This window comes from Lynx rufus, unplaced genomic scaffold (genome assembly GCF_022079265.1).
Source record: "Lynx rufus isolate CCGP_SWC_20201006 ecotype Redwood Valley unplaced genomic scaffold, mLynRuf1.p SCAF_5, whole genome shotgun sequence".
NCBI lineage: Eukaryota > Metazoa > Chordata > Mammalia > Carnivora > Felidae > Lynx > Lynx rufus.
The window spans coordinates 16,612,501-17,585,000 of NW_025814867.1; the positions used below are offsets into that span (position 1 = coordinate 16,612,501).

Genomic DNA, 972,500 nt, shown 5'->3' on the forward strand with positions numbered 1-972,500 from the left:
GACATTTATTTCTAAGTGTCTAAAAAATATAATAACTTCATTTACTCAGAGCTAGCTGTGAATCTATGAAAATAGAACATGAAATTGTAAACAGCAAGAAATCAGCAAGATACTTATTAAGATGACCATCTGTTGTTCACATGCTGTCCCAGGTGTGAGGTTTATGTCCTTTTTTCTTCTTTATGTTTTTGAGTTTATTTATTTATTTTGGGAGAGAGCATGCTCAAGCAGGAAAGGGGCAGAGAAAGGGAAACAGAATACCCAACCTAAAGCTCGGTCTCATGACTCTAAGATCACCACCTGAGCCAATATCAAGAGTCAGATATTGGGGCATCTGGGTGGATCAGTCCGTTAAGCGTCTGACTTTGGCTCAGGTCATGATCTCACAGTTCGTGGGTTCGAGCCCTGTGTCAGGCTCCGTGCTCACAGCTCAGAGCCTGGAGACTGCCTCGGATTCTGTGTCTCCCTCTTTCTCTGCCACTCCCCTGCTTGTGCTCTCTCTGTCTCTCAAAAATAAATAAACATTAAAAAAAAAAAAAGTCAGATGCTTAACCAATTGAGCCACCCAGGCACCTCCTTTTTTTTTCTTCTTTAGATAAAAGGTTGAACATACAATCTGCATTTGAACCTCCCAGCCATATTTGTTTCTTTCTGGACAGTGTCTCTCGAATGATTGTTTCTGAATGCTCTGCCTTCTTTCCCAGCTCTAGAGAAGAATTTTGGTCAAGTACTGGATTTAAATGAGCTTGGAAATGTACTTTGCCTAAAATAGTTTAGGAAAGCCCAATATGACCTTGAGTCATCCTTGATCCTAGGCCTATTCAGTTACTTCTTAGCATGACCTTCATTCATTAACTATACAGTTAATTTCAGAGGGATTAAACAAACACATGTGGTTATAAAATAACTAAAACTTGGTTAGTAGAAATATGCAAACTTGCTGTCCCTTTTCATTGCTTTATGATATGTTTAAATTACAGTGGGAAAAGACCTACAATATATTCTTTGAAGCCAAACTCCTATGAAACAGTTTTAATGTGCTGCTTGGTTTTTCTTTTGTAATATCACAAGATTATCTTGGATCTAGACAAATCAATTAAAATCCTGTAGAAAAGTAAAACCACCAAAAGTCATTTCATTTTTATTTCTACCTCTGATCTCCTTTCCTTTGGTTTGGAAAGAGGTAGGAATTCTTATGATATTCCAATAGCTGTACTAGGGTCTAGTACCATATTCCTTGCTGGTGCTGCTGCTGCTGCCGATCTAACCACTGCTGTGAACTCATTAGGACTTCTATGAAGGCAGGGCTCATGCTCATCTGATTCACTGCTTCACAGCCCCTAGCACAGTGCCTGGGATTCAGTAGCCATTTCATAAATATTTGGTGACTGACTGAATTATGAAATAAACCAATAAGCACATACCCTTCTATCGGTTAGTATACACACACTATTTTGTGTTTTTTACCAAATGACTTCTTTTTCTTTTCACAGTAACTTTTGTCTCATCAGCTCGGGGGCTGTCTGTATGCAAGATATTATCATTAGCTTTGTCTTTCCTACTAGAATAAAAGTCTCTTATGTCCTCCATCTCAGACTGCTTTGTACACAACAGGTGCTCACTAAATAGTTGTTGGGTAATCACTTAATGCAATCATACCATAATAAGTCACTACACCAATTCCTGAAAGGCTTCAACCCCTCTCTGTGCTATAGTCTTTATTGAGGTCAGTGTTTTCTTTTTTATGCCAAAACTGATCCTGGGGAAATTTAATGGGTTATTTCTTTGTTCTATTCTATTTAAGAATAGTGCCACCATGTGTCAACTTTAACAATGGTGTACTTAAAGCAGGAATACTGAAAAAAATTATTTGGAGAAAAAAACCAAAAGCCAAGTAAAAGAATAGAAAGTTCAATGCTGATTTAGTACTGGAACACCCATTAGTTGTGTGAAGCAATGGTGAGCATAAAGAAATTAAGAGTAGCTTACTATCTTCAACTTTTCTAAAGGAACTGAAAAATCAAAATATTTTCAACTTGACTTAGTGGAAGAAGCAGACAGGGAAAAGAATGAGTCAAAGTCCTTTATAATAAATTCTCTTTTTTTAATTTTTATTTTATTTTTTTTCAACGTTTATTTATTTTTGGGACAGAGAGAGACAGAGCATGAACGGGGGAGGGCAGAGAGAGAGGGAGACACAGAATCGGAAACAGGCTCCAGGCTCTGAGCCATCAGCCCAGAGCCTGACGCGGGGCTCGAACTCACGGACCGCGAGATCGTGACCTGGCTGAAGTCCGACGCTTAACCGACTGCGCCACCCAGGCACCCCTCTTTTTTTTTTTAATAATAAATTCTCTTAACAGTTGCATAAATGGTGGTAACCAAGAGAGATTGTAGTTACTCAAGAATTTCAGCAGAAACGTTGGTAAACAGTAATTTGGAAGGATTTAAATTTCAGGTGATCTAAGATAAACAATAACTTACTGAATTACCCTTGAAATGATGATTTCCATGATTTTCTAGACCCTGCATTATTATCACAGTATTAACTTTATGGCATTGGTTTTCACACTGTGTTTGCGTGTTCCCCACAAAGATGCCTGATGGACATTATCTCCGTCAAAGGGCAGGCTCAGTTGATGGCATTCTATCCTTCCTGCCACCCACACTCTCCTGCTTCAATTCTAGAGCATCTCCACTTTGGTGTTTTATATATACTGGTTTCCCTCCCAAGAATTTATTTTAAAACAAAAAGTGTTCCATTTCTTTAAAAGTAAAATAAAGTACTACATAGTATGTAATAATCTTATGCTATTATAAGGATAAGTAAATGTGAAAAAAAAACACCTCAGATTAAGGTGACTATAGTTTGTGGTAGAGACAGCTAGTTATAACTCCAGGCCCCCCTCCCTGCACCTTTTATCCTTTAGAATTGTGGGCATGTCCAGCTAGGAACTAAATTTCCCAGCCTTCCCTCTTTTATCTAGATGGGGCTTCCTTTTCTCAATTATATGGTAGAGAAAATGCTATACCAGTAAAACCTTAGATGATGAGTAACTTGTTCTGCGAGTGTTCCACAAGATGAGGAAACATCTCTAACAAATTTTTACTTTATAAACGAGTGATGTCTTACAAGTATGCAATAGGAGTACTACGTAACACTGAAAGTCACATGATGACAACTGAGCCAATCGTTCTGTCTCTCTCTGTGGGATTGTGGGTGATCGTCTCCCACACTCAGTCTCAAACCATGATGACCACCGATCAACTGATGGATCTGTATCACAAGCAACAGCAAGAGGTTATGGAGGCGATCTTATCTGCAGAGGAGGAGGAGAAAAAGGCAGAGGAATCCCTTACTTCAAATGAGATTAGGGAGATGTGTAAAATGTAGGAAACTGCAAAATTCTGTAGGAAAGCACCACCCAAATAAGGCTGTAGCAGTGTGAGCGATGAATCTGTTTAATGACAATGCAATGTCACATTTCCGTGAAATCCTCATAAGGAGGCAAAAGCAAGTATCATTGGAAAGATTTCTTGTTAAAGTTACATGAAAAGAAAAAGATTCCATTGAGCCAATAGATAGCATGATTTCATTAGTGACAGTGAAAGTTGTCCTACATAATAACCCTCCCATCTCTTGTCTCCCTCACCATGAAGCCATGAAGGTTTTCAAAGGTAAGTGCAGATTAATTTGTTTATTTTTCTTTATATTTTCTATTGTCTTTATTATTTTATATTACATTACAGACTATTTTTAGGTTGTGGAACAAATCATCTGAATTTCCATTATTTCATATGGGGAAATTTGCTTTGATATACAAGTGCTTTGGATTCCAAGCATGTTTCTGGAAAAAATTATGCTTGCAAACCAAGGTTTTAGTATCCTTTGGGGCCCATGTGGTTAAGAAGCAGGTATGTCTTCTTTTTTGCCCAAACACCAACTAAATACAGAAGTCTCTGAGGCTCTATGGCAGGAATAGCAAACTACAGGCCCAATCCAGCAGGCTGTTTTTGTAAACAGAGTTTCATGGGAACACAGGCATGCCCATTTATTTTAGAGAATTGTCAATAGAACTACTACAAGTACAAAGACAGAAGTAGAGTTGAAACAGGGACCCTAAGAGACCCTAAAGCCACAGAGCCTTAAGCATTTATAGTCTGGCCCTTTACAAAAAATGTTTGTTGACTGCTATTCTACAGGATGGAAGGAGCCTGAGAGTCCAAATTATTACACGGAGGAAAGCTGCCCATTGACTAAAGATACCTGCTTTACTAAACTGTTCTGTGAGCAAGAAAGAAATTTCTCTTGTGTTAAGTCACTGAAAATTTTAGTTACAGCAGCTAGGAACATACTATCAGTTAAACACACTAGTCCTGGAAGCTGGTCCAAAAACCTACATATTTATTTAAAACTTTCCCCATGTATCTGGCAGATGAATGGTAATTGAAGCAGACAGCATCACTCAAGGTCTTGCTCAGAAGTACTGAAAGAAAACTTCAAATGTAAAAAGCAAATAGAAGATAAAGCATCAAGAACATTTAAAGAAACTACTTATGCAAATAATTTACCTTAAAAGCATAAGGTCAAGATAAATATTTGTTGAGGTTTGGAAATGTTTGTCTGCAAAGAAGGAAGCCGTTGGTAAAAGTACACTTTCAAGGCCATGGTGAGGCCAAGAACGGATTAAATAAGTTAGGACTATCTTCTAAAAGGAATAAAGGAAATTAATCACATGATCTAACTTCAAAACAAACTCACAATACCTACCCACACTATATGAGATGACTATTTTTTATTGCCCCCCCCATTTTACTCTATTCCTTTTTGTCGTTATTGTATATATGTTTTATACTGGTAAATATACACGGTAAATTGAGCCCACAACTCACTATGTTGAACCTGTGGTTTAAAAACTTCTTTAGAGCAACATCATACTATTTGAGCTGGTACTTATGAAAAAGGATTTTCAATCACTCATCTAATTCTAAAAAGAATCTATATACCAGAAACCCAGCAGAGTTTATAGCCACCCATTAGGTTTGGAACATTTGTTGCTCCTTCCTTGAGGTCTTTCATTCACACGTATTTAGGAATGCCTGGCCGTCTACGAGGAGGAAGCGGTAAGATTGTTTTGTTTGGGGGTAAAAGGCGTGGTTAGACGTACGTGGGGGTTACCCACCTTCGTGGCTCAATCGAAACCCACTCTGGGACGCCGAAGGACCTGGGATTTTGCGACCCATCGGCCAGCACAGGCCAACACCCGCTTCCTGGGCCCTCCTCGCCGCCGAAGCGCCCGTGCCCGGACGACCAAGCACCCCGCCCCTAGTTTCTGATTGGACCCCCAGGGCCTAGCAACGACGCCCCCGTCCCTCCAGGTCCAAACCCTCGACCTTCCCAGAACGCCCCCCCCCCCGCCCCCCACCTCCCGGCCCAGCGCCCCGCCCTTCCTGGCCAGCCGCAGAGGAGGCCGCGCGCTGTGGCGCCTGCTCAGTGCGGGACGCGGCGCGCGAGGGGCGGCGACGGCCGCGGGCGCTCAAGCATGGCGGCAGCCGCGTTGGGCAGCTCTTCGGGCTCTGCGTCCCCGGCTGTGGCCGAGCTGTGCCAGAACACGCCAGAGACCTTTCTGGAGGCCTCCAAGCTGTTGCTCACCTACGCAGACAACATCCTCAGGTGCGGGGCTGCGTGGTGGGACGGGGTGCCTGGGCGGGCGGTGAGGGGCACCTGCTTGGCGCAGGTTTGGGGGCGCCCCGCCAGGGCCCCGAAGGGCGGCGAGGCCAGGAAGGAGCGGGGCCTGAGCCTGGTTCCGAATCCGTGTCGGAGCCCGCTGGCCAAGGGCCTGGAGACTTGGCCAGGCCCCTCTGTCCAGAGAAGAGTAAGTTTCTTTTGCACTTGTGACTTGGCACCTGATGGCGGGGTGCTCCAGGGTGAACTGGAGGTGGTGGGGAAAGCCCAGGGCGGAGGGAGGTGAGAAGGCGTGCCGGAAACACTTGCCTCCGATCGAGTTGTTTAACTGTCTTGGTGTCAGCGCAGATGACAGCGTCTCATTCCCGCTGCGTGGGTCTTACCGTAGTGCCTTAAATTGCCACAGGCTTATGAGAAGTTAGTCTCCGACAAAATCCCCCTCCCCCCAACGTTTTGTGAATATTTTAATGTTAAAGCATCATGCTAACTGAAGTAGTGGGGTTTTTACATTTCTTTATGGTCTTTTCCTGTCCAGTTTTGTCGACTGACATATTAACCGTGTTACTTTAAAGTTACAGTTTTTATATTAATACCTGTAGTGTAGTTTTCAACATGACCTTTTAAATAAGAATGAGTGAAGATTACCGTGGCTGAGAGTAATTTGTTTCATTCTCCTGTGAGCAAAAGTACACTTGTAGATAGATCCTAAAGGGACCTTACAGATTTGGGGAATTGGGAGGCAAGTTTGATTCCTCATTTTGAATCCTTTTCATTATCAGTCCTTAGATCAATTCGTGTAGTGTCTTGAGAATGTGATGTGTGGGGGAGGGAGATAGAAGCGAGGTTAAAGGAGTTCTAGGTGGCAGATACTTGAGTGGTGATACCTCATTTATCAGGTCACCACGATTACTGTCTAGGCTCTGTCTCCCACCCCACCCCCTGGTGCACATGGTCTGCTGAGTGGCGGGTTTATTGGTGTGAAGGCTGAAAGGAAATGCTTCTTAGTTTCATGGTTATAGATTTGATATGACCCAATTTTAGAGACCTTAGTTACAAGTGTAGTGTTTCAACCCGTGGCAGTTCGTTGTTCATGGCAATATATTGTTTATATAGGTAACAGTAAGGATTTTAAAAGTAAATTGAAGGAAAAATGAGCCTTTATTATTTGCCAAATGCTATAAGGGATACAGCATGGGCAATGTACACAGCTACACAATTGTGACCTATGTGGGGGACTGCCTTTCTCCTCTGTGACACCTTCTTCAGCTCACCTCTACCCTGTGAGGTCTAACAGCTCTTCAAAGCACAAAGATGCCAGTGGACTGTGCATGAATGAACTCATAAACTGAGTCCTCCGGATTTTAGCAGCTGGGACCTCCAACCTGGAAAGCCATCAAACTATTTAAACCCCATTATTCAGAAAAGGGAAGTGGCCTTGTAATAGGATTCACTTCTGCTTTTAATCTAGTGAAACCCAGAATGCTAAGATCAAGATGTTTTGAGGAAGGAAAACCTCTGCATGCAAATAATAACTTGGTATAATCACCATTGTGAATATTTATCAAACTCGTAGAGGCAGCTTGGCATGCTGCCAGTTCATATTACAGTTTTTACTATGGCTTATGTTTCTGATCTTGAAAAGCTTTATCTAAAAAGAGAATTAGAGGGGCGCCTGGGTGGCCCAGTTGGTTGAGCGTCTGACTTCAGCTCAGGTCGTGATCTCACGGTTTGTGAGTCCGAGCCCCGCGTCGGGCTTTGTGCTGACAGCTCAGAACCTGGAGCCTGCTCGGATTCTGTGTCTCATTCTCTCTCTGCCCCTCCCCTACTTGTGCCCTGTCTGTCTCTGACTCTCAAAAGTAAATAAATCTAAAAAAAAATTTTTTTTTAAAGGGAATTAGAGGTTTGGAACTGATAATTGGAGATGGTATGAAAAACTACCCTTGTTAGTTTAAGTGCAGGCATACCTTGTTTTATTGCGCTTCATTTTATTGTGCTTTGCAAATATTGTGTTTTTTACAAATTCAATTCAATTTTACAAATTTTTACAAAATTCAAATTTTATGGTGTTGAACAAACCTGTCGGTGACATTTTTCGAACAGCATTTGCTCACTTTGTACCTCTGTGTCACATTTTGGTAATTGTAGTATTTCAGACTTTTTCATTATTTGTTATGGTGATCTGTGATCAATGAGTTCTTTAATTTTTTTAATTTATTTATTTTGAGACAGAGATCAAGCAAGGGAGGGGCAGAGAGAGAGAGAGAGAATGAGAATCCCTAGCAGGCTCCACATTATCAGAGCGGAGCCCAACACGGGGCTCATACTCATGAACTGTGAGATCATGAGACCTGGGCCGAAACAGAGAGTTGGATGCTTAAGGAACAGAGTCACCCAGGAGCCCCTGAGCTCTTTTATATAATTGAAATATAGTTAACACAATGTCACGGTAATTTCAGTATTACAACATAGTGATTCCCCGAGTCTGTACATTATGCTATGCTCACAAGTGTAGCTACCATCTATCGTCATACAAAACTATTATAAAGCTATATTAATATAGCCATGAACTATAGTTCCTGTTATGTTCCTTTTATCCCTGTGACTTTTTTACCTTTTTTTTTTTTTTTTTGGTGAACTCTATGCTCAGTGTGGGGCTTGAACTCATGAGCCTGAGATCAAGATTCACATGCTCTACTGACTGAGCCAGCCAGATGTCCCCTGCTGCCATGACTTATTTATTCCATAACCGGAAGCCTATATCTCCCACTCCCCTTCACTTATTTTGCCCATCCCCCTCTCTGTGTTTGTTTCTGTTTTTTTCTTTATTTGTTTTGCTTTTTTTAGATCCAAGTCACAGATGTCAAGATCTCATTCTTTTTTTTGTCTGAGTAATATTCCCATTGTGTGTGTGTGTGTGTGTGTGTGTGTGTGTGTGTGTGTGTATACACACCATATCTTCTTTATCGTGTGATCAGTTATCTTTGATGTTACTATTGTAATTTTGGGGGGTGCACCAACTGCACCTACATAAGATGGGAAACTTAATCTATAAATGTATGTGTTCTGACTGCTCCACCCATTGAGCCTCCTGTCCCCTCTCCTTTCCTAGGTTTCCCTGTTTCCTGAGACACAATAATAATTGAAATTAGGCCAGTTAATAACCCTGTAATGGCCTAAGTGTTCAAGTGAAAGGCAGGGGCACGCATCTCTCGCTTTAAATCAAAAGCTACAAGTGATTCAGCTTAGTGAAGAGGCTGTGTCAAATTCCAAGATAAGCCAAAAGCTAGGCCTATTGTACCAAAAAGCCAAGTTGCAAATGTAAAGGAAGTGTTCTTGAAGGAGATTAAAAGTGCCATTCGAGTGAACACACAAATGATGAGAAAGAAAAACAGCCTTTTTGCTGCTAATAGAGAAACTTTTAGTGGTCTAGAAAGAAGATCAAGCCAGCCACAACATTCCCTTAAAAACCAAAGCCTAATCCAGAGCAAGGTCTTAAATCTTCAGTTCTGTGAAGACTGAGAGAGGTGATGAAGTTGAAGAAGAAAAGTTTTAAGCTAGCAGAGGTTGGTTCATGAGGTTAAAGGAAAGAAGCTGTTTCCATAACACAAAAGTGCAAGGTGAAGCAGCAAATGATGATGAGAAGTTGCAGAAAGTTACCCAGAACTAGCTAATATAATTCATGAAGATGGCTACACTAAACAACAGATTTTTCAACAGAGACAAAGCAGCTTTCTATTGGAAGAAGATGCCATCTAGGACTTCATAGCCAGAGAGGAGAAGTCAATTTCTGGCTTCAAAGGACAAGTTGACTCTCTCTTGTTAGGGGCTAACACAGCTGGTGATTTTAAATTGAAGCCAATGCTGATTAACCATTCTGAAAATTCTAAATGGAAAAACAAAGCCTGGATGAGAGCATGTCTCTTTACTATGTGATTTATTGAATATTTTAAGGCCACTGTTGAGACGTCAGAAAAAAAGATTCCTTTCAAAATATTATTGCTCATTGACAATGCACCTGGTCACCTAAGAGCTCTGATAGAAATGTACAATGACATAATGTTTTCATGCCTGCTAACACATCTCTTCTGCAGCCCCATGGATCAAGGAGTCATTTTGACTTTCAAATCTTTTTATTTTAACAGCTACATCTTGTAAAGCCATAGCTGCCATAGATAATTATTTCTCTGATGGATCTGGGCAAAGTTGAAAACCTGAAAAGGATTCACCATTCAAGATGCCATTAACATTTGTGATTTCATTGTAGGCAGGCAAAAGGTCAACATTAATAGGAGTTTGGCAGAAGTTGATTTCAACCCTCATGGGTAACTTTGAGGGATTCCTGACCTCAGTGGAGGAAATAGCAAAAGAACTAGAATTAGAAGTGGAGCCTGAAGATATAGCTGCAATCTCATGATAAAACTTTTCACGGATGAATGGGGTGCCTGGTGGCTCAGATGGTTAAGCGTCTGACTCTTGATTAGTTCAGGTTATGATCTCGGGGTTCGTGAGATGGAGCCCTACATCAGGCTCTGCACAGATAGTGCAGAACCTGCTTGGGATTCTCTCCTTCTCTCTGCCCCTGCCCTACTCTTTCTCTCTCTTTCTCTCAAAATAAATAAATAAATACATTTTAAAAAGGAAACTTTCATGGATGAGGAGTTGCTTTTTTATGGATGAGCAAAGGAATTGGTTTCTTGAGATGGAGCCTCCTAGTGCAGATGCTGTGAAGATTGTTGCAATAACAACAAAGAATTTAGAATATAACAAACTTTGCTGATAAAACAGTGTCAGGGTTTGAGGGGATTGACTCCAGTTTTGAAAGATGTTTCATCAAACAGCATCACATGGTACAGAGAAATTATTCATAAAAGGAAGAGTCAATTGATGTGGTAAACTTTATTGTCTTGTTTTAAGAAATTGCTGCAGCCCCACCAATACTTAGCATCCATCAACATCGAGGCAAACCCTCCACCAGCAAAAAGATTACAACTTACTGAAAGTTCATATGATAGCATTTTTTAGCAATAAAGTATTGTTTAATTAAGGTATGTACATTTTTTAAAGCATAATGCTATTACACTTTTAATGGAGTACATATAAGCATAACTTTTATATGCAGTGGGAAATTTTAAAAATTCATTTGATTTGGTTTACTGCAATTTTCACTTTACTACATTGTTCTAGATCCAAACCTATAATGTCTCTGAGGTATGCTTGTAATAGTAGTAATCCCTGCTCTCATTTTCTTTGAATTAAAACTCCTTTACGCTTCAGGAAGTTAAAAAAACATTCTTTCTTCCACTTCTAAGTCCCTGATCTCTTCTTCAGAGATTTCTAATGTAGGTTACTCTAACTACATTCTGTTACAGATCTGCTAATCTCACTTATTTGAGAGTAGAGAAAACCAAAGTTTTCTGTTCCTTTTGCTGTTTGGGGAAATCCATTAGTGTTAAAGATAAGGGACTGTGTCAGGGATGTTGTCTTAATATATCTTATTCCTACCTCAGTGTTTGACGTAGTATTTTATGAAATGAGTGCTGAAATGAGACTTTCATTAATAGCTGGGGTTTTTTTGTGGTTTTTTGTTTGATTTTTTATAAACAGCAGCACTTGTCACTACACTCAAGTGAAGATTATGGTTTTGGTTACATTTCAGATTTCTGCTTCAGGTGATGTTAACCTATTCCCCAACTAAGAGTCATAGTTAATGAAACTACAGAATAAAATATAAGCTAATTTGCACGCACAATATGCCATGGGTTTGAACCTTTTACTTTTTTTTTTCAGTTCACTGACTCCTAGATAAAGATGAGATGTACTCAATAATACCTGTTTTTCAAACTCTAAAATATTTTGACTAGCATTCCACATGTGTGGAATTATTCCTTGGATAATTTGCTCCATTTATTCCTTAAAAAATATGTTTGATGTTCTACTAATTTCTTTTGCAAACTGCACACGGTTATTGGTTACAAATTAAACTGCCTATGATTGGGGAGGGCCAAGAATGGAAAGTGGTTTCTTCTTTCCAAGAAAATAAATAAATATGTTTAGGAGAAAGGCACAAGTATGGGAAACAGCCACAGTGTAAAATCCAGAGAACAATTGCAAAACAGTGTTCAAGGAGTTACATGTTTGTGTCTGGAGATAGCAGGGGGACCTAGTGTGGAAGAGTTTGAGAACAGAGGTTTGGTAAGATGGGACAGGTTGATGGAATGGCAGAGAACATATATTTGACATAGGAGACAAGAGAAAGTGATCATACGTTCTAGAGTCAAAGAGAAATATAACAAAGGAGTTTAATGTAGAATAATGATGTAAGAAGACACAAGGCATGGATTTCATTTGGGAGCCTATTACAGTAATCATAAACATAAATGCGGAGAGAAGAGAACTGTTGGAGGCAGGGATTGGTAGTTCTTGATGACTGAATGCAAGGAGTAGAACTGGAAATGGGAAGAGACAAAATAACCCAAATAACTTCAGATTTCTAATCTAGGTTACTACTGACAACTGGAGAAATCGAAAGAGGGTTAATTGAGGAGTGGTGAGTTTGTTGGTGTATTGTATGGTGAAGAGTATGTAAGCTTTGTAATCAAACCAGTGGTTTTAAACCCCAGTCAACCATTTCCTAAGAGTGTGGCTATAGTCAATTTATGTACAGTCTCTGGACTTAAGTTTCTTCATTTTTTTTTCAGTTTCCTCATTTTTAAGAGGAAAGAAAAAATGCCTGCATTATGAGATTCTTGCAAAACAGAAATAAAGGCACATATGTTACCTATTGTTACCATTATTCAACCTTTCACTCTGAACAAGCTAGGTTATGTGTATGTTTCCCTTATTGTCAGCTACGTACAATGGTAGACAGCCAGAGATGGTTCCCAGCTGGTTCTAAAGGCAGTTAGATGTTTTTGAAAAATATACACATATGGGGCACCTGTGGCTCAGTGGGTTAAGCATTCGACTTCAGCTCAGGTCATGATCTCACAGTTTGTGAGTTCGAGCCCCTCATCGGGCTTTTGCTGACAGCTCAGAGCCTGGAGCCTGCTTCGGATTCTGTGTCTCCCCCTCTCTCTCTCTGCTCTTTCCCACTTGTGCACGTGCGTGCTCTCTCTCTCAAAAATAAACATTAAAAAAAATTTTTTTTAAAGAAAAATTTACATGTATCTCAATTATTTTGATTTACAAAAGGACTATTTTGTAAAGAACTATTTTGAAAAGGACTATTTACAAAAGAAATATTTTTTAAATGGCCTACAAACCAATTTTTGTAATTAGTAATAAAAATACAAGATTATAGGATCTCTCATGTATTAAGTTTCCATTTCTGTAAACCCTTTCTGGGATTATGCATTCTAAAGAGAAAGAGGGCTAGTGAATGGTCAGCTATGTTTATTCTCAGCGTTTCTGAAATTCTGAAATAGAAACATTTAAGTTTTTTTTTTTTTCCTGAGTCTGTGACCTCAGTGGGAAGCTTACTGTTTAACATGCCTTAAGATCCTAAATATATGGTAGATACTGACTTTCAAGGTGAAAAGCATGACTTTTTTCTACCATTCAATTGTAAAAGTAAAGACTAATAATTAACATTCTACAGATTAAACAATTTTGTAGATACCTGGGGGTAAGACAACTAGGAAGATACTAAAATGTGTTCAAAGTGATAGTGAGTGAGGTGCAGGAAATTTTGTTGCCCTTTCAAGACCCTATTCATTCGTTCAATACTATCCAGCAAACAACTAAACAAACACCTCAAGTGAATGTGAACAATTATTGCTAATAAGCAAGATAAATATTACCAGTTGCAGAAATAGTTAAGAGTCAGCAGAGGCAGAAAAAACACATTGAAGAATTATAGCAAAAAATATTGAGAAAAGTCTGCAGAGGAATTAACAGAAGAAGAAGATGAAGCAAAAATAAAGGTGATCCTTAGGGGTAATTTAGACACTGCAAGATAAGGAGAGTAGTAATGAGTTCAACGATGGTGGATACACTGGGGTGAGAGGCTGTAAAACTAGAGATTTAGAAAGTGTTTTTGTGGTACTTTTCCAAGGACAGGAAGTGGGATCTTATGGATTTGAGGCCTAATGGCTTTGTGGCCAAGTTCTCTAAGTCTTTGAGGGCTTCAGGATGAACTTTTGGCACCATTTTATGTTCAAGATTATGGCTGGTGTGCTCAACATATTTTAAAAGAGATAGATAGAATTTGGGTAACTGGACATTACTGTTGGGTTTTTTTGTTTTTGTTTGCATTATGTTTTCAGTGAGAAAAATACATAAATGGTATGTGAGGCCCATAGATGTAAAAAGATGGGAAATAGACTATAATAGAAAAGCCATATCAACAGTTATTTTGAAACATGTATCAGATCAACTAATGAGTGTTTTATAAGAATTTTTTAAACAGTGGTAAAAGAGGGAGGGAAAACTAGAAAATTAAGGCCAGTGAAAGACTTTGATCATGTAAAAATCTGGAAGCTATTGGGGAAAAATACGTAAAACAAACAAAACAACCTCAAGAAGTTTTGCACCAGTAGGTTCTGTCATACTGATGGTAGTGATATGTTTATAACCCTGTGAAACGTGTTGAATATCATGAAACGATGCTACATTTATCTGTAACTAGCCTTGGTAAATGTAGGGTTATTGTATGGTTTAATGTTTTTTGTTTTAAGTAGTAAGAAAGGGAGGCACACTTAGGATCTAGTGTGGCATAAAAGCCAGGGATGCTAAATATCTCGCCGTGTGCAGGGCAGCCCCCTACAGCAAAGACCTCCAATGTCAATAATGCCAAGGGTGAGAAGCTCTCATTTAACACACAGAGTAAAAGAGCAGAACATACATTTTTTTCTTTGTGTTTTTTCAACCACCTGTGATGCTCAAATGACCTGTGGTGAAGAACAAGTGTTTTTGTTTTTAATTTCCAGTCTTTGGTGGACCTATACCTTTTGTAAAATAACAATAAAAATTTCATGGCACATCAAATTGTTATAATAATTGCTGAGTATTCTCAATTTCTACACATTCTCATGAATGAATAGCAAGGAGTTTGTAGATTGGCTCCAGTCCATGGACATTTTGAATAACACTATTTCAGAGCTTTGTCCCTGAATATTCTGTAATAAACTTGTATAATTTTGGAACTTAAGGAAAAGTTTTAAAAAGATTCATGTATTTATAACATTTGGGCAACAGAGAGTTGCTCAATGGAAAACAAATGTGAAATATGTTAAAACTTCCGCAATTAAATTAGGACACAAATGGTTAATGAGTTGTTAATAGTTGCCAGCATTTGTCTGCCATCCCCATTCAATAGCCCAGGCAGATGGCCTCAGCACTCCTTCCCATAGACCCCTGACACAGCCTCAGAATCCTTCTTAAAATAGTAATGGAAGCTACTACCATTGGAAGGGAGTTTGTGTCAGATATGAAATCTACTTATCCTAAATTATGTTCTGATGGTCTTGAGTATAATACTGTGATTATCTTAACCTTGTTTTTTTTTTTTCTGATTTTTTAAAAACAGCATTTCCGATTTATCAGCGTTATTAAAAATCTCAAAGCTTTGGGGCGCCTGGGTGGCTCAGTCGGTTAAGCGTCCGACTTCAGCCAGGTCACGATCTCGCGGTCCGTGAGTTCGAGCCCCGCGTCGGGCTCTGGGCTGATGGCTCGGAGCCTGGAGCCTGCTTCCGATTCTGTGTCTCCCTCTCTCTCTGCCCCTCCCCCGTTCGTGCTCTGTCTCTCTCTGTCTCAAGAATAAATAAAACGTTAAAAAAAATTAAAAAAAAAAAATCTCAAAGCTTTTCATATGCTGGTCTTATCCCATGCATGCTATTCAAAATCTTAATCACCGTAAAAAAAAAAAAAAATTGGCTGTGACTAAAATATATCTTGAGCTGAAGCAGAACATAGAGTAAAAACAATCACCGGTCTAGGGAAGAAAGAAAATCAAGGTGTACCTGGGTTTATATTTTTCAGAAGTAAAATCTTTCAGGAACTGTGATCAGTTTTTATGCAGCTTTTTAGTTTCTTTCATTCATTCATTTCACAAGTATTTACTAACCACCGTCTATGCATCAAGTACCATTCTTGATGATTGAGGTCCATCAGAACAAAATAGGCAAAACCTTCTGCCCCATGTCTGGAGCTTATGTGGATTTTTTTTTCTTAGCACCCTAAAAACTCATAAAAGTATGTAGCCTTAATAGCACAGAATTATAGAGTCACATGGATGTCTGTTATGGAAGCATTAATATTATCAACTGAAATTAAACAGTAGGGTGGTAGTAAATGTATATTGAATGTATGAATCTCAAAATCAGGCTGTTTTTCCAGACTGTTCTTCCTCTTTCTGTAAAGCTGGGATCTGTGCTACCTTGTAGCAATATAGCCAATATAAAATGTGAAAAGGAGTGCAAAAACACTGTGGAAAGTATAAATTGTTATATATAATCAAATTTTTTTTATTTAAATCAGAAACCCTAATGATGAAAAATATAGATCTATCCGGATCGGAAACACAGCTTTTTCTACTAGACTCTTACCTGTCAGAGGAGCCGTTGAATGTTTATTTGAAATGGGCTTTGAAGAGGTGAGTATGTTGAAGGGTTTCTTTTCCCCAATTCATGTACAAAGAATTTGTTGTAGTGTTGATGGATAATTACCTAAATAAGATAATATTTTTTTAATTAATTGATCAGTTTGGAAATCTGTGCAGCTAGTTATTTCTTCACCTATTAGACATTTGAAAGTCACAGTAAATATGCTTTAAAATCACAATATAACAACTCTCCCACAGAGAATATTCTTACAAGTCTTAATCCTTTAGAACAGGTAGGTCAGATATACAACCTAGAGACTCCATTGTGGGTCACTTTAGACTTTTGACAAAAACCTGCTTTGTGAGCACACATGAATACGAATAGGGTCTAACCACCTGTCTCCATTAAGAAATGAGAAGAGTAGACACAGAAAAGCTGAGTTAATTGCCACTTGTAAGGAATGTGTTCTGTGACAGAAGAGAAGAATCTCAGTATGTTTTTTTTGTTTTTAGGTCAAAGTAAACGTTTGGTGTTTTCATCCTCCAGAATCTTGTGGCATAGTTCAATTCTATGCCACAGTGAAAGTAGTTATCAATACCGTGAATTTTCTGTCTGTGTATATGCTTAGCCATTTCTAGTTCATGGAATATTGAAAGAAGTAGAACCAGCTTATGGATACTCGGTAGTCCACAGAGGCTGAATTGGCAAGGCTGTAGAAATTGTTCTAGTGATATGCTGAGTTGCCGTAAGAGGTCGTTTCCTTTCTGCCTCTCTGCTTTTCTCCCCAGATTCTGTTCCAGGCTCTGAAGGGTATAATAGTGAACTACAGAAATAGATCCCATCTCATGTGGAGCTTGGATTCTAATAGGTTAGACAAATAGTAGACATGAACACAAAGATGAGTGCAAAGAAGAAAATAAGGCATGGTGATACGATTCAAAGCAGCTGTAGAGGCAGGCAGCTAGGTACAGATGCGTGGTCGGTGAAGGCCTCTAGGGAGAGAACATTTGAGCTGGGACCTAAGTGAAAAGAAGTATTTCAGGTACCTGAAGCCCTCAAGTCCAAGTACTTCAGACGATTCACATGTCCAAAGCACTTCCAGCAGGAGTAGCTTTGGCACAGAAAGCTGCACAGACAGGCAGAAATCCAGGGCATGGGGTTTTGAGGACTGTGGTAAAGACTTGGATTTCATTCTAAATGAAACGGGAAACCATAGGAAGGTTTTAGGCAGGGAAGGATATTTAGAAGGTTATTCTAGCTGTTGTAAAGGGAATGTTCTGGATCTTCTGGGATGAGGGCAAGGGGTGAAGCAGGAAGGACCAGTTAGAAAGCGTTTATTAACCTAAGGGAGAAACAGTAATGATTTGTATAAGTTCCATGAAGGCAGAGCCTTTTGTCTTTTTGTTCCCTGTGTTGCTAGCTCCTAGAATATGGCTGGCACATTGAGGCACTCAGTAAACATGTTGAATTAAAGACTGATAGCAGTGGAGATGGGGGAAAGTGGAGGCATCCAGAATTTTTTTTGAAGCAGAATCTGCAGGACTTGCTAATGAACTACATGTGGGGTACAAGGGAAAGGAAGGAATGTAGGTTACTTTTAGGTTTGGTTTGAGCATCTATGTGGATGCAGGTACCATTCAGATTGCGAAATCTGGGAGTGTAGCAGATACTGGGAGAAATCACTACCCAACTTGTGGATAATTATAACTGATAAAACTGTTAAACATAGCAAGTAGGCAAGTGGATGTATGAGTCTGTAACTCGAAAGGAGAGGTCAGGCCGGAAGTATAAATTGTGGTATCTGCTTGTAGTTACTCACAGACATCTGAACATAAAGAATTTAAAAGTGTAGGGGGGAGAGTTGAGAACGTTGCTGATTTTGTTCATGAAAATACAGATGTTTTTAGTCAAATGACAGAAAAATTTAGTAAATGACAACTGGAAACTGTACTAATTTTTCATTTTTGAAGTGTCACAGGTTCTGTGGAGTCATATTTGTCTTTCATTCAACAAATATTTGAGTGCCGGGTGTGATGACCAACTGTCCCAGTTTGCCTGAGGCTATCCTGGGTTTAGCACTCAAAATCCCACATCCTAGAAAACCCATCTCAGGCAGACCCAAAGATTAGTCACATGAGTGCTAGTTACAAGCTGAGACTTGCAGTAGTATTTGACCCAAATAGAGCCACAGTTTCAGAAAAGAGTAACATGTTTTGATCAGACTAATTTATACTTCAAGTTTCTGATTGGCTTTGGGCATTGCACCTCAGGGCCCATCTGAAGTCTGTGTGTTATCAGTGTGGCTAAGTTGCAGAAGGAACCATTGGAACTGCAACTGAACTCTGCCATCAGAAAGAAACTTTGGTAGGCTTTACAGTGAAGTAGGAATCTCTCAGACCCATCCCCAAATTTTTATATTTTGTATATTAAAATCCTGGGCACTTTTGGGCCTACTTGCCTCTGAGGCTGAGCTCTTTGTGAAAATTCTGAGAAGAAGGTTGAGAAAGACCGGGATCCGCATGGCTGTGTGACTCATCAGGCTTGCTGAGTGGGATGGTTCCCGCCAGGTGCCACAGGAGGTGGGCAGTGTTGGTTGTCTTGGTGACTGGAAGATATTACCAGCATTTAGTGGGCAGGGAGGGGGCAGGTTTGCTTAACATCTGGCAGGGAGAATTGTCTTAGCAAAAATATGGTAAGAAATAGGGATTTTGTTAAATACTAGAATTCTCATTGATTTCTTATAATGTTACTGGATCTAGTGCAAAGCCTGTGATTTTGTCCTTTCATGAAAATACAGTGCCGCTGATTAAACTTTCTGGTACACTTTGGCCGTGATCATACATTCTTTTAGGACTGATCCTGCAAAGTTGGAAAGGAGAGCAGCATCTCTGTCTTATCCGGGCCCTCTCTGAGGTGTGAACTGAACATAGATCCAGAAACCTATTATGCTGTGTTTCCACCTCTGTCCGTGGTGTCTTCTACCTTTCTCAGTGCTGCTCCACTAACAGTAGGAGATGGGAAACCTCCATATCTGGTTTTGAATTAAGTGTTGGTCTCTCTTCCCAGACCTCATCAGAGATGCGAGGTGGTTCCTTTCTGATGTTGGAAACTCATTGTGATCTGATTTGTGCTTATCGTATATGTAATTATCACGGCTATAAAAATATTCTCTTTTGCTCAACACTTCCAACTTTTAGTCCAGCTTGTGGTTATTGGTCTCTGTTCAGTCTAAGATGACTCAATTATAGCATAACAATTAAGATTTGTTAAGTGTGAATCTTTACTCCAACAATTGTTCTGTGGCATCGGGCAGGTTATTTAACTTTTCTGAGCCTTCATATTTCCATATAAAGAGTAGGGATAAACCTAGTACCTACCTTGCAGAGTGGTTGTGAGAATTACTTGAGATAATATATGCAAAATTAATACAGCACCTAGAACACATAAACACAATAAATGATAGTTTTGTTTTTACAGCTATTATGGGTAATGAATATAGAGAGCTTACTGGCCCCTTCTGGCTTTTTAAAAGGGATTCATATGGAATTAATTTTCATGTCATTAATGAGAAATGTCTTGGTCACTTCATTCTGATAGGTCTGCCATCACCAGGGAAATAAGGTCATTCTCAGTTATGGAGCTTAACTTAAATGCTAACAATCTGTAAGTCTTACTACTGCACGTTAACAATAGTTTTCTCTCATATATATGTAGCTGGTGGAATTACTATTTTAACACTTGTTTCTCAGTGCCTTGAAACTTAATTGAATATATTTTCATTTCACTTTTTTTCTTGTTTGTAATTTGCTGACTATTTTACATTGTGAGCTTTGTTGTAATGCTTATTGTATCTTAAAGCCCTCTGATTATATTGTGGGTATTCATTAAATGAATCACTACTTGAAGAATGGGATTTTTATGGGTTGATTGTTTTGTTTGGACCACCTTTGTATTTACTGTTAACAGTCCATAATTTTGAATTGATCATCAGGGTTTGCTTTTTGTCTTCTTGGAAAAATTAGTGGACCCCATATACAGACTGCTAATCATATAGCTATTCTTTAAAGTCTTGGGTTTAGGAGATTCAAAGAAAGAAAGGAGATTTATAACTTCTTGGTTTTATGTGACCCCCTGATCATTTTGTATGGCTGCATCCCTAGTAATTACTGTTACTTCATAGGGAATTTCACAGGGAATAGTAGTATTATATATTATTGCAGAGAAGATAGGAATGTACATTTTTGTAATTCTTAACGAGACTTTGTGACTTACTATTCCTAACAGAAAATATTTTTCTAAAGGCCTTTGAATCGATCAAATAAACTAAGCATTATATGCTAAGAAAGTGACCAATTTTCTGAATTTCCTGGTTTACATTTATGCAGTGTTACCTTTGTTTTTTTTAAAAGTGCCACAATGGTAGAAAAACAAAATGATTATTACAACAACAAAATATCTGATGTATTCTATAGTATTGGTTTCATTTTATAGATCTATATATGAATGACTGTCAGTATAAAGCAAAAGTTAAAATTTTTCCCATTTTTATAAATTCCAGGGAGAAACACATCTTATCTTTCCTAAAAAAGCTTCAGTGGAACAGCTGCAAAAAATTCGTGACCTGATTGCCATAGAAAGAAGTAGCAGATTGGATGAATCAAATAAGACTTACAAAGTAGAATTATCTCAGCAACCTGCACCCAGTACCCAGCTTCCCATTACACAGTCTTCAAATCCTAATGGGTTAACCCAGCATGCAGGGAACAGTGAAGGACAATCATCAAATCCACCATCTGCTCCAATGGTAATGTCAGAATTAAACCTTTCTTAACCAGTTCAGAGTATTGAAACAGCAAAAGCTTTGAAACATGTGATTTATTCCTGGATTTATGCCCTCATATTCTTGGCTCTTAGAATTATAATACATCAGATTTCCTTAGCTCTTTAAAAAATTGTCATTTTGTAACAAGTGGGGAAAATGACCATCTTTTTTTATATTTTTAAATCTTAACTTTCAGTTTATTGCCTTTTAGGCATTTCATCATTTATCATATAAATGTACCCGTTGCCTTGGTACTTAAATCAGTCATATAAATTAGTATGTCTTTAACCTAAAACACAATAACAGACTTGCAGGACGATGGCAGTCATATGAGATTTCCTCCACTGTATTGACACTTCTGGTCTAAATTTTACCTGCTGCCATTCATTCTGGGGTTTATTAATTCCAATAACCAAACCCTTATCAACCCCTCAGTTTAGTGAAAGGAACCAACTTCTTTAAGTTTAAAGTAAATAGTAATGCATTCACTTCTTAAGAGTGGTGCTACCAGATTAGTGAAGCTTAGTTAGTGGCATACACAGATATATGCTTCTGTAGAACTGATATCAGACTTGTGATCTCTTATAGGCATCCCTGGTACACTTAATTGATCTCATGTAATAGGAAACTATCTTGTTTACAAAAATCTCTTTTGATACAAGTCCTTAAGGTTTCCTCTGAATTTTCACTCTCAGAAAAATTTCGTGATTTTTTTTCTGTAGTAATTTTATCAGTAGCCAGCTTCAACTCGTATCCTCTTGTGTTAATTTTGGTAAAACATCTTGTTACTGTCCTCCATAAAGCAGAACTTCTATATAGAGTCGGTTATTAAATCTACCCTTAATCTTCAGCTGATTAATTCCCTAGTAGTCAAATGATTAGTGGGCATTTCTTTGTTTATGCTGAGAAGACCCTAAACTTGTCTGTAAAAAATAAAGAATAAAGGTGGTAAGGGCTGTCAGGGGAATAGACAGAGTCACTGTCCTTTCCTGTAATTCTTGTTGAGTGGTTTCTATACTTTTTTTTTTTGTGGAGGATTAACTCCTCTGAAACATATTAGTGCTTCAATTTACTTAAATTAACCTTGAAGTCTTTAAAATGTTTTCTCCTCTCATTAACTTCACAGCTAATTTTTATTTATTCTTAATGTTTATTTGTTTTGAGAGAGAGAGCTCAGAGAGATGTGTGCAAGAGATGTGTGCATGCCAGCGGGAGAGGGGTAGAGAGAAGGTGGAAAGAGAGAGGGTGTAAGTGGGGGAGGGGCAGAGAGAGGAGGAGAGAGAATCCCAACCAGGTTCTGCACTGACAGCAGGGTGCTCGATCTCACGAACCATGAGATCATGACCTAAGCCAAAATCAAGAGTCGGATGCTTAACTGACTGAGCCACCCAGGCGTCCTTACAGCTAATGTTTATTTATAATAATAATAAATACAACTAGTGTTTGTGAATGCTTTCAAGAAACTGGTACTGGATACATTAGGTCAACTAGTAATAATACTAAGTGGCAGTGGCCATTCCGTGAGATAGCATACGTGAAAACTTTTTTTAACTATAAAGGTTTGCTCTTGGTAATAATAATTCTTTCTGTAAAGTATCTGAGCTGCTTCATTAAGTACAGAATTATCACAGAGTAACAGAAAAATGTGACTGCTTAACTCTAATGTGACAGAATCGTAACCCTAATCAGTCCATTCTTTAGAACAGTGGTTTCCACTCTTTCTTGATTGCACATCTTAACAGTAATTCAGGTGTTGAGTACCTGACCTGGCATCTATTTCCTTATAAATTATATACTTCTAATCTGTTATGTACCTTATAATACCTTATACGAGAATTGTGTAAAGAAGGTGAAATAAAAAGTAAATCTAAGATGCAGCCAGTAGATTCTTTTGTGCTCCTCCCATGAGCATGTGTGCTCCATCTTAGATTGCCTGACGTCTTCAGTTTGGCAGTTAAGGTTGATACAGAAGCGCCTTTCACTCCTTCATTTTTTAGCACCATTTCTTATGTTTTCTAATCATAGTGCTAAAATATATGTTTTAAGATTCCCTTCTTCATCTTTTGTTGGATCTCATTGTTATGGGTTAAAATGTACAGTAGTAACCAGTTTTACAGAAAAGCATATAATATACGAAAACATTTTATTTTACAAAATAGCCGTTTCCTAGACTAAGTACTGTTTTGGCTCAGGAAACCCATTCGCATTTTCCAACTCGTCTGTAACCTCTTTCCTTTTTTTGATTCTTAACCTTGCAATTCAGATACTCTTTGAGGTCTTTAAAACTCTGTAATCACCAGAAAGCCACTGGATGCTGTACTAAAAACAAAATGCCATTTTATTGACAAAACAAATGCAGAATTTAGAAGAAAATAAACTTTCTTAAAGACCTATCCCTTTAGTAGGCAGTCTGTTACCGACTCTTATTTCTCTGGTCCTTGGAACACAGTAACCATTTTTGAGTTCCTTAAGGGAATTGGGAGAAATTAGAATGAATCTTGTTTTTTATTGCCAAGTCTTGGTTATCCGCAGATCACTGGAATATGTAGTTTAAAAAAGTGGTGGGGCGCCTGGGTGGCGCAGTCGGTTAAGCGTCCGACTTCAGCCAGGTCACGATCTCGCGGTCTGTGAGTTCGAGCCCCGTGTCGGGCTCTGGGCTGATGGCTCAGAGCCTGGAGCCTGTTTCCGATTCTGTGTCTCCCTCTCTCTCTGCCCCTCCCCCGTTCATGCTCTGTCTCTCTCTGTCCCAAAAATAAATAAATGTTGAAAAAAAAAATTAAAAAAAAAAAAAGTGGGGCACCAGAGTGGCTAAGTAAGTTAGGTGTCCAGCTTCAGCTCAGGTCATGATCTCATGGTTTGTGGGTTCAATCCCCACATCAGGCTCTATGCTGATAGCTCAGAGCCTGGAGCCTACTCTGGATTCTGTGCCTCCCTCTCTCTGCCATCCCCTGCTTACACACTCATGCGCTCGCTCTCTCTCTCTCTCTCTCTCTCAATAAATAAACATTAAAAAAATGTTTTAAGTATTTTGTTATTTAAGCATCCATCACCACTACTTGTTATACTACAGAATTTGATAATTATGTTCTCCTGCCTTGCCCATTTTGAATGGGGGTACTAATTGCTAATTAAAATAGACCAAATTCAAGCAGCAAGAGAAAGATTTAACATGCATATAAACTAGACAAATCCTGAGCACTGATGTGCTCACGGCTATTATAATATTTTTCGTTAAAATTACATCAAGTAAAATCATGAATTATAAAACAAGGTGATAGTCACTGATGTTGAAGTTTGCCAATAAGCTTTTCCTTTAAGATATAAAATACTGGAATATATTGGTATTAAATGAAAGGTGATGGTTGCTAGAAACTTATTTTGCTGCTTTTTTTGGATATTTATGTAAATAAATTACACAGTATGTAGCTTTTGCTTCTGGCTTCTTTTACTTTTATGCTTTTGAAGTTTATTCATATTGTAGGATGTGTCAGTATTTTATTCCTTTTTACTGCTGGGTAGTATTCCATGTTGGACTTTTGGGTTGTTTCCCCATCTTTGCCAATTATGAATATTGCTGTTTTGGACATTCACATACGAGGCTTTGTGTGGACATATGTTTTCATTTCTCTTGGGTAGATTTCTAGAAGTGGAACCACTAGGTTGTATGGTAAGTTTATGTTTAATGTTTTAAGACATTGCCAAGCTGTTTTCCAAGGTTGCTGCACCATTTTACATTCTCACCAGCAGTGTGTGAATGTTACAATTCTCAGTATCCTCACTGACACTTGTTATTGTCTTTTTTATTATGGCAATTTTAGTGGATGTTAGGTAGTATCTCATTGTGGCTTTAATTTGCATTTCTCTAATGACTCAATTGACTTTTAAATTTGCTGGTTATACATGCTGAGTGTGTAGTGTTCCTATAGGACATAATTTCCGGTTAACCCTTTATATATTTTTATATCCTTTGCTCTCCAAAAGCAGTTTCAAAATAGCAAAGATAGTTTCTCAAAGACATAGAACCTTAGAATGTTAAAAGCATTATATTTCCAATTCTGTGACTTTATCTAGGTTGAAAACATGATTCTGAAGTATGATTTGCTTAAAATAAGTCTTCAGCAATTATTATACAGCTAGTTTATGTGCATACTTTTATTTGGCATATGCCTAATTTTTTAAATGTATGTGGAATTGTTAAAGGACTTTTCATCAACTCCAACCACTGTAGAAATTATTGCCCATTGTGTATGTGGGTATACATTTATTTATTTAAAAGAATTACCGTTTGAGGGGCACCTGGGTGGCTCAGTCAGTAAAGCCTCTGACTTTAGATCAGGTAATGATCTCAAGGTTTGTGAGTCCGAGCCCCACATTGGGCTCTCTGCTGTCAGTGCGGATCCTCTGGCCCCCACTCTCTCTGCCCATCCCCTGCTCTCTCTCTCTCTCTCAAAAAATAAACTTTAAAAAAGTAGCAAAAGAATTGCCATTTGAGATTATTCTGTTGGAATTATAAATATATTTTTAGACGATAACAAAATGAGTTGGTTGATTTTTTTATGAGTGTATTTATTTTTTAAATGTTTATTTATTTGAGAGAGAGTCCAGCCTGTGAGCATGGGGTAGAGAGCAAAGGGAAAGAGTGTGGGGGGGGGGGGAATCCCAAGCTGGAAGTCACCTGAGCCAAAACCGGGAGTCGGATGCTTAACCAACTAAGCCATCCAGGCACCCCCGAGTTGATTTATTTTTGAACTAACTTAATCTCTTAAGAAACCTTTTAGTCTGTATCTATATATGATCTTTATTAGAGAAAAAGTCTTCTATTTGGACATAAGATCTAAATGTCTAATTTCTTGTTGTGAACCTAACATTGTTAAAGGTAAAATACATCTGCATACCCTTCAATAAGGGACCACTTAAATTATAACACATCCATATACCAGAATTTTTTTAGCATCTGTTAAAAATGATGATGTGGTCTGTTTTGACATTAAGAGACTTATTATGTGGGAAAAAAGGTAAACTCAGAATTCCAAAATTAAATAACATGTGTGTATGTGTAATATTTCAATTTTCTTATTAAAAATGTACATACATAGAATTTAAGATACAAAACAAATCAACAGAGGGAAGGGAAGCAAAAATAATATAAAAGCAGGCAGGGGGACAAAACACAAGAGACTGTTAAATATAGAGAACAAACTGAGGGTTGCTGGAGGGGTTGTGGGTGGGGGGATGGCCTAAATGGGCAAGGGGCATTAAGGAGGGCACTTGTTGGGATGAGCACTGGGTTTTTATACATAGGTGAAGAATCACTGGAATCCACTCCTGAAATCCATATTGCACTATATGCTAACTAACTTGGATGTAACTTAAAAAATAAATAAATAAAATTTTTAAATGCACACACATATGTTCATTTTAAAAAGGTCTACAAGGCTATGCATTGAATTCTTAGCCATTATTTTTATCTGGGGGTGAAATTACAGGTGATTCCATGTTACTTACACCATTCAGTAATTCCTGAGAATTTCTCATAACAACATTTATTACTTTGATAAGTAGAAAAAAAGGAGGTTTTGTAAGAAATAAGGTAATTAAAATCACAAGTTGATTAAAACTATAATTAAAAAATTATTAAATGGAACCTTTGGGTTTAAAAACAGGTTCGAAATTTAAAAGCCACAAAAGCAAAGAGCTACATAAAGGTAGAAGGAAGACTGATGGGCCTGGGGACCGTTGGTCCTTTACTAAAAAAGTATATTTACTAATACAGCTTCCATGGGTCTCATCGCATGATTTGGCAAAATATACATATTATCTTTTTTTTTTGTATATAGTGTCTTAAATATAGTTCACATTAGAAACCAAAATAATTAGAATCCAAGTATGATCAGTGAAGAAAGACATCTTTTTGACTTAAAACCAGACAGATTGCGCATTTTAAACTTCTATTTGGACTCCAAATATTACTTCAACTCTCTCAGGCAATTAACTGCTGCCTTGTGTACATGGTTACCCAGCTGCTGTGGTCGCCATGCAATCAGCAGACTTCTAGTTTTACCACTTAGTGTTTATGGAGCTGTGCCAAAGAATATGTAAAGAAATAAGGCAAGAAAATAAACTATTGTTCAGGATTGTCTGAGTGCCATTAAAACCACAACGAATGAGGTAATTTCCAGATTGGAAATATTAAATTGAAAACAACAATCTCTAGATGAGTTCTTACCTTACTCTCAGTAAATGAAAACTTGCATTTAAGAACAACAACAAAAATATTGCTGTGCCTCATTTTTGTAAGAATTCTTTAAAGTAAAAATGGAGACATTTCTTTTTTGTGTTTCTGTATCCATTCTGGTAAAGGAGCATATTCCTCCCTGTTGTGAAGAGCCTGGATTTGTCATCACCAGATCTTCAAAAATTTCCTCATCCATCTGTTGTACTTGTCCCTTCTGTAAATCGGGGAGGTGTGTCTGCTCTTAATAAAAGCCACTTCCTCCTTTGTCCCGGCATCCCTTCTTCTCTGTTACCTGTGTAATCTTACATGGACTGTGCACAGTCTTGAATCCTCTTTTCTTGGGGATTCTTCTCAGTGGCATTTAAACCTTGCATTAGACCAGTTTTCATCTAATGTTAGACTGTTTGCATCAGAATGAGCTGGACATTCAGATTCCTAGGTGTAACCCCAAACTGGCTAACTCAGAAAGGAAGATTCGTGATTGGGAAATCTGCATTTTTACAAGTGGATTAATGTTTAAGAACCTTTCCTATAAGCACCCCTGTCTTAGAAACAAGCCAGCATACAAATATCCCTACCTAGATCCTTCACGTCCAGTGGTTCTCATTTCTTCTTGGCAGAAAGTTTCAGGAAGAGTCAGTCCCCTGTACTCATCATTGTATCTTTACTTTTTACACACTGGTGTAGTGAGCTTCCGTTCTTTGTTTGTTTGTTTTTTTAAATTTTTAGCGTTTATTTTTGAGAGAGGGACAGAACTTGAATGGGGGAGGGGCAGAGAGCGGGAGACACAGAATCTGAAGCAGGCTCCAGGCTCTGAGCTGTCAGCACAGATCCTGATGTGGGCTTCGAACTCACTAATGACGAAATCATGACTTGAGCTGAAGTTGGATGCTTAACCAACTGAGCCAACCAGGCGCCCCGTGAGCTTCCATTCTTTTTTTTTTTTTTTAATTTTTTTTTTTTAACGTTTATTTATTTTTGAGACAGAGAGAGACAGAGCATGAACGGGGGAGGGTCAGAGAGAGGGAGACACAGAATCTGAAACAGGCTCCAGGCTCTGAGCCGTCAGCACAGAGCCCGACGCGGGGCTCGAACTCACGGACCGCGAGATCATGACCTGAGCCGAAGTCGGCCGCTTAACCGACTGAGCCACCCAGGCGCCCCTTCCATTCTTTAATCATGTGCCCTGTCAGTAAAATGTTGAGCATATCCTTTCAATGTATATTTTTGTTTGTGAATTACATACATAATTATATATATGTTTTTTATTTTGTTCACAAATTATATATAAATATATACTATTATGCCATTATATTCATCGTAAGACAATGTCAATAGAAGCTATCAAGTAAATAATATTTTTAATTTTTTTAAATTTTTTTTTTTTTGAGACAGAGACAGAGCATGAGCAGGGGAGGGTCAGAGAGAAAGCGAGAAACAGAATCCGAAGCAGGCTCCAGGCTCTAGGCTGTCAGCACAGAGCCCGACGCGAGGCTCAAACTCAGGGACCGTGAGATCATGACCTGAGCTGAAGTCGGCCGCTCAACCGACTGAGCCATCCAGGCACCCCAATAATATTTTTAATTTTTAAAAACGTATTAATCATATATCATTGATGTGGATGTAAATGAATTAATTTGGGTATAACTGTATTTTAAATAGTCTTGATAATTTTGAATTTAGGGGCAAACTTTGTTAGATCTAAGTAGATTGTGATTTATGGCATTAAAATGTAGCTGTTGAAGGGCTCATACCAAAAAAAAGTATATGAGTTAGCCCAGCCATTTTCTTCTTGTTTACATATACTTGCAGTATTAGTATTAGCTTCCATGCCTAGAGGTCTTTGAATCTTTGTTGTTGTTGTTGTTTAATTTTATTTTTAAGTAATCTCCACACCCAACTCAGGGCTCGAACTCACAACCCTGAGACCGAGAGCTGCATGCTCCACCAGCTGAACCAGCCAAGTACCCCAAGTTTTTGTACTATTTCCAAGCCAGGTTGAGGGTTAATTAGTGAAAACTACATAATATAACCTGTAAATTCACTTAGCCAGGCACATACGAATTGCAAAACCTTGTAATACGGTGAAAGTAGTAGTAGGAGTGAACGTGCCAGTTGTTAACTCCCCCTGTACTTTGTGGTACTTTTCTCTCCTCAGATGAGCTTCTCTAACCTCGGGGGGAGCTACCGATAATCCAAATTCTAAATATTATTATAATTTAATTGCTTTATTTTTCGGACAAAAGAAGAATGTAAATAGAAGTTCTAATATTTTCTGTGTACTTTCTTTTTTTTTTTTTTTTTTAATTTTTTTTTTTTTTTCCAACGTTTATTTATTTTTGGGACAGAGAGAGACAGAGCATGAACGGGGGAGGGGCAGAGAGAGAGGGAGACACAGAATCGGAAACAGGCTCCAGGCTCTGAGCCATCAGCCCAGAGCCCGACGCGGGGCTCGAACTCACGGACCGCGAGATCGTGACCTGGCTGAAGTCGGACGCTTAACCGACTGCGCCACCCAGGCGCCCCTCTGTGTACTTTCTAGTGGACCATTTTGTGGAGTTGCTTTGGTACACTTAGACCACTTTGGGACACAGTTAGTTATACGACTAAGTTTCTTACAACCTGTTTGCCTTATTAACATTGTTACAAAACTTCTTACTGAGATTGTCAAATATCTCCATGCTGCTAAATTTAATATACCTTTTTCTTCAGTTCATTTTTAGTTGACCATTTGTCATCTTTAGTTCAGTTGATCATTTCCTGGTTTTCCTTCTACTGTAATTGTCTCAACTATTACCCCATTTAGTTGCTCATTCAAAATTCACAGATTATTCCTGATGTATTTTTCTAGTTTTCTAACTGCCCCCTGACTTCCCAATTCAGTCACCAAGACTGTTAATCCTAAATTCTTTTTATTACTTTTCTACCACTACTGAGCCATCTACTTGAAGCCATCAGCTCTCAGTTCTACAGACCCCTTTGGGTGTTTTCATAACCTCCTTTCTCCACTCTACAGTTGGAATAATATTCTGAAAACACAAATCTGATCCTTTTACTCCCTTGCTTAAGTATTTTTAATAGCTTCCCATCACAATGGAAAGAGACCAAAAAGATCTAAGTGCTTACCAATCAACTTCATCCTCAGCTTTCTCTCTCCATTTCCCCTTGGTTCTCCATGCTCTCAACCCCCTGATAGGCTCTCTGACCGTTTATAATTTGCTAAGCATGTCCCCACACACACACACACACTCCCCAGCTATCTCTGTGCTGTACCTTCTGATAGGAATGGTCTTTTCACTTTCCTGTTGATTAGCCTCTTCTCATCCTTCATAATTTACCACAAATACCATTTTTTCAGGGAATTCTAGGTTTGGAATCCCTGTTATACAGTGTCATTATCCTCTGTATTTTCCTTATAACTTTTCTTATACCTGTGAATAAATTGTCTAACTTAGCATTATATCCCCAGTACGTAGCAAATAATAAAGGCTCATTAAATATTTGAGTAAATTAATATCGTTGTACCAGTACTTTTTTCTGCATCCATAGACTACTTTGTGAGGATAATGTCCTTGACTATTTTGGTCTCCATTATTTTTCCAGTATGTAACACACACACACACACACACACACACACACACACACACGCACATTCATACACAAATGTTTATTGACTTAATATGGTAAGTTTTGTCATTATTTGTTTAATGCCTTTCCTTCCCTTAGACCATAAAGTGATCATGTCTGTCCTGTACACCCATCTCCAGTGCTTTAAATAGTTCTTGACATTAAAGGGAGTATTTGATAATGGTTTTTATTTATTTATTACTATTATTTTTTAAATTTACATCCAAATTAGTTAGCATATAGTGCAACAATGATTTCAGGAGTAGATTCCTTAATGCCCCCTACCAATTTAGTCCATCCCCCCTCCCACAACTCCTCCAGTAACCCTCTGTTTGTTCTCCATATTTAAGAGTCTCTTATGTTTTGTCCCCCTCCCTGTTTTTATATTATTTTTGCTTCCCTTCCCTTGTGTTCATCTGTTCTGTGTCTAAAAGTCCTCATATGAGTGAAGTCATATGATATTTGTCTTTCTCTGACTGACTAATTTCACTTAGCATAATATCCTCCAGTTCCATCCACATAGTTGCAAATGGCAACATTTCATTCTTTTTAATTGCCAAGTAATACTCCGTTGTATATATATACAACATCTTTATCCATTCATCCATCGATGGACATTTGGGCTCTTTCCATACTTTGGCTATTGTTGATAGTGCTGCTATAAACATTGGGGTGCATGTATCCCTTCAAAACAGCATACCTGCATCCCTTGGATAAATGCCTAGTAGTGCAATTGCTGGGTCATAGGGTAGTTCTATTTATAACTTTTGAGAAACCTCCAGACTTTTCCAGAGTGGCTGCACCAGTTTGCTTTCCCACCAGCAGTGCAAAAGAGATCCTCTTTCTCCGCATCCTCGCCAACATCTGTTGTTGCCTGAGTTGTTAATGTTAGGCATTCTGACAGGTGTAAGGTGGTATCTCATTGTGGGTTTGGTTTGTATTTCTCTGTTGATGAGTGATGTTGAGCATTTTTTCATGTGTTGGTTGGCCATCTGGATGTCTTTGGAGAAGTGTCTATTCATGTCTTTTGCCCATTTCTTCACTGGATTATTTGTTTTTTGGGTGTTGAGTTTGATAAGTTCTTTATAGATTTTGGATACTAACCCTTTATCTGATATGTTGTTTGCAAATATCTTCTCCCATTCCATCAGTTGCCTTTTAGTTTTGTTGATTGTTTCCTTCACTGTGCAGAAGCTTTTTATTTTGATGAGGTCCCAATAGTTCATTTTTGCTTTTGTTTCCCTTGCCTCCAGAGATGTGTTGAGTAAGAAGTTGCTGCGGCCAAGGTCCAAAAGGTTTTTGCCTGCTTTCTCCTCGAGGATTTTGATGGCTTCCTGTCTTACATTTAGGTCATTCATCCATTTTGAGTTTATTTTTGTGTATGGTGTAAGAAAGTGGTCCAGGTTCATTGCTCTGCATGTTGCTGTCCAGTTTTCCCAGCACCACTTGCTGAAGAGACTGTCTTTATTCCATTATTCTTTCCTGCTTTGTCAAAGATTAGTTAGCCATACATTTGTGGGTCCATTTCTGGGTTTTCTATTCTGTTCCATTGATCTGAGTGTCTGTTTTTGTGCCAGATAATAATCTGTATTTTTAAACTTAATCTGGCTATGGCTACCTTTTATTTTTATTTTTTAAGTTGTTTTCAATGTTTGTTTATTTTTGAGAGGGAGTGCGAGAGCACAAGCAAGGGATGGGCAGAGAGAGAGGGAGAGAAAGGATCTGAAGCAGGCTCTGCGCTGACAACAGAGAGCTTGATGTGGGGCTCGAACCCACGAACTGAACCGTGAGCTCATGACCTAAGCTGAAGTCAGACACTTAACCAACTGAGCCACCCAGGCACCCCTTGGCTACCTTTTAATAAACACACATACAACCCATTCATATTTATCATAACTGCTAATATATTGGAATTTATTTCTGACATCTTATTTTGTGTTGCCTGTGTCCTTGCTTTTGTTTTTTTTCCCATTTCTGTTTTATATTGAAAACATTTTCTTCAATTATTTTCCCTTTAAAAGTTAAAAAATGTTAAATATCTTTGGTTTTCTATTATTGCACTTAAGTTTTTAATGCAAATATTTAATTTTGTGCATATATATATTTACTTTTATATATCATATATAAAATCATATATATACCATATATATATATGATATATAAATGTATTTTTTTCCAACATGTTATAACAAGACAGGAACCTCAGAAAGATTTTACTTTTTTCTGCTTTCTTCCCTGCTACCTTCTTTAATTTTTTTTTTCAACGTTTTTTTATTTATTTTTGGGACAGAGAGAGACAGAGCATGAACGGGGGAGGGGCAGAGAGAGAGGGAGACACAGAATCGGAAACAGGCTCCAGGCTCCGAGCCATCAGCCCAGAGCCTGACGCGCGGCTCGAACTCACGGACCGTGAGATCGTGACCTGGCTGAAGTCGGACGCTTAACCGACTGCGCCACCCAGGCGCCCCATTCCCTGCTACCTTCTTTATGAGAAGATTTGAGATATTGCTGTTCAGTTACTGTTTGTAATAATCAGAACTTAGGTTTTACTAGTTTATTTTTTTAACTTGCTCCTGCTTCTTTTATCTCAGTTTCTACTGGGTGATCTGCTTATTTACTTTGAATATATTATATTTTGAGGGGAAAATAACTTCCCTAAGAATTCTTTTAGATAAGATTTGGGAGTGGTATACTTTCTACAGTGTTACATATCAGAAAACATTTCTTGTGCCCTTTTGTGTGATTAGTTTGGCTGGGTATGAATCCTGTTTCCCAGTCATTTTCCCTCAGAATTTCTTCCCTTTTTTTTTTGTAATGTTTCTTTATTTATTCTTGAGAGCAAGCGAGAGAAAGAGGGAATCCCAAGAGGCCCTGCGCTGTCAGCACAGACCCCACACAGGGCTCTGTCTCACAAACTGCGAGATGAGCAGAAATCAAGAGTTGGAGGCTTACTGACTGAGCCACCCAGGCGCCCCCTCTTTATTTATTTATTTATTTATTTATTTATTTATTTATTTATTTATTTATTTATTTATAAGGGGGAGTGGGAGGGACAGAGAGAGAGAGAGGGAGAGGGAATCCCAAGCAGGCTCTGCCCTGTCAGTGTGGATCCGATTGTGGGGCTTGAACTCATGAACCATGAGATCATGACCTGAGTTGAAACCAAGTCGGATGCTTAACCAAGTGAGCCACCCAGATGCCCCAACCCCTCAGAATTTCAAAGATTTTGTTTAAGTGTTTCTAATGAGATGTCTGATTCATTAGAGCATATTAGGATTTTGTTTTTCTATTTCTCTATTTTCTATTTATGAAATATCCCTATTATATGCCTAGTTTTATCCCCCCATTCATAGTGGCTCTTTTCTTCAACTATTGGTTTCTGCTATTTCTTGGAGAAGTTTCTCTTCTCCACTTTTTCTACTCTACTTTCTAGATTTCCTGTTGGCTGGATTTGGGAACTTTTGGATTTATCCTCAGTGTCTATTTGTTGGGTTTTTTGGGTGGGGGCGGAGGGATGCTTTTTTTTTTTTTTTTTTTGGGGGGGGCACATTCTCAGAAAATGTCTTGGTTCAATCTTCTAATTGATCACTCTTTAGCTATGTTTATTCTACTGTTTGACACCCTCTGTACTTTGTCCTTTCAGTGTTTAAATTTTTAATTTCCAGGATCCGTAGTTGTCTTTTGCTGAATACAGTATACTCTCAAATCTCTGAAGATAGACTTTTTTATAGTCTGTCTCTGTATTTGCTGCCATGGCTACAGGGTTAGTTCTGATGTTGATTCTAGTATGTCTTCTCAACAGTATGGGTTGTTGCAGATCCAGCGAGTCCTGAGAGTTCCCACGAGCCTGTCTGTGAATACAGCATCTTCTTCTAGCAATTGTAGAGAGGGGTAGCACATGCTACCAGGTAGGCTGTACCAGAAGCAGCAGTTCTGAGCTTGGAAGTTTTTCTTTCCTTGTGGGAGTCTCAGCATCCTCCCTCACTGCTGAGAGGTATACTTCTTTGTTGACAAGGAGTGATGGGGATAGGGTGGAGAAAATGCTAGCTGTTCCTCCTGCAGAGCTCAGCCAGTGTTCCTAATGCTTGTTCCAAGGCTTTTTTTGCTCTGGATCCTGTGGCTCCTCTACCCTTGGGATTATTTTGAGAACATTTTTTAGTTTGTGTAACCACTCTTTTCGCGGGGGGGGGGGGGGGGGGGCGGGGTGCATATTGCCATGGTTTTTTCCTTTAATCCATTTGTGCCTGTTTTTCTCCTTCAGGAATTTCTCAAAATTCCTGATCCCTTAAGAGTACTCCTCCCTTGTTAATGCCATATAGAGTTTCCTTAAAAAGTTATGTTACTGGGGTGCCTGGGTGGCTCAGTCAGTTAAGCATCCGAGTCTTGGTTTCAGCTCAGTTCGTGATCTCACAGTTCATGAGTTTGAGCCCCACATCAGGCTCTGCACTGAAAGTGCAGAGACTGCTTGGGATTTTCTCTTGTACATGCACTTGCTCGCTCTCTCTGTCTCTCAAAAGATAAACATTAAAATTTTTTTTTTCAAAAATTATGATACTTGCAGGGATTTGAAGTGGAAAAGCTATTGTTCACATGCACTGCTCAGAGCAGTGTGTTGATCCAAACTTGTAATCAAGCATTTAGCATATTCTTGTTTAAATGTATCCTCAATGATACAATATATTCAGAGGAAAAAAATAGACGTATCTTAGACTGTGACCCAGATATGGGTATCTCCTAAAACTAATTTTATAAAGGTTTTGAGTATAGTTATGTATTTCAGTAAACTCATACATTCCTCTTTATCTATGAAATCATAGAACCATTGTTTTCTGTTACGTGTTATTTTTGCAGCATATGGAGAAAAGCTAACTTCAGTATTTTTTTCTATTAGGTTACCACTGATTCAGTCATTCTAAAAGTTCTGCGGTCCAACATTCAGCATGTGCTGGTCTATGAGAACCTTGCTCTCCAGGAAAAAGCACTGGCTTGTATTCCAGTCCAAGAACTAAAAAGGAGATCTCAAGAAAAGTTATCTAGAGCTAGAAAATTGGATAAAGGTAGTGGCTTTATATAACCGTTCATTGCTAAATATACATCATTGCTAAATAGAAATACTGAAATGATGCCTTTTGCTGTATACATCATAAAATTCTAACCTATTAATATGTTGATGTCTCAAGTTAAAACAGTAGTAAAATTTTATTGCACATACCTTATGGACACATCTATTAACATTTTTTTTTCTTACTTCAGTATGTATTTGCAGTTTAATCATTGGTGTGTGAATTTTTCTAGGTATAGTAGAACTTTAGTCTGTGGAACATACAGCATTTTTAATAAATTTTAATGTGAATCAGACAGAAAACACATTCAAGATTAATCTATATGATTAGACCATTGACTTACTTTGGTTAATAAAGAGATAGTATTTACTGATTAAGAGTATGGATCTTGAAGCCAACTGCCTGGGAAGAAATTCAGCTCTGCCACTTTACCGTACATCACTGAGCCAGTAATTTAATCTCTAGGTCTCAATTTCTTCATTTGAAAATTTGATTTTGGGGGCACCTGGGTGGCTCAGTCAGTTGAGCGTCTGACTTCGGCTCAGGTCAAGATCCCACAGTTCTTGGGTTTGAGCCCCACGTCGAGCTCTGTGCTGACCACTTGCTCAGAGCCTGGAGCCTGCTTCGGATTCTGTGTCTCCTTCTCTCTCTGCGCCTCCCCCGCTCACACTTTGTCTCACTCTGTTTCTCAAAAATAAATAAATGTAAAAAAATGTTTTAAAAAAGGTGATTTTTAAAAGTAAATGAGATAGAACAAGTAAATGGCTCAGAATGATACCTGCCACACTCATCAACCAATAATTATTTGTTATCATTAAGGGTTTTAGAATTTTAGTTATTTTTCCAACATCAGCATTTTTACTTTGGGTTTTTATGTAATTAGCTTTTATCTAAGTCATTTCTTAATACTAAATTTTCTAGGGGAGGATGTAATTTTTTTGGTGGTTGCCTTAGTTTCAGTAAACAGTTTTAACTAATCTAAGTCCACCTTCAAAAACACTATTCTTCGTCATGTATAGTGCAGATACCTCTTAAAAGAATTGTCCCAATTCTTCCCTCCCGTCCCTATGACATTGCTGTCATATACTGCAATCACCTAATAATACATTGCTGTTGTTATTAAACAAGTTACTTTTTAGGCCACAGATAAGAAAAACACAAGATTCTCTTTTAATTTCATGTATTCCTTTTCTGACACTTTCTTTCTCTAGATCTGAGTTTCTGACCTTTACCTTTTTCCTTCTTCCTGAAGAACTTCTTTTTAATATTTCTTTCAGGGCAGCTCTGTCAAAGATGATTCCCTCACTTTTTCATTGCCTGAGAAAGCCTTTATTTTTTTTTCTTCCTGCTTGAAGGATAGTATCACTGGGATATAGATTTCTAGGTTGGTGAGGCTTTTCTTTCAACAACACTTTATTTTACTCCACAGTCTTCTTGCCTGCATTGTTTATGACCAGAAGTCGGCTATGGTCCCCATGCTTATTCTTGAACAGTTAAGGTTCCCCCACACCTGCTAGCTCCTCATCCCCAACTTTATTCAAGATTTTCTCTTTGTCTATGGTTTTCTGCAGTTTGAACATGACAAGCCTAGGTGCAGCTTCTTGGTTGGTGTTTCTGAGCTTCCTAGATCTGTGGTTTGGAATCTCATTAATTTTGGAAAATTCTTGGCCATTATTGTGTCAGATATTTCTTTTGTTTCTTTCTCCCTTTTCCTTCTGGTATTCCAAAATGAAGATACTCTATTTTACCTTCATCTATCTCTTCCTCAGTTTCCCGCAGTTCTTAGTGCTCTGGTCCATTTTGAGATTCTCTTGTAATTCTTGGATGTCCTGTGCCCCTTTTCTTTTTTTTTCCTTTATTCTTTTTTTTCCTCTTTGATTTTTAGTTTGGGGAGTTTCTGTTAACCTATCTGCAAGCTCACTGTCCTTGGCTACGTCTTATCTACTGATGAGCCTATGAAGCGCATTCTTTTTTTTTTTTTTAAGTTTCTTTATTTCTGAGAGAGAGAGAGAGAGAGAGAGCATGAGCAGGGGAGGAGCAGAGAGAGGGAGACACAGAATCCAAAGCAGGCTCCAGGCTCCGAGCACAATGTGGGGGCTCGAACCCGCGAACTGCAAGACCATGACTCCAGCTGAAGTTGGATGCTTAACCGACTGAGCCACCCAGGTACCCCCCATGAAGGGCATTCTTAAGTGTTCTTGATTTCTACCATTTCCTTTAGATTTTTTTTAAAAGTTTCTAAATAACAACAAAAAAAATCTATTTACATTATCCATCTATTCTTACATGTTGTCTACTTTTTTTATGAGAAACCTAATATATTAATCACAATTATTTTAAATTTTTTGTCTGTTAATTCCAAAATCTGTGCCATATCTGAGTAGTTCTGATACTTGCTTTGTCTCTTCAGACTGTTTTTCATGCCTTTTAGCACATCTTATATTTTTTGTTGGAAGTTGGACATGATGTATTGGGTAATAGGAGCTGAGGTGAATAGGCCTTTTATGTAAGGTTTTATGTCCATTTAATGAGGAGTTAGGCTATGTTTAATGTTTGCCATAGGTGTCAGAAGCTTCAGATTTCCTCTGGTATTCTTGTCTTCCCTCTTGTCTTTGGGCTTTTCTAAGAACTCCTTAGAGTCTGTATCTTTTAGCGTATTCCATTGTTTTTACACTGGAGCCTTGTTGGTATAATGCAGAGGGGAGGAGAAGCCCTCTGTCATCTTCTGAGTAAATCTCAATTAAGTTTTAGTGGGCCTGTATCCTCAGGCCTGTGACCTTCCCAGGTCTTTCTTAACTTTTCCCCCCCATAGGCAAGATAAGAAGGCTAGAGGCAGCTAGGGCCAGGGAAGTCCCCTTTCCACACTTCAGAAAAGGCTCTGGTAAAATCTTTTTTCCCTGAAGAATAGGCCTTAATTCTAGAGAATAATCTGGGCATACTTTACAATTCTTAATCTTCTCTCCTTCCCAGAGCCATGAAGGAATCTTTTTTTTTTTTTTTAATTTTTTTATTTTGAGAGCGTGCACACACATACATACACATGCAAGCAGGGGAGGTGAAGGGAGAAGGAGAGGGAGAGAGAGAATCCCAAGCAGGTTCCACGCTGCCCTGTCAGCACAGAGCCCAACATGGGGCTTGATCTCACAAGTGTGAGATGATGACCTAAGCTGAAATCAAGAGTCAGTCACTTAACCAACTGAGCCATCCAGGAGCCCCTCTTTTTTGGTTCTTTACCAAGAAAACCTGATGGAATTCTTGGAGGGAAAACCCTCAAACGTGTTAGGAATCCCTCCTAAGATTGTGTTTCTTATTCAAGCTAGTCCATCATATTCAGCCTCCAGCAGTTTGTCAAAATTACCATTTAAGTGTTTCTTACCAATTTATGACTCCGGTGGCTTATTTTCCATATAGCAGATGCTGGTTGTGATTCTCTGTATTTGTCTGTTTCTCCAGATTTCAGGGTGACAGTTTGCCCTGTGAACTCTTTTGAACTCAAGAAAAGTCAGTGATTTTGGTTTATTCAGTTTTTTACTGTTGTAACAATGCGAATGAAAACTCTAAGCTCTTTACGTGTTAGAGCTAAAACCAGAAGTCTCTCAGAGGGATTAACAGTGTGTCTCTTTTCCTTTTTTAATCATCTAATCACTTCTTACATATATCATGTAGATATTTTGCTGCCCATTGTATTTTGGTAGTTTTGTCTTTATTGTAATATTATACTGTGTCATTTCCTTGTATTTGATGACCAGTCTGGGCCTTAGTCTAAATTCAGCAACATTGTTGTGAGACCTTGAGACAATTCTTCATGTTGGATTAATATATTTTTACTATTTATGAGATAAGAATGCTTATCAATATGTGATCATAAAGACCCTGTCCACTTTAAAGTACTGTCCTCCTTTAGATAATGCCTGACATAAATGCCTGTCTAATAGGTACTAACTGAAGCGTGTTTTGTGTGTGAGTCATTGGGCTAAGCCCTGCAGGGGAGACACAGCAGTGTCCCTGCTGACATTTGCCTGGCATGTTTTCCCTCTAATTATAAAGGTAATATGTGGCTTTTTGGTAGAAGATTTGGAAAATAGGAATAAGATAAGGCATCTATAACTTCATCTCATCAGAGTATGACTTAAGATTTGTCTATATATCCTCTCACACTTAAATTAAAGAAGTTAAAAATCCTGTTCTTTAGTTACTAATGTACTAATGAGTACATGAACACATTTTAAGTACTCATTAACCACAAGTGATTTGTGGCCACCTTGTCGGACAGTGTGGATATGAACTATGTTTCCATTATTGCTGAAAGTTCTATTGGATGCTGCTGTTCTACAAAAACAGTAGGATACTGAAAGATGAAAGAGTAAGAGTCATAAGTGGGAGAAATCCAAATATATAGTGAAATAAGTGGTATTACAGACATAATGGATATATTATTTCAGGTTAGAGTGGGCTGTGAGCAATGGGATTTGACCCCAGTGGCTTAAGATTTATTTTCTCATGTAAGAAATTATTGAGGGAGGCAGTCTGATGCTACTGGTAGGCTCTGAGACATTATCAGAAGCCTAGGTTCTTTCATCTTTTGGTGCTGGCATACATGGTTTCCATTCCGCAAGTTACGTCTCATAGTCCAAGGTGACTGCTAAAGCTCCAGCCATTATATCTGCAGACCAGGCATCAGGAAGAAGAAAAGGAGAGAAAGCAAAAGGTACCTCTAAGCTGAGCCTATTCTCTTGAAGCAGCCTTCCTTGGCATCTCACACCAATCTTCATCATTTGGCCTCATTTAGCTCCAAGGGAGGCTGGGACCTGTAGTCTTTTTAGCTAATGCATTGCCATCCTAAATAAATCAGAATCTGTAAATAAAGTATTGGCAGATGGATGTTGTATGGCAAGGAGCACCTTTGGCACTGAGGTGATTACAAAGCCTCCTTTGTCCAGGTTGGTGATTTTCCTTTATTGTGGGTTTTTTTGGTGTGTTATTTGTTTGTTTTTTCATTTCCTCCTCAAATTAAATCTTCTGGGTTTCTGAACTAGGAAAAGTGTTCTGGTTTGAAGCAGAAGTGAGAACCTTGGAACACTGCCCACTGAGATACCTTTAGATATAGTTGAGGCTCAGGGCTCAGAGAAGTGTGATTTCATAGCTCTGGCTTGGAAGACTGAAGAGTTGTCATGATTGAGTGTTCCAAATATAGGTGAAACACCTTTTTCAAAGAGGAAGAACCCTGTCATTTTAGAAAAGTGAAATAAAATATATGTTGGCCTACTGAATTGAATATGAAGACATGGGAAGAAAAATGTTGAGTATTAAGGTGTGTCTAAGGATGAGGCTACCTAGACAGATGTTTTACTGGTTCTCTTCTCTTTTTGTTTTTATGTTTATTTAATGTTCTTGCGAGTGACAGAAGGGCAGAGAGAGAGGGAGACACAGAATTTGAAGCAGGTTCCAGGCTCTGAGCTGTCAGCACAGAGCCCAATGTGGGGTTCAGACTCCCAACCCGCGAGATCATCACCTAAGCCAAAGTCAGACACTCAGCCGACTGAGCCACTCAGGTGCCCCAATGGGTTCTCTTCTTATTCCCTCTTTTGTACACTAATGTCTGGTTTTCATAGGATGGAGTTAAGACCTAAAGTTGTTGATTTTATTTTTGTCACTGAAAAATTACCAGAAATCTATTCGTAGGTTATTTTTAAAGATGCTAAATTTATTAATCTAAAGTCTTTTTTTTTTTTTTTTAGGTTTATTTATTTGAGAGAAAGAGTGCACGGGGGAGGGGCAGAGAGAGGGAGAGAGAGAATCCAAAGCAGGCTCCATGTTGTCAGAAGAGCTCAATGCAGGGCTCAGTCTCACAAACCATGAGATCACGACCTGAGCCAAAATCAGGAGTTAGGCACTTAACCAACTGAGCCACCCGGGCACCCCCTTGAAGTCTTGATTATAATTTTAAAATATACACTCCACACTCTAATATATTCTCCATATTTTCCCAGAATTTACCATCTAAAACAAACAAACAAAAAACCAAACACAGGCACACAACAAAAAAGAATTTAGCATCTAAGTCAAACCTTCCTTTAAGCCCCATAACTCTGAGCTTTCTGAGCTCTTATCCTCTACAGACAGGATTCCACTTGCATTTCTCTGAGCCATAATTAAGGATATTGCTTGATCAAGGAGCACTGTCCCCGGTGGGCCTCACACTCTGTGTGTCAGTTCTACTTCTGGCTGGGAGGCTGCAGTACCTAGAATGCAGAAATACAAGTATTCTGTCTTCCTTGCCTTTCTTTTCCCATTTTGATAATGACTATTTGGTGAACAGTATTAATTCTAAGTAATATTATGAGACTTGTTTGTTTAGTCCTTCCATCATTCATTCAGGTATTTACTGCATGACAAGCACAGTTCAAGGTGTCGGGGATACAGCAGTGAACAGAGCAAAGTCTCTGCTGTCATTGGGTGAGAGACTAAAAAAAACCCAATACTCAAATATAGCACGTAGTGATAAGTGCTGGGAAGACAAACAAATCAGGATAACAGAATAGAGAGTGACTAGGAAGGATGCTGTTTGTATAGAGTTGTCAGGAAAGTCTTCTCTGGAAAGCAGGGATTTCCACTGCAGTTAGGGGGAACCAACAACTGCAAAGGCTCCCCGCAGTGCAGGTGAGCTTGGTCCGAATAAAGGATGGCAGGGAGGACATGGTGCCTGCCACAGAATGAACAAGAGAAGTTCTCACAGAGAACTCTCACAGAGGTCAGAGAAGTAAAGGGGGTACATTAGTTTCCTGTGTCTGCTGTAACAAGCGGTCACAAACTTGGTGACCTAAAACAACAGGAATGTATTCACTTGCAGTTCTGGAAGCCGCAAGTCCATAATCAGAATCGCTGGGTTGAAATCGGTGTCAACAGGGTCTCATTATCTCTTTCTGTTCCACTATCACATCACCTTCTGTGTATGTGTAGAATTTCCCTCTGCTTCCCTCTTTTAAGGGTACAGCATGCATTTAGGGCCCACCCAGATAATCCAGTATAATCCCACATCTCCATATCCTTAATCATATCTTCAAAGTTTTGTTTTGTTTTGTTTTGTTTTTTGTTTTTTTGCTATGTTAGGAGTTACAGACTCCAGGGGTTAGAATATGCTTATCTTAAAAAAAAATATGCGTATCTTTTGGTGGACCATTTTTCAGCCTACCAGAGGAGACCAACTGTGGTAAGAAAGGGCAAGAGTAGAAACTGAACTGTATCCTGAGTGAGATGGAAACCTATTGGAGGGTTTTGAGTGACATAATCTACCTTGCATTTTTGAAAAGATTACTCTGCTGTAGGCACTTGATGGAGAAGGGTGGCAGTGCTATATTTCTCAAGCTCATTTTTAATCTAATACAAACTTTCATATTATATAAGTAAAGCTAGATTTGGAAAGCTAGGCGGCTCAGTCAAGTTAAGGATCCAACTTCAGCTTAGGTCATGATCTCATGGTTTGTGGATTTGAGTCCCGCATCAGGCTCTGTGCTGACAGCTTCAGATCCTCTGTTCCCCCTCTCTCCCTGCCCCTCCCCAGCACACGCACTCTCTCTGTCTCTCTCTCAAAAATAAATAAACTTTATTTAAAAATGCATTAAAAAAAAAAGAAGCTAGACTCTCCCTGCCAATCAGTCACATCTCTTCCATAGGTTAACAGCTATTATCATATGATGTGTTCCTTTTCATATCTTTTCCTATGTTAATACATAGGAAATACACCCATAGTTACCTGTAAAAATAGTTTAAGCTCTGTGGATTTACATACAATTTATCATCCCATATATCTTCAGTTTCTTGATGTTTTTCATTTACTAATGTGTTTTAAAAATCTTTTTAACTCTCCATAGTGTTCTATAGTATGCATGTACTATTATGTATACAGTTCCCTATTGATAAACATGGAGATTATTTACCATTTTTTTCTATTCTAAGTATTCCTGCAGTGAGAATTCCTGTAAAGCATGCCTCCTGGTGTATATATATGCACAAGTGTTTCTCTGGGATAAATATAAATGTCAAGGATGTGTTGATACTTTTATACTGTAATGGATCCTGCCAAACAAATTGCCTTCCATTGTACATAAAAAGTGTCTTGAGAGTATTTGTTTCCACTTAATGAAATTATTGGACTTCTTTTATGGACTTTGAATTTATCTAATGGGTTTGCTAATATTCTTACCGATTTATAGAAGTTCTATATATATTCTGCGTACTTTTCTTTGTTAAACATGTTACTTTTTTTCTCCCAGTGTTCTTTGCTTAATTTCATGTAGTATATCTTTTGAAATTCATGTTACAAAGTTAATATAAGAAAATTTATTTTTTTTCCATTATTAATTTCACAATCTGCATCTTGCTTAAGAAGGCCCTTCTATACCACAAAGCCACAAACATGTTCTTTTGTAATTTCTGCCTTTATAGTATTCCTCCTCTCAGTATGTTATGTAAATTCTGTTGTACCCAAATCATTTTTTTTTTATTTAAAAAAAATTTTTTTTAACATTTATTCATTTTTGAGAGACAGAGAGAGACAGAGCATGAGTGGGGAAGGGGCAGAGAGAGGGAGACACAGAACCTGAAGCAGGCTCCAGGCTCCGACCTGTCAGCACAGAGCCCGACGTAGGGCTTGAACCCACAAACCGTGAGGTCATGACCTGAGCTGAAGTCGGGTGCTCAACCTACTGAGCCACCCAGGCGCCCCCCAAATCATTTATTGAATCGTCCATCCTCTTAGAACTACTTTGAAAGGCTAACTTCATCAGACATTATGTATCACTTAGAAATCTATTTTTCAGGAGTCTTCCTTTGTTTCAGTAATCTACTTTGTCTATTTTTCACCAATATCACAATATTTTAATTATTTTTGTGATTTTGTAATGTGTTTTGACATGTATTAGATGAATTTATCTTATTGTTCTTACTCAAAGTTATGTTGACCATTTTGTCTTTCATGTGAATTTGCAGTTTGTCAAATTTTATGAAAAATTACTTTATAAATTTTAATTACATAAAATTTGTAATTATTTTTAATTTTAGTTGGTATTACATTAAATTACAGATTAATTAGTAGATAATTAACAACTTTAGAATATTGTTTTCCCATCCGGGAACATAATCTGTTTCTAGCCTTTATAGTCTCTAGGTTTTCGTATAATACAGTTTTTTTCTATTTTGAACTATATCAAACAGAAATACAAAAACACCTATGACCAGCATTGAACTTTATTAGATCTTAACATTATGCCATATATTTCCTTCAAGTATGTTTTATTATCACTTCTTAATAATAAAACTTGAAAAGATAGAAATGAGAACTCCCTAGATATGTCTTCTAGATTCATTTCTCCTCTCCTTCCCTTCTTTCCAAAGATACCACAGTCTTGAATATGATCAAGAGAAATCTTTTTAAAGTAGATATAATATTAACAGGCCATACATACCTGCTGGGGTTGTTACATACATTGTAGGCATTGTTCTCTTTTTAGTTGATGTGTGGTGAGTGTCCACAGATAGATTACATTGTGTAGTTGAAAGACTAAGAAAAGTTGATAGGGTGATTTTTTAGGTGTCTGGAATTCTCTGATTTCTGCTTGTGATTTTGTGATTGTTTCATGTTTACTGGTATATATACCTGATAACAAATTGAATATAGTCATTTTTAAATATTTTTAAGAATCAGAATGATTTTCTTACCTCCCTGTGTTTCAAGATCAATTCCACATTAACCATAGTTCCCTGAGAGGTGGTTATGTTCAGCTCACTTTAGTACATAATGTCAGTTACGGTGGTAAATGGCATACTGCTATAAATGTGCAAGGCATTATGTCGTATTTCATCCTGATTCACAATATGCTGACAGTTCTTTTCTTGCATCATATTTGAGAATACCTTCTAGATCATCTTATATTTTCATATATTTCAGCTCCATATTTTAGAATACAATATGTGTGTGTGTGTATTTTTAGTTTTTGTCAGCTTCAGATCTTACTTGGTTCTGTTTTAACTTCTCAGGTACTGATGTAAGTGAAGAGGATTTTCTTCTGCTGGAGCTTTTACACTGGTTTAAGGAAGAATTTTTTCAATGGGTGAATGACATTTTGTGCAGCAAATGTGGTGGCCAGACTAAGTCTAGAGGTGAATCATTATTTCCCAATGATGATGAACTGAAGTGGGGTGCGAACAGAGTAGAAGATCATTACTGTGATACATGCCAGTTCAGCAATCGATTCCCAAGGTGAGTGTCCCCTGGACAGTAAAGTCAGAGTGATCTCTTAATGGAATGGTTAGAAAAGAATTTTTATTAAATGAGCTTTTTAATTATTAGAAATATATTCCTCTAAGACAGAGGTCAGCAAGCTATGGCTGGTAGGGTAAGTCCAGCCCACATCCTATTTTTGTAAATACTGGAACACATTTATTCTGATTTGTGTGCTTATTGTCTATAACTCCTTTCACATTATAATGTCAGGGTTGAATACTGGCAACAGCGGCCATATGGCCTACAAAGTCTAAAGTAATTACTGTCTTAAAATTTTTTTTGATTGTTTATTTATTTTTGAGAGAAAGAGATGGAGAGAGACCGACCACAAGCAAGGAAGGGGCAGAGAGAGAGAGGGAGACACAGAATCCAAACCACTTCCAGGCTCTGAGCTGTCAGAAAGAGCCCAACGTGGGGCTCTAACTCACAAACCGTGAGATCATGACCTCAGACAAAGTTGGACACTTAACTGACTGAGCCACCCAGGCACCCCAATTACTGTCTTTTTATAGGAAAATTTGTTTACTCTTTCTCTAGCATATATTGAGTGTAGAGGCACCTGGATGGCTCAGTCAGTTAAGCATCCAACTTGGGCTCGGGACGTGATCTCACGGTTCATGAGTTAAAGCCCCTCATCAGGCTCACTGCTGTCACCTTGTGAGTGCAAAGCCTGTTTCAAATCCTCTGTCCCCCTCTCTCTGCCCCTCCCCAGCTTGGGCTCTCTGAAAAATAAATAAATTAATAAATTTAAATAAATAAATAAAGTGTGGTCTTAGCACATTTAATGCTATAAATCTTTTTTTTTTAATATTTTCTTTTAAGTCTCTTATTTGAAAGAGACAGCATGAGTGGGGGAGGGGCAGAGAGTGAGTTGGGAGAGAGAATCCCAAGCAGTCTCCACGCTGTCAGTGCAGAGCCCAACATAAGGCTCTCATGAAACTGCGAGATCATGACCAGAGCCGAAACCAAGAGTCAGTTGCTTAACTGACTAAATCACCCAGCTGCCCTAATGCTGTAAATCTTGTATTGTTCTTTTAATTACATAACTTGTAACTTTCTGATAACTTTATTAATAATTGATAGCACATAAAAATAACACTAATGACATTAATACTAATACATTGTGATAGTAAACACAATGAGGTACATAAAATAATCATCAGATGCTAATATGGAAGGTAGAAGTATAATGCCATCATATTAACGACAGAATTTTAATCAGGTGCCTTCCCCACCCAATCTAATGTATCCTCATTATTTAAATTTTAAACTAAGGAAGTTTGCACTTTTCAATTAACTTTTTTCATCCTTTAATTCACAAGCCTCTTATCAGATATTTTAAATTGGCAATACTTATAAACATTGGTTGTATCATCAGTCAAGAAAAGATACCAAGTTTTGAAATACCTCATTTTGGACACATAGGGACTTAGTTTTGTCCTACATATAGAGTTGGGATGACGAACAGTATTAATTCTAGGCTAAGCTGGTTATGCAACTTGGCACAAGTAGTATATAGAGGAGGCATAGGATGTGCTAATTCTGCCACTGTTACTGCTTCATGGAAATTTACATCTGTTTTTGGGGCGCCTGGGTGGCTCAGCTGGTTGGGCATCTGACTTTAGCTCAGGTGATGATCTCACAGTTTGTGAGTTCGAGCCCCTCATCGGGCTCTGTGCTGACAGCTCAGAGCCTGAAGCCTGCTTCAGATTCTGTCTCCCCCTTTCTCTCTGCCCCTCCCCTGCTCACGCTCTGTGTCTCTCTGTCTCTCAATAATAAATAAACGTTAAAAAAATTTTTTTTTAATTTACGTCTGTTTTCAATTACTTTTAATTATGTTGGTCATAAATTTATTTAAATTAAGTAGTTTAATGGCATCTGTTTAAGACAAACTTATCATTGCAAAGCCAATTCATTTATGCAGTGGTTTCCTTCTACAAGCTTATGGCCAACATCTCTGCTCAGCTAGGGCACTTTTCTTGCTTAGCTTTATCAGTGAAATCCTTCTCAATGCATTATGCAAAATTTGGTGTTCTCCAGTTTTATGATTATTTTATAATTACAGTAACTTTTTAAAAGATTGTGGCAAACATCTTTCAAAAAATAATTTCCAAATTAGCAAGCACCTTTAAGTGGTTAAGAAGAAAAAAGTTCCATCAAAAAGATCATTCTACAGTATAGTAGTATTTAATTTTTTTTAATTTTTTAATGTTTTTATTTATTTTTGAGACAGAGAGAGACAGAGCATGAGCAGGGGAGGGGCAGAGGGGGGGGAGACACAGAATCCGAAGAAGGCTCCAGGCTCTGAGCTGTTAGCACAGAGCCCGACGCAGGGCTCAAACTCACGGACTGTGAGATCATGACCTGAGCCGAAGTCGGACGCTTAACGGACTGAGCCACTCAGGCACCCCCAGAATAGTAGTGTTTTAAGTAGAATTGAGTTCACTTAAGTTTTAAAATCTTTACTGAGTAGTTTGTTAAAGTTGTTTACCTTTTAAATACATGAGCTCATTATACCACTTGTTAGAATAATACTAATGCTTTAAGCAGATTTCCTAGAGAATCTCTGCCTGTCCAAATCTTATCTGTCCTTCAGGTCCCAGTTCAAATACAAACTTTCCTCCCAACCACACTCTGTAACACTAAATCTGACCTGTTGTATATGGTTTTGTCACATTCTGCCTTCTTCCTGTTAATGCCTGTAAACTCCTTTAAGGCTGTACCACTGTTTAACCATTTTCCACTATAGATTCTAACACAATGCCTCATATATTCTAGGCTCTTTAATCATTATTTAAGTATGTGAAATGAAGCTAATATAAAATTGTATGTCAACTATATTTCAATTAAAAATAATTTTGGGGACGGGGACGAAACATAAGAGACTTAAATACAGAGAACAAACTGACGATTACTAGAGGGCTATAGGTGGGGGGATGGGCTGAATGGGAAGGAGCATTAAGGAAGGCACTTGTTGGGATGAGCACTGGGTTTTATATAAAGGGGATGAATCACTGGAATCTACTCCTAAAACCATTATTGCACTATAGGCTAACTAACTTGGATGTAAATTAAAAATAAATAAATAAATGATAATAAAAAAGAAAAAACAAAAAATTAATTTTTAAAAATGTGAAATTAAGAAATGTTGCTGTTTAGCACAGAGGTAATATAAATTGTTTAAATTATTGATTATGATAATGAATCAAGGCTTTTCTATGGTTATTTTATTTTATTTTCAAATTTCTGGTGAGTTTAATCTCATACCATGCATGTAATATAAAGCTAATAATGGGACTGTAGTGAAAAAGCAAGCCATGATGTTAACCACAATTAGGAATGAAGTTCCATATAGTACATGATTAAAAAGCAAATATTAATAAAGGTACAAAATCAGCAAAATCACAATACATTTGAGTAAAATGCCAGCAAGATACCATTGCTTATTAACGCAAAACAATACTTCAGGAAAAACTGACAACGAAGCATAACAAACTTAACTGAATCCCAGCGTTATGCTCATCATTTTAAAAAAAAAGCAAATACGGGGTGCCTGGGTGGCGCAGTCGGTTAAGCGTCCGACTTCAGCCAGGTCACGATCTCGCAGTCCGGGAGTTCGAGCCCCGCGTCGGGCTCTGGGCTGATGGCTCAGAGCCTGGAGCCTGTTTCCGATTCTGTGTCTCCCTCTCTCTCTGCCCCTCCCCCGTTCATGCTCTGTCTCTCTCTGTCCCAAAAATAAATAAATGTTGAAAAAAAAAAATTAAAAAAAAAAAAAAAAGCAAATACTTTACCGGGAGCAAGACAAACTAAATTCTAAAAGAAAACATACTTCAGTGAACATTAAAGCTATAGGACAAGTCCCCCGAATGTAAAAAACTATCATAAAAGCTTTAATCTTCACCCTCAGACCGTAAAAATACATCATCTTCAGGGCCGGGTAAACAGAACCTGAAAATCCACCACCATTGCCAGAATCCCAAGGATCCCCTTCATTACTGGAACTCACTGCAGTGCAGATTGAGTCGGCCCTACGTGCAGAACACCCCCTTTCAGTCCCTTTGCAGAGTTTGGTTGCAAAGTTGATAACTATGGTTATTTTTAAACAGGTATAATAACCCTGAGAAACTTTTGGAAACAAGATGTGGACGGTGTGGCGAGTGGGCCAATTGTTTTACACTGTGCTGTCGAGCCTTAGGGTTTGAAGCTCGCTATGTTTGGGATTATACAGGTATGGAATGTGGTGTGAGCGAAGTAGTAGAGCTGTGCACACTTCAGGTTTGGGTTTACAGTCTGGGCTCATCGCTTTTTGTCTATTATTTTCTGGCCTTGTCAGTCTGAGCTCCCATTTGCCTTCTGTAAATAACACTAATAGCAACCTTGTAAGTTTTTTGTATAGAGTTGTACACCTACCATTTTGCCTGGTACTTTAAACATGGCCTATAAACATTCTTTTATTAACCATTTACCATGACATTTGTAACAGTGCTTTTTCTGTATGAGTAATAACATGTAATATGCTGTAGAAACCTTTATTTTTGTAGAGATTAGTACAAAAGACATAGTAATCTTAAACCTCAGTATGCAAAAAAAATGTAATAAAAGCCATGTGAAATTTATGTTGTTCTTATTTAGAAATGATTTATCATCTACACGTTAAAAAGTTGTTTTCCTTGTTCTTAGAATTTTACTTGTGTTTCTGTTGTTTTGTAGGGTAAAATGAAACCTTCACTTAAGAGTTACTGTTCTCTTACAGTCAAATATAGAACATCAGTAGCCAGAGATCCTTTGGGAGGCCTCCTACCTGTTCTGAGTCGTAAACGTCAAGAGAGACCGCAGTTTCCAAAGTGGCATTAGCTCCACATTAGCAAAAGCTGAGGCCCATGTTTCTGATGCCGTTGTTCAATATGTTCACCTTTTTAGAGTTATGGTTCACATGATTTTTAATGACACTTAAAACTAACCACCTTGAAGGACATTTTCCAAAAATATTTTTAAGGGTTTCAAAGAGAGAAATGAAAACAAATGTTCTAGAGTTTTGTGTGCCCCAAAATGCTCAGTCCTATTAGCTAAAATTTAGACTGTTAGAAATTATTATATGATCCTTATCTTAGCAGTTTGTATGTAGTTGTTGGAAATCATTCTGGTTTTATAAACTTAACTTTTGTATTCTTTCTTCCTGCTGTTTTCTTGTGTCTTACTTGAGTAGACCATGTCTGGACAGAAGTCTATTCACCTTCTCAGCAGCGGTGGTTGCACTGTGATGCATGTGAAGATGTCTGTGATAAGCCACTCCTTTATGAAGTAGGGTGGGGCAAGAAGCTTTCCTATGTCATAGCATTTTCTAAGGATGAGGTAAAGCATAAGAAAAAAAAGGGTTTTTTCTAAGAATAAAATAGAATTTCTTTCCTTTTTGGACAGCTTTTGAAGATATATTTGACATATAATAAGCAGCATACATTTAAAGTGTACAGTTTAATAAATTTTGTCACTTGTATGCACCCATGAAATCACCTTTGCAGTCAAGATAGTGAACATATGCACTATATCTGGAAGTTTCCTTATGTCCTTTGTTATCCCTCCTTTTTGCCCCTCTTTAGGCAACCATGGACCATGGATCTGCTTTCTCTCGCTGTAGATTTCTAGGTTGTCGTTTTGGTTTTTTTTTTAGTGTTTGTTTTTTTTGAGAGAGAGAGCATGTAAGCGGGGGGGGGGGGGGGAGAGGGAATGAGAGAGAGAGAGAGAGAGAGAGGGAGAGAGAAAGAGAGAATCCCAAGTAGGCTCCACTCTGTCAGCACAGAGCCTAACATGGGGCTCAATCTCACAACCGTAAGATCATGACCTGAGCCCCGATCAAGAGTCAGACACTTAACCAACTGAGCCACCCCAGCATCCCATTTCTAGAGTTTTATATAAAATGGAATTAATACAATATATATGCTCTTTTTGGTGGGCATGATCTGGTGTCTTTTTCTCAGCACAATTATTTTGAGATTCACCCATGTTATTCTCATGTATCAATAATTTATTATTTTTATTGCTGAGTAGTATTCCATTGTATGCATGTACCCTAGTTTGTTTATCCATTCACCTGTTGAGGGGCAGTTAGATAATTTCCAATTTTTTAGTATTTCAAATAAAGTTGCTGTAAACACTTAAACACAAGTCCTTATATTGCCGTATGCTGTCTTTCCTCTTTGGTAAATGCCTAGAAGTAGAATGACTGAATCATATGGTAGAGCCATAAGAAATTGCTAAGCTGTTTTCCAGAATCATGTGCCGTTCTACATTCTCACCAGCAGTATGTGAGAGTTGTCAGTTTCTCTGCATCCTTGCTAACACTTAGTGTGGTTGTTGGTATGTGAGATGGTATCTCATAGTGGTTTTCATTTGCATTTCCCTGATGACAAATGATGCCAGGTATCTTCCTGTGTGCTTATTTGCCATGCATCCTCCTCTTTGTCCATTTTTTTTTTAAGTTGGGTTGTTCATTTTCTTATTGTTGAGTTTTGAGAATTCTTTATATATTCTGCATATAAGTCATTTTTCAAATAAATGCTTTGCAAAGATTTTCTCCTTGTCTGTGGCATGTCTTTTCATTCTGTTACAGAATGACTTTTGAAGAGACAAAATTGAGAAAGTCCAGATTATCAATTTGTTCTTTCAGGGATTGTGCTATTTTCCTTTTAAAATGAGGTATCGTCTACATATAACACTGTATAGTTGCACATATACAGCATAATGATTCAGTATTCGTATAGATGATGAAATGATGGATTGTGCTTTTTGATGTTATATCTAAGCAAGTTTTGCCTAGCCCAAGTCAGAATGATTTTTTCGTGTGTTTTCTTTTAAAAGTTTTGTACTTTCAGTTTTACATTTGGGTCTGTCATCCATTTTGAGTTAATTTTTGTGTATAGTACAGTGTGTGGATCGAAAGTCATTATTTGCCAGATAGATGACAGATTGTTCTAGCATCATTTGTTGAAAAGGTTATCTTTTTTCCATTGACTTGTTTTTGTACCTTTGTCAAAAGTTAGTTATTTAATATAAATTTAATACAGTAAAAATGGAAAAAGTTTTTATTAGTTGAATATTATGAAATTAACTTTGTAGATAAGTTTTAAAAAGCTAAGTATTCTGAAAATCTCATTTTATCAGTCTTTCTTGGAAGTATACCTGTTAGAGCAGTGCCTGGGTGGCTCATTTGGTTAAGCGTCCAACTTCAGCTCAGGTCATGATCTCACAGTTTCTAAGTTTGAGCCCCACATCGGGCTGTGTGCTGACAGCTCAGAGCCTGGAGCCTGCTTTGGATTCTGTCTCCCTCTTTCTCTGCCTTCCCCCACTCACGCTCTCTCTCAAAAATAAACAAACATAAAATTAAAAATATATATACATGTTAGAAAATGAATAAAAAGCATATTTTTTATTTTTTTCTGCAGGTTTTAAAATTTCAAGCAAAGGATAGCATTTTAAAAATCTATTTAAGAATTCTGTACATTCTAAGAGCACCTGGGTGGCTTAGTCAGTTAAATGTCTGACTCTGGATCCCAGCTCGGATCTTCATCTCAGGGTCATGAGCTAAGCCCCCGCTTTGGCTCCAACGTGGGCATGAGGTCTACTTAAAAAAAAAAACAAAAAACAAACAAACAAAAAAAACAAAACAGATAAGAATTACATACGTTCTAGACAGCAGATTAAGGTTGATGGTTGTAATCTTGTCAACTATTGTATTCTGTAATTTGAGGTGGTTGATGTCACTTGGCGATACTCTTGTAAACATGACGAGGTAATCTCCAGAAGAACTGAGGTTAAAGAAGAATTACTTCGAGAAACTATTAATGGACTTAATAAGCAGGTATGGGTATTTGTCATTTTTGAGAAGACATTTGAAGTTTTTTATATAATCAAGAATGGCCAGTTTTTAACCCACTGAAATTCTTAAAGTAATAGCATTACTTTGCAAGCAAAAGTATTTTAATATGTTAAATGTCTTTTCGTTCATTGAAAATTTTGAGGACCCCTTTTAAATATTGTGGGTGTTTTATGCATTAAATTGTCACATCTCAAAGTTTAGTGAAACAAAATTTCAATGTATGTAATACTAGGCATCAAAAGTATGTTGCTTTATTTTTCAAAGAAATTATGTCTTGAATATAATTACACACACTTGTCCAAGTGTGGAAACTTTTGAGACAAAGCACAGGAAATTGTTAACAATGACTACTTTTGAAAAGAGGAACTGGAAGTTCAAAAAGGAAGATTCGGTTTTTATTTTATATCCATTTGGTAGTATTGAAATTTTTTACTATTACACACGTGTGGGTTCTTCTGTGATTTAAAAGCCAGACCATCAATTTTGTTTCTTGGCAGGCAGTTAGAATCACCTTAATCCGGTGGTTGAGATTCAGGGTGAAGTTTCCATCTGTTTGGAATTTCACCTTCTGATGTGCAGCCCTTCAAAGATCCTAAACTGAATATCTGGAGTATTAACTAGAGCCTCTCACCTTGAAATGCTCTGAACTCCGCTGTATTTACTCCACAGTACTGTGATTCTGTAAAAATTCTGCTGTGTTTTTCAGCACGTTAGCTGTCATTTTGTGCTTGGCTTCTCTCCCTCTTTAGCTCCTACCAGTTAATAATTGGCAAATGCCTGGAAGGGAAAAGAGGTGGAGCATGTTCAGTTCACCTCAATTCATTTCTTTCCTTGGGATCTTAGCTTCTACAGCTGTGCTTGCCTTGGTAGCCTTCTGTTGCATTTAAACAGGGGTTTGTTTGTGTCTGCATGTAATGTTTTGCCCAGCTTTGTACCTTTTCTCAGTAGGACAGTTGGTCTGACACAAGGTAGTCTATCGTAGCTGGAAGCAGAAATTGCCACCTTCATTTTAAATGCAGGACAGTAAAGATCATGAAGAGTTGGATATGGATCTTAAATGATTTCTTCACATAACATTTGTAAAATTATTTTCAGTTTTCCACCGTGACCTATTACTTTTCCAAATAACTATATGTGAACAAAAAGTTGGTTACGTCTGTCAGGATCCCATTAAAATATGAATGTTTTAAGTATATACTTACTTAGAGATGGACCTCTGCACTTCCCTAATCTTAATGACTTTTTTTTAAACATGAATTACAGAGGCAAATATCTTTGTCGGAAAACAGAAGAAAAGAACTTCTCCAGAGGATAATCGTGGAACTTGTTGAATTTATATCTCCCAAAACCCCTAAGCCTGGAGAACTTGGTGGAAGAATATCTGGGTCAGTGGCTTGGAGAGTAGCCCGAGGTGAAATGGGTCTAGAGGTATTTAATTCATTATAGCATCATAATCTTTTCACTTGACTGCTTCCTATAGTGTGGTCTTTACTTACAGAAAAATGCATTCACCAGGACCTTTCAGTTAACTTTTTACAGTAATTGTGAAAAGACATAAAAGTTTGAAGAGAAGCAATAATTGATTGACATAGTATATTCACATGCAGGAGTAAGGAAAGCATTTTAAAATGGGATTTTCCTATGTAAATTTTTAGTATAGTATAACTGTCACTAAAGTACGTACAGAAAAAATGCACAAATTATAAGTGTGTATAGCTTAACAAATTTGTGCAAATTGAGCTTCCATGTAACCACCAACCAGAGTGGCAGAGAGGCCACCAGAATCCCAGGAATGGCCATGAGTTCCCTTCCGGTCACTTCTCCCACCACTAAGAGTATCCATTGTCCTCGTTTCTAACCTCATAGATTGATTTTGCCTATTATTGTGCTTTATGTAAATGGCATTGTACCATATGTACTCTTTGGTGAAGAGTTTTTTTCTTTTAACATTACTTCATGAAATTCAGACTTGGTTGCTGCATGGTTATGGCACATTTTTTCTCACTGATATATAATATGTATAAATGCAGTTTATCCGTGCCACCGTTGATGGGCATTTGAGTTTCTAGGTCTTGGATGTTAAAAGTTGTACTGCTGTGAACATTTATATACATGTTTTCAGTGAATGTATTTATGCATTTGACTTTGATGTATACCTAGGAGTGGAATTGCTAGGTCATAGAGTAGGAGTATGTTCAGTTTGGGTAGATATTGCCAAGCAGTTTTCCAAAGTGGTTGTGCCAGTTTACACTCTGACCAGCAGCGAATGAGAGTTTGTCACATATTTGCCTGTAGTTGGTATTGTCTTTTTCATTTTAGCAGTTCTGGTGGTGTGTAGTACTATTATATTGTGATTTTACCTTGCATTTTTGCATTTACCTTGATGACTAATGAAGTTGAATGCCTGTCCTGTAAATTCTTGGATATCATCTTTTGGGAAGTGCCTGTTTAAGTTTTTCAAAATAAGATTTTATACATTTTAGAAAGGCTTGTTTTACCTTTTTAGAAATTTTTTTTTGTAGTACAATGAGACCAATAATAGAATCTGGATAATTCAGTGAAGGAAAGTGTTTATTTCTTGTTATTTACTTGCCTATATCTGTTATTGGCTAGAAATGATCATTGCTGCTGTGATTACTATTGCCAAATTTATATTAAGACATTCTCTCTTGATTAATGTCCCCAAATTAAATAATGAACAATGGACATATGCCTGTAGTTAGGGGCTAGGTGAGAAGCAATGTGTCTGTAATGAACAGTAAAAAAGTACAGTAGACTGTCCCTTGCCCTTAGGGAACTTAAAGTTGACTCATAAATGTCTAAGAAGGTATGTAATGAAAAATGCTTGGAAGGAAAATACCCACCACAGTATCATACCAAAGAATTCCAAACAAAATAGAGTTTTATATCTACTTTTTCTAGATTTGCCATTGTTGCAACTAATTTCTCCAATAAAGGAATATGTCCAAAATGGGTTCATTATCCCCAGTAAACTTTATGTTTGCTTTTTAATTTACTTCATCATCTTTAGGAAGCAGTTGGAAGGGTTGGTTCAGCCATAGAATTACACGATCTAAATTCAACAGATAATTCAAATCACTGCTGATGCAGTGCAAGTTACAAGTATAAATCTAAATGAAGCCAATTTAAAAGAGCTAATTTAATTCACAGCTGTGTTCAATTTAAATAAAACGTCGATATTATTTAGGTCTTTATTCTTTTTTCTTTTTATGGATGGATGTGCTTCCTCTTGTATGGCATATAAGTTGATTAAACTTTAAAAATATGAATTGGGTCATATGCCTGGATTGTCTTCCCTTTTGAAATTTTTTTTTAAAACTTCTGTTACTGGAGACCATTAGGGCCATGGATTTAAAAAATCATTTTCCTCTTTAGAAGTAGATGTTCATTTTAAAAGTTAATTGAAAAATGTTAGTCCTAAAAAATTATGGAACTCTACCTTGAAATCATTTGGAAAAAGAAGGAAACATTGGTGATATCATTTCAGAAGGAAAAGTTTATCTTAATCTTAGAATAAAAAGATTTTATGAAATATTAATGTTATTCTGAATCTAGATTATTCAGTTGCATACACAATTACGTTCAGTAGCATAAATATTTTTCTTTTCTCTTTGGTAATTAGTTATCCTTTGTTAAATAGTAGATAATGCTACTTTTGAATTTTATTTCCATTGAGTTTATGTCAGCACCCTAAAATATTTTTGATAAAGAAGAAAAGAATTGGGGAGTTTTGTTATATGCTTGTTTTGAAGTTATAATCTGTAATTATAAATCAGTTTCTAAAAATAAGCTGCTTTTTTTTTTAAACCTTTTTAACAGTGATATTCATAGGTTCTACTAGGGAATTCTGTTTTTCATACATTTTATACTACTGTTTAATAATTCCAACAGTGATATATACACACACAAACATTATTTTTTCTCTTTTTGTTTCTAAGATGTTTTATATTTTGCTTATTGATTGTTATGCATTTGAAGTTTTCATATTGTTTAATACCTAGTACCCAATGTTTAACAAGAAAGCATTGCCTACTATTTTGATTGATTAGCAAATACTGTGGCAAGACATTGACACAGACTAGAGCACTGGTTCTCAGTGGTGGTTGATTTCGCCTTCCAGGGGATATTTGGCAATGTCTGGAGACATTTTTGGTTGTCACATCTGGGCGGAGGGGTGCCACTGCCATCAAATGGACAGAGGCCTGGGCTGCTGCTAAACAACCTGCAATGTACTGGGCAGCCCTTACTACAAAGAATTAATTGTCTGGCCCGGATGCTACTATGTCCATGTCTAAAGGACAGGGACCAGTGTTTTAGTCGCATATAAAGATGTGGGATAGGGGCGCCTGAGTGGCTCAGTCGGTTGAGCATCCGACTTCAGCTCAGGTCATGATCTCACAGCTTGTGAGTTCGAGCCCCACGTCGGGCTCTGTGCTGACTGCTCAGAGCCTGGAGACACAGATTCTGTGTCTTTCTCTCTCTCTCTGCCCCCTCCCCCGCTCACACTCTGTCTCTGTCTCTCAAAAATAAATAAATATTAAAAAAAAATTTTTTTAAGATGTGGGATAAATGTATCACCTTTCTCAAACTTTAGATTCACTCAGTGATTTCAGATTTCTAGGGATTGATTTTCATTACAATAAACATGGATTTATTTGGGGGCTAGGATGCAAATTTTTCCTGGAATTTTAAGGTAAAACATGAGCTTCACACATGTAGAAGTTTGTTTCAAGCTATGTATCCCAGGCACTCTCCTACCTTAGAGTATCAAGAAAGGACACTGATGAAATGGCTTTGAGGCCTGAAAGAAGAGAAAGAATCAAGTATATGGAGAGTAGGAAAACAACATTCCAGATAGCAGGAACAGCATGTCAAGACCCTGAGGCAGGAACTAGCTGGACCTTTTTGAGGAGCTAATGGAAGACTACCATGAGATTGGTTTGAGAAGTAAGCAGGGAATAGATCATTTAGAGCCCTGTTAGCCTTGGTAAAGGTTTGGAGTTTAAGTACAGTGGGAAGTCATTGGAGTGAGCTAAGCAAGAAAGTGACATATCCCAATTTACATTTCTAGAAAATCACTTTCATTACTATGTGGAGCTTGGATAGGAAAGGTAAGAGTTGATAGCTGGGAGTCAACTTTAGGAGACAACTGAAGGAGTCCAGTTTGGAGATGTTGGTGATAGAAATGAACAAAAGTAAATGAATTTAGGTTGAACATAAATCACAACAATATAAATCAGAGCTATGGTTTATACTTCTCATTTTCTGTTTAGTAATTTTTGGAGCTATATCCACATCATACTAATCGTATTTAACCTATAAAATGTTTTCCAAATTTTTTAATGGCACCAACTCTTCATTTTCAAGTTGAAGGAATCTCTTAACCACTGGATGTAGCAGTTCTTCATATATAGTCTTCCATTATGTTGAAAAACTAATTCTGCTTTCTTTTTAAGAGAAAAGAAACCCTGCTCATTCCCTCTGAAAATGAGAAGATTTCCAAACAGCTCCACCTTTGTTATAATATTGTGAAAGATCGTTACGTCCGAGTTTCAAATAATAATCAAACCATTTCTGGATGGGAGAATGGTGTGTGGAAAATGGAATCCATATTCAGAAAAGTTGAAACAGACTGGAACATGGTAATTTCCTGCATGAAGCTGTTTAAAAACTTTGTCATTGTTTTTAAACCAACATAGATTGGCTTCATTTTTCAGTTGTGTATAATGTGAAAACTGATATATCAAAAGTACTTTTAGTAATCCTTAAACCTGTAAAAGAAAATCCTGCTCCCAACGTTTAATCAGAAGTCCATAAGACAGTTGTGCATTTATATCAAGGAAGCATCCATTTTCATCAAAGAGGCTGAATTTAATTCATTCATGGGGAAAAAGAATCACATATATGACCAACTTGTGACTGGTTTTTTGCATGAGTATATAAAATACATTGTTATTTAATCCTTTCACAGATACTTGTTGATTGCCTACTAAATGCACATTTAATCCAAAGTCCCAAGAGCTAAGCATTTAACATGCTTTCATTTCATAAGAATGTGGATGATTGAACAGTAATACTGGCTATTTCTTCTTTGTGTCCTGAAAAAGAAAGAAATGGATGCTGGACTATAGTATTTCACTTATACCAGCTTGCACATTGTTTTCACATGTTCCCAGTTAACAGTAAGAAGCTTTGCTTTTAAAGTGTCCTACCACTTAGACACACACCAAAAATAAACTCAAAACTATTCACATGACCTCAGCAGATCTAACCATATTATTGATAGATTTTCATAGGAATTAGTGAACTTAGAGGGAGCTTTTAAAGTTAACTTGCCAGGATGTTTGGGAAGGGAAGTTGCTCATTTGCAGGACACACTGGCTAGATTTAAAGAGCGAGTCACAGGTTAGCAGCTGCTAGTGTATAGGAGCATCTGCAATATGCTTGTCACCATACTAGGCATTAGTCAGAGTGCAGAAGACGTAAGGGTAAGATCCCTGCTTTTTTTTTTTTTTTTTCCAGTCATAAGTTTTTGTTGTAAAATTTACCTTGGTGCTTGTTTTGGTGACCTTTTTAAATTACACTAAGAATAACTTGCCAACGTTAATAAAATTGTATAAATTATTCCTCTTGAATTAAAGAAGAACATAAAAAATAGAGCAAGGTGAAAATTTAAATTTTAAGATATGTATATCTATAATTGATTATACAGTTAATGAGGAAGGGTAAACTTCTCTGGAAGACTATCCTTAGCCTGAAAGTTCTTCTGAACAGAAAGCAGGATAGGATAGACATGTTATTTATCCAAGGACTAAGCTGTCATTGCGGAACTAAAGAAAAAGTATGCCTTTTTCCTAACCAGCAGTGTTAATGGAGAAAATTAATGGAAAAAAAAAACAATGACATGCTGCAGAAGATGTGATGTGATGAGAAGCAGGTCGATTCTGTCTTATTCACTCATTTGTTCATCAGCAAACATTTACTGAATGCCTGTTATGTCAGGCATTGTTCTTGGCTCCATGGATAAAAAGATAAAGATACGATTTCTGCCCTCACAATCTAACAGGGAAAGCCGAAGCACAAACAGCCATCTTACCCAGGATGCAGAGTGCTATAATAAGGATATCAACACATTGCTATGGAAACACCAAGGAGGGAGTAATTAGCTCTGGCTGTGGGAGTTGGGGATAGCTCTGTAGAGCAGGAGACATTTGAGCTGGACGCTGAAGGATGAGTAGGTGTTCATAAAGCAAGGGAACAGTAGGGGAAAAGCATAGATGACATGGCATGTTTTGAGTTCTCTAAATAGACCATTGTGCCCAGAGGGTATATTGTATGAGTAAGATTTAAATAATGTAAATGAGATGCAGAGGCCATTAAATAAAAAAAGGCTCCTACTCAATTAAAGTTTATGCCTTGATTTACCTTTACAAGGGGTATCACTTTTTAAAAGTTGAATGACTCTTTGTCCAGTTATAATATTTAATACTAAATGAAGAAAAATAGTTGAATCTTAATTACCCCTATAGAGTCTAATAACTCAGAAGTAATATATTGCCATTGAAACATTGAATTTTCCACCTAGAAATAAGTCAGTATTTTTGGTTTTGTACTAGCATGTTTCCAATTAGGGATTCTCTAGGTCCACTAAATAGAAGAAGAAACCTAACCTACCTATTTCCCACCACACCTTTCCTCAGTAACCTCCAGCCTGGAATCATGACAGCACATGCAGCCTGCTCTCAGATATTTAGAACAGATTCTTACCGTCTCAAAGAGCTAGTCTCCCAGGTACACAGAGACTTACTAAATTTTACTACTTAGCAAATACATTGTTCAGTGATGTCTAATTTGGAAGAAATATAAAAAGCTGAATCAAGAAAACCAGTATTCCTTTTAGGAGGCAGGTGACAACACCTTGATAAAAGTGTTAATAGCTTCCTAACTAGTCTTTCTGCATCTGCTCTGGTCCCTTCATAGTTGTTTTCCATGGCGTAAGGCAGAAAAGCATTTTCCAAACCCCAGTCGTTACTGAGTGCTCTTAGGACAAGAAACAACTCAAGTCTCTTCTGAGTCTGGCCTCTGCCTTTTTGGCCTCGCCTTGCTCCATGGTACCCCCTTGCTCTGCATTGCAGCTGCAGTGCCCTTCTCACCTCTCCACAGGACTTCTTTTACTTTCCTTTTTGTTAGATTCACTTATTCCTTTCCTTCGAGCTTGGTGTAAGCCTCACTCCCTTCAGTCCCAGCTAGCTGGATTCATTTCTCCCTTTATTTATTCACTGTACCATGTACCCCTCCTTCTTGACATTTATTCAACAAATATAATAGATTATTTGTCTCTATCCTACCAGATTGTAAACATTCTCATAGAAAAGACTTTGTCTTTCTACTCCCTTGTCCTCTCAGTATGCATCTATCTAGCATAGTGCCTGAGAAATATTTAGTAAAGATGGCTGGATGCAAGAAAGAATTTTTGAATGTATATGGCATAAATTCTATACCACCCTCAAACTGTGTAGGGTATCAGAAATAATCTGTCTTCATTTGGATTGCCCCTTGCATGTTTTTAAGTACTTTGCATTTTTGCAAAGTAGTGTTTTTGTCAGTAGAGTCATTTTAGCACTTTTTGGGGTATGGCGTTAGTCATTAGTCATTCAGTAAGTGTGCATTGTCAGACATTGTGCTTGGATGTGATATGATGTGCTTGGATGTGCTTGGACATGATGTAATGTTAAATTAAGAGTCAAGCATCAAGGTGAGCTTAGACTAGTGAAGGAAAAAGACATGGACCAGCTGTTTAGATTGGTGAGATGACTGGTAGAAGAATATGGGTCTGTATATGACTCCAAGGGAGAGAAGACAGAAGGAAGGGCCACTCTCCCTTCTTGAGTCAGAGATGACCTTGCAGAAGAACTAATATCTGAATAGGCTTTTAGAGAAGGAGGCAGTGGACGAGTTTCTCAGTGTGGAGACAGGATGTAGAAGGGAGCATGAGATAGAGCATGTGCAAAAACACTGAGGTGAGAAACGTCTGGTATATTCAGGGGAAAGTAGTAGGGAATATGGAGGAGAATGGTGGGAAATGAGACTAGAGAGGTAAACAGTAGTCAAGTTCCAAGGACTTTGATTACCTTGCAGTTATGTAACAGGAAACCACGAGAGATTTCAGACAAAGGAAGGACAAGATCACACTAGTGATCAGAGGTAATTCAGAGGCTGCCGGTAGGAGAAATAGGCAGAGTATAGAAAGATACTAATGCAGTGGGGACTGACCGATTCATGTTTGATTTCAGTGATAAAATGGAATTACGGAAATAAGATTAATGAGCAATACCAACCAGTCTATAAGTATTAAATTAAAATCTCTTGAAATATAGCTGTTCTTTTAGGTATCTGTAGGCATGACTAACTGTAGAGTGCTGCACAGTAAACTTAGAGTTCATCTTGACAGGCAAAACAGAAGAATCATTTTAAGAGTACAGTGAAGAACAGCTTCAACAGTGCAGCACAAACCTCCAGAAAACCATAACAGTGGACAAAACAGCCTGGCATGTAGTAATCAGACACCCTTTAAGTGAAGATCTGTAGGATGTGAAATACATAAAGCATAAAGAAGCTGACATGCAAATTGTTCTCAATCTTGAAAATAGTGGTTACAGCCATAATCCAAAGGACAAGTTTACATTGTGTACATTGTTAGGGGCAAAGCTTAGACTTTCCAGCCACAGACAGACTGGTCTTGTTCTCACCCACAGGTTGTGATCTGCCTGTTCTGTGTGTGCCTTACAGTTGCCAAAAAGGGACAGGGATAGGTCACCGGAGGGAGGGGTGGGGTGCTGTGTAGATTTCGGGTCTGTGGAAGGAAGACTCCATGACTTCTGATTTTATTGTCCCTGCTGCGAAAGTGAGGTGGCTCAGTAGTCCCTGAAATTGCAAGACCAAGCAGGTACAAGTTGCCCACAGCAAGTGATATCTATGCATTAAAAAACCAACATCCAAAAATTTGTCTAAGGTAACACTCAAGAAGTTAGGAGCAACCAGTAGTTACCAAAAAAATGGTTTGTTTTTTCATCTAGACAAAACAATTGAATATTTGAGAGCTTATAAAATACTTTTTTCTCCTAAATAAATTCTAAGTACTGGTTCTGTTGCTATTATACAGAGAGGACTACGGTTGGGTGTTTATATAAATCTTACTGTTTTGGCATATTTCAAATGATCCAACTGAGTATACATATGCTTGGTAACTTCTACCTCTAAAAACGCTGAGTTAGGGGTGCCTGGGTGGCTCAGTCGGTTGGGCGACCGATTTTGGCTCAGGTCATGATCTCACAGTTTGTGAGTTCGAGCCCTGCGTCGAAACTCTGTAAGTATAGTTTTAAAAGTAAAATGTAAGGGAAAACTGTAAGTATAGTTTTAAAAGTAAAATGAAAGTATTCGTGAGGAAATGTTAGGCTGACAGCTCAGAGCCTGGAGCCTGCTTCTGATTCTGTCTCTCCCTCTCTCTCTGCCCCTCCCCCACTCATGCTCTGTCTCTGTCTCTGTCTCAGAAATAAATAAACATTAAAATAAATTAATTAAATAAAAATGCTGAGTTAAAATAACTTGGTTAAAATGGTACAGAAAATATATTGTGAGAAAAAAGTGACATGAATTTTCAATATCAGTAGTCTTTTATTTCCATATACTGTTTCTTTAGTCTGGGAGACCTTTTATTTTTTCACAATGTGTTTGAATGTTTATTTAAGCATTTAAGAGTTCAGTGATGAATTCCATCCTGTCCTTTAACTTTTTTGGTCTTAAAAGCTAATGCCTTTAGGACTGAAAAATGTAAATTATAGAACAAGCAGTTCTGTCAGACATGTTCAACAGCTATTGAAAACCTTCTTATGATAGTTAAAGTTGTGGCCCAGACCGCCTTGGTATAATTAAGATAATTCTAATCTCGGGGCACCTGGGTGGCTAAGTCGGTTAAACATCCAACTTCAGCTCAGGTCATGATTTCGCAGTTTGTTGGTTTGAGCCCCACACCGGGCTCTGCGCTGACAGCTCAGAGCCTAGAGCCTGCTTCGGATTCTGTGTCTCCCTTTCTCTCTCTGCCCCTCCCCCGCTCATGCTCTCTCACTCTCTCAACAACAAATAAACATTAAAAATTAAAAACAAAAAAAAGTTCTGGAGGTAAGCTAGAAATTTGAAATTACCCTAACGTCAATCTTTCATATTTTACGTCCACACTTTGGCAAGGGTGGGACAGGGGGAGGGGGAGCTTTTATTAGACTACTGAGCTCTAAAAAGACTTAAAACATAAAATATATATATGTATATATATATATATAGAGAGAGAGACATATGTATATAGAGAGAGACATATATACGTATATATAGAGAGAGAGACATAAATTTGAATGTATTTATTTGTCTTAAGATAATTTTCCCCTGGTCTTTTCGTTTCTCTAGCCACCTTTCTTCCAATAACTGTTTGGCTCATCTTTTCCAGATAACCCCCTTTACTAGCCACTCCTTTGAAAGAGTAATTAAGCTACAGATAATCCCTGTAAATGGCCAGGAGTTTAGGTTTAATGCATGAGCCAGTTACTTGCTGTACATCCTAGAGCATGCAAATGATAGGAAGGAAGTGAGCCTTTAAAAACATTAATTAGCATGAATAGACACTTCTCTAAAGAAGACATCCGGATGGCCAACAGGCACATGAAAAGATGCTCAACGTCACTCCTCATCAGGGAAATACAAATCAAAACCACACTCAGATGTCACCTCACGCCAGTCAGAGTGGCCAAAAAGAACAAATCAGGAGACTATAGATGCTGGAGAGGATGTGGAGAAATGGGAACCCTCTTGCACTGTTGGTGGCAATGCAAACTGGTTCAGCCGCTCTGGAAAACTGTGTGGAGGTTCCTCAAAAAATTAAAAATCGATCTACCCTATGACCCAGCAGTAGCACTGCTAGGAATTTACCCAAGGGATACAGGAGTACTGATACATAGGGGCACTTGTACCAATGTTTATAGCAGCACTCTCAACAATAGCCAAATGACGGAAAGAGCCTAAATGTCCATCAACTGATGAATGGATAAGGATGTGGTTTATATACACAATGGAGTACTACGTGGCAATGAGAAAGAATGAAATACGGCCTTTTGTAGCAACGTGGATGGAACTGGAGAGTGTGATGCTAAGTGAAATAAGCCATACAGAGAAAGACAGATACCTTATGGTTTCACTCTTATGTGGATCCTGAGAAACTTAACAGAAACCCATGGGGGAGGGGAAGGAAAAAAAAAAAAAAGAGGTTAGAGTGGGAGAGAGCCAAACCATAAGAGACTCTTAAAAACTGAGAACAAACTGAGGGTTGATGGGGGGTGGGAGGCAGGGGAGGGTGGGTGATGGGTATTGAAGAGGGTACTTTTTGGGATGAGCACTGGGTGTTGTATGGAAACCAATTTGACAATAAATTTCATTAAAAAAAATAAAATAAATAAATAAATAACGTTAATTAGGCAGTTGGAGAAAGATGAGCATAAAGTCATGACTATTCGTGGTAAGTGCAGTGTAAATGAGGAAAGGGTTTTTTTCCAGACTTATTTCAAAGAAATACATGATTATTGTGTGAGTTTGAACATCAGGGATAAGTGATTAAAGAGTCAGATTTTTGGGGCACCTGGGTGGCTCAGGACTGTCTCTCTCCCTCTGTCTCTGGCCTTCCCCTGCTTGCTGTCTATCTCTCTCTCAAAATAAAGATAAACTTTAAAAAAAATTATTTTAAGAAGTAAATAAAAAGAGATTCTCGGGGGTTGAGCCTGATTGAAATGGAGTTACTGTGAAAGACCAAGGCTGTGGATGTCAATGTTAATGTCCACATCTTCTAGAATGTAGATGAAACTATGCAAGGAAATGAGCTGAAAGCAGCCAGTAACATTGGCTGCCTTAAGTAGTATACATTTAAAGTGGTAAGGATCACTGATAATGAAGGAATGGGGGCATACTATTTGAAGAGGCAAGCATGAATACTACCTTTTAAACCATTACTCAGCATTGACTGAGTTATTTTCTTGACTTCTCACTCTAGAAAAGCTTGTCTGGAAATCCACACTTAGAAAAGAAGATATAGAATAAATTGCATTTAAAAGGATTCTTCATTTTCAGCAGGACTTCTCCTAAAGTTCATATTAAATAGCTGGGCTTTACTAATTTAAAAAAAAATAAGATTTACCAAAATTTGGTTAGCATGCACCCCTTAGCGATGTACTTAACGGGGCACCTGTATCCAAGTTTCTTTCTTCCAGAGCAAAAGATGCTGTAGGAAAAATTGCTGACAAGATGAGAAATGTTACCAGTAAAAATCTCAGTGGGAAAAAACTAGGTGTTCAGAGCACCTGTATTATAGTACCCTATGACAGTAAGACTTTGACTACATGTGTTTTCTACACTACTTTATTATTTCTGACAGTTCTTGCTCTCCCTCCTCCTTTGTAGGTATATTTAGCCCGAAAAGAAGGATCGTCTTACGCTTACATTTCCTGGAAGTTTGAGTGTGGGTCAGTTGGCTTCAAAGTAGATAGCGTTTCCATTAGAACGAGTAGTCAAACCTTTCAAACTGGAACAATACAGTGGAAATTGCGATCTGACTCAGCACAAGTAGAACTGTCAGGCGGTAAGCATTTGACTGGAGAATTAATCACGATGTATATAGTTAACACTTTGAAGAATAATCGTACTTATTTGAGGGTTCCAAACCCAAGAGCCATTCGTACTCTGCAGTAAAAAATTAAAAAAAAAATTTAATTAAAACTTGTATAACCTCATTCTGATAGAAAGGCTTACGTTTTTTATTGTGAAACACAAACGGATGAAGAAAGATTATTTCTTTGTTTCAAAGGACACATTCCCTCCCTAAGGAATCATTGTATTATTTTTTAAGGGTTGGTTTTTACCTACATGTTAGGCATATAATATATATAAGCTATTTCTTTATATTCTTTAAGTTACCAAAAGCAGAGTGTTAATTTTTTTTTTTCCTCCAACAGATAAAACTCTTCGCTCCTATCATGATTTTTCTGGTGCCACTGAAGTTATTTTGGAAGCAGAATTAAGCAGAGGAGATGGTGTTGTTGCTTGGCAACATACTCAGCTGTTTAGACAAAGCTTAAATGACCATGAAGAAAATTGTTTGGAGATAATTATAAAATTCAGTGACCTTTGAGAACCTGAACATTATAGAAAAGCTGACAATAATCAAAGATTTACTGTGTTCTGAAGTAGTCTGTGGGTTCAGTGCATGCTTAGTTGGCTATTTACTACCCTCTGCTAGCCTATTTCTTTGGCTAGCTGTCCATCATGTACCCCTCAGGAAAATATATCTTTGTACTACGGACCATCGAAACCTTGAATTAAAAGCTCCCTTCCATATGTGACTGTAATTTGAAGTAAGTCTTATTGCCTCAATATGAGATTTTAATCTAAAAACTGTAAGTATAGTTTTAAAAGTAAAATGAAGGTATTCATGATGAAATGCTATTCATGATTATGATATAATCTTAAGCTAATAATAGTAATTTGACATTTTTTGATTGGCCATTAATTTCTTCATAAGTAATTAGGTTTCCTAAGATTTTTAATTTTTAATAAATGTGAAAGTATAGTATCTCATAAGTTATAATGCATGAACATTTTTATGATTGTAAATACATAGGCATTTAAGAAATAAAATGAATTATTTTGTCGTATCATTTTAGTGGTTACTTTGACTAAATAAGAATCTTTAATAAGTATGCTAAACATTGAAAACTGCTGGGATAGATAAGAGTTATGAAAACATTTAACACTGGCTGCATAAATTCAGAGATACATTATAAATCCATGTGTAGACACTTTAGAGTATGCTTTACTTTGGAGTTTACTTTTGAGTATTTCTATCTACCTCATTGAATAAATATCTGTTCTTGTCTTTGAAACTGTGTAACTAGATTATGCAGCACATGCTGTTTCAAGAGTTTTTGGTGTGTTCCATGTAACCTCTCCAATTAAATGTATTAAGCATTTGTGTGCAAGTGTGGTGATAGTGCTGAAGGAGGCAGTGGTGAGAAGGGTAGGCTCCTGTCCTCTCACTATCTTTGTGATGTTCTACAAAGCGAGTTCTCAATCTTTTTTTTTTTTTTTTAATTTTTTTCCCCTAATGTTTATTTATTTTCGAGAGGGAGAGACAGGGTGTGAGCAGGGGAGGGGCATAAAGAGAGAGAGACACAGAATCCAAAGCAGTCTCCAGGCTCTGAGCTGTCAGCCCAGAGCCTGATACAGGGCTCGAACTTACCAAAAGATCATGACCTGAGCCGAAGTCGGGCGCGTAACCGACTGAGCCACCCAGCACCCCGAGTTCTCAACTCTTCATACAAGAAAAGTACGTTCTCAGAGATTCTCACTCTGCAACTCGTAGGACATTCATATGCATTATTAAAAATGCACTAAGATCCTGAACAAAGGTCTTATATTTGCTTTTTAATTGTAGTCAAACTGTTGAGGATCAGTTTCTTGCTAAAAAGTTACATTTCAAAAAAATTTTTTGTATTATCTAAAGTGATTTATTAGTAAGTCTTAAATATTAGGAAGTTTTCTGGAATTCTCCCTCCTGAGTCAGCTTCTTGTCATGGTCAAATACATAAAGTGGAAGAGACTTGACTCTTACCTGTCTTGAGGTGTCTGCTGTTGGCACATGAGTATTGTGATGAGCAGGTGGACCAACCCTCTTAACCTTCATGAGAAAACCTAGAGGTTGGCAAGCAGCTTTGTAAAGATGGTAAGAAAAATGTCAGTACTTAACTGAATGTATCTCATTTGTGAAAAGGTACATTCGAATTTTTACTGTGGCTTTAAGCAGAAAAATGATTAGAGTTCAAATGTCGGATTTTTATAGAGTTGCAATGTTGAAGAGGAAAAGTAGTTGCACCTTTTTTAATATTTATTTTTGAAAGAGAGAAATGGAGAGGGGCAGAGAGTGAGGGAGAGAGAGAATCCCAAGCAGGCTCCATGCTGTCAGTGCAGAGCCTGACACGGGGCTTATCTGACCATGAGATCCTGACCTGAGCCAAAATCAAGAGTCGTACCCTTAACCGACTGAGCCACCCAGGTACCCCATTGCACACTTTTTAAAAATGTATCCCGTGAGAGTCTCAACCCCAAGGGTATCCAATACATACTAACAGATACTACACAGAACATTTTGGAAATAGTACAGAAGTTTTGGGACGAAACAATTCTCAGGGATGTGTGTATAAAGCTAAGTGATCGTCAACCGGTAAGGCAAAGAAGGGCTGCAGTAGGACAGGCCCCTTCCGTACTGGCACGGAAGTAGAGCACAGTTTATGCAGCAGTCGCTTATGGTCTGCTCACTTAGAAGTATGCCGTGTGCTGTGCCCAGAGTGCACGCCAGAGCGCTGAGGGCATAACTACACCACCTTCTTGAAACCGGGGCCAGCCGATGAGCCCTCTCCTGCCACTGCTCATTGTTTAAAAAGGGTTTCTACTCTGGTGTCAGGTCAAGTCCCATCATGATGAATTTTACAGTCTGCTTTGTATGACAGTGGGTTTGGGTGGTGGGGGCAGGGGGGGGAGGTTAAAAAAGTACTTGTGCTGGAATTCACATTCTCAAGATACACAAGAAGCCACAGCTGATAAAACACAATTTTATCAGTTCACAAGGAAAAGAAGTGCCTCATGTTGAAGGAGGGCTAAGAGAACAGTGTATCATGGACTTGGGGGATAGGAAAGGTTGTTTGTGATAATTTAACCCAGACTTCTCACTTTTCACTGAGGAAACTCAAACCCAGAGAAGTTAAATGACCTAAGCAATGAGTTGCTGTTTTAGTAGGTGTTTCATAAATAATAGATACTTCGATGGGAATGTTCAAGTTGAGTTGTTAAAATTCACACTAGAACCAATGATTTTTCTAACTACAGTTCAGCTTTCCTGGAGAACAAATTTATTGTAATTTGATGATACATTGTACTAGATATGAATGCTTCAGTGTTTGTGTAATAATTTTTAAAGATTTTTTCCTCTGTAACAATAAATTGCATTTTGATTTTATGGTCCAAGTGAATACACTCTTAGAAGCTAATAACTCTGACTCAGGTGGCATTCTTTCCTTAAATACTCCTGGGGGAAGAACAAGAATAAACCAACACAAGTCGCGATTGGTTTTATTCCACTTAGCATGTATTCCAGCCACATCTTTATAAGGACCAAAACAGCACTTTATTTCTGATAAGAAATTTAGAACGGACCTAAACTAACAATGGTCCCCTTTTTAGTGTCTAATCAGTGCCAAAGACTTGAGTGTCTCATTTGATCATAGTGGCATTGTATGTTAGGCATAGTGACATTGTATGTATTTTGAAACTGAGAGGCTAAGGGGAGGCAGTATTTTAATGCCTGTCTATCGGCCATTCCCTTTCATCACAACACAAGTGAATACAGACTCAAAAGTTGAGACCTTGCTCTCTTAGTTTTCTAAAGACTTGCTCTGAGGTCAACACAATTGTAGCAGCAACTAGAAATCTACAAGTAAGCCAGAAAGGGCCTCTGAAGAGCAAAATAAAGTCTAATCACTGAAGCCTATATTCTTTATTGTGAGAGCATTTGGAGTAGTCACTCAAAGTCTGTCATTTACTGATTTTAATGTTTCAATTACTGAAGCCATTTTTGTTAATTCAAACAAGACTGTAAATAAAAGTGCTGCCTCCACCCCCCACCGCTGACAGAAGCAACTGCCAAAATGTTTACATTTGTTTTTCCAGAGCTTTCCTGGAGACTTTTGTTTTCGTGCATGCACATACACACAAAATCAGCTTTTGTGTATTGGGTTTTTTTCTTTTTATGTAAATGGAACTGTATTTTCTTTCTGCTTGTTTCCTTAATGATAGGTCTTCAAAGAAGGCTGTCCACGGGTGGTCACAGATCTATCACATTCTTTTTAACTGTCCCACAGTATGCCTTTATTTATTCCCTTATTTACAGATATTTAGGTTTTTCCCTTTGTTGTTGTTGCAAACACTACTGCCGTAAAAAAATCATCACACATATTTCTTTCACATAGAAAATATGCAAAGATACGTGCATTTTAAATCTTCCCTGTCTACCATCAAGTCATTTTCTAAATGAGGTGCGTCCGTGATAGTGTATGAGGGCACACATTTCTGCCCATTCTTGCCAACGCGAAATACTGCATTTGTGGTAGCCAGCCTGCACTGATCCTCACCTCCTGGCTTTCCTGTGTTTGTACTGTCCCTTCCACACTAAATTAGAGCCAGCCTGTGTGTGTGTCCAATAGAATGTGGTGAAAGTGACCGTGTGGAATTTCTGAGACTTTGTCATAAAAACCTTGCTTGCTTATACTGCCTCCCCGGGGCGGGGCGGGGCAGGGCGGGGCGGGAATCAGTTGCCCTGCCATAAGGCCACTCAAGCAGGTCTGTGGGGAGGAACTGGGGCTCCCTCCGACCTCTAACACCAACTTGTCAGCCATAGAAGTGGATCCTCCAGCCCCAGCCAAGCCTTCAATGACTAGCTTCATGAGAGCAAGACACCTCCAGATGAAACTGTCGGCCAAACCACTACTGAATTCCTAATGCGTGGAAACTGTTAGAGATAATTGATTTTTAAGACACTTGGGGAGTGAATAGTTTATACAGCATTAGATACTGTTATGGACTAAGTGTGTCCCCCTCTCCACCCACCCACCCAAGGCATGTGTTGAAATCCTAACCCCCCGATGTGTTAGTATTAGCAGGTGAAGACTTTGGGAAATAATTAGGTTATGAAGATGGAGCCCTTTGAATGGGATTAGTGCCCTTAAGAGAGCTTGCTATCTCTGCTTCCCACCACGTGAGAATAGAGCTCCATCCATTCATTCATTTGACTTGCTTTATTGACATACTCACTTTATTGCAGTGGTCTGGAACCAAACCCGCAGTATCTCCAAGGTGTGCCTGTATATTTGCCTATTGGGTGAGTCTTTGATAATCATTGTTACATCCAACTCTTTATAATTCCTTCGTATCATCTTGTGCTTGCTTAGTGATTGTAATATTCTATTCCTGTGTTTGTTTTACTTTTTTAAAGTTTATTTATTTTGAGAGAGACAGAGACAGCACGAGTGGGGGAGGGTCAGAGAAAGAGGGAAACAGAGAATGCCAATCAGGCTCTGTGCTAACAGCACATGGGCCTGAACCCATGAAACCATGAGATTATTACCCGAGCTGAAACCAAGAGTCTAATGCTTAATGGACTGAGCCACCCAGGTGCCCCTCTATATTTTGAGAGAGAGAGAGCATGTGCATGCATGAGTGGGTAAGGGTCAGAGAGAGAGAGAGAAAGAGAGAGAGGGAGGGAGGGAGGGAGAGAATCTCAAGCAGGATCCACGGCCAGTGCAGAACCTGATGTGGGGCTTGGTCTCACGACCTTGAGATTATGACCTGAGCCAAAATCAAGAGTTAGTCGTTTAACCTACTGAGCCACCCAGGAGCCCCTATCTATTTTTATTTCTACAAGGTTATTAATTAGAACTTTTCTAGAAGTCTCCTTTGTTAAATAATTACCTCTCTTTTCTGGACCATATATTGTTCATTTTGGTTTCTCTTTCATGCTATTCGTTTTCTTTAATTGTTTGTTCCACTGCATGTATAATTTAAGGACTAAGCTGATGCCAGGTAGCTGGTTCGGGTCTTCTCACTCCAGCTGTAGGGTATTTCTTCACCAGGCCCGTCCCCTGGCTGGGAGGCCTGACTGCAGAACACTGGAGGTGGTGGTGTGGCAGGTCAACAGTGAGTGTCACCCTTGGGTGCCAGGACATCAAGCAGGCAGACATGCTGGGGCCTCTCACACCTAGTCCCTCCCTGATCAGTATTCAGAGGTTCGTTTGTTTCAGGGATTTGCTTTTGTTTTTTTAATAATCTAATTTTACGATCTAATGTTCGATCAAACATTTACATAATTCCAAAGTCAGAACCACGCAACAAAGTGGATAAGCACTTGCTACAGAGTCTGGCTTCCATTCCTGTTCTCTTCTGCCACCTACTCCACCCTCACAGGTGATCATATTTACTTATTTGGGTTTATTCTGGTTTTTGTCTTTTACATTTCTCCTCCTTTCCATCACAATAGACACGAAAGACACTTACTTGCACCTTGTCTTTTTTTGTTATTCATTAATTCATTTTTACCCACAGTCATTTGTAAAAGTCATCTGCCTATACATGTTGGAGTATGTGACTGCCCTAAAGGGACGCACTATTTTATTTGCGCATGTTTGAGCCAAGTTTAAAGTAATGACTTTATATTACTAGTTGCTAAAAGCAAGATAATTGGCATATTGAAGAGCTTTCGGGAGGGTTGTTGACTTTGAATTTTCAGGAACTTCAAATTCATTAGTAAACTACTTACAGATTGTCGGAATCATTCCTGTGCTCAAAAACAAAATATAGGAAATGTACCAATTTGTATAGCCTTATTTCTACAACTTGTACCTTTCCCCAAGTTTTTTTAAATTTTCTGGGAGGCAAATACACTCACTTCTTGTAGTTTTATTTCGATCTTTGCAATCAATGCTCGGAATGCTTTGTAAACATCACCATTTGCAGTTCTGCTGAGTGGCCAGCCCCACCACAGTACCCTCACAGTTTAAAAGGATGATCATGGGTATCTTCAGTCGTTTTTTCCCCAGACATGCCCTCTTATTACTTGTTAATGTTTTCCTGGGGAAACATACACACACACACACACACACACACACACACACACACGTACAAAGAATGACATGACAAAAAACCAGTGTAACCTCCACTCAAAAGTGAAATAACATCAACATTCTGTTGTGTTTGCTTTATCTTCTAAAGAAATTCCAAACAGCACTTACAAAGTCGAAGTGCCCTGTGACTCCTCTCTCAATCCCACTCCCCCTTTCTACTTCTCCAAAGGAGATTATCATCAGAAATTTAGAATTTCTTTATTTTATGACTTTTTCCTTTGACTATCTACAGTATTTAATTGTATTGATTTGTATCATTATGAACAGTACCTGATGTTCTACAATTTGCTTTTTCCATTATTTTCTATATCCACGTTGATACACATAGGTCTTAACTATCTTAACTCCATATAGATGCCATCATTTACAAGTACCACAATTGATTTCTCCCTTATCAGCTTGATGGATATTCAGCTGATGCTCAGAGTTTATGACAAGCAGTTATCATTACTATCACAACCAATGCTATCTGTATCTCCTTGTGGGTAAGTGCAGTAAGTAGGATATATCTTAGAAATGAAACTCCCGAGTCACAGGCTATGCACATTTTCACATTTATTGCCAATTGTTTTCCGAGATGTTTACTGCCAACTTAACAGTCTCATTGGCAATTTACTCAAATTTCCTTTTTTCTACATCCTGGCCGGCACGTAGTATTATGAAGCTTTATAATGTTTGCCATTATGATCTGCGTGAAATGGTATTGTGTTGCTTTACTGTTGTATTTTCCTGATTACTGGTGAGTCTGAGTATGCTTTCACATTTATTGATCATTTGGGTTCCCTATTCTGTGAATGCCTGCTTGGATATTTTGCTCCCTTTTTTATTGGGCTCTTTGTCCTTTTCTTACTGACTTTTAGGTCTTTGTGCATTTGGGACAGTAATCTTTTAAATTTGTATTAAATTCCAAATTTTAAATCTGTTGCCGATCCTTTGTTGGAAACAACGTAATACAACAAAAAGCCCACTTCTCAACAAGGTCAATGTAAGAAGATAACAATCTTTGACTTAAACCTTCTCATAAGCCCTGAAGCCAGTCTTACTGGGCACAGGGCTTTGTGCAAAGTAAAGGGAAAAAGCAGTATCTGGTGGCAGTACAGAATGGTGTGTTATATTCCTCGTGTTCTTGAAATGTAACACGGAATGCAATTCCATGTGTGATGGCAGCATGCTTATAACTTGGAGAACATTTCGGCTTAGAAAAGAGGCAAGTGCTTGAAAATGAAGGCATCCTCATGCTGCTGCATTCTTTGGTGGAAAGAAAGACTGTCATCTGAAGGGTTATGTCATTCCTCCCAGATGTAAAAGGCTAAAAAAAAGCAAAGAGGGCCTTTGGTCTTCATTTAATAAATATGGAATCATCAAAGCTCTCATACTTCGTGCAAACTTAAATTTGAAACAGATTCAATGCCAAGGGAGAAAGATGGTGGGAGAACTCTGTAAAGGGAATCATGAAGTGGTCGCATCTGAAAACTTCACGGTTGAAGAAAGGAGTGTTGTCCTTTCGGCTGGATCCAAATCACCGGACAGGATAAGGAGTGTCAGCCCTGAACGGTCATCAAAGTCACCCATTTTTACTTCTAAGGACAAATATCGTCGGCCTGGGCGTGCCAGGTGGGAGAGGAGCTGCACAAAAGAAAGCGCGCAAACCGAGGTGCTGTGTTCCCCTTATCCGGATGTGTGGGAACGTGTGTCTCCACTGAGGCGTCACCAGGTTCCTGTTCTGCCTGAACCGCCAGCCAAGAGTGGGTGCCTCACCTCCTGCTCTCCTTCCACTTCTCCATGGACTGTTTCTTTCCCTGCTGGTCCCTAGATCCCAGAGGAGCTGCAGGAATGCCCGTTAACACATACGCAAGCATGGTAAACAACCATTACGCCTAAAGCACGTTTTCAGTGGGAGAGTGGAAATAGTCTCCACTTGACTTCTCAGATGCTACTCTGCGTGTCATAAATCGTAAGTCATGGTATTCGGGGGAACCTTTTCGTTTTGCTCTGTGAGGGCAGGTGAATTGTATTTCTTACTTCGAATGCACTCTTGTGTTTAAGCCACAGTTTCTGATAAAGGCATAAGTTTGATTTCCCTCACTGCAGAACGAGTTGCATACAGATTCCCTTACACAATTTATGAAATAACTCCTGAAGTATTTGTGAATGTACTATGATGGGAAAACATACATAGAAACAGGAAGATAGGGGTTGTGGGAGGGGGGATGGGCTCAATGGGTAAGCGGCATTAAGGAATCTACTCCTGAAACCGGGCCCCTGGGTGGTTCAGTAAGTTAAGCGGATGACTTTGGCTGAGGTTGTGAATTTGAGCCCAGCGTCAGGCTCTGTGCTGACAGCTCTCTACCCCACCCCTGCTTGCACTCTGTCTCTCAGAAATGAATAAACGTTAAAAAAAAAAAAAAGTAATCTACTCCTGAAATCATTGTTGCACTATATGCTAATGTGAATGTAAATTAAAAAAAAAAAAAAAAAGAAACAGGAAGAAAAGAAATCACAAGATGTGTATTTAATACTTCTGCTAGGTCCCAGAGCATCTTTTGGGTAGGATCGCTCAGGATTTTTCAGGATATTTCAGGCAGTGTTCCCCAGAGCATGGACTGCATCTCACCATCTGAGGAGATGCAGATTCCTGGGCCTCTTGCAGGAAATGTTGAGTCAAAACCCTTAGGGTTAGACTAGCAAATTGAGTTTATTAACAATCCCCTGATTCTTTTTTTCTTTTCTTTTTTTAATTTACATCCAAATTAGTTAGCATATAGTGCAACAATGATTTCAGGAGTAGATTCCTTGGTGCCCCTTACCCATTTAGCCCCCCCCCACACTCCCTCCAGTAACCCTCTGTTTGTTCTCCGTATTTAAGAGTCTCTTATGTTTTGTCCCCCTCCCTGTTTTTATATTATTTTTGCTTCCTTTCCCTTGTGTTCATCTGTTTTGTGTCTTAAAGTCCTCATATGAGTGAAGTCTATGATTTTTGTCTTTCTCTGACTAATTTCACTTAGCATAATACCCTCCAGTTCCATCCACGTAGTTGCAAATGGCAACATTTCATTCTTTTTGATTGCCGAGTAATACTCCATTGTGTGTGTGTGTGTGTGTGTGTGTGTGTGTGTGTGTGTGTGTGTGTGTATACACCACATCTTCTTTATCCACTCATTCATCAATGGACATTTGGGCTCTTTCCATACTTGGGCTATTGCTGATAGTGCTGCTATAAACATGGGGGTGCATGTGTCCCTTCGAAACAGCACACCTGTATCCCTTAACAATCCCCTGATTCTTAAATGAACAAACCTTTGAGAATACTGTTCTAACCTAATGCTCTTATTTTCATGATGTGGAAATTGAAGGTCAGAGAGGTCAAGACCCTGGCCCAATGTCACACAAGTTAGCAGTTCTTTGCCCAGTGCCTAATATTTGGAAGTCTCTTCTATTGCTAACCTGATTTCATTCTCATTTTTATAACATTTTACTAACACTGTGTGGTTTGTTGTTTCCTTGCATTGTTATGTGCCAGCTGCATTTTTTTTTTTTTTTTTTTTTTAGTAGAAAAGATTTAGAACTTTTTTTCTGGTCCTCTTCTCTCAATTCTTAGAGCAGACCAAGGTGACCTCCAAAGGTAGATGATAAGAAAAGAAAGGAAAAGAAAGAAAAATGGTGTTCCAGATCAACTGAGCCCATTTCTTCACATCCTGTTTCACTTTGAATGAACTACAGTTCGTTGTTCTGTACTCTGCTGAAAACACAAGATGGCAAACCCCTTCAACGCCAGCACCTATGCCCTATTCTTTTTTCGTTGCCCCTGCTATATCTAGGACAGCACCCAGAAGTGACCTACGGTTGACCCTTGAACAACATGAGGGGTCAAGGGCACTCACCACTCATGTAGTCAAAAATTCCTGTATAACTTTGGACTCCCCATAAACTACCACTAATGGCCTACTGTTGGCTGTTGGCTGGTTAGCTGTTGACCAAAAGCCTTCCTGATACCATAAACAGTCAATGAACACATATTCTGGGTCTTATATGTATTATATCCTGTATTCTTACAATAAAGTAAGGTAGAGGAAAGGAAACATTATGAAGAAAATTATAAGGAAGAGAAAATACATTTACAGTACTGTACTGCATTTATGAAACAAAATGAACATGTAAATGGACCCATGAACTTCAAACCTGTGTTGTTCAAGGGTTAACTGCAGTAAGAGACAGCAAAGGATAAGCAGATAAGCTCCAGAATAAAAGGAACCCCAAGTGGGGACTGCTACTCTTTGGGGGTATGTTTAGCAGTTTTGCCCCAGGACGCATTTTGAAAATTTTGCACCCACTGTGATTCTTGTATAAACTTGTGAAGTGTCATTGAAGATCTGCTCCTGAACTCTTCTTTACCTTTTTTTTTTTTTTAGGTAATAGTCTCAGGTACATATGTATCTTTTCACTCTTCATTAGTCACTGGGACCCGCTTTCTCTCAACCCACATTCTGGCTCTTTTTTTTTGATTGTATATATCAGCATAATATAAATTGACTTCCTGTTACCCTAATCCATCCAACAAGTAGTAATCTTTTTTTTTTTTTAATGTTTATTTATTTTTGAGGCAGAGCGTGAACAGGGGAGGGGCAGAGGGAGAGGGAGACACAGAATCTGAAACAGGGTCCAGGCTCTGAGCTGTCAGCACAGAGCCCAACGCAGGGCTCAAACCCACGAACTGTGAGAGTCGAAGGCTCAACCGACTGAGCCACCCAGGTGCCCCAAAGTAGTAATCTATTAAAATTGATATGTTATTTAAATCAAAATCTATGGTTAAAATAATCCCTGGGATATTGACAGCTAGTGGCACATACCACATCTTTCTTACAACTGTGTTTGTCATGATCAGTTCTTGTCCACCATTCAGTGCTTTGCCAAAGAAGTGCTTAACCAAAACTCCATTGAGTCTTCTTCCTAATTCACTATTTCTCTTATAGAATTGAACATATCTCATAGTCTCACTGATCAATCTAAACACAGATGACTCCCACAATTGAGCCTCATGCTGACCTTTCAGAGATGTCTGAGTTCCATGTCTCCAGCCACCCAAGGTCCATTCGCAGTCACACCCCACCTCCACGGTGGCAACCTTCTGGGTATCAACTGTGGATGTGCCTTCTTGATGTTAATCACATAGTGAACTCAGCCATTCAATAAATATTATGGGTGTCCTATTCTGTGTTACAAATTGGGTTAGCTACAGAGAATACAGCAACAATGACAGACGAAACTCCCTGCCCTCGGGGCATATATACTATGGAGAAGGAGATGAGTTTTCATTAAGATTCGTATGTGCATTTAGGTTGTGATAAATATGTAGATTGGTATTTAGATAGTGACCAATTCCAAAGAGAAAAAAAACCATGATTATTATTTTACCAGAACAAAATTAGGCTGATGAACCAGGAATGACCTGCTTAGCTTATGAATCTAGCTGACTGTCCAACCTCTGAGCAGACTGGCTGGCATTTTGGTGTGGCTTTGTTGCCTACACTTGCCTCTCTCTGCCCAGCAGATGAGAGCTACAAAGAACACACTACCATCCCACTGTGATTCTTGTGTATCTCTCACTGCAAGCACTGAATAACTTAGATGGGCTGTGGAGTTTGAACAGTTTCTTGAGCTGACCATAAGCATCTCCCTTTCTTTGACATTGGGTTGCTCACACATTACTGTGTCCTCAGGATAAACCCAGTGCACCTATTCTGCCATACAAAATCCTTTGCTCTCCTATCTGTTGTGTTAGTGATGTTAACTGTGGACCTGCTTGTTGAAGGACCAGTTTTTGGCCTAGTGCCATTGAACATATATTGATGAGGAGGAACATGGCAGTGAAACTTGGTGCTTATGAACATCTCTGCATCTCTACCTTGGTCAAATTTGCTCTCTCACTTTGGTCTCACGATATCTTATCAGCTCTACTGCAACAACTTTATGAAATATTGTGTAGCTGTAAGTAACTTCCTTCTGTGTTATTGTGCAATACAAAGGCTGGAAATGATTCAAGCCTTTCAAGAATGCAAGGCATAAGCACGATGCTTAAATATAATAAGACTCAATGCATAGTAGTGGTCATTGTGATTGATCTTCCCTCTCCTTAAGAGGACCAGATCTGACCAAATCATACCTTCTTCTTGAATTTTGGCCTTGGCCATTCCTGCTTAGATATTTTTCTCCTCATTCATAATTCTGCTTCACTTTTCACAACTTTTTGTTAATTTGTAGTTCTTGTTCTCAAAATGGTAACGAGAATATCAGAGATATTGAAGAAATTTAATATCATGCAGTAGCAATGGAATTTTTGGATTTTTTTTCTTATAACTTTTTCTTACTTTTTTTCTTGTAACCTTTTCTTACTGTAAGTTTTTACTTTAATTCCAGTTAGTTAACATACAGTGTTATATTAGTGTCAGGTGTACAATATACTGATTCCACAGTTCCATACATCACCCAGTACTTATCACAAGTACACTCCTTAATCCCCATCACCTATTTCACCCCGTAACCATCAATTTATCCTCTACAGTTAAGAGTCTGTTTCTTGGTTTGTCTGTATCTCTTTTTTTCCTTTGCTCATTTGTTTTGTTTCTTAAATTCCACATATGAGTGAAACCATACGGTATTTGTCTTTCTCCAACTGACTTATTCCACTTAGCATTATACTTTCTAAGTCTATCCATGTCATTGCAAATGGCAAGATTTCATTCTTTTTTATGGCTGAATAGTATTCCTATATATATATATATATATATATGTATATATATATATATCTCACATCTTCTTTATCCATTCATCAATCGATGTACACTTGGGCCTAACTTATAAATACTTTTGCAACAGAAAAAATTAAAATAGAGATTAACAAAAGTTAAAAATTACGTGTAATCCCACTGCTCAGAGATAACCACTGTTAGATGATTCTGGTATTTGTCTTTATATAAATGAGGATACATATTTGAAAATTTATATATCTATTTATTCAAAACTGGAATTGCTCCATATATAATGTTCTATAACTTAAATATGTGCATGAATCATAATGTGCTTTTTATCATTTTTTAGGATTGCACAGTAGTCAATTATACAAGGCAATATAATTTGAAGCAAACTGATCTCTTGTTGGATTTTTAGTGATTTAATTTGTTTGCTGTTTCGTTGTGGTTTTTTGCCACATTTTGTTAAGAGAAGAAGTAATGGAAAGGCGGCTCTCAGCAAATATTTCCAAACATGTCAAAATACCCGTAACATGTCCTGAGATGATAGAGACTCAGTCTAGTTTCCCACACTTTGTTTAGTAACGTCTTAGGGACATCAGTCACGAATTCACTGTGACCATTACCAAGGCCTTTACCTCCTCCCTTCCTCCTCTGTCACTTACTGGAGGACACCAGCCCAGCCTTCAAGGAGCTTCTCAACTCCTTAGCATAGGACTAATATTTTGGGGGGAGGAAATACTTAGGTAAGGTTTTGTTTTGTTTTGTTTTGCTTTGTTTTTCATATATATAAGCATAATATATTTTTTTTTAGTTGAAGTTTAGTTGACACACAGTGTTACATCAGTCTCAGGTGTACAACATAGTGATGTGATAACACCATATGTTATACTGTCTCACTGCAAGTGTAGCTACTATCTGTCCCATACCACACCACTACGATACAATTGGCTATGTTCCCTATGCTGTACCTTTAATCCCCATGGCTTATTCTTTTCATAACTGGAAGCTGGTACCTCCCATTCTCATTTACCCATTTGTCCCATCCCCACACACCCCACGCCTCTGGCAACCATCAGTTTGTTCTCTGTATTTATAGGTCTGTTTCTATTAAGCAAGGGTTTTAAGAAGGCATTTTTGGTTTACTCTAATAGAGGTTAAACAGCCAGATTTTGTGGTACATATATAATTGGTGCAGAGATGTTCTTTAAACTTGAATCTCAAATTTATTACTAGTCTAAACATACAGAATATCAAACATACCATTTCCTAGTCTTCTTGTATTTTACTTAGCACGTGCCTAAAAAACAAAAGATAATCTTACTGCTTATTCTCACATAACAAAAAGATTAGCTGAATATCACAAGAATTGGAAAGGGCTCCATAATCAGTGGCAGATATGTTTGGCGTTGCAGAATGACAGTAATTTTGAAGAGGAAGTGAGATTAAAATAGAGCCTGATGGCTAAGTATAGGCCTGGGGTCCTGGAGCTGTAGCCTGTTTACAAGAAATCATAGATGTGAAGGCTCCAGTTTCTAGAATTCAGAGATCTACATTAAACACACCGGCCTCTGTGAGCTGTATTAAAGTTAATGGCAAGCTAGGATTAACTCAGCATTACGCAAGACAGGTGTAGCCCCCAGTCTTCTGACAAGTTGCCAACGTGGGCAAAGTTTGAAACTGTTGACTATATGTTGGTAAGATGTAGACGATATTCATTGGAGAAGAAAGCATGGTTTCAAAAATACAGTTAAATCTCACCTTTCTGCAATAGATCTTATATGTGACTAGTATTAGTCAACAGAAGGTAAATGTGTAAAAAGATAACTAGTAGATTGCTTCTTTCAAAACTAATCACTGTATAAACTGTGGCAGGCACCATTGGGAAGAGATTACACATAGTTTGGATTCTTATAGTTAATGAAATCGATCTAATGACCATTTAGATGAGCCACCATCATCTTAAATTAAAGGTATTCTACACCAACCCCAAATGTAATTCTTCATTCCCGAGTGATTCCATTCCCCATGTTTCCTCCATCAGTAACGCCACATGAAACAATCAAGTCCTTATTGTTGACTATTCCTTTCAAATAGTCTATCTTCCAACCATTCCTTTCTAATCCCACAACACAATCCAGGCCCTCACCCCCTCCTAACAGGTTTCTGTGCCTCTGGTATGTCCCTCTTCCCAAGATATTCCACCTACCATTGCTAACACGGTATGTTGTCTTTCTGAAAATATTCATTTTATCAGATAAACCCAGTTTCAAACTTGCTCTTGATTCCCCCCAAATTTAATTCCTGGCACATAGTAAGTTTTTAAGAAACATTGAATGCTTCATGAACTCATTGGTTGGTTTCCCAAATGTGAGGTTATGGTTTTGTTTTAGCTTAAACATGTGATTCACTAAGCTCAAATTTTTAACTATGGTACTACTCCCAGGTTATTTTCATTTACAACTAATAAACGAACCATGGCATTGTAAAATGATTGTTGGCAGTAAAATAAACTAAGGAGATTAAAGCTTTAAGTACACTTCAATCTTGTGAAATAATTTGGAGTCACAATCTAACGTGTGCTTCATTAAAACTTGAATCATTCACAATGTGTGTCTTTAAGGTGAAGATACTGATTTCCATAATCCTCACTTGCAAATCAGCCTCATTATTTCCTACGTCTCTGTGTATGCTCAACCCTTTTTTCCCCATTCTTTTATTTTTAGACCCAGCCAACCTGCCAATCATCTGTCTATGAACTGCTCATGAGCAAGACCGTCACTAAACAGGATTGTAACGTTAGGGTTTTTGGTTACTGCATAAATGTTTGTAAATCAGTTGAATACATTCAGCATGTGGAGTTTAATTGTTTTACACTGAAGAGAATTTTTACATGAAACGTTAAATGTTTGCATTTGGAGTGGAAGTCCTTCTCCTCCTCCCCATTCTTCCACTTAAGATTTCCAAAGGTTGTGATAATTTAACTTTAAAGCAAGGTTTGGTAAGAACCTATAGTCATAGAGCTATAAATGATGCATATGATCAAAGTTCACAAACCGAACGAAACCAGTTAGTTGGTTGAAATAGTTCACAGGGTGATTATGGTGTATCGTGTCCTCTCCATCACCCAGGTAGGTAACCATTGCTGACTCTTTACCAGAACCAGGTTTTAGAGCCTCAATATCAGCGGAAGGGAGAATTTCTCTTTTTTCTCAGCTTCATTTTTATCACTACTTCTGAAAGATGTACAACTTGCTGATCAGTGACTGAAAATGAGGGAAATGAGGTCGATTAGCCAGATCTATTCTGGCTAATATTGAACGATTCTGGATAATTCGCTCCTGAATAATTGACTGGAATATGCATATCTCTTTGGTTCACAGTTATAAGCTCTTTTAGCTCTTCTGATTGCACACTCCAAATTTTCTAATTGTAGGCTGTGTCAAGTTGCCCATGTTCCAAGCAGACTGGGGAGAAATGTGGGAATTTAGCTTATGCTTCAAAGTTATTTAAAACATGTATCGCTCTTTGAAGCTGCTTTAGACTCTATTGCCAATAGGCTAAGTTTAACATTTCTCTCGGTGTGCTGGGATGATGTTGCTACTGTAAATTGCTATTGTGTAGATTGGAACTTTAGAGAGTAATTATATATTCAGAAGGCTCTAAGCCAAGTTCTACTACATGTTTCTTGATAATTTTGCCTCCAGCCAGTGTGATAACACTAGAAGTTACTCATCGTGAAGTACAAGACAACGCCTGGGGCTGAATCTGAAAAGCCCCACCAGTGACCGCCAAGCAAGTTATTCCCTGCTGAGGAGGAAACCAGCAGCCATATATAATATAATACAGGAGAGATGCAGGGATTTCCTGTCTGATGTCTGATGGGCATTATTTTTCAAGTCCTCCAAAATCATTTTTACACGGGGAGCATTGTCTTCTTCACCATAAACTTTCTGGTTTATTTTAGCATCATCAAGACTGTTTTGTTCTTTGAATTAGAAACTGTTCAAAAAGTGCATACTGTTGATTTGATTCCGTTTGCACCAAATAATAAATAAAGAGCATTGGGTGTGGTGATTTGAGGTACCACAAAGAGATTTCTGGAAAAGCTACCTGTTACAATGGGCTCTTCCCTTCTTTTTTTAAGATGAATCAGTGATTCTGATATTCATAAATACAGGCTCTGGTTTACCCGTGGGTTGTGCTCCGTAAGAGTGTTTTGAAGTCAGCCAGTGGATGCAGTGAAAACGCCAAGGACTTTTAAGTAAGTCAGGCCTGGTCAAATCTTGATTCTATTATGTCTTGGCTAGATGAAGTCCCTCAACCTTTCAGGGCCTCATTTTACATGTGTAGAAAAGGAATAACATCTTCCATACTGAGTTGTAGAAAGCTTAAAAGAGAATGTGTACAATATACAAAGCATAGAGCCTGGGATGTCGTAAGTATTCAATGATTAACTGTAATGGGCAGTTGTTGTCAAAATTTAGGATTAACAGCGGGAATATAGGTTACTACACTATGCATTAAAATGAGTTTCTGTAGAATAGTCTAGAAACCTCATCTTATTTAAAACCGAGGTGAACATGTTTTCTAACAAATAAGGTTCAATTCTGAAAAAACATTTCAGACTAAATTTTTACAATTTTGTAACGAAATTAGCTTTAACCTATGGGGAAGAATATGTACTTTTACAAGCCAAAGAAAAATTTTTTTAAGTTTTATTTGTTTATTTTGAGAGAGAGATGGAGAGAGAGAGTGTGAGCGTGCATGAGTTGGAGAGGGGCAGAGAGAGAGGGAGAGAGAATCCCAAGCAGGCTTCAACAGTGCAGAGCCTGATGTGGGGCTCAAACTCACAAACCATGAGATCATGACCTGAGCCAAAACCAAGAGTCAGATGCTTAACCGACTGAGCCACCCAGGTGCCCTGCCAAAAAAGACTTTGCTCAGAAGAAAGTCACCAAGGGCACCTGGGTGGCTCAGTAAGCTGAGCGTCTGACTCCTGATTGCACCTTGGGTCATGATCTCACAGTTCGTGGGTTCGAGCCCCACGTTGGGCTCTGTGCTGACAGTGCAGAGCCTGCTTGGGATGCTCTCTTTCTCTCTCTCTTTGACTCTTCCCCGCTAGCACATGCACTCTCTTAAAAATAAATACAGTTTAAAAATTAAAAAAAAGAAGGAAGTCACTGAGAATAGTGGCAGTGTTTTTGACATTGCAAGTTTAATATCTGACAGTATCTGAGAAGAAGCAAAATAGAGGAAACTCTAATTCTTCATCCTTTGATGCGCATAGAGCTTTAGGGTTCATAAATTTGTTCATAGGCATTATCGTAGGGGTCATCCCCATTTTACATATGGAAAAACTGAAGCTCAAGCAAATTCACTTGCCTGAAGTTACGTGGTAAATTAACAGCAAAACAGAAACTAGAATGAGTTCATTTAATGCAAGGAAACGTTTGCCAAGTGTATGCTAATACTGGGGATCTGGAAATAACTATATCCCCCACCCCGCACTCTAGTCCCCTCTCCCAACACCACACACAAAACAGACCTTCCCCTCCAGGATTTTCCTTTCTGTTTGGAGCAAATAAGGCCCCCTCCTTGCTTGCAGCTATAAAAAGATCACGAACTGGATAGCTTAGAAACAACAGAAATGTATTGCTCGCCATCAATAATAGTGTGACTGGGTCACGGGTGAGGGTGAGGGGCCCTCGTTGGGTTGCAGGCTTTTCTGTTGTGTCCTCAAGTGGTAGAAGGGGCTAGGGCACTCTCTGTGGACTCTTGTATAAAAGCACTAATCCTCACCCTCATTTCATGACTTCAGCATCTCCCAAAGTCCCCACCTCCTACTACCATCACACTGAGTATTAGGATTTCAATATAGGAATTTGGGGGTGCTTCCCCGACCGTCCACACAGATCGCCAAAGTTCTCAGAACCAGAGAGGTTTCTTGTTACACCAAGGCAGAGGGGTGCTGGCAGTTCCAGAAAGTCCTATTTTTATTTTTAACTACATAATAGTTGACCACTAACAAACTGTTGGTCTAGTCCACTTTTTGAAGCACCAAAAGTCAAGGCGTCTTATTTTCTACAATTTGGCGATAGTCTATGAGTATTGTTCTCTTTAAATGGTTTTTTAAGGGGCATCTGGGAGGCTCAGTTGGTTGAGCAACCAACTTTGGCTCAGGTTGTGATCTCATGGTTCATGGGTTCAAGCCCCACAGTGGGCCCTCTGCTATCAGCATGGAGCCTGCTTCAGATCCTCTATCCCCCTCTCTCTCTGCCCCTCTCCAGCTCTCTCTCTCTCTCAAAAATAAATAAACATTTAAAAAAAGTCTTATAAAAGCTACATTAATTAAAAAATAAATAAAAGGTTTTTAAGGGGCACGTAGGTGGCTCAGTTGGTTAAGCATCTGACTCTTGATTTCAGCTCAGGTCAGGATCTCACACTTTGTGAGATCGAGCCCCACCTAGGGCTCTGCACTGACAGTGCAGAGCCTGCTTGGGATTCTCTCTCTCTCTCTGTCTCTCTCTCTCTCTCTCTCTCTCTCTCTGTCTCTCTCTCCCTCTTTCCCTTTCTCTCTGCCCTTCCTCGGCTCGTGCTATCTCTCTCTCTAAATAAATATATAAACTTAAAAAAAATAAACAGTAAGGTTTTTTAAGTGCTTTATAAGTGAAAAACAGAAAGAAAAAAGAAAAACTTTGCATTCCCGTTTTGGTGAGCTCTAGCAATGTTGAAACGACATACACATGAATATCTAGGATACATCCTCGTTTTTAAGAGCAGAAAGTATGGCTTCACTTTCCCCCCTTTTGCAGTGTTCGCAGCATTTTAAGAACAGAATCTGTGATTAAATAAATGGGTGGTTTTGACGTTTTCAGGATTCAGATCATGAGTGGGTTTTATTACTTTTCTCCAAAGCATAATATATTACTGGGTTTCTCTTCCAATGCCCAAGCAGCTAATAGCTTTGTTGAACTGTGTTCTCTTCTCCACAAAGGAAATTCTAATTAACTCAAGCACTTTGATTCAACCTCTGAGCAATTTAAAGATGGGGGTTGTGTTACAGTTGGTCTTAGTTTTTTCTAATGTCCTTTGTTAGCCTCATAAAAACGTCTATGGATATGAATCTTAATAGATTTCAGTTCTGTTCTATTTTCACATTCCTGCTTGTCCTGAGGGAGTAGTATAGTTTGGTTATTGTTGGTCTGGCACGCAGCTGGAGGAAGAATGTGGAGTTTATGGGAGCAGGGGGCCTCTGTGCTTGTTGCTGCTGCCAGAACTGTGTATCTTGCAACATCTAGGTTTTGCACAAGACATGTTATGAATGGAACCACACACCTTGATGGGTATGAGAGCCCGCTGAGGTTGAACTTACTTGTGTGTAGCTTATTTTGTCATGGGTGGGGGAGATAGAAAGATTATCCATATTCTGGGATATCTTACCTCCTTTTTCCTCCTCCCATTCTTTTCAAATGGCCTGGCCTCTACGCATAGAGAGAGTTACTAGCTTGAGTTAAGGTACTGTGTCTTGAGGAGTCCTCTTAACATGTTGATCAGAGTTTATCCGTCACCTCAAAGAGCAGAGGCTAGCACCTTGGCACAGTTGTACATGGGAAGTGCATATGATGAGAGAGATGTTCAGTGCCAAGTTCAAGGTTACACGGCTAGCAGCTACAACCAACCCTCTTCCTTTTCTCCAAGGCTTTCAACCTGCTCGTGGCTTTGCTTCTTTCCCCAACCAGCCTCGACTCTGGGCTGAATCATTTCAGCTTCTGCCTCACCCGCTCCACCATCCCTCATCCCTCAACCCATCCACTCCTCCCTGCATTAACTGCAGTTTGTCAGGCTGCTGGTAAAACTCACTGCGTCAGGAAGATCATCCCGCCTTACGGCCTCTTCCCACTTTGCCTGCTCTTCCTGGGCCAGCGCATCTCCACGGTTTCATCTACTAGACCTGTGCCCGCATGTTGCAACGTTTTGTCTGAAATGTTTGTACTCGGGGCAGTTCCAGACCCATCTCCTCCCATTTACTGGAGAGATTCATTCACATGTCCCAGACAGAATTCATCTTCTCTCTCAAATCTGCCCCTCCCCCTATTGACGGACCTAAGATCTTTGGAAGGGAGGGGGTGGGGGAAGCCAATAAATCAAAAGCCAGGAAACTGAAGTCCTTTGCCTCTGACTCTCATCCGAAGCTAATTAGAGCCTAGTGCTTCAAAAGTTAGGTTGGCATTGCTTTATGCCTTCATCAGTAACCTTAGGATCTAAGTCGTTGTATGCACAAGTTCAGGGTTTCAGGATGGGACATGTTCATTCATTTATTAGGCGTCATTAATGATGCCAGATATGGACCTGGGATAAGGAGAGTTACGTAGATAAATAATATCTGAGTGTGCTGTTTTCTTTATACGCACTGGGAGATCTTCAACATTTCTTGAATAACCAGTCTCTCTGGGATATACACACTCCTTCTAAATCCTTACACTGCCTACCTCCCCTCCTACTGTGTGAGTGATTTGTATTTAAAGCATTATCCTGAAGGAATACTTTGTGAAAAGGGGGTCATAAAGAAGGCCATTGATTTCCTTTGTGACTGATAAAACATGAATGCCACATTGAATAGGGGAACATCCTAAACTGCAGCCAGGGAGGGAAGATAGGTGTGATGAAATCTTGCCTAAGGGCTGAGCAGTTGGAGAAGGTTTGGAGTCGTGGGGCAGATTCTGGGGGTGACTTGACTGTACCTATTGCTTAGACTTACACAAGTCTCCGGGCTCTGTGGCCTTTGAGCACACCCACACCTCAGGTCTGCAGTTAACCTATCTGGCCATTCTCTCTCCAAAAAAAACATGATGATTTGGTTGTTGCTTCTGAATAAACGTTGTCAAAAATAAGGGTGCACCTGTCGAGGCTTGGCTTTTCTGCAGGGACATGTTAAAGTGGAAAAAGCAAGGAGCCAGGAGACCGTTTATGTTCCCATGAACTGTGCAGTGTGAACCGGGTCACCCTGTTTTCCCGGCTTCGGTTTCCTCTTCTGGTAAATGATCAATTTTTTTTTACTTCATGGCAAAATCTTTTGGGATCTCTAACAGAACACTTAGGAAATTTCCTCCTTTGTGAGAAATATGGTCTCATAATACAGAAACAACCACTACCGGGGAGCCTGGGTGGCTCAGTCGGTTAAGCCTCTGACTTCGGTTCAGGTCATGATCTCACGGTTTGTGGCTTCGAGCCCCGGCTTGGGCTCTGTGCTGACAGCTCAGGGCCTGGAGCCTGCTTCGGATTCTGTGTCTCCCTTTCTCTGTCCCTCTCCTGTTAGCGCGCTCTGTCTCTCTCTCTTAAAAGTAAATAAACATTAAAAAGAAAAGAAAAACCCGCTACCTTACTCGAAGACTTCTGTTATTCTTTTTTTTTTTAATCTTACATTTCTATGTGTATTTTATGCTTATTGCACATCTCAATTTGGACTAGACACATTTATTTGTTTATTTGTATGTTTATTTATTTTTGAGAGAGAGAGAGTGAGTGTGTATGTGCATGAGCGGGGTTGGGGCAGAGTGAGAGGGGGACGGAGGATCCGCTGGGTGTTGACAGCACAGAGCCCAAGGCTGGGCTCAAACTCACCAACCCGAGATCATGACCTGAGCCAAAGTCGGAGAATCAACCAATCAACCGACAGAGCCACCCAGGTGCCCCGAAGACTTGTTATTCTAATGCTAAGGTAATTCCTGTGTTTTCTCCTTTTAAAACAATCCTTAGATTTGAAGTATTTTATTACTTGCTGGATTTGGAAAATTAATTTTAAAACTATGGTATGGAATTATAAATTGTGAGCTATAAGCAGCCAAGACCCCTTGTAGAGAGTAATGGTATATTTTAAAATGGGAAGATTATACTGGGGCCTATGCACTTTAAGAAAGAGAATAGGAACTGGAAGAGTGGAGATGATGGAAAGCTGTTCCCTGGGACGGAGAACACGAAGAAAAGCAGGCCGGGGAGGGTGGAGTCTGGGTGGATATGATTCAAGTCAGAACATGCCGCTCTGTTGCTCAAGTGGCTCCTACTCTACTAAGTACAAAAGCGAAGTCCTTCCCACAGCTTTCTGGACTCTGTGTCCCATGGCCCAGCTTTCCCGGCTCACCTCCTGCCTCCTTCCCTTTGGTCTTGTTGCACCAGCCCGGAATACCTTTCTAGCCCCGGGCTTCTTCGTCACCTGCCCTTCCCTAATCCTGGAATTCTCTCCCCGCTGTGGCTCATTGTGTCTCTTTCTTCCAGTTCTACTCAAATGCCAGCATATCAAAAGGGCCTTTCCTGAGCACCTTCTCTCACTCAGCATCTTTCCTCTCCTTCACCTGCCTTTATTTCCCTCATACCCTTCCCACCTACTGGTTTGCAACCCTCCTGAGAGCTTCCCAGGTGAAATCTGGAACTGGCCCTGTAAATGGAGGGCAGGGAGAGACCGAAGAAAGAGGCAGGTCACTCCACGGGCAGGGTGGCCAACGAACTTACACATGAGGCCTGTCTTGCACGGCAGCAAGACAGATGGATCTCCACACCCACCTGTCAAACTTTACATTTCTGGAAGAGGCCTCAGCGGGGTTCAGTCACCTACAACGTGCAGGTGTTCTCAACACCACTTTGCTGTCTCAAGGCTGTGTCCTTGGACCAGCCTCTGGGAGTGGGAAATGCAAGCAGAACCCACGTTCCAAGGACAGGGGAGCGGGGAAGGAGCCTCCAGGTGCCTGGGTTCAGCTCGTGGGTCAATCGGCTGAATGGTCTTCCGATGCCACCACCCAGTGGCTGTTGGTTTATGTCCAGACGCTCCCCTCATGTAAACATCAGACACAGGGGAGAGGATATGCTTAATTATTACCATATCTCCGGCATCTAGACTTGTTTCATGGTAAATGCTTCACAAACAGTTCTTTTTATTTTTTAACGTTTACTTATTTTTGAGACAGGGAGAGACAGCATGAACGGGGGAGGGGCAGAGAGAGAGGGAGACACAGAATCCGAAACAGGCGCCGGGCTCCGAGCCGTCGGCCCAGAGCTCAACGCGGGGCTCGAACTCACGGATCGGGAGATCACGACCTGAGCCGAAGTAGGACACCCCACCGACTGAGCCACCCAGGCACCCCGCTTCACAAACAGTTCTTGAACGAACATATGAAATCAGTCTGGGACATGCTCAATGATTAGCGTTGCCTCAGTTACCTCTCAGTAGGGGTGCACACAAGCACTTGGATAGTGCAGGTTCATTAGGGAGGTCTGGGCTATCGACTGGGAATCAGCAGCATATGTTGTGACGTGCATGAGATCAGGCAGCGAGGAAGGAGAGAAGGGAAAAGCCAAGGATACATTCCTCAGAACACCAATCTGGAGGTCCCGATAAAGGAGAACGGATCTACAAAAAGAACTTAGAAGGAGTAGTGAGAGATGGAAAATCAAAGCAAGGGGGAGGGGTATCCCAGAAGCGAGCTCCAGAGGGGGCCCCAGTGGGACAATGACAGTGTCAGATCCTGCAGGTGACACTGGGTCCTTGGAGCGGGGTCCCCTGAAGAGTGGAGGGAGAAGCCAGATGGCGATGAGTTGGGGATTAAGTCAGAGAGGAGACGGTAAGGGTAGAAGCTGGTGGCGAAAGAACAGTTAGTTGAGGCGGTAACAGAAGCCTACTTGAGTGAAGATGGCCGTGAAAATTTGTCTGTTGAGGGAGTGAAACCCAGGAGGCAGAGGGATGAGATGGGTTTGAGGCTACGGATGAAGATCTGACCACTGTCAGTGGTAAAGCACCTCTTCTGTTGCTGAGGAGAAGGAGAAGGGGAAGGCACCGGGGTAAGTGACCCCGAGGTGGGACTTAGGCAGTGGGGCAGCAATGGGAGAATTTCTGCCTGAGGCATGTTCTCCCTCTGTCTCTGTCTCTCTCAATAAAAGAAGAGGTAATGTTCCCCTGCTGCCAAAAGGGGAAAAGTAATGGGTGGATTTCTTTTTTTTTTTTTTAAGGTCAATTTACTTGAGTTGATATTTATTTATTTTTATTTTATTTTATTTTTTTTAATTTTTTTTCAACGTTTTTTATTTATTTTTGGGACAGAGAGAGACAGAGCATGAACGGGGGAGGGGCAGAGAGAGAGGGAGACACAGAATCGGAAACAGGCTCCAGGCTCCGAGCCATCAGCCCAGAGCCCGACGCGGGGCTCGAACTCACGGACCGCGAGATCGTGACCTGGCTGAAGTCGGACGCTTAACCGACTGCGCCACCCAGGCGCCCCTATTTTTATTTTTTTTTAATATGAAATTTATTGTGCAGGTTTCTCAAAAAATTAACAATAGATGTCCCCTATGACCCAGCAATAGCACTGCTAGGAATTGACCCAAGGGATACAGGAGTGCTGATGCATTGGGGCACTTGTACCCCAATGTTTATAGCAGCACTCTCAACAGTAGCCAAATGACGGAAAGAGCCTAAATGTCCATCAACTGACGAATGGATAAAGAAATTGTGGTTTATATACACAATGGAGTACTACGTGGCAATGAGAAAGAATGAACTATGGCCCTTTGTAGCAACGTGGATGGAACTGGAGAGTGTGATGCTAAGTGAAATAAGTCAGACAGAGAAAGACAGATAACCACATGTTTTCACTCTTATGTGGATCCTGAGAAACTTCACAGAAGACCATGGTGGAGGGGAAGGAAAAAAAAAAAAAAAAAGAATGGGTGGATTTCTAAAGAGAGGATCAGCTTTGAAATTCCCGCTCCCAGGAATGGGAAGGCATGCGGCTAAGGGAAACCTCCAGAGGGTGTCCGGAGGTGGCAGAGGCCAGCTGGGACTGGAGACCATGATTCTTGTAGCCACACCAGTGTTCCGTGCGGATTCCTCCCAGTCTTCAGGTGCTTAGGAATCACCTGGGGATCTTGCTGAACTACAGATTCTGGCTCAGTGGGTCTGGGACAGGGCTGCAATTCTGCAGGTACCACAAGTTCCCCGGGTGATGCTGACGCTGAGGACCGTTGAGTAAAAGGTGGTTCTGCGGTTTTCTCCAGCCACACTCAGCAGCCCAGGGGTCAGCGTGGACCTGTGCAGAGGAGGAGCGCGGGCCGGAGCTCTGCCAGATGGGCTCCAGAGAAGGGAAAGGGGGGAAGGAAAGCTGAGGAGGTTAAGAGGAGCCCCTGATGCCAGGAGTCACAGGTCCAATGTGGAGAAAGACTTTGAAGATGGACGTTGGCCTCTGAGGGGTGGAAGTGAAGACATCAGAGAACTGAAGTTAAGTATGAGTTGTTAGATTTGCTCGGCAAGACAGATCAAAAACAACCGATGCAGTTTCCAGAGTCTGATATATGAATGCACCTAATATTGCCAAACGCCAGAGGAAAAATGCCACCCACAATCAGGTCATAGAACTTTCTAAACACACACATGTTAAATCAAGTGCATTAAAATTCTTATCTTCTTTCTTTTTAAAGAAATGCCTCCTTTTTTCCTGTTATCTTTGCTCTGGATTTTACATTTCTACCGGGCAGAGATTTTACTTTGGGATTAACATTTACACAGCCCTACATTGCAGAGGAAGCTTGGCTGATCAGCATATTCAAATACTTTTCTTCTGGGCAAGCACATGGACTTAAATGATCCATGAATCTAATAATTCTCCATCAGGAAAACCTGTTACCATCTTTCTCTGTAAAACAGCATAATTCCATCATTTCACAGTTTTTCTTTGGAATAGGGCATCACCTACATTCTTAGAAACATAGCCCTGTTTGTAAAAGACTGAAATAATATGGCAAGCCCATGGTCTAAGTATTACACTGTCCAATTTAATTATTTTTGTAACAAGGACCTTTAAAAAATTTTTTTTAATGTTTATTTGAGAGAGAGAGAGAGAGACCACGCGAGCATGCAATCAAGTGGGGGAGGGGCAGAGAGACACGGAGACACAGTATACGAAGCAGGCTCCAGGCTCTGATCCGTCATTACCGAGCCCGACATGGGGCTCGAACCCACGAACTGCAAGATCATGATCTGAGCCGAAGTCAAATGCTTAACCGACTGAGCCACCCAGGCGCCCCTAACAAGGATCTTTTATATTTGGATGACATTATTAACAATCTTTAGGATATAGTGCTGCATGATGGGAATACAAACAGGCATAACGTAGGGATCCCCTCCCTTGGCTCTATTCAGAGACCAAAATACACTTGTGTAAAAGTCTTACAAACGACACCTTGGCAGCATGTTCATTAAGTATCCTAATGAATGAAGAGTTCATCCTAAACACAGCTTGAAAAGAAAGGTAAATCCAAGTCATTCAAAGCAAAAAAGGAGTTACCAGATTTTTTTGACTTTAGGATAATTGGAAGGCATCATTTCCAATTAGTGTCGTTCTAATTCTGCCTTGAGTGCTGTATTTCTTTTTCAAAACCTGAAATCAATACTATTAGCAGTCGTTAGTTATCAACTAGCACTAATACTGAACAATTTAATGACTGCTTTAAAATCATCATAAGTGATTTCAGACATATAAAAAGGCATAAAGAATAATGTAACAAATACAAAATATTCTTTCATACTAGTCATCAGCTTTGCAGATACTCAATGTTTGTTGAATGAATAAATGATTCTCATTTATTATTAAATGCCTTGTCTCCATATTTATAGTATCCTTGGAGCCAAGGACAATGTTTTAAATTTGTCTTCCTTTCCACGGTGCCTATATAATGATGGTTACGTGGCTGGTATTCGATAAATACCTGTAAGTTGGTTGGTTTTTAAGGGCTAGTTTTCCTATGTTTGTAGCTGTCTTTAAATTTGAACCGTAACCCATAGCTCTCTTGGCTCTAACCCAATAGTTAGCCTAATAAAATTATTTAATTGTAAGACGCCATGGAGCTCAAGGATGTACACAACAAGCAGTCTAATTATAAGAGTTCTTTATATATTCTGGAGACAAGTCGTTCAGATACACTATTTGCAAAGATTTTCTCCTGTTCTGTGGTTTGTTCTTTCAGGTTTGACAGTATCTTTTGCAGCACAAAAGTTCATTTTGATGAAGTCCAAATTGTCTACTTTTTGTTGATGCTCATGCTTTTGCTGTCACACATAAGAATTCCTTCCAGGGGGTGCCTGGCTGGCTCAGTTGGGAAACCATGTGGCTCTTGCTCTCGGGGTTGTGGGTTTGAGCCCCACACTGAGTGTACAGATGACTTAAAAGTAAAATCTTTAGAAAAAATTCCTTCCAAATCCAAGGTCATGAAGATTTACCCTGTGTTTTTGTCGAAGAGTTTTATAGTTTTGACTCTGCCAGTTAGGTCTTTGATCTCCTTTTTAGCTTATTACTGTATACGGTATGAAGGGCCCAACTTCAGTCTTTTGTATGTGGCTTTCCAGCTGTTCCAGCATCATCTATTGATGAGATGATTCCTTCCCTATTGAATAATCTTGGTACCATTGATGAAAGTCAGTTGACTGTAAATATAAGGATTTATTTTTGGACTTTCAGCTTATGCCACTGACCAATAATGTTTATACTTCTGCCAGTTCCATATTGTCTTTTTAAAAATTAGTCAATTTAATTTTTTAATTCCACTATAATTAACATACAGTCTTATATTAGTTTCAGGTCTACGATATAGTGATTCAATAATTTTATACATTACTCCATGCTCGCATAATAAGTGTATTCTTAATCCCCTTCATTTATTTTATCCATCTCACCACCCACCTCCCCTCTGGTAATCACCAGTTTATTCTTTATATTTAAGAGTCTGGGATTTTTTTGTCTGTTTTTTTTTCCTTCGTTCATTTATTTTCTTTTTGAAATTCTATAGATGAGTGAAATCGTATGGTTTTTATCTTCCTCTGACTGACTCATTTAGCACTATACCTCTAGATCCATCCATGTTGTTGCAAATAGTAAGATTTCATTCTTTTTCATGGCTGAGTAATAATCCTGTGTGTGTGTGCGTGTGCGTGTGCGTGTGCATGTGCACATCTTCTTTATCCATTCATCTATTGAAGAACACTTGAGTTGCTTCCATACTTGGGCTATTATCAATAACGTTGCAATAAACATAGGGGTGCATATATCTTTTTGAATTCGTGTTTTCCTATTCTTTGGGTAAATAGCCGGTAGTGGGATTAGTGGATCATATAGTAAATCTATTTTTAATTTTTTGAGGACTCTCCATACTGTTTTGCACAATGGTTGCACCAGGTTGCATTTCCACTAACAGTCCTGAGGATTCACATTGTCTTGATAACTGTAGCTTTGGAGTGACTTTTTTTTAAAGCTTTTTTTTTTTTTTGAGAGACAGAGACAGACAGAACATGAGTGGGGGAGGGGCAGAGAGAGAGGGAGACACAGGATCCGAAGCAGGCTCCAGGCTCTGAGCTGCCAGCACAGAGCCCAACGCGGGGCTTGAACTCAGGAACCTCGAGATCCTGACCTGAGCTGAAGTCGGACGCTTACCTGACTGAGCCACCCAGGCGCCCCTGTAGTAACTCTTAAAATTGGAATTTGGGAGTCTTCCAACTTTGTTCTTCTATTTCAAGATTATTTTAGCTATTTTGAGCCTCTTGGATTTCATATGAATTTTAGGTTCAGCTTGCCAATTTGTACAAAGAGCTAGTTGGGGTCCTGCTAAGGATTCCATTGAATCTGTAGATCAATTTGGGGAGTATTGTCATCTTAACAATATGAAGTCCTCCAGTCCATGAACATGAGATGTCTTTCCATTTATTTAGATCTTAATTGCTTTCAAAAATGTTTTATAGTTTTCAGAGTATAAGTTTATAACTTTTGTTCAATGAATACAAAACTTTATTACTTTTGATTCTATTGTAAATGAAATTGTTTTCTTAATTTCACTTTGAATCATTCATTTATTACAATTTTTTACTCATCAGAGACACATAGAGGAAAATCCCACTGTTGTAGTTGCAGGGAAAACTTGGCTGATAGCCTGTGAATCAACATTTCTCAAAACGTATTCCTTCAAAGTCTATGTGAAGAAAGTGTTCTGTGTCAAATAATTTTGGCAGATGTTGACTTTCTTAAAGTTTCATGATACCTGTAAACATATAGAAGAGTCTGAGAAGTCAGGCAGCACCTTGAAGCCTTAAATCCTGTAAAAAGCAAAGCTCTTTTGTCTAATTTGAAGTACATAATCCTGAATGCAAATGATTTTCAGATCCTTCTTACAATGTGATAAGATACAGAATTTATGTGGCTGAGGTCTTGGAAAGACAAAATTAAGTCATTTCATAATTTTGCCTAGAGTAATAGTTAATGGTTGGTCATGATATTTGTTGTAAAATGCATTAAGTGCCAGTGGAGATAGTTCTCTTTGAAAGTGACATTTAAATTCGGTCAGTAAAATATGGCCTTTTGTTGAATTTTTTCCCTTGGATTAAATTTTTGAAATCGGTTTCCTAACTAAATGTTAATATCAATACTCAATAATAAGAGTAGGATACTTAAGACTGGAGGAATGGGGCCTTGGGGAACAATTAGATGAATAATAAGCACACAGTAATTTTAAGTTTAGGTAGGTAAGGTATAAAAAAGCAACATAGCCTGAAGAGTCGGACAGGCTCGTGTTTGTCTCTTAGATCTACATGTATCACTTGGGAGAGAGTGGACATATCTAAGGGCCTCCTGAATCTCAGTTTTGTCACATTAAAATGGTCTCTAGTTTTAAAGAAATTCTTTTTTGTGTGTGGGGGGACATTTGGGTGGCTCAGTAGTTAAATGCCGACTTCAGCTCAGGTCATGATCTCGCGGTTCGTGAGTTCAAGCCCCGCGTCGGGCTCTGTGCTGACGGCTCGGAGCCTGGAGCCTGCTTTGGATTCTGTGTCTCCCTCTCTCTCGGCCCCTCCCCCCCACTCACACTCTGTCTCTGTCTCTCAAAACTAAATAAATATTTAAAAAAAGAAATTCTTTAAGTTTATTTATTTTGAGAGAGAGAGAAAGAAAGTGTGAGCAGGGGAGGGGCAGAGAGAGAGAGGAGAGAGAGAGAGAGAGAAAGAGAGAATCTCAAGCAGGCTCCACTGTCAGTCAGCACACAGTCCATGAGGGGCTCAAACTCATGAAACCATGAGATCCTGACCTGAATCAAAATCAAGAATCGGATGCTCAACCGAGCCACCCAGGTGCCCCTAAAATTGTCTTAGTAGCTGTGTCACTTTATCAGATACATAGAATGCTACATGCATCACTCAAATGTAAAATGGCTTTGTTCCCTAAAGTAAGGATATAGTATTTATTATTCCATTTTGCATATGCTTTTTTGTATCCTTCCAGTTTGGATCTAATTTGAAGGAACACTGGAGTTTGAAATCTGGCATCAGTATAGGGCCTTGCGTAAAGAGTGGATCCAAGCGTTCCACCCATCTGAACGACACTCAAAGCCTCCCCAGGCATAATTCAGAACTGGGCAACTTATCGTCAGTGTTCCCCGACTCTTCTTCCCATCTGCTTTCCCTGTAACTCATTCCTTCCCTGTCTCTGAAATACCAGTCTGTCCTGACAAAATCAACTTTCTGGAAGAAGTAACGTGTCAGTCTGTCTGGGTTGCTATAACAAAATGCCAGAGACTGAGTGACTTATAAACAACAAACATTTTTTTCTCACAGTTCTGGAGTCTGGTAAACCCAGGATGATGGAGCTGGCATATTCAGTGTTAGTGGAAACTCTCTTCTGGATTGCAGACTGCCAACTTCTTGCTGTGTGCTCACATAATGGAGGGGGCTAGGGCGCCCTGTCAGGTCTCTCTCTCTTTTTTTTTTTTTTTTTTTTTTATTAATTTCCCTTAGCATCTAGTTTATTGCTGAGGAACATCCATGCACCTTGGCAATCACCACCCAACCTCACTGCCTTTGTAGTTATTCTTGTCTTCCATAGTTTCAATTGCTTGATATACTGTATCAGTGGATCCTATGAGACAATTTGTGTATTATCTTTCTTCTTATTTTATTTTTTTATTTTTTTTAATGTTTTTATTTATTTTTGAGACAGAGAGAGACAGAGCATGAGCAGGGGAGGGGCAGGGAGAAAGGGCGACACAGAATCGGAAGCAGGCTCCAGGCTCTGAGCTGTCAACACAGAGCCCGATGCGGGGCTCGAACTCCTGGACCACGAGATCATGACCTGAGCCAAAGTCGGACGCTCAACCAACTGAGCCACCCAGGAGCCCCTCTTCTTATTTTAAACACACATATTAGAGTTTTGTAGATTGTTCTTCCTGGGTGTGTGGTTTCCTCAAGGGCCATTATATTTAGTGTTTGTCAAGACTCTTTTATGAGGGCATTAATCTCATTTAGAAGGGCTCCGCCCTCCTGACCTACCCACCTCCCCAAGACCCCACCACTTAACACCATCACATTGGGAACTGGGAATTTAATATGAATTTTGGGAGGACACCAAAATTCAAACCATAGCATAATGTAAAATTGAGCCAACAGATTACCTGTAGCAATGTTATTTGCAATTTTTTCTCTCTAGGGACCAAAAGGCACTATTTCTAGATAAAGAAATGTTGGAACATTGTCCTCGAGGCCATGAGAACGTATGAATTCTATTTTGAATAGGTGATCCTTTCCTAATGCTTCTGGTTTTATTATATGTGCCTGACCACCAATTCCATTAAACCTCTTCTACTTGGTTCTCAATCACCAACTTTGTGGGAAAGAAAAGCATCAACCCTGGGTTTTTGATGCTTTCTTGCTTTATGTCCGATGCTAGGAAGTTGGACTGGGAAGAGAAAAGCTAGCTTCAAGGAGACTAAGTAGACAGATGGAAAATATCAACCGAATTCAGACCTAACAATAAAGCATAACAATGTGGCTGCTAGTCTTTGTTATTACAACCTCTAAAACCTTTATTTTTTGTACGGGAAATAACAATTCTCCAAACATATTTGTTGACATGAAAATAGAATTATAGCAAGTTACTGGGGGCTATGGCATTGATTTTTTTTTCTTTCATTCTTGACTTTCCTACAATTTAAGTTTATTAGCAAACGATTTTGTGACTTGTTTTAAGCTGATGATTAAAGTTTAACATAAAAAAAAATCACTCAAGGGATAGAACAAGGGAGCTTCAGAAGTGAGAACTAATCAATTCAATAAAAATTTACCCGGTCCATGAGGAGGCCTTTAAGGAGTAGGGAAAATCTAGGTGGCTCTTTCTTGGGAGAAGTGAAATGAATGGTTAGCTCATTCAGGGCCCTAACAGCCCTAAAGTTAATATCTTTCTTTTGTTGGGACTCAAGACTCAACTCTCGCCAGTGGAAAAAGAAGTTGGGTGATGCAGTCAGGCGAAGCTCTAAGTTTCCCAGAGTCATGACTTTTTCCCCCATGACCGTTGAAGAGGACAGTCTAATAAAAGGGCTAGATGCCAAAATAATTTTTTTAAACACCAAAAGGCATTTTTGACTTTGTCAAACCAAGCACAATATGGATCCAGTCACAGATCTTTCTCGTAATTGCTAAACTAGAATTTTTTTTTTTTTTTTTTTTTGAGCCTTACTGGCAAACAATGGATGCTCTCATTCAGTGCTGTTGAAAGAAGCCTGGCTGTATTCATTATTTCAAACGCCAATAGTTTAGGCAAAATATGAAATGTTTCGTGTCAAGTTACAGAAAAGAAGGTTCTCTAAAGCTGTGAAATGGAGAATGTAACTCATTGGTCCGATTTCTCAAATTACTCCTCTTACATTTGAGTAATGGTAAGAGTCAAATCATAGAACTATTTAGCTAGAAGGGAGTATTGCATCCAAATTCCTTACATTTCACATATGAAGAAACTAGAGATCCGGAGAAATTATGCTTCAGAACAAATGATTTAATGCATAAAACCTGTGAAACTGATGCCCGGGAATTAAAAACAGCTGTGAAAAACATCATTTGCGATTACTTCCTGGAGACAATGGAACAAACGTGAAATGTGGAAAAGGAAAGGTGGGAGAGAGCTTAATTAATAAGGAAGAATTTTGCAGTGTGTTAAATTCCTGAGAGAAATTCATAACCGGAGTCATGGCAAAACACTTCAGGCTTTTACCATTCTGTATTATCGGATATCCATAATCAGGTGAAGCCATCATTATGCGGTTGTCAGAGACCCTCTGGGAAGGGTCAGCTGGGCTATTATGGAGATTACTTCACCACCAGTAATAGAAGAAAGCAGTGAATTTATGGATGATGTGTTCAGAGAGAGAGATTTTTTAAATGACAGCCCATAAATGGTGGTTGCCTGGACTTAATCTTAGAATCTAATAAAGAATTAGAATTTTTTGTTCTTAGAGCTCTACTAGCGATCATTCTTTACTCGTCATGTTATTCTCCATCAGATTATTTATCAGAAGGGATCTTCTCATTCTACAGGTATGAAAATTAAGAACAAAATGGAAGGAGAGAATCAATAGCAACATGTCCTCTGTTAAGCTTCCAAGGCCTTGATTCATTGTTTAGCCAGAGGTCCCATAATCCTTAATAAGGGGAAAATTTCAAGGCTAATACTGTGAAGGAGCCATTACTTGTTAGAAAGAGGGAGACGGTAATAACCCTGACCCATTTTATCTTATTTTTCTACTAATGAAAGAATATATTGAAGTAAGCAAGTTAGTATAATTTCCAAGACATGGTCTCTAAAACCCTCTTCTGTAAGAATGAGATAATACTAATAACATTAGAGCAAATACAATAGGAAATTCCAAATGTAATCATGATACCCTGCAGCTTAAAAATCCTTCAATGTTATCCATGGACTTTCTAGGGCCAAAGATAAAAATCCCGGGGCACCTGGGTAGCTTGGCTGGTAGAGCATGTGACTCTTGATCCTTGGGGTGTAGGTTTGAGTCCCACGTTGAGTGTAGACATTACTTAAAAATAAAATCTAGGGGTACCTGTCAGTGGAGAGCCTTCTTGGAATTCTGTTTCCCTCTATGTGTGCCTCTCTCTCTCTCTTTCTCTCAAAATAAATAAATAAACTTAAAAAAAAAAAAGATAAAAATCCCTAACATATACTAGTGTGCCCTGCTTGATCTGACCCTGGCCATAGTCTTCTCTCACTTCCTCAGCTATACCATGATCCATCCGGCCTCAGAGTTTCACATACGCTATTGCCACTATTCAGTGTTCATCCTCCATCCTTAGAACTCAACATATTTTGGGGGGGAAAGCCTTCCCTCACCCCCTACCTCATTACGTTTCCCCCATTAATCACTGTTATGTAAGCAACTAATTAATGTCCTTCACACACTTTCATAGAGACATGGTCTATGCCGCCTGTTTACGCCGATACCGTCCGTACACCTGGTGTCCCATCAGGCACATGGTAGGTGCCTACATATTTGTGGAATGAAATAACAGCTGACTTAAATACGCGATACATAGTAAATACTCGATATTAACAGCGATGTTAGTTTTGAATTTGTTTTACTTTCCCTCTGTTGCTTGATTTTCCTTACCAGTTATTTGGAGTTACAAGATGTCTACCCAGCATTGGGAGGAAATCTGGAGTATGAAGGACAAGTGGTGTTCCACCGTATGCAATAGGAGCTTAATACACATCTGTACTCACTAATGATGACGATGGCAAAGCTGCCTGGCCCAGAAAAATCTAAAACACTGACTTTAGGCCTAATATCTCTATAAACTAGGTTAGCTCTCAGGGTACTTCATCATTGTTAAGTACATCAACTAAGGTGATACTACATCAGTTATCTGTTTAAAAATTCAGAAAAGTTTCCAGGGCGCCTGGGTGGCGCAGTCGGTTAAGCGTCCGACTTCAGCCAGGTCACGATCTCGCGGTCCGTGAGTTCGAGCCCCGCGTCGGGCTCTGTGCTGAGGGCTCAGAGCCTGGAGCCTGTTTCCGATTCTGTGTCTCCCTCTCTCTCTGCCCCTCCCCCGTTCATGCTCTGTCTCTCTCTGTCCCAAAAATAAATAAACGTTGAAAAAAAAATTAAAAAAAAAATTCAGAAAAGTTTCCTTTAAGTGTTTATCAGAAATGACTTGTTCTGCTATGGGTACCTTTAGAAAGCAGAAAAGTCTTAACTCCTGGTTCTGTCGAAAGAAGTTGAAGAATGTTTATCAGAACTAAGACATTATTTTTTACAAATTTCTTTTAAAGTTTATTTATTTATTTAGAGAGAGCTCGTTCGTACATGGAGGGAGAGGCAGAAAGAGAATCCCAAGCAGTCTCCGTGCTCTCAGCAAAGAGCCCCACTTGGGGCTCGATCTCATGAACCCTGAGATCATGATCTGAGCCAAAATCAAGAGTTGGTCACTTACCCGACTGAGCCATCCAGGTGCCCCAGAACTAGGATATTTAAAAAAAGTTATTTTCATGTTTATTTATTTTTGAGAGAGAGAGCACAAGCAGGGGAGGGGCAGAGAGAAAGAGGGAGACACAGAATCTGAAGCAGGCTCCAGGCTCAGCTGTCAGCACAGAACCTGATGCAGGGCTCCATCCCATGAACCGTGAGATCATGACCTGAGCTGAAGTCGGATGCTCAACTGACTTAGCCACCCAGGCGCCCCCAGAACTAGGATATTTTTTAATATCCATTATCAACAATAGTGATACTCACTGTTCTGACTATCTTCTTTAGGGTGGTCCCTAAAACAACCTGCTGGGTAGTAAAATTATAGTAGGATTGGGAAGGAGGTTCAAATCACAAACTCTGGAGGAGGCAGAATTGGTTCATATCTTACCTTTACTACTTATAGCAGTTGGATATCCTATCAACCTTGGGCACATCAACCTTCCTAGCCTCCGTTTTTTTCACCTATAAAATGCGATTTATAACAAGCAACACCAACGTTTGGTGAATCCATTTTACATTATTGAAAATCACAACATAAATATCCTTCTGTACCAGTGGTTCTTGATAGTGGTAGGAAGGAAGGGTTTTGTCTCTCAGGGGACAAAATGTCAGGAGACATTTTGTTCCAGTGGGGGTGGGTGGGTAGATGGCTTGGGGAGGTGGGTGACTACTGGCTTCTAGTGGGTAGACACCAGGAATGCTGGTAAACATCTCAAAATGCTATGACAGGTCTTTAAAGAATTATCCAGTTCAAAATGTCAATAGTACTCCTGGCTGGGTGTCTGTTTATAATGAGGCTGAAAAGCCCTGTTTATAGTGAAATGGTTAAATAATCACTACAGTCATTAAAAGAATGAGGAGATGATCTGTGGACAGACATAGAAAGATTTCCAGGAGATGTAGTTAAAGTAAGTAAAGCAACTTACAGAGTTGTATTTATAATATAATGCCATTAAAAACCAACCTCTTTTCTATGTGCCTGTGTGAGTTTCCACATACACATAAAAGATCTGGAGGGACACATATCAGCTTGTTAATCAGTGGCATCTATGGGGAAAAGGCATGTTAAGGACTGTTTGCATTTCTTAATCGTCACACTTTTTAATGGATTTTTACAACTAGAAGGTATTACATTTCTAATTTTGATAACTTTTAAAAATAAATTCCGAGCTCCTACAGTTCTTATGAGGACTAAAGTAGATAATACAGGAAATGTCAACAAAGTGCTAATATACAATAAGCCCCCCCCCGAAAATAGTTACAGTTATTATTTGTCATTAGAAATTACATAAGTTTCATTTGGGGCTTATTGAAAGAACTCTTCATCTTATGTCATTTTGTACACATAGAAAAGGGAAAACACTCATGAAATAATACATAAAAGTATCCGTACCACTTTACATTCAGAGTACAAATCTTCTAATCACTGATGACCTCAGAGGCGTCGATTTGGTCTTTCCACACACCCTTTCTGGTCAAGCGTTCATGATATAGCACTTTATAGAGCAAACTTTTAAATCGAAGCATAATATTCGTATACAAAAGCTGGACAAATTTCCAAAATGAACAGAATCATGTATTCAGTACCTAGTTCAAACAAAAGAAATTACCAGTACCCAGAATCCTCCTTCCACAGGTAGCCACATCTTTGATTTCTAACATTATAGATTAGTTTTGTTGGTTTCTAAACTTTACATGAAGGGAATCATGCAGTATATAGTCTTTTCTGTTTGACTTCTTTAACTTAACATTATATGTGAGAAATTCCCACATTAGGTGTAACAGATCACTCATTTTCATTGCTGAACAGTAGTCCATTGTGTGCATACACAATATATCCATTCTATCGTTGATGGCCATTTGGATTTTCTAGTTTGAGGCTACTATGAATAGTGCTGTTATGTACATTCTTACACATGTCTTTGGTATATGTAAGTACGCATTTCTATTTATATGTACCTAGGAGTGGACTTTTGGGCTCATATGCTATGTGAGTGTTTACTTTTAGCAGCTGCTACTAAACAGTTTTCAAAAGTGATTTTTTTACTAAGCTATATACTACCAGCAATATATGAGCATTTTCTGTTGCACCACAACATCCTCACTGAGAGTTGGTATTTTAATTTTAGCTATTCTGGTAGGATATAACTCATTTTTAAATGTTAAGGAACTTACTGGAGCCTATTGTTTCCTTTTTTAAAAAGGTATGTTTTTGAGTGTGTTAGCTACTTTTTGGTAGAAAGCTATTCACCAAATTGTTAATCGTAACTATCTGAGTGGTAGAATTATGGGTCATTTTGTTTCTTTGCTTTATATTTATTTCTACCTTTTTTTTTTTAATGTTCATTTATTTATTTTTTAATTTTTTTTTCAACGTTTATTTATTTTTGGGACAGGGAGAGACAGAGCATGAACGGGGGAGGGGCAGAGAGAGAGGGAGACACAGAATCGGAAACAGGCTCCAGGCTCCGAGCCATCAGCCCAGAGCCTGACGCGGGGCTCGCACTCCCGGACCGCGAGATCGTGACCTGGCTGAAGTCGGACGCTTAACCGACTGCGCCACCCAGGCGCCCCAATGTTCATTTATTTTTGAGAGAGAGAGAGAGAGAGAGAGAGAGAGAGAGAGAGAGAGAGAGAGACAGAGCATGAACGGGGGAGGGTCAGAGAGAGGGAGACACAGAATCTGAAACAGGCTCCAGGCTCTGAGCTGTCAGCACAGGGCCCGACGCGGGGCTTGAACTCACAAGCTGCAAGATCATGACCTGAGCCGAAGTTGTTCACTCAGCCGACTGAGCCACCCAGGTGCCCCTATTTCTATGTTTTAAACTTATAAAATGAACATGCTATGATAACAGAAATAATATAAAAGTGGTAGTATTTCCCAAAGTCTTTTCATTAAAACATAAATTCCAAGGATGTTAATGGATATTCCTGAAAATAGTTTCAAGGCTAAGTATGACTTGTTCATTACAAGATTGCTCAGACTTAGAGATGCTAATGTGTTTTCTAAATCCCTTACACATGCGTACTATATAATAGCATGTATGGTTTCTGGGACTTACAATTTCCAAAATACCCATTTCTACCTCAAGGAACTAGTGTCCTAAGAAACATTATTTGCAAAATGCTAAAATGGGAGATACAAAAATGTAACACATAAAAATATTTGCTTTCCCCCCAAAGCAAATAATCCTTATAATAGAGGGAGTGTCCATAAACAAGTCTTCCCTGTGCGACTGAACACTGAGAATTTTTATGCTGCTTTAAGTGAATTTGAAGTTATCCAAAACGTCAATCCAAGAGTCTAATCCCATGGTATTTTTCTATTTGCCCCCCTGTATTGGAAAGTTAGCTATTCGAGTGTCTTCGGTAATTATAACCCTGGGTTTAGATTATAAGGTTTAAAATCATATAGAGAGACAGAGGTCACAGGACCCACAGGATCTCGGACCTCAGGCTTTCTCTGATGATTCTTTGGACTCCAACACCAACTTATTTCTTGTAACAAGATAAGACAAAGCAGATTTAGGCCGGTTTCAAAGAGAACTCCTAGTTCGTCGTGCAAATCGTAGATACTTGTCACCATATCCAACAATAAAATTTAACAACCAAAGGGTTTTACTGAGGGCCAGAATTATTCCCCAGGGTTGCCAAGTTCCTAACAGTGCCAAATATGCTACATCGCCAAGAATGTTAGCCAACTTGGCAGTGTTACGAAAGGGCGTGGTTTGGAGTGAGAGACTTGGGTTTAAATTTCAGTTCCACCACTTACTCAGTTGTGTGACTTTCTATGACTTCTAATTTCCTTGAGTGTGAAATAAGAATGAAATAATACCTCTCTTTTAGGTTGTTGAGAGTGAATTAATCTAATACGCGTGAAAGCACCTGCCCAGTAAGGTACCAAAGATAGCAGGGCTCTCAGGGAACGGGGTTTCCTTCTTTGACGACATGAAATAAAAGCATTGGCAAGGCTGCAGCTGATCTAGGCCACAGCCAAAATGTATTTATTGCTCCACTCAGTTTCACACAATTGGATGCTTTTATTTTCACTCCGGCTCCCCCCACCGCATCCCCAATTCTTTCTCCTGATACCATAACCTCTTCTTTCTTTCCTTGTACCACCCTGGATTTTCATTCCCCAAGAGAAACCATGCTTTGGCCAGTTCTGGATAATGGTAACGATAAAATGTAAGGCGCTTTACCCTCTCTGGTATTCAACCAAGAACGCTTGAAAGAACAAAAGACTTAAGGATCCTGATCAAGTTTTAGGACTGTCTTTGATGGTAATGTGTTGCTTCGGGGAACTTCTTGATATGTCTCAAATTCATTTTTGAGTGATTATTTATTGAACACCTACTACATGCTAGGTGCTTTCTAGGTTTGGCTGGCGCTACTGAACAGGCTGGTCTTGTTCTTTAAGTTTTCTCAAAGAATATTTAAACCAGAAATCTGTTTCTTGAAGAGTCAGCATTCTTGGGCCTTCTAGATCTTTCCACATTCAGACAGCACTTTCAAAGCAAAGAAGAAAACTAATAGACAATATTAGTTTATATTATAGACAATATTATGACTGATATGACTAATATCAGTTATATAAGATATTTGGGCTAATCTGTGCTTAACTATTTTGGAAATAGGGAACAATTGCATTTTTGCTATTAATTGGCTCACTAAAGATCTTTTCAAAGTTCTGATTTTTAGTTATCACCTTAGATAGGGTGCAGGTACCTCTTTTGTTCTGTTCCAGAAACCCCTGTAACTGTAGGCTTTATATATTAGATTCTTCTGGTGTAGATATTCTTCATACTTCCTGGGCTCCCCACACCCACAACCTTTAAGTTTTAAATATACTACAGAATGAAAACAACTTGGAAACTCTAGCTTTAGAGTTCCCAGCTCTTATGAGGTGGAAACACTTGAGTTAGGAAAGCCACTGCTATCTTCTTTCTTTAAAATAAATAAACCTACTGAGTAACTGAATTAGACGACTCCGGACAGCTTAGCAATACACATGGTAGGATCATATAATATTCTGTTGGTGAAGATTATGTGAATGATAGCATCTAATGTCCCCCACAAAGCAAGGTTTCCTTAGAATGAAAATGCTTCTTTGAGAGTCCCAATCTTTCCAAATCCCATTTAAAGGGCAAGTACAGCCTTTTTAACTAAGGCATGAGCTAATTATATTCTCCATATTATATAATTCAACAGAGTAGTTAAGAGCCCTGAATTATTGCTGACCTATATCATCTAAAATATCTGAAAATGTCCCTTCTGTCTCTATAAGTAATTAGAGACATCAACAGAGGATCAGCTTAGCTTACTTGGCCAAAAAAAGTCAAACAAAACAAACATCCCATACTTATTATAGGTACAAATTGGAGACCCTTAGCCTTTATCTGTCTTCCCAGTGGTGATAACACTCAGGAATGTGGTAGTCATTGATACCTTTAGCCATCCATAAACATTTGTTACCTTTGGTTCTTAAGTAACTTTTTAAAAGTAAAAATATACTTATAAAATATTTGCAGCAGTTAAGTACTTTCAAAAATCAGTTAATAGTCTATTATATTTACTATAGAAATGCTAAAATCCAAAAAATTACATCGATGGTAGCTTTCTTCTTTACCTGAAGCTCACTCCCAAGGAAATTTAATACACTAAATTACATTTACAATGTTTACCTGGACAATATTACCTAGACAACCATTTAGTGGGTTAACTGTAGGCCAGACATGACGATTTCTCATTCTTTGCCTAGCTACTTGTATATATAAAGGATCCATCAAAACTGACACAGTGGGGTGGAGAGGTCAGCTGGCAGGCATTGAATCTTGAACTCAAACATTAACTTATTTAAATGCTTAGTAGATTAAAGATTCCTTCCCCAACTCCCCAGCTGAATCTCAATGTTGAAACAATACATGATTTAAGTGGAAACTCCATTGAAACTTTGCCAGGTACCTCAAGTATAGTCTTGAATTACAATCTGCTTAGATGATTTATTTATTGATTACATTACCTGCTGTGTATAATGTGCAATGATAGGTGTGACGCATCAGGTAGACTGTTTATTGAATAGCAAATGAATAAATATGAAATAGCTTTTGACATAAAATACTAGCTCAAAACTATATGACACAAGGTGTGAAGTCAAGGCAGCGACCACATCTTCATCACATTTTGTTTTAAATGTTTTATTTATTTTTGACAGAAAGAGAGAGAGACAGAGCACGAGTGGGGGAGGAGCAGAGAGAGAGGGAGACATAGAATCCGAAGTAGGCTCCAGGCTCTGCACTGTCAGCACAGAGCCCGATGCAGGGCTTGAACCCATGGACTGTGAGATCATGACCTGAGCCGAAGCTGGACGTCTAACTGACTGAGCCACCCAGCCGCCCCAACCTGTTTTTTTTTTTAATGTTTATTTATTTTTGAGAGAGACAGAGACAGAATGCGAGTGGGTTAGGGGCAGAGAGAGAGGGAGACACAGAATCTGAAGCAGGCTCCAGGCTCCGAGCTGTCAGCACAGAGCCCGACACGGGGCTCGAACTCACAAACTGCGAGATCATGACCTGAGCCGAAGCTGGACACTCAACCGACTGAGCCACCCAGGCGCCCCCATCACATTTTTGTATTCCCAGGTCCTGAGTATCCAACACACAGAAGACATTTAAGAAGTAGATTTCTTTGATTTTTGTAATAGGGAAACATAAAATCTAAAAATAAAAATTTTTAAGTAGTTAGGATACGCTCCCATGGAAGCTACTCAGTAAGTTTGGTTAAAGGCCTTCATTTTTACAGTTTACAGAACTGATTTTGATTTGTACAATTTTTTATTTTGGCTGGTGTTTGCTGTAGGGTGGAAATTAAATCTTTAAATGTAACATGCACCTACGAATAAAGTAGTATTCCAAACACGACAAACCTGATATAGAAGCTTTTTAATGTGGCAATTATTGCTATAATGACTCAGTACATGAATGAAAATTATTTGACAAAAGCCCAGAAGGGAAAGATACGCTCAAGTTGGGTACAACCAATTTTATAATAAAGATATATGAAGTCTGTTACACACGCTAAAACAAAAACAACAACAACAAAAAAACAACAGTAGCTGAGATTTTTTTTTTTTAATGTTTATTCATTTTTGAGAGACAGACAGAGTGCCAGCAGCGGAGAGGCAGACAGAGGGAGACGCAGAATCTGAAGCAGGCTCCAGGGTCTGAGCTGTCAGCACAAACTAGACCCCACGAACCTGAACCTGTGAGATCATGACTTGAGCCCAGTCGAAGTTGGATGCTTAATCGACTAAGCCACTTAAGCGCCCCAGGAGCGGAGATATTTTTGATCTAGATACTTTCTCCCATTCCTCATGAATTTCTGTTTTAAGCTGTTGATTTGCATGTATATTCAACTACGTTTTTATCTGTGATTCTTTTAGGTAAGTCAGTTTCATAAAAATAAGACAAGTTATATTTACTACAGAGTCTTCATACTTAGCTAAAAGTCATGCACGAGGCAAGTGAAAAGATAAACACGAATTTCCATTAATTAACCTATCTGACTTTTGAATATATTGTTTTGTTCATATAAAGTCTGAGGTTGAAGAGCTTTGAAAACTGAAGTTTAAAAAAGGAGACGGTTGTATATTTTATAGCTTGGGTTCTACTTAATGCACGTATCTTTCTAAAAAAAAAAAACCTCACAACCTCTAAAATTATTTACCCCTTTCAAACTTATAAACTATATGTACTTTGAAGTGTAAAGTCACACTAAGCACAAGAGCAAAAATCCTCATCTTAACGAGGCACAAAGAGGCTCAGGGAAGTTAAATAACAAGGCACAAATACTTAGCTGGTCAGGTTCAGAGCCCAGATTAGCCCTGGTCGGTCTGATTTACAAGCTTGCACCTCAAGTTCAAGGTAAAGAAAGGCTTCACTGTTCTAAACCAAAGTCCCAAATATGCCAGAATTACATGGCCACTAGAGAGCTAATTAAGAAAAACTGTTTAAATTATTTCCATGTTCCAGAGTTCCCCACCTCTCTGGACTCAGCAGGCAGTTAAAATATGTGACCTGAGACATTTTTGTTTTCCCTTGAGAGGAAATGCACAGTTGGAAGAGAAGTTCACAAAAAATGCCTTTTCCACAAAGCAGCAATACGGCTTTTTATCTTTCAAAAAGCTCTCTTTTCACAGCTATTTGGTGGCACTTTATGCCCCCAAGAACTCATTTTAGTAATAGTTAACCCCCGTTTAGTCTATCTCACAAGCCAGATTATACATGATTTGAAATCAGGGGTCCTGTTTTTTATTTCGAACCCATCGCAGAGCCTGGCACGGGTTGGTAGGGTGTGCATCCAATCAATACTTGTTGAATGGAATTACATTGAAAAGCAGGGTGAGGTAGTGCCTTCTTCCTTCTGCCAGACTTTGGTGCGGCTATACGGGTAATTTTCTTTCTTAGAAAGCTTTAATGGGAATGAAATTATTCCTTAGTGTGCGTTTGAGAATTCCACTGAAAGCAGTTTAAAAAATTAAACATGCCCTCTTAGAGGTAGTTGGACAGATAAGAATGAAAAGTGACAGTGGCAAATCCGCATTGTTCAGCGGAGAGAGAAAGGTCAACAAAGAGTAGAAACAGAACCCTCAACCCACGCTGCATTCCTCCCCTGGAACGTTCTCTGTGCGTCTTATCATTCAAGTTCTTTAAATGCAGTTTCCTTGAAACTGACCGGATCCCTTTTGAGGGTGAGGGGAGGACAGGAGCGGGAGGGAAAGAGGTGGAGGAGGGGAAGGTCTGAACAGAGGATTCTTCCGACAGCAGAGTCCACTCGGGGCCTTGGGGAGGCCGGGGTCACGGGGGCCTCCTTGCACCAGTGATCTACAACGTCTTGCCTGCGGTTTACAACCGCTCTTTAAAAATACTTTCCCTTTGGGACTGCCCTCGGCTTCTTCCTGCCACCCGCCCCCCCCCCCCCCGCTTCTCTCCCTCCTCCCCCCACAGCGGCCCCAGGCAAAGAAATGCCTCGGCTTCGCCCGCCGATCTTAGAGTAAACAGCGCACTCAGGAGGAGTACAATCGACCCGAGGCCAATTCGACCCTTTCCCTTTGCCGCCCTCAAACGACCCTTGACAGCAGCCCCCGCTCACCCCTCAAATGGAAAACCCACAGACACACACACAAACAAAAACCCGAAGTCTTCCCTTCGGTTGCTACCCGCAATGACGTTTCCCCCTCGGGTCCCGCCCCTCCGGGGGCTTGGAATTTTGGGATTGGCCGAGGGGTTGCGGCTAAAAGGCCCCGATTGGGCGCCGAGGCTCTGACTGACAGCGGGGCGGCCGCCGCTCCCTCCCGCCCTCCCTGGTGTGCGAATGTGTGTGTGCGGTGTTATGCCGGACAAGAGGGAGGCGACCGCGACGGTGGTGGCTCTGTTTATTGTCCCTCTCGGTGTGTGGATGTGAGGAAGTCGGGGTGCAGCGCGGCCGACGAAGGCGGCCTTTGAGGCAGCGGCACCAGCGGCGGCGACTCCCGCAACCCCAGCGGCCGGCCTTCGCGGAGTGTGAGGAAGGACAAGGCGCCTTTGCGTCCCCGCCACGTCTGGACGCCCCGGGCTCCCCGGCTGCGCTCGCCGCGCGCACCTCCCGGCCTCGGCCCGGCTTGCTGCGGCGCCCGCGGGCGGGCGGGCGAGGAGGAAGCGCCGCGGCTCTGTCGCCGCCGGCCTCCTGCTTCCTCCTCCTCCACCTCTTCCTCAGCGGCGGCCCTAGGCCCGGGCGACGCGGCCGCCGCGCCTCGAGTTTGAGGGCGCCGGGCGGCGCGGCCTCCTCGGCGGGCTCGGCCGGGCGTCCGCCCCGGGTCTCGACGATGGGGCGCGGGGGGCGGCGCCGCTAGGAACACGACGAGCGGAGCGGTCGGTGCGGAGCAGCGGGGGCCGGCGGCCCGCAGGGAAGCGGGAGCGGCGGCCGCGGCCTCGGGGCCTGTGAGCGGAGGCACCCGCCATGGCCAAGGCGGGCGGCGGCGGCGGCGCGGGAGCCGGCGGCAACGGGGCACTGACCTGGGTGGTGAGTGGCGGGCGACGGAGGGCGGGGGTCCTGGCCGCGGCATTGTTCCCGGCCCGCGGCGGGGGAGGAATTCCGCCCGGCGGACCGGGGGTGGGGAGGAAGGGAAAAGAGAGGGAAATCCGGCGCCCCGGACGGGCGCCCCGTCGGGGCTTCTGCCAGCAGAACCCCCCGCTCCCCGCCCCTTTTCTTTCTTTACCTCTGTGGAGGCTCCGCTGCTGGGGCTTACGTGCGCTTAAACTTAGGGGGACAGACCATGAATCCGATAGGAAGCCCTCGCTTCATCTTTTTTCCTCTTTCTCAAGACTCTTCCAGGTCAGTCAGGCATGAGATGATGGGTATGGCAGTAATGCCTGTGTGTCTCTGTGGGTCAGCACTTTTATTAAATGTGGTTTGAGAAAATCCCGGAGAAAGGTGTGTGTGTGTGTGTGTGTGTGTGTGTGTGTGTGTGTGTGTGTCCGTCCGTCCTGGAAATGCAAATGCAACCATTTCTGATTCTCTGACCTCTCAGAGAAGAATGGGTTTGGTGGGGGATTCGTCTAAGGCAATTTACACTTGAGTTCAGAGTCTCGTTCGATTGAAAGCGCATTCGGAATGGCTGTTTCCGCAGCAGCTAATATGCTGTAGGTCGTCCATCTGTCCGGGTGGGATTATTAAAAGAAGCGTTCACCTGCGTCAGCATCGCAGGTGAAGCGGGGTGGGGGCCGAATGGAGGGTGCTGGAGAGGTGACCGAAGTGCTTAGCCCCGGAATTAAAGGATTTCGGCGCTCCGTTCCTGCTGGGAAGTAGTAGAGGAGGGAAGACCCAGAGAGATCCGATTCCCACGGCAGATCGATAATTCACCAGCATTTCACTTGCTCAGCATAGAGTTCAGAGCAGGGTCATTTCCTACACAAAAAAAGCGCAGCTCAGCCAACTGACTTGGTTTCCAGGAGAAACATTTAAAAAGCGTTACATTTTACAGGGACTTTCGATGGATTTTCCCTTTTTCAGAACACCCAAGGAAACTTTCATATTGGCATTTTTATTACCACTGCTTCATTTTCTCTTCACTTGGGCCAGGTTGAGGGGAGTTGAGTAAGCAGTTCTGCTGTGTTGAAAAGTATTCCTTGTAAAAAAAAAAAAAAAGTATGTTACTGGTAGCAGAAAAACATTTTAACCACTTATGTTTGGGTGCCAGGGTGCTTTGCAAAGTGACTTGCCAGGCTTTTATTGTTGAGTTTTCCGAATTTTGTATGCTGCTCCAATAATGTAGCATGGTGAACAGATCAGAGCCAGAATAGATAACATGTGAGGTTATAAATTATTGGTCCATGCGGTCCATTTTCGGAGGGGAGAATGCATAAATGCAAAACACTGATTTTTACAAATGGATGGCCCTTACCCCTGTTACTAAAAGCAAACAACTTCTGAAAATTGAGTTAGCCAGATGGTTCTCATTCACTATTTGGAAGTGTCCAGGCCTGATTTGTGTTCCTGAGGACTTCTGATTCTGTAATGGTAAACATTTTGCTCCAAGATGGAATTGGTTGGCATTTGACATTTGATAGCTATATTTAATTTACTGGTATTTAACTTTGTAGATAACTAAATGACTGCTTTTTCTGTCAAGCTCAATAGGAAACTTACATAAAAAATTTCGTGAAACTTAGAGGGTCTCATTCAGTATCAGAAAATTCATTTGATAATTTTGATTTATTAAAGGTTTTTTTTTCATACAAAACTAATACAGTAAAAGTCACTTAATCTTTTACTTATAGATTGTATCCTCTTGTTGGATTAGAAGTTTATTGGAACGCTAATCACTCCGGAAGTCCACTTTAAGATTTGATGCTTGCTTTAAATTTGTCAGGTTGTATGACCATCTTTATGTCCATAATCAACATCATTGATCATAGACTAATTTTATGGGAGGCAATATAGTGAGGTGGTTATGAGGATGGATTTTGATGTCAAGTTGATGTAGATTCAGATCCTTTCTCCAACACATACTCCAAAAGGGACCTATCCTTTCTATGTCTGTTTTCTCATCTATAAAATAAGGTTGCATTGAGAATTAAATGAGGTAAACATAGGTAGCCAGTTCTGGGTTTAATAAATGGTTTTTGTTGTTGGTGGTGAAGTTCAAGAAATGTACACTCAGAATAATGAAGTTGCTTTTACATGAAATGCTTTTGAACCCGGGTGAAAGGAAATTATTCCTTTGAAGGAATTCAGGGATTTGTTTCAGTGGTCATCTATTTCTGAAGAGGGGTAACTTTGCCTGCTGTATTGAAACTGGTGTTATGTTGCCACCTGCTTGTGGGTAACAGGAAGAAATAAAAATGGAATTAGTCCCTGATAGCGTTCTTTTGGGAGGGGGATGGGTAATGCCATGTGTTGCTGGTATTAACTTCTATTGGGATGCTTGCCAGCGTGTAGTATTAACATTGTCATTGCATGAAAGTTTACATTTTTTATAGGTATCTCTCATGACATATATTTTTAAATGTTTATTATTTTGAGAGACAGAAAGAGTGAGAGCAGGGAAGGGGCAGAGAGGGGTGGGAGGTGGGGGGGAGCGGGGGGGAGAATCCCAAGCAGGTTCTGTTCTGCACTGTCAGCACGGAGCCCGATTTGGGGCTCGATTTCACAAACCATGAGTTCATGACCTGAGCCAAAATCAGGAGTCAGAAGCTCAACCCACTGACCCACCCAGGCACGCCCTGAAAGTTTACATTTCAGTACCTGAAACCACAAAGCAGGGTGGTTTAAGACTGACATTAACTTCTCCTTATGATACTGTATTTGGTTTGTGCTTGATTTATAGCATTTTAAGCTAATTTTTTGAAATTAAAAAAAGTGAAAAATATAGTAGAACTATTTTGAGTTAACACTGACAACAGCTCTGAAGGCTTCCTGAACTAAGCAAAGTTTCTTGAATTAACCTTTAGTTTGTAAAGCTTTGATTAGTAGACCCTCTAGTCAATTTCATTTTGTTATTTATCATTTGTAAGTGGTTGTAAAAACTTTTGTGGAAACATTAGAATATAGTTAATTACCATATGAATATTGATCTTTTTTTTTCCTAGCAGTACTCTAATTTGGTAGATTAAAAGATATTATGATTAAAAATATTAGCATATAAAAAAGTGGTGCCCAGAATAATATAAGAAGCCTTCTTCTATTTACCAAGTTTCAACGATTACCAACTCAAGGTTACCCAGTTTGCCCCTTTTCATTATTTTGAAGTAGAGCAAATCCTGGAATTATGTCACTTCATCTGTAAATATTTCAGTATTTGTCTCTAAAACGTAAGTTTCTTTAAAAAATATATAAAAGCACAGCTAACATAGTGTTTTAAAAAGTAAAATTCGGGGCGCCTGGGTGGCGCAGTCGGTTAAGCGTCCGACTTCAGCCAGGTCACGATCTCGCGGTCCGTGAGTTCGAGCCCCGCGTCAGACTCTGGGCTGATGGCTCAGAGCCTGGAGCCTGTTTCCGATTCTGTGTCTCCCTCTCTCTCTGCCCCTCCCCCGTTCATGCTCTGTCTCTCTCTGTCCCAAAAATAAATAAATGTTGAAAAAAAAATTTAAAAAAAAAAAAGTAAAATTCAATGAGGGGTGCCTGGGTGGCTCAGTCAGTTAAGCATTGCATCCGACTTCGGCTCAGGTCACGATCTCACAGATTGTGAGTGGGGTGAGTGGAGCCCCACGTCCGGCTCTGCTGCCAGTTCAGAGCCTGGAGCCTGTTTTGGATTCTGTCTCCCTCTCTTTTTGCCCGCCCCCTCTCGTGCTCTTATCTTTCAAAAATAAGTAAGTATTTAAAATTTTTAGAAAAGTAAAATTCAGTGAGAGACAAGGAATACTTTTTTTGTTTACTGTGAATATTTCTAATTCAGAAAACATGATTGTATATTCAAATATTATTTAAAGATTTGTATTAAGAACCTTGCTTTAGGGGCACCTGGTGGCTCAGTCGGTTGAGTGTCCATCTCTTGATTTCGGCTCAGGTCCTGATTTCAAAGTTCATGAGTTCAGGCCCCATGTTGGGCTCTGCACTGACAGTGTGAAGCTTGCTTGGGATTCTCTCTCTCTCTCTCTCTCTCTCTCTCTCTGTCTCTCTGTCTCTGTCTCTGTCTCTCTCTGCTCTCACTCTCTCTGTCTCTCAAAATAATAAACAAACATTTAAAAATATATGTCATGAGAGATACCTATAAAAAATGTAAACTTTCATGCAATGACAATGTTAATACTACACGCTGGCAAGCATCCCAATAGAAGTTAATACCAGCAACACATGGCATTACTCATCCCCCTCCCAAAAGAAGGCTCTTGACCAGTCTAAATCTTAATTACTCTTCAAGGCTAGCTCAGAGTCTTACGAAACTCTTATCCTCCAGTTTACACTCATCCTTTCCTGTTACTCTTATGGGTATAAAAAAAAAAAAAAAGTATTTTTATATAACTTTCACGCATAATTTTGCCTTTAACAATTAAATTATAAACTCCCTAAAATCAGAGACCATGTGTTGTACTTATTTGTATCCTTTATAGTGTTTAGCAAAAAGCTGAATTCATAATCCAACCTCAGTTATTTTTTTTTATTAAAAAAATTTTTTTAACATTTATTATTGAGAGACAGACACAGCATGAGCAGGGAAGGGGCAGAGAGAGGAGGAGACACAATGCGAAGCAGGCTTCAGGCTCTGAGCTGTCAGCACAGAGCCCGATGAGGGGCTCAAACTCACAAACTGCAAGATCATGACCTGAGCTGAAGTGGGACTCTCAACAGACTGAGCCACCCAGGTGCCCCTAACCTCAGTTATTCTTAACAAATTGGGTAACTGACATATAACTTCCTCAAAAGTCTATCATTAGTAAGACAAGTGTTCAGGTAGCGATGTTAGATACATTGTCGAGTAACATAAAGCAGCACTTAGAAAATGTTATAATTGGTGCTAACTTTTCTGAATGGAAGTGAGTGTTTACCTGTAGTTTTAGATCTGTTAATTATTTCAGTGCCAGTAGTTGTATTTTACTAAGTACAGCTTTTAAAAACTAAGCCTCTTTTATAGTTTTTAAAAATAGGGCCCCCGTTAGAGAAAAGGTATGATGAGTTCATTATTTTCACTTGCAGAGAAAGAAATGGGGGTGGGGCTGGTTAGAGAATTAGGTAACAAACTATTAATCACCTGACTAAGGCAGAAGTGGGATTGAAACCAGGTTTATCTTTGTAACCATGATTTAATACAACCTCCCACTTTAAAAACATTAAAAACCAAAAAGCCTCATCTTTTATATCCTGATGTAACAGGATTAAAAAGTCTTCTGGGGTATACTTGTATCTCTTTCTACTAACCTTTCGTTTACTTTCACACAGAAAGCTAGGGAATATGTTTCCTTTTTAGGGTATATGTATCTTGTGTAACAATGCTTTTTAAGAGAATGGGCTGGGAAATCAGATCACATAGTTTCATAATTCAGCTTCTTCAAGTACTAGTTTATTAGCTTTGGGAAAACACTTCTCCATTTCCTCATCTATAGAAAGAGAATTATGATAAGGGTGTCTACTTTGTGGAGCTCTTTGAGGACTGATTGAGATTATCCATATATTCACATAATGCTGCCACATAATCTCTCAGATGTGTACACATGCATGCGTCTTTTTTTTCTTCAAGTCTATTGAAAAGAATTTTCATGTCTTTTGTCTCAGAGAAAGTATTTTTTTTAATATTGTGAAATAACAATAAGTCAGCATTCATCACCACACAGTTACAATTTTTTTTTTTTGATTGGGATTTTTAAGATCAAATCTCTTAGCAACTTTTAAATATACAGTGCAGTGTGATCAACTGTAGTCACATTGTTTTACATTACATTCCCAGGACTTCCTTATTTTATAACTGGAAGTTTGTACCTATAGGTCACCTTCTGCCATGTTGTTCCCTTCACCCTCCATATGCAAGGTTTTTGTTTTGCTTTGTTTTTAGATTCCAAATATAAGTAAGATCATACAGCATTTGTCTTTCTTTCTTTGATTTATTTCATTTAGCGTAATGCCTTCAAGGTTCATTCATGCCACAAATGGCAAAAGTTCCTTCTTTTTTTATGGATGGATGATATTCCTCTGTGTGTGTGTGTGCGTATGTACCACATTTTCTTTATCCATTTATTAATGGATGCTTAGGTGGCTCGTGTGTCTTGGCTATTGTAAATAATGCTGCAGTGAAAATGGGGGTGCATATATCTTTCCAAGTTAGTATTTTTGTTTTCTTCAGAAAAATGCCCAGAAGTGGAATTGCTGGATTCAATGGTAATTTTATTTCTAATTTTTAAAAATAATATTTTAAATAATATTTTTATTTAATATTTTATTAAATATTATTTAAAAATAATTATTATTTTTCATGTTTATCTATTTTTGGGAGAGAGCATAAGTGGGGGAGGGGCACAGAGAGAGGGAGACAGAATCCAAAGCAGGCTCCCCACTGCTAGTGCAAAGCCTGACAGGGGGCTCGAACTCACGAACTATGAGATCATGACCTGAGCTGAAGTCAACCAGCTGAGCCACCCAGGTGCCCCCTATTTGTAATTTTTTTTGGGAAACCTCATGCTGTTTTCCATGGCGGCTGCACCGATTTACATTCCTGCCAACAGTGCACTAAAGTTCCCTTTTCTCCACATCCTTGCTAACACTCCTTATTTCTTGTCTTTTTTGATAATAGCCCTCCTGATAGGTGTGAGGTGGTATCTTGTTGTGGTATTTATTTATTTATTTATTTATTTATTGTGGTTTTGATTTGCATTTCCCTGATAATTAGTGATGTTGCATGTTTTTTCATGTGTGTATTGGCCATCTATGTCTTTTTTGGAAAAATGTTTATTCAAGAAATCTGCCCATTTTTTTTTTGTTGTTGGATTTTTTCTTGCTATTGAGTTGTATGAGTTCTTTATATATTTTGGATATTAACCCCTTATCAGATTTATCATTTGCGAGTATTTTTTCATGTTTGGTAGGTTGCCTTTTTATTTTTTATGGTTTCCTTTGCTGTGCAGAAGCTTTTGTTTTTTAAGTTTATTTCTGTATTTTGAGAGAGAGTGTGTGTGAGTGTGAATGGGGGAGGGGCAGAAAGAGAGAGAGAGTGTGAATCTGAAGCAGGCTGCATGCTCTCTTGAACTCACAAACTGTGAGATCATGACCTGAGCTGAAACCAAAGTTGGACACTTAACGGAATGAGCCACTCAGGTGCCCCTGTGCAGAAGCTTTTTAGTGTGATGTAGTCTCGCTTATTTTTTGTTTTGTTGCCTCTGCTTTTGGTGTCCATTAAAAAAATCATTGTCAAGACCCACATCAAGGAGCTTACATTGAAGTCTTTAATTCATTTTGAGTTCATTTTTGTGTATGGTATAAGATAGGGCACCCATTCATTCATGCATGTGGCTGTCCAGTTTTCCCAGCACCATTTATTTATTGAAGAGACCATCCTTTCTTCCTTGTATATTATTTGCTCTTTTATTGTAAATTAATTGACCATGTATGTGTGGGTGTATTTCTGGGCTCTCTGTTCTGTTCATTGATCTTTGTGTCTGTTTTTATGCCAATACCATACTGTTTTGATTATTATGGCTTTTAATATAGTTTGAAACTGTGGTGAGTGGGATGCCTCTAGGTCTTTTCTTCTTACTCAAGATTGCTTTGGCTATCCAGAGCCTTATGTGGTTCCATACACATTTTAGGATTGTTTGTTCTGTTTCTCTGAAAAATGCTGTTGGAATTTTGATAGGGATTGCATTGAATCTGTAGACTGCTTTGTGTAGTATGGACTTTTTAAGAATATTAATTCTATGAGCATAGAATATCTTTCCATTTTTTTGTGTCTTCAGTTTCTCTATCAATGTCTTAGTTTTCAGCGAATGGGTCTTTCACCTTTCTGGTTAAATTTATTCCGAAGTATTCTTTTTGATTCAGTTGTAAATGGGATTGTTAATTCCTCTTTCTGATAGTTTGTCATTGTACAGAAACACAAGAGAGTTATATATATTGATTTTGTATCCTTCATCTTTCCTGAATTTGTTAATTTTAATAGTTTTTTGGTGGAGTCCTTAGATTTTTCTATATCTAATATATCGTCTGCAGATAGTGACAGTTTTACTTCTTCCTTTCCAATTTGGATGCCTTTTAGAGAAAGTGTATTTTTTATTTTCACAGTGGACATTTAAACATTCCTTATGATCTTAAGTATCCCTCACCTTCCATCTTTTTCCCTGTCCCTGGTTTGGGAGGGCATCTCTTGAGGAGCATAGATGGAAGACAAAGTGTTGGTTTTTGTTGTAGCATGGCCCTCTCTATTACATAGGTGAAATATGAGTGAAAGGAACATCAAAGCGTGGCAGTCTTGAGGGAGAAAGGAAGGGGAGGAGATGTAACAAAAGGGTAATGTGAAGTCTAAGGGGGTCATTTATAGATGACAGGAGAAAAGGCTTGTTGCCAAGGTTTTGCTAGCACCACTCTTGTTGGCTTGGTGATGGTGAGATTTTTTGTGCCGATTATGTGAATGACTGGCTCAGTTCCTTTTTAGCACCAACTGGCAAACCATCTCCTCTCCCCTCCTTGGCAGCAATTCATTCTCTCACAGAAAAACAGGAACTGTGGGTGATTGCCCCAAATTGCTATATCTCACGTGACAGCTCTGGAACTGTGCATGGAACAGTCTTTTTTTTTTTTTCTTAAACAGAATGATCTTGGTACATACTCATTCTGAAATAAAAAATTTGTTTTATTGGAATGTTTTTCTTTCTCTTCTGGTGGTTGAGAAGTATTCTTGATAAAGGTTGAATCTTGGATAAGTGTTATATCTATATTCTTTCACTAGGAGTTAGCAATATTGCAAAAGTGCTATACAGTAATATTTTAATATCAATTACATGAATTATTTTGATATTTTTGTTATAATTTAAAAATCCCCAACAATGCATTAATTTGGCAGCCAGCTTTTGAACTTCAGAAAAAGTCATTTATGGCATCATGTGTAAACCACAAAGAGAATTAAAACGTTTTTAGATATGTGAAGGATATTTTCAGATGGGGTTATTTTACATTTTCATTGACTTTAGTTTTATGTGGAAATCAAAATGTTGCTCTGATTTCTTATATTCCATTGTAACTAGATGCTGGATTTATTACTATAAATAGCTCGGTATTTTGTCCACATAAACAAATTTAGACAGTAAAATAAATTACAAATAAACTTAAATTGTAAGTTTTCACTTTTATCAAACCTTAAAATTTATTTAGAATGTTTTTGGTAATTGATTATTTTTACAGGCATATTGTGAATTTTTATTTAATGTGGAGTACTTAGTGCAATCACGATAGTACAAGGTATTTTACTACTATGAACATATAAGAATAAGAAAAGTTTAAATCATCATTTTTGAATCAAAAGACCCCCTTCTTTTCAGTGTTTCAAATGAGCATAATTCAAAAACTTAAAGCAAATTAAGAAGATAGCGAAACAAGGACTTGAAAAGCAAAAGATGAATACAACAGCAACCACAACAAAAATTTAAAAATCAAACCTCTTTGCTAACATTTACCTGTCTCAGTTAAACAGGAGGATGAGGGGATTATTGCAATTCAATAAGGATTTTTCAGCTTCTCAAATAGTGCTAATCGCACAAGAGATTCACTGGGAAAACTTGTAGATTTACAGGTAAACCACATAAGTTGTGAATGAAAACCCAAACATACTGACATTAATATGGGAAGTGTAACACCTCTCCTCCCCAAATGAAACGAGCATAATTCTTTTTAGCCTACAAGTGTCAAATATATATCAGTCTTCTTTATCATTTGTGGGATTGAGTGTTTTTATAAATGTGTTGATATGGGTTTGCTGGTTTGTTTCTGTTTAAGCTAGTTTCGTGATCTCTTTTCTGAATATTATCAGTAATAGTGTTAAAACTGAAGAACTACTTGGTGATTTCTTTCTTTCCTTTTCTTTTCTTTCTCTCTTAGCTAGAGATAGTGGTAATAACAGCTGGAGGGAAGATGATCAATAGATTTTTCTCATTTTACTTAGTTCTCAGGCCCAAGATGTTTGTACTTATACCTGTTCTAGGGATGGGATCATCCCATTGTGGTGGGGGGGGGGAGCGAGCAGTTGCTGTCTGTCCCGTCACCCCCAGATTTTTATTTTTAGTGACCTGGACATTATTTAGGGGACAACTTTCTGCTAATAAACAGGACATTATTCCAGGTTTCTGTCAGAAAAACTTATAGACCTCTCAGGAGAGAACCTTCTCTTTCTGTTTGCTGTTAGTGAGCCAGCCTTTTGTTGAGAATGGGAAAGTAAAAGACAAATCTGACCACAGTGTTAATTTCTATTTTCTATGCCAAGCCTGCCAATCTTATTTATTTTGGTTTTACTTTTTGCTTAGATTCTAGTGAGAAAGTTGGGAGTGTGGAAGTAATAAGTAAGTATTAACAGTGTCGCTGGAAAAGAGAAACCTTCAGTTTTATTCTAGCTTATTTACATTTTCACATACATGGGTTAATAAACTTTAAAAATACTTCTATCCATATTCATTGTAGAAAACTAGAAAATGTGTATCAGAAAAAAAAATGAAAGGGGCAACTGGGTGGCTCAAGTCGGTTGAGCATCTGACTTCGGCTCAGGTCATGATCTCTTGGTCAGTGAGTTCAAGGCCCACATTGGGCTCTGTGCTGACAGCTCAGAGCCTGGAGCCTGCTTCGGATGCTGTGTTTCCCTCTCTTTCTGCCCCTCCCCACTCATGCTCTGTCTCTCTTGCTGTCAGAAATAAATAAACATAAAACATTAAAAAAAGAAAATAACTTATTTCTACTTTTCACAGATGATTTTGAATGATATTCTGTTGAGTGTATTTTATATTTTTTCCTATGCGTGTATAATGAGTAATTTTTTTTCTGATGATAATGGGCTCATGTTTTTTATATACTCTTGTAATTTTGTTCACTAAACAGTGTAGTTTTAATAAGCTACCCATTTAAAAATACTTGATTACTAACATTTTCACATAAAAGTTAAAGCAATAGAGTTTATATAGTCAAAACAAATAATTTTTGTAAAGTTAACTAAAAATATTGACTCAATGAAATACTTAGGTTTAAAGTTTTAAATGCAAGTTTTAGAAATTGAGAGTTAATATTGAATTGTCGACAGATCTCAAAACATTTGTTTTATTATATTCTATAAATAATGTGTTCTTTAAGCCCTTTCAATACTTAACATTTTTTTTTAATGTTTATTTTTGAGAGAGAGGCAGACAGAGCGTGAGAGGGAGGGTGTGTGTGTGTGTGTGTGTGTGTGTGTGTATGAGCATGTGAGTGGGGGTGGGGCAGAGAGAGGGAGGGTGTCTGTGTGTGTATGAGCGTGTGAATGGGGGCGGGGCAGAGAGAGGGAGGGTGTGTGTGTGTGTGTGTGTGTGTGTGTGTGTATGAGCATGTGAGTGGGGGCGGGGCAGAGAGAGAGAGGGAGGGTGTGTGTGTGTGTGTGTGTGTGTGTGTGTGTGTGTGTGTATGAGCGTGGGAGTGGGAGTGGGGCAGAGAGAGAGAGAGGGAGGGAGGGAGAAAGAAAGAATCCCAAGCAAGCAGGCTTCACACTGTCAGCGCAGAGCCTGATGTGGGGTTGAACCCACAAACTGTGAGATCGTGACCTGAGCCAAAATCTGGAGTTGGACACTTAGCTGACTGAGCCACACAGGCACTTGTCAACTTATTTTCTAACATTTATATATTATTCTTAGAGAAAATTACAGGTAGTAATTTAACAAAGCCAACTATGTTTCACTTGTTCTCTCATTTTTGAGACATTATCCTATCAAGAATGACAACTTTTGAACTTGATAGGGATCTGTTAGGTGCAAACATTCCTTATTCTCTCGTAATCCATTTGGGAGGAAGAAGGGATATGGGAAAAGTTGTTAATTCTTAAAGGAGTGCTGAAGGGCTTTACCCTTGTTTTACATACTTGTGTGTGCGCGCCCTTTTAGTTCAGTGTAACTGCTCAGGGCTAAATGTGGAAGCCCAAATTAGGTAGACCTGTCTTTGGTTTAGTCAAATCAAAGATGTTTTCTTTGTTGTGGGATTTGGAGTAGTAGCCTGGGATCAGAAAGCCTTTACTTGCATGGTTATTATAAGCTCCTAACCTTTATGCCAATGATTGCAAATAGTTCTAAGTTAATGCTCACTTTTATTCCATAGCATTTATTGCCTTTAAACACTTTCTAAAAGAGTGTGATCTTAGTCCTTACTATTCTGAGGACCCATTATAAAAAATCAATTATGTTTTTACCTTTAGATTTGTTTCTATAAATTAATGAGCTATCTCATGAGAAGCCAGGATTAGAAATTTGGAGACTGTCTGGTATTTTTAAAATATAATTCATACTTCTGGCCAGTTCATCATCTAACTCTTGATAGAAATAGAATGTGAAGACTTTATGAAACAATTATTTTCTTTTTTCCAAAGCTGTTTTTAATTGAGCAGTGTAATGTATAAATGAAAGAATGTATAAGAATATAGTTTAAAATATAGAAAATGAGTTATTTGTAATACTTTATTTTGAAATATTATTAAGTATCTTTAATTTTATGTTAAATTTATGGCACTGGAAGATTTTAATTAATGTTTGAATTTCCATGGAGTTTGTATATTACAATTCTTGTCCTGGTTTAGACTGCTCAGAGGTTCTGCATTTGATTTTTAAACATAAATTTCAAGACTATGTAATGGCCTTTTTTCAGATATTAACTTTAAAGATAATGGTATGTATGGATGGTATGTATTCAGGTCCTATATGTAGGACCTGAATTGAAGTGACTTGTTCAAATGCATAAAAACAAAACAAAACCTCTTTTGTTGTTTGTCTTCTGACCACTTCATTTCTACTAAATTCAAAGACCTGTGAAGATATCTCAATTTTCATTGTGTCTTATATGTGAATTATTTTTTGGTTGTAAAAAAATATGTCAGTATAACACCTTTCTTTTAGTGAGATGTCTTATTTGTCAACATTAGGGAATTCCAGAAGAAGCGTGTGTTCTCTGCTGCTATTAAGAAGACAGGGAAATCTCTAGACCTTGGGAATTGGATTAGGGATCCTTATCTACTGTAGGAATGGTTAGGATTAAGATCACCAACCTCTGTCTCTTTGGAATTGGCATAGAAACTAGAATCATGGGATGCCTCAGTAATGAGGTACCTAGCACTGATATATAAGGAATTATTGGCATGACCTCTAAAAAGTGTGAAATTTGAGATTTCATAAACCATGTTTAGTATTTTCAGCAATATCAGTGCATATTAATTAACTATATAGGTTACTATTTTGTGTAGGTTACTTTTGCCTACTCTTTACTATAATTTTCAGTAGCTTAAGGGCAAGGCGTTGGTATGTGGAAGACTTGGGGACTCCTGCAGCTAGCCAGATTTAGTCATTGTGAACCTATAACCTGACCAGAACTCCTGTTCCTTCGAAAGTTTTTGAGGACTGTAAGAATTATCTTGAAAACTTACAGAATTGGGAAATATTTATATTTGTGGATTATATAGGTGTAGGCATATGACTTTACCTACCTTTTGGGCTGAGTCAAAACTGCAGTTTTTCACTGTACTAAAAGAACTGGACTGTCAGTAAATAGACCTGTGTACTCTTAAAGACTTAAAAATCAGTGAGCCTGAGAGATAATATGATAATTAAAAAGAAAGCCTATGTCTTGTGTCCATATACATTTTAGTTTACCCCTTGGTAGGTTATTTAAATTTGATTTTTTGGTTAATTTTAGACTCTTTTTGATCAGAACAATGCTGCAAAAAAAGAAGAGTCAGAAACTGCAAACAAAAATGATTCTTCAAAGAAGTTGTCTGTTGAGAGAGTGTATCAGAAAAAGACACAACTTGAACATATTCTCCTTCGTCCTGATACGTATATTGGGTCAGTGGAGCCGTTGACACAGGTAATTATTTGTTAAATTTTGAGATTAGGAGATGTGTATCTGTTCTACTTAATAAAATTTTTGTGATTATATGCTTAGTACATAATTTCATGTCTTTGTGGTCATATGTAAAGTAGGGAGAGAGATTTAAGGTAGGTAGAAATGTCTTCATTTCCTGCTGAAGATAAAAAACTAGGAGATAAAAACTATTAGAGGTCAGGAGTATAGAGTAAAATGGTAGCGTGTGAACCTTTTAAAAATTCTTAAGTTTATGCTGTGGTTTGCTTCAAATTGTAGAGTTTATATATATATATATATATATATATATATATACTAATGATCCTTTGATGCTTACTATGAACTTGGCTTTTGCACATATTACCTGATTCTAACAATTTTGGGATGTAGGTACTGTTACCCCCTTTTTATAGACAAGGAAACTGAAGTTTAAATAAATGTAAATAACTTGCTCAGATCTCTCAGCCAATAAGAGCTGGGATTCAAAGCTAAGTCTCTGACTCTAAAGTCATGCTGTATTCATATTATTTTAATCTGTGCTCTTTATAGAAAAATCTAAAACATGAAGTAAAATATGTATATATTTTTGGTTTTTTTTTCCTATTTTACTTAAATATTGTTTCTAACAATTCTTGGTGCCTTATATTAATAAACTGACTTTATGTGTAAGAATACAGACTCAATACAAAATGAATAATTTATCCATTTTGAAACTTTTGAAATTGGATATGAATGTAGTGAAGATGATTAGAACTGAAGTAGTGTATGTGTTTTTACTTTGAAAGTCTAAGTATTAACAGAGGAAATGACAGATGTGGGTTTATACTATGTAAAATTGATGTTAAATGCTTTTTTACCCAATAATTCCTTTTGAATTTTTCTCGTAATGCAGCTAATGTGGGTATATGATGAAGATGTAGGAATGAATTGCAGAGAGGTTACCTTTGTGCCAGGTTTATACAAGATCTTTGATGAAATTTTGGGTGAGTACTTGCTTAAGATTTAATGCTTTTGTGTCCATTGATGTATATATATATACATCAATATGTAAATAAAGCTAGACTTACAGTATAAATTTTAAAGGCATATCTTGGGCTTATGTGCTGAATATAATGTTTTTCAGAAAATTTGTCACTTGCTATAATATTTTCATATTTGTGCACATATCTTTGAATTTATTTATAAAATGAATTTGTTGTATTTGATCAGTAATCCAAAGTTGGTTTGTATCTTGTATGTGTAGTCATTGCAGGTTGTGTGTGCATCCCTTTTACCTAGGGCGGCATGTTAAAAATATAGAGATTACAGGACCTGATCCTTGAAGATTTAGTGAGTTTGCAGTGAGACATGTAAAATTGTGGTTTTTACCAACAGATCAGTCATTTCTGTTGGGCAGAAGCAATCATTGTTCTGAATGATCTCTGTTTTTTTCCCAAATCATAGGATTAATTAAATCAATGAAATGTGGATGCTCATTTGATTGCTAGGGAATGCTTGCACATTGGAAATATTTTTAGTCAAGGACTTTCTAGAGCTTCTGGGCTCTGCTACCTCATCAGCCACTTGAGATTTCCTCGACAGCTGGGTTATGTGGGTCTCTCTGAGCTTCCTCCAGCTTTCCTCCTTTGGGGAAAGAATAGGGGAGTAAACCTGATTACTTGCATTTTATACCTTTCACTCTTGTTTCCCAGCTATCCACTCACTTTTACTTTTATGTTACATAGTGTTTACCAGGAACATAGTCATTCTGTGACTGAAGTTGAATTTGACAGCTAGCTTGCATTCAAATTTGTGTAGTCATGTGTCTAACCACAGCAGTGGTTAATATATGAAAATATATTATTATAGTACATAAGATTTAGTTTTGATTTCTAAGGATGCTGAAGACGTTGCCTTTTTAATTTAAAAATAATTTATTTTATCTCAACCTGTCTATAAAACCACTAGTTTATTGAAGGATATCAAGAGAAAGATACAGTATAAATTCAAATTTTTTTCTTTTGGGCCTCACCTGGATTAGGGGGTTATAGCCTGCAGATGTTTGTTTTTAATTATTTTTATATATCACAAAATCTACCCTTCCCCTACCCCTTGTTTTTAGTAGATAACACAATAGTAATTTAGTGTGATATAAAATTTAAGAATATTATTTGGAAAATAAAGTTTTATATTAGAAATTAGTAATAATTTTCATTAACTATTACTATCTGTAAATATTTATATTAAGTTGGGATGCACATGAAGTTGTGTCATGTATTTATTTTATTACTCATCACAATATTTAATTTGTAGTTAATGCAGCTGACAATAAACAGAGGGATAAGAATATGACCTGTATTAAAGTTTCTATCGATCCGTAAGTATATTTCAAGTTTAATTTTTTATGCTAAGTTGTTTTATTCTGATAGCCCCCAGCTTTTGAATACTTTTCAAATACTGTATACAATTAGTACTCCTAAAGTTTCCCTGTTGCATGAGACATTGTTATTTTTGCCTCTTTTAGCCATAATATAGTATACTTTTATAGTTTTCTCTCTCATTCATGATGTTTTATTCCAAAGCACTTCCTTATGGGAACACTTGGAAACCTTTTTTCTCTCTCTTTGGTGCTGCGGCTATTGTTTCAGGTGATACAGTGGTCGCTTGATGTTTCCTTTTTTGTCTTTGCTTTAGGAGTCAAGGCTAAGGGCTATTGCTAGTACTCTTCCAATTATATTATGGGTAAAATTTATTTTTTTATGACCAGTATTTGGACTTTTCCATTATTTATAACATCATTTGTTTACAACTGCTGGTACTATAGAATATATACCAGGTGTTCAGCTAATTAGATCTCGCTATGGTGATTTGTTTTGGAGAATTGAAAGGGAGTGAAAATAATACAGTTTTAAGATAGAAATATTACTGTTACATTTATCCTGTTTTTGCCAGCATGCTTTTGTAAAATATTGCATTACTTATATCATTTATAATCTTATTAGTAATTTCGAATGATGTTACGGTTTTTCTCTAATGTGAACATTTAATAATTCAGGTTTAGTCTTACTGTCACTAATCTAATTTTAGATGGTATGGTTACGATTCATGTATATATGTATATAAAACAGTATCTTATATGAAAATGTTACCGCATAACTGTGCTGTTAAAGTTCTAGATTTTTCTTTTTCTTTCCATTTTTCCCCCCTTTGGATCCTTTCTGTAACAAATACATTCTTGAGGATTTACGTGGTAAAGTGCATAGGACCCTTATAAATTGTGATTTATGCAGAGTTTAAAATAGTTTCAGTGAAATTTTAGCTTCAAGATTACTTTTTTTCTATATTTAGGAAATTATCAGTTAAAAACAGTATCATTTAATGTGCTTTAGGAGAGCTAGCTAGTGAGGAGTAATAGATGTTGAATGTTAGATAACATTAAACTTTTTAAAGTTCAGAGTAGAAAGATTTTGACTGAAAACTAAGGAAGAAGGGGCTCTTTCTTAAATACATTCTTGATGAACATGATTACAGCTGTTTGGTTCTTTTATCTTAATTATTTTGGCCACATTAATCCAACAACATGGACTTAAAACAGCTTACATAGAATCCCGTCATAACAAAGTGATGAAGAAGTGAGCTATAAAACAACACTGTAGACTGAATAGTGGCTCTTGGTGGAGTGCTTTACCTTTAAATTTATTATAGATTCTGGACAAAATAATTCTATGTAACTAGTGCCTTTAGTGATCTTTTTCCCTTTTCGTTTTTTTTTTTTTAACTTTTGAAAAAAATTTTAACTTTAAAAAAAAATTTTTTTTTTTTAATATTTGAAAGAGAGACAGAGTGCGAGCTGGGGAGGGGGAGGAGCAGAGAGAGAGGGAAACACATAATCTGAAGCAGGCTTCAGGCTCTGGGCTGTAGGCACAGAGCCTGACACGGGGCTTGAACTCATGAGCCAGGAGATCATGACCTGAGCTGAAGTCGGATGCTCAACTGCCTGTGATACCCAGGCGCCCTTAAAGAAGTTATTAAAAGCAGAATTGAAATGGGAAACTGCTATTCTGCTATTTATTTCATTGACCCAGTGTTCTCTGCTGTTCATTTTTGATATCCTCTGAGTTTCATTCTTTTTAACATTTTTGTATAGCAGATTTAAAATTTTCTTTGTGCACATGTGTACATGAACTCTTTGTAAAGGAGAGGTTAAATTTTGATAGTTAATGGGTTAAGTGTGGATAGCTTAGCTCTTATTCTTTTTCAATAGTACTCTAATGTGGAGGTAAAGTTTAAATAACAGCCATGGTTGTAAAAGGCATAAGAATATATTAGCAGGGGGTGCCATGCAGAATTTGGGCAGCTTTGCTAGAATTTGGAGCAACTGTTTACAGAAGAACTTAAAACTCATTAAGTAATAGAATATGATGGTTAGTATTGAAACAACTTATTTGTTGGCAGCTATCTGATTAAAAACAAATGTGGAAAGCATATTAACCAGAATTCTAACTCTCCCTCTAGTTTAAGTGTCCTTGTTTATGTAGGGTTAAATCTCTTAAATCCATAGCTTTATAAAATAGTACACACTCCTATTGAAATACATCAACAGATATATTTTTATTTTTTAAAAATTGGGATTGTATGCTTTTTCCATTTTTATTTGACATATTGTGGACAGCCTTTGCTATTAACTTATATAGATCTACTTAAATCTTTGTAACTGTTACTAATTATCATGTTGATATATCATAATTTAACCTTTTTCCAGTTGATGAATCTTAGATATTTAGATTGTCTTCCAGGTTTCTTTCTGGTTTTAATTATTTTGAAACTTTATTTGTAGCTCATTCAAACATAGTATTCTTTTTCCTAATATTTCCGTGAAGATTATTAATGGAACAAAGATTATATTATAGAACTCTGAAGCATTGTTTAGAGCTTACAGAAATAAATGCCAGATCTGGGAAGTGATGTAGATTGGGATTTTTCAGTAGCGAGGGGTGACCGATAGAAAGTTCAAATTTCATACTTAGGCTTACTGAATGTAGATGTGAAGCCTTATTTATTTACTTTTTAACTGTGATAATGAATTTACAAAATGCTTATCTTAATTATAGTACCATATATGATATACTAAATTGGATGAAAAACATTTTAAAGGTTTACTCATGACTGTATTGGCTTTTGTGTCATTCTGAGATATTTAAGGTCTGTAACTTTCATTGCCTTTCTTTATTTCCTTTAGGATTCTTCTCTATTAACTTTAAGCTCCATGAAGTTTCTTATAGAAAATAGGTACTTAATAATTACAGGTTTTAAGCTTAAGCTAAGAAGTATTTGGAAGTCAGAAAAGTGGTGTAGTTTCTGGCCTGTGTTTCTAGGGCCCACTATTACCTCTGGAGGTAGGAGGCACAAGTGGAGGTACAATAGGCAATTTGAAACTGCTACATACTTAAACGTTCAGCTGTGTATTCTGTAGAGGGTGTTTACCTACAAGTGAGATAATCTAATCTCCTGAGGTCCCCAATAAATAATTTAGATTTTTTTTTCTAATTTTGGTATATAAGCAAATTTTGGTATATAATTTTGGCTGGGTAAAAGGCTTCATGGAGAACTGAAGTCATAAACTGACTTCTCAAAGTTAGGGTAAATTTTGGCCAAAGAGACTAAAAAGGCAAAGGAAAGACCAGTAAACAAAGAAATGGAAGAATTGAGAATGAACATGGACAAGTATTAAAACTGACCTGAAGGAAAAATAGGATATGTGTTGCAGAACAGTGGCAATTAAATTTGACTATAATTAAGGATATGGCTGTAAACATGTAGTAGAGGACTTTTCAGCTTTGTATACAGTATTTAAGGTGATAACTAGGCTAGCTTCGTGTATTAGTATTTGGAATGAAGAAAGGACTGAATACTCATATGAAATGAATCTAAGGACATACTAATAAGTCTTGATGACTAAGGACTCTAGAGAATGATCAGGAGATCTGAATAAAAAATGCTATCAAAATTTGAGCCTAGGACATTTGGAGAATAGAGCCTGTGTTGGAGAACGAGGGAAAGAAAAGTTGGTTGCTGATTTAGGGAAAGAAGACGATGTGCTGCTAAAAGTTATTTTTTAGTTTGTTTCTTTCTTGATTTAATTAACTGATTTCCCTCTGGATATATGATTTTAATTTTGGCTTTTATAGCAATTTTTTAGTCTTAATAACTACTTCTAAAAATTCTTCAGAGATTAAGGTATGTATATGTGAGTGAAATTCACATTAAATTCTTAGTATATCTAAGAATAATTATGAATTAGATTGGCAAATGGTAACTTTTAGAGCCAGTTCTCAGTGTTGGTTATGATGCTGTGTTTCCTTGCAAATTTGGCTCTTAAATGGGTTAAAGCATCATAGTATGTACTACTCAAAATGATAGAGTAGGCAAAATTTTCCATCAGGACTATTGCCTACATCAAGTCGATGTTAGCTATAGGAGCTTCTATTGTATACCATTCGAGGCTTAAATGGATGGTTTTGTGATAGGAAAACCCAAAAAACCTAAAATAGGTAACATCTACATTTTTTAAAACCATTAAAATTAGTTTATAACAATGATTGCTACAATGCAAAACAACCCTGTAATATTTAGTCTGAGAATGGAATACATTTCAGGCTGTTTGTCCTCTTCCATATGTACTGCAGCAACAGGCAGGAAATGAAAATGGCAATGGCAGCTGGTTCTGCAGAGCTTGTGATTCACAGGTGGTATCCTGGTAGAATGAAGCAGGAAGAGATCATGGCTAATGTATTTGAAAAGAAACGGATCTGTGGCTGACTTTTTCTTTTTAAGTGTATGGGGGGAGGGGTGGGGGAGGGGCAGAGAGAGGGAGAGAGAAAGAATCCCAAGCAGCCTGACACAGGGCTTGAACTCCTGAACTGCGAGATCATGACCTGAGCAGAAATCCAGAGTCAGACGCCTGACTGAGCTACCCGGGCGCCCCTGTAGCTAGCTGATTTCTTGTAAAAGCTTCACTGCTTTAACTGTTTTCTGGGAGGTTAAGAAGTTTCTTTTCCTGAGAAAATTTTCAATATTACCTGCAGATCTTAGTGGCCCTAATTTGAGTTATGACTAGGATAGAAATGTGTATCCTCAGCAGGTATTTTCTTGAAAGATGAGTGTCTTCTAATTAGTAATGGCTTTAGTTTAGCTTACAGTTACTCAGGTTTGTTCTGGATTACTTTATTTTTTATGGAAATTAACATATCTTTAAACCATTTTAAGCTCTAAACTCTGCTTGTTTATTTACAGTGAATCTAACATTATAAGCATTTGGAATAATGGGAAAGGCATTCCAGTAGTAGAACACAAAGTAGAGAAAGTTTATGTTCCTGCATTAATTTTTGGACAGCTTTTAACATCCAGTAACTATGATGATGATGAGAAAAAAGTAACAGGTAAAGTCTAAATGGCTGATCAGAATTTTTATTGAATTTTTTATGCTTTCAACATAAAATTTAACTATTCCTATATTAAATATTACAGAAAAGGAAACCTATGTAGTTTTATTGTGAGAAAATTATTTTCAGAATTAATGTCTATAAAAAACTATCATGTGTAAGTATTATGTCTGACAGAGAGATTTTAAAAGCTTAATTGATAGTACATTGGCTCATGCTAGAACTCCTGGAACTCTAACCTGGCTGACAGTTTGAGTTTTGAATTAGAGTACTAATGAAGGTCAGATGTATAATTCCTGTGTATGTGAATTTCTTGTTACATAAGCACCATGTCTTTTGTTTGATATCAGTTAAATTACTTCTAAACTGTTGTAGGACGGTCGAGATTGGAAATCTAGGCTTTGTAAATAGAGTTGAAAGTGCTTTGATCAAAACCAAATGTTTCCCTACTTATTTCCATTGCTCAAGTGGGTTGATGGTTTTTATTTATTTATTTTCAAAACCAAGGCTTTAGGAAGTGACGTAGGTTAAATTTTTGTAATAGAGAAGTAACTTTGATAGAAAGCTCAGATTTTGTACTCATATACACTTACTTGATTATAGGAGATAGTAAGTTTAATTTTTTTGTGATGAAGGTAATGAATCTGCAAAGTGCATATTATTTATATTATCATATGTGCTAAATCTTAATTGTATTTTTCTTTAAATGAAAAAATCCAAATATACTCTGAAATATTCAATTCATGATTATTAAGGTAATGCAGTAAGCGGAACTATTTTGCAACAGATCTGCTCTATGGTAGATAAGTTAACCAAGTTCCCTAAAATCCCTTTCGTTAAACCTTTCACATTTAATTGTTCTTACAGGTGGTCGCAATGGTTATGGTGCAAAACTTTGTAATATTTTCAGTACAAAGTTTACAGTAGAGACTGCTTGCAAAGAATACAAGCATAGTTTTAAGCAGGTATGATAGAAATGTGTCTAATTTTTTTAAAATTGTATTTTGTTGCTTTGCTAATAAGATAATAGAACCTTAGGTAAATTGCATTGATGATGCCTGTACAACTTTTTTTTTAAGCATTAAGCACATCAATAGACTGAAAAGACTTAAGAATGCCTAGATTTTTAGATAAACCTTTTTCCTGTTCATTGAAAGCAAAGTGCTTTATTTAATAGACTTTTCCTTTAATCTAATTGAGCATTACTGAAAATGTCCTTAACCTTACAGATTAATTGAAATGCATCCACTTAGCATATTTGAAAAATTCTTCATCAGTTCATCAAATTCCTATTTCAGAATTCTGTCTTATTTTTATTCTGGTAGGCTTTTGAAAAAGTTTGAAATTTTACATAGCTAAAATAATTTTGTCAGGAAAAGCATCATACTTATTTTTGTAAAATTCTAAATAGTCATGTTGAAGAATTTGAAAGTTATTAACAGCGTATAAAGTTGTGCAGTTCATTTTGCTTATTTTCAACATGAGGTTATTATAATATAATAGCGTTTCCCCTACCCCCCCTTATCTAGTGGTTTGACTTTCCATGGTTTTAGTTAATCCGCAATAAACCGTGGTCCAGAAGTAGATGATCCTCCTTCTGACATATTTGGAAGGTTAGTTAGTAGCCTAATACTAGGTCACAGTGCCTACATCATTCACCTCACTTCATCTCTTCATGTAGGCATTTTTCATCACAAGGAAGTTGACTACAGTACAGTAAGGTATTTTGAGAGAGAAAAAGACCACTTTCACGTAACTTTTATTACAGTATATTGTAATTATTCCATTTTATTGTTAATTTCTTACTGTGCCTAATTTATAAATCAAACTTTATCTTAGATATGTACATATAGAAAAAAAACACAGTATATGTAGGATTTGATACTATCCATGGTGCAGGTCTTGGAACATAGAGAAAGGGGAATACTGTAGTAGTGTTTAAATTTTTGTTCATCTCTGATATTATCAGTTTCCAGGATTTGTTTATTGCGAAGCTGGAAAATGGATGTAGTTATGGTAAATGATTGTTTTCATGAGCTGAGTCTTTATGTATTATAAAATATAGAAGTATTAAATATTTAAATATTTTTTCTTTTAAAGACATGGATGAATAACATGATGAAAACTTCTGAAGCCAAAATTAAACATTTTGATGGTGAAGATTACACATGCATAACATTCCAACCAGATCTGTCTAAATTTAAGATGGAAAAACTTGACAAGGATATTGTGGCCCTCATGACCAGAAGAGCTTATGATTTGGCTGGTTCATGCAAAGGGGTCAAGGTCATGTTTAATGGAAAGAAATTGCCTGTAAGTGTCTTGTAAAATAGTAAATGCTTTGTTATTTTGTGGGCAGCTTATAGTTAAATCTAACTGCTTTACGCCCTTAGTTATCTTATAGAACAATTAAAAATACAGCAAAGGATTCTATTTTACCTTCATTTATTCCATTTCTAGTGCTCCTAATTGCTTGGTGTAGATTTTAGTTTCAGATCTTAATCATATTCCTTCTGCCTGAAGATCTCTAATTTCTTGTAGGTAGGTCTGGCAATAAATTCTCTTACTCTGTTTGAAAGAGTATTTTTCTTCACTTTCAAACGGTACGGAATTTCACTGGATATAGAAATAGGGGTTTATGATATTTTTCTTTCAATGTCATTCTGTTGTCTTCTTGTTTTGCATGGTTTCTGATAAGTCGGCTGTAGTTCTTATCCTTCTTCCTCTGTTGGCAAGGTGTTTATTTTTCCCTCTGGCTGACTTGAAGATTTCTCTCTCTCTCTCTCTCTCTCTCTCTCTCTCTCTCAATATGCTTAGGTGTTTATATGGGGGTTTCATTTTGTTTTTTTGATAACTATTTTTTTCATTCTGTTTTCTGAACGTCTTGGATCTGTTGTTGGGTGTCTGTCACTAATTTTGAAAAGATTTTGGCTATTATTTCTTCAAATATTTCTTTGCTATTCTGGTATTCCAGTTACACATATATTATACAGTTTGGTATTGTTCTAATCTCCTGCACGTTGTGCTCTACTGCAGCAAGTGTCCACCAGCATTCTCATTTAGTATTCTCCAGGCTCCGTCCTCCATAAAATAAACTTCTTTTTTTATCCTTAAATGAGATAGGGGTGGGCTGAGGAAGGGCTGGGTAGAATTATTTTATTCCTGCTATAGTAATATTTTAATACTCTCCAGCAGTATCCTTCCCCCCCCCTGCAAATTAAGGTGGTTCCCCCCCCCTCCACTTTTCTTTTCTGTGGATAGGATGGGGGTAAAGGAGACAGTTCTGGGTGAAATTCCCAGTGGTTGCTATTCTCTTCCCCCAACCAGCAGCACCATGGTGGGGAACTTTCTCTAGATTTTCTCTCACCTTCCCTGTGAGAACCTGCTGGGGTTTCTGGAGGAAAAGCCTGTAAGTGTAGGAACCCCTTATGATGACATCCTTCAAGTGCATCACACACCCATACTGTCCACATTTGTCTTACAACAGTTGGTCAAATTCGTCAATTTGTTTATGGTTCCTTTTCACTTCTATGACATTAGGTAGCTTCTGCCTCACTTAAGCAAATTGGTTAGTATTCTGTGTCTCTCTATAGATACCTGTTTCTCTTCAGACTCAGGATGGCCAGCTGTCCTATGAATTCAATTTTTTGACAGTTCTTGAAAAATCATTGTGTTGTCTGATTTTCTTGTAAGGGCAGACATTTCTTGTTTTTTAAAGAATTTTTTTTTTTTCAGTTTATTTTTGTTTTGAGAGCGAGAGAAAGTGTGAGCAAGCAGGGGCGGGGCAGGGAGAGAGAGAATCCCAGGCAGGCTTGGTGCTGTCAGTGCAGAGCCTGATGCGGGGCTCCATCTCAGAAACCTTGAGATGGGATGTGAGCTCCTGACCTGACCCGAGATCAAGAGTCAGATGCTTAACCGACTGAGCCCTCAGGCACTCCTCTTTATTTATTTATTTATTTTTTTAAGCCTTCTCTGTGTCTGAACTCAACTGGAAGTCTACTTTGTCATTTTAAAACTTAAACTTTTGAAAGATTTTATAATAATTCACCTGTCCAGCTGTTCCTTCATAACCTCTCCTTATCAAGTACATATGGAAATGGATTCCTTTTTAAAAAGGGTAGGGATCAAGGAATAGAGTGGGGGAAGTCATGAAGGTTTGGATCTGAAGAGTAAGAGCTGTTGTGATTGAGGGGAAATAAAAGTATAAGAATACCTGATGGCATTCACCTAGTTGAACTGCCAATTTTATTTTTATTTTTATTTTTTTTTAAATTTTTTTTTTCAACGTTTATTTATTTTGGGGACAGAGAGAGACAGAGCATGAACGGGGGAGGGGCAGAGAGAGAGGGAGACACAGAATCAGAAACAGGCTCCAGGCTCTGAGCCATCAGCCCAGAGCCCGACGCGGGGCTCGAACTCCCGGACCGCGAGATCGTGACCTGGCTGAAGTCGGACGCTTAACCGACTGCGCCACCCAGGCGCCCCTGAACTGCCAATTTTAAAATTGTTTATTTTTGTTCTCAAATGAATAGGTAAATGGGTTTCGCAGTTATGTAGATCTTTACGTGAAAGACAAATTGGACGAAACTGGAGTGGCCCTGAAAGTTATTCATGAACTTGCAAATGAAAGATGGGATGTTTGTCTCACGCTGAGTGAAAAGGGATTCCAGCAAATCAGCTTTGTAAATAGTATTGCGACAACAAAAGTAAGTATGCTAGTGCTGTGTTGCCACGTCAGTGGTAGAACAGTGCTTCATTAAAAACAACAAAATAAACAACAATAACAACAAAAAACCACAAATCTGCTTTTGTGAAATTAGAATTGGATTATGAAAACGAAAGCTTATTTTCTACGAAAATAGCTGTCTTATAATTTATTTAAACACCCACTGAACATTAAGTTTATATGTTGAGTATTTATGGTTGAATATATTTCATGAATTTAGAATGTTAACACATTCCTTATTCTGTGTTCCTAGTTTAGAATGTAAAAGAATAATAGAGGAATCTGTTTTGGGATCAGATTGTGGAACGTGTTATATGCCATTCTAAGGAGTTTGAACTGTCTTACGTAGACTTTTGGATTTCAAAAGCAAATGAAATTGTTCTCATCTAACAGCATTTGTCCATCGATCATAATAAAGTCTTAGGCAATACAAACATGTATCCTAGAATAATCTAAAGCAATGATTTGATTATTTGTCACTCTTGTTCAAGTTTTAACTTTTTTTGGTTAATATTCAGCGTTTATAATCTAGCATCACTTTCTCAAGTCAACACGTTTTGCATCAGTTATGGTGACATTTTGTCCTACGTAATAGATACCTAATATACAGTGGCATAAAGATGTAGAAGTTTTATTTTTCCTCATTCTTAGTTTTGTACTGTGACTCCACAGTATCATCAGGGACCAGGCTCTTCCTGACTTTCTTTTCTGCCACCCTTAGCATGTGGCTTTCCTTCTCATGCCTTTAAGATGCCTCAGTTCCAAGTTCTAGGGAGAGAGAAAGGGGCTGGGCAAATGCATATACCAACTAAATCTCTCCCTTTTTATGAGGAATACAGTAGTTTTCCTGGAAATCCCATCTGGTAGACCTCACGAACATCTCTGGCTAGAACTGGGTCAAGTGGCTGCCACTAGCTGCAAGGGAGTCTAGATTGGTTAATATTAAAAAAAATTTTTTTTAATGTTTATTCATTTTTGAGAGAGAGAGAGAGACAAAGTGTGAGCGGGGGGAGGGGTAGAGAAAGAGGGAGACAGAATCCGAAGCAGGCGCCAGGCTCTGAGCTGTCAGCACAGAGCCCGACGCGGGGCTCAAACCCATGAGCCGTGAGATCATAACTTGAGCTGAAATTGGACACTTAACCGACTGAGCCACCCAGGTGCCCCTAGATTGGTTAATATTTTCAATTGGACATGTTGCCAGGTAAAAGCAAATTTAGGTCTTTCAATAAAGGGGAGAATAGGCATTGGATAGACAACTGGCAATGGCTGTCACAGTCCCTAAATTTTAAATCTTGTGAGTGCTGTTACCACTGTCATGCCAGTATTCATTCTCACTTCCATGTTTTTTAATTCGATTGATTTTACTTTGTGTATAGTTTTATGCAGTTGATTAATTGGCCCTATAACCAAAAATACCTTATTTTTTAAATCCCCACTCTGTAATTCTGAGATTTATCCTATGCCTCTGCATAATTGGGTTTCTAATACTAATTCCACAAAGTTGTAAAGATTAAGTGCTGATTTGAGAACATAATGAATATGTAAGTATTTTGTTACCCTAACTATAGATGATTTTGGATTCTGTTTTTTTGTTCCTTTTTAGGGTGGACGTCATGTGGATTACGTAGTAGATCAAGTTGTTGGTAAACTGATTGAAGTAGTTAAGAAAAAGAACAAAGCTGGGGTATCAGTAAAACCATTTCAAGTAAGTAATGCTTTGTATAGTCTGTTGAATTGTTAAATAATACCAGTTCTGATGTTGACCTTTTTTGGGTATGTTTCCAACAGGTAAAAAACCATATATGGGTTTTTATTAATTGCCTTATCGAAAATCCAACTTTTGATTCTCAGACGAAAGAAAACATGACTCTGCAGCCCAAAAGTTTTGGGTCCAAATGCCAACTGTCAGAAAAATTTTTTAAAGCAGTGAGTAAAATTTGTATTATTTTTTCAGTGTGTTTTTATTGAAAGTTGATTTCGTTTTCTTGATTTATTTATTCTACTTGTGATTAGTTTCTCTCTTACACTAACTGTGGGCATAGGCACTTATACTGCAAACTAATGGCTTAATTCTGAAAACTACTAAGGATAGACTTTGTTTTATAAAACATTGGATTGTTTTGCCAAGAATAAAATAAGGGAATCCCGTAACTAATTGTGTTTTAGCTTTTTATTGGTCATTATCCAGCCCGATTTTCCTCTGACAAATGTTGATAGGTCCTTATAGGACTTCTGCTTTCATCTTTTCTACTCCTTTCAATTTCATCTGCTGATTTTTACCTTTATATAGTTTTTTTAAAAAATTGTGGTAACCTATGCATAATATAAAATTTACCATATTCTACATATTTTATAATTTGATTTTACTTTGTACATATTTAGACTGCTTAACTTTCTGAAACTAGGTGAGAGTACAAATGAATAATGTTAGATTTTTAACTGATCCTTGTAGCTGTTAATAATTTCTCAAAATCTGTTGTATATCGGTAAGATTTATTTCACTTCCTTTGTTTGGCAGTACCATCAGTAAATATATATTAAAGAAGCATGTGTGAAGTACCTTTAAATATATTTGCACTAGGAATATAAAGATGAATAAATCACAGCCCTTCCTCTTTTGAAGTTTATAGTTTGGTGGGGGAGTGCTGTGTAATTGCCATAGAAATAACGTATCACATTCTGGTATGGGAAATTCAAAGGTAGGCTCTCACAAACAAAAACAAAAATTGTTTTTCAGGTTCTAGCGTAAAGTCTATAGAAATAGTATTTTTGGATCTAATAATGAATTCTGAATACAAAGGACCCTGCATTAATGCTTCTGCAAATTTCTGCCCTTATGACATTCATGATGAAGTGATTTGATTTTAGATTTTAGATTTTTTCATTTTGAGAGGATTAAGTTTAGATTTGGCAACATAGTCCATATCTCAGACATTCCAGAAATCTATTTCATACACCTGAAACAAACTTTTTAGGATAATGAAAAATAAATACCTCCAACTTGGAGATTCTTTACTTTTTTCTTTTTGTGTTAACATCTCGTCACACGTTGACTCCCTGCGTGGTGACACACAATATATAATGTTGGAGTCCTGTTGCCAAACTTGTTTAAAGCATAAGGACTATTCATGAGTTCTTGAATTCATCTAATGTTTCCTATGTATTAATAGTTTTTGTCATAGTGAATTCAAGATTTGTATTTTTGAAGGATATGAGAAATGTCAGTGTATAGAATTTCCCAGCTACTAAATTTATGGTGGATCAGGTTTTACTTGTTAATTTAACAAAATTAACTTGTATCAAAAGCTGTGTGTGTTTCTCATGGAGTTTATTATAATAGAGTTTTTTTCATATTTAGGAAAGTTCTTTATTCATGTTTTTGTTTCTGTACAATAGGCTATTGTATATAGCTGCCTGAGTTAGCTTTACTGAGAGTAAAATTTGCTAGTATGTATCATTATTATCATTAGGCCATATAACTGCACAGATTCCAAGTATTACATTAATTTTAGCTAAGTGTATGAACTTCTGGCTTATTCTTTGTTTTTAGGCCTCTAACTGTGGCATTGTAGAAAGTATTCTGAACTGGGTGAAATTTAAGGCTCAGACTCAGCTGAACAAGAAGTGTTCATCAGTAAAGTATAGTAAAATCAAAGGTATTCCCAAGCTGGATGATGCTAATGATGCTGGTAAGGTTCATATTTTTTTTCAAGATTTTGATTTAAATTTTTATTTATCCAATTATAGAAAGTATTCATTTTCCACATGTAGTTAGACTATATGATTTTATGTTCAGAATATAATTTTACTTCATTAAAATTGTCACATGCATCACATCAATTTCCTCAAGATAGGAATTCAATAATAAAATATTCTTAATATTTTAACTATACTATTAGTATTTAAAGTCTACTATTGTATCATGTTACTCTTACAGTCTTACTGTCATCACTGTGATTATGAATTTTTCTGGCTTCATTTTTCTCACTGGTAAAATTGAGGAATTTGGAGTATATGTCGTTTTTAATACCTCTCAGGTGGCAAACATTCCCTGGAGTGTACATTGATACTAACAGAGGGAGACTCTGCCAAGTCGCTGGCTGTGTCTGGATTAGGTGTGATCGGGCGAGACAGATACGGAGTCTTTCCACTTAGGGGAAAAATTCTTAACGTCCGAGAAGCTTCCCATAAACAGGTATCTCTCTCTTTCTTGCATATATCTCCACATATATATGATATCTTAATACTTTATTAAAATTGCTGAATTTTTAAATGTAAATTCAGACTCACTTTTTATGTATTTCAACACTTTTTTAAAAAAAAGATTTTGTAATCTCTACAAACTTAGAACCCTAAGATCAACAGTCACATGCTCTAGTGACTGGGCCAGTTAGGCGGCCTTCAACACTTTTAACATACTCTGAATTCTTTTTCTTTTTGCACAGATCATGGAAAATGCAGAAATAAACAATATTATCAAAATAGTTGGTCTACAATACAAGAAAAGTTATGATGATGCAGAATCTCTGAAAACTTTACGCTATGGGAAGATTATGATTATGACTGATCAGGTTGGTTTAAAGGTTGCCACATATTTAAAACGTACATCTTTTTGAGTGCCCTTTTGATATTTGTTTCATGAGACTTACTTCAAGAAAGTAAAAGTGAAAACGATTGTACGTCAAAGGGGGGGAGAAAACATTTAATGGTACTGCTTGTGTGAAACACATTTTACATTTCTGATTTATTTGGAAAGTGGTGTTTTTGGTTATTTTAAAAATGTTTTTAAATGCACTAAGTATGAGAAGAGTAGAACACATTGTAGTAGTATTATGGGGTTGAAGCCTACCTAAAAGTTGAGTGGAAATGGTGAGATTTATAAGCAAGAAAGATTAATCAATACAGTAATTTTTTCAAGATTTTATTTAAATTCTAGTTAACATATATTGTAGTGTTGGTTTCAGGAGTAGAATTTAGTGATTCATCACTCACATATGATATGCAGTGCTCATCCTAGCGGGTGCCCTCCTTAATGCCCATCGCCCATTTAGCCCATCCCCCGTCCAACTTCCCTCCAGCAAGCCTCAGTCTGTTCTCTACAGTTGAGAGTTTCTTATGGTTTGCCTCCCTCTATTTTTTATTTCCCTTCCATCCGCATATGAGTGAAATCATATGGTATTTGTCTTTCTCTGACTGACTTATTTTGCTTAGGATAATACACTCTAGCTCCATCCACGTTGTTGCAAATGGCAAGATTTCATTCTTTTGGATGGCTGAGTAATATTCCGGTGTGTGTGTGTGTGTGTGTGTGTGTATACACACACACACACACACCACATCTTCTTTATCCATTCATCAGTGGATGGACATTTGGCCTCTTTCCATAACTTGGCTATTGTTGATAATGCTGTTTTAAACTTCAGGATGCATATTCCCCTTCATATCACTATTTTTATATCCTTTGGATAAATACCTAGTAGTGCAATTGCTGGGTCATTGGCTAGTTCTATTTTTAAATTTTTTTTTTTCCAACGTTTTTATTTATTTTTGGGACAGAGAGAGACAGAGCATGAACGGGGGAGGGGCAGAGAGAGAGGGAGACACAGAATCGGAAACAGGCTCCAGGCTCTGAGCCATCAGCCCAGAGCCTGACGCAGGGCTCAAACTCACGGACTGCGAGATTGTGACCTGGCTGAAGTTGGACGCTTAACCGACTGCGCCACCCAGGCGCCCCGGCTAGTTCTATTTTTAACGAACCTCCATACCGTTTTCCAGAGTGGCTGTACCAGTGTGCATTCCCACCAACAGTGTAAGAGGATTCCCCTTTCTCTGCATCCTCACCAACATCTGTTGTTTACCGTGCTGTTAATTTTAGCTGTTATCACTGGTGTGAGGTTGTATCTCATTGTGGTTTTGATTTGTATTTCCCTGATGAACAGTGATGTTGAGCCTCTTTTCATGTGTCTGTTTCTATGTCATTCATTTCTGTTCAAAGCTTTATTATTTCCCTTCTGCTGGCTTTAGGCTTCACTTGCTTTTCCTTTTCTAGCTCTTTTAGGTATGAGGTTAGTTTGTGTATTTGAGACTTTTTTTGCTTCTCGAGTTAGGCCTATATTGCTACATATTCTATATTGCTATATACTTCCTTCTTAGGACCGGTTTTGCTGCATTCTAAACACTGTCGTGTTTTCATCTTCTTTTGTTTCCATGTGTTCTTTTATTTCTTCTTTAAAGTCCTGGTTAATCCATTCATATTTGAATAGGATGTTCTTTAACGCCCATGTATTTGTGGTCTTTCCAATTTTTTCTTGTGGTTGACTTCAAGTTTCATAGAGTTGTGGTCTGAAAATAATCATGGTATGATCTCAGTCTTTTTGTACTGGTCGAGACCTGATTTGTTACCTAGTGTGTGATCTCTTCTGGAGAATGTTACGTGTGCACTGGAAAAGAATGTGTATTCTGCTTTAGGATGACATGTTCTGAATATATCTGTTATGTCCATCCAGTCTAGTGTGTCATTCAAAGCTGTTGTTGCCTTGTTGATTTTCTTTGTCCTTTGCTGTAAGTAGGGGTTTAGCATCCTCTAGTATTATTGTATTGTTATCAATGAGTTTCTTTATGTATGTTGTTAATTGATTTATATATTGGGGTGCTCCAAGTTGGGGGTATAAATATTTACAGTTGTTAGATCTTCCTGTTGGATAGATCCCTTTATTATTATATAGTGCTCTTTTTCATCTCTTGTTAGTCTTTAGATTAAAATCTAGTTTGTCTGATATAAGTATGGCTACTCCAGTTTTCTTTTGACGTCCATTAGCATGATAGATGGTTCTCCATCCCCATACTTTGAGTCTGGAAGTGTCTTGGTTCCAAAATGGGTCTCTTATAGGCAGCATGTAGATGGGGTCTTGTTTTTTATCCATTCTGACACCCTGTTTCTTTTGATTGGAGTATTTAGTCTATTTACATTCAGGGTGGTTATTGATCAGTATGAAGTTAGTGCTATTGTATTACCTATAAAGTTGTTGTTTCTGGAGATTTTCCCTGTTCCTTTGTAGTTTTTGTTTCTTTTGGTCTTTCTTTCCCACTCAGAGTCCCCTTTAATATTTCTTGCAGGGTTGGTTTAGTGGTCGCAAACTCTAATTTTTGCTTAGGAGACTCTTTATCTCTCCTTCTATTCTGAATGACAGCCTTGCTGGATAAAGTATTCTTGGCTGAGTATTTTTCCCATTCAGCACGTTGAATATCTCATGCCACTCCCTTCTGGCCTGCCAAGTTTCTGGTGGAGACATCTGCTGCTAACCTTATTTGTCTTCCCTTGTAGGTTAGGGATTTCTTTTCCCTTGCTGATTTCAGGATTCTTTCTTTATCTCTTCTGTATTTTGCAAATTTTACCATCATATGTTTTGGTGTTGGCCTGCTTTTTTGATTTTCATGGGAGTTCTCTGTGCCTCCTGGATTTGGATGTCTGTTTCTTTCCCCAGATTAGGGAACTTTTCACCTATAATTTGCTCAAATAAACCTTCTGCTCCATTTCCCTTCTCTTCTTCTGGAACTGCTGTGATGTGAATGTTATTACTCTTTATGGAGTTGCTGAGTTCCCCTAAGTTTACATTCGTAATCCAGTATTTTTCTTCTTTTTCAGATTCATTATTTTCCATGATTTTATTTTTTATATCACCTATTCATTTCTGTGCTACTTCCATCCTTGTGATTATATCCAGTCAGTTTTGCATCTTGGCTATAGCATTTTTAATTTCAGATCAACTAGTTTTTAGGTCTTTTATCTTTGTGATAAGGGACTCCTTGGTGTCTTCTCTGCTTTTCTCAAGCCCAGCTGGTATCCTTACAATTGTTTTAAATTCTGCTTCAGGCATCTTACTTATATTTGTTTTGATTATTCCCTGGCCCCGATCCCTTCTTTCTTTCGGGATGAATTCCTTTGTCTTGGCATTTTGTTTAGGTCTCTGTCTTCTGTGTGTTAGGAAAACCTGTTATGATTCCTGGCCCTGAGAGTAATGGCTGTTTTAAGAAGAACTCATCTATTGTCCAGGGCCTGGTGCTTCAGGAAGTGTTTCTGATGTATGTTGTATGCACTTGGCTGTTGTGTTTTGGCTGTTCTTTCCCTTAGGTCAATCGGCTGCAGAGTTTCTCCTTGCCCGCAGTGGGAACTGTTTGGACCTTGTCCCGTGTGTGGCGAATTTTAACTAAGTGTGTTTTGGTCTATTTGTTAAAACAAGCTAGATCCTATTTCCCTTAGAGCTGAAGCTTTGCAGCACTCTATGGTCAGTAGACTTGGTGTGTGCAGTGTGGGGGGTGGTGGTGGTGGTGTGCTGGTCTCCTAGGGGAGGGGCCCACTGTGCTCCTTCTCTGACTCTCCGGCACACTGCCCTAGTGAAAAAGTACCTGCAGAGCACAGAGGGGCGGAGCTTGGTGTAGACATCTCAAGCCTCCATTGTGGGCACTGTGCTGCTCACTGAATTTCATCAGTGCTGATGGGTGGGGACAAAAGGACCTCTCTGTTAGCACCAGCATCCAGGTTAGCTGCCCTCAGCAGGTTACTCTGCTCCTGTGCTAATGAACAGGGCAGCTCAGTGGCACCTGCCGACTCTTGTCCTCTGAGAGGCAGTGCCTCCTCTCCCAAATGCACTCCAAGAAGAGGAACTGTCTCTCCCAGTGCAATGCAGAGGATCCACAGACTTCGCTGTTCGCTCCCGACTTCTCCACAGCAGTACTGCTGTGTCTGCCAGGCTCCACCCTGGAGAAAGCACAGATTTCTAGAAATTCAGACTTTGGGCTCTGTTGCTTGTAAAAACTTGCGATTATCAGCCTCTCTCATTTTCTCAGTCAGTGGTTTTGGGGAAGTGCTTTTTCTTGTGCAGCCCCATGTGCTGTGTGCTCACGAGCTCTCGCTCGCTTGAGCTCTCTCTCTCCTGTGCATGCATGCTCTTTCTCTTTCTCTCACCCTACCCCGCTCCTTTCTCCATGATCAGGGCTTCCTCCCCTCTGCAGCACCCGCGATTCTTTTCTCCCCCAAATCACGTCTCTGCACCTCCTACCTTTCATGATGTGGACTCTTTTCTCCCTTTAGTTGTGCAGTTTGTTTTCTCAGTCCTCAGATTGATTTCTTGGGTGTTTAGAATGATTTGATATTTATCTGTGTTTGAGGGAGAGATAAGCATAGGATCCCCCTACTACTCTGCCATCTTAACCACTTAGGATATTGGTCAGTATTTGTATATGATGATATAATTTGGGATGTGCAAAAAGTAGGACTCGAATAGTAAAATGGCAATAATTAGGAATGAACCAGAAAATTGAAAAGGAAGAATTTCATATGCATCCAACTGCATGTCTCAGGTACTGTAATTAAAAACATTTGTAGAGAAAATCTTCCACTGAAAAAGCTGCTGTATAGTTTTAAGCAAAAATTTGGCTGTTTTTATATCAAGAGAATACTTATGAATACCTGTACTCCGTGGATTACTACACTTTATGTATTTCCATCCTTAAATCATTATTTTAGTGAAATCTATATAAGATACAGGAGTGCTGATGCATAGAAGCACTTGTACCCCAGTGTTTATAGCGGCACTTTCAACAATGGCCAAATTATGGGAAGAGCCTAAATGTCCATCAACTGATGAATGGATAAAGAAGTTGTGGTTTATATATACAATGGAATACTACTTGGCAATGAGAAAGAATGAAATATGGCCTTTTGTAGCAACATGGATGGAACTGGAGAGTGTTATGCTAAGTGAAATAAATCGTACAGAGAAAGACAGATACTATATATTTTCACTCTTATGTGGATCTTGAGAAACTTCACAGAAGACCATGGGGGAGGGCAAGGGGAAAAAAAAGTTACAGAGAGTGAAGGAGGCAAACCATAAGAGACTCTTAAAAAACTGAGAATAAACTGAGGGTTGATGGGGGGGTGGGAGGGAGGGGAAAGTGGGTGATGGGCATTGAAAAAAAAATAAAACACTTAAGAATAATTACCCCCCCCAAATCTATATAAAACATGTAACGGTAGTATATTTTGTAATGACAAGAAGATTTAGTGTATAACTAGCCATATTCATTATTTGAATTTTAAGAAAATATTTACTGTGATGATCTAAAGGGTAATTTTTACTGTTTTGTAAAATGCAGTTCCAAAATTTGAATGGAATTTTACCTGTGTTGCATTCATACCTTTGAAAATTTGATTATATAAGTAATTTTATTTCATAAAATTATTATAGCACTCTGTACTAACATTTATTTAGGATCAAGATGGTTCTCACATAAAAGGCCTGCTTATTAATTTCATCCATCACAATTGGCCATCACTTTTGAAGCATGGTTTTCTTGAAGAGTTCATTACTCCTATTGTAAAGGTACTATTTACATTAATATATTTTTATACTGTTGTCTTAAAGAATAGCAGAAAACTAATTTTTTTATTTTATTAATTTAAGGCTAGCAAAAATAAGCAGGAACTTTCCTTCTATAGTATTCCTGAATTTGACGAGTGGAAAAAACATATAGAAAACCAGAAAGCCTGGAAAATAAAGTACTACAAAGGTTTGTATTTTAAAATACTTATTTGTGATGTTACTGACATAAATATGTTTTGAGATCATTATAAAATAATTTGAAAATTTGTTTTAGACCACAAAAATAGCTGTTGCTGATTTTAAAAGAATTATTTTGGAAAATTTTGTAGAAGTAGAGAGGGTGGTATGATGGGCTTCCCATGCACTTTAACAGTCACCATCCCATTGCCAATCCTGTTTATCAAAACTCTTCTCACCTTCCCATTAATTTGAAATAACTTCCAGACGTTCTATTATTTCCATAATACTTTATTTATTTAAAAAAATTTTTTTAAGTTTATTTTGAGAGAGAGAGCAGAGGAGGGGCAGAGAGAGTGAGGGAGGGAGAGAGAGAAAATCACAGGCATGCTCCATGCTGTCAGAGCGCATCCCGATGTGGGGCTTGAACTCACGAACCGTGAGATCATGACCTGAGCCGAGACCAAGAGTCAGACGCTTAACCGACTGAGCCACCCAGGCGCCCCTCCATAATACTTTAGTATGTGTCTCTAAAAGAATGTTTTAAAAATGTCCCTAATTTCATTATCATACCTTTCTTTAATAACCTTACATATTCAGTTGGTGTTAAAATTCTCCTAATTATTAAAAGAATTATTTTTGAGTTAGGATCCAGTCAAGGTCCACAGGTTGCATTTGGTTTGATAAATCTGTTAACTCTTAATTTATTGCTTCTCTTTTCATTTTTTTTCCTTGCAGTTCATTTGTTCAAAAGGTCAGATTGTCCTGTATAATTTTCTGCATTCTGAATTTTGATGATTATCATTGTAATTTCATTAAATATATAGTATGTTCCTTTGTCCCTTATTTTCTGTTTAAAAAATTGGTAGTTAAGTCAGAGGCTTTATATAGATTTGGATTAGATTTATGTGGCAAAAACATTTAATAGGTGACTTTGCGTATTTATGTCAAGAGGCCTGTAATATCTGAGTTTTCTTTAAGATTGACCCATTGCTACAGGTGTTGCCAGCTTGATCTATCAGCTTTTAACCTAATAGGTTTAAACAACTGTTAATGTTCACAATTCATGTAAATTTTTTTAGCTTTATTGAAGAATAATTGACAAATAAAATTATACATATTTAAAATGTACAACATGATGACTTGATATATATATTGGAAAATGATTACCACAGTCAATGTATCTATTACCTCACATAGTTAATTTTTTCTGTTTATAGAGGGAACATTTAAGATCTATTCTCTCAGTAATTTTCAAGTATACAATATAGTATTATTAAGTATAGGCACCATGCTATACATTAAATCCCCAGAATTTATTCACCTTATAACAAAAAGTTTGTATTCTTTGATTGAACTTTCCCCATATGCCCCTCTCCCCAGCCCCTGGCAAATACCATTTTGTTCTCTTTCTGTGAGTTCAACTTTTTTAGATTCTACATATGAATGAGATCATATAGTATTTGTTGTTCTCTGTCTGGATTATTTTCAACTTTATTTTTTAAATTGTGCAGGTTTGGGTACCAGCACAGCTAAAGAAGCAAAGGAATATTTTGCTGATATGGAAAGGCACCGCATCTTGTTTAGATATGCTGGCCCTGAAGATGATGCTGCCATTACTTTGGTAATCAAGTTAATTAAAAATTTTTTTCCTAATATCCATGTCTCTACCTGCCATACCTTTCTTTCTAGTCTTGGTTTTCTGTGATAAGTCTCTTTTGAACTCGAATGCCCAAACTAGTTAATCTTAGTGTTTCTTTAGCCCAGTCTCACACACAAATTAAGCTGTGCTTTCAGAGTTCTTTAATTGAAAGACTTCTGTTCAAGTATATCTTGGACAGAAGCATATTTAAAAAAAACCCCTTAATTTCTGAGCAATTAATAATTAGTTATTTGCCATTATAAATTTTAATGGTATAATGAAATTCATTTAATCTTTAATATTTTAAATTGTTACCTGGAATCTTTCAGGCATTCAGTAAGAAGAAGATTGATGACAGAAAAGAATGGTTAACAAATTTTATGGAAGATCGGAGACAGCGTAGGTTACATGGCTTACCAGAGGTTAGTCATAAAGAGTGGTGGTCTGGGGGAAGAAAGAAACTAAAAGTCATGCAGGACTAATGACTGTGTTGCTGTGTAACTTTTTTCTTAGCAATTTTTGTATGGTACAGCAACAAAGCATTTGACTTACAATGATTTCATCAACAAAGAATTGATTCTCTTCTCAAACTCAGACAATGAAAGATCTATACCATCTCTTGTTGATGGTAAGTAGCTTTTGTTTGAAAATCTTTCTCACTTTTGTATGTAGTTATCGAGTATATTCTTAATATCATGTATTCTAAGCCATTCTTATAATGAATTTTAAAATTCTGAATTTGTTTTTGAGATCTTTTGGTAGGACTGAAATCTTTTATAGTCCTTGATTCTTTAGAATCTTTTAAACTCTTTTTAAAAAGTTTTTTAGGAAAATTAGGGCAAAGTTTTGAAAGTTTTAACTCCAGTTGATTGCAGACTTTTTTTTCTTTTTTTTAAATTTTTAAATGTTTATTTATTTTTGAGACAGGGAGAGACAGCATGAATGGGGGAGGGTCAGAGATAGAGGGAGACACAGAATCTGAAACAGGCTCCAGGCTCTGAGCTGTCAGCACGGAGCCTGACGCGGGGCTCAAACTCACGGACTGTGAGATCATGACCTGAGCCGAAATCGGACGCCTAACCGACTGAGCCACCCAGGCGCCCCAGATTGCAGACTTTTAAAAATAAAAAGTAAAATCAGATTTTGATAAATTCTAAAATATTTAACTAGACTAATTTTAAAAAACGCTTCTTGGGGCGCCTGGGTGGCTCTGTCGGTTGGGGGTCCGACTTCGGCTCAGGTCATGATCTCTCAGTCCGTGAGTTCGAGCCCTGCATCAGGCTCCATGCTGACAGCTCAGAGCCTGGAGCCTGTTTCAGATTCTGTGTCTCCTTCTCTCTGACCCTCCCCCATTCATGCTCTGTCTCAAAAATGAATAAACGTTAAAAAAAAATGCTTCTTTATTTATTTTGAGAGAGAGGAGGGGAGAATCCCAAGCAGGCTCTGTGCTGTCAGCGTAGAGCCTGATGCTGGGCTCAATGTCACGACCATGAGATCATGACCTGAGCTAAAGTCAAGAGTTAGACACTTAACCTACTGAGCCACCCAGGCACCCCCTGAGACTAAATTTTAAAAACACCTTTATACCTCAGTACCCAAAAACTAACGCCAAAAAGTCTTTAGAAACTGGCACCCAGTAGTTAGAGCAGATTTTTGTCTTCTATCTAGAAACATTTAATTTTCATTTTATAACTTTTAGCAAGTTGATCTTTGTGTTCCTTGGGTTTTCAGCTAATAGCAGATGGTTTTACCCATCCATGTAATTCAGTTTTAAGTTACATCCCTTCTGTGAAGTCTTCTCTAACAACTGCAGTCCAAGTTGGTTTCAGATGCCTAAACTTTTATTCCATTATTGTGTGCCTGTTATTTTACTTGTGTCAATTTTGCCTCCTCAGTTAGATTATAAAATTCTCAAGGAAAGTGGCCATATTTTGTCATCCTCTTGTTTCTACCTGCTCTGGGTCCACAATGATGATGATAGCTAGCCTATACTGAAAAGCTTATTACTATGCTCACTGATCTAGAGCAAGAAGAATGATAAGGAAGCAGAATACTTTGCTTGCCTTATCTCATGTAATCCTTATGATCACTCTGTTAGGAAGGTAATTATTTCTGTTACACTGATGAGAACACTGAGGCTTACTGGTTTAGTAATTTGCAAAAAGTCAAATGGTAAACGGACAAGTTGAGAAGAGTATACAGATTAGTGGGATTCTAAAGCCTGCATTCTTAACTGCCATAACACATCTCTTCTTTATAAGGGTTTCTGATTTGGGATACTCTAATAATACACTTTTCAAGATCATTGATGGTTTGTTGCTACTTTAGTTACAACTGACATTTGGGTGTATGGATGTTTGGCAACTCCTGTGAAAGGAATTTGGTACCACTGAGCAGTTCTTTAAGACCACCAGCAGGTGGGCTTTTACATGGTACTTCACTTTTGGAATAGACTGAGACGGTGTAAAATCATGTTACTATGTACTTATTTTGTTAGGAAATCTCAGGTAACAATTTTAGTTATTTTTCAAAAGGAGACTGTTATCTTTGCTTTTTTCTCTAGAATATATGGAGCATTGTTGTCATTAAAAGAAACACTGCAACTATATCTCAAGTAATATTTTTAAAAGAGGCATTGTTCTTTTTAAAAATAGGCTTTAAACCAGGCCAACGTAAAGTTTTATTTACCTGTTTCAAGAGGAATGATAAACGTGAAGTAAAAGTTGCCCAGTTGGCTGGATCTGTTGCTGAGATGTCTGCTTATCATCATGGAGAGGTAAGCATTAGGATTGGAATCAACTGAGAACTGTACTTACTGGCATGAAGAATGATAATTAAGCATAATAAAGTATTTTTTCTTTTATAAATTCTTTGGAAATGTGTAAGAGAATCAAGAATTTGGACTTTAATAACAATTAGGGAATATGTATGCAAAGTTTAGGATATTAACATCATATTCTGTTTCTGTGTTGTAGCAAGCATTGATGATGACTATTGTGAATTTGGCTCAGAACTTTGTGGGAAGTAACAACATTAACTTGCTTCAGCCAATTGGTCAGTTTGGAACTCGGCTTCATGGTGGCAAAGATGCTGCAAGCCCTCGTTATATTTTCACAATGTTAAGGTAACAGTTTGCTTTTGCTGATACGGTGGTGTAAAGTTCTATTTGAAGTTTCTATTGGAAGTAACTAAATGTTTAACAGAATTGTAATATGGAAATGATTGGGTACTGTAGTGGGGGCGAATGTTCCAAATTATTTGATTGCAAACAGAATGAAGTTTTTTTTGATCTCAGTGTTTGGGAGTTATTGGTGAAACCAGTCCTAATTAATGTAAGGATGTTTTCTGATCCAACTTTACTTTATAGGCTGAGGAGGGGTTTTGGGGTTTAGTCAGAGTAAGAGGAAATCCATAAAACATTATTTACTAATACTAAGAAATTAAGTAGGCTAGTAAGTAAGCACATAAGTAAAATAGGGCTATTTTATTCTGGCTTTCTGCCTGAAAAATCTATTTGGTAATAAGTTTAGTAAATTGGTTAAGTACATGTAATCAAATATTTTAAAAAATGCATTCCTCTTTTTGAAATATAGTCTTTAATTATGTATAAAGTTTTATTTCCTAAAACCAAGCCATTTTTCCATATTTTTCCCCCTTTCGTTAGCTCTTTATCAAGACTGCTTTTTCCTGCTGTGGATGACAACCTGCTTAAATTCCTTTATGATGATAATCAACGTGTAGAGCCTGAGTGGTATATTCCTATAATTCCCATGGTTTTAATAAATGGTGCTGAGGGCATTGGCACTGGATGGGCTTGTAAACTACCCAACTATGATGCTAGGGAAATTGTGAACAACGTCAGACGAATGCTAGATGGCTTGGATCCTCATCCTATGGTAATTGTTTAGAACTTCCTGCTTATATTGTTTATTTAACAAATGATAATGTGTAAACTACAAAGTCCAGTCATTTTAGAAAAGTATTGGGACCATTTTCATTTTGGAACATATTGTAGACAATAAAGACCTTATTAGTGTGTAACTTGATATGTGCTTATGGTAAAAAGTATAAGCTTTGGAAAAAGCCTGGAGAATAAGGATTATGGGGAGAAACTTGATTGAAAATTAAAAATAACTCATTTCAGGCTTTTAAATATCTAAATTATGTAGAGAATAATAGTTTCATGACAAAATTATATGCAACTTTGTTTTTGTTCTCAAACTAATAAATCCTATCAGAGTTGTAAGGACACTTAACACATTGTATATATTTTAATGTATCCTCATAATTTTTATTTTTGTCCTTAATGTTGAGATTATATCCACTGTGCTTATTTTGCCCCAAACTCTCTCCAAGAAAAACTTCTTAAAAAGGTGTCTTCCCTTTTTTGACTTGATTTAAAATCATTTGGAAGTTTCCCTTTATAAAGATACACTTAAATAAAAGTGTATTTTTTTTTTACATTTATTTAATGTTTGTTTATTTTTGAAGGAGAGAGAAAGAGAGCATGAACCCATAAGGAGCAGAGAGAGAGGGAGACACAGAATCCAAAGCAGGCTCCAGGTTTTGAGCTGTCCGCACAGAGCCCAACGCAAGGCTCGAACTCACTAACTGTGAGATCATGACCTGAGTCAAAGTCAGATGCTTAAACTGACTGAGACACCCAGGGACCCCTAAAATTGTATTTCTAATATAAAAATTAAGAAATTATAGTGGTCATTGTAGAAAATGTAAATAAGCAGAGGAAAAAAACACTTCATAAAACCAGCATATGGAAACAAAATATTTTTATGTATTTCTCTCCAAGTTTTATTTCATTCTTTTAAAATCAAACAAAACATTAGGCTAAAAGTATGATTTAAAATCTTTTTCCCCTTAAATACTTTAAAGTACTCTAAAATATTTCTAATAGAAGCAAAAAATGTTTTATGATTATTGTGTCTTAATTTTTTCAGATGCATTTTAGAATATTAAGTCAGTCTATTTGGTCAATATTTGCTTTTCATGCGCGCGCGTGCGCGTTCTCTCTCTCTATACGTGTATATAGATATATGTATATATTGTAAGAGTATTCAAAATGTTTAAACAGAGTGTGGAAGAAGAGTAGTGGCCTGGAAGGCACATCATTGGAGAAAAGGTAGAAAGTCCGATTGGGTGCGGGTTGTGGAAGGCTTTCAATATAACATCCAAAGAGTTTGATTTGAAAGGATTATTAATCTAGGGGAGAAGGAGGGATAGAGGCAATAGGCTGAAAAAAAATTTCCTAAGAAGACTAGGAAAGATGAAGATAAGGTTTTGAGATTTGGAGATGTTGAGGTTATATTAACAGAAGTTGTGAATTCAGGATTGAGTGATTATTTGGAGACAGACTGTTGAGGGTGAGGAATTTAGTTTAAGTCATGTTAATCTGTCAGTAGCAGTAGACCGTAGACTAAGGGGCATTCAAGTGTGGTATAGGCATTTAAGAGAGAAGTCAAGTCAGTGCCTTGAGTTATTTTTATTTTTCTCTGCAGCTTCCAAACTACAAAAACTTTAAAGGAACGATCCAAGAGCTTGGTCAAAACCAATATGCAGTCAGTGGTGAAATATTTGTGGTGGATAGAAACACAGTAGAGATTACAGAGCTTCCAGTTAGAACTTGGACACAGGTCAGTATACGTGTGTGAGCTGCCTGTCAGGAGGGCAGTGTGTTATGTAATGCTTTCTGGTAAGAATATGATTCCGTCGTTGTTTGTCCTCAGTTTGTACAGTGTTTAAAATTTCCTGTATACATTTTTGACCCCTCCAAATTGAATTTGTGCTTTGAATTTGAAGTAGTAATTTAAAAGTTTAATTTCCTTAAAAGGTAAAATGACTTAAGCTAGCTTTGAACCCTTACAAATATGGTCAATAAATCCGTGTCAGTATCAGCTGTTAAGATCTAAAAGTATATGCGTTGTCATCTCTTGTCAGCTGTGGTTGATGTCATCCTCTTCATACTCTTAGCCCTTTCCTTGCGCTTTGGTGTGTGAGCAGATCAGAACCGTTACTGTGTATCTTCTTTCACCACTGAGACCCCCATATATTGTCCTTTATAGATGCTGGGCAGGAGATGATAGAGACAGCATTTTTCTTTTTTTCCCACCAGAATTGGGAATATTTTAAGAATTGCGTGACTTACAGTATGAGAATGCAAGTGTGTGTCAGGAGAAGAATTACTTACTTTTATATCTTTTGTAGGTATACAAAGAACAGGTTTTGGAACCTATGCTAAATGGAACAGATAAAACACCAGCATTAATTTCTGATTATAAAGAATATCATACTGATACAACTGTGAAATTTGTGGTGAAAATGACTGAAGAGAAGCTAGCACAAGCAGAAGCTGCTGGATTACATAAAGTTTTTAAACTTCAAACTACTCTTACTTGTAATTCCATGGTAATTGATTAGATTTACTGTTAATTTAATGTTTCTTCCATGCCATGAGTTGGATTTTGCGATTGGCTTCATGATGGTTGTGGCTATAATAAGTCTGAATGGTTTTCCCCCTATGTATTTGCTGAAGAATCTAGAGGTACATTCCTTTTCCTCTCCTATTACCCACTACTCTTAATCCCAACTCTGCATTTGTGCATCTGGGCTTGAACACAGAGGATATGTACACTGACCAGAAGTTATGAGAATGATTGGTGCAGGATTTTCATGTTCCTTATTCCTGTCTCTGTTAGCATTTTAATTGTGGAGTACTTCTCTCCCCACAGCTCTAATCTGCTTTACTAAACTTGTATATTTGTGTTTATATGTAATTGGAGAGAAAGGTAGAAAGTGAGCATGTATGAGTAACCCTCATTCCATTCCAAATTAGCTTTTAGACATAAAATAGAGTAAGAGAAAAAGTCCAATAGCACAGTGGCTGAGACAAACTGCCATAATCTGCTAAGAAAGGCATATGGAAAAAGGAGAATAAGGATAGAGAAGAAGTAAAATTTTCCTCCAAATTGAGGAAGTTTGAATGGATTATAGCATGATTATAAAAAACAAAAAAGAGACAAATATACCTCTATTAGGTATATGGGGGAGAGAGAACTTGAACATTTGTGAACTCAACATTTGTAAACAAACTTTTAACATTTATTTTTAGTTTGAAAAAAATTTCTTAGATGGTTTTATAGCCATTTTGAGTAGGAACCTTTTTTTAAAGGACCTATTTATCTTTCAGAATTATTTTAAATATTGTCATAGTTTTGAGAATTGAATGTTTCTTGGAGTCACCAGAGGAATATTTACTTAATAATTTTGGTTCTATTTAACAAGCATTTAGCGGTGGTGTCTGTTCATTTAAGTATGTTGTAGTTATTTTAAATACCGTAGATGTCCTACAAGTTAAAAATACCAGTACGGATTTATGTCATCTTCAGAAACTGTGTTTTCCTTAGGTACTCTTTGATCATATGGGATGTCTCAAGAAATATGAAACTGTGCAAGACATTTTGAAAGAATTCTTTGATTTACGATTAAGTTATTACGGTTTACGTAAGGAGTGGCTTGTAGGAATGTTGGGAGCAGAATCTACAAAGCTTAACAATCAAGCCCGTTTCATTTTAGAGAAGATACAGGGAAAAATTACCATAGGTAAGATGCAACCTTTAAAAATTTAAACATTAGTTAAAATGGAAAAAAAACTTTATTAATAGAAGACATTTTTATCAGTAGAATATAAACAAATACAAATTGAATCTCTTTTCTTGATCCTAACTTTATTTTTCCCTCACATAGAGAATAGGTCAAAGAAAGATTTGATTCAAATGTTAGTCCAGAGAGGTTATGAATCTGACCCAGTGAAAGCCTGGAAAGAAGCACAAGAAAAGGTAATCATTTGCAGAACAAGACATTCAGAGAAGCTTTTAAAAGCAAATTCCAAAACAAACAACCCAACCCCTAAATTTTAAATTTAATGCTGCTGTAAAGGTGCCGAGTTCTCTGTTTGGAGACTGAAGTCTTCTGTTCATCCGCAGAACAGATACAGTGCAGGACTTTGCAGTGCACACCCACCACAGAGCCCTTTGCCAGTGTGACCCAACCAGGGCCTGGAGAAATGACTCCAGGTTTGAGAAGGTAGCTCAGTCTCCTTGGCCTTTTTTCTGAGCCTGCCATTAAAGGGTGTTACTCGTGGTGGTGGTCTTTGTGAGGTGCATGTGTACAACCCGGGAACTATACTGGTAGCACATAAATGATTTCACACTGGTCTGACGATTGCCATAGTATGGTATCCAGTCACCATTCACTTGGTATGGTTTTGGTTTATGCTGGGAAGACTAGAGACAAAATCTTCAGTAGTAGAGGGTTTATTGAGCACCAAGTATGTGCTCTGTCCTACGCTTAGATCTTTGACTAGAAGTTTAAACCCTGGAACTTCAGATGAAATCTGATCTTTTATTTATTAAATTGTCCATTTCAGATCATAAAGTACTAGTATTCAGTGAATGGAACATTGAAACTTTGAGATTCTTCTCAAGAATTAGTCTCTTTCTGTTGTATATAATTAAAAGAAAAATTTTAAAAGGCAATACAACATTGTGATTGAGAACACAAATGTACGGAAGGAAGAACGTTATGGAAATGACTGATTTCTTAATTAGAATGTTGTGTATACGTGATAACAGTTATGATTATATGACATAACTTAAAGTGAAACTTGATACTTCCCTACATTTATGAATTCTCAACCCACAATGTTTTTCAGATTTTTTATCAACTACATTGAAGTGTTGCTTTTGTTTTTATTATTTAAGCTTTTTAAAAGTTTGAACAGTCTATAGAATGCCAGATATTAGAGCGAGTAAATTTAGAATAAATTATATGCTTAGCAATTATATATTAAGATAATAGGCTTATTTATCGTTCGGGGAAGATGGGGGAGGACAAGATGGGGAGTGTTCAGAATTAAGATGATCCAAGCACTTTGCTCTTTTCAGTGTGTTTTACTGCATTTTTAAACCCCAAATTATGGTTTATACACTGCTTGCCCTTCTGTATCATTGTTGGTTTAAACTATATCTTAAAAAAAATTAACTAGTAAGCTAGTAAATTTAATGCTTAGTTTTAAAAGATAAAGATGTTTAGGGTTTGAGAGTGCCCTTCCAGTGGAAGTAGACTTCATGGGTAAAACCTAGTGGTTGGTTTCAATAATTTCATTGTCACCATCAAAATTTTTTCAGCATCTTGGCCATGTGCTCACTTTGGGGGTGAAGGTAACAAAAGGAGCTGCTCTTACAAGAGTGTCCTATTGTGTAGAGTTGGAGAAGAGGAAATTACAAAGCAGATAATTATGAGATTAAAGTTTTTATTCTTGATTTCTGAAAGTATCCTTAGTTATCTTCATGCTAACAGTGGTAGATACACATATATCCATAGAATGTTACCAATATTCTGGGTGTCATCAAAACCTAGAGCAAATAGACTTCTAGAGTGTGGATCTAAACAGGATTTCATGACAGCCTGATAATATTTTAATAGTAGTGTAACAACCTAAATATTCCATAGAAACACACTGTTTCATGAAGAATTTTTGAAAACAGTAGAATTTACGAATTTGTCGTAAGTACTATTTGTCTGGGTACTTTTTGATCATTTATTGGCTCAGCAACAGCATTTCTTATTTGGCTAATGTTGCTTAATTGAATTCATAGTTTTGTTTATGTAATGAAGCATGTTGCTTTGCAATTTTTAATTTTTATCCCTTCTAAAGTACACTAAACTTTACTTTGTGTATATATACATCATTTTACTGAAAATTTTAAACTAAATTGAAAGCGATTTTTTTCTTTTTTTGGTTACCAAAAGCGAACGTTTTGTTTCTTGGGATGTCATGGTTAACTCAGTCATTTTTAATTATCTGAGTGCCTTAAAAAATTTAAATGCAATTTTATTTAATGGCTGTTGTTATGTTAAAAATCTTAAAGGTGATGTCACCTGTAATAACTTCTATTAAATTCATTGGATTTTGAAATTTAATATTAGCGTAAGAGGATTTTTTATTGCAACCGTTTCTATGAAAAAAGGCCTTGCAAATAAAAATTTAGAATAGCCCTCACAATTCTTACTCTAACTCACCAGCTATTAAATTCTTAATTGAACTTTCTGTTCATTCTGACATGAGTATTGTTGCTTTAGAGAATTTTTATTAAGAAATCATACTTAGTGAGTGACTGCACCTTACCATATTTATATTACAACTGTAAAACATTCTTTATAAGTGATACTTATTTCGGGTTTCAAATTGTTAATTCACTCACCAATATAAAAATCTGACAAGATGCAGTGATAAAACATTAGTTCCACTCTATTAATTTCAAGATGTGGTATCTTCTCATTTTATGACTTAGTGCCTGGGCAAAGCAGTTAATTTTTCATCAGATTCCTAGATAAATAGGGATTGACTATACATTCCTTTTGAAGATTTATTATTGTGTATTTTTAGAAAACTTTTTATAGCAAATACATATTTTATATTGTAATCCTGAAGATAGAAATCTAAAATAACCCCAACCACCCTGAGAATATAGCATTAAGAGTATAGCATTTGTGGAATTTTTAACTCCATATTCAATAAAATTCAGCGTTGATTTGATACTATACAGGACTTTAATATAAAGTTTATTATTTTTTACAGGCAGCAGAAGAGGAAGAAACACAAAACCAGCATGATGATAGTTCCTCTGATTCAGGAACTCCTTCAGGCCCCGATTTTAATTATATTTTAAATATGTCTCTGTGGTCTCTTACTAAAGAAAAAGTTGAAGAACTGATTAAACAGAGAGATGCAAAAGTATGAACTTTTGTGGGTTAAATAATTTGAAACTATTTCAGTATTATCCATTTGTTTTTCTTTTTACAAAAAGAAGTATTTTGATTTACCCTTTATACCTTATTAAATTACTGAATGTTTAAATTTTACTATTTTTTTATCATAGGGGCGAGAGGTCAATGATCTTAAAAGAAAATCTCCTTCAGATCTTTGGAAAGAAGATTTAGCAGCATTTGTTGAGGAACTGGATGTAGGTTAAGTCTCCATTAAACTATATTTGGAAAAGTAATGTTTATGAAATAAGGATGAAAGTTCTTTAATTAAATTATTTCAGTTTCTTTTAAGTCTGTAAAGGTTAATGTGTTTATAAGGTGCATTAGGATTAAGCTTCCAGCTCTATGAAGTTATAAAGACAAGTCATATTTGGTATAGATGAGTGTAAAAACCTACATGAAGTTAAATTTAGAATAAATTGAATACTAATATTTTCTGTTAAATTTTCTTAACTTCAAAATAGCTTATTGATTCAGTTTGTTTTTCCCCAAAGAGGTAAGAACAAAATATATACGATTGAATATAAGTATGTTAACTTTTACAAAGTAGAATGATAGTGACTTTAGGTTTATAACAGAGAAATTTTAACATAGTTTTTATAACTTAGTTTTCTCCAGGTAGAATTCTAATTTTTTAAAAAAAAATGTAGAGAAAGATAGAAAATGTAAACTTTTTCTAAAATTGCCCAATTTGTTGTGAAGCAACTAACTCACTTAAAATATTAGAGTTAAATTAAGGTTAGCAATATGATCATCTGATTTTGAGTAGCACAAGGTCAATTATTATTTGTCATTACTTGTATGATAGTACATTTTTTACTTTTTAGTTGTTTCATTGATTTTTGTCCACATGTTTTAGTTTTATTTTCATGACCTAAATCAGAATTAGGACTCTTACAAATGAGGGTGGTAGCCTTCTAGAATTTCTGGGATTTTTTAGTGCTGTTGTTCTGGGTTTCCTTAATCATCTTTCACGTGTCATAATATGACTTAGATTAATGAATTAGATTTTTTAAAATTAGACCCTTTTTCTGTTGATACATGAAACAGGCATATGTTAAAAAGACATTGTTTCTGATTAATACTAATGATAGTCTAATACTGCTTTAAGTTTGATCACTGATTCTTGAGACATAGAAAGCTTTTTGTGGCTATGCCTATAAATTTCCTGATTGTTGAAATATCATCACTCAGAATAGTCCCAGTGAATAACACTACTCTTCCCTCCTCTCCCCCCCGCTTTTTTTATTACTCTTTTAATTCATCACCTTATTTTATTACTTGATAATTAGCAAAATAGGTCCAGACAACTTATTTTTTTCTGGATATGGTAACTTTTTACATCTAAAAAGATTTAGACTTAAATTTCATGTCTCTCTGTATCATTTAAAATCTTACGCCATGAATTGAATATCTTGTGTATTGGCACTGTGTTCTGTGTAATCCTCAGATTGACTCCTGTCACAACCCCAAATGAAAGAGCTTATTAAACAGTTATTTAGATGAAGATCCTGAAGTTTAGAGAGGTTAAATAACTTGTTTAGGGAGGCATTATATCATGATGGTTAAGAGCAGTTATGTTTGTAGAGTCCCAATCTTCGTCATTCATAAAATGGGGATTACATGAGTTTTAATGCCTGGAACTTAATAGGTGCTCTATAAATTATAACTTATTTCTTGTATTAGTTTAAACTAGTAAATGGAAGTGTTAAGATTGAAATCCAGGTCTGTCTGATTTCAAAGCTTATGTTATTTCCATTAAGCTATTATGCTACAAAGATTTCCTGTTTATCTGCAAGACAAGTGATACGAGTAGCGTGTGACCCCGAACACCACATGATCCCAACTGAGCCCATGATTCTTGAAGTTTGCTTTGATACACAAGTGCTTTGGATTACAAACACGTTTCAGAATGAATTATGCTTGCAAACCAAGGTTTTACTGTAGTTTTAATTTCTTATGCAGTACTGATTGTCTTTTCTAATGAGTTGTTTCGCACCCACCCTTTTTATAATTATACTTCAGAAAGTGGAGGCGCAAGAACGAGAAGATATTCTGGCTGGAATGGCTGGGAAAGCAATAAAAGGTAAAGTTGGCAAACCTAAGGTGAAGAAACTTCAGTTGGAAGAGACAATGCCTTCCCCTTATGGGAGAAGAATAGTTCCTGAAATTACTGCTATGAAGGCAGATGCCAGCAAAAAGTTGCTGAAGAGGAAAAAGGTATGATATTTCTTTTGTTTTAACTCATTGGTAGACTCCATCTTCCTAATGATACATATATATATTCAGTTTTACTGTGCGCTTATTAAATCATGCTTTGTTTCTAATATATTTCACTGTGATAGGAAATCATTTGTTCTATGAGAGCAGTTGGTCCACAAAATGAAAACATTAGTCAAGGATCCACATATATGTAAAGAACTACTTGGTTGATGGAGTTTTTAAAATGAGAGCTAGAAATAGTCTATTTAGCAGCATTCTACATTAAAATCCTGGAACAACAACCAAAAACATATCAGCTTTAAAATATGAACTTTAGTTCTACATCATGACCAATTAAGGAAGTCTCTTAAGCAGAAAAATATTTGGTTTTCAAAGTAAGCTTTTACTATTTGTTATTACCCTTAGTTAAAAAATTATCAAGCACCTCCCATGTCATTGGCATTGATTGGTTCTATTGAGGATTTAAAAGTATGGACTTAAGCTACCCTCCAGAAGGTTGTTGGGCAAGAGTTAGTCAAACTGAGAAGGCTGTTCAGAGTTGAGGAAACAGGAGGCATGATGGTCTGAAAGAAGCAGATTTTTCTGGGCAGGTTGACTTTAGAGCCTGGGGAATATATAGATACGTCCATTAGTCTAGTTAGAGCTTGAGAAATGAGCCTCAGAGCTGGAGTGTACCGAGCTAATATTTGAAAGCATAGGAACTTTGTGATACCAGAGAGATCACTCTCTTCTACTGTTCTGATAAACTGATGTGTGTACTATTTGCCTCTTACCTAGCTTCCTAGCACACTCAGGTTCCTCCTTGGGAAATGGCCTCTCTCCTTTTTCGTTGGTGTTTTGTTCTTAGCACTCTTCCCTTCACCTTACATAGTCTCAAGTAACCTCATCTATGCCCAGACCTTTTTTTTCACTCACACTGATGACTCTTGAATCTTTGTCCCTAACTTACAATGTTTTCAGGAGTGCCAGGTTAATACAGCTACCTGACTGCCCCAAGCCCCCTCAGACTCCACATAACAGAAGCTGAGCCCATTATCCTGATTTCAAAACCTCTTCCACCTCTGTGCCTTATCACCCATCACAAACAAGCCAAAAACCTGGGACTTTCTCATCTAATCAGTAACTGAATCCTACTGACTGCCTATGTAGCAGTTCCACAATCCTCCCCCCACTACCCTGCTTTTCTTGGTCTCCATTGATACTGTCTTAGAATTTCAGAAGTTTTCTTTGACGTAAAGTGTTCCTCTTACTTAGTCTTCCTGTCTCTAGTTATCATGACTTCTACATTTTTGTACTTCATTCTTCTCTGTTTTGTCTCTTACTACCTATGTGATATTTCCAAAAATAAGTGTGACTGTTGCACAGATGCTCAAAAGTTTTCAATGACTCCCCACTGACTGCACACAGATTCTAGTATCCAGTCATATAGCAACTGCATACCTCCCTGTGTTTCCATGTGCCTACTCTTTCCTTTTCCCTTTCCTTGAATCCTACCCGACTGTTTGAAATTTGCTAAACATAATATGGTATCGTGCCTCTGTGTCTTTTGCCTGGGATGCTCTTCCCTCCTTTCCTTCTCTTCACTTGGCAAACATACGTGATTCTTTCAAAACCCAGTCAGAAAGGCTCCTTCTCCATGAAGTCATCTCTGACCCTGCCTTGGGCAGAGTTGCTCACTTCTCCCCCTGGGTTACTTTTATACCTCCCTCCATATTTGTTATTTGTATTCTAATGACTTGTCCTGGTGTCCTTCTCTCTCTTTTAATAATCTTAGGGTAGGGAGACTTTGACTAATACCTAGCAGTGCATGACATGTGTTGCTTATCTTCCTTCAATAATCTGTGATATTTTTTTAGTATGAGAGACCTGAAATATAGGAACTTATTTTGCAGGTACTCTTTGGTGTATTTTGTTATTGGTCTGAAAGCCCCTTTGATAATCAAAAGCTGCCATCTTATTTTTTTTATGGTTACTTTTAAGTAGCTATTGTCTCAGAGAGTGTATCAGAATAGTAGAGTGTAAGCAATATCATTTGCTGCAGGTAAATAAAGTAGAAGATGGTCTGATCAAAGTCCTCTGCATTACTAATTTGATATGAAGAAGTGATCTATTGACTGGAAATGTATGGTCTTAATTTTTATTTTTACTCCTAGTTATTTGTTTGTTTGTTTAATGTATAGGGTGATCTCGATACCACAGCAGTAAAAGTAGAATTTGATGAAGAATTCAGTGGAACACCAGTAGAGGGTACAGGAGAAGAGGCATTGATCCCGTCAGCTCCTGTAAATAAAGGTCCCAAACCCAAAAGGGAGAAAAAGGAGCCTGGTAAGGAACTGTTACAAAGATTTTTTTTTTTTTTTTTTAAGAAAAAATTTTTTTGTTTATTTTGAGAGAGAGCAAGTGTGAGTGGGGGAGGGGCAGAGAGAGAGGGACAGAGAGAATCAGAAGCAGGCTCCGTGAACTGTCAGTGCAGAGCCTGACGTGGGGCTCAATCTCATGAACTGCAAGATCATGACCTGGGCTGAAATCAAGAGTCTGCCGCTTAACTGATTGAGCCACTCAGGTGCCCCTACCTACAAAGTATTTTTGTGAGGGGGGAAAAAATATATATGTACAGGGTATAGCTAGATTTTTTTTTATTGTGCTTTTTTTTTTTCCTCTAGTAGTTGATGTTAATGTCTTAAATTTTCATGAACATTTGTTATTTTATAATTAACCTTTCATTATGAGTTTTATTTTTAGTAATGACATTTGTATAAATATTGATATATATCTTATTCTTTCATTTTTAGGTACCAGGGTGAGAAAAACACCTACATCATCTGGTAAATCCACTGCAAAGAAAGTGAAGAAACGGAATCCTTGGTCAGATGATGAATCCAAGTCAGAAAGTGACTTGGAAGAAACAGAGCCTGTGGTTATTCCCAGAGATTCTTTGCTTAGGAGAGCAGCTGGTACTTTGATATATTTTGTTTTTATTTTCTTGTATATTCTAGTTTGCCCAAGTTAGTATTACTCCTATAAGTTGGTATATTTAGTACTGTCAATGTCATTAAAGTACTAAATTGTTAGTATTTCAGAAGTTACAGTTCATGAGGACAAAAATGTTGCTTTAGAGAATGTTGTTTTTAGCAAAGTTGGACACAGATTGCTCTAAAGTGAATCATGTTGTCTGTTGGTTTTTGTTAGAAAGTTTGGGTTTTAATCCATCCATAGTTTGAAGATGTTTGGTAAAAACTGTTTCTTGGTAGAATATCAACAGTGATAAGTAGAAGTGCTTTGTAGTTTTTGTTTTGTTTTCTACCCCATATATCACGAAAAGTTTCATGATTAGAAGTCTGATTCCATGCACATAGCATAATTTATATAATTGCAGTGCTAGAGTTAGGATGAAGATATCATCTTGTTATTTTGTATGGCTGTTAAGCATGCAATTTTATCCTTTCCGAATATTCATTAATTTGAAGTCTTCAAATATTTAAAACTTCAGTGTCCTAGTGTAAAGATTCTCAAATTTTATTAAGTCCTAATTTAGTTAAAATGAGTGATACCTTATTATGGTTGTTTTATTTCTGCGAGATACTTTTTAAAATATATGTCAGACCAGGGGCGCCTGGGTGGCGCAGTCGGTTGGGTGTCCGACTTCAGCCAGGTCACGATCTCGCGGTCCGTGAGTTCGAGCCCCGCGTCGGGCTCTGGGCTGATGGCTCAGAGCCTGGAGCCTGTTTCCGATTCTGTGTCTCCCTCTCTCTCTGCCCCTCCCCCGTTCATGCTCTGTCTCTCTCTGTCCCAAAAAATAAATAAACGTTGAAAAAAAAAATTAAAAAAAAATATATGTCAGACCTTAAATTCTTTGGTGCTCTAATCGCCAGTGATTGAATTTCTTTTCCTAATGCACACAGGTAGTACAATGTAGGTGAATTTTTAATAGAGTAACTTATGTGAAAATTAATCTATTAAATTAGATACTTCAAAATTGTATTTAGTCTTTTTCGTACACCTAAAATGAAGTATAAAATGACACAGCATCCAAATTATTTAAAAATTTTATTCCATAGTATATGCTAGAAATTATAAGACTTGCATTATACCAATGTGCCTTTCCCCATACTTGGTACCTTTTTATGCTTTTTTTATTATTGTTTAGTAATATGTTGAGGTATTATCTCTGTATTTCTCATTCATCTGAAGAATTATGGTCTGTTATTTTGTAGTAAAACTATTGTGAATAGAAGATAGAAGTTTTTATGTAAGAGGTTGAGAGAACGTTCGGCACTTTCTAAGACGAGTAAAATTTGTCTTTTGTAATTGCAGAAATGGGAAATCTTAGTAGTCCCTTTTACAATGGCTTATATTCCTATTTTTGAGTAATATTTAAGTATGACAAATTGCACCCTAACAATCTTATTAATCAGTTTGTGCTCCCCTGTACCATATGCAGCATTAGCCTCCTGGGAGGTACAAGATTAACCCTTGACGCTACCAAAATAACTGAGGCCAAAGCTGTTGGTTTTTGCTGTGAATGCTTGTCTTTTTTTCCCCCCTTTTGTTCTTTTTAGAGATAGCTGGAATATCTTCAAATGCATTATTTGTAATATTTCATGTAGATAAAGCTGGATTTAACATTCCTGGTTTTTTTTCTCCTCTTAGCTGAAAGGCCTAAGTACACGTTTGACTTCTCAGAAGAGGAGGATGATGATGCTGATGATGATGAGGACAATAATGATTTAGAGGAATTGAAAGTGAAAGCATCTCCCATAACAAATGATGGGGAAGATGAATTTGTTCCTTCAGATGGCCTAGATAAAGATGAATATACATTTTCACCTGGCAAATCAAAAGCTACTCCAGAGTAAGTAATAAAGTACTATTCGTTATATGGTACAATTCATTATTTAGGCATCTATCAAAGATCTCCTAGTAAACTGTGTCTAAGAATTTATTATTCGAGGTAAGGTCCTCCTCACAAAGGAAAAAATCTGGGTAATGTTGCAGCTGTTTACAGAACTGTTGTCTATAGAGCATGGATTGGCAGCCCCCCCCCCCCTCCATAAAGGGCTCTATAGCAAATATTTTAGGCTTTGCAAGCCATATGGTCTCTTTTGCAACTACTCAGTTGTTGCCATTGTAGCAAGAAAGCAGCCATAAACAGTATGTAAATGACTAAGTGTAGCCGTGTTCCAGTAAAACTTTAGAAAAATAGGCTGCAGGCCTATGGGACATTGACAACATGGTTCAGAGAAGTTACTAATTCTTTAGAACTGGGAGGATTTAATTTTCTTCCCTAGCTTTGGCTTTGATTTTTTTTTTTTTTTTTTTTTTTTGCCTCTGGAGAGTATTGAACCTTAATGTGTAAGATGTGAAGTTTGTAAACTGTTTTAGATTTTTAAAGGAAGTGTTTTATCATAGGCAGTCTAGGGTTAAAAATAGGATTATTGAGGACTCTGACAGAGATTCTGACTTTCTCCTTAGGTTTCTGGCCATAATTTACTGATGTTGAATTCTGGAACAGTTCTGTTAATCATAAAATTTAATGTAGTGATAATTTGGATAACTTTAACCTTTGCTCAGTTTCCATTCTTTTATGTTAAATCATTGGTTTTTCTGGTGTCTCTGAATGTATTTCTATGCACACCTGTGCATGTGAGACAGAAAAAAAAAGTTTGGTTCCCCTGTCTTTGACAAAGAGAAACCAATGAGAGAACTGTAATTATAATCCTGCAGCACATTATATAATTTACCAAGGTTGAAACTATATTTAAGTTGTGATTAATTTTTCTTTCTAATAGAAAATCTTCACATGACAAAAAAGGTCAAGATTTTGGGAATCTCTTCTCATTTCCATCATACTCTCAGAAGTCAGAAGATGGTATGCTCCTTTAATCTTTTCATTGATTAATTACTGTATTATTGCTATGGATTTTATTTTTTTTATTTTTTTTTATTTTTGGGACAGAGAGAGACAGAGCATGAACGGGGGAGGGGCAGAGAGAGAGGGAGACACAGAATCGGAAACAGGCTCCAGGCTCCGAGCCATCAGCCCAGAGCCTGACGCGGGGCTCGAACTCACAGACCGCGAGATCGTGACCTGGCTGAAATCGGACGCTTAACCGACTGCGCCACCCAGGCGCCCCGGATTTTTTTTTTTATGAGTGGAAAACTTACCTTCTTTTTACATTTCCCTCAATGTAATAAGGTTTATTTACTTTTTCTAAGATGAGTACCAACTAATTGGTCAAAATAGGCATTATGGAACTCATTAGGTTGATAGATGTGTGTATAGATGTGCGTGTAGTGTTCTAATGAGAGAAAAAGATAAAGAAATCTTGGAAGATGAACTTTGATTTTCATGGCAATGTGAATGTATATGTGACAGTTTTTTGTTTTAAGCTACAAGGGGACTGATATTCGGATTTGTACTAAACTGTAGTAGCTGAAAGAAGCAAACTTAATCAGGGTGTATATTATTTCCTGTTAAAACAATTTTTTTTAATGTTTATTTTTGAGAGAGAGAGAGAGAGACAGAGTGTGAGTTGGGGAGGGGCAAAGAGAGAGAGGGAGACACAGAATGTGAAGCAGGCTCCAGGCTCTGAGCTATCAGCACAGAGCCCGACACGGGGCTCAAACTCACAAACTGCGGGATCATGACCTGAGCTGAAGTCAGACACTCAACTGACTGAGCCACCCAGGCGCCCCTATTTCCTATATTTTTATGTGGGGAATTTTTAAGGTCAAAACATTCTAGTTACACTTAACTGTCTTGCATTTTTAAAACACACACACATACAGGCAGACAGACATAGATCTGATACATGTTCTAAGTGTATAGATAGATATGCATATTTGAGAGCATGTCAAAACTGTTATGTAAAACTGCCACATCTAAGTAGACCTATCGAATCCCTGTTTTGGTTTGACAAAGGGAAGGGGGAAGGGATGGAGAGCAGAATTGTTGAATCAAAATGGAGTATAAGAGTAAACTGAAGACTACTGCCTTTTAAAAGGCGAAAGATTTATGTGATCTGAAGAGAAACCAGAGCATGCCTACTGCCTTTTAAATTGATCTTCAGTGACTTAAAATTGGCTTGTAAAAGATGAAGTTACCACTTTCTTAGATTGAACATTATTACTGATATTCCTGAAATGGTTAACAGCATTAGATGTGTAGATAGTAAAATAATCACAGTGAGATCTTGCAGTTTAAAATAAGTCAGTATTTTTGAGCTGATCAGTTATGTTTTAAATGATTAGCGTTTGGGACTATTAAGAATTTTATTACTCTATACATTTCTATATTGTTTTACAATTGTTAACAATAGTTAACATTTTTGAAATATAACATTGTTATATTTTTTGTTTTCAGCTGTTTGTATGTTGTGGATTATATGATCACAAAATAGAAATTTATAAGATCAATTAGCTAAAGAGAAGTCATCAGTAAAAAGAATCAAAGTTTAACTGTTAAGTGGTCCTTATAGAGTCTCTTTACTGAAAGAAAGCTTTATAATTTTTAGATTCAGCTAAATTTGACAGTAATGAAGAAGATTCTGCCTCTGTTTTTTCACCATCGTTTGGTCTGAAACAAACAGATAAAGTTCCAAGTAAAACAGTAGCTGCTAAAAAGGGTATGTACTTAGATTTGATGTTGTTAAGCATCTTACAGACTATATGTAGTTGATATTAAAGGAAATTTAATATAATTTGAAACTATTTGCACGTGGATTTCAGTAGAAAATAGTATAAATGTGTATAAAGAGAATCCCTCTTGTTTTCTAACCGTATGAAGTAATAATTAAAATGTAAGACCTTATTGTAAAACTATTGTAATTATAAAATAATCCTGTCTATTTATATTTAAAGATAGCTTTTTAGGTAAGCCCTCCTATAGGTGTTAGCTTGTAAAATAGATGAAAATTTTGTCTGGCTAGTAGCCTGATTGTGTTATCTAGGTAGGTCATGTCTTCACACCCCATTTGGAATGATGGCTCAGTTCTGCTGGGGTCTTCTTTTTTTCTTTCTGAGTCATGTAGCTTCTTTCTTTTCCATAGCCTTAGATTCTCCATAAATCTAAGTTGATTTGACATAGGAATCTGTTATTAGTCCCAAGGGACATACTCTTGGTGTTTTTGAAGAAGGCCAGTATTAGTGCTTTGTGTTTAAAAGATAAGTGCTCCTTACACAGCAAGTAAATAAACATACAGTATGGACCATCTTTTCAGTACCTCAAAAATGTAAAACAGATTCCATTGTAGACACGCACATATTAGATGAAGGGGAACAACAACAGAAGTCCCTACTTATTTTGAGTGCGCTAGCACCACGGTAAGAAGTTGTTTGACTGCCGCAGCTTCTCTGGCCAACACACCAGGTGCCCTGTCTGCATCCCTTCACCCACACCTCTTCCGTACACATCAGCCAGTGCCTGTATTGCTTTGCCTCAGGACTTGTGACTATGTTGGAATATTAGTATTTCCCCACTCCAGCCGCTCTTTCTCAGTAATTGAAGAGAGCTGGTTTGCAAATACGTTAGTGCTCTTGCCTCTCTGGTTAGCCGGCTCTGAGATGTGTGACTTCCCATGGCTCAGAGATTGCTCGTGGTGAGCCCTCAGGGTGATGACAGGCTTGGTACCGTACCCATTACTGGCTGCTGTCGCTTCGCTGCCTCAGTTCTGTTCTCCGTTTTTTTTCACCTCCCAAATAAGTACTTGTACTGGAGTCTTTGTTTTGGGGCCAGGTGGGGTCTGCTTCTGGGGAGTTCAAACTGAGACAGGCCCTATAGTTTTTCTTTCTGCATCTTTTTTAAAATTGTCTTCATGTGAGCACTTTATAACCACCCCGAGAACTTGGGAGCCCTGTCACTTCTTGGAACGTATCGACCTGTTTCCTTCATCGAGCTGTTCACTCCTATTTAAGCTAATGAGTTAGTGTTGAGTGTTAACTAACAGGCTAGCATACCACAACCCCTGTCCCGTCTGGTTGCTTCACCAGTTGAACTAGCCTGTGTCAGTTGAATGGGTGATGCTTGCGTGAAACAGTTGAAGCCCTCAGTCTTCCTCTAGCCACCTTCCAAAAATACAGTTCCCACAAAATCCCATTTCAAGGAGAGGATGCATCCCCTCCTCCATCCTCTGTGAGATTATCTCTGTTAGCTCCAAATTATATGTATTATTATACAAGTTAACCTCTGTAACTCCAGTCGTTGACAGCAGAAGCAGCTCATGGTACTCCGGTATCGACTTACATTTGCTTGGTGGAACTTTAACTGCCACCTCACACTCAAGCCTGGAAACTCTAACGAAGGAGAAAGCTGGTTCCTAGAACACAGTGCTGTGTCAAGCCTATACTGGTGCTAGGAGCTGCCTGCCACGTGGCTCTTGTGGTGGACTTAGTCATAAGGATTCAGGGAAAAGCCACAAAACCTGTGGTTGCTGCGGCCATGAGTGTGGACTCTCTTGCCGTCCTAATGAGGGGCCTTTACCCTAGCATCTCAGATTGGGCCCAGGAATACATTTTCCATGTAATTAGCCTGTTCTGGTTTTTGTTTTTTAATTTTTACTAATCACACAAGTGAAGTCTGATTTATCAGTTTTCACATAGAATGTAAATGAAGCAGAAAAACATTCTATTTTAAAAGCAAAATTCATAAAACAAAGGCTTTTGGGCCTATTGTCTTACCTGGAATTTTCACATTTCTTTCTACATAAAAGTGCCATGTTTGGATTTCAACTTTTCAACTTTGAATTGAAGTGAATCAGCTTCTATTCATGGTATTTGGGGGTCCTGTAAAAATGTTTTTTCCTTCCTCTAAAACATTTTAGAAGTTAGAACGTAACATGTGGTTATACTTGAGTTGTAATTAATGTCAAATATGTTACTTTTCTATCATGACTATATTTTTACTACTGCTTTTTAAAAGTTCCTGCTTAATTCACATTAATGGCCTTTGTTTAAAATAATCTCCCACGAAATAGCAAAAGGCATATTCATAATTAAATAAAAAGCATGGTGTCATCTGTGAGAAATTGTTTGGCTTTATACTGGCACCAAGGGAAGAGAAACCATTTTGTTATGTAAGGCTACTCAATTTCCTATCAGCAGTAAGAAATTCCATTGTTACAGGATTCGCTTGAGCATGGTTTGCTGGTAAGTGTATTACATTGATTTATGAAATGGAAATTTGCTTAATAGGAAAACCATCTTCAGATACAACTGCTAAGCCCAAGAGAACCCCTAAACAGAAGAAAGTAGAGACTATAAACTCTGACTCAGATTCAGAATTCGGCATTCCAAAGAAGAGTACACCCCCAAAAGGTGAGGATTATGTTTAACCCTCTAATGGATGTCATTTCGTCTCTTCTCATTGAATTTAGAAAGACTGTACTGTTTTGTTTTAAATTGCTTTACTCCTCAACAAGGAATATGTTTAAGAATTAGTGCTGAATTAGAGTCCAGAGGAAGTCTAGTGCTTTGTTTTAGGAATCAAGGAATTACGACTCGGAAGTTAAACAAACAACTTACATACCTAAGAATGGTTCAGAGACCCCCTGCACAGACTCACTGGGAGTAGTTATTGAGAAGGCAGATGAGGGCTCCTTGCCAAGTGGAGAGTGACCATTCCCAGGAGCTGGGACTTGTACACTGGAGCTGTTGTTTGCTCATCTAGGAACCAGTTCTTCATCCTGGAACCCTCATTTCCTTCCAGAATCTAGAAAAGTCCTCAAAGGTGCTTTTTAAAAAATATGTGTAAGATAGTTTTTTCTGAGGGTAGCCGCTCAGCCTGTTCTCCCAACTGACAGATTTACCATCAGTGTATTTAGAGTGGTGATTGGGATAAGGAGATAGCTACATGGAAACAAGGGAGAATAGGGGCAAAAAAGAAACAGTGATTGAGGAGATCAGTACTTCTGTTATGCCTGGCTTGAAACTGTTAAAGATTCAGAAGTGCCATTTCATTGATTCATTTGATAAAATAGGACATCCCAAGATTGTTTAGGCTATCCATACTAGTACAATCTGGTTCGTCATAGCTCTTAAAGAATTTTTAAAATTTAGAGTGGCAGTTTAGTTCCATTTTCTCTTTCACTGGCATCATTGTAGGATGTAGAATATTTTGTCACCATTTGCATATTACGTTTCCCCCCTTTCTCCTCCAGTGAGAATAAGAGGTTAGTTAGGTAGAAAAAAAAAAATAGCTGCATGTGGTGCTTTTAAGTCTGAGAAGGAACATGGATTTGACAGATTATGATTAATACTCGGGGTTTATTCTAAGACTGTGCTACCTAAAATGGGATCTGCAGTTGGTTGTTACTAGTGCATAAGTAAAATTTGGACTACACATTTAAACATAATTTGTGCTAATAAGAAAATATGTATTTTCTAGTAATTCATATTGTGTTTTTAAAGGTACTAGTCTATGACAAATTAGAAACTAAAACTTGTGTTCATCACATACAAGTTAAAAAGCAACAAGACATTTTCTTTTTAGGCACAAAGACCACATGTTCAAAATGTAAATGTTTTCTCGTGTATCAGGAGTTTGGTCATTAAAATTTGTCACCAGGACCTTCCAACTAGTTTTAAATGTATTTGTGAAATACTCTTTCGTCCCATCAATCCCAAAACTGAAATGATGCCACCAAATAGTTTCTACATCATTTATATTTAGAGACCAGGATTGCAGTACTGATTGGGGCATGCCAAAGAAGTGAACTATAATGTTGTGACATTTATCTTTTTATACTGTACTTTAACCTTGGGAGGAAAAAACCCCTTTGTATCATTTTAAGGTAAAGGCCGAGGAGCAAAGAAAAGGAAAGCATCTGGCTCTGAAAATGAAGGTGATTATAACCCTGGCAGGAAAACATCCAAAACACCAAGCAAGGTAATCAGGAACATCTTTTTATGCATTGTTTTACGATGATCTATAACTGGCTTAGTTGGCTTATTACTATAAGGCCTTCTAACACTTTAAACCTAGCCTCTCTTATGCATACGGCACTTATGTATAGTTAAAAGAATTATCCAAGTATAAGATGCATACAATCAGGACTATTTCTTGGGTAAAAGTCTGGCATAAATGAGCCTACTTAATTAAGAGTATTCTATTTCATCCAATGAACGATTGAAGTTATTGGCTATGTGTCTGAAATACTTTTCAGACCAAATAAAGGCTGTTTCTTTTTAGCTTGGATTTATTTGCCCAGGCCCTGATTTTTTTCTTTTAACTTGAATTCATTTGTGGCTAATTTTCACAGTCTGACCTTTCTCCAGGAGCACACAATCTTTTTTATAGGTAAAAGAAAAACATCCAGTGTCCTTTTTCTTCTCTCCCTATTAAAATGTAAAAATACAAACATGATTTTAGCTTCACGCCATTCTCCACCTTGGCCTTTTCCATCCAGTCTTCCATGTGTCTGGTCCATCTTGGTGACTCCTCTCTGCATTTTTATAATAAATATTGTGCATAAGTTTTGTTTTCCTTTCATGAATTGAGAGGTACTTACAAGTAAATAATTTGTACTAATCTGGGTACTGTGCATAGTTGCTTGGTAATAGAGAAATTCAGAAAAAAATATCACCACGGTGGCAGATTATTATACTTCATCATTTTTATAAAGGTAACTTAAGTTAGCATTACAATTATGATTTTAGAAGCCTCGTTATTTGTATTATTAAATGTAAGTGAAGTAGAAGGAATAATTCTTTTTAACATTAGTCTTTTCCTTTTTTCTTTTTTTTCTTTAAACCATGTCTAGAAAATGAAGAAAACCTCTTTTGATCAGGATTCAGATGTGGACATCTTCCCATCAGATTTCACTTCTGAAGCACCTTCTCTGCCACGGAGCGGTCGGGCTAGGAAAGAAGTAAAATATTTTGCAGAGTCCGATGATGAAGAAGATGTTGATTTTGCAATGTTTAATTAAGTGCCCAAAGAGCACAGAAACATTTTTCAACAGATAAATTGTGTTGTCCTTTTGTCTTTTCTGTCTCAGACTTTTGTACATCTGGCTTATTTTAATGTGATGATGTAATTGATGGTTTTTTATTATTGTGGTAGGCCTTTTAACATTTTGTTCTTACACATACGGTTTTATGCTCTTTTTTACTCATTGAAATGTCATGTACTGTCTGATTGGCTTGTAGAATTGTTATAGACTGCCGTGCATTAGCACAGATTTTAATTGTCATGGTTGCAGACTACAGACCTGCTTTTTGAAATGAAATTTAAACATTAAAAATGGAACTGTGTACTCTGTGTCTTTACTAAAGATGGAAGTGTAGTAAAAGCTCCCATACACTCTTAAAATAAATATATTTTATTCTTTGCCAGGAGACTCCATGGAAAAAGGTAAACAGTATATGAACATAGAAAGCATTGTTAAACAATCTCAATGTACAAACAGAGCCAGTGAAAGTACATCACAGACTTGCTAATATATCAAAAAAAAAAAAAAATCCACTAGTGCTTAAATGAGAACTAAGAAACTGACACTTGTATCTGTTAACCACTCTACCACAGCTTTCACTCTGCTTCATAGTGATTGAACAAGGTCAAAGGATGCAGATTCTCTGTCCATGCCTTTAGGGGTTCATACTAGCCCCCGGGCATCAAGGAGGCTAGGAAAAAAAAAACCCTCAATACCAGGCATGAATGAGGAAGGACACTGGAGTTACACGGTGTAGGTGGTAGACCAGTCTGTAATTATCCCATGAAATTTCCCTAATGGCTTGTGAACAGGTAAACAAAAACTTATTAACACTGAAAAGTGTTTCTGCCTTGGAGGCTACCATTACTGTAAAAATGTATCTTTAAAAAAAAAAATTGTGTAGTGATGTCATTAAGATAAACCACTCTTAAAGTGACATTAACAGTTGAACAAATGACATCTGATTAACTGAACTGGCAGTTACACCGATACAGAATTCTCTTCTGCTAGTGCAGTGAATTTGTATCTTTTTACTGGGCAACATGAAATAGAAGACGCAGTTTGAGAGCGTCAGAAAGAGCAAGGACAAGCTTCCGTACTAACTAAATTAGACTTCTCTCTAGCTTTGTCATACTGTACAACAGTCCCCTTTCCTTACCTTGGTGTCCTGATTACTCTGTGAAAGCAAGTTATTTTTTTGAGCCTCTCTTAGCTGGACGCGTGCAGTAGTCTGTTCCGCAACCTCGGTGTCTTGGTTGAGTATGCAAGGCAAAAGGAAAGCACCAAACATACAGTATAGAAAGAACAGAGCCATACTTCTGTATGTACAAAGTCTTCAGAAACTTAACCGGGGTAAATCATTTCGACTGGGTCTTTGCCATGCAATCTTGAGTGTTCAAAGAGGAAAATAGAAGCTTTTAACTAGTTTCTGGTTGCACGAAATGGCTGAGTTTTAGAATTTAAAAAGTTTGTATTTCTAGGTAAGTTAGACAGTGAGGAGTAAATATTGATACATATGAAAACTTCTTGGTCCTTCTTGAGTTTTAATATATTTTCAGTCCGAAAACTAAGCAGCAGTAAAAATGTTTCTTTCTTGCGGTTTAAATCCTGGAACTGAAGGTACTGGGGAATGTTTGAAGTGGCTGGAAAGTGTCTTATTGCACCAGTGGTGACTGACTGACCCCGCTGTTTTCCACCGAGCTGGGTGAGATGCTGGGACTGTGCTCCGCTGGGTTCCCGCTCGAACTGGGGGTCAAGGGTTCATGTCCTTCAGAATTCTCCAGCATTTCCTGAATGAGAGGTGGCATTGATCCAGGAATTTCCATTTTCAAGGTAATTACACGTTCTGCACCTTTTAAAGAGAGATAATAGAAATCTGGTAGAGATAACGAGTCAAGCTGAAGAACTAAGTCTCCACCTTCACTGACTTGAACGAGGGTTTTGGTGAAAACCGTGCTGCCAGTGCCTTCCAGAGGCTACCCTAATTTTACGACATTTAAATATTTCTACTCCATCTATAGAAAAGCAGCACAGACGCGGTGACTTCCTTAAATGTGCTGCTCCCATGCCCGAGTCAGTTGTAGGAAACAGTGTCAACATATATTCACTTAATTTACAAAGAGACGTTCTTGATAAAAGACCAGAAAGAGCGTGTCTTCCAACAAGACAGTTTTCAAGGATACCAGTTACCCGCAAAGGAAGGAAGCGACAGGTAACAACTAACAAATGGGCGGCTTGTCAACTTGGACGCAGCACTGCCCTGTCCAGGGCAACAGGCACTAGCCACGTGCGACGATTTAAATTTGCTACATTACAATCAGGACAAACAGTGCCTCTATTGAATTAGACACTTTTTTAGTGCTCGAGAGCCACGTGTAGCTAGTGGCTCCTTGTATTGGACAAGGCAGATTAGAGAGTATGTCCATAATCACAGCAAATTCTATTAGCACCGGTCTAGCTAGATCTAGACAATGACAGTATTAAGTTAAACAGCCTCACTGTTTTTAAAATCAAAGACCTCGTAATTCTAATGGCCAAGCACTGGTATCTGCTATTTGCAGAGACTCTGAACCCCATGCTAAGGATGAACTCAGGAACGGCTCATCGAGGAAACCTCTTCAAAGTAGCTCAAGAATTGAGACTCCTTGTCCAACAAATTCACCGTGTTTTTTAAGCACTTTGTGAAATGCAGAGTTGGTTCCTTGGCTCGGCCAGGTCTTCAGGGCCAGAGCACGCTAATGGGGAAGGAGAAGGACCGCAGCAGGCTGGGTACCAGGGATAGCTGCTGAGTTTTCTCTCCACACAGCAAAGCCCGACGCTAACACTCAACTGTGATATAGCTCTAGGCACTTCTGTAATTGCTCGCGTTGCCACACAAACTGAAAATCACTAGGCCAAGAATATTTATACCTCTCAGGAGAGCAAGAGTTCCTTTGCTGAGAAGTGTGCAGAAGTAAATCTGCCAACACGCGAGATAGCAACGGCAACACCGATGGAGAGAGACACTTCACCCAGTAACAACTGCCCTAAGTACTATTCATTTTCCCCAGGTTTGGATGGTCAGGAAAAACTGGAGTCAAGTTTATAGCAACCAGAGCATGTGTGCCAAGGCATGAGATGAAAAAGGCTGTCACAGAGTACATTCTCCTGAAAACAGTTTTTCTATTTACTTAGTAATCTGAATTATAAACTCAATCTATTAAGATCATTGAGCAGGGTAAGATTTAAGGTGTTTTGTTTTTTTTTAAAGGGTGAATACTATATTCCTTCTGATTTCCGTGAGAAATGAATTCCGGAACAACAACAACAAAAAGACAACTATTATCAAACATCCTGAATGAAAACATCAGTTTAAAAACAAGTCAGGACCACTTGGTGAACACAACATAGACTTCGAGACCTACCTTTCGCACTGATGCTGCGGAGATCTGTGATTTTCATTAAGATCTTTGGAAACATGTGAGGCTTGCTGGGTCGTCTCTTTCGGATATAAATTTTTAGTGCTTCCAGCAGTGGTTCTTGTAGCTTATCTACTTTTGTTGGTTCCTCAAGGTCCTGGCGGTCTAGACAGCAGGAATAAAGGATAAACAATTAGGGCAACAAGAGTCACGCACCTGCCAGGTGAGCGTGCGTCCTTGTTCCTCCCAGCACGTTATCATTTTATTAATGTGATGATTCCATCACATACACAACTTTGAAGATACAGGGAACTGCTTTAGGCAGTGATACTTGAACGTGTCCCTCTTGCTGGTCAAAAGCACATTCTGATGCCTGGTTGCTTTTGTTCCAGGAAGAGAATTACTCCTTGTGACCAGGAGGTGTCACTACTGAACTGAATTCAAACAAGCCTTGAGCAGGATGGTTCTAACAGCAAGGTAAACAGGCCCCGTAATCAAAGCCATTACTTTTTAACCACTTATGATTCAACCTCCTGTGAGCCAGTAGGGGTCAGTACAGAGCAGAAAGCCATATTTTATCCTGGTCCTTCAAGGTCTGGGCGTTGGGGTGGGGGTGGGTTGGGGGAGACAAACCAATGAATTGTAGTCCCAGCCACTAAAGTAGCAAACAGCACAATCAAGTCCCTAGCATTATCATTAAAATGTCCCTGGGCAATTTATTTTACAACAGTCTGATCCTACCTTTGAAATAATACCTGTGGCAACTGGAGAAATAGCACTGTGGTATTTCAGAGCAACAGGATCCCAAGTACCTTTATTTAATTTATAACCATATGGAAAAATGCAACGGACCCCAAGCATGCATGCCTGGCTATTTATTCACGTGTCTTTTTCCATGCAAAATAACTCTGGAATGGAGATGGGAATTTCCCATAAATGACAAGTGCAAGTTGTTCTTCATGGAATCTCATGAGGGTTTTCTAGGTAGTTGGTACCTCCACAGATTAAGCAGATGGCACTAAGAAGGCCTGTTTCTGTGTCATCCATTTCCAAAGGCAGGAGCTGGTTGGCAAAGGTGAACACAAGGTCAGTCAGAGGACCGAATCCAGCATTGTGCATCTGAGTTCGATTTAGGGTAAGGCCATCTGAAAAAGTCATGGTGTCTTGTTCTGGGGTATACCTGGTGCAAATTCTAAGAATCTGGAAGGAAAAAAAAAAAAAGCATATTTGATGGGTCATCAAAGCCAGCTTGTTCTTACAGCATCGACCAGATCTAGGCACGTAGATTTCCAAAGACCTCTTGCATCACACGCACACGGTCCCGCTTTGGGATGTGTGATGTCTTCTGCAGCTCTTTCATTAAAAGAACAGAAGTCAAAACATGGGTTAACGTTATTTAGGGAACAATAAAAGGACAAAAGAAATTTTGAGAACCACTTGTGCTAAAAATAATTCATTTGACTTGAATAAACATTTACTGAGTACCTACTTATGTCCCAGGCACTGTGCCAGGTGCTGGGGATAAGAAGAACAAGATTTTTTTTTTAAAGAGCTTACAGTCTACAAAAAAAAAAAAAAAAAAAAAAAAAAGGCAATATGTACCATTAAATGCCTAGTACATGTCAAATGTTCTCATGCCCTACGTTCAATCTTTCAAACAATGCCCTAGAGTGAGTATTATTCCTATTTTACAGATAAGGGGCTAAAGCTCAGAAAGGTGAAGCCGTATGGCCAGTGTCACACAATTAACATGTGGCTGCACTGGATTCAAACCCAGGTGAGGCCCCCTCTTCCGTGATGCCTCTGGTCACGCAGCTCCACAGACAAGGAGAGTACGAGCAGGGGTGGAACCGGGAAGGCAGTTGGGCGTTCGGACGTCCTCTGACACCGGTGGGAGCGAGTCCAGGGCGCACACACCCAGAAGAGGCAACATTTCAACTAAGCTCAGAAATATGGCTGGGATCCTAGGTAAGCAACCTTGGTCACGATGCCACAGTCTCGCAATGCCACCTCGCACGGCCTTGATAGGAAACTCTGCCGCCACCCCAGCAGACCTGCTACTGGGAAGTTGCCTGCTCCGGGCTCGGGGCCTTCGGGCCTCGCTCAGCATGGTGAACTCCAAAACACCTTTCTGGTGTTCCTGCTGCCCTGTCAGTCCTCACTGTGGGCAAGACGCTCCGTGCATTCTGGAACACTCAGCCACCCAGAAGCATATTTCTGCACCAACAACTGTGAGGGACCTTTCTGCCAACCAGGTTTCCACATTTGACTTTTTCATCTAAAAAAGTCTCAGAGCTTCACGAAGCACAGAGACAAATTTATTCCACCTGGACAGGAGTGAAGAACCCAGTAGGTGGATGGAGCTGAGTGTTTTTTCCCAGATGTTGGTGCTCAGTTTGGGTGTGGTCACCATGAACTTCAGTGTCAACCGAGAGGACAGATGTGACCAGAAGGGTCTGCCATCTTCCTGTGATGCGGCCACGTGCAGAGGGGGTGGCTCTCGGACGAAGCCACAGGACTCCCAGCTGGCAGGGAAGTCCCAGACGTACAGCCCTCCCCACTCTCCATATTCTCACCAAGACTCCTAAAGCAGGAACTAGGTCAAATCTTTTATCTTGAAGGCAAGTGCTGGGGGGTTGGGGGGTAAGGACAGCTCCCGTGCAGAGGACCATCCTGACTGGCTAAGTGACCGCAAAGGCCTCATAGCCACTGGAGCACAGTTAGCCAGGGGGCAGGGCGGTCACACTGGAAAGGTCGCATGTTCTTGGGTCCTTGCTCTGGTGTTCCCTGAACCTCCAAGAAGACTGGGCCAGGAGCCAGCCCTCCTCTTACATGCAGGACTCGGACTTGGGCAGGAGCATGAGGATGTCCCGCCCCATAAAGTGAGGGCATGGGATGCTCGTGGATTAAAAAAACGTCCGACTCTTGGTCAGGACATCTCCTGAGAGGAGAACGGTGAATGATTAGCACTCCCGCCTCCAACTTATAGTAGCTAATGTTTTTATTGATCAGCGACTACGTGCCAGGTACCACGCTAACTTTTAACATATTGTTTAATTCTTGTATCAACCCAGGAGTTAGGACTATTGTTATCCCATTTTACAGACGGGGAAACCAATGCGAATTAACAGCTTGTCCTTGGGTGCCTAACTACAAGATGGCATGACTCGCTTCAGGCGACCTGTCTCCAGCACTTAAGCACTCCGCTATGCTCTTAGCCTCTGCTTCACAGCTGCCTCGTTCCTCCGCAGGCCGCTATCCGCTCCAGCCGCCTAAGGTGAGATGACCTCTGGCCTGGCGTTAATCTGGATATGAGCCTCATTTGCCTTCTTAGCTGGGTGCCTTTGCACCGTGTACAACCTGAACAGTTATCCATGGTGACCTACCGGTATACGGGAGCGCACGGCCTGTGGTCTGGAAACGGAAAATTTTACAAACTTGAGGCGGGAGGGGCACAACCTCAAACTTAATATTCCTATTCTGTGACCAAGCGGCACCGTGAACTGGAAAGCATCTGAATGTGAGTGGTCACTAAACCATTACAAAGATTCCTCTTCTCTGGATGGGTGGCTGTTTCTGCCTCTCAGGTATTTGCCCAGGGGCCTCTCTGAGCCATTTCCTCTGGGTCCCTGATCGGCTGACCTGTTGCACTTCATCTTGGTAGCTGATGGGCTATGAAGCCATTGCCAGAGTCAGAGCAGCAAAGGAACCAAGAGTTACTTGTCCACCTGAGTTCCCCTGAAAGCCTTTGGCGGGGGGCAGGGCGGGGGGGGGGGGAAGTACAGTGCCCAAGGTCACGCAAGCAACGGTGCCAGGGCAGACCACAGGACTCCTAGCCCCCAGCCCATGTTCCCTTCAACCACCTGGAGGATCACGAGGAAATGTGCCTGCGTAGGGAGGTATCGTGCGATGGGCAGAGTCGAGTAGGCTCAGTACGTATGGGCTCAAAATCTCCAGGCGCTTTTCCAGTTTGGAATCAAGGAGGTACTAAAGAAGTCTTTGCAGCCGTAGCACGCTGCCAAGAAGTGAATGCTCTAGATCTGTCCCTGCAATAATGAAAGAAACCAGGGTTTGCTGGAAAGGAACAGAAGACCAAGATTTAGGCGTTTGCAAGCTGTCAACAGCTCACTTGGAAATCCAAATCCAAACTGCAGTGCACAGACTCTCCTATTCTGAAGGGGGTCCCTCCTCAGGAGTTGGAAAGTGTTTGGATTCTCATGAAGCGTTTATGTTCTGTTGCCTTTCTCTCTCTAGAAAAGTTCAAAACCAGAAGCAAGTATCAACGGGCTGTCCGGAGACGAAGGCACATGGCCTGAGATGGGAGAACGGTCAACGTCTTCTTTTATCAGGAGGAACGCCACGCCCACCCTGCCCCGGCTGGGCCCAGTGGGCAGCGGGCATCTTCCTCACGGCTTCCGGCCAGGCCCGCCTCTGGGCACAAACCAAGGACTTTCACTTTGTTCAAGTCAAATGCCAGTGGCAACTACCAAGTGCTTCACCGGTATTAAAAAACGCCCTTTGTTTGAAATGAGGGTATTTCATCTGAAAGAGGAGCACGCAAGTCCCACGAGGTGGGTAAAATTAGCCCGGGCGAGGCTGACTCCCCTAAGGAGAGCCCTGTCGGGCAGCACAGAGCTCTGCTGAGGGCCAAACCTGAGACTGCAGCCTTCCTGCCTTCAGCAAGGACAACGGAGTATCGCTCCACTGCCTTTTGGGTGCCCCCGGGGAGCAGACTGCCAGAGATTGGAGCTGTGGCAAGATCTGAGCACGTGGGATCCCAGGGACAGAGGAGGGACCAGTCGACACCCTTCTCCCCTCGTCCCTGTGACTGCTCTAATCCAAACCGCCATCGCCTCTCCTCCGGGGATGGCCTCCACTCCCATTCCTACAGCCACAGCACAGGGTCCAAAACGTTCACCAGAGGGGCCTCGCCCTTGCTAAGTTCCCTCCAATGGCTTTGCGCCGTTTTAGACCCAGGACGTTCACACTTCTTCCCGCAGCAGCGTCCGTGACCTCTGTCTATCCCGCCCCCGCCCATTTTTCCCCTCGCCATATTGGCCATATTGGTCTTTCTGAATCTCTAGCAACTCAGTGTCGCAGCAAAGCATATGCGTTTGCTGTTCCCTCTGCCTTTGATGCCTTTCCCTTGGTCTTCATGATTCTCCCTACTCAGAGCTCAGTTCAACCGTCACCTCCTCAGGATGCACAGGGAACACACTTCCTAAAACCTATTACTTTCTATCATATCACCCCTTTTATTTGAAATATAAAATTGTTTTAAAACTGGGGTATAGCATGTGCAGTGGTTTTAATATATGCCCACAAATTCTTTGCTACTACTCCTTTTAAGGAGTAAAGCTTCATTCCTCTGCCCCTTGAGTGTGGGCAGGACCCAGTGACTTGGTGCTAACATAGAATCCACTAGAAGCAACGGGTAGGACTCTGGAGAGTAAGTCCTAGGAGGCGAGGCACCGTGGACTCCTCCCTGACTGCTCTCTTCAATCTCATTTTGGGGAAAGCTGGTTGACACGTCATGAGGACACTATGGCAGCCCCATGGAAAGGTCCATGCGGGAGGGAACCGAGCTCTCCTGGCAATAACCAGCACTATCTTGCCAGGTAGCTGTGAGGAGCCGCCCCCCCACTGCCCCGGCAGCCCTTCTGCAACTTTATGAAAGACCCTGATCCAGAGGCACCCAGCTGAGTCTGTTCCTAACTCACAGGGACCCCGTGAGATAATAACGCTCATTGTTTATTGCTGCTAAGTTTTGTGGCAACTTGACGTACAGCCGTAGATAATGAGCATAACGTGCTGGCCTTGAGTGTGCACACAGCTCACAGGTAGAGCTGCATGTATTTTCCCCTAAGGGTGAACCCACCCAGATCAAGACACAAAGAGTTCCAGCTCCTACAGGCTCCCTTGGCCCCTCCTGATCCAATCCCCTCCCCCAAGTAACCATTATTTGGACCCCGATTCCCGCAGATCGCGTTTGCCTGTTCTTGAACTTTACATAAAGGGGATCCTACACTATAGTCTCTCTTGTGTTGGCCTTTACTTATTAGTCCATAGCATCTCTGACGTTCACCGCCGTAGCGCATAAAGCCCCGGTTCTTTTTCCTTGCCGGGTAGTATTCCAGTCTGCCCCATCGCCCTGCTTTCTTTTCCCCGCAGCACCGTCACTCTCTGAGCTTGCTGACCACTGGCCCTGTAGAAGATGAGCTCCTAGAAGGAGGCTGGCTCTTTATCTGACCTGCTCCCTGCTGTATCTTTAGCATCTAGGGCAGTGTTGTCCACACAGCAGGTGGCTAATGAATATCTGTTCAATTATTAACAAAGTGGACTCCCTCCTTGGAATCTCTCCCACCTTGTAACCCCCCGAGGGGGGCAGCCAGCGACTTCTGAGTTTCCAGGCAAAGGAGAAAAGCTCAAATTGCTCACACATCTCGGTCTGTGCACTAATTGTATTTGGCAACTGGTGGGCAGATCCTGATCGGATCTGACTCTCCTCCAGCGCTTGTGGGAATGTTGAAGTAGTGACAATAACAACAACAGTAACACACACACAGCTTTGTGAGGCCGCCTTCCCTGGCACTACATAGCACCTATTATGATGAGCTCATCGGGACAAAATGTTTTCCCCGGCGAGACCTGCCACCAGCCTGCCTTTCTGAGACCGGCACGCGAGGAGCCGTTGCGTTAACGCGTCAAGAGAGACACGAGGGATTAAATTTGATACGATATTCTGTGTCGCCGGATATATTCAAAATATTTGTATGAACGTGTAATCAATATAAAACATCATCAAGGAGGTGGTTTACATTTTTAAATACTGAGTGCTTGAAATTGAGTGTCTATTTCGTAATGACAGCTCTTCAGCCACATTTCAGGCACTCAGCAGCCACAGGTGGCTTGTGGCTGCCGAACCAGGCGGCACAGCTCGAGCTTGGGTGTGTGTGTATACACATATGTCCTGGTGTGTCAACAGCTCACAATACAAGTTCGCTACCATCTAATTTAAAGGATGCTAATTTAAAGGAGCCCTTACTGTGTGCCAGGTACTAAGTGTTTCACATGCATTAACCTAATTAATTATCCGAACAGCTTTACGAGGGAGGAGCCGCCATTCTGCCCCTTTCACCGAGCAGATAACGGAGGCTTAGAGAGGTCACATGACTGCTCCACTTCACGAAGCTTCTATAGGGCAGAGCTGGGATTTGAACCCAGGGGGACTGGCTCCATAGCCGGCCCCCTTAACCACCACGCTGACTGCCTCGCGGGGACTTCTGGTGACGGTCGGGGCCAGGGCTCTGGACCCACGGGTGACAAAGCTGGGTGTCAGAGAGACGCGGGGCCTCGTCCCGATGGCACCGGTGGCCCGAGGCAGTGCTGAAGCCTGAACCCAGGCTGTGGGCTCCGAGGCCAGAGCCTGCCGCTCTTCGGGCTGGGTCCTGTCTCTACTGAGCCCCTGGAAGGGAGAAGGACAGATTCACGTGGGAATGGCCCTCCGTGGCTGTGTAGCCACATGGTCCCCAGGACCCCAGGAGCCACAGATTGTGTTTTGAGCACCAGAGCAAGGCGCTCCTGCCGCTGGCGTGGGAGTGTCCCCTCAGGGCGGAGAGAGCCGCGGGCGGCAGGAGCCAGGAAGGCCCCGCGTGACTGTCAGGGGAAGACCGCACACTGGAGCTGACCCACGGATTCCGGGATTCCCACTGTGATCTCTAATTCATCTGCACACCCGTTCCTTCCCGAGTCCTCAACGAATGCGTCCAGTGTGCCTGAAAGCCTGCTCCAGGGACCAACCCCAACGCGGTCCCCGCCCTCCCCGAGCCGACAAGCAGGCGTACAAGACGCTGCGGAACACGCCTCTAATTACGAGAGAGACCTGTGGGGAGCGGGTAGGAACTGGGCGGCTGGTCAGGAAAACCTTTTCTGAGGAGGGGGCATCTGGGCTGAGCGGAGGGGCTGGCCAAGAAGAAAGTGGCGGGACAGTATCTAGAGAGAAGGAACGCCTGCCGGGGCCCTACGGGCCTCCGGCTTCCACTTGAGCTATGGCTGCCTCATCTGCAAACTGGAGATGAGACCAAAAATCCCCCGGAGGGTGCAGTGAGGCTCAATACAGTGTGAGGCGACTGAAGCCTACGGTGTTCCAGACACTGTCCAAGTCCCTTATTTCATTCTCTCCAGTCCCTAAAAGGCAGCTTCTATTCTATCGCCCGAGGCTCAGAGACGGGGAGTGGTTTTCCCAAGGTCACACAGCAGATAAGCAGCAGCCCCAGATTCGGAACCCGGGCAGACTGGCTTCAGAGCCCACACTTGTAACTACTACCGTCAGCAGCTGGGGCAGGCCGAGGGGGAGCTGGGTGGCTGTGGGGCCATGTTGGCGCCTGGGAGACGAGTCTGTAGTAAAGGCGGGAGCTCCCCAGGGAGGGTGGCAGGGCCAGACCACGAACTCTGGAAGGGCAAGGGCTCGCCTCTCCTCCCCGCCATCAAATCCCCCAGGTAGGTCCATCACACAGGAAGTGCCCGACAACTGTGTGTGTGACTTCTTCCCTCGCGCTGCACGAAGAGACCAGTGAAGGGTGGAAACAAGAGCTGGACGGTGGCACACCTCAGCCAAAGCTGGTGGTGACTCCTAACAGCGAGGATGAAAACGTACTGGCCATCTTGTGCTCGCTTCCTCTCAGGCCCGGCCCTGTCGCTCACCTCCCGGCACATTCACCTCCTCACCGCTCCTCAGCTTGCCAGGGCCTCCCCGCCCCAGGGCCTTTCAACTACACTCCCCAGGACCCCTCACTTGCACATGTCTCTGACTGGTGTCTTTTACTGTTCCGGCTCTTTCTATCCCTTCGTTAAGGGTCATCTTCTTCCCTAACCACACCACAGAAATCAAGCCCGGTCCACCGCAGACACGTTCCTGGCCTCGATCCTGCTCCTGTTTTTCTCTGTGGCCCCGTAAGACCCTGCCTATTCATTTACTGTCTGTCTACTCCCAACAGAAGGTCAGCTCCATGAGGGGAGGGATTTTTGTCTGTCCTGTTCACTGCTGTGGCATCGAGCCTAGAACACTGCCTGGCACACAGCAGGGCCTCAGTGAGTATCTGTAAAAGGGAGAGAGGGAAGGAGGTCAGCCGGGAGGAGCAGGGGCGAGCAACCTGAAGGCCAGATGGCCTCAAAGGTTGTTTCTTACGATTTTTAGGTTGACAGAGACTTGACCCCAATTACCCGCAGAGAAGAGGCAGTTTAGAGGGAGGAGGAGAAGAAACAGGACAGGAAAGATAAAGGAGAGTGAGCAAGAAGGAAAACGTGAGCAAGAACTCAGGCGAGGGGACTCCTCCGGGGCCTCCCTTTCTCGTCCTGAACACAAACTTAGAATGCCACAACTCTGGGGCGAGAAAAGGAAGGTAAACTTCTATCCACAAGGGTTTCGAAGTTTGGCCCATCTTAGGAGAGACTTTTCGGCTTCTTGACCCCTGTGGGAAATCAGGAGGCTCAGAGCAGGGCTCCAGCCCTGAGGGAAGCCTGGCTGTGGTCCCCACAGCAAAGGGTCCCCCCAGCAGGCGGACGCTGGGACAGGAAATCCCTCTAGAGGGCAGTGTGGCAGGGGGCGCAGGCCGGACAGGCTTCGGGCACTCTTTGTCCTTGGACCTCCTTCCTGAGGGGCTCCCACCTCGTGACTGTAAAGCAAACCACGTCCCGCGCGGCCTGTGATTTCCCAGCACAGCGCCGGCCCCGGCAGGCGGCCCCGCGCTCAGACACAGAGGCCCGTCTCGGACCAAACACAACACGATGCGCTGGTGGCCGTGACAGCGTCGGGACAACCGTGACTTTCCTTTCTAGGGGCTGACAACAGCTTCAGCCTGTCTCTGTCTGTGTGTCCTCCTGGTCTTTCTGTCTCACTCTCTCCAGACATCAATGGCTTAGATAAGAAGATTCTTCTAAATGGCTCAGCTAGTTGAGAAGATTCTCATCCGAAAGATGCTCTTTGAAGTTGTGCATTTTTCAGGCTCTCGTGATTAATTGCCTTTGCTACAAATTCTTGGAAATGAGCTCTTGTCCGGGGCCAAATAAGTACCCCTTCTGCTTCATCTCATATGACTGGAGGTCTCTGCCCCTTCCCCGGGTAGAGTTTTCTCCTCCCGTGGCTGCTCTGTGCCAACCCCAACCCCCCTCAAGCCTGTGGAGCCAGGAAGGAGTGGTTGACAGTTTCCTGGACTCGTGGCCACAGGGGCTGAAATTGCCCCCATGTGCTTATGACAGCTTTGTCCCTGATTTCAACGCCACCAACCGAGGATCTACTACATGTTCCACATTTCTATTCATGTCTGTACTTAAGCCCATGTAAAGAATTACTTTTATTTTAGTTAACACCTTATTGATTTGTACTGCTAGGTAAATGGAGGCTGGGAGAGGTTAAATAACTTGACGAAGGTCATCGAAATTAGTTCCTGGGGGAGCCTGGGCGGCTCAGTTGGTTGAACATCCAACTCTTGATTTCGGCTCAGGTCATGATCTCATAGTTCATGGGTTCGAGCCCCACATCAGGCTCTGTTGACAGTGTGGAGCCTGCTTGGGATTCTCTCTCTCTCTCTCTCTCTCTCTCTCTCTCTCTCTCTCTCTCCCCTCCCTCTGCCCCTCCCCCACTCACGCTCGTGCTTGCTCTCTCTCTCTCTCAAAATAAATAAACTTAAAAAAAAAAAAAAAGGAACTGGTTCCTGTTCTACCTGTTTCCACCAAGGGGCTAAGGGCCGATTCTTGGATCTACAGGCAAACCAGAGGAGTGCTTAGTTTTCATTGTAAAGGTGGGATGTGGGAAGATGGCCACGGGAGGTTGGATAGGGATTTTAACGAGGGATCTAAGCACCGTGAACCATTAGGCATAGGGTGTTGTAGAAACAAATGCTCCACTGGAGGATCTCAAAGTATCCTTCTCATTCCTTCTTTCCCAAAGGGCTAGAGTTGAAGGAACCACAGACCGTCACCACCTGGCAGCCAGACAAGAGGAGGACTGAGAAACAAGCAAAGAACCGAAGTCAGAGCCCAAGCATCAGGAAGGCTCCGGGCCCTGCTGGGTGGCCGTGTGATGCAGGGAGTCAGAATTGCACCACATGCCCTGGTGCAGACACCGACCTGCTGCATGCCACCTCACAGGTCCCTCGGCGACTCGAGGCCCCTGGGGCACCTCTCCCCATGCGCTGGTGACTCCAGTCTCTACTAATATCGCGGGGGTGTCCTGAGGCTTAGGTGACATTCTCCTGAGAGCTACACTTTAAGCACTCGTGAGGAAAGGATAAGAAAGCCCAGGCTTTGTTGTTAACTATTCCAGTAGCTCCTTACTAACCTCGTTACTGATTTGCTCAAGTGGCTTCTGCTATTCCCTGGTGGTCTGGCTGGTTCTCTGCCCAGGGCCCGCCTAACACCACTCCCTGTCTATGCTTCTAATCCTCTCATGGCTTTGGAGTCCAAAGATGTGGGTCTTGGGTGTGGTTCCAGCAATCACCTGACCCTGGTGACTCACCTAGTCTCCAGCTCCTTATCTGTAAAATGGGATGAATCGCCATCCCCAGCCAGGCTCACTGAGGTGTGTGAGGCTCCAAGGAGCTGAGGTTTGCAGACTCTGTGGGGTGTGGGTAGGTGACAGGTGAACGCTGCTCTGATGTTTCATTTTTTCCTGAACGTCCCTACGTTCGTCCCAGACCCTCTGACGCTATAAGATGAAAAGATACCACATATACTCTCAGGATCCCTGGAACTTGTAGCTTATCGAGTAATCATTACCACTCCTCCTAAGATCCAACCAGTAAGTGGAAAGACACATAAACATTCGTGCTTCCTGCACGACTGCCTCACACGGAGGTCTTCTCTCCTCCTGAGCAAGACTGTGTGTTTAATTACAGTGAGTAACTATATTTGCTTTGCAGAACTGTTTATACCCAAAGCTATGAAAGATGTAATAAAAAGAAAAATCTATGCTTTTAAAGCACTTCGAAAGCTAATTTTACTTTCTCTATTTTCTGAAGCATCCCCGCAGGCCAGCTTCCCCTCCCACTTCCTCCAGAGGCCCATCAGCCTATACTACCCCCCGCAGGCGGGACAGACCCCCGTCCCCTCCAATGAGAGCTGCTTCCCTGCCCAAGAAAACCAACCCAGCCAGAATGAATCATATCATCCTTGATGCCCCTATCAGGAAGAGAGAGGGTAGGTATCCAGCCAGGAGACCCACAAGGGACAAGGTATGACAGTCGTCATTACCCTCTCTAGGGCCCTAGAAGCTACGGTGTGAGAACGGCAGAGGGAGAGAGGCACCAGGAATCCATTCCCTTTGCACAGATGGGGACACTGAGGCCTATGGAAGGAAGGGATTTTCCCAAGGCCACTGACAGGTGGTTTAAGATCAGAGGGTAGAACTAGGGTGCTATGTGCCACCTCCTGTCGCTCTGGCTTCGAGAAGTTTGACGGCCTTTGAAAGATCTATAGGACTGGCCCACGGAAGGGGCTTTGGGGGAGCAAGCAAGCCTGTGACCGAGCCAGGCTGGGTCCTTCCCCAAGATCGTGCAGTGGGGGTTCCCACACCAGGGTCGAGAAGGTAGGAGGTTCTGCCCAACTCTGGGGAGGGGAGGGGGTCTCTGAGCTTTCAGGAGTGGAACTGAGATTCAGGTAGGAAGGACGGGGCTCAGTGTGCAATGGGAGTGGCAGGAGGAGAGGCTGGAGAACCAAAGCCTCTGCAGGTCTTCAAAGCATCGCTGTCCCCTCCTCCCCCCACCCAACCCCCCCCCTAAGAGTTCAGAAGGGCACATACCAGAATGTCCAGGCAGGCGGCCTTCAGCAGGGTGATTTGGTCTGCAATGGTCAAGCCGGTGAAGCCGGGCAGACGTTTAGCAAACTCCACAATCTTAATAATGCACTTGGTGGCCAATTCACTGAATTTGTCCCAGAGGCCCAGGTCCAGTCGGACTCGATGGTCAGCACTGGAGTTCTAAGAGGGAAGGAAAAAACACTGTCAGGGGAGTTTCTGGAAAGCTCAACAGAAGGCAAGGAACGCAGCATATCTCCGATTAGTGCACTGATGTTTCAGTCTTGACCAGGGAGCTTCCTGTTGGGGTGGCTGCGTTTGGCTAGGATTCTTTTTCAAATGCTCAATACCGTATCCCTGCCCCAACGGATCATCAAATGACAGATACAGAAATGAAAAAATAAGTGAAGTGAATTAGGAATGAGCTAAGAAGTGAAGGAATGATGGAATAAAGATTCACCGTTTCAGAACCCTGATGAATTACGGGCTTGAGGCATTGACCAAAGAGGCAATCCGTCATGGAATCACACACCCGCCATCTATGAAACAGTCACGCCAGCACCCGAGTGGACCTCTCCACGGAACTGCAGGAAACCCAGGAGGCAGAGGAATGTGCTAAGTTCCGCTATGTGGGATGCGACCGTCACCACCCAGAATGCTAGAGACTCTGTCAAAGCAACGAATTGGTTTCTTCAACAAATACATTGCAAGGGGATCAAAAGAAACGGAAAGAGAAAGCTGCAGACTAGAAGCAACGCGACTGAGGCGCCGATGGACCGGCAAATGGGCAAATCACGGCACACCCGCTCTGGCCTGCGGGAACAACAAAGGGAGCACCCACAAGGCCCGCAAGCACAGATGAGCCTCAGAAGCAACAGGCCAGGTGAAGAAGGCAGATACAAAAACCTGCACGCAGAAGGAGTGCACTTGCAGGACATTCTGAGAACAGCAGCACTATAAGGGAGAGAGAAGACCACTGGTGTCCAGGGGCTAGTAGCGACAGAGGCACAGGAGGGGACTAAAAAAAACCCAAAAGACAAAAAACAAACAAGGAGGCTTATCAATTGTAACGTATAGGCCTTAGCTGAATTCTGATTCAAATAAGCTAAAAACACGGACACCCATCGCAAGAATGGGAATGTGAGATCTCACTATGAGATGCTACTTGCGATGTGTGAGATGCTACTTTCATGTAGTGAAAACATGGCTGCTACGCTTTTGTTGGTGGCAGTTCTCCCCCGCCCCCCCCCCGCCCCGAGAACATTAACATATTCACAGGCCAAAGAACATATTCGTAACTGACTTCTGGATAACATAGAACGGGGAGACAGCGTGATGAGGGCTGGGAGTTGAAGTAAGATAGGCTGGGGAGTGATCACAGCGTTCGTTACTCGAGTCTCTCCAACTTCCGCATTGCGTCCGCAGGTTTTCGTAATAAAGAGGTAAGAAAGGGACGGTGTGAACTAAAACAAAATGCTACACTGACAACAGCAGAGCACAGACTCTCTAGCGGACGTCAGTGCTGTGACGGTCACATGCACGCTTCCCCGGGCGCCCCGGGTCCCACCGCCAGGCTGGGCTCTCGGGACACGCTCGCTCGGTGCTAGGACACAGCTCCCTGAGGGGAGCCCCAGGAGGGCACAGCTGCTCCTTCTGGGAGGGACCGGCCTTCTCACCCCCCCAGCAGCTTTCATTCTGGACCCCGAGGCCCAGGTTCCTGGGGGAGCCGCAGAAGAAATCAGGGGGAAGCCCTCCTCTCATCCCCCTACGGGAAGATTAGATTTCAGTCCGACTCCGGGCACCTACCGGCCGGATTCCTCCATCCATTCGAATACTCCTTCCTTCACTCACGCATTCGACTTCCTCTCTTGCTCCCACCCTCTGTTCCACCAATGCTTCCTGATCCACCTTCAGGCCGCCAGGGGCCGGGGTGTAACTGCTGAGCACACCCGACGTGCACCCTCCCCTGGGGAGCTGACAGCGGGGCAGGGAAAGCGCCTGGTGCTCTGGGGACGTGCCACACGGCAGGAGCCATCCAGGCAGGCCCCGGGCTCCGAACCTCGCCCAACCCCACGGTCACCGTCCAAGGAGGGGCTGGCTGTTCTCCGCGTCATCCTGAGACAGGGAAAGCCCCTTCAGAGAGGAGAGCTAACTTGTCCACGAGGGGCCGGAAGTGGCTCCCAGGTCTACCTGATCCCCGACAGGCGAGCCCTCCGGAAGCGACGCCTCAGTCTTCCCGGGGGTAAGGAGGGACAGCCGCCCTCCAAGGCTGCAGGGAGACGCGCAGGGTCCCGGAGGTGCAGGCGGTGCCTGGTGTGTCCCGGGGGGTTTGGTCAGCGTTGGACCCCTTTCCTCAGCAGTGCCAACTGCCAACGGCACTGCCGGAGGGTTCAGACAACGGCAATGACCGTCTTCTCCTCTGTCCTCTGGAGCAGAGGTAGCATGGCCAGCCAAGTCCCCATACTGGTTCCCACTCCATGGCCCGTTACGAGCCTCAACCTGGCTTTCCTCGTTTAGCCAGTAAGGAGGATGCTCGGAGGACACACAGGAAACAGAACGCCACTAAGGATTTGCCGGAAATTACTGAAGGTCTCAGCTTCTGCTTAGGACCGCGCTAACACACACCCAAGAAAGCGGTTGGTTGGTTTTCTTCTACTTTTCCTTCTCTAATCTCCAGAGCAGAATCTCCTGCCTGGATCACTGCAACAGCCTCCTCCCTGGCTTCCCTCATTCCACTCTGGCTGCCTTATAGTCTATTCTGATCAAAGGAATGCAAGGGATCCCTTGAAAACAAAAGTCAAAGCAAGTCAGTGTACTACTCCGAACCTCCACTGCTTTATCGTTTCATCCCAAGAGCCAAAGTCATGTCACTGGCCTGCAAGGCCTCCCCAGATCCGGGCCCTGCTCTCCGACCTCCCGTCCTCCCACTATTCTTCAGCTCACTCCACCCAGCCTCACGGGTCTCTTGCTTACCCTGAACAGGTGGGCATATGCCTGCCTCTGGGTCTTTGCACTGGGTGTTCCATCCCCCTGGACTGCTGTTCCCTCAGCTACCCACATGATGCACTCCCTCCTTCCTCCAAGTATTTGATCAAATATGTCACTCTCTCTTGAGCCCCACTCTGGCCTCCTCTACCGAAAACTACAGGACCCCCCCACCTGGCACTCCGTGCCCCCCACCCTGCTCGAAGTTTACTGTGCTTGTCTCCTGACACACTGGCCTTCACTTACGTACGTGGGGTCTCCCTGTCCCATTTCACGCTGCTTTGTCCTCAGTGTCTACAGCACTGCCCGGTACACGGCAGACAGAGGCTCAGTAAGTATGCGTTAAATGAACCAGCGAGGAATGAAGTTCCCCCAAATCCTTGCTAGTTTCAGGTCTCGGGAAGACCAGAATTCTGAGGATGGGGCTCTCCGGGCGGGGGTCTAGGCCTGGTCACGAGGCCGCCGCTGCCTCCGGACGCAGAACTGAACCACCCTGATGGACGGGGAGGCCCCCTGGGCCTGGCGTTCAGGCCTCGGACGAATGTCAACAGTTCAGAGAAGGGTGCCGTGCACCCCAATCTTGGGTTCCTCACCTCTGTGAAAATCAGCCCAGAGCGTCAACAAAGCAAGCTTTCGTTTTTAATGCTGGGGGTGGGGGTGGGGACGCCTCAGAAGGCCTCCAAAAGGTGGCCGCCAACGTTACCTTCCACAACACCCCCCGGCAGAAAGTGGGCGCGCATCCTCCAGATTGATTTCATTCCTTCCTCAAGGACCTTGGTGGAGCACAGTACACTCAGGGGAACACAAGAGCAAGACGTGAGGCCATTCGGGCTGTAATTAAATTTAATAGGCAGTTTATCCCGTTTGTAGGAAGATGACACGGAAGAGAGGGACAGAGAGGCGAGCTTGCGGCGGCCGATCATTTGACAACAGAGTATCCATCTGGAAAAAAAGCCATTGCCCCGACCCAGCGAGTGTGAACGCAGCCTTCATCAGCATCATATGAGCTTACTTCACCACACTCTGGGCTGAGGGAGAGAAGCCTGTCGTACCTTCTATTAAAAATAATGCACCGCCGTCTTAATGGCATGTAAATCTAACTCACTATTATGCAAACTGAAGGGAAGAGGCAGTTAATAAAACACAAAATAACCTGGTGTTTTATTATACTGGTTGCTCGATTCATAGGCATGAGGTTTAAAATGGCTTATATATTATCTGCCAGCTGCAGCAAATGGAGAGCCCTGCTTGTTTGAGTCGGGAAGGAAGGCGGTTACGGGGAGCACGGAGGGAAGTGTGGGTTTTCCGCGGCACTTCCGAAATGGGGGGGGCGGGGGGGGGAGAAGGAGAGAGTGAGAAGCTGGGGTGGTGGGGGAGGCCCTTGCTAACAGCTAAGGAGAAGCTCGGCCAAGACCAAGGGGGGAAGGCAGGCCTTCCTCCAACTCTCGCCCCCGGACCCCCATGTCCCCCCTCTCCCTCCCCCACTCCTCCTCAGTGGGGCGAAGCCCGTCTCCAGGTGGGAGCCCCAGCCTGCCTTCCCAGAATGCTGTGTGGCGGGGACCCTACGGAGGGGCCATCCTAGGGCCATCTTTAGCAGCAGCAAAGCCCAACCCCGCCATGAAATCCAATTATACGGCCTTTTTTGTCACGCAGAGGGATCCCTGTCCCGATTGCCGCTGCTTGCAGAACGAGACCCATGAACGGGGACGGAATCACCAGTGACTTAAAGTCCTGTTTGTGGCAGCTCCCGGATACTGAGGCGGCTCAGACAGGCTGCGTGTTGCTCCTTTTTTAGCCAAGGAGGAGATGCAAACTCTTCCAAATAATAAACAGGTAAGTCTCCCAGGGAACGCTGGGCACGTCTGCTAGGGTGCCCCCCCCCCTTTCCCTAGGCCTGAATCTGCCCGTCGACCACGGGACAGGCTGATGCCCAAGCTGAATTTGCAGGACGCTCCTGTCTTCCACACTCCAAGGCACATGGCCCAGTGTCGCACCCAACAGCCCCCAGAGGCAGGTGCGGTTCCCAGAGCTTCACAACCAGCTCCCTCTCCTCCTCCCCGCACCCTCATCCGGTGGGAGCTGTTCTTGTCCCATGTGGCCGGGGTGGAGGCCCAGAGAAGTCAAGTCACTTGTGCAAGGCGCCCAGCCATCAGGCGGAGGGCACAGGGGCCTCACGGGGCAGTATTGGCAGTCCCTGCCGTCACGCCACTTTGCCCACCCCCTCGCTCCGGGGTCACCTCGTATTCTGCTCCTGGCCTGACCTTGCTGTCTTCTAGAGACTGCTACTGCACTTGCCATCTCCCTCCTGGCTGGAGGTGCTGGATGCTCCCAGCGGGTGGCTGAAAGATCCGTGGCATCGTTATTAGGACAGCATTCTGTGCCAGGCCAGCATCTCTCTGTGGTCAGCAAACACGCATCTAGGCGCTAGGACGACACGGCCTTAGGAATGTACCAGCTGGGGGGTGTCCGTCAGTGGGAGGAGGGAGGCACAGAGGCCCTCAGCACACATTTCGCATTCTCTAGACCCGGACGCTTCCAACAGGTGGGGAGAGGCAGCTTGGCAGCCAACCAACAACCAGGGCAGGGACCAGCCCCTGGGTAGCCAGGGCTCTGAGTAACGGGCCGTGGGCAGTAACAAGGGTCTCGAACCCAGGACCTCCCCAAGAGTTTCTTGGAAGTCTGCCTAGAAGCAAGCATGATATCCCTGAAGGTAATGTTTTAGGGGTGTTCCTGCACCCTCCCTGCCTAAGATTCTGGGACCAACACATGAGGTGCCCCTGGACGGCTGCAGCCCCTTCACGGCTGGTGATCTTAGAGATTCGGGGGGGACCGTGGCGGAGTGTCGGGGTATAGCCTTTGGAATATACCAGAGTATGAATCAGTGTTCCAGAGGACGTCCAGGAGATGCTAGATTTTTGGGGTGGTGTCAGCTACTCTGAAAGGCCACTCATGGCTTCTGGAACTCCGGGCACACATCTGAGAATGAACCAAAGCTCTGCCCTGCTTACCTGCCAAAGCGTTCCGGCCAGGCACAGAACAGCCAGGGCTCACCCTCTTGGCTTGCTTCTCCTGTCTAGAAACCCCACTGGGCTCTCTGTTGCCAATGCTCACATACCTTATTGCAGCTCACAAAGGCCCCGCCAGCTAGCCCTGACCGATCTCCTTCGGCTCTGCATCCAGTCCTCTCTTTGCCAAACGACTGGCCCTGCTCATGCTATTCCCTTGACCGGAAATGTCTTTTCCTTTCCCCACCGCGCGGTAAGATCCAGGGAAATGTAGCACAGTGCCTAGAGGGCATTTTTCATTAAAAGCCAAAGACTCGTGACGTGTACTGCCAGAGGTTTCTAAAAGCTCACAAAACATGTGACAACATTTGATTTTCAGCCAGACTTCACAGAAGAGCAGAACGCACGGAAGGGTGAATGTCCAGGCGCTCCAATTCCGCACTCAGCAGGTGTTTTGGGTTGAATTGTGTCCCCCTCCCCGCAAAGATATGTCGAGGTCCTAACACCAGTAACTTCAGAATGTGACCTTATTTGGAAATGGGGTCTCCACGCAGGTTATCAACTTAAAAATGAGGTCACTGGGTCAGACTCAATCTAGTCTGACCAGTGATAATGGGGAATGCGGACAGAGATAGATGTGCACGGACGTGAAGACAGAGGATTGGAGTAATGCTTCTACAAGCCGAGGAGTGCCAAGGATTGCCCTCAACAGCAGAAGCTGTAAGAGGCAAGGAAGGATTCTTCCCTAGAGCCGCCAGAGAGAGCATGGCCCTTCTGACATCTTAATATTGGACTTCCAGCTTCCAGAGCTGTGAGACAATAAATTTCTGTTGGCTTAAGCCACCCAGTTTGTGGTACTTTGTTATGGAGGCCCTAGGAGACGAATACAGGAGGGATACAGTCAATGTGTGTCAGAAAATGAAAGCACGGTGTACGTGATACAGACAGGGCAGGTATGTTTACTGGCAGAAAACAGGCTCACAAAAGATAAGAGCTCGTTCAAGGTCAGACAACTGGGAGGTGGCAGAGTGGGGATTAGAACTCGGGCCTCGAGATGCCCCCATCTCCCCCCACTGCCCCCACCACGCGTCTCTCCTGGTGGGGGGGGGGAGGCTGATCTCCTGAGCGTCAGGTCCTGCTTCTTGGGCTGATCCCAGGGTTAGTTTTCTAGAACGAAGGCCAAGTCTGCAAATGGCCGGAACCGCTTACAACACCCTTCCTTTTCTAAAGCACTCGTTTCCTGGGGAGTCTTTTGGAGCTTTGTTTAATGTTTCGGTTAGTGGCCACTTTTCTGAGTCGATTAAGGGCTCCTTAGATCTCCACAGCTCAACCTCACGAGCCCCGCGGAGGGCAGCTTATTTCCACACGGCGTTCATCACCCGATCCAGAGGAGACATGCCCATTTCGCACCTCTCTCTGCCAGAACCTGCACTGGGTGCTCTGGAGCAGCTGTTTCACTCGCCTTCCCAGCAATCCCGTGAGGCGGGCACCGTGCAAATCCGATTCTGCAGAGGAGGGGGCCGAGGCTTCTCTGGTGGATCATGCACAGGCAAGACCGTGGGTCTACGAAGCCCGAAAACCCAAATGACACAGTTGCTGGAGTTGGACCTATGGAAACAGAGGGAATCTCCTCAGAGCTAGGATGCTTCCTCTGGTTTGCTTCTTCATTCTGTTTTGGAGACTCCTCTATAAATAGCCCCTGCCCTGTTTTCCACCTTTCCCTTGGGATCCCCCTCCCGCTCCTCCTGGTTTTTGGAGGGGTGGTCACTGGTCAGGAATCTTCCCAAGGAGACTAGTTCTGAAGCTTGGAGGTCAGAGCCCTGCCCGGGCCGGGTGTGGAGGGCGGGGGTGGGGGGACATATGCTTCTGCCTCCCCACCCATTTCTGCTGCCTCCTCGGGCCTGACCATTTGTCCCAAATCTACCCTAATTCGAGAAGAAAAAGGAACTACTCTTTCAAAGGTCTGTCGGTGGGTGGCTAGCTGCCTTTTTAATTCCTCTCTGCCCACTTATTCCAAAGGCATCTGACAGGGATGCCAGGCTAGTGAAGACGGCAGGAAGTTTCCTCGCAGTGGAAGCAACTGCCTGGCTAAAAAAAGCTCTTTATAAAAAAAAAAAAAAAAAAAAAGCTCAACTCGGAACTAAGAGCTTGCCGAGAATGTGTTATGGCTGCTGTTATTTATTTATATCCCCACCTACTTCCAGAAAGGATCTGAAGCTGCTTACAATAAAAACTGAGCTAGATCTGTGTACAGAGTAGAAATAAAGAGAAAAGCCAGATGAGAGGCTGTATCCGAGCAGACTTGATTCCACAAATGGGCAGCATGCTTCTGGAAGGAGGTCGGCTGCCCTACGTGTGGTTAAGTTCCCTCGGAGAGGGAAAACAGGTGTATTTCCACTTTCCCTGTTGGATCCAAAAGAGGTGTAGAAAGTCCCCACAAAGTGCTTAGGATGATGGGAACGGACGGTGTCTCACCAAAGACAGACGGATGGGGAGGGGTCCTGGAGGCCGTCAGGGAGGCTCCCTGCCTTGGGCCTTTCAAAAGCGGACCCCGAGACTAGGATCTGAGCGCAAGCAGCTTACTGGGAAAAGGTCTCAGGAAGCACTGGAGGAGGGGGGAGGGGAAAGAGGTCCAGGAAGACCATCCCTGTGGGCACGTGGGCTCCTCTTGCTGGGAACCCCTGGGAAATGGTTTAGAGAATACCTAAGGGGACTCCTCCCCAGGGGCAAGGAAGCTACGGCTTCACCCACCAGCTTCTACTTGTTCTTGGGTGGGGCGTTAGTGCCCCACGTGAGCCAGGCAGCTCCGGCAGCCAGAGCAAACCTTCAGGGAGGGTCCCGCTTGCAGTGTGAGCCCTGGGACAGGGCTGGGGCCCTGTCAGCCCCTGCTGCGCTCTCTGGGAAGGCTGGGCAGGCAGCCTCACTAGCCTGGACACAGGGAGAACCAGACCTGTGGCGTAAAGAGAATCCAAGAGGAGAGGCTACCGGGTTTGGAGGGAGGCCCGGGGGAAGGGAAGGTCATAGAGGCCGAGGCCGACCAGAATCCTGGGCTGGCTTTTGGGGTGGGAAGGAGCTATGCCGACTATCAGAGGGAGGTCTGTCCCGAAGGAGCATTTTGGTCCCAGGCCCTTTAGGAAGCCAGGCCACACCAGGGCATGTGTTCTAGGCAGAGGCAATGCTACACCTTGTGTTTGCCCAGCCTTCCCCCAGAGTAGAGTGGACGCCATTTCATTGGGTTACCAGGTGAGTCAGGGCCTGGGGGACGGCCTAGACCACACTAAGGGATCCCGCCTGGGCCAGAAGGGAGAGACCCCTAATATCGTAGCAAATGATCCCGGATATTGTCAGAAAATGTCTCTCACTTCATGACCTGGCTCCAAAGTCTCCACTTCCAGAAAGCCCTCCCTACTTTGACTGTTCTCTTTTACTCTGTCTTTTCCGGAGCTCACGGTGTATTTATTCGTTGAGAACAGGTACCCCCTCTCACCTAGATGCCCAGTGGTTCCTCCTTCCATTCTACCTTGCCATCCGCCCTCTTCACATATCCTGTGTATGGCATGGTTAAAAGGGCTGTCCCTGGACTCAGGCTGTTCACAGTCAAGTCCCACTTATTGGCTATGAGACCCAGGGAAAGTAATTTAGCTTCCTCATCTCAGTTTACTCATCTGCAATATGGAAGCAACCATACCCACTTCACAATGTCCCCATAAGGAGTCAAAGATTTAATATTTATTTAGCACGGTCCCTGGTACATAGCAAATGCTCAATAAATATTAGCCATAGTAATAATGGTGATAACAATAAAGGCTCCTGATGACAAACTGTCTATTCTTTTCCATTATTTACAAACTAAAATACAAATTCCTGAGCGTTCGAGGTTCTGCAAGGCTATTTCTTTCTCACTTCCCGGTCACTCCCAATTTAGTCTTGCCCCTCCCCTCACCTCCTTCTGTCCTTTCCCTGGGCCCGTCCTCAGTTGATTTCCTGGCTGCTGAGGTCAGGTGCACCTTGATACTAAGCCCCAGACAGTGCCGGGAATTATTTCTAAAAGGAATAGGTGATACTCTCCTTGGCACCGGTAATGAATCACCTTGCTTCTCCGTAGTGCCAGAAACACCTGGCATGGGACCAGGTGCCCGGAGCACCAGTTCACACACAGCGAATGGATACGTGGTGGCTGTGGCTTCTGCCACATCACTGTTTTTTTACGGGTCCCATTGCTGAAGCTTTTCAGGAAGTACTGAATTTTTCTAACCCTTTTATATCATCCCCATTCCACAGATGGGAAAAATGAGGCCGAGAGAAGTTAATAACTTGCACGTAGTCATGTGGCCGATCGGTGGCTGAGCAGGAGTGAAGCCACGTTCATCTGGTTCGAGCGTCCTTGCTCTTGATGACTCACCCTGTGCCACCTCTTGGTCCACGGGCCTACTTTGCCTCTCGGTTTAAAAGAGAAGCTCCTTTACGGCGTCCAGCCTTGTCCTGCGCTGGGTCTGCTCTGGGCTAGGATGCCATTCCCCAAGCTCGGTGGGGGCCTGTCGGCTGAATCAGGCCCTTCCCTGGGCCCGGGAGGGTAGGTCAACGGCTTTACGCATCGGTGGGTGAAGCACGCCAAACGTCTCTCCTCCTTGACACCAAGGGCCTGGGTGGGCCCCCGAGTCCTCCTGGGTCTTGCTACTCAGAGTCTGGCTCACGGCCTCTGCCAGCCAGAGTGTGGTCTGCAGCCGCGCCTGAAACGCCCCCGCGGCCCCCATCGCGACGCTGAACCTGTTGGATCGGAACCTGCCCGTCAGCAAGACAGCCAGGTGCCTCAGAAGTGAGCACGCTGAGGTCTGGGGAGCACCGCTCTGGGTCCGTCCGGCGCCCCGAGCCAGACTTCGGTGTGGCCCGGCCTAATTGCGGCCACCCGCCGGCCAGCCGCGCGCGCACCCGAGAAGCCGCCCGACGCGTTCTCGGACTGATCTCATGGCAAACCCTCTGCGCCTGCTTCCGGTTACCATTCCCGTTTTACAGAAAAAGCGGTGACGGCACCCTCAAAGGCACGCCCGCAAGCTCCCCAGAGCGGCTTCGCAGCCCCTGCGCTCACTGTTCCTGGTCTTTCTGCATCACCGTTTCCTCTTTACGTTCGGGACCTTTCACGCTCTTCTCTTCCCGGCGCGCCAGTCACCCAACCAGCAAAGGCTATAACTGGGTTTAAAAAAATTTCTTTGAATGTTTCTTGATTTTTCAGGTGGGCGGAGGGGCAGAGAGAGAGGAGAAGAGAGAATCCCAAGCAGACTCCACACTGTCAGCACCGAGCCCGATGTGGGGCTCGAACTCACAACCGTGAGATCATGACCTGAACAGGAATCCAAAGTCGGCCTCTTCCCCGACTGGGCCACCCAGGCGCCGCAGATAATTGGATTTCTAAAAAAAATACATTTACCAGCATCTTAGGCAAGCAACGTAAGCTACTTAAGGAGGCCAGAACAGCATTCTAGTTATATTCATTCATTCGTTCGCTCATTCACTCATTCACTCAACAAATAACTTATTGAGTGCCTATTATGTGCCATGCACTGGGAATTGGTCTCAGTGAACATAATACATGCAAAAACCAGCTTAAAAAAAATGGAAGTAGCTCATGGGTCTTCAGTGACATATCCCAGACCCGTCAATATACGTCACCCACCCTTGATCCCACATCCCGCCCCTCCTGCCTTGTCTTCATGTCTACGCGCAGTGAGAGCCATTTCTGGCACAGCTCTGGGAGCGCAGCGGGCGCTCCCGCCTCCCCGGGGAGGAGTCACGCCTGTGCTTTCCCCAGCCCTGGCTTAGGGGGCTGACATCCTCTCTCAAGCCAGACCGCGGCCCAGGGGAGGGCCCCGTAACGTTGGTTGGACTTCACAGCTGGAGGTAGGTTTTTTTTTTAAATGTTTTTTTTTCAACGTTTATTTATTTTTTTGGGGACAGAGAGAGACAGAGCATGAACGGGGGAGGGGCAGAGAGAGAGGGAGACACAGAATCGGAAACAGGCTCCAGGCTCTGAGCCATCAGCCCAGAGCCCGACGCGGGGCTAGAACTCACGGACCGCGAGATCGTGACCTGGCTGAAGTCGGACGCTTAACCGACTGCGCCACCCAGGCGCCCCTGGAGGTAGGTTTTTAAAAGACGGCCCCGTGCCCCCTCTACGTGCCCCCCCCCCCCCCCCGGGCTCTGTACAGGCGTCTGTCATGATGGCTGCAACACCTCACCGGTTTCCCTTGTCTCCTTCACCAGGCTGTGTGTCCCCTCGAGGAGCGACCTTATCTTGGTCACTCATGTCGCCAGTGCCTTGCACACGGCCTGCACACGGTAAGTGCTCAGTCTGTGTTTCCTGGGCACACGCATGCTGGTGGGACTGGATGGGAGGAAACACCCAGCCTTCTCAGTGACCGTGCCGAGGCCACCACACGAAGGGAGGCGGCCACTGCGTAGCCCCACGCCGTCCACCTACATGGTCTGGGCTGAATCTGGGTGGACGTGCCCTCCAGGGCAAGGGGAGAGGGAAGGAGGGAGCCAACACGCATGCAAGGGCCTGCACCTACCCTCGGGCGAAGCGTCTCTTACCGTGGTGTATTTACCCAGCTGGCAGAGCGACGGGAAGGTTTCCTGGTGAGCTTTTCGGATCTTCTCTGTGAGATCGTCCAGCTCAGCCGTCATCTCATAGCTTTCCGTGCATTCCTGCTTCGAAGGCTCCTTCTTTTTCTTGTTCCTATCATTCCTGACAGCTGGGAATGAGAGAGAAGGCAAACCAGGGGTCATTAACGGCCGGGCCTGTGCTGCAAGCTTCCATCTCCCGACGCCGCCTGGACTCACTTGACACTTGGAACAGGAACAGTGGGAAAAGGTGCCATGAACACATCTCCCAAGAAGAGAGGCCTGGCGGCCAGAAGGGCCAGGCGGAGAGGAAGGTTTGTCTGCGTGTGCACCTGCCAAGTAATTCTTAAAGAGTTACTTTAAGGGTCGCCCAAAAGGCTGAGAGCCTCAGTTTGTTTGGACAGAACTTTCTATGTGGACCAGTCCTCAAAAGATGGATTTTTCCAAATGCCTCCCCATTCCCTCCCACCCAGTTCCAGAGGCTCCGAGGGAACCACCCAGGCCCGGGAGACACGTTGCTGAACAAAAAGCCTTGTTGCATCATGATTCGTGATTCCTAGCTAAGCCTTCTGGTTTGTTTTTGTTGTTGTCATTGTCTTTTAGTTTCCTGAATGAACGGACCCTTTTGAAGAGATTCATCTCAAAGGTGATGGGATGGTGATTTTTGTCCCTTTGTGCTTTTCTGCTTCCTAGACTTTTGGTATTTATCACATAATCTTTTATGATTATTTGCAAATACCGTATTAATGTATTACATATTGTATACATCGTATATAATATTTAAATAAAATGTTTATAATCACTTATTGTTAAAAAAAGTTATTTTAAAACAATAATCTATGCGTTGTGGGCCCCTGGCCTGAAAAACGATCGGTCCACTCATTTGCTTATTCATCTATAGCCGCTCCACTCTACATCTTGTCTGGCCCACTGACCCCTCGGCAGGTGTGGTCTTTGCCTCAGCACTTTCGCAGCTGAGCGTGACGCCAGGATGAGTCGAGTCCCAGGACCCGGGGCTGTGGAAACCCACGCTTCCCCTCGCAGCACAGAGCTCTCAGATGACTTCAAACCCGAGTGTCACGCAAAGCTCTGGCCTCGGGCTAGGATCTCCCGGGGAAGGGAACCGCAACCCAGGGAGGCCAACAGGTGAAACCAGACCGCGCAAGCCCCTCCGGGGCGTCCCCATTCCCCGGGGACCTGGGGGTGGCCAGGCTGGACGCCACCTGGCCGTGTATGCCACCGCCATGACCTGCGAATCTGTGCTGCAAAATGACCCAGGTCATAATCCGATCTGCCCTAAGAGGATTTGGCTTGTGTTGCCTCCCTGAGAGCACCCGGGGTGATCTGAGAACTGGCAGCTCCCTGGGTCTACACGGTGAGGATCCCGAGGTCCCATATGGGGCAGACTGAAATGAAGGCCTGGGGAGCTGGGGAGCGCAGCAAGGCGGAAGGAAACAGATGGGGATGGGGAGGGAGTGCGTGAACGGTACTGAAGGATCCCAGTGTCTGTATAAGTCACTTACTCCTGACCTGGAGGGAGGGCAGCCGGGGCGAATATTCACATTTCTCGAGCATCTTAAGCATTGTACTGGGAACCGTGTCCGTAGCATCTCACTTAATCCCCTGATCAGGGAGGTGAATTTAAACTCATCTTACAGATGAAGAAACTGAGTGTCAGAGAGACTGAAGAATGTTTACACAGTTGACAAGTTCTCTCTTCGCTTGGACTCACTCGCTCTTAAGGGAGCGGACACGTTTGAGAAGAAAACAATACCTCTCCAGAGGATTTTCCTCCCCCAGGACTCTGAAATGACACTGTTCTTTGGCTCAGAACATTTCCAGATTAAGGTGAGTGGTAACGACAGTGTGAAGTAACTCAGCCTCAAATGTATTACTTTTCCGTGTAGACTGGCCAAGTGCCCAGACCATGCCTAGCAGGTGTGGGATGCCGGGGGAGGAGGACAGCATATGGTTTAAAGCAGTTAGAAAGCAAAGGATACGGTCAGCAAAGGAGGGACCGTGAGGAAGGGGGTAGCGCACGGCAGCCGAGACGCCCCCACGACGCTCCTCAAGGACGGAGTCTGGGTCTGCGAGGGGAGGCTGGGGCCTGACGCCTCGTGTGTGAGCACCACGGGCTCTCCATGCAGGTGAGCGGGCTTTCCTGACCCCTGCCCGTGACCCTCGTCATCTGCTAACACAAGAGCCCTACGTGAGCAGTGAGGGTCCTTCCGAAACAGAGCTCTAAGGGAAGCAGTCTGGCAGTCCCTCGAGAAGCTAAAGAGTTGCCACACGATCCAGCAATCCCATTCCTGGGTCCACCCAAGGGAACAGAAAATAAGCGTTCATGCAAAACCTGCACACCAATGTTCACAGCAGCCCTTCCCGTAAACAGCCCCACGGTGGAAACAACCCACATGTCCATCACCTGACGAACGGATAAACGGCCGTGGCGCATCCACACGGTGGAATATCTTTGGCCACGAAGGAGTGAAGTACAGACCCACGTTACAACGTGGATGAACCCCGACAACGTTATGCTCCACGAAAGAAGCCAGTCACAGAAGGCCGCGTGTTGTGTGGTTCTATTTATACGAGACGTACAGAGAAAGCAAACCGGTAGGCAGGAGGCAGGTCAGTGGTTGCCGAGGGCTGGGGCTCACGGAAGATCAGCACTGACTGCTAACGGGATTTTCTTTCTAGGGATATGTGAATGTTCTGGAATTAGGTAGTGGGAATGGCCGTACAACCCTGTGAATATACTACAAACCACTGAACCGCATACTTTAAAATGATGAATGCTACGCTCTGTGAATTATACCTTAAAATAAGGAAAAAAAAAAAAACAACCCAGCCCCCTGAGGGAGGCCACAAGTCACCGAACACTACGAACTGCTGTGACTGGAATCAGAAGCCAAGATGGCGACCTGTGACCACCTAACACAGCAGTGACGGTAATGCCACTTTTTGATTGCTTAGCAAGGGCGAGCCACCGCCTTAAGCAATTCAAGAATTCTAGTTCACTGAATTCCACAGTGAACCGGGTGAGGTAGGCATTAAAATTCCATTTCTACACTCTCAGAAGCTTGAGGCCCAAGATCACCCTCTTTGAAAGTAGTCAAGCCAAGATTTCAGTGGAAAATACACAAAAGCAGACAGAGGAACCACACACACATAATTACCCATGATCGCATCCCCAGGCGAGTCTGTAGGACCTTGAGAAGGATCTGCGCTTCTCAGCATTCTGCTTCACCGTCCCCCATCCACCCACAGCCCCCTGGACCATCACCTGGAAAACGCATGCGAGGAAAGACAGCCCTGGAGGTTACCCGGGAGGTGGTGTGGGGGGGCACTCCGTGAGCTGCCCCCACGGATCATCTGTACCAAGCCCAAAAGTGAGAGGTGAGGTCAGGTGGGAAGGGGACCCCGGTGAGCTGTAGCAGGGCACCGAGTGGGGGCACTCAGTTGGGTTGTGCAGACAGCACCCGCCATTTGCAAAAATAACAAGCTGTAAAGCCAGAGCTCCATTTTCTGCGCTTTGAGGCCCGAACTCAGAGCACTCTCACCAGCTGACTGACTGCCAGGGGACCAGTGTGTAACACCATAGGCTCCCTTCCAGAGAGCTCCCTGCCCTCCCAAGGCGGAGTGCCCTTCCTACTGTCTCCATGACCGAAGGGCTACTGGGACTCTTGGGTACTCCTCTCCAACAGCAAGACGCAATGACCCCCTGGTAATGACGCCCCAATCTCCATGACCAAAGGGCTACTGGGACTCTTGGGTACTCCTCTCCAACCGCAAGACACAATGACCCACTGGTAACGATGCTCTAATCACGGAAAGGTTCATAAGTTGATGGAGGTGTCTCGTAAACACATGGCTTCAACAACTGCTTTGCTCAATGGTTTTAAACTGCGGTGGATTGCAGATGTGGGATCTGGGCCACGCATGGGGATGGCTGCCAAGAGCCACCAGAATCAAGGAGGCGATGCAGTACATGGGACGCCATGAGGGCTTGGGGATGGTGGCTTTGTCCCGTTTCGGGGGACTCGTGGTCAGCAGCATCTGGGGCAGTATGGGGCAGGGGGTGATACAGGTGCTGCAGGGGGTGATACAGGTGCTGCAGGGGGCCAGGGACCCGGTACGGACACTGGCTTCATCATCGTCCCGGGGGATTCAGCCCCTCTCAGAGCTTCCCTGAAGGCAGCGGCGCCCTCCCAGAGGTGCACGGACGTCTGCTAGGTGGGACGGCCAGTCTACCATCAAGGCTCACACGGCCTGGCCATACAGGAAGAAGAACTTAAGGCCCTTCCACGTGGAAATGGTGGGCCCGAACACTGAGGATCTGTGGGCTTTATGACGAGGTCCACGGCTGCAAGTGGCAGTGATGCTTCTCCAGAAGCCACATGGGAGCGGCCCCAAATGAACAGATGGGCTCATTTCTTCGTTTTCTGGCCATTCATTCATTCAAATGTTGTCTGAGCCTCTAGTAGGGACCATCTGCTGCAGGGAGGAAATAACAGTGGAGCCACACAGATGGTTCCTGCTACCATGGAGCTCACTTACGGTGAGAGCCAGACATTCATCGTCCGACAGCAACAGTAACAATAATAACGAGAACAGGGCATCGCTATTAGGATACCTACCGTGACTCATCCTGGAGAATTCTTACAATGTTGAAAGTGTTAATTACAGCTACCCTAGCAGCTATGGGGCACTCCCCAAAGCCTTCTACTCATAATTAGGCCATACAACAACCCGATCACTATCATTATCATGCCTTTTTTGCAGATGAGACAACTGAGGCACAGAAAGCTAAGCAGCCTGCCCAAGGCCATGCGTTTTAGAAATGATGTAGTGGGGATCTGAACTCAGACAACCTGGCATCAGAGTCCTCATTCTTTTTTTTTTTTTAATGTTTATTTATTTTTGACAGAGAGAGAGACAGAGCATGAGCGGGAGAGGGGCAGAGAGAGAGAGGAAGACACAGAATCCGAAGCGGGCTCCAGGCTCTGAGCTGTCAGCATAGAGCCCGACGCGGGGCTTGAACTCACAGACCGCGAGATCACGACCTGAGCTGAAGTCGGACGCTCCACTGGCTGAGCCCCCCAGGCACCCCCAGAGTCCTCATTCTTAACCACTGTATTTGGTCATGTCATACACATTCACAGTTCTGCCACATGGTGCCATGAAGGATGGTGCATGTGTATCACTGGCGTGTGTGTGTGTGTGTGTGTGTAGGGACAAGGGGCTCTGATCCAGGATGGGGAGGCTGATGCTGGGGAAAGGGGAGAGCGAGTTGAGGGGAGGGATGGGAAGGGAGGTGGGAGCCTAGGGAGTCCGGGCTGTACAACTGATGCTCGGCCCCAAAGGCCGCCTGTGACGTTGGTGGCCGGCCTCTCCCTCCACTCCCACGGAAGGGATGCTGACTGCCAAGGGCACCAATATACCTGTGATGGATCCGAGGGTTGACCGACGGCTTTCAGGCACAGTGCATCCCACAGGCACGGGCAGCGGGATGGTGGGGGCACATACCGTCGCCTCTGTGTCGGAGCCCCTATCTCAAGGTGGGGGCCGATTACCGTCTCACAGGGCCATCCCCTCCCGGTCTGAATATCTGGATGGCCAAGGTCACATTTTGTCTCTGTCTCCCGAGGGCCGAAATCAGTGTCTGGCCCACAGTGGGGGCTCAGAAACTGTTCTGTGAGGGACAAGGTGAGCATGTGACTAAATGTGGAGTCTGCTCTGTGTGCAACAAGAGCTCACCCGAGCCTCTTCCTTCCAGAAATCAGAGGTCTCATCTCCATGTCGGGGCCCGCGGGGCGTTCAAGAACCACTCGAGCCACCGCGGCCAGAGCCAGCAGGCTGACAAAGCAGGTGGGGCGCCCCAAGGGTCATGAGTATGATTTACACACCTGGGCGAGCCGGGCCTGATGTCTGCAAAGCGCTTCTTGGAACGCAAGGTGCTCCATAAAATATCAAGTATTCTCCTTGTGAGGGCCAAGCGCCACAAATCAGACTTGGTGGCGTAAAAGTAACATATTTATGATCCACTATCATATTGCAAATGAAATGAACGTAATAAAAGTGTCACTTATACAAATACCTCTGATGTACGGATCTCGACCTATGAATATGAAAACAGACACCCAAGCACTTTTATTTGAATGTCTAATCATGGAAATAAATGAAGTCATGTTCATTTTAATGTGTGCACTTGTGCATGTATCTAGAATATTGATTTCCACGCACACAATAAAAATGTAATGTGGGAAACATGCAAAAGCTGTGGATTTCACTTGGATTCAGGAAGAGATGAAAACAACGCTTCGCTAAAGATTCCATGACGTCAAAAAAAAGAAAGAAAGAGAAAAAGGAAAAGACAGTCGACGGCGTTTTTGCCCATAACGTTCTCTATGTTCAGTGTAGCAAAGGAAGCATAGCGGTCTGTTTATTCTTGTTCGAATATTAAAGTCTGGGATTCGTTCATCTGGAGTCTTCACCTTGCTAACTACAGAAACAATGGGTCACAGTTGGTGATGTGAGCTATCTGGTGGCTGTGCATGGGGGAGAGCCTGTAACTAACACACCCACACACTTAAAAGAAAACCACAAAAATAGAGTTGAGTTTAAAAATAATTTTTCTGAATTAATTATGTAGACGAACCGTAAACCAATGGATCTGAAGGCAGATGGATGTAGGACTAACAAAGACAGACTTTTCCCATTATTTCGGGGTGTGGGGGTTGGTGCTCAAACGTGGAGTGCAGTAGGTCCCAAGGTAAAGGTGGGCGGAGTTGGGCGAGTGAATATTCCTCAAGATCAGAATCTCCTTAAAGGTGGAGACCGTGTCCTGCACCTAACACAGCACTTAACCACATAAGCACTAGTCGAAGCTTGCGCAAATACAGAGGAAGGAGGTTAGTGAATGAGGCTACAAGGAAGTGTCCCCCCCCCCCCCCCCACACCCAGGGACACAGGCCTTTGGGACCAGACTGAGGGCGGGGCACCAGAGTATCTGTTAAGTGAATACTGTGATTGCAGGGCTCCAACCTGGGAGGCAGCAGCACGTGGGTGGGGACTTGGAAAGGCGATGTGCCCCCCCCCCCGGCCCCCCACAAGTGCAACGTGTTAAGGGATGGCCTGGCTGTTCACAGTGCCAGTGACGGAGCAGGGGAGCATACTTAGAATTTTTACAGAATATTAACTATGCAAGTCATAAGAGAAGCAGTCTGGACATAGCATTCTCGGAGTTTAACAAGGATCTACCAGCCTAGCTCAGCTTCTTAAAGTTATTCAAAGCACTTACAGAAAATCTCTGAAATATCATAATGTACCAAATGCCAAATACCTCTTTCCGGTTAAAGTGGAATATTATACTAATAAAATTTTTAAAACCATTTGAAACACCATTTCCTCTCCCTGGTCGCTTGTAGATATGGAGATTTTACCTCCTCTCGAGTGGAGAGCCTCCCCTTTGTCTTTCATTTCCAAATCCTTTCTTCCTCCTCCGTCTGGCCTGCGTGGCCAGCCCTGCCCAGCCCTGCCCAGCCCTGCCCTGGCCATATTCCTTTCCAGGCAGGCCCCATGTGGTGGGCATCCTTGCAAGGCAAGAGTTTAAAGCTCTGTTACAAGTGACAGAGCCTTTCCTTTGGACAAGAGTCTTGTACGAACCATAGGAAACATCCTAAGTTCAACTCCAGGGACAATAAAAAATTCCTGCATGAGGTATAAAAGCGGGAGCTTTGACAATGAGCAGGTGAGAAGGTGCGAAGTGCCTCTGAGACACCTTCCTTCATAATTAGTGGAGCTTCTCTGCACATTTCCCTGGACGGCAATGGGCTACTCTCAGTGACCAAATCCTGTCCGCGGGAGGCAGATGTGCCCTTGGCTTTGGGCTTGTGACAGAGCCATCCCACACGATGAGGGCTGAGAGGAAGGTCTTAACTGATGGCATAAAACTGAACATTAAGAAATGGAAATTTAAGGGGCGCCTGCATGGCTTAGTCGGTTAAGGGTCTGACTTCGGCTCAGGTCATGATCTGGGGGTTTGTGAGTTCCAGCCCAGCATTGGGCTCTGTGCTGACAGCTCAGAGCCTAGGGCCTGCTTTGGACTCTGTGTCTCCCTCTCTCTCTCTCTGCCCCTCCCCTGTCTCTCTCTCTCAGAGAGAGTGCTCTCTCTCTCTCTCTCAAAAATAAATAAACACTAAAAAAAATTTTTTTTAATGGAAATTTAAGGGGCGCCTGGGTGGCTCAGTCGGTTAAGCGTCCAACTTCGGCTCAGGTCATGATCTCACAGTTCGTGGGTTTGAGCCCCACATCGGGCTCTGTGGTGATGGCTCAGAGTCTGGAGCCTGCTTCCGATTCTGTGTCTCCCTCTCTCTCTTCCCCTCCCCCACTCACGCTCGGTCTCTCTCTCCTTCAAAAATAAACATTAAAAAAAATTTTTTTTAGATGGAAATTTAAGACACTGAGGTTGTCGCCCTCTGTGTCTTACTCAGGAGTAAGTAAACCCTCACACCTATGGCATGATCAACTCATGTTCTTTTTAAATTATCTCCAGTTTACAAAAAGGAGAGTTCAGTATCTGTTCCCATAAGCCATACTCGTGGGCAGGAAGTTCTTTGTTATATCAAGCTGAAGTTCACTCTGTTGAGTTCAACCTGCCCTCTTGTATCTGAAAGACTGGTGCATTTTTTTTTTTTTAACTGTAACGTCTTTGTAAAAATGTGGGCAGTGTCAGATTCAGGAATCAACTGTCTTAGAGTAAGGATCCATACATCTAGGGTAAATGATGAACAGAGATCCAGGCCCATGGACTGCCTTTCAAAGCAGTATGTGACTGGAAGGAGGGGGATGACAAAAAGAAATTTCTCAGCAGAAGGCTTTCCAGATAAACCTGTATCATGGCAAATTACGTGCTTCCAAATATTAAACAACAATGTCCATCATGATAAATTCTAATGGTCAAAATTTTTATTCCTACTGTTGTCTAAACCCAATTTTCAGAAAACGAATTGTAGTCTCCTTGACATTCTTTTTTTTCATTCTTTTTAACATTTATTCATTTTTGAGAGAGAGAGAATGAGCATGAGTGGGGGAAGGGAAGAGAAGAGGGATACACAGAATCCAAAGCAGGTGCCAGGCTCTGAGCTGTCAGCAAAGAGCCCGAGGTGGGGCTTGAACCCATGAACTGTGACATCATGACCTGAGACGAAGTTGGATGCTTAACCGACTGAGACACTCAGGCACCCCTCCTTGACACTGTTATATTTTCCCTCTTAAAACACTTTTTTTAATTTATTTTTTTTAATGTTTATTTATTTTTGACAGAGAGAGAGAGACAGAGCATGAGCGGGGGAGGGGCAGAGAGACAGGGAGACACAGAATCTGAAGCAGGTTCCAGGCTCCGAGCTGTCAGCACAGAGCCCGACGCGGAACCCAAACTCACAGACTGTGAGATCATGACCTGAGCCGAAGTCGGACGCTCAGCCGACTGAGCCACCCAGGTGCCCCAAAACATTTTTTTAAAAACAGAAATGAGGCATTTAGCCTGGAGAAAGCTCTGAGGAGGCTCAGGAATTTCTCTTGGGGAGCATGACCCTTTGACATGCCCTGCAGAACGGGAGCATCAGATGGGGGGTGCCTGGAAAGGGGAGCCATGTTTGCACGGTGGTTTGACTGCAAACGTGGCCCTAATCCTCTGTGTCTTCCTATTTCACCCCGTTTGCATGGACTTTGCAGCCTTTCCCATCAAGAGGTGGACACAACTCCACAGCCCACCTCTCTGGGGTGGCTTGTGAATCACTTTAACCAACAGGATGCAGTGGAAGTAATATTATACCATTTCCAAGAGATCTCGCACACTTCTGCCTGCCCCTCTCAGAACGTCATCACTGCGTATGAACAAGCCTGGGCTAACCCGCTGGAAAATGAGAGACCGTGCGGAGGAGAGCCCAATTAGTCCAGCTGAGACCATCTGAGATCAATCTAGAGCCAACCTGCCCATAAATCTGGGAGAGCATTCAGAGAAGATGAGCAGAATTGCCTACCCTATCTGAAGCCGACCAGAGTCTCACCAGAGAGCCCGGTGGACCCAGAAGGACCACCCAGCCGATCAATAGTTTTATAAGCGATAATAAACGCTTATTGTTTCAAGCCACTGAGCTTTGGGGTAGTATGTTATACAGCAATAGCTAACTGATACAGCGTCGGTAAAGAGTGTGTTTATGGCAACTGTAGCACATACCCACGTATGCTTTTGCCCCCTGGTATGTCTGAATCAACGGTTGCTTTTATTCAGTGGTTAAGGCGAGGAAGAAGACAATTTGTTATTCCTCCAACACAAGGTTCAAGATCCTGCCCATATCTGTTACAACATACGGAAATTATGAGATTGTTCTCTATGGGTTTTAAATAAACAGGAAAGGTACAACTGCCAGGTGGGAAGGACGAGGGTCAAATTCCAAAGTTTTGCATTTTAGTCCATCATTTATTGCCCGTGCAAACTCAGGGTCGTCCCTAAGTGTTCCGAAGCCTCAGTTTCCTCCTCTGAAAAATGGGGACATTCTTTCTTTTCCATCACACACAGAATTCTTATATATATTTAGATATGCAAATAATTGCAACACACTGTAATATGTACTAAAGTAGTGGGAGCCCTACACTGATTTCTTATTCACCAAACGTTTATTGAGTCCTGGAGCTACTGAAAATTCAAAGTCAAATAAAGTATGCTTTATTTCTCAAATGAAATGTAGAAGACACATAATACAGACGATGAGGGTTTAATATACGTGGACTACTTTCAAATGTGAAATGTAAGACAGCAGTAGAGAAAGGAAAGAGAAAGCGATAATGAAAATTAGGAAGGAAGAAATAAAGGAGGGAGGGAGGAAAGAATTTTCATCCAAGGTAAGACCAGTGCTCCAGCCTGGGGCCCACGTAACTGGAGACTAAGGGGAGGGTGGAGGATAGGTAAGCTGAGCAATTTTTAAACTTCCAGCGGGTTCATCTCCATGGCAGGAACTTCCACGTGAACTTGACTTAGTAAACCGATGCGGCCACGTTCATCTCCTTGGGCTCCAACTTTTCCAGATACTGCCTGATACACCTGATGAATCTCTGCCTGCACCATCCGTGTGTCAATGAGGTATCCGAGAGAGAGACAAATGTCTGCATGTTTGCTGATGTGTGCCCAATACCCTATTTAGGATATTGCTGCAGAGAAGGGCCTCCATGTTGTCAAATCAATTTCGGAAACCCAAATCACCAGAGCAAGGGTCTACATATGAATGGGTGGATGTTACAAACCTAGTTAAAATGAAAAACTCTCACCTTAAGGCATTTAAATGATTTATGCCAGCTTATATATCCCTAAGTGATTCTCACTGGTATCCTTGAAATTCTAAGGATTCTAAGGGTTTTCAGGAATCACCAAATGAGTATTGTTCAGTACAGCTGTTGTTCTAAAGGCATTCTATGAATTTTAATTTTTAGAGAATTGGCCATCCACATATGAGATACATGCTAGCCTACTGTTGGATATGATTAGTCAATTAACCAGAACTTCCTTTCCTATGACACTGGGTGTTATATGTAAGTGATGAATCACTAAATTCTACTCCTAAAACCATTATTACACTAGATGTTAACTAACTTGGATTTAAATAATTTTTTTTAAAGTGAAAAAGAAAAAATATAGCTCGTCAATTCAGTTTAAAAATAAAAAGATCATTACATGAAAACTTTTGAATTTATTTAAATTTACTGTTAATGTTCTTGGAGGTTACCTTAGCTCTCAAAGTTATTTTAAAAGGTATTCTTACAATGGATGAGAGAGTTACCACTGAAGTCTCTCTTAACTATAGGTTTGTTTTCACACATCCATCCGTCCATCCATCCATCCATCCATTTATCCAGTTCATCTTTTCATCATCTATGCATCTGTCCATCCATTCAGCTATTCATCTATGTGTTCATCATTTAGCCCTCCCTCCCCATTTTTTTCCTCCATTGGTCTATCCATTTATTCATCCATTGGTCTAACCTTTCATCTATTTATCCACCCAGCCACCCATGTGTTCATCTGTTTATTTAGCTTTTCATCTGTTCAAATAGCTACTATTTTTAAGAGATTCACATTCTAGTAAAAGATAGTCACCTAAACAAATAACTATCATGCAGTGAGTTACATGCCAGAATATTAATTCACTGACTGAAGCAACAGGAATACGAAACCTACGGTGTACGTTGTAAGATGGTACTCAGATCTACAGATGAGGGAGCTGACAGTTCAGTCTGTGGGAGTCACGAAAAATATCACAGGGTAGAGGGATACTGAGCTGAGTGCCCTATAGGAGTATCCTAGGTCTTATTCATTCTCGTGTCCCTAGTGCGGTGTCTTTTCCAAGGACACTCAACAAATATTCAATGAAGGAATAAGGCTTGAAGGGGCAGGAGCCACTCTTGATGAAGAGAACACTCTGGGAAAGGCCTGAGCATGGGACAGAACACAGTTATATGACAGAAGTTGATTTCTGATGGCCTTCAAAGGATGGGTCTCAGTGGGGAAGCAGAAAGAGGTGGGAAGAACATTCTGGACGTGGGGGATATGAGGAAATGCGTCCTGGAATGTCCGCATCAGGTTTGGAGGAGAGCAGGGCGGCTGGTGTGCGTAGAGGAAGTGCAGAATGAGGATCGGTGGGGAGAGAAAATTAGATATATATATCTAATCTATATAGGGACAATGAGGAGAGGTGGGGGAAAGGGATATTTAGGAAACCCCGCAATGAAAACATACGTTGGGCTAGGTAATGGGTTCAATGTGGGGGGTGAAGAAAAAGCCTCTTAACGCCGGAACTGGGATATGGATGGTATCCCAAATAAAAGGAAACTGGGGAAGCTGATGGGGAATAAGGAATCCAGTGTGGGGCAGGAAGGCAATGAGTCTGGCTTAACGGGAGGGAACCAGAAAGTGAGATGGCAAATCCGGGAAGCGATGGCTCTATGGATCAGGCCAGAGGACAGGTGTGAAGTTAGATCATTTAGGAGCCGAAATCTTAGGAGGACCATCGAGGTCATGAGGGAGATAAGCAACGGGAGAGAGAGGAAGGAAAAAATGAGGCTCAGGAACTGGGCCTTGGGAAGTGCCAGCGGTTGGTGGGAAAGGGAACAGGACACAACGGTGGAGGCAGATGAACAGCGGGCAGGAAAACTGGGATGCTAAAAAAATCATGGAAATGGATTTCCACGGAGAAAAGGATGCAAAGCGGCAGCAGCCTGGCCAAGTGTCCACTGTGGCTGACAGTCAGAAAGAAAGAAGAGGAAGCAAAGTTCACTGGTTTTGGCGATGGAGAAAGCGACGACTTTCAAGAGAACATTTATAGCAGGGCCACGAGGGCGGAAGGCAGACTGGGGGCGGGGAGGGTTAGGAGGAGGCCAGAGAAAGCCCTTCAAAACTCAACCTGGGAAATACCCTGGAGTCCAGGCACTTGAAAACTTGTTTTTCTATAATCGAACCTGTAAGGGAGGTCAGTAGAAGCATCCACGTTTACAAACATGAAAAGCTGTACGAACTTCCGGGGGAATGTGAAATTGTTCATTTGTAGAGGCCCACTGGAAGGGCAGCACGGAGCAGGAAGATCTTGGAAGATGCATTCCCTCAGGTCTGTCTACGCAGAGAACGGAAGGAAGAGGAAGCTTTAGGTAAGCCAAGGCTGGAAGACGGGAGGGCTCTGCAGGCGGAGGACAGAGCAAGTCTTTAGAGCTGGACAGAAGCATCGGGGAGGCTCTGAAGCTCCGCACACAGGGCCGGGGCTCAAGTTCAGGCTCAGGCTGGGCCATAGCTCACGTGATCCCGTGAATGTTGCCAAGGAGACTTGGGTTTTAGGTTCGTTTGGGGTGACAATGGCAGTGATATGATCGGACTTGCCTTTTTAGGAAGGTCGCTCTGTTCTCGGTGGAGAAATGACCGGGGATGGAGAGAGCTCTGAGGTGGCTGCTAGATGTTCCAAGCGCAAGAAGAGGGCTGTCTGAGCCAGGGAGGGACTATGGGGAAGGGTCAGGGTAAGGGATGTGGGGTGACAAGCGGTGGGAAGGGGAAAGGGGTGGCCAGCTGGTTTCCGGTTTGGAGAATGACGAGGGGACAAAGAAAGAGGAACGTGATGTGCAAAATTCTCGGTGCCTGTGTGCCTTAACTGTCACATGGCCAGTCACCGACAGGGCTAGAATTCAAACACCATTCCAACCCCAAACCATACACTGCTCACAGAATAATTCCTGAACTGGTTGGCTTTCTAAAAAGATTCGTGTTACCAAGAATGTAACGAGGACTATAATTAAGGAATTTTCCTACTTGGCCTTGGCTGCCATGAACCCTAGTGAGAGGTCACTCTCAGGCCACTCTCAAGGAAAACGTTAAAAATGAAACAGCAGAAGTACGCCACGGCCCCCCCCCCCCAAGTCCATCTCAGCACGTGAAGCGTCGGCCAGATTGGAGCCAACTTAGCTTTCCCTTGAGTGAACTTATCAGTTTCTCAATATAAATAAATCATCCCAAATTGTCCTCATCTGTGAAGGATCGCTAAAATGCTATTTAGTTCACAAAAATCCTCTTTCTGGCCTACACCACGTTAATTCGCAGGTATTTATTTCTCCAGAGAGTCGTCTGGAAAAGAAATAAAGCCATCTTCCCCATCTTCTGCGTACTTGGATGCCTGACATGAACAGAGAACCAAGTCTTCGTCCTGGGAACGCTTCAGCCGAGGGGTCAAAAAAAAAAAAAAAATGCAAGAAGTCCAAGAAATAACACACGACGTTCCCGCCAGACCTGCACAATTCACTTCCCTCTGCCCTTCCCTTAACACCCACACCCAGAACATGCTTTTCTCTCCTTTTAATCAAAAAGACATCTGCCCATGCCTTCTAAGGTAGACACGGCCTTCAGGGCTCAGCAGGGAGAGGAAAGCAGTGCCTAAAACAGAAAGCGAGGAAGTGGTGGAAGATTCCCACCTCCCACCCGTGGCCACCTATTTGTTACTAATCCATATGTTGGGGTGTGGCCATCAGTACAAGGCAGCGTTGGGGATCTATCAGGATCCCATCCAAGAAGCCAGGGGAGCAACACTAGGGAGCCCTGGGGTACCTGCCGTCAATTCTAAATGTGGTCGTTAATTTAAAAATATTTACCGGGTGCCCATTATGTTCCAGGCACTGTTCCAGGTGCCGGGGATGGAACAGTGGACAAAGCAATGTTCTTGGCTTCTTGGAGAAGGCCGTCAATGGAATATACGATATAATGTCCGATAATGACAAGTATCGGGAAGGAAAATCATGAAGGGGGGTGGGGGAGAAGGGACAGGGGAAGTTGTGTAAGGAAGCGTGGGCAGGAGAGGCCACTTTGATGAGCAGGGAGAAAGATGTAGTAATGCAGTAATGTGGGTGGCTAGGAGCAGAAAGGATCGCACGTTCTGGGGCCGAGAGCTTCTCGCACACACTCGGGACGCGAGCTAGAATAGATATTGGTCAATCTGCTTGTTCATTCATTCAATAATTTCACTCAGATCTATACAGGGAACCTATGCCACCCTATGCCTGGCACCGTGACAGCTGCTGGAGATGTTGATGGCGAAGGAGGCCATGTGGTTCCCTGATGAAGTCCCAGTCTAGACCAGGGATGGCAAGCTTTTTCTCTAAGATGCCAGGTAGTCAACGGGTAGGAGGTTCCACAGGCCTTAGAGCCTCTGCTGCAACCACTGTGCCACTGTAGGGCATGAGGAGGCGGGGCTGTATGTCAGTGAGGAGCATGGCTGTGTTCCAAAGGAACTTTCTATTCCCAAAACCAGCTGGAGGCCAGATTTGGATATAGAACGCTGAATATACTTTGCAGTCCCATACTTTAGAAAATGTCCTTGATTGTTAAGAAGTTGTTTGTGCAATAAATCCCAATTAGGGAAGAAAGTATGCTTAAAAAAAAACATTTTAATACCCACTTTCTCCCATGTTTGCTTTCTTATTTGATTTCAGTTATCAGGCAACATAGCAAGTGTCCATTATTCTTTCTGCCCAGCAACATACCCGTGCCCCACAGACATTTTCTTCTAGAAACGCCCCTCTCCTTTGCCCTGATAATGGCCTGAAGTGTTTCCAGACCCCTGGTTCTGGGGACATTCAGATGCTCCTGACTCAACCACACACAGAATGATGGGTTATTATGCCCCAGAGCAGTAAGGGCAATAGTGAAACCGAGATGAGTAACACTGGCTTCCACCCAACGGGGGATGGAGAGGCGAGGGTAGCCAGAGAAAATCTTCCCATGAGAAGGAAGATCTGAGCTGAGGGGCAGATGAAGAACATTCCAGGCTGAGGAGAAAGCAGGAGCAAGATCTTGGGAACATACAGAGACCCAAGGACCTGAGGCTGTGGTAGTGCGAGGTGTTCTGGAGACACGAGAACATTTCAATTCTCGCCAAGCCTCATAAAAAGTTTGGCCTCCAAACCTGCCAGGTTACAGTCACAACCAGTGATATTCTCCTTCCCAAATTCTAATTCTTCTTCAATAAGTACTCACAGATTTTCCAAAGTCCTTGTATTACGTGCTGCTGTTCTAGAAGGCAGCTGAGTCAAAAAAAGGAACCTCACAAAGAGCTAAATCGAATGCACGCAGACCTGGGGGGGAAGATGTAAAGATTCTGGGAATTCTCTAAAGAAAAGCTATCTGCCACCATGCCTGTCATCCCCCTGGGATGTTGAAGGGTGCACTTGGGCACCGGAGGCAAAGGCCACCCTCGGCCCTGAAGGCTCCCACCCAACGCAACGTCAGTAAGAGTTCGGACAGCCAGCAAAGTCTATAGATTGCAACCAACAGAGTTCTGTTTTATTTATCTAACTCTGTCCTAGAAAAAAACCACGAAAGATGGCAGAAAAGTATTATCTCCCTACGAGTAAAATTTTTAAATATTTAAGCACTGTTGCCTTTCATGTGTTTCATAAAATTCATCAAGTGAAACACACTTTGCACAGCCTCCTTCGTAAGGTTTCCGTTTTTATATGTCAAAGCTTCAAAACACAGAACTATACCTTAAAAAAGGTCCATCATTAACTTTTCCTATTCTGACGATGACATATGTGTTTATATTTAAACACAATTTTTACGGAAAATTTCAAACATACCAAAAGTAGAGAAAATCGTACTTGAAATGAGCCCTCATCCACTCAATGCCCAGTGTCAACCATCAGTTTGTGGCCCATGGTCTTTCCTCTCCACTTCCATCCCTTCCTCCAGATTATTTTGAAGCAAACCCTTGACATTTTCATCTGTAAATATTCCAAACTCCTTTCTTTCATCACTTTTTACCATGCCCTTGCTTCACTTTGTGGGGGAGGGGGTGATGTTATCTCCTTCAAGTAGATTTTAGTAGGGAGAGAGGTCAAAGGTGAGAAATGATCGGCTAAAAACACGCAAGGGGAAACCAAGGTCACGGTGCCCACCTGACCTTGATGTACTCAGTGCAGAGGCAGCCGTCCTGGAAACATCCAGAACATAAGCAGAGTGCACAAGCTGTCCTAACCAGCACTGACATGAGGATGTCCTCCTCCTCTTTACCAAGTCCCGTCCACTTAACAACCAAGCTGCTTTCAGCAAGACCTGGCCGCCCCTGCCCCCAGCCAGCCCCCTTCCCCTTCCCATTTTCATTATCTTGAGAAACATATGGCATAACTTTGCCCGCGTTTAAGGCTGGCCAGACCTTAAGCTGGAAAGGAATGCTGCGCTCTAAAATAATATTTTTCTCATTAATGCCACTGAATCCCCTGCCCAGCCTGTTCCCCCACTCACCTCGTAATCTTTTGACTGAATTCAGGAAATTGCACAACGGTTGGTCAGCTCCAGGAACTGCCATTTTCAATCACGGATAATGTTTTTGCTACCATGTACCTTAACGGCAGAGGGGCCCGTGGTCAGCTCTGATTATCAGCCTCACCTTCTCGTCCCGGGGCTCTCGCTGATGCCCACGTTTATTTCAAAACAGGGAAAGGTCGGTGGGCTCTGGGACTTTCTTAGGACGTGTCCGGACTTTACAAAATAGCAAGAATTATGAAACATGGTTATTAAAAAGTACTTTGAGCTAACTAACTTCAAAAAGAAGAATGCTGGTGGATATGGACCGTGTTCTCCTGAGAACTGCGATGGCCTCCCAGGTGGACAAAAGGGAGACTGAGGGCTTGATCAAGAAAGCTAAGAAACACCCCACGGAGACACTTTCATCTGGGGAGCCCTGCGAGGCCTATCCGGCAGCCCGCTGAAAGGACTCCTACCTCGGGGATGCCTAGTCCTTTCTCACTCTTCATGTCCAGGACCCTACAAAGTCCACGCCCAGGCCCTCCTCTATCAAGCACATACATCCAGAAGGCTCGGATCCCCAGCTCCAGCCCCAGCCTTTCTCCTAAGCATCAGACATGTGTATCTGTCTTCCCACTAGACGTCTCCCGGCCCCTCACATTGACTGTCTCCTAAAAGGGACTCTTGAGCTGCGCTACATGACTCCTCCTCCACTGATGCCACCATCTCCGTGACTGGAACCACAGCCCATCCAGGGGCCCAAATCCCAGGGAGAGAGGCAGACCCATCCTTCTCTCTTCTTCATCCTACGTGTCTGCCAAGGGCCACTTAGTCTACTTGCTATTGCCCAGGTCCATTCTCTCTCTGAATGATGCTTTGCAGACATCAGCTCATCTGTACGCGGTAGGAAAATACAATGCGATAAGAAGTAAAAGTAAAAATCTTACTGTTAGAGCTAAAACAGGCTGTGTCTACAGATGAGCATCCTTACTCTCTCTTGCTGAGCCCCACTAACGTCCTGTGAACTCAGGTAACCTTTGGTCCTTACCACAAGGACATCATTTAAAGCCTCTCCTTCCCATTATAAGCACCCTGCTCAGACTCTGTCACTAAAGCCTTTTAAAAATGTTTTTTCTTGGGGCGCCTGGGTGGCTCAGTCGGTTAAGCGTCCGACTTCGGCTCAGGTCGTGATCTCGAGGTCCGTGAGTTCGAGTCCCGCGTCGGGTTCTGTGCTGACAGCTCAGAGCCTGGAGCCTGTTTCCGATTCTGTGTCTCCCTCTCTCTGACCCTCCCCCGTTCATGCTCTGTCTCTCTCTGTCTCAAAAATAAATAAACATTAAAAAAAATGTTTTTTCTCATTAATTTTATAAGCCATCTCCTTCTCAACCCCTTCATACAGACAGACCGACACACACACACACACACACACACACACACACACACACACACACACCCTTGAGGCTCCAGGAAATTTCACAGTGGTAAACCAGCCTCAGGAACTGCCATTTTCAACAGTGTAGAGAATTTTACTGCCAGTGTAGACAGCTTAATTGAAAAGGTGTCTTCACTCTCTCAACCTACATTTATTTAAGCAGCAAGTACTCCCAGATGAACCTCACCGTATTTTGGGTACTATGAGAGAGTACTTCCTCCTTATGCCTGAAATGTTTCCAAATATCAGGAAATGATTTCGAACATGTATTCTGAATGGAGACCTACCAAATTTACAGTTGGAAGGGACCTTAGCAATCCTCCGGAATCAGTCTACGAAGAGTCCCAGTTACGGCATATCACAAGTGACCACATCTGTGATCGCTCAGTCATGGCGATCATGAGAGCTGGGTTTTAATCTCAACTCTCTAGCACAGTAGTTGTGTACATTTGGGCAGGTTAGTTGCCATGACCATTAAAAAATGGCCATGATCTGAGAGAGGTGTTGAAAAGATCTAGCACCCAAGAAATGGTAGCAGATTTTTCTTTTTTGCTCATGACCTCTCCAACAGGTTAGAGTAATTATCTTCTCCCAACATCTGGTTTTTCTCCACCCTCTGACTTTCCAATTACATCTCACAGCAGACAGCTTCATGATCTCATGCCATACTACTACATCCTGGTTTGGAGAATATTCAGTTCGAGATAAAGTAGCTTTTTTTGATTTTTTTAATATTTATGTATCCTTGAGAGAGAGCGAGCGAGCATGTGTACATGTGCACATGGGGGAGGGGCAAAGAGAGAGGGAGACACAGAATCAGAAGCAGGCTCCAGGCTCCGAGTTGTCAGCAGAGTCCAATGTGGGGCTCAAACTCACGAACCGTGAGATCATGACCTGAGCCAAAGTTGGACGCTTAACCGACTGAGCCACCTGGGTGCTCCATGAGATAAATTAACTCTTAAAATAAGGTGCTCAGAACAAAAAATGGCAATGTCCCAAGATGTGCTCAGACCAGCCACAAATACAGAGGGTTTTGGTGGTCTTTCATGATCTGATTAGCCAAGTCTCTTAAGAAGAAAGACACGTTACTACCTGAGTTAGATCACAGCAAGCCCTGGCCATCTCGTCCTCACTGCTGGCTTCCCCAGCCTGTCCCGCCACCGCTAACCTGGCGGAATCTGAATCAGGATTAAATACTCATCTCTGTTAAATGGTTTCCTGTTTGTACTGGCTCATCAGCTGCTTCTGTCAAGATCTTCTGGAACCTTTGGATCTTTTGAGGTTCTCACTCTACCAGGTTCATACCTGGGCCTGTTTTAGGAGTGAGCCCTCAGCCTGAAGCCCGTCCCTTTAGTTTCCAAATGTCTTGAGTCCTGACAGCTTCTTGGCCTCCTTTGCTCCTCCCGCGGCCCCTGGATGCCCTCGCCAAAGAGCACAGCACAAAAGGGGAACGTCCTGAAGTGCTATTTCTTGTTAGCCTCTCAGGTTTCGATGCCATTTCATACATGCTGGATCATCAAACTGAGCCACAAGACATAACAGAGAAATTTGTAATTGCTGACCCAGATTCGGACATGACTGGAATTGATGAGAAGCCACAACTTACTTCCTAAAGTGAGTGAGGCTTCTTGAAAAGGAAAACAACACCACCAAGTAAACATCATCAGGTAAATATTAGGCTCCAAATAAAGAGTCAAACCCCCTTAAATTTAGATATCCTGCGACTTACTGTGAAACATCTGTAATGTCAGCTGCCTGCTATAATGGATATTGGAAAAATATTTAGAACTAAAATATGGTAGTTCTCCAGGGGATGTATATAAAGAATGGGGGAGGGGGGAAGCAGCAATTACCAGAGAAATTCAATAAATAACTTGGCAACCTGTCACTTTTCTCCAGGTGCACCAATAACATATATTAAAAAAGATTCAAACCTTGTGGTTTCCTCCCGGTTTTTTTTTTTTGGGGGGGGGGTCAAATCTGGCAAGGTCCCATTCAGAGCACCAGCAGGAAAAAAAACCAAACACCTTTATGATGCAGTCAAAGACACAGAATGTACATCACATTTAAAGGAATGGGCTTATCTGAGACCTTCCATTGGCACTGCCTCAAAACCCAATGAGTTTGAATGCTGGTCCTCCTGTATTATTCATTACATAATTGCTGTGTTTTATTAGAAATATGATCTATTATAACCTTGAATACAGTACATTAAATGACATTGAAAATTAGATTATTCTGATTATTAGAGAAGTGAGAAATGTGCTAAACATTTGTAAGACTGATAATCAATCAGGGTATCCATTTGAGTGTAATAAAAATCAATCTGGAGCCAGTGTGTTTAAATCTAATTTTTTAAGCATGACATTTTCCTCAGAGTTTCTTTCTAAAATGTCATCATCTTCTGCAACGGTGATTGATTCTGTCTCTAGGGAGAAGCACTCACTCCAATTACTTCATCCACTGCACACAAACCATAGTCCACTTCAAAAAAAAGCCAGATGAATCACAGCAATAACAATATATTTGATGGGGGGGGCACAGATTTATGTCACTCAAGCTACAAAATCAACCCCAATCTTCTTCCCCCCAGCTCAAACAGATAAAATATGCTACTTAGATCATAATGTGGCTCTTTACTTTTTTCCATCAGAAATGAGGGATTTTCATATTGGGTTTTTATTTCACCTGTGAAATGGAAAAGACACTGGCTTGTGTAAAAATATTATTCCACTTTCATTTTTTCAGACAAAGAAAAGAATATTATAAATGACTGTGTTGATTTACTCTTCCTTCAATCATCCACCCTCTCTCCCTCCCTCCCTCCCTTCCTTCCATCCATCCATCCATCCATCCATCCACCCTTCACACCTCCTCATCCATTCATTCACCAATAAACAATTATTCAACCCCATCTGAGGTCACTGAGAGACTGGCCAACTTGGGGTTCTTTTTTTGTCTTGAGTATATTCAAATATGGCCAAGGTGAGAAGGACAGCTAATGAAATTACATCCAGGGGAGAATTACTGAACTGATCCTAGTCTGTAGAGGGGTCACCAGACTGGCACAATTAGGAATGACTATCCACTCATTCAGCTTGTGTGTTTACACCGGCACATATGAATATTTACTTTATGGAATTTTGGTATTTTCCTGACAATTATAGGGGAAGGGAGAAGATGACACTTATCAAACAGTTGCCAAGACTGAGAACTTGACATTCATTACGTATTAAATCCTCAGTGGTAGGAGGGTACTTCTGCTTCTCTGGCCTTGGGGTTCCATATGCGGGTCTTTCAGGAGGGTGACATTCTTGACTTTTCTCCCTGTCTCTCCTTCTGCTTTCTGCAGGGAGGAGCAGGGATTTGTCTTCGTGAGTCTGAAGGAAGGCACTTAGTGTTTTGGGCTCAAGCCCCTCTGGGCCTTCTCAACATCCACCTGCCTGTTGGAAAGGGCACGCAGGCCTGGGTTCCATGATGTGGAAGTTCCCATGGGCAGGCCCTGCCCTGTGAGGAGGCCTTCAGGTGTCAACCCTGCCCATGACAGTGTGCTTATGTTTATCTGACTTGAGGGTGTAGTTTAGCAAGTCTATTGGGGCCACACAGGGAAGCCACAGCCTCCAATAAGCAAGTGACTATATAAATTAATTTAGGGGCGCCTGGGTGGCGCAGTCGGTTAAGCGTCCGACTTCAGCCAGGTCACGATCTCGCGGTCCGGGAGTTCGAGCCCCGCGTCAGGCTCTGGGCTGATGGCTCGGAGCCTGGAGCCTGTTTCCGATTCTGTGTCTCCCTCTCTCTCTGCCCCTCCCCCGTTCATGCTCTGTCTCTCTGTCCCAAAAATAAATAAACGTTGAAAAAAAATTTTTTTTTAAATTAATTTAAAATCATAGGAAGGATTCCTCAAAAAACTAAAAATAGAACTACCCTACGACCCAGCAATTACACTACTAGGCATTTATCCAAGGGATACAGGGGTGCTGTTTCAAAGGGACACATGCACCCCCATGTTTGCAGCGGCACTTTCAACAATAGCCAAAGTATGGAAAGAGCCCAAATGCCCATCGATGGATGAATGGACAAAGAAGGTGTGGTATATACATATACAATGGAGTATTACTCAGCAGTCAAAAAGAATGAAATATTGCCATTTGCAACTACGTGGATAGAACTAGAGTGTTCTATGTTAAGCGAAATTAGTCAGAGAAAGACAAAAATCACATGACTTCACTCATATGAGGACTTTAAGAGACAAAACAGATGAACATAAGGGAAGGGAGACAAAAATAATATAAAAACAGGGAGGGGGACAAAACATAAGAGACTTATAAATATGGAGAACAAACAGAGTTACTAGAGGGGTTGTGGGAGGAGGGATGGGCTAAATGGGTAAGGGGCACTAAGGAATCTACTCCTGAAATCGTTGTTGCACTATATGCTAACTAAGTTACATGTAAATTTAAAAAAAAAGAAAAAAAGAAAAAGAAAATCAAAGGAAGGAACATTATGTTGCTGTTTAAGAACATGGGGAAATAGCCACTTGTTAAGTTTAACTACAATAATAAATATATACACATATGTGAATAGAAAAAAGGGGAGAATAAAATAAATCAAGATATTAATAGGGCCTATATCTGGGATAGGAGATTGTGATTTCGATTTTCTTCTTTATAAATTTCAGCACTTTCCAAATTGTCTATAGCAAGCCTATGCTATTTCAATTATTTTTTAAAATGTAGATTTTTTTTTTCCTTTTAAAAGAAAGTAGCTTTTCTCCATCACTGGTAAGGTTCTCAGACTCTAAGGAGACTCTTAGAAACAAGCTGCAGATATTTTGATCTCCTTCTGATTTATGCAGCTTCTCAACTAGGAATGAATCCATGACAGAAAGAGAAAAGAGAGCATGTGATTCCTGGAAACTCTGCCCCCACCTCACTGCCCACCTGGTCAGAGCCTGCCAACCACTCTCTCTGCTTCTGCCCTTACCTTCCCCGTGGTCGAGTTTCAGCCTCATGGCCATCTCAAGCCTACTAAAACCAAAGTATGTCACCCTTCTGCCCCAACACCCAACAGCCTCCCATCAAACTTGGGGTAGGAGCTGGTCTATGCAAAGCCCCATGGGGCCTCTCGGATTCCCCCTCCTGTGTTATGCCCATTTGTTTATTCTCCTCTTGACACATGGGCTGCCATGTTGGTCCTCAAACATACAGGGGAAGGCTCCCACCTCAGGGTCTTTGCACTGGCTGTTTCCTCGGCCTGGAGCACTTCCCCTCCCCCCACATATCCCCACACCTCTCTCCCTCGCCTCCTTCGAGTCTTTACTCAGAGGTCATCTTCTCAAGAGGCCTTCCTCAGAGGCCGTATTAAAAAACTAAGGAGGGAAAACCAAGAGCACACTGTATACACTGTATGTTAGCCAATTTCACAATAAATTATATTAAAAAAAAGAAAAATAAATATATACACGTTTAAAAAATTTAAAAAAAGACATAAACTTGGGTAAGGGGCATTAAGAAATCTACTCCTGAAATCGTTGTTGTACTATATGCTAACTAACTTGGATGTAAATTAAAAAGATAAATACAAATTAAAAAAAAAAAAAGGAAAACAACTAGGGAGGGGCATCTGGGCGGCTCAGTCTGTTGAGCATCTGAACTTCAGCTCAGGTCACGATCTCACCCTTCCTGAGTTCAAGCCCCACGTGGGGCTTTGTGCTGACAGCTCAGAGCCTGGAGCTTGTTTCTGATTCTGTGTCTCCCTCTCTCTCTCTGCCCCTCCCCTACTCGTGCTCCATCTCGCTCAAAAATAGACAGACATGAGAACATTTTTCTCAAAAACTAGGGAATAGTGTATCCATAGTCAGGTGCCATCAGGCTACTCCATCAAAAATCACGACCCCTACCTCCAACAATCCTATCACCCTTCCTGGTTTTATTTATCTCCTTACTGCACTTGTCTTCTTTCTTATCTTTCTCCTCCACTAGAACGGAAGCTCCAGGAGGGCGGGAATTTTAGGAATTGTTCACATCACCACAACACGTCCACAACAGTGCCCAGTGCCTCGGAGCCCTTGACCCATCTTGGTTGTTGCCAAGGCTCTGGAACGGGAGCCTAGCACCAGGCAAGGAGGGGAGGCATGGCTCAGTCCTGCACGTAGGAGCTGCGGCAAAGGTGCGGGCGGCAGGGAGACCTTCTGTCTCTCTTGAGAGCCCAGGTCCTGAGGCGGCCCTGCTTTCCGTCTTCACCAGCGCCTCAGAACGGTGCCAGCTGTGTTTAGTGGCAATGAGGGCAAAGAGCATGTGAACATCTGATCGCGGGCTGGGCCTGTGGAGAACGGCCTGTGCAAGTCAGACAGTGTTGAATAATCCCAACCCAAGTTCTCATGCGGCTTCTGCCTTGGGAGACAGGGACACAAGAGTGAACCTCTGCAGACAGATGCCGGGCCACCCCGGGCACCTTTACTAGGCTACGCGTATGGAACAGACGAAAGAAAGCATCCTTGTGGTTTAAGAGAGCCCACCGTTGCCACCTTTCCTAAGAGGAGAGGGCAAAGCTATGCCAGGTGGAAATGCGGAGAGAATGGAACAAAATTCTTGAAACTCTTCCACCTTCTTTCCTGAAACCAACAACTCAGGTGAACTTAATGCAACTCTGATGACCACAGATGGGCCGTAGGCTGCTGCTTACAAAACTGCCTTCTATTTAGAAAAAAGATCTAAATATTGCAGAGAGAGGCCAAGAAGAACGGCAGCTGGATATGCTCAGGAAGGTGGCAGCTCCCTGAAAATGCTGCCCACAACGTACACGTGCTGGCGAAGCACTTCCGGGATGATCCCACAAGTCCAACGGCAACCTTCATCTGTTTTCCAAGTCCTGGACAGGCAGGGATGCAATTCACCAGCAGGAGGAGGAGGGCATCCAAATAAATACTAGTGTGAGCACAACAACGGGCAGAAGGCGCAAGACAAACTTAATTTTTTAGGTAGAAACTGCTTTTTGGGGAAGACAGCTGTTAAAGTAGATTTTGGGCAACTAGTTTCCCAGAGTCTCCACACAATATGAGGACCTGATTCTTTCCTTTGAAAGGAAAAGGGAGCACCTTTTTAAAAATAGCAACAACAACAACAAAAATAATAAAATAAAATGAAATAAAATGCAACAGAGGCTCACTGTAGATTCTTTGGAAAATAATGAAATTTGCAAAAAAGAAAATACAAATTATAATTAATCCGTGTTCTAGAAAGAAGCCCCTGTTGATATTTTGATTTATTTTATTCTGCAGTTTTATGCATTCATATATATATTTTTTGAATTATAGGTCACAGAATATCCAAATTTTTAAATCTTGCTTCTCATTTCAACTCAGCATTGTGGATATTTCCCCAGATCATGAAAAAATTGCTTTTTCAATGGCAGCATAATGTTCCTTTCTATGGGTGTGAATTAATTTATATTGCCATTCTTTTCTTGTTAGTCCTTTATGTTCCCGCCTCTTTTATATATATAATGCTGCAATGAACATCTCTGTACGTCGTCATCGCACATATTTTTAAATTATTTATTAGCACTGGGTGTTGTATGTTAAGTGATGAATCTACCCCCAAAACCAAGAGCACATTGTATATATACACTGTATGTTAGCCAACTTGACAATAAATTATATTAAAAAAAAAAAAAAAACCAGCTTTCCAGAAGGGGACTATAAAGGCTTTTGAAATACATGGCCAAATCACAGGCAGTTTCTAGTACTAACCTTGGGTCAATCTGCCATAGGCTTGGTTCTTGCCCTTCTTTGCAGATCATGGGATACATTCTATAGAACGAGGTTAATTCTGCATTTCCAATCTCATTCACCTTTGTGGGAGCAGATAAGCTCTATTCCTGTCAAAAAGGCCCATCTGCTAACCCCCGTTAGCAGGGCTATTACACAGTGTCTCTGGTCATTCCATCGCTCCAAGGAACATTGCTATCGTCCATCTCACTTAGGTCAGTGCTGTTGGTTTAATAGTTCCCTATTGGGCCACAGATGGCCAATGGTCGGATATAGCAACATAATCTGATTACAGGACAACTGTGACCTCTTTGGCCAACCTCAGCCTTGCTTTGCAAACAGCCACTGCCCAGAGGGAGTAGATTTGCCAGGCTGCCCGGCCATGCAGAGTTACTGAGACACTCACAGAGGGCCCGGCCCATCCTGAAGCACGGGGCTTCTTCAGTTTCACCGTCTGGGCAGGCCCACCGACCCTTGCCTTCTTTGGAGGATGCGTGTCAAGGGAGAGTAGAAGCTGGGGGTCTTCGGGTGAGATTTAGTTATGGCAATGCATAGTTTATTAAGACAGTATTAGCAGCTGATTCCTACTCACAGTAGGTTTTATCTTTTAAGAGCCAATTCATGGGCATGTTCAGACCCCACAGCACCATAGGCGCTTTGTGCAATCACAGACCATGTGTCCATGTGTGTATATTGCAGGTTTTCTCAGCCTCAGCATTACTGACACCTGGGACTAGACGGTTCTTTGTTGTGGGGCCTGTATTGTGCATGGTATGACATTTTAGCAGCACCCCTGGCCTCTTCCCACCAGAAGACAGCAGCACCTCCCCCAGCTGTATGTAACAGCCAAAAAGGTTTCCAGATATTGCCAATGTTCCTGAAGGGCAAAAATGGCCTGGGTTGAGACCCACCAGTATACATAAATGTCATCATCTTGAATTACTGAGTGATTAGAGCACACGCTTAGGAAGCAGACCTGTCACCAGCACTATGTGAGCCAGCACTTAGCCTTCCTTGCCTCTGATCCTCATCTGCAAACAGGGACAATAATACACATGTCACAGAGCCATAAGGATGATGCAAGAACATGGTTGGAAAGTACTTGCAAGGTCCTTGAAAAGCACTGCAGAGACGGCAGGTACTAATATCGAGGGCTTATTTGCAGACACTGGGAAATGATGACAGATGATGGCTGCAAAGCTTCATTACATCAAATTCTGTAATTTGACCAAATTTCACCTGTCTTGAGCCATTCTTAGATGAATCAAGACCTAACTGAACAGAACAGTTTTTTTTTTAATCCTGCAATAGAAATAGGAGACTCTTGATTGCACCCTGAAGTAGACATTAGAGAGCTGGAGGGATGGGGGCAGTTCTTAGTATCAATTTCTCCTCCTTATCATTACCTTAATTCCCCTTGGGGAAATTACCTCTACCCCAATTACCTCTACGATTCTGATAGTACCTGCTCCATTTGTTTATTATAGAGGATAGGAAGACCCAGTCATCCCCCCTTTCCTCTGTAGGGTCAGAGGGGAGTGGTCCCAGTTTGCCATTGGGGCTGTCTTTCCCGGCGCGGAGAATCTGGAAGATGAAACAGGTGACCCGGGTTCAGTGTTTTTAATGGTGGCATTCTGGCCAAACTGTCTACAGGAGGCTACCTTCCCAGTCTCCAGAGCCACGTGGTTCCAGCTCTTTTCCAAATCTGGTTCTCTAGCCTCTAGGCTATTCTGGGAGCCCCTAGTTGCTTTCCAATGAATTCCTCCTTGCTTAATTCAGTTGGCCAAGTTGGTTTCTGATGCTTACGACCAAACAACCCCGAATGAACACTCACGGAGAATTCTAAGGGGGAAAAAAAAGAAAACTTAAAGAAATGGTCGAGGTGATAGAGATACAGAAACACTTCCTGCAGAAACAGGAGAATCCACTGTTAGCTGATTTAAATGCAAAATAATATGGGAGAGGAATAGTACTAGGAAGAAAACTCTTGCTTTTGCTACTATCATCAGTCTTAAACTCCACATCTGTGGAGACAGACATTTGGCCCATCTAGAACAGAGCCATCACTGTTCCCTCAATCAGTAATGTCTGTTGTATCGCTAAAGATTAAGTTTTCAACAAGAGGGCAGATGGTCACAATTTCCAAGATTATATACACATTTTTCTTTTTAAAAAATTTTTTAAATGTTTTTTTTTTAAGAGAGAGACAGCTTGAGTGGAGGAGGGGTAGAGAGAGAGAGAGAGAGAGAGCGAGAGAGAGAGAATCCCAAGCAGGCTCTGTACCATCAGCACAGAGCCTGATGCAGAGCTCAAACTCATGAACTGCGAGATCATGACCTGACCAAAATCTAGAGTTAGCCAATTGAGGCTTAACCAACTGGGCCACTCAGAATACATATATATATATGTATATATATGCATATACATATGCATATATACACATATACATACATATATATGTATGTATATATATACATATATATGTATATACATATATATACATGTATACATGTATATATATGTGTATATATATTCTCCTAAGATCAGTAACAGAAGTATAACGATTTCAGCCCCCCTTTGACTTGCTCTGTTCCAGCTACAATGGCCTCCTGGCTGTTCCCTGACTGCACCAGCACCTTTGGACTTGTACTTCCTCATGCCTGGAAAGCTCTTCCCTTAGACACCCACTGGGCTCAATTCCTCACCTGCAGATCTGTTCTCAACTATCATCTTCCCAGGGAGGCCTACCTGGGCTACCTTCTCTCAACTAATAATACTCCCCCTCCAGTGCCTGCACTATGCTCACTTTCTCCTTTGCCTCTTTAATTTTTCTGGAAGCCACAACTTCCTTTCTTTCACACCCATGCAGACATCCATGCACTCGATACTAATTGATTATAGCTTTTTGTCACTGAACCTGAAGATAGCCCCAGAATCCTTCTCAGCAGGGACCCAAGTAGATCCCAGCAACCACTACTAACTGATCAGCATTAACACAGAAAATGAAACCTCTTTGCCAACCTTGACCTTAATAATGAAAGACTTAAGTTAGCTTCCCTTTCTTCTTCCCACCTTCTCTTTCTTCCTTCCTTTTTCAGATGGTAATTTGTTTGAAAACATAATCTAGATCAACTATACAAAGAGAGAAGGGAAAAATAAACCACCTGCCACAAAAGGAGGAACAGGGTCCTCAGCTGTCATTAGGGTGGTGGCTACAAAGGGACCCAGGAGTCTGTGAAGAAAGGGGCCAGAGAACCATTTGACGGCAACTTCATGCGTCTTACTTTCTCTCCTTGTGAACTTTACTGGTTCTAAGCTACTCTCCTTTGTGTCATCTCCAGACTGGACCAAATGTGGACGTGAATTGAGGAAGATTTACAAATTCACCACTACCTTCACGCATCATACACATTCTATGTCAGAATAAGGGCTTGAATGTTGGCACCAATTAAATGGAAAGCAGTGCCCTAAGGCCCCAGGTCTTGGCTCTGTAAGCGGAAATGTTCATGACTCCAAGCTAAACTCTTCTCTTCAGACTCTTACTGGGATACTCCTGTTTACCTGTGAAGTCCAAACAAGAGTGTTCTGCAAGGTGCTGTGACGATCAACCTTCCTCCAGAAAGAGTTAGAGTCACTCATCTGGTCACTACACATGTACCAGGCACTGTTCTAGGCACCAGGGAGACAGAAGTGAACAAGAAGACAAAAAAACCATGCCCTCGTGTATGCTTATGGTTGAAGTGTAAAGATCAGTGTGGAAGATACAAAAAGTGGCCAGAGTGAGCAGCAAAGGATAATGAGGATTCACTGTCACAGGGGCTGGGGGAAGAAACATCAGGAACGTGGGTCCTGAGAGCCAAGGTAGTGGAAAGTCTGAGGAGAGTGGGCAGGGAATCAGGACCATCAGAGTAGCTAGATCGATGCATTTATTTGTTTATTTTTAGTGTTTATTTATTTTTGAGAGAGAGAGAGAGAGAGAGAGAGAGAGAGCGCATGAGCGAGCGCGCATGGGGGAGGGGCAGAGAGAGAGGGAGACACAGAATCCAAAGCAGGCAGGCTCCAGGCTCTGAGCTGTTAGCACAGAGTCTGACGCGGGACTCAAATTCATGAACCGTGAGATCATGACCTGAGCCAAACTCTAACGCTTATCCGACTCAGCCACCCAGGCGCCCCTAGATGGATGCATTTATTAACATAGAACAGGGGTCAGCACACTGAGTTTGGAAAGGACCAGAGAGTAATATTTCAGGCTTTGTGAACTGTCTCTGTCACCACTCCTCAGTTCTGTGGTTATACTGGGATGGCAGCCATATGCAATCAGTATCAACAAATGCGCATGGCTGTGTTCCAATAAAACTTTATTTACAAAAACAGGTGATCCACCCACTTTGGCCCATGGGCCGAAGTTTGCTGAGTAAACTTGGAAGAAGCATTTATTGCCTCTGTAGAGGGTATAGGCCAGAATGTGAGGAGTCAGGAGAAGAGGGGGTCATGAGTAAGTCAGGTGGCCACTGAGAGAGGAGGGTTCTACTATGGACTGAACTCTAGCCAACAAGCAAGGAGGGCTGATTTCTTTTTTCTTTCATCTTTTCTATTACTCTTCTTAATTTCAGAAGTCATATAAGCTTATTATAACATGTGAAATAATCTCCCTCCTACTCCTCTTCCATCTCTGGACCCCCTGAGGCAAACCACATAGTTTCTGGCGTGGTCCTCAGATGCAGTGACCAGGCCATCAGAGGCTGGGACGCTGGGTACGATCAGAGGCAACACCTGGATGTTACAGAAACAGATGTCACAAAGGTCACAGCAAAGAGACGTCCCTGATCAGTGATTCTAAAAGGGAAGGAGGATGAGGGAGGCAGCTAAAACCAATGGAGAGTCCACCTGGGGAGCTCACTGATAAACTCAGACAGCTCAGCAGCTAGCTGGAATTTTGTTACTTGGCTAACCATACCCCGAGGTGTGGACCAGAGGCTGATGCCTACCCAGACACTGGGATTCCGGACCAAAATAACCAGGAGGATTAGAAGACCTAAAACTGCTCTCCTCCCACTGAGCAGTAGGTTGTCCCAAAATAAATGATAGGATTAAAATCCGAAAGCAAGTATTATAGAATTCCACTGGCTGGCTGGCCTGGATGATGGGTGAAGAAAGGAATCCATCGATTAATACATTCATCAATAAATTAGTAAATCCCACAAAGAGAATAACTACTAGCCAAATGCGGGTGTTCACGTCAAAAAGACATAGGATCTTTATCTTGTTACAACACAGCAGTAGGATGTGACTGCAAAACAGGTCATGCAGACTACGTTCTATGAAATCGTGTGTGGATCAAAGAAAATGATCCTTTCCCATAATCTCAACAGACCCCCTTTGGCATGCCAGGTTCAGCTTTGGGGTGGGGGGACTCCCCACTTAAGGATGGACATTGACTAAAGAGAATGCAGGGCGTGGCTAGGATGAGGAGGCTGGGGTGGGGTATTTTTGAAGTCCTGCCAACCAAGGAATCCTTCAATAAACTAGGGAGTTTTGCCTTGGGTGGAAGAAGATGGTTCAGGAGTGGCACCACGCCTACAAGTAAATATTGGGCCTCATTCTTAGTATCTTGAGGAGGTAGATCTCGGGCCAACAGGCAAAACAGAGAAGGGGTGGCCAGGACACGAGGAAGGACTTTGTAGCTGTCCCTGATTCTCCCAACCGCATGCTTTCTAGCCTGGCACATTCCTCCCGCGGCGCAGGGCTGTCCCAGGTGCCGTCAAGATGTCAAAGCCAAGGGGCTGCAGGGTCCCCTAGGTGCTCCTCCAAACCTCGAGCTTCTTAGCGGTTACTATCTTCTGACCACTTTGCAAAGCACAGGAAATTAGCCAGCCTGTAGGTGCATAACTGTTTTCTGAATTAGGAGAACTCCAATGTTATCAAAGGTTATCTGTTCATAGATCATTCAAGGTCAGTCGTACACAGAGATACCTCCTCGAAAAAAAGGGCTTAGGCAAGTGTTCGCAGATGACCCTGCTCTAACTTGTCTGTGATCAGCAGAGTAATACCTTCGTCAACTGCTGGCTCCGGGTACGAAGAACCGGATCACAATACCACACATGCACGAGGCCACGTGTTTTGACCTCTCTGAGCCTGGCTTTATTTATCCGTAAGACGGACCTTAACGTGCAACGCTGATCTCCCTCATAAAACTGTAGGCAGCATTCAAATGAGATGCTGGATGTCTTAACAATGGTTCTTCTCAAACTATCTTTGGGGGAAGGACCAGAATTCTGTGTGTGTGGGTGGGTGGGTGGGGGGAGGGGGCCCATTTCTAATCTACGATAAATACTTTAATAAAATAAAACAACAGAGAAATTGCTAGAAAAACGAAATGCTGCTTGGATGATACGGTGTGAGCACGCTGCTAAAAGTTTCTACATGCCTGTTCTGAATTTCTGTGCCTGTCTTACCGGGTCTGGTAACAGTATTTGTGGACTGGCTCTGGTCTACAGGCCACACTTTGAGTGACACTACTCTAAAATGTTGGAAAGTATTATTATAAAAGAGCATGACTACAGTGTTAAGACATTAAAAAAACCAGGGGGTGTCTGGGTGGCTCAGTCCGTTAAGTGCCCGACTCTTGATGTCGGCTCAGGTCATGATCTCAAGGTTTGTGAGATCAAGCCCCGTGTTGGGCTCTGTGCTGACAGTGTGGAGGCTTCTTGGGATTCCCTCTCTCCCCCTCTCTTTCTGCCTTTCCCCGGCTCTCTCTTTCTCTCTTTCAAAATAAATAAATAAACTCTTAAAAAGATATTAAAAACCCGTAATTATAAAGACATCCATTCCCGATGAGAAGATAGAATTCAAAACAATGTTTAGCAACCAAAAGGCTCCCTTTCTCATTTGATGACCGGTTTGGGCTTAATGATATCTACCAGGTCAAGTTACGGGAATAATAAGGACATTGCGTCATCGAGAAATGGGTCTCAGTATCCCATTCTGTAAGGTGCATTCCGATCTTTCTGGACATTGATGCAGTACTCCTAGCAATTTCACTTACAGCCTTGCCACCACCCAAAAGGCTGAACTGATTTAGTGTCTGACAAAACAGTTAGAGAGAGAGACATGTGTTACCGGGAAACACCGTTTCTAAAAAAAGAAGGGTTTTCATTGTTTGATTTTAAGTCTAAGTGATTACTTGGAGGCCTCTGAAAACTTCCAGAGAAAATGCCCTGGACACAAGGGACTTTGTTTCTATAAAGCACTGAGGCAGCAGTTTGCACAGAGTTAACTCAATAAAATAACACTTTCTACTTGGATAAACTGACCTAGATTCTCTGACTTCCATGCGGAAGCACAGTAGGCTGGCGGACATCTGGGGAGCTGTCCGTGAGGAGAGCAGAAGGGGTAGGACACCAGGCAGCAGGGATGGGAGAAGGTCCTGTGTAAAGAACAGTAAGATTCTTCATGGTGATTATAGTTAGAACTCTCATCCCCAGGTTTAAGAACGGAAGGGGTCTCTACCAGGCTTTCCCGAAGAAGGAATCCAGGGATTCCTAAGTGAAAAGACACTGTCATCCAAGGCTGGCCAAAGGAGGAGAGCCTCCTATCGAAAGAGTTCAGAAATGCACCCTTGTCTGTGGGTTCCCCTCCCCCCACAGCATTTTCAGGACACATGGCAGCGTGGGGTAAGGAACTAAGAGCACCACAGCCAAACAGCCCTGCGAGAGCCTCAGTTTTGACATCTGCAATATGGGAATTATACTATCTGCCACCTTAAACAATGCGTTGTGAGAACCCAGCCCATCAGTGCACAGTACTGGGAACGCAGACTATAATCTATAAACCATGTGTGCACATAGGCAGCAACAGCCCGTGCAGAGTCTATTCAAACACACAACCAATCTCGAACTGCAGGGTAAGGCAATCTCAGGGGAAGAACTATATACAGTTGAAATAATTTACAAGAACATGCACTCACATTACTCAATTAGCTTGGCATGAGTTTAAAGCATTCGATGGCCCTTTCCAGATGCTTCTTGTTTTCAGCCGCCTTTCTATTAGCAGACCTCTCTTGACCAACCTCCTTTCTTTTCCACTAGGGCCAAACCACACTTTCAACTCCCTGGGTCCCTGCGGGTTTGGGGTCTTTTCTGGACTCAGTCCCAAGACTCCAACTGCAGTAGGCGCCCCCGTCAGCGAACTGCAGGAGATCCCTCGGGTCAGTGTTTGATCTGGGTGCTCCCCAGGGAAGTCCTAGACTAGTTTTTCCTGTGATTCTGGGAATTTCATCTCTTACTCAATTCTCTGAACTGGACTGGCCATCTTGCTCAGCAAAATGTGGGTTTCTTTTCTTTCTCAATCCAAAATGTCACCGGAAAACTCCCCAACTTTCTTTTTCTAGGGTTACAAAAGTTCTTGCCTCATGGTGATGCACCCCCCCCCCCCAGCAGCTAATGAAACTCCCGCGGACAGGTCCCTCTGCCCCCCGCCCCGCCCCCATTTATCTCAGCAACCTCACCCCTCCTGCCTCCAGACACCAATAAATTTCTGAGATACTGTTTCTTCCAGAAATACCCAGCCGCGTTGGCTCAGAACAGCAGGACATCTGCATTTTATTTTTCACTGCACTTCACCTTTTTTTAGCTGTACCAAACTAAATTCCCCATATTCGCCAGGGCCTAAAGATTAAAAAAAAAAAAAAAAAAACTCAGTGTTTTTCTTGAAACCGCACATGTTACCTAGTTTTGCACTCCACTTTGTGAGGAATGGTTTGGCTTGGAACATCGTTCCTCCTCGAAACGTCTCAATTCCATTCCGTCTTTCTCTCTCTCCCCCCATGGGCTTTTCTATAAGCCATCAATGCGGTGGCTATGAATGGGTATAATCTAATTTCCGCGTCGGTCTTGAAGAAACTGGACCTGTTAAGTCTTCTTGGGCATTTACACTTTAAAATGCCTTCTTCCGGTGGGAATCTGGCATGGCAGATGTGATTCGCACAAGAGTGGTATTTTGTAGACCACGGTTTTAGGCCTGGCTGTGTTCCTAACCAGCTGTGTGACTTTAGAAAAGACACTTGACCACTCTTTCTAGCCTCATGCCCTTCAAATGAGAGCATATGCTCTTTTGTGATCCCATCGGCCTTAACATGAGTGAAATAGCAGATTGGAAAAAAAAAATTTGTGTAGTGGGAGTAAGGGTGGATTGGGGACCCCTGGCATCACCATCATGATCTCTGTCTCTTCACTTCAGCTGAACATTTACAGAGGCTTCCTCAGGGCCCGGCACCCTACATAGAAATTCCTATAATTTGTAGAGCGACCTAATGCCATAGGAATCCCTATCCCCTCCTGTTATAGAGATAAGGACACTGAGGCCTGGAGAGGTTTTTTGCCCAAGATCACATGGCCGGTAGGTGGTAGAGACAGGAGCTAAAGCTAGTTAATCACCAAATAATACTCTCCTCTCTGACATCACCCCAAGCAAGTGACCATGGACCTCAACCAAGATCTCTAATTCAGAACCCATCAATACTTATTGACAGAGAAACAAAAAGGAGGACCGAGAGCTAAAGTTACTGACCCAAAGCCCTGAGAAATTTAGTAACCAACAGAACATTCAGCTGGCCCAACTAGTAGCTAAATTAAAATCCAGCCTGCATCCTTACTTTTTCTCTTCCACTGGGAAAGAAATCTGATTATTTTCTCCTCCCCCTACTCCGTATGGTTAATACAATAAATCTAACCTGCTCGGATTTTCTTTCTCCCACCATCACATCTATATTTTGATCATTTCATTCACATTATTGGCAAGCATAGAGAGGATGGTTTATGCTTCAGAGTAATACAGCTCGGCCCTCATGGAGGAGTCTTTGGAGGGGCTAAGCAGGTCCCCACTCACCCCACCTCAGCAGGAGAAGGAACTTCTTCAAGTCTTCAGTGCACTGGCGGTCCTATACCCGCCAGTCCTTTTAGTTAAAGATGATCCACTCAGCAAAAGCAATCTTGAGAAAGTAGAACAAAGCTGGAGGCATCACAAACCCAGATTTCAAGATATACTACAAAGCTACAGTAATCAAAACAGTATGGTACTGGCACAAAAACAGACACATAGATCAAGAGAACTGAATAGAGAACCAAGAAATACACACACAACTATTTGGTCAATTAATCTACAACAAAGAGGCAAGAATATACACTGGGGAAAAAGACAATCTTCAATAAATGGTGCTGAAAAAACTAGAAACTAGAACTTTTTTTTAATTTTTTTAATGTTTATTCTTTTTTTTTTTTTTTTTTTTTTTGAGAGAGAGACAGACAGAGTATGAGCAGGTGAGGGCACAGAGAGAGGGAGACAAAGAATCTGAAGCAGGCCCCAAGCTCTGAGTTGTAAGCACAGAGCCTGATGCGGGGCTTGAACCCACTAGCAGTGAGATCATGAGCTGAGCTGAAGTCGGACAGTCAACTGACTGAGCCATCCAGGTGCCCTGAAACTAGAGCATTTTATTACACCATATACAAAAATAAACTCAAAATGGATGAAAGGCCTAAATGTGGGACACGAAATCATAAAACTCCTAAAATAAGACACTGGCGGTAGTCTCTTGGATATTAGCCTTAGCAACGTATTTATGGATATGTGTCTTCAGACAATGAAAACAAAAGCAAAAATAAACTACTGGGACTGCATCAAAATAAAAAGCTTCTGCACAGCAAAGGAAACAATCAACAAAACAGAAAGGCAACCTACTGAGTAGGAGAGGATATTTGCAAATGATATTATCGGAAAGGGATTAACATTCAAAATACATAAAGAACTCCTATGGGGCGGCTGGGTGGCTCAGTCGATTGAGCGTCCGACTTCAGCTCAGGTCATGATCTCAGTTTGTGAGTTTGAACCCCACGTCGGGCTCTGTGCTGACAGCTCAGAGCCTGGAGCCTGCTTTGGATTCTGTGTCTCCCTCTCTCTCTGCCCCTAACCGACTCCCATTCTGTCTCTCTCTCTCTCAAAAATAAATAAACATTAAAAACAAATTAAAAAAAAAAAAGAACTCCTATGAATCAACAGCAAAAAAAGTGCAATTAAAAAAATGGGTGGAGGAGCTGAATAGACATTTTTCCAAAGAAGGCATGCAGACGGGTAACGAATACATAAAAAAGATGCTTATCGTCATTAACAATCAGGGAAGCGTGAATCATAACCACAATAGCGCACCACCTTACACCTGTCAGAATGGCTATTATCAAAAAGACAAGAGATAACAAGTGTTGGCAAGGAAGTGGAGAGAAAAACACCCTTGAGCACTGTGGGTGGGGATGAAAACTGGTACAGCCATTGTGGAAAACAGTATGGAGGTTCCTCAAAAAACTAAAAATAGAAATGCCATATGTTCCAGTAATTCCAATGCTGAGTATTTACCCAAAGAAAATTAAAACACGACTCCAAAAAGATAAATGCACCCCTATGTTTACTGCAACGTTATTTACAACAGCCAACATATGGAAGCAAGCCAAGTGTCCAGCCACAGATGAATGGATAAAGAAGATGTGGTATATATACAATGGAATATTATTCGGCCATAAAAAAGATTGAAATCTTATCATTTGTAATAGCATAGATGGACCTAAAAGGTATTATGCTAAGTGAAATAAGTCAGACAGAGAAAGACAAATACCGTATGATTTCGCTTATATGTGGAATCTAGAAAACAAATGAACAAACAAAAAATAGACTGTTAAATACAAAGAACAGATTGGTCGTTGCCAGAGGGGAAATGGATGGGGGGGGCAGGGGCAAAATAGATCATGGAAATTAAGAGGTACAAACCTCTAGTTATAAAATAAAGAAGTCAGAGAGATGAAAAGTACAGCATAGGGAATATAGTTAATAATATTGCAATAACGTACGGTGACTATATTTATCATGGTGAGCAGTGAGTAATGTACAGAACTGTCAAATCACTGTGTTGTTTACCTGAAACTAACATCACATTGAATGTCAATTATACTCCAATTAAAAAATAAATGATCCACTCATTACCTAAAACAAAATGCAAACTTGAAACATGGCTAGTTGCGTTTATTTGTAACATTTTCTCTGAAAAGCAGCATATTCTCTGACAAGAAAAAGTCGGTATCCAGACGGCTGTGTTTAGTGAAGATGATGCCAGAGGGACCCAGGAAAATCACTGCTAAGGACACTGCATGTGTGCTTATACTCAGACACTTAACGGAAAGGGGGGAGATGTGGAAAAGCCCATGTTCTATTGCCACAGGATCTGTGAAGCAGGGACTGTTCTCTGCGTTTACTTACAGTATAAAAACAGGTTTAAGAACCCAGAATACTCAGATTCGGAAACTGAAGTAAAGACCCATTATTACAAATAATAATAGTAACAGTAACAATAAGTAACACTTATTGAGTTGAGTACTTACTCTAAATCAAATACAGAGAACCTACCCACTCTTCACAGGTTCCCACCCAACCTTCTCCACCCTGGGAGTAGGTACTATTATTACTCTAATGTTACAAATGCTTTGGTTATTTGCTCCAAGTTTTATGGCCGGCTCGTGGTAATGCTTGGTTTCTGACTCATTTCGAAGTCCACACCTACAATGTTCTTGCTTTCTGACCATTGGTTATAAAAGGATAAACTGAATGCTTAACACTACAAGAAGTTAGAGCTGCGTTAAACATCATCTGGGGCCTTCAAGTAGCACATGGTAAGATGATTTCTTTTTGTTTGTTTTTTAAATTTTTGGACATATTCCTTTTTGAGAGACAGAAAGACACAGCGTGCAAGCGGGGTAGGGCACAGAGAGAGAGGGAGATACAGAATCCAAAGCAAACTCCAGACTCCAAGCTGTCAGCACAGAGTTGATGTGGGGCTTGAACCCGTGAACTGTGAGATCATGACCTGAGCTGAAGTCAGACGCTTAACCGACTGAGCCACCCAGGCCCCAAAAAGTATTTCTTAAATTAAGATACATGGAAGACGTGAGGAAGGACTTCCACAGTGGATCTGTGAGAAGCCCTCGAAGGGCACTGGGAGGCTTAGCGGGAATCAGCGTCCCTACCACAAGAGAGAAAAGCTGGGTGCCTGGGTGACTCAGTCAGTTAAGAATCCAACCCTTGACTTCGGCTCAGGGATTCTCTCCCTCCCGCTCTCTCTGCCCCTCCCCTACTTGCTCGCTCTCAAAATAAATAAGCAGACATTTAAAAAGTAAAAATAAAGAGAGACAAAACCAATGTTCAATTTAAGATTACTTCCAAAGAGTTAAAGTGTTAGGAAGGATCATATTAACTTTTGCCCATGAGCTTATATTTCTTTAAATCATGCACTTGATTATATAACTTAATAACTGTTAAAGAAGACAGTCCCTCCTTTTAACCTAAACTTGGTCATTGGTTTTCTTTATTCATTTAGTACTCATCAAGTCCTATGGGTTATTTTTTGCTCCTTCTACCAGATCATTTTATGATTTCTGCCAATGACTGAGCAATATCGAACTGACCAAGTAGAAACCTGGATATAGCATTTGTAAAGTAAGTACTTATTTTATTTATCTAAGTTTTTTTTAATGCTTTTATTTATTCTTGGGAGAGAAAGAGAGAGAGAGAGAGTGAGTGTGCAAGCCAGGGAGGGGCAAAGAGAGAGGGAGACACAGAATCCGAAGGAGGCTCCAGGTTCTGAGCTGTCAGCACAGAGCCCAACGCGGGGCCCAAACTTACAAACAGTGAGATCATGACCTGAGCTGAAGTTGGACGCTCTACCGACTGAGCAACCTGGGTGCACCTATTTATTTTTAAGTTTATTTACCTCTTTTGATAGAGAGACAGAGAGAGAGAGAGAGCACACTGAGTGGGAGAGAAGGAGAGAGAGAGAAGGAGAGAGGTAATCCCAAACAGGCTCCATGCTGTCAGTGCAGAGCACGACGCAGAGATCAAACTCGAAACCGTGAGATCATGACCTGAGCTGAAATCAAGAGTCAGATGTTCAAACAACTGAGCCACCCAGGCACCCCAGCAAGTACTTATTTTATTTGCTGGCATATGAATGCAATCTCTCCTCTCCTCCTCATTGATAAAATATATTCAAACATTAACCCACATTCTATATGCTTGTACCACCCATGGAAAACCAAAAGCACAAAATGTAAAATAATATTTTGATCCTCTTGTGAAATAACAAGCCAGGCAATTCATTAGACGTTAAGTTTGGCCATTTATTTTTATAATGTTTTAGATTTCCTTTAGTACTATTATAATCTTTCTATATTCTATTATTTCCTGACACCAATATATTTATTTTATCTACGAAATCTCTTATTCAAGGTTATTAAAATATAACCATCTATCCAAAACTTGATACAGCTTGTTGAACTGTGGTAGAGAAAATATTGTGTTTACATAAACACAGTAATATTTCCCCTGTAAGACCACGTTATAATTAAGTTCAGTGTATTTCTAAAAATAGGGAAAGCTTTTCATTAGTGCACATTCACATGGCCTTTACAATGAATGTGTTAGATTTAAAAGTGGGGTGACCTCTGTAGTGTTTTTAGCAAGTGTTAATTTTTTTTTAAACGTTTTATTTATTTTTGAGACAGGGAGAGACAGAGCATGAACAGGGGAGGGTCAGAGAGAGGGAGACACAGAATCTGAAACAGGCTCCAGGCTCTGAGCTGTCAGCACAGAGCCCGACACGGGGCTCTAACTCACGGACTGCGAGATCATTACCTGAGCCGAAGTCGGACGCTTAACCGACTGAGCCACCCAGGTGCCCCAGTGTTAATTTTTTCATAAAGAACTCTCTTTTGATTCCTCAATACCTTTCAACTCATAGCTACACTCAAGGGAGCCTAGCTGTGTTGGATAGGAAATGTGGCATGACCTCAGGACTGCCTGCCCCCTGGTGTCAGCATGCTGAAATTGCAAGCATAGGACTCAAATAAGCACATTCAGGAGTGCCAAACATGGAGAGGTTAGCCTCTAAAGCGAATTTTAAATGTCCTGGAGAGCAATGGCTCTTTCCAAAAATACTTAATTGTGTTCCCTGGGTGGAATTCCCTCATCTTGTGGCTCAGTGCCTGGGCCACTTGCCACAAGAATGAAGCTAAATTCTCACTTCAGAGACAGTTATAGGAAGCCTCTTCAGGGCTTCAGCCATTTGGACCATGTTCTTAATCATCTGAGAGCTGGATCATTAGTGCTTCTTCCTGGACCTTAGCCAGAGAGCACTACTAACCAAATCGGTTGGTCAAGCATATTCATGTAAAATATATGGCAGATTTCAAACATATATTGCTCTTAGAAGGTAAAGTGCCACAAAAATAAAATAAATCATCACCAGAGAAACTACCAAAAGCCTCTAAGCACTCTTTCCTCTTTCGCAGTGGGGAAAGTATCATAAACAGGAGACATTTCTTTTAAAATAAAAAATGCTATTTGTTTTTTAACAGCTCCTCTCTCCTGGTTCTGCCCCCCCTCTGCTGTTAATAACATCTGATCTTACATTTAAGCAGGAAGAAAATGTAGCCACATGATTTAAAAAGCGTGTGTTTACGACTTGCCATGTTTAAGCACTGCTGAATAAATGTATATTGAAAACATATTTCAAGTGAGAAGCCATAATAAGGGGTTTGGAGATATTCAATATTACTCTACTAATTCATAGCACACCATAATTATGGAATATGTAGACTTTCTAGATGTAAATTATAATCCACAGCTCGGCGAGAGCCCCTTTGCTGCTCCCCACCCCCCACCCTGCAACATTACACTCTTCAGGCAAATTGACACAAAATAGAATAAATTATGTCAAAAGCTATACAGAACCATTATTTCAGCCTTAAACATTTCATTAAAACTAAACAGCTCAAAATCTCCCCTCCTCACTCCTACCTCCCAGCCTCTGTTAAAATGAATTAAGTCCAAAGATGGTGAACAATGTCGCTTTTTACATTTTTTTTTTTTTTTTGGTGGAAAGATTATTTTTACCAACAAAACTGAATCCAGATTTCTGTTCTTGTCCCTTCAGCAAAGACCCTGAGGGAAATTAAATCGAGCTCTTCTTTGCTCCCCAAATTCCTACCTGGCAGAAAAGATTCCTGACACACAATTTTTATAATTTGTAGGTCAAGAATGTGGTTTTCTCTCCTTTTCTTTTCTCTTTTCTTTTTTCTTTCTTTGTTTTTGGTTCTTTGTTCCTCTTTCTCTCTTTCTCTCTCTCTCTCTCTAAGTGTCTGTATCTTTTCTTTCTCTCAAACAAAATCTATCAACATAGAAAACAGAAAACAGGAGCGCCTCCTGTTGAAGCAGGGGTAGGCTGGGGACTTTCCAGCAAGGAGCCTTGGGACTTCTCTGTATCATCTTTCAGAAAACAAGTTGGAAAGTTGATGAACTATCACTCAAGGAACCCATTTAGTTACTCAGCATCTTGATTTTACTACATTCAGATTTCCAAATGCCAATGCTAGTTGTAACAGACATTGCCAGTACCCCCTAATATATATATGATATTCATATATATATATAAGACATTCATATATATGTATATGATATTGTATATATGATATTATATATATCATGTATATGTGTGTGTGTATATATATATACATATACACATATATACATATATATGTATACATATATATATATATACACACACACACATATGAATATTCCCTTGGCCTTGACTTTTTCAGTGTATCTGCACCCAACTTCCAACTGCCAGCACTTTGCCTGAGGGCTGTCTTTGGCCTGGAGTGTACATGGTCCGTAGGTCCTGGGAGTTAAATTCCCGCAAGAGCAGCCTCGTGCCAAAAACGAATGCTTTTTGAGGGGTAACTCTGAAGCTCACACTCCCCACTGCCTTCCAGTTCCCAGATTACATCCCACTGCACGCATGGCAAGTACCTTGATAACACACCCTTTACTGCTGTCTTCTCCTCCCTATCTCCCTTCACTTCCCATCAGTGTCTCCGGGGATTATCGAAAAACAAAACCAAAAAACCAACCTTACGCACTCACATCCTCTGGGTGTGATTCTAGGGTGCACAAACTAAAACGTAAGTCCAGTGACACCCTGAAACCAGGAAGCAGATGCTTTGCTAGATGCTGTCGCTCTCTTAAATTTCAGCGGACAATTTCACCAGTTTTTTACTACACGTGCTGGGGACAATACTGCTCCCCACTAAGCTCCCTAGAATGTCTACGTCCTAATCTGCAGAATGTGTGAATGTACTAAATTACATGAAGCGGGGGGAGGGCAGGAATTAAGGTTGCAGATGGGATTAAGGACGCTAATCAGCTGACCTTCCAATAAGGAGATTAGCCTGGATAATCCAGGTGGACCAATCACAAGAGTCTTTAAATATGGAAGAGGGGCCAGAAGAGTTTAGCCCCAGAGTGATGGACACAGTGTGAGAGAGGCACCACCAGCCTTTGCTGGCTTTAAAGATGGAAAAGGACCGCAAGTCAAGAAAGGCAGGCAGCCTCTAAGAGCAGGAGAGACAAGGAAATGGATTGTCCCCTGGAGCCTCCAGAGAGGAACTCAACCCTGCTGACACCTTGATTTGAGCTGAAACTCGTTTCAGACTTCAGACTTCCAGAAATAAAAGATAATACGTCTGTTTTAAGTGACTACACTTGTGGTCATGTGAGGGCCAGAGGAAACCAAAATACCACATGCCCTATAGAGCTGGCAACTCTGAAGGAAATATCGCCACGTATCGTTTTCATCCCCCACACATTTCTTCCCATTGCCCTGTACAGAATCGAAGGGGAGGCCTGTATCTTGACAAAACTGCACAAATCTTTGAATTCCTGTTACGGATGAGACCATGTTCTAGAACTGGGGGGTTGATGGGGTAGATATTACAGAGGCAGCTCCTAGTTTAGTGAGAGACAGAGCAATCCACAGATGATTACAAGCCAGCAAGGTCAGCACTGTGCGAGGACAAGGAGGACTGTGTGGGCACATGGGTTTGCCCAGCGCGGAGGGAACGAGGGCAGCACAGGCAAGCAGGGTGGGGGGAGACACGAAGGGACTACTGATCACCCACTGTAACAGCGTGAGGCTAACCTGAGGAAAATGGTAAACGCCTGAGGGGTTTCAAAAATTGCTTTGCGGGGGGCGGCGCCTGGTTGGCTCAGTCGATTGAGCATCAGACTCTTGACCTAGGCTCAGGTCATGATCTCACAGTTTGTGGGTTTGAGCCCCGCATCCGGCTGTGTGCCGATGGTGCAGAGCCTGCTTGCTTCTCTCTCTCTCCCCCCCTCTGCCCCTCCCCTGCTCACATTCTCTCTAAAAAATAAATAAACATTTAAAAATTACTTTTGGGTAGATTATAAAACAATACAAATTCCATATGAAGTATAAAAAAAATCACAATATAATAAACACACCATGTGCCTACCATACACTTTTCTTAACAAGTGGTGTTTTTGGGGTACGTGGGGGGTTCAGTCAGTTAAGTGTTCAACTCTTGACCTTGGCTCAGGTCTTGATCTCACGGTTCGTGGATCGAGTCCTGTGTCAGGCTCCATGCTGACAGGGCAGAGCCTGCTTGGGATTCTCTCTCTCCCTCTCTCTCTGTCCCCCACCTCTCTCAAGATAAATAAATAAACACACACAAAAAAAACAAGTGTTGTTTCAACGGAACTATTATTTACATACTAAAAAAATTCACCCTTTTCGGTGTATAGTTCTCTGAGTTTTAACAAATACATACAGTCACGTAAACACCACCAAGATCAAGATATAGAAGAGTTCCATCACCCCCTGCCCCCGCACAAATTCCATTGGGTACTTTTAAGACAAAGCACACCTGGTCTTCCTTGGAAGTCACCTGGGCGTCCCACTCCCCATTCTCTTCCTATTTTCTCATTCTTCAGAAGTAACTCTGTTCTAAATTTTATGTTTATCATTTCTGTGGTTTTTTAGTTTTACCACATTTCCACCCATAAAGAAAAGGCAGTTTTTGTTTTACATGGTTTGAAGTGTGTGTGTGTGTGTGTGTGTGTGTGTGTGTATGGAAACTTACATATTTTTCTGTGACCTAATCCTGTTAGGATGCAATCTAGGATTCACTCAAGTTCTGTACAATTTCACTGCTGTATAGTATTTCATGCTTTGACTTTATTTATGTATTCTACTGCTGTGGAAAATGGAATCATTTCCAGCAGTTGGCTCCTTTGAATACTACTGGCTAAGAACATTCCTGTATACATTTTTCTAGAAGAAAAACACACACATATACCTAGGACATTTACATCTAAGAGAGAGCAAGAGAGAATATGGTTAGGTCACTACATAAACATACCCTCTGCTTCACCAAATAATGCTAAACTATTTTTTCAAAGCTGTCGCGTTCACCCTCCAAATAGCTGTGAATAATATTCGTTACTCCTCATCCCACTGCCTTTTGCACAATTTGGAGCAGGAGAGAGCCATAGTTGGCCTTTTTTTTTTTTTTGCCTCAGAAAGACCACGATGACCAAGAGAAAATATGAGAGAGTGAACATGCCTGAAGAATGTGAAGGACAGACTATTCTGACTTGAGTAGATCAGATTCATAGAAGGGCTCCGAGCGAAGCGGGTCTTTACGCTTCTGTCTTAAGAAGAGTGCAACCTGTTAAAAGTTGCTGGCCCACTTCTGGAAATGGACCTGTTAGCGGATGCTAGAGTGGCCTGCTGGAGATGAGCAAACAGCACACTGGTAACCTTTCTCCTCTGTAAGGCTGCTCATTGCCAGCTTCACTAGCATAGGGAATGTGATGTCTGAGTCACCTCAGCAGCTCAACCCGGAAGAGGGCTGGTCCTAGGCTCCTGACGCACCACGCTAGTTCGGTGCCACTAAAACGTTGTAAAGGGGGTCTCAGGCCAATGTTGCACGGAGTTGTCTGGCCTCAAGAGGGAGCACCTGAAACTCCACTTCTTCTCCTGCCTCACCCCTCCTGTGGTCCAACTCCACTAGAGCTAATGCTGGAAACTTAGGCCAGCTGCCTGTCAGCAGTTTAATTGACCATTTCAAAACTGTTTGACAAACTTCCTTGAACTCCATGTTGGCCAAGCTCTTTCTCCAGAATCTCGATGCTTGGCTTCTCGTCTGTCTGTCTTCCTTCCTCAACATCCACCGGCCTCTTTACTTTCTTTTCTCCTGGTGCCAATTCCCCAGACATTACCAATTAGTCAAACATCAGCGTTTGGCAAGCATTTTCCTCAGGCTTTTGGCTCGGCCTGTGGAGCACCTCGTCCACAGGCCTCCCGCCTGGCTTCTTGTTGCTCATTATGCTCTGAATAGGAGAGACTGAGGTAAAGAAACAAACAGCAAGAAATCTGGCGAAAAAGGCCTTTTTTTCTGAGGTTTATAGTGATCTGTTTTTTTCTCTTAAATTCTGTGGAGGCAAAGGTAATTACCTACAGTTAATTTTTACTCACTCAAGGACAAATAATCGCATTTAGATTTGTTAGAGGAATGCCAACAACATCTAGTTACCCCAAAAAGAAAAAAACAACCCTCCTTACCTTAAGACATAAGGGTAGTAATAGTTGTCCTTTGTTCTACTTACCCCGTGCTTGGAAGGATCTGGACTAAATGCTTCATGTAGAAGCTAATCCTGTTACACACTAGTGAGGTTGACTGAGCCCCATTTTGTACTTAAGGAAACTCCAGTTCACAGACAGCTTGGAGCTGGAATTGAACTTAGAGCTGACCGCCTTCAAAGCCCAGCTTTCTTGACCTCTACCCTTTAGGGAACTGGTTCACTGGAAACATACAACGCTCTTTCACTACCATCGTTAGTGCTTCTCAACTGAGGGATTCCCAGCTAAGTCTCCCCAGGGAAGAAACTGAGTCAAAGTGCCCATCACTGACTTACATCGGCAGCGGCTCACGAGGATCTCTAGAGCCTTTGTCTCACTGAAGAATGAGCTAGAACAGTGAATGTTCAGGGCTATGGTTCAAAGCTTCGGTCATTAAATTACTATGGAAAATCAGAATTTGGAGGGCTAGCAAGTTAGAATAGACATAGGAGGTTCTTAACTACATAGCTGAGTTAGGGAGAGAATCATTCCTGCCACGGACCCCCTGTGACCTCAAGCAAGTGACCTGCCTTCTTTAAGCTTTAGGTTCCTTATTTGTACAAGGGGCTGGTGTCAACCTCATAGGACAGTCCTAAGGATTAACTGAAGTAAGCCCACAAAAAACAGCCAGGACACCACCTCGCCCAATGCAAGCGTGCAAAAAAGCTGGCTCTTTACACACTTTGCTCCCAGGCTGTTACACACACCCGACCCTTCACCCAGTTGCATGCCTAACCACACGTAAGGTTTTCTGGCAAGATCGCTGTTAAGTAATGTAATACCTTCACCAGCAGAACTCCATCACTAAAATCATGAGTGAGGAATCATGGGATACTAGGGACCCACATGAGGAAGGGGAACACTTCTAGAAACTAGCTTAAACATTACTCTGTCCTCTCGCAAAGGTTGAGATTGGCCCGTCAGATTTATACTGAAGAACTAGTAGCCACCCACCCATCTATCCGTTCACCCACCCATCTATCCACCCATCCATCCATCTATCCAGCATTCTCTGTGTCCCTTTTACGTGCTATTATCATGTTGGTTCTACCTCTTATTTACCCAAATCCACTGACTCCCCTTCATTTTCAAATTTAATTTTTCATTTTCCTTTATCTTCACTGCCACCGTCTCAGTCCAAGCCATCACCAAGCCTTGCCTGGACTTCTTAACTGGTGGTGATCTCTCACTTTCACTTCCAGTGCTTTCCCCAACTCATTCCCCCACACAGTAGGCTAAGCAGTTAATTTTTAAAACCACAAATGTGACGCCCCTCAATGTTTATCACTTATCAGTGATGCCACGTGACAGTAAGGACAAAATCAAATTCCTTCAGGTGGGCTACAAAAGCCCGCTAATCCGGCCTCTGTCTTCCCTTCCAATGGTAAGCTAGACCACACCTCCCCCTGCTCATTAATCCAGCCCCAGTGATCTTTCTTGTGGGCTCCCAGAGGACCTCAGATTTATTCCAGCCTCAGACCTTCTCTCCAGGGCTTCCCACTGCCTATAATAGCATCTCCCTTCCAAATACATGGTCAGCTCCCTTTCGCACTTGCCTCATTGAGGTCTTCTCTCATCAGCCAATTCTAAATCCCTTCTCCCACTTATTTTCTACTACAGTTTGAGTTTTTTTTTTTTACTACGAAATTTATTGTCAAATTGGTGTCCATACAACACCCAGGGCTCATCCCAACAGGTGCCCTCCTCAATACCCATCACCCACCCTCCCCTCCCTCTACAGTTTGACTTTTAACTAGATGGATGACTTGGAACAATATGGGTTTGAACTGTGTGGGTCTACTTACACACAGATTTTTTTTTTTCGGTAAACACGGTACAGTATTTTCTTAACATTTTATTTTCTCTAGCTTACTTTACTGTGAGATTAGAGTATATAATACATACAGCATAGAAAATACGTTAATGGATGGCTTATGTTACCGGTAAGGCTGTTGGTCACCAGTAGGCTATTACTAGGTCAGTTTTGGGGGAGACAAAATTTATACATGGATTTTTGACCGTGCGGGGGGGGGGGGGTCAGTGGCCCTAATCTCCGCGTTGTTCAAGGATCAATTGTATATGTTTCTTCGCCTTTTAATGTCTACTTGACCTGCAGAGTGAAAGAGCACAGACCATGACTGGGTCTGTTTCGTTTACCACCCAACCTTCAGCATACAGCACGGAGCTTTGTACCCGCTGTTCCTCTGCCTGGAACACGCTCCTGAATGTCTACCTGGCTCACTCCCTCATTTCCTGCCTGAACAGTATTTTGCCAGACAGACTGTCCCTGTCCATCCTTTATAAAATAGCCCCCATCAACTCCAAACACCCTGCTTTACGTTTTTCTTTATATTTGAAGTGCTCAGGCGCCATATGTATTGGCGACCATGTTGTACGGCCCAATTCTAAGCAGGGAGAACCATCTGATGGGTTATGTAACATTGCTTGCGAGTAACATCCGTCTACCCGCTCCCCTACCCCCAAACGAAAGCTCCATGACATCAGGGACTTTCTTCATTGTTGATTCTCACCACCTAGGACATCTGACATTGAGTGGGCACGCGATAAACATTTTTTGTTGAAAGACCAAATGGTAAATACACAGGAAATATGTGAATAAATGAGTGAATTCATGGAGTCATGAGCTAGAAACTGTATTTGCAAGAGGCATGGGGGAAGGTCTATGAAGACAATGAAGCTAAAATTCCTGACCTCGAGAACCTTACTATCGAGGACAGGAGACAGGGGCAACCTGGTGTCACATAAATATTTACCCTTCGCCCTCCTACCTACATCCTTCCACACCAGCTCTCTCTGCCCCTTCTGTCCCCTGCCTCTCCCTTCAAAATGACAAAATGACGCCAGGCTTTAATTCTGTTTATCTTGTTTTTGCCATCAAGCGACTGTTGGGTGTTTCGCTCCAAGATGGACAGGAGAAACCAGCATCCTGAGAATTATATTTTCATGAAAGATCTGTGAGTGTTTTGTTGTGGGGGATCCATTTAGCACCCAAGTTTGGGGATTTTTGAAGAGCTTTGTCAGAACGCTTTATGAGGTTGTGAAATAAATTGAAAGCTGAAAAACTTCCACATGAAGCCTCATTCCTTATTGTATGCCCGAGCTATAAAAGCAAACCTTTCAAAATGGAGAGAGAGGGAGGGGGAGAATGAGAGAGAGAACTTCTTTTGAAGGTGTTTGTTAGACTACGGTTTTGATGCTCGCTGGTAGGAGATGAAAAAGATCTGTACTAAATTACTCAGGAGGCTCATCTTTATTCCAGCCAAGATGCAGAAAATGGCAGGAACAATGGGGCTACTGGCACTTTTCAGATCTGACCCTGATTCTTCCTGGGAAAAGGCTCTGGTTAAATTATCCTTTGATCTTCCTTTTCTGGCCAGCACCTTGACGAAAGGGGCCTGAAAACTACTAATGCATTTTACCGTTTGTTCAATCTGAATTTTCAAGGAGTTCGTTTAAAATGAACGTTTATGCTGGGTGCCGTGGTAACAAAAGTAGGTCACCATGATTTGGTTGCGTGTCTTTCTGACTCCATTAGAGCTGTCAGGTGACTATCCAAGCTCAAACTCCTCAGAAAGCAAGTGTTTGCGTCAGCCACACATTGTACAGGGGAAAGGCAGCGTTCCATTTAGCTCTGACTTCAAAATGCTTCTTAGAGATCTCAAGAATTCCCTTTACTTTTTAAACAAATTCACTTCCAGCTGCAATGAGCAACCTATTCTGTATTGAGGGCACAGCAGTGAAACCCCGCAGAAAATTAAATGTGCATCAGCCTTAGGCATTGCCCATAGGATGCGAGGCTACAACTTTTAAAGAGACAGTTTTCAAATTGTACTTTACACGGGAATGGGAACGAGAGACTTTTTTTTCCCTCCTATTTCTCTTGCTAAAAATGGCCCCTTTTTAAAAATATGCAACGTTACCGATGGGTCCTGTGAAAGAAGGAGAGTGTAAAAATCATGGCGGGAAGTTTTATGGTTATTCTTTTTCCCCTTTTAATTCAGAAAGTGTGAGCAAGGACGGATTTTTTTATTCAAAGAAAGTGACAGGTAAGCTTTTTCCTGAGTCTTACAGGATTTTTCAATAGTTCCCTTGCTTGCTTCACACGATACCTGCCAAGATCCCACTACTTGAAGGTGGGGATTGATCATGTTAAGGACCATTCACTTTGTAAAACCTCACCCCACTCCTCCCTTAAACACTGACTGTCCTACCTCAACCGTGTCTCTGAAAAAAAGTCTTCCTCTTTAGAAGGATTTGATTTGTCCTCCAACAGGAAATCAAAGGTTAGAAGTCAAGTAGAAACAAGGGTGGGAAACCATTCTCCTGGGCAGACATCCCTCAACTATTCACATGGAAAGAGAAAATGCTTCTGATTGAGTCAGCAGAACTTATTGGAAACCGGAGATATTTTCAAAACGTTCAGGCACATGTTCATTGCGACACCACAATATGCTGGGCACTGGGTTTTTGAGCAAAGTTGTCACTCAATGAACTACTTCCATGTGTTAAAGCTGCGGTATGGTGACCAACAGAACTTTCTAGATAGTGCCATAAAGATGTTGATTTTTTTTTTTAAGTTTATTTGAGAGAGACAGAGACAGTGCAAGTGGCAGAAAGAGGGGAGACAGAGAGAATCCTAACTAAGCAGGGTCTGTTTTGCCAGTGCAGAGCCTGATGAGGTGCTCAAACCCATGAAACCACGAGATCGTGACCTGAGCCAAAACCAAGAGTCGGACACTTAACCAAGTGAGCCACCCAGGCACCCCAAGATGTGGACCATTTAAACTGGATTCTGATCACATATATGTCGGTTCCTTATCCAGTGCCCATGGAGGCCATGACTGGATGGACTCTTGGAGACCAGCCAACCTGGGTCTCCTGCTCAACGGACAGAACCATGAGCCAAGAATGTGGCGCCATAACTCATAATACCCAAACAGCCCTAGGTTTACTACAGACATGGGCGTGGAGGGCAGGACAGAGGCACCTCAGGAATGGGGATGCTGGGGGGCTCTGTGAGGCTCTGGAGACCTCTCACTTCCCCAGAGCCGGGCTTCCACACCAAATTTCCTGCCATGGTTGATCCTGGGCCAGACCTCCCCAGTGTTTTCCATCTTTGCTCCTCGTCCAAGGTGCCCCAAACCTTCTTTCTTCTTTACTCCCTCTTCCAAATGTGCTCACAAAACAGGAGTCAGCACTTACTTCCTCTAAAATAGTAAAAAAGTGATTGAGGGGCGCCTGGGTGGCTCAGTTGGTTCAGGTCATGATCTCACGGTCCATGAGTTCGAGCCCCGTGTCGGGCTCTGTGCTGACAGCTCAGAGCCTGGAGCCTGCTTCGGATTCTGCGTCTCCCTCTCTCTCTGACCCTCCCCCATTCATGCTCTGTCTCTGTCTCAAAAATAAATAAAACATTTAAAAAAAAATAGTGACTGAATCTGCCACCTTTCCCTGAGAAACCTTACTTTTGTGGAATTACAAAGAAAATCTCACCGCTGAGTGTAGAACCCTTCAAAATCAAGGATGGGAAGCCAGCGACGCAGTGGGCTTTGCCTGGGACTGGGGGTGGGGGCACACTGCCTCCCACCCACAGATATGTCTGGACCCCCATGCCTCCTCAGAGGTTGTCTACACCCATTCTCTTAGTTTGTGCCTTCCCAACTGTCTAGAGAGTCTCAGGACAGAGCAAACACAAATCTTCTCAGGGATTTTTAAATCTACGTATTCATGCTCAATCCCTAGAAACTGCAGAGTGCAGAATTACGACTTCACTTCTCTGGGCTCCCATGTCAAGCCTGTAACTCTGCCTCTTGACCACTTCTACTTATTTTGTATTATATGTTATCTTGGGCAAGGCAATTAACCTTTCTGGTCTCAGGTATTTCATCTCTAACATGGTGTTACTCTTGCATAGCAGCTCACGACAGGAATGTTTCACAACAGAAACCCTCACAGGGGCGCCTGAGTCACTCAGTCGGTTAAGAGTCCGACTCCAGATTTCGGCTCAGAACCTGATCTCACGGTTCGTGGGTTCGAGCCCCGCATCGGGCTCCGTGCTGACAGTGAGGAGCCTGCTTGGGATTCTCCCTCCCTGTCTCTCTCTGCCCCTCCCCTGCTCGCCTTCTCTCTCAAAATAAACTTAAATACATACATACATACATACATAGAAATCCCCACAGAAAGAGGTGACACATGAAGAAAAGGCAGCAAGCCAAGTCAATCTTGGTACATTATATGTTCCAAAACCACTTGACAATTGTCTATTTTATTGGGAGCAAGGCACAGCATGAATTAGGTTTCACTGTAATTGTGTCCTGGAAGTAAATATGGTTTTCAGTGAAGAGGTCTTACCGATTCTAATGAAAGGGATGTTACAGTCTTTTGTCTCAGATGGGGCGATGTCTGGAAAGGATCCTACCAACCACTACCCAAGTTACAGATGTTCAGCTACAGAGGTACAGATGTACAGAGACATCAGTTACAGATGTAAGGATGCTCAGATAGGTGAGTAACTTGCATGCGGCCACCCAGCTAGTTAGGGGCATGCCTACGCCCCAGGTCTCACCTTTGGATTTCTAAGTGTACTGCTTTTTAACAGACCATGATTGAAGCAGGTTGCGGAGGGTAGATTTATGCCCAGTGTGCAGATCTCTTCTCCATTTATTAACGAGTTAGCCCAGCAGAACTAAAACCCTTTCTTCGTTTGTTTGCTTGCTTGCTCGCTTGCTTGTTTTAACGTGCTAGAAACTGTTAGAGGCACCAGGAATAACTTAGAAGCTGTCAGCTCCCTGCAGCAGCAGAGTGCACGTGTTGATTCACCCTTGAAGTAGAAACCTCTGTGATGATTTCAGATGTGAGGCCATGTTCAGCACACCCCCCGTTTCATATAATTAGATTCTAGGAAGAAACTCTAGGAAAGATGGTTGTCTGTTTTAGATGAGCCAAGCTGGAATGCTAAGTAGGTGGAGGGAGTTCTACTGGGACAAAAATCTGCACAGAGTCCATTTTCCCACGGGGGATGGGCTCTGCACTGAGCACATGGGAAGTCCTGGGTGATGGGATTTCAAGAGAGAAGTACGGTTCTGCCCTCTGACGAGGGAATTCCTCTGTAGCCGTGGGCCAATAAAATTAGCCACAATTATGTCTGCTGTTTCTCAAGCATTTTGGACTCAAAGTACTTTCAGAGCTTTTCCATACTCTTGATACTTCATTCTCACAAAGTCCTTAGATATCTAGTGGAAAGGACAGGAATGCATAGCTACAGATTACAAGTTATAAAGCAAAGGCAGCTGGCTGTCCTTCTGCCTGGGGTCCATCTTTACAATGGACCAGGACATAATGCTAGTTTATTGAGTGTATTTAAGTTCCTCTTTGGTAGTTTATAAAAGGTGCTGGCGGAGAGTAATAGGTTTGTCATGAGTGGATGTAAACGTTAAAGCATTTCGCTATATATAATGTATGAGGTTTAATGTAACATGTAACCATTTAGACAAAGAGAAGTCATCCTGGGATGTTACCTGTCTCCACTCTGATGCCACCGCTCACATTTCTCTCTCTCCTTCTAGATCTGCTTTCAGAGACAATTTCTAGGCACGAAAGCCAAGCTCATTTATTCAGTCACTACTTACTTGACCTTAAAAAGAGTTATCGGTTAGATGTTTAAGCTCTCGTGTGTGTTTAAGAAAGAAAGATGGCTTTATATAGTTAGACGCATTCCTACAGGGAACCACATCCTTTTAATTTTCCTGCATCTAACACGAAAAGATTTGGGGGTGGTGCTGGGAAAGGATTTATTTATGAATTTTCGGCCCAAAGTTGAAATGAGATGCGGTCTCTACTGAATTATCGAGATAAGGTTGTAAGGCACATAACCACTTGTAGCTTATATCAACTGGACAGAAATGAAGGTGCAGTTATAACCTGCACATATGTTTGCCATGAACTCTCATAACCAGTGCTTGAATTAAAATAGAAAATTTTGGAGCGCCTGGGTGGCTCAGTTGGTTAAGCATCAACTTCGGCTCAGGTCATGATCTCGCGGTTTGTGAGTTCAAGCCCCGCGTCGGGCTCTGTGCTGACAGCTGAGCCTGGAGCCTGTCTTGGATTCTGGGTCTCCTTCTCTCTCTGCCCCTCCCCCACTTGATCTCTGTCTCTCTCTGTCTATCAAAAATAAATAAATGGATAAAAAATTTTTAAAAAATAGAAAATTTAAAGACGGTGAATGGATCATGGCAGGCGTTGGCAAGCTCCTTCTGACAAGGGCCAGACAGTAAATATCTTAGACTTTGCAGTCTGTATGATCTCTATCCCAACTACTCAATTCTGCCGTTATAGCAGGGAAACAGCTGTAGATAATATGTAAATGAATGTACGTAGTTGTATTCCAATAAAATTTTATTGATAAAAACAGGCGGCGGGCCAGACTTGGCTTACAGGCTTAAGTTTGCTGACCCCTGATTTATGTCTATTAAATTGAGGTAAAAATGGATGTTATCCTCAGAAATCAAGCCGTCTAAATGTATAGGAATGGATTTGTTCCTCCCCGGGCAAAAGACAGACAAATGCAAAACAGTATTGGCATCTATTTTCTCAACCATTTTCTATCTAAAGCATTGTTAATACCCAATGTTACTTAGCCTAAAGTGCTAGACAGTTAGGAAAACAGAAGTTCCACCTCGACCGCTCTAAAGGTTCACCTCTTTAAAAAAAAATAGCTTTTCTACTTTATCACACAACCAACAAATGTGCACAGAGGTTAAATAGTAAAAACACAGATAAGCTAAAAAAAAAAAATAATAACAATAGCTTTGTAACACACTGAGCTATATCTTCCAAGCTTTGTTTCTACAAATGAGATCAAACATGCATCAAAACATGCATAGTTTTGTTTTATATTTTCTAATTTAACAAGAGATTGAGCTTTTGTTAAATTAAAAAGCAATGCAATATCATCAGTCATTAGGAAAATTCAAACTAGAACCACAATGAGATATTGTTTCATATCCAGTATGGTATCAGAATTGAAAAGACTGAAATACCAAGGTTTGGCAAGGACACGGAACACCAGGAATTCACATACACTGCTGATGGAGTATAAATGGTGGGTAGAACCACTTTGGAAAACTGGCCATTTTTTATAAAATTAAGCACACGTGCCCCAATGACCCAGTAACTCGACTCCTCTGTACGTACTTACGAGAGGTAAGGGTCTGTGTCCCCCACAAAGCATATACAAGGATCTTCAGGACAGTTTCAATTACAATAGGTCCAAAATGGAAACAACCCAAACTTCTATTGTTTGAGATGGACTGAGAACTCACATCTATCGAAAGGAATACTACTACACAAAATAAGGAGCAAACAACTGAAACTAGCACCAGTATCAAAAATGCCTACAAACAAATGTTGAAGGAAAGACATGGGACACAAGAGAGTGCAAACTGTATGATTCAATGCATATAAAGTTCAACAGGTAAAACTAATCTCTGGTGAAAGACATCAGAACAGTTTACCTTAAAGCGTAACCACCACCAAAATCAAGATACGGAATGTTCCAAACCCAGAAAATTCCCTTAGTCTCTTTCTGCAGTCAAATGCTCTAACCCTGAGCTATCCCCCAACCCAACCTTTAGTCTCTTTCTAGTATCTTGACTTGAAAGGTGGTTAGAAGGATGTATATACCTTTATCAAAACTTATTAAACAGTTTGTTTAAAGTCCATACCATTAAGATGTGTAGATTATACCTTAATAAAGAGAAAAATATTCTAAAATGTTATTTTTTTGCCTTAAAAGGGAAGATCAAACAGAAAACTGGGAAGATACCCAGAATGGCAATATCTGATGGAGAGAGCTTTTATAAATTTTTTAAATTTATTTTTGAGAGAGTGAGCGAGTGTGCACGCACATGTGGGGGGGGGGGGGAGAGGGAGAGGGAGAGAGAGAATCTGAAGCAGGCTCCAGGCTCTGAGCTGTCAGCACAGAGCCCGACGTGGGGCTCAAACCCACGAGCCATGAGATCATGACCTGAGCCAAAGTCAGAGGCTCAACCAACTGAGCTACCCAGGCACCCCAAGGAGAGAGCTTTTAAATGATAAAATTTGAAATGGAACAAAGAGGAGAGCCAACCCTTGTTTTGAGGTGGCAATCTTTACTGACTCTTCAATTTCACGTCCATAATTATCTCTTTTGGAGTCTATGGTCATAAAGATTGTCTTGCTTTTCTAAACTCTTTTTATTCCAATTTGCAAAACAGATGAGATTTCACTACATGGAAGGATGTCCCAAGGAAGAGCAACGAAAAATGTCAAGGACATCCTAAATGACATCTCCCAGTACTCTCTTTATAAGGACTCACAGGAGACATTCATCTCCAACATCAGTGTCTGGAAAATATGTGATTCTTCTGAATAATGAGGACATTCTCATCTTGTAGACACCGAGAATCCTGCCACGGACTTCATCCCTGTTTTGCTCCACCAAGAACACCAGAACCATATGCGACCCTCGTCTAACCTCATCTGACTCCAAAGGTCATTCTCCTCTTTTCCCTTAAGTCAATTAGCCTAACCATTTTGTTTTTAGTGCTATGGTTGTTGTTTTTTTAATTAAGATATAATGCACATGCCATAGAGCTCACACTTTTAAAAGTGTGAAATTCAGTGGTTTTTAATATATTCGTGAAGTTGTAAGACTATCTCCCTCAAAAGAAACTCATTAGCAGTCACCTCCCATTCCCCACGATCTCCAGCCTCTGGCAACTATTAATATACTTCTCGTGTCTGTAAATTTGCCTATTCTGAACATTGGATATAGGTGAATTCATACAGTATGTAGCCTCATGTGCCTGGCTTCTCTCACTCAGCATGACGTCTTCTAGGGTCATCTATATTGTACCATGTATCAGTACCTCATTCCATCTTATGGTTGAGTATTCCACTGCATGGGTTATACTACCCTCCATTGGTATCTTCATTAATGAATGGACATTTTGATTGTTTCTCCTTTTTGGCTGTTATGAATAACGCTGCTATGAGCATTCCTGTCAAGTTTTTGTGTGGACACACGTTTTCCTTTCTCCTGGGTACACATATGAGTAGAACTGATGGGCTATATATAGTAAGCTCTATGCTTAATTTCTTGAGGAAGTGCCAAACTCTTTTCCCAAGTAGCGTCACCATTTTGCCATCATTTTATACTCCCACCAGCAGCGTGGAAGCGTTCAAATTTCTGTTTATCTGTGCCAACATCTGTTATCGTCCTTCTGATGTGGGTGTGAAGTGATAGGCCATCGTGGTTGTGATTTGTATTTTCCCCACGACTAACGATGCTGAGCGTCATTTCACGTGCTTACTGACCATGTCTGAATCTTTTTTGGTAAAATGTCTTTTCAAATCCATTGTCCACTTTTTAATTGGGTCGTCTTATTGTAGAGTTGTGATCTTTTTTTTTTTTTTTCCAGCTTATTTATTTAGAGAGAGCAAACGTGAGTGGGGGAAGGGCAGAGAGAGGGAGAGAGAGAGAGGATCCCAAGGAAGCTCAGTGCTGTCAGTGCAGAGCCCAATGGGGAGCTGGATCTCAGCAAGTGTGAGATCATGACCTGAGCAGAAACCGAGTCGGATGCTTAGGACGCTTCACCAACTGAGCCACCCAGGTGCCTCAGTCGTAATCTTTTTTAACACTCCCCTGCATTCTTCAGAGATGGCACTGAGAGAGAAATCTCCATAAAAAGGGGTGGAGTTTGTTTATACTTATCTACTTACAGAAAAGCCACTTCCATTCGTTTTGATAGGTTTAAAGTCATATTCTTTATCCTAACTTAGCTCTAACACACCACCCCACCAAACCTATGTCTTTATGTCTACACTTCAGAAGCGGAATTAATTGTTCAACTGCCAATGGGTATTAGGAAAGGATGTGCCGTTTTTACAGCTTTCTTTTCTGCTGTCGGTATATATTAAACACTTTTTAAAAAGTAATAAAAGGACAAGGAAATTAAGATAGGCTTTCTGTAAATCTAAACCTGTTTCTTTGCACGTGAACGATCTCACAGAGAAATTACTCTGATGGCTGTTAAACAAAAAAAAAAGCATGTTGCCTATGCTATCAGTCAAACCTTCGTGTTAACTTTTCTAAAGCAGTCTCAATTTGATCACCTACTCAAGTTCCCATTTGCCTTTAAAATGAATCCACATGAAAAGACACCTTATTTTGATTTTTTCAAATTATGGGAAAAAAGGACAGTCAGCTAATTATTGAACTAGTCGCTACCCAGGCTCATAAATCAACTTTGCTTATCCTACATACCTGAGTGGGATTTACTGACACTTCTGATAATTTAACATTTAAAAATAACAATACTCATCTTTTTTAAAAGCCCTGTATTAGTCGATGGCTGAAATAGCTTTCCCAAACACAACAAGCTGTAAAAGGATCCCTGGGCTATTACTGTGCGTGCAGTTCAGGGCACCAAAGGGAAAAAGCTCTTTAGGTGAGTCGATGGGATTACAGGTATTACATAACCATCCTTGGAGAACTCAGAGTAAATCAGGGATAATATCCCATCTCTGGCGCTCCTTACACATTCAAAGCTGCAAGTGAAAAAGGTCCCAAATGAAATGAAAAGGCGGAGGCAGAAAGGTCAACACACTTTCAGAAGATATTTTAATGTGTTGAAAGGGAGGAGGAGTCTTTTAATGAGAGGATGTTATGCTTCTCATCGGGGATAACACAATTTCTTTATGCACAGGATGGCGTGGCCCTCTCCAACATTCCTTCCGCGTTTCCATCTTTTTTTTCCTTTTTGACTGAGGTAAAACGTTACACGTGTAGTTAAGTATATACCAGTTAAGGATTAGAGTGCCCAGCACTCCACAAGCCTCCCTGGTATGCCTTTCAAGACCCAAGAGTAACCACTGCACTCACCTCTATCACGGACATTAGTTTTGCTCATTTTTAACCTTTTTAAAAAGAATTTTTTTAACGTTTGTGTATTTTCAGAGTGGGGGGGGGAGGTGCAGAAATACGGGCACCGAGGATCCGAAGCTGGCTCTGAGCTGACAGCACAGAACCCCGTGTGGGGCTTGAACTCACGAACCCGTGAGATCATTACCTGAGCCGAGGCTTAACCGACTGAACCACCAAGGTGCCCCCTTTTTAATATTTATACAAACGAAATTGTAAAGAATGTTCTCTTTTATTCTGAGTCTTTTTATTTTTTTTTTTTATTTTATTTATTTATTTATTTTTTTTTTTTTTTAATTTTTTTTTTCAACGTTTATTTATTTTTGGGACAGAGAGAGACAGAGCATGAACGGGGGAGGGACAGAGAGAGATGGAGACACAGAATCGGAAACAGGCTCCAGGCTCTGAGCCATCAGCCCAGAGCCCGACGCGGGGCTCGAACTCACGGACCGCGAGATCGTGACCTGGCTGAAGTCGGACGCTTAACGGACTGCGCCACCCAGGCGCCCCTATTCCGAGTCTTTTTAAGTCAACATTATGTTTATGAGATTCATCTACGCTGTCCACATTTACCAGTAGTTGCTTTTTTTATTAACAGCTAGGCATATCCATTATTTGAATATGTCGCAATTTATTTCCACATTCTACTGCTGAAGGATATATGGGTTGTTTCCAGCTTTGGGCTATTATGGGTAAGCTGCTGTGAACATTCTTGTATAGATCTTTCGGTGGGTCTGTGCGCTCATTTCTTTTGAAGATGTTCCCAGGACTAGCATCACTGAGTCACCCAGATATGTTTTGCTTTAGGAGACACTGCCAAACTCTGGCTGGATTTATACTTTCACCAGCCACATCTGAGAGTTCCACTTGCTTCACATCTCGCCAACACTTGGTGTTGTCAGTCCTTTTCATGTCAGACCTTCTGGTGGAGTAAAGCACCACTTTTCGATTTCCTGGATGTACCTCTACCGTTTCGGGAACACAGAGCCGTGAAAAAGGCACTATTTGCAAAAACAAAATGGGTCTGCATTCTGTTAGACCTGGATCCCGTCATCATCCTGGGGAATGTGGGGAAAGCCATCTCCAAGAGTTTGCTCAGCCCCAGGAGGCAGGAGGAAGTCCTGATGTCTCTCTTCCAGAAACAACTCACTGGGCCACATCCACTGCAGGGGGTGGGAGGGGGTGGGGGGTGGGGGGGTGGCGGCGGGGAGTACATTCTGGGCCTGCATATTTTCAGATTTCTGAGAGCTCAAAGTCCAAGGGCGCCTCAGCCAAGTTTCCATTCGGTTTAAAACTGCTCAAGCGCTTTGTTCTGTCACTTGCAGGACACAAACTGGGATTCCTTCACTCATTACATTTTGCACTGGATTCTCTTCCTGTCCTCATTAAATCCCCTGAGTCGACAGAGTTTACTAGAAGCAACTTTTATCTTTCCCTTTGGAAGAGCTGTATCATATGACTGGCTCCTAAGTGGGTCCATTTTGAAAGGCCAGTGGAAATCCTTAGTGCTATTTTAAAACAGATTTAAACAACGTTGCTGAACCAAAACACTGTTTCATAAGCCTGACCAAGTAATGTCATAAAACACCCCAACCCCCAAAACAAGCAAAGAAAAATGGAGAACTTGTATTCTCCAGCATCAAAACAGAACATTTCTGTCCTAAAAGTATTTTGCAAATCAAACAGAAATTTTTAAAGGCCACGTAGGTATTTTTATGTTGGTGAAATGAAGTCCTGGAACAGTCAAGTGTGAATTCGGGACACAAACATTCTTTCTCATGACGAAATAGGGTGTTGACTCTCCTTGGTCCCAGTACTAAAAAGATGCCTGTCTCCATTAATCTAGTTCATCGGATAATTGCTCAACTCTTTGTTTTCCAGCTTTAAAGGGAGACGGATGAGAGAAATAACCTAACGGTGAGAGTTAATATTTTTCGATGGCAGAGGGAGAAGAAACCGGTTTAAGTGCTCAATCCCACTCGAGGAAGAGCAAATTCAGACTGTACTCTATGCACGGATTTATTGAGCAATTTAGGTAGCCACCCTCCAGAGAATTGCTGTCACTGGGAGAAGGTACTTAAAGGGCCATGTTCATCGCCCCGGAACACAGGGACTGCGGGGAAATTTCGGGTTGCTATTTTCAACGGAGACATTTGTTTCCAAACAAAGGGCTCTCTGCCAGCTATTTTAGAAGCACTTGCATATTTATTCAGCCAACTCTGTGCTGGGGATTGTCTTTGGGCACTGAGGTTTTATCAATGTCTATTTAAAGCAGAATGAAACACAGCTCAAGATGGAAACATAGAATATTTCCAGCCTAGAATGTGAGATGCTTCCTTTTCTTACCGCGCTGGTATCTGGTTTCTCCCTCGCTCCCTCTCTGCAACTGCCACCTGTCTCACAATCTTTGGCATGTCCTCGTTTGATTTCTGCTGTTTTGTTTTTAGTGGCACATAAAATAATAGTGCGCTTTAACAAATTATAGATTTGTTGAAATATGGTGTGTGTGTACAGCTTTGAGAGACAGCAGATCTTCCCTGTTAGGACGTAGTGACAACCTCCATCTGGCTACGTCCACCACGGAACTAGACAAGGGTGAGGCTTCCTTTTATGCAAGGGATAATATGCTAGAATTTGTATGGTGCAAGTTAAGGAAGGACACAAAAGGGAAAATGTAAAAATGGGCTCATTATGTCAGTGGGGCTGAATTCAAATCCGTAATTCTTAGAAAGATCAGATGAAAGTTCCTGAGTCAGAATCTCTACTCTTCAATTTCTCTTTACCTCCAGTTCATTCCAGAAGTATCTACTAAGTACAAGGCACTGGGCTCTTGGTTGCAGACTCAGATAGGAAAGACACTCTGTGCCTGCCCTCAAGATGCTTATAGCCAGTGCAGAGAACACTTGTGTATGTTCTCTCTCTCAATCTCAATCTCTCTCTCTCTCTCTCACACACACACACACACACTCACTCACTCACTCACACACACACTCACTCACACACACACACACCCCTACCTACTTCCTGGACTCAAAAACGAGTCTGACTTTTGAAGTCACCCAACAGAGGGGTCACTAACATGTCACACTGTAGAGAGGTAAGACTGACCCACACCTGCTTCCTGTTGTTAGAGAAACATGCACGCGTATCTGGGAGTACGGTGGCTTGAAAGATGAGCGACAGCGAAAGCCGGGGACGGCCATCACAGGCAGAGAGGGCAGCAGGCACACCCTGAGGCTCCATCACACGAAAGGCATGCCGAGTAGTCAGTGGTGACTACTGTGGGGCGGGGGGAGTTTGGAGAAGCGTAACAGGAGGTCAGTGTCCTGGGCAGGCTGGGGCAGGCTGAGCCAGCTGTGCAGGGCCCTACCCACAGATACACTTGGAATGGATTCTGTAAGTGATGAAAGGCCACGAATCCCAGGGGCACCTCTGGCTGAAGTGACACTTTGGTTTGTGGGTGTCAGGCCTGAGCCCCAAGGACAAACATCAACTTTAGGAGTACCTTTTGTCTTGAGTAAACGGACCACTGGGCCAGAAGGAACATCAGCTGTTCTGCACAGTCACTAAGACGGTACTGATGATCCAATCTTTGGAGGCCAGAATGGGTCGTTATCATAGCAGGACGAAGAGGGACAAGAGCTAACACTTGGCTAAGAAATGCCTTTAGTTCCTACTATATATTAATTCATTTACTCCTTACAATACCCACGTGAGGTAGGTACTATTATCATCTCGGTGCTACAGACAAGGAACCGGAGGCACAGAGATGCTAAATAACCTGCCCAAGATCACAGAGCTACGTGAGCAGTGGGCTGGGATCAGAATCCAGGCTGTCCATCAAGTCTGTGTTTTAAGCCACAACAATACCTTGCTGCTCTTCAGAAGGGGGAGTAAACAGTGCAGTCTGAGGTCTCCCCTGTTCCTCGTATTGCCCCTCCGAAGTTCACCTGACCCTTGAAATCCCTCCAGGACAGATCCACCCGCTCATTGGGCCTTTGTTGTATCAGGACAGGACTAAACCCTAAGGATCCAAGAAAAGCAAGACCCAGCGGCCCATCCTTGAGTTGTGCACAGCTCAGGATGGGGGAAGGGCAGAGGGGACCTCAGCAAGACAAAGGCAGGTCAATGGTCTACTCACCAACAACCGTAGCAATACAGGGGGCTCTGGAAGGGGCTGAGGCTCCCCCAGAATCTGTTCTATTCCTGTCAAGATGCAAGAACACCTGACCAACTAACAGATAAAACCAGAGTTTCTCTAACTTCTGCCCTTCCTGTCCTACCTTGATGATATCTCACATTAGAGGCCACTATACTCTTTCTAAATTGATTTTTTTTGCCTAAATAAAATTTAGAGATTTTTATATTATGACTATAAAGATGACAGCAGTATCGTTTGACATAAATCGGAACACAGCCATGCTCGTTCATGAGGCTTTCATGCGGCAATGGGAGAGTCAAAGAGTTGCAACAATCAGTGAATCGTCTGCAGAGCTTAAGATATGTAGCGTCTGGTCATTCAGAAAGCTTGCATTCCTCTGAAATAAACAGCACTTCGTCCTAACTAGGTTAGGATGGCTGGTTGCCTGTCTTGTCTCCATTAAAAAGAGGGAGTAGCAAACGTTCAAGAGGTACTAATTACGGATGGACCGGCATCAAACTGAGGTTTTCCCATTAGTAATAAATAGATGGGGTGACTACTGAAAAGGGAATGACTTTATCACTGTACGATTTGGTATTACTGCGTACTAAGTTTAGTACTTCCCGAAATTAGGTTTCGGACGCTGCCTGCGGCATTTACTCTAGGGAAAATACTGTATTAAACCAGTACATGCATTAAATTAAATCATACGTAAATGCCCGAAAATGTGATTTGGGAGCACAAGGGGGTGAAGGTACTGAAACGGTGTAGTGTTAAATGCGCACAAGAACTGCATCGTTAGAGAAGCAAAGCGTGGTTGAAAAGATACTAGGAGCTGGGTTTAGGACCCACGGGTTGAAGCCGCCAGTGAGACTGCAGGCAGGTTTCTTCGTGTCTCTGAACGTCAGGACACTGAGGACCCGAGCATTAGTCCCTTCCTGCCTGCCACAGGAGATGACTCAAAGTCCTGGGAGACTTTGCCGTTGGTAAAGGGCTTTGTGACCATCAACTGTCATATTATCACCCATGTTCTCTGCAGTCCTCCTGCCATATGGCTAACAGCAAAAGCAGTGCTGAGGAACAGGCCAGCGGGTAAGATTTGGTTGTGTGAAGCGAGATGGACTCAGGAAGGGTGGGCCACAGGGTCCCAAATAAACGTCGGGGAGAGATGGCAGGTGCCACAGGGGCAAACAAAGGAGGAAGCAGGGAGTGAAAGAGACTTTGCTTCTCTGGTGATCTGGGGCGAACCGGACACTGCCCGGGAGACCCCGATGGCCTCACCTTGAGCTGATGGACGCAAGGAGGGGCCCAGGCGCCCTTTCTAACACCCCAGTTCGGTTTTCCCCATGGAGTTGGGTTCCACGATACCAGGATCCCATCCCGTTCTCTGATTACACACGTCCCAGCATCTCCGGGCAAATGAGCCATCTGCCTCCCAGTTTACAGTAGCTGAGGAAGGCGGGTATTTATTTTAGAAACTATGCTTACAAGCTTGATTTTTAATGCTGTGACATAATATTTGGGGCTGTATATCTACACTGTGGCGTCATAAACAATTCAAAACGAGTAGAGCCTGTGCCCTTCACTTTTCTCCTGAAGGAGGAGCAGGGCTGTGTAGTTATTACAGTAAAAAGCAGTAAAAAGTTATTACAGTGGCAGCAGCAACCAGGGCCCAGAGCAGAGCCTGGGTGCCGCCAGCAGAAGAACCCCGAGAGAACAGCTATCATTATTCAGGGTCTGCCGTGGGCCAAGCAGGGTGCTAAATGCACCACCCTCATAAGGTCCAATGCACGAAACAATCCAGCAAGGTTGCCCCACGTTGTCGTCAGCCAGCAGTCAGTCAGTTGCACGTAGGACAAAATTATACCTCTTGCCAAAGATGAGGCAGCTCGAGGGTGGGGTCAGATTTGAACCCAGCTCAGGCTACCTTCAAAGCCCTCTGTTCCTTTGCTCTGCTCTGTCCTACGGTGTCATGGAAAGTTCTCCTTTTTCTAAGGTGAGAATGTGCTGAGCGCCCCTTTACCAGGAGACAGGCTGCAGGGAGAAATGTGTTAGTAAAGCTGAAGGAATTTTAATACTTCCTTTGCAGTCGGAGTGTTAATGGGCTTGAAGTCCCACAGTGGCACTGACATCACTGGGCTGCCAGTGCCCAAACGGAATTTGTTTTTGTTTTTTTTTTTTTAACTCCCAAACAGATGCAGGAAAACCTTAACATTTGGCAAGTGGAAAGGGACAGCACATTTTTACTTTCCAGCTTCCGTGACATTTTTAGATACAAAAATATAAAGTTTCCAGCCTTTCATTTACTTTTGGGGAGCTCTTTGGGGATTTGTGTGTGGCGGGGTGAAAGGAAAGGTGGGGGTTAATGCCACCTCTCTGTTGAGAAGAACAAAAAGATCATGCCGAACCTTGGGAACGCAGTAACAGGCTAGGACGTAACATGGGAACAAATGAAGAAATAAACTAAAATTAGAAAGACGCTAAGTGCTCTGATGATGATTTTTATGTAATTTCCCAAGTACACAAGGCAACCTACAATACGAATTTCCTCGTTATAAAGCCAGTAAAATCCAGCCGTAGAACCAATGAGCACATCGATATAATTTGTGCATCAACAAAAGTGATTTTAACTGAGGTTAAGTGCCTTTAATCCAAAAGGTTTGTTTTAATGTAAGTTTAACAGTAAAGGGGAAATGAAACACAGAACAACAAAAACCTCTCGTGGAAGTATCAAAGTGTCCGTGCAAAGCATATTCATTCTATCCAATCGACCCATGGGGACATTCATGTCCAAAGTATAAATCAGAATTTAGAGACTTCATAAAAAGCTGTTTTTAAGCTCAATATGCCCCAAATGAGAAGGTGTCAATGAGCACTTAGGGACTCCTAAATTCAGAGATTATTCAATCGCTTTATTCTACAAATATACTTAGGCAACTGTCAGAGGAAAAAAATGCCGTGAAATTAACACTAAACCACATTCTCAAACAAAATCAAAGGCATGTTTTGCCCACCACTCAAAAGCACGGCCCACATAAACATAAGTTCAAAGGCAATTTGAAGAGGTTCCTTTATAAATTAATGGCCAGTGATTTTCAGAAAGAAAAGAAACAGAATGGGGGTGACAGCCACAGTAACCTCCGTGGTTTTTCTGTTACACACATGGGGCAAAGGCATCCCATCTCTAAGGCCAGAGACCCAGGGAAACCTGGGCAAATGTCAGAGGCATCCAAAGCCCACAACTTCCCCTTTATCATGGCACATGAGTCTTGCTTCTGATCTGCTTTTTATCTTTCATTTTCCTATTGGCCTCCTGACCCCAATGTCTAGCTAATCCTTGGATCCCCCTTTTTTGTCAGTGAGCAACCTGACAGCCAAGGACTGGCCAGGTGAGCCCCAAATCCCACCACTTACCCATGTTAGCCTCTGCACCCTTTTGGACTTTTGCCATGCACAGTGACACAAGATGCCCACCATTTTCCATAGCAAATCCACAAGAAGATCTAATGTCCTCCAGGGAGAGAACTGACAAGAGGAAGCTCATTGTAGAAACACTGTTGTCTAAACAGGATTAAAAGCATCGGTTCTCACATCATGCCCAGGCTGTCAGTCAACACTAAAGGCTCTCTTACTCAGGTAGAAAACACAAGCCGAGAGAAGCTGAATAACTTGTTCTGGGCCCGCAGCAGAGAAATGAGTGCCTTAGAGTTCAATAGAGGCATGCCCAGAACTGTTTTGTGCCTGGCAACTTTTCAGGAAGTGAAGCTAGGGAGATGTCAGATTTGGTTGTCTTTTAAAATAGCCACATTTAGGGGACACCTGGGTGGCTCAGTCAGTCGAACGTCTGATTTCAGCTCAGGTCATGATCTCACGGTTCGTGGGTTCTGGCCCTGAGTCGGGCTCTGTGCTGACAGCTCAGAGAATGGGGCCTGCTTTGGGTTCTGTGTCTCCACTCTCTTTTTGTCCCTTCCCTGCTTGTGCTCTCTCAAAAATAAATAAATAAACTTTAAAAAATTAAAAAAATTAAAATAGCCACATTTCGGGACACCTGGATGGCTCAGTTGGTGGAGCATGTGACTCATGATCTCAGAGTCATGAGTTCAAGCCCCACATTTGGCAGAGAGCTTACTTACAATCTAAATAAATAAATACATAGATAGATAGATAAGCAAACCACACTTAATCACTTCATTAATCTAACTTCATTGACCAAACGATCATGCTAACTTCCAGGGCTACTAAGTGAGGAAGACATGATGCTTGCCTTGCCTTTTAGGAGGTTATAATCAAGCTAGGGAGCCCATGCTGTGCGAAGAATCACACTATAATAGGTTGCCAGTTCACGGAGGCATGTTCAAAGCTCTATAGAAATATGGGGCAGAATGAATTGTGTAGAATGTGGGGTAGGGCTCAGGGAGTCTTCTCAGAAGAAAAGACATTTCTGCTGGCTCCTAAAACTCCAGTCCAGGGCACGGCCTCTACAGAAACATGGAGCCGTGAGGCTCGCGGGTCCGCATGGCCCAGGATGGCGGCCGCATGGCCGCGGGTGTCTGTTGGTAGGAGAGGAAAAACTGTCCCTGGGAGATGAGCTGAGCGTGAGCTCATGGAGCAGCCACAGTGGCATATGGGACCACCGGGTGAGCCACCTAAAGCGGAAGTAGGCAAAGTATGGCCTTTGGGCCAAACCCAGTTGTCTACTGTTCCTGTAAATAAAGTTTTATTGGAACACAACCAATCTTTGTTTATGTACTTTCTGGGGCTCCTACAGAGACCACATGGCCCACAAAGCCAAAAGTATTTTCTATTTGACCCTTGCCAGAGAGTTTGCTGACCCCTGGCTTAAGGATTTCAGCGATGCATTTGGATGCCTGTAGCTGGCCAAATGCATATGGCCAGGCTTTCTCTACTCCTACGGTCTCTCAGTGGCATCGTCTTAAATCTTCCCCTTCCCCATCATGGACAATTAGTGGTTTATCTGTATCATAAGCTTGTCGGGACATCTCTTTCACGGTCCCACATTTTATGTCTTCATTCATTCTTTTTTATTTCTTATTTTAGGGCCACATACTTTCCTTTGTGGACATCATTTCAAGCCTCCCACCCCACCAGCAGAAGCTCATCACTCAACTTTGAGACATTTTGCTTCCTTTGCCTCCTCCCCAAGTTCTTCATAAATTTTTGTACCACTTCCAGAATGCTGCTGAAAATCGATTTTTTTCACTTGCTGCTACCGCTTTCGAATCTCATGCTTTGACAAATAGCTATTTCTCTGCAGAAAGGCTCCCTTAGCTTTACAAAGCCCTCGGCAAATATAAGGTATACCCACCAGCACTTACAGAACAGAAGAGCGAAGAAATAATCCTGCTTTCCTGATCCCCCACACCCAAGGATTTCTTTTACTAGTAAATCCCCTTATACATTTAAAACCAAATTTGGGCTATAAAAATTAAATTTGCACACGGCTTTCTAGGGGGTACGTCTCTAATACACAACAAGGAGTGTGATTATTGTTTAATTAACCACTTGGAATAGAGTCGAGTCAAAAAGGGAAGTCAGAGGTGCTTTTTATGGAATGTAGTATATATTACTATCGGGATCCAAATCCCAGCACTGGCCCTTACTAAATGCGTTACTCTAAATTAATTAACCTCTCTGCACCTAAGTTTCCACATCTGCCTAAAAAAAAGGGGAAGAATGGGATTGTAACTCATCTTTCTCATACGGCTATTGTTAGGCTTGAATGGGACAAAGTATTAAAAATGGTTAAGAAGTCCCCGGCGAACAGAAAACACCTTGCCTATGTTAGCTATTACTGTAATAGGATTTTCAGGTTTCTTTCTTTCCTTCAACAGCACAAAGAATAAGAACATACCGGGAACAGCACCGTGGGACGGGATAGGCCTTGGTGGGGACATTGTAAATTTTTGCCTCAGGTCTTTCTGATTAGCTACATAGGGATTCTTTCCTCCCACACTCCTGCCCCATGTGGTTTGGGTGGGGTAGACCTCGAGGCCCGGCTCCTGAGATTGGCACATGACGGAGACCTAGCCAGTTACGGCGGTCTACCCCTCCATCACCCCCGAGGTGAGACAGTTATACAAGGGCACGTGATCCGAGTTAGGCCAATGAGAACCAGTTCCTGGGCACTCATGAAATGATGGGGACCCGCACCTCTCTGTCAGGTTGGTGGCCATCTTGAGTAGCCATATGTAAAATCTTCCAGAAAACCAAACCAACAGGGTAAAAAAACAAAAACAAACAAACAAACAAAACCATCTATGGGAGACAACGAGGAGCCACGCCCCCAAAACGACCTCGAGCCCTTGCATGCGGTCGTGTTACTCCGGACTGTCCAATTGCATGTGCCGATTTTTTAAGCTTATGCCAAGTTTGAGCTGAGTTTTCTGTCGCTTGCACCCGAAGAGTTCTGACACATACTAATGAATCGTCATGACCTATGGCAAGAATTGAATGCAAATCTTAGGCAGCTTGGTACCACAGAGAAAGCACGGCCAGAAGAGGAAAGGCTTGAACTGTAGTCTTCGTTCTGTCTTGAGCCAGTTGGGGATTGCTGGGAAAACCGTTTCACCTTTCTGGGTCCCAGTGTGCTTGTATGTCAAATGAGAGAGGTGAGTGAAAATCAATCTCTAAGATCCCTTTTCAGTTCTAACATTCTAGGAGTCTCTATTATTCTTGGGTTCATTTCGGTTGCGAATATCTTGGTATAACCGGTTACCGATTCTCATATTTTCCTGCTTCTTTCTGTTTCAGCTTAAAAAATATTCTATTAGACCCTAAGTCTCTCTATTCCAAGCGTTTATTCCTTCCCCTTCAATTTCCTTCGAAGGAAAATATATTTATTTTTGTATACTTGGGCATAATGATCCCATTTTCTTCTCATTTATATATTTTTAAATCTAATTAAGGTGATAAGTTCCTTGAGGGTTGAAACTAGAGTTTTCCTGTGGGTGTAAACATTATTTTTTTTTTTAATTGGCAACCGAGCTGCCAGTTTTTACAGAGCAGCAGGATATGGGTTTTAAGTAATGTAAGCAGGAAATGGGTCTCCAGCCCACACAAAATAAATGCAAAAGTACTGATTTACCCTGAGTCCACATCTGGCTTACTCATTTATAATTTCAGCCTAGACTAAAATTCTCCCACAGAACTGCAGCGTGACTGACATCCATGTCTACAGAATGTGAGACCAAAAATGGAGTGTCAGGGGATCATTCTGCGAGTCTCACTTACACATATAAAAAAATCTGGCTATTACAGGGCAACGTTGTGCTTTTCAGCGGTAGGGTCTGGGGCCCGAGCTAAGTTAGTATTAGCTCTATATCTCCATATTCATTGATTTTAAGTAATTCAATAGCTCTAAAGTTTGGAGGGAGCAAAGAGAACTGGCTGAAATGTGGTCAACTGACCCATCATCCACAGATAGAAGTTTCCAGGGGAAAAAGACCTTCCCAGGAGGTATGGGAGGACGCTACCCTATCCGATGACCCAGTCCATTCTTGCTCATCAGGACCCTAAAATATGACAAAGACGCCAACCTCAACTGCCTTAACGGCACCTCTTGGCAAATATAACAAAACTTGCTGGAGGCAGTTGGTTTAGCGATCAGTCCAGCTCTTCAGGGCCCAGTTTCTGTCTGTCTTTCCACTCTTCTATCCACAGTGCCTTCTTTGTCCTCGAGTTGGAGGACAGCTACGAGGGGCACTTGTGGCTACCTGCTTCCTTGTCCACATACGTCGGAAAGGAGGGCACTTCTGTCTTAATATTTTAAGCTGGAGTCTTTTGTCCTATTTGGGTAATTTTATTTTGGTAAAATTTCAAGTTTGCTCCAAAGTTGCAAGAATAGTACAAAGACCTCCTGTACCCCCTTCGTCTAGATTCACAATTCTTCATAAGTAATAATATAGAACAGTATATTACAGCGCTATAATCTATAATCCGTATTCAAATTTCACTCACTGTCCCAATAATGTCCTTTAGAACTATTTCCCTCTGACCAAGAATCCGATCTGGATTATGCATTGCATGTAGCTGGCATGTCTCTTTTAATCTGGAACAGTTTTTCAGTCTGTCTTTGCCTTTCATAATGTTGGCATTTTTGAAGGCACTAGTTTGTTTTTTTTTAATTGTGTTGCTTTCTTATTACTGAGTTTTCAGAGGTTTGTATATTTTGTTTTATTTTTTTAATATTTTAAAAAATAGTTATTTTTGAGACAGAGACAAGAGCGTGAGCGGGGGAGGGGCAGAGAGAGGGGGAGACACAGAATCCGAAGCAGGCTCCAGGCTCCGAGCTGTCAGCACAGAGCCTGACGTGGGGCTCGAACATGCGAACCTCGAGATCATGACCCGAGCTGAAGTCAGCCGCTTAACTGACTGAGCTACCCAGACACCCCAAGAGGTTTGTATATTTTAGATACAAGTCCTCAATCAGGTGTGCAATTTGTAAGTAATTTCTTCTAGTACGTGACTTGTCTTTCCATTGATTCCATAGTATCTGTGGGAGAGCTGACATCTTTTTTATTTTGATAAAGTCTAATTTATCTTTTTATTTTTTGTGGAGGCTGAGCATGAGTTTTGAATTCATTCTCGTTGGACTGGCCTACATCACAGATTCCCACCATGAACCAGTGACATGGAATATGACGGGTGGCTGGGACACAGAATAGGATGCTTGGCTTGAGTCAACGGAATTGCTCCCCGTCCTGCTGTTTTTCCTCAAGTACGGAAACCCAAGAAACGGAAAAGCATGCTAAACCCTAGGCACATTTAAGAGAGGTGAAGGGACAGAATGGCTACTGGGCAGCCAAGCAACATTCCCTAGAAGCAGTTCCAGGCAAAAAGCCAGTCGGCCAGCTGAGCAGCGCTGCTTGGCCCTGGGGGCTTTCCGTCCTCAGTCTCCCCACCACCCAATGGCCACATTTCCCAGTTCCAAAGTCCGAGAGCCCTGGATCTAGAACATAAGCCTTCGAACCAGGCTGCAAGATCATGGCTGAGGTTCCTGGCTTTTTGTCCCAGTGCTTCACTCACACTTCGCCTTCACCAAATCCCCGAGTAACAGGATGAATAAAGTAACAGCCATCACATTCAGTGCTTCACCTTCTACACAACCCTGTGCCATCCTTAGGCCTGCCTGAGCCAAGCCATTTGCCCGTTGTCGCTTCCTTGTTCCCTTCACGTGACAGCACCAAAGAGAGAAACGTAAGGATGAAAATGTTGGAGGTGTATATATACGCTGTCTGTATTAAGTGATGTACATTTCAAGTCCCCATTATCAGATGTTTTTGGACCACTCATTTTTAATTCATTAAAATGTTCTCTTTCGCATTAAAAAAAAAAAAAAAAAAAACCCCGCAGAATTCTTTGGCGGAGGAGGGTGGCTGGGACAAAAAAAAAGCTAAATCGAATTTGGAAACATGCCAACGCACCAAGTTTCTAAATATTTCTTCCACAACAAAAGGTTTACACTCCCTTCCCTCTGAGAAAGGGCTAATTATTACTACTGTTAATATTCATGCCTCTTGTCTCCTTTTGTTCTCAGGGACACGGGCACAACTCTGTTCCCACGGTCAGGACGGGGAAATGGCGTCTCTAAGTGGCAATGCGATGTGCTAGTCACTGGTGGCTCTACGACAACACACAGTGAGTTGGGACCGCTCTGAAACACACACCTGCCATCCGCAGCACACAGCTCCAGCCCTGTCCCCAGCTGCCACTCAGGCTTGATCTGAAAATCCCCACGGTTATTCTGTTTTCAGCTCACCTCTGTTTACACCTAGCCTTGGCAATCTATCCTTGGTGTCATATGGGAATTCCGCATGCCATGCCCTCCACAACTTGATTCTGGAAGCTGAGCAAGTCCTGTATATAGGTAAGCCAAAGAAGGAAAAAGAAAAGTTTTTGAGACTCCACTTACATTCTTTGGACATTCCCACTTCAAAGCACTTCTGGAGTCGGCAGTACTGGCATCGATTCCTGGTGACTTTATTAATAACACAGTTCTTATCTCGGTGACAAGTGTAAATCATGTTCTTCTGAATACTTCTGCGGAAAAACCCCTGCAAGCGAGGGAGAAGATGAGTAAGAAAAAGAACTGGTAAGTTTCGGGAGAGATCAAAGCCAGCCTTATCCATGCATTGATTGCTTGGTCTGAGTAACGAAGGGAGGGCAGCAGAAAAGTTAACTTATTTAAGCCTTCAAATCCTTGTGACATATTAATAGCTCTCCCTTTGTTTCCAATCAGAAAGCCCCTTTTTAATCAAAACTAGACATGACGGTTAGCGTCTTGCTAAAGGGAAATTAGTACCAACTTGAGTCGCTTGAAAAACAAAACGCAAGACCTGGGTTCCCTCCAAACAGGCTTAATTCATAAGTGGCCCCCTTGCTGGCCAGATGATTTCAGGTGAGCCTACCATCAAGAAACACAATATACAAGGCATCGCATTTGCAAAAGAAATAAGATTCATGGAAGAATTTGGTCTTTTCAAAAAAAAAGTCTCTTCCAATTTTTTCCCCACATATTTAGCTCATTACAATATTTCAAATATGATGTAATTTACACAGTGTTTAGACAAATATGATCCAAGACTGGAAGCAAGGCATAAAAATGACTGCCCATTTAATGGCACAGGAGAGCTGTGCTGTCCAACATGGTAGCCACTAATCACAGGGAGCTATTTAAATCAAAATTAATAAAAATGAAATAAAATTTAAAATTCGATTCCTCAGTTGCAGGAGCCACATTTCAAATGCTCAATAGCTACATATAGCTAGTGGACAGCACTTATATGGAAGATTTTCATCCTGGCAGAAAGTTCTCTCGGGCAGCACTGTCCTGCAACGTGGACTTTTTGACAAGCTTACCTAAGAGTCATCTAACACTCTTGGGAAATGTAACTTTGTTTGACTTACTATTTACTATCGATTGGTCACAGACTCTGTAACGACTGTAGAAGACAGATAAATTACAAATATGTTTGTTAAGGATAGGTGTAAAGATTTCTGTCTGGCTGAAATAGAACCAAAGAGTACTGTTTTATCGCCTTGGAGGACATTAACCAGTATTGTACCTAACTTTGAAGTCTTACTCCAGCATTCTCTTTTCTTTTCACTCTATCAATCAATCAACCTGCCTACCTAGACATTTTGCTCAAATCCCCCTTTGAACCAGTTTTGTTATCCTACCATTTCTCTCATGACTGGGTTCGATAAATCTTCAAATGCGTGCTTACTGAATATTTGACAGAGTTATTACTTTTCAACTTTCTGAAAATTCTATTTTGGCAAAAGAAGCAATTTATCCTGATTTCTGTGAAATACTGATGAAGTAAAGCAGACGGTAGGCTCATGAGCCCATGGTGACCGCCTTTTCCTCTTTGTCCTCACCATTTTTACCGCACAGTTTTGTAGACGATGGATAGTCGAGGGATGCTTGCTACGCAGACGAATGAACGGGGAGTGAAGGGCACACACCTGCTGTCTTTTCTCTCTCCTGATCGCCCAACAAAAACCTCTATGTTGCTAAGAGTATTGCGAACAGGGAGGTTTGCCTTCACAACTGTGATGTGACTTTTACCCACATCAGAAACAATTCTCTTGGATCTAAGAGACACGTCACCAAATGTGCTAATGGCACAGAAGACTCACTGAGTTCAACTTTCCCTGTAACACATTCACACTCCAGGAACCAGAACTAAAAACATTTAAAGCTGAAGCACATTAACAACGAAAGCTCGTGTAACACATGTTGTTTAGGATATTTACGTGGGTACCCTAGGATTTTAATGTCTCAATAAACATATTTTTACTGGCATGGTTCAACTGTAAACGCCTGGAAATCTTGCTTAAGGTTGCAACTCCAGTCACATCCCAGACACACACATCTTCCAAGAAAACGCAGTTTATTTTTATACCTCTGGAGCTACAAATATGCCCCAAATCTAAAATAACAGGTTACAAATACTCTGAACCTTTAATAGCATCTGTGCAGAGCGGTCACCTCAAACATATCTTTTTATGCAAAAAATATACCTACAGGACACTTTTGGCTGCCAGATGTACAAACTCAATTTACAGAAACTTCCTTGCTCCCCTGCCAAGAAACACTGACCCGATGGAAGATCTGGTCTTTCCTGCATGTGTGAAGCAAGTGGCCAAAGGTGACCTCCTCCATTTATTAAAAACTAAGTATTTAGTTCAGCAGATGCTTAGTGAGTGACCAAGAGGGGGACCAAAACAATCTCGTGATGCTCAAATGAAAGAAGAAGAGAGAACTGAAGAACTTTATGTTGTCGCTACTTGCCCAGCCATTGTGGTTCAGTAACAGTGATGGCAGAAACTAAACAGGACTCGGTTTTCCAAATCAGATTTTTGGCTAGATATCAGGAGAAGGTCTAAGTTTTCAGTAAATCATTTCCACCACGGTGGAATACTTGCTGACTAAAATAGATGCTGGGAGGTATTTTGATACATGGACTGGGTAAACAGAAAACCCCCCTGAGGCCGGAGTGATACCTGCATTCTACAAATTTTCCTCCCAGTAGTTGTGGGGAATTATTATTTAAACCTCGTTTTGTTGACTGCTTTGAGGACCTAGCGTGTGCATGTGTGTGACACTGTGCCCCGTGCCACCCAAATTTTAGCTGCTTAATGTTTTTTCTTAGGCTGACTCTAAATTCTAACATTACTTAAAACGGAGACCTTTAATCTCTGGCTTCCTTTGAAAGCCAGCACTGGCTTGTCAATATTAAAAGGCAAATAAAACACAAAAGTCAAACAAAACAATAATCAGATGTTATTTCGCTCTCCCTGGATACGAGATCTGCTAGGGGCTTAAAGCTCCAGGCCTTATCACTTCCTGAGACAGATCAGCACTGACTTGAGACTATCACTGAGGAATTCAGAGAAAATGTTTCTCATTCGGTGATTCAGCGAGACTTAAAGCCACAAATCTGTGCCAACCTAAAATCGGAAGCCTCATACTTGGAGAAACAAAACTGCAACCCAAATCTTGTCACATGTAAAAATGGGTTTAGAAGTACTGAATTCAAAGTGTGATAGTCCTTGAAGCCAGTAGATGGGCAGAAACATACCTAGAGGAGAAAATACTGAAAAGTTGAGCATATAAAAGGAAGGATTTCAGGGGCACCTGGGTGGTTCAGTCAGTTAAGCGTCCCATGCCTGTTTTCAGTTCAGCTCATGATTTCATGGTCTCTGGGGATCGAGCCCCAGAGCCCCACGTCGGGCTCTGGGCTGCCAGCGTGGAGACTGCTTGGGATTCTCTCGCTCTCCCTCTGTCTCTGCCCTTCCCACCCCTACCCACCCTGCGTGCAAGCTCTCTCTCAAAATAAATAGATAAATTTAGAAGGGAAAAAAAAAAAAAAAAGGAAAGGAAGGAAGGATTTGGTTCCATTTGGAGGAGCAGCCCGGGGTTGGGGCGGGTAGGGATAGGTAGGAGGCAGTAGAGGAAGGGCACGGGACAGGAGGTCTAGGTGCTGGACTGCAGCCTCCTCATTATCACTGTGTGGCCTTGACCCACTCACAGCCCTAGGAGGCGAAGCTCTGTCATCTTCTAAGTGAGGGGCTGGGCGGCTTATTTCCCAGATCCTTTCAGGGTGTACATTTCTGGGATCCCAAGTGTGCCATCGCACCAGAGAGTGACAAATTGGGATGCCTTGAAAGTGAAGATGAAGGAATTTCTGCAAGCAAAGAAAATGGCCAAGGAAAAGGAAGACTAAGGAAGAAGAGGCCATCCACCTGCGTGGGCAAAAACCGTAATCTAGCGGGGACTAGTCTAGAGTTACTGGCATCACAATTTTCTCACTTTCCCGAAACATCCTTTTCCCAGTAAACCCCCAAAAATGCTGTCAAGTCTTCAAGAGCTAGGTCACCTCATCCAGGAAGCCTTCCCCGAGTGATCCAAGCACATAGGAATGCTTCCTCTTCCAGGTAACCTTGGTATCTTGCTTACCCTTCTATGTTATTCCTGTTCAATTACAGTATTTAAAATAACAGACAATAGTACAGTTGACTTCAGAGGATACATGGGTGCCACGGGGGAATGCCAGCCTACGGCCAGCAGTCACAGCCTCAGGGAGCCAATGGGCATACTAGATTTCTACAACTGGGTGTCCCAGTACCACCAGCAAGTGTGACATCTTCCTTGCTGAGATCTAGGATGTCCTGACAGAGGAAGGGCAGGAACATGGGGGCCAGCTTCCTGGAACTAGAGTGGGCAGGTTGGTAGGCCCCAACGTGGCCTCAAGTCAGTACTTAATGTCTCTTCCCCAGAACTAAGACAGGGGACTTGGGTGGGGTGAGGGAAAGACTCAAGGCAATGGCTATTCTACAAATGGTAGGAAAGTATTTCAGTATTTCGATACCGAATAAAACCGTATTGGTGCCTTATTAGCCAAATGTCCCCAGGACTAGGACAGGACCTGGCACATGATTGATAGCTTAATAAATGGCTGTTAAATGAACAAACGAATGAATGACGATGTCCTCAGCTATAAGCAAAAATAGAGTGAGAGTCGTGGATGTATTATACCTTACTTCCATAAAATATTCTTCAATATTAGTATATTCCTTGAGGATGATATTGTCTGTAGTTGAACAGCCAGATCGCTCAGAAGTTAGCGGAAGATCCGCCAATTGGAGATGTAATCAGGTGAGGCCATCAAGGCTTCCCTTGGTTAACCATGATTCGTGTTGGTTAGTAATGATTTCTGTTGTTAATCCTAACTTCTGCTGGTTAACCTCGATCTCTCTTATGACTTCTGTTGGTTAATCATGACTTCTACTGTTTGTAACACAACACTACAGCTATTTTTTTTTTTTTTTTGAGACAGAGAGTGTGTGTGTGCACCCACACGAGTGGCAAAGGGGCAGGGGGAGAGAGAATCTTAAGCAGGCTGCACGCTCAGCACAGAGCCCGATGCAGGGCTCCATCTCATAACCGTGGATCATGGCCTGAGCAGAAATCAAGAGTCCAATGCCCACGTGACTGAGCCACCCACGCATCCCTAACACTCTAGCTACTTCAGTCAAGAAGACAGGTCTGCCTCACGAACTGAGTCAAGTGTTTTCTAACCATAGTGTTTTCAACCTTTCTTATCTCACGCTCATCTATTCTTGCTCTCAAGGAACTGGGACCCAACCAAAAGAAAAAAAAAAACCACTCCTATGGTAGAGAAGGCCACAGTTGCATTAGAGTGTCTTAGGAATAATCACAGAATGCCCACTCAGATTACTTCTGTCTCCCCTTGGGGATATGAGGCACCAGTGTTCTACCTAATCCTCTGTTACCTACAGTACAGACACAGTCCTAAATCAAAAGGGAAACCATCTCTTTTAAGCCAGAACATTCTCCCACACCCAAATACTAAAATTCCTAATTACCTTGATAAACTGGTCGTAGGTCCCAAATCTATAAAGGCCATGGATAAAAGTGGCTCATTTTACTCCCTTCTTCATGTTTTGATAGGAGATTAAGTTGGACCATCTTCTCTCCTCTAATACTCTCAAATCATTGCTCTAATTCTTGTAATTTTTTTTTTCCTTTCGTGGACCATGTTTCAACTTCTGGCTTTCAAAACCTTTTTTTTTTAACATTTATTTTTGAGAGACAGACAGAGCACAAGAGGGGGAGGGGCAGAGAGAGGGAGACACAGAATCGGAAGCAGGCTCCAGGCTCTGAGCTGTCAGCACAGAGCCCGACGCGGGGCTCGAACCCACAAACCGTGAGATCCCTCAACCATCTCCCAGAAAGAGTGATTTTTCTTGGTTTAGATGCTAGCCTAGTGATTACGAATTGGGCTCCAGGGACGTTTGGGTGGCTCAGCGGGTTGAGCATCTGACTCTTGAGTTTGGCTCCCGTCATGACCCCATGTTTATGGGATTGAGTCCCATGTCAGACTCCATGCTGAGCTTGGAGTCCACTTGAGATTCTCTCGCTTCCTCTGCCCTTTCTCCTGCTCGCACACACATTCTAAAATTCAAAAAAAAAATTTGCTTTAAATTAAAAAAAAATTAACTGGGCTTTAGCTTGAGTACCTGTGGATTTTAACTCTGACTCTGCTGCTTACCATCCTTGTGACATTAAGTGAGTTGTGCTAAGGCCTGTTTCCTCATTTGTAAGGTGGGGATAATGAAAACACCTATGCTTCATGGCATTACGGAGTATACCCAATTAGGGAACACATACAAAGTGTTAACCCAATGCCCAGCACATAGCAAGTGCCCAGTGAATGGTAGCTTTTGTTAGTGATGAGACCTCTTCTTTCCAAAGCTCTCTTCTGGACAGTTTCCAATATACATTTGGTATTGAAAATAAAGATTCCCAAATAGGACAGAACACGGTTCTGAACCTCTGAACAACACAGGCTATTGTGGGTGGATATCCTCATGCTTCCAAAGGCCACCTCTATATATACTCATTCCTCTGCGGATTCATTCATCCAATGCCAGTTAACTGGAGTGGATGTGGTAGGCTCTCCTGGGGCATACAAGGATATGGAAGGCAGGGCTGTTGCCCTTTCTCGACTCATCAAGAACATGAAATCAAGTGAACACTCCAAGGCACACGCCACCACACAGCGTGATAAGAATGTCTAACAGAAGCAGAAAGTGAAAAAGTGCCCGGGACAGTGCCTGGCAGAGAGCAGGCACACTTAACATATTTACTGAGGTGAAGCCATAGGAATGCAAAGGAGTTAGAAGGGGGTCAGCCCTGGATTCTCGCTCTAGGATTCAAACGGTGAGCTTTCCCCCAAGGAACATTCTGGGTCAGCTAGAGCAATCACAGGTGAGGAAATACAGGGAAGGGCCAGTGGGCCAGGCTGGCAGAGACGTAAATGATGGGTGTGTGTGTGTGTGTGTGTGTGTGTGCGCGTGTGTGTGTGTATAAGGCACAGCTGAAAGAGGTTGGTTTGGACTGGGCAGGATCTTGACAGCCATGCCAGGCATTTACCGAGGAGGCACTCGTTCTTCTGTGCAGGAGGAGGCTAGGGTCAGAACCCTATTCTGCCAAGATTGTTCAGGAAGCTGCGACTCAATGAATTAATTTAATTTAACCGAGCTATTTTAACCATACTAATCTAACTACACTATTAATTTAACCATACTAAAGTAGATAGTGAGTTCTGGGCATGAATACAAATACATAAAACCCTAAATCTGCCCTCAGGTCCGGTCAAGGATGTAGCCCAAAGAATCCTTGACTTCTGAACAGCAGGGCAATCTGGCCCACGTTTAACATAAAGCTACTTGTGAGAATTCATACCGCGGTGTTGTGAAGGGAAGTAGCTTTTTAGCCTCAGAGCCATTTACATCAGGTTTAACGTGCGCGGAACGCGTTGTGATTGAAGCAAGGTGCAGAGTAAAAACTTGTTTATTTAAAAAAACTGGGCAACTTGGCACTACATTAGTCATGAGAAGCAGTGGATCAGGAGAAATCCACCCCAAAAGTAATATGGGAAGCGCATCTGTTTGCACTGGGCTTTCGCAGAGTTAATTTCTATCCCATGCAAAGTTCAACAGGGTAATTTCTCCTTCCAGAGAGAAAGAAGTGAGAGACCGTGAGGAGTGTTACTTAGTCCTCTCCGGTTGGTCACTGAAGGGAAAATATTTCAACCCCATTTCAATCAAAAAGCAACCAGGTGGCTGACCCAGGCTGTCATCCTCCCCGGCCAGCAAGGCAGGGACCCGAGGAGGTGTAGCCTGGGGCCAGCACAGAGCTGAGATTCCCATTTCCAGCCAGAAGCAGATTCGGCCAGTGGGAGGTGAGTATGGAATAATCCCATCACAGCTACTTTGGGAAACACGGTTTTCAGACCAGGAAACACGTTGCCTTAAACAAACAAAAAACACCCTCCGGAGCGAGTGGAAGTCCATGCGTGACAACGTCTGAAGAGTTATTAATAGCAAGATTTGTGGGGGAGAAAGAGAAAAGTGAAGACCTTTTCACCCCACTGAAAGACAATGGGTGAGAGGGAGGGAGAAAGTAGAAAAACAGCCTACTATTTTGATGACAAACAGAGTTTCCTCCTGAGCAGGGAAGGGTGGGCATGAATGTAACTCAGAGAACACAGTGAGTTAGGGAGGGGGCCGCACTCGGCACCGCAAAGAGGAAAACAACGTTAAGATTCAGACTCCAAACAAGAAAGCTGAGTTGTCCCAAGGGGTAGAGGCTTAGAGTTATTTTTTGTTTGTTTGTTTTAAAAAAAAAAAAAAATTTCCAACAGGATAAGGTTCTACTGTTGGGAATTCAGTAAAGATGAATGAATGACAATAGTGAAGGCTGAGTGCTCTGATGTTTAACAGCCATGGCTTCTAGAAGGCCCATCATTCGAGTGCCTCGTGCCAGCTCACTGGCACAGTGTCTCCTGTCCTTGTGCTCAGAATGTGACCATATAGCTTAGGCCTGTCTCCTTTCAAGTCCCTTGGACCAGAAGCTTCCTTGGCACATTTACTCTTCCCTGGGTTAGCAAGGCAAGCCTTTATTTTGGGACAGGTCTAGAAGGTTGGTACTAAAGAGGCAAGGACTACAGATTTGGCAAAAACAACATCTCTGTGGGAACCAGTCATCCCGGAAGAGTGTGATGATGGCATTTTCCTGGACTGTCAGGTGCGCCCCTGAGAGCTCAACCCCTGTGAGACCCACAGGCCAATGCTCTCAATCCTTTTAATCCCCAATTAATTAAAACTCCCTGGGAAGGAATACCAATGAATAGGCAGCCCGTGTTCTTAACTAAGAACCTGAACTCACGACATCGCAATCAAGGTCTAAATTTCCCAAGTTTTCAATGTCCCAGGAAGGGCACCGAGCCAATGCATTCAGTTCACAGTGTCCTTTATTTTAGAGGAACATGATCCAGGGAAGAAATGCTACCAGGTAATATAAACTGGAAACCAACAGTAAGGAGAGATTAATCAGATGGATAAAACGTCTTTTAATTTAGGTGAAAATGTGTGTTTTTAGATCTCTAAAACATGACCTTGGATAAAATAACTTTTTTAAGTGACCAGCTATCCCACGGGTCTGATTATTCTAACGCCATTCTAATCCACCAGGTTTTGGCACCAATGATCTCAAAACAAAATTTGGGGGGAGAGAACTTCATAAGGCAGGTACGCACTACTAGTTAAACTGGCCGTTTTCAAAAAGTAGAGGGATCTGATGTGGGCAGGGCCAGCTTCGCAGGCACGTGACCTGGGCGCACACAGAGCCTGGTACTTGGAAAGGCCTCGCGCTCCGTTTGCTGCTCTGTCACGGTCTTGAAATTCTCAATAACTTTTGAACGAGAGGCCAGCATGTTCATTTTGTGTTGGGTCCTGCAAATTACGTAGCCGGTCCTGGCTCTTGAATCCCCTCTGTAGCAAAGGCTCCCCGTGTTTTTCCTTCATGAGGACGTGGAAGATTACCACCCGAGATTACCCATGGAAGCCTTGGGTAATCTCTCTTCTCCTGTGGCTGACCTTAAGGTTGGTTTCAAGACTGTGGATGAGACCGAATTCTACAAGTCTACCACAGTCACGCTTCTCCCAGGATCTCCTTGGGTACTTTTATCAAGACTGTATCCTGGGGACCACTTCCGCTCTTCTCAAGAATTTGAGTTGAGATACGGTAGGGAGAAAAACCCTCAGACAGGAAAAAAAAAAAAAAAAAAACGTCTGCAATGGATGATTTCACCGAGCTCCACATAGCTTTCTTTAAATCTGGTCCTGAGAATTCACTTTAAACCAACTAAAGACATCTGTTTTCTAGATTACTCGGGTCAGTTATTTTGTGCCCTTCCATGGTGAAACCCATAGTTACCGATTTATTATCAGGATTACTCTAAATATAACTGGGCAAGAAGCCAACACATTTTAAGTTTTCTAATTCTCAAATATTTAACTGAGAAAATGCCCCAAAATAGCTCCTCAGCTATAGCCCAGGAGTTAGCAGACCCCAGGTGCTTTGCACATTAATTACTAAATCTTATCTGGACCCAAATTCAAGATCCTCATCCGTACTGAAAGGCAGGGGTGAGGGTGGGGGGAAGCAAGCAGAAGGAGACAGAGCCAAAGCATGCTCAAATACGCTTAAACTCTTTGTAGAGGAGCATAAATTTTTAAATGTCTTTTAAAAGTCTGGCATGCTAGGGGTGCCTGGGTGGCGCAGTCGGTTAAGCGTCCGACTTCAGCAAGGTCACGATCTCGCGGTCCGTGAGTTCGAGCCCCGCGTCAGGCTCTGGGCTGATGGCTCAGAGCCTGGAGCCTGTTTCCGATTCTGTGCCTCCCTCTCTCTCTGCCCCTCCCCCGTTCATCCGTTCATGCTCTGTCTCTCTCTGTCCCAAAAATAAATAAACGTTGAAAAAAAAAATTAAAAAAAAAAAAAAGTTTGGCACGCAACATTTTACCATCAACAAAGCTGGGTCTTAGCTCTGTCCTAACACGTGGGTTGACGACACCGGACATCACCATGGCAACTCTATCACATAATTCAAAAGCCTTTCACAGAAACCAATAATCATGAACCACTTATATTATTTCATGATGCTAAGGAGGACCTAAAATAGAAAAGAAAAAAAATACTTGTCCACAATTTGTTGGCACTTCTGCCAAGTAAATTTAATTTCCAGGGTCATTCTGGGATCTTCTCACTGGAATCTTTCTTGCTTATTTTATAGGTGGTGACGTCCCGAATCCAAAGTGAAAAGGACGGAATCGCAGAGGATGTGGGAGCAGAGGGAAGCCGGTCAGGCATTTACATTGAAGTCTTCAAGAGCCTGACGACTGTAAAATAGTGGGCATTTATCGGATGTAACCCTTCTGCTTCTCCTCACCACAGACCCTGCTCAGACAGTGCAAAAAGCTTACTAACAGTTTATTGAGAAAATACTGCTTAAGTTCCAGCTCTCAAAACGGATTCTGTCCTTGTATGGAAAAGTCATGGCGACTCGAGGATAAGACCTGATATGGCGTATCGTCCCAAACCTGCCGTGTCTAAACAATGGTTTAGATCATCAGCGAAATGGTTTAGAGCCTGCTGGTCCCTCAAAGTCCCATGGGTCCGTTGTGCATTCGTACTTAGCCAGGCTCTCTAGACTACAGTGTTCTCCTTTGCCTCCAGGCCTTTACACATGCTGTTCCTTATGCCTGGAAAGTCCTTTCCCTGCCTTGTCCTTGAGTTTAGGCCTGCTCCTGCTCCAAGACAGGGCCAGGTACCTGTGAATCCCATACCACCGTATCAGTAGCCTCTGTTGTAACGTTCACTGTTAAAACACTGTAACCATCCATCTTTGTGTCTCTTTCTTCCCTCAAAGTAGGAGAACCGGGAGGGTAGCATCTTAATCACCTTTGTGATGGAGCATGTCTGACTTTGACAATTAAAAAGTAACATGTTGCAAGTTATTTTGCTTTTTAGAGATCACACGGCAGTTCAGTTCCACGTAGAAGGGGACAAAAAAGATCAGTGGAGAAAGCTACCTTTAGTAAATACAACCACCAGCAAAACAGATTCAAGGAAAAGGCAAAAGGAAGCTGTACTTGCAATACTGAAACTCCAACATCGTAATTCAGACAGCAATACTAACTTCATGATTTATGCCAACCTCCTTTCTTTCTTACGCCAAATTAGCAAGAAACAGGCTCAAATTTCACCCACAGCTCCTCTTTCTTGATCTTTAAAATTAAAGTTGCTATATAATGTCAGCACAGTGCCCGGATTTGAAATGAAATAGGTCCCCAATGTAAAAGGTAAAGTTCTTTTAAACAACATGAACTTGCCTGCAATTAAGCACATTACAGCTTCTACCTCAGCATTCTGCTATATAAAAATACACTCCTGGAGCTTCTGCTGTTTTGAGGACCTTAACTTCTGTACCTATTTTATACGAGAAAATTTGGAAGAACACACACAATCAATTTTTAAGTGTTACTTGTCTGCTTTTCCCTTTCACACCTGACTTTGGTTGATAAAGAGAGGAGCAGTCTTTTGATTACACTGGAGAGAAGGGGGAAAATAGGCCCAGTAATAAAAGAGGTACCTGCCAATTAGTCAGATTGTTCTCCAGTTTTCAATTAAAGGCAGCCTAATGGATGTAGGGGGACCGGTTTTATTTTCCCTAACAGAGCCCTTATTTTTAAACTCTTAGCTTCATTTTCCAAAATTGCTGGCTTTAGACAGAAGAAACATACATCTTGAACAAAAAGCTCTATGTTCTTCTTCTATTTCCTGTATCAAAATTGTATTTCTCTCCTCAGGGGCTACTTCCCATTTGTCTTCAGGATGGGTTTGCTAACGGACAGGAGTCCCTGACATTACACTACACCCTACTCTAGAAGACGGGCCATCAGATCTGCTCCCCCCAGGCCTGGAAGGCTCATGTGGGAGTTTTGGGGGTGCCTCACCCTATTTCTCTTCTCTTCAGATGCTCATTCCCTGGGATTTCATTTACCCTCCTCATTTTCTTCAAAAGGACATGAAAGATACCTTGGGAGGGTGTGCTTATTCTGAACCCATCTAAAAGAACTTGCCTCTCTTAAGCACCGGCCTGTCTGTGGAATTTGGGAATGGTTTTCCTTAGATCAAACAGGACTAAGAATTTCCTTGGACATGGTTGGCCTTCTTCCTTGGAACACACGTGTTTTCAAGATTGATATTTTTATCCAGAGTTTTCTCAAATGAATAATTAGGAGATGTCCACAGGCAGGTGTAGGAAAAAGAGCTGGGCCCCCATAAATCATGATCAAGCTATATTTAACCACCAAAGGACTGAATGACTTTTTGTAAACAGTTTAGCAATTTTGTTTCTGTGGGACAGCACTGTCCCTAGACTTCGGGGATTTGTGGGGGCAATTCCCTTTACTGCCAACGGGAGTGATAGCAGCTGGATAAATCCTTCAGAATTGGACGAAACACCCCTTCGGGGATGGAAAAGCGGTCCTGAATCGCATGATCCTGGTAATTTGAGAGTTCATGTATCTATGGGGGAGGGGGACCTAATGTATCATATATTAATTCCTATTTGTTTTTAACATCACCCGACGTTTGCTTGGTTCAGACCAACGACAGCTGCAAGAGACACATTAGGACTGAACACTACACCTTAGCGGGCATTAGAACAGACCTTGTAAAAACACCAGGCAGCGACACAAAAGTAATGTTTTGATCCTGCCAAGAAAACGGAAAGTGCTTTCAGGAGCCCCTCAGAAGGAGAGTCTGGATTAATTTATAATTTTGGGTTTCCTAATGGCTTTTATGAGCTTGCTCACCCAAAGCATTTCAGAGCATCATCTCTTTGAATTTTTAATTTTTATCCGCGCTGTGCTCCCCAAATACGCCGATCTGAATCATTGCCCCCTCATCTTGTTATCTTAATGGGGGAAGGATAGAGTATCATGCCGGCCATTCCGCATTAGGTGTCCTCATTTACAGATTGAAGAGAAAAAAAAAAAAAAAGTGCCGGACATAAATTATTTAAAATCTATTGTATCAGTGTGTGTTCTGTAAGCATTCACTACCGGCAAAGCAGACAGATTATTTTTCACTTTTAATTGTGTTGATACCTTATCTGCTTTGTTGAAAGTGGAGAGTGGTATGTGAGACAGCCTCACACGCTGAGGAACAGAGAAGCGATGGGGTCTATTATTTAAAGCCAAAGTAACCCATTTAGTGGAAGTACCTTTTAACACACTGCTAAGGAAGAGAAAACCTACAAACTCCAGGTTTGTAACGTGTGTCTGTTACCGTGTCAAACGTGAACGAGGGTAGGACAGAGCCAGCTTCCTTAAAGGAGCTCTTACATGAGACAATCAGTGACAGCAGATTTCACACCAGCATCCAGGCACAAAGACACCCATTGTGTGTGAGTGACAAGGGGGATCACCCAGCATTCCTCCCCCCCTCTGCCCTCCACATCTCAAGTGTGTGGTAAAAAGCAACATCAATTAGATGAGGTCATCTCTATGTAGGCTTGAGGACGTCGTCCTACAGAAAATATCCAGAGCGATGAAAATATATTTAGATAATAAAACTGCTAATCTGTGATGGGAGCCTGACTACAATGAAATCATACACAGGATACAAGGGATTCAATACTAGAAACTCAAAGTGAGCCCGAGTCCTTCTCCTCCCTTTGGACCTCCAAAGACCATCATCAAGAAATGACCACAGGTTCTATAGATATGTCAGCATGTTGCCAAAAAGTACCTCGCCCTTATCTGAATTTAAAATATTCCTCCAAGGGGCGCCTGGGTGGCTCAGTCAGTGAAGCATCTGACTTCGGCTCAGGTCATGATCTCGTGGTTTGTGAGTTTGAGCCCCATGTCTGGGGCATGCTGACAGCTCAGAGCCTGGAGCCTGCTTCAGATTCTGTGTTTCCCTGTCTCTCTGTCCCTCCCCTGCTCGTGTGCCCCCCCCAACAAAAATAAATGGACATTATAAAAATAAAATAAAATAAAATAAAATATTCCTTCAAAAGATGGCAACTCGGAATTCACTTGGGTGAATCTCCAGATGAGTGGTCAGGAATACACAGATAAAGACTAGAATTGTTCTGATGTAGCTTATTAAGCTGGAGGCGTGTCCTAAACTCTTAAGCTTGTGTCTCCTTAGCACCAAATCCGGTACTTAACCCAGCTTTCCGAAAATATTCGCTCCTATAGATGGGTGGAGGGTTGCATGGGGGAAATGACTCCATTTGCCAAAGATCCTCTGCCAGCACGGGGGACGGCCAAAGAGAAAAGCCAGAAGTGCAAGTCCAAAGAGTTGTGGGCCAGTTTATGCTCTGCCTTTATCTGGCTCTGGGATGTTGGGGGCAAACTACTGACCCATCCCTGAGGCTCCATTTCACATGTTTGAAATTATCTCTCTACCTTCTAGCGCTGACACTTGAGATTTCCACCTATCTGAACAAGGAAACACACATTCCGACGCCCCCCGTATGAGCCTCGGGTCTGTCCGTTTTGTGGGACGTGTCTGGTTCGGTAAGAAGCAAAGGGCTTGCGACAGCCAGAAGACTCCCAAATATGGGTCCCTTTCACACGGAGTCAAAATCCGGCAAACACTTCCGAGCAAAACAACCAAGTCAATACCAGTCCACAAAAATGGACGGCATCACACGTGATGTTTGTGAGTTTTGCTTCCTCACTGTCAAATATAATTGGTGACAACCCATGTCGGTGAAAGCCCAAAGTTAGCCGCCATACCGTGCTTACTCTCCAAACCCCACCACCCCGATCGGCTGTGTGCTTCGACTTGAACTCCTGACCTTTCCAGCAATTATCCCCGGAATCTAGACAGCCCCGTCGTCACCTCAAGTCACTGTGTGAGAGGAGCACGGCCAGGAATGTTCTGTCTCTGTTCCCGAAGGGAAACGGAGCGAGGGAGAGGTTCCTGCCTTCCTTTCCATCTGGTTTCTCCAATAAAAGGGAAAAAAATAAATGGAAATGAAAAGTATACAATTAAAAAAAATTACATTTAACTTCCTTTTGCTAATGTCTGTAAGATGATTTCTGGCCTGGCAGGAGATTCCAGATGGGCCGTATAATGAATATAATTTAATACGAAAAACCGGAGTTCAAAGAAACACATTTTTCCAAGTCAGAAGGTTGTCTCACACTGTTTAATGCAAAACACCGGGACAAGTCATTGCATTTCTTTTCTTATTGCACATTGGCCTTTCAACCTATTATCAGTGTGGCCAGACCCGAAGCCATCAAAACCAGAAGCTGTCACTCTCCGAGATGGGTCTGGACCCAGCGCATGCTCACCCAAAGGGCCAGAGACCAGTAACCATGCAATGTGTTTCCCTCCGGGGTCTCAGAATTTATACCACCAATTAAGGCCATAATGAGTGCCCCAAGTTGACTTCCTAGGAGCAAGAATTAATTAAGCACAGTATTTCTTAGGAAAGAATGACATTTTTCCAAACGAGTTCTATAAGGTGGCCGTATTTTCTGGTATTACTGTGCTTCCGTGTACGATCCTTAATTGTTAATACAAACAGAATGATCCGGGAACACGGCTTGGTTTATGTTTTTAATTTGACAGTAAAAGAAAACAATCTTTACTTTTATCCTTATTTTGGGGGCAAAGAGAATGTTCTGAGCATACCGCGTGTATGCGAAGCACAAAATTATTTACATTAGTAATATGGTATTACTTCTTTGAATTGTCAACATCACCACCAAAGAAGGAAACCAGCGTTCCTATTTATAATTTCCTGCTCACCTTTCAAAAATGAAGGGTTGTGTTTTGAAGCTGTTTGCTCCCTAAATTACTTATGTTCCCATAAATTTGGTAGTGAGTTCACACACACACACACACAGAGGTTTAGGATTCATTTTTTTTTTTCTTAACATTTATTTATTTTTGAGACAGAGACAGAGCATGAACAGGGGAGGATCAGAGAGAGAGGGGGAGTACACAGAATGTGAAACAGGCTCCAGGCTTTGAGCTGTCAGCACAGAGCCCGACGCGGGGCTCGAACTCACGGACCGTGAGATCATGACCTGAGCCGAAGTCGGATGCTCAACCGACTGAGCCACCCAGGCGCCCCTAGGATTCATTTTATAAACTACACCTCTAGTAGTCTGACCCAGAGGCTGGAAGACTCCTTCTGTGAGGGGCCAGATGTAAACTTTTTAGGCTGTGGGCCATATGGTTTCTGCCACATGTATTCAACTCCACCATGGGGCGCGGGGGGGGGGGGGGGGGGGAGGCGGATGAAAGAAGCCAGAGACCATACATAAATGAATGGGCCTGGCTGTGTTTTGAGAAAACTATATTCATAGACACTGAATTTGAGTTTTACATAATTTTCATGAGTCATAAAACAGTCTACTTTTTAAATTTTTTTCAAGTTTTAAAATGTAAAAATTATTCTTAGCTCTGGCCATACAAAAACAGGTGGCAAACCAGATTTAGCCTGTGGGCAGTAGTTTGGCAACCAGTGATCTAACACATGTGTACATTTTTAAAGTAATCAGTAAGGTTTCAGAAAACACAATCTGTTTCTCTTTCTCTCTCTCTCACACACACACACACACAGTCACACACAAATACAGTTTTGTTATCAACATCATGGTCTCCGAAACCACTGATGTAGCAGAGCAAAAATGGCACTTCAAGCATGTATCTGGATCTGTGGACCAGAACATGAAGACAATCTTAGCCTTGAAGAAACATTACCAGGGTGGTAGGCAAAAAGAGACCTCTCTCATGAAGAGAATTCCCACTCTAAAATACAAATCATGTCCTCTACTCCTTTAAGGAGTTAACATAGCCAGCACGGATCTGGAAATCCCTGCAGCCTACTTGCCAATTAATGTATTTAACTCTAAAGAGCAGGGGCTTTTTAATTTAGCTCATCCATCACCAACAGAACATTTTGGTAGAAAATATTAGGATTTCCAAATAACTTTATAGCTCTGTAAATTGCCAACATACCATCTGCAATTGAATTAACATTTATAACCAAACTGAAATAATAAATAAAGCAAATTACGCTGCAAATATTCGAGAGTGCCCAATATGCACTTGAGAACGATAATTAGCATTTTATAATCACGCTTCATTTTCTTTATCCAACTCCCTGTCACATTAATGATAAAATATTTTAAACTGTGCTCTATCAGCAAACGGCAGTACAATCTCTAGATTAGCCATTAACTAACGTGGAGAATGAAAACAGTTTGTGCTGCTGACATTACGTATCCAAAGAAGTTTTACTCATAATCACGTCCTCCAGTCTCCCTGGTTATCTCCGTTATTTTTTTTCCATGCTACCAAAACAAGGCCTAGAAAGCCAATGCTTTATTTGTCCCGTCCGAACCCGAAGTGCCATGAGAGTGGAAGGTGCAGGCTCTTGCCAGCAGAAAAAAAAAAAAAAAAAAAAGAACTATGATTTAAACACTTATTATGTGCATCTGATCCAGAAAACTGAAAGGGTCTGTCTAGAGGTCAAGAAGCTTAAGTCACTCAAACGGAATAACTCTGGTCCTCAAATAATTCTTTCTGAAGTTCTCTCTCATTAGGATCCGACATCCTCAATTATGGTATGTGCAATTTTTTCCCCTAGCTACAAATAAAAATCAACTTGACCAAATAAATCGGCAAAGAGCAAATATATATATATATTTTTTTCCAACTAGATTTTCCACCAATTAGCAACATTTCCCCAAAGTTTCTCATTATCTTTCTCTAAAATCACTCCTTTATGATAAGTATATCCAGATGCTTTCTTGACTCTTCTCTCCTTTGTGGCTCCTCTCCCGTTTGAACTTGACATTTCAGGGCTTTCTCACTGTGTGTAACTCCCACATCTCTTTGGGACAGTGCTGTTCTGGCTAATAAGACAGCCACTAGCCACATATGGCTAGTGAGGACAGCAAGTGGCTGATCCAAACTGGGAGATGCTGTAAAGGTAAAAGTAACCTCGAATCTTGAAGACTAAGTATGAAAAATAATGTAAAATCTCCCAGTAGTTTTATATTAATTGCTGAAATCGGTGGTTTTGGACTGTTAGATAATATAATATACTGATAATATAAACAATGTATTGAAACTAATCCCATTCCTTTTCACTTTTTTAAAAATGTGGCTACTAGAAAATATTTATCTATTTATTTGTTTGTTTATTTTTAAGTAGGCTTCATGCCCAAGGCGGAGTCCAGTGTGGGCCTTGAGCTCACAACCCAAAGGATCAAGATCTGAACTGAGATCAAGATTCGGATGCCTAGCCAACTGAGCCACCCAGGAACCCCTAGGAAATGTTTCGTTATATATCACAATTGTATTTGTGGCTAGTATTCTATTTTTATTCGGTAGGGCTGGTCTACTGGGTCCTAAATGCAACGATGCCTGAAAATTTTTGTGGAGTACTGGCTATGCTACTGACCAAAATGATTATTATTAAAAGGCCAAACCAAGTAAAGCCTTTGATCAGATAAATCCTGCATGAGTCCCATCAGGCAACTCCAGACATTTCAAAGAGCAGTAAGCCTGGTCTCACACGGTGCATAATCGTATTTTTATTGAGATAAAAGTTTGATGAGCCAGACGTTCACTTGGAGATACAGAGAAAGGAAGGATGATTGTAATGGGCTGTGGTGAGCTCGGCCTCCCCATTGGTCCAGGTCCCACAGGACAAAAGAGGGGCTGGAAGCCTCATCGCAGGGGTGGGCTAGTGGCTGCGGGCTTCCAACCTGCTGCTGGTCGGCCTGCATTATAGTCCCATCTCTTCCTATTATTAACTGAGTGATCTGTGACAAGTCACATAACTTCTCTGTGTCTTGTTTCCTTATCTTTATTTTTTTTAAGATTAAAAAAAATGTTTATTATTTATTTTGAGAGAGTCAGAGGGGAGGGGCAGAGAGAAAGGGAGAGGGAGAATACCAAGCAGGCTCCACGCTTAGGAGTTGGGACATTTAACTGAACCACCTTGGTGCCCCACTGTTTCCTTATCTTTAAAATGGGGATGGTGGGGCGCCTGGGTGGCTCAGTTGGTTGGGCGTCCGACTTCAGCTCAGGTCACGATCTCGAGGCCTGTGAGTTCGAGCCCCGCATCGGGCTCTGTGCTGATGGCTCAGAGCCTGGAGCCTGTTTCAGATTCTGTGTCTCCCTCTCTCTGACCCTCCCCCGTTCATGCTCTGTCTCTCTCTGTCTCAAAAATAAATAAACGTTAAAAAAAAAATTAAAAAATAAATAAATAAAAAATAAAATAAAATAAAATGGGGATGGTGATGCTTTTTATCTCATGGGGCTGTTAGTTAAGATTAAATAAGCAAACATGTGGAGAGCCTAAAACAGTACCACTGCTCACAAATATTAGCTGGTGCCGTTTTAACTCTTACTAGCCTAGCTGTAAGGGGAGACAGAAGCTTTCACAATGCAAACGCAAGGGGTAAGAGGTGCAAAGGGAAAAGCTGAAAGCAAAACCGAATCGAGATCAGGAAAGCAGGCAAGCTGGGTGCAGGTGGAGCCCAGAGAAGAGTCTAGGAGGTACCGCAGGTAGGGCAAGGTGAGGATGAAAACGACGCTGCCCCTCGAGGATCTTTCGCGCGAGCCCTGCCTGGCGCTAGGCCGCACCCGCCTGACCGAGGGAGTGATCTGTTGTGCATTTTAATAGTTTGTGGATTTCCGTCTCAGGTTATCGAAGCAATAGTACATGCTGTGGGTTTCTGGACTAGTTTTTCTTTCATCCTGCAAAAATTTTTCACAAGATTTTTAATCACAGAAATTTTTTCGAAATGTAGTTCTTTTATTCTCATTCATTGTGTCTTCTTAGCATCTAAAGCAGAAGTTGCAAGCTGCTGATCTGCAAGCTGAATGGAGCCAAAAGGCATGTTTATGTTTGGCTGAGACAGCGGTGGCCGGCACAGACTTTGGAAGACTTTTAAGTGCGTGGCCAACGTTTAAAAAGTAGGAGATTTCAATTACAGAAGAGACTGGCTTCACGCTTCTACCTAGTGTTTTCTCGACTCATCATTGTATGGTCGGAGTGTTTTTCGGTAGTGAAATATCTGGAGAACCAGAAAAGACCCGGAAAAAGCCACAGTCCTCAAGTAATAGACTCACGTGAAATACTGGAAAACCTAGAAATGCTAGTCCCGCATTCTCATAGGGCAAAATGTGGCCCCTGGGCCAGTACCCTGCATCATCTAAGAGCTAGTACGTGCAAAGTCTCAGGCTCTACCCCAGACCTCCTGAACCTGAAACTCTGGGCGGGGTGGGTAGGCCCCAGCAATCTATGGGGTTTAACAGGCCATCCTGGTGAGTCTGATCCATGCTAACGCTTGAACTCCGCTAACACAGGGCAGCAATCCATGAGAAGACCGCTGTTTCTTTGTCACACTCCCCACCGCTCTCTATTGTCCCAAATTAGCCCGCAAGAGTAATGAATCAGTATTTCAAAGATGAAAGCCAGCAGCCTCAATTATCATTTGAACCTAACCTGGCTCACATCACAGGTGGAGAATCAGGTCCACAAAGGAAAGGAGAAAGGGAAATGAGCTGGAAAATGTGAGCGGTAACAGGGTGTTCTTCACAGACCTGTGGTGAAGATTAACAGAGTTAAAGTATATATCCAGCACACTGGAAGTGCCAGATGAGTGCTCTTCTACTAAAGAAATATTGGGTATACACTACAGTGTTTATTCCTCAAAATGACACTCTGATGTCATTCTCGGTATTCTACAGAAGATGAAACTGGGCTTCAGTGGCTTGTCCAAGAAGGTGGAGCAGCCAGGATATGAACCCAGGCCACGTGACTCCCAATCCGATGGCAACCACTGACTCAGGCTGAGGGGGGGCAAACCATTAATAGTAAAAGCAGGAATCACATCACGGCAATATTCCGTCTCACCAAAATCGAGTCTGTTGCGAAGGATACAAATTTCTCTTCTCCTAAGGAATGCAACCAACCTTCTGTTGTTCAGGGATAATGGTCAGTTTGTGGATCATTCAAGTTCTTTTCCAGCTTCCTGGTCCCTGCACCGCTGGGAATGCACGAGAGGAGACGGAGAGGAAGCTGAACCAGCCTACTTCACTTCCATGCGGCTATTATTCAAAAGATCTAGTAGAGGAGGGGCTGAAATATAGAGGGATTCACAGGACCTTGGGATTCTGCGATCAGTGATAATCCAGACTTCCTCTACAACGGACAGCAGGGCTTGGTAGGTGGTAACCAGATGAAATGTTTTAGCCAAGTAAGAGATCTGCAGGCTTCCAAGATCTCACAACTCTGCCCAAGCAACCAACAATGAAAAACACTTACATCGTTCTACAGGTCTCCTTAAAATCCATGGAATTTGCTACTTTCCAAGGTCATCGCAAGTATTTATGGATAAGGACTTGAATAAAATTCAGCACATTTCACAATTTGATGTTTAAATTTTAAACAGGAACAAATGAATCAAATGGGAGGGGTCATGCCATTTGTAAAAAAGGAAAATAAAATGGTCAGAGAGGAGCATGGGTTGCCTAACACTACCCTGTGCACAGCAAGGCATATAAACATATAGAATATACTACATAAACATAGTAAAACACCTCTCATTTCAGAGTACGGTATATCATACTAAAACCATCACACTGTGATGGATTCACTAAGTAATTTTTAAGTAAATACCTCTGCATATTTTCTCACTGCCCTTCCCTTGACATACTGTACTTTACAAAAAAAAAATCCATGTCCAAGTTCAAAGAGGGGGGGGAAAAAGAAGAAGAAAGACAGACAGCATTTTTTAAACAGGCCAGCCTTGGAAATATGTACAGAATTTATGCATGTTTCAAGCGCTCTTTCTCCTTTGCCAGAGGGTGTAATTAAAGGCCCACAGACAACTTCAAAACTGAGGCCAAAGAGAACTGCAGTCAAAGTCAGCGGGAGTTCAGCACCCTGACCCTGCACAAGAATAGCTCGCCCAAAAAGGAATAAATAACTATCCTGGCAGGGAGCACAGGGAAACACAAGGATGGGAGCATCAAACAATAGAACCCACATTTAGTAAAAATAAAAATTCATTCAGTGGCCTAGAATCAATACGATAATAATTGTATGATCTGCTGCGAGCCAGGGGAAGGCAGGGGGCCTGAACCGGAGGCCATTCCCGGGGAGATGAGCTGGCCGCTGTTTCAAGAGAGCTGGCAGAACTGGGGTCTCACTTGGGCCTTCTAGTAAATTCTTTCCCTCTCTGTTGTCACAGACACTACACCCCGACTGTAGCTCATTTTTCCTAGTTACTTGTGAAGCAAGGAACCACTCACAGCCGCTTAAAGGTGGGTGGTTTGCAGATGGTGACCTGCCCGTTAGCTCAGTGAGTATGTGTCCTACAGTGAAGCTTGGTGCTGGGACGCCACAGTTCCCTTGGTCTCTCCTGGTTCCCACCTGTTTTCCAAGGTGAGCCATGAGCCTTGCTAGTCTACAAAGATGCATGTTTTCCCTACAATGGGATCCTAAGAACAGGCCACTTACTTTATCTGGCATCTAACCACAGAAAGAGCCTGTGGTTCAAAACAAAACCCCAGTTTGCCACAGACTGGGTTTTTCAAAAATGGCCACAGTGAGATCTCCCTTCCCAGAAGCTCTTCTCAAGTGACCCCATGGCTGTCCCCAATGAGAGGAGGGGTTATGTTCCCTCTCCTTGAAGCCGGGTAGGTCTGTGACTGCTTTAACCAACAGAATTTGGCAGAAGAGACTTTATGGGGCTTCCAAGACTAGGAAATACAAAGCCACATGTCTTCCATTCTGTCTTCTGCGACCCTAGCTTTTGGACCACTGAGCCACCATGCAGTAAGTCCGATAATTCTGAGGTCGCCGTTCTGTGAGGAAGCACAGGCCATAGCAAAAAGCTACACGTCGATGTTCTGCTCCACAGCCCCAGCTCAGGTCCTTGTCAACACGCAGCATCAACTACCAGGTGCATAACTGAAGACACCTCCAAATGATTCCACCCCCCTAGGCGTGGAGACCTTGCCACATGCTGAATCTGTTCAGCTGAGGCACCAGAGCCCATGGAGCACAGACAAGCCATGTCCGCTGGGCCCCATCTGAATTTCTGACCCATACAATCTGTGAGCAAAAAGGAAACGTTGTTCTACGTCTCTACGATTTGTGATGGCTTGTTACGCGAGGGTACATGGAACACAATTGTTTGGATGCTTCAGGGTCATTTTAGCCCTATGCAATTTTCCCCTCGTACACTGAATTTAGAAATTAAACCCTAAAGAAAAAGGGATTTCGTCCTGCCCTCTTACCTACACAATAAGACTGTGCGAAGCAAGGAGATACTGTATTTGGAAATCGTCAGTGAACTACGGGATGCCCTGTACTTATCGTTCTAGGATTTATCATTTCATCATGAAAAGAAGGTATCTGTTATTTCGCTGGTGTATGTGACAAATGGGGAAAGACCAATATTTGAAATTCAAAACCGGTTCAACCTGAGGCCAAGAAGTGACTTTAATAATTGATAAGAAAACAGTCACCCTTGGCAGGCACTAACGAGCCACCCCATCGGGTGGCAAAGCGAACCCAAACATTGTACCCGCATCATCGACCCCCTGCCAGAGAGCAGTGTGGCAACAGGAAGCAAGAAAGAGGCTGTCCTACCTGCAGGACAGACGGGGTGGACGCCCCTGTATAATGTGGAGTGCTTGGAGGAGAAGTCTCCTAAAAATAAAAGTGGCGTGGATAAGGATGCTGGCCGAAACCGTCATTCTTCCTTTCTTGTCCGCGAGGACATTTTCAGCCAACGTCATCCTCAACACCTTCTCTTCCATCCGCCCCTTAGCCTCTGCCCTGTGGTCATAACTTGGACCTCACACTATCTCGGGGTATGAAAGAGTTCTAATCCCATTTGGTTTTTTTCCTGTTGCTCCCAATTGTATGTATTATAAATTGCCGCAACAGATATTTTGAGTGCCTCTATCATGCCAAGTCTGTCACAGGCACTGGAAATACGGAGGTGAATAAAACACACAAAGTCCCTCTTCTTGTGGAACTTACATACTAGTGGGAGAGAAAACCAGTTGACAAGGAAATAATTGCAAACAGTCGTAAGTGCTACAAAGGAAGTTCCACTCCACTGCAGGAATCCTGGCACATCAGGACGGCTGCCAGAACCTTCTATTTCAATGAAGATTCAACAGGCCACAGTGGAGAAATGTTAATTACACAGAAAAGGATTAAGTTGTAGGCCCAGACTGGGTCTGTCACATAAAGATAGAGATTGCAGCTGTCCTTTAACTTCTAGGGGAGTTTCCCAGAGGGGCACAGATTTATTTAAAATTTATTTATTTATAAATAAATAAATAAATGCTCAGCTGAGCGTCCGACTTTTGATTTCAGCTCGGGTCGTGATCTCACAGTTTGTGAGATCGAGCCCTGCTTGGGATTCTCTGTCTCCCTCTCTCTTTGCCCCTCCTCTGCTTGCAAGCACTCTCTCAAAATAAACATTAAAACATTTTTTTACCTAAAATTTATTACAAAATAAAATGAGAGATACATTATGATAAAGATCAGCTCAGAGAGAGGCAGCTTGGGGTAGGACATAATTTTATTTTTGTATTTTTTTTTAATGTTTATTTATTTGAGAGAGAGAGAGAGAGAGAGAGACAGAGCATGAGAGGGGGAGAGGCAGAGAGAGAGGGAGACACAGAATGTGAAACAGGCTCCAGGCTCCGAGCTGTCAGCACAGAGCCCAACACGGGGCTCAGACTGACAAACCGTGAGATCATGACCCGAGCAGAACTTGGATGCTTAACCAAATGAGTCACCCAGGTGCCCCTGGGGTAGGACGTAATTTTTTTTCCCCTAACTCTAATCTGTGAACAATGCTTAAGGAACTTGTAAACCTTTTTGGCAGAAAAAAATTTTTTCTTTGGCAGAGACTAATGGTCTAAAAAACAAGAGACACAGACAAATAAGAGTGGTTTTACACAAGGGGTTTTACATAAACCCCTTGCTAAGGGCGGGACAGAGTTTGATACTGATGGGGAGACAATTCTTCTTCCAGGGCATGTGAATGTAACCATATGTATGAGACAAGTGCATTGATAGTCACATGGATATAGGGGAAAAAAAAAATAACCAGTGGTGATTCTTGAAGCAGAGAGTGGGAGGTAAAGACTGGTGATATATACCAATATCGCCCGTCCTTCTAGACACACAGGATGATTGCATTTTTCTGTTCCATTGGTATGAGGTAGGGCCATGAAAGTTATTTTACTCGGTACATGATACACAGAAGTGACAGAGCCTCCAACAAAGAAGGGGCCTTCGTGATGGGGTGAAGAGAGGAGGCTGGCGTCCCAGCGGGCTCCAGAATCAAACATTAGTCCACACCACTTGGTACTCCCAGATGGCTTGAACAAAAAGCAAGTGTTCAGAAGATACCAAGTTTCAAATACCTAAGTCACTTTTTCTCTCCAGTTTAAATTGTTTTGTGTGTCCTTGTAGGAATTCCAGCTTTATTATTTTAAAATAAGTTATTAATAAGGGGCACCTGGGTGGCTCAGTTGGTTGAGCCTCTGACTTGCGTTTGTGTTATGATCTCCTGGTTTGCGAGTTCGAGCCCCACGTCGGGCTCTCTGCTGTCAGCACGGAGCCTGCTTCGGATCCTCTGTCCCCCTCTCTCTGTGCCCCTCCCCTGACCGCACACTTTCTCAAAGCTAAACACCAAAATAAATAAATAAGTTATTCAAATACTGAATACTATAATACTTAAACATAACTTCTCTTCCATTTCCACTGTTGTTCTGTGGGCATGCCTAGAGTAACTGACAATGTCTTGACATAATACAGAAAAGACTAATTCCTTGGAGGTCACTATTATCTCTCATCCAATACTCTTATTTCTCCTGTGATAGTAGAGAAAAGGAATATACTATTTCTGAGGCCTAGAGCTCATGCGATGGATGAAACAGAATCAAATAATAAAGGAAGACCTGATCCAGACTCACTAATTCAAAAATACTCTTTTATGGTTTATTTTTTTTATGTATTTATTTTACATTTTATTTCTTTTTGACAGACAGAGAGACAGAGCACAAGTGGGGGAGGAGCAGAGAGAGACAGAGACACAGAATCCAAAGCAGGCTCCAGGCTCTGAGCTGTCAGCACAGAGCCCGGTGTGGGGCTCGAACTCACAAACTGCGAGATCATGACCTGAGCCGAAGTTGGACGCTTAAGCGACTGGGCCATCCAGGCGCCCCGGTCTTTTATGTTTCTTAAACCACCAGATCCATGATAGCAATCCTGTGCGCCCTCTCACAGCAAACATTCCACACATGGGTATACCAAAACAAATGGCCTCATTAGGAGTTTATGTTTAAAAACAAGTATATTTGGGGGCGCCTGGGTGGCGCAGTCGGTTAAGTGTCCGACTTCAGCCAGGTCACGATCTCGCGGTCCGTGGGTTCGAGCCCCACGTCAGGCTCTGGGCTGATGGCTCGAAGCCTGGAGCCTGTTTCCGATTCTGTGTCTCCCTCTCTCTCTGCCCCTCCCCCGTTCATGCTCTGTCTCTCTCTGTCCCAAAAATAAATAAAAAACGTTGAAAAAAAAATTAAAAAAATAAAAAATAAAAACAAGTATATTTGGTGGTGGACTCATTTAGGCTTGCTATGCAATTCACAATTTTATGCAGATGCTACCTGCCACAAATATTTACGGAAATAAATACCACATCTGTATGTGTGATGTGTACATGACATTGAAACTGCCGGTCAACAGCTAAGAATTTGCACCAAGCTCGCACTGAAACAGATTTCCCACCTAACTCTCAGAGCGGGAAATAATCACTTAAGACCAAAACACAACTGAATGAGAAACTTTACATTTAATTCCACTTTGGGAAAATAACCAGAATTCGTGGGCTCTATTTCTAATATGTTCTTCCCACAACGTCTGGCACGGGACTGGTAAGTTTCATACTTTTTCTGTCCCAATTCAACACAACAAATACACTGAGAACTATTCAAGCATTTGAGCATAATGTTTCTGATGCAATAATAAACATAATATATCATATATTCACATGGAATGGAGACCATCAAAAATATCTTATGGAGCATGTTGTCTGTAAATTTGCTAACTTAGGGTACCAACCACTCGAAGGAGCATCTAACACAGCAGAGCATGCCTCCGGAAACAAATATCAGAAACACGCCTCCCCACAAACTCTATTACTCCGAAACTAATTATTTATGTTAATGAGGAGTAATATAAATTAGGGCAGTCGCTCTCAAAAGTACTTGTTGGTTAAAAGTATGCTCACGCTCCCAAAGTCCCCAGATAGAGCGTAGCTCATTTACTGTTTGAGTTTGACATATGGACGCGAGATCCAAACTCAAATTCTCATTCCCTTGAGGAGCAGTCAGATGATCCCTGCTGGGTCTGACTGATAAGGATAATTTTCACGATTTGGGGGACTTTCCAGGCCCGTATGAATAGTGGTGTTGTATATTTAGGAGGCTGCTGATTTCCGATTCAAAGGCACAGACTTGCTTGCTCACTCTAGTTTCTCCAAATTTGTGTAGCCATGAAAATGCTTTATGAAACCAAAGCATTCTCCCCCTCACTGGCCTACCTCAGAGTTTTCTACTGCTCATTATGTTAAGGCTCACGGAACCTGGGAAGTACATTTTACATGCTCCGGTTCAAAGCTGCAGCCAGTATAAAGGATGTCTCTTCCCAGACACAGAAAAATTCTCCATAGAAGAACTGAGAGGGTCACTGAAGATTTTGCTTTCCCTGATTGGAATATTTACTTTGCAAATCCACCAATCTCTGTTATAAATGAAGCATTACATGACATCCTGAGAGGGAGGAGGGAGCCCATGTTAAAACCCAAAGACTGCCTCGAGGACACTTGAGAAAAAGTTAAGCAGTTCAGTTCACTCTATGCAACTTTTTGCATTTTGACACCGGTGACTCGGGAGCAGACGCCCTGGCAGACGGGCCACCTTGACTGTACTCACAAGTTCGCCAACAAGCTCTATAAAAACAGTTCTACCTTGTACGCTTCTGTAGCCTGCACTTCGCTGCTCTTGAAATAAAACAAAATCCACCCAAACAAAAATGCCCCAGGCGACAGGGCTGGCCACAGAACTGGTGCCAGAAATCCGGGCAGGACGTTGCTAGCAAAGGAATGTCATCTTTTCAATATGGAACAAGGAACAAGGCTCTAATGGGGCACGCCTGCCAGAACCCCGCTTTTTCCCTCCACCCCAGACAATGCCAGCATTGTACAGGCGGAGAGGCACATGGAGTTTTATTCCCCCCTCTGTAGAGTTTTTTCAGGGATGAGTTCTAGGGGCCACACAACAAAATCTTCTCCATTCTGGCACTGCTTCTCCATACGACACATCTAGTCGCTGCTCCGAAGTGGAAAAATACCGAAGACAGACAAAAACAAAACAAAAGGACCCAGTTCGTATACGGCACAAGAGAGATTCCAACCCCAAGGAAACTATCACGGGGAAGAGCAACTCAGTAACAAAGAAACATCTAGGAAGATGTGTGGTTTTCATGACGGGAGTGCGATTCTTGGGCTTAAGGACACACAGGTTTGGTACAACAGGAAAACAAAGCAACGGCTTCATCTGGTGCTCCGCAGAAGGGACAGCAACATGTTTCCAAAGCTGGAGGAAGAATTGGCTTTGTAGGTCTTAATGAGAGACATATGTCAGTCTCCAACACTCTGCTTGCCACAGGGATTTTCTGGGGTCATTCTGGCTACGTGTGATTTGTGCCTTGTGGAATCTAAGCCCTGCGAAAGGTCTTGCTCTCCTGGGTAAGCCTTGCCAGTCTCTCAAAATGTCAAAAGAGGACAGATCAAGAATATAGAGATGTTTAGAATCATAAACTTTGAAAACACAGTTTGATAAGATTCAGGAAAATTAAATGCAGAAACGTATCCAAGTTGGTTCCCACAATAACCACTTCGGTAACAGAAGTAGATGATAAGTCAAGAGCGTGGATGGTGGAACTTGGTCCCAGAAACTCTGAAGTTTTCACATCTGTGAAATGCGGGGGGGAAACCTATGCCACCTACTTCTCCAAAAGGTATGAAGGTCAAATAAAAAGCCTCAGCAGAAACTGTTAGCGCTCCACCAAATTCATTACTTCCTTCCACGACGGCAGGTCTGCACCTGGGCACAGGGCTAGACTACACGTCTTGCAATCGGTTTTGGTCATGGGAGCAGTTCTTGCCGAATGATGCATGCCACTTCAGGCCCTGGCTTTTAAGGAGCAGGCAGGCGACCTCCCCCCATGCTCTCGCTCTCATTCCAGATGATAACTAAAGAGCTAATGGATGCCAAGCTATAATGCTGGGAAGGAGCCAGACTTCCTAATCCCTGTACAGAAGAGAGACGATACCAACCAGGAATACATGCCTTGAACTGACATGTGCAAAAGAAAAAATTCTGGACAAGATTTTGCACATTTTGGAGTGTTTCTGGTTTTGTTTTGTACCGCAGCTAAGCTCAGCCTAATTTAATTCCATATGTGAGCGTGCTTTAGAAACTAAGAGGCAGTATCAGTGTAACATATTTTCACCGTTGCTGTGCTCTCACACAGGTCTGCAGGTGGAAAGAGAGGCAACCACACAGAGGGGGAAAGACTAGGGGCTCACAGCCTTGCCCTCACGATGAGAAATAAAGGGGCTGCGAAAACAGGATGCCCTTGCCAATTTCCTTCTTATTACTTTTTTCCAAGAGTTCACCCAGGAGAAGGAAATATAGAATTGAAAGCTCTCTATTTAACCTCTCTGGTAAAAGGTTTAGAAAGAAAAAAGGCCCATCTCCCGAAAGTAACTAAATCACCACCGATGATGGTACAAATTTGATTTATACGGAAATGATTTTCAGTCATAGTTTATATCACTCTCAGGAAACCCTGAAAATATTCTTTTATTTCTCTGACAAAAATACACTTTTGTTTTTGTTTGGTGTAATGGTAATACATCGTCACCATTCATTTTTAGAAGATGGTCTCTAGAAATTTTGTCAAAGCAACTTCTTTTGCTTCTCATCCCTCATTGGCTTAAAATCAGAAAAAAGAGTGTTGATTTTTGATTAATTTTTTTTAATTGACCAAAACATGAAACGGGCACTTGAGACATCACTGGGAGGTGAGCCATTTTCAAATCAACAGGCTAACTATCAACATTGGGAATTGCTTCTCTAGTATATGACAGTGGTAAAACCTCTACCAAAAATGGCAGACCATTAGTTTGTTTAATAAAAACAGCAAACCAAAGTGTTCCAGATATTTTTAAACAGCAAGCAAAGTAACCATTTCAACAAGCATTTCTGAACTTCTAATGATTAGAAAATGCATAAACCATTTAAAACCACCAAATTAAATCGACTGTTTTCACCAAGCCAACATGAGAAAAAAAAATACAGGGCTGCAAGCTAATTCAAAATTCGCCCTCCACTTCCTGTTTATTCATACACCAGGAAAAAAAAAAAAAAAAAAGACTTTTCTGCCTTTTCAACCCAAAATGATTTCTCAATTTAGAATAACATTTATCCAGAAGAAAAAAATGTGTTTTCTCCTTCAGTAGGATCTGTTACTAGGAAAAGCCAGATTGCCATTTCAGCTCTCTTAATGTTTCTAGACACGGAAATAGATTTCTAGATGTTGAGATTTTTATTTACATTAAAGCACTAAGAGCCCACAGTGTTCCTGAGTATATCATTACAGGTACTAGCCCTTGAGAGTCTGCTTGAAGACAGTATGGAAGAGAAGGGTTAACTCTGAGGTGGAAGGCAGAAATTACTAAGAAAATGAGCTGCACTTTGGCCATAAAAGGCCTTTTCCTGTTTATAAAATTTATAAGCGTTTTCATTAAGGCATTGTTACAAACCCTATATAATGAGATGCAATTATGATATTAGATAGGACGTATAAAATCATACGTGCATTACCACAGAATTATACCTGCTTGATTATGTTATTTATTACTGTATCAATTACTGTATAATTACAAGTAATTTGTGATAAAAAAAAATCACTCATGCACCGAAGCCCTACTATGTGAAGAGCACTGTGCTGGGCACCGAGACCAGTCCCAGCCCTCCTGGAGCTTATAGTCTGAAAGAAGAAGAGGGTATCAAACCAATGGCTCCATAAATAATAACTTCATTACAGTCCCAGTAACGGCTACAAAGGAGAACAATAAAAAATGTAAAAGAGGGGGACCTAACTGGGGGATTCTGGAGAAGACATGATACGTAATGAGTCTTCTGGAGCGTCTTTAATGCCTGGCTGATCCCCAGATGCTTGCACAGGACCAAGCAAAACCAGTGTCGACGGAATGAATATGTTTCCATTTTTCCACCTAATTCTTCACAGGCTATTCCAAGTTCCTTTGCCTTCAACTTTTGCCGTAGACACTCCTCTCCTCTTCCCCATCTGGAAAATGCTAACACATCTATAAAATCGTCTCTTGTCTACAGCCTTCCCTGAATGTGTCAGAGGGATGTGAGGCCCAACCTCTGTGCTCATCAAGCCCCCTAAGGGTCAAAGAACATGGTACACGCGCTGTTTGTCTATCCACTCAGGCCATAAATATTTACCATGCGCTTATTATTCAACAAGCACCTTTCTACGTACTTTATACACACTGGGATACAACTTTGGGAACAAAATACATAAAACCTTTCCTTTCTGTACCTAAGCCTTGTCGCAGAAAGTGTTTAATAGATGTCTGATTAATGGCAGAATAAGTCAATTCTCCATTATTGGCCGATTTGAATACGAATGGCTCTTTGGGTCTATGAGGGGACCGACTTTGTAGGGTTCGAAAACTTAATGAAATCGATGGCAAGCTTCATAATTCAGTTTTAGCTATTGCCTTTAGCATGTTACGTTGTTCTTGGGGCCCAATGCTGTGGGAGGCCTCTGAACAGAAGCAAAGATCCGTGTGGCAAAGCCAGAAATGTTCTCCAAACAGAGCATACCGCTCGTGTTTATCCATGCCAATTAAAAACAAAAAAACAATGTCGTTTTAAGTGGCCTCAGTCAAATAAAATCACTAAGCACATTTATAGTATTTAATAGAAGTTCTAAAATTAAGTGCAGACATCCATCTTCCTGATTGCAAAACTTTTTGTGACAGAACATATTACTTGCTGTCTGCCAGGAAAAAAACAGCCCAGCGGCCGAACACTGTCATGGAGATGAGGGCCTCCCTTCTTCAGAGGCAAGGAAAACAAAGGCAGATGAGAAAATGGACAAAATTAGCCCTGAGGGACTGAGGGGGCTAGTGCAGTTTAAACTCTTAAAGGCTGCTTTAAATAGAAGGCTACCAGCGTGACCTTAAGCAAGCATTTCCTCTGTGCCCTTGTGGGGAAGGCTCACCATCATGGCGGCACCCAGGGGCTCCCCATGGGGGCTGGACAGTGGCTCCCAAACGCTAGCTTGTGGATGGGAAGTTTCCACTCATCAAGGGCAAAGCAGAGAACAAGGACACAACACCATCTGGGAGCGTGCCCGAGGGTGGGTCCTGTCTGTTGACCGGCCCTTCTTGGGAAAGCCGGCCTTGTAAGCTCTTCCTTTTTTTGCTTTTTGTTGTAAAAATGCCATTTCTTTTATGAAATGATTGATCCAGTAGGGTTGTTTTTCTTTTTAAGTATTCTCCCACCTGCTTTTAATTTGTTACCCCATGAAACCCCCACTCTAGAACATAACCTACCACCGCTTCCTACCTGCTGTTTCCCTGCAGCTAAAGCAGCGGGGTGCTTTCCAACAGGCCTAAGATTTCAATCCTAGCCTTCAAAAAGACAAGCTGTGTGACCTTAACCAAGTTCCATTACCTCTCTGAACCTCAGTTTTCTCATCTGTGAAATGGGCATCTTTAAGCCTACTCCCTACAGTGCTCTTGTGAGAATTAAACGAACCAAGAGTATCAAACGCCCCAATGCCTGGTATAGAGAAGGTATTCAACACGCCAGTTTTCTCCTCCCCCTACCCACCCCTCGACTTACAAATACCCACACCACATAAGCCATCCTAATAAGAAATGAGTACAATAACTCTGTTTTACCTTAATATTTGGTGTAGGGTTGGGTTCATACTTGTGAATTAGAATTTCACAAATTTATTAAGGCCGAGAGAAGGTAACAGATACAGCAAAGAAAGAAGAAATTGCCCTAGATTCAGTTTGGATCTAAACTGCTTTCCCCTGTTACACAGTTGGTTCCTTCCAATCGTAAGATCTCCCCTCACTCCTGAATAAATCAGGTATCCCTCCACTATTGTTTACCAGACCATTCTGTTCCTTTTCTTCCAACTTTGGATTGTTTATCATCTGTTCATCATTTGCGTGAGACAAGAAGTTCCAGGAGGACCGTCTCTCTTGCGTTTACTGTTGTATCTCCAGGGTCTGGCCTACGCCCTGAAACTTAGTTCAATAATTATCTGCTAAAAGATGATGGAATGGTGAATACAGTTGTGAGAAGAGACTTAACACATGAAATCAGGAGTTAATGGAAGACGGTAGGTGCCTGGGTGGCTCAATCGGTTGAGCGTCCAACTCTTGATTTTGGCTCAGGTCATGATCTCAGGGTCGTGGGATTGAACTCTCCATGCTGAGCATGGAGCCCGCATAAGATTCTCTCCCTCTGTCTCTCTCTCTCTCTCTCTGGCACGCTCCCTTGCTCATGGTCATGCTCTCTCAGGGAAAAAAAAAAAAGACCATATACAGTGAAATTCCAGCTCTAATATACTCCCCCCTTTTGCAAGGTGACTTGGCCACTTTTCCTCTTCAAAGGTGCAGTCTATTTCTCTATCCCTCAGGCTGAGGTTTGACCATGGAACTTGTTTGGCCAATAGGACGTTAGCAAGTGTGATGCAACCAGAAGTTTGCTCACTGGTGCTTGTCCTGTCTTATGATGGGGAACCCATCCACCACCATGTGAACAAATCCAGACTAGGCTAATGGATGAGGAGTGGTAACACAGGAAGAGGATCCAGTCGTTCTGCCAAGGACTCTGTCATGTGAGGCCACCTAGACCACCTGAACCAAGACAAGAAAACCTGCACAGAATTGTGACAAATAATACATGTCTACTGTTCAGCCCACAAGCACGTGGGTTATAAGCAAGAAAAGCTTACTAATACAGCAGCTCATAAAATACATCCCATAAACCTCTCCAAAGTAAGATGCTAGGTGTCTCTGGAAGCAGCTCACTTATAAGGAAACTGCTAAGAAGTGGGAGCTGAGTGGGAATGAGGGGTTAGAGTAAAAACAGAGAGAGAGAGAGAGAAAGGGAGAAAGAGAGAGAGAGGCGGAGGTCTTGAAGCTCCCATCACGGAGCCCTGGGCAATTGACATGAACTTCTGTTAAACAATATTCCTGAAGGAAGTGGGAAGGAAGCACCACATTCCCGGGCCTACAGTCCACCAGAAACAACTGGCCTGGCACCTTTGGCATGAGTCCTTTGGACCACCAGCCTTTGACTTTTACAAATTGCAAGGAAGAACATAGCACCACGTATTTAGCAAAGGTCCAGAAACTAGGTCCAAGGGCCAGATGTGGTCCATTGCTTATTTTTATAAATAAAGTTTGATTGAAACATATCAATGGCCATCCTCTGACGTATTGTCTATGGCTCCTTTCATACTACCGCGACAGAGCTGAGTGGCTGTGACAGAGACCAGACGGCCTTCAAAGCCTAAAATATTTACTATCTGACTCCTTACGGAAACGACTTGCCAACCCCTGTACTGGAATAATCAGGGTAGGTTCTAAGGAGTGGTTGGGTCCTAACCTGAGTCTTGAAAGAGAAAGGCGGTGTTTATTTTTGGTATAAAGAAATGGAGAAAGGCTGAAAGAACATTACAAGAAAGAATACTAAGAGTATAACTGATGCTACATCACTGTGTGAAAGTTATTAAGTTAATGACAACACAAACCATAATTGAGTGTACCGGCCACTTCCCATGGGCCAGATACTGTTTGCTTTATGGTCACTCATTTTATACTCCCAACAATATCATGAACTAGACAGTATTATTATCTCCATTTTTCCCTATGAGAAGAGAGAGACGCAGACAATTAAAGATGCTTGCCCAAGGTCACAAAGCTATCAAGTAGACTAACTAGGATTCAAATACCTAGTTAGTATTTACATTTATAGTATTTATATCAGCCCAGCTGGTATTCTCACTCTCAACTCCATAATCCATATAAAGTATGATGAAGGCCAAAATTATGCATAAATTCTAGCTATGAGCAATCAGATGGTTTCTTAAAGGCACATGAAAATCAACTTTATCACTTTACATTGCTTACCCTTTTTGGCCACACCACATGTTCACTTTATGTCCTCTTTGTCCCTTGCAAAAAACCTGTCATTGCTCAGCTGGAAATTCCCTGAACGGGACATCCCTATGGTGCATCTAGCGGTTATGTTGCCATAGTGATGCTGTGTCAACACAGTGGTCACTGGCCGTTCCCAGAGGTCGACTGCAACCCATTCATTAAATTCTGAGTCTGAGACTGCCACCTATTCCCTAAGAAGAAAGAAGGTTCTCTTCCCCAAACAAGAGTCAATAAGGTCGTCCTGGTCATGACAGGCTGAAGCCACCGTGGGCATTACTTCTTCCAGACATAAATTCGGTTCTGTTAGGGAGTCCTATTTTAGAGCAGAGGCTCCCAACCCGGAACAGTGATCTTTGATCTCTAGCCAAAAAATGGGCCAGCCCTTATCGGTCGATCAGGGACCCTGGAGTATCTGCTCGTAGCTCCGAATGATAACATGCATGGGGCCCCTTATAAACAACCTAATTAAACATAGGCAGAATTCCAGGACAGAAGTTGTTTCTTGATTCATTACCTTATCATCACATGGGAGAGATTCCTAATAGATAGTCTCTAATACGATTAACTTTTAACAGACTCACAGATATTAAGTTGATAGGCCTCTTTTAGAGGGCATTTTGGCAATTTGTATCAAAAGCCTTAAAAATGTACGAAGCCAATGACCTACAAATTCCAAGCCTACTAATTTATCCTAAAAAAAAATGATCACAGATATACCTCAAGGCTATATGTTATTATTTATAATAGAAAACTGCAAACACCTTAATTGAACAACAGGGAATTCATTAAAGACCTTACGATACAGCCATAAATTACCACATTAATGTTATAACCGTAAACACTAGGCAGTTGTTTAAATTTTGGCCATGAAAGACTATTAAATTTAAAAAGCAGATTAAAGCCAGCATACAACATAAAATTCTATTTTTATAAAAAACAAAACAACACACACATACTCATAAAAACATAGACTTAACACAGGTTTTCTCCCAGGGTAGACCTATGGTGGTTTAAAATTTCTATTTTTTGTATACAATGAACTTTAGTTTAGTGGCTTTTAAAAATGATGACTGTTATCTTTAATTTTGTCTTAATCGTTATTTCTTCTCCTTTGGCTGTACACTATACTTTCGACTTACGCTTTTCAGTTCGGTGAATTTTAGCACGACATTCGTTGTCCCAGGGAGCCAACACAATCTTTCTTTCTTTCTTTTTTTTTTTTTTTTAATTTTTTTTCACGTTTATTTACTTTTGAGACAGAGCATGAACGGGGGAGGGTCAGAGAGAGGGAGACACAGAATCTGAAACAGGCTCCAGGCTCTGAGCTGTCAGCACAGAGCCCGACGCGGGGCTCGAACTCACGGACCGCGAGATCACGACCTGAGCCGAAGTCGGCCGCTTAACCGACTGAGCCACCCAGGCGCCCCAAAACACAGTCTTTCTCGACAACCTAGGGGAAAGGCAGCCCGCGTTTTCAGAGCTCGACAAAACCCACCAGGCAAATCCCCTCAAATTCAACGAGTGGCTGCCTAGCCTTCTTGGGCTTTCACTCTGTGAAAAAGCTGTGCCCTAACAGCCCTCTCAACAACGGAACCAAACTTATCAAAAGTTGCCTGCGCTGGTCCGGGTTTAGTTTTTGTTGGGGTTTTTCCTAAAAAGAGTCAGAATCCAAAATTACGACAAGAGGTTGGGGAATTAGCTGACTAAGAGCTGATGAAAACAGCGTGTACCGTGCGGATTGTGAAAGAGTTTAATGTGTAGGGCCTGAAATCTGCTGGGGAAGACAGACGCTGGATCATTTCTTTTCCCAGGACATAACGGGAGCAGGTAAGCTGGGTTACAACATACCGCATTCGGATTTCTGGACAGGACGTGCCTTAACATTTTTTTTTTTTTAAATAAAGGAGTGCCTTCTAACTTCCAAACGGTCGTTAGGAAAGGGTTTATTTACGTATTGCCAAACCAGCGGACAGAGTGAACTGGTGTTCTGCCACAGATGTCCCAAATCTCAGGACAAGGCGAAGCGGGGTCAGCTAGCAACCAACAATAAAAGTGACCACTGGACGCGCAAATGTTTCGCTTTTCACCCAGCTGCCAACTGGCTGCTGTGTGAACTTGCCTGACCACCTTATCCGAAGCTACTGGAGGAAAGGACACGCCTTTAAAGCAACCAACACAATGCCAGAGGTAGAGAGATGTTCCTAGGTCTTCCGTGGATTCCCCCCAACTAGCCTCACTCAGTAAAATGATACATGTTTTTTCAAAGGACTTGAAAAGAAGGGAAACCTCACATAATTTCTTTCAGGGGCTGAGTGACATTTATGTGTTTGTTCAACCGAGATCTTTAAGCACCCACTATATGCCACACTGTGTGTGAGCTACTGTGCAGGCAAGCTAGGGCCCCTATCCACTTTGTGTCACAGACAATAAGGCATTCGGGGCGCTAGACTGCATGCAAACCTGACTCCATTTCTCCTTACCCTGTATTCCTGCCTCTAATAATGAGACTTTCCAGCTCCTTGCCTTAGAAAGTTGAGTTTACATTGGGCACCTGGGTGGCTCAGTCGGTTAAGTGTCTGACTTCAGCTCAGGTCATGATCTCCCAGTCCATGAGTTGGAGCCCCAAGTTGGGCTCTGTGCTGACGGCTCGGAGCCTGAAGCCTGCTTTGGATTCTGTCTCTCTCTCTCTCTCTCTCTCTCTCTGCCCCTCCCCCACTCATGCTCTCTGTCTCTCAAAAATGAGTAAATGCTAAAAAAGAAAGAAAGCTGAGTTTATGTTCCTACCAGCTGAGCATCACTGGCCTTATGACTTACTTTGACCAACAGAATGTGTCACAAGTGACAGCATGTCATATCTGAGCCTAGGCCTCTGGAGACCTTGAGTGTCCTTCCAGAATCCTGCCTGTGCAAATAAGCCAGTACTAGCCCTACAGGCATGAGAGACCACATGGGGGAAAGACCAAAGTTCCCAGCCAACAGGAGCCTTCGGCAACCCCCAGAAGAACAGCCAACTGGCGAACCTGCAGCTGACCAGGAACGCACAGTGGAGCGTAGCTGGGAGCAGATGAACCACCCAGAGGAACCTGGACTGCAGGGCTGACCCACAGAACCATAAGCCAAACAAAAGCTTGTTGTTTTAAGCCATTCATTCAGCTATAGGATGGTTTGTTACACGACAGGGCCTACCCAGTACAAACAGAAATAATAACTAACTCTGACAAGCCAAATACAAAATGCCACCGAGCACCCGATGGGAGCACCTGTAATATTATTCCAACGTGTTTATAATTACAACGTATCATCCAATGTAGACATATAAAGAACGGATCTGACCAACCATCCTAGAGAACATAAAGAAGCTGTATATCGGGGGAAGGGCATAGCTCGAGACAGCCATAGCTCCTTTGAAAAATGGCCTGTGGATGAGTTGGATTTGCCTATGAAGTCATTCTTTGTTTCTTTTCTCTCTCTCTCTCTCAAAAAAAAAAATAAGCTCTTTCATTCAATTAAGACTGTTGGACTCCATAGCGATTGTCTAACTTGATTCAAAGCAGCCATATCCTCTCTGACACATGTTCAGCCTCCCCTACTCGGTAGGCTGGAATTTTAAATCCAGCTCTCCTGAATTTATGACACACACACAGTAGCAAGTCCCTACAGGCTGAAAATCAAACTGTAATTCAAAGGCCACAGGGCTGAGGAAACAGCCAGAAGATAAATCCCAATTTCTAACCTTGGATTCTCAGCAAGTTGATTTAGTGGACTGTCAGTCATATTTAAAAATAAAATAAAACTACAAAGACAGCAGACGGCATGTTCTAAAGAGAAACGGGGTGATGCTTTTCTGGACTCCTTCAAAAAGCTCTTGTTACCTGAAAAGACCTGTTATGTTATTTTAAGGGCCCTAGAACATTTGGCCCCAGTCAGTCATTTGCAGGAGTTTCTGAATTTTCAACTCATGAGACAGAAGGAAGGAATGAAACCATCAAATAAACACAGCGCGCCACACTGGGGGTGACACTGCCCAGGGCAAAGCAGCCTGTTTCTGGAGCCGAGCAGGTCACGCCCCACCCCGAGCACGTGGAGAGTGAGCGCACACTGGGCGCAGAGGCCTGTGGGTACTCACCTTGCAGCCCTCGCAGGCGCTGACCCCATAGTGGTACCCGGATGATTTGTCCTGGCAGACGAAGCAGGGTTTGTACACACGAGGGGGAGGAAGCGGAGACGGAGGGCTGGGGACCAGTTCCTCGGAGCTCGTGCTTTGCGTTTCAATCGCTGTGGTGCAGAGGGGGTGGGAGGGTGGGGGGTGGGGAGAAAAAAAGATAATCTGTCAGTTCATTTCTTTCTCACCAGTGAACTCCCCGGCCGCGGCCCCAAGTTCAGCAACAACCCGAGCAAGGATAGGCCCACAAGAACACCTGTCACCGTGGGCACAGCAGTGGGACAGGGACACAAAGCTGGGCGGTTCACAGGGAGAGCCCACAGGCCTCTCTCATTTGCAGCGCAGCACAGCACTGTGCGGGAGAGGATTTTATCACCAGGCCACCCTCCAGAGGACCAGGAACTCAGAGCGGCGCAGTGACTTGTCCCGGATCAACGGCGCAGCGCTAGAGCCAAGACCCAAAGTCAGATTTTCACACTGCAGACCCGAAGCTCTTTCTTTCAGCTCTTCTGCTGCCCCTCGCTTCCGATTCACGGAGAGTCTCTGCAATGACTTGTTTGACCCTGTTGCTCACTTAATTAATCAAAAGTAAATTTCCTAAGACAAACGAAGAAAATGCCAGAAGCAGCTACTGGGCAAGCATATGGGGAGGGCCTGCAGGGTGCAGCCTTAAGGAATCTTCATTAATCACAATATGGGTGGGGTGCCCCGGTGGCTTAGTCGGGTTGAGGGTCCCACTCGGGCTCGGGTCATGATCTCACCGTCTGTGAGTTCGGGCCCCACATGGGGCTCTGGGCTGACAGCTCAGAGTCTGGAGCCTGCTTCTGATTTGGTGTCTCCCTCTCTCTCTGCCCCTCCCCTGCCCACGCTCTGTCTCTTAAAAATAAATAAAGATTAAAAAAAAAAATTGGTAAGACCTTTGCTACTCCAAGACTAGTCCTTGGACCAGCAGCATCAGCATCACCTTCTAGTCAGCATCACCATCTACTAAGATCATCAGCATCTTATTAGAAAACATACCATCAGGCCCCAGCTCAAGCCTACGGAAGCAGAATCCGCATTTTAACAAAACCCTCAGATTGCGGAACATGCAATTTATGTTCGAGAAGCAGTGGGTTATCCTAATAATAGGAGAGTCATACAGCTCTTTATTCTAGATTTTAAAATACACGGGGTGCTTGGCTGGCTCAGTCCTTAAGCATCTGACTTCAGCTCAGGTCATGATCTCACAGTCTGTGATTTCAAGCCCCGTATCGGGTGAGCGCGAGTCCCGCTTCAGGTGAGCGTGAGCCCTGCTTTGGGTAAGAACACAAGCCCCACTTTGGGTCAAACACGAGCCCCGGGTGAACCCCACTTCTCTCTCTCTCTTCCTCTCTCTGCCCCTCATTCACTTGTGCTCTCTCTCAAAAACAAAAACAAACAAAAAAACCACAATTCCCCATCTCATTTTCTAACCACCCAAATTCCATGGTTAATAGGAATTCACAGAATTTAAGATCCGAGGGTTCTCCCATCCCTTGTCTCCAGATGCATGTTCAAAGCCAAAGCAAGACCTGGCTCATTTCCTATCACAGGCAAAAGTGCTCATGAAGTATGGTGGGAATGAGGAAGGGAGTGACTCACCCAAAGTCATCGAATAATGTTCCAGAATCTTCCAATCTCCAAATTACTTGAGAATATACAGCAGATTCCCCAGAGAGTAAGATTTCCAGTTGTTCCACTACCCACAATCTTCCAGACGAGATATTCTACCGACGTTATTGTCTTACAGCTAAGCCTTCAGGAAGTTGGGGCAACTCTACCCCTTCACACACTGTGAATCCACCCTCGTATCTTATAATCCTGCTACCACACCACCATCATCTCTCACCTTAGCTACTCAAGGGTCTCGCTGTCCCTACGCTTCTACCCGAGGATCCCTTCCTCAAATGCGCAGTCGGATAACTGTTCAAAAAGTTAAAATCAATCCCTCTCCCTTACTTGTCGAAAACCCTCCAAGAGTCACCAGTTAGATCAAAGCCAATCTCATTACTGTGTTCCACAAGGCTCTTCACGATACAGCCCCTTAGCAACAACATCACTGAACTCAATCGTTCTCATTTATCGACTTCTAAACACCTGCCTTCTATTCCATCTCTTGAAGAGGCCAAGCTCTCCGACCAACTTAAGGCTACTGCCCTTAAACCATTTCCCCTAATCGGAGAGCTCTTCGAGCAAATGTCACCTCCTCAGAGATGGCTTTTCTACAGAAAGCCCCTTCCCACTCCTGATCGCTACATCCCATTATTTTATTTTATTTTCTGTAAAACTCTAACTAGTACTCAAATTTAGAAAGTTTGTGTACAACTTTATATTCTATCTCTGCCTCCTTCCAACTATGGGTTTCATGACGCCAACCTACCTACGTGCAGCATTTACAGCTGTGTTCCAGGCCTAGCGGTCCTGGCACACAGTAGGTAGGCAATTGATAAATGTTTGTTGAATTAATACATGAACTTGTCCCCTTTTCTTTTTTTCTTTATTCTAAGCACTAAGAGCCCCTCTAGGTTGTTAGGTAACCCGATTACAAATCAAATAGCTTTTATATACTCATTTGCTTCCTCAAAAAAAATTAATTATCCTTTTGGAGTAGAATCAACTATAATTATAGTATTTTCATAATTCAGAAGTTTCTTGGAATGAATTCATTAGAGTAACGCAGGTCTAGTAGATAAATCTATATCACAGTCTCTACCGGTTAGAAGCAAGGTATCTGGGACAAAGACGGCTCTTACTCTGGGCAGCTTGGCATTATTGTGACAAGGGTTCTGCAGAAAGGCTGGCATCTGAGATGTCACTAAAGCTTATCAGATCAGCTCTCAAGCTGTAAATGCAAAAGCAGGCCTCACACTAAGCTAATCAGCTTCACTGAAAGCAAATGAGAAATAATGACATCAACAAGAAAACAGTACTTGTTCAAAGTACAGAATAATATACTGCTCTGTGTTAACAATCTAAGAAAACAAACATGCAGAGCATCTCCCCCAAACCATCTCCTTAGAGAAAGGTGCTGTCATCATCTTGGCATATATCCTTCCAGACCACTTTTCTATGCATATAAATGATTTTGGCTCGTTTGCTTGTTTACTAAAGTGGACTTCTACTGTAGATTCTGTTTGGGACTCTAACTTACTGTGTCATGGGTTTATTTCCTCGTCCATAAATATTTTTCCTGCAAAACATTCCATTATGATGAACCTCTTTGTAGCTAATCTCAGCACATGCCTGTGGCAGATCAATTCTCAGAAGTGGAATTACCAGCTCAAAAGGTATGGTTGTTTCACAATATTTTGTTAGTTTTTAATTCACGTTGACAAACTGACTTCAAGAAAGGCTGTGTCACTCCTAATACATCAACGTGAGCGAGTCCTTCCCTAAATGCCTCCCCAAACTCCCAGATTTTATTTGTATGGCTTCACCTCCACCCGACTGCTTCAACAACGCTGACAGAGCTGTGTCGTCACCACCGTGATCAAGCCTGCACTGTGCTCTCCCCAGAAGCAATGTGTGGTGTGTGTATTTGTGTGTGTTTCCACGTTCTACTCGCTCGTGTAGAACAGCTAATCTGGCTTGTCTAGGAAAGTTGTAAATAGAATTCTGTTAGGGCTGGATTCAGCTGTCAGAGTTATGCCCTGAATTTCAAAAGTGGGTGGTAATTTCCATAAATATGTCACTTTAAATACATGTCCTAAAGGGAATCCAGCATTTCACCCTCCCAAAGAGAGGAAAGAGAAGTTGGGCAATTTAATACCCAAAAAACTCAGGGCAAAGCACACTTTTGAAAAGGGGAGAGACCTCACCAACCCCAAAACATTTCACAAAGTTTGGTAAAAGTCTTCTTCTACAGATCAGAATCACTTATAATAAATGAATGAATTCAGCACGTTTTTCCTGGACAGTTGCCGTGAAAGGAAATGTTCCATTGTAAGCAATCAATAGTGATGGCTCTACACTTTTATTAAGGCTATGGTGATTTCACCAGTAATGTCCCTTAGCCTTGATGGTTCGGCCTAATGGAAAGTAAACCAACAATGAGAATACAATACAGCGGTTCTCAAAGCTAGCTGTACATCAGAACTACCTAGGGTGCTTTTAAACATTCTAATGTCCAGATTGCATCCCAAAACTAATATGCCAGAACATCTGGGAACGGGAGCTAGGTACCAGTGTTTAATTTAACAAAGAAATCCTGGGGCACAGGGATAGCTCAGTTAAGCTTCTGACCGTGGCTCAGGTCATGATCTGACCAGGCTTGCGAGTTCAAGTCTCCCATTGGGCTATTTTAAGCAGAACCCACTTGGGATCTTCTGCACCCCCCCCGCCCCGCCCCTCCTCCACTCGTTTTCTCTCTCTTTCTCTCTCTCACAAAATAAATAAACTTTAAAAAAAAATCCCAGGTGAGTCCAAATTGTGGCGGTTCTAGTACAATGACAAAGAGAGCTAACAGCCCTACTTAGCCCAGTGAAATCAAAGAAGACCTCCCAGAGGAGGTGACCAGGCTGTGTTTTGAAGCACGAATTAATTCTTTCTGTTGTGGTTTGTAATTTGTAATTTAAAAATGCCGAAAATGAATCCCACACAAACATAAATAGGAAAGACTCATACATGCCAAGAAATAATCATCTTCAGAAAAAAAACGGTCCCACCGGTGGCAAAGAATTCAATGTCGGTGCTATAGATATTCAAATACCCCCTCCAAGTTGATAATCTATGGTCCTGTATTTCCTTTGTGTGGCCTATACCACAGAGAACAATGCAAAGCAAAACAGAAAAGCAAATCTCGGTGGTATGGTTGAATGCCAAAGCTAGCCTTAAGCAAACACGTCAAGACAAGTTCTAGAATTACAACCAGGATATGGCATCAATATAAAAGCAGATTTGTGCTTCAATGCAACCTCTAGACTTTTCAGTAAAAATATACTTTGGCAAAGTTTATTAGTGCTCCTCCTCCCCTTTTGTCCTCCCCTCCGACCACCACCAGTAAAGACAGTGGGAGACAAGGGAGGGGGACAGCCCGGGGCTCCCCTCTCGCTAGCCATTGTTGGTATTTAAGAGAGCTACACAGTGCTTGGCCATTGATCTGTTCACTGTCATCCTGCTTAAATCAATAATCTATTAGTCCCTTTAAATTAGAGTTAGATTCATCAAATGCCCTTGAGAGGTCTCAAACATTTTGTTCCTTATTCCAGGCGAGCACAATCAGTCTATGGAATGATAAAATTTTTGCTCGAAAACTCTGCAGGCTCAGCAGACAATGTGTCCTGTATTAGCTCATTCAGCGATCTCGGGCAGGCCAAAAAAGCAGTTTTTAGACTTCCCAGGGGGACAAGAGGCCTGTGTCATTCAATAAAACAACTGCACTCCAGCCATCCTGATGTGATTTCAGTTTGGGGAAGCAGTCTTTGAGGAATAATTTGGATCTGCTTTTTGCCTCCTGCTTTTATTTATTTCCTTGCTTACTTATTGACTTATTCAGTTCTGTCTGGTGACTGCATCCCCAGTAAGCAGCAGCCTCCAACGTGGCATCCGAACCGCTGACCAGATGGGCTGCCTTGCTTCGTCAGGGAATGGCCAAGACAGAAGAACTTCTGCCGCTCGGGCGAGATGGATGCTTGGTTCCGCAGGTCCCTGCCCAGAGCAGAGTCAGCACCAGGGGTGCCCTGGGCTGCACACGTGCCAAAGGAGACAGTGAGGCCAACCAAACCTGCACTGGCAGAAGCTTCTAGCCCGCGTTTGAAACCTTTCCATCCCTGCAACACAGAGATGGCTGTCACTAGGGAAACGAAGCTAGAATCGCCTTTCCTTCTAGAAAAATTCATTACAGGTCTTGTTTGCCTTTAAATTAATGCTCCTCAAAGGGTGGTCCAGATCAGCAACCAGCCACAGAATTCCTGAGGGTAAGAGGGAGGGCAAGGGGGGGTGGGGGGAAGAGAAGGCACTGGCTTGAAATCAGTGACTTTCCGACTATCTGAGGTAGAGGAGGACCCATTCTAACTCCCCACCCCAGTCCCTCACAGCGTGATAAACTTCACTGAAAACAAATCCCTAGGAAAAGAACGTACAAACAAAACATTAATTTTCAGAAAAAAAAAAAAAAAGTCATCGGAAAGGAGATGCCTGAAACACAAGCTACGACTTAAGGGAAAAAGAAAGATGTACTAGACATAAAATTAACTCTGTCAAATTGCTGTGAGAGTTTCTAAGCACTTGCTCTCAGTTCCCGCCCTTGTCTCACCACGGACTGGCAGCGGGCAGTTTAGGAACTGGCACCGGTCCGCAGACAGCGCTTCGAGAAGCCCTACTCTGTGAAGGGCTTCAAATCCAGAGGTCTGCAGACAAAACAAAAACAAACTAGAGGGAATCTCCACAGGCTGAGATGGTGTGAAAGCAGAACGCCAGTGCTCCCAAGCGACACAGATTTTTTCAACGCAGCACAACTCTGGGGGGTTAAGTCGTTCCCCAAATAAAAGAACACCGAAGAAAGAATTAATGCTGTTGCCTGTTTAAGAGGCCTTGGCACTTGCGTACTTAACTCACCTGAGAAAACACAGTATAAATGCCCTTGTTGTTACAACACACCTGAGTGTCATTTAAACACACACAAAGTCTCCAACAATAGCTCCCTTCACGATTCCTAACATGCTTGGCATTTTTCTAAAGGTTAGATTAAGTAGCAGATAACATTTTTAAGAGAGAGCACTGTATACTATTTTTTTTTCTTTGTAAGAACTAATTTAGTGCTGCCTAAACCATGTTGACAGATTTCAGGATTTTATGTTGGGCCTGATTAGCGGCAGGCAGGCATCAAACATTATGAAAGCCCTGCCTTTTTACTAGAACCTTCGGTGATTAAGACAGTATTTTAATGCACTCTCTGGGCAGCTGAGCCTTAAAAGAAAAAGGAGTTGTAAAGTAAAAGGCATTTCCTGCATGGCCCCAGGGGAATTTTGAGCCCAGCGCTCCGGGACCCGGTGGGAGGGAATAATTTCAGCTAATTAAGGGAGAATAGCAAAGTGTTGCATTTGGTCAAAACATTCAGTGGGGCTTCATTTTTGTTGGCACCAAAGAGAGCCGGTCTGGATTTTTTCCCCCTTTTTCTGTGGACACACTGCAGGACTGCAAGGCCCACAGCTCACATACATTAGGGAGAAAGTCAAAGGAAACGCCAAAGTTCAACTAAAGTACAAGTAATTAGAACCAGATTCTCCTTTTGCCTGTGTGTGCGCATGCGCGTGCGAGTGCGGGTGTAGACGTTTTATTAAAATATAATTTACATGGCTCGAAACGTTAGCGTGCGAGAGGAAAAAAAAAAAACCCCGTACAAACTGTCGCTCATTTAATTTTCCTGTCGCCTCTTCGTTGGGGCGGGAGGTGGGGGAGGAATTGGGAGGATCAGCTCTTTTAATCACCTTTCAGGAGAAGCGGTTTGTTTCCACACGCACGGGATTTGCAAATCTGTGAATCACATTGTGAAATTAGGTAATTGCCAAACAAGAAAAACTTTGCTTTGAAATGGTCTCGCCTCACTCGGCTGCTGGCTTTGTTGTTATTAAGCAGCTCCAAGATTAGTCCAGGGTTTGGGGCAGGCAAAGGAGGGAGGGGGTGGGGAGAGAAGGAAAACATCAACGCGGGGCTTTGGCAGTCTTGACTCAGTAACCTGCCCGTGACCCTGAAGGAGTGTGTGTTTGCCCGGGTCACCCGGGATCCTGGCCGAGGGCTGGAGCTGGGTTATGAGAATCCCTGCTATTCTGACCACACATGCAACAGGTGCCGAACACAAGCAGGGGACAACAACAGGGGCTGGGGCCTGGGAGGAAGACTTTGATTTCGGAGTCCTTAAAAGAAAGCCATGCTTTTCAAAGTTTGATCCCCGGACCAGCAGTATCACCATCACCTGGGAATTCGTTAAAATGTAGACTCTCAGCGCCACCCCAGATACGCCTGCTGCATGGAAACAGGCATCGTAACCACCCCCGTCCCACTCCAGATAATTCCTAACCTAAGCACGTTAGTAACATTCGAGACACCACGGCATAAAAATGTCTTGTTACCGCCCTAACCTCACGAGAATCCCAAACATTTTGCTGAGTCCATTTGGCATGGGAACTCTGTCAGCTTCCCCTTTGCCCAGGTCCTTACTAAATACTCCACCTTGTGAAGTACTTAATGCACTGAGAACTTCAGGCTGCGTGTGTGTTTATGCTCACCAGAAGCCAGAAGCCTTCGTTCTCTCCCACGGAATTCTGGCCGTGGCTTTTAGTTGGCAGCGGGTTCAAAGTTGCACAGGAAGAGCCTGAACTAATAGTATCTGCTATTTACTGAGCACTTACTAGGTGCCAGGGGCTGTGCTAGTTGTTTAACGTGTCTTAACTCGTCTAACTCCTCCCCAAAAGCACGGGGAGGGGAGGGACCAGGAACTCTGCACTTTAGAATTAGGAATTTAAAAGCACAACACCGTTCTCAGCCTTTGCGAAAGAGACTGAAATGGCTTAATACACATCACTATTATTTCACTAAAACCCACAGCCTTTCTACCTTCTCATTTTCCATCTCCCTCATTTATTTTCTTTGCTAGAAACATCACTGGGTATGGTCTGCTCAGGGCTATTTACTCAAATTTGAGAACTGCAGGATTATGTACCTCCCTTTCTTTTAATTCATGGTTATAATTTTCCAAACACTGATTTGATTCCAGACATGGTTAAATGTGACGAGATAGTTTGGGCTTTAAAAAGAGAGAGAGAGAGGCTCAGAATCCACTAATCACTCCGCATTACAGCTACACCTGCCTGGGCTCACGGCCAGCAGAAATTATTCCTGGGACTGACTTTTACCATGGGAAGTGCTGTCATATTTTCATAAGGGACCATGACACGTTCAACACCTACATTTCATTTTTATAATACGCTTTCTTGCTTCAAAGAACATAGCCGAAAATTATCTCATAGGTTGTTTTGGGTGACGTTTTTAACAGATGATGCTTTCTATCACTATTTTCTAGGACATACTAAGATAGCTTATGACAGGGTTCAAATAAATTCTCCCTTAAAACCACTTAACAGGCCGACACATCTAACTACTTATTAATGATCTGAACTGAGAGGCATCAGAAATGGATCTGCATTAACTGAACAAATGCGGGAACCGGTCTCGGGAGTCATGTATAGATGAAGCTAATTGCATCGCAATATTAAGGTCCCCCTGAAGAGTTTATCTCAACACCAAATGATTCAGTTCAATATTCCACTTCTAATCAGGATCCCCATAACTTCTAAAAAAGCAATTATTGCACTAATAAATGACATCCTATTATCTGTTCAAATTTCCTGCACATAAAGTTGATTAAAACTGGGGCATTAAAATACGTACCATCTCAGATACAAAATTCTTTGCGTATGTGCTGTTAATATATGCTAAAAACCACGTCAATACCAGCCTAACAGAAAAGTTATGAGGGGATACTTTTTGGAATACTGTGTTCAAGGAAGAGGGAGATGAAATTATGCTTTGTCACCTGGGGATCCTTGCTATCTTCTCAGGTCTGAGAACGCTAAGTGCGATTACGCCAACGTTTAGCCAAAGCCACCGTTCTCAACAAAATGATGCCCCACTTAGGCTGCAAAGAAGTTTTTTGGTTTGGTTTTGTTTTTCCAGGTGTGCGCTCATTTGAGTGGCCTGAAAATAACTTTGAAACCAATTTAATCCTCACTGTGTGGGTTTTCTTGATTCCTAAAAAGAACTAAAACACCATAAGCCCGCAGAAAACCGTATGTAGGGAGTGTTGGGAAGCGTGTGGGCTTTGCTGCCAGATGACCCTGGATTTGGATCCCTCTTCTGCCAGTAATTTAACGGTCATGCAGTTTTCCTTACTTCTCTGAGCCCTCGTATCTCTTTCATGAAAACGCAGACCATCCTCAAATTCCTGTGGGCGAAAGGGAGGTAATGTTTGCAACTTGCCTGGCACCCAGTAAGCGCTCAGCAAGTAAGAGCCAACCCCTACATCTCCACCACCCTCCCCCCCACACAACACTTCTTTCCATCTTCCTTAATCGAGGGCAGCGGTTCTCAACCAGCATCGGTTTTGCCCCACAAGAGACATTTTGTCTCCAGACAGTGTGGCTGTCATAACTGGGGGCTGCGACTGGCATTTAGTGGGTAGAGACCAGGGATGCTTCTAAACATGCGACAATGCACAAGCCTGCCCTGCTCCGCTCCCCTACCCCCAATGAATTCTCTGGCCCAATTTATAAATAGTGCTGAGTTTCAAGAACCCTGATCTAGGGTAAGGATGCTCCCTGTGCGGAGGCTTTAGGACAAAGCAGCAGATAAGATGATCTCCCACAGCGCCGGAGAATCGGGCCTGGCATCCCAGCTGACAGAAGGCTTAACCCAAATGCCTAACTCTGCCACATACTAGCAGTCCCTTTAGCTTCCGGAACCTCAGCTTCCCTGATCTGGAAATTGGACACAGCAAACATACTTACTACACAGCAGGGTTTCCAATTTGTGAACTCTACACAAAATACAAACACAAAAATAATAGCTAACACTTACTTCTCAGAGTATTTGGGAAAAGATGGGTTAAGTCCGATCTTAAGAACGCGACTAACAGAGCCCCTGGGTGGCTCGGCTGGTTGAGCGTCTGACTCCCGATTTAGGCTCAAGTCATGATCTCACAGTTTGTGAGTTCGAGGCCCACGTTGGGCTCTGCACTGACAGCATGGAGCTGCTTGGGATTCTCTCTCTTCCTCTCTCTCTCGACCCCTCACCCACTCACACCCACTCACTCATGCTCTCAAAATAAATACTTAAAAAAAAAAAAGAATGTGACTCATATGGTTACCTGAGAAAATGACAAGAAACGTCTCTAGAGTCTAGTCAAATATTAACATTGCGACAATATTAATAGCTAACCTTTGTGCAGCATGTACTATGAGCCAGCCACTGCCCCCATTAGGTTCTAGGCATATTCCATATTTTAACTCATTTGACCCTAGGAGATAGGCAGACTGAGTATTTCATCTTTACAGGCAGGAAACCGGGGGCACTGTGGTTATGTCACTGTTCAAGACCACACAGATGAGAACCCAGGAGCAGGGATTAGAAGGCAAATGGTCTGGGGTTCAGGAGGAGTGTTCAACCCAGGGGTTGGCGGAAGACAGGGACATCCTTATGACCACACAGAACTCCTTCGGCAAGAGGCTGGCACATCCCTGCCAGCGAGTTTCAGAATATATAGACTACGTCTAAGACGGACACACAGTTGTCCCAGCATAAGGACCCAAAGTAAAACTGGAAGTCTAAAAGAGAAAGCAGCTAAGGGTACAGAAATAATGCCCTCTTTTCTTTCCAGTCAGAGCAATAAAGTAGGAAAGTCCCCCAGAAGCAAACACAGGAATTAGAAGGTACACACACACACACACACACACACACACACACACACACACACACCCCTCCCACATCTTCCCTGCTGAGAAACCAACCCCCAGCAGGCAGAATGGCAGCAGCTAAAACCGAGGTTCCAGAGGCCTTTGGCAGTGCTCCAAGGGCGTGTTTCTACACACTGTCAGGAGCAGTAACTCAGGCCAAATGTGGCCTGCTCAACTGCCAGATTTTGGGGCTGGTGGTGGGGGATGGAGGGGACAGCTCTGGACGCCCCGCCCCTAAGTTGGTTTTCTCTCTTGCCAGCGGACCATATATACTCCTTTAACCAAAGCTTAACTGGCACAAGAATGAAACCAACATCCAAAATTCTAAAGCTGTGCCACAGCCCCCTCAGTCATTGTCTACTGACTTCTAGAAGCAGGACGACAGTGAACTCCCTCCCTGCACCTCCTAGTTCACTAATAGGAAGATATTGTTAGTGCCAGGGATAAGCATAGCACATCATCAGGTCAAAGGGGTGCACTTGGGTGGCATTTTAAGAGATTCTGGAGTTTCCACATGGAATTAAGCTTATGGAGATGCTGTAACTGTTGTGTTTTTTCTTTTGTAAGTGGTTTTTCAAAATTTCTTGAGAAGAATGAGAGGTGCAGAGTGTTTGACTTGTGGTTCCTAAAAAAGAAATTGCTGAAGAAAACTTGAAAGAACAATGAAATTTTCCCCAATCTTCCAACTCTGAGCGGTCCCCAAGCTCAGGTCTTTTTTGGATATTCCTTCCTTCAAGGGAACTTTCCATCTTTACAGATAAGTCAAGGCATGTGACGGGAAGTGTGAATTCTGAAGCCAGCCTGTCTGGGTTCAAATCCTAATTCTGCTACTTACTGTGTGACTGTGAGTGAGCAGCTTGACCTCTCTGAGCTTCCATTTCTCCTTGTAGAAAATGCGAGTGTGCCCCTCATCGGATCACTGTGGGCGTCAGATGATAAACCACTGTGAAGGGACGCGATGACACGCACAAGCGCCGGGTCGGTCACACGTCAGTGTTACACAAGTAGAAGTACCACCATCAAGGATCACACTTGGGCTGGCGAATCTCAGCGTTGTTCACCTTCTCATCGTTCTTGCACACGGTGGACTCACGTCTTGATTCGCTGACCCTCGCTTCCACTTTCCTTTCCCAAATGGCCATCCCTCCTTCCAAAAGAGATTCTTGAAAGCCAGGACAAGTGAAGCAGTATGTGTCAGCGTTGTTGCCTTATGCTCTCTCTGAACAGTCCCTTCCTTCCCAGCCTCTCGGGCATTAAGCCAAAGTGCCCCTACAGTCCTCTCTTCATGGGTTTCCCGGCCCATCCGCAGTCCCCGCGCAGAGGACCCCCAGAAACCGCTTCTTCACGCCCCGCTCAGGGCTCCTCAGTGCCTGAAAGAGCGCCCGGTACACAGGAGGGACTCAATGAGCATCAGTTGAAAAAAAAACGAGTGAAAGAATGAACTCTGCACAGAAATTCTTCCACGCGGCACCAAGATAACAAATGATTGTTGTGGCCGGTTCGGCGGTTATCCGCCAACAAGCGCGTATTACCTGGCGGTGGGACTTGAGATGTGTTTGCACTCCCGCCACCCCGCGTGCTTGCTTGTGACAAGAGTGTGAAGGAGAGCAGGGATTATCATCATTATCCGTTTTTTCCCCTCCATTAGTCACAGGAGGAAACTGAAGCACAGAGAAGTTAAATGACTTAGCCAAGGTCACACAGCTGGGCCATGGCTTGATCCAGAATGGGCCTCCTGAATCCACATACAGGCTTCCTCTAAACGAGACACAAAGCTACTTGTTTCTATTCTAAGCCGTTTTATTAATGTGTTGATGTTTTAGGACAAGGTCAGCAAGCTTTTTCTGAAAAGGGCCAGGTAGTAAATATTTTCGGTCTTGTGGACCATATGGTCTCCGTCACAGCAATTCAACTCTGCCACTGTAGGGAGAAGGGAGCACTAGACAAGACGTAAATGAACAGGCGTGGTATGTACCAATAAAACATTATTTAGAAAAGCATATTCCGAGCCAGATTTGGCTTAGTTTCCTGACCCCTGCTTTAAGATAAAGGAAATTAAAACGATCCCTTCTTATGGTAACTGTACATGTTACTATAAAATCCATGCTTTCCTTTGCTTCCAGGGTAAAGATAGAGTATGACAGCCATATGTCACAGAGATGTGGGAAATATTTTAAGGATGCTAACGCTATAGAGCATACAGTATTTATATGCACTATAAATGTGTAAGGTCTGCACATTTCCTTCAAAACTAACCTCGTGTACACATTTTTATTAGTTAGGGAGGTCAATATGTCTATCATAAATACATTTTAAAATTCCTTCCTACATATTCTCTCCACTGGGATTATTTATCGTGGCTTGTTCCCTGGCCCCGAGCCAGGCAGAATATGGGAGTTTTAATACCTTTAATCCATTACATGGATTTTTTTTTTTTTAGAGCTCCATAAGACAAAATAAAATGCACTCTCATGGTCATATATGCAATAAACCTGATATGCCACTTAATATTTCATGCCCCATTTTATATTTCAGTTGTGACGGTCCCCAGCTTTCAACATGCACCATGACGTATTTTCAGCCATCTTTTTGCTCTGATTTTGTGTGTTTGTTTAGAAAATGAACAGATCACAAACAACAAATCTTAATGGACTCTGAGGGGTGACTATTACTGCTCCCTAATATTCTGAAGGGGCACTGAAATGACTGTTCGCTGACGTAGGCCACCCAGTTCCTTGCAATGTGAACTGGTCACGTTTATTTTTATTAGGCCATGCTACACTGCATTGACAAGGAGGTGTACATTTATTTTTATGGCTCGTCGTATGGTAAGTGGTCTCCAAAGATGGCCTGGTCAATGAGCCACACCTCCAGGAATCCACACCAACGCATAAGGCCCTTCCTCTTGAATCTGAGCTGTTACTCTGATTTCATTCTGATCAACAGAAAGTGGCAAGAGTGATGCTGTGTTACACATAGGGCTAGACCCTAAGAAGCCTGACAGCTTCCATATGGGTTTCCTGGAATGTTTATTCTAGAGGAAGCCAGGTACGGAGCCCCGTGACCACCGTGCTGTAAGGGAGCCCATGTCATAAGCGGAGGCCATGTGGAGAGAGAGATGCCATGGCAGCCTCCAGCCGTTGCTGTGATGTCAGCTGCGGAAGCGGACATGTGAACGGAGAAGGCTTCTGAAATATCCACCGGGGTCAAACCCATAGACAAGTCTAACCTCAGTCACTTCTTCTTATTTTTTTTTTAAGTTTATTTATTTATTTTTGAGAGAGAGAGAGCTCAAGCAGGAGAGGGAGAGAAGGAGAGACAGAATCCCATGCAGGCTCCGCGCCATCAGCGTGGAGCCCGATGTAGGGCTCAAACTCACGAACTGTGAGATCGTGACTGAGCCGAAACCAAGAGTCGGACGCTCAACTGACTGCACCACCAAGGTGCCCCAGCCTCAGTCGCTTCTGACTGCAGCCACATGTAGGACCCCAAGAGAGACAGAACCTTGAAAGTTAATAATAAATTGTGTCTTAAGCTACACAGTATTGAGTTGGTCTGTTACATAGCAATACATTAATTCTATAATTATTAATTAAAGATTATTTTGGGGGGGCGCGCCTGGGTGGCTCAGTTAGTTAAGTGACTGACTCTGGCTCAGGTCATGATCTCGTGGTTCGTGAGTTCGAGCCCCGCGTCGGACTCTGTGCTGACAGCTCAGAGCCTGGAACCTGCTTCACATTCTGTGTCTCCCTCTCTCTGCCCCTCCCCTGCTCATGCTCGGTCTGTCTCTCTCTCTCTTTCTCTCAAAAATAAATAAACATTAAAAAAAATTTTTTAAAGATTATTTTGGTGGAGCCACAAAGAACCTGCAGAAAGGCTCATTTCAACTCTTTTAGAATCTGGGAGACAATAACTTGACATGGACTGTATACTTTGCATGCATTCCTGCCAGATACAAGAGCAATGGACTAATTCCATCTAAAAAATAATGAAGAAGTTCTGCATAAAAGGAGTATGCTAATTGCTCAGCTACATATTCCAAGACAGTAATGATTAAAATATCATAGAACAAGGCCCTTTAAAATTGTTTTTAGGGGCGCCTGGGTGGCTCAGTCGGTTAAGCGTCCGACTTCAGCTCAGGTCATGATCTCACGGTCTGTGAGTTCGAGCCCCGCGTCGGGCTCTGTGCTGACAGCTCAGAGCCTGGAGCCTGTTTCAGATTCTGTGTCTCCCTCTCTCTCTGCTCCTCCCCTGTTCATGCTCTGTCTCTCTCTGTCTCAAAAATAAAATAAACGTTAAAAAAAAATTAAAAAAATAAATAAGTTTGTTTTTAAAAGTTGGCTGTAATGCAATGTGTCTCCCCCCCCCCAAACTGCTTATAAAGCTCATTCATATCCACCTGAGCCCACATGTGAACACCACCTGCCTGTCACCTGCACACACCCTCTTTTATTTTGAGATGCAGATGTCTGCTTATAGGGTCGTTGTATTTTTATTTGTTCCTCCAGGGGACAGATTGAATTCTCCTCCCCACACTGGACATTGCCGTTCAAAATAATAGCAAAAGACTTGCAGGTAATGGGCTATAATACTCACTTGATACTCACTAAAGGAGGGTTTAGATCACTTGCTCTCTGTTACCTTTCGCGAAACATCTGTTTCATATGAGCCAGTTAAAAGTGCATACATCTGTAAATAATAAGCCTGTGTGTGCACATAATTTAATGAATTAGGACATAAAAAGGAATTGAACAGTAGGGGCACAGCAATTAGAGTAACTGCCCATTTTGTTAAAAATGTATTGTTTCCAGCTTTCACTTGGAAACCCTTTTATTATTCTGTGGGTTCTGAGGCTTCCAACCTTCTTATTGCCCCTTTCCTGCAAAGCACATAGGAGTTTACTTTGCATAGTTGGCAGAGGGAAGGCAACCCACATAATGCAAAGCCGGGATGGGAACTTGCAACTGGCTCGCTTCTACTTGGGAGACCGGAGTTGGGTACCTGATCTAGTCTGTGCCTGGGAACTCTCATCCGTAAAATGGTGCAATAACAGGGCTTCCCAGATGACATCGTTCATTCTGTGTACTTGGCAGGCAGTAAGAGCTTCATCAATAATAATTATGATGATGGTGGTTTTGCATTCTAATGAAAATCCATCACAACTTGTGCCCAGGTCCAGGGGACAAACCTCGTTCAAAAGTTTCTCTTGATTGTTAATCTGGTCTTATGTCTATTTACCTTCATCATTTCTAGGGATCGACAATAAAAAGGGGGGAGGAGGGACCATGTCCTGGTTAACAGGAGGGACCATCAGAAAATCTGCTTCTCGGATATCAGAACGAATGCCAGAAGCCCAAGGAAACATCCTGTGCCCATTCAGGCCAGTTTTCTGGCTAACGCATTCATAAGTGCTCGCCATAACCGCCAACCTGAATTTACCAAGTTTTGACAGCTCCCTGGAAGTTTACCTTCAGGTATTCTGAGTGACTCTAAAACATACAAATGTATCAAGGCGGAAACCATTTGGGATGTTCTGAATTGTCAGTCTGCTACTACTGAACTATTCTCAGCTTAGTTCCTGAGCACCTACTGTGTGCCAGGCACCAGGTTGCAAAGCAGAGCACACATACATGAGCAGAAGAAGGTCTTCCTGGGAGAGACAGGATGGCATTTTCTAGAACACATGGTGAGCCTTCCACAGAGTGTGGCCGGTTCCTCTCTGCCTCCCTTAAGTTTAAGACGTTTCAACTGAGTTGAAAGTAGCTTGGAAATGTTGGAAGATACTCTGTCCATTTGAAAGTCAACAAGGACACAGGAGCACAGGAATAGAATGTGATGCCACAGTGATGTGATGACTGCAAGAAATATAATTGAAGTCCAGCCCACTGGGATTCTGTGAAAATCCTGGTTTAGCTCTGTAAAATGTTAGTAAAGTAAGTGCTATGCATTTGCCAGGCCCCAGGAAAAATAGTTCCACCCAGAAGGAAAACACGTTAAACAATGACTGAAATCCCCACCCTCTGGTATTCTGTTTACGTTCTCCTGCAGTCTATTTACCCTCTACATAAAGAGATAATTAAAGCTCCTTAATAGCAATAGGAAAGAAGAATAATGGCGAAAGGGAAAGAAAGAGAACAAATATTGAAAAAATATTAACGGCTGGAGTATACAGAGCTGCGTTGTTCAATACAGTAGCCACTAGCCACGTGTAGGTATTGAAACCTTAACAGATTAAAATTAAATAAAATAAAAAATTCAGTTCCTCAGATATATGAGGCCCATATCCAGTGCCACACAAGGCTGGCGGCTACGATACTGGGCAACACAGAACTACAGATCGTTTCCATCACTCTAGGAAGTTCTGGACAGTGCTGATATCTAGTACACTCAAACGGCGGTGTGCTTGACCATATCCACCGACTTAACCACAGTTAATTGAGGTACTAAGTACACAGTTAATTGACCAGGTACTAAGTAAGATACTAAGACTGGAAAACAGAAGGACACAATATCTCATCCCCAAAACGTCCCAGGTTAGTAAGGGAGCCCAGTCAATAAAACAAAACAGAAACACACACACACACACACACACACACACACACACACACACGAGAAATGGGTAGAAACACAGAAAACAAACTGGTAACTTTAATGGTACATATGGTAGTGAGTATCCAAGGGCTTCCCATAAAATCTTTGAGCTTTTCTGTGTTAAAAAAAGTTTTGCATAAGAAAATAAGGGGGAAGGTATCTATTTACTGAATATTATCTATCAGGTACTTTATATACACTCTTATCTAAGTCTATGGTAAGCTTGCAAGGTAAGCATTGTGGATCCGTTTTATAGATGGAACAGCTGAGGGGACTGGAGCTCTAGCTTCCACAGCCGAGGCAGCGCATGGAGAATGCCCAACTCCACCATGTGACACACTGCATAGGACCACGCCGTGCCCCCCGAACACGTGACGGCATCTTACAGGTTCCATTCAGAACCTACTGCGTGACTTCTAGTAAGTCACTTCAATGCGTCCATCTGTCTCCATTTCCTCAAAATACGTAATTCAGTAACAATTAGATTTCAAACAAACAAAAACAGGTAGAACATGGCTTATAAAAATCCAAAACAGAGAGCAATACATCACATTTCAGATATCACTGAAATCAGTGAAATAAGAGCATTATGGGAGAGGCTAACAACCGTCATAATTATTTATGTAAACTTCATCAAGCAGTAATAGTTTTCTTAGGTTTGGGACCCTCTAAAGAAAACAGATACTTTAAAACAGGCGGTGAATTCCAAAAGGGCAATTTAACTTCATCCTCTCTTAGGAAGCTTCCCCCCACCCCGCACCCCACTTTTTTTTTTTTTTTAAGTAACGGATGATATAATAGTGATCCTTAACTATGAGGCACCCCCAGCAGGAATCATTAGCAGTGGTCTCTAGAGGAGGGTTACAGGTGAACTTGGAGAAGACGCAAAGCCTCATTTCTCATCTCTCACCGTCCTGCGATTCCCCGGTAAACACAAGACTCAAGCAGACCCTGACTCCTGTGAGGGACGGAGGGAGGGAAGGGGCCAATGCAGAATTCAGCCACAAACAGGATGGGACAGGGGACAAAAGAGGCCGTGGCTGCTATCAGAGAAATAACGCAGTCAGAGGAACTCATGCGAGTTACGGTTCCTTACTTCTCTCTTTTCTACATCTCCCCCACGCCAAAACAGTCCGGGGCCCCTACTCGGGTTTGTTAGGGCAGAGAACACGTTCCAGGAATTCTTCACGCAGCTGATGCAGATGACAGACCTAAACCGGGAGTGAGTCAGTCCACACAGACGATGGGGAAAAGCCCTTCCCGTGGTTTCAGCCTCAGCCCTACAACTTACTGTGTGCCTTCAGACCCACTCCTCACCTTCTCCGAGACACAACTGCCTCTCCTGTAAAACGAGGAGCATCGTACCTTCCACGCCGGATCAGCGGTGAGGGCCGACTGGCGAGAAGGCATCGACAGGCGGCAGAGGAGAACCGTGGAAACCGTGTAACCAGCCAAAAACCGACGAACGAAAACCCCTCCGTGGTGCTTCAGTGCAGTCTCTATCGTCAGAAGACAATCGTTTCTTTCTTATCGGAAGGCACGCGTGTGACGATCGTTACGGGGAACGGAGGACGGCCGCACTTCCTCGGTCACTGCCCCGTCGAGAGGCAGAGTTTGGGGATGCGGGCTGGCCCCGGTGCCTGCTTCGCCCACAGAGGCGCGAGTGGCTCCGTGCCAGCTCTGGATCTGGCCCTTCAGAGGGCTGGGGGCTTCCGCTTCCTCCCTCCCTCTCCGACCATTGCTGCCCTGCTGGGACAAGCACGAGCCACGTGCAGCCGCTCGAGTCGACAGGCCCAGCTGAGCTCCCTGCCAAGGAGAGCCACGCGGACCGCCAGCCAGGGGAGTGAGCCTGCCGGGACTTGGAGAGACGCAGGCCTCAGCTGACAGCGTGTGGAGCAGAAGACCTGCCCAGCTGAGCCCGGTCCATCTACAGACTAATGAGATAATAAATTGTTAGGCCACTAAGTTTCGGGGGGCGGCTTGGCACGGAGCAGGAAGTCACGGGAACAATGATCGAGAGATAAGCGATCGTTTTCTTAAAAGCCAGTCTAATCAGACCCACCCCAAAAGAACATCATTTAACAAACACTCCGGAAATATCCACATACGGGTCTTCCAGAAGCAACTTTGGAAGGTACGCGCTCATTCCAGCGCTCCCTACACCACGTTTGGAAATTACCCGTGAGGCCTCCACTCGGGAAAACCTCTTGCCTGCTCCTGTGGCAAAGATGTTCCACCCGCCCGATCCCTCACCTGCAGCAGCGGTGGTTCTCGGGGGTGTTTCAGTTCTTTCCGTGATCAGACTCACGTTCAAAGTCCCGAGGAGATACTTGTGTTGGTGTTATATAAGAGGGTTGTGTCACAGGGACTTGTGTATGCAATTTCTCCAGACATTAGGAGTCCAGAGAGAGCAGGGACAGGGTAGGAATCATGTTGGTGTCACCCAGAGAATATATCAGGGAGCCTGGGACAAGGCAGACACCCAAGAGCTGTTTGGTGAGTGACCCCACAAGATCGAATCCACCGGTGAGCAATGAAAACGGACTGTACCCCTGACAGCATCTCTGGGTGAAGTCGCACTGTGACAGTTTCATAGGTGACAAGGCTCCCCTGTAAAAGTCGGTCCCCTGTAGTAAATCTGGGGGCTTGGTAAATGGATGCCACCGAATCAGGGCCCGTGTTACCCAAATGGTGACAGAAACGGGACGGACTGTGACCCAGGTTATGAGCCACAGACAGAGGAACCTTTTCGTCGAGGAAAAGAGGTACCAACTAAAAAAGCAGGTTCGCTATAAGCAGAGACACGTGAGCCACGGTGTCATGCTGGAGTCAGAGCACGAGTCTACTCCGTGGCTTCTGTTTTGTTTTCTGGGCGAGAATAGACTCCTCATTTACATGAGCTCTGATCTTTCTACAAATCCTGCACCGTAGACATCATCATTCCCATTTCATAGCTGTGGAAATCGATCCTGGGTCAAGGCGGGCTACTTTCATTATCTCAGACCATCGGGCAGTGGCAGGGAATACAGGTGGAGAGGTACATGGGAGGATACGAGATGTGAGTGGGCACGCAGAGCAGAAGCAGTAAAACTTTCAGAGAGTGACAGGTCTTCACAGCCTCTGGTCTGAGAGCAAGAAAATCATTATACCTTCTTGTGGTATAGGTATAGAGCTCTGGATGGACAGGTGATAGGAGAACTTTGCAAGAGTACGTGCAACTTGCGGCCACTAGAAGCCCAGCATGGGTTTCTGGAAACTCTTGCCCAAGTAGCAGAGAGATGCCCTGTTCATCTACATCCTCCAACTTTCTCTGCAAATCCAAACCTGTTCATCCTATCTCTAATTCCTATTGTTCCCTCTGATAAGCAGGGCCCCAGTGAACAATTAAAGCTTTCAATAAATAATCTCTAAGCACATTCATTTGATTGACTGTTATTTGATACAGCAGTTAGTTTCAATGGGGCAGTTAATATTGATCACATAAAGTACTCCAGACAAACATGAAACAGTTCCAGAACTCCATGGATTATTACCCTTTATCTGCCAGTCATCTGGGTTACTTGTAATGGTCACGGAATTTAAAATCAATAATAACAATTAGTGTTCTGTACACCAAAACGGATGAATCATGTGAAATGGGTTTTCATATAAAATCAAAGGTAAGGCAGACTGCACGCACCCTGGAAAAAGGCTCTCTGAATTTCCGGTACACATTTGGCAAGGTACTTTTGGGCAAGTGTTCCAAACAGGCAGCAGGAGAGAAAAAAGGTATTTAGGAGGAGAGGTGGCTATAAAAGCCCACGTGAAACCCCTGACAGTCCTCATCCAAAGAGATGAAGTATAAAAGAAAAGTGACCAAAAGGAGTGCTAACAAGCATAGTGAAATTAATGGGACTGGCAATTTGCTTCCTCTGAGATGCGCTTCTAGCTACCTTTTTCGGCTTCTGATTCATAGGCATTAATTGTGATTTTTTCGTAATAAAATGGCAGCAACGCTATTTTAGCACCATGGCACCAGTGCTGTTAATGTCTGGATAATTAAAATGCAAAGCAACAGAGAAACGTTTCATCATTAAACTGTAACCAGCGCACTATGTGAAATCATCCATTCCAAAGACTTGTTTTTCATCAATTATTTGTTATTTATCTGATGTAAATATAAGAAGGACTAATTAAAATGTATGCCTTTTTATACAGCTTCTTGTCATTAAAGCCAATGAAAGCATTCTGAGGACCATAATGAAATAATTATGTTTGCCTTTAAGAATTCTCTTCAATAACACATGGCAGTACTGAGCTAAATTAAAACATCAGGAACTAAATTTCGCTTGCCTCCATTTCCATTTTAGTTAATTATACCCCCAAGCTTTTCAATAGACCAGACCCTAAAAAATCTTTTGAAGCTGAAACAGGCTTCAGATCACCAGCCTTTTTATAATTATGGACCTTGATAACAAGACATAGGTACCGTAGCCCCAAAAGCTTTACAATTTTTGAGAGGAGGCATGGGTTAGACGAGGTCTTCATTTGCTCTGGAAATCAGAGAAAAACTGAGATAAACGTGATCCAAATCTTCTCCTCCCAGTTAACAGATGTCCCCGTCTTATCTGGTCTTGCCTGCATTATTTCTACCCGAGTATTTTGGATTCAGCTATTTGGATTTTTCTGATTTGGTAAACTGTGATCTGTGGTGAACGGTAATTGATCAATAATAACAAAACCAAACATTTCACTACATCTGAGTCAAATTAGGAGAGTAACCCCTTATTCAATACTTAAAACAACAACAACAACAACAACAACAACAATTATCTTTAAGAAAAGAGTAGACTCACGAGAACCTATAAACTTGAAAAAATAAAAACCGGCTCTTTCATTCAAGTTTCTCCCCCAGACCTCAAATCACAGATACTTGCAAAGGCAAGAATAATGTGAGTTTAAGAAAAAAGGAAGACCGAAAGAGGAGAGCAAACACTGCTGGGGGCTGTCAGGGCTGGTGGCAAATGAAATGGCTTTAGCAAAGCTGTCTGTCATATGATGCGGATGGGGGTGGGAACTTGGTACTTAGGAAAGTAAATAGGAATACCAGGGATTAACTCTGACAATGTGAATTCCTTCCCATTTTGTTATACAGAGGCAGTTGGCGGGTTTCATGGGGGGTAGGATTTGGGGACTGCTGCAGAGACCTTCTCCAGACACATCAGAGGGAAACTGTGGACAGCTGGGAAACAAGGATCTATTCTAGGACAACATAAAATTGCAATTATACTCTCAGAATCTGCTTTTATTAAAATCACTCCCACCCAAGTGACTCTTTGTTCTGTTTAGAGAAATTTCCTTTGGGGCGTGAGGGACGTACGTGGTCACCCACTGTCACTCCTGTTAAAATTAGCTTTCCTCGTGCCTCCACCCCCCCACCCCCCACCCCCACCGCTGGTTCAGTGTGTCAGCAATGGGGGAGGCCTGGAGACTCCTGGAATCCATGTGCCCTGACTAGAGGAAATGCTTGGCCAGGCTGGCTTGCCTGGCTGACGTCAGTTCCTGTTATCCTCGCCTTATCGTGCAGGGGACCAAGAGTCTTATCTTACTGAATGGCCCCCCTTTCAGCTCCCTACCCTGCAAGTCCAGAGAAAAAAAGCAAGTCAGCAGTTCCATTGCCTGTTTGAATTCTCCTCTAAGAAGCTCTGAAAGCTCAAGATAAATAATATAATACCTGCAGAGTCACCCTTACTGCTTCCTAGGTCGGGAGAACTTGCACAACTTTATTTTTGATTCATTTAAAGGGGTTCGGGGGTGTGGGGTGAGGCGGGGATTATGGTTCTTAACGACGAAGTAAGGAAGCCAGAAAGGAAAAGAGGAGAATTCGGGGCAACATATTGACTGATGAGGTTGTGTCATTAGATCTTACAGATGGGGAAGGTTATCTCATGTCCTATTTAACAAGAGGTACTTAGGCCAAGCCACTTACAGACAGGATACTGATAAATCTGGAACCTGAGTTCACTCCACTCTCCTCTCTCCATCACCGCCCGTTTCAACTTTTTAAGGAGAAGCTAGCCAAGAACTGATACAGCTTTGTTCATAGTAATTCAATTTAATAATTCTCTCCCTCCCCCCACTCCCAATACATACAACACGCTGGAATGAGAACCACAGTCATTGTACTTAAATCAGGTTTTGCAGGGGATGCCTTCTACTTACAGAACTACAGTGTGCCACAAAAGGAATTCATGTTCAGAAGGATGACCCAGAAGCACAAGGCGATCTTCAGTCATAATGGAAAAATTAAGCTGTGAGCGCTCTAGCTATATTGACCAGAGAATCCAAACAAAGACATTCTGTGCCACTCCTGGGTTCAAGGGGCAGCCTTGGAAATCTCGTAATATTGAAATATCTGGCATATTTCAATGATTTATGTGGGAATTGTGGCAGTATATCTGAAAGTGGGTTACTCTAGAAAATCAGAGACGTACGATTGCCCTAACTACACTATAATCTGAAAGGCAAGATCCTACATTAATATCTTTTGGAAAGGTTTTCAGCCAAGATTTTTCTGATTAACCTTCCTCAAAAGCTCCCATTTCTGAAAGAATGTATTTAATTGATAGTTAACTGAATCTCTAGTAGAACATTTAAAGTAGAAAAATGTCATTTAAAGATAAATTTATTGGCACTTACATGTAACTCAAACTCTATAGGATTCTTTTTAAGATGTTCTAAAATGAATACTGCATTTATTGTTTAATAAGCCCTATGTGATTTGAAGAGCGTTTTATATTTTGCACCTTGGTTTCACATCTCCATCTTTCTCCTTGAGAGTAACTCTCTGATTTAAAAAATTCCTAGCCTTTTATAAAAAAAAAAAAAAAAATCTGATTTCAAAGATTATAAATGCCTTGAGAGCAGAAGTTACACTCTTTATCATTCATCGTGTATTTCTCTTCCGAGATAGTTTACTGATGCTTGTGGAATGTACAAAAGGGAAAAGGGTAAGATTTTCTTCCCTTTTCAATCATCCCAGGGGCTTAATATGTTGAAGGCAAATTACAAGCATCTGATATCTAGAAGAACTTTCTTTTACTTTTTTGTCTTAAAGAAAAGTTCATGACAATACTGACTGGTTATATATGGTCAGAGCCAGGCTTCCAGAAATGAGAAGAAAACTTTTGATTCAGATCGGTTAGCCTATCAGAAATGGCCATTCTGGTCATTTATCTAATTAGGACAAAAAAAAAAAAAAAAAAAGGCCTCTTTCAAAACAACGGCTTTGCATTTGGGCTAGCAAATCAAATTCTAACTGGCGCTTCCAGACCAATTCCATAGCCGAAGTTTAAGCGGACAGACGTGTACCTCTCCTGTTTTATTTTCTGGAATCTACAATTTTCTGGCGATAAAATTTAAACTCATGTGGTTTTTTTTTTTTCCTTCTAGTTTACACATCAATACCTCCCTACCCAAAGTACCAAGTTATCAGCATGTGTACAAAATTTTAGTATTTCTTTTTTTTTTTTCCTACAGGGAAGGAAAACTTAGTGAAATTTCCGCTTATTTTCAGACGACCCTATCCTGCACTCTGAGATGTAAGCAAAAGTCCCTTTTCTTTCTCCTTTCTGATGGTATTAGTTACCACTGTCATGTGGCTGAGAAGCAGAAAATTATGTCCTACTTTAGAAAAACAATTGAGCCTTTTCATCGAAATATTTATTCAAAACCCCATTCAATTCATACGGTGGCTGTCAGTCTTTACTTAGTCTCTCTTTCAGTGGGTATCTTTGATTTTGCCACTTTGACCCCAATTTATATCTCACTAGGAGAGGATTTGGATACTGTTTAATACTTAAAATTCAGGTCCCAGGGCTTTGAGAAGGGAACTTTTCTTCCTTCCTTAATCACACATCACTGTTTGTTTTTAAAACAGATTTCTCCTCATTAATGGGCAAAATACTATTTCAAAAAGAAAATATTTCTTTTCTCTTTTTTCTTTTGATGTGCTGAGTATGTAGAGGACAGGGAAGAAGGCCAAGAAGTTGTCACACTCATGATTTCACCGAAAGCAACTATATTTAGACCACAAATATTAGGATTTATCCTATGCCCACTGAGCAATTAATGCTGAAAACATCTGGAGCAGGCCCTAAAACCAAGATAATCCACGAGGCATCTGAATACAAACTTTGTGACTATGATACCTTCCAGGGGCAGTCTTAAATCGTATTATTTATACCACATTCCCTTAGTAGCCCGCTAATCCTGACTTCAAATTTTTATAACAAGCAATTCACAGGCCCTACTCAAACCGGTAGCTGGTTCGCATGCCATTTTTCTGTCATTAAAATTACAAAAGAAACTAAAAAGAATATTCTAACACCTTTCAAAGACGGCTTCTGGTGCGTTTTACATGCAAAGGGTTTACTCTGATTACTACACACACACACACACACACACACACACACACACACACACACGAAAAAACAGAATCTCAAGGCAGAAAATACTTTTGGTTGGATTTAGTACGATTTTTTTTTTCTCCTTGCCCACTGTTTCCTCTGTGTTAAGAGCGTAAACAGATCTGCTTCTCGTCAAAACAGTCATTAAGTACAATGGAAAAGCTTGTGGTTTTTATGCTCTTTTTTATCCAAACGAAGCCCTAATATGCTTTTATTTCACAAGTCCTAAGTAGCTATGCCACCCTGAACCAAACACCATGTGGCAGACATTTGTTAGAATTTTTATTTATGCTTAAAAACTTAATCTCTTGAACAACTAAACGCAGGGTCATAAAGTGGTTTATGGAGGATAAAGCAACTCTCTGCAGGGGCAAAAGCAATTTTTACAATTTATTCATTTAGCCTATAGCTGGGGTGTGCTTTTCCAGCCCTTGCGAAATTGACCACAATAAACACTAATTGCTTTGCTTACAAAAATAAGACACTGGAATTTCTGAAATCCCTTTGTCAAATGCCTTTATTTACTTTTTCTAATGCAAGTTTCTTTGATTAGCTGAACTTTGCTGTTATCGACACTTCTTGCTTATCGGCTGGCCCTAGGCAAATGACACATTCACCACTCGCTCTCCCCAGATAAGGCAAATCCCTTGTTTAACTTGTTCAAGAACAAACAAAGCTTTTCCCCCTACTCCTACAACTTAATAGGCATGTTTGGAGGGTTAATTACAAAGGGAGACTGTCTACTTGTAAAGGCTCTATTAAGTCTAATAGCTTTCCGCCAAGGGTCCTGAACATTTTTTTCCCCTTCGTTAAAAAATATGTCTTACAGAACTTTTTCTTGTACCAAAAAGTTTTCTCAAGAGCTCCGGTTCCCTGAGATTCCAAGTGAAATTGTTCACATTGTTTTAACTGCTACAGAGGACAGGTCTCAAAGATCTGTTGGTGGGTTGTACAATTATTTTGTAACTCAGTTTCTTTGACTTCTTCAGAAAGAACACAGGCAGCAGGAAAGAGAAGGCATTTGAGATGAAGACGCCTTCTGAAAATTATTTTCTTTTTGCCCTGGTTATGGCTCTAACAAATATTAAGTCAGACAGCCAATCGGTTGGCATCAAATGGTTATTGATTTTTCGGCTACAAACCTGTTGATTTCCTGGCCCAAGTAGCAAGTCTTTATTGCTAAGAAAAAGTTTCACAGAGAGCAATTTAAATCTGGTCACTGTCCCCGTTCTCTCCCTTTTCTTCTCCCTCTTTACATAAGCCACCATGTTATTAGGAAAACTCAATTTCTTCCAGTTAAACTTTGACCTCTTTGAAAACAAAGATTTAAAATGTCATTTTCAGGCTAATGCGCCAATGAATTGTCAAATAAAGTACTAAAAACATTTTGATAGATAGCTGAGCCATTTATCTAAATCACTGTCAGGGGGGCAATGCATCCTGCAGGCTCCCACCACAGCCACCCGAACGTGGGATTTTCTGGGACTTCTGGTCATTTCTCAAGCCTGCAGCCACACTACTGTTGACCAGATGCGTGCCTCGGCATCGTGTCAGGATCAGATAACCAAATAGTCAATATTTTTTTAAAAAACTGGGCTACTCCACTTAGATTTCCTTTCCTTTAAATGATGTCCAGGTTCTGGGCTGAATTGCAAGATATGGAAATAATGGATGGCTCAGCCCAAGGGGTGTTCATTGCCAGTAGTTTTCTAGCAAAACAGCAACTTCTTAGAGCAACAAAGTGACTCGGAAAGGTGGCAGCAGGGTCAATGCTAAGAAATATTGCCTTTCCTTAGCAAGGAAAACATTGGAAGCAGCAGCTTTAACGGGTGGTTTATGAACTGCAAGAGCAGGAGCCACCCTAATTAGGCTAAATTCCTTGCAAGGACGATGTCATATTTTAATTACTTTGGACTGCTGAAACACACAAGGGGGGGATATATACAACTAGCAGCTAATCCAAAGAACAGCAAAGTTAAATTCCCCTCTGCATACATCTTAGTAAAAACTGCACAATGTGTCAAATTGCCTTACTTGAAGAATGTTTCAAAGTCCTGTGGTCACACTCTACTTCCCCCCCTCCCACCCCCCCACTCCATGCATCTTTTTAAAACTGTTTTCAAGAGACTGTAAGGTTGGTAAGGAGAGGAGCGGGGGGTCGGGAGGGGCTGTTTGGGAAGAAAACATCTAACAGGAAATTTTCAGCAAGAGGGAATCAATATGCACGCCAGCATATCACACCCTTTCAGCATTAAATCATTAAATCCTTTGTCTTGCTACCAATGCAGTTTGTTTCCAATGTCTTTATTGCATGCAAGAGAGACAATTCATTTTTTTTTTTTTCTTGGTAGAAGAAGGGAAAAAATAAACCTACATTGAGCAGTGTGCCGATGCTGCCATTCGGTTTGGGTCAATCCACTGAAGCATGCTTTGAGAGCTTTCTCCTGGAGCATGCAGGAAGACGGACTCGCAGTGTAGAAATCCAGGATTTGCCCAGGACTCACTGACAGAACATCCATACAGTCAAACATGATCTCCCCTGCACCGAATGTCTGCAAAAGTGCTTATCCTCTAGGTGTGGAGGCAAATGGCATAGAAAAGTCCACCCAACTCCATCAAACTCTGCCCCTTTTTTGGCACGTAGGCTGTTGGTCTTTTTCCCAGCCCCGAATCATGAATTATGACAGACAAGCCAGCTAAAAGCCTGTAATTGATCCAAATGATCATTTACCATTTTCCAGGCTTGCTCGGCCAATCCAGCCGGGGCGGGGGTTCCCAGAAAGATCCCAAGTTCTCCTTCCAAGCAAATGCCTGCAAAAAGCCTTCCGAATGCGGTCCGGATCCTACCCCGACGGTGCCCAGACAAACCCTGCCCGGCTTGCTCGCGTCCTCGGCATCCCAGTCCTCAAACAGCTCGCATGGGGGAATTCTGGTCCCCCCTTTGGCAAAGAATAGACCCTCCTGCCTCTGAACAGCTCACTTCCTACTACTTCTGTCACACAGAATGAAAGATTGAATTGCCTAATATATGCGAGTGAACTTTCGGTGAACCCTTCCCGGGCTGCTAACCTTCAAATGACCCAACGAGTCTGACATCACCAACTCCCAGGATTCTCACAGAGCTTAAAAACTCCCAGCAGCCCTGCAAAAGCAGACAGCCAGAGAGGCAGCGGGCGAGCGCGCAAGCCGCCTCTTTCTTTCCCATTTCTCACCTGAACAACAATGCAAGAAGTGCTTTTAAAACGGGCAGGGGAGGAGCCGGGACACCGCTCCGGGCTCACGTTGAGCGCCAACTTCTCTCCCTTTCCGCCTTTTTATCCGCCGCGGGCTTAGCTTGGAAGCGCGTGTCCCCCTCGCCCGCTCGCCTCCTGCCCACCCCCGCGCCCCCAGCCCACCCTCCACCCTTTAAATTCCTCCGTGCGCCCGCCTGGCTGTTACATTCCTCGTAACTTATGTGTTTTTCCACTCCCGAAAAAGCACATGCAAGCCCTCAACTGTAGAGCAGCGAGGAGAGCTACTCCTCGGGGAAGCCTTGGGTTGAAAAACTTTCCATTTGATTCTTTTTTTTTTTTTTTTTTTTTTTTTTTAAATACCCCCTCTTTATCCCTCTTGCAAAGCCCTGGGTGGAGGGATTGCATTTGCTCTGGAGTAATAATCTAGCTTTCTGGATTCATTTACTTAAAAAAAAAAAAAAATTCTCTCCAGTCTATATGCAGCAGTCAAGAATTGGTTACTCCTGCTCCAAACACTCACACATGGAATCACATGTATATACAGGATTTCAGGATCTGAGAAGACACAGTGGTCTAGAGTGGATGTGGGGCTCCAACTGAAATCGGTGCCACTTCCAGTTCGACCTTTAAACCAGCTGTGTGATCTGAGACAAGTATTTGATCTGAGCCTCAGTTTTCTCATCTGTAAACTGGGGATATAGGGCTGCTGTGAGCTCCCCCCCCACCTCCCCCCCAAAAAGTACTGTAGGACACTGTATCCTGAAACAAGTACTCACTGTGATTTCATCCTTTCACTTTTCACCTGGGGAAACAGAAGCCCAGGAGGGGAGGCTGAGACCTATCTGAGGCCACAAAACTCCGAGCCATGACTAGAACCTTACTCCCTGCAATCCTAGTCCAATGTGGAAATTACTTTGCTGTTCCCACAGCCTTGGACCCCGAATAGCATGTTGGTGACCTCTGTCATGTCATGCACACACACACACACACACGCATACCCAACCACCACATAATTAAACACATATTTTGAAAACTGGTTAAGCGTGAAGGTTTTATATTTCCATGGGCCAAATTTCCCCAACACTAGTCCCCTGCTCAATCTTGGTTATTTATTAGAATAATTTGAAGAGAAAGAGATTCTTTTTTATACTGGCCATATTGACCCAACCGCGAGGGAGGAGAAGCTTTTCAGCCAGTCCTAAAAGACGCAGAAGGACAGGGGCACCTGGGTGGCTCAGTCGGTTAAGTGCCTGACTTCGGATCAGGTTATGATCTCACTGTTCCTGAGTTCGAGCCCCGCATCGGGCTCTGTGCTGACAGCTCAGAGCCTGGAGCCTGCTTCGGATTCTGTGTCTCCCTCTCTCTCTGTCCTTTCCCTGCTCATTCTGTCTCTCTCTGCCTCTCAAAAAATAAATAAACGCTAAAAAAAAAAAAAAAAAAAAAAAAGAGACGCAGGACAGATGCAGTATTTACAAATAAACCCAGGCAGCTAGCTTTCAAAGGGAGAGCCAATCCACATTGTAGACGTTTTGCACAACTTGTTTAAAAGGATGCAATGCACATCTGAGAAAGGAAACTCCGGGGAGTAATGAAAACACCCTACCTCCTCCACTACCACTCTGATATTTACTTGTAATTCTCCTACAGAACAGGGCAGGTAAGTGGGTAGGCAAGAGGGAAGGTTTCCTGCCCCCTGCAGGGAAGAGAGCCGCCCTGGGCTCCTTTCTGTGGATAGTGCTGGAATGTACATTGGCATCCAGGCCTTTTAGAAGCCTGTCAGGGGGCACCTCGCCCCATGCTGAAAGGCTGCTCTGTCTCCAGGAGTTGCTAAGTGGCACTCGTGGTGTAACATGAAAAGTATGCGTCACACACACTTACCAAGTCAAAGATCCTTTTATGAAGGTACATTAAAACAATTTTCAGCCCAGCAAGCTCAGCTCTTGCCATTGAAAGTCCAGGACGACAGTGGGGCGAGCTTTTGCTGAACTGTGTTTGTTAATTCTCTCTTTTTCAAAGGACCGTCATTTTATAACGGAGGTTTGTAAGAAACCCTTTAACTACAAAGAAAACACACACCTTAAGCAAGGAATACAGAGGAATGAACAAAACATTTAACACGCTGTCGTTAAGATGGTTGTAAAGATACACAAAGTACCACATTATGTGCCAATCTCTGCGTGCATGGACTTACAGCTCCCCGTGCTTACTTCCGGCCCTCCGGCGTTCCTTGGAAACTCCTATGTGGACTCCCAGGCGATAACGGAGGTGGGTGAAAAGGTATATGAGCAGAGAGAAAGAAGCAGCTACATTTAAAGTACATCAGGAAGGACTAAGAGAGGAGAAGCGTGGCCCCACTGCCAGCTGCGTGTATTCAGGTTTCTTTTACCCAGGGGACGCCACCGCACCCCCTTGTTCAATCATCGTTCCAGAGGGTAGGGCGCTCCGATCGCAAGCTGAAGATGGGGAGGGCGTCTCCCCAATTCCGCTTAGTCTCATTCCTTCAGCTCCAGTTTCAGCTTCATCTAGGAAGGGAAATGACTGTTCCCCAATCTCTACCCTCAATACTATGTCATGGCCCAAGAAACAATAACAAAGCGGGCAGGGGGTGGGGGTGGGGTGGGGAGGGATGGCACCAGAAAATTTTAAACTTCTCATCACCTTGGGGTTCTCTTCACTAGTACAGGAAGAAACTGGGGCTTTTGAATACTGATCTTTTATTTCAATCTGTGTGAATAGAATATTACGGGTTTCTTATAGTGCAACAGCACTTACTCGTCTATTCATCATTTCTCATCATGAATTAATTATGCTGATAGCAACTATTAGAGCTATTATTTAATCCAAGTATTAATTTATAAAGCAGACCCCAAATTTAGCTACATGTTTCTTATCATTTCTTCATCAAGGAGTCTAATTCTCACATTTCTTGAAAACCTGGCTTCCTCTAAATTCTTTATCTTAAGTAAAATTTAGGAAAGATTTACAAATAAGCCACACGTCTTTAAATACGTGTTCACGTACCATAAAGACTAATGACTAGGTAGAAGATAAAAAATGGCCTAGTTAATTTGTTGGTAATGAGGTTTAAATAATTGACGCCTATTTTAAACATTAATCAAACAGAAGAAACCTTTCCCAAATATTCTCTTGGTACGGCATAAAGTAACATTCTGATATGCGTCATCTCCTCCATTTTGTGTTTCATCCACGATAAAAGAAAACTCTAATAAAAGTATGTCCAACCACAAACAAAAAAAGCCAAAGTTTTGGGACCAAAATCCATTTTGTTTCAGAGTAACTGTATATTTGTCAGTGTGACACAGCACATTTGAAACCCATAATCATAAAACAAAAATTTATAGCCGAGGTTCAGGGTCTACATCTGTTTCTCTGGTTTTCGTATAGCAATTACCCACTGGACAATCCAGAAGGAAACACCATGAATCATGCTCTGCAAACGTGTTTGGACGGGAGAGTTTCGTGAAGACAGAGCCGGCATGTCTGTGTACCAGGATTGAAGCCGGCCGTGTTCAAAACTGGTCAAATGCCTTGTGATGTCTAAATAAAAAGATTCTCACAGGCACAGACATCTCCACCCGAGGCACAAGTCATGCAAAGTGCAGGCAGGCACGGGGGTGGGGTGGGGGGAGGTAGACGTGGATCATTTTAGAAGACACACACACCTGCCTCTTCCCTGTTTTTCTGTTTGCTTGCTTTATTTTTATATATTTGTGGGGTTTTTTTAAACCATTAATCTCCCATCAACGCCTCTTGCCACAATTTTGCCAGAAAAATAGATAGCTGGTCCTGGGCCATGTGTGTGTTTCGGCCGGGAAGCCAAGGCAGGGATGTGCCGCCAGCACAAGGCAAGCGCTCAGGCTGTTCCCAGGACTTCTGCGCCACCGGGCAGAGCTGCCTGCTGTGTCGGTGGCTGGGAGAAGTCCTGACACTAATCGACACATGGAAACTGCTTCTGGCCCTCCCATCTGAACACCTGCTAATGTTCCAGGGCTGTCGATGGCCATGGATCTTCTACCAGAAGACATTAAGGCACTTTGCAAACGTGAACTTGCAGAGCGGCTCTCCGCATCTGTGTAGAGACTGGGTCTTCTCAGAACCCCGAGGAACATCTGTTCTTCCTCAAAAATGTTTCTCCATCTTGAGTGTTGGCCACCACGTCCTTCTTTCATTTGGTTCCTTTCTCTGCAGCTTCTTGTTTTTTCCAGTTTCCTCAATGAAGCCTTTCCACCTGGGTACTTATGAACGCCATTACCCAGGACAATGGTGCACGCTTCTCTCTTTCCACTCTTGATTTGTTTCTTTAGCACGTCTCTGCTTTTGCCGTGTATGACTCATAAAGACATCTCTTCAAGTCCAACAGTTTCCCTCGGTCCCAACTTGAAACTTAAATACGTGCCTTCCTGAATGCCTCAATATTGAATCCCTCCGTTTGGGGAAGACCTATCTTTGGTTTTCCCCTCTTGTTCATTCTTCTACTTTTTTTTTTCAGGATTTTTCCTCTTTTTTTTTTTAACATTTATTTTGGAAAGAAGGAGAGGGAGGGTATGTGAGCAGGGGAGGGGCAGAGAGACAGGGAATCACAGAATCCGAAGCAGGCTCTGAGCTACAGCACAGAGCCCGATGTGGGGCTTGAACCCACGAACCGTGAGATCATGACCTGAGCAGAAGTCAGACGCTTAACAGAGTCACCCAGGTGCCCCTACTTTTCCACTTTCCTAATTCGGATTTTTTTTTTTTAAGTAATACACACTCTGCAACAATATGAACGAATCTAGAGAATATAGATTTGATAGAGATGCTATATGGAGTAAGGCACTCAGAGAAAGACAAATACCATATGATTCCACTCATATGTGGAATTTAAGAAACAAACCAAATGAACAAAGGGAATAAAGACAACAAGAGACAAGCCCAAAAAACAGACTCTTAACTATAGAGAACAAACAGATGGTTACCAGAGGAGAGGTGGGGGGGGGGGGATGGCTGAAATAGGGTCTGGGGATTAAGGGTACACTTACCACGATGAGCACTGAGTAATATATAGACTAGTTGAATCACTATATTGTACACATGAAACTAATACAATGCTGTATGTTAACTACACTGGAATTAAAATAAAAAATTTTTAAAAATCATAAAAACTCACAGTCTAGTCTAGAAGATACAAAATGAAAAGTTGCTGGGCATCCATCTGTGTATCTTTTGTGAGGGTCGTATGTTGCTTTTATACAAATAATACATACTATTTGTAACATTTTTCTACGTGGCAATATTTCTCGGGATCCCTTCAAATAAACAGTGTAGGTAGAACTCCCACTAAAAAACCAAACCCCAAAACCTAAATAGGATCTCTTTACATTAATGCACTGTAATTCATTTAGCCAGTGCCCTGGCTATTTACCTTGTTTCCAGTTCTTCAGTGTTTAAGAAGCCCTGTGGGTGTGTGTCTCAAAACACGAGCTGGAGAAAATTCTAGCAGTAATATTGCCAAGTCAAAGATGATGTGCGTGTTAAAATGTGATGACTACACAAAATTGCACTCCAAAAGGTTGTGCTAATACATATTCCCCTTTTGTTATAAAATAGGAGTCAGTAAAACTTTTTCTGTTTAGGGTCATAGGAAATATTTTAGGCTTTGTAGGCTATATAGTTTGTGTTGCAACTGCTCAATTCTGCTTTTATAGTATGAAGGAGCCATATATAAATGTAAATGGGCATGGGTGTGTTCAATAAAACTTTATTTACAAAAACCAGTAGTGGACTGGGATTGTCTCATGGTCTATAGTCTGTCTACCTCGGTTGTAACTACTTTTGTTTTTTTAACAATTTCACCAAATTATATATTGCCTTGTCTCTATCTGTTTAAAACTCAGCTCTGGGAGCCTGGGTGGCTCAGTCGGTTGAGCATCGGACTTTGGCTCAGGTCATGAGCTCACAGTTAGTGGGTTCAAGCCCCACGTCGGGCTCTGTGCTGTCAGCTGGAGCCTAGAGCCTGTTTCAGATTTTGTCTCTGTCTCTGTCTCTCTCTCTCTCTCTCTCTCTCTCTCTCTCTCTCTCTCGCTCTGTGCCCCTCCCCTACTCATGCTCCATTTCTCTCTCTCTCAAAAAAGAATAAACATAAAAAAGCCTCGCAGCTCTATACTTTTGTTTTGTTAATACTTTAATTTCTCCTCTCCTTTAAAGCTTTACCCAGTTTCAACTTGTGTATCACATGAAGAACGATATGGCCCTTTTGCTTCATTACATTGTTTCATCCAGAATCCCCTCTTCTTCTCTCTTGGCTCAAAATTTCCCACTTCACTCGCTTCACTTCCTTAAGAAGGGGGTGCAGGATGGCGTCTCCCCTTCACACGAGCCCAGATGCCCCTGTAGTATCTTTCCTCCACCACCAAACCCTGCTTTAAAGTCCATTATTTCCATGAAGCCCTCATCCCCCTAACATATGAGGGCAGTACTGAGGAGATGGAAAATATAACAATGACTCCTAAGAACAAATGCCAATGGCACAACCATGCTACCACTTGCCCGTGATGTCCCTGTATTATTCTGCCTGAATTATTTTTTTCTGTCTCATCTCGTTATATCTTCCAATGAGCTAAGAGGAGATGTGCCACCTACTTGGCAGAGGGCTTAATAGAGCAGCGAGACTCTTTTCAATGACGGAAAGAAGCACAAAGATTTCTAAGGCTGCTTTGTAATTATTTCACGTTAATATTATTAATAAGGGAGACTGTCTATAACTGAAATGCCTACCTTAATACCTACTTCAGCACTTCAGTTTTTTGAAATCGTATGTATGAAGAGAGGCTATTAGTTGGCTCTTAAACTGTGCTGTTTAAATTAATTAAAATACAGGACAACTAAAAACTTCGTTTCTCGGTCACACTAGCCACATTTCAAGGGCTCAAAAGCTTCCTGTGGCTAGTGGCTCCCGTGTTCCTGGGACAGCACAGCTATAGAACGCTGTCACCATCACAGAACATTCTACTGGACTGAAAGGTCAGTTTAGTGTTCACAGGGGTGCATGGTGAGTGGGGCCATAGAGTCTGGACAGCGACTGTATTAGAACCCAAGCTTTGCCTCTTCCTAGCTGTGTGACCCTTGGCAAGTTACCTAACTTCTACGCGCCTTAATTCCCTCACCTATGAAACGGAGATATTAATGGTAAACATATTAAAAGGTTGTGGTAAAGATTAAATGAGGTAATACAAGTAAAAAGCACTTGCAACATTGCCTGAGATATAGTAAGCTCTTAAAAAGTGTTAGTGGAATGTCTGCAAGAAGAAAATCAAGTCAGGACCCCATAGCTCAATTGCTACTGCTACCAGGCACAGAGACTATTCTGCCAGGGCAGTTAATTTTCAATCAGGATGCACATTTCAGGGTCTGGGGTGCAGGCATATGCAGTTAGGGCAAGTTCCCCAAGAGATTTTGCTGTGTATGTCTGGTTAAACAGCACTGCATTGAAGCATTTTTGTATATTTGTTTAAGAGAATGGTTTCTTTTATTTTACAAATAAGACACTGAGTCAGAATGGCAATGGATTATTCTACAAGCCCCACCCCTCTCTCTCCTGTGGGATGCAGGACACATATATGACTTGCTGTTTTCTGCAGAAATGGTATTCAGTCTCAAGAACACCAAAGCCAATTATAGTTAATTAAATGGCAAGAAATGTACAAGATGGAAGACTTGAATATTAACTACCCTTCCTTCCTCCCTCCCTCCTTCCTTCTATCCTTTCCCTTCCTTCCTCCTTCCTTCCATCCTTCATTCCTCTCTTCCTTCCTTCCATCCTTCTTTCCTCCCTCCCTTCCTTCCTTCCATGCATCCATCCATCCATCCCATCCTCTTATTCATTCATGTACTTCACCTACCCACCCATCCCTCCATTTACCCATCTAATAATCCATCTGCCTTTCTAGTTATCCACCATCTACTTGTCCATCTATCTATCTACTCACCATCGAACAACCAAAAGTAATGAAGTATGGCTTTTCAACAGGCAATATATAGAGCAGAGAGAGGGACAAAAGTAAAGCTTCTAAGACTATGCATGTGTCTTTCTCTAGACTCCTTGAAAAGGATTTCCTGATGAGATGTGCTGGCAGAAATAAGGTCAAAGGCACAGGCCACTGGAGATTTTAGTTAAACAAGTTTGATAAATCAGGTTGTGGCTGGGGAGCCCCTCAGATCTAACACACTGATCTCTAAGAGCATCTCAGGATTTGAAATGCTAATGAAGCTGAGTTCTATTAGCAACACAAAAGTTTTTGACTCTGAGGGAAAGCTAAAGGCTCAAAAGGAATTTCCATCAGATTCTACAGGGAAAGGGAATGTAAAAAGTAGCAAATACATCAGAGAGGCCATTGGAGAGGGACTGGAGTTTAAATTCATCCTGGTGTCTGACAGAGAAAAAGGCAAATAAAAAAGCCCAGTGTGATTTAATGGGAATTGAGGGTAACATGGAACCAAGTAGAAATCTACGTGAAATTTCTGTTGGGGAAACAATGATATGTATATATGTACCTTACATACACACACACACACACACACACACACACACTCACTCACTCACTATGAACTCAATATCGATATTTTTGATGAAAAAATAATGTCGTCTGTCCTTTCAAACTGCAGGGCATAAAGCCACCTTCTGGACATCTACCTTAACCAAGGACTTGGAAAACTTCTGTTTGAAAGGATACCATGGTGGCTTCCATAATTGGGTTTTGACATTTTGTCATTGTTTGCCTTTTCGTTTTGAGTTAGAGGTGCTTCAAAAGAGATTAGCAAAGATTTTTCAGAAGCAATAGTTCCAAAATTTAAGGTAACGCGTATAAGCACGGGAGGACAAGCGAGGGGACAGACAGACAGAAAATATGAAGTATCTCCTCTGTGTGTTCAAGCACATGCAATGATAAAATGTAAGATCACTGCAATGATTCCCAAAGCATTTCAGTGCTAGGGCTCCATACCTAGGGCTACCTCAGGAAAATTTCTCAGGTTCTGGGAAAGTAATCTGTATTCTAATCAAGGGCCTCAGGTGCTTACTCTGCACACTAAAGTGTCAGACTGGGATGTTCCATTTGGCGAACGCCAAAGAACAGGAAACCCTTCAGAGGATTAGGTGTTAAGAAAGATTGCGAGGGCTGCAAATGGCAGAGCTCTGAGCCCGGACTCAAGTCTTGGCTCTGTCCTTGACGGATGTATGCCTTTGGGTAATCTCATCATTTTCCCGAGCCTTATTCTTCTTGTATATGAAGATACTGTCTGCTTCCAATGATAATGTGTAGTTCAAAGGAAGCAAATGTTAAAGGATTAAGTGAAATAATGTCTGAGAAAAATAATTACCAGTCTCTGAAGTATTGTGTGACATCAGGCATGACTATTCACACACGAGGTGAAAACAGACCAAAAAATATTTTCAACTCCCTTATAAACTCTGTGGAAAACAGCTAACTCCAACCTTTCATCTAATGGATAATCCTCTTTAAAAATCCACAAAAGGTTATTAATTAGCTGAGCACAGGGCTACCCAGATTGGGGCCACATTTCCCAGCGTCCTTTGCAGCTAGGTATGGCTACTACATGACCACGCTGTCAGCAACAAAATATGATCAGAAGTGCTTTGCCCTAGTTTCACATCACTTCCTTAAGAAGTAATTTCCCACCTCCCATTTGCAATTTCACCCCTTCTCTGCCAACTGGAATGCCATGGGAGCCTGTAGAGACCAAAGAGACGAGGATACCCGCCCAGGAGGAGACAAGGCCATAAGATGGAAGAAACCTGGGATGTGAATGTCCATGTGGAGCACAGCCACCCTACCAGCTTATTTATCTCGGGACCATTACATGAGAGAAAATGAAACCTCCATCGTATTTATGCTATCATGGTTTTGGGTGACTTTTAAAATCAAGTTTAGTTTATATTCTAATTAACCAAACCCCTTTTGATGTGCTTAAAATGTTCAGTAAGAAAAAGGAGGGCCCCTAGGTGGCTCAGTCAGTTAAGCATCCGACTCTCGATTTCAGCAGTCCTGTGTTCGAGCCCCGCCTCAGGCTCTACTCTCAGCGCGTGGAGCCTGCCTGGGATTCTGTCTCTCCCTCTCTCTGCTTCTCCCTCACTCTCTTTCTCAAAATAAATAAACTTAAAAAAAAAATAAGAAAAAGGATCATCTTGGTATTCCCTTATACAATTGCCCATCCCCTTGCCTTGTGTTAAAGACCTGTTTTTCTTCCTGAGTTAGACCAGGCTCCTCTCTCTTTTCCCACTGTGAGGACTGGCCAGCAGCAGGGGTACATAGCTGGTTTCCACTGGCCTCCATGCTCCAGATCCAGAGAGAAACGGCAGGTTTTCATTTGCATTTCTGTGGCACAGACACAACGTGAGAAAGCTCTGTAGAAGCCCTCATCTCTAACCCTGGACATTACCAGCAGCTTCCCAGGAAACACTGCCATCCAGGCCTGGGCTGGTTCTGGCGATCCGGGCTGCACTTGGGGCGGGAGGTAACCTTCGGAACTCTGCTGGTGTCCTAGACGTAAAGTAATTTGTGGCGAATCTGAAGGGGGTAAGGGCAGGCTAGCGTAATAAAACTGAGCAGACAGCCCAGAGATCTAACTTTCCACTAACAGCTTGGGAGAACTTGTCGTGTCTAATCAGTAACATGAGGAGCCTGTTGTAACTCACGGCGGCCAGGACACGGCTCAGGTGCTCCATTTGAGCCCATGACAGACTCGCTAAGGTGCCTCCCTTGGAAAGATCCCGGCAAGGCCGCTCAACACCATGCCAGCCCAGAGGATGGCAGTCTCCAAGCGCCCAGCCCAGCCTACCTCCTGCTGTGAAATAAAGTTTTATTAGAGCACAGCACACTCTCACATGTATTTGCTTATGTATTGTCTATGGCTGCTTTTAGAAAACAACAGAGTCGAGTGAAACATTATGTGCCACAATGCTGAAGATATTTATGGTATGGATCTTTACAGAAAAAACTGGCTGAGTACAGCTACCGGCATTTACTACCAATCATTTGAAGGGGCTCTGAAGATGAAATCTACCGGCAATCCTAGAACTGGAGAGTATTGGTGCTTTCCCTAAGGTCTAAAAATTTTAATTCAGGAGCGCCTGGTGGCTCAGTCGGTTGAGCGACTGACTTCGGCTCAGGTCAGGATCTCACAGTTCGCTGGTTCAAGCCCCGCGTCAGGCTCCGGACTGACAGCTCGGAGCCTGGAGCCTGCTTCAGATTCCGTGTCTCCCTCTCTCTCTGCCTCTCTCCTGCTCACACTCTGTCTCTGTGTCTCAAAAATAAATAAATGTTAAAAAAAAATTAAACGAATAAAATAAGATCAAATTCTTAATTCAAATACCTTAGAACGCTCTGTGCCTATTTGGAAAACCAAATATACCTCTTCGGTGTCTTTGAGTTTGTCTTTGCTCTGCCTGGAATATTTTGTTTAGATATAAATATGACTTATTCCATTCCTTTCTTTAGGTCTTTTTGAATATGTTGCCTTAATTGAGACACTGATGATCCTAAAAAACAAGACTCCTAGGTCATGCCCATCATTTTCTGTCCCTTGACCCTACATTTTACAATGTATAGCCTTTAGAACTACCTGGCAAACACTTATTCTTTGTATATCTCCCATAATCGAAAGTAATCTCTTTGATGGCAGGAACTCTATCCACTTCACTGTTCTTCACAAGAAGAACATTTCATGACACATAGTAATCCAACAAATGTTTGTCGAATGAATAAATGAATGACTGAACACATCGCCCTTCTTGGCACACACTGTTAAGTGTCATGTACAACTTGGTAAAAATTTAAAATTGGTGCCAACTATGATCTATTGTTTCAATGCAATTAAAATGGCCCCACTATATGCAAAACAAAATTGGGACTAATTATTAAATGATATCATTTAAAAACTGCAATCTATGGGGCACTTGGGTGGCTCAGTCTGTTAAGTGTCCTACTCTCGATTTCGGCTCAGGTCACGATCTCACGGTTCATGAGACGGGAGACCACAGCGCAGAGCCTGCTTGGGATTCTCTTTCCCTCTCCCTCTCTGCACCTCCTCTGCTCACTTTCTCTCTCTCTCTCTTTGCCAAAATAAATAAATGAACAATAGCAAAATAAAATCCATGGCATAAGCCTTGTGCTTTAATTCACTGATGAAGAAGTTCAACCTATATAAAGATCAGAAGGGAAAAAAAAATAGTCTTGTCAAAAAACAGAGCAAGCACCTTAGATATACATTGCAAAAAAAAGCCACAAAAAAAACCCACAAAAAAACCACAACAACAACAACAACAAAACCCCCCACAAAACCAAGAAAACAGTATGGTTTGATCCATAGCTCACACTATATACAAAAATTAGCTCAACAAAGATCATGGGCCAAAATGTAAAACATGAAGGTATAAACTTTGAGAAGAAGAAAATAGGAGAAAGTCTTATGACCTTGGGGTGGGCGTAGATTTCTTAGAAATGGCAACCAAAGTATGAGATAATAAACCAGCTTAACCATGTGGATCTCACCACAATTAAGAACTTCTATTTTTTTGAGGAACACCTGGCTGGCTCAGTCGGTGGAACATGTGACTCTTGATCCTGGGGTCATGTGTCCCAGCCCCATGCTGGGCATGCAGCCTACTTAAAAAATCAAACCAAAACAAAAACTTCTATTCTTTGAAAGACTCTGAGTTACGAGAAGATAAGCCAAAAATTAGAAGGAAACTATGCAATACATATATGAGATAATGAATTTATATCCAGAATAAAGAAACTCAAATTCAAAACCAGAAAAGTAAACCCCTTACCCTCAACCCCAAGCGAGTGAGCAAGTCGAATAGAAATGTCATCAAAGATACCACATCACACCTGTCAGAATGGCCAAAATTAACAACATAAGAAATAATAGGTGTCTCTGAAGATGTGGAGAAAGGGGCACCCTCTTGCACCATTGGTGGGAATACAAACTGGTGCTGCCACTCTGGAGAACAGAATGGAGGTTCCTCAAAAAACTAAAAATGGGACTACCTTCTCATCCAGCAACTGCACTTAGGAACTTAGCCAAAAGATACAAAAATATGGACTCGAAGGGGTACATGCACCCCAATGTTTCTAGCAGCAATATCAACAATAGCCAAACTATGGAGAGAGCACAAATGTCCATAGACTGATGACTGGATAAAGAAGATGTAGGATGTACACACACACACACACACACACACACACACACACACACACACACACACACAGGAATATTACTGAACCAACAAAAAGAATGAAATCGTGCCATTTGCAACGATGTGGACAGAGTTAGAATGTATTATGCTAACTGAAATAAGTCAATCAGAGAAAGACAAATACCATACGATTTCACTCATGTGGAATTTAAGAAACAAAACAGATGAACATATGGGAAGATGGAGGGGAACTGAAGAGATGGCAACTAACCACGAGAGACTCTTAACGATAGAGAACACGCTATGGGTTGACAGAGGGAGGTGAGTGGGAGATTTACAAGATGGGTGATCGGTATTAAGGAGGGCACTTGTTATGAGCACTGGGTGCTGTATGTAAGTGATGAATCACTGCATTCTACTCTTGAAACCAATATTACATGTTATATTAACTAAAATTTAAATAAAATTAAAAAAATAAATTTCATGAAATACATGGATGGCAAATGAACACGTGAAAAAACATCAATATTATTAGTTATTAGTGAAATTCAAATTAAAATCGCAATGAGCTACCACAACACATCCACTGTAATCACTAAAATGAAAAAGTCACCACATCAAATCTTGCTGTGATGTAGGGAAACTGAAAACTCTCATCCAGTATTAGAAATGTAAAATCATACAACCATTTTTTCTTGCCCCAAACTGGAAACCCAACTGTCGATCAGGTGAATTAACCAACTGTGGTGTATCCATATAATGGAAAACTCTTGGCAATAAAAACGAATGAACTACTGATACATGCTACAACCCAGAATGAATTTCATAATAATTATGCTGAGGGAAAAAAGACAGAAACAAAATATAGTTAGCATATGGTTCCATTTATATAAGGAAATTCTAGAAAATCCAAACTAATATATGGTGGCAGAAAGCAGATCATTGGTCACCTAGAGACAGGGTTTGGGAAAACAGAGAGGGGCAGAAGGACAAGATTATAAAAGCATATGGGGAAACTTCTAGGGGTGGTGGTGATATGTTCATTATGTTTAAAAACTGAAATATAATTAACATATGACATCAGTTTCAGGTATATGATGTAATGACACAGTTTGTGTATACATTGGGAAATGAGCACTACAGTAAGTCTAGTTAAGATTCATCATCACACATAGTTACAATTTTTTTTCTTGTGATGAGAACTTTTACGATCTATTCTCCAAGCAACTTTCAAACATAAAATAAAATATTATTAACTATAGTCACCAGGATGTAGGTTACATATCCAGGACTTTACAACTGGAAGTGTCTACTTTTGATGACCTTCTCCTATTTCTCCTACCCACCACCCCCTCCCTGCCTCTAGCAACTACCAATCTGTTCTCTGTATCTATGAGCTCAGTGTTTGTTTTTAGACTTCATGCATAAATGTGACCATATGGCATTTGTCACTTAGCAGAATGCCCTCAAGGTCTACCCATATTGTCCCAAATGGCAAGAAATCATTCTTTATTTTTTAATGACTGAGCAATACTCCATTGCGTATGCATACCACAACTTCTTTATACATTCTTCCATGGATGGACACTTCATTTCTTCCATGTCTTGGCTACTGAAATAATGCTGCAATGAACATGGGGGTGCAGGTATCTTTTCAAGTTATTTTTTTTCTCAAGTAGGTGTTTTTATTTCCCTTTGGATAAATACCCACAAGTAGAATTGCTGGATCGTATGGTAGTTATGTTTGTAATGTTTTGAGGAAACTTCATATTTTTTTCCATGATGGCTGCACTAATTTATATTCCCACCAATGGTGCACAAGGGTTCCTTTTATCCACATTTTTTCCAACAGTTATCTCTTGTCTGTTTTATAATAGCCATTCATGGGGTGACTGGGTGGCTCAGTTGGTTAAGGGTCCGATTTTTGATTTATGGGCATAAGCCATGATCTCAAGATCATGAGATCGAGCCCCACATAAGGCTTCGTGGTGAGCGTGAAGACTGCTTGGGATTCTCTTTTTCCCTGTCTCTGCCCCTCCCCTGCTCATGCTCTCTCTCAAAATAATAAATAAATGGACATTAAAAAAGAAAAAAGATTATAATAGCCATTCTGACAGGCATGAGGGGATACCTCATTGTGGTTTTGATTTTCATTTCCTTGATGATTATTGATGTTGAGCACCTTTTCATGAATCCATTGGGCATCTGTATTTCTTCTTTGGAAAAAGCTCTATTCATTTCTTCTCTCCATTTCTAAATTGAATTGTTTATTTATTTTTTGCTATTGAGGTGTAGGAGTTCTTTATTTGTTTTGAATATTAACCACTTATTGGATACATGATTTGCAAATATTTTCTCCCATTTGGTACATTGCCTTTTTATTTTGTTTATGGGTTCCTTTGTTGTATATGTTCATTATTTTGATTATGGTGATGGTTTCACAGGTATGTATCTATCTCAAAACTTACCAAATTTTACACTTTAAAGATATGCAGTTTAATGTCATTCATACCTCAATAAAGCTGTCATAGAAAACAATATTTAACAAAATATTTAACAACCACCACAGTACAGACATTAATCTGTATTATGATAATGTTGGCCCATCCATCCGAGTGAGGTACAGCTGAATACCAACCAGCCATGGCTGCAAAGGTATTCATTGGTCTTCTGGGAAACAAAATTTAAGACCACAATGAAATAGCACTACATCATCATGGCTAAAATCAAAACAAATAAGCAATGATACCCAGGGTATGCAAAGATATGCAGAAATCTGGATTTTCATACACCGCCAATGGGAATGGACATTTGCATAACCCTTTTGGAAAGCCATTTGTTGGTATCTACTGAAATCTGACATTCTTTGAACTCTAGGATGTGGTTATTCCATTCCTGTGTATATACCCAGCAGAAACGTATTATGTATGTTCACGTAAAAAGACATGTACCAAAAAAATGGTCAAAGCAGCACTAATTATCATAGCCCCAAACAGAAAACTACACCAATGGTAGTAGAAGTATACATCAATGGTAGAATGAATAAATAAAATATGAGGTATTCAGGCAATAGAAGTCTCTCCAGCCATGAGAATGAATGAACTTCACTATATTTAAGTGTAGATAAATGCTACAACATAATATTTAGTGAAAAAAGTCCAAACAGAAAAAGTACAACTCAGTGATTCTATTTATATAAAGATCAAAAATAGGCCTTACCAATCTATGCTATTAGAAGTTAAGACACCTGTTACTCTCGTGTCAGGATTGGTGAATAAAGGAAGGTACAAAGTGGCTTTTGGTGTGCTGGTCATATTCTGTTTCTTGATCTGGGTGCTGGTTAAATGTGTACGTTCAGGGCGCCTGGGTGGCTCAGGTGGTTGAGCGACTGACTTCGGCTCAGGTCATGATCTCATGGTTTGTGAGTTCGAGCCCCGCGTCAGGCTCTGTGCTAACAGCTCAGAGCCTGGAGCCTGCTTCAGATTCTATTCTGTGTTTTCCTCTCTCTCTGCCCCTCCCCCACTCATGCTCTGTCTCTGTCTCAGAAATAAACATTAAAAAAAAAATTAAAAAATGTGTATGTTCAGTCATAAAAAAAAATCTACCATGCTGTGAACTTATGATTTATGCATGTCTACATATATTGCAATGAAAGGGTTTACTTAAAAAATAGTGGATGGAAAAAAAAAATAGTGGATGGGACACATGACTCACAGAATTTTTAAATAATTCAATTAATTCAGTAAATTCAATTAATTAACTGGTCCTTGTATTGAAGAAGTTTAAGAACAATTACTCTAGACAACAATCTTGAGAAGGTAAAGAGTTTGTACCATAAGCAGATCAAACACTGGGACAAGAGGAGATGGGAAGGCTAGGAGTCACTACAGAACTAGCTTTGAATATTTAACTCTAGAGTGCAAAGAGCATTTTGATGAAACCTTACGTCAGCATCTATATAACTAGGTCCCTTGGTTAATTAGCAACACGTACTGAAGAAATACCAAGCCTCAATAGATCAGCACATAATTTTTATCTTTTAATTGAATATCTAAGAAATTAAATGCAGGAGAAAAAAGGGAATGAGGCATAAAGGACAAAAGAAAAAGCAAATACTAATTTTCCTTTAGGTAACTGTCTGCTATCCATTCTCCACTAAGATGTACCTTGAGCACAGGTATTAATAGAAGACAAGAGCCATCAGATAATTTACAGAGTCATTTCCAAGGAGTCCCCAGCTCTGTAATGCCCCATAATGACTATTTCTTATGCCACCACAATTCCTGGATAACACACAATTTTTAAAGCTGGACTGGATCTTCCATTTGGAGTTTCCCATTTTCCCAAAGTCAGCTGCTCCCACCCTCTTCCTCATCCAGCCTCCTAGTTCCTGGGCTCCTGCTGCACTGCCCCTCCCAGACAGGAGTCTTTTCTGTAGTGTCCCTCCTCTTCAGAGCCCCCCGTTATTTCTCCCAGTTATCTCTGCACCTGTTCAACTTGCTGAGAGTGTGGGTAACTTGGGACGTCCTCTCTGGATGCCTAGCGTTCACCGTCCTTTCAGCCGGTCAATTCTCCTTTTTGATATCAACCCATCAAAACAGAGGGGTACCGACCAGGCCCTCAAGAGCAATTCTTTGGCCTTGACTAAGAGTACTGGTTCTCAACCAAGGCAGTACTATTCCTAGGCTGCTTTGTGAGTCTTTGGGAGATATTTTTGACTTTATGACCAGGGGTACGGATGGCATTTGCTGGCTGCTGCTAGAAGGTCAGCTGTTCTGTGCAACGAAGAGCTACCTACACTGCACACAACTTCAGAACGTAGGTAATTTACAAAAGTAAATAACCTGAACCTAGAAACAAATTCTTTCTTACACAGACACACAGACTGTTTCTTTGTATGGTTTTAATAGTTACGGGAAATTCCAAGATGCACTAACCTTGTGCACTGAGGGGAGATTACATTTTGTATTGCAGAGAATTTTACCAAGTGTTCATCATTTCAGAAAATTACCTTGATTCACCAAAACTTCACTTCCGTCCACAGTCTGCATCGTAGCTGATGCTTTCGTACTGGTTCTACATAAGGGTATGAGCATTTGGCTAACCTCATCTTGCCTTTCACGGTAGTCCTGCCCAAACATTTACTGATTAAAGTACAAATTAATCTATTATAAATAACTTTTATTTTTTATTTATATTATCATTGGATATTATACTGATTGCTTTAAAAAAGTTTTGTGCAGATAGAGTACATCATCTATGAATTTCATTTCAGAATGGCAAAGAATGTGTAATAAAATAGTATATAAAGGAGATACTGGGTCTGAAGGGTTGGGATCCACGGATTTAGAGAAACAGCGGCAGTTTCCTCTGAAACGTTTTCAAACGCTTCTATAAAATCCTGACGATGCCAAATATAGGCTGACCTTTGCTCAGTGGTGTTGCTAGTAAATATTTAACAACTGGCTCTCTGGGTGGGAGGTAGGAGAAGCCCTGATTTGCAGTGTTTGCTGATTTCCATGGTGTAAATACTCTGATCATAGCCAATTTCAAGAATCATGTAACATTTCATCGCTGGACAGAGAGTTGGGTAGAGATACCAAAAATTAGATCCTGTGAACTTTTGCAGGTAAGAAGACCCCATCACCCATTAGTTACCAAATTTATGCTTAGATGCCATCCTAATTTTTTCTAGGTTTTCTCTAACAGGGCTCAGGAGACCATGAAGCCAGGTAAGCAAAGAATAAATAAGTGGAACAAACAAACAAGTCACAACCTGATATGGGTGACAACAGATACCATGAGGCTCAGATAGTTCACTGCTCCAAGAATCAAAAGAAACAAAGACAGGCAAGGGTTGAAAAATTCTTATGAAATCAGCTGCAATCAGTTGAGATTCCAGGATAAAAAGAAGTACCTTGTTCAGACGAGAACTAGGGGACATGGCAAGATGTTCTTAGCATTTTTTCTGCTGCTGATTTGAAAGAAAACACTGGAGACACATTGGTGAAGCAGTTTAAGCGAAGCACCTGGGAAAGCATCATTTAATTAGCCGGGCAATGGAAATTCATGGGCTGCAGACTAGGCCGACTTGGTTGTGACTTAGCTTGTAAATGGGTGTTAAATCAAGGGAAGGGCGGCCTATTGTGAGCGGTGGGATAACCCACGTTCAGTTGTCCTGTCAATTTCAGGACTGGAGTATCTACACAGTTCTGGCCAGAGTACAAAATCTCACCAAGAGAGAATGATGGATGGATGATCGGCTAACAGAATGGGTGAAAACAAGAACCGAATTGGTGTAAATGGTGCTCCAACGTGAAAAAATGATCAAGGTCTGTAGCAATGGGAAACTTCCCAGTGTAAACACATATGCATGTCTGATCTACAATTTATCTATGACCAAAATTAGCAATATTCCCATTGTTTCTGTAACTCCTGACAAAGATCACTGAAGAATTCCTGGGATGTGAAAGTAAAACCTCATTGCATAAATGGCATTAAAGTATTTTCTGTATGCAAGGGGACATGAAAAGTGAAATTTTTACAGAACAGACATGGGGAGTTGCTCGACTGGCTTGCATATGGACCCCAGGTTCTACTGGCTATTTACTTTTCTTTTCTTTCTTTCTTTCTTTCTTTCTTTCTTTCTTTCTTTCTTTCTTTCTTTCTAGAGAGAATGTGAGCAATGAGGGGAGAGGGGATGAAGGAGAGAGAGAAACTTAAGCAGGCTTCATACTCAGCACAGAGCCCAGCGTGGTGCTTGATTGCACGACAGCAAGATCATGACTTGAGCCAGAATCAAGAGTTGGATGCTGACCAACTAAGCCACCCAGGCACCCCTCCACTGGCTACTTTATTAAAAAAATTTTTTTTAATGTTTATTTAATTTTGTGAGAGAGAGACAGTGTAATTGAGGAAGGGACAGAGAGAAAGGGAGGCACAGAATCCAAAGCAGGCTCCAGGCTCTGAGCTGTCAGCACAGAGCCTGATGCGGGGCTCGAACCCATGAACTGTGAGATCATGACCCGAGCTGAAGTCAGACTGAGCCACCCAGGCAGGCGCCCTTCTACTGGCTAATTTAAATTCTGCATATTATTGGAGAGGACACCACCACGAAGTCCTTTTTAATAAAGAAAGCAAAATTTTATACAGTCTACACTCTGCATACCTTTTTAGTGCTTTCGAGGGTTCAGAAACTTCCAGCGCAGTCCCAGTTGAGAGATTCTAATGGCCAATGTTAAAAAAAAAAGATACGATTCCAGGGTGCTGCATTCTCTATGAACCCTAAATATTCGAGTTGATCAGAAGAGGGCCTGACACCCCACGGCACTATAGAGTTAACACAATTGTGAATACAGCCTTGAGTTTATGATGAATGTGTTCCAGACACGCAGAAGTTTACACCGACTGTCAACTGGGGAAACGTGCAACCCCAGCAGATAATGGCATATGGTGTGTGATCTGATGAGGGGGAAGAAGGTTCGCAGAACCTTCGTTAGCAGATGCTCAATGACAAAAGCAAAGTCAGTTGTGTGGCCTCTCAGGAAAACCACGAGAAAATAAAGGTACAAAAATTCTTTTTTGTTGGGTCAGTAGAAGATGCTTGTGAGCGGCACATTTTCCCTCTGGTATCAAAGAACGAGGAAGAGCGAGCTCGCGGCAGTGAGCTCAGGCCAGAGGGCACCAGGTCATCAGAACCACAAAGAGCCTGCTGCATGGGCACTGTCACTCTTGGACATTTAACAGCATCCTACTTGTCGCGGTTGTATTTTATATGCCACGGTGGCATTTACTGGGTCCTTGCTTGCTTTGCCTGCTCCGTGGGTCTTTTTTCCATTAACGAATTGTGAGGAAAGACCTACACAATTCATCAGTGGAAAAAAGACCCTCTGGTAACGCTGGGGATGCGTGGATTCCAACTTGCTTGTGGCAGCTGTTTGCAGTGAGCGCCTGTTGTTTGCAGCCCATGACGCGAGGAGCTAGCCAGCAGTCCAGGAGCGAAGGACTGAGCCTCTTCCGTGCAGGTGGTGTAAGAGGACAGGTGCTATGTTTGGGTCTCAGGCTGGGTTCTCCCGGACAGAGACACCGAGTGAAGGTTTTCAGTGCATGGAGTTGATCTGGGGGGATCCCAGAAAGCAGTGGTAAGGGAAGCGGTGAAGGGTCAGCCGGACACAGGGTGTGTCACCGAGAAGGTGCCATTGTGGGTAAGTGGAGTTCAGTCTGTCTGCGGACCCTGGGAAAGAGTGTAGAATGCGCTTGAGAGCTTTTCCCCCAAAAGAGCAAGAAGGTTCCACCGACTCCTTGCTCTGTTCTTGCTGAGGGCCGTTTAATTTTCTGCCACTTTGGGCTTGCACTGCAAGAGAGCCGAGAATGCTCTCGTGGCCGGGAAAGCCGCCTTCAGGCGCAGAACAGCAGGTATTCCTTACACAACCTCCAGTGTGCAGAAGGGAGGCTGAAGGGATACAAACAGGACTCTGAGAGCGTTCTGCAACTGTGTGCGTGTGTGTGTGCGTGCACGTGTGTGTCTGCACAGACATAAAAAAAAGAGATGGACCTTGAAGAATGGAGCTTTTTAAGATAGGCATGAAAAGGAGAGAGGTCACAGCAGCAGGTGCAGCGGTATGTGCAAAGGGACAGAAAGAAGATAACCAAAGTAGAGTCAGGAATGATAATAATTTTTGCACCTTTAACTGAGAACATGATTAGAGCCAAGCAGGCACCTTCTATACATTATAAAGTATCTTTCCCAGTAACATTCAAGGGAAGTGTTATTATTTTCGTATCACAGATGAGGGGAACTCAGTTTTCCTTACCAAGTCTCAAATGCCAGTGAGCAATTTGAATTGGAACCCAAATCTGTTTTCATTCTAAAGACTGTGTTCTTTTGACTACCACACTGCCCGGTAAGCCGGCTGATTCATCTGTAATGAGGCTTGCAGCAGATATTAGAAAGTTAGCTTCGGGGCGCTGGGTGGCTCAGTCAGTTGAACATCCGACTTCGACTCTGGTCATGATCTCACTGTTCATGGGTTCAAGCCCCACATTGGGCTCTGTGCTAACAAGAGCCTGGAGCCTGTTTCCGATTCTGTGTCTCCCTCTCTGCCCCTCCCCTGCTTCCACTCTGTCTCCGTCTTTCTCAAAAATAAATGTAAAAATTTTTAAAAACTAAAAAAAAAAAAAAAAAAGGAAGCTAGCTTCTATTGAGAAGCATCTCAAATACCGGCCCAAAGGCAACAGGGAACCACCGAAGGCATGTTAAAGACAGAGGCACATAACGTGGCTGGCAAAAATGTCCTGAAAAGATGAGATGACGGTGGAGGCAGCCAGGTAGGTAACTGTCAAAAAGTGTGGGCGGTAGAAAAGGGGAAAAAAGAGAGTTGAGACAGACGGTGTTTACTCCAGAAAATCTGACAGGATTGGTAAGCTGTTCCACAATCAAGGCAGAGAGAGGGAGGCGAAGATAACCTAAAGACAACAAGACAACGGGGTGGTGGGTGATTAGCAGTCATCACCATGCCTTGGCCGGAATGATCAACTCCGCTGTCATCACCACGAGTCGAGGCGATGCAAAATATTTGAGCATAACGATCTGGTGCAGGGGTGGTGGCTGTGGCCTCTGTCACTCGGCCCGGTCAGGAGAGTGACTATGGTATCATTGCCACTATTTCTACCATCAAACATGCTTTAACAGCTCCTTTGGCTTACACCATTCTTCTGGAAGGTCTTCCCTTTTCTCATCGGTGTCCCGCCCCTCCGCCAAAAGCTGCCTCCTATGCCACACCTCCCCCGAAACCTCCCCGGAGCACCCTGACAACTGCTTTCTTGTCTCTCTGAACTTCTAGAGCAGCCCTACCTGACAGAACTTTCCGTGATGAGGGAAAACTACCTGTGCTCTGTAACACTGTCGTCATTAGCCACAGGTCGATGCTCAGAACTCAAAACTCAGCTAGGAGGACTGAGGGAGAGAATTTAAATTTTATCACTTTTGATTTAGTTTAAGTTTAAAGAGCTGCACGGTGCTAGTGGCTGACATGTTTGGCAACACAGAGCTAGAGTGCTCGCTGTGCTGCTCCCGGCCTCGTCCCACACAGCTTTGGGCGATGGGTATTTCTGCACATGTCTCAGCTCTCCCGCCATATTCTCTCAGGCCAGGGAAGCAGGGGGAGGGGTTCTCTCTTAATTACGTAGTCCCACAACAACAAACTCAGTAGCGACGTATAGTAATACTCATAACTCGTTTGTGAGCGTATTTTGGCTGCCATTTTATCTTTGATCACTGCTATAGATTACTTATCCATCTTGTGCCTCAACAGAACAAATGTTTCATGGCTTTTATGAGTTCCACTAGATGCTGCGGTCTCTGGAGATTAAGGCATGGTTAAAATATGGCCTTGGCCTCTAAGGGCTCAGGTCGAAGGGAGCAGAGGCAGAGAAGTGAATGCAAATACCATTTAGGCAGACCTGCAGTTTGCCTGAAGGGCCCTTAGGTTATACTGCTAGTATTTTTTTCTTAGATCCGATAGAATCAATTTTCTTTTTCCTCAGAATGAAAACCACACAGAGAATAAATGCTGATAGGGCATGAAAGCTGTTAGGATCCTTGACAAAATGCAGTAAGCAAATTATGTTCCCTGAGAAGCAATCAACAACTGGAGGGTAACAGCAGAGAAGGAGTGAGGGGTGGTCTTCCAGGATAGAAACATAAAATAAGTTCACTTCTCTTATGTAACTGTACCTCTAACATTGATCTACCATCAGAGAGGGTCTTTCTCTTTGTGGGTAACTCTTGAAATACAGAAGTCATGTCCACTTCATTTGGCCCCCTTCTCTTTATTCCATCTTTACCCCCCACTCTAAGGACCTTGCCAATAATAGTGATTAAATAAAGTCTGCTAGAGAATGAAAAGGAGAGAATGTTGAGGATACTTAAGCTTACTTTCTGTCCATTGGGTCAATTCTCCATTCCCTAGAACCGAAACCTTTCTAAAAATGGAGAATACTAAGTCAGCCATCTAGTCTTCCTTTGGTCTTATAAAGCAGTAACTCTTGGGAAAGAAAACAGTGGCTCCAGGGAGTTAAAGGGGGATAAGCATTAGCAAGTCAGCCTTCTACCAGGGAGCACGTTGCTGTTGGCTACGCGATACTCCAGGCCAGCTAAGCTAACCCTGTTGGAATGTTAAACACAGTGCAGCCAATACCTTGTGAATGTGGAAGGAAACCATCAGGGCTTTGCCAGGACTACTCATCACTGAGAAGAGTCCACTGGAAAAGATGAAGTAACAAAGATCACTGAAGAAAGTGTAAAACAATCTGAGAATCCAATGACATGTTGACAAATAGCACTCCTCCCTGCTTTCCTCAAATCAGAATCAAGCAGTGAAAGCATGAGTAATTTCTAAACAGAGTTTTCAGAGTCCAAGATGGGGCTCTTCCTTGCCTTATCAACAGTCTCTGGAAGACTGCAGGTGGATTCCGTCCAGGAAAAGAGGAAATCTTGAACTATTCAGTACAAAGTTATTAGGGAGGCTTTGCCCTTCAACTGTAAGCTTCTGGTGGGAGGCGGTGGGGGGGGGGGGGACTAGTGGAAAAAATAAATCTAGATTTTTTTTTTTTGTCCTGAAAAAGGAATTCACAGCTTGTAAAACCTGGCAACTTTTTTTTTTAAAATAAAGATGATGACTGATTTTATAAAAGAAAAAAAGATATGGAAATAAAAGTGCTAAATGCCAATACTCAAATGTCAAAAACACAAGATTTTCCAGGAAAATATTAGAACCGATAAAAAAAAAAGGTGAGAAAGTTATTAGGATGGCAGTAGAGTTTGGGACACAGTCTCTTCTTACTTCGTAAAAAATTAAATAAAATCACAGAGCTGAAATCTGTATTTTTGTTCTGGTTCTAAAGTTAAGCCAGAGTAACTTTACCCTAGCTCAATCTTCACAGGTTTACTCTGGTTTAAAGGCAAAGTCAAGGTCAAATTTAACACTAGTATCTTATTCTCCAGCTGAAATCACATGTACTCAATGAAGCTTCACAAGATTTTACTTCTAAATCATGAACAAATCAATAGTGTTGAATGAAACTAGCTTTAAGTGATTAGGTTTTATGTAGCTTGGGGTTCAAATTCTGTTTTTTTTTTTTAACCTGTAGTACTGTCTTCCCATCAGTTTTGGAAAAAAAATCACGGCCTTTTTCTCCTGGAAATTGTTTCTGTCCCATTATTCCTCTTCTTTCCTCCTAGGAATCCAAATGCGTACGTTACAATTTTTCAATATGTCTCCTTTATCTCTCTTCTGTACTTTCCATCCACGTACTCTGTGCTTTAGTCTGGGTAATTTTTCTTGACCTGGCTTACAGGTCACTCATCCACTCTTCAGTGGTATTCTGTCGCTATTAAACATTTCTACTGAGGTCTGCATCCTCATTTCAGTTCGTGTATCTTTCGTTCCAGAATTCCGGTTTCATTCCTTTTTAGTAAAGCCAAGTTTTCTGGTGAAATTCTCCATCCTGTCATAGATTTCTTGAATATACTAATCACACTCATTTTAAAGATAAGTCGAATATCTGGATCGTCCATGGGTCTGTTTCTATCATCTATTGCGTCTCGGTCCTGTTTCTTAATACGTCTGGTAATTTTTGATAGAATGAGAGACATTGTATATGAAAAATTTTAGAGGCTCTGGCTGATATTATATTCCTTCAAAAAGTATTTACCCTGTATGAAAGCAATAGGTAAACCTAGATATCTCCAGTCGGGGAAGCCTCCCTCAATCTAATTAAGGGCTCAGCTGGCCAGAGAGATAGTTTTACCTTTCTTGGGGGGTGGGGGGTGGTGGGGGGTCTACTGTGGGTTCACCTTCTCCTAGGGTGTTGCCTTCTAGGCATTCTAAGAGAAGTCTGGGATATTTACAAGAGTCTCTCCTGAATTCTCGTTTTTGTCTTTTAGGCACCATGAGATTCTGAAAACTTCACTCTGCTTTTTAGAAGTTTTCATTTGCTTGGCTTTTTAACTCCTTGCCTTATGCAATGAAGAATGAGAAAATAACCAAGGGGGAAAGCTTTGGGGGCCTTCCTTTCTCAGAGAGCTTGGCCCCTCAAGTCTTGGATGTCTTAGTAGATCTCTGATGGCTTGACAAAGATTGCTGTTTTAATTTTCTCTGGTATTTCTAGATATTCTCCCTGGGACCATGGGTCTGCTATAAGCTACTTCATCAGTTCCATATGTAGTAGTGTTGAATAACTGTGGTTTTTGCAAAAACAAAATCCCAGAGGCAGACAACTATCAAAAAATGCAACTGGGGAAATTCATTCTCTGTGTACTTGTACTCGGGTTTTAAAAGGAGTAAGATAATATCCTTACCCTGGGGGCATTCGCATCCTATAAGACCTCTTCTAAGGTATATTTAATTCTATTCGATTCTGATCCCCCTGTTTTGCTCAAGTTCAAGATCACCAATAAACCTTTCCTGAAAGACTAAGGCATATTGAGACCTTCTTCTCTGAAACCTCATGCTATTTATTATCAGCACCTGGCAAAGAAACACACCACAAAGCCCGAGTTAATACACTGCCCCCTACTCCCTTTCCCACATCAGACTTGTGTTCTTTTAAAGAGAATAATTAGGTTTGATACTTATGCTGTAGCCTGCAAATCACCCTATGTATATTTTTGGATTTTATTTTCAATTATGATAATTTCCTGGGCAAACTTCCATACTTCCAGTATCTTTTGTAGGGGAAAGAGTGGGGAGAAGGAATTGACCCTTCTTTACAGAGTCCTGTCTGTAGAAAAGGGAAAATTGCTGTGACTGTCTCTGGAAGTTAGTTCTCGTGTGTGCAGAAGCAATAATGATTGGCCTCTCCTTTCCCGGATCTTAGGACAGAGTTTACGAAGTGCTTCCCGTATGCTTGGCATTATTCTAAGTTCATTACATGTATTCGTTCTCTCATTCAATCTTTAGAACAGTCCTGAGAGGTTTTATTATGATCCTTATTTTGGAGATAAATAAAGAGAAGCATAAAATAGCAACAGAACAAAAACTCAACCCCACAGCTCACTTCTCTGCAAATATCAGCTGAGACTCTAATTCAAGGCCTTGCCTGTGGTGGACCCTTGTCCTAGCGTGAGCCATTCCTGGTGATGGCCTCCAGCCGTGGTTAGTTGGTGGGAGACTGGCTAATTATACATAACAATCCTTGCCTGAGAGGTAGACTGGGTTTGCTTCTGGTTCCGTCTAACATTTTTCTTCTTCTCATTTTTAATTCCTTTTACTTTGCCAATAGGCAAATTAAATTCAGTCACAGCAGCTACAGTGGCTTAAGAAGCTAAGGGTCTATATTTCCCCCCCCCCGACCCAGAGTAAGAAGTCTGGAGGTAGGCAGTTAGGTTTCTGACATGGCTCCATAACACTCTGAGGGATCCGGGCTCTTCCCACCTTTCTACTTCGTTAATTAAATATGTAACTTTTACGCTCATGCTTGCAAGCTGGCTGCTACCTCTTCAGCACTATGTTTATATTTCAGGCAGGAGGAAGGAGAGGATAAGACAGAGTGAAGCCAATGTTTCTGTTCCCATTTAGACAGCTTTCCGAGAAGCCCCATCCAGGGACTTTCTCCACATCTAGCTGGCCAGGACTGTGTCACATGGCTACCTCTACCTGTAAAGGATTATGGGAGATGGGATATTTTAAATGCGTACATTGCTACACTGAAGAAAATAAGGATTATTATTTTTTTTTTTTTTTAAGAAGGAAGAAAGGGCAACAGCAATCCAAAATATTAGCCATGATTAACAAAGTCCTAACTGGGGGCGCCTGGGTGGCTCAGTCGGTTGAGCGTCCGACTCCGGCTCAGGTCATGATCTCGTGGTCCGTGAGTTCGAGCCCCGTGTCAGGCTGTGTGCCGACAGCTCAGAGCCTGGAGCCTGCTTCAGATTCTGTGCCTCCCTCTCTCTCTGCCCCAACCCACTCGCATTCTGTCTCTGTCTCTCTCAAAAATAAACATTAAAAAAACATTAAACAAAAGAATAAAGTCCTAACTGAAGTCAGAGGACCATAGGAGAGAACTTCATCACACATCTGCATGCCCAGTAGGCCATATTTCTTGATGCTACAGGGGGCTTGAGCAAGGACCCCATGCCCCCCTGGATCAGGTCTATGTATCTCCCATCTGTAAATCATCTCATGCTATATAGCTACAATGGTATAGTGAGAAGAGCTCAGAATTCAGAGGTAGGAGATCAGGGATCACATCTGCTTTTGCCAATTATAATCTGTGGACCTTGGGTAAGATATGAACATCACATTCTTTGTCAGTAAAATGGGCATAAATGCCTGTGTCCTACCCACTTCACAGAATATGGATGACCAAAATAATAAATGTGGAAAAGCTGTGAGATCTACTGACCTGTGCACCTTATTTCTCATGAGATACTTAAAAATTGGAAATGGAGAAGTATAAATGGAAACCAGTTAATTATTTCAATAATCTTTTTTATAAGTCCATCTAAAATTATATATGCATATAAATGTATGTTTCAACATTTTGTATGTATAAGTGAAATACTAACCTAAATAACTGAATAATATTATAGCATGTACACACACAAAACACACACCTATATAGTTATTTGCTTAGTGAAGTTTTATGATAACTTTGTAATGGAATGTGGCAGAATTTATGATGTTCAATTTTAGTACTTAAGCTTCTGGAACCTGACTGTCTAATCTTCTCTGGTTCTTCCCATATAGGGGGGAAAAAAAGAGGGCTTGGAATTATTGGTGTATCTCAACATTAAAAATGTCATCTCTCCTGTTGGAGATATGGCAACTCTGTTGTGTTTTCCAAGATATATGCCAGCAATATTTCAAAATATGATTAACAGTGCCAATACCTTGTAAAGTTGGGCACATCTTTTCTTGTTTTGTCTTAGTGATGCCGTCTATCTTTGTGAAAGCTGATATATTAAATAGCTTTTTAAAAGCCTTATTGTGGCCTTTCTCTCCCTTCGGTATAGTAGTGTAACTTTTATCGATAATAATGGGAGCTATGTTGGAGCATACGGGGTGGTTATGTGGCTCTTGTAGTTTATGGTGATTGACCAGCCTTGGAACCATGGCTTGGAGTCCAGAAGCCTCAGTTATTTAAGCTCTGGGGGAATAGAAGGTGCTTTTTCAGCAAGCCCCCAAACATGGAGCTTTTCTGCCTTTTTATTTGGGCAAAAACTAGTGCACGAACACATAAATTAGGTGAGATGGAATGACGACAAATTTCATGTAAAATTGTATGATCTCCAAAATGTAAAATCAGGGGCATTTTCACCCAGAATATTTACCTTGGCATTAGCCTGAATTTTAGTTAAAAAGTACATGAAAAGTTATATAATCTTCAATTAAACTTTATATACAGATATCAGTCTTTGAGATTGATACAAGGAAATATATCTTTTTCATCAAAAGATTATCCATTTTCAAAAATCACACTTGTTTTTGAGATGGACTAATGTTGTAGAAAAGGAAAGTGATGCCCACTGAGGTTACATGAATTATCCACCATCATACAGTTAATACTAATCCCTGACCATGAATACAGAAAAGATTATAATGTGGAACTTGACCAACAAACAACTATATACATGCATACTCGGGACAGAGTGAGGACTCAATAAATACTTTTTAAAGAAATTCGATACTGGGTTTTTAGTTAATTTTTAAAATATAATTTAGTGTCAATTTTTTTTTTAAACTTTCTTTTTTTTTCAATGTTTATTTATTTATTTTTGGGACAGAGAGGGACAGAGCATGAACGGGGGAGGGGCAGAGAGAGAGGGAGACACAGAATCGGAAACAGGCTCCAGGCGCTGAGCCATCAGCCCAGAGCCTGACGCAGGGCTCGAACTCACGGACCGCGAGATGGTGACCTGGCTGAAGTCGGACGCTTAACCGACTGTGCCACCCAGGCGCCCCAGAGTGTCAATTTTTTAAAAAAGTACTCTTTTGAGGTATTTTCTCACAGGCATGATAAACTTTTAACACATTTCCTTCAGTCAACAGATATTTATTTATTCAGCTCTTATTATGTGCTAAGCATCCTGCTAAACCCTGCTTGACTATGTGAGTTTGACTTTTTCTAGTCCTTTTTAGTAAAACATGAAAAATTTTGACAATTCTATATCAGTTGATCTCTGTTCTTTGCATTCTAAAAACGCAGCATTGGGTGTTGTATGTAGGCAATGAATTGTGGGAATCTACCCCCCAAATCAAGAGCACACTGTATACACTGTATGTTCATGCCCAATGTGCAGCTTGACCTCACGACCCTGAGATCAAGGCCTGAGCTGAGATCAAGAGTTGGAAGCTCAACCAACTGAGCCACCAAGATACCCCCTTTTTCCTTTGATGACAAGTATTATCGCGGAGCCCAAACTTGATAAATATAATAGGATATGCATTTGGTTATTCTATTTGGAGAAGTCCCACTACATATTTTAAAACCTGTGCTACTCCAGTGTTTACAGCAGCGCTACTGACAACAGCCAAACTACGGAAAGATTCCAAATGTCCATTGACTGACAAATGATAAAGAAGATGTGGTATATACATACAATGGAAAATTACTCGGTGATCGAAAAGAATGAAATCTTGCCATTTGCTACAGCATGGATGGAACTAGAGTGCGTTATGTTAAGCGAAATAAGTCAGAGAAAGACAAATATCATACGATTTCACTCATAGGTGGAATATAAGATACAAAACAGATGAACATAAGGGAAGGGAAGCAAAAATAATATAAAAACAGGGAAGGGGACAAACCATAAGAGACTCTTAAAAGGAGAACAAAGTGACAGTTGCCGGAGGGGTTGGGGTGGGGGGGGGGATGGGCTAAATGGGCAAGGGGCTTTAAGGAGGACACTTGCTGGGATGAGCACTGGGTGTTACATGTAGGGGATGAATCACTGGAATCTACTCCTGAAATCATTATTGCACTATATGCTAACTAACTTGGAGGTAAATTTAAAAAATTAACACATATAGGGGCGCCTGGGTGGCTCAGTCGGTTGGGCGGCCGACTTCGGCTCAGGTCATGATCTCGCGGTCCGTGAGTTCGAGCCCCGCATCAGGCTCTGTGCTGACGGCTCAGAGCCTGGAGCCTGCTTCGGATTCTGTGTCTCCCTCTCTCTCTGCCCCTCCCCTGCTCACGCTCTGTCTCTCTCTGTCTCAAAAATGAATAAACGTTAAAAAAAAATTAAAAAAAAATTAATACATATAAAAAAATTTTAAATAAATAAAAAATAAAAGTAAAGCCTGTGCTATATTTCTGGAGAGGAAAAATCAATGTGCCCACTACTATTCACACAGGTACCTCTAGCATTTTTGCGTGTATCCAATAGGTCATCCCAAGCCCTGCCAAGCCTTCAAGTTCCTCTGTCACCAGCCTCACTTTACCTCTTTGGCCCTAACCAAGTTTCTTGAAGCTCCTTAACACCTGTCATGGAACCTTCCGTCTTGCTTTACTAACTGCTTCAGTACTCTCCCCCACCTACTTTGCCTTTGTTCAAGATTTAAAGATTCATTATCTTCTCTTCTAGGCCTTCTCAAGCTCTCTAAGGCTCTTCCCTCTGTGCCCCCGTGCAACCCAGGCATAGCCACTATTATTTTAATTATTTTTATGCACACAATTTTCTTTTCTATTAGATTATGGTTTCCAAGAGATCAGATACCCCTGCATTGTATTTACTTCTGTATTCATAGCCAATAAGCTCTGCTGAAAACAGAGTGGATGGTCAAGCAGTATCTGTAAGATGAATGAATGAACAATGCCAAGCCCTCCCACAGACCGGACACGCGGTTCTCCCTGCTGGTCCTCCCCTCCGTGTACTATGAGAGCGAGCTTCCCGTGTGCTTGCAGAGCGCGGGTGGGCACACATGACCATGTTTTGCCCTCGCTGTAATACTACCGCTGATTCTATCGCTAGCGCCCTTTTACTGAAGAGGAAACTGGGACTTAGGAGATACCTGGTGACCCTCTCAAAGTCACACCGCTAGGCAGAATGACTGTGCCGTGGAAACACCGGGGAAGAAACGTGAAACAAACGCACGCTGCCTGGTGAGAGCCCCAGGACTTAACAAAAGCAATCCAAAGCAAGGATATCACCAGAGAAGAAAACAGCCCAAGTTGTTCTCATGTAAACCAAGGGAGGCAGGGCTGTCCACTCTGATACCCGGAATTTCATCAGGAAGATGTCCAAATGAAGAGTTTCTGCTGCCTCCCCCGGAGGGCCCTCCACGCGGACACGTGTTCTTTAGCGAACCTGCATTTGGCGTGTTGCACTCTGAGCACAGCTCAGAGGCGACTTTCGCCCTCTTGCTTTCTGTTTCCCTTATAACCGGCGATTTGGTTCGGTGCCGTGATTCCAAAGGGTCATGCGTTTCTATTTAATAAAACAGATGAGTAGCATTTTCTACCCCTAAATCAAAAATCTCTCTCTTCCTACAACTTCAAAGAAAAGCCCTGGTAATATCCAAAACGGTTGCGAGGTTCTTTTTTTAATGCCTAGAAATTCACATGACAAAGGAAATAGGAAAAACCCTTCCCCACCTAGCCCATGTGTTTGTGAGTTTACAATGCCATCATTGTTTATGTTGGGCTCTATTCATTTTTGTCTGCAGACTTCCTCTGTACAGTTTAACTACTTTCTCATGCTAAGCTCTCTGCAAATTGTCACAATGGTTAATGGGAAATTCTGTACCAAATACTATTTAATTTTAAGGCATTTCTGCCGGCTAATTTATGACCAACTGCAAATTTCATTCTGCCAGGGCAAAAAACAATTTGTTTGTTTCAGGTTGAAAATAGTTTTTCAAATAAATTCTGATGGTACACTTATCAAGCCCTCTTATCTTTCATTAAACTAATGCTTTCAAGCATAATTAAGAAGGAGCTGGAAAACTAAGTATAATGTAATGCTCTGATATTAAAGAAGACATATCAAAATAAATTTGCAATTGTATCATCACATCAATCTCTACTATGACTGCAATAGTATTATAACCATAATTAATTAGCTATGGTACAAATTACCAATAAATCTTTAGAAATTAAATGCCTAATTTTTCAAAACCATATGTCTTCATAAATTGATTATTTAGAATTTAGAGGCTTTTTAATTAGGAAGAAATTTATGCAATGCTGTATGTAATAATTAGGAATCAGCTTTTCTGCAATACTTTTGAACATCAGCAAAAAATTAAATCTTAAGAAAATAGTCTGGGTTAATTATAGTATTTCACTGTCAAAAATCAACATATAGGTAAAATTTAGAGGTTAATGTGGCTTTCCATTTCTTTAACTTCCACCTAGTCTTACGTTCTCAGTGCTGGAATCATTAACCGAGCCCAAAAATCAATGAGAGGGGGGAAATCTCCCCAGTGATTTATGCCTCAAAGAAAGTTTTCATTTTATCCAATAGTTTCAGCAAACCTCATCAATCCAGGTTAAATATTTAACACTCCTTTTTTTATATTCCCTAAGGTTAAAGCAGGATATTTCTGAGCCTAGCCATCATTTTGGGTAAGTGATTATTCTGACATAAGACACAAAAGCTCCTGGGTCAGGAGGGTGGGAACATCATTTGGGGTCCAACAAAGGCATCGCTAAAGAGCGACCTCATTACGTGTGTGGTCAAAAACCCAAAGAGATGGGGAACGGGACCTGATGGCGAGCCACTCTGCACTCACAGGGCCTGCTGTCAAAGCCAAGGCCCTCCTGTGTCCTGAAGACTGGCTGGGAGGTGCCGTGGCCCATGTCTTGTCCCTGCCTACAAAAGGGCCCGTAGGGAAACGCACAGACCACACCACAAAGACGATTCTACAAAAACTGGAAAGCCTGCCGATAGAATCCAGAAACCAAATGTTTTCTTCTTCTTCTTCCCCTTCTCCCCACTTCAGTTCCCTGATTGTAATCCGGCCAATGTGTTTTGCATCTATAGGTGTTACAGGATTGAGGCCAACCTGGGTGAAATTCAATTTTGCTCATCTAAGCACTTTCCCCAATGTCTTCCATTTGAATTCATCTTCCTCAATAAAGAGTTGGATCCTGAGTCCTCCTGAAGCCAGTGTCCCTTTGTCTGGCCAGGAAACAAAATGATTCTTCCTTTGCTAGTTCCCAAAGGAGCTAAGCCACTATTTTCTCCTTTCAGGTTTTCGCTGTATCTCCCCATCCCATTTTTTCATCTGAAGGTCTTCCGGCAAAACTAGTGAGGCTCCTGAGCGCGTGACTCAGGAGTGACAATCGCTAACAGATGCATTTGTACCCGGGCAGAACTGGCCTCTAATTGTTGCTTGTAGGAGAAAAGGCAAAGCGACTGTAGCACCGCCGTTCTCTGTTGCTGGCAGATAACAACCTCGAGATGAAGCCACATTTGCAGGGGAAAAATTGCTTACGCCCACAGAATGAAATTTCAGGCTTTGACAGCTGCTAGGTAAGTAAATGAGAATCATTTTATTCTGGGTAAGTGCAACACAGCACATCTTGAACAATGAGGAGTTGATGGCCCGAGGGCGGTGACACCCAGGTTGTCCGCCTTCAGAAGAGTCTCCTGGGAGAAGAACTAGGGAACAAGTGGCCAAACAATTGTCCCTTTGGCCCAGCACGGCTCCTCACAATCTTAAGTGGGAGGCGCGAGTCCCTTCAAAGGAGAAAATGGCTTCAATTTTCCAATTCACAATTCGACAGATAAACACCGCACGTGGACTCCGAGAAAGCCCTCTTGGAAAGCCTGAGGCCTCTGCCAGAATTCAGGAGCCCTTCATCTCCTGCCTGGATGCTTTTAACGGCCTCCCAATTGGTTTTCTGACTTCAGTCTCCACCCTCAGCCAGAAAAAAAGGGGCTTCTAAAAGGCTACGACTCCCCTGCTTAAAATATTTCTAGGGCTCCGACTTGCCATTAGAAGGCTGACTTACAAGGTCTTCCCACACTGGCCCGTATTATTTTCCCAAACTCGCTTCTCACCTTGACCCTTGGCCTCCAAGCCTTTCACAGGCTGTTCCCTTTTCAGACCTTCTCTTACTTGTTCTGCAGACATTAGCAGAACTGCTCCTTTCCCCAGAAAGCTTTTCTGATGCTACCAGCTGGTTAGGTCCCTTCCCTCTGTGCTCCCACAGCCCCCACTGTGCCTCTGGGACAGCGTTCTCAGATTGAACTGCCTCTTTATTTATTTTGTCTCTGGTCCCTCCCTCCCTCCCTCCCTCCCTCCCTCTCTCCCTCCCTTCCTTCCTTCCTTCCTTCCTTCCTTCCTTCCTTCCTTCCTTCCTTCCTTCCATGTTTATTTTTGAGTGAGAGAGAGCAAGCAAAAAGAGAGAAAAAGAGAGAGAGAGAGAGAGAGAGACAGAATCCGACGCAGACTCCAGCTGTCAGCATAGAGCCTGACGCAGGGCTTGAACTCATGGACCGTGAGATCATGAGCTGAGCAGAAGTAGGACCCTTCGCTGACTGAGCCACCCAGGTGCCCCAAGTCTCTGTTTTTTTTCAAGATTGTAAAGAATAGAAACGACTCAAATCAGCTTAAGCTAAGAAGGAAACTTCTTGGATACTAGGTTAGCTCACAAAATTGAGGGAAATGCTGGCCAACAAGTTTGAGGAAAGCCGAAACTGGGAACCCTCCCAGATCCCCAGATGCTGCCTTAAGGACCTGCCCTTGGTATGTCAGTCTGTTTCTGCTTCCTGCCTCCATCTATCTCAGGCTCTCTCCCTTTTTGTCTGTGAATGATGTGCTAGCTCTCACCAGAAAAGTGGAATTGTGTCCACCAGGTAGGCCTAGGCTTACATTTTCCTCAGTTCGAACATTAAAGGTCTCACGGAAGAACTCTGATTGCTCCTTCGTGGGTCACATGCTTGCCCTAGAGTGGGGACTATGGCTCTTGTTCAGGAGAAGATAAGAAGATGGCCATCCCATTGAGGCATTTCAAGCTCTTGGGTAGAGAGAACATGGAAGAGGACAGAAGAGAAGAGTGAGAGCCAGTATATGGATCACCTACTGCTGGGAAACCAACGGCTATAAAATCTCAATGGTAAAATATAGTAAGTATTTATTTTTTATGCATTTGCAGGTTGGCCAGAGGTTGACTGATACAGACCAGGGAGCTCCGCTTTAAGTGGCAGATCTGGCTGAAAAGTTCTTTGGTGGGTTAAACTCAGGCATATTCTATAAATGTGCCTTATTCTAGTGACCAGGCTGAACGCGAAGCTCTCCTTATGGCAGTCGCAGAGGTGCAAGAGAGGAAGTGGAAGGCCATGACGCATCTTAAGGACCAGACTCAGAAGTGGCACATTGAAATCTACACTATTCTACCGGGTAAAGCAAGTTACGTCGCTGAGCATAAAGTCAAAGAGTACTGTACCACTAGTGGGAAGGACCAAAGCAGGCAAAGGGCAAAGGGCAAAGGGCAAAGGGCATGGATACAGAAAGGGGTGAAGATAAGGGACCGATGATTCCAATTACTAGGGGAATGACTTTTCGAAGGAAGGATGATATAATTTCCACAAGAAGGAACAGGTGCTAAGCAAACAAAACAATAATGCTCATTATTTTCTCCCTGGTTACGCTATATCTTTTGTGCACACAGAAAATGTGGTTATATACCTGTTTCTGTAGGCCCCATCTCACACGGTGCTTGGCACACAGATAGCAGTGAGAAATTGTACGTTGAATTTAACGTAAGCAATCAATGGGTTATAGAGGACAGGCTCCTCAATCATCTCCTCTAAGGACCTGAAATCTCCTTGAGGGGGTTAAAGTTCAACCCCCTCGGCACAAAACAGAAAGAAATATATGCTCCTTTAGTTCAGCCAATATGCTATGGGCATGATGGAGAGGGAGAGATGATTTCCAACTAGGTAAGCTCAGGAAGTGGCCTCAGAACGGGTGGGATTTAAGCAGAACTTTAAAGGGATGGAAGGGACTCTCAGCACTTACTACATGCCAGCCATTCAACTAAGTGGAGGCCGTGATCTTATTCCCCTTCGTTGAGAGGGAGGAGTATTCTCATGACTTTCCACATGGGCTCTTTTAAGTCGAATGTCTAGAGCTATCCAGCTAGAAGGTGACAAAGCCTGATTTGGACACAGAAATCTAGTCTGTCGTCTTCTCATTGTCTGTGTCTTGCTCGGTGACTGACAGGACAGGTGTTCCGTAAACGTGACTTGAACAAGTGAGTGAATGTCGGGAGCTCAGTTCTCTTTTTTCAAACCTTTGGCAAGTGGAGAAGTCAGGAAAAAGAGCTGAGACAAAGGCAATAGTCTGGGTCCCCTGGAAGAACAGAGAAGGCACAACTCAGAAATAACCAATGGATGTGTGTGACTAGAGTGTCACGTTTATGGAACACATGGCAAGCCACAGGCTAGCAAGATAAATTGGGGACAAGCATGGAGTGGAGGGTGTATGTGTCATTCTGTCTGTAAGTACCTGTTAGGGCCATGGGTACAACCCAACATACGACTCACAGGTAACAGTTGATGATGCATTAGGGCCAGACTGTAGATGCTATGTAGCATGTAACGATTTGGAGCCAGTGCACCCCCCCAATTTCTTACCAGCAGCATGTTGACGCTGGAAAGGAGTGCACTTAATTGGGAAAACAAACTATTTCTTAATCCCTGTAAGCTTTCCGAATGAGCAGAGTCTGGCTAGCCATTCTTCCACCCTTGCAAGCAGAAAGAAGGCTGGACTTCCTGGGGAATGGAAAGTACGCAGACTGCTGAGATAAACCGCGATTCACTGCTGCTGAATGTATCACACATCAGCCCACCTCCTGCCACTGCAACTCCGCACAGAGAACAGAACAGTCTCGCAGAGAAAGGAACAGTCTCAGGTGAAGAGGAATGCCAGCCTCACCGCAGAGAAAGGGGAGCCAGGCTTGTGTGTGGGTGTCGGTGTGATTAGGCAGCCGGGTTCTGAGGCTTCGAAGGGAAAAGAGCGAGAGCTGAGACACCGGTCCCGACCCTCATTTCTAACGCTCTGTCATCAAACAACTATGTAGGACCATCAACATCTATTCCTTTCGCTTTGAAAGGCAGGAGTTCAGAGTCCAGTTTATAATTCTTAACACAAGGCCTCTGTCCAATGCAGAGGACAGCTCTTTCATTGTTAGTCTATACACTGGCTCTTACCCCACTCTGTTGGTTAATAGGAAATGACAGTAAACAAAGCTTGCTCAAAGAGAGAGAGAGAGAGAGAGAGAGAGAGAGAGAGAGAGAGAAAACCACTGTACTGACTTTGCAGATAACAACCAGACAATTTAGTAACTGTCATGCTATAATGGGGCTCTGCTGGGGGCACATGTCTAAATAGACATGTGAATATTTGGGGGTAAGTGATTTTGAGTGGTTGAGGGGATAGAGGTTAAAATATTTTAATTTCCTATTTCCTTCAGGAAGAACCCATTCAGCACCTGACTAAAAAATGATCTCATAGGGGTGCCCGGGTGGCTCAGTCGGTTGAATGTCCAACTTCGGCTCAGGTCATGATCTCACAGTCCGTGAGTTCGAGCCCCATGTCGGGCTCCGTGCTGACAGCTCAGAGCCTGGAGCCTGTTTCAGATTCTGTGTCTACCTCTCTCTCTCTGCCCCTCCCCTGTTCATGCTCTGTCTCTGTCTCAAAAATAAATAAACGTTAAAAAAAAATTAAAAAAAATGATCTCATAGGCATGTGTGGTCTAATATGGTAGCCACTACCTACATTATGGCTACTTAAATTTATATTAAATTCACTTAAATATTTAGTTACTCATCTAGGAGCTACTATATTGGATAGCATAGATACAGAGCTGTCTATACCACAAACATTCTGTTGGAAAGCCCTGTGATACACTAATGGCGGCCATCCTCTTTAGCACTGCAAGCCCCCTCGTTCTGTTAAGTTAAAGTCCGGGAAAATTATTGGCAGATAGCAGAAGCTGTCAACACAGGGGCTTGCCAAATCTAGTAAGGAAGCCACCTGTTCATTTCCAAGATTTAGAAAGAGGCGTGCCCATCGAGGATCCATGCTCTTTTTATGCTGATGACCTACAGAGGCCATCCTATGTTGTAGGCTGGAAGAGAGATGTCACATGATGAAGTGCAAAATGCCCTGGAATGGGATTCCGGGGACATGGGCTCTCACTTTGGTTCCATGACCAGTTTTGTGCCTTGTCCTCATAGCCTCTCTGAGCCTCAGTTTCTGGATCTATAAAATGGAGATAACCCAACGAATCTGACTGGTTAAGTAAATATAAAGGTAGAACACCCTAACCGAACACTAGAAATTATACTTGCACAATGCTGCACTGGTAGCATGCCTTCTGGAATTGTGGCTCTAAGACTGTAGGGTGGACACGGGGCCTTCTGGCCTAGATACTCTCACTCTGATTCTTCTATGAGGATTTCTGGGACGTCTCCTGTGGGCTGCTGTCTCTTTGAGGATGTCAGCAGATGTCATCTGTCATCTTGAGTCAATTAAGAAAGATGGATGTGACCTTCCCTCGTATTCAACAGAAAACTTCACAGGTCCTTGTGGATCACCCAGGGCTCATCAGGACACAGGCATTGCCACATGTCACACCTATGGATGAGGCTATGTAGTCCACGTACCTGGAAAGGGCAACTTCAACCAAGAGGCTCCTGAAGGAGAACCTGGTGAGTTGTCCTAAATATTACCAACTTCAAAATGTCCCAGACATACCTCAAAATGAACAACTTAGAAACATCAGGGGTCATTGCATATTTATTGCCAGGTAAACTGATTATTTTTAGAGGTGAAAAGTCCTAATCTTTAAGTCTAGGAATGGACCATCGAGTCTTGCTTACCTGTTCCATGAGAATGAAAGACCTTCTTTGTCTTCATCCACTTTATGATTTGGGATCCTACTTTTTGGACCCAAAGAAATAAGCAGTTCACTACTGTGTGCGAAAGGAAGAGATGCTGCTAATATTCCTTCGTCGAATATAGTTACTTTGTGCCTACTTAACTTGCTTGTCTTCGAGTTGCTCCAACAAGCATGATCATGGACCATTGAAAGGTCCGCCATGTTGCTGGTGGGGGTGATGGGGGTGGGGGCGGGGCGGATACAGCTATACTCTGGGTTTTGAATGTTCCTTTAGAATAGAGAGGATATTCACCACATTTGAGGGCTGTGGTCCTCAAACTTTAGCATGATCAGAATCACTTAAAGCTTGACTTGCCTGGCCCCACTCAGAGTTGCTGATTTAGGTGGCTGGGGTGGGTCAGAGGTAGGGCTAGAGAATTTGTGTAAAAATTTGTTTTAATGTTTATTTTCTTTTGAGAGAGACAGAATGTGGGTGGGGGAGGGGCAGAGAGAGAGGTGAACACAGAATCTGAAGCAGGCTCTGGGCTCAAGTCGTCAGCACAGAGCCTGATGCGGGGCTCAAACTCACAAACCATGAGATCATGATGTGAGCCGGAAGTCAGACACTTAACTGACTACGCCCCCCCAGACGCCCCAAGAATTTGCATTTTTAAAAAATTTTTTTTTAACGTTTATTTATTTTTGAGACAGAGAGAGACAGAACATGAACAGGGGAGGGGCAGAGAGAGAGGGAGACACAGAATCCGAAACAGGCTCCAGGCTCTGAGCGGTCAGCACAGAGCCCGACGCGGGGCTCGAACTCACGGACCGCGAGATCATGACCTGAGCCGAAGTCGGACGCCCAACCGACCGAGCCACCCAGGCGCCCCGAGAATTTGCATTTTTAATAGGTTCCTAGATGCCATTGCTGCTGGCCCCAAGACTACACTTTGAGAATCACTCCTTCTAAGACTTTTCAAACTTGATCCCACGTGGACACATTCAAGAGAAAGCATATTTCCCAAAGTGTGTGTTTTCTTATGCCCGATAGCAACTCAAGTAATTTAGGCGAATAATGATAACAGTTAATACTTATGTAGGTTTACTGTGTTACAGGCACGGTTCCGAGTGCTTAAATACATGAACTCATTTAATTCTCACAAAAGGTGTATAAGAGAACTATTATACTGTCATCTCTATTTGGCCAATGTGGCCAGAGAAGTAACTTTTCTGAGGTAACGCAGCCAAAGCGAAAAGTAGGGCTGGGGTTTGAACGCGGGCGTCCTGGCACCAGAGGCTAGAACCACTGCACAACGCTGCCTCTCCCTCCCACCCCCGTTTTCCCCATCTTTGTCCTCACCCCAGGGCAGAGAGAGGACAATGTTCCTTTAAGAGAGCACTACCGGGAGCCTCCCCTGAATGCAATGCTGACACCCTCCATACTGTTGGCCAGTAGCCTTGGTCAAGTTTATTTTGAATACCTATAACTGTAACAGAGCACAGTTTCTCATCGGCTACACCTTGACATTTCGAGAGTAGCTTTGACTTAGTAATTATTTTACACAGGGTGGAGAAGGACTCAACAAATAGAAGAATGGAAACCTGAGTGAAGGAAGAGAAATAGTAAACAGGAAAGAGAAAATAATAAGGCAATAGGAAGAAGGGTAAAAATAACCAGATGGAAAGGTCGAGGGAGATAAAACGTGGGAAATAAGGACTCTACAGGAGAAAAAAAAAATCCTCAAAACCAAGTATGCATGATAGAAAACTTAAACTCTGGGCAGATGTCACCCTGAGAAAACAGAAATATAAGGAGTAGAAACCGGTCAAGACGAGAGAATACAGGAAACAAGGAGGGGAAATTAGGAAGGGGAGGGAAACAAAGATGCCATTAATTGGATTTTGAACTCCAGTTATTATAATTGGGCATTTAAGCTATATCAACATTATTCTTCATCTTTAGAATATTTTGCAATCTTTCAAAATACAGGAAATGCCATTTGATTTTGTCCCAACTCTGGCCACTCAAGTTCTGGTTGCTTGTTTATTTTTTCTCGAGCAAAAGAAGTTTCACTAAAGGTTGGCATGTGGGATAAATCTCCGAGAGGAAAGAAGGGGAAATAACTCAATGGGAAGGAAGGATTCATTATGACAAGGGCCAGGTCAGGGAAATGGCCACATAGCTGCATTCCTGAGAGGAAAGGCCTGCGGAAAATGAAACCTGCAATAAGGCTGTTTGCTCTGCCCTGGGATCGAGTTGGGGTCGCTTCAGAGGCCAGTCACTGAGCCCGAGACTCTGAACGTTCTGTTTTAGATTAAGAGCTGGGTTCACACAAGGGGTACAGGGTGGGGAAGAGTGTGGATGATGTCAGCTCCAGTCTGAGGGCCCGCGTCCTGCACGGGAGCATCTCATCACGCCGGAACCTCTCTAGAAGGTGGCTGTTCCATTAAATGGGGCAACGGATGGCAGGTGGGGAGGAGGGCAGCATTCACTTGTTACGTTACCTCCTGAAATCAGTCGTCTGGTTCGTTTCTACCCATTTCTCCTTTGAGGTAGTAGGAAGCTCTTAAATTTGAAAATGAAATGCTCACAACACTTATTATCTCTCCCTCAGAACTCCTATCGAGCTCCGTACCGTACAGGGTGACTTTTCCTGCGAAGTCTTTCAGAAGCTGTCCTCTGGGGATGCCTCTCCCTCTTCCCCCGGCTCCCTCGGTCCTGGGAGGAGAGTGATCTGTGAGGCCATATTACTGTGTTTCATTGAATCTAAGACAATGTTGAGTATCAGAAAGAGGCCTCATTATTTCATGTGTCGCTGAGAAAGAAAAAGCCTGCTTACTCAACCATGAGACATCGTCAGTTACCAGATTTATCTCAACTGGGGAGAAGTTACAAAATGTTAAACAAAAGCTGTGTTAGGATCCATGAAGTGTGGAATCTCCTCTATTAGACTGGAAGCTCTTTGCAAGTAGTGACTGTGCCTTACTCTCTCGTCTCTTAAGTCACCCCCAAGGCAGAGAATACCTTTTTGTATTTCCAAAGCTATCTTGCTAACAGCTTTAAATTGAGAGAGAGAGAGAGAGAGGGAGAGGAGAGAGAGAGAATCTGTGTTTGATTATGCATTTGCATAGCACACTGCACTCATTTTGTCCTTAAATTTCCCCAAGAAATTCAGGCACCGGGCACGTACTGAATTTTTCCCAGCATATAATTGATCGGCCCGGAGCTGTGCTATGGCATATTCACAATCACATCACTCGTAGGAGTTAAAAGCAGAACCTGAAGCTAGGTCTGAGTTTAGCCTTTTTCTGCGCTTTCCACGTTCGAGACGCAGCAGAAAGTAGCAAGGTACACTGTCCACCTCTTATTCCAGTTACTGAGAAAAACGCTGCATCTGAGTAGAAAAGAAGGAAAGTTCCTGTGCTTCCGTGTGCTGCAGCAGAGGCTCCCTCATTTTATCTCTGCGGCAGCTACCTGTCAATGCACAGTGCGCAGAGCTGATGGTGGGGAGTTTGTATACACCAAAGCTATCTAAACAGGCCATTAAGTGGTAGTAAAGTAACACATGTGAACGACAGGTCAATAAATCCCCAACAACTTACGTTGCCTCCAAGGAGCTGGCTGTTGCTGAGTGTTGTTGTGTTTACATAAAATCAATTTCACAAGTGATCTTAAATAATTAGGGAAGACGCCATCATACAGAGGATATTCTACGTTCATGGTAACAGTTTTGGCATTCACCTCATTGATCCCTTTTGTTTGATATTGTGTGCGTGCGTGTGTGTGTGTGTGCGTGTGTGTGTGTGTGTGTGTGTGTGTGTGTTTTGGATTTGTTTGGTTTTGTTTTTTTTCCAAAGCAGCTATCTTCTCTGATAGCTTCTTTATGAGATGCTGAAATTCTACTTGACGAGGAACTGAGATGCACATTCTTCTCGGTATTTTACAGACTAAAAGACCCTGATGTTACCCATTAGCAGAGTCTTCATGAAGCTCAGTTTTGTCTTGCTACGTTTTTTTAAAGTTGGCTTTTTTTTAAAGGCGCCTGGGTGGCTCAGTCAGTTAAGCGTCCAACATCAGCTTAGGTCGTGATCTCGCGGTTTGTGAGTTTGAGCCCCGTGTCAGGGTCTGTGCTGACAGCTCGGAGCCTGGAGCCTATTTCGGATTCTGTGTCTCCCTCTCTCTCTGCTCCTCCCCCGCTCACGCTCTGCGTCTCTCAAAAATAAATAAACATTAAAAAAGTATTCTAAACTTGCCTCTTTATGTACTTTTCCTTCAATTCTCTAATCTCAAGTGCTTAAAACATTTAGGGGTAGATGAATGAGGGGGTAGGTACCATACCTACCAAACTTAGAAGTTGAGGGAAAACAAAAACTAGGTTGCGTTTATGACAATAATGAACACTTAGACTAACGTGCGTTTATCTCTTCATCTTCTAGCCTTCTGGGTGATGTCCATTTTCCCTTTACACAGTTTAAATAAAATGGATCTTTCGTTGACATCAACCCCCCACTAATGATGCACTGCACGGGTGCAGGATGAAGACAGTGCTAGCGTTGGGGGTGACATTTTCTTCAGGGACTCCTGTGCTAGCGATTCACAGGCCAGAGGCATCACATCACTTCAGCTGCTCCCTCAGGTAGAAGAGAGCCACTCTGGCTTGTGACTGTAGTGCTATAAATCCCCATTTACCATGGGATGCCATGGGTTCCATCTGTTCCCTAAAGTGCCTACATAAACTAAGTCTCTGCACGCCATCTGCAAAGTGCCCTCGTGCATGCATGCTGGTGCCTTGCGCTAATGCAGTGTGGTGATTTTGCAACTTCAAATAAGGCTCATTTTAATTGTCATTGTTAAGATCAAATGCTTTGCAGCTGTCTCTACGGTGCAGATGAAAAACATTACTTTGATGGCTGACGTGATGAACTCTCACGTTCTACTCGCCCATCTAAAACTGCCACGCTTCGGTGCCTCTGTCTAGTATGTGCTTAACAAATATTTTTGAATTAAAAAAAAAAAAAAAGACCCTGACTAGGAAGAGGTGCTAGGCAGCAATGTGGGGAAAAGATAAGGCTCTCAGATAAACAAGTGGGTTCTGACTATTGTTCGGCTGCGGATGAGTCATTTGACCTTGGCATGTGACTGAACCTACTGGGCCTCGTGCTCCCCATCTGTAAAATGGGCATGTTGGGTTAGGTGACTTAAGGGTGCTCTAAAATTTGGATTTTGAATTTTAACGATTTTTCCTCATGGGTAACTCTAATCGTGTTTGAATTTTCTCATCCGGGGAACATGACTCAATTTGGAAGGGTCTCCTTCCTTTTCCTTGAAAATCCCAGCTAACCTTTTATAGAAACCAGCCCAGAGATTTTAGGTTATCATTAATCACCTATTTTAAATGAAACTACATAGTATAAAAGATGACTTAATTAACTCTGGCTGGTAATTTTTATCTGCTGAAGAAACCCCATTTCCCACTACTGTACTTTAAGTAAAAATAAAAAGCAATTTAAATAAAGAAATATCTCACCTACACAGTGCCATGCCTCACACATAAGAATGCTTCTATTCTGTTAGGACTGTTTATATGACCTCCTCGTATGCTTATCTGCGCATTTCTCCCGCTGTCTGCCTCGGGGAGGACAAAAGCAATCACACAGCTCTGAACACCTTTTTGTCCAGTCCTCTTTTCAGGATGGCTGGTATTTAGTCTAACAAGAAAAGCAAAGAAGGGACGATTAGACAAAGTCCAGGAGCACCTGTTCTTTCAGTGCTGAAAGGCTCAATTGCGTGGGGCATGTCTGAGCGGAATCTGGCATTAACACAATGTACTATTTGTCCAAACATCTGTAGGTCCTTATTTCTCTATAAGCCGGTGAGAGCAAAAGACCAAGACGGTTATTAATCACTTACTCAGTATTTCTCCAACAACACGGGGCCGGTGGGGGGGGGGGGAGAACATAATGGAGTGAGAGAAGATAACACAGAAGAAAAACAAGGCATTTTTCACTATTGTGAAATGAGCCCACCCAAGTCCCACCAAGTCCACATTTTATAAGCACAGTGTCTTGGGTAGGCTCTGGGGACCGTGCGGGCTTAGAAACAGGACCAATGCCTACCTAAGGACACCTTGATAGCTCTCATTTCCTCCAGAAGGAAACAAAGTTCAGATGGGCACGTCTTCAATATTTATGTCGGAATTGCTTCCCCCAAGAAACCCAAATGGATGCAATGAGCCAAACAGTCCTTGGGACAGCCTGATATCCTCAGAGACAGGCAGACCCAGGAAGAAAAATTCCAGTGTCCATTAATGCCAAAGAAAAAGAAATAGTGCAGTTTCCTGGCTATTCACAGCGGTCAAGGTGATGCAGAATTGTACAGGTAGGCGTACTTTTACACATCTATCAGCAGAAGCCTGCTTCCAAATAAAACAAACAAACACCTACTACTCAGAAACAGCATGTGGACCGTTGGCTTTCCCGGGAGGACTTCAGTTTTAGAGTAAAGCATGGATTACAAGGTGACATGAAGACATGACTGTATCCGGGACCACGGGGACGGGTAACTACTCACGGACCGAAGTTCCTTCTTCTCTCCGTGTTCTCTACACTAGAGACAACAGTTTGATACAAACTGGAAGCATGTCTTATTGGACTGCTTGCATCTCACAGACATTAGCGGAGTCCTTAACTACGTATTACACATCAGACAGTCTTCTGGGCGGTGGATAGGGGCTTACAGGGAGGTAGGAAGGCAACATTGCGGTGGTAAGTAGAGGGATGGAAAGATAGCTAAAGTGGAGTGAGGAAAATACCATTTTATGTGGCTGATTCTACACACAGAAACAGTAACAGCTTATCTTTGAGGTTTCCTTAATAAACAGTGCACCATATTAGACCTGCAATAAAATAGTACTCTAAGAGCTAACATTTACGGAGTACTCCCTATGGGTCAGGCATGGTTTTAAGGGCTTTACATGGATTAACTCATTTCTTCCTCATTAATCCTGAAGAGGTAGGTGTAACCTTATCGCCATTTCACAGATGAGGAAATTGAACCACAGGGAGTTCTGTTCAGTAATGTCCCTCAAGGCCACAGAGCGAGCAAACGGTTGGTAGAAACTTGACTCCTCGGAGTTGGCCTTTGGAGTCCATGCTTTTAATCATGCTTATTCAAAAAAAAAGTGGTATGGCTAAAAGACTACAGCTGATCACAAACAGAACCTCAGCTTTGATCGTGGTAGAGGGGTCCCAGCACACATCCACGTTCGTGCCTAGACAGTTTAGAGGTAAAAGGGATTACACAGATTCTCTCGTCCAGTAGGTGGGGACCGTCTATTAACTGCTAGATAACAAAATATAGGCCCCTCAAGGATCTAGGTTTGCTTCAAAGGAATGTATTCATTATTTAACTGATACGTGCCGGCCCCCCTTAGCCCTCTTATCCATCAGAAGTTTAAAATGGTACGTCTTCAATTCCAACAATTAGTTACAAGAGTCAAAAGACCCCAAAGAAACCAAGCCACCTTGCCTGAGTCAACAATCACCCCATCACTGCAGAGTTCCTCTGTAAGGTGGTGACCACTGGTGTTAAAACAACCATGACACCTCCTACAGGAAACCTCACAGTTGAGGACTGATGGCTCTGATGTGGCCTACGACACTTACACTTCCCTACACATAAAACAGATCATCATTAAGAGCCCATTCGGCTCCGACAAAACACATCGTTATTATTGAGAGGGCAGTGGCTCGCCGACTATGCTTGGGGGCTTGTATGTATCGCCTAGTTTGAAGCTAATGGTTTTTCTGAGGTGGAATACGCTGATGAAGAATACTTTTCCAGGCTTTATTTTCTCCCTGGCAGATACGCTATAACAGTTTTTGGCTCCTGGCACCTTAGACTAACGATTTTTCATTGGTTTTTGACAACCTGGTTCGCTTCTCTCTGCTTTAAGTTTTCAGAAAGGCTGTTCTCAGCCTGGGAGATAAACGGTGCTTCCTGCACTAAATAAAAGCTATGGGTTTCAGAAAAGACACTCGGGAAAACAGGAGAAACAGAACATAATCGTAGAGTCCGTTCTCCCTTGTGGAGTTCTTCTGGATGTGGTCCTGTAGCTCTTTCGCAGACAAAGTCAAGGTTAGAACTTCTCAGCGTAGCTAAACTTCTGCCAAAGCCCTCGACACCTGGAGGCAGACGGCTTGTTGGGTCTCAAGAGCAGAACATACTTGTTAGGCTGACTTCATTCAACCCAGAGGGAGTCTGTGGGGGCCATCTTCCATTTTTCCCTCTAGAGCCCCTCTCTACTTTCCTTGCCCCACGAGGCGAACACCTACTCCGGCTTCTGACTGGACATTGACTAGGCAGGTCAAAGGAAACTGAGATTGAGGCACCCCAGCTCCCTCCCAGGGAAAGGCAGGTTAGCAGCATTCTATCACGAAGGCCCCGGCTCCTGCCGGGCGGCGCTCTCTCCTACCCTCTCTGTGACCCGGTCACTCTTTCCTTCCCTGACCCCTCAGGTCTAGACATGAAAATGAAGCCCTGTTACTGTTAGTACCAGAATACTTCTTCATCTCTCTTAACCTACCACACCTTTCTGTTCTCCCCAATGAACCCACCTGTTTTCTGCAGGGAAGATGGCTGATACCAGGTCCTGTCCAGAAACAACCGATCCTGAGACCCGCTCATCTATTCCCAACCCTCAGACCCTGTTTCCTGTTGCCCACTGTTTCTTCACACGTGATATAACATGTGAACATTTCCTCATGTCTGAGTATGCTTTTTTAAAGTTTACTGATTTACTTATTTTGAGAGAGAGAGCCAGTGAGCGAGCAAGAGCAAGCAGGGAAGGGGCAGAGAGAGAGAGAGAGAGAGGAGGCGAGAGAGAGAGGGGAGAGAGAGAGAATCCTCAGCGGGCTCCACACCGTCAGCATGGAACCCCACTGGGGGCTCAGTCTCACGGTGTCCGAAATCACGACCTGAGGCGAAATCAAGAGTCAGACACTTGACCAACTGAACCAACTGGTCCCCCAATTATGCTCTTTAAATGCTGACTCCGGTCCGTGGCTTCCACATCCAGCTGTGTCCAACCAGCCTCTCTACTCTGACCTGCCCATACTTGTGTTCAAGCCTCTGGAGGCTTAGGAGGATTCCAGTTCAAACCTGCCCTTCTTTGCCAGTGGTTTGAAATACTAAAAGACACCAGAGGACTGAGCGTAATCACAAACCTCCTTCACCGTTTTTGTTTCGTTTTGTTTTTTGTGATTTAACATCGAGGGGTTTCCCCAAACAGGTACTCTAATTGAGCCATATACTACCCTGGTTTCTTGTCTGTGAGCTACTCTGATTTCTGGCTCATTGTTCTCCCCCTGCCTATGAGTCCACCATCACCTGAGGGGGAGAAAATCAAACCATGACAAAGAAACATGGCTTTTCATCTGGACACAGTTCAAGTCACTGATGGGTATGTAACACTGAGTCACACGTTAGAAGGAACCGTGAGAAGTGGTGTGGTTCATCTTCTGCTCTCGTAGTAAAAGACAGTCTATAGTCCCCTTTTAGTTTACCAGAAAAACAATACCCCCAAAACGCAGATCCTACACTGAGGCAATTGGTTCTTTAAGTGCTTCAGGATATTGGGCAACTACCTTACAGACTGGTCCTTATCACCGAAAATGATTAGAGGAGATGAAATATTTAGGATCTTTCAACACTCATAGGATTGTGTATTCTCACTTCCAGCAACTGCTCCTCACTCCTTCTCTTTCTAGCCTGAAAAAAGGAACATTTTAGAATTATGAGGTCTTTCAGTTGCCTGCTAACAGCCTTCACTGTTTTTCTAGACCCTCCAATTCACTGGGCTCTCTCTCCTGATTTTCTTGATTTCTTATGTTGGCTTCTCCTCTGACAGAATGTCAGGCCCAGTCTTGGGACAGTTTTGCCTCTACTCTACTCCTATTCTTTCCCTTCTCTCCCTGTGTCTCCCCTCCCTGCCCAAGAAATCTCATGTTGACTATGGCTTTCAAAACCATCTACGGGCCAAAGACTCCAAAAGTTCTACCTTTAGCCTGACCTCTCTCCTGAACTCTAGACTTGTGTGTCTAACAGCGTACTTGACTTCTTTTCTCCCTTGGAAGTCTAATAGGTATTCCAAACACATACGTCCACATCAGAACATGCAACTTTCCTTCCCGCCCGGTGCTCTCCACCCAACCTGCTCTTTTGTCGCTCTTTTCATGTCAGTAAAAGATACCACTGGTCAGCCAGTTGTTCAGGCCACAGAATTTCTTTAATTCTTCTCTTTCTCTTACACCCACACTTCTAAACTGTAAGTCCTGTGGTTCCAGCTCTAACACATATTCCAAATTCACTTACTTCTCTCTCTTTACAACTAGGAACCAGGATTTTCTCTTGTGTGGCCAATACTAAGTCTCCTAATTGGTCTTTTGGCTTCCACTGTCATCTCCCCTACAAACATTTCTCCCCAGGATAGCCAGATAGCGATTGACTTAAATCAATGGTTCTCATCTGGGGATGATTTTGTCCGCCAGGGGACGTTTGGCAATGTTTGGGGATCTTTTTGGCTGTTACAACTGGGGAGAATGGGTTCTATTGGCATCTAGAGGGTAGAAACAAGGGATGCTGATAGACCTCTTACTATGTACAGGATGCCCTCGAAACAAAGAATTGTCTGGCCCTAAATGTTAACAGCGCCAAGGGTGAGAAACCATGATTTGAACAGAAATCGGACCATGTCACGCACCTCTTTAAAATGCTCCTCAAAAAATTAAAAATCGATCTACCCTATGACCCAGCAATAGCACTGCTAGGAATTGACCCAAGGGATACAGGAGTGCTGATGCATAGGGGCACTTGTACCCCAATGTTTATAGCAGCACTTTCTTTTTTTTTTTTTTAATTTTTTTTTTTCAACGTTTATTTATTTTTGGGACAGAGAGAGACAGAGCATGAACGGGGGAGGGGCAGAGAGAGAGGGAGACACAGAATGGGAAACAGGCTCCAGGCTCTGAGCCATCAGCCCAGAGCCCGACGCGGGGCTCGAACTCACGGACCGCGAGATCGTGACCTGGCTGAAGTCGGACGCTTAACCGACTGCGCCACCCAGGCGCCCCAACAGCACTTTCAACAATAGCCAAATGACGGAAAGAGCCTAAATGTCCATCAACTGATGAATGGATAAAGAAATTGTGGTTTATGTACACAATGGAGTACTACGTGGCACTGAGAAAGAATGAAATATGGCCTTTTGTAGCAACGTGGATGGAATTGGAGAGTGTCATGCTAAGTGAAATAACTCATACAGAGAAAGACAGATACTGTATATTTTCACTCTTATGTGGATCCTGAGAAACTTAACAGAAACCCATGGGGGAGGGGAAGGAAAAAAAAAGAGGTTAGAGTGGGAGAGAGCCAAAGCATAAGAGACTCTTAAAAACTGAGAACAAACTGAGGGTTGATGGGGGGTGGGAGGGAGGGGAGGGTGGGTGATGGGTATTGAGGAGGGCACCCGTTGGGATGAGCACTGGGTGTTGTATGGAAACCAATTTGACAATCAATTTCATATTAAAAAAATTTTTTTTAAGAAAAAAATAAAAAATAAATTAAAATGCTCTGATGGCTTCTGCCTGTATTTAAAATCCATACTTTTTACCATGGCCTCCAAGGCCTTATGTGATATGGTCCCTAAATGCTTACTGAGCCTCATTACATAAACCTTCTCCCCGTTCTCACCACCCCTCAAGCAGCCCAGGCTTGTTTCTCAACTTACTGACATAGCTGTGAGACTGAAATGCCCATCATCCAGATTTTCCCAGGGTTCAAGTTCAAATGCAACTCCTTGGCAAGGCCTTCCCTGACCACTCAATCTCAAATACCATCATATTTTCTTTCCTCCTTGTGTCCTTTCTTTCATGCCATATTTCATTTTTGCATTTATTACTCTGTTGTTTTGTCTGGTTTCCATATCACTTATGTATTGGTTACTAGTTCAGGAGAGCTGGGAATATTCTTACCCTTTATCTACAAAGCCACGGTAAATGCTCCATAAATATTTGTTGAATAGATTAACTTTATGGTTGTACCATAAGGGTTCCCTGCCTTTGTGTGTTTTTGAGTGCCCTACCAAGGAACACCCGTCTGCAAGAACCATTTTTCTTCATGAGCACCTCCCTCAGGACAAGTACCCTTCTCATCTCTAAATGTTTACAATCTTTTCTTCACTGGGCTTGCAAATTTATCCATGTGTTTATTATTTCAATAGTTAGTATGTCAGAGACCATGGAAGATCCTTCGCTCTTAACAAAAGACAAAAAACATCTCTCGTCCTTGAGAAACTTCTCAGGCATGGCTTGCCTGCACCACCTTCCAAGAAATCAAATATGATACTATTTTTTCTCTGCATGTAGTTTACCCCATCAGCACTGTAGTGAGCTGAATGGTATCTCCCATCACATCCCTCCCCCCACCTCCCCCTGCCAAAAACGATCTGCCCATATCCTGACCTAGAGGACCTGGAAATGTGACCTTATTTGGAAAAAGAGTTTTTACAGATATAATTAAGGATCTCTAGATGAAATCCTCCTGGATTATCCTAAATCCAAGGGTCAGTGTCCTTAGAAGGGACACAAAGGGGAGAGACACAGCCAGAAGAGAAGAGGGTTCTGGAAGTGGAGGCAGAGACTGGAATGTTGCGACTATCAGCCTCAAAAGCTGGAAGAGGTTAGGGGCGCCTGGGTGGCGCAGTCGGTTAAGCGTCCGACTTCAGCCAGGTCACGATCTCGCGGTCTGTGAGTTCGAGCCCCGCGTCAGGCTCTGGGCTGATGGCTCAGAGCCTGGAGCCTGTTTCCGATTCTGTGTCTCCCTCTCTCTCTGCCCCTCCCCCGTTCATGCTCTGTCTCTCTCTGTCCCAAAAATAAATAAACGTTGAAAAAAAAAAAGCTGGAAGAGGTTAAAAAAAAAAAAAAAAAAAGATTCTCTCCTGGAATCCCCAGAGGGACTGTAACCCTGCTGAATTTTGGACTTTTGGCCTTCAGAACTGTGAGATAATAAATTGCCATTGTCTTAAGCCACCAAGTTTTGGGTAATTCTTGAGGGCAGTCACAGGACACTAACGGAAGTACTTACAACCACATACAACTAATACTTCAGCTTGTCGCCCGAGGTTCTTCTGGCTTTGGCCTCTGCTTTTCCAGTCTCATCTCAGGTTCTGTAACTGCTTTCCACATGCCATACCTTTTCCCAGGCATACAAACCCTGCCTGAGTCAGACAGGTTCTCTAAAAACTCTTTTTTTTTTTTTTTTTATGTTTAAGCTGGTCATTTTGCCTGCCCTGTTCATCTACCCATTTTCCACTCTAGTTAAGCCAGTGAACTCCTACTCATCCTTCAAGGCCCAATTTATATTGCCCTGGTTCCTCACTTTCACTTAAGATGCTTCTGGAAGCACTTTACTACTTACTGTATGGTACCAGTCGGTCCCATGGGGAATCTCCATATCTTGGAATACCTACTTTTACTATAACACTAATTTTTTTTTTAAAGGTTTTTTTTTTTAATTTTTCTAATGTTTATTTATTCTTGAGACAGAGACAGAGCGCGAACAGGGGAGGGGCAGAGAGAGAGGGAGACACAGAATCTGAAACAGGCTCCAGGCTCTGAGCTGTCAGCACAGAGCCCGATGCGGGACTCGAACCCACGAACTGTGAGATCATGACCTGAGCCGAAGTCGGACGCTCAACCGACTGAGCCGCCCAGGCGCCCCATAACACTAATTTTTTTATGCTACTGTATTTTGATGATTTTTATTAATTGATTTTAATGATGAAGTATTTCATGAATACAATATCCTTATTTAAAAAGCACATTACAGTTAAAGCTGAAGTATCCCTTTAACCACCCCCACCCCGTTGCTCTCCCCAGAGACAGGGCTTGTATTTTTCCAACCTCCTTCACCTGTGTCCATAAATCTTAGAAAGTGTATAATATTACTGCGTTTTTTAAAATATATGAGTTATATGTACGCATGTGTGTGTGTGTGTGTGGTTCTTCAGTTCTGAGATTACCATCTAGCTGCTTATCGAAATCAGAATAAGCAAAACAAATTGCTATATAGTTAAAAACCGGAAACTGTGTTCTCCCCTACTTCCCTGCCCAAATGAAAACAATTATCATTGCAGATGTCACACACCCAGTCACAAAATGCCACCAGTAGTTTGAATACGTAACGCAACGTATGTATAAGTAGGGCTTTACAAGAGCACATAGCCATGGTGCGTATTTCTGGTTCCTCACTTGTGTTTCTGAAGCGGTGCATGTGGACTGTTGATTCCACAGTGCGGAATTACTCGTAGGGGCTGAGATCATCTAGGTTTGCAGGTAAGACACAGAGGCCGGGGAGAGAAAAGCAGCCACGGATCCCACTGGCTGACCCCCGGGCTCGCACCACATACAAGTAGGAAGATTGGATTTAAAATGTAGTGAACCCACCTGGAAATCCGCATGCAATTGGAAGGGGATAATGAACTCGTCTATCAAGGCCAGGTCTGTATGTCAGCAGCTCAGGCAGCAGCACCAGGAAGGCCTTGAGGTGACGTGGGTTTTCAGTGAAAACACACACAATTCCTCCCAAGCAGAATGCCACCTTTTGCATTTGTGGGCAGGTGTATCTTTCTTTATATGAAAGAGAGTGTATGTGTAACTCAACAACGCGTTGTAACAAACATCTCTGAACTTGTCTGCCTGTGTCCAAGGGCTGTAAACATAATACACATCCTAATTATGACATATATAAGTGATAAATATGAAATTTTTTTCTCAAATAAGGTGGTAAGCTGTTTATTATCGCTTTGTGGACCATTGTATTGCTTAAAGAATTCTCCAGTTTCTCTTAAATGGAAGAGAAAAAGTCTCAATTGCCTGGTCTACAAGTTTCGCGATCTTCACATTCCACGGAATGATTAAAAAAGCAAACCCATAAACAAATTTGGGGTTTGTAATAGCTGGCCAACTTCTCATTTTGACAAGGAAGGAAATTCAGAAAGAAAAACAACAGTTATTTACTGCCATCACATTTCATAAAAGGAAAGATTTTTAGGCCCTCCCACTCCAAAAAAAAAAAAAAAAAAAAAAAAAGAAAGGTCAGAAGGACATTTTCAGAACAAAGGAAGTCTTTTAGCTTGAAGAAGTCAGGTTTATAAAAAAATTTAAGTTTAGAAAACTATTTTCTATTTTCTTGTTACACAGGAGAGCATTGAAGACTGGATTGCCTACAGGCCCCAGTAGTGGAAAACTACCTTCCCAGCTTGGCTGTTTCCATATTCCTTATTCCTTTGAATCTTCTGAAATTCTCCCGTGAAATCCAATATGGCCAACGTTTCATTGGGCTAGGAGGCCGATGCAATTCTACCAGCGTTTACTGAAGCCCTACTTTGTGCTCAGACCTGAGGTATGTGCTTTGCCAAACGACACTAAAGCAGAAATGCTATCCTGGAAGCGAAGATGTGCCCAGTCCTGCCCCTTACTTTTGCCATTTCAGGCAGAGCAGTTTCTGGCAAAGACCAGAATATGGCCAGAAAAGTTTTATGACAAGCTGTGACGGATGCTATGACGCTGGGTGGCAAAAGAGACTGCTCAAATGCCACCATAGCTTGGAACTTCACGCCAAAATAATGCCCCATGCCAATGTTGCACACACAGTTTTCAAACACATGTTAATAAGCAAATCTATCTTTTGCTCTGCCTGGGGGTTATTCTACCCCGAGGGAATGCTGGGGAGTCTTTTTAGAACTCAAGTTTCACATGTTCAGACTGACGTGAAGAAAATGATGGAACATGAACTCTAGGCTGGCATAAAGAGAGGACCAGACACTGCCCATTTATGGTCAGTCCCTCCCCTTCCCCTCTCTCAGTCAACATTTTTAAATGACATTCTGTTGCTATAATCCCGAGTATTCTACCACAGAAAAGGCAAAAGTGGCTAAGCTTGGACTTAACTATATACTCACCACTCTGGGAGTAGTCTGCTCACCTCATGAGTAAACTCAAGCCTGTGAACTATTCCAGATGTGATGGTAATATCTTAGGGAAATGCTCTCCCCTAAGACCCTTGAAATAACCCATTTTCTCTGTCCCACAGAGAGTTCATTGGCAGAGCCCCAACATATGCAGGCAATATAACAACCACTCTCAATATAGATTAGTAAGAACAAATCCCCCTCACAAAGGAAAACTTTTGAAAAGACTGGTTGACAGGTATTTAGGAATCATGAACTATAAATAATTTGTGCCCTGTAAATTATTTCATTTATTTAGTGATATCCTCCCTCACCCCTCCCCCGCACCCCCCTCCCCCCCCCATTTACAAAGGTAAAGGTCTGGTTCCAATAGTTGTCCAGGAATCTTAGACTCTACAGGCCCTCAAAACATAGGTTGTTTCTCTTAATTTGATTATTTGCTTCACAACTGGAACTTAATTGCATTAGAAAATATTTTTTTCTTAACATTTATTCATTTTTGAGAGACAGAGAGAGACAGAGCATGAGTACGGGAGGGGCAGCGAGAGAGGGAGACACAGAATCTGAAGCAGGCTCCAGGCTCTGAGCTGTCAGCACAGAGCCTGACGTGGGGTTCGAACTCACGGACCATGAGATCATGACCTGAGCCAGAGTCAGAAGCTTAACCGGTTGGGCCACCCAGGCGCCCCTAATTCCATTTTTGTATAGGCACTGAATAAATGGTGAATTTACGTGTGTCTCAGAGGAAAATGTCCATAATAAGTAATCTCTCCTATACTCTCCATAGGATGCTTACATTTCTAAGAGTGTGGTGTGTAAAAAAAATGGCCACACTAAGAATGAGTTATTGCCATTTGTGACAACATTATTGGAACTAAAGTATTATACTAAGTGAAATAAGTCAGAGAAAGACAAATACTATACGATTTCACTTCTTTGTGGAATCTAAAAAAAAAAAAAACAAATAAATAAGCAAAAAAGCAGAAACAGACCATAAATGCAGAGAACTGATGGTTGCCAGAGAGAAGTGGGGAGGGGGATGGGCAAAATGGGTGAAGGATCATGGGAGATCCAGGCTTCCCACTGTGGAACGAACAAGTCACAGGAATAAAGGTACAACAAAGGGAATATCGTCAGTGTTGCTGCAATGGCATTGTAAGGTGACAGATGGTAGTCAACTAAACTTCAATTAAAAAGTAAATAAATAAAATTTAAAAATTAGCCGTATTTTTTGGGACACCTTCTCAATGCTGGGGTCGTGTGGTCTCTGTTCCCTCTCTTAGAATGGAGGCACGGTGTGGCTATTTCAATATGGCAGAAGTGTTGCCATGTGATTTCCAAGGCTGGGTCACAAAAAGCTATGCTGTTTCCACCTTGTTCATCACAGCTACCATGCAACAAATTTGATTTCCCTGAGGCCTCCATGCTGTGAGGAAGCCCAAAGCATAAGGAAAGTGAGGCACTTTGGTCCACAATCCCAGTCTTCAAGTCCTTCTATCCCAGGTATCGCGCAGGAAATGAGTAATCCTCCATGTGATTTCAATGTCCAGCCTTCCAGTCACTGCTGGTCTTCAGGTATCGTTAGCGGAGATTTTAGACATTGTGGAGTAGAAATATAAGCCACCCTTGTTGTGCCCTGTCCAAACTCTTAACTCAGCATCTATGAGCAGAATCAATGGTTGCTTTATAACACCAAGTGTCGTGAGGTTTGTTGCTTTATGCCACTAAGTTTTGGGTAGTCTGTGACATGGCAATTGTAACTGAAACATAGGACATTCTTTCAGTTTGGGGGGGATAGAAAACAGGGATGGTTTATTTACCCTTTTCTTTTCTTAAGTTTTATTTATTCAGAGAGAGAGAGAGACAGAAAGCGAGAGAGAACGAGCAGGGGATGAGCAGAGAGAGAGGGGGACAGAGGATCTGAACCGGGCTCCGCACTGAAAACAGAGAGCCAGAAGTGGGCCCCAAACTCACCAACCGCAAGATCATGACCTGAGCCAAAGTCGGATGCTTAACTGACTGAGCCACCCAGGTGCCCCTATTTACCCTCTTTATGGTATAGAGGACACTGTGGGCGAGGAACCTAGGAGCCCAGATGGCCTCATTTTATGTATTTCCTCATTCAGGTGGGTTTTTAGGGCCTTTGAGTGATGGGAAATTGCCTTCAGATATCCCCAAAAGAACAATCAAAACAATATCAAATTGGGCAATATCAAATTGAAAACAAGTTTTAATGAATAAAATGATAGTAATAATAATCAGTTACCCGGAGAATAACAGAACTGAGACATATTCTCAGAAGTATAATGGACGTTGACAAATTAAAATAGTTTTAATAGGAGCATGGATGCATTTTCCTTGTCATAATTATAAAGTACTTAACCATATCTTTTATAAATGGGGGGGGCTTGTAGAGTCTTCCAGAAATTCTATTAATTTCACTTGTTCAAAGGCAAATGGAGACAGTCCAGTTTCACATTGAGTTAGAAGTAAACACAGGGCAAGAATACCATGCATGGCTCTGTGTGGTTCCATCTCACCTCCTACATCAAATACAAGCAACTCTTTCCCTGGCATTCCGGGGTCCATCCGGTATAGCACAAACTTACCTTCCACCACTCTCCTACTTTACCACCCACTCAAGCTAAATGGTTCCTGCTGAGCCTCTAACACAAGCCACACATTCCCACTTCTGAGCCTTTGTGCATGTTGTTCTTTTTGTCTAGGACACAGGTCCTTAATGTTGGGATCATGGATGAGACCCAGGGTGTGTGTGAGCCTCCTGGAAGTGAATACAAAATTTTGTGTAAATTTGCACATGGGAAGGAGGTCCATGAGAATGACCAGGTCTACAAAAGAGACCGTAATCCAAAGCTGTTTAAACACTATTTCTTTTTTTCACAATAACCCCAATTCCTCCACGAACGCACTTATTAATTTATTTACAAATGTTTATCTAGTGCCTGCTATGTGCCAGGCACTGTTCCAGGCATTTGGGATACAGGAGTGAGCACAACAAACAAGGATTCTATTCTCTGGGAGTTTACGTTCTAGCAGAAGGACATAGACAATAGATCACATAATAGACATAAAAAATAGATATATGAATTATAGAGTATGCCAAAATGTAAGTTCTATGCAAAAAAAAAAAAAGTCTCTAAGGTGACTGGTAAGTGCTGGTGGGGAGGAATTCTACTTTAAATAAAATTCTCCAGGAGCACCTGGTTGAGCCTCTGACTCTTGATTTCGGATGAGGTGATGATCTCATGACCTTATTGTTGGTCATGAGATCAAGCCCTGTGTTGGGCTCCTTGCTGAGTGTGGAGCAGGCTTGAGATTCTCTCTCTCCCTCTCCCACTGCCCCTCCCCAGCTTGCATGCATGGGTGCACACGTACGTGTTCTCTCAATCAATCAATCAATCAATCAGTCAAACATTCTGAGCAGCCCCTATTAAGATGACATTTAAGCAAAGCATTGAAGATGGTTAATGAGTGATCTATATGGAACCTGAGGGAAGAGCACTCAAGATAGGGGGAAAACCAGTGCAAAGAGCCTGACAGGGGAGTTGGTCTTACATGTAAGAGAATGGCAAGGAGGCCAATCTGGGTGAAGCAAAGTCAGGGAAGGAGAGAGTAATCGGAGATGAGGCTGCGAGGCTTCTACGATCATGTAAAACTTTGAGAGCAATGGGGAGGCTAGGACGATTCTGGGGAATGAATAATGAGATCTGATTTGTGTTCCGTTGAGAAGAATTTGTAAGGTCTGAAAAGGGTGAAGGCAAAGAGAACTGTTAGTCGGCTACTTTAATAATCTAGGTGAGAATCAATGGTGGCTTGGCCCAGGATGATGGCGGTGGAGAAGCTATCAGATTCTGCATTCACTGCGAAGGCAAAGCTAATAGAATTTCCCCATATATCAGATGTAGTGTTAGAGAGAAAGAAAGGGGACCAGGATGAGGCCAAGGTTTGTAGCCTGAAGGAAGGCTGGAAGGATGGCTGCCATCAGCCAAGATGGGGAAGACTGAAGGGGAGCACGTTTTGGGGGGCAAGTTTGGGAATTCTGCTTTGGATATGCTAAGTTAGACATCCAAGTGGGGATGTCGAGTGGCAGCTGGATGAGTTAGAAATTCCAAGGGAAGGGTTAGCTGGGGATAAGCGTTTGGGAGCCATCAATTATAGTTATTAAGGAGAGCCATCCCCCAGTGGCCTACATTCCTTCACTGATCCTCTAAGACAATTTGCTGTACTTTCTAGTGAAAATTTTTACATTCTTCTTTGTACTATAGTTTTCCATATATTTTTCTCACTTGCCTTACTGGACAACAAAGTCCTCAAATTGTGTTCCATCCAGCTTTGGCCTCCAGAAAATATTGGTTTAAGCCCCTCTCCATTAGGCTTTCATATTTCAATTGCCAAGATCTTGTACATGGATTGAAAGTAAGAAGTTTGATTTCTTTTCTTTTTACTCAACATTTGCCATAAAATTCAGGCTATGTTTTCATTTTCTCTTTCATGTAAATCATTAGCAAACCAATTTTCTCTTTAAAAGACACTATTTTTAGAACACTAAGAATATTTATTGTAAATAAAACAGAAAAGATGTCAAAAGGCAAAATGCAAACTTAAAAAAATAATCCCCTCTTCCAATTCCCCTGAAAACAAGCTTTTGTACTGTGCTCTCACTTAGCTGGGTGTAATTAGTGGCTTGGTGGGTCTCAAGTTTCTTATCCAAAAGATAAAGAAACTTGGCTAGAAGAGTCTAAAATTCTACAAATACTTCTTTTCAAAAAAAACAGAATTGCTCTATTAAATTACTTAAATTACTGGCAATACACCATTTATTCCGCTTAAAATTATATGTGATCAGCATAAATATAAGTAAGGACTAGATCTTGCAGTCAATAATCTTTCTACAACCCCTTTCTATTAGCTTGCAAATAGAGGATATTTTGTTTTTTAAATAAAAGGAAATTCCCAAGAATGATATTGAGCATTTTCTGTGTAAGGGTTAAAGAGACTCTTTTTCCGAGTTCCTGTTTACCATTTCTCCCCCTAATTAATAATAGCGAAGTCTGTTATAGATGCATCCCATAAAAAAAATAAACCTAATCACGAGGCAAACAAAATTATTCTGTGTTCTGGCCTGAGCGTCTTTCACGAGACTCTAGGATACAATTTGCATTACTAAACTGAATCTTGTGATTCTTACATTAAAACTATTTTAGCTAATTGTGAGGTTTTGAAAAGTGTCGTGTTCACATCTTGCTTTTCTGCTCAAGCCTACTAACAGGGGGTTATATTTAATCAGGAACATCATGATTAATTTCCAAATGGCTCTCCTCAAAACCGATTTAAGGACACTGCCTGTAGAATAATGGTAATTAAAATAAAAAGGTGAGATAAGGCCCTGGTTGTATGTGTCCACACAAGCCCCAGCGTTACCCTTTGTAAGCAAATCGGTTTAAAAAATACATATGCAGCACGTTGCCCATGTCAGGCAGTATCCTAAGAGCTTCACAAATATTTAGTTTTCCCGCACACCTTAGGAGGTAAGCGGTCTAAGTATCTCTGGTCTCCAGACGAGGGCTAGAGACACAGACAGGTCTTAAAACTCTCCCAAAGTTGTATAATTTGCAAGGGGCAGCGCTGGGTTTCTAACTCAGACATTCTGAAACCAGACTGTGTGCTCATAGTCACTCTGCTATGCTGGAAGGAAATGGAAAAAACCCTGCAAACAAATTTGCGTGACTCAAAATGCCTATTTTTCCCCCCCTCATGAAACTCCTAGGGAGCGTCCTTCATCCTTCAACAGTTGAGTGGCAGCAAAGCACAGGCTGTTTTTTAAGTATTAGCACCTCTATGTTCCCTAAGTGTGTACAACTCTGTTACCAATAAATCAAACCCAACAAAGGCAAGACAAAATAACTGGGGCATTTAACTCAGAGTAGACAACCGGGATGCATGGTTTCGTTTACAATGAGGCGCTGAAAGGCCGGCATTGAGGGGACAAGCAAGTTTACTTCCGGTTCTATAAGGCACGATGAGAAATAATAATAATAATGCAGTTTGCTTGTACCACGGGAAGGCTTTCGATGGCCTATGATAGGTCCTTTTCTCCCTTGTACCAAATAATACAACATAAAATAAATTAGTAGCTTACATACTTCTGGGTCCAAGAGGATGTTGATACAAGTTTTGGAAATGAGAAGAACAGACCACCCCCAAGAGGAAATTCCAGAGAGGAAAAACATACTATCAGGGTACACATGATCATAACCTGATTTAGCATCCTTTAAAACCACAGTCTCCTCCAGGATTTTCCTGATTACTGTCTTCAGAAGCATGAAAAAGTTGCATGGGATTTTCCTGATTATCGAATGCAAAAGCATGAGAAAGTTCCATGAGTCACACGATAGACTTGTCTAATTTGAAGTCTACCACCGGGCAATTGGGAGGGTTACAGTTTTATTACTGCTACATAGCAGTTCTGGGAAAAGGAAAATCTGTTAGTCATAAGAAATCACATTCTCCAAGTGGACCAGAATCTTTCAATCAATCATTCTTAACCCCCCCCCTTTTTTTTTTTTGGTAGTGGGAATGGGAAGGGTCACAGATACGCCTTGGGAATCTGAGGAAAGCTGGGGAGTATATGAATGTACTTTCAGGAAAATGCATGGGTATAGAGCTATAATATACTGCATTTTATTTCACGGGTTCACAAACCTCTTGACCCCCTGTCCTTAGAAACCATGTTACGTATGCAGGTCCTAAAGGGATTCCACAGATGGTTGAAGATGATGGTACGGCTTGAGTGAGGCTTACTGTTGCAAACAGGTCAAAGGTCATTGTTCCCAACTCCAGCAACTCTCTGGTGTCCACAAAATCACCCGGCCAGAGGGTAGTAGGAAGTATGGAAATACCCAGCTATGGTTTTCCACCTCCAAAGTTAACAGTTAACATAGAGGCAAGGGATAATCCGAATTTTGGTTTTAATCACTTAATTTGCACAAACATTGCTGAATCTGCTTGGGGTCACATGAAAGAGTCTCAGTGGTAGTTTTACTCCAGAGAGTGTCAATCTTACAGTCAAGTTTAAGAAGAGAGACTCAGTTTCCAGTGAAAACCAGCTGGAATCAGATAAAACAGGAAAAAAAAAATAAGACTTTCACAGGGATCCCCACTGATGCTGCCAAGCATAGGAAGCAAATGCAAATTGTCCAGGGTAAAATTTAATAATTCATTTACTCATTCATTACTTACCCATTAATTAACTTGAGTGACTTTCCATGGAGACTCTGGTAAGTGGCAAACTCTAAATTGATTCAACAGCTCCTGTCCAGGAGTGACAAGAAAGTACTGGGGATATTCAGGGCCAGGTTTCCTGTCTGCTGATGTCAACTGAATCATGAGACCGAAAGCCAAACCGTGGGCTTTCATGGGTCTGAATATTGAATAAAGGCAGCTGTGGGTTGGTGGTGGTGGTGGCGGTGATGATGATGATAAGACCATCTCCAAAGGACAGGAAGCGTCTTCACTTTATTTCTGTATTCTAAACGCCTCATGTTACTTAGAGCAAAATAAGTACGTGATTAGTGTTTACCGAATAGATGAAAGTTTTTGCTTCTTACTTGGTTCAATGACTCTACCATGGGCAAGGTCATCATCATTATTCCTCTTATACAGATGAGAAAGCTCAGTCTTTTTTTTTTTTTTTAATGTTTATTTATTTTTGAGAGACAGAGCGCAAGCTGGGGAGGGTCAGGGATAGAGGTAGACACAGAATCTGAAGCAGGTTCCAGGCTCCACGTTGTCAGCACAGAGCCCGACGCGGGGCTCGAACTCACAAACCGTGAGATCACGACCTGAGCTGAAGTCAGAGGCTTAACCAGCTGAGCCACCCAGGCGCCCCGAGAAAAGCTCAGTCTTAAAGAGTATGAGTGAATATCTGAAGGTAGCCCAGTTTACACACTGCAGATCCATGTGTCGAATTCAGGACTTTTCAGCTCCCAGTCCGGTGCTCCCCCCAGTACACACACTGTCCAACAGGGAGGCGGAAAGTCATGAGTGGTTTGTATATACTCCTGAAACGGATGCAGAAAATCATGGAGGGTGAGGGTTTAGAAAGTTGCACTGAGTCCTATTTAGAACTGCCCGGTAATTTTGTCCTGCTGACATTAAATGGGCAGGTTTTGAGAGAAATGATCAATAGGCTAATTGTTACTGAACTGGAAACCAGCTTGAAGGAGAAAAAGATAAAAGACAATGAAGGAAGGCGTTAAGTTCCTTCAAAACTGGGACCTCCAAAAATCAGAGTGAGCAATGCCTAAGGCAGACTTGCTTGCCAAAGGTGAGTTGAGTAGAGAAGATAACTAAGTGGTTTTACCCTAGCTTCAGGTAGACTTTAGTTATCAGAGTTTCAAGGCTGTTGCCAAACCCAAGAGAATCCAGGAGGTTATCCTCTCCTACTTTCAGAGAGCCTAAGGAGACGTTCATAGCAGAAAAGATGGATATTCAGATGGGCAAAGAGAGGAAGCCAGGAGGATTCGAAAGGAGCCGGGGTTCACGTTCTCTCTTTTGCTGAGGTCCCACCATGTCTGCGGCCTTGCCTGGATTTGCTTTCAGGAGCTCAACTGCACCGCTGCAATGCACAATTCCAGATTTGCAAACTTCAAGCCAGGTCTGGGTAAGTGGCATGGAGTGGTGTTTTCATAAAGGGTGCAAACTCCACAGGACACGTATGGTCTCTTATTTGAACTTAAAACATACCATTGTATTTGAGCAACTGTAGGCCTAGAGTCTGAAATGCCAGAAAACTCTGATGGGCCGCTATAGCATGTTTGAAGAATTTGGTTAAGGTTAATGTAATCAGAAACAACACTCACAATAGTGCTTTTGAGAAACTACCTTAGCCAGATGCCCTCCTTTTGCAACCTTACAGGGCTGAGGCTCCCGCGGAATGAGCTGACGTACTCTAGCAGTTACAGGCAGAGCCAGGGAATGGGATGTGGTGGGGGGTGGAACAAGGGAAAACAAAAAGACCAGGAGGAAAATGAGCAGGACGCACTCCAAGGGCAACAGCGAAAATGCTTTTTCAAAGCAATTTCTTAGCTTCTTTGGAACACGCTTTACAAATGCTCCTGGGCTGGTAAAAAGGTTGAAAACCACAGCACTGAGGACCACTGGTACCCAGCCAACACGAACAGGTTTCTGATAGACTCCTTAAAGGGTAAGAAACAGACTGGGCGCTCCAGTGAGAGTCCCCACAAATGACAGGCACAGGTGACTTGTAACCAAATCAGATGCAAGCACATAAAATTCATTAAGGAAATCTGATTCGTTTTTCTGTGATCGATACACAATCAAAAGAGCAAATGGACAGGGGAATGAGCGCAAACAAGGATTCTAACCGATAACACCAACTTTTCAAGGGCAAAAAGAAAACGGGCAAAGAAAGAAAAATATATAGATTGGTAGAAAGCGGAAAAGAGAGAGAGAGGAAGAAAGAGAATCCCTCCCTGTATCCCAGTGAAAGGCAGAACATAATGAAAAACTATTAAGCCTCTTTTTAGGAATGAATAGCTAATGCTCACTAACCAGTTTTAGCAAGCGTGAGGATATCCAAGGTTTAATTGGAAATGATATAGCATTGCACCAGCAGCCAGTCCTTAAAACTAAGGCATTAGATAAAGCAAGGTTCATGTTTCTCCCACCTCTGTATTTGGAAACAGGAGCACAAAGCCTAATTGGCCAAATAAAGGAGATGTAGGCTCCATAGAAAACCTTCTAAACCCATGATTGATGTCCACTGACACCTCTAAACAATGACACCATGGGAACTGGCAGAGGGTGCACACCATACACAACAAGGAGGTGCGCAGCCCAAGCCCTGTAGAGGGGACGCAAACCCTAGCCGGATCCTCCGGTTTAGAACAGCTTCCTATGGCGTTTTCATTTCTGCCTCGTAGACATATTCTCAAATACCACGTTTCTATATTCATTCATCCACTCACTCATTCATTCATTCATTCATTCATTCAATAAATAATTTTTGCAGTGCCTTCTATGTGTCAGGCAATGTTGTGGGTGCTGGGTCCCCCCCCCCATGAAAGAGTTTTACATTCCATTAATGTTATATAGGAGGAGACAGACAATAACTAGGCAAACAACAACTTGATAAAGTATTAGGGCCGTGGTGAGTGCTATGAAGAAAAAACAGACAACAGGGTAAGTAAGGGTGTTTTGGCACTAGAAGGCACTAGAAGGATGTTTTGGCAGGAAGTTAAACAGAGATGCCTGTTCAGCAGATATACATCCTTATGCTTTGAAAGATATCTGCCAGATGGAGCCAAAGCCACTTCTCTCTTTGGGAGGCACCGATGTCCACCGTGAGATTGATGCTCTGTCCTGGTTTACGCTGAACAGCCTATATGTGGTGTGGAATGCAAAGAGTTCTCAAGCCAAACAGAGTAGAAAATCCAGTCACTGTGATTTTCAGTGTGACAGTGAAAGTGTGGTAGACTGTCACCTTGGTGGCTCCAATAACCCATGCTTCCTGGTGCTTATGCCCCATGTAGACTGTCCTCTTGAGTTTGTGTTGGCTCTGTGACTCCTTTGACCACCAGAATGTAATGGAAGCAATGCGGTGCCAGCTGCCAGGTTAATCCTAAGGAAGGTCTGGTGGTTTCTGCTTTTTTGCACACTGGGCCGCATATAAAGCCCTACTGCTCTGAGAGGACCATGCTGTCAGAAGGCCAGCCTAACCGCTTGGTGAGACCATGAAGAGGAAAATCTGGGCCCCAGCCAACAGTCCTGACATCAACTAGTCAAGAGAGGTGAGAGAAGCTGACTTGGAAATGGATGGTCATGTCCCAGTCAAGCCACCTTAGGTGACCCCAAGTGGAGCAGAGACCAGCTACTCTACTGAGCACTGCACAGCACGCAGAACTATGAGCCAACTAATAAAACGGTTGATGGTTCGAGCCTCTAAATTGGGGGGGGGTGGTTTAGTTTTGTTATTCAGCAATAATTAACCAAAACAATGACTTCCCATTTCAAGGATTACACTTAATAACTTTTTATACACAATGTTTACTTGAAAAAAAATTTCTTTTGATTTAGATTTTTCTTGGTTTTGTTGTCTATGCCTTTGATTTTAAAACATCTCATTTGAGGACATGAATTGCTGGATCTCAAAGAGGGGAAAAAATATGTTCTGACTTAAGGCTTAAAAATAGAGTTGTCGGCTATTAGGAAGACAAGAATACGTTTCTGCTGACCTATTCATCTCACGCGGGCCAAACTTACGTCCTGCCATAATTCTGTAGGTAGGAAACTGAACTAGAATTGACCTCAGTTAGCATTTCCCAACTCAAGTGACAATACCCCGCCCTGGAATTCCTGACAACACTATCAACCTCATACAGCAGCCACTTTCTGGCCATCCTCGGAAAGTGCTAGCAACAAGGTCTTGTCCAAACAGGGGACAAATCTGCCTGGCTTTATGCAAAGGAAAAGGAAAAGCAAAGCAATTAATTCACCCTAGGGAAACATGCTGAGGCCATGAATTCACCAGGTAGTGCAAACTGTCAGCTGCATTCACAGAGAGGGCACACCATCCTTCCCCTGTCCCCTGGGCTCTTTCCGCCCCACCCCCCCGCCGTTGTGGGGGAAGGGCAAAGGATGATACGCAGGGTGTGGTACAGAAATTTAGGACATTATGTATATCGAAGGCTGGGACAGGATACAGCCCAGGGGTCTTCACGGTGTTCTGTTACAGAGGTTCTCAAAGTATGGCCCTAATACCTGCGGCATCAGCATTATCTGGCAATTTGTTAGAAACACAAATTCTTGGGCCTTACCCCAATTCAAATGAATCTGAAACTCTGGGAGTGGGGCCCTGCAATCTATATCTTAACAAGCCTTCCAAGTTGATTTTGATGCACACTCGAGTTTGGGAACCACTGATATACTGAAATCAAGAAAGAAAAAATTAGAACTTCTATGTATATTGATTTGGAATTTAAAAAGGAAAAACATTAAGCGTTACTAACATTTAAATGTGGTTGGGGGCATCTGGGTGGCTCAGTCGGTTAAACAGTCGACTTTTGAACTCAGGTCAGGTCATGATCTCACAGTTTATGAGTTCAAGCCCCGCGTCAGGCTTCTGTGCTGACAGTGCAGAGCCTGCTTGGGATTCTGTCTCTCCCTCTCTCTGCCCCTCCCTGCTTGTGTGTGAGCTCACTCGCTTGCTCTCTCTCTCTCAAAATCAATAAATAAACTTAAACAAATAAGTAAATAAATGTTATTGGCTCTCCTGTTCTCATTTAACCCCCAAGTCTTATATCATAGGTGATAAAAAATTTCCACAACCCGAAGGATTTAAGATTATTATCCCTGCTTGTTCATTTGATTTCAGCTTATTTTAAAGTATCACTCTTTACTGATGCCCCTTGGTGGACTTACAAATTATATTACCTAATCTTAATTTCACTAACCTGTCTCAAATGGCCATGTGGCTGAAAGGATTCCTGCAAAGAGACTTGCAGGCTGAAGCAAATTAAAAAAAAAAATGGGCAGAGTTGACAGTTTTACAATCTGCTCACACTTTTATAAGCTCTGACATTGTCCCCACCGTAACTTTTATTGAAAATAATATTTGAGTACCAAAATTTCAATTTTATGAAATTTAAACTATTATACACTTTACCTTAAATCATCCTTTAATCTATACATTATTGTATGACTTGATAATATAAAAATATATTAATATTTGTATATACCTGTACATATTTTGGGGACTCAGTCTCAAGTATCTTTCACTGATAGGGTATACTAATATACTCTGTTGTGCTCTTTGAAATTATATTTCTTGGTAGCATACAGACAGATGTGCACAATCGGTTCTGGAGATTCTACAGCTAAGTTACATTTTTTTCTTTTTTTTTTTTTTTTTTTTAATTTTTTTTTTTAATTTTTTTTTTCAACGTTTATTTATTTTTGGGACAGAGAGAGACAGAGCATGAACGGGGGAGGGGCAGAGAGAGAGGGAGACACAGAATCGGAAACAGGCTCCAGGCTCTGAGCCATCAGCCCAGAGCCCGATGCGGGGCTCGAACTCACGGACCGCGAGATCGTGACCTGGCTGAAGTCGGACGCTTAACCGACTGCGCCACCCAGGCGCCCCATACATTTTTTATCCTAGGGTAAGGGGAAGCTATCTACTAGAATAATCTGAAACTATTTCAGAATGCGACACACAGGTACCCGTATGTGGTACACAAATATGAAATATTAAAGATGGTTACGTTTGGCAGAATCAATGCCATAAAATTAGCAGAAATTGCTACATAGAAATAGTTAAGATTCAAGGCATTTTATAAATAAGACTTGGTATAGCTTTTATCTATCTCACATTAGGACTTGATCATCCCTATTTGACAGATGCAGAAACTGAGGATCCGAGAAGTTATATACATTTATCAAAAAGTCCAAGGGCAATGAACCTTGAAGACGTTACGCTGAATGCAATAAGTTAGAGAGAGATAAATACTCTGTGATCTCACTTGCATATGGAGTCTTAAATAAAAACCAAACTCACACTTATAGATAACACACTGGTAGTTGCCAGAGGCAGAAGGAGGGGGTGAGCAAAGTGGGTGAGAGTAGTTAAAAGCTACAAACTCCAGGGGTGCCTGGGTGGCATAGTCAGGTAAGCATCCCACTTTGGTTCGGGTCATGATTTCATGGTTTGTGAGTTCGAGCCCTGAGTCAGGCTCTGCGCTGACAGCTCAGTGCCTGGAGCCTGCTTCAGATTCTGTGTCTCCTTCTCTCTCTCCCCCTGCCCCCCCACCCCCCTCTACCACCCCCCCCCGCCCCATTCACACTCTTTCTCTCTCAAAATTAAAATACACATTAAAAAAATTTTTTTTTAAAGGTACCAACTCCCAGTTATAAGATAAATAATTCCTGGGAATGCAATGCACAGCATGGTGACTATAGTTAATAATACTCTATTGTATATTTGAAAGTTGCTAACAGCGTAGATCTTAGAAGTTCTCATCACAAGAAAAAAATTTTAACTATGTGTGGTGATCAATGGTAACTAGACTAATTGTAGCAATGATTTTTCCATTATAAACATAAATTGAATTGTCATATTGTACCTGAAACTAATATAACGTTATATGCTAATTATGTCTCCATTAAAAGAAAATCTAGGGGCACCTGGGAGGTTCAGTCTGACTCTTGATTTTGGCTCAGGTCAGGATCTCAAGGTTAGTGAGATCAAGCTCCTAGATTCTCTCTCTCCCCTCCTCTCTGCCCTTCCCATGCATATTCTTTCTCTTTCTTTCTCTCTCTCTCTCTCAAAACAAATAAATGAACATTAAAAAAAAATCTGCAAAGAGGGGCACCTGGGTGGTTCAGTTGGTTAAGCGTCCGACTTCAGCTCAGGTCATGATCTCGCAGTCCATGAGTTCAAGCCCCACTTTGGGCTCTATTCTTACAGCTTGGAGTCTGGAGCCTGCTTCAGATTCTGTGTCTCCCTCTCTCTCTCTGCCCCTTACCCACTGGCGCTCTTTCTCTCTCTCAAAAATAAATAAACGTTGAAAAAAATTTTTTTTTAAATCTAGGAAGATTTAACCTCTGGAATACCCGTTGGACCCCACCCCCTGTTGTTATAAGGTGACAGCCTAAATGTGGTCTTTCACCCCATGAATCCCATGAAAATTGTATTAATCAGAGGACCCGCACGGATTCTGGGAAGACAGGGCCAGTAGTGTCCTCATAGACTAGTTGACAGAAAGGCCAAAGGAGGCAGATCTTTCCTGAGAGGAGTCTCTTACAACATCACCAGCGCTATTAATCGAGTTTGCCACGCGTCTTCCAGGCAGCAAATGGACACACGTCCATAAATTAAGCTTTATTCTAAGTATGTCTATAGACAATAATCTTTGTTACCTATCATCGATAATTTTTTTAGGATACCACCAAATATCACTCTCAGGTGAGTGGCAATGACTGCCTTTCGATGGGACGGTTACTCCATGGGTCAGGACAGCCAACTCTTTACCTCCTCCCAGGCTTAAGATAGTTGGTCAAGCTGCCCTTAGAGGCTGGGGGGAACATCTCATCATTTTTCACTTACATTATTCAGCTTATATTCCGTGTTTCGTCATTTCAGAACTTTTCTGCCTACGCCTTCAACTCCCTCGTGCCTTGGTAAATTCGTCAGATGAGGGAGCGTGAATCTGGCCATGGACATATCCCACTGTCTAATTTCCCATGCTCTGCACCCGAGCAGCCAAGCCCTCCGGGGGGAAAATAGCACGGTAGCTGCAAGGTGTCCCTGTCGCCATCTGGTAATCTGGTATATCTTCCTGGTCAATGTTGCTCTTTCCTTCTCAACAGCCACAATATTCAACATTCTTCCCCGTCCTCAAACGTGCATCCCCAAAGCTTTCTCTTCACAACAATTGTTTCCGCTTATTCCTCTTTGGAAGATTGCTAGTGAACCATTCTCTCACCAGCGTGACTCCAGCCGCACCAGGGCAGAGCCCGGCATCCATTTTGCTCACCAATGACTCCTCCCGGGTAGGTGCTCCGCAAGCATCTGAATATCGATTGTTTGAGGAGAGGTGAGTGACTGCTTTCAAACCTCCACCCTTAGCCTTAGGCCGCGTCCCCTCCCAAGTGCCAGCAGGCCCCGTAGGGGGCCTCAAACAGCCTTGTCCAAACAGCTTTGTCAAAACATCCTGTGTTGATGGAGCCTGCAATCAGTCACTTCAAGCTTCCTGATTAGTTGGTGAGGAACAGCTAAGGCACATTCTGCAGTGGTTGCAGAGTTTACAAGAGGTGTCCCATGCTAGCCGTGGGTTGATGTTTCTAAAGGCAATGTTGTCGGGAACTGGTGAGCTTCTCTGAGACATCCAGGGAATGGGAAGTAGAAATAAAATGCAATAAATTCAATAATAAGGTGAATTCACTGAGCCCTCAATTTTTAATCATCTGACCGTCTAATTGATTAGTGTTGTTTGGATTGTGGCTCCCTTCTGGAAAGCATTTGGGGCTGCTGACAGAAACGCACACAAACAAAACAGCCCACAAATAACCCTACCAGTTATTAAAAATAAATCAGAAGAAATGTTGCCTTTCTCTTCACGACCTGTCGCAAGAAAAATTGGGCAACCAGGCTAGAGGATGTTGCCCTTGGGGATGTTCTAATATGGCACAGATTTAAGGAAATCGGAAAAAGAATTGAGAGACATGGACAGATTATAGATAAATGGAAAAGGTAGAGACATTTTATCTGAATAAGGACCAGGCTGAGAGACCACCTGGAGAGAGGCCTCTGCTGTCCTTGCTTTGGCCATCCTAGACCAGACAGTCCACAATTAACCCAGCAGTTTGGCCACAAATGCAAAAGCAGACCTAACTAAGATCAGCTCAGAAGAACCACTCATCAGAGCCTAGCCCCAAATGTAGACTTCTAGAATCATGAACTCATTAAATGGTGATTTTTTTTTTTTTTTTTAAGCTACAAAGTTTTGGAGATGTTCCTTTGAGAGCAAAAGCTAACTGATGCAGTTCATTTCACACGTGATCAGCTTGTGAGAAACGAATGCTTATTGGCTTCCATTCGCAGCTGTACCAAAAGAAAAAAATGGTATTAAGTTTATCCTGAGTCCGTTTAAATATCCTTGGATGAATTTCTTGTAGTTCCACCCAACCGGCCAATATTATGGCTACTGGACCCAAGCAGAAAGTACTGTGAATTTCTGCCCGGCAGCCTCAGTGGCTTCTTTTTCATGACAAAAACAACAAAAATAAAAATACCCCAGAGGTGACATTTGACTCTCACAGCACTAGACAGGGAGCTCCGGTGAGGTCTGTTTCTTGAGGCCTTTTATGCTCCTGGGGGCATTTCTACTATTGATTTTGGGTTGAGGACACTTTTTCTCTTTAGAAGCTTGACTCCTGGGCTAACCTAGCCAATCAACACCCACAGATATTTTTACAAGGTGGTAGGCCAAACGATCCAAACTTCATCGTGTCTGGCCTCCCATCTTAAGATGGTCTACGCTTGTAAATCAAACAAGCATAAAGGGAAAAGAAAGAAAATTCTTCAAAAACACAAATGCGTATCTTAACTTACAAACACAAACAGGGCAAGTACTTTTCAGAGAGCGTGCATGAGAATGACAAACAGTTTAAGCTTAATCCCTAAAAGCTTTTTACTCTCTGGCTCCCACATGTATATAAAAAGGTTTAAATGAACAAGAAAAACATGTTGGGATTAGGATTTGATTCCCGAAAGCTTTTATAGTCATATAGAATAACCAGGAGCCACACTAGCTTCAAAACACACACCAAACAAAAACTGATTTTTACCAAATAGCATTAATACTTTACGGACCAAAGTTGTTTTCACCAAGTATTTACATAACGAAGAGCTTGCCAAGCTGCGTAAATGTTTATGGCTTTAAGGTTCCCCGGCTTGGAGCTTTCAAATTCAGACAAAAGGAAAAACCACGTGTTTGTTCACTTGAACTTTAAAATCTGCCACCAAGTAGCAAACTCAACCCTTCTGCCACGTGAATGCTAGGCCCACTCCTGACTCATCAGTGGTCATCACTCATAGTATAGACTGTAAGTGATTTCATTTATTTGCTAAGTGACCCAAACACTTGCATTCTGACCTAGACACTGCTCAGAAGTTTAGCTGTTCCTGATTTGGTAATGCGAAAACTTGCCCAACATTTTCAGAAACTCAGACAAAAATTAATGAACATCTCTTTGTCACAAAGTACCAAGCTTTCTCATGTTATTTGTTTCTTCCACTAACGCAAAAGTTCCCCACCCCATTTGAGCTTCTAACTCATTTCAGGTATGAGTATGTAAAAGAAGAAATGAAGGGTTTTATTATCCCATTACCCTTGAGGCAATCCACTTAGAGGAGTGATCCAAGTTACTCCAAGGAAGTTTCTGGAATATACTGCCAGGTTCTTGATTCTTCGCTTAAAACTTCTGCCAACATTCTTTCCTCGGTCTCTATGCTAAGCTACATATTTAGAGACGATTATGGCAAGCATGTAACTCAAGCCTTCATCTCCCAACTTCTGTGTCTGTCTGCTTGAATTTCCAATTTTGTGAATTTCCCTGTTCTCTTTAGGCCTTTCTTCTATATGCTCTTTTAATGTCCTCATGATGTAAAACAGCAGTTCCCAAACTTTGCCACAAGTGAGCAAACGATTAGGTAATCATTATTTCCTGATTTTTTTTTTTTTTTTGTCTTGGAACCTTTTGGGGTTACATAAATAGGATTTGGAATAGTAGCAAACCAAAGACATAACACATACTGGCATAAGAAAGGCAGGAACTGTAAAACTCAGTATTTCCTACTAAAAAATTTTTATTTACTCATTTATTTAAAGAACTGGGTTCTGAGGAAAAGAATTTGGGAAAATTTCCTTTTCAAAATATTCTTTTTTATGAGTAAATTGCTTTTCCCCTTCAGGATTTTCCCTAAACCTTCTATTCAAAATATAGGAACGACTGGGGCACCAGGGTAGCTCAGTGGGTTAAGCGTCCAACTCTTGATTTTGGCTCAGGTCATGATCTCATGGTTCGTGAGATGGAGTCCTGTTCCCGGCTCTGCACTGACAGGGCAGAGCCTGCTTGGGAGTCTCTCTTTCCCTCTCTCTCTGTCCCTCCCCAGTGCACGCTCTCTCTCTCTCTCTCTCTCACAAATTAAATCAATAAACTTTAAAAAGAAACACAAAATATAGCAACTATTGCTTGCTATTAGAAGGGAGAAGAGAAAAAAAAATAAAACCTGTCTCCTCCTCCAGACTTTAATGGTCTCTTCTTTTTAGAATTATGCCCTGTGAACACCAAAGAAAGAAAACTAAGTGATCATTGGAAAGAGTACAGGCTGAGAATGGCCGGAAGGCCTGGCACTCTGCTGGGAGCAGAGAAATCGAGATCAAGAAGACATGGTCCCTGTCTCCAAGGTTCTTACAAACTTGTGGAGAAAAACAGAGGAGCAGGAAGAAACAGCACTCTGAAGCCTGGACCCATGAAAATTTGTGGGGTAGCTGCTTTACACTAAGGTCTTCCATTCCATGCAGAACCTTCAAACCTCCATCTGAAATTCTCATTTAGTCACCCACTCAGAACCAAAAAAAAAAAAGGGGGTCTGCAAAACGTACATGGGAAGTCAGCCAAGTACACTCTGTGTCATAAGTTTCGTAAGTATGTGATCACTTTCCCTCTTAAACTATGAGCTCTGGCACCTCTCTTCGCTGTGCTCACTAGAATATACACTGGACTCCTCCATTAATTTTTCAATGCCACAATTTCTGCTACCTCAGACTCTTTTCTTTACCTCATGCTTGTGGTGAGATTCAAGCCCAGACTAAACCATGACGGCTGCCATGTTTGTTTCTGCTCTTGCATCATTAACAAGATCAGAGAAAGATCGACTGCCAAGGCAAAAGAACGTGTCATCGGGCCAGACTGTGTTTAGCTGCAGGTAAGAGAAAACCTGACTACTGTGGCTTGGCTTAGGCAGAGCTGGGTTACTTTTCTCACTGAATAACTACTGCCACGGTAAGCATTTCGTTGATGGTTCTCATCAGGAGAAAGACATCTGGGGCCAGTTTTGCCTCTTCCTTTTGTGAGGAAAGCCAAGGTTCTTCCAGAAACCCTGTCTTAACCCATCTCCTTTTTATCCCACTGACAAGTGCCGTGTCACATGGCTGCCAGAGAGAATGAGAAGATGAACCTGAGTGGGTACGGTGGGAGCCAAGGAAGAATCTTTGCCACAAGATCAATCCTCATTCAACTTCCAAAGATTTTTTTTTTTTTTGGTCATGGTTGATGCCCCAGTTCCTTTACTGACAAAGAACTAACCTGCTGAAATACTACAGTAGGTCTGTCAATTAAAAGTGTATACACAGAGGAGTGTAAATAACAGTTCTACCTTCCCCTGTCAGCATATCACTTTCTTGAAGCGAAATAGAGGAGAAATCCAGGACGACCTGACCAACTTCAGACAATTGCTACGACCTCAACTCTACTTAACAGAGCTATCTATTTTGCTTAGTTTCTAATATTAGCCATTTGTTGATTTCTTCATTCAACACACGTGTACTGAGGTCATACTACAGGCCAGGTGTTGTGATAAGACGCAGTGGCGAACGAGAGAGATCCAGTTTCTTTTTTCTGGGAGGCTTGGATTTTAATGGAAGGAACAAATAGGATGTCTTTAATTGTAATTATGCTCAAGACTACAGAAGACAAGTAAAAAGTGACTGGCAGATATTACAGGAAGTTAGCAGAGTTTGAGGTCTGTCAGGGAAAGCTTCCCCAAACGACGCTGAAACTGCAGTTTTCTAAGCCTCGGCCCTACCGACATCTGGGGTCGGATGATTCTTTGTTGTGAGAGATTATAGGGTATTTAGTGACAACCCTGGCCTCTACCCATTAAATGTTGACAGCTCTCCTCTTCCAGCGGTGACAACCCAAAACAGCTCTAGACAGTGACAAACATTCCTGGGGGGTGGGGCACAAGCGTTCCCACTCCAGAACCCACTGATTTCAACAAAGACTCGAAAGGTAAATGGGAGGCTCGGTCACACCAAAAGGGAGAGGTGGACGATTTGGGTTGTGCCAAATATCTTCCCCGATAACATTTTAACGCCTTCTTGCCTTATTCAAAGAACTTGAAAAAAATCACTTCTTGAAGTGTATGTTGAATAACCGGAAAACAGGTGCTAAATTCCTTCTGTCCACACCCTGAACAAAACGTAAGTCCCATGATCTTCTCCTACTCGCTACTCCACGAACGACAGGGTACCCTCGAAGTCCGGAAACATAGATCATGTTATTTCACTTCTTCACAGAAGGAAGATGTTCTTGAGGACAACGTGTATATTCACCTCTGTGTCCAGACTTTACGGGTACCCCCGTGTACTTATTCCTTGCTTTTGACCACTCCACAGATAGGCACCAAGGGCCTGCTTCATGCCAGGTACTGTTCTAGATGCTGAAGGATCAATATGAACAACAACAAAAAGATCCGTGATCTCAAGAACACCTTCTCTTAATCCGCTCAGGTACAAAACTAATGGAGTTATAAGGCTAACGTTTCATGTTCAATCCATTAGTTTCTGCTGTCCTTATGTTCTTTCAAATGAAAACAGATTGAGAGGCAAGGGCGATGCCTATTTAGTTCACAATTCAGCACCTTGGCTTTATAGAGAGAATATCAGTAGAAGATTTGATGGACGATAATTGTGATATTAAATGATTAATGACAATGATTTTACACTCACTCAGACAACCTGGTACCAAAGTGGCAATTCCACTCAGCTTCATAATTATTTGCTGAATCAGTTGACACTTGGTTTTCATTTGCTTCGCATTTGGTCTATAACTTCCCCAAAGTGAGAGCTCTCCTAAAATCCCCTGCTAGGCTTTTCACCTACCTCCTTCTTGTCTCTTCTCCCCAAGACAGACCTTCTCCCTAAAATCTTGCTTGTTTAACCACCTGTCTAGCCAAGTCAGACTGCCAAGGCTGGGAAGATTGAAGGGAGGCAAAGAATTTCTTTACTGCTTTGGGGAACCACATATTTGAGTGAAAAAGTACTTTTTTTTTTTTGCTTTCTACATCATGGGTTTTTTTTGTTTTTGTTTTTGTTTTGTTTTGTTTTGTTGCCCATACAATGCATTGATTTACATATCCAGGCTGCTTATAAAATAAAACCAGAGGCATAAGGACTGATAAGAACCTGCGTTTCTATTTCCTTTTTCTACGAAAAGGAGCTTGATGGTAATGGCTCATCCCTTGTGTACTAAAGAATGGACTTGAAGTTTTGAGGGAACCAGGACTCAGACTAGAGGGATGGTTAAATGTAGGAGTCAAGTAATGGGGAGGGTAACTTTTATCCCATGGAGGTCAAAGCAACTCACCAAGGAACTCCCCAAAGGAATGAATATTGCTAACATGGTAACAACAGAAGTTCAAGTCCCCTCCTCCTTCCTTCCACTGGCCCTTCACAATCCCTTGGAGTCAGCCTAGGATAATGAGTGAGGAGATCAGCACCCAACACTCTAATGCAGAGGAAGAAAGATGTCAGCGGGTATCTGTACGTCAACATCAATGACATTTGGTCTCGAGCGTTCTCTATTGCTTTATGCATTCCTTACCAACGGGCTGAGATCTTGTTTTTCATATGCCTGTGCAGGAACCTTTCAGAACCTACTCAGGACCTCATGCATGCCTTAAGCTGCCGCTCATCGCCACAGTGGGGATCTTATTAATTTATTTCTGAGAAACGGTCTAAATCACAGCACAGAAACTGTGGCCAGAGTTATGTGAGATTCAAACAGCGTTAGGTGGAACCTACCGAGGGCAAACTTCTTTTGCGGAAAATGAACAGGTTGCAATGCCAAGCATTGCAGTGTATGTTATTAGCTGGATCCGGTCCTCAGACCTACTCTGGAAGTGTAACTGTGGAGCCTGGGAATCGAATAGAGTTTACTCATCTATCCCAGCCGTGGTGGCAGTGCAGGAACAGAGAGAGAGAGATCTCTGTGCACTTGTGGGCGTACGTGTTAAAATCAGAACGTCCTTTCTTGGGAAATGCTCTCAAATTAGGCAAAGGGTGTGAGGTTTGTTTTGGTAAGGCAAGGCAACAGAAATAGATCCTGGGAGACTTCTCCTTTAGGATGTTTCAAAATAGATCAATATTTTCAGATTACATGAGCTCCATCTCTGTTAAGCTATGCTTGGATTGTTATGAAGCAAAGGACATAGAACTTTCAAAGGAAGGTTTCATTACTTACAGTGTCAGGCAGGGAGATACTCAAATATTTCTCATGTGAAAGGTAATGGGCACCGCTACTCAGAACAGACCTTAGCTATTTTCTCACAGAACTGTTCCAGAAGGCTCCCTGTCGTGAGGTAATAACCCTTTAGTGGTGGTTTGGGGAAGGTCTAGCGACGGGTTCTTGTGGGAAAACCCAGGTGACTCTGGTGGTAAGGGCTCAGGATAATGGCTCTTTACAAGTATTTATTTTAATAACAGCTATATTGTTATAAACTGCTGAACGTCAGCCTTACTTTCCTGGAAGAAATGAAATAAATGAATCGATGATTGACTTATCCTCCGAGGGATAATCAGGTTGTCCGGAGTTCCGCAGAAATCCACAGAAGCTTCTAAAGGTGAGTTCAGTGTGTAGAGTTTTTCCTAAGAACTTTCCTATGGATAAGAGGCTGAAGAACAAGGCAGGCTGACGGCTGCCTTTTGGCCATATGTCAAAGTAACCAGAGAGGGTAAATGACTCCAGCCAAAGCCATCAATAATTGATAGCGGGTAATTCAGTACATATATTCCCAGCTGCTTTTCTACAAAGGTGGCAAAGAGAATGTCTTTCTGTTTCTCCTCACCCATTCAATTTAGACACTAGCCCACCCCCAAATGGTGCTACACATTCCAATCATGAAAAACAAACAGAGTGACAATAGCCAGGGGACCTTCAGTCCAGAGCCTTCCCTTGGTAAACATAGCCTCTAGATGCTATCTCTGGCTCCCCCATGGGATGCCTCCTGCAAAATAGGCGGAGTCTGAGTTGAGTGGGTTTGGAGATAGGTTATGTCATCCTATGTGGGTTATGTCATCTCATGTGACCAAAATGTAGCAAACGGGCCCAAAAAGTCTTTTATGTTTTGGTACTTTGCTAAATTCTGTGTGTTCTGGGGGTGCTCATTAATGGCGATTTTATTCTTAAAGCCTATGATTCAGTGAATGAAAGATATAGTGTTAATTATTTATGGAGGTAACTTAACAATTGTTAGATCTCATTTTCTTGAGCTTTCAATTATTATCTCTGGGTAAACTCAATTCAATTAAATAAATCCACTTATGCATTCAACAAATATTTACTGAGTACCCACTGCATCATCTACCCTTTTAGGCTCTGGGGATGGAGAAGGGGAGAGGACAAACAAGAAATCTCTACTTACAGCAATTACATTTTAGTGGAAAAACATAAATAAGCAAGTACATACTTATCATTGTAGTAAAGAATAAGTACTCTAAAGAAAAATTAAGCAAGATATAGGGTGGCTGGGACATCTTAACTAGCGTGGTCGGGGAAGGCCTCTGCAAGGAGGAGATCTCTGAACAAGAAAGTGAACAACGTGACCAGGAAAGACCAGTGCCTATTTGGTGGAAGCCGTCTCCAGGCACAGAGGACATTAACAGCAAAAGCCATGAAGTGGGAAGGATCCTGATGGATCAAGAAATCCAGTTTCTGGAGCACACGGAACAAGGTGCAAGTGTAGGAGATAAGGTTGATTGTTCCTCTTGCCCTTCAAGATTTGGCCTTTTGTCAGAGTGGAGGAACTCTGCAAATACATGCTGTGAGTTCTCTCTGAAGAACTAAATGCTTCCTAAAATAGCTATAGCGGTGGTGATTAGGATCCTGATTTGGAGAATCGTGTGCCTGAAAAAAAATGTATTTCTTACCGTTGGTTGGTACATGAAATGACTTCCCATACAACCTTATAGTTAACAGGTTCTAAATTTCTCTCTCTTTCCTCCCTCCCTCCCTTGCTTCCTTTCATGGGTGAGAGTAGGGTGTGGGATGGTGGTGACAGTGGTTGACATATCTAAACTGAAAACCAAATACAAAATAGAGTAAGATATGCGTTTCCAATTCCTGTGTTTCCCACTTAGCACATAGCTCTAAAGCTCTCTCTTCACACTGTCTAGCTTGTCAATGGTATCCCTTTCCAACAGACTGGGATCCAATGGAACTTCTCTATTAGAATGTAATTTCCATGAGGGCAGGGGTATGTTCATCACTGCACCCATGGTGAGTTGCAAATAGTTACTGAGTATATGTACATACTCTTCCCAGCTTCATTTATTTCCCAGTCGTTTTGACTTCCTCTCCTTAAGCCTCACAGACTAGGACACCACTTGGAGAAAAGCATCACAGGACACTCTGGGGCTCCCAAGCAAGCAATCACACTCTCTCATCCTGAACATAATGTGCTACAGACCATTTCCTGGGAAAACCCCAATTCTCCTGGTATTGCTCAGCACATTAACCTTTAGGTAATTGGCACTAAACGTAGGAACAGTTCCGTGGAGTTCCAAGTAATGACAGAGGTGGCCATATTCCAATGCTTCATGTCATTGTTGGGAATTTGTCCTAAGTATCTTAAGTTGGTGGGAACATCACACTCCTTCCTTCCTTCTCCAAAGCTGGGATATTTGTAAGAACCTGATACCAGAAGAGGACCAGCCCAGGCACTCAAGTTACAGAGAAGTGTAACAGTTGGTTCTTGTCTGCAAAGGGATTAAAATCAACTGAGGAAAATGGCAAAAATAAGATACCATTAACCTAAATACTAAATGAATAAAATACATTTCATTACCAAAGGGCACTGAATTCTAAAAGCATCTAACAAAATATCAGAAAATAAGCATTCAGGTATTTGTGGAAGTAAATTTGTTATTTATCTTGAAGCTATTACTACTTATTTTTATATCATATATACATATTTTTTCATGACAAAATAACAGACTTCCTAAATAAAAACAAAAAGAAAAGGAATAGGAAGGAAATAAAAACTATTCATAATCTCTGAACTCAGAATGACCTCTCTTAACATTTTGGTTTATTTCCTTCCAGTTTTTTTTTTCCTTTCTTCTTACATAGATAAGATCATATGGAATACATAATTTTACTTCCTATTTTCCTCTTAAGATCACAGCATGTTTGGCATGTTTTGAGAAACCTCTGTTTGTTGGCTAAATAGTAATCAAGTGAATGATGTATGAACTTGACTTTGAAAGTTTACGAATGGCTATATTACCACACACTCCAACAAAACTCCTGTATTTGGAGCTTCACATTCTCTACTCTGCTTTCCGTTGGTCTGTTCCCTGGCCGCGTAGGTGAGAAAAATCAGCTCAAGAGGAGAACAGAGCAGAGAACATAAAGACAAGGGCTTTAGAGGCACATGCTCGGTATTTGCTTGCCTGCCCTTGTAAAAAGTAAGCATGTGGGATTCTGGCTATTTGGCTGGATTATCTACTTCTCAGCAGCTCTCCTCTCAGGAAGTAAACTCTCAGTGGCCTTTCAGCTGACAGCCAGAAGATGGGGTGAATGCTGTTAGCGGTTATGCCGGGGCAGAAACCTTAAGAGACAACTGTACGAACGGACCCAGCGGAGCCGAGAGAAGGTAATGAAGTGCCAAACCTGGCCTGACATGCAAAATGCAGGAAGACAGAGGCCAAGCAAAAACACGCGTATGTGTTGGGTTCTGGAAGCCTGTCAAATGGTGGATTGCTTTTGCAAAGCTTTTCAGTTCATGATCGGGGCCCTGTAACTACCAATGACCTTCACCAGGGAATTATGTGTTTAAAAACCATGGGCTCTGCTTCCTCAGCATTTTGGATGGCTTTCTAGCACGGCACTTACCATCTTATGATGTGTACGTAATTAGCTAAAATCCAGTGATAACCGCTGCTTCTTAAGCATTTAGTATTTGCTAAGTACTGAAGTACTCTCTCTATCCGGTCACTTAATCCTCCCCCAAAACCTACAGCACAGGTCTGTTCCCTCACAGATGAGAAAACAGGCACAGAGGAGCTGCTCAGCAACCATCCAGTCTTGGGGGAGGTAGACTCATGTTCTTCACTTCACCCAACTCCCGTCTTCCTCCCTAAGCAACCCTCACAGGGAAATGGTTGTGTCTTATTTTCACACCCTCCATGACGCCCACTGATTAGAAAAAAGAAGGTGACCATGGAGAGAGCCCCAACGGCCATCGACTGATGAATGGACAAAGAAGATGTGGTATGTAAATACAGTGGACTCTTAGTCATCAAAAAAGAACGAAAGCGTGCCATTTGCAACGATGTGGATGGAGCCAGTGTACTATGCTAAGCCAAGTAAGTCATTGAGAGAAAGACCAATACCGTATGCTTTCACTCATACGTGGAATTTAAGAAACACAACAGAGGAACATAGGGAAAAGGAAGGAAAAATAAAATAAGGTAAAAACAGACTTGACTTTACAAAGGTAAGAAAAAAAATAAGGGAGGCAAACCATAAGATAATTTTAACGGTGCAGAATAAACTGAGGGTTGATAGATGCAGGTGGGTAGGGGAACAGACTCAATGAGTGATGAGGACAGGGTGTTATATGTAAGGGAGGAACCACTAAATTCCACTCCTGAAACTAATACTACATTACGTGTTACCTTGCACTTAAATGAAAACTTGGAAGAAAATTAATGAACTAAAATTAAAACATTTAAAAACTGGTGACCAACAAATAATGTGGAATCAATGGAGTCAAAGTGAGTCATGTTGGATGCACTTCTTTTTGATTCCTTTTAATTTGTCAAAATAATACACATATATTGTTGTTGTTTTCCCCAAATAGCCTCCACGCAACCCCGAGATCAAGACTTGAGCTGAGATCAAGAGTCAGACGCTTAAGCAACGGAGCCACCCAGGCGCCCCTTATGTAGAAAATAAAAAAACAAAACAGTGACATGTTATTGTTAAAAAATAAAACAGTGACATGTGGTGCCTGGATGGCTCAGTCAGCTGAGCATCCGACTTGATTTTGGCTCAGGTCATGATCCCAGGGTCCTGGGATAGAGCTCTGTGTCAGGCTCAGTGCTGAACATGGAGCTTGCTTGGAATTCTCTTTCTCTCTCCCTTTGCACCTCTCCCTCACTCATGCACATACACTCTCTCTCTCTCAAAAAAAAATGAATGAATGAATAAATAAATAATAGTAAAAATTAAAAAAAAAATTGGTGACAAAAGAAAGATAACATTAGCCCCTCCCTCTCCATACCCCTAAACTCTCATCTCTTTTCCTTAAATATCCTTTAGTAATTTATTCTGGTCTCCAGATTGCCAAAATCCTTATAATGACATTTCTTAGCATATTGATTTTATACTTTGTATGTTGATATTATTTATGAGATATGAGGATCCAGATTTTATGTCATTCTCCTCATTCTATTTTTAAGTGTATATTTATAATGATAGATAAGGAATATTTATAATTCCTAATAAAGTTTTACTGTCTACTCTTTATTGCAGAGCCCAGTAGTGTACTATGATTCTTTTTCATTTCCTGTACAAATGAGTTCATAGTTGCTTTTTTAAAAATTTTGCTCAGTTTTCTACATATCCTTAAATTTCTTTTAGTTTTTAATGTTTGTTTATTTATCTTGAGAGAGAGAGAGAGAGAGAGAGAGAGAGAGCGAGCATGAGATGGGGAGGGGTGGAGAGAGAGGGACAGAGATTCCCAAGCAGGCTCTGCACTGTCAGCATGCAGCTCAACACAGGGCTAGGTCCCACGAACCATCAAATTATGACCTGAGCCGAGATCAAGAGTCAGATGCTCAACTGACTGAGCCATCCAGGCACCTCCTTAATTTGCTATTAAATGCCCCCTTATGGGGCGCCTGGGTAGCTCAGTCAGTTAAGCGGCCGACTTCGGCTCAGGTCATGATCTCGCGGTCCGTGAGTTCGAGCCCCGCGTCGGGCTCTGTGCTGACAGCTCAGAGCCTGGAGCCCATTTCAGATTCTGTGTCTCCCTCTCTCTGACCCTCCCCCATTCATGCTCTGTCTCTCTCTGCCTCAAAAATAAACATTAAAAAAAAAATTAAAAAAAAATGCCCCCTTATAAGTATTATTTTCCAACAGTTGAATAGACCAGATAATATATCAACTCCTTTTCACACCCTGGAGAACTTCTTCCCAGAGCACTTCATTCTCTGGATCGAACCTGAATTCTTTTCTCTCTAGACTCATGGTGCCATTTGCTGTCTGGTACCATATCTTTCCCAATCTGTACCCTGCTTTACACTTCTAATTTCCTGTGTGGGACATTCTATTTCACGGATCCTTTCTAGTTTGGAGTTAACTGCCTCATTTGACTAAAGCCATACCCTGAAGATCACATTAGGAAAGTGTGCAGGGAAATTATTCTGAGACCATGCTTACCTAAAGATGTCTTTATTCGATGGCCACCCTCGATGAAAAGTTTAGGCAGGTGTAGAATTCTAGGTTGAGAACCTTTTCCAATCAGAATTATAAAAAAATACTGCTTTTATGTTTTCTCTCTTCTAATGTGTCTATTAAAAAAGACTGATGTCTTTCTGATTCCAATTGCTTTCAGTATGACTTTTTCCTCTTTTTTGAATGCTTTCTGAGTCTTCTTTTATGTGTCAGTTTGAAATATCCCAGTAGTGTTCCTTGATGTGGATCTTTGTATTTATTGATTTTTTTGATTACCGTACCTAAGCATTTGTTGTGTCCTTTCAGCCCGAAACTTTGTGTCCTTCAGATCTTAGAAACTTTTTTATCCCCCTCCCATTCCCTTGCTTTCTTTCCTCTTTCTGGAGCTCCTGTCAAATGTTAAGCCTTCTGGGTTGATCTAAATCTTTCTATTTCTCCCTCTTATTTTATAATCCCTTTGTCTTTTTATTCTACATTTTTTTTAAGTTTCTTGATATCTCATTTAGCCTACCTATTAAATATTTTCATTTCTGTTAAAGGATGTTAATTTGACTTTCAGACTGTCTCAGAGTTTCAGGAGAGACTCCAGGGGCTAACAACAAGAGCTAGAGATCTGGTAAGAACACATTAAAAGACGCTGAGACCACAAACCTACCTACTTTGTTGGAAAAAAGTTGGACTTGCAAGGCTGAAATCAGGAAATCAAGGAAATTATTTTTTTAATACCCTACCCTGTCAACCGTATTATTTTGAGTGTTTTCTTCCTGCCCTTGAAAGAAACTTGGGCCTCTTTCAGGTGTTAAAAATAGTCTCAGTTAGGCCACTGTCTCAATAGACAATTGGGGACATCTTGCCCATCTAGGGGTCCTTTTTAGGATGATGCCATTTCTGCTCCTTTCCATAGTGTCCCCATGTGACCCATGGGAAACACAGAGATTTGTTCGAGCACTGGTGGGATGAAGTGTGCTCTTACTGTAACCCTTGCTCCTCTGTTCTCCTGCTGGGGCAGGTGGGGACCAATCACTGTCCTCCCGCATTTTAGGGAGACACGTAGCGACATCTTTGAGTGCTTCTCTAAAAGTTCATTTCCTTTCCCCAGGGGGAATGAGCCACACAGAACACACTGACTCTCTCTAGAGAAATACTCACTACTGTCCTTCCTTCATAAATCTCCTCACCTTCTCTCACATATGCTTAAGGTGGGTGATGATAAGGATGAAAAACCATCTCACATTCTCTTATGGGGACTAAAAAGTGATCTGGGGTCTGTGGATCTTGTATTTAGCTAAAACTGCGACCAAAAGAAAACTTGCGTTTAACATCTTTTCTCACTTGAGTGATTTTTTTTGTTTACAAAGGCTCTTTCTTGCTTCTTCTTTTCAGTTTCCTGATCTTTGTTAAAATATCTTTCAATTTATCAGAGACCTCAAAGCAGTAATTTTGTTTCTTCTGTTTCCTTTATTCTGTTTTAAGTTCCCCTTTTGTTTGTTTACTTTGGAGTCTATTTTACATTAGAAACTTTCCTCCTTGCCTAGCAATTCTTGATTGTCTGGTATCATTGAAAAGTGAATTACTAGTGTCTGACTGGTGTATTGGAAGGAAAATAAACTTGTGGTTTAATGTATCACGTGTAACTGGAAGTTCTCTTGGGCTTTGGGGTCATAAATTGACCTTTTTCAAAAATGTTTATTTGTTTTGAGAGAGTATGCATGTGTGTGTGTGTGTGTGTGTGTGTGTGTGTGCGCGAGAGGGGCAGAGAGAGGGAGAGGAGAGAGAGAATTCCAAGGAGGCTCCACGCTGCCAGTGCAGAGCCCGACGTGGTGCTCGCTCGCACAAACCATGAGATCAGGACTTGAGCAGAAAGTCAGAGTCTACCACTTAACCAAGTGAGCCACCCAGGCAAGCCGACCTTCATTTTTAAGTCTTATCACTGCCATTAATCCATTGTGGGGCCGTGGCTCATGTTTTGTCCCTTGGTTTGTCCCCAGGTTCTTCTCCTTGGTGTGTGGCTGAAGGTTTAGCATCAAAATGCATGACCTTCCATTATCCAGGATAATACAGGTTTTCTGAAGACTTCCCAAATGAAAGCTTTCAAAGTTACGGGCAAAACATCTCATATAAAAAGGGGGGAAAGGGGCGCCTGGGTGGCGCAGTCGGTTAAGCGTCGGACTTCAGCCAGGTCACGATCTCGCGGTCCGGGAGTTCGAGCCCCGCGTCAGGCTCTGGGCTGATGGCTCAGAGCCTGGAGCCTGTTTCCGATTCTGTGTCTCCCTCTCTCTCTGCCCCTCCCCCGTTCATGCTCTGTCTCTCTCTGTCCCAAAAATAAATAAAGGTTGAAAAAAAAATTTAAATAAAAAGGGGGGAAATACAATATATCAATTAAACTTACGGCATCTACTTTTCCATTCCAGACATACAGTCATTTTGAATAAGCTGCGAACAAAAACAGACACAAAACCAACCAACCAACGACGACAACCACCACCCCCCCCTCGGGTATTTAAATCGAGCATGTGACTGTTGTAAGTTTACGGTCACCCCTAGATTACTCTTGTTGAATATGAATGTTAGGTCACAGACAGACAAATTCACATGTTGGCTAAAAGCACCACATTTTCAGAGTCAAACTGTGGTAGCGTATTTCCAAAACTGGTCACAGCACTCCCAACCCCATCCCTTAAGTCCTTTTGCAGGACGAGCACACTACCCCTCCGTCCAAAGAGACCGTTGAGTGTATTTCTCCTCCCCTTGAATCTGGGCTGACCCTGTGATTTGCTCTGGCCAACGGATGTGGTGAAAATGACGGCTGTGTGATTGCCAGGTCCGGCTCTCCAAAGATCATGCGGCTTCTGTTTCTGCCCCAGGCCTTCATGTAGTCAGCACGGGGGACTTTATCGGACAGAGGCTACGTGGAGAGCACCTCAGCAGACAGACAGGACCAAGGCCCCAGGCTATACGTGAAGCCTTACTGGATCCTCACAGATAACCTGTTATACCCAGACAACCTCAACGGAAGTAGAGACAAGCTGCACCTGGCTGAATCCTGCCTGAATTTCTCATGCACAGAATCATGAACAATAAAATGGTTCATGTTTTCAGCTCCTATGTTTGGGTGAGGTTGTACAGCAACAGAAACAGTGGCTAGCCCACTCTAGGAGAACCACTTCGAGCAAGGATTCATAACTCAGGCAGTATTTGGAGTGCCTATACTTCTGAGCCTTATCGGGGAATGGAATCCGTCGTTTTCATCTGATTCTTAATGGAGTCTTTGTCTCCAAAAGGACTAAGAAGCACCGATTTATGGGTCATTCAAAGTTAAACACCATCGCCAACAAAGGTTTTCATTTTGTTTATGAAAATAATACATGCTATGCTAGTAAAAGAATAAGAGTACAAAAGTATATTCAATAAAAGATTGTCCCAAAAGCACGGGAAAAAAATTGGTGTGTATCCTCCCAAAGTACATAAATACTATGAATTTATTTGGAGAAATTAAAATGGTATCTGTGCATTCATACACACGTGTCTCTCTGCGTATGTATATTCATATATAAATGAATGACTCTGCTGAGAATAAAAGTCAGATCTTTGAAATATGACACAGTAGTTTTCTGTTTGTCTTTTAACCTTTGATGAGAACCAAATTTTGTTTTGTGGTCAGATACAGCAATATTTTCTTTTATAGCTCCTGCATTTCATGTCCCTCCCGAAGAGGTCCTCCCTTCTTTAGCATCAAGTACACCCATGATTTCTTACAGAACTTTGTGTAGGAACCTTTTTTTTTTTCTCCCATTACCATCATTTATCCCTCCGTGATTTATCTAAAGTGTAGCTCAGGGGGAAGGAATGGAGCAGAAAGCTTGCTTTATTTCTCTTCCAACACGTATTAAAGAGTATACCGTCTCGCCATTTGACTGGCCAGCTCACGTACTGACCTCCCCGATGTACTTGGGACCACCTCTAGACTCAGGGCAGCCCCACCCATCTTGCTACTCCCACGCCACTGGCTCACTGTTTGAATTGCCACTGCTTATAATGCACTTTATATGGAAAGAAGGTCTTACCCTCTTGGTCCCTTTTTACAAACTTTTTGCCTTTAACTATGATCATCTTTTCCTTTTTTCCAGATGAGCTTAAGAATCATTACATCAAGGTAGCACCCATCCTCCCACTGCCTGCGCCCACAAACTCCCCAATCAAGTGTTTTAGTTTGGAAGGCATCACACTGAACTCAGAGCTCATTCAGGGGAGAAGCCGGGACTTTCTAACACTGAGCCCTCTTGACCCAAGAACAAGGTATCTTCACATTTACTCAAGAAGCACACGGCTGATGGCACAATTAAAAATTTTTCTTCATTTGGTCTCTGTTAAGTGTATCCTAGATATGTTAACGTGTTTTTGGCAAAAAAAAAAAAAAAAAAAAAATAGGAAGCAGTTTACGACACAAGTAGTTAGGTACCTCTGGCTTGGAGGAAGCAAATACATTACTGCTCTATCCAAGCGGTCAAGTTCCCATTGGGGAAACGTGTCTCACACAACTTATTAGAAGAATTCCCTGCTTAACTCTGGGATAATTGCAGTTGACTGTCTTTATCGTTTCCAAAACTTGTCCCAGGCTTATTGTGCCCAGGACTGCGGGATCTGCCCTGCAGATTGAGGCAGATTGCCTCAGAGACGCCACAACGCTTAGAAAAACAACACTCCCCAAAAGAAACCCAGAGCTCCTTTGATGAGTTTATACAGCTTATCATTTGAAGGAGGATACAGATTAAAAAAAAAATACTTTTAAGTATCAATGATGGGTGGATACCTCAATATGTCTCAGGTAAAAAGCCTCTGTTCTGTAAATCAAAGTATTCTGAAGGGATTAAGTGAAGGACATCAAGGGTTTACCTGGGCTCATAATACATGCTTCAAGAGTGAAAGAAGAAATAGTTGGATGAATTCACTGGGAGAGAAGCCAAATATCATCTCGGGTCAAAATATGTATGTAAATCCTAGGTTTCAGAAAAAGCCTCTTTAGCACTTTGAAAAACACGTTAACATCAATAATTCTACCTGTGTACCCACACAAGTGGAAGCCTGGATTCTCAATACTACTTTGGCACTAAGAAGTCAAGCATAAGAATTTAGAAAGAAGAAAGTAGATGTTTGCCATGATGAACAGTTGAAAACAAAACTGTGGGGGTAGCGCAGTATGGGGAAGGAGCTAGAAACAGTGGGTGGGGCGTTGCTGCATTGGTAATGGAGTTAGAGCAGGAAAGCCCTTTAATGGCCAATCTTCAGACTGTGTGTTTTGGCCTTGGTAAATTCCTTTTCTGTAGCCATAATACTGCGGAATAGTTCCCAAAGACGATCAGACAGGGATTCAAACTGAAGCTGGTATGAGGGCATAACGCAGAGAAAATAAGACCTTCTGGGGCAGCGGTAAGACCTTATGAACCTTTTAAATTGACTACGATATTTTGAGAGAAAATATGAAGGTATGAAGAAAGAAAGAAAACACCCTAACAGTCTTTAAAAAAAAATTTTTTTTTTGACGTTTATTCATTTTTGAGACAGAGAGAGACAGAGCATGAACGGGGGAAGGGCAGAGAGAGAGGGAGACACAGAATCCGAAACAGGCTCCAGGCTCTGAGCCGTCAGCACAGAGCCCGACGCGGGGCTCGAACCCATGGACCGCGAGATCGTGACCTGAGCCGAAGTCGGATGCCCAACCGACTGAGCCACCCAGGCGCCCCAAACAAAAACAGGCTGATGATCTTCGATGACGGCATAGAATTTATGGTGGAAAAGAATCCTGAGGCTAGAACGGATGATGGGTGAGCTGTAGAGGTCGGGAGACCTGTGGGGCCAGAAGTATCTCAGCACCCCTTGCCTTGGTCTTTTCAAGATTAATGTAGCAAGAGGTCCAAAAGCAACATGCCCATTAGCAAAAAAGGTGGTCTTTATCGCTTTCATTTTTAGATGACTACAGAGAAAATATCCATGATGCTCCAGAAATAGAACCATAAGCCTCCCAAATTCAGTTAGGATATCAAGATATCCTTAGTTACTCTCTGCAGTGAAGAGTTTCAGGCTGTGTCACCTTTTCAAAACAATAACAACAACAACAACAACAACCGGCCGAGAGTGTATCCTGAACGAATAAAGGCCTGAAATCTACATAATGCAGGATCCGCTGTAAACATTATGTTTTACTTCCGGAATGTAAAACTCCCGAACTCCACACACACCGTGTTCGCTTCATGGTCCTATCACTTTCTCGTGGGGACCCGTGACTGTTCAGGCGGTGGTGAAACCTGCTGTTAAGGAGAAGAAAGCCAAAACTCCCCGGGGATGCCTGGCATCCTAATGACCCGAGTTCTCTGGCCCATAAGGAAAAGACCCCCAGTCACAGGCTTGTGTGGTGCCTGACCACGCCTCAGTATGGGCTGGTCAGATGAGCTTGTCTGGGCTGAGGGCTGGAGGATGGACATGAACTCAGCACACGCTGAAAGGGAGCACAGGTAATGAACTTAGGAGCCCTACCCAAAATGCGGCAGCTGGCTTCCAAATATTTGGGTTCTCTCACCGCTGACACCAGTACGGCCACGCTGGAGGAGGAAAGCTGGTTATTCTCCCGTGAAGGAGATAGAGGCTGTTGAGACGATTCTATGAAGAGGTGGTTCTGTGGTGGGAAGTGCCTATGGCATCACACTGGGTTCCAGGAGAATCATGGGGCTGAGAGGGCAGAATCACAGGATCGCAAAGGGGAGAGAGTCAGAAAAGGGTCATGTCAATTCCCGTATGCTTCATGTGCCCCCACTTTTTGCAAGACAGAACTGTACCATCAATTTAAACTTGCTAACTTTTATAGAAGCATTTCCGTTCATCTATCCGGCGTGAGAACACAAATACATGGGCCCAGTGTATCACTGAAAACTATCTGTAGTCTCACCGCTAATAAGAATTCACAGCTCACTCAGGTCTTCTTACATCTGCCTTATGAATCAGTAATCAAACACAAACATGGAGATCAGGGGAAAGACACGGGCTCGAGTTCCTATAAGAGCCGGGAGCTGCAAGAGTTAAAACAAAAGGTTGGCGAATGGACACGGAAAGAACATTAAGGATACAGCCCGAGGACAATGGTGAAAAAAAATCAAAACCTTCCTGAAATTCCCCTCTGTCTCACAGGTTATGAGAGAGTCTTAAGGCGATAATTTTTAAATGTGGGGGCCACTTACAACTCTGCTAAGCACTGTTACAGTTGCCCCGTGGTTGGGTAGAAATCATTCTTTCAGGAAGACCAAAGAATGGCATTTTCTTCCAAAGAGTCCCCTCTTTAATAAGGACTGAAGCAGATCCCTGTCATTGTTCTAGATAATGGATTACCTATACATACATTTTCAAGTGTAATGACACTCTTGCTTATTAAAGACCTCTCAGCTGAAGGGGCAGAATATTATGAACTGGCCAAGCCATTCATTTTCTTGAATATGTTATTCAGTATTTTATGCTAAACCAGCAATACACCATCCATTTTAGTACAATGATCCTTATGTTCAATAAAATTGAAGTGTCGCATCATAAATCATTATAGTCATTTATTTTACATTAGACACATTAGCCACTATATTCCATAATCTATTACAATAAGGTGGATTTAAATGTACCCCAAGGAACTGCAATAATAACTCGAGAACCAAATATAGCAATTTATGGATAAAATATGCTTAACCTAAAACTGCACTAGCTATCGTGACGGCTGTGAACTCCGAATGGAATTTAGTGCTGATGGTGACGGAACTCAGCTACATGCGGAGGAGAAAAGGGGGAAAGAAACGGCAGACTCGTTTTCTGTTCATCAGTTTACAAAACGTAGAAGATTAATAATTACACAATTAATCAGTGAGACAGACAAACCTTACGGGGCGGGGGGGGGGGTGGGGGGGAGAAGGGGAAGGTACACTCAAGTGAAACTTTTCCCGAGTGAAGCGTGTTCCCGATCTCTAGTTAACCATTCAACAGGATGCCTGTTGTTTCCATCTACGGTGGTGTCCCAGAAAACATCACCAATTGAGAATCATTCCACTAACCCCAAACTTGTGAATAATCAAACAGAGGCGGGAGGGTGTGAAGAAAAAGGTTTGCATACCTAATTAAAAGTGTAAAAGAGGTGCCAGGAGAATGCTTTCATACAGGGAACTCTCTAAAAGCACGCTGAAGTTGATAGGAGGTGTACTTCTACTTAGATGATTACACATCCTTATCAATTAATGAAGCGTTTCCCCCAATGATCTCTTCCAGATCATATTTTATTAGCCTACTCCCATTTGCCTGTAGGTTTCTAAAAGCCATAAAATCTTGTTGTAGAATTCAGATTCTTCACTAATTTGGCATTCGCCCACTTAGTCACACATAGTGAGGTCTTGTTTGTAATTTTAGGGAAATGATTACTATCCATCTACTGACACTCTTGGGCTCCTCTCTTGGAAATCTCAAGTCTACTGATCATGAAAATGAGACTGGCTTTATTATGTTACCTGATACGAAACCCTTGCTGTTTGGGATTATTACAAAATGTGGTTATTGCTGTGTTCATTCTCAGATAGCATGGCCCAGAATTGCCAAGGTCAGTTGTTCCTCAGGAAATGAGGGAACAGATTAAATTCCCCCCCCCGCCGAAGGTCACTCACCTTTTCCTTCCACCCATCCACCCTCCCGCCTACCCACTCATCCAACCATCTAATCATCCACTCATCAACCAATGATCCAGCTAATGAATATCCAACATCCATTTAATGCCTTCTCTGTGTCAGACACAAGGTAGATACTATGGATACAGTGGAGAGCAAAACACAGCAGCTACTCTTACAACAAGATACCTTTAATTATTGCATTATTCTTTTTATCTATGCAAACGTGGATTTTTTTTATGCTAATTAGAATCAGCAAATCCTTATGGTTAGCTATGAGTTTTCTCTCAGTTAGCATTTATAGAGTTGTAAGTTCCTACGGAAGTAAAATTCTGAGGGGAAAGAGAAGTCCTAGTTTGGCCCATGTGGCTAACCCGAAGCCAACTGATTCTCTCTTGGATTCTCACTGCTTCATCTGTACACTGAGGGGATCAACCAAGTAGTTTCTAGGATTCCTTCTCAAATTCTAGGGTGTGAATGACTTTCGCGGTCCCTTACAATAAAGTGTCCCATTTCTGAAAATGTCTCCAATACAGAAAAAAGACGAAGGACAACATCTCATCGTCGTACGGGTTAGTCCTCTGCAACGCAGTTTGTACTGTTTTGTCTTTTCTTTTCACCATTTATGGCCGACATCCCATCTGCTGTTCTCTCATCGATTTCCAGTCCAGTTTAGGGTCCTAAAATATTATTACAATCTGACTACAGCACGGCACCAAAAGTGGTCGTCACCACTATTCTATTCCTCTTTTAGCACCAGCACCGTCCTGGGTTCCTCTGCTACCGATGTGTCTGAATTATACATTATTCCTCTCGGGCACGCTTTTCCAAATGAAATAAAATTTCATTTTCCGTTTCTAGTTCTAATCCCACTAGATTCCTTGGCCTAAAATATTTACAGATACTACTTTGTACCATTTTTTTGGAATTTGGTTCTTTTTTTTAAAAATGTTTTTTTTTTTTTTTTTTAATTTTATTTTTGGGACAGAGAGAGACAGAGCATGAACGGGGGAGGGGCAGAGAGAGAGGGAGACACAGAATCGGAAACAGGCTCCAGGCTCTGAGCCATCAGCCCAGAGCCCGACGCGGGGCTCGAACTCACGGACCGCGAGATCGTGACCTGGCTGAAGTCGGACGCTTAACCGACTGCGCCACCCAGGCGCCCCTTAAAAATGTTTTTAATGTAGATTTATTTTTGAGAGCGAGAGAGCGAGAGCGAGAGAGAGAGAGAGAGAGAGAGAGAGGGCGGGGGAGGGGCAGAGAAAGAGGGAGACACAGAATCTGAAGCGGGCTCCAGGCTGTCAGCACAGAGCCCGACATAGGGCTTGAACTCACAAACGGTGAGATCATGACCTGCGCCGAAGTTGGACGCTTAACCGACTGAGCCACCCAGGCTCAGGGGTTTGGTTCTATCACGGGTGTTGTGTCTGGTGCCTACAGGGATTCTGAATTGTGCTCAGCGACAGTTCAGGCTTTCTTCTAATACAATATGTCATCTTTTACGTATCTGTCAATTACAGAGAAAAATGATACTTCCTATCTCTCAACAGATAGAGCAGAAAATATGTAAATACAGAAAGAACCTATGGGTATAATGGCCCTCAGATTAACCTGTGGGCTCAACTAGGTGCCACGTCTAAAAAGCTGACTGAGGATGATAGGCATCTGTTTATACCAATATTCAGGCCAAATTCAGAGATAGACAAAATTTTCCGAGCATATTCTTTTAAGCAGAAAAAGAATATGGATCAGAGTTCAGTTGGGAAAGCAACTCTATTCTAGGTGACCCAAGAGAATGAATTTAATACAGTTGCTTTTCACCAATGTTTTATAAGAGCTGAAAACTGAATGGGGCAGTGACAGGCAGGAAGCCACTACCCATCCTAGGCCTGGAGGGGTAAAAGGAAGGGAGGATGTTAACAAAGGCCTTGCCAATGCCTCCTTTTGGCCAAACGAGGCTGGAAGAAAGGAGCTGAGGGGGAAGTTAGTGAGGCTCAAGCTTAAGGGCCTCTTACCATGTAGAGACCGCTCACAAGGCCTCCTAAGGGCCTGAGCAACTTGTATCCATGGTTCTACACAGAGGACTTGAAAATATGCCATTTTAATTCCCAGTTCTGACGGCTATCTCTGTGCTCTGACATCCCCTCTACCACACCTCCTCTCCCAATAGGGGGCATTAGAGTGGTCTGGGGTATGCTTCAAGGGCTGGTTTGGGGAAGTTGATTTAGTTGATGTCTAGTGGGACACATGCATGTGGCTCACACTTATTTCTGTGTGGAATTAAGTCTAGTGTGGTCGCCAGGAGGACTGGGGGTTCCGAGAACCCCGGAGTACGTAGAGGATGGAGATGCCTGCACACATCAGCCTGTCCCACCCCGCTGAGAATTTTTTCACCTCCTTCATGAATTTTAAATGTCCCACCAGACATTCAGATAGGTGAAAAGTGTGGTGTCGGATGTCCGAATGGCCTGCGTTAAAACGTGAGGGTCCACCAGGCCGTGGGCCCTGGCTCTCCCCTCGATGTCTCACCGCGAGGATGCCAACGACAAAGCAGTAGATTGCGACATGAGAAACCCAAACTGCCTTAAACTCTTCTAGCTCTTCCAGGAAAGCAGCCTGACAGGGGCTTACCCTCAAAGGAAACCGATCCTAAAAATTTACATAAGCACACCACTCAGGAGTTGAGAATGGAAACTTTTCTAAACTGTCATTAATAAAAAAGTGAATTCTAGTCAACATACTGAGGGAAGATGGAATTATATTTCTGCTTCTGTCTCCAGCAAATTATTTCCTAGGAAAAGAAAGTCAAAGAGTGTAAAGCCAAAGATTCTCGGAAGAAAGTATGAGAGAGAGATCTCGACAGCAAATAAAAACAGATCTTACTTTTCTGGCTTTCAATATTTTATTTGTTCTGTTTTTTCTCATTCTAAATTTTTAAGAGTTGTAATCTGTTGTGATTTTTTTTTCCTCAGTAAAAATAAACACTCTTTTTGTACATCATTCTGTATTTATAATTTTCAATTATTTTTATAAAAGAGAGCCCCCAAAATGCATGAACTTTAGGCTCTACCAACCTGCTGACACAGGGGCTTGGGAAATGTATTTTGTAGTGGTCGCCTTGAGGGGCACCTGAGTGGCTCAGTCAGTTAAGCGTCCAACTTCAGCTCGGTTCATAATCTCACAGTTTATGAGCTCGAGCCCCACATTGGGCTCTGTGCTGACGGCTCAGAGCCTGGAGCCTGCTTCGGATTCTGTGTCTCCCTCTCTCTCTGCCCCTCCCCTGCTCATGCTCTGTCTCTCTCTCTCTGTCTCACAAATAAACGTTAAAAAAAAAGTTTTATAGTGGTCACCTTGTGCAACACATACAGCACAGGGGAAGGATGTGGAGTGGATCTGAGAGGCAAAAGGCAAGAGATACTCACTACAGGATCTTCCGGAGCTCATAGCTTCTTCTGGAGGGCCAGAGAACTAGGCTTGGAAGTTACACAACCAGAGATAGTGGCTAACATCATACCAGAGCATGGAGGAAGCCCAGATGCTTCCAATAATGGGCGCACACATCCCAGCTCATATCCCAACAAACCGATGATAGGTTTTGAATGGCACCAGTGACACATCTGCCATGCTGTCCCCAGACATGACATGTGGCTCTTGCAAGATGAATGGCACACACATGTTTCTTCGGGTTGCAAGCTAGGTTCAGCCTAAGTCTGGTTCACCTCCGTTTTATTGGAGGATGAGGGTCCCTCACTTGTGCCCTAGATGCTAGGGATGCTTGAAAACTAGATAGGTTTCCTTATCCCCATAAGATGGGAACTTTCAAAGAAAGAAATAATGTTGAAAGAACAAGTAACAACGACAACAAAATGCCAAATACCCACTGGAGTGCCGTCATTATCATTCCTTTTTTAGAGAATGAAATAGAAATGGGGGCATTACGGATGAAAGTAACCGCCCATGGTCACACAGCCAGAAATTGGTAGAGCCCAGAGGCTGCCTCCAGATGTGATGACATAAATTCAAATGCCTGAAGAATCCAGTGAGTGATACAGAGGGGCAGGTAAAAAAAAAAATAACAGCACAGACACGATGAGAAACATCAACTGATCCTTGGACTCCAGGACAGGGGACAACACGGAGTGGTGGGGACTGTGGCAAACTACAAAGTGCATGTCTGTCTAAGAGAGACAGCTGCTCCTAAGCCCTTGCTGCTTATGGTCACATGGAAACACTGGTCAGTGGGACCAGGGGGTGCCAATTAAAAAAAATTTTTTTAAAATGTTTGTTTATTTTTGAGACGATGCGAGAGACAGAGTGCAAGCGGCGGAGGGGCAGACAGAGGGAGACTCAGAATGTGAAGCAGGTTCCAGGCTCTGAGCTGTCAGCACAGAGCCCGACGCGGGGCTCGAACTCACAAACCGTGAGATCGTGACCTGAGCCAAAGTCGGGCACTTAACTGACTGAGCCACCCAGGTGCCCCAGAGGGGGTGCCAAGTTTAAGAGAGAAGCCACATATCCAGGTTTTATTAAAAAACATCCTGATTTTTAAATCTTGTTAAAAATTGAATAAACTGTAAATATTGTTTGGGCCATAATTGCACAAGCTCATCTACTACTAGATTATGACCTCAGGCGTCTGATTTGCAATTTCTGCTGCAGAGTGAGCCCATGCCCTCCAAACTACATTGCTATTCTATCTCTGTCAAGTGGATCACTTTTTATAAACCCGCTGATAACTCACAGGCTTTGCGTTTCCTCTGTACTTGACCAGACCAGAGTTAGGACTGAGATTTTTAAAGCCCTGACTTTGCTGCTTATTAGCTGTGTCATCTAGAGTGAGTCCTTAACCTTTCCGATTTTTAGTTTCTCATCTATACAATGAAGATTAAAAAAACAAAAAACAGGGGCGCCTGGGTGGCGCAGTCGGTTAAGCGTCCGACTTCAGCCAGGTCACGATCTCGCGGTCCGTGAGTTCGAGCCCCGCGTCGGGCTCTGGGCTGACGGCTCAGAGCCTGGAGCCTGTTTCCGATTCTGTGTCTCCCTCTCTCTCTGCCCCTCCCCCGTTCATGCTCTGTCTCTCTCTGTCCCAAAAATAAAATAAATGTTGAAAAAAAAGTTAAAAAAACAAAAAACAAAAAACAACAACAACAAAAAAACACCACTCTGCAGACCTCCTAGGGTTGTCACGGGAATCAAATGAAATAATGCCTCCGAATGTGTTTTGAAAACGATCAAGGTCTGTAGAAGAGTCAGCTTATTATTTTTAATAACCTTAATTTTCCAAAAGGTTATTAGCTAAAATTCCCCCTTCCCATTTATAGAAAATAACACATTAATTTTTCTGCTGTTTCTGATTCTACCCCCATCGTCCTTGGCATTTCATAAATGATTGCCTCGGATTCAATACATTCATTACCCACTTCCTCTTACACTGCGGGAAACAACTCATCTGCGGCAACCAACTTCCATTTTGAACACGACATTTATTTTTTCATGTATCTTCTTGCTTTCCTTCTTTCTCAGCTAAATACGACATGAGTGACTTTTGTTTTCACTTGACTTTTTCTTGGAGACTAGAAGTTAACTTGAAGGAGGAGACGGAGGTACGTAGGTCAGCACAGAGGCCGAGCAAGGGCAGCTCGAGTGTTGTGTCTTCACATCCCCTACTGTCATGCCTTGTGTTTTTCTGAAGAGTTTGTGTCATGAGCCTGAACGGTCTATGTCCCATATGTGCCTCGGGGAAAGCCATTCTCATTGAAAGCCAAAATAAAGCCATCACTTATATAAAGGATGGAACCCATTTGGCAAAGGTATTCCTGTCCACATTTTCCTTCTCCACGTCTTGTTACAGCCCAAACTCCCCCGGCATCCCCATGGAGCCCTTAACTGACCCGTTTATATTGATGTGCAGTATCAGCCATCAACACAAGGAATGTCCAGGGAGGTACATCTATAATTCGATACTGCAGCTATCGTTCATTAAATAAAAGCTGTAAACAAATGGAGAACCTGTGATAAAAGGCCCATGTCGGCAAAGATCTTTCTTTTTTAACCAAAGAAACTGGGGCACCTCGGTGGCTCAGTTGGTTAAGCATCTGATTCTTGGTTTCGGCTCAGGTCATGATCTTACAGTTTGTGAGTTCGAACCCCACATCAGGTTCTGTGCTGACAATGCAGAGTCTGCTTGGGATTCTCTCTCCTGTCTCTCTCTGCCCCTATCCCAGTTGTGCCCTCTTTCTCTCTCTCAAAACAAACAAACTTAAAAAAAAAAAAACAACACTCTATCCAAAAAACCAAAAACCTGCAAGAAGGAAAGGAAGATATCTTTTACTACCCACCTAGATGGCTGGTATTCTATCTTGGAAAATTTCTGTCACTGAATTCTTCTAAAAATTGGCTGCACTGGGCTAGCCCGAATCTGGGGCTTATTCCGACTCTCTGTTCTTGCCGGGTGCGACTCCACTGTGTTTTCATCATCTACCACGTTCAGCTCTTCTTTGCCTTCCCTGAAGTTGTTCTCCCTGTCTGATCTGCCTCTCCTTCCCTACCTAGAATTGTCAAACCTTCCAAGCCGGGCATAGTTCAATGGCCTCTATGATGGCTTCCTTGATTACCCTCATCCCGTCTACACCTCCCTGGCCCCTGACTCTGCTGCACAATTTAGCACGATACGTTGTGCCCTGGGATCTAAATGCTGCTCTCATCTAACTGCATTTTAAGTTCAGGGCCATCATGTATACTTTTTCTCTAGTCCCCAGAGCGTCTACTCTAAGGCTGTACTTGGCACAGAATAGGAGCTCAGTAAAAAATTTACTTATGTGGAAATTCTGAACGGGGCATGTGGGGGAAGGAGGGTTCCACAACAAGATGGAAATCCCTGTATGGTCAGGCTTTTAGAGCTTAAGAGTTTCAGAGGAAAAACATTTGAGCAGACACAGGGGCTCAGAGATACAACGCTGCCTTGGGAAGTGGTGAGTATCCTGTTTCCGAAAGCCTTAAAACAGAGGCTGGACAACCACCGGCATGAACGGGATAGAGTGAAATCGAGCAAAAGTGGAAACGGGTAAGGGAAATAGTGGCCCAGACAGGTAAAGTGGTCAACCCAAAGTCACACAGCAGGTGAGTGACAAAACTGGCGATTTATTTGCTTAATTTTTATTTCGTTTTGAAAGAGTGCAAGTGGGGAAGGGGCAGAGAGAGAGGGAGACACAGAATCCAAAACAGGTTCCAGGCTAGGAGTGGTCAGCACAGAGCCTAAGGTGGGGCCTGAACCCACATGTCGTGAGCTCATGACCTGAGCTGAAGTCAGATGCTTAATCGGCTGAGCCATCCAGGTGCCCCCGAAGTGGCACTTTAAATCCTGGCTCTCCTACTCCTCGCCTGGCCTCTCTGTAACACATTCATTGATCATCATACGTCTGAAGATGCTCTGTCCAGATGCACTACATTCTATCCGCCACATTGTACTGGGAGGAGTCCGGTCTGGTTCGGCCATTGCAATGTCCAAACCCTGTATTCCTCAAGGATAGAAAGAGACTTGTGTTTTGTTCGCTGTGATAGTCCAAGTGCACTCACATAGTAGGCACTACACAAAGAGCTGACTAATGCGATATGAATGAGTGACTGGAAAATTTGAGTGTCAGAAAGGCAAAACCACTCCCAGATGTTGCAAAAGCAACAGCCAAATAGCCTCCACTTATAGAAACAAAGGATTATTTCTCACCTAGGTTCCGTGTCCATCCTCTGAGCAGGGGACTGTGCTCCATGCCACCTTATTCTGGGACCCAGAGTGACAAAATAGCCACTATCCTGAAAGCTGGTCACCGTACCAGAGAGAGAGTTCTGTGGGTTGTTAATTTTTTTTAATGTTTCTTAATGTTTATTTATTTTTGAGAGCGAGCGAGCAAGAGGGGGAGAGCAAGGAGGGAGAGAGGGAGACAGAATGTGAGTGGGAGTGGGGAAGAGAGGGAAGGAGACACAGAATCCGAAGCAGGCTCCAGGCCCTGAGCTGTCAGCACAGAGCCCAAAACGGGGCTTGAACTCACGAATGGTGAGATCACGACCCGAACCAAGGATGTACGCTTAACTGACTGAGCCACCCTGAGACGTCTGCGGGGTTTTGAATTGGCACTTCAGTGACAGTCTTGGAGTGACACACATTATTTCCATATTCCCAATTCATTGGCCGGATTGCATCCTCTGGCCTGGCAATCCTACCCGGCTGCTGAAAGGAAGAGAGTCAGAAATATGTGTAGAACAGCATTTATGATTCCCATAAAGAATCTTAGCTTTTAGCTACTTCCTTTCCATTTACAGAAGGTAAAGTAGGTTGGAAGAGAATAATTAGTCTGGAAGAAGCCACTGTTCGCATGGATGGATGAAGAGAGGAAGAACGAGAGACATTCATTTTCTTCCTTCCCAATTAAGAAGCAATTATCAGAAGTTAAGGAATCAGGCTCCATTGTGAAAATAACGGCATAGTGCAGGCAGGTATGACCGGGGACGGAAAGGGAACAAAGGTAGGAAAACAGCAGGATAATTTCCTATTTATCAGCAAAGGTAATGTACTTGAAGTTATGGACCGAATGTCTTATCCCCCCAAAATTCATAGAGTGAAGTCCCACCTTAGTCCCAACTCCAAAGGTGAGGCCTTTGGAAGGTAATTAGGTTTAAATGAGGTCACGAAGCCGGGATCCTCCTGCTGGGATTAGCACCCTTACAAGAAGAGGAAGACAGAGAGGTCTCTCTTCATCCTTACACAATGAAAGTTCATGCTAGAACACAGTAAGAAGATAGCTGTCTGCAAACCCGGAAGTGGGTTGTCACCAGGAACTGAATCTGGGAGCACCTGGCCTTGGAGTTCCCAGCCTCCAGAACTGCGAGAAACACATGCCTGCTGTCTAAGCCACCTGGTCTATGGGTGGTCTTTTGCTATAGCAGTCTGAGCAGATCAAGACAGTTGATTTCATGCCCAATCTGATTCACCAGTGAGATGTGGTCTCCCCAAAGGCAATTTAGAGTTTACGGAAGCAGAAATATTACTTCTGGAACGACGGAGGTGATGATTCTAATTCCCTCTTGGTAGAACTGCATTTGGAATACTGCATTTGTACCCGGTGTTGGACTCATGCATCTGGACAATGTTTTTTGGTTTTTCAAGGGCTTGGTTTTTCAAGGGCTCAATACTCTAGCATAAAAGGAACAAAGGAAGAGAACGGGAATATCTAACTCGAAGGAGAAAACACTAGGGGGAAAACAGTGATGGCTTTCAATCCCGGAATGATTAGCCGTGTTGGAGACTGTTCGTACTCGTTCCCACGTCTGCAAAGCAGAGGAATCTGACCATTGGAAAGAACCTGTGAGGAGATGTATTTTTATTTGATACAAGGAAGAATTCCTAACAGAACTATCAAAATACAGAATGGCAGGCTTCAAAATCGTTTTCCCAATACTGGAAACGTTAGTGGGGGTAATCAAACATCAGTCAGTTGGGAAGTAGGACTGGGTGATTTCTCATTAACATTCCATCTCACTCAAAAATCCGTGATTTAAAATTCATAACTGAATCTTCTCTTATGCTAGCTGCTTGCAGTGCAACTCTGAAAAGCGGCTGTACCTACTCTTGGCCACCATAATGGAGGAGAAGATTTTTGCAGTTTTTTTCTTTTTTCTGTGAAAGGCCAGACAGTAAATATGTTAGGCTTTCACAGAAGAATATAGTAAAAGGAAACAGATTTTCAGGAAAGGTATTTGTGCTGCACTTTCAAAGCTGGCTCATGGCGTGCCATAAGAAAAGAAAAATCTCAACCACACGCGCCACTGGGGCATTCCCGTGTCGACTGAGAGACTTTTGAGATTGGTAGTAGTGATGCAACAAAATCAGGACCATGTCAGGGACTTCGGTGGCTACGTTACAGTTCTTAACTAACTGGGAAGAATGACTCATCAGTTCCATCAGTGTTTCTGGACTCGGGCGAGACCAGACATCGGTCTCCCACCCTGGCGGAATGTGAAGGAATGGGTCCTAGTGTTGGGCTCACCTACACATGCCAAGTCCTTCATGGGCCTGGACAATCAAAACTGTGTCCATCTGTAGTTCTTTCCAAGGATGAAGTCAAGACAAGCAGACAATTAAAACTGACAAATGGCTTTTGATTTGAACTAAGAAAAACGTTCATCCCACCTCACCAGCAAGCAGCATGCTTAGCTCATAATCAGGCATTATTATAATGGTATGCAAATTGTAGACACAGCAGACATTCTTCCCAACTATGTTTTCATTAAAGATTCAGCTTTTTTTTCCCCCCAGAATAATAGTAAATGACATGCGAACTTCATATGAACTATAGGTCATGAAAGGATTTAGTATTGGCATTTTTAATCTAAAAAGTCTGGTGCCAGAAAATCAATATGCTTCAGTCGTAGCATTCGGATGCAATTTTCCTCACGTAACAGGGTCTCTTTCTTTCCTTCTTTCTTCTTCTTAGGCTTTTTTTTTTTTTTTTTAAAGAATGAATAATTCCTGGTTTTTCTATGAAACAAGCCGCTGTATTATAAGGTAATGACATCAATAACACATTACATGTAAACAGAAAATGAACAAAAAATCATTCAAGGCCCTTTTGAAACTGGAGTGCTTTTCATCAGCACTATTACAGGCTCCATTCACATTATCGGATTGAACCATCCTGCATAACCGAGGCGCTGACAAGTCCTGATTACCCAATAACTCCTGTATCCCTTTCAAGCAGGTTCACCGAGAGGACAGGAATACCAGGCCTTCCTGGGGGGCAGCCGGCCTGCCACGGAGACCCAATCAGTGGAACCCCACGGCCGCTCACTCCCCTCTGCCGAAAACAGGGTGCTGCTGCACTCCTTGGCATGGGACCGGCCTTTCCTCCCAGGTTCTTCATTGTTTCCCATAACAACTGCTTAGAATACAGTCAAGGCGGGGGGGCGGGCTCGGCCTCCTCCACTCTTCTCCCCCAAATACTCACAACGGCTCCACTTAGGTCACCTGTGTGTCACTGAAGTGCGTGCCAGGATCCAAAGAGCCTGGGCACTGGGGACAAGAGGGGAACCGGACAGGCTGAAATCACTTGAAATATTTGACTGTTTCAACCAACCGGTCCCTTGCCTTGTGCTGCTCACCCTTCAGTGCAACTGCTGAAGACCGTTCTCTCTGTTGTGTATGCCACTGGGGGACATTGTACTCTTTCGGAAGAAATTCCGGTCGGAGCCGAAGCGCTCTCTGCCACTCAACGAATGGGGCTTCAGAGGACACCGGTGCTTGGGTGTGGCAAAGGGAAAGCCCGTACAGGTGGGCTGGGGCCTGACCCCGCAGCAGACGCAGAGCCTCTGAGCTGGCAAGACCTGGGTTTCCTCCCTCCAGACAACTTTTGAACCCTTGGCTGGCCACGGCAGCCTGCTGTTTGCAGCAGCCAAACCAACCTAAAGCAGCCTTTAAACAAGCAAACTGTGGTTTTGCCTTTTGGGTGGTAGATCACCATATATTTGACGTCATCTTCAGCCTGGGAGAGATCATGTTTTTCAAACAAATTTTTTGGCTTCCAGCTTGGCTCTGGGGCATTGCTGTCTGAGCCACTTGGGCTCCCCTAATTAATTCAGGCTCCAGCCCTCTTCTCCTTTTCCTTCCTTAAAACCTTTCCTCCTACGGTTAAAGTCACACACACATATATTCGCAAACATAAGAAAACAAACAGAGCACTGGGATCCTTCCTGAAATATCTGAAATTAAAATGAGGGTCTGACAGCGTGGGTTGAGGCACATCTTGGGGTCTCCTTTGCCCAGAGGAAGGGTGGGGCAGTGGTCGAGAAGGTGAAATCCCAGCTCACCACTTATTGGCTGTGTACTTGCTGAAAGTCTCCTGACCTCTTTGTGCCTCAGTTTCCTAACATGCAAAACACGTCAAAGGTTTCCAACAGTGCCTCATATAGACTAACTGCTTGTTCAGTGCCAGCTATTATTGCTAATACGAACGGTAAAACTCTATGGAGAAAGCCTGAATTGCTAGCTAATGTGGCCTGGCAGGATTTGATGAGCTCTGGATTCCATCCTCAGCACGATGGGAGTCGCCGGAGGGCTCTGGAAGCCCATCTCTAAGGGCAAGAGTAGAAGCAGGGAGGTTATTTGGTGCTTATTACGATATCCCAGATGGGTTTATAGGGTACCATGAACTTGTGGCAGTGTAGGCAGTGATTAGATTCTGGGGGACGTTCAAGTGGGAGCCCACAGGACTCATGGGGGGATTCAATATTAGGGATGAGAAAAGAGTCAAAGATTATTCCAAGTGTGGACTGACCAGATCAGTCTGGAAGAGATCAAGGTCAATGAAAAAGTCCCAAAGAGCGGAGATGAGAGACAAGCTGAGTAACGAAGGAACAGGTCACCTTAGGCAGCCGAAGGGAGCAATACTTAGAGCACTGTAGTTGTGGCCGATGGTGCATGGAAGTGGGTAGTGGGATCATGGGCAGGTGGAGGGCATTTGAGGGACATTCAAAGCTAGTAGCAAAGCCTAAACAAAGCTGTGGGAATGGAACGAGCGTTTCATGCCAAGAAAAGAGGAGACTAGCAGAACTGAATAAAGCAGCTTTTCTAGGAAGCACTGAAATTAAGGCCAGAACAGCCAGGTGAGCTGGGATTTGAGAGGCCTTGACTATCTGCAAGACTTACTCTGGCCCCCAGTGGGTGGGGAGTCTAGACTGGCTGGCTTCTAGGTTTAGCCGTGATCTGCGCATCACAAGAGAGTTTACTTGGCTTCGTGAACCCCAAGGAAGTTGTAAAAATACTACAAGAGATACGTCATGAAAACTCCCTTGAAATTGACATTAGGTCACCTAACACTTACATCTTAATCATTTATACAAACACTACTTTCACTCCACATTTGGACCGTGGAATCATCTTCTGTGCATTTTAATAACCTGAATTGAACCGAGTGTGTGCTTTCGGTTACATAATTAATACAACAAAATTATATTTTGCATATGTACCATTTACTCTATGTTCTACGTTTCTAGGTGCATTAGGCATCTACACATATTAACCATTCAGGGCTGCGGAAGCAAGGCCACTTATACTCTACTTTATGGGCAACTTAGAAGAGTTTTCAAGAGTAATTTTTTCTATTTTCAATCTTGGCCTTGGATATTAGAATGCAAGCCTTGAATAAGACACAAATTTGCTCAGAGCTTCGCTTTGCAGTCTCGACTGCACATTGGAATCACGTGGGGAGTTTTAAAAACGAGTGACGGTTGCATCCTGCCCCCAGAGATTATGATCAGGGATGAGGTCTGGGAAATCAGGATGGTTAAAATCTCCTGGGGTTCTTCTAACATGCTGGAGCGTTTGAGAACTCCTTTAAGTTTATTTTGCTTATTTTAAGGTTATTTTTATTTTTAAGGCAAGCAAAGGAAAGGTGCGCATGTACTCATATCACGGAAGTCCAGGGGGTTAAATGCATCTTCTCTCACGTTTCCGGGTGGAGGGAGCTAGAGCTAGGAAGAACTACAAGGCTTTGAGTTTTGTTTTGTTTTTCTGGAACATCTGAGCCACTCTATGCTCCTTCTCATACCAGGCACCCCTCAGCCTCAGGACTACTTTGGCTACGACCTGGCAGTATTCACAAGCCTTGTTAAACCAGTGGGCATCCACCATTATGCTTCACCTTTAAACCCTGGACTCTGCAGTCGGCAGTTAAGGAACAAGCCGAGACCAAGCCAAATAAAATAAAGCAAACTAAAAACATTCTGCTAGGCTGGCGGTAGCTCTGTGGGGCACAGAAGCAACTCTACCGAAATTATGCCAGGGACTGTACTAAAAAAATATATTATGACCACTCTTCTTTTTCATGCTATTTTCTTTTTTGGAAGTTTTTTTTATTACAGCCAGGTTTCACAAAGTAGGGCACCTGAGCACTGATACAACGTATTTACTGATGGATGAAAGATGACGAACACCACCACGTAGGAATCATTTTTACACGGTGACTTTTCAATAGAGTGTGTGTGTGTGTGTGTGTGTGTGTGTGTGTGTGAGTGTGTGTGTCGGGGGGTGGGGGCGTTGCCTGCTGGTGTCTGTCCAGAGAAAAGGTCATGAAAGATCAGATAGGAAATCTGAAGTCAGACAGGAATGTGTCTTCATTTTGCATTCATTCAGTCACGGCCTTTGTTCTACTGACTCTTTGGGTCTCCAAAAATACAACGGAAGCTCAGCTTTGCCACTGTTGTTAAATACTCTGTTCTAGCTTAACTGGAGCTATTACGGAGCATGGAGGCCTGTGACAAGTAGAGTCCACGGGGGTTCACGGTTAAAAGCACTTGAAGAATCAGGGGCTCGGCAGGCTTGAGAGGATACAATCAGTGTCGGTTTTCTTTGCTTCTCATGTCACAATCTCTCTGAGCTTGGGGTTTCTCACCTGCAAACGGAGATAGTGATACCTCCCAAAGTTCTGCCAAGTGCCTTGGGCTTCCGGCTGGAGCTGCTGCGCGGGCCGAGAGGCTGTTCGAGGAAAGGACCCAGGGGCCTCGTGGGAAAGAACTCAAAGGAATGAATTCAGGCTCTGAATAGAGCATCGGAGGGGCGCCTGGGTGGCTCAGTTGGTTAAGCGTCCGACTTCGGCTCAGGTCATGATCTTGCAGTTTGTGAGTTCGAGCCCCGCATTAGACGACTCTATGCTGACAGCCTGGAGCCGGCTTCTGATTCTGTGTCTCCCTCTCTCTCTCTCTCTCTGCCCCTCCCCCACTCACACTCTGTCTCTCTCAAGAAATAAACAAACATGAAAAACACTTGTTTGATCAGAGCATTGGAGCCATTCTAAGGACAGTATGAGCCTGCCATTCAGATCTTGCAGTCCAAGTCCCCTTAGAAACCGAGAAACGACAATGTAAAGGAAGATACAGAAAATGCCATTTTTCTCTCTCTCTCACACACACACACAAACACGTTTTATGATAAGTGGAGTATAGTACTTTAACACCCAAACCACGAAAGTGCAGAAAAGGAGGAACTTCTGCTCACAGGGCCAAGTAGGACCTCCACGCGGCCCAGCTTTGACGAGGACTTTTTTTGTTTTTTCTTTTTAAATATTTTGAGATGTAATTCACATAATATAAAATTCCCCCTTTAAAGTATGTAATTCAGTGACTGTAAGTATATTCATTGAGTTGTGCGGTCATCTCCACTATTTAATTCCAAAATATTTTCATCAACCCTCCACCCCCGAAGAAACCCCGTATCTATTAACAGTTACTCACTGTTTTGCCCTGTCTCTAGCCCCCGGCGACCACTCGTCTACTCTTTCTGTCGTTTTGGTCTACTTTGGACGTTTCGTCTAAATGAGATCATAGGATATGTGGCTTCTCACGACTAGCTTCCTGCACCGGCATAATGTTCCCGGGGTTCATCTGTGCTGCGGTAACGTATCAGTACTTTCTTTTTATGCCTGAATAATATTCCATTGTATGTTTACCCATTCATTCAACGTTTGTTTATCCATTCATCCGCTAGGGAACATTTGGGTTGCTCCCACTTTTTGGCTGTTAGGTATAGTGTTGTGCAAACTTTTGGGGTCAAGGTTGTGTAGTCTCTTTGGGTGTATCCTCGAAGTGGAATTGCTAGTTAAAATGCTCACTCCATGTGGAACCTTTGGAGAACTACTAGACAAATTTAAATTTGTCATTTAAATGTCATTTAAAATTCCCACCACAACGTACGAGGGTGCCAATTTCTCCACATCCTTGCCTCTACTTTTTATTGTCCAGCTTTTTTGGTTTTAGCCTTTCTAGGGAGTGTGAAATGATACCTCTTTGTGCTTATGACTTGCTTTTATTTATTCAGATTGGCATCTGTGTAAATTTATTGAGAGAACTCAGGTCCGAAAAAAAAAATATGGCCACTATTCTTTTTTTCATGCTGTTTTCTCTTTTGGTACTATTTACAAGGTGCATGTTGGTCTTTTAAGATTCTTTTAATAATTCTTATCCCATTATTTATCTTCCAGCTCAGGGATTTACCTTCCACTTGAGTCCAGGATACAATTCAACTAATGTAATTGAGTTTTAAACTTTAATAACAATGTTACTTTTTTTCATTTTAAGATCTCTGATTTTTTTTAACTATTTTTTTATATGAATATGACCTCCTATTCTGACTTTAGTGATAGGATTCCCTCCTGTGGCTTGCTGAAGCTCTCTCTCTCTCTCTTTCTTTCTTTCTTTCTTTCTTTCTTTCTTTAATTTTAAAATCCTTTACGCATTATTCTAATATTTTGATCTCATATGGGATTAGTTCTTCCATTTCTTGAGCCTACAGTTTCTTTTCCTTACAACTGGTCTCCCTTGGATATCTGAAGACTCTCAGTTCTGTGCTTTTCTTCCACAGGAGGATTTTCCCTTTTGTGTCCTGCACTGTTATGGCCTAGAGGTGAAGTGGTCGTGTGGGATTGTTGGCTCTCGGGAGGCGCTAAGTTACTCACAGCTCTGTGCAGAGCTGTGTGAACATGGGCGCCTGCTGCTTATACCCATGAGGTTTTGTCTACTTCCTCCATTTCTACTTAGTAGAAAATATACCCTCTTCAGGTTTGTTGTGGGGTGTAGACAAATATTTGTCAACTGCGTTTCTTAATTCCGCATTGTGCTTGGGAGTGTTAGTGTTTGCACATGTTTCGTCCGCCATCTTGAATTGGAATCCAAGCAGAACTTCAGAATGTTTAAAATTCCAGAATATCAATGGGACTTGAGGTCCTGGTCTTGGGGAGGACAAAGATCTCGGTGTTATCTTGAGCATCTGAGGCTCCTGTGGTGGGAGTTCCTGTCACCAATGGCTTCAACCACCTCTGGTGAAGGTAGTACCAGAGCAGAGAAGTATCTTTGGCACAGCATGGAGATCACGGTGGTGGCTCCCCCCTCCAGCAGCCCCAGAAACAGCAGAGTCCTCAGCTACTGCCATGACTCAAGGGGGCCAAGCAGAAGAGAAGGACAAGGACTCAACAGGCAAAGTCGGGGAGCACATGTGAGGTGCCAGGAAGCTGTTATGTGTGTGAGGTGAGGGACTCCCGTAAAAAGTTGGCAATAAAGGAAAGGACTGAAATCCTACGAAGACATTCCAGAAAGGAGATTAATGTCACAGAAATATTGGCAGGTGCTGCCTCAGGAAATAGGATTAAATGAGACAATGTACATAAAAATTGCCGAACACAGAGACACTCACATAAAAGGGCTTCTCGTGTTCCCTGAAAATATAAAGAACTGCTAGCCTGTCCTTCATGCTCAGGTCTCCATGCCACTCAGGGCCACCAAGGGTATGTACTGTCAACACTCATGGGCACTGATGCATATAGTCTTGGCTGCTCTAAGAAACCATTATGGTCTCTCTTTTTAAGTCTTGATGGTCTTGTTACCGAAAGCTCTGGCTCTTTCCATTTTCTCACAGATCTGCCCACTACCTACGGGGGTCCCTGCAGGATTGTTCTTACTGTGGGACCTTGTCTCCCTGGGTCCTGAATGGGCCCAGGAGGACATCAGACTTGGACAATCATACAGTTCCTTCTAGAATCTGGACTGATTGATTCAGAGACTAGATCGCCTTTGCTAATACCAGACAAGGAAACCATGTGGATTCAGGAGCTATAGAGACTGGGATTTGCACGCGACTGTCTTGTGCACCGAACGATCAGACTATTGCTTGGCTATATCTGCTGTCCTTCCTCCGCAGAAACACAATCTAAAAGTTGTGACACGTTGCGAAGCATCGTAATCATTTTTCCACATTAAGGAGAGCATGTGTTTATGTTAGACAGATTATAATGCAAGGACATTTCACAGAAAACTGTCGTTTTTTGTTACACAAGAGAGTGTCAGACACCACAGCAGCGATAAGGGAGCACAGGTTAAATTTAGAGCAGTGATTCTCAAGTGATTTCATGTGATCTCTTCTACCCCCTCAAGCGGATCTTCCTAAAGCACAAACTACAAAACTAGGGAGGCTGCTAAAACGACCACATTTTGGTACTTAAATCAAATAAAATGAACTGAAGATAAATTGGACACATATTTTATGCCATACGGGCTTGTAATTATGCTGCATGGCCATTAGACAAAAAAGGCAAACCGTTCACATGGATTCATACCGTAATTACGACTTTTCCGGGATGTTTTTGAGGAAAGAGGGTGGCCAAAGGATTCTTGAAAAGGAGAAATGACAAGAATTACTATTTCTCTATTCTTTAACCTCCTTTAGCAAAATCTCTCTCTCTGCCTCGTGTGTGTGTGTGTGTGTGTGTGTGTGTGTGTGTGTGAGAGAGAGAGAGAGAGAGAGAGAGAGAGACCCTTCTGTAGGCTGGTGAGTCTTATAAACCCCTTTCTCAGCATGGTGTTTCATAAGATAAAATATACAGGATTATAAAGGAGGCCAGTTTTATGAAGAAACAGCTGAAATATTTGTTTAAACTCTTGTGATATAGCAATGGATGCCCCTCTTTATGAACTCTTTAAATAGCATAGTAGGGATAAGTCTTAACAACTATCACAACTCTGAAAAAGTGACAGGCATGAATAGTATTTTGAGATATTGTGACCATTTGGATGTGATATGAAAAAAGAAATCCTAGGCACTGCTCATAGTACTGTGGTCAGTGTCTCCATTCATAATTCTAAATTTCAGTTAGGAGTACGTGATAATAAGGATACATTTTGGTTTTTTTTCCTTACCAGAGCTGACCGATCCTCTGAATTTATATTAAGAAGGCTGCTCTGAGGGGAGAGGTCAAAGTAATTAACCAGCATCTCCAGTAAATGCTCACTGAAAAGTTTGCTCTGTTACGCAAAACTGAGCTAAGACACTGATTTTGTTAGAAAAAGTCACCACGATGCCATCTGCGAGAAAACTTTTTAATAATGGCACAAGTCTATGACATCAACAAAGTGAAATGCATCCCCTTAGACGTGTTGCCCTTGTGCAGTGCACGTCAGCGCAGCCAGACACGGAAGCCTGAATAGGAGGCCCCGTACAGCTGTGACAGTAACGATTCACTCAGATCCTCCAGCTCTCTTCTGGCATTTGGGACCAGGACTGGCCTCTTGCATCTGAGTAAACCCTGGGTAGCGCCTGGATAACCTGGGGGAGAGGTGACCGAGGCCTCCAATCTCTTGTATAGGACTGCCTACTACAGTTACTGGAAAGCCTTTGGAATTTTCCAGTTTTCATCCCCAAGCCTTCCTGGAAGAAGCTGAGAGGTTGTGCTCCCCCTTGGAATGAGCAGACCCCATGCATCCAGGCTCCTGGGGCACCCAAGTCCAAGACAGGCGGGGAAGACGGTGGAGAGTCCCGATGTCGCTGTCACACCTGGGTCTAGAAATCAGAGAGCAGCCTAGACTTACCACTATGCAAATCACTATCCCCAGATTCACTTCTTAAATACAGTCACACAAGGAATCGTCAAATTAAAGGAACGTGGGAACAGCCCATGCCGGTTCTTTATCACTGTGTCTAAGCCTAGTTTTTAAGCGAATACCAGATGAGAAGATTTGGTAGCAAGTCTTAATACAATTATATGAGTGTTTACATCCTCAAAATAGTTCTTTTCTAAGCTGCACAAATAAATACTATTGTCCCTCCCTCCAAACCTCTGCTTTGAAGAAAGAACACGAGCTTAGCTGTCCTTTGTCCTATATTACAAAAGAAAAGCCCCTTTCTGCGGGATATTTGAATCACCCACTGGCAGTGTCTCAAGGTAAACAGAGTAAATTAAAAATTAATGTTTCTCATATGTACATACACATACATAAGTGAATGCTTGCCTCACCAGGCATTAGAACAGTGGAGCCCATCCGTCATTACAAAAAGCCGCTAAAAAAGTGGAAATGCCAGGACAACATCAAAAAATTCTGCAAACAATGTCCTGGATAAAGATAAATGTTCTCTCAGTGATTCGTCTTGTCTAATGAATCCCATGCGTGAGACTAGACTGGAAGACGAGGGGAAAAAAATTGCACGGACTCTTGGCTTTTCATAGGAGAGAAAACGAGGAGAAAATACTTTATGGAGTCCTTATATCGTAAAGGAAAGGAAAAAGCCCCCCACAAAGATCTGCTTTTTCCTGCCCACGATGATCTTCTCTTCATGAATTAGGTTTTTGATAAAAGCTGTTTCAGATTACAAGAAAACAAACAAACCGTGATTCTTATGAGTTCATATTGTATTACATCTCTGCCGAGGAGGCAGGAAAGCCTTTGACCAGTCTAAATCCAAAATAAAATTAAAAGTAAACCATAAGTTGGAAAAGAGAAAGTGGCTCTGGGTCCGCAGTTGTTTTCAACTACGCAGTGAGGGGGTGGGGGGAGGTGCTGGGTTAAATGAGCCGATTATAAGCTCCTTCCTTTCTCTGATATACCATGCTTCAGATATTGGTCTGACTATTCTGCTGGTGGGGAATCTAGACCGTAACTCCCCTGCTTTATCCTAAGCCGGTTATTATTGTTTTCTTAATCGTTTGAGAATATGAAGAAAGCAATGAATCCTCTCTTAAGAAAGATGTGCACCCACATCGGGCACACACCAACCTGCGTCCCATCGCAGAGGCACGTGAATATCGTGAGGTTTACATGTGTAGACTTTTACAAGGTCACAGAGGCCACACAAAGGAACTGGACCTTCAGCTACTTCATAGTCCACTCAACTCTCTCTAGATGACAGACACACAGAGAATGAGAGCCCCTAAACCAAACTCAAAGTCTCCAGGAACTATCTTGGTCCATAGGCCTGAGGGACCTCCCACGATACGGAAAGAGTATCTCCCTGTTCCTGTAGAACATCCTCTCCAGAACATCTGGGAAAGAAAGCGCTTCTGGGGATGGCAGGCTAATGAGAGGGCTGGTTCCCTTGGCCAATCTCATGATCCAGTCAAGAAGATAAAAGCAGTAGGACTTTCAACTTATAACCGATAATAATGACACGGACCAGCTCATGGGTCAGGCTGGACATGAACCTGTGAATCACTGAATTAAATAATAAAACAATTTGGACAGGGAAGAAGATTACCCTCCTAAGTAGAATGAGGTTATTTCCCCCCAGTGATTCCCATCACTCCTATCCTTTTCTTCTTTCCTCCCTAAATTTACCAGACCTTTACCACAAAATAATTGAAATAACTGAACTAAGAATTTTGGATGTTTTCTACCCACCAGGTACCATGTTGAACACTTTCTCCTACAAACTCATTTTAATCTCACATCAAGAGGTAGCTACGGGTAAAATCAGAGTTTCACACATCATAAATAGAGATACAGGGACATACTTTGCTTGAGGTTCCCAAGCTAGAAATTGGTGAATTTATTCCCCACCCACCTTTTCCCACGGATCTATCTATCTCGGTTTTCCTTTGAGCAGTAGTTTCTAACAAAACCCTAATTCCCAGCTTCTTTGGGACAGAGTCTTTTAGGAGTATTCCAGCTTGCCTGGCCCTTCAGATTTTCTGTGGCTAAGAGGACTTTTCCTTAATTCTGGAACATTTCATACTATGTTCCTCTTCTGATCCTTTTCTACATTTCTTCTTTCAAGGCTCATCTCAAGTTTTGCCTCTTTTGGTATCTGACCATACCCTGAACGTATAATATTAGGTTAGATTATGCATTTTTGAGGGTTCTTTTTCTTGGACCAACAACTCAATTAGACCTAGTCCCTGATCGACATTTATGGAATCAGTCAATGAGACAACCTTTTGAGAAACATCTTCAGTGAGTGAGGCAAAGCTCCCCTTTCTCCAAATCCACCACAGACGCTTGTTCTCCCCCTTGGTACTTTTTGAAAAGTTTTATTTATTTATTTTGAGTGAGACAGAGACAGTGCAAGCAGGGGAGGGGCAGAGACAGAGAGAGAGACAGAGAATCCCAAACAGGCTCTGCACTGCCAGCACAGAGCCAGACATGAGGCTGACACCCACAAATAGAAAACGACCGGAGCAGGAACCAAGTGGGATGCTTAACCAACTGCACCACCCACGAGCCCTTCCTCCCTTGATACTGTTGAACTGTCCTTGTGGCTGCTGGTGGGGATTGGGTTGAAGACTCCCGGAACTTGTTCTCAACAAGTTCCCTCTTGCTTTTGATGATCTGCCTTACACGCAGATTGGTATCTGATATCTAGCATATTGGTACCTTAGTCAGAACCCAGGCAGAAAAAGTCCCATTTCATCATCCTATGGCAGCAATAAAAACAGACCACTGACAGGTCAGGACTTACGGCAGGGCCTGAGCAAATTTTCAGTTAATACCTAGGAGAACACACCCCTGTATCATCAGGCAGAGTAAAAAAAGCAAGCAAGAAAAAGCCATGAGGTTGGGACTATACTATTTTTTTTAATCCTTGATTTTATTTTGCTTTAGCTGTTTAAAATGTATTTTTGAGAGCGAGAGACAGTGAAAGCAGGGGAGGGTCGGTGAGAGAGGGAGACACAGAATCTGAAGCAGGCTCCAGGCTCTGAGCTGTCAGCACAGAGCCCGACATAGGGCTTGAACCCAAGAACCAGGAGATCATGTCCTGAGCTGAGGTCGGACACTTAACCGACTGAGCCACCCAGGTGCCCCTGTTTGTTTTTGAGAGAGAGAGAGAGATGGGGGTGGGGGAGAGAAAGAGAGAAAGAGAAACATGAACAAGCAGGGGAGGGGCAGAGAGAGGAGAGGGAGATGCAGAATCCAAAGCAGGCTCTAGGATCTGAGCTTTTGGCACAGAACCCAAAGCGGGGCTCAAACTCGCAAACCGTGAGATCATAACCTGAGCCAAAGTCGGACACTTAACTGAGTCACCCAGAAGCCCCATTTTTTAAGCCAGCCAGCCTGCCTTCCTTCCCTCCCTCCTCCTCCCTTCCGCCCTTCCTCTCTTCTTTTTCTTTAAATAGGCTTCATGCCCAGCGTGTAGCCCAATGCCGGGCTTGACCCCAAGACCCTGGGATCAAGACCTGAGCCGAAATCAAGAATCGGACGCTTAACCCACTGAGCCACTTAAGGCCTACTCTTAATCCCACTTTACAGATGAGAAAAACTGAGGAACAGAGAAGTCAAACGGTCCAACATCACACAGCAGGCACAGCCAGGCTTTGAACACCACACCATATTGCTTCTCCAGCAGAAGAGAGTTACATGGTAAATGGAAACCGTAGGGCTCTCCATGGTCCTTTCGGGAAAATGAACATATTAAGACTGCTTTTAGAGGAAAACGCGTAGAAACACTTTCTGGTGTCCATGGGATACCATGGGATCAGAGTACAGGACTGATCACATAGCACAGGGTTAATGACCCACCATTATCTACCTATATGCCACGGGACCCTGATAGGCAGCAGAGCGGGGGAAGGGCAATCTGAATCTTACAACAAATCTGCAAACAACAACAACGACGACGACAAGAAACAAACAAAGATTTTATCTTCTATTTTGACAGTAACAGAGGGAGAAAGACTGGAGAAACATGACTACATGGCCAAATGGCTTCTGGGAAGTTTCCACCACGGGGGGGGGGGGGGGGGGGGCAGATGCGATGAGAAGCCAGGACCTCTCTCCGTCTGCCTTAGGGGTTTCTCCCATGTGACCGAATCCTCTCCAGGGTTCTAGATCCCACTGTCTTAAAGTCTTAGGCTCTGGTAGCATTACCCCTTCCTCTCGCCCCGGAAGCCTCAGGGGCGGAAGCAGCTTTCTGTTGAAGTGAACATCCGGGCTGTCCTAGCTTTTGAGGCTCTTCTTTCAGCTCTTCCATCAACTGTACAACCAATTCCCTGTATTAAATTCCTTCTGGTAGAAATAGCTGAAATGGTGTTTGTTTTCCGTCACTGGATACTGACGGATGGACAGCTGACATGAATTCAAGACGAGGCCTTGCCTCAGGCCACACCACAACAACTGAAGTTGAATTCTTGGGGTTCGACAGTCTCTCTCCAAAACCTCAACCCCTCCCTTTAGAATCTGCTGCTGCTCCTCCGTGAGCAACCAATGTTTAAAACTTAATTCTTAACTGGTGACAAAATAACTAAAAACAACAACAACAACAAACTCTTTGTTTTTTAAGTCCACCGATCCTTTCGGCAAGTTCGGACTCGTTCATCAAACTCTTACGGATGTGGGGCTCTTGCTTGGAAATCAGGCTGCGCTTTCCCCTGTGAACCCATTGGTGAGTACTCCTTCTTACCTCCTCTGAAGCTATTGTCTCCTTTATACTTGTGCTGGAGCTGAGGAGGCTTATTGAAAGGATCAAAAGCCCTTTGAACAAACGAGCAGGGGTGAGGACCAATGAGCCCTGATTAACCATCGCAGGCTCTGGCACATGCGAAATTGGGCCCCAGCATTCTGTACTCGAATTGCAGCACTGAAACCAGGTCCTGATGTTGGTGGCAGAGAACAGACGTGGGGCACACGTCCACGGCCTCTTGAGCCAGAACTCCTGAGCTTGAGGGGTTTCCATCAAATAGGATTAGAGGCAAGGGTGGGGATATCAGGTGACAAGGATTTTAGGCAAATCGGATGATCATTGCTGCAGACACAGGCTGAATCCTATGTCGGGATTTTCTTGGTGAAGTTACTCCAGCCTGGGGAAGTTGTTTTCTTTTTGGCCAGTGTCGCTGCAAAATGTCAGCTGAACTCGGAAAACGTAGGTGCTTTCTTCTGTAGTCCAACAATATCAACGGTACAACAGCGTCAACCACAGCAAAAACACTAAAAACGTTAGTAGCAACTAACATAGGATAGGCCGGTCACTGTTCTACACGGTTTTTATAATACACTGAATCCTCTTATCAGCTCTACGAAGCAGGTACTACTTTAACTTTATCTTACAAGTGAAGAGGCTGAGCAGAAGGAGGTGAAGGTGACTTGTCCAAACTGACAGAGCCCGGGAGCAGCAAAACCGGGATTTGAACCCTGACTATTCAGTGCCCTGGCCGCCATTTTGGCTAGGCTACTGTACTTTTCTGCCTCTCCAAGACGTGTCAGAAGACGGATAGAGGCATGTGGTGGAAAATTACGCACGATGTGTTTTATCCGGCCAGGCTGTGAATAACCAGGATAGCTACCTTTTGGCTCCGTGGGGCATCCAGGCACAAAGAAAACTCACTTGGCTTCATTGAATGCCTAGGATCTCTTTCTGCCTTTGAGAGGATCTCCGACACACTGTTCTTATTTTGCGTTACATTTTGGAAGGCCCATCAGTTTGACAGACTCCAAAGGTATTTCCAGGCTAATGCTAAGGCAAAAACTATTTCTAAGTGGCCAGCCCTACAGAGCATGAGACGGTTTTTTTCTTATAACACAGTGCTAGGACTATAATAGAGAGCACGTTTGAACACGCACATTGTGAAACCAACTCTTTATTCCTCTCATGCCAGTCGGGACAGCTGACCATATCAAAGGAATGGGAGCTCCTGAAGCGTCTGGTTTCTCAAGACTTTGGTTTCTGAAGATTTAAGACAGCTAAAGAGGGAGGCATTAATGTAAATCTTTTCTTGCCCAACTCCTCTGTGATATGAAACTACACAGAGCAGAGCAAGCTCCCTCTTGTTCTAGAAGTACTTTTTCATCTCCTCATCTACTTAAAAAAAAAAACCAAAAAAAAAACACAACAAACTACAAAGGTCTGTTTCTACGGGTTTTTCCCCATCTCCCCTCCCTACCTCAAAGGAAGACAGGGTCCAGAGTTTGGCTCCCTGCTTGAGGGAAAGCACACCATTGACTTAGTGATGTGCCCCTGCCTGCATGAAAGGAGAAGTCCTTTCATGTGTGTCCCCACTTGGCCTTTACACCCTATGACACTGGGAGATGGGCTCAGTGCGGGGCGTTTCTTGGATCCATCTCCAAATTACATTTTGGTGGGACGGGATAAGAGGGGGCCAATTCACCAACTGATGGCCCTTTCCTTGCTTCATGAAGACGGATGAGGAGAATCCCTTGCATTTTTGTTCATTAGCCAAATTCTTCTCTTATGGACAACAGAGCCAACTTTCCTCATCAGCAGTCCCTAAAGCCAAGTATTCTACAGGCAAAGGGCGGGGAGCCTGAGAAACAATTAATCTCTATCAAGGTTTGGCAAAACAATGGGAGGAAGGCTTACTCCCCCTTCTCTCATATTAGAAACAAAGTCCTATTAAATTGGTAAAATTTTAATGAGAGGAGAAGGTTCTGTTGAACCCCAGAAGAAGGGGAACGCTAAAGTCCTAGGTTAAAGATTAATATTCCAAGTTCAGAACAAAAGGATGCTCTTTTGTGGTTCTGTGCTTATGCCTCTGAATGTAAACATTGTTCTGAGAGCCATTTTTTCTTTGCCAGATCTTTAAAGGGTAATAAATTAGCCCGTGGACAGCCATACAAGCTGCTACTAGATGTGAATGTGAATGTGTCTGAAGAAAAGGCTGACTTTCAATCAAAGTCTATTGAAAGAATGGTTGGATTTTCTAAAGAAGCATGTTGTGCCTATTAACCAACTTACAAAAGGGGCCATTTCCTTGATTTATGTTTGGTTGCTATAGAGATCGTGCAGCCCAGACTGGCAGGTGAAGCTCCCCCGAACAATCTCAGAGGTTTTTCTTAGTTATCCTCAGAGGCCAAACTGCTGCAGTGGGTAAAAGGCAGTGTGCAAACAAGCTGTGTGTGTTTAAAAAAAAAAAAAAAAAATCACACATCTGGATCAAACGTTTTCGCACGTCTCTCTTAAATTATGACTTATATGCAAGACTTAGGACAAGCATCGTAGCAGCCCTTAAAGAGATGAGTACAAAGAAAAGTTCACCGTCCTATTTGGGACCATTAATGACTGGTTTCTGCAAGTGCAGCTTACTGCTTACGTGACTTTACAGAACGCATGGCTTTTGGTGGTTGAATTCAAACTGATCTTCAAACATGGCTGTGCCTTTGTGATCCAAGCGGAGAGAGATGTGTGTGTATCTGTGTGTGTACTGGTGTATATTTTTGTGGAGCAGGTGGATTAGAGCCATTGTGTGCTAATTCTGGAGGGATCTTAGAGAAAAGTTTGCCTGGACCCCCTATCTTAGGAAGGGGAAACTGAGGCATTATAGCACGGAGGGGATATGCCCTGTCTGACCTAGGTGATTCATGGTAGAGTAGACACTGCCTCTTCATCAACGTTCTGGCCACCAATCCCTACGGCAGAGCAAACCATAGAAAATTCCAGGGTCAGAGGTGAGGAGAAGGCTTGGATATTGAGGATGGGGTAATTTCACATATAATTCTTAAGGAAAATATTATCACTGGGTCAAGGACAAAACAAAATTTATATTCTGGAGGAGAGCAAGGGAAGGGGGAAGGAGGAGGGAGAAACTGAAGAATGAGCAGGAAGTTAAGTAGTCTCTTCACTGTCAAAGGTCCTTATAAAGAAAACAATGTCCTAGAAGGAAGTCAAGACAGCCCAAGACGCTGGTTATCAACCGATAAAGCACAGTTTCTTCAAAGAGGTGAAGTGCATGAGAAGGGTCACTTCTGACTCCTGAACCTTGCTGCCATGTGCCCAAATGGAGACTCCTCATGTCAGAGCTACTCTCTGTAAAGTCCTGTGGATGTTTTCGGGGAGACCATGAAGGCATCCTCTTAGTCATGACAGTTTGTAGCATGTGTCCTTTAACACAGTGTCTCAGTTTGTCAGAACTACCAGCGCAAAATATTGCACACTGGGTGGCTTAGGCTAGATGTCCAAGGTCAAGGTGTTGGTAGGGTTGTTTCTTCTAACACCTCTCTTGGTGGCTTGCAGATGGCCATCTTCTCTGCATCTTCACATGGTCTTCTGTGTGTACATGTCCTAATCTCTTCTTCTTACAAGGAGGCCAGTCAGATTGGATTAGGGCCCACCCTACAGAATTTATTTAACCTTAATTATCTCTTTATGGGCCTTATCTCCAAATATAATCTGATTCTTAGCTACTGAGGGATAGGACTTCAACACAGGAGGTTGGGGGAGACACAATTCGGCTCATAACAGACAGTTAGAAGAGATTTCTATTGGAAAAGTCTAACACTTCATCAGCTTGAAGAGGGGAGCTTTCTCCGGAAAGCTCTCCTAAATCCCCCAACCTCAGGCCCCAGAGGGGGATTTCCACTGGCTCTACCAATACCTGCCAGCGCCTTTTCCTGATTTCCAGTAAAGCCAAGATTTCTTCACAGCTCTGAGTGGTGGTGACATCCTTTCAGCCACTAGGAATTCCTGGTAGCCTCATTCCCCACAAGGTCTTGAAGTCTTTTGGCTAAGGACTATTTGCTAGTGGCTGAAAAATGAATCATTTGGTTGAATTCCAAAAATAATATATGGCATATTCCTTTGTTCTACAGTGCTTCCAAGAAACTAAAGGGAATGGCCTAGACAGGAAAAAAGGAAAGAAAGAAAGAAAGAAAGAAAGAAAGAAAGAAAGAAAGAAAGAAAGAAAGAAAGAAAGAAAGTCCTTTTCCTCCCTCCCACTCCTTTATTATGCTATAAACATTTGTTAATAGAGCAATTATCTTTTGAGTTGTAAAGGCTAAGTAAGTATGAGGAAGAAAGGGGTGAATGAAAAGTGCAATTCTTCAAGCTTAATGAAGTCAAGTGAAATCATTTCGAGTGGATATGAGCTATGGCTAATGCAATCTGTTTTTTGCCAAAGTTGAATAAATGAAAACATGCCATTCTGGGGGTCTACACTTCCTCGCAGCTCAGTTTTGTCAGGAAACATACACAAATACACAATAAAGACATCGGTGGACACCCCTGGCCTTTTAGAGCCTTAACTCTTTGTGGTGGAGAGGTGGTTGGCGGTAACAGGGAATGTGGATGCTCGGTCTCTCTAAGAGCCTACAGTTCAGAAAGCTGTCTTCATTAGGCATTTGCCCAGTGTCCACCACGGTGCTCCATACTTTACAAACATATTTCACTTCCACCTCACAGTATCCCTATGAGAGAAGTCTGACTCATCTTTTTTGGCGAATGAGAAAACTGGGTCACACACACACACACACACACACCGAGGCACCTGACTGGTGCTCCACAGTGTGTGGGAGCTGGAGCTGATATTTGGACTCAACTTCAGTTCTACACCTGGGATCTCACGCACCACGTGGCACAGGGGACCATCTCTGCTGGTCCGGGCAACTGCATGCACTGTGACCTTTTGAAGCACTGCCTCAACGGTGGGACAGTATAACTGAGTTACACCTCTGGCTCTTTGCAGGATGACGCCAGAAGTTTAGGCCTCCAAATACACGTGAGGTATGAGGAATAAGAAAGGGGGTTCTGGTTCTCTGCCTGTTGGGAAAGGGCCACTGGATGGGAACTTGCATAAAAGGGAAGGTTAAGGGGCGCCTGGGTGGCGCAGTCGGTTAAGCGTCCGACTTCAGCCAGGTCACGATCTCGCGGTCTGTGAGTTCGAGCCCCGCGTCAGGCTCTGGGCTGATGGCTCAGAGCCTGGAGCCTGTTTCCGATTCTGTGTCTCCCTCTCTCTCTGCCCCTCCCCCGTTCATGCTCTGTCTCTCTCTGTCCCAAAAATAAATAAACGTTGAAAAAAAAAATTTTAAAAAAATAAAAAAAAAGGGAAGGTTAAGCAGAAGTGGACACGTGGGGGTAAAGATCACGGTCTCAAATGTCCACAGAGACAGTTGAAAGGAGAAATTTCAATCTTGAGGAGAGGAGGAGAAATGGAAGAGAAGAGCACAGCTCCAAGGGATGGCAGGTTCTCTTTGAAGATGGCGACTCTGGGATGAATTTGCTTGGCTGTCCTCTTTCATTGTTTCCGCCGTAGGGAATTCTGCTGATGGCCAGGCACAGAAGCATCTCCAGGGGAGAAAGGCAGGCCACAGCCAGGTAATCATTCACCAAACGGCTACCACCTGGGGTAGAGTCCCTCACACATGTAAATTGGCCCAAGTCACGTCCTGGGCTCATGGCTTACTTCAATGGACACAGCTGGGATTTGATATCAAGTGGTAACAAAAATACCGAGAATATTCTGCACCAAAGACTTGGACCAAAGAAAATAGCACATTGACTGTGTCCTCTCTGCTTCAGTGAGCTCCAAAAGTCTTACAGGAATTCTCCCACCAGCCTGGCGTGATTAGGCGAACAAGCAATGACCAACTGCTTTATAGTGTGCTTTTGAACTCGGTTCCAAAGTCTCTCTAGATCATTTATTTTGCTGTTTGTTTATTTTTATATTCCAGAACATCTTAGCCATTTCCGCTCCTTCTTTCCAAGCTGGGGCTATGGTACAAACAAAATCGACTGCTAAATGCAGTAATGCTTGTAATCCACACGAACCATGCCCTGTAATTGCTTTATAGTACCTGCAGCTTGAATTTCTTTGACAATGTTTTGCTATAGTTGCCACTTATTGTCAACACTAAGTTAGATATTTTTAGCTACATAAGTGGATTAATTTGTATTAAATAAGAATTTATTTTTTTAAAAAATTCACCAGATTCATGGAAAATTTAATAGTGAACGATTTCCCCCCCTTCCCCTTTTTAACGCACACTGAATGCCTAAGTCTCCAAGCCTACATGAACTGCCAGAATGTTTAGGACCACAGTCTATCTACTTTTATCAAGCTCTAAGGGAATATGTTCAACAAAAATGAAGAGAAATGTTTCTATCACAAGCTACAATCATTTCTCGAAATGTTTATTTGCATCCCTCCTGGATTTAGTTTTCAAAAGAACCTGAGGAGTGAAAAAAAAAAATATGAAATACAGAAGACATTATATTTAGGTAGAACACTGTGTAACTTAGAAAAAGCTTTCCGTGCATTTTATCGGATGACAAACGGGAAGAACAATTAAAATGTTTGAACTCCTAATAAAGGAGCTAGAATTTGACAGGTGACTCCTAATACTGGGAAAGGTGCTGGCGCGAGGCTAGGAGAGGCCGAGGGTGTCCGTGTGGGGACCAGGATAGATGGAAGCATTTACCATCCATGCTTCCTCCTTCTGCACTGCTAATGACCTCAGCCCTGGCCTGAGGGACCAACGTCCCTTCGAAAGAGAGGTTATTTAGCTTTGATGTGAGTGCAGCCTTGGGACTCTCTGGAGAGAAATTGCTTATTCCAAAAATTTAGCATCCTTCTGTTGCTTATATGTGGAAACATAGGAAGAAATGTCGTTTGGGGTACAGAGTGCGTGGAAAAAACAAAGCCGTGTCAGAAATGAATTTGGGGTGGAAAAGAGAGGATACATTTAATGTTTGCTGGAAACAGGAGAGCACCGGAATCTATAGAACACCATGGGTTGTTAACTGTGTTCAAGATGATGTGCATTTCAACAATGCACCTGCAGCCGAGATGTGAGCCCTGCGTCACTTGCTGGATGCAAATGAGTCGATGTGGCACACAAATACAAGTGAGAAAACAGAGTCACCCAGTGAGAAACAAGTGGTCTTTTCCATTTCTTCTAATTACAGCCAGAAGAAACTCTTCATAGTTGCAACGTGTCTTCATCATGTCTCTAATCTCCCCATAACAGACAGAGTATCACAAGTGACAGGGACGTTTTTTTCATTTGTGGCCATGATATATAAAGTTTCTTGTAAAAGGAATGCATTTAAGGAAAAATATACGCTTATTCAAAGAGAAGCATTGAGAGCGTAATAGTACAAGGGCCGTTATTAGTCACTACGGTGGAATAATCTCTGTGAGACTCAATTTACTCCCCTGTGAAAGGTGCAAATGCCAGCCTGTAGGGTTGCTGTGAACATGAGAAGAACTTTGTTAATTCTTAGGTACTATTAAAATGTTCAAATGGGTGGGGCACCTGGGAACCTTAGTCGGTTAAGCGGCGACTTCAGCTCAGGTCATGATCTCGTGGTTCGTGAGTTCGAGCCCCGCGTTGGGCTCTGTGCTGACAGCTCGGAGTTTGGAGACTGCTTTGGATTCTGTGTCTCCCTCTCTCTGCCCCTTGCCTGCTCATGCTCTCTGTCTCTCAAAAATAAATAAACATTATTTTTTTTTTTTTAAATGTTCAAATGGGTAAAGACTAAGCCAGTTTGGGGGAACCAAAAATCAAAGAAAAATCATTAGGAAGTTGCCTATAGAGGGCATAAGGGGCAGACGAAGGAGGCGGAACTGGAAGCTTGGGGAGCACCTGAAGTTTTCTTAGCAGGGTGTGTTAAGAAGAAAGATGTGGTTGAAAAAATATCAATCCAGCAATGCTCTGTACAGGGCACACCAGGGAAGAAAGAGGCCGGAGAAGAGAAGAGGAATGAAAAGGCTATTACACTACTACTGGAGGGATGGCAGTGGAGAAGAAGAGAATACACTCAAGAGAGCGTAGGACAAGGATTAGGGGTTAGCGATTGAATGGGGTTGGGGAGCTACATAATGGCCATTGATTGAAATAGAAGGGTTAAAGGAAACACAGACAAGGGAGGGCAGAAAAAAAATGGCTTTGAGCAATATTTTTTCAGTTTGGATTTGTGTGTGTGCCCATGCATAGGTGCAAGTGTGGCCCTGTGGACCCCTATGTTACTGAGCAGGAGTGAGCATGTGTAAGTATATCCGTATGTGCGTATCAGTGGTTACGTAGAGATGGGGACAGAACAAAGAGGAAGCCTAGTCTCCAGCTCTATTGTCTAAAGTGGAACTTAGCATCTATCCTCTTGCTTCTTTGGCTCTGCCATTGACTTTGCGTACGGTGTCACCCTCCTTAAGCCACAGCGCATCATCTGTTAAGATGGAGATACTCATTACACCTAATCTGCATCACCTCCAGTTCATTACTCAGTCTGTCTCCTTCACCAGATAGGTCTCCCAAAACATGCCCCCGCCCTCAGCCACGACCCCGGGGTAAGACACCCTCCTCTCACCAGGGTTACTTCCAAGAGCATCTTAATTGGTCTCCTGGGATAAACTCAGGTTCTCCTCTGACTTCTTCCCACACTGTAGCCAAAGTGACCTTTCAGTGCAAATCTGATCACATCACCACCTACTGCCCTCCTCAAATGGGTTCCTATGATCGTGTTTCGTACACTCTCCAGCACAGCCTGGTCCCCACCTACCTGCCATACCTATATCTTTGCATCTCTCTTGAGTGCAAACAATGGGCCTTCCCAACATGTGGCCTAAGGGTGTGTGTGTGTGTGTGTGTGTGTGTGTGTGTGTGTATGCTATTCCCTTTGACTGGATTGCTTCTCTTTTCCCAAGTCACCTAGTTAACTCATTCTTCGGTATTGAACGTATCACTTCTTTAGAGAAATCTTTCCTGAACGCTCCCTGATATGCTTCAATCTCCTTCGGTAGGACTATGCATTGACACTTCAGCTTGTGATTATACATTCACGGTTGTGATGATTGAGGCAATGCTGCTCTCACCTATTAAACTGGAAGCTCCAAGAGGGCTCCATTCATCAAACACAGTACCTGGAGATGCCCAGGTAAATAAATGAGGGAATAAAGGAGTACATGAATGAATACATGAATTAGTGAATATTGGGGCACCTATCTCACAGAGCTGCTCTAAGAACTTTTGGTAAACATAATTGTTATTCAAACATGAATCAAGCTTTTGATTTATAATTCTGAATATTCCTGAATGAACATCCAAATTCACTAAGCATCATGAGACCCTCCTCTACTTTTCATCTTACACGGATTTATGGAGCTATGAGTATCCATATTTTAGAATGCTGCCTCCCTCATTATAATATCTATGGCGGCATAAAAAATTACTCTGCGCTGAATGGCTTAAAACAACAACATTTATAAACTCACAGCTTCTTTTGGTCAAGGATCTGAGCGCAGCTTAGCTGGGCTCTCTACTCCAGACTCTCTCATTGGCTGCAATCAAGGTCTTGGCTGGGCGACAGTCATCTTAAGGCCTGACTGGGGAAAGGTCCCCTTTCGAGTTCATTTGTATCTTTGAAAAATTCAGTTCCTTTGGAGATGGTAGATTGAGGGCCTTAGTTCTTTAGCGAACACTGGATGAAAGCCACCCTCAGTTTGTTGCCACGTTGGCCTCTCCATCATGGTGACTTTCTCTGGCAAAATAAGCATGATGGAGGGAGGGTGGGAAGGTAGGAAGACTTCTAGTAGACAGAGTGCCAGCAAGAGAGAAGGGAGAGTCTTTTATGACCTAATCTTTGGAAGAACAGTTCGTCACTTTCACTTGTGCTAGTTATTAGAAAAGTCAGTACGTCCACTCTGCACACACAAGACGGGGGGTGGGGGATGGGGATTACACAAGAGAGTGAACACTAGAAGGTGGGCATCATTGGGAGCCATTTTAGAAAGTTGCCTGCCCCACTCACAGAGATGCACAAAGGTTGGATTACTTAGTGACCACGTCTCTAATCCTGTTTGAATGGACCCTAAGCTAGTGCAATTCACAAACTCGCCCCTTAGAGATGCTTGCGACTATTCCTGATGATGGAATAATCCTGCCCAGTATAGCAGCCCCAGAGCAGATGACCTACTGATTTGCAGCTCAAAATTTCTGTTTCTTCGCAAAGTATGTCAGGGAGAGAAACAGTCAGTTTGACCCAGAAAGGTCATACTTACCCCATTTCCATTAAATAAATATTCACGGACTCTGGCGGGCTACCTCTAAGGTGTCAGGTATTATGCTTTAATTTCAGCAATTATGTGGCCTCCTGTCAGATTTATGTGACACCAGTGTTGAGAAAAAGAGGAACTGAAGAATTTCCACTTGGGGTCAGGCCCAAAAGAGAGAGGAAAGTCATTTCACGTTCTTCCTCCTAAGTGGACTGGGTATAGTAACAAAGAAGCTGCCAAGGAAAAGGCCGACGCTTTGAGTCGCTATGCTCAGGGTTCTGACTAGTGTCCGTAAGACCAGCTCCGCCTTCTGGTCTGGTCCCGACTGACAAAAGTGAGGGGTCACCGCCATCCTTCTAGGAGAAAGTGAAGCCTTCCTGGGCACAGAAGCTCTTGATTTGGGTCTTATTGGTACTCTGCTGTCTGTGACAGAGGAGATGGAGTGGAACAAGGGCTTCAGAATGAGGAGGACAGGTGGGGTAAGCCTGGCTCTGTGACATGTGAGACCTACAGCACAGTATGCAACCTTGAGCCTTGGGTTGCCCACCGGAAAGGGGGGATGGGTGGCCTTGATTCACGTGCCCACAAGGTCCTACGACAGCTGAGTTGGCTTCTCTAGTCACCATTCTACCTCCCTCCTGTCTGGAGAAGGTAAAATCCTACATTTTCCAGAGTGTCTTTCTTGAGGTTTGGAAGACAGAAGAGAAGCAGAAGCCATCTCTCCATGGCCCTAAACGCTGACGAGGAAGCTCCCTAACGTGGGAGTGGGGTGTAGTGCAAGTGGCCTCGGTGGTGCACTGGCCACAGTTTCCTGAACTACGGAGCCCAGCCAGAGCGGTGTGACCTTCAACCCACTGGTCTAGCAGCAGCGCCTGGCTTCCTCTCCACCAGCTTTTCCAGGGATGCTATAGGTACCCGATTCACTCAGTAAAGATTTATTAAACACCCTCTATATACCAGGTACTGACTTAGGCCTTTGGGACTCATCAGCAGTGGTCAAAAGGCACCGAATCCCGTCGTGGACTTGACATTCCACCATGTATGTGGGAATAAACAATGAGCGTAGTAAGCAAGTATTTGGTATTTAAAACAATTTCAAGTGCTAAGGAAAAGGGTGTAAGGGCAATGAGAAATGCTGGAAGTGAGAGTGAGGAGCAACTCTAAATCAGGAAGCTGGGGTAGGCTTTGTGGAAGAGGTGACATTTGAGGAAAAACTGGAAGAAAGAGGGAACTGGCCATGTGGTATGTGAGGGAAGAACATTCTAGACAGATGGAATAGTTACTGCGAGACCTCTCATTGGGAGTGTGGCTGGGCAATTCAGAGAACAGAAAGGAGTCCTGTTGAAGCAGGGTGAGGGGGAGAGAGGGCAGAAGAGGAGGTCAGTCACGTGACGGCAGGCTAGACCTGCTACCTAATCCCCCTATATTAAATCCCTTTCTGCTTGAAGCAACTAGAATGACCACTCTTCTCCTCTACTAAACGGTTACTGATACCTGCATACCCTTTGCATCACTTTATCATAGTCTTTATCCAATTGCATTGAAACTATGCTTTTGCGTTTGCACCCACCGCAAAAGGCAGTGCCTTATTTATCTCTGTACTCTGCAGGCCTAGCCCAGGGCCTTACAGAGCAGGTGTGATAGCTATCTCTACCTATATCATATATCTGTATATATCAAATTCTTAATACCATACAAGCACAACTATTTCCAAACCGCTGCCTCTTCCAAAGAAGAGACTTGTCTGCGGAAAGATGGGGCCTCCAATATGGCTGGATGTGTGGGGGATAAAGATCTTCCTCCTTGAAGTAATACATTTAGTATTCTAATGAAGTAATTATAAAAGTAAGTAATTATTGAAATAACCACATCAACTCCCAGTCATTAAAATCCTCCTAAACAGAGCTGGCATGATGGCTTAGGCTATTAGAAACCTTGGCAAGCACCCAACCCCTACAATAGCTTCTAATTAATTGATCTCACCTCTAATCTGCTATTGTTAGCCCAGTGCCATCATTTGTTTGGCCTACAGATCCTATTGCCCCTTCCTTTTGATTGTATTTGTTACTGTACCCTCTCTATCTCTTTCAATTAAGCACAGGTTAAGTGGTTCACCCGCAAGAGAATAGGAGATAATGGCACCAATCAAAGTAATCTCTTTAATTTGCTAAATGGATTACAGGGAAACCCCAGCCAAAGTGAAGTCATAGCTAGTGGCCTTCACTTGAACTATACACAAAGAGTATCTAATTATTAACCCACCATAAGCCAAACTTTGTTGTGGATTCAATGTCTACAACATAAGCCAGGTATAAGCAGTTTTCAAATAGAAGAGATGGCTCTCTGTGACTAAGCTGTTCCCATGGTAAAAAGGCCCCACTGGCTCCTTTCCCAAATTTCTCGCTTCCCTTAACTTTCAAGTGCAACACACACGCTCATATACCAATCAAAGTACAGCCCCGCACTCCAGTCAAGAGAGTGGATTTATAATCTCTTTAAGGACATGCTCTAGCTGGAATTCATTTTTCTTATTTGTACTATAAATGCAAATGCAGTTTCATAGGCACGATGGCTCTGGCTTCTGCTGACTCTGAAAAAAATGTATATTTAAGAGTAAACAAGTTTGTCCTTAAGCTGGTAAGTGATCTTCCTTCTCTTTGTGACCCTGCTTATTCTCTTCCTTGAACACACACACACACACACACACACACACACACACACACCCCTCTGAGACGCAGGGTGGTATATAGCATAGAAGGATCCCATACCACTAGGATTCTGGCTGTGCACATGACCTTGGTTTGTCATGTGAGCGAGCAAGCAAAGAACGTTAAATTGAGTCATTTCCCAGCAGAATAAGAACAAGGGGGTAACAACAAAATAAAATAGAAGGTGAAAAAGTACAAAATAAAACTCTGTCAACTCACCAAAGATTAAGGGACCTAGATGTTAATGTGAATCATTCAGTGAATATAGATGTCATTTTTATGTCGTCAAGCCTTCCAGCTTTCTGGGGTTACTGCTTTTTTCAATGTCCAGCTACAAGGATTTGAACCCCAACATCCCATGTTCTGCGGTAAGTCTACTGACCTTTCCACATTTCTGAGCATTCCTGATGAGGCTTACATCCAGGTTATTTCCACTCAGCTCTCCTGCTCTTGGCCCATCTCTCAACCTTCTCTTTCTGTCTTGCCTCCTGCGGCAGCTGGCCTCTCTCGTCCTCTCTCTTTAGCCCAAAGACTGACTTGACCCCTCTTACTTCACTTCCTAATGCACCACTAACACAGGATATATAATATAATTTTACTGAAGCTCAGGGCAAAATCGTCCGGCGGGGAGAAGAGCGGGAGATGCCTAATAGTTAATATTAGACATCACTAGCACCCAAAACTTCTGACCACGGAAAATTTACCACAGACCACCTATTTTTCAGAGCCACTCTCGTCTTTTTATCTCCTCCCTTTTGGTACCACGCTTCCTCTCACATTGTCGGAGAAAAAAATACCAATATTTCTTTTCCCCATAGGTCAACAATAATCTGTCTCTTCTCTAGATTTGCTCTGGGGTCTCTCTTTGCATCGTCAAAAGATTGTTTAAGGGCTTTTTTCAATCAAGAATGCCGTTCATTCTCTACTAGCAACTTGAACTCCTGTAGCAACCTGTGTAACTGCAATTAGCTTATGAAGAAGAACGTCTAATCCCAAGTTAAGCACCCACTAGGTTGAAGATGCAGAAGCAGGTGCAGAAGAGAAACAGAACACAGGGTAAGGGGTTCCCTCTGATTTCTGGGCATTTATAGTATAGTGGGAGAGGTGGATATACACCCAAAAGGGTGTGTAGTGAGTGGAAGAACATCAGAAGCCAGGGAACCCATGGTCCCATGTTGGTATCTGCTGCGTTGTAATGTTGTACTCCTGAACAAGACGGGCAACTTTTTTGAGATTCAGTTTTAAGTAAAATCGGGAGATGAACACTCCCTTCCCCGCTTCGTTTCTGGGGTGGGTGTGAGGATAAAAGGGAATGAGGTGTGAAGAAGTGTTATCAAAACCATAAAGCCTGGTACGATTACCAGTAGTGCTATGATTACCATGTGAGAAATAACACACGATAATCAGCTGTAAGTTCAACTCCCCACTGATGCACAATCTTTTTGGGCTCAAATATTAAAGAAGTTGGTGTCACGGTTGGGGCACTAAGGAAACTAAACACGAATCGAGAACTGTTACGATAAAGCCACAGCCACATATCTCGGTATCTCCCGAAATCTACAAAAGCATTCTCAACTCTCCTATTTGATCTTCTTTGGCAGTGTTTCCGGTGAAGTAGAATGTCACTCTCCAACTATGTTCTCTTACGTGTTCGTGAGGCTAAGTTCACACATAAGCTAATAAATATGCAAACTGCCTTGTAGATGGGTTGGTATTTTGCCAGCTTTCTCTTCACTTTGAGTAAGCTGCCTTAGTTTCCACCTGTGTATATAACCTGTTCAGTGTTTCTTTTGGACAGAGGCTGTTGTAACCTAATGGAGTTTCAGCCAGAGAAATACAATCTACATGTCAATAGATATTTGGCAATGGTCCCCAGGTAGACATTGGTGTACCTAGAGATTTTTGACCTAGACTCGAGAACCACTGCTACGGATGCCATCTGCTAGATGGGTTTGGAAGGCCCTGAGAGTGACTGGAGAATATTTGAAGAAACGTGTTGGACTTTGTAATGGGTACAGAAAAATGGGACGGGGTCTTCCTGAAAGTGCCAATTCTTACGTGTGCATCACATTTAAAATTCACAACAGGTTCACGTACGTCATCTTGTGTAATCTCCAGAACAAGCCTGTGAGACTGAGATCATTCATTTCCTGGCTCTAAAGAGGTACTTAGAGGTGTATCCCCACAAAAACGTGCACACATGTGTCCCAAAAGGCACGTACAAGGTGATCAATAGCTACGACGTTCACAACGGCCCCAAAGCACACACACCCAAATTTCCCTCAGGATGAAGAAACACACATGAACAGAACACTATATCCTCCCAGCAAGGAGAATGAACCACCTACAAGCTGCACAAAAGCGACGAGTCTCTCAAATGTCATGTGAGTGAAAGATGACAGACACAAAAGAGAAAATACCGTACGATTCCATTTATATAAATTACACAGGCTGTCAGAAGTCTGGCAGTGGTTATGCTTGGGGAAGGGTATGACAGAGAAGGACAACGCAGGGGCCTTCAGAAGTACAAGGCATGCTTTGTTCTTAATCTAGTTTCTGGTTACCTGTGTGTTCACTCTGCAAAAATTAATCAAGCTGTGCACTTACGGGTTATAGTTCAGTAAAAATTTACATACAAAAGGCAGAGGGACTCACACAAGGTGGTCAACTTCTATTTCACTAATGGTATTACAAAAAAATAATAAACCAACCACCAATTACCTTCTATTACCACAGTCTATACGTTTTAAGAAAGGACAGAATCACGCTAAGAAAGTAGGAAAGACGCAAGGGTTTACGCTGCATAAATGAACTTTATGAAAAACTCACCATCTGTACATTAGCCATATTTTGCTCATTTGACTCTAGATCTCTAGACTCGAGACTCTGCCAAGGTCAACCCCCATTCACAAACTGTGATTCGAAAGCCATTGTTTTTGGGGATCTAGATAAAACCCAGAATAAAGCCCAGTCCCTGGGCAGGAATTCTCATTATTTGCATGGAGATTTCATATGCATTTTTTCCCTTTACTCCTACATGTGAGAAGCTTATGTTAATGGTGACCTATGAGGGCTGAGTGAGCGAATCAAGATGCTTTTTGGGTGGCTGAAAACATCCTGGACCCCATTCCCCAGGCTGCTCTGCAGTGGCCCAGTTGGCTTCAGGCTGCCCACCCTCCACCTCTACTGGCCTCCACGAGACAGACTACGAATTCCTTGACACCTGCCTAGAATTCTTCCTCACCAGCTCCACCTTAAATCATGCCTTGCAGCTTTAAGCTTCCGCTCCACTCCTTGGACAACTAGTCCGTTAACTTCTGGAAGTTCTCTGCTAAAACTTGGATATAGGCTTTACTACTATTATTCTTGCTGGCCTTGAATACCCTTTATCTACATTCTTTTTCAACTATGCAAATATTCATTCATTTATCCGTCTTTTCATTTTTTCCTGTTTTCTCCTTTCCTGTCTAAACTCTTAAGTCCAACCAGAAAAGATGACCGGGGCTGGACCGAGGACATAAGTTTCCAGTTTATAAAATGTTTATACTACAGAGTGAAGTCCAGATATTCTGTATTAATCAAGCGCCCTTGATCCCCAGACCTGCCAACCAGTCATGTGAGGAAAAAGTGATGTGACAACACTTTGTCTTTGCACAGCCATTTGGCTTACTATGAAGGCCTCCACTCTTCAATCATCTCCGTATCTGCAAATGCATTTTGAGCTCGCTTTGTTTTTCTTCCCCAGGGCTTTCTCATGCTAAGTGTTCAGCCTATCATTTCTGTGACCACCCCTGCCCCTACTTTGAAATTAGAGGGGCATTAACTTCTGACACTTTTTCTTCTTCCCCAAACTTGTTAAGTACCAGCTAATGCCCTGTGGATTACTTTGACTAGTTCCCTAGTTGCTAAGAGAGAGCAAATGAGGTGTAGAATGAGTCTAAATGAAATTCTTTCTACTGTATTTCACTTCATTTGGTTTCCTATATTCCCAATCCACAAATCATCTATTTATTTTTTTATGACGTACGTGTATTTTAAGGCATTTACATGAATTATCTCATTTAATCGTTACATCATCCCCATGATGTAAACTTCCTATTACCTCATTTGACAGAAGAGGAAACTTGAGTGACCTAAGGATGTCTTAGTTTCATATGAGACCCTCTATAGCACTCTGACCTTGCTGGCCACTTTGGGATAATTTCTTCAATTGAACCAACACCTGTTAAGAGCCCACAATGTGCCAGTGACTGAACCTGGCATTGGAGATTCAACCGTGAACAAGTGGGTCTGGTTACCACCCTCAGTGGGCTTATAAGACTTTAAGGCATACATACAAATACTGAATATGCATGATTCTGAGAATGGTACATATTGTCAAAAGGGGCAGAGCAGAGGGTCTTCCTGTAGCTGACAGTGTAAGGGGGTAGCTTCTGGATGCTTCAGGCCCAAGGCAGTTGCTAAAGTATCCCTATGCAAATGAGTTAAGACTCTGAGTTCTCAAGGGTGCTGCATGGAGAGCCTGTGAGTACAATAAGGTAATCACTGCGGTTGAGAAATGTGCAGGCCCACTTAGAGTCCAGCGTTTGGAGCACATGAGAGCATGGTACAAAAGAGAATTAGGTCTTATTCCAAAACACAAAACCAATGGGCGCCTGGGTGGCTCAGTCAGTCGAGCGTCTGACTTCGGCTCAGGTCATGATCTCACAGCTTGTGGGTAGAGTCCCCATGTCGGGGTCTGTGCTGACAGCTCGGAGCCTGGAGCCTGCTTCGGATTCTGTGTCTCCCTCTCTCTCTCTCTGCCCCTCCCCCGCTCACACTCTGTCTCTGTCTCTGTCTCTCTCTCTCTCTCTCTCTCTCAAAAATAAAATAAAATAAAATAAAATAAAATAAAATAAAATAAAATAAAATAAAATAAAATAAAATAAAATAAATAAAAAACAAAACCCAACAAAACATTTTTAAGCTTCCAAGCAAAAGCTGGCCAGCTAATTTTTCTTAGATGGCATATGGGGTTGATTATTGGCTCACCCCTTTTCCTTTCCTGCCCTCACCATGCTCACTGTGGGTGCAGGACACCCCTCCACCCCATTACTGTCGGAGTGGGTCACCGACTCGCCTTGGCTAGTCCAATATGGGCAGAAGTGACAGTGTGCCAGTCTTAAGCCTGCAGATGCCTTGAATGTTTCCTCTTGCCACGCCCCCGCCCCATCTCGTACATCTGCTACCATTGTGGGAGGAAAATGCAGAGAGGCAGCTGCTGGCCCCAGAACAAGGAGACATGGGGAACACTGCTGACTCCAACCCGCAAGCTGGATCAACCCCTGACTCCCACCAAGTCCCGTAAGGCCCTGCGGAATCCAGCCGACCGACAGAAAAAAAAAAAAAAAAATGTCTGTTGCCATGAGCACTGAGACTTGGGGGTTGTTTGTTTCACAGCGTTATTCCAGCAGGTACACACAGGATGTGCCTCACGTCTTATTTCTAGACAGTCAGGCTCCAGAAGTTTGTCCTGGTTTCCCCATCATCAAAGCAGCCCTGGGAAAGACAGGCCTTCCCCAATCACCCGCTACAGAGGGGCAGAGCCCCTGCCCCCATCAGGCTGTGTTCTTTTCACTGCGTTATATTTCCTGATAGTATAGAAAACCATTTTATATATGACCCACTTATTTATTGCCCGTCTCCTCAAGCCTGCCTCCTTTCTCACCCCAAACTGAAGTCGGGGCCCCAGCAAGATGCAGATCAAATTGATCTGTAGTGAGGCCTGGTCTTCGGGCTTTGAAAAGCACACTCCCCGGTTAATCCTAATGTGCAGCAGGGACCGAGAACCACTGAACAACGTGGGTGATGGAGGCTGGGGTCAGACACGGCTTTCTCAAAACAATGGCTGGTCAGAATCCTACAAGGAGCGTCGGGACAAGGCTGGCGACAGGGGTGGGAGGGGCTGGAAGCCCTAGGTCGAGTAGGGCACCCTACGGCAACCAGCGACACGTGAGCACCCGAAACATCCTAGTCCAAACTGAGATGTGCGAGAAGAGCAAAATTCATGCTGGATTTTGAGGACGTCAGCATGAAAGAGGGAATGTAAACTCTTTCATTCACAATTTTTGTATTTGCTACATGTTGAAATAGTATTTTGAATATGCTGGGTTAAAACACATATTGTTGAAATTAATTTCACCTGCTTCTTCTTTCTTTTTTTTTAATATAGTGATAAGAAAGCTTAAAAACAGAGACGCCTATTGTTGAGAGTGCTGCTATGAACGTGGATGGAACTGGAGAGTGTGATGCTAAGTGAAATAAGCCATACAGAGAAAGACAGATACCATATGGTTTCACTCTTATGTGGATCCTGAGAAACTTAACAGGAACCCATGGGGGAGGGGAAGGAAAAAAAAAAAAAAAAAAAAAAGGACGTTAGAGTGGGAGAGAGCCAAAGCATAAGAGACTGTTAAAAACTGAGAACAAACTGAGGGTTGATGGGGGGTGGGAGGGAGGGGAGGGTGGGTGATGGGTATTGAGGAGGGCACCTTTTGGGATGAGCACTGGGTGTTGTATGGAAACCAATTTGTCAATAAATTTCATATAAAAAAAATAAAAAAAAAAAAAAGAGAAAAGAAAAAAAAAAAAAAAAACAGAGACGCCTGGGGCGCCTGGGTGGCTCAGTCGGTTAAGCGGCCGACTTCGGCTCAGGTCATCATCTCGCGGTCCGTGAGTTCGAGCCCCACGTCGGGCTCTGTGCTGACAGCTCAGAGCCTGGAGCCTGTTTCAGATTCTGTGTCTCCCTCTCCCTGACCCTCCCCCGTTCATGCTTTGTCTCTCTCTGTCTCAAAAATAAATAAACGTTAAAAAAAAAATTAAAAAAAACAGAAAAACAAAAAAAAACAGAGACGCCTGGGTGGCTCTGTCGGTTAAGTGGCCAACTTCAGCTCACGTCATGATCTCACGGTTCCTGAGTTTGAGCCCCCACGTGGGGCTCTGGGCTGATGGCTCAGAGCCCGGAACCTGCTTTGGATTCTGTGTCTCCCTCTCTCTCTCTGCCCCTGCCCCGCTCACACACACACTCTCTCTCAAAAATAAATATTAAGAAAGGTAAAAAAAGGAAAAAAAAAAAAAAGCAAGCTTAAAAACGTATAGGTGACTCAGAGAACCTATCTTCTGGGAAGCTCCAGGCCCAGAGTTTCTCAGGCCAATGAGACAAAGGCACAAAGCCCAGAGGGAGAAACACCCCAGGGCTGGAGGCTGGGTTACCCCATGCAGCGTGGTTGGGACCTACAGGGCAAACAGTGCAGGGAAGTGGGCCAGGAGGATTCACAGGGGGGAGGCTACGGAGGCCTGAACACCATGCTGAGGGCTGCAGCCATTTCCTGGAGGGGACAGAAAAGGATCTTTCTAAAAGCAGGAAGTCAGGGCATTGCAAAGACATTAGGTGGGAGATTATAGGAGGAGACTGGCAGATGCTGAAGAAGTGAGATATTTGCAATAGTGGAGTTGAGTGCTGGGTAGCAACTGCCTTCCTATTCTGAGGCACTTACAGGTTGATTCATGGGCAATTTGAACCCATAAGCAGTTACGGTGATGAAACACAGAGACCAAACGATATCACATTCCTTATCTTTGCCAGTGAGCGCACTTTCCCCTCTGCCTGCCGTCACATACACTGTCACCTTGAAAGGTGTTATCCCATCACGGTCTCTGACAGGATGCGCAGGGAGATGTCACTTCCAACAGCCCCGTGAGATATGGGCGCACTCGAAGATGAATCGGGCAGCCACTAAGGAAGCCAGCCTTGCTCTGGCAAAAGGCGAGGAGGAAGAAACTCAAGGTATGACCAGATTAGAACGTCAGGGAAATACAACTCTCACCTCAGTGCCCATTAGGTGACGATTTTAGAGGCTAGCTGTAAAAACTTCTGGAGAAGGAAATGAAATGATTGTACAAGTGAGCACTTGGAAATTACTTGGGACATAAAAGGAAACATTAGCTTTTCACGCCCAATATCAGAGGCCAGTTAGAGCCCTTTGTCAGAGGCGCGAACATCAGTGATGGTTCTACAGTTAATACAACTCGTGGATCCACACAGAAGCCACTAACTATTGAGCTGGATTCTAATCGCAGTGGATGGAACTGCATAGAATAGGTTGCCCAATATCCCCAGTACACCAGGGCAGCTGGGGGCTGACTGGGTAAGATCAGGTCTATTTGAGGCTTGTATTACTCCGGATGTCAAAAGATATTTCTTCCCACGATTCAATATGAAGCGTTCTATTCGGGGGAGCTTAGGACACTCAGTCGGTTGAGCATCCCGACTTCAGCTCAGGTCATGATCTCAAGGGTCGTAGGTTCAAGCCCCACATCGGGCTCGTTGCTGTCAGCGCAGAGCCTGCTTCGGATCCTCTGTCGCCTTCTCATTCTGCCCCTCCCCACCCTGCACGCGCGTGCGTTCTCTCTAAGAGATAAATAAACATTTAAAAAAATAGTTCTATTTGACCAGATTGAGTGGGAATTGGTATTTCATAGGCTGGGAGAATTTAGGAATAAGTGACAGTCAATCCTTTCATCGAACAGGGGGAGATACTGAGGCCCAGGCAAGGTAGTGACTCACCCAAGGTCCGCTCCTCACCAGGTGGGGGGCTGGAAATCAAACCTGAGTCTCCTGTGTCCCTGTCCAGTGTGCTTTCATGACTTGATACCTGTGGCTGATCGCAAGGCTGAGACACCTTGAGGTAAGACTACTTACGATGCTGGGATCTGGCGTTGGGCACTGACTCTCAACTCTGGCCACATGCTAGAATACCTGGAGGAATTCTGGAAAAATCCTGGCTGCAAACCAGAGCAAGGAATTCAGATTCTCTGGGGTTGGGACCCAGATATCTGCATTTAACGAAAGCGCTCCAGGCAAATTCGAGTCCGCAGTTGAGAATTACCACCTAACAGGGTACCTGAAGGATTTTAGAGAAGACGCTGCTTTCAAAGGCAGGACATCCCCTGACTGAGAGGACTGTCATGTCCAGGCCGATCTAGAAGCCTCTGATGTACCGGAGGTGGAGATCAAACCGACAATATTATCTTCACCTCGAGACTTTTTTATTAGCCAGACTGACATTGGTAGGTTGCAAAGTCACCTTACTGGTGCCCAGAGAAGATTATGGCACATCTGTGAGCTCCGACCCACTAATGCCAGCTCTGTTCTCAGTTGGTGCGACGGTGGATTCTCCCACCCTACTGGCATGTGACCAGGATGGTACCCAACCTAAGATGAACAAGTTTTTAAGGCACACATAGGACTGTCCATAGAACTTTGTGCAATGACAGAAAGATTCTATATCTGCACTGTCTTATCCATTTGGCACTGGCCACATACGGCTACTGAGTACTTGAAACGTTGCCAGGAGGACTAAGAAACTGCGTTTTAACTCTTATTCTAATTATTCTATATATCAAATTCAAATAACCACACATGTTTAGTGACCACTGCACTGGACAATCAAAATGTGGTCTCAGAACTGTCCCAACCAGGTAGGTGATGTAGAATTTGTAAATGATGAAGATAAATATTTTCATTTTAAACCGTGTTGTTGCCTCATCATTCTATACATGTCATTAGCTTGCTCAGCAAGACTGGCTATGAAAAGACAAAACCTCAGCAGGCAGTGCTTTGTGACAAGAAAGGCACAAGTAACGTTAATTTTTTTTTTTTTAAGTGCTTTGCATATTTGGTTTCCCATATAGACAAGATCCTGGAGTTGAATGAGAACATTCTTGCTTTGGAATATTACAGTATACGATAAGTTTTAGGAACAGCAAGTATTTTATAGCAACTGCCTTGCTCTCACATGCATGAGATTCAGGTTGCAGGAACGATGGGGCTATTGTTTCATCCAATGACAACCTTTCCATGGAAACTCTTCCAAGAGCAAGTTATGTGAATGCCAATATCAACTTATTCTCCCAGAAACACTTCAGCGTCAAATTCTCCTAATGCAGAGACCCTTGGCCAAGAAACGTGACTAAACTTTTTGGATTACTTCTTTCCGCTCAAGACACAGACTCTTTTAGGCCCTGCATTTGAGATGAGATTCCTGGGAAGTCAGTATGCTGATTCTATAAAACATTCCAACGGTTAGTTATTTTTGGTTAGCACTTTATTTTTCATACGAAAAACCGCATCATGCCCATGGAAATGCAAACCTGCTGCTATATCTTGGTGTTTTATCTCATCCTTAAATATTCCATAGAGTTACTTGGTTTATTCTAAATTTTGAGGGATAATAAATTTAAGCCATAGTCCCTCACACTCGGTGGTTGTAGTAACTCTGATCAACCTCGCTTTATGAGAGATTCCGGATTTTTTGCCAGCTGGGGTATGAGCAGTATTTGTATTTCACTGAAAGGTGGAACGGGCCATTCATTTATGGAGTAAAAGAAGATCAAGTCGGGGCGGGGTGGTGGTGGTGCTATAATTTAGAGGGGAGCACACAGAACCAGATGCCTGAAGGCTGAAGTTAAAGCCAGGACACCAAACTTACCAGTAATGTAACCTTGGGTACTGCATCATTTAATTTTTCTGAGATCCATTTTCCTTATCTGCATAGTAAGAACAATACTGCCTCAAGGTCGGCGGGGGGACGGGGCGGTGAAAGCATTATAAGGTGATCTCTGTATTTATGTGGTTTTTTAAAAATGAAAGTATTATCTAGGTGTGAACTATCAGGGTGGGGTAACATGGCCAATTATTTTCCAAATCCTGCATAGAAACCTTCATTTTGGGGTCCATGGTGGATTGGACCCACTATGTGCACATTTCATTTGACTCAAAAATGATACTCCTAGATTTTTTTTTTTTCTCGTGGTAAAATAGACGTAAGACGCAATTGACCATTTTAGCAGTCTTTAAGTGAACTGTTCAATGGCGTTAAGTACATTCGCGATATCGTGCAACCATCACCACTGGCTATCTCCAGAAATTTTTCATCTTTCCCAACTGAAACTCTGCACCCACTCAACAATAACTCCGCATCCCACCCCCACCTCCGCCCTCCCCCATCCCAGCCTCAGGGAACCACCATTCTATCGTCTCTACGAATTTGACTATTTTGGTAGCTCATCATAAGGAGAGTCTTACAATATTTGCCCTCCTGAGTCTGGCTGTTCCACTTCATCTAGTGTCTCTAACGTCTCAAGGTCCGCCTGTGTTTTGTCGCCTGTGTCAGAATTTCCTTTCTTTTTAAGGCTGAGTGATGTTCCATTGTGTGTACAGACCATCTTTTGTTTATCCCTCCTTCTAGTCACGGACATCTGGCTCGTTTCCACCTTTTGTCCACTGTAAATAATGCTGCTGTGAACATGTGTGTACAAGTATCTGTTTGAGTCGCTGCTTTCAATTCCTGGGTTTATACTCAAAAGTGGATCATGTGGTAGTTCTGTTTTTAATTTTTTGAGGAACTGCCATGTTGTTTTGCATAGAGGCGGGACCATTTTACATACCCACCAACAGGGCACAAAGATCCCAGTTTTTCCACATCCTCACAGTTATGTTTTGCTTTTGTTTTATTTTGTTTTTGTTTTCATTTTGGAGAAGGGCCATCCGAACGGGTATGAGGGTAGATCTCACTTTGGTCTTGTTTTTCGTTTCCCTAACGATTAGTGATTTGAATGTATTTTCATACGCTTGTTGCCATTTTAATTTATTTATCTGGAGAGAGACAGAGGGAGTGTGCGCAGGGGAGGGGCAGACAGAGAGGGAGAATCTCAAGCAGGCTCCGTGCCATCAGCACAGAGCCCAACAAGGGGCTCAATCTCAGGAACTGTGACATCACGACCTGAGCTGAAGTCAAGAATGAGACGCTTAATTGACTGAGCCACCCAGGTGTCCCTAAACATGACATTCTTAATGTCAATGAGAATGCACTTCGTCAAGAAGATAGTTTAGGATCTAACAGCCAAGTCATAATATCCTTCAAAGTAACTGTGACATGACTCCATATTATCATCACTATTATTTTAATCTTTATCATTCCTACTGCTATTTAATCTCAAATGGCTGAATACTAGCCACGTTCCAGGCACCGAGCTAAGGAGTGCAACAGTGCGTACTTACTGGAGCTTCATAGCCTTTCGACAAAGCAAGAATTTTTAGTATTCCCGTTTTACAGTTGAGGAAACTGAGCCTTAAGGAAGGTAAGCAACTTGGTCGAGCTGCACGCAGCCAGTACGTGGAAGATGTGGAATTTGAACTCAGGCATTCAGATGCCAAAGTCCCTGCTCTCAACCACCACACATACCACCTCTCAATGATGGATGCTCCTCAGTGATATACTGACAAACCTTATGGGACATGCATGTTCGAGGAACAATAAATAACAGGTTATTGCTCATGATCTTTCATTTCAGAATACTTAAGGAGATTCATGGACTCATTTCGACGACTGTTCTATGTTCTTCTGAAGTGATCCAGCAATATGGCTATCATTTGCTCTTTTTTAATAGCCCAAAGATGAGATATATTTTGGAATACGGCTGAAAAATTATATTCTACAACACCATACTGTCATGGCTTAATAGTCTGCTGGAGGAAGAAAGGTAAAGCATAATTCCTTTTGGTATTCAGCATTCTTATATATTACTGGAAGAACATATTTGCACCTCATCCATTTTTTCCACACACATCTTTACTGAGTTCCTATCGGGCGGTAGGTACTATTCCACATTCCAGGTACAAACAGATAAAGCCTTGCTCTAATGGGTGTTGAGGGAAGATATGACAGGCAGTGAATACGGAATTGCATAAAAATGTCTGTATCGAGTAACGGTGGGGTAAAGGAAGAAGAATAAAGTGGGTGAGAGGAGAAAGAGGTTCTGAGGTGTGGAGAGGGATTGACATTTTAGACAGGCCTTCCAGGGAAAGCTTTTATGATGAGATGATGTTTGAGAGAGACCAGAAGGAAATGAGAAAGTGACTGATGGGTAAAGAACATTTTAGACAAAGGGAACAGCCAGTGCAAAGGCCCTGAGGCAAGAGTCTCCCTGGACTCTTTGTATAACAACAAGGAAGGAAGGAAGGATGAGTAGCAGAGCATAAAAGGGGAGCTAAAACTCATCAACTCCGCTGTTCTGTGAGTTCTGTTGTCAACTTGGCAACAATAGAATTTCCCAAATGGCGGTGAGCTAAGTGGGTACCAGAGCTGAAATATATCATATCTAAGATCCGAGTTGGGAACAATAATACAAAAAGCATAGATCGCTTTTGTAGAACACATAACACCCACATCTCACCTGAGGGACCATGAATCAGAAGTGTTATGAAAAAGAATTATCCAGGGGGAAAAGGCACTTCTTGGTCTGGATTCAAGACACTGTGTGCATGTATCTACATACGCACACACCGAACAGGAAGTTAAGATTAATTTCTTCTACATCAAATGATGAGCCCTTCAATATTGGATACATATGTTCTTTCAAAAAAACCAATGATGGTTACCAAATCCTCTGTACTGGAGAAAGGAAAAATAAGTCTATGGTTGAGATTTGTTAAAAGATTAAAAAACAAGGATTCATGTGTGAGTGTTCATCTGTGAGTTCAAATACAATTTTTTTATGGTACACTTTTATTCAAAAAAAAATTTTACCATCCAAATGGGCATTCCAAAACATTTGACATTAGAACCACAGGTAATACAGGAAAAACATAACCCTGCTAGCATTTATAAAAAACCTTGAGAAATCAAAATAAAGAAAATATATTCCTTTCAGTATTATGTGTATATATCTGCCAGTTTTCCATATTGGATTTCTATAGTTATTTCTGACGATCTCAATCCATACACACTGGAAATAAGAGTACTTAACTCTATGCCATTATTATATATAATGGTCTGATTTTTACTGCAAATAGTGGACTAACCACAAATTATAGTTCTTCAGCTCATTCATATAGAATGAACTCCCACCCAGATAACTAACTCCCAAATTGGAACAACTTAAGTGATTGTATGAAAAAAAAAATTTTAATGCTTATTTATTTTTGAGAGAGAGAGACAGAGTATGAGTGGGAGAGGGGCAGGGAGAGAGGGAGATACAGAGTCTGAAGCAGGCTCCAGGCTCTGTGCGATCAGCACAGAGCCCGACATGGGGCTCCAACCCACAGACTACGAGCTCATGACCTGAGCCCAAGTTGGACGCTTGACCGACTGAGCCACCCAGGCGCCCCTTTATTTTAGAATAATATGCAAACATGCAAAATCTCTTTCCAGAAAGAGCTTGTCGGGTTTGTCACAGAATAAAAATAACCTCAGTCAAGTGTGGAAAAGAAAGGGTCCTCCAGGGCTCTGCCCTCCAAATACCCCTGCCAAGCGTGGAATTTTATTCTGAAAAACAGGACGCTAAACAAGAGGTGATAAACCCAAGACACATCAAAGGAGGAAGGGGAAGAGTTAGGCAAACAGTTTAAACATACAGAGAGAGGCGACAAGTAAACACAGTGGAATCATCCAGACGGTGGGTGGATTGGCAGCAACCATGTGAGGAGGAAGAGAGGGCTGGGATTTGTTTCCCCTCACTGCTTGAACCATCCATTTCCCCATAAAGCCTAACACACTGTGGCTACTCAAAATGAAGGAGGAGGCACTTGATAAATACCATCGGGGTAAAATGGAGGTGCTTCCTCAATACTGACTCAGTATGAAGTCAACCTTGGGGCGAGAGTAGAGGGCAAGGATGGTTTCCACGATAACTATATGTTTTGTGAAATGTTTAAAACTTGCTAAAAATTAATACGCACGTTACTTTTCTATCTGAGAAACGACATTTACGTCAGATTGCACGAAAGTGAGTAAGAAGTCATTTTGGCCCCGAAGTCGTTAAGAGAGTAAGTTCCCTGGGAATAAGTTATTTAATTAGCTCTTTCAGACTTTTTGAAGATGCCAGTAACAGAAAACCGAGAGAAGGACTAAATCCACATAGCACTGTCAAGCTTTTTCCAGAAGGTATGTCTCAGCCTCTCTCCCACATAAGAAAACAGAACGGAGGCTCTCGATGACCACGTCTACAGGGTGGAGGAAAAACAGTTTCCCTTTTCACCCCAGGGTTCCGGAAGGCATGCTGGGATGACGGCATCCCCTTAAAGTTCTTCACACAGTCTTCCCTCTTGCCCAGATTATAAATCAACCAGGTTACCGTTTAGCAAGAGCTTTGAATTCAGGGAAAAGATATCATCAGCTTTCTAAACAAAGTTGTTTGCCACAAAACAGCATCATCCTCTTAAAAAAAAAAAAAACCAGTGTACAAACAAATACGTATTATTAGTTTACCCTGCCACTAATTGAACTGCTGATATAAAAGTGAGAGCGTTGCCTGAAAACATGAATTCTGTTGCCGTCGTGCAAAACAACCTCCTAATATTCCCTGCCTCTGATGGCTTCTATTACATTCTAGAGCTTTAAGAGAAATAAGCTTGTCAGTACAAAATGCCTTAAAGGGCTCTCCCCCTTCAGAACTGCTGAGAAGACATAGAATTTGTTGACTGAGAGAAGGCGATCAGCGTGTCCCCCAGAGACAGCATCAAAGGCAGATGCTGTAAGCAACTGTGGATTTAATGTGCTTCTTTCTCCATCCTTCCTCCCTGGCACGCCGGCCTTCCCCTGGGACTGACTCTCATCAAGCTGACAAAATGATCGTGTGTGGACTCATGGTTAGGCCCAAGGATTTTCCCAAAGACCAAGGTGGCTTTGAAAGATAATACACAGCTCATTTTTACACTTGAGGCCCTTAGCCTATGTGTCTTAGAAGTTGGCTGGCTCAAAAATCTCAGACGGAGCCAGCTAATTCACTCAGTTCTTTCCTTAAACCCATGAAGCTAAAGGCTATTGGGTTTCATGAGAAATAAACAAAATTTCAAATTAACCACACCGACCTCCCATGTATGCAGATTAGCCACAGAAGGGATTGTTTGGGTTGGCAGAATAAAATGATTCACTCAGAGTTCTTGTCTGCCAAGCTGGCTGACACGAAGACAGGTATCTAATCTCTAATGCCTCAGTTTCCACATTCATAAAATGGGTGACAGTACTTGCTCCTATACCAGGAAGTTGCTGTAAAACCTAAATTAATACATGAAAAGCACTGAAAACGACGTCCGGTAAATAAGAGATACAATAAGTGTTAGCTATAGCAATAATAATAATTCCACTTACACCATTCCTCTCACATGGTGGTGGGCCAATCTCCATCTAAACTTCATTATTAACATGGATAACTGTAATACTGTGTACAGGGCAATCCCTCTTCTGTGCTGGTCCTTAAAGGGATTTCAGGTTATCACTAGGGATTTGAATTATCTACATTGTTTCAAACACATGTATCGAGGGTCTACTATTTGTTCTTAAGATAGGGATTCAAAAAAACGAGTAAGACGCTAAAAAGATCAAAGTTAAGTCAGAGTGGGGCACCTGGATGGCTCGGTCGATGGAGTGTCTGACTCTTAATTTTGGCTCAGGTCATGATCCCAGAGCGGTGGGATCAAGTTCTCTGTTGGAGTCTGTACTGAACGTGGAGCCTGCTTAAGATTCTCTCCCTCCCTCCCTCCCTCCCTCTGTCTCTCTCTCTCTCTCCCCCATCTATCTCTCCCCCCACTCACACTCCCTCTCTAAAATAAAAAAAAAATAAATAAATAAAACTTAAGTCAGGGAGGCAGACCAATACACGAATACTGAAGCAGTATATAAATGTATCAAATATGTTATACACCTGAAGCTTGCACAATGTTGTGTGTCGATTACATCTTAAAAAAATTTTTTTTATTAAAAAAAATTTTTTTAACGTTTACTTATTATTGAGAGACAGAGAGACACAGAGTGTGAGTGGGGGAGGGGTAGAGAGGGGGCAGACCCAGAATGTGCAGCGGGCTCCAGGCTCCGAGCTGTCAGCACAGAGCTCGACGCAGGGCTCGAACTCACAAACTGTGAGATCATGAGCTGAGCTGAAATCGGTCGCCTAACCACCTGAGCCACCCAGGCGCCCCTCGATTATGTATTAATTGAAAAAAACAACAACCAAAAATCAAAACCCAAATGCCATGACAATATTTACCATGTGGAATGACAGAGATACATAGAATTTTATGGGAACATGGGAAGGGACATTATGGTAGGCATAGCGACAGCCTGTCTGGAGACAGAGATGTCCTAACCTGCAGAAGCTATGAATATGTTACATTTATGTCAAAGAGGAAGTAAGATTGCAAAGCAGCTGGCTTTAAGACAGGGAGATTATCCTGGATTTTCTGGGTGTGTCCAATGTAAACAGAAGTATCCTTAAAAGTGGGAAAGAGAAGCTGAATAAAGTACTGATGTGATGTGATAAAGACTCCACCAGACATCGCTGGATTTGAAGTTGGAGGAAGGGGACCATGAACCAAAGAATGCGGGGGCCTTGTAGAACCTGAAAAAGTCAAGGAAACAGATCCTATGTGAAGCCTACAGAAAGGGACAAGCCCAGTGGAAGCTTCGATTTTAGTCCAGTGAGACTCATTTAGAGGAACAAACAGTAGTCGTGTACAGTGAGAACATTTTGAGAAGTTTTAATGTGGATAAAGATGATAGTTTCATCGATCCAAAGAATCAAGTATAAGAGACTGAATTTTTTTTTTAATTTTTATTAAAAAAAATTTTTTTTTAACGTTTATTTATTTTTGAGACAGAGAGAGACAGAGCATGAACGGGGGAGGGGCAGAGAGAGAGGGAGACACAGAATCGGAAGCAGGCTCCAGGCTCTGAGCCATCAGCCCAGAGCCCGACGCGGGGCTCGAACTCACGGACCGTGAGATCGTGACCTGAGCTGAAGTCGGACGCTTAACCGACTGAGCCACCCAGGCGCCCCAAGAGACTGAATTTTTAAATGAGGACTAGTCATAAGGAACTTGACATAATAGGGTAATTCAGTCCTCAACTGATAAGAAAGGAGGCCTCAGAGGGCTTTAATCTAGGGAATATTGGGTTGTCTCTGTGTTTGAGAAAATTACTAGGGTAGCAAGATGGAGAATGGTCTTGAAAAGGGCATGCTAAGAGAAAGGAGACCACGTGAGAGGGCCAAGTGAGGGTGGTGGCGTCTGGATTAAAGCTTCAGGAGTCATAAGGGAAAGGGAGTACCATCTGGAGGAGTATCGGCCAGAAAAATTGGCTGCCTATTAACGATGCTCTGAATGCAAGTTGTGAGGATAAAGATGGAATCTAGAACAACCTCTGCATTGCTAGTTTGGATGACCGGGGAGATGAAGGTGTCCACGGATGAGATACAGAATGGGACAGGAAGAGGAGTTGATTTAGGGGGAAGATGATGAGTTTCGTTCGGAATGATCTGGGATGACCATAAGGTAACACACAGCTGACAGCCAATGAGGGGCACCTAGAACCTGCGGGAGCCCGGGCTAATGTGATGGATTTGACATGAGAATGATGAGTCACCATCAGTTTATGGGGGGCAATTTGATCGGTAAGTAGGAAGGATGACATCACTCCAGAATGAGAAGAACAGTGGGCTGAGGGTAGGTCCCTGGGAGACGTTGGCATGTAAGGGGTGCTCTAAAAAAAAAAAAAAAAAAAAAAAAAAAAAAGATGCTCATGAAAAAAAAGTGAAGGAGAAATGAGCAGGAAACAGGCTGGGAGAACCAGCAAGGGTAGCATCCCAGAGCGAAGGCAATAGTTCCAAGAAGGGAAGGAGACACAGGGTCAAATGTAGCAGGCTTTAGAAAGATAATAACTGGGGGTGGCTGGGCGGCTCAGTCAGGAGAGCATCTGACTTCAGCTCAGGTAATGATCTCACGGTTCATGAGTTCAAACCCCGCATCGGGCTCTGTGCTGACAGCTCGGATGGAGCTCAGAGCCTGGAGTCTGTTCAGATTCTGTGTCTCCATCTCTCTCTGCCCCTCCCCTGCTGCCTCGTGCGTTCTCTCTCTCAAAAATAAATAAACATTAAAAAAATTAAAAAAAAAATTTTTTTTTCAACGTTTATTTATTTTGGGGACAGAGAGAGACAGAGCACGAACGGGGGAGGGGCAGAGAGAGAGGGAGACACAGAATCGGAAACAGGCTCCAGGCTCCGAGCCATCAGCCCAGAGCCCGACGCGGGGCTCGAACTCCCGGACCGCGAGATCGTGACCTGGCTGAAGTCGGACGCTTAACCGACTGCGCCACCCAGGCGCCCCTAAAAAAATTTTTTTTAAAGAAAGACAACAACCGGATGATGATGATGGTGGTGATCATCATCATATAATGATAATAATAATTATAATAGCAACTATTACGTTACGAGATTTACGTAACCAACACACATATACCACATACTTCCTATCAGAAACTACTCTCAGTGCTTTATAAGGTTGAACTTCTTTAATTCCCATGACAATCCTATGAGGTAGGTACTATTACTAACCCTATTTTATAGGTAACGAAATAGAAACACAGAGAAATTAAGTGACTTGTCTGAAATTACTCAGCAAGCGATGGGGCCAAGACTCTCTAGGGGCGACTTTCTTAACCACTAAGCACTGCTCCCTCACGTCCCGTCTCATTTAATTTTCACCATACATAGGCCAATGAGTGGTCCCATCATCATCCTAATTACAGATAAAGTAACCACGGATTAGCGAAGTTAACCAACTTTGCCCCAAGGTCAGCCAGCTTCTGTGCTGGGCTGAGATCGGGCTGAGTGATCTGGTCTGTACGTTGTAACTAATCAATACCAGTCTGATTGGAGAGAGGAGGCCCCAGACGACATCTCTCACAAGACAGGGGATTCCCTTTCCTCTGTTTAAGACGTGGGTTCTCTCCTCCCTCTTAACTGGGAGACAAGGTGAGGGGCTCATCTAATCCAATTAAGAATTGAGCTCGTTGAAGATGGATGGCAGTTTTTAAAACTGGGTTCAATTCTGCTTTGTTCTTACCCTTTAGGTATAGCCTCTCAGGCTTCTGACGAGGAGGCGGTTGGTTGTCTGTCTCCTGTGGGATTTTGTAAGATTCCATTTTGCCCTTTGGAGGTTTGTTATTTTTTGTCCCTCACGATAAAGGAGTGTGAGCGAATCCCAACTAAGTGAACTTTTCGGTCGTTTCACTCCTATCTATGTGGTAGGCAACATCTGGGACAGTTATTAAATTGAAGATTCTTTATTGGCTTATAGCAGAAGACAGAGGCTCCAGAAACATGTGTCTATATATTTCATACTCTACACAGAATACGGCATCTTTCTTTGCTGTGAACAAAGCCAGGCAAAGCCCTGGTGTTCTCGCATGTGCTGTCTTCCAACAGGCTTAAAGGAATGCAGTCAGGGTCCCCTATTCCAGGGAACTCTGACCACCGGGTATCCGAAGCTGATCTCTGAACAGTCGGTACAAACAACAAACAGAACTGAAACTCAGCTGGGCCTTGTGCCCAAGAAAACCAGCCACACATGAACTCACACCATGGGGGAAGGAGAAAGGGAAAAAAGGTCCACAAACAAACTGAGGAGAGAAAAAGGCAGGCTGAGAAGCTGGCTCCACACTGACTGGACCCCACATGAATGTGTGTGAGAGACAAGGCCTGAGAAAGAAAAGCTTCCCTAGACTTGCCCGGAAAAGGAGCTCTAATCTCTTGACTTACTGGGAAAGCGATGACAGAGACCAAGAGCTCAGACTCTAATGAGAGAGGAAATGGCTTTGGGTCATGTATAAAATAAAGCAGATTTTGTTTAAAATGAAAAAAAAAAATCAGAGACGCTTTGGCATCTTCTATATGGTTTATATGTAGAGGCATCCTAGCTGAAGCACTCATTTGGAAACGTACTGATTAAAACACTAATACCTGTTGTAACAGAGAAACCTGAAATTTCAGTGGTTTAACACAATAGAAGTTTGTTCTTTGGACACGGAAGGCCCAACCAGTGGGTGGGTGGAGGTGAGGTCACGCTCTGCGTCAGGCAGTCATTTAGGCACCCACATGATCCTAAATAGGATAAAGATCGTCTGTCACATGTAGCTTCCTGGATGACTTTGGACGTTGACTTCTAGCTAGCAGAAAGGGAAGAGAGTGAAGGACCGCACCGAAGATTGTTCCTCACCAGGTCTACAAGTGATATAGGATGCTTTTGCTTATATATCACAGGCCAGACAGAACTTGGTCATGTGGCCACACCTTAAGTATTGGGAGTGGTGGGAGATGTAGCCTCTGACTATACAACCACTTTCCAGCCAAAACTCCACATTGCGGAAAGGGAACACCAACCGCTGGCAGAAGCAAGATGTCCATTTTCTAATGGATCTGCTGATCTTTAGCACATCAGTTTACTGTATGGGTTTGAAAAACAATAGAGGAAGAGAGGAAAGAAAATCACCAAATCAATACATCCTGCTCTCTTTAATTAGTGTTTCTTGAGAAGAGAGCTACAGTCCCTTTGGGTGAGACAGTTCTTTGGTTGCTGGACTATCTCCTACTATAGTAAGTTCATATCCCTGAGGACTGTCCACTAATGCCAGACTACTCCCACACACCAAGACAACCCCAAGACCTACATGATTCCAAATGCCCTCAGGGTTGGGACTATCATGGCTGAAAACCACAAAAAGTCCTAATTTCAAGGTATTCGTCAATACTCAATTATTGCTGGATCAGAGTATCAGAATCATTTCCTCAAACAAACCTTCCTGGGGCACCTGGGTGGCTCAGTGTCCCACTTTGGCTCAGGTCACGATCTCGCAGTTTGTGAGTTCTAGCCCCGCATCAGGCTCTGTGCTGGGGGTGTGAGGCTGGCTTGGGATTCTCTCTATATTCCTTTCCCTCTGCACCTTTCCCATCTGTGCGTTCTCTCTCTCTCTCTCACTCTCTCTCTCTCTCTCTCTCTCAAAATAAATAAATAAATAAACTATATATGATAAAAAAAACCAAAAACAAATAACTTTCCAGTGGCTTCCACTCTTATTAACATTCTTCTAGAACATCATGTGTTCTGCCTACTTTGCCATATCAGATGTGACCGTACAACAACGTGCCTGACTCCTCTGAAAACATCAGTGCTGCCCACTCGAAGCAGTCACCTTAGCATGACTAGCCATTTAGTGTAATGAGGTACCATTTTTAAAACATGCTTGTTTATTTATTTACTGAGAGAGAGACAGAGAGAGAGAAAGAGAGAGACTGAATGAATGAACGAATCCCAAGCAGGCTCCAGGCTGCTGTCACAGTGCCCAACGCAGGACTCGATCTCACCAACAAGGAGATCATGACCTGAGCTGAAATCAAGAGTTGGACGCTTAACCGACTGAGCCATCCAGGTGCCTCTTAAGGTTACCATTTCTTTAAAAGTTTTAGGGGCGCCTGGGTGGCGCAGTCGGTTAAGCGTCCGACTTCAGCCAGGTCACGATCTCGCGGTCCGGGAGTTCGAGCCCCGCGTCAGGCTCTGGGCTGATGGCTCAGAGCCTGGAGCCTGTTTCCGATTCTGTGTCTCCCTCTCTCTCTGCCCCTCCCCCGTTCATGCTCTGTCTCTCTCTGTCCCCAAAATAAATAAACATTGAAAAAAAAAATTAAAAAAATAAATAAATAAAAGTTTTAGAACTCTCCTTTTGGAATCATCTTAAGTGACACTGCTACATAAAACATGTAGGTGCTGAGCTTCAGGAACCTCAGAAGTTCCTTGTCCCATGTTTCTCTTGTCTGTCTTTTGTGCCACGCCTCTGCCAGGAGTTCCTCGACATTTATTCATTCAAGAGCATGTGTCCTGAGCACAGTGCAGTGATGAGTAAGTTACTGACCTCACAATTTTATAAGAAAGACTGGTATGTAGGTGCATCTTTACAACGTACGTAGGTAAATGCACCAGCTAAGGCAGGAAGGGAATTCTGTGGAATAGAAATGAGGGAGGCACTAAACCGGCCTTGGGAGAAGATACTCATTTGTGCTTTCATGGAAAAGACCGAGTTCTCCAGATTGAGATGCTAAGGTGGCAGCAGGGGTATCTTTAGGCATGCGCTTGGGGATACTATAGGTAATACAAGGGACCGGGGGATGGAAGAAGCCTCGAAAGTCTGGGAGAGAATAAGGAACCTGGGAAGGATAGAAGGGGAATGCATTAGATGGATGAAGCTGGATAGAAAGGGAAGGTCTGGGAGGACTACTGCAGCCCATGAGAGGGAGAAGGCAGTAGAGGCAGAAAGCTCTCTGATGGACCTGGAAACCGGGCCTTCAGTGAACACATCTCTAATGATACAGACCTCCTGAGGAAACCAACTTCCTATCAGACAATTTTAGATGTTCCAAAAGTCTTCTTAATACCCGGCCCAAACCTGCCTCACCTTAGTTCTTAGCCTCATGCCCTGGTTCTACCCTCCTAGACACAGAGATGGAGCGTAATCACGCTTCCATAGATCAGACCTCCTGGAATCCAAAGACAGTTGTGACAGCTCCATGAGTATCTCCTCTTCTCCAGGCTTAAGTCCCTCTTCGTATGTGTATTTCCATATGGTTTTAGCCCCCTTTTCATTCTTACCGTAGTCCTTTGTGCTGGACATATTCTGCTTGATCAACACTTCCTTTAAGTATGGGACCCAGATGGAACATACTATTCCAAGTGTGGTTCACCAGCACAATCTTTGATCTGCATTCGAGCATCAAATGAAGTTACCAAGCAGGCATTACCACATTACTGAGTCACGCCAAACTTCCTGTCAGCCACTGTGAGTGCTGCTGGGAAGCTCACTCCCTCTTCCATTTAGAGGCAGATGTTTTTTAAATGTGAGTGTATAACTTTACACATACGAATTAATGTTTCCCTTGGTGAGATGCGGTCCTTCCAGGTCATCAAGAGCTTTGGGATAGTCCCCGTTTTATGATGTCTTAGGCAAGCATGATAACTACGATGCCAACGTCCTCTTTCAAGTTCTTGATAATGATGCGTAATGATACAAGGCTAAAACAGAATTGCCACCCAAGCCCTCTAAAAAATAAACTGTCGGTGTCACTCTTTATTTTCACCCTTGGGTCTTCCTACCTTTTCCCATATTTTAACCTTTTATTTTCGTATTCCATGAGCAGCCATGGAAATCTTAGTTCCTTAGATTTCTTTTTCCTTCTCTGTTCCCCTGGTTACACAATCAGAATTTCATTTCATTTTTTTTAAACGTTTATTTATTTTTGAGACAGAGAGAGACAGAGCATGAACAGGGGAGGGGCAGGGAGAGAGGGAGACACAGAATCTGAAACAGGCTCCAGGCTCTGAGCTGTCAGCACAGAGCCCGATGCGGGGCTCGAACTCACGGACCGCGAGATCATGACCTGAGCCGAAGTCGGCTGCTCAACCCACCGAGCCACCCAGGCGCCCCCAGAATTTCATTTCTGACACTCTCCTATCCTTCTTGAGAAGACTATGCTTTGGGTTGCAGTCCATAAATTTCTACTAACGTTTCTCCAAATATTAAAAAAAAATTCTGAAGTCTTGGTTATATATCTGATTATGAGCCACTTCTTGGTACAGTGTTTTATTTTGTTCTGTATAAATTCCAAGATAACATGGACATCCTTAGAGCAATCTACCTCTTTAATCAATGTCTTCTTGATTTCTTTAATTCTTCCTTACCTAACGATAAAGTAAATTTTCCTTGTTGCTCTCGTATTCTAGGGGATTATGTCAACAAAGTTGCCACCACCAAGGGAGATGGATTTTCTACCATGAGGTTCCCATGAGGGCACCACACAAGAAAAGACAGAAAAAGTAAAGATAGCTGTATATTCTGTAGATGCTCATGTATGTGTATTTGGTTCATATCTCACAAGTAAATTGAAGTTTCCTCAATGGCAGGAAGGAACTACATCTTGCCTGTAGAATATTGGTCTTTTGCTTCTATCACGTAGGAATGGCAAGTTCTCTGGGGATCAACAGATGTTTTTGAATAACTAACCACCACCACCGCCGCCAACAACAACATGGGTCAATGTTTAAATGCACATAAGCTTCCACCCGCTGGCTGAAGCAATAAAAACCTTGTAGGCTAGAAGACCATTCCTCATAGAACTATCTATAAACATAGACATTCACATGATAGGTCAAGAGACAGTCATGAATAAATAAAAGATTAGAAGGGGAAAACCTATCTTTAAAAAATCTCACTGAAAAGTCAATAAATCAGTAAGAAATAAATGTTATACATGAATTTAGAAGCACACACAAACACACACAATATTCATTGGCCATTACTTGCCCAGACTTCAAGTATAAAAGCAATTCATTAAAAAAATTTTTTTTCGAGGTACCTGGGTGGCTCAGTTGGTTAAGCCTCTGACTCTTGATCTCAACTCAGGTCTTGAGCTCACAGTCATGAGTTCAAGCTCTGTACTGGGCTCCGTGCTGGCATGAAGCCCACTTAATAAAATTTCTTTTCCAATAGTTATATGTTAAAAGTCCAGGTTATGGGGGGCTGTCCAAGATGGTGGAATAGGAAGCTCCTACACCCACCTCATCCTGGGGATACACTGAATCTACAGCTATATACGGAGCAATTCCCTCTGAAAACAAAACAAAACCCTGAAAAGTAGCTGAGCAAACCCTTCAAACAAATCCTAAGAGGGTCACATTGAGATGAGTAGGAGAAGCAGAGACATGGTCTCCCCCAAACCCCCACCCCCCAGTGTGGTGAATCACAGTTGGGAGCATCTCACAAACCGGGAGTTTCTGCCTGAGGAGTAAGGAATTCCTGTCTCGAACCAGCCATTCCAACCCTCCGGACCTGCGATGGGGAGATGGGCCCCCAAAACGTCTGGCTTGGAAAACCTACAGGTATTACAACCAGGAGACGGAAAGGGCTGGAGGGAACAGAGGTACTTCTATCAAAGAGCTCACATACAGAATCACTTGCCCCCAGGACCAGCAAAATAGCAGCATTTGGAATGATGTCTAGACTATATGTGAAGGAGATTCATTTGCTAATCTTAAATATCTGCCAGAGGGGCAGAAGTACGGTGGGACCTTCTCCGGGAAATGGAGGTACTGGCAGGAGTCAGTTTTACACTCTTCCTCTACCTTGTAGTCTTTGCAGACCCACCCTGGCCCTGTACTCTCTCCCTACCTTACTAATGCCAGTGGGTGTGCCCAGGTCCTGCATTGCCTATTCTACTGCCTTGGTAAGCTGGTGGTAAGCAGTCCAGAAAGTGGTGCCCTTTGATCACCTGGCTCTGGTAGCAAGGAGGGCTTACATTTCTGGGTCCCAAGGGACTACCATAATCAGAAACCCAGTTTTTGGTAGGCTACACTCCTCCCCAGGGTGCTACAGAGACAGCAGTCTAAAACATACCCCCAGTGTTCCTACGGAAAAGGCCTATTTAATTCATCCTGGAGCTTCACCCTAAGGAGCAGACTTCAGATTTGCCACACATTTAGAGCCTACAAAACTGGTCTCAGGGCACATGTGCTGGGGGACGCCATCTTTGTGCTCTCCCTATTCCTCTCTACAGATCACCAGGGCCTCCAGGGAAGGAGTCCATATACTTGTCTGGAGTCCCTATATTTGTAGTAGTCACCAAGGGCACACTGTATCTCCTGGGCTGGAGGCCACTAGGGTATGGCAGTTGCAGTCACAGAGGACGGCATATTTGTATTCGCATGCTATAAAAGCTGCTCCCTGAGGGTCTGGCTTCCAATTAGAATGAAACTTAAACTGATCGGGATCCCTGCCTTTAAAACACTGATAGGTCTTGCAACATCCTCCACAAATGGGACCTGTCAAGAATAAATCAGGCTGCTTAGACAATCACAAATGATCAAGAGACAACCAACAGCTAGGTCAAGTTTTAATGATAAGGTTTACATCCCGCACAAGGCCACTCCTTCAAGACTGGAAGAAATAACTGTTTGCCTAATCTATGGAAACAGAGTCAAAAAGACACAGAGTGACTTTTGTGTTCCAAGAGTTCCAGAAGAAAGGTGCAGCAAACTTGTTTGAAGACCTAATGGTTGAAAACTTCGTAACCTGGGGAAGGAAGCAAATATCTAGATCCAGGAAGCCCAGAATTCCAAATAGGAAGAGACCAAAAAGATCTACACCAAGACACGTGATAATTCAAATGTCAAGACCTAAAGAGTGAATCTTAAAAGCAGCAAGAGAAAAATACAACTTGTTATGAACAGAGGAACCCCCATAAGGCTATCAGCAGATTTTCAGCAAAACTTCTGCGAGCCAGAAGGGAATCACACAATATATTCAAAATGAAGGAAAACTCTTCGGACTATATCTGGCAAGGTTATCATTCAGAATTTAAGGAGAGAGAAAGAGTTTTTCAGGCAATAAAAGCTTAAAAATATTCACTAACTACTAAACCAGCCTTCCAAGGAAAGTTAAAGGGTTGTTTCCTTTTTTTAAGCTGAAAAGAAAGGGCATTTATTAGTAACAAGAAAACATATGAAAGTATAAATCTCACTGGTAAAGGTAAATATACTGTAAAAGTAGTAAATTAGTCACATGAAAGTTAAAAATAATAAAAATAACTGTAACTATGATAATCAGGGAGGGAATGCATAAAATAAAAAGATGTACAGCGTGACATCAAAAAACATGAAACGTAGTGAGGGGAGTAAAAATGTGGAGTTTTAGAATGTGTACCAACAACTTGCCATCAACTTAAAATATACTGTTACACACAGGCTGTTATATGTGACCCTTCACGGTAACCACAAAGCAAAAAGCTACAGTACATACACAAAAGACTAAGAGTTATCAAACCACAAGAAAAGAGAGAAAGAGAAGAAGGAAGCAAGTAGAACTGTAAAACAGCCAGGAAACAAGTAACAAATGACAGTAAGTACAAACCCATCAATAATTACTTTACATGTAAATGGACTGGGGCACCTGGGTACCTCAGTAGGTTAAGCAGGACTTTGGCTCAGGTCAAGATCTCACGGTTCATGGGTTTGAGCCCTGTGTTGGGCTGCTCAGCACTGACAGCTCGGAGCCTGGAGCCTGCTTCTGATTCTCTATCTTCCTCTCTCTCTGCCCCTCCCCAACTTGGGTCCTCACTCTCTCTCTCTCTCTCAAAAATTAATAAACATCTAAAAAAATTTCAATGTAAATAGAATAAATTCTCCGATCAAAAAAAGAGAGCATTGCTGAATGAAAAAAAAGTAAAGAAAGACCAATCTACATGCACACTGACAAAGTGAAAGGAGGGAGAAAGGTATGCCATGCTAAGAGAAAACAAAAGAAAGCTAGAGTACCTACACTTGTATCGGACAGAAGAGACTTTAAATTTTTTTTTTTAACGTTTTTTATTTGTTTTTGAGACCGAGCGAGACAGAGCATGAACGGGGGAGGGGCAGAGAGAGAGGGAGACACAGAATCGGAAGCAGGCTCCAGGCTCTGAGCCATCAGCCCAGAGCCCAACGCGGGGCTCGAACTCACAGATCGTGAGATCGTGACCTGAGCTGAAGTCGGCTGCTTAACCCACTGAGCCACCCAGGCGCCCCGGACAGAAGAGACTTTAAAACAAAGATTGTGGGGATCTGGGTGGCCTAGTCCGTTAAGCGTCTGACTTTGGCTCAGGTCATGATCTCACAGTTCGTGGGTTCAAGCCCTGTGTTATGCTCTGTGCTGACAGCACAGAACCTGGAGCCTGCTTTGAGTTCTGGGTCTCCCTCTCGCTCTGCCCCTCCCCCACTCATGCTCTTGCATACTAGTTCCCTCTCTCAAAAATAAACAAACCTTAAAAAATTAAAATGCATATATATATATATATATATATATATATATATATATAAAAGATTATAATAAAAGACAAATAGGGCACTGAATAAAGAATATGCAACGGCCAAAAGAGGGTGGCTTTAACAAATGGTGCTGGGAAGACTGGACAGCTATGTGCAAACAAATGAAACTTTCTTACACTACAAACAAAAATAAACTCAAAATGGATTGAGGACCTAAATGTGAGACCTAAAACAATAAAAATCCTAGAAGAGAGCACAGGCACTAATTTTTCTGATATTGCCCGTAACAACATTTTCCTAGGTATGTCTCCTGAGGTAAGGAAAATGAAAGCAAAAATAAACTACTGGGGCAAGAAAATAAAAAGCTTCTGCACAACGAAGAAAACAATCAACAAAATTTAAAGACAACCTACTGAATGGGAGAAGATATTTGCAAATGACATATCCAGTAAAGGGTTAGTATTCAAAATGTATAAAGAACTGACATAACTCAATACTCTGCCCCCCAAATAATCAAAATGCAATTTAAAAATGGGCAGAAGACACGAACAGACATTTCTCCAAAGAGGACATCCAGATGGCCAGCAGACACATGAAAAGATACTCAACATCACTCATCATCAGGAAAATGCAAATGAAAACCAAAATAAGGTATTGCCTCACATCTATTAAAATGGCTATTAAAAAAAGACAAGAAATAACAAGTGTTGGAAAGGATGTGGAGGAAAAGGAACACTTGTGCACTGTTGGTGGAAATGCAAACTGGTGCAGCAATGTGCAAAGCACTATGAAGCTTCCTCAGAAAATGAAGAGAATTACCACACGATCCAGTAATTGGACTACTTGCTATTTACTCAAGAGTATGAAAACATTAATTCAAAGAGATTGATGCACTGCTATGTTTATAGAAACATTATTTCTAATATTATGGAAGCAGTGCAAGTGCCCACTGATAGATGAATTATATAAAGAAGACGTGGTATAGATACACAAGGGAATATTACTCAGCCATAAAAAGAATGAAATCTTGCCATTTGCCTCAAGATGGATGGATCTAGAGAGTATAATTCTAAGTGAAGTAAATCAGAGGAAGACAAGTACCATTATGATTTCACTTATATGTCAAAGGAAGGAAGGAAGGGGAGACAGCGAGAAAGAGAAAGACAGACAGAGACAGAGAGAGAGGGAGAGAGAGAGAAAGCAATAAAAGAAACAAACCAAAAACCAAAACCAAAACCAAAACCAAAACAAAACAAAACACCAGACTCTTAACTACTCTTACCTACTCCCCTCTGGTGGTTACCAGAGAGGAGGTGGGTAGGGGATGAATGAAATAGATGAAAGGGATTAAGAGTATGCTAAAGACAATACTGAGGAATGTAGAATTGTTGAATCACCCTATTGTACACCTGAAACTAATATGCCACTAAGTTAACTATACTGAATTTAAGAAAAATAATAAAATAACATTTTTTTTGAAAATAGAAAAAAAAGGAGGGTATTGCAAAATGATAAAGAGGTCACCCAATATCAGGGTATAACATTTATAAATATACGTACCCACCACAGGAGTATGTAAATGTAAAAAGCAAATATTACAGACCTCAAGAAAGAATACAGCGATACAATCATTGCAGGTGACTTTAATTCCCGACTTATATTAGTGGATAGATCACTCAAATAAAAAATCAATAGGAAAACATTGGCCTTAAATGATACATTGGACGAGATGGACTTAATAGATTTATATAAAACATTCTGTCCAAGAACAGCATAATACACATTCTTCCTAGGTGCACATGGAACATTCTCCAAGAGAGATCTTATGTTAAGCCACAAAACAACTCTCAAAAGATTTAAAAAAAATTGAAATCATATCAAGCATATTTTTTCACCATAATTGTATTACATGACAAATCAACTATAAGAAGGAAACTATAAAAAATCACAGATATGTGGAGATTAAATAGTATGCTCCTGAAGAAACAGTGACCAAAGAAGAAATCAAAAGGAGGAATAAAAAAAATACCTTGAGATAAATAAAAGTGACAATACAATTTACTAAAATTTATGGAATGCAGAAAAAAATGTTCTAAGAGTCATAGCAATACAGGCTTACATTAAGAAATAAGAAAAAAAAAACTAAAAAGAACAATACAAGTTTTTAGCTAAAAGAATTAGAAAAAAAGAGAACAAATGAGACCCACACTTAGAAGAAAGAAAACAACGGTCAGAGAAGATTGAGAGACTAAAAACAATAGACAAGATCCATGAAACTAAGACCTTGTTCTTTGAAAAGACAAAACTGACAAACATTTAGCTAGACTCACCAAAAGAGGGAAGAAGGGAGGGAGGAAAGAGAATGGGAGCAAGGGAGGGAAAGAGAAAGAATTTAAGTACATAAAATCAGAAATAAAAGAATCTATGATAATATGACAGAAATGAAAAGGATCATGAGACTACTACAAAAATTATATATCAACAAATTGGAAAATACTGGAACAAAGAGATAAATATCTAAGAAACACTATGTTCCAAGACTGAATCGTAAATAGAAAATCTGAATAGATAGATTACTAGTAAGGAGATTAAATCAGTAATCGAAACCTCCCAACAAACAATTGTCCAGGACCAGACAGCTTTGATGGTGAACTCTACCAAACACTGCAAGGAGATTTAATTTAATTTTTTCTCAAACTCTACTAAAAAACTGAACAGGAAGGAACTCTCCAAACTCATTTAACAAAGCCAAAACTAGACAAGGATACCAAAAAAGAACACTATAGTCTAATATCTCTGATGAATACAAATGCAAAAATTCTCAACAAACTACTAACAAACCAAGTTAATATATTAAAGGGGTCATACACCATGATCAAATGGAATTTATTCCAGGGCTGCAAGGATGGTTCAACATCCACACATCAATCAATGTGACACACTACATTAACAAAATAAAGAAAAATCTTATGATCTTAATAGATTCAGAGAAAGCATTTGACAAAATTCGACATCCGTTTACAATAAAAACAATCAACAATGTACGTATAGAGGAATATACCTCAACATAATAAAAGCCATAGATGACAAGCCCGCAGGTAACATACTCAATGGGGGAAAGCTGAAAGCTTTTCCTATGAGATCAGGAACAACACATGAATAAAGACTCTTAAACATTTAATTCAACATTTTATTAGAAGTCCTAGGTAGAGCAATTAGGCAAGAACAAAGAAACACAGGCATCCAAGTTGGAAAGGAAAATGTAAAAGTGTCACTATTTATGAATGACATGATTTTATATATAGTAAATCCAAAAAACCCCACAAAAATTGTTAGAACTAATAAATGAATTCATTAAAGTTGCAGTGTATGGGGGCGCCTGGGTGGCTCAGTTGGTTAGGCGACCGACTTCGGCTCAGGTCATGATCTTGCAGTTCGTGAGTTCGAGCCCCGCGTCGGGCTCTGTGCTGACAGCTGAGCCTGGAGCCTGCTTCGGATTCTGTGTCTCCCCCTCTCTCTACCCCTCCCCTGCTCACGCTCTATGTCTCTCTGTCTCTCAATAATAAATAAACGTTAAAAAAATTTTTTTAAAAAGTTGCAGGGTACTAAAATCTGTTATTTTTATATACTAACAACAAACTACCCAAAAGAGAAATGAAGAAAACAACTCCATTTGCAACTGAAAGAATAAACTATCTAGGAATAAATTTAACCAAGGAGGTAAAAGATATGTACACTGAAAACTGTAAGATAGTGATGAAAGAAACTGAAGTAGAAACAGATAATTGGAAACATATTCCGTGTTCACGAATGGAAAGAATATTGTTAAAATGTCCATATTACCCAAAGCAAGGTACAGATTCAAAGCGCTCCCTATCAAAATGCCATTTTTCACAGAACTGAAACAATCTACAATTTGTACGGAACCACAAAAGACCTCACAGAGCCAAAGCAATCCTGAGAAATAACAACAGAGCTGGACACATCATGCTCTCTGACTTCAGACTATACTACAAAGCTATGGTAATCAAAACAGATGGCACTGACATAAAAACAGACCCACAGATCCATGAACAGAATAGACAGAGCAGAAATAAAACCATGCATATATGGTCAAATTAGTTTGCAACAAAAGAGACATGAATATTAAATGGGGAAAGGACACTTTCTTCAATAAACGGAGTTTAAATCAGACAATGGTGCAAACTGAACTACATACAAAAGGATGAAACTAGCCTATTTTATACCATACGTAAAAAAATTAACTTACGATGGATTAATGACTTAAATCTAAGACCTGAAACGATGGAACTCCTAGAGGAAAGCATAGGCGATAAGCTCCTTGACACGGGCGTTGTTGATTTTTTTGGTCTGACTCCACAAGCAAAGAATGACAAAAATGAATGAGCAGGATTATATCGCATTGAAAATCATTTGTTATAGCAAATAAAGCCATCAACAAAATGAAAGGCCACCTACTGAATGGGAGAAAATATTTGCAAACTTAGGGATTACTATCTAAAATAAACAAACAACTCCTACAACTCAAAAGGCAAAAAATAAACAATGCAATTGAAAAAGGGGCGGAGGATTGGAAGAGGCATTTTCCAAAGAAGACCTCCAGATGGCCAACCGACACATGGAAAGATGCTCAACATCACTCATCATCAGGGAAACGCAAATCAAAACCACAGGAAGATATCACCTCACGCTTATTAGAAAGGCTATTATCAAAAAAGACAAGAAATAACAAGTGGTGAGGATGTGGAGAAAAGGGAACTTCAGGCAATGTAGGCAGGAATATAAGTGGGTACACTCACTGTGGAGAAAAGTATGAAGGCTCCTTAAAAAATTAACAATAGAACTACTATGTGATCTAGCAGTTCCATTTCTGGGTATTTGAAGAAAAGGACACACGAATTCAAAAAACTATATGTACTCCTGTGTTTGCTGCAGCATTATTTACAATAGCCAAGATACAGAAGTAACCTAAATGTCCACAAACAGATGAATATTATCGCTCATATTTGAAAGTCACCAAGAGAGTAAATCCTACAATTTCTTATCACAAGAAAGAAAATCGTTTTGGTCACTTTGCGTGGTGACAGATGGTCACAAACTTATTGTGGTCATCATTTCGCAATGCACACAAATGCTGAATCATTATGCTGTGTATCTGAAACTAAGGGAACTTTATATGTCAATTATATTGCAATAAAAAGAAACCACACTGACTCTATGCATGTATATGCTCTGGGGTGTCAATTTCTCTTATCAGGTCACCATGGAAAGTTTGTTCCCATGAATATTTCTCCAAAAGAGTACTTAAAATAACCATATGACTGAAGGATCTCAAGTTGTTAAAATTAGAAAACAAAAACAATACAAAAGACCAGGTTCTGGGAGTCGTTAGCAGCTCCACTAAATATAAATAAAACTATACTACATAAACTACTCTAATATGATATAAAATCTGTGCAATTAGATTCTAAAATTATAGTTTTTTTTTGTTTGTTTTTTTTTTACCCAACATTCAGCTCTGTGAGAGCCCGTCATGGCAAATACTGATTCTTACTCAACAAGATAAATTTTATCTTTTTTAGCTTTTATTTTTTCACTTACAAGGTGCATAATAATTAAGGATTTTGGTTGCCAAGGGTGAAATGCTGTCTCAAACTCCAAGTTCAATTGTTTCGTGAATTTGTAATTGCACCCTTTCTGAGGGATGGGGAAGGCAGAGGAGGAAATTCACAAAAGTGACACAAAGCAGATAATAATAGCGTCCCATGAGGAATTCATAATGATATTCAAGGTGCAAGGGAAGAAACTGTTTGCATCACAAAGAATGATCTCTGATCACCCACGACTAGCCACTACTGAGGTGGCTATACATCTAAGGACCCACCTTGAATTCTGACAAGAGATTAAACATGTAGGTCTTGATCTCCAGGGAAAATTCCCGTTTGTCTTAATCTACTGTGTCTATGAAGTTAGGGGTAAGGATGTTTGAGAGAATTCAGCAGGTACTTACTTTGGGATCATAGCTGGTGACAAAAAATGGGTGGGTATTTACCCTGAAGCTAACTCCCAGTTTAAACTTGTCCTACCTCACTTTATTTTTTACACCTAGACTAGATGCCAAGTACTTTTACATCATGCAGCATTCTCCCCCTCTCCCACACACATCCCCCAACACCTTGCCTTGATATTACACATTTTAAGCATGGTTTTAATGCTCTTCCGCTCGTAGGTGCTGCATTTAAGGAAAGTTGTCAGAGAAGGAAAAACCAGCTGGCCACTAAGGTGAGCCCTCGTTGATGGCATTAAGCATTTCTACTCTCCTCAATCAGATTCTCGGCTTCGCAAAACAGAAGTGGGATGTCATTTGTTGATTCAGAGGTGACTGGACTGTCACCACATTTTCAAGAAACTGATTATTAACATAGATTTTCATTTGCTAAGTTAAGTGGAGAAGCTACCTGTGCCCAGAGAGGTAAATCGTTCTCCATGGAACTGCTTCTCAGTACAGGGTACCGGAGATATTAAAGAGGAGAGGAAATATATCTGAAGTCTACTATCCCGGCTGTAGAAAAAACCGATGAACTATCTCCATTCCACAGTCAAGGCATACCTGTGATGAACTATACCGGCTACACATAACTCTCCTTTGGATAATACTCCAGAAACCTGGAAAAAATTTTAATAGTATACTCCTTTTTCTGTGAGTCATTACATGTCTCATATCATGCCAGTCAACTGAAAGGGCTGACATTTTATTTCAGATCATTTCATCATGTTTTCCTTAGAATATGTAATTCTAGCAACATGTTTGCAGCTCTTAGGCTGTTTAGTCTGGATTGGCTAAGTTCATCCATTACAAAGTGGATCACGGGACAACTGGATATCCATCCGCATCCAAAAGCATCAGGTTGGACCACACCACAAACAGAAATTAATTCAAAATGGATCAGGGATCTAAATATAAAAACTCAAACTAGAAAACTGGGAGAAGGAAAAACATAGGTCTAAATTTTAGTGACCTTGGATTAGGTAACGATTTCTAAGACAGGACACTAAAATCAAAACGAAAAAAATAACACATAAATTGGACTTTGTGAGTTTTATAAACTTTCATGCTTCAAATGGCACCATCAAAAAAGTGAAAAGAGGGGCACCTGGGTGGCTCACTCGGTTAAGCTTCCGACTCTTGATTTTGATGTACATCATGATCTCACGGTTGTGAGATCAAGCCTTGTGTCAGACTCTGGGCTGGGTGTAGAGCCCACTTAAGATTCTCTCTCTCCTGCCCCTCTTCTGCTCTCTCTTTCAAAAAAAAAAAAAAAAAAAAAACAACAACCCCAAAACAAAAACAAAACAAAAAGAAGAAAAAGAAGGAGAGGAGAAGAAGAACATTGAAAAGAGAAAAAAGAAAAGTCAAAGAATGGGAAGAAGAATTTGCAAATCATATATCTGATAAGTGACTTCTATTCAGGATATATAAAGACCTCTTACAATTCAACCACAAAAAGACAAATAACCCAATGGAAAGGTGGTCAAAGTATTTGAATAGATACTTTGCCCAAGAAGATAGGCAAATGGTTAAAATCAACACGAAAAGACACTCACCATCAATAGTCAGGAGGGAAATGCAAATCAAAACCACACTGAGATGCCCCTCACCCTATCACCCAGAGCTAGGATGAGCAAATTTGAGAATGAGAGAATGTGGAGAAACTGAACCCTCACCCCTTGCTAATGAGAATGTAAAATTGTGCAGCTGCCTTGGAAGTTTGTACCTCAAAAAGTTATACATAGAGCTACTGTGTTACCCAACAATTCCACTCCTAAGAGTATGCCCAAGAGAAGTAGAAAAAATATGTCCACATGAAAGCTTGTACGCAGATATTTATAGCAGCCTTATTCACAATATCAAATAAGTAGAAACGAACCAATGTTCATCAGATAAAAAATAGACAAAACATTGTGTATCTACACAATGGAATATTATTTGGCCTTAAAAATGAAGTACCAATGCACACTATAACATAAAGGAATCTTTTAAAAAAAGTTTATTTTGAGAGATAGAGCGAGCAAGCGAGCGAGCAAGCAGGGGTTGGGGGAGGGCAGAGAGGGAGAGAGAGAATCCCAAGCAGGCTTTGGCCCGAGGAGGGGCTCAAGCTCACAAACCGTGAGATCACGGCCTGAGCCAAAACCAAGAGTTGGACACTGAACTGACTGAGCCACCCAGGAGCTGCTAAAACATAGATGAATCTTGAATACATTACTTTATTTATTTATTTTTATGTTGGCATTTTTTTTACTTTTATTTATTTTTTTAATTCAATTTTTTATTTTTTAAAATGTACATCCAAATTAGTTAGCATATAGGGCAACAACGATTTCAGGAGTAGATTCCTTAGTGCCCCTTACCTGTTTAGCCCATCCCCCCTCCCACAACCCCTCCCGTAACCCTCAGTTTGTTCTCCATACTTATGAATCTCTTATGTTTTGTCCCCCTCCCTGTTTTTATATAATTTTTGTTTCCCTTACGTTCATCCGTTTTGTGTCTTAAAGTCCTCATATGAGTGAAGTCATATGATTTTTGTCTTTCTCTGACTAATTTCACTTAGCATAATACCCTCCAGTTCCATCCACATAGTTGCAGATGGCAAGATTTCATTCTTTTTGATTGCCGAGTCATACTCCATTGTATAAATATACCCCATCTTCTTTATCCATTCATCCATCGATGGACATTGGGCTCTTTCCATACTTTGGCTCTTGTTGATGGTGCTGCTATAAACATGGGGGTGCATGTGTCCCTTCGAAACAGCACACCTGTATCCCTTGGATAAATGCCTCGTAGTGCAATTGCCAGGTCGTAGGGTAGTTCTATTTTTAGTGTTTTGAGGAACCTCCATACTGTTTTCCAGAGTGGCTGCACCGGCGTGCATTCCCATGAATACATTACTTTAAGTAAAAGAAGCCAGTCACAGAAGACCACATATTGTATGAGTCCGTTTATAGGAAATGTCCAGAATAGGCATCTCTACAGAGACAGAAAGGAGAACAGTGGTTGCTAGGTGCTGAGGGAAGGTGGAATAGCTACTGACTACTAACTGGGTGTGGGGTTTCTTTTGGGGTGATCAGTGTTCTTAAATTAGGTAGTGGTGATGGCCGCACAACTCTGAATATAGCACAACCTACTGAATTGTACACATTATGATGATGAACTTCATGATATGTGGTGAATTATATCTCAGTAAAGCGGTTATTAAAATAAAGGTACTTTTTCTTTCTTTTTTTTAAGAGCATATCTGAGTTACTGACCAAAAAACTTATTCACTAGTTTTGGAGGATGATTTTTTTTTATGTTTATTTATTTTTGAGAGAGAGAGAGAGAGAGAGAGAGAGAGAGAGATAGAGAGAGACAGTGAGCACGCACGTGCAAGCGTGCGGGAAGGGCAGAGAGAGAGAGAAGGAGACAGAATCTGAAGCAGGCTCCAGGCTCTGAGCTGTCAGCACAGGGCCCGAGGTGGGGGCTCGAACTCATGAACCATGAGATCATGACCTGAGCTTAAGTCGGATGCTCAACCGACTGAGCCACCCAGGCACCCCTGGAGTATGATTTTTAAAAACGATCACCAGCCCTTGGAAAACAAAGTACTGCTAAGAGGACATGCGCTTCCCCTAACCCTACACTGTAAGACACAATAAAATGACCCACGGTATTTGAAACGTAAAGAGAGGAAAATAAAAGACAGAAGGGGAAAGAAAGAGAACGTTAATTAAAATAATACTCTGCTTACTTTCAGATCATTTTATGCTGCTGTTTTAGGAAGTCATCCCAAGCGACCGCCGGATAAATGGCACCAACTTATTAGAAGATCATTGTAGGACTTTAGTAACCACAGTCTCTAAATGGATGGCCCGGAGTCTACTGAATATTGTTCCGTATAGAATCCTTCGGTTGTGAGGTATTAATGCAGGAAAGCTTTTAACTGTTAAAGGAAATCTTTTCAGATAAAAAGAGAACTTTATTAAATGGAAAGATGGCAATTACTCTAATAGCACAAGATTATGTCTCTGAAGCAACACCAAAAGTACAGAAAAATACCAAATGTGGAAAGTGTGCAGCCTGGTTAGCTCAATACTGCAAGACTGATAACCTGTGTTGAGAGTTAGTTAGAGAACGAGAGGAATAAGAGGGCAGACAATTAGCAAAATTAGGCTATTCTTACGATCTCTAAGCTCGTAAGTGAAAATTCTAATCTTAAAAATGTACATGAACCCTAAGAATTCAACTTCCAGATAAGTAACAGCATCAGAATTCAAAACTGGTCCTAGGACTCTTGATCAAAACATATTTCATGAGGAAGAGTTCGCCTCTATTTTTCCCAAGCCCTCTACCAAATATCAAATTCAGCACGAAACGAGAGGTCACCAGAATGACAGAAGAGTAGGGTTGTAAAATTTAGCAACGATTTTCTCTATGACACGTGTATATATTAATATCAGTCGTTTAAAGCACCAGCTCTCTCACTGACCGAAGCGCATACTGAGGGGAGAAAGAATTTTCCTTTCCTCATTCTCTGTGCCTTCTTCTCTTCCTTTCCTCCTTCCTGCCCTCTCTTCTGATTACCTCCTATAGTTCACTCCTTCCTTCTGTTCTCTTTTATTTGTAAAATCATGGCCATTCATGTGTTGTTCACGCTTTTTGCATTTCAAGCATTCGAGGCCTTTTAGAAGTGGCCTTCTCAGTCTTTACAAAGCAAGGAGAGGGGCGCCTGGGAGGCTCAGTTTAAGCATCGGATTCTTGATTTCAGCTCAGGTCATGACCTCATGATGGTGCAATCCAGGCCGGTATCAGGCTCTGTGCTGAGTGTATGGAGCCTACTTGGGGTTCTTTTTCTTTTCTTTTTTTTTCTTTCTCTCGCTCTCTGTCTCTCCCTTCCCATCCTCTCTCTCCCCACCCCCGCCTCTGCTCCTCTCCTCTGCTTGCGCGCTCTCTCAGAACAAAACAAGAAAGCCAGTAGATGGAATATTTCACCAGAGAAACGTAAAGCAAGAAACTGCCAATCTGCTGTTTTGAGGGAAGAGAAAACAGGGTATTACTGTCTTGGAAAGTATGTGGAGCTTAAATCATGTTGATGAGTAAAATTAGGTGGAATCCCCAGCTACTTCATTGCATCTGTCGTTTTTATTTACTGTTAAATTCTAACAGCATTGTTCTTGGCACAATTAATATTTGCTGAATGAATAAAACCAGACAGCCACATTACAACCCCATCAGAAATCTGAATATTTCTTTATTGTCTTTTTGTTCTTTAAAGTTTATTTATTTTTGAGAGAGAGAGAGACAGAGTGTGAGTGGGGAAGGGGCAGAGAGAGACGGAGACACAGAATCTGAAGCAGGTTCCAGGCTCTGAGCTGTCAGCACAGAGCCCGATGCGGGGCTCCAACTCACGGATCCTGAGATCACGACCTGAGCCAACGTCAGACACTTAACCGACGAGCCACCGGCACCCCAGAAATCTGAATATTTCTGAGGAATACACAAAGAGAGTATCTAAAAAGGCCAAAGAAATAGAGTTAAAACTAAGATCCCCTGAAATAATTCAAATGTAGTCCTTTCTCGGGCTGTGTCAACTTGGGGTTATTGATCTTATAAGGTATCTAGAGGTATTTGATTCATATAACCCCAGAGTTGATTTTAATGTAAAAAACAGAGGTGATGAAAGTCTCTAGTGTCTGAATAAGTTTTGGAGTACTTTAAAGCATTTTTTGCTCACAGATACAAGTACTGTGGGAAAAAAAATCAGGAGATTCCTACCTCTGTTTTTGTTTTTTTGGGTTTTTTTTGTTTGTTATTTTTTTCAATTTCTGTTGTAAGGCACAAAAAAGTGAGTAATCGTCAAAGAAGGCTGTTTGTAACAAAACATTTTCACCACATGCGTATATCTGCGTATATGTTTCTTCACTCTGCCCTCTTACCTTGTAACCTCACTGAAGGGCTGTAATTAAGGAAGAGAAAAGCAGTCAACCACATGAAACAACAGACTTGCTTATTACATTTATGGAATGTTTTGTCTGTGATTTAAGTGAGTAAAAGGCCTGATGGCTATTACAGACACAGAGGAAAAAGGCCAGTTGGATTTTACTCTAATGAAGAATGAACGCCCATCCCCTTTGCTTGAATTCTGAAAATACATCCAATCCCTTTTCAGTGAGGAGAAAGAGGTTTCTTTTACAGTTCAGTGTCCTAACTCACCTCAAATATCCCTATTTCTTAAGATTTACTATCATTGTAAGCCCAGCTTCCAGAACCTTCTTGGTCTTCTGAGTAAAGTTTTCTTTATGATCTTTGATGGAGAGAATAATGGGTGGTATTTGCCAAGATGGGCGAAGTCTGTTGGAGACGTTCTCTCTACATATTATAACGAAAGATTTCAGACAAAATACTGAAAGCAACTGAGCATCCTAAAGAGTAAACAATCGATCGCAGGCCAATAGTGAGGAAAGGGAAAACCTGAAGAACGACCAGTTCCACTGAAAGTTCTGGTTGGGATAGTACAACGGCCGGAGTTGTGGAACTATGCAATGGGCATGGGCAGCAATATTCAGAGAAACCCTTCTTTGTGGCTAATTAGGAAGTTGTGAGCCAGAAGATGCTGGGGGGGAATACCTGAGGTTTCTGGGGTGTTCTGTTCTTGCCCAGCCCTGCTCTGAGAACAGTCCCAGTCATGAACTGTATTGATGTGGAAGGGACAGTAACAGTGGCAACAAGGACACGGGTATCAAAACTCCGAGAGAAAAACCCTGCTGACAGAGGAACCAGTACAAAAGGTCTCTGAGGGCTGAAGCGTGTCGGGAGAATCCCTATAATTTTTTTCTTCCTTCTTTTCTCTGGTTGCTTCACCCCAAGGGTGGATGTAGTCACTTAGAAATATGCAAAAGTAAAGCAGAGGAACAACTTTCTGGCCAGAGAAACCAGGATAAGGGGTCCTTCTGGAATGAGAGAGTATGGGAAGATCCCAGGGAAGAGAGGATTGGGGAAGGGAATCCTCTAATTCTAGATTATAAATGGATACCTATCCCAGGCTTACTTTCAATCCACGGATGCAGGGAAGAGATGCAAACTGTGGGGTTCAGAACAGGCCACTCCACAAGATGGTAATTCAGCATCCTGAATATTTTAGGCTAAAGCAAGTTGAAAAATGTCATGTGCAAGAAGGACTCTTTGACCTCGCCTTTTTTAGCTAAGTCAGGTCACAGAAACAGAAGGTTCTAGAAGGACTGATTTCTCCCTTTTCTCCTGAAGGAGGTCATAAGACCCTCTTGTGAGAGGTGCCCTTCTTATACTTGGAGGAAAGGAGCATCCTCATTTCTGGGAGGATGAAAAGGGACAGAGTGGTATCCAAGTGAACAGGCCTTGCTAAGTGCCCTCCAGTTTACCATTCTTAGCCCATATCTTTCTGTCCTACCATAGTTACTCATGACTTTACATTCTGCATCAAACCTAATAAAAAAAAAAAAAGGTTAGGTTTAACTATTCCTTCAGGTATTCATTTCTTTATGAAGTTTCCTGTGTCATATAAAACTTGTTATAAATAAATTTCTGTGCCATTTTCTTGTTAATCTGTCTTGAGTCAGTCTAATTTAGAGAGGCCGAGGCAGAAAAGGGAGGGTAGTAGGAAAGACTTTTTTCTTCCCTTAAACAGAGAAAGAAATAATAAAGATGAAAGCAGAAAAGAAATTGAAAACAGAAAATATAAAGAGAAAATAAAAACAAAAGCTAGTTCTTTATAAAGATCAATAAAGTTGATTAAGTGCCTACACAAACTGACCGACAAAGAGAGAGGTCGCAGATTACCAATATGTAGAAAAAATGAAGGAATATCACTAGACTCTATAGACCCAAAATTTGATACCTGAGTTGAAATGTACCAGTTCCTTTAAAAGTGTAAACAATCAAAACTTAATAAAGAAAATATAACCTGGATAGCCCATAAATATTAAAGACATTGAATTCATAGTTTAAACCCTTTCAATAAAATTCCAAACCCATGTGGTTTCCCTGGTGAATACTTACCAATATTTAAGAAAGAAACAGGAACATTTCTATCCAATCTCTTCCGGAAAGTCGAAAAGGAAGTAATATTTCCAAACTCACCAGCATTACTTTTATAGCAAAACCAGATAAAGACATTACAAAATAAAAACCCCAAAAACAAAACAAAACAAAACAAACAAAACAACCCAAAACTATAGGTCAACATCCCTCGTGAAAAAAAAAAAAATCTCAAAATCCTCAACAAAATATAGGAAACTGAATATAGAAAAATATCAAAAGAATAATATATCAGAATTTAAGAAACAAAACAGATGAACATAGGGTAAGAGAAGGAAAAATTAGATAAGAACCGAGAGAGAGGAAAACCTTAAGAGTCTCTTCAATACAGAGAACTGAGGGTTGCTGGATAGGAGGAGGTGGGTGGGGGGATGGGCTAAATGGGTGATGGGCATTAAGGAGGGCACTTGTTGGGATGAGCACTGGGTGTTATATGTAAGTGATCAATCACTGGGGTCACTCCTGAAACCAATACTACACTGTATGTTAATTTAAATTAATAAAAAAAAAACCATGTTAGTTGGAAAAAAAAGAGAATATTACATCACAAAAAAAGCAGGGATATAAGGCTGGATCAACATTCAAAATTGATTTTAACAAGGTATTAACAAATTAAAGAAGAAACGTGATTCTCCTGAAGAATACAAAAAAATTAATTTTACAAAATTCAAAATCCATTCAGGATTTAAAAACAAAAAACAAATCCCAAACAAAACAAAAACCTCCCAGAAAATTGAGAATAAAAATAAATGCCCTTAGGGGCGCCTGGGTGGCGCAGTCGGTTAAGCGTCCGACTTCAGCCAGGTCACGATCTCGCGGTCCGTGAGTTCGAGCCCCGCGTCGGGCTCTGGGCTGATGGCTCGGAGCCTGGAGCCTGTTTCCGATTCTGTGTCTCCCTCTCTCTCTGCCCCTCCCCCATTCATGCTCTGTCTTTCTCTGTCCCAAAAAAATAAATAAACGTTAAAAAAAAAAAAAATAAATGCCCTTAGTCTAATACAAGGCATCTAAAAAAAAATCTATAGTTTACATTATATTTTAGTGTAAAAAAATTGAATGCTTTTTACATAATACTGGGATAAGGTCAACTGTTCTCACTATTCTTATTCAATATTGTTCTGCAAGGCCTAACCAGTGTTATAAAACAAGTAAATAAAAGTAAATATAAATGAGAAAAGAAGAAATAAAGCTGTCTCTAGTCACATGAGATGATGGTCTACATGGAAAAACTCTAAGGAATTTATAAACACATAAGCCTTCTAGAATAAGTGAAATTAGTAAGATTTCAGGGTACAGTTCAATATTAAAAACTCAAATGCATTCCTATAGTCAGTAATGTACAATTAAGAACGAAATGTTTTTTAAGTACCATTTATAATAGAATTGACAAATATGCACAAATCTAAAACAATGTAAACAGATGGGTATGCTAAAAGTTATAAACCATTGGTCAAAAAATAAAGAAAACCTAAACAAATGGAGAGACATGCTATGATCATGCATTAGAAGTTTTGATATTGTCAAAATGTTAATTCTTCCCCAATAGACCTATACGTTCAACAGAATATTGAGAATGAGCTTGTCAACACCAAGAAGCTGATTCTAACAATCATATCGAGAGTGAAAGGAACTAAAATTGCCAAAACATTTTATTTATTTATTTTTTTTTTAACAATTTTTTTTTTCAACGTTTATTTATTTTTGGGACAGAGAGAGACAGAGCATGAACGGGGGAGGGGCAGAGAGAGAGGGAGACACAGAATCGGAAACAGGCTCCAGGCTCCGAGCCATCAGCCCAGAGCCCGACGCGGGGCTCGAACTCACGGACCGCGAGATCGTGACCTGGCTGAAGTCGGACGCTTAACCGACTGCGCCACCCAGGCGCCCCAGCCAAAACATTTTAAAGAGAAGAACAAACCAGGAACAACCACACTATTTAATTTCAAGACTTTTGAGAAAGCTACAGACATAAACAAGTATGATATTGATAAAAGGATAAACACATAGTTCAATGGAACAAAACAGAGTCCAGAAATGGCTCCACACAATATGTTCAATTAATTTTTTGCAAAGGTTCAAATGCAGTTAAATGAAGAATTGTTAGTCTTTATAGCAACTGGTTCTTGGAAAATTTGGCCTCTATACACAAAAGAAAAACGAATCTCAGGGCGTCTGGGTAGCTGAGTCAGTTAAGCGTCCGATGCTCAGGTCATGATCTCATGGTTCATTGGGATGGAGCCCCACATCAGGCTCTGTGCTGACAGTGCAGAGCCTGCTTGGGATTCTCCCTCTCCTTCGCTCTCTGTCCCTTCCCTGTTCATGAGGTCTCTCTCTCTCTCCCAAAATAAACAAATAAGCATTAAAAAAATGAATCTCGGGGCGCCTGGGTGGCGCAGTCGGTTAAGCGTCCGACTTCAGCCAGGTCACGATCTCGCGGTCCGTGAGTTCGAGCCCCGCGTCGGGCTCTGGGCTGATGGCTCGGAGCCTGGAGCCTGTTTCCGATTCTGTGTCTCCCTCTCTCTCTGCCCCTCCCCCGTTCATGCTCTGTGTCTCTCTGTCCCAAAAATAAATAAACGTTGAAAAAAAAAAAATGAATCTCATACAATACCCCATAGACCTAAATGTTAAACAAAAGGCATATGACTTTTAGAAGAAAACAAAGAACAGAACCTTTGTGAACATGGTCAGGCAGCAAAATCTTAGGACAGCAAAAGAAAAGAAAAACACGATAAATTGGACTTCATCAAAATCAAGAACTTTTGGTCTGTGAAAGACAGTGTTAAGAGAATGAAAAGACCAGTGTTAAGAGAATGAAAAGACTGGAAGGAATTATTTGCAACTCACATCTCCAGCAAAGACTTCCTAACCAGAATATGTAATAAACTCTTAAAATTCAACAGTAAGGTGAGCAACCCAATTAAAAAAATGCACAGAAGACTTGAACAGATCCTTCAGTGAGATATATAGACGACAAGTAAACGTATTAAAAGATGCTCAACCTCATTAGTCATTCAGGAAATGCCCATTCTGACCACAACAAAATACTGTTAGACACTAGAATGGCTAGTGTTAAAAATAAGACACTTCCAAGTGCTGGCAAGACATGGGGAAACTAGAACTCCCCCACATGGACAGACAGCGATGTAACAAACTTCTCAAGGGAATAACCTAAAAAGTCCCAGCGTACTCATAGTTTCCTAACAGTGTTGCTGGCTGCAAGGAAGAAAAACTAAAAGTCTACAAGGATTTCTGAGATTGACTTCATAGGAGCTGGAGGAGACCCAGTAATCAAAGGCAATTTGCCTTTGCACTTCTAAACCAGAAGGCCCAAAGTGGGTAGAAGTCAAATAAAAGAAACTCTTCTATTTTTTGAGAAAAACAGGCATCGCCTTGCTGCCCTAGGTCTTGACCAACAGGTGTTTAGTTAAATTTGCCAAAAGTACTGAATCCTTACTTTCAAAAGTCTCTGGAGTAACCCTTAAAGTATGAACAAGAAAAGGAAAATTTGTTCTTGGCAACTGGGTTTTTAAATACTTGTTTGTTTGAAGGAGAAGGTATTCCCAGGAGCTGAGAGCTAGTGAGACAAACTTATAGGGCGATTTTTTTGTATTTTGCTAAGACTTTCTTATTTTCATAAGATTTTGAGATACATGGATTTTTAGAGATATCAGTCCATGTTCAGTACATTATTGCTACATAACAAAAATTTTAAAAAATCTTACAGAGAACTAACTAAATCTGCGTCGCTTAATATGGTAGCCCTCTGTGGCTTATTAAATTTAAATTTAAATAAAGTTAAAAATTTAGTTTCTTATCCTATCAGTCGCATTTCAAGCGTCCGCAACGGGTATATGTAGCTACTGGTTACCATAGCAGGCAACACTGCAACACTATAGAAATAAAGACTGGGGTTTCCATTCTACAGATTTGAGCAAACCTCAGCTTTCTGTAAACTGAAGAAAGAATGCTTGTTATCTGGGATGATTAAACCAGATGACATTAATAAAAAGGATAGTTGTTATTGGCAACTAAACACGAGACAAATATAATTTAACTGAGGAATTTAACTTTTCTCTGAAATAGTCTACTCCAGTTTTGAGTAACCATTTATTTTAGTGAATAGGATGTTATTCTTATTTCTTCCTATCAGTCTATCTCCCTGATACTTGTGGATTAGTGGGAGAGGAGGAAGGTGTCTCATTTTTATTTATAATTTGATGACATAGGGAAGGACAGCTTAACCATTATCTTACTTCGTTTTCCATGTATCTCTGTGGTCCCAATTTGTGAAAAGGCATGAAATATGTTGGTGTGTCAGCTATAAGCTGGTGACCTTTAATAATTATAAAATCCCTCTTCTCTAAATAATTATCCTGAAACTAAATTATTTGGAGTACAGAATGTTTATACATGAGAGAGAATGGTGGAAGGAATGTGAAAGAGGGAAGGGGGATCTTAATACCAGGGATTCCTAGGCTAATACTTCAGGATAAGCATACTTTATTCATTATTTGTTTTTATTCCTTTGGTGTCACTAGGCACCATCACTCATAATATATTTACTCAAGATCCTTCCCCACTCCAGAAATAGGGTTTACAATACAAGTCTTTGATGGTCTGAAAAACTATAGTGCACTTCATTACAGAGCATACTGAGAGAGAGGATGAGCTTTAGTTGGGGTGACCTGTCACACCAGCTCATCCATTATATCTCTTGTCACAACTGTTTACTTTTTCACACCGTGCTGGAGCCATTAAGAAGAAACACTAAGGTGGGATTGGCTACGTGCTGTTCTCCTCTTGACCTGCCAGGGAATTAATCTTGAATGCTCAATTTAATGCTTTCTAACAATGACTGCTGGGGGCAAAAAAGTCTATTTTATTAAAAAAAAAAAAAAGGCACCCATTTAAAACACAGTCAGTATAATTAAGTTCTATCACTTTCCCTTGGATAGGGAAATGGTAGCAGAAGGTCCACAGATCTCTTTCACATTATACATGTAGCCAGTGATTAGTGGGGTAGAGTGTTTAGTTACATATTAAAGTGGGCAAAATCAGTAAAACATTTAGAAACCGGCACTGCAAATGGCAGTAATTTATGGAAAATTATAATTTTCTACCAGTGACTTGAGAGAAGACTTTGAAACTTTTGTATATTTATCAAATTTAACACAGGAATCTTTGTATTTTGTACATTTTTAAGAAGTCACATGAAATCCATACAGAAAAGATGAAGTAAAGGTGTGTATAGCCCCTTTACTAAGATTCATGGAAATGAACAAAAGGAATAACAAGACGGGGTAGAAAACAGAATTCACGATTAAATTCTCTAACAACCACATATCACAGATATGTAGATAGTTGGTCCAGAAGAGTGACATGTGTTTCAAGCTGAGGTTTGAAAAATGCCAGTAACTGTTGGCAAACTTCTCTGGTAAGGTACATATTTTTCTAAAGGTGAGTTGGCAGGTTGTGAGAGACTCAAGTAAGAGCCTCTTCCTTAGAAGACTGAGGCTCCATTAGTTAGTGGACAGGGCATCAAGAACAAAGAAATGTCCTTGAAGAATTGTGGTTCCATGGAATGCCAAGATAACTTGTGAGAGAGGAGATAAACAAAGGAGAAATGAGGAAAAATGAAGAGAAACAAACCGCAGCTTGGTGAGAAACTTCATGATGAGTCACCCTAACGTCCGCCTTAGTGATCTGCTCTACAGAAGAGAACAATTCCTCTAGAGCAGAAGATACATTAGTGACAGAGTCCTTGTTAGTCTCAATTTACTCCCCACCTGCATATTGTTACTTATACTAGTGGTGAGCAAAGAGAAAGTCACACATAGATGATGACTGCTTGACAAGGATCCAACGTGACACCTTGTAATAGCTACCATTACACTTTCCTGTCTTCGCTGAAGAAGAAAACAAAAAAGTTAAAAATTGCATAAAAAACAATCAACACATTTCAGGGCATTGGGAATGAAGAACACTACAGACAGATACTCCTCTAAACTCTTAAGAAAAACCAAACAGGGAACCTTTGATAGGTGGGGAGAATAGCAAAGAATCGGTTCAGGAGATGAAAGAAAAGGTCATTAAAGAGATGCAAAGCCATCTGGCCACAGCAAGGAGAGAAATGAAAGAAAGTAGTCAAACCATTATTAGGAAAAAGAAAATCACATCCGCAGCTAGAAGCAGAATGGATACTGCTACAGAGAGAGGCAATGACATGGAGGACAAGCATGAGAAAATAATAAATACAAAGGAAACCCAAAAATCAATGAAGTTCACGTTAGGCACGGCAGATCTGTCCACTCTTTAGAGTATCCTTAGAGAAGTAGACAAATCGTCACCATCACCACAGATGACAGTAAACCCTCAAAGGCATAATAAAATAGGCATAATAAGAGAATAATTTCCTGTGAAGAATGAAGTTCTGTATCCGCAGATCCATATAGCACGGCACTTTTCCCTAAGAAAATGGTTATAAAGTAATGAGTGAAATGATCTATTCCAGTGAGGTTTTTGAGATGCAAGGATAGAGAGAGAAATCTGAAGGTGTTGAGACAAAGAGTCCTAAATTAGCTACGAGATATAAAAATCAGCCTGGCTTCAGACTTCCCTATAGCAACACTCACTCCCAGAAGGCACAGAAGCTATGTCTACTGACTGTTACAAGGAAAACAAAAATTAATATACCCAGCTCAGATTTTGGTCACTTTTATTTTTTTTTAATTTTTTTTAACATTTATTTAATTGAGAGAGACAGACAGACAGACAGAGTGTGAGTAGGGAGGGGCAAAGAGAGAGGGAGACACAGAATCTGAAGCAGGCTTCAGGCTCTGAGCTGTCAGCACAGAGCCTGACGCGGGGCTCAAACCCATGAATCAAACTGTGAGATTATGACTTGAATGGAAGTCAGACGCTTAACTGAGCCATCCAGGGGCCGCTTGTTCTCTCTTAAAGACAAAGTGAGTCCTTCTAAAAAAAAAAGGGAATAATTGGAAAGACCTAGTTGAGAATGGAATCTAGCCCATCAAGAAATGAATAAAGAGGATATACAGCGCAGAGAGAGGAAACTGTAAAACAAAGGATGGTCTGTGAGAAGTGATCCCAGGTACATTTAGAAGAAACTTGATGATCAACCACTATGAGAATAAGGATTATAAAAGAGAATGTTAATACTATAAACCTTCACGAGGTAAATCTAAAAACACAACAAACAAACAAAACATGTGGTTGGGAATGGGAAGAAATGTAAGGGAGCCATGTTCTTGGTCTTCCATAGCAAAATGCCAAAGATTGCTTTTCTAAAGGTATCACCATGTATCCATATGGAGAGTATGATGATATGTGAAAAAAAATAGAATATATGCAGTATGATCCTAATTATGAACTGGGGGGTGGTCGTGGTTACCATTGGCAGGAAAAGAAACCTTTCTTTTTTAAAAAAAAATTTTTTTTAATGTTTTTTTTTTTATTTTTTATTTTTGAGACAGAGAGAGACAGAGCATGAATGGGGAAGGGGCAGAGAGAGAGGGAGACACAGAATCGGAAACAGGCTCCAGGCTCTGAGCCATCAGCCCAGAGCCCGACGCGGGGCTCGAGCTCACGGAGTGTGAGATCGTGACCTGAGCTGAAGTCGGACGCTTAACCGACTGAGCCACGCAGGCGCCCCAGGAAAAGAAACCTTTCAATTAACACCAACAGTATAAGATTTCTGCAGTGCCTTTAAAATTAATATCAAATAAATTCCCCTTTTGACTGGATAAATGTTAGATCTTCCATGCTTAGTCAAATGTCTAGTCAATTATTTGAGTGATTCTACTAATCTTCCGAAAATATTTCCTTTGTTTAACTCAAGGTAAAATAGACTTAACATGGATTTCTTTCAAGTTTCTTTAATTTTTAAATATAGCTTCAGCAGACATATTTACATGATAAGAGAGCTCATGAGCCTATGAAAGGCCATCTTTCAAATTGCACATAGGCTCCCTCGGTACCTTGAGCATCTGTAAGCAGTATCCTTCCAGTGTCCAGCCATCAGCTTCTGGAATAAAAGATCACAGCTTGGAACAGTAGATAGACTAATTGGGCTCATCAAGGAAAGCAAAGCATGTAACCAAATTAACAATCATCTCTCTAAGGTTAAATTTTGTGAGCCATTACATAACTGGTATCTTACAATGTGACATGCGCTGCATCATGAGAAAAATCACAACGTTATGTATTCCTGAGGTATTATGGATGACTGTAGGTCCTTCCAAAGTCCCTACATTCCGCCTTTCAGAACCTGTCACATCCTGATCAGTTTCCAGTGTGTCTTTTTGCATTTGATTCACAGAGCAGTCTGATAAGGAGGGACAGGGAGCTTGGGAGAACCTGCCAGAAAAGTGAAGGGAGACGCCATTTTTGATTGAGTACCCACTAGCAATTCAGACAGCAGTCAACCTGCTCGAAGACAAGTTGAATGTAAAATCAAATTTATGTCCCTCAGCAGATGTTGTACGTGTTCACCTGTCATAAATGTATATAGATTATATTAAGACATAAGGATTGACAGGTTTGCAGGTTTTATTCTGAGAAAACAAGAAAACTTGTTCAGGGAAGTCTATAAAATGCTGGAGAAACCCAGCATAAAGCTGGTTTTAAGTTCTATTTCAAAAGACTGGCCATGGTACTTTTTTCCTAAGAGAGATATGGCAAGGGGGCTGGTGTGGGGGAAAAACTAAATTATCCTGAAGTCAGAGCAAGTTCACTGCTATTTTAAAGTAATTATAATCTAGCTCCATGTTTGTTTAATAAAGGCTCTTGTATTACCTACTAAAATAAACTACAAGAATGTAATAGAAGTGCCTAATTTTATAGAGTAAACATGAAGTTGAATTGGTATTTTGTAACTCTACAGATTATCTAAATGAACAACGAAAATACAGCATTTAAAACAAAAATCTAACGACAAATCTTTTAGAAAAGTGGGCCCCCATCCTTCATGCATCACATAAAGCTGAATGTTCATATTGGGCAGTTTGCCTAAAAAGGCTATAGTTGTCTTGATCAATTACAGTTATCCATGAACATTGAAACCACCAGGGCCTTCACAATGACTTTTATATCTTTTCTGGTTTTAGGGGTAATATATACATCCTTAGTTGGAGACAAAGAACTTGGCAACACAAAAAACTACGATGGGTACTAGAATGCTCAAATCTATTTTTTTCTTCTTTTTTAAAGTCCATTCAAAGATATCATCATACTACTAAAGCAAATTAAAATAACCTATTAATCAGAAGTAGCTACTGTCAGTAGGGGTGTAGTTATCTCTATTACAAGTATGTGCGTGTTTATGCAGATTGATCCACGTCTGTATCATCTATCTTTAATTGTCATATTGCATGTAGTTCTTTTTCTTTTACTTTTAATTAAACATGGTATCGTCAAGTTCCATGTGATGCTTTTTTTTTTTAAGTCAACTCATGACATTCTGTTTTATCAATATCACATCTTTGAGATACTTCAACGTTGTTATGGCATATTAATTCTAGGAAATGCAAGGATTCCAGAAAGTATAGGCTCTTAAATGAATGACTTCCATCTCTTTGGTACTGAAATATGACTAAAGTCATTTTGGCCTGCTGATCAATCGATCGATCTATCTTCGTCCAAAATGAATCCAGGGAAAAGACACCTGCTTACTGCTTTTATTTTTTTAAAAGTTTTAATTTAAATTCCAGTTAGTATACAGAATAATATTAACTTCAGGTGTACAATTTACTTCATTATTTTATTAAAAATTTTTTTTTATTTTAGAAAGTGAGAGCAAAAGTGGGGGAGAGGGCAGGCATGGGGAAGATAGAGTGAGAGAGAGCATCCCAAGCAGGCTCCACACTCAGCATGAAACCCAACACGGGGCTCGATGCCATGACCCTAGGATCATGATCTGAATCAAAACCAAGAGTCAGATGTTCAACTGGCTGAGCCACCCACCCAAGTGACCTCAGGTGTACAATTTAGTGATTCAACACTTCCACGGAACACCCGGTGTTCATCACAAGTGTCCTCCTTAATCTCCGTCATCTATTTAGCCCATCCCTCCACCCATCTCCCCTCTGGTAACCACAAGTTTGTTCTCCATAGTTAAGAGTCTATTTCCTTATTTGTCTCTCTCTCTCTCTCTTCTTTTCCCTATGCTCATTTCTTTTGTTTCTTAAACTCTACATATGAGTGAAATCACATGGTATTTGTCTCTGACTTACTTGTCTCTAGCTCCATCGATGTCATTGCAAATGGAAAGCTTTCATTCTGTTCTTACAACTGAGTAATATTCCATCGTATACATATACCACTTCTTCATCCATTTGCCACTCGATGGACATTTGGGCTGTTTCCATAATTTGGCTATTGTAAATAATTCTGCTACAAACACTGAGGTGCTTGTATCCCTTCAAACTAGTATTCTTGTATTCTTTGGGTAAGTACCTAGTAGTACAATTACTTAATCGTAGGGCGGTTCTATTTTTAAATTTTGGAGAAGCCACCATACTGTTTTCTAGCATGGCTGCACTAGTTTGCATTCCTAACAACAGTGCAAGAGGTTCCCCTTTCTCCACATTCTTGCCAACATCTGTGGTTTCTTGTGTTGTTGATTTTAGCCACTCTGACAGTTGTGAGGTGACAGTTCATCAGAGTTTTGATTTGAATTTCCCTGATGATGAGTGATGTGGAGCATCTTTCCACATGTCTTCTGGCCATGTGGATGTCTTTGGGAAAATGTTCATGTCTTCTACCCATTTGTTAATTGAATTATTCAATTTTTGGTTGTTGCGTTTTCTAAGTTCTTTACATTTTCTGGATAGTAACCCTTTATCAAATAAGTCATCTGCACATATCTTCTTCCGTTCTGTAGGTTTTCCGTTCTTTTAGTTTTGTTGGTTTTCTTCGTCATGCGGTGCTTCTGGCTCTTTTCGTAGGTTCCCTTGCATTCCCAGAAATCATGTTAACCTTCGGAAATGCTTCTCTTCATTCAAAGCCCAACTCACAAGCTGCCTTCTCTTGAAATCTTCCCAAATTCCCTTCCCACATTGAAATCCTTTGTTCTTCCCTTTGCACCATCGGAGTACTTATTCCTGTATTATAATACTTATGAGCTTAGCAAGCATTTGATAAATAATTTTTGTATTAGTGGATGGATGGAGCAAACCAAAGTTTCATCCAGTGGCAAGGGGACGTTTAAAGTACTGGTCTAGGTATCATCTTGCTGGGTTTATAAAATCAACACAATTCAGTCTTATCTTAATGGTTCATCAGATCTATGAAATTCAGAATACTGCAGAAGCTTGAAGCTTTTTTTTTATCTGATGGATTCAAATCCTTATGAATGCTAAGTCATATGGATACATGTATGACAGGGGCCAAAACTAATTATTAAGATTTCAGATGAAAATTCCACCTGAAAACGTAATTTCTGGAGTATTTAGTGATTTGCCAGAGAGAATAAATCTCAAAGCCAAAAAAAGTTTTAAGCCAGATAAGTGACAGACTTTGCCATCTGCTGAGATGTCCAGTGGGGTTTAGGTTCAATCTGCTTCATATAGAATTTGGCCTTCTTTTTTCTGTTTTTCTTGCCTTGGCAAGGATTCTAATGCAAGCCATGTAGCCTGTCCTCGAGAACACTATTTTTTCCTCAACATGCTCTGAAATACCACTTAATAAAATACACACTACACATTCCCAATTTTCTTGTTTGAATATGAACAATCAAGGAAACTAAAATACTTTTCCTTTGTTTTCAGTTCAATTCTGCAAAGTACCCGCTTGCTTAGTGGGATTAATCAGCTATTAATGAATTTGTCTTCAATTGCACACTGGTCACCAAAGTTGTATGAATCGGGGTAGCCCAGTTTGGAGAGTTATTTCCTCCCCTTTTCACATGAGGCCATTAGCTGAAACCATCTTGAGGCGTTAACATTCTATGGTCTTCTGTTTCCAAATGTGCCATTCCTTGGTTATACTTTTCTATGTTTAGAAAAATTCTTGGAACCGAAAAGTGCATGCTTCAGAAAATTGCTAAATATTTAGAAGTACTTGTAGGGCAGATAAAAGGAGAGGGCACAGTCATGTACTCGGCTGATTGTCCCGAAGTTGGCAGTAAGGATAAGTTACAAAAGATCAAAAAGGTTTTCAAAACGCACAACTTAGAGAGCTTAAAACAAGTCTATAAGGAACCTGAAATACGTACAGAATACTCAGTCACTTTATAAGCACGTCTATGACAAGGGCTCAATAAGTGGTAATGAATGTAACTTTTCTCTTTATATTTTACTGTTCCTTATCTTGTGGGACTATTCTCTTCACATGACTGTTGTGCATGGATGGTGAGCCTCTATTAATGTCTTCATTCACTCATTTAACAATGATTTATGAAGCACCTAGTAAAAGCAGACACTGGGCTAGATATTGCAGATCTGATGGCAAAGCTGTAGAACATGGTTCCTGCCATCATTTAGCTTTTGAGCTTGCCATTGTAATATGAAAAAATATACTGGGATAGAAGGCATTAGTTCTCTTTTTCAGCAAGAACACATACCGTCATCTTTATGCCTGTTGTTACATTCACATGGATATTCTTCCGGCAACTGCTTGTAATCTCCTTTAAACTCTGTTCTTATAAAACTAAATCCTAATGAAATACTACTCAGCAATAAAAATGAACAAAACAACAATACGTACCACAACACAGAGACGAAATAAAGTCAGTCAGACACGAATGACTGCATGAATATTGCAGTTGTACGGAATTTTAGAAAATGTGACATTACGATGGCAGAAAGGAGATCAGCGGTTGCCTAGACCTGGGTGTTGGGGATGGGATCCACTGAAAAGGAGCATGAGAAAACTTTGTGGCAGGATGGACCTCCCGTTCAGTATCCTGATGATGGTAGTTTTTACATGGATTGTATGATACCAAAATTCATCGAAATGTATACCTAAAGGGTAAATTTGATTTGTTGTGATTTATACCACAATAAAGGTAAAAAAAAATAAATTTGTATCCATTTCCTTAAAAAAGTTCACAGGACAGAAGTTCTATTAGTGAAAAATAGTAGAAACAAATGGTCCCATTCATTCTACAGGCTTTCTAACTCCATTCCCGAAGTAAGTTATATGACTTGGCTTTGCTTTTTACAGAAAATGCCCTAAATACATAGGCTGTAATTACATCCTTCACTTTATCAAAGAATGAGAATAAGAAATCACTAGGAAGATTATTTCTGTGTTTTCATCGATCTCACTACTGAAGGCAAAGCCCATAAGGTTCTTTAAAGTTCCTTATATACTGATCCAAATCATTTAACACTGGAAAATAAGTTTCCAAACAAAATGTTTCTCATTCTTTCATCCATCATTCCTTTTTGATTTTGCTACCAGGAAACTCAGAGATAAATACTCAAATGAGCCAGCTTTATTAGTCTGTCTGTCTTTCTTTCTTTCTTTCTTTCTTTCTTTCTTCCTTCCTTCCTTCCTTCCTTCCTTTCTTCCTTCCTTCCTCCCTCCCTCTTTTTCTTCCTTCCTTCCTTCCTTCCTTCCTTCCTTCCTTCCTTCCTTCCTTCCTTTTCCCCAGAGAGAATCTTTTACTTTTCTCTTGAGACACAATTAGCACACAACATTGTGTAAATTTAAGGTGTAGGACACACTGATTCGACAAATCGAGACTGCAATGATTGCCACGGTAGTGTTAGCAAACACCTCCATCACCTCACGTAATTATCGTTTCTTCTAGTGGTAGGAACAATTAAAATCTAGTCTCTAAGCAAGTTGAATGTTTATAATACAGTTTTGCTGTCTGTAATCCCGGTCCTATGTATTAGATCTCCGGGATTTATTTATCCACTAGTTGCAAAGCCTTGATTTTTAGTATCATTATCACCTACCGTTTTATTGGTGTTGTATCATTGTAGGAGTCTTTAAACAAAAAAATCTCATCCACTTTAGAATAACGTAGGGTAAGAAACATAGAAATCCAGAAGTGCTCTGACAAAGTCAGCAATAACACTGAATGTTTTCAAAGCGTAACTCTTCAGCGAAGATCACAGTGGTTCGATCATATGACCAAAGGAATTCAAGTTGGATATCCATGGGCCAGTAAAGGATTCTGGGATTAGTCAGAAAGGAAAAATTACAACACTCTGGGGACAGACGGGCATTAATTTGGATAGTCTAAAAAACAGCTAAATTTCACAGAGTACAAAGAAGGGTAGGGGGTAAGTCCATTACTGAGAGCCTCTTGGGCCTGAGGCTGTAGCCATTCTGCATGTGCCCCTGGATGCTTTCTGCACTGGACAGCCCTGCCTCTGGAGTAACACCTTATTAGTGGGATTCACCCTGTTGATGAATTACACTAATGCATCATTAGAATGACAGGCCACACTGGTGATGTATTGCCAAGTAACTTAATGAGAGCAATAGCTCATTCCGATTATGCTCCCATGAAAGGCAGGCTCAGTCTTCAGAAGAACTCATCTACAAGCCGATTCTGCTTAATTACAGGATACAACATACACTAATAGTAACGTCAAGATGTTCTTTGGCACCGAGTTTTTGGCACTGATGAAAATGGAATTTATGGCTCTACTCTGTACACTTGGAAACATCCACACAGGATACACAGTCTCAACTTGTGTAACAAGATACCCTGGAATCCATTTGGTCTCTAGGCTGGGGAAACACACACACACACACACACACACAGTTTTACTGTAGATCTCTAAATAGGTGCCTGAAAGATACAAGTTTGAGTGCTTACGTCAATAAAGTTGCTGTGGAAGCTGCATTTGGTTCAAAAGAGATGGGGGAAAGAAGAGGAGAAACAGAGTGACTTCACTTTAAGACTGACAGGAACTGTTTATTATACAAATTCTATCTTCACAATGACAGATTACTTTCATGTGGATCAGACCTAAAAATAAACCCACCAGTGTCTTAGGGTTGCACTCAGGATCAGCCCAAGAGAGCGATAAAAACATGCTGATGAAGAGGACGAGGAGGCTCATTTATTAAGCTTTTAATAATAATCGTTACCATGGATTACACGTCTACTTTGTCAGGCAAGGTACTAGATACTTTTCATGTGCTACCTTTAATCCTGAGAGCTATACCACAAAGCTCAATTATCCCCACTGATAAGAGAAGGAGACTGAGAGTTTAATATGACTTGCCTAAGGTCTGATAAAGTAGGTAATGCAGAATTCGAACTGGGTAGGAGTCAGCCAGTATACCTCAGTCAATAATAGGAAGATATGGTTTGCAGCTAGAGAAGATGATGCTGGTCATCAATGGCTGGGAACAGACTTATTTAGACAAAGATAATGTTTTCAATTCTAGATAGCGCATGTTAAATAACAAAATAAAGAACAATTAGAAAAGGCTTGGGAAGGCTCAGTCGGTTGAGCGTCCAACTTTGGGTCAGGTCATGATCTCTCGGTTTGTGGGTTCGGGCCTCTTGTCTGGCTCTGGGATGACAGCTCAGAACCTGGAGTCTGCTCTCTCTGCCCCTCCCCCACTCACGTTTTCTCTCTCTCTCTCTCTCTCCTTCAAAAATAAGTGAACATTAAAAAAATTAAAAAAAAAATAAAAGGCTTGGGAATAGTTGAGAATAGATTAGATAAAGACTGGAAACAGAGAGTGGGACTGTTTGTAAAAAACAAAAAACAAAAAACAAAAAAACTCACAAGACTTAAAGAAGAGTATAACTCTTTTCAAATATCTGAAGGGCAGTCACGTGGAAGAGGGAGCTAGCTTATCCTCTGTTTTCTCAGCTCTGCAGAAGAGGGGCAAGGAGGAGAATTTACCAGGAGGCAGAGTTTGGCTCAGCGGAAGAAAGAAGAACTTTGTAACCAGTGGATCAGGGAACCAGGGTGCCTGCTACCCAAGTACCAACCTCCCTCAAATCAAAAGAGCACAAAATGAATAGGGCAGGGCAGAGGGAGGTTACTGTGCATCAGGGATGCAGAAGAGATTTCTATTTTCAATGCGTGTTCTGACAAGCTAGACATTAAGGAAATTTGCAACCCTAGGGATAAAATGATTCATCAATTCTTATTTGAAACCACTGGGGCTGGTTGTGTTTGGGAATTCGTAATTTTTCAGAGTTTAGAAAGGTAATTTAGGGCATATGCCATTCGTTACGTATGGTCCCCAACAGAGCCTGGAACAGCACTCCATAACCCAACGCATAAATACTTCTGCTTTTGTCTCTAAATTGCCCTGAATAGTTAAAAGACTATTCATATCCTTACCTCAGCTCAGGTCAGGTTACACTTGAGTTTCAGAGGAGACATTTTTGTCAAATGAGTTATGAGAAGTACATTTGGATGCTGGAAGTTGGGGCATTTTAAAATTGTAGGCATTAGAATTGTAGGTAAGGGATAGTAGAACTGTAATAACTGATACGTGTTCATTACTGTCTATACCCCTGTACCTGTAATAAAGCAACTTTGCAAGCTGGATTTGGTCAGCCCATTTTGCAGATGGGAAGACTAAGGATCGGATATACCACAGGTCTTTCCTAAGGCCACACGGTAAATGCCAAACCTTGGAAATAAACTCCTGACTGTGTGGCTGTAAAAACCAGGGTCTGCCCAGTGAAGGATGCATCCTCTAAGATGTCATGAGCCCATAGGGTGAACTTTTTGCCTTAGCTTGAACCCGCGTGAATTTGGTAATCTCATTTATTTTTTATTTCCTTTTTTAAAAAGTGTTTATTTTGAGAGAGACAGAGAGAAAAAGAATGTGAGCATGTGCGCAGGGGAGGGGCAGAGAGGGAGAGAGAGAATTCCAAGCAGGCTCCACCCTCAGTGTGGAGCCCAACATGGGGCTCAAGCCCAAGACCATGAGCCAAAATCAAGAGTCAGGCACTTAATCAACTGACCCACGCAGGTGCCCCTATTTTTCCATTTCTTAGTATCACCTCTGAGGTCCGGATACCACTAACAGAATCCAGAGCGAGAATTAAAGAGCTGTTAACGCAACTCAGGGCTAGGGTTATTTCTGGAGTACACAGACACATCAGGCACACGTGTGTCCCTGGTGTGACACGGAAATGTTACGAAAGCGTAGGGCTTAAATTATTGTAAGGACATTTTCCATTCATTCAAAGTGTGGGCACAGCACTAGAAAGGTGGCTTTTATTGAACACTACTCTAAAAGAGATTTGAGCACGACCAAATCACAAAGAATCAATTTTATTTTTTTTCAACGTTTTTTTTTTGTTTGTTTGTTTTTTATTTTATTTATTTTTGGGACAGAGAGAGACAGAACATGAACGGGGGAGGGGCAGAGAGAGAGGGAGACACAGAATCGGAAACAGGCTCCAGGCTCCGAGCCATCAGCCCAGAGCCCGATGCGGGGCTCGAACCCCCGGACCGCGAGATCGTGACCTGGCTGAAGTCAGACGCCCAACCGACTGCGCCACCCAGGCGCCCCACAAAGAATCAATTTTAGATGCAGTAACAACATTTTACAAAATGAAGCATCTCAGTAAAGGAAGATGTTGGTTTCATATATATTTGGTAATGATCTATGAAGCCTATTTTTTAAGTGAGAGATAGTATAAGACAAGAAAAGTTCTTGCAACAAGACTACTAGGAGAACGATGCAAAAAGTGTGTTTTTCCATTTGCCCCGACTGCTACGAAGCTAATTTTTCTTGCATTATCTGGTGGTTACCCATACATCACTGTTTGATCACTTCTATTGTATCTGTGTCTTGTATCATCAGATGGTTGGAAAACTTTGGAAGTAGACCACACATCACAACTAAAAAAGGTAAATTTGCAAAGCGGTTGAGTATGTCTGTGTGTGTGTGTGAAGTGTATAAACTAAACCTAAAAAAACAATGCCTTATTATTCATTGCTTTACAGTTTTACAGGGCTATTTATTCACCTCGCTTGACCTGCATCAGTGACCCCATTCGACAGTCAAGACAATGAATGACCATCTCTACTTAACAATATCACATAAGGTATAAGTGGCTGAGTTAGCTTTTGAACTTGAGTCTTGTAACCTCAAGATCAGTTGTTTCTCTTTCTCTTACACAGTGTTTTCTCCAAACGAATCACAATACTAATCAAAAGACTTTTGATAACTTAAGTATTGGTTAAAACTGTAACACCTAAGCTATTGTAAAATGAATTCTCATATAAAGAAAAACTGTTCTAGGGGCATCTGGGTGGCTCAGTTGGTTAAGCGTCCAACTTTGGCTCAGGTAATGATCTCACAGCTTGTGAGTTCGAGCCCTGCATTGGGCTTTGTACTGACAGCTCAGAGCCTGGAGCCTACTTCAGATTCTGTGTCTCCCTCTCTCTCTACCCTTCCCTAGCCCACACTCTGTCTCTCTCTCTCTCTGTCTCCTTCAAAAATAAATCAACATTAAAAAAAGAAAAAGAAAAATTGTTCTGTTTTTTAAACAGAAGAAAATTGTCTATTAGTTGGGGTCTGTTGAATCAGGCAGTTAGAGAGTTACGGCTGTCAAACTGGTTGAGCTCAAGTTAGAGTGAAGTCCAAAGGCAGTGCAATTATAATATTAAATCAATGGTTGCATATGAGGGTTTTATAAAACATGTTAAGCATTGGGTTTTTTGTTACGTAAGATGATACAGATGCATTAAGATAACCCTGTATCTGTGCCTATTCAATAATTCTCTATAGAAAAAAGATGAATTCAAATCAGCACATTTTTCTCAAATGTCTTACTCTGAACATAGCAATAACAGTTTATAAATGAGGTATGTGTGCCATACTGTGTAGATTTACTTCTATTTTGGATTCCGGATTTTTTCTCCGTTTCAAGGATCACATTTGAACCTCTTTGTATGAACCTAAAAACCTTTACAGGTCTGGCAGTGTGAGTATGTAGGAGTCTGCATTCCAAAACCATTCAGGAATAAAGTTCTCTGATACACCTAATGGGACTTCCTCAAAGCCCCGACGTTGTGGTTCATGATTGAAGACAATTGTCCAGGAGATATCATTTTTGAAAGCAAAAAGAGTGAACGTGGGTTTTATCTGAAGATTCTGATAAAACAGAGTTTGGACATGGGAAGTGGGGGAGGGCAGCTGATAGCCTGTTGGCAAGTGTGATATAAAAATAACAAAGGGACAGGGGCGCCTGGGTGGCTCAGTCGGTTAAGCGTCCGACTTCGGCTCAGATCATGATCTCACGGTCCGTGAGTTCGAGCCCCCCGTCGGGCTCTATGCTGACAGCTCAGAGCCTGGAGCCTGCTTCAGATTCTGTGTCTCCCTTTCTCTCTGACCCTCTCCCATTCATGCTCTCTCTCTCTCTGTCTCAAAAATAAATAAACATTAAAAAAAAAATAACAAAGGGACAGACTCTCTCTTAGATTTCAATCTTGGCACCAAAAGATGCATTATTCTAGCAGAACCCAAGCATACCAATGTTAACTGCAAATGGTAAAGACAAAATGGCTCAGACACAGTAACACCTCGGAGCTGTTAGACGTGTCTTCTCCACTTTGTGCTTTTACGTTCTCTTTTTTTCCTCACGGAAGTAGCCAGAAAATGAGAAATTCTCTGGAGACCTCCTTACTCTTTACGACAAGATGATGTATGGACACACATCGGTTTTTTTTTTTTTTAACCTAGAGACAATCCTTTTATTGATTTCATTATATATATAATCACTCTTCCGTTTGACTGCAAGCGCTTTGAAAGTGTTTGGTTCTCTCCTAACAGGGTCCCAGGGCTTCATACATAGTGGGTGTGGAAAAAATACTTACAGATGAATGAAAGGGCCTCTTTGTGATAAACTGACTCCAAGGGAAACGGAGGCGACTCAAAGGCCTGCATCGGTTGGATGTTCAAACGCAGAGGTCAGGAGCCATCCCTCGGGGGGAACAAGGTGCATGTGAGGGTAGGAAGTCACGCTGCCCCGACGTAAGTGGACACCCAGGTTGGGGCAGCACAGAGGCCACTGGATAAGGCATAAGGATAACTCAGTGTTTGTTGGTCCTGGCTGTCACAGCTCTGTGACCTTGAGTCACCGCTCAAGGTTTTCTCTTTCATAAAATGGGAAAGAAGCCTCTCCTTAGTTTTCTGCAGTATTATTGCAAGGACCACGGGCCCAAGTGCACTTGAACATCTCTGCATTGATACAGTCAAACCCTACAGCAACATAAGACCTTAGCAAACGACTTCCTGCTTCTCTCATGAAAACACATCTATGTGTTGATAAAGTTTTATATTACTGTGGCAGAATGCCCCAGAATCCTCCTTTTCTACTGGGTAGAGGTCGTCCAAGCTGGGTAAACCACTGCTTGGGATGTACCTACGTGCATCTGGTTTTAGTTACAGCTTTCCCAGACAGAAGTTCTTTTTCTTTGGAAATAAATGGCAATTTCTAAGCGTGTTTATATTTTATGATGATATGGCCTCACAAATGAAAAGGAATAACTTGGGAAAATGTAGAGCAGCACACTGGGCATTTAAAAGGGCCTTAGGGGGAAACAAAAAAAGCAACCTAAGTGGTGGTGGTGGTGGTGGGGGGTGTGTGTGTGTGTGTGTGTGTGTGTGTGTGTGTGTGTGTATGTTGGGGGGGGAAAGAGGGAGTGCAAGGCTGATGACTGTCACGGTGCTTCTGAAATGCAGCCAGAGAAAACGGCCCTCCCTGCAAGCTGGAGTCCTTCCAAATACACACACGCCAGGGTGTGCCTCGTCTGCCTGGGGAGCCCACAGCACTGTAGCTCAGATCAGCCTGTTCAAAAGTCAGAGAGGCTGGTTTGTGTTAGAGTAAAAGGCTTCTAGGAACTACCAGTTAACTTTCCTCAGAAAACACAGGAAGTAAAAATAAATTTTACCGAAAGGCAATAATAAAAAATTTCTTTGGGTGAAAGCAAAAAAGGACAGGAAAGAAAAAAAAGGAGAGCCGCGTGCAGTGACGGGCTTAAATCTTTGAACAACAGGTTCCAAAGAGATGACCCCGTTCTTCAAGTGCTTCTATTTCTTAAAATTGTTTTCTCTTTTTGTTGCTTGTTCATTTGTTCTTGAGAGAGAGAGAGCACAAGCAGGGGAGAGGCAGAGAGAGAGGGAGACAAAGAGTCCGAAGCAAGCTCCAGGCTCTGAGCTGTCAGCACAGAGTCCGAAGTGGGGCTCGAACCCACAAACCGTGAGATCATGACCTGAGCTGAAACTGGGCGCTCAACCGACTGAGCCACCCAGGCACCCCACTTCCATTTCTTACAAACTTGGCCCCAGCTGGGTCTCTGCCCTCAGACCGAGGGTACCCCCAGGGCTGTGCTTTCCAGAGGTAAGGAAAGAGAAGGAATTTGTATCCCAACCCTACCACCTGTTGGACACTGGGCCCGGTGCTTTGTGCACATTCTCAATTGTTCCAGAAAGCTCAGGCAAGCGTTGTTCCTCTCACTTTTACGGAAGAGGAAAGAGAGTCTCGGGCTTCGGGAGGGAAACAAGGTCACACAGCTGAGAGGAGACAGAGCTGAGATTCACGCCCAGGTCTCCTCTCGGTGACCCGGCCACCTTCCTTCCCTAGGTCCGAGGACATTCAGGGGTCAGAAAGGAGGGGTAGAAAACTTCAGGCCCTGTTTGTCTCCTTCTCCCATCCCTGCAGGAATGACCGCACAGGCATAGTTTTAGCCCTTTTGCAGCCCGGAAGGCAGACTCCTAATGAGACTACAAATCATAACCGTGAGAGACTGAAACAAATCATGTATGTTTACATTCATGAGTTCTTAATGATAAAAAGAAATTAATTGGTTTCTTTTGGGGAAGATGTGGGGGATCTGACTCCTTATTGTGAACACCGGTATATAAAAATCAAATAGTCAAGCACTTATCCTGTTTTTCTTCTACACACTGCACCACCAGATAAGCAAACACGAGATGAGAGGAAGTTTCTCTGCACAGAAATATTTCAACAAACAAATGAAGAATGATAACGACACGACTGCAGTATCACCACTTACTCCTAACGAAGGAAGGATTTAAGCGTGGAGAATCAATGACTAGTTCCAAGACAAAAAGAGAAAATTAGATCGCACGGACCTCTTGATGAAAACACCTCACCCACCTCCTCAGACGCTTGCTTCGTCCAAACAAAACAAAGGCAAATGTGATTAACCCCTTAGATGCACCGACCGATTTGCAGGGAGCGCAGAGGCTAAAGAAAGGTGTTAAACCACATGGTGGGAACATAACCGGCAAAAATCCAGGCCGAGCCACACTGTGCACAGAGGACTTGGCTCCTTCAGCAAATACACTGTAAGGGAGTAAACAAGAAATGAAGGGGCAAAACTAGAGATTAAGAGAGATGTGAAGGAATAGTTAGAAAATAAAAACCAGTATTAACTCTGGTGTCTGGGGATGTACATTTGGGTGACGGAAATACATATTTTTAAAGTATAAAGTTGATTACCATCAAAGTTAGGATAGTGGTTCCTCTTGGACGTGGGGGTGTTTAGAAAGGGGCAGGTGGAGGGCTCCTGTGGTATGTGGCGAAGTCTAGCTCGTTCCATGGGTGGTGGTCATAAGGGTATCCACTTTTAATAACTATGCTATGTGGTTTTGTTACTTTAATGACTCTTTACATATAGCTGTGTGTGTGAGAGAGACACAGAGAGAGAGAGAGAGAGAGAGAGAGGAGAGAGAGAGACTGGGTCAGGGAGATAGGAGGGTAGGGAGGGACCGAGAGAGAGATTGGTACTCTCTGACTTGCTTCAAGATCACGTTTTCAAGGGGTAGTTCAGGGCTCTAGGCTCTCAAAGAGTGAGGCCGTGTCCTCAAGCGTAAAATGCACCTCTGAGGAGAATTCCTTTTAACACCCGACTTATGGGGTGCCTGGATGGTTCGGTCGGTTGAGAGTCTGACTTCGGCTCAGGTCATGATCTCGTGGTTTCCGGTGCTGGGCTCTGTGCTGACAGAGTCTACTTCAGATTCTCTCTCTCTCTCTCTCTCTCTCTCTCTCTGCTTCTCTCTTGCTCCCATGCATGAGCTCTCTCGCCCTCTCTCAAAAATAAACATTAAAAAACAAGACAAAAACAAAGACAAGACCTTGACTTACCTAAATGAAAATTCTAAGGTTCTGTCCCTTTTATCAATTGTCACTTCCAGTCTGGTTTAGCAAATACTGGAGATTCATACCCCAATGTCAGGAGTTACTTTCTTCCATCATGGAGCTTCTCCATTTGTAGACGAGTCCAGGGAACGCTCCTGGCCCTGTAGACCCCGAGACACAGGCGGCCCAGTATTTTCCACCCTGAGGTACCAATGGCCTCTCTTCACCCCATGTTTCCTTCCCATAGCCTGAGGGCCAGAAGGACCGTGATAGGCCAGTCACCAGGAAAGCCTGGCTTCAAATCATCGCCTAAAGAAATCTCTATCCTTGGTAGCCTACAACATGCCTTGTCTCTCCCTCCCCCTCGCCACCATGGACCAGGTGTCCAATTACTTTCATAAATTATGTTCGCCATTTATCTCTCCATTAAAGTGCCATATGTAGAACAGTTTGCAGTTTGTCAAACCCTTTCACGTACATGCTCTCCTTTTCATGCTTTCTTTAAAAAGTTACGTTCATGATTTAGACCTAATTGCTTAGTCTACAAGGGCATTTCGTTGCAGTCCGTGGCTCTCAACCCTGGCTGAGGACAGTCACCTGGGCAGCGTTTCAAATACACCACGGAGGGGCTTCACCCCAAACCAAACAGAAACTTGGGGCACTGGACTCTGGGCCCTGGGTGATTCCGTGTGCAGCTGCGAATGACAACCCCTGCCTGGCATCTTTACACATGTGGCTGAAACCCATCAGCCCATTTGATAGGTGCTTTTTTTGTTGTTCCTTTTCAGATTTCCCATTTGGTATTCACGGTTCACGTGTTCTAACCACCTTCTTCCTGAGTCATCCCTATTGTGGTCATTGTAGTTTATACGCACCCTCAGAAACAGCCTTTGAAATCCCCCAATTTAAGAGCGGGATAATGGGGGGTGCTTGGGTGGCTCAGTCACTTAAGTGTCTCTCTCTTTTTTTACATATAGCTTTTATTTATTTATTTGAGAGAGAGCGAGAGAGAGAGAGAGAGAGAGAGAGACAGAGAGAGCTTGAGTGGGAGAGGGGCAGATAGAGAGGGAGAAAGAATCCCAAGTAGGCTTTGCACTGCCAGTATGGAGCCTGATGCAGGGCTCGAACTCATAAACCACGAGATCATGACCTGAGCCAAAATCAAGAGTCTGACGCCTAACCGACTGAACCACAAAAGGACCCCAGTGTCAGACTCTTGATTTCATGAGATGAGCCTAGCGTCTGTCTCTGCATTGAGAGCGCAAAACCTACTTGGGATTCTCTGTCTTCCTCTCTCTCTCTGACCCTCCCCAGCTTGCACTCTCTCAATAAACATTAAAAAAAAAGGGTGGGATAATGGAACGGGAATTGGTGAAGGACATACCTCTGATACTTGTTAACTACATGGCCCTGGGAAAGTGGCTTAGCCTCGGTTTTTGCATATGTAAATTGGGAACAATGATGTTATCGTTTCAGGGTTACTTTCAAGATAAGAAATGATATTCAGAAAGAACCTGGCCCATAGTCAGGAGCACAAAACATGGGAACTTTGAATCTTATAATCTCCTTAGAAAGCATGCAATTTGTGCCAGACCCACTCAAGGTCTCAAGTCCTTTCAAGTGCATTTTAGGACATCCTGTCAAAATGCCCAGGGTTCTTCAGCAGGGAGACTTCTTTTGCAGTCATGTGAATTCAATGTGGAAAAATATATAAGACTTACACAAATACTTACAGCTTATGTTTATATTTTAATTCATATCTACTTAGACATTACTTTTTTTAAAATTTTTTTTTTAAGTTTATTTATTTTTGAGACAGAGAGAGACAGAGCATGAACGGGGGAGGGTCAGAGAGAGAGGGAGACACAGAATCGGAAACAGGCTCCAGGCTCTGAGCCATCAGCCCAGAGCCCGACGCGGGGCTCGAACTCACGGACCGTGAGATGATGACCTGAGCTGAAGTCGGACGCCTAACCGACTGAGCCACCCAGGCGCCCCAACTTAGACATTATTTTAAATGAAAAAGAAGTCACTGCACCCCATTACCTCAGATACAGTCTCCCTACATGTAGTTGACATACATACTCTAACACTAATACTCCTCTGGGTTAGCAAAGTGCTCCCCATTAGCAAGAATCCCTACCGGGGAAGAAAACTCACACCCAGCCCATTCGCTCACCCCACTCTAATGCTTGTAGGAGCACTTCTTGTACCTGGCTAGAGGCTCTCTCTTTGAAGTCAGCAAGAGCTCTGCCAATGCAGAGCAAGAAAGCAAAGCCAAGGATGGGACCCCACTGAAGAGCTTCTTCCTTGAAGTCATGGCACACACTTTCATGCCAGAGTTCAGAGTCCCAAACTTTTGAATTGCTGCTGTGCTTGGAGACCTTAAAACGTCCATAGATCAAGGTCATCTGTTCGGACTATGAAATTATAATAGAGATATTGCAACTTCACAGAAATGTACCGAACACTCTATATGCACAATTTTGGTGAGCTGACTCTTCTGGCTTACTACCCGGTCACAGGTTTTATTAGTGGAACTATGTTCTAATAAGGCAAAAGTTTAGAAATATACCACAGAATTCATTGATTTACTCATCAGAGAAAGAGTGGATCATTCCAGACAATGAGGGGCTGCATAAACGACTTTTTCAAGAAACGACATTGATCAGTGTAAGAGCGGAGATTTTAAAAATGATGGTTACGTTATTGAAGGTGTCCTTTCTTGGCGTTTCAAATAGAAGCGATTGACCATGGTTTGACATTCTTGGTGAGTCAAGGTCGACACAGTTAAAACCAAATACCCACTGCTCTGCCACAGTATAGCGATGCTCCTACGCTCAATAGCCCCTGTTCCAAGCACTCTTAAATGTCACTCCAGCTCTCACTGTTGCCAGTCACAGGACTGTCTGTAGCAGGACTGACTTCTAATCTATTTAAAAATGGCTGTGAGCTTTAGGCAAGTGCTTCGTAAAAAGGACTAAAGGCTGAGCATATTCATATGTCATGACTCCGCAGTGTCACTTGGGGGGGGGGGAGAGAGAGAGAGAGAGAGAGAGAGAGAGAGAGAGAGGACTATACTCAGTGGCCATGTGCATAAGTGGTCACCGAAAGACACATACTAGGAAGCTCACAGCAGCCATATTGGCAATGGTTACAGACTGGAAACTTCCCAGAGGCCCATCGTCAATCAAATATGTAAATAAACTATGGCGAACTCACGTACAATGGAATACCATACGGAAATGAAAAAGAAAGAAAAGCTACAAGGGCCAATAGGCATGATCTCACCAACACATTGAGTCAAAGATGCCAGGCACAAAAGGGCCCAGACCGTGTGACTGTAGCAGGTAAAGTACAAGAACAGGCCACACAAATTCATGCTGTTAGGAGAAGGGTACTGAGACTGCTGGGGGCAGTGATGGAAGAGGGAAGAAAAGAGCCTCCAGGGTGCTCTGGTGACCTGGTTTATGAGCCGGTACTGCGAGTTCATTGAACGGTTTACTTATGATACACATACTTCCCTGTGTATGTATCACACTTCCATAAAAAGTTAAAAATAAAAAGTTGTGAACAAGAAGAAGAAAAAGAGCAAAGAATTCTATTTAAATTCAACTATGTGGACCCTGAGGAAAGCCTGAGAGGTTGGCTGATGAGCCAAAAGGGAGAGCATAAGCTGCCATGATGCTCGGGGACATCCCTTACTTCCTTTCTGTGCCCTAGTTTGGGTTCCCAAGTAAATGATCTCTGGTAATTAAGATTTCACTACACATAGCTTTACCTGGAGTTTCCTTAGTGAAAGTGCTTTCATCTTTTAGGTCATGTGGACTTCAAGCTGATAATCAGAGGTTTTAATATAGATTATTTTCTTCCAGATTCATAAAAATCCAGTAAACAGAATGATTGGCACAGTCATGAAAATAGCACCAGATTAAGATATAATTTGACAGATGACATGCAGATTTAGTAACATGATGCTATGGATGGTACATGGTCTCATATTTAACAAGATACTCATTTCCTTGGAAATATCTTGGACAGTTCTGGTATCTCAAGTAAATATCTGCACTGCCACATTTACAGTAGCATTGTTGACCGTAGCCTATACATGGAAACAACCTAAATGCCCATAAGTGGATGAACAGATTTAAAAAGTGGTATATAAATACACACAACACACATATACAGTAATACTATTCAGCCTTAAAAAAGAAAATCCTGCCATTTCCAATGACAAGGGTAAGCCTGGAGGACATTACAGGCAAGTGAAATAAGCCACAGAGACACCACAGATTCACTTCTAGGTGGAATCTCAACAAGGTGAACTCATAAAAGCAGAGCAGTAAATGTTGGTTGCCAAGGGCTGAGAGGTCAGGGCAATGTTGGTCAAAGGGTACAAAGGTTCAGTTACTTGGGGTGAATAAATCTTGTACATAGAATGTGTAGCATGGCAATAATAGTTACTAATATTGGATTGTATACTTGGGATCTTCTAAGAGGACGCGTTTTACGTTAAATCTCATCACACACACACACACACACACACACACACAACTATGGAGAGGTGATGTAAGTCACTTAGCTTGTGCTCTTTTCATAATGTATGTGTATAAATAAAACATCAAGTTGTATACCTTATAGACATGAAATTTCTTTATGCCAAAGCTATCTCAAGTCATTCAAAAAATACATATTCCTGTATATAACACAGTATTAAACAGCAAGTTGCTAGAGTTATTGGTGCTCAGTTGGGCATAGTCTATATTATTGAATTAATTTCTGTGTTAGGCAATTTACCCATTCTCCTTTCAGTTCCATTCTCAAAAGATAGACTAAGGAATGGAGTTGATATAAGTGTTTTAGCCTCAGCCCACTATTGCCTCTTTGTCCATTCATGTTTGACGATCTCATTTCAACTTACTGGAAGAAAACAGAAATACTCATCCTCCCCAGGACCTCAAGTGCACAGAAATACTTAACAAAACAAATTGAAATGTAAATAGCACAAGAGGCCTCTTTTCCTTCGGGCAGACCTTATATTCCTTGCAAATGAGACTATCTGACTGGGGGAAACAGGTAGTGTACACAAGGGAGTATGATAGAAGAGAGAAAAGAGAAAGAAAAAATAAAATTTGACTTATCATTGTTTAAAATCATGGGTCTGAAAACCATGGCCTCTGGGGGCAGCTGTCGTTTTTATTTATAAACTGCCTGTTTTTATAAATAAAGTTTTATTGGAACACATCCATGGTACTTCATTTACGTATAGTTCATAACTGCTTTTGTGTGACGACAGCAGTTTAAATAACTGTAGCAGAGACCCACATGATACCCGAAGCCAAAAATACTTACTATCTGGTTCTTTACAGAAAAAGATGGCCGACACTTGGTTGAAAGGACAACATATACACTCAGATTTCAGATTTCATGTATGAACCATGGGAAGATGAACCAGGTTGCTATTTTCTCTCTTGATGCCTCAGTTCTCATGCTACAGTAAAATCCATACATCTTCTCCTATGTGCTATGGATCATCATTAATAAATTTCCACCAGACCACAATGGCTTCTGCAATATATTACAAAATGTAAGTATATGCAGAGCACCATGCCTTCTGCTGCTTCTGTCATTAATCACCAAGGCACTGTGATGATATACATTCAGAAAATATTTGTCATGTTGTTGTAGAAATGGCCCAAATGTATGCTAACCAAGAAAGCTTATAAAAATTCCTTCCCTCGGCTGCACTGGCTCTGTTGTCAGGTACTTTTTAGGATCTTGTCCTGTTTCATGTTCTTGTCACACGGAAGTAAAATATTCTCAAATGCCTCGAACAGGTCTTGGTCCTTGGTAATAGGGCCGTATCCTCAGGACCAATAAAACCAATGGATCTGATGAATAAAAGCTAATGTTTCGAATGCTTGCTATGTCCCAGGTGTGGCTCTGGGCGCTTTACATTTACTAATAAATTAATCCTCACAACTCCATCATATAGGTACAGTTATCTTCATTTTAACGAGATGAGGAAACTGTAATGCGGAAAGGAAACGCACCCAAAGTCACACAGTTAATTAGGGCCCGGGGTCAGAAACTGAATTCATGTTAACATTAAAAAAATGTTTACTGAGTAGACTTTTATGTGGCAGATCCAGAGCAGGAGCCTGCAAACTGTTTTTCTTAATTTTTAATTTTTTTAAATTTACATCCAAATTAGTTAGCATCTAGTGCAACACTGATTTCAGGAGTAGATTCCTTAGTGCCCCTTTACCCATTTAGCCCGTCCCCCCTCCCACAAACCCTCCCGTAACCTTCAGTTTGTTCTCCCTATTTATGAGCCTCTTCTGTTTTGTCCCTCTCCGTCTTCTTTTTATTATTTTTGCTTCCCTTCCCTTGTATTCATCTGTCCTGTGTCTTAAAGCCCTCATATGAGTGAAGCCACATGATTTTTGTCTTTCTCTGACCAATTGCACTTAGCATAGTACCGTCCAGTTCCATCCGCGTAGTTGCAAATGGCAAGATTTCATTCTGCAAACTGTTTTTCTATCAAGGGTCAGAGAAAAATATATGTCATGCTTTGGGAGTCAGAGGAGGTCCTTCTGCAACTTCTGACTCTGTAGCGTGAAAGCAGTCACAGACCATACGTAAGCCAATGGGCAAGGCTGTGTTCCCCCAAATCTTGTTTTCAAAAAGCGGGATGCAGTGTAGACTTGGCCTACAGCTGTAATTTGCCAACCCTTGGTCTAGAGAATTCTGCTAACCTGCACATGTGATTATTCTCTGTGCCTAGCACTGAACTGGGTGTATTGGATCTGAAAGAGGAAAAGTGTGATGGCCATCATTTCTGGAATCAACTTATAGTGTGTGCGCTGTAACTGAGACTCCAGCCGCAGCCTTCTTATTTCCCAAATCTTATCTGCTGGCTAGTATCAAATGCTATTATCATCTGGCCCAAACTGATAACCTGAGAAGTTATGGAGCCTATCCTGAAACTTCATCTCTAAAAGTAGCAGCAGCCCTGCAGGGAAATGTTGGTAAGAGATACCTGGGAACAATTCATGGGTAAATTTCAGTAGGATGTTGACTCCGGTGACGTACCATAAATCGGATTATCAAATTACCTTATGTATGACAGAGTTTCTCTTTTCCAACTTTGACATCAAAGTTGAATGTAGTAGGGTGGCAGGGGAGAGCTTCCTGGCAGTATTTTTAGTTACGCCACAGGGAAAATGAGCACATAAGATCCAAATGCATTCTGAGGACAAACTAACCTTCTTCCAAACACAAGGGAGGGAGAGGCTGTTTTCAGGGCCTTTTGAATTTGTTTTGAATAGGACCGCAATGTATGTCTGAGAACTTTGTTTTTAGATTTCCAAAGTGATGTGGTGAGGAACACAGCTAGGGATGGAGAAGGAAAAACCCAGGTCCATCCTGCACAGTTGTGTGTGTTGCTCCCACTAGGAGGGGAGGTGTCCAGTTAAGGGGGTTCTGTAGAGGGCCTGAGAGGCCCTCTCCGACCCATGCAACTGGGGGTGTGCCTCCCACCGGACTGTTTCCTTTCTCAGTTCTTACAAAGCAAAGGCATCCTATGGTTTACCCACCGTCTGTTACGACATGGACCCTGGCCAATCTGTGACTTTACGACATGGACCCCGGCCAATCTGTGCCTGAATCATCACTGTATGGCCACGACGTGTGCGATCAGCCTAGGATTACAGGTCCTCATGACCACAACTGCACGCATGTCTGTTAGGAATAAACGTCAGAGTATCTTCAACGCGCACCCACAATGAATGTGCGCCTAAGAAGGCGCTCACGCTTTTAGACAGAGAAGTTAAATGAGGTAATCGTGAGCCGGAAGCAGCAACAAAGGGAGAGGTCAGTAGCTTTTTCTGCTCTCCAGCAGTCTTTGCATAACTAACCTGACTCTGCTGCCTGCAAACGGAATGCCAGCTGACTGATGAAGGGGTCAAGTGGCTGCGATACACAGAAACGTGAAGCCAAGTGGGGACTCAACTGGCCTGTGGACTCACATATATTTGTGGCTACTTGTCACGATGACCGTGAGCATAGGTGACGCGTCCTTAGCCTTCTGTTTTCCTTTTGACTTAAAGCCCTCATCTCAACACAGGGAGCAGTGATTCATGTTTGTTTTCAAACACTAGACTGAACTCAGGGTACTTTGCTGCTTATGTATTCTGTGTGGGACACTTTATTAAGTGAAGAGTTCCTTGATAAGAGGAAAGACCTTTTCATGAACTCCAAGGATAATGAAGCAGTCGGGTGCTTCCCAGGAGGGTCGTTGGATCTCTGTCCAGGTCACTTTCCCTTGCTGGTTAAGAAAAGGTACAAATTCAGCAGGTTGGGGAATTGGCAGCCAAATATGAAGGGTTCAGTGTGATCTCACTGCTTTGTTTAGGAAAGGAAATACAGTTCTTCTGGAAAACAAATGAGGAAAAGAAGATAAAGATGTCAGGTCAGAGGGCTGGGTGAAATGGATGGTGCAGTGGACATCTTGTCTTTTTCCTAAGAAAAAAGAGCAAAACAAAACAGGAGACAGTTATGTATCTCCAGAGAATGGGGCTACTGGCATCAAGAAAAACCACCAACAAAACAGAAAGGTGACTCATAGAATGGGAGAAAATATCTGCAAATCATGTATCGGAAAAGGGATTCATTTCCAAAACCTATTGAAACAACTCAAGCAATTAAAAAACTCAATTAAAAAATGGGCAGAGGACCTGAAAAAAACGTCCTTCCAAAGAAGACAACAGGGACATGAAAAGGTGGTCAACATCATTAATCATCAGGGAAATGCAAATCAAAACTCCAGAGACAGCTCGCATCTCTTAGAATGGCTATTATCAAAAAGACAAGGAATAACAAGTATCGGCAAGCAGATAGAGAAAAGGGCACCCTCATGCAATGTTCATGTAAAATGGTGCATCCACTATGGAACTATGAAGCTTCCTCAAAAAATTTAAAAAGGAATGACCATATAATCCAACAATTCAACTTCCGGGTATTTACACAAAGGAAACGTGATCACTATCTCAAAAAGATACCTGCACCCCATGTTCACTGGATCATTATTTACCAAAGCTGAGACACGGACACGACCTTAGCGAACGGATGAATGGATAAAGAAAATGTAAACGCACACACACATGAATATTATTTAGACATAAAATAAAAGGGCATCCTGCCCTTTGAGACAACATGGCTGGACTCAGGGCGTTATGCTAAGTGGAATAAATCAGAGAGAGACAACACTATATGATCTCCCTCATAGGTGGAATCTTAAACCCCCAGAAACACCAAGAGCAGATTAGTGGTTGCAGGGCAACTCCAGATGCAGGGCATGCGGGAGTCAAGTGGGTGAAATGGGTGAATGTGGTCAAGAGATACAGATTTCTAGTTATAAGATAAGAAGTCCGGGGATCCAATGTAGAGCACGGTGATTATAGGATAAACAAAAACAAAAAAAGAGTGGTACTGATGTTTAGGATCAGACTGCACCCTGGACTGGGTGGTCAGGGGGCAGGGGGAGCTCCTAAGGTAGGCCTTATTGGTAGCATTTTTATTTTATTTTATGTTATTTTTCTTTATTTAGAGGCGGGGGGAGGGGCAGAGAGAGAGGGAGAGGGAATCCCAAGCAGGCTCCTTGTCATCAGGGCAGAGGCTGACTCAGGGCTTGATCTCACGAACTGTGACATTATGACCTGAGCCGAAATTGAGAATTGGACAATTAACCGACTGAGCCACCCAGGCGACCCTCCAGAATTTTGAAATCGAGAGAAGAAATCTCAAAAGAGAGCAAATAACTTGCCTAAAAGATCAACAGCAGAGGGCACCTGGGTGGCTCAGTCAGTTGAGCATCAGACTTCGGCGTGGGTCATGATCTCGCGGTTTATGAGTTCGAGCCCCGCGTCAGGCTCTGTGCTGACAGCTCAGAGCCTGGAGCCTGCGTCAGATTCTGTGTCTCCCTCTCTCTCTACCCCTCCCCTCCTCATGCTCTGTGTCTCTCTCTCTCTCTGTCAAAAATAAATAAACATTAAAAAAATTAAAAAAAAAAAAAAAAGAAAATCAACAGCAGAAATCCAACAGAGTCCCTGGAATAAAGCTTAGCAATCAGTATTTGATGTCATTACGTGGATGAGCTTTTGATGAATCATGATCCAAAGGGAATTTATTCTGATACCTAATAATTCAAGTTTTCAGAGTATTAAAATAGGAAATTCCTCCTATTCTAAAATTAGCTTCTTCTGATAGAAACAGATACGTTCTGATCCTTAGGATTTAATTCAAAGCAGTAAGATATACTATCCCCATGAAGAGTCTGGTTTGCATACATTCGCTCATTCAACAAGTATTTGCTGAGCACCTTGATGCTGTGCTAAGTGATTGGAATACCGTCAGGGAATAAAACAGGCAAAAATCCTTATTCTTGTGGAGTTTTCATTCTAGAAGAGGCAGAGAAACAAAATAAATAAGTACATGATCTGGTATATTAAAAGGTTTTAGCAATACAGGAAAAAAAATGAAGCAAGCAATAAAAGGAATATTGGCATTTGTATTTTTGTTTTGTAACTTTACTACTTATCAACACTTATTAAAATGAATAGTTGGTTTTTCTATGTGTTTTGGTAAGTATTTCGTGGACTATGTAAGAATATTGAACCAGGAAAGAGGAAATGTGTCCCAGATCTGCTGTGTTTCCTTGGGCAATCTCAAGGTTCTCATCTTTAGGATAAGGGCATTTAAAACTTGAGAATGTATTTTCAAAGTTCCTTCTCATCTTAGTCTCATGATTCTGGGACTCAAAGAATGAAACAAGCAGGAAAAGGAAGCTGTCAGGGGCAAATACCTTCCTTTCACGGAAGTGGCAAATACCATCCACTTTTACGTGGTTGAGGAGAGCTGGGCTCAAGAACGGTCCCATGCCACATGCCTGGGACCCACTACTGCAAAATCACTAAAAATGGTTTCCACCACTCAGGGTAGTCACCAGTCTAGGGGAGTTTGAAATGTCGGTGAGGAAAAGTAAAGCCAGGGTTTGGGAAATTTCCCGGAAGCTATCAAGCATGACTGGGGATCTGTAAGAGCACACCGGCACCGTGGCAGAACTCACCCTGACGTATTTTCTTCAAGAAGAATAACTGAATAACGAGGGCACCTCTAATCTACAGTGAATCCCAACATAACTTTGGTTTGTGTCATTGCTGTGTCCAAACACTATTAACATGGTAATCCACGTCTCTTGAAATGGTTCCTGAAATGCACGTGAAGCACAGAAAGAAGAGTTTTCTTTTTTTTTTTTTTTTTTTTTTTTTTTTTTATATTTATTTATTTTTGGGACAGAGAGAGACAGAGCATGAACGGGGGAGGGGCAGAGAGAGAGGGAGACACAGAATCGGAAACAGGCTCCAGGCTCTGAGCCATCAGCCCAGAGCCCGACGCGGGGCTCGAACTCACGGACCGCGAGATCGTGACCTGGCTGAAGTCGGACGCTTAACCGACTGCGCCACCCAGGCGCCCCAGAAAGAAGAGTTTTCTAGATGGGCACAGGGGATGACCCCTAGAGATTTCTGCAGTTAAGGCTCAAAATAAAAAAAAACATACTTAGTAGACCTGAGTTGAAGCTATATCCCCAGGCAAACGACCTCATTATTCTCGGACCAACCAGCAAAATACTCAACGTAACACATCAGCAATTCATACATTTTTACCTGAATGTTCAAATGTGACCTGAACGATTTAGGAGTAAAAACTCGAGTGAGCAACAGAGATTCCCTCTTTAGAAAGTTCCCTTGGAGAAGCTTTAAAATTACAACTTAATAAAGAAAGGCCACCAGGAATTTAAATTCCGGGGGGCAGTCTTTTACTTCATGGGCAAACAGAACCAGGGATGGGGGTCATCCGAGATGGATTATTTCCAAGGCTGGTAAAGTGGAGTCGGGCAAACATTTAGCTATGATATTAGCATCTATAGTATATAGATATTGGGGCAATTAGATACACTAGACAAGGCATCTTTTCTAGGGTAGGTAGGTAGATCTGTGGGTAGTATCTTTGGGTAGGTAGTACCCATGCTGTTTTTAAAATATTTGTGGTGACTCCTTGATTTTACAGGGAGATGACAGTGTGATATTTCTCTGATGATCAAAAGGCTAAGTGGCCAGGAATTCATAACTACTTCAGCAGACGCTGTCACTGGGGGTGGGAAGCTGGCCAGAGCATTGCAACCCCCAGTAACTGCATCTCTTTGTGAGAGGGCGTCCTCTGGCCACCAGGGTCCATTTCCACTGTGCCTGTGGGAACAGGAGACGCTGGGCAATGAAGCCTCTTTACCTGACAACCTCAGCCAGTGGATGGTGGGTAAAGAAGCAAGCTGCCTGCCCCTGGGGTGGGGGGGGGGGCAGGGGGTCATTCAAAGACGCAGATTCTACAGGGTCTCCCAGAGTCCTCCGGAGGGGTTAAGTGCCAGCACGTGGTAATTTGCATGATAATACATACGTCCTTGGCTTCCTTCTCTTTCTAGTCTGCTCCTCCACTCCCCTAATTTAACTCCACCTAATATAATTACTTGCACTCAAATCTTTGTCTCAGAGTCTGTTTCTAAGGGAAGCCAAACTAAGAAACTGACAGATGCATCTGGAATTTTTTTTTTTCCTCCTTTCTTTCCTGGCCTGCTCAAAGCTCCCCTTGAGTGATATAATAATAGCAAGGCATAAGAATGTCCCACTTAAAAGGCAAGCACTAAGGAGAACATTTCACCTACAGATATAAGAGATTTTGGAAATGTGAAATTCTATTAACGGTACACCTGATAACTTACTCTACAGGTAGATGCTGACCATGACCATGATGAACGGTTCTGAAATGACTTGAAGCAAACAGAAGAAAGGAAACGTAACCATAAAACTGCCCAAAAGCCTTGTTTGCATTAGTTCACTAACCAAATAATTGATTTAAAATAGAGTCACAAACACTGAATCCACTGATTCTAGGAAATAACAGACTGCATATACTTCCGATATATCTTTGGGTATTTTATGGAAGTTGCTTATATTTTTATATCATATTACTACCAGTCTTTTATGAAATCATTATGGTTTTCTATTTATTTAAAAAAACCTCTTTTAATGTTTATTTATTTTTGAGAGAGAGAGAGAGAGAAAAAGAGAGAGAGAGATCATGAGCAGGGGAGGGGCAGAGAGAGAGGGAGGCAGAATCCAAAGCAGGCTCCAAGCTCTGAGCTGTCAGCACAGAGCCTAATGCGGGGCTTGAACCCGTGAACTGTGGGATCATGACCTGAGCGGAAGTCAGACACTTAATCAACTGAGACACCCAGGCGCCCCTGGTTTTCTCTTTAAATATGTGATTAGATTCACAATACTTCTACATGTAATTTTAACTCTGATTTAGCACCTCCCCCTTTAGTTTCCATTCTGAAAATGTAACTAATTTCACAATAAGTCAATGGTAAAACACAATTCACTGAACTGACATTCACTATCAAGTTTTTAATGTACCTTTGTTCTATAAAAAGCATTTTAAACTCCATGAACTTTACAAGGTGTTAAGAAAATGCTTGGAAATTCAGTAGAGATGAAAGGAAGAGCAATGGGAATGGAATTTGATGGATTTATCTGGAATAAATGCAGAAACCAAATATGATATTAGAGATAACCAAGCTAATGCCACAAGTCTTTTTTCTTTTCAACGTTTATTTATTTTTGGGACAGAGAGAGACAGAGCATGAACGGGGGAGGGGCAGAGAGAGAGGGAGACACAGAATCGGAAACAGGCTCCAGGCTCCGAGCCATCAGCCCAGAGCCTGACGCGGGACTCGAACTCCCGGACCGCGAGATCGTGACCTGGCTGAAGTCGGACGCTTAACCGACTGCGCCACCCAGGCGCCCCTTTTTTCTTTTAATCATATTAAGAAATATTATTTTAGCATGTGACTACTGAAACTTACCAGGCAAATCCAATGACATTAAAAATCTATCTCTTTAGCCCATGAATAGCTAGAAAAAAATGTTTTACAAATCATAGTGTCAGAAATTAGGCATTTAAGATACAATGTATTTTCAAGTAACATAATTTCAAGATTAAGGCCTGCACTGAAAAGGAGACAGTACACTTGTAAGAAATAAATATCTGCAGGTGAAAAATATTTAGAAAGGGAATTCTATCAAGAACGACAGGCCACAGTTTGTGTGATATAATTTCAGTGGCACCATAAAGATCTTTTGTATCAAGAAATATCCCTTGCCTTCCAGATACTGACTGATGCCAACTATGCATTTTTTGAGTCACATTTTAATATTTTCAGTCAAAATCTGTATTTCTGTTAAAATATCTGTGGGATGTTTAAGATAGTAAATCATATTGGTCACCTGCCCTTTAGTATAAATGAGCATCCTTTTCCACCACCCTCTTTCAAGCATGTCTTAATGAGAAGTCAGAGGACAGTCAGGAGAGGAGAATTCAAAGAGTTCTGGGCCAGAGAAAACACTGCGACGATTTGATACTGGGGTCTGCCGATATCAACAATTCTTGCGGTCTAATCTTCATTCACAAATATTTTTATTTAAATTACAGAGCTAAATAATCATTTTACTAGCTGGTTTATCACATAAATAAGTTCAAATATTGATATATTTTTTAAAACTAAGTAGTGTGTCAATGTCATATAAATATATAAAAGGCAGGCATTGCCCACGTTTTATCCATTCTCCATTTCCCTTTTTCCTTTCCCATCTGATCATTTCCTTTCTTACTCTGAAAAGCAATATCTACACGTATAACTGAAAGAAAATTAGAAAGAAAATTGTTGAAATATCTCCCTATAAAACATATCACAACAGCTGCTAGCAAAAGAATGTATTCCGAAGTAGCAGGAACAGATAAGAGGAACAAACACTAAAATGATGAACAATGAAATTTGATTATTTCTACTCTTTTTTATGACAAATTTATTGCTTAGAATGAAATGCTGACAAGCAATTACAATTGAGTTAATTGAAACATATAAAACAATAAAAAGCACAATCTGATTGCAGTTTAATGGAACAGAGAAGTGATTTCTGAACTTTCTAGGGTCTTAATGTTTTCATGTTCCTTTCACTCCAGTGCTAACAGATTTATTTTTTGCTTTAAAATTAATTTCTGGAAGACTTCTTTCTACACTGGAACAATCTTTGAGGTATCTAAACACCCAAGGGAGGTTGGCTTCCATTCCACAAGAAATGGATTTTCTGTGGTTTAGACAACATGTAAAATCACAGGTTTGGGAGAAGGTGGGATCAGTGGAAGAGAAAGACATACAACTAAGCCAAAATGGTCAAGATCAAAAGGGGTGGTTTGATAGAACAAGTGACACAATGCCTTTCAATTGCTTGGAATGTTAGCTACCACTTGAGTCCCATCCCTGTCACTCAAGTTTCCTTTTGCATGTTTATTTGGCAATATGGTGAATGAAGTTTTGCATTTTGCTTTTCCATCTGTGTGGCCTGAAGCAACATTCATTAAGAGCCTCTTTTCAGAAAGTAAGTTTCATGAGGGGCTGAATCGGTTTCATTCATATATAGAGATAAATATATAAACATATAAATATATAATAAATACACATAAATATCTACCTACCTACCTATATATCTATACTTTTTTTTCAAATGAGAGAGAGAGTGTGAGAGAGATAATGCTTGAGCAGGTGAGGGGCGGGGGGGGGGGGGGAGGGAGGGAGGGGAGAGAGAGAGAGGGAGAGAGAGAGAGAGAGGGAGAGAGAGAGAGAGAATGAATGAATGAATGAATGAATACCTCGGGCAGCCCCTATGCTCAGCACAGAGCCCGACGTGGAGCTCGCTCAATCCCGCAACCCTGGGATCATGACCTGAGCTGAAATCAAGAGTCAGATGCCCAACCAACTGAGCCACCCAGGCACCCCCCCCACAAAGGTTTTAATTCCTATTATAGGCATATTAAAAATCAGTGTCTATGTAATATTTTACTCAGTAAATTTATTTTATTTTCAGTAGTTTCTCTTCCATTAAGCAAGGAAGATTTTAGATTATGTTGAGACTTGTGAAGCCCAGATTTACTTTGGCCTATTTCTGCACAGAAGTGATATATTCACTGAGCAGACTGGAACATGAAGTTTCAATTACTTCCTATAAGGAGTAAATTTTCGGCAATAACTACATCCTTTAGCCCATCTGTAAACGCAGATTTACCATGGATTAATCCTCTTCCCTACCTTCAAAAAAGGGCAAAGTTAGGTTGAGGTTGGTTGTCAGAGGAACACTTTTGAATGAGCCATTTCAGTCTTGAAAATTTACCCGAAGAAAATAATTTTTAAAAATGGACCTAAGAAAAAACTTGGATGTGAAAGTTATTTTCTGCATCAGTTAAAACAACAACAACCCAAAACAAACAGAGACCACTTAAGCGCCAAAGATGCATAAAATAATTTGCCTCCGTTCCATAAACTATCACACAGAAACTAAAATAATTGTGAAGCATATATTAAAATAATACAAGGAAAATTTCTATAAAGCGATTTTAAGTGCTTTATATGATATACATAAAACAAACTGGAAGAAAACCGAAAACTGGTTGAAGAGAGGAGAACTGGATGAGACAGAGAAAATGTAATGCACAAAGGGAGGCAAGTCTGGAAAATGTTCACCATTAATCCTGTATTTAAAGCGAACTACAAAGGTGACTCTAAGCCTTCCAGGAAGCCATGCCAAAAAGGAGATGTGATCGCCAAATGATCCTCCGTGACCATGAGGTAATTTTTTTTTTTTCCCCTCACTAGAAACGTGATGTTTGCGCTATAGAAAACAGAAAAGCTCTTACCCCTGGCATGGCTCATAAAGACACAATTGTGGAATACAGTTAGCAATATCCTGAACAACATTCAACAGGGTAATCAGCAAGAGCAGGCATTTGTAATGGAAAGAAAAAGAGAACCATAATTAAAAACTGACTTTGCTCCATGACTAAATGATATAAAACCGTTTGTGCATATGGACCAAGACCAATAGACAAGTGAGAAAAACATAATTTAATTTTCTAGAGTTCTACTTTAGATAGATTACACTCTGATACATTCTGATGTCTCAGTGCTGGGACATTTACGAGCTATTTCTATTCGGTCAACACAGGCATTAAAAGAAATTATAGGCGAGACTATCTAATAGTTAATACGAGAAAATCATCGAAGTTGTATTGGTCAGTGTCTAAGTATCATTGTAAATTTAGTCCTTGAAAACAGAGCTAACTCCCCAACAGGATTGACTAATAGTTTTAAAACAATTACATTGATTTCTACCAATCAAATCTTTCAAAAGGGTAGCAGGAAATCTGGAGAATCATTAGCTTATGAGGGGCCCCAAGAGGCTAGAGTGCTTCCCTCTGTTTGATCTATAAATTGTTAAACTATGAGAGGTTATTTAGTTGTACTTCAAGAATCATATCAAAAAGGTTTCTGATTCCTACTGTGATATTTATGAAGTCATTGGGCAAAAATACTACCTTTACGTCCGAGAAGGGCCAAAGATGAAGAATTATGCAAATGTTAGATTCTGAACACTCAAAACTCTCATCACTGGGGCAATTCGGAAAAGCTGTTTAAATAAGCACTTCCAGAATAACTGCTAGGATTCGGAATTATGTCAACACTTGTCTATTATCCTCAAGGACTCCACATTGCCTGCCCCCTTCCTTGCCTGCATTTACATTAAAGGGGAACCTATACATCAGCAAATTCACAGGATTCCTTGACTTTGTAATCAGAGATGACATGGGGAACTTTTCCCCTAGAGAGTTGTCATCAAAGTGCACTACTGTGCCTTGTTACACTGGATTACAGATCATTTAATCTCCATGGAGAGATTGTAATTTAGGAATACAGAATTCCTGGTTGGGAAGGTACCATTTTTGGTCCTCGGGTAGACGATATAAGCTGATTTAAAGTCTTCTATTGCTCAGCTTCCTTAGTTATTTGTATGCAGTCCAACAAAGTGGTTTAAAAAGCTCGGTATGGATCTTTCCATTTGTCCACCCCTTCCACCATCCCCCCCACCCCCCACTATGTGTTTTGGAATGAAAATTCACAGTCATCCATTTTGGGATTCTTTCCTTCATTCACCAAAATTAGACTCTTCCTAATGAAAGAAAAGACATCATGCAAGGTGAATTTGGAGAAAACGTGGGCTTCACCCTCGACAAGATGACAATTTTACGAGAGGGGAAAATGTTTAAACCACTAAACCCTTATAAGGTGCAATAGCCCAAATTCTTTATTAGAGACAGAAAGCTCATACGGTGAGGGTTCAGAGGAAGTAAAGAATTCTGCGGGGAACTTTCAAAAAAAGGGGAGAGTATTAGAAGCAACATCTGAGTATTTATGCAATGTTGGCACCGGCACTGTGAGTGACAGACAGACAGACAGAGTCTATGCAAGAACTGGGATCATCTGGGGCTTTTCACACTTTCCCCTCCCACCCCTTTCATTGGACTAAAATGTCCTCTTAACACATGAGACAAACATAAAAGTTGTGCTAGGGTCTTTAATAAATGCTAACCGCTCCTTAGTAACTTTGTGTTTACAGAATTCTTTGTTGTCTTCTACACACTTGAACAGAAGGATAAAGAGAAGCCGATGAAGATGGGCGAGGCCCCGACACAAATCCATGCAAACCAACCAGTTGCCTTCAGGGAATTAATGGATTCTGACTCGATTTATCACAAGTTTCTGAACCGGATGATTTTTTTTTTTTTTTTTTTGATGGCACATCTGGCAACATCATAAAACCTCCAAGTCCCAAGCGATTAGACAGGAATTACTTTTGTAAATCATTTATGACTATTACTGACGTGAGCTCACTCTGAGCAGCAAGCGACAGAAGTAGCCAAGGACAAAGAAAAAAAAAATCTGGGGGTGGGGAGAAGATCCTTTCTCTTCGAGATGCCTTTTAGGAAGGGCTGCCATTTATCATCTGAAACTAGAAAATTGCCGTCATTAATAGATTGGAATTAATTAAGCATACCTCAAGGAATCACCCAGCAGTCGCTTTTTCATTTGCCTGTTAAAGAAACACATTCTTTAGTTGAGCAGTTGAAGCTTTCCGTGAAAAAAAATGTGGCACACGGTGACCTCAGAGAGAACTTGCCAGTTAAATATCTCCTGCTGTGCTCTGTAATGCAAGTCCACAAGACGCTTAGGGAATACTTCAGATTTCCCCCCAAAATAAAAACAACCGCACACTAGTGCACAAATCGGGACCTTAATGACCACACAAAAGGCAGCTTCAACATTTGGAAACATCAACGGTCTCCTCCCATCAGCCTTGGAAGAGTGTGTCTGGGGGCTGGGGCTGGGTGGGGAGGGCGAGGGGGCATGTGAGTGCATTCACTGACGATTCCTTCCAGCGTCCAAAGAAAACGAACCCAAGTTGAGGAAAATGCGTCCTTGAGTCCAGTGGCTTCTGCTGAGGTAGCTGTCCCTCCAGGAGAAAGAAGTCTTCGCTCCACATACGACTTTCCACTCCCACTTTCTCTTGGAGGGTTTCGCATTCCCCCCTTCCTCACAACTCCCTGCCTCCCTATAAATATCCCAGACTAAGGTATAAATCGGGTTTAGCAGAAGCTCTGTGCAGGGCACTTTCGAGCATTCTTTCTTGCCGTCCTCATGCTGGCCCTCCTACATTCCAGGCAGATAAGATTTGGGCAGAGCAATGCCAAGAGGACAGGGAGCGGTAAGCTGATTTATCCAAGGGACACACAGCTGGGTCACGTGGAGGTTTTTCGGACTCTGAGGTCTATGCTTTTAAATACACTGCTCTACATTTTCCATGATCTGGTGCCCTTCGGCTCGGATTCAAAACTGTGCTGTGAGCGAAAACCCTGTTGGGGGTGGGGGGCTGGCCTTTGGCTTCTCAGTCCTTGTCAAGGGAGTATAACCCCAAATTCATGGCTCTTCAAATGTTCACAAAAATCCTTGGCTGAGGGAAAGGGTTTTCATGGAGAAGTGCCTGAAGGCTATGAAGACCATTTATTTATCTTGACACGCTAATATTTATTTTTGGATTGAGTTCCGATGGTGAGAGAGCTATGTACCTGGAGACATTGTTTGGGACCCCCGCAGGGACCTGCTTTCTCTGAGCTGCGGAATGATTAATTTGGCCCACAATGAGGGATGTTATTAAAAACGCAAACACATAAACAGAGTTGGACTTACTGTATGGTTGGGATGTGCTTCACTTGCGCTTGTCCTGAGAGCTGGGCCACTTCCATTTTAGGAACCCTATCAACTCTACGGCTGCATGGACCTTCTTCTTCGTGGGACAGGCTTTCAGGACGTCCGGGCAACGCTTATTATCTATCTCAGACAATGCATTTTAATGCACTGGCCTCAAGTTGGTTTCAACTCATTTTTCTAATACAGCGAAAACTGGGGTTGCGAGTAACCTGTTCTGCGAGTGTTCCCCCAAACAAGCCAACGTTTCTAATCAATTCGAACTTGATAAGCGAGCGATGTCTCACAATACCGGGGTTATGTGAGGCCAAACGTCACATGATCACCAATGAGCCGATGGTTCGTGAAACTTGCTTTGATATACACGTGCTTTGGATTACAAGCAGGTTTCCAGAATGAATTATACTTGCAAACCAAGGTTTCACTTTATTTTCTCATTCCTAAATATACTTCTTTCTAATTTTTAAAAGTTATACATGTACTTTTTTGTAAGTTGTCATAAATTTTTTTCCCCAAATAAAATAGGATATAAGTGAGTTAACTAAAAAGTACTCACCTATTTGTTGTGAAAAAACAAGATAACAGTTTCTCAAAGATTGATAATTATGATTTTTTTTTCACAAAGTGATGCTAATAACGTTTATAATCCACCTGGAGTCTATTAAAACAGAAGAAGCCTTGGGCACAGGTCAAGTATGTGGATACCCTATGGGACAGGCTTTGAAGAAGCTGAGAGAATAAATTTCCTATTCCAAATTATCTCCTTGGAAACCCTACCACTGCAAAGTCTCTGCCACTGTGGAATCAGGATTTAGCTCAAAAGTTACTATTCCAAAATGCAAATGTCCCTCTGACCTCTGAAGGGCTAATTCCTTGGAAACGAAATGGAATCAGGCACAAACACCTTTTTCCTTGTATTTAAAAAAAATTTTTTTAATGTTTTATTTTTGAGAGACAGAGAGAGACAGCATGAGTGGGGAAGGAGCAGAGAGAGAGAGGGAGGGAGGCACAGAATCCAAAGCAGGCTCCAGGACCCGAGCTGTCAGCACAGAGCCCGACGCAGGACTCGAACCCACAAACTGTGAGATCATGACCTGAGCCGAAGTTGGACGCCTAACTGACTGAGCCACCCAGGCGCCCCTGAGCACCCCGTTAATGGGACACTTGAAAGACAAGGATACTGATGTAGGTAAGATATTTGTTTCAAGTAAATGCAACTGAATTAGCACAATGAGAAGTCTCCTTTCTTCTAGTTTAGTTAATTCCATGAGCTACCATTTAACACACTCATTCACACAACAAACATTTAGTGAACGTTTACTATGTGTCGAGCACCGAGCAGCGAGATGATCGGGGTGAGCATTCCCCCTGAATAAAGATGAAGAAAACATTTTGGATAATCCATGACCCAGAATTTAAAACTATTACTATGCTCCCCAGTCTCTGTCCTAAACCCTGAAATAAATACAATATATTTCTGCTAAAATAAAGAATATTAAGTATTCTGAATACTTAACAGTGAAAACTTCGTTCTATTAGCTGGGGAACTTGTCTTTTGTACTGAGCATTTCCCATGTCAATATATTTGTTTCTCCATCAAAATTTTAAAGGTCTGCTTTTTATTTTCATTCTCTACTTTAATCAATCACCTCTTATTACGGAGGAAGTTTGCCTTTAGTTTCTTTGTTTTTTAATTAAACAAATCTGTGCTAATACCTATTTCCCCAAGCACACTAAAACATTTACTTCTTGCAAAGAAATTCACAGGAGCAAAAATGCGAAGCCGTCAGTATGAATATTTTAAGCTCCCTGTCATTTCCTGTAAAATTATTCCATAGAAAGGATATATCAATTTTCATTCTCACCATCAAGGCTGCACGAGTCTTCTTTTCTCTATACAGCCTGAATAACAATGGGATCATTCTTTCAAATCTTTGCCTACTTGTAAGTAAGAAATAGAGTCTTACTTTGCATCTCACTTTCAAATTTGCATTAGTACACTTTTTTTTCATATTTTGTTCATTTATTTTTAGTGAGAAAATAATGTATCTGGCGGAATCCTAATAAAGGGTTTATTTTATTTTTTTTGTTAATTTACATCCAAATTACTTAGCATATAGGGCAACAATGATTTCAGGAGTAGATTCTTTAGTGCCCCTTACCCATTTAGCCCATCCCCCCTCCCACACCCCACTCCAGTAGCCCTCTGTTTGTCCTCCATATTTATGAGTCTCTTCTGTTTAGTACAATTACTCTTAAGACTCAAATTAAAAAAAAAAAAAACATTTTCACTGTCCATTTGCCTTTTTTTCAGAATGTGACTTTTTCGTTTAAGGATACTGCCATCAAGCAGTGATATGGATAGAGTGATAGCTTATCTTTTTAAGGTGCATTTAACACCCACAAAAATAAACATATGTGCATGTGGGAGAAAACACATCACTAAATATTTGACAGTTAGAACTCTATCACCTCTGTTGCGTGCACGCCTGTGCTGCTTCTCGGTCCTATCCACTCATCTATTTTGTTTAACCTCTAGAAGGTATCTATTACCTTGGATTTGCTCTTTATTATTGCCTTGACTTCTTAATGTACAGTTTTGTTACCTATATCTTTCAAAAATTGTTTCTCTTGTATTTATAAAAATGTTAACGTCCTGTTGCCAAAAATTGTGTTTAACTCAACACTGTGTTTCTGTGATCTGCGCATGTTGATGCCTGTAGCTTCACTTTCTGTGAGGCACACGATTGAATTTAATGACAATGTCACCGCTTAATTTTTGCATTTGTTCATAAATATTTGGTTGGTATCCAATTTTTATTTTTAGTTTTTTACAATTTCCAAACAGCACTACCATGAACTTTTTTCAACATGAATTGTGGCATTCATATTTTTAAAAATTTTTTTTAACGTTTATTTATTATCGAGAGACAGAGACACAGAGCAGGAGCAGGGGAGGGGCACAGAGAGGAGGAGACACAGAATCCAAAGCAGGCTCCGGGCTCCCAGCTGTCAGCACAGAGCCCGCCGTGGGGCTCGAACTCACAAACCGCGAGATCATGACCTTGGCCGAAGTTGGACACTCCACTGACTGAGCCACCCAGGCGCCCCAAACCCTGGTATTCATATTAAAGAGCTTCTCTAGGATAGTTACCGAGAAGACAAATGGCTTGATCATAAGAAATCTGCATATTTCAATTTTACAGGATAATGTGAGCCATTTCCAAGATGACGATAGTAATTTAGCTTCTCACCGGCAATTTATCTCAGAGTGTCCGTTGACTGACGTTCTCTCCAACATTTGGTTCTGTCACCACACTTACTTCATGTAACTTTCATGGATAGAAGATGGCATCCAATGTGGTCTTGAATTGGATTTCCTTAATGATTGGTCTTTTTTCTTCTGATTTGTACAAGTTTGTTACACATTTTGTCTTTGCCCGCTGTGTTTGCAGTGGGAGTGCTGGACTCCAGGTGTCAGGCCTTGTCTTTTTCTGTTAGTCTGAAGTGCTTCTTTGTTTGCCCGACCCTGGACACATCTCTCTGCTCTCTGTCCTCAAAGCAGAGATCGAGAAATTGTGGCCAGTACTAAAGAAGATGTCCGCCTTTGCATCAATAGGTGTATACTTGACCCCTTAGGGATTCAGAACTGAACAAAATATTATCGATAGTGCTACATGCATCCTTTGCTTTATTCTGACCTTGGTTCTGGAATAAGATTTTTTTGTGGAAAAAGAAAGAAATCCCAAAATTGCCTACAGGTCAGAGCAAGAGTCAAGGGTGGTGCGAATTTCACCTCACGTTTCAAAGATTTCCATCAGAACTCATGGAAATCCCTAATCCCTGTTTTGTAAAATATCCCTTTACACCATTCTGATAAAAGAGGTTTACTAAGTATGCTGAAGGCTGGCTTTCTTTTTAAGCATATGGTCATCATTAAAGTGCTACTCACTTTATGAAAGGTCAAGATAAGCTTTTTTTCTTTAAGTATGTTTTTTTGGATTGGCCAACTTCATAACCATTACGCGATTAATATGAGAGTAGCTTGGTATTAATAGAAGCAAAAACCACAATGCTTGAGAAATGTACACTATTAAACACATCACTAAAATTCAGCCAAGCATTATTAGATGGTTTCTGAAGAAAAAGTAACCAGAAGAGCCTATAGGCTCTGGGAAGACAGGAAAGTTCAGCTCTTACCTAAGTTCCCTGACTCTGAGGAGAGCTCATCTGTCAAAGATAACCTCAGATACACACATATTTCTTGGATGTGGTCTCTTGGTGATGAATACAAAATTATTCAGCAGGCCATGGTTACTCGGGCAAAAGAGTCCTTTCCAATACCCAAACGCAAGACCACCTGCTAGAGAATTCTGGTTTAAAGGGAAATCTTGGCAGGGTACAAACTCTGTAAAGTGAAATCTTCCATATGCCTGATATGGACTTCTAAGAAATATGGAAAAATGTGTGTGTGTGTGTGTGTGTGTGTGTGTGTGTGTGTGTAGAACAACCCTTACGTTTTGGAAACGGTTGTGAGAATGTCAGCCCCATGACGGAAAAGGTTTTTGCTTATGACTGGACAGCTTCTGACCGCAGATACTAATAATGACTGCTATTTCTAGGGTTTGTATTGTTACAGCACAGTTACAAATACTCTAAGCACTGTTAGTGGCCGAGCACTAGATAAGTTTACACGCATCAACTGATGGAGGTCTCATCACAACCCTTTGAGTACCTTTATTGTCCCATTTTACAGGTGAGAAAACTGAGGCACACAGAGGTTAAAAAATATGTTCAAGTGCCCGGGTTGGGGCCTGCAAAGAGCAACCTGTCTTGCCCCATTTTTAGATTCCTCTCCTGCACCCCCCAAATTACAGCATTACACTGTTCTCGGGTGAACAGAATGAACATTTCCTAATGAGTATGCGTCTCTCTGACTGTAAGCTCCCCAAGGCTAAGGGCAGTATCTGAGTAGCACCTCTCATCAGTGCTACATTTTGCCACTCCCCCCAAAATAATAGCCACATAATTTACTGCTGTCATTGGTGCCCACAGGGTCCCAGATAATCACTGTTCTTCTTCCCCAAACTCCCTAGAAATTTTGTTTTATCCAAACATCTGTACACCTATGGGTATTTGGCAAAATATCTCAGCCCCAAATTAAAAATATGCACGCTCATTGGTAAGGAGTCATTTTCACCAGTAAAATGGCTTGTGGAGATTTTCACACACTGAAAAAAAAAATAACTGTATAGATGCAGATTTTCAGATTATCAAATTTATCTTATTATATAAGGTGACTCACCCACTTCGCCGAAGGCAAAGGGAACCAGGGCAGGATTTAGTGAGGCCCAGGATCTTTAAATTTATACGTGGTACAAGCTTGGGTGGCTTCCAAAATATTTTAAAAGGGTTTTGGCCGGAAGTAACTAAAAAAATCCCAGATGTAGAGAACTAAGGGGGGGGGTAGATATAAAGAACAGGCCACCGACAGAACTAACGACATGACAAAACTACTCGTAAGTATAAAATCAAGGAGCACAGGGTTGAAGAAAGAGTGCCAGAGGTTGCCGGGTGAGCCAACAGCATGCTATTTGAGACAATAAGCAACGAATAATTAGAATCATATCACTGCCACTGATAATCTCGCAGTGACGGGACTTGAAATGTGAATTTGTAACATGAATGCTTCTTCTGGAGAGTCCCAAAGGCTCCAATACATAACGGTGATGAGTAGGTAGAGTCATGAGGCAGAGGGTTTAAAATTAAGAACAAAATAGATATTAAAGAAGACATGTAAAGGTCAAGAAAGGGGGTGGGAATTTAGGATCCAAGGATAGGACCCAAATAAAACCAGAGGATTAGAGATACACTCATTAAAAAAAAAAATTAGTGTTTATTTCTTTTTGAGAGAAAGAGAGAGAGAGAGAGAGAGAGAGAGAGAGAGAGAGAGAGAATGAATGCATGCATGCATGCTGGGGAGGGACAGAGAGAGAGGGAGACCCAGAATCCAAAGCAGGCTCCAGGCTCTGAGCTGTTCAGCAGAGAGCCCAGCGCAGGGCTCGAACTCATGCCGTGAGATCATGACCTAAGCCGAATTCGGATGCTTCACGGATTGAGCCACCCAGGTGCCCCAAGAGAGGCACTTGTTTTTTAAAAAAATATGATCACTGTGACTCATGACCATGGACGTGGAGCCACCAGAATCAAGGAAGGCTGGCTATAAAGGAAAACAAAAACAAAAACTTGCCTGAAATAGAATTAGTCTAAGCCAAAGCAACCACATAATTCAGAAGAAGAGTTATTGTGAGCATAAAATTATGAGAAAATAGCTAAATAACTCGATACTTTCAGAGGAGGGAGAGATCAAAAGCATAGTTTTTCCTTCTTCGGTGACAGGAAGGTGTAGTTCCAAATTAGAAGCCTTATTAGTTTCCTAGGGCAACTAATAACAAAGGACCACAAACAGCCCTGGATACTAGAAGTACCCCCAAATTAAGGTGCAGGCAGGCTTGCTTCTGAAGGCTGTGAGGAAAAATCTGTTCCATGACACTCCGCTAGTTTCTGCTCATTTGCTGGCAATCGTTAGCATTCTTTGTCTTCCGGAAGCCTAACACGAACCTTCACACGGCGCTCTCTCCCTATCTCCCTTTTTGTGTCCAGATTTCCTCTCTTCATAAGGACATAGTCGTACTGGATTAGGACCCACCCTAACGACTTCATCTTAACTCGATCATCTGAGAAGACTCTGTTTTTAAAAGTAAATTTATATTCATGGATACTGAGGGTTAAGACTTCAACATCTTTTGGGTTATGCCATTCAATCTATAACAGTTCCAAGCATTTGTCCTGATAAATCCTAAGATGAGGTGCATAGGAGGTAGCATTTTTTTTTTGTTCAAGTATAATTAATACCATGTTACATTAGTTTCAGGTATACAATATAATGATTCAAAAATTCTATATGTTTCTATATGCCCATCACAGTAAGTGTACCCTTAATCCCATTCACCTATTTCATCCACCCCCATATCTTTTCTCTCTAGCAACCACAAGTTTGTTCTCTATATTTAAGTCTGTTTGTGGTCTCCTTTTTTCTTTGTTTGCTTAAGTTCCACATAGGAGCGAAATCATAATTGTCTTTCTGACAGATTTATTTCACTTAGTATTATACCCTCTAAATCAATCCATGTTGTTGAAATGGCAAAATTTAATTCTTTTTTATACTTTAATAATATTCCTGTGTGTATACACACCCTGTATCTTTATTGGTTCATCTATAGATGGACCTTTGGGTTGCTTCTATATCTTGGCCATAGTAAATAATGTTGCAATAAACATAGGGGTGCACATATCTTTCCACATTAGTGTTTTCATTTTCTTTGGGTAAATACTCACTAGTGAAATCACTGGGTCATATGGTAATTCTACGTTTAATTTTTTAAGGAACCTCCATAGTGTTTTCCACAGTGGCTGTACCAGTTTGCATTCCCACCAACAGTGCACAAGGGTTCCTTTTTCTCCACATCTTTGCCAACACTTGTTATCTCTTGTGTTTTTTATTTTAGCCATTCTGAAAGGTATAGGGTGCCAGTTCACTGTTATTTTGATTTGCATTTTCCCAATGGTTAGTGATGTTGAGCATCTTTTGGAGGTAGAGAATCTGACCTGACACACAAGAACCATTTACTTGGATAAATTTACCCAGCAAACCATCAGAGACACTCTAAGGTGCCTACTCCAAATACCTAACACGTATGTGTTAAATAAAGATTGGAAGAGTAAATTCATGAATAAAGATACATTTCATTCCCTTTTGTACACCTTGGAGACACTGTTTACCCATCAAGAAATAGAGGCAAGTGCTAGATGGCTCTTTGCTAACCCCACATGCCTTCCAATACGGGAAACTTCAAACACCTTCCTACTGTCCATCGTTCTTCTGCATATGGCTTTCCCCAGGGCCATGCCCATTGGCCCATGCCTGGCATAATCATCGGATTTGGCTTTACAAACTTTTTCCTGTCCACGTCCCTTACAAACTTCCTCTCAGTGGCTAGAACGTTTACGTTCAAAGCAGTTTAGTTGACCCTGTTAATTATTTTTCACTCATTCATTCATGTATGCATCCATCCATCCACTCATTCCAGTACTCTTCAAGGTGTAATGCTTCTTTTAATAACATGTTTTATAACATCTGCTTTACTATTTCCAAATGAAAGCCATAGATAATATAGCCCGCCCACACATATAATTTCCAAGAAATCAATATATGGCCCTGACTGCAATATCAAGGATGAATTCAAAGTAATTTATAATAAAATAATAGCTATTTCAAAGTATAAATGTCCAGGCATAAAGAAGTGGTAACATGCTTGCCTCAATATGCAGAATTAAAGTGATTATTTTCCCTACAAATGCAGACTGATAAAAACATGTGGTATGAGTAAGTCTATCAATGAAGAATACCCTGTCGTCAGTGACATGATTACCTGAAATAGTAAATAACTCTGAGAAACATTCCTTTTTAATTTTTTTAGGGGTGCCTGGGTGGCTCGGTTGGGCGACTGACTTCGGCTGAGGTCATGATCTCCCAGTTTGTGAGTTCGAGCCCTGCATTGGGATCTGTGCTGACAGCTCAGAGCCTGAAGCCTGCTTCAGATTCTGTGTCTCCCCCTCTCTCTGCCCCTCCCCTGCTCACGCTCTGTGTCTCTCAATAATAAATAAATATTAAAAAAAAAAGAAAAAACTCAAGTTTATTTATCTATTTATTTATAGAGCACGCCTAAGTGGGGAGGAGCAGAGAGAGAAGGAGAGACAGGGAATCCCAAGCACACTCCACACGGTCAGTGCAGAGCCTGATCCGGGGCTCAAACTCACGAACCACGAGATCATGACCTGAGCTGAAGTCAGAAGCTTAACCGACTGAGCCACCCAGGCGCCCCTTAGAAACGTCCCAAACAGAAAAAAGAGCAGCCTACTCTCCATCTGCACAGCAGTTATAGCTCTAAATAATTTACAGTATAATAAATTCATGTAATAGTTTGCATTTATATGTAAAAATGAGTTATGGCTAAGTTCAGTTAAACATAATTTATCTGGGAGGGAGGGTTCTTAACAGGAACGTCTGGTGGGACAGTGGGAAGTCAATGAGGGTATGAGGTAATTCTTTATTCTTTGCAACTACTGTGCACAGTGCCCGACATCCAGCCTCGTAGCCCCTGCCCCCTAAATGCCTACGGTGCTGCCGATCATCATGACATCCAAAAGGACATCCACAAATTGTCGAAATCTCCCATCAGCAAGAACTATTGATTTGGTCATTCTGTGAACCTTAACTGAGATGCCACTGTGTGCCAGGCATCAGGTTAACACGGGAGTAGAGGAGGGAAAGCTAGGAAAACAACGAAAGATAGCAGAAACGGGACACGTATAGTAAATCAACATATGCACAGCAGGTACGTGGGTGGGAGGGGTTGTTACAAGCTTTACGAAATATAACACCTTACAGAGCAGAGAACAGAGTTTTAGATCTAAGCGGTTTTAGGTGATTATGATTTCCCCATGGCAGTGCAAGATCTTTAAAGACAGATACAGTGTTTTAAAAACCTTTGCATTGCCTCAACGTCTGCATCTAACACGGATGGGTGAAAAGAAGAGATTGGTCAGAGCCAGAATTCAAACCTGGTCCCATCATTTTTGTCTGAGCAACCTTAGGAAAGTTGGTTAGCTCAGCCTTTGTTCCACTATTTCTCTTTTCCAGGTGGTAGACAGAGGTAATGCATGTAGCACACTACATGAGTGGCAGCTCTTTTATTTATTAATTTATTTTTAATTAAAGAAAAATTATTTTTGAGAGAGCCAGAGCCAGAGAGAGTATGAGCAGGGAACGCGCAGAGAGAGGGAGAGAGGAAATCCCAAGCAGGTTCCATGCTGTCAACGGGGAGCCCGACATGTGTCTCGATCTCATGGACCATGAGATCGTCATCCGAGCCCAAATCAAAAGTCAGACACTTAACTGACTGAGTCACCCAGGTGCCCTACCCCCCATTAAAAAAAAATTTTTCTTTAAGTTTATATATTTATTTTTGACAGCACACATGAGAAGAGGAGGGGCAGAGAGAAGAAGAGAGAGGTGACAGTTCTTTTCAATCTTATTCTCATGGCAAAGTAAAAAAGTAAGAGTGCTGATGGCACCACCAGCCAGTGGTTGGTCTGGTGGCCTCAAGGTCTTGGAGGTGGCCTGGAGAGCACATTACGGGGTTAGAGTCTCTCTCTTTCTCTTGTCTGTCTAGTTTCCTCCTTCCTTCTCTCCCCTCTTCCTTCCTTCCCATACAACCCTCCTCCCCCTTCTCTCTCTCTCTCCCCCATTTAAATTACCAAAACACCATTCAAACGTTGGTGGGAGTCAAAATAGAAAAACCGAGAAACAAAGACAGAGGAAGGGGGCTGTCTCACCGTGATGACACAGCATAAATCACCAGAGCTTCTGTGACACTGCTGGGCGACACCTTGTGAAGACGGCCCAGGGGGCAGCCATCTGGTGCTAATTCTACCTGTCCTCATGTTAGTCTACCTGTATGGAGTTGAATTTCCTATCACTCAAGGTTATATGGATGACTTTTTCATCAGTAGGACCAAAATAGCTCATCTGAAATGTACAGGAGCTGTAGATTGATGAATTCATCAAGACAAATTTGGAACACATGGAAAGTCTCGTATCTCATAGCCAACTCAGAGCTATTATGGTGATTCCAATTTTCATAGGCTCAATTTTCCTAAGATCAAAAATGCTCTTTTAAAATGTCTCTGTTTAACTATCTAATAAACAGAATATCTAAAGGAATCTAATATTACGTCTAAACCATTAATCTCTCTCTTTTCTCCATTTTTGGTCTTTTTTTTTTGGTATATATTCTTTCAAACATGCTCTCCTTAGGAATAATCATTGGCAAGAATAAGTCAGCGGAAAATCCATTCCTGTTTTTATGATCGCCTCTGTGGACTGAGAGCCTATTTCTATTCAAGAACGCACTTCCCGAGTTGAGACTCTCCTTTGGGCATTGTAGTTAATTTGACGAAATTGAACAATAATCTTTTTGTTTCTAATTCATGTTCACATATTCCTGATCCCTTTGGGGTAAAGTTCAACAAATACAATGAACCCAGCTCCTCGTTAGAACTATTCAAAGGATTACATGTTGGACTCGACCAGAGTCTGGGGAAATTGTAAAGACATCAAGAAGAAGACACAAAGATTCCTCTATTACTGGGGAAGAGAGGCATTGCATTCAAGTAATCAATACCTGTCCAGTCTTAAGGAATACACTCTTACCTATGACATATGTGGCTGTAGGCCTAAGACCACTAAAAGTGTTTACTCATGCCCAAAACATGAACTATTTCTAAAATATTCAGGTGAAAGCCTTGGACCTCCCTAAGCCTCAGAAATTTAGAGATACTGACCAAAGGCAGAGGAAATGAGCAAAATTGTTATACTCCGTTTACTCAAATTCCTAACAAGTTTCTTTTACTTTATCTTATTTTTATCTGGCCTAGAAAAAGATTTAGAATGCATGTATGTGGACCATACTATTGTATTTGGCATTCCCTAAACACTAACAATTTACTAAGCCCCAGACATGTTGAAACTAGAGATGATCTCTGTCCAGCAGGGTCCTTGTGTATGTTTAAGGACAATAGGAATTAACTAGGTTTTAGTTACCATGAATCTGCCTGTATTTAATATCATGGTTTCTCCTTAAGAAAAGATACAGAAATAACACTAACTTTATGTCCCATCATTGTGAACTCTGAGACTCTGTCTCTCCAAAAGGCTGCGAGTTTTTAAAGGAAATACCCTATTTTCCCTATTTTGTGATTTTGACAGGAGAGCGCGTTCTGAAGAAGCAGGGAAAAAGAGCTCCCATTTTAAGATTCTGGAGTTAAACTGAGAGTCTCTGAAGCCAAAACTGTTAATAATATTTTCCAGCTTACAACAACCTATAAAAAAGCACATGTGTGGCAATAAAACAGAACAAGCAACCATGAAAGGAACATAAAGAGAGACAGACGGACAGTTGTCCAATTTTCACAGAGGGCTCTGGAACATTAAATTTTGAGTGTTCCCTGGCATAGTATATCAGGCTTTCTTCCTGTTGGGAGTCATGCTTGCCTGGCGGTGACAGGCTCTGTGTCTGTAGGACAGAGCCGAGCAGAGGCATCCACAGTGACTTCCTGACAATGGGATCCACCCTCGGTTCCTATGTTGGTGAAAAATGACAGCTGCTTCCACAGTAACGGGTGGAACTAAAGAGGTTGTGAAGTCCTTTAAATGTCCTTCGTCTCCAAAAGCTCCCTGAAGCATCATGGAAAAGAGATACCCGTGGTGGAGTTGTGGGAGGTTAAGTTGGCCTTGTTACCCAACACAGTGGGAAGGACATTCGCTTAGGGACCCCCGGGATTTGGGGGCTTGGAATCTGGTGCCAACATTAACTAGCTGTCTTGGCTTTTTACTTTTTTGAAGCCTCCAAGTCTTCATCTGCAAAATGGAACTGCTGCTAATGGCTCGGCAGAGATCTCAGGAGGCGATTAAAAAAGATTAAGGGGCATCTGGGTGACTCAGTTGGTTAAGTGTCCGACTCTTGGTTTTGGCTCAGGTCACGATCTCATGGCTTGCGAGTTTGAGTCCCGCGTAGGGCTCTGCACGGCTGGGATGCTCTCTCTCCCTCTCTCTCTCTCTGTCCTTCCCCTACTGGCACTCTCTCCCTCTCAAAATAAGGAAACTTGGGGAAAAAAAAAGATTAAGAATGATATACATTCAGTGCTCAGTGGATTATACACAGGGTGCTCAATACATGGTAATGGTAGTTTTTATTACTTACCTGAACTCTCTTTTCTAATATGTCTGGTTTCTAACCTCACGGGGACTTCAAAATGTAAAAAATTTATGTCAGAATACAAAGGCAAGAACGTGCATGCATAGGAGATTTTTTAAGTTCACTTCTCTTCTGCACATAGTTATTGTCGTTTAGGTCAGAAAGTTCTGGAGAGCAGAATTTCTAAAAAGTGGCCACATCTTTCCCTCAGAATTATGAGTGGTCACAAATGGTCATACCAATGGCCAGGTACTCCTGCTGCAGAACTGGGTCCAAAATTGGCACAAATCAAGAAAAGATGGGCTGTTTGGTTGTAAAGGGCATGAGGACCAGGAGAACACTGGAGTTGTAATATACAAAATCCACACCTGCCAGAGTTGAAAAGGCTTTGGAGATGATCTGAATTCACCCCTTTATAGATCAACTTTTCTTTCCAATTCACACCCTACCATTGTCCTTAAACGACTTGAATATTATTACTATAAAGGACATAAATAAACGTTATTTACATGAAATCACATTACAGTAAATTACATTACAATAACATTAATTACGTTACCATAATTGTAATTACAAGAATGTAACAAAAAGTTATAATGTAACAAAAAGTTACATTACGTTATAATAAACATCATAAAGGCTTTAAGTAAACATAGTTCAGAGTTGATGAAAGAAAAATCCACAGAGGCTAAATGACCGTAAATGAGACGGTAGGTCAAGGACATGTCAGTATGTGGGAAGGGGAACGTGCATCCTATAGGAAGGAAGAGGTTAAAGTGCAGAGTTCAGGTTCTGCCCTAGGAGAACAGGCCGACCAGAGAATCAGAACTGAAAGGTGGGAGGTGTCAGAATGGGTATAATATCAGTAGCTCCTATGGAAATTGTTCTCACTAGATCTTGAAGTAGAAGGTTCTTGAGCCTTTCTAATTACAAGGTGCTGAAAGAACCCTGTCACCGGGGCAGGGAAATTTATTCTTTCTGGCTGAGCTGCAGAATCTAGAGGTGTATAGGTTATGAAAGAAACATCGGCAAATCCCACGGCTCAATGACAGGATCCTCTTTATGGAGTCATTCCCCAGCACGCATTCCAGATTAGCTGGCTTTTCCACCCAAGTATGTGTTTTGCTAGTTATTGAGACTTTATAGAATTCAGCTACCTCCCTAAGTAACCTCAATACGTGAATAAAACTTGACGTTTAATTTTAGCCAAGAGAAAGTCTGCCTTGAACTTTTAAGACCTTACCCTTGTTCCCAGTCTTTCTAAACCCCAGGCTGTAACAAAGACGAAGACAACTGTCTATATAAGGGCCGACTAACAGACCGCACATCAACAGTGGCTTCTTCTAGTGATTTCATCTGAGTGGCTTTCATGTGCTTTGTGTGTAGCAAGAAATAATAAAGTAAGACATCAGCCAGGGTACCAAGTTGGCCAGTTTTGATGTTTCCAGCCTGAGCTTTCAGTACCTCGTCCTTTTTCTGCCACTCCACCTTCCAGTGTACAAGTTACTCGCACCCTCTCCCCAAGGCCCTCAGAAAAAAATTGTAATTATTTACACCCTCCCTTTTTCTGAACTGCAAAACCGCTGTTTCTAAAGGTTGAATCATATAAAATCGCCAACATGTGATCAATTTTGATCTAGAAAAATGGAAATTGCATTATGGTTCAAACGGGTGGTAGTGATGGCATCTTGTCCCCTAGTAGTACAGTGAAATGAAAAAAAAAATAACCTTGTATTTGAGGTGAAAAGAGTCCGAGATAGGATCTAGCCCAGCTTATTCAGGTATAGGCCTAGCCACTGAGACTCGGAATGGAGCAAGGAATTAGAAGATCAAACATCAACAGAGAACAGAGCCCGATTACATTCAGGATGACTGGACGCCTGTCCCAATGTTCTTATCTCCATGGCACGGGTCTGAAGACTTTTTTTTTGTCAAGGGCAAGACAGTAAACTATTTCAGAATTTGTGGGCTACCAGGGATCTAACATTGTAGCATGAAAGCAGCCATAGACAATATGTAAACAAACGAATGGGGCTGTGTTCCAATAAAACTTTATTTATAAAAACAGATGGCAGGCTGGATTTGGCCCACAGGCTGTCGTTTGCCAAGCACTGCTCTACAGAATTCTTAGACTTAAAAATATCTGCAAGCAGATGGGTGAGGGATTTGTATATTGAAAGTGTGCTCAAGTGTTCATGGATGCTAATTCAGCATAAAGATCTTACTATCCTCTGTATTTCCCTCAAAATAAGTACCGAAAGAAACCCAAAGATGCTGGGACCTCGGGGCTACAGCTGTCTAAGGGTTTGCCAACTGCAAGATTAGATCACTCAGGACGGGGATAATACTGTCTTAACTCCTTAGCTAAATCTACAAAATATACTTGTGATCTGAGGAAAGAAATACATTAGAATGTGCTATCCATCAGACTGCCTGAGCTATGGAATTAGGTACAGACACTCCTGGGTGAAATTTTAATAGCTTTAACAATCATTTAGTCAGACTCCTTCATGGGTTAGAGGACTATAACTTCATTTTATCATTTGCATGTTGGATGAACAGGGTTTGAACTGGCACTTGGGGTCAGCAAGAGATTTTGAATATAGGCATTTTTTCTATTTCTCCTGACAGTGAAGAAACTACTTTGGTTATATCTATTTTCCATTTGAACTTGAGAAGCACAGGAGAATGTTATTAAGCAACTGAACCTAACCCACATTCTGGCCACAACACAGAAAGGAAGACTTATCATCAGGTCGTTCCAGGAAGGAAAACCAGTCAGTATGCACCAGGCATGATAATACGGTGAATGTAATCAACATCCCTGGAGTAAAATTCTGTCCATGCATCTAGATATCTGCCCAAACATCCAGACCGTCTGAATATCTAAACTATCTTTGAAGGTACTGGACCATTGCTGAGAATCCCCGGTTAGGTGGATTAAGCTACCTGCTTCCAGGGAGCTAAAAATGTAGCAGAAGGAAGAAGTGAAGGCACAAAGACCACAAAACCACAACAATGAAGGCAATACTTCAAGAGTAACTTTCAAGTAACAAGCCAGTATCTGGAGGAACTCATTAAAGAACAGCAAGATGTGAAATAATCACCAGGTAGAGCTCTCAAGAGCTCCTGTTGAGCTATGAAAGAACCTGGAGAAGGTGCTACGGTGCCATGATGCAGCCCGCTGGAATAAATGTGCTTTTTCACCTCCAGGTCCTCAACTGCCCAACCTGCTTCTCAATAGGTTAGGCAAGAGCTCACTGGCAAGACCTCACGACAGCTTGTCCTTAAACAGTCAGAACATTCAAAACAAAACAAAACAAAACAAAACAACCAAATCACATAATATGGATGCTTTCTCTAACTAAGTCATATCAGTCTTGAAGAATTCTAACTCTGCTTTTATTTTATAGTACTTTCTACCCAACATTCTAGAGAAGATCAGAGGTAAGACGCAGCTTAATACAGAATCAAAAGTGGATGAAGACACTCAAAAAAGCTTATGTGATATGAATTAAATAATTAAGGATACTGTCTGTACCCAGGAAAAGAGCTAGAGATTCAAGGAGACCTCACAGTCAAAACTTATGTTAAATTCAGGATTATCATTAATGATTTTTACAGTATCATCTTGTAATTCACTGTCCACAGTTTTTAGCAAGTGGCCAACTTCTTCAAGAACGTTGGTCATAGCCGCCGATTCCTTTTTGTTTACATTTTATAAAAGAAAGCAAAATACAACATAGCTTTGAACAGACCAAATTCGAAACCGCACCATGTATCAAGATTCAAATTGTATTTCTGCAACAGAACTAAAAGTATAATTCCAGAGCGAGAGAAACCAAAACCCAACAAAATGAGAACTCACCTTGGATATGAAGCGTCCTGTTTTCTCACATCCATTAAGCCCAGCAACCAAGATAAAAAAAAAAAAAAAAAAAAAAGAACAAGATGCAGTGGTACTTACTTGCAGGTGATGGGGTGCTGCACCCACTTGGCGGAGGGTGACCATGAAGGCCATGGAGGGGAGGCAGGGAAAGTCCCCCGATGACCGGTGGAAAGAGTAACGGGTAGGGTGCGGCTGGATAGTGAGTCATGTGTCCATTCACTGCCGGGACAGGACATGCGTGGCTACTGGTGGTCATGTTTCAGGCCTCACAGGATGAAAAGTGTTCTGGGGTGGGAACACATCACTCCAGGTCTTGAACCAAAGTGAGGGAGGTCAATTCAGGGCAAGGGTTGAGGGTGAGCTGTCTTCTGGGGCAAAGGCAAAACAGTTCAATGTATGACCACCTTGCACTTTAAAGATCCAGAACTGCTAACTCTGTAAGGAAAAAAAAAAAAAACAACATATATATATATAAATATATATATATATATATATAAATTTTATAAGTCAAAAATATTTTCTTCTTTATCGAGTTATGTGAACAATCTCAGATGTTAAGCTAGGTCTTCTAATTCCCAGTTGTTCCCCTATATTTACTACCTTTATTTTCTTAAAGTCTTATATCCTGATATAGAATAAAACAAATATACAATTTCAAAGTAGCCCTGACTGTCCAATATTAAATAGCAACATCCCCCCACACCCAGTCTTTCCCTATCTCCCTCACATTGCGTAAGTTTTCTCCATGGCACTTAAGTTTTTACGCGAGTGTTTTTGTCCATCTCTCCCATTAGAATGAACTCACCAGGAGGGCAGAGTTTTTTGGTTTTATCACATGCTATGTCACAAGCTCCTCAAAGGATACCAGACAGGCTAGAGACACTCACTAAATATTCACCGAGTGAATGAATATTTGTTCTTGCTTCTTTTAGAGAAGTTGATTGTGCAATCATGTCCTAATCTAGGTGCTTCCAAGATGTTAAATATTTTATATGAACAAACTTGGGATTGAAACCTAGCCCCCTGGAATGACATACCTCCAAAAGATAAATATAATTGTAGGAGAAAACCGTACCCTAATGAAAGGTGAGTAAGAGATACAGCGAAAGATCAGCAAAATTCTTTCTATCTTTTCTTGTTGTCAACAGTATACACCTTCCCTGTAAGAGCATCGTGCATTGATCCATGTGACTGCTTTGTCTGTTTAATCATCCACCGATCAGTAAAATCCTAACTTACTATTATATGCCAGGTGCTGATGTAGGCACTAGTGATATACTTCCACTAGTGTGGAAGAAGGCTAACGTGGCTCCTGCCATCACGGAGTGTCTAGTTTTAACAGCTCCTAATTGAGATCAGGTTGTTAAGGAGGGTTCAGTTGTCCTGCGCCTACAAAGAACTCGCAAGCAATGATCGGCACCACCTAGGACTGCTCGAGACTGGGGACAGAAGAAGCCTGGAACAGATTCTAGGGTGGGCTGACTGTAGACGTCACAGGTTCATTTGGGCCCTGATGACCAATATTCAGTAAAAGCCCCAAACTCTGGACTCCATTGAGGGAAGCACTGAAAAGTAAACCCATGTGACACAAAACAAGAACGGTATCTCAAGGCCGGCAAAGAGTAAGTGTCAGGGGCATGATTCCAGAATCGGACCACCTAGGTTCACATCATGGCCCTACCCCATGAACAATTATCTGACTTCTCAATATGGCAGCTTTGAGTGTAAAATGGGGGTCATAATAGAATTTACCTCAGTGGGCTGTTGGGAGGATGCCATGAGGAAAGGAGGTTAATACCATGAGAAGAGGGCCCGGGGCAGAGTAAACACTAGGTAACAATTTGCTATTAACATATGTGTTGTCTCACCAAATGATAGGTTTCTGAGAACAAGCTTACTGGAAAAGACATGAGGCTCTGGGGTCGGGGAGGGTAGGGAATCACATCACAGTTGCCTGAGGAAGATATTAGGTCTCCAAATTTTGTCATGGAAGAAAAGGTAGGATCCGGGTAAAGTTGAGAACAAAGACTCATTAAGGCTTACGGATTTCTCAGTTTGTGCAATTAGCCAGTTTGATTACAAACCTCGCAATTTTCTAATCCAAATAACTTCCATTTGTTTACTACGTGTCAGGCCCTTCGCTTACGAGCCCCAAGCTCTATCTCTTACTCCATAGCCTAAGAGGCAGTTATTATCTTAATTTTCCAGGTGAGAAAATTACGTCTCCGTGAGTTTAAATGACTTAGCCGCAATGTCCTAGAGTCAGCCTGTGGCTAGGTCAGAATTTGAACCTAGATCTGGAAGGTTCTACGATCTCTTTGCTTTACCCTCCACCGTGCTGTGTGCTTATGTCACTGAGTGCCTGAAGGTGTCCTAGTTGTACCCTACAGAGGAAAACGTCCACAAGGCCGTCCTGATGTGAGTGGCTGTCCTCACTTAGATGACATTCTCCCCAGGGCCTTGAGTCCCTGGCCTATTAATATTAAAAATGAGCATCATCAACAGTGAGACCATATGCTCCCAGGTTCCCCAGGAGTCCGCTGAACCTTACAAAAGAGACTATGGTCCCCGTTGGCTTCTGTAACACACTTAACCCCCAAAGTGGTGCCCCTCCCAAAATATCGATGTCCTTTTCACACTTGAAAACCACAACTTGTTTCTCTGATGAAAATAAAGTAAATGGACTATAAGAGGTGAATGTTTTTCTGAGCTTTCTCTTCTAAAAATCATGCACCATCTAATATATTTAACATCGTGATTTCGTAGTTTGTAGCAAATTAATTAGAAAATAAACAATGCCGTTTAGTATCTGCTGCATTTCCACTCAATTTGATTTTTAAATCACACACACAAAGCCCAGCATTGTTAAAAATGGTCTTTTCTATCTCCATTAGATAAACAACCTCATTAACTGGTGGAGCTGACAGTTCAGCAAACCCACCCCCGCAGGGCACAATTCTTAGATTTTTAAAGCTGTTTGTTTGTTTTTACCAACCAGGGACTACTTCTACTCTCAATAATCCTTCATTTCTCTTTGCTTTCAAACACTGCCGATTTTCGGCATCCTGCCTGCCTGATTGAAAAGTCTGGTATCATGCCTAGGATCTTTAAGAAAATAAAAAAACCAAAAAAGAAAAAGGAAAGAAAACTACTTATACTGGTAATAGGGCAAAAGAAAAAAAAAATCAGTGTTTTGGGAAAATCCTGTTATGTTGCTGGAAAACTGAACAGTCGCTGGGTCTATGTTCACATATGTGACTGATTAAGGCTATTCCTGGAAGCAGAGAATTTCCTTTGTTTCAGGCTTTTTGAGAAAAAAAAAAAAGAGAGATGTTTCGTGATATTAGCAGTGCTTTTTCCCCGCCCCCCTCTATGCCTGATTTGATTTTGGGCTCATTCAGGGTTCCTTCCTTCACAGCCCGAAGCAAAGCAAACGGGAGCTGAATAGAAGAGAGTGGAAGGAAGTAGGGATTCCCATCAGGAGGCTCTACAACCTTGGAGATTCCCTGGGCATCAGTTTCCTCCTCTGTGAAACGGGTTAAGGGAAGAGGAACAGGTTTTATGTCAAGTGTCTCAGGCTGTGCTGTCCAGAAAACGAGTGTTTTATGAGATACTAAATGAAAATACTGAAAATATTTAAGAGGATATAAACTAAAAAGGGGGTGCCTGGGTGGTTGAGGCGGTTAAGCCTCCGACTTTGGCTCAGGTCGCGATCTCCCAGTTCGTGAGTTTGAGCCCCATGCCCCTTGTTGGGCTCTGTGCTGACAGCTCAGAGCCTGGAGTCCTGCTTTGGATTCTGTGTCTCCCTCTCTCTCTGCCCCTCCCCCCTCGGCCCCCCCCCCACCCCCGCTGTCAAAAATAAACACACAAAAAGTTTTTTAAATGAAAAAAAAAAGAGGAAATAAAAAAATTTTATATAACTGCATGCATAGTTGATATTGTCATACAATAATCTATCTGCCTTTGATAAACAGCAGAATGACAGGAGGTAGTGCGATAGGTCCACACACTAGCTGTTGGAAGAAACGTGCCCATGCAGTGGCAGGGATCTTGCGAACTGCTAACATCTATGCCCACATCCACGAGATATTATTTTAATAAGACATAGTATATTTTGTCCACTTTAATTTGTTAATGGTTTTAATCCATTAAAAGTTCTTAAAGTACATTTTAATCATTTCTTGGCACACTTAATTTACCAGAGGTTGTTTCTGTATTTATTTCAGCTTAAAGTTGCAGGCAGGTTTCTAAGCTGATCCCTCTCAAGACTTAAAATTTGTTTTATAAACATGATACTCACATATGATTTTTTTTTTTAAAAACAGTTCCCTTGAAACCAGTGGTTCTCAAAGCGGGGTCCCTGAACCAGCTGTATCAATAGCACCTGTAAACTTATTCGAAAACACAGATTCTGTGTTCCCACAGGATCTACTGAATCAGAGTCTCAGGTGGGTGCAGAAATCTGCATTCTAACAAGCTCTCCAGATGATGTTGATGCAGCCGACATTTGAGCAACACTGCCCTAGACATTCGGTTGGCAAATTTCTTCTGAAAAGGGCCAGAAAGTGAATAATTGAGATTTCAGGCCATCCAGTCTTTGTCACAAATACTCAACTCTGCTTTTGTACCAACTTCTTGTGAGACAAAAGCAACCACACGCAATCGATAAACGAGTGGATGTCGCTGTAATCCAATAAAATAGGCAGCCTGCTGAACCCGGCCCATGAACCATAGCTGGCTGACCCCAGCTTTAGATTAATAAAGAAAAACAGCAGCCCACTGTTTAACTCCCGTCCCTACAAGCAACTACTTGAAACTATGCTTGTTCGGTTTTTTCCTGTTACTTGTATTTCTAGATAATGGGCTTAAACTATTTTTTTCATAATTATGTAAGATTTCCTTTACTATCTACTGGTTTCTACTATAAATAGGATTGAAATCTCACAGGCTATTGCTCACACATGCAAAACCCTCTTTTCTCTCTTACTCCCAACATAATTTCATCACAATGAAAACAATGGAAATCAATTACATTAATTTTACCTAATTATGACTAGGTAAATATTGTTACAGCTGAGCCACATGACATACTACATTTACAGGTCTTATAAAATTTTTTGTTTTTCCTGGAGTTAATAATTGCCTTGTTTATATAATTGGATTACTTTCCATCTATGAATAATTCTTCCCCACTCCCTGACAATTCTGTCAGACATGTCATATGATATAGTAGTTCCATAACTGGAGACATTCCTCTTGCTCCAGGGCTTATTGGCAGCTTTCCTGGTCTCATGCATAGATGTCAGATCAGGACTTTCTATTATCGCGTCTCTTTTTTTTTCCTGGAACCTGTTTCCTGGATCTCATGTCCTCCTCTTTTTTGGTTTACTTCTTCATCTGATGGTTTTTTCCCTAAGATTCTCCCAAGAGATGGTGTGTGGGAAGTAAATTTTTTGACACTTTTCATGTTTTGAAATATTTTTATGCTATACCTCACACTTATTTGATAGTTTAGGTAGGTATGAAATTGTGAATTGAAAATAACTCTTTTTAGTTTATTTGAGAGAGAGAGAGAGAGAGAGAGAGAGAGAGAGAGAGAGAGAGACAGAGAGTGCATGCATGTGTGTGGGGGGGAGAGGCAGAGAGAGAGAATCTTAAGCAGGCTCCATGCCCGGTTCTCAGCTCCAAGTGTGGCGCGATCCCGTGACCCTAGGATCATGACCTGAAATCAAGAGTCAGACACTTAATTGACTGAGCCACCCAGGTGCCCCCGTTTTTTCTTTTTCTTCTTTATACATTCTGGTTTTTGTTCTAAATAGCTTATCTTAAAAAGAATGTTTTACTCCGCTTTCCACATTGACTTTTCCTCCCACTTTGTCTGTTGTTTTGTTTTAATATAACATGCATTTCTCAACTGTATTTTCTGTCCATATCTAGGCCAACCCATTTATATCCAAAGGGAAGAACATACTGCAAGCTCTGTTTTCATGGTCAAACCTTGTCAGATGGGTGAGTTTCATGAAAGAGTACTGTAAGTGGGACATTTCTTTGGGAGACTCCTCAAATGTTAGATTTACGGGTTTTTTACTTGGGGCTTGAAAAGTAGAATAAGCTGTCCCAAAATATGACTGTAGGGGTTCAGGACATGCCCCCCAACATAGGATTTGGTATATTGGTTATTTTGAGTTGTAAGCACTTGAAAAACAGTAAAAGTAGGGATAGGATTTTTCTGAACTCCCTTATGTGCCTAAATACACATCCTCCAGAAGGAATACAATTATCATAAATACCCTCCATTGGGAGTTTAATCAACCAGCAACAATGGATTCTTGTCACAGGAGAGGAAACTACAAGCCAATAGCACACCCAAACTTTGTCACAAACTATCAGACCTCCAGTCTATTCTAAGGCCCATTCATCTTCCTTGAAAATTACTTAACTTTTTTGTAACACGCTGCATCCTCCTCCTTCCCCTTCCCCTACCAAGATGACATTTAATTCTGAATTCTAAGCCATCTCATGGAGTTACTCTTCTTTTTCTGGTATCTCCCATGTATACCTGACGTATACATGTTAATACACTTTTGTTGCTTTTTCCTTCTTGATCTTTTACTTCAGGGGTCACAGTCAAGAACTCAGAAGGTAGAGGGGAAATGATTTTTCCTCCCCCATAGGTTGAGAGTAGACCCACTAAGAAATTCTCTCAGATTCTACCTAGAATGGAGAAAAAAGAAAACGTCTTACTGAAAAGACTTCTGGCAGGGGAATGTAACAGTGAGGCTCAGGTTGCTGGTGGGGTTATTATGAAATATGTAGTCTCTCACTTCTTCTTCCTGCATTCAGTCTAACACTACCGCCCCACTCTATATTTATGCCTGGTGTCCAGAACCCTAACTTCTCTACTTTAATTTCTTCAAAGAGTAGACTTATCTTTCCTCCCGGGATTGGATTACACTAATCACCAGGATGTAACAGGTGGAGGAGTGAATTTAACTACTACTCCTTGTTCAGAACTCCAACCAATCTCACTATCTCAATCATCACTTCTATCTTTCTGGACATCTGGTGTTTCTACTTTCTGGGACCGTCCAAAATCCTACAGCTTATCTCCTTGCTTTTTCTCTGTGTCTCCTTCAGGCACTCAGCATTCTGCTCTCTGCACTTGGCTAATTTATTCATTACTGCCCATCTACTTTTTGTCTTCAAAAAAAGATACTGTCATTTATTGTCTGCAATTATCATCCCTCATGCTCTCGTTAATTTTATGGTTTCTACATTTTACGTCCTTTCCTATCATTCTAGTGAAGATTTAAGAGGGAATAGGAGAACATACATATTGTTAATCCATCATATTTCACTAGAATTTCACTAAATTTTATATTAAATATATATATATTTCAATAAATAAATAATATATATTTCATGAAATCTTTTACTGAAGTATAATTAACGTACAATGTTATATTAGTTTTAGGGTACAACATATTGATTTGACAATTCTATACTCAGTGCTCACCATGATAAGTGTAGTTACCATCTCTTACCACACAACATCATTACAATCTTGACTACATTCCCCATGATGTACTTTTCACCCCTGTGACTTAAATAAACAAAAAAAATTATTTTTGAGAGAGAGGGAAAGCGTGAATGGGGGAAGGGCAGAGGAGGGGGGAAAAGAGAGAATCTCAATTAGGCTTCCACGCTGTCAGTGTGGAGCCCGACGTGGAGCTCGAACCCATGAACTGTGAGATCATGACCAGAGCCAAAGTCAGACACTTAACCAAAGCAGCCAGCCCAGGCACCCTTTATTTCCTTTTATATTTCATTTTCTTTAAGTTTATTTATTTATTTTTGAGAGAGACCCCTGTGACTTATTTTATAACTTGAAGTTTGTACCTCTTAATCCCCTTTATCCGTTTCTCCCACCCACCCCCCCGATGCCCCTCACCCCTCTAGCAATCACCAGTGTGTTCTCTGTATTTAAGGGTTGGTTTTTTTGTTTGGTCTCAATTTGAAACTGAACAACAAAAAAGTGAGGTCTGACTTGCCATAATGGACATGCCAGAGGGCTGTGTCAAATGCCTTTTACTAATAAATACATACAATAAAGATGGGATTTGACCTCTCCTACCCACACACCTACAGGCATACTGGCTGGAAGTGCCATTTAATGCATTGATGACTGGATATATGCTTTCTAAAAGACTCCAAGTTGGGGAGAGGGTACTTACTGAGAGTCTACCTTGAGACACAGGAGCCAAACACTTTAACCTGGTGAGAAGTGTTCATTTTAGACCAGGCTGCCTTCACGTATAATCCAAGTGACAGAGCAGAAAAGATTTTTGTAGAAAACACTGTATTCATTTCCTCCCACTAAAATTAAGTGGCACCATGGCTGATGTGGGTAACATAAAAAACAAGCAACAGTGAACAAAAGATAGATTTTTAAATTTCTCGCGGTGAAGCACAGAAAACTGTTCTGTATTTCTTCAGCTCATTTAGAATTTGTTGTGGGGGAAATTTTTGCTTCGACAGACACTGCATGCATATTGCCCCTTCTTCCAGTTTGTTTTAGCTCAAACCTCCCTCTTTATTTAAGGCATTAGTTCCAGGTAATGCCACTTAAAATTTCTCAAATGCATTCAGCCAAACGCCTGTTTTCAGCAAAAAATGCCAAACTCAGCACAAATTCTGGCAGTTTCTTTCGCCGCCGTTCCCGATAGAAACGTGGCTATAAAGAAGTCAGTGTTACATGTCTGGTAGTTTTTCAGCCTTTCTTATATCCACCGTCTTCTTCATAAATGTTACTGGTAAAATTAGCTTCAGCTTAAACCAAGGGGATGCCCCAACGAGTAACTTGAATTTGGCCAAAAAGAGAAATGTCTTACCGCTCTTTAATTTAGAAATGAAAGAGAAGAGAGTCATTTAGAGAGAATGATGCCATCAAAGAGTCCCTCAGACCACCAAGTGAGCAAAGTGAAAGCTGACTCACTCTACTGCTTTAGGAGGAGGTCATTTGGCATATCGAAGACATATTTTTAAAAGCGTACACAAAATGTCCCCGCATTCCTTTTTGGACCATTTTTTATAAGGTTCCATCTGCTGAAGAAACACCAAGTGAAAATATGACTCAGAAAATGATGAGGAAATACACAGTATATTAGAAAGCATAAAACTCCTTAAGATCTTAATTTCATAAATCATAGGAGCAGCAGCATACACAGGAGTGTTTAAGGAGCCAGCCCTCAAAGCAAGTTGTTACACGTGCTGGCATGGCATGCACCTCCTGAAGGGGTGTTCTCCTAAGGTCTTTTCACACAGATTCCAAAAGGTAAGGTATAGAGGACCTAGTGGACAAAACTTCTGCCAGTACCACGGCTCGTTTTTAAGAGAAGTGACGGGAGACCACTCCTTATACAATGGTTTCCATGCTTTGCGTCGTGGCATTCTGCCATTTCAAAAGCATAATGACTGGATTAAGATTTGGGTCTCGAGGGAAAGTCAGCCATCTGTAGGTGGGTTAGTGGATGTGAGGTAGCCTAAAAGACGTAGTCTGCCCAATGGGAGTCTCTACGTTGAATGGTGGCCAAGTTACCCCATCAGTCTGAGCACTGGTGGGACACAAAGACACAGGTAAAAGGTTAGCATAGAAACGTAAAGATACCCAGAATATTAAGTTTGCAGAAGCCACGAGGCTAGAGACGCTAAATGAGTGAGAAATAGGAGACAGAGAGGGACAGAGAAGCAAAACACTGATAGAAACAGGAATGAATCAGGTCACAAGAGCTCTGATTGTGCCTCTAGGTTACCTGTAGTGTGAAGAACAGCATTCCGATTTTTCTGAGGCCTGAGTCTTCACTTGTTCAACTGTTTTGTGTCTTTCTTTCTCCCTTGCATGGAACAAACTCCCAAATTATACTGCTAGACTTCAGACCTCAGAAGATCCTTCTTATCCCAATACTTAACCCTTTCTCTTTTGGGAGGATAAAGTGGCCAGTCTTGGGTTGACTATGTTAATAGACCACTGATACCATGTCAGCTTGCCTGTTGGGATTAAGACTGATACAATGGTATCAAGTATGATTTGTAAGTGTCCATTCATAAATGGCACACTGCTGTAAAATCACTAAAGAGATATATTTGAGGTCCCTGGAATCTTGCAATTTATAATAATATGGAGATCATAAAAACGGATACAGACTATACCTTGCTGTAGTCAAACTCAGTATGTATGCACGTCCATTGACATTTGAAAACAAAATAATCGTCCGCTTATTCTTCTTATAAAAGAATTTATGTGACAAAAGTCATAAGAGAATTCCCAAAGCCATGAATTTAAATAATGAGTATTTAGTGTTCAATCATATTTAAGCATTATAAATGGATATAACTGGTGCGGGTATCTATCTACTCTAAAAAGGGACGTCTCCCTGAAAAAATATTTTTACCAAATTTATACAGTTGCCTTTACCAAGTCAAGACAGCGAGAGCATGAATTTTCCAGGCACATTTGTGTTGGTCACAGAAATGAAATGGTCACAGAGTTTTCACCTTTATAAGGAATGGGGATTGTCAAAGCCACTGAGCAACACTGTACCCAGGCCCACTGTAGGTCTGCTCAGGTTCTGGCACTGATGTTGGTTTCCTTCCTCCCATGAACCAGGTTAAGGGCATTTTATGTGCTTCTTATGACAACAAGCAAGGTGCCAATGTTGCCGTCGTTACCCAATGTCCAGCGGCCTGTGGCAATGCCCTCATTCTCATCAGTTTATCAGCCAGGACAGGATTTTTTTCAATGTTTAATTTTTTTATAATGTTTGTTTATTTTTGAGAGAGAGAGAGTGAGCAAGAAGGAGAGGGGCAGAGAGAGAGGGAGACACAGAATCCGAAGCAGGCTCCAGGCTCTGAGCTGTCAGCACGGAGCCTGACGTGGGGCTCAAACTCACAAACTATGAGATCAGGACCTGAGGTGAAGTCAGACCCTCAATCAGCTGAGCCACCCGGGTGCCCTGGGACAGGATTTTTTTTTTTAAAGTTTACTTATTTATTTTGAGAGAGCATGAGCTGGGGAGGGGCAGAGAGAGAGGGAGAGAGAATCCTAAGCAGGCTCCACGCTGTCGGTACAGAGCTCGATCCCATGAACCGTGAGATCATGACCTGAGCCAAAATCGGGAGTCGGACCCTTAACCGAGTCACCCAGGAACCCCAGTATTTTTGATACTTAATCAAATCAGTATTTTGATACTTAATCACCTTCCCTTACTCAGCACCTCTGGCTGAGGTGAAAATATTCTACTCAGCTCTTGCCAGCTGCTTCTCTTCAACAGCCAGATCTTATTCCCGTGTCTCTAGGTTTTGTGCCTATGTCAACCTGGACAAGAAATCTGGAATTATCACCACACCGTCCTGATCTGCCTGTCTGCAGTCTTGGTAGGTTGAGACTTCTTCACATTGAGCCTTCTTGCAGAGGGAGAGGGATCAGGGCCCATTTTGGACACTGTGTGTCATACTCTTAAGGCCTCTGAAAACAAGCTACATGGCCACTTTATCACAGTTCAGGTTTTCTTCTTTCCCACATTCACGCGTCCCTTGCTCCCCCACCTGAGGTCAGAGACATCACAGTTGTGTTCAGTAGAATAGAGCTTTCCGGGGGATTTTCAACAATGGATTAGAAATATGCCTGTCTCTGATCCCCTCAGCCTCCAGGGGCTGATCGGAGCCTCAGGATGTAGGAGGTGGAACAAAGCCTTTGACTCAACATATTCATCCATTAGCAGACTCCTTTGTTTACCACCATGGGCCATGCAGGTATTATTAATCTGAGTATAGCATCATGTGAAAAAAGGTTGAGAAACAATACATTAGAATTACAATGCTACAGGGGCACCTGGCTGGTACAGTCGGTTAAGTGTTCGACTCTTGATCTCGGCTCAGGTCATGATCTCACGATCTGTGAGATGAAGCCCTGTATTCGACTCTGTGCTTCACAACACAGAGCCTTTCTGGTGATTCTCTCTCTCCCGCTCTCTGCCCTTCTCCCACTCACATTCTTGTTCTCTTGCGTGTGCACGTGCTCTCTCAAAACAAACTTAAAAAAAAAAAATCACAACACTACAAAGGGAAGGCCAAGCCAAATAAACAAAGACTTTTGTTTTTCCAGGTGTGGGAGAATACCTAAATTCTTTAAATTAGATCTGACTGGATTCTAAGTCTTTATAGCACCTGACAGAGAAAGAATTTGGTCTGTTGTTAAGATTTTCTTTCTTTTCCAGGGTTATGAAAAGGACCTGGGGGTCTCATGCAAGCCAAACACTGGGGGGGGACTATAAGAAAATAGACAATAACACGTGCTGGAGAGAATATGTACAAATTTGAACCCTTCCATACTGGAGAGAATATGTACAAATTTGAACCCTTCCATATTGCTGGTGAGAGAAAAAACGATGGAGATATTTTGGAAGCCCGTTTGACAGTTACTCAAAATATAAAACAAAAGAAAGCCAAAAAAAAAAAAAAGTTACACAGAACTACCATATGACTCAGGAATCCACAACGGAACATACGAGAAAGAAAACTGAAAAGGTATACAAGCAAACACTTGTACGTGAATATTCAGAGCAGCATTATCCATAAGGGCCACAAAAAAGGAACAACCCAAGTGACCGCCAATTGACGAATGGATGAGCAATATGTGGTCTATCCCTACAATGGAATATTATTTGGTCAAAACAACGAATCAAGTACTGATGCGTGCTACAACACGGACGAACCCAGAAAATATTATGCTAAGGGGAAGAAGCCATACAAGGCTGAAAAGGCCTGAGGTATAAAGGCTACATATTATGTGATTCCATTTATACAAAATGTCCAGAATATGCAAATCCCTAGACAGAAATTCGGGGAAAGGAGGAGTAGACAGTGACTCTTCATGGGTACAGGGTTTCCTTTTCGGGTGATGAAGGTACGCTGGAATTAAGCAATGATGATAGTGGCCTAATTTTGTGAATATACCAAGAACCACTGATTACGCAACTTAAAAGTTTAAATTTACGTTAGGCAAATTCTATCTTGAAAATTAAAAAAAGAGAAATAGGCACATAAATTAACCAACCACCAACGAAGACAGATTTAGTCCACACAGTTTCTACTGATATATTCCCAAGGCCCAAGCCTAGATTAGCCTGTACATCTGGCTTTCTTGGTATCTGTGCCCTGGGAACAGGGTCTAGTCTTTCTAGGGCTATTTCCCCTGGAAGGGCTCTCATCCCCAGGGGATTCTGTTAGGAACAGGCCTGGGTCCTCACCACTCACAGGCCTCATGGACTGCTGTTCTCTATTTACCTTTAGGAAAACTGCTGTCTCTCCCTCCTTACCTCTTCCGAGCTTTCTTAAATTCATAAATTCAGTATGTTTGCTGTTACTTTCTACCCTCATTCTCCCTGGGATTTTGTCAATAAACCTGCCTGTGTTCCTGGAAATACAGTCAACATTTTGAAAAATAGTGATTAAAAAAATACTGACTCTGCAAAAAGATATTCACAAAAACATGTTTTAAGAAAAGTGGGAAGGCAAAAGGAAGGAAGAGCATGATGGGGGAGTTTTACATTTCTGAGCCAGGGCAGGCCACGAAGGAGGAACGAAAGTGTTACTGACTTATAGTCCTGCGTTCACATCAAGAGGGCACGGTCTTAGTCTCTTTGGGCTGCCTTAACAAAACACCACAGACTGGGTGGCTTATGAACAACGGAAACTTACTTCTCACGGTTCTGGAGGCTGGAAGCCCAAGATCAAGGCGCCAGTGTGGTCCTGCTCTGGTGACAGCTCTCATGGCCGGCGCCTTCTCACTGTGTGCTCACATGTGGAAGGGGCAAGCTAGCTGTCTGGGCTTTCTTTTAGAAGATCACTAATCTCACTTATAATGGCTTCATGATCTACTCACCAGCTTAAGGCCTCACGTCCTAACACCATCGCCCTGAGGGTTACGATCTCAACATACAGATTTGGGGGGCACCCAACCATTCAGGCTACAGCAGACAAAGAGGCTTCTGCGGTAACGGAGTCAGCTAAGGTAGACCAAATAACGGCTCCCAAAGGTGGCCACATCCTAATTTATGAAACCAAGGAATGTGATCTTCTATGGCCCAAAGAACTTTGCAATATGTTTAAAAATTAAGGATCTCGATATGGCCAAAAGGAGTTTGCAGATATGGTTAAAAATTAACGATCTTGAAATGGGGAGATTATCTTGGATTATTCGAGGGGTCCACTGTAATCACAGAGGTCCTTACAAGAGGAAGACAAAGGGACATCTGAATACAGAAGCAGAGGAGGTGTTAGGATGATGGAGGCAGAATCTGGAGTGATGTGCTTTGAAGGCAGAGGAAGGGGCTAAAAGCCAAGGAATATACTCAGCCTCTAGAAGCTGATAAAGGCAAGGAAGCAGATTCTCTCCTCTGAGAGAGGAGGAACTCACCTGGCAGACACTTTGCCTTTACCTCAGTGAAACTGATTTTGGACTTCTGACCCCCCAGAGCTGAAAGGGTAAATTTGTGTGGCTTCAAAACCACCAAGTGTGTGGTCATTTTTTATAGCAGCAATAGGAAATGAATACACCAGTCCACTCTGAGTCTCCAGCAACCTAGTCAAGAATAGTAACCACAAACACTGACATAATACTTTTCTTGAAACCAGTAGCTAGTTTTGCCAAAATAGAGTTTTTCTGCCTTGGGGAAAACCCTGATGCGTGGTGTTCATCAGGGAGAAAATCTTGAAAATGCTCACCGTTGGCTTTGAAAACTTCCTACAACACTGAGGCAGAGGAGAGAAGCCAAGGGATGTCTGTTCTAAAGAAGACAGGGGCTCAACAAGAGGCCAAAGGTCAGAGTAGTACCAAGGGAAGAGGGAAGAGCGTGCTGTCTTTGATGGCGACATACGCAGGACTCCTGAACAAGTGTGTAAAATGTTGATTGAACTACTGTGCCTTTCTGCTAGGTCACGTGAACACTGTGTAACATGTTTTTGTTTTATCAGCAGCCTTAGAGCTTCCCTGAAAATTGCCAGAGTTTAGACACAGATGATAGAGCCATTCAAGCGGAAATGGATGCCATGAGCTCAGGTTAAAGGAAAGAATGAGAGGGTCAGGCATGCGCGCGTGCGTTTGTAGAGAGCCTGGGACAAGATTAGCAAATTTCAGTGTTTTGTTGTTGCTGTTGTCAACTTTTTTGTTTCGCTTTTTTTCCAACTAAAACTTTCCTTCACTGTCTTAATTATCTTATTGCTAGTCCTCAAGAGTCTTGAGAGGAGAGAAAAGAATTAGGGTGAAGACTTCTTTCTCTCCAATAAAGATGTATCTGAAAGATCTCCTCTTATTGTATTTGGGGGAAAAAAAGGTAGTACCTAGAAGAATAATGAAATGTTCAACCTCACTTGAAAACTAAAGTTTGGTCCCCTACACGAGGGAACAGTTTATTTCCTTTTTAAGTCGTCTTCTATGGTTGGCAGTTTTGTTGTGGGGCCTCCCAATCCTATCAGGGGACCCCCTCTCTGCCTCTCCACTTGTCACACACACACAAAAAAACCCTAAAAGATAGTTGGTACATTTAAAAAGACCTATTTAGGAACTGCTTTGCTTACCCAATCTGAAAGGCACCACACACGCACCATAAATAAAACATAAAACCAATATAAGAAATCTACCAGAATGTACCTCCAAGTGGCACGTCTTGTTCAAGGCAGTGACAGTAAGTAGCTCAACACCTGGTTTAGATTACGCTCAAGGCACTTTTTGAAACTTTTTTCTGGGGCGGGGGGGGGAGAGAAATTCACTAGAGGTAAAACGGCAGAGACGCTGCTTTGTTCTCATCAAATCCTGTTTTATTATTTTTTTTCTTCTAGTCACACAGCCAGAAAGATTCTCCCGACTTCTCCTATCATTACTAGAGGAAGGCATGAGACTGAGCTCTGGCCAGCAGATGGACGTGATGTGTGTCACTTCTTGGCCTCGTTCCACAAACCTCCTGTGGAATCCTGCATGCTCTTTTCTTTCAATTGCTGGCTGGATGCAGAGGGTCCCTACAGAACTCTAGCAACCTAGACAGTAGTAGAGCCACTGCACGGAAGGGGTCTAGATCCCTGAATGGCTGGTTGGAGAATACCCATCGACCTGCAATGGATTGTAACGTTAGTGAGAAATGAAATTGTATTGTAAGAAGGCGCTGAAATTTAGAAACGTATGTTATAGCTAGACTAATAAAATCATTGATTATATAAAATAATCACTTGTTGACTTTATATTTGTACTTCTGTTTTTGACACCCAAATCTTGCCTGCCCCTCTTGACTTTCTTCTGAAATAATGTCTAGTTAACGTGTCACCATACAGAGTTAAAAACTTCTTTGCGATGAGAACTTTTAAGATCTACTCTCTCAGCAGCTTTCAAATACAGAGTACTACTAACTATAGACACCATGCTGTCCATTACGCCCCCAGGACCTATTTTGTACCTGGAAGTTTGTACCTTTTGATGCCCTTCATCCATTCTGCATATCCCCCACCCACTGCCTCTGCCAATAATCTGTGTCTACGAGGGTTGTTTTAGATGTCACATACCAGAGAGATCATATGGTATTAGTCTTTCTCTGACTTATTTCACTTGGCAGAATGACCTCAAGTTCCTTTCATATTGCTCCAAATGGCAAGATTTTTTTTATGGCTGAGTAATATTCCATCGTGTGTGTGTGTGTGTGTGTGTGTGTGTGTGTGCGCACGCGCGTGTGTGTAGAAGCTTTTTACTTTGATGTAGTCTCACTTTCTTATTTTTGGTTTAGTTGCCAGATGCAAAAAATCATCAAGATGTCAAGGAAGTTACTGCTTATGTTTTCCTATAGGAGTTTTGTTTCAGCCCTTAAAATCAAGTTTTTAATCCCTTTTGAGTTAATTTTTGTGTATCATGTAAGAGAGGGGTCCAGGTTCATTCTTTTGCATATATTTGACGGTTTTCCCTACACCAAGTATTGAAGAAACCATCCTTTTTCCATTGTATCACTTTGGCTTCTTTGTTGTAAATTATTCAACCATCTATGTGTGGGTTTATTTTGCCGCTTTGTCCTGTTCCATTGATCTATGTCTGTTTTAAATGCTGACACCATACTGTTTTGATTACTATAGCTTTGTAATATTGTTTGTAATCATGGAATATGATACCTTCAGCTTTGTTCTTCTTGAATCTCAAGATTGCTTTGTCTGTTTGGGGTCTTTTGCGGTTCCATGTTAATTTTAGTATTATTTGCTCTATTTTGTGAAAAATGCCATCCAGAATTTTGATAGGGATTGCATTTAATCTGTAGATTGCTTTGGGTAGTATGGACATTTTAACAGTGTTCATTCTTCTAATCCGTGAACATGGAATAGCTTTTCATTTATTCGTGTCTTTAGAAATTATATATATATATAATTATATAACTATAATTATATTATATATTATATATATATTTTCATTATTCAATATTTTCATTATTTGTGTCTTTAGAAATTATATATATATACATATATATATAAAATGTTTAATATTATATATATAATTATATATATAATTATATATATAATTAAACATTTTTTTAGTGTTTATTTTTGAAAGAGACACAGAATCTGAAGCAGGCTCCAGACTCTGAGATGTCGGCACAGAACCCAACACAGGGCTCGAGCTCACGAACCGTGAGATCATGACCTGAGCTGAAGTCAGATGCTTAACCCACTGAACCACCCAGGTGCCCCCAGAAATTATATTTGTAAGGCAAATCCCAAGGATAAAGAGTTGTCACCTTCCTAAATAAATTAATGATTGCTATAAATTCAAAAGAAGAATTTCAAAGAAATTTTGATCGTTGTAGCACTATTAAAATACATTGACAGTTTCTTTAAGGATCATCTTTGAAAACCAAAACCGTTCGCTTGAATGCACAGCAGCATTTATAAGGAATTGTAGCATATTAAGAATTCAGGCCATGGGATTATAAGAATACCTTAAAATCATTCACATTTTAATAATTATAGTAACTGACGTATGGTTTGGTTTTATGTATGGTATGAAGTGACGGTACCATCTCTCAGGTGAAATTATGGCAGCCCAGTCCTCAAAATAAGAGAAGTTGGCAAGAAAAGATAACAGGAGTATCTTAACAGTTTGGCTAGTGATGCACGTGCTGGAATGTTTCTTAGTTGTTCGTGTGTTGGGCAGGAAATCACATTCAAAGCATTTAGCTTCAGCTGTGCAAATATCTATCCTCTTATGGGGATCCCATGCCACCTATCAACTGCTGCCTTCTTTCAAAGTCAAGATATCCACATTTTGGCAAAGGTGTCAACTCAGAACGTATCGAATCACAGACACTCTGTGTAAACAGTACTCTGACGCATTTATTCCGGCATGTTTGCTTTATACTGGTAGGCACATTGCTTTAATTCACACCTTGCAAGCAAAGAGGTGAATCTCATCCTAAGAATCAAGTGATAATAAAGCTAATTTTGAGGCAACGGATGAAGCATCCATTTCAGTGAGTCTCACTCTCCTGATCTATAAAACGGAAATGACAACAGTAGCTCACGGTTTTGCGACAAAGATCAAATGAGTTCATGTATATAAAATACTCAGAATTCTGCCTTGAGCCTAGGAAGCACTAGTTCGTTATTCTTCACACTGTTGAGTCCGTGAAAATGCCCAAATCCTTTAAATGTATGCTCATCGGTAGCTGGAAAAAAACAACGCTCTTTTCCCCCATATTTATTCTTCATGAATAATTGATTATCTCCTATAATCTTTATCTCTCCCTCTACTTATATCAGATGTATGTTTGAATACATACACATACACATAGATTCTCTTTCAGAAGTCAAATTTCTTGACATAAAAGTCAATTTAGGACAGTTCTCAAGGGAATGACAAACGTATGAAAACGGTCAAACTTCCTACTGACCTCGATTTTACAAGCGCCTGCCACAATTTCTAGCCAGACTGGCTCGTTTTTCTGCCGGCCAGCTAGCCACGCGTTTAACTGGAAGGCCTGACACCTTCTTAACTATTGTGTCACCCCAGCAATCTGTAAGAGACAGCAACTCTTTTACCCCTGTTCTGGTTAACATTCCTCCTGTTTCCCTACCGCTTAAACTCTATTTTCAGGAGAAAAAAAAAAAAATCAGCCTAAAAATTCCTCTGGGCCAAAACACAGCCTTGGGCATCGTATGCTAAGAGGGACTGGAAAAATCTGGCTGAAGCATTTTTCTGAATCTGTTGTAGGGACGGCGGTGTCTCCATTTAGACTCTGTGCATATTTTCATAACTGTTTAATTCTCTCTTGTGGACAAGCACTTAAAAATCGAAATAAAAAATTAAGTGAACACTGTAAACATTTTCAATGGGTAGAAGGATCTGTGTGATTGGAGTCACTTCAAATGAAGGGAAATTAATAGTGAGAAAGCTCTCACTGGTGATGGGAATGAATGGCCACATTTCCATGACATTTTACTGCATCCACTCAAACAGATGGGATTCCGGAGCTAACTGGCCTCGGTTGAGATGAATGAGATTCCACAACTATTAGCACATTGGCATAGAAATGGGCCGGATTCGGTTGCAGAGGCATTCTTACAGAAACAAAGAAGATCACAAAGCTATCCTGTCTCCAGTGCCCATCAATGCAGACCCATTCGTTACTGAAGCCCATTCATTCCAGTTAAAGCTACATTCAATATCAGATGACACTCTTAAGGCATTGCGTGGAAATCCTAAGGATTTGATCAGCTATTAACTACCGCCGATGCTGATGTGGCTGGTTTGGCTCCAGAAGACCCAAGAGCGCTCGCACAAGGGGTGAAACGTGTCAAAAAAAAAAAAAAAATCACCAGGCAAAAATCAAACATGCAGAGAAAAAGCAGACTCACTGATAAGCAAGTGGACGCAGGCCTCTTGTGTTGGCAAAGGTCACCCAAGACATTGAAATTCAATGAAGGGGGTTTTAAGTTAAGGAAAACAGGCGAGCACCAGGGAACCTATCATGTAAAAAGGCTGGGGACCAATGCCCCCTTTTCTATAGAAAGGAGCCAGCATGGGGTAGGGCTTTGCAGATGGACTGGGGTAGCACACAGACTGCGGAGCACCTTGTATTCCTAAACCAGGCATCAACAGTCATGTGCTGAGACTCCTATTGCTATTTTGGGTGGAAGCAAGAGGAACTAAAGCTGAGAGATCATAATGCTTTTAAAAAAAATAATAAACAAACCACAACCTATGGGTCCCTGCCAAAACATTCTTTCTCTAGCAGATTATATTTTTAATCCACCTACTTAATTAACTAGCTCCTCAGTGGATCAAATGATATTAGTTGAGTTAGAGTAATATTGCCACTGGAGCAGCCATTTAATTCTGGCAACTCTAAAGCAAATTATTTCATAAATGGAGAGTTTATTCAATTCAGTTCAGTTCCAATTCAATTCTGAGCCCCTTCTATGACCAAGCACTGAGCTAGACTTGTGGGGGAACAGAGCAAGGGAGGCACAGTCTCTGGCCACATTCAAAGGAGGGAATGCCCAATGCTACAGGAATTATAGCAATGCGATGCAAATAAAGTATATGCGTGCTGGGGGTGGGGGGCGGGAGGAGAGAACTGCTCAAAGAAAGGAGGGCTTATCTTCACGGGCAGGAAAGCAGAAAATTCGTGATGGAGCAGACACCATGGAAGATGAATATTGAAAGATACAAAAAGGATTTCAGCAGGTAGAGATGAGCGAAAACAGATAAATTTGAGAAGTAACATTAGTCCAGATTAGACCAAATACAAAACATGCCGAGGGAAGACAGTGACGTAAATCTAAACCAGAAGGTGGCTCCGAGAGCCAATGGGAGGGGGACAGATGTGAGAATAATATATTTTAAGGAGCGGTTGAATGAATTGGGCGAGTTTCATGAATGACTGCTGTGTGTGAGGTCCTACCCTGGATGCTGGGACACAAAACCAAGAGACATACTCGTGCCACATAAACCCGCCAAAATAGCTCACATCTTGATGGGGGAAAAGGCAACCCATTAGGGTTTACCCCAGGCTTTGATGCAAGTATGCGTCCAATATGATGGAAACACAGAAGGTGAAGACCTGAAGCTAGCCAAGGGATGGAAGGGGAAGGGTAACAACTGAACTAGAGGAAGGGCCTTCCATACAGCGAAAATTCAGGGGATCAGCCGGGGGACGGTGCCAGATGAGAATGGCAAGGAAGGAACTAGATAGAGAAGGACATTGAATACACTGTTATGAAGACCGAGTCTGCTCCCCTGAAGGTAATGACCTGTGGTTTTCAAGTAGGAGAGTGAGGTTTATCAGATTTGCATTTTACAAAGTCAACGTTGGTAGCTGCATCGACACTGGACTGGCGGCAAAGCCTGGAAAACGAGACACGAGACTACTGCAGGGGTCCCAATGAGAGAGCCTGAGACTTCAGTCCACGGCCAGGATTAATCCCAAGGATATTAACAAGGTAGCGGGGATAGAATAAGACATGGATTGGACATAGCGCACTAAAGGGAAGCAAAGGATCAAGGACCAATCCAGAGTTCTGATTTTAGACACTAAGTAAACGATGGTGCTTTTCATCAAGACAGAGAACAGAGAAGGAACAACAGGTTTCAAGGAAACATGAATCCAGTTTGGGATAAAATAATCGCAAATGCCTGCGGGCCATACTAGCAGAGATGCTCATTAGCACAAAACCATGTTAAAATAAGTCAAAATCCCTTACAAGGGAAAAACAAGGTATTTCTAATTGAGTCACCCCAACATAGCTGGCTCTTCAAAAATCAGCATGATCACAGAACACAGCAATCTAGAATGAACGTAACAGTGAAAAGCTCAAAAAGATAAAGCCTCAAATTGCAAAGTCTTTCACGTAGTATGGATTCTCTGCAATCTTTTAGCCATCTCTTCACAGAAAGGGGTCTTCAGAAGGCTCAGTAAATGTCAACAGGTTCAGAGCTCTAATTTGCCCAGCTCTCTGACGTCACAAGCACTGAGTGAGCAGCTGCTGGGTACAATGGCGGGTAAAGTGAGGAATACCAAAGCAGACATGACCTTGCCCCTCATAGCAAGACGTCACCCCTGTGGTCAACAAGACATGGAAGTGACCACAACATACAATACCACCTGCTGGGAGATGAGCAATGAACAAAGTGCCTTGGGAGCTTAGAGCAGGGTGGGCAGCAGACACAGTCAAAGTGAATAGTGGATAACAATACGGAATGAGTCCTTATTCAATTTTTGGTATTTTTTCATCATAGATTTTTTGCATTGATTTTTTAAATATTTGTTTTAGAGGCGCCTGGGTGGCGCAGTCGGTTAAGCGTCCGACTTCAGCCAGGTCACGATCTCGCGGTCCGTGAGTTCGAGCCCCGCCTCAGGCTCTGGGCTGATGGCTCAGAGCCTGGAGCCTGTTTCCGATTCTGTGTCTCCCTCTCTCTCTGCCCCTCCCCCGTTCATGCTCTGTCTCTCTCTGTCCCAAAAATAAATAAACGTTGAAAAAAAAAATTAAAAAAAAATATTTGTTTTAGAGAGAGATAAAGCATGAATGGGAAAGAGGGGCGGGGGCGGGGGCGGAGGAGGAGAGGGAGAGAGAGAGAGAGAGAATGAATGAATAGGAATCCCAAGCAGGGTCCACGCTCAGCACAGAGCCTGACATGGGGCCCAATCCCACAACCCCGGGATCATGACCTGAGCCCAAACCAAGAGTCAGGTTCAACCTATTGAGCCTCCCAGGCACCCCGTGTTAGTTTAAATTTTCTTAAAGCTTTTTTTCTTTTCTTGCATTAAAATATTATCGTGATTGCTGAGTTCTCTGGCACCACCTTAAATTGTATACCCAAGGTGAGTGCCCTACTTGGGTCATCCTAATCCTGGCTGAGGAAAAGTTATCCAAATTTCAGATGAGACAGATAAACGACTAGGGTTCATCATGGCCAAATTGTGACTTCCTGATCCTCAATTACTCAAGTGTCTGACTTACTCTTCACTCTTCTCATGATTAGAGTCACCACCCTCAAGACAAACCAATAGCAATGATTAGTGCTTTCCTTTTGGGCAGATGCTCTACAGTGAATTACCAGGAAATAGATGATATTCTTGAGTTCGGATTTTACATTTTGTTTCATTGAAGGGTAATTTCCAGTGTAACCTAAGTATTTTTTTTTTAATTTTTATTAAGACTATCCCTTCCTTCCATACCCCACCAGTTCTATGCATTTTAGAACCCAATGAAAATATTTTGAGCATAAAACGAAAATTGGAGTTTGCTGACTCCTCCGTTAGACCCTAAACTCCCTGGAGTTCTTTCCAGAAAGTGCTCTGTTGTATCCTCAGGGCCTAGGCCTGTGCCCAGATCACAGTGAATATTTAATATACGTTTGCCCGAGTAATGTAAAATAGAAGATTCTTTAAGAACTACGGTAGCAGCCACTTATCAAAACAAGTTAGAAGACGTTCGCATTGTTTAACTACAGCTATAAGTTCTGATTGCTGTTTGATATCAACCCAGTCCCCACAAAAATTTAAGGCATGACTTTCCAACCCAACTTCACTGAACTGTCAGCTTCTGATTGGTTCTTTACTAACAGAAGTTGCACAAACGGACCAGAGTCAGGGTACTTTATATCAATTCTTCGGGAAGAAATTACGCCTGCATGTTCTTAGTAGCGAATGAAATTTTGAGCCATGTTTTGGCAGTTTATTAGCGATACTTTGATGACTAATGTTATTTGGAAATTTCTCATTAAGAGTCTGGGAATGATATGCACCAAACCCATTTGTGCCTCTGTGTGTATAATTGCTGTACACATTTCCTGGTGAAGGATAACTCAGGATATGTCTCTTCCACATCCGTGCATGTGCGCGCGCGCGCGCGCGCGCGCACACACACACACACACACACACACACACACACACACGCACACACCTTGTATCTACTATTTGAATGGTCTAGATTATGAATGTTAGGCAAGAAGTGAAGAACTCCATGAACGTAGTAAGGAATGGCACCCACCCATCAACAGATTGAAAATTCTCTGTACTTCTCCGCCTAGGAAATTTCACTCCTCCACCCTCCTCTAAAGGTTGGTCACAGTTCCACTCAAAATTATGTGTAGAAAAGCTCCTGTCTACTGCTAGAGACTTCATATTTTTAGAAGCTTTGGCTATTCTTGGAAAGTGTCATCCAGCTAGCGGCCCCACCTGACCTTATTTAGTTTATGAATTCTGATGAGCACATAGGTCAAAGTGTTACTGCTGTAAGTAGCATTTTAAATGATATTAATATACTCCCATAAAAAGTTAGCTGCCAAGACCCACAGTCGCAGACTCCAGAGTATAGGGAGTACAAAGAATCTTCTAATACTGCAACTGGTTTTAATGTACCAGGCTGGTAGGTATCACCATGTGTATGTGTCCAGAGAGCGTGGGGGACCTTACCTGTTTCCTTCCACAGGTACAGTGTTTAATTCCATCTAATAAATTACAGTTTACTTCCTCTCACTTTTACTTCCATAGAAATCAAAGACAGAGTCAATAATTACTTTCCCTTCTGTTGCTTTATTCTCGTAACGAAATAAAATCTCTTCGGACCTGGGAGGAACAAAAGGTACAAAAAACGAATCTACTTTATAGCATAGTATTTTGTACCCTCTTAAAAATATGTTAACCAGGTTTACTGTGCGAAGAGGTAAGATCTTTAGCTAAGTTATTCTAAAATAAAAACCTAAGTGAGTTGAAAGCACAGAGATTTGGAATCAGAGGGAAAACCACCTCTACAGACATCCACATGTCTAGAGAGTATTTAAACTATTTCACTTTATAAACTTCAACGGGGGATGTGATTTCTGGTGTTCTGGCTTACAGAATCACTTGGGAATGAATAATTCATAGGCTTTTTACCAAGTCTCAAGTGTAAATCAGTCAAATATAGCAACATGATATTCATGCTGAATTTTTAAGTGCTTAAAACATTTAGATGGAAACTTTCTCTAAGACAGCGGGAAGAAGAATGTCATCTTCCCTCTGTGCACGTTGCCCAGGCATATTTGCAGTCCTTACTTTAAAAGAGGATTTAATTAAACAATAAGCCAGTTATAGTCGCAAAAGTGAAGAAAAGAAAAACCACACCAAACTTTCTCAGTGTTATGTTTTCTTTATTAACATACTGATGTGAAACAGAAAAAGCAATCTAATAACAAACATTCCTTTGAGACATGTTCAGGGAGCAAAAGGACATCCACTTATTGTTCTGCCCATCCGATTGGTCCATATATGGCAATAAAGGTACAATAGACGGAAACAGGAAACAGACTGGCACGTCTGTAGTATCTTATTAGCTGCTAATGGATATCTGAGAAGAACACGCGTATAATGCTGAATCGTCGGGACCAATCTCCTAAGCAATCACTCTTAATTAGTGGGTTCTGTTTATAGATTCAACTTAGTGTACCCTTATGTATCAAAGAGATGAAGGCATCTGGAGAAAAAGAAATGAAGCTCTTAAAAGAAAAGTATTGCAAGATGTGGGAAGATTTCTCTTTGATGAAGCGAAACTTAATTTCTTGCCTTTCCCCTGCCTGGCATAAATGGACTTGGTCCTTTGCGGATGATTAAAGAAAAGGTAGGGGGGAAAAAAAATGTCCAAAGCTGGCTAGGTGTTAAAGTTATTCTTGTTATTTGCCTTGGGAAAACGTAGAGAAAGTCAGTGAAAACGAAACAATCGTGCAGGACCAAAGATGCTCCCTCAAACTGTAACTCTAAGTATTTCCAGGAGGTGCCATCCTGCCCCCTCCAACCAAAGCAGCGCTTCAGAGATACAGCACCTGCATTCTGTGTCTGCCAAATGGGAAGCCATGGGGCAAAATGGGTGATGTGACCAGCTGTATCTCCATAAAAGAGAAAACAGAGAATGGTTTTTCCAGGCCAATCTACTCAAAAGAGATCTGAGTACATACACCGAGCCTCTGAGCCAATCGCCCACGGACTGTAAATGGAAAAAAATTATGTAGATCAGCACCCTGCCCAACACACACCACGGACCGGCCTTTAAAAAAAGAGAGCAAATTCCTTTTGGGCAGTAGATGTTCAATGTGTACATTGCTCGTTCCCACGTAAACAGCTGTGCAGGCATCTCTCTTAGAGAGCGCCACCACCGGGGTCCTGCCTCTCGTGTTGGTTATTCTGAAACCACTAGAAGGCTTGATTCCTTAAGCATTTCTCATTATTTTTGCAACACACTGTTCTATTCCCGGGAAAGTCAGAGAAGTTCTTTCCTGCTCTTGTGGAATTCTGTTTAAAAAGATCATTTTGAACGTACAAGCAGTGCACTAATGTGCAATCTGTGACTGTTTTCTCAAATGGTTCTACTCTGTGCATGCATAAGGAAACTGGGCTGGGTGTCTTAGGAGGGGAAAGGAGAAAACTTCTGATTTGTCCAGGGTTTACCACGGGTCAGAATGGGCATGATTTCTTTACATCTGTTTCTCGGAATGTCCAGGGGTCTGTACATGAGCCTCTCCCTACTCCAAGTGTCTAAGCCAAGAGAAATAAAAAACTTGGCCTTTTCCTCCGTGTTGAGTGTCCAGAGAACAGACTGAGCGGTGCCAGCTTCAGGCACAGGGCTCTAACGTCGGGGCTCTAGGAGTCGGTGCTAGAAGGCAACTGGGGCTACAGACACAGGCTATTCTTGCCTGGGGAGGCCCCTCTTCCTCCTGAAACCAGTTCCAGGCTTGCTCTTCTGTCAGATGAGCCTTTGCTCTCTTTTCACATGCTATGTGATCAGTTTTTCAGCTCTAAAGCTTAAGCGTCTTTGCAAATAGTTTTAATGCTCATGAATACGAGTGAGGCGCTTAGAATTTCCTTCAGTTTATAAACAGCAGGCTTTTGATAACCTGCTCTCTTAAGGCCTATGGCAGAGTTGCAGACAAAGAATGACACGCACAAATGGAGACACTCTTCACTGGAGAGAGCAATATCGCATCGTACACGCATTAATTCATGCACAGTTAAACTATATGGACTGTGGATGTGGGGGGTAAGTGGGAGACAGAAACAATCAATTTAAACACTAGATGGTGACTGTCTTCTCTCTTTTGAGTTTGTGTTTCAGCACCAGGGTGAAATGGGGGCCTTAAATGTAGATGTGTTTACTTGGCCTACTTTCCCAGGCAGCTTTCGTGGCACGTATAGGAACATCAGCCCACTTCGGAGGTAACAGAAATGGCTCACAGAAGTAACTTGTCCACAATCAAACTTTCTGGTAAAATGGTGGTCAACTTATATGCTCTTTATTATATGCCATATATCATTCTGCAGGTTATGTATTTATATCTGTGTATCAGTACGAGGGATTGTAGATGCAAACCACACGTTCATGGTCTTTATGAATGATTTAATTTTCTAGGGTAATTTTGATAATACCCAATTGTCAATAGAGGCATTTGTCTCAGATTTTAGAACTTCTTCCTGTGGAAGATTCAATACAATGCTACTCTATATACGTGTTTCCTACCTACTAAATCATCCTCCCCACCCCTCCCCTCCCCCTCCTCTCTTCTAAAAGTATTCCAGTGGTAATTAATTTTCCTTCCCTGCTCAAGAGCTTCTGGGTGATGTCCAGAGAAAGGTAATGAGATGGCCACGTCGCTAGACGGTTTTCAGCCCATCTCCAGAGCATTTCAGCATAAAATTCATTCCTTACTCCTATCTTGGGTCTTTCTACTGCTCAGAGGCTGTGAAGATAGACCAGACATGGAAATCAATGTTTGAGACGAGCTGAGATGATGGAGATACGCTGGAAAAGAAAGCAGAGGAGACAGCTCACGACCCCTACATTCACAGGCTAAGCTGTGGAAGGCTAGACATCCAAGCTGTGGTTTTGAAAAGGCAATGGGAGTATCTAGCAATTACTTTCTAGGGAAAAGGGCCTAGGATGGCATTTTGGCATATAGTAATTTCACTCAATCCTTTCAATAATGCTGAGAGCCAATGGATACTGTCCATACTTTATAAATGAGGAACCGGAGGCACAGGGACAGTGAGCATGCTCAGATCACAAAAGTACAAAGTTTTTACACAGGGTCCGAACACCTGCATTACCCACAGCACTGGCTGCTTCCATCAAAGAAAAATCACACTCATTACTTAGGTTAGCGATCATCGCAGTATACATTGTAGAAATGACCCTCAATGCAAGTTAAACTAAAAGAAGATCCAGTCTTTGGAAGGGTCATCTCTCGCTGATCCAGCCTCACTGATTCAATGGGATCTACCAGCCCAATAATTTTGTAACACATCAAAGTTATCACTTGTAAAAGCATTTAAAAACTATTTTGGAAAAATAACTGCCATATTAGTCAACGACCACATTTTCTTTTCAAATTTCCGCCCAAGACTAATGATAGTGATCTTGCTTCTAGCCAGGGCAATTTGTGCTTTTTTTTTAAAAAAAATTTTTTTTTTCAACGTTTATTTATTTTTGGGACAGAGAGAGACAGAGCATGAACGGGGGAGGGGCAGAGAGAGAGGGAGACACAGAATCGGAAACAGGCTCCAGGCTCTGAGCCATCAGCCCAGAGCCTAACGCGGGGCTCGAACTCACAGACCGCGAGATCGTGACCTGGCTGAAGTCGGACGCTTAACCGACTGCGCCACCCAGGCGCCCCAATTTGTGCTTTTTAAACTTGTCAGCAGAGGGCTTTCCGGGCTGGCTCATGGAGAAGGCTTCCATCAGTATATTAGGGTATTGATGCCTCTTAAACACGGCACCTTCTGTAACAGAGAAATATGTAGCTTACATACCCCCGTTAGGAATTCTTTTGGCTGCATGTAACAGAATTTCTGAATGGTCACAGTCGTCAATGTATTTGACTTTGTTACATATATAACAGTCTGGAGACAAGGCAAACCAGGAAAGGAGTGTAGTTCAAGGAAATCATGAAAGACCCCAGATCCCCCTATCTTCTTTCTACCTTCACTAACATGTTCTGCCTTGTGGTCACAGATGGTCTCTACAGCCAATGCAGGAAGAAGAGAGAGTGTAAAAGGTGTATGTGTGTGTGTGTGTGTGTGTGTGTGTGTGTGTGTGTGTGTGTATATATATATATATATATATATATATATATATATATATATCGTTAACTAGGATAACCAATGCTTTCTCAAAAGGACTCTGAAGATTTCTGCTTAAGACTCATTAGGCAAAACCTTGCTGGAGGGGAAGCTGAGAAAATGAGCTGCTTTCTAGCCTCTTTAGTGGAAGGCAATATAGGAGAAGCGGGTTCATATGGCTGTTGGCAATGCGTAGTATGTGCCTCATTGATGTACTGATTGAAAAGAGTAATTTGTTTCAGACTGTTAATATCACACATTGTTTTGACACAGATTTAAACATACATGTTACCCTATTTTTATAGTACAAGAATTTCCAAAGCCTGATATGAAGCTTCATCTATAATCCCTTTATAATTTTTTTTAATGTTTTATTTTATTTTTTGAGAGAAAGAGAGAGACAGAGTGCGAGCAGGGGAGGGGCAGAGAGAGGGAGACCCAGAATCCAAAGCAGGCTCCAGGCTCTGAGCTGTCAGCGTAGAGCCTGATATGGGGCTCAAACCCACAAACACGAGATTATGACCTGAGCAGTAGTTGGATGCTCAACTGACTAAGCCACCAGGAGCCCCTATAATTACTTTTTAAAACTCTGGATCAGAGTCAAAAAATAACCAAAAGTGCTGACTTCATACGAACAGTACTTTCCAGTCACTTCCTTTGCCACTCATAGGATGCCTGGGTATTCCACAGTCAAGAGTTACTATTACTTATAAACAAATGTCAGGTCTCATGTAATTTCTGGTTTAACTTCCATACCCAAGAAAAAAAAAAAGGAAAGCCTTTGTGGCCCCAAACTGTCTATCTCCCTAGTTGGTAAAGCAACCATTTCTCTTTAATATGAAACTAGGACTCTTATTCCGTGAGACTAATCACTTCAACTCAATCCCCAGGAAAATCCACATCACATAGTAGTCATACTCTCTAGACCAGAAAAAACTTCAGAATTCCTACTCTAGATTTAACTTCTTTCACCAGCATATAGTTTTCCCAAAATGTGGCTATGTCTCAGTCGACTTCCCTGACATGGATATCCTAGCCTAGGTATTGTTAAGATACTACAGGACAGGTAGCATTTAATGGAGGAAACAGGAAAGTGAGGGCAACTGTGGGAAAGACGATGGGAAAGATGATCACTTGGAGTGCTTATTAAAAATACAGATTCCCGGGCCTAACCCCGGAATAGAATCCATTTGCAGGCAGAGGCCTGAAAATCCGCTTTTTTTTTTTTTCTTTAACAAGTGCCCTAATACATTTTTACCATCTGTAGCTCTCAAACCTGGTTGCTCATGAGAGCAGAGAGAACCCAAACTATCAGAACATGAGGCCCAGCATTACATTTTTAAAAACCTCTCTGGTAATTATACTGTACAGATCTGACCAAGGCGGGGGCTGTGACATAGAGATCCATATGTTAAGTACAACAGCTTAGAGAAGGAGTTGAGGCAGCCAAAGGAATGAAATCAGGGGTCAAACTATAAGCTACAGGCCAAATCCTGTGTTCTTCCTGTTTTGGAAATAAAGTTTTATTGGAACACAGCGATGTCGTCTTTACATATTTTCTACGTATTGGCGGCTTTCTGTCCAACCGTTGCAGAGCTGAACAGCTGTGAAAGATCACATGTGGCCCACCAGGCCCCAAATATTTACTCTATGGCTCTTTGGAGAAAAAGTTGACCAATCCCTGAACTCAGGAAGCACCTGGATCATAGGTAGTTAACATATTAGGATATTCCAGCACCAATAAACTCTGATGATACCTAAGGCATGGTGCTGAGAGCTCTGTGCCTACTAACTCAATCTTCATTTTCCCAGTAAGGAAATTGAAGGTACGAGAGGTTGAAAGACTCATATAGGGTCACAGAGCTGGCAAAGGACAGGGTCCAGGATGTGAATGCAGGCCGTAGGACTCCAGCACCTCAGCGGGTCCCTTTTAAATTGGATTAATATGGTCCTTAGGCATGACTTCTGTGACAAGGCGTGAGAAGAGCAAGGGTGACTCAAGAGGACAGATGGATGAAAAATCCAAGCCACTTCTTGTCTTTTTCCTTGCACCTAAAGTCCACTGGAGCAGTCAGACTGAAAAGGATTCATTCTTTTCTCAAGCTTGAAAAATGGTAAGTGCTGAACTGTACACTTCCTTTTTCTTCTGGAAATTTACAGTGTTCAATATGACTAACTCTATAAGCTGGAGCTCTAAGAATCACTCAAGGCTCCCAGACATATGGCATTATGATCACTTCCTTGGCTGCATTAAGCCTCACACCCTTAATTTGTTCTGTGATATATTCAATATGTTCCCAGTTTTCCACAGGGTCAGCAGGATAGACAGTTTGCTGGTAAAGATTAGACATTATTCTGGAATCTCCATTTGCTGTGGCTGTTTGTCAGGGGAACAGCGGAGCGGTTGGAAGAGAAGAACATGCAGCCATTAAACACAGAGGAACAAAGATCATGCAGTGGCTAAGACAAAAATAGCAATTTTATTGTCAATATTTTGCTTTACAGGGATCCAATAAAGCAATTGAAACATATAAATTATAGGCTGAGATAACCTAGCCCACAAAAGAGCCTTAGGGGTAGTTTTCTGGATCACCTGCCACTCACAGTAGGGCACACATCATCTTAGGAGCAAGGACAAAAGCCACAAAAAGTCTGTGTTTCTCTAATCAATTGGTACTCCAAAATTTTGTGTTCCTAAAATTAGGCACATTATATGCCAAAATGCTAATTAAAGTAAATGAAGGGTGAACAGAGTCCTGAGTCATGCTCTCCCACCAAGATTTCTCCATTGATTAATTATTCATTGACCTATATAGCCTCGAGACGCCTGGCCACAAGCTCATATTGTCTGGAAATCACATTCTAACTGTGTTTGTTACTACTGCATGACAGACATGTAAAATGTAAGGCTACTGGTAAGGCCGACAATGGTCTTACTCACCAGTGGAAGAGCTAGGCTAGGTCTACCCAATGTTCATATCAGTTAAGACAAGCCTGTTTAGGATCTGGCACCACGCAGGTTTTATCTGAAGCATGTTCCATTTAGCAGTGGAACTTTTCGTTTTTGGTCTTGCTATATCACATTGCTGCTTTTTCTTTTTTTAATGTTTAATGTGGATTTGATCGGAGTTCTTTAATCAGAGAACTTTGGTCTCTGATTCATTGATGAGCCTCTCCTCCCTCACCACTCTACACTCTGGGAACAGCTTTCTTTGTAGCCCCCACCTCTAACTCTACTCCAGAACCTTTTTCCATGATGCTTCTCTCTCTCTCAGGATGCAGAAAGGACTACTGACCTCTCTTCACCCAAAGGGTGGCAACCTCTTCTCTACATTCCAAGGGAGCAGTAATCATTCATCTGAATGGTTTCCAAGTGAGGTCACAAGCACAGATAACCACCAAGGACCTAAAACCTTACAGCTGATGTTACAATCTACAAAGTCCAGATTTAGGCAATGACGAAGGCTGGAGAGAGAGGGAACGGGATGTTCCAAGGGTCGGGTTATCATTCCTCATAGCACACAGAGCCCCAGAAAGGCAAAGCAGAGAGTTCACCCTCCCCTAAGAATACATTCAAATTCTGCTCTGGATTGGGCAGACTCCTTTTCCCGGGCAAATGGGGAAACCAACATGGGCTATACGTTTGGTGTATTTGCTCTCCAAATAGTTTTCTTTTTCCTTCTGCCAATGAAGCCTAGTTTGCCTCATTTCTCTTCTCTGAACCGCTTTCCAATTGGTGCTGGTTGAAATCTTGACACACCATTAGCTTCCCAATTCAAATATCTACTCTCTTTTTTTTTTTTTTTTAATTTTTTTTTTTTCAACGTTTCTTTATTTTTGGGACAGAGAGAGACAGAGCATGAACGGGAGGGGCAGAGAGAGAGGGAGACACAGAATCGGAAACAGGCTCCAGGCTCCGAGCCATCAGCCCAGAGCCCGACGCGGGGCTCGAACTCACGGACCGCGAGATCGTGACCTGGCTGAAGTCGGACGCGTAACCGACTGCGCCACCCAGGCGCCCCTATCTACTCTCTTTAAGAAGGCTCTTTTAATGATTCTGGCTTCTTGGTTCTGTACCTTTTTTAAGCCTCCTGACCTATTCTGCTTTGTTTTAGCTTTCTAGATACTTCTGTTAAATCACCTCTGCAAGTAATCTAATCCTGAGACCAGAAACATTGCATAGTTGCTCAATAAATGTTGCTGAATGTCTCAACCGAAGGTGGTCAATGCCAGGTGATTCTTCCTAGGTGGATCAAGAGGAGGAAAAATTGGTTTCAACAATAAAAATTTCTCTTCTAGGACCATTGGCTTCTGAATGTTCATTAAGTATTTTCATTTAAGGTGAACCAGCACAATTTCACCCATTTAAAACTGGAGGAAAAATAAATGAACATTGATAAACGGATTGCTTGGCTTTAGACACTGTGCTTTCTTCCCCCTTAGTACCAGGCATCTTCGGTTTATTACCTCACCCCTCACAACAGCTCAGTGAACAGAGCAGGAAGTTGAGGACACAAAGAAGTTAAGCCACCTATTTCCAGATGTGCAATTCCAAGGGCTGAGACAACATTTCAACCCACGTAGTCCAATTCCAAAGAGGGAACTCATCTACTGAGTTATACTGCTCATAGACCCAAAGGCTAGGTCTAGGTCCTTCGCGGTTCAGTTCTAGGTCCTTCTGGCCCCGTGTTATCACGGAAGGAAGGTAAAGACCGAAGAGGCTAACGAGCCTTTCTGTGGGCAACCTCGGGCTAAGGAGGAGGGCCACAGAGCACCGTTAAGATGGCAGATGAGTAGTTCGCACAGCGAAGCGTCCAGGGACCCAAATCTAACCTGACTTTGTGTGACACATACTTTCAGGAGCCTCCCCACGGAGGCTGCATTATTATGGATTGAAGCAGGTAGCCTCAAGCTAAATCTAAAGACTAGGCCAAACTAAATTACACAGCCGAGGTAAGCTGCATACTAAAGTGGTTTTAGGAACGTTAAAGAGGGGGGAAAAAGTGTACAAATGGTAAATCTAGTCGGGATTTATACAAGAAATCCAACTCTTAAAGTGCTTTAGCAGTTCATCTTCCTTCATCATCCCTCACTGTCAGAGGAGCTTAGTGGCTGCCTCTTTCCATTTGCCTCCATGCATTAGCAGCTGCTAAATTATAACCTCAAGAGACTGCTAGTTGAGTCAAGAGTGCATGTCTAGGTAAAGGCTCCAGAATGGCGAAGTGAGCAAAGAACTCATTGGTGAGAGACGATTTACCTACTATCGGTGGATACTCCAGGTCAGCTTCTACTGAGAATAAATGCCCTCCAGCTAAAGACTTAACCTATCAGCATGCCCCAGTATTCAATTCATCCTTCAGCAACAGTCCAAAAGATTCATATCACTGGTGTGACATTAAAAATGATCATGGATGTTGCATGCATGTATCATGGTCTCTGACATCGGATCCGCCCACGCAGCAAGAGCCTTAGACATAGAGATGGCTCTGGTCTTATGTACTAAACAGCTCAAATCCCTCAGTGGCCCCATCGTCTCACTCATCTTGACCACGGGTCCTGAGATAAAGCACAAACCAGTCTGCTCTGGACTGCAGCCTGTTTGCGGACGATCACGCTCTGCTCTGGGTTCCTGCAGGCTCTCCAGGAGGCAGCGTGACCTCTTAAAAAGGCAGAAACACCAATTGCCTCCTTAACCCGAAGTTACCTTTCCCCAAAGCTAATGATAATGGCAAATGTATGTGTTCTCAGATATGCCCTCGACGGGCTATTCAAAAAAATAATAGCAGTGATTTCCTGCAACGGAGGAGATTTCCAACACCAAAGCAGAGTGCACAGAGATCACAGCTGTGCCTCATGGTATCATTGCGAGGAGTACTTGAACTACGTGTTGGGCAGAGTTTACAAAGAGGCAGAGTACGACTCCTCAAACTTTAATGCGCATGTGAGCCACCCGGTGAACATGTTAAAATGCAGAATCTGATCCAGGAATTCTGGGTCCAAAGATTCTGCACTTCTAACAAGCTCGCACAGAAGGCCTATGTGACTGGTCCTCAAGCTATACTTGGAGTGGCAAAGCTAAGAATCCTGTGTCTATTCTATATACATCACCAGGAGTATTAATATTTCCGACGCCTAGTCTTACAACCCATAAATCTGTCACACACCACATGGACCTCACTCATCACTGGGCTGCCTGTAGAAGGTAAGAGACGCACTTCAATTATAAAAGCAACTTCATTTGGTGAAAATCTGGAAGGGGCACCTGGGTGGCTTAGTCGGTTAAGTGGCTGACTCTTGATTTCGGCTCAAGTCATGATCTCACGGTTCATGAGTTTGAGCCCTTTTTGGGCTCTGCACTGCCAGCAGGGAGCCTGCTTGGGAGTCTGTGTCTTCTCTCTCTCTGCAACACCCTCCCTCAAAATAAAGAAACTTAAAAAAAAAATCTGTGTTGGGATGAGCACTGGGTATTATCTGTAAGTAACGAATCATTAAACTCTACTCCTGAAAGCATTATTACACTATATGTTAACTAACTTGGATTTAAATAAAAGGAAAAACAAATCTGGATTTCTCAAATTGATTTTGTACCTCTTAAAAAGGAACTCATTCACTTTAGGATTCCTGGATGTAAAAAATCCTTCTATTAGGAAAATAAGGGTTTATTTTTAAAAGTTCTACTTTGAGGGGGTGCCTGGGTGGCTCAGTCGGCTGAGCGTCCAACTTATGCTCGGGTCATGATCTCACGGTTTGTGGGTTTGAGCCCCACGTCGGGCTCTGTGCTGACGGCTCAGAGCCTGGAGCCTGCTTCAGATTCTGTGTCTCCCTCTCTCTCTCTGCCCCTTCACCACCACTCTTCTTCTGTCTCTTAAAAATGAATAAACATTTAAAAAAATTTAAATATCCAAGTATAAGAAACCACTCACAAAATGGCAAAAATCTAAAATTGGGATATTATACGTTAATGCCACATATTTGGCTAAATCCGTCACAGTCTTTAAGCTTTTAGCTACTCCCAGACAATCGGCTGGTGGCAGGATTTCAGTGGAGGCTACCCTCCAAAGAGTCTCTGAAATTGGCAAATCATTCTACCCACTAGTGGCCACCTGGGAAGTGGATGAATTGGGTCGATACAAATAGGTCAGGTGCCTCTTCGAAAGTCACTAGAGATACGACGTTAAGCTAAAAACAAGTCAAAGGAATCCAGAGTTGATTCCTATTTGTACCATCCTTACACATCTAGTATTTTTAATTCAGATGCTGGCAGAATGTCTATTTGTCAGTGTCAAAAGTTATCCACAGAGAAGCACGTATCTTTTGAGAATATTTACCAGTTGCCTGGTATTCTATGACTTTCATCCCTACAGTGTTTGTGAACCTTCTCTCAAAGAACCGTATCTTGGGACACCTGGGTGGCTCAGTCAGTTAAGTGTCTGACTTCGGCTCAGCTCATGATCTCACAGTTCCTGAGTTCAAGCCCCACATCGGGCTCCACGCGGAAAGCTCAGAGCCTGGAGCCTGCTTCGGATTCTGTGTCTTCCTCTCTCTCTCTGTTCCTCCCCTGCTTGTACCCTGTCTCTCTCTCTCTCTGTCAAAAATAAATAAACATTAAAAAATTAAAAAAAAACATATCTTACATAGGATATGATAAAAGATACTTTTTTAAAATATAGAACTCTTGTTAATTAGTAATTCTAATTGAATCAGGTTAAGGTTGAAACGAATTCTTTTTTTGCTTATACGTGGCTTCAGTTAAAAATAGTAATCTAGGGGCGCCTGGGTGGCGCAGTCGGTTAAGCGTCCGACTTCAGCCAGGTCACGATCTCGCGGTCCGTGAGCTCGAGCCCCTCGTCGGGCTCTGGGCTGATGGCTCGGAGCCTGGAGCCTGTTTCCGATTCTGTGTCTCCCTCTCTCTCTGCCCCTCCCCTGTTCATGCTCTGTCTCTCTCTGTCCCAAAAATAAATAAACATTGAAAAAAAAAATTTTTTTAAAAAATAGTAATCTATACAGAAAAGTGTTTGTGTATGTGGACAATTTCTATACATCATTGATAATTAGTGTAATAGCATAAAATAATCTCAAAGAGCCACCTTGATTTTCTGTTCTTAGAAACTAATACTGTTTTTAAAGCTCCCCTCATGTTCAAACGTATCCAGAATAAGGACTCATATTGCTAATGAGAACAGTGGGCATCAAACTTAAATAGAAACAGTAAGACATAAATGCGAGTTGAATATCTGTCTGTTTTGCATTACCCTGTATACCTTGGTACAAAAAACAGGGGCAGGGGCTGAGTGAGTGGTCCTATTTGAACCAATGTTCAACCTAGAAACTGGAAACATTTTCTTCTTCTTCTACTTCTTTTTTTTTTTTTTTTTTTAACTTCGCAGTTAAGGTGCTCCTTTTAAAAGGATGTATCATAGCCTGGAGGCAAGATATAAACAGCTAACTTTTAGTAATTCCTTCACGGCCATGTCTGTTTTCATCTACACGTAACTGTAACTTGAGCATTCGCCAACAGTCTCCAATTGCCTCCTGACTCCTGGCCATGCCAGATGTTGGAGAACTGCTTGAAAGAAAGGCTTGACGTTCCCTGAAGACTGGAATACCCTGTAACCCTAAGGTCTATCATCTGAAGTCAAAACAAAGCTTTTTTTTTTTTTGACTTGTTCTGCTTCGAGTCGTTTATTGCTTCAGTTGTCTCACCGGGAATCCCATGAATGAGATCTCAAAATTGATCTGAGGTGAAAGGATGTTTTGAGTACCTTTTTTACTCCTGGGTAGACAATGGCTATTTCAGAGACTTCTAGTCTTTCAAAAGCAGAAGCTTCTTTTAAACTCAAGGAACCCTTGCTTTTAGGTCTTACAAAATAGCTCCACCTCTCACTCAAGGCTGAAGGATAAAAAGACAGAGGTAATCAGGGATTAAAATGAGGGACTCTTTGGCAGACATTCTTTAAAAAACTGCCAGTGGGACCTTAACATTGAGTATGTGGCTTCTTATTACACAAGTTATTTAAATGGCAATAAACAAAGCTGCAGCTAAGAGGCACTCACAGGTCTGGTAAATTTTGCTCTAAGGTATTAATTTCCACCAGAAATACAGAATTACAGTCAAATTAAAAAAATACATTTATAGTTTATAAAGCTCTTCAAACTTCAACACCCATGTGGAAAATAGGATTATTTATGGAAATCAAAACTTCTTCGCTTTCTTCATATCTGATAAAACCGATTTCACTCAGTTTTTCTATAAGTCACTGTAAAATATTAATCAACAAACAACCAAAACCAAAACCTTACTATACACACTATCCAGTGTTCCTGAATCTCAACATCACCATGCTTTTTAAAGGTAAGGCAAAGAAAACAAAAACCACATTCTTTGCAGAAGCTCATCTCAGTGTTGAAGCAGAAAACCTATCTTATATCACCAAGATATATCCCATGTGAGAAAGGAGAAATTATAACCATTCTAGCTACATTCAAAATTTCTTGAATTTTAACTTCTTAAAGCTTGTTTTCCTTGGCTATATAAACCCATTCTTTTATTTATGTATTTATTTATATTTATTTAAAAAATTTATTTATTTTTGAGGGAGCGTAAGCAGGGAAGGGGCAGTGAGAGGGGGACAGAAGATCTGAAGAAGCGAGCTCTGCAATGGGTTGAATACGGGGCTGAAACTCAGGAACCGTGAGATCACCACCAAAGCCAAAGTCAGATGCTCAACAAACTGAGCCACCCAGGTGCCCCTAAACCCATTCTTTTAAATACTACTTAAGCACAGTAAACAAACACACAAAAACAAACAAAGAAAAAATAATAACGTTTAAAGCGGTGGAAAAGTCCAGTATTTGAAGAAAACAATAGGATTTTGGTCTACATTAAAAAGTCTGAGACTAATGTGCCTTCGTCTGAAAGCAGTATTTGAGCACCTCACTGATTACACAGCTTGAAAATCCATCTGCTATTCCTGAATACATTTTTTCTAGTTTATTTATTTTGAGAGAGAGAGAGAGGGAGAGAGCGCGTGCCCGCGCCCGGCATGAGCAGGGCAGGGGCAGAGAGAGAAAGAGAGACAGAATCCCAAGCAGGTTTCATACTATCAGCACACAGAGCCCGAGGCGGGCCTCAATCTCATGAACCTTGACATCATAACCTGGGCTAAAATCAAGAGTCAGATGCTTCACAGACTGAGCCACCCAGGCACCCTAGTACTTTCTATTTCAACAATCTAGGGACAAAGAAATTGTTGGCTCTTTTGGGCTCTCAACAAATTTGGTATTCAATGCCATTAACAATCGCAGCCCAACCTAACACACCAAATGTATATCCTCCTGCTTCCCCACTGAACTATCTGTACAGGGTACCACCAATCCCTCGTCCCACATTCCCGGACCAAATTTTAAGTCAAAGATGGTTCTTCCAAGGTCCTCTTTTTCATCCCCAAATTCTCCCCATCATTAAGCACTGAAATGAAGGCCCTATCACCTCTATTAAACCATCTCTACCCAGTTCATCACAACGCCTATTATATGTACTATTAATTGGAGTCACAAAACACAGGTTATATTCTGTTTCGTGCTGGTTTTCCTACTGAGGGCTTGTATGGCCACTTCAATCACTGTCACTAATTGGCCATGCATTATATTTTCAGGCAGTAATCTAACAATGTAGAAATCCAGGCGAAACAAACCTGGATTATGAAACAAACCAGTTATGAAACAAACCAATCCAACATGCTCTATGGGCAATGTTTATCAAAATATAGGTACACTAATTCAGGTTAAAAAATCAAGCACATTTTCCCCAACGAACCATACATTCAAAGAGGGACCGCATAATGAATTTTTATACAACCATCTCTTAATTGAAAACTAAGGGAATTTCTTTTATGTAAAAGCATAAAGACAAGAGCTTATATAGATGCATTCTGGACCTAGCTTGGTGAGTATTATCAGGCAGATGTATCTACTACCTTTAATAGTGCCTTCAATAAGCCCTTAGGATAAAACTTCCCATCATGACATATGCCAGTCAAGGGTTCAGCCCATTCTCTTAGCATGCTCAGAGACCAGTGGGCCCCAAATACTTCATATTCTGGGAGTTTTAGACTGTATGTTACTCCCGTATTACAAAAGGAGCCAGAAATAAAAACTGCTCAGTCCAAAATGGTTGGGTCAGACAAGGTGTAGTTCCACATACGAATATTGCTTATCCTTTCAAAAGCCAAGACTTTTCTTACACACATTTGTGTATAAAATATTTAAAATTTTATACTTTACTCTTCAGGAATTTTTTAAAGATAACAAGGTTTTTTGGTTGGTTTGTTTTTCCCGCAACGAATTAGTTTTGGCATAATGAAGGCTCTCCATGATACTGTGACATTCTCTGGAGTTTGCCCTAAATTCAGCTTTTCCCCGTGGTAAATGGCCCCAGATTGATACGTTTTTATAGTTCTACTGTCCACTTTTTCTATTTTATTTCATTTTTATTTGTGCTTCATACACTTCCTGTCTCAAAATAAAAAAAATGACTTAATGCAGTACTTGCTTTTAAAAAAAAGTCTTGGCTCTCTTTTTTTCTACCATTTAGTTTTATCTTCTCACTGACATCAATGTGTTTCTGGCTTTCCTGGCTGTCTTATTTTATGCACAGTCGTTTAGGTGAGAGTCCCAGCGTGACGCAACCTATCCTCAAAGTGTTTGACAACACTTATGACATCACCAGGAATCATGTGTAGCAGGGGCTAACATTTGTCATTCTAGGTTTTTTTCTACGTCCCTCTGCTCCTTCAGCTGGCAGATATTTACCTTTCCTAAAAATCAGACGTCTAGATAAGTGGGACTATTTCTCTGATTCCCAAAAAAACAGCAACGATGTGAAGAACGCTTTAGAGCTGTGTTGTCCAATATGGTAGCCACTGGCCACATGTGTCTATTTAAATTAAAGTAGAATTAAAATAAAAAATTCAGTCCCTCAGTTGTAGTAACTGTATGTTACTCAACAGCCACATACGGTTAGTGGCTACTTTATCAGATGGTAGAAAAAACATTTCGAGCATGACAGAAAGTTCTGCTGGACAGTGTTACTTTGGAGGATTAGGAGAAAGAGGTTTCCAGGCCGGTAAAAATTAGAGACTACTTAAAGGAAAGAAATGATGGGCTCCAAAGGACCTTTATGGTGCCTGTACTAAATTCTCCTTACCTTATATTTAAGCAATGGCATCACAGAATTTAATCTTCATGTAGTATTAGTAACTTAAAAATTCATAGAATAAATAATCCATTTACGGGGGAAAAGTCTGTTTAACAGCACAAGAGCTTCAGGTATGATGGTGGTTTTAGGATTCAGACTAAGGGAGAGGCGGTGATCGTTCAGGTGAGATCCATTCCTAGCTACAGTCTGTTTCCTCAACAATGGATATGAGGACTTTAGAAAAAGCATATATCAGGGTGCTTGAGTGGTTCAGTCCGTTACACGTCCAACTCTTGATTCTGGCTCAGGTCATGATCTCATGGTTTGTGGGATTGAGGCCCGTGTCAGGTTCTGTGCTGACAGGGCAGAGCCTGCTCGGGATTCTCTGTCTCTGTCTCTTTCTGCCCCTCCCCCGTTTGCTGGCTTGCTCACACTCTCTCTCAAAATAAACATTAAAATAAAATAAAGCATAAATCTGGTAAAAAAAAAAAAAAAGAAAAGAAAAGAAAAGAAAAGAAAAGAAAAGAAAGAAAAAGAAAACTCGATTCTAATCCAATATGGACCTCACAGGGCTTTGGGGCCTTTTGCCCCTAAAGTAAACCATGTTGGCCTTTGAACTACAGTATAATACTATAAACATATTATGTCTTCTTTATGATTTTCTCAACATTTTATTTTCTCTAGCTTATCTTATGGTAAAAATACAGTATATGAAACATGTTAACACACAAAATATGTGTTACTCCACAGTTTCTGCTGTTAGCCACAAGGCTCCTGGTCAACAGTAGGCTGGTAAATTTGGGGGGGAGTCACCTTTACACACGGATTGCCAACTGCATGGAGGGTCAGTACCCCTAAACCCTGTGTTGCTCAAGGGTCAATTGTATTCTCTTAATGGGAAGAATAAAAAAGCAGGTTTTCAGAGAAATTAAATATTTTAGTTGACAAAGAGTGACAACGTGTGTTATCATACTAGCTATAATACCTTTGAATGATTACTAGGTGTCAGCAGTCCACACACATCAGCTCGTTTTATTCTTGTAACAACCTTTTAAGAAGATACTTGGATGGCCCTTGAAGAACAGAGGCACAGAAAAGATAAGAAATTACCCAGGGGACAGTTAATGAGCAGTAAAACCTGGACTATGAGCAGGCAGGCTGACTCTAGAACCTGTGTCTTCACCATTTTCATCTTTGAAATTCTTGGCCAGCTAAAAGCTTTCATACAGTTCTAGAATTCTACTAAGTATCATTTACTATTTCTTTTTTTATTAAAAATTTTTTTTCAACGTTTTTTTATTTATTTTTGGGACAGAGAGAGACAGAGCATGAACGGGGGAGGGGCAGAGAGAGAGGGAGACACAGAATCGGAAACAGGCTCCAGGCTCCGAGCCATCAGCCCAGAGCCCGACGCGGGGCTCGAACTCACGGACCGCGAGATCGTGACCTGGCTGAAGTCGGACGCTTAACCGACTGCGCCACCCAGGCGCCCCATCATTTACTATTTCTTTACCGGCTCAGAAAACAGTTCAGATGTTACCAGATCTCCTCATTCTTAGCAGGAACAACAATTTTTACTGAACTAATGATCTGTACGAATGTCGGTGACAAAGCGATTTGGTTAACAAAGGATGAGGCAACTGGTCGACTCCTCTACTTTGGCACTAGGCAGAAAATAGAAAATCAGAGCGTGAAGAGCAGGATTGACAGGAATTGCTGCAAGGAAAGGAATGCTCTTTTAAATAATGGCAAAATGGCTTCTTCTTCTTCTTTTTTTTTTTTTAAACAAAAACAGTACTCCCTAGGAAATCTCAGTTTTTGTTTTTGTTCAACCAGGACTGTAATATTTAATTAACTTCACAGCTGGATCAACATATTGATGATATTTTATACTCATTTTTCTTAAATGTTTCAGTGGTAACGATCTTTCCACCAACCCTCCCCCCATTCCTCCCCATTGACACATACACTTCTTTTCATCAGTGCTGATCGGCCTTCTGTCTTAAAATAGGTAGATTTATCTTTGCCCAAAACTCTATCCCATCTTCATGAGGCTGTTCTTTGAGTTCTTTAAAGGGTGTAGGAAAAACGAGAAACTAAACCTAAGTGATCGTGTGTGGTTACAGAAAACAATGCCTTTAAAAATGAGTATAAGTCTAAAAAGAAAGGTTGACTTTTATGATTTGAGTGAAGTTTTTTGATAACTTAAGAGACATACAAGATACTTGGGATTTATTTTCAGCTCTGCCTTAAAGCAAGGAGGCAGTAAACCACAGGCCATTGATTCTAAGCCACAGATTTGCTCCCTTTTTAATATTTCTGCTTACAATCCCCGTCATTGGGGGTGATGATGTGATGTGGCCGTCAGTACCTATGTGTGCACCTCAAAACTTGGGGAGTGGGTACCAGAGACTTGAATAAAAAATCCAAAAATAGTGGAGCACTTATTTAAAATATGCAGTATCCTAGGGGCGCCCGGGTGGCTCAGTCGGTTGAGCCACTGACTTTGGCTCCGGTCATGATCTCGCAGTTCATGGGTTCGAGCCCCACGTGGGGGAGCCTGGAGCCCTTCGGATTCGGTGTCTCCCTCTCTCTGCCCCTTCTCCGTTCATGCTTTGTCTCTCTCTCTCAAAAAAGAATAAACGTTAAAAAAAAAAAATTAAAATGTGCAGTATCACCAGTGTTGTTGACAAGAGAAAGTATGATACTCTTGGGGAGACAATTGGTGACTCTGAGTTGAAAAGTCATCGAGAAGAGTCAGTCTTTAAGTGTAGAGATGTTTAGGGACATCTTCACCAGTTCATTTCGCTTCTACTTTCCCTATGACACATGGCTATGTTTTATATCTGACAAGAACCTATGAATAAAATAAGTCCAAAAGAACTCTCTTAATGAATTAGAAACAAAAATTTTAAGTGGTAAGAACCATAGTGCCACGTTTGATTAAACAATATTGTTCTCTTTCTTAGTGGACATACATAAAATAATGGTGTATCTTATAGCGATACCATCTTGGATGTGATGAAATACCGTAACATAGTGACTTAATAAATCAGTCAAGCCTAGGGTAAGTCCTCAGTCTCCTTGGAGAGTCCTTGGATGAATTCCTTCACATCCCTGATTTTTAATTTTACCATCTTTCAGATTAAAATATAAAAATACTTATCACAGTGTTTTTGTGAGGATTCATGAAATAATGCAGGAAAAACACCTTAGCCCAATGCCTAGCACTTAATGAGGACTCTCTAAATGCTAGCTCCTGCTAGAATTATATGTATTAATATGAGAAAGGTACAACATTTTCAGATGCCGAGTTTTCGTAATTGTCAAGTTGAGTCTAAAACTTCCTGTCTGATCTCATAGGGCTGTTGTGCTGTTCAAATGCAGTAATACCTATGAAATTGTTTGTAATTATAGTAGCAAATGGCACCATTAAACAACAAAGACACCATCTTCCATGGCTATGAGCGCCTTGGTACAAAAAGGACATACTCCCTGGGTTCAAGCCAAGATCTAAAGAAGTAAGACATTGAAACTTTTTCTGGGGTTTAGAAGAGGAGAACCTGGCACGAGATCATTTCTTCCTTCCAGTTATAAGATTTTTAAAAATTGAGTATCAGTCAGGTTTAATGTGTTGAGATTGTATAACCGGTTAAACTGAAGAATGTGTGGCATGCACACATGATTCTGGATGGATCTACAGCCTGTAGGCCCCTGCTTGGCTCCAATCCCTCCTCTTCTCCAACCTCACCATCTTTTGCGCCCCTGACCCCATCTCCTACCCTTTCTCCCAAGAGCCTGTGATTTCCTCTGGCTCCCTTCAGCCCAAATATATTTAGCACCGGTAATGGTAAGAAACGTCTCAGTTCCATGTTTTGTTTCCCTCAATCCTAGGGAGGGCTGGGAGCGGGAAGCCGAAGGAGGGCTGATCTTGGCACTGAGTCTCAAATTAGAATTGTAAACACGTTTGGGGCCTTGTCTTCTCTCCCACTGGCTAGCCTGGCCGGTGGCTGTACCATTTCCCTCCCTTGAAATGTTTCTTATGGTGACCAGGATCCATGATAGACTTTTGGTTCCTGAAATCTAAAACCTTTGCAAACGTATTTTTCTAAGCAGATGAGGAACTTCGAAAAATTACAGCACGCCAGACGGGTTTAAACAATTCATCTGGTATGTTGAAGCTAATTAGACATGCAACATATACACTGCCATGATAAAAATGTACAGAAAGGGCATTTTACAAACAATGTGACCATAAAACCCTACATGTGATAAAAAAATGTTTAAAAAGGAACGAGGCTGTGCCAAATTTATTTTCCAAAGCCCATTATTTTGAGTGTGAAATCTGCAGAAGGAGCCAAGTCACCGAAGAGCTTGATGTTAAAGAGTGAAGGACTCAAGGGAAACACAAAATGATTAGCAGCTCGGGAGGAAGGTGTGGGCCTTCATTGGCTCTGGTTGTCCTTGGCTCTAAGCTTGTGAGCTTTTCTCAACACGTGGCTTACTGTGTCGGCACCTCACCTTGCATAATTTTGGGTCTTATTTCTGCGCATGTCCTAAGATCTCAATCAACCCTCCCTCCAGGCTTGCTTTCCAGAAGACAAAGAAGTTGATTTCATATACGTCAACAGAGAGGCTTGGAAGAATTAATGATATGTATTTCTAAGTCAGTTGGGACACGGTGGTATGTTACAGGTTGTAGAAGCAAGGATGCACAATTTGTTTGTTCCCAACTTCCAGATCAAGCATTTTCTATTAGCAAACATGGCACTGGGGATATAACAGGATGACCGAGACAAGACTCTGGCTCTTAGAGTTACTGCAAGGAAGTCAAGACATTTACAACAGTGATTGTAATAACTGGCGATGTTCAGTGTTGATTTTGAACAGAAAAATCAAATCTTCCCCACTTTTTTTTTTTTTTTTTTTATATACTAAGGCTTAATAGGAGATGTAATACTAGGGCAGCAAGAGTGAGAGACAAAAAGAAACACAGGGAGGCAGGGAGGAAGGAGAATAAATGCAAAACCCTGCATTACTAATCCGGCCACAATTTTTAAAAAAACATCACAACATGCTCAGTCTTTCTGCAAAAGTTGTGCAAGAAAACAGCACCTCAGAACAATTCTTTGGCCTCTGATTGTCAAAGTTATTTGCACAGGGTATTATTCACCTGACAACGCATTTCCTACTAGGACTTGAGCTGAAAGTATTCAGGGAAGGCTGCATGTTGGAGGTGAGGTTTTAGCTGAATTTTACAAGATGAGTAGTGTTCTGGTAGATTCTGAAGGAGGGAGGGCACTCCAAGACAGCAAAAGTGCTCAGCAAAGATGGCTCCTACTAAAGGAAGAGTCGCTTTCTTCCCCTGCTACATAAGAACAAAACAGACAAAACACTCAGCAGGCCTCTCATGTGCCGGTCTGTCCTTATGACCTGAGCAGAAAGACCATTTTTACTGACAGTTTCCCATTCAAGGGTTGTAAAATCTCAACAAGGCTTTGATGTTTCAAACGAGGTTTTCAAATCTAAAGGTTTGATTTGGGGGACGAGAGAGAGTACAGTGAAGGGAAGGCCATACGAAAGGGGGCCTGTAAGATAAAACCATGTAAAAAATCAATTTTTAATAGAAAATACTGCTAAACACTTTCTAATCACTTCCCGCCTCTATCAGTCTACATCAAAAAGAGTATGTCATTAACACCAAAAATGATGAGCGTCTGACTTTGGCTCAGGTCATGATCTCACGGTCCATGAGTTCAAGCCCTGCGTCGGACTCTGTGCTGACAGCTCAGAGCCTGGAGCCTGTTTCAGATTCTGTGTCTCCCTCTCTTTCTGGCCCTCCTCCATTCATGCTCTGTCTCAAAAATAAATAAACATTAAAAAAATTGTTTTTAAATGATGACAAATGGTGATTATAACATTTAGGAAAACAGCAAATCCAAACAACTGGAAAAACATGCTTTGATTTACAACCATTTTTCTAAATCAACCTTCCTAAAATTTGAAGTCATTAATTCAGTCATTCAACAAGTATTTACTAAACACCAACTATATGCTAAGGATTAATCTTAGCCCTGATGTTTTATTTACAATTAAGTATTTTCCAGTCTATAATGTGGACAAGAGTGAAAGCAAGTTTAAATGCAAAGACTCAGATTATCGAATCTACTTCACCTGGGCCTTGAGATTAGTTATCTTAATACAAATAGAACCTAATTAATCTGATTCTAAATGTGCCAGTTATAGATTTCTACTGAAGACCTTGTTTTTTTAAAAAACGAAGCTCAGGAAACCTGGAACCATTTCTCCAAAAAAGATGGTTTTAAAAACTGATGGTTTAAAATATATATTGATGTGATTAAAAAACAAAACAAAACCCATCTGTGTATAAAAACAAAACTGAAAATCACAAATTCCAATATTCACACACAGGAAAATATTCGACTAAAATATGTGGAGATACTACTGAAATTATTTTTCACTAAACTTGCCTGCTGTCTTAATAGTTTATTGCCTATAACCAACAAAACAGCAAGAAATACATCTAGTGCAATACTAAAAGGACAAAAAAAAATGAGTTTCCAAAATACCAAATTCTAAAAAAAAAAAAAAAAAATTTAATGTTTATTTATTTTTGAAGGAGCAAGAGACAGAGCATGAGCAGGGGAGGGGCAGAGAGAGAGGGAGACACAGAATCGGAAGCAGGCTCCAGGCTCTGAGCTGTTACCACAGAGCCTGACGGGGGGCTAGAACTCACAAACCATGAGACCATGACCTGAACAAAAGTTGGAAGCTTAAGCGACTGAGCCACCCAGGTGCCCCAAATACCAAATTCGAATTCACTGGATTTATAGGATGGGTGAAACCTTTTCCCCCCCTAAATACTGCCTCTTTTTCATTAGAATCTGTGTTGGGCCTTCTCATCGTATCCTCTGTATCTTTAATTTCGGTTTTGTATTCTATTTGCCATCCTCAACTAATTCTGTAATTTCTTCAAACCTAAAGTCTCCTTAATTCTTTTTTTCAACAGGATCTAAGCTGTTGCCTACCTCTTCCATTGAGTTTTTATATTTAATAATTTTAATTTTTTCCTTAAATCTCTCAAAACTTATATAACTCTACTCCCACCACATTCCCCCCCCCCCCACCCCGGGATTGACTTAGACCTCTCCCAGCATTTTGACTTGCTAGTTAATGACAGGTGTCTAGTTCAACATGACCTGCCTCCTTGTATAAATCAGGGTTACCACTTATACCACATTCCATGTAAAATTATACTCTGAATTGGTGCTCCTAGGAGCCATTTACATCGATCAAGTGTAAGTGGTGATGCCGTTTCCATGCATGCAGAATAAAGGCTGTCTCGTGGAACTGCAGAGACCCCAGGGCCCCCAGAAATATAAGCCTAGCTACTTTCAAGATTTAAAAACCTCACCACAACAGATTCTGGTTTTCACGTTACAGATGAGAATTTGCTCAGAAAGGCTCTCTCGGAGTCATGTGACAAAGTAAGGAGCCAAGATGCAAACATCAACCTGGGAGACTCCAAAGTGCCCTTTCTTTGCACCATCTAACATAGACTCAATTACTCTGGGGTGGTGATGCCTGCTCTTCTGGTCTTGGGTTGTCAGTGGCTTAGAACACCCCACTAAGAAGGACGCAGGAAAGGACTGGACACCAAAGTGGGCCAGAGAACTGCATCCTGCCCCATGACCGTGGACCACCCCAGCCTCAGTTGGCCATGCAGCAAGTGTTTGCCCTGTGTGCCCAGCCAGCAGTCCTAGAGCTCTCTCAGCACAAATGCACTTTCTCCATAGTGGAGAAACTTCATTAAGAGTATGGTTCTTATGTAAATTTCTCCAAATGGTGCCTTTTTTTCAACTCATTTGAGTTTCTGGAAATAAAAGTTAATGATGCTGCTAAAACCCAACATAGAAGGGAACTACTCTTTATAGAAAAATATTTTTAAGCCTTTAAATTACATATGATGATTTCTGTCTTTTCTACAACATGAGAGAGGAATAATTTCTAATAGTACTCAGTATCAAACCAAAAAATGGGGAACATTTTGATCAAAGGAATGGGGGCTGTCTTCCTTCTTTCCTTCCTCCCTCCCTCCCTCCCACCCTCAACACAACCATCTATGAAATGCCAGGTCCTCAAGGAGCTTATGGTCTAGTGTGATGGTGTAGAGCCAGAAAATAAGTGAATAGAGATTTTAAAAAAAAGATACTTTCAGAGAGTGATCAGGGCTAAAAATGAAATAAAACACGCAGATGCAATCCAGAAAAATGGGGCACAGCTAATTTAAACTGGGCTGCAGAGACTGCCATTTAGAAGGGGTAACCCGAAGAGTAAGAAGGCACCGGAGCCTTCCGGAAAAGCCTTCCGACGTAAGAAGCACCAGCGCAAAGCTCAGAGGAAAGGAGGAGGCTGGGCTTCTGTGTTCAACAAGTAAACAGGAGGCTGGCGGGCAGGAATGAGGCTCCATGGAGAGAGGGGTCTGGAGAAAGGTGAGGGAGGTTTGCAGGGTCAGATCAAGAAGCTCCTGCACGCCATGGTCCTGGGTCCGGGTTTTGTTCTGAGCGTATGGGAAGCCACTGGAGGGTTTTGAGCAGTAGGTGACACAGTTTGATTTACACTCTCCAAAGATCACCCAGCTTCTAGAGGGCAAGGGTAAAAGTAGGGAGAGGAGTCTGGGGACTCTCAGAGCCCAGGTGAGACATGGTGAAGGATCTGACCGGGATGATGTAGTGGGATGAGGTAGCGGAGAACGCGATGGATATGGGTATATTTCGAAGGTACAGCTGACAGGACTCGCTGACCCACTAAGCGTGTTACGTTAGAAGAGGGAATCAAAGCTGACTTAAGTTTTGCCTGGCCTTGTGGCTGTTTGGGGACTGATTCTCAGACGAAGTAGCGGCCAACTGCTGAGTAACTCGACTGAGGGATCTTGGGAAGTTACCCGAAAGACACTGTCCCACGACTGGAGAAAACGAGACAGGGAGTAAAGCTAATGTTCAAGTGACACATGAGGCAGTTTACCTTTGAGGAGACACAAGTCACTGCTTAGAGCCTTGCTACTTCAAGGATGGCCGGAGGACAACAGCACTGAATGACCTGGTTGGAAATGCAGAGTCCCCCCCAACACTCCAGACCCCCCGAACCAGAATCTGGTTTGTAGCAAGATCCCCAGGGGATGCCTGTACACACGAAGGTTGGAGATGCAGAGGCACAAGGTTCAAGCTGATTGCAGACTCTATCCCTCGCTTTCAGAAATATATATAAAGGTACCATGCTTATTAGCATTAACAACCTTAAAACAGAGACTGCTTTCACTGGGACAGCAACAAAAATACCAAAACAAAACATAAAACCCAGCTCCCATAAGCTTGCTTCAAATCGGTGTGCTTACCAGATTTCTTTCTCTTGCCAAGGGTCTTCCTTTCCTATCATTTTGGTAATTGCACACGGGAGAATGGAAATCTACACAAATCTGGTTAGCAGGCTTCAGGGTCTTGTGGCCAGGAATACTGCTCTCGAGTAATATTTTAAGGAAAACGTTACTTTCTTCAATTATAAATAGAGGTCACAGCAATTCCTGCACAGACCCCTAAATGTTTTATGATGTTTTTAATGAAAAAAAGGCAAAGACGCCAACACTTCAATATATCACACGCACCAGAGCAGCAGAAATTATAATAAAAAAAAAAATCTATGTACTCAACTGTATTTTCAACTGGCAGTGAATCTACTGCGAAAGGAATCGTTTATATAGAGCTCATTTCTTACTTGGGTTGAGGGGAACCTCACTGACAAGGGCATTTCCCTCCAAATCTGGGTTTCCTTCCTGGAAAAAAGTCACCTCAGAACTGAATGCAAAGCCATCTGTTTCAAAATTCAGTCAAGATGTTTTCTGGAGCAGTGGTGCTGATGTCTCTGTATTGGCATGTGCAGAAGTTATTAACCAAAGTTTGAAGAGACTTTGAATTCAAAGGTCAATTCAACAAGTATTTACTGGACACACAGAACAGTTAGGCTTTTCGATTTTTAATTATGTGCATACAGAGCTACTGAGGGGTGCTGGTTGAGAAGTTGCCACACTAACAATTTCAAAGACATAAAGGAGTGAACTTCATTGAAAACACTAACCACTATGAAGATTTAGTCCTATTTTTGAAGTATTAAATTTATTGGGTCTTTTCCCCCCCTGTTTTCAAGTATCTGAATCTGGTGATACTGCTTAAATATCCCCTCTTCATGAGAGATCTCTCCTGTCCATCCAACCAAATGGCAAATTTTTCCCCTTGTTATTCTCTCACAGAACCTATTTCTTTTCTTTCTTGGCATTTAATACATTCTCTCATTTTTTGTATCTTTTTTTTCTTTCTGTCTTCCATGAGATCACTTCTCCTAAGAAGAGGGGTGGTCCCATTCGCTCTCCAATGAATAGAAGAATGAATCCATGAAGGTGTTAATTGCCAAATCCCTTCTCTGACCCATTGGTAACCACCTCCTTATTTCAGATGCCCTAGGAAAACTCATCTTTCCTTATGTTTCTTACTCATCCGCTTATTCACTTGAAACACTATGTGTATCCAGGTCCATATGTGTGTTAGGGACACTTACCTGAAAGAGAAGAAACACGTTCGTTTGAGGCCTCAGATCGTAAATGTCAGCTGTCCTAAGCATCCGGCAATTACGGAATACTAGTACATTTTTATTGCTATATTTAATTTCTGACTTTTCTCACTCAAATCTGGACGTGGAAGCCAGTAGTAAACTGCGTGCCTTTACTCGGTCAGGGATTTTCATCAGTTACTAAAAGCTAAACAATTAGGTCCAACATGTAATTCAGCAATGCCAAAACCTCCCATTAAAATTATTTGCTGTTTACTGTGTTAGCCAAATGAATAATATATTTCAAAGAAGATACTTGGAAAGATCAATCTGTTGAGAATGCACAGAAGGAACACACACCAGCATGACCATGTGGAGTGGTTCCTGGTTTATACACAGACTGCAGGACAGCTGCAGGCGAGCTGACTCCAAAGAGGGGCAAATCAACCAATGGGCCACAAACGGGAACCTTCCATCAAGTGAAAAGAGAAAGCAAATACCTCCATCTAAATTTGTCTCCAGCTCAAAACTTCTCAAAGCTACATTTCAGTAGGTAAGTTTAATCAGTTCACAGGGAACAAGACAGAGAGGTTGGGAGAACTATTTAGAAAAATTACTGAAACAGTCAATTTTGCTCCCAAGGTTAAAAAAAAAAAAGAAATTCTATAACAGTCCATTTGAATTCCCAGATCTACTAGGCCTGTAAATGTAGTGAACAGAAACTCATGTACATTGCATAAAATTCCTATTTCAGGTTCAAATATCTATGAATTTTCTTTTAAGTTTTTTTTTTTTTTTTTTTTTTTTTTTTGAGATACAGAGACAGTGTGAGTGGGGGAGGGTCTTGAGAGAGGGAGAGGGAGAGACAGAGAATCCCAAGCAGGTTCCTCAATGTCGGTGTGGAGCCTGATGCAGGGCTCAAACTCATAAACGATGAGCTCATGACCTGCGCCAAAACCAAGAGTCTGATACTCAACCCACTGAGTCACTCAGGAGCCCTAAAAATTAAAAGATATTTGAGAGGTGCCTGGGTGGCTCAGTCAATTAAGCATCCGACTCTTGTTTTTGGCTCAGGTCATGATCACATGATTTGTGAGTGTGAGCCCTGTATTGGGCTCCTACTGACAGTGAGAAGCCTGCTCGGGAGTCTCTTTCTCCTTCTCTCTCTGCCTCTCCTCTGCTTCAGCTGCCTCTCTCTCAAAATAAATACATAAACTTAAAAAATATATATCTGTTAATTTTCTATGTGTACTTTTCATTTTAAAAGTAATAACAATCATTAAAGAAAATATGAAAGGTAGCAAATTAAAGGACACCACTCACAATTGCTAATATCACCAGAGGTCACAGATTAATGGATGCTGGTAAAAACGCATAACAAAAATAGAATTTGTCTTCTATTTGTCAATGTAATATACTTGCTTGCCAACACTACTAAAAGGAGCTTAGCGTATTGATTTAAAAAGAATGGCAACGAATACACTCAATAGAAAGGAAAGCTAAAAAAAAAAAAAAAGAAAGAAAACAAAGAAAGGAAAACTTAAGTATACTCATTTATATTCCCTAGCTTTCCACAAATTTCATCACTAAATAGTCAGGGGTCTGGAACTAGGAAAGTCTTTGAAAGGCAGTTTAGCCCATCACGCTGACCATGCTAGGATCTGTGAGCTCTCACAAGTCTTGTATAGGGACCACCATAACAGACTTAAGTTTTGAATACTCATCCCACATGTCCCTGAGTACTGGTTACGTGGTTAGAAGAATTTACCTCTGCGAAAGGGGTAATGTCTGATTATTCTAAGTTATCCTTGGTACTAATTAGTTCAGGACTGAGACATCTGGCCAAGAAGTTATGAGAAGATGTTTGCTACGGACTTTTTGGAAAGTTCTGGAGAAAGCCACAGGAAGCAAGCGTCTCGCATAGTCATGTAAAGCAACAACCTTAAAACTACATCAACATCAAAGATGGTAGAGAGACCAAAAAAAAAAAAAAAATCCTACATGATGTGGTCAAATAGATGAATTTGCAAAGACTAAACCTATAAATGTGAGAAGAGCCATCTAAACGAGCCAGAGTATTAGTGAGTGTTGGCTTGCTCCTGTTTGTCAAAAATGTTCCAAGAAAGAGAGGAGTTCAGGGGCACCTGGGTGACTCAGTCAATGAAGCGTCCGAATCTTGATTTCGGCACAGGTCGTGATCTCATGGCTTCGTAAGTTCGAGCCCCGCATCGGGCTCTGTGCCGACAGCGCAGAGCCTGCTTGGGATTCTCTCTCTTCCTCTCTCTCTCTCTGCCCCTCCCCCACTCACACTGTCTCTCTCAAAAATAAACTTAAAAAAAAAAAAAAAAAAGTGGAGCACCTGGATGGCCCAGTCAGTTGAGTGTCTGAAAAATAATACAAAAGAGAGAAGCTCAGAGAAGTTCCTGGTTCGCAGAGATATGAGGGAAGGAAGTAGTTTAGCGGCTGGGTGCTGGGTTTACATGACTGGAAAGGGGAATACAGTTATGGCTTTCTCACCAACGTCTCATGTTTCAGGGGCCTCAACAGAACCACCATTAATGTGAAAGTGACGTGGTTAGAGCAAGGTAACAAAGAAAATGGAGGAAATAGGTCTAGCACAGAACACTGGGTATAGTTACTGGCAGGAGAAGTTACCGGACATAAAGAGATGAGAAGCCTACTACGATTCTAGGAAATTATACTGCCAAAGAAATCACAGAACTAGTCTGCAAGAACGTGTGTGAGGATTCAGGCCCTCGATGGACACGAGGAGAAACTCGATTACGAAACTGGATGATGGTCGCAATGTCTTCCTCAGATCAAACAATGGCAGATAATGGGCAAAAAGGGACCCGTCAGTGGATGGAGCCAGAGGCCACAGAAAATAATGGTCAAGAGAGTTGTACCCAGGAAGTAGAAACACGCTAATCCTCCTACCACTGCCACCCCCCACTGCCTGGTCTAAGTGTGCCCCCAATGCCTGTGCGGGAGACTGACATTACCACTATGGACCATTTCTTTCTTTACCTAAACGGCAATTTGTTAACGCAGTTATATCATCCTTGAGTTACCACTGTATTGTGTGACTTGCGTATGGCTGTGTGTGTGTGTGGGGGGGGGGGTTGCGTAGATAACTTGTCTTTTATTATACAGATGCTCAGATCAGGAGCAGCCAACTCTACACCTGATGAAAACAACCAGGCATTATCAGAGATTCTGGATTCGAGCTTGATGCGGTAAGCTGTTGGGGACTCCCAAGGGTGCAGAATACCTAATTCCAAAAGAGGTGCGGGGGAGGAAGGGGTGTGTGGAAGAAGATTCAAAATAGAGGAGGCATGGCTAAAAGAGTCATTTTAATATGGAGTCGGGAGGCCCTAGTGAAAGTGGGGCTTGTGCACATCTTCCTTCGGTCTCAAGATTCTTGGAATCATTGCCGAACTCAGCTGAAAGCCAAGGCATCTGCTGCATGTTAAAATGGACGTAAATGGACTTTCTGCCTAGTAATAGCCCCAGCAACCAATCATGTACGGATAAGCATAACTGTAGCCATACCAGCTCCACTCACATTTCGTTCGAAGCCACTCACACACTCCCTCTTTTCTCTTGAGATAACCTTAACCTCCTTTGTCTCTCTGGAGCATACTGACAATTTCGGTACGCTCTCTGTCTCCTGACTGCCAGTCCCTCAGACCTCACAATAATTGGGCACACTTGATTTTGCGGATTGCACTCTTGTCTATTGTTGGTCAACAGGGGGTTCCCCCCCACACCACCAAGCAATTCTCTGACACCAGTCGGGTGTCCCGCAGTGTAGCTCAATTCTGACACCGTGCACACGACATAGCATCGGGTTTCAGGAGACTGCTCCCTCACCTTTAGACATCTGTCCCAAATCCAGGTTATCACTGTGCTTCTGACTACAGACTAGAGGTCCCAACGTCCCTCTCTTCGGATTTAACTTGCTAGAGTGGCTCACAGAACTCAGGAACTGTTTTACTTACTAGATCACCGGTTGACTACAAAAGATACAACCCAGGAACAGCCAGGAGAAACAGGTGCATGGAGCAAGGTACAGAGAAAAGGCACAGAGCTTCCTTGGCCTGCCCGAGGGCCCCGATCTCCCCAAATCTCCACGTGTTCGCTCACTCAGAAGCTCCCCAAACCCAGTTCCTGGGGTTTTTGTGGAGGCATCATTATATAGGCATGATTGATTATATCATTGGTCATTGGCAAGTGATTCAGCCTCCAGCCCCCCTCCCCTCCCCAGAGGTCAAGGGGGTGGGAATGAAAGTTCCAACCCTCCACTTCCTGGTTACTTGTCCTGGCAACCCAGGTGTGGCCCCAACGCTCATTAACATAACAAAAGACACCCTTGTCGCTTTCCTCAGGAAATTCCAAGGGTTTTAGGAGCTCTGTGTCAAAAAATGGGATGAACCACATATGTATTCATTAGAAATCACACTATCATAAGACTTTTGCTTTTTTTTTTCCTCTCTCCAGGAAAGGAGAACGCTCTACACATGGGTAGAGGAGTGAACTGTAGAGACTTAGCTGTCTGCCAAAATTCATCCTCCCCTCTCACGTAGCCGCCTGGATCGTGTCAGCGAGCTATGTAACATCCCCCAGCCTGCCACCGCTTATGATCACTTAAGGACGTCACTAGTAGAACATGGGTCAAGGATAGGAGAGTACCAGGTGGAGACCTTCAAGAGAGTGGCACTGCCTCTCTGGCCCTTCCCTTGCCCTAAGCCTCAGCGAGGACACACCCATCAGCCAAACGTGACCTTGCATTCCGCTTGCGAGAATGCCTCAGGGCAGAGGTTCCAAAACCTTCTCACAGTTTGCGGCGGCCCACGTGGTCGAAGTAATCTTTCCTAGACCAAAAGGAACATCCTAACGATTTCATTTGAAAGCAGTTAGGTTGGGCAGCTGGGTGGCTCAGCCAGGTACACGTCCGACTTTGGCTCAGCTCCTGATCTCATGATTCATGAGATCGAGCCCCGCGTCAGGCTCTGCGCTGACAGCTCGGATCCTGGAGCCTACCTCGGATTCTGTGTCTCCCTCGCGCTCTGCCCCTCCCCCCACTCCCAGTCTTTCTCTGTCTCTCCCAAAAATAAACATGAAAGAAATTAAACGCAAATAAAAGCAGTGAGGTCGACGCTGCCAGGATCGCTGCAATCGTAGCCTCGGACACCTCCGAAGACCCGACGCCTGTCCGAGGAGATGAAGTAACACTGTGCACACCTGAGGAGTGTGATCCTGTACCTGTGAGCATCCACCGCGTGCCCATGGGTGCCATTTTTGCTTTCTTCCGGCAAGGTACGTATTTATTGGGGGATCCCAATAAACGAGACGAACGTGTAACGGCTGGCTTGCTGGTGATTGCCATGAACAAGCACCGAGAGATTTGTACTATCCAGTCCTGTGGTGGGAGAACGCTGCTGAAACATCAACTCCTGAGATACAGTAAAACAGCCGGTGTGAAAGGACTAGAAATTACAGAGCTAACACAGAAGGCTTTGGAGAATGACTGGAAAGTTCAGAAAGAAGGTGGAAGGTTAGGCTTTGCAGGGTCTATAGGAAATCAAAGAATCACAGCATTTAAAGTAGAAAAGGCCCCCAGGGGCGCCTGGTTGGCTCAGTTGGTTAAGCGTCCGACTTCAGTTCAGGTCATGATCTCACAGTTTGGGTTTGAGCCCTGTGTCGGGCTTGAAGCTGACAGCTCAGAGCCTGGAGCCTGCTTCAGATTCTGTGTCTCCCCCTCTCTCTGCCCTCCCCTGCTTACACTCTGTTTATTTTTGAGAGAGAGAGACATTAAAAAAAAATTAAAGTAGAAAAGGCCGCTATTGATACCTCTAATGTGGAAGAGAAAGCAGAAGAAATTATTGCTGAAGCTGAACCTCCTTCAGAAGTTGTTTTTATGCGGGCCTGGGTGGCTCAGTCAGTCACTTAAGCGTCCAACTTCGGCTCAGGTCACGATCCTGTGGTTTGCGGGTTTAAGCCCCGCATGGGGCTCTATGCTGAGCCCTCTCTGCCCCACTCATGCTGTCGGTCTCTGTCTCAAAAATAAACGTGTAAAAAAATTTAAAAAAAAAGAAGTGGTTTCTAAACCTGCGCTTTGGACTCCTGAAACTGCTCAAATTGGAGAGGGAATGGAAGACGCCTGGGGTGATGATGAAAACTTTGAGAAGGAAGAGGAGAATGGCGGTGCCAGCCATGAAGCTATCATGCTTAACAGTATAAAAAGGGACACTGAAGTAGAAGTCTCCAATGCTAGAAGCCAAGATGCCCCTGCTGTACTCTCAGACAAAAGAAATGATCGTTTCAGAACCAGCCAAGAATCCAAAGAAAATAAGAACAGAAACCATCAGTGCAAAACTAGAAAAGCCACCAAGTAAAAAGCTAGTGAAAAAGAGAAAAGAGAAGAGAGCAGCTAACCAAAGCACGCATAGTTGTATATTTGGTCATAGAACTATTAAGAGGATATTTATTCAGTGCTAAGAAAACCACTTAAATATGCATGTCTTCATGACCTACTGGTCATTTGAAAAGAATAACGCATATAAGTTGAGAAATATCCTTGTTCCTCTGCAACCGTAATCACTTACTGATGAGATTTGTACGTCTGTTGACTTGGTACCTCGCTTGGTACCTCATTTCGACTTTTGCTCAATACTGGCTTTTAAAAATCACAACAATTTCTGAAAAACCAGCTTCGCAAAGACATGGCATCACCTAAAGGAACGTAGCGTGGGATCCGATGTTGGAACTGATCTGTGCTAGTTGCTTTTGGGGCTGTATTATTGCAACCATCAGCATTATTCTAACTAGTAGACTGACTAAACTCTTGGATGGCCTTCAAACCTAAGAAAATGTCATGCCAAATCAGAATAAGACATGGGTTTACCTGGTACACTATTCCCTTTTTTAGGACCTGTGTAAATGTATGAGCAACAACACTAACGAACAAGTGCCCTCTGGGATGTAACTCTCTAAAGAGCATGGCCGAGCTCCAGATGGTCTCCAGACACTTCTGGGGCTCTGATCCTTGGCTCTCTTATCAAATTCTAATTCTGGAGTGTTCCCTAGACAAATCTTGAGGAATGATTAGGAAATGAATAAATGCAAATGATTTTGAATAGCTTCTATTAATTCAGTATTTACTAAGCACCAGGTATCCATTACTTCTGCGTATTAAAATAGAAAATACACACCACCACTAGACACAGAATATATTCTTTGCAAAGTATTCTTAGGAAGAACAGATCCACATCCATCTGACAAACTGGATCCTAATATCTCAGTAAAGCAAAAATCAAATGTTCACTGTTTTCAACATTGCTCCCTGAGAAAATATTAGATTTTTTTTCTCAGTTAGACTTTTTTCTTATGGACCAGATTCATTGTCTATCTTTACTGGGTCATTCACATGTTGATCAGCCATGTGATGTTTGGTCACTTTTCGACTCTTAAAGTTGAGTCAAAGGAGTTATTTTAAAAATAAACTTAAGTAGGGACCTAGTGATTCTGAGAGCTGAAAGGGACATGAGCAAAATTCTTTGTTGCTTCCCTGACATATTCCTGGAAGTTTTAGGTCCTTTTTTTGCCTCCTCCTCTCTTTCACAAGCTTAAATCATTAGCTATGATCCAAACATGTAATGCCTGAAAGCTCTACCTTCTGCACTTGGGGAAACTCTATCCTGTCCTTCAAGACTCAAGTATTACCTTTCCAGGATAGCCTTCCACACCACCTCCCACAAGGGCTGATCCTTCCCCTTCTTTCAGGCTGTCCCAGCACTTTGGATACACGTGCATGAATTCCTGTCTATGTACTTCTGTTACAGTACTTTTGGGATTATATAACCACTTCTGGTTGATGTGTTTATTTGGATGAGGGGTTAGCCAACTTCTTCTGTAGAGGACCTGATGGTAAATGTTTGAGACTGTGCAGGCCGTGGGGTCTCTGGAGCAACTACCAGATTCTGCCGTGGCCATGGGAAAGCTGCCAGAGACAGTAAGCAAATGATTGGGTGTGGCTAAATTTCAGTAAAGTTTGGACTGAAGGCCAAAGGGCAACAGCTTATGACCTGTGATCCAAATCTTCAAGACAGGGAGGCCCATATTGCTCAGAAAGTCTCCTAGATCATTTATCTTCCTAAAAGAGGCTAGGTCTTCACCCATTTCTCCCAATTCTGTGAGGACACCCAAACAACAAGACCCATTTTTGTCTGAGAAGTTTTGGAAAGGGTTTTACTTAACATATGGAAGTCTGCATCCAATGTCAAGTGGGTAAGCTACCTGTTCAAGAAATCACACTCAAGTGGGCACACAGATGTGTTTTTTACTTTGGCCAATAATGTTGGCCCACACAGTGTCTTACATTTCGATGAATTGATAATATTTTTAAATAGTTATTAAAAATATTAAAAGGCTTTCCTGACAACTTGGAAGACATGGCCACATACCATCCACCTTCCCTTATGGTAACCATCAATTAGACCTGAGTAGTAGCTCTCTTTTAAAAGGAGCACGGAAGCTCCAGGTTCCCACTCGCCACCACTATTGTTCTCCAACACCGATTGTGAGTGTCAGTTGCCATTTATAATCTCCCGTGTGCTCGGCCCCTCTCTTCAGGTTACATGTCTGGGTCCTCTGGTCATTTGGGTTTGCCACCCCTGATACAGGTATTAAAAACTCCTGGAAGATTTCAGACCATAAGACCTCGACTTGCCTTGCACCCATGCATGTTTTATTTTTTCTTCCTTGCACACTCACCGTAGGCATACCAGTTTTCGTGATGAATGAATTTTATACCTGTATCCCTCAAAGTGGGAGGGGTCTAACAGGCTTTTTCTTCCACATTCAAACCACAATTTCTGCTTTTCTCCAGCCCCGATTCTGCCTTCTGATTGTGTAAGTCTCTCGTGTGATCTCATTTATCTACTTACTAGATTCTTCTTTTAAAAAGTGCAAATGCTCCTTTAGTTTTTAATGATAAAATACAGGCACCAGCTCATCAGCATCTTCAGTTCTAGTAGAAAGTGCATCTGATGCTCAACCACTCCTCATCAGGGAAATACAAATCAAAACCACACTGAGATACCACCTCACACTGGTCAGAGTGGCTAAAATAGACAAATCAGGAAACTACAGATGCTGGCGAGGATGTGGAGAAACGGGAACCCTCTTGCACTGTTGGTGGGAATGCAAACTGGTGCAGCCACTCTGGAAAACAGTGTGGAGGTTCCTCAAAAAATCAAAAACAGAACTACCCTATGACCCAGCAATAGCACTACAAGGAATTTATCCAAAGGATACAGGAGTGCTGATTCATAGGGGCACATGTGCTCCAATGTTTATAGCAACGCTTTCAACAACAGCCAAGTTACGGAAAGAGCCTAAGTGCCCATCAACTGATGAATGGATGAAGAAGATGTGGTTTTCATATACAATGGAATACTACTTGGCAATTGGAAAGAATGAAATCATGCCATTTGCAGCAACATGGATGGAACTGGAAGGTATTACGCTGAGTGAAATCAGTCAGTCAGAGAAGGACAGCTATCCTATGTTTTCACTCATATGTAGATCTTGAGAAACTTAACAGAAGACCATGGGGGAAGGGAAGGGGGAAAAAATTAGTTCCACACAGAGAGGGACAGAGGCAAACCATAAGAGACAAGCAGAGAGAACAAACTGAGGGTGGATAGGGAGTTGGGGGAGAGGGGCAAATGGCTGATGGGCATGGAGGAGGGCATTTGTTGGGACGAGCACTGGGTGTCGTATGTAAGTGATGGACCACGGGAACCTACCCCAAAAACCAAGAGCACACTTTACACACACTGTACGTTAGCCAATTTGACAACAGGTTATATTAAAAAAAGAAAGAAAGAAAGTGTATCTGAATGTTTATGTTAGCCACTTGCTATACCCAAGTGAATAAGCAGGACTTCAAATATGAAGATAACCCCCTTACTTTTGGCAGGAGAGCACATGTCCTCACGGTCACTGCCTCACTAGAGGAGCTGGGCTGAGGTACACCTATTAGTCTAGCTTGCTTCGTGTCCTACAGCCTGCTTTTGGGCTATAGGTGGAAGGAACTGGTCAGCGCATACAGTTCAACTAAGACCTGTAATAACAGCCAAAGTTTATGGAGCGTTGTCTATAGCCAAGCGTCCTAAAATCTCTTACATATATTGTTTCCTCCTCACCATACGGTCATAAAGTATGCACTGTTATGATATTTATAACTAAGAGAAATGACACAAGAAGGTAATTTGCCAAAGTCAAATGGAGGAGCACAGATGAGGACCCAGGAAATGTGATTTCAACGTATATTCCTCGGACCACTAAACTCAACAGCCCCCTCCCTCTCACACTTCCTAGATGGCCTTTCAGCAGAACCAAGCTTCTTGTTCAAGTGAGTTCAAACCCAAGGTATTGCTAGCAATCGACTAATTCAGCTATCACACTGAAATCTAATGGAAATAAGACTACATTCTAGAACTACCCATATTTTTTACTAACAACACAAACATACATATTTACTATTCCTAGGCCTAAGGAAGCTGGGGAATTGGTTAAAAAAAATTAACGGATCCTTTAAAAATTGCATTACAATTTTTTCAGTCTGTATTGGGAATGACACTGCTCAAAGCCTGATATACCCTGGATACTCTATTTGCTGAGATTTTCATTTTTATGACCAAAGTGGGCATTTGGTTACAGCTGCTTTAAAATTTTTCTGAAATCAAGATTAAAGTTGCCCCTTAAAACAAGGAACTCTGGGACCTCCATCTCCCATCTGTCTGTATTGTAATGGACTCAAAATGACTTTCTGGGGGAGGATCTTGTGTTGCCTGGGACACTCTTACGGCTCATAGTTAAGCAAAACCACGTACCCTTCTACTGAGGCATATCTCATTGTTAAATACCCTGACTTCCACAGGAGGGTATTAATTCTATCCCTAGCTGGACTCAAAGAGCACACGGCTTAGCACTTCCTGAAAAAACAGAGCAGCTGTTCTCCAGGTACTTCTCCAAGAATATAACCTTAAATTCATTACAGATTCAGTAATGTCTTTCAGGAACTTGGTCGAGAGAAGATGTACTCTGGACAACTCCCCAAACCCAGGTCTATTCCTCAGAAAGAGGTTCTTTCCTGTTTTGATATCCAAAAAAAATTATACAGGGTGTACATTTACTCTTTTTTTAATAAAAGTTCAGGAACCTCACAGACACCATGTAAGAGAAAAATACTCAACGCTCCAGCCCCGGGGTTGATGACAGATCATCAGGAAGTGACAATCAGAACCACGTAAGGCTGAATCTGATGGGAGTATTCCCTTCTCTCACAGAATTGATTTTCAATTACCTTTGCACTGGTCTATACTGAGAGATCATAGGAAAGAGCTGATGAAGGTTATCACTGCTTCTGATGAGGATGTTGTTTGTGACACTAGTTGAGGTCTTTTGAGAAAGACTTATTGGAGAACTTTCTCGCTGGTCTCAATATCAGGCAGAATGGGGCTTCTCCAATCAACGGGTTTCATCTCACTCAGGAACACTATGAATCATCTTTGCCCCTTCTCTTGGGCTGCTGAAAGGCTCAGGGTCCAATATGTGGCCCTTCTCTACAAAGGAGACTTGACTTCAGTGATGGGCTGGGTGTCTCCCTGATTCTATCTCATTTTTTCATCATAATTTTCTCTTCCCCTCAACTATTTTTTTCTTCTGATACTGAACAGATTGTAGTAATGCATTTTAGTTAAGATTTTCTGAATAAAGAAGTGTACATATATGCAACCCCCCTCCCCCCGCCAAAGTGACTAGTTCCAATAATGATCCAATTGCTACCATGAAACCCTGAAAGCTAAGCTTGACTCTTTCTTGGCCTTCAGGCCCACACAGTTGATTCTGTTTGAAATCCATTCACTTATAACTCCACTGTCACTACCCTACTTCAGGCCAACAGCAACTCACTTCTGGGGCACTCCAGTATCTTAACTGGTCGTACTCCTACGATGGTTCACCCCTACAGTGGGGCAGAAGGGGTGCAGGCAGTACACCCCTACATCAGCAATGTCTGGTCCACTGCCTTATCCAACCTATTCTCTGAGTTTCAACTATGCTGGAAAGTCTACATTGGCTTATGATATAGTCTCAATGCCTTAAAAGAGCTTAAAAGTCCCTGGAGAATCTGAAATGAGCACTTTTTCACACAACCCACGGACTTTCTCTTCCTCAAAAGTACAAGGTCCGCCCCTCCCTCTTTTGGGCATTTACACATGCTGTTCCCTTTGCCTGGAACACTCTTATTTCACACTCCTGGCTTTTACTTGGTTCTCAGTTCTCAATTTAAATGTTTTTGTTTTGTTTCTTACAAAGGGGGAGGTTTTCCTAGACTCTTAGGTTGTGTTACACATGCCTTATACATGCCTTCCAGAAGAGTTATTGTTTGGGAAGAATATCTTGTTATATTTGACTGCAGTGACTACTTGAATAGCTTGTTTTCTCTGCTACACTACGGGGCAAGGACTGCATCTGTCTTGTTCACTGCTCTAGTCCAGTCCTGGCACACTCAAAAAATATTGGTTGATTGGCTGAATGAGCTACATCACCATTAAACATGAGAAATCAGAAAATGCCAATGTAAGATTCTCGGTTAGTGGGTCTTTAGTGGACCCACACGTGTAATGAAACAATCTGCAGAAGTGTTCTTATTTAATGTAAAACAAATTCATTACATTTGATTGGTCCTTTTCTATCTCCCAATATTTTCACTTTAAAATGGAGAAAAGAAGAATCCACACAAGCATGTCATTCCTGGGTTGATTGCTTATTCAGGTGCCATAAATCACCCAGGATAATGGAGCAATAAAGACAAAGCACATCTTCAGAGATCTTTCCATTTTTCAAAAGATACTGTGTTATTTAGACTTAAAGTAAGACTTTGGTTGTCTGAGAGAAAGCAGAGGAGAGAGAATTACCAAGTAATATAGAGATTTAGCTGCCAAAGTCACTGGGTAGCCTCCCACTTCCCCTGCACAGCAAGTATGAACTTGCTCATAACATTAGTGGCTTATACCTTTTTGTTAAAATAAGTTGTACTGTCACCTTTTTTTTTTTTGGGGGGGGGGGACACATAGTACAAAGCCAAGCAATATCACAGACTTCTATTCTGAGGCTGAAGTGTGTAGGTCGACCTAAGATTGTCCAACAGGTACTTGGTTTCACTTCTTTTCCTTCCTGCATTCTTGACTGTGGCTCGTTTATAAATTCTAATGAGATGCTCCTGTTTCATACATAGGAGGATCTCGTAGGTTATAGCCTCCATCAAATTCCGACAAACTGATTACTGTGATCTCTGATAAAACAAACATTTTAACTCAAGGATGTGTACGGGGCATTTCCAAACTAGTTAAAATGTTCACTTACTCAAAGCAAGCGCAGAGGGGGCTTCTGGGTTGCTCTAGGACTCAATTTCTCGGACTCTGCTACATCTCAGGCCCTGAGTTCTGTGAGATGCTCTGTGCTCTCCTTCAGTGACTTCTGCGAACCCGCAATCAAGAAAAATCTCAACCAGCAGAGCAACTAAACTCCATTACTAAGGCGTCAGGTACACAGGTGGTCTACAGAACAGGCTCACAGAGGAAAAAGGAAATCACTTCTCAAAATTATCTCTGTGGGAGAGAGTCTGGGCTCTCCCTAAAGAGAAATGATTCTCTTCAAAACTGAAAAATTAAAGCATGTGAAGCACAATTAGAAACACTGACTTCTTCTGCATACAGATTCAGCACAATTAAGGAATCATCTTCACACACGTACACACGCTCACCAAGGTATTGTCTGCCCTTTTCGAACAACTGAATTTCAGAGACTGAAAATGCCATTCACAGTAAGTAACATGGTTTTCTATGTATTACTAAAAAACAAACAGAAATCCTGTGGATTAAGCGGTGAAATAAGCCCTTCTTACTCCTTGTTTTTTATTTTACACTCTTTCAAGCGGCTCTTTTCAGATTTGGCACATATTTTTATCATGTGTCATTCTTTTGCCTACAAATGGAAACCTGAGTTGAATATACTGGTTAAGGTCCTCTTAAAATGTCTTTGTACTCAGAGTCCAACCCTTCCGAATCACTTTTCGATTCAATCTTTGATAACTGCGCATTTTTTTAAGTGTTTCTTTGTGAGAGAGCGAGAGAGCGAGCATGAGAGAGGGTGGGGCAGAGAGAGAGAGGGAGACACAGAATCTGAAGCAGGCTCCAGGCTCCAAGCTGTCAGCACAGAGCCCAAGGTGGGGCTGGAACTCACAAGCCATCAGGTCATGATGTGAGCTGAAGTCGGATGCTCAAGTGAGTCACCCAGGTGCCCCGGTAACTATGCATTTCTAAAAAAGAGTGTGCCATTATTGTCTCTAAGTTGCCAACCATTTGGCCAGTTTTCATGCAAGAGCTTTTTGGATCTTACTCAGTGTCAACAGAACTTAGTCAGACAATAAGCTAACCCTTTCATCCAATGGTCCTTAAATGACTATCTTAAATATGAACAAGTTCTTTTGTCTGGTCATGCAACTAGAAATAACCGTCATGTTTACGCATGCAAAGAACGGTAATTGTGTTACAGCTGCTCCCAACAACACCTGTAAGACGCCATAAAATAAAAGCTGTATCTTGATTTTAGGAATACTAAAATTTGCGTGTGAGGTAGGGAAGGGAGTGTGTCTTAGAATCCGTGAAATGCAACTTTAGAGACTCATCCCAGGAAACAAGGTAAAATCCTTTTAAAATATTTTAACTCAAAGATACTTTTAGAGCATTTCCAAACTAGTTAAAACTCTACATTATTTGCATGTAGAGTAGCTTCGTGATAGAATCAACCCAAATTGATAATTGTTCCAACCGGCCAGTTTGAGTGCGTGGGTCTTTGGTGTGAGGAATTTCACCAGAAGCTATCTCGGATCCAGAGGAGGCCGAAGTCTTATGAAGGGTAATACTTCTCACTTCTCCCAGCTACACAGCGATGGAGGGGACGGAATAGGATACTCTGGAAACACAACTGGCTTAAACACGTCATTGCTTACCTAACCCCCACCCTTCCTTATACGTAATAACGACACAAATGTATGCTTTTAAAACACCCAAGAAAACAAACTAGTTAAGTAGGAGTGTAGGTAGACAAAGCGTTTTGTTTTTTTTTTTTTAAGTTTGTTTATTTTGAGAGACACCACAAGCAGGGGAGGTGCAGAGTGGGAGAGAGAGGATCCCAAGCAAGCTCCAATATGGGGCTCAAGCCCATGAAGCGTGAGATCATGACCTGAGCCGAAATCAAGTCAGTCAACTGACTGACCCAGCCAGGTGCCCCAACAAAGAATATATTTTTTTTTTACACACCATCTTCAAATCACTCAAACGTTTTGGTGAATTCACAAATTCTTTTATGCATAAAATCCAGGAACGATACCAATAATTTCCAGGGGAACACGACAGGCCTTTCTATCCTTATGGTCCCATATACACATGCTCTCGGCCTCTATTTTCCAAGGGAGAGTGGGCAATGCCCATACAACCAAACTTTCCTGCTCTCTACTCTCTACTCTTCCTGCCTTGGTGGCCACTACTTGTTGCTAGGGAACTCTCTGGCCAGAGTTCCACTTAACAGCCTTTAGTTCAAAATTCTTTCCTAAACCCATCGTCTCCATCACAGCTTGGTGGCAAGACTGTCTGTGAAACCCTGGGTCTGTCTCTGGCTGAGAAGATTCCAAGGACCTGAAACTAGCATTTGATGGAGATTAGCAGGATTTGATGAATTAAGTGACAGCTCAATTATAACCAGAAAGTTGTACAGAAAAGAATGATGCAACTCCTTCTCTTTTACTAAATAAAGTAATTATCTTTTTTTTTTAGCCCTTGCATTTGAAAGATGACTGTATTCTCTGAATAAGAAAACAAACAAGCCAAAAATAATTCCTCTGGACATTTATTGTTAAAGAAAGAAAGGATCGGGTCTTAGGGTTGTCAAAATAGACGCAATATGAAAATGCAGACTTTTGGGAAATTTACAGTGTTGCTGAAACGCATCGCAGCAGCAGTAATTTAATTTCCTTATCAGTCTCCCAAGAGAACCTGGGAACAGAATGTGCCCAAGTCCAAGAGGAATTCCTGAAGGGAAAGCAGAAAGAAGCTAATTGAAAGCAGTGGTACCAGACTGTGTCAGTTCAGATAATGCAAATACAAAGGGGCAAAAGCAAGGAAATTATCAGGGAGAAATGGAAACAAGAAGAAAAAGATCGGAACAAAAATAAACCAAGTGACAGATCGCTTTATAATGGGGTGTGTTTTAAGATAAATGGTGAGTCGGGACAAAGCCACATGAAAAAATACTGGCTTCCAGTGATGCTGAATATCTATCAGAACACCAAAAAAAAAAAAAATTAGGTATTTACTAGATAAATAGAAAATACCCTAACATTCAGGAAAGAAAAAATCGAGGATGTATCTAAAAAGAACACAGATTTTATAATCCCTGTGGTTTTTGTATCGTGAGGTTGATTAGACTCAGCATAACATAAAGGACATTGAACATTAATTTCCTATGCACCAGGATTAGAAAAACCATTAGTTTTTATAAAGGAAAAGCTAGTTTTTTAATGCCCCACAGTACAGATAGAAAAATCAGTATGTAAGAAGATACCTCTTTAATATTTGTATCAAAGTTAAGGTAAATGTTCATCTTCTAAGATTTTGAGAAACCTCGTTGCTACTCCAGTGTAATAGTTCAAGTGGATTATGTTTCCAAATAGGATGCTTACTTGATGCTGATATTAAATTACAAATCAGTAAGTAGATCAACAGGTCTTCTAGCATCAGTGCTTCTCAAACTTTGCAGTGTACAAATCACTTGAGGGAGCACGTAAATGCAGAATGATGCAGAAGGTCTAAACTGAGGCTCAAGAATCTGCATTTCAACAAACGTCTAGGCTAAAGATGCTGAAGGCTGCTGGCCTGTGGACCATGATTTAAATAGCAAGGCTCGGGCGCCTGGGTGGCTCAGTCGGTTAGGCGGCCAACTTCGGCTCAGGTCATGATCTCGCGGTCTGTGAGTTCGAGGCCCGCGTCAGGCTCTGTGCTGACAGCTCGGAGCCTGGAGCCTGTTTCGGATTCTGTGCCTCCCTCTCTCTGACCCTCCCCCGTTCATGCTCTGTCTCTCTCTGTCTCAAAAATAAATAAATGTTAAAAAACATTTTTTTTTAAAAAGCAAGGCTCACCATGCGGCCTCTGCTGGTGGGGAGTCGTTCACAAGCAATACGTGAGCTGAAAGGATGACCAAGTTCCAGCTCAGAACCATGGCTGGTCTCAATTATGTATTTTGGTTTAGGATCACCTATGTCCAAATAACTGTTAGCCTCTATAAGAGCCTGCTTTCCCTTTTATTTAAAATAATTTTCATAACCCAAACACTGAACAACTGCCTAATACCCGGGGTGTGACGGGTTAGGTTATAAATGGAAATGCGGACTCCTGCCCCCCAGGGGTTTATAATCGAACACAAAGACATTGGTTGTGGTGTGTATGTGATATTCTAAACCAGAAAACCACACCAGAGTAGATGCATGTTGTCAAATCACATCCAAATCAAAGGTTTAATCTGTTGTCAGAGTGAAAGAAAGGAAAACGGAATATAAAATTTGGTAGAAACGGAGATAATTTCACTTAGGAAACACAGATTGCAATACATATTATTGAGCTGTCAGTTTGCTTTTGACAATTCCTAGGGAAGGGCGTGGCATTTCATAAAAAAGCAGTCTGCTAGGCAACGAGGGAGAGCATTTCCACATGCACAACAAATATGGCTGCAGGTGTCAACAGTATTTCGGTGGCTAAAATATGTATATACTAAGAGTGACCAGGGATATGCAAATCACAGCCACAAGGAGGTATCACCTGACATCCGTTTGGATGGCTATTATCAAAAAAATAAAAGTGTTGACAAGAATATCGGGAAAAGGGAACCCTTGAACACTGCTGGTAGACATGTAAATTGGTACAGGCATTACAGAGAACGGTACAGAGTTCCTCAAAAAACCAAAAACTATAACTAGTGAATGATCCGGCAAAACTTCTTCTGGGTATATATTCAAAGGAAATGAAATCGGTGTCTCAAAGAGATATCCGCACCCCATGTCTATGGTCATTAGCCTCAATAGCCAAGCTATGGAAACAAAGTGAGTGCACTTGATGGAGGATGAGCTGAAAAACTGTGATTGATGTGTGTGTGTGTGTGTGTGTGTGTGTGTGTGTGTCCACATAATTAAACACCTATTAATTGCTCAGTTTTTAAACACAGGAGATCCTGACATTTCCAACAACATGGATGAACCTGAGGAGCAGCATGCTAAGTAAAATCAAGCAGGCACAGAAAGAAAAATACTGGGTGATCTCACTTGTAAGTGGAACCTAAAAAAGTCACATGCACAGAAGCAGAGAGTAACCGGTGGTAGCCGAGGGCGGGGAGAGGGTGGAAATGGAAGGAGATATTAGTCGAAGGGTACAAAGTTGCCGCCGTGTAGGATGAACAAGTCTACAGATCTAACGTAGAGCATGATGGCTAGAGTTAATCCTGCGTTGAATACTGGAAATTTGTTAGAAGATTTCAGGTGCTCTCACAACAACAACAAAGCAACTATGTGAAGAGATGATATGTTAATTAGCTTCACTGTAGTAATCATTTCACTATGTCTATGTATATAAAATCATGATGTTGCACCCCTTAAACGTATACATTTTTTACCTTAAAAAAGATGGTAGCGATCTTAAAAATAGCAGCTGGTAATTAACAACTAAAATTAAATATAGTTTTAACTCTCAAATATAATTGAGGCACTTCCTAAAATGATGCCACTAACTTTTCCTTCAAAGCCTTTATAAAAATATAGATCTCAGTAAATGAAATCAACACAGTATTAGGAATGATTACTTGCATCTGAAAAAACAGGATGGATTTGTTATGTATTCTAGACTTCCTTGCTGCCACGGCCATACAAGTGTTTAAACGGTATGAAAATAATGCTGCCAAGCTTTGGAAAAATGCAAGAGGCTGGAAAAAGAGCCAAGATGTTACAAATTTCTCCCCACTCCACCGTTCTCCTTTCTGTCAAACTCATAAAAATGTACATAATCCGCACACATTTGTAAAAGCACACTCTATTTATGTCAAAGTAAACTTAAATTTGGAGCTTCATGTGTCTTTCACATAATGCAGCTCATTGTTTTCCTGAGAAATGATGACAGATTTTGATACCTGGGGCAATGCTGAGATTATTCAATTTGAGTTGGGTAATTAAGAACAGATTCTTACTACTAATGCTTGATCAACTTAAACTGTTACAATACAGAAAATACTCCTTCTTCCTGAGATTCTGAAACTTAATATCTTTTAAAAATGGGAAAAGCCAAAAATTATTTCTCCTCCAGAGCAAGACATAATTAAAGCCGTCTAAGGCTGCAGCTACATGACTAAACGAAGCCAACTTATTGGATTATTTTTCCCCTTCACCATGTCAACCGGCGCTGTGTTCTCTCATTGGAAGAAAGCTTAATATTTAAAACAAAATTTGCTCTAAATGAAGCCGTCGGTGCTTTTAAAACATTTCTAAAAGTCAGCTTGTAGGGTAGAGGAAAAAAAAAAAGCATTGAAATAACTGATTTTGAGTCCTTGGCTCTTACAGTTACTAACTCAGTGGTTTCAAGCATCTCAGAAGTTGGGTCTCCTCATTTGAGAAGTTCCTCAGAGACAGGAAGGACTAAATAACGTAACACATATGAATACCCTTTAAAAACTAAGGAATGCTACAAATATATTAGTTTTGTGATTTAGCTAACAACAGGAGTAGCAACCATGAAAGCCAGAGACTGAGACACGGTGACATTTAGTTAGCCGAGACATGATGAACTGTCAGTCTATGAGCGTGGTCATTCCTACCTTCCCATTTTTAGGGGTCTGTTCTGGGGCCAGTCCCGACAAGAATTTCTGAAATCAGTCAGGAGACAAAAACAATACAGGTATAGTTTAAGAAGATTGAATGTCAAACATTTTTAACCAGACACTGGAGAACTGAAAATTCTCCAAATAGGGAAAAAGGGAACAGAAGTGTTATAGGTAATAATTACAGGAATCAGCTTTCACTCACAGGCTGGGGAAACAAAGGGAAGAGGTTGGAATTGTCACAACTTAAAGCTCAAAGAAGGGACCCACACCTCTGAGGAGAGGGCTCTGCCTGACAGGTGCTGGTGGCTTTGAAACCGGCTCTGGGAGTGCCGGAAAAGCTACACGCTGGAATCGACTGGAGCGAATAGAGAAACTGGGACTGCCTGGGTGAAGAAGTATGGCTGACGTAGGGCTCCCAAGAAGGGAAGCAAACCAAATCATGCACCCTTAACTGATATACACGTCTTTAACAATGACAGTAACTATACTAATCACACCAGCTAATATTTATTAAGCTTTTATTAAAGTGTTAGGAACGGCCTGGTGTTAGGTCTCAGCATATTACATACACTTATTTATGAGAGACCTTGCCAGCTTAAGTGTCATATCCAAGATTCTACCATATGTATGTGGCAATGCAGGGATAAAATTTGGCCTGGATAATGACAAAGCCCAAGATGTTGCCCTGTATCTCACGATTTCCACATGAAGATTCATTCTGTATGGAATTGCTACCTCGAAACTGGCAGGGAATATTTGAATGAAAAGGTGCAGAAGTAATACTGACATGGGGAAGCTAATTTTAAGTGATACCAGTTGTAGCAAAGTTTTAAAGTTAGTTAATTATAAAAAAAAATCGTTTTAACATTAGCTCATGCACAGTGTTAATGTTTAAAACCTTTCACAACTTGAACATAGCAAAAACTGCAGAGAAGAAAAGTGGCTTCGAAACTGTTAAAATTAATGGCACAACATTCCGTGTAGAAAAACAAAACCAAAACGTTACAGCAGCAGAGACTGAAATCCATCGAAACCATTCTTGGAGGTGCCTGGGTGGCTCAGTAGTTTGAGCAGCGGACTCTTGGTTTTGGCTCAGGTCAAGATCCCAGGGTCGTGGGATCGAGCCCTGCATCCAGCTCTGCACTGAGCACGCAGCCTGATTAAGATACTCTCTCTGTCTCTTTCTCTACCCACCTTATGCTCCTCCCCCACTTGCATGCTCTAAAATAAACACACACACACACACACACACACACACACACACACACCATTCTCCCCCTCTTCCTGGGCACTGAATCAGACCCAGGCTCCCTTGCAGTTAGGTGTGGCCACATGACTGAGTCCCAGCCAATTGGTTGTGAGTGGGAGTGCTGTGTGGTACTTCCTTATTTGGCCCAGAAAACCCTCCTGCTTTCCTCTCTTCCTCCTTCTCTGGGTGGATTCCGAGGACATCTGAACTTTAGAAGATGGAAGAGACTCAAATCAGAAGATGCCTGGATAGGTGAATCGTCTTGTGGAAGGTTAACGGCTAGTGACCTCCACCCTGATCCTGGGCTTTTCTGTACTTGAGAAATAAACCTCTATTATGACTGAGCCATTTCATGGCTGAGTGCATTCACTGCTTCATGTACCCTTAACCGATATACACATGATTTTTAATAATTACATTATATACTAAAATAATCATGGCAGCTAATATTTATTAAGCTTTTGTCAAACTGTTAGGAACTGTGTGGCGTTAGATCTTAGCCTATTACATATATTTACTTGCAAAAGACCTCGCCGGGTCTTCACTCAGAACCCCTCTACGCTTTGCACGAGGCAAAAATGAGCCTAGTTGATTCTCTTACACTTCATATTAGGCTAGAGGAAGAAAACAAAGAGATTTATCTGTAAGAAAAATAAGATCACCGTTAGAAACAAACAATAAACGGCTGATAGCTTGATGGCAAAGAAAGAGGCAGACGGACTACAGAAACCATATTAAAAAAAAAAAAACAACAAAACTGCAGTGTGGGACCGTTTGGTGGAGGGACTATAGCTCCACCCACCCTTAGAGTTTTCGAAGGAATCACAGTGTAATTGTTCCCCTCAACTGATGTTTATAATGATGACTAAGTGGCCAAAAAGTCACGTTTCCCAAGTTCTGTTTAAGAAAGCAGGGAAGTGCTACCATATGCCTGTGAATATTTTTCAACTGACGTGGTCAAGGTTAAAAAAAAAAAAAAAAAAAAAGAATGGCAGGAGGGAAGGAAGGGAATCCTGCCGCCTAAGGGATGTGTTTCAGTTAGCTGGAAAATTTACTTAGGTGGAACAGCAAATTTTTAAATGGTGGAATACTGCTGTGCATTGGTTTATCTAAGAAGCCGTCCTTTGCAACATCACAACGATAAATCCTGTAGGAAACTCAGATGGCGGTTTAGATTTGATAAAACGCAGAATATCAGGAACAGTCTCCATTTTTTACTGCTGTCCCATTTTATGGGAAACAAACCACCTTTTCTGCCGATGTGAATCACAAGAGCTCATTCTCAGAAGCTGCTGCCTAGGCTCACATTTCCTATTTGCTGGTTATCTTTCCACCGCTGTCATTCTGGGGCACACACTGTAAACTGTGTAAGTGATCTGTGCTGCTTTCCTGCTGGGATTAGTAATAGCCATACTTCCAAATATTACTGTGCAATCGACCTGCGGCTTGCATTTAGATTACATTTGATTTCTATTCTTGGGAAATGCATGCTTTAATTTTCCTATTACGTTAAAACTGATAATGCATAAAAAGAAGATATCTATTCACGATACTGACTTTATAAAGTGGGTGTGATTTGCTTTAGAATGGCAATGCTTGTCCCACCAAATGGGCATTTATGATTTAGACCAGCCAACCTATGGGGAAGGGGGGAAAGACTGACAAGTAAAAACAGTGGAATGGGAAGCAATCCCAACTGCAAGGCAGATAAAAGAAGCTGCTTGAACCTACATACTAGAGAAATTTCAGGAGAGTGCAAATCTGGTGATCACATCCTTCCAGTCTCTCCCTCCAAATGCACAGAGGCTTGTAAACAGCTGAATCCATTATTCACAAGGCCAAAGAAGGAACTAAGACTGTTGTATCAGAACCCGTGGAGCCTTACTTGGCAAAACATATGACTGATACCCTTTATGGTACCACAAATCTTTTTTTTTTTGTTTTGTTTTCTGTTTTTTGCACATGTATACACTAAACAGCTGTCACTTCTTTTTATACCTGTTATGAATTTTTTAAAAGTGCTATCAAAGCACTTGTTTTACTATCTTTTTACTGTCTTTATTTTTTTTTTCTTTTACAGTAGGTCTCAGAGAAGCCTGGATGCACATCCTAAAGCTCATTAGGTAGGAGAGGAATAACGTCCAGCATGTGTAGGTTCTCTGTGGGGACTCAGGATATTTGTATGTGGCGTAAACTGTAGGGAGCTAAAATAAAAATTCTCTAACACTGAAAATAATGTCATTATGAAAATCTTCTACCTTTAGAGTAAACCCGCAAAAATGATAATGATTATTTTCTTCATTCGGAATTTTAAAAATGCTTTAACTTACTATGACATGATACATGCTTAAAGCAAAGCACACAAATTCTAAGCTCAATGAGTTTTCACCGCTCCTATGCCCATCAATTGAGATTAAGAAATAGAAGACGACCAACGAACAGAAGCTCCCTTTATAGTCATTACCTCCACGCCACCAGGGAAGCTACTCCGCGAACTCTGAACACTGGAGATGAGTTTTGCATGTGCATATCTACATACTGGAATCAGTTTCTACTTTTATATACATGAACTTCATCTGTATTGTCATATGCAGTTGGACTTTATTCTCACTGACGTATACGATAGCCCATTGTTGTCAATATACCCCAATTTATTTTTCCATTCTACTTTTTATTTTTTTTATTAAAAAATTTTTTTTTAGTATTTATTCATTTTTGAAAGAGAGAGAGAGACAGAGACAGAGAGACAGAGCATGAGCCAGGGGAGGGGCAGGGAAACAGAGGGAGACACAGAATCTGAAGCAGGCTCCAGCCTGACGCCAGACTTGAACCCACGAACTGTGAGACCATGACCTGAGCCAAAGTTGGACGCTTAACCGACTGAGCTACCCAGGCACACCAATCCATTCTACTCTTAACGGACCTTTGGGTATTTTCCAGCGTTGAGTTATTAGGAACAGTAGGAGTTTTGTGTAATAAGCTTTTAGTGAACACACACTAGTGCTTTTTAGTAGGTTTCTATCTATAGCATCAATGGGTCATAAGATCTATGAGTGTTCAGAAGGTTTAGTAAATACTGACAGTTTTCCAAGGTGGTTGTACCAACTTACATTCCCACCAGCACTGTATGGGAGTCTTGGTTGCTCCATACCCTCAACTAAATACTTGGTGTGATCTGTGTTTTTCATTTTAGCCATTCAGGTAGCCATTCACAGTATGACCTGAATTTGCATTTCTCTGCTGACTAATAATATTACACAGACTGAGACTTTTTGATATATTTTCAAACAAATGTATATTTTACAGAATTCTCAAACAGTAAAGGATCTCAAAGATGACCCATTCCTGGGACAGCATTTGTGTGGCAAATCTGTCCCCACTAAACCCCCATACCACCCGCTCCTGTACCCTTAGAATACACGGCAATAGATCACTGACCTGGATTCTGCTTCAGAAACCTTTCCAGGGTGCCTGGGTGGCTCACTCAGTCGGTTAAGGGTCCAGCTCTTGATTTCAACTCAGGTCATGATCTCACCATTTGCGAGATCGAGCCTGCACATCAAACCTGCGCTACGAGCGCAGGACCTGTTGGGATTCTCTCTCTCCCTGTCTCCTGCCCCTCCCCAGCTCACACTCTCACATCCTCTCTTTCTCTCTCAAAATAAATAAATCTACTTAAAAAAAAAAAAAAAAACCTTCCCAATACAACTCATTATATGGTCAGTTCCACGCAAACAAAATCAACTCACAAGAGGAATCTTATTGACCAGATGAAGTTTACCAGAAACAGAAAGATAGAACTAGTAGAAATGGCTAAGGTAGACTGCTCTGGGTTTAAATTTCAGATCTGCCATTCACAAGGGCAGAAAAGAAGATCTTTCTTTATGACACCTTGGCCTTTCTCAAGTTGGTATGACTTGCTTTATGGTAGCAACGTTCAATTCATTGAGCTGAGTGATACTGACAAGTTACTTCATCCCAAGAAAGTGGTACCATGAGGATTAACTAAAAAAAGATTCGTACCATTTTCAGTTCTCAACCTCCTTCCCCTTGTTCAAGGACAGCTTTCTCCTGGGCACAAATCTTTCATGATTGCTGTGAATCTGCCTGCTTTTGAATCGGTACGTTTCCTAAAAGCCTGCTGAAGACAGCAGGAATGTGGGCAATGACCATGAGTCACCAAGGTCTTTCCTGATTTTTGTCTACATCAAGACACTTACTTTTGGGTCATTTCATCTATAACTATGATAAAACATGCAGGAAGATTCAAGGATGGAAATACCAGAAGGAGGGGGGTCACGTTCCCTGACACTTCCAAAGGCGCACATCATACCTGATGCTCTGTGGACTAGTCATCTACTCACCTCGTCTTCGCCAAGGTCCTCAAACTGCTTCACTAGCAACACTGAAATCAACCGCTGGCCAACGGGACACAGGCACTCCTGCCGGAAGAAAACTACAGAAGGAAGGAAAAACCATCAGACTCCATGGCAACTCCTTTCAATTGAAACCTTTGCATGGTTTCAATACCCTCGACCTGTTCTCAAAGGCAGGCAGAGGATTCTATCTGTGTGCCATCTACCCATCCGGCACAGGCTTCTTCCTTCTCTCTTTGTGAAGCACTTGTTTACAAAAGCTCACAATATCTTGATGGCAATTGTGAAATCCAATAGCTCTGAACCCCCCACATTGCTTTTTCATAACTCATTTGGAGGCGAGACCTTACCTGATGCAAACTCATCTCATGGCAAAAGCCCTCCCTAAACTGATGTGAGGGTATTTATTATCTTTGCTTGGTCCCCTTTGTGGGGATAAGGTATACGGTTTGCTACAGAAGCACGGCTGTGCTTTTAGGAAGTGCTGCTCCCCACTGGGTGGGGAGTGATACTAATTCATGGCATCTCTACATGGTACCTTCCAAAATCGGAAAAATTTTGAATTTTGAAATAAGTCCAGCCCCTACGAGCACTGGATGAGAAACAAAAGACATGTATCAAGCTCATAACAGACCTAACTTTCACACTGTTATGTCCTGTTGCGTGCTTGCCCTATTATAGGAGTTATTTTAAAGAGAAGAAAATCCTAACAGAAAGACACAGGGTTTCACCCAATAGAGGACTCAAAAAATAAAATTTGCATGTACCCAGAGTGGAAGAGGATGTATGGGGGATGTATATGGGAAGCAGAGGCCCAAATACACTATTGGCCGAAATGTATACTTCCATAAACTTTTGGAGAGGCTATTACAATTTTGAGAATTTAAAATGCCTATGTACTTTGAGCCAGCAATTCTCTAACAGAGTATCCCATGGAAAGAGTCAAAAGAGTATGTCAGGGAGATGCCACATTGAATGTAAAAATATAAACTAAAGGTGTATCAAGAAGAGAGTGGTGAAATAAATTTTGGTGTAACCACACAAAATGATACAATGCTGTTTTTTTCAAAAAAAACAAAAAAACAAAACAAAACCCAGAAATGAAGTAGACCTGAATGTAACGATATACAAAAGTCTCCAAAATAAATCTGTAAGTGAAACAACCAATTTGTAGAACAGTAAACATATAAGAAACACGTATATATGATCTTTACAATTTCTGAGAATATACTTGTATTCTAGATGAGCCAGTTTTCCCCGTACACATCTTTTTATGGAAAGTCACAGGTGGTAATGACTGGGGAGGAGAATGAGGGAAGAAAGCTTTCACATTTCATGGTATAGGTTTTTAACTTTGTCTTTTCCACATGCATATTCTGCTCTCATCGGTTCCCAGAATGGTTGTGGAATTCTCAAAGGCTCAGATACAGTAGAGGTCACCAAGCATCTTTCCTGAGACTGCGAGTGCCGTGAAAGGAAATCTCCGGCCACCAAATACTCCCAGCACCTTCCAGTTAAACTTGATCTCCACTGACCTTTAAATACAGACCAGAGACCTACAGTACTAAGAATCTCCACAGATGACATCACAGAATTCCAGAAATGACCTTCGGCCAAATAAATCCAATAATCCCCTCCAACGATCCCTCATGTGAAGCATGTTAACTATACCGTTGCCTTGCTGCTCCAACAGCATGATCCGTGCTTCAGCTCTGGGTGCGGCACTAAGAACCAAGAAGAGGCTGTGATGAATTGAATCTCAACCTGACTGTATTGATCCAAGTGTTTCCACTTCCCACTGCCCACCTCACTCAGCATTTCACATGGATGGCTAACACAGTGATATACACTGACCTGTGTGTTATCCTCTCCAATACTTCCTGAGTGGTGACCAGAATCTCCCAGTTTAACTGGAACAGTGATCACAGGATGAATAGCTCTATGGACCCATTCAAATTCAATCCAAAAACGTAACTCTGCCCTAAACTTATCTGGAATCCCAATTGGATTAGAAAGACAATGAAGAGAAGAGTTACCTTTCAATGCTGGAACATAAATATTAGGTTTAAAAGTACTCGTTCTGTCCAGTAGAAACATACAAAAAAAAAACCCCAGTGTAGTTAGTCAGGCTACTGGCAGATACACGTATCCTTAAGAATCAGATGCCCGGGGGCGCCTGGGTGGCGCAGTCGGGTTAAGCGTCCGACTTCAGCCAGGTCACGATCTCACGGTCCGTGAGTTCGAGCCCCGCATCGGGCTCTGTCCTGACAGCTCACACTCTGTTTTGTCTCTCAAAAATGAATGAACATTAAAAAAAAAAAAAAAAAAAAAAAAAGGCCAGAGTCGACGGAACGGAGAGGTATGGTAAGCTGTCCTGAAGTAGTTCTGAGATACACCATGATCACCAATCACCGGAGAAATGAACCATAGACAGCAACGGCCAAAAGGGAGGGTGCCAGTAGCCTTCCGTGGACAGACTTGCATCAATAAAACCTCATCACAGATGTTTAGTCATCATCCACTGCATAATGAAAGCCTTTGTGCGCGTGTGTATGCCCGTGTGTGTTTTAATTCTGAAAACACTCATGAAAAAGTTAGAGGAAAATTGACAGTAATGGAAAAATGTTAATAGTATAATAATATCTTAGAAGAAGTAATTTGATTCAATGATACATACGCATCTTAATCTTGGTATTTTTCAGATGAACTTTTTCCCTGGTAAGTTTTTTTTTTTTTTTTTCTTTTCTAAGACATTACAAATGAAATGCTTCATTCAGCATGTTCTTACTCTGTCATATTAGTACTTTTTTCCTTGCAACGCTCGTTCTGGCAATCTAGACCTCCTCTTTACCCAATGCCACATTAAAAAAACAAAAACAAAAACAACCCCACTGTCTGCAGTAGGTCCACTGCTTCTGAAACAAGGATGGACATGCAACACTGGACCTTGGTCAAGGGAACAGAAAAACCGAGCAGGGTAGGGGCAATCTTCCTTGGGGTGCCTAACAGGTGAACTCACTTTAAGGCCCAGTTCCTCCCTGTTCTGCTACCATCTCTCTTTTCTTTTAAGTTTACTTATTTTGAGAGAGAGAGAGAGAGCCTGAGTGCGAGCAGGGAAGGGGGCAGAGAGAATCCCAAGCAGGCCCCATGCTGTCAGGAGAAGCCTGACATGGGGCTCAATCTCACAGCCCATGAGATCATGACCTGAGCTGGAATCAAGAGCTAGATACTTAAGCGACTGAACCACCCAGGCGCCTCACCATCTTTCTTTTTATACTCACCAGCTCCAGTCATGACTGCTTCATCACTTCACCCCCAAAGAGTCATTCTTACACGCCCTCTCTGTGTTGGACACATAGCCATACTTTGGGGTTCCAGCAGCGAATGGCCCCACATTCCTCTTTCATGGGACTGACATGCTAGCCGCTCAAAGCAGTTGTACCACAGGGTTGCAGTCTCTCAACTATCTTAGAGGAAAACATTTCTAAAAATCCCCTAAACGCTAAGCCTAGTAAAATGAAGAGTACTTATAATTTAAGTTGGATGCGGGGGTAGGGCATTGGTGTCGGGGAGGATACAATTTAAAAAGGAAGCATTACAAATCAGATTCACCCCTAACTAACCATCACCACCCAAACAAGCATATGCTGACAAAGAAGCACAGGTCAGTGGTCGGCAAACTTTTTTTGCAATGGACAAGATAGTAAATGTTTTAAGCTTTGTGGGCCACATAGTCTCTGTCCCAACTAGTCAACTTTTCCATTGTGGCACAAAAGCAGCCACACACAACATGCCAATACATGACCATGGCTGTGTCCCAATAAAACTTTCTTCATGAAAAGAGTTTGCAGGCTGGATTTGGCCCATATAAATGGTCTGCCAATCCTGACCGAGGTTCATCTTTTCCCAACAACCTTTGATGAGGAAGAAACTGAACCTGTACTAGGTAGAATCCTTTACCTAAGGTTACACAGGTAAGAATACTCTTACCTCATTCTGCATCCCTAACTTCATCTAGTAGGTAAATAAGACAAACATGGAGAAAAACAAGCCTAGGAGATGCTGCATGTTAGAAGGTCTCTGATTTCTAACTGGACTGCTTCAATTACAAGATCTTGGTCAGTGAGAGCTGGAACTTACAGAAATCTTTCCAGAGGAGGTGAGCTGGAAGAATTCCTCACCTGGAATACCCACCCTTTCTTCCCCTACCTACCCTTACCTGCCTATAACTACTCGCTCTTCAGGTCTCACTTCCAGCTTTATCCCCAGTGGGAAGCCACCACAGAATGCTTGGGCACACTCGGAGCTCCCTCTACACTGGTTCCTTGCACCTGGTGAAAACCCACAGTCCTATGCACAATCTTTTCTGCATTTAGATTATACATTTTAAAATTTATTTTTGAGAGAGACAGAGAATGAGTGGGGGAGGGATACAGAACCTGAGAGAGAGGGAGACACAGAATCCGAAGCAGGCTCCAGGCTTGGAACTGTCAGCACAGAGGCCGACGTGGGGCTCGAACTCATGAGTGATGAGATTATGACCTGAGCTGAAGTTGGATGCGTAACCAGCTAAGCCACCCAGGAGCCCCTCTGCATTTAAATTATACTTATTAAAAATTTTTTTTCTTAATTTTTATTTTTAAGAGAGAGAGAGAGAGAGAGAGAGAGAGAGAGAGAGAGAGAGAGAGAGAGAGAATGAGAATGAGCCAGGGAGGGGCAGAGAGCGAGGGAGACACAGAATGTGAAACAGGCTCCAGGCTCTGAGCTGTCAGCACAGAGCCCAATGCGGGGCTCGAACCCACAAACTGTTGAGATCATGACTTGAGCCGAAGTTGGATGCTTAATTGACTGAGCCACCCAGCCACTCCATTTATGGGATACTTATTAAAAGTAAAACCAACAAACAAAAATTGACATTGCTTATCACATGGTACCACAGACTGGTTATTTCCGTGTCTGAATCTCCAAAGCACAATGAGCAACTCAAGGGTAGGAAGTGTCGTTTCATCTCTTGGAGACCAGCCCAATGTTTGTGCTACTGCTCAGGACTCATGAGGTGCATTTCCAAACTCATAAATAGGGGTGAGATTTGGATGAGAATAAAAAAAATGATATTCCCTAAAAGGGGAATCAACTATAACCTGGAACATAGATGCGAAACTGAGACTACAGAGGTGAGGGTAGTGAGTAGGGGAGCACAAGTAAAATTGGGACCTGGATGGGATGATGCCCAGGAGTCTATTGTCACTTTACTGTGGATGCTGTCCCCCGCGAAGTAGCTTGTTTGTCATTACCGTGTTGGAAAGTATTTCAATTGCGGACATTTTCCTATGTAATTTTAGTGAAATCGATTTCCCTCCTCTCCCCTGATGAAGCCGTAAGATTATGTTATAAAAACATTCAAGTAAAACCCCAAATGTTTTCACGTTACTCTTTTTTAGCACCTGGGCATATGCTTTGGCTAGATTTCTTTTTTAACGTATGTTTCTTGTTCTTTCCTTTTTAGCTGCTCTTTCAGTTTCTCTGCTTTAAATTGTTGGGCGTGGTCTCCAAATGCTTTGGTTTATGTCCTGCAGAGTTTCAGTGCACGGTCTATCAGGCCACGTACCCTCTTGTTCCAGTGGGTCTTTGAGTTCCGGTACAAAAATGGCAACACGAATCTTACTGCACTGTCGCCGTTTGCTCTTCCTCTACCTTTCAAATCACTCGCACCCTTTCTCAGCTCAATCACTACAAAGACCTAGAAGAAGTAACTCACGAAGCAACGTGTTGCCAGGATGTCTGAGATGCTTATTTCATTCTTGAAGGCTATTAATAAAGGTTTGTCTGTCCCTCCTTACACAATCCCTCAGGCTGGGGAAGCCTCTATTCGAGAGGTTTCAGGTAGCTTAAAATGAAACATCATTTCATATCCCATACCACTTCCTGGCGGATGAAATACTCACCATTTGTCTACTGAGGGGCCTAGTCTCTTTTGACAAGGTTTGGTCTATGAATAGATTAGTCTTCCCAGGAGCCTCAGCTGACAGATGATTAATATGCAGGGTCCACCCCCAGATTAATCATCTTGAGATACTAGGAGGTGAAACACCCACCTCGCCCAGGTAAGAGAGGCTAGGCTGTCCTTTTCCCCGCTCGTCTTTGCTCCCTTTTCGTAGCATTTTCACATTTTAAACACAGGTCCCTCACTGCATGATGAAAACAGAGGAAGTCAAACGATGCCAGAGTCAAAACCCAAAGTCAAGTTATTGGTCGAAATAGGTACAACTAAAAATAATGAAAAATTTACTAAGTTAGAGAGGAATATTTTGCATATATTATAAAGCATTTTAAGATTGGTGACTAATGACTAAGGTCAACCAGCTGGAGTTTCTTGAATCTGTATTAAATTTACTAATTTAGATGCAATCTCTCCCAACTCTTCCCACAGTCTCTACAGCGGTATCCAGCCTAGCATAAATACTTCCCTTTCCCCACCCCCCCCCCAGGGGAGGGTCTTACAAATTCTCAGTTTGAACAATGATAACCCATTAACACCTTCCCCACTTCAATATGCTAAATCCTTAATTCTTTCATAAACCATTGTCCTAAGAGTCCCTCTAACCCAACCCAGGCAGCTACTGAGTGAACTCCAGTGGAAATACTTGGAAAAACATGACAAAAACCAGCCACATTGAATGAACATGCAACAGAGGGCATTAGGGAAATTGGCTAATATACTGAATTACTTAAAATTATAATGTTGAAAAAAAAAATTGCGGTAGCCGGGAAATGATGCCAATTAGTGGCCCAGTAATGGGAAAGAGGCAGAGGAAAAGTCACTTTGCCATCCATAACTCAGCCCTTCACTTCTCAGGCAATACATGCCTGCCCTCTGCCTCGGAACTACTGGGAAGACGGAGACTCGAACCGCATTGAGATTTTCAGGAGAAAACAAGAGGTGCCAGTTAAGAAGACATCACCATTAACTTCAAAGTGCAGGAAGGAAGGGCTGTAAATGACGAAAGTAAAGTCAGATGCTTTCATTTTTCTCCAGAGGCCCATTTCTTCCTTTTCCTTTTTTTTTTTTTTTTTTTTTTGCTTTTTGATGGTGCATTGCTCTGGCCACCCCCCGAAAGATTCCAGAATCCTCCCTCAGCTTTTTATTCCTGCAGTTGGCAACCTACACTACCGGGATATCCATCTTTAATACAAATCTGAAGGCCTTGTAGTGTCATTTGGGTTTAAATATATTTCCCCTGGGCTCTGGCCTCAGTAAAAATAGCAGACAGCTGGTCACCATGTTCCACACCATAAACCTGTGGGGAGGAAGTATGGCCAAGGGGGTTGGCTTGTATCAGAGTCTCTTGGCAAACTTGTTTAAAACACAGATTTCTGGGCTCCACCCTCCGAGTTTCTGATGTACAGGTCTGGGGTGAAATCCAAAAATTTGCATTTCTAGTAAGTTCCCAAGTGATACTGATGCTGCCGGTCCAGGAACCGTGCTTTCAAAATCGCTGCTCTAAACCAATCCCACACCTACTACCTCAAAAGATAAGGCAATGGTTCCCAAACTCTGCCGCATCTCAGAATCTTCTAGACAGCTCTGACAATCCTGATACATCATATACCAAGTGAATCAGAATGTGTGTGCAGGCATTGGCTGGTTTCAAAGCCAGGCATCTGCGTTTTCAAAGATCTCCAGGTGATCACCAAATATAGCCAAATTTAAGAACCACTGAACCTTGGGAGGAGGCCTGGAGATAAAGAGAAAGAGCATTAGGTAAGAAGCCAGGAAGAGAAGGAACAGTCCTTATAAATTGTCACCTTGGGACAATCCTATTTACCTCGTCTCTTTCTCATCTGTCAAACAAGGGGACTATCCTTTTACTTGCCTCTGAAGCAGCAGCAGCAGCAAGAAAAATACATCAAAGGAGTAAAATGGTTTTGAACATTAGGAAGGAGCCTATAGACGTAAGGCGTAGCAAGGGAGGTAGAGCTGCCCTGGGTGAGATATAAAGGCTTTGCTGCACGAAGACCTGGGTCAGCACCCAGCTTCTGACTAGCTCTGTGACTGAGCGAGTGAATTTAACTGCCCGGTGTCGCACTTTCCTCCTTTGTAAAACCAGTATGTCGTTACCTTCCTCACGGGGTTCCTCCAGAGCAATTTTGCTATTTGTCCGTGCTCCGGAAATGACTGTTAGGGCGTATGTGATGGGTGTATATATTACACATGCCATCGTCGCTTGATAGAGAGAAGCCCTCGCCTTGGGAAGACTTTCAAACAGAGGTTAGTGATTAACAGGGGAAAGGCTGAAAAATAGCATCAAATAGACCTCACTTAAGCGGACAACAGACAATTACGGGTGTGGGAAGATTCAACTCAGTTTAAATAACTCAGTGGCTGGGTCTTGAGGTAGCAGCGTCCTTAGAATTACGGAGCTCCACCTCCTGCTTCTGGCCAGTACCCAGTTACAGGCTGGTTTGCTCTTCGGGTATCCTATATGCCGGTGGTTAGTCTGAATTTGGAGGTACCTTCGGAGCTTGTAGCTGGTCTTTTGTTTCGTATACACAAGTTCTTGTGGACTAGATTGAAGCTCCTTGAATTTCATGAGGTTCATGTTTTCCTAGAGCACCCATGGGCTGACAATTTTGGGTCCTTAACAGTAATCAATTTCTCATCTATTTCCATAAGGCTTCCTTTAAAATTACTCCTACCCAGGATGATTGAATACTTCGACAACCCAAATGCTATCTATTTAAAAGTCTTCCAAGGTTTCCCACTGTTCATGGGGTCCAGTTTAACCTCCATAATGCAGTTTATAAGGCTTGTTGTGATGTGGCCTCCGCCGACTTCCCCCAGCTTGGCAAAGAGAAAGTAGCCAGGGCTTTGATGTTGCTGAGATTAGGGGCTGAAATCCAGCCCATTCTCTGGCAAGCTCTACATCTGCCCAAGAATTCCAATAATTTCCCTGAACCTCAGTTTCTTTACCTACAAAATGGGAATAATAGTACTTTCTTTCAGATTCGTTGTAAGACAAGGACTAATAAATGTGAGATGGCTAGCATATGCTTTTTTTTTTAATGTTTATTTACTTTTGAGAGAGAGAGAGAGAGACAGACAGACAGAGCATGAACAGGGGAGGAGCAGAGAGAGAGGTAGACACAGAATCCAAAGCAGGCTCCAGGCTCTAGGCTGTCAACACAGAGCCCAACGTGGGGCTCAGACTCACAAACCACGACATCACAAGCTGAGCTGAAGTCGGATGCTTAACTGACTGAGCCACCCAGGCAACCCTGATGCTTTTTTTTTTTTTTTTAATGAACTCCATTTCCTGACACATGCATCTCCTTATACACGCAGCCCTTGCCCCAGGAATTGTGAGCTCCTTCAAACACTCCATGCTGCACTGTGCCTCTATATTGTTGAACAGGCACTTTCCTACATCATCAGTTTGGAAACCTCTTACCCTTCAAGACTCAGATGAACAAAGTCACTTCTGTGATGCTTCCTTGACCCCCACACGCAGAGCTTCTCCCTCCCCTCGGCTCCACCGCCATCTTGCCACTGAGCTCTATCTGTCGCAGTCTAACGAAATTAGTGGTTTATATGCCTGCCTCTCAAACCAGACAGAGGGTACCAAAAATATCAGGGTTCACACCATTATCACTTAGCATAGCACGTGACTTACAAGCAATAGGTGACCAACATTAGCTAAATGTCTCCTTCCTCACAACTGGTCCTCAGTTATTTGTGCAAGATCTCATAAAACCTGGCATGGTATAAGTCCATGGAGGGTATCTTACACCCTTAATACCCACAGACCAGAAGCATTGACTTCATTTGGGTACTTTCCAGGACTAAAGAACCTCAGGCCACTCTTCAGACTTTGTGCATCAGAATCTCCATTTTAACAAGACCCCCGAGGAATATGAACGCATACTAGAGTTTGAGAATAATTGTCCCGAACCCCTCTGCACTCTCACAGAGGCACGCGGTAGGCACGTGGTAAGTGAAAGCATATGGATGATTCATCACGCGTTAGCTAACGGGAAGGTGCTCGAAAGATACTTCAATCCCAGAATAATGCTAGTCATAGGAGGAATCCTGTATTTTTTTTTTTTTTTTTTAGTGCTTATTCATTTACTTTGAGAGACAGATAGAGGGAGAGAAGGAGAGAGAATCCTAAGTAGGCTCCATACTGCCAGTGCAGAACCCAATGTGGGGCTCGATCCCACAAACAGTGAAATCATCCTGAGCCATCAAGAGTGGGGTGCTCAACTGACCGAGCCACCCACACGCCCCAGAATCCTGTATTTTATTCTGGAGAACACGGTGGTGATGATTTACAAACTCCAGGCTCCAAAGGGGGTCCTGCGGAGTAGCACCCCTTACTTTCGTTGATAAAAACTAAGGTACACACAAACATCAATCCAACCCAACCCAGACACTATACAAAAGGAAAACAGATTTCTAAGTAGTCCTGGATCACACAACTAAAACTGAAACAAGTAGAAGGTCATCTTCCAGTGGAAATGGTAGCAAAAATCATGAAGAACTACACGTCCACAAAGAGCAGGAGAGTTCTGGCTCACCATGGGCATCAGAGCAGGGCGCCACGGAAAAATGAGATTAATCCACGGTCAACACCATCGCGAGCAACACTTGTGCATGATGTGAGGACGGACGCCATATACGTACGTGAATGTGGCAGCTAGACCACTGTAACTGAAAATCTCCCTGGTCCCACTCGCCTGGGATGCTCTGAGCAACACCTTAGTTGTTCTGAGCTGTAGGCTCAGGCCCCTCCCTAAGGTACTATTAGGGACTAAGGACACAAGGAAAAATGAGGCTTGCGTACAACATCCTCCCCTCACACCTAGAACTCACACAGTAGGTGACATTATTGTCTGGGAATGTATTCGGTGGAGTACTGTTCGGATAGCCAACAGCAATAACCAAGCAGGACGACATGCCTCTCAGAGGCAGATTTTATCATAAATAAAGTGTTCACAAAGTTTCGGCACAAATGTAAATGCTATCTTTACATTTCCTGGGGAAAAAAAAAGAAAAGAAAAGAAAAAGAAAGGAGCCAGGATGTAATTTGAGTCCCAGATGACAATTTCCTTCCATGGTGTGGGGAGAGGGCAGGCCAGTCCAGCCCATCTCTCTTCTCCACTGGGAAAGAGGGTATTAGAAGCGGCAGCAAAAATTAAAGTGAGAGACACTAGTTTCTATTTCAACTTTTTCTAAATTCCGGAGGAATGCCCGCCTACAAATTGAGAGATGCTTTATTCAGGACAGAACCTCATTTTTTTTTTTTTCTTTTTCAAAGATGTTGGGCAAACAAATGAACACACAAAAATTCCTACGTGAAACTGAGGGAAAAGGGCACTTGGAGTATTTGTCTTGTTCTCGAAAAGGCTCTAACATCACAATCCTTTGCAACCTTTTGGGTCGCATACTTTTCTCCCCGTCACTTAACAGATGGGAAGGATTTTGTGAACTTTTCTAAGCAACCGACAGGACCGCCTTGTCTCTCCTAAGTGCCTCGTCAGCAGATTCCTAGAGCCTGGCTGTAAAAGCCCTCGTTTCCACTTTTCCCCCCAATCTCGGAAAGATGCCTCTTAAGCTAGAGTGAGACAGAGCATAGCCATTCAATTATCCAAATACTAGAAGTCTATAAAAGAACATTGTGCTGCAATTGGTTTCTTAATTTGAGTGAAACAGCGTGCCCAAACACATCCCCAGATCCTGAAAATAAATCTCCACGCAACATCTTCGGATTCAACCATGTCGCAGGATGCATTTTTATCAATTTCGAGATAACTTCCAGACTATGCAGACTAAAAAATACGATCACAACATCAAGAGGGAAAAATAAACCCCAAATTAAACCCTTTTACATGGTTATTCACAGTAGCGACAACACATTACATTTTTTTGCCTTCTTAAAAGTATGCAGATGTTCAGATTTTAATTTTCAGAATGCTTTTAAATGTATTCAGCTGTTTTAATGTGACAAATGCCTTTTAGTGCCCACTCCACAAATAATCCAGTCCTACATCCGTGTGCACTTAGGTCTATGATCACTCAGAGAGTAAGTGGGGAAAAAAACCTAACCCAACTAAAAGATCATTGTCAAGTCTATAAAATTTACATCTACCCTTTGTGAAACAGAGAGTGGATTTTGCAGAAGGCATAAAGCAATCAGCCGTCCAGCTTAAGGTTCAAAAGCAGCTATTTCCTAAAAAAGAAAGGCAAGTCACAGTTTCTGTGCCATTTTCCTGTTTGCAAGGACTCACCTGTGCTTAGAAAGAGGGTGGTAGCTTGAGAAATCATGTTCCTGAGGAAATCATAAAATCCCATGGACAAACTGAGGTCAGCTTCCAACCTTTGCCATCGGGAGACTGTGCGCCCTCAAACCTCAGAAAGCATCCAGATAACCCAGCGCACGTTCAATTCTCTGTACATGTTGTAAAAAAAAAAATACCTCTCCCTCACTTGTGCAGATCTCTTTATTGCAGTTGACATGGGCTTGCCCAGGGGACTGACTTGTTGTTCCATAAAGATCCTTAAATAGGCACTACTGATGAAACATTTAATCCAAGCTTCAGGATCAAATGGCTGCTACTGCCAGGGACAGTGATAGAAAAATCTATTCCCCAATTAAATAATTGCACGCGAAGCTATGACTGTTCATTATGTTCTTTAACAGAGTTCAGCCGTTCTGGAACACAGCCAATTGCCTTCATATTTTATTTTAATAATATGTATCTAGTACTTTTGAGATCCTGGATTATCTTAAACATTTTTTGAAGGAAACCATCTCTTCCCCCACATGAAAAATGGAGTGTGAGTTTGAACAGGAGATGCCCGTTACGATACACCATACAGCAATTATGTATTTAAGTGCACACTGGCTGTTTCTAAGAGTCTTCTCTACTGAGGGTTAAAACATCATACTTTATTTGGGGGCATTTTTGTCTCTTTAGTCCCATGAATATTTTATTTTTGTCTAATCTGAACTGTTTATCCAGGAAGTGAGAGGAGATTCATCGACTGTCTATTAAGAGGCTATATCCTGAAAGTCTAATAAAAAATCTTGTCCCCCAAGGCAACAACATCCACATTATGTGACAGCACCAGACAACGGGAAGGTGGTTCAATGGAAAACGACCAGAATCCTATTTTGTTCTGAAGCTGTAACTTTTTTTTTCTTTTTTTTTTTTTAACGTTTACTTATTTTTGAGACAGAGAGAGACAGAGCATGAACGGGAGAGGGTCAGAGAGAGGGAGACACAGAACCTGAAACAGGCTCCAGGGTCTGAGCTGTCAGCACAGAGCCCGACGAGGGGCTCGAACTCACAGACCGTGAGATCATGACCTGAGCCGAAGTCGGCCGCTTAACCGATTGAACCACCCAGGCGCCCCTGAAGCTGTAACTTCTTAAGAGCACAGGGGATGGTGAGTACAGTGACAGGAGATTCTTTTTTTTTTTTTTTTTTTGGTAAGGGAGGGAAGTTACACATGAAACATGGGTAGTGAAATAATTCCTAAGATTAGAACACTTGTGTAAAACAAATACTGGTTTTGAAATGCAAAGCTGTTAGAACAAAGAACAAATATCAGAAGTTTGGAGAGGCTTAAAAGTATCCCATACTGGAGTCTTTCCTCAAACACTCCTTTTTCTCCAGAAGGAACTAATGAGAAACAGTTCAGGGTTTGTATCTCATCTCCACACGGAGGTTATTTGGGGCAAGGCTTTCTGATGATATGCAAAAGCGCCAAGTTCTTTCTGATGATAAGGTAGCTCAAAGCTGGTCTCTTGCCCCTTTCAGGAAATGGATTTTTAATTCTTCAAAGTTGTCCTACCTCTGTGTTATTTTGTGCTTTCATGCAGATTAACTATGGATTTTAATTACTGCTTTCTGTCATTTGGTTAATGAATATTCTTCTGATAAGTCACATCAGTGGACCTGGATTGAAGTTGCATCCCGCATCAGGTCAATGTTAAGGAATTGTTCTCCAAGGCCCATTGATTCTTGTGTCATTAAGTGGGGACTCTGAGTGCTAAGGTACCAACATCTGGGAATGGTCTTTTTCCTGATTTCAAAGGATTCTAATTTAACAAGGAATACAATCTATGAAAAGCACTGTTTCCATTTGGACTTTAGCATCCTTCACATGGGAACTATTTATCAGTTCAAACTCCTTTAAAGAGGAAGAAATAAATTGAAAATATTCCTGGCTTCTCTACCAAGGAGAGGCTTGCTATTGCTGAATCTCACTGAAAGCAAACAATGCAAAACAAAACAAAAATAATGCCTCTGTCAATAGGTGCATGGAAAAAAACCAACAACAACAACAACAAAAAACCTCCAACACTGTTGCCTCAGACCATGGTAAATGCCACTTTAATGATAAAAAGTTTGGCTAGTAAAGAAACTGACCTGATGTTAAGCAGTATTTCAACATAGCTCTTGTCATAATTTGGGATATTTTTGTGGGATAGGATCCAGTCCCCATTAGTGCCTATAGCTCTCTTTGATTTTGTTACTTCCTTTGTGCCTCCCTCCTGGAGCTACATTCTCCATCACTCAAATACCTTCTGTAACTAAACCACCTAAAATGTGCCATATCTACTGATGTTATCACTCTCACGGTGTCATTATAATTCATTTGCAAAAATACACGTATCGCTTTTTTCCTAAATAGGCTATTGAAATATCATGCAATGTGTTTACCTGGCAAGATAATTTTATGAAGGAACAAAATAAGCCAAAAATAAGTGATCCAGTCTGTTATCTTCATGATGAATACTAAAGAAATCCAACCGGCTTACTGTTCTTTCCAACCCTTGAGAAGAATCTCTAATTGCTTTCAGAATCTTCATATCAATCTTTGCACTCTAAAGAAATGTACACCTCAGAAAGTTTCACAGGCTCTTTGTGAATCAGTAAAACCTAAAAGGGGCAGGGTGAGGAGAGAACAGGGCCTTAAATATAGCAAATACTAGAATGACAGGTTCTACAAGCTACATTGTGATGCAGCTGTCAAAAAAAAAAAAAATCTGTATTTTCCTTTTCTTTTTTTTTCATTTAAAAAGAGAGACAGAGAGAGACTTGTGCCATTTAAAAAGAGATTTCAAAATCTCCCCAGTCAACAACTGAGCAACTCCTTAGGGATTCCAGAGCGGCTTTTCAATATTAATAATTTGAAGTCCTAATGTCAAATTTCACTTTTGGAATAGCAAATATATCTGGTTCACCAAACTGCTCAGCTTTTCTTTATAAGTACCCCACAATGAATACATTAGCTTTAACATCTATTCTTTTGATAAGCCATCTTGAGGTGGTCTGACTTTTGTTTTCTTTACTTTCACAAACACACTCCTCACCATGATTAATGGCCTCCCATTGGGTATATGGAAAATTTCCCAGCCTGGTTCCCTTGAGAATGCTCCACTACATGGATTTCTAGGCAAAGCTAGATTAAAAGAGGAGGAGCATGAGCTATAGTCCCCCTACCCCACAGCCATCAATTACATACAGTTATAAATCAAAGTTTTCAGTCCAAACAAAGACCAGTGTTGCAAGCAAACAAGGGCGTTCACGGCAAATTGTTTTGAAGCCGAATAAAACTCTTGACGGGAAACAATGGAGTCAGCCAAGCCCCTGTCAATATCACTCTAAAGTTTAGCTGATTTATGAAGAATTAGACATGGTGTATCAAGTCGCTGGAGGATAGATTGAGAAAACAGCAAGGAGAAGTATGAATAAGCTAATATAAAACCAAATGAAGCTCTTCCTTGGATGAAAAGGAGTTTAGTCCAATACTGTTTTTATCCATATGAATTTGACCCCTTGACTTTGATCCCTACAGTGACATCCCTAATTATCAAACATACACCCCCCCCCCCACACACACACTTCTTTTTGGGTTCTCTGTAAGCGAAATTACTGGCCTTTACAACCTTCCTGTGAACCATGGTTTCGGGCTCATACTTTTCTTTCTATTTTGATCCTACACTTGGGAGAATTTAATTTCACTTGTTTCAGATACTGTTTACATGCCCCACATAAAAATCTATTTCATAAGGAGAAACAGGAAAATATTGACTTCTGTGAAAACAAATAGAAATACCATGAGGAGGCAAAGCAAGTGCAGAAGGCATGAAATTAAATAAATAATGCTGGAGTTTTCTAGGTGTTTTTTTTTTTTTTTTTCCCTTGAGACTGAACATTTGTCAAGAGCTTTCTCTATCAGAGCCCCCAAAGTGCTCACACCTGTAAAACATGCATGTAATTGGGTGAATGGTTCTAGTAACAACTATTATTAGTATTGTAACATTCATTGAGCATTTACTATGTGCCAGATAAGCTTCAAAGCAATTTTTGTGTATTACCTCATTTATTCTGCGGAACAAGCCTATGAAGTGCTATTATCCTTTCATTTTCTGGTAGAAGAAACTGATGCATAATGAGGCTAACTTGTCTGAGGCAGCATGATTAAGAAATGACACAAGAAAGAAGTCGTCGATCATGGCCTCGAACCCGGGAAGTAGGGCTTCTTAACCACTATGCAAAACCTCACATTTAGAATAAACAATTTTCTAAATGTATCTTCCATAATCAATCACTCAAAACTGATTCAAAATCTTCATTCCTGAGGAAAAAAGTCCTCACTTGCCCAACTCATCTTACCTTAGCAGGTTGTGAAAATCAAATGATATTGCATACAAATATGGAAGGGAAATGTAGATCTGAAGTTACCTTGTCCACCATCACTTTCTCTGTCTTAACAACGGGTCTGTTTTTTCCTGAAGACTGCCTGTTTCATGTTCTTCTGGTAGGAAGCGGACAAGTGGTGGGCATATAATGCAGGCCTAATGACAATTCATTACTCCCACGGCCAGAGTATAATGAGATTGGGTATGATATGGGGCCATTTCTGGGGCCAGACCATTAGGAGTTGAGTGACCCTCTTTTGTTCTCTTTCCTCTTCTACCAAAACCCTGGATGGGGTAAGCATCTTGATCTTGATCTTGAGCATGCTGACTCACAGGGTACAGGGGATGGGCAAAGCCACAGATGGAAGGAGCCCAAGTCCCTCCCTGAATAACTACCCAGAGGAGAGCTGCCTCCAACCTCAACCAACACCTATGGTAGGTTGTTATATAAGCAAGACATAAACTTCTATCAGGTTTGAGCATTATATATTTCGCTCTATTTATTACAGAGGTTTTGCCTATGCTGATTATTGCAATGACAATGCAAGTGACTACACTTTCACTTTAGATTATTTCATCATATGATTCAGAATGGAGACCAGGCAAATGGGCTCGAGACGGATCTGGGCAATTATGGAGGGGCCAGGTCAAGAATTTCTTTCTGATCTTACTTAGTAAGATGGAAAGAAGATGATGAAGCTGAGTGTCTAATTCATTATTTGGGAGGGCGCTGATCAAGACTACGAAATTAGATGTTTTAAATTGGTGGTGTTTATCCTTCAGTGTTGTGTTCAGGACAAAATGAAATGAACTAAGTGGGTAAGGGTGTGAGAAAATTTGGCAGGGGGCCGAGGAGGTGCTAGAATAAGGAAAAGCTACAGGAAAGAAGAGGGAAGCAGAGAAGGCAGAAATGGGAAAGTAGTAAAATATAATTACCAATAACCTACCCAAACATACTTTGGACGAAAATCTAAAAAAATCGTTAAGGAACAATTTATTCAAATTTTTTTCCATCCCATGACATGACAGATAAGCGTAGACCCATTATTAGAAAAGAACACAACCTGAAAACAGGCTAACCTGAGAATGATTTTCTCATGCTTCTTAGTAGGATATATAATCATTCTGTTTTCTGTGGCATTGGCCACGTGCGTTAAAGAAATCCTTTATTTCCTTGCTTCATAAAATAGATGACACTATTGCTTGCCAAAGAATAAATCCCAATTGATAAAATGGTCTAGCATTTTTGAACTTCAGATGGCATATCTAGAATCATAACCTCTTGGTATTGTGCTTTGGGGATGATGCATGCCTTACGTCATCTTCAAAATGACAGATCCTAATAATCTGTAGCCTATTTAACTGAAAGAACTGCAAACTCTACCTTCTAATTTTCTATGGAAAGGACAGTATACAAATGATGTATTTTTCATGATCCTTACATAACGGCGTATTGCCACATACAGTGAAATGGTGGCGAAAATGCTGATATTTAGGAGATTAAACTGATTTATGGTGGGGTCTATACTAGCAATTGCTCCTTTAAAAAATGTACTCAAATTAACTTTACGATATAATTAAAATTGTAGATTAAAATAAATATACATTTTCAGAATAGAAACAAACCCAAAGATCTGGAAATACTAAAAAAAATTAAAAGGGAATATATTAAGGGGGAAAATACAAAAGCAACGTAATTAGAGCTGGACAAACAGCAACAAAAAAATGCCTTTCATTTTCTGATGAATTCTCAAAGAACAGCTTACACATCCCCTTTTAAATAGTATTTTGTAAGTCCCTCCCAAATGCCAATACTTCTCTAGTTATAAAAAATTTTTTTAGAATAGTTTGCTCTATACTGTAGAAAGATTAATTACTGAATCATTAGCCAAATATGGTTTTCATCCTGAGGTTGAAAGTTGCTAAGGTCTGGCAGAGAATAGCTACTGGCAGGGGAGAGATGAATGAAGATTCCAAAGGTCACAGAGGACTGGAAGACATTTCAATTTGGTTCAAAGCGGCTTGACACTGTTGAATATCCAGAGTATCCAGGTGGGACGTTATAAAGGTCATGCCCTGGAGAAGTGTGGCGACTCTTCTAGTAGGCCTGTAAGGAGAGCTGCTGTAGAGTTGTCCCAACAAAGACAAAAACCAGCCTAAAACTCCAGCTACTTAATAGCCTACTAGAGCAAAGCCATGTTTAAAAGATGATAATCCAAAATCCCAACAAGAAAACATTCATCACACCTAGCATATATTAAGTTATAGATAATAAAAGTGAGGGTGGGGGGGATGACCATAAACACTTAAACTGTAGAATATAGAAACACAGACATCACATAGATGTTAGAATTAGCAAATAAGGATTTTAAAAGTTATCATGAATATTTTCAGTGACTTAAATAAAAGATGGACATCATGAGTGAACAAGTGACAAATCACAACAGAGTCATACAAACTATAAGAGAACCAAATGGAAATTCCATTTTTTCTGGAAATTCGAGAATTCAAAAAACACAATGTCTGAAAGGCGGGGGGTGGGGTGCGCGGAGTCACTGAATGAGATCAATAGCACACTAGGAATGGCAAAAGAAAAGACCAGTGAACTTGAAGACCAATAGAATTTTTCTAAAACTGAAGCACAGAGATTAAAAGAAAAAAATAGAGACTTGGCAATCTATAAGACAATATAAAATGGTTTATCATACATGAAACAAGAGTCCTCAAAATAAAGAAGAGACAGATTGGGGTGGAAGAAATATATTTGAACAAAAATGGTCAATAATATTTCATATTACAAAACACTACGCTTTTTAAAAACCATCAAGATTCCAGGAGCTTAATGAATCTCACACACAATGGCTACAAACCAACAAAAAACAAACCTTAAGTACTTATTAAAAATGCTGAAAACAAACGATAAATAGAGAAGTCTGAAAAGAAGCCACAAGGGACCAGACATATTACCTACCGAGAAACAGTGGTGAGAATAAGAACTGTGTTGATTAGAAACATTGCAGGCAAGAAGGCAGTGGAACATCTTTAAGTTCTGCAATTATGAAAACAAAACACAACTAGACACGTTACAAACCAGAATTCTATATCCAGTAAAAATACTTGGCTCAAACACAAAGGTGATACCAAAACACTTGGCTACTGACAGAAGTTTAAAGACTTCTGCATCAGGGGACTTGCATTATAATAAATGCCATATAAAGTTCCTCAGGTCGAAGTCATGTACAGAGAGAGATTTAAGTTTACACGAAGAAATAGAGTTCTTATAAAGATGAATGTGTGGGTTAACATAAATAATATTTTTTGTTTCTTAATGTATTAAAAGACAAATGGTTGCTTAAAGAAAAAAAAAACAGCACTGTGCTTGAATGTGCACATAATACGTAAAAGATATGAGAGCAGTAGCACAGAGGATAGGAGGGAATGAATAGGTCTGGAAGATTTTTCACCTTGCACTTGGAGAGATACAACATTAAACGGAAGCAGACATGGCGGTGCCTCTGTGGCTCAGTCAGTTGAGCCACTGACTCGGTTTCAGCTCAGGTCATGATCTCGCGGTTTGTGGGATTGAGCCCTGCATTGGTCTCTGCGCTCACACGATGGAGCATTCTCTCTCCCTCCGTCTTTACCCCTCCCCCACTCACACACTCTCTCAAACCAAATCATCTTTAAAACAAACAAAAAAAAAAAAACAAAAAAAGTAGACTAGCATAAATTAAAGATATGTATTATAATCCCTAAAACAAGTACAAAAATAGACAAAAGGAAGTATAGCTAATAAACATATGGAGGAGAAAAACAATAAAACCCTCTCCAATTATCTCTAAAATGAAGGAGAGGAAGAAGATAACTACAAAGACAAAATGGAAGAAATATAATACAAAGAGCAAGATGCCATACATAAATCCACCATATCATAATTACATTGACTAATTTTTTTTTTTCAACGTTTTATTTTCTATTTTTTTTATTTTTGGGACAGAGAGAGACAGAGCATGAACGGGGGAGGGGCAGAGAGAGAGGGAGACACAGAATTGGAAACAGGCTCCAGGCTCTGAGCCGTCAGCCCAGAGCCTGACGCGGGGCTCGAACTCACAGACCATGAGATCGTGACCTGGCTGAAGTCGGACGCTTAACCGACTGTGCCACCCAGGCGCCCCTACATTGACTAATTTAAAAAAACCCAAGTCTCACCCCTATGTTCTTTACTAGTGACACATTTTAAAAATAAAGACATAAATGGGGCGCCTGGGTGGCTCAGTCAGTTAAATGTCTGACTCTTGATTTCCGCTTAGGTAATGATCTTACGATTCATGAGTTCGAGCCCTGCATCTGGCTCTGTGCTGACAGTGAGGAGTCTGCTTGAGATTCCTTTCCTCTTTCTCTCTGCCCCTCCCCCGCTCTCTCTAAACTACATACACATGAAAAAAACAAAGACATAGAATTTAAAAGAAAAATATTGAAGAAAATATATCTTAGAAACAGGTATTTTAAACTGCTGTGGCTATATAAACATCAGCAAAGTAAACTTCAAAACAAAGAGCACTATTTGAGATGGAGAGGGATAATTCATAATGAAAGACAGTAAATTCATGAGGTTTCAACTCAAGATGAAGATGTGGGAGACTCCTGAACTTACCTTCTCTCTTGCACAAACCAAATCTACAGCTACATACAAAACAACTCCCCCTGAAAAAGCTCCAGAAACAGAGTGACTCATACATTGGGAGAACAGGACAAACCACCCCCTCCCCAAAAACAGGTAAGAGAGTACAAGACACAACCTTTCCATAAACCCCATCCCTTCCAGTTCTATGTCATTGTACATACAACGTATAATGGGAACTCAAAACTCTCAGCTTCTAAGGAGTTAAGGGTTTGAAGCCTCTATCTGGTGACCCAACTGTTAAGACTTCCACCTGAGGGACAGGATCCTAAAACATCCAGCTCTGAAAGCCAATGGGGCTTGCATCCAGAAGATCTACAGGGCTACAGTGAACTAAGAGACAGTTAGTTCTTCAAGGCTTGCATGGACTCGCCATGGCTAACCACCCAGCAAGAGGAAGCAGACTGAAAAAAACCCAGTCTCTCAGTGAAAGAGGCCTATTTGTTTATCTGAAAAGTTTCATCCAAGGAGCAGGCTTCTAACTTAACACACATCTAGGGTCTGACTGCAATATTCTCCAGGGACTACAGAAGCTAGAAGATGTTATCCTCAGGCTCTCCCTCTGCCTCAGCCCAGGTTCCTAGTATCTTCTGAAAAAGAGCTTATGTACATCTCTGGGGCCTCCCAGGTTTTGCGGCTGCCGTCCAGGGGACGCATCCCTTGATAGCCTGGCTCTCGTAGCCAGTGGCACTTATGTTCACTAGTTCCACAGGATAGTAGGAAAAAATAAAGTTTTTAACTGACTGTTCCTCCAAAGTTCAGTGCAGAGAGAGCCAACAGAAATGCTCATCTCCCAGTTTCCCACTCAAAGAGCGACTCACGCCCACATGGAAAGCTGCTGCCTGAGAGTCAGCTTCCAATCAACCTGCTTCTAGATGATGGCTGAAAGCCTCCCCTTTGGGACACTGACAGGTCTTGGCACAACTTCAACTACTTGGAGTCACTAAGAACAGTGAAGGCTGCTTGGACAATCACAAAGGTCTGAAAGACGACCAAAAGTCAGGGCTAGGGCAGGACTGAAAAATAAGGTGTATCTCCTGCACGAGTACACTCTTTCAAGACTTGGAGAGGTGGCTTTTTAAAAATCTAATATATGGAAACCAGCACAGAGAGCTAGGAAAAATGAAGAAACAGAGAAATATATTCTAAACAAAAGAACAAGATAAACTCTTAGAAAAAGACTAACGAAACGGAGATATGTGACTTATCTGATAGAGAATTCTAACAGTCATAAAGTGGTCACTGAGGCCAGGAAAACAATGCATGAAGAAATCTCAACAGAGATAGAAAATGTTAAAGAATACTGAACAGAAATCACAGAGCTAAACATACAACTATTGAACCGAAATATTCCATGAAGGGGTTCAACAGTAGACTGGATGAAACAGAAGAAAGGGTTGGCCAACCCAAAGAGCAGTGTCCAGTAAGAAGCAAAAAGAAAAGGGGCGCCTGGGTGGCTCGGTCCATTAAGTGTCAAACTCTTGGTCTCGGCTCAGGTCATGATCTCATGGTTTGTGAGATCTGCACTGACAGTGTGGAGCCCGCTTGGGATTCTCTCTCCCTCTCTCTCTGCCCCTCCCCTGCTGGTGCTGTCTCTCTCAAAACAAATAAACTTGTGACATCCAAGGAAACACCAATAAGACCTTAAGCAGAATTTTCAGCAGAAACTGCCGGTCAGAAGGGAGTGGCACAATATATCCAAAGTGATGAAAGAAAAAAACCTCGCTGAACAAGAATACCGTCTTTGGTAAAACTGCCCTTCAGAATGGAAGGAGAGGGAAAAGCTTTCCAGACAAGCAAAGCCTGACCAGAGTTCAGCATCACTAGCAGGACCTTGCAGTGGTAAAGGGATTTCCTGAAGCTGAAAGAAAAGGGTATTAACTACTAACAGGGAAATACATGAAAGGATAAATCTCACTGGCAAAGGTAAATGTGTAGTTTAATTCATTCGGAATAATACAGTGTTCTTATGGTGATAGATTAAGGTCTTATAAATCTTTGAAGAAGGTTGAAAAGCAAAATTAGTAAAAAGTAAGTGTAATAATATCTTAATGGACACATAAGATAAAAAGACAAACTGATATCAAAAACATTAAACATGGGAGAACATAGTAAAAATGGACAGCCTTAGAACGCATATGAACTTAGGTTGCTAACTTAAAATAGACTGTTACAAATGTATGATGTTTAATATAAGCCTCAATAGTAATAGCCACAAAACAAAAACCTATGTTAGATACAAAAAAGATAAAGGAAGTAAGCCTACCACTAAAGAAAGTCATCAAATCACAAAGAGGGCAAGAAAGGAGCAAAGGACTTACAAAACAAAAACAAATACCAATTAACAAAATGGCAGCAAGTCCATACTTTACTTTACATGTAAATGGAATAACTTCCCCAACCAAAAGTCAGAGTAGCTGAATAGATAAGAACATAAAAATAAAACAAAAAACAAAAAACCCACAAGACCCAACGAAACACCACCAAACAAGAGACTTGCCTCAGCTTTATGAATACACATAGACAAAGTACAAAGATGGAAAAAGTTATTCCAGGCTAATGGAAAATTAAAGAAGCTTGGGTAGCTGTACTGACACCAGACAAAAAAGACTTTGAGACAAAGATTGTAACCCAAGACAAAGAGGGTCATTATATAATAAGAAAAGGGTCAATGCAACAAAAGGATAAAGCATTTGAAAATATTTATGTACCCTACATAGAAGCACCTAAATACGTAATGCAAATATTACAGATGTAAAGGGAGAAACAGACAGCAATACAATAATACTGAGGGATTTTAATATCCCACTTTCAACAATGGATAGATCATCCAGACAGAAAATCAATAAGCAAACACTGGACTGAAATGACACGTTAGACCAGATAGACTTAACAGGCGATTATGAGACATTCAATCTAAAAGAGAATATACATCCTTCTTAAGCATACATGGAACATTCTCCAGGATACGTTGTATTTTAGGATGCAAGGTAAGCCTCAGTAAATTTAAGAAGATTAAAATCATATCAAGCATCCTTTCCTAACATAGTATTTAAAAAATAAACATCAATGTGAAGAAGAAAACTGGAAAATTCACAAATACGCGCAGATTAAATAACATGCTACTCATCAATGGATTAAAGTAGAAATCCAAAGGAAAGTAAAAATACACATTGGGACACAGGAAAATGGAAAGTCAACATGCCGAATCTAACGGGACGCAGCAAAAGCAGTTCTAAAAGAGAAGTTCATGGTGATAACCACCAATATTAAGAAACAAAGGTCTCAAACTGCCTAACTTCACACTTTAACAAACTAAAAAAGAACAAACTAAGTCCGAAGTTAGTACAAGGAAGGAAATAACAAATACTAGAGAGGAAATACGTGAAATAGAGAGTCGAAAAGGTTGGTGAAACTACACTGGTTTCCTGAAAAGACCAAACAGATAAACCTTCAGCTAGACTCACCAAGCAAAAAAGAAGACTCAAAATAAATAAAAGAGAGGATGTTACAACTGGTATCACAAATTATAAAGAATCATAAGGGACTTCTAGAAATAATTACCTGCCAACAAACTGGACACCATAGAAGAAATGGATAAATTCCTACAACTATACAATGACCAAGACTGAATCAAGAAGAAACAGAAAGCCTGAGCAGATCAGTTAGCGATGAAAACTGAATCAGTAATGAAAAACCTTCCAATAAGGGAAATTTTAGGACCAGATAGCTTCAGGGAATTCTACCAAACATTTAAAGAAGAATACCAGGGGCTCCTGGATGACTCAGTCAGGAAAGGTTCTGACTCTTGATCTATCAAGGCTCAGCTCATGAGCTTGCAGTTCATAAGATCAAGCCCCAGGTTGGCCTGCACTGGCAGCACAGAGCCTTGCTTGGAATTCTCTCCTTTTCTTTCTGCCCCTCCCTCCACTCCTGCACATGCATTGTCTCTTTCAAAATAAATAAACTTAAAACTAAGAAATATCAATCCTTCTCAAACTCTTCCAAAAAACGGAAGAGGAGGGGAATACTCCAAATTCATTCTGGAAGGCCAGTGTTACCCTGATAGCACAAGGACTCCATGAGAAAATGACAGACTAACAAGCCTGATGAAAGCAGACGCAAAATCTCTCCAAGATCAAAAAGAGAAACATTGGACTTAAGCATCAAAAGCAGTCTTGAGAAAGAAAAGCTCAAGGGGCGACTGGGTGGCTTAGTTGGTTAATCGTCCTACTTCAGCTGAGGTCATGATCTCATGGTTCATGAGTATGAGCCCCATGTGAGGCTCTGAGCTGCCTTGCTTCAGATTCTGTGTCTCCCTCTGTCTCTACCCCTTGCCAGCTGTCACTCTCTCTCTCTCTCTCTCTCTCTCTCTCTCAAAAATAAACATTAAAAAAAAAAAAAAAGAAAAGCTGAAGGCATCACAGTTTGTGATTTCAAACTAGATTAGAAAACTATTGTAATTAAAGTGGTATGTATCAGAGAAAAACTGACACAATGATCTACAGAACAAAGAGCACAGCAAGAAACCCACACATGCAAGGCCAAATTGACGTACATTCGTAGAATGGAATATTCCTCAGTAGCGAAAAGGAACAAACTACCCAAACACTCTACGATGTGGATGAATCTAAAAAGCATTATATACCAAGGCAGAGACAAGATGGTGGATTTGTCTTACAAAGTTTTAGAAGAGACAAAATTAACTTCTGGTAACAGAAACTAGGGCCCTGGTGGACTTGGAACGTGGAGAAGAGGGGTTTGGTCAAATTGAGAGAACTCTCTGGAGGGATGGAAACATATCTTGATAAGGACATTGTTTACATCCATGTACACATTGGTCAAACTCACTGCTTTCTCTAAGTAAGATATGTGTATTCCACTGTGTGCACAATATACCTCAACAGAAATATTAAAAACGTTGCTCACTTGCATTTGGTTCAAAAGGAACAGTTGAAGGAAACAAGAAATTTTCCTCTGAGGAGCGTATTAATGATCAATATTGGGTTGGAACACGTGAGGAAGACCGACATATTTCTTCCCAGGGCCAAAGGTAGAGATGGCTTACTGTAGATGACACACAGGAAATGATGGACAGAAGTGGCTCTTTCTCACACAAAGATCTAAAAAACTAGGAGAAGAGGAGATCTGATGGCTTTGGGTATCATGGTGTCCATAGATAGCTCTCGTCATACTGGACCAGCGTTTTCTTACAAACCCTACCCTCAGACTCTGTCTCACAAGAAGCACTGTGGTTCATAGCATAGCTTCCTTCTCAGAGCACAGTGAGGTTCTCTGTTCTTCCACACGGTAGATGTTTTATTTACATAAAGCCTTCAGTGGCTTCGTAGGTTTTGGGAACACTGTTGTATAAAAACAAAACCATAAAGATTTAATTTATTGCGTGACCTCTTCAAAATCTTTAATATGCAAATGCTCAGAGGGACTCTTCAAAACGGGAACGTAAGAGAAAACTTTTCAAACCCTCTTGGGCACGGGATCATTTATTCGTGAAAAATTTCAGCAAAGAGGAATTCCAGAGAAAATATACTTGGTGCACACTAGGGCAGAGTAGTATCTGGTGTCCTCTTGGGGGCTCAAAAAAAAGAAAACTAAATGTGGGCAAATTCAAATCTAAAACAAACAGAGGGGTGCCTGGGTGGCTTAGCCGGTACAGTGTCAGACTGGATTTCTGCTCAGGTCATGATCTCACGGTTGAGAGATTGAGCCCGGGTCAGTCTCAGAGCAGAGCGTGGAGCCTACTTGGGATTCTCTCTCTCTCCCCACCCCCGCCCCTCACTGCCGCTCCCCTGCTTGTGATCTCTCTCACTCTCAAAACAGATGAACTTAAAAAAAATGTTTAAGATCAATAAATAAGCAACAGAACCCTAGTAATTGCCATTACATGTATAAGGCATATATAATGCTCCCAAATTAAAAATAAATTGTTTGTGTAGACACTATTCAATTTTGGGGCTCGTTACTTTAAGTGAGGGCTTAAATCCTGAATAGACAGATTCATCCTAATAAAAGTATGTTGAGAATACAATGTAATAAACTCTGAATTAACCATTCAAAATTTACTTTGATGACCAGATGCTGACTGTGGGTTTTCCAGCACTCTCAGACATCTAATGGTACAATCAAACAACTTGTTGGTCTACAAACCCAAGTGTCAGGAGAGTTAATTTGTCAATTTGTTGATTGCTCATGGTCATTAGTCAGTGGATGGACCTGAAATTATTTCTTTTGCAGACTTATTCTTTTACAGGAAGCTCCCAGGTTCATACTTTCTCTGCCCTGCCAAATAATGCCAAAACATTGCACTGATATAATATTGCATCCAGGGATTCTGCCACAAATGTCACAGCCGTTTGCTGTTCCAGTTTTTTTGAGGACAATTCTCTCGCTAAATGATCTCCACCTTCTACCCCATCCTCTATATGGATCATAAGAGGGTTCCTAGCAATTAGCAGAGTTCCAGTAAAAATAATACTTTCCCGGCTATAATGTAGTCATGGCCCAGAGAAATTGGGGTGGACATTTTTTTCCTTTCTACTTTAGTAAGTGCACATCCAAGTAGGGACATGACGGGATCTGCTCACGCATGCCCCGGGCTCAGTATCCATCTTTCTCCGGCTTTACCACTTCCAGACTGACAGCTAAATTACTGCACAGAAAAGGTTTCTGTGTGCTGTAACCATAATGCTGCCACGGAAACTGGTTTGTTGGCTCAAAGGATAAACAGAGATTGAAGGACAATTTTCATTAACAGAGAAAGATGGGGTAGAGGAGAGGAAAACAGAGCTGGATCTGCGCGGGAAAACAAGCCGAGCAAACTTGAGGACAAAACCTAAGTAGACACATTTTAATGGAGTTGTAATTTTCTCGTCAAGTGGCAGGCCCTTGCTGAATTCTTGGAAGAAACCCACACCTGCGTCTTACATAGTCTCTGCACAGGATGGCTAAGAACAGAGAAGGTTGTTTTTTTGTTTTTTGTTTTAACCTGTAAATGAAATTGAAATTAGAGCACATAAAGAGAGGGAGTCGATAGCATTTCACAATGGAATGGACATAGGATTTCCAGGAAGATTATCTTTCTTTGCCAAAGCATTCTCAAACTGTAGCAGTGAAAACTAAGATTAAGGGGGCGCGTGGGTGGCTCAGTAGGTTAAGCATCTGACTTCGACTCAGGTCACGATCTCATGGTTCATGGATTCGAGCCCCGCGTCGGGCTCTGTGCTGAGAGCTCGGAGCCTGGAGCCTGCTTTGGATTCTGTGTCTCCCTCTCTGGCTTTCTCCTTCTCACGCACTGTTTCTCTCTCTCTCTTTCTCTCTCTCTCTCTCTCTCAAAATAAATAAATAAATAAACACCAAAAAAATCTTTTAATATAAAAAAAAGAAAACTAAGATTGAGGAATGTGGAAAAAAATCTAGCCCATACTTGGTCAACTTTTTGGCCACTGCACTCCAGATAGGAGATCACATCGTTTAGTCCGTGATTCTATAGCTTCAAGTAAGCACAGGAAAGACTTATTCAAATACATACCGTGTTACAAGTGTCAGGCTGACGATCATCTCATTTACCTCGATGTCCACTTCATCCCTGATTGTCAGTAGTACAGTAATACACAACAGAACCTTAATATACATTTACTGAACACATTATTGAATTACTATTTTCTCCCTTAGGTTAGAAATATCGACAGACATAACAAAGTTATAGATGTGAATGGTGGGCTTTAAAACTTCTGGTAGGAAGGATCAAAGAGGACTCTACAGAGATGTGGCATGTGACTTGGGCTTCGATATTTACAAGTATTTAGAGGTTCAGAATGACACAGAGAATGAACAAAGTATGAACACAGAAGTGGAGAATTCTTCGGAATTAACAGGAAAGGGAAGTGGTATGCTGAACTGTCAGGAGGAATTGTCCGGGCAAAAGTGAACACCCTCCTATCATTCTGATTATCAGCATCTGAAGGGGAAGCCAATATTGTTTGTAGCTATCTAGGTAACTACAAACCGAGTCAGGTCATATTATGACTCAGTAAATGGCTGTGAAACACGCTATTCATTTCCATAATGTCAGCGACACTCTTAAGGAAAGGAAACGCTATTCCTTTTTGTGTTAGCCATTTTCCATCATGATAAATTCTGAATTGAAAACGCACATTTTAATTTGACGCCTGGGTTTAAGTTAAAACTGGCATTAGTGAGGCCAGTAATGAAATCCCAGACTCTCCTCAGTGAGAGCAACAATGCCAGGCACTTAGTAGGTACATGAGAAATACTCGTTGAATGAATGACCATCAGAGGTCAAGATTTCATCAAATACTGCAGAATAGATTAGCCCTTATCTCCACTCACACTCTCATTTCAAAATTCTAAAATGCAAACATTCCAATAATCACAACAAAGTCCAATTCACAAGGTAGCTGATGACCAACATAACTCAATCAATCCATCAATCACAACTGTTTCCCTCTTGTACTCTACAGCTTGAAATCCTGGTTTCCAACCTGTCAAGGTCACTCACAAGCATCTTTATTTTCAGAAGGTTATTTGTTTTCAACATCTACCGTCCCCTTTGGATTTTCACTTACAGGAATTACACTCACATTATTTACTGCAAAGTAAATTACTGCATAGTCTTTCAAAGTACTTTGATGAAGTATCCACGGCAAGGGGGTCCAAAGGTCAGATGGGTTTGGGAAATGACTGGTACCCTGAACTTCCTCTTGGAGGTTTACTCTGTAAGTAATTTATTTAAGGTTCTGAGAAGCCCTGCAGTCAAGAAAGCCAATAACTGTTTAACCCACTGTTTTTCAAACTGTTAGGCCCAGGGAACCTATTTTGAATGGTGTCCACTTTCTTTCAGAAGTAATGTTCTGAGGTGATACCTTGGGACACATCCTAAAGCAGTGATCACAAACTGATGTCCTGCATGGCATTTTAAACTTGAATGACACACACACAAAGAGAGAGGACAGGGAGAAATGTCAGCACATCCTGGCAACCCAGGGCCACATTCTTACGTAACATCAATCCTACTATCCCCTTATAAGGAACAAACATTCTCTGCTTCATTAGGACTCTGGCATTCTCTTATTTATTTCCCCCCAAATCATTCCTTACGTGGTTATCACTCGCCCGGTTCCTGCCGATATTTGACTTTGGACCTCTTGTCCTGGAGAACCTCAATCACTGAGATGTCCCTACTACTCTTTCGGGAGAAAGGAATGCCAGTATTTAAACGGCAGGGGAAAAAATAGGTCAGTGTAGTACGAAATCCCCCTCTTAGCTACGAGTGGTAGTATCTTTGTCTGCTCAACTTCAAGGAAAAAAGAAGGTGCCTATATCATTATCTTGGCATCCAAATCGTATTTGCCCCCAATTTTTTTTTTTTTTGCATCTGCAAATCCATAATCCTGTTAATATAGGAATCTTGGGATGTTATACAACATTATCACTGAGGTAGTTCACATGTGCTGCCCAGAAAGGGCTCATTACTTCTGAATGGGATCTTTCCTTATTTCTTATTTCAGATGTTTTTAGGCTCAAACTCCAACAACTGGCAGTTCTGAGGTAATATAATAAACTGGCCAGATGTGTGATTAAATATGTGTCAATGAAAACAAAAAGCGATTTTTCTAAAATTTAAAATTAAACATATTTTAGTTTGTAACCTGTACCATGGGAGGGGGGCACTGGGGAAGTGCCACAGGGGCCATTTGGCACATAAGCATCACGCAACCTTCTAGCAGCAAAGGTAAACACAGAAACAAGATTTTTTTTTTTTAAGTTTATTGAGAGTGAGAGAGAGAAAGAGAGAGAGGCTGAGAGTGAGAGCATGTGTGCCCACACACAAGCAGGGGAGGGAGAGAGAATACCAAGCAGGTGCTGCTCTGTCAGCACATGGCCTTGACTCAGGGCTCAAACCGACGAACCGTGACATCAAGGACCCGAGCCGAAATCAAGAATCAAACGCGAAACCAGCTGAGCCACCCAGACACCTCAGTAACAAGAATTTTTCAAAAGGAGAGCATTTCCAGGGCAAGGTAAGAGACAGCGTGTTCTCCACTTGTGTTCTCCAAATAGTATATGTTACTCATGGCATGATCTATCCTGAAAACGGCAGATTCCGAAAGGATTTGAGACATCATGTTGATAGCTCCCAAGCGTCTCTGGGAATTTGTTTTTGTTTGGCTTTTTACCCAAATGTCCCACCATTGAATTTACTCATCTCCTTAGGCTCAAAAGTGATTTTCAGCACAGTCTCCCCTTGTACTGGAAGATTGGTTTCTACTCTAAATATTTTCCCATTTGCACCTTTCACCTTTTTAATCATGCCGGACATCAGCATCTCATAATTCATTATCGGCCTTCGAAGGCAACTGATTATACTGCCATCAAAAAGAAAATAACCTATGGTCTGGAGGAGAAGTGAAATAACTAGGGTTGCAAAGGAGCTTCCGGTTCACATTTTCCTTCTTTGGTGTGAAGGAGTTTAAAGAAGGAATGCCATACAAACCAACCACTCAGGTCAGACCAAATATTTGGATTATTAAGTGTTGGCTGGGGTGTCTGGGAAAGAAATATTGCTGGACTTCTAGCGTGGTTTTGTTTCAGCAAAGTTTCAAATCAGTTATCCAAAGGAGCGTAATATATAATGTTAATTTCACAGCTGACATTTTGTTGGTGACTACTAAAAGCCAGGAACACCCTCTGTTTTCTGTGGCAAGATTTAAGCTTTGGGTCTGAAATGCCTGCTAATTACCATCATCCATTCGTTCCACAAATATTTAATGAACATCTTCTAACGGGCCAGCTACTCTTTTAGTCACTACAGAAATGGCAGTGAACAGAGAAACTCTAGTGGTCATGGAGCTTACTTTCAGATGGTCGTCTTCTATTTTAGCGACCCTATTTTGTACTCGTTTCTGTCAGTGGCACTCAAGACCTCAAACAAACATGGTCTGTTCAGTCTGGTAAATGTCAACTCAGCAGCCCAAGGCAAAGGAAGATCTCGAGTGAAAGCCATGCCAGCTATGTTTTCTTTTTTTTTTTAATTTTTTAATGTTTATTTATTTTTGAGAGAGACAGAATGTGAGCAGGAGAGGGGTAGAGACACGAAGTAGGCTCCAGGGTCTGAGCTGTCAGCACAGAGCCTGACATGGGGCTTAAAGTCATGGTCTGTGAGATTATAACCTGAGCTGAAGTCAGACACTTCACAGACTGAGCCCCCCAGGGGCCCCTCCACCTATGTTTTAAATGCTAAAACCCTCTGGTGCCCGCACCTCCCCAAAAGCACAGCAACAAAGAAATGGAGACAACAGTACCAGTGCATTAGACATGCAGGAAAGGCTCACAAAGTTCATTTTATCTCATACCAATGAAACCACTCAGACCCACAGGGACTAGAAAACAAACCGCGAGAATAGAAGTTCCCTGAGAAAAGGGCTTGACCTGATTTGTACTCACCACACAAGACCGTCATGAACAGTAAGCGAATGTAAACCACTTAGAATTGCGCCCCGCAGATACTTTTGTACTATATAAATATTAGCGACTGTTTGTACCCTTTGTGTGTTGTACATTATAACTACTAAAATTTGCATATATCTGAAACCCATTTAATAATGGAATACTGCTGGGGTGCCTGGGTGGCTCAGTTGATTAAGCATCTGAACTTCTGCTCAGGCCATGATCTCATGGTTCATGGGTTCAAGCCCCACATTAGGCCCTCTGCTGTCAGCACAGAGCCTGCTTTAGATCTGCTGTCTCCCTCCGTCTCTTCCCCTCTCCCCTTTGTTCTCTCTCTCAAAATAAATAAACTTAAAAAAATAATAATGTGATGGCACAAACACAGACACTCAGATCAATGGAACACAATAGAGAACGCAGAAATGGACCCACAAATGTATGGCCAACTCATCTTCGACAAAGCAGGAAAGAATATCCACTGGAATAAAGACAGTCTCTTCAGCAAGTGGTGCTGGGAAAACTGGACGGCGACATGCAGAAGAATGAACCTGGACCACTTTCTTACACCATACACAAAAATAAACTCAAAATGGATGAAGGACCTAAATGTAAGACAGGAAGCCATCAAAATGCTCGAGGAGAAAGCAGGCAAAAACCTCTTTGATCTTGGCCGCAGCAACTTCTTACTCAACATGAATCCGGAGGCAAAGGAAACAAAAGCAAACATGAACTATTGGGACCTCATCAAAATAAAAAGCTGCTGCACAGCGAAGCAAACAATCAGCAAAACTAAAAGGCAACCGACAGAATGGGAGAAGATATTTGCAAACAACATATCAGATAAAGGGGTAGTATCCAAAATCTATAAAGACCTTATCAAACTCAACACCCAAAAAACAAATGATCCAGTGAAGAAATGGGCAAAAGACATGAATAGACGCTTCTCCAAAGACATCCAGATGGCCAACCGACACATGAAAAAATGCCCAACATCACTCATCATCAGGGAAATACAAATCAAAACCGCAATGAGATACCACCTTACACCTGTCAGAATGCCTAACATTAACAACTCAGGCAGCAACAGATGTTGGCAAGGATGCGGAGAAAGAGGATCTCTTTTGCACTGCTGGTGGGAATGCAAACTAGTGCAGCCACTCTGGAAAACAGTATGGAGGTTCCTCAAAAAATGAAAAATAGAACTACCCTACGACCCAGCAACTGCACTACTAGGCATTTATCCAAGGGATACAGGTGTGCTGTTTTGAAGGGGCACACGCACCCCAATGTTTATAGCAGCACTATCGACAATAGCCAAAGTATGGAAAGAGCCCAAATGGATGAATGGATAAAGATGTGGTGTGCATATGTGTGTGTATATATATATATATATATATATATATATATATATATAAATATATATATATATGTATACACACACACACACACACACACACAATGGAGTATTACTCGGCAATCAAAAGGAATGAAATCTTGCCATTTGCAACTACGTGGATGGAACTGAAGGGGATTATGCTAAGTGAAATTAGTCAGAGAAAGACAATTATCATAGGGCTTCACTCATATGAGGACTTTAAGACACAGAACAGATGAAAATAAGGGAAGGGAAGCAAAAATAATATATAAAAACAGGGAGGGAGGAAAAAACTTAAGAGACTCTTCAATATAGAAAACAAACAGAAGGTTACTAGAGGGGGTGTGGGAAGGGGGATGGGCTAAATGGGGAAGGGGCACCAAGGAATCTCCTCCTGAAATCACTGTTGTACTGTATGCTAGCTAATTTGGATGTAAATTAAAAAAATTTTTTTTTAAAATAATAAAGTGATACTGCTATTTCCAGGTACCTAGAGGTTTTGCGGGGCAGGGAAGGGGTCTTATATTGATCACCTCCTATAACTCAAACAGCACCTAGGACAATCTTTAATACCAATGGTTTCTAGTTAAGCGTATATTATATTAAATCAGAACTATGTCTAAGTGTATTTGATTAAGACTGCAAACAAACATCTCTTGTTGTCGCTGATACAGATTAAATTATGTCCCTGCCCCTCGAAAAAAAAAAGGGGGGGGGATAAAGTGTTAATCACTGAATGTGATCTTATTTGGAAATAGAATTACTGCGGATATAATTACTTTAAAATCATAGTGAAGTAAGAATAGGATTGTTGTCTTACAAGATGACAGCCACGTGAGGACAGAAAGGGAAACCGCAGGGTGATAGGAAAGGTAGAGACTCTACCCCCATCGTCCCCCCGCCTACAGACACCTTGATTCCAGACCTCTAGCCTCTAGAACAGAGAGAGGATACATTTGTTGTTTAAGCCACCCACTTCACGTAGCTTCATTCCAGCAGCCCTAGGAAACTATGGACACAACTCTGCCTCCCAGAGTCATTCGTATCAGTCAATGGGTAGCATATGCTTCTTAAATAGACACACCAAAACACAGACTGTTCGTTTTTGGCTCAGCATTTATATATGGAATATTTGCCACTGGGATCAAAACAGACCCAGCTGTGCCAGCAATATGATGCTTCATTCATCTAACATTCCCTCCTTACACCTTTTTCCAAATATTTCAGATGTTCCTGATATCTACCAGATAAAACATTGTGACAGTGCACACACAGGGAACCTCAGGGGACCGATCTCGGGTGTCAGAGAGTAATTCCGCTGAGATTTAGAATGCCCTCAGCATTTATATCCGGGCGGGGAGGCAGTGAGACATGGGGGAGATTTTGGAGGCAGACAGCTAGACTTCAGAAGCAAGATCACCCTAGAAAGTTTCCAGAGTTCTCTCGGTGCCCGAAAAACCCTATTCAATGTAAAATCATTCCTTGCTTGGGTGGAAAGATGCAGCATATAAATTTGGTACAATATATGCCAGTTAATTCAACAAAATGTCAACCTGTCTGGGAAAACCCTTAGAAAAGGTTTACTTTCTGTGTCACCAGGGAACTGAGTGATAGGAAGGGAAGCTCATGAAAATGAGATTTTCTCTAACTTCTGCCTACAGTGAATAAATCAATGAGATTTTTCAAGTCCCCTCAATGAGTTCATCTCATAAACAGGCAAGTATTTACAGACTCCAGGAACATCTCTCTCTAGTCTTCTTTTTTTCTTCCCCTCCCAGCCCAATTTCTTTCCTTCCTCTCTACCATTTCTTTCTTTGCCATTCTTCTTCTGTCCTTTGTGCTGCTGTAGGAGGGAAGATTTGTTGGACAAGCCGACAACTGCTATCTCTTACCTCTTAGCTTCTAAACGCCTCGATAAGTGTGGGGGTCTTGACTTCGTAAGGGTTTTTTGTTTTGTTTTGTTTTGTTGTTTTTTTTTTTTTAAAGAAGATGTAATCTTCCAGCCCCGAACTGGGTTTAAGGTAAGTGTGTATCTGCTTGAGGGCTGAATGCAATCTTTGGCCTTTTTCATAAAGTTTATGGCCCTGGTGCCCCTTTAAAAGTCTCATGTGGCTGATTGATAGGCTCATTTCTGATACTAACCATAAAGAATTGGCCATCCTGAAGATAAGCTGCTCCTCCCCTGAGCATTACAGAAGGTAAAGGCGGGTGCCATTATAGATGGTCCTTCTCGCCTCAATCAGATTCATCCTTCAGCGGCCGGGCAGCGCTCTGCACTGAGGGACCGCACCACAAGACACAGAAGCTCAGTCAAATCCTTTTAGTTAATGGGTGTCTAAGGATTAAAACATCATCATGGGTGGGACAAAGAAAACAGTAGCTAATATTCCCATTTCCTAACTTCTGTTTTCTCTTGGCGTCATTAACCAAAGGGGACGTAGGCAGACTCACAGAATCTTCATTTGATAATCTATGCCTTTTTATCGAACCTAAGTGATTTTGCCCCTTTACTATTTATTCCAGTTTTCATGTCAATCTATTGTGGTTCTCAAAGGAGCTTTCAAATATCTCTTCGTGGGACAAGTGTAGTCATTAGAGATTCTTCCTTACTTCTACGTGTTCTGGGTCAAGATGGAATATAAATACTTACAAAGAGGCAAAGGAGGGGCGCCTGGGTGGCTCGGTCGGTTAAGCCTGCGACTTCGGCTCAGGTCATGATCTCACGGCTCCTGGGTTCAAGCCCCGCGTCGGGCTCTGGGCTGACAGCCTGGAGCCTGCTTCAGATTCTGTGTCTCCCTCTTTCTCTGCCCCTCCCCTGCTCACATTCTCTCTCTCTCTCAGAAATAAATAAACACGAAAAAAAATTTTCTTTTAAAAGGCAAAGGATACCGAGGGACGAAGAGCAGTTGAGAGGGAGGGAGGAGTTACATACACTCACACAGAGGGCGAGGGGAGACAGGGGAAGAAGGAGATACACAGAGTGGAAGGAGAGGGATTTTATGTATGTTGTAATTTAATTCTTAGCTGAAGATTTAATTTCTTAGAGGAACAAGAGTTCATCTGCGACCAGCCACAAACTGACATGGAGAGCTGTTGCAGAAGAACTGGTAAAACCTAGCAGCCCCTCAAATGCAGGAAAAGGAAATGGTAGAGAAAGCACAGGAGAAGCAGGTAAGGGAAAAGATTTATTCATCAAGGATTTACTGAACACTTTCTACAGGACAGGTACAGCACTAGGACTAGGGCCATCAGAGGCAAGACAGTCAACGCACATGAGGAGCTCACATTTTAAAGAACGGAAACATCAGAACCCTACACCAAATAATTACATCAACATGTTCAAACGTGATAGGCCTTCAATGATACTGCTAACACTTTTGCGTTTACTTCTGTCTGGTTTCTGGGTAACACCTCCCCACGTAACCGCTCTCATCAGTGTCATCGAGAACATTCATGTGGCTAAACCTAATGATTATATTTCAGACCTTATTACTACTTCCTCCATCTTGAAACATTCTTTCCTTGGGCCCGCCGGATACCACGTTTTCTGGTTTCCTAACTCCTTCTGTCTCTTTTCAATCTTTCACAAGCTCACCTCCTCTTGCCAACCATTAAACGTCTCCAAGTTTTGGACCTGTGCTTTATTTCTCTTCTCTATACTCTCTCAGGGAATATAATTCAACTTCCAGTTTCAATTACCTTTAATACACCAGGAACACGCAAATGATCTCTCCAGGCAGACTTTTCTCTCTATAACCTATGTGAAATGCTTACCTCTCCCAGATGCCCATTCAAGGTTAGCCACATCCTCAGTGAGTACACATCTGTCTCTATCTGCCAGTTAAGACCTATGCATTAATTACTTGTGTGTCTTTGGTGTTTAGCACAGTATCCGGCATGTGGTAGGAGTTCACTGTTTGCTCAGCTATCAACTGGAATTAAGGCAGGGCTTGGGGGAAGGATACACAGCATCGCAGTCAGGTGCTGGGTTCCTCTGCCTTCGCACAGTGAATACACGATCGGACAGGCAAGCTAAGACAGTTAACAGAAGTTTTCAGATGTTAATCTCTTAATTATGAGAGAGATCAATGAGGACAAAGAAGTAAACATGGAATTTAATGGATAATATTTACTTTTTTTGATATCTAAATTTTCTACTGTATATGTATATACATGTGTCTCTGTGTGTGTATATATAGAGACACATATACATATATAGACACACACACATACATATATATACACACATATACACACTACCTTTTTTTTTTTTTTAATTAAAGCTCTTTTGAGACCTGCTTTATGTATTGAGAGGGCCAGAGAAAAAGATAAGTGTGTACACACAGAGTGGTGAAATTAAAAAGAGGAACATGAACTACTAGAAGAAATTATAGGAGTTGAGATACTAGGAGTCGAATCCATTTTTCTTTAATAAACAGCACTGCCCAAATTCTTCAGTAAATACTTGCACAAATCGCCTTTGTTTCCAAGTGACTTTTAGGAAGAAACAGAGCCAAGAGAAATCATTTACTCAAATGAGTTGTCACTCCTGATTTTCAAGAATTAAACACAGAAAAGCATTTGTACATAATAAATTTCATAGTAACATATGCTCTCCTGAATTATAACTCAGACTACAATCTTTACTGATGAGTACTAGATGCTGACATCCTAGTCAACCAATTCAAGCCATCAAAATAAACAATCCCTTATGAAAATGAAAATTGAATTATTGCATTGGAAAAATTGAAAGCATGTTTTATCAAAGGCAATTTGTCTATTATCTGACAGCCTTGGAAAACAGCAAGAAAATTATGTCTCTCACGTTACAATGAAAAGGCAGCAGCTCCTTTAGACATCACAGTAATAAGGGAACTTTGGGTCATTCAGGAAAAAAATAAATGTTTATTCTGTAGCCGGCAGTGTCCGACTTTCCCATGCTTGTGTTCAGCGAAGGAGGGAGGGCACGTTGCTGCACTAGTTAATGGATCGCAGATGAAAGCAGTACCAATGTCGCCCTCGTCAACATTATTCCTTCAACAAATCATTTCCTTATTGTTAAAAGACAGGGATTCTACAGAGCAATCTCAAAAGCTAAAGCGTGAAACCATGAGCTGGACCAAGTAATAGTGGCTCCTTCTTCCTCCAGGGTTAGACCACCAATGCCTTTCATCCATGAGCCAGCCTTTCCGGCACTGTTTTTCATTTGGTCGGCAGAGGGACTTACATTTGAGGGACTTACAGTTTCTGCCTACCATGATAAGGAAAGTGGCCATGAATTTCTGTTCAGGCTATGGCTGGAACAGTCACATTCATGTCTGTACCTTGATCATGGTTGTTAAATGATGAGGAGTGTAGCAACAGAAATTGATCGGACTTTGTAGCACAGCTAGTGAAAACACCTGTATGATGCTTTCATCACTGTAACACTATCAACCCTGACAAGTGTTTCTTATATACTTCAAAGGTTCATTTAGGTTTCTCTGTAGTTTAACAGATTCCTTGAAGAGGAAAGCATTCAGCTTTCTTTTTAAATGGACCGTCTAGAGGAAAAGCTTTGTTATTAAGCCAACAATTAGTTCTTTAATGCCAGTATTTCAGAAAGCCAGTTTCTCCAAAGTAGTATCTGATATACATAGGAATTACATGCAAACCAGATGAACCTCCGATTCCTTCCAAGGGGTTTTCATAAGTAAAACACTAGTAAGAACTTAACAAGAATGTAGGATTAACTCCAGAAAAGGGAAGCAAGTTAAAAATAATATGAAATTTTAGAATAGCACTTCAAATCAAGTGTACCTAACCAATTTATTATGTTCTCCAACTAAATGATCCTCATTGATCGGGACATTTGTCAGTACCCGTGTAGCTAACAACCTCGGGGGGTGAAAGATTTCATTTCTGAGGCCTGGGAAGGCCGGCCTACGTGGATGTGGTCTGCAGGTCACTTTTGGAACTGTAAGCATGGCAGAGTAGAGAAATGCAGAACTCTACTCCTTTCCAGGTGTGTGCTCTCACAACTTCCATCTTCTCAACAGAATTTGGGCAAATACCACCTTTCCTCTGGTTTAAAAGACACTGGGGCGCCTGGGTGGCTCACTCGGTTAAGTGTCCCACTGGGTTTCATCTCAGGTCGTGATCTTGTGGCTTTGTGGGTTTGAACCCCACATTGGGCTGTGTTGTTGGCAGTGCAGAGACTACTTGGGATTCTCTCTCTCACCCTCCTTCTCTGCCCCTCCCCTACGTGCACTGACTCTGTCTCTCTCAAAATAAATAAAACTAAAAAAAATACTGATACATAAAAGTATTAGTTCCCTCCTTATGTGCCCTATGTACACATTTTAGAATAGCACTGGGTAAAGTTGCCTCCTTTCATGGATGGTATTTTTTTTTCTCCTCTTGGAACAATTAGCTGCATGAACCGTAACATCCCTTGATAATACTATAAAGATGTTTGAGCGCTAAGCAGGAGTCCTTTTTTTGGATAACCTACGACTATATGTGAAAAAACCTACAACTGATGCCATTTTTGATTGCTGATGTCATGGACATTGGCAAGAATATTGAAGCTGTACATCAAAAAGATATTTTAGAGATAAGTCAGCATAAGAATAAAACAGGGCTCTTGGGCTCTCATGAAATTGAGAGATCTCTTCTGTATCAAAGTATATTTATGAGATAATGTTTCAACAGAAATGGAGAAAAAATGGAAATCCATCGCCATTATATTACTATTTGGTTGAAATGCCAATCTTATAATGAAATCTAAAATTCCAGCTCTCATATCTTAAAGTGGATTCCTGCTTGCTTTAATCTTGGTTATCATTATATCGCTAAAGCAATCATTGAAATTAGCTTTGGCATTTACGAAAAGGCGAGAGAGGCCTACCTCTCCTCCCCCCTGCCTCTGATAACTCCCCCCTTCTCTAGCTCTGTGGCTGCCCTGACAACAGAAGTTCACAAACACCCAAATGCAACCAGAAATGGGAAGATGGCTGTAATCTGGGATTTGGTCATGAAGCTCTTTCCTAATAGAGCGCGTTGCATCACGGAATGTCGTCAATACCAGCTCGGCTCACACAAAATACACCTTCTTCTGAGACTGCTTCTTAGTTACCAGTGCTTCTGATTTTGAAGCTGGGTATGAAAATGTGAGCCTGTCCAAGGCCCAACTTCCCAGGGTCTGTGAGACCAAAGAGGTAAAACAAAGGTGTTGAACTAAATCATCTACAGGCCGCTTCAAGCTCCAAGATTTTATGTCTGCTATAGTCTTTACATTGTTCCTTTGGCTATAGGTAAGCAGGTTGCACTAGCATGAATTCTGATTGGCCAACAACTTTCATTCTTATTATTTCCATTTAGGTTCCCACACTTGTTTTTTAGCTGAATAAATCTAAGGTGGGTAAGTTATAATAATCTGCAAGCCACATATCAGCTTCAATGACCTCAGATAGAAGATAAACTATGAACAGGATGGAAACCATTTAAATGAGTCCTGGTTAGATAGCATGGCCTGAGCTTAGCTCTGAGACTCAGGACTGATCTTTGTTAAGAAGGGTTACAAAAGAGGAAATGCCATCAAAAAGCCGCTCACAGCAGAAGAATCTCAAGTTTGAAGGAGAAGTGAAAGGGGCACCTGGGCCGTTCAGTCAGTTTGTGTTCAACTCTTGATTTCGGCTCAGGGCATGATCTCCCGATTTGTGGGATCGAGCGCTGTGTTGGTCTCTGAGAGACAGCACAGAGCCAGCTTGGGATTCTCTTTTGTCCTCTCTCTTTCGTCCCCCAACCTAGTGCTCTGTCTCAAAATAAATAAATAAACTTAAAAAAAAATACTTTCAGGGCACCTGGCTGGCTCAGTGAGATCAACGAGATCAACTTAAGTTATGATCTCACGGTTCGGGAGTTCGAGTTCCGCATGAAGCTCGCCACCCTGTTTGCTGCTCTCTCTGCACCTCCACTGTTTGCGCCCTCTCTCTCAAAAAATAAACATTAAAAAAAAAAAATTTTCCTCACTGTGGGATTTAAATCATCCCTGGTACACCTGCCAGCATAGATCTCAGCTGCTGAGGTTAACCTTCCAGACTCGACTTCACATTACTGAAATCCATTACTATTCTTAATCTTCACTTCTGTCTAGGAAATGATCTCGGAAATTGTCCTCATTTACACGCTTGTCTTATTGACTAAAAAGCCAAAGGAAAGTTACATACTAAAAAAAAAAGAAAAAAAATCTGCAGATAACTTTCAGACCACACACTTCACGTATTTGAAGCAGACAATTCAATGTTTCTAATACATTCAGAGTTGTGTGGTCATCACCATGACCTACTCTTACAACAATTTTCTGTCTCCAGAAAGAAACCCCATACACATTAGCAGCAACTCCTTATCTGAATCTTTCCATCGCCAGTGCCAGGTAACCAATAATCTACTTGCTGTCTGTAGATTTACATGTTTTAAACATTTCACATAACTGAAATCGTGGGTCTGTCGTGACTGGCTTCTTTCATGCAACAGTGTTTTCAAGGTTTATTAAGGTTACAGCATGCACTGGCACTTCACTTCTTATTATTGTAGTATTTCATTGTATGGAGATACCACATTTTATTTAGCCACTCACCATTGGTGAAAACCTGAGTTGTTTCCCTATTTTGCTACTATGAACGATGACGCCATAAACATGTCAATGGAAGCTTTGTACAGGCATATTTCATTTTTCTTGGGTATATATCCAAGAGCGGAATTCCTAATTCTTAATTACTACTTCATTTTAAGTTATACGTCAAGACGTAATTTCTCAGTGACTTACCACAATAAAATGGATTCCACGGCTATTATTTTTTTGTTCTCTCAGTCTTTCGTTATTCTCTATGCTTACATGCTAATTCTATATTTCATTTGAAAACTGTAACAAATTAAAAAGCACCTTTAATCAGAAAGCATATTAAAAACAGATTATAAGATAGTAACCTATTGATGGACACATAGGTTGCTATTTCAAAGAATGCTGCAATAAACATAGGGGTGCACGTATCTTTTTGAATTAGTTTTTTCATTTTCCCTGGGTAAATATTCAGTAGTGGAATTACTGCATCATATGCTATTTGTATTTTTAAAAATATTTTTGGAGAACCCCCATACTGTTTTCTACAGCGGCTGTACCAATTTACATTCCCATCAACAGCGAACAGGGCCCCTTTTTCTCCACATCCTCACCAACACTGGTTTCTTATCTTTAACTAACAAGCATAAGGTGATATCTCATTGAAGTTTTGACTTTTATTTCCCTGATGGTGAATGATGTTGAGCATCTTTTCATGTGTCTGTTGGCCATCTGGAGGTCTTTGGAAAAATGTTTATTCAGGTCCTCTGCCCATTTTTTAATCAGATAGTTTGCCCTCCGCCTTTTTTTTTAATGTTTATTTTTGAGAGAGAGAGAGAGAGAGAGAGAGAGAGCGCGCGCGAGAGAGACAGCGAGCGAACACTCACGTGCGAGCAGGGGAGGGGCAGAGAGAGGGAGACACAGAATGTGAAGCAGGATCCAGGCTCTCAGTTGTCAGCACAGAGCCCAATGCCAGGCTCAAACTCAGGAAATGGGAGATCACGACCTGAGGCAAAGTTGGATGCTTAACCGGCTGGGCCACCCAGGTGCCCTACAGTGTTTGCTTTTTTGGTGTTGAGTGGTGTGCGATCTTTATATATTTTGGATATTAACCCCTTATCAGATGCATCATTTGCAAATATCTTCTCCTATTCATTAGGTTGTCTTTTTGTTTTGTTGATGGTTTCCTTTGCTGTGAAAAAGCTTTCTACTTTGAGGTAGTCCCAATAAGTTTTTGCTTTTGTTTCCTTTGCCTTAGGGGACGTATCTAGAAAAAGGGTGCTATGGCTGATGACAGAGAAATTGTTCCTGTATTCTCTTCTGCAATTTTATGGTTTCAGGCCTCACTTTTAGGTTTTTAATACATTTTGAGTTTATTTTTATGTGTGTTATAAAAAAGCCCGGTTTCATTCCTCTACATACTGTCCAGTTTTCCCAACACTATTTATTGAAAAGACAGTCTTTCTCTATTATACATTCTTGGCTTTGTCATAGATCAAGTGATTATGTGAGGGTCTTTTCCTGTATATCCTGTGTCTCTATCCTGTTCCATTGACCTATGTGTCTATTTTGTGCCAGTACCACACCGTTTTGATTACTACAGGTTGGCTTGTACCTTTAAACCTGGAATTGTGACGCGTCCAGCTTTGTTCTTCTTTCTCAGAATTGCTTTGGCTATTTGGGATCTTTGCGGTTCTATACAAATTTTACTGTTATTTGCTCCAGTTTTGCAAAAACATGCTGTTGGTATTTTGATAGGGGTTGCATTGGATACGTAGATTGCTTTTACATTTCTCCTTCTGTGACTTTTTTTTGGAGTATATGGAAACTCTACCCATTTCTGGGTATTCCATTTGCATCCTGCCACTTTAATGAATTTATTACCTCTAATAGGTTTTTGGTAGAATCCTCAGGATTTCCTATGTGTAGTATCACGTTGTCTAAAAATAGTGACAGGTTTTTTTTTTTTTTGCCAATATAGATGAATGAGTAAGGAAAATGTGGTACATACACATACAATTAAATATTAGACAGGCATAGAAAAGGATGTGATTGTGCCATCTGAGACAACATGGGTAGACCCAAAGGTTATCATCCTAAGTGAAATAAGACCGAGAAAGACAAATACCATTTGATTCTACTCATTAATGAAATCTAAAAAAAAAAAAATGTACAAAAAGCAGAATCAGAACTCTAAATACAAAGAACAAACTGATGGTTGCCAACAGGAGTGGAGGCTGGGCAAAATGAATGAAGGGGAGAGGGAAATACAGTAGGCCTTCATTATGGAACGGGTAAGTCACGAAAATAAAAAGCACAGCATGAGGATTGCAGTCAATGTTGTTCTAATAGTGATATAATGGGACAGAGAGAGCTATGCTTCTGGTGAACATAGTATAAACTTGTCACATCATTGAATTGTACACCTGACACTAATATAACATTGGGTGTCGACTATGCATGAATGTCTGAATGAATGATTGACCCACTCCTCCAATTCCATACCCAGAGACAAGTATCTTTAAAACTATAGGATGTTATTTTAACAAAATAAGATTATGCTATCTATATAACTTGCATTTCTCACCATCAACATATTTCCATGTCATCTGATGTAGATTTACTGCATTTTATTATTCTTTTTAAAGTTTATTTATTTACATCGAGAGAGAGAACAAGCGAGCAAGCTGGGGAGAGGCAGAGGGAGAGAGAGAGAGAAAGAGACAGAAAGAGAGAGAGACAGAGAGAGAATCCCAAGCAGGTCCCACACTGGCAGGAGACAGCTTGATTCAGGGCTCGAACTGTGAGATCATGACCCAAGGAAAAATCTAGAGTCAGACACTTAACCAACTGAGCCATGCAGGTGTCCCAATTTACTGCATTTTAATAAAAGCTACAGATTATTTCATTATATTGAGGCACCATGATGTATTTAACCACTCTGTTTTTTTCTATTACAAACAAACCACAAGGAACATCTTGAACATGTACCTTATGAACGTCAGAAATCTCTAAGAGTAATTTTCTAAGAAATTAGGCAGTTGGGTCATAGGATGCCTATGACTGGATTCACTTTATACTTCCACCTACAATGAAAGACAGTGGAAGAGAGCCCTATGGTCTTCCCAATTATTAAGGTTACCAAGCATACATTTGGCCAGTCTAAAAAACAAAATAATTTTTATATGTATTTAAGTGTTAATATACTTACATACTTTTTTAATTTTGTTTAGTGGCTATTGGTATTTCTTTTAGGAATATCCAATTCATATTATTTGTCTATTTTCCCACTGAATTGCCGATCCTATTGTTAGGATATGTCTACACGTATATGTTCCCTATTTTTTGACAAAAATGCTTTAGCTTTGTCATTTGCCATAATGATATTTTATACTTTTATGCTGTCTGCTTTTCTCTTCACTACTTCTGGACTCTGCCATTGTTTCTCCAAGTTGAGATGTCACTTCTCTCCTACAATGAATTCCTATATTTAGATTTCATTCTGGACTCTATTCTGCTCACTTATCTCCTTTATTTCTAAGCTCGTGCCAAAATTTTTTCGTTACTTAAGCTTCATTTTAATATGTACTGAGAGTATCAAGTTGGAGAAGTTCTTCATTTTCTAAAATGTTTGACACTGTCACATACTTATTCTCCCAAATGAACATTTTATCAGCTTGAGTCATTTAACTTTTTCCTCAACATTGTAAGCCATAATCATTAGTAATAGTATTTAATTAGTACAAAATGCCTTGTTCTCTGGAATATAATATGAAAGATCAATATATTGGTGTTAAGTTGCAACATTATCAGAATTATTCCAGTTAATGTTTAAATTTAGTCGGAAGAAGCCAGCTCCCAACTAAGAAAAACCAACAACAAAATAAAATAGAAGAAAAGTGTATTCAAATCTTAAGGTTTTCAATTAGAATGTGTAACTACACCAAGTAGAGAAGAAAACAAAGTTATTAAGGTCATTAGGAAATGCATTTAATAACTCCACCAAATAGAGAAGAAGAAAAGGTAGTAAGTCATTAAAAATTCATTAAATTCCAAATGAATTAGAAAAAGCAATGAAGTTACTTGGAACTGCGATAGGAATTCTGTTTTAAAATAACCAATTCAATTTACCCAATAGGTTCACTTGAAGATTCAGTTTAAATATGATTATGAGAAATTTATAGCTAAATAACATTACATCAATTCTTTATTTTTTCCCCAGTATACTTTCATACGTTTCTTTTTAATCTTCCTTATACATTCTTATCTTCCCTAAAAATATAATGAATAATAGAGGAAATGATGGGTCAATGAAATTTCAGATTCACTGTAATTAGATTTCCCTTCTCAAAAATCTTCCACCTTCTTAAATCACTACGAATTAAATGACAGTGTTTCCTTTATTGCAAAATTCCATGCCCAGGATGTTCATCTTTTCTTGAGAAACCACAGGACCATTCGAGCACAGTCATGCCTACCCATCTTTGCCAAACATGTGAAAACGTGAATTATCGGAGGATCTACGTAATGACAAGTCTTTGACTTGAGGTAACAGAAAATTTTGTCAGTTCCTTGCCCTAATGCTTCCTCTATGCCCGTACTACAAAAATTCTGCTTTTCTCCCCAAGGCAAATAATCGAAACTCAAATCTAGTCCTCTTCTATCTATGCCCATGTTTATTGTTTAAATGTGTTTATTTCTTCTTTCTTTACTTACCAGGTATGGCTCCTTGGGCGAATCACAGTATCTCTGCAGTACTCAATTTTATCTGTAAAATAAGAAGCTGGGTTAGACAAGCTTTCAAATTCCATTGAATTCCAACATCCTGTCACTGTGCTTAATACGAAAATTAAATTTTCTTAGTATCCTTTAACTTTGATAATGACCAGTCACACGCACAGGTGTCTGCTGGAGAGCCTACAATTTAAATTTTTTCATTTACTATTTCTATTAGAATATAGTCTTCGTAGATAATGCACACTTCTCAGATTGTTCCACTATAATCTCTTTAAAGAGAAAAGTTACAGGTAATCTAAGATACCATCATATTTTCTGTAAAAAACTTTTTAAAAAGGTTTCTTTTTGAGAGAGCAAGCGAGTGAGCAAGCACGAGTAGAGAGAGGAGGACAGAGACAGACGGAGACCCAGAATCTGAAGCAGCCTCCAGGCTCTGAGCTGTCAGCACAGAGCCCGACACGGGGCCGGTGAGATCGTGACCAGAGCCGAAATCGAGGGTTGGATGCTTAACCGACTGAGCCACGCAGGCACCCTGATACCATCACCATGTTTTCGTAATTCCATCTAAAAGTACATTTTGGGGCACCTGGGGGGCTCAGTCAGTTAAGCATCCAACTCTTCATTTCGGCTCATGATCTCACTATTTCTGAGCTTGAGGCCTGGATGGGGCTCCAGGCTCTGTGCTACCATCACAGAGCTTGCTTGGGATTCTTCCTTCCTTTCTCTCTTCCTTCCTTCCTTCCTTTCTCTCTTCCTTCCTTCCTTTCTCTCTTCCTTCCTTCCTTTCTCTCTTCCTTCCTTCCTTTCTCTTTCTCCTTCCCACTCTCCCTCTCTGAGAGATTTATGAATAAACATTTAAAAAAAATAAACATCTGGGGTGCCTGGGTGGCTCAGTCGGTTACACTCCAGACTCTTGGTTTCGGCTTAGGTCGTGACCTCACGATTCCTGAGTTTGAGTCCCAGGTCAGGCTCCGTGCTGATGGTGTGGAGCCTGCTTGGGATTCTCTTTCTCCCCTGCGCCAACCCCACCCCCACCCCCGCCGCCCCTCCCCTGACCTCTCTCTCTGTCAAAATAAACAAACTTAAAAAAAATAATAAATTTCTCATCAGATTACAGCAAATTAGGATTCTTGGGTATAAAGATTCTCTACCCTGATTTCAAGTCCGTTCTCTTTAAATAGGACTTTTTTGTTCCCATTATATTTCTGTTCTTATTTGTAATATTGTTGACTTGCTTTTGTCAACAGCATCACCTTGAACTTTGTCCTCAGAATGCTCCAATCCCAGAAGTTCCCATTTCCTCTAAATTAGATTTCGTTTCTAGTTTTATTTTAAAACAACATTACAAATCCTAAATCATTAAACATATATTTAAATTTCACATAAAAGTAATCATTTTTATAGTCCTGTTATGACTGTTAAAATGACAAAAATTAAACATCAACACAAGAACGTACTTAAAGTGACATATGGAGAGGGGGGACATGTTTCCTCGCTAGTCAAAGTGTATACATCAGTATGTTCTTTTGAGGGGATATCGTTAACCATGTATTCAAAGCCTTAAGAGTTTAACCAACACATTTCACTTTTATGAGTGTGCCCTGAGGAAATAATTAAAAGGAAAACATAGGAATCCCACTTACAGAAGCAAAAATCTGGAAACTTCAACGTACATCAATAGTGGCTTGGTGAAAGCAACAGACATACAAGGATGCAATTTAGTACAATACAGACATTAAAATTATAATGTAAAGCAACATAAAAGATCATGGGAAGATGTTCATTTTAAAAAGTAGAAAATGGCTGTAAAATAATGTGTATAGTAGGATCCTATTTCTTATAAAAATACCTATGGGGGTGCCTGGGTGGCTCGGTGGGTCAAGGCTTCAACTCTTTGGTGTTTTTTTTTTTTTAGTGTTTATTTTTGGGAGAGAGAGAGAAGAGCATGAGCAGGGTAGAGGTAGAGAGAGAGAGAGAGGGAGACACAGAGTATGAAGCAGGCTCCAGGCTTGAACCCAGGAACCTTGAGATAATGACCTGAGCCAAAGTCAGATGCTTAACCAACTGAGCTACCCAGGTGCCCCAAGGCTTGAACTCTTGATCTCAGCTCTGGTGTTAATCCTGAGACTGTGATTTCAAGCCCCATGTTGAGCTCTGTGCTGGGTGTGAGGTCTACCTTTTTTATTTCTTTTAAATACTTACATATAAACATTTACACATATGTTAGAAAGTGATTGAGCAGTTATCTGCCAAAATGTGAATACTGGTTACCTCTTGGCCAAAGAATTACAGGTGGATCTCTTGGTACTTTTCAAGATTATTGCACTGATCACATATTCATCGTAAAAATTATTTAGAAGCAGTAAACTATCGTGTCTAGATTATGCCTAGCCACATAACAGAGACCTTTAAGGAATTAGTCATTTCAATGATTCTGCTCATATTTCCTTTTCGCTGAATCTAATTTTGATCTATTGCACAATTGCTCATTTTTCTTTGTACTGAAGAAAATTAAAATTAGCGATGATGGGTAACAAAGAAAATAAAAATAACATCATCTACCTCTTCACACCCATCTCATTCTCTATCTTAGGACACCTGGTCTTTAATTCCTAAGTTTTATGTTTGCTTCCTCTTTTTCAGAACAAATTATAACAACTGTGCTTGTGTGCCTGTTACTTGGTTTTGATGTGCTCATCCAAGCTCCATGAGTTCAGGAGGTTTATCTTTTTGCTTCATTTAGCACAGATCTCATTAGATAGTTCAATGGGACCAAATAAAAGGACACAACTACTTAGGCTTTAGAACATCTTAAAATCAAAAGTCCTTAGATTGGTTTGGTTTGTTCCTGTGACCCACGGGTTGGCAAAATATCCCCCGAGTTTCACCAGTTGGAGCTTATGCAACCTAACACACAAAAGAAAGTATACTATATCAACATCCAGTTGTGAAAAACAAGACTATCCATCTTGATGATTTAGGGAAAGTTAATCTTCTCTACATGTACGGCCCATTATTTAATTTTATGCCTTTAAAAGATTACAGCTGATAAATCAGCCCTAATCAAAACTTTGAACTCCAAATATAATTAACCAAATGGCACCCTAGTGCCATTTAGGTGAAAGTTAATGGGCAGGAAGTTCACGCTGAAGGCCATTTTTTACAACCTGAGCAAAGTGGAAGTGCATGATAAAGCATTAGTTTGGGGGCTATCAAGAGAGAAATAGCTTAATTCAGAAACAAATATATAGAATCCTTATTCTTCAGAAGTAGGTGTTTCTATCACCTATAAAGACAGGCTTCCAAAGCAATTAGTAGCACAAGCAACGGGCTTTTTTAAACAATTCTATAGAAATCACTCTATAGAGTGGAACCATCTAGGCAATGGTTCCATATTAGAGCTCTTTTCCAAGGACTTTATTGGTCAAGCTCCACAATGAAAGTACTGCCCATAGTAAAGATATTCTGTTTCTTTTAAAATAATTGAAAGTTTAGCTTTCTCCATCTTTTGGTCTAGTCTTCCTCAAGTGAGTCCGAAACAACAGTTCATCATCTTCTAAAAATATAAAAGCAAGCACAAATAGAATTCCAAGACCAAGAAACTGAAACAAAAGAAGTCCTCCTTTTTCCTTTGAAGCTGCTCTCATCCCATAGGGTCCCTGAATGAGTAAGCCTTTCCCATGCCAGGTCTTCAGAGCAAAAACTGAAGTGGAAAACTACTCAGTTATCTGGCAAATTCTGTCAGTGAGGCAAGCCAACCTAGATTGAGGCTCTACTTTAGTACCGATTTTTACTTAGGAGTTTTCTAAGAGGTTCAAGATTTAAAATTCAGTCTCTGGGATAAAAATTTTTGTTTTACATTTTAAGTGGGGGAAAAGTAACTAAGATAGCAAAAGCCAACCCCTATTCTCAAGTACAGTTTGTGAGGTGACAGAGATAACCCTAAGTCCCTTCATAATGGAATATCTTACTTTAAGTCCTAATCCGTGCACAAGAGTGCTTACTAAAAAGGATTCCTAAAACATCTATCCCCAACTGGTTTATGACTGCCAGTAGCACCTGGGTTTGTGTGTTGAATGCAACAAGCACAGAGGTTTCTGGCGGGAACCCTTATCAAACTTAAACCTCTGAGGGGAACCATTCAGACTCAGCCTATAAACTTCAAGGTTAGAAGCGAACATTTCAATGAACTGCCTGATCTTTGATGGTGAATCACTGTGGAAACCCAAAAAAGTCCCGGTCTGGGGGATAAACATGAGAGAATGCCACTCTGAAATAGGACTTTGTCAAGATCTAACAATAAAGGCTCGTATTACCTCCAAGCCTAGTAATTAGTGCTACATTCAATCAATATGCATGCACTTTAGTGGGTTATTGGTCATTAAGGAAATTCTGAAGAGGAAGGACTGCACCACGACAGTATTTTGTCTTTAAAATACAAGTAACACCATATTTGGTTGAATGACTCCAAGAATTTTATCCTCCCAAAATGCTGATGGCAAAACTCTCAACTAAAAGAAAGCTTTACCTTCCCTGAGATACATGTAAATATTAAACAACTAAGCAGGTGTTAGAAATATATTAAAGATTTCATTACTATGAATACCAAGCTGACAAGGTGACAAGACTGTAGTAGATACAACATTCTTCTCCCTTTATGCTTGGTTTCCATATTCTAAAAAAGTTTTCTATCAATGTCCAACCATATTTATGCTTATAATTAAGGTCATTTCCTTTAGACATTCAGTGTTGCAAACTGGTAGACCACAGGTCTAATTGTGCACTCAGATGTTTTCAGCCAGTACTCTTGATAACTGAATTTCAATCCTTTTATAGACGGGTGCATCTCTGGCTTTTCGGAGGCACTCCTCTTCCCCACAGCCTTACACCCAGATTTCTGGAAGCTTTCTCAAAGTGACAGTATCCACCTCGCCTCTCCTGGTCTGTTTTCCTAAATTAGAGGGCCTAGCATGTGTCACTCCTCTGCCACCAGCCTACTACCAGCAGGAAACTGATCTCCCAGCCCCTTTGGGGTTTTTCTGCTTTTGTTTTACAGAGAGAGAGCACAAGCATGTGCACGTGCGCACACACACATACACACACACACACACATACACAGGTGGAGGTGGGGGAGGGGCTGGAGGGAGAGAAACTCAAGCAGGCTCCATGCCCACGTGGGGCTTGATCCCACTACCTTGAGATCATGACCCACAGGAAATCAAGGGTCCGACACTCAACCATGTGTGACCTAGCCGCCGAGATGCCTGTCTCCTGGCCCATTTGAAACCTCTCCCTGCATGTCAGGCTCTCAATCTAAGACTACGGCCAAGTTTTGGGCATGTTTCCCAGGAAGAGGATAGCGAGTTCTTTATTCTCACCACAGTCTGAGCTTGAGATTAAACTTCGGAGCACCTGGGTGACTCAGTCGGTTAAGTATCTGACTCTTGATTTCGGCTAAGGTCATGATCTCACAGCTCATGAATATGAGCCCCTCTTTGGGCTCTGTGCTGCCTGCTTGGGATTCTCAATCTCTCTCCCTCTGCCCCTCTCCGCCTCATGCACTCTCTTTTCACGCCCTCTCAAAATAAATAAATAAACATTGAAAAAAATTAAACTCTCTTGGCACAGTCGTCCATGATAACCAGGAATATTTGACACGGCTTGTGTGGCAGACTCTTACTGATGCCTTCCTATCTTCACTCTTACAAGTTCACCAGGTGCTTTCACACCAGCAGCCAGCACCTATGACTTTGTGGGCTGATCTTCAGATACAAGAGGTAAAAATCTGCCAGCTGATTGCCCCTCGTTATGAGGACTCTGGGATATGTCCTACACTTGTTCCAGAACTGCCCAGCAAGATAGGACCCAAGTTACTCTCCAGAGACTCCCCCCCCCACCCCCCCCGCCCCAGTGTTTGTTTATTTTTGAGAGAGAAATCCAAAGCTGGCTCCAGGCTCTGAGCTGTCGGCACAGAACCGAGGCAGGGCTTGAAATCACCAACTGCGAGATCATGACCTGAGCAGAAGTCAGATGCTTAGCCAACTGAGCCACCCAGGCGCCCCACTGGAGACTTCTCGATAGTGCCCCTTTGTTAGCTGCTGCCTTCTCTTCCCAGTCCCACTGCCCTCCAGCTATTCCTAATTACTTTCTCCCAATCCTCATGAGCTCTGCTGGGGGAAGCAGACCTGAGCCAGCTCATTTTCCCCAGTGTGGAGGAACAAAGATAATGGGCGACCAACCCCTCTGGAGACCCTGTAGTGTTCCCATAAAACAAAGTGACTCAAGTGGGACGTTGTGTGAGTTACAGTGTATGTATCATCTCTACACATATCGTGCTTTCAGTTCTTAAGGGCTTTCGGGATATACATCAATTACACGAGGATGCTGGGGGTGAACAATACAATCATTCATCAAACGCATCCGTGACACTTGGCCGCATGTACTGCATCATGGCAATGCCGAATGTGCAATAATGTGCAAAAATTACCGTTACTACCGATAAACTGTGAGACGCCTTACAAGTTCAGGTACTGGCGTTGTTGCTTTTTTTTTTTTTTTTTTTTTTTTTTCCTTCTCATTTACCAAAAGCCAGGATTAATTTACAAACTCAAATCCCAAACCTCAACATGGTTGTGAATTTTAAATTTGGAGTAAGCACTCCTGCAACTCTGGCTTTTCATGTGGGCCTCCTGAGAACCGCTTTCTGGCCAAAGCAGAGTGAAGAAATGCTAATGATGTTGAGGAGTGCGGTTCGGAGACTGGTGTTACAATCTTCTAATACATCTGGTATTTAAAGACTGATGAGACAGTACATTATATCTGCATGGTAATTTAGTTCAGAAGTTCACAATTATTTTATTTTCAATATTAATTGCTTTTGTCTCTCAATAAATGACTCTGTAGGAAGTGGAATTCAATTTCATTCATTTTCAATAATCGAGATTGCTTTGAACTAGCTCAATAACTCTCCGCTCCTCTTGGCCCCCGATGCATTGCTACCGGTGGCACATAAATAATCTCCGTTTTCTTTTCGGATTTTTTAAGCAGAGCTGCCCTTTGGCAAAAGAGCTCAGCAGACACTGTTTGCTCCCTGTGCTGTCGGCCCGTTCGCCACAGCCTCTTTGGCATGTAGGGTCCCTCCAACTTCTCAGGCTTCTCCTGCAGTTACCACCCCTGCCCTTTTGCCCCCACCCAGCCCCAGGGGCAAGTGACTCACTCAACACAGGGGACCATTTCTGGCTTCTTTGTCTTTGCTTATCCTCATACCATGTGCCTGAAGGGGCCTTCTCTGTCTGCATATCCAAATACACCAGGGAGTGAGTTCCCCGTTCACATCTCAGGCTACCAGATCCACAGGGCCTCTGGCCGTGTCCCCAGCTAGAAGGGAGCACGTGGCTCCCCACTGGACTCCTCTGTACCCCTCTTCATCTCCTCACTCTGATTTAGATGTATTCACATGCCTCTCCCCTCCACTAAACAATCCGCTTCTCAAGGTGACAAATGACAAGCCATTCATCTACAGATTTCACGTAGCGCTTAGCTGTGTTTCTGGTCACAAAAGTCTGAATGAATAAAAAAACTAGTGGGGGAATTAATGACTATTTGGGGTAAGAGGCTTGTATTTCAGCCACGTGAAACCACATCAGTTCCTCCACCACAATTTGACCCACTCTGATCAAGTTGTACCGGCGCTGTGTGCAGGCAGACCCCACCCAGCCCCCACTAAACAGAGAACTCCTCAAGGGCAAGGACAAGGGCACACAAAGCCCCGAGTACGAGCTCCAGTTCATTTCTGTGCAACGGACAGGATCGTGGTACCCTATGATTTCGTCAGTTTTTCTTTCCAAAGTTCACACTTCAAAAGGGGATTACAGGCAGGGTGCTTCATGGACCACTGCGTTAGAGGTCCCACTGTAAGGTCAGGGAGGGAGAGAGATGGGAGCCTTACCCACAAACCCCGACCTGGCCCCAGAGGTCTGGGATCTGATTGAGGTCCTCTACAGAAGATTTGAAAGTTTTTACCTACCATTCGAAGCAGAGGGACTTCCAAACCCCCTTTCAGTACCCCATCAACATTTAGGGGGCACATGGGCTCTATTTATTGGTATAGGATTTCCTTTCATCTGCCTGCAGGGCCTTTGCAAGAATGTTGTAGTTGCTTATGGATCACAGGTGCCCAGAGGAAAGGACATGTGACTTCTCTTAACTGGGGTCCGAACTGGAATGCCAGCACAGTCTCTGCATCTCGGTCTCACGGACGGCTGCCCAAGAGTCAGTTCAGTCCATGAAGTGCTTACTGTGGGCCCGCTAAGCAAAGGAAAGTGTGTTTGGATTTAAGATGAGGCAAACACAAATATATAAGGGTAAGGGTCAATCTACAGGAACCACCTCCTTATCCCTAGAATGCTTACCATCTTTAGGGAGGGCCAGGAGGTTCGAATAATTACATGTGATACAAGGCAGGGAGGGGAAGTTGCAACAGCTTATAAGAAAAACATGCCCAGCGGGACAGTGTAAGCTTGTGAGTTCAAGCCCCACATTGGGCTCTGTGCTGATAGTGCAGAGCCTGCTTGGGATTCTCTCTCTCCTCCTCTCTCTCTCTCTGTCCCTTCCCCACTTTCTTTCTCTCTCTCAAAAGAAAAAAAAATTTTTTTTTAAATGACTTTCGTATCTTAATTGTGGCCCCATCCTCACTAATCCTGGCTTCTCTTTCTCTGTCGTGCTCAAGAAGCCACCAGCTTATGTATTTTTTCCAGGTAAAGAGCATGAAACCCCCTCTGGGGAAAGGATGCTTTAGGGTAAAGGTAAGAGAGAACATAACTGGTACTTTGCTATCATTTTTCACTATTTTTCCCTGAAGGTACTTCCTGCTACTCCTCAGGAAAATACTTCCAATTATAATGTAACCAACTCCTCTATACGGCTGTACTGTACTATTGTCCGTCTAAGAGAGAGAAGATACTCCCCATCCTATTTTAGGCTCTGCTGTGGGGTTGCCACAAAACAGGGCAGAACATTCAATAAAACTTGAATTCCAGTAACAGCCACAGCGGAGCATCGCCCTACACCTGTCAGAATGGCTAAACTCAAACAGGCAAGAAATCACCAGTGTTGCCCAGAACGTGGAGAAAAAGGAACCCTCGCGCACTGTTGCTGGGAATGCAAACTGGTTCAGCCACTGAGGAAAAGCGTATGCGGGTTCCTCAAAAAATTAAAGCCAGAAATGCTGTATGATCCAGTAATTCTACTGTTGGGTATTCACCCAAAGAAAACAAAAACACTAATTTGAAAAGATAGACCCACCCCTATGTTTGCGGCAGCATTATTTCCAATAGCCACGACATGAGAGTAACCCACGTGTCCAGCAACAGTTTAACAGGTAAAGATGTGGTGCATCATATACTGGAATAGGATTTAGCCATAAAAAAAAATGAGATCTTGCCATTTGTAACAGCGTGATTAGGACTTAAAAGGTTATGCTCAACAAAGCAAGTCAGAGACAAAGACAGATATGATTTCACTTTTATGTGGAACTTAAGGAAGAAAAGAAAAGGAAAAGAAATGAAGAGAAATGAAAAACCAGACTCCTAGGGGAGCCTGGGTGGCTTGGTCGGTTAAGCGTCCGACTTCGGCTCAGGTCACGATCTCGCGGTCCGTGAGTTCGAGCCCCGCGTCGGGCTCTGGGCTGATGGCTCAGAGCCTGGAGCCCGCTTCCGATTCTGTGTCTCCCTCTCTCTCTCTGCCCCTCCCCCGTTCATGCTCTGTCTCTCTCTGTCTCAAAAATAAATAAAACGTTAAAAAAAAAATAAAAAAAAAGAAAAAGGAAAACCAGACTCCTAAATACAGAGAACAAATTGGTGGTTGCCAGAAGGCAGCTGGGTGGGGACACGGATGAGACAGATAAAGGGGATTAAGAGGTAAAAACTTCTAGTTACAAAATAAATAAGTCACAGAGGTGAAAAGGACAGCATAGGGAATATAGCCAATAAGATGATAGTAACTTTGTCTGGTGACACATGGTGACCACATTTATCGTCATGAGCACTGAGTAATGTATCAAATTGCTGAATCGTTCTGTTGTACCCCGGAAACCAATATAACACCATGTTAATTATACTTCAGTTAAATAAAAGGAGAGCAATCATAAAATTAAAGATTTGAATCCCAAGTAAATAACCAATAACTGAGTATTATATATAAGTATGTCTTGAATATATCACATGGGATATACTTCTATCCAACTATTTATCTGAAATTCTACTTTGCCTTGGTGCCATGTATTTTTATTTGCTCCATTTGGCAACTGTACTTCTTTGTATCTCAAAATTGAGTTTCAATGGGCCTACCAGAGAATTCGGGAGAAAATTTAGTACACTGCTCAAGCGTCAAGCTTCTAGGATCGGACAAAAGAGTCTGCATCCTGTGTCACATATTGTGATAATAATTAAGACCGTGACAAATAGCCTGAGGCGCGTCTCCTCGGGATGTAAGGTACAATTCCGCCTTCTCTATCCAGTGCGAGCTACGTGTGGCCAGTTAGCTTTGGCCGATAAGATCAGAGTGGAAGCCCCTCCCCCTTTCCCTTCCTGAGTGATCACAGAGGCATCTATCGAAGCAGAATTGCCATCAACTTGGGTCCTCGAATATTTACAATAAGCAGAGTGTCTTACAATGGGCATGTAGCATGAGTGACAAATACATTTTGGGGGGCTAAATTAGCAAGATTTGTAGGATGATATAGCTTTTTTGTGGGGAAAGGCATTGATTTGAAGGCACAAGACCTACACCTACACCTTCGTAACATTTTACTCATTGGCTTTGTGATGTCTGGCCAATTGCCCCACAGGTCCAAGCATCAGTAGAAAAACCGTGTTCTCTGCCAACCTGAGACTCACTATAGTGAGCACTTACTGCGTATTTGCTGCATGCGAACGCTGTGAGGACTGCAACAATGAGTAAACACAATCACATCATCAATAACGAAAATAAAATCAGAATAATGAGGCATAGCACCTTCATTGGACTAACCACATAACGGACACTGTTCCAAGTACGTTACAAATATGAATTCATGCGATTCTCACAACCACCCTTCGGCGTAAGTGCGGCTACTATTCTCATCTTACCCACGAGGAGACGGGCACAGGGAAATTCAGCGGCTTATCTCGGTTAACTGCAAAGATCAGTAAAGGGATCAGAGCTATTAAAAGGGACAGAAGATGAGGACAAAAGGTGCATTTGCCAACATGTCCATCAGCACATCTCTTCTTTTATTGATAAAAGTTTTGAATTTGGGGGGGGGTTGCAGGGATACAGTTGAATTAAACAGTAGGCTAGTGACCTACGGATGCTTCTTACTCTCCTTGCGGACCCTTAGCCATCACATTCTTTCGGAAGGTAAATCCACATTTCCGACACTCCCTTGGACATTTCCCGACAGCCGATAGATACCTCAAAGTTATGCTCACAAACAATGCATTTCCTCTGCAGTTCCTGCTTCTAATAACTTCTCTAATTCTATGAATGGAATCATCATCTAGTGATGCAAATTTGAGTCCTTCTGTCCGCCACTTCCGACTGTCCTAGGGTGTGCTTTTCTGTCTTCTTTCCTCAACTTTGGTCCCACCTTTCTACAGCTTCTGTCAGTGTACTCTTTACATTTTCCCTTCCTCTTATTTCTACTGGTCCCATCCTAGCATCATATCTTCTCATCCTGCCTCTACTTCGAGCCTGTCCTAAAATATTGTACTTACAGTTGCCTGCTTTTTCTTCCTTAAAGCATAGTTCTACCCTTGTCCCCGACTCCAAAGTTTTTAGTGGCTCGTCATGCTTGACTAACTCCATACAAATTCTCCAGCCTGGCAGTCAGCGCTGCTGGTGGCTGTGGAGACGCTTAGTTCTCCACGTCACATTTCTAAAGAAGGACTCTCATTTCCAGTCCCTCTTTAAAGAAAAAGCAGCATTAGAAGGAATACTCCTTTCTGCCAAGCCTGGTAAGACTGGGATAAATGTTGTTGCATATATGTGATAAAGATGGGCTAGGCTGATTTCTTTGGAAGCAGTTTGCTGTGACGTGTCCCTAGTTTCCTTTCATTCACTTACTCCACTCTGGAGTCTAGAGGCTTGTAGTTATCGACAGGCTCTATTGGGATCAAATAGGCCAAAGTTACAAAGTCTGACTTAGCTCTTATTCCATACTGTATCCCTCCATGCCAGCTTTATTGGCAATTCGCTGGTATCTAATCTGGTTTTGATTCGTGTCAAAACATTCAGAACCCATAGGTGAAGGAATATAGACGATGCCCTCCAAACTCCAATGAAATCCCTTTGCAATTCGGCATCAGTAGATCTCATGAGTCTCTTCAAGAGTTTTGAAACATCAACCTGAAGGTTCTTACCCAAGTTCACTACTGGTCATCCTCTAAGTGCATCAAGCCCTCCCATACCCTTACATCATTGTGCGTTCTAGCCCTTCGCACAGAATCCACGGTCCACCATTTGGAGGGAGGGCTGGGAAACTGTATGCTTCTGAGCCCTTCTGACATTAGCTCCTTCAAGCAGGAAAGGCGTTCCTCATCTTCATAAATTCTCAGCTCCATCCTGTTCCCTCCTACTCTCTCCCTCCCCTTTACTTAGGTTTGTTCATCTTATTTTATGTTTTATGAACTTGCCTCATCTTTTCTGAGCTGTAACTTAACTCGGGGTATCTGTTGTCTGACAGCTCACACTAATGCATTAATATTAATATACTCAAAAACACTGACTGAATTGAACGTGTGCTTATTTTAAAATAGCTAAGTAAACTGAGCTCGGTTAACAATAAAACTTTTTCTTTTACTAATTCAAGGATTTCTGTGACTTTATTTTTGCAAATACCAGTAGCTTCCTTTTGCTTCTCATATTTCTATGCCCTTAAAATTTAAAGAAGCTGGACTCCACTTTGGTTTTTAGACATGAAGCATCCTTAAGATGTTTCTTTGAGGGGTGCCTGGGTGGCTCAGTTGGTTGAGTGACCGACTTTGGCTCAGGTCATGTTCTCACAGCTCGTGAGTTCGAGCCCCACGTCGGGCTCTGTGCTGACAGCTTGAAGCCTGGAGCCTGCTTCGGATTCTGTGTCTCCCCCTCTCTCTGCCCCTCCCCTGCTCATGCTCTGTGTGTGTGTGTTTCTCTCTCTCAATAATAAATAAAAACGTTAAACAAGTCTTTAAAAAAAGATGTTTCTTTGGAAGTATTTGGAAGCTTTTTTCCCCCCTTGTAACCCACAGTCTTATTGCTGCAAACACTCCCTTCTCTCCCACGTTTATCAGCAGAATATTCACAACAATCACACCTTTCTATTCCTCCTCCATGGATGTACTTTATCTCTTTCTTAATATCCCTGACAAATAGTTTAAACTCTGCTCTATCTCAACACCTGCTTTTCCTCTGCAAGGATTAAACATGATCACGTAAAACTCAACTCCTTCCTCTTCTGTGGCCTCACACAGAAAGCTCTACTCTACTTTTGTTTAACATGGCATATCAAGGACACACATTTATCTCTACCTGCTCCCCAAAGGCATCACTCCGTAAGGTTAAAGAGAATGGGAGAAGGGGTAATACCAGGTGAAACACATCAAAAAAAAAAAAAAATTAGTAGCTGGAAAGCCTATGGGAAAAACTTAGCAAACCAGAGAGAAAACATTATAAACCGTGGATCGGGTCAGACAGGAATGGATGGTCATCAAGAATCAAGTCGATTTATATGGCAGGAGAAATGTAATCATAGTATATGACACCCCCTGCCAATATACACACAAGAATACGCATAATATTGAACGGTGATTAAAACTGCGATCTAACTATATTGGAAAGCGGACGCACACACGTAATGTGGAAGAGATACATCTTTATCTTCTATCGTTGGATGCCAGAAATGATTTCTACATTTGAATAACCAAAAACACAAAGTGTGTACCATTAAATTAGAAACATTAGGCTAGAATAAAAGAAAATTGCTGCAAGTGGAAAATGGTTGCCTCAAGAGGGCGGGAATCACTGCTGGAAAATGGTAGCTCATGCGACTGCTATATCTTGTTGCATCTTGTAGAACTACTTCCCTTATTGAGCCGAATACGTAGAACGGTTTTCTTCTAAAACGACACCACTTAACTCAAGTGTAACAGGACATAATTTGAATATTGCTAAAATTATGAGCCTTTTGACAAGTAAAGCTTGGTTTAAAAAGTATTAGCTTGGGGCTCCTGGGTGGCTCAGTTGGTTGAGCTGCTGACTTCGGCCCAGGTCATGATCTCACAGCTCGAAGGCTTGAGTTCCAGCCTCGCGTGGGGCTCTGTGCTGACACCTCAGAGCCTGGAGCCTGCTTTGGATTCTGTGTCTTCCTCTCTCTGCCCCTTCCCTGCTCATGCTCTCTCTCTCTCTCTCTCTCTCTCTCAAAAGTAAACAAAAATTTAAAAATTAAAAAAAAAATTAGCTCAAGGGTCCCATTTTCGAGATTGTTTGTGTAAAATATTGACCATTTTGTGAAGACTTTGGTTGTTAGGTAATGAACGTGTCTTGTATGTTCCAAGAAAACCAGTCCTGTGATAGTGAACATGTCACCTGCTAGACCCCTTTCCATAACCACAGTCTGGGAATAGGCGGGGTGGGTGGGGTGGGGGGACAGCTTCACAGGCTTTATTCTTCCATAGCCACCTCAACTTACCGTCTAAGGGCTGTCACACAAAACTCTGATTCTAGAGACAAGCCATACTTATTTAAGCTGGGCATATGCCCTTCCATCTCTTTGAAAAACCCTTCCTCAACTACCTAGAAAATTCTTAAATGGCCTTAAAGCTCCAGAGTAAATGTTCCCTCTTCTATGAAACTCTCCTCCCCCAAATAATTAATGGTGTCCACTTCCTGTTTGCTTGATCATTCACATCACACACGTCAAATTACCACTCTACATGCCATCCCCTTTACTAGACCTTGAGGTATCTGAGAGAGGGAACGGATTTTTTTTTTTTTAATTCACAGTGCCAAAAAACATACCAAATAGATAGATTCAGGAAATTAGACAGCTTCTATTAAATATCTGAAATTTTCATTAATCTTACAGGAAATCACCCATAGCCCACCATGCACATCTCTCTGTAAGTCTGGCCAATGTGAAGATTTTGAGCTAAGATAACACGCTTTCATTCTTACCACACAAGAGGCACGCTACACAAAGCTGCCTACAGAGCTAAAATGTTCCAAGTATGCACTCCTGCATTCATGAATCTCACAGCCTACCCCAGAGAGAGTCTCCTAGCTTTTTCATGACAAGCATCTAAATTGGAAAAACAAGGGTCAGAGTGATAGAAAGAAGGAGAAACTGCCAGTGTGAATTGTACATATTCCAAGTCAAGGCTGAAATTCCTGAAACTCTACATCAATATTTGGCAGACCTTTGACAAGTCTCAATCAAATCACACGAATGCTAGCATCTGTAGATGACAAATTTATCTAGAATTGGCAGAAGGACAGGGCTGTTGATGAGCCTCAGCCTGCCCTTCCAAACCTATTTCCTTTCTTTCTGTTCCTGGGATCTCAAGTTATGGCACAGGCACCCCTGAAGAGTCCCAGCTTAATTCGGAGCTACTCCAACCCGGCCTGCCCGCCAAGACTTCTCCAAATTGGCTGAAAAAATATGCCTGGTTGTATTTCTGCACCAAGGACAAATTATATCATTATTGAACTAAAGAGCGTCAGCCTTAATTTCTCTCTCTGCAGATTTATCTTTTTTTATCCCATAAAACTGTAAAAGCATGGCTGGATGAAGCAAAACAATCAGATAAAGAGTGAAGAAATCTGAGAGCAAGTGTCTGGCTCAAGAATCCACACTAGTTCTCTGCCACCATAAAGATTAATCAACACATACAGAATGTTTCAGAAATGCAGACACCATTATAAACATTTTTTAACAACTTGAGTGAATGTGTATAAAGCAAAACTTGTACAGTGAAGCAAGCCCTTTGACATCATAACAATGCATTCCTTCAAAATATCAACATTCTGCTTTTATTGACATGCATTACTATGGGCAAGTTGGATGCATTTAATTGGGGTATTACATATTGGAGCGTAGGGTGGAGTTACTTTGTACAAAGTATTCTCTAAGTCAGGTAAACCATCCGGGAAACCCAGAATGGTAGTCTCTATGGCCCAAATCACCACCTTAGCCATTTTTCAATCCTGTTTCTTGCTGCGCGGACAGTATTTATACAAAGTGAAGGGATGAAATGAACAATGGTCCTGCTAATCTATACAAGCAGAACAACCCGCATAAATCAGTCCAGAAATGCTGGCAGGCAGCATGGTGCGGTGGGAGGAGCAGGTATCAGAACCCAAAAGACCAAGGTTTAAATTCTTTGAACCTCTCAGTTTACTTATCTGCAGAAACAGGGCAAACGCAAGAGCCACCGTACTGAGTGATGAGAAAAGAGCCCTAGCGTAGGCTTAACAACAAGTGACGTTACTCCAAAATAAACCACAGCCCTTCATTGTACTTTGCCCACATGCATATATCCAACTCCATGTTCCTTGATGTTTGGGAGGCCCTCTCTCATACACTGTGGAGACTTTTTTTTTTTTTTTTAACAAACTTCTTTCTCTTCTTCTACCAGGTTCTTTTACATAAACATTTTTTTTAAATGAATCCCCCTCCCCAGCCGTTCTTTATGGATTGCACCCCCAACCTAATTACATAAGTACCTGATGGGCTGGAACGCTTCCAAAAGGGCCTCTTAGGAAAAACAATCTGAAGGGTTTTCTTCCCCTTCCTTTGTAATTACATAATTACTCAGCTGACTAATATGAGTCACCGTGTGCCATTCTAATCTCCCAGGCACAAAATAGTTTTATTATTTTCCTTGGAACTGCCTAATTACCCAATGGATAGCAATAACTCCCAGGATCTTTTCAGTAAGTAATCTGTGAAGCTCAAGGCTGAAATTCCCCCAGAAGTCTTTGAAAATGGAGGAGAACTTAGAATAATATTATCATTTGCCACGAGACACTGAAGTTCCTGGTGACAAGGGTGGTCCAGTGATACGCCACCAATAAATTTGGGGGGAAAATTGAAGACTCTGGGTACGGGGTAAGTTAATGAGGCAGATTCTCCCTGCTGGTTCTTAGAAAATAAGTATTCCTGAGCCAGAACAGCAGTGGCTGAGTGTACATCTCATCAGTTAAAGAAATTAGCAAGCATTCCCAGTACATGTGTATTTATTTATACCTTATACGCATCTGCTATAGTTGACCCGTATATTAACTACTAGTAAAGTTTAATAACTGTTTTGATAAAATCTCAATACCAAGAGAAATGATGCTGGATATATCCAGCAAAACCTGGATATATCCAGTGAAAACCTAGCATATATTCTTTTGGAGGATGCTGTCTTCAGGAAAACCGAAGTCTCCAGTATGTTCTAGAATTGCTCCATGATTAACTTGTAGTTGCCCAGTCTCTATTAACTTAGGGAATAGATTAGGAGACTGACTATATTGATTCTTTTCTCCCTTTTAAAAAGGAATATGGAGGAAAGTCACACCGGCTGTGAGCCCATCAGTCTACTCCAGGATGTTTTCCAGGGGAGGCTCCGACCCAACAGTCTTCTCTTCATGCCTTTCCTGACCTTCTGCTTCCCCTAATTTCTCATCTGGCCCCAGGAATGGTGGATTTATGGAAAGATTCTTTTTGGTCTACAGTCTAAAGGGTTGGGCAGGCTACATGATTTACAAAGCCAACATGCTGGCCTATGCCCTGGGTATGATAGATTTCTAATAAAAAGAAATGCATATTTATCCAAGCTATTGAACAGCTAGGTCTAATCGATATTAAATCTGATCATGCCATTTTCCAATGTATAATAAAATACTAAGTCATGTTCATAATTCAGCTGTATTTAGAACTGTCCTTTATAGTTCCAGTTCATTAAAACATTTTAAGAAAAAAGCCACATTAAATTCTATTTAGAATAATATTGAACCTGAAAAACTTCTGAAGCTTCACTAACACTGCTGAACCTAGTAATATGCTTGTAATTTACTGAAGTAATTATTGATTCAGGTCCACGACAAGGAATTTTATATTCTGAACCTTCATAGCACACTTTTTTTTTTTTTTTAAGTTTTATCGGTGTTAGGAAAAATAAATAAATCTGAAAAACCCTTCAGTCAAGTCTGACTCTTCTGGTATGCAACCCCAAGCATGCGCTGTAGAAGTAGCAACACTGAAGTCCTTTTGACAGTTAAACACAAACACAGCCCCCAAACAACGAACACATGGAAACAGTACCCTCCCCCTGAGAAGGCGGCTCTGGCTTTGAATGTCTGGAAGGGAGCCAACAGACTGTCCATTAACTTAAACCTCTCGGAAAACAATAGTTACCTCATTTTCTCTCCTGAAAGGGCCTCCCCATCAACACTCCCCTCCCCCAACTTGGACCCCCAATCTTTTAGGACTTGGTGAATTTGCAAAGAGAAGAAAAGGAACATGAAGCCAGGAAACTCAGGGACCTACCGACAAATGCACAAAATCTCACTCTCTTTCCTTGTTAGAAGTTTAGGACTCTCCTTCTCCATCAAACAGCTGCGAAAGTTGCTTTTGCAGGGATACACTTGACCTGCACTTACCTCAGCTTTTAGACCACTTATTTCCTAGCAACAGACCTGCCATCTTTTCTCTTTGCAGACCCCTTGGTACCACCAAACTAGATCATACGGGTTTAGGGGCTTTGTCTCTCCGAAGTCATTGGTTATGGTCCACTCCTCCGATTAGAACAGAAAGCTCTGCCTCTCCAAGCTACAAATGGCATGCACTGAAAATAATGGAGACACAGGGAGATAGGACTACTCTCTAGGGGCAGGAATGGTTCAAAGATTCCAGGACTGGCCTTATACAGTTGGTTGACTATTGTTTCCTGCAGATTCCACGGTTACTAAAAATAAGTTTAAAAGTTGTAGAGTATTTCAGTAACAGTAGAAAGACACTTAGTTCAATTTACTATTAATTAGTCTACAAAGAGTTGAGTGCCTACTATTTTCAAGACACTATTTACAAGGAACTAAAGACAATTCATTCACTTCCTTCTTTGAGTATTCATTACAAGCCAGGCACGTGCTGGCCACCCACCATGGGTCCTGTCACAGGGAACCTTGATCTACCAGTTCAAGGTTCAGATTACTATAGTAGGGCCTGACAAGGAAGAACTCCAGGATTATTTCAAACTCTAGGATTTATATAAATAGCCTTCCTACCTCCATCCCTCCCTTCCATCCTTTATTCTGATATATATTAATGAAGGGTAGATTGTTGGGTACTGAGGATACAACAGTGGGCAGACCTAGGTATGGTTTTTGCTTCATACTTACAAAACTTGACACAAGTTCAATTTCTCAAGTTGCATCCAATTTGGGAATAAGGTTTTAATGTGAAAATGACACAAACATCTAAATTTTCTAGTCATTCATCTTTGATATACTTTTCTTCCCCTAACTTTGAGGCATGATTAACAAAATGTGCATATATTTACGTTGTACAATAGGATTTTTGAAGGTGTATAAGGTAATGATTCAATGTGCACATACATTGTGGAATGACTGCCATAATCATGTTACTCCATCACTTCTCACATAGTTCACCATTTGTGTGTGTGTGTGTGTGTGTGTGTGTGTGTGGCCAACCCTCAAGACATATTTTTTAGAAAATTCAAGTATAAGATACAGCATTAACTACAGTCACCATGCTGTACATTAGACATCCAGAACTTTCAACTCGAAGTTTGGATCCTTTAGCCAACATCTCCCTTTTTCCCCTACACTCCAGCCCCTGGCAATCACTGTTCTGTAGTTTTAAGAGCTCAATTTATTTTAATTTAACTTATAAGTGAGAGCATAATTAGAATTAGTCCTTGAGTGTGTAGGTAGAGCTGTGAGGCATTAAATAAAAATTTGGTTAAAGAAGAGGAAACAGTCTATTGAGGAGTGACCAAAAAGTTTCTTTTGTTTGAATTTCTTCCCTGAACTTCTGTTGCCTTTTTTTTAATTAAAAAAATTTCATTGGACTGAAACTATAATTAAAATATTAGGGAAAGGAAGGGAAGGGAAGGGAAGGGAAGGGAAGGGAAGGGAAGGGAAGGAGAAGAGAAGAGAAGAGAAGAGAAAAGAGAAGAGAAAAGAGAAGAGAAAAGAGAAGAGAAAAGAGAAGAGAAAAGAGAAGAGAAAAGAGAAGAGAAAAGAGAAGAGAAAAGAGAAGAGAAATGGGAGAGCCTGAGAGAGAAATGAGCAGAGCATCATTCCCCCAGTGGGGAAGGCTTGTTCTCCATGTCCTAACACACACACACATGGTTTCCATTAAGACCATTGAGAAGCCCTTCTGAACAGCATCAACCACACATTTCCTCAGTGAGCCACAAAATAAACTGCTATTAATTCTCACCAATATTCATGAAATGATTGTCTTTTATTGTCTAACCTCCTACCATGGTCTCAAGATTCCCTATACTTTTCTGACCCATGGGCGAACGTTTTTGCATCTTAGGGACCATACCAAGTAGTCATAAAACGGTCAAGGCTGCCTTTAGTTATAAGGTTTAATAGGCTGTTCAGATGGGAATCATATTGATGTAATTATAAGTAGTCTTTTTGTAAGAAACAAAAACGTCTGTAATGCCTACTTTTCCTTCCCTCTCCCTGAATTCTCTGTTAGAGTAAGCTTGCTTCCTGGAGAAAGACTTTCTCTTCAAATCTATTAATACATCACTCCAAATTTTCCTTTTTTTTTTTTTTTTGATTCACTTCCAAGTCCTGTTGAAAGTGTTTTTTTTTTTTTTAATGTTATTTAAAAAAACACATTACATTTTACATCTACTCTGACCATTCTCAGGTTACAAGCCTCTGAAGTGTGCTTGGGTCTGTTGCCGGGTGTATTTATTACCATTAATAAATGAGTCGCTGGTGTAAGAATGCAAATTTTATGTGGCCCGTGTATAAATGAGCCTGTTAAGAATGACCAGATACACATTTTATGGGACTGCTAAATAATTATGTCATTGAAATACAGCTTGTGAATTCAACATTAAAGAAAGAAATGGATTCGAATAATGTTAGAGTATTTGTCAAAACAGGGTTTTGGTGGGTTAAGGACATAAAAAAAAAGGACAAAAGAAAACGTTCACGTTATAGGAAGACCATGTGGAAGCTTATTTTCCACAGTGACCTCTGAAGTCCACTTCTCCACCTTCATTCATTATATTATGAAGGCACATCCAAATCACAACACTGCCCTTGTGTTTTCAGTATTTTCACCTGTGAAGGCAGGTATTGGATGTGAGACATCTGAAGCTGTGTCTGTCAACAACCACAACACTTGAAATTGGAACTGAGAAAATGGGATCAGATAATGGGGACATGGTAGTGAAGGAGACAGGGAGGAACTCAGAGCTCATATCCTGGGGGTGATGGATATTTGGTAAGTGATCACGCAGCATATTAGAGTGTCCTAAATGTGTTAAGCGTTATTTGATGTCCATCAAGTGGCACGTTCTCCGAAGTGTCATTTCCATAGCAAGCTGCTCCATCCCATGAGAAGTCTGAATGCCAACGTGATGTCATTTCTCTAGTCTAGGCATTGAACGGCAGCTTCAGGTCATACAAAAGGGCCACATCAACCAGCCACAGGGAGAGTCAAGGGCAGACAGGCATTCTGCGAACCGAAGGACTATACAGCGTCAAAAAGTACCGGGTATGAAAACGCAGATACCATTTTAGAACATTTGAATGAGACAGCGGCCACTGTATCCTGGCCGGGGCACAATTTCAGAACTTAATCTACATTTTCAATGCCTTCCGTAAATACTGTACTATCCTTTCTCTTTATTAGTAGAGATCTGTTTGTCAGGGAGTATGGTCTAGAAGAGACATGCAATGTTTTTTAAAGTATTAGAAATCAATGGCAAAGCTTAAATGTGAAATGTTGCATAACCAGCCACATTATCTTTTTTTTTTTTTTTTTTTGAAAAATGGGAAAGTCTGGCAATATTCTCATATTAGCATCAATCAGCAGGATCACAGCGGTGCTTAGCTTCCCTCTAAAATGGTAATGTGCCATCCGCTCTATGATAGGCTTTTCCATTGCTGATGTTATTACACTAGAGGTGGGGGAGGTTGGCAAGGTGGGTGTCAGTCGCTGACTTTATTATGCCCTGCATTTAGGGACAGCTGCTTTGTAAATATCAATTCAATCTTTAATTGCACAATCAATACAAACAATCTAGGATTTTCGGTATTTTGTTTTATTCTGTTCCACGGATGCTATATTATCACCTCTATTTTACTTAACACCTTTATTCGTTAATTCCTGCATTTCTACAGCAATTCTAACTCCACCCTCAACTACTTGCATATTTATTTACTCAAGAAATATTTGCCTATTATTTTATACTAATTGAAGATGGGGGGGTGGGCAAATAGGTGTGTAACGCACAATCTCTGACCCCAAGAGAAATTGAGGTCTACAACCTAAAACAGGAGTTTAGAGTGGAAGAGAATAGCAGGGATTACAAAAAAAAAAAAAATATCTTCACCAAAGAGCCATGTGTCAGACCGTAAATTCTGATCTTCTACATTTTGTAGGAGGGCAAGGTCAAGACCCTTAATTTTGTCCTATGTCCTCCTCAGCTAGGTTCTCTGTGTCTACTCCCCTACCCACCACCCCACCTTTAAGGATATCAGACATGTTATTTGAGCTAGGGGGCAGAGAACAGAATATATATTTGAGAGTCAGATCCATGGACCTTGCTCTGGAAACCTTTCAAATGCAATCCCTTAAGGAGAGTCTAATTTAAGTATTTAAATGCTCAATGGCAAACTTGAAAGAAACTTATGAAGAAAATATACCAAAATGTAGAAAAATTAATCTGGCATAGAATGTGAGAGCTAGAGAAGAGGTTTCATTTTATAGGTAGGGAATTGGGACTAGGTAAGTGACATCTCTCTGGCCTTGGCAACAATTATTAATACCCGGAAATCAAGCTTAAATTTGAAAATCCCCAGATCTTTTTTTGTTATTAAACAATGAACAATACAGACCATCGCAATAGGACCAATGATCCCATTGCCCATCACCCCATCGTTTTTAATTTCTAAGGAGCAGGCAAAATTCATATTAAAATTTTAATTGTTCAATAAATTCAACAGATATTTATCGAGTTCATTTTCTAGGCCAGACACTATTTTGGGTGATGATACAGCATGAACCAAACAGCCAAAAGTTCTTGCCCTCAGGAAGCTCACATTCCAGTGGATGAGTTGTCTTTGAATCCAATTCAGGCTTACCAGACATTAGATAGATTTTACACCCACAGCCTATTTACCTTCTTGGACTGTTGTAAGTATCTAGAGACAATGGCTGGGAAAAAATGCTTTTTGTAACATCAAAGGCTATACAAACTTTTGTTGCAAATTCTAACGTCTTAGTGACTGATTCAGCTCATGGACAGTCATGATGTGGAGGAACCCATAGTAATGGATTCCATCCTCCTACGAACCACAAAATATTTCTATTGCTTTTCACCTTAACCCAAATCTGATGCAATTCTGTTGAAAGAATGGTAACTCCACTGACTGTATTAAAAAAGGCCAGAGAATGTCTCAATTCCATCACCACAGAAACATTCAAACTGAGTAATTTGCTCCCCAAAGAATTCCACTTTTTTCTCCATAGCTTTCTTCAATCTGTCCCTGTTGACAGGATTTTTTTTTCACTGTCTCCACATTTCAGACCAAAAATAAAATAAAATAAAATAAAAAATGTATGCGCAATCCATATTATCATAAATGCCCCTGGCCTGGCTGGCAGGGCTCACCTTCAGGACGTCAGGAGAATGTCACCATTAAGTTGACTTTCTCCTGTTAACGTCTCTTTCTCATTTCGAAGCCAGGTTAAACCATTCTGTGAGCAGTTGCTTCTGCACTTTCTATTCTGATCTACAAGACTGTATCGTCTTCTGCCCAGCCAAGAATGCTGTGGAATTACATTGCCCAGCAGCCACATCTGATTTTCTGCAAGAAGTCAGCGTTTCTCCAGTCTCCCCAGTTGTCTCCAAAGACATCCGTACTTCCATACTGGACACTTCCTCAGACTGCGAAAGCTATTAACGGAGGCAAGACTCTAGAGGCCAAAATCATACACAGCTCCCAAAGTTCTACCTCCAATAACCATTCTTAGCGAAGGAAGCAAAGACAAGAGCTCATTACCCTTTTGGTGTCAGATTTCATCCCCCAGTGGTTTCTTAGCTTCCCCTACCTTTCTGTAACGCATAAACGAATTGTACCAATATAATCCACTGTGTGCTCAGCTACTCAATGTCCACGTTCACCCAGAACGTGAGCTCCAAGATCCTATCTGGCGCCTCACTACTGTGTCTCCGATGCCCGATAGAATTCTTGCCACAATGGGGGCGCTTAGCATTTGTTGAATTAAAACATTAACAGATGAGGGAATGCATCCTTTGAACCATAAACTTCCTCTGCCCAGGCTGATACAGAACCACCTATTTTCCCCCCAACAGTACATAAAGGCTTTCCTAAGTTGCTGCACCGCTGTCTTAATTCACACCCCACTTGCCTTTGATGATTTAGTCTCAACTTCGACCACCTACTGCTAGCAACAGGACCCGACACCCCTACTTTCCCGCTGTCCCCCTACCGCACCCTGCTTTGTCTCCTAAGTACCCTTCTAATCAAATGCAGGGTGCATGACATAGGAGATGGGATCACATTAGCACAGCTTTATTTTGATGTATTTTTGTCAAGCCTGTAGAGACAAGTGGAAAGAAGACTGAAACAGAAGCTGGGGAAAAAACTGCCGGAAACGAGGTCAACAACTAACTTCAGCATTTACCTTCCTCTTAGTTCTAAACCTTTTAAGCAAAGTAGCTGCTCCTTTGTCTATAGGTCAAAGCCCGAACCTGAATTAGGGGGGAAAAAGGCAAAGCAAATCCCTAATAGGACATTTTTCATCCTAGGGTCTCAGAGATTAGATTTCTTTCTTTTTTTTTTTACTTAAAACAACAGAGGTTTATGCCTCCTTGTCTTTCCAAATCATACCCAAAGGTTGGCAATAAGGCTCCGGTTGGTAGTTAATAAATCTCAGGTAATGTATCGATCCCTCTTCATGCTTTTTTCTATTGTTCTTAAAACATCAGAACTGTCTCATTATGTTAAGAAAAAAAAAAGGACAAGTTTCCACACTTAAATGCCAACCAAGGAAAGAAATCCCTGGGAAGCTAATAATGAAACAAAGGTGGTTTTCTTCAGCAGAACGGTGTGCGCTAAATTGCACTTTTATGTGATTTTTAGGGCAATTTGCCACTTTCCTGGCACCACTTCATCACTTTCCTTCAGCAACAAGAAGAAAAAGAAGGGCCACGATGACCTATATATTATAGCTCTAACAATGTGCGTGGGGGCGGGCTCTCCAAGTTCATGCGTCTGATTTAATAAGGGATATTTCATTTCCTTATCTAAGAGAAACTTGAGGGTACATTCCGATGCCTCCCAGAATTTTACTGTTTCTCCCAATTTGTTCATCTGAGGGCCTTTAAGCGCTGTGAACAGCAGCGTTCCATTTGCACCCATTTGGGATGCTACGTGCCACCTCATTTTTCACGTAAATGCCTGGACTTCCCCAGAGGTCCACCTCATGGAGCATCTATCAAATGCCCTCATCACAAAAACGGGGACGCCAAGGCCCAGAGATGTAATGTGCCCAGCTTGCCCCGGTGCAGACCATTAGCGCTAAGGGATCAGATGGCTACCAAGGTAGGTTGGGCTGTAAAGGGAGGATGACAGTTCACGGGGGAGAGAAACTAGGGAGGTGAGAACCAATTGGAGCCTCATTTTTCCCTTGTCTCAATGCGAAAGTACTTAACTGGGTTGCTCCTTACCATCTCTAGGGGTTTAAGAATCAGAATCCAGCCCCCCCTCCCCCCGAATGTTATTTCTCCTCTCTCCTTCGAGTACCATCCTTTCCTGGCTTGTGTCTAATTCCCTATCTTTCCAGAGACTTCCCCGATCCCTCTAAGTTGGGTCCACCGGCTCTCAGGACACCTGTGCTTCTCCACTGTAATTTCATCACAAAGGTGATTAGATAATGTGTGGGGAGCGTGCCTTGTCATGTCTCTCTGCTTTGTTCTAGCAGAAGCTCCGTGAGGGCACCAAGGGCTGTCCTCGTCTCCACTGGCTCCTGCTGTCAGCTAGACTGCGGCGCGGGTTAGAAGACGGTGTCCTGTAAATACTCGCTAAAGGAGCACCACACTACATTTTCCAGAAGCGAAAGCCCATGTTCATGCTTCCTCCCGGCCCTTCTGGTAGCCATGCCAAATGACACATACTTAGCTATTTTCACCTCTCCTAGGTCAATCCATTCTTCTCTTTAAAAACGACTTAGTTCAGGGTTTCTGTGCAGTGATAGCAGCTTCCTGGTGTCTGATGTTTTATCTCTCATTTCAGTGTGAACAAAACAATCGGGGAAAAGTCGCTTCTGTGTTCAGCTCTTTTGGCAAAACAAACCTCCCTCCTCCCTTTTCCCCCCACCCAGCATTTGCCCTGAGTTTGACTTCACCACAGTCTACGTTAAGAACACTCACTAAACCTTCTTTGAAACTTTATTCACCATGGCCAACAGAAAAAAAAAAAAAAAAAAAAAAGAAAGAAAGAAAGAAAGAAAGAAAAAAAGAAATTCCTTTAAAACGCTCTTTAATCTAGCTGGAATGCCATAGATTGCTTCCAGATGTGCACGATACAAAAGTCAATCAAAGCTATTTATACTGACACTCTACAGTCCAAACAATCTGAAGGCAAATGCCATGTCTCCGCTTCAACGAAGCTATAAATGTCAGTTTTGTTGAATTTGGAGAGGTGTTGAAGAGTTCAGGCAAGTTTGAGCTCTTGACGCTCTTAGAGCCAGCGGTCATTTTTAAAGGGGGGGGGGGGGAATAAAACCACGAAACACACAAAGTTTCTGTAAATCCCCATCTTCACAGAGCCTACCTGACACCTCTCATACATGACCTTAAAAGTACCAGAGGTTAGAAGACGATACTTAAGTTACGAGGCAAAAGAATGTAGCTCTTGGACAAGATGCCGAAGAATCTGGCCAGATCCTATACCCCGCCCTGAACACAAACAAGCACGCTTGGGAGTCCGTTGGCTGCACGGCTTGTAGTGATACCTTTTTGACACCCTAGCAAACTGACTGCCTCTCCAAAGCCGCCCTGCAAACGAAGGCAGTTCACGCTGTTGTTACCATACTCAGGTACCGGCGTGAGCCCAGCGCCAGAGCTCTAGATGGCCAGCTGGGGAGTTCTGCCATTGACAGACATCTGCTCGCTCACTCTCTCTCTCTCTTTCCACTGAAATACGACCCCCAGGCCTGTGTTTCTACCTTATCCGCCATCACATTCCCAGTGCCCAGCACACAGTAGGCTCCCAGTAACTAACGGAGCAGGCTTTCGTTTTGAAAAGAAGAAATGAACTAGGGGTCTACTTGTTTCTATTCGGGGGATATACCTAGTAATGGCGAATTCAGGAAAAACACACCAGATATTTACACGGTAACACGAAGACGGCCTGGACCAGGGGAACAAAAAGCTGCAGTTGCAAATTCCAACTTGCAGACTGATGCGTGCTGGGACTGGCTACGTGCTTCCTCATACCCGGAGCCTCAGCTCTCTGTGCAGCCCAGGCACCCACAGAGGCCTAGCTCGTGCAGCTACTCCAAGAGTACGGTTCTTCTTTCTCCATAGGCCTTTGGGTGTTCATGCCTTTCCTTCTGCCCCCGTGGTCAGGGTTTCACGTGTTTGAAAAAGCGAAGGAGCCAGAAACAACTCAACTCTGGAACCGTATGTAGCAAAGAATTCCAAGTAAATATCAGTCAGTTTTCATCCACAGACTGGCATGGCACTTGAGCGGTATGAAATTTCTAATGTGTGCAAACAGTAATTTCATACAGTTGCACCAACCACGGCGAGAGGGGTCGGGGGGAGATCACGAGAGGGACCATGCTGCAGCATCCATCGCCCTCCGTGGCAGCGGACCACTCGGTTACGGAATGTGGAACCACCCCTCGTGGTTGCATTCACTCCCAGGCTGTGCGTGTAGACAAACTAGTCTGTAGTTCAAACCCAGCCCCTGCCTGATTCCGTAAATAAGCCACCCCCTTTCCTTTACATACTCTTGTCCCCCTTTCAAAGGCAGAGCTGAGACTATAACAGAAAGAGACTCCAGAGCCGGCAAAGCTAAAACTGAATGACTCATTCTCTTGCCCATCACAGGAAAAGGTCTGCTGACCCTACTCATGAACCTGGCCTCTCAAGTTAGGCTCTATTCCCGTACCCAAATGCTGGCGGTAGTCTTCCTTTAACTCAAGGAAGGTCTTTCATTTTTGTTTTTCATCCATAAGATGGAAGCAATAGCTACCTCGTAAGGGTGAGAAAAATCATAGAAAAAAAATGCAGCGTTAAAGCACTTAGCACAGTGCCTGGCACATAATAAGAGTTAAATAGGTTGCTGCAGCTTTATCCCCATCACCCATCAGTTCTTATAAGACACCTAGGACATGTGGAATGATAAATGGCACAGGATGTGCTGCCTCTCCATCAAGGGACAATTCTAACCAGTGGGGACCATGGCAGTCCAGGGAGCCCTCTATCTCAAGGGGAGCAGCAGCCACGAAGCTGTCCCGTGGGAAGGGAAGCGACAGCGCTTCTGGGCGTTCCAGATTTCCGAAAGACACTGGAGATGTGGATACTTATACAAAAATCGCCCATTTTGAAATGCTGGCAACTTACTAAAAATGTTTACCATCTCCGTGTGAGCCACAGCAACATACAGGCAGGTAGTCTTGCTTTTGTCTGTTATTGAAGTCTGGCTGGGTAAAACAGAGTGGGAGGAGGAAAGGGAAGGACTTTTTCTACCCAACACAGAAGATGGCGGATATTTATATGAAATTGACGTCGAGTACCTTCCTTCAGCCATGACAACAAAACAAAAACTTTTTTCGTTAAGTTTTGCTAGGTGCACATCTAACTTTGCAGCATTAAACAAAAACTGGCAGCCATCTCCCTCAGCCCCGAGACACCACTGTCCATTATTACGCTTTTTCATCTACCTGGAACCATTCAAGCATTTATTTTGCGACCATGTGAAACACTGTTATTTTTAGGCTGTGCTGGATACCCTCCAAACCCTAACATTCTGGAGCTCCCGACATGCACCTCAGATATAGGATATATCCAATCATCTATCCTTTGTCCCTAAAGTGAGCAAGTGAGGGGCGCCTGGGTGGCTCAGTCGGTTAAGTGTCCGACTTCAGCTCAGGTCACGATCTCGCGGTCCGCGAGTTCGAGCCCCGGGTCGGGCTCTGGGCTGATGGCTCGGAGCCTGGAGCCTGCTTCCGATTCTGTGTCTCCCTCTCTCTCTGCCCCTCCCCTGTTCATGCTGTCTCTCTCTGTCTCAAAAATAAATAGACGTTAAAAAAAAATTAAAAAAAAAAATAAAGTGAGCAAGTGAGCAGAGCTTGAAACACCCTCAGGGCAACACAAGTTCTTCCGAGGGTGGCTGTACCTCCCAGCCTCAGTACAACTTGATTTTTAACAATGAGTAGCCTGGAGACACAGATTTCACCAACATTTAAGTTGTCTATCTTAAGTATGTCTATTTTTGAGAGAGACAGAGACAGAGACTGGGCACGAACAGGGGAGGGGCAGAGAGAGAGAGGGAGACACAATCCAAGGCTCGAACTCAAGAACCATGAGATCATGACCTGAGCCGAAGTCAGACGCTCAACCAACTGAGCCACCCAGACGCCCTTAAATTGTCTACTCTTAACCTTCATGTAAGATGAGGTCTGGGAGAACATCCATGTACTTTTCTTGAATATAAATTTTTTTCAGTAATGTGAGATAGAAGGCTTAAGCTAACAAATACTTCTTGTAGTATTTTATCTTCAGCCAAATTAGCTAAGCTGAGGTTTGTTCCCGAGAACCTCCTTTCTCTGTGTGAGTTCAAGTTAGAGGTGATCAGAGTAATCTGCCTGAGACCTGGAAGGCAGAAATGAAGCAGCGGCCATTACTTTCTGAAGCCCGTGTGCTCAGACGCAGTCCTGGTTCCTCCTCGCTCTCACCCATGTCCACCTCGAGCTCTTATTGACTGTTGACCTGAACTGTCTGGCAGTGTTCCAAGGCTCCTCACTGAGGCTTGGGAGGAGATCCGCACACTGGGAGCTGCAGACAGACAGCGTCCCTAAGTCTTTCTATGCAATTCCTTTTGCAGTCCCATGTTGAAAACTTGAGCTGCTTTTGACTCATGTTTACTGGTCGGCGACTTGGCTGATTCAACATCTTTTCCCCTTTCCAACATTTGCTTTCCAGTTCCTCCTACAATTAAGGCTTAATTCCGAGGATGAATTCCTTACCCTAGACTCGTAGGGGGTTCTGCTTTCCCTGACTGAACCCTGATTAACACAGCTCTCTTTTACACCAGTTAAGAGATGGCTATTTTGTCTCTACCCTATTGCCTGTGAATTCCTAGGGGGGCAGGATTCTTTTACCCCTTAAGGCTCCAGAGCCTCATAATAGTATCTGCTCAATAAATATTGACAAAGTAGACACATTAATATGATCTGCACCATCAAACCACCCCCTCTGTTTTGAAAACAGCAGCAGAAATTTTGTTAGTTGCAAAAACCCAAGTGAATGCCTGGCAACCAGAGCACATTTAATAATTGAGCAAATGAGCAGAAGGAAGGAAGAAGTTAACGTGTGATGCGTGACTTTTCAATTCAACTAAACAGGTTTCATTGAGTGCCTGTAGGTTACAAAGCACTGTATCCACTGCATGAGGTAATATATTCTTTTATGATTGACAATTGTGTAGTTTTCTAGGATTGTATTGTTAAAAACAAAACAAAACAAACTGCATAACCCTGAGTTACAATTTGTGAGATTTGCAGGCTAAAGTCTCAGAAGTCAAGTTGCTAGAACAAAGTGGGGGGTCGGGGTAAGAGGGCTCAGTTGTAATTCCTGCCGCCTGCTGAAACACCTTCCATCTACGTTCTGCCAATTTATACTTCCATCATTGGTGCATAAAAGTGCCTGTTTCCCAAATATCCTGATCGATGCGATACAGGATCAAAGTCTTTTATCTCTGCCAATCTGATAGGGGGATAATGGCGTATCAATATGGTTTAAAGTTAAGTCTGCTTTTGAATATGCAATAGTGCCTTTAATTCTCACCTCTGCTTCTCTTCAGATCCAAATAATCAATAAACCAGTCTCATCCTGGGATGGGATTAACTTTACAAACCAACAAGGGATACTTAGCATTTATGTAGCACTTCAACTAATGACTGGAACTGCCTTTCAGAAAAAAAGTGTTGTTGCTAATTATCACAGCCCATAGGGACATTAGCTTTTACTGTCTTTGTTTTACCATTCTTGCATTAAGTAAGTGGAAGGTGTGGAAAAGGCAGGCTCCATTATGCCGACTATAGGTTAATTAAGATAAATAAGACAGTTCGCTGTTTGCGGATGTCTTTTACAATGCAATCTCAGTGGTGGCTGTTGTTGCCAACATTGGCTAGTGTTGATAATGAGAAAAACAACTAGTACATTGGTGAATTATGGCCCTATTAATATTTTTTTGGGGGGGGGATATTTTTAGCTTAATTGACACTCTGCCTTGATTACACGGTTAGCAGATAGATGTCGGTATTCAGGGGGGAAAAAAATCTTCTAAGGACTTTAATCAGGAATTATTCCTGGATCTCCCAGGAATAATAAGTTACTAACTGTAACAATAGCATGATAAGGAAAGTCAAATTTATTAATTTTCTTATTGTATTCTTCCTGACCCTGATTCTATTCAGGCCAGGCTTAGGTTTTTGGTTTATTTTTACTTTATGAGCATTAACAATCCCCTAATGATGTGTTAAGAGTTTAGAAAAGCGTATAAAGACAGGGAGTTATTTACAACTACCCTCTTCAGTTGTTCTTCAGACAGTGATAAGACCCTAAGTTTGATATTCTCAGGTGTGGCTATTGGATTCTGTCCGGAGATGGTTCCCTTCCGGACGATCCCCCACCCCCCACCCCCCAGCCATGTGGGAGCTACCTAGGAGGGGGAGGGGGGAGATAATCCATTAGCTAAGAGGAAATTGGAGGTCAACAGAGCAGGCAAACACCAATGAAGCTACCCAGTATGTCCTTCACTCTCTCTGCAATGTTATCTTCTCCCTACCTTCCCACCCACTTCCCAAATTCCCTACCCCAGGTATAAGCACAACATCTGCACTTTTCAAGGCAAGTAGTCAAATGCAGCACTCATCTTTTTCTTCAATCAGCCCTCTTCCCTCAGAAATCTGTAGGAACGTGAATGGGTTAGGAAGGGGACAACTGAAGTTTCTCAGAGACTGCCCCATGTTTCTCCTGCTAACGGTTTCATAGCGTGAGCGTCCATGCACACGTGCGCGCATGCGTGTGTGTGTGTGTGTGTGTGCACACGTGTGTGAGAAGGGGCTCTGCGCTAGTCTTTGGTTCTCAACATGAAAGTGGGGAGCGGGAAGCAATTGTACCCCTGAGGCACATTTGACAACATCCGGGCCTATTTTGGTTGCCCCACCTTGGTGGAAATAAGTGCCACTGGCCCTCAGTGAGGAGAGACCAGGGTTGCATACCTTCCAACACGCAGGACAGCCCTTCACGGCCAAGGTGATCATGCCCTTACCGTTAATAGGGCTAAATCAGGAAACCCTACCAGAGCTGATCAAAACAAAGGATCTACATTCCTGTGAAAGAAGGCAACTGCAAAGAAGCCTCCAGAAGAAAAATCTTGGGTTGAGAGTATTCAGACTAATCTTCTGTCATATATTCCTGCTGAAAGGGGAAAGAGGGGTTTTTGTTTTGTTCAGTTTTAAATTAACTAACATTTCAGTACCTAAAATGCACTGAAGACAAACGAGAAGCAAATACCTCAGGGCCCTTTGCTCTGGAAGGACTTACGTTTAGGATGATAACAACTAGACAGACACATTTAATAATTTCTAGAGGGCACCAGAACATGATACAAAGAAAAACCAAGTCCTCAACAGGGCCTGATGTTTTCTACAGCCTTTCCAGAAAGCTGCAGGACTTCCTCCAAGTTATGTGACCAAATATTGAATGTTCCCTTATGCCCTCCAACTGAAAAGGGTTAAACTTTTCGAGCCCAAATTTATCTAATCGTTATCAGGAAGAGGCATGAGATAATGTAATACAATTACAAACATTTTTCCCCACTCAATTTTGTTAAACGTCTTTTGACATTATTTTATCAAGTTTTTAACCAAAACCAAATCTATGGAAGAATATGGAATTAAATATTGATAAGTCCAACACTCTTTCCTCAAGTGTAAAATTCACCATCACATTCTCCAACCTAGCTTAATGACCATAGACAAAGGCACAAGAAATTACTCTAGGGTGGGGATTTTAAAAATACTAAGTCATCGTCACCTCACGTTGCTGGCTGAATATAAAAAAACAAGTTGAACAATGCACTATTTTTCCTCTCCCTGATCTTTCTCCATCTCATACAGGCTCGAGCAGAAGATAATAATTATTTTCCAGTAACATAATAATAGAAAGGGTATTGACCAGCAATGCAATCTACTTGATCACCCTGCACGACTCCACTCTTAGTGCCGAAAGCTCAATTTGATGGCATGAGATATCTGTCTCTCAGAGGAGTAAAGGGCTTTCCAACTGCACTACAACTGAAAGATGTGATTTGTCTTGCCTGACACCAGTTTCCACGTGTCCCCAAATTCAGTAGCCCTGCCTCATACATCATCAAGCAGGTATTTTCACTCTGGTAGGATTTCTCGGACCTGGTATTCTATGGCAGCTAAACGCAACTAAAGGATTTCTGCTTTCTACTCTGTGCCATGTTAATTTCCTTTTCCCATTTGGATGAAATAGTACCATGACCCTTACTGCCCATTCCTGAGATGAAAAGCAGCACTGCTGTGCCACACGTGACTTATTCACTGGTTTATGGACCTAGATCTCTCGAAGGATTATCTTTAATACACAAGGTATCCTGGAGTGCTAAATGGTGCCTCAGGGTGTCGGCGAAGTGGTTGAGAAATGGGTCAGAATCACATGGAGAAAAGGCAACTCCCTACTGGCCACACATTTTAAAAAGCTAAGAAGGCTCATCAGTGAAGACCAAGAAAAAGGCTCCCGTGGGCCATTTATCTATAAACAGAACTTGGAAATACTTTCCACTTGGAATTTATCCCCAGGTCACTAGTTCTGAAGCAGTTATGCAAATCAGAGTTGGGCCAAACTCAAGACCAATTCATTTAATTTATTTCTCATCCTTGGAATGTACTTTTTTTTTTTCTTTCTTTTTTTTTTTTTTTTTTTTTTTTTTTTTTTTGGTGCTAGGAACTTCTGCTTTTTAAGAGGACAACGTGTATCATTTGACTCTTCGGTTCCTCAACGCTGACCTGTGTTTTTAATGAGACTTAAAAGGTATTAGCGAGAAAAGTCCTGGGGGACAGAAGAGTTGCATTTTAGACTCAGCTGTTAGACTGTGAGCAGGTTCTTCTCTGAAATACTTTCCTCTTTCCTCCAATGCCCTCTTTTGAAGTATAGAACCTGTCAATGGCCACGCCAGCTCCATCTCATTGTAACAGGTTGCAAAAGGAAAGGTGAGGTGACACTACTATACACATCAGTCAGGCTTTTGCCCCAAGTTCTGTCCAAAAATGTGCCTTGTTGGGCTTTACTTTGGGGAAGAAGAAATAACACCGTCCCTGGGATGGTGGTGACAGTATGTCTGGGTTCTCCTGTGCCAGTGACAGGCCAGAACTGGAAGAGAAAAGGGGTGGGAGCTGGGTCAATAACGTCAGGAAGGGGTGGGAAAGCCAAACCTGCTTCCACATGAACGGCTCTCCTCTTGGGCCAGCTTTCCTCTCTGCTAACTACCCTTTCCTCTAACATACTTGAAACCACAGACTCATTTCTTACTCCTCCCTCCTTCTGTTTCTACATCCACTCTATCTCCAAAACGGATGTGTTTTCACCAGGCTAATATCTTCTTCTCCCTAATCCCAGCGGAGGTACCCAGGTCTATTATTTTAAGTCACCCTTGGACAGTAGCTCCCCCTCTTGCTGAACCCTGTCTCTCAAAATCTTAATAGAGTAAGTCCCAGTGAGGTCCAGGAAGCTGCATTTCCAGCAGGTTCCCAAGTGATGCTCATGCTGCTAGTTCAGGAACCTTACTTTAAAAACTACTGAGTTTGGGAGATGAAAAACGTGATGAACCAACAAGAGAGGTCCCGACTCCATGCAGTTTTTGGTAGCAGAGCCTCTCCCCCAGGGCCTGCAACAGAATCACCCTTGTATTATTAAAATACAAGTGCTGAGGGGCGCCTGGGTGGCTCAGTCAGTTAAGCGTCCAACTTCGGCTCAGGTCATGATCTCGCAGTATGTGAGTTCGAGCCCCGCGTCGGACTCTGGGCTGACAGCTCAGAGCCCGGAGCCTGTTTCAGATTCTGTGTCTCCCTCTCTCTCTGCCCCTCCCCCGTTCATGCTCTGTCTCTGTCTCAAAAATAAATGAACATTAAAAAAATTTAAAAAAAAAATCCACAAGCCAAAGAATATGTTTTATTTTCTCCAGAGGGTCTTAAGGGTGCAAAACCCTAGCTTGTCTTTTAGAAAACATTTTCAAGAGTACAGCAATGAGACACCCTGCTGTGATGTGGTCAAAACATAAACCATACACTGAGGCTTAACTACTGAGCTGAAAGTAGGATCCTTGGGGGGTTGCCTGAATTTCCGACACAATTCACATGCTGGTTCTTCTAAGCCAAACGCACATTTCAATGGTTTACGTATAATTCCCACCAAGGGTCAAAAGGAAAAAAAAAATGTTTTGAAAAAAATCTTTTTGATCAAAGTCTTGCTAGGAGATGCAATGGAATTATTTTTTTCTTTAGAGTAGATTTCTCTTCTGGGTGACCGTAACGTATGTAAGAGGCAGATATACACCTGTCTCTGGCTTGTACAGGCTGAGAAATGAAAAGGACATGGCAATTATAAGTGATAGGATGTCAGAGTTTTGGAGTTGAGAGTCACCTGAGAAATCATATACAGGGGATGTATTTTAGAGAGGACAAACTGAGACTCAGAGAAGCTCTTCTTGTCCCAAATCACCAACTTATTTGGGTAAAAAGAAGATAAGACTTCACTGAATTCCTTTTTGTTTGTTTATTCATTTTTTGAGAGGCAGAGAGTGACAGAGACACAGCATGGGTGGGGCAGGGGCAGAGAGAGAGGGAGACACAGAATCTAGAGCAGGCTCCAGGCTCTGAGCTGTCAGCACAGAGCCCAATGCAGGGCTCTAACCCATGAGCCCTTAGATCATGACCTGCACCAAACTCGGACGCTCCACCGACTGAGCCACCCAGACGCCCCTCTTTGAATTCCTTTGAGTTCACTGAATTCATTGCACTACTTAAACAGCTCTCCCTTCCAAACCCCATTTCTCCTCTCATTCATTCCGGTTGCTTACCTCTGCCCAAATCCTATTAGTCATATCCAATAGATTCACCCTTTAAAATTTCAGAGGAAGTTGTTCTCCTTTTCCATTCCTCATGATAGAATTCTACTTAAGAACTGTAGGACTCACTCACGTGCTAAAAAGCTAGTTTGTACTGGCTCTGGAGAAGCCTTGGTTAATTTCTTCAGAAATGTTTCTACCTGATGGTGAAACATAGCCGTTAGTACAAATTAAATTGTATTCACTTGCAAAAAACCAAATGGTATCATCAAAAAAAAGACTAAAACCTCATCTCTTAACTTACTAAATTTTACTACTATCTAACAGCCTTGAGGTTATTTGCATCTTTCGCATGTGGATGGCGGAAATGTTATGGAAGGGTGTAGTACCACACATACTGTCCCAAGGCCATGTTCGGTGAAGTCCTATCGGTAACCTGCAACCAACCATGGTCAAAGTATTTGCACCACAGACACTGGCAAATGCTATAAGTAAGGATTTTTCTCCTCAGAGAGATATTTGTTACTAATTTATCAGCATGCCACGCGTTAGAGGCTGACGTATGCCTCCCTCGAAACACCTTTGAGAGGTGATTCAGATGAAAAGAAGTCCTACTGATGGGCCCTCATCCAATTTGACTGGTGCCCTTCTACGAGAAGAAAATGGAGATAAAGACACCGGGAACATGCACATACAGAAAAAGGATCGCCTGAGGTCATAGCGCGAAGGTAGCTATCTGTAAGCTAAAGTGAAAGGCCTCAGAAGAAACCAAACCTGCCAACACCTTGGCCTTGGCCTTGCAGCTTCCCAAACTGAGAAAATGAATTTCCATCGTTTAAGCCAAAGTTCATTAGAACTTTGTTATGGTACTTTGGGCAAACTAATACAACCACTCTATTTAGGCCTGCTCACACATAGCTCCTAAATTTAAAATCCTTGACTTACAGGTTTTATAACTCCCCCTCCCCTGTATTTCACAACATTATGCAAAAGTGCAGGTATCTAAGAAAGTCCACAGCTTTTAACAAATTCATTGGTGAAGAAAAAGTGAGAAAAGTTCTCATTAAGAACTTAAAACTCACTATGTGTTATTCTATTCCATCTAACTTGCACATTGGTTCTCACAGCACAAACTATCCCTCTCAATATTTTGGAACTGCAAACTATTAAGATGAACCATAGGAGGGACGCCTGGGTGGCTCAGTAGGTTAAGCATCCAACTTCGGCTCAGGTCATGATCGAGAGGTTTGTGAGTTCGTGCCCCGCATTGGGCTCTGTGCTGACAGCTCAGAGCCTGGAGCCTATTGCAGATTCTGTGTCTCTCTCTCTCTCTCTGCCCCTCCCCTGCTCATACTCGGTCTCTCTTTCGCTCAAAAGTATATAAAACATTAAAAAATTTAATATGAACCATAGGAAATTGCTAATATTTGACTGTTTTTTGAGTTATGAGAACACCTATGTCCTATGGTTCAGTTTCATAGAATGTGTGCTGCTTGAGACCTCGTTCAGATTTCTCATTCTTACAGGGCTTTAGCAAACTTTAGATTCTAAGTAGGATTCCTATGATCCACAGAAAAATAGTTTGTCCCACAAAGTGTTAATTTGCAATTTGACTTAGCTCCCAATATTTAAAATCTGAGCAAATGCCCTAAGAAAGTTGAGATTCTGGGTCCCTTTGAACATGAATGATCAGGCAATATAGTGCCCATGTTACTCCTGACAACTAGTCCCTCAACCTGGAGCACACTCTCCAGAATGTCCCAGTCCCTTGTACAAGCCATGCTGTCCATTTGTAATACTTACCCAGTCGTAGGTATATCTGTATGGGTAAGTCTGAAACATTCTTCCTACTCTTTTTACTTCCTTACCTGGTTCACCTCTCATCAACCAGTAGGACACATACAAAATGAGATGAAGAGTCATCTGGGGTCAAGAAGGGTAGGTTCTCCAGGACTCCATGCAACCCTACAAGGTTGTTTAACATGATACAAACACTGTTTCCTATCTGTACGGAAGTAAAATGGAGAAAGGCTCTGAGACCCCAAAACCAATGGGTGCCAAAGTTATTAATAATTTGCTGATCACTCCCATGAGTATTTGGTATCATATGAATACAATTACATGACACTCAGAGTTTACCTTAGAAGTGCTATGTAGATGAAGATGTCATGCTTATTCTATTTCAGAAGGAACTCAAAGGAAAAATATCAAAGCTTCATTCATATAAATGCTTAGAAATTTTATAGATGCCAATATGGTTCTAACCTATTTTTTTTTCAATTTCAAGGTCTCATTTCATCTATCATGCTGCAGCTGAAATCACTGTCTAAATCAATGCCTTTCTAGCCTGTTAGTTGGGTTACTTTTAATATTTAAGGCCTATTTTAAGTTGCTGTATTGATAAGAAAAGACAGCTAAAAGAAGTTTCTTATCAGCCAAGAAAATAAATAGAAATTGATCTCAAAGGCACAATTTGCTCCTTAATGTTTATGATAATCTCCATAATCACGTTCAAATGTTATTACTTTTAATCATGTCAATTTATATGGATTGAAAAGTACAACACAATGCATCTATATGGTCTCCAAGTTCAGAAACATTTCTGAGTGTGAATTGGCCTAAGTATTCTCTGATAGTTTTACTGACTAACAATCAATAATTAATGTTAACCAAATCATTGCGTTTTTGCTACTGCCACTAAATCACACAATCATTTCAAAAACTAATGACAAAAATACAACCGTCTAGGTTTTCTCAGGCTACAAATAAAAATCTATGAACATTTCATTCACTTCATGTTGTAACCATTCTGGTTTTCTAATTTGAGAGTAAGGAACTAGACTGTTTCAGAGGGCTAATTAGAGAGCATGTTTCTGCCGCTGATTAATAATGGAAGACTCAGACATTAGAGTTTGACAGTCCTTAAGGATTACCTAAGGCCAATTCCTTCATTTCACAGATGTAGAAACCAATGTCTGATGAGAAGCAGTGAACTGTCCACTAAGACTAAATAATAAACTTCAGTCCGTGATAATAACACATACGTACATGCACAAAATCACACTCAGATATATCCTCCATCTATACCCCAAGACATCCACATCCAGAGAGGTTTCTTCGTGTTACTTTTTAATTTACTCCTAATTAATTTCCCTAGATTATGTTGCCATTTTAATGACTGCGTAGATAGCTATTCTAATCTGTTGAGGTTTCCCTACCAAAACTCACATAAAGAACTTCCCCGCTATCCCTTCCTGGATATACTGGATAGAAACATCAACATACCACATTTACGTGTTTCATCCTTTCGTGACCAAACAAAGCGGCAAAACATCATCCTAAATTCTTAATAACAGTGACCCATGGCCTATACATTCACACCATAGGTTTGACTGGAACACAAGAAAGGTAAGTTCCCTCTGTCACACAGCCTTGTGACCTACCATTCCTCTATGTTGGAGCAAAGCTTGGCTGCATCAGTATATCCTGGGAGTCCTCATCAACCCATACTGAACTGGTTGTCCCAGGCTTTGACTTCATCACTAAAAAGGCAAAACCAGCTTTCATCTCCACTCCCGTAAGTGAAGAAAACACATCGGAGCCAATCACTGTAACTGTGTTAGTCAATCAACAATCTCCTCCTCAAAGTGCCTAGAAATTACAACATGGATTTCTTTACTAATCAGACCCATGCTTGAATTGTGACTAGACTTTTCTCACAATTTCTGTGGAGTATAATCTAGCCCCTATGGCTTTGAGGAATAGGTCACATATCCCAAAAGATCTCAACATTGTGGTGACGTCAGGCTCTAAAATTAGGCCTTCTGTGGACTTCTGGGCTAAGCCCCAGCTAAGGCACACAGTCACAGCAAGAAGTCCCTTGTCTCCAAATCTGGATGTGTCCTCCTGGGCTATTACAGTAGCTGCCTCTGCGTGTTCATCTCCCTTCTGCCACCCATCTGCTCCTTCTAACTTCCCTTCCATGAAGCCTCCAGACTGATGTGAGCAAATACGATCATCTCCTCTGCTTAGAGTCTTGTGATGACTTTCCGTCGTCCTAAGTATAAAGACAAACCTCCAAGGTTTTTGCTCTATCAGGCTACTCCTGTCATACTCGTCTTCCTCACCTCTGCCCATTTTCACACCTCGTTGTAAATCTCTGATGATTTGATTATATAAACACGTTTCAGTAACTCACACGTGTGAAACTGGGAAGCCAAGGACCTACACGCCAGAATTCATCCTGCAAGAACAACACACATTCGGCTAAGCGAAGGAGTCACTTGTGTCTCTGGCTGACCACTGTCTCTTGGGCAAGTAGTACGGTATTTAGAACAGTCCAGGTCCTCGATTTTTTTGTGCTTCTCTTTGTTGAATGAATGGAAGGCTCAATGAATATTAAATTGCAATAAGGGTCGTTTTCAGCGTACAATACCCTTAGGTGAACAAAAACACCAAGATGAATCAGTACTTCTCTCATCCTGGTTGCCACACCCAAGTTCATAAGCCCATTCCTTAAGTCTCAAGACCACACCCTGCCAGACTCGACGTCCACTTCTCACCACCTCTCAGGCTCAGATGCCGTCAGCATCTGGTTGTTCAGGTGAATTTACAGCTTGTGAATTTACAGGTTGCTACCTTGCTTCCAAAGAGACACCTGAGGGCACTTATGATCCAATTGGGGAAATAGGTAATAAACTATGGTTTCCAAATGATGAGACGATAAGTCAATCTTCTTTTCCCATTCAGATAATACTGGAAAAAAACTCTTGACTGCCTCGAACGTAGAAAGGTTGAACGTTTTTTTAGGGATGGAGATTAAATACGTATAGATTTAGGATATTTCATTTCTTTAAGATGTAAAATTTCTTACTTTAAGATGTAAAATTTATTACAGTAGTAATACACTACTTTCAGAAACACTACCCGTTTCAAACAATGTTATTGAAATTCCACATGCATCTTTTAAATCTGTCTTTGCCACCAGGAGAACCATACTTTCATCAGCTAAGAATTTTCCAGTCTATCATTTTATTTCCATTTGAGAGGCTGACTTTTTGAGTCCACGTAAAATGATACCACTGGAAAATTTAAGTCAAGCCTTAAGCACTCATTTGTAAAACCTAACGATTCACTACTTATTTATTCACCCTTTAAGTGTTTGTGATCTCCACAACACTAGCACTTGCTCTGTGGCTTTTGAAAGTGAACTTCAAAAGCCTCTTAGCCAATGAAATCCAACACCGTGTTACATTTGTCTCTTTTTCAAAGAGTAGTTCTTCTCACGTGGCCCCTACAGGTATTCGAAAGCAGCATTAATGGAGGATGTATTAGGCTAGTCTGTTTAATCCCAACAGGATCCTTGGTTGTTCACAATGAAGTGACCGTGAGACTCTTCCACATGTGAAACGCGTTAGAAAGACCTCGGTATAAACCTATACCTTTTATTCAGGGCTTGTTTGGGGCAAAATCTCCCATTTGCATTCAGTTATGCACGAAAGCCTGCATGCTTGGTGTAGGCTGGCAGAGGTCCCCAGCGGGATGCAGTTACAACCACTGCAGCTACAACCATCACCACCACACGATCTGTTCCCCAGAGTTTAGACAGTGAGACTCGGATGGAGACACGGATGATAGAACAGCCTCTCCGGGGCAGCCTTCTCACAAGCGACAATGACCTAGAATCTCTTTCATCTCCAAACTCTTGAGTCCTGCCCTGATGCCTAGGAAGCAAGGTTCCCCACAGGGGACTTCACAGCTTGGAACCAACCAACCAAAGCTCAAACCGCTTGGCATGGGTCAGTCTGAGGGGGAGAACACTGCCTTCCACAACATTCTGTCACTCTCCTTGAGTGTCGTGCCGGGGATCCTCTTAGTAAGCAAGGGAAGAATCATGTTGGGCCTCAGCCCCCTCCATCCGACTTCTGCGGCAAAAGGAAATGGAAATGAATGCCCTACCTGTCTGTCCTTTGAGCTAGTTATCAGGTCTGGCTATTGTCTACTCTTCCCTCTCAGAGGCATCGATAAAAAGGTCTGATACTCACATGCACCACACATTATGTATCAAGGCAATGTAAACTTTCTGAACCCTGAGCTACAAAGAATTATTTTTAGAAGGTTATAAACCTTCGGGGCGCCTGGGTGGCGTAGTCGGTTAAGTGTCCGACTTCAGCCAGGTCACGATCTCGCGGTCCATGAGTTCGAGCCCCGCGTCAGGCTCTGGGCTGATGGCTCAGAGCCTGGAGCCTGCTTCCGATTCTGTGTCTCCCTCTCTCTCTGCCCCTCCCCCGTTCATGCTCTGTCTCTCTCTGTCCCAAAAATAAATAAACGTTGAAAAAAAAAATTAAAAAAAAAAAAGAAGGTTATAAACCTACGAAGAAAAAAACGTATAAGGAATCCGGTATCACCCTTATTGTCACCCATACAACTAGATTTCATGTGCTAAGCCCCACCCAGCCCCACCCACAATTTCAGGTCTTATTTCGCTCTATGTCATCCTTCACATGCTATGCCGTACTATTTTTCTCTTGGGCTTCTCTAACAATCATGCTGGTTTTGTGCCTTTTTAAAAAAATTTTTCTGTTATGCCCAAGTACAGTTCTAAATTTGATTCAACATTTTTAGGGCACTTTAAAAAATAATTGGTCAATAATCCGAGGCGTAAAATTCTCTCTACCCAGTACATCTCAGAGGATGCTACAGGCCAACATTCAAATAAGGCAGAACAGAGGGATTCCATGGCTATCATGAAAAGGTGATTTCCCAAGAGTCATCTCTCAGGTCAAGACATTTAAAAGTAGCTCAGTATGTAAACTAGTTCTGTTTTTCCTTCTATTCATGGTCTAAACAGGCCATACTTTTAAGCCAATCCTAAGTGTGAACATGGTTAATTTGAAGCATTAAGGTTTTTAAATGGGCTTATAGCATCAACTCTTTAGCTAGGAAGGTAAGAGAAAATGACAGAAATGAGAGTTCAAAAATATGTGGTCCTGGTGCCCGTGCTGGTGAAAATCTCTTTGCACATCAATCACCAAGAAAACTTGCTATTTAAGGACAATTTCATAGGGGTAGAACTTAAGAACCGGAAGGAATCAGAGTTCTTCATAAGCAAACTGCAGTTTGGGCAGGATAGGCACTTATCCAACGTGAATGAGTTACAGACTCGATGCCAGGCTCTCTCAACTTTCTGACTTCATGTATGGTGGTTTTTCCAACTAAAGTTGACCCTTGAAGAACACTGGGTTTAGGAGCACTGATCCCCTGCGTGGCTGAAAATCAGTGTGTAATTTTGACTCCGAGAAAACTTAACGACTAATAGCCTACTGCTGACTAAAAGCCATGCGGATAACCATGAACACAAATTATGGTTTTTGTATTATATTCTCTGTTCATATAGCAAACTCAGCTAGAAAAAGTTAAGAAAACCATAACAAGAAAAGTGAAAATAATACGTATAAATTATATATATTATATATGGGGACCCATGCAATTAAACCAGTGCTGTTCAAAACTCAACTGTACATGGAATCTCATCATAACTTTTTAAATAAACGTTATTTGCTTATGTGTCCTAGGTTTACAAGTCAAAGGAGTCAATGTCTTAACAACTGCCTGTTGTTAGCGACAGGCTTCCAAGAGAAAAATATTTGTGATAAAGGAGATCTCCTTAAAGACTTTGAAACACTTTGTCAAGATACTGAAATTCTTGACAACTCTCTGAAATAATCTTTCTAAGCTGACTTGTCTTTCCAATCACTGACATATTTGATTCTCGCCTATGATAAGTAGTTCCACAACTGGTATTCCAGTCTGTGAGAGACCAGAATGGGAAGAGTTATTATACTTTTTGTTTTATAGCAATGCAGTCACTGACCTATGATGTCCTATAGTTGCAGTAAATATTATTTGACTGTATTTGCTATGCTCTGTGAATAGGTTGTTCCACTCCAACCCATCAGTGCTTTAGTAATTATGTCATCAATCCACTTAAATTCAGAAAAATAAGCCTTCTAAAATTTTAAATCTATCTACATATTAAGGGTTAAGACTATTCTGTATGATCTTCCATTTAAAAAGGAAACGATTACCATCTCTCTAAAAAAATAATAAAAATAATAATTAGAAAAAGAGGGGGCACCGGGGTGGCTCAGTTAGTTGAGCGTCTGACTCTTGATTTTGGCTTGCATTATGATCCTGGGGTCATGGGATCGAGTCCCATGTTGGGCTCCGTACTACACGTGGAGAATGCTTGGGTCTCTCTCTCTCTCTCTCTCTCTCTCTCTCTCTCTCTCTCTCTCACACACACACACACACACACACACACACACACACACACACACTTTCTCTCAAACAAAATACATACATAAATAAAAAGGAAATGATTGGGTCTGATTCAGAGGCATTAAGTTTAGTAGTAGTTCTTAAGAGTGCCTTTTATTTTACCTTAAAAGAGAAAGAATTAGAGTTGACACAGTATTATCAAGCTGTCTTCCTGTTTCTATCTCATCTCCTGTCATATAGATATTCATGGGTTTTTTTAGACATTCATCTTTAAACACAAAAGTATCTGATCAAATAGCTGAAGCCAAGACAGTTAGGTATACTGCTTTCTTAGAATACTATATGAAAAATGCTCCAGATAAGCCAATGCTCTAGGGGAACCCTGACCTTCAGATTCCTTCTAAATTTTATATTTGAATTAATTGTTGACAGTAGATTCATCAAAATGGCAGAATTTTTCTTTCCTTTCATTTTTTTTTCTTTGTTAACATGATGAATGACTTGTTTAAACTTTAAGAAAGCATAACCTGGGTCATGTGGTGTCTCTGTGGAAACAGGAACTTTTTATTAAATAGAAGAGAAATTAGTTACAATGGAGGTTAACTCTCATTATAGAGATTTTGGTGCTTAGCCTCTGAAAAGAAAAAAAAAATTAGTCAACTAGTGAACAACAGGGCCAGCAATCAAACATGGATGTGGTGAATGGAGTTGCCAATGATGGTGGCAATGATGTCTCTCATCCCACAGCGTCTTCTGCAGTGTGACTCTGCCACTCCCCAGCAAGACATGGAGCAGAACTCTCTCCATCTTGTGGAATGACTCATTTGTAACCAATAAAACGCAGTGAAAGGGACATGTGGCTTCTAAGGCTAGGTCAGAGAAACCTTGCAACTTCTGCCTTGGTCTTCTGAAATGGATGTTCTTCTCAGAATTCAGAGAAGCCAGGGGAGCTAGTGAGATAAATAAAATGCTAGTGTCTGGGCTAGCCATCATCAATATTTATTACTTGTAAGTGCCATCCAGAAGGGTAGGGTGGGGAAGACAAGTTCTGAAAGAGGTACTTTAGGATATAGAGACAAAATGTTAAAAAGGTAGGAGGGACGGAGAAAGGAAGGGGGAGGAGGAGGAGGAATAGCGAAAGTAAAGGGAAGAGGGGAAAGAGATGAGGAAGGAGGGGACAGAAAATGAAGAACAAACTGGGGCATAAGAATAATTTGGGTCTGATTTAAGGATAACTAAACTAAGCACCATTCAAGGGAGAGTAGAGATAGTAACTTACTGAAAGCACTTGCTATGGAAACAGCTACAGAGTGAAAGCAAAAACAACCCCAAACCCAGTGTTGCCAGAAAGAGAGAAAGAAAGAAAGAAAGAGAAAAGAGAGGAAAAGGAAGGAAGGAAGGAAGGAAGGAAGGAAGGAAGGAAGGAAGGAAGGAAATGACATAGAATATGGTGCTAGTCAATCTTTAACCAAAAGTTCTAGGAAAACAAAATTGGCCTCTAGCTGTAACCATCATATTCACCTTTATTCCAACCATCCCAAATGACTAGATAGCCTGTGAAATTTCTCGTCTCTCAGGATATTGTGAAAGCAGACTTTCTTGTGTCTAAAAATAGCACAGAAGTAGCAGAGAACAGCCAGAACCTGGGGAGACTTGAGGATGGGGGACAGGCATGACTTAGCACTGATCACCAAGGACCAGTGGCTGAGATCCAGATGGAACAGTGGACCTTTCAAAGGATACCAGTATAGGCAAATGATGCTGGACCCCGCCCTTAATTCCTGGGCACTGTGTCCCTAACACTCTGGGGGAAAAAACTACAATGACCGTGATTAAATTTTTGTCACCCCAGTGGAGTGGGCCTGGAGGGAGTAGCATAATAAAAATTAAATAAAACTCCCCCCCTCCAGAAAGTTTTCTTTCCAGAACAGCTAAGTGTGTGGTCAGGTGACTATGCCCCCGGAGCAAACTTTCTTCTGAGCCCACCTTGGACAATAAGAAATGAATTCTATTGACATTCTAATCAGAGTATTTCATGACAGGTGATTGAAAACTACATGCGCGGTATCTGTGAATGTTTCAAACCAACGGTTCTTAGCCTGGAATGATCCTCCTCTCCCATTCTGCACCAGTAGTAACTGGTCAATGTCCAAAGACATTATTTGTTATCACAACTGGGTTGGGAGGGTGCTGCTGGCAGCTAGTGTGTAGCAGGTCAGAGATGCGGCTCAATCTCCTACGATCCACGGGGCAGCGTCCCACAACAAGGAATTATGCGGTCTAAAATGTCAATATCACCGAGGTTGAGAAACACTTTTCATACTCTAATGCCCCAAGAGCTTTCCTGAGACATGAGTCAGTTTAACAGGGGCCAATACTCATGTGTATACCAATAAATGTGTACCAATAAAAATACTCATGAAATAGCTTAATCCCGGACTCCTGACTCATTTCTTTAATCTGCAAATTTGCAAGTACAGTGCATTCTACATGTGACTCAACAATACTGGCACTTGCGAAAGTTGTTACCAACTACAAGCAGGTGACTTCTGTCTCAGGCTGAATTCGCCCTGGCTCAACTCCAAACACTTGTCCACTCACTCAGTCAACAAATAGCATGTACTGAATTTTTCTACCAAAAGGTCTGAAGATCTTATCAAGAGATTAAAGAAATTAATATGGAATATATTCCATGATTTTGTATAATGCTTTTCTGTAACAAGAGTTAAAAGCAAAATCTTAAACAATGATCCACTGGGGTTCCTTGAAGTGTGGAGGGAGGAGTCAACAGGACATAGCTAAATTTACTTATGAGGAGTCAAAGAGCCTTGGACTGGTCCGTATTTATAATATTTACAATCTGCTGTTTGCTCTCACTCTATATACTGGTCCACTGACTTCTTGAAATGTCTTGCAGTTCATATTCATGTGCATTTAGTCTAAAAGCACTAAATCTATTTCATCTATGACCACAAAGAAAATATCTCTGTCCTTGGAATAACTTACAGTGCATAGAGGAATAAATGGCTTTTAGAAATTTTAGACTGCATCAAGACGGGGGATATGGGAATCAGGCTCATTTTGTTGGCCATGTCTAAACATTACAGTAGATGAATTTTTTATATCACTTTGGAATTACCGATAGATCCTATTAAGGAGTTTCCCATTATGCGTACTTCAGAGGGAAAAAAAATCTGACACGTAAATAAGGAAAGGTGTCAACCAGCCCATCCACTCTGAAGACAAAAATAATTCAGTTTATTTCACAGTCGCTTTAACAAGTTGTAAAGATAATATTCTCTCCCCATGAAAGATTCAGTTTCTGGAAAGCACAAAGTATTTCTCACACCTCTTCACAAAACTCACTGTAGTAAGAAATTTAGAATGAGCTAAAGAATAAAAACCCCAAATGTTAAAATTTTTTGTGTTTAACAGATCCCATCCTATAAGCACTTTTCATTGCCTCCTGTTGCTTTGTGATTTAATATAAGCTATTGTGGTATTAATGGGTGTTTCTGAGGGGAAGGCACATCACTGTGTTTCTGTTTTTATTTTGCTCTGTTTGTTTTGTTTTTGCTGCAGAACTTCAATTATTCAGCATGTATATGAGGCCATCTGCTTATATACACACTCTGAAAGCCAGATTTTTCAAGACAGGAGAACACAAAATGTGGAAAGTTTCTGATTATATACAAACAGATTTGAAATGCTTATACACAATGCTCTTTCCCAGATATGTCATACTCATAGAAAAATGCAAAAAAAAAAAAAAAAGTGGAGATGGTTTTATTCTTTAGAGGCTCCATAAAGGCAGTCGTTTAGCTAAAGTCAGAAAAATATAAATATAACCAAAGTAGACCAGGAGGGTGAGCATCTGAGGGTTGTGTCTGCATAATTAATCCTATAACAATATTCTAGTTTTCCTTGGTCAAAATAGCCCTTATTCTCAGTCCATATGTTTCTAGGAGGGATGATCTCATCCAACACCTCCAGGAATGGGGCCAGCTATTCCAGTCTCGTATCAAAAACATAAAACGTGGGGGAGGGGGGTAAAAGTGTGTTTTTTTAGTGTATGTTCAAACTTAAATTATCAACATAAAAGAGACTGTTATTAATACAGGTAGTTATGTAAGCCTCACAGTAACCACAAAGCAAAACCCTGTAGACACACAGGATACCTGGGTGGTTCAGTCAGTTGAGCATCTGACTCTTGATTTCGGTCTTAGTCATGAGATGGAGGCCTGCATCCGGCTCCACACTGAATATGAAGCCTGCGTGGGATTCTCTCATGCATGCATGCACTCGTGCTCCCTTTCTCTCTCTCTCACTCTCTCTCTCTCTCTATCCCTCCCCCACTTGCACTTGCTCTCAAAATAAACTTAAAAAAAATGCTGTAGACACACAAAAGGTAAGAAATAAATCTAAGCATAAATCTAAGTCCTTAAGCCACAAAATGTGAGCCAAAGAAAGGAACAGAGAAGAACCCCACACCAGCCAGAAAACAGTTAACAAAATGGCAATAAGTACATACCTATTAATAATTACTTTAAATGTAAATGGACTAAATTCTCCAATCAATAGACATACAGTGCTGACTGATTTAAAACACAACACACACAACACACACACACACACACACACACACAACACACACACATCTATAGGCTGCCTGTAAGAGACTTACTTCAGATGTCAGGACACAAAACAAAGTGAATGGATGGAAAAAGATCTTCCATGCAAATGAAACCCGAAAGAAAGTTAGGGGAGCTATGCTTATATCAAACGAAAGAGGCTTTAAAAGCAAGACTGTATGTAATAAGAGACAAAGAAGGGCATTACATAATACATAATAAAGGCATCAATCCAACAAGAGGATATAACATTTTTAAATACTTATGCATCCAACATAGGAACACCTAAATACATAAAGCAAATATTAACAGACCTAAAGGGACAGCAACCTAATAATAGTAAGGGACTTTAATACCTCACATCAATGGACAGATCTTCTAAATGGACAATCAATAAGCAAACTTCGGCCTTAAACAACACATTAGACCAGATGGGACTTGATACATTTAGAACATTCTGCATGAAAGCATAATATGCATTCCTCTCAAGCACACGAAGAACATATTCCAAACATATTCCAAAACAGATCATACGTTGGGCTACAAAACAAGTCTCAATAAATTTAAGATGATGGAAATCATATTAAACATCTTTTCCAACCACAGTGGTATGAAACCAGAAATCAATTACAAGAAACATGAAAAAAATTTCAAATATGTGGAAGTTAAAAAACAACTGACTGAATATCCAAGAGGTCAATGAAGAAATCAAAGGAGAAATAAAACAGTATCTACCAACAAATGAAGGTGAAAACACAAAACACCAAAATTTATAGGAAGCAGGCAAAAACAGTGTTAAAAGGGATTGTCTTTGTGATAGAGGCCTACCTTAAGAACTAAACATCTCAAACAATCTCTTTACATCTCAAGGAACTAGAAAAAAGAACAAATGAGGCTAAATCAGAAGGAAGAAACTAAAGATCGGAGTGGAAATAAATGAAATAAACACTAGAAACACAATAGATTAATGAAACTAAGATCTGATTCTTTGAAAGAAGCAAGATGGACAAAGCTTTAGCTAGACTCACCAAGGAAAAAAGAGGGCTCGAATTAAATCAGAAATGAAAGAAGTTATAACAGATACCATAGAAATACAAAGATCCTAAGAGACTACTATGAAAAGTTATACAGCAACGATTTAGAAACCAAGAAGAAAAGAATAAATTCCTAGTATTTCTAGGAGCCTTCTAAGACTGAATCATTAAGAAATAGAAAATCTGAATAGACTGATTACTAGGTAAGGAAATTAAATCAGTAATCAAAAACCTCTCAACTAACCAAAGTCCAGGACCAGACAGCTTCACTGGTGAATTTTATCAATATTCAAAGGTGAATTAATACCAATCCTTTTCAAACTTCCAAAAACTTCAAGAGGAGCAAATGCTTCCAAACTTGTTTAATGAAGCCAGCATTACCCTGCTAATCAAAATGGGACAAGACCATAAGAAAATTACAGGCCAGTATCTCTAATGAACATACATGCAAATATCCTTGAAAAGCTACTAGGAAACCAAATTCAGCAACACATTAAAAGAGTATTGTGATCAACTGGGATGTATTCCAGAGATGCAAGGATGTTTCAATGACCACAAGTCAATCAACATGATATATCACATAAATAAAATGCAGGATAAACATCACATGATCTCAATAGCTGCAGAAAAAGCATTTGACAAAACTCAACATCCATTTAGGATAAAAGCTCTCAACAAGTAGGTATAGAAGCAACATACCTCAACATAAAAAAGGCCTTCGATGACGAGCCCACAGCTGACATCACTCTCAAGGATGCCACTTTACCACTTTATTTCAACGTAATATTCGAAATCCTATCCAGAGCAATTAGGCAGGAAAGAGAAAAGGCATCCAAATTGGAAAGAAAAAACCCTGTTAAAATTTGTGAATGACATGAATTTATATATAGAAAACCCTAAAAACTCCACCAAAAAACTCTGGATAAAACAATAAGAATAAATGAATTGTTACAGGATACAAAGTCAGTAACAAAAATCTGCTGTGTTCAACACACTAAAAACAAAACATAGAAGAAATTTCTTAAAAATCCCATTTATAGAAATAAATTTATAGAAATTTATAGAAAATTTCACCAGCATTCTTCTCAAAGCTAGAACAAACAATCCTAAAATTTGTATGGAACCACAAAAGACCCCAAATAGCCAAAGTAATATTGAAGAAGACCAAAGCGGGAGGCATCACAATCCCAGACTTGTGTAGCCTCTACTACAAAGCTTTAATCATCAAGACAGTACGGTATTGGCACAAGAACAGACACATAGACCAATGGAATAGAATAGAGACCCCAGAATTGGACCCACAAATGTATTGCCAACTGATCTTTGACAAAGCAGGAAAGAGTATCCAATGGAAAAAAGACAGTCTCTTTAACAAATGGTGCTGGGAGAACTGGACAACAACACGCAGAAGAATGAAATTAGACCACTTTCTTACACCATACACAAAAATTAACTCAAAGCGGATGACAGGCCTGAAAGACAGGAAACCATCAAAACCCTAGAGGAGAAATCAGGAAAAAACCTCTTCGACCTCAGCTGCAGCAATTTCTTACTCGAAACATCTCCAGAGGCAAGTGAATCAAAAGCAAAAATGAACTACTGGGACCTCATCAAGATAAAAAGCTTCTGCTCTGCAAAGGAAACAATCAACAAAACTAAAAGGCAACCGATGGAATGGCAAAAGATAATTGCAAATGACATATCAGATAAAGGGCTAGTATCCAGAATCTACAAAAAACTCACCAAACTCCACACCCGAAAAACAAATAATCCAGTGAAGAAATGGGCAGAAGACATGAATAGACACTTCTCTAAAAACATCCAGACAGCCAACAGACACATGAAAAGATGCTCAACATCACTCCTCATCAGGGAAATACAAATCAAAACCACACTCAGATACCACCTCACGCCAGTCAGAGTGACTAAAATGAACAAATCAGGAGACTATAGATGCTGGAGGGGATGTGGAGAAACAGGAACCCTCTTGCACTGTGGGAATGCAAACTGGTGCAGCCACTCTGGAAAACAATGGGAGGTTCCTTAAAAAATTAAAAATAGATCTACCCTATGACCCAGCAATAGCACTGCTAGGAATTTACCCAAGGGATACAGTGCTGATGCATAGGGACACTTGCACCCCAATGTTTATAGAGGCACTTTCAACAATAGCCAAACCATCGAAAGAGCCTAAATGTCCATCAACTGACGAATGGATAAAGAAAATGTGGTTTATATATACAATGGAATACTACTTGACAATGAGAAAGAATCAAATCTGGCCATTTGCAACAATGTGGATCGAACTGGAGGGTATTAGGCTAAGTGAAGTCAGGCAAAGAAAGACAAATACCATATGTTTTCACTTATCTGTGGAACTTGAGAAACTTAACAGAAGACCATGGTTGGGGAGGGGAAAAATTACAAGGAGGGAGGGAAGCAAACCATAAGAGACTCTTAAATACTGGGAACAAACTGAGGGTTGATGGGGGGGTGGGGGGAGTGGGGGGGGTGGGTGATGGGCACTGAGGAGGGCACCTGTTGGGATGAGCACTGGGTATTGTATGGAAACCAATTTGACAGTAAATTATATTTAATAAAAAAAATGTAAAAAATCCCATTTATAATTCCATCAAAAACATAATACCTAAGAAAAAATTTAACCAAGGAAGTGAAAGACCTGTACACTGAAAACTAAAACATTGATGAAAGATATCTAAGATGACAAATAAATGGAAAGATATTCTGTGTTCAGAGATTGAAAGATTATGGTTAAAATGTCAATACTACCCAAAGCAACCGACAGATTCAATACAATCCCTATCAAAATTTCAATGGCATTTGACACATAAATACAACAATCTTAAAATTCTTATAAAACCACCAAAGACCCCAAATAGCTAAAGCTATCTTAAGAACAAAACATCACACTCCCTGATTTCAAACTATATTACAAAGCTATTGTAATCAAAACAGTATGGTATTGGCATAAAAACAAACACCTAGTTAAATGTAATAAAGAGCCTAGAAATAAACCCATGTATATATGTATGATCAGTTAGTTTATGACTAAAAAGCCAAGAATATAGGGTAGGGAAAGGACAGCCTTTTCAATAATTAGTGCTGGGAAAAAAATTGGACAGTCACATGCAAAATATTGAAACTAATGTCTTACACAAAAACGAACTTGAAATGGATTAAAGACTTAAAAGTAAGAACTGAAACCATGAAACTAGAAGAAAACAAAGGCAATAAGCCCCTTGACATTGGCCTTGGTGATGGTGTCTTGGATAGGACACCAAAATCAAAGGTAACAAAATTACAAAGTGGGACTACATTGAACTAAAAAGCTTCTGCACAGCAAAGGAAATCATCAGCAAAATGATAATGTAACCTACGATATGGGAGAATATATTTCCAAATCATATATCCAAGAAGGAGCTAATAGCCACAATAAATAGAGAACACACATAACTCAATAGCAAAACCAAAACATACCCAAAACAAGTAAACCCCCAAACAATCGAACTGTAAAAAATGGGCACAGGACCTCAATAGACATTTTTCCAAAGGAGACATACAGATGGCCAACAGACATTGAAAAACAAACAAACAAACAAACAAACCCCTCAGTATCGCTGATTACCAGGGAAATGCAGATAAAAACTACAACGAGGTATCATTTAACACTTGTTAGGATGCCTAGCATCAAACAATAAGAAATAATAAGTGTTGATAAGATATGGAAAAAAGGTAACTCTTGTGCACTGTCGGTGGGAACGTAAATTGCTACATCACTATAAAAAACAACATGAAGTTTCTTCAAAAACCTAAAAACCATATGACCAGCCATTCCACTTCTGGGTTTTAATCTGAAGAAAACAAAAACACTAACTTGAAAAGATATTTCCAACCCCATTTTCACCGGAGCATTATTTACAACAGCCAAGTTATGAAAAAAACTTAAATAGCCCTTTGAAGAATGAATAAAGATGATGTATAGACAGATCAATAGATACATGCGCATACAAGCGTGGGGGGGTGGGAATAGTACTCAGCTGTAAAAATGAACCGAACCTTTCTTGCCATTTGCAACATCGATGAAACTCGAGGGTGTTATGCTAAGTGAAATAAGTCACACCAAAAGTGACAAATAATGTACGATTTTGTTCATATGTGCAATGAAACAAAAAATCAAATCAAAACAACCCCTTGAACTAAAACAACACAAGCCTATAAATACAAAGAAAGGACAGGTGGCTGCAAGAGGAGAGGCAGGTGATGGATGTTCTAAATGGCTGAATGGAGTCAAAAAGTACAAACTTCTGGTTAAAAACAGAAGTCATGGGGATGTATGTACAACATGATGACTATATGTTATTAGTCATATTGTACTGAAGATTTGAAAGTTATTCAGGGTAAATATTAAAAGCTGTCATTACTATAAAATATTTTATAATTGCATATGGTGACAGATGGTAACTAGACTTACTGTGGTGATCATTTCAGAGTGTATACAAATATCAAATCATTACATACACTTGAAATACCGTGTCATTTTTACCTAAGAAATTTTTTAATTAAAAAAGAACAACACTTTTCCAGTCTATTACTAGATCGATCAATATCCCACAACGTGGTGGCATAAAATGATAACTGTTTGATTGCTCACAGTCTGTTGATCAGGAATTTGGGCAGAGCTCAGTGAGGTTGGACCTTCTCCACTCCATGTGGCATTGGCTGAACTTACTCATTCAGCTGCAGGCTGGCATCTTGGTTCAAACGGAAGATCAAAAATAGACTGTCACGTAAGTGGGGCCATGATGCTGGCTGTTAGCAGAGAAAATCAGTTCTCTACCCACCCCCCCGCCACCACTCCAGTTCTGATCACACTGATTCATCCTCCAGATCCTCTCCCTCTAAATGGCCTCTCTTTCCACATGGAGAGTCTTAACTTTCTTATATGGAGGTTCAAGGGATAAAAAAAAAAGGAATGAAAGCCGCAGCTTCCAAGACTCTTGAGAACTGAGCCCAGAACGGGTCCAGGACAACTCTGGCACATTCTACTGGTACAAACAAATAAAAAGACCAGCCCAGTCCCCGGGGGGGGTGGGAAAATAGGCTCCATCTTGTGATGGAAGACGAGACAAGGTTTTATTAAAAGAGCACATGGAACCTGAATCCATATTTGTGGGGGGAGGGATATAGGCTTTATCAAAGACCTCAGCTATTCAACCACCAGGAAAAAAAAAAAGTATTTAATTTAGGGCTTGCTGCCATCTTGTCACGAGTAGAGAACCTGAGAGTGGAGTCCACCCAGAGCTCAAAGAGGGAATGAGCTTAAGTCCCAGGAGTATTCTTCAAGCACCTGAACAATGATCCCTGAATCTAGAACTATCCTGGACTTTCCAACTTTTTGAGTGAAAACCTTCCCTTTTATGTTTAAAACCTTCCCTTTTATGTTACTCCCTCAAAGCCCCGAGTAAGACAAAGCTGTCTGAACAGCATTTGGCTCCTCTCTCCTTCAGGCCTTATTTTGCGGCTTAACATTCAGCAAGTTTACTTTCAGGATGCAGGTGGTGTTGTTCTTGATCATCCTCGATTAAAACTGGGTGAGTGTTCCCCTCGAACAGTGGACTCCACTACTGTGGATGAGGTGATGGCAAAAAGCGGGTAAGGGCCCAAGTCAGAGGCCAAGTCCCGTGTATCAGCACCAACCGGAAGGTCTTCGTGGCGGGGCAAAGACGGAAACGGATAAACGAATCACAAAGTCACAAATGAGACGGTCAGGAACAACAAGGAAAACAACACGTTAGGACAATGATTCGGCATGAATTCAGTGAAACCCAAAGCAGGTTCTGAAGACCTACGTGATGACCGCTGATGTGGTCTAGGCAGGTACCAGAGGGGGTTAGAGGAATACACAAGATCAGATAAGATCGAACACATCTTTCAAATGGGCCATTTCAGGGGGACAAAAGTAGTTCCCTGGTTGACCTAAGAATCTCAGAGAGTTCTGAGATTCTTCAGCAAAATTAAACTGTTGATCCAAGTGGGCTAGGACTTGTGCAGAACCCATCAGGTCTCCGAGAGTAAAACGGTCTGTGGCAGTTGAAACCTCTAACTCACCCATCTAGCCTTCCTCCGTATAGACCTATTATTTTATGTTTCTGGTCCAGTAAGATCTTCACGTCTGCAGGAGATATTAAGGAGATTCTTAAATAATAGTAACTGCTATTAGATATCCTAACTATGTACCAGAAACTATACCAGATGGCTCACAATAAAAGCTATTAATTGACCTACGGAATTGGCCCCACCATTATTCTCAGGGTCAAGTGTGCCCATCCTCTCGTTCATGTACACTAAAGGCAAAAAAAAAAAAAAAAATCAAGTTTTTCCATTTTATGATCACAGACTTTGTGCCCATACATCATTTTGTTTGTGTAGATTACTCTTCCCCTAAAATTCAGAAAAGGTGCCTCATTTGTCCAACTACCTAAAAGAAATCTAAATCACTTCAAACAACATTTAGAAGCTCGCTTATTACAAAGTCAAAATATGCCAACCCGAGGAAGTAATGATACAGGACATTTTCCTTTTCATTCCTAAAGTGTAATAAGACAGTTAAAATTGAAATCAGTATATCATTCAAGATTCTAATGTAGATGTGAGCAGCTAACAGTCCTGTGTAATACTGAGCCCCCTCCTTATAGGGCATTTCTGAACCTGCCTGATTATGTGAATTCATGTGGAGCTTGTTAAAAATATTCATTCTGTTGCCCTATTCAAGACCTTCTGAATCAAAACATCTGGGTGGGGGCCCAAGGAATAGCTTTTTAAACACTTCCCAGGTGATTCAGCCTGTCAGCTAGATTTGTGAACCCCTTTCTCGTCAATAAGAAACAAACTGCTTTAAAAATCAAAGTGGATTTCCTACATATTAATATTCTAGGCTGTTAATATCAGCTTGAAATCTTTAACAGATGAGTCCAGACACTTTTGAAGTAACTTTGATTTCCTGTTCTGTGTTTAGGCTGGGCCTCTTTAATCCAGAGACACGCAGACATTTACTCCCTGCTAGTCAGAAACAAAAAGAAGCTTAATTGTGGTTTTCCCCACTGCCATTAAATTTGTAGGTTACATTGAAAGGAGTTGCCACTATTTCTTGGGGTGGGAATTCCAAACCAGCTTGGGAGACGCCAGTCCACCTTGCCTCCCAGCACTGCAGCGTCTTGTCCTTCGCCTGGAAGGAATGATCTTCTCTCTCCCCCAAATGGTGCCTCTTTTCTCTAGGTACTGGATCAAAACTCAGCTCTTGGACCAACTCCATGCCTCAGTGATTGCCTTGGGCTGGTCCTCTGTGTGGATCACCAAGGACAGGCCAGCTTCTTTTACACTGTTTTCAACCCGGAAGCATTAATTTCCAGAATAGGTGGAAGACAAGAGTTTGCTGAAAAAGCGGATAAATGGAAGAATGACCTAGATGTTAACGCTCAACTGTATTTTCAGCAAGCTGCTAAGATTTCATTGGTCCTTTCACTGGTTTCCTTTCTAAGGGCAAGGAAAGAAAGATGTATACTAGACCTCTCTGTGCTTCAGTTTCCTTACCTATAAAATGGAGAAAGAGGAGGAAGGTCAAGATGGTTCTTAGGGCCCCTTTTAGTCTAATTTTAACAAAATGTAGCTGAAACTGGAAGCAGAAACCCCCCATTTGGCTTCACCGTTGAGTTGAAAAATCACATTTAAAAACAAAAAATCAGTGGTACATATACACAGCCCACTACCTCACCTCCTTTAGATTTTATTCAACTATTGCCTTCTCAATGAGATCTTACCCGACCACACCGTATAAAGCTGCAACCTCTCCCTAAATTTCCCCTTATCCCTTTTTCTCCATAGTACTATTATCATCTGATACAAGGCGATTTATTTATTTATTTATTTATTGCTTATTTCCCTTCACTAGAATATAAGCTCCACAAATATAGGGACTTCTGTCAGGTTTATTTACTTCTACATCCCTGGTACCTGGCCAGGCATATTATAGGCATTCAGTAGAGACTTGTTGAATAAAGGAATAAACAAAAAGTAATAGAATAGCTACAGATTAACTTGATTCAAGAAACAAAGCGCCCGTTTTCAATAGTGATGATGCATGAAAGCATTGGGGAAGACACGGAAAAAGTACAAAGCCTTGTTCTTGATGGTCCCACACTGGGGAAAATGACAAGTCTGGGAGAGACAGGGTTATAGGAAGACAATGCAAGGCAGAATTGCATTATTATCACTCAGAGCTGCACACAGTGTTTTGAGTTGGAAGGAATGAGGGACTGAACTCTGGCCAGAGAAGGACCAGGAAAGGTTTGCAAGGGGTGTCATAGCCATAAGCCCTGGGGGAATCAGGACCGTGGGCAAGTCACAACTCCCGAGCATCAGTTTGTTCTTCTAGAAAAACAGAATAAACTACCCTCGCAGAGATACTCGAAGGGTTAAATTAAAATGTGCACCTCAGCACCACCACGTGGAAAACTCCCCAATATTAGTTGAACCTGAACCCCTAGGACAATTTGTTGCTCTCCAAAGTGTCAAACCTAGTAGACACAGATCTAGAACGGGGACATATTATGCTATATAACAAGTCTGCATGCAAAGTAAAAGATCATACTTTCCAAGAAGGACGTTTCATGTATCTGGTTCGGTGCGTATTTTACCATTTTATTTTCATCTTGTGTTGCGTACACACAGCTATAAAATGGACTAGCACAGCAATTACTTAAAACTTAATTTCATGTTTAAAATTCAAGTATTGATGTTAAACAGGGAAGTGAAAGGAACGTTTAAGTTTGGGGAAGGCATGGAATCACCGTAGGAGATGTGGTTATTCAGATACACAATCTGCTGGGATAAGGATGTAAAACTAGTCAGATGTGATTTTTTTTTTTTTTTGAGTTCCTCTGTCATTTGGCCCTCTACTGGAACCCTGTCTTAGAAAGAAAGGGGTAAGTAACCCTAGGAAAACCTTTACCTGATCTAAGGTTATTAACAACAATCCACCAAAGGTCACGACCCAGCACTTGGGGCTGGCAGAAGGTAAGAGGGGCCACCTTAAATCAGACAGCCTGGCTTTTATAAAATAAGAAACAGCTTTGACGTCAGTGGTGTCCCTGAACTGAACTGCTCAAAGGTTCAGATTGGGTTCAGTTAAATTATCCCTTCCTTCCTGCCTGTCTCCCGTGAACTGCTTCCCCTAACCCTGACACCAGAGCCTGTCCACTCTGACCTCTTCCAGACAGAACAAGGCAAATGAACCTATTTCCCTTCTTCCTTCTAAGCTTTCTGGAAGAAGGCTTATCCCAGCTCACAGTCCCAGAAGCTGGCCAAAGAAGCCTGGTGAAAAAAGGTCACCTATGCCAGGGTTGGGGTGGAGATCCCTCGGAACCTTGGATCCCTTGGAATGTGTAAGCGTTCCGGGGAACGGCCAGCAATGAATGCACAGTGTGGATAGGAACTTTTTTCCTGTCCATCAGGAGATCCCTGTTCTTTCTTTTATTTTTAAAGACAGAGAAGGGTAGAGTGGGAGAGAGAATCATAACAGGCTCCACGCACAGCACGGAGTTCGATGTGGGACTGGATCTCAAGATCATGAGATTGCGACCTGAGCAGAAATCAGGAGTCGGTGCTCAACCCACTGAGCCACCCAGGCACCCTAGTCACCCATACTTTTAAGGGGATGACCTGGAACCAGAGATCTCAACTCTGAAGTTGGAGCTGCTCGCTGGAGCCATGGTATTTAAGTTTTTATGCTGATAACAACTACCCATTTTTATGTGTGAGGAAAATTGTAGGGTAAGAGAAGAAAAACTGAAGGTGACGACAACTGGTTTACGTAGAATTGTAGATGTAAATAATTAGCATATTTTCAATGTGATGAAATATACGAATGATTATTTTCTAAGAACTACTCAATTAACTCAGTCACAAGACTACTGAACCAAGTAGATAAAGATCTTCTGTCTTTCTATCCCTCACTCTCACACCCATGGTCTTTCTTTCTCTTCTTAGAGGCAAAGAAATTTGGAGATATTTTTAGTTAGTCTGATACACCCAGAGCTAAGTGATTTGCTCAAGGACACCAAGAGATTGTGGCAAAGCCTGTATCTGGTCTTCATGTATCAGGGCTTTCTCACAGGTGACATTGCTTCTTTAGGCGAACACATTTGACTTCATTGCTTTGAATTCTGAAGCCAATTCAGGATTCCTAGTAATAGTCTCTCTTGATAAATTAAAACCAAAGAAGATAGTACTTACTGCAATTAAGATTTAACTGTAGTATCTTTTACTAGTGAAACTTCCATATACGAAAGTCTAAAATTGACAAGAATTTAGAAAGCATAGAAAGGAGGGAGACCATTGTTCACATGACCAAACTACTTACGATTGGCTACATTAAATTGGGAGTGTCCATATCAAATGCCTTGAAGAGAGGCTGGTAACAAATGTGTGAATCAGACAGGGTTAGAGAGACAGTTGGCTGCTTCTGGGAATGGTGGACTTATTTGGAACGAACCAAATTGTTGGTTGAATAAGTTCTCGAAAACTCGGATAAAATAGTGATAACGATGATCATCACCACCCTATGTTTCAAGGCATTAGAGAAGTACCAGGGCACCCAGGACTGGAAGAACTGAGAAGGAGCCTCACTGAGGCAAGCCCAATATTCTGCATTAATTTTCTGCTCCAGCCGTTCCAAGGGTCTGCAGCAGCGCCCTTGAGGAGCTGAAAGATAAGACGACAGCTACTCAGACTCCTTTTGCCACCCTCCAAATGGAACCAGAGTTAGGAGCTGCTAAGACACTAGGACTTGAGAGGCCAAGCCCCCACGGCAAAATGAACCAACAGGGATACGACTCTTTAGTGGTGGTCTAGTATGTAGGCATAAATGGATGGGTCAGGGCTACGCAGCGTTGGTTCCTACCTAAAAATAACACAGTCACAGAGGATGATAGGATGTGTTAAAAAAAATACTAAGGTGTCCCCTGCCTGTCCAAAGGCACTCAAATTCACACCTTTTAACAACTCTGTACTAGCCAAACCAAAAACTTTCACAAGCCATATTTCAGCAGGTGGGTCAAGGTATCAGTGTCTAGGTTACCTATTACAAGAGTTACAGATACAAGTTCCTATGTAAAAGTTTCAAGATTGAAATAAAAAGAAAACAGAGCATTTTACACACCAAAAGCTGTATTAAGGACTTACACGATTTTCCTATCTTAACAGATCCAGGGAAACGTTGTGAGTTCAGCACAGCACAGTCAGCATGGTCATCTACCCTTAATTCCAGACCATTCTGTACCACAGTCATGGAACACAGAGTATAGAGCCTCTCAGGGCTTAAAGTGTTAGCAGCAGAAATGAAGATTAAGCATTTTCAAGTCCTAAACCAAAGAGATGAATTACTTTTTAGGATCCCCTATTTATTGTGCAGCGGACATTTGAGACTTGATAAACCAGCACTTATCAGAACTTTTTAAAGTTTCCCCCCCATATTTTTATTTTTATTTTTTTACAAGATTTGTTTTTCAAGTTCATTTATTTCGAACGAGAACAAGTGAGAGGGCAAACAGGGGAGGGGCAGAGAATCCCAAGCAGGCTCTGCGCTGCCAGGACAGAGCCTGACTTGGGGCCCGAACCCACAAACCCCAAGATCACGACCTGAGCTCAAGTCAAGAGTTGAACACTCAACTGAGCCACCTAGACGCCCTCCCTCCCATAATTTTATCTTCTAACAAGTGCATGCACTGTTTTCAGAGAAATACCAGGGTGGTTTCAGCAACTAGCATTGAGCCCCACATTTAGAATAGCATCCTTTATTCATCGGGTACCCCTCAGTAACTTCCACTGATGTGGATAAGATCAAAGGAGCAAATATTTTAATTTCCTTTGCCTTCCTTTATGTAACAATCAAAAGAGTCAGATCCCATGCTCTTTTGTTTTATCGCAGATGTCTTAAGTATTGCTACATTTATGTCGTACCTTTGGAGTTGCACAGATGCAGACGGGGAGAGAGAGGGGCACAATCCCAAAGAGGTTGCAAGCTGTCAACAGAGCCCAGCACGGGGCTCAAACACACAAACCGCAAGATCGTGACCTGAGCCGAGATCAAGAGTCAAAAACTTAACTGACTGAGCCACCCAGGCGCCTGGCGTCTGGATTTTTTTTTTTTTTTTTTTTTTTTTAGGTCAAGATCCAGTTGTTCCAGAACCATTTGTTGAAAAGACCATCTTTGCTCCGTTACGTTGCACTTTGTTCCTTTGCCAAAGATCAGTTAATTCAGGAGGGTATATTTCTGGGCCCCCTATTCTGTTCCACTGATTGGCCTATGTTTGCATCAATAGCACGCTGTCTTGATTACTGTAGCTTTACCTTAGAGTAGACCCTGAAGTTGGGTACCATCAGGCAGCCAACTTTGTTCTTCTTAACACTGTGTGGGCTATTCTGGCCCGTCTTTTACCTCTTCATATATACTTTAAAATCAGTGAGTCAATATCTACACGATAACTCCCCGGGAATAGCGATTAGAATTGCATTCAATCTTTGGGCAAGAGCAGACACCTTGCCAATATCGAGTCTTCCTGACCACGAACAAAGAATCTCTCTCCACTCAGTTACGTCTCTGATTTTATTCAGTTTTGCCACTTTCCTCATATTGATCCTATATATACTGCTATTTTTATACCTACAAATTTCTTTCGGGGGTGCTAATATAAATGGTGTCGTGGGTTTAAGTTTTTTTCGTTAGGTTTTATTGTAGTTGAAACGGGATGGCTTCAGGTATACAATGTAGTGACCCCAAAGCTCTGTATGTTATACTATACGCACCTCCGGTGCAGCTACCATCTGTCACCATGTGATGCTGTCACAGTATGATTGGCTAAATCCCTTCTGCTGTGCCTTTTATTCCTAGGACTCATACATTCCGTAACTGGAAGTGTGTATCCCCCATTCCCACTGACCCATTTTGTCCATTCCCCCACTCCTCTCCCTTTAGTGAACATCAGTTTGTTCTCTGCGTTTATCCAATTGATTTGCCTCTTTCCTTGTTCGTTTGTCTCTGTAGAAACATCAGTGAAAACATGTATTTGTCTTTCTGACTTATTTTACTGCGTGTAATACCCCGTGAGTCTATGCATGCTGTTGCATGTGTCAAAATCCCATCCTTTTGACAGCCATGTAATATTCCATCTCTCTCTCTCTCTCTCTCTCTCTCTCTCTCTCTCTCTCTCACACACACACACACACACACACACACACACACACGTCTTTATCCATTTATCTATTGATGGACACTTGGGCTGTTTCCATAGGATGGCTACTGTAAATAATGCTGCAGTCAAGAGAAGGGAGCAGATATCTTTTCAAATTACTGTTTTCATTTCTGAGGGTAAACAGTAGTAGAAATACCCAGTAGTGGAATTACTAAGGGTGACAGTAAGGTATTTCTCTTAATTTTTTAAGGAACCTCCATACTGTTTTCCATAGTGGATGCACCAATTTACATTCCCACCAACAGCGCACAAGGATTCCTTTTTCTCCACATGCTTGCCAACGCCAGTTTCTTTTGGAGTTTAGTCATCCTTACAGGTGTAAGGTGACATCTCATGATGGCTTTGGTGTGCACTTCCCTAGTGGACCATTTTTCTAAGTTTTCATTTAAACCTTTTTTAGTTAACAGAGTATAATACATTTCAGGGGTACAATTTAGGGATTCAACACTTACATGCAACACTCAGTGCTCATCACAAGTACCCTCCTTAATCCCCATCACTTATTTGAACATCTTTTCAGGTGTCTGTTGGTCATCTGTAGGTCTTCCTTGGAACAGTGTCTATTTAAGTCCTCTGTGTCTTTTTTACTGAATCAGATTATTTTGTGTGTGTGATCTGTGTACGTTCTTTATATAATTTGTAAATATACGTATCAGATATATCATTTGTAAATATCTTCTCCCATTTAGTAGGTTGCCTTTTGGCTTTGTTGGTTACTTTTGCTGGGCAAAAGCTTTTTATTGTGATGTATCCCCAATAGTTTATTTTTGCTTTTGTTTCTTTTCCCTGAGGAGACATATGGAGAAAAATATTGCTATGGCTGATGTCAAAGAGATTACTGCTTATGTACTCTTCTAGGACTTTTATAGTTTCAGGTCTCACCTTTAGGTCTTTAATCTATTTTGAGTTTATTTTTGTGTGTAAGAAATTGTTTCAGTTTCATTTTTTTTACATGATGCTGTCCAGTTTTCCCAGCACTATTTATTTTATAGATTCCAAGATATACCACAAAGGTGTAGTAATCTAAACAGTATGGAACTGTCACAAAAATAGAAACATGGATCAATGAAGCAAAAGAGAGAGCCCAGAAATAAACTCAGACTTTATATGGTCACTTAATCTACGACAAAAGAGGCAAAAAAGATAGAATGGGGACATTACAGCCTCTTCAATAAATGGTATTGTGTTTTTAATTTCTATTTCTACTTCTTTATTGCTCATTGATATATAGGAAAACAAATGACTTTTGCATATTAATTTTGTATTTGTCATTTAAAAAATAGAAGTATCAAATTTTACCTTCAAATACCCTACTTCCAAAGTCCTTTTTTTTTTTTTTTAAGAAATGTGCTCTTTCCAATTTTTTTTTTTTTAACATTTATTCATTTTTGAGAGACAGAGTGAGAGCACGAGTTGCGGGGGGACAGGGGGGGGGATACACAGAATCCAAAGCAGGCTCTGGGCTCTGAGCTGCCTGCACAGACCCTGACATGGGGCTTGAACTTGTGAACTGGGAGATCATGACCTGAGCCCAAGTCAGACACTTAACTGAGACACCCAGGGGCCCCATCCTATTTCCAAAATCTTGTGCAACACACACTTTGTGTTTCCTAACTGGAAACCAGTAGAGAATGCCAAAAAGGTGTTTTTTAAAAAGTTTTTTCAACCACAAGAACATCAAAATTGCGGTCCCACAGCCATTCACGTTGTAAAATATGTAGTTTTCCTTAGATGAAAGCCTGGAGTCAAGATTTTATCCACTTCAACGAACACAAAATGCATCATGTGGCAATTTCTTATGGCTCAAACTACAGTATATCCCAGGTATACTTACAAGCATTATGATAGGGTGAGTACAAAACAGACAAAAGGTTTGTTTTCATAAAGTTTGGTTGACTTTAAAGAGGTAGACCAACTAAAATATCAATGCTATGAATACAAATGAAGTAGGGTGAAGTGAAAACAGAGAGTGTGCTGAAGGAAGACTAGTTCGTAAGGTGGGCACGAAAGGCTTTTCTCTTAACACTGGAGTAGAGACCAAAAGGAAATATGGGCATGAACTCTTTGGATGTCCAGATGAAGACAATTTCAGGTAAAGGCTACACGGAGTGCAAAAGCCCTGAGGTGGGATTACCATTTTCCTGTTCCAGGAACAGCAAGGAAGCTAGAGCACTCACAGTAAACAAGCAAAAGGAAAAGAGAGAGATAAAGTCAGAGAGTTAGTAATGGGCTACAGAATACGTGACTTTCTAGAACCTTGACTTTTCTACTAAATGAAACTGGAAACCACTGAGCAGTTTTTAATAGACATAGGACATAATCTGATTTACATATTAAAAAAAAAAAGTCCTCACTGTTAGAAAGAGAATAGACCTCAGAGAGCATCGTGGCCAAGCTTCATGATGGCGCCAGTGTTTCCTGCCTCCCAATATTCAAGTTCTTGGGTGGCTCCCTGACAATGAAGTGGGCCGACCCATGTAAACAAAAAGACATTGTGGAGAAAACAATGTGCGACTTCCAAGGCCAGGTTATGAAAGACACCGTGGCTTCTATTTTATTCCTCTCTTGAATCATTTCCTCGTAACACATGGCAGAGCACCTCTATGAGGCCCGTTAGAGAGACCGATGTAGCAGGAACTTTCTCAGCTAGCTTGTGCTAACTTGCCAGCAATTCGAGTCCATCTGGAAGCCAATACTCCTGCCCCACATAACACTTACAATCTTGGTTGACAACTTGACTGTGACCTAAGAGACTCTGGCAGAGCCACCAGCTAAGGTGCACCGGAATTCCTGACCCGCACAAACAGTGAAAGGATGTGTTAGAGCACCGGGCTTGGCGATAACAGAGAGAGGAGACTCTTTCAAAAATGCTGGAGGTCTGGTAGTAGGGACTCATTGACTCATTGGTAGCAACAGAGGCAGGGAGAAGCGGCTTGATGATCAGATTATGCAAGAAGGACCAGAGTTTGCTTAGGGATTTGAGAAAGGGGATGAGAAAATAGAAAGGAATCAGGATAGTCTCCAAGATTCTGGCCTCAGTGACCAATGGAGTTTTCACTGGCTGAACAGAGAAAGCTGCTGAGAAGAACAGGAGTAAAGAATTACAATGGGAAATAACCAAATATACAAAACTGCATTGTTGCCTGTTTGAAAAATCAGTGATAAAATCGTGTTTTAGCAGACCGTAAAAACTACTACTCGGTAGTTGATGTTCACAGATAATAACATAAAACTTCTACGTCAACTACTTAAGCTTTTCACTTGTCTCCTCTCTTATGTCTCCACATGTGGGAAAGGCTAGCTGCTGAGAGCCAGTGGAAGCACAACAGTTTCATGAGAATCTAAATGCCACAAAGCACAAGCGACGATACTATATTTTCAATAAAGTCTAGTTTGGGTGGCGGGAAAGGCATACAGAAAAAAGTATGTTCTATGGGCTCCTGCTGTGAGGCCGGGGCAAGTGACTGCATTCTGGCCAATAAAATGGTTGTGACAGATGTCATCACACAGAGCTCTGGCTTTCACAACCTATGCGGCCTTCATACTCTTTCGTCACTACTGTTGCGAGGTCTTGAAAGGGTGCATCGTAAGACCGAAAGCGTGGTGGAGGAACTCGCATTAGACTGTGCAAGGGACAAAAAGAAACTTTACATAGGCTCCGCTGAGATTTGGAGTTTGTCATCACAGCCAAACCTACCCTCTGCCGCCATGCGTAGTCTCCAGGTTGAGAGGAGACCCATCTCATTTCTCACATAGATTTCATGGCCAGAAGGTAGCGGGAAATGGCTGCCAAACCATACCCTCTCCCTACTACATAGGTCCTACTAGGTCCTATGGGTCCTGTCCTATCCCATCAGTGAAAACATGGTAAACATCTGGAGCCTTTTCCATGGTCTTCATCTATATACCTTTCATCTCTACCCCCCACCAGGCAAGGCATAGTTCCTCACTCCCTGGTCTCATAAGACGTTGTTTAGTTAATACCCTTATTCTAGACAGATCTAATTTCAACTAATTATGAATCCCTTCAAGGAAAGATCTCTGTCTTTTCTGCTTCCAGGAGTGCCTAATATACAGACGGTACCTAATAAATATTGGACATATTAATATGGCCAGTAGTTCTAAGCAATGAAAACTTTCAGCAAATACGTAAAACATTAATATATACAGTATCTATGGAACTGGCAAAAACGTATACCAGTGCTAATATATTCTGGACTAAAGGAGAGACGACAACGAAGACCACCCCTTCCTTTGGTTAACAGACTTCATTTTGTAATTTCAGTGCTATCGTCACTTGACCTCAGCCTCATCAGGTCCACTGATATGCCGAGCGTTCCCTGCCACACTGGTCTGGTTGTATCTCAGATCTGTTTTCCTTCCCAAATGAAACACCCTGTAATTAATCCTAATAAGCTTCATTTCAATAGCGTGTTTTTAATTTTCTTACATTAGTCTTTTATCCTTAGAATAATTCAAGCTAAGTCATAAAACAAAGAGGAGCAAAGCTAAGCAAAGACTGTGAGGAGGGACCTCAAGGATGGCCATCACGACATTTTACAGAATAGAGAAAGATCAGAAATGACTGAATGCCCAAAAACTGAATAGCTAAACTGCATTACATCAATTCAAAGGATACAGCACAGCAAGTTCATACACAAGCATCTTTAACTACTGTAAAGTCATCGTAAGCATAATCATAGCAGATACTTATGCAACAGTAACCAGGAACTGGGTTTTTTCCAAGCATTTTATATATAAACACAATTGACTTTCCCAACAACTGGGAGACAGATATTGTCATTGCTCCCATATTACGGGTGAAACGAAGGCATTTAAAGTTACTTGTCTGATCCTAAACTGATAAACGGTGGAGCCAATATGTAAAACAAAATGCAGAATGCACAGTCTCAATTTACATACGTATTTCATATACAATGCCATTTTGTCTCATTTTGCAGGTACTTCATATACACATTTCTGTTTACAAACATGCAAATATATATGTAGCACAAACAGCTGATAAATATTGGGGCAGGTTTTCTAAGTTTACGTATTTATATTGACAGAGACAGCGTAAAGGGGGAAGGGCAAGAGAGAGAGAGAGGGAGATAGAGAGAATTCCAAGCAGGCTCCACACTGCCTGCACAGAGCCCATGAGATCACGGCCTGAGCCAAAACCAAGAGTTGGACACTTCACCGGCTGAGCCTCCCAGAGCTCCTAGGTCCAAATATTAAGTGACTTCCTGCTTATTTTCAAAACTATCCTTTTTTGTGGTAAGCCTTATACTCTAAAAATTGTTATCCCAAAAAGAAGATACATAAACCCTAGACCTAGTGAATTACACTCTAAAAAGCATCTCAGTCTGAACAATGCCCAGCATATGGTTGTAGGATGATCCTCGCCTGGTTTCGTGAGTGCTTTGTGTCAGGTACTCTAAGCACTGGGGAGGGACCGTGTGAACATCTCACGAGGAGAAAGTTCTAGGTTTCACAGTGACATACGTTTTATCTTGTCTGTTTCCCAAAGCAGACAGGAAGCCTACTGCAGGTGGGAACTAGGCCATCTGCTCAGTGCCACTGCACCCTGCTACAGCGACAGTCGGGAGTCCAATAAAGAGAGAACACTACCCTGTATAAAGCGGATTTTACACTTCAACTTCACAAGCCCCAGGTTAAAGTGAAACTCCTTCCCTAAATTCACCGCCGCACGAAGCTCATGTTTGGACAGTAATAATAGGATCTAGTGAACACCTTTCCGGAATCAAAAGAAATACAAGAAAATGTGACATACAAAACGACATCGTCCACATCATTTGCATTCACAACACATGAGAAGGAACAACGTTTATCCGTGTTACTCAAGTCAGGCAAACAAACCCATCTGAGTTGATTTCATCTCAGTACAATGGGGAGGAAGAACCAAAAATTGGGGATATAAACTGAGACGCTTGGCTAATAGCTGATCTTTCTGCTCAGTCGAGGAGGTCAGACCTGCAGTCTATCGCTGAGGTGCTTGCCAACATCAACGTGTAAAGGCAATCTCTCCTACCACTCCCGTTTTGTCCCCCCTGAGGGAGAAGGGACACTTGAAAGTGAAGGCAAAAATATGTGTATTACTCTTCTCAGTGGTTTGAGGACATACCAAAACCTCTTATGAAAGACATTTGTTCCTTTGAATAAATGGGAATTCTGGATGGAATGTCTTCACATTCTTGAAACACGGCCACTGCTAAGAAGTGCTAATGCTTGGCAAGTGTTTCCTTTAGAAATCAAAAACCACAGCGGGTTTTGTAGTACATATTTTGGTTAGAAACACGTTAAGACTTGCCTGTTTTTGTTTGTTTTTAGCAGTGTTAGTAGAAAAACTGGCATTCCCTTAACATGATTAACTTACCCCTCATTTGTCTCTCTCCTGCCTCGTCCTCATGAATTTCTAAGCATTAGACAAAACACTAAATAATGTTGTTACTGAAGCTTTAGAAGATGTCTGTAAACATCCTTTTTTCTTTCATGGCTCGAGTCCATGTTTGTGGAGAGTGACTAAATTCTACTCATTTCCTCGAGTTTATCAACTTCAGTGCGTAAATTACATGTAACTGAAATGATTACTCTATGCCCAAAATTTTCTGTCTCAATACTTGCAGTGAACAAATGCATATATGTATGTCTGCACGTCCACGCGTGTGCACACACACCCCTATAGTCCTGCTACACTATTATAAACTCGACTCCAGAGTTCAAGAGAATAGAATTTTACCTTCTCACCAGCAACGAATCAGAGTTCCTCTTACAGGTGTTGTCACAGTTTTGGATTTTCACCATTCTAGGGTTCAGCAGCATGTCATTGTTAAATTTGCATTTCCTGTTGACATAGGATATGCAACCATTTTTTCCGTATGCTTATTTGCTATCTGTAAATATCTTCTTTGGTAATGTGTCTGCTAAGGTCTTTAGTTCTTGTTTTTAATGTTTATTTTTGAGAGAGAGAGAGAGAGAGACAGAGACAGAGACAGAGACAGAAAGACAGACACACACAGAATCTGAAGCAGGCTCCAGGCTCTGAGCTGTCCGCACAGATGCTGACATGGGGCTTGAACCCACGTACTGTGAGATCAGGACCTGAGCTCAAGTCATATGCTTAACTGAGTGAGGCATCCAGGCACCCCCTAGTTCATTTTTAATTGATTTGTTAATTTCCTTATTGTTGCATTATAAGTGTTCTTCGTATATTCCGAGTAACAGTTCTTTATCAGATGTGACTCTTGCGAATATTCTCTCGCAGTCTGTGGCCTCTCTTACTCTCTCGACATTGCCTTTCAGGGAGAGGTTTTTAATTTTAATAAAATCCAAGGATATAAACTGCAAAATTGCATTCACTGGTTTAAAAAAACAAAGTTATTTTAAAGTCAGGGGTAATTTGACTTTCAAACACCAGCCTTGCAATTCAAGGGAGAACTTAAGATTTCCATGGGGTTAAGAAACTCCAACAACAGATAAAACTGCCAAAATAAAGAAGATCTTCCTCTTAAATGAAGAGAAATGAGCTAAAATAACTGTGGTCCATAATTAATTTAGTACATAAAGGAATCAGGAGAGTACCTGTGGCATTATTGGACCTGCCTCTTCCCCTCCCCCCCCCACCCCGAATCTGTAAGGTCTATGAAACACCTGTATTACTTTGCATTGAGATTCGATGGGGTCAATCTAACACTTACGTTTTAAAACTAAGTGAAGTACCAGGTACTTTAGATTCATGAAAGTACCAGAATTCCTCAGTCATTGCACCCATCTACAAGGTAGAAATTTTGTGGTTAAGATCTGTTTTGACTTCTCGGCATCCTCTCTTCTAGAAATAGGACATCTTTTTTCCTTACATTAATCACCCATCTGTCATTCTAGTGTTTGAAGTCATAGCCACCAAACCGGGTGTGTGACTCTGGCCAAGGCAGACTCTTTTCGCCTACAGGCAGCTATCAGGGGTGAGTTTAAGATTCAAGAAGAGCAGAGCTAGTCAAAGAATTTTCTTGGATTGATGTGGCTGTTGGTGGGAAAAAAGGGATCTGTCTCTTCTCTTCCTTGTTTTTTCCTCACATCAGAGGCTATACAGTAGTATTAACACTGGGGCTGTCTAGGACCATCTTTGCTACTTGAGAGAATATACCTGAAATTAAAGTTCACACGACAGATGCAAGCGAAGGAGAGAGACACCGTGCCCCGATCAAAGCCCAATCTACCCCTCAGAGAGCCTAACTATAGGAGCCAGCAACGTCCTTTTGTGCTTACGCAAGTCTAAATTATACCATGAATGCACACGACCAGAACCGAGTTCTAGCACCCTCATTAAACCATTTTTACTGGTCCTTGATTTACATACTACCGTCCAGCCAATGCCCATCTTTCTTCTCTGCCTAGGTTGACCATTTGATTTCATCAGCTGCTGACCAGAACGTATTAAAGCAGATCCACATCTGTAGGCTTTGATTCCTTAGCCAGAAATGCCTTATAGTACAACCATCACGGGTTGTGGGCTGTAAGTGAGGAGAAGGTGCCTTTACTACCGTCCTGAACGGTAGCAGCATCCTTTCTTTTTCTTTTGTTGACAAAGAGAGCGAAAGCACATGCACAAGTTGGGGAGGGGCAAAGACAGGGGGAGAGAATCTCGAGCAGGCTCAGCACTGTCAGGGCAGAGATGCGTGCAGGAATCCAGCTCACAACCGTGTGATCATGACCTGGGCCGAAATCAAGCGTCAGATGCTCAACCGACTGAGTCACCCACGCACCCCTTGAACTAACAGAATCTGTTGCCTCATGGAAATAGATCACTTTTATACAGAAGTATAGGGTGGGAAAGGCTTTCGGAGACATTTATGCATGCTACATAAGGTATAATCCAAGCCATCTCTAATTTCACACCAGGAAATGAATATTCAAAGAATATACAAATGACTTCGATCTCTCATCTATCTTTCTGAATCAAATTCAAGGTTATTTATCAATGTAACAGATACGGAAGATACAAAGAAACTTGATGCCATCCACGAAAGTGCTATGCACGTTTTAGTTTGACAAAGCTCCGTTCCTGTTGGGATGGTTGGGGCTCTGGTGTTATACACAAGTTGAATCCAAGATCTCTCATTTGCAGGGTAAGGGTAATAATCACAGGTGACCTTTACAGCACAATAGAATCAGACACACAGAAGTTCCTAACAAGATACCCAGCATGTAATCAGTATATATAAATATTACTCTAAGAGTATAGTATGGAATCAATGCCAATTGAGTTTTCACAAATTTGCAGTAATTTTTTTGAAGGAATGTTAGGACTTCAAACTAATTTACAAAGGCATGTGAAAACTAGATGAGTTTCTAAGAAGGATAAAAAGAGAAACCTTCTGGGGGCACCTGGGTGGCTCAGTAGGTTAAGCATCTGACTCTTGATTTCAGCTCGGTCATGATCACGCAGTTCTTGAGATTGAGCCCTGCACTGGGCTCTGCACTTGTCAGTGCTTGGGATTCTCTCTCTCCCTCTGCCCCTCCCCAGCTCGCTTGCTCGCTCTCTATCTCAAAATAAAGAAGTAAACTTTAGAAAAAGAGAGAGAGAGAGAGAGAGAGAGAGAGACAAACCCTCGGGAAGACAGAAGTCAAGAAGAAATGTAAACCTAATCCTAATCATCCCCAAAAGACTGTAGAAACAACAAGGTCATTGAACTAGATAGAACTCTGTGAAGTAAAAGCCAAGAAACAGACATGTGACCTCAGGCCCATTAGAGCTTAAGCTTTCAAATGGCTGTGCTGAACACAAAAAAGAGTATTGTAACAACTATTTTTAAATGCAGAAAGGACAGTTACTTTCAGCCAGGGACCTCAGTGGTGACCAAAAAAATCTTCCACAAACCCCACCAACACTGTAATTGTGTCACATGCACACAGGGCTTCAACTTAGTGGTCTAAGATCCCACGTTAACAAATTCAAGATCTTTTGTATGATTCAAAACTCCTGGGGCCCCAGAGTCCACAATACTCCAAAGACATACCCAAAGTCACAAATCAGAAGAACATGAACCCCGATAAAAGTCAACTGAGGGCAACCATAGGGAGAATTAGTACCCAACCACCTAAAATAATCTATGAGCACTTGTAAGGATGTTTATAATCTTGAAAAGCTAAAAAATGAAGATTGAAAAACATTCTCAAAGAACAAGAGACTAAGAAAAAAAACACTATGTGAGTTTGAAAAAAATCAAGTAATATCTCTAGAATTAAATGACACAGTATATGCAGCGCAAACATTACACCTAACATTTAGAAAATCCAAATATTCTGGGTATATATGTAAAATATATACACACAGAATATTTTAGAAATTTATGCTGAACAGGCTGCAAAGTTTCCACAAATACCCTTATGTCAAGAGTATACAGTGCAATAAATTTAGCACTCAATTCAATTATATTAGAAATGTTGTCAATGGCAATAAATAACAAAAAGAGTAAAGAAATCCTTACGTTCCAGCATTTTAAGATACAGTTAAGTTTTATAAACCCAACAATGCATCACACTAGAAGTTTCACCTCAGTAAGAACTAAACTACTACATGTCATAATTTATGGGCGATTCAGAGTCAAATTGGCAGCTTTAAATGTATATCAAAGAAATAAGAAACACTAAAAATTCAATGAGATGGTTTTTCAACTCAAAAACTGAGGGGAAAAAAAATCAGAGTATAAACCCAAAGAAAGTAAGTGAAAGGAGAAATTAATAAAATGCAAGAATAAGCAACAGTAAGATTAGAGAATGTGCAAGATAGCTTTTGAGTTCTTTTTATAAGGGCACTAATCCCATTCATGAACGCTCCAACCTCCTGACCTTTATCCCCAAAGCCCCACAACCTATAACACTCACTTTGGGGGGTTAGGATTTCAACACAGGAATTTTGGGGGAACGCAAATATTTAGTCCCTAAGAACTGTCCATTTAGAAATTCAAGAACGTTTGCAGACAATCAGAAATAATAAGATAAATCATCAAGAATACTGGTTACAGACCAGTATACAAACAATAACATTCTTATGAAGTAGAAACTGCCAATTAGAAAATGTGACTTTTAAAATAACTCCACTCACAGGGGCACATGGGTGGCTCAGTCGGTTAAGTGTCTGACTGTGGCTCAGGTCGTGATCTCATGGTTCGTGGGTTTGAGCCCCAGGTCGGGTTCTCGGCTGACAGCTCAGAGCCTGGAACCTACTTTGGATTCTGTCTCCCTCTCTCTCTCTGCCCCTCCCCCACTCAACTCTGTCTCTCAAAAATGAATAAAAGTTAAAAAAAATTAAAAATAAAATAAAGTAACTCCATTCACAATAGCAACACGAGCCTTGAAGTAGTTAGGAAACAGTCTAATAAAAATACTAGAAGACCTCTATAAAGCAAATTTAATAATTGTGACAGACATTTTAAAAAATCCTAAATAAGTGGCAAGGTATATTATGTTATAGATTAAATGATTTATTATTAAAAGATGTCAATATATCTCAGTTTATAAATATAGTTTCAAACCAAAGTCCTATCAGGGATTTCTTATATTCTTGTCAAATTAATTTCAAATTCCTATGGAAGAGTTAAGTGCTAAGAACAAGAAAATTTTGAAGACAAGTTAAGAGTGAGACAGAACAAAAATTAACGAAGAAAAAAAATGTAATAGAGAAACAATAGTACACAGCAGTGTTAATACAGAGCTAGACAAATAGATATAATGGAACAAAATACAGGCAGCAGGAAAGACCTACATATATATTTAAACTTGACTTAAATTTGAAGAAGACAGCAAATCCACTAGATTCCCTCTTTGATGTATTTTAAAATACCAAATGAATTAAAAATAATTACTACAAAACTTTGAAATTTTACAAGTGTAACAGTAGATTTAGGATGTTAGATTAAACGTGATTTTTTAAAATGAGATACAAAAAATTCAAGGATACCGATATGCAAAACATAAATGACAATAAGCGGCAGATCAAGTTGAAAATCCAACTGTGGACAGGGCAGTTATGTTTGCGCTGCATAGACTTCATAAAGAACTAGCATTCATCGCAAGAAAAATAATGGCTGCCTACAAAAAGAGCAAATAAGTAATTCACAGACGGGACAATCTGAATGTTTGGGAAGCCTGTGAAATATTGTTCAGCGTCACTGATCATCAAAACAGTATCTATTAAACCATCAAGGAAAGGGGATACTTCAAACACCTCAGCTTGTGAACATTAAAGTAGCTTGTGAAATCCAGAATCGGTGAGCACTTAGGGAAGCGGGAACTCTAATGTAGTGCTAGGTGTATGCTGAATGCTGCAATGTCGGAGCTCTGAGTAGCTGGGGGTCTCTCTAGGACACAATCATTCCTGTCTCGAGTATTTACCGAAGAAGAACACTAGAACATAGGAGTCTCACTTTAACGGATACTGCTTTGACACCTGTTTATGGCTGGCGTCCGTTCCTAAGTTCAGGATGCCATCCTGCCGGGATGGCTCATCCTGCACGGTTGAAAACTATCACTATAACATAATAAGTTAATAATTTATTAATATGTGAGCTAGAAGTAGACTTACACAGTCAGGGCTAGGATTACCTATCTACAGAGCAAAGGAAGGAACAGAGATTGAAAAAGCTTGAACTACCCATGGAGAATCTACATTTTCTCATTTAACCTATCTTAAGTCTGAGAGAAAGGACTGAGATTTTTTTCTTATTAGTTCCTAGTATATTTGAAATACTTTGTAACTTAAAAAAAAAACAATACACAGGAAGAAAGATGGCTGAGGAACTTTGCATTGTTGTTGTTTTTTGTTTGTTTGTTTGTTTACTTTTATTAAAAGAGATCCATTTCAGGACCCCAATGCCCACACCTAATCATACCTCCTTAGCTCAGAGAAGGGCTTTGACCTGACATTCAACCATCCCAAATGGTAAAAAGGTAGAATTGTATTAATCATAGAGTTAAAATATAGTAGGAAACAGGTAATACATGGTAACCAAGGAAGATATCATGACGTGAGATATTCAGTGATTAGGATGTTTAAAACCCCTTAGTTAAGGGACACTGGGGTCGCTCAGTTGGTTAAGCACCCCAGTCTTGGTTTCAGCTCAGGTTGTGATCTCAGGGTTCCTTAGTTTGAGCCCCGTGTCAGGCTTTGTGCTGACAGTGTGAAGCCTGCTTGGCATTCTCCCTCTTTCCCTGTCTGCCCCTCTCCTGCTTGTGCTCTCGCTCTCAAAATAAACGAACTTGGGGAAAGAAAAAAAAAAAAAAGCCTTACTTAAGGGTTTCTCATATAACAACTGCATCTAGCAACTCAGTTAAGTTCATTCCAAAATAAAGAACATGTCTCAAGTTCTCTAATGTTTGCTATAGAAAGTTCCAACTGCAACTAAGGGCGATAATTATGGGGAAAATGAGCAAAAGTTCTTAAAATTCATGTTAATTTCGGAGGAGGGCTTGGATAGGGGGCCAAAAGAGAGGTGTGTGGCTAAAATTCAAATCTGTTACCTTACTTTCAACTTACCCGTCTCAAAGTATGTGGAGTCAAATTCGGAAATTCTTTTCCATTTTCCACAAGGATTTAGACCTAAATAATCTCTCCATATATTTTTCTCTCAAAGCTGGGCCTTTAGCTGTGCTATACATTCCCTCAGGAGGGATATAAGTCTCTTGTCTTAAAAATGGAATATATTTCTCACGTTGCCCCAAGGCAAGTGAATAGTATAACAGCCTCACATCAGAGGAACCCTCTCCTTTCGCTGACCCCCCTTGCAGAGTGTATTTAAGATAAAGATTCCATCTGCCCCTCTGGGGTCATCATTTTTCACACCACATCATTTCTCCTTCTTAAGGCCTTTTTTTCTTTGCTGGTCCCCCTTTCATAGCCACTAAACGACTTTCCTGTTAGACTTCCATCCTGTTGACCCTTCCGTACGCTTTAGTTGGACAGTCTTTACCCCGAAATGTTTTAATAAAAAATGGGGCAGGGAAACTCAAAGCACAAATGTTGCTTATGAGATACAGGTTCCAGCACAACAGAAACAGCAGGTTGTTAAGGGCTTATTATCTGAATAACTTCTTCTGCACTCTGTGCAGTGAATATATATTCCACTCATTGCCCCCAAACTGAGTCAAGTAACTTCCTCAAAGCTAGTAACAGTCCGAGTGCTGAAAGCTGAGTGGTTAAATTAGAATCTTCTTGGATGAGAGACATTTTGTTTTCAAACCTTTAATTTTGTGAATGAGTCTCAGATTGCTGAAAATGGAAAGATGATCACGGCTGAGTTCCGAATGTTCTTAAGTCATGAGGTTTTGACAGTCTGCTTTTGGTTTCTTCGGCCCGGCTGAAGCATAAAGCCCCACGGAGAGATAAAATTGTTGAGGTTTGCTTTTCTACTGTTTTCGGCAAAGGGGCAGGAGTTCACTGCACAGCTATCAGGAGATAACGGGAGGACTGCCGTGTGAATCACCATGCTGATTTCCAGTGAAGTTACAGGACTGCTTAGCCTCTCCAAAATAACATCTGTTATTTGAACCATAAAACACACACGCTGCAATCTCCCAGAAATTAACTACAAATTGTTTTTATTCTCTTGTTTAATGATCTTTATGAATCAATTAGAACAAAAAATAGCATTATGCAAGCAGAATCCAAAGAAGACAAATTAAATTTCAGCGACACAACATTAACTACTATTAATATTTCTTTAACTAAAACCACGAAACCCATTTGGGCATTAATCCCAAAGTAATCAACAAACAGCCAAGACCAATTTTGGGGGAAAAAAAAAAAAAGCACAACTCTGGCAAGAATTAACTGCAGAAGTGCGATTTTTTTAAAAACCGTATCTGACATCATTTTCATATTCTGGATCTTTGATCTTCACCACAAGACAAAGATTTTCTTGCGAACAAGAAGCAGGCATATGGTTAGTAATACTGAATAACGACACGTGCACACAATATATTTAGCATCTTTGCTACACTGGAAATATTTATGAGAATTGAACATGTTCTGTGTCATTTTAAAGTTCTACCTTATTCACCTCTGTATTTCCCGCCCCAACTCAGGGCAGGTACACACGGGCATTCCATAAATATTTCCTGAGTCAATGAGCTGTACCGCACAGTGTTCAGAACCAAACAATTTATAGTTCAAGCACTTAAAACCAGCTTGTCACCCCTCTAGGTGATCTTACCCATGGTTCTGAGAATTATATTCAAATATTCCAAGGCTGGGGAGAAGAGAGCACTCATATTTAATCCCATAAATATTTTATGGTATATTTAATATGGACACAGATGAGCGCTAAGTCTCTGTTCCTAGTTTATTATTTTTCTCTTCGCGGTCCACCCTGTCCTTGCTGTCAGTCTGTGACTGCAGCAGCTCACTGCTATGCATGGAGGCTCCTGGCTGCCAGCGTGGTGGCAGGCACCGGCCTCGGTGCGGTGACATATCTATTTAATTAACACAGCTGTTGTAGCTACTGTGTGAAGTCAAGACGACTGGAGGAGCTCTGGAAAAGGCATGGCGCATAAAATAGGGGGGAAAAAAAAAGAACAAAATTTCTGCACACAAAAGACCCACGTTTCCCTGTTCTCTAAATGGCAAACATTGATTCTTCTTATTTGGCCCATCTAGAGGTTCTAAACCGAATGGTACTCGATGTGCATTTTGCGTTTCTTGAATCATGATTTCTGTTTACATTTTTCCCGGTGAGGAAACTTGTAAGATAAAACTGCTTCGTGTAAAATCACACATTAAGTACACCGTGGTGCCAAAGGTTTGTCTGTTGTTTGCGGGTCCCCCTCAGGTTTAGCAAAGTCACACCATGGGTCTCCTTGGCGTAGCGCAAATACGATATTGTTCAGTTGGGAAACACTCTCATTGAAAATAACCACAAGCAAAATGCTATGAATTGAAAGACATATTGACTACTAATATTTTGCAAAGAGCCCCTCATCTTTGCCATACAAGATGACGTGGGTACCACAGTCTATGAAATGATCAAGACCGAAGAAGCAAGGGTCTATTTAAGGCATCTACAGAATCAACAAATGACCTGAGCCCTCTGAATTTTGAACGCCGAACTCTCCACTTTACAGATGAGAAAACTGAGCCCTAGGAGGGGAAGGGACTTGCCCAGCAACACTCAGGTGGTGAGCAGTGGAGTTCAAATGAGAAGGTTATAGGTTATTGCTTTTTGAACTGACATTTTACTGAACTAAAGATGAATTCACTAAAGGTGAATTATTTAAAATCCCACCCTCCTGTGCATTATTCTTTTGTCTCCTATCCTTTTCTAATATTCCCAGGACCTAAGACAAGGCTTCTCCTTAGCAAGTACTAAGCAAATACCAGTTGAACAAATGAAAAACAAGTGACTAAATGGTCAGGTCACAAACATATTTCTAGAGCCTAATTGTTCTATGCCTGTTTCCCTATTATTGCTTTATATCCGTTAACATTTTCACCTGTGCTTCACTTTGCTATTTATGTTACTTTTACACTGCAGAGGACACCTTTGATTTCTCCCTTTTCACTTGGCTTAGCTTAAATTTTCGGGAAAGGCTTGCTGGATCAATAGGAATACACATTGTAATAACTCGGGATTTTATGAGCCAAATTGCTTTCCCACATAATTTTATTCATCTACGATGATACCAGAAGTAGTAGCGGAACAATTCTATCACAACCTAACTGGAATTAGCGACAATCATGAAAAATGAAAACTACATAGAAATTAATCAGAAATTGTTTGGGTTTCTCACTTGGGTTTATTGCACGGTCTGTTTCCACATGTCTTTTATAATCACATCTATCCTACTGAGGATTAAATTTTATGTCCTTTAGTATCTTAAGACAGGTGAAGACCATCCCCATTTTCCATGTTTTATAAGCTAATCACTTTCTTCCACACATTATGATTTAGCCATGAGGCCCAGGTCATGGAAGGAAGGGAGGGTTAAACCCAAGATACTCTTAAACATTTATAAAATGGCCTGAAATTAAATTCATAGAGAATACAACCTATCTGCAATGTAATTTTTTAAAAAATTAGTAATTCCCTAACACTAGCATAAAGGATAAACAAAAGGAAAGTAAGTGATAAAGCTGAAATAGCTATTTTCATATGAAAAGTGCTCAGGTATAATTCCACTAGAAGATATAATGAGGTTGGCAGATGTGTGTACCTATGTGCAATATCATCAGGAATGTGACAGCTACAAATTCTGACTCGCACATGTGTGTTTTATTGGCAACTGAAATGGCAGGAGTAGCATTGCTCTCAGTGATGCGTGCAAATTTACAAACAAAATCAAGTAAAATTCTCTCCCTTTCTTTGGTTGTTACATTTTTGGAAAATTCAACACTTATTATATGGGTGCCCGTAAAGGGGGGGGGGCTGTAACACAGGCTGAGATCATCTTGAACAGTGTTCTCATCTACATGAATTTCTGGAAGGACACCTGAAGGTCATGCGGACACAAGATATTATGTGTTGCCGGGTAGGATTCTCACGCTTTGAAGGATGTTCGACATCCCTGGACTAAATACTCATAGAGTCCCCCAATCATTATGATACTCCAACCACAAAATACCTTGACACGTTTCTAAAATCCCCCCTGCATGGTGTGACTACTAAGAGCCAGGGACAGAAGAGTTGGGACCGAGCCAAGGGGGAGAATTTAAAACTAACAACTGGCAACGACTCCAGGGGATTATGGGAAGAGGAGAAAAGGGCAGCAGTGAAGACATTTATGCTCTCATCTCTCTTCTATTCTTTTCTGCCCAGGGAAGGAAGTTTTTATTACACAGATAGATAGGAAAGCCACGGGTGGAGCCGGCAGACCCAGGACTATGAAAGGAGAGGGCCTCCCTCCCCAACCCCTCTCACTTGGAGAATGGCTGAACCCAAGCTCCCTGAGCAGCTCAGGCTGGGCGGGCAGAAAGAGAGCCTGAGCTTAGCTCTCAATTAGCCCTGGTTCCTCTGGACTGGAAAGGAGCCTGAAACTCCCACACACTCAGAGGGGAGGTACAGATGACCCAAGATTGTGCCTAAGGATTAGGCTGGAAGAAGTGACTGTAAGGAAAACACAGTGGCCTGATGCAGAGAGCTGCGAGGTGGTCCACGTGGCCAGAGTCCCAGCCCATCTCAGGGAGGGTGTGGAACCAAGGAAAGCAGAGACACAGCCAAGTCAGCAAGGAATGAGCTGGGCCCTGGCCAAGCTGAAAGAGCCCGGGTTAACAGTGCCACCACACGTAGATGTCATCCGACCACACATGGTAGCATGAGACAGCGCTGTAGGAGAGGTCAGTTAGGGCCTGGAGAATAGCAAAGGGATACTCCAGGGACCGCCAACGTTCCCTCCCTTGCCCCCCACCACCCCCAACCAACTCACTAAATTGCTCATCCAAACACTCCTAGACCATCTTAGAGTTTAGGAGCAAAAAGATCGAAACCTAACACTGCATTTTTACCTCAATCGGTTCAGTGTAAGTTATCTCCAGCCTTTTTCCCCCTCTCCAAAGTCTTTAAATTAGTGCGTTGGACTCGGTCACAACTGCTGGATGGAAACACGGATTGAAACTCGTCCATATTGCCCCGTCCTGTAGGGCAGGGAAGGATAGGAGATCTAACGAGAAGAAAGCTAAACCTATGTCATCTCTGCATATCTCAGTGTAGCACATGCTAACTTCCATCTCATTAAATCATCTAAGTAGAATTTAATTCAATAGTAGTTCACTAGAACGGAAACTCCGTGAAAGTACAGATGTTATCAGATCTCTTCTCCGTTGCGTTTCCCAACACCCAAAACAGTGCCTGACATGTGGTAGGTGTTCCAACATAACTACTGAATAAATACTACCTTTAGTAATAATACTTACTAGTAATTTTAACAGCTATCATTTACTGAGCAATTAACATTAAGGGCACATGGAACAGGAATCACCAAGCCACTCTACCTCTCACCACGAAAACCGGGTTTTAACTTCAACAGTTCAACTGATACTCATCAGATTCTAACCTAAAATCCCTACGCTATTCCCGATGGAGAAGTGCATCCCTGATTTATTTTGAAAATTCAGCCCAATTGATTAATTAAAATTAAAATGTAAAATTCACTTCATCAGTCACACTAACTACATTTTAAGTGGCCATTCAATTGCCACACTCGACCTATGGGTCTCATATCGAATAGTGCAGCTGTAGAAGCTCCAGAAACACCATAGAACATCTCCATCAGGGCAAAACAATACACTGGACAGTGCTGGCTAGAGCGTCAGCATGGCTTCTTGTTGTCTCTCACGACCTCTCCAAAGATTTCATGCTTTTGAAAATTTTAAAGGCTTTCAGTGGCGGAGAAAACTTTGATTTTTACATGTGCCGATACCTATTTGCAATTTCTCATGTATTTTCTTTCCGTATTGAGGCTTAGGGATTTTATTGTACATTTGTTTATACATATATTAATTTGCCTACATGACTCCACTGAGAACGATATTGGGAGGGTACAGCACTATTTAACAGCAATGATTGAAGAGGTAGTGAATAAAATAGGGAGATTCTCTTTGGCTCTCCTTCAGAGGCTTATGCTGGGCTAGCTCCCATCACTCCATCGTCAATGGTAACCTCCGTGAAACTAGCACCAAGGAGGAGATGTGAAAAGCGAATGGAATGGCTGCTGAGTCAAACTCTTACCCTCCCATGGAGGCTCTTTCTAAAGGCAGTTATGAAAGTTAATATTTATTCATGATATTGAGAATACTTCAACACATGACACAAACTCACCAATTTTTTAATATTCTGGATTTAGGTTAATAGGGTAGTATACTTTGTATGCCAAAAAGCCAACCAAGCCAAGCCCAAGTTGTGCTAATAAAAAACACTGATTAAGAATCAGAAGATTGAGGGCGCCTGGGTGGCGCAGTCGGTTAAGCGTCCGACTTCAGCCAGGTCACGATCTCGCGGTCCGTGAGTTCGAGCCCCGCGTCAGGCTCTGGGCTGATGGCTCGGAGCCTGGAGCCTGTTTCTGATTCTGTGTCTCCCTCTCTCTCTGCCCCTCCCCCGTTCATGCTGTGTCTCTCTCTGTCCCAAAAATAAATAAACGTTGAAAAAAAAAAAAAAGAATCAGAAGATTGAGGGGCACCTGGTTGAGCATCCAACTCTTGATTTCAGCTCAGATCATGATCTCTTGGTTCGTGGGATCAAGTCCCAAGTCAGGCTCTGTGCTGACAATGCAGAGCCTGCTTGGGATTCTCTCTCTCCCTCTTTCTCTGCCCTTCCCCAGCTCATGTGTGTGCTCGTGCTCGCTCGTGCGCTCTCTCTCAAAATAAAAAAAAAATTAAACGAAGTCAGAAGACTGAGATCCTTACTTCCCTCAGAAGTTGAAGGCACCAATGTGATGTTTACCTCCTTCATTAATACTTCCTTAGATAGATATGTACAACTTATTTTTGAAACACAGCTCTACACAACACTTCAAAATTTTCTTAAGTTTCGGCACTTACAGAGTAAATTTTAATTATCTAGAAATATCACTTACAGAAATACTCTGCAATATCAGATGCGTAAGGAATGATTGGAATTGGTTTATTTCTGATTTAAAACACTAATGCTATTCTAACTCTATTATTAGAGTCCCATCTATGTTCAAAACTCTGTGAAGATGACCATCATCGAAACACTATGTGCACAATGCAGTTTTTTTTCCCCCAAGTAACATCAAGTGAGAGTCCAAACAATAAGCTCATGGGAAAAACAAATAGCAAAGGATGAAATGACTAACCTCCTAACTTCAGTTTCCTTATCTCTCGATTGAGAATCTTATCAACCTCAGGTTTGTCATGAAAACTAAATGACGTAATGCATGCAAGCAACGAGCGTCGTACCCAGCACATCATAATAAGCCTTCAGCGGACATCAGGAGCGATGTCATTGATACGACCTCATCTGTTGGGTTCTGATTATTGTTGTCATCTTGTCAGTGATACCTAGTTCTGAGTATGACCAGATAACGGATGCAGTGGATTCTAGAATAATGATACTGAGAGTACCAAAGTGCAGAATTCATGAGCAACAGGAAGTGTCCAGCTCTGAGATGAATCCCAGTATGAGGGTCACATCACAGCTGTCGGCCTCTGGGGGTACAGGATCACCAGTAACTAAAGAAAGATTTGTTATCCCAGATGTGGGTTCAAACCTTGGCTTATTAATTTGGAAGTTAGGCCAAGTCCACAAATGCTCTGAGCCTCAGTTTCCTCATGTTTCAATTAGTCAAATGAATACCTACATCACAGGATTGTCACTGTCTTTTTTTTTTTTGATATTTTATTTATTTTTGAGAGAGACAAAGGGACAGAGCTGAGTGAGGGAGGGGCAGAGAGAGAGAGGGAGACACAGAATCCGAAGTAGGCTCCAGGCTCTGAGCCGTCAGCACAGAGACTGACGTGGGGCTCAAACCCATGAACCGTGAGATCGTGACCTGAGCGGAAGTCGGACGCTTAACCGACTGAGCCACCCAGGTGCCCCTACTTCAGAGGATTTTTAGAACGATCCAATCAGAATCCTCAGGAAAGCAACTAGCAGTTGAAACGGGGACAATTCTTGTACATGTCTGTAAGCAAAGAGCTGACTCACTAGAGCAAACAGTTTGGGCACCCAGTGCCAAGTTATTCAACTGACATTAAAGCCACCAAGCTCCGGAGAGGCCTTCCTATTCTGACTGACAAACAGAGTAGGTGGAACGGCAGTCTTCTGACTGAGCAGCCTCAAAGACAAGTTTACGAACTCAAATTATTTCATGACAAAGTATTTATAAGCAATAAAGAAAATACAGGCCATGTTTTACACACCACGCATTTTTCTAACTCAAAGGACCACCCTTTGCAGTCTTCTCTGCTCTGCTAAAATGAAATGCCTTTCTTACAGGTGTGAGAGTAGATGGTGGCCAAGACGGTGTGCGTGCATGCGTGCGTGTGCGCGTGTGTGTGTATGTGAGAGTGTGAGAGCGTGTGTGTGAGAGTGTGAGAGAGAGAGAGGGAGGGAGGGAGGGAGGGAGAGAGTTTCAATGAGTTTACAACTTATTTTAATCAAAACTCTTAGTCCAGGGGCACCTCGGTGGCTCAGTCCATCGAGCGTTCGAGCCCTGGTGATCAGCCGCTCAGGTCATGATCCAGTGATGTGGGAATGAGCCCCGCATCAGGCTCTGCGCTGGGCACGGAACCTGCTTTAAGATTCTCACTCTCCCTTCCCTCTCCTCTCTCTCTCTCTCTCAAAAAAGAAATACAAAAACAACTCTTGGCCCAACACTTATTTAAACATACTGCTCTGGGACATTCACAAGTCCAGTTAAATACACCATTATCAATATCCATCTCCAAATTTAAAAGATGCACAGCCATGACCCCTCCCCTGCCAATGGAATTATTATAAAGAAAATAATCTTTGGTTACCTTAAATGCTTAGTGATGACACCACGCTCCAGAAGGAAGCAGGGACACGGGTGCCAGATTTAGCTCCTACCACCACAAGTATTATATCTGTATCTGACACTTTCTTGAAAATACACGTTCTGGGGGCGCCTGGGTGGCGCAGTCGGTTAAGCGTCCGACTTCAGCCAGGTCACGATCTCGCGGTCCGTGAGTTCAAGCCCCGCGTCGGGCTCTGGGTTGATGGCTCAGAGCCTGGAGCCTGTTTCCGATTCTGTGTCTCCCTCTCTCTCTGCCCCTCCCCCGTTCATGCTCTGTCTCTCTCTGTCCCAAAAATAAATAAACGTTGAAAAAAAAATTTTAAAAAAAGAAAATACACGTTCTGTTCTCTGATTGCTTGAGAGAGAGAGAGATTTCCTTCTAGGTCAGGGTAGCGTTATCTATGGCCACAGGCCAAATCTGGCTCCCCGTTATTCTGCTAAATGAAGTTCTATTATAAGATAGTTACACCCCTTCATTTACCTATTGTCCGTGGCTTGCTTTTGCTACAAAAGCAGATTTGAACAGTTATAACAGACACCTTACAGACTATGAAGCCTAAAATACTGTCTGGCTTTTTTTTTTTTCCCCCAATCAGTCAAAACAAAACAAAAAAAAAAAAAAGGGAAAAAATGCAAAGGAAAAGAAAAAGAAAAAAGTTTGCTGACTCTTATTTGGGGTGATGCTTTTATTTTTTTCTTTAAAATTAGGTCATGTATATTATATCCTGTCCAATAGAAGATTTACAGATAGCTTTGAGCATTCTGTGGTAGACAGAGCTCTTGAGCTATATATAAGGTTTGGCTGGGAAAGAAATGCATACCTAAAACTATATTTAACAATGAAACTGTAATGCTCTGAATGGACACTCTGAGGAAACATCTTCTCCACATCCCCTATTATCCAAAGCTCTGAAGCAGAACTTCGTGTCTCATCACAGTCATTGGGAATTACACAGAGGGCTTAGTGAGGAAACAGTAATTGAAATTCAACCCACTTTCTATCTCTCTTCTTCTTCTTAACACAAAATTAGTTGGAAATTTGATGTATTGAGAAAGACATAATGAGTATCCAAGCTCTGGTACGGCGACATGAAATGGCACATAAATAAAAGAGACCAGGGAAAAGTGATACACAATTATGCAAAGATTGAGCCTCACATCTGAAAGATGCGGTATGTGGCTTTTATAGGATCACAATCTCCCTTCTTGGAAAGACGCTGTAACTGACTTTATTACTACTGTTTAACAATAATAACAGTAGCAAGGCATCACTGCTGTTCCATGTTGCCCCTCACAGATAACATTTGGAGGGTGCTTACTCTGTGTTGGGCGCTGTGTTAAGCTTTTAATTTCACCACGACTCTATGGGGAGGGTACTTCGGCCATATTGTTTTTGTAGATCAGAAAATTGAGGATGACAGGGAAATAAACATGCATAAAAATGACAAGTACTTTCATAGTTGTGTGATATTCACATACATTCAAAAGACTTACCATTCATGCATTCTTTTTAAATCATTCAAAATGAATATTGTATCAGAATCACAAATCAGTTTCCCCTCCCTGTGCCTCAAGAGGTAATTCCTTCATTACATAAAGTCTTAATTAAAAAAAAAAAAGAGAGAGAAAAGAAAAGAATGGCCAAATATATTTTAAGATTATTCAGAAATGTGCTTGGCACACAAGAGATGATTCATATTCAATAAATGTGACTTGAGTTGAATCTAAAATATTACTTATGGTAGCTAGTCAGAGTAATGGTGTTCATTCACCTCTCCCTACCTCGTGTCATAGGGTAGACCATTTCCACACTGACTCTGGGCGTAACCATGTGACTTCCTTTAGCCAAAGGGTTAATAGCAGTTGCGAGGGGGAACTTAATATATGCTTGCACGCTAAGGCTTGCCTCTCTTGCTGCTCTCAGAACCCAAGAACACCATGTGAACAAGCTGGGGCTAGCCTGCAGGGAAATGAAAGATCATGTGACCCAGCCAATAGCCAACCAACCAGCAAATGTGTGAGTGAAGCCGTGGAGGACTAGCCAGCCCCCAGAGCTGACCTGACAGTGGACCACAGAAGGAGGAGGCAGCCCAGTTAAAATCAGGTCAACTCAACCCAGCACCGAAGAACTAGCTAGCAGAGTCCTGACTTAAATAGTTGGTTGGTACTGTAAGCCATTAAGTTCAAAGTTGGTTTATCACGTGGCAAAGTCAACGGATTCTCTACCCCCAGAAGGAAAGTAGGTTATTTTTGTCATGGGAAACATGAAAACCATAGTCTTAAAAGAATGAAGATCTTTTACCCAGTCATTACAGGGAACACTGCTTCGGGGAACCCTTTTCAACTGATTTATGTGGTAGGTATATGAAGACAACTCGTCAAATTGGACAATGTGGCAGATGGTATTGGATTTATGTGTTATTTATGTAGCACATGCTTAATTGTCTACTTTGCTGTCCATCTTTTGCCCCTCTAGTAGATGGTTATTTATAATAATTGTAATGCTTTAACTGGCTGACACTCCAAATAGAGCCTTTTCCTTTGGATTCCTTTTTCCTTTTTCCAGGAAAAAAAAAAAAAAAAGAAAAAAGAAAAAAGAAAAAGAAAAAGAAAACAACAACAAACCGAACCAAACAAACAAACAAAAAAACCACCAAAGCTCCAAAGAGCTATTATAATTGTTTTACAGTTTCATTAGAAAACATCCTGTCTGTTATGCTCGCTTCCGGAAACTCTAATGATAATAGTGTTTGTTGCTACTGCTTAATTCCCCCTCAGGGTGTCTGCCTTTTACAGTTACAATTACAATTGGAAAGTCGTTCAACCACATGTTCACATCAATTTACCCATTAATTTATTTGACCTGTTAATCCATTAGTTACCCTCCCAGTAATCTATTAAACTGCTTAAAATAATATTTGCAGTCTCTAGTGTGGGATGACTTTGGGTCAAAGATGACGAATCCAAATTATTAATGATGAAGCTATTTTATTCATTTTGGAAACTTTGATAGTGCTATAAAGCAAACTGTGAATGCCTTCTTAATTACATGACTGCAGAAGAGCTCATAAAGTCCCATGATAGGGCAATAACTCATTCCTAGGCTCTTACTATCATTCAACCAGTTCATTCTACATCTAGGAAAATATGCTGTAAGACACATGTATGTTGGAGAAACACGAGGTGCTATCGGAAATTAAGGGGGAAGGCACTGGATTCTGCCCTGAAGAGATGGCCATTTGAATTGATGAGACAAATTTATAAAGCAACTACTTCTCAATCTGAAAGAAATCAATGCTCCTCTACCCACCTGCTAAGGGAAACACAGACGCCTGAACAAACCCAGGAAGCACTGAGGGGATGGCCCAGCTTCTACTTCATGGTCCTACACCCAAACCTAACAGGAGACACGCCAACACTTCAGGGACTCAATCCAGCCACAGGTAAGAAAAGCAAATGATGGCAACCGGGACCAACTAGAGAGCTTATACCCTGTCAAAGTTAACACCCCACCCTACCCCACCCCACCCCACCGTCTGGCCACTGCTGGAGAGGACCCTGGGCCCAAAGTCGCCAGATTTGATTTTTTTAAGCTAATATGGAAAATCTGTAACTATATGTGAAATCATTTCCTTCTGAAGTACGTGCAAAGTCTAATTTTTTAAAAAAGCTACACAAAAGCAGGGGGGTCTGGCTGGCTCGGTCAGTAGAGAGTGCCATTCTTGATCTTGGGGCTGTAGGTTCAAGCCCCATGTTGGGTATACTGATTACCTAAACATATAATCTTAAAAAAAAAAAAAAACTACAGAAAAGATGAATATCGAAGAATTTCCTTTTGAACATAGGCAGCGGGTTTGTGACTTCCGTGATAGAAAGCGTTCTGGGATGAGCAAAGTACGGAGGAATAAAAATGTATCGTGAACTCAGGCAAGGGGGGGGGGTCACTGTAGTTGGAAGGTCCAGGGTATTGTTAATGTATGTAATGGCCATCTGAACCCTATTAAGGTTATCTTTGGAGTATTTAAAGCCTTTATAATCAAAAAGGTAAAAGCAGAGTCTGAATTTTGAAGTTGTTTTTCTTTAAAGTGAGTTAGCCATTGCATTAGATGTTCCTGGTCTGTTAAGCATCTGCCCAATATCTTCACTGCTCTGCTTCTTGTTAGGGACTTCAGAGAGACAGACAGAGACGAGTGTAAACCAAGGTCAGACACAGATGATGGTAAAGTGACCCTTGACATTCCTGTACTTAATCAGACCAAGGAGTGCGCTAAGAAAAACACACACCGAGGTGTGGAAACCATAAAATATCACTAGGGAAATGAGAGAGCAGGGTTGGTTAGAAATGCAAGCCACCTGCTGATATTGCCCAAGTGATAGCAAGAGACAAATATGGACAGAAACCCCCGAGTCTTAAACCGACACCCCGTTCCCTCCTTTTCACTTCCAAAACTGTTTCCCTTAAGCGATTAGATACAGCTCCTCCAAAACTTCCCGCCTCCGTCATCTTCCATCTTACTCCTGGCTGGGCTAACAGTCTTCCTCCCTCTCTCCCTCTCCTTCTGAGCTCCCCGAATTCAATCATCGAGATATGTCAACTCTCTGCTTTGGAACGCCTTTCAATTAGGTTTTTAAAAATGCCAAAGGTCGGTGCTTAAGAAAAATTTTTTACTGACAATCTAAAATAAAGAAAAATTTCAAAGATACAGGGAATCACTGCAGCTCTATTTTTAACTTTTCTGCATATTCCTCCAACTCATCTACCGTACTGAAGCTAACCAGGCTGCAACATACTCCTCAGGGCTCTGCGCCCCCAGATTCTTTCACAATTATCTTCCTCAACCTTCACAAGATTGTAAGGTGCTATTATTATTTGGACGAGAGGAGGAGAAAACTGGGACTCAGCTACAGTAATGGCTCCCATCACGTAACAGGACCAGGTAACTGTTACTGATGTTTTCTTGTGTCGCAGACACCTTCTAATATATTTTACACGTATTACGCCTCCATTTTTTTTTTTTTTATATTTATTTTTGAGAGAGACAGAGAGACCGTGAGCAGGAGAGGGGAAGAGAGACAGACAGAGACACAGAGTCCAAAGCAGGCTCCAGGCGCTGGGCTGTCAGCAAAGAGCCCGACGCAAGGCTTGAACCCACAAAGCATGAAATCATGACCTGAGCCGAAGTCAGACGCTCAGCGGACTGAGCCACTCAGGCACCCCTGTATTACACTTTAATTAATCCTTACAACCCAGCAAGGCAGGTACTAAATTTTCCTGTGTTTTATAGGTGACAAAACTAAGGCTATAAAATCTTGCCTCTTCACAATGCCAACTTTGCGTTCCCGCTTCCAAATCTACTGTTCTTTTAACTCTGCTCTGATTATTTTATGCACAAACCTTGAAGAAATTCTACCACTTTTTCCATAGAGTAGGAGAGGATGATTCATTAGCCTTCCCCCAAATGACTCCAGCTTAAGTATTTCCCTTTTTTAGTGTTTCAACATTTTGTTATGCTTTAGTAGGACCATTCTACTCCAGGATCTGGAATTTCTGTATTTTTAGACTCTCCTGGGCACTCAAAAGGATCCAAATACCTGAAAAAAATACATTCAGTACAAGAAAGTACGCGGAAAAAATGAGGAGCGCACACTTGCTGTCCTAAGATCCTATATCCTCACTGGGGCTGAGTCTAGCAAATGTGGCTGTGACATTTACAACGGCCAACATGGGAAAGAAGGATAATTCATTAGTAAGACGTAGTTTTTATAAATCCACAATTGAGCTCCAGTTCTGTTTCTTGAAACAAGGCCCCTCATATTCACATTATCTTCCGTTGGCAGTATTTCCTATCACTGTGAACACAAGCCCTAAGTGAGACCAGTACCAATGAGCATCCAACGACGTGACATTGAGTGAAGAGGCTGCCCACAACTTCACCGCCAGGCTAAGGGAGCCCAAGGCGCTTGCTCTTACAGAGCTCTTCTGAAGGACACCAAGGGAGGGCATTCCCTTCACAGGACTTCAACCAAGGTGGGCAGGATGCCTGGCAGACAGACAAGGGCTGGGGTGCCCCCTCTACATGATTATGTCTGCACTGAAGAGTTCATCATATTGGCCAGTGGTCCCTTCCGACTTTGCCAGCTTATATGCGCAGGGCACGGCTGTGCAGCAACATCCTCGAACTCCCTCTCGATCTACCCACCCTTTACCTGTTCGGAATAATCCCTCACCAGCCCTTACCAGCTTTGGGTGTGCGTTCAGAATCTCAAGTTTCCGGAATGTTAAAAAAAAAAAAAAAAATTAGAGTATAAAATGGGGCGTGAAGAAGAGGGGTCTGATCAAGTAAGTTCTCTTTGACAGCCAGGTACCAAAGCAGATTCAAGAACTGTTGCAGGAGACAAACGCTAACGATATTCCACGGCTATTGCTTCATGTGATATATGCAGAAAAGGTTATTGCTCTTAATAAGGATTAGCAATGGACCGATTCGCTTGAATGTGTTTGATTTGAAAACTCCTATAAAATTTCAATCACCCTAGGCATAGCCTTCATCCAACCAAATAGGCAGAAAACACTCCCAAAATTTTAACCTTAGTTCTCACAAAGGAGGGCTGATTGTACCCTATACAGTATATGCAGTCAAATATCAGTGTTTTATACTGTAGTAAAAACTTAACTTGAAAGGACTCTGGTAATAACAGCAGCAACAAGCCATGTTAAAACGTTAAGAAATTTTCCAGGTCCCTTTTGTTCTACTCAGGGAACATTTGTCAGGTATGGAAGCCCTCTGCTGGTCAAGACAGTATACAAGGCAATTCACTAGAATTCTGGAAAAGACCTTTTTTTTTTTTTTTTTTTAAGTCCCCCCAACTTGCAGTTCTACTTGTCCCTGAATTTTCTTTTGAAGCTTAATTAAATATTGACTGAACCTAAATAAGCTGTCTTGTAAAGAGGAGTCATTTATTCTAGGCTCCTAATTTTGTTAGACATTTTCTCATGGGGGGCATCTGTAAGACGGAGAACATGAAGTGTATGCTCTGGTGGGGAACCCAGTGGGTTCCCCCTCACTTGGTGCTTAGGAAATGTTTCTCCTCTGTGTTGACTGGTGAGACTTCGCCAGTTTTCTTGAATTCTTCGAGGCCACCATGTGTTTGAGGATTCAGAGGGTTTTATTCTAAAAAGTTATTGTGCTTCCTGAATTTGGCTCATTAAGCAAATAACAGCCATAATGTAATAGAAAATAATCTCATTCTCAGAGGAGGCTACCGTAAGGCCAAAGCAAGCTCGAGAAGGCAAACCACATCAAGAAGCCAAGAGCGTGACAAGAAGGAGGGGAAGCCATTAGGCCCTAATGCTTTGGACACAGCACAGCTGACCAAGGACGAAAATAGATGAGTTCCTAGCGTCCTGCCCCCTGTGAGAGCCTCTTTAGTTCCCTGGCATTTTATATTCATGCGCTCCTTTGTTTGCTATAGCAAAGGAACTTGTCTAGAGCTTAGCCCTCTTCAAAGAGCTAAGGGGTCAAGGAGAGATCTACCTTGCCCCACAAAGACCCAACTTTTCTCTTTAAAAAAGTAGAAACATTTAAAAACATTGAAGTTTCTTAAATAGTGCTTTTTAGGGTTTTGAAAAAATTACAGTTGGGTGATCTCCACAAGTTGCTTACCTTTCTGGATATTATTTCCTTCTTTGAAAACGGGGAGGACAATAGAATCTACTTTATCAAGTAGTCATGATAATTAACTAGTGAATACATATAAAGGGCTTAGAAGGGTGACTGACATCTGATAATAGTCATTTCTAGCATTTAGTGTACCAGCTAAAGGAGTAGTTTTTAACCAGAGGTGATTCTGTTCCTAGGCAATATTTGGCAATGTCTAGAGATATTTTTGACTGTCATGACCGGGGTTGCCACTGGCAGTGGGTAGAGACCAGGCATGTTATTAAATATCCTACAAGGCACAGGATAGCCCCCGGCAAATAATTATCTGACCTAAAATGTCAACAATGCCAAGGTCTGAAAACCTTGATTTAAAAACATACTTTTGGGCACCTGGGTGGCTCAGTCGGTTAAGCGTCCGACTTCGGCTCAGGTCATGATCTCAGTTTGTGGGTTCAAACCCTGCATCAGGCTCTGTGCTGACAGCTCAGAGCCTGGAGCCTGCTTCAGATTCTGGGTCTCCCTCTACCCCTCCCCTTCTCATGCTCGCTCTCAAAAACAAACATTAAACAATTTTTTTTATACGAACATACTTTCAAAGAGACTCTAAATGGAATACAACGTCTGTGATAGGTTTCTCTCTCTCTCTCTCTCTCTCTTTCACACTCACACACACACACACACACACACACCCCTTTTAGATAACCAAAATGCTTTGTTGTTCTAGATATTAAGTACATGGTCTTCTCAAGCCTCTATTTGGTAACTCAAATTAACCCTATGTGCCAGTCATGTGCTTTGTTGGTGGTCACATGGCTTCTGGGAGCCTGTTTCCTGACCACCCTCAGCCCTCACCCTTCTGAGTCGGTCCTTCGTTTCCAACACTCAGACACCTCGATCATCATGAGAACTCCCATGCCCCACCCTCCTCTTCACACTGTGATGAGCTTCACTGAATTCCTCTTTCCAAACGACCTGAAGGGTCTCAGATGACCCGTCACACAGAAATCATGAGTTATTACCTTTATTAGTAGAAGACTGCTTGATCTAAAAAACATTAATTCCGCTTTTACAAACTCTCTCAGATATAGAAAATGGCCAATTGTAATGTGATTTATCAATTTCATCATCAGTTAATACCTACAAAGCTGAGCAATGAAGCCATTAGGCTGTTAGGACGATTTCAGTGAGAATGTGAATCTGTTATTTCCAGTTATTCATTGCACAATATTTGTACAATATTTATTTCTGGTCTGGAAAAGGAGGGGGAAATTAGAGCTGTTGTGTAACTACCCTAGCAGGGTGCCTAGCACAGTAGTTGCTCAATAAATATTTTTGAACAATAGACCCTAGGTTCCCCTTTATCATTAATATTTGTAAGAGCAAACTAGCTTACCAAGATAGAACAATGCTTTGCAGTTCTCGAAAAATGCTTTCTCAGTTCTTGTCTCATTTAAGGATTTTAACAAGACAGACTGCAAAGAACTACATTTGACAAGTAAGAAAACGGACTTAAGAGAAGTCCTCCCCTCTTTCTACCCCCCCTCCCAGGCCCCAGTGATTGTTACTGTCAGAGATTCCTTAATCTGCTCTCTTTCCCGGTCAAAGTTCCCATTCCCAAACCTATCTTATGTTTATGTCAAGAGATGGTCTGCCTATCATCATCTGTTTTATTCTAAGGTTTATTAAAAAGAGGAAAAACAGGGGCGTCTGGTGACTCAGTTGGTTAAGCGTCCAACTCCTGATCTCAGCTCAGGTCAGCATCTCACAGTTCATGGGTTTGAGCCCCACACTGGGCTCTGCATGAACACTGCGGGGCCTGCTTGGGATTTCCTCCTCCCTCTCTCGGGGCCCCCTCCCACATGTGTGTAGGCTCGCTCTTTGTCAAAATAACTAAAAAGAGAGAGAGAGAGAGAGAGAGAGAGAGAGAGAATAGTCAAATTGATAAATTTATATCATTAACCCCCAAATACATAGAAATGTGGAATGTTATGGGACACAGAGTGGGGGAAAATATCTGGAGGCCTAATTCTCAACTGGAAGCTGCAATTTTTGATGCTTTTACATACTCTATGGTTACAGCCACATTGTCAAAAATTATTTCACCCACAGCGTTTTATTTTAGGTTTGTTCCGATCAGGAGCAAGAGGTTATAACAATCGAATTTACCATACCCAGAAGACTCCCACAATTTTCTATTTCCCATAGTGTCTCCTGCCAATACCCCCTCAGACGTGTTCTTCCCCAAGCCCAAATGTACGTATAATAAGCATGTGGGTCCACATGCACAGACACAAGCCAATAGGATGCCTCGTCAGTTGAAAAGAATTGAGCTCATCATAGATTGGACAAAAACCTTTCTAGTAAAATTTGTTTTCCCTAGAAGTCAAACTGTTTTTCCCAGGACACATTGCAACATTTGTCCACTCTGATGCGTATAACTTACTCTAGCAGATTGTACTATACGGACATATTCCTCCAATGTGTCAATTTCAAAACACATATCTAAAATAACACTTTGAAAGCAATCTTCTGATGTTCAAAGATCCATGCAGTAAAAACTCCAATGTTACTATGACATGAGTGTGCCCCCCCCCCCCCGAAAATAGACCATACACCATTATAATTAATAGACACTCAGGTTCAGAACTTGGGGGAAAAAAACATGATTGAAATTAAAAATGATCTCCACATGGTCAGCATAATCCTTTCTTTTGCTGTGATTTATTGATCTTTCAGTTCCTATACCATTCCTTTCACGGTTTCGCCACTGTCTTAATGTTTACGGATAAACTCGGACCCAAATTTTAAAACCAATTATCAACTGCCAGATCTTGAATTAGTCTACCTTCTCTGAATGCTGTTTTGTCAACTCTAAAAGTATAAGGTAATACTCTTGATCTTACAACAGGGTTCTTGTGGAGATGAAATAAGATGAATATAAATTAAGGGCAAGAACATAGTAGGTACATTCTCCTCTGCCTCACTCCCCCCCTTTTTTTTTGATAAACATTAAAAAAAAAAAAAAGGTCACTGTAAAATTACTTTCTTTTGTTTTTATAAAACCAGGCACCTTTTAGACTTCAAATATTGTTAGAAAAGACATGAGGGGGACCTGAGTGGCTCAGACGGTTAAGCATCTCACTTCAGCTCAGGTCATGATCTCACAGGCTGTGAGTTCAAGCCCTGCATTGGGCTCTGTGCTGACAGCTCGGAGCCTGGAGCCTGCTTCGGATTCTGTGTCTCCCTCTCTCTCTGCCCCTCCCCTGCTCATGCTCTGTCTCTGTCTCAAAAATAAATAAAAACATTAAAAAAAATTTTTTTTAAAAGAAAAGAAATGAAAAATCTCAAATGCAAATCCTGGTGTGTATGTCCAAATGAGGGACTATACAGTGTTCATGGCCAAAAGATCTTATACCACCAGGCATCAAGAAACGGCTCATTAGCAAGTATCAATTTTATCACCTCTAGGACCCTATCAATTCTCTTAAATTAACTGCATGGTTGGTGTCTTTGCTGACCCTAGTGACAGTCTGGATGAAGTTCACCCCTCACGTGTAAGGCAAATACCTCTGCCTGTAGTCATCCTAGAACAACGGGGGAGTTTACCACCGATTAAAAAAAGAAAAAAAAAGAAAACCCCCAAAGAGCAGCATGCATGTCTAAAAATCAGGGTGTGAGAATTTTAATGATTCTTTGTGGGGTTTTTTTTTGTTTGTTTAATTAAATTGCGTTTATGGTCGCATTGGCAGACGTCTGGGAACCAAATGGCTAATTAAGAACAGAAAGCAGTTTTCTCTTTGCCTTTATTAGAGGGCATATAAGGAGAATGAGTTTTGAGTCAACTATTAATTCTCAAGCTGACTGGGTGCTTTCTGATGACTGAAGAAACCTTGCAGTTGGCTGAGGACGCCACAAGTCCTCCTCACTTTCCGTGGCATTTTTAAACAAGCCCAACACATGACACGTTTTGCTGTGAATGTCAAAGTTAAAAAAAAAACCATCAGAAGCTATTGAGTGAGAGCTCCCAGGGTCCTGCCGGTGGCGTGAAGTTAATGACTGTCGGATGTTGAATTCTCAGGGATTTTGGTGAGCCAATTGTTTATTACAAGTTCTATTATGTAAACTTACAATTACATTATATGAAGACAAAAGTAATTACCAAAATCCGTCATTTACTATTTTTTTCTATTTAACTATACTTTGTGTTTGTTTTGTATTTTACTATTATTTGGGGTTTCTTTACATCTTTTTTTTAGTCTGCAAGGTAAAAACACGTATGATGGCATAAGGACTCTGGTGATTATGCTGGAGACCGGAGTCATTTTTTGCCCCACCTACCCACTCTGCTCAAGACACTGAATCTGCTCACATCACAGGTCACTTTGGCATCCACATTTTTTCTGTGACTGGACTCTCGCCACAGACAGGTGAGGCGGGCACCTGACCCGATAGCAGCCAATCCACTGGCTGGCCACTGACCTGGGTCATGCGAATGGCATACCAGGAGGTTCGCAGAGCTACCTTGGTCCAGAACATCCTTGGCTTCACACTGAGTCTGCAATGCACAGTGGCTCTTCTTCTGGGGCCCTTTGTATCCCTGCCCCCACTTCCCCACATGTACTCCTATGATTAAGTATTTTCATCTGTGATACCCCGAATGCCCTTCCTTTTCATATAACCGGATACAAATTGAAGCAGTGACTATACAGATTTGGGGAGAAAATAGACCTAACGCAATCATCCAGAGCCTAAGTTTTTAAATCATATTAAATTCTAGAATGAACCTAATAAGGAATTATTTTGATCGATCATTCTTTCTGCAGGGAATGGAAGGAAAAATATTAACTTACATCCATAGCTCTGAGAACTCTAAGCACTTAATTAATCCTATCAGCAAATAATTTTTATCTTAGGTTTCATTTGACTAAGGGATTAATATTGTGCTTTAACTAAAAGTCAAATTTCTCTGCCTTTAAAGAGCTACAAGCACCATGTACAACATTCTTATCCGCTAAAATGAGGAACTGTAACATTTCCTGGACATGCATTAAATGCCAAGCCCTGCTCCTGACACTAAGTAGAGAGGAAAGGGTAATTGTGCCCTTTTAGTTATTTCCCTTCTAATTGGAGATAAAGACATGTATACAGACCATATTTCTTAAACAATTCGAATGTTTTATCACAAATATGACAGCACAGAGGGGGCAAGCCATCTGGCAGAGAAGCAATGTGGGTTGGGGAACACCAAAGGAACATTTTATGAAGGAGGTAACATTTAAGTGGAGTCTTGGGCAGTGAATAGGTGTCGGCCTGGGGATGAAGAGCACGTCTGGCTGTGAAAAATGTCATGGGATGAGGGGGAAAACAGTTTGGGGTGGGTGGAACAGGAGTCCAGGAGTGAGAAAAATCGAATGAAGCAGACAAGGGCCACATCATGAAGACCCGTCTGACATCCACGGGGGTCAAACATTTACCCCGAGGGGTTTAAAGGGTAATAACTGAGGGGCGCCTGGGTGGCGCAGTCGGTTAAGCGTCCGACTTCAGCCAGGTCACGATCTCGCGGTCCGTGAGTTCGAGCCCCGCGTCAGGCTCTGGGCTGATGGCTCGGAGCCTGGAGCCTGTTTCCGATTCTGTGTCTCCCTCTCTCTCTGCCCCTCCCCCGTTCATGCTCTGTCTCTCTCTGTCCCAAAAATAAATAAACGTTGAAAAAAAAAATTAAAAAAAAAATAAAATAAAGGGTAATAACTGGGGCGTCTGGGTGGCTCCGTTGGTTGAGGGTCCGACTCTGGCTCAGGTCACGATCTCATGGTCCGTGAGTTCGAGTCCTGCGTTGGGCTCTGTGCTGACGGCTCAGAGCCTGAAGCCTCCTTCGGATTCTGTGTCTCCTTCTCTCTCTGCCCCCACCTCCCTACCCTCTCTCTCTCTCTCTCTCAAAAATAAACATTAAAAATAAAAATAAAAATAAAAGGGCAACAATGAAGGATTTGTTTAAGATCATTCTTATGCCGGTGGAAAGGAAGACGGTGGGAGGGGGCCAAATCAGCTATAGGAATTTCCCTATTACCATAAGTAGGCAACAGTCAATTGGATCCAGAATAAGGAAGTGCAAATAAAAAAGTATGAAGATAATACACATGAGGTATTTAGAAAAGAGAATGGGCAGTACCTGGTGACACATTATTATACAAAGTACAAGAGAAAAGTAAGTGTAATATTCCCACATTCTGCCTTTGCCATCAGAGTCCAAGATGGTGCTATATTCTGATCAGCGGATTTAACGGTTTCAGCAAGAATTTCCTGCTAAGCCCAAGCAGGATCAGCATCAGCTGAGCAGACGGTAAGAAGGGGGCAGGGAGCTCAACTCTGTTCAGTTAGGTTCAGTTGAGTTTTCTAAAAGAGTCACTATTAGGTAAGTCCATCACCCATGGGAAAAAAAAAAAAAGTTGATTGTTAATAGTATTTCTAGCAAAACTATTTTGGTCTCAAGAGCAGGGTGAAGGCTGAATTATCCAAATTGTCTTTGGAGATCGACACATGAGTGCATACATGCTTTAACTCATCCACACCGAAAGCTTTGCCTTAATCTCACTTTGCTCCCGCAATGGATGAGTGAGTTGAACCAACACCAACCAACTGATGTGGCAATTGCTGCACAAAGAAATGGAGACTAGACTTAACACAAAGAACTCTTAGGAGGAGGTGGTTATTGACTCTTGAGGAGTATGCAAGAAGATTATGGCTTTGTTTATAGAGCTAGGATCCTAGAACCAGGGTCTTGATCTATATAAGTAAAATGAAGCCGAACCTGAAAAAGCTGTCTAGAAAATTCTCAGTATTAGCGTACAACTTTCCTGGGAACCTCCAAAGAAGGTAAGCGATGAGCTGTACATCTCTTACTATTTGAATAATTTTGTTCTTGGAAATCCCACGAGGAGTCATAGCTTTACTCAGAACCAGTCCCAGGGCTTCCCTTTCCTAGTTCTGATTGCATACACTGGACTTTTCTCTCTGCCATTTGGTCACCCTCCCAACAGAATGTTGAAACCAACTGGAAGAACATTCAAGGAATTCTCTGCAATTGCGTAGACTGACAACGCTGATGGGGGCCTATTTTAACCAAAGGCTTCCATGAGTGTCCAATTGGTGAGATTTTAAAAATGCTTTGGGTTTGTTGTTGTTGAAACCTCAAGGGGCTGTGGTTTTACAATTCTCAAGTAAGGACAAATATGTTCTCCTGGGTTTCAAGAGCCCTTAGTCCCTTTCTGGAACTCATGGAACAAGTCACCACTCTTCGAGCTGCTCCTGTCTATTTAGAAGATTTGTATTTCTGTTTTGGCTTCTGTAGTGCTCTGTCCAGATCCTACTTCAGAAGGGAGGCCTTCACAACCCCTGCTGCCGGCAATGTTGGTTGCTCTTGGCTTTTGACTCAGGCCCTCTCTGATGGTTTGTTTCAGAAGACTGAGACCTTGGTCAATGTCACTCCTTCTATACAGAGGCAGCTGGCATCAAACGGCTGGTTGCTGTGAAGTATAAAGACCTGAGCCCTTTGCCTCAGTTCTGGACCATTCAAAAGAACAATACCAACTCCGTAACTCCTTGAGGGATTGACTGAGAACCACACTGGATCTTACAACTGTACTGAATTCTTCCTTCCACCTAATCCAGTCTTGCCTATTGTCTCATAGGTGAAATCCTAGGGCACATGCCAATAACCTTCCTGTGCAAGTGTAGAGCTGACAATCTGCTTCCTGGGGAAGTAGACTAAGTCCACTGCGGAAACCTCTGTGTGAACGTGCTCCGTCACTGAAATGTTAAGAAGATCCACTGTATCAGCCTCTATCAATTCAAGACCAAGTTAAGGATATTTGCATGCTTGCGGCTTCAGTTCAACCTTTTTGACACACATTCTGTCTGTGTGTTCCCTTCCCTGGGTACAGTTTTAAGCAAACAGACTGTGGCTGGGGTTACAACGACAAGGAGCAAACAGCTTGGGGCCAGGTTTCAGGTTCTGGTTTCAGAACTAGGTAGAATTAGTTTGCACCTCCGGAACTTTCAAGAGGTTTAACTGCCTCAGCAGTTCTAGAACAGTAAGACTTAACACTCTTCATAGAAGGGTTGTTAAAAAGACACTTGAGTGTCTTCTACACACATACACACTTTTTTTTTTTTTTTTTTTGTGAGAGCGAGCAAGCAAGCATGTGTGCAAAAGCACACACATGAGCTGGGGAGAGGGGAAATCTTAAGCAGGCTTCAGGCCCAGTATGAAGCCCAATCCCATGGCCATGAGATCATGACCTGAGCTGACCCAAAATCAAGAGTGGGATGCTAACCAACTGAGCCGCCTTGAGTGCCTTCTATATATTTACCCTCTAAATTTCTTACGTAATCATGACAACCCATTTAAGAAAATAACTGTATTTGACAAACGAGAAAAGAGAGATGTGGAGAGATTTCTAATTATCTTCTTTGTTCCTGCTCTTCCCTTACCTGCCCCGGAATAAACATAAATGTCTCTCTTCATTATTTTTCTCTACTTGTCCCCAAGTAGAAGGAATAAACATAAATATCTCTCTTAATTATTTTTCTCTACTTGTCCCCTTGGAGAAGGGACCCAAACTCTACTACATTAACAATAATGACCCCTTATTTTTTCTTTTCTCTCTTGCACCTGTCTGTAATGGGGTGGGCTGAAAAGTCACTTCACGTGTCGGAATCCCCAGTTTGTAAATTCTTGGAATTGTCAGTTATAAAACTTTGAGCAAATCACAAGCTCTCTGTATCCCAATAGTTCGTAATCTCTAAAATGAAGGAATTGAATTTGTTCCTCCATTTTCTAAAGCTGCCCCAAAGAACACATCTTGACTTCTGAATTCTCCATGATTTCCTGTGGCTTCTAGCAAAATCCAGGACTCAGTTGCTCTTTAATGGCCCATAAAATGGGGTCTGAGTTTTCAGGCTATCAGAAGTAACACTGCAGAGGAGACAGGACTGCACTCATCTTCTTACCTGTTTATTCTACAAAGTCCTTTCCAGGATCCAGACCAGTGGGCACATGACCAATTTCAAGATGACTTTTTCAAGGTCCTATCTCACTATCATTTTATAACGTGCTTAGATCTGCTGAAATTGTCCATTGTCATCTTAAGAATCAAGTGGATTCACCATGTGTTAAGAATATCTGGAATTAGAAAAATACATAGTGAGATCCATTACAAGAGCAGGGATGAAAAACAGGGAGGCAGAAAAGACAGGGGGACACAGAGATGGGAACAAGAGATAGGGGTTGGGTAACAAAAAGATGAATAGAAAGGAAGAAACAAGTAAAATGAAAATGAACAAAAAGGGGCAAAGCTGGTCTAAGTACAAAAAAAAAGGACAAATGAAACCCTTATTTATTGTACAATAAAGAAACCTCAGCAGTCCACTGTCTACCCTCTTGCCCCCTAGCACAGGTAGTACACATTCAACCCTGTGAAGAAAGTTAATCTCCCAGACAAGAAGTCAGGTAGGAAATCGAATGGGCGTAACACATCATAAATGTGATAAGAAAAAAGTCTGGAAGGGTAAGAATGCACACAGAGTGGGAGTATCGCAAAGAAGAGTTCTATTTTTGATTTTGACAGAAGAATTGTTTTCGAAAAAAAAAAAATCTGTAATTTCCTAGGCACAAAGGCCTCTTCTGACATGTGAGATCATTTATCTACTATCTATTCAGTGTCTATCTATCATCTAGCTATCTATCATCCAGTTATCTCTATGGCAACGATCACCATTGCACGTAGGTGTTTTGACATCCCAGAACCTAGCTTCCAGTTCATGGGATCTGCCGCCTAAGGTGAACACAATGCAAAGAACGTGTTCTCGTGTCCTTCCCTGAAACGCACTGGTATTTCAAAGGTAGTATTTCCAGAAGACTACATTGCTTAGCAGTGTAAAGTAAGGCTCTGGCCCTTTAAAGTCATTGTAGCCAAGATGCTTCAATTTATTTTAGAAAACTTATCAGGTATAGATTGCTTTTTTAGGTTTTTGCTTCCTGATTTTCCCCTTTTTCCTCCTCTCCTTTTGAATATGCATTTCTTCCTCCCACTGTGCCTGCTGGCAAACTTCCAAGGATTTTTATCAAATGTTCTAGGGAGTGAATTACTCATTTTAGGTTATTTAAATAAAAGAGATGCATAATACCACTTCTCCTTCAAATTTCATGAAACCCTGCCCATGAACTCGTTTATCTACGTGCATCTATATGCCCCCGATCCCCAGCTCGTGGTTTCTATTATTAGTCTCTCTATGGAAGAGGCCACAACTACAGGGAGTCCATTTGACACTAAACAACCAAAAAGATTTTTTTTCGCTATGATGTTTTGTTTCTATAGTAGGTACTGTACATTCTTTCATAATTAATGTGCACGGTGAACGATGCTAGGTACCTAAATTACTGTTTCTGATGCAAAAAAATTAGTTTTACTGTGGGGCTTTGTTATCTTTTAATATAATTCAGCACGTTGCATGTACCATTTAGAGAAATTGAGGACTGAGTTTAATCATGTCTTTGTGACGAATCCATCAGGGAGAAAGGGAGGAAAGAGGGCAAGAGAAGACAATGAGAGACAAGCTTTAAAAAGCAGGTATGCAGAACAATCTTTGATGGCAATTGGTCTAATAAACCATTACTGAGCACCTACTGCGCCAGGCACTGTGCTAGAGGCTGAGATCAGCCAAGTCCATACAATCATGCCCTTACAGAACTGAGAGGCGAGGCCACTTAAATTCTAAGGGTGAAGGGCTATTAAGTGGTAAGGACTGGGTGGTGGTGGCGAGTAGAATGCATTTTAGATAAGGAAAACCTAGAAAATATTTCTAGAAGAGGTCAGAGACAAGTTTAAAATCTCAGGAAATCTGTGTGCGTTTAATTCTGTAAAGTTGGGGAAAATATACCCAGTTAATATACAATGAAAGTATTATTTACAATACATTTCCATAATCATTGTTTAAATTTAAACACTGAGAGAAGCAAATGTTACTTTTTAAAATGGAAAGTTATGGACAAGGCTCAATTAGTTTTTTCTGTCTGGCTAAACAGATGGTAAAATATTTTGATAATTGCCCCTAAATACAGAATTGCAATGCACCACATACAGCATAAGTATTTTACCAGAATATGTTTCCCATATTCTGAGTTTTCAGAAACTATGCTCCCTAACCAAGTAAGCATGAATCAAATTCCCTTTTTCTTCATCTCTAGATGATGAACAAAAATGTTGATAAATTGTTTATCCTGAATACTTTTATGAATGTGAATAAGAGAACTGAATGTCCTAAGGAGCAGCATCTCTATTCTTGTATCCTCTGCTCCTTTAGGAAGTTGGCACTGGCTTTCTACTGACTAATGATTTTCACTCTCTCAACCATCTTTAGACAAGTCCCTGTGGATCAAATCAAAGTCAGGTGTTCCAGAGTAAGTGTACCAGAGGTGGGCCCCCTAGCTCTACAAGACATTCCTACCAGAGGGCTGTAAGCAACTACTGGTCCCCTTTTCCCATGGGACCCAAAGCTCTGTCCTTGGGAACACTAATCTCACAAAACCTCCACGAGCATTTTGTTTCACTCCTTTAATTCTCAGAAGACCCAAATAAGCTAATTTGCTTCCTTAGGTGTCTAAAGCCTCCTAAGCCTTGACTCTGGTAGCAACCCCTTCATGCTTTTATGTTCTGATGCCCTGATTCCAACCAGTTCCCAAGGGACCATCGTTTTCCCTTTCTGCATAGGCTGTCTTATACCTGGACCCTCCTTTCTGCCACCCCTCCTAAAGATTTGGCTACACCATGAACTCGGCCCTAGGCAATGATGATTAAGAGATGGGCAAGGTCATCACTGACTGGTAGGTATGAGCACATAACCCCACCCCCTAGGACAAGATGGTCTCTCTGCCATTCACATAGCTCCTTCAATGGTCTTAACTCTGCCATGACATGTTACTATAGAAGTCACTGAAAAGGCATTTGCTCCAGAAGGAGGGACTACTTCGATCTCTCTCCATTAGCTGTACTCTGCTCTCCAACTACATGTTCTTCAGGTCTCCGACTTCCTCCTCCTGTCACTGGGCTTGGTGTCCCTCCGACATATGGACACCGCACTTCAAGCAGCAGACCAAATCGAAGCTCCTGGAAACGTCCAGTGAAACTGGTAGTTCTCAAACTCACATGTACATCAGAATCACCTGGAGGGCTCATTAGGACAGATTCCTGGATCCCATGCCCATCGTTTCCAGATTCAGTATGAGCATGTCCATTTCTAACAAGTTTCCAGGTGACGGTGAAGCTGCCTGTCCAAGGACCACAGTGAAAACCACTGTTCTACACTGTGCTTTCTCCGTATTAATTGCCTGTGGCATACTCAAGCTCCCATCTATGCAATAGAACCCCCTTTCCATTTTCTTTTTCGCCCAATTACCCACTTCCTCTTCCAATTTTTCTTTTTCTTTTTCCGCTTCTTCCTTTCCTGCCCATGCCTACACCCTCCAGTCGCCCTGCTGGGCTTTGTTTAGCTGCACTCAAAAGCCAACAGGACAACAATGGCTTCCATCCCTGGCAACATTATGCTCACCTCTAACATACCAGCTAGAGCTGCACATTCTGCCAGGCAAACTAATCTGTGATATTTCAAATGCATTTCATGGACCAGAATAAACTAGCATATTTGAGCAAAGCCGTGTTCTGGATATATTAAAGTGTAAAAACTGGCATGAAAATCAGGTCTCATGTAAACAGGAGATTATTATTACTTAGAATCCTATAATGTGCCCATCATATGGATCTCTAGGGCATTTGCAAACCCATTTTTACATAATTATGTGAAGAACATGTATTTTATATGAGATGGTGAAATTAAATACAAAATAGGGCATTTTGAAATGGCTGTAATGTTTTAAATGAAGAAATGAAACTGTTTCGAGACATATGTAGGAGAGAAAATTTATAGACAGCCGTTTTTAAGAGGCTCTATTAATTCCAAAGAAAACACAGGATGAAAATGAAATACCCCAAGAATAAAATAAGAGGTCTCCCATAAAAATCAGTCTATGTGATTCAAGTGGTTAGGCTTGCCTTCTAACAATGTGAATTCTACAGTGTGACGCTCGCCCACATTAGCATCTCAATGGCACAATATTTTTGTTACACACTGTTGCAACTGCTGCAATCTGCCCCTTCACTCTTCCCTCTGATCTTGGGTGCGTTCCAAAGGTACGGTAATATGGCTGGCTGGTGACTCGTGCATCAATTTCCTACACCTGTGCCAGCCCAGGCTAGTATTTTCTACCCAGTTGCCGGATATTGGAGGAAAAATTAAAGGAACAAATCAAATTCATCATGTGTCCATTCAGAGGCATCCAATTTCGAAACTCGCTTTGGGAATGGATGAGCGCTCTATTCTATCTCAGAGGCTCTCGTGTTATGTCCTGCACCAGGAAAATCCCAGGGATGCTTAAAAGGATCTACATAGAGTTAAGATCAAGACTCAAGGCGTATATATTCTCATGTTCATATTTAACAGTAATACTTCATTTTTATTTTTTTTAACATGTGTCCTTACCAGAGTATAAAGATACAGGACATCACTTTACCACCTTTAACTGCCAGAATGTTAGGTATTTCGACAATTTGCCTTTCATCCAATTTGGCCCTCAATTTCACGCGCACCCTCTTCCCACTCGGTGAACCGGGGGCCCACCTCTTCACGCAATCTGCTCTGGAGAAGAGCATTACATTTTTTCCATACTCGAGAAAAAGTTCTTTAGGTTTGTTCTACGACGTTCTTCCCTTCCGTGGGGTCGTGTGCAACATGGCTACCGCCCTCTCGAGGAGCTAACCTTCTGCCACCTAAGGTCGCCAGCAGGACATAGCTCTAGTCCTCTTCTACAGTGTGAGTTATTCTAGTTACTCTGTTTCTCTGACATTGGGACGAAGTACAGTGAGGTTTCCCAGGTTGGTGGGCAGCTGATTATTTAGAAAGAGTGTGAAGCAGGGCTGGGAAGGCCTCAATCCTCCAGCAGGATCAGGGCATATCTCTCTGAACTGGCTTTTCAAACAGATGACAACTAAGAGGGTGTTTTCCCTACAGGAATGGACAGGAGATGATTATAGGGGTGATATGGATGGGACATTAAAGAACACGAAGTCACAGAATTAAAGTATTTTTTCCCTCTTAAATTTTCTTTCAGCCTTGATGAAGCAAATAGAGAAGAAACCCCGGAGGTTTCCTAGCCTAAGATAAAGGGATCCGATGGAAACATCTTTCTAGCTTCTTTTCATCCACACACCATGCAGTCAACTTTCCACATCTAGCAGAGGAAGAAAGCAACGTCACCCACCTAGAAACAGAGAAACTAGGACTTGAACCCAGAATTTTGGTCCTATCTGTGTTTCTCATAGGCGTCTCCAACTTCTCCCCCTTGTATGGATTTCTCTGACCTCACTGCGGGCGGAGAGGTCTGCTTCTGTAACTGGTGTTCCTTCAAGGATACATTGAGACTTTTAAGTCCTAAGGGGGCACTGCTTCCTTCTCAAATATCCTTTCAACATATTTTTTTTTATGTTTATTTATTTATTTACAAGGAGAGCCCGAGTGGGGGGAGGGGCAGAGAGGGAGGGGGAGAGAGAGAGAATCCCAAGCAGGCTCCACACTGGCAGCGCAAAGCCTGACACAGGGTTCGATCTTATGAACCTCGAGATCATGACCTGAGCAGAAATCAAGAGTCCCATACTGAACCGACTGAGCCACCCGGGTGCCCCTCAACCATCTTTAATCATCTGAGCACAATTCCTCAGGTCAGCTAGCCTGAGAGAAGAGACTTGAGTCAGGATCCAAAGGAGGTGCATGGGATTACTTGGACTGTGGTAAGGACATTGGGTGGGTACATGCCATTCTACATAGAACAAAGAATCATGCTAAGGAGATGTACACGCATGTTACTTATCACCTTTTGAAAAAAAATCGCACATAACCTTTTTGATATGTTTAAGGATGATGCTTTATTAGGATAATGAAACCAACCACACCACTTTACGCCCTCTAGGCTAAGTGGAGAATCTTTGCCACAAACCACCATTACTGATGGTTATCCTGTGTAAATGTGCCTTTCTTGCAGTCATAAAATGCAACAAGATGTACATGTTTTCACAGAGTAGAGATGGTGTCAGTATAGAGCCTGAGGCTCCCTTAGCCTGACTCCATGATTTACACATTCTGCTTCTTAACATGGAGCATTGCTCAGACATTCCTCTTCAAACATAAAATGTCTGAGATTCAATCAGGTGGATTATCCCCCAAATATCCTGGTAAGCTTACAGTCTGTTTTGTTACAAATGTGCAATTGTAAAACAAATTAGCACTATGGGATTGGTAAATAGAGGAATGATGTCATCTTAAGGAAGTTATATAGGGTCACATATGACTTTTCCCAATACATTAATAATTTTTAGCAAGTAATAGTTGAACATGAGATATTCCAGCACAAAAATTATTGATAAATATTGTACTATACACCCAATTTACCCATGTTCCTCAATTTGGCCATATGCCTCATCTTGGAAAGGCTAATTATGTGGTATACCCCATGAAATTTGAGTTCCTTAATTCAGCAGTCTCAGCCCTACCAACAAGTTACTTTTACTTTTTTCAAGGTAACATCCCATAAATAATTTACTCCTTAAAGAAGACTGATGAAGTATGTCTTTTCAATAGCACTAGTAATTCTTAATTAGGTTTATTTATGGTAGGATTACAAAGTTGCGTATCTTTGGAGTGGTCTATTCTGACTGTATTCTCCCGTGAGCCTTGCCATTATTAATGTGTCATTTTCCAGAACTCCAGTTTTTTCCAGGGTTGCATATATTGTATCATAGCAGAAACATCTGTGTTAGCTGTAGCTTGGTAACCCTATTTCCAACAACATTCTTCCAAGCAAACACGTAGTACTCTCTTCACTATGTGCTGACTGTCCCCACTGCTTCTTAATTTTTAAAGGCAAGAGCTTGGCTATGCAATTATTACTCTGAACTGGCCAACTTCTAGTAAAAACATTCAATTAAAAAAAATTGTCCTGTCACTATACAACTACTTCAATTACAGCCATGCTTAAGGGATAGTGTAGGGTTCTCAAGATGGCTTGAGATGTTAGAGTCTGAGGTCCAAAGGGAACAGCAGCATATAAACTTCAAGAATGAAATAGTGTCCGTTTGAAAGCAGAATATTAACCACTACACTGGCTTCCTTGCTTACTATCCCTGAGCCCCTTGGAGGCCGGACTTTAGAGAGTAATACCATAGGGAAATGTCAAAGGTGTTGGGAAGAACAAGAAATGCATCTTTGTTCAGGCTTGTGGTCTGGTTAGAGGCCAGGATATGAAGATACTGCAGTGACCAACCAAGAGAACTTCCTTTTAGTTCTTGGCAAAGGAGGATCACAAAGAATAAGATTCTGGCAATATACTGGCTCAAGGAAGCCATTTTGCTTTAATACATTTGAGATTGATAAAACAAAACATGCAGAGCAGTAACTAAGAAAAAGGTGCTTCACGATCATTGCTGGTCTCAAGGTCTAGATAGTTGGGCTCCAGGAGATGATTGTCAACCAACCACCCGCTTCAAACTCCTGGGGGCAACACTTGTTTCACGGAGATGAGCTGTTATGGAAGTGTGCCATACACACAGACACACACCAGTTACCCTGATCTAGTTTCGTTTCAGTCCCTGGGGATCACATGTTACCCAAAGGCTGATATAAGCATTCTCACCTCAACAAGTATACAGATCCCATTGAAAGTTAGAACATATTATGGCTCCCCTTGCAATCTTGACAGATTATTACATAAATGAGCACCAACATCAAAGTTCTCTCCAACCATAAAACCAAAAGGTTCACAAAGAAAAAGCTGTAAGATTATAAAATAAATGAAAATGACCACCCATCTCCATATAATGGGTAATACTAGTTTACTGAAACGATATCACTGTTCCCCACGGGAATGTGGCCAAACTGGAATGGCAGTTTTATGGTATTATCCCAACACCAAGGTTTTGTGCTCTGTGGAAATTAATTTTTTGCACTCCAGTTCTCAATTTATACCACTCTAAAACCTTAATATTACTGAACCTTCACTGGCACAAACACATGATCTCCGTATTTAGTTTGCCACTGTTCCTCCCTGAATAATGCTCTAAAATTAAATACTAGTTGGCACTAACGTGATCGTAAACAGCATCACAATATGGTCATCCAGATGATCACAAATACGCTCAGATCCATTCTACTTAGATTACCAATGCAAAAAAAAAAAAATAATAATACAGAGGAACTCACCCAAGGAAACTCAGCAACCCTCTAGAATATACCTAGAGACCCAGATTTAAGGACCATCAACTTAGCAACGAAGTATCTAAAAGAACCCATGCCCTACAAGTGTGAGCAACAGACCCACCCGTCAGATGTTTCTGGGTTCCAATTCCATGTCTATCACTCCCTTATGATTTTTGAGCAAGCTGTGTAATCTCTCTTAGCTTCAGTTTCCTCATCTGCAAAACCACAAGTGTAGCACTCATACAAGAACGCAGCAGTATGGATTAAACGAGATAATGCGAGTCAAATATTAATACACCGTAAGTCTTTGGTAAATGTTAGTTATTTCTGTGATTTTGCCAACATTCCTTCAGCAATTATTTGCTGTGTGTCAAGCACTGAACTTTGTGCTGGGGACCTAGGAAGAAAAGAGAATTTACATCCTCAAGGGGGATCAAAGTGTATGGAAAACAGGAGAAAACAGGACAGTAGGATACATGTGGCATGCTAGAAAAGGTGTGCAAAGTACACTTGTTACCTGGGGTTTTTTGCCTATCAGCTGGTTTCTTGCCATTTTTAAACAACAATCCAATCTGATCTTAAGTCTGAGTGAACTAAACAAGGACATAAGTTAGGTTTTCCAAGAGCTCTGAAATAGACAATCACCGGCACATGCACGACTTCATGATTTCCAGGTAAAGGGGTGAGTTGGGAGCTCCACCTTGACATGATTTAAGGTCCCAAAGCTCCCCTGACCACTCCAATCAGCATCTACCATAGCACTATCTTCCTGGAGCGTTACACAGAGTTTTAGGTATTCATATTGTGATTCACTTTTGCTTGGAATCAGAACTACTCCCCCGCCCCCTTTCATTTTGAAAGTTCAAATTCCAGAATGTCTGATATTGAGATTAAAGGCCTTTCTAGAAATCTCCAGCTTCTACAGCATGACCATAGCAAGTGACCCCAATGAATGCTAAGTTTTCAAACTCACAGCAAGGCTGCAGATTCTAATCTTTGATATTCTGTCATTCCATTCTGCTTATTCAGAAAATGGATCCATCTGTAGGTGCAAAATGCAATCTTCAGGAAAATGGCACCTTAAAATACTCTGACACAATGTTCTATCAGCAGTCCTTGTAGTTAGACAAATAATGACAATGAAAAGCCATGCAGACCTGTTAACATCTGCTCAAAACCTGCGCTGGCATTTCCTTGCCTCTGCTAGCACTAACTCAAGCTAGAATTCATTTAGATAATTCCTTAAGCTCAGAATGCTTAGCATGTCACATTTCTACCAAGTCTCATTTATATAATTAGTGCTAACATATGGCCCACAATCAACATTGGAGATTTGGAATCATTTTTAGCATGCCGTTAGACCTAAAGGGGTATGGATTCAATATGGAGGGAAGAGAATTAGGCATGCAAATTCCATTTGCGATAACAAGAGCGGAGCAATGGAAATTTACCCCCAAAAGGTTTGGCTGCTAATCACATAGCAAGCAGAAAGAATTACATTCTTAATAACTTTCACCAAGTGCAATAAAAGGAAATAGAAGTTTGTTTTATGTGATGCTTTTGGTTACTAATTCTCCCCCTAAACTCAGAAGTATTTTACAAACTAGCACTAACAACTAAGGTTATCCCAACAGAATTTTCCCCTACACAGTCTGATTCAGGTATCTATGTCAAGAAACCCTCTTGATGGCATTCATAGTCAACACTGTGGCCTCCACAGTGATTCAATTCCCTGGACTGCACCTGTTCCAAATGCTGGCCTTACCAAAACTTGGTAGCCCAAATATACATATTCCCCTGAGATTATTTTAATAATTCAAAAACTTTCAGATGGACGATTCAAGAAAAATAATGAGTTGACGGAGTCAAGTTCCTAGAGGTTTCACAAATCAAAAACTGAATCTTAAATGGAGAAATAATTCTTCTAAACCAACACACCTCACTTCTTCTCAATCAGTATCACGAATGCTCACAAATCTCCTCAAACTGAAATCATCATTTCACAAATGAGTCAACTGAGGTCACATAATTGAACTAAGGTCCCTTCAAGGCAGAGAACTCCATAGGCCTTGTTTTTCATCACCATGTTATTCTGCTCTCAAGAACTTAATTCCATGTATATTTTTCACGTATCTTTCAGCCTTTATGGTTAATTAGCCATCATCTTGTTGACTCTTAACACCACAATTACTCAAGTCTGTCTGTTCATCCCAAGCTACCTCATTACATTAGGGCCTCATTATCTCAAATATGAATTAGAATAAATAAACCCCAATGTCCAGTTTAAATGTAACGTTTGATAGATCTACAATTACTGCTTTCTCGATGCCGTCTTTCTATTCCCAACAATTATGAACACGGCTACAAAGCATTTGGTTGATTCACTTTCTGCACAACCCAGTGCTATGACAGTACCCAGGATGTGTTAAAAATGGATCAATGTCTACATGAACTGGGAACCACAAAACCCGGTTCAAACCATTTTTACCATAAAATAGCTGTGTGACCTGGAATAAATCACTTGGCATTTCTAAACTTAAATGAAAATGTCAGTAAAATGAAATAGGACCAACAAAATCTAAGAAAGCTTCCCCACCAATATGAGCAAATCATTCCAGTAGTGTGGAAACTTTGCTTTCTCTTTCGGGAGAATAAAAAAAATTATATCCATCAGCCTGAGATCCTCATTAGCCACACTTTCCTCTCACGGGAAAGTTTGGTAAGACAAAAAATTACAAATCCAGAACCTGGAATTACTCCTCTGAGTTTTGGGCCTCCCAACCATATAAATTGGGCAAGTTACTTTACGTAAATATCAGTCTCCTCATCTTTGAAAGGAGTTGGAATCTAGACTCAAATTCTCAAATGCTGATCTACAAATTAAGGATTCAACAGTCCACAGGAAAATTACTCAAAGATGACAATAAATTATCATAATGCTGTATTTATCTAGTTTAAGGGACTCTCTTTTGTGATCTTTTATTTCTTACTTTTTGTGTTTAAAATACCTTTTAAGAGAAATGTTTTCTTAAAACGTCCTTGGAAATGGTGAAAAAAAAAAAAAAGAAAGAAAGAAAGAAAGGAAATTAGCAATCTTCGGTTAGTCCAGTATCTCGAAGAATGCTCAAGAACAGTCCATTTCCCTTAATAATCCCTTAATAATTAGTTTTCTGTTCATGAGGAATTCCCCCATCTACCCTATATCCTTAACCTATGGCTGTTTTGTTTTTTTTTCCCACTCGGCAGACTTTGTTAGTTCAGAAGTAGAACTCCTTTAATTCATTCCCATTCTCAAGTATCAGCAATAAACATTTTTTAATAAGAGGTTAGGAATGGCAGAGGGGTTCCGTTACAGTACGAGATGCTAACTTAAAATTTAATGCTGTCTGAATTTGCTCTTCCAAATCCCTTGAGCAGCTCCACCTCAGGACCTTCTCTCCCTGGTTCCTGAACTTCATTTTCTTCCTAAGCTCCTCCATTTCTCGTGAATATATCACATGAATATTTTTAATGTTCCAAGAATTGACTTGTTAGAGTTAAAGTCAGTAAGGAACAGAATGAGATCTTAAACTCGGAGCCTGTAACTCCAGAGCCCATACCTTCCCCATCTTTCTTTACTGTAGGAATAGCAGTATGAAATTGTATGGTTTATGCCTTTCCCAGCATGTGCATGGGAACATGCATGGATAGAAACTCAGTGTGGTCCAGCTCAAGGAGGGTGCCCTATGTGATATTGCCATGGGCAATGAGACCACAAACCAGCAAAGGAATTATAGGGCAAGACAATCTGAGTTGTTGCCTAAGCAGACAGTTCACTTGAAAGATTATTTTGAAAGCTACAATGGCATCAAGTCCTTCCTCTTCCCTTAACCTATTCTAAGAAGTGAGAGGAAACGGAAAGCAGATCTTCAAACAAAAAACATGGCTCTTCCTTTCCACATTGACTCTCCCCTCCACACTGTCAACATCACAGACCTGTATCTTACTTAGTCTTCTGATCTTTTTGAACCAATGAAGCAATTCCCACCCAGTGAGCTGCTCCCATTATTTCCATGGCTGAATAGAAGGACTATTTGGTATGAAATTGTCACATGAAACTCCTTTTGTACTATGAAAAGATGAAATGATGTGCTATACCTTTGAAAGCAGACACAGACCACCGCCACCACTTAAAGGAGACGTGTTGAGCTTACTGCCGACAAGGTCATGTCTGTGCTACTGAAGTCAACAGGGAAGGGTTTCAGGGCTTACTTTAAATCTACATAACCATTCCCAGAACCCATTTACATAGTAAGATTAAAGTGTACTTCAATGAGTGAAAACATGGTTTTGCTGAGAATCCTGCCATTTATCTAAAATTAATGACATTTGTTCCAAGGAAAAACATGGCACAAACTCATTTTTGTGTACAGATTGCCTTGTATGTAACTTCTTCCTCAATGTGTGTGTGTATGTGTATTAGTGACATAATATTATTATGTAAGTTCATGTATGATCGCATGAAGGTGTCTATGTGTTAAGTGTTATAATGCGATAAATTAACTTCCAGTATTAGAAGCACAGAAGCCCAGAGTTAACTTTGTTAGTGGTGCAAAGAACAGTGTCATCAGGAAACCAAAAAGTACTGCTGAGGGGTTTGAAAAATGGAAACAGTGGTGATCAATACGTGACCCCCCATAAAACTCTAACTAGAATATCTAGGAAAAACCTGCCTTTTCTCTGAACAGTATTTTCTATGGCACAAGAAAAAAAAAAACAAACAAACCTGATTTTATTTTAATATAAAATGGTGTAAGTACAGGGATTTAAAAAGACCAAATTATGGAAAGGGCCTAAATATCAACCGGTGAATGGATAAAGAATATGTGGCTTATATATACAATGGAATACTACTTGGCAATGAGAAAAAATGAAATCATGCCCTTTGCAGCAACATGGAGAGAACTGGAAGGTATTCTGCTGAGTGAAGTAAGCCAGTCAGAGAAAGATATCGTATTTTCCCTCATATGTGAACCTTGAGAAACTAAACACAAGACCATGGCGGGAAGGGAAGGGGAAAAAAATAGTTACAAGCAGGGATGGAGGGAGGCAAACCATAAGAGACTCTTAAATACAGAGAACAATCTGAGGGTGGATGGGGGAGTGGGGGGAGAGGAGAAAATGGGTTTGTTGGGATGAGCGCTTACATTGCGTGTAAGCAACGAATCACGAGAATCTACCTCAAAAACCAAGAGCAGACTGCACACACTCTATGTTAGCCAATTTGACAAAAAATATTCACGAAATAAAATAAAAGGACCATTCAGGCAATTTCCATTTGTCCCTTCTGTGAAACTATTTAACAGTTTGAACACTCCTCCAAAAGTTAAACATAAGTAAACACATGATCCGTAATTCCCTTTCTAAATATGTATCCAGAAGACCTGAAAGCAGGGATCCAAACAGATACTTGCCGATCAGTGTTCAATACAGCATGACTCACAATAGCCAAAAGGTGGAAATAAGTCCAGTGTCCACCAACAGAAAAGTCGATAAAATGGGCTATGTACGTATAATGAATTATTCAGCCTTCACAAGGAATGAAATTCTGATATATGGTACAACATGGATGAGCCTCGAAACATTATGCAAACTAAACGAGCCAGACACAAAAGGCAAAATATTACAGGATTCCACTCGAACAAGGTACCTGTAACAGGCACATTCACAGAGATAGAAAGTAGAATGCAGGTTACGGGGGGCTAGGGAAGGGATGATTGGGGAATTACTTAATTGGTACAGAATTCCTCCTGGGGATGATTGAGACGTTGTGGAAGTGGATCATGGGGATGGTGAGACAATACTGTCAGTGTACTTAATACTATTTAACTGTAAATCTGAAATGGTTAAAATGGTAGATTTTGTCGTGTGTATTTTACTACAGCATATGTAATCAGATTTCTGGGTTTGAAGTTATCGAAGTATAACAATGCCATGAGTCTGTCTATAAATTGTTACCTTTTTTTTTTTTTTTAACCGAAGAGAAATAACATCTACTAGGCTGAGTATCAAAAAAAACAAACAAACAAACAAACAAACAAAAAAAAAACAACCTATGGGGAATGAACGGATCAGTTGTTCCCTAAAATGGAAGCGTCTAACTGAAATCCTGGAGGTCTAAAAGGAAAACATACCCGTTCTGTAACAACTGCATGGAACAATGAAAGCTCTACGGTTTTGGTAGACATTTCTTTTTTTTTTTTTTTTTCCAACGTTTATTTATTTTTCGGACAGAGAGAGACAGATCATGAACGGGGGAGGGGCAGAGAGAGAGGGAGACACAGAATCGGAAACAGGCTCCAGGCTCCGAGCCATCAGCCCAGAGCCTGACGCGGGGCTCGAACTCACGGACCGCGAGATCGTGACCTAGCTGAAGTCGGACGCTTAACCGACTGCGCCACCCAGGCGCCCCGGTAGACATTTCTTTTTTTTTTTTTTAATTTTTTTTTTTTTAACATTTATTTATTTTTGAGACAGAAAGAGACAGAGCATGAATGGGGGAGGGTCAGAGAGAGAGGGAGACACAGAATCGGAAGCAGGCTCCAGGCTCCGAGCCATCAGCCCAGAGCCCGACGCGGGGCTCGAACTCACGGACCGCGAGACCGTGACCTGAGCCGAAGTCGGACGCTTAATCGACTGAGCCACCCAGGCGCCCCCCCCCCCCCCCCCCCCCGGTAGACATTTCTTAAAAGGAAGGGAAGGTGACCATCTGAAACTGCCAATACTGGATTGTTTTTGAACTATCAAGAGGTCAATTTCATTCGGTTGAACTGAACCTGAAGGCTACCTTGCCACTGCCCCCACCTTCAACTTAAATATTGGCCCAGCTCAAGCTGATCCCCTTCCAAGGTCTCTACCTCTCTGTCCAAAACATCCCCGCTAACCTCCACGGTGTTAACTGGCTGTGTGGGTGTGAAAGCTCCACGTTGTTAACTGGCTGTGTGGGAGGGGAGAAGTTGTGGACTCCCATGGACACAGGGGCCAAGTAGTGATTTAAAGGATCAGGCTGATCAATGAATAGTCACCCTCGTGACCTCCACTCAGCTCAGGCTTAGAGGTACACAGATGCGACGTCGCTAATCTTCTAATTTTTCAAGAGAAGCCAAAAATCTGGAGTGGGGTTGAAATATGAATTTTTAAAACGTTGGCTCAATTCTTTAAAACACTACGCATGCCAAAGAAAACATCTGTAGGCCCAACTCCCTCTACTCAGCTGCCAGTGTGCGTTCTCCTCTGCTGTATACAGAGCAACTGCCTGCATCAATGTTTTGATGCAGCCCCTGGACAGTTCTAGAGTTTCCCTTCTACATCCAACCACAGAGGAACAAGAATCTTTCCCATCCCTCCACATCCTCCTTTTTTCCCTCTCCCCCGCTCTCCCTCTCTGGGTCCTAGGATTTGCTCTGGGGACCTTGGAATAGAAACAAGTTCCATATCATCTGGTGCACACGTGCATCTGGGTGGAGAAGTGCTGCTCAAAGAGGGCGGTAGGGAGGGAAAATGGCATGACGCGGGCCACAGTTTCAGCCTAGCCCTGGGGTTAGGGCAACTGTTGGCACGTGGGTAGGTTCTCCGGGTAAGAGTAGCCTGCCTTGAAAGCCCCTCTCCATCTCACACGCAATTGAGTTTTCAAACATATTGAATCACACCGAGTGGCAACTAATTCCTTCCGGCTGAGAATGGAGATTTACTCTAGAGAAAGATGAAAGGGCAAAAATAAAGAGGAAGAAGACAAGAGCGTAATTTTTGTTTCCGTATGATTTATCTGTTTTACCGGTTATGAAAAACCAGGGCATGCCTCACATGACACAATTACTTTTTGAAATGATATCCTCTAATTAAACAAAAAGATGAACCTTGCATTCTTTTACAGACAATAGTCAAGAAAAATTCCTTTGTACCGCTCATGTCATAGAACCCTAGCACTGAAGACTTAGCCAGACTCCTCGTAAATATTTAACCCAAGGATGGCCTTTTCCCTTGGAATTTTAGCAAAACACACCCTACCCACTCCACGGCATTTCATTAACCAGAGACCATTCTCGAGGACACTTAATCATAGGTCAGTATTCTGACTATATAAATCATGGAAAAGGAAAGGAAATGACACAAAAGCCCTAGACTAATATAATTTATAGCTATCTGAACTAACACGAGAAAAGAATGGTACTGTGCTATAATTAAAGATTAGGTTGGTGCCAAAAATCATAATTTTCTGCCTGGCTTTAAAAGCAAATGTCATGTTAATGACAGTTAACTTTTGATTACGCAGGGATGATTATATATAGTTTGTGGATTATCTATGCCCTCATTCTCTTTCCTTCTTCCTCATGTTGCTTTATTGCTAATTAATCCCTCTATCAGAATTCTGATTAAGGAAAGGAAGAAAAGTAGAAAATCAAATTAGTCATTTGGGCTGATTGTTAGCTGCCTCAGATAAGACTCTTGGTTAGGCTGGTGTGAAAAGTGCCTTTCTGGATTTCAATCCTCTATACTACTCTAGGACTTTTAACTAAGATTACCTTAAGTTGGGTATCCTGAGAAGGTTTATTATATTATAGATTTTGGCTTGGGATATTTTTACGTTCCTGTGTAATCTGAACGAACCCATGTATTCCACACGAACATGGCCAGGGCGATACGACTTGCGAAATTAAAACAGGTTTAGAGAGACTCCTCTAAGACTTTGAGTTTGAGACCCTAAGAGGATTTTTTTTTTCTTTTTTGTGAAGGCACACTTTGACTCTTCAGCCAACTCTGCTGTTTCCCACAGTTAAGTTCCAAAAGACATCCAGATCCTCTCCAGCTAATTTTTCAATTTATATAGTCTCCTAAAATATCATGAAACAAAATTCACCTACTCCGTGCCAATTCATCGGTGGTGAAATCAAGAAAGATTAAAAACGAGTGGAAACAATGAACAATCAGAGCTCTCTGCCAATGAACCTGCAATAAAAATACGCCAACAGACTGCCATGTTGCTGCAATTCTGTTACGATTATGCCATATTAGAGTAATCATGTAAGAAAAGTGAAAACAAACAATCCAATTTTTGAATCTAAACAAGATTCTCTCATCCTGCCAGGCCTGCTTGAAAACAGTCTACCGATTTCCCACCCTCAAGTCTTACCCTAACATATGGCAGCATATTCCAAATCCTAAGGATTGTGAAAAATCAGCACAAAGCTAGTTTTCCAGTATCTGTCTATAGAATTACAAGTGTAAACGTTTCAGAACATTAACAGATTTTTAAAATTAACCCCACTTCTGTGAAGTCAGAATAGACTACAGTATGAGCAAGGGTTGAAGAGGAAAATGAGAGAGAGAGAGAGAGAGAGAGAAACACAGCTCGAAAAGGGTAGGCTACCAGGCTCTCCTAGACTGGCATCATTTTTGTTTATTGTTGTTGTTTTGTTTAAAGGCACGACAGTTTTTGTTGGTTTGCTTTGGAGGTGGTATACCTATCATTACTAGAGAGAAAGGAATTAAGTCCTCTTTCCTTTAACTATTGGAGCTCAGTGGGATACATACATATAGAATGACATAATGCCTTTGTTCTATTCCTAAATATAACAAAGCAATTTGACTTCTGTTTAAAACCTGCAACAGAGTATGAAAGTGCCTTATGGATTAAATTAGCCAGCTACAACCCATTACTGAGCTTTATGAAGAAAATGACAAAACATTAATAAACAGCCGCCTTTCAAAAATACCCACCTCTGGAAAACATAAGTTAATGCAATCATGGTCCAAAAGGAATGTAAACCAATATTATAATACCACATGATATGGTTCGTTAAACACTTCAAGTCTTTAGGGTGCTTTTTGGAATTGCAAAATATTTCTGTCATCTCCCCACTGTAATTTGGTACTCCAAAATACCATTAACTTTTAAATGTACCAATTTTCTTTTTGCTGCTTGATAAATCTTATTCGTCATTCATAGGCTCTAAATTCATTTTATGCTTTGCGATAGCTCACTCAAAAACTTTTTCCAGTGCCATTTCCTCAATAAGAAAGTTGGAAATAAAATGATATTTGGTCCTAACAATACAAGGAATACAGCCAGGCATTTTCTTCTTTGATATTAAAATTGATATATTCGTGACAGGAAAAATTCAGACTTTGATTAAGAAGGCAACCAAAACACTAAAAATAAGTCTAGCTGTAGCATAAGAGGTTTGAAATTATTAGTTTCATGCATTAGACTACAAAAGGACAGAAGTTTCTATCAATGGAGACTTCGTGCTTTATTCATATGCAATTTATAGACCCAGACCAAATCCAGCTTAATAAAAGAAATTCATAGCGTATGGTAGGATCCCTCAGCAGATGTGTAAGTAAGAAAGACAAAGCAATTTAAAACTTCAAAGTCATCCAAACAATGCATTAAAAAGAGCTATTCTTACCAGAAAGATCTGCCAGATTATCTCTGGGTTACAATGATTCAGACTGAGATGTGCTGGTAACTTTTCCACCCCTCAGTCAGAATGGTAGGCAAGCAGTTATCAGACTAACAACCATTAAAGCATGGCATTTGATTTTTCACTCTAGAGAGAGCCACAATGGAAGGGCTTTGCCTTTTCCCTCCTCTGGCTAGCTAGGAGGACCAAGGACACAGCTGAATTTCACAAGTCACGATGAACACAAAAACTCAGACAATACCTTTTGGCAAAATAACAATTGAAATCGCTCCATTATTTATCATTATGCCCTTCAAAGGGAACTTCATTGAGAAGCTGTAAAGTCTGCTTAAGAAAACAAAAACGTCCTTCTCTAAAGGTTCCAAGGATATTAAGAAAGGTTTCTATTCTCCTAATAGAACGTACGTAGTTTATTAGCTCACTGGAAAACACCAAGAAATATAAATGCGTTTGTATCTTTGCACACTTGAGTTTATAATGCCAATAGTTGAAGATTTTTTCTGACGTTTTCCTACATCTCACTCGTTACAATACAAATATAAAGGGAGGGTGGAAAGTGTAATCATGAAAGACCCAGTTATTGATAGTGTATTTCTCAAGTAAATTATGTTTAGAAATCTTCAACTAGTGGTTGTATAAAGAATAAGGTTTCTGACCTTGTCAAGCATCTGTTGCTCAGCGTTCTAACCATTTCTGCTCCTGACGACCTCAGTTGTGGCTGCACACACACAGACGTCAAGCCCCAGCTAGCTCTAACCTTCAGACCATTCTACCTCTCCTGGCTCCAGGGGGTCATGCTCTGAACATGTACAACTCTGCTCAATGACCAACTGTAAAAGGTGAGTCGGTAACCAGCCTAAGAAAACTACCAAGTTTCAACACTCAGTTTTATTTGAGTTGGCTTCTCCAACAATCCCTTCTCAGTGTTCAAAGACTACATTTAGGGACATTTTAAAAATAGGCTTGGAAAAAAACCTGTCAGAGACGTAAAATATTCTTTCCTAATACGTTCAGATTTCAAACATTTTCGTGAAGATCTGTGAAGAAAATTTATAGTGCAATATTTTTGCGTTTTTCCTCAAATAAAAAGTACTCCTTTAAGAGATGAAAAAAGATGCAGAGAATTGTCTGAAAGAATATTGCACAGGATTTACATATTTTACCCTTGTTTTTTTTAAACAGATTCATATACATGGAAATAACCTTAAGTTGTTTATGTGCTCAATTATGTGTCTTCATTCCCCCTAGAAAATTATTTTTCCCTTTTATGAGATTATGGCCACACACGGAAATGTCACAAATCTGAATCATATTTTATTTTAGTTTTCCAAAAGAAGATGGATTTCTTCTACTTAAATGAATCTTCTAGTTCTCCATTTAAGGATATTTTATTGGTAAACAAATTATATAGGCTTCCTCTCTTCCCTAATGGTTAATTACTTTCTCTAAGCAGGGAGAGAAATAAAAATTGAAGAGAGATTAGCACCTCCATGAATTTTGTCAGTCACTGGTAGTTTTCTCACCCAAAGTAGCAATTAATTATGATTTAATCCGACTGCATGTTTCTTGATTAATAAATAATATTTTCCTGGCCACATATCAAAGCCTCTAACAGTCTCTCTGTGAATAACTTGTTGAATGTAACACTATTTGTCCCCATGTTATATTTTTAATTAAAACTGTCACATTTGCTAAGTTTAATAAACATAGCCCATGATCAACACAGAAGACTTTGAGGTTTCTGAGAAATTACAACAGAAAAATTCAATGTCTATCGATGTACATGTATAAATGTATACATGTACTTAGAACACACATTAAAAATACAGGTTTGGGGCACCTGGGTGGCTCAGCTGTTCAGTGTCCAACTTCAGATCTCATGGTTTAGGAGTTCGAGCCCCACGTCAGGCTCTATGCTGACAGCTCAGACCCTGGAGCCTGCTTCTGACTCTGTCTCCTTCCCTCTCTGCCCCTCCCCTGCTCACTCTGTCTCTCTCTCAAAAATACACATTTAAAAATATTTTTTAATTAAAAAAACACGGGTGTAATGAGCTCTTCCAAGTTGTTATTCAACATGAATTTAATGTCGATTGAAAAGATAGAAGAAAATATATATTAGCCACTTCACCAATTCTAGCAGGCTGAGGCCACTACACAAACAAGAACTACTGCAGTTACCAATGCCTGATCTTTTCACATCTCAAATTCTGCTGCCTTCTTTTTAATTTAAATTTCAGTTAGTTAACACACAGCATAATATCAGTTTCAGGTGTATGTCGTAGTGACTCAATGCTTCCATACATCACCTGGTGCTCATCCCACCAAGTTGGAGCTGCGCTTTTCAAGTGGGAGAATTTTACAACTGTGATTTTGTGCCTTTGAGGCACTGCTGGGAGTTACGGTCTTCCTTCTCTTTCCCTCCACTGGTCTTAGAGATCAAATAAGTGATGTCTAGCACCCTGGGTGAGAGGTCCAAACTCTGAGGCCCATCGAAGCATACGGTGCACAGAATAGGTAAAAGATAAAGTGTATCTTTCCAGCAGGTTCCAAAACTTGGGAATCTTTGTCTGTTGTGGAAATCAAAGGTATTTCAAGACACAGCTTGGCATTCAGTTGGAATCCTGTCCTTCTTCTACCAAATAAAATTTTGTGCAAGAAGATATGAAATTAGAATCAAATCCAGATATGGACTCAATGGTCAGTGTTCCCCAAACTACTCAAATGGACATTGTCTGTGGTAGAAAATAAGTGCTTAACTCATTCTGCAAAACCTTACCGAGTCCCTAACTACTTAACAGCCGGGCTGCCTTCGATCCTTGTGCTCAAATCCAGGAGTCAGCATTCACAATGTGGATGTGAATGAAGATGTGCGAAGATGCCTACAAAGACCTGTGTGAAGTCTACAGAACTGTTCAGTGCACGCTTTTGTATCTGCACCCATCAGTCCTTTGTACCAGACATGGTGCCAGATTCTGAGTCGATATATGCAAATTAGACAGCTCCCTGTCAACTTCCCGGAACAGAGGACATCTCATCTGCTCTTGACCAATCTGTAGAACTGAGGCTGGGCAAAATAAAGTCATCAACACTGAGATACAAAGCCCAATAGCCTATTCAGGCCATTGGGATACTTTCTGTTTCTTGGGATCTAGCCAAAGAGGAGTGCAAGAAATAAGGTGAAAAATAAAGGTCAACTTAAGAAAAGTCATAATGACACGCCATGAAAAATCAGCTTTCCTTATGCGGTTGGAGGGTGGGAAATTTTTCAGGCAGAAGAGAAAAATAATCGGGGATATCTTAAAATATACAAAAAATGAAGGCATTGATCATGTAAGCCAATGGTTCCTCCCAAATTACGTTTAATTCAATGATGCATACCTAGGTAGTTAAAAGCAATGGACTGTAGAGAGTCAGAATGCCATGGTTTAGAATCCCAGCTCCCCTAATTACAAGTTGGGTGATCTTGAGCAAATCACTTAACATTTTGGGATCTAAATTTTCTCACCTTTCTAGGGATACGTAGCTCGTAGTGTTGCTCTAAGAATTAACAGCTAATATTTGAAAAGCATTTAGAATGGTGTCTGACACACAGTAGGCACTGTGTTAAGTGTTACACAGTAAACAACTATTAACTAAATTCCTATCATGCCCCAGGCACTGGAGATGTTAAGATAAACACAGACAAGAAACCACTCGCTTTGACAGCATTCACAAAAACAGGACTAAGACCCTATCTAGTAGCTTTCATTGGTTTTCTTTAATGACTGAATCAAGATTACTCTGGTTTGGGGAATTGTGTTCATAGTTTTAAGACCATAAGTACAGCCGTATTTTTCAATTCCAATAGGACACATAGATAGAAAGTGAATGGTGGTAAAGCTTCAGTCCCTCGATGCATTTCACCTCCTATCCACTCCCCTTTCATTCAGAATCATAAAGGGGAAGACCCCTAGCACACGGGCCCTCAAAGGAGAGCTCTTTCTACTCTACCTAAATTCAGACAGCTGTTGTTTGTCATATTCCCTTCTATTTTTTACAGAATCTACTGAATAGGCTCCACAACACTGTCGCTTGCTTAAAATTTCTCAATTTGTAATTTACTGAGCTACCATAAACCATGCCAGATTATGAACAACGAGGACTGAAGGGACAGGAAGGTAGCATATTACAATAAGCAGAATGATATGCATTATTCTTCATAATCAAGAAGCATTATTCTTTGCTTCTTTGTAATTGTTTTTCCATAATGGCTGTTTTAAAGACTTCATTTTTAAGTATTCTCTGCACCCAACCTACGGCTCAAACTCACAACCCCAAGATCAAGGGTTGCACACTGTCTCCACTGAGCTAGCCAGGCACCCCTGGTTTTCCATAATGAAGAACATATTTAAGGAATCAATCCAAAGCAGCAGCGGCCCCCGCGGCAGCATTGCCGAGGCATGACAGGGGCCATACAAACAACACAAATTTTGGCATCAGGTCATGTTTGGAATTTCTGTTTCAAAGAGCTAAGGAGCAGCTCTTGGAGACGGGGTAAAAAGAATAGAGTAGTAAGAGTTTAACAATCTAGCTGATAAAAAAAAAATGAGCCATAAATTACTGGGTGTTTTTTAAGGCAACAACTTCACCATCGAACATAGTATTTATAATTATTTAAGGGGATTCAATAATCATTTGTGTAATGAATGAATAATGACCAAGGTTTTATTGGCTTTTTTTTTTTTTGCCTAAAACCGTATTTTCCAACAGACTCAAACTGCTCTTCTTTGCTCTTTGAAAAGTGATAGTTCCAAACCATCATATTATAAACTACAGCTCAGGACATTTTTTCCCCCTTAAAATGCATTTTTATTGAAGATCATCGGTCACTTTTCTGCTTACTCTCAGAGCATGGTGAGATCTTCCTATAATTTATCCATAAGAAAAGCTAGTGCAATGTGCCAACACAGAGATTTCACTATGCACTGTAACTTCCCAATCATTTACTACGCTATCAAGGAAGCCTAGTATGCACGTTCATCTCTTAGGGGATTGTATTAGTGACCTATTGTCCTCACTCAGTTTTCTCTCGAAATTTTTGGAAATAGTTTCTTTTTATAAGCGAGTGCGCTAACTAAGCAGCATCTTCAAATGTGATTTTAAATTTGGCAAGATAAGAAAATATTCCTACCACTGCTTTTAGATGATGTATTTTCCAAAGCCCTTTTTCTTTTTTGTGTGTGTGTTTTTTAAATTTACTTATTGTTTGATTTACATCCAAGTTAGCATATAGTGCAATGATGATTTCAGGAGCAGATTCCTTAAGGCCCCTTATCGATTTAGCCCACCCCTCCCCCCACAACCCCTCCAGCAACCCTCTGTTTGTTCTATTTAAGTCTCTTATGTTTTGTCCCCCTCCCTGTCTTTGTATTATTTTTGCTTCCCTTCCCTTAAGTTCATATGTTTTCTATCTTAAAGTCCTCATATGAGTGAAGTCATATGAGATTTGTCTTTCTCTGACTAATTTCGTTTAGTATAATACCCTCCAGTTCCATCCGAAAGCCCTTTTACTACACAAAATAGGCATTTCAATGTAACAATAAAGACTAGGAGAAAACATGACCATATACTAATAGTGACCATTCCTGAGTGTTAAGATAATTTTCTGTTTCAAGGTTTGCTAGGTCCCAGTACCTAGCCACGCTCTTAAAACAGAACGAATTTCTAGGCAATACTAAGCAAAACGAGGATAATCTATTTTACCAAAGCATTTAAAATCACAACGTGAGCACCAAGAAACAAGAGATCATCTCTAAATGGAACAAAAATGCTTCTGCAATTGGAGGGAATCTGAGAATTTGGGGGCTGAGAAAGTATACTAACCAGCAGCATACAGTTGGTGGAGAGACTAGCAGGCTTCACTCGGATGTCAAAGAGAAACTGAAAAGCGTAAGCAGACAGTGCAACATCTTCTGCTGAGAAAAACACCAGACATTGACAAATCAGAACCACAGAAAAAGAAGTTTCAGGGGTTGAGTCTAAATTAAAAACGATTAAGCCTGTAAGAAGAGAAAGAACCATCAGCTTAGCTGAAAGAAAAATTCTTGCAAACTGAAAAAGATGCTTTTAAGTGGAAAAGCATTTCAAGAATTAAGAACTACCTGTTGCCCTCGGGTCTTTTCGTCTTTATGTCTCATATTGCACAGAAAGTTGTTCACGTCTACTTGATTGATGGGTTATCCTTTGTATGAGTATGGATTCTACTTTGAGTATGTAACAGATGGATTATACTCTGGGTACAAAAAGCATTGGCTCTTTCAAATCCTGTCCACTAAGACCAGGGTTACATTTGAGGGGTCAATTAACCCCTTCGTTGGTAACACTGTGTAAGCAATGGAAATATTGACAATTGTTATCACCTCTACTCAGCATAAACCCACTTACACCTCAAAATTCCACCATCAGGAGAGGTTTCTGCCTTTCCAAGTTGTTTTCTCTCTCAATCAAGATGAACTCGGACTTAACACGCTCCGTCCAAAAATATTTGTAACCCCTGCAGTCTCTTAAGCCCAGCAATAAAGCTATCCTTTTGTACAAAGTTGGCGAGGATCGGGCGTGCGAATGCATCTACAATTACAGGAAACAAAGCGATTCCTCAGATGTGTTTGCCACTTTTGCTGCAGAACACAGTAAATTTTACCTTATTCTCCGCAGGCCTGCATTAGTGTGCATAGAAAACATGCAAAACTGCTAGCACCTTCTCACACCAACTCGTGTGAATGCATATCAAAATCAGCCTAGGGATCTACTCTTCAGAGTATATAAAGTGTATACTTTAACAAGATTAGCGTGTTGTTGAGGGGAAAAAACAGGTTGGGGAGTCCAGATCATGATACACAGATCAGTTGTGGCTAATAGCATTTCTCAGTATGTGTTCAGAGAGTAAATGGTCCTTGACTACAGAAACTTTCAAAGTCACAGGTCCCTCTGCATGTTTCTGGGCTCTGACCATACATCTTCAGCTTATATTAGAACAGCTGCAGGGACACTGAATGGCTCAAGTCAGTTAGGCATCCGACTTCAGCTCAGGTCATGATCTCACGATTCGTGAGTTCAAGCCCTACATTGGGCTCTCTGCTGTCAGGCTTCGATCCTATGTCTCCCCCCACCCCCCACCCTTTTACCCCTCCCCAGCTTACTCTCTGTATCTCAAAAATAAAACAAACATTAAAAAAAAAAATAAGTACAGCTGCAGACACTCAAGTCTTTTAGATCCAACAAATAAGCAGATGTTACATGGAGATTTTAACCTCATACATCCCCCAACAAAAAACAAAGATCATGGTCACTGCATCCCACTGCTGTGGAGAAGCCATGTGGCATGCATAATTGCCTCATAAAAATCATCCCACTGTATGCATTTTTTTTATTATTATCCTTCTAGCACAATGGAGCACATACTTCGAGATTCAGAATTGAGGGATTCAGAACAAGTTAAGGTAGTCCTATGGAATGATAAATAGATTTAATTAAAATTAACCTCCTCCATGGAAATTTCCAGGTTTTTTTTTTTCTACACAGATCCAAGAATCTAGCTAAATCTCATAGACATTGGATCAAATATTTGATTTGGTACTTTAAGGACAAAAACGGTCCTGCAAGAAAAGTGTAATGTAGGGATGAGGGCAGTTGGGATAACAGTATTACTGGATCAATCTACCGTGCTGGTGTAGTAAACGGAGGAAGACAGGACTCCATTCTTCTCATCTTTAAGTGAGTTGTGTGTGCTCTATAAATTAATGCCACCAATCCTTGATGGCTCCTATTTGGAAGTTCAGCTGAGTTATAGCAAGAAAACATGAAGCCTGGCCTTTTCACTTAATTACTTAAGCCAAGTGCCTTTGGCTTGAGAATAGGTTAGTGATGGGAGTATCATATTAAGCCTCATTTGGGTAATTTACCCTTCATCTAATAATATAACTACCTCAGTAGTATAATTTGTTCTTACAGCTGCCTAGAATATAGCACTCAGGGGCTTTAGGTTGGTTTTTTTGTTTTGTTTTGTTTTGGTTTGGTTTGTTTTAGTTTTTACTTATATTTTTAGTAATTTCTACACCCGGCATAGGGCTCTAACTCACCACCCCAAGATCTCTTCCAACTAAGCCAAGCTAGGTCAAACTGGGGCTTCAGTTTTCAAAAGCATACCACAGATTTACTTATGCTTCCCCTCTTGTTTTCTGCAGTTCTTGTTACAACATTCTCCTTGTTCTTATTATAAAAATAGCTCGATTTCCCCCTTTCCTTGACAACCCCCTTTTCTCAATCAGGCTCAAACTTTATCTAAAGTTGTACCCTAAGTCGCCAAGGCCTGGTACACGAATAATTGTTCCATTTCTCAACGCATGTCTATTTGTGGGTATTATTTCTCCAGATGAACTTGTATTTGAGGGCAAGGCCTTTATTATCTTTATTCAAAGCACCACAGAACTTAAAAAGTTGTAGAGAATTAATTCATTGCTCTGAAACCATGCTTTGATTCCCACCACTTAAGGTAACCTCTACTCTGAAACCAGGTTTCAACTTTATGTTCACTGCAATCTGGTCCAACACTTACTATTCTCCTTTCTGCTTGTTTTCTAACATACTAATATCCTACTGCTTTTGCCTCATTCTCCTTGTTGAAAGACAGCACTGGGATCCTATGGTATGAGAAAATGCCAAGACGTATCTTTTTTTTAATGTTTATTTTGAAACAAAGAGAATGCGCATGCATAAGTAGGGGAGGGGCAGGAGAGAGAGGGGGACAGAGAATCTGAAGAGGGCTCTCTGCTTACAGCACAGAGCCCAACACAGTGGCTCAAACTCACCAAGTGTGAGATCATGACCTGAGCTGAAGTTAGACGCTTAACTGAGCCACTGAGCACCCCAAGACATGTATTTTTACTGATAACCTGCTGCATTGCTAGAAGAGTGGAGGGGGCTTCCATAACTATATACCATGAAGAGATTTCTTTTTAAAGGAGAGATTATAAACAAATATGGCAAAATATCAACGGTCTACCAAGCTAGTTATTAGTGAGTAGAATCTCATGTTTTCTGTGGTTTTCTAGCATTACCAGAATTTTACAATTAATGATTAAAAATAAGTGAGAAGGATATATTCTTACATTTAGTGAGTATCTGAATGCCTTGAGTATACCGGTAGGGGCGGGGGGAGCGTGATGTTGTAGGGATATTTAAATTTTAAGTAACTACAATAGCAGAAAACATTTTCCTCACCTCTTCTCACCCTAGATTGTTAGTACTTATAAGAGGAAACATTTCCCCCATCTAGGAATGGGAATTCCAAGTATTCTTTCCTCCTCTAGTATTTTAATTTGTTTTGGGGGGGAGGGGAGGGGAAGGAGGGAGGGAGGGAGGGAGGGAGGTGGGGGGAAGGGGCAGAGAGAGAGGGAGACAGAGGATCCAAAGTAGACTCTGAGCTGACAGTAGCAAGCACATTTGGGGCTTGAACTCATGAACAATGAGATCATGACTCAAGCAGAAGTTGGACACTCAATGGACTGAACCACCCAGGTGGCCCTACTCTACTAGTCTTTAAGCTTTGTAAGTTCAACTATAGGTCTTTCCAGACCCATATTCTTAAGGCTCCCCAGCAATTCCGCATGACAGGGCCAGCTGTCTTCAGGATTCAATAGTCTTCTTTTAGGCAATTCTTAGACCTTGCCCTAAGCAAGGGACCTTTAAGGTTAGAGCTAAGTCTACTAAAGTTTTTTCTGGAGACCTATGCCCAGTATTTCAAAAAGCAAATTGTCAGAGCTAAGACTTTGTCTCTACATGCTGCACGTTCAAAATGGGGGGGGGGGGTGAGGAGGAGAAAAAAATGAATGTCTATATAAGGTTTTAAATAGCGATTCTATAATTATTGGTAGATCTCAATGGATTTAGTACATCACTAATTATACTGCATTACTGTCAAATGAATTCTTTTAGCATGATTAATGTTATTATGCCAAATCCCAAATTAATTCACAATGAGTATCTTAAAGTCTCAGCAATGCTTTAAAAGGAGGGAAAAAAAGATGACAAATTAAGCTGGGCCATTATAGTGAAATAGGGAGAGGTTTGCTATCTAAGCACTTCAAATATATGGCTAGAATTAACCTATATATTTATGAAGCACCCTTCTGATCTTAGTTCAGTTTTGCAGTACATTTCCCAGCTGGGAAAATATCGTACTAAATGAATAGTTCAAATACCCAGTCTCTTGACCTTTTACCCTTGTCTGAACGTTTCTATTGTTTGTGTGTCTTTTGTTGTAACCTGCCCCAAATCATCATTTTATAAGCCAGCAGGATATAAAGAAGTCACGAACAAAGAATATAGTATCTGCATCAATTTTTTGTTTATAATTATCCAGTGATTTTTCGGATACATTTAGCCTTCTCCTATTGTCCCAAGATTTTCTTGTTCCCCAGCCAAGTTGATGATGGAGACCCTAAGGGTTTATACTCTGAAACCCTCTCCCTCCCCCCTTTCGGGAGGAGATTCTCAGCAGACCTGGAAACAGCCAGCTGTAGCAATGAGCATTTCATCTTTCCATTCCAAATGCAAGGCTCTGTAGTTTGGACTCAGATTTGACCCACCTTCTATACATTTTTTTCCCCCCTACCATCCTTGAGACACCCTAATGCAGTGCTTAAGAGAATAGAATCGGAGGTCGACTTTTTGTCTATCTGGGCTCTCCCAAGGTATGTAGGAGTTTGGACAAAATACTTAACATCTATCAACTCTGTCTCCTCATCTGTGAAAAGGGAAAAAGTACCTCCTATACATGCCTACAGCACTGGATGGCTGTGAAGATTTAAGAATTTTTAAATCCTTGGCACAGCACCTAGAAAAGTCTAAGTGCTAGATATACATAAACTAGTTTTCATTATTATCTTCTCCCTACAAATAAAAGAGTACAGGTAGCAGCCCAAACCCAATACTGCCAAAATTCTGAACATCATCATCTCTAATGCAGAGTTCTATGCATCCAGTTTTGCACTGAGGACTTAGCAAACTATTTCTCCCCCCACCATATGTATCTGCATTTTACAAACTTACTCTGACAGCAGCGGCCGAACAGGGGTAGGAACCGTGGTTATTGTACTCTGGTGCCTATGCTATTAAACTCCGACACAGAAGTTCTTTTACAAAACACTTTCCTGTCACGAGGAAGGTGGCGGGATCCTGGTTTTACACAAGGAAATGGCACTTAGCAAAATTAATTTGCCTCAGCTCACAGGATCATAGCAGGCAGAACTAGGGATTCAGCTTGATCTCCTGACCCTCAGGATACAAGCCACAGACCAGGACTGTGCAGAGGTCTACAAGCAAAGCAGCCATGTTGGGCAGGTAACAGAAGACTGCGGCAAATTTCAACTATCCTAGTCAGCAAATGCATGAATCAATACCAGACTCGGGGCATCTGAAATGTACAATTTCTAAGAATTGTTACATTCAAGAACCGCTCCATCATCTAAGAATTGCTGCATGGGGTCGCTAATTGCAGTTATTCTGCACAAATTAGTTCTTTTTCTGCTATTTTTGTTTCTTGGTCTAGGTTTTTTTTTGGGGGGGGGATGATACCGTCTGCACTAGACTGTATGCAAAGGGGGAAGGGGGGTAAGAGGGCTTCAGAGATTCGAAGGATAACCGCACAGACCCCCTCCACTGATGGATTCCTCCCTCTTCCTTAACCCAGCACCCAACGTACAGCTGAACAAGGTAGGGTGCTCATTGGTCAACATGGGCACATGGTCAGCAAGACCAGAGAGTTCTGTCAAGATCACAGGAAGACCTCATTTTCATCTAACCAAAACCAAAACGTGCTCCAGAGTCCGAGGCAGGGCTGACCTTATGAGAAGTTGGAAAAAAGGAGGGGGAAGAATACCAAAGACTTCCAGTAACTGCTACCTTCAACTAGTAGACAGATATGACAGCAGGAAGTTCATTACACTGGGGAAAGCAGCTCCACCCTCCCCCCACTCGCTACAGCGTATACTTCACCGGCTGTACTCAGAATCTGCTCAGACCGCTTGATGTTTTAAAAAAAATCACTAGGTAGGGGCACCTGGGTGGCTCAGTCGGTTGAGCGTCCGACTTCAGCTCAGGTCACGATCTTGCGGTCCCTGAGTTCAAGCCCGCGTCAGGCTCTGGGCTGATGGCCCAGAGCCTGGAGACTGCTTCCGATTCTGTGTCTCCCTCTCTCTCTGCCCCTCCCCCGTTCATGCTCTGTCTGCCTCTGTCTCAAAAATAAATAAATGTTAAAAAAAAAAATTAAAAAAAAATCACTAGGTAATTGTAAATAAAAACTTAGGAATTACCTCCCAGCATTTACTAATCGGGAGACTTTACATAGAAACCTGGGCTTAACGTTATCTTTCAAAAATATCTAGCAACAGGGTCAGATGCCATCTTGACCTGTTTTTACCTCCTTGGCTTTTGGAGGCATCTCTAACAGCAAGCCCTGACCTACATCCATGGCTCCAGTACTGTGAATTAGAGACCAAAGAAGGCAGAGTGATTTCCTCAAGGACCTCAGAAAGCCAATTAGGAGGGAAAGGGACTTTGATTGGCCACTGAAACCCTATCACCTAAAGCAGGACCAGTTAAAAGCAGGACCAGTTAGCACCCAGTTAAAAGAGCACTGACAAAGCTGAGCACGACTAATGGTGACTGATGAAAGGCTGAGCCACAGGCAGAAGTTGGCTCTGGAGTGGAGTTTATGACCCACGGATCTGCCAACAAAGCAACAGGCTGTGGCACGGTCACAGATGGAACTCACCGTCATGTGTGGGACAGAAGACAGAATTGGGTGTCAGGAAGGAAGAGTTCTTGTCCGGTGCAGCTGCCAGCAAGTAATGTGAAGGTACTGAAGGTCAAATCACCTTCTCCTTAGTGCTTTATCTTGACAATGAGGGAATGGAATACAGATTTTTAACCTCTGGTTTTAAATTTACCTCCTAAGGCCATGGAAAAGTAAATGCTGAGGCTGCAATGTGTGATGGAGACCTGAAAAGGGGAGGGGACAATGGGGATGGTTAAAACATAATCATTTTTGATACAATATTTAGATCTGATGGGGTACCTGGGTGGCTCAGTCGGTTAAGTGTCAGACTCTTGGTATCAGCTCAGGTCATGATCTCGCCATTTGTGAGCTCCAGCCCCGCATTGGGCTCTGTGCAGACAGCGTGGAGCCTGCTTGGGATTCTCTCTCTCCCTCTCTCTGCCCCTCCCCTGCTCACTCTGTCTCTCAGAAATAAACCAATAAACTTAAATATTTGTATCTATTGATTCCAAGCTTCCCAGTCTTAAATCTCTGATCGTTCCAAAGCTGTCTTTAAGGCTATCGCTCTATTTTAGATTTAGGAAATATTTGTTCCACAAATAGAGGAAGATTTCTCTTGGCTATAACCTTAATTGGGGGTGGGGATAGACTGTTTAAGGACTTCACATTCTTTGTTTGTATGTAAATGGTGCTGCTAATTGCCAAATTACAAGAAGTCCCAGCAGGACCTCTTCATGAAAACACTCGGTTAACAGCTAGTTCACGTTGTTAGTGTTCAGGGAAAAGTAGTAAAACTGCTTTTCATTTTCAAATAATCTTAAATTCCGTCTTCAGTTTGTATGACTGGCATTCTCCCACTTCTGTAAACAGAAATTTAACTCTTACTCTCTCCCCATACTCATGAACTTCGAGAAAGGCTTCACGATACCCTGCCCATTCTCCTAGCTGAGGCTCTGTCTCTAAAGAGGTCAGGCAAAAATCACAATGCAAAGAAATACCCGCATGACTGTCGAAACCAAGTCATCGCCAAAGGAGTATTAAATTCCACGCTTTTCGCTTTGTAGGCAAGGACCTCGGACCCTCACGTAGCTACTCTGGACTTTTCTTTTATACGTGGCTTTATCAAGGCTGCTCACAGTTAAGCAGCACCACGGGAAGCCACAAACGAGGAGGAGTAAGAAGTTGCTCTAGTTGGCACTCTGAAAAATCTGAGAAGAAATTAAAGGCACTGTGGCCAAGAGGGAGAGTAAAATTAAAAGTCAGTTTAAGAACTAGAGAAGTATACTATCCTAGGCTCTTTCAGGAAATCTATCTATGCCAAACCCTTAAGAGTAAATGTATTTAAGATCTTGGAGCCAAAAAAGAAACCGGGAAACTATGGCCACTCCTCCCAGATCATCATTATCATAGTCATTAGAGTTGGCATTTATTAAGCTCTCCATGTGTGTGCCCAAGTACTGTTTATCTAATTTTCTTAACGTTAGTCTCAAGTAGATACTATTGTTATTCCTATTCTACAGAGGAGTAAAGTAAATCAAAGAGGTTAATTTCTACAAGTCGCCCAGAAAGGATGAAGGAAATCATGTGCCTGATTCCACCCTCATGAAGACAAAACTCAACCATCACTGAGAGATGATCTATTTTTTGAGTGCTATCAGTCTTGAAGTTTCGAATGCTAGTCTTAGCTGGGAAGGTAACATGAGAAATTAAATTCATCTGTTGTAAAGGTACGATTCAGTGATTAAGTGAATTTACACAAATGGCCAACCAGTGCCATAATCCAGCTGTAAAACCTTTCCATCACTTCAAAAATCTCCCTCTTGCTCATTTTCAGTAACTATCGGTTCCCTCCTAGGCAGTTAATTTATGTTTTCTAAGTTCGCTTTTTCTAGACATTCCAGAGCAATGAATATTTACAATATTTCTTTACAAATCTCCAAAGTTTACAAGATGAGGTCTTTTCACCTGGAAGAATGCTATTGAGGGTGAACCAGGTCATAGCACGTATTAGGAGTTTGTTCCTTTTTATTACACAATATGCCATCGTATAGATATACCACATTATGGTTAGCCTTTCACCAGCTGGACATGTGGATGATTTTCCAATTTTTGCTACTATGAATAATGCTACTCTCAACATTCCCCTTCAGCCCTTACGTGGACTTGTGGTTTCATTTCTCTTGGGTAAAATCTCAAGGGCAGACTTGCTGGATTGGATGGTCAGTTTATATTTAGCCTTCTGGAGTGTTCACCTTGGCAGCACATATAATAAAATTAGAATGTTTAGCCTTCTAGAAAACTCCCTCTTTTCCAAAGTAGCTGTACCTCTTTCCATTTCCACCAGAAATGTAAGGAGGGTTCTGGATTCTCTATGTTTTGACCAACATTTGCTTTGTGTTCTTAATCCTGACCATTCCAGTGGCTGGGAAATCGGTGTGGTTTTCCCTAAAGACTAAGAACACTGACAATCTTTGTTCTTCTTAAGAAGATTCAAATCTTTTGCCCGTATTTAATTGGGCTGTCCTATTGTTCAGTTGTATGGTGCTTTCTATATTCTGGGTACAAGTAGTTTACTCTACACATGATTTGGAAATATTTTCTCCACATCTATGACTTGTACTTACGTTCCTAAGGTCTGTTAAAAGCATAAAAGTCTTCAGTTTCATTCAATTTATCAGTTCAACAATTTATCAATTTACCAATTTTTTTCTGTGAATAATTTTGGTGTCCTACCTAAAACCTCCAATTAACACAAGGTCACGAAAAACTTTTTTTCTACAAGTTGTATAGCACTCTTTTATTTACGGTTATACTCTATTTTGAATTGATTTTTGCCTATGGAAGAACATAAAAGTAATTTGTTCCCCCTAAAGTAGCAGAGTTTACAAATAATCTTGTTTCCCTCTCCTCCTCCCAAGAATTAGCAAAGTTTTCCAAATACAGAAAAGTTGAAAAAATGTGTATACCCGTAGATCACTTAGACTCTGTTAACGTTAGATGGAGTCCCTTTATTCATCTATCTAGCCAGCTGTGAGTTTGTCTTTCTGACGCATTTCAGAGTCTAACTAATTAAAATTTAACGCATTAATCATCCACTTCAGTTCGAAACTGTTTTCCCTTCTCTTTTTAAGGTCAAATTCACATACGTTGCCATGCACACATTTTAGATATACCAACTGAGCAAATCCATGTCGTTTCCATTTTGAAAAATTTAGTTTTAGCCCCCCCAACTCAAACCAACATTGTTCTGATTTTCCCATGTATTGGTACTGTGTCTCCTTCATCTTCATAAAGACTTTACAGAAATGCACTGATCTAGTAGATATTCTTGTGCATTCTAGTAGATATTCTTTCACTCAGCAAAGTATTTCTTACATTCCTGTACATGGCTGCTGGACACCATCTCACGGTACGGATGTCCTGCAGTTTGCTTACGCATTCCCCTGTTGGACACCTGGGCTATTTCCCATTTTGGACGAGTATGAAAAACCTGCAAAGTTCGTCCTTACACAATTTTTTGGATAGCTAACACTTAGGAAGGAGATTGGTAGGTCATAAAATAGAGGTGTATTTTTTTATTTAAAACAATTTTTGTAATCTTTATTTATTTTTGACAGAGAGAGTGACAGATCATGAGTGGGGGAGGAGCAGAGAGAGAGGGAGACACAGAATCTGAAGCAGGTTCCAGGCTCTGAGCTGTCAGCAGAGAGCCGGACGCGGGGCTCGAACTCACCGACTGCGAGATCGTGACCTGAGCCCAAGTCGGACGCTTAACCGAACGAGCCACCCAGGCGCCCCCGAAACAGATGTGTATTTTATGAGCAAGTACCAGACTTCTTCCTAAGTGCTGGTACCATCATCTTCTACTCCTAGCTGTAGCAGGTATTTCCAATTATTACTCATCACCACCAGCGTACCTTCTGACTGAGGGAAACCTGAACCCCCTTCTCAGAGAGTGTACATCACTTGCTAGAACATCAGGTATCATCAGTGTCACACAGAGGACGAGTTCTATAGCATGTCTTGAGGGAATGGGTAATTTAAGTAGACGAGCCTTCCATTTTATAAATGGAAGACCAGATGGGCGCCTGGTGGCTCAGTCGGTTAAAGCGTCCAAATGCGGCTCAGGTCATGATCTCACGGTCTGTGAGTTCAAGCCCGGCATCGGGCTCTGTGCTGATAGCCCAGAACCTGGAGCCTACTTTGGATTCTGTGTCTCCCTCTCTCTGCCGCTCTGCTGCACATGCTGTCTCAAAACATTAAAAAATAAATTAAAGAAATAAAAATAAACGGGAGACCAGAGCTTTCTCCTCAGGTGCTCTAAGGGACACTAAGATTCACCACAAGCCCTGGAATAAAACATCCCGTGACAGGAGATTATGTTAATCTCACTCTCCTACCTCTCTGTGGGGCCTTACGAAAATGAAAATCCGGGTGGAAGAACAACAAGCTTGTTTGTCCCTAGAATTCTTTCCAGCTCTTTCTTTTATCTGCTGTGACTGGAGCGACCAAGAATCCCATGCTACCCTCCCGGTGCTAAAGCCAGATCTCTCTTCACTGTGACCTCCTACTGCCTTCTGTGAGTACTTTTTTTCTTCCCTCTTAACTCAGAGGTAAACACAGACATCTCTGCTTGTGCTCTCATCACACAGAAGTAAACTGATATTGACAAGCTTGTTTTTTTATTAACTCTCCATGTCTACCAGAGTCAACGAACCTCCTTGGAGCTTCCGATCGCCTTCCACTTCTGAAGTGCTGTAACACTTTGCTGCCTCTCTCCCTAAATCCTCTGAGTTCGCTTCTGTCCATCCTCTCCCTTCCCTTTTCCAGCTTTATAAACCGCGCTTCATTTCTTGGCCTCAGAACCCCGTTCCTTCTACTGGATGCTGTCTCTACCAGTTGATCACTCAAGTTGAATGATCTACCTCCCCACTTGTGTTTGTACAGAGCGAGGTTGAACTGATTACAGTTCCAGAAGAGTACTGTTAGGTAAGCTCGCCATGGCTGAGAAAGTCACGTTATCTCACAAGACAGCTGGAGCAGACCCAGAGCCACACATCACTGGCCATGTTGCGTGGCAAGCGTATACATAAAGCCTGAAGGTGTCTTTTCCTTTCCGAGGGGCTTAAGCTCTTTCATAAAACAAAATTTGGGCATTTACTCTCCAGTCGGAAATCGCGTCAATGGATCAGGCATGATTTCTTAGCAATTCAGGAGCACAGCCTTTTGTCTAGAGCTGCCCTACATATGACGACAGCCATTAGCCACATGTGGCTATCGACCAGTAGAAACGGGGCTTCTCAGAATGGACACGTGCCGCAAGTGGGAAATGTACCCTGGCTTGCATGGACAGTGCAAGAAAGGTACAATTTGCCCTTTTTTTAAAAATACCGATAGTTGGGGCGCCTGGGTGGCGCAGTCGGTTAAGCGTCCGACTTCAGCCAGGTCACGATCTCGGGGTCCGGGAGTTCGAGCCCCGCGTCGGGCTCTGGGCTGATGGCTCAGAGCCTGGAGCCTGTTTCCGATTCTGTGTCTCCCTCTCTCTCTGCCCCTCCCCCGTTCATGCTCTGTCTCTCTCTGTCCCAAAAATAAATAAACGTTGAAAAAAAAAAATTAAAAAAAAATAAATAAATAAATAAAAAATACCGATAGCATGCCCCAAATATTTCAACATTCCAAGGTGAGTAAGTTAACTTCGCCTGTGTCTTTTTTCAATGTGATTCTAAGTCAAATTAAGAACGATACTGGAGTTGTATCACATTTCTATCGGACAGCACGGATCTAGGGCATCTTAAAAGAAAGCCTTTCTTTCAAAATAGTTTATCCATGTTTACTTCAACCTCAGCATCTCTCATCTAAAGCCCAAAGAACAAGTGCTTCTGAAATACCTTTTCTAGAAAGTCGCTTCCCCCCCCCTTCACGAAGGGCACAGTTTTAAAAGGCCACGTCTACCTTTAAATCAGCTTTTACAGCCACACAATATGGATCTCCGTAGAGCTTCGCACAGTAGCTGTGTCTCCCATGTAAAGCCAAGGTATTCTCTCCACGTTAGTAAGTCAGACAACCAACCTGCAATGTCAGAAACAGATCGCAGGGAACTGTACTTGTAACATACATGTGGTTGAAACAGGTTAGTTGTGTCTGTTAGTACGGAGATTTCCGCGGGTTTCTGGCCACTGTACTTCAAATGTCATTGGCGTAAGGTGACGTATGTGCCAAATCCAGGGGAATTGGCTCCTGGGAGCAGGGTGAGGCCCATCTGAGAAGGCACACATGCCTGTCCTGCCCTGCCTCCAGGAATACTGTGTCATCAACTCCCACCTTCCCAAACTCTGACGCTTCCGTGAGCGGGAATATTCCAGGAATCCAAGGCCCCTCTCGTCATGGAGATACTGCGGGAAAGCCTTGGAAAATGTTACTGGTCAAGAGACCTGGGCACGTTTGGGTCCTTTCGGGGCTGCTAAGGAATGTTAAAACATTTCAGCATTCCATGCCTTAGATCCCTGAACTACATTATTCTGGGGCCTATAGAAGACAGAATGACATAGGCTTTGGGATGATGGCATCTCGGATCCCCCCCCCCCCCTTTCTAACATCGTATAACTAATGTCATGGACCACACTGTCCCCTGTGTGGCTGGCATGGTCTCCAGCATGCCAATGTATCTCCCTGTGGTTGTCACTACCTTCGCATCTGACAGACCTCTGCCTGCTTCACATGGCATAGATACAGACAAGCTGGACTTACACAGAGCTCTACAAAGCAGATTTCATTTCCAAAATAAATGGTTCTATCGCTAGGAGATAGTAAGCAAAGCCACGTTACTAGGTGACGCCAGAGTACTGCTACGGGCTGGACATCCATCCCCTTACGTTACTTCCAGGCTTCTTTACGCATTTTTAATTACTGACCTGATCATTCATCTGGAAACTTCTCCAACGTTAAAAATATGGGACCACGAAGGACCTATGTCCATGACAGACTTAGTTTCTTTTGTCTTTTTTGTTTTGTTTTTGTTTTCGACTGCTTAATCGATAGGCTGGCATTTTACTTTAAAATATGTGATTTCATTTTGGCGAGCTACAACCTGACTTATTGTGTTCTACTAAATGTGATAGACAAGGGAAACTGCGTTTGTAAATATTTTCTAATATAGCATTCATTTAATTTCAACCTTGGTGTTCTACAAAGAAATACATAAATTGAGTTGAGACATGTGTTCATTCAATTTCTGTATTCACTACTCTATATGATCTCTGACTAAAAAAAATTTATAAGACAACCTTGTCCATTTGCTGTGTCCTTATAGAGTTGTCTATAAATTGAAGTTAAGACTAGTGGGAAAACCCTCTGTGAAGCCAATCCCTACCTAATATACTGTCACTCAGACCTCCACGAGTGAAGCATTCTTAAAAGAAGACATATCCGTATGGGATAATTTTCCTGACTGACTTCCAGTCGTTTGTTAGAGTTGAGACATTTAATGAGTTCTACTCTTTGAAGACCTGTTTTTTCTAGAGAAGTTGAGACACAGCACCAAAACCAGATTTCAGTTCCTTCTGTAACTACCACCGATACGACAGTTATTGCAAACACTAATGGAATACTAATTTTAGAAGACACGTCAGAGGCAACTTAGTTTAATCTTATAAGGATTTTCTCTTCCCCTGAGAAGTGGTGGCTTCTTCTATTTAAATACTCCCAGTGATGGAGCTCATTACCCTGTGCCCTGGTTCTTTTTTTATCCATTTCTATAATTATTACAAGATTTTCTATATTAAGCTGAACTGTGCCTTCCCATAACTCAGTTTCCAACCTACCCCCGGTGCCACCCAATAGTAAGCCTAATTCAATCTTATACCTAACAGCTATAATGTTTAAAGGGACATCAAATCCAACTACCACTAGTTGAAATTTCCTATGCATGGACCATCACACTAGGTATTTATGTGTATTGTTAATTTATTCTTCCTAACAACACGAAGACATAGGTACATTAATCCTCTGTTTATAAAAAAATAAAATAAAATAAACGGAGGTATGGAGAGGTTTCCCCATCCACCCAAGACGATACAGATAAATGTAAGTGGGCTTTGAACCCTTGGATACACCCAGGGCCCATACTTGAGCTCTCAGATGCCCGTACAGAGCCCTGTTTCCTGACCACTCTCCTTCATTTTCAAATGTGTAGCAATTCTCCCTTCATCCATTAGAATATTCAAGCACAGCATGTGGCATGGAAAAGGCACTCAATGTTTGATGAATATGTCCATGCATAAATGTTACTAAAAATGGTTCTAAGGTCCCATGTTCATGCTGTTTAGCATTCTGGAATATCTTCTAGCCTATAGACTTGAACTTCTTTACTAAAGCAACCATATGCTCTGTGTTTTTGCCAATCTTAACATTCAAGTCTCCTTACTTCAGCAGGTTCTAAGCCCTTGGGGGGGAGTACCACAAGATGCTTTGGCAATGTAATAAACAGCTATAGACCCTCTTTTCAGAAAAATGCACCCCAATGACACATTTTAACCCCCAATCTGGTACACGGATCCTCTGATGTCATCTACGGAGGAACATAGATGGATGTCATCTATGGAGGAACATGTCAATCTATGGATTGAAGTGTCATCAAATTTTTACTATGTCAAGACACTACACTTTATAGCAAAAACAAAAAATAACAGAGTGGTGAACTACTCTGACGTTAGGTAATACCTATGCTTCATCCCAATCCATTGGACTATTCCTTCTCCATCTTTCTCCAAATATGCATAAGATAATGGTTGTTCCTAAAGTTATCCTTTGGACATGATTGTTCATCTAAGGGTTAGTATTCCCAAAGTTATTCTTGAAAGTTCATACCACTCTTTTTTTTTTTAAGTGTTTTTTTTTTTTTTTTAATTCTTTATTTTTAAGAGAAAGATCATGAGCAGGGGAGGAACAGAGAGAGGGAGACACAGAATCCAAAGCAGGCTCCCGGCTCTGAGCTGTCAGCACAGAGCCCGATGTGGGGCTCGAACTCACAAACCGCAAGATCATGACCTGAGCTGACGTCGGATGCTTAACTGACGGAGCCACTCAGGCACCCAGTACTACTCATTTTTGTGTGTTATCTTAGCAAAAAGCTCCCCTTTATCTTTTATACAAGTTACCCTACTATCAAACAAGCTGAATAACCCTGTCAATGTCACTTACTGAGAGGTCTGTTCATTCATTTCTAAAGAATTCTGATTCTTACACCGAATCCTATAGCTGTGAACAAAGCCAAGTAGATTTCCTCCTAGAGAAAATATGGTTTTATCCTAGAGATACTTTTAATTATTAAGCAGTCCAACTTAATTCATCATTAGTGCCCATAATGAAACTCAGTAAGGCAATTTAGCAGGAATGGAGCAGAGGTGCTATAAAATAAAATATAAAGTCATAACATTTATCACAGCTTGCCGTGGAGAAATTTATTCTGCTGGAAGCAATAGTTTTAGACGTAAAACTTGAGCTGTTAAAGAACTTATGTCAACCCTGCGGCAGAAACTGGCTAGGTGCTCACAAGCTAGTAGTTCTTCCTCCTTTGGGCGCACCGAGGAGATTCCTTGTGGCTCTAAGTAGCCACATGACCGAGCTTTAGCCACTGTCACGGGGCAGCAGCGATGTCTGTCATTTGGGGTCTCCACATAAAACCCTCCCCACTCTCCCTGGTCTTCTCTGCCTCTAGTTGGCTACAATGGAGGCCATCTCCAGCTCTACCTGAGACCCATACATCGACAACTGAAAGGTTGCAAATGGAAGGAAATGGAGGCTTCTGAATTCAAGCTTGGCAAAGAGTTGTCAGACCAAGAGCACCGAAGTTGGGCTGTTAGGTGAGTGGCCAACCTTTCTTCCATTTCTCGGAGATTTGGATTTGAGGGAGTCAGAGAGGTATCTGTCACAGCAGCTAGCATTATTTGATCCAACATGGCTCCCGTTTACATAAGCAGAGGTCTGTGGGTCCTGAGAAACTGCAAAGCTCATTTATACTTGATCATTGTATGTCATATGGTTATTTTTGTGTTTCTCTTAAAATGAATTTCTGCTCGGCAGTTTCATTATTAGAGTGTTTAGAATAAAAAGCTTTCAACATTAGTGTTAAAGAGACCGGACCCGAGGGAAGCAGCAGTAAAACTGACTAGAAAGTCTTTGAAGGGATGGTAGAAAGGCAAACAAGGTAACTTTTTTGCCAGCATCCCTCCCAGTTTCTAGGCTGACAGTGAATAATTTTTATAATACGAAATTCAATGTTTAGCTTTTAAAAAAAAATGGAAAATGACAGGTTACACGTTACAAAATCAAGAGTTACATAGTCAGACTGCCCTAGGTTCAAATTCTTGGCCAAAAATTGAGATGGAAAGACCCAGATTTACATTGGCTCTGAGAATTAAATCCAGTACCTAGTACCTGGTAGCTTTTCCATAATTCCTACATGGAACTGAAAGCCAACAATTTACTTCTGTGAGACATATTTCGGGGAAAGGTATGGAAGTTAGACACTTTACTGTGGTGAATACATACACTTACAGATAACAACTACACATATGCATATTCATTATTTACTCCACAAATATAGGCATTTATGCAAATGCCATATACTCGTTATTAAAATCGTTATGCCCTACAAAATTATACAGTACAAAATCAGAAGGGGATAGAACAAACTAGGTCAGCGTAGACCATTCAATATGTATGAACCTTGTAACCAGAGCACAAACAAAACAATCTCAAAAAAAATAGCGTCACAGTTGAAAGACATGATGAATTCCTAGTAAATGAAACTGTCATGTATAAAAGGACTTTAAGGGGCACCTGTGGCTCAGTCAGTTAAGCGGCCTACTCTTGGTTTCGGCTCAAGTCCTAATCCCTTGGTTTGGATGTTAGAGCCCCACATCGGGCTCCATGCTGACAGCATGAAGCCTGCTTGGGATTCTCGCTCTCCCCCCCCCCGCCCCTCCCCTGCTCATATTCCCTCTCAAAATAAATTAAAAAAAAAAACATAGAAGGACTTTAGCTCATAAAAAGTAGTAGCTGGATGGGAGTACATTTGAGAGCACATTAAAACTTAGCCTTAGAGGGGCACCTGGGTGGTTCAGTCGGTTAAGCGTCCGACTTCGGCTCAGGTCATGATCTCGCGGTCCGTGAGTTTGAGCCCCGCATCGGGCTCTGTGCTGACAGCTCAGAGCCTGGAGCCTGTTTCCGATTCTGTGTCTCCCTCTCTGACCCTCCCCCGTTCATGCGCTGTCTCTCTCTGTCTCAAAAATAAATAAACGTTAAAAAAAAATTAAAAAAAAAACAAAACTGAGCCTTAGAGACAAAGTAAAAATGTGAAAAGATGAAGATGAGAATAAATGTTTCTAAGCCAGAAGACATACTCACACCAACTCAGGAAGAATATAGGAAATTGGCACCATGTGCAAAACCCACTTCCTCATAGCTTGTTACATTTAGCTGTTAGTCAACTTTAAAATACTAAACGTCAATGTGCTGAGGGAAAAAAAAAAATTAAGATGACCACCATGTTTCCTTAATGTCACTCTTCTGTTTTACTGTGTATGTGCTAATTCAGATTGTAGAAAGATACGTTATAGAATAGATGCTCAGTCATCTTTTTTTTTTTTTTTTAGTGAATAAATGTATAAGTAAGTGCCCGTAGCACAGTGAGGAGAGACACAGGCAAGTAAGAGTCTGGAATAGAAAATTTGTAGCATAAATCCTGAGTTGACCCTAGTCTACCACTTATTGGCCTTCACCCTCTTGTAAACTCGCTCCCCTTCTCTATAAACAGGCCATCACGATTGCAAAGTTATCATGAAAAACATACTCTTTGTAAAAATGCTCTGACGTTTCTAACATGTAGAACATCTCTAGATAGATATGTTAGAAATATATAACATATAGAATATCTAACTTATTGATAGGGATCGATATTAACAGCATGCACGTCCATTGCATCCTTTTAAGAAACACACGGAGAAATGAGGATTCAGTTACATCAGGGTGGGGGACAGCACACGGACAGGTGAAGGCTATGGGAAGGTAGGGTGGGTCAAGGCACAGACACTGGGTAAAATTTGACATCTTACTCAAACAACAATGAGTCACCTGGTTCTGTTAATATTGATAGTTTACACCACCAGAAAGTAAAGACAGAGACTAAGGACCAGTATAGGTCAAAGTCTTTCCTTTTTCATTTTTTCTCCCTAGATCTTCTGTATGATGTGAATTAACGGTGCTCTTTGCCCAAAAATATAGGTCTGGTTACTTGTCCAGAATTACAGAATTTTAGAGTTAGTCAAGGCCTATATTTATCCAGTCGATTTGTCCTCCTCTCAAGAAGGTCCTTGAGGGGCGCCTGGGTGGCGCAATCGGTTAAGCGTCCGACTTCAGCCAGGTCACGATCTCGCGGTCCGGGAGTTCGAGCCCCGCATCAGGCTCTGGGCTGATGGCTCGGAGCCTGGAGCCTGTTTCCGATTCTGTGTCTCCCTCTCTCTCTGCCCCTCCCCCGTTCATGCTCTGTCTCTCTCTGTCCCAAAAGTGAACAAACGTTGAAAAAAAAAAATAAAAAAAATAAAATCTAAAAAAAAAAAAAAAAAAAGAAGGTCCTTGATTTGACCTTATTTCTGCTCTGCAGAAAACCATTTCCAAAGCAAAGCAGCTGAATTTTGTTCATTATGTCGAAGTAAGCCACATACAAGAAGTATTAGTCTTATCAATGAGAAGATCCCAATTGTTAAGGTTCTTGCTTCATTGATTTTCCTTGACAGAAGCTGTGCGCGTATTGGCTTTCAAGGTACAGAGCATATGGTAACTGCAATCTCTTCTAGTATAGATTTGGCTAGGTCTTTTAAAGAAGAAAGGTGTTTGCAATAAATAACACTAAAATATATAGCTACTGTATGTTACATAGGTTATCTTTTACATCAGACACCTTTTAGAAGAAGAATTTAAGAAATGCTTTAAGTCATTCCGATGATAAAAATCGAAGTATACCTCCAGGAGACCAAATACCTGGACAAGAGTCAGTTTTTCTCCAAGGTGTCTACCATCCATTCAAAGACTTAGAATATACTGTAATACTGCACAGATAGGCTGCTTGACGTCTCTGACTTACACATAATCCTACACTGAACCAAAGGATCCCACTGAAATCCCAAGCTTTTCTGGGAGGTGGATCAAGGTATGAGACCTTCCTCCTCAGTGACTTCCACAATCCGAGGTAAGTTTCAAAGTTGCAGAGGAATTATTTCCAAGGGGTGTTCTTGGACTGGTCGCCCCTAAGGCTGTCATACAAAAAGTTATGTCGTTGTCAAATAATTTTGGGAATCATTGCTCAGTGGATTTCAGTAGCTATGTGCGAAGTTCGTTTGTGTAGCAACACGGAGAGATGTTGCTAAAAACAAATGTGGTTAACTCTACTATAGTTAAATAGTAAACTATTTGCCTACCAAACACTTCCCATAAGAACCTTTTCATTTAAGTACAGTTCATCTACTCCACCCAAGCAATTTGGGGAATTGATGTGTTCAAAGTCTGTTTGGGAGAGAAGCATTTTTTTTTTTAAGCAGGCTCCACACCCTAATGAGCCTCATGTGGGCTTCAACTTACCACCCTGAGATCATGACCTGAGCTGAGATCAAGAGTCAGATGTTTAACTGAGTGAGCCACTTGAAGAAAGGCAAATTTCTTAGGTTGACTTACCACATTATCCCATCTGTCTTTACTACTCACATTACTCTCGTCTTCCTCATCCACCTGCTTGGCTTCTCTTGTCCAATTTACCAAATGCACATGTTTTTGATTTAGTTTGACTGTTTTGTGCTGTCACCCATGTTTAACAGGTCTATTGCTTCCTTTTCAAAACTTCTGTTTTCTTCCCTATCCCTTTTAGTTCTTCCTTCTCAGTCCTCTATAGCCAACTTCCTTTTCCAGTCTACTTTGAGTGTAGCCCTAGACCAGAAGCATTAGCATCATAACCCAGGAGGACTGTTACCAATGCAGAGTCCTGGCCCTTAATTCAGATTTACTGCGTCCAATCTCTGGGGTGGAAGCTTGCAACTCGTCGTATTAAGTCCTACAGGGGATTCTGATACTAAAGTTTGAAAACTACCACAGTCACCCTTTAATATTCTGGGTCCTCAGGGGCTTGCCCATGGCCCTTTTCTTGTGGATTCAACTGCCACTGACACACCAGTGCCTAGTACAATACGTATCCCATGGTGGGTGTTCCATAAATACTGGCCAACTCAATGAGTAATTCTGAGTATCTCCAGCTCAGCACCAAATACTCCAACTGCTTTTCTTCACTTGATGATTTTTTGGCCTCTCAAATTCACCCCATACAAAATTCATCTCCTTCTCTTCCTTCACTAAACCCAATCCAACAGAAATGGTTAACGCTCAGTGTGATTCCTATGCTCCAAGCTTCATCTACATTCTCACCGAGTGTTAGTAATACCTTTTTTTGTCTAAGCCAAAAATCTAGGACACATTCTGGTTTTTCCTTCTGCCACCGTCATTGACACCCAGTCAATCCAAACACTAGTTCCCACCCACTCTTCTCCAAACCCACTGCTGTAACTAGATCTCAAAACTCCAGTATCTCTCCCTGGAATCTGACAATCCTCTCCACTAAAACCATCCTATTGCCCAGCTACTAGCCATGGCAAGCTTGTTACAGCACAAATGGGGCCGCACAATCCTCTTTAACCTATCCCAGCTTAATCCTCAACACTGCCAATAAAATCCAAACTCCTGATCAGCTGCAAGGCCTCCTTTTTCCTATTCCTCTCTATCACTTAACCACGGTTTTCTTTCAGCTCTAGCCACTAACTATGCTCAACTTCTTTTGCTTCCTTGAATACAGTATGCTCCCTCTGGCTTCCAGAACATTGCACATACTCTTAACTACCATCACTCAATCTTTCCACTTGGCTGTTTTTATACTTAGATATCCACAACACCCTCTCTGCCTTGATTAGATTCCCTTTCTGTAGGGTTTATCAACAATTCATTCCTTCAGTCTTATTTTTTGTTAAGTTGTACCTATTTTCTAAAAGGCACTGGGGACTTTATCTCTGTGTCTCAGGGATTAACTCTATGCCTTGAACATAGTAAACCGAAGAAGAAATGTCAGTTCACTATCTTGTCTAGACAAGGAAACCAACAATTAAAAAAAACATCACATCTTAGATGTTTTGAGATGTGAAATACAACTATGGTGAAATAGTCAATATTACCATTTTAAGTTTACTTACTTAGAGACAGCAGGGGATGGGCAGACACACACACACACACACACACACACACACACACACACACACACAGAGAGAGAGAGAGAGAGAGAGAGAGAGAGAGAGAGAGAATCCCAAGCAGGCTCCACACGGTCCGCACAGAGCTAAACATAAGGCTTGAACTCATGAACTGTGAGCTCATGATCTGAGCTGAAATCAAGAGTAGGCCACTCAACCAACTGAGCCCCCCAGGTGCCCTCAAGCTTACATTTCTAACAAAAAACCTCACTAGCCAGTATAGATAGATATTAACCAAATTCATGGAAGAAATCTGACAAAAGGTATATTTGGCTGGTACAGCTGATCAATGATACTTTTAAGGATGTAGGCTCTATCAATGTCTATGGTTTACAATCCCTATAAGGTGGGATTCTTCCTCAATCTTGTGGTCTCTCTCAAGATAACTGCTGCTCCTCCAGGTTTCCAGGGGGAAGAAGGAGAGAAGGGCAAGGGACAAAATGCTTACATGCTCAACAGCTTAAACTATCCTTTTTTCCAGTGTAAAAAAAAATGAGAAAGAGAGAGAGAGGTTGTCCCAAGCCCTGCCCCAGTCATCCCCCAGCCCCCCTCCACAGCATTGCTCTGCCCAGAGCAATGTCCATTTCCATCCCCAAAGAGGAGGCTGCAAAGAGGAGTGAGTCAGTCCATGAATGCTGAGTAACATCACCACTATCACTGGAGCAGAAAGATGAGCCAAGTGAGAACAGATGTGGTCAGACACGAAGTAAGCAGAAGTTTTCATGGTGTGCTAAAAGGTTACGTTTGGCCTTAAGACAACGGTGAGGAAAAAAACCCAGATATAATTGGATTTGTATTTTAGAAACTCATTTTTACTACCCTTATAATCACATTGGAAGCTACCAAATCAGGAACCCCCAAGGGTCCAATACAAGGAAGAGATGGCTTTTCACTCTACCATCTGTGAAGAAAGTCAGAGATTCACCATTCTCTAAGTCGGCAAGGTGGTACAGGCTTTGGTTAATTTTTTTTTTTTTTTAAATGGAGGAGAGCAAAGTACAGCTGAAGAAAACAAACTAAACTGAAGCCATGGAAGAAAGAGCCAGGACTCAAAACATAAAGAGCAATGCAAACCGAAAACCAGGTACCTGCCCCATGCCAGACCCTTTCAACTGTTCTGGGTCACTGACTGCACCTCACAGACCTCCAGCCCCCGGAACATTCCGGTCCCAAAGCCCCCAGCTGCTGTGCTGAGCTTTCCTTGGACTGTACGGAGGTCTACACGCCTTCCGCTCCCTGACTGCCGTGGGGTCTGCTGTGCCTCGCCGCAGACCCCGGCTCTCCCGGTGTTCCCTAGCTCCCTCCCCACGGTCGAGCACAGGCAGGTCTCCTGGGCCCATCCTTGCATACTTGATCCCGTTTCGGCATCTGCTTCTCCAAGGACTCAGATGAACACACAGACTAACACACCACCATTTGATCCCCCAAATACTGCGATCTTTCCCCCTTTAGGGGTGAGGAAAGTTAAAGAACTTGCTCAGCCATAGTCCCCATTGGGTTAACAAATGCCAGAGTAAAGCATTCCAGCATTTTGAGTGTTTTGGAATTAACATCCGACTTTCCCCACCGTAAGGAAAAAGACTGATTCCACTTAACACCTGGAAATTGAGGCTAACTTGGTAATCTGACTTCAAACATGACCGGATACGACAATTACAGAGTAGCAGCATTCCTTCGAAGTGTGTTTCTTCCTTCTAGGACTGGCGACTTGAGTACCTACGTAACTCAGGTTTTGTAGTCGATCTTACGAGAAATATTATACATGACAGTAGCAAAAACGTTTGTTTTTTCCCCCCAAGTCCAAAGCCTCTTTTAAAATGCATGGTAAATAAATGTCAGTTTTTATCTTCCCAAACACAAAACGTTGATGCTTCTTAAAATATAGCTCCCTTTACTGGCCATGCCCTGAGAAGTTCTCAGAAAGAGGATATATCCCTTGATTCTGGAGTATCAAGGGCCTGAACAGATTTAGTATAAAATTCTCTCCTCTTAAGAGGTGATTCATTAACATTAATTTACTGACTTTCTTCCAACGGTCCATCATTACTGGTAATTTTCAGTTACTTTATGCCATTAAAAAAAGAAACCTCACAAAAATAAACATTAAACACATTTTTTTTTTAAATGGGGCGCGTGGGTGGCTCAGTTGGTGAAGCCTCCAACTTCAGCTCAGGTCATGATCTCGTGTTCCATGAGTTCAAGCCCCGCGTCGGGCTCTGTGCTGACAGCTCAGAGCCTAGAGCCTGCTTCAGATTGTGTCTCTCTCTCCCTCTGTCCCTCTCTCACTTGCACGCTTTCTCCGGCTCTCGCTCTCTTGAAAATGAACACTAAGAAATATTTAAAAAAAGAAAAAACATAACACTTTGCCACTTTCCCCCAGTTACACTCTCATTTTTTTTTTAAATAACAGCTTTATTAAGGTATAATTGTGATACAAAAGACCACATATATTTAATGTGTGTAACTTGATGCATTATACTCTCATTTTAACAGAAGACTTGTTTCGGCTTGGAAAAGGGCTGGAAGAGCCTGAACCTTGGCTGGTAATCCTGGGCTCAGTCACAAAGCAAATCACCCTGATCAATCAGGGCGTCCCTGGGCTCTTACAGCCCATTCTGTTTAAACCTGGTAAGATCACCTGCCCAGAACATCAGAGAGATTCTGAACAAAGGTTCAGCATAGATGCCAAATCGTTTGAATGCTTCCAGAGATGGGTGTCATTCACACAGCCACGAACACGGTATGTTCTGGAGAAGCTCTGAATCACCGGACGGCAGTTACTGTGTTCCAGTGACCTACTTCAGAATTTTGTCTTCGTGTATTTGTAGGTTTATAGTCCCATCGTACTTCTTACCACCATGCCTCATTTGACTGGTATCTCCTATGGTCAAAAGGTTGTCCTACTGTGAAAAATTATTATTTTCCATTAAATTATTATCATTACCCTGTTTTTAACATTGAATATTAAAAATTCTTGGGGTGCCCGGGTGGCTCAGTCGGTTGGGCGTCCGACTTCGGCTCAGGTCATGATCTCGTGGTCTGTGAGTTCGAGCCCCGCGTCGGGCTCTGTGCCGACCGCTAGGAGCCTGGAGCCTGTTTCGGATTCTGTCTCCCTCTCTCTCTGACCTTCCCCCATTCATGTTGTCTCTCTCTGTCTCAAAAATGAATAAACGTTAAAAAAAATTAAGAAAAAATTCTTATAGATGTTGCACGTAAGAATTTTATTAGAACCTTTTAGTGATGTGAAGCTTTAAGTTTTTCAGTAAACTTTGGAAGCATCTAAATCCTGTTTCTAAGACTTAAATGACTTAATTATTCCTATTACTCTTGCTTAGAGACCTTTGATTTATCTCCATACACTTTCAAAGATTTGTAAGTTAATTAAAAACACCTTTCCCCATGTAAGGATGATGAAATACTTTGATCTCATCTGCACTTTGTACTTTAACTAAAACCTCTCAACTACAAATTTGGAGCATACAATTCACATAAATACCCACAATATAACCTAATTAGCATGGTCAGTCCTAACTGTCAAACCAATAAGCAAAATTATGGTTTACCAAAGGTAGGATTTCAATATTTTTATTTCAAACACACAGGTCACACATTCCTTCGAGGACCATGTCATTTTCTGCTAGAGACAAACCAGGAGACAACCATCCTTTTTATCAGAAGACAAAAGGGGAGGTACTTGAATCACCTCCTCATTCTCGATCGATTCTACAATGTGTTTAAGTTCAGAAATTCAACACACGACCCAATTCAATCACTTCAGATGGCCCTCAACAGGTCTAGATCTCAATGCCCTACCAATGAGCCCTGACAAGATTCGGGAGAGTGAGAGGTGTATCTTTTGTAAAGTGGACCAAAACTGGGAAAGAACTGGCTCCAGCTGAGGTGAGTGTGGACAAAATGATTCATTTACCTTCTCTAAAAGGGTTTACGGTTTAGGTAGGGAGGCATGCCATATCCACTGAAAAAAACAAAACAAACAAACAAAACACCTAACCTAACTAAAGGAGAGGTGTTTGGGGAATCAGGGCTCATGCTCTCTGGAGACAGATCATTCCGTGCTCCAATTCTAGATCTGCTACTTGCCAGCTGTAGGAACGTGGGCAAGCTACTTCACCCTCCCGCAGCTCAGTGAAATAGATAATAGTATCTGCTATGTAGGGGGTTAGACGAAAATGTAGGGAGAAACATTTAGCGCCTGATGAGCAAATATGGTCAATAAACCGTCAAGTATACATAAAGGCCTCATGCTTGTATAGTTTTAAAGTACTTCTAAGAAAGTGAGATCAAAGAAGAATTGCTTCCTCCCCTTGCCAGTCAGAAAAAGCTCCCTGAGGGAAACCTAACTAAGCATCAGGAGATTTAGACCAAGAAAGGAGGTAACAGATATGCCAGACCAGTATTTGGAATGTTATTCACTATCATCAAACATGAGCATGGTTTACACTTTATCTCTGTTTTTAAGAACTGGTGACCATAGGCTTTGGTAGCCTTGCACTTATGTGGTTCTTTTTACTCTCCCCATAGGCTTAGATTTCTGGGCTCTTATTCCCCTTATCTCAGATAGGGGCCCCGTACAAATAGGGATCGCTGCTTGTATCTCCTTTTTATTTTCTGTGAAGAATTTCCTAATTCCACTGGTTTGCGTCCACCTGTAATATTCCTGGGCTCAATTTAAACGGCCAGGCACACACTGACCGTCCCATTCCCCTGCTTCCCGAGAAAGGGCAAGCCTTTGAAATTTTTATGTCGTGGACAAGTGCGATCACGGTTCAGTCCTGTGGTTTCCTTTTTCATGCCATTCACGCCAACTTTTTTGCCAACTTTACACAGAATCACATACCTAACATTTAAGGGAGTACAGTTTAATTCCTCCTGGTGGAGGGAAAAAAGAGGAGATTCGAATATATTTTAAGTCTTGGGTTATGTAAAATCTATCCTATTGTCTTCCAATACTGGATCAATGAGCCTCGTATGTATGCATTCCAAATCATGCAAATGGATTATTACTCAAAAACTCAGGAATTATACTTCTTGTTTTGCATTCCTTTCTGTTACAAGCACTAACTATTCCCTTCAGTTTTATTACACCCTTTCACAGTATCTGCTCAAACTCAATGTGCTACTCTGCCCAAATTAGACCTGCCTGGCAACACTTTTAAGGACGAAAGTTGTGTTTAAATGCATTTACACCAGCCTCTCATCCCATCTTTAGAGAAACAGGCAAACGACTCTATTGCGCCAGCTTTCAAAAAACATTTTTTAAAGCAAGCTTTGGCAAATTAGATAATTATTAAGCAAAACAATACGGTGCCCAACATGATGCATTAACAGTTTCTAATGTTATTGAACCAAACGACAAGAGAGGCACTTTGTTCTTACTTACTTGGCAGACAATTATTCTTTGCTCCAGCAATATTTCATGTGCATACTTCCAAGGAAGACTCATGAACGCAAAGGTTCATTAAGGGAATGAGAGAATCGATTGTAAAATGGAAAAGGCCGGGTGAGGTCATATTTCAAAGAGATGAATACGGTACACTCCATTATGTTGTAATCAGCCTCTCGCTTTCATTCCACAAACTGTAATAGTTGATCCTAATTTAAAAAAAAAAAAAAAAAACACCCCGTTCTTGCAGCCTTCTGACCACCTTTGTCCTAAAGCCAGGGACGGAGTCACACGTGGCGGCAGGCATTTTCCATTTACCGCAGGCCTCGGGGTCCACAAAACCCACGTTACTGACCGGTTTTCTCCTTAATAAGAAAAACATTCAAACGCTACTATTTATTGTTGCCCTGGCAAACCACACTTAATAGATGGCACTTGCCCTGTACATGACACTTACAACATCAATCAAGACTGAATTTTATTTCAATTTATTATGGTTGCTGTCCAAATGAAAAAATGCTTATATCGTAAAAATGTCTTACAATATAAATGGGCCAGTGATGTAATCACAGATTTGAGGGGGGGGGGGGGGAAATCCTGATTTGGGTTCACCATTTGCCCATCCTTCCTCCTAAATTTTTCATTGGAGTTAAACACAACAAAATAATGGGACCATTAAGAGGGGATGTTGGTACAAAGCAGAAGTCACATGTTAAATATTTTATATCTTTATGAAAGGGCTTTATTATATTTTCTTTCTTTAAGAAGGAAGTTGATATTTCCAAATGATCTGGGATAAATGACTTTAATTTTACTTTCATTGAAGGCTCATCTGCAATTTTTTTTAACCCCCTGCAACAGCCATTCATCAGGAGAGCCACACTATCCAGATTTTTAGGCTAAAATTTATCCTCGGCCACAGCTGTCGGCTGGCAGAACCTCCTCCAGGTCCTACTCGGTTCCCACTGGGCTTTTGTCCCCAGATGTCAAGAGATGCCTTTCACCGATGGAAAAGAAAATCATAGAACATTCTGCCTCTCACATGACTCATCAGCGACTGAATCTTTCTACGAATAGCCCAGCAGGTTTCTTGAGAAGGTGGAAGGTCTGGGAAATAACTAAATACCTATTCTCTGAGTGGTTCTCAAACCTGAGCATGGCTGCTTACATCTTGTATTACAGACAACGGGGCCAGCTTCATGGGTATGTGACCTTCGGCACTACATGGGACCTCATACTTGATTTAATGCTCTGCTGTTATTGTCGTGAAATTCTGAACCATTTCTGAACTAGGGGCCCCACATTTTTATTTTCCACTGGACCTCACATATTAAGTAGCTGGTCCTGACAAAGGGTCAGGGGTAAGGCGGAAGAATTTACCTGTCTAACAAGATCATGGGTGATGCTGATGCTGGTCTGGGGACCACACTTAAAGCGTTATGTGCAGTTAGTCAGAAACACACTTGATTTTCCAAGCCACCCTAATCAAGAGGTGGTCATAAAACAAAAGTTTGGCCAATGAATTGTGAGTACAACTTTATTGAGAAGGGCCTCCCTTGCTCAGTTTGCACAACCCTTCCAAAAAGTAGCTTTTCCATCCCTCCAACCTAGGATGCAGTTGTGGGACCTGGTGTTCCCCCAAGTTGTGGGACCTAGACACCTTGCAACAAGCAAGACAAAAACAACGTGTTGAACATGGCGCAGCACAAAGCTACCAACAGCCACCACAGTATGAGCTTCTACTGCAGGGGATGGAGGAATCCTATACAATACAGCTGATCAGAAGAAATAGTACTTCAATTACCTAAAGTTACAAAGTACAACTACTCAACCAAAACCGTTACCAAAGCAAAATATGGTCAACATCTGGGCTGCAAGTCTTCCAATGTTATTTGTTCTCTACGTAGGGTTATTTTTAGACATCGCTCTGATTACGTGGAGTATAACATAGTTTAAAGTTTTTTATCTTAATATAATCAAGGAAAAAGTATCAGAGCTGTTGTTCTAACTGTACTGATTCTCGGGACAATGATCTACAACTGTGCTTGATGGTTTCAAGGCTACTTTGAAAGCATCATCTTAATGCTTTGAGTAAAGGTATGGGAGGGACCAATGTTCCAACCCAGTGAGGAAGCATCAGTGTTACAGACGCTGTGTTACAGCCAGCCAACTAACAGAGTAGGGACTCCAACTCTGGACTTGGCTTCTCAGCCCATGCCTTTCTACTCTGAAGTGAAAACCCATCTATTCTCAAGGTTACAGAATACCTAATAAACCATAAAGCTTGAAGACTTTAATTCCTCCATTTGTCCTAGGAAGGAAATTGGGCCTTCTCAAAGCCCATTTTATTGTCCCCTACCTCTAAAAGATGTCTCTGGGAAAGAAATGTTCCATGAGTATGTTGTGGAGGACTTAATTCTGTAAGTTTCTTCTCAGCAATTCACCATGTAAAAGTTAGAAAGTAAAGGTTCTTAGAAGTCCTATAGTTTGTGTTTTTTAAGTCTTATTTTAAAAAAAATTTTTTTTCAACGTTTATTTATTTTTGGGACAGAGAGAGACAGAGCATGAACGGGCGAGGGGCAGAGAGAGAGGGGGACACAGAATCGGAAACAGGCTCCAGGCTCTGAGCCATCAGCCCAGAGCCCGTTTTAAGTCTTATTTAAACCAAAATTTGTCATAGTTACCTGACAAAACAAGACTTGCTTGAAGAGAAAAAACTAATTGACATCTCTCAGAACACCGTATTCTAAGGAACGCATCGAGGTATTTCCTAGATAAAAGTCCTTCCTGGTTTTAAGATTTTACTGGGTAAAACAAATGAAAGACACAGAAAGAATGAAAACCACATCAAATTAGGTTAAATACTGGGTAGGAGATTAACACTTAAGCCCCTAATTTGTCTTTTAAAACATAGTCTTTGGTTTTTAATATACTTCTAGAGCATATAGTTTATGGCATTTGCAAGGATTAAACTTGGTCACTTTACTGTGATGAAATTTTTATTAAGGCCAAAGAGTATTTAATTCAGGAGCCATCTTCCCCTTTGAAAAGGGGTAATTCAGACAAAAGAGATTTCTTTTGAAAAATGTCATGATCAAGAACCACACATGCTGCCCAAAATGCACAGCCTCAAGTTGAGCTACAGAAATCACCCTGAGCATTTCACTCTATGTATTTATTTTACGATTAGGTTTTTCAACAAAGTTTACTTCAGTCACATTTAATTGAGTTAAACAGCTATGCCTAAGGTTAGAAATTCTGAGATGATAGATATGGACAACTACCCAAAATGGCAATGCCCTGCTTTATGGAGGAGGAGAGGCAGGGTATGATGCTGGCTTTACAAGTTTATTTAATTAGCAGCAGTGTAATTTAGCCGTAAGTGTCAGAGACAGACATCAGACATCAGGGATGCCAAATCAGACAGCCTCTGACTTGCAGCCATGTTCTATGAGCTCAACTTAATGGACAATGGCTTCCTATTCAGACAAATGGAGACCTGTTATTTTCCTGGAAGCCTGGCCCCCTGGCTGGATGTGAAGGGTTAACTTCTGGGCAAGTTCAACATTCACATCATTTTTCTAAGGTTAGTTTCCATAACGGCTCAAAATGTGGTATTCGACGTATCTAAAATAGAGGTCTACTTTCCACGATGGGGTAGATATATTCTAAGTTTCAGTCGTTCAAACAGGATGGTCTAGACTATGCAACCATGACTTGGGAGATTAGACAGAGGAGATGTTCAATACTCCTTCCAGTCCCTTTTTTACGATAAAAAAAAATAGACCTAAAAGTTTCCGTTTTAATGATTTTTTAAGTATACAATTCTGTGACATTAAGCACACTCACCATGTGGTACAACCATCGCCACTACCCATCCCCAGAACGTCATCATCCGACACTGAAGCTGTGCACATCAAATTTTAACTTCCCATTCTCCCCTCCCCCAAGTCCCTGGTAAACACCAGTGTGCTGTTACCACCTTTTGGCTACTGTTACTGCCCTCATGAACACAGATGTGCAAACAGAAATCTGAGTCCCTGCTTCCAGTTGTTTTGGGAATACACCTGGGAACTGAAATGCTGCAACACATGTTAATTCTATCTTGTTGTGTTTTTTTGGATTTTTTTTGGGGGGGGCGGGGGGTAAGCCTCCATACTGTCTTCTACGACAGATGCATTCCAGTTCTTCCATATCCTTAACAGCACTTATTACCTTGGGTAGTTTTCAATATTCATCCTCAAGGGTTCAGTTTCCTTGAATAGACCCAATTGCAAGGATCAAATGGGACAGGGATCATTTGCATATGGAAAGAAAAATAGTATGCTCATCACTAATCCATGAGTACAGTTTTTTAAAAATTGTTCCTTAAACTTTATTTTTGAATGAGAGACAGAGCGAGCAGGGGAGGGGCAGGGAGAGAATGTGAAGCAGGCTCCGTGCTGTCAGCACAGAGCACGGTGCAGGGCTCGAACCCACAAACCATGAGACCATGACCTGAGCCGAAACCAAGAGTCAGACGTTCAACTGAATGAGCCACCCAAGAACCCCATGAGTATATTTTAAACACTGAAAAATAATCTTTCATTTATAGCACTGAACCATGTTCTTTGGACCCCAATTCTAGGGTTCCACCCCACACCCACTAAGTCAGAAACTGAATAGGACCCCTAAGTCTGCTTAATGAGATCTCTGATTCTGATACACACCTAAGTTTAAGAACCACTAATCTGGAACTCAGGTTGCAAAGAAGCAACTTTTGAAAAAAACATAATCCCAATCTAACTGGGAGCTGCCTGTAATCTAAATAAATTGATCACATCTACTTTTACTCTACCTGTTTTAAGAATTAGCCAGGTGATACTAGTCCACAAATTTCTTACCTTCAGTTCCTTTATCTTAAAGGGTTGACTAAATCAAATAATTCTTAGGAAAGCACTTAGCATATTACCCGGTAATCAATAGTCAGCTTTCCTTTCCTAAGTGTTATAAAGAGGAGTAAGTCCTATATGATTCATTTTCACCTTCCTTAACTCAATAAAGTGGGTAACTTACGTATATCTTCCCGGCTGAAGGAAAGAGGAAAACTAGCCCCTCCATCTACGTACTGCAACTTAAAGGATACTTCTTTGAGAAGCTTCGCTGCCTCTCCTCTTCCCCATCCCCTCAGCACAAACCTCTGCTAGAGTTGGTACCCCATGTTCTGTTCTCATCGGACTCCTTGAGAGCAAGTACTACGCCTTCCTTACAGGTCTCTCTGGCACCTAACACCTATTTGATATCGTGGCTACTCTAAAAATAGGCTAAATAATTGAATTTTTTTCTTATGGATATAAATTTATCATGGCTAGCCTAAAGCAGACTAAACCCCAGAACTTTCTGAATAATGATCACCAAAAAGCACAGGCTTACATTACGTAGACTGAAACTTCAACTGCTCTTGACCTTTTCGAGTCACTGGCTTGTTTGAAAAGCTAGTAAGCTCCAACATTCCTCCTAGAAAATGCACATGACTACATACGTAAAAGCCCTTTTATACATGCATTATTTTTATTTTGCTAGGGTAAGATCTTTAGGGTCAAAAGCCCTGTATTATTCATCTCTGTCAGTACCATGTACAGAGTGGGTGTTCAACAAATTAAAGCTGTGAATAATGTCTTGAGCGTTTAAATGAATATTAGACCACCTATTCCAAGAGCTCATTTTATTCCTCTGCTTTGAGGCTCTGTTTACTTAACAAATCTGGGCAACCATACATAAATAATATCCCTTAGGAAAAAAAAAAAGGCAATCCTTTCCAATGGGACTACCACATTGTTTGTCAAGGTCGAGCCTGCGAATGGGTTCACACAATCTTTCTTTCAGCACAGTTCAGGTGCGAGTTAATCCCATGTGAATGGTGAGAAGTTGTCATTAAGTGGCTGTCCTTATTTGGGCTCAAAGAATCTCCCCTTTTAGGCTGATAAAGGACTCTAGCCCTTGATACCTGAATGCCACCCCGGTATCACACGTGCCTGGCACAGAAAAAACACCTAGAATTTTATCCATCAGCCACTCTGAATATGGCCACTATCAAGACTCAGAATACCGTCCTGTATGAAAAGCAACTGCCCCAAGTTCACTTACAACGTTCTGTCCCAGAGAAAGCCTCAGACCTCTCAACATCCATCCCTTTATTACATTAGATCATGAATTTAACATATGCTCTTTGGTGTGCATCTTGTATGTTTCTTTCATGGCACATGTGATACGAATATATGCTGGCAAAAATAGAGGTAACCACAGGCCTTTGCTTTTTATTGGGAAGGAAGCATCCAAATTTCCTTGGTAAATCTTTGGCAAAACCATAGACTCTGGATTTTGAGTCACATTCTCTTCTGACGAGGAAATGACTGTCTTGGTCATTCTCCCTGGAAAACGCTCACAGACAAACTCACAAAAGCCACATTTTGCCTATCCTGATTGCAAAGTTTAATTTACAGTGGAAGTTGAAAAAGGAGGTATTTTTATTTGGTCTCAATTAAACTGCCTTCCTCCCTAAGTCCCCTCCATGTGGTTGACGGAGGGAAATAATTGACCAGTTTATGATGTCAATTTGACTAAGCTTTAACAAGTCTCCAGGGACACTGTTCAGCTCCCTTGGATAAAAAGGTACCATCTCTCTAAGCTCTCAGTCCTCTACCTCCAACCTATTTTCTTCCTAAGAACAGCAGGAGCGGGGTTAGGGAGGGTCACCCACATTGCTTTTTTCCTAAGATGGCATTCAAGTGAGGGAGAAGGGATGCCCATCTCAGGGCAGAGAAGTTGGGCTCCCTGGAGGCTAGGTCCTGGTCCACCAGACTACTTTTGCCCTGGAACATCCCCCGATGTGCAGAGATGGCTTACCCCACCAGATCGTTATCCCTGCAAAAATATGGGGTTTTTTTTGAAAGGACATCATCCACATATGGTTGCCCACATTTGTTAAGTAAACAGCGAAGAGGTCCTACTCCCTCCGAAGTCCAGCTGGGAAAAGCCTGTGTGCACAAGCAGGAAGGGGCAGAGAGGGGGGCGGGCAGAGGACCTGAAGCAGGCTCCACACTGACAGCAGTGAGCCCGATGTGGGGCTTGAACTCATGAACTGGGAGATCATGACCTGAGCTGATGTCAGATCTCAACCCACTGACCTACTCACTTGCCCCCAGGAACGGTCTTCTTGGCAGCCTTCCACTCTCCTCATACCAGCAATCCCCTCAGGCAGGCTCTCAGCCACTGCCTCACCTACTTCTTTGGACGCGTCTTCAGAATCAAAGGTAACTCAAGATAGTTGAAATTTCGGGGTATGCACCCAGCTGCAGGCAGCGTCAGAGGTGATGCTCCTCAGTGTCCTTCACAGGAAAGAAGGTACGTGCTCCGTCTAACTCTTCAACGTACCTAAGGCTACAATGTTTCACTGCTTCGTCCCTCATTTCTCCTAAGCCAGGAAATGGGTAGACTTTTCTTTACCAACCCCTGTGTCTATTGCCTCTCTTCCCCCAACCATTAATGCCTGTGTTTAATTAGCCACAATGGAAAATTCTAATATGGCTAATGTTCATCAGGATTCACTCTATACTTACAGGGAGTGGGGTAGGTAAGCAGCAGGCAATGCCGACTGGATGTTTACCACACGCGGCGAAATGCAGATAAAGCCTTTAAATCATGATGTTACAATGCTCACAACTAGCCTCTAACGGAGCTGCTGTCGTTCTTGCCATTTTGGAGATGGGAAAAAAGCAGCACAACCAAGGCCAAGTAACTTGCCCAAGTCGTTCGTAAGTCCTATGGTTAAGATTCAAGCACAGGCACCCTGGGCTCCAGAACCCTTGGTACTAAGTGAATACACTATACACAGCCTCTCACAGCAATCCTCCAGAGCCCCGCTCCGAAGGCCCTCTAGATGAAAAACAGAAACATGCACAGATGGAGACTTCTATGGCACGATGTCACAGGATATCATCCAAAATGGAGATTTACAGTCCTTGCTAAGTTGTTGTTGTTTTTTTTTCTTTATGTCCAGTACTTCATTTGCTGAAAGTCAAATTTTATGGGCTGTATTGGCCACAACATTGCAGACAGATGTAAATGCACCCAGCTTTTCCATGTGCTACATTCCTCACGAGTGTTGAGCCGCAGTTCACAGAGGCTGCTGATGGGCATACGTCCAATACCCTAATAATCCCCATTTCACAGCTGGAGAAATGGAGGCTTATCAGGGTTAAGTCATTTGTCCAGGTCACACAGCTGGTAAGTCAATCCAAACTCAAATCGCCTCTGTCAGACTCCAGGGCCCCCACCATGCATCAGGAGGTACCGCTGAAGCATCTAGGACCACACAACGACTCTTTCGTCAGGAGGGAACACAACACAAGCCTCCTTATGCAAGAACTGCTTTAAGGTAGTCCATTTTGCTGTTTTCAGCCAGGTCTTCCTTACATCCTATGGGGTGGGGGGGGGGGGGGGACTCATATTTCAAGCCTATATTCTATGAGAAACGCGGCAGAGTCTCAAAGTCTCCTTTGTGCTACCCAAAATACGCAAGTTTAAATCCTCAGAGTATGACGTATGATCAACAACGTAGTGGGTCTTGCTTTTCCTGGACCCCCCAACCGGTAACTGCGACGGAATGGTCTAAGGAACTTCATTCAACACCAGCCACGCTCAGGGACTTGAGGAGTCAGCAGAGTTGACATTGAGCCACAACAGACGCCACCATTAAGTCAACTGCTTGTCAAGGACAGAAAAATGTTAACCTCAAAAAAGTGAAAAGAATACACCCTTGTTAACACAAACAGAAGTAAACCATAGTCATACTTAGGTTGTCCTAACTCTTCACTATTTTCATCTGGGTAACACAGAGTGGTAACAGACTTTATTATGTGTAGTGCTGATCACATGAAAATATCAATGTGCTACACAAATATTCATTATTAAAGATTTCTTTCATGGCAATCCAAACTTTCCGGATTTTTTTTTTTTTTTTTTTTACATTCTTACTCTTAGCCTGAAGGGAACTTCTTTGAATGGTTTGCCAAAATTCTCAACTCTTTTAATATGAAACATTTATTTTCCATAACCCTTTCATATCTTGGACCACATAGTAGGAATTAAAAATTAGAATTTGTGCCCGTAACTGCAGATCCCTTTAAGATGTGTTTGTGTAGGAGTGCCCAGATGGTACAGTCGGTTCCATCAGGCTCTTGGTTTCAGCTCAGGTCATGAGGTCACAGTTGCTGAGATCAAGTCCCACATCAGGCTCCATGCTGTCTGCTTGGGATTCTCTTTTCCCTCTCTCTCTGGCCCTCCCCAGCTCACTCCTTCTCGTTCTCGAAAATACATGAATTAAAAAAAAAAATGTGTTTGTGTATATATACATAGTCTTATTTAAGAGGTACTTTAACACATCTTAAGAGGGGAGGGAGACACTACCCAAACACTAGTAGAAAGTTAAAATCTAAAAGCCTTCTAAGCCAATGTTTGGTTGAGTTTCAACATCACCAGTAATTGTCAACAACTTCTACCATGTAACTTCATCAACACAGGTTTCTTTAGAAATAATCACGTTATGATACGTCCCTCTTATTTCCTCATCTGAGTGTTCCCCCTTCAACCAATACAGTAAAAAATGTCAACAGTGTAGGAACTAGAGGTTGCAAGCACAAGGGTTTTCTATAAGCCAAGATTTCTCTCTCGTGAGATGGTTCCAGTGGAAAAACCCAGATTTGAATGCATGAAGTTGACTATCTTCTTTATCTGCCCCAGGAGGAGTTACTCAAAAGCAGACCTACTAAAAGATCATGATGGTTTGTGTTAATGGACTCACACCAGCGATGTGAGAGAAGTAAAAAAAAAATAAAATAAACAAGATGGCAGCTCCAGGGATTTTGCTGAATCCACATTATGTGGCTTGGATTGTGTGCAGTAGGGTCTCATGTGGTCAAACACGTTGCTATCACTTCCTGCCCTCAGCAGATTGTCCCATTTTTTATTTGCAAAATTCCCAATAATTCTATTATCCAATTAGAGAAGGAAATTTACAAAATTATCAAGAGGAAATCAGTCTGACAGTTGCTGTTTTCCAGTTAAATAAGATCCAGGACTGTCAGCTGTAAAGTGAACTTGCTATAAATGAAGTTAAACCAGAGGTCTGTGGTCAAGTTTCTATGCACTCTGCTGTTGTAGTCACCCAATGGAGCACATTAAAGTACATGGTCCAAATAAGAACATGGGTACCTCTCACCTTCCCCCACCCCTGCCTAGCCATCCTCCACACCACTCACAGTCCCTTCCCCACAGAAGTCCATAGAATATGGGATAGATATCAGACTGTTTTATACCCAGTTGGTATCCCTTCTATTTCCATCATTAGAAATCCTAATGCAACATTTATTAAGCACTTCATATGCCAGACATATCACAATTCCCAAAACATTGGAGTTAAATTCTATTACCATCGTCATTTTACAGATTAAAAAAATTAACAGAGAGGCACCTCGGGTGGCTCAGTCAGTGAAGCATCGGACTGTTGATCTCCGCTCAAGTCATGATCTCACGGTTCATGGGCTCAGGACTAACAGCGTGGAGCCTGCCTGGGATTCTGTCTCTCCTCCTCTCTGCGCCTCACCTGTTTGTGCTCTCTTTCTCAAAATAAATAAATTTAAAAAGAATAACAGAGGGGCACGTGGGTGGCTCTAATGGCTAAGCCTCCGACTTCAGCTCAGGTCATGATCTCATGGTTCGTGAGTTTAAGCGCCGCTGTCTGTGCTGACAGCTCAGATCCTGGAGCCTGCTTCGAATTCTGTGCCTCCCTCTCTCTCTCTCTCTCTCTCTCTACCCCTCCCCCACTTGTGCACAAGCGCTCTCTCGCTCTTTCTCTCTCAAATAATAAATGAATAAACTTAAAGTAACAGCAACAGCAACTTGACTGTGAGCTTCACCACTAGTACCTGTGTAAGTGACTTTTCTGGCTTCCATTCTCATTCGGTTATGCCGATAGCTTAACAAGTCAATATATAGTAAATATATACCTAGGAGGTACCAAGAGTTGCCCAAGTATTTGCTATTATAATTATGCTTCATTACTATTATGTTTAAAAAAAAAAATAACTTCATATACTATGTGAAACAACCGTGGGAGCATATGGGTAAAGGACCACATATGAATTTTGGTATTACCATGAGAAAAAAGGTCCTTATCCTAAAAATGAAGACTCACGGTAGTTTAAGCACTAACAGAGTCACATAATCTTAACAGTATCCGACACGTACCTGTATGCCATGGGCACTCAAATACTGCTGATGGACCCGCTAGTGACCTAGCATGCATGAGCCAAGATCCAGATACAAGCCATTGCAGGTACTCGGTCTCAATCCTCACTGCACCACTGGCCTCTCCTCTGAGGGGGTTAGCCTTCTCCTACATGCCAGAGTCCGAACACCACAGTCAAACCACTGCTGGCAAGGCCAAAACCTGCTAGAGTCATCAGGGACATCCCGTCTTCCCAGGTGGCCAGGTGCAAGGTTACGTCACAACGCAAAGACTCGAAGGAAAAAACAAGCCTCAAGAGGTCACAAGGCACAGTCAACCATAACAGCGGGCATCAGTTCTACAAGTAGCGGCTGTGCCAGTTAGAATATTCCAGAAGCTGGCCTGCACATCAGTCTTTCGTTAAAGTGGAAACCATCTGTTGATCAGTTGTTGCTGTGTCTCTTAATGAAGTACTTACCATTTCATATTCTACATAAGCAAAACCATGCCTTCTTTCAGAAAATAGTGCCAAGCTTCAAAGAAGGTGCAATTACTTATCCAACACAAAGGATCAAGGGAACCTGAAGTGAGCTTCAACATGCCCATTTATGGAGCACTGCTCAGAGTTAATACACTGTAGAGATGCGCTACGATAAATTGGCCTCAGCCAAGATTTACCTTCCAATATACTACAGATATAAATCCTACATTGAAAAGATAGCTTGTACAGATTTTTTTTGCATTTTACTAGAAGTATCCTCTCTTCCGACCCCAAAAGCTCTCCATCCATCATTTTTTCTCATGCATACCAGTTAAGGGAAGCAATCTGACTTTAAATCCTTTTTGTAATCCCATTATGCACAGAATATTTTGTAATTGATGGTCCTTTCTTATGGAGCCTGAACCTGCAGGTGTTCAGAAAACACCAATTTTCATGCCTTCATGGCAGTCATTTGAAAAAGCAGGAATTAGCGAAGTTCATGTTATGGTTCTTAAGTGAGAATACTTTAACTATTAATACTTTATTTTACAAAAAATATGAACCTCAAATATGAATCCTAATTATGAAATCAACTAGTTTGTATGCAAAACTCCTCAAGAGAGAGAGAGAACGTTTAAAAATAATAAACCTTTTGTTTCTAATGGTCAACACACCACCGACACCCAAGTGTAACAGAAAAGCAGCCTAAAACTAAATTCACAAATGAGGTCTCCTTCCCGTTATTGCCCTTTACAGACATTTTTATTCTTTCTGTATCAATCAGGCTGCCTCCAAAAGTACCAAGTTTCATCTCTAAATACTTTCATCTGGGAAATCGGGCATCTGGAGACTCTCGTGACAGTCTGTTCAGTTAAAGATGAGGGGATCCCAGCTCAAGTGAATAACCACCCATAGGGTGTACCACACTCTGGAGGATGCCAACGAAATCAGCGACTCAGTCCCTCCACCAAGAGGTGGGCAGTCTAGTTCAAGAGGCCAGGAGTACCCAAAACATAAATGGAAGACCACAGAGCTGGTGTATTTCAATGCTACGATTTGTTTTATAGACAAGAAGGGCCACCAGAGGCTGAGATAGGGTTGCCCACTCTGGGCCATGACTAGCGGGGAAGGTTTCCCAAAGAACATGAAGCCTACAGTTTCATGGAGTTGATGCATAGAGGTCAGGACTACCCTAGTACAGAGGGCGGGGGGGGCGGGGGGGGGGGTTGCGTTCAGAGCTAGGTCAGCAAATGAGGCCGAAATTGTGAAGTCAAGCTCATTCTTGAAAAGCCCCTAGATCCTTCTATGAAGTACCACATAACATATAAAATAGGTGGCATGTAATGCATATGAATCCAGAGGACAGCTTTACATCACCACTTCATATAGATCTATCTAGCTCAGGGGCGCCTGGGTGGCGCAGTCGGTTAAGCATCTGACTTCAGCCAGGTCACGATCTCGCGGTCCGTGAGTTCAAGCCCCGCATCGGGCTCTGTGCTGACAGCTCAGAGCCTGGAGCCTGTTTCCGATTCTGTGTCTCCCTCTCTCTCTGCCCCTCCCCCGTTCATGCTCGGTCTCTCTCGGTCCCAAAAATAAATAAACGTTGAAAAAAAAAAAAGATCTATCTAGCTCAAATTGCAGAAAAGCACCTATGATGCAACCTCACTGTAAAGAATTTCAGAGGGGCTATCTGAATCATCATCCTGCCCCCTTACAAGGCCAGTGGAAGAACATTCCAGGGATTACAGACCTTGCTTTGGAGGCAATTTTACTGCATGTCCCAAGGTCTCCAACCTGTACATTAACTGTGTCTTCCAGTTCAGTCTACTGGTCCTAACAGTAGGTCCCATCACCTAAAATTAGGATCCAGAGGTTTCTGTCCAGCTCATTTTTGACCAAAACATTAGTTCATTCAGATGTCAGCGACTCAGAGCTACCTTCCAGCCATGCTAGAGTGCACTCATTCTAGAATTCTATTAATGGATCTTAAAACTACCCGATCTACAAAGTACAACACTCCATGAAACTTAAAGTTCAAAACCATAGAGTCTCAAGGTTGGCATCATCATTTAAGTTCATTTGGTCAGACCATAATTCTGATGCTCAAATCCCCACTCAACTGTCCTTGTCAAATGGCCTCACCATCAGGGGTGGCTGGATGGCCCAGTCAGTTGAACATCTGTCTCGATTTCAGCTCAGGTCGTGATCCCAGGGTTGTGGGATCCAGCCCCATGTTGGGCTCCACACTGAGTGTGGAGCCTGCTTGAGACGACCTCTCTCCCCCTCTGCCCCTCCCCACTGCTCACGAGCTCTAAAAATAAAACAAATGTGCCCACAATGATATGTGAGCAATGCCGTTGACTAGCTAGAAATTCCCCAAGACAGGAATCCTATTTCAGCCACCCACCTGCTGTTCCTTACAAATCCTTTCCTTATATAACAATCCATTTTCCTCTTTTCCTCTCCCCCCACCCACTGTTCCTACTGGAACCCTTAAACTTACTCCTGAAAATGAGGATGATCACACAACCTGTCTGCTCAGGGCAGCCCTTGTATATGATGGTTGTCCTAACCTCGTCATTAGCACTATTTTCCTTTTATTAAAGGTTCCCCTTGTTTGGAATATTTTATTATCATCCTAACGGAACAGATTTTGGCCACTGGTAGATTACTACTGCCTGAGTCTGAGTCTTCTTTACTCCCAGCTAAAATTTTCCAGGGCCTTCAAATACTCTTCACCTGGCATAATTTAAGGTCTGTAACCATCCTGTTTTCCTCTTTGGAATACACAGTAGTTGATTTGTGTGGGGGCTCAGAAAATGAGGTCAGATCCCACGTTCTCTGTACTCTGTAAGTATGTTGCTTTACATTTGCCACCTTACCTCTTGTCTTCAGTTTCTAGTATTTCCTTTCTTGTGGGTAGTTATTTCCATTCCTATTTTTGCAGTGACCATCTGGATGTCATCTACTCTTGGATCCCATCTACACTGAATTGAAGTTCCTACAAAGAGTCACTAGTCTGTGATTGAGGTCAAGGAGGACGTTAGATTACAATTCAGTGGTATTTGACCATTTGCTAACAGTTAAAACATTATTTGAATAACTTCAAAGAGTTATTTGAAGTTCTCTCAAGAAATCTAGAAATAAAAAGGAAAACACAATAGACTAAGAGGCAAAAACGCAATCAGAAATGAGATGTGAGGAGACAGAACTAAAACAGAAAATCAAGTCCAGAAGGACCACCACTATGTGTCAGTACTGCATCTTTAGAGAACAGCCTTGGAAAAAAACATATTCTTTAACTCAGTGAAGTTTAGGATGCTCTATTGAAAGTTTCACCCTTTCTGGCACACCTGGGTGGCTCAGGTCATAATCTCACAGCTTGTGAGTTCGAGCCCCGCATCCAGCTCCGTGCTGACAGCTCAGAGCCTGGAGCCTGCTTTGGATTCTGGGTCTCCCTCTTTCTCTACCTCTCCACCAGTCAGGCTCTGTTTCTCTCTCTCAAAAATGAAAAGACATTAAAACATTAAACAGAAATGAAAGTTTCACCCTTTCTCTTTCTACCCCTGTCCCGTGCATGGCTTAAAAAAAAGTATGTACTCTTGGGGCGCCTGGGTGGCTCAGTCGGTTGAGCATCCGACTTCAGCTCAGGTCATGATCTCATGGACCATGAGTTCGAGCCCTGCTTCGGGCTCTGTGCTGACAGCTCAGGGCCTGGAGCCTGCTTCCAATTCTGTGTCTCCCTCTCTCTGTCCCTCTCCCCCTCATGCTCCGTCTCTTTCTCTCAAAGATAAATAAATGTTAAAAAAAATTTTTTTTTTAAATTATGTACTCTCCGTCAAACTAGGCCTTCATAAAATCCCTAATGAATAGAGCCCCTAACAGCTTTCATATTTCAGTCTAATAGATAACATGGCATTGCCCTTCCAACCTCATTTGCTCGAGAATCAACAGTTCAGACACATTTTCCTTTCAAGCCAGACCCCGCATGTGGTATTCAACACACTGGCATTAACATTAAATAGAGTTTGTAGGCATAAAGCACTTTTATATACACCTGCTATGGAGTTTTATTTTCCCTAAAAGTTTTATTAGAGCGGTTACATTTTTCTGCAGTTTTATGTGCCTTGCTATAAATGATTACTGTATTACATTAAACCCAACAAAATCATGGATATCAGTCAACTAAAAAAAAAAAACCAAAAACACGTGGCTAGACCCTTGTCACCTATTTAGAAGAAGGGTGAAACAAATCTAACATTACACAAAACTACCTGCTTCTGTTGGTAAGGATAATGACAATTAAATAACCAGAGAGGGGCTACAATGAGAAATCTGGTCTCATGATACATAGACACAAATGAAATGTAAAAATACTAGCAACTTACACAAAAATCATTGATTTTTTTTTCCTCCTGATTACTATTTCAGTGATCAGAGTATATTAGGTACTTGTTTGGTTGCAATGTGTTTTATTAATGCTGTATCTGACACCCAATTTGGAAATCAATGCTTATTTCATCCTTGTTCTCTGAGGGGTTCTATTATTTACAATTGATTTAACAGGAATGAAAGGCTTACCATTAACAAGACCCAGCTGCTGACACTTCACAGATGAGTTATTGAACTTCAAAAAGTGAATTAACTTAACCATCGCCAAGACTGATGGTTTGATGATGTTTTGCACCAAGTCTAATGTATTTATAATTAGAATGTCAAAACAATAGTGTTCCTGCTTTGGCCAGTTTCTTGATTCTTGATCTTTATGGTATTTAAAAGTTTATTTGTTCCTTAAGCCCACCATTCTTTTGAGCTTAAAAAAGTTCCTTTAGTGGAGTAAAAAATACCACATTTTCTTCTTAACCCACTCTTCTTTTCAGTTTAAAAAAATGTGCCGTTAGTGGACTAAAAAAAAGCCGTATTTAGTGGCTTCAAATAGGTGTACGTATATGCGTACCTTTCAGCACCGAGAATCAAAGGACTGATGCATATAGAATAATTATTCGAGGTCAACACAACTATAAACGGCAACTTACTTTTGGAAAAATGTTAAAAGTGGCTTCATTTGCCATTTTTTAAAAATCCAGGCTCAAATGAACGGCTATTAAGTACGGAAATTTATAGAATTGAAGTTCAAGCCAAACACATCTAGAGTTAGTTTCCAGGATTGGTTCTTTTAGTGGTTCCACATTGTCCTAAGGACCCTTGTTGTTTCTCCATCTGTCCTGCATGCTCAACTTTAGCTGCACGGAGTAACCGGCCTCACCTTCAATCTCCACACCATCCATCCAATGAGAAAACTACCCATCCTAGGTGTTCTTATAATAAGGAAGCCTTTTCCAGACACTCTACGGTCACCAGTGAAAACACTCCCTTAGGTCTAATTAGTCAGATTTCTGTCACATATGCATTTGTCAACCAATCATGTGTCAGAGAATTAGACTGCCGATTTATGGCTAAGCCATGTTCGTGAGCAGGGGCGGGGGAGGATATTGGTGAACAAAATGAGCCTTCCCCCCAAGAGAAGACATGGAAGAATGAGAAAATATTTTCAACCAGGTCTTTATTTTACAGGCAGGAGACAGTACATTTCCCCACCCACGGAAAAATCCTAGCAGCCCATAAGGAACCACAAAAATTCTGACACTAGGGGCTCCCCGACACATTGTGCATGTAGATCATCTTACATTAGCAGCCCTCAACCACATTGATTTCACCCCCCACCCTTCACTCCAAAGAATGTATGTCCATGTCTGGAGGTATTGTTGGTTATCACAGCCCGGGAATACTAATGGCATTTAATGGGCAGAGGCCAAGGATGTTTCTCAGCATCCTGCAATACACGGGACAGCCCCTGACAACAAAGAATTTTCTGGCCCCAAATGTCAGCAGTGCTGGCACTGAGAATTCCTGCTTTGCAGTTCCTTCCACCCATATGCCCCAGGTACCTCTCAGAGCCTCCAGCCAGCTTTCCCCCACTCTAAATCCTCAACAGTCCACCAAGACTTTAAAGAACTATCTGAGGAAAGAATTTAAATATTGGAAGATGAAGGGGGCACCAGGGTGGCTCAAACGGTTAAGTGGCCAACTTTGACTCAGGTCATGATCCCACAGTTCACGGGTTCAAGCCCCACATTAGGCTCTGTGCTGACAGCTCAGAGCCTGGAGCCCGCTTCGGATTCCGTGTCTCTCTCTCTCTCTGCCCCTCCCCTGCTTGCACTCTGTCTCTCTCTCTCTCAAAAATAAAACATTAAAAAAAATTTTTTTAAGTAATAAAAGATTAAGAGGAAGATGAATCAAAGATAATTTTTAAAAAGCAACATGAAGGGAATATGCCAAGTAGGAAACAAATTTTCACAAATAAAACTGAACTGTGTGCGGTTTATGAAGGGCACACATAAAGCACAAAAAAGTTAAAAAATGGTAAGGAAGGGGCATCTGGGTGGCTCAGTCGGTTCAATGTCCGACTTTGGCCACTTTTAGGTGGCCACTTGTAAGTTCGAGCCCCATGTCGGGATTGCTGTTGACAGATCAGAGCCTGGAGCCTGCTTTAGATTCTGTGTCTCCCTCTCTGCCCCTCCCCGACTCATACTGTGTGTTTATGTCTCTCTCTCTCTCCCCCTCCACTCTTAAACTTAAAAAAAAAAAATTTTAAATGGTGTGGAAAGCTATACCAGGAAACAACCAACAAAAAGAAATTAGTATAACATAAATCAATTTGATATTCATATAAACCAGAAACTTTAGGACAGAAGTTTGAGTAGAGGACAATTATCACGAGGACAAAACAACTATTCTAAACCTGTATACAGATAACATACTCTTGAAACGCTCATTCTGTGCTATTCTTTACCGTTCTCATTTTGGAACCCTGTGCAAGTAGGACTTTTATTTTCCCTTTAGGTCAGTATGGGGCTATGTGGGTGGTGAGAAGGGCCTGGTCCCCTCTCATTCGGAACGCATGTCTGTGTTGTCAAACTACCTAACAAAGAATCTATTCTCAAAGCTAAATACAAAGGAAAACGTGTTAATATATTTACCAGCTGATTAAAGCTCTACGTACATGCTGGATCCCTCCAGATAGGGAGTTTTCCCATCTCATTAACAGCCCCTCAATTGTCACTACCTACAGGTTTTTTTATTTTCCTTAGGAGATGTTCCATCTCCCTCCTCCCAAGCTTCAGTCCACCTGCCACCGTTCTCTGAAGGTAAGTGGACAAGCGGACCTGGCGATCTCCCTCCTGGGCATGTAGATTTTTCACTCAAACTCCCAGCCCTTAGCATGCTATTTCAGTCCTAGCTATACTTGGTAGCTTGGCCGTGACCATGTGACCATATTCAATCAACACCTTCACAACTGTACCTTCAGGATTCTACACGGGAAGCTGAAGGCCTTGCAATTGTTTCTGTCACAGACTTTCAACAAATCCTAGAGCAGGCCACAGCTGTACTCTGCTTTTTAAAGGTTCTTGGGACTTTATTACAAAGCCTTTCCAGAGTTGTAGAGAGATTGTGCATTTAACAATTTATAAAAAATAAGTACGGTTTTTGAAAAAACTCAGTCATATAAAACTCACTAGGACCAATTTCAGATACACAAGGACATACATCAAAACTTCCAATTTCAATATATTGATCTTTCTTGAGAGAGACATTTCAATGGCTAAAAGAGAAGTTCTAAGAATCAACCTGTAGCTAAGGAATGCTTCCATTTAAATCGAAACCATTTTTCCAAAAGTTACATAGGTATTACCTTTACATTCTACATCTAACCATTAAATTATTCTTACAACTCAGGGCACTGCTAATAAAAATTAGAGGAAATATACATGATAGAACAAGATGTGTTTGCATTTAGTAGAGACCTATCATTCCAATTTGTGCTATTAGCTCTCAGTCCTAAATATTCTTATTACTATTCCAAGAGAGCCCCAGGGTTAATAAAATTCTATTTGCCTTGCTACTATTTTACTATAAATTTATGTAAATGTTGCTTCTGAATATACTTAGGCCTGGGAATGAGACTATGTATTATAGTTGTTACATCAATCCATAGTAATAAACAAAATGCCACTATTTAAAGTCTGGGTTTTTTGTTTTTTTTTAAAGCAATCTTTTTCTTTTTTTTAATTTTTTTTAATGTTTTATTTATTTTTGAGACAGATAGAGACAGAGCATGAGCAGGGGAGGAGCAGAGAGAGAGGGAGACACAGAATCCAAAGCAGGGTCCAGGCTCTGAGCTGTCAGCACAGAGCCCAATGCAGGGCTCGAACTCATGCACCGTGAGATCATGACCTGAGCCTCAGTCGGACACCTAACTCACCGAACCACCCAGGCGTCCCAAAAGTCCATATTTCTAATTGGCACTATGTTTCCATACACGAGAAAATCCTATTTTCTCATACATGTTTCGGAATAGGACATGGCAAATTTGGTTTACCAAAGCTAAACATGTCCAGCGATGAATATACTGTACATCTTTAGAAACGCCTAAAATTGCAATATAATTAAAATTTTTGGTTTATGCTAGATTTCAGAAGACGTAGTTCATAATACCTAGAATTCCAGTGTGTCATGGATTTTAAAATTAAGTGTTAAATGCTTTGCTACTATGTTCACATGCTCAAACATTGCTCATTTGATTAACATTGATTATACTCCACAATTCTGAACTACCTGTCTGCAGTTCTCTCCTCCACAGAAATACTTTAACTTATTTTTATTGGATTATAACCCATAATAATTCAGTTACATGAAGAAGAAACAATTCTTTCTTGTAGGGAAAAATTACTGAACATAGAATAAGTGTGGGAAATAGAAAATCACCACTCAACAAACACTCTTGTAATGAGTGTTGCAGTAGAGATTACCAGATGCTAAAGTTTGCGGCTCAAAATTTGAAGGAGAAACAAGGTATTTCCATAGTCCCCAACACGTGTCCAAAGTTATCATCATCAGAAATAGGACATATTGGCATCCTGCATCGTAGGAGGAGAAGGGCACTGAGAAGGGCACATAACTTCTGTGGTATTCTGGCCAAAATACGTAACATCAATCCAATCTTCCATCATGAAATACATCCAAATTCAAGGTTAAAAGAATGTCAAGATTTTAAAGGGTAATGGAAGACTGAAGAGTCACAGAGGGGAAGAAACAGAGACAACAAGCCAACTGAACTGTAATATGGGTTATCTTGCATCATATTCTCCAACAGGAAAAGGAGGTTATTGGCCAAACTGGCACAATCTAAATAAGGTCTGTTATTTAGTGAATACTATTGTTATCGGTGTCATTTCCCTGGTTTTTTGAATTGTAGTATGGTTATATAAAACATTAACATCAGGGACGCTCTCGAAGACGTACGGGAACTTCTTATCATCTTGGTGACATTCTATAAGTCATTATTGCACAATGAAAACATTTTTTTAAAAAAAATTTTTTTTTAACGTTTCTTTATTTTTGAGACAGAGAGAGACAGGGCATGAACGGGGGAGGGTCAGAGAGAGAGAGAGGGAGACACAGAATCTGAAACAGGCTCCGGGCTCTGAGCGGTCAGCACAGAGCCCAACGCGGGGCTCGAACTCACGGACGGCGAGATCATGACCTGAGCCGAAGTCGGACGCTTAACCGACTGAGCCACCCAGGCGCCCCTAAAAACATTTAAAAGTTGTAACCAACGTAAGTTAATACTACTAATGTAGGGACTTACATTTCAGTGTTCACATTAGCCAGGGTAGTGATCTGAGCACTTTGAAGGCAGTAACTTACTCCATCCTCACAATACATTGGAGTACTCTAGCTATCCCTACTATAAGGGCAAAATAACTGAAGCTTAAAGCATATATGAAACTTGCTCAAGAGCACACAGTTGCCACGTGACCCTAGGAAACCTGAGGGCAGAGCCAGCAAGCTCGCTGTGCACCCTCCATCACCACAGAAGGCCGAAGACGGCATGCTAAGTGTCTGGCCAATGGCAGCTCAGGCTCTGCCCACACCCCGAATTTCCTAGCTACGAAACTGAACTTGGGCAGCCAATACAGCCTTCACCAGAGACCTGCAAAAGAATGTACATCAAGAAGCAAAAAGATTCCAGGGCGCCTGGGTGGCCCATTCAGTTGCATCCGACTTCAGCTGAGTTCACCTCTGGGGGGCCGTTCAAGCCCTGCATGGGGCTCTGTGCTGACAGCTCAGAGCCTGGAGCTTGTTTCAGATTCTGTGTCTCCCTCTCTCTTCCCCTCCCCTACTTGTGCACGTGCTCTCTCTCAAAAATCAACATTAAAAAAATTTTTTTAAAAAGGACAAAGATTCTGAAAGGAATCCAAACTAGAAGAGGGGCATCTAAGTAGCTCGGTTGAGCTTGCAACTCTTTCTTCTCAATTTTTTTTTAATGTGTATTTGAAGACAGCACACAAGCAGGGAAGAGTCAGACAGAGAGAGAAACACAGAATCTGAAGCAGGCTTCAGGCTCCAAGCTGACAGCAGCAGGCCCAACACCGGGCTGGAACTCACAAGCCGTGAGATCATGACCTTAGCCGAAGTCGGACACTTAACCGTCTCAGTCACCCAGGTGCCCAGAGCTTAAGATTCCTGATTTGGCTCAGGTCTTGATCTCCTGGTTTTTAGACAGAGCCCTTCCTTGTCAGACTCTTTGCTGACAGGGTAGAACCTGTTGGGATTCTCTTCCCCACTTCTCTTTCTGCCCCTCCCCACTCACATGCTCTCTCACTCTCTCGCTCAAAAATAAATTAAAAAAAAATTTTTTTTAATGTTTATTTTTGAGAGAAAGAAAGTAAGCAGGGGAGGGAGAGAGAGAGGCAGACACAGAATCTGAAGCAGGCTCCAGGCTGTCAGCACAGAACCCGAAGAGGGGCTTGAACCCACGAACCATGAGATCCCCCAAATATTTTAAAAAAATAAGAAAGGTCTCACATTTAGGTTTTTGAAAAAAGTAGAATTATGTTAAGTTTGTGGGATTAGGGTAAGTAAGACAGTATTAAAATTCTCTTTAACAAAAGAATATCAAATGGGAAAGACATTTATTCCTGTTGATGCATTTGAAGGTTTGCATATTGTCTGCGAAGAGGTAAAGATTTTCATTTCCATTAGATTTTGATTTATTAGGTATAATTATTCATTTCTAAAGCAATCAGTAAGAGGAGGGCAATGAGTATCTCTTCTAGCAGAGTACAGCATTAAAAATGTGAAGAAAATTTTAACAAAGGCAAAAAAAAAGATGAAGACAAATATAAAACACAAAATAAGCTAGAAATTTCATAGTGATTGCCATCAGTAGTAATGAACTAACGTTTAAGATAAAGACAATGAAAAAATACAGTTTTATGACATTTACCCCTAAAAATACTTAAGGAGCAAAATAGGATCAAAAGCATAAAGGCAGAAAAACACATCAAAATCTAATCAAAGTGATCTATATAGACCTATTAATAGATTTCATAATAAGTACTGCAAGCAATAAAGAGCATCACAGCAAAATGTTAAGGGCCAATGTATCAGGCAGGTAAAACAAACTGTAAATTTACCTGCGCCTATAAACACGACTTTGAAGTATTTCAAGGGCATTTTAATACAACTATGCCAACAAAACTTAGAAAGTCACCATCATCCTGGAAGATTGCAAAAACTCTGCCTTAGCAATTAATATTAGCAAGTGAAAAGAATACGTAATGAGGAATACAATTGGTACAGTTAATTCAATGAATGCTTTCAGCATGAAACATACATATCTACACCAACACAGAAAACAGTAAAGGTAAATTGCATGCTAGCCCATAAAGCAAGGCTCAGCTAATTTATTCAGTATTTCCTTATCACCCTAGTCTCTGATGAAAAAAACAATTTAGTTAATTATCAGTGAAAATCTTAAAATTACACTTAGAAACACACCTTACCCAACTGTCTAAATAAATAAAGGCAACACTGTTAATACCACATATCAAGTATGTAGGATGAAGTAAAATGATTTGAGAGAAGATTATAGCTATAAATTCTAGAGGGAAACAAGGCTGATAATTAATGAGCTAATTATTCAAAAAAAAAAAAAAAAGTAAGCCCAAAGAATCAAGTATGAAGAAGAAGAAAATTGTAAGTTAGGAAACCATACTATAGAAAGCATTAAAATCCCTTTGATCCTCTGAGAAAACTAAAAATAGTAAAATCTGTGACACAAATAATCAAGAGAAGCAATATATTAATATTTAGAATAAAAAACATGACCAGAGGTAGAGAGATTAAAAAGAAACATATCAACTATTTAAATATAAATAATACAGACTCTAAAAGAACTAGAATACCAGGAAGGTCTTAAAACCATTAAAAAAATAGAAAAATCTTTCCATTAAAAAAAAGTAAGGCCTGTGTGGTTTTATAAGCTAATCATTCATGTAAGATACTATTAACCTAGAACAAGACAAATGTAATAAAATCCAAAATATTAAATAACCCATGAGCCAAATTTGACTTGTCATCGTTATTGTAAATAAAGATCCACTAGAGCACAGCTCCAATTTTTTTTTTTTTTTTAATAAAGCATGCTGTGACAGTTTTCATGCTAGAATGGCAAAGCTGAGCAGTTTTTACAGAGACCGTTATAGTCCACAACGCAGAAAATTTCACATCTGGCCCTTAGAGAAAGTTTGAAACAGAAGCCTAGCAAGTAAGAACCGTGGCAAAAGATAAAGCAGGGTATAGGAGAGGAAGAGAGCAGGGAGGGAAGGAGGGTGGGAGGGGGTGTTCGTGGGGTGTTCAATAGGGTAGAGTGGTCTTTACAGAGAAGGGGAGATTGGTGCCAGGACTCGAAGGGATGTGAGCATTAGCTAAGTGGCTATCTGGTTGGAAGAGCATTCCAAGTAGAAGGAACAGAGAGGGAAAAGGCTGCAAAGCAGCCAAGTACCTTCTGTGTTTAAGGCATGGTCAAGTGAGGCTGGGGTCGAGTGCAAGGCAAATAATGCTACCAGGAGAGGAGGGCAAAAAGGTAACAGGTATGCTCTGGGGAGGTGAAGGAGAATAGAAAGTCTGTAAGTCCTTGCAGGCCACCGTAAGGATTCTAGCTTTTACACAAGTTAAATGGGGAACCATTCCAGGACTTTGAAGAGTGTCAGTACCTACATTACTGGAACACCAATGGCTACATTGAAAATATAGGCCCCTTGGGAGGCAAGAGAGGACAGTGGATCAGACCAGGATAAAACCCATGGAGGTAGTGACATTCTGTATATATGTTATGAACTGTGAACAGGATTTCCCGACTCACTAGATAGGAGGTATGAGAGAAAGAAATAGATGTAAAATAGTTGCAAGGTCTTGGTCTGACTTTGTTTCCTTTCTTCAGCAGGCTTTACCACCCAGCTTGGAGCCCCACATGGGGCTTGAACTCACAACCCTGAGATCAAGAGGTAGATGCTTAACCAACTGAGCAACCCAGGTGCTCCTTGGTCTGATTCTTTTGAGGAATTAAGTCACCAATAGCAGTCATCAAGAAGCCATGCATGGAGCAGGTGTGGTGTGTAAAAGCGATTAGGAGCTCAGTTTTAGACTTGTTACACTTAAAATACTAGTCATCCTGGGGCGCCTGGGTGGCTCAGTCGGTTGAGTGTCCGACTTCAGCTCAGGTCATGATCTCACAGTCTGTGAGTTTGAGCCCCGCATCAGGCTCTGTGCTGATGGCTCAGAGCCTGGAGCCTGCTTTGGATTCTGTGTCTCCCTCTCTCTCTGACCCTCCCCAGCTCATGCTCTGTCTGTCTGTCTGTCTCTCTCTCTCTCTCTCTCTCAAAAATTAAAAAAAAAAAAACAAACATGAAAATACTAGTCATCCAAGTAGAGGTGATAAGTTCTATCTGGATATTCAAGTCTGGTGTTTGGGAGGGGGGATGAATTAGGAGATATAAACTTAGAGAGGTAAGCATAAAGACCTAGAGCATGTCTAGAAAAATCAATGTTGGTAAAGGGGTGAAGTCCAAGAACTGACTTTGAAGGCACTCAAAATAACTAGAAAAGTACCTGAAAAGGAAAAATCAAGAAGGGAAAAAACTCAGGGGAGAGTTGGTGAGGAGGGGAGTCTTGACAGCCAAATGAAAGAACTCTTATCAAAAAAGAGGGACTGATCAGGGGACCTGCATGGCTTAGTCAGTTGAGTGTCTGACTCGATTTTGCCTCAGGTCATGATCCCAGGGTTGTGGGAACCAGCCCCCAACTGGGCTCAATGCTGAACGTGGACCCTGCTTAAGATCCTCTCTCTCCCCTTCTACCTTCTTCCCCTCCTACACATGAAGGATGAAAATGGATCATTCAGCTCAAAAAATTTATAGAAACATTACTGTCTCAGATTTTTTAAAAAGGCCTAAAATAAAAACGAGCTACACTTATAAAAATCCTTGGAAAAATCAAGAATATATAAATGAACTTCCTTAGCCTAATAAATGGTTACTATACAAAACACATGAAACTGATTAAAAATATTTGCTTAAAAAAATAGGAATAAGGTTGGGGCACCTCGGTGGCTCAGTCAGTTAAGCATTCGACATCCGACTTAGGTCACCATCTCACAGCTCATGAGTTCGAACCCCACTCGGGCTCTGTGCTGACAGCTCAGAGCCTGGAGCCTGCTTCAGATTCTGGGTCTTCTCTCTCAACCCCTCCCTTGCTCGCGTGCACACGCTATCTCTCTGTCTCAAAAATATATTAAAATAAAACATTAAAAAACTTTAATAGGAATAAGCAGGGCTGGCCCCATGATGAGTCCTCTTAAAAATTGTCCTAGAGGTTTTTTGTTTTTTCATTTTTTTTTTTTAACGTTTACTTTTTGAGAAATAGAGACAGGGCATTAGCAGGGGAGGGGTAGACAGAGAGGGAGTCACAGATTCTAAAGCAGGCTCCAGGCCCCAAGCTGTCAGCACAGAACCCGACACAGAGCTCAAACTCAGGAACCGGGAGATCATGACCTGAAGTCAGACGCTTAATGGGCTGAGCCACCCAGGTGCCCCTGTCCTAGAGGTTTTAATCAGTACTGTCAGATAATTCAGCCATGCCTCACCACCTCCTACATGTATGCATATAGTGTAAGAGGACAGAGAAAGGCGAACAAGAATCACAGATAATGTTATACCAAAGAAGCTACAAACATTAAGATTGATGAGTTTCTAAAATTTTCTGGATATAAAAATTATATGCTGTGAATTAGCAGAATACACTATTTTTTTTTAAAAGTTGTCATTTGCAATATTAATGTATCTACAATAAGTCAAACAATTTATGTTACTTCCATGTAAAACGTAAGTTTTTAAATACCCTTTAATGAGTCATAAATGAGAATACCACCATATTTATGAATATATTATCAATATAGATCTGTCTCAATTGATTTCAGCTAAACTATTCCAATAAAAATCTCTACAGTTTGTCATGAAACTTGACAAGCTGATTCTCAAAGTTACAAGAAAAGGAAAACACCAAAACAATCCTGAAGAAGTATAGTGTAGGAGGCTTAACCTATCAAATCAACAGTATAAAGAAATTAAACAGTATTAATATAAACTTACAAAGAATAGTTTATATAAATACATGTTTCTAAGTTCTGAGACAGAACTCAGAGCCAGGAATAAACACACACAGAAATCTGATTTATGATACAAATGGTATTTATCATTGAGATAAAGATGAATGAAAAAATAGTTATGGAACAACTGGCTTCCCAAGGAAAAAAAAAAATCCCTACCTCACACCATCTGCAGAAGTAACTTCCAAATGAATGATGTGGAAGGCCAAATTAAGATGTTTGTAGAAAATAAAATACTTTTATTTCCTTGAAGTCAAAGAAAATTAGAATGCATTACAATCAATAAGCTACTAATAATAGACATCTTTAGTAGGTTAGGTAAATGCCAACTGTAACTGCAATAAAATATTTTCCTAAACCAATCATATATAGAAAAAATAAAGTTTAATACAAAGTGTTGGTGAGTATGTAAAAGAAGAGGAACACTCATATGTCCAATAGGTTATTCTGACATACAAATGACACAATCTTAAACAAGGGAAAAGAATACACAGCTCAGGACATGGCTAAGGCTCTGTTAGGAAGAGAGATAGTGAAAAAGTACACAGGGATCTTCACACTTCATAGGTAATAACATTCTGGTGTTTTTATTTTTTGTTTTTAACATTCTGGTTCTTTGAGTGTAGACACGAGAGTAGTTTGGTCTAGGACTATGTATTTTGCTATTTGATTATTTTTGACATTCCATTATTTATGGATTTTATTGTTTTACTAGTATTTTATTTTTTATATTTATAGAATATAAAGATTTTTTCATTACTTGTTATATATTCTTTCACAAAATTTCTGACTATAAAGAATCTTCTGAAAAATTTTTACATATACATTTATTGTACAAAGCCAAAAGACCGTCTTAGATAAAACTCTCCATTATCTCAAAGCAATTAAAGAGCAAACAACGTCTCTGAAACAGGAGTACAAATATGGATGCAAGATTTTGAAGAAACTCAGGCAACAGAAATCTTGAGAAAATTTATCAAGCCTAGCTCAGAAGAGAATGGAAGTTAAAAAAAAAAAAAACAACAAAACTATTAAAAAGGTAAAAATCAGACTTAACAGACAAGCATAGTAAAAAGCAATCAGCAACTTAAAAACCAGGCCAAGAAAAACAGCAAAATCAAATTCATACATTAAAATGGAGAGATACAGGGGAACCAGGGAGGCTCAGTCTGTAAAGCATCTGACTCGGTTTCCGCGCAGATCATCTCCTGGTTCATGAGATGGAGTCCCAAGCGGGTCTCTGTGCTGACAGCATGGAGCCTGCTTAGGATTCTCCTCTCTCTCCCCCTCTCCCCCCACTCTCCCTCTCCCTATGTCTGCCCCCTCCCTCCCCCACCCTCTGTCAACATAAACTTAAAAATAAAATGGGAGAAAAACTTAACTGAGGTCTAAATCAGGTTTATATAAGAAATGCAAATATATTTTAATTACTAAAATTATAAACCGATTCTTAATTTCTTTTTAACATTTATTTATTTTTGAGAGACAGAGTATGAGCAGGGGAGGGGCAGAGAGAGAGAGAGAGAGAGAGAGAGAGAGAGAAAGAGAGAGAGAGAGAGAGACAGACAGACAGACAGAATCAGAAGCAGGCTCAAGGCTCTGAGCCATCAGCACAGAGCCCAAAATGGGGCTCGAACTCACAAACGGTGAGATCATGACCTGAGCCAAAGTTGATCACTTACCCGACTAAGCCACCCAGGCTTCCCTAAAATTATCAATATATTCTTAAGGAGTAACAGTAATATTCAAAAGATTTTTTTCTGAAATAAAGGAAGGTCTAAACCAACAAATGAAAAGTATCTATACCATGTCCTAGCAGGTAGAGGGGAATGTTTTAAGTAATAAGAAGGCCTATCTTGGTAAAGTCACCAGGTTTCAAATATGAAAAAAATATATAGACAGCTATCAAGGTAAGTAGAAAGGCCAATCTACTCTGGGTCGGAAAAACTGAACACCACAATTTTAACAATTCTCCCTGAACTATTCAAATTTGAATCACGTTTTAAAGTAAGAAAAAGTAGGTTTGCCTAGCCATGAAAATTCGGACAAAAATAATGAGGTATTGGATCCTCAATTACTAAAGGTTATAAATTATAGTAATTAATGAATCAACAGATCCATCTATGGGACCAAATACAGAAAACCAGGAATAGACACAATGACAAAGCATCTCACCGACGGCAAAGATGGCTTACCAAATGGCATTTTCAAAAACTATAAAATTTTATACTGGCAAAGTAGTAAAATGAATAATTTAATACACTAAAAGCAACGTAAATTCATCCACCTTCTCTGAAAACTACGTGGCCAAACGAATGAAGCTCCTCTTTGACTTAGTGATCCCCTGGTTCCATTTGTGAAAGGTCATTCTAGAGGAATAATCACGATCAACACATACTATGTTTTTTTCATAGAAGATAAAAAAAATTAGAAGTATTTTGAGGTCTACAAAAAAGAATAGTATATGCTAATATACATCCATTTAATAGATGATTATCTTGATATGAAAAAAATAATTTCTGATATTTAAGGATAGGCAACAGGTTTAGAGAACTGTTGACTGATACGCTTACACAATTGTAATTTAGAGGGAGGGCATTAACACGTAGGTGTACATTCTAGAAAGCTGGAATCTTTTTTGAGTGATTCATATTTATAGTTTTCCCTTTGTCAAAATTTTGATGTTGAGTGGGTTATCGTTACCTAATTAAAAGAAAGTAAGCATTAAACTAGATGTTATAAGGATCATAAAGCCCTGTAGTTGGTTTACATTGGTTTCACATATATTCTGAACTCCATATATGCATTCTGTGCCTCCTCTAAGATTTTTCCAGCATATAAAAATGCACACAAATGATACAGTCCATCAGATTTGTAAGTATCATGAAAAAACTCATATGCAATTAATTACAATTTGTGATTTTAAGTATACATTCACAATAAACCATTTAAAACAACACCTCAAGTGAATAAAGGAATAAAGGACTCTACCATATTAAGAATTATTCAGAGGGGTGCCTGGGTGGCTCAGTTGGTTAAGCATCTAACTCTGGATTTTGGCTCAGGGCATGATCTCTCGGCTCATGAGTTGGAGCCCCACATCGGGCTCCGTGCTAAGAGAACAGAGGCTGCTTGTGATTCTATCTCCTCTCTCTCTCTGTCTGATCCTCCCCTGCTTGCATGTTCATGCACATGTGCTAGCACTCTCTCAAACAAGCTTTAAAATACAAAGAATTACTCTGATTTTTGGACAAAAGGGAGATATTGAATGTTCATTTCTTGCGTCACAGAAATACAAATGGAAAGTAGCCACAAGTGGTGGTAACATACGAAACATTTTGACAGTGACTTACTTTTTTAAAGGCTTATAAGCCTTAAAAGTGGATTAAATAAGGGGGGGGGCCTGGATGGCTCTGTCAGTTAAGTGTCCAACTTCAGCTCAGGTCATCATCTCACAGTTCGTGAGTTCATGCCCCGCATCAGGCTCTGTGCTGACAGCTCAGAGCCTGGGCCCTGCTTCTGATTCTGTGTCTCCCTTTCTCTGCCCCTCCCCAGCTCGTGCTCTCTTTCAAAAATAAACATTAAAAAAAATTTTTTTTTAAGTGGATCAAACACTATGCTATCGTTTGTTATAGATGAGTTTCTGAAGCGTCTCCTATTCTTGTCTATTCAATGAATTATTTTCATTTCAAAACCCTCAATTTTCAACATCCCAACATTATCAGACGATATTTTAAAAGAGACTAACACCCATGCATAACACATGCATTTTCTACTGTTATTGAATCAGCATCGAAAAGACTGAATTTTCAGGGCTAACATGGCCCAGCAAAATGATTTTAATTTGATAGTTCTTACAAAACACCTATCAAGCCCTGTTTTCTCCCTAACCCATCCAGAGACGTTGGAATTGCACTCTCCTCGGTAGAGACGAGTCGTCAATCTCTGATCCCTTCTACGGGCACCTGTAATCTCACCATGACTACTCACCCTCAATAGGGCATCATTATTTGACACAGGACTTGGAAATCTGCCTGGTGCTCACTTTGATTTCAATGGTAGTCAACTGAAAAATCCCAGACTGCTACACATTCTTTTGTTACTTCTGTACATTTTTTCTTAGAAGAACATCCAAAGTTGCCTTTTCAGCTTAATGGGCCACTGAAGACTCGACAGGACCTGGACGCTCAGAGGGCAGAGGAGCGAGCAAACCTATCTGAAAAGGACACGGAGGTCTAATTCTGAGTTGCCTGCACATCGAGCCAGTTCCCCCCTTTGGCCATTAAAGGGACTGCACCCCAAGTTGGCTTCCATTGGGACCAATGGCCCAACCTCATCATGCTCCCTTCCTCCCGCGGGAGGGATAGGCAGCTTCCCACGGGTTTTAAGGTATCCAGGTGCCGGACAGCGGGCTTTTCTGGACAAATCTGAATAGCTGCTACTCAGAGGTCCAGTCAGCCTGCTGCCAAACATGTCCGATTATTCCCCCAGTGAGCAAGATGCTCCCTGAAGCTTCCTCTAGAAAAGGAAGAGCAAAAAGGGAAGGATACTTTACATTTGAAACCTAAACCCACAGTGTGAGGCCGGCAGGTACTGTGACCCGGCAGCCCAGCTTGATGGCTGAGGGAAAGCAGGGGAGGCCCTCATAACCTCCTCTCTTGCTGATTCCGGCTTCTTAAGGGTTCCTTTTTCCCACCAAGCCGATTTCTTAAACCTTGCTGTGACACTGTGGAGCGGACCTTGAACCGCACGGTATATGGCAGGAGACGGCTCACAAGGGCCTCACCGGACATTATCAGGTCATTAGGTTGTGTCACCGCATACGGGTCACTGCGATGGTTGAGGAGAGGTCTACGCTCAAGCAGAATTTTAAAGGTGAACAGGGTTTGGGAGTACGGTGGATTTGAGAGGTGGGCTTGAGGACTGGAAGAGTCCTTCAGAGGATCGGTTCGTACCGAGGCCTGAAGGAATGAGGCAACTCACTGAATGCCTACACTTACATACAGTTTAGCAGTGATGAAATAGAAGGGATAAAAAGTTAAGAGGCAATCAGGAGGGATGTGCTAGGATCTAGTGTGAAGAACTTTGTCCGCCTGGGAGCTCCACTTCAGGGTTCCTCAAAAGAGCGCCAAGGGCTCACTACCTGAGAGCCCAGAATTCCCGTGGGATTCAGAGCCATTGCTTTCCGGATGGCAGCGTGGGTGGCAAATCTTAGTATCTAGAAAGTTTAATGAGGGGAAATGAGGTCAACGTACTATTTGTATGACATATTCAGGCAAATTATCATTCTATTATTGCATAAAAATGGTTTCACAGGAGTTTGAAAAAGAAATGTAATAACAGCACATGCCTCAGGCTGCAGTCAGGTTGAACTCACAAGAGCCTCGCTGTAGCAAACATACTAATTCATGTGGCGAAAGACAATTAATAGCCAGGAAAATATTCGGCATCATGTGGAATATCAATTTAGTGTTAACTTAGATTTTGTTCGAATTGTGTCTTTGTGTTCACTTCGGTTTGGTTTTATACTCGTGTAGGAACTATTAGCACAGTAAAGTAGATCTAGGTTTATGACTGTACCTATTAAAGTAATACTGTAACAAAAATAAGATCAGGGCAGGGGTTGAGGGACGGGCTATAAAGAGATTCACTGGAACTCTGAATCTGGCTCTACAGCCAAATGCTTGGATTCGGACTGATGTTACTATCCCTTCCTCTTCCATGACCTGGTCATTGAATCTCACTCCGTCTGCTCATCTGGAAAATGGAAATAATACAAGCTCCTACCACACCGGGTCAGTGTGAACAGGGAGTTAACACTGCCAAGTGCTTGATACAAAAAAACGATAGCTCATGCTGTTAATTACTGCGGTTTCTATCTTTTTCCTTTCCTTGGGGTCCATAACTTGTTCCAGTGGATGAAACCTCCCTGTAAAAGGAAGTCTCGTCATGCTATAGATAGATTTCTGAAAACTTATTTCAGTGAATAGGCTTGAGAAATTTAAGCTCATTTGGGAGATCGAAGTGAATGACAATGTAACTGAGAACAACGTTCTCCGTTTGTTTAAAGGGTGGCTCCTGGACCAGCATTTCACCTGGGAACGTGCTGGAAATGCCAATTCTCCAGTCTCTGACCCTTGAGATAGTACCCACCAATGGGTCTTCTCAAGCTCTTCAAATGACTTGGCCATTTTGGGATAGGAGTTGGCAAACTCCTTTTGTAAAGGGTCAGATATAATCTTTGGTTTTGCAAGTCACTAGGTTCCCTTGAAAACGTTAGAAAATGATTTCCTGGAACACCTCCATACCCGTTTCCAGAACTACATCCGGGCTGGATGTGGGCAACTGGCTATTGGTTCACGGACCCCTGCCCTAGGAGGCTGATGACAGCAGTAGTGACCGGCAATAAAGAAGGACAAGGTTGAAAGGTAAACTAAGGCTGGCTGTGAGATGGAGAGTTTGAGATAGACCTGGACAATTTTCAGTTGAGTATCTGACTGGAGCTGTAAAAAATTAGCAGGGCTGTAGGTATAGATTTAAAGGCAGGGTAAAATGCTTATGAAAAGGTGGGCACAGGTGACATTGCCCGTCGTGTACACGGAGCACGAGCAAGTGGGGTGGAAAACCAATACTGACCAGTTAAGGAAGAACAAACACCAAGAAACATGGTGAACCTGACCACACAGCCCAGAATGTGGACGTGACCAGTTCCAGCCCCTGTGGGGCCACAAGCGTAGAGCAGGAGCTAGCACAGGAGCTGTCAGGGCATCACCAGTGACCATGTGCATACCTCAAAGTTATGCGGAGAGGGTGAAATCAGTACAACAGCAAGGTAATTTTTTTTTGAAGCTCTTCTTTCAAGGTTTATTATTTTTGAGAGAGAGAAAGCATGCACAAGCAAGCCTGAGCCAGGGAAGGAGCAGAGAGAAAGAGAGACCAAGGATTTGAAGCAGGCTCTGTACTGACAGCAGGGAGCCTGATTCAGGGCTCAATCCTGCAAACCAGGAGATTGTGGCCTGAGCCAAAATCAAGACTTGGACACTTAAGGGGCGCCTGGGTGGCGCAGTCGGTTAAGCGTCCGACTTCAGCCAGGTCACGATCTCGCGGTCCGTGAGTTCGAGCCCCGTGTCGGGCTCTGGGCTGATGGCTCAGAGCCTGGAGCCTGTTTCCAATTCTGTGTCTCCCTCTCTCTCTGCCCCTCCCCCGTTCATGCTCTGTCTCTCTCTGTCCCAAAAATAAATAAAAAACGTTGAAAAAAAAATTTTTTTTAAATAAAAAAAAAAAAGACTTGGACACTTAACTGACTGAGCCACCCAGCCGCCCCCCATCCCCCAAACAATGAGGGAATGTTTTCATCTGAGGGAAGGAAAAAAACAAAATCCACGAGCAGAGACAGATTCAAGAGAATAGGACAAAGAGGGGTAACTTGAAGAGGTCCCTGAAGAATCGGGAAGGGGTCACATGAAGAGCCTAAGGATATAGGACTGGCCTTATGCACCAGGAAGTGCACCTCCTTCCCTACACATCAACAGCAAGAAGAGAGACACAAACTTCAGTGGGGGCACCAAGTCCAGCTTTTTTGTTGTTTCGTTTGTGTTTTTACTAACCTCCACCTTATCAACAAATTAGATGAGAAAGGGTTAGGTTGAGGACCTGAGAACAGACAAAGTAATCAAGTATCCTTTCTTTAAGAGGAAGTCAAACTTTTCACAAATTCAGAGTACGTCTCCCCGCCCACCCCCCCGCCTCCATTTAGAAGGAATTCGTGGTCTTCTTTAATTACACTGGATTTATGAACAGACTAGGCATACAAGCGATTTTATTCCCTCTTCTCTATTTTAGCCTTCACTTCTTGATGGGCTCCTTCACCTAACCCAAGTTATGCTGACATGATCTTTGACTTCCCACGGAGAAGCGTTCATTTTAACTGGCAGGCAAATGATATTACACTCCGAAGGCCCATCATGCTAAATGACCATTAAACCATTACACTTAAGAACTGCCTCTCAAGACAGAGATTCCAAGTGCTGTGCACAGTATCCCTGTTTAACTATCAGCATTTTATAGACAGGGAAATGTCATCACCAACCTCACATGAATTCCTCTGGTTATCAACAAAACATCTGTGGCTGGTTAGCTCAGTTGGTTCATCGATGGAGTTAAAGGACCAAAATCTTGGGGGGAATCCTTGTCAAGCTTGGTGTGGGAGCCGCTCCTATGCAACCGTGGTTGGGCGGGGAGGGGGTGTCTCACAAATGGAGGCTTGGCTGTATTACCTTTCCTAGCTGGGTACCCCTGCATCTAACCTGTTTGGACATTTCCTCATTTGGAAGATGGAAAGCCAAACAGCTTTCATTCTTTGCATTTTATTATTTTTTTTTTAATCACTACAGTCTTCAGTAGCTCTCAAACACATGACTGGTGGAGACAGATCCTATGAATACAAATCTATGGCCAGACTTCAGAAAACAAAAATAGCCCCCACCACACCTTATAGGCAAAGTGGGTCACAACTAACAGTTCCTCCCTGCCTTCATTTCTTATTTGCAGCCACACTTTTAAGTTGAGCAGTCTGTGTCCTGCACAGGTAATAGTGTTGATTTTGAGATGTCCACTTACATTTTTAAAGGTGTTCAGCTGACAACCATTTTTAGGTCACACTTTATTTTTTTATGTTTATTTATTGTTTGAAAGACAGAGCACAAGCCGGAGGGGGGCAGACAGGGGACACAGAACCTGAAGCAGGTTCCAGGCTCTCGGCACAGAGCCTGTTGTGGGGCTCCAACTCACAGATGGCAAGATCCTGACCTGAGACAAGTCAGTCGCTTAACCAACTGAGCCGCCCATGTGCCCCTTAGGTCACAATCTTACAAAGGCAACCACAGTGAGAAGTCTATGCCTGGTCAACAGGGCAGGTGATCAAGTTTTAGTACAGAAACCCTAAGTCACCTTTCCCTCTGTATACTGCCTTACCAGAGGTTCTCAGATTCATCTAATCAAGTCCTGATGGGGCAGTGCTAGACATCCATGAAATCACAAGGACCTTCCTCCCAATCCTAGGGTGTCACCTGCCTTTTTCACTCTCTCGTCTGTGTTGCAGTTCTCCGGAACCCATTGTAATAGCTGACATCCCAACAGCTTGAAAGCAGAAGCAGATATGCGAAATCCAGCTACCTTCTACTAAGCCAGACGCTAAGGAAACTTAGAACACTGGAGGAAAGGTTACGCTTCTGCTTTTCCTTTGGGAAAATTCTTTTTCATAATAAACGTTATTTATGTTAGCATCATAGGCTTATTTTAGATGAAGCAGCACATTTCTTTCTTTTTAGTTTCTAATATGGTAAACATCTGTGGCCAAAACCCTTATGTAAAAGAACCTTGAGGTCCTCTATGACTGAAAAGTATGGAAGAGACAGACTAACACTCGGGAACTGCTTCTCCAGATCAGTAATGGTACGAAAGGAGTATTTAGCAAAAACAAAAACAAAACAGAAGTAAGTTTCAGCCTGAATTCTAAGACAGATGAAAAATACACTCACAACAGACTAACATTTCATGTTTCACTGATGGCCAGAACACGGAGCATTCTCTCCAAATACCACCCATCAGGTCAACACAGTCCAATCACTTCTGCTTTCAAATCCTACTCCCGACCAGGAGTTAGGTGGAACAAGGAACAGGGAGGGAACCAGTTCACGCTGTTGTCTGCTCCATGCGGATGCTGCCACACACACAACCTTTGTGACACCATGGGTAGCAGTTTTCTAAGGCCGTCCTGACCGAATACCACGGACTGGGCCACCTCAAGAGATACAGTTCTGAAAGTTCTAGAGGCTGGAACATCAAGGCATTAAGAGCTCTGGTTTCGCCCTGAGGCCGCTCTCTTGGGTTTAGAAATTCCTTTCTTCTAGGGACGCCAGAGGGGTCCAGTCGGTTAAGCGTCTGACTTGGGCTCAGGTCATGATCTCACGGTTCATGGGTTTGAGCCCCATGTCGGGCTCTGTGCTGACAGCTCAGAGCCTGGACCCTGCTTCAGGTTCTGTGTCTTCCCGTCTCTGCCCCTCCCCAGCTGGCACTCTGTCTCAAAAACAAACATTAAAGTAAGTTCCTTTCTTCTCACTGTGTCCTCACAGGGCCTTTACTCTGTCCTAGAATACCCCTAGTACTTTTTTTAAGCTTATTAATTTATATTGAGAAGTAGAGCACGCATGTGTGAGCAGGGAAGGAACAGAGAATCCCAGGTAGTAGGGTCCACTCGGTCAGCACAGAGCCCAACGTGCTGCTCAATCTCAGGAAAGGGGAGATCATGACCTGAGCCGAAATCAAGAGTCAGACACGCACGTTCACCCATTGATCCACCCAGGTGCCCTCTAGGATCTCTTCTAATACAAGACCAACTTTACTGGATTAGGGCCCCACCTCTTGGTCTCAGTTAATCACTTCTTTGAAGACCTTTCTCCAAATACTGTCACCTGGATTAGAGCCCACCCATGGAACCCCACTTAACCTTTATCACCTCTTTAGAAGTCCAGTCTCCAAATACAGTCACATTTTGAGGTACTGGGGGGTTAGGACTTGAATATACTATTTGTGGAGAAACTCAAGTCCCCATCACCATGCTAAGAAAATAATTCTCTGCTTCCTGGTGATTAAAAGCTTACACCCTATACTCTACTATCTTATCTAAGTGTACACAGGGAGTCCTTTGAAATCACCCAGCTCAGGTTCCTCATTTTACTTAACTCAGGTACAGAGAAGTGAAGTAACTTATCTAAGGTCACACAGCACATTGCTAATTCACACAAGGAAGGGATGCTTTCAATTTTTACATATAGTCTTATTTTCAATATCCAAGGAGTAGAGAAAGCTTGCAGTGGTCTTAAGAGAACATTTAAGAACTGCTTGCAATTACTTCTTTAGTCAAGAATTCTTATTGTTCATTTCTCATGCCCCAGTTGATTTGTCCATTTAGTTAGATGCAGAGCATAAAAGATGGGAGGTCCATGGGTTTTTTAGTTTCTTACACTTGAGATTGCCTATGTTGAAGCATATCTAGGTTTAAACAATCCTTGCCAAGTGTTTGGAATCAAACCCTTTCATCACAGAGAAACAATATATAAAGAAACCTTCTGACTTACGACCTTCTATGTTGAAAAGTAGCTACCAAGCTGACAACTCCGTAACATTCCGCTAACTCATCTAAGAGCTAAAACAAAGCTAAATGTGGGTGAAAGACGACAGGCCACAGGCTGGGACCAAAAAGCAGCCAAGATGCTCCTGGGGTCTGGAATATTGGATGTTCCTTCCTTCTAGCACAAGGCATAGGTGAAGATATGTTGTCCGACTCTATGATGGACAACTGGCCCTGCCATGGGCCCAGTTCTCTTTGGGAAACCATTACTTGAACACAAGCATAGCCTAAGGTTTCTGCAATGTTAATGAGTACAAACTAAGCAGAGATTCACAGGAGACTGGCCTTGTTGTAGCAATCTAAAGCAGGGGCAGGCAAACTACAACCTAAGGCCAAATCTAGCCAAAAACAAAAAACATTAGGGGCACCTGAGTGGCTCAGTCAGTTAAGCGTCCAAATTCAGCTCAGGTCATCATCTCTTAGTTCCTGAGTTTGAGCCCCACATTGGGCTCTGTCCTGAAAGCTCAGAGCCTGGAGCCTGCTTCAAATCCTGTCACCCATTCTTTCTGCCCCTCCTCTGCTCATGCTCAGTCTCTCAAAAAATGAATGAATGCTAAAAATGATAATAATAAAAACCATGAAACAAAAAAAAAATTCAGGACACGTGTGACCGTCAACATTAGATCTCAGCGTCCTTAATTCATTTACAGCTTGTCTAAAACTGCTTTCCTTCTACAATGGCAGAATTGAGTGCAAGAAACCATAAGGCCCACAAAGCCTAGAATATTTACTATCTGGTCCTTTTACAGAAGAAGTTTGCCAACATCTGATCTAAACTTTCAAGCCCTCCCATTCCCAACACCAAACATAGAAAGCCCTTATTTCAGATTTTATTATCTTTGCATATCTCACCCTGGAAAAAATGTACTAATTGAGAAAAACACGCGGATATCAGTGGAGTTTAGGATTTTGTAGGATATGCTAAAACCAGGAAAATTTACAATTCTAAATCCCATTTAGGACCACCCGAGTATCATGGTTGGAAACCAAAATCCTCCAGAGTGAGAAATCGATTTCCTGTTTCACTTCCAGGTGAGTCCAATAATATGAAGCCCGCGGTCCTTCTAATGTTAAACTGTTTATTATCACTACGTGGGACTTGTAAGAAAAATTTAGTTCAGATTTTCTCACATAGCTCTGAACACAAAATGTATCCCTTCCTCACTGTACCAGCAACAACTCAATTCCCCACCTTTTTCAACAGACTCAAAGCTGGGTAGCCCCCCAAACCACGTTGCTTCAGGAGATATTTTAACATAAGACGGCACAACCACCCCCATACTTTCCTCTGAGCTTTGCCTGGCAAGAAATTGTTACGATGGATCAAAGTGATTAATGGGAATAAATACTCCAAAAGCCAGATAAGACTGGTTACCAAGGGAGTTACCAAAGGTAAATTCTAAGAAGAATATTAAGAAGTTTAAAAGGCGACCTGAACCAACCTCTCCTCTGTAGATCCCGAGGACAGTTCTCTAGGTGCGAAAGATGGGCGACTGTCACTTCCCAGTCATATTCACGATTCTGCAACAACAAATACCTCAAGTTAGTGGTCTTCAACAACACAAGGCAAAAAAAGAAAGATGACATTATTCCAAGTCTTTCCCTGCTTCTTCACGATACCTCCTTTTCCATGATGTGACAAGTTTATCCTTGTCACAATGAGGAGAAACCACCGAGCCCCTTAGCTAAATCTCCAAACAAGCCAGACGGTCTCCAGAAGCCCCAACAGCCAGGAGGAAGGAAAGCAAGTGATGAAGCAGAAGCCTTTGCGTGCTAAGCTTTATATTAACTGGGCTCAGGTGTAACTAAGGTACTTCAGGATGCAAAAGCATTCACACAGGTGAATGTTCTAATAGTGCAGCTACCCGTAGGATGGATCTCTGACCCCAGAGCAAACGGAAAGCAGATTCTATAAAAAGTTCAACCGTAACCCAGACCCAAGAAGATTTAAAAGAAAAAAGAGACGTGTTGTGATTTGCTTGGTTTGTTCATTTCGCACATGATAAAATGAGTCCCAGGGCCGACAGAGAAATCCCTCTAAATGATTGCCTCACCCATCTTAGGGAAACAGGACAATGGCTTTGGACCATAGCTTTTCCTCAAAAAATGAAGTGTTAGGTTCTAAATTGTCTTTTATTCAGAGAATATCAATTGCTCTTAATTGCTCTCTGGTAGAGAGGCCAAATAACTTTTCTCCAAGATTCCTTTGGACTGAGGCCTAACAGTCACTACTGGATATTCCTGAAGTCCAACAGGCTCAATCCAAAGAGAAGCAAGTAGGGTTTCCAGATTTAACAAATAAAACGGCACGGCCTGCCAGTTAAATTAGAGTTTCAGATAAACAACAAATATATTTTTAGCGTAAGTATGTCCCAAAGAGAAGTATATCCCAGCTAGTGCATGGAAAATATGTGTGCTAAAAATGTACTTGTTGTTTATCCGAAATTCTAGTTTTAACGGGTTGCCCGTTAGTTTTTCCGACAATCTTAGGAGCCACTTTAATTGAAAACGGTTCTTGGTGGACACATAGCAGAGCAAAAGTTTGGGGACTGTGTTACACCTAATCCTGGAAGGTAAAAGTCCATGAAAGCTTTGGAGCAGACCACAATATCCTGAATCCTCAGCTCCCCAGTCGGTGAAACGTGAGGCGTAATAAATTAAATAGTGCATGTGCCTGCGATGAGAAGTTGTTAAAAGTAATGATGTAGTCTAGTAGAAGACAAACTGCAACATCCTTGATTTTTGTTTAACTCCCTTAAATTGCTTGGGCATACATCTTACACACTATTGTAATCAATTTGTAATATTTATGTATGTGAGAATTAAATGAAGAAAAGCTTTCAGGTCCACTCCTGGCGTCATCATGAACTCACAGGTGCAGCTTAGTAACTAACTAATGAGAAGGCATTTTCCCTTCAGCTTTGGTGCATTTCATCTACCAAATAAATCAATTTAAACCTCATCTTGACACTCTCCCACCCCATCATTTCAATGTGGAAAAAAAAGAAAGAGATTCAACCCAACTAATCCAATTGCTTTTTCAAGACACAGACTCCTTAAGTGTTGCCTCAGACTATGTCTGACCTCTTGAACTCACAGAGGGGAAATTAAGGCAGAAAAACCTAGCAGTTCAAATCACCGCAGCTTCAAGATTTGGTAAGATTTAATCTCTGAGGTTCCCTAAGGCAAATAAGGTTGAGCAAAATAACCAGAGAGTAACATATTGAAGAATAGCTTATTTTTAAAAACTGAAAATGGCCCCAAACACTGAGCGTTTAAGAGGAAAGATGTTACAGAAGTTCAAGGCTATCATATTAAGTTCCAAAGCATAATGACACAGGCCACCCATCAGGGAAAGGTGAGTACAAAGCAAACAAACAAAAATTTAAGCTAGCAGGTTACAACCAATCTTTTGCTTATATAACTTTACCAACCGCAGGGACATCATGGTGGACATAATACCGTATTCACCTCACAGTTATTTTCATTGCGCAGTGAATCAGGAAGTATTTGTATTTCTTAATATTGTTAGAGCAAACCAAAAAGGGATCAGTTCCCCTGGAGTAATCTGCATGTTCACCCCAGGAAGCTTCACCATTGAGAGTTAAAACACTCTCAGTGTAATCCCCTGAGCCTGCCATGTTGGTCTAAAATTTGGTCTTTTCGGGGCGCCTGGGTGGCACAGTTGGTTAAGCGTCCGACTTCAGCTAGGTCACGATCTCGCGGTCCGTGAGTTCGAGCCCCGCGTCGGGCTCTGGGCTGATGGCTCGGAGCCTGGAGCCTGTTTCCGATTCTGTGTCTCCCTCTCTCTCTGCCCCTCCCCCGTTCATGCTCTGTCTCTCTCTGTCCCAAAAATAAATTAAAAAACGTTGAAAAAAAAATTTAAAATTTGGTCTTTTCTTAGCAAAGCCTTGGAAACTTATGTGTTAATATTCACACCTGGCAAATTCCACTGCCATGGCATTTCAAATAATTAATGGGGACCAGGATACAAGTACTGTATATGAGCAGAATAAAGAGTCTCAAAATAGCATAGTCAAGGCTCATTTGGTGGGACTTACTAGAAGTGTAGATTACCAGTCTCTGAGATTCTGATATGGTAGGTCTAAATTTTTCCAGGTTTTTCTTTTATAATGCCTATAAAAGTTATTGATCACATGCTATAAGCAATGTAATCTGCTATGCACTGGACATTCAGAAATATAAATGTATATGATCCCCTCACAAAGCCTGCCATCATTTGAGCATTTTATTGTTCACCGCAGACCTTAGGGGACAACTATTAATTCTACTTTATAGAAGAGAAAGCTGAGGTCCAAAAAGACCACAGAATATACTCAAAGCCACGGTTTATATACACAGAAGTCAAAGCCACAAACAGGTAAATTCGTTCATTCATTCATTCATTCATTCATTATTTCTCTTACTTATTTTCTAACCACTTTCCTCATACACTCCTCCAGTTAGTCACGCTGGGCTACCTACTAGCCTCTGAACCTACTACATACACACCTGCCCCAGGACCTTTGATCTTCGACTTCTTTATGCCTGGAGCATTCTTCCCCATTCTCTCTTCACTCCCTCCTCACTTCCTTTCCCTCTTTGATTATCACCTTCCCAGTGAGACCTTCTGTGACCATATTGTTTAAAATTACAACCCTCCTCTCCCCGGGAACACCCTGTCCTCCTTCCCGATCTTCCCTATCCTTCTGAAAGGAGATGTTCACTGGGTAAAGTCAAGACACTCCATCTTACAGATCTTACGTATAGCACACGAATCACTCTGATTTACATGTGTACTTATCTCTTCCCTGAGGATGCTGGTTCTCAATCTTCAGCAGCATCAGAACCACCAGAAGGACTTTTTAGAGCATGGATTCCTCACTTCACCCCCAGAGACTTGATCGAGGTGATGGTAACAATGCTAGTCAGCAGGCCATTTTGAACAGCCTGGCCCTAGGCATTGCTTCTTGCCTGGGATGACTGTGGCCCTCAAGGGCCAGTTCACACTATCTGGAGACATTTTTAACCGTCAAAACTAGGGTGGAGAGCTACTTGGCCTCTTGTGTGCTACAAATCCTACACTGCTCAGGACAGCCCTACAACAAAGAATTATCCAGCACAAAATGTCAATAGTACTGAAGTTGAGAAACCCTGCCCTTGAAGAGTGCTTCTCAAACACCAGGTACCAACACCCAGAGGGCTTCTTAGCATTTGTACTGTCAAGCTGCACCCTTATGGTTTCTAATTGGTTAGGCAGGTTGAGCATGAGGCCAGAAACTTCATTTCTAAGTGCCCAAGTAAAGGAGATGTTACCGGTTCAGGGCCTACACGTGGAGAACAATTTAGCAGAACAAACATTCCCTGGACCTTGGTTTCTTTTACTCACTGCTCCTTCCCCAGGAACAGAGCATGGCAGAGTACAGTCGCTCACGTTTCTAACGTTTGAACAAGATACCCACACTTCTTGCCCCCATGAGGTGATTCTCATACCAGTGATCTTTGTACCGCACACTGAGAAATAAGAAGTGTTTTTGTTTGTTGCCGTTTGGGCGGCAACTTGGGGACCCCTTCTATTCCTATGGACTCCTCAGCTCATTTACCACCAAGCAAGCAAGTCTGATAAAGTTCATATGTTAGTCTGTATGCCCCGGGGAATGCTAAGACTGCATGCCCACAGTGAGATCCCTGCAAAAGCAACAGATTGTCAACGTGAAAGTCTCTGCACTTTCTATGTATTTATAATGGAACGATGTGGTCCTATAACTAACAACTACACATGGTCCTACAACTACCCGTGGTCCTACAACGACCTGTCAAGCAATGCCCATTTTCAAAAAATAAGGTCAGATAATTCACACACACACACACACACACACACACACGCATAAACACACACCTAGCTCTTATATCTGATGCTTGAGTGACGTCCCTAGCATTGTAACACAACGGGACTTAGTGTGTCTTCTTAGATGTATTTGTGCTTCCGTAACCACATCCATGGCAGTTGTTCCAAGGTGGTATCTTTCAGGTACTGTCCATTACTTCCCCTTACATCATTTTCGGGGGGGGGGGGGGGAATATTCAATTCAGTTCTTTTTATCATGCGCCCAAGGCCAAAAACGAAGTAGGTGATCTCCATAATTCAAAAATGTCTGATACCTTAGATTCAATTGCCCTGGTTAAGACAGGCATTTAATGAAGAACTGGTGAATGAGAAGTTTAATGGCCAGAGTCAAGATACTCCATCTTGAAAATCTCTTTTTACTTACGTGGAATCATCAGCCAGTGTTATTGATTTGCATTTACTGACTGGACTTTCTATTGTTTTCAGATGTTACTATCCTCAGCTGCTGCCTGCAGGCTATTAGTTTCAGGGTTAAGCTTGCTGTCCTGAAAAACCAGAGGCTTCCTTACTGAGTTGAGGAGGCTGAAGCAGTCACAAGAGCTCCAGAATCCAACTCGTTTCGGAAAGCGAAAAAGCACTTCCCTAACTGTCTTCATCTTGCAACAATGAGAATCTACACAGAAACAATCAAAATCTTAAAAAAAAAAAAAATGAACACATTCTTTACTTAAAAAACAGCATTTCTGGATGATAGTTTGCATGCTATGGAGTTCACCAGTTTCAGTGTTCGATGCAATGATTTTTGGTAAATTTACAGAGCTCTGCACTTAGCGTCACTCATTTTAGACCATTTCCAAAGAGAAGCCTGGAGCCCATTTGCAGTTACCCACTGGCATCCACCGCCAGTGACAGTCAACTCCTAATCTACTTGCTGTCTCTCCACATTTGCCTTTTATGGGGATGCTATATAAATGGAATCATACAGTCTGTGATCTTTTGTGTCTAGCTTCTTTCATTTAGCATATTATTTGAGCTTCATCCATGCTGTAGCATATCGCGGTTCTTCATTCCTTTTTATTGCCAAACAGTGTTCATTGTATAGATAGATTACAATTTGTCTCTCCGTTCACCAGTTGATGGACAGTTGTTTTGCTTGGTCTATTAAGAATAACGCTGCCACGAACATTGGCACACAAGCCTTTCGTAAACATATTTTCATTCCACTTGGGTAGACTCCTAGAAGTAGAATTTCTGGGTCATATGGTAAATCTATGTTTAACATTTTTTTAAATGCCAGACTGTTTTCCAAAGTGTCTATACTATATTAAAATCCCAGCGGCAATGTATGAGGGGTTCAGTTTCTCCATATCCTGTCCAATATTTGCCATTGCCTATTTTTTTTTCTAAAGCCAAATACATGTTCACTCTAATGCTGAAATAAGAGTGATTTTGAATTTGTAGCACAATTCTAAAAATACACCTAGCATTCCTTGAGTACCTACTCTGTGTAATGTCCCTTAAATAGATTATTGTTAGTCCATGATTAACACAAAAAGATATCATCCATAATTTACAAATAAAGAAATCAGGCTCAGAGAGTGTAAACATTTGCCCATAGAATCCTAGCAAGTAGGTGGTAGTCTGAATTCAATGCCAGACTGTGGGACACAAAACCTAAATATAAGAGTGATTCGTGCAAAAGTCAAGACGTATTTGAAAGATTTATCTTGCGAATCACGGCCAAAATACTTCTCTCAAAGTCATTAAAAAGAGGAAATAACAAAGAAAAAACTTCAATTCTTCCTAATAACTACAGATGTTTCTTTGAAGGAACAATACCGAAGTTCTAGAGAACAATTTCACCCCAACATTTTCTCTTCGAACATCAAATCTTATAGTTAGTTACAGTCCTGCCCTTCAGATTTAACTAGCAAGATATTTATGAGAATCGAAATTCAAATGAAACATCCTGCATAGCAATGCAATTGCTGAATGGTTTTTATTAACTGCACTGAATCCTTTGCCACCATCTAAAGGCAGGAATTCTGACAAAACTACTGTTTGTGTCTGAGTGCTCAAAAAAATATTTATTGCTAGTTTCTGAAGTCCCATCTGTGACTAACGTATATTGATGTTTCCTCTGGCTTGCATTCCATTACAAAGAGGCTGTTGGCCAAAGTCACTGGATGGATCTGCTCTCGCTCAAAATTTGTCACTCAGTCTTCTCTGGCCACACCTCTTGGTCTGCTCACTCCCCTACCACCAGTCATGACTGCATGTGACCGGTTCATCATCGTTCCAAAGGTCGTCCTGGTCTCTCAACACCTGGCTCTTCTCTGCCTGGGAAAGGCTCTGAACACGGACCACAAACATTCAACATTTCAGAATGGCGGCCTTATGGTTTGCTAATGAACACCTACTTCCCTTTTTGGTTTTAGGATATCCGGTGATGAAAATCACTGTTGGAACAAACTACGGTCCACACACTGACAGCATCAGCATCCCCTAGGAACTTGTTAGAAATGCAGGATTTCAAGCCTCATTCCTCATTTCCTGATGAGAAGCTGCACTGTCTCCCCAGGTGATTCCTATGTAACTGTAGCTGGTACGGACTCCCGGGTCCAACCCGCGGATCCAGAACCTCACATAACCCAGCTAAAAATCTGCCCCTACAATGAGTAACAGCAGGAGATATTTATGATTCACCCAACACCTCCTGCTCTCTGCGGAGGTTTCTTCCCTCCACCTCCAAAAAGTGAAGCCACTCTCTTTTAAAAAAAAAAAAAAAAATTGTTTTTAATGTTTATTTTTGAGAGAGAGAGTGCGAGAGACACAGAGTGCGAGTGGGGGAGGGGCAGAGAGAGGGAGACACAGGATCTGAAGCAGGCTCCAGGCTCGGAGCGGTCAGCAGAGCCGGATGCAAGGCTCCAACTCCTAGAGTGAGCTCGAGATCCTGACCCGAGCCGAAGTCAGACGCTTAACCGACCGAGCCATCCAGGTGCCCCTGAAGCCACTTCCTTTAAACAACGACAAGAATCTCTTGACCCTGTGACCCTGTGAGGAAGAGTGAACTACTGCTCACGTTCATCTGCCTCCTCTCTCTGGAAGAGTATTAAAGAGCCCCCCCACCCCCACCCAGTTGAACTATCCAGGGCCACCAGCCTGACTTGCTTTTTTGCCCAATGAAATGCAAGCGAAAGTGGTCAAGTGTCATTTCTAAGCAGAAGCTTTCAGAGTCCGTTAATATCTTGCCCTTTCTCTTGCTCCACTATCCCAAGGTGGGCAATGGCCCAGAGGGTGGAGGCTCTGTCACCTGAGTACAGAGACAGGACCACACGGAGCAGAACCAGAGGTGACCTATGGAGGGCAAGCAGAGTTGCTATTGAAAGCCACAGGGGCGCCTGAGTTCCTCAGTCGGTTAAGCCTCCGACTTCCGCTCAGGTCATGATCTCACAGTTCGTGAGTTCGAGCCCCACATCGGGTTCTGTGCTGACGGCTCAGAGCCTGGAGCCTGCTTCAATTCTGTGTCTCCCTGTCTTCTGCCCCTTCCCTGCTTGGGCTCTGTCTCTTTCTGTCTCTCTCAAAAATAAATAAACATTTAAAAATATTAAAAAAAAAAAAAAGAAAGCAAGCCACAGAGATCTGGGGTCCATTTATTACAACACACATTAGCACAAGTTGACCGATGGACCTTGAATCACTACTGTTTTTCCCTGTTACAATTAAAGAACAAATAGGAAAAAAATACCTTAAAGAGAGGAATCTTACTTAGAGATACATTTACATTTGAATTCTTTAGAACTTAGGTTATCCCATTCTCTCTGTCAACTCTGCCAAATTTTTTCAGTTATCATTCTTCTAATTTCCAGGTTCCTCCCAGTCTGCATAACAATTTTTACTTCTTTACAGCAGGGATCAGAGAATGTATTCTGCAAGTGTCCACATTTTGGCCTTTATAAGCCATATGGTATCTCTCACAATTACTCACCTCTACATGGCAGCACGAAAGCATGGTGAGAAACTACTAGACATGAATGAATATGGTTGTGTTCCGATAAAACTTTCCTTGTCCGAGGTTCAAAACGTAGGGGCTATTCTTAACTTATCCCACATTCTAACCCCTCTAAGCCAGACATTAAGTTCTCACAAAACCACAGAAATTTCACCTGAAAGTTTAGCTGAGCCCTATAGTTGTACAGATGAAGAAATTGCTACCCAATTTCAATTAACAAGTCATGTCCAGGAACATAAACAGAACTCTAGCTAAAGTTATGCAAGCTGAGGTGTTGAGGAATAAATGTGCTCATGGTACCTGACAAAAGTCTGATGCCATGTTTACTTATAAATGAGGGCTCTGGGTACTCGTATATGATAGGTACTCCCAAGGGGATGATGCATCGTTATTTACGTAAGAGGCAGGCCTCCACCAACATGCTTCCAGCAGTCGTTCAGTGGCTGAAGGCAAAGGTCTTTACCTCCCTTCACGAAAGGAGAGTCAATGAATTCTTGTCTTTTCATAGACTACACAGAGCCAGCGATGAAGAGTATGGTTATATGACAACGTGCAGTCAATCTTCATTAGTCACAGAGTACATATTTGTGAACCTGCCTACTTGCTAGAATTTATTTGTAATTGTAACCCCCAAATCGATACTTGTGGCACGTTCATGGTCATGTGTGAATATGGATAAAGCCATGAAAAATCTGGGCCACCCTGTACACGTTAGCGACTGAAGTCGTACAGGTAATATTCTGCTTTTTTGTTTCAGCTCTCACACCGAAAATAAATACTCTTTTTTGTGGTCTTTTTAGTGTCATGATTTTCACATTTTGTGTGCTTTTGGTCGGTTTCTCTGTTTAAAATGACTCCCAAGCCTAGTGCTATGTGCTGTCTATCCTAAGGACAAGAAGGGTGGGAAATGCCTCACAGAGAAAATACACATATTAGATAGGCTTTGTTCAGGCATGAGTTATAGTGCTGTTGGCCATGAGTTCAATGTTAATTAATCAACAATATATATTAAATAAGGTGTCTTTAAACAGAAGCACATGTAACACAAGATTGCACATTTAATTAGTTGATGAAAATGTTGTGACCATAAGACCAGGAACCCAACCCTATTATTTTTCCCCTAGGGGCAACTGTACAGTATTCGCTAAATTGAGATTTGAGGGATTTTTATAGACCATAACTACCATGAATAATGAGAATTAACTATGCATCAAAACAACTTTATACATTACCAGAAACTCTTAGGACCGGCAGCTTCCTGAGAGCCATTACTAAGCTCTGCCATAGGCACGACCTCTCTGTCTTCATCAACGAAAAGATGAAGTGTGTAGACAAGAATACTAATTACAGGGGATAAAAGCAAAACGAAGAAGACCTAACAGGGCAAAAGGCTCAGTGCACGCCTGTCCAGAATAAGGAGTAAGGAGAAATCACATAGTCAACATCAGAGAAATTATTTCCTGTGCTTTGGGTGGCCATCATGTGTAGACCAGTATACTTAGAGACAAAGACAATTTATGATGATCTTAAAGGTCACACGGAAGCCTGCTTTTTTTTTTTTTTTTCTAAATAACTCTCTAGGACACACTGAAGTAAAAGACAATCAATCATGGAAACAGATGGGATATAGAATGTGCTGCTGTGTTGCAATTAGTAAAGGAGGATATGGATAAAGCAAAACTCATTATGCTGAAAAGCAGAAACACCGCAAATAGCAAAAGATCCTGTGGTCGACCACAGCTGTAAACTGAAGGGCAAATGAACTACTTGTGAGGCAGAGACAAGACCAAAGATGACAGATACACCACCCCAGGTCATTTGCAGATGTTCAGCCCAAGCAAGGAAAGTTATTAAGTACCACTCAAAGACATACTAAGAAAATAGGAGGCATGAGAACGTCCTATTCACAGGTCGACGGCAGTTACCTGCCCCTTAAAAAGAACAATTTTTTTTTAACAAATCATTGGATTTGATGGTTTGAGACCCACAGCTCAGAAAGGTGGATATTTGTCGATACCGGACACTTGCAGGCAAAACCCACAATCCTAAAGCCTTGTAGACGGCCCCAAAATTCTTTTTGACTTTGAGCCAAGGAGCCCATCGGTGGCGTAAGCGGTTATGGGACACCCCGATTTATCCGTATAGAGGCCCACCCTGTATCCCAAGGCTGCCAAACTGCCTTGCAGCTCAAGTGTGGTCCACACAGCAGCAGTGGGATGTTACCCGGGGGCTCGTCGGAAATGCACTCTTTGGTTCCAACCAGCAAGTACTGAACCAGCTTGCATTGTACCAAAATCTCCAGGTGATTCGCACTTCACAGCCGAACAGCAATAGCCCACAATTAGGATGACCCTAATTGTCACACAACAGCCCACAATTAGGATGACCCTGGGGCCTGGCGTGAACACTCCCAGTCCCAGGCTGTGGGAAAGCTCTCAGTCTCCAGCAAATCTGGACAACTGGTCCTAATCCCACCACCGAAGGGAGTTCTCCGCAGAGACTTGGGACTCACAGCCACTTAGAGGTCACACACCCTGGAATAATTCCCCAGGCTTTATTTCGGAGGCACATTTGCTTTTCTTTGGCCCCCGCATAATGCAGAGCAAGAACGTAAGGATTCACAAAAAGCAAAGACTCTGAAGAACAATCTTCCTCCACACCAAATCCTTTCACTCCAGGACACCCTAACCCAAAGGAATCCGGTTTGAAATTGAGCGGAAAGAGACCAGGAGACATGCTCCAGGAGGCTAGAGCCATTCTGTAGGGCTGGTGACCTAATCACCAGACCTTTCAAAGCCAGGGTCAGCTGCTCTCTTGCAATGGTTGTCAAATTGTAGCTACGTCAGAATCAGCCCCAGGGCTTGTAAACAGACTGCTGGGTCCCACCCTCTGACTATCTGATGGGGAAATCTGGGGAGGGGCCCAACAGTCTGCCTTCCTAACAGGTTCCTCCTTGAGGCACATAGCCTCACACTTCGTGAACCCCTGTTGTAAAGGGTCCCAGCTTCTCTCCATTCTGAGAGAAAGGGCTACTTTTATTCCATGTGCTGTTCAGGAAGCAGAACAAAACCCCAGCAATAAAGCAATGTGGCATTCTGCTGCTCAAAGTATGGTCCCAGAGGAGCAGCTTCCAAATCAGATGGGAGCTTGTTAGAAATGCAGAATCTCAGGCCCCACCGTGGAGCTGCTGAGTCAGGATCCGTATTTTACCAAGATCTCCTAGTGATTTGTTTGCACAGTAATGTTAGAGAAGCACTGATACAGGGGCCGTGAAGAGGCTGTTAAATCTGCATCTTATCCATAAATACAACGGCTTCATGTCCTCCGTGCCTGTATTCTATGCCCTTCTCTTCCTTTTATTTTTTAATTTTTTTGCAATGTCACCCATAGGAGAAGAAAGTTCGTTTTCTCATACCTACACAGATTTGTTGGTCAGAAGGGATAGCACAACTTACCTTCAACAACAAGAACAGAAAACTCTATCGCTGACAGCGAAGGAGCACGTGCACCAGCTTAAGGAGCACAGTCTTCTGGTCTCTCCAGGGCTGCAACCAGTCAGGGGAAGCCACCATAGCCCATTAAGGACATGTGGACACGGCCAGTGCCCACAGCCAGACCTAGAAATTCCTGCCCTTTGCAAAAGTTCCTCCACCTCCCGAATGACGGGCGGCGTTGATTGGCTGTGGCTCACAGGAAGGTTCGATTCCTGAGGAGCGTACTAAAAAAAGCAGCATGTTCCCATCTGCAAGTAAGTAATGCTGCTGTCACATTTTCTTCTTCTTTTTTTTTTTTAATTTTTTTTAATGTTTATTCATTTTTGAGAGACAGAGTGTGAGCAGAGGAGGAGCAGAGAGAGAGGGAGGCACAGAATCCGAAGCAGGCTCCAGACTCTGAGCTGTCGGCACAGAGCCTGATGCGGGGCTTGAACCCGCGATCTGCGAGATCATGACTTGAGTCGAAGTTGGAGGCTTAGCTGACTGAGCCGCCCAGGGGCCCCGCTGCTGTCACATTTTCTATCTCCACTTCACTTTTGCCAGGAACATAAAGTCACACGCCCTATACTGTCTTCTTTGGATTCCCTGAACTAGATACCAATTCTCCTGGAATTAAAAAAAATATATTAATAGCTAATACTAATGAAACACATATTATGTTCAAGATACTATGTTAAACCCTTAACATCCACTACCTTATTTACTCCACAAAACCCAGGAGATAACTATTGTGATTAGTCCCATTTTATAGATTAGGGAATTCGAGACAGAGTAGCTAATTAGTTTACCCAAAGCCACCCACAGTCAAATTCCAGAGCCAGCATACAAATAAAAAAGGCATTGTGCAATCATTTTGGTCTCATCTTTTCTTTCCATAAAATTCTAGCTTTTTAAAAATTATGATAATGGAAAGGGTGTTGAAAGCAGGAGAAACCTTGTTGCATCGGACAGAATATGTCTTTTACTCTGTGTGTCTCAGCTTCCTCCTGTGGCGGGTAGGATAATAAAAAAACCACTCTGCCTCTCACTGAGGTATTGTGTAAGTCCGTGCCTGCGTTGTACATACTCTAAAAGCACAGGACAAAGACAATGATCAAAGGGATGATAATCACCTAAAATAATTCATTAATTCTCGCAACATCCTTGTGAAATACAAGAAATTGAGTCTGGATTAACTGCGGCAACCATCAAAACGTGGCAGGCCGAGGTGCTATTTTTGTTCTTCAGGTGGGTGGAAGGGGGCTTTCTGCCGCAGAGAACTGACTCTCAAGACAGGGAGGGAATGTCAAACCTTTCTGAGGAGTTGCAGGAGAAAGAAAAAAGGAACAGAGCAGCAATGATGAATGGATGATCACCAAATCTGGCAGCCGGCTCGCTGCATTCCCCGGCCTCCTTTGCATTGAGCATGGCCACGTGATTCAGGTTTTGACAATGGAAAGTGAGCAAAAGTCATGCATACCTCCACCAGTTGTACCCCATGAATACCCCCCACCCCCACCCCATGCACGATCCTCTGTCTTCCCTCATCTGATAAATGGACGCCAATACCCATACCCAGGGCAACCTAGAAAACCAGGCATGGAAGATAGCAGAGCCTTCGTCAGCCTGGGTTCCTGAGTGAATGCATGGAACGGTCTTTCTTATCTCCCCAGTCCAGGTATGCTGCCTTTACACAGCCGCCTCCATATTACGTACAGTTAACGTGATTAATCAACAGAAATGTGGGGACCTGTCTCTTACTGTAGCTGGTATTAGCCAAATTTGATACTGATCGATGTCCCTTTTCCCTAAAAATCTGCTATAGGCTACTTTAAACGTCACTCAGATCATTGCAAATTCCCAAGAATAAAGACTCCATCTAGGTTAAAGAGGAAAACCATCCTTAAAAGGATTAAGGGAGATTATACTCTTGAATGTACGTTAATCTCATGGTTTTCCTCCGGACTTTCTACTGGCATCGCCCACACTGGGTAGATGGGAGTTGGATTGTCGGACAGAAGAACAGGGAGGGAGATTTGGCAGCAAGGATGGAGGAGGAGTCTGCCGAAGAGGAAGACATTCGTCATTCTGAATGCACCAGATTTCTAAGACTAAGCAGAGTCAGAAAAGTGAGATGGGAGAGCTCCACGTCTTCCACCTGGCAATTTTGCCAAGACTGGCTTTGGGAGTGAGAACAGAGGGGCGGTGGAGTGCTAGCCAACCAGGAGGCAGGTTCCAGATCTCGAGGGCCCGGGGACCCTGCTGTGTGAACTTCACGGAAACGCAGTGTGGGTTTGGGTCGATACAACTTGATCTCAATATATTGATCACAATTCGATACGTTAGGAAAGCACCACGTATGATCTGGCCGAGACCCCGGCAGTACAATTCACTTCCCAAACCTTGAGGAGGCCACAGCTTCCTGTTTCTCACAGTGCCCCAGAGAGCAAGCCCTCTCCGGCCACTTCATCTTTCTCCGGGGAATATCAGCTTCCCAGCTTCCCTTACAAGCCACCATTCCCCATGCCAGCCTGTGAACCAGCGGCCTCACGATCTGAAATCAATAGAGAAATGTTGAGACATCGGCCGGTTAGTCACAGGGGTGGGAAAATATGGCCGCGGTGCACTGCCCTTGTACCTACTCCTTTGTCCCTCATGAGCAAGAAAGGCCGCCACCAGAAGGAAACTGCTCCCAGAGCATCGTGGCATGAGCTTTGCCAGGCAAGGGAAATAAAATAGAAAGGAAGCTCCCTGTCCTTTGTTCTGGCTGTACACATTTGACAGGCTTTCAGAACCTCAGCAGATCTCCTGGCAAGAACAGCAGTGAGCAACCCCCCCCTCCCCTACTGGGTATGGGTAATGCCTCCTGGCAAAGACCTCAAGCACATTCATCTCTCTCCAGGCCCTTCTAGGGCTGCTGTGCGTCTGCAGAACAGATGGGAGAGTCTGCCTGTCTGACTGTTGGCTGTTTTATTTCACCCAATAAACATTTATTGAGGTTCTACTTGTGCCAGGCCCTACGCTGAGGGATGTTCCGCCGACGTGTATGGCGGTGAGCGGGCACTGATGTGCCCCAAGGTACAGGTGTGGAGAGCATACCTGTGCGTGCGTCCGTCCCCCCCCAGACATCACCGAAACAACAGGTGAATGGTGGAAAAGACATGAACAACAAATAGCACAAGGGACCGACCTTGTCAGGAGAGAAATGTCATGGACGATATCAGCGCCTCTCAAACTTGGCTGTGCACACAATCACTCCAGGCCCGGCGGGTTCAGATTTAGCAGGTCTGGGGTGGGGCCCGGGGTTCTGCATTCCTAACAAGCTCCCAAGCGACGCTGAGGCTGCCTGTGTGAGGAGCCTACTTAGAGAAGTGAAACACGTATCCTTCGTGCGGATGTGATCGATGAGCCTGCGGTTGTACGAGCGGGCAGGAGGAATGCGTCTGAATCAAATCTACCTGGGCCCATGAAGGAACTGAGGGCACATGGAACTCACTGTATAATGAGCGTGTAAGGTGCCAGGTATGCTGCCTGTGTAAATTCAACAAAGCCTCGCAGGTACGTGCTATTACATCTCTTTAAAGGTGAAAACGCTTAAATTCAGAAGCAACTTGTCTGCTGTCCCATAGCTAGTAAGGAGTAAAGGTAAGGTGTGAAATAAAGTCTCCCTATCTTTTAAAATACATGTTTTTTTTTAATATTTATTTATTCATTTTTTGAGAGACAGAGAGAGAGAGAGCATGAGCAGGGGAGGAGCAGAGAGAGAATCCCAAGCAGGCTCTGCACTATCAGCACAGAGCCCAATATGGGGTTCCATCTCATGAACCATGAGATCATGACCTGAGCTGAAATCGAGAGTCAGGTGCTTAGGTGACTAAGCCACCCAGGCACCCCGAAAGTTCACGTTTTACCTACTGCCTTCCGTCGTCCCCTCATCCACGCAGGCTGACTTCTGTCTGCAAACAGATCGAAGCACCACAGATGTAGAAATGGGAGTTGCTGTCATGTGACCCTTGAAACGCAGTAAAATCTAATATGTGATTCTCTTCTCCGCAGCACTTCTCAGTTAAGCCAATTTTTAAAATATGGCTACCAGGGGCCCCTAGGTGGCTCAGTCGGTTGAGCGCCCGACTTCGGCTCAGGTCATGACCTCACAGTTCGTGAGTTCGAGCCCGGCTTCAGGCTCTGTGCTGACAGCTCAGAGCCTGGAGTCTGCTTCCAATTCTGTGTCTCCCCCTCTCACTACCCCTCCCCCACTCTCTTGCTCTCTTGCAAAAATAAATAAACATTAAAATAAATAAAATAAAATATGGATACCATATTTATATGGTAATAAAATATGGATACCTCTAGCTAGACATTGAAAAAGACAAACCCAAACACACACACACACACACACACACATCCCCCAAATTAGCTGGTTTTTTCCCTCTGGCAATAACTTGACAGCAATGAACAGGTATCAATATCTAGAAGTGATGAATTTTTGTCATGTCGGAGCAAAGCAATAATAGTAAAGGCCAAGGGTGAAATTCCTCTCACCATAAGAAGAAATACTGTGAGGCGTGTTTACCAGGAGGCCTATGTCACAGGCCAGCATTCTCCGGAGAATGGCCACAGGGGCGGCTATGGCAGCCCAGCCCAGTATTCAAAATATATTGAGTTTCATGCTTAAAGAGTTATGTTTATTGTTTCCTCTAATCAATTTTACTTCGCGAAATAAAGAGTGATATATCACTCTTAAGTTCTCGGAAGAAAGGAATGTCAGAAATCTTACAAATAAAGTACATGTTAAAGAAAATGGGTACAGAGTGGGTTCTTAACCAAAGAGAGGATAGATAGCCCACTCTTTAAGCTCATAGAAAATCATGACCTCAAAAAAGCACCCATGATTTCTCAAGAGAACTATTACTTAACAAAATTTCCACAATAACAATGAATAATGGCCTGCCAAAGAATATAAATAGAAAAGGATTTAATATATATCCCATAGTCATGAAATTATTGGCCAAGGGAGTCTGGTGCTAATAAGATCATTCCCTCAATCCCCAAATCAAATGTCCCTACAAAATAATATTCATATTACTAACTCTTAAAAGGAGAGAAGATAATCCTCTATAATTTGCAGCCCAATTGGCATTCATTTTTCTATAAGGAAAATAAAGAACTCAAAATGATAAAATAATTTCATTTTGAAGTACTTTTTAATATGCTGATCTAACTATAGCTTTGAATTTATAATGGGATAGTTTCCATGCTTTATATCTAAATTCAATGAATCTCTGATAAGAACTAAAAATGAAAATAACCTGAATTATTTCCCATCATTTGCTTATTTCCATAACTGTAGCCAGTCGTAGGCAGTCCTCAATCTTGTCCCTCCCCTGCTTCATTCGATTACTTTCAGGAATGTTGCTCAATAGAAAATCAAACCAACAAAAATTGAGAATTGTTAATGCATCATTAGGCCTTTGGAGTACAAAAACGGACTGCATCAATTAAAAACAAGGGTCCTGGCATTTATTTTCTGTCTTCTGGTTATTAAAACTCAAAAAGCATCATTTTTAATAGTTTTTTTTTCATGTGTTATTTTATGCATTAGCTCCACATAATAATATAACAGACACTAGCTATAAAAATCACAAAATATACACATTAATAAATAAGTTCAAAAGAGTAACTTCTAAAACTTCCATATTACATACTTTCTATCCCTACTGCACATCCATTATCATTAATCAATATAAAAACTCCTATTTCTAATTACAAAATGTGTGCTAATGATTTCGTTAATAGTAAACCATTGTATTACTTGTTATTTGCTATATTAAAAAAAAACTATTAGGATTAGAATTGCATAATTAACTTGCCTTCTGTTGGTCTAATTTTTCTACTCATCTAAAATATGAGACAGACGCAATAGCATCCAGTTTTGATGTAAGGGGTTACTATAAATATGGCTTGATTTTTTTTTTCTTTGAAATCTATTTCTGAGCTTGACTTTACTAAAATACTAGACGGTATTTTACAGTCACCAAAACTACAACACACCTTCTGGAATATTCTAAATTAAGTAAGGACTTTCTGATTCACTATTGTAGTTTACCAAGGTTGCAGTAATCCCCACGTAAGCAGCAATTCTGACCAATTACAAGCACTTGTCCATGTGCTATGACTGAAGAACAGGGTTTGGTATGCATTTTTAAAATAATTTTTTAATGTTTATTTGAGAGAGAAACAGAGCACGAGTGGGGAGGGGGCGGGGTGCAGAGAGAGAGGGAGACACAGAATCCGAAACGGGCTCCAGGCTTTGAGCTGTCAGCACAGAGTCAGACGTGGGTCTTGAACCCACGAGCCATGAGATCATGACATGAGCCAAAGTTAAATGTTTAACCAGTTGAGACACCCAGGCGCCCTGTGTATGAATTTTTATGTACAATCTACCTTGATGTTATCACTAGGGCTATGTCAGGTAAATTTCTTTTTTTTTTTTTTCTAATTGTATTTTTAAAGCATATGTAATATTTAAAAAAATTTTTTTTAATGTTTATTTATTTTTGAGAGGCAGAGCATGGGAGGGGGAGGGACAGAGAGAGAGGGAGACAGAATCTGAAGCAGGCTCCAGGCTCTGAGCTGTCAGCACAGAGTCTGACTTGGGGCTCGAACTCGCAAGCCATGAGATCATGACCTGAGCCGAAGTCCGAGACTTAACCAACTGAGCCACCCAGGTGCCCCGGAAAGATTTTTTGAAATTGGACCTTAGGTGGAAAAACTGGGACTATGTCCACGGATTAGTTCAACTGAATATACAGTATCTGAAGTTCGAGAAAGCAAATAGGCAAACATTTGTTTTAGTTTGGTTGTTTTTGTCTTTTAGAACAGTTCCCGGTTACTGATCTCCAGCCAAAAAATACTGTAACGATATTTCATTTAGGGTGTCTTCCTGGATTCTCTCCCCACACTACTGCCCTACTGCTCTCCAAAACAGTTGGCAAGAATCTGAATCAGTGTGTATTACGATGTTTATCTTCCTAGAGAGAACAGGACTTCCAAAAATCATTGTGTGATTGGCTTGCATCTGTTTGTTTCTTTTGCTTTTATCCCCTGCACCTTGTATAGCTCAAACAGGATAGGTGCTCAATAAATATTCATTAATGATTCAGTAGTGGCTATGCTGGGTGTCATCTTCACATTCTCCTTTCCTCTTACTCGTGCCAGGTCAAAGGAAGTTGGGATAGCAGCAAATACTAGCCACTTAGATTACAAATCTATACAAAGTATTTATACACATTCTTCAAGCAGTCCTTGGAAACCCACTGTGAGTTAGGAAACTTGGATTTCTCTTTCATATGAAGGGAATCTACAGCTCAGAGAACGTGTGTGTATGGCCCATATTCAAACAAACTTGACTGGAATGTTGTAAGAGCAGCATTTGCATCTAGGTCCTTAAGCACCAAATCCAAATGCATTGCTATGAAACCACAAGCAACATTCCATGCAGGGAACTTCTGGGAGACAGAAAACCCTCTGTCCATCACTAAGGCAGCAAGGGGCCAAGACGAGATGAACCATCAACCCAGGATTCAAACTCTAACTTGCATTCCTTTACAACTTTACCACTTCATTTAATAAGGGACAGGTAAAAAAAAAAAACTGTTCCAATCTAGGCAGTTAACTATTCTATCAGTTTTAAATCCACAGCACAAGAATTGGTTGTAGGTGATGAAATGCTGGGTGCCCCCATCTAAAATCATGTCACGAGAGCCCAAGTGGTGGGAATGATCCCATTTTGCAGGTGAGGAAACTGAGTGTCAGGAGTCACACATCTGGTGAACGATAGAGCCTTGATTCAAAGTCCACTTAGTTGGACTGATGGAGCTGTGCTCTCAACCATCCCACAATCCTATCACCTTTTGCTCCCACCCTGTTGGAGGCATTTATAAAAACCTTAGGAATCTCAAACTCAATCTGTACAATGAATTTTGTAGGCCCCTTCATGGACTTTGATACATTGTAAAATAAAGTCTCCTTGTAAATCAGGTTTTTTAAAAGGATGTTCTCCCAATCTTTCCTGAAAATTACTAAAGGGAAACCTCCTTAGGTGAAGTCAGAAGGCTAGAAGGGGGAGCCATACCACGGAAGGTCAATTACGGGAAAAACTGTCAATTGCAGGCCCTAACAAAAGAATCTCAACAATAAAGAATCATCAATTATAGCCCCCAAAAGGTAAAGATGTACATTGCATCTCGGACAAGAAATTGACTACCCTGCAACTCAGCCAGTGAGAAACCCTCATCACCCTGAACTCCTGCTTGTCTCCAATGGACTTTCACTCAAAACAACCCATCCCAGGGCTCCTGGGTGGCTAGGTTGGTTAAGGGTCTGACTTCTGCTCAGGTCACGATCTCATGGTTCCTTAGTTCGAGGCTTGTGTCAGGCAGGCTCTGTGCTGACAGCTCAGAGCCTGGAGCCTGCTTCAGATTCTGGGTCTCCCTCTTTCTCTTCCCCTCCCCTGCTCATGCTGTTTGTCTCTCTCTCTCTCAAAGATAAACAGACATTTAAAAAAAATAAAATAAAATAAACAACCCCTCCCAACTTCCTCCTCCTTCCCTGTAAAATAAAGTTCTTCTTTCTTCGTTGCTCATGGTTTTGCCATAGTTTGCATGTCCCAAACTGCAAGTGTCTGTTACTCGAAAATAAACCCACTTTCGCTGGTAAAATAACTGACTTTTCTTCGTAAGGTGAACACTGAAGACAAATGCAGTTTTGTAAATGCAATTTTGTCTAGACTGAGATCTGTGCTTGAATTATCCAAATTGTTCCTTCACGCTCCTTAAAATTCAGTCGATAATTCATCACACCCTTTGCTGATTCCTTCTGCTTGTGTAAACTTGGGAAGTATAAACCGAGAATAAGTGGTATTCTAAACATTCATGTAAAGTCAAACACTCCAGAAACAAGATTACTCCAGAAATCTTCCTTTTTTGTCCGTATAGGTTAACAAAAGTAGAACATTAAGTCATACTGTCGCAGCCAGAAGCAACAGCCAAAAAGTTCCTATATTGGAGTATTTTAATACCTTTGTCAATGGCAATTCCTAAATTGAGTATTTTTGTTTATCATATTCAATACTTTTGAATGGATGTTACCTAGTATGAGTAAAACCATAAATTGCCAACTGGCAGCCCACGATGCAAGTTTAATCTCAAATATATTAGGTTTTCATGATCTTATTATTCTTAATTTTGATTTCGTTGGCATTAAAAAACCTGGATATTTCATACAGATCTCCAGATTTGCACAAAAACCCAGATTTCTAAACCCTCATTTCAAGTCAGATATTTGCCATTATGAGGCAGAAATTGCTCCAGAGCAAATCAAGTGCCTGGAGGTGGGTTAGGACTACCTTCTTTCACATTCTTAGTCCACACTATTGCCATATATCCTGGCTGCCTCCCGTTTTGACTTTTGGCCCTTGAAGGATTTTGAATGTTCCACCCTAGGACATGAAAATTTCCTTGCTTTTTTAAGCTTGCTTTTTGGAGGCCATGTCTTGCAAAATTAAATAATCGTTTTGTGTTTTGTTTTATTTTATACTTGTTAGGATGTCTCTGGAACCACAGTGGAGGGGACGGCCATCTTGCCAGCACAACCCAACGAAAAGCCCCTAGAAGCGTGCCAGAACGAACTGAAGGTCAACCAATCACGGAGCCACAGCACGACCTGGCTCGAAAAAGGCCCACCCACCGGGACCTAAACCCGGATGCTCTGCAGCTTAAAAACCCTACCCCACCACACCCACCCCGGCACGACTTCCCTGACTCCTCTCTCTCTCTGTCCTTGAGTCATGGAACCTTGCCCGACACCTTAGTTCCCAATAAAGCCTTTGACTGCTAATATTTTTTTAGCCTCTGACTCCTATCTTTACCCTGCCCGAAGCCTGACCCTAACATTTGGTGCCAAAACCCGGGGGGGGGGGGGGTAGTAGCTCGCCTCCCTTGGCTGAGCTCCCTCCTCCCCAAGCCAGACGCCAACCACCCCACTCTCAAGCGCCTACAGGAGCCGCTAAGTAGGACAGACCCCTCCTTCCCTCCTCCAACTACGCTGACACCCACGAGAGACGTCTCGCAAGACAGTCTCCTTTCCTCCGCACGACTCAAGGCCCACACGCCAATAGGCCCCTTACTGCAGTGCGAGGGACGCCTCGCCCTGCCACGCCAATGGGGAGTAAGGAGTCTAAACCGCCTGGATCTCCTATCCCCCTCCAATGTCTGTTAAAAAAACTTCCGGCTCCTGGGCTTGCAAGGTGAACTTCGTCGTAACCGACTCATCCGCCTTTGCACTGTAGTCTGGCCTCAGTACAAATTAGATAATGATCCTCAGTGGCCACCCGAGGGGTCTTTACAATACCCAATCTTAACCGATCTGGACAATTTCTGCCATCGGCTGGGAAAATGGGGAGAAATACCCTACGTCATGGCCTTTTGGGACCTCAGGTCTCACCCCCACCTATGTTCCTCCTGCCCCTCTGCTCGCATGCTCCTTGCCCGCCCACAACCCCCCGACGACCCCACCTCACCAACTTCCCCGATATCCCACCCGTTAGAGGATCTGGCCACGCCGCCCACCGGCCCTCGCCCCCCTCCGTACTCCCAGCCCCCAGCCGTCCAGCCCTCACCTCCCATATCATCCAGAACTCATGCTCAGGCCCCTCCCAGCGAACAGACCCCAGCGGCCATCTTACCTCTCCGTGAGGTGGCAGGACCTGAAGGCCTGGTTCGCATTCACCTCCCCTTCTCCCTCCAAGACTTATCCGCCATCGAAAAGTGACTAGGGTCATTCTCGGCAGACCCCACCCAATACATTAAGGGATTCCAATACCTCGCCCAAGCCCACAGTCTCACGTGGCATGACATCCATGTGATCCTCACCTCTACCCTCACCCCCGAGGAGAGGGAGCGCATCCAGGCCGCAACCAGGGAACATGCAGACCAAACCCGCATGACCGACCCCACTATGCCTGTAGGGGCCGATGCTGTCCCAGCGGCCGACCCCCATTGGAACTACCAACATGCAGGCAATGGGCACCGGCGCTGGGACCAGATGATCCAGTGCCTACTATCAGGCATGAGGGCAACCTCAAACAAATCGGTAAATTTTAACAAACTTCAAGGAAATAATACAGGACCCCAATGAAAACCCCGCAGCCTTCCTTAGCCGGCTCACAGAGGCACTTACCCAGTACACCAGACTAGACCCTACCACCCCCGCTGGGGCCACGGTATCGGCCACCTATTTTATTTCCCAATCAGCCCCTGATATTAAAAAAAAACTAAAAAAGGCCAAAGATGGTCCTCAAACCCCTATGGCCGACCTGGTAAAGATGGCTTTTCAAGTTTTTAATGGCCGAGAGGAAGCTCAAGAACAACGGCGACAGGCCCCTCTCCAACAAAAGGTACAATTACAAACCCAAGCCTTGGTAGCTGCCCTGAGGCCAGTCACAATAAAGCCCTCTGGACCATGGCCCCCTCTGGGGCCTTGCTTTAAATGTGGCCAAGAAGACCATTGGTCTCATCAGTGTCCCCATCCCAAAAAGCCTACCAGTCCATGCCCATTGTGCCAGCAAATGGGCCATTGGAAATCTGATTGTCCTAACCCAGGGGACGACAGACTCGCAACGCCCCCACGTGGCGAGGCTTCACCCCGATATGACTCTGCCTTCCAGCTGCTGGAGATGGAGGATGACGACTGACGAGGCCCAGACTCAGTAACTCCGGTGACCCACGCTGAGTCCAGGGTAAAACTCCAGGTAGCGGGGTTGGACACGGGGGCTACCTATTCCGTCCTGCCGAGCTATTCCGGCCCCACCACGCCATCCTCCGTTTCGGTCATGGGCATAAATGGCACCCCCTCCATTCCCCCATGCACACCGGTACTCACCTGCTGCCTGGATGGCCTCCACTTTTCCCACTCCTTCCTAGTCATCCCCTCCTGCCCCGTCCCCCTGTTGGGCCGAGACATCCTCAGTAAATTAGGAGCCTCTATACATCTACCAGCTATCTGCCCCTCTCCCTCCCCCACTCATCTCCTGCTGGCTGTTATCACAGACAACACAGACCACAGCCTCAACCCACACCGAGACCTCCCAGTAGACCCAATCATATGGGATACATCCACCCCAACAATCGCCACCCATCACCAACCTGTCCTCATTAAACTCAAAAATCCATCGCAATTCCCGTCTAGACCCCAATATCCAATCTCCCACAACCACCGACTAGGCCTAAAGCCCATCATCGATCGCCTACTCAAGGAAGGCCTCCTAATCCCACGTCACTCCCCCTGCAACACCCCGATCTTGCCTGTAAAAAAAGCCAAATGGCTCATATAGACTAGTACAAGACCTCCGAATAATCAATGAAGCTGTAATTCCCATCCACCCAGTAGTGCCCAACCCATACACCCTCCTCTCCCAAATTCCTTTACCCACAACCCATTTTACAGTGCTTGATCTCAAAGATGCCTTTTTCACCATTTCCCTACATCCCGAATCCCAATTCCTCTTTGCCTTCACGTGGCAAGATCCAGTCACCTCTCTGGCCTGCCAACTCACATGGACGGTACTTCCCCAGGGGTTTCGTGATAGTCCCCATCTCTTTGGGCAGGCCTTGGCCAGGGATCTCCTCAAAGCCCCACTCTCCAGTCACTGTACTCTACCACAATACGTAGATGACCTTCTACTATGTGGAACCTCTTTCGACCACACCAAACAAGATACAATCCATATCCTAAATTTCCTGGCTAACCTGGGGTATCGAGTCTCCCCACACAAAGCCCAAATATGTACTAATACAGTCACATTCCTGGGAGTCTCACTCACACCTACCACCAAGGCCCTAACCCAAGACCGTCTCCAAGCCCTCCAAACCCTGTCCCCACCTACCAATGCAGACGAAATCCTCTCCTTCCTGGGTTTAGTGGGCTTCTTCCGGCACTGGATCCCTAACTTTGCTATACATGCAGCCCCCCTATACAAAGCAGCCAAAGAAACCCCCCAAGGCCCACTCTCCAACCCGGGATCGGTAACAAGGGCCTTCCAACAGCTGGTCACATCTCTAGTCACTCAACCGGTCCTTTCCCTCCCCAGTGTTTCAAAGCCTTTCCTCTTATACACAGATGAGAGGGCTGGAATTGCGACAGGGTCCTGGCCCAACCGTGTGGCCCTAAGTTACAAGCTGTCGCCTATCTCTCTAAACAACTGGACCCTACCATCAGGGGGTGGCAACCCTGCCTGAGAGCACTTGCAGCAGCAGGCAACCTAACCAAAGAGGCACTCAAACTCACCCTACATTGCCCCCTAATGGTACTTTCATCGCACCGTCAATCTGAAATCCTTACACATAAGGCCCTGGCACACCTCTCCCCATCACGCATACAATTGTTCCATCTGCTCTTTGTTGAAAATCCTCAGATATCTCTCCAACTCTCCCCCAGACTCAATCCGGCCACCCTACTTCCACAAATCAACCCCAAAGACACTTCACAGCCACCCTTCCACTCCTGCACCGAACTTATAGATATTCTCTCCAAACCTCCATCTAACTTAAAGAACCTTCCCCTCACTTCCCCCTGATTTCACCCTATTTGTAGACGGTAGCTCACTAGTTGACTGCAAGGGCCACCGACAAGCAACGTACGCTGTAGTTACTTTAAACCAAACTCTAGAGGCCCAGACACTACCCACAGGAACCACATCCCCGAAGGCTGAACTCACAGCCCTCACTAGGGCTCTCCAATTGTCCAAAAACAAAAGGGTCACAATATACACAGACTCAAAATACGCTTTCCTTACTGCACACACACACACTCCCACTTACGGGAAGAAACAGAATTCCTCACAACTAAGAGTACCCCCATCATCAACGGGCCACTCATGGCGAAACTCCTTGAGGCCCTCAAACTCCCACAGGAAGTGGCCATTGTCCACTGCAAGGGCCACCAACCCCTAACCACAGAGATAGCTATAGGAAATCACAAGGCTGACAACCCTGCCAGACAAACATCTCTCTCTCTCGACCCAGTTCCTATGGGCATCCCCACCGAAGATACAACTCCCGATTATACTCCAGATGAACAAAAACAATACATGGCCCATCCCGATGCCCACACCAACGCAGGCTGGATCACGCTGGGCCCCCGACTGGCCCTCCCAAATAACCTAGCCCCTTCCCTACTGACAAAAATCCACAAAACCCTACACATGGGGCCGGAGGCCACCTTCCACTTCCTTGAGCCCATTATGTACCACCCCCACCTATGACAACTGATCACCAGAACATACCAACCATGCACCCCATGCGCCGCAGTCAGTCCCCAAGGGAGAATGAGGCGCCCAGGCCCCACTCCTCAGATGCGGGGCCATCTCCTGGGCGAAGACTGGCAAATAGATTTCACTCATATGCCAAAACACAAAAAATTACGGTATCTCCTTACTGTAATCGACACCTTTACAGGGTGGATAGAAGCCTTCCCCACCTCATCTGAAGGGGCCTCCACAGTGGCTGAGATCCTACTCAAGGACATCATTCCCCGCTTTGGTCTACCGAGAAGGATACGGTCTGACAACAGGCCTGCTTTCATCTCAGCAGTCACCCAACAGGTCTCCAAAGCTTTGGGTATTATTGGAAACTCCACATACCATACCACCCCCAGTCCTCGGGTAAGGTTGAAAGGGCCGGTGGCCTCATAAAAGACCATCTCACTAAACTCTCCACAGAGACTCGGCTTTCTTGGCCTCAACTCCTACCGATAGCACTCACCCGACTCCGAGCTGTTCCCCGAAGACCCACAGGCCTCAGCCCATTTGAACTCCTATACGGGCGACCCTTCCTGTTACCCCAACCCCTACCAAAAGATCCTCCTCCTTTGGCTGCCTATCTCCCTTACCTTAGCCTGCTCTGCCACCTGATCCGACAGCACGCTGACCTTATTCTACCAGCTCCCACCGATCTCTCCTCTCCCCCATTATCTGTAAACCCAGGAGACTCGGTACTCCTTCGAGTAAGACAAAAACCAACCCTTGCCCCCCGATGGGAAGGTCCCTACACGGTCATACTCACAACCCCCACGGCTGCTAAATTATTGGGCCACACCCCGTGGGTTCACACCTCCAACCTCAAGCGGGCCCCCCCTTTACTCCCCATACCAGAAGAGTCGTGGACCTCCCAACCAACCGGCCCCCTCACCCTCAAACTAACCCGACATGCCCCTTCATGACGGACGCTTCCCCTCAGTTTTCCACCTTCACACTCACAATACTACACGAGCTACAACTCTCCCACTCATCCAACCCTACCACCCTCCCCTCATCCCTCTCCTGGGTCTCCAACTGTTGGCTTCAGGGAACTCTCTCTGATTTCTCCCCCGTCGAAATCTCCTCCTTTACCTTTTTGCTAACCATACTTACATATCATGATGATACTTCCCCTGTTACTCCTTGTTAATATCTTCCCCCTTATACCCTCACAACCCTCCTATAGGTGGATTTTTTACGTATCCGAAACTTTTAATGGACACACCTCTATCATATCCTCTACCCCTTGCCCCCTTGTTGGGTGCCAAAATCAAGTCACCTTTAAATTTCCCTCCTTCAACACCCTCCAAGCCTCTACACAGATTACTCCTGCCATTTGCTTTTTACATGACCAAACCGACAATATATGCTCCCAAACCTCTCCCGACCAATATGGAGGATGCCCCTATCACTAATAGGATGCCCCTATTTCACAGGACCAAGGACGGGCCGCTTCTGCTTAAAAAATGGCAACTTTAACCTTACTATCCCTGATCCATGGGATATCCGCTGGCAAACCGGAACAAGGGGCAAACTGTATCAGAACAGCCATCACTCTAACCCCATCTCCTCTTTAACCATCTATCGAACCTACGAACCCTCAATGGATCCTTCCCTCTCCAACCTTAAAGATCTTACCCAAGTAATCACAGACCAAGGAAACCAGCTCAACACCCAACTACAGACACCCCCTGCACAACATCCCTTCTCATGGCTTACACTAATCAGACAAGAAGCGATCCTGCTTAACCACTCAGGCTTAACTAATCTGTCACACTGCTTTCTTTGCGCATCCCTCCAGCGGGATCCAGTAATAGCCGTCCCATTACCCACCCCCTGTCCCAATGTCACTAACTCCATCAACCACCCCAGAAGTCAAACCTCCCTACAGGTTCCCGTCCTCACTGAGAACCCCCCTAATACAACACATCTCACCCGATATGCTACTCCTCGCATGCCTCCCCAACTTGCCCCTCCCCCCTGCCTATGCCTAGCCACGACCCCCCCCCCAGGGGGATTCTATTGGTGTAGTGGCACAGCTTATAAACAAATGCCCCAAAATGCTTCTATCTGTCTCTCAGTCACCATCATCCCCCAGCTCACCCTATATGGACAGGAAGAACTCCATCAACTCCTCGAATTCCATCTCCAAAAACGAGCCGTTTTCCTCCCACTAATGGTCAGACTATCCCTGGCCACCTCCCTATTGGCAGCCGGGGTTGGGACCGGCTCCCTAATACACTCCATTAGCTCCTCCAGGGATCTGTCAGACAGGCTCCAAATTGCAATAGAAGCCTCAGCAACTTCCCGATCCGCCGTACAAAGACAGATCAACACCCTAGCACAGGTCACTCTACAAAACTGACGGGCCCTGGATCTCCTGACAGCAGAAAAAGGGGGAACATGCCTATTCCTGAGAGAGGAATGTTGCTACTACCTCAATGAATCAGGCTTAGTTGAAACCAATATAGAACACCTAAAAGAAATCCAAAAAACCCTATCCGCCCGCCCAGGATCCTCAGACCCCCTAACCTCCTGGTGGCAGTCACCCCTCCTAACTTGACTCCTCACCATAGTCACCCCACTAGTTGCTATCTGTATAATACTTATGCTCTTACCTTGTTTTCTCCGTTTTGTACGGAAACGAATTCATGAAGTTTCCCAGGTGCATTTCACCAGATGGTGGCCCGGCCATATTCCCGCATTCCAACCTCAGACCCCACATACCATGACGTCGCCCTTACACCCGCAGGAAGCAGCCAGATCAGATCCGTCGCCCATTATCACCAATAAGAGGTTGGAATGTTAGGATGTCTCTGGAACCACAGTGGAGGGGACGGCCATCTTGCCAGCACAACCCAACGGAAAGCCCCGAACAGCGCGCCAAAACAAATTGGAGGTCAACCAATCACTTAGCCACAGCACGACCTGGTGTGAAAAAGGCCCACCCGGACCTAAACCCAGAACCGCTGCAGCTTAAAAACCCTATCCTACCACACCCGGGCGTGACTTCCCTGACTTCTCTCTCTCTCTCTCTCTCTCTCTCTCTCTCTCTCTCTCTCTCTCTCTCTCTCCCTCTCCCTGAGTCACGGAACCTCGCCCGAGACCTTAGTTCCCAATAATGCCTTTGACTGCTAAAATTTTTTAGCCTCTGACTCCTATCTTTACCCTGCCCGAAGCCTGACCCTAACAATACTATGAGTGTTTTCAATCTGCACTGGCTCTGTTACAGGATGTACTAAAAGAACTCCACATTCCTGTTCACCAAAAGTTGCAGGTTTCCTATTAATTTAGTCAGATCATCGGGTCTGCCCCTGTGGTAGGCAAAATCTTGCACTCCCTGATACCATTCCAGTAAATGTCACCCTATTTGGAAAAAGGGACTTTGCAGATATAATCAAGATTACTAATCAGTTTACTTTATAACAGGGAGATTATCTTGGATTATCTGGGTGAGCCCAATCTAATCATGTGAGCCCTTAAGGAAGAAGAGAACTTCCTCTGTTTGGAGGTAGATGAGACGTAGGGAAGGAAGTCCGAGATGGGAAGTGAGAGATGGCTGAACTCACTGTTGCTGGTTCTGAAGACATAAGGATCCATGGGCCAAGAAGGGCCTCTAGAAGTTGAGAATGATTCTCAGCTGACAGCCAGCAAGGAAATGGGGACCTCAGTCCTATAACGACATGGAACTGAATTCTGCCAACAACATGAATGAGCCCGGAAGCAAATTCTTTCCCAGAACTTCCAGCTAAAAGCTCAGGCTGGCCAATATCTTAACTGTTTGGTCTTGTGAGACCCTAAGCAGAGTATCCAGCCATGCATGCCTGGACTTCTCACCTACAGAAACTGATATAATACTGCGATACTATAAGCCAATAAGTTTGTGTTAATTTGTTAAGGTAGTGATAGAGAACTAATACAGGCCCCATGGTCACTACTGACCCCAGTAGATGCTATCTGAATGCTTCATCCATAGCAATCATTATTTCTTTGTTGATGTGACACTGTCATTAATCTTTTATGTTTCTGAGCCAATCATATTGATTTGGAGCCCGTATCCATTCTCTATCACTGCCCTAACAAATTAACACAAACCAAAAAATAAACGGGCCAAAATTGATACTGAGAAAATTAATTAAGTAATGTATGAATCACATGGAAACTCAACCTCTTCAAATTAAATTTTTCAGAATTATCTCTTTTAACTATAACGTTGAATGTATTGATGTGTGAGGCAAGAATGAACGTTCTACTCTAAATTTGACTTCTTTCGTAAATTATTTATCAAAAGAATACTGCGATTGCCATTGTATCAGTGAAACATTTGCTACAGGTTTAAAATTAAATGCAGAGCACATTCACAGACCATCAATTCGGGACCTTCTTTTGTCAAACTCTGTTTTTTAAATATCTTAAAAGTAAGGCTTATTTTACTAGTGGAAAATTCTTAAGGAAGACAAGATAATATATTCACTCAATACAAGACTGTTTAAACTGTATTCATCTCTGAGAGCAGTACCATTTTCAACACAGAGAGAGGGGGGATTGATGACCACATTACTCAGTGTTTAAAACCAGAAAGGAAGGTATGGGATCTGCAGTTAAACCTATCCTCCTCTGAATCTCTGCTAGTTTTCTTCATAGGATGTATTGTTACCTGAAATTATAGTTTTATGTGTCCACTTTATTGCAATATATGTCTCCTAATAGAATGTCAGCCACAAGGGGCCAATGACTCTGCCTTCTGGTTCATTGATGGACATCCAGCCTTTACAAACATGCCTGGTACATAGTAGATTCTCAATAAATAGTTGCTAAGTGAATGAGAAAATAAACAATGAAAACTCTAGGTCATCTTTCATCAGTTCTGATATGCTAATTTTATCCTCATTCATCTTCTCACTAAATTATTCCTATGCCTTTCATTTCTAACCTTAATTTTTCCAGTGTCTCCATTAAACCAATATGTCTCTCCTTCCTTAGTTATTCAACAATAATACTGAGCTCCTTGGATATTCCCTGGCTCAAGAGTCATCCATCCATTCATTCATTCATTCATTCAACAAAGGAAATCAGTCGATGAAGTCAGAAGAATAGGGGTCTAGATCATGAAGAACCTTCATGACTAATGTACAGTCTTGGGCTTTTAGTAAGAGTGAGAGGTGGGAAGCCACTGGAGGACCCTCACACAGTAAGTGTCATATTCTGATTCCCATTTGAAATAAAGGCAATCTAGTTACTATATGAGGCATGGTAGAAACAAGGTCACCAATCATGCAATTGTTGGGGTACTAATGTTTTTTCTGACTGCCCAGGTTCTCATGGAATTCAAACTAAGTTCTGTGATGAACTTTGTTCGAGCACAGATTCATTTGGGAATCCCTTGGAAGACACTCGGCACCACTAATTTCAACTGCCTCAGTTTACAGGAGAGGAGGCTCCATTTGCTCATTCCTTGATCAAGGTTCATTTCATCTACATGATGACATCTTATTTGTCCTCTGCTCAAATCCAGGGTTTCATTCTCACTAAAGACTATAACATGTTTACCCCCAAATTAAAAAGCACATTGCCTCAAGAAAGACAAAGAGCAGGGAGCCACTTAGATCTCTTAAGTCTCTTCCAAAGCCTATCGTGCTTATGTCATCCCACCCTAAAAATCCCACTAGCTTTTAAACTCTCCCACTAACCACACTGGAAAGCAGACTGTGATGAGTTGCCTTTACCATGCTTTCCTATGAAGTATCTAACCTTAAGATTTATCCGACTGACTTGTACAAGTTGAGCCCACAGGACCAATGAATGCCATGCCCCTCACACATCATTTCTTTGTGGTGTGCCTATATTTAAGCAGATACTACAGCTTTGGGGCATTCCAGCAGCTCACTGGAATATATTCATAGATATAGAACCCGAGTATTGCTGAGGAAGCTCCTCTTCTGCAGGATAGAGCATGCACTGCAGCTCAGAAGATCTGAGTTTTCACTCCCATACTTTTAATCCTGCAACTTTTGCTTCAGTAATTTAACCTTCTTTAATGTTTCCTCACCTACAACATGGGCCTGCTGAGAGTGAGGAATAAATAAAACAACATGTATCGAGCATAGAGTCCGGCACATAGCAAGCACTCAGTAAGTATTTAAGCCATTTTTTCTAGTTGCCATCATCATTGTGAAGGTGGCCATGCATTTTCCAAAATGGTACCTGGGTTCAGGAAGCAGGCATACTACCTTTCTATCACCTGGTAATAAAGACTAGTTCCTGGAAAAAGGTCACTCCAGAGCATAGGAGCATGAATCCACAAAGTAATTTACCAATCCCTTTCTTTTATCTCTTACATGTTTATTTGTTGACAGAGGGAAAACAGGCAAGAGTTTCAAATACCTTAAGATATCTTACTTATTGTTGAGATATGTTTGAAGTGATAGACGCAAAGACCAAGTACAAAAGGCAGGGGTTATGTGGTAAATTAAATCCTGTAATGGTGATAACAGAAGAGACAAAAGCTAATGTAGATCTCTCTTATTTTGTTTGGCTTGCTTATATAAGAAAAATGAAGGGTGACTGGGTAACTCAGCCAGTTAAGCATCTGACTCTTGATTTCGGCTCAGGCCATGATCTCATGGTTCATGGGATTGAGCCCCGCATCGTGCTCTGCACTGACAGTGTGGAGTCTGCTTGGGAATCTCTCTCCCTCCCTCCCTCCCTCCCTCTCTCTCTCTCTCTCTCTCTCTCTCTCCCTTCCCTTGCCTGTGCACGCTCGCTCTCTCTCTGTCAAAATAAATAGTTACAAAAAGAAAAAGAAAAATGAAAAAAGATAAAGGATGAGGGAAAGGAGAAGAGAAAGAAAGGAAAGGACTAAGAAAGTGAAGTAAAAGAGAAACATAAGAAGAAGGAGGAGGAGGAGGAGGGTAAGGAGGAGGGGGGGCTAGGAGGAGGAGGACAGGGGAGGGGAAAGAAGGAAATAACAGTGGAAGAGAATCAGAAAGGAAGAGACAAAAAAGAAAACAAAAGATAAACTAAAAGGCTGAGACTACAGCCCGGGGTAATCCAAAGGTTAAAGCCAGGATCGGCGTGTAAAACTAGAAGAGAATACAAAGTGCATTTACAACTGAACTAATTGTTGAATTTCTGTCCCTCTTTTGTAAAGGGAAATGTCTCTGTCTGTGGAAAATTAAAACTTAGACTTCTCCGGATCTTTGAGTTCCAATGACATCACTGAGTGATCACTTGAGTCTTGTTTACATGGTAACGTGGATGTCACCGCCACCCCTTTCAAGTAAAATATTGTAAGGCCGGAGGGAGTGAACACAAAGAGAAGTGCACTCCAGGACGCCCATTTTGCTAAGAACACCGGCCTTCCGGCTGGAACAACAAAGACTTCTGGAGTCGGCTGACAATCCACCTCATCTCATCCAGTTCTGCCTTCATTTTCTACTGTTTGCCAAAAAATCTGTACCTCAACGTGCACATGCCGTATATGCAATCTCTTCATTCTATTTCCAGACGGACTCTTTGACTAAATGTACTCTGTTGGCCCAAACAAACAAACACAACTCAACCAACCATTAAAGATGACAAATGCTTAAGCCTACCTTCTCTAGTGCAGAACCTCACCTGCATCGTTTACCTAAAATGAAAGGCAGGAATAGCATTCCGAACTTGGCAAAAAGTGGACGACCTAAAATTCCATAATTTGTTGTTTATGTGTAGAAGTCAACCAAGCATATTTCCTTCCCCATAAAGGACATCCTTCTTATCAGGTGTCCCACCACTTAGTATAAAATTGGCGGGATACCTTGCAAAGCAGATAGATGCCTTTCTTTATGGACACGATAGCAATCAATTGTGTAAAATGTATTTCGCACAGAACCTAAAATGAAGCAAGTCAGTTTAGCTTCAAAGAGTGATACTAATACTTTACACACAAATCCATCACATCTGGACAAAAATAAAAGCTGAGAGGTGAGGGGCGCCTGGGTGGCTCAGTCGGTTAAGCGTCCGACTTCGGTTTGGGTCATGATCTCACAGTTTGTGAGTTCGAGCCCCACGTCGGGCTCTGTGCTGACGGCTCAGAGCCTGAAGCCTGCTTGGATTCTGTGTCTCCCTCTCTCTTTCTGCCCCTTCCCCACTCACGCTCTGTCTCTCTTTCTCTCTCTCTCTCTCTCTCTCTCTCTCAAAAAGAAATCAACATTAAAATGAGAGGTGATATTGATCTGAACTCTGGAGGTTGAAACGGAAAAGGACAGAGGCATGTAGATACAAGTAGGAGTAATAGTAACACATATCTATCAGCAGGCATGGCCAGAGCACTGAGTCAGAACAGATACAGACTATAAGCCATGGCAACTGGCAGGCTTATCTCTGTGTGTCAGTAAATACCCACCCAGAACACAAAGTACATGATGAAGAAGTGAGAAATATGTTGGTGGTAAAGGGGCAAAACTCCTGAAATGCAGAATGGGGTGTATGGTGATGCCATTTCCCCAAATGAGAAAGACTGAAGGGAAAATAAAGTGAGTTTGTTGTGGCAAGAGTAATATAGATTCTGATTTCTAATGTAAGAAGCTGTAGATGCTTGGGAAACAACTAAATGGAGAAGTTAAGTATAGAGTTGAATAGATGTTTCCGGAGCTCAGAGGCCGAGAATGAACTACAGAGATCACTGAGCCAGCATATTAAGTATGATTTAGGGCCATGAGAATGGAAGAAATTACTTAAAGGCCTGGGGGAAGAAGAAGACGGCCCAGGATAGACTCCCAAAGTTGGGAAGACCCAACCTTCATTTAGGGATGGACTAATAACAAGGGAGTTGGCTGAGAACTAATAAAAGCCTAATGAGGAAAACTGGAGATATGGTGTCACAGAAACCACACCAGACTCAGTGAGACCAACAAAAAGGGAACTCATGGAGGAAAAGAGACCAGTCAACTCTATCAAATTCTCCAAGAAGCTGAGGAAAAATGTAGCTCACTGGATCGGACCACACAGGGGTCACTGCTGATCTCAACAGAAGTTGTTTCCAGTGCAAGCAGAAGCCACCTTGGAGTTGGATGCGTAGTAAAAAGGGGACAGAAAGTGAAAACAGCCTACACGGCCAGGCCTCACCAGCAATTTGACAAGGAATGGAGTAAAGAAATGGAGTGAGGGATGTCAGAAGTTTGGAAGAGGTTAACATACGTTGGCATGTAATCTACACAACTCTGTGATCTAGAGAGGTATTATTTCCCTCACTTACCAGATAACAGAAAGGCTCAGAGAGGTTTAAGAACTTGATCAAGGCCTCACAGCTAGTAAGAAGCCGAGCTGAAAGTTGAACCCAGTCTATCTGATTCCGAAGCACTAGCATAGACGGCCACTTATTACATTTTATTACACGTATTTATCCAATAACTGCCTCCCTCACTTTCTAAGTGCAGGAACTGAGTCTAACTCATCCTTGAATCCCCAGCATCTACCTCTTTGACACATCTTTCCAGAACCTACTTTGGAAGTGCCTTTTGACTGTCAGAAAGAAAAGGCATATATACCCAAATAAAATGCAACTAAAATGGCTGTTAATAACAGGTATTTAGTAAATGCATCGCAAAAATGAACGAATGAACCAAAAGTCAGATTTCAGCCATTGACACAGAACTTCTCTACAGAACAAGGATTTAAAGAACAAGAGATAAATATAGAGGAATTGGGGAGCCCCTGAAATATTTGTAATACAAAAGGGGTAACAGAGGAGTAGTGACTTTCTGAAAGGGTGAATATAATAATTAGACCGGTATTCAAAATGTATTTGTTCACACAGTTGCATTTCCTAAGTTTGTAACCAGCAAAACTGTAAGAACTTGCCCTAATCTTACACAGTCACCAGTCTCCACCGTAATGAACAGCTTGCTTGCCCACTTACCCTGCTTTTCCCTCAGTGGTGACGACACATACGAGATCCTTATTCCCACATGGAATCCATTCTCAGACAATACTGATTTCATTGTGCTCTTGAAACCAATGTATGTGTAGCATGGAAAGGAAAAGGTGCATTCAGTCATTGTGATATTCTGTGTCCCTCACAAGAATAAATGGATTTTTTTAAAACATTCATGTGATTGACTGATTCCTCCCAATCACTACATGTTTCACTCAGCTGTTTTGCTGGTATGTTACTTCAGAGCTTTTTAACACAGCTATTAATTGTTCTCTTTATCATATGAGTGAGGCACTTTTAGCAACGATCCTAAAGTTAAAATAACCCACAACAGCTTGAAAACGTGTGAACTCTGATGTTTATTTGCCTTAATATGTTAATAACTTAAGTTTCTTCTGAAATAATTTTGTTTTGAGCTTCCTCCAATAAATTCTTTCCTTCTCAATTTTAGAAAATTTACCCTTTGAAAGTCTGAATGGAAAAAAAAAGCTTTTCAGGTTAACAAAATTATTTCATGATGTAAGGTACAGTACTTTGGTTTGTTTAAGATTAGCTAGGAAAGAAGTTTAAGATCTGCCCATCAACTAATTACATATATATTGTTAAAAACTACTTGAAGCAAGTTAAATAAAATAAGGATGCCTAAAGTGGGTTGAATTTGCATTCTGATTATTTCCAGATGACTTCTAAACCCACAAAGTTTTTTTCCTATCCTTTTCTTGCTTAATGTAAGCATTACGAACTAGTTTTAGCCCCCCACCACCCATATCTATAAGCATCAAGTATTTTTTTCCTAAAAAGGATATACTATACAATTTAGCTATTCATTTATGCAAATGATGGTAAACAGAATTATAAAGACAGATAATAAACAGCAAATGAGGTTATTTTGTTTCACGCTTTATGTTGTCAGAGTTCTGAGCATGGTTTAGTGTTTTCTATTCATGACTTTATATTACCAAATTACTCCCTGATGGTGTCTCAGATGTGCTTTTGTCTGCAAATGAGAAGGAATAAAATACCAGGACATTAACGTTAAATTACAATCGTTAATGGCGTAAATACGAAAATAATTACTGCATCATACCATCAATTGTTATGTGTTCATTACGGAAGTTCTTGTAAAGCCTTCATTTTCTTGTTACAATTATTTTTTCCTTTATTTTTGTCTGGCTATTTTATAGCCCTGACAGTACTTTAGCAACATTCAGCAGTTACACAAGCCATTTAATCCTGCTCAAAGCTTCATTTAAACTTCATTTTAGTTGCATTTTATTTGTGTATATATGCCTTTTACTTCTTTCTGACAGTCAAAAGGTACTTCCAAAGTAGGCGCTGGAAAGACGTGTCAAGGAGGTTAGCTAAAACCAGCAATCAACTTCAGCGAAGATTTCAGACTTACTTAATAACACCGCTCACTACAGTACCTTTATTGATCGAACCAAATGCGCCCCCATTCCTTAAATTTTAGTTTCAGTGCCCCCCACCAACATCTCTTTTTAAAATTAAATTATAATTTTACAGCCAATCGGGCAAGAAGCTTTTCAATCTCTGCTCTCCTTCTTGCTCCCGTTCTGTCTCTTGTGCTCTTTCTCACCCTCCTCCTGATCAAAACTCATCCTTCCGCTCCCAGTGTTTTCTCTCCAGTCGGCAGGAAGGGGATGCCCTCCAGACACACACACACACACACACACACACACACACACACACACACACACCCAGTCGCCTCGCCCTCCGAGGGTCGCCCAAGTGCACCCTTTTGTCTGCTCCACTCCGCAACCGTCGCTTAGCCTCTCTCCTGCCAGCCTTGGGCGAAGAGTGACAGAAAAACTCACACCGCTGTAGCGAGCTGGAGGGGGAAGGGGGAGGGCTGGAGGCTCCGCGGGCGGTCCAGCATCCCCACCGCTGCGCGCACACGCGCGCGCGCGCGCACACGCGCGCACACACTCACACACACACACACACACACACACACACACACACACACACACACACACACTGAGAAGTCTTCTGTCACCTGTTCGCTTTCAAAGCCAGCTCTGGAGCTAAGTGAAACTTATCCCCCCCCCCTCCCACCCCCGCCACCTCCACCCTCACCTCCGGGAGTTCGGGTATACGAAGGCATCCTGTGGCACAGTTTTTTCCAAAATATTTGAAAGGGGGAAAAGTGCACAGTAGGAACACTGCAATTACGTATATCCCTGGTACAGCCCTCTTCCTCTCTTTTTTTCGCCCACCTTCTCTGCAATCACACCCGGCCTTTCCCCGCTAACGCGCGCACACAAGCACCCCATCTCTGCTGACAGTCCAGGCTTGGAACCTCAGCCTCCAGGGTTCTGTCCGTGTCCCTCTGCCCGGCACCAGGCCCGGGCACTCTCTCCAACTCCTGCCATGTGCAGCCCAGCGCTACCGGCTCCTTAGCCCCAGCCCAGGCTCCAAACTTTTTCTCGCCCTTTCTCCAGCCCCAAATCACGCGCATCCCAGAGGCTGGACGCCCTAGCCGGTATCCCAGAACACAGGGGAGTGGGGCGAGTATCGCTGCCCCCGTGGGCTCCAGGTCTCACGGTGCCTAGCCCTACTGTGTACAGGACGGCGAGGGACCCGGCAGGGATGCAAAGGGAGCCTGGGCGGATCCGGCTGGCAGGTGCAACTTGCCAGCGACTCCCGGGTTCACGCCCTAGGGGACCGCGGGTTTGGCCTGATGAGAACAAAGCTGGAGTCCGGGGAGACTGTCAGCCGGGAGGCGCTAAGACAATAGCAATAAAGGGAACTTGGAAGAGAACCGCTGCGCAAAGTTGTCTCCGAGTCCGGATGTCCTGGGATGGCCGCAGGCTCCCGCTGCATACCCCCAAACCCCTAGCCCCGGGCCCCGCCGCAGAACACGCAAAACCCTGGCTCAGCAGCGGTCCTTGGATGCTATGCAAATACCCTGGGAGCCCAGACGCAGCTTGGGGCGCGGGGGACGCTCCGGGACTTGGACAGCAGCTGCCGGCAGGAAGACCCGCCAGCGCGCTCTCCTGGCTTTACCTTTCCGCGGGCTGCCTTGGAGTCCGCGGCGCGCCGCCCGCTGGCTGTGCCCTCAGCCCCTGCCGCCGCCGCCGCCGCGGAGAGCAGGCAGCGGGAGCCGGCTCGCTGCGCCCCGCCCCCGAGCGCCAGGCCCCGCCCCCGAGCACCAGGCCCCGCCCCTCCACGCTGGCCGGCAACCTCGCGGAGCCACGCGGGCCCCGGGTACTGCTGGCCCGCGAGCCGTGGCAAGCGGCGGCTGCCCCTGCTTCCGCCTTTGCTGCAGTCGTCGCCGCCGTTGCTGCTGCACCGCATAGACTAGGAAGCCCCGAAATGTCAAGGGGTACCCCCCCAACGAACCAGATGATTGAAGTGACCTCTAGAACACCGCGAGCAAGGTCCATGCAGGAGCAGAGTCAGCATCACCAGAAAGCTTGCTAGAAATGCAAATTTATGGGCCCCATCCCAGATGAACGGAATCAGAATCTCTAGGGAGAAGACCTAACGATGAGTATTTTAACAAGCTCCTGGGATGATTCCAAGCACATTAAAGTTGGAGAAGCACTACTCTTTTGCTCAGAGAGCTAAGGGCTTGATCAGATGCAGTCCTAAGATCCAGGAGCCCACCCGAACGAAGGTTTAACTTGGCAGCATTTGCAAAGCCCGAGAGAACGCTGTCTGCGCCCTGGATGTCATTCATCTTGCTTTATTGACTGCGAAGTCTTTAGAGATAAACAGAGGGGGGAACACATTTACTTCTGATCTGACAGCTCTAATGAGCTCAAGGAAGAATTATGTAAACATTATTAAGTGTAATAAACACGTGTCGGCATCAGACAATCTTCTCTGAAGAGAGTTGGCAAAAGCCGGCATGAGCCAACGTTTTATTCATAATGTCTTTTTAACTTTATGTTGCCTGTGTAATAAGCCTTTGGCTTTGCTGTTGCCCAGATGGAAAATCATTACCCCAGTAATGGATGAGCCAGTTCAAAAGGAGAGCCACCGGGATGCGGAGCACTTTCATTCATAAATGCTACTCATCAGAGACAGGGGGAACCATCTCCTGACAATGTAGCCATTTTAACCACCGCACTGTTGTCCCAGCTTTCTCTCAACTTCCTGAGGCATCACTTGGCTCACACTCTAAAAGCCAAATAAAAAGTTAGCTATTTTTTTTTAATTTTTTTAATGTTTATTTATTTTTGACAGAGAGACAGAGCATGAGGGGAGAGGGGCAGAGAGAGAAAGGGAGACACAGAATCCGAAGCAGGATCCAGGCTCTGAGCTGTCAGCACAGAGCCTGACGCGGGGCTCGAACTCGTGAACCACGAGATCATGACCTGAGCCAAAGTCGGATGCTCAACTGACCGAGCCACCCAGGCGCCCCCAAAAGTTAGCCATTTAGTCACCTTACCATTTTATTTGTCGTGAGCTCCCCCACCCTTTTTATTCTACTTTCCAGAACTTCAGACCTTAGTAAATATTGGAGAAACGGATGATGGCTTGTCAGAAGGAGGACATGAGGGGACCGCCTTGGTTTCCACTGCTAGCTCTAGAAATTGATTCTGGCTTTGAACTGTTATTTTGGGTAGATTTGGAAACTGGAAGTTTGGGTCTTCAAGGAAGCCTGGTCAGTGGTATCCAGAACAGGCAGACCTTCAGGAAGCCTCCTTTCCATCCCTTTTATTTTCCTTTTTCATCAAAAATGGCAGGGGCGCCTGGGTGGCTCAGTTGGTTGGGTGTCCGACTTCGGTTCAGGTCATGATCTCATGATTCATGGGTTTGAGCTCCACATCTGGCTCTGTGCTGACGGCTCAGAGCTTGGAGCCTGTTTTGGCTTCTATGACTCCCTCTCTCTCTGCCCCTCCCCTGCTCACACTCTGTATATACATATATATACATATATATGTGTGTATATATGTATATATATATATATATAATGGCAACCTGCTTCAGCACTAATAACATTACCATTTTAAGTAATGAAAAGGGAGCATCATTATCAAGAGATCCAGTCCATCAAAAATCCAGAACTTCTCCCCCCTTCAATTCCATTAGTGTTGCGAGAGAAAGATCTAGAAATCTGGCATCACAGGGCTTATTCTAGATGGGATATAGAATAGGAAGGGAAAATAAAGACCAAAGAGGAAGAAGAAGAATGAACAAAGGAAGGACAGGAAGGGAGGAAGAACGAAAGGAAGGGAGAAAAAAAGGAAGGTCAGGAGGAAGGAACAATAATTGCTACTCAGGCCTTAGAAGTTAATCAAAAAGAAAATTGAAAGGAGATGGCAGGGTAAAAGAGGAGGTGTGTTGAGTCAGGGCTCTGCAGAGCGACAGAACCAATAAGAGACAGAGGTAGAGACAGAGACAGAGTTGAGATAGAGAAAGAGAATTATTTTAATTGGCTCATGTGATTATGGAGGCTGAGAAGCCCCACCATCTCCTGCCCCAAGCTGGACACCCAGTCGTATAATTTGAAGGCCTGAGAACTAGGGAGACGATAGTGTACGTTCCAGCCAGAGTCTGAAGGCCTGAGTAGCAACGAGGGCAAGAGAAGACTGATACTTCAGCTCCAGCAGTTAAACAGAGAGAGGCCAAATTCTCTATTTGTCCACCTTTTTGTTCTATTCAGGCTCTTATGGGATTGGAGGATTCCCACTCATCCTGGGGAGGGCCATCTGCTTTTCTCGGTCCATCCATTCAAATGCTGGTCTCTTCCAGAAACGCCTTCACAGACACATCCAGAAGCAATATTTAATCATAAATCTGGGCACCAAGTGATCCAGTCAAATTGACACATAAAATTAACTATCATGGGGCAAGGAGACCAGAGCTCCATTCTTCCCCAGCCATTTGTCAAGGGTAGGGTTGTTAGGTCAGTTTCCAAGGAGCAGGCCCTGAGTGAGGATTTATGCGCAAGTGATTTATGAAGAAAGTACTCCCAGGGAAAACCACTAAGAGAATTGGGGGTGAGAGGGACTGGGAAGAGGGGAAAGCCAAACAAGGGTCTCAAAGTCCCATAGTGAGTAGGCCTTGGACTCATTCTGCAGGGAAGGTCTGGAGTTTTAGCTTCTAATTTGTCTCAAACTGAGCCAAGAGAGCTGGGCATTCATATTCCTTTGCAGGACAGTTTATTGGTTAACAACCTCCCAGGGGAAATAAACTCCTTGGCACTTAAGTAGGCTCCAGCAGCTTGAGGGTAGTCCTTTAAAGAAAAGTCAGTGTTGCTATTGAAAGCAATGGGACTCAGAAATATGGGGGAGGTGGGATGTCACACAAAAATACTAAAAAGGATTTTAGATGATCTGAACTGAGCACTGACTTTGTCTGTTTCAACATGTGTCTTCCGATATCGTACCCAGCTCACGTACCAACACGTGAACTGAGTGGCTGAAACCCTACCCATGAGGGGTCAACACTGGAAAAGCAGCAAGTAGCTATGGGACATCCCAGGGGTGAGGGGCATTGAGGAATCTTGGACAGGCTTGAGTCACGTCAGGGAGCTGAGTTAGAGGCTGATGTGGCAGTGTCCCCATAACATGGTCACCTGTGAGAGCCAGCATTTGGCCACCTGGCCTGGAAATGTATAAATGCCAGCAGAGAAGCTGTGACAACACACACAAAAGCAGTTATATTGTTTTTAAGTTCGTTTACTTATTTTTCAGAAGGGTGTGGGGAGAGAGAGAGAGAGAGAGCAAGAGAGCACAGGCATGAGAGGGGCAGAGAGAGAGAGAGAGAGAGAGAGAGGGAGAGAGAATACCAAGCAGAATCCACACTTTCAGCACAGAGCCTGATTCAGGGCCCAATCTCACAAACCATTAGATGATGGCCTGGGCCAAAATCAAGAGTCAGATACTCAACTGACCGAGCCACCTCGGTGCCTCAAAAGCAGTTAAATTTTGAGAATTTGCCCTTCCTCCTCCCTTCCCCTCCCAGCCCCCAAGACCAGAGGAGAAGGGAGTTTTGCCTTGAAAATGGAAGAAAAAGAGATCTCCCAAAAGCAAATACTGAGTCCTAGGTGCTTCTCTGAGAAGAGAAGTAAGCACAGGCCATGCTCTGTCCCAATTAAAGCTTCTCAGCTCAAAGACTGGCTTGTGATCAGGGAGAGAGGTCTGAATGGGAGATGCAATGAAAATGTAAACTCGATGGATTTTAAATAGGTGAAAGTGAGTAACTGAAAGTACCCCAGAAGTTAGGGAATCTACCCAAAGGTCTTGTTAAGAGATCTCGCACCTGGTAAAGAAGAGAGATTTGACTTAGGCATTTGGGACCAGTGGTTTGAGAAAAATATAATAGTTTCATGTTTATACTTCAGTTTGTACAATAAATTGGTTATATTTGGAATTATTTACTTCTCCTGGCTGCCACCTGTGATGTGTCCTCAAGTAACTCCCTCCACCTTAGGTGGGCCTCCACACCAGTGTTTACTGGGATGGCTGTGGCCTGGCAAGGCTTATCCACTGCCTGAGGACATGTCCTGCCCAATTATCACATCCTCTGAAATGGTGGAAATATTAGCAAGGCAAGGCACAAAGGAAAAGCTATAATTACAAGTGGTTAAACACCCTGGGTAAGTCTAATTATTTTACGTTTCTTAAAAAAAAAAAAAAACTGGCTTAGAAATTTGCATAGGATGGTTTCCACTTCTTACTTTTCATCTGTAATTTCCTTTAGAACATCTACATAAATACTTTTTTATTTTGCTTCGAACGGTTGGCTCTAGTTATATGCACGTGGGCTCAACTCTTGGGGAAATTGTTACAACCATCAGTTGGAAATTGATTCGGATGCTAATCTGAAGCTGGGAGGACTTCCGGTTTTGCAGACATTGTCATTTCGCCACCTTGCAGATGGCGCGATCCCACTGTTGGTTTTCACAAGTATTTGGAATGCTCTGCATAGTCCAGCTGGACAATCCCACTCAAGTTTTCTCTTTTCCTTCTTCCTGTTTGGGTTCCCTCACCTGCCTTCTGGCTGATTCTGTTCCCAGGCCTCACTTGCTCTATTTCCCACGTGGACCATGACTCTAAGATACATTCTATGCCAAAACCAAGTGTGATAGATATGATTCATTGAACACAAGTATACATCATTATCAGGTTTGGGTAGAAAATAGACAGCGTAATGAATGGTCTACAGTTTGAGATTCCAGAAAGTATAGTCGTTTCATGGAGGGTTTCCAGGGGTAGCATCAATTATGAAAGTAAAAGTGATTTGTTGTGTTACAAAAATGCCATAAAGATAGGCTGTTTTCCACTTCCTTTAAAATCCTCCACTAACCCTTAGAGGTATATGATTTGCAGATCATATATATAATAAAGAGTTTTATATACAGAAGATATAAATGACACAACTCCATGGAAAAAAAAAAGACAAATAACCAAATTTTAAAGTTGGCAAGAGGTTTGAGTAGACATTTCTCCAAAGAATATATGCAAATGTCCAATAAGCACGTGTAAAGATGCTCAACATCATCAGTCATCGGGGAAATCCAAATCAAAACCACACTGAGATACCACTTTGCATCTACTTGGAAGGGTATAATAAGAATAATAATACTTTTTAAAAAGATGGACAACAGTAAGCACTGGTGAGGATGTTGAGAAACCAAAACCTTCACACATTGCTGGTGAAGATGTAAGACGGTATGGCCATTGTGGAAAACAGCTTGGAAGTTCCTCAAAATACTAAGTACTGAGTTGTCCAAATGACCCAGCAATTCCAATCTTAGATATATACCCAAGAAAACAGGAAACATGCTCACAAAAAATGTGTACATGAATGTTTTGAAAGCATTATTCATAATAGCCAAGAAGTGGAAACAAGTACCATAAAGTGAGGAATGGTAAACAAATGTGGTATTTCCATACAATAGACCAATATTCAGATAGAGAAAGGAATAAAGTACTGATGTAGCCTGTAACATGGAAAAAACTTTCAAAACATTATACTAAGTTAAGAAAGGAGACACACAGGGATCATACTGTAAGGTTCAATTTATATGACAACGGCCCCAAATAGCAAACCCAACGAGACGGAAAGTAAATTAGCGTTTTCCAGGGGCTGGTGGCAGCAGGGAATGAATAGTGAGTACTTGTTAATAGATTCAAAGTCTCTTTTTCTTCCTTCTTTTGTTTTGCTTTGGTTTTTAAATACACTATTTTTAAGAGTCATTTTAGGTTCACAGCCAAACTGGGCAAAAGGTACAGATTGTCCATATACCTCTTGCCTTCGCAGATGTATGGCCTTTTCCATTATGAAAATCCCACACTAAAGTGATATGCTTGTTACAGTTGATGAACCCACATTGACACCTTATTATCACCCAAAGTCCGTATTTTTTACATTGGGGTTCTCTCTAGCTGTTGTACATTCTATGGGTTTGGCAAATGTAGGGTGACATGTGTCCATCATTAGAGTATCATACAGGGTTGTTCCACTGCTCTAAATATCTTTCATGCTCCTTTCTACCCCTCTAACCCCTGGCAACCACTAATCCTTTGTTTCCACAGTTTTGCCTAATCCTTTGTTTCCACGGTTTTGCCTTCTCCAGGATGTCATACAGTTAGAATCATGTAATATATATCCCTTCCAGATTGGCTTCTTCCATTTATTAATATGCACTTTAAAGTTCCTCCATGTTTTTTCATGGCTTGATAGTCTTTTAGCGTTGAATAATGGTCCACTGTCTGGATGAACTAGAGTTTATAAATCCATTCATCCTAGAAGGACATCTGGGTTGCCTCCAAGTTTTGACTATTATGGAAAAAGCTGCTATAGACATCCATGTGGAGGCTTTTGTGTGGACCCAGATTATCAACTCCTTTGGGTAAATACCAAGGAGCAGAATTGTTGGATCATAACCGAAGAGGATCAGAAACTGCCAAAGTGTCATCTAAAGCACCAGCAGTGAATGAGAGTTTCCTTTTCTTTGCATCCTTGCCAGGATTTGGTGTTGTTAGGGTTCCAGATTTGGGTCATTCTAATAGGTGTGCACGGGTATCCCAACATTCTTTTAATATGTGTTTCCCTGACGACTTCAGATGTGGAGGATATTTTCTTTCATATGCTAACCTGCCATCTGTATATGTTCCTTGAGGAAATGTCTGTTCAGACCTTTTGTCCGTTTTTAAATTAGGTTGTTCATTTTCTTATTGTTGAGTTTTAAGAGTTCTTTGTGTATCTTGAATATCAGATAAATCTTCTGCAAACGTTTTCTCTCGGTCTGTGGCTTGTTTTCTCTGCATAGTGTCTTTGACGCAGCAAAAGGTTTTCAGGGTTTCTTTTTTGGGTGATGCAAATGTTCTACAATTAGAGATGAAGGTGGTTGGCATACAGTATGGCAACCTTCCCGATTTGGTTATTAAACACTGCAGTTTCTGTCTTGGGTTCTCTTTCCTTTTCTCTGTGATAGAAGTAAGCTGCTATGTCATGAGCAGCCTTCTAGGGACACCCAGGTGGTAAGGAACTGAGGCCTGCCTACAACCACCTGCATAAGCTTGGAAATGGACCCTCCAGCTCTGGCCCTCTTGAGATGACTTCAGCTTTGGCTGCAAGCTGAGCCAGAACTATCCATCTCCCCCCAGATACTTGACCCTTGGAAATGGTGTGAGATAATAAATAATTTTAGCTTCAGCAGCTAACTTTTGCAGCAATGTGTTCTGCAGCAGGTGATAAATAATACTGTTCATTTATTACATTGTTTGACCATTTTTATGTGTTCATTTTTAAATGTATATTTACTTATTTATTTGTTTGTTTGTTTTTGAGAGAGAGAAGAGGAGGGGCAGAGAGAAATGGGGAGAGAGAATCCTAAGCAGGTTCCATACTGTCAGCCCAGAGCTGGATGCAGGGCTTGAACCCATGAACCATGAAATCACGACCTGAGCCGAAATCAAGAGTTGGGAGCTCAACCGAGTCACCCAGGTGCCCCTATGTGTTCATTTTTAAAGTCAATTTAAAAAGCATATTGAGGGGTGCTGGGTGGCTCAATCGGTTAAGCACTGACTTCAGCTCAGGTCATGATCTCATGGTTCATGGGTTCAAGCCCCACGTTGGTCTCTGTGCTGACAGCTCAGAGCCTGGACCTTGCTTGATTCTGTGTCTCCCTCTCTCTTTGCCCCTTTGCCACTCACACTCTGTCTCTTTCTGTCTTTCAAAAAAATATATAGACGTTAAAAAAATTTAAAGGCAAATTGATCATTTCAAATTTCAATAAGATTTTTTAAATGCAAAACAATCCTTGGAATTCAGTATTTTCTCACTTAAAGAACAATGAGAATATGTAGAAGCAGATTTAATTATTTGTATATTGTTATTTGTTATGTTTATACATTATTATTCACTGTATTTGTTTCTGTGTTAGAGCTAGATCACAACAGAATGCATAGAGATAAGTGGATGGATGATTATCGTTAAAATAGAAATGTAATATCAAAACTATGAAAGAGAAAACTATTAGCAGAGAAAGCTAATCTTGTTAAGATTATTAAGCCACAAAATTAGTTTTGAACTTCCTGACAGGACAAGAAGGGAAATTTTCCGTTCTCTGGAAAAAGCACAAACTTTTAAGGGATAGAAATATTTTCCTGGTTCTAAGCTCTAAAAGCAACTTATCATTGGGTTCTCGGGAAATATTAAAAATTTCATGGACTGTTTTTTTCCCAATAGCCTTATAGCGAATAAAGAAGCAATTTTTCCCCCCGGCTGTCCTTGTGTTAATTATCAGTAAAACCGAGAGCATCATATTTATTTGGGACCAGTCTTTTTCTTTTTGCTTTATAGGATATTAAACAAGTGATGAGGTAATCAAGCCTACTGATTAAATAGTTATATCAGTGTTAATTTCTTGGTTTTGATAATTATACTACAGTTATAAAAGAGATTGTCCTTGTTTTTAGAAAATGCACACTGAGTATTTAGGGATAGAGAAGGAATGTGTGTGCACCTTACTCTCAAATGTTTATACAGGGGTGTGTGTGTGTGTGTGTGTGTGTGTGTGTAAAATGATAAAGCAAATACAGTGATATTAACTATTAGATAATCAGAGTGCATACAGGAATATTTTTACTACTGCAGATTTTCTGCAAATCTAAAATTATTTCCAAATTTTAAAATTATGAAATAAAAAAGAAATAAGTGGCTTTACTTTAGAGAAGATCATCAGGAATGACCTGTCTGAAGAGGTGACATTTATGCTAGGACATGAAGTTTTGGGAAAGAGCTAGACACGCTAAAACCCAGTGCTTCTCAAACTTTAACACGCACCATAACTGCCTGGAGAGCTTATGAAAATACAGACACCTGGGCCCCACCCAGGAGTCTCTGATACAGCAGACTTAGGGTAGATTCTAATAATTTGTATTTTTAACATGTACCAGATAATGCTGATGCTGCCATTCCATGAATCATGCTTGATTGGCACTGTCCTAGTTGGGAGCAGCAGAGGGTAAAGCAATACTTTTGGGTTTAGAGAGGGTAAAGCAATACTTTTTCAGAAAAGAATTTTTAGATTTCAATCAGATATACTTTCACAGAAAAATTTACAGTGAGAAATTCTGATCTATGTTTAAAAATTTATGAAGTATATTCATTCATTTTGAGAGAGAGCACAATTGGGTCAGGGGCAGAGAGAGAGGGAGGGAGAATTCTAAGCAGGCTCCTTGCTGTCAGCGTAGAGCCTGATGTGGGGCTTGAACCCACAAACCATGAGATCACGGCCTGAGCTGAGATAAAGAATCAGGGGCGCCTGGGTGGCGCAGTCGGTTAAGCGTCCGACTTCAGCCAGGTCACGATCTCGCGGTCCGTGAGTTCGAGCCCCGCGTCAGGCTCTGGGCTGATGGCTCGGAGCCTGGAGCCTGTTTCCGATTCTGTGTCTGCCTCTCTCTCTGCCCCTCCCCCGTTCATGCTCTGTCTCTCTCTGTCCCAAAAATAAATAAACGTTGAAAAAAAAAAAAATTAAAAAAAAAAAAAAAAAAAAAGAATCAGATGCTCAGTTGAATGAGCTACCCAGGTGCCCTGAGAAATTCTGACTGATTTCAAAGTATATAATAATACTATTCATGAAATATTTGGACAGATTGAAAACCAATATTCCATAAGATGCTAAAAAGTTAAAATGTAAGTCATAACACACATTTATGGAGATAAAATATGCAACACAAATTTTCAAATGTAAACTCACATTATACTTATGCATAAATTATTAAGCTCAATTAAAATTATATAGATAATATCCCACATTGGAGGCACTGTAGCATATACAGCGTATGTGTCTGTATATGTAAAACATCCAACGATTTAGTTGGCCCTAAAAAGATCTTACTCTATTTTTTTTAGCTTTTAAGAAAAGGATGAAATTAAGTCAATTTCAACTAACACGCACAAAAAAATGTATTTGAAAAGATTTGTCAAATTTCTATAAATTATACACCAGTTATGTAACTGATTTCCATTATAATATTCAGATAATTTAACTCTAGTTTTAGAAGACCATATTCATTTCTTTAAAGTTAGCTTCTCTATCTATCTACCTATCTATCTAATCTGTACACCCAAAGTGGGGCTCAAACTCATGACCCCAAGATGAAGAGTCGCACACTCCACTGAGTGAGCCAGGTGCCCCTAGAAGACCACATTCGAATCCTGATCATTCAGCTTCAAGTGTCTTTTTTCCTTTTTCCTTCTCTGCTTCTCAGACATCTGCCTACAATCAAATCAAGTCTCCTCGCGAAGTATTTAATGCTCTGTAAAATCAACACATAAATGCACTTGTGGTATCCACCAATTTAAAGGGTCCCTGGAGTAAATTCTGTTTTAATGTTAATAATCACTTCTAAGTTATAAACACATTTCTGCTTGAATTTCAAAATGCTGTTAAGAGTCTATGAAAACTCTCCAGTGATTCTAAACTATATATATTTTTTGCAACATGTATATCCTTAAGCACAATTAACTTGATTTTACATAAAGCTATGAACAATCAAGCACCTTTGCTTAAATGGAAATAAAGGAAGGTCATCTTTAGTTTAATGTTCACTAAGTGCTCACTGTGTTCTACGGCTGTTATACAAAGATGAACAAGGGCAGCCCTCCCTGCTCACTGTGGACTTAGGCCCATAATTCCAGAGCATCTAAACTCTTACACAGATGAAGGTGATAATTCTTCATAATCAGTATATTCCAAAGTGAAACATATTTTTCTTTACATTTGCAATTATAATGAGGTGATTTTTGTTTGTTTTTTTTTTCAGCTGAACTTTAAAATTATAGCTGTAAAATGCCAAAAAAAATTCTTTGGGAATTTTGCTAAAATTTATTAATTTGTTACAGATATAATTTTGAAATTAAAATCTTGTTTTAATTTTTAAAATTCCTCTTTTAGAAGGATTAAGTATTTCTCCTCTCATTCTCTCTAGGCATTTAGAAGTAATAATGGCCGATTATTATTCTACATCATTCATTGCTACCTTAACCTATAATTTATTATCTTTACCAAGAATGAAACATCTCTAGTAAAGAAAGATGATTTTGAGAGATGACAATTTTGTCTACCTTTATACTATCCTCTTCCCCACAAAGTATTCCAAATAAAAACAAAAAATTGCAAAATGTGAAATCCAGATATTTATTATTACATTTTGAATTCTGTACCTGTTCTTCTAAGAAGTACTTTTAACATCTATTTTGATTTTCCATATCATATTATAGGGGTTGGAGGCTGGGAAGACAGTGGGGTAGGAGGACCCTAAGCTCATCTCATCCCATGGATACAACTTGATAACACTCACATCAGTGTAAGTAACCCAGAAATTAAGTGAATAGTGGTAGAACAAACTCCACCAGTAAAGGTACGGAAGAGGGCACATCCAAGAAGGTAGGGAGGATAGAGAAGTGGTGGGGAGTGAAACAAACTGTGGCCTTCCAAGGGCTAAAGGCAACTGTGGGCACAGAGAAGGGCAAGAAACAGGCTATCACACCAGGGAGCCCACAGGAGGAAGACGAGTCCCCATAACATGTGGGGCTGAAAGTGAGAGGGGCAAATTTCATGAGTTCTTACAACCAGTGGGACTTAAAGCCAGGAATTTTAAAACTCAGTGGGCAGAGCTCTTGGAGAGCCCTAGGGAGGTAGGAAGCTGAGTCCTAACTCTTAAAGAGATAGAATGACAAATATCCCACTGAGATATAGCACAGAAGGGGCAGTTTGGAGAACGCCTGGGGCATATGGAGGGGACAGTTATTTACCCATGTCTGAGCCTGTCCAGAGAGGCAGGGATAGAAGGGAGACCCCTCCAGTAACAAAGGAGCCATTTCCGTCCCCTGGTTCTCACAGCCATCTGTGAGGTATAAGCCAGCATGGCACTTATACTCACTACCCAACTTGATTTCACCAGGCCTTGCCCCCTGCACTTCTGCACATCAGCCTTTTCCAGTCATGCTTGCCTCAGTCCCAGGGCTCCAGGTCCTCTTCTCCCGAAGACCAGAGTAAACTCTGCCAACACTGCATCTCCTGACCCATATGTTTTGGGGGCCTGGGTCTTAGCAGTGGTGACTGTTCATCTCCCAGGAAGACAAACACACTTTGTTAAAACTGAACACCCTGCCGGCTAGCAGATCAGCCCTGACCAGCCTTGGTCTCCAGAGCAGCTGCCTGTTCCCCATGGAAGATGACCAGTACCACCTTGTTAAAAGTATGCACGCTGGGAGATCCTGACTGGCTCAGTCAGTAGAGCATTCAACTCTTGATACTGGGGGCATGAGTTCCAGACCCATGTTGGGCATAGAGCTTACTTTTAAAAAAGTCTGTGCCCCACCCACTACTTTCAAGATCAGCAGATGTAGCTGACTTTCTTTAACACACAGAAACAGACACAGAGAGGTAGTCAAAATAAGGAGACAGAGAAATATGTCCCAACCGAAAGAATAGGACAAAACCACACCAAGAGACTTACTAAAGTCAATGGACATAAGTAATATGCCTGATAGAAAATTTAAAATAATGATCATAAAGATGGTCAGTGGACTTGAGAAAAGACTGGAGAACATCAGTGAGAACCTCAACAAAAAGATAAAAGGAACCAATCAGATATGAAGAACACAACAAATAAAATTAAAAATACACTAGATAGAACACAGAGCCGGCTAAAGGAAGCAGAAGAATAAATTAATAACCTTGGAGACAGAGTAATGGGAAGTAATAAAGCTGAGCAGGTGAGAGAAAAAAATATGCAAAATGAGAATAGACTTAGAGACCTCAGTGACTCCATCAAGTGTAATAAGACTCAGATTATAAGGATCCCAGAAGTAGAGAGAGAGAAAAGGGGTAAGATAATTTATTTGAAGAAGTAATAGTCAAGAACTTCCCTGATCTGGTAAAGGAAGCAGATATTCAGATCCAGGAGGCACGAGATCCCCCAACAAGCCAACCCAAGGAGATCCCTACCAAGACAGATAGTGATTAAAATGGCAAAAAGTAGTGATAAAGAAAAACATGTTTAAAGCAGCAACAGAAAAGAAGATAGCTACATATAAGGGAAACCCCATAAGGCTGCCAGCAGATTTTTCAGCAGAAACTTCGCAGGCCAGAAAAAAGTGGCATGATGTATTCAAAGAGCTGAATAGGGAAAATCTGCAGCCAAGAAGTCTATCCGGCAAGACTACCATTCAGAATAGAAGGAGAAATAAAGACTTCTCAGACAAGCAAAAACTAAAAGAGTTCATGACCACTAAACCAGCTCTCCAAAAAATGTTAAGAGGGAACTCTGAGTGGAAAGACCATAAGTAAGACTATGAAAGGTAGGAAACACAAAAGCAGTTAAAATAAGTGTATTTGGGGGCATCTGGGTGGCTCAGTCAGTTAAGTGTCCGACTTCAGCTCAGATCATGATCTCACTGTTCATGAGTTAGAGTCCCATGACAGGGTCTGTGCTGACAGCTCAGGGCCTGGAGCCCGCTTGAGATTCTGTGTCTCCCTCTCTCTCTGCCCCTTTCCCACTCATACTCTGTGTCTCTCTCTCTCTCTCAAAAATAAACATTAAAAAAATAAGTATGTCTATAAAAATCAGGCAACAGGTTCACAAAATGAAAATATGTAATATATGATAGTATAGACCTGAAACAAGGGGGAGAAGAGTAAAGAATGGGTTCAAGCTCAACCAACTGTCAACTTAATATAAACTGCTATACGCAAAAGTAGCTTATATATAAAATGAATGGTAACCACAAATAAAAAACCAATAATAAATACCCAAAGAGTAAAGAGAAAAAATTCCAAGGATGTCACTAAAAGGAGCCAGAAAAGCATGAAAGACAGCAAGAGAAGATTCAGGGAAAAACTACAAAAATAACCACAAAACAAGTAACAATATGGCAATAAATACATATCTATTAATAATTACTTTGAATGAAAATGGACTAAATGCTCCAATCAAAATACATAGGGTGACAGAGTAGATAAAAAAAAAAAAAGACCACCTCTATGCTGCCTACAAGAGACTCATTTCAGACCTGAAGTCACCTGCAAATTGTAAGTGAGGGATGGAGAAACATTTATCACGCAAATAGTTGTCAAAAGAAAGCCAGTGTAGCAAAATTTATTTGGACAAAATAGACTTAAAACAAAGAATGTAACAAGAAACAAAGAAGGACACTAATAATAATAAAGGGGACAATCCAATAAGAAGATATAACAATGGTAAATATTTATGCATCCAACATGGAAGTACCAAAATACCTAAAACGGTTAATAACAAACATAAAGAAACAAATCAATAGTGATACAAAAACAGTAAGGATCTTTAATACTCCATTTACATCAATGGAAAGATCATGCACACAAAAAATCAAGAAGGAAACCGTGGCTTTGAATGACACACTGGACCAGATGGATTTGACAGACATGTTCAGAACATTCCATCCTAAAACAGCAAAATATACATTCTTTTCAAGTCCACATGGAACATTCTCCAGCATAGATCACACATTAGGCCACAAAACAAGTCTCAAGGAATTCAGAAAGATTGAAGTTATACCATGCATCCTTTCTGACCACAGCATTATGAAACTAGAAATCAACAACAAGAAATACCTGGAAAGAGCACAAATATAAGGAGGCTAAATCACAAGCTCCTAAACAATAAATGGGTCGACCAGGAAATCAAAAAAGAAATAAAAAATTATATGGAGAGAAATGAAAATGAAAACACACTGGTCCAAACCCTTTGGGATGCAGCAAAAATGGTTCTAAGAGGGAAATTTATACAGCCCTACCTCAAAAAAAAACCCTCAAATAAACTAACTTTACACCTAAAGGAAGTAGAAAAAGATGAACAAGCAAAACCCAAAGCCAGCAGAAGTAAGGAAATACTAAAGATTAGAGTAGAAATAAATGATATAAAAAACAAAACAACAACAACAACAAAACAAAAACAAAAACAAAACAATAGAACAAATCAATGAAACCAGGAGCTGGTTCTTTGGAAAAATCAACAAAATTGATAAACCTCTAACCAGACTCACCGAGAGAGAGAGAGAGGTGGGGGAGAATACAAATAAACAAAATCACTAATGAAAGAAGAGAGGTAACAACTAACACCACGGAAATACAAATAAGTTAAGAATATTAAGAAAATCTATATGCTAACAAATATGCAACATAGAAAAATGGATAAATTACTAGAAATATATAAACTACCAAAATTGAAACAAAAAGAAATAGAAAATTTGAACAAATTGCCAGCAATGACACTGAATTAGTAATCAAAAGGCTCCAACAAACAAAAGTCCAGAACCAGACAGCTTCACAGGAGAATTCTACCTAACATTTAAAGAAGAGTTAACACCTAGTCTTCTCAAACTACTTTAAAAAATAGAAGAGGAAAGAAAACTTTCAAATACACTCTGTGAGGACAGAATTACCCTGATACCAAAACCAGATAAAGACACCACACAAAACAAGACAACTACAGGGCAATATCTTTGATGAGCACATATGCAAAATTCCTCAACAAAATATTAGGAAACCAAATCCAACAATATATTAAAAAAAATCATTCACCACAATCAAGTGGGATTTATTTCTGTGATGCAAGTGTGGTAAATATTCACAAATCAATCAACGTGATACATCACATCAACAAGAGAAAGCATAAAAACCATGTGATCATTTGAATAGATGGAGAAAAAGCATCTGACAAAGTACAACATCCATTCATTATAAAATCCCTTTACAAGGTAGGTTTAGAGGGAACATACCTCAACATAATAAAGACCTTATACAAAAAACTCATAGCTGACATCATACTCGGTGGGGGAAAACTGAGAGCGTTTCTCCTAATGTGAAGAACAAGACAAGGGTGTCCACTCTCACCATGTTTATTCAATATAGTACTAGAAGTCCTAGCAACAACAGACAACAACAATAAATAAAAGGCATCCAAGTTGTTAAGGAAGAAGTAAATTTTTCACTATTTGAAGATGACATGATACTAAATATATAGAAAACCCTAAAGACACCACCAAAAAACTGAACTGATAAATTCACTAAAGTCACAGGACACAAAATCAATGTACAGAAATCTGTTGCATTTCTATGCAATAATAATGAAGTAGCAGAAAGAGAAATTAAGAAAATAATCCCATTTACAATTGTACCACAAACAATGAAATACCTAGGAATAAACTTAACCAAAGAAATAGAAGACCTGGACTCTGAAAACTATAAAAACATTGATGAAAGAAATTGAAGATGACACAAAGAAATGGAAAGATATTCCATGTTCATGGATTGAAAGAACAGATATTGTCAAAATGTCTATATTACCCAAAGCAATCTACATATTTAGCGTTATCCCTATCAAAATACCAACAGCATTTTTCACAGGACTAGAACAAACAACCCTAAAATTTTGATGGAACAACAAAAGACCCCAAGTAGCCAAAGAAATCCTGAAAAAAAAAAAAAAAAAAAAAACAAAACTGGAGGTATCCTAATGCCAGACTTGAAGTTCTATTACAAAGCGATAGTAATCAAAGGATAGTACTGGCATAAAAACACATAGATCAATGGAGCAGAAGAGAAAAGGCAGAAATAAACCCCCAATTATATTATCAATTAATCTTTGACAAAGGAGGCAAGAATATGCTAATGGGAAAAAGTCAGTATCTTCAACAAACGGTGTTGGGAAAACCGGACAGCTTCATGCAAAAGAATGAAACTGTACCACTTCCTCACATTATCCACAAAAATAAACTCAAAATAGATTAAGGACCTGAATGTGAGATATGAATCCATGAAAATCCTAGAAGAAAGCACAGGCAGTAATTTCGCTGACATTGGCCATAGCAGGATCTTTCTAGATATGTCTCCTGAGGCAAAGGAAAGAAAAGCAAAAATAAACTCCTGGTACTATGCTAAAATAAAATGCTTCTGCACGGCACAGGAAACAATCAACAAAACTAAAAGACAACCTACAGAATGGGAGAAGATATTTGCAAACAACATATCTGATAAAGGGTTAGTATCCAAAATATGCAAAGTATTTATGCAACTTAACACCAAAAAAAAAAAAAATCCTCAAATAATCTAATTAAAAATTGGCAGAAGACATAAACAGACATTTCTCCAAAGAAGACATCCAGATGGCCAACAGACACATGAAAAGATGCTCAACATCACTCATCATCAGGGAAATGCAAATCAACAATGCAATATCACCTGACACCTGTCAGAAAGGCTAAATTCAAAAACACAAGATACAACAGGTGTTGATGAAGATGTGGAGAAAAGGAAACCTTTATGTACTGTTGGTGGGAATGCAAAGTGGTGCAGCCACTGTGGGTTCCTTAAAAAATTAAAAATAGCACTATCCTATGATCCAGTAACTGCACTACTGGGTATTTACCCCCCAAATACAAAACACTAATTCAGAGGGATACATACACCCCTATGTTTATCACAGCATTATGAAACAACTCAAATGCCCGTTGGTAGATGAATGGATAAAGAAGAGGTGTTATATATACACAATGGAATATTACTCAGCCATAAAAAAAGAATGAAATCTTGCCATTTGCAACAACATGGATGGATCTAAAAAGTATAATGCTGGGGTGTCCGGGTGGTTCAGTCAGTTAAATGTCTGACTCTTGGTTTCAGCTCAGGTCATGATCTCATGGTTTGTGAGACTGAGCCCCACATCAGGTTCTGTGCTGACAGTGCAGAGCCTGCTTGGGATTCTCTCTCTCCCTCTTTCTCTGCCTCTTCCCCACTCACGGTCACACACACGCTTTCTCTCAAAATAAACAAAGAAACTTTAAAAAAAAAGAGTATAATGCTAAGTGAAATGAGTTAGTCAGAGAAAGACAAATACCATAGGATCTCACTCACATGTGGGATTTGAGAAACAAAATAAATGAACAATGAAAAAAAAGAGAGAGGGAGAGAGACAAACCAAGAAATACACTCTTAACTATGGTGAACAAACAGATGGTTACCAGAGGAGAGGTGGGGGGGGGATGGGTGACATAGGTGATGGAAATTAAAGGGTACACTTCTCATGATGAGCACTGAGTAATGTATAGGATGGTTGAATAGCTACATTGTGTACCTGAAACTAATCTAACACTGTATGTTAACTATACTGGAATTAAAAATTTTTAATTAATAAATATTATAAAATCCTATTATTGGAGTACATGGGGCACCTGGGTGGGTCAGTCTTTATTAAGAGTCTGACTCTTGATTTCAGCTCTGGTGATGGTCTTGCAGTTTGTGGGATTGAGCCCTGCATTGGGCTCTGCACTGACAGCATGGAGCCTACCTGGGATTCTCTCTCTCTGTCTCTCTGCCCTTCCCCACCCCTCAAAATAAAGGAATAAACTTTTTTTAAAATTTTTTTAACGTTTATTTATTTTTGAGACAGAGAGAGACAGAGCATGAACAGGGGAGGGTCAGAGAGAGAGGGAGACACAGAATCTGAAACAGGCTCCAGGCTCTGAGCTGTCAGCACAGAGCCCCACGCGGGGCTCGAACTCGCGGACCGCGAGATCGTGACCTGGCTGAAGTCGGACGCTTAACCGACTGCGCCACCCAGGCGCCCCAGGAATAAACTTTTTAAAAAATGTTTTAAAAATCTTCTTGTTGGAGTACAGATTAATAATTCTGATACCACTACACATGTATACTGGAATAAGTCAATGAATGGCAGATCTGTGGAAGCCAGTTTTCTCACTGTTAGAGTGGGAGGTTATAGATAAGCAAGGAGAGGAGACTTGAATGATTCATGAATCAATGGATTGGAGGTGGAGATGTTAGTATAAGCTCCTGTATAGCTTACTATGTATTATGATAGTTTCATATAGAAATATTAATATATACTGATTAGTAATCACATGTATATCCTTTTGCTGTCTACTGAGTGGATTTGGAAGCAAAGACACCCCAATAGCAATGAGCACACCTAGATCCCAGAGCTTGGTTTCTAACACCAGTCCCCTGTAAACAGAATCGGGGCTTTTTGGAGAAATGGATGATTCTAGGATCGGGGCAGAAAATACAGAAGATGAGCCTGGAGTATCTTACGAGGCCAGAAAAGAATGAAGTGCTAGGAAAAAAGGGTATATAAAGCCCAGGATGTTGGTGATGTGTCCAAGGGACACAGAAACCAGCTGAAAGAGTTCCAAAGCTGGAACAATTTAAACAAAATGAAGTATTATTAGATTATGACCAAAAATCAGCATGCAAAATAAAGAGTCTGTACAAATATACATGATTGAATTAATAATCAATGGAAGAAGAGACAAATCTCCCATTAGAAAAATTCTAAATAATTTACGTGCATTAGTTTGTCTCGAGGAAAAAAGGAAGAACGTAAACCCCCACTCTAAAGGATGGACTTTTCATAGTGGCTTCCTTTCAAAAAGTATAGTAAGGAAATGGGTTATAGAAAGAGTGATAGTGGAGAAGCCTGACAAACACTACCTCCGACCAACATGAGGAGTCATAACTCATGTTGATGGTATACACCCTTGATATGACACACCCTTGATATTACGTGGTGAGAATGGCCCTTTGCCTCTGTGGTTTTCCTTTCCGAAACTCATAGCCCCAGTCTAATCATGAAAAAAATATCAGACAAATTCTAGCTGAGGAGCATTCTACGAAACACCTGACCAGAATTCCTCAAAATTGTCAAAGTTATCAAAAATAAAGTCCGAGTGACTTCCATAGCCAAGAGAAGGTAAAGACAATGACAATACAATGCAATGTGCTATCCTGGATGGCATCCTGGCACAGAAAAAGGACAGTAGATAAAAAGGAAGGAGATCTGAACAGCATGGACTTCAGTTCATAATAATGTATCAATATTTTAAAAATAACAAGGTATCGATATTAGATAATGGTAACGGATGTTCATACTAATATAAAATGTTAATGATAGGGAAACTGGGTGCCTTGTTTCTGGGAACTCTGTAGTATATAATTTTTCTGTAGACCTAGAACTTTTCCAAAGAATAAAGTTTGTTTTTATTTATTTATTATTATTTTAATTATTTTTAAAATGTTTTATTTATTTTTGAGAGAGAGAGAGAGAGAGCGAGAGAGCATGCAAATGAGTGGGGGAGGGGCAGTGAGATGGGACAGAGGATCCTGAGGGCTCAGCACTGACGGCAGTGAGCCAATGTGGGGCTGGAACTCACGAACGGTGAGATCATGACCAGAGCTGAAATCAGACGCTCAACCCGCTGAGCCACCCAGGTGCTCCTAAAATTTATTTTTTTTTTATTTTTTTTTTTTTAAATTTTTTTTTTTCAACGTTTATTTATTTTTGGGACAGAGAGAGACAGAGCATGAACGGGGGAGGGGCAGAGAGAGAGGGAGACACAGAATCGGAAACAGGCTCCAGGCTCTGAGCCATCAGCCCAGAGCCCGACGCGGGGCTCGAACTCACGGACCGCGAGATCGTGACCTGGCTGAAGTCGGACGCTTAACCGACTGCGCCACCCAGGCGCCCCTAAAATTTATTTTTAAAAACATATTAAAAACAATTATAAAAATAACTAATATTTATGGAATGACTCCTCATTCCTGGAAAGTACTGAGTTTTTTGTTGTTGTTTTTTTTTAATGAAAGATAGCATATTTTCAGAAAATGATCAAAACATGAATGCAGGGGCACTTGGGTGGCTCAGTGGGTTGAGCATCCGACTTCGGCTCAGGTTATGATCTTGGCGTTTGTGAGTTGGAGCCCCACATTGGGCTCTGTGCTCACAGCTCAGAGACTGCAGCCTGCTTTGGATTCTGTGTCTCCCTCTCTCTCTGCCCCTCCCCTGTTCATGGTCTGTCTCTCTCTGTCTCTCAAAAAATAAAAGAAAAACATTGAAAATAAAATAAAATAATTAAAATAAAACATGAATGTAGAGTAAAATGAATTACTATAAAGCAAGAAATAAAACACTAGCAGCTATTCAGAAGCCTCAAAACACCACTCTCCGATACAACCCTGTCTTTCCCCTTGGCAGTAACCACTCTCCTAACTTCTACAATATTCACTTCTTTGCTTTTCTCTATAGTTTTTCCACTTACGCATGCATACTTAAAGAATGTAGTTTGGTTTAACTCTTTTGAATTTAAATGATTGTAAATATTCATGTATTATATTACGACTGCTTCCTTTCACTCAATATTATGTTTGTGAGATTTTGTCATGTTATTTTGAGTAGCTGCAGGTAATTTTTTGTGGTTGCTTTTTAGTATAGTAATTCCAATTGTATATCACACAATTTCTTTACCTGCTGTGCCATGGGCAGATAATGAACTATTCCTAGGTTTTGCCTGTTGCAGACAATGCTGATGTTACTCGTGTATGTGTCCTGATGTTAATATATGCACTTTCAGAGGATTTTCAAAGGATTCAGTGGATTTTCCAGGTCTTCAATACAGTCTCAAGAGAGAGACAGAGAGAGAGAGAGAGAGAGAGAAAGCCCATTTTCCAAAATGATTTACCAGCATAGACTCCCCAAAGAAGTGCATGAACATCTTTGTTGCTTCACATCTTTGCAACATTTCATACTGTCAGACTTTAAAAATCTTTTGCCTATCTGTTGGCAGGCAAAGATACGTCCTTCTAGTTTTAGTTTGCATTTTCCTGCTTATTGATGGGGATGTTTAAAATACTGCGTTTTTCATAAGTTTATTGGCCTAATGTATTTTCTTGTTTGTTAAATGCCTACCCTAATCTTTTGTGTTTCAGTGAGGCATTTATCAAAGGAAAATCTTATTTAAAAACCTTAACAGTGACAACATGGAGCCTTTAAAAGGACGTGGCGATGTTAAAATGAATATAACTCATCATTCCTGATGCACTTAAAAATCATTTCACTTGGACCTTGAACCCCTTTTAACATCTCACTGCCAAACCAAGCCAATAATAAATTGCAAATGCTAGAGGAAAATTAATACACTTAAATTCATTAATGTGTCTATATCTGGAAGATGAATTGTACAAAGCTCTTAGCAACAATCTGTAAAATATGTTGTAAATAGTTTTGAAACTCTTTCAGGTGGTGTTCTGACTTAAATTTCAGCTTGAATATCTGAGATACCATATAGTTTTGGGTACAGGTTTAAATTTTCAGTAGGTTGCTACTATAATATAGAAATACAGAAAGCTTAATGGCAAAATCATTTATTGAGTTTTCTCTACTGAGAGTAAAGGTCCTGGTAGAAATTGGTTTGGTAAATTGAATCCTGTCTTTAAGAGACAAAGGTCTGCACCTAAATTAGGCATAACTTGTAGACTCTGTACAGGGCGATGTGCAGAGATATCAAAGTAATTGAGTTCTTCTTACTGAAATATATCAATATTTTATTTTTTTTTTTTTTCAACGTTTATTTATTTTTGGGACAGAGAGAGACAGAGCATGAACGGGGGAGGGGCAGAGAGAGAGGGAGACACAGAATCGGAAACAGGCTCCAGGCTCTGAGCCATCAGCCCAGAGCCTGACGCGGGGCTCGAACTCACGGACCGCGAGATCGTGACCTGGCTGAAGTTGGACGCTTAACCAACTGCGCCACCCAGGCGCCCCAGAAATATATCAATATTTTAAAATATAATGATTAATATAATATATAAATGTAAATATATAGGGTTCCTATGACATATTTCTATTCTCATATGTGCATAAATATAAAATAATGACATTGATCAAATTGCAAAGCAATTTGTAAGCTAATTTATTTTTATTAAAATATGTTTAATCCATGTTATACCAAAAAGTCTACGGGAGTTCTCTATTTTGATAATATACCTGGCATGTGTTTGTGTACTAAAGGTTACTAGGTTTTGTTTGTTTCTTTGGAAGATTACTGAAAACATCCTCATATGCTATTTGATTTTACTATGAAGTCCAGAAATGTTGTAGCAAACTGGCTTGAGGTATTCATTTGAAAGCAAGTTCAACTTTTAACCATGACAAAGTAACCGGTACCAGACATGTCCTCTTGGCAAAAGAACTATTACGTTGGGAAAAAAAAAAAAAATATGACATCATTGTTTCAGAAAGTGAACAAAGTCTGCATAAGACTGTGATCCTTGAAACAAGAGGAATAGAAGACATGAGCCCCATGATCACCCCACCCCGTCTTTCCCCGAAGCAGGAAAATACAGCTAACAGGATTGATGGGCTTAACTGATCTGAAGATGAGATGGGTGATCCAGGCTACAGAAACATCCGCCATTCACTAGGCTGTTATCTGAAAAGAGAAGCTATTGTGATGCGGGGCCCAGCAGTGCCTGTGGGAATTGACTATGGGTTCTTATAGCCAAGGGCAGAGAGAGACTCCAAGTGCCTAGCCAAGGTTGCTTTTCCAGGACTCAGAGCCAAACAGTAATACTGGAGGTCATACCGTGCTGGAACTCACTGGAGGCCCAGCCCCGCTGAAGCAAAGCATCTTCACTCACACTCACTTGAGATTCAGAGAAATTAGATCTTAAGAGTAAAGACCAGGCTGTAGAGTAAGGATAGTCCCCGGGATAAAGTTAAAAACTAAACATAAATAGGGACACCTGGGTGGCTCAGTCAGTTGGGTGTCTGCCTTCGGCTCAGGTCATCATCTCACGGTTGGTTCGAGCCTCGCATCGGACTCTGTGCTGACAGCTCAGAGCCTGGAGCCTGTTTGGATTCTGTGTCTCCATCTCTCTATACCCCTCCCCTGCTTGCTCGTGCTTGCTCTCTCTCTCTCTCAAAGGTAAACATTTAAAAAACATAAATGTAGACAAAGCTCTAATAAAGAATAAATTCAAGCCTGAGAAGAACAAAAATATCTACTGGTGATTTCTATATCAGCCATAAAAAAAAGTTAACATTGTTGGGTTGCCTGGGTGGCTCAGTCAGTTAAGCCTCAGACTCTTGATTTCGGCTTAGGTCATGAACTCATACTTTGTGAGTTCAAGTCCTTCACCGGGCTCTGCACCAACAGCTGGGAGCCTGCTTGGGATTCTTTCTCCCTCTTTCTCTGCCCCTCCCCTGCCTCAAAATAAATAAGCCTAAAAAAAAAGTTGTTATTGTTTAAAGACGAGATAATCCAGATTACTTGTAATTAAAAACAAAAATTTTTTTTTAGCATTTATTTATTTTTGAGAGACAGAGACAGAGTGCAAGCAGGGGAGGGGCAGAGAGAGGAGACACAGAATCCAAAGCAGGCTCCAGGCCGAGCAAGCTGTCAGCATAAAGCCCAACGCTGGGCTGGAACCCATGAGCCATGAGATCATGACCTGAGCCAAAGTCAGACGAAGTCAGACGAAGTCAGACGCCTGAGCCACCCAGGCGCCCCTGGATCCCTTATAATTTATGGTCCACTATGTCCAGCATCTAACTAGAAGTTACTACAAGTAAGAAAATAGAAAAAAAAATGTAAACACTATTTTAGAGAATAGGTAGTCTATACAAACCAATACCAAATACCTAGATGTTGAAATTAGAGGACAGGGAATTTATTTATTTATTTTAACTTTTATTCATTTTTGAGAGACAGAGTGGGGGGTGGTGCAGAGAGAGAGGGAGACACATATTCTAAAGCAGGCTCTAGGCTCTGAACTGTCAGGACAGAGCCCACATGGGGCTCGAACTCACAGACCGCGAGATAGTGACTTGAGTTGAAGTCAGACGTTTAACCAACTGAGCCACCCAGGCACCCCTAGCAGACAGGGAATTTAAAGCAGCTTTTATAAATATTTTCAAGGAAAATATGATCATGATGAATAAACCTGATAGGTCATCTCAGAATAGGAATGGAAAGCATAAATATGAACCAAATGAAAGTTGTAGAATTGAAAAGTATAATATTTGAAAAAAAAAATAGCTTTAATCATAGATTGGCAACATAAGAAATATCACTGAGCTCAATGAAAGCAGTATTGTATTATAAATTTGAACTACAGAGAGAAAACGAGATGAAAGAAAATGAACAAGGTAGGATCTGTGAAACAATATCAAAAATTGTAACACAGAAATTATTGGAGTTTCAGGAGAGGAGAAGAGAAGGCAGATGAGGAGGACGATGAGAGAGAATAGGGCAGTAAAAAATATTTGAAGAACAATGGCCAAAATTTTCCTGAGTTTGGCAAAAACACGGCTGTTTTTTTTTTTTTCAACGTTTATTTATTTTTGGGACAGAGAGAGACAGAGCATGAACGGGGGAGGGGCAGAGAGAGAGGGAGACACAGAATCGGAAACAGGCTCCAGGGTCTGAGCCATCAGCCCAGAGCCCGACGCGGGGCTCGAACTCCCGGACCGCGAGATCGTGACCTGGCTGAAGTCGGACGCTTAACCGACTGCGCCACCCAGGTGCCCCTTCACTGCTGTTTTAAATAAACTAAACAAAATCATTTGATTTAATGGGAGGTGTATACGTTTTCATTGTATGTGGATTTCTTTTTTTTTTTTTCCTTGAGGTTTTTACCTCTTTGTGGTAAAGACTAAAATAATATTAATACAGACTCATGAGGGTAATGTGCTAAAGTTCAGGATATCCAAAGTTGTAAATCTGAAATAATGACTTGTGTGGATAAGTCAAAA

At 41.7% G+C, this 972,500-nt stretch overlaps 3 protein-coding genes across 10 annotated transcripts; 2 read left to right on the forward strand and 1 right to left on the reverse strand.

Moving 5' to 3' along the window:
- The first annotated feature begins 5,502 nt into the window (after positions 1 to 5,502).
- Positions 5,503 to 69,122, forward strand: NGLY1 (N-glycanase 1). Of its 4 annotated transcripts, XM_047099011.1 has the most exons (12): positions 5,510 to 5,674; positions 16,163 to 16,277; positions 20,786 to 21,031; positions 35,803 to 35,968; positions 46,010 to 46,232; positions 50,363 to 50,484; positions 51,463 to 51,608; positions 54,001 to 54,111; positions 55,393 to 55,557; positions 59,607 to 59,792; positions 67,645 to 67,822; positions 68,196 to 69,122. In XM_047099011.1, the coding sequence occupies exons 1-12, from the start codon at positions 5,544 to 5,546 to the stop codon at positions 68,369 to 68,371; spliced, it is 1,965 nt and encodes a 654-aa protein (XP_046954967.1). In that variant the 5' UTR covers positions 5,510 to 5,543; the 3' UTR covers positions 68,372 to 69,122. The 4 variants fall into 4 exon arrangements, with proteins under 4 accessions (XP_046954971.1, XP_046954968.1, XP_046954967.1 ...); XM_047099015.1 differs by lacking the exon at positions 67,645 to 67,822 and having other exon boundaries at positions 5,503 to 5,674; positions 68,196 to 68,352; XM_047099012.1 differs by lacking the exon at positions 59,607 to 59,792 and having other exon boundaries at positions 5,505 to 5,674.
- A 45,813-nt stretch (positions 69,123 to 114,935) lies between these two features.
- Positions 114,936 to 179,731, forward strand: TOP2B (DNA topoisomerase II beta). Of its 2 annotated transcripts, none has more exons than XM_047100370.1 (36): positions 114,936 to 115,096; positions 128,900 to 129,070; positions 129,960 to 130,050; positions 131,360 to 131,423; positions 136,340 to 136,485; positions 137,356 to 137,453; positions 138,589 to 138,801; positions 141,021 to 141,194; positions 142,818 to 142,919; positions 143,003 to 143,140; positions 144,765 to 144,903; positions 145,252 to 145,409; positions 145,660 to 145,785; positions 151,489 to 151,599; positions 151,681 to 151,786; positions 153,291 to 153,400; positions 153,748 to 153,840; positions 153,932 to 154,046; positions 156,073 to 156,194; positions 156,394 to 156,542; positions 157,083 to 157,314; positions 158,932 to 159,066; positions 159,638 to 159,838; positions 160,837 to 161,032; positions 161,177 to 161,268; positions 164,073 to 164,228; positions 164,374 to 164,457; positions 166,286 to 166,480; positions 168,664 to 168,808; positions 169,276 to 169,437; positions 171,134 to 171,335; positions 172,273 to 172,352; positions 173,998 to 174,108; positions 176,672 to 176,794; positions 178,270 to 178,364; positions 179,239 to 179,731. In XM_047100370.1, the coding sequence occupies exons 1-36, from the start codon at positions 115,034 to 115,036 to the stop codon at positions 179,404 to 179,406; spliced, it is 4,866 nt and encodes a 1,621-aa protein (XP_046956326.1). In that variant the 5' UTR covers positions 114,936 to 115,033; the 3' UTR covers positions 179,407 to 179,731. The 2 variants fall into 2 exon arrangements, with proteins under 2 accessions (XP_046956326.1, XP_046956327.1); XM_047100371.1 differs by having other exon boundaries at positions 128,915 to 129,070.
- A 1,333-nt stretch (positions 179,732 to 181,064) lies between these two features.
- Positions 181,065 to 587,032, reverse strand: RARB (retinoic acid receptor beta). Of its 4 annotated transcripts, XM_047100372.1 has the most exons (11): positions 586,748 to 587,032; positions 580,384 to 580,413; positions 512,318 to 512,337; positions 510,182 to 510,221; positions 322,894 to 323,042; positions 282,862 to 283,003; positions 208,176 to 208,336; positions 195,604 to 195,780; positions 183,803 to 184,007; positions 182,814 to 182,972; positions 181,065 to 181,261 (listed from the first exon to the last, which is right to left on the reverse strand). In XM_047100372.1, exons 1-11 carry the CDS (start codon positions 586,923 to 586,925, stop codon positions 181,065 to 181,067), a joined length of 1,458 nt encoding a protein of 485 aa, XP_046956328.1. In that variant the 5' UTR covers positions 586,926 to 587,032. The 4 variants fall into 4 exon arrangements, with proteins under 4 accessions (XP_046956328.1, XP_046956329.1, XP_046956331.1 ...); XM_047100373.1 differs by lacking the exons at positions 510,182 to 510,221; positions 512,318 to 512,337; positions 580,384 to 580,413; XM_047100375.1 differs by lacking the exons at positions 510,182 to 510,221; positions 512,318 to 512,337; positions 580,384 to 580,413; positions 586,748 to 587,032 and adding an exon at positions 351,810 to 351,966 and having other exon boundaries at positions 183,803 to 183,869.
- Positions 587,033 to 972,500: the final 385,468 nt, after the last annotated feature.

Excerpts from the sequence above, each read along its gene's own strand:
- NGLY1 (XM_047099011.1), top strand. The coding sequence starts at position 5,544 with ATGGCGGCAGCCGCGTTGGGCAGCTCTTCGGGCTCTGCGTCCCCGGCT. Across the intron at positions 50,485-51,462 it reads CTATGTTTGGGATTATACAG|ACCATGTCTGGACAGAAGTC; the intron begins GTATGGAATGTG and ends TTACTTGAGTAG. Across the intron at positions 59,793-67,644 it reads TTGAAACAGACTGGAACATG|GTATATTTAGCCCGAAAAGA; the intron begins GTAATTTCCTGC and ends CCTCCTTTGTAG.
- TOP2B (XM_047100370.1), top strand. The coding sequence starts at position 115,034 with ATGGCCAAGGCGGGCGGCGGCGGCGGCGCGGGAGCCGGCGGCAACGGG. Across the intron at positions 159,839-160,836 it reads CTCTTACTTGTAATTCCATG|GTACTCTTTGATCATATGGG; the intron begins GTAATTGATTAG and ends TGTTTTCCTTAG. Across the intron at positions 176,795-178,269 it reads GAAGAGTACACCCCCAAAAG|GTAAAGGCCGAGGAGCAAAG; the intron begins GTGAGGATTATG and ends TATCATTTTAAG.
- RARB (XM_047100372.1), bottom strand. The coding sequence starts at position 586,925 with ATGACCACCAGTAGCCACGCATGTCCTGTCCCGGCAGTGAATGGACAC. Across the intron at positions 510,222-512,317 it reads CAGGCTCCAGGTTCTGTGCT|ACAAGTATATGGACTCCTTC; the intron begins GTCAGCACAGAG and ends TAGGGACTCCAG. Across the intron at positions 208,337-282,861 it reads AGTGGGAATGTCCAAAGAAT|CTGTCAGGAATGATAGGAAC; the intron begins GTAAGTGGAGTC and ends TCTCATTCCCAG.